The sequence below is a fragment of the Pongo abelii genome, chromosome 6, assembly GCF_028885655.2.
Source record: "Pongo abelii isolate AG06213 chromosome 6, NHGRI_mPonAbe1-v2.0_pri, whole genome shotgun sequence".
NCBI classification, from domain to species: Eukaryota; Metazoa; Chordata; class Mammalia; order Primates; family Hominidae; genus Pongo; species Pongo abelii.
In genome coordinates, this window is record NC_071991.2 from 70,129,098 (window position 1) to 71,204,840 (window position 1,075,743).

At 35.0% G+C, this 1,075,743-nt stretch overlaps 1 protein-coding gene and 2 pseudogenes across 9 annotated transcripts; all 3 read left to right on the top strand.

Moving 5' to 3' along the window:
- The first annotated feature begins 88,542 nt into the window (after positions 1-88,542).
- Positions 88,543-95,965, top strand: LOC112134271 (transcription factor IIIA-like; annotated as a pseudogene).
- An 80,944-nt stretch (positions 95,966-176,909) lies between these two features.
- DGKB (diacylglycerol kinase beta) lies at positions 176,910-920,659 on the top strand. Of its 9 annotated transcripts, none has more exons than XM_024249734.3 (25): positions 176,910-177,427; positions 238,744-239,000; positions 328,758-328,834; positions 350,326-350,479; positions 368,270-368,413; positions 379,789-379,838; positions 383,415-383,489; positions 386,720-386,839; positions 395,444-395,561; positions 397,962-398,050; positions 398,134-398,250; positions 409,532-409,630; positions 445,106-445,141; positions 453,916-454,032; positions 461,919-461,992; positions 467,813-467,887; positions 494,027-494,112; positions 496,207-496,296; positions 502,776-502,936; positions 599,853-599,917; positions 734,681-734,771; positions 741,312-741,507; positions 890,304-890,424; positions 891,517-891,577; positions 919,050-920,659. In XM_024249734.3, exons 2-25 carry the CDS (start codon positions 238,931-238,933, stop codon positions 919,155-919,157), a joined length of 2,394 nt encoding a protein of 797 aa, XP_024105502.1. In that variant the 5' UTR covers positions 176,910-177,427; positions 238,744-238,930; the 3' UTR covers positions 919,158-920,659. The 9 variants fall into 9 exon arrangements, with proteins under 9 accessions (XP_024105502.1, XP_024105505.1, XP_024105510.1 ...); XM_024249737.3 differs by having other exon boundaries at positions 445,109-445,141; XM_024249733.3 differs by lacking the exon at positions 176,910-177,427 and adding an exon at positions 177,595-177,963.
- A 76,486-nt stretch (positions 920,660-997,145) lies between these two features.
- LOC100938364 (large ribosomal subunit protein eL6-like) lies at positions 997,146-997,984 on the top strand (annotated as a pseudogene).
- The last annotated feature ends 77,759 nt before the right edge of the window (positions 997,985-1,075,743 follow it).

A 1,075,743-nucleotide genomic window follows, 5' to 3' on the forward strand; every position in this document is an offset into this window, starting at 1 on the left:
AAGGCTCAGAAAATACAGTAAACTAGCCGCTAAAAATGTCTTTTACACTCTGGCACATGTGAATTACTAGAGCACCTAGGATACTTGCAGCATTCTGCTCATTGGGAGCAATATGGTGTTATTGATAGTAGAGCATGTATGATAGTCTATAGGCCATGTATGGATCATGTTTGTCGTTTTGTAGCATATCAAGAAAAATCAAAGTCTCTATGGATACATTAGATACATGGATGCATTATGGATACAAAATCTCTGTGGACAGAAAAGAGTAGAATTAATCAGAGTTCTATGTTTAAGTTGTACTGCTGGTCTTAACATATAAAGGCAAACTCTTTGACCTCCCATCTTGGGTACCAAGAAGACATACTTTCCGAATGAATTTCTGCATGCTAAATACCAGAGGCTGTGTTGATTCAATTCAAACCATTCCATGTCAGACACAGCAGTTTCAATTGGTATTACTCCTTTAATAACTTTACAATAGTTCACCGTTATACACCATGACCTGTATGGGTTTTATCAGAGGCCATGCAGGTGCACTGAAGGGTAAATAATGGAGCCTAGAACTCTGAATCCTTCAAATCTTTTTATGTGTGTATAGTGCTAATATCTATATTATATATTGATATGTTTTATAAGTAAAACCAAATATAGGTACAATACAACTCTGATACTTACTTTAATTATGAATGGCAATTATTTGGAAAGAACCCTATGGTTCAAAAAGTTTATTATACAGATACCTTTGAAATAGTAAGAGTTATACATAAATTATTTTAAATAATTTTTGAAAGATACAGTTCTTTCCAAAATATATTATCTTTATTAATTCAAATGGAAGCATTCAGAAGATAAGCTTTCATGTTTCAACCCTTTGTTAAGTATAATATTTATCAGCAAAGAACATATCTGAAGTGTCAAACTCAATAACTATTCAAACAATTGGACACAACCACATGACCGGCACTCAATCAAGAGGCAGAGCATTATCAGAACACCAGAAAACTACCCTGTGTACCCCATTTCACTTAGCATCCTTATGGGGATGCTAACCTATATTGAAAAATATAGGTTAGTTCTGTCTTTTTTGTCCTTAATATAAATGGAATTATACATTTTGTATGAGATTGTGTTTGCTTCCTTTTTCTCAATATTTTATTTGGGAAATTCATCTATGCTATTGCATGTAGTTGCATATGATTATTTTTATTACTGAGTAATATACTATTGTAAGAATATTACATTTTAGTCATTCTAGTGATTTAATAAGTAACATTAAAGAAGATCAGTACTTTTTCAAATATTTATTGGCTTATTAAATAGTATCCTGTGTGAATTGTCTGTTCAAATTATTTTTTCTTTTTTCTTTTTCTTTTTTTTTTTTTTTGAGACAGAGTCTCGCTCTGTCGCCCAAGTTGGAGTGTAGTGGCCCAATCTCCGCTCACTGCAAGCTCCGCCTCCCAGGTTCACATCATTCTCCTGCCTCAGCCTCCCCAGTAGCTGGGATTACAGGTGCCTGCCACCACGCCCGGCTAATTTTTTGTATTTTTAGTAGAGACAGGGTTTCACCGTGTTAGCCAAGATGGTCTCGATCTCCTGACCTCGTGATCCACCTGCCTCAGTCTCCCAAAGTGCTGGGATTACAGGCGTGAGCCACCGCACCCAGCCTGTTCAAATCTTTTGTACATTCTTCTTTAGGGTTTCTTTCTCAAATAAATAAATTTAGTTTTAAAAGTCAATTTTTGTTAGATGTATATACTGCAAATATTTTCTCCACTCTGTGGGCTGCTTTTGCACTCTTTTATTTGTGTCTTTTGACAAATATTAAGATTGTAATAAAAGCTTGGTCAAAAGAGGATCCCTTAAAAATTGTATTTATGTGTATTCCATTCTACCCTATCCATTTCTGTTTCTTTTTTTTTTTTTTTTGAGACAGAGTCTCACTCTGTCGCCCAAGTGGGAGTGCAGTGGCGCAATCTTGGCTCACTGCAACCTCTGCCTCCCAGGTTCAAATGATTCTCCTGGCTTAGCCTCCTGAGCAGCTGGGATTACAGGCGCACGCCACCATGCCTGGCTAATTTTTGTGTTTTTAGTAGAGACGTGGTTTCACCATGTGGGTCAGGCTGGTCTCGAACTCCTGACCTCGTGATCCGCCCGCCTCAGCCTCCCAAAGAGCTGGGATTACAGGCATGAGCCACTGTGCCCAGCCCTATCCATTTCTTTAAAAAACTCACCCTTTGATGAATTAAAGAATAAACATTTTTTTTCAGTTTTTAAATTGATAGGTTTTTTTTTGTTACCGCTGGCTTTCCACTACCTGAATTATCAGGTTGATTTGCACAAGAAAGGCCGCTGGCATGCCAAACTGTTTTGCACCAAATAGATAAAAAGTTAAGCTGCATCCATATTTAGTGAACCACCATATGGTTGATATTGTAATCAGTAATTGTATCAACTTGTTTCTAAATGTCAACATTTTAAACAAATTATTTAAATATTAAATTCATTTTTTCCAGGAGATATTTTAACGGTTTCCTGACACATTTTTATCAGTAGATGAATTGACAATTCTCTTATGTATGAATACATGCATGGATATGTGTATATCATGTAAAGATATACACATATTGTAACACTATATGTAATTTAAAACAGTCGTTTATTAAAGGAAAAGAGGCAAATTATGTTTTAGGCCTGAAGAATATTTAGGTTGCAGGTAAGAGTTTGACTACACTTATTACTGTGATTTGCAACAAGTGTGCAGGATTAACTTAAAGTATAAGGATGCTGGATTTCTTCTAGGAAAAGTCAGTAGAATTAAAACTTTTGACTTCTTATATACATATACATGTAACTATTTTCTTCTCGAAAAAATAGGTTGGGAAAATGTTGGAAGGGCCAACTGGGGTTATTTCTTATTAAATACTTTAAAGCACTAATTTCCTTTCAAGTATGCTTTAAGAACAATCATTATTAAACAAAATCATTTGCCCATAAGCAGGAGTGAGAACACAATATAACAGAGAAATAATAACACTATTATTATGGAATTATGATTTTCCAGTTTTAAAATTCCTACTATCATTCAAACTAGCCTAAGGTTTTCTGCAGATTGCAATGAAGTAATTTGCATGGTGTATTTTCTTCTTCTTTGACTTGTTTTCTATGACTGGTGATTAAAGAACAAAAAGAGAAATATTTCTTTGTATTAATTCTCAGGTTCAATTGATTCCTTAGAAGACATCTTTTTTCTCTTTCTCTTTTGCTTGAATTGAAAAAAAAAAAAAATAACCTAACTCGAAATATGTTCTCTGGTGCATTAGAAACTTTTCCCTTTTGTTTTTGAATTTGCCTCAAGGGATAAGATAAAGTCATGAAAATTGAGACATAAGCTTTTTTTAGCATTGTCTAACATAACACTTATTGTTAATATAAAACAGCATTGCATTTAAGCTACAGCTACTTCTTCACATTGAAGGCATCCTTCCAAATAAAATTATCTACACATACTCAGGAATATAAATCAGTTAAATGAGCCACACGAGGCAGATTTTTTACTTGAAATTTTATTTCACAAAAATTAAAAAATCTGGCTAGAAATAAGTAGATTGCAGAAAATACATAGCTTATTTTTTGTCAAGCTCATTCAAGCCAAATGGCTAAATGAAGCCAGCACTCATCAAGGGGAAGACAGGGAAGTAAAGAAACAGAAATATTTACAGCTCATTTGCAATCGACAGAGAAATATGATGAAAGACAAGTGAACGCGTTCTGCTGAAGGACTCCTTTTGGAGTTGAGGAAGGGCACTTGCCCCTCTATTTTATAGAAGAATATAACTGGGCTTCCAATCAGCTCCTTTGTGCTTGTTGCTCTTACGGGTGGGAGATTTCCTAATCTTGGCTATATAAAAATGTCTGTGATAGTGTCCTGCCGAGAGCAAAAGTATAAATGTCCAATGACATACTAGTCTTTAGATTTTTCACACACAAAGTATTTTTGACTATTTCATTCTGATGAGTGTCAGAATGAATACAGGTGTTTTTATCTGAACACCTAATAGATTATCATATTTAAGTTAATCTTCTCATAGTTTAATAGCTTTATTCTCTAAAGTTGCAAACAAAGACTTCTAAGTATGATGATGTATTTCAGAAATGTATAGCCCTATAGAAACAGTTTAAGTTTGTAGATGACATTAATGTCTTTGAAATATCATATCAAATGTATACTTCCAAAGCATTAACATCATATTATAATCTCATTGTTCAACGCAGCCCACTTTCCCTTCCTAAGTCAATACTTTGGAGGTAGGACACACAATTATCTTGTGTTTTTCTTCAAACTTTTAAATGCTATATGAAGACAATTTCATAGAAGTTCACTGGGGCTAAAAGTACTTTTTGGGTAATTTTTTTTTTTTTTTTCGAGACGGGGAGTCTCTCTCTGTCACCCAGGCTGGAGTGCAGTGGCGCGATCTCGGCTCACTGCAAGCTATGCCTCCCGGGTTCACGCTATTCTCCTGCCTCAGCCTCCCGAGTAGCTGGGACTACAGGCGCCCGCCACCACGCCCAGCTAATTTTGTTTTTGTATTCTTAGTAGAGACGGGGTTTCACCACGTTGGCCAGGATGGTCTGGATCTCCTGATCTTGTGATCCACCCTCCTTGGCCTCCCAAAGTGCTGGGATTACAGGCGTGAGCCACCGCGCCCAGCCCTTTTTGGGTAAATTTTTGACATTTCTCTAATGTTTGCTACAAGTTGCACTGATAGCAAGTATCAGCAAGGAAAAAGATTACTAGCAAAAATCGTCAAAGCCCAAAAGCAACCTGGGATACACTCTGTAAAAGTTAATTATACAAAATGGGTCATTCTTGTTATACCTAGCCAAACAGAGTTGAGGGGAAAGAGCCCTCAGGGCACACACACACATTGCTCCAAGAATATAACTTTTTTACAAGACTAGCTGTTGAAACTGCTTGCTGTAACCCAAAAAAAGTTTTATCTAATGTCCTATGAAACAACCTGCAACAATTCTAAGACGAGTTTTACCTGCCACTGTTACTCACCAATCAGAACTTACCAGTACCTCAGAACTTTACTAGTGCCGATGAATTTTCTCAAATAGCGATACTAACATTCTCCTTTTTATAAAACCTCTAACCTCCTTTGTGCCTCACACATAGAGAAGACCACCCAACATGTATGGTCTGTGTGTATGCCCTGAATTGCAATTCTTTCTTCCCAAATAAAATGTTAAATTTAGAGATTTGTCTGGACATATTTTATTTGAATTTGACAAGTCTCTTAGTCTAAAAACCAAATTTTCTTTATTTTAACGAATCCGATTTTAACTGACAAATTTATCGCCACAAGGAGTTTAGATTAAAAAGTTTTCTGCAGTCTTCCATTCACAAATTCAATAGAAATGTAGCAAAAAATGAGATTTCTTTTTCCGTTTAGTGAATCATTACTTGATGTAAAATCCTAATACATCCTTTTTTTCTTAGAGTTTTACTTTCTTTTATAATTCACTCAAAATAACATCAAAATAAACACAGTTTTATTTTCTGGGCAAATTGTGATTGCCTTTATGTAATTTGGCTTTCATTGTGATATAATATTATGATATTATATAGGATAAGGGTGGGTATCTAGCTCTTTCCTCCAAGGGAATTTTCAGTGTGTGACTAGAAAAGAGTGGGAGAGTGGTGCCGGCTTTCTATTTTCAGGAAGTTTAGCATATAGCATTGGCCTGTCTGTAGTTTTTCATCAGTGGCTTGCAGAGCATCATTATCTGACAGACTGAGTTCATATAACTTAGTAAAAGGGCATGGCCAATAGTGTTGGGGAGGGTAAAGGTAAAAATCCTTCTAATCAGTGCAAGTGAACAGTGGTGCCCTTGAGCATATATTGGAGGGACTGCATGCCACTGCTGAATCTTAGCTCCGTACATTATATATTTCATAGATATTTCAGGTGAACTTTGTGTTCACTGCCCTGTGGCTATTGATATTTTGGAATATGAAAGAATAAAAAAAGAATCGATTTGTCTTAAAATATTATTACATGAGACAGTTTAAAATACCCCCACAAAGTAGCTTTGCTTGATCAGGCACAAAATAATCTTAGTTCTTTGTCACACATTTTTTCTGATGATAAGGTAATATAAAATCAATGTAAACATGTTAAACAATATGGAAATTAGACGGCCAAATTTGCCAGGCACGGTGGCTCACACCTGTAATCCCAGCACTTTGGAAGGCCAAAGCAGGTGGATCACCTGAGGTTGAGAGTTCAAGACAAGCCTTACCAACATGGAGAAGCCCCATCTCTACTGAAACTACAAAATTAGCCTGGCATGGTGGTGTATGCCTGTAATCCCAGCTACTCAGGAGGCTGAGGCAGGAGAATAGCTTGAACCAGGGAGGTGGAGGTTGTGGTGAGCCAAGATTGTGCCATTGCACTCCAGTCTGGGCAACAAGAGTGAAATTCCATCTTGAAAAAAAAAAAAGAGAGAGAGCGAAGACCAAATTCCCCTTCTTAAAGTAGATTTTTCAATAATATAAAAATTTGACTCTTATACATATATATACATGTATAGAATGAATCTGTATCACAGATTTAATTCATTAGTAAAGGTACTTAGAAGATGTTAAAAGTAGTTGTCAGCACACTGAGTATTAAAAGGTATTTTTTAAAAGGAAATGTTAGAATAAGTTTTCTAGTTTAGATATAAAAAATCATTAATGTTTTACAGAGCAATAAAATCAAACCCTTTGGGTTTATTTTTTCTGTCAGACAGAAATCTAAAAGTTACTATATCACTTCTTTGTTTTTTGAGCTTTAATCAAGTAGTAAAGAACAACATCAAGCACAGGTACATTATCCTAGAGGATTTAATAACCCTTAACTGGACCTGTGAAAACAGCTCCAATATAATATTGAAAGAGCGTCATGTACTTTCTTATGTCTTTCATCCTACTTTTTAATAGTTTTTCTCACCAGTTCCCCCATTTTGATATAAAATTTCCAAAGGTTATTCTTGAACACAAAGTTTGTACCGCTTATTTGTATTGTTTCAGCAAAAGGTATTGATTAACCAGATATGTTTTCTTGAGTGCTGTGGTCTGAATGTGGTATGGTTTTGCTCTGTGTCCGTACCCAAAACTCATCCGGAATTGCAATATCCACATGTCAAGGGAGGGACCGGTGGGAGGTGACTGGATCATGGGGGCAGATTCTCTCATGCTATTCTCATGATAGTGAGTGAGTTTTCATGAGATCTGATAGTTTAAAAGTGTGGCACTTCCTCCTCTTCCTCTCCTGAAGGCTTGTGAGACATGTCTTGCTTTCCCTTCTCCTTCTGCCGTGATTGTAAGTTTTCTGACGCATCCCCAGCCATGTGGAACTGTGAGTCAATTAAACATCTTTTCTTTATAAACTACCCAGTCTCAGGTAGTTCTTTATAGCAGAATGTTTATGTCCCCCTTGAAATTCATTTGTTGAAATCCTCACTCCTAAAGTGATGGTATTAGGAAGTGGGGCCTTTGGGAGGTGATTAGGTTATGAGGGCAGAGCCCTCAAGAACAGGATAAGTGCCCTGATAAAGGAAGCCTAAGAAGGCCCCCTCGCCCTTTCTGCTATGTAAGGTTAGAGTGAGAAGCAAGCTGTCTAAGAGGAAGCAGGTCCTCACCAGATAGCAAATTTGCCAGCACCCTAATTTTGGACATCCCAGCCTCCAGACTGTGAGAAATGAGTTTTTGTTGTTTATAAGCCACCCAGTCTATGATATTTTGTTATATTAGCCCAAAGGGACTAAGATATTAAACAAACAGATTTGATCAAGTACTAAACATCTACTAGAAAATTAGCTTTGTCTACAAATTCTCATAAAGAATCTCAGTTTGAATTTGTATAAGTACGTATTATTTAATTTTTTATACCAAGACCAGGAAACCAAGCCCAAGAAAGTTTTTCCCATCACATTGGGGAATTCTACTTTGCTTGCGATGTGTAAAATCTGCTAAGATCTTTGGTCTGTCAGGAAGGGCATTCCTTACTGACAAAGCTAGAAATATGTAACAGGTAACTCGGCCAGTTTACCTGAGCGTTTTCTCCGAGCATTGGCTCTCTATGCAAACTTATTCCCTAAGTGTGAGCTTGGTGTACCTTGACTAAATGAGAAGCATTCTCAATATAACACTGTAGGTATTATCTTGGATTTATGATTAATATTTCCAATTATATCTTAGTAAAAGGCAAACAGATTTTTACTTAACCTATGCAAACGACTATATTAACATAAAAAGTACAGAAACTCAGTAGAGGTGTTTGCTTCTGAATTATGAGGAGTAAGTGAGACTTGGCAAATTGAGGGTTAGCCTTAAATTAAGAAAGAAACAAGCTTCTTTTTAATATACCAGCCAGAAAATAGAACCGTAAAATTAAATCAACAATACTGTAAACAAATAACCACAATTAAATTTCCCTTATTAATTCATTCAGTTCAATGGAATTAATTCCTTTACTGAGTCATAGGTCATCTGTCTGTTATTAATGAAGTTTTCTGCTTCTAGTTTTAAAAAAGACCTAGCTGTCCCGACTCAGTCTGCTGGTATGATCTGACACTTGTCTAAATGATGTCAGCTTTAAGCTCCAAAGCCTATAACCATGAGTGTATGCTGTGAAGCATCAATAGGTAAAAGTCTCAGTATATTGCTTTCCATGAGTCTGTGAGTGCAGCTTTCTTTATTGCAGACAAAAATTTACTCTATAATTTACAACAGAGCCTTCAGGCAAGCATAAGATGACAGCAGCAAACATCTGTAGACAGGAGTCAATAGTGGTTAATTTGTTATAGAAACGAATGATATAAATTTGGAGAGGAATGAAGTTGTTGAATGGAGTACAATAGATAACACTTTCATAAGAATTGTATCAGTGTTGCCTCTGATAATATATTACAGGCAGAGAGAGAATTGACAACTCTTGAGGGCCTTCAAATCCATTTTATAAATTGTAGAATCCTGGAAATACTTATATTACTCACAATTCACTTGCATAAAATCATAATTTGGTTTGGAATCTCTTTCCATGCAGCACCTTTTTTTAAAATAGTGTGAAATAGTGTGAAGCAAATCAAGAAATGTGCAGCATTCCCAATGAATCTGGGGTTTTTTTTTCATTTTTTGGGGGGTAAGATGAAAGACCTTTGTGACTCCCCAGAAACCCTCTGAGAAACTCAAACTTTAGTTGTAAAAGACATATGCTCTTCCTCACTAAATTTAGGATCTGATTTGGTAGAAGACAAAATTTAAAAGATTAGCTGAGGAGATTTGGTCACTTGATTAAAATAGGATTATTGATGCCTAAGAACAATTACTCAATGTGACAATGTAATATCTTAAGTAAAAATAGGAGAAGGAAACTCAATAGTTAGGAACCTCAGCTCCTTCAGATATGAGCAATATTTCATCATTGTTTAAATCTCAAGAACATGATAAAGGCAAAACAAAGCACTGAGAATGATTCAGGTAGTCTGATGAGGAGGTTGTCCCGTCATACCATTTAAATACTCCTTGTTAGGAAAAGACTAGATACATCAATTATTACTTTAATGGATAATAAAATTTAGTTATGCATTAATATAATATGCATTAGTAAAAAAAATTCTACTTTCATTAAAAAATACATTATTGATAAAGCCATCAAAAATAAAATTTTGCCAAAATTTTAATATATTTTGTTGCTTCTTTTCAGGCTCATTATTTGCAAGAAACCTATTTCCAAGCAAATGAAATTAACATCTGCCAAATTTTCTAAAACTTGATACATACATTCAAGCGTTCCCATTTATTTCACTTTTGTGTATTCTGAAATGACCTGACAAGTTTACATTAAGACAAAACCTCTTTTTTCTCTTAAAATGAAGAACTTTTCTGTTATAGAAAAGAATTTTTTTCTACAACATTAGCATTCCTAGTATAATCTCAAACATCATTGTTAGTTATAACTTTTAATGAATGTAACTTCTATTACACAGAGAAAACTGCAAAGTAGTAATTGATACCTGACCGTCAATAGCAAGAATGTTGGCAGACAGCAAAGGCTCATGAGTACATCACCTACTGAGACCTACCTCCCTTTCACTCATTCTTAAAGTGGCTAAATATATATGTTCATTAACTTGACCCAAAGTACAGCCATTATGTAACACACTAATTGTTAAAGAGAATATACATATAATTACCTATATATGTAGTTAAATGTAATTAAAGTTACAATATCCTGTCTTATTTTTCACTAGAAATCTATATATTATTTCCTAATCCGTGATTAAATAATAGAAAAGTCTTTGAGTAAGGACGTAGGAAATGATTTTAAGATCATGTACCCAAAACCATATAGAGTATGGTTGTTAATTATTAAAATATTAGTATATTTAAAATGTTGTTATTGCAGATGTTTTGTTTCCCTGGGAATTCTTGATTTCCCTAAAATTTGACTTATGTTACCCTTGTTGGTCTCTATTAACTAATTAAACAAAGTTCCTTCGATTTAAGAGACTTTATAATCCAAGTGATTGATACACTCTGAAGGGAAGAAAGTGTTTTAAATTCACCAGAAGATGTATAGGTATTTCCCAGTTATAACCACAGATATAGAAAGAGCTTGCAGTTTAATTTCCACAACCTCAGTCACAAGTTAAACACAGAGGAAAAATTTTACTGTTGAAGATCTCATAGGGCTGCTCTGCTTTCTAGCGTGCAAGAAATGTTTTCTTCATTGAGTTAAGCTCCACAATAGAAAAGCACACAAACACAATAAGGAACCAAATAACCAGATTTCTTCCATCTCTTAACTGCCAAAAACAAAGTTTTTATCATCTCAATAGAGATCATCAAATATTCAGATCATAAAACCAGTACCCTTCTCACTGTTATCGCCAAATGGGGAATAACTTATTGGACACATACGAAACAGAAGCGGAACCAAACCTGATCAAGAAATTGAAACAAAACCAAAACAGAATTGAGAGACAGAGACAAAGAGAGGCAGAGAGACAGAGAGATGGGGGAAATTCTATTATCACTTGGGAATAACTCTAGGGTTCCAGAAATATATATAAGTCATCAATGAGGACATCACTAAAATGATAAATGATTTCCTGTAGCACTTGAGAAGCTGGGCATTTATGGGTATACAAAGAGAAGGAGAAGGAAGAAGAGTAAGAATAGAAGAACGATGTAAGGATAAGATTGTTAACTAGTTACAATCCTGGTTAATGTCCTATATGGCAATAAAATCATAATCTTTGGGGCTAATCTATCAGATAGAAACCTACAGATTAATATATAACATTACAGTGGGCTAAAATTACATAACAAGTAAGAAAGTCAAAAACAGACACACTGCCCTAGGATCTAGAGATAATTAAACGATCTTTTTTAAAAAGAATCTTTTAATAATATCCTTATTGATTTGCTTATGTTGAACCAGCCTTGCATCCCAGGGATGAAGCCCACTTGATCATGGTGGATAAGCTTTTTGATGTGTTGCCAGATTTGGTTTGCCAGTATTTTATTGAGAATTTTTGCATTGATGTTCATCAGAGATATTTGTCTAAAATTCTCTTTTTTTACTGTGTCTCTGCTAGACTTTGGTATCAGGATGATGCTGGCCTCATAAAATGAGTTAGGGAGGATTCCCTCTTTTTCTATTGATTGGAATAGTTTCAGCCAGCTCCTCCTTGTAAGTCTGGTAGAATTCGGCTGTGAATCCATCTGGTCCTGGACTTTTTTTGGTTGGTAGGCTATTAATTGTTGCCTCAATTTCAGAGCCTGTTATTGATCTATTCAGGGATTCAACTTCTTCCTGGTTTAGTCTTGGGAGGGTGTATGTGTCCAGGAATTTATCCATTTCTTCTAGATTTTCTAGTTTATTTGAGTAGAGGTGTTTATAGTATTCTCTGATGGTAGTTTGTATTTCTGTGGGATCAGTGGTGATATCCCCTTTATCATTTTTTACTGCGTCTAATTGATTCTTCTCTCTTTTCTTCTTTATCAGTCTTGCTAGCAGTCTATCAATATTGTTGATCTTTTCAAAAAACCAGCTCCTGGATTTATTGATTTTTTGAAGGTTTTTTTGTGTCTCTGTCTCCTTCAGTTCTGCTCTGATCTTAGTTATTTCTTGCCTTCTGCTAGCTTTTGAATGTATTTGCTCTTGTTTCTCTAGTTCTTTTAATTGTGATGTTAGGGTGTCAATTTTAGATCTTTCCTGCTTTCTCTTGTGGGCATTTAGTGCTATAAATTTCCCTCTACACACTGCTTTAAATGTGTCCCCCATGCTCATGGATAGGAAGAATCAATATCGTGAAAATGGCCATACTGCCCAAGGTAATTTATAGATACAACGCCATCCCTATCAACCTACCAATGACTTTCTTCACAGAATTGGAAAAAACTACTTTAAAGTTAATATGGAACCAAAAAAGAGCCCGTATTGCCAATCCTAAGCAAAAAGAACAAAGCTGGAGGCATCACACTACCTGACTTCAAACTATACTACAAGTCTACAGTAACCAAAACAGCATGGTGCTGGTACCAAAACAGAGATACAGACGAATGGAACAGAACAGAGCCCTCAGAAATAATACCACACATCTACAACCATCTGATCTTTGACAAACATGACAAAAATAAGAAATGGGGAAAGGATTCCCTATTTGATAAATGGTGCTGGGAATACTGGCTAGCCTTATGTAGAAAGCTGAAACTGGATCTCTTCCTTACACCTTATACAAAAATTAATTCAAGATGGATTAAAGACTTAAATGTTAGACGTAAAACTATAAAAACCCTAGAAGACAACCTAGGCAATACCATTCAGGACATAGGCGTGGGCAAGGACTTCATATCTGAAACACCAAAAGCAATGGCAACAAAAGCCAAAATTGACAAATGGGATCTAATTAAACTAAAGAGCTTCTGCACAGCAAAAGAAACTACCATCAGAGTGAACAGGCAACCTACAAAATGGGAGAAAATTTTCACAACCTACTCATCTGACAAAGGGCTAATATCAAGAATCTACAATGAACTCCAACAAATTTACAAGAAAAAAACAAACAACCCCATTAAAAAGTGGGCGAAGGACATGAACAGACACTTCTCAAAAGAAGACATTTATGCAGCCAACAGACACATGAAAAAATGCTCATCATCACTGGCCATCAGAGAAATGCAAATCAAAACCACTGTGAGATACCATCTCACACCTGTTAGAATGGCAGTCATTAAAAAGTCAGGAAAAAACAGGTGCTGGAGAGGATGTGGAGAAATAGGAAGACTTTTACACTGTTGGTGGGACTGTAAACTAGTTCAACCATTGTGGAAGACAGTGTGGTGATTCCTCAAGGATCTAGAGGTAGAAATACCATTTGACCCAACCATCCCATTACTGGGTATATACCCAAAGGATTATAAATCATGCTGCTATAAAGACACATGCACATGTATGTTTATTGTGGCACTATTCACAATAGCAAAGACTTGGAACCAACCCAAATGTCCATCAATGATAGACTGGATTAAGAAAATGTGGCACATATACACCATGGAATACTATGCAGCCATAAAAAATGATGAGTTCATGTCCTTTATAGGGACATGGATGAAGCTGGAAACGATCATTCTCAGCAAACTATCACAAGGACAGAAAACCAAACACCACATGTTCTCACTCATAGGTGGGAATTGAACAATGAGAACACTTGGACACAGGCAGGGGAACATCACACACCATGGCCTGTCGTGGGGCAGGGGGAGTGGGGAGGGATAGCATTAGGAGATATACCTAATGTAAATGACAAGTTAATGGGTGCGCACACCAACATGGCACATGTATACATATGTAACAAACCTGCATGTTGTGCACATGTACCCTAGAACTTAAAGTATAATAAAAAAATAAAAAATAATAATATCCTTAAAAGGGCATGCTTTTTATTCTGTTGGAATTTTTTCTACTTGCAAGTTTGTATTGTATTTCCCAATACTCTGTAATTTCAGTGTTCAGAGATAACTTTCTTTCTGCACAGATTTTCTATATATATACTTATATTTGGGAACTTAATATAGGCTCTTACAGTATGAAATTTACTAGCTTCACATTTTTTCATGGTGGAGTATAAGCCGCATAATTCATTTTAGATCTCCTAAGTAATTAAAATGGCCCAATGATATATTCTTCCCCTTTTATCCTAATATATGCCTTCATTGATTATATTAAATGATTATATCAAATTACATGGTAAATTTTAAACTCTTGGTATTTTAATCTTACGTTAAAGAAAAAAACCTTTAGAACACATTTCTAAATTTATTAGTAATAAAGTGTTTGGGAGATTTTGTGCTATTTTTAGTTTCCAGTGTTCAATGAGGAAATAATTTCTTAATATATTAGCTTTGAACCAAGTTCATTTTATTTATATTTTGTATAAAATTAACGAATATTTGTGTCCCACTGGTTTCCCAATAATGTTTATCCACTTACTTTTTCTTTAGATTGCTTCCTCTACCGAGCAAGAGAGGTCATGTCTAGTGATATTGTATTATTCTCTACAAAGACTCTGTATATTCTATCTAGTTTTCCTCAGGTAAACCCTGAAGGTTACCAGTAATGTTTTGATAACTTACATTTCTTGAGATGAATGAGCATGTTTTGAATGTCAGAAAAGGATGTGGGGTACAGGAGTGGAAGAAGAATGGAAAGAGAAAACGAGGAAAAGAAATACAAAAGATACTTCAAAATATAACACCTCATGAAGAAGTAAAACCCCATATATAACATCATACATATTTTATAAATATATTATAGGTACATTATAGAGTTACCTTGCTTTTCAATTTCTGTAAATAATTTCAATATTGAAAAAATTCATATTGAAAATAATTATCCTTTATTGTGCCCCTTTAATTTACAAATGAAAACATTTTTTACAAATAAAACCATATTTATATTTTCAAATATTCTCCAAATTTGAATTGCCACAATTCTTCAAAATTTATATTTATAAACGTTTATTTCCCAATATTCCCCATATTTGAAGGCTACTAAATCGCTGAATTTTTGTAGTCTCTTCCCCTAAATTATGCACATTTTTTTTTTTCATGTTACAGAGCTTACCAGAACAGTCTTTTCCATTCAAATGCATCATACTCTTTTTCTCCAGACATCTGTATACCCACTGAGTTCCTGGGTTCGGTTGATTCTAGTTCTCAAAATCACCAGTCCCGTCTAAAATGTATGTTCTAATGCTAAGTTGGACTTCTGTGCCAGATATTTTTCTTTATGATGAATTCTATCAAACACCTAATTAGTTTCCTGCAACTTGATTTCCATTTGGGCCTCCAAATCTGTCAAAAACATATGTATATGTCCTCATGTCAATTACAGATTTGGTTAAAAATAATTTTCCCCAAAGAGTTCCCCAGAAGTTGCCATGTAAATGAGCGCACACTACTATTCAATACTTTTAAGTTCACCTGTCAGGTTTATTCTCTTTTAACCCTCACCTAGAGTGGGCACTTTGCTACTTGTACATATAACACGATATAATTCAAGTTTTTGCGAATTTTAATATTATTAACTTTACATGATATATTCTGAGATATTATTGTTTAATATTTTATAAGTAAAATAGAAATGTATAAAAGTTTTCATGTTATTTCTTGGGAAAAATTCAACCTCCACACAATGTATTGTAAATTTATAGCTTGACATATTTCACAAAAACTGACCGAAATCATGGATGTCAGGGAGCATAGAGCTGATTACTAAATATTTGATGAATATCAATAGGCTTATTGAATCCAGAAGCAAATTAACTAAACAACTTTCCACAGAAAAATACATTAAATAAAATTATTTATTTTTATTTGAGCAGTGTATTTTTAAATGAAGTTTCATATTATTTTTCTAAACTTTAGCAATACTACTTTCCATGTACTTTTATAATTTCAAAGTTTTATTATTATTACTGTATTTGTGTATGTTTAAATTTCAATGATAAGTAGTTTTCCAAAGACAAGAAGTATAACTGTTAGAATATAGGCACATTGGGTTTTAGATGGTATACATTGTATAGAGATAAATAAATACCAATACACAATTTTTCACATCTATCTAGTACCTACTGTTAATCCCTTTGGGAGTCTAAAATGAGCTTTCCAGATTTTTTTACTTCTTTCTTCATGCTATAGAGTTTGTTTTACTTTTCTGCCCCAAATTGATACTATAAATATAGAAGTGTTTAATTTTATTTAAATATATGAATATACTATTAATATGTTATCCAATTTAAGAAAAATTTTCCATAAGCCTGCTATGTGCAGTCAGTGTTAGAGTTTTTAATAGGATTGAAAAAGAAAATAAAACTTTAGAAACACATAAAATATATTAAATACAATTTCATCAATATAATTTTTAATATATAAATATTTTGAGTTCACGTTTGCCAAATCGGATATACATGACTTTAGGAATGCTGAATACCATTTACAATGTCTTACATTTTTCAGCACTCAACAGATTTCAAGGAGCTTCAAAAAACATAATCTTATTTAATTATTGTAACTTTATAAAGGAAGGTAGGCAGGAAAAGAAACAGATTCAGGTTCATAAAGCGACTTGTTTGAAGTAAAAAATGGAGTAACAGCTGCATATGAATATGCCTTTTAGACTTCTGATTGTAAGCTCAGGTCTTTTCTCATTATAACTGTAGCTCATTTTTCAGGAATACCTTATTTATCCTAAAAATGAAACTGTTGCCTTGATGCTGGGGACTAATTTGCTTTTTCACTCTCACTGGCATCTTTTTGCTTCAGTAGAAATATCACTGACCTGCTTGAATATGTGTGGTGTACAGCACATAGATTTGTGAGTGTCGAAAATACAGATTTCATTTTTTCTCACATACTAATATTAAAAATTTGAATGAGTGTCAGTTTCTCTGGTTATAGTATTCTGTGAAATGAAGAATCATTTTAAATATTTGCTTAAGTCCATTCCAGCCCAACTGTTCTGTTCTACAGGCTGGTTATTACTCTACTAGAAGACCGAGCAAAATGATGTTTATTTGTCAAGAAGAAGTTTCTAATTATGGCCCATTACAGCTAACTCTTTACTTCTATATGTTTCACTATGCAGACACATGTCTAGTGTGTACTTAATAAAATGACAAACCTTCAGTTTGTATGGAAGACCCTATTAGGAGAAAAAAAAAGTCATTATAATCACAACACTTAAATATACTGGATATCATCTCAAAATACATGTGTAATTAGTTAAAAAGCAATGTTAGCCTTCTCTAAGGATACTCTTTCTCACACAATAAAGAGGCAATGATTTATTACTAATACCTAATATACCACAAACATTGAGTTATATTATTTTGTTATAAATTTGAGAATACAAATCTTATATTTTCAACTTCTAGAATTGTTGGCCTTTCGAACAAGAGTGGTTCTTTTCAAAATACTCTCAGCCTGACATTCTGTTACTGTTACATGTCAAATTGAGTTACATCATGTAATAAAACATACTCAGAAAGGTGTACAGTTTTAAAGAACTCTTCCAAGGCTCAGAACAAAACATCTTGTATACATTTTTCCTACGTGCATTTTTTTCAGCAAATAGAAAAATCAAAATGCCATAATTATAAAAGCAAATCATAAACCATTTGAGGCATCATGTTAGTATATCTTTATCAGACTTTTGAAAACATTACTGTAAAGTTGTCTGCATAAATATTTTTCTTTGAACATACAAGATTTTGGTAAGGAACATTTGGAAAATTGGTTGCATCAAAAAAGTGTCATCAGCTTCATTCACAACGGATACTTGGTATCACCAAGGATGAGCTTTCATCCCTCTTTGACAGAAGGTTTGTCCTGTCTTCTCTACATGGTAGAACAGTTCTACATGAAGCCAATGAGGAAAGGTACAAGCTTGTATTCAGTGAGGATTTAGACATGATTTCTTGGCCCAAATTTCTAATTTATCTGACTAAGAAACTTTATCTCTGACCAGATATTTTTCACATGAGGCCAGTATGTAAAAAGATTATACACCCACTCAGTCAAATTTAAATTTCTATTACTTGGAGGTATATTTGCAATGTGTTTGCTACAGTGAGATTTTAGCTTTGTAAATTACTTCTGTCAACACTTACATTTAAGGACACAAGTATAAAAATTTTGAGAACTATTGGCTGGGCATGGTGGCTCATGCCTGTAATCCTAGCACTTTGGGGGGACGAGGCAAGTGGATCACAACATCAGGAGATCGAGACCATCCTGGCTAACACGGTGAAACCCCATCTCTACTAAATATAAAAAAAATTAGCCAGGCATAATGGCGGGCACCTGTAGTCCCAGCTACTTGGGAGGCTGAAGCAGGAGAATGGCGTGGACCTGGGAGGTGGAGCTTGCAGTGAGCCAAGATGGTGCCAGTGCACTCCAGCCTGGGCGACAGTGTGACTCCATCTCAAAAAAAAAAAAAAATTGAGAACTATTTCTAGAAATATAAAGTATATAATATTGAAATCATTTTGCATTATTAAATATAGAAAACACCAATAAGTAATTTTGTTAATGCTGTTAAAAATTCAAAAATTATAGTGTAAGAGGGAGAAGGAGAGGGTCCTTTTTATCAGTTGACTCTTTCATCTACCAGAATGTTGGCTTCTCTAGTGCTCTGGTCTTTGTCACTCTCTTATGCCTTCAAACATATAGTTTTATTTCTCTTTTTTCAGCTTTGCTACTTGTTCTTGACAAGAAAATTGGTCTTATATATTAGCTAATCCCTCATAGAGGAAAGCATATGGGGTTTTCTGTAATGTAAAGATAAAATATTAATTATAAGATGACTTGAAAGTTTCAAATATATAAATAAACATGCACAATAAAAACTTCTAGTGTAATAATGAATGAAATTGAGTAATTCATTTAATATGAATCAGATACATTTCTAATGCACACAGGGAAAAAAATCATATTCTCATTATTTTAAACTACATCATATTTTCCTCTCAAGGCATTTGTGGATCATAGAAGGAATACTACATAATAATAAAATAGAATTTGTAGCCATTTTAGATATGTATGCTCAGAGCAAAATAGTCTCAAAATAACAAATATTTTCAAGTGTTGAAACAAACTTGAACACCTGGAATAAATCCCACTTGACCATGCTGTATAATTATTCTTGTGTATTGTTGAATGTGATTTGTTAATATTTTTTTGAGGATTTTCATGTCTATGTTAAGACAGACATTACTGTGTAGTTTTTTATTCTTCACCTAGTTTGAGTATTAGAGAAATACTTAGCTCATAGAGTGGATTACAAAATGTTTCCTCTGCTTCTATTTTCTGTAAAAATTGTAGAAAATGTACACCATTACTTCCCTAAATGCTTGCTAGAATTCACCAGCAACCCCATCTGCGCCTGGTGACCTCTGTTTTAAAAGGCTGTTAATCATTGATTCAGTGTTTTGAGCAAGTAGTACATTCTGCTTGTGAGGTGACCAGAGTAAAGTTAAAAGTTGATACACTTGCCAGTATTCCTCCACACACAGCTCTAGTGATGGTCTGTTCTGGTTACCAGATACTTGTTTTGTTTCAAGGTTGGACTCTCCTAGAGTCTGGGCAGGAAGTTGTAGTCCACAGGTTTCAACCAGAGGAAGAGCTGCAGTGGCCACTGGATCTATGGAAGGTCTACCAATGGCCACAAAAGCTCTTTCCAGCTACTCGTATGGCCACTGCATGGTGTGCTGATGGTGTCATTTGAATTATGGACACAAGGCTAAGTCTGTTCGGGATTCCCTTGAAAATTTTGGTGTGTGCTGCTTTGTTTTTATTGTGAAAAGCCAGCATGACTATGAAGGGAAAGGAGGTAGCACAGAGACTTGCTGACTGAGTTAAAGAGAGAAATGTAAAGACAGTGGGAATATTAGACTCATTAATAAAGCCTTTGAGTTGGCCGGACGCGGTGGCTCATGCCTGTAATCTCAGCACTTTGGGAGGCCGAGGTGGGCAGATCACGAGGTCAGGAGATTGAGACCATCCTGGCTAACACGGTGAAACCCCGTCTCTACTAAAAATACAAAAAAAAAAAAAAAAATTGGCCTGGCATGGCCGCGTGTGCCTGTAGTCCCAGCTATTCGGGAGGCTGAGGCAGGAGAATCACCTGGACCGCAGAGTTGGAGCTTGTAGTGAGCTGAGATCGTGCCACTGCATTCCAGCCTGGGCAACAGAGGGAGACTCCTCAAAAAAAATAAAAATAAAAAAAGTAAAGCCTTTGAGTTATCTAGTCACTTGCAGTGGTGGTCAGTCCTCTGATGTTACAAACTCTGTGTTTGGCAATACCTAATAATGGTACAAACAGGTCCATCTTTTCACTGGGGGATACAGAAGAGCCTCATGACCAAGAACAGAAGAGCCAATTCCACAAAATTTTATTTCCCGGAGTGATAATGGCTCATCTTGAAAGATAGACACAGTCATTCGAAAGAGGCATCACAATCCCAACAGTGCCAACAGTGCCAAGGAACTGAGGCCAAAATATATTAATGTCATTTCAGAAGACTATAGGACAATATCAGAGAAAAGTTATTAATGGTTTTGATAAAAATGTTCAGCTTCAAGAAGCTCTTTGTCCAAGAAGCTGCTGGGAGAAAAGAGTGTGGGACCTAAAGGAACAGAAAAATGTGTTAGAAAACATCAAAACACAAAGGGAAGAAGAGGTCAATTGTAAAGAGAATCAGTAAAAATCTCTAATGGACTCTGTGCTGAAGATGATAAACTTATCTCCTCCTTTTAGAGAAGATTACACAGATGATGACAAATTGACATCTCCTTTTAGAGAAGATTACACAGATGATGACAAATTGACATTAGACAAAAAGGGTTTCAGAAAATGGAAACCAAGATTATCAGTCAAGTATCAATTTGAAGAAACTCGTTAATGCTGTTAATTTAAATATTTTCTTTAAAAAAAACTTAGAAAAACAAGCAGTATTTTAAGAATTCCCAATTAGAGCAGTGCAGTGAGAAATGCACTATTTAAAATTGAGATTCAAAAGCTTCCTTTGAAACTCCAGACACTGCCTGAACTAAATCAAGAATGTGAAATCAAACTTTGCAGAAAATCAATGGAGGAGGAAATGTATCACATAGAAATAGAGGAGAAACTTCCCAAATTATATGAAAGCGTCATCCTTTTACATCAAAACCCTGACTCCTATGGGAAGATGTCTGAAGGCTTGGAGAAACAACTGGACAGTTTGTTTCATTTAATCAAAGGTGGATCATCTCTCATGAGAAAATAGCTCAAGAAAGCTTGTCAGCTGTTGTTACGACCAAGAGAGTGCAATGATCTAAGAAAACAAGATGGTCACAACATGCAAAAATTGTCTGAATTAGAGTTTGAAATCCAACTTTTCCCAAGTGGCCCCTTTGCCCCTACTATTCCACGTGTAGCCCAGTGTGGTGGCCAGAGAGTATCAGGTCAGCTCCTGAATCTTCAGGTTCCCTGAGGAGTAGGAGGGGTGAGATGTGATAGCTCAAGGATGCAGAGTGATGTGCAGATATCACTGAGGTTTCCAACAGCTAAATCCTGAATATCCACATACTTAGCCAGATATCTATTTTATCCATTTAAATTAATTCTGATTGAGTGACACCTTTTGATTTAACTTCTTACTTAATTGATGCTGCATTTTCTCTATTGAACTTTTATATAATAATAATGATAAAATATTGTTTTCAGAATATAGATGGTTTCAATATAGTTCTTAAGAGCATATTATTTCATTTTATTATACTTTCTAGAATTAGATCATATAACTATTGCACTTTAACTTACTTAAACTATAATTGAAGTTGAACCCAATCAGGAAACAATGGAAACATTAAAGATCTTTTCCATATGCTGTGAGATGTGATAACAAAAAGTAATATTTACCTCAATAAATGTTGATTGTTGTTAAACAGGGCAAGAAAACAAAAAAGCCAAATTAAACACAACAAAATCCCCAGCCTAATTTCTAAATACTTGTGTTTATTTATTCCTAATTTTATAAATTAAGTTTAGGAAGTTGATAGTGTTGTACCTGAGCGAGTTAGAAAAACGCCACACTTTGAGACGAATTAAGAGTCCTTTATTAACCGGCGACTGAGAGATGGCTAACGCTCAAAATTCTCTTGGCCCCGAGGAAGGGGCTTGATTAACTTTTATATCTTGGTTTAGGAAGGGGAGGGGGGGGTCTAGTTAAAACAATTTTACAGAAGTTAAGTAGTCAAAAAGTTAAAAGGATAAATGGTTACAGGAAAGTAAACAGTTCCAGGTGCAGGGGCTTTAAGACTATTACAAGGTGATAGACACGGGGCTTTGGGCATTATCAATCAGACGAATTCTTGGGGACTGTGGATATAGCTTGCCACAGTATCTTATCAGTTAATTGCATTTTTGGATGTGCTGGGAGTCAGCTTGCACAAGTTAAGTCCTTGAGGAAGGGGCTGCCAGTGAAAGAGCCAAGATGGAGTCTGTCTGGCTCTCTTAGCTAAGGGAGAGTCAATTCAGGTGGAAACAAGGCTAGGTGATTAAAGGAAAAGAGAGAGTCTAAAAACAGGGTTAGTAAAAACAAGGTTGGGCATTACAATAGTTGTTGATATGGTTTGGCTCTGTGTCCCCATCCAAATTTTGTCTTGAATTGTAATCCCCGTGTGTCTTGGGAGAGACTTGGTGGGAGGTAATTGGATCATGGGTCCTGAGGCAACCCCTGCCATGAGAAACCGTGAGTCAATTAAACCTGTTTTCTTTATAAATTATGCGTCTGAGGTAGTTCTCTGTAGCAGTGTAAAAACAGACTAAAACAGAAAATTGGCACCAGGAGTGAAGTGCTGCTATAAACATAACCATAAAATGTGGAAGTGGCTTTGAAGCTGGGTAATGGGCAGAAGTTGGGACAGTTTGGAGGGCTAAGAAGAGGACAAAAAGGTGAGGGAAAGTTTGAAACTTCCTAGAGAGTTGTTAAATTGTTTTGATCAAAATGCTGATAGTGATGTAGACAATGAAGTCCTGGCTGAGGTGGTCTCAGATGGAGATGAGAAACTTATTGGGAAATGGAGCAGAGGTTACTCTTGCTATGCTTTAGCAAAGAGACTGGTGGCATTTCCCCCCTGCCCTAGACATCTGTGGAACTTTAAGCTTGAGAGAGATGATTTAGGGTATCTTGCAGAAGGAATTTCTAAGCAGCAAAGCATTCAAGGGGTGACCTGGCTTTTTCTGAAAGTGTACTGTCATATGCACTCAGAAAAAGATTATCTAAATTGGAACCTATGTTTAAAAGGGAAGCAGAGCTTAAAAGTTTGGAAAATTTGTAGCCTGACCTTGCAGTGAAAAGAAAAACCCATTTTCTGGGGAGAAGTTCAAGCCATTAGCTGTAGAAATTTACATAACTAAAGAGAATCTAAATGTCAATAGCCAAGACAATGGGGAAAATGTCTCCAGGGCATTTCTGAGATCTTCATGGCACCCCATCCCATCACAGGCCCAGAGGCCTAAAAGGGACAAATGGTTTTGTGGGCTAGGTCCAGGGCCTCACTGCTCTGTGCAGCCTCAGGACATGGCACCTTGTTTCCCAGACTCTCCAGCTCCATCCGTGACTAAAAGAGGCCAAGGTACGACTCAGGCCATTGCTTCAGAGGATGTAAACTCCAAGCCTTGGCAGCTTCTGTGGGGTGTTGGGCCTGTGGATGCACAGAAGACATGAGTTGAGATTTGGAAGACTTCACCTAGATTTCAGAGAATGTATGGAAATGCCTGGGTGTCCAGGCAGAAGTCTGCTGCAGGAGAGAAGCCTTCATGGAGAAGTTCTACTAGGGCAATGCAGAGGGGAAAATGTAGGGTTGAAGCCCTCACACAGAGTCCCAACTGGGTCACTAACTAGTGGAGTGGTTAGACGAGGGCCACCATTCTCCAGAACCCAGAATGGTAGATCCACTGACAGCTTGCACCATGCACCTGTGTAAGCCACAGAAATGGCCAGGCATGGTGGCTTGTGCCTATAATCCCAGCACTTTGGGAGGCCAAGGCAGGTGGATCATCTGAGGTCAGGAATTTGAGACCAGCCTGGACAACATGGCGAAACCCTGTCTCTACTAAAAATACAAAAAAATTAGCCAGGCATGGTGGTGAGCGCTTGTAATCCCAGCTAGTTGGGATGCTGTGGCAGGAGAATCACTTGAACCCAGGAGGCAGAGTTTGCAGTGAGCCGAGAGTGTACCATCGCACTTCAGCTTGAGTGATAGAGTAAGACTATGTCTAAAAAAAAAAAAAAAAAGAAAGAGAAAGAAAAAAAGCTGCAGAAACTCAACTCCAGCCCATGAAAGCAGCTGTGGAGGCTGTACCCTGCAGAGCCACATGGGTGAAGCCCACCTCTTGTATTCAGCATGCCCTGGGTATAAGACATGGAGTCAAAGGAGATTATTTTGGAGCCTTAAGATTCAATGACTACTCTGTTGGGATTTAGACTTGCAATGGGGCTATTGCCCATTGATTTGGGCCAATTTCTCCCATTTGGAATGGGAGAATTTACCCAATGCCTGTATCCCCTGGACACTAATGTCCCCCAGAAGCCTCTTTATTTTCAACCCACATGCATGCAATCAAAAGTAACTAAGTTGCTTTTGATTTTACAGCTTCATAAGCAGAAGGGACTTGTCTCAGATGGGAATTTGGACTTGGACTTTGGGGGACTGTTGAGAAGGAATAATTGTGTTTTGCAATGTGAGAAGGACATGAGTTTTGGGAGGGGCAAGGGTTGGAATGATATGGCATGGCTCTGTGTTCCTACCCGAATCATCTTGAATTGTAATCCCCATGTGTCAAGGGAGGAACCTGGTGGGAGGTAATTGCACATGGGGGTGGTTCCCCCATGCAGTTCTGGTGATAGTGAATGAGTTCTCAGGAGAACTGATGGTTTGAAAGTGTGGCACTTCCCTTTGCTCTTTCTCTCTCCTGCCACCATATAAGGCATGACTTGCTTCCCCTTCACCTTTGGCCGTAACGGCAAGTTTGCTGAGGCCTCCACAGCGATGCAGAATAGTGAGTCAATTAAACCTCTTTTCTTTATAAATTACCCAGTCTCAAGTAGTTCATTATAGAAGTGTGAGAATAAACTAATACAGTTGGCAACCTTTTGTTTGTTCTTTATAACCTTTGTTTTGCTGTTTATAATATTGTTTACTGTTTAAATATTTCTAATTTGTATGCATCCAGAATAAAAGATAATTTGATTGCATGATTCCTGTGCTATTTTTAACTTAGAAACAATCTTCTTAATCTCTTTTTTTAAAAATTTTGTTTCTCTCTGGTATATTTATGGTACAATTTTTTACATCAAACGTTTGATCTTGTTCTGCTTTGCATAAGGAAAAATCCAACATCATTTTTCCTGAAATCTTTATGAAGTTTTTCTGAGAAGGTTAATGAGACAGTTTATGCTCTCTGATTAGTTAACATGTCACTTTGGCCAGGTCTTAAATTCCCATGTTTTTAGGTCTATTACTACTGCTTTTTAACAATGATCATAGAGATTTTAAAACCTCAAAAGGATAGTGAGCTCCTCATTTAATTATTTTTTCTTTTTACATTTCTCTTGGTTGCTTAATATCTCCTATGACTATAATAAAATTCGGTCAAGTTCTCACCTCACTCCTCAAAACACAAAATGTATAGATTAATTTAGGAGAGTTGACACTTGTCTAATGTCTTCCTATCTAAGGACAAGCACATTTAATGCTTACTCATGCTGTAATTTATATACTAGAGTTTTCCTCATCTATGAACTTCACATTTATTTTTAGGGTTGTTGGTAAGCCTTTAAACTTATTATTAATCATAAGTATTTAATATTTTGGGATATTAGTAGATATTTCCTTCATTCTATATTTTCCCTTTTTCTTCTCTTTTTCATTATGCACTGAGTATAAAGCCTGAGAAAATGGATATGATGGGAAGATAAATCCAAAATGTCCAGAATATTCTTGCCCTTTATATGGCAAATCTTAAACCCTAGGATGGAGAGAGGATTTGGAGAATAAAGAATGTGCCTCGATAAGAAAGATGGCAATAGTGGAATGCTCCTCTCCAACTACTACTTCACAAAAATGCAGAAACACATGTACATGCCCCATTCAGACTCCTCTAGAATCTGAGAAGACAGATGAAAGAGAGGCGGGGCTGGATTTTCTAATATTCATTCTATTTCCAACCTTATTTGGGACACTTAGAAACTTTCTTCAGCAGCAGGCTGAGGGACCTAACAATCCTGGTTGATTAAGACAATGTCACAGGAAATCATAGAAGCAGATTTTGCTTTCCTGACAAAACTTTGGCAATACATGATCACTCCCTTAATAACCACACATACTAATGTCCCCCAGAAGCCCTCTTTACTGTCAACCCACATCCATGCAAAAAATTCAATTTCTTATAATCATGGTATGTTTTTTCATTAACCCCCACCCCCTGCGATTTTGTGGAGTCCTTTGAAATCAGAAATGCTTCCACATCCCTTGATTTTGTCATTTCAGGAGAGAGGTAATGAGCCCATGCTTCAGTTGCTGCAATTTTTACAGAATTCCATAGGGTTCTCAAAATGTAGAGAAATATGTTTCTCTTGAACTCTTCCCTTAATTTAGTGTATATTGTACTAAGTTTGGGATGTAGTTTCATAGTATAAGAGTTAGGATTGCAGTTGTTTCCAGGTTTGATTTTTTTTTTTTACTTTTATAAACATTTAAGGTCAAATATATCACACAACATAAAACTTAAGAGTGAGTATACAGTCAGTAATTACAAAGTGATCTCCTCTATCACAGCATGATGGCCAAAAAAAAAGTATCTGTAGTATTCCCAAGAGCCACCTTCCATGGCTTGCAGGACCAGGTAGCTTAACCACATGACATTTTGTTTTCTTAGTATGAATCATTAATAAGGCTGGTGTTTTTTTAATATATATTTTATATTAACATGGAATTTACACACAAAACCTTTCACGCTTTCTGTATATAGTTCCGTGGGTGCTGAGAAATGTGTACAGTTGCGTATCCACCACCACAATCAAGATATGGAACAGTTCGTTTATATTCTAAAAATAAGCCCATCTCCTTCAAAATTGTCTCTCCAGCTCGTGGTCCCTGGCATCCATACATGGGTTCCATGTTCCCACAGTATTGCTACTGCAAGAACATCATATAAATGGAATCAAACAGCATGTAGCATTTGAGTCTGACTTCTTTTACATGAGTTTATCCATTTGTTGCATGTGTTAGCGCTTTGTTCTTATTATGAGCAGTACTCCATTTTACAGGTGTACCACAGTTAATTTAATGCTTCATCACTTAAAAAATATTTGGCAAGTTTCCAGTTTGAGGGGATTACAAATATAGGTACTATAAATATATGCTTATGAAGGTAATGCCAAGTAGGCTGGATCGTAGCATAAATAAATGTTAGACATTACCAAATTGTTTTCCAAACTGGGTATTTTGCATTTCTTCTACCAATGTATGAATTTTCCAGTTTTGCATTCTTGCCAGCACTTAAGTTTTCTTCCTTTTTAAAGAATCTGTTCTAATAGGTATATGTTATATACATGTGGTTTTCATTTGCCAAGTGACTAAGAGATTGAGCATTTTTATATTCTTGTCATATATATGATGTCTTCCTTGGTGAGGTGTGTTTAACTCTTTTGCCTACTTTTTCATTACTTTCTTAGGAGTGTTTGAGAGTTGTTTGTATATTCTGCACACAAGTCCTTTATCAGGCATATTATTTGAAAATATTTACTGTAATTGTTTGCATTGAGTTTTCAATATCTTAGCAGTAATTTTCACAGAGCAAAAGTTTATTTATTTTGATAAAGTACAAATTATTCTCTCTCTCTTTCTACATATCTATCTATCTATCTATATAGGTAATGTATAATGATGAAAATCAATTGAGCATATATTTGTGTGAACGTGTTTATGGACTCAATCCTCTGTTCCATGCATCTCTCTCTCTCTATGTATATATGCATCGTTTTCAAAGACCACCTGATGTTGAGTACTATTGGTTCATGTTAAATCTGAAAATATGGCAGCAAGAATTCTCCAACTTAGTTTTCATTTTAAAAATTATTTCAACTATTAGAGTTCCTTTGTCTTTCCATATAATTTCAATAATAAATTATTAATTTGCCCACAAAATCCTGTTGGAAAATTTGTTTATATTTTTATTGACTCTACAGAAGAGTATGAACAACTGTAGGCTGTAAGAGGTAGGCTCTATAGAATCACGACAGCAGAGTGACCTCTCCTCCCAGGCAGAAGATGTGATTAATTTGTTTGAATTGAGTGGGTAGCAGGTAACTAAAACCTGCTAGTTAGAGGTGAATTCATACAATAAGATATTATTTAGCCTTAAAAGAGAAGCAAATCCTGTCATTAGTGACAACATGGATGAAGCTGGAGAACATTATGCTAAATGAAATAAGACAGACACATGACAACACGATTCCATTTATACAAGGTATCTAGAATAGTCAAACTCAGAAGCATCAGATGGTGAATGCCAAGGACAGTGGGAAGGAGGAAATGGGGAGTTAGTCAATGAATAGAAGTTTCTGTTATGCTAGATGAGTAAGTTCTAGAGATCTGTTGTACAACATTGTGCCTATGTCTAACAATACTTTATTGCACACTTAATTTATTAAGAGAGTAGATTTCATGTCAAGTGTTCTTGTTTTTAAAAAAGGCAAAAAGAAACATTTGGAGGTGATGTATATGTCTTATTTCCTTAATTTTGGTGACAGTTTCACAGATGTAGGCATATGTCCAAGTCATGGAGTTGTATACATAATTTATGTGCAGTCTCTGAGAGAGAAAGAGAGAACCCAAGCCTAAACAGGAACTGTGCCTAGTTCCTCTGAAAAGAAGGGTGGCTTGGCTGTGGACCTTATCTTTGGGAGGAGGGATCAGAGGAGAATTTGCAGTTAGGACATCATGGCATACCTATTCATTCTCTATTTTATATTCAGCATTTTTTCTTAAAATTATAGGAGTTGTCATGTTTAACTTTAGTGGAATCTCCAATTATAAAAATAATTTGAATCCCAGTATTAATTAAAGCTGTGAAGGTTTGTGCAAAATGCAATTAGTGCATTTTAGTAGATGGTAAAGTTAATTTGGAACCTATGTTGTAGAGGTGCAAAAGCTAATCAACTCCCCTTTATATTTTTGTTGTACGAATTATTTTAGTAAAGTTTGGATTTCCAATTGGGTCAATGTGTGCACCTATTTTTTCTAGTTTTTGTGTTTTCTCCTTCTTTGTCGAGGTTTCTTCCTCCTTTCCCCTTGTCTTTCATTCCTTCCTTTCTCTTTTTGTTTTCCATGTTTGTCACTGTATTTACATGAGTGTGTGTGGGGTGCAGGGTTCCTCTCTACTCTACTCATACTGATAAATGTATTCCTCCAGAGATCCTGAAATCAGTATCATTGTGGTTAGAGACTTCCCTGATGGCAATAGTTGCTTTATAGGGATGAAGGACCTCGAGCTTAAGTCAAACTAAAATGAACTCTTATTGTGTCTCAGTGGTGTCTGGGGTGTTTTCCCTACCACCTGGAGAATCAGGATGTTTGTTGCAAGAGAGACAAAGGCAGCAGAGTGGCACAGTTAGAGTGCTGGGCTCATAAACCAGATATTGATGCACTGTAACCATCCTCTGCTATGGCCTTGCCTTTTCTGCAGTGCAGGCTTCGTTTTCTTCCTCTCTTTTCTCTCTGTACACATTACTTCAGAGTATTTTGAATTTCTAATCACATAAATCATGACTTTTAGTTTCTATTTCTGTCTGATGATTCAGGGTGCAAAGTGCATTGTGGGTGGTTATAGGGAAAAACCTAGGAGACCAACAGTCGCCCTCATGAGTGCCTCCCTCCTTCTCCAGGGAGTGCCAGTCAATCTTCCCAGGTGAGAGCTTCACAGTCATAATTTCATTTTGTCTTGCTGGGGGTGACAGCCATCAAGCTTGTGATTGCAAGATTATTCCTTTGGTCTGCTGGTAAGCAGCAGTACTAAGCATAGCCTAGACACACTGGCTAGGGGTTGTGCATTCTCCTTCCCCTTTTCTCATCAGTGTCTGGGCCATAGGTTGCCATGGTTGAGTGCCTCATTACCCTGGGAGGTCAGGGAACAACACAGGACAACAGCAAAGGAAGCAGAAGCACAGAACATGAGCAAAGCCACTACCTTTGCCTGAACATCAATGGCTCACATTAGGCAATGAAGTGCCACACTTAGTTCTCTCTGGAGTGGTGGTCGCCTTCATTCCCACAAGCCTCACAAAGGTCCATTACTGGTCCTATCCCCACCTATCCACCATCCCATTCTGTTGGGCCATTCTGTTTGTAATGCCAATTGATATGGCTGCCCCAAACCACCAATGATAGTCACCAGGACAGATGCAGTGAGCAAAGAGCTCCAGCCTGTCCCCTGTTTAGTGGGACTCAAGCACAGGTTAGTCAAGGCACTGTGTTATCACTGCCTTTCTGACTTGCCAATCATGTGCTCCGTCTGACATTAGGCTATGTTGGGGTATAGTCAATTAATAACTATTCTGGTCTTAGGGAGAAGAGTGTTTTAGGGTGGGAATTGATGGAAAAACTCAAAAAAGGTAAGAAACTGCACAGAAAAAAGCATAAACCGACCAGTAATTGGCGGTTCTGTCTCTAAAGGCTTCACTGTATCACAGAACGAGTTGGTTAGCAAAGAACAGTTAATTAAAGCTGACCAGATGTCCTAGGTTATGGTTGGGCCATCCTGTTCATTATGCCAATTGTTTTAATTGCCTCAAATTCTTCCCATTGGTGCGGGATGGATTTCACCCTAGGGTTAAGCAGATGGCCAAACACATGCCACCTGACACGGGACAGATGCGATCTACAGCACTTTGTTAGTCACATTTACTCAGAGCCTGTGGGAGAAGGACCTGCTTGCCACACAGGGTTTACACTTGAGAATGGAGTGAACAGGCAGGGGCTGTGGGAGGCAGGCTTTGTAATGTCAAGAAGGTGAGATGACCCCTTGTTTCCACTAAAGGATGTGATTTACCTGTTTGAATAATTCCATGGGCTGGCAGGGAAATGAAACCCCCATTCAGAGATAAGCAGGAATTCTGCCTGGTCCCCTAGACTAGGAAACTTATACAAAGGGGAACTTGCAGTTAAGCCATGCAAGTCTTTATTTTACCAAAATGTCATGACGGCACATATGAATAGTTTTGTGGGTCTTATATTTGGGTCTTGCACCACTTATATGTTCTGTCCATTTTTGCTGAATATATTTTGAAACTCTGTTGTTAGGTACATTAACATGCATGTCTACTTCCTCTTCTTGAATCATGGATCCACTTATCATAAATATTTGAAAATCATATATTTGATAGGGGATTTGTGTCCAGAATGAATAAAGAAACAAGAAAAAGACAAATAACCAAGTTTAAAAATGAACAAAGGGTTTGAATAGACATTACTCCAAAAATAGCCAATAAGCACATGTTCAACATTTTATTAATCACACAAATGCCAATCAGAATCACAAGGAGATATCAACTCACACACTCTCGGGTGACTATAATCAAGAAGAAAAAATACTAAGTTTTGAAGAGGATGTGGAGAAGTTGGAACACTCATAAATTGCTGTGAGGATGTCACACAGTGCAGCCACTTTGGAAAACACTTTGACAGTTACTCAAAAGGGTATGCTTAGTTAGCATAAAACCAAGCAGTTTTACTCATAGGTATACACCCAAAAGCAAGGGGAAAATATATGCAAACAAGAACTTATACATGATTGTTAATAGCAGCATTAGTCATATTAACCAAAAAATGGAAACAATCCAGCCATCTACCAACTGATATATATTAATAGTTAAATAAAATTTGATATATCCATACGATGTGATATTATTTGGTAATAAAGAGAAAATAATTAGTGATACATGCCATGACATGGATAAACCTTGAAAACATTAAAATAAGAATCCAGTCACAAAAGATCATAATTTGTATGATTTAATTTAGATGAAATGTCTAGAATAGGGAAGTCTACACATTTGGAAAGCAGATTCATGGTTGTTTAGGTTTGGAAGAGTTGAGGATAAATGGGGAGTGACCGCTAATGGATATGGGGTTTCTTTGTAGAATGATGAATATGTTCTGAAATTGACTATAGTGATAATTATATCACTCTAGAAGGATACTGAAAACATTGAATTGAATACTGTAAATGTGTGAATTGTATGGTGTGTGAGTTATGCCTCAATAAAGTTGTTATATTAAACAAACAAACAGATGCCTGCCTCTCTACAAAGAAAACAGCAGACTAGAGGACTTCATTGGTAAGTCAAGAAGTACCAAATTTACACAAGATATTCCTTGTGATAGAAAAAAAAAAGAGTACTCAAACATATTTTATGAGGCCAGCATAACATTGATATCAAAACTGACAAAGGCTATGAAAGAAAGAAAAGTTGCAGGTGGATCTTCTCATGGACATAGATATTAAGATCCTTTCCAACAAAATCCAGAACATAAAAAAGGCATAATACATCAAAACCAAGTTGGGTTTATTTCAGGGATACAGGCAGATGCTAACAGTCAAAAATTAGTGTACTTAAAGCCCCTCCCAAGTGCTGGCAGACCACTGCGCATGCGAACATCTCACCCAAGGAAACATCCAGGGAGGAGAGACACAAATCTCTGGAACCACGCCAATGTATAAAACCCCAACTAAAGGGCTGAACAGCACACTTGGATCTCTCAAGTTGCCCGCTTGGCTCTCTTCCAAGTGTGCTTTACTTCATTTCATTCTTGCTCTAAAACTTTTTCATAAACGTTCACTTCTGCTCAAAAACTTGCTTCTGTCCCTCACTCTGCCTTATGCCCCTCAGACAACTTATTTCCTTTGAGGAGGCAAGAATTAAGTTGCTGCAAACCTGTATGGGTTCACTGCTGCTAACACTAACACAGATATTTTATTAGTATTTATTTTTGACATTTCAATAGGTTTTCTCAAAAAGATCATAGAAAATTCCAAGTATTCCATCATCCATCTTGACCTATATATTTCATTATTATACAGTTGTTATCTAAAAATATGACTGCTGCACAAATTAATTTTACAATAATAATAAAATTCCTGATTCCCAACTGTTGACTAATGGTCAATAGAATAACAAAAGATAGAGTGAAACTGTCTATATTCTTCAAAAACATTAATGACTTTCCCTGGTTATTGGGAGCTTTTATTGACATAAGCTTCACGCTAAACATTTTTTCATGGCTAATAGAATTAAGCATCCCATATTTTATAAAACAAAACTTTCAGTATAGTATGTCTAATTTGTGTACCTATTGATTTAAGCTTTGGAATTTACAATGATACAGCCAAATGTAAGTGAACATATCCTGAACATTATGAAGTGCATTTATGCATTTTTATGAATTGGCTTCTTTCTTAGCTGGTTGCATAACCTCCATAAAATTGAATACCTGAAGAATTTAAATAGCAAATAATTGACTTTCCACTCATTTATTGCTACTACTCCTCATTTCTGTTTTCTTGGCACTAAATAACCTAAGCTTAGAAGCATTTATCGAGTAGTTTTGACATAAATGGAAAGTTGACATTGTTTGCTAAAAGAGAACACTACCCAGTTATAATAAAAATATTGGACTGCCCTGCTTGTTAAATATAAACTGTTATATGTTCTCATTCAAACACCCTTTAACATTCTTGGTTCTTTATCTCCATTGTCACTATCCTACGTTAACTCCAGTTATTTTCTTGCTGGATCCATATACAGCCTCCTATCTGTTCTACTTACATCCACCCAACACAACTCCAATCATTTTCCATACAGGAGTCAGAGAGATCCTAATAATGGGACAAATAAATTATGTCATTTTCCTGCTTAAAACTCTTCAATGTTTGCCCAGTGTTTCCACTCTTTTCATTATCTCTCTTCCACTCATTGTGGTTTTCTTTTAAACAGCTTCTTCATTGAGATAAGACTCTAATCTGTTTGGAGTCTTTACATGTATGCTATTTCCTCTGCTTAGAAAATACTTGGTCTTTTACTTCACAACCAGATTAGTTTCACATTTATATTTTATCTTTATTCATTCAGGAAACTTCTATTTATCATGTACAATGTGCCAGATAACTATGATAATATTGGGGAGTAACTTCAGACATGCGCCCTGGCCCTCAACAATACTATAGTCCAAGGACCAGAAAAAAAAAAAGCAGCAAATTATTGCACAAATTAACTTGCAATTCTGAGAAAGTGTTCCAAAAGAAAAGCATGTGGTGGTATGAAAACATATCCTAACAGTGTAATAAAGAGATTTCATCTAACTATAGAAGACAAAGAACTTTCCAGGGAGAAAGGATGATTAGCTGACCTGTGAATGAGTAGCAGTTGACTGGGCAGAGTGAAGGAAACTGCAGCAGGAAGGCTGAGATCAAGAGTGAAGACCTGAATTTCCCTTCCTAGTGGAAGGCCTCCCAGACACCCCAGATGACAACAAAGTGCCCCTGCGAAGTAGATCCCTTGCAATCTGCCCTTCTCTTGGTCTTCTCTGTCACTCAGTTCTGTTTCATTTTCTGTATTGCTTCCCACCATTGACATTCATCTACTCTGTGGCTTGTAACAATGGCTGTTCCAAGTTCCTTGTTTACACAGATTAACATCTAGAACAGAAATATGCTCCTCTTTCCTTCCCCGACCCCCAGAGGCAAATTCCAGGGAAGGGCATTGATTGACCTTGCTGGGTCACAGGCTTGGGCCTTATTGTTGGCTATCCCTGGATTCTGTGATCACTACTGTACCCAGGGTCAGGGCTTTTTGTCAGAAGGTTCACAGGGGAGAATCATGCTGAACAACCAGAAACAATCACTGTGACGATTCTCAACCACACTCAAATTTTAGTCCCCTCCACTAATTTTTTTTTACTCTTATTTACTTATTTGAGAGTACTTCACTTTGAAAGGTGGTTCAGTCTTCTTTAAATATTTAGAAAAATGACAAACTTAAAGAAGTCTAAGAAACCATTTACAATGTGACTAATGTAAACTTTTTTTTTACGTTAGTAAAGTTGTTACAGTGGAATACTAGAAATTATATCACATGCTAGAATTCAGATGCATTTTATAACCACAAGAGAATTAGAAAATTTTAAGCCAGTTGTTTCAGCTTTCATAAGAGCTAAACCTTTTTCTGTACTCACTCATAAGACAAGAATTGATTGTATTAACTTTTCCATTATACTGAAAATTACGATCTCACCCATGAAAGCCCTCAACACCTGGAAAATTCCTCCAAAGAGGAAATAGTGCATCTAACATGGAAATATTTCACCCTCCTCGATAAAATGTAATATGGATGAAAATATAAGTGAATAAAATAAACAGTTTATAGTAAACTCACCAAGTTGGAATGTTAACTGTTATTTTAAGAGCTGCCAATCTATGTTGAATATCATAATAAATTCCAGAGTAGAGAGTGGTGTTTTGCTTTATCGTTTGGGATCCCTGGGACTCATTCAAGGGTACAAAGAAAATAAACCCATAGTCCTAAATTATCTATAGTAATATGTTAGCCTCTATGTATGCTAAAATTATATATAGCAACAATTTCATTTAATGAGAGTGAGCATTTACAAATTTATTGAATGCTTACTCTGTTCTTGGTATTTGGGATATGTGAGTGAATAAAGTCAAGTCCTCTGAACTTAAAGAATTTATGTCCTAGAAAGTTCTAGTAATTATTTATATTAATAGTTATGTGAAAATTTCAAAGATATCTCACAATGTAAGGAGTAAGGAATCTAGGATGGCATGCTCCTCAGACCCCACAAATAGGTATTTATCTTGGAGAAATCAGTGTGTTTCATACACTGGCTTTGATCCAGATAGATTAAGAAATCTGACATTGAGCACATCAAATGGCAGGATGTCTCTCAGAGGTAGAATCAATTAGCTAAGTTTACAGATATCAGTGACTATAACAAAAACACTAATTTATTGGCTTACATTGATAACTATGAAGGCTGCTATCCAGGTACTAAACAACTTTATGCCTTCTTTGTCTGTAAATAGTTTCTGAGAAAAGCCAAACTGCGATAAGAAAATTGCTTGTAGAGCACGATATTAACAACATTGGAGTTGAAAATAGTTTTCAAATGTTTGCAATATCAGGCTGAACATATATGCTAATGTGAGCGTTCTATGAAATATCTAGCTCCAAATTTCTGTTCAAATTATTTTGCCTTCTCTAAAATTACCCTAAAATCCACCCATAGAGAAACAGAGATGCTCATACTTCTCTGCGACTGATTATAAAAAGAGCAATCTGATTGTCTGATTAGAAACATTATACACCAGTCTTCCCATTGATTTTGCCTCAAATCCACCAACTTGGGAAAATAAAGGAAAAATGTGCAGAAAACACACTTGTCTCTGCTTTTGTTAATTGCATGATCTTCCTACTTCCCAAGCGACCTGCCTTAGCAAACATAACACTGGATTTCAATTTATAACTCCCTTTCTCTAAATAGACAATAATATTCTCAAATGACTTTTTTTTTCTACATGGTAAGTTCTCAATCTGTGACACTCTCTGTTTCTGGAGTTACTCTCTAAAGGTGGGTTTTATGCAGTCTTAATGATATTCCTCACTTCTTCCCCACCAACCACAAGTATATTATTTTAAACTGTCCCTTGTCTGCTCGCTGTAAACATCTGTTTTTTATTTGTTTGTTTTGAGATGGATTCCTGCTCTGTCGCCCAGGCTGGAGTGCAGTGGTGTGATCTCAGCTCACTGCAACCTCCACTTCCCAGGTTCAAGTGATCCTCCTGTGTTCAAGTGATTCAGCCTCCTGAGTAGCTGGGACTACACGTGTGCCACCGCACCTGGCTAATTTTTGTATTTTTATTAGAGAAGGGGTTTCACCATGTTGGCCAGGTTGGTCTTGAACTCCTGACCTCAAGTGATCTGCCTGCCTCAGCCTCCCAAAGTGCTGGGATTACAGGTGTGAGCCACCGCACCTGGCCTGTAACTGGCTCTTTAAAATTGTTTGGCCTTACATGCTCCTGGTGCATCCTCTGTAGATGAGTTTATTATCTTTCTTACTCATTTCCCCAATTGCTGTGTCCTGTGTCTCCATGAGGAGTTGTAAGTCTGATTTATATATATAACACAAAAAGTGCTCCCCACAAAAACAATGGCAATTGTGCAAAATGTGGTGCTTTCAATGAACTGTAACATTGAAAAACAGTACTTATGATGTTGAATTACATATAAATAATGTATATACAACAAGATCAATGGTATGCCTGTTCTTAAGGATCACTCTGAAAATGGCTTCTAATTTGCCATATAACCCATGCTTCTCAAATTAACATCAGGAGATCTGCTTCTCTTCATTGCACGAAGTCGTAATGTCATGACCTATAGGATAAATCTAATTTTATCTTTGGTTATTGGTATGTCATGGACTTACCCAGGACATGTTCCTTTACTAGTGAAATCATTGCTGCTGAAATATTCATTCATTCATTCATTCATTCATTCATTCTTTAGTTGGTTAGTTAGCTATTTATGGCAGATATAGAGATTCACCACTAAGATCTTTCTTCCTTCAAGCATTAGACTCATTACCCAGCTGCAAGCACTGTAGGTAGCCTTACAGCTTTAACTCCATCATGGTTTGATGGCTGTCCTTGCCCACTCCTGCTTCTTCTTATTCCCTTTCCCAGGTGTGTTTGCCCAATATGACTTTAGTAGTCCTAATTCCAATCAGTATCCGTTTCCAGGAGGATGCAATACTAGAACTGAGGTTTTTGAATTGGATCACTTACTGCCCAACTGAGAATGAGAACCACATATCGAGTGAACTGTGAGTTATGGATAGTCCCCAGCTCAAGGTTGCAGTCCAACTGCTAACATTTCACCACGTCACTGGTGCAATGACTCAGGTTATTAAAAATGCAGAGAAAACAATGCATACAAGGTAAAAAATGGAATTTGTTATTAAATTTCATTGCTAACCTGCTGAAAGATACTGAAAAGCTAAAAACTGTGAATACTTGAAAACTAAGTGTAAAAGCCAGGATCCCTAATATTCTGCAGGGAGAGAAAATAAACAGCTAAAGACAAACTCAGAACTTAATAGAATGGCCAAGTTTGAATGACATTTGAATATTCAGCTAAAGCAGGTCTATTATGCCAAGGCTATGGCTATGATTGAGAAAACCTAGGTCTCTGACACGTGGGATCTGGGTAAATGAATCCAAAGCTGTCAACTTCCCAGATGTCTCAGAATCGTTAGAGACTATAGAGGTTGCCCATCCTTCCCCACTGAGAGTTGTGATTTCCCTGTGTGGGAAGACACTGCAGAAGCCTCTCTCAAGCAAAGTAACAGGGCTAACCTTGGGATCTGCCCTCACCTTCTGTCCTGTCTTCAAAGCCAGTGGCTAGAAATAAGTAGCAGCATATCTTAGCCGAGAGCATGCTACATACCCCTACAGAGGTAGGGGACTCTGTCAGAAGAGCTATAATTAGCTGGCAAGTAGTGGCAGGAGCTGGAGGAGTATCAGTGAGACTAGATTTTGAGAAAGTTTGATAAAGAGGATCATATAATAAAATTAGATAAAGGAGGATTTATTGAATTTGGACCTCCTTGGGATACACAATTTAATATCATAGCAAGCACCCCAGCAAATTTCCTGCTGGAGTGGTACTAAAAGCCTGAAGAAAATGATGGTTTTGTTGAACCAAGCTGAAATGTCAGATGCCTTGGCAGAAATGGAGAAATGGATTAAAAGGCTCAGGAAGGTGAGCGAGAAGAGTGGATATATTCTATGTAAAGCCAGATGCTCCACCAAAGGATGACATTTCTGAAAAAGACAGACACACAATTCACCAAGACCAGCAACAATGCAATGGTAAAAAGGACACTAACATTACTGAGAAATTCAGTGATGCCTCTCCTTTGCACTTCCAGGGCTACAAAAGAGGCTGTCACAGAGTGTGACTCATTTAATAATGATGAGGATGATGGGTTTATGAAATGATAGAGATCCTGTTGTGGTGCTTAACAACTAAAGCTGGGTGTGGGGGGAAGCAGAGGTGTCACAATTTTATAATTATTTACAAGGTTGGAGTGCAGCCTAGAGTATCTGACATTCAGAAAGTTATGGAGATGATTAAGTTAATATGGTGCCCCTGGGGGCAAGACAGAGGGGCTATTAACAAGGTATTGCTTAATATATAGAATCTAAATAAAGCAAGAACAAATCACAAAAGCACTGTAATGCTAAAATGTAACCATCCCTTGTCAATTTTCCTGGACTCAAACCACTTTTCAGACTTACAACCTGTTGACTGAAGAGATGAATGGTTCCCCAGGAAGAAGGACCCTCTAAAACTGTGAGTAGTATGTACTGTAATGATTCCCTTTAGTGGTGTGTGTGTGTGTGTGTGTGTGTGTGTTTGCTTTGTTGTTCTGGGTTTTTGTTTTCATTTTTTAAAAAATGCTTTCTTGACTCACTTTTGAAGCTCTGGTCAGGATCCCTTCTTGAGAAGCTGATTTAAGTTCATATGCCAACCACTGTCCTTACTAGGCTCTTACGCTCTGGGCCACTATTCAGTCCCTAATTGTCCCAGAGCCAGATGACAGACAATTAGGGACAACACCTATGATCCAGAGCCTGCAAAATCATGCAAATTAGCCAATCTAGAGAGAGCCCACAAAACCTAACTAACCCTACACTTGCTGTAGGTAAGCTGCCCTGTAGGACCTGAGCTTGATGTTACAATGTCACTGGTGCAACACCCTGTGTGGCTCTTCCTGCAGCCTTGTTTTGTATGAAGCTGTAAGTAACAAAGAGTTCTGCCTTCACCTACAGTTTTATTTATAGTTTCATCTACAGTTTCATCAATGGTGTCTGTGGTGTCATTTTGTTGTGTTCCACCATCAAAATTGTCATTAAATCTTATAAAACACCCAGATTTTTTCCAGTGAGATCTATGGAATTTACTAGGGTAACTCCACATTGAGGAACAACGAGTTGACATACATATTTTGAAATCTGAAATGTTATTCTAGTGGGGGGATGAAGGGCTTAGGTAATATGTAGAGTCTGGTTGAGGTTGAGTTTATGGTAGATCCACTGTGTCTATAGACCCAACTAGGGGCCATTTCCAAAATTCTGGAATGTATAATTGCTACAGACATATATAACAGTTGGAGTAACCACTATATTGGTTTCTTAGCCTGTAGATTAAGGGCTATCATAGTAGCAAAAAACAAGTCGAATTATCTGAATTATACTCCAGCCATTATCTCTATGAGGATATTAGCAGAAATATTTTTTAAAATACTGTGGCAATTGTCTGTATTATATATTTCCATTACATTAGTAAGTATGGTTTCTGCAGAAGCTAGATAGACCTTAAAGTATAACTAGACTACCAAACCCCTCCAAGAAGTAGACCTGCACCCATGTTCCTGTGGTTTATTGCTAGAGCAGATTAATGTGTCTTAGGTATGTGGTACATAGCCACAGATTTAGTGAATGAGTTGTTTTCTATCCCAATCGGGAAAGGGGATCAGTTTACATTATTATGGAGTAAACAGGGCAGCAACTGAGAAGGTATATTATCAATTGCTCAGACCACTCTACTTAAATCTTTTTTACAGGAAGATTAACTTGTGATTTATTCTGATAATTTGGTAAAGGCTTTGCTCTCTAAGCTCTCCTGTGAACTGTTCTCCTGTGAACTGTTCTGTGGTTGGTTTGTTTTTCTAATCAATTTTAGATGACATCTAGTGCTCTATTTCTAAAACTGCTTACAGTGATACCGGAAGTAAGTTTTATCTTTTGAACAATGACTGGTCAGTAAAGGCTGATATAGTTAAAAAGAAAAAAAATCTTTTAAATTAATATGAATCAATTATATTTTTAAGAGGCAATCAGAATAATTTTACTGATTTACTAACTACAGATTTAAATTGTGAATACAGTTTTTAAATTTTATTTACTTTTTGTGTTTTGTAATGTACTATATTTTTGCCCTAATTTTTAATTGATTTTTTCTTAGGTTGTTAAATTTAGTGTGCTCATATTATAGACATTTTAGAATTTTATACTTATATTTAAAATTCAATGATACAGATGAAAAAATAATAATTAAGCAGTTTTTGAGGAAAAAATGATAGTTTTATAGTTTATGGTTTCCTATTTTTAAAGAAAGAAAAACCTCAGAACCTTAACTGGTGGAGTTTCAGAAACTGATGAGAAGTTATGAGAGACAGAAAAGGTATAAGATATACAGATGAAAGGGCTGATAAAAAAGAAAGAAGAAAAACAACTTTCTTAGAATGGAATGATGATGATATCCAGAGATTTAGAGGAGGTAAGATTAAAAGAATTTAAACTACTTGGTCTTCATCCTCTTAAATAAAGTAAAAATTGAGAAGGAAAAATGAAGTCTATAGTGATTTCTACATATATTAATCCATCAATTTAACCTAGTAATTCTAAAATACTTCAATGTAATTTTATTTTATATTATGAAACTACCCCTGTATCCTTGTATCAAATTCTATCTTTTCTAATTTTTTTTTGTTCTCCATTCTTCCTAACAAATTTCATCTTACATTTTGTATTTGGGCTGCATAGTTATACTTCTATTTCCATTTATTCTAATCCTCATAGATGTCTCACTAACTCTTAATTTAGTTCTATCAGCTACACATGCAAAACACTCTAGTATAATAGCAAAGACTTGCTGACGTATGTGGACATGTAAATCTGTCTTAACCCTCAACTGTTGTTATCCTGTTTGTTTCTTAGCTTGTATTGTTGAACTCCATATAATATTCTATAAGATCTTAATTATTTTCCCATTATTCATTTGTTTATTGTGTTTATTGTTATGTTTCCTTGACTATGTCAGTCATGGGTAAAAATATCCAAAGGATACACTTTTCTCTATTATGTAGAAAATAACCACCTGGATATTCATTAGAATTTATTATTAGAGTGTTTTTCTAGATGGCGTATACATCTTTTAGTTTAGGGTTCTCAATGTTACTTATATTCCAACATTATTTAAGAACCTGCAGTAACTGAAATAAGAATAAACAGTAAGCATGTAATTTCTGAATACACTACTGAATAATTCATTTCAAAATTCATTGCTTTGGAAATATGCCATCTATTTAAAAAGCTTCAGATAGAAACTAAAAAAGTGGAATATACTTTTTAAAAATGGGCTTCCAGAGATATTTGCAAGTATCTTAAAATTGTATCTTTATTTTCTTAGAGCTGTTTGGTAATGAGAGATTTAATCTAGATTCAAAACTCTTTATAAAAATTCTAAGGCAATTATTTATGAAAGAAACATAAAGGGAAAAATAATGATCTAGTGAGCAATCAAAATAAAAGTGAGGAAATATTCAGGAAATTGTGATTATTCACATATCATTTATGATTATTTTCTTATTCCAAGTAAATGGTTATTTGGTCATTTCATTTAAAAGTTTAAAAAAATCTTGAATAGTTGTCCAAAGAGACTTAATCAATTTCCCTAGTATATTATTTTTAGAATTATTTCAATAATCTTTTAGCAAGCTTTTATATATTTTAATGCAGAGTGTGAACATCAGCCTACTTTATTACAGCATTATCCAATTCTTCCAAATGTATTGATACTAAAGCAAACTTAATTATGTGATGAATATGACATTTTTTCTCTTCTATGTTTTTCTATTTCATTTCACCCAGTGAAACACTTTTGTGAACAATTTCCAAATTATCTCATCCATGTTCTTCCACCCTAGTCCCTCTTTACCTTCTTCGTTATTTCTTACCATTTTTTCTTCACATACACTACTAGTTTCTACTGGCATCTAGATACCATGTTCATTTTTAAATGATCCAGATTTTTAGATTTGTGATTGCATTTTGTTGGCTAATTTATCATAGTGCTTTTTCCAGTCCATGTCATCTATATCAGAGAAAGTTCTCCTGGAAGTTCAATTGCAGAATTCTCCAACATGGAATTTCAAGCAAATTAAAAGTTTTCAAAAACAAACAAAATCTCATGATCCTAGGTATGCAAATAGAGCTACACCCCTCTATTAGGTTTCTCTAGAGGGACAGAATTGATAGGATGATGTGTATACAAAGGGGAGTTTATTAAGGAGTGTTAATTCGCATTATCACAAGGTGAGGTCCCACAATAGGCTGTCTGCAAGCTTCGGAGCAAGGAAGCCGTCTGATTCCCAAATCTGAAGAACCTGGAGTCTGATGTTCCAGGGCAGGAAGCATCCAGCACTGGAGAAAGATGTAGGCTAAGCCAGTCTAATCTTTCCAAGTTCTTCTGCCTGCTTTTATTCTGGCCTCTTTGGCAGCTGATTAGATTGTGCCTACCTACATTGAGGGTGGGTCTGCCTTTCCCAGTCCACAAAGGCAAATGTTAATCTCGTTTGGCAACACTCTTGCAGACACACCCATAAACAATACTTTGCATCTTTCAATCCAATCAAGTTGACATTCAGTATTAACCATCGCAAACCCTCAGGGCCAGCTGTTAACATTTGTTATCACACTATTGAGTCAGTTAACATTACCTTTCATTTGTAACTGAACATCCCCCAAATGGTGCCTTATGTGTGCTCTCAATCCAATCACTCATCGGTGCAAATCTCATTAAGTCTTTCATGAAGAGATAGTTCTATCAGTTTCTGGTCTTCTATCTTAAGGAAACACAGGCTGAGGATATATACCATATCATCATTTCCGCATGCATTTACTCTCCATACCCAAAACCTGTACAAAGTAGGATAACAGAGGAGAAGCAACAAATAAAGCATTGCCCCACTGCTCCCAGAAACTGAGCTACAGCTAAACTAGATACAGATTTGTGTTGGGTCTCTGTTTCCCACGGGACTAAAAGCTTCTGTAAGAGAGCAAATGAGGAAATGTGATGCCCCACCATGACCAGCAGGGGATCTGGGCCCATGTTGACCTTTCAGAAGAGCAGTTGATGTTCCAAAAAAAATTAAATGAGGAAGTATATATAAAGATATTTTTTGAAAAGTAAGCCCAAGTTTCCCATTATTATAAACACAAAGAATAATGTTAAAATGTGTAGTTAATTGTTAGGAAGTTCTTTTACTTGTATGTAACATATAACAACCAATACATTGTTTTCAAGCAACAATGGAAGAAAATAGCAGAATTTATATGAAATAGAGAGAAGAAAAAAACACAACAGATGGCTTTTATAAAAATATTTATTTTTCCTTTCATATTAGCTGGCAGCCGGCAAAGAGGCCAGTCAGGGTGTTCTGCCTCTTGGTAGTTCAATGGGTCATCAAAGAAAACTATTTTAACTGTTTATGGATTCTCTTGACAAGCTTTGGTGCACCCATAACGGGTTGTCTCTGTATAGTATCTATCAGGGTCCTTTGTTAACACTTCCTTCTTAGAATAGTTATGCACATGGTCCTTATATCAGAATTCCTCAAACTAGAGGTGGGAGTCAGGCGATATGGCTAAAATCCCTCAATGAAAAGCTGTACCACCTCTGGAAACAACATAACCTTTCATTTATTTATTTATTCTCTGACTATATTTTTAAAAATCAGCAGGTGTTTCCACTTTTATCAGCTTACTGTTATGGTATTACTATGAACTAATAAATATTTCAAACTCCCAACTGCAAAACAAAAGTTCTGAATGAAATACCCACCACCATCAACAACCTGCACATCTCTCAGTCTCCTCCATTGCAAACCTTATTTGTTCAGTTGCCTCAGAAGAAAAATTTAAATGTGAAATTCCTGGTCCTAATGGGCCCATTAGAAGCACAGCAAGTAAGCCTGGGCCTTATGGTAGTAGAAAAGCAGCAGATGTGGCTTGTAGAGCTCTCGATCATGTGGAGTTTTGAGGCAATTATAAGGACTCCTGCTTTTACTTGGTAGGATTTGATACAGTTTACATTTTAACAGGAGCCCTCTGTGTGGATATTGAGAAAAGAACGCTGGGTAGAAATGGTGAGTACATGAATTCTTTTAGGTGGATTTATTGCAGTAATCCAGGCAAGAATTGATAATGGCTTGGACTAAAGTGTAGCTATGGAGATGTTGAGAAGAGTTGGGATGCTGGGTAAAAGATACGTTTGTGGAAAGCATGTGGGATATGAGAGAAAGAGGGAAATCAAGATCGACTCTAATTGTGTTGAGCTTGCACATTGTACTGAAGAAGTTTTATGCCTTGAACATTCTACTGAAGTCGTTTTAATAGGGTTGTGTGTTTGTACTTGTGGAAATAACTGAAGAATTAGAACAGCTGCATTTCATAGGATTATTTTGGACATCTAGATATGGGGTAGAGTTGTGAGATATTGAAAGGATGCTCGACCCCATTCATGGCTAAATAAATGCAGTAAAAACACCAAGAGATATTTTTCTCTTATCAGTTTGGCAAAAGCACAAAGTTTAATAGTACACAGAATAAATATGTGGGAAGGAAGGGATTTTCATACACAAAATGAATGTGGGAAAGTAATTTGATATGACCATGGATGGGGGTGATATGATATCTGGATTTTAACCAGAAATTGTACTGCTCAACCTTTAGCCTACAGATAGATTTGTAGATATGTTTCACACATGAAGACATGCATTGTAGCTCTTTGTTTTTTATTTTTATTTTTTTTGCAATAAAAATCTAAAAGCGACCTAACTGCCCAGAGGTCACTGATTGAATAAGTCATTTCTCTCTCCTGTGTACATTCATTTGAAAGATTACTATGAAATAACTTTTAGAAGGTGTGTAATTCATCTCTATATTCTCAAGTAAAAAGTGGAAGGTAGATAAAGGTTTATAATATATTCTTTTAATATAAAAAGGATATGTGTATGTATTGGTATATAGTATCTATGTATATATGCTTTTCTATACATAGAAAATGTCTTGAGGAGAATATAAATCATTTAAAAACGTACTCTTTGTGAAGAAATTGTGTTATTTATAAACAGAGCTTTATGCCGGGCCACTATAGCAGTGCTGGATTTTTTTTCATTTGCATGTAATACATACTTAATTAATTTTTAATTGTTAAAAATATAAAATTTGACTACTGTTCTCCTCTATGTTTCCAGATGCTATCAACATTTAGCTTAAAGACACTAATGCCATAGGAATATTTAGGACACTGCTTAGCATGTTGCAAATTTGAAATTATTACCTGTTTATTAATTAACTATCATTTAATAATTCTGTCTTTAGTTCATGAAAAACACCAGGACTATGTTCTATATGTTTCACCTTCTGACTTGTTGCATGCCAAATTTGCCTATAATTTTAGTTTCAGAGGTTCTGAAATAAGTTAATTTCTTATTGTCATCAAAATCCTATCAAAATCTTATTAATCTAAAAAAATAAAATTTGACTATCACAGTGAAGTGGTATGATCTAGTATAGACCACAGTAATGTAAAATATCCATTTTTTTACCTTTTGAATTGTTCTAATTTTAATTTATTACAAAATATCTATTAAGTCTCATGTATATGGTCAAAATTCCCTGAGTAACTGCTTTATTAAATGTCTCTTAAATTCTATTTTGGACTCAAAGTGAGCATTGAGTTCTTCTTGTGTACTTAGTAGAGACTGGATCAATGAAACACCAATGACTTCCTGATTGATAAACTTAATATTTGCTTTTCAACCTTTATTCTATTTGATCTACTTCAAGCATTGCATTGCATTGTCAAACACCTGTTGATAGATAACTGTATTCTAACTTTACTTCAAGATATTATGTTCTCTTGAATATTTTTCTTTTCTACTATTTCTCCCCAAGTACTTTTACTGGTAGCCCCTCCTCTTGTGTATCACCCTGAAGAATTCATTCTCCCCAGGGTCTGCCACTCCAAGTCAAACATTCTTAACCTGAAGTTTCATAGGCTCAAAGTTGTTCCTAGAATTCAAGGTATCTAGAAACTTGGCTAAGAAAAAAAATATATATATATTATATATGTTATATTTTTATTAACGTATAACTTAAATTTTGAATATAGGCAAGAAGCCACAATAGTATTACAGTACCTATATCTTGTCACTGATAGAAATTGAGTATGTTGATATCATGTGATAGTTATTATAGACAATCAGTATACCTTTTACACCCATCACTAGTTTAAAGTTATAGTAGTTAGATTTTCCACAGAGCTTGTTATTCAAGTTGTTAGTAAAGATGCAGATGTATGATCATAACTCAAATATGTTTTATAAATATTTTGGTAATTATATTTTAATAAATGGTTTTCTTTCAGACCCTATATATCTAATATGACACATTTAGAAGACTTATCTAAGAAGTTGTCAGAGACTTTTCCATTTTATCAAAGATGCCAATAACATAGAAAAGTGAATTCTTTCCTTGGGTTAGTTCACCACTTCCAAGACTTCATTAATCACTAAAATGCAAATAATCCTTTAACTTCTACCTTCAATAAAGACATTTCTCCTGAATTAGACCATACGCAAGTCTCATAAATTCAACTCGTCCAGGTTGAGACTCTATTTGTCCATCACTCCTTACTTTCTCCATCTCCACCTTCACACCTGAACCCTCCTATAATCCCTGTATTTGGTCATATTGCCCACATCAATCTAGTTTTGTAAACCAAAAATCATACAATCATTCTCTCTTCCTCTGGCTTTATAAAAAAAATAGAAAGATTCCATTTGACAATTTCTGTGCCAGGAGTTATTCAGGATTTGCATCTCAATTTCATTTTATCTTCCCAAAAATCCTACACATAAAGACAGTTATTGATCTCTTTGTAGGCAGGAAGACTAATTAGCATAATAAACTGGATATTACTAACTGACAAAATTAGGATTCAAGCCCAGATTTGTCCAGTTTAAAAGCCTATGCTCTCTCTATCACGCAGGAGGTGAATAGAGTTCATTATTGTTTTTCTTAGCCCACCAGGAACTCAAGGAAGCAGGACCCACACCTCTTCCATTTATTCATTCTTCAAACATTTATTGATCTTATTCTATGCTTTAAAGAGCCTAAGCTCTTTGTTTGGAGGAAACATAAAGTTATATGAGACAGACTCTCAATACCTTACAGTTTACTTTTTCTGCAATTTAAACATTACTTTCAGGCAAAGCGATTTCCATGAATTGGAAGACATTAAACATTGCCTTAACATTTGGATAGTTTAATAATAAGGATACCGATTATGATTGTTAATGCCAACTGAAATAATAAAAAAAATAAGTATGGCTAAGGATAGCTTCCAAGCAGCAGTTACAGGATTTGTTCTGCTATCTTGCATTTGTTACCCAATCACATTCTTTTTGGTGAACATATTCCATGCAAGGTTTCCAGCACTGTCACAGATAACAAATTTGCTTACAAATGTGTAGACTGCTATGACAGAGACCATATATTATCATCAGTGATAAAATCTGAGTTTCCACATTTTTTAATTTTCTCACTGTGACTAAAATAAATAGGTTTTGTAGGTTCTTGAGAATTTTCACCATAAGAAATATGGCTATATTTAAATATTTGAATAGTGGTTTTGGAATGACTGATTTAATTTTTTGAAAAATAATAAATGATTAATTAAAATTATATATATAAATTCAAAAGAAAAAGGTAGTAGATCATCTAATATCTTATATGCAGATAAATATGATTGATAGATTACCATCTCAGGCTACTCTATCACTTGCACAAATGGAAGAATACATAGATAGAGACGATGGAAATTTTTAAATAAAAATGTGATTATACATGCCATTTTGACACAAAGCTTAAATAAATAGTCTTCTTTTTTTTTTTTTTTTTTTTTTTTTTATGATATAGGGTCTTGTTCTGCTACCCAGGCTGGAGTGCAGTGGCGTGATCACGGTTCACTGCAGCCTCAACCTCCTGGGCTCAAGTTATCCTCCCACCTCAACCTCCTGAGTGGGTAGGACAACAGGCACATACAACCATGCTCAGGCTAATTTTAAAAAATTGTTTGTAGAATCAAGGTCTCACTGTGATGAGACCAGGCTGGTCTCAAACTCCTGGGCTCAAGCTATTCTCCCACCAGGGCCTCCTAAAATGCTGGGATTAGAGGCATGAGCTACTGTGCCTGGCCAATAAAGTCTTTTAAAAAGGAATATATGGCCAGACGCAGTGGTTCACGCTTGTAATTCCAACATTTGGGAGGTTGAGGCGGGTGGATCACGAGATCAGGAGTTCAAGACCAGACTGGCCAATATGGTGAAACCCCACCTTTACTAAAAATACAAAAATTAGCCAGGCGTGGTGGTGCATGCCTGTAGTCCCAGATACTCGGGAGGCTGAGGCAGAAGAATCGCTTGAACCTGGGTGGCAGAGGTTGCAGTGAGCCGAGACTGTGCCACTGCACTGTAGCCTGGGCGACAGAGCGAGACTCTGTCTCAAAAAAAAAAAAAAGGGAATATATTTTGCCTCTCTTGGCAACTTTTAATTTCCTAAGTGTTTTCAAACAAAGGAGAAAAATCTGGTTCAGAGTCTAAAAATGTGTTTAACTTCTCAATTGAGTGAAGAAAGTCTATTGTAATTGCTTATTTGACAGCATTAGACATTGTTTATGAGGCATCCAGTACAATTAACTAAAGAAGAAAACATTAGCATAGAGGTGGTCCTCAATAATTGGGAGGAAGAAAAACCTTGCCCTCAGAAACAACCTGGAGAGCTGTTCCATTGCAGTAGACGCCTTCATGTTCTTTCCAGAATCACTTTGGCTTTTGAGCCTTACTTAACCTTGCTGGTTGGTCTTTCTCATTTTGTCTCCTACAATGGTTACTTTTGGACGCAAGATCATTATTCCTGGATTTATTTATTTTTATCTCTGTGCTGCTTGGCCTAATGTTCTCCTCCATTTGCAGCCATAACAATTACCTTTTTGTTAAGATTGTATGTTTATCCAGGGACTAATAGTTCCCACATGAAGGAATTATGAATTTTCATACCTATATTACTTACTTTCATAAACTGTATGTCCACACCACAGCAACAAGAGGGAGTTGCTTGAACATATGTAGTTTTATACATTTGTAAGGTGCTTTGTGTTTTTTAGTTTATTTATTTACTAGTCTCACAAATCTTCAGAAGGAGTTAAGTTGTATCGCTCTCTTTTGAAGGAAGAAAGAATTGAAAGAGTAGCAGTGTTATGATTTACCAGAAGGTATAAAATGGATTATAGCAGTTATAACTAGAGCCTGGAACCCAGTGTCCTGGTTTCTAAAACGAGACATTCTCTACTACATCGAGACATACACCTTAACTTATATTACCAGTGAAAAAGAAAATACAGTCATCACTTGGTATCCATCATTCCAGGACCGCTGTCAGATATAAAATCCAGGGATATTCCAATCCCTTATATGAAATGGTATAGTATTTGCATGTAACCCATGCATGTATACTTTAAATCATCTCTAGATTATTCACAATATCTAATACAATGTAAATGTTTTGTAAATAGTTATCATATTTTATTCTTTAGAAAATATTAACAAGAAAAAAAGTCTGTGCATATTCAGTAGACACAATTATCCTTTTTATTTTCCCTGAGATTAGTAGAATCCATGAACATGGAACTCAGATACCAAGATTTAACTGTAGTAAGAAATTCACAGAAAAGTACAGTGGGAATATCGCATATTGCATTTTAGTATATATGAGCTATTAATGTTATCACAAACTTATTCTAACTCCAACATATTATGGTTAATTTGATTCTGGAATCACATTTTACTTGATTTCTTTTAATTCATTGCAGTCATTTCCTTTGAGAAAGCTCATTAGCTAAACCAAAAATAGAAGAATAAGTTGTTCCATGCAATTTAGAACATCTGTAACTAGGTGCAATTTGTGTGTGTGTGTTTTAGTCTTAACAAAACCAAATATAATTATGCCTGCCAGAAAAAGAATTTGGGGTAGGCAAATTGGGTATCTTAAGTTTGATTGACTATATTTTTATGTAAGGTTATATTTTTCTTCCTGAGCCAAGATGTGAATTTTAGAGACATAAAAGCTGAGCAGTTTAAGTATCAAATCACAGGTCGGTGAACCCCGAATATCTGAGACAGGTCTTGCTTAATTTAGAAAGTTTATTTTGCCAAGGTTAAGGACGCACACCCGTGGCACAGCTTCAGGAGGTCCTGATGACATGTGTCCAAGGTGGTCAGAGAAGTTCAGTTTTATACATTTTAGAGAGACATGAAACATCAATCAACATATGTAAGATGAACACTGGTTCAGTTTGAAACGGCGGGACAACTCAAAGCAAAAGTGGGAAGACTCATGCAGGGAGGGGGCTGCCAGGTCAAAGGTAGATAAGAGACAAATGTCTGCATTATTTTGAGTTTCTGATTAGCCCCTCCAAAGGAGGCAATCAGATATGCATTTATCTCAGTGAGCAGAGGGGTGACTTTGAATAGAATGGGAGGCCGGTTGGCCCTAAGGACTTCCCAGCTTGCCTTTTCCCTTTAGCTTAATGATTTGTGAACCTCAAGATTTGTTTTTCTTTCACAGGTCCTTAGTGCTAACTTCCAATGATTACAATATTTGTCATTCCTGCATATAATAATAAGCTCAGAAAAAAATTAATGTAGGAAAGTCATTCTAATGGAACTCCAAACTCCTCTTTCTTGGTTCCGTTCTTCAGCTCTTTGTATCCTCCAGGGCCTCTATATTCGTGGTCTGGCTTCCCTTCAAAATCCATTAAGGCCAAGTTATTGTCCTCAAATGTGATGATGATTTATCTGACAACAGGACTGGTTGGTTGATAGAATTCGTTTTACTCTTGAGTTCTATTCATTGTGATTACTGTGTTGAACCAATATATGAATGGAAAGTTGTTCCTCGTGGCTGCTCACCCTTTGGCACCTCCATACCTGGTTTCAAACACATTCAGCCAGCTGAAAGCTAGAGTTGGGTTTCACAAGCTCAAAAGGATTGTCTTGCATCATTATTTTGTTTCAGGTTTATAATCCTTGCACAGCTACATACCATTCACTATAGCAGCTGAGGGACAAATCACCAAGTTTTATATATTGAATCCAGGGGACTAGGATGTCAAAGTGTGTGGCCTTGGCAACACCTGGCCTTTCCATAATGGAATGAGAATGGCTTCCGCAGATCTGGCCTTGACTCAGCTGGGAAGCTTTTTCATTTTACTGAAGCTCAGACCCCACCACTAGATGTTTGATTTAACTGGTCTTAAATGATCCTTAAATGACTCTAATTTCCAGCCAAAGTTAAGGCCTACTGGTATTGCATTGGTAATCATAAATGTTTACCAGCTGGGTAGGAGACAGGATGCCAAGTGATACCTTAAGGTAGAACCCAGTTGCTTTACCTTTGCTATGATCTTGATTTCACAGCAAAGCAAACCCATGACAAGGTCAATCTCATAATCATCATATCCACAAATATTAGAAAAATAACTGATGCCAGTTATTTGACTGAGGATTACTCCTTTGGTTTATGGTTAGCCTTAGCAGCCTTAGCATAGAATATATATTCAGTCAATTTGTATACCCACAATTTGGCTTGTTTTTCTATAAACAAATTTAAATTGGTTTTAGTGGCTTTGGTCTCTAGAACTCTACTACATCAGATATTCAGTAATAGAAATACACATATGATAATTTCAACTACTCCTGTCTTTGTTTTAAGGATAGCTCTACTACCAACTAATGTGAGCTAGGGCACTTGGGGCATAATAATTATGATTTCTCAATGGTATCTGGCTTCTGTAGCTGACAGGCAATTGGGGAGCTATGATTCCAATATCCACTGAGAGGTATTAGAATCATTGGATGATGTCAGTAGTTTTGGGAGCATTTGCAATTTTCAACCTTCCTGGAGAATAAGAATCTTACTGTGGAAATTATATATGGACTGCATAGTAACAAAAACATTCCTTCAACAAAGGCAATTAACAGAAAAAAGCAACTATACTTATGTTGGAGTTCTATAAAATGAACTCACAAACTAAGCAAGCAAATCTGAGGTTTTGAGGTTGTAAGAATATTGGAAAATTAAGGAATGGAAAAGACACGAAAGAAAGGATAGGAAAGTAGTTGGAAAGTCAAAGTGTAATAAAATATCTCAGTTCCATTAGAGATGTGTGTAAATGTGTGTGTGTTTATGTGTGTATGTTAAGCAAGCTTTCCCAAAGAAGGAAAATATTTTGTTAAAAAGTTAATATTTTTAAAGTATTGAGTGAAATATAATAACATAAGTAGAGCACAGCATATAAATTGTATCAGCCCTATTTAACACAAAGGGGTTGTAAAATATATAATTTGATAGTTAAATACAATCAATCATGAAGTCACTATAACCTCATGTGTCCTTAGAACAAAGCACTGTAATTTTTTCAAACTGAGATTATTTTTAGAGGGTATATTACTGCTAAATCTCTCCTCTTTCCATCTCCCTTCCCTAATTATACAGTATCTCATGCTAAGCAGTAGTGGAGTTTCCTTTTGGTGCCATAAAGGAATAATACCTACTGTTTTCAGTAATACAAAAATGCCTTTAAAACAAAAATATAAACAGTCTTCTGATGATTGTAATAGCTGTCTCTCCTTGAAATATATTTTAGGGAAGTTCAGCTAGTAGGTATAAAGTTTTCATGGAGGAATTATAAAGTTTTTATATATTTCATAAATGTATATGTATATTTCTGCATGATTCTTTCTTGGTGCCTTTCCTGTCTAGAAAGAAGCACAAGTTCATTGATGAATAGTGTGGGTTATGCCAGGCTTTAATGCTGATGTCACTCAGCTTGTCGGGGGGAATGGTGTGAAACTGGAGGAAAGCTGTGAAATAGTTACTATTATTATTCAGTAATGGCAGTATCACACAAGTTACGACTATACAAAATATTAACAGCTGTCACTGATTGACTGGGCATTTGACTATCCTCAGGGGATGGGTCTAGTTGGTGACTGCCTTTGCCTGCCCCACTAGTATTTGAATCTCAAATGACAGGTAAACCAGTTTTCCAAGGCAGAGTTTTAGAATCAGACGAACTCTGCAATTTAGTACATGCTCAATGAGAAAAAGTGTAATTTGCTCTTGAAAACTGACATAGGTACAGATACCCATGTCAATATATACATGTTTATAAATCCATTTACTCATTATAATTTATAACTGGTCTTATTTATAAACTTAACACAGTTTAAATCATATTTCTTATGCCCCAAAGTCTTCTACTCCAAAGAAGAAATTGTCCTTAGTTTGCCTTATATTTATTGTGGAAATTGATGTCACTTTAGGGTTTTCCCATATTGATCTCAGAAATGTTTCCTAGAAATGCTTTCTCTACAATGTAAAGTCAGATATTGTCAAAAAGGAAAGAGATACCATTAGCTGTTTTTCTCCTAGTGTGGATAGTTCCATGGTCTAATCAATGCTGAGATGAGAAAATTACTTTTTCTGGATCACAGCTGTGCATAGGCAGCTGGCTTAGAATTAGAAGACCAGGTGTTATTTCTGGCACACCCATGTAGTATTCTGGGCCCGTCATTTAGCTTCTCTGATTCTCAGTGCTCATTTTTAAAGTGAAGGTAATACTTTTGCCTCAGAGAGGAATTTTGAGGATTCATTTTTAAAAAATCCTTTGTAAACTTGTAGTGAGTGGATTATGCAAATAACTGTTTGCTAATTTTTTAGCATAATTTATGAATGATATATGAGGTAGCAAACATGTAGTGTTTCATACACTTTATTTTGGTTTGTTTTCAAAACAACCCCGTTGCATAGTGTTTTGGTTATCAATTGCCACATAACAAACTACCCCCAAATTAGTGGCTTAAATCTTTTTGCACAATTTTGTGCATCAAGAATTTGGAAAGTCTCTGCTGGAGGGTGTGCCTCAGATCCACTTGTGGTGTCAGCTAAGACAGCCAGGACCAAAGGCTCCAGATTTAATATGCTTATGGACTCAATGTGTGGTGGGTCCCCCCTTGGGTTCTCTTTCTCTCTCTACCTGGCTTCACATCCTTTATGGCTTCTCTATGTGGCTTCTCACAGCATGGTGATCTCAGAGTAGTCACTCTTCTTATATGGTTTCAAAAGAGAGGAGCAGTCGAGCTCAGTTAAGGGTTGTTGTTTCCAGAATTCGTAGCATCATCTCCACTGGAGTCTTTCTATTGGTCAAAAACAGTCATAAGGACTATGTGGGTTCAAGGGTCTGGAAAAATCTATTCACTTGAAAATTGCACTTACTTTTGTTACATTGAGGATTGATAGTTGTATAATTACTCTCAGATGCTGAAATTTTGTTTGTCTGATACTGAAAGATAGAATATTTACACTTTATTTTGGCGAAGTCATGAAGGCAACTACCTTCTCTGCATGAAAGCAGGCATGCTGTCCATAAGTTTGAAGTGTGGAAATACATTTGTAGTATATGTGGTATATCAATGGGACTTATATCACCACTGTTCCTTAGAATGATTGATTAAATAGACCACCACATTCCTTCATGAAGTCAGAAAACAGAAGACTTGTTTTTCTAAAATTGCCATGAGTTTAGAGCCATAATAGCATGACCTCTATAGGGAGCTTAGTTACCGTGGAAAAATCCTACTGTGGTCATTCTTCAATATTGTGAACTCAATGTTGAGGGACTGTTTGCTTTCTGTGTTTATTTGTTTTTAACCTCATTATTTTCCATCTATTCTGGAGTAATCTCAATATCACTTTTCATCCCCTATCCTTTGTATCATCTTCTTGGCATCTGTTCCTCTGACTTTCTCCTGTCATTCTCTGCTTGCTCCCTTTCTAAAAGGATTTGGCCAGGCACGGTGACTCGCACCTGTATTCCCAGTACTTTGAGAGGCTGAGGTGGGAGGATTCCTTGAGGCCAGGCGTTCAAGAACAGTCTGGGCAAGATAGTGAGACACCATCTCTACAAAAAATAGCAAATAAAAAAAATTAGTGGGGCATGATGGTGTCCACCTATACTCTCAGCTACTTGGGAGGCTAAGGTAGGAGGATGGCTCGAGCCCAGGAGTTCAAGGCTGCAGTGGAATATAATCCCACCACTGCACTCTAGCAAGGATAACAGAGAGAGACTCTGTTAAATAAATACATAATACTTTAAAAAAAAAAAAAAAAAGGATTTGGTTATTCATCACAGTGAAGTACACCCCAGGAAGAGTCACACCATTTATAAGCATCAGGATCTTAAACTGTATTATGAGCCCTCTTCTCACTTCTGTTTATGATACAGGTTGGACACAAGAGAAATCGGGCCTTCAGGCTTTATCTATTTTTCCCTATTTTTCTCCTATTTGTTTACCCTCTTGAGACATGAGTAAACAAATATTTCTCTACTATAAAAAAATTTCATCTACAGTAGCTGATACTCAGCCTCATTGTGGAGGAGACAATGAGGTGTGGTGAATACAACAAGTGCAAGGATATAAGCCCTATGGAAGAGGCACAGGCATCACTGAGCTCCAGGTGACTGAGGTCATGTGAAAATGCAGAGCTGCTATATTAGTATCAGATCTTATTTTAATATGAATTCTCCTGATTTATAAAAGTTGATGGCTATTTAAAAATTAAAAACACAGCAAAATATTATATAGCCCAGTGGAACATATCTATGAGCCAGATTTTCCCTATGGACAACTAGTTTATAAATGTATTCATGACTCTAGACTCTTATCCTCCTCTTGAGCTCCAGATTCACACCCAACTGTTCCTAAATTTTCACCAAATATCTAAAACTGATCATGCTTCATATATCTAAATCAGATTTTGCTGTTTTCCTTTATTTTTCCTATCTCAGGAAATGGTTCCATTATTAACTTAATAATCACTTAATTGTAACTTTCTTCTATTCTTGCCCATAACTCAATCCACCAACAACTTACGTCACTTCTAATACTCAAAAGATAGCTAGAGTGGATCTGTGTTTCCCTGTCTTCACTACTACTAATCTTTGCTATAATTTTACACTCCTAGATTAATACAATAACCTTTAGATTGGTCTCTCTGCTTTGATTCTTTCTCCTTTTTGATCTAGACTCTGTCAGCAGTGGAGAAATATTTGACAATAGTAAGAAAAACAACAGTAACAACATTTTTCCTCCATATATCAGTGACTTCCATTGCTGTTGAAATAAATCCCATAATTTTCTCTATGGCCCACTTCTTAATAACTCACTATTCCCACCATTCACTATTCTTGAGCCACATAAGCCTTCCTTCTGCTATTGAAGAAGTCAAGCTGTTGTACCTCTCAGGATCATGGTGTTCGCTTCTCTCCTGGTGACTGGCTCCTTCTCTATTTCATGTCTCAGCTGAAACATTTCCGCAGAGAGGCATTTCCTGACCATCCTATCTAAAGTAACCCCCTCCACTCCGTTTCTCTCTGTAACATTGCCCTATTTATTTCATTATTCTATTAATGAATATTGATAAAATTAATATTTATATTGTATTTATGTTACAACTTTATTTATTTCTTTACCAGCATTAACTCTTCCCAGCCCAGCCCTCTGCAATGTAAACTCTATGAAGGCAGAGATCTCATCTTTCTGTCTTGTTTGCTATAGTAGCCATAGTATGCAGCCTGGCACATGGTACTTTCAGAATAAATATTTGCAAGAAAAAATGGTTTGAATATATATGGAAACACACTTAGCATGAGCACATCACTATTTTGCAATGAGTTTTAAATTAATAGCATGTTCTATGTTATCTGGACCTGCCTACATTCATCATGTCAGTCAGCACCAGCCTTCTGCACTCTTTTGAATGAGTCATGTAACTCCCTCACTCAGTGTCTTCATAGATATTGTTTCTTCTGCCTATAGTGATCTCTCAATTCATGCTCCTTTTAGCTAACTCTTCCTCATTCTGTTATCTCATCAAATCTCAACTGAAAGTTATTTTGTCAGTGAAGCTTTCCCTGCCTGACTTCCATCCCACCTCCTGAGTCTTGCATAGGTTTCCTCCAAAATGTGTTTTTATGTACCTTAAGTTTGTATCCCTATCCAATTTATAATTAACCTATCTTATTGATAGCAGCATTTGTTTACCATCCTTAAGGACCAAGTCTGTCAAATTTACTGCAACCTTATCAGCTTCTTACAAACTTTCTAGAGCAGAATTGAGACTAAATAAGTGTATTAGTCAGGGTTCTCTAAAGGGGACAGAACTAATAGGATAGATCAATATATGAAGGGGAGTTTATTAGGAGAACTGACTCACACAATCACAAGGTGAAGTACCACAATAGGCTGTCTGGACACTGAGGAGCCAGGAAGCCAGTCCGACTCCCAAAACCTCAAAAGTAGAGAAGCCAACAGTGCAGTCTTCAGTCTGTGGCCTAAAGCCCGAGAGCCCCTGGCAAATCACTGGTGTAAGTCCAAGAGTCCGAAAGTTGAAGAACTTGGAGTCTGATATTTGATGGCAGAAAGCATATAATCTGGTAGAAGATGGAGGCCAGAAGACTCAGCCAGTCTACTACTTTTATATTCTTATGCCTGCTTTTATTACAGCTGCACTAGCAGCTGATTAGATTGTGCCTGCTCGGATTGAGGGTGAGTCTGCCTTTCCCAGTCCACTGACTCAAATGTTATTTCCTTTGGCAATACCCTCAGACACACCCAGGAATAATACTTTGCATCCTTTAGTCCAATCAAGTTGACCCTCAATATTAACCATCACAAAAAGTATCCGTTATGTGTTTGTAGACAAGAGGCAAATGAAAATTTAGAACTCATGAATCTGTCATTCCTGTTCTCCCATGGTACAAATTAATTAACATTAACACAAATCAATTTATATGACACTGGCTGTTATCCTCACTTACTAATACAGGATATTCATTTTCTGAAAAGTTATCTTCCATTATTTTTTGGAGGTCTTGAGGGATTTGCATGTGTGCTCATGAGCCATTTTCATCAGCCATCATGAAGTCTGCTGTTTTGTCTCCTCCTCTTTGACCCATTGCTTTCTTAATATTTGTCACCAGTGGAGTCGTGTGTAGGTACCGTGCCACTGTCCCAAACTCTCGACAAGACAGACTTCCATTTGTTACACTTTAATAACATCACCAATCTCTGCCAACCACCATGACACTGCTGCTCTGGAAGTGTTGGGTGAAACATTTTGTGTAGACTCACTCTGTTGAGTAACATATAGAAAAACAGGGAGGGCTCCTTTCTTTCTCCTGACTTATACCTCATGAAAAAATAACACCTTGTATTCCAGTGTTCTGAAGATTTTTTAGAGAAGAGTTTGATAATTTATTCATGTTATTTAAATTCATGGCTACCTTTTTTAGAATTCAGGCATAAATCCATGAGGTCCTGAATGAGATACAAGTCTGGAGACTGTTCCATGCTTTTCTCGTAATTACTTTATCCTTCTGACAGTTGAGGCTTAGAAGTGGTTCAAAAACAGATCTCTCTCCAAGGAGAGTCGTTTTACATCCCTTAGACACATACATATCTAGAGAACAATTCTCAACTGTTTCCTGGACATGGAACACAACTGAGGATTCCCATACCTCCAAATTTTGTTTCAGTAAGGAAATAGACATGGCAGCCAGGCAGCTTCAGATCTGTGTTCAGGTCTAATGGGAAATGTTTTGCAATTCAAGCATGATGATCCACCTGGCATTGCTATGTGTTGTGACACTATACAAAGGCAAAACAATTAGTATGGTTTTTGCATCACAGATGCGGCAAGGGACCTAGGGTACAGATATAGCAAATCCATCAAAATCATCAGGGATCCCAGCCAAAACCTCTTTCTTTCTCCTTTTTTCCATACCACCACTGATGATTCCAAGGAATTTCATATGCATATAAAAGGAGAAAACACTAATGTGAGCCTAAGGACTAGGAATGATGAGGAGTCTGTATTTTTGCAGGGAACGTTCTTTCAATGTGCACAGTGACTAAACTTTTCCATTGAAAAAATTTTCCACCCGGATAAATCTGCCACACTTTATGAGCAAATGCAAAACAGGATGATAGACACTGAACAGCCTAGAGACAGCCTGACCTGCCTTTTATTGCCTTCAAGGAGCCAATTTGAGCTCTGAGCAATGAAATGAGTCAGTGCTTGAGAAATGTAGAAACACCAGGTGAAACTTCAGAAGAGGTTTTTTGTTAAAATGCAAAAGGTTTTTTTTTTTGTTAAAATCGAAGTCTTATTCTTAGGAAAATTAATAAATACAGAACCACCCTGAGAGCAATTGTTTAATTCAAGGAGAATAAAAATTGTTAAGGAAAGCATAGACTGAAGAAAGACTTTACCATTTCTTAGACCCTGTTTGTAAAAAAGAACCAAAGGGAAAAATGGATATAACTGGAAACAAAAAGCATTGCTGTAAACAACTTACTTTAGCACAGAACTTCTATGTATTACTTTTTAAATACTTAAAATTGTAGTAAGATTTAAGAAAGTATCCACATAGCAATTACAACTACATGCATCGCAATGTCTTTGTTGATTTTCATCACATGCAACAGTGCTGTAAGCTAATACTTCATGTCAGTGATGAGAGATTATAAGACAGCATTATTTACAGTAGGTACCAATGTATTTTTTATTCGGATGTGTACAGATGCTGGGACTCTTGTTGTAATTAAATAGAACTCCCACTAGGGGGGGCAAGAAAATAAAGCTCAAGGCCCTATGTACAGGCACCTTTCCAACCAAAGGTACGCTAGATACCAGCCGCAACTGCTCAGTATTTATTTATTTATTTTTCTTCCTGGTGAATCATTTGCAGCCTGCTTTTCACTGTGGGAAGTTTCTTTCAGATTTATTTTCTCTGGTTTTTCAGCAGCTTTCTTTGGTTGTAAATCCATGCTGTGGTTGAGCAGCAAAGCAATATTCCAGCAAGCTCCAGCAGGGATATATTTTTCTACAGGATTTTTAAAACCTTGCACACTCAGTTTCAGCAGAGCCTTCCCCGGTTCCTTGCCAAAGGTAGCACTCTGGTAACTGAGCCTGAAGGTGATAGAGGGATAAAATTAGATGAGGAGGGACACACTGCTAAGGGAAGCTTTTGGCACTGCTTATTGACTCAGAAAGATAAACTGGGGAAGCAGGCAGGTCAGCACAATAGAATGTAATTAACAAATGCAATTAGCATCAGCGCATAAATCCCTCCCCCTTGACATTCTCCTTTGTATTGCCAAGGCAACCCAGGCAGCCTCCTCCTTTCCTACCTCCTCCATTCCAGCAACTCCAGGCTCCCCGCCCTTCTCACTCACTGACTTTGCCCTTGGAGTTGATTTTAAGTAGGTCGCACCTGGATTAACATGTGTGAGGGTGGAGAATGGGGAAGATGGAGGAGTGAAGGAAAGGTGAGGAGAGGGTTGACCTAGGTTTTGCAGTTGCAATTTTTATTTTTTGCTGGTTTACACGCTTTTCGGAATATAACCCATGCCAGTTTGGGAATATTTTATTACTATTTGTGACCATCAGCTGGCTTGAAAAATGCCTTTCTTGTCATCTATCCAGTTTGCAAATGGATAGATGTGCACTCAAGCACTTCACTCTGTGCTCTAAGTGTACATATTCTACACTTTGGTGTGCCATTTCAGCTAGTTTTTTGTCAGATAAACAATGTTTCAAGTTAATTTTCAGGGTCACTAGTACCCAGAAAAGAAATGAAGAGCACTAATATATATATAATTTATTATATTAATATTTAATGTTGAATATATTATATCTATATAATATGTATATTTGTATATGGGCAGTAGTAATATCTGAGTGAGAAGTGCTGTTGCAGGCAAAAGTGGGTACCTTAATTTTTATTTAAATAGTTTTTTGTTTTTTATCATTTTAAACAAACACATGATGCTTTTTAAAAACACAAAACTAATCCAAAAATTAAAATAAAATGCCTTTAAAAATGGAGATATTATGATCAGTTGGGAAAAAAAAGTTATAGAATATGAATGAAGCAAATAACTCCAATAATTACAAAAACCTTTATTGAATGTTTTCTGAATGCAAGGAAGTATTTAAGCACTTATTTGAGTCTCAAAAAAAAAAAATAGGAAATAAGTATTTTTATCCCATTTGTTTTTCCAGAGAAGGGAGCTGAAGAAGAGATAATTTGTCCAATATTTCTTAGCAGTATAAACCACCATGTCATAATGCCTCTCATATTAAAAATCATGTTACAATTTGCTCATGACATTATATTAGTTGTATATTCCTTTAAGAGAGAAATTACAGAGGAAAGGTAGGCAGCTTGATAACATTAAACATAATTAACCCTCATGTCAATGTGACTTTGGTGTCCTGAATAATCTTATGGATTTTGGAGTCAGCTAGAAGTGAGCTCACATCCAGGCTTCACCCCTTAGGCTTGGTAGGCTGCAATCTGAGCCTCAGTTTCCACATGTGCAAATGATCTAGTAATAGGCATCTCTCTTCCGATCTGCCCACTTCCCTTTAGGACCTCATTTCCCCCACACCCACTGCCACCCTGATTTTAGATACTGTCTTCTTTTTGATGAGGAAGGAAAGACCTGATAAACTCATTCAGATAATACTTTAGTTTCATAATGCCTTCTCTAGAGTATTGGCACTAGTTAAAAAGATCCAACCAGAAGTAAAAATACTTATACCAAAGGCATGGTTTATTTATGAAATATTGTGCCTTCCCTAGAGTATTGACACCATTTAAAAAGATCCAACCAGAAGTTAAAATACTTATACCAAAGGCATGGTTTATTTATGAAATATTGTTCCTTCCCTAGAGTATTGACACTATTTAAAAAGATCCAACCAGAAGTAAAAATACTTATACCAAAGGCATGGTTTATTTATGAAATATTGTGGGGATGAGATCCTTAAGGCAGCTACACCCTGATTTGCACTCTCTTAGTTATTTACATTTTCTATTTGTTCTGTGGTAAGCAGGTCCCAAAGTTAAAGGAAGCTAAGAGGCTGAAAAAAGAGGCTGACAAATCTAGTTTATCAGAAAGAAACATTTAATGGAGACTTACGAATAGCAGCCATACACTTGGGCAGTGGTGAGATACAACGATCTGCCTCACTATCCCCCAGACTCAGGGCTTATATACTATAGGGAAAGGGATATGTACAGCAATTGCTTAAGGGCTAAATTTATGGTGCATACACTAACATTAAAGTTGTTTTGACCTAAGGGCAGGAATTACAGTAAGTAGTACATGCTGTTGCACAAGGAACAAGGGATAGAATAGAAATCTTAGAGGCATTTCTGGAACTGAGGTTAATCAGAAGTCAACATGGTGAGGCAAGGTGGCTGACGCCTGTAATCCCAGCACCTTGGGGAGCCGAGGTGGGAGGATCACTTAAGCCCAGGAGTTTGAGACTAGCCTGGACAACACAGGGAGACCCAATCTCTATTTAAAATATTAAAAAATAATAATAATAAGTAGTCAGCATGGCAGCTTAACATCCAAGATGGAGTTGCTTTAGCCTCCACACTACCTAGGATTTAAATGTAGTTTTCCAAATTAGTCATATATGTATAGCACATACAGAGATTTAGAAATGCTGGGAGACTTTGCAGCACACTTCACATAAATGCAAAGCCTTTCCATAAGGACAAGTTCACATGGATGACGCAGCCACAAATTAGGCCCCTGAAATTTTTCAGCTGCTTTTTCCTCTAGAGGCTATTTTATGAGGAAAAAATATATATTGAAGACTCCTGTTTCATTTTATATGGTGCCCTTGAATGTGAGGTTTAAATGGCTTATATAACTCACAGAAAAACCTGCTGTCCTCAATGCAGACTCTGGACTTGAGAAGTAAACAACTATTAGTCCAAAGGGGATCCATATCGCTTTACTGGGTAGGATACCTGCTTCCAGACTCCAGGAATCGGAAACTTTCCTTCAGCTATGTTCAGGCTACCACTTGTTAAACACCAAAAACAACGTGTTAAACACCCAGGGAAAAAAAAAAAGTAAGTGGGACCTTCTGTGCAGACAGGGAATTTGGTTGTATGCCCCAGCTGCTTGGTTGGTGCCACAGGGTTTGGCAACTTCCTGAGAACAGATTGTAGGAGAGGAAAGATTGAATCTGGAAGGGACCCTCCCACACACACGCTTGAGAATCCATCTTTTTAGCTGGCATTTTCAGCGAATATTAACATGACTAAGGGAATAATATCTCGGCTTATTAGAAAATGGTAGCCAAATGGGGTAGAGCTAGAGGGTTTTCTGTCCATGAGAATGATTTTGGCTTCACCTAAAAGAAAACTTCAACTCAAAATGTCTCAAATGATTAAGAAAAGGTATTATTTCACATTGTAAGGAGCTTGGCAATAAGCCGATTCAAGGGTGGGATGAGTGAGTGAACAACAATGTAATCAAGGACAGAGTTTCTCGCTGTCGTTCCCTTCTGCCATCCTCACAATGTTGGCTTAGTTCCTTGGCTTTGTCCCCTTATGAACACAATATGGCCTTGCACTTCCAAGAGTCGCATCCTCAAACAAAACATCCAGTGTTCCAAAGCAGGAGCAGGGGGCGGTGTGTGGGGAGGAGAGTGCGACCTCCTTGTACACTTTTGAAAAGCCTGGGAATCCTCCTGGCAGTTGCTTCAGTTGACTTGCCTCTCATCTTTCATGGGCCCGCATCATGTTCCTATTTCTTAATCAGTCATTGGCAAGGAGAATGCCAGTACTGTGAGTGGAATAGAATAGATAAGATCCATCCCTGCCTTATCCTGAGATACTAGCCACATCTCTGGAACCAAAGGAGTTCCATTAGCAAGGAAGAAGTAGATGAATGTCAGCCAATGTCGTCTGGGCAAGGGCCAGTGAGCATGTTCCAGAGACAACCTAGGAAGTTAATTACAAATTATCTCCTCTGCTGTAACTCTGGCCTGTTAACCTTGAACCTTGAATGATATCTGGACAACCTTTTTTCATTTAGCTGTGAGCCTTACAGGAAAGGCCTGCGGCATACCTGAGCCAGAGGGGTAAGCAGAAAGTGGCATAACCTGGAACCTTCAACGTCATGGCAGCTGTGCTTAGTAGATCCACAAGAGAAAAAAGAATCTGGGGCTAGGAGTTGGGGCTTCGAGATCCATCTGCTCTTTCTCAAGTGGATATTTCTGTCCCAATTTTCTCCATTTGCTCATTCAACAGATTTTATATGAACATCTAGCATATAATCAGGCTTAGTTCCAGGCACTAGGGATACATTAGCAAACAAAACAAAAGTCCATGCCCATGGTGCTTATGTTTTAGTTAGGTTAGTGGGGAAAGAAACACTGAAAAACAAAATAAATGAGGAAATCGTTTAGCACATTGAAAGGTCATAAGTGCTATGGGAAAAAAAATGGAGAAAGGAGCAGAGGGAACTGGGAAGTGAGCAATTTTAAACACGGTAGTCAGAAACAATGACACTGAGAAATAGCATTTGAGAAAAGTCTTGAAAGAGGTGGGGGAGTGAGCCATGCAAATGTAGTTGTGAGAAGAGCATTACGGGGAGTAGGAACAACGCATACAGGCCCCACAGTATGAGGATGCTGGTGCCTCCCAGTAACAGGAAAGAGACCAGTGAGGCTGGGGGGACAGACTTTGCCTATAAGAGCCACAGCAAAATGAAACAAGGTTGTTAAGAGGCCTGGCTTTTGTCAGTCTAAATTTTTAGGGCACCAGCCATTGAATCTAAGATGGGTAGAAGAAAAAGAGAAAAAAATACCCTTTTTATGGGTCATATTTCTGTAGTGATTGGGTCCTCCAGTGCAAAACGGGTTGAGCGCTTGCCTCCAATCCTGACTCTGTTAGTAGCTCACTTTCTCACCTTGGGCGAAGTCATGTCGTCTTTCTGGATCTCATTCTGTTTCTTTTTTAAAAGTAAAGTGCCTTCACCAGATTATCTGAGGTTCGTTTCAGATTCAACATTCTATGATTCTTTGTGTCTATTATCTGATAGAGCAAACAGCTCACTCTTCAAATGTAATTGAGAATAATTGTAAAAGTGTCACACAAAAGATGGTCAAAATGATTTTCTAAATGTGTTTGGGAACCATTTTAATTCAGAAATGAAGGCAGAATTATTTTAAGGCATTATTGGTATATAAATTATAGATATTTCTAAAGGTCCAAATATTTGAGCATCAGAAATAATTGTTTACAAGTAAGATAATATCAAGCGAGATAGTATATTTTTGTAAGTTTGAACGAATTGCAACGTTTTCTTCCCTCAAGAGAAGAGTCTTCTATTGGTCTTTGTAGCTTGGTTATAAACCATTTAAGAAACGTCAATTAAAACCAAAGCTATGCCTCAGTAAAAGTTACAGAAAATATCATACCAAATAAGTGGATCATTGACAGATTCCCAAGTCTGCATTATCCATCCATTTATTTCAATAACATTTATTTTTAAATTAATCCAAGATTTAAATTTGTTAAGCATGAAACATTTATTCTATGGCCCAAATCACCCTTCAATGAGTCATTTCAAATAGTCATTCAAAATAAAGCCATTCAAATAGTCATTTCAAAAAAGTCCTCTCAAAGGGTCTTGTTACAAATTTTCTGGGAAACTGAGATTCTTGTATAAATTATTCTCATAGGTTAACTGTTCAAAAGCTGTTAATTATTTCATTCACTCAATAGACATGTAAAGAGCCTATTATGTGCTAGGTACTACTTTGCATCTTGGAGACAGAGCTATAAAAGTAGTTCCTTGGCCTACAGAACTTTGCTTTTAGTTTATTCATGTTTATCTTTTACGTGTGAAATGGAATAACTTAGAAGAAACTAGGGTGCAATATTGAGTATTTAGAGATACAATTCTTAAAGGTTGCTTCCTCATATGTTTAAATTCAATTATTAAGTATTGCTTGCAATCTTTTTTAGTTTTTAACTCTTAGTAGTGCTGCCTGGCACTGATAAGTAAGCTGGAATTCTTAATAGCTTTTCATAGACAAAGGATTTTTCAACTAGAACAAGAAAGCGTACTTGTTTGTTTCAGTAAATACAGGTACAATGATTTGGAGTGAAGAAATTGTTTTTAGAATCAGAAGTTTAAGCTCTAGCTCTGTCATGTACTGTGGACTCAAGCAAGTTGCTTAACTTGTCTGAACTGAGGCCTCATACATGAAATAGAGCCTAGGAATGGGTGCCTCTCAAGGTTAAATCTCCAGTAATATGAAATATCCTATTATTCTAAACTCTAAAAGCATATCCTGTTATGCAAAAGTGAAACACTAATTTTTATTTAAAACCATAACAACTAAATTTATTGTAGTCCTATAATATAATATACACCCATTAAAAAGAATAAAAATATAAATAGCATTTAAATAACTTGAAAATTTTATCACATCATTTATTGAATATATCAGATAAGTCCTAAAAATGTATCAATGCATTTCTATTTTTTTAACTTAGATCAGAATAGCACACTCAAAACAGTGTGACAGAAAAGAAAATGTGTTTACCTCTGCTGATCTAAAAAAAGATGAGCAAGTATAATTCATTCTAAAATGAGAGTTTTATGCATCCCAAATAGCACACACACATGACCTAAGAGAACATTTTTCTCATTTCTAGTATTATATCACCCTTCAGAGATTTACTAAAGGTGTAAAAAATATCCCACAGGTACTATTGATTAACTCTCCAGGATTTGTTAGACTCAATGAGATAATAAGATAAGGTACCCACTGAGAGAATTTAGAATCTCAATAGAGAATGGAAAATGAACAGCACCAACCAAAAGTATATCCCTACAGATAAGTTAAAATGGTCTTTTAACCTTTCACAATCAATTTAAAGACTCCAATTAGCAAAATATAAATAATGGCAATGCCCTGTCTGGAATGAAGCATAGGTTATATACTAAGTGCCTATCACTCATCTCAAGCAGAACAAGCCATCATTTTCAGCCAAATGTCAGCCTCATATTTTACTCTCTATGTCCCCAAGAATGTCCTAGTTCTAGAACCTTGCTAAGAAGATGTTATATTTTAAAATATATACCTAAATATTTGCAGGGTAACATTTTATCCTTATTTACTTAGCATTTGTCTAAATGTTGTAAGACTCCAAGATGATATCACAGAAACTAATGCTTGGAAAAAGAAAAAAAAATCTAAGTGTGGTGATGTACATTATTAACTAGCATTTCTTACTATAAAATAATCTGGGTAACTCAGGAAGCTGAGGCAGGAGGATTGTGTGAACCCAGAAGTTCAAAGCTACAGTGAGCTATGATCCTGCAACTGCACTGAAGCCTGGGCAACAGAGCAAGACCCTCTCTCTTAAAAAAAAAAAAAAAAGAAATACAAATACAAATAAAAAAGAATTTTGTGCCTAATCCTGTGATCCACATTTTACAAATTACTTATTTAATTTTCATGTTTGCTTGATGAAGTACTAGACATAGTCTTTGTGGACCCAAGGACTGGAGCAGGAAATAGACTTAAAAAAATCAACATTTATGTGATATTCAGAAATTGAATAAAGAAATTTTTTTTAAATCATACAAACATAAATGATTGTTTTATATTATATCACCATTTAAATAAATGATTGAAGTTGTAACAGTTTCTTTTGTAAACCAAATGCACTTGCAATCATATATTAGCATGTGATTTGTGTCCCACATAAATTCCCCTAAAGCTGTTCCCTTCTGCTGTTCCCTTCTTCTATGCAATAGCAATTGAATGGTCTATGGAGAAAATTTAATAGCTATGCTGCACTTGGTACACCACTTGTCTCATGCAGCTTCCCACCAATTTTGAGTAAGGAAAAGAACAAAATTAGAACAAAACTGTTATGCCATTGACAAAATAATAAGTAGGAACCCAATAAAATATAGTGAAAGAATAAAGGCATGAGGAACCCATTACTGAAGACATTTATTTCACTGCCACATAAACCTAGTTTAATATTCCAAAGAGTAAATACAGATCAGAAAAGTGAGGTAAAAACTACATGCACAAAAGGGATGAGTAATTAATTAAAGAAAGTCTTAATATTAAGTTTAATAATACAGACTCATTCAAACTCCTTTTCTAAATAAATCTTTAATTCATATTTAACTTTGCTTACATTTTCAAAGGTCAGATAGAAGCTCAACAGAGATCATGTCCTAAAACACAACGGTAAATAAATGTGTCAATTCGCTGTAGTGAATTCGCTCCTTTAGGACCAAAGCTCTAGTTTCCCCAGGTGCTGGGAGTGATGCCTGGCTCACAGCAGCCTTCTTCCCCAATAACTGCTTTCCGCAGAAAGGAGCGATCCCTCTGCACTGGTCCAGGAGTGGAAGAGTATAAAGGCTAAGCCCTCTTGACTCAATCTAGGAAAATTCTGAAGGGCCATGCCAACTCCAGAGCTCCCCCTGCGGATCAGCTAAGTCCTGTTTCAACTCTGTCGCTCTTCACCTCTCTCTGCCCAATTCTGTATTCTTCACGCTCTTCCTGGTGTTACTCTGAAGAGCTCCACCTGATTTATATTTGCATGCAAATATAAAATCTCAGAGTTGGCCTCTGGACCTTGGCATTGGTCTCCTTTCTAATTAATAATATTTTGAAACTGCACACACTGTAACAGGAAATTGAAAAATCTATGCATGTTCTCATTATTTTGCCATCATTTTATTAAAATATTTTTCCTATTTGTCTCAAAAATCCTTATAATGCTTTCCTCTTTTTCCTCTATTACATCCTTGATCAAATTCTGATCATATCAAGAATGTAGGACACTGGCTTTTTCTTTTCTAGATGATAAAAATCATAATTTAATAAGGACAAAGAAATTTGAAAGGTCATTGAATTCAGTTTTAGTTATAGTTTTTAAAAACCAATAGACTATGAATATTTTTTATTTAGTCCTCCAAATTAGCATTAGTCATCTCTATTCAAAAACACCTTTGTCTGATAGTTCAGATTTATATTTGCAGACATTGGGCTACTATGAAAATTAAGTTTATAAGAAATAAACCAGAAGTTATATCCAGAACACTGCTATATTTCTATTAGAGAAAATGTATATATTTTAAAAAACATAAATAAACCCAAGGTAGTGATTCCTGAAAGACCTAAACACAGAGCTACCATTTGACCCAGCAATCTCATTACTGGGTATACACCCAAAAGAATAGAAGTCATTCTATTATAAAGACATGGGCATGAATATGTTCACTGCAACACTATTTACGATAGCAAAGGCATGGAATCGACCTAAGTAACCATGAGTGATAGACTGGATAAAGAAAATGTGATACATATACACCATGAAATACTATGCAGCCATTAAAAAGTACAAGGTAATGTCTTTTGTGAAGACATGGTTGGAGCTGGAGGCCATTAACCTTAGCAAACGATCACGGGAACAGAAAACCAAATACCACATGTTCTCACGAGTGGGAGCTAAATGATGAGAACACATGGACGCATGGAGGGGAACAACACACACTGGGGACTATCGGAGGTTAGAGGCTGGGACAGGGGAAAGGATCAGGAAAAATAGCTAATGGGGACTAGGCTTAATATCTGGGTGACGAAATAATCTGTACAACACCCCTGTGACACAAGGTTACCTGTGTAACAACCCTGTACATGTATCCCCAAACTTAAAAAAAAAAGTTTGACAGGAAAAAATAAAAAGGTCAATGGCTAAATATATATAATACTTAAAAGGAGAGTAAATAAAGGTCTAGAAAATCCCCCCTAAAACCTATAAATCTATTAATTTTAAAATGATTTATTATTTACTGACACTTTATATCTACTATATATCATACTGGGTACTTTTTATATACCTTTGCAAGACCTCTCAACAAACTGATACATATTTATATGGTATGTATTTATCAGTATTATACAAGGAAAAATAAATGAGGTTCATGACTATTAAGTAACAAGGCAAGACTACATGTTTAATTAGTGTAGTTTTGAAGCTCATTGGCCAAAGGCTGCCAGGGATACATCTGTAGTCATACAATGTCAAATTTACTGAGCTTGCTGCAGCAAGGAAGAACACTCCACAGACAAGTTTTAGGAGCTTCTCAATCTGAGGAAGTCAGGACACGCTTTTAAAATAGGGTCTTGGGGCTTGGCTTAAGTGGGTTTAAGAAGGGTTGTGCAAAACAGAGTAGATTAAAAATGATAAACTGAGATAAGCAAGGGATATTTGCTGATCTTAGCTTATAAGCAGAATCTATTCACCGTTTTCTGCACACATTACCTATAAAGGAACTGAGGATGTTTGAAAGACTGCACTCACTAAGCATCGCCCATCCTGAACCCTTCTGGTACCTTTTGCTGAAAATATATTATTTGATCTCATCATAGAAAAATGTAACTTGGAAATAATTTAGAGTTCTCACGTTCACCAGTTCTCAAAATAATAGACTTTAGTTATGATGTAGATAGCTGGAACTAGCAGAAACTTCTGACAAAGATATATATTTAGACAGGACATGAGCTCAGCATTTATTTTTTCTAGGTCATATAATCAGTATATATACACCTTTTTTAATTTAAGAAAAATTATTTGAATTTTATGTACATAACTTACACCAAACTCAAGTTTGAAAATAAGTTGTATTCTTAAATGGGACTTTGTTTTTAAAGATTTTTTTTCCCTTGGAATATTATTTACTTAAATAGATTTCCAAAGCAAGAATTTCCTTATTATCAATTTGCACATTTAAACAAAATAATATATCTAAGGTTACTAATTAAACTAATAGTGAAATACATGTGTTCTTTTTTCAATCAACAATTCATTAACAAGGGCATAAATTTAAATGTCTGACATCCTGAAAATCATAAATTAAGAGTTGCTGGTTTGTAAACATGTCACCAAGTAAAATCATCATTGTAAACTGTATAATTGGCAGTGAATTACAACTAGAATAATTTTTGTAAAGTTTAAATATCACCACTGGCTTTACTTTTAATAAAACTGTTTTATAAATTATCTTTATTATTTGGAGAGATTAAAATATTTAATCTAACTATACTTGAAATTATTTCCTATTTTTGTAACTATTATTTTATGAGATTTATAACTTTATTCACTTGATAGGCATTAATTGCACTTCGACTTTTGTCAGACCGTTGCAGGGTTTTAATAATGCACAAGACCAACTCCATCCCCGTTGTTCTGAAACTTACATTTTTTCTGAATGATGCAAACAAAAAAAAAGAAAAATAGCTAAATATAATATAACATAGGAATTAGTGTCATAAAAAGTTAAGTCAGAGAAAAAGACACAGAATAAACTTTAAAGAGGGCAGGGATACTCTTTCAGGTCACGTGGTCACCCAAGTCTTTTCTATGTAGGTGCCGTTTGCAGATGCTAATAAACTGAGAGTGAAGCGTGCATGACTCTGCATCAAATGATCTCTCCTTCCTGACTAAATTGCTGAACTGTTTTATGGTACTAATGAATATCTCATTATATATGTAGCTATTTTATTATCTGCTCCCTTGGAATGTGAGCTTAAGGATGACAGAAGTTAAATCAGTCTTATTCATCATTATATCTTCAAAGAGAGTACTATAAATATATCTAGTTTTACAGATGAGGCAGCAAAGGCCCTTTGGCAATCAAGTGCCTTAACCAAAATATCACACAACCTAATAAATAGGATGAGAAGTTAGGAAGAAGAACAGAAAATATGTTAAGTGCTCATATGTGCCAGATATCATGGCAAGTACTTAATATTGTTAATCCTCAAAGCAAGTGTAGCAAGCTGAGTAATGACCCCCTAAATATCAACATCTCAATCCTTAGAAACTGTGACTGCCACCATATAAGTGAAATGTGTATCATATAGGTAAAATGTGCAGATGTGATTTAGCTAAGCATCTGGAGATAAGCAGACTGTTCTGGATTGCCTACGTAGGCCTGGTGTAGTCACAGTAATTTTATAAGAGGGAGGTGGGAGAGCAGAAAGGAAGCGACTTTGGAAGCAAGAAATGGGCGTGATGGGAGGAAGAAGCAGGAGCCAATGAAGGCAGGTGGCCTCTAGAAGCTAGAAAAGGCAAGGAGATGGATAACCGACTAGAGTCTCTAGAAGGAAAAAGCCCTGTCAACACCTCGACTGTATCCCAGTGGAAATGGTTTTTGACTTCTGGCCCGTAGAAATATAAGATGATTCATTTTAATTTTGTGTTGTCATAAGCCACCAAGTTTGTGGTAATTTGTTATAACAGCCAAAATAAATTAATACAGCAGCCCAGATAGGGAACTCGGGTAAAGGTTAAATAATTTGTCCAGCATTACAATACCTCTGTAGCAGAAAGTTAATGTTAGTTTCTTGTATTCTCAGCCAAAGACCCAAGGCTGATAATACTAGGCAGAAATTGCCCCCATATTTTAGAGTGTCAGGTAGTTACAAGTAACCCTTATAGTATTTAATCAAAGATGGCAGGGTGAGTCTTTTGACCCTCATACCCACAACCCATCCAGACTAAATAAGGCCAGGTCTAGAGGAGTTTACGTATAGAGGGAATTCATCTGGATTGTTGGCTTGTCAGACCAGAGGAGAGTAATGGGGAATGGAAGCTTTTTCTCTCCCAAGGCAATGTAACCTTAGAAAAGCATGCAGAGAGACTGGCAGTGGTTTTAAAAGATGTAGACTGTTTCTCACACCATGGTTGAATGTTTATTAGCCACAGATTCTCAGTCTCATCTTGGGGCATTTCTTGGAGGAGAACACTAGACAGTGCTTAACTGAGTCCTCTAAAGGGTGGATGCATTTATCCATATGAAAGCTTAGGCCTCTTTACTGCATGGAATCTTCTATGGGTGAGAATGTGGCTTGAGCAGCCCACTACTGCACAGGAACGTGCAGGGAAAAGAATAAAGGGACTTGCACTTCCACCATTGGAGCTGGCAAAGGTGCATGGGCCAATAGAGGCAGAATAACATAGCCCAGCTTAAGTCTTTTTGAATGTACCCTAAGAAAGAGGGAAGCCTACCAAAAGGAGAGTCTCCAGGGCCTGACACCCATGTGACAATAGTGTGCATTGTAGAGGTCCCTACAAGAACTCTTTAAATATTCACATACATACCTTACATAAGCAATCATACGTGAATGCTGCCAGGCAACAAAAACAAAGGCCTAACTATAAAAATAGGTGGAAGCAAGACATTTGTATCTCTTCCACCAACTCTCCTTTCTCACCTCAGTCTAGAAGGAGGTAGAAAGAGAAAGAAAAGGATGATGGAAAGTGAAAAAAAAAGTCAACATGCCTTTTGTCACTAGAAGCCTTTGAGCCACGGATCAATCTTGAGTTGTGCAGAAGAGAGAAACTTTGAATGGAATTAGAGTTTGGAGCTCTGATTTAGATTGGAAAGAACATCTGAATAACAGAGAGTGAGTCATAATGATTGAAAAGAAAATAGAAGTGACTTGAAAGTTATGGGATGTTCATAATGTGCTATCAGGGGGTGGAAAGATTTTGAAGAGTTCATGAAAAATAAAGGGGCTTCTTGAACACATTTTTAAGTTTAGCTCACTCAATAACCAGTTAACCTTGTAAGGTATGGAATGGAGAAGCTGGGGCTTGATAACAGACCTCCAATATTTTTGTCAAGTTTTCTACACCATAATTGGTTTCTACTCCTCCTAGAAATCATCTTAATATTAAAATATAATCTCTTATGGATTTTACTTCCAGTGAATGTGGCTTTCTAATACATTGTACAATGTACTGATTTTAGTAGTCATCCATCAACTTCTCTTCCTGCCTTAAAGAAACCATGAGAATTTTATACTTCCTCAGTAGGATATTTCTCTTTTTCTTATTAATTTATCCTTTCATTTTCAGGTTTGCCTAACTCACCACACTTTGTTCTTCCTTGGAGATTTGCCCATTTTTTATATAGTAGCCAAGAAGGAGAGAGATAAAATTATAAGGAATTAAAAGATTTGTTTCCAGGAAAAAAAATGAGGTTATCTTTAATAACCTGGGGACAATTTTAGTGTAACCTTTAGGATTTATGATTAAAATGAAAGGAATGAATAAAATAAAACAAAAATAAACAAGAAAACAAAAAACTGGGGAACATTATTTTGTCTAAGTGGTTTCTTGAATAATTCAAGGTATCTTGAATAATTCAAGGTATCTTGAATATCAACCAATCAAGAGACTGTCAATTTGAATAACTCAATTCTGCTAGTAGAAAACCAACAAACAATAATGAGAGAGAGAGGGAAAAAAACTCTGTTCAGTTATTAAACAGCCTAATTACATTTATAATATAATTAATTAAGCACCTCTTGAGACAAATTAAAGCACAAAACATTAGTAAAGCTGCCAAGCTTGTCCAACCCAGGGCCCGCGGGCCGCATGCAGCCCAGGACGGCTTTGCATGCAGCTCAACACTAATTTGTAAACTTTCTCAAAACATGAGATTTATGCATGGACCTTTTTCTTTTTTTAAGCTCATCAGATATTGTTATGTTAGTGTATTTCATATGATGTGGCCCAAGACAATTCTTCCTCCAATGTGGCCCAAGGAAGCAAAAGATTGTACACCCCTGTCAATTATACAAATTGTCTTTGGAAGAGTGAAAGCTCTCTTCTTTGTCCCTACTACTTGAAAATTGCTAAGACTCAACGTTTCTCAATTTTCTGTGTCATACCATGAAGCTTAACATTATGGTATTTAAACTAACATATATTAAATACAAGCCTGGATGGCTCCTTCTATTCTAGTTAAACATTGTAAAATATACGTGTCTATCAAAAATGTTTCAGCCTACTATGTGTGTGTTATTACAGTATTTAATGGTCGTATTCTTTCCCTTCTTATAAAACAAGCAGTTAGTTATAGAGTTACAAATTGTCAAATCTAGTTGGCATATTATCACTTGTCTAGATGAAACTCCCCTCATGGTGGAAGTCGGTTGTTCAAGATTTCTCACCTAATCACTTGTAGAACTTGAATCAGTGAGCAATTCCACTGAGTGTTGACTCCTATCCAGTGCATCCACCCTCTCTGAATAGCATTTTTTCTTTCTAAGCTCCAAACAGCACATATATGTACCATCGCTATCCAAATAATACAAGATAAATTGTGGGACAAAATATTATTTGCTATTTCCTATTTTCAAAATGCAAAACCATGTTGTTTTGTGAAGTGCCTTTTCTCCTCTTTTTTTGCCTCCTCATTTCTGTGGCTCTAAACCTTAATACTTTTAGTTATTCATGCATTTGAACAACTTTGAAGTGGAAACTGCTACCTGGGACCTGGGGAATCAGTTTTAAGAGAACAGCACAAAAAGTAGGAAGATGACAAACCGGAGAACTTGGATACAGTAGTTTGACCCATTTTCCAATCACTCAATGTTACCTTATAAGGGTTTGCTCTATTTTATGCGAAATTAAGTGCGCATGACAGCATAAAAATAAAATAATTCTCATCAAGTTTCCATAATCATTTCCGAATGAGATAGGGAAGACTAAAGCTCACTAACAATAGACTCAAAATATAATGGCTCAGAAAAATAGACATTTGTTTAATTCTATGCCACAGTCTAAGGCAGTGCCCCCAAAATAGGATCCCTGTAGCCATAACCTGGGAGCTGTTAGAAATAAAAATTCTTGAGCTCCACCTTCTATCTGTTGAGTCAGAAACTGATACTGAAGGCCAACAATCTGTGTTTAAACAAACCTTCCTGGGTGATTCTGATGCAAATCAAAGTTTGAAGTTCACAGAGCAATCAATCCAGAAAAATGTGTGTACACAAAGATGAGAAGGAGGTTGTCTCTACTCCATAGAGTCATTCAAAGACCCAAGCTGACTGAATCTCTGTCATCCTCAACATGCCCACATGAAAAAGGAAAGTGTAAGTATATGTGGGAGGTTTTCTAGGACAGTTACAGTGCTTCTTTATAAGAAATTCAGCACATGGTCACAGATCACTGCAAGGGAGGGTGAAAAATGTAATAGAGTTTAAAAATAACATGCCCATCTACTGTAAAAGAAAGGAGAAAGGGTTTTGGTAGTCAGTTGATAGTCTCTGCAATGATAACATAATTATCTGTGGATGATCAAGTCTGCTAGTCATGTATTGTATTTCTTTTTTTTCTTACATTCCCATTGTTTTTGCTTTAATTTGGGTACTTGCTTTAATTCTGGCATTGGTCAAGTGTACTGCATAAAGAGAGCTGATGAGTAAGCTCATGAGGTAACAAGGTCTGTTAGTCTGTTGGTGTTGCTAAAAAGGAATACCTGAGACTGGGCCATTTTTTTTAAAGAAGTTTATTTGGCTCATGTTTCTACAGGCTGTCAAGAAGCATGGTGCCAGTATCTGCTTCAGGTGAGGGCTTCAGGCTTCTTCCATGCCTGGTGAAAGGTGAAAGGGAGCCAGTAGCATGTTCAGAGATCACATGGTGAGAGAGGAAGCAAGGGAGAGGGAAGCGAGGTTGCAGACATTTTTTCACAACTAGCACAGGGGCAGTGGGGCCCGGGGGACTAAGAGAGAACTCACTCATTACCACAAGGAAGGCACCAAGCCATTCATGAGGGATCCGCCCCCATGACCCAACACTTCCCTTTAGGCCCCACCTCCAACATTGGATATCAAATTTCAACATGAGGTTTAGAGGCTCAAATATCCAAACTATAGCAGAGGGTAATTCAAAAAAGAGGAAACAGTGTCAGATGTTGCTGAGAAATCAATTAAATGGAGACTAAAAATGTTCCTTGGATTTGGCAAAATGGAGGTCATTGATGACTGTAGAAAGGAATGTTCCATAAAATAATGCTATAGAGCCATGTTGGCATGGAGTGTCTTAGTAATTGGAGAATAGAGACAAAAAAGTGTAATTTTTTTTTTTTTTTGAGATAGAGTCTTGCTGTGTCACCCAGGGTGGGGTGCAGTGGCGCAATCTTAGCACACTGCAACTTCCACCTCTCCAGTTCAAGCAATTCTTCCTGCCTCAACCTCCCGAGTAGTTGGGATTATAGGCACCCACCACCACACCCAGCTAATTTTTGTATTTTTTTTTTTTTAGTAGAGACAGGGTTTCACCATGTTGGCTAGGCTGGTCTTGAACTCTTGACCTAGGTGATCCACCTGCCTTGGCCTCCCAAAGTCCTGGGATTACAGGCGTCAGCCACCATGCCCAGCCATAAATAATTTTTAAAAGATTATCTACAGAGTGGAGGACAGATAGGGCTGTAAGTACAGGAAGATATAGGATAGAGGCCTGAAGATTAATATATTTGATGGGAAATATATAGTTGAGAAATTGTAGTTGAATACTCCGGAAAAAGAAGTTGGCTAATATTCCTGAGAAAGTATAATGGAGCACAAACATACCAACGGGAAGGATGATGGAATGTAATAGGAAGTCAGGAGACATTCACAGATGTGGAGAAAATTGAAGTAATCATTGGGAAAATTGAGACAAAGTTTATAGAGTAAAACAGATGGATTGCTGAGCAGTAATAAAGAACTGTTTGAAGTTACCTTGCACAAATCTACACAAAACCATTACAATTGTACATTCAAGTTCAGTGGATTGCTATATTAATTTGGATGTCAAAAAGCCCTAAAATTACATCTATTATAGTTTCTGTTAATTTTTTTTTGTTTTATAAAACATTTTACTGGCCAAGATTAGAAAAACTATAATTTTATTCTGCCTAATCCTGCTTAATTAATCATTGTTAGGAATGCTTTAGTCAGTAGGTTTATGATAAATACCAAACTTTATAAATTTAGTAACTCTCCCAAGACTTCAAAATTAACACTCTTGTAAGAGGTTTTAATAACATGACATCATTTCTCTTTTATTGGAATTACAAAAAATTCTAAAAAGAAACTCGTCAAATAAGCCAATGCTTCATGTTTATTAAAAATAATTAAGAAAATTGAGTACACATATTAACATACAGGTTTTTTTCCCAGGATTAAAAACAACATGCATTTCTCAATCATTAAACATATTATTTCAAAAATCAAGTCTCTAGGTGCTTACAGTTTGTGAGCTGGGCACTTATCTAATGCTGTGCTTTCACCCTAGCAGTGGGACTTCTTTAGACTTCTGAATGTGTCATGCACTTTGCTAAAGCTCACCATGTTGCTCTGAAAAGTTGAATCAAGCCTAGGTGTTCTCTGAGAGCAGATTCAGTGATTCTGACTACTGCTTGAGACTTAAGATTCACCACTTACCTACAGGTTGAGTAATCCAGGATGCCCTACCTCTCAAAGCACAATACACTAAAATCACATAGAGATTATCTTGATAATTCATTGTCAATACATTCACATACAGTTTCCAACATTTATTAGGAATTGAAATACTTAATTTGATCCATTAAACTGTGTTTGCATGGACCATGTTGCTTATCTTTCTAAGCAGGCATATAACCTATTTTTGAAAATAATTTACTCATGGTTGGTGGTTAACAGAGGTTTTCAAATGACATGGGGCTCCTTTGAGTCATTATTGATAGAGGCATATGTAATTATCTTTGCTACCTGAGATCTCTGTGATTTGTATCTAGTTCTTTTTCTACCTGGTCTCTACCTTTAAAGGTGGGTATCATGAGAGGACATATTTATGGCTGGCCTTTACAGGAACATTTTCCCACCTCTTCAGCAGATATGAGAACACAAGTGGGCTTTATGAAATTAGATTGTCATAATTTTTACAAATTTATATTGGATGATTTCTTTTTTGATTTATGCAAAGCAAAGCCTGGTTTCATCTGACTGTGAATGTTGAAGAACTTTGTAGAATTATCGGTGCTTTCTAGAAGTGCTATAATTTTTAAAATGTTTTATACTGTCTTAACTACAGTAAAGGAATCCAAGAAAGACCACAGAATCAGAAGAACTATCAGTTCTTTCGCCATTTAGATAAATAGTTTAATTTCTATAAGTGAATGGTTCTTTTAAATAACTTCAACATACATAATCCTGTGGTCAACAAGTTAAATATCCCACCCTCAAAAAAACATAAAACAAAACAAAATGAAACAAATACAGGCAGATGGTAATTTGGTATAATTGCATTCCATTTTTGTGGAATTGCATTCCACATTAATTTCATTTTTATATTCCTCACCATTAGTGAAAATGGATTATGTATTTGTCCACATAACCATTTATTATTTTGCAATTATATTTAAAAGTTTAGTAATACAAAGTTTCTCTATTGATTATATGCTAAATTTTAGTTGTTGCTGCATAACAAGAGAGCAAAAATGTCTATTTTCAGGTTCACATCCTTACTCTTATTTGACAATTTGACAATGCTAGGTTCATGAATAATTGGTATTTTTATTACTTCTCTGATCACTTATTCATTCAACAAGTAGTTATTAAGCTTCCTATCATTTGAGAAGCATTTTATAAGGATTGTGGCTACATAGAGGAAAAAAATAGACAGAGCTCTGCCTTCATGAAACTGATATTCTGGAGAAAGCCTGAAAGTAAACAAATTAATATATATTTGGTGATGAAAACTGGAAAAGAAAATAAAGCAGAACAAGAAAGCTAGAAAACACTGGGTTTATTTTATACAGGACACTCAGGGAAGATCTCTGATATGGTAACATCCGAGCAAAGACCTGAGCAGGTGGCTTAATTGAGGACATTTTGAGGAAAAAGAATTACACTGGAGTGCATTCAAGGAAGTTCACAAAGGCCAATGAGACAGAAGCAGAGTAAGTAAGAGGGTGATACAGGTATGGTCAGATGGTTAACAGCATCAGATAGGGCAATTAGGGATTACAGGCCATGGTAAGGACTTTGACTCCTACTCTAATTAAGATGAAGGCCCACTGTAAGAGTTGAGTGGGGAAAAGACATGCTCTGATTAAGTTATAAAAGGATCATTATTATGGCTTATCTGTGGAGTATATCCTTCAGAGGGATGAGTGAAAGCAGGGAAGCCAGTTAGGAGGATATTTTAATAATCCAAGTAAAATATATTGGTGACTTGGACAAAGAAGAGGTGGGATACTTAGAAGCGTAGTAGATATATTTTGAAGGTGAGTCGGCAGAATTTGGTGATGGGTGGTTGTGGGTATGAGAAAAATGTATGAGAAAAGAGTCAGTGATGACTATTCCCTATCCTCCAGCTAGTGGAAATTGGAAGAATAGCATTTCGACTTATTTATATAAGCAGGAGTGCAAAATGTGAAAGTGAGGTGGGGGTGGGGGCTGGAGTTTGGTTTTAGATATGGTTAGTATGACTAATGTAGATTGACATTATTTAGAATTACAAATGTAAAATAGATAATTGAATATATGAACTTGGACTTAATTGGAGAGTACCGCAGTAGAGATACATTTCAGAGTTATCAGTGAATGGATGGCTTTTCAAAGACAGGTTTTATTAGCTGAGATCATCAAGGGAATGGGTGTACATTGAAAAAAAAAAAAAAAGATGTTAGGGCCAAGGACTGAGCCCTTAGACATTTAAGGATTAAAGTTGGAGAAATGAGGGAAAGCCACTTAGAAAGACTAAAAGGAAACCAGTAAGTTGATAAAGCACCCAGAAGAGAGTGATAACCTTAAAGAAAAAGGGGGGCATTATCAACCAGGTCTAATATTGATATGTTAAGAAGGAGAGGGACTAAGAATGGGTCATCAAAAGTGTGACTGGTAAGTCACTGCCTCCCTTAAAAAAAAATCACAAATAAATCCACATTATTTTATTTTTGTTGTTAGTGTGCTTGCAGTCTTGATGTATTTCACCTTAGTTTTCCCTCTAATTTAACATTCCTTATATTTTGATGCTAAATTATTTTCTAATAAAAATGCAAACAAAATCTTTAATATCTCTTTTCTTATTCCCAGATCTATTATTTGGTATTACATTTTGCTTTGGAATATAAAATCGGCAGCAACATTTTAAACATTTCATACTTGCGGTCTGTATTAAATGGCAAAGAAAGTTTTATTAGCAAGTGAAGTATCACTTATTGGAGTTTTACTCTAAAGTGAGTTTTTCATGTCAAGGAGTCATAGTCCCTGATAGATTGAGTCAGTTATCTTTATTAATTTATGGCTGAATAATGCTTGGAATTAAATTTTGTATTAGACCATCCTCGCCTTAAGTGAATGATAAATTATACACTAAAACACAATATAATAACATTTACAGTATTAGCAAGATATCTTTGAGATAAAAACACCTAAACCATACATCTCATTACATAATACAAAACACTTTACCCAATATTGTCACATGAATTCATAAAATAATTAATATCAAGTTTTTTATTCCTTCATAAAAATGCCATATACTTGTTGAATTTTTACTAGAGTACAATGTGTTTTTACAGCTATACTATATACAGTATACCCACACTGTATTATATATATATCATGATACTGTATTTTTATTTGCGCACTTATCAAAATTATGACTACACAAAGTTTTGTATAATTATGCAAATTCTTCATAGATCATATACTCACACAATTCAAAACATGTTCATGCAGTTTAAAGTTTCCAACCTACCCTGGGTGCCTTCCAATAAAATTCACCGACTTCTATCTGTGACTTTCACTTACCATCATAGTTAATTATTGTCAAATTTTTAGCATATATACACACATACACACAAACACACACACAAACATACTTTGCTTATCAAGCAAATACAATAGGATTCTTAATTTCTACCTTTTTTTTTTACATACAGGTTGTTTTTAGATGCATTGTCCTGTACTTTTTTACTTAACAGTGTACTCATAAAATAATATAAAGCTTTTTGTATTACTTCATAAAATAATAATACTATATATTTGTTGAGTTTTTACTAGAGCACAATGTACTTTTATAGCTACGCCATGTACTGTATATGGTATATTCATACACCTATGGCGTTTCAGGTGTATTAACTATTATTGAGTACCTACTGTGTTTTGGGTGCTGTTCTAATAATTGGATATACAACAGAACACTGTAGTTTAAAAACTCCTGCCTTTGTGGCATTTACTTTCTAACATGAGATAGCTTGAAGATATTGTTGTTGTTAGGGTTTTTGTTTGCAGTTTGTTTTTTCCGTACTTACCATTTCGTTGAAAAGATGGTTCATAATTTAAGGAACACTTACTGCTATTACCAATAATTAAACTTTCACATTTATAGTTTTAGCATGGCTTTAGAGATAGCTGTAGAATAAATGTTCCACAGTGGGATGCCTAGATTAGAGGTATTTGAATTATAACTTTTGTGCATTTTATCAAATTGTCATCCATAGGATATATAAGATGTTTCTATCTATTCTTCATTTATGGAATATTTTTATCAAGCATGATTGCATACATTTCCTGATGTGGAGTTCATTCTCACATTGTTATGCAGAAAATCCTATAGAATCCACAAAAATCTATCAGACACATAAGTGAGGTTAGTAAGTTTTCAGGATCATATTGTCTGTGGATAAAGACAGTTTTATTTATTCTTTATCCTTCTGGATGCCTATTACGTATTGATTGCCTTATAGCACTGGAAAGAACCTGCAGTACAATTTTGATACAAACCAAACCCAGACAAAATCATCACAAAAAAACAATCTAACAATATCAATTCATGAATATAGATATACATATTATAAACTAATCAAATCTTACAATATAAAGAAGATCATACATCATGATCAAATAGGTTTATCCCAGGAATGCAAGGTTGGTATTTGAAACCAATTAATGTACTACACCAATATTAACTAAACAGAAACTCCTATGGGAACAAAAAATTTTTTTGAAAAAAATTTAAATTCCATTACTAATAAAAATCTTCTTCAAACTAGGGATACCTGTATAAGGGAAGTTCCTTAACCTGATTAACAGCATCATTGAAAAACCTAAAGCTAACATTATGCTTAATAGCAAAAGACTAAATGCCTTTCCTTTAAGTATAGGAAAGAGACAATGCTGATTGAGACATGAAAGACTTGGAAAGAACTTCAAAATAATTTTTTTTGTTTGTTTCCACTTCCCAAAATTTCTCATCTTCATTTTTTGTGTCTAGAATTTCATATTTCTGATGCTACTGAAAATTTTAATTTCTAATTGTTTATTGTTAGTATGTAGAAATGAAATAAAATATTTGTATGCTAATGTATCCTGCAACCTAACTTATTGAATATATAGGCATATAGATGTTCATAATATTCTCTTATTATTTTTTAATTTTTCAAGAATTTTACTGATACAGCATTTCTCATTCTTGATATTGGGAATTTGTGTCTTCTGTGTATTTTTTTCTTTTCGGTCTTGCTAGAGATTTACCAGTGATATTGACAATCTCACAGAACATGATTTTAGGTTTATTAATTTCTGTGTATTCCTTTCTGCTTTGTACTTCATCAATTTGTGCTCTGGTCTTTATTTTTTTTTCATTTACTTCGACTTTGCATCTTTTATTTTTCTAGTTTTAAAAAGTGGAATTTGAAGTCATTTATTAAAAACTTTTTTTTTTTTAATTTTAAGTTCAGAGGTACATGTGCAGGTTTGTTGCATAGGTTAACTTTGTCATAGGGGTGTGTTTCATCACCCAGGTTTTAAGCCTAGTACCCATTAGTTGTTTTTCTTGATTGTCTCCCTCCTCCTAGCCCACAGTGTGTGTTGTTCCCCTCTATGTGTCTATTTGTTCTTATTATTTAGCTCCCACTTATAAGTGAGCATGTGGTATTTGGTTTTCTGTTCTTGTATTAGTTTGCTAGGGATATGGCCTCCAGCTCCATCCATGCCCCTGCAAAGGGACATGATCTTGTTCTTTCTTATGGCTGCAGAGTATTCCATGGAGTATATGTACCACATTTTGTTTGTCCAGTCTACCACTGATGGACATTTAGGTTAAGTCCATGTCTTTGCTATTGTAAATAGTGCTGCAATGAACATATGAATGCCTGTGTCTTTATAATATAATAATTTATATTCCTTTGGGTATATATCTAGTAATGGGATTGCTGAGTTGAATGGTATTTCTGTCTTAGGAATCACCATACTGTTTTCCACAATGGCTGAACTAATTCATACTTCCACCAACAGAATATAAGTGTTCCTTTTTCTCCACAACCTTGCCAGCATCTTTTATTTTTTGACTTTTCAGTAGTTGCCATTCTGACTGGTGTTAGATGGTATTTCATGGTGGTTTTGATTTGCATTTCTCTAATGATCAGTGATGTTGAGCTTTTTTTATATGATTGTTGGCCGCATGTATGTCTTCTTTTGGAAAGTGTCTGTTCATGTCATTTGCCCACATTTTTATGGGGTTGGGATTTTTCCTTATAAATTTGTTTAAGTTCCTTATAGATCCTGTATATTAGACATTTGTCAGATGTACAGTTTGCAAAAATGTTCCTCCATTCTGTAGGTCATCTATTTACTCCATTTATAGTTTCATTTGCTGTGCAGAAACTCTTTAGTTTAATTAGAACCCATTTGTCAATGTTTGCTTTTGTTGCAATTGCTTTTGGCTTCTTTGTCATGAAATCTTTGCCCAAGCCTATGTCCTGAATGGTATTGCCTGTGTTGTCTTCTTCCAGGGTTTTTATAGTTATGGGTTACATTTAAGTATTTAATCCATCTTGTGTTAATTTTTGTATATGGAGTAAGGAAGGGGTCCAGTTTCAATCTTCTGCATATGGCTAGCCAGTTGTCCCAGCACCATTTATTGAATAGGGAATCCTTTCCCCATTGCTTGTTTTCATTAGGTTTGTTGAACATCAGATAGGTGTACGGTCATATTTCTGGGTTCTCTGTTCTGTTCCATTGGTCTATGTGTCTGTTCTTGTACGAGTACCATGCTGTTTTGGTTACTGTAGACCTGTAGTATAGTTTGAAGTCAGGTAACGTGATGCCTCCAGCTTTGCTCCTTTTGCTTAGGATTGCCTTGGCTATTTGGGCTCTTTTTTGTTCCATAAGAATTTTAAAATAGTTTTTTCTAGTTCTGTGAAAAATGTCAATATAATGGAAATAACATTGAATCTATAAGTTACTTTTGGCAGTATGGTCATTTTAACAATATTGATTCTTTTTATCCTTGAGCATGTAATATGTTTTCGTTTGTTTGTGTCCTCTCTCATTTATTTGAGCAGTGGTTTGTAGTTCTCCTTGTAGAGATCTTTCACCTCCCTAGTTAGCTGTATTCCTAGGTATTTTATTCTTTTTGTGGTAATTGTGAATGTGAGTTTGTTGGTGATTTGGCCCTCAGCTTGACTGTTGGTGTACAGGAATGCTAGCAATTTTTTTACACATTGATTTTGTATCCTGAGACTTTGCTGAAGTTGCTTATCAGCTTAAGAAGATTTGGGCTAAGATGATAGGGTTTCCTGGATGAAAGATCATGTCATCCACAAACAGGGTCAATCGTGTGTGTGTGTGTGTGTGTGTGTGTGTGCTGAATTGCATCCCTCCAAAATTCATATGTTGAAGTCTTAACCCCTAGCACCACCTCAGAATGGGATGGTAATTGGAGATGGGGTATTTAGAAATGTGATTAAATGAAAATGAGGTCATTCAGGTAGGCCCTAATCCCATATAACTGGTGTCCTTATAAGAAGACGAGATTATGACTCACTAAATACAGAGGGAAGAGCATGGGGAGAAGAAGATGGCTATTTACAACCTAAAGAGAATGTCTCAGGAGAAACCAACCCTGCTAATGCCTTAAACTTTTAGCCCTAGAATGATGAGAAAATAAATTTCTGTTGTTTAACTCAGGTTGTGGAACTCTGTTATGGCAACCCTAGCAAACTAATTTATCTATCTGTCTATCTATCTATCTATCTATCTATCAATCATATATTTACCTTATCTGTCTATTTTTTATGTGTAAATATGTGGAGATGTATACTGATATATTTGATTAAAAAGTATAAAATTTGTTACTTTAAATATAGACAGCTTATTTTATATCAATTGTACTTCAGTAAAGCCACTTATTTTCCTTAAATTTGTACAATATACCTGTGAAAAGGCATAGAATTTATTGTAACTGTCACTATCATTTATTCAATATAAAAGAAATTATAGATAAGTATATTAATTTATCATATTTGCTATATATGCAACTTTTGAGAGTCATCAACAAAACAAAGAAAGCATAAATACCAGTTCTTTTTTATGAGATGCTTTTTGTTTGGGCTTATGCTGTTGTTTTAGCTAGTAATTTATGTCTGTAGTTTCTTGGGAATTTAGAAATGGAAAAGACAAACACTTTTTTTCTTCCTGTCTCAGGAATGGAAATTTAAAATATGTAGGTAACTTTCCTAATTCAATCATTTTAGAATAAGACTTTTCAAAATGAATTAAAAAAATTAAAAATTATTACCACTATTAATTCATAATCCTGTTTTACCTGTGGTATAATGTAGACATATAGTTTTTGGTTTGGGATTTTTAATTTTTTAATATCTTTAGTCAGTTTTGAGGTTCTGGTTAGAGACTGGTCAATTGCCCTTTCTCAGCACCTGATTTCTTCCACACTCCAACCACTTCCTTAATCAGGTTCTTACACTGTGGGTCATTATGCACAAGCCCTAATTGCCCCAGGCCAAATACCAGACAATTAGGCACAGCATTATAACCAACCAGAAGGCAGTCTGAGAAACCTAGCTAACCCCACCTTGCTTGCCATGGATACCGTAAATAGCTGCCTCCTACAGCTCTCTTTTGCTGCTACCCTGTCCCTGAGTGCAATTCCCTATATGGCCCTGCCTGGCAGCCTTCTCTTATTAATAGCTGAAAGTAATAAGAAATTCTGCCTTTCATGTATTTGAGTGACAGTGTGTTGTATCCTTCCATCAAAATAATCCTTAAATCTTATAAAACAATTTGCTCTGTGAGCAGATAGCATGGCCGTGACTGCTGACTCTTGGATAGTTTTCAAGAGGCTGCTCTTGGCTTACTAATTGGTTCCAGACCTCTATGAGAGTGACTTGGACAGAACTTGAGCTTGTGCTTTAGCCTTGTTGCCTGCTGCTGTGTCTGTCTGTGCTTGCCATGTATCCCCACATCTCTCAGAATATTCTAATGAACAGTGCTAACAGATTAAACTCTGGAAGCTCAATAAAAGCCTTGGTGGAGGCCCACCCCATGGATATGGGAGTGATGGGGCGCTAAAACTGCACTTTCTGACATTGGGCATTCTATCCTCTTTCTAGTCACCGTGTTCAACAGAGGCTGACCCCAGATGCCCTTACCTCTTTGTTTCCTTTTTTATTACGTATACCAGAAATAAAATTCTAAGCCCACTAACTGACTGATAGACCCTCTCCATGGCTGACGGCATTCCAAAGTTAACCTGAAACGCTAGTTCAGGGCCACGATGGGAAGTAAGGGCTGGGCATGCCTCATTATACTCTCCTCCCTTTGAAATTCAGGCACAACTGACCAGCGTTAACTTTTTTTTAAAAATTATTATTATACTTTAAGTTTTACGGTACATGTGCACAATGTGCAGGTTAGTTACATATGTATACATGTGCCATGCTGGTGTGCTGCACCCAGTAACTCGTCATTTAGCATTAGGTATATCTCCTAATGCTATCCCTCCCCCCTCCCCCCACCCCACAACAGTCCCCAGAGTGTGATGTTCCCCTTCCTGTGTCCGTGTGTTCTCATTGTTCAATTCTCACCTATGAGTGAGAACATGCGGTGTTTGGTTTTTTGTCCTTGAGATAGTTTACTGAGAATGATGATTTCCAATTTCATCCATGTCCCTACAAAGGACATGAACTCATCCTTTTTTATGGCTGCACAGTATTCCATGGTGTATATCTGCCACATTTTCTTAATCCAGTCTATCATTGTTGGAGATTTGGGTTGGTTCCAAGTCTTTGCTATTGTGAATAGTGCCGCAATAAACATACGTGTGCATGTGTCTTTATAGCAGCATGATTTATAGTCCTTTGGGTATATACCCAGTAATGGGATGGCTGGGTCAAATGGTATTTCTAGTTCTAGATCCCTGAGGAATCGCCACACTGACTTCCACAATGGTTGAACTAGTTTACAGTCCCACCAACAGTGTAGAAGTGTTCCTATTTCTCCACATCCTCTCCAGCACCTGTTGTTTCCTGACTTTTTAATGATTGCCATTCTAACTGGTGTGAGATGATATCTCATTGTGGTTTTGATTTGCATTTCTCTGATGGCAAGTGATGATGAGCATTTTTTCATGTGTCTGTTGGCTGCATAAATGTCTTCTTTTGAGAAGTGTCTGTTCATGTCCTTCGCCCACTTTTTAATGGGGTTGTTTGTTTTTTTCTTGTAAATTTGTTGGAGTTCATTGTAGATTCTGGATATTAGCCCTTTGTCAGATGAGTAGGTTGTGAAAATTTTCTCCCATTTTGTAGGTTGCCTGTTCACTCTGATGGTAGTTTCTTTTGCTGTGCAGAAGCTCTTGAGTTTAATTAGATCCCATTTGTCAATTTTGGCTTTTGTTGCCATTGCTTTTGGTGTTTTAGACACGAAGTCCTTGCCCATGCCTATGTCCTGAATGGTAATGCCTAGGTTTTCTTCTAGGGTTTTTATGGTTTTTGGCCTGACATTTAAGTCTTTAATCCATCTTGAATTAATTTTTGTATAAGGTGTAAGGAAGGGATCCAGTTTCAGCTTTCTACCTATGGCTAGCCAATTTTCCCAGCATCATTTATTAAATAGGAAATCCTTTCCCCATTGCTTGTTTTTCTCAGGTTTGTCAAAGATCAGATAGTTGTAGATATGTGGCATTATTTCTGACGGCTCTGTTCTGTTCCATTGATCTATGTCTCTGTTTTGGTACCAGTACCATGCTGTTTTGGTTACTGTAGCCTTGTAGTATAGTTTGAAGTCAGGTAGCTTGATGCCTCCAGCTTTGTTCTTTTGGCTTAGGATTGACTTGGTGATGCAGGCTCTTTTTTGGTTCCATATGAACTTTAAAGTAGTTTTTTCCAATTCTGTGAAGAAAGTCATTGGTAGCTTGATGGGGATGGCATTGAATCTATAAATTACCTTGGGCAGTATGACCATTTCACGATATTGATTCTTCCTACCCATGAGCATGGAATGTTCTTCCATTTCTTTGTATCCTCTTTTATTTCATTGAGCAGTAGTTTGTAGTTCTCCTTGAAGAGGTCCTTCAAGTCCCTTGTAAATTGGATTCCTAGGTATTTTATTCTATTTGAAGCAATTGTGAATGGGAGTTCACTCATGAATGGAAAACAAAAAAAGGCAGGGGTTGCAATCCTAGTCTCTGATAAAACAGACTTTAAACCAACAAAGATCAAAAGAGACAGAGAAGGCCATTACATAATGGTAAAGGGATCAATTCAACAAGAAGAGCTAACTATCCTAAATATATATGCACCCAATACAGGAGCACCCAGATTCATAAAACAAGTCCTTTGTGACCTACAAAGAGACTTAGACTCTCACACAATAATAATGGGAGATTTTAACACCCCACTGTCAACATTAGACAGGTCAATGACACAGAAAGTTAACAAGGATATCCAGGAATTGAACTCAGCTCTGCACCAAGCAGACCTAATAGACATCTACAGAACTCTCCACCCCAAATCAACAGAATATACATTTTTTTCAGCACCGCACCACACCTATTCCAAAATTGACCACATGGTTGGAAGTAAAGCTCTCCTCAGCAAATGTAAAAGAACAGAAATTATAACAAACTGTCTCTCAGACCACAGCACAATCAAACTAGAACTCAGGATTAAGAAACTCACTCAAAACCGCTCAACTACATGGAAACTGAACAACCTGCTCTTGAATGACTACTGGGTATATAACGAAATGAAGGCAGAAATAAAGATGTTCTTTGAAACCAACAAGAACAAAGACACAACATACCAGAATCTCTGGGACACATTCAAAGCAGTGTGTAGAAGGAAATTTATAGCCCTGAATGCCCACAAGAGAAAGCAGGAAAGATCCAAAATTGACACCCTAACATCACAATTAAAAGAACTAGAAAAGCAAGAGCAAACACATTCAAAAGCTAGCAGAAGGCAAGAAATAACTAAAATCAGAGCAGAACTGAAGGAATTAGATACACAAAAAACCCTTCAAAAAATTAATGAATCCAGGAGCTGGTTTTTGAAAGGATCAACAAAATTGATAGACCACTAGCAAGACTAATAAAGAAGAAAAGAGAGAAGAATCAAATAGACGCAATAAAAAATGATAAAGGGGATATCACCACCGTTCCTACAGAAATACAAACTACCATCAGAGAATACTACAAACACCTCTACGCAAATAAACTAGAAAATCTAGAAGAAATGGATAAATTCCTTGATACATACACCCTCCCAAGACTGAACCAGGAAGAAATTGAATCTCTGAATAGACCAATAACAGGCTCTGAAATTGTGGCAATAATCAATAGCTTACCAACCAAAAAGAGTCCAGGACCAGATGGATTCACAGCCGAATTCTACCAGAGGTACAAGGAGGAACTGGTACCATTCCTTCTGAAACTATTCCAATCAATAGAAAAAGAGGGAATCCTCCCAAACTCATTTTATGAGGCCAGCATCATCCTGATACCAAAGCCGGGCAGAGACACAATGAAAAAAGAGAATTTTAGACCAATATCCTTGATGAATATTGATGCAAAAATCCGCAATAAAATACTGGCAAACCGAATCCAGCAGCACATCAAAAAGCTTACCCACCATGATCAAGTGGGCTTCATCCCTGGGATGCAAGGCTGGTTCAATATATGCAAATGAATAAATGTAATCCAGCATATAAACAGAACCAAAGACAAAAACCACATGGTTATCTCAATAGATGCAGAAAAGGCCTTTGACAGAATTCAACAACGCTTCATACTAAAAACTCTCAATAAATTAGGTATTGATGGGATGTATCTCAAAATAGTAAGAGCTATCTATGACAAACCCACAGCCAATATCATACTGAATGGGCAAAAACTGGAAGCATTCCCTTTGAAAACTGGCACAAGACAAGAATGCCCTCTCTCACCACTCCTATTCAACATAGTGTTGGAAGTTCTGGCCAGGGCAATTAGGCAGGAGAAGGAAATCAAGGGTATTCAATGAGGAAAAGAGGAAGTCAAATTGTCCCTGTTTGCAGATGACATGATTGTATATCTAGAAAACCCCATTGTCTCAGCCCAAAATCTCCTTAAGCTGATAAGCAACTTCAGCAAAGTCTCAGGATACAAAATCAATGTACAAAAATCACAAGCATTCTTTTACACCAATACAAGCATTAACATTAAAACAGAGACCCTATGACTGATAGAACAGACTCTTTCAGTCTGATCAGAAACATTTACAATCTATTCTCTCTGAAGCCTGCTACCTGATGACTTTACCTGCACAATAGGAACCTTGATCTCAACAAACCCTTATCTTAATGCAGTCACTTTCTTCTATTCCAGATCTTTAGATAAACTCTTTCAACCAATTGCCAATCAGAAAATCTTTGAATCTACCTATGATCTGGAAGCCCCCACCACTTCAAGTTGTCCCACCTTTTCAGACCAAACTAATGTACATCTTACATGTATTGATTGATGTCCTCTGTCTCCCTAAAATGTTTAAAACCAAGCTGTAGCACAACTGCCCTGCATATGTTGTCGGGACTTCCTGAGGCTGTGTCACAGGCATGCCCTTAACCTTGGCAAAATAAACTTCTAAATTGATTGAGACTTGTTTCAGATACTTTTTGCTTTATAATCATTAATTAGGGCAGAATGATGATTTGTCCATGTGTTTCAGGCAACCTTTGTGAAAAAAGATGTTGGCTGGGTTCCCCCATGGTAAAGAAATGGCACCCCTGTCTCATAGTCAGTGTTGCTCTGGTTGGGTAGCCGTTGACCTGCCTTCTTTGCTGCATATTTTGCTGCTGTTTTTAGGGAACTTCAAGTTCCCCAGATCCTCAGGAATATCATGGGCTGCCCTGTTGGATACCAGCCATTCAATGTTTAACCCAGAGAGGCTGTCTGTGGCAAGGAAACAAATATCTCACCCCAGCAACCCCCTTCTGAACACCTGCGAAAGTTACCCAGTTGCTTAAATGATGCAAGGCCCCTAGCCAGTGTGATTGGGCTTTAGTAAGTGCCCCTGCAGGTCAACATGCAAAGGGACAAAAACTTAAAGGAACTTATTGCCTGTCCCAAGGAGAGGTGGCTGCAGCTCTCAAGTGAAATCCCATTCTTTCACAGGTTGACTGGGAAGCCTTAGGATGAAGAATGGCTGCATACGAGGCAGGCCACTGGGCTGCTTCCCCAACTCCTTTCCTGTAACCACCCTGGTTTGAATTATGAACTATTAGATACAGATGGAAACTAAAAACCATGACTTCAGGAGGCTAGAAGCCCAAAACAGAGGAAAAATAATGGAATAAAGGGAAAACCTTGATAGAGGAGAAGAAATTTTAAAATAAATAGTGTGTGTGTATATATATATATACATATTTATTTACTTATATAACTCTGTATATATACGTATACACACAAAAAAATTTGTACATAATTAACCCAATTAGAAATCCAAAAATCTGCTAAAATATTTTTTATAACACTAATATAAAATGTGTACTGATTGGGCTTTTTTGTCTGTAAAAGATAGGTTCTAACTTAACTTTAAGATCTGCTAAAATACACCAATTGACAAAGCTTTACAGACTTAATCATACTGGGTCTCAACTTAGAATTTTACTCAGGGATCTTGCTAAATTTAAACATAATACTTCCGATATTCTCGGGAGAGTAACTAAATATAAAATAGAGCCTGGTCCAGTAGTACACGCCTGTAGTCCCAGTTACTTGGGAGGCTGAGGAGGATCACTTGAGGCTAGGAGTTCATGGTTGTAGTGAGCTATGATTGCACCTGTGAATAGCCACTGCACGCCAGCCTTGGCAACATAATGAGACCCCCATCTCTTAAACAAACAAACAAACAAAAACTTTAAAAAATTTTTCAATAGAGAAAAAATAGGTATTCCTTACTTTAATTATAGTGTTTTCTAAATTCCATTTTGAGCATATATGTTCTGATACAATGAGCAATGCATTAAAATTAAATAAAGATTTTGGTACTGAAAAATTAGCCTGAGAAACAAGACCCTGTGGTCCCCCTTATTACAACAGTTGAGATGTTCCAATGTAAATTTTAAAAGGACCTTCAAGAATTTAAACTTATTTATATAAAACTTAACTAATATTTGCAAACCTCAAAAAAAATAAATAAAGACAGACGCCTCAGGGTGGTTTATTACAATGCTGTGGTTACATCTATTGTGATCCTCATGCGTAATACCTAATATTATTAAAATTACTCACATCATTTAACTAATAACCAGTAAATACTTTGCTATTATAGATTTTGCTAATATTTATCTTTGGTGGCTATTTCAATGGCCTCTTGACTGTATTTTGCCTTTATCCCCAAGGAAAAAAGTATGCTTTTCCTAGGTCACATTATAGGGCACCTCAACAGTGTTGCCATTGCATGCAATCTTTGCAGACAAGATCTCAACTGCACCCACCTTTCTCCAGCAGCACAGGTTTGATATTAAGTTGATAACATCTTCCCCTAATGAGTTTTATTTGACATACTCATTATAAACAAAAACTTTCAACATCTTTTAGTTCTTTTTTTCATTCTGGAGGCAATATATTCCTATTTACAAATTCTACTTAATGTCTCTGATACTGGTGTTTCCAAATAAGCTCACCTTAATTGGGGATCACTCAAATAAAAGGCTCTAAATTCTTTCCATCTTAAATTTAGCTGATCCTGCAGAGGCCTGTGACTACAAAGGGTGTGGCAAAGCCTTCATCAGGAGCTACCTTCTGAATCGCCACATCCTGATTCACATTGGAGAAAAGCCTTTTATTTGTGCAGCTAGTGGCTGTGATTAAAAAAAAAAAATCCCACACAAAATCCAACTGGAAGAAACATTTTGCATGCAAACATGAAAATCTGCAAAAGCAATATGTATGCAATTTTGAAGGATGTAAGAAGACCTTTAAGAAGCATCAGCAGCTGAAAATCCATCAGTGCCAGCATGAAAATAAACCCCTATTCAAGTTTAACCTTGAAGGATGTGGAAAACACTTTGTTTCACCCTGCAGGCTGGGAGGACAAATGCAGGTTCATCAGAAAATTGTATGTCAGTAGGGATGTTCTTTTGTGGCAGAAATATGGACAGAGCTTCCAAATCACATGAGAGAAATCCATAGAAAGGAAATAACATGATGTATGCCAGAAAACATTCAAATGTGAAGATTATCTCAGATAACCTGTGAAAACTCATGCCTCAGAAAGAGATGTATGTCAACATCCAAGAGAAGACTACAGAAGAACTGTATTTAATCTCCAGAGCTGTCTTCTTTCTTTTCATAAGGAGAAGCACCCATTTATGTGTGAACACGCTGGCTGTGGCAAAAGGTTGGCTATGAAACAAACTCTTGCAAGACATGCTATTGTGTATGAGCTTGACAGGAAGAAAATGAAGATCAAAGTAAAGCTATCTTCTGAAAAATGAAATTTGGCCTCTCATCTCAGTAAAATATCCCTCATAAGAGGAAACAAGAACAAGGTTTATCTTTGCATAAAAATGCAGAGTCATTGAATTGTATTGATCTCGACAGCTTCAATACTTACTCTCTGCTAAAAATCAGATTTCTTTGTTTGAAGGACTACAGACCAATGAGCTCAGTTATTTTCCTTCAGAAGTATATTTTTTTGTTATTAAAATCATTGATTTAGGAAAAAAAGAATGGCAGACACTTGATAGATTCACTATAGAAGATTTAGCAACCTCTGTTCATACCTCCTGAAGTCTCTGGACAACCTATGATGGCCATAGGTAGCCCATGGATTTTGAAACAAGAAACTGACCTTCCTGACCCTGTGCTATATATAGCATGAGAGCAAAAAATGTTGGCCACATACTGGGACCTCCTGGAAATAGAGGCCCTTGCAGACCTTGAGCCTGTGATTCTCCATAACCAGTTGCCCATTATGCCTTGGGTCATAAAAGCAGCATCCCAAAAACTCAGCACTGCTACTGAGGCCTGCTTAATATAATATGGAGCCGAACCTAGTCCCTCTGGATTATTAACCTGGAAGGGGTGGTCTCCACTGTCAGTTCCTTGACAGATGCAATGGTGTTAAATGAAGTCACCTTTCCCTCAAACCCGTTGGCTATATGAACAGCCCCTTGGGATTAACTGAGTGTTCAGCAATGGGAGTTTGTAGGCTGTATGGATGGCACTGTCACCATTGTAAGTGATAGAGCTCACTGAAATTTTGTTGCTTTACCTCCTGATAAAAGGACAGAACCCCAGGGTCAGTATGATTGGCCGGACTTCAGGTAGTCATCTTAGCACTGGATGCCCTTGTCAGCAAATTGCCTCACAAGCAAATGTTCACAAATTATTTGGCCATTGCCTAAGAGTTGTCCCTTCAGAGTAAAGAACTCTGTGAATCCCTTGCTTCAGATATCCAAAATATAAATAAAAAATGCGCATATCTCTCTGTATACTAAGGCTGTAATATGAAGCTTCTGTAGGACACTCCTTTTTCCCCTTGGAGTTCCAGACATTAGTGGTAGTAATCAAAGCACACATTTCATTTCTCAGAATCACACCAGGCTCTCAAAGAAGGCATTCATTATAACTTTCATATCCCAAATATGTCCAAGAAAACTGGTTTAACTGTGAGGCCTAATGGGCTCCCCAAAGAACTTGTATTTAAGTTGCAAAATAACCAATTAACCCCCAAATGGATATCTCAGTCCTGCCCCAGGCATTAATATCTCTCAACTCAAGGCCCTTCAGCCAACTCACACACACTTTAAACAAACCTTCTTTTGGTGTTTTAGCCATGCAGCCTTTGCCCATGCCTATGTCCTGAATGGTATTGCCTAGGTTTTCATCTAGGTTTTTTATGGTTTTAGGTCTTATGTCTAAGTCTTTAATTCATCTTGAGTTAATTTTTATATAAGGTGTAAGGGGGGGGTCCAGTTTAAGTTTTCTACATATGGCCAGCCAGTTTTCCCAACACCATTTATTAAATAGGGAATCCTTTCCCCATTGGTTGTTTTTGTCAGGTTTTCAAAGATCAAATGGTTGTCAACGTGTGGTGTTGTTTCTGAGGCCTCTTTTCTGTTTCACTTGTCTATATATCTGTTTTGGTACCAGTACCATGCTGTTTTGGTTACTATAGCATTGTAATATAGTTTGAAGTCAGGTCGCATGATGCCTCCAGCTTTGTTCTTTTTGCTTAGGATTGTCTTGGCTATATGGGCTCTTTTTTGGTGCCATATGAGATTTAAAGTAGTTTTTTCTAATTCTGTGAAGAAAGTCAATGATAGCTTGATGGAGATAGCATTGAATCTATATATTACTTTGGGCAGTATGGCCATTTTCATGATATTGATTCTTCCTATCCATGAGCATGGAATGTTTTTCCATTTGTTTGTGTCCTCTTTTATTTCCTTGAGCAGTGTTTTGTAGCTCTCCTTGAAGAGGTCCTTCACATCCCTTGTAAGTTGTCTTCCTAGGCATTGTATTCTCTTTGCAGCAATTGTGAATGGGAGTTCACTCATGATTTGGCTCTCTGCTTGTCTATTATTGGTGTATAGGAACTGGGATCTAATTAAACTAAAGAACTTCTGCATAGCAAAAGAAGCTATCATCAGAGTGAATAGGCAACCTATAGAATGGGAGAAAATTTTTGCAATCTCACCATCTGACAAAGGGCTAATATCCACAATCTATAAGAAACTTAAACAAATTTATAAGAAAAAGACAAACAACCCCATTAAAAAGTGGGCAAAAGATATGAACAGACACTTCTCAAAAGGACATTTATGTGGCCAAAAACATATGAGAAAAAGCTCATCATCACTGGTCATTAGAGAAATGCAAATCAAAACCACAATGAGATACCATCTTACACCAGCTACAATGCCAATCATTAAAAAGCAGGAAACAACAAATGTTGGAGAGGATGCAGAGAAATAGGAATGCTTTTACACTGTTGGTGGGAGTGTAAATTAGTTCAACCATTGTGGAAGACAGTGTGGCAATTTCTCAAGGATCTAGAACCAGAAAAACCATTTGACCTAGCAATCCCATTATTGGGTATAAACCCAAAGGATTATAAATCATTCTACTATAAAGACACATGCACACATATGTTTATTGCAGCACTGTTCACAACAGCAAAGACTTGGAACCAACCCAAATGCCCATCAATGATAGACTGGATAAAGAAAATGTGGTACATATACACCATGGAATACTATGCAGCCATAAATAAGGATGAGTTCATGTCCTTTGCGGGGACATGGATGAAGCTGGAAACCATCATTCTCAGCAAACTAACACAGGAACAGAAAACCAAACACTGCATGTTCTCACTCATAAGTGGGAGTTGAACAATGAGAACACATGGACATAGGGAGGGGAACTACACACTGGGGCCTGTCGGGGAATGGGGGCTAGGGGATGGATAACATCAGGAGAAATGCCTAATGTAGATGACGGGTTGATGGGTGCAGCAAACCACCATGGCACATGTATACATATGTAACAAACCTGCACATTCGGCACATGTATCCCAGAATTTAAAGTGTAATTAAAAAAATTAAAAAATAAAAAAACTTTCTTGTCACCCTCTGCTATATTTAAAGAGAGGGAAATGTCTCATTTCCATTATTATGAAGACTCATTATATATGTGGCCCCTTATTAATGTCTCCTCCTATCTTTTTAGATTTTCTATTTTGCTTCTACCCAGTAAAGGCAATACACCAGATCTAATCAAAAACTCCTTTGAAACCCATTAACCATGGATTGTCTCATAGGCCGGAACACTGCCCATGTGCTATGGGAAGCATTTGAGTCAAAATTTCCACCATCCAATTGACTTTCCTTAATATTTACATTGTACAAAGTGGATGATTACTTCAGGCTCTCCCTCTGATTCTCTCTAGAATAATTAAAATTGGTTTTCCAGGGGCATTCCCATAGACAGTGTGGACTACCAAGAAAAGAGACAGAAAACCACACTTATTGAATAAAATAAAAGTAACTTTCAAAGGTAATAGTGAAATCAATGTCATATCTCATAATGACAAAAGCAGACAACTCCTCACTGGCAATAATATGTCCTGGTGGAAAATCAGCATCAGACCACAAAGTCCTGTCAAGTGCAGCTACACACCATTCTGTTGACCATTGGTTTCACTACTATAGGTCTGGATACCTCCATCGGTTTGCAGCCCAGAGGCTCAAACTCTCCAAGTTAGCCATTGTTTGACCACAGCAAATGCTTAGGTCCACATTCCATTGAGTTTGGCAAGGCGAGTAGAAGCACTACAAACAAAATACTCACCTGGTTTGCTCATCTGCAACCAAACCAGCAACTGAGGCAAAAGGCCCTTTGGCTAAATTGGAGGGCCTGTCTACAGGCTGGTGCTGATCCTCCAGGCTCAACCACAGGTATTTTAATAGGCAAAATTGTGATACCCTATTAACCACATGCATGCAAATCTGGCCATATCATTTAAAACCTATTTGCAACACAACCCTCCCCATCACCCATCCAGACAAAACCTTGGACTATTGGGGGATTTTTGGTTCAGGCATTCTTAAGGCCTTAATTGTGCCAGCCAGGTTACAGGGCTTTGGTTCAATTACAACAACATCACAAATGCCAATATCACCATTCTTAGCCAATATCACCATTCTTAGCTATGTACTCATAAAACCTTGTCTTAAAAGATATGTATAAGTCAAATTCCCAGGTGCAACGTTGCCTTAAAATTTCTCAAGAGGTTCAGTCTTACCATAATACTGGTGAACAAGACCCACAACAACTCAAGTGGGTAACTACTTATGAAGGTACCTACTATGAAACCCTAGTTTCATAGACCAGATCACATTGACCTGTCCTAGGAGTTCACCGTTGGGGATGACATCACCCCAGGCAATGTCAACCCAGCCTGAGACTACAGAATTGGCAATGGCTTCATCCCCTGTGCCAAAGACAACTTCAACACCAAGACCACCACGTCAACAACACTCCCAGGATACCTCCCCTGACGTTCTCTCAAATGGAACCCTGGACATTTATTACTATTTTTTTATTTTGGTATTAGGTTTTATACTACATTTCCTGAGCTTACTGTTTGCTTAGCCCAGAGTCCTGGCATGCTCCTTGCTCTTTGTCTATACTCCCATTCCTGAAAGGAAACCTTGTGAAGTTGCTACTATCTGTGCCATTCTAAAATTAATGTGTGTTATTGCCTCATACTGGTCCATACGTGGACTGGACCTCTCACTCCTCAAAAACTTCTCCTACCCTCCTGCATCCACCAGGTTGCCACTGCAACTTCCTGCCTTGCTTATCTGACCATGAGCACCACAACTACTCCTGCCCTCGGTTACAAATATTGCTAACCTTTACATACACCTTATTAAACCTTCAGTTGATATTCTCCAGCAACAAAACTGCTGTACCTGCCACCTCGATTCGAGAAATACACTGAGTTATTATTACCACAAAAACATAATAAAACTCATAATTTAAACATACTTTATTGGAAGTCTCTGAGCCTACTCTGGCTTAAGAGGCTTTCAGTATACAATAATAGTGAAAAGAAAACACAATAACTCCCCCAAGATATTGTTGGAGACCCCAAAATTTCAGACTGTTTTTGCCATATAATGGGAAACTTGGTAACAGGATGACCTGCAAGGACTCCTTATATTTCTACCTGTTTCCTTCCTTTCTACTCTTATACTAAAATGTTTTTCTACACTGCTTAGGGGAGCTTACACCCTACTGTTTAATAGTCTCCATTACTCTTTGGGCCACTGTAATACCCCTAATAATTGAGTTTATCACTAATGTCAAGACAACAAGGGGTCCAACTAGGTATCTTAACCTAGTTTTGAGTCTCTGGCTAGAGGCCAGTCAGTTCCCCCTTCTGAGAAGTTAATGAAATCCACACTCCAACCCCAACTTATCGGGCTCTTATACTCTAGGACCAATATACACCCCCTTATGCCCAGAGCCTGCAAACTTATTAACCAGCAAATTTGCAGGGGGCCCATGTAACTAGCTAAACCCATCCTGCTTGCCCCTACAGCTATAGATTGTCATTACCCTGTTCCTACATACAATTTCCTATCTGGCCCTACCTGGCAGTCACATCTTGTTTTGAGCAGTAAATAGCAGAGTTCTGCCTTTATCTATCCTAGTATCAATGTGCTATGTCCCACCATCAAAAAAGTCTTTACATCTCATAAAACATGTAACTTATCCTCTTTTACTATAAAGCAATTAGAGGAATGCCCTGCCCAAATCTGAAATTTTCTAAATGCTTAGAATTGTCCTCAAATAAAAAAAGTCATGTCATTTAAACAGAAATTGATAATATGACATTTCCACCTTAATAAGGGCACGTAACCCAAATGTCAAAAGAAGATTAAACTGATATTGATTCTTCATAAATATTCTTTTTTTGTCTCAGTGTTTATTTTTTTCCTTCAGTTCAAATCTATTGTATCAGTTTCTTCTGGCCTCAAATTATTTTTATCATTGGTATTCTAAATTGCATTCTTCAATACAGTAGCTACTAGTCAAAATTAAATACAATTAAAGTGTTTAAAATTTTAAATTAACTGAAAATTAATTTGTAAATAAAATTAAAAATTAATTTCCTAGTGACTAGCTGTGTTTCAAAGGCTCAGTAGTCACATATGACTAGTTGCTATGGTATCAGCCAGTGCTGGAGAGCCTTTTTTTCATAGCAGACAGTATGATTGGAGATCTTTTCTCTAGAATATGTGTGCCTATTAATTCCTTCATTTACTACTGGCATTATTTGTTAGGAAGAGTTTTATGGAGTACACCAGAGATATTTTATTTGAATATATGTTAACCTAAGTGTAAGATCAGATAGTCTGGGAGAAAAAATTATGGGAAGTAAGACACAAAACACAGTTATCAGAAACTTTTTTTTCATTTTTTTTAAGCTAAAGAAAACAGAGATAAAGTGTCTGTTATGATAGACCAGAAATAACACATTATCTTATATTTGACCTCTACTCTTCTGGGTGGTAAAAGTTTTCCTTAACATGTTTGAAAAAAAAAAAGAAAAACCAAGCGTATACTGTTTCACAAAGCCAAGAAGCCTTCCTTGGATGGCTCTGAAAATGTGTTCATCACAAGATGGTTAGCCCTCCAGACACGGCTTGTTCATAATGTAAATAGTCCATCCTTTGGGATTAGACTTTCTGGCAAGGCCTGCTAAATTGAAGGATGGTTACTTTCCCAATTATAGATACATTGCAGCCAGACATATTCACTTTGATTCAATAAATTACATGCCCATATATGTCTTATATAACCTATAAGAAACAGTGTTCAACACTGGTACTGGTTTTGAGGTAGCCTAGTTTTTATTGTCTGAAAACTAGGATGGTGTGTCGCATGCCATGTTTAAGATTAAGCTTTGTTACATTAACATCCTTATAAGATGCAAATGATCCAATCTGCTCTTTAGAGTTAATAAATGTGGCCCTGATTATCATTCAGTTTTATGTATCCTGTGTGTGTGTGTGTGTATGTGTGTATGTCTATAGCAGTGTTTCCCAATTTTGGCACTGTTGATATTTGAGGCATTTGAGACAGTATAATTCCTTGTTGTCAGGGTCATAATGTCCTATGTATTGCAAGATGTTTGGCAGCAACATGGCCTCTACCCACTAGACGCCAGCAGCACTCCTCCACCTCACCCAGTTGCGACAATGAAAAATGTCTCTGGACATTGTAAATGTCTCCAGGAGGGCAAAATAGTCTGTATTTGGGAAGCACTGATCTATGGTAACCTTTTAAAAGTGAGACTGTAAAAGAAGTGATAATAACTAAACACAAATAATGCAAAAAAGTACATTTTATTAGACAGTATAAGTATGTTTATAAATATGTTTCTATAAATGAAAATATGTGCTATTAGTAACATGTATTTAGTGCTGCTTTTCGCCTTCAATACCTCCTTACTAACAAGGCAGTAAAGCTACTGGGGCTGGGAGGTATTTATTTAAGGACTGGACCTCAACTTTCCATTCTTTCATGATAATTTTTTAAATTTGTTAAAAATATTATATAAATTGCATAATATTCTTTACTACATGGTCAAATCTCTGTGTTAGATCTTTTAATAACAAGGAATAACCATTTCAATCTCACTTTAAGCATAGTTGCATGAATTTGTAGTGAGGCTTCTACCTCTTTTCTTAGTTATCTGGTATGAACTTGAAAATAGTAGGAAAAAACAACAAACACAAAACAAAAAAACCTTCAATCCTTTGCTAGACTCACAGAGGGATGTCTAGTAGGTCTTTTGGTTTGAGTGGAAGGAAAGCACACTCTGAGTTAAGAATCCTAGGTCAAGGTCTCTATTGCTATGCAAAAATCATTAACTCCTTGTTGTCTCCTGTATCGCAATAGCAAATGTCTCTCTTGAGTATAGCCACACAAAGTTATACTGTATAAAGCAGACATGGCTACACATTGTATGGCACAGTATTATAGGATAGTAAAAAGTGATTTTTCTTTATGACTTCAGAGCTTTACTCATTTACTTTTTTTTAGTTACAATAATGTACTGACTTAGACATGGTTTAATTAGCCTTCTCTAATTCTATATGATATTTGGCTGGGCACATTGTAATTAGAACTTTGTTTCCTTATGTATAAAATAAAAATCAGATATCTGTTTCTGAGGTTGTTAGGATTTGAAAAGCTAGCCCTGGCCTAGTGGCATTCAGGGAAGTTTGAGTCCTTTTTCCTAATAAAGGACAGATAGAGAAAGTAGTTATTATATGTTATGCTCTAGAAGTCCCTTCTTAGACACTGATAATATAAGGAAGCAACCCTCCTGTCTGGCTGAAATAGGCCTGGACTCAGATTTCATAGCAGTTGTAGGTAACAGCAGAGTAGCAATGGTTGCCAATGAACCTCATCCCTGGCTCAATTCTATTGGAAACAGTTGCAACTTTCTGCTTCAGTGGCAGCCCCAACAAACATTAAGGTAGGAGGATCAGGCCTTAGGAAATGTGAGAGACTGGCAGGGATTCAGGCTGTACTGGAGTGTCAGATCAACTAAGAAAGAGATGGTGCTTAGAAGCCAAAATAGCCACACCATCTTCTGCCTCTTTTGTCTCAAATGGCTCACAGTAAAACAGTCTGAGACTGTGTGGCATAAAATACATATTCAAAACATCATACATCAAATCTGTGGCTTGTTAAAATCTCCTGTATAAAAAGAAAATTCTTTATTAACAATATGGAATCAAAATCAGCTCTATGAAAACCTTTCTTAATAGAGCTCTTAATCAACACATCAATTTTTAAATCATCTCAAAGACGGCCTTTTCAATGTAGACTATTATATATGATCATATCTAAGTCACTATTTTTGAAGTAAAATTACAAGGGTGACAAAGGAGCAATGCTACTTTTCAGAGTCCAACCAGTGAGAACGATAAATGAGGCGAATAGTTAATTGAAAGTAGTCACATTGCAATTCTCGTGGTTTATCTTCTACAGACTGAGAGTTTTTAACACAAGTCAAAAAATGTTTATGAAAATAATGTTACTTTGCCCAGAGAGCCTCTGATACCCCTTTATTTAATTATAATTAGTTAAAATTATCTTAGCAGATAAGGAATTGATGTCTGGCCAGATTCACACATTCATGAACGACATAATGGTCTTCTCAAAATGAGGCTGCACAAGCCATCAGAGATACGCCTCCAAGACTAGAACAGGGAGTAACTCTCTTCCAGATGTCATCATGGGACCAATATGACCAAAATCCATGATTGATACAGTTTGAATATTCGTTCCCACCCAAATTTCATGTTGAATTGTAATACCTGCTGTTGGAGGTGGGGCCTGGTGGGAGGTGTTGGATCATGAGGACGAATGCCCCATGAATGGCTTGTGCCGTCCCCTTGGTGATAAGGGAGCTCTTACTCTGAGTTTACATGAGATCTGGTCATTTAAACGTGTGTGGCCCCTTTCTTCCCATATTCTCTCTCACTTGTTCCTGCTTTTGCCATGTGACGTGTCTGTGCCCCCTTTACCCTCTGCCATGATTGTAAGCTTCCTGAGGCCTCCCCCAAAGCCAGGCAGATGTTGGCACCATGTTTCCTGTAAATCCTGCAGAACCATGAGCCAATTAAACCTCTTTTATTTATAAATTACCCAGTCAGGTATTTCTTTATAGCAATGAAATAATGGCCTAACACAATGGTTCATTATTAATTATCATTTCAAAAATAAATCTTATAACATTTGTCTGAAAAGGTCAATTATTTTGTATTATAGTTTAGTGTTAGAATTGTTTATAGAAAAATATTTAAATATTAAAAAATTTATAACACTTTTTTTTTTCATTTTTGATATGATGGTGACCTAAAAATTGGAGCTTTCTATCTCTGAGAGGCTCTGCTAATGTCATTCTTGTTGTTTATTGTAATGGCAACCTGCACAGCACCAGAGCAAGAGGTAATTGGACCACTAAATAACATCTGAAGTTTCAGTAACAGCCCTTTGTCATGAAAGATGATGACTGAAAGCATTTTGTCAATGTTCTGTAGGATAGAATCCAGAATTCTGGACTATCACCACTATATCACTCCTGGAGTCCAGAAAACATTAAAAAGGATTTAACAAAATAATTAAATTGAGCTCATAACTTGAGGAGATTTTGTATTTGGCAAAGGCACTTGAGAGCAAAATCTTCCTTAGCAACCGGTTAATTATGATCTCTTGGCTATGTTCACCAATACCCCCATCATCCATTCAGACACTGTTTTTGTCTGCATTTCACAGATACCTATAGCCATCAATTCATCTAAAGTCCTGGGTACTCTACTTAAGAAACCAATTTGCCTGTAGTAGATTAAATAGTATACTTGATGGCATTTTGAAATGTAAAATACACTAGAAATCGGTGCTGTTATTTTTCTCAGATAAATCGCCGCACTGATTACCATGAAGTACATTGATGTCACTATCACTATGACAACATTGTGACAAGAACTAGTCACTCTAAGCTACCTAGTAAAAGGAAATGTCATCTATATTTCTGAATAAAATATAACACACAGAACCTCTGCTTTTATACATAGATTAGTACCTTACTGGCTAGGGAATGTTGAATCACTGTTGGATGAAGAAACAATTCATGTTAATGTTTCTCTAAAGGTAAGATTTGAATATTTGAAAAATGTATACTTTAACTTTTTGATCAATTAAAAGGGAAGCATGGATTTATCATTATAATATAAGGACCTATTTGATGGAATAAATGCCCTTCTCTTTATTTGCTTATATTTTGCACTTAAAGTACAATTTGGTTATAGGAGCAAATAGTCTAGATAGGTGAGTTTTGAGATATATTTGAAGATTATTATGTGAAGCAACATTTGAATCAGTCTTTATACTTTTAGGATATTGCATAATTTTTAATTTTCAGCTTTTAAAGATAGAAGTGAGTCATCTACTTGTACTATTCCTTTTTTAATTAAGCAAAGATTTAAAATCTTTGTTGTTGTTGTTAACTTTAAAAATAACTTGTCTCTCATGTGTTTTCTGCCCCCTTTCCCCAAGGGTGTCCTATAGAAAATAAACGCAGCGTGTTATAACCATAGGAAGAAAATATTAGTCATCACAAATACCACTGCACTCATTTACAAATGCACAGCTGCCAGTATTTTTGGGTTATTTATGCTCAATTTTGTGCTTGTTTTAGTTTGTACAGTATAGTGTCAGTATTCTGACATTTGGTGTTTGAAGAACTGTATTACCACATGATATGACATGGAACAGTTGACAAATGGCAATTTTCCCAGTAATGTTTGCCTTTTTATTTGATCTGAGCCAAATCTGAAACTCTTAAGAGGAATTCCTTCCTAATAACACTTGTTTAATTTAAATAATATATTTTAAATAGTATGTTTTAGTTTTATTTTAAATAATTTTAAATTTATATGTTTTGAATTTATTTTAAATATTTATAAATTTAAATATCTTAAATTTACTATTATAAAATAATATATTTTAGATTTATTTTTATATGTAATTTATATATACACAACCTGTCTGAAATTTAAAATTTGACTGTTTATTTTGGTCAATTAAGACAATGTGACTATTACGCATCATATGTAATATGGGCTGTAATCTCAGAGATGGTCACTTTGATGTCTTATAATTTCTTAGTTGCATAAACATGATTAAAAGTCTATTTTTTTTCTAATGCATAATTTGGTGCTAGAGACACTGAAAGAAAAACAGAAATATCTTTGGTGAAGGGTGTGTTGTTCTGAATGTATTAACTAACACAAAAACTCAAGTATGTTTTTAGCGTTACACAAATATCTATTTAGAACAATTGAGAAAAAGAAAAATTGAGCATGGAAAATAAGTAGCTCCAGGTCTCTCTGAGAAATAGTATGATTAACTTAATTTTCAATCCATATGTTATTGTATCAATTTCTGTTTTAGAGTCCATATATACATATTTTGATTATACTAATTTTAACTAAACAGTATTTTCTAACTTATACTGACTGTGGCTATAATATACACAATAGAGATGAGGAAGAAAATACATTTCATTTCAATTAAAAATGTTTTGAATATTCCTTAATAGTATTTTAAATAAAAATTGAATAGAAGTAAGCATAGAGATAAGCAGAGAAGAAATATATTCAAAAGTCTATTGGATATGTAGAAAGTTCAAGACGGGAGGATTTCAGACTTGTATTTTTAGTGAAAAAACTTCAAAATTGATTGCCTTGTAAGAGATTTATTTTCAAGAGGCATACTTCCCCTACAAATTATAGTTTCTATTTTAAAATAAGCGTTTAGCAGAGCATATTGTATATCATTAAAAAAATCTGTTCCAAACCATCCATCTAACCTATTTTTATCATATAATACAAGCATTAGTTGGATTTCCTAGTCCCTATATAACGTTAACCCACTTTCTGCAAGCTCCCACCTATATGTATATATATACACATATGCAAACACATATTCACTTGCTTTGTGTTTAGAGTGGAAAGATAAGTATGTGCATATTCTTCTCTGTAATCCAAATGATATATTTCACTATAACTACATTTTAATCTCTCTGTTAAAAATTTTTAAAGAGGTAAACAAACTTGGAATCCAATTTCCTAAGAATAACCTAAGAATGATTTTTTATTTGAAGATTCAAGCAACAGCAGATTTTGTCTTTTTTTTTCTTTTTTTTTTTTAACAATCTTTGAGAGGACATCAGCAATCATCTTCTTATAAGAGGCATTCAAATCTTAAGAAATTGAATTCAGATCTAATGGAATACTAGTCATATCTTTTATTCATCACTTCAGTGTGATGATTACTCCTTCATCTAATGTTTTAAATTTATTTAAGTTCAGTGATTTTATAGCAAGACAGAAAGAGAAGATAGCAAGTTATTTTTTTCTTTTCCTTTCCTGTGTATTTGAAAACAAATGTTTTAGTTAACTGATCTAGAAATGAATAAAAATTATTGCTTATAAATTTAGGATAAAAGGAGAAGCACAATCTCTGTTAGTCACAAAATGATTTAGTCCAGTTTGCCAGCAAAAGTTACATCAAATAGCTTTTAGAGTACATAAGGAATTCTAAAATTTAGAAATATATTAAATCTAAAATGGAGATTTTTACTAGTATTTATGTTATAGTATGATGATACATTAAGCTTTAGTTTATTTGCAATACATGGTGAAAATGGCACTTGTGAATAAAATAGACATTCCAGACTCTAATTTTTTTCACACCTAGAGCCTGATATAAACTGGCCTGCCATTATTTTCTGTAGCAATATAATCTTGAGTTTCTTTAAAAATGCCTTCAATAGGCCAGGCGTGGCAGCTCACACCTGTAATCCCTGCACTTTGGGAGGCCTAAGCGGGCAGATCACCTGAGGTCAGGAGTTCGAGGCCAGTCTGGCCAACATGGTGAAACCCCATCTCTACTAAAAGTACAAGAAATTAGCCGGGTGTGGTGGTGTGCCCCTGTAATCACAGCTACACAGGAGGCTGAGTCAGGAGAATCACTTGAACCCCGGAGGCTGAGGCTGCAGTGAGCCGAGATTGTGCCACTGCACTTCAGCCTGGGCAACAAGAGTGAAACTCCATCTCAAAAAAAGAAAAAATGCTTTCAATATCCTTTTGTAGGCAAGTTTAGGTATTGCTGTGACTTTTTGAAAAAAATAAAAATAAGTAAAAGATTTTCATCTATCCAGGAATTTTTCCACAGTGTTGCATTTGATACGTTTAATTTTAATGTACTTATTATTTCTTTTTTCATTCTTTTTCCTAAATAAGCCTAGTTGGTTTCAGAAATGTTGCTTTAAATTCAATTGACTGTCTTGCTGTTAGAATATGAAAAATTGGCTAGGTATTTTTACTCAGCTACAAATCTTGAACCAAATAATTCTTGTAAAAGTACTGTATTTAATGTCCACACAGTCAGCTATCTTGTGGCTAGTTTTCTGCCAAGAGTACACCACAAGCTTTTTGTTAATATTATTCAGAAGTGGGAACGCAGGTAGGAAACTTGATTTCCTGCAATATGAATGAGATTTTTTCCTCTAATATCTCAGAGCTCAGTCAACATAGGGGCACTTTGAAATATATTTATTTATGACTATTGTTCCTTTCATGAGCCCAAGAATTCTCCGGCTTCTGAAATACACGTCTTATTTACTTGCTATCACCATCTGTCAGAAAATATTTTGAGTTGAACAGAAGCAGCAGAAGAATAATCCCACCTGCAGATGCTGTTCAACTGAGAAATTAATCCCAACAATTGAAGTCATCACGAAGAGAGCTCTGACTTAGTTTTGTTTTCATTGTGACACAAAAGTTTACCTTATTTGACTCCTTGGGAAAATGAAAGTAAATGCTAATTATATTTCATTCAGATTTGCATTTGAAACTTTAGGGCTTTACAAAAAAATGATTCAAGAATTCTGTGACACCTTCCCTGCCACTTCCTGGCCTTATTTCCCTGGTATCTGTGCCATCCTAGTGTACACTGTCCATCTGCACTCCAGCCTGCCGTTCAGAAATGGTGTGCATGGCTGGGGAGTAGTTTGGGGTTAACATTTGAAAGAGAGATTCAAAGAATACTATGCAGTGTATTCCCAGCTTCAAGATTTGCATCCCTGTTAAAGCAAGATGAAAGTATAGCCTTTGGGAATCAGGGGAAGAATTACAGAAAGGCAGCCATTCACCTTTGGGGAAGGGGTATGAAAACAAGAGGGCAATTTTACCGGCTTTCACTTTGTGATTGATGACACGGGAGCATTCTGAGGATATGCTATGTGTTTTTTTCTCCTCTGGTTCATTTATTTATTTATTCCTTCATTCCTTCATTTCATTTTTCCTATGAGCAACACATTTTTTTCATGTATTCAATCGACTAACATTTATTGAACATTATAGCTTTATAAATCTTTTTTTTTTTTTTTTTTTTTTTTTTTTTACTTTATTTGCCAAACCTGTTTCTGCCTCAAGGTTTTACAGTTTCACATTACCCTGTTTTATTTCTTCACAGCACTTGTCACTTCTGGAAACCATACTATTTGTTTGCTATATTGTCTGGTTCCCTCTTAGGACGTGTTAAGTTTCTTGAGTAAAGAAACTCTATGTTGTTCAATGCTGAATTCCCCAGCTGTAGGAGGATGCCTGGCATGTGATGCTGATAGTTAATCATCATCATCATCATTATCATCATTGGTAGCAGCCAATCTTTACAAAACTTTTAATTTTTTTTTCAGTAAATGAAATAATGAATGATTGAAGCCATATCATATAATTTATTGGGATTAATTAAGCCCAACCCATGTTACTGCACTTTAGTGATCTATTGATCCCATAAATTTTCACTTTCAATTACAGTCACATGCCACATAATGATGTTTCAGTCAAGGATGGACTGCATGTACAAGAAGGTCCCATAAAATTCTAGTGAAAATGAAAATTTTCTATAGTCTAGCAATGTCTTAGACTTCATAATGTCATAATGTGTCAGTATAACACATTGCCTTTTCTATGTTTAGAGATGTTTCAATACACAAGTACTTACCATTGTGTTATAATTGCCTACAGCATTCAGTTTAGTAACGTGTTATACAGTTTTGCAGCCTAGGAGCAATAGACTATAACATTTAGCTTAGTTGTATAGTAGACCAATGGTCCCAACCTTTTTGGCATGAGGGACCTGTTTCATGAAAGACAGTTTTTCCATGGGGGCTGGGGAATGCATGGTTTTGGGATCGTTAGGCATCAGACTCTCACAAGGAGCACACAACCTAGATCCCTCGCATGCTTAGTTTACAATAGGGTTCATGCTCCTGTGAGAATGTAATGCTGCTGCTGATCTGACTGAAGGCGGAACTCAGGCGGTAATGCTCATTGGCCCACCACTCACCTTCTGCTGTGCAAACTGGTTCCTAACAAGCCACAGACTGATACTGGTCCCTGGCCTGGGGTTGGGGACCCCTGTAGTAGTCTGTGCCATCTAGGTTTGTATGAGTACAGTTACAACGTTTACACAAAGAGGAAATCACCTAACAAAAGGCTTCTCAGAAAGTATCCCCATTGTTCATTGAAGCCTGACTGTAACTCAGTTTCCTAAGCTGGAGGGTATCTGCAATCACCCTTCTTTAGTATCACCCAGGCATATTTGTGTTAGACAGGGATTAGCATCAGTATTTTGCGAGATCTGAAAGTATGAAGTTGATATGCATTTAAATTTTTTGTGATACTAGAAGTCTTAAGAAAAACTGATAGACGGTAGTATCAAGATTCTACCTACCTTTAGTTGTTCTCTGATATCACCATAATCTGTTGCTGCAATTGTTATGATTGTTTTTGTTAACTCTTTTACAAATAGCATAATGCTGGTCAAGACAATAAATCATCAAAATAAATGACAGACTGGAAAACCAGTAAAATGAATTCTGCAAAAATGAATGGGCTCTCTTATATTTAGTTTTTAATATGTAGCTGATAATACATAGTAAGTAAAAGCCCAAAATAACAGTATTAACTTTTAAACAAATAAATTGCATTATTTGCATGATGCAAATGTATGGTCAATATGCTAAAAACATTAAATTACCTGTGATTTAATAAATGTATATGCTCAAATAAAGAATGCCATGTACTACATTTCAAGAGAAATATCACATTTTACTTCCATTTTGACAGGGTCTGCTTTTCCAGAGCAAAGGGCCTGAATTTTGTCACTGGGAATTTTTGGGTAAAGAATGAGTTATATTCTAAAACGCTATAATTTAGGATTCAATTTATGAGACTATAAATATCGGATTAATAGGAGATGCTTCTATGAGTAATTCCTAAAATAAGTTGTGTTCTCTCAAAAGGAATACAATAAGTTGGTAGAAGAATAGGCTTCGGAGGCAACCTCAATTGAAATTCCAGCTCTGCAACTTCCTAGCCTGTTTAATCTAGGGCAAGTCACTTAACCCCTGAGCTTCCTTTTTCTAATATTAAAAATGAGGCTATCAGCATCTACCATGTTTCAAGTTACTGTTAGGGTTAGATCATATAAAGACATCTAGAATATTTCCTGGCTGGGCATATATAAATGGTAGTAGTAATTGTTGTTTTTATCATTAAAAGTACAATTTGTTATATACAAAAAAAAAAAAAAAAAGAATGAGTAACTCTCTCTGTATGGCCTTGTAGGGAGAATCCAAACAATGGCTAATAGAAACAGCTGGATGACACTCAGGTTCCTTCAAAGTCTGAGATTTGGTTAATAGGTAAATTACTCAAGGCAAAAAAGGAACCCCAGGAAAGTGAATGGGAAAAGACAGTTAGGATTTTTATATTTCCAGTCATCAAAGAACTTATTAAATTTTTTTTCACAAAGAGCCCTCTTGAAATCTTATGATTTTGATTCCATCTATATTTAAAGGAGCCACAAATATGTAATTTATTACCATAGATTTTTTACTGTGAATACAATATTACATTTAGCTTGATTCAAGTAGTCATGTACACAAACATAATAGATCGAAGATTATTCAGATAAAATGTTCTAAAGCCTCAAGTTAGAAACTAATTTAAAAAATTGTTCATGTTCTAATTGTTACTTATCAACTAAAAGCAAGTTTGGTGTTCCTTCACTAATGTGAAAGTACATCAATGGCAGTTTGTTTTTATAATCTCCATACTTTAATGTTTTGTTGGAAAAAAAAAAGAACAAAGATCAAACTTGTCTTGAGATAAAAAGATGTAAAGAGGATCATATAAATATTTATTACCTATTTGCAACTGGTAGCATTAAGCAGAAATGGACAAAGGTATTTCAGTTTTGAATCTCTCTACTGTATAGAGTGTGGCTGAATGAGCTGTCACTCTTTTTTCCTCACTATATGTTTGTCAGAAATAGAAATACTCATTGACCCTCAGCAATTATTAGAGTAGGTTATTGCTTTGCACTAACTTTAGGTTTCTTTCCCTCTCTCTCTCAATCTCTCTAATACATTTTGCTCTAATTATTTTATCTGGCTAAAATTTTCTACGGCAATTCATTAGTCTTACATGAGTTACTTACTTTTAACATTTTAAACAAATCACCAGTAAAAATATTTCAAGTTTTTTAAGCTCTATAATTACATTTTTGCAGAAAAACATGTATAAAATTAGGCCAAAAAAATAGTTTTGTTTTTTAATTATGAAAGCCTTTTTTTTTTTTTTTTTTTTTTTAAAGAGTCAATCACATGCTTCTAAAGTCAGAAAACAGGGGCTGGGCACCGTGGCTCGCACCTGTAATCCCAGCACTGTGGGAGGCCAAGGTGGGTGAATCACTTGAGGCCGGGAGCTCAAGACCATCCTGGCCAACATGGTGAAACCTCGTCTCTACTAAAAATACAAAAATTAGTCAGGCGTGGTGGTGCATGCCTACAATCCAAGCTACTTGGAAGGCTGAGGCAGGAGAATTGCTTGAACTCAGGGGGCAGAAGTTCCAGTGAGCTGAGATAGTGCCATTGCGCTCCAGCCTGGGCAACAGAGACTGCATCTCAAAAAAATAAAAATAAAAATAAAAGTAAATGAAGTCAGGAAACACTTGTTCTTTAGGATGTGCTGTGAATGAAATAGTTTGTTTGCATTCTTATGTAGGAGTTTTGAAATCCTCCTAGATTTTCTCCAGCACATATGGATTAAGGTTTTCATTTAAAATTTTCCATCTTTCAAGTAAAAAATTCTGCAGCTAACCAGCTAAAGTTTCAGTCTAAAAATAAAAGTTAAAATCAATTCAGTAGTTTAAGTGAACCAATAACTACCATAAACCATTTCACTAAACTGGTTCATTTCAAAAAACTGGTTTATTGCAAAGGTTTGCATTATATATAAAATGAATAAAATGCATCAAAATCTATTGTACAATGTACAATTCATGCATCATATTTCCTTAAGATGAAATTTGAAAGAGCTTTAGATATTAAGCATCTTGCATTATTTTATTTTTATTTAACATTCTGCAATGTAGATTTTATATGGTATGTAATGAAATATTCTCAGTAATTATATATAGCCCCTTCTCTGATTCTCAATTATTTATCTTTATAGTACGTCTATATTTGAGCTGACAAAAAAAGGAAAGAAAATAAAAAATTAATTAGATTGCCTGAGGTTATTCCATGGAATGGGGCCAAAAATAAAAATCCAAACAAATCTCTCATCTGGTCAGTCTGTTCTAATGGAAGCAGCACAAGCTCAGGCAGTAAACAACTTTGATTGAATGTTCCCTTAAAGGCCAGGCGTGGTGGCTCAAGCCTGTAATCTCAGCACATTAGGACGCTGAAATGGGAGGATTACGTGAGGCCAGGAGTTCGAGACCAGCAGCCTGAGCAACATGGTGAGACCCTGTCTCTATTAAAAAATAATAATGCACATATATATATACACACACATATGTATGTATTCCCTTGAAGCTTCCACCATTTCTCTCTAATTGGAATTTTCCCTTGAATAAGGAAAAGGATGGGAATCCATTCCAATAGTACCAGCTTGAATCATTAAAAATTATTTAGTAAGTTTTTATTATGTCTTTCATGTTGTGCTATGTGAGACATAAAAAAGCCTCTTACGACTTGGTTCATCAGTGTACTATATGTCTAACTAGGGGGACAAATTTAAGAGTCAAATTATATTTTACTTTTTAGCCAGTAGAAAATAAGAGAAGGAAATTGTTAGCATGGACTGTTGTAATAAAATTTTTATGGATGTAAAAACTTCAACCAATATTAAGATTTTATTCCAACCATTAAACAGAAGATTTTAGACATTTTAAGTTTAAGAAATTTTGAAATTGTTTTAGAAGATTTATAAAATTATTGTCAATAAACCTATTCTTAAAGAAAAAAAACTTCAGGGTATCAGATTTCGGAGGATATGGTTTTTCTGGCAGAAGTATAGAGTCATATCATGATGCACAAAAATGTAATCAAAAGAGCAAAATGGAAATGGCTATTTTAGTGTATGCCTATGTGTGAATTGAAAAATGGTTTTCATTATGTAGGACCAGTGCCAAATGAAAGAGAGCATTGAGGGGCCAAACATGTCATTTTTGAACTAATGAGACTTCTTTTTTAATAGTTTTATATTCTTTTGATGTCAGGCCAGTGTAAGTTTAACAAAGCATGAAGGGTGGTTTTGCTATATTATTATCACTCTGTTCTATTTCACTGATGTGTGTTAAACCAAATTATAATTTTACTTATGAATGTATGTGATATTAGTAATCATTAATTGATAACCATGAATATACACTGCTACCAATCCATAATAAAAAAGTGTTTTGTTTTATTTATTTGTTTTATTTAATGTTCTAAAATTTGGGGCACATTTTTCTTAGAAACCACACTATAAATGGTGCTCAAGTTTCTATTAGCAATTTTCACAAGAAGTTTTTAATAAATTCCATCTACTTGAGATAAGTTATTCATATAAAAATATGCTCTGAGTTCTACTTGGGGTATTAAAAACTATTCTCCTCCTCATACTTGCATATTAGTTGCATACTAATTTTTATAACTCCTCTCATTCTTAACTATATACTTATGGCAATATATTTATTTTCAAAGTACAGTGTACACAACTATCTCCCAAATCTATGTCTTTAAAATGACTTAACCCCATTCAAGTATAAACCAATATAACCTACTGCTTCTAGGATGTTTCTACTTGCATATCTAGGGTATATTCAATTCTACATATCAAAATAAAATATATTCTCTTCCAACTAGCCCTGTATCTTATATTCTTCTGATCCTCCCAAATGAAATTTGTGTTAACATCATAAAACCAATCATGAAGAAGGAAATGTTGTGAATCCATTCCCTCTACCTCTGCTTTTTTCACTACTCAGATCTAGTCAATCCATATCCCTTATTTATTTTATCTTCTTTATGCTATTCAGATTGTAATCATAGTTGGGTTATGATCCAGTACTATCTGTTACATAAGCCATTCTTAGTTGGGTTTCAGTCACTTGCAACTAATATAACCCTGAATACCATAAAAGCCTATAATGTAAATCTTGAGTGTCATCGATTTGGTTCAAGAAATTATCCCTTTGCATCTTATCTCATTAAATGACCAACAGTCAATTCCTCCTCAATGTTTCCTCCTCAATTTTGCCAGCAAGATCTCTTAAAAATGAGAGCTTGATCTTCTCACTTCCCCCTAACTAGCCCAACTCCTGTTTACGAACTTCCAATTATGATAGATTAAATTCTGGTGCCCTCTGCATAACCTGCAAGATCATTGATTTACTGGCCTTTACTAACCATCTAAATTCTGTCTGTAATACTCATGTGTTTTATTTTCCATTTATCTTATTTATTTATTTATTTATTTTTGAGACAACCTCTAGCTCTGTCACCTAGGCTGGAGTGCAATGGTGCGATCTTGGCTCACTGCAGACTCTGCCTTCTGGGCTCGTGTGATTCTCCCACCTCAGCCTCCCAAGTAGCTGGGACCACAGGTGCAATCTACCCAGTTAGTTTTTATATTTTTTGTAGAGATGAGGTTTTGCCTTGTTGCCTAGGCTGATCTCAAACTCCTGAGCTCAAGCCATCTGCCTGTCTGGCCTCCTAAAGTGCTGGGATTACAGGTGTGAGCCACTGGGCTGGGCAATCTTAAATATTCATAACTCTTCAAAATGTGATGTCATTTTGTGACTCTATGCCTTAGCACGTATTATGTGACTCTATTCCTTATTCTTATTCATATCTCAACTGATAAGGAGATTGATTCTTCCAAATGTTCACTGGGCATCACCTCCAATGTAAAACCTCTCCCTATTCCCAAATTTCCACACTTTTTCTTACAAATAATTTTCCTACTGCAAATTTTTCTGAATATCTTTATTATAACAAATATCATACATCTGTGTATATATATATATACATAATTTTATTTTTACCTTTGTGTCTTCCTAATTGTGCTATGTGCAGCTACAGAGCAAGATCTGTGCTATATTTATTCATGTTTGCCAGTGCTTGACTGTAACATGGTAAATTTTATTAATATTGATCAAATTAGAGCGAATCTCCCACCTCCTACAAGGAAGACCAAAAAATCTCAATAAATGTTAGCTAAGAAATGGGAATTTAGCACATATTTAAAACCAGGAGCGCTACAACTAACCTATCTGGCAATCAAATCTTTATCCATCACTCCCTAGCATATCAAACAATTGTCCAACCATTGTCTCTGAAATTTGGTAAGTGAATTGATTCTCAACAGGCAGGCCACCATTCCTCCACTCCAATGTGAATTTACTTTTAAGGAAACACCTGATTAATTATTCATAAAAGGGTTAAACACTTTTTTGAATTCTCAAATATTTGTTTATCTTACCATTTACAAACTAAATAAACTGAATTCTAACTGTTCCACTGAACTTTTATTTTGGCGAATTTGATTACTTCAATCAAATACTTAGTAGGAACTTCCACTGAAATAGATCAAAGGAACAAATGTGCACATCAACTGATTTTCCCTGGCTACCATACTTCCCATCTTTTGTTAGACAATGAAAAGTACATTTTGTGTATTTGTGTATTTATTTTGTCCTTCCAAAGCTCAGGGTTTCCAGAGCAACTATTTAGTTTTATATAAGGTTCTCCTTTTAGTAACCCCCCTCTTGGACACAGAAGAGAGCATCCACCAAGCAAAATAACAAAACGTTTCTGCTCATGTATTTTTAAAGCTGGGGTTATGGGATAAGGATCCTTTATTTTGGAATGGAAACCTAAGAAGGGAGAGCCTGAAAACCATCTGGTCAATGTTTCTAGCTTTATAAAGACAGTTTGAGAGAATAACACAAGCAGGGCAAGAGAAACAAATATGAGAAAGGAAGAGAGAATGAAAGTGCTCAACTGAGCAAGTGGCTTATAAATTTTTGGCTCTGGTTGCTTTGAGATCTATAGTTTAATTAATGAGTCAATATAGTTTCTATCTTGCCTAAGCTCATTTTTGTTGAGTTTCTGTCACTTGCAACTGGTAGAATCCTGAATCATATAATAGCTTATACATTAGTAGCTGTGACATTGTATGTTTAATGAAAATATTAAAATGGAAAAGGAAAAATTGTATCTCACTTGAAATCATTGTAAGAAAGTTTATCAGCCTTGCTGATTTTACTAACATGTTTTCTGGTCATTTGCCTGTATACGTGCATACACACACACACACACACACACACACACACACAGCTATAGCTATTTACAAAGCACTCCATAAATATTAATCTGTCATGTGAAAGCACAGGTAGATATTTCATTACATTTTGAATGAGTAAAAAGAAAGAGACAAAATTTGACCTATCAGGATCATGATGAAAGGCGTCTATTTATAAATATGAACACATACTCTCTACCTCAGAATAAGTTATTTCATTCAAAATCTAAAAATATTAATGCAATTTTGATCTTTAAAAAAGGCAACACAATGCTTATGCTGTTGCTGCTATTACTTTAATCACTACAGTAGGAAAGGTCGGATGTCTTTTAAAATTTTGTTGCTGAAGTGAAAAATGCAAATAGAAACAGCCATTCTCACACTGAAAATTACCTTATTCACTTCTGAAATTGAATAAATGGTACTCAGAATATGGATATACAAGATTTTTCTCTGTTTTGAATATCTGGAAATGCCTCATAAAATATGTAAACTGTTTCATACATAATGAATTAAACTGATGATTGAGAATTACACACTTGTGTCACATACTATTCAAAGTTACAATTTTTTTAAAGTTCTAGGCAAATGGTTTTATGGCTGGTGATATTGTAATTTTAAAGAATTCATAAATATATCATCCCACTTAATATCAAGGCTGAGAGGACAAGTTTTTACCCATTGGATAGGTAACATAGTTAATTAGTCTGCAATACTTTGGGCTGTGTTACTAGTAGGTCATTTCTGCATTGTGTGAAACTTAGATCCTCTGAGCAGCAGAGGCTGAGACTGAAGTTTAGAGGGGCTAGCAAAGTTTATTCGAGAGTAACACCTATTAAAAAAAGGGCTGTGGGTGGGGTGAGAAAGAAGCAGGACTGTGCAGGAGGAACTTTCAGACCACTGTTTGGATTTTATAAAATCTACCAGCCCAACAGGGAGGTCTGAAAGAAACATTGCTGGTTAGGAGAGTTCCGTGTGAAACAAAAATGGCCCAACATTTGTATCACAGTTTGCTCAATTATCTGCTGTGGCCACTTCAAGAAGAGTGACCCCAGCTCAAAAGCTGTGATGAAACAGAATTTGCTGATAGGTGGAAGCTGTTGCTCCCAACCACACTTTTCAGATCTGGGCAGGTGGTTCTCCTTTGCATCTCCATAGGCATGGCCCTGACTGCCACATCTCAGCCACATGAGGCTAATAAAATAGAGTGCACTTTAATCAACTTACTAAACACAATTCATTGAGACAGAACCATTTAATAAAATCCTAAATTATATGTGCTTAAATTAGAAAGGTTTGGTTACTAAAGAGTCTTGGCTTTATCACCAGGGTGTGTCTGAAGAGAAAATGGAGGAATATGGAAATAAAATCAAGTTTTGTTCAAAAAACTTTATTATATGGAAAAAAATAAAAGCTAAGCTACATGCACACAAGTCTTCAAAACAAATACAATAAAATGCAATTATTTTCAAAATATGTTAAAAATTCAGGAAAAAGCAGAAATAGAAAGCATTATAACTGAACATATCTCAAAGATGGATGGAATGGAAGGCTCCCCTGTATACACATTAAATAGATTTGTATGCTTTTTCTCCTTAGTCAGTCCACCTCACATCAGTGATTTTTAGTGAGCCTTTAGGGAAAAGAGCCTATAGCCCTCACAATAATCTGTAATAAATCTTTAAATTGGGATGTCATGTTCTCTAATGTTTGTCCTAAGCCCTCCGCCCACACCCAAGATCGTGGGTAATAAAACATTTACCAATGGCTTATCTTTGGCTTAATTTGACAAGAGAAATATTTGTTAGTATAAATTATAACATCTGGGAGGAAGATAAGATAAATGTATTCGCAGTACAAAGTATCCAGTATTCACATTGATGTCAGAATGGGCAAAAAGATGATCTGTGATGTGACATTGGTAATAATAACACAGATTGACCTTAGCTGGTATCAAATAAACTTTAGGGAAACTCCTCACTTTCATTGTCAGTTTCACTGTTTGACTGGATTTTCTCTAACTTCATTATACAAAATTATATTTGTATAATAAATTTTTCTTAAACTACAATATACAGGAGCTTATATTTATATTCTTCCTACTCTTATTTACCTTTACCACAGGAGTATTTCTTTATTGATGATACTTTCAAAATATATTTTATTTAAAAATAATACAGTTCTTAGGTCCATCTTGTAAAACACAGTAAAAAAGTAAAGTCAGAGGATTACCTGTAGTTTTAGTATATAAATGTAAGTCCTGGTAATATTTTTGGTTCATTAAAAAAACTTTTTAGGTGAAAACTTCTTTTCTGTAATCAAGTAGTATAAAAAATTCGGATTTTGCTTTTTTAAATAGATCACAATTTTCCAAGCTGTTATATATTCTTTAAGTACTGTTTTGAATGGCAGCAAAATATTCAAAGTAAACTAAATGCATTCGTCACACCTCACCCTTGATTCTTATGTTTCACAAATTGATCTTCAAAATATATAAATACATCAAAGTTAAGAGGCTGATCTTAGTTATCATATATCTGTAACTTCGCAGTTAAGTTAGTCTTCCAAAAGTCACACTGAGGTAAATTTCTGATTTGTATCTCATGCCTGTGTTCTTAAATGACTGATGATGAAGTTGTCTTCCCTGTAAAAATACAGCCAATGTGACCACTTTGCGCAGAAGTGATGAAAGAAAATGTTATATTTTCCCTCATGATTGAATATTAGAATCATTTTGCTTAAGGAAAAGCATGAATAATGCTTATAAATAAGTATATGTGTACAGATTTAGGTATTTTTATGTATATAGACATTTTCATATGAAGTGGGATAAAATCTTTTAGGTAAATGGATTTAAAGTGAAGGATAAATACTATAGAAAACTGCCTTTTTTTTTAAATCTCAGTGATAAAATCTAATTAATGTTATAGAGCTTTTCACTCATTTCTCCCGACAGATATGATTGTGGAGGAAATACAATCACCTCTCCATAAGTGAAATCCTAAAATTTACTGAGCTTTCCAGTTACTTCTTTCAGGCACACTGAAAGAGCACACTGGAGCAGTTACTTAGTAAGCATGGCAATATGTAATTTGGTGACAAACATGGTTACTAGGTTACAAATGAGTTATGTTGTCCTTAGTGAATCCTAGGGCTGTAAATACCCAAATTAGTTTCCTCCCCCAAATTTAAAAATATTAAATTCAAGAAACTGGATTATGATGTCAGATTGAAGGAACAAAGGCATATAACTCCCCTCCCATCTAAAATGCCCTGAGGATAAAACACACATTAAAAAAAAAAACTCTCTATTTCACTGAAAAATGCAGGTATAAAATTAGTCAGCTAGGTGTAAAATCAGTCTGTCAAAATCAATAGCTTTCACATAAACCAGCTATAACCCATTAGCAAATGTAACTGAAAAAAACTATAAAGTACCTAGAAATAAACTTATCAATAAATGTACTAATTATATGACGAAATGTATAATTTTTTTGAAGAATATAAAATAACTGAACAAATGATAAAATATTCAATATTCCTAAATGAGAAGACACATTTTTAAAGATGTCACGTTTTATCCAACTGTCCTCCTGTTGATCTATACAATAAAATCCCAAACAAAATATCATATAAAACACCACATCAATAATCAGTGGTGATGCTTCAACCAAATGACAGAGATGAATTCCAGAATAAAACTTTGGAATCATGTGGTTAGCTTTTTATTTGGATTCTGATATTCTGAATCTGGATTATTTATTCAGAAATAAACACAGTCATTTTCTCATATATAGGATTTTAATCCACCTAAAGGCTTGTTCTTAAGGGAGGCTCTCACGGAGGAGAGAGAGATTCCAGCATGCTATGTGGGGACAACATCCTCACAACATCCAGCTCTGTGCCCAGCAGGTGTCAGGAAACTTACTTTATGAAAACAGTTACATTTACATCTGAGGAGGTGATAAAAACATGGCCAAGGATGTGCATAATACTCCCGCAGTCATATGCCACAAACAGGCTAGAGTTGAAAAGGCTTGAAGCGATCAATGAAAATACTGGTTACTTTAAGTAAAGGAAATGGCATTTTTGGGACATTTGGTCATAAAGCCAATAATTAAAGGAACAATATTGAAAGAGAAATTTCCAGAAGCTTAGGCTTCCTCTTTGTTTTTCCAACTTTATTAACATCTCCTGGCCGGGGTGTGTGTGTGTGTGTGTGTGTGTGTGTGTGTGTGTGTGTGTGTTGGGAGAGGTATTCGTGTGGGGTTTGGGCTTAACAGGAAAACTCGTAACTGTGTAACACGTTCACTGTCTGGCATCTACTCCCTTTATTTGCCTAAAATAAAACCATTGTGTTGTATGTAGGTTTCCCTCAATGGATGAGCCCTTCCTCATGAGACCAGTCAGGCCTCTCAGACCCTTTCTTCATTCTATCCTAGAAAACTTTGCAGCTCTAAGAAAAACTAACCTGTTAGATGTGTGCGTCTCCTCTATACAGTAATATGGACACTAGGATTGACTGGATGTTGACTTAATTTTTATAAACCAATGCTGCCAAAATTGTTTGAATAAGAACAAGCTAGAATTTGTATAAGGGTTACAAATTAATGCATTTAAATTGTCCATATACGATATAACAGATTCTACCCTAAACTGATTCTACATAAACACAATATTTATCAAGTAGTTATTTGTTAACAAGGTTGTATTTCTATTAAAAAACATTTTAAAGAAATACTTTTAAAATTTGTGATTTTATAGTGCTACGAGTGTCAACTAAATTTTGAACTTTCACTATCTTTTTATTTGTATAATTCATTTAAGACTCTATAAATGAATCCATTTACTTTATTGTCAAATTAAATAATTTCAGGTACACTATATGAAATACTTTGGGGCAAGTAAGAAAAAACCGTGAAAAAAGTAATAAATACAAATGGTAATACACAAAAAGTAATTAAAGAAAAAGTAATAAATAGAAATAGGCATGGTTACACATTGTGGCAGTCTTATATGAAATAGAAACAGTTAAAAAAGCAAGATACAGTATATAAATGGCAATATGTAACTTATAAAGAGGGAGTTTCAAGATCATTTTTAGGTGCACAAAAGCTAGCCTCAGGAATTATGTTCATATATTCCTCCTGATTGTTTGTGGCACATTTCTATAGTCTTTCTTCAACTTCTTAGTTGAAATTATTCTCTCAACTTCTTATATTCTCATGCTCTTTTTACCTCAATTATCACGTTCTACTTTGTATTATAGTTGGCTACATAAGAAACTGTTTCCAATGCTAGATCACATTATTTATTGTATCACTTCCGTTGGTACCACACAATAAATAACTCTTCAAATAGACCAAAGCAGCATTCTTTCTTCTCAGTATATCACTAGAAAACTCCATTTTTAAACAAGTGATTGTTAGGGATGTTCAAATTCTGTCTGGGGAACCCTCTTTTTAGTCATTGAATCAGGCTAAGCATTTTAAAGATTTTTTTTATGCCCTCTGTTTTTTTAAAAACTGGGATATTCAATTTAATTAGACGCTAAACTTTGAAACAGAAAATTTTCAGCCATGAAACTAGAAAGCTCAAAGGGTTCACAAATTCCTGTTTGGGCATTTGATAGCCTCTGAAAAATGTTTGTGTATGATTGACAGGCTTTAAGTGAAAATTTCAATTCCTCTGCAATGGATATGTGAAGGTTGGGTTGGAGGGAGGAAGCCAGGAGGTAGCAGGCAGGAAGAAAGGCTACAAGAAGGTTTAACTTCATGTTATCTGCTCATTTGCCTTAAAAAAAAACAAAAAGAAATGACTTTTCCCTCTAGTAGAAGTATCACACTTCAGATACAAACAAAAATTCGCCTTAATGCTGACACCTACGGATCTTTACATCTGCTCCGTTGCACTCATGGTTATATTATCTTCTTCTCCTCAAGTGCCTGTATATTTATATGCAACCACATTGGTCTTTGATGTTACAGTAATATTTCTTGTATAGACAATGAAATTTTGCTGAAAGCTAAGAGCTTCTAGAGGTTAAGAAGCTGTCTTATTCACGTAGCTTCTTTGATACTAATAGAATGTGTATTAATTCTTGGTTAAAAGGAATTAATTCGCAGTTCATTTTCACATCCCCTAAAGATATGAGCCCATTAGTAAATTACTTACTACTTTGCAAAACCTTTTGATTTTTAACAAAGACTTCCTAAAATCCTTACCAAATATTGACCAAAACTTTAATTTATTAAATTTCAGCACATAGTTATGTGCTGGTAGTGAACTTTGCTGAGTAATAGAACTCAAACTTTTAACAAATTTATTGAGTCCTTTACTACGTGGACATAAGAGTCGTAGGGGGGAAGATTCATTCCGGTTTGGGGAGGATCCTACTATTCAAGTGCACTGCATTTGAAATTATCAAAATGTGTGAAATCTCCTTTATGCATAAATGGAAAAGGCAGTTAATTACTTTAATTTCCTAATCTCTATTTGAAAAATTTTTACATCTATCGGTTATCATTTTTCTTAAAGTTACCCTGAAATGAGTCTTAGCATATTTTGAATTGCTGTTTGTTTCATATTTTGAAATACCTTGTTATCACCAGTTTTGCCAATGTTATTTGTATATCTGTCTTAGAATGATCATATTTACTCCATGACAGGTGCTACTCTCATTCAGGCTACACACACCTCATGCCTACCTCTTCAATGTCATTCTAGTAGTTCTTACAAAGTAGTTAATCTCCAATGGCCTAAAATCAAATTAGGTTATGAGGATCCTTCAAATACGCCATCTGTTTATATTATTTGTAACAAGAATTACTTACATGGTGATTACCTATATACTTATGATTACACACATCATCTGTGACGTTTTCTCTAAAGACAGCAGCTACGTTTATCAGCAGCAGCATTGTTTCAGCCAGATATTTTAACTAGGTTTATCATTGCTTTCCTGTTTCTTTTGTGTGTTCAAGTTTTCAAGCATTTCTTTCTATTCTTTCAGCTACTTCCTTCTTTCCTTCCAGCATCTTGTTGGGCAGGGAGCTTTAGGCTTTACTTAAACTGAACGTTTACATCAATGCTGTTAGTTATTTCCCTCTGAGATGACTACATTCTTCTGAGATGCCTCTGAGATATGTTTATCCTCAGTCACTTGAGGCTTCCAGAAGGAAGTCAGTTGAATATAAATAGCTCTGAGGACAAAGTTTTGCTTAAAGGAAAGCGTATAGTTCAGATAGCTTAGGAAAAGTGTATACAATAAGAGAAAAAAGAGAGGAATCCTAACATTTTGGAAATTGAAAGATAATGTGATTCTTATGAAGGAAATTAAGAAACACTAATTTTGGCAAGAATTGTTCACACACATTTTATTTCTTCTCTTATTCACTCTGAAACTGGAACAATGGTAACGAAAAATCTTGGTTCTGCCCTAAATTTTTCATTAGATTTGTTCTCGCAAATGATTTTTGTTAAATTAAATGTCCACATTTATCTCATTTTATTCGATTTCTCAGCAATTTTTTTATAGTGTTGGTCTCACCATTATTCCAGAAACTTTATTTGCTTGCCTTTCACAACCCTACAGTCAGCTGGGAGCTCTTCCAGACTCCTTAGCTGATTCTCTTGTCTCCTCTATTGTACTCTTCCTCTTCCAAATCTCTTAATGTTGAAGTTTGTTCAGGCTCAGTTGTAGATCAGTGTATCTTTGTATGCTCTATCTATAGTTTGTCATTGATTTGGAAAAAATATATACATACAAAGTATATGATATGTAGACTCTCAAATTTGAACTTGAACCTAAACTTCTCTTGAGCATTTCAGCTCTATGTAACCATTTACTGGTTATCTCCACTTGGCTATCTAGTAGGTATCTACAATTTTATATATTTTATTACACATATGTCTTATTGTCCTTTTCTTTCACCTTATATCCAACACATAAATAATTATTTGTTCTTCCTGCAGAATTCATCTTAAATATGTCCACATTTGTATATCTTGCCACCATATTTGTAACCCCCCCAAAAAAATCACACTTTCCTGGATGTCTATAATAGCCTCCTAATCTTCTACCCTTCAAGTTTGGTTTCTTTTGAGTTTATTCTCAATTCAGTGGCTGGAGTAATTTTTTAAAATGCAAATCAAGTCAAATCACTATATTGCTTAAATCATTAATGATTTGCTTTAACTTAGGATAAATTAGAGGCCTTGCAAGGCTTTGCATGATTTTGCTTTTTTTCTTTTTAAAGTCTTATCCCATACCTCTCTGACACTTAATGTATTTCTCCAAGCTTTTTCATCTTCAGTGCTCACCTGCCTGAAATGCTCTACATCCTCTTTACCAATAGACGATTCTTAACGGTCAGCACCATGGACATCAGTCGCCAGCTTGTTAGAAATGCAGAGTCTCAGCATGGAATGAACAATTCAGTTTGAAGGTAGAGAAGGTAGAGAGGATGTCAAGGTTATTGACTTAGGCAAACAGGCCCACACCTCCTTCACTTTCTACACCTATTGTAGGCCTCAGAACAGATAAAACATCTTCAAGAAAGCCTTCTTTGATCCCCTAATAAAGTGATTAGACCGGTATCAAAATCACCTGGAGAGCTTAGTAAAACACAGATTGCTGGGCCCCAGTCCCAGAATTTCTTCTTCAGTTGGGCTGGTGGGGAAGGCTCAGAATTTGCATTTCTAACAAGTTTCCAGGTGATGCTGATGCTGCAGGTCTGGGGGCCCATACATTAAGAACCAGTGGTGCTCTCATAAGCATTTCTTAGCCTTTGCTCTGCAGTAGAGTCAACTGGGGGAGGATTTTTATTTTAACCCTAACATTTGGATTCTTTACAGTTCTTGTCTAGTATGAATAATGTTACTATGAACATTTGTGCACAAGTTTATGCATGAGCATATGTTCTCATTTTTCTTGGGTCTACACCTAAGAGCAGATTTGCAAGGTGAACTGGTAACTCAAGGTTTAACTCTGAGGATCTGCCAAAATGTTTTCCAGTGTGGCTGCACTGTTACATGTTCCAATCAGAAGTGTATGAGTTTTCTAATGTCTCCGTTTATGGCAATACCTGTTATTATCTGTCCTTATTATAGTCATCCTTGTGTGTGGGAAGTGATTTCTCATTGTGGATTTGATTTGCATTTTCCTGATGACCAGATATTTTGAGCATTGTTTTATGTGCTTATCAGCCATTTGTATATATTATTTGGAGAAATGTCTGTTAAGAGCTTTCTCCCATTTCAAAATGATCAGTCTTTTATTATTGAGTTGTAAGGATTCTTTACATGATCTTTATAGAATTCCTTTATCAGGTAAATAATTTACAAATACTTTATCCATTCAGTAGTTTGTGCTTCAGTTTTTTTGATGATGTTCTTTGAAGCACAGAACTTTAAAATTTTGAAGTCCAGTTCACTTATATATTTTCTTTTTTTGCTTATGTTTTAGTAAAGTATCTAAGAAGCTATTGGCAAATCCAAGGTCAGAAATTTTACCCTGATATTTTCTCTAATAATTTTATAGTTTTTATACTTACATATAGGCCTATGGTGTATTTTTAGAAAATTTTTATATTGGGTGTGAGGTAGGTAGGGGTCTAATTCTATACTTTTGCAAGTTCAATTGCTAAAACACCATTTGTTGAAATGACCATATTTCCCCCACTGAATTGTTTTGTCACTGTTGTTGAAACAAATTGTAAATGTGATGGTTTATTTCTAGATTTCCAATTATATTCCATTGATTTATATAATATCCTCGTGCCAGACCACTTTCTTAATTACTGTCGCTTTGTGGTAAGTTTTGAAATCAGGAACTATAGGTCCTCAAACTTTATTTTATTTTATTTTTATTGTTTTTGAGACAGAGTCTCACTTTGTCACCCAGGCTGGAGTGCAGCGGCACGATCTCTGCTCACTGCTGCAACCTCCTCCTCCCAGGTTCAAGCAACTTTCGTGTCTCAGCCTCCTGAGTAGCTGGCATTGGAGACTTGTGCCACCAAGCCTGGCTAATTTTTGTATTTTTAGAAGAGATGGGATTTCACCATGTTGCTCAGGCTGCATTTTTTTTTTTGAGGATTATTTCGACTCTTCCAGCTTCCTTGAATATTTATATGAATTTTAGAATCACTATATTAATTTCTTCAGAGAATTCAGCCAAACTTCTAAGTTCTTAGATGTCAGTGATTCTTAGGTCAATTTGGGAAGTATTGCTATATTAGCAATATTAAGTCATTTGATCCATGTACATGCGATGTTATATCAGTTTGCTAGGGCTGTCATATCAAAGTACCATAAATTGGGTGGCTTGGGCAACAGAGATCTATAGTCTTATAATTTTGGAGGCTAGAAGTCTAAGATTAAGGTATCATCAGGTTCGTGCTCCTCTGAAGGTGCTGAGGAAGAATCTGTTCCAGGTCTCTCTCCTGGTAGTTCCTTAAATTGTACCAGTATAACTCCATTCTTCACATAGCATTCCTCTCTGTATATGTATGTGTCCAAATTTTCCCTTTTTGTAAGGATAAAGTCATACTGGATTAACTGCAAGCAATTGTCTGACCTCATCTACACCAATAATATCCTTAAAAACCCTATTTCCAAATAGGTTCACCTATTAAAGTACTGAGAGTTAAAACTTCAGCATATCAATGGGGTGGGGGGACACTCTAGCCTATAGCATATCTTTCCTTTTATTTAAATCCTCTTCAATTTGTTTCAACAATGTTTTATGGTTTTCAGAGAATGGATTTTTTTAACTTGTTTTGTTTTTATTTTTAATAGACTTTATTATTTGAGCATTTTAATGTTTATAGGAAAAATGAATAGAAAATAGAGTTCTATATACCCCCCTCAATGCCTCTTGTCCCCAGTTTTCTCTATTATTAACATCTTGCATTAGTGTGGTAATTTTTTTATAATTGATGAGCTAATATTGATACATTATTATTAACTAAAGCACATAGTTTACATTGGAATTTGCTCTATATTGTACATTCTGTTGGTTTTGACAAATATATAATGGTATGTATTCACCATTATTGTATTATATAGAATAATTTTACTGCTCTAACAACTTCCTGTGCCTCGATCGTTCATCTCTTTTTCCTCCATCTTATCCCAATCCTCTGCAACCCACTGATGTTTTTACTGTCTTCATATCCTTTTCCAGGATCTTATGTAATTTGAATAATACAGTATGTAGTCTTTACAGATTGGCATCTTCCACTTAACTTACATTTAAGGTTCTTCCATGTCTTTATGTGGCTTTGTCCATTCCTATTGCCAGTGTGTTTATCCATTCACCCATTAAAGGATGTCTTGGTTGCTGCTAAGTTTTGGCAATTATGAACAAAGCTGCTAGAAACATTTCTGTGAAGGATTTTGTGTGGAGTAGAAGTGGCAACAGCAGACACCCTTTTCTTGTTCCCATCTCAGGAATCACTATTAAGCAGGATGTTAGCTGTGGAATTTTTATAGATGCCCTTTATCAGACTAAGGAAGTTACCTTCTGTTCCTAGTTTTAGTGATTTTTCCACTAATCATGAAAGCATGATTAGTAGAATTTTGTCTAGTGTTTTTACTGTGTCTGTTGACATGATCATATGGTTTCTGTTTTTTATTCTATTAATATGATATATTCTATTAAATGATGTTTGGATGTAAACCAAGCTTACATACATGGAACAGATTCCACTAGAGCATGGTGTAAAATCAACTTTCTGTTTTACTGGATTTGATTTGCTAGTATCTGGTTGAGGATATTTGTATTGATATTCATAAAATATATTGGGCTATAAAATTTTTTCTTGTGGTATCTTTGTCTAGTTTTGTTATCAATGCAATCGTGTCTTAATTGAATGAGTTAGAGAGTGTTTATTTCTCTTCTAGTTTTTGGAAAGAATTAATATTTATTCTTTAATGTTTGGTAGAACCCACCAGTGAAGCCTGGACTTTTCTTTGTAAGTAATTTTTTGTGCTTAATTTAAGCTTTTGCCTTATTATAGGTCTATTTGGATTTTCTACTTAATTCTTGATTTTAGTAATTTGTGTCCTTTTCCTTTTTTCTTGATCAATCCAACTAAAATTTTGTCAATACCTGATCATTATAAATAAAAAGTTTATGAATTTATTAATTTTCTCTACAGCTTTTCTGTTCTCCATTTCATCAATTTCTGCTCTAATCTTTATAATTTCCTTTCTTCTAGTTGGTGAAGCTTTAATTTTTCTCTTCTTTTTTCTGGTGACTAAGTTGAAAATTTAGGTTATTAATTTGAGCTATTACTTCTTTTTAACATAGGAGTTTACAGCTATAAATGTCACTTTAGACATTGTATTAGCTGCATTTTATTGGGGTTTCCTTGTAAGAGATGAGTCATGTTTTTCTAACTGCTTTCAAGATTCTCCTGTAATCCCAGCATGTTGGATTTTCTCTTTGTCTTGGTCTTTCCAACATTTTTTTTCTTTTTTTTTTATTATTATACTTTTAAGTTCTAGGGTACATGTGCACAATGTGCAGGTTTGTTACATATGTATACATGTGCCATGTTGGTGTGCTGCACCCATTAACTCGTCATTTAGCATTAGGTATATCTCCTAATGCTATCCCTCCCCCCTCCCCCAACCCCACAACAGGCCCCGGTGTGTGATGTTCCCCTTCCTGTGTCCAAGTGTTCTCATTGTTCAATTCCCACCTATGAGTGAGAGCATGCAGTGTTTGGTTTTCTGTCCTTGCGATAGTGTGCCGAGAATGATGGTTTCCAGCTTCATCCATGTCCCTACGAAGGACATGAATTCATCCTTTTTTATGGCTGCATAGTAATCCATGGTGTATATGTGCCACATTTTCTTTTCTTTTCTTTTCTTTTTTTTTTTTTTTTTTTGAGACGGAGTCTTGCTCTATGGCCCAGGCTGGAGTGCAATGGCACGATCTTGGCTCACTGCAACCTCCGCCTCCCGGGTTCAGGGGATTCTCCTGTCTCAGCCTCCTGAGTAGCTTGGGATTACAGGCGCCCGCCAACACGCCAGGCTAATTTTTGTATTTTTAGTAGAGATGGGGTTTCACCATGTTGGTCAGGCTGGTCTCGGACTCCTGACCTCGTGATCCACCCGCCTCGGCCTCCCAAAGTGCTGGGATTACAGGCGTGAGCCATCGCGCCCGGCCGCCACATTTTCTTAATCCAGTCTATCATTTTTACTATAGTATGCCTGTGTTGATCTCTTTGCATTTATACTATTGGAGTTTGTTGTACCTCTTAAATTTGTAGATCAATGTTTTTCATCAAATTTAGTAAGTGTTCAGGTATTATTACTTTCAGTATTTTATTGCTTCTAAATCTCCTCCACTCTTATTACTTCTGTTATACATATATTGATTTCCTTAGTGAGATACCACATTTCTCTGAGCATGTTAATATTTCTTCTCTTTTTTCCTCTTCATTTTTTGACTATAATGTTTCTGTATTATGTTTACAATTTTCTGTATGATGTGTGTAATTTTTCTGTTAAAGCATCTCTAACATAAAACTTATTAAAAATACAATTAGAAGTGGTTTTCCAAAATACTCATACCAATTTAATACAATCATATGCTACAATACAACCCTTTGCTATAAGTCATCTTCAACATGTGATACTGATATTTGCTTAAGCAATGAGTGTAAACTAGCATCTTATTGCTTACTTAACTTGCATTTCCCTGTTATAAATGAGATTGAATATTTCTATATAGATTTGTTTTTTTAATTAAGGTTTCTTTTGTAAAATACCTGTTTTTTCATATTTTTAATAAATGTTGTTTGGCTTACAAAATTTCACTTTGTATACTGAATATAAATTCTGTGTTGCTCATATGAGTTGCAAATGTCTTTTCTCAAGTTGTGTTTTGTTTCTTCATTATTCCTTTTTGTATCTTAAATCTCTCATCTGGGTTCAATTTATTATATCTTGCAATATATCATTTAGTTGTTTCTTGTTTTTTGATTTTTTAAATGTAAATCTTTTGGTATATTTCTTTCTATTTATTTTTCTCTCTCTTTTTAAGGCGTTTGTTCTCTCTTTATTGAAGATATTACTCCCCTATCTTCTAGATTCCATTTTTGCTGTTGAGAAGTCTGATATTAACTTATTATGTTGTTAATGTTTTTGTTGATTCTCATTCTTAGTAGTAATTTTTATTATAGCTCATATTTTACTAAATGTAATAGAGAATACCACAATCTTAAATTGGTATTAGATTGGAAATATCTACTTCCTGACAAAATTTTAGTCTGTTTCTGATGATGACCAGAGATGCTACTGACAAGTTTTATCTTTTTCATGGTCTTTAGATTAATGTGAAAGATTTAACTTCAACGTCTTCACATTCCTGGAAGATCTATTTTTTAGTATACAGATCTCTGATTGCTTATATCTTAAGGCAGACCATTTTATGTTTTATATTTTTCTTGCCTTGTATCACTGCTAAATTTTTTGCTGTTGTTTTAAGCTTCAGAAATTTCCATAACATTCTAATGAAACCAGTAGTGCATGACACTTATTGTACGTTGTAGTTCATGCAAAGGCTTAGTTGTGTCTGACAAAACACGATATAAATGCCATACTTCTAAATCTGAAATTTTACAAGGAAAATTCAGTGCAAAGACAAAGGCTAAGAGTTGTTAAACATTTTTATAATAAATAAAGTTAAAATAAATTGTCCCTTAGTATAGATTAGGAAAAGAAATCTGGTAAGATTTGCTGTTCTATTTCAGATGCTCGATATATTCTTGCTCCTGAATTTCATTCTCAGTGTGCCATAAAAATTATTTGCTTTTGTTGATTCGGTCCCCTTCAGATAAGGAAAATAAAATTGCCAATATGTTAACTTCAAATTTGTGAAAATGTAACCATTTCCTCTGAGCAACCACATAAAGTGTTGCTTCAGGTGTGTTGGTTGAGCGAATGTCTGAAATCCCTTCCCTGAAGGAAGGGATTGTTTATTTGTTTCCTTTCAATCATCACAATATTTTGGTTTGGTATGGAAGTCAATGAATTGGAAAGAATAAGAATAAATAAGGGGAGAAGTTCTGCAATGAAAGTAGTAGATGAATGATAACGGGTATGTTGGAATTATGGAATGTGTTGCTCTGGGAAAGAGTAACATGCTTGGACCAAAAAGATTCTGGGGAAATGAGTATATGCCACTCATCTAATGCAACTCTTTCCCCAACTTCTATTTGAACATACACGTTAACACATATATGATATAAATTAAGATACCTACACACAGAGACACACATAAAAACTTTCAGGTTTGTTTTTAAAGTTCTTCATATACTTATATGAGGAAGAACATTTTTCTCCTATGAGTATCATTTAATATATGCTATTGTATGACCATATAATTACATTAAATTGACTCTTTTATGACTCTTTATTTTAACATAAATGCTTCAGTTAAAGATATCTATAATTTCTATATATGTTTCAAAAAATTAAGGATTGAAGAATAAATCTTTTAAAGTAAAAGTTTACATGTTGACAATAATTCAACCAGAAACAAGTGGAATGCCAGAAACATAAATTAAAAGATCCTTAACAGAACAGTTTTGTTTTTCCATTTCTATATAAAGAAGTTTGTTTTACAAGCAAAGTAACAAATGGCTTAAAACAATCTTCTTGTTGCTAGGCTTTCAGATACCTAAACAGACCTTATACTTTTTAGGTTTAAATGTAACAAACTGAAACGTTATAAAGATACTTAGTAAAATAAGAAGGTGAATCATCTCAAAAATTAGAATTTTGCTTTCCTAGTAAATATCCTTAATATTGTGTACAATAAATACTGATTTTTTTGATTTTCTCCCTTTTTAATTCTTCTCTTAAACAAAACAAACTCTCTATGCTAATTAATCTTTTAAAAAATACAACACATCTTAAAATATGTTGTTAGAATATAACTTATTTCCTCATTGTTATGAATAAACTATTTCATTTTGAACTGTTTTAAAATTATTTATATCAGGTAATAAGTGTGAGTTTGACGATTTGTTGGATTATACAAAGTCAAGTATAATATAAAAATAGATTGAAGAACTTGTTTCAAAAGTTAGAGGAATCTTACTAAGTAGTACAGATACAGTGGTAAATAATATTGAGAAATGAGCTTAGAACTACACTTTCAGAAGACCCAAGAGGCTTTCCAGTTTCTATTCTTCAATGGCTAGGATATTTGGTACAAGTTATATTCCATTTGAAAACTTCTTTGTTTCCCACTCATATAATGACAGATTCCTTTGTGGTGAAAGACATTTGGAAACATGAGGGCCTGATATTTGTATGTATTTGTGTAGTTTGTAAGTGGGGACAAGGATGCTGTTATTGAACTATGTTATCTTAAAAGGCAGGATTAAATATCTTATTGTAGATTTTATTTTATTCTATATGCTGTGTGTATATATGTTGGATGGGGGGATTCAGTTTGAATAAAATAGTGCCATGATCACGATGTAAAGAAATATATTAAGAAGACAGTGTAAAAACAAATGGGAGTTTGGCCTGGATAGATGTACTTAAGGAAATGGAGGGTCCATTCATTTTCTCTGCAAGCCTTGGTCTATGATTTCTTTTTTTCCTTAAAACTCTGTCAAAAGTCAAGATTAAATTCTACTGGAAATGTTAAGCGATCATGGAAAACCAAAAGCACAAATGCTGTAGAACCTATATGGAATAAAACTACAAAATCAACTGGGAAAATTATGGAAAACTTAGCCAGAAACACTTAGTACTAAACAGTATATATATTCTCAACAAATCAAAATGAAAGAGATCACAAGAATACCCATATATTAATAATATTCTATCTATTAATGTCAAAATAATACATTAGATGTTTAATATATATTCATTTTGATACATCTGAAAGGAAAATATTTAATTACACAACATCTCAGTAATATTAGTAATGAAATATTCTCCCCTTGAAATTCAAGATTTTTCTTTTAGATTATAGATGTAGAAAACTTCAGGAAAAAGTTGTGACTTGTCTACTGTAAATAAAATTTGTTAATTTACCCAATGGAAATATATTACATATGATATTGATAACTAATCAAAGAATAGGAATTTTACTAATTCTAAATAATAACAAAAGTACAATAAATAAACAAATAGCTGGAATATTGATGTTTGAGTCTACCTTGTTTTTCCATTTATCTTCATTTTAAAAAGTTGTATTTCTATTAATAGAATATTTGTAATAACATCTGTTAGTTGCCTCTGTTTAGTGGCATGTGTTCTGATTTAGTTGCTTCTGATGTGTACGGTCTTGTACTTGTGTGTGTGCCTGGGTGTGAATGTGTATAGGAGAACAATTACTACAGTTGCTAAAAATAATGGATATTTATAAAAGATCTGATTGTGTATGTTTATTTGTAACTGGATCAGTTTTTAATATTGTAAGTACATGTTTAATTGATAACATAAAATAAAGTGGGCAAATTATAAGTGTACAGAACAATACATTTTTACAAATGAAACACACCCATGTAACCAGAACCACGTTCACGAACTAGAACAGGACAAATATGCCTACTTCCTTCTTGTTACTACCGCCTCCCGAAAGACAAGCACACCCCCACCTTCTAACTCTATAGATGAATTTTGCCTGCTTTTACATTTCATGTAAACACAATTATATAATATATACATTATTATCTCTTTCTCAGCATTATGCCTGTGAAGACTTATCCCTGTCATTGCTTGTAGTTGTAGCTGGTTACATTTTTGTTGTGTAGTATCCATTATGTGAATTATACCGCAATTTATTTTTCCATTCTTCTGATGTGAATATTTAGGTTATTCCCACTTTTATGTTACTATGAATATGCTGTTATAAACACATGTATATGTCATTCTGTTACATATATACTTCAACGCTTGTTATTTTTCTACTAGATTATTTTCAGGTGATAATCACACGATTATGGTATGATTATCACCTGACAAAATTATTCTGATTCTAAGATTTATGCTTCTAATATTACCTTATGATATACTTATGGTATATACACACCAAATAAAATGCAGATTTAATTCAGTTTTTTTTCCATCAATCTTAGCATTATTGACATTTTTGATAGCATATCTATTGATTGTGGGGGTCTGTCCTGTACATTGTAGGCTAGTTAGCAGATCTCTGGCCTCTACCTATGAGATGTCCCTATGAGTAGCAACTTCCTCACACAAACAGTCATGATCAAAATTGTCTCCAGAAGTGCCAAATAACCTGGTCAAGGAGGGGAGAAATCACCATCCATTAGGAGTCACTGGGATGAAATTTCCAGAAAAAGTAATAAGTAATAGTGATTTACGTATTACAGAAGAGAAATTATGTGATTTAATTCTCAAGACAGTTCATAGACAAACTATTTTAAAATTTTTTATTCTAAAGGCAAATGTGATTATGAACTTCTCATTTTCAAAAATAATTCCAAAAGAACAATGTTTAGTTACTCTAGATTTCAAAATCCTTTGTCATCAGCTGTTACCGCCTTCTGTTCTCTTCACAAATATCACAAATTCCTATTTCATTAGGTAATTTCAATACTGACAATTCTATTACTTGCTATTGGTGTTAAATGATACAAAATAAATTCGTATTCCTGGATCTACCATTTACTAATTTTATGATCAAAAGTGAGCTGGTTAGTCTCTGCAGTTCTCAGTTCTTCCAGCTGCAGAACATTTTTGCCACTAGCATGTAGAATTCTGACAGCTAAGTGTAATTCTGTATGTAAGGCATTGGGATAAGCAAAACAACACTTATTAATTTATTAGGTAATAGAATGAAATATTATTGTAACAATGGGATCAATGATGAGCTTTAATTCATTTATCAGCTTGCAGAAAACTCCACTGTGTTAATAAATTGGCCTGTAATGAACACACTTTTCAAGAGGGTTAGAAATAGCCTCGTAGGGTAGTGAGTTAAGAGTGTGGGAATTGAACAATGAGAACACATGGACACAGGAAGGGGAACATCACACTCTGGGGACTGTTGTGGGGTGGGGGGAGGGGGGAGGGATAGCATTGGGAGATATACCTAATGCTAGATGACGAGTTGGTGGGTGCAGCGCACCAGCATGGCACATGTATACATATGTAACTTACCTGCACATTGCGCACATGTACCATAAAACCTAAAGTATAATAATAATAATAATAATAATAATAATAATAATAATAAAAGAAAAAAAATGCAAAAAAAAAAAAGAGTGATCCATTGCTAGAGAAAACAGATGAAACCTTAAAGGAAAATAACGAGTTGTGGGGGCCAGGTAAGGAGTTAATTGACTTAATAATAGTGAAATGTGGTAAAGAATTCAGAAGTAATAGATTTTTAATATTCATTCCATTTTATTTTTAATATAACAAATATAAGTTAATTTAATTTTATCTTTCATTCAGTTGCAAAGATAGGTTTATGAACCAATAAGCAAAAATGAATGAGGGTCCCAATAGATGATTACTTACTGAATTCTAAAATTAACTGTTACTAAAGGTTGAGTTGAAAAGTAATGATTTAATTTTTTTTGAAATTATACCTTATTATGCCTATTTTGCTTCTAATCATCTGTTTTATTCACCTGTATCTAAATCGTTTAGCATAATCTTTCAGTCTCTTTCCATTATATTCAAACCTGAAATCTAGTACCATTAAAAAATTTTATGTAATCTTATTGTATGATTAGGAATTGACTCCTTTTGCTACCCGGTTTCTCAAAATGAGTAAATCAATTGGTTTTTACATTTAGTACCATTCACTAATATTTAAATCACCCTCTTTAATTGTTTGAGTGACATTTCAAGAATTTTAGGTAAACTGTAAACCATCTTCACGAATAACTGTATATGTTTACAAATTATGCATATAATTTTTGGAATGAACACTGACTTTGTATGAAACCCATTTAATTATGCTATAAGTCTGTGGACCTCAGGATAAGAATCTTAATGTAAATTAATATTTGAAAAACATATCTTCTTCCTATTCAATTCATTCAGCTAATTTTAATTAGCTGGATCCCAAAATGATATAGTTCTATCCAAAAATCACATATCAAATACTTTTGTGGATAAGGCTGTCAGTTCGTAAGACCAGACTCCACACAACCTCAGATTAAGATCCTTTTTCATCACATACGGCACTACTGTTTTAATAATTTATTTTTTTGCAAGTACTTGAAAAGTGGTCATTTTTAATGACAAAATCAGTTCTATTTATAGTCATTCCTGCAATCCATGCCCTACAGAAGTTAGTTTGCTTTTGTTTTCAGCAAGAATAAGTAATTCATCTCATATATTTTTATGAAAAAATATGACTCTGTCTTCCTCACATCTAGTATTTAAATGATGGTCCTTACCATAACAAGATGTATGATCTGTACACTTTGAGAATTCAATAATACATTTATGTTCTCTCCTATCAAAGTCTTATTTCAGACCTAAGCTATTTGAGAGAGACAGTCTAATAAATTATTAAAAATCAGTAAATATCATGCTGTGTCTTCATAAAATAAAATACTTGGAATCTCATCTCACTGTCCAAAGCTACATATCTAAACTGAAATAAAGTTTATCAATGTTAATAGTTTTTATAGAATAATAACATAAAAAATAAAAAATAAATAAAGGAAGAATAAAGAGGAAACAAAACAAATTATAGTTGGTTTTGATACAAAAATGCACATATGTGCTAATATACACATTATTATGCATGTAAATTATTATATTATCTGAGTATATACTCTTTCCAATTTGGCCTTATTGATCTATTTAACTAATAGAACAAAGGTTGGCAAACTACATATGGCCTGGGGGCCAAAACTGGATCACCAGTTGTTTTTGTATGACCTCAAGCTGGATATGGTTATTAAAGGAAAATTTTTGCAGTCAATTTTGACGATGGGGCACATTAACTTTCAGCCCAATTAAGTGAAATGTTATCCCAGAAAAAAAGAATTCTGTTCTTCTCAGCAGAATTGTATTACAAAAAAATTGTACTCAATTATTACATTTTGAATTTTATCAATAAAAACTTGTAGAAATAAAAAAAAAAGGCTTGAAGACCCTGGAGGTATCTGTCATCTTACAAAGGTCTTACCTGAAAGTACATTCCCTCTTTGAGATTAAAAAACTGTCACATGCCCTATTTGTATTCTTGTGAGAACAGAGCGACTTTGGCAACTTGTAATACATATAAAGCCATTCATTAAATATTTGCTGAGTGTGTGTAAGGCACACAGTACTGAAATGAGCACATTTGAATTTTTTATTCAAATAAGACCATAATTTTTTAGCAGGTTGGGGCTTAGTGTGGAGACTGTGTATAAGAGAAAATTCAATCTAAAGGGAAATTTTACTCTGGCCTGGTGCAGAAGCCAAGTCACCACGTGGTGTTTTTACATCCCTGTTCAGTAGTAAAACCATAAGAAAAAAGAAGTAAACATTCAAATTAAATACAGTTTTCCAATTTTATAAATATGTATTGGCTGGGCATGGTGGCTCACACCTGTAATCCCAGCACTTTGGGAGGCCAAGGTGGGTGGATCACGAGGTCAGGAGATCGAGACCATCCTGGCTAACACAGTGAAATCCTGTCTCTACTAAAAATACAAATATTAGCTGGGCGTGGTGGTGGGTACCTGTAATCCCAGTTACTCAGGAGTCTGAGGCATGAGAATGGCATGAACCTGGGAGGCGCAACTTGCAGTGCCATTGCACTCCAGCCTGGGCAGAACGAGACTGCGTCTCAAAAAAAAAAAAAAAAAAAAAGTATTATATTTTCATGATAGCAGTTTCATTTACTTTGTGCTTTATTTACTCAAGTATGTTTTAAACTTCTAAAAATGGCAGAGAACATGCTTTCAACTTCTCTGAGCCTCTGTTCTACCTGTCAGAGTGCTCAATTTCCAAGAGTTAGAATGCCAGGTCAAGATGTCACCTAAGTGATGGAGTTGGAGCCGTCACAACAGGAGAGGGGATTTTGTCTACTCTCTAGTTAAACTTCACTGAGAAAGGGTATTTCTATTTGATAATGCAATAAGCACTACTTTTTTCAGCACTCAACAAATATTTACTGAACATCTATTGTAGGCTTGGCATACACTGGACTCTGGGCACGAGATAAATTCTATATATCAAAATTTGAACTTATAAAACATATACAATAAGAAATTCATTTTTATGTGTGTCAATAGATATTTATTGGGTGCATACTATGTACAAAGTACTAATGCAAAACCTAATTTAGGATAATATAGGCAGAAGCACCACAGGTAACATGATATTAAAGATAAAGAGAAATAGAAAAAACAGTTTAAGAACAGAAAAAAAATAAATCAGAAAAAGTCTTATGGTCTTTATAGGACAGCAATGTGTGTGAATCTGGTACTTAAATGCCTTGCCTCCTTTTATTCTCATAGTAGTGTGTTAGGTGGTCACTGTGATTAACCAAATTTCATAGAGAATTAAAGAGGTTAGATCACATGACCAAGGTCACACAGGTATTAATTACATGGTAGGGCCAGGATTTGTTTAATGCTGACACCTATGCTTTTAATTTTTATGATACTATACTGGAAATTAAGAATAATTTTTTTGAAAGGAAGAAATATAAGCAAACAGTTACACATTACATTTCTCAGCAAGTAAAGCACTAGTAACCTAATACATTGACTTTTAACTCACAATATGTTTTCAATTCTGTCTTCTGTGAACTACTTTTCCTTTGGAATACACCTTTACTTTTAAAATAAGAAGCAATGAGAAAACTAAAAAAAAAAAAAAAAAAAAGAAAAGAATAATAATACAAGAAATGTTAGATTTTGAATAGTGATTTTGGGTTCTTGATAAAATGTGGTCCCAGACAAATGGCCTTACAGAGAATTCCAGAAATGTGTTCGTCTTTCTCTCTACAGATTTGTTTATACATTTTATCAGATAAGAAAAATAATACAACTGAAAGTTTTCCTTATTTATTTTAGTTAAGAAGGAAACTCAGTGCCTAATTGTGTGCTTATCTGTTATCGGTCCATCTCAAACGCCTAAACATGTTTACTCTCCAGCTCTTCTTACTTGCTCTGTATTCTGTTTAATCTCTTAGACACCGCCTTTAAAATTATATTCGGAGCCATTTCAGCATCAGAAGGCAACATATGCACATTTTTAAAGTACCTTGATATTTTGTGTGTTCTGAGGACTAGGAGACCACATGCAGAATAGCCATAGTTTTCTAGATTCCTCTTTGCATATGGGCACACACACAGATGTGTACCTGCTTAAATACTTGTGTATTTGTATGCACATATTCATATACAATTGACCCTTAAACAGTGTATGGGTTAGGGGGACCCATCCGCAGCACAACAAAAAATTTAAATATAACTTGTGACTCCCCAAAACCTTAACTGTTGGCCGAAGCCTTAATAAACAGTCAACTAACACATGTTTTGTTGTATTATATACTGCATTTATGACAAAGTAAGCTAGAGAAGAGAAAATGTTATTAAGAAAATCATTAAAGAAGAGGAAGTGTATTTACTATTCGTTAAGTGAAAGTGTATCATCATAAAGGTCATCATCCTGTTGTCTTCACAATGAGTAGGCTGAAGAGGAGGAAGTATATGGTTGTTTTTGCTGTCTCAGGGGTAGCAGAGGCAGAAGAAAATTGCATATGAGTGGACCTGCAAAGTTTAAACCTTTGTTGTTCAAGGGCCAGCTGTAGATTAGAGCAGGGAAGAGGGAGAAACCACAAAAACAGTAGAGAAAAGAAAAGTCAAGAAACACATACATATTTCTCATTGTGTGTCAGATGCTAAGATTACTTCCTTTAATATTAGCAATGATGCTTTGAAGCTGGTATTAATCATCTTCCTATTTTGCAAATTATACATATACACACAGACTATATATAGTAATGTTATTTAAAAAAATAAACTTGGAGTCTCCATTAATATGTACCTGTGAATGTGATTGTTCAGTGGTTGGAGCTGATTTGCCCATATTATGCTGAAAATATGCAATGTACCTGGACTTTTGTAAATATAGATATACATGATTGTCTCCTTTCTTTGAAAGGAGAGCGTCTTTTTATAGGAGAGTCTTCATATAAACTTTATATTAAATCAGAATTTGAACACACTTAAAAAAAACCAACCTATATTTAGAAACATGAAAACTTGTTTTTATTTAAATCCTATTAGTAATAGATTAATTGATTAACACGTTGATAGTATATACATTGTAAAAGCCATGAAGACATGGATTACATGGACAATAAAAATGTAAAAAATGTACCAAAATTATAAATTTAACAAAAGATGTGTGTGTGTGGGGGTGTGTGTGTGTGTGTAGTGAATGGACATAATCAGATCAATAGCTGGTTTTATAACCCTGAAGCAGAAAGTCATTACAAGGAGATATTTAATCATTTGCATCATGTGAGAAACAAAGACGGGGCAGGGACCACCCTGATATAAATTAAAGCCTAGTCCCCTCCAAGTGTCACCACTGCAATGATTTAAGTATTCTCTGCCCTTTTGTAACACTGCTCAAGGTTCACATTCCTAGAAAGGCAAGTTTTATTGGCCTGGAAACTTGGAAGCCTGAGAAACAACGCAGCAGGATGACATGGGAATGGGAGAGTAATCATTTACCAAAGGAAAGTCTAAGTCTGCTGCCAAAAGAAGGTGGGGGTGGAGGATGCCGAGCCTGCAAACAGGCCTGCCCTGTGTTTCCCTGCAACCCTGTGCTATGACCACCTCCATTCCTAAGTTTTTTTCCTTCCTTTCCTGCTTCTTTTTGAAGACATATGAAAAATCACTATAGACAAATCAAAGCAAGGCATTTGAGACATTTAAGGATTGGTAAAGAAATAGAAAGCGTACTTTAGAGGTATTTGTCTGCCACTTTATGAGTTCCTCCTACTGTACCCTTCAGAAGGTTCCAAGCCCTGTCTTTAATTACTCTCTAAAACTGGGGACAGTGTACAAGGAAATTATGTACCTCCCATTTAGTTTGCAAAAAGTGATGACCTCATGCTCAATTTTAGCCTCCTTTTCATTTTGCTCCTGAAATAGGAGTTTCTCTTCATTCAAATGTAATACTTCCACATATGATTTTGATCCAATTTAGTCTATTTTTACAAAGACAAGTTCTTTATCACTTTTCTACATTCTTGTTTGTACAGTCCAATCTCTATCTAGCGACCTCACTTTCCTCTGAAAATACATTACAGTTTACCTATATAAACCATGTTAAAAACCTACAGAGGCTCCTTATTGCTCAAACTCAAGGCTCTGAAAAATCATGCATATTAGTTTCTTCTTTCTGAGACTCGTAGTCAACATCCTCTGTTTAGCCTCCCATTCATTACTTGCTGCCTGGATTAGCATTTCCCAAACTGAGTTCTATAGTCTTGCTACTCAAAATGTAGTTGATCGACAACCAATGTGGGCATCACCAGAGAAGTTTTTGGAAATGTAAAATCCCTAAACATTTAGAATTAGAATCTACATTTCAACAAAGATCTAGGGTGACCTGTTTTGAGAAGCACTTTTCTACAAAATATTAGTTCCATGAGATTTTTGGGAGGAAATGAAGAGAAAGAGAGAGTGAGAAATGAGAGAAAGGGAGAGAAAAGAGAGGAGAGGAGAAGAGGAGGAAAAGTTACTCGCTTCTTGGGTATCCACAATATAATTCGTCTGTAAAGTCTTACCATACAGAAGTAATATTCTGCATGTATATACATTGAAGATCTTGTAAAGGTCATCATATACATAGTAACTATTTTACATTCACTAATTTCCTCATTTTCTATAAAATTACTGCTGCTATTTATGATTACTATGACCTGACTGAAAATAACTAATGAAAAGTTTTATTTGCATGCATTCAGTAGAAAATGCATGTAATTGTTTCATTTATTTTATATAAACTTTTTTTTGTCAAAAATCATCTGATGGGATATTTTAATTAAAAAAAACCATTTTGGTTGGCATTCTAATCATTGATGCCTGTTATTAAGCCTTGGTGAAACTCTTGTAATTCAATCAAAACTCAAAGGGTTCATCTTGCTGTTGCTATAAAAGAAATGTTTTTCTCCTTGATAAATAACTCCGTGTGACACACCTACCTCTTTTACAATAAATGCTCTCTTTTTTGTTAGTTATTCCCTTTAAAAACAGCCACAATTCACAGATCGATAAGCCTGCCAAAGCCACTTTAAATTGGAAAACCATTTACAGTCTCATTAGCACACATAAAGAGACAGGCCCCAGCACCACAATTTGTCAGCTGATATTCTCAGAAAGAAGCAGGCACTTGAATGCTTTCCTGTACAATAATACTCAAATTAGCTCTAAGGCTTCTCTCAGTGTTAGTACGTAATGTGCTTTCGGAACCAGGAGCCTCTAAATGTAACATTATGCTGTAGGTAGAATTATGACTGCAAAGAAATTCAGTTATGTGGATTTACTTTCATTGGTTTCAGTCACTGATAAAAATACTTTAAATTAAAAAACTTGGACAGCTGTCAAAGGACAGATCAATAACCACATGGAGTTTTAAATCAAGTTAGGGGATTGATTGAAGTAGACATTCTTTATTATAATCATTTCACTTGTTTCTCACCTGCTTCAGTATTAATTCTGAAATATACCCTTCTTTGCATTTTAATTTTACATGATAAATTTTATTATGTCAGGTAGAATATTATTTTAGAGTTATAAACAAAACGAAGATTGGTAGAATGTATGTATAAAGATCACTTTTACTTGTTAAAATTAGAATCTGATGATTTCTTATTGCTTGTCTCGTCTCTAGTTTGACGTCTACTTTGCACATTCAGAAAGTAATAGCTTAACCTTAAATTGATTAAAAATAAATAAATGAAAACCAATTTTTAATTCAATGAGATTATAGTATGTCAAGTACTCTGGCAGTCACAGAATTGATAATCTAGCATATTTTCACATAATTGCTTGCTTTTCTCTATATCACACTTTTAATTCATATTACAAACACTTATTTAGAACATCAACACACAAATACATAATGTTTCTGTTGAAAATTTTTAAAAAGAGATATTTCTCTCCTGTGAGCAATTTATTACATAAGTAATTTTGGATATTAGTGAAGTCAAGAGGGAAACATAATTCAAATTATTTCTCTGCTGATCAAATAAATGGAAGGTGAAATTATTCATGAGGTTGAAGCACTGAAATCTTGTTTATTGAATCCAGAGCTGACAAGTCATTCAAATGCTCAGTTTTTCCTGAGGAAATTTATCTTCTGCAGAAATAAAACAACAAAAGGGTATTCAGGCCCATAGTATTTTGCTATGCTATGGCAAAAAATTTTTACTGACAGATTGTCGTTTTTCTACAGACTCAATGGGTGGATTTCAGAGAGGAACACATTGGGATATCATATAGTCAGGAACACAAGCTTTCATAGTTCTTGGCTTATGTGCTATAATTGATAAAAAATAATAAAGCAATTTTTTGTAATTTTCAGATATCAACCAAACAGAGGAACTTCTATGGCTGTTGAAAATTAGATATTTTTAATATCTTAAATATAATCATAATTGAAGAGCAGCAAAACATAAAAGAGACAAACTAGGAAATTTGTATTATGTAGAAGCTTGTTAAACTTTTCAGGTTCCTAAAATTTAAATTCATGTATTAATAAGACCTTAGTTGCTTTTTTATCTTTGTATACATTAGTTTTGGAAATTGCATAGGTTAATAAACATTTAAATTCTGAGGACTGCAGAGAGGAGTAAGACATAATTTCTATCCTGAAGGAACTTTTGGAGTGATGCAATTAGCACAACAATAATTGTTTGAAGAAAGAGGCAGAAGAGAGATACAAATGTCAATGAAAAATGCATTCTATTCATTCAATACATAGAGTACACATACATGATATGCAAATCACTATGCTAAGAGTAAGAATTTAACTGGGGGCAAAGGGAGAATTTTTATAGGTCCATCAGATTTAAGAGAAGAACTGAAGGATTGATAGATCCAATCTGCAGTTACAGAGAAGGAATAGGACACGTCCTCCAGTGATACAAAATGGTTGTGATATAATAAGCATTATGGAGAAGTTTAAATATATTCTGTTGATAGAAAATAATCGAATAGAAAATAATTAGTGATGCTTTAGTAGTAGATTAACAGGGAAACCAAGATTTATTGTAAGGGAGGGAAATTCTGGTGGTTAGTGCCTCTCAATGCCAGGTTCATCATTTTTATAATATGCTCTGTGACAACAAAGGTGGGAGTTTGCAAACCCATCTCTAAGATTTCCTTACCATCCAAGAGGTAATAGTGCGAGATTGAAAGGACAGAGGAGCAGATAGGAGACTATTTTTGCCCCCAAGTTATTTCAGCTTCAGCAGATAGTAGCAGCTCCAGTGCCATTTGGTATTACTGGACTGACCAAATAGCACTTTCCAAGGTGGCCCAAGACCACCCATAAAGTTCCTATCACTCACTGCCTCTTTTTTCCCCCCAGCCTCCCACTAGGTACCAACGCCAGTTGCCTGGAAGCCCTTTGGTGGTCAACAGATTAGCTTTGATAAACTCCTAGTTTCTGGCAACCCTTATGATACTTTGGTTCTCAAGCCTTAGGTGCTATAGCTGCTTCTTTTAGATCCTATATTGTTTTGCATTTTTAATACCTGAGGAACCAATTATTTACATTAAGTGACTTATGTTTTAAATTCCTAGCATGATGTCTATGTTTTGAATGTGCCTTACCTGATGTGGAAAGCATTGAGATATTTTGCCCATAGGGGTGGCATAAAGTGATGTACTTTTAAAAGTGTAATTTTGTGGTTTGCAGTATTAACAGAATATACAATAATCTGGCTAATGATGTTCATTAGGAAGAACTATTAGTAGTTTAGGTAAAGATAAACAGTCTTTATTTTTTCCAAGATGGCTGAGTGGAAGCATTTCCATCATGCTTCATCTACTTAAAAGAACCAAAACAGTGTGTGGTCAACCACACTTTCAATACATTATCAAAGAGCAAACATGGGAGTTCAACAGAAAAGCAAAGGGAAGATTTGAAATCTGGGATGAAGAAGGAAAATAGGTAGCCTGAGTGTCTGGGACTGGCTGGGAATCAGGAGTAAATCCCCACCACAGGAGACAGAGAGTGAGTGCCTTTCTGCAGCCCATCTTCCCACATGGGATTTGTACAGTCCAGAACATGGGAGAGTACCTTGACCTTCCCAAGCTATATGCCTAACTTGGGTAGCAGCTGGGAGACTGTGAGAAGAAACTTCTCCAATCTAGGCTGCTGTTCTGGAGTGTCATTTTCAATCCTAACTCTTAGCAGTCTATCCATGGTCCTGGGAACCAGCAGCATTGATTGCAGCTGTTGGAGAAACTCAGGTAGTACTTGCAAAACCAGGGCTTGAGCAGGGGATGCCAGTTCTGAGAAGTGAGTGTGGAGTGGGCTCCAGAAACTGGCAATGAAACCAGGTATCTCCACCCCCCACCCACCCTGCTCCCTGGGACCTGAACAGGAGAAGAGTTGCTACTGAGGCTTAGTCTGGAGCCAGGTGGTGTATTTTATAATCCAGGACTTAGTGGCAGAAGAGGTGCAAACTGCTGGAAGTGACTGGCTGGCAGATTGTCTGCCACAGCTGTGGCCTGAGAGGAATCCATGCTGGGACTAGGTCATAAGAGGAACGCAAGTTCCACTCCTTCCAGCCAAAGCTGTGGCTATGGTGACTGTTCCACCCTCTGCATGCCAAGACCTCAGCACAGCAATGGTCACTTCACACCCAAGCATTTTGTCTGAGGACTGCCCCACTCCCCCTATCTAGATACCAAAACCAGACAAGGACACAACAAAAAATAAAACCCTACAAACCAATATTTCAGATCAACATAGCTACAAATATGCTTTAAAAATACTAGCAAACTGCTGGGCACGGTGGCTCACGCCTGTAATCCCAGCACTTTGGGAGGCCAAGGTGGGTGGATCACGAGGTCAGGAGTTTGAGACCAGCCTGGCCAACATGGTGAAACTCCGTCTGTACTAAAAATACAAAAATTAGCTGGGTGTGGAGGCGCGTGCCTGTAATCCCAGATACTCAGGAGGCTGAGGCAGGAGAATCGCCTGAACTCAGGAGGTGGAGGTTGCAATGAGCTGAGATAGCACCATTGCACTCTAGCCTGGGCGACAGGATGAGACTCCATCTCAAAAAAAAAAAAAAAAAAATACTGGCAAACTGAATCTAACAGCACATTAAAACGTTAATACACTATAACCAAGTAGGTTTAATACCAGTGATACAAGATGGTTTAACATATATACAAATTAATAAATGTGATACAACACATAAACAGAATTAAGGACAGAATCATATGATCGTCTCAATAGACAAAGAAAAAGCATTCCATAAAATTCAACATACCTTCATGATAAAAATACTCAACAAACCAGACATAGAAGAAACATCCCTCAAAATACTGAACATCATGTACAACAAACCCACAACCAACATCATACTGAACAGGGAAAAGTTGAAATCATTCCCTCTAAGAACTGGAACAAAACAAGGATGCCCATTCTCACCACTCCTATTTAACATACTACTGGAAGTCCTAGGCAGAGCAATTAGGCAAGAGAAAGAGATACAAGGCATACAAACTGGAAAAGAGGCAGAGAAACTATCCCTGTTTACTAATGACATAACATTATATCTACAAAAACCTAAACACTCCATCAAATAACTTTTATGTTGATAAATGAATTCAGCAAACTTTCAAAATAAAAATCAACTTACAAAAGTCAGTAGCATTTTTATATAATAAAGACCTAGCTGAAAACAAATTCAAAAAGGCAATCCCATTTACAATAGCTATAAAAGACTAAATACTTAGGAATATATTCAAACAAGGAACAAAAGGTCTGTACAAGAAAAACTATAAAACACTGATTAAAAGAATTATGGATTACACAACCGAATAGGAAAACATCCCATGCTTATGAATTGGAAGAAATACTGTCATTCAAATGACCACTCTGTCTAAAGCAATGTACAGATTTAATGCAATCCCTATCAAAATGCAAATTTCATTTTTCATAGAATTAGAAAAAAAATCCTAAAATTCATATGGAACCAAAAAGGCCCAAAAGACCAAATCAATCCTGAGCAAAAAGAACAAAGCTGGAGGAATCACATAACCTGACCTCAAATTATGCTCTAAGGCTATAGTAACAAAAACAGCATGGTACTGGTGTAAAAAATAGACACACAGATCAATGGAACAGAATAGAGAACCCAGAAATAAAGCCACATATTCTCAGCCAAGTGATCTTTGATGAAGCTGACAAAAACATATATTGGGGAAAGGACACAGTTTTCAATAAACAATGCTGGAAAATTTGGATTGCTGTAAGCAAAAGCATGAAACTGAACCCCTATCTCTCAACATATACAAAAATCAACTCAAAATGGATTAAAGACTTAAATGTAAGACCATAAACTACAATAATACTAGAAAAAAACTTAGGGAAAAATTTTCTGGACATTAGTCTAGGCAAATAATTCATAACTAAGACCTCAAAATTATAGGCAACAACAACAAAAATAGATAAATGGGACTTAAGTAAATTAAACAGCTTCTACACAGCAAAGGAAATAATCAACAGAGTGAACAGACAGCCTGCAGAATGGAGGAAAATATGTGCTAACTGCATTCTACAAGGGTCTAATATCCAGAATATACAAAGAACTCAAATAACTCAACAACAACGAAACAAATAATCTTATTAAAAAGTAGGCAAATAAGATGAATAGACATTTTCCAAAAGAAGACATACAAATGGCCAACAGGTATATGAAAAAATGCTCAACATCACTAACCATCAGAGAAATACAAATGAAAACCACAACCTTACTCCGATCAGAATGGCTACTATTAACACATCAAAAAATAACAGATGTTGGTGAGGATGCGGAGATAATGGAACATTTATACACTGTTGATGGGAAAGTACTTTAGTACAACCTCTATGAAAAGAGTGTGGAGATTTCTCAATTAACTAAAAATTGAACTCCCAATTTATTCAATAATCCCACTACTGGTTATCTACCCAAAGGAAATAATATCATTATACCAAAATGATATCTGCACTCATATGTTTATGACAGCATTATTCACAAGAGCAAAGCTATGGAATCAACCTAAGTGTTTATCAATGGATGACTGTATAAAGAAATCTGATGTATATACACAATATAGTACTAGACTGTATAAAGAAAATGTGATGTGTGTGTGTGTGTGTGTGTGTGTGTGTGTGTGTACACAATGCAGTACTTTTCAGCCATAAAAAAGAATGGAATTATGTATTTTGCAGGAAAAAGCCATTATCTTAAGTCAGACTCAGAAAGATAAATATTGCATGTTCTCATTTGTAAGTTAGAGCTTGATAATATGTACACATGGATGTCGAGTGTGGAATAATAGGCAATGGAGACTCAGATGGATGAGGGAGTAGGAGGGGGATGGATGATGAGAAATTACTTAATTGGTACAATATACATTATTCTGATGATGTATATCCTAAAAGCCCTAACTTCACCCCCATGCAATCTACACATGTAAAAAAGTATTGCACTTGTCCCCCATAAATCTATGCAAATAAAAATATTAAAATAAAATAAATAAAAAATGAACATACACACAAAAAGAAACAGTGTGATTCTGTTTTGACAACAGGTCACTGATGACATTCTTAAAAGCAGTTTCTCTGACAAATTGAACACAGATTGCAGATAACAGTAGGATGAGGCACTGGAGAAGTTAATATAGCATGTGTGTATCACTAATTAGAGAAAAATTAGTGAAAGAACAGAGAAATTAGTGAAAGAACAGAGAAATTTGTGAAAGAACAGAGAAATTCTATAACATAAAAATATGTGTGATCAGAGATTATTTTTGAGTGAACAGAGGAAACAAGATATATATTTGTTCATTATTTTGAGAAACTAACTCAAGTGAAATTCTGAGAAAATTTTAGTAAAATCAATGTATCAGTAGGATAACTAGGTATTTAGATGGTTAAAGTTTTGTGAATATTTGAAAATTCCTTGTGTCTCCATGATTACAACTAAATAGATTTCTATAAACTCATGCACTAGGATGCAAGCTCTACAAGTTCAGGGCTGTATGTTCACATCTGCTCATTAAATGTCTGTTGAAATAATCTATATTTTAGCATATTTATCTTAACTCATAAATATAATTTTAAATGTATTTTGTTTTCAAGTTGAAAAGACTTATATTTAATTAGATTTTTCAAATTCACAGACTATTTCATTAGTTACACTTGTCATATCATCTAGATGTAGCACTATGAAGGGTACATTTGTAGTAACTATCTTGCCTTTTTATAGACTTGCTCAGAGTTTACTATAAATTGCCTCCAAGATACTAGCCAATAATGTAATTCTTGTAAATTGAATCTTAACTGAGATCTCAAAATCAGAAATTTTAGAGCAGATTTTACATATAAATATTTAGGAAAAAAGAAGATGCAAAATGTAAGTCAGCTGCTACTTTATGTACAACTTGTTATCATGTTTTGAAATATTCATTTGATGATCCTGAGTTTGTTTTTCATTCTCTGATATTTTTCTATGAACACAGATATTGTAGCTTAAGGAGAAAATGAGGAAATGGTAATTGAAAAAGGTGTATTTTTCTTCATAAAAAGCAGAAAACAATACACCTCTTTAAAAGTATATATAATTCAACCCTTATTTTAATATTTTTTGACCATGACTTCTGTGTTTACTACTGCCAGATTTGTGTAGGAGTTTGCTTTGATTTTTTTATAGTTTTAAAATGTTTCCATTAGAGAGCTGATATAAAGCAAAGCAAAACAAAACCTACCTAGCATCCTCATAGATCAGGATGGATATTTTTTAAAAGATAAGGATAATGTGTGGTAGAACAGATGTTTTGCCATACCCACTTTCAGAAAGCAAACAAACAAAAAAAGTTAACTAAAGTGTTTCAAACTTAAATCAATGAACTGGAAATAAAATTAATTCTTAGTGGTTCAAACTAAGGAAAGGGAGGAAGCTCAAACTAAGGAAAAGAAGGAAGTCATAGTTAAGGAGACCATTCTAATGAAATACTGTCCTCCTTATCCCTTAATAAAATCAAAACCCACAAATTCTAAATCATCATTCATATAGATAAGTAAAAATATCTACCAGCCAACCATTCCAACAAGAAACTCCGAGAAACATGGCCTATCTTGAAAGTTGATGCTTGGTGTAGACAAATAATAATCATCATCATCATTCCAGTGAATCTGTAATAATAAACATGCTCCTTCAAGAGTGTGCAGCCCAAATTTTCACTAACCTGGTATTTCAAAACTGAAAGCTCAGAATTATATTCAAATGAAAGGGTCACCAGAACTCTTCCAACTGGATGGAAGCAAATACAAATCTTCTGTAGGGAACCACATTCAGCAAAGCATCAAAGGATTTCCATGGTAAATTTTAAAGGAAAATGAGCAGATTGCTGAAACTTACAAAACACAAAAAAAGAAAGCAGGCACTACCAACAAGAGCCAGAAGAAATAATTAATACCAGATTCACTTTCAGAGATATTACATATTGGGTATATCAGAAATAAAATATAAAATACTTATGTTAAATATATTTAAAGAAATAAAAATAATTGTTGAGAATATGAGACAGCAGCACAAGACATAAAAATTGACCAATTAAATGTGTAAAAACAAACCAAAAACATAAAAAAAAATCTTGAAATATGGGACTTCTGGTTCCATGACGATAGAGAAGCTTATTCTTCACAGATCCTTCCACTTACCGCTAAAAAAAAAAAAAAAACAAAAACACTAAACATAATGCAAAACAATGAGAAAAAAATAGGGAGATTCCGAAAGGTGGAAAAAAAAGTAGGCGAGCTGTCTAGGAACTGCAGGACTTGAAAAATGAAACATTCGAATATTCAATCAAAAACGACTCATTATATATCAAGAACAAGAGAAATCACAAATTAAATGAGAAAAGAAAGTCAACAGATGCCAATATGAAAATGAATCAAATGGTGTGGTTGTCTGACAAGAATTTCAAAGCAGCCATAATAATTTGCTTCAAAAAGCAGTGATAAGGTCTCTTAAAACAAGTGAAAAAATGTATGAAATGTAATCCATCACAGAAACAGTTTAAAGAAAAATCATGATTATATTAATAGATGCAAAAAAAGTGTTTGAAAAAAATGTATTCATGATAAAAACTCCCTGCAAACTAGGATTATAGGAATTTTCTTTCAATTTGGTAAAGAAAATCTACAGAAACCTATAGTTAACTTCATACTCAACGGTGAATAACTGAATGTTCAAGATCAGGCAAGGATTTCTATTCTCTCTACTCTTATTCAACACAATATCAGAACTTTTCTACCCACTGATAAACCAAAGAAAAGAAATAAAGACATGCATATTGGAAGTGGGGGGGAACCCAATTACTCCTATTTGCAAATGACATGAAGGTCCACATAGAAAATCACATAGAAACTAAAAAACTAAACCAAACAATACCTTGGAACAATAAGTGAATTTTGCAAGATTATAGGATGTAAGATCAAAATATAAAATAACTTGCATTTGTATATACTAATTATGAACATATGACAACTGAAATTAAAAACACAATACGATTTACAATTGCTCTAAAGAAGATGAAATATTCAGATACAAATCTCACCAAACATGTATAGAATATATATGCTGAAACTTAAAAATTTTTGATGCAATAAATCAAAGAAGACCTCAATAAGACATACCATATTCATGAATTAGACAACTCAACATAATAAAATCTATCAATACTCCATAAATTGACCTATAAGTTTAATCCCTTTCCTATAAAAATTCAAGCAAAGCCTTGCATCTGGAATACATTTTAAAAATCTCCAAAGTCAGCAGTAAAAATCAGGCAATCTGCCTAAAAATATGCGCAAAATACATGAATAGATATTCATCAAAGAAGATATACTGATGACAATTACCATGTGACTCAATGATTTTACTCTTCATCATTAATCCCAGAGAAGTAAACCATATGTTCACACAAAAACTTTTTCAATGATGGTCACAATAGCTTTCTTTGTAATAGGCAAAAACTGGAAAAAACTTAGGTATCCTTCAGTGGACGAATAGTTGAGCAGACTTTGGGGCAACCATATCATCAGATACTACTGGGCAATCAAAATGAAAACATTATTAATACATACAAAAACTTGAGTGAATCTACAGAGAATTATGGTGAGTGAAAAAAGCCAATCATAAGTTACCTATTGTATGATTCTATTTATATAACAAATTTAAAAAGACAACATTTGAGAAATAGAGAAAACATTTGTGGTTGCCAGGTTGGGGACAGGGTGAGGAGAGAAGTTGTGCAGCAAGGACGTTGATGTGATTATCGAAAGGCAACCTGAGGAATCACTGTAAGTCTATATAAATGTACTAAAATTGTAAAGTTTCCCATGAGAGGAACTGGGTAAAGGGTACTGTGGTGTTTCTGTATTATATCTTATAACTGTGTGGGAGTCTACAATAATCATAATAGAAAGTTTAATTTTAAAAATATCATGCTGTGGCAAATTACACAAAATTCAATGATTACTATTGAAACAAAACAATCTAGAAATAAAAAAACTGGAAACCTTTGATGGATGAATTTTTATTAGATTAAATCTAGCTGAAGAGGGCACTAGTGAACTATAAGATAGATCTGACCAAGTCATCAAGGATGCAACTCGGAGAGGAAAAATATGAAAGAGTTTCAGGATTGTAGAATGAGAAAGAGTCTAATGGATACCTGATTAAAACTCCAAAAGGAGAGAAGAACAAAAGTACCACAGGGGAAATCTCTGAAGATATAACACCTGAGAACTTTTTATAACTTTGGAAAGATTCAGGAACTCCATAAACTGAAAAGAGAAATAAATTTCATAGTGAAATTAGAAAATACCAAAGAAAATAGAATTTGCCTTCTAGGAAATCACAATTTAACCGACAGCTGAATCAATAGCAATATTAGAACCCGTAGGACAGTGGAATAAAAGCTTTGAACTGCCTAGAGAAAATACCTGTTTAGAACTGCATACCCAGCAAAAATATTTTTAAGAACTATGGAAAAATAAATACAATTCTATAACAAAAATAGAAATCCACAAAACCAAAAAACTAAACAGTTGGAATGAGGACAGTGTCCTTAGAGCTCAGTTACAAGTACTTAGTAACCAAGACAGACCTGCCTTCTGCCTTCAGGTCATATTCAGAAACTTTATTGTGAGAATAGGACAAAGCCTTTTTTTTTTTTTTTTTTTTTTTTTTTTTTAGATGGAGTCTTACTGTGTTGCCCAGGTTGGAGTGCAGTGGCACGATCTCAGCTCACTGCAGCCTCCGCCTCCCGGGTTCAAGAGATTCTCCTGCCTCAGCCTCCCAAGAAGCTGGGATTACAGGCATGTACTGCCACACCCAGCTAATTTTTGTATTTTTAGTAGAGACAGGGTTTCCTCATGTTGTCCAGGCTGGTCTCGAACTCCTGACCTCAGGTGATTCGCCTGCCTCGGCCACCAAAAGTGCTGAGATCACAGGCATGAGCCACTGTGCCTGGCCAGGACAAAGCTTTTATATAGAGGAGTTTAAAAAGATTTTGAAGGTTGCTCCATGGAGAATGGATTGGAGAAATGCAAGAATGAATGCCAGATATCAAAAGGGATGAATACAATGTTTCAAGGAGGAAATACTGATGGTTGAACTACAATACAGAAAAGGAAAAGGAGAATATATTTGATATTATGAATTTCAAATAATTTTAGATAATTTGTCTTCTAATTTGCGTATTCTACAAATAAGGAAACAGAGCTTTGAGTGGAAAAGTGACTTGTTTAAAAATCACAAAAGCATATAATCTCATTTATATGTGGAATCAACACAAGACAATCTCATAAAAATAAATAGAAAGGGTCTCATAGATATCTGTTTGGAGCTCCAAAAGGAGAAAAAGAACAAAAGTACAATAGGGGAATAACTGAAGATACAGCACCTGAGAACTTTTTTATAACTTTGGAAAGATTCAGGAAGTCCATAAACTAAAAGCAGAAATAAATATTATAGTGAAATTAGAAAATACAAAAAAATATATAAATTGCCTTCTAAAAAATCATAATTTGACTGACAGCTGACTCAACAGCAATATCAGAACCCACATGAGAGTGGAATAAAAGCTTCAAACTGTGTACCGAAAATACCTGTTTATAATTGGATACCCAGCAATTCTACAAGAATGGTTACCAGAGGCTGTGGTGGAAAAGGAGGGATGGAGAAAGGGGAGATATTAATCAAATAATACAAAGTTTCAGTTAGACTGAAGGAATATATTTTAGTGCTCTATTGACTGCATAGTGATCACAATAATAATATGTTGTCTATTTCAAAATTGCTAAAATAATAGATTTTTCAATGTTCTCATCACAAAATATGATGAGTTGGTGAAGTGATGGGTATGGTGTTTAGCTTGACTCAATCTATCTTCAATTTACACATAGCTCAAAACATAACATTGTGTCTCATAAATATACTCAATTATTATTGGTCAATTTAATAAGAGTTTTAAAATCACACAACTATTTAGTAGCAGAGAGAGGATAAAAATTCAGGTAACAATACTATCCTAGCTAACAACTTAGGATGTTCTTGGCTACACCATGCTGAAACGAAGCAAGTATATATGCTTCTGCCTCCTGTCTTCTAAACCCTGCTGGTATTCTAAATCATTTCTGTGAAGAATTCTCCAACTTCTCTGTCTTTCTCTCTCTATCTCCATACCCACCTTCTTTGAGTGACGGCACTAGCTAAAGCAATGTAGTATGACAATATTTATTTTTATGAAGAGCCATACTACTCCCCTAATAAGTCTGATGATACACACACACACACACACACACACACACACACACACACGATGGATACACATATATATGTAGACATATATACATACATAGTCTTCATGTTATACTAGAGACAGTGGGAGTATAGAGGTACATGGCACCCCATCCCTGGAATCTATTAAATTAATCACCTACTCTTCCTTCCCCTTGTAAATGTCATTGCTTTGGTTTAGCCTTTTTAATTATCTGCTTCGGTCATGGAAACAGTTTGTAATTGCTCTTCCATCTTGCTTTTCTTTCCATTTTTTTCTACATCAATATTTATGAACATAATTCTACCTCTACTAAACAGCATGTTGCATAACATTAAGGAAAGACACTCTTTGTCGAAGTCATCATTTTAGCATCTCTTCTGAAAAATGCACTTATTGTAGGGTCTCGGTAAAGATTTTTAAAGTTCTGATTGAATGATAGGTAACAAATAGTTTGCAACATACCTCCAAATCAGAACACAGTGGATTGGGAAGATACTGAGGTTAAGAAAAGCTTTTCTATACTGCTACTGAAATGACTGTTATAAAATGTAAATTTAATCACATTGTATCTTGCTAAAATTCCTTTGAAAGACATCCACAGTTTTTAGGGTAAGTTTCAAATTCCCTAGTGCAGTTGTCAAAATAATCTATGGTTTAAGTCTTGCCTTCCACTCTTTGGCCCACAAAACACATTAGCCCAAGTTTTCTCAAATTTCTGCTATATTGATATTTTGGGCCAATTATTTTGAGGCGCTTTCCTGTGTATTATAGGATGGTTAACAGAATCCCTGGCCTTTACTCACTTTATGTCACTGGTACTGCCTGTGCCCTAGTCATGACAATCAAAAGCATTTGCAGACATTGCAAATTTTTCCCGGGGAGCAAAATAACCCTTGGTGGAGAACCACTGTGATACACAAACAACTTACATTTTTCACACAGGTTATGTTATTTTCTAATTATGTTCAGTTTGGTATAAACATCACCTTTTAAGAATTAATACCCTTTATTTTTTAGGACAATATTACCTTTGCAGAGAAATTAAGCAAATAGTTCAGAATTTGTATATACCCTTCTCCTTCCGCATTTTGCCAGCACACATCTTACATTAGTGTCCTACATCTCTTATAATTAATGAACCAATATTGGTACAATGTTATTTCATTCATCCACAATTACAGTTTTATGTAGAATAGTTTTGACACCCTAAAAATCTCACCTACTCACCACTTCCCCTCTCCCTCCAAAACCTCTGGAAACCACTGATTATTTTACTATCTCTCTAGTTTTGCCTTTTCGAAAATGTCAGATGGGAGGAGGTGAGGATTGAAAAACTACTTATTGGCTACTATGCTCATTACCCAGGTGACAAAATAATCTGTACACCAACTCTTCACAACACACAATTTACCTATGTAACAAATCTGCACATGTATCCCTGAGCCTAAAGTGGGAATGGAAAATTTAAAGTGGGAATGAAAAGTTTAAAGTGGGAATGAAAAAAAAAACTAATTTAAAAAGAAAATGTAATTTAGTATGGGAGCCTTTTCAGGCTTACTCAGAAAAATACATGTAAGTTTATTTATGTCTTTCCTTGGCTTCACAGCTCAATTCCCTTGATCACCAAATAATATTTCATTTTAGAGACGTACCATAGTTTACTTATCTTTTCGTCTGTTGAAAAACATCTTGGTTGCTTTCAGTTTTTTGCAATTATGTATAAAGCTGCTATAAACATTCCTGTGAAGGGTTTTGTGTGGACATAAGTTTTCAACTCAGTTGGGTATATACTTAGGAGTGTGATTGCTGGATCATATGATAAGACTATGTTTAGCTTTGTAAGAAACTGCCAAACTGTCTTCCAAAGTCACATTTACATTTTGTATTCCCACTAGCAATGAATGAAGTTCTGGTTGTTCTACTTCCTCAACAGCGGTGCGTATTAGAGAATTTTTGGATTATAGACATTCTAATAAGCATATCATGGCACCTTATTGTTCTTATAATTTGCAATTACCTAATAACATATGATGTTTTATATATTTTCATGTGTTTATTTGCCATCTGTATACCTTCTTTCATGAGGTGTCTTTCATATATTTTTCCCATTTTTAACTTGTTTCCTTATGATTGAGTTTCAAGAATTCCTTATATATTTTTAATAAAAGTGCTTTATCAGATATGTAATTTGCAAATACTGTCTTTGAGGCTGTAGCATGTCTTTTTCTTCTCTTAACAGTATCTTTTGCACATAAGTTTTAAATTTAATGCCCAAATTATCATTTTTCTTTTCTTGCATGGATTTCACTTTTGGCAGTGTATCTAAAATCTCATCAGGAAACACAACGTTACCTAGATTTTCTATGTTATCCTCTACATGTTTGTATTCATTAGTCTGTTTTGTGTTGCTATAAATGAATACCTGAGACAGGGTAATTTGTATAGGAACGAGGTTTATTTTGGCTCATGGTTTGCAGACTGTACAAGAAGCATAGTGCTGGCATCTACTTCTGGTGAGGGCCTCAGGAAACTTACAATCATGGTGGAGGAGGAGCAGGCATGTCACATGGAGAGGAAAGGAGCAAGAGACAGGGGAGGAGGTGCCAGGCTCTTTTAAACAACCAGCTCACATGTGAACTAATGGAGTGAGAACTCACTCATCATGAAGGGGATGGCACCAAGCCATTCATGAGAGATACGCCCTATGACCCTAACACTTTCCATTATGCCCCACCTCCAACATTGGGGATCACGTTTCCTAGCTCATTTCCCTTTATCACCAAATAATATTTCATTTTAGAGATGTACCATAGTTTACTTATCTTTTTGTCTGTTGAAAAACACCTTGGTTGCTTTCAGTTTTTTGCAATTAAAAACTTGCAATTGGAGGGGACAAATATCCAAGTGATATCAATGATTTATAGTTTTGTGTCCTACATTTATTCCTATAATCTGTTTTGAATTATTTTTTGTGGAACATGTAAGGTCTCTGTATAGGTTTCTACATGTATGTATGTATACATTTGCATATGGATATATAATTTTTCCAACAGCACTTGTTGAAAAGACTATTTTTTCTCCATTGAATTTCCTTCACTCTTTTCTCAAATATCAGTTGACTATATTTCTGTGGGTGTATTTCTTGGCTCTCTGTTGTATTCCATATCTAATATGGCTATTCTTTGTCAATAACATGCTACCCTGATTACAGTAGCTGTATAGTAAATATTGAAGTTGGGTGGTGTCAGTCCTCCGACTTTGTTTTTCTTCAGTATTGAGTCACCTATTTCTGGGTCTTTTTTGTCTTTCCATATAAACTTTGTGTGTGTGTGTGTGTGTGTGTGTGTGTGTGTGTGTGTGTGCATGTGTGAGGTGGAGTCTTGCTCTGTCACCCAGGCTGGAGTGCAGTGGCACGATAGCTCACTGGAACCTCCGCCTCCTGGGTTCACACGATTCTCCTGCCTCAGCCTCCTGAGTAGCTGGGATTACAGGCACCCGCCACCACGCCCAGCTAATTTTTTGTATTTTTAGTAGAGGCAGGGTTTCACCATGTTGGCCAGGCTGGTTTCGAACTCCTAACCTCGTGATCCGCCCGCCTCGGCCTCCCAAAGTGCTGGGATTACAGACGTGAGCCACCACGCCCAGCCCCATATAAACTTAAGAATCATTTTGTTAATATCTGAAAATAACTTGCTGAAATTTTGATTGGGATTGCATTGATTCCGTAGATCAAGTTGGCATATAGATCAATATTGACATCAAAACAATATTGAATATTCCTACTATGGATATGAAACATCTTTCTATTTATTTAGCTCTCTTTTGATTTTTTTAGAACTTTGTAAATTTCATCATATACATCCTGTATATATTTTGTTAAATTTATACTTAAGAATTTCACTTTACTATTTCACTAATTTTAGAGTAGATAGTATTGTGTTTTAAAATTCAAATTCCAATTGTTCATTGTCAGTGTATAGAAAGGCAATTTAATTTTATATATTACCTTTGTATCCTGCAACCTTGCTACATTTGTTTATTAGTTTCAGGAAGCTTTTCCTTTGTTTGTTTCATTTTTGTTTTTTTTTTTGTACTTTTACACAACCATGTCTCCTATAAGAGTTTTGTTTTTTACTTCCCAATATGAATGCCTTTTATTTTCTTTTCTTATCTACGATGTTACCTAGAACTTTTAGTACAATGTTGAGTAAGAATGGTAAGAGGAGACATGTTTTTATTGTTTTGGATTTTAGAAATAAGCACTTATTTTCTCATCATTAAGTATGATGTTACCTGTAGATTTATTGTAGATATTCTTTATCAAATAGGGGAATTTCTCTCCTGTTAGCAATTGAGATTTTTCATGAAGAATGGGTGTTGAATTTTGGCAAATGCTTTTTCGGTATCAATTAATATGATCATATAATTTTTTCTCCTTTAGCTTGTTGATGGGATTGATTATATTATTGATTTTCAAATGTTCAACTAGCCTTGCATTCCTGGAATAAATCTCACTTGGTAGTGGTGTACAGTTCTTTCTATACATTGTTGGATTCAATTTGCTAATATTTGGTTGAGGCTCATATATGATATATAATTGTCTGTAGTTTTTCATTCTTGTAAGGGTCAGATTTGTATATGAGGGTAATGCTAGCTTCATAGAATGAGTTGGGAAGTGGTCTTTCTGCTTGTATTTTTTTTTGCAACAGATTTTAGAGAATTGGTATTATTTCTTCCTTAAATGTTACAATTCAGCAATGAAACTGTCTGGGAATGGTGTTTCTGCTTTAAAAGGTTATTCATTGTTCATTTAATTTCTTTAGTAAATATAAGCCTATTTGGATTATCTGATCCTACTTATGTGAGTTTTGATAGATCACGTCTTTCAAGGAATCGGTCCGTTTTAACTAAATTATAAAATTTGTGAGAAGAGAGTTGTGTATAGCATTTCTTTATTATCTTTTTATTGTAAATGGGATCAGTGATGACCTCTATTTTGCTACAGATGTTAGTAATTTGCATCTTCTCTTTCTCTCTCTTGTTAGTGGCCTGGCTAGAAGTTCGCTAATTTTATTGCTCTGAGATCTAACTTTTGCTTTCATTGATTTTTTTCTATTGATTTCATGTTTTCCATTCTGTTTATCTCTGCTCTTTTATTTTTATTCGTCTGATTGTTTTACATTTACATAGCTTTACTTTCTTTAGCCCTAAGATGGAAGCCTCGATTGTTGATTTTAGATCTCTCTTCTTTTATAATATATCAATCAGTGCTACAGACTTCCCCTCTTAGCCTGCTTTTGTTGTGTTCCATATATTTTGACATAAGTATTGTTTTCCTAGTCATTTAGTTTAAAATATTTTAAAATTTCTTCGGAGACATTTTATTTGACTTATGTTATTTAAAAATGCTGTTTAATTTCTAAATATTTTATTATTTTCTAGCTATCTTTCTGTTACTGATTTCTGTGTAGTTCCATCTGAGAGCATACTTTGCGTGACTTATAACCTCTTAAATTTGTTAAGGTGTGTTTTATGGCCCAGAATGTGGTCTATCTTGGTGAGTGCCCCATGGGAATGTGAAAAGAATGTGTATTCTGCTGTTGTTGAACAAAATCTTTTATAAATGTCAATTAGATACAGTTGATTGATGGTGATATTCAGTTCAATTGTATCCTTATAGATATTCGGACTGTTGGAGCTGTCAATAGCAGTTATAGAGGTGTTGAACTCTCCAACTATAATAATGAATTTTCTATTTCTCTTTCTATCATTTTTTGCCTCATGTTCTTTAATGCTCTGTTTTTATGTGCACACACATAAAGAACAGTTATGCCTTCTTAGGGAATTGTCAACTTCATCCTTATATAATGCCTCTTTTATCCCTTATAATTTTTCTTGCTCTAAAATAGACTTTGTCTGAAATTAATACAGTTAATCCAGCTTTACTTTGATTAGCATTAGCATGGTTTATCTTTCTCCATCCTTTTAATATATTTGTTGAATCTTTTTTTACATGTCCTCTGACAAGTTTTTATTGTATGTATTTAGATCAATCATATTAAAAATGACTATTTATATAATGGGATTGGTGTCTAGCTTGATTGTAACTGCTTCTTACACATTGCACTTGCTCTTTTTTTTTAAAAAAAAAATCTTTCCCTCTTTCACTACCTTCACTTCTTTTAATTGACTATTTCATATGATCATATTATTTTCTTCTATTTTATTATATTAATTATACTTCTTCAAAAATATTAGGGGTTATCTCAGAGTTTGCAATATGTATTGGCAACTAATCTGCATTCACTTTGCAGTATAGTATACTGTTTCAAAGATGGTACATGCATGTACCAAATAACAGCATATATCTTATTTTTCACTTTTATTCCATATAACATTGTTGTCATCCATCTTACTTATCCATAAACTATAATCATTCCATACATTATTCTTATTATTATGCTGAATAGTTATCTATTAGATTAATTAAGAATAAGAAAACCAAAACATTTTATTTTACCTTCATTCATGCCTTCTCTGATACTCTTTCTTTGATAAATTCAAATTTCTGAGCTATATATTTTTATTCTCTCTGAGGAACTTGTTTTAACATTTCCTGCAAGACAGTATTACAGGTAACAAATTCCCTGTTTCTCTTTTGTTTGTTTGTTTGTTTGTTTTTTTCTGAGACAGTCTTTATTTCTTCTTCCCCTTTGAAGGATAATTTTACTGGATATAGAATCCTAGGTTGGTGGTGTTTTTTCTTTCCACACTTTAAATACTTGACTCCACTTTCTTCTTGCTTGCATTGTTTCTGATTAGAGGTCCAATGTAATTCTTATGCTTGTTCTTCTATAGGCAAAGCATTTATTTTCTCACATTTGTCAAGATTTTCTCTTTGTCTTTGCTTTTCTGCAGCTTGACTACAATATGCCTGGGAATATATCCTGCTTAGTGTTCTCTGGGCTTCTTGGATCTGTGGTTTAGTGTCTGCCATTAATTTTGGAAGACAGCTGTTATAACATCAACAAATTTTTCTTGTTCTTTCTTCCTTTTTTTATGGCGATAGGGTCACATTCGGTGATTCAGGCCAGGCTGGAGTGCGGAGGCTTTACCATAGCTCACTGAAGCCTCGAATTCCTGGGCTCAAGTGATTCTCCCATTCCAGTCTCCCAAGTAGCTGGGTGGGACTAGAGGCATGTGTCACCAAGCCTGGCTAATTTTTATTTATTTTATTTTTTGTCAAGACAGGGTGTTGCTGTATTTCCCAGGCTGGTCTCAAATTCCTCAGCTCAAACAATTCTCTCAATGTGGCCTCCCCAAATTCTGGAATCACAGGTGTGAGCCACCATGCCTGGCCTCTTGTTCTTTCTTATTTCTTCTCTTTCAGATGATGCTTATGTTTGTAATTGTCCCATAATTCTTGGTTAGTCTGTTATACTTTTTAGATTATTTTTCCTCTTTGTATTTTATTTCAGAAGACCTTCTTTTCCTCCTATCTTCAAGCTCATTGATTCTCTCCTCAGTTCTGTCCAGTCTACAGATGAGGCCATCTTAAATCTTCTCCATTTCTATTACAGTGTTGGTATTGTTTTGTTTTTTTAGTTTCTAGCATTTCCTTTTGATTCTTTGTTAGAGCAGTCTTCTCTCTGTTTACATTCATTGTCTGTTCTTGAATGTTGTCTACTTTTTCCGTTAGATCCTTTAACATATTAATCCTAGTTATTTTAAATTCCCTCTTTAACAATTTTAAAAATCTGTGTCATATCTGAGTCTAGTTCTGATGCTTGCTTTGTCTCTTCAGACTTTGTTTTTTTCTTGCTTCTAGTATGCTTTACATTTTTTTGTTGAAACCCAGACATGCTGTATTTGGTAACTGAGGTAACTTAGCCTTTGGTGTGATCATTTATGTTAATGTGGCTAGGAGTGAGGGTTGTGCTTAATATTTGCTATATTGCATGTGCTAAAGGATTTAGTTTCTCCTAGTTTCATTTTCTTTCTTTTTGTTATTGGGTTTCCCAAAGAACTTCTTCTTAGTTAGAGTCTGTATCTTGTAGCTCTTTCAGTGGTAAGCCCTGTTGATGAAGTTCTAAGTATTTGGGCGTGTAGTTTTCTATGATCTTATGATTAAATCTCAGTTTTCTTAGTGGATCTGAGTCCTTTGGCAGAGACCTCAGATTGGTATATCAGTCATTCTTTTCCTTCCCCTTATGTGAAACAAGAAGGGATGATGGAGCTGAGCTTTTCAATTGATGTTTTTCCAGGTCAGAGAAGGCTCTGGCAAAGTATTTCTCTTGAGAGCAATTTTTCATTATAAATACTATGGACTTATTTCAAAATCATTAATTTCCGCTGTGATATTTTAAAACAATTACTTTTTCCCTTCCTCTCCCTAAAGCATGAGGGAAAGTAATTTTTCTCCAGTCTTCACTATGAGAACCTAGTAGGGCTACATTTAACTATTAATACCAGTTACTTGCTCAAGTGTTTTTTTCTAGGTAAGCTGATCTCAGCTGTGATTCTCTATGTTTGCTTGTCTCTTCGATTTTGTGGGTAGTAGTTTACTCTGTGAACTCCATTTGCTGATTAACCTAAGAAAAGTTATTGATTAGCTTGTTTAGCTTTGTCTTGATGTGTGGATTAAAGTGATGACTTCCATGCCCTTTATATGTTGGAGTGAGTTGAAACTATAAGTCAAAAAATTTTACCATTATTTTTTATCTAGCAAGTCATCCTTGAAAATTCTTCCAAAATGTCAACTACCCCAGGAAAAACTTCCATGTCATTTTCTTCCCATTTTAATTTAGTTTGCCTACTTCTTTGGTCTTCCAGACCTACTTTTCCTATTGTTATCACTCTCCTCTGAAATATTAGAATTGTTTCTTGGGTTCCACCTAGTTAAAGGTCCTTAATGTCAGAGAAATATGTGGCATTTGTGTTTGTATTTACAGTGATTAGCACAATATCTAGTACGTAGGACACAATTTTCTTACTCAAAGGTAATAAACATTATGATGATTAGGATACATAACCTCAAGAAGTTACATGTTTTAGTGGGAGCAACAGGAGCATTCATAGAAATTTTCTAGAAAATGTAAAAAGTGCCATAATGGTGAAAACAGAATAACTGCTCAGTATGCACGTGCAAAGGTAGTCAACAGAGGGTGAAATCGTATATTTTCCAGAGGAGAACAGAGCTGAGTGTGAAATAAGGGTTTACTGTGTGCCAAACAAAGCAAGGAAAGGTCACAGCGCCATCAATCTTTCAGGGCAGAGAAGACATCTTGAGTGCTGACAGGACAGTAGTATGAAGACTCACCGATCCACAATGCTGGAACATTGTGAGTGAGGCTGCCGAAGCTAAGAAGAGTGCTAACCAGCACCACCTTTCTTGATGAAACGGAAGGAAATGGCATCTTCTATGAGAAAGAAGGTTGAACAAAGTGGGGCACTTGACGAGAACCACAAAATCGGAAAGAAATGGTGGAGAATAATTACCTTTGACAAGTGAAATAAGGAATATTCATTTAAAATAATGAGGGACAACTTAAAAGGAACAGAGAAGTGCTTTCTGTACAAGCCAATATGAAAGATGGTCTATCTGTAGGTAAGAGATAGACGTACGGGACACTCATATGTGTGGGAAACTCTGCACCCTACAAGAGAAATGGAGCCTGGAGCCACAATTAACATCATAAAATGACATAAGCGATAAAACCTATGATGATAGATTTCCACGACAATATTTAGCCTTGACACTGGCATCCACTTAGTCCTACTTTGTTGCAGATAAGGAAAGAAATAATGATGAATTTTGTGGCTGAATCTACATAACACTAAATACTTTTTATTTTAACTCCATTAAAAAAGTTCTGACTTATCATGTAAGCTATTCAACAGCCTCCTGCATGGTCCTCCAGGTGCTTGTCTCATTTTGTTCCAGCACATTCTACCTATTACTATCAGATGAATTACCCCAACCAGTCCCCCAGTGAACTCATTCCTCTGAGGCATACACTAAATGTTTCATTGTTGCTTGATCTAACTGCTAATGTTCTTATTGCAGGAAAATTAAATGAATTCTGCTTACTTGATGCAAAATTATAATATTCAACAAATACGAAGTAGTTGACTGACTAAAAGAAACCACCATAGGACTGGGCTTGGAAGCTTTAGGAAATAGGCCTATTTGGAGATCTAGATATGAAACATATGAGGATATTTCTTGTGGAATTTATCACCTCCAACAGCTTTGCATACTTTGGAGAGCTTAAATTTCTAGAGAGAGAATCTGGTTCATCTAATATATGTCCACTTGGCCTTGGAAACAAAGTTGCTTCTATTTATATTCCAATAAAGTTGTATTCAAAGAAAAATCAGAATTTGTTACCAGAAGAAGGGCGCAGGACACTGAGTAGAAGCAAACAAACTAAAACAAGTACAAAACAACCGGAACTCAGATGTGTTTTGAACATAGTCCAAACATTTTAGATATTAGCCAGACTTTCCTTTTTTCTGGCATCTGCATACTGTTTTATTGACATATAATATTCTAACATGTTATTATGTAAACAAAGTTAGAAACTCTATAACAGAGAATGGTCCATTAATTTTACTAATTGCCTTCATTTTTATTTTCACATCTTTGGTCTCCCATCTGAGGTCAAATGAAACAGCGTTTTTGCAGTCTTGCTGTCCTGGATCATAGTACCCAGATGCTTTTCCTATAGCTAAGGTACTTGTGAAAACCCCAGGTGGACACATACATCTTTCTCAGGTGATGTAGGCTTGAAAAAGCCAGTCTGTTTTTTAAAGGGAAACACAGAAAAAGAAGAGATTTATCAATAGTTCCTGAATTTGTTAATTCAATTTACACTTGGGTAGTTAATAAATCATTACACTTCAGTGACAAAGCACCAGGCATTGAGCTGAGTGTTGGAGCCATAGTGCGAGGAAAAAAACTCTGAGAATCCTGGTACTTATAGAGCTTATAAGTTAATGACATTGAAAAATATTTAAAATAATAAATATACTGTATAATTAATTATCCTAAGCCCAATAAAAAAATGAAAATATAAATACTTATACTCCAACACCAGAATATTAAATAACTTAAGATCAATTATTTAAAAATATTTTCAGCATTTGGACAGATCCTTACACGACTACACTTATTGATACAGTGATAATTTTGGTAGTGCTTCTGATTCCATTATTTTTTTCAAAGAACTAAAGATAAGCAAATAAAATATGGCCCTTCTGTCAATGAGTTCATACTGTAATTGGAAATCACTACAAAAAATTGATAACTATAATAACATGTTTTACTACATGTATACATTGTAAGGTCAATATATATATATTAAGATTAACGAGTTAATGGCTGTATACAGTTATTTCTTACTTTGGCATAAAGTATATGATACATACTATACATTGCAGTAAATATGCATGTGCTTGAGATAGATTACAACATGAAAAAATGAAAGAAAGCTTGAATTTGGAGTTTAATTAGGTTATTAAATTATCACCCCCAGGTGATTTAAAGCTAATATAAAATATCAATATTTCAAGCATTAGTGATATTCTATACTGATTAAACATAGATTAATCAACTAACTGTTGTATTGCCCTCAGCATTCAAATTTCAAATCTTAAATAATATTTGTCTCTTTAAAGTGGAGAAACAATGTAGCAGAGGTGTTAAGAATAGGAACTTTGGAGCCAGATTAGAGAGATTCAGTGTTTTTGTCATTCCCACAGGTTGTATATCTTTGGATAAATTAGTTAAGTTCTTTGTACTTCTGTTTGTTCATCAGAAAATTGAAAGTAACAAGAGTATCTTCTTTGTAAGATTGTTATAATAGTTAAATAAGGTGTTATTTGTTGATCATATATCTTAGATTAAATCCTAACATAAAAGTATTTTTTCTCACTAAAGTGAACAATTTTGGTCGACAAAAAAAGAAAACCAAAAGTTTCCATAAAGGTGTATGTCTTCCAGTCTTTTTCTTTTAATATGTTTTGGAAGAAATCTTTTCAATGCATAATAAATTACTTATCATAGGTATGTTTTTTGTTTTGTTTTGTTTTTTGCCTTCTCCTAATATATAGGGTTCTTTCTTTCTTTCTTTTTTTTTTTTTTTTTTTTTTTTTTGATGGAGTCTCACTCTGTCACCCAGGCTGGAGTGCAATGACTCAATCTCGGATCACTGCAACCTCCGCCTCCCGGGTTCAAGCAATTCTCCTGCCTCAGCCTCCCAAGTAGCTAGGGACTACATTAGTCATTAGTCCCAAGTAGTTAAGACTACAGGCATGAACCACCATGCCCGGCTAATTTTTTGTATTTTTAGTGGAGACAAGGTTTCACCATGTTAGCCAGGCTGGTCTCGAACTCCTGATCTCAAGTGATCCACCCACCTCGGCCTCTCAAAGTGCTGGAATTACAGGTGTGAACCACCGTGCCCAGCTAATACATGATTTTGATTATTTAAAGCATCATTAAATCACAGTGTCCCAAGATTATCCCAATGGAACATAATTTTCCCCTCTTAATTTTGATGTCAGTTTCTATTGATGTAAAAGTACACATTATGTGCTAATGTTTTATAAAAAAACTATTCAACCTCAAAAACCATTTTTAGATAAATCACCCAAGACAAATATGGTTTCTGAATTCAGGTCATCCCAATTGAGGAACAGAGTGACTGATTTTTAAATATATATTTAATCATTGTTTTAATTATGCAATGTAGTCTTATTTTGCAATCTGACATGTGATAAAGGCCATTTGCAGATTTAAATTTTTATACTAGCCAAGAAGCCTCAGTTTTAAACATTGGGCTGGGTATAACTATTTTAAACATGTTAAATGAAAAACATAATTTTTCAATTTCTACAAATTATTAAAGTGCTTCTTAGCAACACTCTACATAGACCTATGAAGCTAAATCCCAATAATATAGTGCATGCATAATATTGATATTCATAAGAATAAAGAGGCTATTAAAAGCATATAAGAATGATTAGTACAAGGCAACATTGCACAAAACACCCCCTCTTTCAGCATCTTTCTTTATGTTGAGTTTTTTTGAGAATCTGACATTTTAAAATATGGTTACAATATAAAGATAAGACATTATTCACCATAGGATGAAACGAATTGGCTTTAACAGATGTAGCTGTGTGAGCTGCACAGTACATACATGATTAAGTTTTTCTTCTTCAGTTCTTCAAGTTGGATGCAGGAAATGTACAATAGAAAGCCATCGCTAAAAGCATAAGAGTTCAATTTTAAGGACATTTAATTGAGGCTTAGAATGAGCCTTTCTATTTTACAAATACATTTTATTATTTTAATATCCATATTTATCTTCCATCCTGTCATAGACTGAGAAAGTTAATTGAAGAAATGCATCCTTACTTTTTCAAACTAACTTCAAGGACAAATACCACACAGATGGCTGATTTACAACAGTGAAGATAATGATAATGAATTTTGTTATTAGATTTCCACAATTACATAGCATCTGTTTTTTCAACAAAGTGCTTTGTTAAAGTCATCCCAAAACCAGTCTATATGTGTATGCATTTTGATGCATACTGCATGAGGCTATCATTACTGTTACAAATTTTTCCACTCTTCCTTTCAAGTTATCTGTCTTTATAGAAGTTACAGAAATGTAAGATTTCATTTAATAAAAAATAGCTCTAAGGTTAAATCACATATAAGATATAATAGAAAGCTATTCAAGCCCTCCCCAACTTGGCCAAATAAAATCTGCTTTTATCTTAAGGCATTCTTCTCTAAATTGTAAACAATATAAACAGATTTAATCATTTAGATGGCTTAAAGCTAATGTATTTATTTGCAATTTATAGCATGGTGTTTTAAAGATTTAGCAATTAGATGGAGGTTTTCTGTTCTCTTTCAAAACTGACATTTAAAATGATTATTTGATACAAGTCCATATCAATGCAACTGAAAATCTTTTGGGTGCCTTCTGTGTGCAGGGCTCTGTGTAAATATGAATATAATTTGGCCTCTAAGTCTAATGTAGAGACACCTAAATGGCCTCCAGCCTGTTAGGAAGAGTGATGGGATATTGCTCAAGGGTTAGAGTGGGTATAGAAAAACTAGTTAAATTGGCCTATGTAGTTTCTCAGAAAAAATAAAATAAAATAAAGTCACAATATGTATGCCTTCTCTTTTTTTAAGCAATTGGTCTAAATAATAAAGTGAGGTCATGCAGTATAAAACATGGACATTTTCAGGAACACTGTGTGGATGACCATTGCTAAATCAATTATAGTTTACTCCACATCCATCACTGAGACAGCCAAATAAATGGCTGGGCTATATTACAGTCTGCTAATTTTCCACATAAAACTTCAGTTGGGCAACTAAAATTTCTCTGTCACAGAATTTCTATGCTGTGCTTTAAATCGTGTTTTGCTGCATTTTCTGTTGTTCCTTAATTATGTGTCCAGCTTAGGATTTCACACATTGTGGGTGGCTCAGAAAATTTGACTGAATATCTTCTTCAGTAATTCATATTATTTATCATTGCTCAGACCACTGTATAATACCAGATACCTTCATCGAAGCAGAGGAAGAATTCTTTCTGATTTAAAATTGCCTACTAGGTCAACAATAAGCTTGCTGCCCCTAAGAATCATTCAGATTCTGCCATCGCCATTCAGTTACATATTTATGGATAAAGAAATAAGAATAATTTGAAAGTCATGTACTTAAATATTAACCTCAGAAATTATGGTTTCAATGAAGACAGGACACACAGTTATGGAAACCATTACCCCTGTGCATATGTGTGTCTGTTCATGCACGTATACATGTAAGTGCACATGCAGAATGCTGCCAGGCACTGTGCTATGTGCTTCACACATGACACATTATTTGATTCTCTCAACCACTCTGTGGGGTAGGTGCTATAGGCATCCTCATTTTATAGGTAAGAAAACTAAGATGTAGAAAAAAATTATTTTCCCAAGGTCATAGAGCCAGTAATTAACCTAGCTGGGAATTGAAGCACGTCTGTTTTGTGACAAAGCCAGGAAGTCCAGTGGAAAGACCTGTAAATGGCCTGCCCAGAAATAAGTGATGGTGATCTATTTTGTTAGTTTCCTCTCCTGTAAAAGAGGAGAATTGGACCCAAAGAGATCTGAAGGCCTATCAAATCCCATGTTTTATGATCATTATTCTTTTCAAGGGGAGTGCAATAATATCATGTCTTTTCTGAATCTCTCCTAGCCTTCCAGCTTATGTCCCACTGATTCATTGATTTAAAACCAGTGGAAAAGTTCCCGTATGACACTTTGTTAAATTTAGGAAGTAGCTATCCTCTCATGATTAAAGCCAAAGTTGGTAAGGATTTAAATTATTAAGCAATTTAATTTTTTTGAAAGATAAAATACTTATATAAAAAATTTAAAGTGAGAATACCTTTATTTGTGGGATTGTATATTCTTTAAAAGATAAAGCTATATCCTATTGAAGTATGTTTCTTTTCCCAATGCTTTGCAGATAATAGATGTTTAATAAATGTTTGTTGAAAAACATTAACATGACAAAGTAATTTTTAAGCACCAGTTTACATACAGTGCTGTGGTTAAAGATGGATTTCTGGAGGCCGGGTACTGTGGCTCACACCTGTAATCCCAGCACTTTGGGAGGCTGACGTGGGTGGATCACAAGGTCAGGAGTTCGAGACCAGCCTGACCAACATGGTGAAACCCTGTCTCCACTAAAATACAAAAATTAGCTGGGCATGGTGGCATGCTCCTGTAATCCCAGTTATTTGGGAGGCTGAGGCAGGAGAATCGCTAGAACCCAGGAGGCAGAGGTTGCAGTGAGCTGAGATCACGTCATTGCACTCCAGCCTGGGCAATAGAGCGAAACTCCATCTAAAAAAAAAAAAAAAAAAGAAAGAAAGAAAGAAAAAAGAAAAAAGATAGATTTCTAATGTAAATAACTTCTGATACTTCACAATTTAAGCTCTGTCTCTCATCATTTATTTTGTTTGTTTAAGAATTAATTTATTAAGAGTGATGAAAGGTAAATGAAAGTTGTCTTGCTTGTAATCCTTGATATAAGGCTAACATTTTAGGAACAAGCACACATAAATGTGTAACAATCTGTCAATCTGGTTTTTTTTTTTTTAAGGCTCTAGTCCAGTAATCACAAGACTAGGTAGGGATTTAGAAGTCAAAAGGGGAGTAGAGAGAGAGCTGTGAATTTCTTAGGGATTAAATAGGACCTTGAAAATGGTCAGGAAATTAGATTCTAGATAACTTTATTGATTGAATTTGTACAGTAGAAAATTCATTTTGGAGGAATCTTAAGGACAGGCATTATTGTGCAATTTTGTGGAACCTGTGAGTGATAGACATGAAAGGACACTTAGAGACCCTGAGAAGTGAGTCACATCCTTAAAGTGCCAGTTATTTAGCAGCAGAAAAAAGACGAAAAGAATTCAAACACCCTTATTTCCAGCTCAATGCCCTGCACTCACAGATTAATTCATTCACTCACGTATTCAAAAGTTATTTTACTGTGCACATACCACTTTCTAAGCACTTTGGTAGACGCTAGAGACACATGAATGAACTAAGCAAACATGGCTTGCTTCTGCTGTTGTACAGTTTGCAAACTTTTGGGTTCTCTTCAGTAATTGACTATCATTAAATTACAAAATTTAGTTTGGGAATACTTGTTTTGATGATGAAGGAGATGTAGATGAAAATTAAAATAATTCATTTCTATATATTTTCACAAATTGATGATTATGTTGAGGAATGAGTATTTATAGAGCAAGTTCATTTTTCTCTTACTTATTTTTTAGATTGATGAATGATAAACAGATTCCCATGAAGTTTCTGAAAATCTAGTGATGGGAGCAGAGAAGCATCTTGGAGAAATGGGCACAGTGTTGTAAGGGAGTGATTTGTAAGTTTTACCACAAAATGGAAAATCTTGAGTTATGAGTCAGGAATAAGATTCAATCACCAATCCTTAACTGAAAATTTTCTTCCTCCATTACCAAATCTTGTAGTTTCAAGAGAGTGGTTTTTTTCTTAAAGTGAATCTTAGTAATGCTATAAGCTGTTAAAAAAAAAAAACAACAACTAACAAGATGGACGTTAAATACCCATTACCAATTATTTTAACATCTGTGGTTCTTCCAGCTCTACCCAGACCAGATGTTTAGACTCCTTCTTATTTATAATGAAGATAGCTAATAAATTATGTCTCTCAATAATGTTTAAAGTGTTAGTGCTCTTCCTAAATATGATTTAGTTTCAAAATAGGAGTAAATGTAAAAACAAAAAACAATAACCGAAAAATCAAAAAGAAAACCCCGCTAAACTACAAATGGCAAGAACCTGCTAGTTATAGTAAGGGATGAATTTGTGGAGCAGGGTAAGTTTAAAATCGTACGATTTGTGGATAAAGTTGGCCTTTTGTATCAAAATGTATTTCTATGTGCTAGAGACTTCTTTTGCCTACTTCCTTACACTGTAGTGTACACAAGTATAAAAAAGGTACTCTTCAGACTGTTAATAATATGAGTTGTGTGATATAATAATTATTTAATGGACAGACAACAAATGAAGAGAAAAAATAGCAGCTATTTGGCATCATGTTTAATGAGAATTTTGACGTTAAAAAATTCTGGATACTATTTGCATTTAAGGTATTACATGATTTTTAAAACAAAATATTAGCCTCTGATAAAATCTGTTAAAATTGAAGTTAGGCTGGCTTTGGCAAATTGATATTTGTTGGATAATTGATAAATGCTTTGCTCATTAACTGGTCTTTATTTAGCTAAAGGCAGTACTTTTCTAATATAAACACATCAGGAAAAGATGTATTATTTAATCCTTTTGGGTTATTTTCTTCCTTCTGGGTCTTTTCTTATATTTTCTTTCTTCCATGTTCCCCTCTGTTTAATTTAACCCTGGTTAACCCTGATTACACAAGCCCTAACAACTGGGAAAAAATATGGCCAATATGAAAAGTACTCAGAGGCAGAAATAATTAAAGGCGTGCATTACAAATAAAATCAAAAGGAATTAAGTTTATTTTTAGCTCAGACAACTGGAGGCTGAAAGTGGATTAAAAGTACTATTCAATTAAGTGGTGTGTGTGTGTGTGTGTGTGTGTGTGTGTGTGTGTATGTATTTAGGAGGGGTGGTTCATGATTACTCAATCTACAGAACAAGAAAGTGAAGACAGACTATTACTAGAGCAAATGTTACTAGTAGTATTCTACTAGTATAGAAGTATTCTAGAAAAGAAGTATTCTATTCTTTGGGGGATTTGAGAACGTCTTCCATTTCTAAGTTCTGCCGAATGTCATATTTTTTATGAGAATATGTTGGAGACTAATGAGAGCAACCAATAAGGAGAGCAAATGAAAGTTAACAGAAGACAGAATCAAGCTGGTTTTACCAGAGTCTGTAGCTGACGGAGAGATGTTAATGCATTGAAATCATTGAGAATATTATATAGATAAGTTAAGAGCAACCACGGGACTTCTATGTCAAGATACCCCATGTATAAGCTGGTAAGCACACTGCTTAATAACTGTCTGGTTTTGTACACAGTCCACAAAAATCTTGATTATTGACTTACTTACATTTTTCTTACCCTAATACACTATTTTACACACATGCCTCAAAATTGTTATTTTTATCTGTGCCCTGATTGGTTACACATACATAGAGTTTCTCTCAATATTTAACTGCCTTTCTACTTCATCCATCCTCCAGTCACCTGCTCCGAGGTTACCAAGCTGGAATGCAGCAAGAGCGTCTGCAGCTGCTACAATTGGTAGAAGTGGGTTAGGCAGATGGTTGCTGAACAATGACCCACCAAGGACTACAGTTGTAGAAGGGAGAGGGGAGACAGGTATCATATTTCCTGCCTGAGATGTATAGTGAGTGGTAGTAATTGCAGTGAATCCAGCTCACTGTCTCAACAGCCTCTCACCTGCACCGTCTCCTCCCCTGTCTTATAACTGGACCAGCAGTTAAACAGCTGTATAGCCTTGTCTCCCTGTCTCATTTTCCCCTGAGCTCCATCAGCAAGAGTAGCAACAGCAGCTGGAGAAGCGGCAGCCAGAGATAGGCAGGGCTGGTGCTTGCAGGCGCACAAATCGCCTCCTCCTCAACACACACACACACACACACACACACACACACTGCACAGACTTCCAATATCAACGCGTCTTGACATAAATCAAGGACTAAGAGAGACTAAAGAAGAGCGTTAGTCATGGACAACAGGTATTTCATCTCTGACAAATTGTTTCCTTCAGCTGCTTACTGGTTTGGATGATAAAATAATCATTTGTGATAGCTAGCTTGAGTGGGAGACTGGAGGACTGGGGGTGGACGCGATAGAGGAGCGGGGATGAAGTGGGAGGAGTGAGAGGTGGGGAAGGGGGACGCCAAAGATGACTTTCAGGCTCCGGAAACCTACGTCTTTCAGCCTCCGCTGTTTTTGAGTTGCAAATGATCAGAGACGGGTGAACTGCAGGCAGCCTGTGTTGCTGCCTGGAAGTAGATTTCCATCTTTCAGACACTAGTTCCAATGGGCCGGGTGTTCTGGAAGGGGGTGGCAGTGGGGAGGAGGATGCTGTGAGCAGAGTTCTTGAAGCTCCACTCCTCTGGGGAAGCCGAGCTGTGTGGGAGCCTTCTTACTGTGCTGGGAGCGTGTGAATTGGAAAGATCCTGAGAGCTGGCTAGTCCCAGTTCCTCTCCGGAAAAGCAGTGGCTCTCGCTTCAGAGATGCGCCCAGCTTTCGCCTGCATCACACTGCAGTAAGTTAAACTGGACATGGTTGGCAAATTGAGTCGCTTCTGGGTATGTGGTGCGGGGGAAGGGAAGCTGAGAAGAAATGGGGAGGAAAGTTAGAGAAGCATAGCTTTGAATTCTCCATGAAATGTTAAATCGGTTCGTCTCCCTGTCTCCTGTCCTAGTTATGCTATAGTAGGGTGCTCTGTGATTTGCAGGCGGATGCCGCTTGTGTATTAGCTATGCAGAAAGTGCCCTGTCCATTGTGATTTTAGGCAACACAACTGGTAAATGTTTTCTAAATTTAATTCCAAGAGTTGTCTCCTGAAAGTTACCAATGAGATAGCAGCTTGTCTTTTCAAAATGTAATTCATAAAGAGGCTGGCTTAGACTTTCAAATGCCCTAGTTAATTGTTATAAGTTCCAGTCCAGATTTATTCCTAATCTGTGAACTAAACAAGCAAGCGAGCAAACAAAAGTCTTTGATTTACCTTATTAAATTAAAATAAAATGTGAAGTAGGTCTCTAGATAACTGCTAGGCAACAGCCTAGGCCACACTGATGATATGATAAACATTCAAATACTCTTTAGTAGGTGCCACATGGAGAGTTCCCTCAGTTTCTTCCTGCTGCAATAATCTCCACTTGCGGAACAGTCTTTTTCTTGTGATTTTAAAGTGGCGATTTTTACATAGATGGCTCTATACTTAGAAACCAAGCAGCATTGTGTTCACTGGCAGAAAATGAAGGCTTAAAACTTTTAAAAAACAACTTCAACTGGTTGCTCAAATTGCAGATAACCAACTCTTTTAAAAACAGGTCAGCAAGGACCAGTCCATTGTAAAGCAAATGACCAAATAAGCATGAATGCAAGCAGAATACTGAAGGTCTTTTCTAGAAAAGGAATCAGAAATAATTAATCTAAAAATGTTGGGGTACCTAACCAGGTCCTCTTGCATTGACCAGATTTTTATAGTGGTGGTGGGGCAGCGGGGGGTGGGGGGTGGGGAAATCCCTCAAGCAGAAAGGATATATTACACAAAAATGTTAGACTTAGTTGGATGATCATTGGAGAAAACACTGTATTAGCACATTTTTCTCCAAGAAAAATTATTGACAAAACAGAAACTACCTAAAAGAGAATGTAGGATTTTAATCTGGATACGTCCATCGGCTAGCATGTATTCCATAGGAGAAGAAGCTTCAAAATTTGTGAAATAACAATTGTGAAAAACAAAGTAATTCTGAAATCCTCTGTCTTTAGAAAATAGGTAACCAAGGACTACTCTTATCCTATAATTTCAGTTTTAAATGGTGTTACTCTTTCTTTAATCCACCAAATCTTCATGCTTTTACCAAAAATAAAACATGTCAAGAATGTCATTGGAATTGTGTTGGCTAATTTTCTACTCATCAGGGGGATCTCCAGGTATAAAGGCTTACTTAATATTTTTTGGCATTGTTGGAGCACCCAATTTGTTATAGGCGATCCATTCCACACACATACATAGTATCCCTGTGCATAAAGTCTACATGTGACTTTGTGAATCACTGAGTAAAATATAATTCAGGGAATATATTTGCTACAATAGTGCATACATGAGGGTGATTAAAAATTTTTGACAGCAATGAGAAAGAAAACGAAAAGTCTATATGAAGAATAGAAGAATATGGTTGGAGCAAATTTGCAAGCAGTTCCCTAATACTCTACGGTCAACTATTATTACCTGAAACCTTTATGTAGCTAAAGAGAAAGAAAATTAGGTTAAGAGCACTGATAAAAATTTGACAAAATGTTTTTAAATATAGAAACTTATGTAGTTGGAGTTGAGTGGTGGCAATGCCTTTGCTTTATACTTTCTTGTCCTACTGGTAAGCAAAGCTCATGTTATGACTGGGAAGATTATAAAAATCATTTGTGTAATAAAACAATTATTTAAATTGTTTTAACAATTTAAAACCATTGGTAAGTTTAGCTGGGATAGTGTCTGAACTGGTATCCTATGACTGATGCTTTTTCTTGCACACTATTGAAAGAACGGAGAGTTGTAGTCAGACAAGCCAGATGAAGATAGCTGCTGATCGCGAAATCTAATTCTGCCTACTGATAACGACTATGATGTGATGTACAGGCTTGAAATGACATTTCAAGATGATCCTCTCCTGGATGCTTCTTCTGGCTGCCTTCAGGAACAGAGCTGTATTTGTATATGCACAATACTGTTGCAGTATTCTCTAAAGAGTACTACCTCTAGCCGAGGAGCACTTGCCCAGAGCAAACTCCAGGAAAAATAGTGAAGAAGCCTATTCCTATTGCCTCTCTTCCAGCAATAGCATTCTCTTTCTCTTGTAAAACACCAACGCAAATTCTGACCAAGTGAGTCACATATGTTATGTCCCAATACCATAGTCAATATCTTGGATATTTACTATGAAGTAGGTTCAACTACTTGATAGCCCTGGATTATTTTTTCATGTCCTTTGTTCGTCACACAATGAATGAGTAGTGGGCAGTTATTTTAAGTGCACCAGTCGCACATACTGGGTCAAGAGCTTTACATATGCTCCCTCATTTACATATGCCCCTCACAGGAGGGAGATGGCATTTTCTCCCCTTTAGAAAAAACTCAAACTCAGGGGGAATAAACAAATTTCTGAAAGCAACATATTTAGTGAATGCTGGGTTAGAATTTACCACTCAGTATGACTAACTCTAATTCTTAACTGCTTTGCTACTTAAAAAAAAATAAAATGGTACTCTACTATGGATCAGGGTGGGGTTGAGCATATTATTTTGTGGATGCTTTGGGTGGATAGTGCTTGAGAGATCTTCCTTCTCTGATGATACCCAAGATTGGATCCACCTAAACTGGAATCCACCTGCATTGACCCCAGATCCAAAGTTGGCACACTCACCATTCCAATTTCAGGCTTTGCTTTGGCTACACAAACTCTGAAAATGAACATGGGAACATTGCCGGGAAGGAAGATAATGCAGTTAATACGAGAGGAGAAAAGTTGGAAGATCTAAACACAGAGAGGTATAAAAAGAAAATAAGGGAATCATATAGTGGAAGGCTGGTCCAAAAATATGTCCACATTCTTTGTCCTGAGGGACACTAAATAACAAACTCTTTGGGGGGTGTGTGTGGGGTAGAGATCTTTAGTCACAGATAAAGTGCAGACTCAAAACATCTCTTTAAATAGCTGTAAGGTCTTATTATAAAAATTAGATTATTCTTGTCATCAGATAATCTCCTTTACATACTCTTTGTAAAAGTGGAAAAACAATGATTCAAGGAAAAGTGGGGGAGAAAGGCCAGATGCTGACTGAAGAGGTAAAAGAGTAATTGGAAATATCACTGGTTCTTGCACAATCACTTTCTGAAAATTTGCCAGGAAGCAAAAGGCCATCTTTAACTGGTGAGGATAAAAACAAAATGGTTCATTTAGGTAAAATGTGAAGTGTTACAGAGACTAACATGATTACTGTCACTTGTCTTCTTATCACAGAAGACAAACACTAACAAAGAATAAAGTGAAAATGTTATGGGCGTAGAGCCAAACAATATTTTAAGATTGGTCTTTCTCAGCATGCTAAATTTAAACAGCCGAAATTCTTTTTTAAGTATTTTCTGAGTCAACAATTTGAAATGAAGGATTTGCCTTTTAACAGGGAATTTGTATTGCATTGTAAACTTGAAACACAATGTCCTCAACTCAGTTATTTTTGATTGGCAAGATGCCGATCACTATAGATGCAAGGAGCACAAAAGCTGTTACCTTCAAAATCAGAGAATAAATGGACACACTCCATAAGCGAACTTGATGCTCCAGAGTTATTGTCAGATGTGTATGTGGTGACAGAGCTTTGCAAATACATTCACATTGTTGGCCCTGATTCATTCTCTTGTCATTTGTGACACTTCAGGTTAGGGTTGGGAATAGAGTTAGTTTTCAGGATTGATTTTTGAATGTGGTGCTAAAATCAGCTCTCTTGCCCATTGGCTCCCTTCCTCTTCTAGTTTAAAAATAATGATAGTAACTTCCATTGAGTGCTTACCACATGGCATTTGCCTTTATAAATATCTTGCATATTTAATCTTGATCACACCCTTATGGGATAATTTTATTATTATCCTCATTCCCATTTTATAAAAGAGCAAACTGAAGGACAACAGGGTTAAGTGACTTGTCACAGTTACAAACTGGTAGGAATAGAGCTGGGGTTTGAACCTAGGAAGTCTAGCTCTGGAGACCACTCTTCTAACCAAAAGGATCTAAATCCACTATTAACCACCACTGGCTTATTATAACCCTCCACAGTTCACACAATGTTGCACCTTCTTTGTCTCTGCTTACATTTGCCTCACTGTAATTTACTTTTGAACACCCAAACTCCTCTGCCCTCTCTCCACGCTAATGTGTTTCATTTGATAATGTGTCTTTGTCCTTTACTCTCCTACTCTAGTATCATGACACTTTGAGGTATCTAGTTGGATTCTACCATGGGCCCAACAGTCTTTCTATATGTTTCCACTGAAACTTGTGCTTGCCTTTATTATTGAATATGCCACAGAGAATTGAAATAATCTGTTTTCTACATTGAGGAAGGGGTTCAACCTTATTTATCTTTGGAAGTTTAGTGCTTAACACAGTGTCTACTATAATATTGGAGCTTAAGAAACACTTCTTTTAATAAACTGTATTACAGGCTCTAATTCTATCTGCTGAAGGAATAGGTAGTCCCACTTCCACAATATTTAGCCTTTGCCCCCTGCCCACCAAAGACTAGAGAACTGGCTTTCAAATAAAAACTATGATGTCTGAGAGAAAGTGTGTATTTTAATAAGTAGAAGTCATGATTAGTATAAAATTACTCAGAACAAATTTATTACCTTCTATGGTGTTACATATTTAAAATACATGGGGCAATATTTTGGAATATGAGAGATAAAATATTTATTTCCATATCACAAAATTAAAATTTTTACTGATACCTATTTTCTGGTTTCAGGTTATTAACATAGCTTTAGAGGGGGAAAAAAACCCAAATAGTAGAATAAGTGGTCCATCAAAGATGTTTTGCTCTTGTGGGACAATAGTGTGAAGTTGTGAAAAGGCAATTTTTAATTGTTTCTTAAACTCTTATTTCCCTTGAGAAAAAACACTCTGATTTTAATTCAATCATAGCTCATAAGTAGTGAATCATATCTGCAAGCAGACATTCAAGACTTCACTACCACTAGAGAAGAGTAAAGTGATGGTTGATGGTGGGAAATTCAATCCAGAAACCCTGTCCTACAAATTATCAGGTTATGTGATAATTCAAATCCTAATTTTAAATTGTAATTTCAAATTCTATTTTTATACATTTATTTCATTTAGTATTCAAATATTGTATCTATGTGAACTGTATAACACATAGGGCTTTCCAAATACATTTTTTTTTAAAGTACCATCTTAGGTCAAACTATTCTATTTTAGTCTTCTTTCTAATCCACATGAATCAGTTATCAAATAATCAGGGGAAGGACAGATGGGATGAGAAATGCGTAGCTATTTAAAATGTCTTTAGAGTTCCATCAATAGAGTAATCTCGGAATGAGTTTCCCCCAGTGAGGCAGCTGGGCCACGCTTTATAATACACTTTCTTTTAGAATCCCAAGTTGTGTATTTTGTTTTGATTGTTCATAATGAGATGGAATTGTGAATAAGGGTATGGAGAAGTCAACTCTATATATAATTTCTCAATATGAAAAGAAGCTTTATTGAGTTTCATCATTTTCTTAGATTTGATGATATAGGACTTGAAACTTCTTAGTTTCTGCGTTCAAACTGTCTGGATGTAAAATCCTTACTATTTGGATGAATTTAAGCAAGTAACTTAAATTCTATGCTTTAGACTTCTCCTTGTAAAACAGGAATAATGAAAATACAATGCATTTCATAGAATTAAATGATGTAATCATGGATGTAAGGGGCTTAAACAGAATACGCATAATAAACATTAAAAAATATTAGCTATTATTTCCAACTTACTTGGAATATTGTCTCAGAGAAAAAGTATCAGTAGTAAAGAAAATGTTCTAAATGAAATCTAAATCTAAAAATATTTCTTAGTTTTATATTAATAAAATATTTATTGAGGCTACAAAATTTATTAAATATTATAAACACTTTGTAAGATTTCATTACTTACCGTTGTGCCCCAAATATTCTTATTAAAATATAAAAAAAGGTAACTATTAACATAGATAAGTTAACACACATAAACTACCCAGAAGAAAGTCTGGCATGCAATTAATCCTCAGAAATTTTAACTCCCTTTCCCTTACCTAAAATGATGAGGAAAGGTCTTTCATTCTTTCTCCTCTGATCTTCTTAAAACATAGTCATAGCTATCATCCTTTAATATACAAAAGGATATTCTGTTTTGCTTTATATTGGCTACTCTGCTATTTGTACCTAAGCATGTTGGGGAAATATGATCTCTGATGTGAGGAAACCTATTAGTTTCTAGATCAAACTCCCTTTGGATTATATGAACTGGCAAAGAAGAAGAAACAGAGGTGCTATAGAAAAGCATGACAAGATCCTTGACCTGAAAACAAAACTTCATGCAGAAAAGATGAGTTTGTAGTTTATTCAGTAACTTGTTTTGCTGAGACAGAAAATATAAGGAAGTGTTTCTTGTTTGGCTCTTGACCAAGGAATCTGTTTGTTGGTTCCTTAATGAAAAGAAATAAGGGCTGGGGAATTCTCACTTGTCTTGCCTTCCCTAGTGTGTATGATGGAGATTGTCAGTCACACTTAGCTAGTTCTGGGAAGTCTAAGATTCATATAGAGATATGAAAACTATCCCTTAGGAGACAGAAGTACTTACTTATACCACAGTCCTGTATCCTAGTCATCCTTTAGTCATTGACGGGCTACTCTGTGTCAAGCATTCTGCCAGGATCGGTGAAAGAAGAGGAATGGATGGAAAAGTTCCTACAGTACTACAGGTTGCACTTTGGGGAAGGACAGATGTGAACAGACCTAAACAAGGAAACAAGTGCATGATTTGTTGTTGTAATAGTGCTGTGAAACGAACAAAGAGCTGATGTTGAGATGAGCAGAAGATCCTATTTGCATAATAGGAATAATATAATTAATAGGAGAACAAGCTGGTTTCAGGAGGCTTAAGGACCACTCCTGCCCCACCTGCAAACCTCCATTATGCTTTTTTTCATTGTAGACCTGGTCTGTCTTGTTGACAGTGAGTAGAAGAGGTGACAGTGAGTAGAAGAGGCTTATACACCTGAAGTAATTTTTAAGACTAAAACAGATGAGCTCATGGTGAATCAGAATTTTAGAATTATTAAACAAAACATTTTCATTCAGTCAAAAACATAACTCCCACATTGCTTTTCCTGTTACCTGTATATTATAGGATTATTCTGCTTTGGACAGCTTTTAAAGATTAGAAAAATGCAAGTACTTAATGTTGCTTAGTAACTTCTCTTGCCTGTCATTTTGGGCTGCACATAAACAACCTGTAACTTCCTCACACTTGTCCCAAATAGAAAAACAGCACAAAAAGCTGATGAGTCATTTTGCTATCATGTTGTTCTTAATGAGAATTCTGATTACTAGGAGGGGTGCTCTATTGTTATATAATGTTGTTTGTCATGATATATATTAGAAGTTTCTATTTGGCAAATAGAGATTTCTTCTTTGTTACACATTAAAGATAACATAGCATAAAAGCCATTTATGGGAGGACTGTTGTTTTGGGTGTCTGGTTTTGAATGTACTCTATCCAAACTACTAGACCACATATTCTGAAAGTGAAGTGATAAGGCTTTTGAGCTTCAAGTGGAAATTTTGTTTTAGAGCTATTAATGCTTTTTTTGTCCAAGCTACCTGCATAACTGCATGGTGGTACATTTGGTGCTTAGGCAACTATATTATCAAAAAGATAATATCAAAAGTGAAAGAGCACTTTCAGTAAAAAAAACAAAACAATGGCTTGAATGTGGCTGTAATTATATTGCTATTCTTTATGGCTAGGCAATGTCCTGAATTAGTGACTTTGTAGAAAACAAAACACAAGAAGAATATGTTAGATTTGATGTATTTGTCAATATATAGCAATGCCATATTGATAAAAAATTTTTCTCCACTAAGAAGTTTCAAAGCAACATTAAAGAAATTAGCACCTGTGTCTTATCATCATGGAGCATCTTGATCAAAGAGAAGGTGCCATCCTCTCTTGTTCTCTAATATGTGTTTTGCTGATCCTCATGAGTTAAAATTCAAACTACGTTAAGAGATAAAGAAAGACTGTTTGAGGAATGCTAATACATATGTTAGAAGAGGAAAAGAGACATTTTCCTTATTTAAATATTAAATAAAGTTGAACAGTTTTTTATTTTAGGAACTTCTTATAGTCCTTCACATGAGTATTGGCATCTCTAAAACAGTATTTAGTATAAACTTCCCTGGCCTTATTTAACCACAGAATCCCTCCTTCTGGGAGCATCTATTAATATATATTTGAAAACCCTGGAGCACATTTTAGGAAGTACTGGTCTATTGGCATTTAAATGTTCACTTAAAATTTTTGAGCACCTACCATACATCAGAGTAGTAGGTTCTGGATAAAAAATCTATGAACAGAACCTGATTTTGACATTATGGAGATCCTATACTGGGATTTGGAGGAAGACACATGTATAAATTATAATACCATGGGCTATGTGCAGTTGTAGAAGTAGGCGCATGTTGCTATAGGAGATGGGGAGAACAAGAGACTCAGGAATTAATCACAGATAATTTAGAATTTGAGTTAGATCTTGAGGGAAGAATAGAAATTTACTCAAGAGTGGAAAATAAAAGCAATTCTCAAGATATATCTAGAAATCATTATTCTTTTATCCTCCTGTAAAAACGAGTATTTCTTTCATTTATTCAAGCATAATTCTAGAGTGAACAGTTGGCTATATGATTAAAGAGATAACGGCAACGAACTAGGAAAGGGATAAAAAATTTGGTGGCATAGATGGGGAATGAAGTCTTGGCATCGCTACAAATCCCTGGGAAGAGAACGTAGAGTGAAAAAGGAGGTAATTTTAGGAACAAATCTTGACATATCCTAATACTTTTAAAGTGCATTGGAATAGATGAGTTTGCAAAGATGAAAACCAGTTGTCATAGAGGAAGAAAACAACAACAGAAACCTGGCACATTCTAAAGAACAGGAAAAAACGTCTTTTAAGAATGACAAAGTAATCATCACTGTTGGATGTTGCTGAGAGGTTAATTGAGATGAGAACTAAAACATACCCATTGGATTTGAACACTGGAAGATCACTGGTGATTATAGCTAAACATGTATTGCTGGAGTGATGAGGGGTGAAACCCAGACAAAAACTTGTTGAGTGAGTAGGCGTTCAGGAAATGGAGACAGAGTGACTCATTCAAAGAGTTAATCTATGAAGGTTTAAAGAAAGGTAGAGCTGTTTCTGGAGAATAATAGAAGTTTGAAACAGCTTTTATGTTTCTGAATTGGGAATTTTTGATTATGTTTAAATATCTATGAAAAGTGTACATACACATATATACATACATACATACATACATCTATATATGTATGTATATATACATGCACAAATATATATATACACACATATGTATATACACACATATATACACACATGCATATGCACACATATATACACATATATGTATATGCACACACATATACACATATATGTATATGCACACATACATACACATATGTATATGCATACATACACACATGTATATGCATACATACACACATATATGTATATGCATACATACACACATATATGTATATGCATACATACACACATATATGTATATGCATACATACACACACATATATGTATATGCATACACACACATATATATGTATATGCATACATACACACATATGTATATGCATACATACACACATATGTATATGTATACATACACACACATATATGTATATGTATACATACACACACATATATATGTATATGTATATATACACACACATATATATAGGGTATTAGTTGACTTTAACCAGAAGGTACACTGCCTATAAAGAAAAAGCAGAGAAAAGAAAGAATATAACAATTTGAACAGGTATTCAGGTTTTATAGTCATAAGTTAGGGATATTTCTGGATTTTAAATTTTCTCTGTAGAGTTTGAACAAGGTGGAGAAAAGTTGAAGTTTATGGGTAAAATTAGACAGGTTTTGGATCAGAGTCATGTACTATGATCTAGGTTGTATTGTGGGGGCAGGTGGGGGTGGATATTTGACAAGATGATCATGAATTTATAATGATAAAAATTTACCTCAATGTGTAACTTTATTCATATGTATTTATATATAAATATTTATTTATATGTAAATATATATGTATATGTTTTTCATTTTGCCTTGATTTACATTACCACCATCTACCCCTCAGTGTCATCTATTGTCTTCCTTATTACTCTTTCTGGTTTAGAGGTCTGTATGGCAATTTTCCTTTATTTATATCTCTTGTCATCATTAGGATTGGTTAAAGTACATAGGTAAGGCAAGTCAATTATCCTTGGCAGAATTCCCTTAATCGCCTTACCTTCATTGACATTCTACTTCTTTCCATGTTATCCACTGGGCATTGCCTCCATTCTGGATCTTGGTATTACCTGGAACTTCTCCACTTTGAAATCATGAGATACACTAAATGATAATATGGCTCTCTTTTCCTCCCACCAATATCCAGTAGCTTGACCCACCTCATTTTCTTCCATGACTTTTTTCTCATTCTCCCTCCCCTTACTGTCCAAACAAGACCTAGTATACAATATAAATAGCTCTATCGCACAAATCTTTATTTCCCTGTATTACTCTTTTCCTTCCTTTTTCTGTCTGGCAAAATCCTTACCCTTTCTCAATTGAGTAATCTGGCTTTGCATTTTCAGTTGGGGTATTGAATGCTATTGAAAATCACAAAACTATGAAAACTGGTATCATAATAAGTCTATGATGTCTCATCTCAGTCTGACCCTGGTAATTCTTCTAAATGTCCATGTTTTATTTTTCTTTTCACTGTCCACAGCAGTTTTCTTACAGAGCCCTGCCACCCAGTTACTTCATATTTTCTTATGAAAAGAGAGATAAGTATTTTGACTTCTTCTTTGTGTCATTTATTTTTATTTTGGGTACTAGCATTTAGACATTTGAATTAAATTTGGATTTTAATTTAAAAATCATTAATATCCACAATGACTTTAACCCTACTTGTCTCTACTCACCACCTTCTCTGTATCCCTTGCTTTTAGGCAAAGCTTCATAACATGGTCCCTCTTTATCTCTTTAACAATACCTGTTGTCACTTTGTTCTCTTCCAATCTAATGTTCCTTTGACATTAAGCTGCTTAAAGTATTCATTCTTTCAATGCTGCTTTTCCACTTTACTTGCACTCCTATTGTGTCTCTGGTTCTTTGTTTTTTTCCAGTGGTTTGAACATTGCCTGGCATAAAACAGGTACCTAAAAAGCACTGAATAAGTAGGTGAACTCTGATAATGCCCCTTTCTTGATTAGGGATGATGAGTTATCTCATAAAGCATCTCTCTGGGTCAACAGTGTTTTTATCATTTTGTCTGCTTTATTAAAGAGGTAAGTGACTATCTTCTTCATTCTCTGAAATGCACTATATTGTAGTATATATAGAGTTTGGTACTATTAGCGGTTTTGGGCATCTACTTGGTGCTTTGGAACATATTCCCTGTGGATAAGGTGGGAGTACTGGTACCTCCTCTTGGTCCATTTATCAGTATGGTTTGTACTGATGCTGAACAAGTACCTGTACATTACCATGTTTTCTCCTCTTTTATATTTAACAGTAATACTTATATTTTCTTGTTCTGGAGATAACAATAATGTTATTCTATTTTGAGAGAATGAAATTATTTTTAATTCAACTAAGTGTAGCCATTGGAGCTTTCTTTAATCAATTTCAGAAGCATAAGTTAGATTTAGGGATTTTTTTTTTTCATTTGTGGCATTCTGTGAATTGGTCATGGGTATTCAGATTGTGAACCTGGATATAAAGAGGAGGGGTGAACGTTATTTTCAGCGTCTGACAAGAACAAGCATGGAGTCTTTGAGATCTTATGGGAAGTAAACAGAAGGCTAAGAGGTCACACACGTGAGGAGAATAGATGATTAGCCGGTGTATTTTCCTCAGTGCTATGTCACTTTCTCGGAGTCTTATTTAAATGATAATATGCCCACAGTAACAGAAAGAAAATATTTTTCTCAGACACATCCCATATTTACTATATGAAGTGTGGAGAAATGCTTATTAAAGATTTTTGTCATGATTTCCAGGTTCAGTTCAGGAGTGGGTGGTCACTTGTGCTAGGACTTCGTTTCTTACAGCCCTAACCCCACATCATTCTTTCCATGGAAGTAAATATTATCTAATGAGGTAAGTGAAGGCATCTTAGAGGAAAAGCGTGATTTATAGCAAACTGTAGCTTCAAATGGATTTATCCATAGCAGTATACTAGTCTATTTTGCAAGTGTATATTTCTCATCTATCAAAAATCATGTTATTTAGCTTCAGAAATCATAAAATGAGATTGTCCCTGGAATAACTTTTAAATATCTGGCATTTCTTTCCTATGTAATTTTACGTAAGCTATATAAATAGGGTTAGCTGTGACCTAAAAAAAGTATACTCAGTCATTTTGTCTGGAACACAATATAGCATGTGCCCTCATTAATTTTATCTGTGGGATTTTTAATGGTATAACTTCGCAAGATAATGAAAACTGTATGGAATGAAAAGACTCTCAGACTGAGGAATATCATTAGATTTTATGATTAGGTAAATTCTGACAAATTGATGCATTTTTTAATGCGTACAAGTTTTACTTTTCCTCTTTTTCATTGTTTTTAGACATCACCCAAAGGGGTTAATATATTTCTGTATTATATTTATCCCAGGCCAATCAGAAAAATAATTGAAAAACTTATTTTGACTTTGCAGAAATACTTCCTTGACAGGTCTGGGTTAAAAATTATGTCTACTTCTATCAAGTCAAAGTTGTCCCTATCTTATGCTGTTCAGATTCTAATTCCATACTTTTCGTTATGTCTTTATTTTAGGACTCTTTTCCTTTCCATTTCTACTTTAGATTGCTTAGAGCTTGAGTATAAACTATTAATTGATCCCTATGAATCATGCTTTTTCTTTTACAATGAGAAAAACTTTGGTGGTCTGTTACTACTCAAGGATTATTTATTCTTTGCTAGCTGGATACACAACTTCAGTTTCCCAAACCAAGCACTGATTTGTGAGATGAACTTCCTCTCCCATCTCCCATCTCCTTTTCAAGTGGGTTTTTCGGTGGGCCATAACCAGGCCTACTACACTGGAGGTTTAGATGGTCTAAGAAAGCACTAAGAAATAAAATGCAGAGGTGTTTATCTGAAATGTGACAAGAAGCTCCCCTAAAGGGGCTAGCCCTTTAGTCCTGACACAACCTCGCATTCAGATGGTTATAAGAGATCAAATTCCCATATTCTGCACTTTGCTGACTGAGAGGATTGCTCCCTCTACATGGAATGCTGGTAGAGCTGAACTTTGGATATGCCCTTGTGTGGAATAAAATAAAGCCTCAGGGAGCATCTATTCACTTGCATTCTTAATCTTGTGTTTATTCTTCACAAGGATAATTTGCTGGTATAATAGTAAATCAAAGTGAATGCTAAACATAGCTGAGTCATTGTCCTCATTCTTGCCAATGCTAGAACCTGAACAGCCTTTTTATTCTGACCAGGTTAGAGTCTTTTGTGGACTGGCTCCTGCACTTCTAGCTGCTTTTTTAAATAAAGTAATTAACATTTCCTGGCTGCTGCAATCTATGGTGTTACTCTTTTACCCAGAGTCAAACACCCAGATGCAAGCTACATAGTCCAGCTAAGAGTTTTCAAAATCATTAAACTTAGAAAATTATGACAGGCCAAGAAATATTACACTTACCAAATCCTTATGTACTTATGCTTCCCAATTTCAATATTTAAATAAGAAGCTTCAAACACTACCTAAATGTAGCCAACTTTGAAACTTAATTTCACAACAATGTTCTACCCTGACAATTTTCAGATATATAAAACCTTCTTTACACAAAGATGAAAGTGAAGGAATAGAACCAAGGGAAATTTTGAAGAATTAACAAATATTCTCTTTTAGATTGCGCAGTCTTTTATTGGTATTCCAGTTTCACTTTGCTTTTAAATCTACCAGTGACATTTTATTTTCCTTACACTAACAAATAAGTAAGGGGGATATCATTTATATTTTCGCTGTAGAGTCTGAAATGCAAAATGAAATGTAATGTATTCTAAGCAATGATCAATCCTCACAACTTTCAGATGTACGGCTCCTTATTCACACAAAGAGGAAAATGAAGAGGGACAATCCTTTAGGATTTAAGATGCACAGTAAGGAAGAGGACTTTTTAAGTATGGATGAGAGGGGTATGGCTATGTTTGTGCAGGAAATTTCGACACTGGTGTATGGAATGAAAAGAACCCGTGTGTTTAGAATAGTATCTACTGTATCATGCCTACCTTTGGAGCCTCTGTCTCTGTGCCTCCCACTACTTCCTTAGCCATTACCATCTGCTATCGGTATGCATCATATTTAAATTGGCCTTAAAATGATTTGATAACTTCCTAATTATTAAATACATTTTCCTTTTGCCAGTTCTTGTCGTTCTTGCATTTCCTGTTTTTACTAGATTTACACCTTGTTGCAACTCTGTCCTCCTTTGTCATTGGTAAGATTGCACTACTCTGATATTATTTCTACTTATTCAAGCAGCCAAAAAGCATTTAATAACTCCCATTCAACAGGTATTGGGAAAACAATGGTGATTAAACACTTAAGAAGTTTCTGTCTCCATTGAGTTCTCAGTGTAGTGACAGTGATTGATATTATCTGTGATGTAATTTCACAAATATATTTTGAGCAGCTACTTGATGCCAGGTGCTGTTCTAGACATTGGAAATGCAGTTTTAAAGTAGCATATTTTAAAATTTGCATTTTCTTGGAGAAGATAGAGAGTAAAAATTAAATATATGATATAATTATATATATATATATATGTCATGAAGAAAATAAGTCAGGGCAAGAGGAACAACAGTGATGGAGAGTGGGTGCTATTTTAAATAACGTGCTATTTTAGATTTATTTTTAAAATGTGTTCCATTCTTCTATTGACATAATATATTTGAAATATCTCTAAGATCTCCAAGTGATGATGTTAAGTAGACAGTGGATATATGAGGCTGAAATTAAGGGGAGTTGTTGGAGACAAAAATCTGGGAGTTGTTTGTAGACCTGTAACCAGAAGAGACCCCTTAGGGACTGAGTGTACATAGAGAAGAAGGTCCAATGCTAAGCCTTGGAGTAAACCAATTTTTTGCAATAGAGAAGAGTTAGCAAAATCTGCAGAGTAATTAAGAAGGAACAGGAAGAGAAAGCCAAGAGAACGCACTGCCCCTGGTGCCAAGAAAGGAAACGTTTCAAGAAGAAAGAGCTGTGTCAATTGTTGCTGAGAAGATCAGCAAGATTGCGGATCAACTACAGGATTGGGAAAGATGGATCTTTGCTGGCCTTTTAAAGGGGAATTTCAGTGGTGTGGTAGAGCAAAAGCCTGATTGAGGCAGGTAAAGTGTGAATTGTTGGTGTTAAAGTGGAGAGAAAACATATATAATAACCACACAAATAAACAGGAAATCACATCAGAAGTGTTCTAAATATGACAGTATTATCTGACCTAGTCAAGAGAATTTGAAAGGCTTTTTGAAGAAATAATTATAAATTGCGATTTGAAGGATGAGTCAGTATTAACTAGATAATAAAGAGAATGCAGAAAAGCATGTAAAAAGACTTTATTGCAAGGCTGACTTAAGGGCTAGAAGTCCATTTTGGCTGGAGTGGGTATGATAGGAGATTAAGCAGGAGTCAGATGGCGCAAGGCTGTTTTATCTTTAACCTTAGAGCATTGGAAATAATTGAGGATTTAAGGGAGGTGAGGATATGTGGACAGCATAATTTATGTTTCGATGGGATCACTCTAGCTGCAATGTGCTGGATGAACTGCAGGTGGGCCAGATGGAAGGTGGTAGCCATCCAGCTATTGTAGTAATAAAGGTGAGTGATTATTTTAGCCCAGATTACTGCAGTAATGGTGTCAACGGTGAGAAAGAGAAATTGTAGTGATATTTATGAAGTGAAATTGACAGGGCTTGTGATAGTCTGAAATTAGTATATGAGGAAATGATGTAGAAAAGTCAAGAATGACCTTTAGCCTTCTGGTATTTGCAACAGGGGAGCCAGTGCCTTGTACCATTTGAGAGAGAGAGTTCGAGCAGGAGTCTTTGGTTTACTGTTATTTTTGTGTCTCATGAATTCAATTTAAACGTGTTGAATATGAAGGACTTTTGAGCCGTCCTCATCTGCCTACTAGATTTTTCTGTGTATATATCTTGCTGTCACCTCAAAAATAGTATCAAAACAGAGTTTATCTGCATCCTTCCAAACACTTCTTCCCATGTTCAGATTTCCGTCAGCTTGAAATGGTCCCTCTTTCTAGTAACCTCCCAGCTTCCATATTGGCTAATTGAAATTCTATCTTTTAATCTTTTCTGTCTCTGTTGCCTCTCACATTTGTCCCTTTTTTTCAATTTCTGCCCATACTAGACAATTACAAACTCTTACATTTCACTCGACTGTATTCTTAACTTGCTATATGGTCTTTTCATTTTTAATCCCTTCTTGCTTGATACTTGTATTCTGTCCTCCTCACTATCAATTTTCTTGTATAGGGTTTTGATTTTCCCATGTTCTTGCTCAAAATAATTCAGTAGATCCTTCCTTTATTTTTTCTAAATTAGCCATAGATTCACCTTGGACTGGCATTCAAGCAAAAAGAAAAAAAAATTTCTGTAGATTTAGCTTGCTACAATTGTTTAGCACAGTGATTAAGAACTACTTGGTTTAAATCCTGACTTTAGCACTTACTAGTTGTCTGATTTTTATTAAATCATTTAATCACAATGTTCAGTTTTTCAAATGGGATTAATAATAGCAACTCATTTAAATGATTGTTTTAAGGCCTAAATCCATGGAATTATCTTAGCACAGTCCATGGTACAAAATTAGCATCAATTGATGCAACTCCTATTATTATTCTATTAATAATAGAATAATTTTTAACTGTGCCCCATCCATGTATGTAGGCACATTTAATCGCTTAATGAAGCACACCTTTTATTTTGTCTCTATGTGCCACTTTATACTCCTTGCATTCTCCTTCTTCTCTGATAGCAGTTGACCCTCCTCACAACAGTTTCTTCCTGTCTCATTTCTTCTATCTTTCCAGGAGCAGCTCTATTCTCACTCTCTCCAAGAAACATTGCTTTCTCTCCCAACCCTTTCTTCATCCTCAACTCCAGGTTCTGTTATTCCACCTTTGTATGTATTTTGATGTTAATCTTGTTTGCCTCCTGTATGTCTGTAGCTTTCTTAGATCTTCTGCTACATGGTTGTCCTTGAGTGCAGGAAATTTATTTGTGTAGTGCCCATAGTTATAACAATATTTGAGAATAAGTGATTGCAGTGTTAGCAATCCCTTCAGTTACATGTAGATATTCTCTCCTTTCCTTCCTACACAGACTGATTTTGGCTCTACTCATCATTCAAGGAACATCAAGTTACCTCGCTCGGATGTTTCTTAAAAATAGGAGCTTTCAAGTCAGCAATCGTCTAAACCAATCAAGGCTAATGCATTTTTCTGTGCTCCCAGGAAGTCTAAGAGCATTTCAACTAAGCCCTTCTGTCAGTGATGGGCCTGCTTTTGTGTTCTAAGTCCTTAGTTTTTTGTTGTTTTTCATTTTCTCTGAGTTTTACGTAATTTAAGGAAAGCAGGCTTAGGAGAAATCATGAGGTTAATACTGTTTCACTCAGAGATATCTAATCATTGGCTTCTTAACAAAAAGTGGCATGAAAGAGAATATTTAGTATCTTTTCTGTTTCCTACCTAATTTCCTCTGGTCTAAATTCTGACAATGGCCTTTGGAGCATGAGTTGCCGTTTTGTAGGATGTTCTAAAATATGAATCAGGATTGATTCTTATTTTATTCGTGGCTATACTTGGTGGTAATTTACAGAGCCTGAGATGAGGGTTTATTTTTCCCCTTTGAAGGTTTCAGGGATGTTTTTGTCAGGATTTGGAAAATGTGCTCAAGGAGCAGAGTAATAAATTGAGTGCTGCCTCAGAAAAAGTCAGGCTGTCAGGGAACATATTTATCTCCACGTTTGGGAAGCAGAGCAGGAGAAGTACAGATATTTTAAAAAGCTGTGTGAAAACCTAAGGTAAGGGACAAGGTCAATCTGCCATGGCTTCCTATCCATTTTATTTATAACTAAAGGCTGCCTGGACATAAAGAATGAACTGAAATTCACAATCATTCAAGGATGGACTTCTTTTTTTCCTGTAATACTGAGGGAAAATGGATAGTTAAATGGTTCCGTTTCAATAATGGATATAGTATAAGAGAAATAAATAATTATATTAAAATTATCTCAGTGTTGCCTAGAACAAGGGTCTGATTGTATTTGTAAATAAAGTTTTATTGGAACATGGCTGAATTCTTTTGTTTACATATTTTTAGGGCTGCTTTTGCACGGCAACAACAGAGATCACTAGTTGCAACAGAGACCTATTGGCCCACAAACTCTAAAATATTTTCTATCTGGTACTTTAAGAAAAAGTTAATTGACCACAGGCCTAGAAGGGCACCTTGAGATTCAAGGATGTTTATTCCTTTTGGTTCACTTTGTTTTCTATAATGACATTAATACAAAGTTAGCTCTCATTGTGATAAGTGACAGAATGGTGACAGAAGCAGCTATTTATTAATTGGTGGTCTTATTCTACTAATCCACTTGTTTGTTGGGTATCACTGGTTTTAGAACGGGATAAAAGTGAAAAGAAAAAAATTTATATGTGCTTCATTCACTACAGCATTTGTTATGACCTTAGTTAAATGTGGCACATAATTAGGTATTATTTGCAGGCTCCTGAATCCACTTATGTGTGCAAAATGCTAATTAAGCCTTTAGGTTCAGGTGTCTTCTTTTCATAAAGGTTCCGAAAAAGGGACTCTCAAATTTGTTCAAAAGTATGAATAGTCACAGTGGTTAATACAAAACCACATGGCTCTGAGAGTACACTCCAGCTTGCAGCTATCTCAATCTCCATATAACTAACTCTATCATCTCTATATCTCTGTCTCTATGTATATATGTGTGTATTCTCCCACTTTAATATTTATTTTAAAAAGCTAGAAAATTTGATTTCATTCAATATATTCTAGATCTACATATTTTGTGTTATAGTATGCATTTGTTTGTGATTCACTGGCATTCAGCAATACTCATTTAATCAAACATTACCACTGTGCTCCATCCCAAAAGGGAGCAAAATGGTTTGCTTCCTAATTTTATTGAGGCTTCATACTTTAGGGGAAGATAGACCCTTAAAACTTTGCAAACAAATATATAGGTATATATTGTATATGTGTATACATATATGTATATATGTAAAATTTATAAGTAAATTATAAATCTAAGTTAGGCAAAGACAACAAAGCAGGAGGAGAAAATATATCCCAGAAAATATCTTTATACATTCATGATTACAACCAAGTACTCCACTGTAATAATGTTACATTTTTTCTGGAAAGCAAGCTTTCATGTCATCAGAAATGACACAACTTTTCTATTCTTCTTATATCTTCAGCCATTACCTTTTACCCTACTCTCAGATAGCCATATTCCATATTTCATATAGAAATAGAAATGAATAATATGTCAAAAGATACCTGCACTCCTGTGTTTATTGCAGCACTATTTAAAATAGCAAAGATGTCAACCTAAGTGTCCATCAGCAGATGATAAGATAAGATAAGATAAAGAAAATGTGGCATATATACACAATGTAGTACTATTCAGCCATAAAAAAGAATGAAATCATGTATTTTGCAGCAACATAGATGGAACTGAAGGTTATTATCTTGAGCAAAACAAGCCAGACATGGAAAGGAAAATATTGCATACTCTTACTCATAAGTGGGTGCTAAAAACTGTGCACATGGGTATAAACAGTGGAATGATAGACAATAGAGACTCAGTAGGGGGAAGGGATGGGAAGAGGTTGAAGGATGATAAATTATGAATGGGTCAATATATGCTGTTCTGGTGATTAATACACTAAAAGCTCTGACTTGACCACTACACAATCTATGCATGTAACAAAATTGCACTTGTATTACAAAAATTTACTTAAAAAGAAAAAGAAAGTAGAAATTCAAACATTAAAACAAACCAAAAAAAAAACAATACTACCTATTAATCTGTAATCCTACCTCATCCCTACTCTCTCTCCTTTTGCTATTGTGAGCGAAGAAGATATGGTCCTTGTGTGAAATCCAAGACTCTGGTATAAACTCAGACTGTCAAAGACTGCCCTTTTGTGGACTACATCCTTCAGGTATTCATTCTCTCCCTCCTTCTTTTTCTCTTATCCTCGATTTCTCTTTACCCTCAGACTTCCAAATGTATCCATATTTACTTTCTCATTTTTTTAACTCCAAATTTTCCTACTCTCTATTAATCATTTTGAGACCACGAAAATCTCTTGCCTGGGAATCTTCTGTTGAAGTAGAATTTTTTTTTAAGTTAAAAATATAACTTACATAAAAAATACAAAATGAGCTTATTTCAAATATGTTATTTGGCTCATTCCTTAATAAAGGAACTAGTAAAATAGCAGGACTGATTCAAAAAAAATAAGAGATGTGAGATTTATAGAGATGAACAGTTAAAGGAATGCAGAAATAAATTTGCCAAAAGTTACTAGAGTGGTTAATGGTGTACAAGGCAATATATACTAACCTTTAGGTTATGATATAAAAGTCATTTGTACTTCTTTTGGACAAAAATTGTTTAAATTTTTCTGAAAGAAGAATCATTAGCATTTCACTCAATCTTCTACAGGTTAACTATAGCTCTTAAAGAGTTCAACATATTCAGGTCAATAGTAAATAGCAAGTTGAAGAAAGGTACTCAACCCTACAAAATCAGAAATCTGCACCACAGTGTTCCTGGTACAAAACAACTAGCATTCTACACACACAATATCTAGCAATCGTTTTGCCTATTTCCTAATGTTAATAAATGTTTATGACTTAATTGTTCTGCATACACTCTTAATTCCCAATTTACTCTTGAGAAAATGGCAAGAATGTTCTTTTGGCAATTTTGTTATATAGAAATTTAAAATATCTTGGAAAAGTTATCTTAATAAAAATCAAAAGCAAGTGACTTGTTAAGAGAAAATACTTGTTGTCATAATAGGCAAAGGGTTAATTTCCCTAGTGTTCAAGGATGTACTAAAAATGCTTCAAAAAAGGTGACAGGACTATGGAAATAATTCAACAGAATAAGAGCAATCAATTTGTAGAGGTGACTGTAATGGCCAAATGTGTGAAAAGATGCTCAACTTCAATGATAGTCATTGAACTGAAATAATGATCACAATACCAACAACAACATTATAAGCCAAAGTTCTCTCATCAGATTGGCAAAATTTTAAAACATTTGGTAGCATCTAGTCTGGCAATGGTGTAAGGAAATGGTTTCTTATAAATTGTCATAACTCTGAAAATTACTGTAGAATATTAGAAATATATTTTATCATAACTTATTAGAATTCAAATTTCCTATAATCTTTGGCCTAACAGCCTCATTGTTATTTATTTATTCAATAAAATAGACACTTGAATAGAAAGACGTATGACAAGGAATTTTTATTGCAGTATTGTTTACTATCACATAAAACTGGAAACGAGCAAATAAACATAAATAGGAATATGGATGAATTAGTAGCAAAATATTATTCCCTATATATTATGCAGTTGTATAAGCAAATATAAATCTATACACTAAGTTTTAATGGTGATTCAATTAAAGTTACGAGCTTGGTATGAGGCTCCCAGAGACATCATTAGTTTTGATACTTAAGCATTTTGTTAAAAAGAGCATTAATTTCACAATTATAGCTATGAATAATTATAAGTTATTATACATTATTATATCTCAGCTTCCCTGCTCAAAGTCTTTTGAGGGGCTTCTTGTGGCATGAGGATGCAATCCAAACCTCTTCCATTTGTAAGTTCCTTGCAATTCAACTAGCTATTGTTCCAACTTGACCTTGAGTAACTCTAGCAATCCATTGCTTCATCTAGAAACAATATACAACTTTTATTTGCTTTATTTATTCATTTATTTATTTGAGATGGAGTCTCACTTTGTTGCCAAGGCTGGAGTGCAATGGCATGGTCTTGGCTCACAGCAACCTACACCTCCCAGGTTCAAGCAATTCTTCTACCTCAGCCTCCCAAGTAGCTGGGACTACAGGTGTGTGCCACCACACCAGGCTAATTTTTGTATTTTTAGCAGAGACAGGGTTTCACTATGTTGTCCAGGCTGGTCTTGAACTCCTGGCCTTGTGATTTGCCTGCCTCAGCCTCCCAAAATACTGACCAACTTTTATTTTATTTTGAAAGAATGCAACTATTTCTTACCTTAGAACCTGCCCTTTCCTGACTCACTCCCTCTGGCTGGATCCACTTTTTCTGTATTCTGCTACTTCCCTTTAAATATCACTTTCCTGAAATTACCACTTTGATCCTTCAACTGAAATTATTTTCCCCAGTTATGAATTCTCATAAGGATTCTTAGGGACACAGTTTTTTAAATAGAAACCAAATTGACATCTTGTGAGGCTGAGAAATGCTAAGTAATAGGAAGATTTTGAGTATGCTGGGCATGATGAACTAGAAGTTAAATATAATTTTTAAAAACTAGATTCCTATTATGAGAGAAAACAAGAATCAGACATACAATTGTCATTTATTAGTCATTTTGCACAGTTTCTGGATTATTTCACTTTAAGAGAATTTTAGCTTGTCATACAAAAGTCTTATGAGGAAAGATTCTTTCAGCATTGAGGTATTTTACCATGGAGAAGAATGAATGGCTTGTTGATTATTCTTCCCAACTAAAAGGACTGTTACTATGAATGTTTTTGTTGGGTCAAAGAAAAGGGTTTTACAAGTTTGTGTACTAACAGAAATATTAAAGATCATAGGGAGATACTTGGGGCTTCATAGCCTTAGGTCATTTCAGATATTTTTAAAAAGTTTCTGCCACTCAGGTTAGTACCTTTTAAAGACGTAAATATTTACATAGAAAGCAAGTTTTACTTTAAGAGAGCCTGACAAGATAACGTATGAAATAGCCAAATAACCTGAAAGAAAAGCAAAGTGTTTTATATTTAAACAGCAAACTCACATCTGAAGTGACAGAAACAATCGTTCAAATGATACAACTGATCCTGACCGCATTCATTTACTGAATGCAAAGCATGGAAGTTTACCATATTAAATATTCTTTTAGATAGACTGGGCTCCCTAACATAGACAAATCGGGAGTCTAAACAGAATATTCTATACCTCAAGTCATGAATATTTTGAAATACACTAAAGTAGATTATTTTTATTTGTCATTATTTGAGAAGAGCTACTTTACCTTAATCTGTGAATCATTGTCTTGATATACATTAGTTCTTTGCTAAAACAAATATATCAAGGATCTGTGTGACATTTTGCTCTGTCTAGTAACAAGACTGTGAGTATTTAATTTAGTATAACGTAAAAGCATGTGTTTTTGAGCACCAAAATATAACAATTTATAGAGCTATAAAATTTATTTTGGTAGTGATGTTTAAATAGATATTGATGACTTTTGATATGAAGTAGAATGGCCAGCAGATCTTATAACCTATAGCCCATATGCTAAAACATATGCAAGACTTGCAATGGATTCAATAGAAGGAAAGCAAAATTAGTTTGTGAGATCTTTTAATAAATCACATGATATAAATAATAAATATTTAAGTCTTTAATTTTTTTTTTTTTTTGAGCTGGAGTCTCACTCTGTTGCCCAGGCTGGAGTGCAGTGGCCCAATCTCAGCTCACTGCGAGCTCTGCCTCCCGGGTTCATGCCAATCTCCTGCCTCAGTCTCCCGAGTAGCTGGGGCTACAGGCGCCCGCCACCAAGCCCAGCTAATTTTGTTTTTGTATTCTTAGTAGAGATGGGGTTTCACCGTGTTAGCCAGGATGATCTCTATCTCCTGACCTCGTGATCCACCCGCCTCAGTCTCCCAAACTGCTGGGATTAAAGGCATGAGCCACCATGCCTGGCCAACTCTTTGATATTTTTAATACCCAAATAAAATTATAGTTTATAAGTGACTCTTCACCTACTTTCGAATTATGGAGTGAAATGTATAGTCACATAAGTGCTCTGGCTGCTGACAATCTTTTAAAGCTACGATGCAGAGACATTAGAGCAATTGCAAAAGAGAAATATAAAGCAGTCAGTAAAAATTTTACTCTACATTTCCATTTATGAATGCAGATAAAATCAAAAGGTGGATGTAAAAACTATTGTTAACTTGTGAATTATTATTGCCATGAAATTTTCTTGTCAACTTGGTTTATAGATTTATATGTGCAAGGGTAATACACAAATAATTTTTGTGGACAGGCTCTATTTGTTTATGTACATATTTCACTGATAAAATGCTGTTGGCTTTTTTTTTTCTGTTTTGGGGCAATCCTAAAGTCACCATAAGTTTGATGAATTAAAAGTGTCTATATTTGTCCTTCTATAAGAATTATTGTCACAAATAGAGATTCTTTATTTGAACAAATACATAAAAATCAGCACTAAAGATATAAAAATTTATAACATGATAATCAGCCCCTCAAAGCTGGGAGTTTGATTTAATTTTTCTATATATGATTTTTTCCTGATAGCAAGTCAGTATGTTTTCAAAACCTTCAAGGAACTATTGTTTGTGGAACTTAGCATTGTGAAGAATTATTTATTTCTTGGTAAAAGGTTAAAATTTAAAGTCAACTTGGTAAATAAACATTCCTCAAGCATTTTCTGCAGAACATTTGAAAACAAAGGTTATAAGTTATAAACCATTTATTTACGCAAACCTCACAGGGTGATGGAAATGCAATGCCAGAGGGGTCACCCAAAATAAAATTTTTCTTTACTTTTCTTTCTTTTTTTTGTGTTTTGAGACAGAGTTTCGCTATTTTTCCCCGGGTTGGAGTGCAATGGCGCTATCTCGGCTCACCGCAATCTCCGCCTCCTGGGTTCAAGCAATTCTCCTGCCTCAGCCTCCCAGGTAGCTGGGATTAAAGGCATGTGCCACCACACCTGGCTAATTTTTTTATTTTCAGTAGAGACGGGGTTTCTCCATGTTGGTCAGGCTAGTCTCGAACTCCTGACCTCAGGTGATCCTCCAGCCTCAGCCTCCCAAAGTGCTGGGATTACAGGCATGAGCCACCACACCCGGCCATAAAATTTTTCGAAAGGATATTTAAGTAAGAATGAGACCAAAAATTTGGCCAGCTCTCAGCAATAATATAATAGGGGGTAAACCACATGTGAATTCTGAATTCTCTGAGATTAAAAAGAGTGACAACATGTGGTATATAGTTATAAAACTTCCCTAGCATCTCAGCATTGTTATATGAGAAAAAAGTTATTGATTAACTGTGGTCATATGAGTTCTTTTATGTATTTTCCACATATCGAGTGTTTGTTTGTAGCACTAAACACAGTTTTAGCACATAAAATGTGCAAGATATTGAAATCACAGCCATTGTCTAATTTTTCTATTCTGTAAACAGAATTTGGAGGATATTACTAATCTTGTTTAGTAAACAACATATAAGAAAAGTAATTTGAAATATAGGTTTTTATTTATAATTTGATTCAACTGAATACAAATATTTACACTGAATGTATGATAATTTCCTAGGCACAATGTACTTTTAACATATGTTGCCTAGTTAGTTGAGGAGGTATATAGAATTTTGAGTCTATGTCATTGATTGACAATATGTAGCATCACATGATTGAGTCTCAACATCAGTTGTACGGTAACAAGTCCAGGAAAGCAACCAAGTTGTATAAGCTGAATTTGATGCTACTTGTAAAAACAACAATATAAAACTTACGCCGTAGAACTGATAGTAAAGAAGCAACAAAATCTAAGAAACCTAAGAAGTTTAGGAAAGTTGATTGAGTGCTAGCTTGATCAGTAACCAAGGTGATGCTGCAAAGGCGAGCTCCAAAGTGAGGCTCAGTCCGCGAGTGTTCTTGGCCTTGCCCAGGAAAGACTTCAAAGGCAAGCCAGAGGCAGAAGAAAACAGCTTTACTGAACAGGCAGTGTTATGTTTCTGGCCTTGTTACAGCTCTGTCCCTGCTCCTGCAGAGCAGGGCTACTCCTTAGGCAGAGAGTAGCAGCTCAGTGCAGTTTTGCAGTCATATTTATATCTCCTTTAATTACATGTAGATTAGAAGCCATTTATGCAGAAATTTTTTAAAAAGGGATAGTAACTTTTGGGTCATTGTGTCGTTGCCATAGAAAAAGGCAGTAACTCCCTGGTGTTGCCATGACACTGGTAAACAGACATGGCACACTGGTGGTCATGTCTTACGGAAAGCTGCTTCCACTCTGCCCTGTTTTAGCTAGTCCTCAATTTGATATGATGTCCAAACCCTACCTCTGGAGTGGAGTCCTGCCTCCTACCTCGAAGGCAGAAATGTAGATACGATAGTTATAAAGGTCTTATTTTTTACCTGAATAATGCTCAACCCTGTAAGGAGATGATTTCCTTTTATCCCAAGGGTGTCCAATCTTTTGGCTCCCCGGGCCACATTGGAAGAAGAATTATCTTGGGCCACACATAAAATACAACTAACACTAACGATAGCTGATGAACAACAACAACAACAAAAATCACACAAAAAAATCTCGTTATGTTTTAAGAAAGTTTACAAATTTGTGTGGGGCCACAATCAAAGCTGTCCTGGGCCACATGTGGCCCAAGGTGGGTTAGAAAACTTGTTTTATCCTAATCTATTCACTGGGATTAAAATGTCACACGCACACAAATATGCAATGTGACATGTACACACTTATTAATTTTCATGAATTTCATAATGATCTTCACTGATAATTGTTGAGCAACAAGATCAACAGTGGTCCTAACAGTTTTGCCTTATCTACTTTTACCAATAAATAAACAAAGGTGAAAGCAAAAGACATTATATTATGCTTGACACAGGCATTCTTATTTCACAATGTTGCAAATTGGTATATTTCAGATTATAGTGTTTAATTACCTATGTGTCTTAATTTCTTAAAAAAGCACGGTGACTCCTAAAAAGTGAATGATTAAGTCACTCCCAGATTTTAAGTTATAAGCAGGTAGAAGCAGCAGAATTTTGTTTTTGAATTAAAGAAAATAGCATTTGGCAGTCAACGAGGATGTTAGAAACAGCCAGGTGGCAAATAAATATAGAGGTATGAAACTTATTTTGTTTGTAATTTGTAGAGACAGCTTCATTTCTTCATAGTCATTTATCTTACTGTGATATTGATCAAACTGTTTGATCAGTTATTGTTATTATTATTATTATTATTATTTTGATATGCTCCCTATGGCTTTCAGGGAAATTCATCTTAGCTCCATCACATCTATTTAATGGCACACCAAACTTCTCCCTAAACAATGGGTATTTTTTTCTAACAGAAGAAAAACCCCTTACCATGTAAAGACCCTTGTGGAATCATGTAAAATATCTAGCTGTTTAATTCTTTTTTATTTCCCCATTACGCTAGCAAAATAAAAAAGAGTTTGGGAAGGGAAGATACTGTAAAGCTGTTTTTTCCTACTTCTTTTGGAAAACCAACTTGAATATTTACATGCAGGGGACTGTGTGATCTAAAACTTTATATTGTATCTACTAATAAATCTGTGTGGGGGAATTGATTTTGAATAATGCCTAGAAGATCGGCATATAATTTTGTTGCTGTTCTTGCTTTTTTCAGTTGTTACTGTAAAAAGCAATATTTCAGATGGCTTTAATGTTTTCTAGAAATATTCCCCCACATCTTTTATTATTGTTTTTCCATACAGAGGAAACATATTAACTACCCCATTTATATATAGATATGTGTGTGTATGTATATCCTTCTATATATAGAAAAAGAGAGAAAATTATATGATATATGCTTTGTAAAATATTGTAGTGAACTTTCCTCACTATAATCTCATAAGATTTTGTAGATACAAAAATTGGGATTCTCATAGATTATGTTCATCTGATAATATTAATACAAATGAATGAAAACTATACATTAATGTTAGTGGATTAATCTGAAATGTGGAAAATACATGCTATTTCCAATGCTAAGCTATCAACTAACTTGTCTCTCTAAAAATTGTATTTTTGTAAATGTATGTCTGCTTAAATTATCAATGAGTTCAAGTGTGGTTTATTAACTCCTAATTAAAGAAAAGTGAGTAAGGCAGCCAAAGAGCCTGAGACATACCAGAGAATATCAGGCTCTGAATTTGTATGTATTTTAAAACAAGTTTCTCAAGGAAATGTTTGTGCTTGTGTATGTGTAAGTGGTGCTGCTGGATAACTTGAGTACATCCCTTCTTCATCTTCAACTGGAGAAACTCAACCTTTGTTTGATACATAGGTGTGCTGGTAGAATTTTATTTAAAGAGAGATTACTGTTACTAAAAATGTTTTAAAATTAGTACTGCATATTATTTGTTTCGTTGTTAGTAATACAGCATTCTAATGTTTTGATTAATGAGATTATTATTCCATATTTTATACCAACTACTTCTGTAATATTTTACAAAGAGGTTACCAATGTAATACATAGAGCCATTACTAAATTCTAACTATTATATTTATTTTTAGAAACTGAATAATTTTAAAATAATTTTCACTTAATTCAGACTTTTGGCAATCGTGAATCTATAATTTTGGAATATAAGGGCAACTGTGCTAGAAACAGTGGACTCAAAGTTAACTATAAATTGTTGTGTATGTACATATTATTGAAAAACGTGCATACGTATGTATGTGTATATATATATATATATATAGTATATGTAAACTTCTATAATAAGAAGTTAATGGAGATTAGGTTGGTAATATTTATCCTTATTCTTTTGATTTGAATCTTTTCCCACCAGAATTATAGATATATTGTTCAAAATAAAAATCTAATGTTCTGGAATTTCTATAGTTTGTTATACTTGAGTAAATTTCTAAACTTATAGCAGCCTTATTATCTTCCTGCCTTATATCTTTACTCTGTGATCAGAATATAGAAAAATTAAATTACATGTTTTAAGATGTTTTCAGTTATGGTACTATTAAACAGGCTATTATGATTAAGAACAAAATATGAAAATGCCTATTTGTCTTTTATACTTGAACAAGTAAAAATAGGCTAAACTAAGTGAGTATTTGAATGCAAGACCACAGAAAGTGTAATAGAAAGGGGTGCTAGCCCCATTGACCTTATGTCAAGAAAGTTATTACCAGATAAGAACTTCCCAAAGACAAAAAGTTATTCCTGAGAAGTTTAACGAACATTCATGAAAATTCTATCTCTCAGCCAGGATGCTTTTTGATAACAAAATCTTTTAGGGTAGTTTGAATTTCCCATTACCTGAATCAATTATTGTAGATTATTTTCGTTTCTGGTTACTTTTTAGAACTTACACTTTGGCATTGGAGGCAAGGGATTACATTTTAATGTGTTATGATTATCATTAAATATTTGTGTTCTTACTCTCTTGATTATCAAATAAAATGTTGAATTCTTAGCTCCTTTTGTATTGGCTCTGATTTTTAAATTGGAAAATCTTTGATATATTAAAGCTTTATGAAATATATTATATAATATATATTATAAATATAAATTATATTATATAAATATATGTTATATAAACAATCAAATTTAGAATTTTAGGAAGCAGGTCCCCTTTCCCAGAATCCAAGAGTGAAGGTACAAGAGTGTCCTTGAGTAAAGAAAACTTGAGGCCGCACAGTATCTAATGTCGGTGAAACAAGCTTTGATTTCAGAATTTTTGCAGCAACTTAGTTTCTTTAAACAGTGAGTATAATGGTGTCACTGTGCTTTATAAACATTCACCAAAATACTACATTATTCGTTTAACCAAAATTTATCCAGTATCTACCTTAAATAGGACCCATGTTAAGCATAGAGAGTGCATGTAACATAAGGCAGAAACTTAGCTGTGAAGTTACTTTCTGTAAATTCTGCAATTCTAGAGCAGGTGTTGACAAATAGTTTTCATCACATATGCCAACATCAGTCAGCTGGCAGTATTTGCCTATAGTGTGCTCTGTGGAGCACACTCTGTGGAGATCCTGAGTCTGCTGCCTCTGGAATCATCAGCAAAATGTTTTAATCATTTATTTATGACTGTTGCTAGTAGTAGCAGGTATAGCGTATGTTTGTTATTCCTGTTCTACCGCTCTTATTTAGAAATAACATTTCATTGGAGAAATTGGTGTCATTTATAAGTTGCATATTTATGCAATGAGAAATATGAACAGATTAATATATGACAGGTTCTTATTATATTAAACCCTAGAGATGACTTATGATGCTTGATCCTTCATCTTTGAAAAATTCATATTTATTTTTAGATCTAGTGAATCACCACTTTGCCCTTTGCTTCACAAAGAACTTGTAGAGGTTAATGTTCCTAAGAATCCCAGTTCTGTCTTGAAGATCGCTTTATTTAGGGCAAAGTGCCATATAAATCATAGAAACTTTAGCAAAAAACTTCAGAGAATACTTGTATTTCAAACTTCTAAAGGTTATTTAAAATAAAAGTATGAAAACTAAATGGGTAAAATTGAAAATTCATTTTAATTATAATCCATGATACATGATGCCATCCATCACCACACCTCCCCATATATAGCAATCTGCATAATAAATATGTTAATGTTTTTGTAAAATATAAACAGTGCTAGGCACTTAGAAAAAGCTCACAAAATGCTTATTAATGATTTGATAGATGAGTGAGCTGTGTGTTCCTAATATATTTTCTCAGCATCGTGTTATGCATGTTTTATAAGAAACAAAAGGCCTAATTCTTCTCAGTCAGTCTAAATTCCAGGTGATCATAGCATACCAAGTATCTAGGCATATTAGCATCCCCATACCAGAGAACAGCAACAGCTTCATAAGTAAGTGATAAACTGTACAAGATTGACTCTGAGGACAGCAAATTGGAGTAGGGTGGATCATGTTAACTAAATACACTCTTTTTCAAAATGATTAGACTATTTGCTCTTTGATCAGCATCTCCCCTTTCCCATCATATTTTGTCAACCCCCACCAGCCTCTGATAATAGGAGGAATGAGTTCTGGTGATCTATTGCACAGTATGGTGACTATAGTTAACAAAAAATGTATTATGTATTTTGAAATTGCTAAAAGAATGGATTTTAAGTGTTCTCAATACAAAGAAATGATACATATATGAGGTGATGGATATGCTAATTAGCCTGATGTGATCGTTCCACAGTGTATATATGTACCAAAACATCACATTTTACCCCACAAATATATAGTTATTATTTGTTTTTTTTTTTTTTTTAAGACAAAGTCTCGCTCTGTCACCCAGGTTGGAGTGCAGTGGTGCTATCTCGGCTCATGCAACCTCCACCTCCTGGGTTCAAACGATTCTTCTGCCTCAGCCTCCTGAGTAGCTGGGATTACAGGTACATGCCACCATGCCTGGATGTTTTTGTATTTTTAGTAGAGACGGAGTTTCACCATGTTGGTCAGGCTGATCTCAAACTCCTGATCTCACGATCTGCCCTCCTCGGCCTCCTAAAGTGCTGGGATTACAGGCATGAGCCATCACACCCGGGCAATTATTTGTTAATTTAAAGTAAAATATAATGTTAACAAAAGTTCATACTTAAGTCTTTGTCAGGATTTCCATAATTAGAGAAAACAGGAAAATAATTTTTCAGAGATGGTTGGGAAATTTTTCTGAGCAGAAGGCAAAGGTATTTTCGAAAGGATTCTCATTAATTATGTGTTTACTAATTTCATTTTACTCATTTATTCAATATGTATTGTTTGAGCACATAAAATGCAGATTACAGGAAGCTACAAGGTAGGAGAAACAGGAGAGTGGAGAGGGCACTTTATCTGAGGTATCTGTAGGCTACCTAGTTAAAGAGCTCCAGTGATTATATGGCCCTGTGGGCCTGGATGTTAGGTAAGAATGGTGGGCTGCAGTTAAGTTTAAAAGGTTATTCATACAGGTGGCAATGGAATCCACAGATGTGAATAAGACCACTCAGGGAATGGCATCTAGAGCCAAGACACCCAAGGTGCAACTCTGGGTCTCAATATTTAACATGTTGACAGAAAAAACTGCTAAAGAAAAATTTTAAAATAGAGAGGTTGGAGAAGTCAGGAGAGAGTGTAATAAAAAAATCATGGGTTATAAAACATTATTTAAATTGTCTTCCAAATCATAAACTAGATCTAGTATAGCATGAGCATTAGTGAGTAATCTCTTGTTTGTTTATTACTGTGTCATAACCCATCAATACTGACTGGATATGTGTAAATGTGTGTAAATATACAGCAAAATTAATTTAAATATATGAATATATATTGTGTATATAACTGTTGAAAAACATTAGTAACTTAAATATAGAATAGAGAAGTGCCCATGCATAGTAATTATGTATAATATATTCTTCCCTATTAATCATCTATTTTCACATAGTTCAGTGAGAATAAACTCACAGAAAAGCTTTTGTTGAAGTACGATTGATTATATTTCATTTTAAAAGTAAAGCATGTAATTGCTTGATATGAATTAATTTATTTTTTCAAGAATGAACATTAATAAAAAATACCATGATAGCACATGACAGTTTAAACACTTTTCTAAAAATACAACGAATGTTTCTTAATTGGAGGAGTGTATATTGATTGTAAAGTTGTAATACAATGTGTCAGGAAAAAATAAAAGAAAACCTTTAAGCTTTAAGATATACAAGAAATTACGGACCCAGTTAAACCTTAAGTGTATAATCCTGTCAAAATCTGACAGGATTTCAAAGTCTCCAAAGTAAACCCCAATGTGAAGTAAAAGGCAAGGCTAAAATCTAAATTGAATTTTGTTTTCTAAGAACTACAATAGGTTATTTTTAGTTTTCATTACTCATTTTGATGAAGAACAATTTTTTTAATGTAATATTCCCTTTGGCAAGATGACATTCCTTATCTGTATGGGCTTGGTTATTTTAGAGATTGCCATGCCAGGTCAGAAATGATAACATTTAGTCATGAAGAATTCTGACAATGTTTGGATTATAACACCTAGAAAGACTGTCCTTACAATTTGATAAAAATGTTCTATCTTTACCTCTAAGACAAACAGTGGTGAGGATTTCTTTCTCCAAGTGTCTTCATGGAGCTGTTTTATGTCTTGATCTTCCCTGAGGAATTTAAAATTTGCATCCATGCAAGGAAGCAAAGAACTAACAGTTTACTAACACTGATTTAGTGCTTAAATATGCAACAGAATCTGCTAGATTCTGAAGTATTGCCTTTAATTTCACCTCAGCTTTTGAGGTAGGCACCATTTTCCCACATTATATTTAAGAGGGAAAATTTACCTTCTCTTCCATTTGTAAAGAGGAAGAATGGAAAGTGGAAAACTGGAGAAATTGAGGAGAAGGGCAATTTCTCATTAAAGGTAAAATGATGGGGAGAGTTAAAGGGAAGAAGTGAGAAGAAATTAGGATGAGGGGCAGAGCTAGAGCTACTATTCCACATAGAAAGTCTGTGAAGTCCGAGGTTAGGAGTTCGAGACCAGCCTAGCCAACATGGTGAAACCCCCATCTCTACTGCAGATACAAAAAATTAGCTGGGCATTGTAGCACATGCCTGTAATCCCAGCTACTCAGGAGGCTGGGGCAGGAGAATCGCTTGAACCCAGGAGACGGACATTGCAGTGAGCCGAGATCCTCCACTGCACTCCATCCTGGGTGACAGAGAGAGATGCCATCTTAAAAAAAAAAAAAAGAAAAAAAAAGAAAAGAGAAAGTCTGTGAAGTCTGACTATAGAAAAAAGTGGCAAGAAGCAAGCATAGGGGGCAGTGACAGAAGGGGCATTTTGCTTTGAAAAATGTGTACCATAGCTGCTGCCCCTGTATTTTTCCACAAAAGCATCCACAAAATTCACATTATTGTCAGTGAAAGACTGACCCTAGGAGGGTTCTTGGTTACATCAGAGCCAGAAGAAGAAGGTCTAGTTACATGGACATATGTTGATGATGAAATGGAGACGCAGAGGTGTTAATTAGGATTAAAAATTGGGATTCAATCCACGCCGGTCTGACTTCAAATCTCAATTGTTTTGTTCCCATATCTCTTCTCGTGCAATTTGAAATCAGCTATAAATCCAATGGGGAGCACCTCAAGAATGCTGTAGGATTCTTCTCTGAAGCTACCTTAATTAGTGCTAATGATGTTTGACTGGGACAGCTGATTTGATTGTTTTGGAAGATACCTCAGTTAAAATTAGACATAGGTTAAGGAATCCATGCTAATTGTTTTTACATGCATATGCTAAGGAACCGTATTTTCTCTGCTCGGCTAGTATATTTATAAAGAGCGTTCTCAAAGGAGTAAACAGAAGCTTAAATTAGTTTTACGATCTATTAAAAGAAAATGAAAATACGATTCATTAGGGATATTTATATGAGTTAATTACATTTATATTTTAATAATTTATACATATTTAGAGCTTTATAATTAGTTTTCACAAACAGTATGCAGCAAATGATGTGGAAAAAAGTTGTGCTCCACTATCAGGAAACACAAAATCAGTTTTTAAATGTAAGGAGTATATATTGGAGCAAAGACAGTCTTTCAACAAATGAACATCCACATTATAAAAATGTGGAACAAGTGAACATCCACATTTAAAAAAAAAAACAAAAAGACAGAATCTAGACACAGACCTTACATTCGTCACAAAAATTAACCTGAAATTAATTATAGACCTAAATATCCAATGCAGTAGTACAGAAATCTTAGAAGATAAGAGAATACTTAGATGACCTTGAATATGGTAATGACTTTTCAGATACAACACCAAAGGCAGAGTCCATGAAAAAAATTGATAAACTGAACTTCATTAAAATTATAAGAAAAACTTCTGTGAAAGACAATTTTCAGTGATTGAGAAGACAAGGCACAGACTGAGAGAAAATATTTGCAAAACACACATTTCATAAAGGACTTTTATCCAAATTACAAAGAACTCTTAAAACTCAACAATATGGAAACGAGTAACTCAATTAAAAATGGGCCAAAGACTTTAGCAGACACTTAACCAAAGAAAATATACAGATGTTAAATAAGCATGTGAAAAGATGCTCTACCTCATATGTAATCAGGGAAATGCAAATTAAACATCAGTGAGATATTACTACACACCTATTAAAATGGCCAAAGTCTGGAACACTGACAACATCAAACACTAACAAGGATGTGGAGAAACTGGAACTCTTACTCATTGCTGGTAGGAAGCAAAATGGTGTAGTCACTTTGAAAAACAGTTTGGTGGTTTCTAACGAAATGAAACATATTCTTTCTGTATGATCCAATCATCAGGTGCCTTAGTATTTACCCAAAGGATTTGAAGAATTATTTCCACAAAAATCTGTATATGAATGTTTATAGCAGTTTCATTAATAATTGCCAAAACTTGAAAGCCACCAAAATGTCCTTCTAGAGTGACTAGATAAATAAATGATGATATATCCAGACAATGGAATATTATTCAGTGCTAAAAAGAAATTAGCTATCAAGCCATGAAAAGACATAGAGGAAACTTAAATGTAAATTACTAAGTGAACAGCTATATACTATGTGATTCCAAGTGTATATAACATTCTGAAAAAGGCAGAATTACAGAACATTACAGAAGATTAGTGTTTGTGAGGGGTTGTGGGGAGGCAGAGATAAATAAGTGGAACAATAAGCATTTTAAGGCAATAAAACTAGTCTATAAAATGAAGAACACAAGTCATTATACATTCGTCCAAACCCATAGAATGTGCAAGAGAGATCCTAATGTAAACTGTGGACTTTGGGTGATTATGATGTCTCATTGTAAGCTCATCAGTTGCAACAAATGTACCACTCTGGTGGGGAATTTTAAAAAGAGTGGAAGCTAGGGATGTATATGCGCAGGGATATATGAAAAACCGCTGTACCTTCCTCTTAGTTTTGCTATGAATCTAAAATTGCTCTTTAAAAAAAATTAAGTCTTTAAAAAATAAGTCTATGCTCCTCTTAGCCAGGACTGTTGTGTTGGAAGTAACCTTCCTCTATTACCACTTCTCATCTCCCTTCTATTATTATCTGTATTTTTGCATTCATCTCTGTGTCTTTGGTTATACAGTGAAATGCCTTATTTTCTACCTTAACTCATGAAAGTTACATTTTCAGCGGTCTCTTTAGGTTTTACTTTTTCTCGAGTACATTTCAAATTATTCTGAGCCATGCAAAGTCCTCTATCCCTCAACCTTACCTCTCTCATTTTAGCTTAACTCTATTCATGGTCTTCTTTTTACTCAGCACATGCTCTTGGAGTAATTATCTCTCCTATGCACATCATGACTCCCAAATCTTTAAATTAGACCTCAACTCCACCCTGGATTACCACTCTGGCATTTACTCATTCTCACTGTATATGATGGCTTGAATATTCTACAGAGAATCCACCAATGTTCAGCCAAGATACAGGAACCATTTTAGGCATTTGGTAACAAAGACAACGGAAAAAAGAAGCCAAACGGAGAATAGCAACAGCAGGAAGCCACTACTACTTTAGAATTGAAGACAGTAAAGAGAAGTTTTAACAATAATCCAAATGTTAAAGCCGTCCTAGGGGAGCTTAGTCCACAATGGGATGGCCAATAAGGTGAGGAGCTAGAATTATAAATGAGATGCCGCCAACTGCCAGAAATAGAACTATCCACATGCAGGCAGGGCAAGAGAGAAGAAATAGAGTACTCCTACTTCCTTCATTCCTATGAGATAGTTTGGTAAACCCAGATGGCAAGGGCTCCCAGGAAATGTAGTAGGAGAAAAGGCAATGGAACTGAGGATAAATAAGCAAGAACTGGGATTCACAGATAGAGAAATGCAACATAATTTTTATTCAACTCATTTTTTCTTAACCCTAACACAAGTCTGTTGCTCCTCCAGAGTTCTATTAATGGAATTAACACTTACATAGGTCATCTTGATCACATTTTAGTTCACCAATAGGTCATCAATTCTGTACAATTTTAACTCTGGAATTGCCTTTTCCTCTTCGTCCCTCATCTCTGCTGCTGTGGCTTTTGTGTCTACTCTTAATATGTCTCTTCTAGTACCCATGCAAGGCATTCTCATTAGCAGCTCCACCTCCAGTCTTTCCTTAAATGCTAGCAGAATTCTGTCTGGAAAATGAATGAAACCATGAAATTCTCCCACTTGTATTTTAAAAATAGTTACCCATCCCTAAAGGATTAAGTCTTAAGACCTGATCTGGCTTCTAGCCCCGTATTTTTTTTTTTTTTTCCTCGTCATCTCTCATCCCTTTGTCCATAGCCTCTGCTCAGTCCTATTACATGGCTTGTAACACCCCGACTGTTGTACATTTCTCTGGCTTTAAGTATATTGTTCTTTCTGCCTGGCTGATCGCTACTGCTTCTAGAGGATTCTGCTCTGATATCCTATTTTCTGCAAAACCTCTTCTCTAAAGCCCGGAATCAATTGTTTCCTATCACTCAATATACCTGGGCATAACTCTATTTGTATTTTTCTTTCTGTATTCAAAATACATACATAACATTTATTTCCAATCAGACTGTATAATTTTCAAGGGAAAATATTGTGTTTCATTTACCTTTGTATCACTAGAATGTGGTAACATGCTAGGCCTATTGTGGACGCTACATAAAGGCATATTAATTGAAGGACGGTGCATTTCAAGTGCTTATATGATCCATTAAGATAGCTCTACTCTGATTACATGGGTGTGTTTGTATGTGCATGTGTATGTTTGTTGTTATTGTTTTTTGGTGAATATTTGACATAGATTCTGCTATTTAAGTGATTTAAACACAACTAGGAAAACACAGAAAGTTATCTATACAAAACTATTATGTAAAATAAAAATCATATAATTATAAAATAACAAATACAATTGGTTATAAATTTTTAAATAATTTCCATTTTCCAGTGTCAATGTTCCCTTTTTTTTTTTTTTTTTTTTTTTTTTTGAGACAGAGTTTTGCTTCTGTTGCCCAGGCTGGAGTGCAATGGCATGATCTTGGCTGATTGCAACCTCTGCCTCCTGGGTTCAGGTGATTCTCCTGCCTCAGCCTCCCTAGTAGCTGGGATTACAGGCATGTGCCACCACGCCTGGCTAATTTTGTATTTTTAGTAGAGATGGGGTTTCTCCGTGTTGGTCAGGCTGGTCTCAAACTCCTGACCTCACATGATCCACCCTCCTCGGCCTCCCAAAGTGCCAGGATTAGAGACGTGAGCCACCGCACCCGGCCTCCATTTTTAAGTTAAATTTTTTTTTTAATTTAACATATACTGCCCCAGAATCATTCTTACCACAAAAAAAGTGAAAAGTTGATGAGGTGATGGATGTGTTAATTAGCTTAACTGAATCTTTCTATAATGTACATGTGGATCAAAACATTTCATCGTATCCCATAAATATACACAATTATTATTTGTCAATTACAAATAAATTTAAAACTTTAAACTATATTTTAATTCATATTACAGCATTCTTATTTAGGTAGTACTGTAAGTATGTAGTATATGCCCATCTCTATTGTGTTTAGAGTGATTTTCCATTTTCTCCTATATTAAAGTGATGTGGTTTAGAATGTGTATAAAGATGAAATTTTCCAAATAGTGTATTGGGAAATTTTAGTTTTATAGTTAATTTAAATTATTTAATTTTTAATATAAATATTATTACCTTCTTGACCATAGTTTAAAAATATGACTAATAATTTTTAAATCTAAATGAGAAAATTATTTATAAAACGTAAAAGACACAGATGGTTAGTACCTAATATAAACTATTATATTAAGAAAATTGGTAGAAAATATTCAAAAATTTGAAGAGACAATTCACACACAAACTCACACACACACAATTACAAATGCTTAATAAATATGAAAAGTTTCACAACATCTCTAAAATTTAAGGGGATACAATTTAAATGGTTTGGCATTTTAAACTACCACATAAAAATAAATTTAAAATAATATTATTAAAAATGATATCAAGCATTTAATTTCAGCCCTCCACCATGACCAAATCTACATTTCCTGACTTTTTATACAAGTGTTCCTATTGTGACCTCTTACAGTATCTAATGTAAAATGAGTTCTGTAGAAAGTCATTCAAAATAATCATTTCAGAGGGAAAGCACAGAAAAAAATCAAAGGTTAGTATACTACATTTTGTGGCTGTATGTTTAACATATTAGAATTAAAGTGGCTGACATAAAACACAAATATCCAAAATAATTGAACGTTGAATGAGGATGTAAAGTTGCATTATATGTTAAAAAACAGTGAACAATTTGTGCAGAGAAGTTATAAGGGCTTCTGATTCTTTTCTTTTGCCTTTTTTCTCTTTGAATTTTGTACTTTTAAATACAAGCAGAAAACATTTAGTCCATATATAAGGGAGGCAACAGAGTATAATGTAATTACAATTGGCTAAGAGTTGAGGCTCCTTTATTGAACTCCAAGAGTTTGAATTCTGGCTTATTAACTGTGTGACTTTTGGCAAATAATTTAAACTCTTCATGTCAGTTTTCTTATCTGTAATATGAAAATAATATTGTTATAATACCTCACCCAGAAAGTTGTTATCACCACTAAATAAACATAAATTCTAAAAAATGTACTTAGGTTATAGAGAACACTTAAAAATTGTTAGCAGCTATTGTAATGTACAGCATGGTGATTATAGTTAAGAACACTGGATTATTTACTTGAAATTTGATAAGAGGGTAACATTAAGTGTCCCTATCATGTACATACACACACATACACACAGTGGTAACTATGTCTGGTGATGAATGTGCTAATTAATTTGATTGTAGTCATCATTTCACTATGTGTGCACATATCAAATCATCTCCTTGTATGCCTTGAGTATACACAATTTTTATTTGTCAATTTTACCTCAATGAAGCTGGGGGAGAAAGAAAACAAGATTCTCAATTTCATTAATAGTTAAGGAAGCAAAAATTTAAAATCACAGTATTATTTCATATGGATCATGTTGACTGAATATAAGAAGTCAGATATTATCAAGTATTGTTGATAATGTGGATCAGTGGTAAGTGCTGGTGGTCATATAAATGAGAAACACTCTTTGGAAAATGGTGACACATCACCCACCTTACAGGTATGAGAATATTCCTAACAGCATATCCATAAGAACAAATCTTGCAAGCAGCTCAAATGTCCTTCAACAGTAGAAGAGAATAATTAAGATGTATTCAGACAATGGAATTGTCACAGCAGTGAAAATGAAGGAATTCAGTTCTATGCCTCAATGTAGATGAATCCCAAAAAAACATAATACTGAGGAAATGAAGCAAGCACAGACAAATATATAGAGTATGATTTCATCAGTGTAGAGTTCAAAACAGGCCAGGCCATAATAGGTGGTAAAACTGTATAGATAATCATAAAAACATAATGAGAAACAGTGTGAAAGGGAGTGCTCTAAGAGACAGGCAAACAGGCATCTAATGTGCTGGTAATGTTCTATTTCATAAACTGAGTATCAGGTACAAGGGAGGGTATTTTATTATTTTTCTTTCAACTTTTTATATAATTTTATACATTTCCTATATGTACAATATATTTCACAAGTGAAATGTTTAAATAATGAAAAAAGATCAGCTATGTTTACTATATTTGAAAGCTTATTGCTAACAACTTTTTTGGTTTTTATTTGTAGCCATATCAGAAAATTCTTAAACATGGATTATATTGAAAGTCAAATATTTTAATACGTTTTTATACTTAAAAAATCTATGTAGTACCGGTATTTTCTTTTTGAACATATAACAGCAGAAATACTTTTGTACATCTTATTGGAGGCCTCACGGTTAGAGAATATAAAATATGAAATATACAAACAGTATGACTTATATACCAAGTATGGTGGTCAGAGAATTTCAGTGGTCTAGAATTTATTACACACATATGCCAGATACCTGGAAATACAAAGAGATTGTGTGAAAATCACTTAGGTTTTGCATTCTGAGTCTGAATTCTCCCTATATTGATCTCTTACATCGCTACTAAGAAAGTGATTATTAATAGCAACTAATTGCCAGGGATATAATGTGGCATGCAGTGTTTATGAAGGGCATTCATTGTGTCTTTTTTAATTCTCAGAAAAATTTATTATCTTAAGATTTATAATTGTATTTTCCTAAGAAAAAGGCCCAAAATCTATAAATTTTCTAGGTATGCGTCCATATTCATACAGTTTTGCACATAAAATCAGGTTGTTCAAAGACCCCCTGAAAATATACATGAACAACTTAATGCCCTAGAGGAAGACTCAGGCCAAGGAGGTTGTTATTGCAATCCCCTAAACACAGTATAACTGTGTGCTTTGAAACTCCAAAATCAATAAATAACTAACAGTAAAAATCATCTAATTAAAATTTTTCTCTAGATAAATGTTTGGCCACTGAAATACTCGTCTCTTAGGATTTACATATTATTCATTTATAAGAGGTGACAAAAAGGGAATGGAGCATATATCTTTGGAAAATTACAGTAAAATACCATTTTTTAAATCCTCTTTTCCTTACCTACTTATCTTGGGTTTTGTCTGCCCTTCATGAAATAATTTCCTGAATATTAATTTGTTAGGCATCAAGCACACATACAAAAGAAATAAACAATGGAAGACATATGTGAATGTATGCAATTGTCATCAAAATTCAAATTTGATCTAAGAAACACTTATGTTACAAGGCAGGTGATGAATTAGAAAGAATGAAATAAATTTTTGTAGGAAAATGCTTACTTCTTTATAGATTTGAAATCTAAAATATTTTTAAGTAAGTGATTTATGTTCTGAAATTTCACAATTTCTAAAATGATAGATATTTTAAGTATATATTATGCTGTCCTTTTTAGTCAAAGACAGTATTTAACAAGGAAAATACTTGGCATATTGTTGTTAGAGTGTATCATGTAAGTATGAAAATACGGAGCTGCTTTTTCCATTATTTCAGTGCTTAATGAAAGAAACTGTTTTCTTTTTGTCGTTTTGTTTTCAACCGTGAAAAATAAGTAAGTAGGATCATCAAATTGCTTCTTATTTCATCAAATTGCTTCTTATTTCTTAAGAAGAAAACTTTCTGGGTCGTATTGCCTAACTTTTTATTTCTGGGCTTTGGGTACAACTTCGGTGAAAGTTGGTGCTGTGTCCGATCAACTGCCCATGTTGTGTATTATAAAGTGACATTATAACATAGATGGGATCACTGGCTTTAACACAAGCTATTGTGAGATACACAGTTATGCATTTCAGGTATTTGCATTTAGTCAGGAAAGGAGGTAAGGGGAGATAGGAAAATATTTATTAAACAACGTGTAAATTTCATAATTAAATTCCAAAGTAAATGTTGCATCAAGATATTGTAGTCACTTTCAGAGGGTTGGATAGAGAATGGAAAAGAAAATTTGTGAATTCCAACAAGGAAAACGAAAACCCTGAAAATGTGTATTTTCTCCCATTCTCAGCTTTTTCTTTTATGCCATTGCTTCTATATCTATTGTAACCCACTAGTTACCTCTTTGTCACTCTTGCACATTCTAAAGATAGAGTGCAGTGTTCCCCTGTACTTGAGCTCTCTGCTTCACCTTTTGAAGTCGTTTTCTTATCTTCTTTCTGACTCACCTATATAGTCCGTTTCTGACTCTGAACAAATATATCTAATGAAGTAATAACATTTTGTGGCTTTCACATATAACCAGGAAATCAAATCTCATTGCTGAGGCTGACAAAGGAGCCTCAGACTTTGACTCTGCCTCCCTTTTTACCTTCCTCTTTTCTTGATATTCAGGTCTTTTGTCCAGGTACAAACCGCTTTTTTCCCAGACTTCAGTTTCTATTTCCAGCATCCACCTACACCCCATACTCTCTGCCTCGATCATTCTTGATTACTGATCATGACATTTCTGCTGCCTGGAATTTGCCTTCTCTCCTGTTCTCTCTTTTGCTCCTGGTGAACAACACATAATCCCAGGTCAAACTTTGATTCCACTTCCTCTTTGTTGGTTTCTCTAATCACTCCAGTTAGAATCACACTTCAACCTCTATGCTTCCCAAGCATTCTGTTATTTATCAAACTGTCTCATATGAAGATGAATATGTTTGTCTGTTTTCCCTAATAGACTGAGATTATTGAAATCTGAGGCACTGCTTAATCATGTTTACTTTTCCTAGAACTTATGACAGTGGCATGCACTTGTCACTCAATAAATGTTTGGTTAGAATATCCGTACTCTGTTTTGCTGGCTAGTCTTTATCAACTGCCTTGATGATTTACTTTGTCTCTATCTTTTGGTCAATTACCTACAGCTCCTACTCATATCTCGGCTTTCTGCTGATCTGGTTGATCTTTCTCTTTTCCTTTACTCCTTGATCTCTTGCCATTTGACACTGTGACAACTTAATATCTCTCACGGTGCTCTGCCACCTAATGATAATCCACCTTCTGCAGGCCCAGTAATTACTGCATAACCCTTTGAAGCTGTCACCCCACTTAACAAATCTTGTTTGTTCCTGCTCCACAGGGCAATTTCTTAATCAAATATGGAGGTTATTTTCCCCTTTTACAAAAGTCTTTCATTGCTTTTTCATATATTCACATTTTTCTGTACATATTTTCTATTTTATTTTCTCAGAAGAAATACATTCATATCCTAAAATAAGTAAGAGAAAAGTATATTCATATTTTTTCTTTGATGTGTATTACTATTTATTTTCAAAGTCCTACAGTTAAATTGTAGTCATTCTTGAACATAGATATCTGCTGTAGACAATTTGGTTGTGGCAATTAGACCCAAGAACATAAACACGTTGAAATACTCGCTGTTTCCAGTGAAGCAGCATTGTATTGTGGCAATTTAAAGCAAAAGAGAAGCCCTAAAATTGGTTCCAGGGTATGTTTTTAAACTGCTGAATGTTAATATTGGAAAAGAATTTTACCATCACATACCCGTTCCTCACTCCTGTCATGAATATCCATTTGTATTACAATGAAAAATGCTGTTATATGTGACTGGAATATAAGCCTTAATTATGGCTGAGAACTACTATGCTTTGAGCATTAATTATAAAGGTTCACCAGTCAAGTAAATAATTATCCATATGGCCAAAGATACATTCACATTGGATACATATTTTCTAGACTTCATGTTTCTTAACTGAGATAGTTAAAACTGAATGTGGTATGAAAAAAGCATATAATAAATTATAAAATATGTATTGATACATTTAAATAAAGTAAAATTTAAAATCCTAACAAAAAAGCCACCAACTAGTACCACCAACTGAAAAATGCTTTAAACAAAGAAGCTATATATGAAAAACCCCTATATATAAAAAAGGAAAAGGAAAGCATCCCAATAGAAACATGGAAAAATGATATAAATAGGCAGTTTATTGAACAGAATATTTGATGTTTCAAAAAGCACACAAAAATATGTTCGGTGTTTTAGAATTTGAAATATGGAAATTAAAACAAAAATAAGATGCCATCTCATAACCATTCTATTACTTTATGTTTTAACAAATTACCACAAATTTTGCAGCTTCGAACATCCCCTATTTATTATTTCAGTTTCTGTAGATCAGGAATCTGAGCCTGGTGTAGGTGAATTCTCTGCTTAACATCTCACAAGGTTGAAATCAAAGTGTCTGTGGGTTGTATTCTCATCTGAAGGTTTGACTAGAGAAAGATCCACTTTGGGGGTCCTTCAGGTTGTTGACAGAATGTATTCCCTTGAACCTGTGGAATTCATAGAAGCTTGCTCCTTCAGTGCCAGCAACACACACACACACAAACACACACGGCAGGGGGTTAGGTGGAAGAGAGAGAGAGAGAGAGAGATCTTCCTCGCTGCTTCAATTCTCTGACCTCTAGACCTTATTTTTAAAAATTCATCTACTAAATGGAGTTCACCCAGAATAAGCTTCTTTCAATGAACTTAAAGTCAACTGACTAGGAATTTTGATTGCACCTGAGTTTGGACATATAATGTCATCTATTGTAGGGAATGACATCCCATTCATGTTGCCATGTTCTATTGGTCAGGAACATGTTTCAGGTTTTACCCACATGCAAGGGGAGGGGAGCTGAGGTTAGGGGTGACTCATGGGTGCTTACCCTAAGGTGTGTTCCCCATACTCATTTATGGAGAAATACTTAAGAAGCTGACTAAAGTAAGTCTAGTTTGAGAGGAATCTGGCAGCCTATAATAAAGCATACCTTAAAACCCAGTAATACTATGCATAATAATGTGTGCAAGAGAAGTGTGGGTATGTTTATTGCATTATTGGTTTTCATAATGAAAAATTAAAAATAAAGCCTAAATCTTCATTAATAGAATACTAGATGAATAAATTATATATATATACACACACACAATGAATACTTTTACTCTACAGCAGTGACATCAATGAGACAGAGCCACGTGCACTAATATGAATACATCTGAAAAACTTGAGTAAAAAATGCAAGTTGCATTAAAAGGCCATCTGATACAAGTTTTATAAAAGTTCAAACATGTAAAATGGTACTATAAAGTGTGGATACTATATATATTTCACATTCAGTAAAAGAATAAAGGAAGCATATAAATAATAAACAGTGGTATTAACATCTGGAATTTAAAAGGTGAGTTTACTGTGAATGTAGGCTTACCAATTGAAAAAACATCAATCATAGTTGTATACTTTTATTGTTGTATTTCAATGAGAATCTTATTTCAAAGGATAGTTCAGGATCTTTGTGTTTTCTGTTCTACTGAGAGTTTTCAAATTTTAATCTGGAATTTTACAACTCTTAGAAATAAGCCTCAGGAGACTAATAAGGAAACATTCATAAGTTGAAAGTGATTCACTTATGGGTTCCTTATAAAAAGTATTCTTAATGCCATTAGACTTATATCTGACTTTTAGATCTGATTTTATCTGTCATTAAACTTGATAGGCATATGTGCTTCAAAATTCAAGTGCACTGTAGAGGTTTAGGAGTATGTTAATTATTGGTGTATATATATATATACATTATCTAAATTAGTATATTGTCACTAAATACTACTAGTATTACTAGAAAAGTAACAATATTTTAATATAGTGTGTCCTACATACATGTTAAAGTTTTATGTTTCTATTATTTATGATATGTTAATCAGGATAAATATTTTTTAAAGATATATATGAGTTGCTCTTTACAGAAATAGAATTGAAGTTATATCAAAAGTCCTATCTAATCCACATCAAATAAGGTGTTAGTATTTAGGAATGAAAATGAGAACAATAAATTAAATATGAAAAGAATCTGGGCTTTCCAAAAACATTATGATCAAAAGAATCTTTTGGTAAGTAAAGCAATAACTGAGACTTTCCTTAAAGAGCTTACTCACCTATAACCTAGGAAGGCAAAATGCTGAATCAGCATCTGACAAAATGTGTGCATATGCATGGGGGTATGTGTGTATTGTGTGTGGGTGTGTTTGTGTGTGAATGCATGTGTGCTTATTTGGGTTGGAGGTCAGCTATGTCTGTTGGTCAATGCAAATACAGATTTATGTAATCAAATTTTCAGTTCTATATCTTTTTTATAGTATGTCCTACTATGTTATATATAGCACATATTTATAATAAATACCTCAAGATTAAAACTATATACCTAAGTAGAAGGGATATATATTTTGTCTCTGAAGGAACCTTGAAGAAGGAATCTGTTAGTTGAAAGTCAATGTCACGGTGTGATTTAGGCTCTCCCTGGATTTCCAAGTGTTGCTAAATTTAGTTCATTCTAACCAGGAGAGGCTGAGGCATGCTATTTCTCTGCTGATCTCCAAACAGCTGCTGCTGTTCACCAATCTTTTTTTGAGATAGACCTAATTTAAAATATTACAACCTCATTTCACACCTTGAATTTGTCTTAAAAAGGAGTAATTTATTTCTAGTAGCTTTTTTTAGAAACCTACATTAGAACCTTTATAATATGGTTCAGTTTTTTAGAGTTTCTGTTCATTTGAAGGGTGTCTCTTGGGTTCTCTTGAATGTATTACATCTCATCATGCAATTATTCCAGTTCAGAATTTGTTCATTTTTAAAAATCATTCTTTGGTTTTAAGAGCTATTACATGTCTATTTCCCTTAATATAGGCCATGTAACACAGAGTAGACCAATTTTATTAATCAATCAGTTATTTTGTAATTCTGTGGATAAACTTCTATAGATTAAAAAGAAAATCATAGCTTGTGCTAACAACCCCTCTTTCAGTTCAGTCATCTACTACAGGGGTCCCCAACCCCCAGGCCTCATACCAGTACTGGTCTGTGGCATGTTAGGAACTGGGCTGCACAGCAGGAGGTTAGCAGTGGGCCAGGAAGTGTTACCGCCTGAGCTCCGCCTCCTGTTAGATCAGCAGCCACATTAGATTATCATAGGAGCACAAACCCTATTGTGAACTGTGTATGTGAAGAATCTAGGTTATGTACTCCTTATGAGAATCCAATGCCTGATGATCTGAAGTGGAACAGTTTCATCCCAAAACCATCTCCCCCACTCCATAACCACCTGCCTCCACCCCTCGTCCATGGAAAAATTGTCTTTCACGAAACCAGTCCCTGGTGCCAAAAAGGTTAGGGACTGCTGATCTACTATAATAAACATTGTGGCAGGTATTAAGTGGCTTACACAACAGATTTAGTCCTCCTGAGATCATTTATATTATCTTTTTGCTCACCATGAGAATCAGGTATAAAGAATTTAAATATCAAAGTGACAGTTTTAGGCAGATTAAGTTCCAGAGTTACCTTACTGAAATGTCACATGCTAATCAGTTCAGAGTGTATGGCTAAATTATATACGTTTAACTTTGCAAAGCGCATATAATCCTATAGGTAATATAAAACTATTAAAAGATGCCAGATGAGGAAATCATATGGAGATAGACTTTTGGAAACAGTATTTTGATTTTACTGGAGATAATGAAATAAAGGGAGCTTACTGCTAATGAGTCAGGCAAGATGTGATAAAAGTGTGAAGTAATTCAATGACCAGAGGGATAAAAGCAAAATATATTTTACTAATAGAATGTCATGTGAAGTTTCTACCAATTACCATTTTATGATAATTTTTTTTTTTTTTTTTGAGACGGAGTCTCGGTCTGTCTCCCAGGCTGGAGTGCAGTGGCCCAATCTTGGCTCACTGCAAGCTCCGCCTCCTGGGTTCACGCCATTCTCCTGCCTCAGCCTCCCGAGTAGCTGGGACTACAGGTGCCCACCACCACTCCCGGCTAATTTTTTGTTGTTGTTGTTGTATTTTCAGTAGAGACGGGGTTTCACCATGTTAGCCAGCATGGTCTCGATGTCCTGACCACGTGATCCGCCCACCTTGGCCTCCCAAAGTGCTGGGATTACAGGCGTGAGCCACTGTGCCCGGCCTGATAAATTTTAAAGAATGATTATATTTCAAAAATTTCTTAAACTCACTTCTAAAAGTGTTTGCAATTTATGGTTTAAACATTCCTAGTCATGTATAATTTTTAAAAAAACAAAGCACGCTTAATATTCTATCAAGCAGAAAAAGGCAATATTATAGATTTTAGTACTAGCAACAATACAGAAAACAAGTGAGAAAATGATATTGTAAATGTTTCTTACTGGTATATTTGGTGAACCAGTATGTACATGAAAGGTATAAGGCAACGCTTTCAGAAGAAAATAAAACCATATACAGTCAAAATACATAATTTTCTATTGGTGACATCTATGCTGTGTAAATTGAGTCCATTTCTCTGTTTTTATACTGTGAATTTACTACAAGCATTATTTGTTTCTCAGTGCAGACATCAAATATCGTTTGGTAAAAAAGTCCCTCGCGTGCTTCAATAGTGATTTTCCTTAGGCAATTTTGTACTCTGTTTTGAGGTTGAATAACAGCATTGGAGTAGATTATTTTCCAGGGATTAAAGGTTTGAAAGATATTAGTTGCTTGCCAGCAATCATCAGTTTCCAGGAAGTGCTCATTACTGAATTTATTATTTTTTAATTAATAGAAAAAATGGTATAATTGGTTAGCACATGAATTCCTAATTCAATACAAAGTCAGAATATGTATTATATCATAGTTTCCTTGGGAAAGGAGTTTTTCACTGGAAAATTATTTTTAGTAAGTTTCTGTTTTCTTAAGCTGGGGATGGAAAATAAAGATAAATTTATCAACTTGCAATAATCAACATTCTAGGAAATAACCTGTTTCTGTTGAAAAAGCCCCAGGTCAGATAGATTGAGAAAGCCATTCAACTGCATCCTTCCTTAATTGGTATTCTATCCTGGCAGGGAAGGAAAGAGTTATCCTTTATTCGTAGTAATTTTTCTCCTCTTCATTTGGGCTCATATTTGTATCAGGAAAATCTTTATGAAAGACACAAACAAATATAACAAAAATAACAAAACATGTCCTACAAAATGGATCTTTTCTCTTTCTGGGTGTAGAACCTTTTTCTTTTTCCAGCGTACTATGCTTGATTTCTGTTTTTTATTTTTTCACTTTCACTATTTTAGCTATTCCTCTCTGCAAAGTCCAAAGCAAGAAGAAAACTCAGATTAAATATTTATATTCAACTACCAAACCCTTCCTTATTATTCACTTCAGAGGGAGATGAGAATTGATAAACAATATGCACCTGGCTATATAATGTAAGAATGGTAAATTAAATTAAACACACACATGAACACACACACACACACACACTTCTTTCAGCATATGCTAAAATGTAAAAATGGTAACAATAATAACTTAATAAATTAAGAGTTAAACATACACACATATACTTCTTTCAGCATATGTTAAAATATAATAAAAATAACTGGAATAGTAACAGTATTTTAATTTCATTTTATATGTGTCCAATGTTGCCTGAAGTAACTTGTTCTAGTTACCATTGCATAACCAACTACCAATAATTAGTGCTGTAAAATAATCGTTTTACTGTGTTTATAGATTTGGTAGGCCAGGAATTCAGAATGGGCATAGTAGAATTGGCTTGTTTCTGTTCTATGGTATCCTGGTAGCTCAGCTGAGAAAACTTCAAGGTTGGAGAATGGGGCTACTAGGCAGACAGCTTGGGCTGCAATCATCTGAAGGCGTCTTTACTCATGTTTGGGGGTGGAAGCTGGCTTGCTGACTGGGACTTCAGCTGGGCTGTTTCCTGTTACACTTATACATGGCTTCTTCAAGTGATCTCTTCACATGAGCTACTTTGAGCATTCTTAGGATATGTTGGAAGCTTCCAAGAACAAGTATCCCAGGAAAGAAAGGCTGAAGTGTGTGACAATTTATGATGTACATACAGAGCATCACTTCTGCTATAAGTTATAGCTTCAGAATGTCACAAAGATATTAAGTGCAAGGGGAGAAGCCATAAACACCACCTGCTGAAGAAGTATAACAGTGTTCCTGAAGACCATGTGAGATGAGAGATATTGTATCATCATTCCTGGAAAATAGGATCTATCATAGCATTTTACTTTATTTCATATTGAGAAGATTCTATCCCTATGGATAGAATCTATCTTTATTTTCACCTAAACTGCCAGTCTCAGTACTAAAAGATATTTTAAAATCATAAGTGAAAAGAAGGAGAATAGAAAATTCACTTGAAGTAACTTTCTTGACAAGAATAAAATAATAAACCAATTCAAAATCTTAACTTTAAAAACATACACAGTACAAAGCTTGCTATATTTTCCTCTTTTGCATCATCAAAGATTTCCCTTGAATTTTTTCTTTTAGATTTTTTGTGTCAGCAGAGTCCAAAAATAACACAATTATGAATTTTATATTAAGCCACCCACATACTCCTCTAAAAGAGTTTAGATTTCCAATCTTTTCCCCCGTATATGTACTGTATATATGTCCAATTCCAATTCTACGAATAGAAGCAATTCTACTTGTAAAAGCAAAGAGAAAATAACCATTATTGAGAATCTCTTATTTGTTATGTATTGTGCACATGCTATTTCTTTAAATGCTAATGCTCTGTGAAGTGGGTGGTATTATCCACTTTTCATGAGAAAGGAAATTGAGGCTCAGATAGATTTAATGATTCACTACACAGTGAAGACACATAGCTCAGAAACTGAATGAGGATGCAGGTCTATCTGACTCAAATGTGTAAGAATATGATTATTTGTCCTTTAGATTCCTTAGTCTATAAATTAATCATTAAGAGCAAGCTGACTGTTATAGCTCTAAGTTAATGAATAGTAATATGCAACTGGCTTTTAACTCTGCTGTTTTTACTATGTCTTTAGTGAGATCACTTCACCACATTTTTATGTAATTTTTTCATATATTCACACTGTTATTTCCCTCTTCCCCCATCATTTCCTCCTAACTCAACTCTCAGTTCATCACTAAGACTTATACATCATTGAGAAAACAGAAGTAATCAACCAGACATCCTCCATTTCCTAAACACTAAGTCCACAAAACTACTTGCATCTGTGTGAATCCTTAAGATTAATTTTGGCCCTCACAGACTTTCTGGGACTTATCTCCCCCTCTTTTCTAAGGAGTTTAAAACACTACTTAGCTTCTCTCTCCTGAAGTTTGAACCAGTCTCACTAATAAACTCTTCTCATTAACTTTAAAATCGATCCCAGTAATTTCTACAAGAAAAAAAAGTTTCTTGGTTTCACATTTTTTATCTGGATAACTACTTCTTTCTTTCTGCTTCTCACAATCATACTCTCCAAGGGTTGATGAATCAGTCTTCATTTCCTGTACTCAGTTTCACCATGCCACCTCTACTATCTAACTTGCCCAGCTTCAAAGAAATTGCTATTGCTAAAGTCACCAGTGGCCACCATGTTGCCAATGGATGCTTCAATTGTCATTTAATTGCTCAGAAACTTTTGAAAAGTGTCTTCTAGTCTCTCCTTGAGGGATTCTTTTCTTTCTATTCTGTTGTCTTTTTTGACACCATATTCTTTCAGTTGTTTTTAGGGGATGGGGTGGGGTAGGATAAAGTGGGGGAGGCTTTTTCCACCTCTAATCTCTAAATATAAGAACTCGTCTCCTCAGAGCTTTGTTCTGTGTCTCTTTCTTCCACTACACTCTTGCCCCATATGTGATGGATAGTGTATATTTTTCCCCTTTAGATCCTCCCTGTATCCTTGTCTTAAGGCTCTGTGCCTCTTGAGATTGTTTGAAATTGGTGAGACTGATCAGTGGTGGTCTGTGTCCTCTGGCTTATGGTGAGGTTTGCTCAGTGTGAGGCACTGGAGGAGAATGGAGATTTGGAGAAGGATAACATTAGGGAATTTATTACTCCACCTCATACCCAGCTAGGTCATCCAAAAAGAAATATGTCCTGTTATCAAAGGAAATGACTCCTGTCTCAGTCCATTTTGTGCTGCTCTTAACAGAATTACTGATACTGGGTAATTTATAATAAACAGAAATTTATTTTATAACAGTTTTGGAGGCTGGGAAATCCAAGATCTAGGTGCCAGCATCTGGTGAGGGCCTTCTTGCTGCATCGTCACATGGTGGAAGATGGAAGGGCAAAGGGGCAAAGGAGCAAAGGAGGCTGAACTTGCCCTTTTATAAAGGCATTAATCCCATCTAGAAGGGTGGAACCCTCCTGGTCTAAATACCCCTCAAAGGTCCCACTTGATAATATTGTTACAATGGCAATTAAATTTCAACATCAGTGAGGGGGACAAATATTCAAATTATAGCTACTCCTATCAGATGACCCTCTATATACAGCTACTCTGGGGTTTGTTAGCTAAAATATCCTTAGTCCCTTCAGGATGTTCAATAAGTTTCCTACTATTGCTAGTTCAGGATACTGCATTAGTCTCCAATAGCTTTCCTTACCTGTCCACATTTCCTAAATAATCTTTTCATTAAACTCTTAATTATCAATTTTAAGTGTGCCATCTGTTTCCTACTGGGATCCTGACATGTGGGATTCTTCACTAGGAAACAAACACCAAGATAGAGATAGGGATGCAAACACATATCAGATAATTATTCCTCTGAAACATAAAAAGGGGAAAAAAGCAAGCAGAGTTGGGCAAGGAAAGCTTTCAGACTGTAATACAAAACTGATGCTTGTGAAAAGAGAAGGGGATATGCAGGGTTGGTCAGAAATAGCCTCAGACCACAGTGCAGACATGATAAATTCTCAACCAGCCCATTGGGGAGCTCTGGAACAAATGTGGACCATTTAAGGGTCTCCATCGGACAGAAATATCATGGTCCTAGTACATACATCATCTTTTTGTTATTGATTCTTGTCTGGGAAAACTGTGACCTCAGTTCAAAACCTAAGTTGACTTCTGAAGACAAGAAGTAGTACAGGTTGTCAGAAGTACAGACTGCTAATTGCAGTCTTTGCCCTGAATGGCAAGTTCTATTTTGAAGCAGAGCTTAGGGGCATAGCTTCTTTGTCACCACATCAGGCAAACAGCCATTCCCAATTCTTGAAATATCATCTATACAGGAAACTCATAATACTATACCTCTTATCTCTTATCTTAGCTCTAAGCTTAACTCAAAATCTACTAGTACATTCAACTCAGATGCATGATAATCATCTCAACTTTAATACATCCCAAAACAACAGAGTGATTTTTCTGTTCCCATCAATCCTGGTTCTATTCTAGTATTTGGAAATTGTTTAAATTCTACCTTTCCATTTCCCGCACTCAAGCCAAAATACAGGAGTTACTCTTGATCCCCTCTTTCTGCACAGAACTTATCCTGTTCATTTTCAAGTCCTACTTTAAAAATATGTCTTGAGTTCAGTTTTTAACCTTGATCTTTATTGCCATTCCCTAAAGCCACCAGCTCTCACACAATATTGGAACAGCCTCTTAACTGGTCTTCCGTCTTCCATTCTTGTCCTATTCATATCCACTGATTAAAGTGGACTTCTTAAAATATAAATCAATCATGTTAATCTCCCACACAAAAAAAACTTCAATGGTTTCTTAATTTACTTATGATAAATTGTACTGTCCTTAACATGGCCTCCAATAATCTCAATTATGTAGCTCTTTTTAATTTTTCCAGTCCAATCATGTGCTCCTTTACTTCTTGCTTACCAGGGTCTAGTCATAACTGACTTCTTTTGAGATCTTATAATATTTGTAGTTTTTTTTTCTTTACTTCTAAGTTTCTGCTCAGAATGTTTTTAATCTTCATTCAAGTTTAAAATTATTTAACTTTTGTCAGTTAGTTTAAATAAACCTGGCTCTCTGAATTGCTCTCTGAATCTCTTAAATGAATTCAGGACTTCCTGTTGTAGTGTTATAGACTTTGTTGCCTTTTTTCATATAACTTATCACAGTTTGCATTTATTTATGGGTGTAGTTGGTTTAGTTATTGTAGCTCTTTCCCCCTAAACACAATTTAATAGCTCACGTATCATATCTGTTTAGCATAACACTACATCCTCAGTGTCTGGCATGATGCCTTGCATCTCATTCATTGGGTCTCAAATTTAGACTTCTTTTTATGGTTAAATGAACAAGCAATTATAAACCAACCTATAGAATTTATATTCCATGTAATTTCATCCTACTTTTTCTTCAGCAATTCTGTAGTTTTTATTTTGGCTCTGCATCCTTTCCCATCCCTAGGATTTTTTTCTGTTGGAAATCTTACAGTTTGGAGTTTATGACCCCTGAGACCCAGTATACATATATTCTTCAGTGTGTCTTTTTTTTTTTTTTTTTTTTTTTTTAGACAGAGTCTCGGTCTGTTGCCCAGGCTGGAGTGCAGTGCGCCATCTCGGCTCACTGCAAGCTCCGCCTCCCGGGTTCAGGCCATTCTCCTGCCTCAGCCTCCCTAGTAGCTGGGACTACAGGCACCCACCACCATGCCCTGCTAATTTTTTTGTATTTTTAGTAGAGACGGGGCTTCACCGTGTTAGCCAGCATGGTCTTGATTTCCTGACCTCGTGATCCGCCCGCCTCCGCCTCCCAAAGTGCTGGGATTACAGGCACGAGCCACCGCGCCCGGCCCAGTGTGTCTTAATGTTTACTAACTTCTCTTCAATTATTGAAGTCGTGAAATCTGACTTCTAATAATTACTTATAAATCTACACTTAATGTGACTCATAGATAACGCGTCCAACCCAACAGATTGACTCATCTAGATATTGCCAAATGGCTTCTTCATGAGGAGGTTGATTTCTCCCCTAATTATAGGGATTGTGCTTTAGCCCAGGTACAATGGCCCGAAGAGCCTTCTTCAACTCTTCCAACGTAATTATTTCCTGCTACAAACTAAGCAAAGTGGCACATCCACTGACTAGAAGAGAAAGCCAGAATTAGACTGCTTGCTAAAAGCCAGCAAAGTGGATACCTCCTGACACTCATTTTATGTGCCTAAAGAAAGACTTCTGCAGGGGAACAGGAGATTTGTGAATGCACCGTAGGGAATCTCAGCTGAATATTGTCACAATCTTTCTACCCATTTACGAAGAGGCGGAGACTGTAAGAATGTGCTGCCATCATTTTCATTACCTTCTGAGGCATGAGATATAGCTGTGCCTCTGTATTTAAAATTATACGTGAAACATTTCTTTTTTCATAGGCTTGTGTATGCCAGTTCAACTAGTAAAAAGATTTGACTAACAAAAAATTCCTCACTTGTAACCCACCCTTATTTTTACTATTTAGCTACATGTTATATCACATGATGAGGGTTAGAACTATGAGAATTATGAGAAACCAATGGCTTACACTAGAAGAAAGGTGAGAAAGAGAGGATTTATTCAAAGCATTTTGATATTGGAATAAACCAAATCCAACAGCCAAAGTAAATTTACTTTGAGCCCCTCAGAGATACCATTATTTTGTAAATATCACTTGTCAAAATGCAAATAGGGGTAGATCAATCCAGAGAAGCTGTTCTTGTTATAAAAAGTGAAGACCTAAGTTGACCAGGTCATGCTAAATCAAAGAAAGTTAAGTGGTGTTTTTGTTAGATATTGATAAATAATTTAAAAATATACTTGGTGGTTATGTGTAAGTGTTGTTATGGTAAATTGGTTAGCTGATATCACAAGGCATCCCTTGGGAATGATGCTTATTTATATGGAGTTAGTTTTACTTAAAAAATTCACAAAATGTGTGAAATAATGCCACCCATTTTCAACTCTAAAAGCTTTGTACCTGAAAGTGCACTTCTTTTTTTTTTTTTTTTTTTTAATGCCCATTCAGTTGAAGAAAATGGATGTAGTCCCTAGGAAAACTGAAGCCCAGAGTGACTTCTGTTCTTGTCTCCTTTGTGCACTAGTTTCTCTTTCTCAACCTCAGAAGAATTAATCCTTCTAATTAATTCTTCCACTCAAACTTTTCTTTATGAACAAAAAGGAAATAAGTGAATTCATTCAAGAAATATTCTTTGACCTGTGACTATATACCAAGCACTCTTCTAAGCACCGGGAAAACAGCAGTGAACAAATGAACAAAAATTCCTGCCCTCCATGGGACTTACATCATGGAGTGTAGCACAGGATGGTGATGAAGAATCTAATATATAGGTCGGATGAAAATCAGGGGCAAACCTAGTACTTTTAGCTGCTTTGTCCTTTTTGTGAAATTCCATCAGGGCTCAAAACAACTTATATTTCCCCTAATTGTAGTGTGTGGAGACAAATGTTAAATAATATAAATAAATGAAGTATTTGATGTTAAAATGTTATATTCAAAATAAATTTAAAAAATGAATGAAGGGATGGTCTGTATGAGTGTGCAATTTTAAATTCAATAACAAGGTGAGCCTTAATACATGGTTTGCATTCCTGTGCAGATCTAAGGATGGCAGTTCACCAGTCATTTTAAATTTGAATTTCTCATAATGAACTGGGGGATATTTTTTTTCCTTTCTTTCTTTCTTTTTTTTTTTTATTTTTTTGACACAGGGCCTTGCTCTGTCACTGAGGATGGAGTACAGTGGTGCAATCAAAGCTCACTGCAACCTCTACCTCCTGGGCCCGTGCAATCCTCCCACCTCAGCCTCCTGAGTAGCTGGGACTACAGGCATGTGCTACCATGCCCAGCTAATTTTTGTATTTTTGGTAGAGACAGGGTTTCTCCATGTTGCTCAGGCTGGTCTAGAACTTCTGAGCTCAAGTGATCCACCCACCTTGGCCTCCCAAAGTGCTGGGATTACAGGCTTGAGCCACCGTGACCAGCTGGGGGATTTTAATTAATTTCAGAGCAGGTAGGCAGGTGGAAAGATACAATTAAGACAATTATTACAATTATAACTTATTAATTAACTTGTTGTTGGTAATTTGTCAGACGGTCCTCAGGAATCATCCTAGTTCATGACCATCCAAGGACACAAAGGGGGTTTTGGAAATGGCCATGTTAAGAAAGGGAGAGAGCTCAGGGAGCGAGTTAAGAAGCTATCACAACAATGCAAGTGAGAGAGAAAGGAACTCAATGAAGATACTGACATTTCAGAAATGTAAGAGTGATCAGGTTTCTGGTTTTTTTGTAGTCCTTTTGTTGTATCTTATTTCCCTGAGGATAATGCCCAACCCTCTTTATTTAGTATTGAAATCCCTTCAAAAACAACCTATTGCTGGTTTCTCTTATGGACATGTGCTCCAATCACCTGTATTTACAAAAACAGGTGGTGGACCAAGTTTGTTCCCTGATTAGTTATTTGCTTACCCCTGTCTAATTTATGTGGGCCTCCTATCCTTAACACATAGCTTCCATATTAAAGTTATCTACTTAGTACAAGAAACTTCTGGATTTGCAGCCAACATGTCACCATTTCAGGTAGTAAGGTGGAGGAAAAGAATAAAAGGTTGAAAGGGCACTTGCCAGCAAATATTTCCTCTGATAGAACTTTTCTATATGCTTCACCAACATCTGCTTACATCTCATTGGCCACTTCTTCATGTAAGGAACCTAGGGAATGCAGTCATTTAAACAGAATTATTTTCACCATCTTTCTCGTTACCAAGTAAGCAAAAGAGAATGGATACTGGGTGGGCTTGGAGCAGTCTGTGCTACACCTATCAGATTCAGTCACCAGTGTCACTTTCTCCATTTGTCAAAAGGGGAGACTATTAGCACCTACCTCACAGAGTTGCTTTCTGAAGATTGAATGACCTAATACAGTAATTTGATTAGGAGACTGCCTTTCGCTAGCTGTAAGCTCTCAATAAAGCTGATACATTGTTGGAATAGCATTATTTTCATCTTTTTATGTTTTGATCTTTGCTCTATCTTCATTGCCTAGAAAGCTTTCTGGCAGACAGCAAGGCTCAACAAATATTTGAATAAACAAATAAACTATTGTTATTACCAGTTAAGATTTTTGCATTGTTGCCAATTAAAAACTTATTCTGGCTCACTTAATCCTTGACTTTAAAAAAAGTTATTAAAATCTAATTAACAAATAATAATTGTATATATTTATAGGGTACAGTGTGATGTCTTGGTATATGTATACATTTAATCCTTTTTTTTTAGACAGAGTCTTGCTCTGTTGCCCATGCTGGAGTACAGCAGCATGATCACAGCTTACTGCAGCCTCAACCTCCTGGGCTCCAGTGATTCTCCCACCTCAGCTCCCCCACTATTCCCCCTGAGTAGCTGAGACCACAGATGTGCACCACTACATCCAACTAATTTTTTTAAATTGTTTTTTGTAGAGATGGGGTCTCATTATGTTGTCCAGGCTGGTCTCAAACACCTAGGCTCATTCCATCCATCTGCCTCAGCCTCCCAGTGTGCTGGGATTATAGGCATTAGCCACCTGCCTGGCCTTAATCCTTTATTAAAAGAATATCACAAGCTTCTGAAAGTGACAAGATAGCTGGAGAGTCAGGTTTAGACAGGAATGAGTATCCAATTATTTCTGTTATGATTTAGGTACAGCTGTTTTCACCCTGTCATTGAATCACTCCACTCAACATTTAAAGCCCTGGGAGGCAGGGTGTAATGTGTCAATGTGACAGAATCATCTGTCTCCCTTTGGTTAGAGGACGACAGAACACATCATTTCACAGTCCCACCAAAACTGCCTGTAACCAGAGAGACACAGACAGTTAGGATGAAATTAGTGTGAAAGATGAAATCAGCAGAAGGAAACTGGGTGGAAGATGTCCACAATTGTCATTGCATATTCCCATTCTCTTTCACTTGTGTTGCTTCCCCAAACCCATGGTTGCCCCTGGGAGAGAAAAAAGAAAAGATATCCAGCAGTTTGGTCTCTGTGAGCACATCAATATCATCATTTTCCCCATTGTATAGTAAACTACCATATTGTAAAACAGAGTGCAGGGATGTGACCCCATGAGACCAAAAAGAGCAGTTTTTAAAGACAAGGATGACAGGATTTGACAGTGAGGTCCTGGGGTTGATATTGGAAGACAGTAAAGAGATGTTGAAGAAAGGCAAGGCACTAAGACCAAATGAGTCTTGTCTGTAGAAGTAAGGTGACTTTAAGTAATGACATCTGTGTAAATAAACCTTGCAATGATTACAATTTTACAAAAAAGTAACTCCTACTAAATACTACATTTTCTATAAAGAATACAGTGCCAATCTGGCTGATTATTGAGCAATTGATTATAGTCTCTGATAAAAATTTTGAAACCAGATGGTTTTTCATTTTGTTTGCCTTTACAGATATAGCCAGTGAATGTAGGTCCATGACAACCTAGAGATTTATTTTAAAGTGTGATTCACAATAGAATCATCTACTGTCATTACACAAGTCTTTCAGACATTTGGAATTGCTTTAATTTGGCCAATCTTTTGAATTTTTTTAAGTCATAAAACTAAAACTTAATCTTTATTTGATTGCTAGAAAAAATTATATGACTTCTCCAAAATTAATTCATATGATTGGAAATATATATACAAGTGCTGATGAACATTCCAAGCAATTATTGGCAGTCTATACTGTAAACTAGCAAATCATATGTATAGGGAGCTAGAGAGATTATTTTAGCCTCCTTGGATAATTTAGTTCTAGATTTTATATGTAATGTTTACATATTAAAAAATTAGTACAGACTGATAAAAATGATACCACTGTCTACTCTTGGAATGTGGAGTTTGTAAAACTGGACATAAAAATGTACGTTTATGAAAATGTACTTCATAAGATTCTTTTCACAATTTGTACTCTTAATTTATATGATTTAAAAAATATTTAACATTCAACACCTTGACATTTTTTTCCTTTGTGCAATCATGTTAATCTTTTGATCTTGATCTGCTTTTTTTTTTTTGCAGTTCTTTAACACATTATTGAAATTACAAGCACCCAAAGCAGTTTCATGTGGACAGATTGCATATTTTGAAAGCCTGAGGTATTTTATCATGAAACATGCCATGTGGAATCTTTGAAGCATAGACCTCTGCGCAACACCTGAATAAAGAATCTTTTACCTGGTATGTGACAGAGCTTCTCACCACCACCATGACAAACCAGGAAAAATGGGCCCACCTCAGCCCTTCGGAATTTTCCCAACTTCAGAAATATGCTGAGTGTAAGTATTCGTATTGATATTATGAGATTATTTGACATTTGTGCTAGACAAAGTATCATTTATTTATAAGAATGGATCATAGATCCTGTTCATCATGGGGATAGATCCAGCTCTGCCTTTTGTGTTTACAAGTCAGGTTGACTTGAGACTACCTTTTTGACACGAGAGAAAGGAAAAGGTAAATTAAATCAAGTATCACATCTTGAAGGAAAGGAACTAAAATGTTAGATGCAAAATTATTCTTGGAAAACACTCTAGCTGTAATAGAAATAAAGCAGAGGATGAGACAGCCTGGCAAAATGGAGAGTGGTAATATTGTAACAGACAGGGAGAAGGACAAACGGGCGCAGAGAGTAAGAAGAAAGGAAAAAGAGGAGAAAAAAGCAATGCTGTGCTTGAGACAGTATGGTCTGACTCATAGATATCAAGAGGGAGGGAAAAGGGAGAGGTGTGTGTGTGTGTGTGTGTGTGTGTTAAAAGAGAGTAGGAAGCAGGGAGTCATAGATACGTTATGGAATTAGAATCAGAGGTTGTAAAAGAAAGAGGCGTCAGGACCTCAAGTTAGGACCACATAACTTTTTTAGTGTGTGCATTGATACAAGTGATAGGCTATGATCATTCACTTCACTGTAAGTTTTTTTTTTTTAAAAAAATTGTTTCTTTGCATATGTAGAGTAATATTTTATTTATAAGAAATTTGTTTTTATTCTAGATTTTCAGGAATATGTCTATTTCATAAAGTGACTTTCAACTATAAATATGAACAGCAGTTGGGTCAGGTGTTGAAGAGAGAAAAAGAAACAACTAATTAATAGCAGGCACCAAAAGGCTTGGAAAATGATGAGTACAGAAAAAGCAATATATAGAGAATGCAATAAGAATGGTAAGAATAGAAAGAATAACATGGTGACAGGGAGAATAAAATGCAAGAAGTAGAAAGGAGAAAAAGAACCAAACAGCACATGATAGTGAAAGAGGTAAAAATTAAGGCATCTGGGCAACTTATGCAGAAAGATGTTGTGGGATATAAGAGATATGTATCAGGAATGAGTTGGATGATATTATAAAGTAGAAGCAGAGAAAAGGGTTAAACCCATATAGGGACTTAGAACATGAAGATAGATGTGATGGTAATAGTGAATGCTATCACTCACATTAATTATAGAGTACATATTATGAGCCAGAAACACTAATAAATGCTTCATGTATATTATCTGAAAAGACCAGTTTCAAAGGTATTCTAGAAGCTTCCTAATCTGTGGATTGAATGAGGGTATGAGAATGCTGCTGGGTATTTGTAAGGAAGTTCCAAATCTATAATTTCATAGGCATTTAAAAAACTTTAAAAAAATGCCTATGACTATTGACTGAGTCAATAATAATAAAAATATGATTACAAAATATATGATATTTGGAAATTTTGACATAACTTATGGTTCTCACACTCAAAACTGTTTAGAGCCTCTGAATGTACAATATATGCATTTATCATATTACAAATATTTACATTTAGGTTTTGGAGGCATAGGCAGAAGGATTGCTTGAGCCCAGCAGTTCATGACTAGACTGGGCAAAACAATGAGGCCTTATCTCTATGGAAAAAAAAAAAAATTAGCCCAGCATGGTGGCACGCACATGTAGTCCCAGCTACTTGGCAGGCTGAGGTGAGAGGATTGCTGGAGCCCAGGAGGCTGAGGCTGCAGTGAGCCATTGAGCCACTGCACTCTACCATGGCTGACAGCCAGACCCTGTCAAAAAAAAAAAAAAAGAAGAAGAGTAAAGAAAATTTAGTTCAGAATGGCCTAATTCTTCTTTTTCACTTGCAGTCTTATACTCAATGCTTTCTAAATTGGTTAAAAATTGATTTGCCTATGATTTCAAATTTCCATATGCTCTGCTCTTTGCTGCTGTGGTAACCCAATCATTAAGTAAATATTTCTGAGCATCTTCTTTAGAGTGAGTTTTCTGCTTGGTGCTGCAGGATATGCAAATATGAAGAGATATGTGTCCTCCCTTCAAGGAATTTATAGTTTAAAGAAGGCTAGAAACTAATAGATAAATAATTCTATGTCTAGCCAGAACATTGTATGTGATACAAGCAGACTTTAAGGTTATATGGGGTTTTACAATTCCATTGGAGATAGGAAAGGAAAGGGAAGTCTTCATACAAGAGGGAGGATTTGAAACAAATCTTTAAAAATTAGGTTTAAGGTAAATGACAAAGGAAATGATATGGATAAAAAGGAAAATTTAGCATAAATTTGAGGAAGGGAGGTGAGGCACTTTTAGCCCATCACAATTGAAGGGAGTGAGTGAAGTCTATAAGAATGAAATGGTATCAAAATATGCCATACTTGAGTCAAACAATGAAGTCATTGTACCGTTATAAGTGGTAGAGTGACAGAAACAATGTTATGCTTCGAGAAGTTTACTTTGACGACTGAGAAGATGGTATATAGTGATGGAAAGATGCTAGAGACTAGAGACTAGTTAGTAGGGTATTGGCGTAGACTGCATAACATAGATCATGCAAAACGACTGGAAAAGTGGGGATTCAGATTTCATAATATTGAAATTAACAGAGGATATCTTGGAAAATAATAAAATACAACAACTGACAGAGAGAAAGAGAGAGAGGAAGACAGAGAGTGATCTGAAATTTTCCTCCAGCTTTAAAAGAAGGGATTATGGTGATATCTGTCAAGTAAAGAAAGCATTGAGTTTGGCTTAGGTTATGTTGAATTTGGCTTGTTTCTTAAAATATATTTTCCAGTGTTTGAGTACTTATAAGAAAAGTTCCTGTATTATATGAAACATTAATATTAAATATATAAATTACTGCTATGATAGCTAACGTATTATTCATAATTGCTATTGCTCAGATATAGAAATTCCATTTGAATTGATTAGCAGAAAGACATTTCTACTAATTATTAAATGTATTATAGGCTGCTACTTATATTTCATTGGCTAATGAATATGGAGGTACATTTAATTATATCATAAGAATGCACAAATTAGTAATAAATTTGTGAAAATTCCTAAAACAAGTGGTAACAAAATTATCATAAATGTAAAACTCATAATACACTGAGACAAAGATCAATGGATGTTCAGTAAATTGGTAGTATGAAATGTCACATGGAGTGTAAGAGCATTATTAAAATGGATTCTATGAGAAGACAAATTAACAGATTAACTGTGACTTTTAAAAAAATAGTGCCAATTCCATGATTATTATGCTCTGTTTAAATAATGAAGACAACATGAAAAGTGCTAGATTTACTGCTGCAAGGACTTTCCTGAATTTTTAGGAAACAAAGAATATCATGATTAGAACGTATTCTTGTGTAATAAATTGCCAGTGCCAAAATAGAACAGGAAACAAACATCATCCTGAAGATTATAGAAGTCATTCATTTTTCATACTGTTCAATATGCATGGTCAGTTTATCGGGGGCTTTAAAGATTAGATTTTTCATGTTGCAATGCAGTATTGGTGAGTGACATTCCTCCATACTCTATTAGAAAAATGATACAATGTATTCACTTTCTTGAGTTTAATTGATTTGTATCTTTTAATAAGAATTTCTTTATGTGCATTAAAGAAGTATAAAAAGTCGAGTTATTGATTTAAAGTTAAATTTGCAACATGCTAAGATTATATTTGGTATATATCAAATAAGTGTTTTATTTGCTTTCATGGGATAAGGTGGGGCTGTGGAACTATTGGGCAAGATGAGTGAGCTCAAGGGACCCCAATTCCAGCAAAATCAAATCATTCAATGTTGGACCTAGAAAATACCATGAAGATAATTGTCTCAAGTTATCTGATTTTACATTTTCTCCACAATTGCCAGAATGCACCCTGTAACTATGATTGTTCTCCTAAACGCTAGGCTGTTCTTAAAAATAATTAAGGATAAGTATGGTGATACTGGCACAGCATTCCTGGATAGGTATCTAGCATACCAGACAGCTTGTGTTTAAATACTGATCCTACCATACTTCAGATATCTGACTTTGGGTAACTTAATATATCTGTGTTTTATATGGAAAAAAATATGTCCAGTGCTGTAAGTATTAAGTTGAATGAATTAGTATATATGAAGTATGAATTGGTATATATGAAGTAATGAGAGCCGTGCCTGGCAAATTGCTAGTGATATGACTGTTTACAATTATTATCTTACTAGAGAGGGAGTGTGTTCTTCTGGCTGTTTGAACATATTGTTGATGATCAAGTAGAAAAGAGCCACAGTTTGGAGCATGAAGAGTCAGTGTCTGTTTTTCTGCCACTAGATTAGACTCTTCTCACAAGGTAGAAGCTTCTGGTGTAATTGGCAGCCTCTGCTCTGTGTTGTCCCTACAAATGCGGAAGGCAGCTGATATGGAGCCTGCTGTGGCTGCCTACAGCATGCTGTGACCGCGCTCCGGTTTAGGGTTTCAGGCTGAGTCACTCCATGGGAAGCATTTTCCTTGATATGTGGGAGAGGAGTATAATTTTCTTCCTCACTCTTGATATAAAGTCATCCAAACTGTTTTTATAGGATAGAAAGCTCTCACTCCTGCCCTTTACAGAATTAAGCTTATCACATTATTGGTCTGTCGGTGCTTTCTGCTGTGGTTCCATGGCACTGCAAAGGGTTAAGAAACTTCTGGGCTTTTCATGGATAACAATATTTTCTGTGTGAAATCTACGTGATATTTCCAAATGATTCATTATCTGCCCACATATTGTCACTTAGGGTTAGCTTTTTATTTGCTATATATAATGTGTGTTATATAGCATGCAAATTATTTTTGAAAAATACTGTGTTATTATGGTGGGAACCTTTCCAAACTTTCATAAATTTCATACAGTTTATAGCAGCTGGCATTGTGAGGAGTTGCAAAATTACGGTGAATTTGTTCTTTTCAATAAGGACCAGTGTGCATAATGTTTGGACCTGATGTGCAGTTTCTTCCATTGCAGTGAGGCATGTGGTGTGACTTAGTGGAAAGAGCTTTGGTTTTGCAGGCAAATATTTGACGGTATGGAATCCCAGCCCTGTTTTCTACTTATTAGTGGTATGGCCTTCATAATGTAACATAAACTACATGAGCTTCAGCTTTCTCACTTGAAAAAGTAGAATCCCATCTCAGAATCTTGTTGTAGGATTTAATGAGACAATAATCAGCATCATACTAAATAATGGATTTTTAGTGCCTTACTGTAAATAGTATACAAGTGTTAACTCATTTAATCCTTGCAGTAGGCCTCAGAGGGAGACAAATTATTGCTGTTTATGGCAGAGTAGCTGGACCAGAACTGTGGCACAATAAGTGATAACAAAGGTCAAAACAGTAATAATTTGTTTATGTTTTTCATGAAGATTGATATGTTAATAAACAGGTTCTTAGTCATGTTTCCAAAATAGGAAAAGCTAGAATCCAGGATTCAGATAATATGATATCTCAGTCATGAAAGGGGAGAGAGAGACTGAGACTTGACCTCCTCACAAGTGTGTAGTCAATTTATTTTTCGGCAAATTTAGATCACACGCTAGCCCTCTTGCCCGTTTGTCATGCTGAGATTAGCTTTTACTTCTGTCCTGAGCCCTGTGTTAGATTGGCTCTATTTTTGGGAGGCCCAGCCACTTATTGATAATTACCCTCTTTGTATGAGACAGAAGGATAAATGGCACAGGGCCATTTCGCAGTGTCTGAGAACACATAATTTGATGTCAGACAAAACTGGGTTTGAAGGTTTGTGCTGTGATGTATACTTCAGTTTCCTCATGGAGTTGCCTTGCTGATTAAATATGGAAATGTATGTGAAGTGCTTGGAATTCAATATATTACTGTTATAATTAGGATTGTGATAGTGGTGGCTGAGGCAGTTGAATATGAAATGTGGACTTTTAAAATATTTAATCCTTTTCAATTAAAACACTTATCTGAAATGTTTTGACTTACCGGAAATGTCTTGACTTTACCCTGACACTTGGTCTGAAACTAGAATCTGCAACTGTTTTAGGTAGGTGCATGTCTCTCATTTCTGATTCTTTCTTCTGATTCACACTGATTAACTCAGCAGTTCCTGGCTCTGACCCAGATTATATTTCTAGAATGTATGTTGGCTTCATACATTCTTTTGCCTCATCTCTGGCTCTGGTTCCTATTTGTTGTACTGCTTCAGACACAACTTCCTGTTGGTGGCTTCTCTGTGTCCATATGTCTTAAATCTTTCAATACCTAAATTTTGCAATAGTAAAAGAAAAAAGTAACTATGAATGTCTAAACTCCCATAATTTTTGTGCCCTAAAGATGCAAAATTTTGGGTAAGCTCTTTTCAGACTTGACCCCCCCCAAAAAAATCCATTTGAGTCCAATTTATGGTCAAGCAAACATTGATACTGAAGTAATGGCATCTGTGGAATATTGGTCAAAGTGAGCCAAATCATGCCATGTCTGAAAAATTTACAAAGTCTCAGTCGGATAACACGACAGAAGTTTATTTTTTGCTTATATTACATTTCCAATCTGAGTCAGCAAGTGGTTTACTCTCACATTGTCTACAATGAAGTCCCAGTCAGATGCAGCAGCCATGAGCTTTAAAAATTGGCAGTTGCTGTGACAGAGAGAGAAAGAGAGAGAGAAAGAGAGAGAGAGAGAGCACTCATGACTATGTGCTGGCTCTGAGACCTTCTCCCTGGAAGTGATACGCTAATATTTCTTTGGCCTAAGCAATTCATGTGACCATATTTAATTTTAAGGGAGCAGCATTTCTTCCATCCACCCGGTGCCAGGGGAGAACTGAGATATTTGGTGAAAACTACTAACTTGGCCATTATCACAGGAGTAAAATAGAACCTACCATTTACCTTGGGACATTAGCCAAGTCATCACAATTTCTTCATACTTTCATTTCATACCCTCAGTTTATACTGAAGATAATAATCCCTACCTATAAAATGATAGCTCTTATTTTTTTAGTAATATTATTATAACAATTTATAACAAAAATTATCGCTAAGGCTTATGTATCTTAAGTTGATACTTTATCCTTAAATCAATTATGGTTTAAAGGTTGTGGTTCACTAGAATTTTCCAAGTTTCCTTAGTTACCACTTTCCACATTATTATAGGAAGTGCCACAATAAATAATAAATAAATAGAATACACAAGCTAGAGGAACTTAACTGTACTCATTATTCAGCAGCCTGTTTGGAGAGACAGATCCGGTGGCAAATGATGACAAAGCAATGAAATGCATTCTCTGAATGTTATGTATGCAAGATTCTTGGAGAGCTTTTAACTCTGCACATATGGGTAGAAGTTGAGAGTGGAATGGGCTTTTAATTTGAATAGAAAGTATTGAGTAGAGGTGGGGGAAGAAAAGAGACTCCAAGCAGTTATCAGAGCATGTGGAGAAGCAGGAATGAATGTTACATGTCAGGGAAGAACTTGATGTGTGTGTTGTTGTATAGACATATTTGTATATAAGCATGCATGTGATGCATGTGTGTACATGGGCATGAGTCTAAGCACTGAAGGTAAGGCTGAAGAATTTAGCAATAGTCACAAAAAGTGGGTCTTTAGATGCCATTGGTAAAATATTATCCATCAATATTGCCTAACAATAAAATGAACACACACCTGAGAGGAAGTCAAGCCCCTCTCCCCTTTCCTGATGGAGATGTTAAAATCCAAATCCTAGAGTCTAGCTTTTCCTTTTGCTGAAACATGATTAAGAACCTATTTATTAACAAATCAATCTTCATAAAAACACAAACAAACATAAACATAAAAACATAAACATAAATCTTCATAAAGACATAAACAAACATAAACAAATCAATATATTCAATATTAATTCTGGAGATAGTAAAATATCTGAAGATATTGAAGATTTTAATTCTGGAGATCGCAAAATTATAAGATTTAAATTTCAGAAAAGAAGTAAATAAATTGTATCTTTGGTGAAAAGGAGACTAAAAACCTATTAGGAGATTATTTTCCTAGGGCAGCCTATTGAATATGTGGGGTTCCATGAAGGTTAAGGCATTGTTAACAGAGAGAGAGATAAGTACATGTTACAGGGAGTATCTAGGGGCAGAATGAACCAAATTCAATCACCAATTGAATATGCAGACTAAGGAAGAAGGATGGGGCATTTCAGCTTTTAGAAGTAAGTCAATGTGGTTCACCCAATCCAGGAAAGGAAAACAAAAAGAAATAATTTAGAGGGAAAGTAGAGTGATTTGATTTTGGACGTATTGAACCTTAAGTTCACAGGTTATCAGATTGAGATATAAATTAGATACTTGGAAATACATATCTGAAGCTCAAGAAAGAAATCAGAGCCAGACATATAGAATGGGCGTGCCTTTGCATTGTGAGTAGTTATCAAATCATAGGTATAGATGAGATGGTTTAGTGGAAGCAGATTGAGCAAGGAGAGAAGGATGGAGATGAAACTCTAGAAAGATTTATTTATAAGACAGTTGGAAGATGAGATCTCCATGAAAACAACTGAGAAATTGTAACCAGAAAGAAAGAAGAGAATAAGTGATTGAAAGTATTCCACAATCCAAAGAAGAAATGTGTTTTCAAAAAATGAGATTGAACTTGAGATAATAACCAAAACGCATCCAGAGTATCATTCAGAATGTCATTGGTGATTTTAATATGGATTTTTTTTAAAAAACAATAATAGATGAAATGGATGGAAAACAGGAAAGACAGAGAGAACACATGTAAGCTACTCTTTATATAACTTCACCATGAAAACAAAGTGGAAGGATTATAACTAAAGTAAACAGTGTAAACAGAGGGATTTTGTTCTTCCGCATAGGAGAGAAAGACCTGTTCACAGGGGACAAGTGGAAGATTTAAAACAGAAAGGAAATCATTTGTGACAAAAGATTGTGATCCTAGGGCCAAATCTTGATTTTTGTTTTTGGTTTTATTCAGTTTGCTTGAGTCTACATCAATTGTTTATTTCCTTAACTTATTAGTTTTGGCCGTCAGCAACTTATGTAACCTTTTCTAAACTTTAGTTTTCTCAACTGTGTAATTAAGAAAATAAAAAAGACTATTTCAAAGGTTGTTATAAGACCCAAATAAAATAATGCGTGGAAATGCATTGTAAACGGCAAACCACCATATGTAAGTTAATTATTGCTTTCGTTGTTATTATTAGGATGTACTGAATTATTGTTCTACTATCTTTTCTTTTTCTATAGTTCTATATCTTGGCTTCTCCGAGATATATTATTTATTGAACTTTGCAATTTGCTTTGATGAGACTATGTGAAAAATGTCCTTCTGCTTATAGTGGTCTGATTTTCTTCTTTTACTTCTTGGAACGTAAATAAACGTAGTTTATCTTCAAATCCATTAGGAGCAACGATTATTTTCTGATACTCAAATATTTTCTGATACTGGTATTTTACAAGAAAGACCATTGCCCAGACTGTGGAAGGTCTGAGATAGTTCTGTAATAACTGTGTAATAAGATAGCCTGCTGCAGATCCTCGGATGCTAGGAGAAGACATGAGACTCCTGGCTCTGAGACAAAGAACTGTATTAATTATGTCATAGCAAACAGCATGTACCTCATGTTTTTTTCTGTTCCCCTACTTTAGTTTTATTGGGAAACATGAAAAGGGCCAGGTCACATCTGCACAAGCAGAGAATTGTGTCAGGAGGAAATCCCCAAATTTAGGGAATGTGAGTCTTTTATAAAGCATAATAAACACTTCTTCTTTTTGCTTAAGGGAGAGTTATAATCTCTGTCTCCCAAGGTTGTCCACTACAAAAACATCCTTGGAATGACAGTCTGGAACATAGGCTGTAGATGCTTCTGCTTGTGAAATGTACAGAAACATGAAGGAAACATTGAGAATTATCTTTCAATAAATATTAGCATATAGTAGCCATTAGCATCATTATCAGTGTCCAGAAGGTAATCAAAATACATATTTCCCCATCAGGTTGCCTTTTGTTCCATGTAAATATATCCTCAGATTTGTGCACAGAAGTCTCCTTGTCTTGGTCTCTCACCGTTTTTTTTTCCCTTTGCCCTATGACTAGGTTCTCAGATACATCTTATTTATGCCCTACTTTTTCAAAGTAGGAGATTTACTCACTTTTCTATATTTATCCAGGAAGAATGAAGGGGAATTCATGTAATTGCTGTGTTTAGTAGAAGCTAGCCATGAAAAATAGTCTTAATTCTTCCATTTCATTTAAAAAAACTGAGACTCTTAACACACAGATATTCACACACATGCATGCACACATGCACACACACGTGCATGTGTGTGCACACAGTTTTTCTTACAAATACTAGTTATCATTAAGTTATTTTCAGTACTTTATTATAAAATGAACATAGAAAAATAAAGAATTTGGGGCAAGAGGTCAAATGGCCCTAATCCAGCTGCAGTAACTCCTTTTGTAAAATGCCTTGAAAACTCTTCCAAGTGAATGAATCTCTCCAGCAAGCCATTGATATCCCACATGGTGTCATAGTGTCTTTAGAGCAGGCTGTGTTGCTTTTTGAGTGACTGCAGCTGTCAAGTGATGAAAAACTTCTAGAATATTTTTCAAGTTAGTTTCTTACTGAATCAAGACAATCCACTGTCTCTTGAAACATACCCCAAAACTGAAGTCAGTGGAAAATGAAAGATTTGGGGTAGGATATCAGGAAAGGAATAAAATGCTAGTAACTACAGGTTTGACTTTGAAAGGAGAGTTCCCCAGATATTTACAAAGTTCTGCTAAATATTTCTGGTTTACAGCCTTACTATGGATATTAGAGAATAGTCATGGTATTTTTTTTTTTTGAAATTTCTGCCTAATAAAATTATTTCTCTAGAAATGGGCTCTTAAAAGCTCTGCCTTAGTTAGAAGGAATTCAGAGAGGAAGTCTGTAATGAACAAACTCCCACAGCATCCATGGAACAGAGAGAATAGATTCTGATTATTCATAGGATATGATTTGGTATGACTGCTGTAAAATTCTGTTACTAATATCAGATTAGCTGTTTCTAATGGGAAAAAAATCAACACATACAATTTTTTTAAAAAGTACTGGTCAGATGCATTTTAAATAAACCTTCCTGTAGGGCACATTTTACTTTCCACTCTCCTCCCCATACTCATCTTGCAGGTGCCAGAATTAAAGATAATGGTCCTTAAACATTTTTTATTTCCGGGGCCAGAAATACTGCCCAGAGATCTCTAGAGCCTTCTCTCTTCCTAGGTATCAGATGATATCCAGTGCCTTCTCTCTCCCTTGGTTTCAAAGACATGAGGCATTGCTCTCAGCATTTCTGGGAAGTATTTCTGAAGTAGCAATAACTGCAGCCACAAGCCACTTATGAGGCACTACTATGTGATACCCCTCAATTAATAATACGTTTTGTCTTTTCCAAAGCTGCTTTCTAGTGAAGGCATCTTGAAGGATTTTTTCTTCTATTGGCTGCCATAATCATAGAGTTCTGTGTTAATTTTCCTCTTGTTACCTTATCTACAGTATGATCAAAAAAGCATGGAGTTCAGAATTTAAAAATAACACCATTAACATAAGAATTGCTTCACACAATCCCTCAAAGAATCCATCTTGGAGAAACAGACATTCCTAAAATGTTCACTGATAAAATTCCATGTATCCTAGAATTGCATATTGCTCCACTGTTCCTGAGTCTACATTTCACAAAACATGAGAGAGCTTTTCCTCCTCCCTTCTAGTTTCCCTGTCACAGATTCTTTCAAGTGCTTGGGTATCTAAAACCTTCCAGTGTCAAAAAAGCTTATACTTCGTGTGTGACTTCTTTTCCCGACAGCCTGTAGGCTGAGATATCTGAAAATTTTCTCATGGTACTTTCTGACTTCTATCTGATTATACAAGTAGGCACAAAGGCATTTAAGGGGAGCATGATAAGATGTCAGACACTTTCTTCCATAAGTGGTAATGAATAATGGGTCAATACCAAAAAGAAGTTAGAATTTGCAGACAGCACTGGTAGCAGAAGGTGGGGTGCCTTTTTGAAGAGAATGCCATGAGCTTGCCCATGATGCACCCCTACCCATGAAGATAAAGATTGGAAATTCTCATTCCAACCGTCTAACACATCCACCAACCTGTCAGCTTTCAATAAGACACATCATCTGAGTTGATTTATGATCTTTGCCTCCTGAACAATTTCTATTTTTTTTCTAGGTTGTTGATAAACTTCTGACTTATATTCTTGCTTAGCAACATTAGTTAGCAACATTAGTCTGGTTGCAAGTTCTGGCTCCACGTGTGTCACTTCTCTGATCTCCTCTGGCAACTTCAGGGGCTCTTCAGTACAGTTTGCCCAGGTGCAGATAATGTCCTACATTCAGACTACTGAGTGTTATGTCAGTAATCACTGTGGGAAAATGTGGACACTGATGCCCAGAAATGGACTAAATAATAATGGTGACTTGAGAGTCTTTGTCCAGAATTTGTCTTCATTTGTTAATGCAGAAACTTTAGACTGCTTACACTTTTCTCGGAGTCTTGCAAGATAGGAGCTCCAGTAGTATGCTATTGCCAGAACCCAAGCAAATCCAATACCATGACATTTTGTCCAACTCTAGGAAATAATTCCTTAGAAGTATAATTTGCTAGTATGTACTAAATGCTCTTTCAGATAGTACTGGTAGCAGGAGGTGGGGTGTCGTTTTGAGGGGAATTCATGAGCTTGTCCATGTTGTTACACCCCTTCTCATGAAGGTGAGGATTGGAAATTCTTATTCCAACTGTCTAAGGCATCTACCAATATGTCAGCTTTCAATAAGACACATTGTGTGAGTTGATTTATGATCTTTGCCTCTTCAACTATTTCATTTTTTTTTATTGGTTGTCAGTAACCTCTGACTTCTCATCTTGCTTCTGTTTGAATTAATGTAAGTCACAGGGATGCTCAGACATCTTGGAGAGATTTATGTTGTCGGGCAGAGCTTGGCACTAGGCTATATATTACTCCCACCAGCTCTTAACTGAGTCTCAATTGGTTCTATTTTCCTAAGCCTTCCTCTCTAATGTCCTTTTTAAAAACTTTCTAGTATATCACAAAATTACATTTATTTTATCTGCTCTTGTCTAGGTTGTTAAGAACTCGCATAAGTATCTTGGCATTTTCTAAACTACTGAAGATTTACTTTATAAACTACTGATCACACAGACCTCAGCAAAACAGTGGTGCTGCCACCTTCTCCAAGTTTCTCTAGATTTTCATCCATAAGCCACCTCGAAGCTGACATTCCAGCCTCCCACATTTCACATTCATTTCAGAGTTCATATTTCTGTTGTGTACCTACTGCTTGTTCAAATTTTCCTTCCCTATAACTTTCTCAATAGCCTGACAAATATTTTGAGTTTTCAGTGCCAAGTGACATGTAGCAGAAGCTATGCTACTTAGCCCTCATTGTCTACAACACAGGGTCTGTGTGGAGATTACCCAGATATTATGTAGACCACCAAACTAAACCATACTGCCCATAAGTCTTTCTTCTCCATAAGGCGTCTCCACATTTTAAAAATAAACAATGCACAATAAATAAGGGATAAGTTATTCTATAACAGGATCCTTGACCCAGTATTTCCTGGAAGAAATTTCTTTGAGGGATAAATCTGATAAACATACATAATATGGGTTAGTTATGACTTTGGAGTAGAAACAGCATTTTCAAAGAGTAGGTTCTTTTAGCAAGTCCACTGCTAGAGGCTGAAATTTCTCCGTGTAGTTAGTCTGTCTGTCTGTCTGTCTGTCTCTCTCTCTCTCTCCCTCTCTTTCTGCCCCACAAATGCTCTAGGCCTCTCTATTATTCAGTTTAAATGCCACAGAAGAGGCTTCTGAAACTTTCAGTGGCATACTTGGATTCAGGTGTGACCATTCCACAGGTCAAAAATTCTGGGTAATGCCTTATCTAGTTGTTCTCATGCTATTTATTAGTTCACACAATGTTTTAAAGGTAGTCCCTGTACAGTCCACATTCCACAAATAATGTGATACTATGAGAAGCTAATCAAAAACACACCTAGAATACACAGGATGGGTGAAAACACTTGTTTATTGGTTGTGTGGTCTTTCTTCTGTTTCCCTTCCTTCTTTCTTCTTGTAGACCATTCTTAGTCTTTTGACTCCATCCTGCCTGAGTCCCACAATGTTAAAACTGGCAATGCCATTGTTTTGGCATCAAGTACCTTCAGGGCTAGCCATTATTCATATATGTACCCATAAGATCAAAAGATGGCTCACTAGGCTATTTTAGAGGATTCACAGTAGTGCATTTTTAAGACAAGCTGAGTGTTTACATGCTGATATTTATTATCACTCAGAGCATATCTTAGATGGCAAATATAATATCTAACACTTATAAAGAGCTTATTATTATAGGTCACATTATGCCTAAATTTTAACTATGTTAACACATTTAGTCTCCATAGCAACTCTACCAAGCCAGTACTTATTATTATTATTGCCATTTTTCAGATGAGGAAATTAAAGCCCAGAGAAGTTCAATAATTTATTTGCCTAAAGTCAAAGGGATCTTGAACTATAGGGTCATGGTTCAAACCAGGTGGATTGTTTCCAGAATCCATGCTCTTAGTCACTCTGCTATACAGGCTCTTGATATATTATCTTTTATGTGATCATTATAATGAAAACAAACTACAAACTAGCAAAACTGCTTTCCAACAGGAATGTAAATAGAAAGAAAGAAAATGAATATAAGGACCAGGAAGCCCTATTCTGCTTTAAGTTTAAATTATTCATAAAAGGTGAAAATGTTTGATAGGACTAAGACAAAATATAAAGTATAGTAATTCCTGGAATCAACTGGGCCAAGAAAGGATAATTTTGAAAGTGTTTCCTTTAAGAGAGGTTTAAGATAGTTCTGATTGACAGGGAATATGGACTCATTTTGAAAGCATCGAGAGTCCCATGAAATAATTAGGAGTTATAGGCAGAAGCTTCCAGGAAGAAAAGGATCTGTTTCTCCCAGGCAGAATCCATTTCCAGGTGTTAGTAAGCAGAAGGATGATGAGGTCAGCCAAGTTGTTTGAGTAGGCGCTTAAAGGCTTGGCTCACTTTCACTGCAAGTTTAACACTGCTACTTTGTGCAAGCCCCAGAGCAATGTAGGCAAAATCAAATAGGCTGCCTCAGGCAGCAGCAGTAAGGAGAAATGCTGAAGTTATAATCCAATAAGTGGGCAAAGGGAACTTTGGAGAGTTAATGCAATTGACAAAAATGACAAGAATTAGTCAGAAAGCCCAAGGGACCTCCGTGTTTGTGTTCCTTCAATCCTCCTCCTAATAGTATATCATTTGTTGAAGTAATACAGAGGTAAGAGCTCACTTATAGTTTTGTTTTGCATAGAGAGTTAATTTTAAGGAAGGGAAAAATTGCCTGGATCATTTGTTTAAATGTGAACTTTTTCTAATGTATTTATGGGGAGCTTAGTTGATCTAAAACAGGGGTCCTCAATACCCCTGCCACTCACCTGTACTGGTACCATGGCCTGTTGGGAACCAGGCTGCACAGCAAAAGCTGAGTGGAAGGTGAGCCAGTGAAATTTCCTCTGTATTTACAGCCACTCGCCATTGCTTGCATTACCACCTGAGCCTCACCTCCTGTCAGATCAGGGGTGGCATTAGATGTCACAGGAGCACAAACCCTATTGTAAACTGCACATGCAAGGGACTAGGTTGTGTGCTCCTTATGAAAATATAATATCCGATATCTGTCACTGTCTCCCATCATCCCCAATGGGACCATCCAGTTGCAGGAAAACAAGCATAGGGTTCCCACTGATTCTATATTATGGTGAGTTGTATAGTTATTTCATTACATATTACAATGAAATAATAATAGAATAAAGTGCACAATAAACGTAATGCACTTGAATTATCCCGAAACCATTTCCCCACTCCCTGGTCCATGGAAAAATTATCTTCCATGACACTGGTCCCTGGTGCCAAAAAGTCTGGGGACCAGTGATCTAGAAGACAGCCCAGCTCTGAAAGGCAGCTCCTCAATTCAAGCCAATTGCATGCCAGACATTTCACACCACTCAGGAACACATATAGAACAACAGTGTTGATAAATTAATGCTCTATATATCTCTGCTTACCTAGTACATGTGAGATATATATGTATATGTATATACATACATATATATACACATGTATGAGATAAATATGTGTATATGGATTTATGTGCATATTAGTTTGTTAGTTTGGCTTCAGTTTATGTGTCCAGCAAATCAGCTATTTTTCCTGGGACTGGTCAATATGGGATAGATTATATTATTACAATAATCAAAAAAATCTAAAATTATGTAACATTGTAATCAATAAAAATAGACCTCTAAATGACATTTTATATAACTTCATATACTATGATCTTGAAAGACAAAGACTAGATCAATTTAATAATTTTTAAAAGGGTAAATGTACATAAACAACACATTTTCTAATTTTTCATGTAACTCACCTTGGATCGGAGCTCAGAATATATGTTGTGACATGCTGTGACAAAGCAAATCTTTACCAATATTTGTTTAAGTCTACGCTAATGAAAACATTTTTGAGGATCTTGATTATTTTTTCAACTATATTATATAATGTAGCTTTCTGAATTCTGATTAGGAATAAAAATAACTGGGTAATTTCATTTCACAAAATATTTAAATTTGATCTATCTCCCACTCTCTCTTTTGCTTAGTCTGTCTTCTCGCTTATTTCTATTTCTCTCCTATTTTTTCTCCCTTACACGTTCTATGTCCTTACCCAATTCTAAAGCCAGACAGAACAAAACAAGTATTCTAAAAGGCAAAAACAAAACTGTTATATTTTTAACATGAAAACTTAATTTATCAATTACTGTTTAGAGAGAAAAAAAAATGAGGAGAACAAGGTTATGCAGTGATATGGTTTGTCTGTGTCTCCACCCAAATCTCATCTTGAATTGTAGCTGCCGTAGTTACCATGTGTCCTGGGAGGGACCTGGTGAGAGGTAATTGAATCATGGGGGTGGGTCTTTCCCGTGCTCTTTCCCATGGTAGTGAATAAGTCTCATGAGATCTGATGGTTTTATAAAGGGGAGTTCCCCTACACAAGCTCTCTTGCCTGCTGCCATGTAAGACTTGGCTTTGACCCTCATTCACCTTCTGCCATGATTGTGAGGCCTCCCCAGCCATGTGGAACTATGAGTCAATTAAACCTCTTTCTTTTATAAATTACCCAGTCTCAGGTATGTCTTTATTAGCACCGTGAGAACAGATGAATACATAGAGCTAAGAGAAAAGTCAGTGGTCATACAGGTTATGTTAATATAGATTAGTAGGCAAGGGCAACTGATGAAATTACATTTTATTTTTAAAAGCTATATGAATTCCTTTTAGGTAACCTGCAGTATATGGAGAAGCGGGGAAAAATTTAATACCCTTAGCCTCACTTTCTTCTAAGATGTTTTCAATCACAGTTTTATTGCTGTGTTTTTTAATTGCTTTTATTTTGTTTGGGGTAACAAATTTTAAACATTGTTTTTTTTCTTTTTCCCGGTGTCAAAAATAATGATGTCTTTAGTGCAGAGATAAATTTTAAAATCTGACATTTTAAAGCATGGATAGTCAACTCTTTCAATTAGTTCTCTCAGTTTTCCCAAACAGTTCTCTCAGTAGAAATTAGCAAAAAAATCTGAAATTCTCTATGTCTTAGTAATTTTTACCTTGAATAATACATTACAATAACTGTGTTTTCTCTCCAAAGGCTAATTTCTAACACAGCAAAAACATTCTATGTTTAGTTTTACCACAGAGATCAAATTTTTAAATTGAGAAAATATTTTTAATTTGCTGGTTTTAGAAATAAAAAGTAGTAATTAAGCAGAAATAGGTCTTAAAAATCGATTAATAATTATATATTGTAGCTTATCTATATATTTAAATACTTTATCCATTAATTTGCCTAATTTTATACCCTACCTAATTTATTTTATATAGAAATCTCACTGTTTCTTCACAAATTTTGAATAGTTTTTTTTAACTTAATTTTCTTTTAACATACAAAGATATCTTAGACTCTTTGTAATTGTATGAGATGAGATAATTAGACATATATGTAATTCTTAAATTTTTTTAAAAAGTACTATTTACAATAGAATAGGTAAATTGGGTTAAATGCTTGGTAAATTCAGCTGAAAATGGATTGAATTATCCAATTATAATTAAGACATTAAGTAGAAAAATATATTTGAAGACATCTCTGATTTCTGAGATGAAAGAACAAGGTAGGTAGAAATAGATTGTCATAATCAGAAGTTCAAGTCTTTAATTTGCAATTCTGTGTTTGTTAGAACAATTGTAGAAGAAACTAACACTTTGATCTGTTATTTGGTAGTTAATATTAAACCTTCTATCAACTCACTAGCTCTAAAGTTGATTGATTTCAAGGACTTCCTCTATTCTGTAGACCCACACCTACAATTCTTATTTTCTCTATGATTCTATCAACCTCTAAATATACTGTAGAATAGCCTGTCATATAACAGCTTGACCAAACATATCTACTCCCTGTTCTACTTATCTGTCTGGCTTCTGCTTTTAACAATCTCTAAAACTATTAAGGCTAAGGTTCTAATGGTCAATAGTTTTAACTTCATTACCTGAGCTCTTCAAATTATTTGACTTAGTAACCAATCATTTCTCCCCAAAATCCTCAACTGTCTCACTTATAGATCCATAATTTCTTCTTTTCTACCCTATATCTGATTATCCTTTTCATTCTCCTTTTTAGAGTCTTCCTTCTAAACCTGACCTCTAAATCTTGGCTGGTTCCTGGATTATGTTCCCTTTTAAAACTTAACTTTCATTTCCTCTGTGATCATCTGTTCCAAAGCTTTAAATATCACATGTGTGACAATGACTTCCAAATGTATATTTCTAACCCAAACCTCTCCTCTCAATTTCAGGTTTGAATAAGCAGCTGTCTAATTGACATCTTCAATTGGATGGCTCACTGGAATTATACATTTAACAGTTAAAAATGCATTATTTATTCCCTTTCTGCCCCATTAAAGTAAACTGAAAATTAAATACATCTCTGTCTCTCCCTTAGGCTATTGCATTTTTAATTTGTGCTACCATCATTCCATAACTTTGGGGGAAAATAAAGTTATGACTCAACCTTAATGCATCCAAGATGACTTGTCCTCACTCTCAACATACCAACTACCAGCAGGTCAATTCTCTAAAATAATTTCACCATTTCTCTTAATTTATGCTGTTCCCACTGCAAGCTCAGTCACCACTCTTTCCTGAACTACCACAGGATCCTCATTCTTGGTCTTCTTGCCTCTTCTCCATGTCTCTCCAATATGTCCTCCACACAGAGAGGCCAATAAAATCCTTGAAAAATATAAATCTAACTATGTCATTCCCCTGCCTAAAATCTTGATGTCCTGATGTACATAAAGCACGATTCAGAATCCCTATCATGTCGTGTAAGACGTATGTGGATGTTCTCTGGCCCACCTTTCAAACCCATCTGAAAACCACTCTCTTTTGCCTTCTACGGTCAGCCACACTAGTCTTGTCGTATTCTGCTCCCTTTTTCTGAATATATTTTTATTTTTATTTTTCCCAAGCTTCCTTTTCACCTTTCAGTTTTCACCTTTCACATTTCAGCTGGCTGAAATGCCAGCCCCTCTATGAGACTCTCTTGGCCACTTGAAGTTCCTCCTCCCTGATATTATCTACGTCTATACCCTGTTCATTTTCTTCAACAGAGTTAATGTGATTGGATTTGTGTATTTCCTACTTAAATTATTTTTGTTCATCATCTTTAGTTTCTGAAGATAGTTTACTTATTCACATATATGTATCCAATGTATAAACATGGCATTTAATATATAATAGGCACTCAATAAGTATGGGTCAAATGAATCAATGACACCTAGGGTAAATAGAAAAAATAGCTATAGTCTTCATATATAGAAAGAAACTTGTTAGGGGATAAAAGATGCTTCGATACAAAAACAAAATCTTCTAACTTTAAGATTTTACCCTTTTTAGTCAAAGGTATGTTATTCACTTAAATGTGAATAGACCTTTTTTTATCTCTAAGTAATTAAGTGATTATGGGGTAGGAGTATAGACCTTTCTGGAATCTGGTGAAACACGTTCCTAGAGAGGACAGACAATTCAGTATATTTACTATATATACCTAAGTTGTTTCTAAAAAGCCTGGTCTAAGATAATAACTATGAAATTTGGCCCAAAAAGTCTTCTGTGGACCCAATGCAGTTCTCTGGGTCCAGCTTGATTTAATTACCAAGCCACATTGTGCTGCAGAATTTTTCAAAGTTCTGTCTCTGAGAAAACTATGTTAATTTTGGGTTAAAATAGTCAGAGTTTCTTGCCTTAAACCCAACAGAATGGTCATGTCAAGGAAGGAGCATTATCCTCCATAGCATTTCATATATAACACGCTTACATGAAACATTCCCCAACTATCCATCCAATGATATTTAGAGCATTTGCTGTTTTCTTGTACTTTTCTTGATTTAATTTGAAATAGTTGGAAGTTTGCAATAAGCCTAGCTAATGTAAAACTTTAATTAATTGGAAACCATAAATGGTAAAACACAATTTCCTGATTATATGTGCAGTTTAAAATGATTTGAAATGTTCTAAAATGCCCAACCCAAGAAAATTGTTGCATGCACTGTAATAAGAGGCACTGTAGAATACCATTGCCAGGGTTTGCATAGGATTTTAGCATTTGGTACACCATACTATAGTGTTTAAACAATACACTATGGCACAAGCAATTTGGAAAATAATGAAAAAACATTACTAAATTCCAAGTTTATTTAACACAAGATTGCCTAGATATTATTATAATAATAAAGGAGTAGTATTTTCTAAAAGGTGTTTTTAAAAAACATGAATTTAAATTTGGTTTAGAAGGTTTTTTTTATTGATCTAGGGTCTATATTATTTATATAAAAGGTGACCAAACACAGGTTAAAGCCATAAAGCATCATTAGATGATTGAATGTTACTAGGTAATTCCTACTACAATGAGCTAGCCTCAGGCCAGTACTAAAAGAGAGAGATAAAAAAATTGTAATTTCTACCTCTCTTTTCTTTACCTTCTCTTTTACTCAAAAATCTCTCTCCCTAAAAGAACCCAAAACATGATGTGGATTGTGTGTTTGTTGGGGTGGAGGGTGGCTGTTAAAAAACCTCTCTGAATATTTATACCTATTCTAATCTTGGTCTCTGGAATTCATTGCATTTCTTGGCTATGCCATTTATTTGACCCTTCCATTAGTTTTAATATTTTACCTGGTGTGTTTACTTCATATACTTTTTTTTGACTCTTAAAGATATATGGTATAGATATTAAGAACATGGGCTTGGAATTTAACTGCCTAGATTTAAATTTTAACTCTACAAACCATATAGCTTTGTTCAAGTTACTTCATCTCTGTGACTCAGATATTTCATCCGTAAAATGTGGGTAATTATAGTACCATATGTATGTCATAGGGATGTAGTACTAGAAATTATTATTATTATTTTATTTTTACATTTTTAAGACTGTGTCTCACTCTGTCACCCATGCTGGAGTGCAGTGGTGCGATCTCAGCTCACTGCAATGTCCGCCTCCCAGGCTCAAGTAATCCTCCTCAGCCTCCCGAATAGCTGGGACCACAGGCATAGGCCACCATGACTGGCCAATGTTTTTTTGTATTTTTTGTAAAGACGGGGTTTCCCTTTGTTGCCCAGGCTGGTCTTGAACTTCTGGGCTCAAGCATTCACCCGACTCTGCCTCCCAAAGTGCTGGGATTACAGTCGTGAGCCACTGCACCCAGCCAGCAATTATTATTATCATTACTCACTATTGTTATACACTTAGAAAATTATTTATTTATCCAGAAAGAACACATATAACTTAAATGCAGGGACACTATGTCCCAATTATCCAGCAGGGTTATACACACTAGGTACTCTGTATGTATTAGATGAATGGAAGAGAGTGGAAAAAATAAATAGAATATGAAAAGAGAATGAATCGTTGGCATCTGGAAACGACGGGGCATAGACTAAGAGAAAACCAGTAGGAAGTGGAAGGTGGACACAGGAGTTGTGTAGAGGAGAGAGCAAATAGCCTAAAGATTTGATACACTCAGTTCCATAATCAATAATTAAATATTTGCTATCATATTCATTCTTAGATTGCAGAGCTATGCCTATTTGTGTAGTAGACACTTAAATCTGACTTCAAGTCTCAGTGCTTCCACATAACAACATCCTCTCTATCGCTTTTTCTCTCTTCCTCAAATCCTACCACCCCTAATACATAGAATTTTGAGCATACAGCAGTCCAAATACAGATTCAACTGCAATTAACATATTATTGCCTTTATCCTCATTCACTTCTCCTCACTAGAAAACTTGCATTTCACAACTAAAAGTTGAATTTAGAATCCTGACTGATAAACTAATCTGACTGGAGGTGATTGTATTCTTCAGTTCTTTTTCTTTTCCAAACAGCCATTGCTTCTATTTCTGTTTCCATTATGTCGTAGCTATTCTATAGTTCCTTTCTTCATGTCCTCTACTCAGAGTTTTACCCAACTTTTGGATACTGTGGCAGTAGGGCAGGAAGCAGAAGGGAAAGGGTACCTGCAGAAGTATAGTGGGCTGTTTCTCCTTTCCACTGGGGAACACGGTGGGCCACACAGCCTGGCTATTTATCACTCACCCTTTATGTTTGCAGGCTGCCATTCCCATCAGAGCCTGCTGGTTCAAGATTCTAGAACTGTGTGCATTAGAGGGGGCAGAGTTAAGTATCTGAATTAATAAAGAATAGAAATTCGGCCTCCCTTGACTTAGTCATTTTATTTATATTTCTGGAAAATACCTTTAAACTACTTTCAATAGTCACTTGTAGGAGGATTATTCAATGGCCCTTGATGTTTTTGAAATAAATGTACTTAGTTGTTAAGGGGCCCCCTTCAGTGAGCATATACAGGTATCAGGCTCTTAAGAATTCACATTATAATCTTCTGGGATATTGTTATTATCATGGTTTCCTAGCAGAAGTCATAATTTGTGTACCCAAGAGAAAATCTGGAGTTTTTCCCAATTGGTATCTGGATTGCTCTCTCTTATATTAGCACCTAGTAGAGAAAGTCAGAATTAGGCTTGGCAGATACATGAAACGCCTACTGATTTCTTTTTGTCACCAGAATTGATTCTTGCTGTCAGCATCATGCCATAATTTGTGTGCTTCTATATGCACATGTACATTTGCTTTATTACATTTCGATAGGAAGCATTTAAAAATAGACTTCACTTCACGCTATATCATTATTGTCAATATCTGTGGCAGGGATATGGAAATAGACACTAAGTAGACAATTGGTTTTGACAATATAATCTAAACATTGTGTCATTTGTGCTTATTTTAGATGAAAACATGCATTTCCCTGGCAAGAAGGAAAAATGTATGTTAATTAAAAGACCCAACTCTTATTCAAATTCTAAAAATGAGTAAATTACTATAGAGGCATATATATGAAATGCCTTAATAAAAAGAAAAATTTTTAAAACCTTACAAGTCAAAACCCAATGTTTACTTCATTTTTAAATTACTTTGTTACCATTCTCTGATTGTTTTTATTGTTGTTAATACCTTAGAAGCTTTTATGTTTTTATTTCTATTTGGTTTTGTTTGATTTTTTAAAAAATATAATAGCATCTGGCTAGATTTCATCTTTTTTGTTTGTTGTTTTCAAACTAAAACCAAATTTTGAGCCTAGACACTTGCCAATCAATTCTTGTTCTGGTGTAACTATACATGTATTATGATTGACAAATTAAAACTTTACAACATTCATCAGACTATGAGATGCACTCTCAGTGGAAGAAGTAACTAAAATACCTCAATAACATCTAGTCAGATATGTGCATGTGTTAAGGGCAACCATAACACAATATTATCAGAAGTGAAAATCAAGATCCCCGAGGAAGATGATCTTCTAATCAAAATAACCTGGAGATGGACTTCAGGAAACTATTAGCCCTTAGCTATTTCCTGAAATCTCAAAAATTGGAACTGGATCTGAGCTTTAGAAGGGATTAGAAAGTAGGAAAGTAAAAAGATAAAATATTAATGCATATTGTGAAAAGAAACATCTTACATACAGAAAACTGTGTTAATAATCTGCAAGTTTTTATATTAGTGTGTCCCACTAGCAGCAGAGAACACAAACTCACCAGCTTATCCCTGAATAACATTACATAAATATGTTGGGTACCTGGAGAAAGTCATTGTTATTATCAGCATATGTTGGTTCACAGGTGATTTTATTTTTGCTATTACAAAGTGTTGACAGAATGTAGTTATCATCCTACTGGAATAATTAAATTCATGCATATGTAAAAAATCATGTTAAATCCTTTGCTCTCATCATCTCATTTAATCGTTACATCAAATGTATGAGATAGTATTGTTTTTGCTATTTTTTTCAACCAAGAAAATTAAGGTTTAGAGAGGTGGCACAGTTATAACATACAGTCAGAAGTGTAAATCTGGTCTGATTCCATAATCCATGCTCTTTATTCACTTGCTATTCTCATGAGGAGCCACTAATCCTTTTACCTAACAACAACTAGAGACTAAAAGCAATGATCAAGGATTGTTTCAATAACTTCCAGGATTCAATATAGACAAGAGTTGAGAAAAACAAACAGCAAATTCGCAGTCTGGGTGGAGAACGAAAAGGAACATGAGGATTCTTTCTTTTTTTTTTTCTTTTTAGATGGAGTTTCACTCTTGTCACCCAGGCTGGAGGGCAGTGGCATGATCTCGGCTCACTGCAGCCTCTGCCTCCCAGGTTCAAAGATTCAAGTGATTCTCCTGCCTTGGCCTCCAGAGTAGCTGGGACTACAGGACCATGCCACCATGCCCAGCTAATTTTTGTATTTTTATTAGTAGAGACGGGGTTCCACCATGTTAGCCAGCCTGGTCTCGCACTCCTGACCTCAAGTGATCTGCCCGCCTCATCTTCCCAAAGTGCTGGGATTACAGACGTGAGCCACTGTGCTCACCCGAGATAATTTTTAATAAAAGAATAGGACTTTGTGGTTACTCTCTACGGAGATAAAATATAGCCATGCCTAATATTATAACAGCTTGCAGCGTGAACCATTTACATGTAAAAGCTGCATATTCTTCCTTCAGTTTTACCCGAGCAGTTATATTTTACCTATTCCCTGGTGCCCAAAAAATCTGGTCCAGGGAATGCTTTCCCCCCATGTGTTCCCAGCAATGTGCTCTTATTACGATTGTACACAGTCTGTGACCTTCTCATGACCTCTTTTTGTGCTGCTGTTGAATAAGGAAATAATCAAAGGGAGGAAGAGGGAGTTCTGAGCCTGCTTGGTGGGTGGTTCTGTGGTTTGAAGTTCTCCATCCCTAACACTAAAGCCAGGGAATGGGGTCTCCAAGAAAGCCACTCCTAGAGATCAGGATGGCTAGAAGAGAACAAGGCACATAACTCTTTTTCAGATCTCTGGTTAGACTTAGGTAATGTGCCATAGCACCTACGTAAGCAAGAGAAAAAAATAATCATGTGGACTGAATAGCTGCAAAAAGAGAGGGCAGAAATGGGGCAACCTGTATCTCATCTTTTGGCATGGCAAGGATGTGTGAGTTCCCCATAGGTTAAATGGATTTGCCAAAAGATATCCAGACTTGAGCTATTTTGTGTATGCCATAATCAACAGGGAGACCTGCTGTAAGGGGACCTGGGAGCAAGGACTCTACTAATTTAGGATGAGCAAGAGAGGATGAGCTGGAGACACATTTTCTGTATCAGGGTCTGTGAATGGGAATGGGATGTCCTGAATGCAGACTTTACCTACAGAAGGGATTGCTGACATTTGATACCTGTGTCAGTGAATAGTGACAGCCAGCAGTCACAGTTAGATAAGCAGTCACTATAAAGATGGAAACAAGGAGACTTCAACAAACATAAAAACAAAGTGGAATATGTTTTCTTACTTTCTATATCAATGCATTTCCTGTTTATACCCCTCTGTATTCATTCATAATTCATAATATTTCATGTGTAATAATGTAGAATGACGGGAAAAGGATTAACTATTAGAAAAAAGAAGAAATAAGGGGGTTAGAGAAACTATAAAATGCTGTAATTAAAATGCCATAATAAAAGAGCAAAAGGAATAGATCACAAATATTAATTAGTTATGTATTAGAATAAAACTTTTCTGAGCTGAAGAAGAGCATAACTCTGTTCATCAAATGGGTTACATGAATAAAATTACCCAGAGTATGTTCATAACATTTTAGAATTTGAAGGATAAAGAAAACATTTACAAGCACCTTAAGCAAGTAATCTAAAGGAGGAATATTTGGTCAGATTTCATAATTTACCTCTTCAGAACCAATTTTCAGAGAAAAATAACGTTTGTCAGTTGAATGTTGAGTGGGAAATGACTCCAGAATTGTTAGCTCAATCACATTTCCATTCATAAATGAATGTAACAGACACCAATACCCAAACATTTATATAAGTCTTTTGATCTTGAAAATTACTCATTTTAATAAAAAATTAATTTAAAAAATTCTTATTGTAGAGAATGTTTTCAGCCACAATAACAGAAATCCTGACTCAAAGTGACTACGATACATATCTCTGTGTTTTTTCATACAACAAGAAGGGAGAGGTAATGTAGGCTTCAGGCTTGATAAAAATAGCTCAGTGTTATCATTTTAAAAATCCCATTTTTTTCCGTCACATTATTTTGCTGTTCTTGGTACTGGTTTGACCTCACTCTGGTAATAAAGTGGTTGTGACGGTCATAGCCAATGTCCAGAGAAAGAAAAGAGCCAACTTTTCTTGTGGTTATATCTTAAGAGAGAAGACGCTTTTTCTGGAAGCTCTCTGAAGGGATATCCTTTTATATCCCATTAAATAGAATTGGGTCACTCACCATCCCTGAAAGAGTCTCTAGTTGGCTTGGATTACCCATCTTGGGTGGAATAAATATTGAGGAATCAATTGTAATGTTCACTATGGTCTTCCAACAACTAGAAAATAAACTAAAATACAGAATTGAGAAAATGTATGGAATATAAAGATTAATAGCAATTACTAAAATTGAATATAAATAGAATGAATTGTAAATATTTGTTTAAAATATGGCGATAGAATAGAAATTTTCAAAATTGTTCATCAAAAGCAAACACATAATATAAAAACACAAGCAAATAATTTCATTTCTTAGTTTTCAGATAACACCAATGAAAATGTGTAAATAATATAACAAATGGATCATAACTACTGAAGTTAATGAAGGATTTTAAAAAATCACTAGAGTAAAAGATTCAAAGAAAGACAACATTATATATCACAAAAGATATAAAACAAAACAGCTTAAAAGCATAAAGCAAGATGACAGGGGTAAGTTATTACAATAAATATAAATAGATGTAATTTTTCTATTAAATGGCATACAGTTTAATTTTGAGTTAAAAATAACATACAGCTATATACAGTCTACAAGAGACAAAGGTAATACAAGGTGAAGCAAAAAGGTTAGATAAGAAAGAGGAGAGAGATATTCTTTGGGGAGAAAATATCTGGTGGCTGCTAAAGGGCTCCACAGCCTTCAATTCTGGTGGCTCTCAGGCACACTCCGCCAGCCTGAGGTTGTGCTGCAGATTACTTTGTTTCCATGTTCTCTCTCTCGTTGCTACTCATTTATGTCGTTGCTTGAAATTCCCAAAAGCAATCCTCATAGGTATACTAAATAGGAGAGTAGTTTGTTTATTGAACTTGAAGCAAAAATTAAATGTTGCATTATTTACAACTGCTTATCTATATATCTCTTCCTTTTTTTCTAAGACTTGCAAATAAAAATAGCTTAAAGCAAGGAATGCCGAGTGTTAGAAATTCAGGTGGTGAAGGTCCTTTGAATAGTTCTGGTTATTAATAAAATTACTGAATGCTTCTCACACATCTTTGAACATTCCAAATATGACATTGAAAAAGTTAGAGAAAAGTCTACTTTTTCTCAGGATTTTATGAGCTTTGCTCTCCTATTTTTAGATCATATTTGTTGCTTCACTGTGTTTATTTTTTTTTCCTTGGTTTGGATCATGTGTTCTCAAAGTCATATTTACTAGAGGGGAAGAAATCACAATGGAAAGTGAGTTGTGGATTGGGAATAAAAGGGAATTGGAGATAGGGGAAGCACTTAACTGATGCTGCAAAATTGCTAAGGTGCAGTTTCATAGGGCTGAATTTACCCTAATCAAGCACACATGGTATTTTAGTTGTTGAAATTGTATTGCTTTAAAAATGAGTTTTTAACACCAAGAATAGTTCACGTGTGGGAGCTAAGAGAAGAATTAATAGAGTGAAGAGGGTTGAAAGATTGAAGCCTGGGATATTTGACAAGATAAATTCCAACAGAAAATGTGAAACTGGGATAATTTATCTGGGACCCTGGTAGCTGTAGCTTAGAATATTCTAGAGACATTTTTAATTTTTGGAATTCAGTATGCTAATATTTCTACAGGTGAAATGGTTTAATATTAAAGAAGAATGACTTTAGAAAATATAGTGGAATCAGAACTAGAAAATAAGGGGCAGAAAAAAATTAAATGTTCACGTGAGTGAATGTATCCGTTCTATTAGGAAGAAGAGCTATAAATACTATCAACACACACACACAAAATGGCTTTATTTTATTTCATTCTAAAGTGAAAGAAAACTTCAGTACCATTTTAATGAGACAAAAGCATGAAAAATAACTGGGCCCCAAACTAGAGACAGGTAATACAAGTGAAAGCCCATGACTCAAACAGATATTTGGAAATTATGTTCAAAGCAGCATTATTCATAATAACTAAAAGCTCCAAAAGCAACCCATGTGTCCATAGAAGCATGATTTGATAAACAAAATGTAGCTTATACATGTAAAGAAATATTAGCCTTTAAAAAGAAGGAAATTTTGACACATACTACAACATGAATGAAGTTTGATGACATTATGCTAAGTGAAACAAGCCAGTTCTCAAAAATACAAATGTATGATTCCACATATACGAGATACCTAGAGTAGTCAAATTCACAGAAACACAAGTAGAATGGTAGTTGCTAGGGCTGAGAAGGAGTGGAAGAGAGGGAGTTAGTCTGATGAGTAAAGAGGTTTCAGTTGGGGAAAATAAAAAAGCTCTAAAGATACATAGTGCTGATGTTTGCACAATAATGTGAATATGCTTCATATCACATAACTGTACCCCTAAAAATGGTTAAAATAATACAATTTTTATGTGTGTGGATATATACATATATATTTTTATGTTACATATATATATTTACTTACCTCAAAACAAGTGATAGCCCAATTTTTAAAACTCTAGTGACAGGATAAAAATGATCAACTCAGGGAATTCTGAGATTAGAATATTGTTTTAATCAATTACATAAGTAATTTGAATTATCACCTTCACCTGAAGTTGATATGATATACTCATTTTTCCATTTCCATGATTATGTATTTGGAATAATTAAAAATCATATGAAAAGAATTTCACGTTGAATAATTTGAGTAATTTCACATTTGAATAATAAGAATTTCATGAGAAGCATGGGTTTTCATCTAGAAAAGCCAATATTTAAAAGCACGTAATCTTTCTTATTTTGTAATTCTGAGTAAATAATTGAAAACTGAGAGCAACTTAAGTATTATTAAACATTTCTGTTACTAGGCCAGGTGTGGTGGCTTTCTCCTATAGTCCCAGGTACTCAGGAAACTGAAGTGGGAGGATCACTTGATCCTGGAAGTTTGAAGCTGCAGTGAGCTATAATCACACCACTGCACTCCATCCTGGGTGACAGAGCAAGACTACGTCTCTAAAATAAATAGATAGATAACTTTTTCCAGGGATTATGCTCATAAATATTGAGAAATCTGGCATATTTCAGTGAGATCTATTCTGAGCTTCCAGAATGCCACTTCTTAGTTATACCATCACAATCAAAGAACATTTTAATAATCTTCAAGCTCATGGTGCTCTGCTTGGACTGTTTAAAACATTTGAAACCGTAACTTCATTTGCCTCAAATGGTAGCCACTAGCCACACATGGCTATAGAGGTGAAATGTGGCTACTCCAAATTGAGATGCGCCATAAATATAAAATGAACATCACATGTCAAAGACTTTGTAAGTAGGCAGGGCGCCGTGACTCAACTTGTAATCCCAGCACTTTGGGAGGCCAAGGCAGGCAGATCACTTGAGTCCAGGAGTTCGAAATCAGCCTGGCCAACATGGCGAAACAGCATCTCTACCAAAAATACAAATGATAGCCTGGCATGGTGGCACATGCCTGTAGTCCCAGCTACTTGAGAGGCTGGGGCAAAAGAATCGCTTGAGCCTGGGAGATGGAGGCCATAGTGAGCCAAGATCATGCCAAGATTGTGCCACTGCACTTCAGCAGGCTGCATGACAGTGCGAGACTCTGTCTCAAGAAAACAAAAAAAAAGGGGTTAGTAAGAAAAATTTATTCCTTAGTATTTTAAAAATATAAATGACGTTTTGAACTGTTAATATATAGGGTATATTGAATAAAATAAAATAAATTATTAAAATTAATATTATCTGTTTTTATGTTTCTAATGTGGCTACTACAAAGCTTTAACTTGACATTTGCAGAACACAATTGTGGCTTGCATTATATTTAAATGACAGAGAGCTATCCCATAATGTTGTAGCCTCAACATGGCTGAGAGTAACAATGAGAGTCAAGTTCAAACCAAGATCCAATCAGTCTGGATATAGATTAACTGCCATGAGTGACTAGGTTTCACTAGATTGGTAGAAACCAGACAATAGGTCACTTGTTTCCAAATCATTGTAGCATCTTGAGAATGGCACCATGGGTGCTTGTGTCATTGACTTCTGAGCCTAGTCTTTAAGGATCATATTTCCTAGTTTCAGGCCAATTCCCAAATATAAAAAGTAATTCGTGTTTGCAATGTGCACGAATTCTTTCAAGTCTCCAGGAAAAACTTAGATAAATTGAAGGACTTGATGAAGAAGAATCTGATTTGAAGGAGTTAATGCAGAATCTGAACATGTTTAACAGTGATTTGCTTGTGCATCAGATTTAGTGGAAAACAGGGAAGTAAATGCAATCCTAAAAGTTTCAGATTGAAAATCAACAGAAATACATTTTTCTTGTTCATGCAAACACCCTGATATTCCTAAAATTTGCTAGGGGATGCTGAATAAAGGATCTATTGCTCACTTTTATACATATAGTTTAGAGCAACAAGACTACAATTTTCTTGAGGTAACAACCACATTCACCATTTTTAATGTTCCCCATTCCTTGCACTTTTATGGTCTAAGCCACTGCTACACCATTGGCACTGAATTATTACACACATTTGATTGAGATGTTTGTCAGACAGAGATTCAAGTTAATTATGCAAAAGATACTAAAACTTAAGAAAAATACTTCTGGCAAAAAAAATTGTCCCAGTGTTACGCATTCTTTACTCATATAAACCTAGTAGGGGACTCCAAATTTCTTACATGTCTCTTGGAAAAGCCCTACATTTCTTACATGGATGCTATTAAAATACGACCTCCATGTTCTTGGGGATGGTGACATCTTGTACATAATCTGTATACTCCTTGGTCCTAGCTTCACTTGAACTTGAAGTCTTTAACTTCATGACTCCCTCCCTCCTTCGTGTTTCACTCCCATGTTACATAACCTTGAAAACATGGCCTCTATTCATATTTGACCTGAAATGCTAGAGATTGAGGAGCACTAGGACTATAGTAGGAATCCAAGTGCTACCAGGTGAGTAGTTAAAACTATTGTAAATTTAATCACAGTCCATACATATAAAATACTATTAAGTGCCTGATATAAATAATATAGATAGAATTCTTAAATTTCGAGATAGAATTTCTTATGAGATATTCTGATCACATGTTGCTTTTTTAAAGTTGTTTTATAATGCAGTAGCTGTAAAGATAATACTAAGAGAAAACTCAGTTATCACTTTCTCATGATTTGTTTCTAGAGTTCTCTTTAACCTCTGTTAAAAATAAATGCTTTTATTTCTACAATATTTGCAAAATTCAAGCAGCTCCAAATATAATGGAGGATGGCTGATGTGGCAAAGGTATTCTGGAATTAGTAGGAATTTAGAGCTGTACCTTAGTTGTCATCTATTTCATTCCTCTATTTTCAGTTGAGGAATAGATCTACTTCTTGAGTTTCACAAGGTCACACAGCTGATTATAGATCTAAGATAAGGACTTGGAGTACCTATATCCTACTGTAGTTAATTCCACTGTTTCATGAAGAGCCTCTTGGCATTTGCTGGCCAAATGAAACCTATGAATTAAAAGCAAACATTTTATTCTCATCAGTTTTCACCTGGGTTACTGTAACAGCCTGTGTTTTACTTCTTTTGTGCAATCTCTTCTGCTGCACACATTTTTTACCCAATTATTATTGCCATCAAGTCTTTATCTCGTGCAAAACTTCTTCACTAAAGACAGATTCAAGTTCAGTGTCCTTATTCTATCCTTGAAACTCTTTACAGTGAAATCTCTTTTTTTTTTCTAGTTAATCTTATCTTATTACATTTCATTTGGACTCTTCGTAGTTATAGAGAAGGATGATGAACATTTAGGAAGTATTAATGTGGGATTTTTGAATAGTTTGGGATATTTTCTACAACTACCTCAATGTGCAAGTCTATTTACCCTTTTCATGTTTCTAAGTATTTATTAGTTTTGTATAGGATTTTCTACTGTAAAAACTTATTTGCTTCATAATACTATTTTCTGTGTAGCAAATATTGTCACTTTTGGGACTAGTATTTTAGGAAACATTCAGGAAATGATCATCTAATCTATTTGTTCATATAAACATCACTTACAAAAGACTTGTTAGTCTATAATAAAACAACAAGTTGCAGTACTTCTGTCTATCTAAAAGAGGAACCTCTAAAGAGCATTCTTATGACAATTGAAGATATTAGATTATGGCTTGGATATTACATTGTAAATGGCTGACAATTATTTTAGTCATTATAATGACATCGTAGCTTTGTAAGAGAACATCTCTATTCCTAGGGGTTACATATTAAAGAATTTATGATGAGACATCATGATATCTATTCCTGGCTTTAAAATAACACCAAAATATAAATGACCACAAATGAAATATAAACAAATATGACAAAATATTAAAATTGTTAAAGCTATTTTGAGGACATGCTTTTCATAATATACAATTTTTTATAACAAAAACAAATTTTAAAAACCCCAAAAGGAGATGCTTTAAAGAGCAATAATACTCAAAATTATTCTACCATAAAATGTCTGGTTGATGACATCATCATCGAAAGCAAGAACTTCTGTGGCAGAGAAGAGAGGATGCATGTTGAGCTATTTCCAGGACTATATTTTCAAACCCATCCCTTTCTACGTCATTTTGTATCACTTGTGAAACACAACAATACTGATCTTATTTAATCAATATGATTTGACAGCATAGTTGATAACTATTTTTCTAATTTGAATTCTAATTCTTCGTAACGATTTCCCATGGGACAGAGTAGGAGAAAAATCATGTTTATTTTCTGCCAACTTAATATATTGAGCTAAGAATTATCCAAAAAATTATCTAATGATAATTTTACTTAATAACTACAGTAATATATCTATGGAAATTTGTATATTTATTCATTTATTCTTTATTTATTAAATATTTAAGTTGGTCATTAGGATAAGAACTGTGCATAAAACAGATAATAAGAAATCATCTCTGTTCTCAAGAAACATAAAATATAGTAGGTGAAACAGAGGAAAGACCAGACAATTATATATGTGAGGTAGAACTCCTGCAGTTAGAGAGAAACAAAACTCTAATTGACTACTATAGAGAGAGACACGGAGGGAATTTATAGACTTAACTGAAAAATACCAGAACTGTTACAGCTTCAGGCATAGTTTCATGCCCTCAGGAATTTGTCTTCATCTCTCAGCTTTTTTATTTTTTTTTTCTCCAAGAGCTTCGTTGTCTCTCCTTGTGACAACAGGATTACTCCAGCAGTGATAGATGAATACCCTACTAGTTCGCAAACTTGGCAGAATAGGCTATCATGTTTTTAATTTTTCAGGGAAAGTCCTGAAATTGGCCTCTCAGCACACTTGCTTATCCCTACAACAAATGCCCTGGCTCTAATTTTCTGGGCCTAGGTTATATTTATCCGTGTTGCCCTGTAATAAAGGAGACTTCTGGAGCAAAATGATCTGAGAATAGGAGCATCAGGGATTCTTAAAGGAAATTTATATGTTATCAGGAAAAGGAGGGCAGCTTATGAATACCAAATAGGCAAATAAAACAGATATTCATTGTCTAGAAAAAGAAGATGTGACTGTTACAAGGTACTACAGAAAAACATAAAAGACACACTATATATCCATAAAGGAGGTGCCACGAGTTAAGAACATGAGTACAATGCCTTATTTTAAATATTTTCACGTTAAAATCTAAAACAATATCAATGCTATTCACATGTTTACAAAATAGAGAATAATTATTAATTGCCCATTTATGTTTACTATTTTCTCAATTTGAAATTACATATTTACATCACTAGTAGTAAAGAGCTAGGTATTAAATGTTATGAGCTTAACTAAATTTTAATTTATACATATACAAGACCCAGATTATTTATACGAATTTTAGTGTAGACTCTATAGCCATATAATGTATATATAGTACAATGTGAGGTAATAATCCTAACAAATATATGAAAGTATTAATTAAAACCATTCAAATATCAGTTGGATGAAGAATATATTTTGATCTTTATGAACATCACAACATAGCACTTTGAGTTAAAGTTAGGTCTTCATGAAGACTGCAAATTAAGCTAGAGTCATAACAAGAATAGAAACTAAGCTTCTCTGCAAACCTACGATGCGGGAAGCAAAGAATTTTATGCCATTTTGTAATGTAAATTTATAAAAAAAGATCTCAACTACTTTCTGGGTAAAATATGAGGAACTGTAATCTTAATATCCTAGAACATATATAAATATTAGTGAAATTATTACATGAAAATTTTTAGAAAAAGAATCAAAGTCAGAATAATCTGAAACCATTTGAACTGGTATAGGATATTTTCTAAAATATTATTATAAATATAAAATATATTTTAATTAAAGGATATAAATATACTTCAGACTCAAATTCTCTAAATTTTTGGTAAAATTACTCTATATGGAAGTTTCAGCTTAGAAAATTTGAGAACCATAAAGAAGCATAAGCATAATTTCCCTGGGATTCTTGCCAAGATAGAATTGCAAGTTCATATCATTTTATTACAAACATTTACTATGTTGATAAACTAGATATTTTAAAAAGGAAAAAAAATTCTCTAAAGATTAAGATAGACTTCTCCATGGACTAAACATTGGGAGAAATAAAAAGTAATATATGTAGCCAAATACGCACACATGTTGGACTTTGCTTTTTGTTCAAATAAAAGAGGCTGAAGCTTCAGTTGCTTTAAATCCATGGCAACTGAAAAAAAAAAAAAAAAAAAAAAAAAAAAACACGAAAAGTGAGACACCAGAAGCAGGTTCAAAGGTCAAATCCAGGTACTATGATGAATTTAACCAGTTAATGAAAAGAACTTTAAATATGAAGTGCCTGCTGCTTGGGACAGTATATATAGAGAAAAAGAAGGAAGCAGCTAGAATCGTGCACTAATCCACTCACAGGTTTATTTCCACTTTTACTGTTGGATGGTGTCCCATAAGGCAGCAGCCTACAGTGTGTAGATGGCATATTACACAATTCTCAGGGCTATCACTCACTTTGGAGTTTAATTAAATGGGTCCATTGGAGTTGTGTAGTGATAGTGCTATGCTGCAGTCCTGGAAATAGCAATTCACTAACATAAATTTTGTTTTTTGGCAATTGGATTTAGGATTGAATGGAGGCAACTAAAAAATTTCTATAAAGGAAGAAGTGAGAATAATACAAGGAGAAGAATATCTTCTACTCAAAATGTGCCTAAAACATCAAAGCACAATAACTAATAAAACCATTTGAATGAAAATCAGACAATAAAAATCGGCTCTAAGATCAGAATTAATAATTATATAATGACTAAACATTTTGAGAGGTAGGAAAGAAGACACATAAATAGATAACAGCAATAAGAAATAATGAATTAAACAGAAATGAAAAAAATAACAGGTGTACTTGAAAAGAGACAAATCTAAGAAAATATAGTCATTGAGGTGCTATAACCTCATTAGATGGGAAAAATGCCTATACTGGAAACAATCAAAGAGATTAGTGGATTGAAAGAGAGTAGAGGATTATTCCCCAAAAGTAGCATAGATGAAGTTAAAGTAACAAAGGAACAGTTAACAGATACCAACAATAGTTTGAAAATAGGCAAAATAAGACTGTTAGGAGTGCCAAGTAAAGAGAACAGAGGTTGAGAGTTGATATTTGAAAGATGGTTTCCATGAATTGTCTAGAATTGAAAGAGGACACACGTTTTCCACCTAAAAGTGAACACCTAGTGCTGACCTGGAAAGAGAGACATGAATGGACAAGTGATGGATGGATGAATTAGCAGAAATAGGTCGAAATAATAATACATACGTACATAGGTATTTATGTTTGTGGAGAAATAGAAAGATAAAAATATAAGCATAGAAAATATATACTTAGACTATCATGCTGAAACTGCAAAATATATAGGATAAGGAGAAAAATCTTAAAACCCACTAGAGAAAAAAAGCATGTTACCTATGTTTTTTAAAGATAGAAGATATCGCCTGCAATAAGAGACATCAGAAGACAATGGAAAAATAATCCAAAATTGTCAAGCAAATTAACTGTAAAATAGAATTCTATAAATTGATAATAACCAGTCCAGGAATGGAGGGAAATAAAGCATGCAGTCACAAAGTTCAGTACAAATAGGCTGTCAATGAAAAAAATTACTAAACACACACACACACCCCCAAAAAGTGAAGTCAATGTGAAGAAATAACTCGCAAATGAAATGAGTTATTGAGTGGTATAAATAATAATAATAAGTAAATTTTTTATGTTTCAAAAGAAAGTACTAAAATTCTGGATAATGATTCCACGGAAACTAAGGGAGACATTCATTTGTGAATAAAACATGCTAAGTATCTTTTAGAACAGTAATAAAGATATTGAGCTATGTTAGACTTCGTTGAAAATTATATTGATTATTTGTATTAAGCATATAAGGGTAATTAACTTGAAAAATGGTATACACAGTGTTCAAAGCCCATAGTAAATACTAAGAAAATACAGAAAGCTTCATCTATCCTCAGAAGCCAGAGAGGAAAGTCAAATGAACGAGGAAAGATCTTAGTAGACCAAAACACATGCATACACAACAGGTGGCAGAAATAAATTACATTAAAAAGCAATCATAATAAATTCAAATATACCTAACTCAGCCCGAAAGGGACAGTGTCTAACAGTGTTGAAGAAACAGAAAGCCATTTGATTCTTTAAAATCAACCAAAAATTAACAAATGAGAAACATACAATTAAAAATAAACAGGTAAAAATAAAATAATGGTGAGAGATGTTTAGTTACATTGTAATCACTTTTTACACTTCTTACATCTTACACACAAACACACTCACATAGAATTAACTGGTATAATAAAATTAGTATTAGATACAAGGATTAAAACATAAAAGCATCAATAAGGAAAAAGAGGGTTTTATCCCTGTATTTGGAGACCCAGACCAATGTAATAATGGATGAGGAAAATAAATCACTTTTTCTCTTCTCCTTTAATTGTTTGCTCAAGCCTGGTGCTGTGACTCACACTTATAAGCTCAACTACTCCAGAGGATGAGGCAGGAGGATCGCTTGAGGCCAGGAGTTAAGGACCAGCCTAGACAAAGTAATAATATAATATCTAAAATAAATAAATGAGTAAATGGGGAAAAAAAAAGTTTGTGCAAATGACACCAAGAGGCCTACATTCACATCTCTATTTAAATTACAACCTACTCCCAGTTCACATACTCCAAATTTTCCTTATGTGCTTTGTTTATTACAGCACTATTATTTTCTAATATTTTTTAAATTATTTTTTTAATTGTGTAAGTTTTTGAAAACTTTTATAACCATTTATGTAAATATTAGAAAAATAAGCATTCTCTATGTGAACATATAAATATGCAGCAAATGTATAAAAAATTAGCATGGCAAAGAGACACTTTACTTTCAGGAATGTAGCTATTTTCAGGGAAGGTGAGAGGAATGTATGTGCAGATTTTACTAAATTTGTGATTTTTATGTTGATTTTTATAAATGAACTGAAGAAAATGAAACATTTAACATTTGTTAAATCTTTGTGGTAGGTTCACAACTATTCATGGTTTTATTCTCTAAACTTTTCTGTATATTTGAAATATTTCTAATAGGATGATAATTTCATCTACCATAATTTGGTAAGACCTCAATTCAGCATTGGTTTATAAATTGAATTATATCAAGAATGTTAAAAAAAATTTTTAAATCTTCAGAGACATTGCAGAAATTAAAAATAATACTTGCAAAATCTTCAAAACATAGTCTGAGAGAAGCCAGAAAACATACTGCTGACATTATTAAGCTGAGTAGTTTTTAGTGGGTCTACTAATTTAAATGCTATTACACTCACTGTTGCCTACTGTTTGCAGTGGACATTTCCAGAAAAATGATTGCTTTTGTAAAATTAATAAGAAAAGAAAACATGAGAAAGCCAAAAGTGAATTATAGACATAACTACTACTTAAAAAATTTGATTTCAGTATTAGTGGTGGCAGTAATTGGAATCATTGGAAATTAAATCAAGATTAGCAATGATTAAAATTATCTTTATAGTTTGTAATAAAAGTTAAAGGAAGCCAACTCTTAATTTAAAAGGACTATAAATAAGTGGGACAATTCCCAGACTTGAACAGCAATCGTAATATTACATATTAGTCAGGGATCTCTGGAAAAACTGAACCAGTAGCATATATTTGTCTGTTTCTCTCCAGAAAAACAAAACCAGAAACACATATATGTATGTGTGTGTATGTGTGTGCATGTGTGTTTGTGTGTATATATATATACACACACACACATATATACACATATATACGTATGTATATATATACATGTATATATAGATACACACACGCACATATACATATATGGGGGGGAGAGAGAGAAACTAATTTATTATGAGCAATAGGCTAATAAGATTATGGAGGTTGTAAAGTCCCTCAATGTGCCTTCTACAAGCTGATGATCCAGGAAAGATGGTCATGAAATTAATTCAGATCCAGTTCAAAAGCCTGAGATGAGAGGAACTGATTGTGTAACTGTTAGTCCCAGGACTAGAGAAAATGAGAGAAGATGTCCCAGCTCAATCAGGCAGGCAGAAAAAAAAGGGACAAATTCTTCCTTCCTACACCTTTTGTTCTATTAAAGCTCTGAGTAGACTGGATGATGCCCACTCACATTGGGGAGGGCAATCTATTTTACTAAGTTCACCAATTCAAATGCTAGTCTCATATGGAAACATCTTCACAGACACACTCAGAAACGATGTTTAATTTGGGAACCCCATGACCAGTCAAACTGACACACAAAGCTAACCATCAGATAGATGTCCACTCCTTGTCAGCTGAGCACCCATGCACACCCCTTAAACCATTCTTAATCTCCAAACAAAGACAGTAACAAGATCATAATTCTGCCTAACGTGATGCAACTATCCTGCATACAACTGAAAATGCACTGGCCTTTTCCCAGAAAAGGAAGTAAAGTTCGTGGAGTGATGTCTACTCTTCTCCTTGGTATCCTGCAACTTAAGTCCTATGATGTAGAATTAATATGTCTTATGCCACATGATAAGGGAATAAAAAAGGGAAGGAATCAAATATACATATGCACATACACATACACTTATTCATAACAAAGTAAGGAGGAAACACTTATGACCATTACAGTCCTTGTTTCCTTGTTTTTATAGCTGATCTCACGGTTTTAGGTGGTGTTTATAGCTACATTCTTCTACTACTCATGCTGTATTCTCTTTCAACACGTGCCTCAACTGGTCATGGCTCTTTTCCTGGTGGAGTGACTCACACCTCCATTCCTGAAGGATTGGGGCCATTACTATTTCTGCCTGGATGGGATTGTTGTAGTTTTCCATTGACGGGCCATGGTAATACTAAGCCAACATTGTAACTCAATTCTTTGCCTGTTGATTCAAAGGCATGAAAAGTCCAAGTGGCCTGGCAGTCTTAACTTCCAGTTCAGTAGAAACATTGGGTCTCCTGGTAGAAGCATTTCTCCCTCTAGAACCAAACCTCTAGACCAGCATAGCATAAAGTCAGGATAACAGAAAAAAAAATTTTTTTGCTAGTGGGTCTTACAAGTAAGAGTAAGTAATACCACTCACATTTCCACCCCTTGATTCATGGACCCAAGAATCCTGGCCATGAAAGAAAGGGCACCTTTATTGGACATTGATTCAGAGCACATACAGCCTTCTGAAAAACAGCCCTGCAAAGTATTGTTATGCAGCCGATGTCATAACTAAATCTTTAAAAGGCCTTTACACCAGTATATAAAGCCAGTTCCTTCAGGATGGTGGGGAACATGGTAAAACCAGTGAATTTCATGAGCCTGGATAGGTTCATTGCCACACTTCCTTTGCTGTGAAGTGAGTTCCCTGATCAGAAGCGATGATGTTGTGGACTACCCTGATGGTGGAGAAGGCATTCTCTAAGTTCACAGATGGTAGTTTGGGCAAAAGCATTGTATGTAATGAAGGCAAATCCATATCAGAATTACTGTTGATTCCAGTTAGAGCAAAATTCTGTCCTCTCGAGATGGAAGCAGTCAAATTTAGTCAACTTGCCACCAGGTAGCTGGCTGATTATCCAGGGGAAAGGTGCCATATTATGGATTCAGAGTTGATCTCTGCTACTGGTGGATTGGGCACTCAGTGGTGGCCACAGTCAAGCTGGTCTGAGTGAGTGGAAGTTCTTGTTGTGGAGTCCATACATAACCTCCATCCCTCCCACATGGCCACCTTGTTCATAGGCCTGTTGAGTGATGACAGGTGTGGCTGGGAAAAGAGGCTGACTAATATCCACAGAAATGGTCAGCCTATCCCCTTTATTATTTAAATCTTCCTATGCTGAGGTCACCCTTTGGTAAGCATTCATGTGGAACACAAATATCTTTATGTGTTTGCCCATTCAAGGACTATCCACATACCTCTTCCCAAAAACTTCTTTGTCACCAATTTTCAAATCATATTCCTTCTAAGTTGCTGACCATCCAGCCAAATTATTGACCGCAACCCATGAGTTGGTATATAATCACAATACTGGCCATTTCTCCATCTAACAAAGTGAACATCCAGGTACACTGCTCCAAGTTCTGCCCCTGGGAAGATTTCCCTTCACTACTGCCGTTCAGGAATATTCCAGGGATGGGCTGTGGTGCTGCATCTGTCCACTTTGGGGTGGTGACTGCATATCCTGCAGAACTATATGGAAATCAGGCTGGAGTCTTTTCTCCCTGTGCCAGCCTATCTTAGGGAACTCCCCATGCGGCCATAGATGGCAGGCTTGGGAATAGAAAACAGTGTAGCAGGAATGGGGAACTTGGGCTCTTGGGTCAAGAGCTGCTCAGACCTGATCATGTGATGATGTGTTGCCGTAAATGCCAACTTTATGGCTTGATGAATCAGGTAACATCCAGTTCATGTGCATCTCAGGTTGCATGGTAGCTTGGTGACACATGGTTAAATATTTAGTCTTTACTCATTGTAAAAGGCAGGGTTCTCCAGAGGGACAGAACCAATAGGAGATATATATATATAAAGGGAAGTTTACTAAGTATTAACTTATACGATCACAGGGTCCCACAATAGACTGTCTGCAAGCTGAGGAGCAAGGACAGCCAGCTTGAGTCCCAAATCTGAAGAACTTGGAGCCCGATGTCTGAGGGCAGGAAGCATCCAGCACGGGAGAAAGATGTAGGCTGGGAGGCTAGGCCAGTCTCTCCTTTTCACGTTTTTCTGCCTGCTTTATATTTGCTGACAGCTGATTAGATTTTACCCACCAGATTAAGGGTGGATCCACCTTCCCCAGCACACTGACTCAAATGTTAATTTCTTTTGTCAAGGCCCTCACAGACACACCCAGGATTAATATTTTGTATGCTTCAATCCAATCAAGTTGACACTCAGTATTAACCATCACACTCGGACCTAGTAGCAGGACCAGAGCTGCTTTTGAAAAGGAGACTGGACCGGGCCCGGCGGCTCACACCTGTAATTCCAGCACTTTGGGAGGCTGAGGTGGGCGGATCATGAGGTCAGGAGATTGAGACCATCCTGGCTAAAACGGTGAAACCCTGTCTCTACTAAAAACACAAAAAGTTAGCTGGGCGTGGTGGTGTGCACCTGTAGTCCCAGCTACTCGGAAGGCTGAGGCAGGAGAATCACTTGAACCCAGGAGGCGGAGGTCACAGTGAGCCAAGATGGCCCCACTGTACTCTGGCCTGGGCAACAGAGTGAGACTCTGTCAAAAAAAAAAAAAAAAAAGAAAACAAAAGAAAAGAAAAGAAAAGGAGAATAATTATCTGCAGGCCCTCGCATCAAAATACTAAAGGTCCGCACTGTGCTTCACCAGTAGAATTCTGCCAAAGGCTCCTTACACCATCCCAATCTGCTGGTTCATATGGCCCAATTGCCATGGCAGCTCATGCAGCAGCCTGTACTTGCTGCAAAGCCTTCTCTTATTCTGGGCCCCATTTAAAACTAGCAGCTTTTGAGGTCATTCATTAAATGAGCTGAGGTAACACATCCAAATGAAGAATATGTTCCTTCTAAAATCCAAATAGGCCCATTAGAGGTACTGCTTTCTTAGTTGTAGGAAGAGCCAAATGCACCAACTTTTTCTTCAACTTTAGAAGGGATATCTTAAGCTTCCCCACACCACTGGAGCTCTAAAAATCCCATTGAGACAGAAGGATCTTGAATTTTAGTCAGATTTACTTTTTACCCTCTGAAATACAAGTGTTTTACTAATAAATCTAGAGTAGTTGCTAATTCTTGCCCCCTACATCCAGTTAGCATGATGTCATCAATGTAATGGAATGCTGTGGTATTTTGTAGAAGGGAAAGGTGATCAAGATCCCTGTGAACTAAATTATGAGGCAGAGTGGGGAATTTATCTATCCCTGAGGTAGGACAGTGAGAAGGTATTTCTGGCCTAGCCAGCTAAATGCAAACAGCTTCTGGTGGGCTTTATGGATAGGGATGGAGAAAAAGGCCTTTGTCAGATTAATAGCTCTATTCCAGGTACAAGGAGATGTTTTAATTTGCTCAGGCATTAAAACCACATCTGGTACCGAAGTTTCAATTGGAGTAACCACCTGGTTAAGTTTATAATAATGCACTATCATTCTCCAAAGTTCGTCTGTCTTCTGTAGGAGCCAAATACACAAATTGAATGAGGATACGGCAGGAATTGCCACCTTTATACCTTGCAAGTTCTTGATGATGGCACTAATTTCTGTAATCCCTCAGGGATGCAGTATTGCTTTTGATTTACTATTTTCCTAGATATTGACAGTAGTATTGTCTTCCACTTGGCCTTTGCCACAATAGCAGCCCTTATTCCATAGGTCAGGGAACACATGTGGGGAGCTGCTGACTGTATCCGTTACAATTATGCTTTCTGGAACTGGGGAAATAACCACAGGATGGGTGTGGGGACCCACTGGACCTGCTGTGAGATGAACCTGAGCTAAAATTCCGCTGAAAACCATAAGTCCTGTTATAACTGGTGGGCCAAAGTGATGTTTTGGGTGTCCTGGGATTAGTGTCAATTTAGAGTCAGTGTCCAGCAGTCCCCAAAAGTCTGATTATTTTCTTTTCCCCAGTGTACTGTAGGGACCAAGGGAAAACTTCCCCTTTGCTCTCTAATGATTCACTTAAAAATCAACTGACAAAAGTCAGCTTAACAGGATGGAAAGTATACAAATTTATCAACATGCAAAGGAGGTTTACAAAATATAAGAACTCAAATAAAAGGCCAGATGGTGGACACTCTTATACTCATCTTGTGGTTACAGCAATAATGTGGAGCTTGAAGCATGGCAACACAGGTTATACGGGCAAAATAAGTTATGGGAGAGGGAGAAGATGCCTGACTAACAAAGGTAGTCTTTTTGATAGCGATAGGAAACAGACAAATTCCTAGGCAGACAGGGACAGGTCCCTGGTAAAAACCCAGTCTTCAAGCCAAGGACAGTTTAAATCCTGAAAACACAACTGACAGTTCCGGATAGAGTCCAAGACCGGAGTGAGAACTTCCATCCCCATCGTACCCACTCTCTCTTGATTGCTCCCTTCTGAATTACAGCTTTTAACTAATCAAATGCTGCTTTTTCCAAGACCACCCATGGACCAATCAGCACACATTCTCCCATTCTAAGCACATAAAACTGTGGACTCGGCCTCACAGACAGCAACCTGATTTCGGGTCCCCTCTCCCTGCTGAGAGCTTTCTTTCTGCTGCTCAAAAAAATTCCAGTCTGCCTTACTCACTCTCTGGTGTCCGTGTACCTTATTCCACTTGGTCATGGGACAAGAACCCAGAACTTGCCAAGCTGCGGGCAGTGGGAATAAAAGAGCTGTAACCTTCCCTCCTGCTCTGTGAAAAACAGGAGAAGGAGCCACTGGGCACCACTCCCTCCCACTCACCAAACAATGGGAGAGAAGAAGGAAAGCCACTGGATGCCACTCCCTCCCGCTCACTGAACTACAGGAGAGAACAAGCTCCAACATTATTATGTAGATGAAACCTCACAGATGGCAGCCCTCAGGAAAAAAAAAAATAGATGGTAAATATTCCATTCAGAATTTTAAAGGTTTCAGACTCTCAGTTATAACTTTCTGAGATCCAGACAAGGAGAGCCTCTGAAAAAGCCTGATTTTATCCATGCAGATTTGGATATATATTCCGTGGAATATATTTCCACGAAATATATTCCACGGAAGACAGCTTTTCAGTTATTCTTATATTTGTAGCCCTTCTGGATAAGCATCTTGAAATACGTCAAAGAAGTGTATTTGTGAGTGAATTATTTTGGTTTCCTTGAGGATAATTATCCTGATAAAATGCCATAGGTCCTTTGGGGAAAGGCTAGAAGAAATATTAACATTATAATATTTTGGAAGTGCATTGGGGTCCTTCCTCAAGAGGACCTGGACTACCTTTCATTCAAGGAGTTCTAGGTTTGTAAACTGGCTCAAATATGGGAAATGATTGAGGGGCCATGACTCAGGTGAGACTTTTGTTCACTTGACCTAGAACTTTTCTGCTTGCACAAGACTTCAAAAAGATCATGAAAAACATGAAAGTAAAAGGTAAAAATTAAAAACATTGACTTTATTTTTCAACATAAACTCCACCAGTCAAGTTGCATTTGTAAGCAATGATACCAGCCATTTAGTCCATCCTTAAAAGACTGAGGGTTTTCAGAATTTAGCCATGTCAGTATAGTCTCTTTGCATTATTAACTAAAGAAAAGTGAGTAATTTTGCCTTTAAAGATTTTTTTAAGGTTTGGAAACAAAAAGATGTCAAAGGAGCCAAATCAAGACTATAAGGTGGATGATTAATGATTTCCCATCAAAATTCTTGCAAAATTGCCTTTATTTAATAAGAGGAATGACTAGGAACATTGTCATGTTGGAGAAGGACTCACTGGTTAAGTTTTTCTGGGAGATTTTTTGCAAAAGCTTTGGCTAACTTTCTCAAAACTTTCTCATAATAAGCAAATACAATTTTTTTTTTACTTTCTAGAAAGTTTGCAACTAAAATACCTTCAGCATTCCAAAGACTGTTACAATGATCTTTGCTTTTGAGCAGTTCACTTTTGCTTTGACTGAACCACTTCCACCTCTTGTTATTCATTGCTTTGATTATGCTTTTGTCTTCAGAATTGTACGGGTGAAGCCATGTTTCATCTCTGATTACAATTTTTCAAAGAGATGCTTTAGTATCTCTATCCCACTTGTTTAAAATTTCCATTGAAAGCTTTGTTCTGGTCTGCAGCTGATCTGGGCACAACAGTTTTGGCACCACTCAAGTGGATAGTGTGTTCAACTTTAATTTTTTAGGCAGAATTGTGTAAGCTGAAACAATTGAGGTGTCTATGGTGTTGGCTACTGTCTTTGCTGTTAATTATTGATCTTCTTCAAGTAGAGAATGCAAAAGATAAATTTTTCCATCAAAAATTGATGTGTATGGTCCTCTGCTGTGGGCCTTGTTGTCAAAATTGTCTTGCTCCTTCTTAAAGCAAGTTATCTGTTTGTAAACTGCTGTTTTATTCTGGGAATTGCAACCATCAACTTTTTGTAAAGCATCAGTGATTTCACCATTCTTCCACCCAAGCTTTACCATAAATTTGGAGTTTGTTCTTACTTCCATTTTAGCAGAGTTAATTTTGAGAGCAAAATTAATTCCTATTAGAGATAAGGGCTATTTTCAAACTGATGTCTTATCCTCCTTAGTGCCTCAAATTAGATCCTGTTAAGACATGTCGTAACATTAGTACAAGTTTATTTTGGTGCAAACATTTTTGAAATTCATGCATAGTTTTTCATAATATGCTTTTAAATAAACTTTTAAAAGACCCCTTGTACAGATTAAGTAACAATTTGACAGATTTTCTATTTCACGTCTAGAAATGCCATAATCAGTAAGCCTAGTCCATAGGTCCATAGATCAACATATCAGACTATTCTGATTGCTGCTTTAACTCTACTGTCCATTACAGTAGCCAGGTAACCAGCTCTACCTTGTATGTGGTGACTGAGTGGCCCCTCCCACTCCAGGATCCAATTACTCCAATTGCCTTTAGGCTTCTCAATTCAGTGACTACAGTTCCCAGTCTGAGGTCTGGCCTACAGACAGTGATCACAGAGATCTTTAAGGATGACAGGGCTCCACTCGCAAATTTATTATTCACAGTATTGGTGAAAGGTATGCCTTCTGGACTCTCCCACTATGGGTAAGTAGGCCTTAAATGACAAATCTACCCTAACATTACAATATATCCCTAAGCCTTTGTATTTCTTCTACATTACAATGAGGCATGCCAAGTATTTTCAACTTTCTCATGCCAGGCTACCTTTTGGTCCATATCTCAGCAGTTAACCAACCAACCTGTTAGAACAAAACTCCACAAGCTGCAACATTTAATGCAGAACCTTTGCTTAATGAGTCCATGCCAAATTCAGCCTGATCCAACATTAAGTTCCTTCCACCATTATCCCACATCCTTAGTTATCAATTCTTGTACATATTCTCCAGATTTCTGTCTGTATAAATTAAAAACTCAAGTAGTTTGTTTGAGTTTAACATACCTCCTCATGGGTCACACATTTTACCTCACCTTTAGGAGACTGATGAGACTTGAGTCTAATTATAGGTCTACAAGCAAAGAGCGGGGGTGAGGGTCAGTTCTGCAGAGAATCAGCATTGTCTTGTATGGCAACTGCCTTGGGGGAGGTCATTACCGTTTCCTTAAGCAATGTAAGGTCAATCTTTTATAACTATAGAGGCAGAGAGGCCAGTACCACTGCTGTCACTGTGGGTAGAGGAGGCCAATTCTGCTGGAGGTTGGGGAGATCTCTTTTCCTGGTAATGAAGACTCATCAGAATTTAGGGGCTCAATGTCCACAGCTTCATCAGGATCTATCTCACATGTTCCCTTTCCAACTTAGAGGATCCCATTCTTTTTCAATTAAACGCCTTCATTTTAACTGTAGACCTCCTGCCAGACTGAAAGCTCAACTTGCTTTGTAATTCAGCCAGTTGCAAGATAATGCTCGGCTTTGGATTTTTGACAATTTCAGTCGTGCAGCTCTAGGAGATAAGGCTATACTTCAGGGCATACATGGAAGCTCTTAAGTCATTTATGCAGCACTTGAGCTGGGAATTCAAATTCTTAGCTTATGTTTTTCTTTTACCACTTGATCAGCAACATCAGGAACAACCAACCAGTGTCATTTTATTAGTTAGTTTTCTGAAAATCTTCAAAAGTATTTTATACAGAGGTATCTAGCTCTTTACTTCTTGTAAGTAGTTGATTAGGAGTATCCAATGCAGATATTTTCTATGTCTCTATAAAAATTTTAGGCCATTTTACTCCTGAGAATAGAGTTATTAGTGTCTTGAAATATTATCAAATACAGAATCGATTCTAGAAACTCCAGAACCAATTTTGAAAACTCATCTTTAAAATTATGTTCCTCTAGAACCACTCTTGGTTCCAATATCTGTGTTAGTCAGGGTTCTTCAGAGAAACAGAACAGATTTATTATGAAGAATGATTTACAAGATTATAGAGGCTGAGAAGTCTCACAATGTGCTTTCTGCAAGCTGTTGACCCAGGAAAGCTGATGGAGTAATTCAGTCCAAGTCTGAATGTCTAAGAACTAGTGGAGTAGTTGGTTAATTCCTATCTGAGGGCTGGAGAAAATAAGATGAGCTCAGTCAGGCAGGCAGGAAGCAAAAAGAAGCAAGTTCTTTCTTCCTGCACCTTCTGTCTTACTCAGGCCCTCAGTGGATTGGGTAATGCTCACTTACAGTGGGGTGGCAATCTACTTTATTGAGTCCACAGATTTAGATGCTAATCTCATACCAAAACTCCCCCACAGAGACACCCAAAAATAATGCTTAATCTGGGTATTCCATGCCCAGCCAAGTTGACTTACAAAACTAACCACCACAGATGTAATAGGATAATTTATCATAGAGATAGTTAATTTTGTCACAATTTTTCTGTCAGCTTATGCATACACTCTTCATAAACACAGAGAGGTCTGTACATCCTTCTCCTCCTGGCAAGCAGTATTGATTATCATCATAAAAACTATTGAGTATTAATTACAGAAAATATTTGAGTGATACTTTAAAAAGTATGTAGTCATCCCTGATTTCTAACAGCTGAAGATCCTGAGGCTCAGGAACCTAGGCATAGAATACAAAGCAGACAGAGGGCAAAGCATCTTCAATCCTTTCAGGAAATAGAAAGGAGCAATATGGTATTTAGAGTGTCCTAACTGAGATGTGTAGGGGAAAAGGCAGGAATGTTTTCTTGGGGTAGCTATGGTAGGAATGCGTGTCCCAATCAGGCAGGATTGGCGGGGGAGCCATTCAACCTTGTCTTTTCTGAATCTAAACAATTTTACATGACATTTCTATCTTATAGAATGCATTTCTAGTAGTCTTCTATGAGAATAATGCCAGTATTTTTCTTAAATGTCATTATAATATTTATGTAGAATTGTTATTAAACCCATTAAGCATTCTAAGAAGTCTGTGGCTCCTGTGTTTACCTTCTTTCCTCAAAAATGTGTATTACATACACATATGTTTGGTAGGGGCAGTCTTTTTGCAAAAATCTCATTTGGTGATTTTGCCTCAGATGACTTTTTTTGTCTGTGTATACTTCACATACCTGTGTTTTTCTTCTCTATTTAATTCAAATATTAGTCTTTCTGCCAAAAGAGCGTTTTTATAGAGTTAATCTATATGTTCATTAATTGATGAGTTCAAGGAATTAAAAGTAGCAACAATTTCCTATAGAATTTCCTTTTATGGGACTAGTATTATGAGATACATTTCTTCAAGTGGATTGAAATGGAAGTATTTGAATAGAACAAAATGTCAGGGGATAATGATCATACTGTAGATATGGTGTCTTTTCCTAAAAGATTATGCAAAAAGATGAAGTGTAACTATATTAAGCAAGCAAAACATATTTTAACTTACATTTGCAAAGTAATCTTCAAACTTTGCTCAACAGATATTTTTTGTTTGGTTTAGTGTTCCTCTTTTCACTTGACTCTCTGCCAGCTTATTTTTACTGTAGGTATGAAGATATCTCAGGGAACCAGGGTTGTCATTTACAGAAAGATTAGAAGAAAAAGATTCATTTTGCCCAAAACGGATGAGTACCTTTTCTTAGTTCTGCCTATCACTGTCCAGCTACTTGAGTTGAGACTTTCCTAGTCCCAGGCCTTCCCTGAGTGGCTTCCAAGAGATATTATCTATTCCCTTTCTACTTCTATCACCTGAATTTAGGAATAAAGGATAAGAGTGCTGGTGATAATAATGGATATTTTAAAACACCAATAAAGCACTTAATATATACCAAATACCTTACATTCATTATTATATTTAACTTTCATTACATTCTTTTGAATTCGATAGCATAATTACTGCAAATAATACAGTTGAAGCTCACAGAGATGCTAAGTAACCTGTAGATGTCATGTAGCTATAAAACACAAAAGGTAGATTTTAAATTCAGGGTTGTTTGATCTAGTGTCCAATCTTGTTCCAACTGCGATCTCAGTGATGCCTCCTAACCATTCATTTGAATGAAACAAAAATTAGTTATGGCAAGTCTCATTTCCATAGCAACAAGGGGGTTTCCCTATTCATCCCTTTCCTCACCTCTGGTTCTCTATTGGTAACTCTTTTTATTAGTTTCTTATTTACCATTCCAATATTTTGTCTTGAAAATACAAGCAAAATCTAAATATATATTATTATATTTTCCCCTTCTTAAACACAACTTTTCTAAGCTAGATATTCTCTTTTGCTTTGTTTTTTTTACTTAAACCCTGGAACTATTCTTATAGCAGTCTACAAAATCCATTCTCATTTTTTTTCTTTATAGCTATATTGTATTCATTATTAATGGAATTTTCTCTCTAAGAGTCCTTTGCTTCATATCCACAAAGCTATGTATATTTGTTTTATTAATTGGGCAGTATCCTTCTTTGACTTATGGCAGTTATCAAATTAATTTTACAGAGGGGGTAAATGAAAATCAAAGAGGCTATCTTCTTTGTAAAATGGGGGAAAAACACATATCTTAGAAGAACAAATGAATTCATTTGTTCATTATAAAGTCATTTAAAATACATATCTCAAAGACTCAGCAAGGTTATTGAAAGAAGGTATAATTATTGAGAAGCAAAGAATTTAATTGATAAATTAGAAGATAGAAAGACATTAAGGTAGGTATGGAATACCAACCATACCTACCTTAATCACACCTTAGTCTTTATCACACCTTGGTCTTAAAGAAACCTATATTTGAAGTCTTCTCTGCTACTTACTGGATCCGCAAACATAGACAAGTTGTTTAGCCTCCTTCATTTTTCGTTTATCTCCTCTATAAAATGGGGAAAATAACATGTATCTTAGAGGACCATTATAAAGATGAATGAGATGATTAATATAATTCTAAACAATATGTGATATATAGTAGGTACAATAATTATGTTTTTTTCTTTCTAGGTCATATTGTTCAAACTGATGTTTTAATAATATGAGTATTATATGATTTTACATCTTCCTTGTATAATTTTATCAATGAATTGTTTAAGGCAAAAAATGTCTTTCTTGGAATACATCAATGTGGTTTCCTTTTCAGCTATTATGTAGTCTCTGTCCTTCTGTTGGATCTTTTTCTCTGCTAGGCTCCCAACGATTTTATAAGAGACATCATAAGTGATCAAGGCCACCCACTGTTTTTAATCAGAGCTCCAGAACCACACATAGCTGAAAAGGCATTAGAAGTGTACCTATGTGGCAAGGCTGAATGCTAATTGGATTTGGGGATTAGGGTGGCATGAATAAACAGCAGGGCTTCCTCATTCTTATATTTGGTGACTATTAGAACATTTTGCTCTGGGAAGGGAAAACAAATGATAGGTCTGAAACAAGGTGAGTGACTGTAAAACTATCAATCAGAATTCTGTCAAGGCTCCCTGACTTTTGTAAGCAAATCTATTTCTAGGATAATAATAACAACCCCACCCACCTAGCTGGCTATTTTAAGGAACACACTACTGAAAACTTTGTCAGAATATTCTTTAGACAATTCCAACTGGCTGGCTGCCCTTTGATCTGTGTTCCATTTTACTATCTGTTTTTGCCACAAAAAAGAGATCACTTTGAAACATTTGAAAAAAGAAGAGCCAATAAGAAGAATGATGTGCCCATATTTAATTTCCAATAGAAAGTATTAGATGCTTTATATTAAAGCTGATAATAACCTCTGTGGACTATTCAGAAAACTAGATTGAAGACCTAATTTATAAGATGTGCCAAATAGATTTGTTTTAAAATTTATTTAAACTATACTTATACATATCAGCAAAATAAAGCTGATTATTCTGCCTTTATCATGCTTCTGTTATTTCTCTTCAAGGACTGGTTTGTGCCTTCATAGGCCTCTCCTTGTTAATATCTCACCCCATTGCTCCAGTAGCCTTCCCTGTAAAAGCCTTCTTTTAAAAAACATGGTTGGATTTGTTGACTTACATGGAACACCCATTCTACTTCAGGTGTAAAGTTTTATAAACAATATACTAGCATAGAATAGCATACTAGTATAAATATTATAAGTGATTGATACGTAGAAAACTTACAGATAAGCCTGTTCAATTGCAGCCTTACTGCTTTTATTTCCTTTCCCACAATTATGAATAATGCTGCTTTGAACATTTGAATACAAGTCTTTGTATCCATAAATATTTTCATTTCCCTTGGCAAGTACATAAAGGTATGTAGAGTGAATATTTAAAACAATTATATTATTAACAAAGGCTGGTAAAGAGATGTAAAGGAAGGTATAGAACTGAATAGATAGCCAAGAAGTAAATCCACACATTTACAGCCAACTGATTTTTGACAAAAGCACAAGAACACACAATAAGAAAATGAGTTTTTTCAATACATGGTGCTGAGAAAATTAGATATCCATATGCAAAAGAATGAAATTAGATATTTTTCTCACAACATATACAAAAGTCAATTCAAAATGGGTTAAAGGCTTAAATGTAATACTTGAAACTATAAAACTACTAGAAGAAAACAGGGGAAAACCTCCATGACATTAATCTAGGCAGTGGCTTTATGGATATGACCCTGAAAGCACAAGCAACAGAAGCAAAACTAGGCAAAGGGAATTACATGAAACCAAAAGGACTCTCCCCAGTGAAGATAGGAATCAACAATATAAAGACACAATCTACAGAATGGGAGAAAATATTTATAAACTATGCATCCAATAAGCGGTTAATATCTACAATATAAAGAAGGACAACTAAATAGGAAGAAAACAACCTGACTGAAAAATGGGCAAAGGAGCTGAATAGACACTTCTTAAAAAGAGACATGCAAATGGTCAAGAGGTATATGAAAAGAAAATGCTCAACATCATTAGTTACTAGGGAAATGCATGTTAAAACCACAGTGAAATATATTTTCACACCTATTAGACAAAAGGTAACAAGTTTTTGAGAATGTGGAGAAAAGGGAATATTTGTAAACTGCTGGTGGGGATATAAATTATAATAGTATAGCCATTACAGAAAACTGTATGGAGGTTTTTCAAAAAATTAAAAATAGAAATACCATATGATCCAGCAAACCCACTATTATGTATATATAGAAAGGAAATGAAATCAATATGTCTAAAAGCTATTTGTATTTCCATGTTTATTACAGCTTTATTCACAATAACCAAGATATGGAATCAACCTAAGTGTCCAAGAAACGATGAATGTCAAAGAAAATATAGTATATATACAGAATGGGATACTGTTCAGCCATAATAAGAAGGAAATTTTGTCATTTGCAACAACATGGATAAACCTGGAGGACATTAGGTTAAGTGATACAAGCCAGGCACAGAAAATCAAATACCACATGATCTGATTCGTAGGTGGACTCTAAGAACATGAATGTCATAGAAGCAGAGAGTAGAACGATGGTTACCAGGGCTGGGGTGGTTGGAGTTAGTGATTGTAGAGATATTGGTCAAATAATACAAAATTTCAGTGTACAGGAGCAGTAAATTCAAGAAGTCTTTAATACAACATGGTGAGTATAATTAATAGTGTATTTTATTCTTAAGAAATGCAAAGAGAGTGAATGTGAAGTGTTCTCACCACAGAAATGGTAACAATATGAGGTAATGCATATGGTGATTAGTTAAATTTAGTCGTTCCACAGTGTATAAGTATTCCAAAAAATCATATTGTACATGGCAAATATATACAACTTTATCTGTCAATTTAAAAACATTTTTAAAATGTAAAGAAAAGACTGAGAGAACTGAAATTACAAACACATACATCTTCCATTACAGTTGAAGAATTCAATACTCTTATCTCAACAATTGATAGAACATTATATAACAAAGAAACAAGGATATAAAATAACTATCAACCAACAGGATCCAATCACTATTTATTGAATTGTCCGTGCAATGATAGCAGAATACACATTTGTTTCAAGTGGCCCTAGGCCATATCAATAGACATATTCTGGGCCATAAAACAAACCTTAACAAAAGAATTGAAATAAACATTGTGTTTTCCTAACCACAATGGAATCAAACTAGAAATCAATAATAGCAATATAATAAGAAATCTTAAACAGATTGAAAACTAAACAAACACTTCCAAATACACAACTAGTCAAAGGGGAATTCTCAAGGGAAATGACACATATTGAACTGAATTAAAATGTAAATATATCAATATTTGTGGAAGACAGCTAATGAAGTATTGAGGGGCAAATTTATAGCACTAAATGGATATATTAAAAAAAAGAAAAAGAAAAATTCAAAATCAATACTCTAAGCTCTCACTGCAAGAACCTAGAAAAACAAGAGCTGAGTAACCTAAAAGTAAGGAGCAGGGGTGAAATAATAAAGGTAAGAACAGAAATCAATGAAATTAAAAACAGAAAGGCAGTAGGGAAATAAAATTTTTTAAAAAGATGATTCTTTGAATACATCAATAAAATTCACAAACCTCTGGGAAGAGTGACAAAGTAAAAAGAGAGAAACAGAAATTATGTCAGAGATGATACAGGGTATACTACTATGGATTCATTACACAGAAAAAGGATAAGGAAATATTATGAACAACTCTTCACACAGAAATTTGGTGATGTATAAAATAGACCAATTCTTGGAAAAAAAGAAACCACCATAACTTACCCAATATGACATGGAGAATTTAAATATTCCTGCAACTATTAAGCAAACTAAATTGATCATTTAATATCTTCCAAAAAAGAAATCCCTAGGCACACATGGTTTCACTGAGGAATTTTATCAAAAATTTAAAGAATTAATACCAATTCTACACAGTCTCTACCAATTAATAGAAGGGAAGGGAATACTTAGCAATTCATATTATAAAGCTTGTATTACCCTGATACCAGAACCAAAGAGTAAAAATGTGGAAAACCACAGACCAACATCCCTCATGAATACAATGAAAAAAGTCATAATAAAATCCCTAGTGTAGAATTCAGGAATACATAAAATGATACGTCATGTCCAGTTATGGTTTAGTGCAGGGATGTGAGGTTAGTTCAATATTAGAAAATCAATCAGCATGATCTTTCATATTAACAGGATGAAAATAAAAATTTCATAATTATATTAACAAGTACAGAAAATGTATCTGACAAAATCCAACACCCATTTGTAAAATAACAAGAAACAAAACAAAACTTCTCTGATAAAACAGAAAAAGAAGGGAATTCCCTCAACTTGACAAAGAGCAGCTATACAATACCCACAGCTAACATCCACATAATGGTAAAAGAAGGCTTTTCTCCAAACATTGGGAAGAAGAGAAAGATGTCCATTATCCCTTTTTTAATTCAACATAGTGCTTGAATTTCTAGCCAGTGCAATAAGACAAGTAAAGAAAATAAAAAAATTATATCAGAAATAAAGAAATAAAACTACCACTGTTTACAGATGACATGATTATTTTGAAAATCTCCAGCAATCTCCAAAAATAGCTTCTTAGAATTACTGAGTTGAGAAAGTTTGCAGGATAGAAGATAAACATCCCAGAGCCAATTGTATTTCTATATATTGACAATGAAATTCAAAATACAATATCAATTACAATTCCCCAAAATACTTAGGTGTAAGTCTAACAAAATATGTACAAGACTTGTGTGGTGAAAACTAAAAAATTCTGCCAGGCACAGTGACTCACGCCTGTTATCCCAGCATTTAAGGCGGCAGAGGTAGGAGGATCGCTTGAGCGTAGGAGTTCAAGACCAGCTTGGGCAACATAGTGAGACCCCGTTCTTTACAAAAAGAAAAAAATTTAAAAAAATCTGATGAAGGAAATCTAATAAAATCTAAATAAATGGATAGATATGCAATTCTTGGTTGGGATTCTAAACATAGCAAAGATGGCAATTCTCCCTAAAATAATATAAAGATTTTAATGTAACTGTAATCAAAATGCCAGGAATTTTTTTTGGTAGATATAGACAAGCTTATTTAAAGTGTATGCTAAACAGGCAAAGGAACTAGAATGGCCAAAATTATTTAGAAAAATAAGAATAAAGTGGGAGGAATTTGCCTACCCAATTTTAAGACCTTACTATATACAAGCTACATTAATCAAGTCTGTGATATTTGCAGGATTAAAGCATAGATCAACAATGACAGAGAGAACCCTAAAATAAACGCATAAAATATGCCTAATTAATTTCTGACAAAAGGACAAGAGCTCAATATTAGAAAGCTACCCTTTTAAACAAATGTGCTTGAGTAATTGAACATCCATTAAATAAATAAACCAGCCAACAAAAAAATGAGCCTGAATTGTGCACCTCAGAAAAATTAAACAAAATGGATGTGGCCTTATATTTAAAACATAAAACTGAACAGTTTTTGGGTGAAAAAATGTAACATAAAAGAAAATCTTTGGGAACTAATGCTAGGCAAAGATTTCTTAGACTTGATATTGAAAGTGCAATCCATAAAAGGAAAAATAAATTGGACTTCATCAAAATAAAAAACTCGTGGTCTTCAATAGATTCTGTTAAGAGAAATGAAGAAAAAGGTAGACAACGGGAGAACATACTTGCAAAACACGTATAAATCACAGGACTAGCATGTAAAATATATAATGAACTCAGAAAATTCAGAAGTAAAAACAAAACAAACAATCTAATTAGAAAATGAGCCAAAGGCATGAACAGATATTGTCCTGAAGAGAATATTCAGATAGTAAATAAGCACATGGAAAGCTATTAAACATCATTACCCATTAGGGAAATGCAAATCAAAACCAAAAAGAGATATCATTATTCAGCTATTAGAATAGCTAGACAAAATTGGTAACAACATCAACTACTGGAAAGGGTGTGGAGACACTGTATCGGTCATCCTCTGCTGGTGGGAATTCAAAATGGTTTTCCAGTACTCTGGAAAACATTTTGGCCATTTCTTAAAAAACTAAACATGGCACTACTATATAACTCAGCAAATGCATTCCTAGGCAAATGCACTCTGGGAGAAATGAAAATATGTTCATATAAAAGCCTGTATGAGACCCTAACTCTGCAAAATTTTTTTAAAATTAGCCAGATGTGGTAACATGCACCTGTAAGTCCCAGCTACTGGGGAGGCTGAGGTAGGAGGATCACTTGAGCCAGGAGGTCGAGGCTTCAGTGAGCGAAGATTGTGTCTTTTTTTATGAGACAGGATGAGACTGTCTCATGAAAAGAGAAAAAGGCCTATACACAAATCTTTAAAAGCACTTCATTCATAATAGCCCAAAACTGAAAACAACCCAGATAGTCTTCAACTGGTGAATGCTTAAACACACTGTGGTAGCCCTATACCACAGAATAGTATTCAGTGATAAAAAATGGATAGATCAATAATAAATGCAATGACATGGATGCACATAGCATTTTTGAAATGACACAATTATAGAAATGAAGAACAGATGAATGTTTGCCAGAGGTTGAGGAGGAAGTGAGAGACAGAGGGAATTGTGTATGATTAATAAGGGCAGCATGAAGGACCTTTGTGGTGACAGTGTTGACCTGTATATTGACCATATCAATGTCAATTTTCTGCTTGTAATATTGTACTATAATTTTGCAAGACATTACCATTTAGAGAAAATGAGGAAAGGACACACGAGATCTCTATGCCTTATATCCATAAGTGAATCTGCAGTTATCTCAAATTTCAACATTTAATTAAAAAAAAATTCCTCCAGTGGTAAGCTGCAGCTTTTTTGTGCTTAAGGTTGGGTCTGGAGTACTGAGTTTTTCTACGTTCCTGCTCCGCTGTTTTCCTTCGGCAGGCCTGGAGTGCCTGTGACACAGAGGGGGCTTTATCTGTGCTGCCTCCCACCTTTGGGGAGAAGACTGCTATTGGATTTTCCTGGGCATACGGTTTTTTAAAAAGCAGGTTTTATTATTTAGGCATCACAAGGCCAACAGATTACGAGCTGACTGCCATTGGGAAGACAGTTTGTTGTACTCACAAATCCCAAGAGAAAGGAACCCACTGTACCATGGGGCAGGCAGTACACAGGGAAGCATCAGGGGAGAACAGGAGGAGAGAGGCTGAGAAGAAAAGGTGGGCAAGAAACTTGACTGTGTTTTCCAGGGGAAGTAAGAGGCTCAACAGGCTTGGGATGGGCTAGTTTAAATAATTTCTGCAAGTTCCAAGTGATATGGGCTACCCATAGTTGTCTGATACCTGGCCCTGAGGTGATTAAGGGCAAGTGGATAGTGGCATAGAGTGCGAAAGCCCTTTTTTAAGAGAGTGTTAAAAAAGGTGTTGGAGTGTAGACTGGATTCATTGGTTTGTGTTTGATAGGAATGCTCACAGGCAACTATTTTGCTGTCCCTAGGAATTAGCTAACCTGTGAGGAACACTTCCCCCAGCATTAGCAAGACCCCAAAGTGTCAAAGCATGAAAACACAGAAAATAAAAGGCATAGTTAATAAACAAGGCTTTGGTGGATTTTGAGGTAGTGGTGGAAGCTTTCAGATCTTCTGCTGCATCCTCAGACTTAGAAAGATTCTGTACACCTGACCTTCAGGGATGGAGCTCTTTCTGTGTTCCTGACCCTTCTCCAGACGCAAACAGATCTGTTTTGTATCAGGGTAATGCCATGGGCATCAGAGCTATTTGTGCCTATCCTCCAATAGCAACAAGGTTTTGTCTGGGATAAAGGTACCAGAGGATACCCTTTCCCAACAGCCACCCTGCTGTGGCTTGTTACTCAATGTGATGCTGCAAGGCGCCCGGGCCCTGTCTTTACTCTCCTGTCATAGCCTCAGTCTTAGCCAGGCCCTTGGCCAGGCCCTATGTGCCTCTGCCTCAAAGGCAGTCAAATGCTGACCTGTAATGGTGGTGGATCTTGGGTGAGAGGGAGTTTCCTCCTCTTTGCTAGCAGCAGAAAACTGCTTTGTTTCATTGCAGGATGCAGGCAGGAGAGGTTTTCCTGTCCCTTCTCCAGCAACAGACAGTTTTGCTCTGTGTGAAGAATCTATGCAAAATTTGTATTTGATTCCCAGCAGAAACCAATCACTAGGGGTATGCTCACGTCACCTGGAGGAGGGAGGCCTCTCAGTCACTTGCCTGCCCACATTATTTCTTGTCAGCACCTGCAGAAAGGGGTGGGGAAGAGCTGGCGAATCTTGGTTCTCCAGACTAAACTGTTACCCCGACCACACTTCACCTTTAAGAATTTTCAAAATATATCTGTTGTTTTCTTTTGATGCATCTCTACGTCTATCACCCTTTCTTCTTGGCCTCTGTCAGTGGTGAAACAATGCATGTGTCCTTCAAGGATCTTGTCACTCTCTGGAATTAATTTCACCGTATTGCTTTGAAGTCTCAGCTAACTTATGGAATTAACATAAAAGATACATAGTGTTTTAGATTAAAAGGCTTTTTATTCTGTTTGATAGGAGTGACATTCTCTTGCAGATTTCTGTGTAATAAGTAGAACTCTGAACTTAGCTTTATTTCTAAATAATTGCATTGCTTGTGAAATGCTAATTAATTTTTAATAAATTGCTAATGTATAAAAAATTAAAATGGTACATCTTCTGCCCCAACATTCCACTATAAAATTTTGTCCTACTGTTGTTGCTTAAGCTGGTCCTGAGTTCTTGGCCCGCATCCGGGAAGAATGAGGTGTGCAGATAACTGGAGGGTGAGTAAGGTGAAGAGTGACAGTACAGCTCTCAGGACACCCAAACGGGGTAGCTCCTATCTACTGACAGGCTGTCCCAAAATCTGCTCAACTCTCAGCTAAGAAGAGACTTACAGCGGATAGCTCCTCTCCACAGTCAGATCATCCTGATATTTGCAGCTGTCAGTGGAGAGGAGATCCACAGTGGGTAGCTCTTCACCACAGGCAGTCACCCTGTCATCTGCCTGAGTCTGAGTCTCGGGTTTTTAGCTGTTCATGCAAAGGGGCACCTGCAGGCCTACGCTGAGCCATCCTCAGTGGCTCCTTGGCTTCCCTGCCATGGTCATCAGCACCCAAAGTCCGGAGGGGGCTGAGGTGGCAGGGGGCTGATGTGTCAGTGTCACCCCAAGTGCATGCACATCTGGCCAGGTTGTGACACAGGCTCAGCCACAACTTTGCTCTGAAATCAGAGTGGGTGCCAGGAATGAGGAGAAGCCAGGCAGTGAGAGCAGGTACTTCTGAGCACAGGATCTGCAGCTGCGCTTGGGAGTACAGGGCTCCTGGCCCACCAACTCTTAAGGGGATGGGCCTTCCGCCTGTTTCCGGTTCCTGCCGGCTCCAGGGAATACACAGCCCTGGCCGTGCCTCCCCCACTGCAGCCAGCTCTTTTGCAGCAGCCACTCCAGATGGGCCACAGCTGCCATCAATTTTACAGGAGTTGATCAGTCTGTTTTGGGAAGTAATTGACATGGTCTTTAGGTATTTTCAGTTTAAATATGGAGGAATGGCAAAAATGTTCCAAAGACATTACAACCTGATTGGTAAAATATAAACACACACACAAACATGCACACATTCAACCAATTATAACCAGTTAGAATTAGTTAGAAATTAGTTATTTGTAGATATCCAAGTTCATAGGAAACTAGCTGCTATATACTAGAATATAATATTGTAAGGCTGTGTGTGTGTGTGTGTGTGTGTGTGTGTGTGTGTGTACATGTTCCTGGAAATTTTTCTAATCTTTGATTCCTATGAAGTTTGTGACACAGGAAATCTCTGTACAATTGCTTGCAAATGTCATGAAGACCAAAAAAAGGAAAGATGGATGACTTTCAAAAAGGATTTTCTGCCAAGGAATATAAAAACTATTTTGTAAATAATTCTTTAAGCTTATGGAATAAAAACTTGAAAGATGACTTTCTTTATCCATAGATCTTACAGCTCTTGCAAAAAAATAAAAGAAAAACTTCTTCCTTTAATGTCTGAAAATTGTACTTTCTAATAATATTCAGATAAATTTGATGTAGTCTACATTTTGGAGTGTAAAATAAATGGTTAATTTCATGTGGTGTTTCAGAAATAATAGCTCTCATGGCTTTTGAATGTACAATGGCTGTGTATTTCAAGGTTATGTTTCAATATTTAATTTTCTATTTTAGAATTTCAGCTTGGCAGAGCAGGCTTACATTTCTCTGTGACATGCTCTTCCAGTTATGTGCTTTCTCCCACATGTTTTTGATGCAGGTGGCCTTGAATTTTTAATTCAGTTCTAAGGAAACCTCTGTCTCTTTCAGTTCTGCAGACAAAAGTACAGCAGTGAATGGATTTAATTTAATTTAATTTAATCGTGACGTTTGAGGTTTATGCCATGTGTGCACATAATTATATACATATACATGTATGTACATACATGTATACATATGATTTTAATGAACTAATCTATGAGTGAATAGATATTAAGAGCCAAAATAAATCAAATGACAAGGCAAGAAGATTAGAAAATGACACTGAAACTATTTTAATGAGCTAGTGAGTTTGCCTGCCATTTTCCATACTTTTTACAAAATACTTATAATAGATACCTGAAAAGAATTTTAAAATGCCAATTTGTTATTTATAAACCTTCAAAGTGCCATTTTTATATAACATTACTTTTTCTTTATATTTTTTCTGAGACTTTGAAAGTCATGTGATAAAATAAGTGTAAAATGTCAAGGGGAAATGAAAAATATAGATAAAATCGTTCATGATATTTAGTTGACTCTTTATTGCCCTTTCTTTATAGAAAGCACGTTGTGATCTCCATCTCACAGTTGACAGAGATAATGGACAAGTTAGTGTGATACATACATAACCTTAGTTTATAGTAGCTGTGCTATCACAAAAGAATGAGAGACCAGTAGTGTGGCAGACTAGACGTATTGAAAAGTATTTCAGCAACAAATATACATAGAAATATATTGTTGGGATCACAAGAAGTATAAAAAATTCCCAAAGGCCAAAAAACATTAAAAAAAAAAAAAAAAAAAAACAGCAGTTGACACAGGAGGTAAAATAATGAAGCCAGGTTGCCCTGGGGCAAAAAAAGTTAAACAGATCTTAGGTGCATAAGTAATTGTAGTAATTTCTAACAATGACTGAAAAATAGATAACAAAAATCCTAATCAAAAATAGCATATAAACTGGGTGCAGTGGCTCACACCTATAATCTCAGCACTTTGGGAGGCTGAGGTGGGCGGATTGCTTGAGGCCAGGAGGTTGAGACTAATCTGGCCAACATAATAAACAAAACCACATCTCTACTAAAAATACAGAATTAACTAGGCATGGTGGTGTGCACCTGTACCCAGCTACTGGGGAGGCTGAGGTGGGAGCATCGCTTGAACCTGGGAACCTGGGAGGCAGAGGCTGCATTGAGCCAAGATCGAACCACTGCATTCCAGCCTGGGCTACAGAGTAAGACTCCATCTCAAAAAAAAAAAAAAAAAAAAAAAAAAAAAAAAACATATAATTTGGACGGAGGGTGAACATGGTCAAAAAGGTTTTTATATTGTTCTGATATGATTAAAAATAGACTTTAATAACATAAGAATGTATGTTGTTCTCTCCAGTATAACCAAAGAAAAGCTTAGACAATAGAACATACAGAGCAGTAAAGTAAAAGAATAAAAAAGAGCTTCAGCTGAAAAGGACACGTCAGTAGATCGTAGTAAAAAAAAAAATGCAATATATATCATAATCTAATTATATTTACTTCAAGAATGCAAGGGTGTTTTAACACTTAAAATATGATAATCACAATTTACATTAAAAGATTCATGTTTAAAAAATTAAAAGCATTCAGTAAAACTCAACATTATATTTATGATTCAAAATTCAATATTGAATATTTATGATTCTTGTAATTCTTTGTAAACCAGAAAAACAAGAAAGTTTCCTCAAATCAATTTTAAGTATTTAACAGAAATTTAACAAGGGATCATTTTTGTGCTTATTCTTTTATGTGTGTGAAATATTTTATAATAAAAATAATTACTTACTATGAAAAAGATCCAATCTCTTTCATTCTCTACTTTAGAAGCCAACAGGAAAGCATTGAATCTATCAAGTCCTATTTTCTCATCTGAAAATAAATTGCACTAAACATCCTTGGTATTTACTTTTTCCCTTTCTTTATAAATGTACAGTCTGTGGAGAAAGGTAATTGCCAAATTTAATGATGACAAAAGGAAGGCCAAAATACTTGCACTTGTCAATGTCAATAATAATTCTTGTATTGGAGTTTTATAATGAGCAGAATTTATTGAGATAGAAATGACCATACATAACCACTCTATTAATTGCCTAATGTCAAACAGCAAAATCAGGCAGCGAAAGCAGGATGAAATGGCTTCAATAAGTGAGAGGAAATTCAGGTATAAGGGCAAGTTGCAGTGGGAAGGCAAATTAACTTTATTCCACATTCATACTTGCAAGTGTTTCAAAACCTTCAAAAATCTTTGAAATATCTTGTGATCAGTAATTCAGGAGTACATATTTCTTCCTCTTTCATTTATGTGGTGTGACATGTGAATCCAAGTTTTGAAACTCTTGCTTAATGTATTCTCTTTGGTGTAAGAATGAGCCATATTTTGAATAACCCTATCCTGTAGATGTGCCTAAAATTCATGTAATTTGATCAGGTCGACCATCAGCTCTTTTATTCATTATTTCAAGTAATAGTTAATCTTGTTACTATATGTTTCTTACTTACCAGGGATGGTGAAAAGCATTGAAATGATCGAGCCTTCAAAAAACTTACGGAAGACTTACATGATAGCCAAATGGAAAGTTAAGAAAGGCAAAGTTCATAAACTCTTATAGAGAATAGTATAAAATAATATGTTCACATAGCCAGATATGTGAGCCAGACAGGCTCACATCTGTAATCCCAGTGACTTGGGATGCTGAGGCTGGGGGATTTCTTGAGCCCAGAATTTTGAGGCAGAAGGGAGCTATGATCATCACTGCACTTCCAGCCTGGGCCACAGAACAAGACCCCATCTGTCTTAAAAAAAAAAAAAAATATATATATATATATATATATATATATATATATAAAATCATGTGAGCAAACTGAGGTACAATCACACCAGCCTCCTTACTCTTCCACTTTGCCTTTACACTAACCTAGAATAGACTTTCCCGTCTTCTATGGGGCTTTCTCCTTTAGATCTTTGCTGAATTGTCACTTCTTCAGAAGGACATTCTCCAACCCCCCTATTTAATTCACTCTCCACCATACATTCATTCTCTCCTTCATCACCTGCAATTCTCTATTACAATTTTATCATTATTGGTGTAATATTTGTCTTCTTTTCCTCCAATCCCTTCCCCATGAATTTTTCCAAGAAGTTAATATTTCTTTTGGTTTCTTATGCTTTTATTCCACATGCCTAGAGCAAAGGACAGAGTAGGCACTGAATAAATATTCTTGAAAAAAATAAAATTATCACAAGTGAGATATACCCAGTTAGAGGGTGAAAGTTTTTTTTCCAAGGTTGAAGAAACAAAATATTAAAGTCTAAGTATGGTGCAATCATAGTATTCATTACTTAACTCATTCATTTAAAAATTCAGGCCGGGGGCACAGTGGCTCACACCTGTAATCCCAGCACTTTGAGAGGCTGAGGAGAGCAGATCACTTGAGGCCAGGAGATCAAGTCCAGCCCGGACAACAAGGCAAAACCCATTCTGTATTGAAAATACAAAAAATTGCCTGGGTTTGGTGGCACAGGCCTATAGTCCCAGTTAGTCAGCAGACTGAGGCATGATAATTGCTTGAGCCTGAGAGGGAGAGGTTGCAGTGAGCCGAGATCTCACCACTGCACTTCAGCCTGGGAGAGACAGCAAGATTCTGTCTCAAATGAAATAAAATAATTCCATCAATTATGTTTTTTAAAAAATGCTTTCTACTTTTGGCCAGATATTGTGCTAAATACTAGGGATTAAAAATGGCAAAACTCTGTGTCTTCCTGGAAGGAAGGAAAGAAGAAAAAGAAGGATGGAGAGAGGAAAGAAAACACCATTTTCTGATTCAGCTGGTTATGGCCTTACACAAAAACTGCATTATTCAAAAGGATTGTAAGGATATAAACTTGAGAAATATATTATCTTAGGGTACAGTAATGAGGATAAGCCCAGAGTTATATGTTATAATACAAATATTACATATAAGAATGGTGCTTAAAAATAACTACATATTTTCAAGTAGAATAGTTTGTTTGAATAAAGACAGACCAGCTCAAATTTCCTGACTAAAAACAAGTCTCTGAGTAATTTCTATTACAACTGCAAAATAAATGTGATTTAATTGACAGCCCAGAGCAAAGAAAGGAAAACCAAGGAAAAATTGTGATTAAGAGAAAATGAATATAGAAACCACTGGCTTTGGACAGAATATTAGCAGGTGAGGAGAGCTGTGGGGAGGCAACCAGAATAGTTCGTAGAAGGGATAATGGTGAGTGAGTTGCAGCAGTTTCCTCTCTTCTAGTATACTCAAATATGTTGGATGTGGTGTATTTGCATTTAGCTGGTGTAAAGAATACTAATTTCTAATTGAAAATCAAAGTGTACTTATGGAGGACCCAGAATGTGAATACTGAATTGAAAGATAAGCAGAATAAAGCAAATCCCATGTAGGTGTGAAATATACAAAAGCAGTTTATATCAGTATATAGCCCTCCACCCTTGTTATTTTTGAAGGCTGTGAGCTAGTTGGCCCCTTGCTCAACCACACATCTTAAGGGGAACGTACCTTTTGATAGAACCAGCCTTTTATGGTTAAATAGACTTACAAAACTGTGAAATAAATCAACCATAGGTACTTATTGCCATCAGGTTGGAATGTTTAATCAAGAATCACAAGATATTTGAAGAAAATGAACAGCCAGGAAGAGAAACATCAAAATAAGAAGTGACACAAATGAATCTGAACAAACACATGACAACAAGGAAAAGAAACCATTGGGAAGCAAAATGCATTTCTATGTATTATTGTTAGAGCTACATCATAAAAAAAGGCAAGTAAGTGTATACTGAGGTGGGAACAAAGATTAGCAAGCCTTCTCAGAAATTACGTTATGATACCAGCATAAAGAATATTAAAAATGCAACTTATATGGGTGAATAAGATCTTAATTATCTAAATAGAAAACCCTGGATCTATTTTGCACATAGAGCAGAATATGAGAAGTATGGAAGGTCTAGTGTTCATATAGTAAGCACCTCAGTAAGAATAAAGAAAGGCACGTAAGCAGTGTGAAAAAAAAATCTGTAGAACATAATGCTCAAAATGCTATGCAAACTAAAATACAGCATGGGTTGAGCTACTGATTGAATATAAGAATAAGAAAATGGAATTTACCTGATGCTTGGAACATTCTCCAAGTGGCATAGAATTAACCTAGCATCACAACTGCTCTCTCAGGGACCAGCCACACTATTTGGTTAAGAAATAAATAACACTATTATATGCCTATTGTTGTAAATGGTGCTAAGTGGTTTTGAAACTGTAGAATAAAAAAGTAGGCAAGATACGGAAATGTGTTTTTTAGGGTGGGCGAAGATGCTAAAGCAGAGAGACCAAAAATTCCGAGATTTAAAGAACAAAGACATTTATATCCTTCCTGCACAAAAGAGTCAGCTGGAGAATTTTCCAGATCTGTGGGTGGCTCTCCATCACAGGGTCATTTATAGACTCATGTTACTTTCATCATGTGCTTTAGGCTGGGTCTAGGTCCCGCTCATTTCCCAGCTGGCAAAAGCAGGGCAGAGAAAGCATGCAGAAGGCACATCACTATTTAAGTGTCCCAACGTAGAATCAGCATAGATCACTTCCATACTTTCCATGCCCCATTTCTACATCTTAACTGGCCATGCACCCAGCAACAAAATTAAATATAGAAGAAGAGGAATCTCCATGGAGGAATACAAATGTAAAAATAAAGGTATGGTTAAGAAAAGGTGGAAAAAGAGTGGTGAGAGAAAGAAAAAGCTAGGTCAAACCATTTTTTGCAGAGTTGGTAGAGAACAGACAATAGATACTCTGGAGTCGAAGAATTAACAAATAAAGTTCTTAGTAAAATATTTACAGTTATAAAGTGCCAATCAGAAGACTAAAACCAGAAATATAACCAGTAAAATTTTGAATCCCTCTGTGTATGTTGGATGTATATTTCTCACCTTTTATAGCAGGAAATAAATAGATATTGTGACAAGAAACAGATGGTTAAACAGAACAGAAGTGGATAAAATATTCAATTCTGGAATTTGTGGGAGCCTTTACTTTTTATTTTATACCTTTTGTTATTTTTGAATATTTTGATTATTTTGCTTAAACTAGCTGAATCTTAATTGATGGTTATAATCATATTCTTTTTTTTCTGTTGCCCAGGCTAGAATACAGTGGCACAATCTTGGCTCACTGAAGCCTCAAACTCCTGGTCTCAAGCCATCCTCAGCCTCAACCTCCTGCATAGTTGGGACTATAGGCATGTGCTACCAGACCCAGCTAATTTTTGTATTCTTTTATATATACCTGGTTTTACCAGGTTTCCCAGACTGGTCTTGAACTCCTGGGCTCAAGCAATTTGCCAGCCTTGGCCTCCCAAAGTTCTGGGATTACAGGCATGAACCCCACCCCTCTCCACCTGCTTTTACAATTAAAAATAGAATAATGTTAAAACAGGGCAACTATGTGTCTTAAATAAAGATGACAAACTTTTCATATTTTATTTATTTATTTTTGAGATGGAGTCTCACTCTGTCTCTCAGGCTGGAGAGCAGTGGCATGATCTTGGCTCACTGCAACCTCTCCCTCCCATGTTCAAGCAATTCTCCTGACTCAATCTCCTGAGTCGCTTGGACTACAGGCATGTGCCACCACGCCTAGCTAATTTTTGTATCTTTAGTAGAGGTGGGGTTTCACCATGTTGGCCAGGTTCGTCTTGAACTCCTAACCTCAGGCATTCTGCCCACCTCAGCCTCCCAAAATGCTGAGATTACAGGTGTGAGCCACATAATTTATTTTGATTAATTTAAGCAATTGGCATAAAAATAAAAAGAAATATTTTCTCTTTCTACTATGTAACTCATACTTAAAAGTCATAAAAATGTGCTAAAAACTACATTTAAAATACTTGGTTATCTATAAGAGTCAAGGTTACAAGTCAACTCCCTCTTCACCTCTCCCTTCTAACTGAATAAAACCAATCCTTTCTTAGTTTAGGCATATTTTTCTGTTAGTAAACTTTGCATGAGACCTCAATTAACTAGTTTATCTTTACCTTCTAGTTTCTCTTTACCTTCTAAAAAATCAAGCAACTGGAAGAATGATTCCATCTGCCAAGGGCTACAGAGTAATTAATACTGGAAAATCAATTATCATTTTATTTTTACAATCCTATGAAATGAAATCTGATTAATAAGCAGCCTAGCATGCTCATTTAAAAATAGATTAAAATGTGGAGCGTGTAGCACATAAAAATGACTGTTTTGCAAGTTACTTTATACACTAGGTTCTATGAAAAAAAACTAAGAAAACAGGTCGTGGATATTAGCTTAATGGACACTGCAATATAGCATACAGGGAATGTTTTAGAACTGGAAAGACCTTGAGATTGCTCAATCTGTCATCTTTATTTGCAGACAAAATAACAATAAGGTCCAAGGAAAGTATTTGCCCCACTTGCACAGGTCTTTTAACTCTGAATCCTGTTCTCTTTCTGCTTCAAAGCAATTTTCTTCTTCAGTCTTTTATCTTTAAGAACATGGTGTTCAGTAATCACTCTACTACAATGCAAGTAAGTTAGAAAATTTACTAATACTGATGTCTCCTTAATTAATTCATGGCAATATGAAATCTGAATTAATGTGACATTTTTACTTAAGCATGTGATTATTGTAGCTAGATTTAAATAGATTTGCTTCACATTAGAATTATTTCCAGATTCTATACACAATAGCCAACATTTCCCTCTAATACACTGCTATGAGAAATTAAATTAGTTCAAACTTGCTGAAGGGCAAATTAAGCAGGATATTAAAAAAGAAAAAAACGCCTTAAATTCTGTAAGCCTGTTGACCCATTCACACTACCTTTAGGAATTTATGGTGAGGTTCAGATGAAATATGTTCTAAATGTGTATGTATTAGTCTGTTGTCACACTGCTAATAAAGACATACCTGAGATTGTGTAATTTATAAAGGAAAGAGATTTAATGGACTCACAGTTCAGCCTGGCTAGGGAAGCCTCAGGAAACTTACAATCATGGCAGAAGGAGAAGCAAACACGCCCTTCTTCACATGGCAGCAGCAAGGAGAAGTGCAGAGCAAAGATGGAGAAAAGCCCCTTATTAAACCATCAGATCTTTTGAGAACTCACTATCATGAGAACAGCATGGAGGTAACTGCCACCATGATTCAGTTACCTCCCACCAGGTCCCTCCCATGACATGTGGGGATTATGGAAGCTACAATTCAAGATGAGATTTGGGTGGTGACATAGCCATGTCGTTCTGCCCCGGCTCTCCCAAATCTCATATCCTCACATTTCAAAACACAACCATGCTTTCCCAACAGTTCCCCAAAGTCTTAACTCATTCCAGCATTAACTCAAAAGTCCAAGTCCAAAGTCTCATCTGAGACAAGGCAAGTCCCTTTTGCTTATGAGCCTATAAAATCAAAAGCAAGTGAGTCACTTCCTAGATACAATGGGGGTACAGGCGTTGGGTAAAAACACCTCTTCTAAATAGGAGAAATTGGCCAAAACAAAGGCGCTACAGGGCCCATGCAAGTTTGTAGTCCAATAGGGTAGTCACTAAACCTCAAAATTCAAAAATGATCTCCTTTGACTCCATGTCTCACATCCAGGTCATACTAATGCAAGAGTTGGACTCACACAGCCTTGGGAATCTCCACCCCTGTTGCTTGCAGAATACAGCTTCCCTCCTGGCTGATTTCACAGCTGGCATTGAGTGTCTGTGGCTTTTCCAGGCACATGATGCAAGCTGTTGATGGACCTACCATTCTGAGGTCTGGAGGATGGTTGCATTCTTCTCACAGCTCCAATAGGTTGTGCCACAGTAGGGACTCTGTGCTGTATAAGAGCTCCAACCCCACTTTTCCCTTCTCCACTGCCCTAGCAGAGGTTCTCCATGAGGGCTCTGGCTCTGCAGCAGACTTCTGCCTGGACATCCAGGCATTTCCATACATTCTCTGAAATTCAGGCAGAGGTTTCCAAATCTCAATTCTTGACTTCTGTGTACCCACAGGACCAACACCACATGGAAGCTGCCAAGGCTTGGGGCTTGCACCCTCTGAAACCAAGTCCTAAGTCATACCTTGGCCCCTTTTAGCCATAGCTGGAGCAGCTGGAATGCAGGGCCCCAAGTCCCTAGGCTGCACACAGCAGGTGGACCCTGGGCCCAGTCCAGGAAACCATTTTTTCCTCCAAGGCCTCTGGGCCTGTGATGGTAGGGGCTGCCATGAATGTCTATGGCATGCCCTGGAGACATTTTCCCCATTGTCTTGGTGATTAACATTCAGCTCCTTGTTACTTATACAAATTTTTCAAACTTTTATTCTCTGCTTCCTCTTGAATGCTTTGCTGCTTAGAAGTTTCTTCCACCAGATACACTAAATCATTTCTCTCAAGTTCAAATTTCCACAGATCTCTACAGCAGGGGCAAAATGCTGCCAGTCTCTTTGGCTAGCAAGAGTAATCTTTACTCCAGTTCCCAACAGTTCCTCATCTTCATCTGAGACCACCTCAGCTTGGACTTCATTGTCCATATCACTATTAGCAATTTGGTAAAAGCCATTCCACAAGTCTCTAGAAAGTTCCAAACTTTTTTACATTCTTCTGACTTCTCTGAGCCCTCCAAATTCTTCCAACCTCTTCCTGTTACCCAGTTCCAAAGTCACTTCCACATTTTCGGATAGCTTTACAGCAGCACCCCACTCCTCCCACTACCAATTTACTGTTTTAGTCCATTCTCATACTACTAATAAAAACATACCTGAAAATGGGCAAATTATAAAGGAAAGAGGCTTAACTGACTCAAAATTCAGCAGGGCTGGGGAGGCCTCAGGAAACTTACAATCATGGCAGAAAAAGAATCAAACACATCCTTCTTCACATGGTGGCAGCAAGAAATGCAGAGCGAAGTTGGGGAGAAGCTCCTTATAAAATCACCAGGTCTCATGAGAACTCACTCACTATCACAAAAACAGCATGGAGGTAATCATCCCCATGATTCAATTATCTCCCACTAGGTCCCTCCCACAACATGTGGAGATTATGGGAATTATTAGGTTGATGCAAAAGTAATTGCAGTTTTGGCCTTCACTTTCAATGGCAAAAACCGCAATTACTTTTGCACCAACCTAATACAATTAAAGATGAGATTTGGGTGGGGACACAGCCAAACCATATCAATGTATGTATATCACATTTATTTTACTGTTAACATGAATACAAATTTAACAGTTATTTAAATGCTCAAAATAAGAGGCTAGTTGATAAATGAAATTGTAGTACAGCTATAAAGGAATTGTCATTCAAGCAATACTGTTGATAGTATGAATATATATATATAAACATGAAAATAAATTTAAATATATTAAATTAAAAAGTAGCTTCAAAATGCCATGTAATCCCTAATTCCATTTTAGTAATTTTGCATCCCAATTTTCTAAATATGTATTTATGCTCACAAATTCAAAATATTCTAGAAGGAAATCAATACAGTGATAATAGTAGTCATTTCCAGGTAGAGAAATCATGGAAGGTTATATATTCTTATATTTAAGTGCTTTTAGTTTTTATGAAATGGGCATTGTTAATTATACAATCATAAAACATGCAATGATCTTGCCTTTAAACATAAAAGCCACTTCAGCTTAACAGCAAAGCAACACATGCCACTTAATATGATGTCAATCTGGACAATACAGCCAAGGCATGCAAAGAAATCTGTGATGGAAAGAAGATTTAAGACAGGGAGGAAAGAAATTAGAGAATTCTAAAACAATAACAAATTGTTTTTTAAAAATTTCACAAATTGAGATAAATTTGCTGCCAATTTCACTTAGTTCACCATCTGTCTTTATTAACTTGGATTTCCTGAGAAAATCTAATAATTTGGAGAAGACTGTTGCATATGACTATATATATTCTAAGGCTGAAAAAAGCATAATTGATATTCAATTATGATCTAAGTTTTAAATAACATTTTCAAAGCACCAGTGGTTTAAGTCATCAATCAGATAACCTCATTCATAGCAACATTCAAGTAAAATCGTCAGTATGCTACAGCAAAATAATAGTGATAATAATATGTGAATAAGAGGACACCTAAGATTTTTGACATTTTCTATTTCATACAGCCTCTTTTTGGCTTTTCTGTAACTTCAGATTTCAAGTGGAACAAATATCCAATCAAGTTAGAATCTTCTTTATACTTCTGTAGTGCTTGGACAATGTGCCTTGCAAGGTAACAATCAAAGTTTATGTAATTTCTTGAAATACTCTTTATTTAGATGGCTTTTCTCCAAATCAACTGTAACTTTGGAAGAGATACTTTCCAAGTGTTTTCTCAGGCTCTTCCTATTAGAGAAACAACAATGCCTAAGACATTTCTCTATGGCTTGAAAATCTTTTCTGCCCAGTCATTCAGACAGATTTTTAACTTGTCCTTCCACTCTTCCCAAGCCTATGAGTGAGAATAAATAACACTAATGGAGTGTCAGGGCAAAACCAAACAAACAATCAAACAAAAACCCAAGGCAGCTGGCTGTCACAAATTCTAGTAATTTAAGTCCATTTGCAAAAGCCCCACCCTCAAGAAAATGAGCTTATTGTGTAGGAGCTTTCTTTCCCCCTTTGCAGAGAGACTACAAAACACTTAAAAGGCAACGTGGGTTCATGAAAATGTAACTGTTTAGCACTAACAATACAGGATGCAATGTAAAAGAATTTCCCACAAAATGCAGGCCAAGTATACATATATATTTTTATTTATGACCCATCTACATGTCCTGGTGATATCAGCTTTTGCCCACAGCAAAAGCCATCCCATTCTTCTTTCTGGAAATTTTTCTAAGGTAGAGGGTTTTGATCATGTGTTTTTGTGCCCCTCATTGTTGATTATATTACTATATATGTGAAGATAGAACCCCTTATTTAGAGCAGCTAACAAAGGGGACTACACTGTTCCAGTTTAGTTGGACTGTCCCATCTGCTTGGTTAACTTCCAATGCTATATTTTGCTTTTCTCACTCTTGTGGTCTCTTCATTACCTTTCTGTCATTCTTCATTTACTTTAAATTCACTGACTCTATACCTTCTAGTTCTACATAATAAGTGTAATGCATATATCTTTCATTATCTGAATCAAATACATTATTGTAAACATGTTAAACATTGATTTTTTTAATAGTAGGGGCCTGTGTGCTGTTATTTTTAGTAGGGAAAATAAGAATGCATTCTCAACCTATGAAAACACCCAACCAAATTTTCCCAAGTAATAATAAATACTGAAACATGTATATAAAACTCAACAAAGACTTTTTCATAATATAAAGCACTAAAGTATCAATTATTTAATCATTTAACACCTAATTATTTAGCACTTTATGTGCTTATTAGTACATATCCATGCAATGTACAATGATGCTGTCTTGTAAAGTATTAGAGACAAATTACATTTTTCTCCTAAGCAGAAGCTTGAAGAATAAATAATATGTTAAAAACACAAGGAATAGAATTAACTCTTAACAAAGCAACATAGGAGACAAGTCATGTTTTGTTTCTTTCGAAAATTAAAGCATTGAAGGTATCCCAATTGAGGTACAGTGGTGAAAAGAGAATGCTGGAAGATGTAGTCAGTGCTGCTGCTTGCTGAAGGGGAAGGATGAGCAGGAGGGAGCTGGTGAGGGGTGAGAAAGGCAGAAAGTAAATTCCTGAGTTCTGGCCATGTCCAAATACAAGGAGACAATGGATGATTTCCTCCTGGTTGTTTTGACTCTGGAAATGAATAGCTGTCCATTATCGACTATCAGCTGATGCCATAGACAGCAACAATGGGAGGATTAAAATTCACATTCCATATCTCCTTCCATTCACTTTCCTGGTGTCAGTGTAACAGGCGATAGGAAGAGTGTGTGAAGCATTCATGTCATAATCATATCCAATTGCTATATTATTTTATCTATATGATCTAAACTTTAAAGATTTTCATCAAATATGCATGCTCTCTCTTCTAATTCACAAGAATTAAGTTTAGTAATTCTTTTCTGTAATTGTATTTCATAAAAATTCTTCAACATTTTTACTATCCAATGTGGTAAGACAGTCCTCCACACCAGATTAACATATCTGCTTTGTGTAGTTCTCTTCAAAAAAATTTTGGAAGTTTAGCGACAAACTATAGAACCATTTCTTTTTTCATACTTTATTTATTGTTAGGCATGAGATTCTTTTCATAACCCAGTTAACCAATTTGAGTACCTACTTGCTGTCGATGAAAAGAGTCAAACTCTGTAAAATGTTTTAAGAGATTTATTCTGAGCCAAATGTGAATGACCATGGCTCTTGACACAGCCCTCAGGAGGTTCTGAGAACATGTGCCTAAGGTGGTTGGGGTACAGCTTGGTTTTATATATTTTTAGGGAGGCATGAGACATCAATCAAATACATTTAAGAAATACATTGGTTTGGTTCAGAAAGGCGGGACAGCTCAAAGCTGGGGGCTTCTAGGCTCTACGTAAATTTAAACATTTTCTGGTTGACAATTGGTTGAGTTTACCTGGAGAACTGGGATCAATGGAAAGGAATGTTCAGGTTAAGATAAAGAATTGTGGAGATCAAGTATTACTGTGCAGAGAAATCTCTCAGATATCAGACTTCAGGGAGACAGTAGGTTGTAAAATGTTTCTTATCAGACCTAAACAGGTGCCTGGCACTGAGTTGATTATCTCCTGGATCTGGAAAGAAAGGAAGGAAAACAAAGGGGGAAGGGGATTCTCTATGGAATGTGGATTTTTCCCACAAGAGACTTTGCAGGGCAATTTCAAGGTATGGCAAGGAAATATATTTTGGGGAAAATATATTTTGATTTTTTCCCTTGTTATGCCAGAGTCAGATTGGAAAGTAAGTCACAATATACAGGGTTAAATAAAACCCATCTGATGATGAGAATTTATGGTGTGTAGGGCATGATTCCCTAGACCCCATAGAAAAGAATTTGGGCAAGACAAAAAAATCAGAGCTTTGTCCTCATTGCTATCAAGACCATTTAATTAATCCTTCATCAAAGCAAAGTCATCTATATAAGCACCCCCTTTAGATACTGCATCACCAACATTGGGTAATATTGTTCCCAGACCAAAGTGAAGGTCAGGCTGCTTATTCTTGCCGCCCAAGAACGAGATGCAGACGAACTGAGAAAGAAGAGTTTATTTCTGTTACCAGGTACAGGGAGAATGCCGGGAAAATATCACCAGACCAACTCAAAATTAGAGTTTCCCAGAGCTTATATACCTTCTTAGCTATAGGTCTACATGTAAGTTTGTATTTATCTAAAGACATACGTGATTAACTTCTAATCTATAACTAAGGTCTGAGAGTCCTGAAGACCTTCCTCTGGAGCCTCAGTAAATTTACTTTACCCAGATGGGTCCAGATGCCAGGGGCGACTACCCTTATTTTGCTCATGCTAAATCAAGGAGATTTGGGGAGTTCATTTAGACCCCAATAAAACTTGTTAGTGGAGGTGTGAGGAGTTCATTCAGATACCCCAATAAAACCTGTTTAATTCTAAACAGATCCTGTGAAGAATTCCTTCATTATCTTGTTATGCTTCAAGGCCCAGGAATGGTCTAGGTAAAACTCTTGGTGGGCTTTTGTTACATTCCATCCTTTGTATAAGAGCACTGGCTCTATCTGCTTGTAATATTTAAATTAACGACTCAGTCAGTGCTGAAACAGTTGTCATGGAGGCCTGTCTGTTCAGCTGTTAGTGAAAACTGGCCTGCCACAACATGCCTTCAAGGTTGCCAATACCTCTTGGCTCTAATCATAACAGTGGTGCTAGGAGACATAAAGACCTCTTGGATATTGTCTCATAATCACCAATCCTAGAATGAAGTCCTGGGATGTTCTAGAATTCCCTAGAGATATCAAAGGAACTGTATTTGCAAAATATTCCTTCTTCAATTTTTCTTGGAATTTTGATGAATGATTACAGACAACTTCTCTCATGAGCTTTGACTATCTATTCTTCATTTAGGCATGACACTTTAGATTTGCTACAGTTCTGACAGGGAGGCATGCTCTCCCTGGACTGCTCCCAGGCAATGACCAAAGGCAGTTGTGATGGTAAATCCAGGACATTTCTTTATAACAGAGAATCCCAACAATGGATGATGTTTGCTAGAGAACCCCTCACTGGTCTAGTGGAGACATTCTCAGAGCTATACCACAGTATGAAGCCTTGCAACTGGATCCTTGAACTTCTTGTCCCCTCTCGCTACTGTTAGACCAGCGTCACAGTCTGAAGGTGCTCCTTGCCTACTCCTACTCCTCTTTATCCTTCACAGGTGTTTCTACCAGCTTGTTGCAACTTAAGGCTTCTCAGAGGCCCTAAATGAACATACCACATAACAATTTTACAAAATTCCGTTAGGATTTTAGGGCTATGCATCACAGAAGATTTGATTGAACATCACCTTTAAAGTTTTGCCTACTGAGTTCAATTAGTTTCCCGTTTAAAAGAGATATGTTCAAATCTTAACCCCCGGATACTGTTAAGGTAGCTTTATATTTGGGAAAAGTAATGTAAATTACTTTTGTATTTACATTTAATGTGATTTGTAAGTATAATCAAATTAAATATATCACGATGAGATTATCCTGGATTTCTGATAGTCTCTAAGCCTAAAGTAAAAGACAGAAAGGGAGAAGATCATGTGACGACAGGGCAGAGTTTGGAGGGATGAGTTTGCAAGCCAAAGGTTGCCAAGGATTTCCAGCAGCCACCAGAAACTAGAGGAGAGGCGTGAAACAAATTCTCCATGAGAGCCTGCAGAAAAAAACAACTCTGCTGACACCTTGATTTCAGACCTCTGGCCTCCAGAATTATGAAAAAGTAAATTTCTGCAGTTTTAAATCACCAGGTTTGTAGTAACTTTTTATAGCAGCCCTAGGAAACAAATAAACAGTGTTCACTTTCCTTTGGCAGATTTTATGTTTGATGTTCTTGACAGTTTTTTTTTTCATTACTAAATGAATTTATGAGATGGTGCTTGTTAAAAAAACAAAAATCCCAATATCAACATGACTGAGAATGTTCTTTGTAATATAAGCACATCGGTCAAAGGAATTCTGCAATTCACTTTGAAGACTGCTGCAGCCTTACACATTGGAACCGCTCATCTTTGATTTTCAGATAGTGCAATGTTGCATGGACTATAAATCTCTAAAACCATCTCAAACTGGCTTTGTAACTAAACTCCTTTACAAAATCTTTCTTTCTTTTTTCTTTCTTTCTTTCTTTCTTTCTTTCTTTCTTTCTTTCTTTCTTTCTTTCTTTCTTTCTTTCTTCCTTTCTTCTTTCTTTATCTTTAAAAATGTTTAAACAATGTAGGGGTAGCTTTGTTTTTACCAGATGAATGTCTGAAATACAGCTAAGATACATCATAAATCATCTCGCTTAAAATACCCTACACATTTAGCTAGTATTTGAACAGGTATTTTTTAATTTGATAGCAAATTATGACAAAGTTTATTATAACAAATGTTCCAATGTAAGAACATAGATTGTGAAAGGTGCCATTTTGTACAAATCAAGATTATAGATTTCCCTTCTAAATACTATTTCACAGGGATTTTCAGAACTAAGAAACAATATGCATACCTGCAGTATTTTGACTCCAGTCAGTTCTCCTCCCCTAAATTTTTAAAAAAATATAAAGATTGATTGTCACATTGTAGGCAATGTTCACAGCTTAATACAGTCAACATAAACTTTTAGAGAGCTTGATCAAATGATTATTTTTAGAGTAATGACTATAATTCTGAAGATATTCCTGAAATATAACACCAGTGGAGGTACTGATACCATTGGGGAATTTGACGTGCTAGAAAATTATCTCTTTCTGAACTGAAATATTTTCTTCGCCTTCCTCGTATTTTTCAGTTTACCTGGTGGTGGGATTAGAAATTGGCAAGTTCCTCAATGTAAACTTGCTGTTTAAAAGTGTGGTAGGGATTGAGAGGAGTGAAAATTAGAGAGGAATATTAGGAAGGGAATGTTTAGGAGATGTGGGGCTGCAAGTTCTAGTAAGTATCTGGAGATATGCACCATCAAAGAATCAGAGAATGCTGTAGCTGGAAGAGTCCTTAAGTATTGTTTCTTTGAAGTATTAGAAAGAGAAAATGAAGGTCTACTTTGTGAGAAGACTATCCTGTAGATCATCTAAGAGCCAAGATCTGGAAGCAAATTCTTCAACTACATTTAATTATGTGTCCAGTTAGTTATAGCCTCCTTCTCACATTAAAGCTTCATGCCTCCTGACATACCATAAAGATGAGTGGATGCATAAAGCCACAAGGTAAATATGACACATTCCTGAGTTTTGTTCTCAATGTAAGATTTGGGGACAATATTTTGGAGTTTTATGTTCTTTAAAATATGTATGTGAGCAAATAATATTCCTTAAAATGTATATGCTCACAGGATAAATAGACTTTGGTTTCTCCACATTGCCTAATATTGTGTTTGTTGGTAAGTGTACAGAGAGCTGAAACTTTTTATGTTCAGAAACTAATTGGAAACTTTAGTGATTTTGTATTGTCTTAAAACAGGATGTTATTAGTGTTGTGACTAGAGAATACAGAATTGTTGCCAGAATGTTTGGTTTCTGTAAGTGTTTTGCAACCCACATAAGAACTTAAAAAAATAAATAAAATGAAATTGTCATCTTCTGAACTAGCGTGGGTTTAAATATTTTTAATGTACACATTCAAAAATGTAACTCATACTTGCATTTCCTTAAACATTTTGATTTAAACACATAAAATGTCTGCATTTAATTCTATTGCCCGCAAAAGTGAATTTTCCAACACAAAAAAATATACAATTTATATTTTACATATAACTTTAAGACATATTATATTGTATTCAAGTTGTTGGTTAAAGAGAGGAAGTTAAAAGCATCTAGTGAAAATGTAAAAGAAAATTAAGAAAATTGTGAATAATCTGAAATTAAGGTTATAGAAAAATGAAATCCCCAGAGCTTAGCTTAAGCCTGATGGCACAGATGATGATGATAAGGGCTGACTGTCAATGAATATATACTATGCACCAGCTACTAATCCCAGCCTAAGGACAAAGAAAACATTATTATTATATCCACTTACCAATAGCAATGATGTCACCACAAATAGTGAATGTTAGTTAAGCAGCATTTGTCAATCTGCCTTCCTACTTAGGTAAACTGTCCATGCCTCCACTCTAAGCCAGACCTTCTGCTGTGAAGAAGATTGCATTCTCTCTTACCCACTAAAGGACAACTTTCTAGTGGGTGTTTAAAAATTTTTTTTAATTTTTTATTTTTTTCACTCTTGACTGAATAACTTCTATTGGCATGCTATTTTTTTCTCTTTTTTTTTAAAAAAAATATCTTGCCTTCACTTCTTGCAGTCTAGCTACTGCCCAAATTCTTTCCTTCTATGGCAAAAAAATGTTTTTGAATGAGTTGCCTATATTTGCTGCCTCCCATTCCTCTCATCATATTTTCTCTTAAACTCACTCTGGGTTTTTTTTTTTCCCCAGCTACTGAATTGAAACAGCCCTTGAAAGGGACACAAATGATTTCCTTCTGGCTAAACTCAAAAGTCTTGCTAAATCTGCTCCTTATTTAACTTGATATTACATGACACTTTGCTTTTAGGATACATTATTTTTCCTGGTATTCTTGCTATTTCACTAGGCATTCATTCTTAGTTTCCTAGCAGATTGCTTCTCTTTTCCAGGTACTTGAACTGCAGAGTGCTCCAAAGCTCAGTCCTTGCTATCTTATCTATCTACAATCACTATACATGTGATGTCATTCAGTTAAATACTGTTTATATAGAAATTATACTCAAATTTCATTCTTCAGCCCAGGCTTCTCTGTTGGGTTCCACACTCATAAATAATTGCTTTCCTAATGGCTACACTTGGACATCTAATAGATTTATCAAATATAAAATGCCTAAAACTAAAATTGAAGACTCCCCATTCCAAACATGCTTCATCTGCAGTGTTCCTCATTTTAGTTATTGGCAAGTTTATCTCTCCAATTGCTCAAATCTACAGCTTTGGGACTCTTGACACATTACTTTCACAACCCATATCCAATCAATAAGGAAATTCTTTTGGCTCTACTTTCAAAATAATTCACCTTTCCTACTCCACCACTAACACTTTCATGCAATCACATCTCTATACTGCATTGATATAAGAATGTGTTAGTAATGTATTATGTTTGTAATCTATCTTCTTGCACTAGAATACAAACTATAAGATTAGGCATATTTTCTGTTTTGTTCAATGATATATTCCAATAGTTAGAACAGTACTTGTTCTAAACTCAATAGGTGGCTTGAGTATATTTGAAAGAATGATTAAGAAGTCATAGCTGCAGGCTTTTATTTCTGTTCTTTATCTCCAGATTTGTCTTTAAAGACCTATTTACTGTTTCTAAAGCACAAAAAAATCACATATAGATTGATTCATTAATTATTGCTTATCAGAGCTGAATGTTAGCATTCTTTCCCAACTCCACATTAATGATGTCATGTGGGAGGCTTGAAATTGTCATGGTGGAAATATTTACAAGACAGCAATTGGCAAACACTACAGTAAGCACCCTTCACATCCTGAACAGTTGTTAAACATTTACCAGCACACTATTGGTCCTCACCAGTCAATTCTGTCCCTAATAATATCTCTTAATTAGCAATTATGTTTTCAATAGAAGTTTTTAGTTATAGTATAGATGAGTGGCTCGAAGGCAAGTATACTCTTTTTCTTAATGTATTTTCTACACAATAAAATATGTATAAAGGTGGAAATTATTTCACAGGTTCCTAGTGTCTGGATAGGGTTGCTGGCTAAATTAGCAGATATTTGTCTATCAAAAAAAATCACTCTTACAAACATTTTGTGCAAGGCATTGGATTAGATTCATACATCAAAACATTAGATGTAGATAGATGAAGGAGTAAAAATTACCAGCAAATACAAGGAAGAGTTAATAAAAACTGATGTTTAAGAGGATTAACAATGATAGTAAATATGAAAAGGAGAAAGGAAATTGTCTTCATATTCTCAAATCTGTAGTCATTTTGGAATTAACTAGTTTTTGTTTTTGGTAAGTAGAAATACTTATTGCTATATGTATAACAGTTTGCTCAAAGATATTATGCCCATTATCTTTTTAAGCTAACAATGATCCCAAGAGCTTAGCAGGAACAGGTAGAGAGTGACTTGCACTCAGAGCAGCTTAAAGGATTTTCCCAGAATCCTGTGGTGAGCCTGGAGCAAAGACCTGAACAGAGGGTTTGGTTTTTGTACAGCTTTTCCCAGTGTAGCAGTATCATCAGAATATTATTTTTAGGATTTTAAAAAATCCAAGTGTATAGATTTCAAATAGCATATAAACTGCTACAATATGGCTGTTATTATTTTTAACAATAGTTCCATATTTCTTTTTCAATCTTTGTACTTTTATGAAAATTCTCACACAAGTAGATAAAAACTTCTGTTTAGTAGTGACTAGTTCTCTAAATCTCTTATTCTATAGTCCTGTAGGTATTTATTTTCTGCTGCTGGCTCTAAGTAGAACTTCTTTCATATCATTTGGGGAATTTCATTTAATGACAATATTATTTTCTGGATCTCTCTGCTGGATTCCAAAATGCTATTTTTGCTATTGTGACCTAAGGTGAGAGTAAACAAATCTTTAAATAAAATGTTCTCATGAGGTTTTTTTTTTCTTCCCTAAAAGAAGTTCCCCGTGTAGCAATCAGACAAAATATATATTCATACATAGGAAAATTTAGCAGGATAAAAATTGCTGATTAACTCTCACTTTCTTTATGCATGTATTTAAGGATCAGAGCAGTGATTAATTCCATCTCAGCTGCATATAAGACTCAACTGAGAGGCTTTTTTAAAGGTCCTCATGACTAGCCAGTCATGGAGATGTAGGCTAATTAAATCTGCCTCACTGTGTTTTGAGCGCAAACATCAGTGTATATTAAAAGCTCCCCGGATGATCCTGATATGGATCCAGGTTTGAGTATTACTGGGTTAGATGAAGATAAAGCACTATTTCACTACTTTTAAGTACTATATAGCTAAGGGAAACTTTATGAAATATAACATTGGACTGAATGCTACTATGTTGTCTGCACAACAATTAATACAATTTAACTATACAATTATACAATTGAATTATATAGATCAATTATAACTTTAAATTTAACATTGACATAATTGATAAAGATTTTTCTAATTTAAATACTTAGCTTTAATGTGTCTGCACATTAATGCTAGCTAAGTATTTAAATTAGAAAAATCTTCTCTTTAAACAGTTGAAGTTGCAGAGCCCTCTCTACTACAGGGTTAATATAGTTCCTGAAAAAATGCTTTTTTGCTGAGCACAGGAAAGGTCTTCTAGACCATGAATATCTTTTGTGATAAGAGGAAAAAGCTATGTGGGGAGGCTTAGATTTTAAAGGAAACTTTTGAAAGCACTGAATTGAGAGACCCGAAAGATGACTTTTCCATGGTCCCATTGAGCCTCTCTCACTTTGTAAAAACTATCATATTGGCCTGGAAAACCAATATCTTTACTGAACGTGGGAAACATGGCACTATTTTGGTTAAAAACAAAAACACCAGATAATGAACTTACAGTCAGTCCACTAAAAACACATTATTTACAAAAATGACAAATGCATTTTGTAAGTTGGGTCTTGGCTTTAACAGTAGAATATATGATAGTCTTCTCACAGCAGCTATGACTACTATTTAGGTGGCAAAATTATTGGCCTTGACTTTTAAAATACATTTACTGTACAGGAGTTTGAATCACTACTGTACATTCTTTTGGCTGTGTGATTTTAGCTGTTGTAATAACGAGGTTTCTAAGCCAAATTATAAACTTGTATTTGTTCTTTTTCCAAAGTGACGAGAATGGGTTTGGGTCATATACAATAGCTTGAATCATTATGTCAAACTTTTTAGCTGTGTGATCCTAAGCAGGTAATAATTTCCTTAACTTTGATTTTTTCATGTGTTAAGTGGAGTGAATATTTGTTAACATTATTGTGAATTTTAAATGAGATAATAGAACACTTTGCAAACTCTAAAATGCTCATGCACTCAAGCTATAATTAATAGTGTTACTAGTGCCCAATGCACAAATCAGATGTAGATTCTAAGAGAGTTATTATGGGGTTTTCCATGGAGGATGAGTTACGACCTACTGTGTTTGAGGAGGTCCTGAGAGATTTTGTGGATAAGTTGACAGATAAACCATGCCATACATTATGTTGAACTTCACTTGACATTGGAGGGATTCCTGAGGAAAAAAAAAAATAATCAGCAAAAGAAGAGCTCTAAAATCATGGGATGATGGGATGCCTTCAGAATTGGATGAATGGATATTGAATAGTAAATATGGAAGATACAGAAAATAACTGTTGGAAGACAGATTTGGATCATATTTTGACACACCTATGGTGCCAAGAGGAGGAGTTTGTGCTTCAATCCAAAGGCAACAGGAAACTGTTGAAGGGTGATGATTTGTTTAAAGTCACATTTAGGATGAAACAAAGGAAGAAGGATTTATTGGGCACCAGACACTTTGCTAGACACAGTATTGCCAGATCCCTATCATTATTCTAATTTTAAATATTAGAAAACTGAACCATAGAGAGGTTAAAAATATGCCCAGGGACATTCAGCCAAGAATTCCGGAGCCAAGATTCAAATCTAAATCTAGCTGGCTTTAAATCTCTCCATTACTTCATGGGGCCTTTGAGATTAATCTGACAAGTATGTGTTGAATTTTTTGGAATAAAGAGACAAAGAGGCAGGAAAATCACAAAGGAGGCTCACTCAAGATGTAACAGACGCCTAAAGAGATGTGAGAGGAACTAAAAGTGTTTCATTTTTCATGTAGTACTTTTTAGGATCCATTTGCATTTTCTAAACATTACCAAATGCTGTTAGTCATTTATTTATTTTCAATTCAGACTAATGTAAAGGGGCTTTAATTTTTCTTGAAAATCGTGTAAAAATTCTGAACATTGTAAAGTAAATAAAAATTTAATGTTGATCCCTAAAATGTAGCTCATTTAACTCTCATGGCATTGTTTATTACATGACTCAGCCAAAATGAGAAGATTCACAGGGTGTGTGCATTTTGGGGGGCCCCTGGAATTACTCAAGTACCAGAGCAGGTGATAGAAAGGTAAAGTATAGGAGAAAGTCAACTCATCTCTCCATAAACATTTTCTTTGTTCTTTCCCAGCGCATTCCAAGAATGTTTGCTTAATAAAACACCTCCCACTTTCATGCTCAGTACCATTTTCAGCTCTAAGGTGATTCTGACAGTGATGAAAAATACAGCCCATTGTCTCAGCTGTAGTTATTGGTATAGTATTAAATTACTTGCTGGGAAAATGGATATGTTAGTCAAAGGGCAGTAATTTGTATTCACTGTTGTTTTCCAAGTATCCTGCCCTGCTAGTCAAGCCAAGCATAGGAACCTCTGAAATTAGCCCCATGTTTCAGAATTTCCCCAAGTCATACCCCTCCTTTGCTTTCCAGGAGACCCAATCTTTTGTGCTGCCCATCTGTCCAGCTCCCTTATCCCAAGAACTAAACCTGCTGTTTTCAACCTGGCTGCTCAGCACTGGGCTGCCTAGCACTTCACTGGCCAATCTTCCAGGTTCTTTCTCCCATTACAGACATGTATTTACTAAACTGATCTCCAAGCTCACAGCTGCCTGCCTGGCTGGCTGCTTGCCTGGATTTCTCAGCATTGCTCAGCCTAGTATCTGTCACTGTGCTCTTTCCTGAAGCTCTATTATTAGCTGAATTATGACTGAGGCCACGTCCTACTATCTGTTCATCCAGGTATAACTTCCTCTGTTTATTTTGTCCTAGAAGGCAGGTCAGGCCTAGTTATAGATCCTTTCCCCTCTCCACTGCCCCAATGTAGTTTTGGACAGAATGTAACTCAGAGTTGGCACAATAAAAAAAGATAGGAATGTTTATGGTGATAGGCCATAGGAAGAAATTTGGACAAGCAGTTAAGTTACAAATAAGATAAATGTGTGTTCCCCCCAAAAGAAGGTAAAACATAGCAGTAGGATTTTCACAACCTAGTGCAATTTGGGTGTCCAAGAAGACATGTAGATAATTCATGTAAAAACAATGCTGTTGAAAGGTTATGGATATCCTGAACTCTCTGGTGTTCCATACGCAAATCCTCATCTTTAGAAGATTGACCGGTCAAGTCAGGGCCTCAGCCTTAGAGAAACTGGGCCCAAGAAATGTTATTGAGACAGGAATATAAGAACAAGATAATGCTCCAGTTTCCAAACTAGATTGTGAAGTGGAGATCAGGTCATAGTTAAACTTCAGATATTAAGATATTAGAACTGGAACTTGAGAATTGGAGAGGCAGTGAGTTGAATTGATAGTGATTCATCTGAATATCAACTAGAGCACCTTAAGTTGTCTCAGACCAAGTCATTATTGAGCCCTAGTTCACGGAAAGGGCAGTCATATATCTAGAAGTTTTTGGCTGTTAATTTAGCTCATGATTTCTCTACTAAGAATATTCAGTATAAACTATGACCAGTACACTAGTAAAATATTGTAGGAATAATTTTATGAGCTTTCCCCTTCTCTGAGTCATTTACAAATAATTACTGAATGTGTTTTTTACTCTCATAGAAACCTGAAACGAAAAGGCCATCTAATCAGTGTCTCTAAAGTTGTGTGGCAGGCCTATGTGGGAGAAACCAAAATTGTTTTCTCTACCTTCCATTTTATCATTGGCCTAAGATATGGTTAAAATAAACATAGTCTCTTGAGATGTGATATTCCAGAATGTATGCATCTGTATGTGTGTGTGTCTCTGTGGGTCTGCACAGTATGGGTTGCATCTACGATTATGGATAAAAAGAAGTAAAAGCAGTTCTGCTAACTTAGAATAGTGCCTTCTTATCCACAAAGAAGGATTTGAGAATAAGGGGTCAGCTTCATGTCTCTTTTTAATATACGGTTTGGTCTCTCTCTGCAGTGTAAGTTTCTAACAAAGTATATATAGAAGCAATTATTGTACTTTATTGCCATTTAGGAATAGCTCTGATTAATTTAATCTCAATATTTATTGCAATTCTATTGTTTCAACTTTGTGATAAAGTTGAAAGATGTGCAAAAATGAAAACACACATTTTCTGCCCTAGAACAACCTCCAATCTAGCAAGGGACATGACATAAAAAATTAACTCTGATCACAACATGGAAAATGCCAGCAAATTATATACCAAAAAAGAAATACATAGGAAGCTGTATAGGCATCAAGCAAATATGCGTGAGCACGCACGTGTGCACACGCACACACACACGCACACACACACACACTCCCCAGAGGATGTCTACAACAAAAAGACAAACCGTCCAATTAAAAAATGGTCAAAGAACTTGAATAGACATTTTGCCAAAGAATATACAAATGACCAATATGCATATAAAAAGATGCTCAACATTATTAGTCATTAGTGAATGACTAATCAGATGTGACTCAAATCATTTCACATCCACTAGGATGGCTATAATGAAAAAATGGTTAGAAAATAACAAGTGTTGGCAAGGATATGGAGAGACCGGAACCCTTATACCTTACTGGTGGGAATGTAAAATGGTATAGTTGTTGTGAAAATCAATTTGGCAGTTCCTCAAAACATTAAACATAGAGTTACTGTATGATCTGGCAATTTTACTGTCAGGTATGTAGCCAAGAGAATTGAAATATATGTTTATACAAAAACTTGTACACTTGAATGTTCATAGCAGCATTCTTAACAGCCGAAACCTGGAAACAAGTCGAATGTACATCAGCTGATAAATAGATTTTTTAAATGGAGTATATTCATTATAATAGAATATTATTCAGCTATAAAAAGGAGTGAAGTACTGATATATGTTATGACATGGAAAAACCTTGAAAACACTAAGCTAAGTGAAACAAGCCAGACACAAAGGAAACATATATATGATCCAAGTTACATGAAATATCCGGAATAGGCAAATCCATAGACACAGAAAATAGATTAATGATAGCCAGAGGTTAGAGGGGAGAAAATACAGGGAGTGACTGTTTAATGGGTATAAGGTTTCTTTACAGGGTGATGAAAATATTATTGGATTAATTAGTGGTAATAATTGCACAACATCATGAATATGCTAAAAATTACTGAATTGTACACTTTGAAATTGTTAATGTAGTCAATTTTATGTGACACGAATTTTATCTCACTTAAAAGTACTGTTTCACAGGCTGAGCATGGTGGCTCATGCCTGTAATCCCAGTTCTTTGGGTAGCTGAGGCGAGTGGATCACCTGAGGTCAGGGGTTCGAGACCAGCCTGGACAACGTGGTGAAACCCTGTCTCTACTAAAATTATAAAAATTAGCCAGGCATGGTGGTGGGCCCCTGTAATCCCAGCTACTTGGGAGGCTGAGGCAGGAGAATCGGTTGAACCCAGGAGATGGAGGTTGCAGTGAGCCAAGACTGTGCCATTGCACTCCAGCCTGGGCAACAACAGCGAAATTCTATCTATCTATCTGTCTATCTGTCTGTCTGTCTGTCTGTCTGTCTATCTATCTATCTATCTATCTATCTATCTATCTATCTATCTATCTATTTATTGTTTCACACACATACACAAACCCACAGAATTTACAATATAAAGAAAGGAAATGGTACATTCCAAGTAAAAGTATAATTCAAAAATATAGGCATTATGTATTCAATGGGCATATATGAGAGAGTTTTCTAGCAGGATGTTTCAAAAGCTAATTTGTGAATTAGTTTTCTGGAACTGGGAAATATTTTGTGGTAGTCCAAGTATCACTGACTCTTAGGGAAGGTCCACAAGAATTATATTCAAATGGTAGCCAATAATTTTCCACGCTCTGTTCCATAAAAGAAAACTGGAAAATCCACGTATTTCCTACATTTTAATTTTGAGGATTTTTCATTATTATTCAAACTTGATTAAATGTTTAGATGACTTACCCATATTTGTTAGGTATTATTTCCTTCTAACTTAAAAATGCATTATAATTCTGAGATTTCTAAGTCAAAAATTATATTTCAATAAGTATAATGAGCATATTTTAGTAGACCAAATGAATATATCCATATCATATTAATGTACTTTAATTGTAATACTGATGATAATTCTTTTATGACATTATTTTATTAACTTAAAATTTCTTGTCACCAACTAATGAGATGAAAGGTTTAAAAATAATAGTACTTTTGAAGAAAATAATTTATAATTCTTTTGGTAATATGTCTAAGCTTTGTTTCTTCATTGAATAGGGTAAGCTTTAATTTATACATAACAAAACTAAAATGTTATTCAATGCATATATAAGGTAAAATATGTGACACAGCTAAATTAAAGCTTACTTACTAAAGCTTTAATTACTAAAGTAGGCTTTAGTTTAGTTGTGCTATGTATACAGAGAAAAGTCTTAAAAATATCTACAAGATACTAAAATCTATAGCTTCCCTCTAAATGGATTCACCATTGAGGCTTAGCTACCCATTTTATTTTTCTTATCCAGCAGTATTGTTTTTATTTAACGCAGTAATCTTTTTGTTTCTTTGCAATTTCTTTTCCAATTAAATAGCCTTTCAAAAATGGCAAGAGACATTTTATATGTTGGTTTTTAAATTTAGTTTCTGCTGATGCTTATTTACATTTTAAGTGGTCTCTTTTTCTGGACTGGGCTATACAACCACAGTATGTGCATATAAACAATTTTTGTGTTTTCTGTTTTTTGTAGATTCTACAAAGAAATTAAAGGATGTTCTTGAAGAATTCCATGGTAATGGTGTGCTTGCAAAGTATAATCCTGAAGGGGTAAAACTTCTTTTTCTTTATATCAGTTTCATATATATATGCTTGGAAAAGGGTATTTCTTAATAAAAAATTCTTGGAAAAATGTATGTGTGTGTGTGTATGTATATGTACACATATACATTATATATCTATGATACAGATGTATGTATATGTGTATGTGTGTGTATACATATATATGCACACGATAAACCATTTACCATGTGTCATAACATAAACTAAATGAAGTTCATAATGCAATGCTATTCTAGAAGATATACTAAATGTTGCACATTTTTTCATTCAAATTACTCTTCTATATTGTATGCTTGAAAGAATATGAATCATTTAAGTGTAGTGTTGGTTCGTTTCCTAGAAGTCAGGAAACAGCATTGGATAAAATAGAGAAGGAGTACGCTTGGCTCTCAGTCTATGACCCACAAATTTCAATCCAAAATGGATATTGGTGTAGAGGTAGGGAGTTACCCCTTTCAGGCAGTTATTTCCTTGACCAAAGAAGGATTTTGTGTTGCTTATACCTGGTCTGTCACCTTAAGGAGCCAACTTGTACAAAAACGGAGGAATTTTTTTAATCTTCTCTTTTACCTTTCACAAGTAAGCTTAAGATTTCTTTAAGATTTTCTTACGAAAACTTTGCATGTCTTGTCAATTGCTTTTGAACACCATGCTGGAATGAATGCCCTTTCCTTCCTAATTGTTTGTTAAATAATCTATTTAATATTAGTTGAGAGATGTTACATTTTAAATGTTCGATCATCATTACTGTTAGTTCATTTGCAGCTTCAGAAGGCAACATTTATGTTGCTTCAAACTTCTCTTTGCAAAAGACCCTTTTGTTGGGATGTATTAACTAGATAGATTTGTTTGCTCACTAAAATGTTACTTATTTTTTGCTATTATTGTTTTGTTTTTGTATGTTTGCAAGAACACACTTCTTAGTTATCTTTCAATATTGTACTTCCCTGGGATTTCTAGAACTTAATTTTAGTTATCATAACCCTCAAGATATTCAAATTGTTTTGAAATTTCCTATCAGTATTTCTCATAGTTAGCTATTTTTCATGTCATATTTTCTTATTCTCTCTACATTCTGGTACATCACTGTAACTTGTAAAACTCTTTATCCTGGAATTTATTTTCTTCTTAAAAAATAAAATTAATATTTGGTACCTATAAATGATGGAGAAAATAAAGGCTATTTAAAGCCGTTCCCATTTTTCTGTATTAGAAAAAAAATAGATGTTTGACCTACATTTCCCTTGTATTTTTCTAGATGCCGTAGAGGAGGAGGAAAACAAAATTTAGCAGCTAAGCTTACAAAACTGAGAATCTCAAAGCCTAAGAAAGCAGAGTGGGAAAAGTAAAGATGAATTATAGCACTGAATTGCTATAAGACACAAAAATTGTCATTAATATTTATATTCACAACAATGTTTGAAAACTTACATGCTTATCTGATCTATATACAGAGATAAAACCTGTTTTTCTCCATAATGATAGCTGCTGGCTACAAACTCAGTTAAGTGATCTTGTTTGCAAAGCAGCCTTTTTGCTTCAATTATTTTTTATTTATAGGACTCCCAAGACTTAGTCTTACTGTAATTATACATTTCATGAGAATTATCAGTCACCATATGCTACATTTATTAAGGTAGTTATTAGATTCATTATTAGACACACATATCACCCTTTTCAACAACGTAATACGTTTCATAAATATACAGATCTATTGTTGAAACGTGTTATTAAAATAATGAACAGTTGAAAAACAAAAAGTTAGATCTCATTACAATCCAAGAACAATTCTAAATTAAGAGCAAAACCACTCTCTGATCTTAATTAATTTTCATAAAATTTTTCCTTCAGAAGAAAATTTTAAGGCTTATATAACCATTTAAAAAACTAGTATGTATCTTCTTAACAGCCAATTGAAAATAATTAAGAATATCTAATGAGATGAGAAATAAATCTTTATGCCCTTAAAGTTCTCTTCAATACATGACCTCATCCAATTTATAAAAAATTACTCTTACAATATGGCAGAATTCCTAATGTCAATTCACATGTGAAGTTATCACTCTCCATTGGCTGGTCGAGTTGACCCCAAAGTTGTTTGCACTGATGACTAGTTAATGATGCTCAATTATACAAGAAAAAATGGACAATTGAGTAATGCAACCTGAATTTGGAATGAATAATTAATTCATTGTTTTCTAAAAGGAACATAGCTTTTTTTACATAAAATGTATTTACATAAAATGTATTTGCAAAAATTAAATTGCTTATCCTCCTACAACATAAAGCTGTTTAAATCGTAGATGTACTATTTTGCTTATAATTCACTTGAATTACTGAAGTTTTAAAGTGCTGGAGATAAAAATTTAACCCAAAAAAGATATGACCTGTTGAAGTCTATTTTAACAGAGAAAAAATATGAAGTATAATATGTGAATGAATCATTTACTTTTAATTCCTATCTTTTAAAGATCATTTGATAATCATTCCTTGAAGAAATGAATAAGAGAAATCTAAACAATAGCCTTAAAGTTTCTGTAGGAATAAAAACCATTCAAAGGTCTTGAGATTCCCAGATTAATAAAATGACAAAGTTTTTAAATAAAGAAACTATTTTAAGAAAAGTGAAATGATGTGTCCAAGATTCACCAGCTAGCCTGTGACAGTAACCACAACAAAAACCTAATTGACTAGAATCCCAGTTTAAGGGTAAAGCCCTGTGCTCTTCACTTCATTGACCAAGTCATAGGGGAGAGGAACGTCCTCTTAGATAGGAAGGACAAAGGTTAGGGGAAGGCATGGGAAGACATTGCTTTTGTAGTGAGTGTGGCACTTCCCAGTACACATACATATTAATGACTCATGCCTGACGAGGGGAGAGAGTCTTATTAGCCTCCACCTACTCTTGTGTAAATAATATAATGTTAAGAACATTATTACAGCTAGTTTGTAGCAGAGATCCAGTCTCAGTGAGATTATTCTCAGTAAAACATAGTCAGGCCATATAAATAGTCTCCTGAGAGCAGTAGAATTTGGTAGTATGAGGGGAAGCCAGTTTAGCATTCCACGCATTTTTTTTTCTTTTGATCTTGGACTTCAAGTTCAATTCCAAATTGTTCCACTCACAGCTGAGATATGGGAAGAAAGTGGCAGATGTACATAGAAATATATTTTAATCTTTAAGAGTATGGAGAGATGCTAGGTGTGATGCTAATAGAAGGAAACCTTAGGAATGGGAAATACATATTCAAAATCTAATATACCTTTATATACATGGTTATAATTCTATTAATCCTCTAAAATATTTTAATCACACCGTATGTGTTACATATTATATTTATCTAATGTCAGAACAGTTTGCTTATTATATACAAAGACTGATCTAGTCATTGATTCTCAAATTTTAGTGTACCTCATAATCAACCGGGGGGCTTGTTAAAACATGGATTGCTGCCTGCCTCCCCCCCACCCCACGCAGTTTTAGATTCAGTGTTTCTGAGGTGGGGGTCAAGAATTTGCATTTCTATCAGTTTTCTAACTTATGCTGATGCTGCTGTTTCGGAACCACGTTTTGAGACCTATGGATCTAGGGTATGTTTTAAAATCAACCTGTAAACTTGAGCTTTTAGCTAAATAATCAGAGATATGAGATAATGAGTATAAATTATCTTACATTAACACATGTATTCTTTCTTTCCTTGCATGCACAGAAACAAGACATTCTTAACCAAGTAAGACATTTTCTTTTCTATTAAAGTCTGTCTTTTCTTTCTTTATTCTGATATGATCTATGAATTTCTCATCCATATCACTGAACTATACTTCTGTACCAATACGATTTCTATAGTATACAAGATTGCCTATAATACCCATAGGTTATAACTGAGTTGGATGTGACAAATTTTTTTTGATCAGTCAAAGGATTTGGTGCCTTAATAGGAGCTGGTACCTTAATAGACAAAAAGGGTCTCAAGTGTGGCCTTCAGTTTTGTAGACTCTGAAATTTATTTTTCTAATTTCATTAAGATATATAAGGCTGTGCTATTATATTTTATTTAGTAAAAGTCTTAATTTATTAATTTACCATGGGAAATTTTTAAATTGCATTTAAAATGCAATGATAAGGCTTTGTTTTGTTTTGTTTCGTTTTGTTTTGTCTGCAGTGCTGTGATAGAATCTGTGGGGGAAACATAAGCAAAGAGTTGTTGATTTTGCCCTCCTGGGAAGATTATTCAATCTCTTGCTTCAACCACTCTTCCTGAAAATCTGTTTTGTAAATTAAGTTTTAGATCAGTAGTTCAGTTGGGTGCACAGAATTACAACACATTTTCAGGTGCTCTAAATGGATATTTTTAATCACAATAGAGTAGCTGTATCAATTGTCTTCGCCACTGTAGAAATATTTCTTACTAAAATGCATGAGTTGTCTAAAACTGTAATATTGTCTCCTTTGGGCAATCTTGGATATGTACTAGCTTCTTCTTATTCTTAAATTGTTTGATGATTTTAATGACAACAGCCACTGTAATTTCATGTCCATCACATAAAGTACAATTATAACATCAGAATGATACTGGTGGACTTAGATAGAGATCCTACATCTTACAATATTCTATAAAGAGGCATTGGTAACATGGCAACTCATTGACTGTGGTGAGATTTTCTAGCCTCCGTTTCAGAGAATGGCCTTTTCCTGATTTCATCTCTGACTTTTCTGGAAAACTTGTTCCCCCAAATATGGACTAAATAGGCTTTATGACACTTAAGAGGCAATCCCTTGGAGTAAATGATTGTTTTCATTTACTCCAATGTAATCATTCAAGAATGTCTACATTTTCAGGACTTGGCTATTAAATGACTTTTGTTGAGCACCCAACAAACACACCTTTCTGCACAACCTACATCCTTACTAGAGGCTGTCTGAAAACTCATGTCAAAATAAGCTCTAGCTTTTTGGAGGGTCAGCAGAATGAGTTTCTTCCTTCCTTTTCCTTGCCCAGTCTTTGTTTCATGTGCAGTGGCTTAGCAGGCAAGCAATTGCAGTCACAGAATAGAAAGAATTGACAAAACTGAGGGTATTCAAGGGGAGAAGAATGAGAGCCTGCACATGTTACTGTTCTATGTATGCTCTTTGTCTATCAGTGTTCTCTGAGTGTAGGATTTTCTCAGTACATGTTTCCTGTCAGTAGATGTTCCTTGGCCTGAGGCTGAGTTACGCTTTCATAACTCCACAGGGGCTTGCTTTATTTTTGCACTTTGTACTCTGTACTGTAGTTTCTCTTAATATGTATACCCTTTACATTCAGACAATATGCTTTTACCCCTTAATAAGGAACCGGGTATTCAAAACCTACCTTTTGTAGTGCTGCTGCCTAAAGTAATATTTTAAATGTCTTTAATAAGGATAATGACACTGATATAATTATTAACAATGATATAAAAACCTTTTGACTGTAAGCTATAATTATCCTTCTAGAACCAAATTCAACCCTTTCCATTATGGAAAGCATAAGGAAAGTATAACAGAGAAAATATGGTCTGAGGAGTCTGACTGAACTGAATTCATCTTAACGGACCTTGGACAAGTTTTCTATCTTTAGTTTGTTCACCTATAAAAGGAAGATAGCATCAGCCTTATTGGACTGTTAAAAGGGTTAGATTCTAAAGTGTATGTATAATAAATAGCTCTGTGTCTTGCACGTAACAGGTGTTCCACTAATGTTTAGAGACAGTGGCTGTGGTCATACTTTAATGACAAATGTGATTTCATAGAAAAGTTCTAGAGCACATGCCAAAGATGAGAGTGAGAATATTGGAGATATACCACCAACAAATTCTGTTTCCTTCATTTTCTCAGGACCTCGTTTTCTCATTTTAAATTGAGGAACTGTAACTCTGATGTCTTCTGCACTCAAAAATAATTTCCTTCCACCATGTGGTAGGAGTGGGGAACATGACATGTAATTTGCTTTCCCTCCCAAACCTGGCCACAATCCTGAGTGCTGTCCTGATAGCAGAGCTATTGTCTGTTGTATTGCTTCACTTCCTACAACCACATGGTGCTAGGACAGTTAGTTAGCAAGGAACAGAAGTAGTATGTTAACCAGTATTTCTGCTTCTCTTCACTATTACCATCAATATAGTTTCAGTGATGTTCCACTTCTTATCAAATCTACCTACAATTATAAAATACAATTATACCAATTGTGACCAATTGCTTTCTTTACAAACCAGTTTTGAAATCAAGCATAAATACATTTGGGAAATAAATAAACAAGTAACTCTCCGTAGTTTAATAATAAATGCCAACTTTGAAAAGTGGTATTTAAATTCACATTGTAGAATGTTTGTTCTTTCATTTCTTTAATAACATTAAACAATTGATATAGAAGTTACAAACTAATGCTGGGGTTTTTAGGTGATCTTTTTGTACTTTTCCAAGTATAAGTTAAAACCAACATTACTCTGTCACATCTAAATTTTATTTTTAGGGTTTATCTGTTGTTTTTACTTGTGCTTTTTCATCATTAGAAATGGCTTTTTTGGTCAGGTATGGTGGCTCACACCCGTAATCCCAGCACTTTGGGAGACCAATGCAAGCTAATCATTTGGGGGTCAGGAGTTTGAAACCGACCCGCCAGCCTGGCCAACATGGTAAAATACTGACTCTACTAAAAATACAAAAATTAGCCAGGTGAGGGGGTGAGCACTTGTAGTCTCAGATACTTGGGAGGCTGAGGCAGGAGAATCACTTGAACCCAGGAGGTGGAGGTTGTAATGAACCAAGATCACGCCATTGCACTCCAGCATGGGCAACAGAGTGAGACTCTGTCTCAAAAAAAAAAAAAAAAAAAAAAGAAAAAGAAAAATAGCTTTTTCAAGCAAAAGAGCACTGCAGAGAACTAAAGGAATATAAATCTAGACATTTTGGTAAAAAGGCTTAGAATGTCTACAAATTTTCAGTTTATAATAGGTGAAAGAAATTATAAATCATATTTTTAGGTGAACAAGTTAAATTCTCCATTTAGAAAAATACCTCCAGTAGCAATGTAGGGCATGGACTTGGGTAGAAGAGAAGACTAGATATGAGTTATGGAAGCAGTCCAATCAAGTAAGAACACTACATGACAATGGGCATCAGAATGGAGATGGGGGCGGGCAGATTTGAACACATTTCAGGTATATGACCCAAAGTAATAGGTTATACTTTGAACATCAAAGAGGGCAAAAACAGTTACAGTCAGCACAGCATTTTCAAGAGTGGGAAACTGAATAATCATACCATTACTTTTAATTGTTATATCTTATTTGTGTATATCTTTTTTTTTCTGAAATGGCAGACCAATTTCACACAGCAGTAAATGCACCTAATACTGATAAACCAGTGGGAAATTACCTTGTACCATGTGTTAATATTGCAAAATCTGTTTAGAAAACTATACTTTATAACATAATGTGCATTGAAATTAGAAATATTTATGTCTTCGGTGTCAACTAGAAGCTTTTGGTGTTGGGCAATTTAAGGAACTTTTCTGAGCCTCAAATTCTTTGTCCATAGGTATTGTGACGATTAAATGATAGCACACATATAACATATTTAGTGCAGTTCCTAAAACATAGTAACATTTGGATAGTGTTACATAATGAGGACCTATAAGGTAAAAGACTGTGTCATACACTTAGTGATGCAAAGTTGGATCATATAGCACTTCAGGAAAGAGAAGTTTTGCATGGAATCTGCCTGCTCATATGCACATTATAAAACCCCCCTGTGGAGATTTTCTTTAAAAGTGAACATACAAGTAAGGAATAATTAAAAACTGATCTTATTAATTGAAATTATATATACAAAGGTGTCCAAGACATTTTTATTGCGTTTTATTTTTCAAGGAGAAAATGTTAGAGGATTTATGTGTGTGTTTCAGTAACACTCACTCCTGTCCTAGTGACAACACCAAAAAATGTTTGGTGTGACAAGACAGTGTCACACCAGATTAAAACAGATTTCAGCTGAAGTATAAAACAGTTAGCTATAGATCCTTGATTAAAAGACATATTGAAATCATAGTAAAAATATTTTGCTTAAACTTTTTCCAATCCATTATTTGCTTTTTGTAATTAGTAGAATGTAGTAGCATTATCTTTCTGCCATTTCCTGTTTTTTACTAAAATAATATATTTCTAATTGTCTTTCTACTGAGTCTTCATAATTCTAGTCTTAGGTAAAGGTAGAGTTAATGGAGTATGTGACTCTGAAGTGCTAAAATAGTTTTCATTTGCCAAAACTAATTTAAAAATTAAAATTCAAGGTTTTCACACTTTGTACTCTTTCTCTTCAAAGGAACTATCTATATGACAGCTTTAGGGGACTATCAAGGAACTCTCTGAAATTTGAAATAATGAATAGTCAATTGCAGTGCAAGATAAGCATAAGAAATGCAATATTTAAAATATAATTTTTTCTAAGTGAATTTTAACATAAAAAATTGTATTTTGAAATCTCAGTAAGATAGCCATGCTGCATATTTAATCAATATACTTTTGCTCAGTGACCTTCATATCAAGTTTTGAGTTTGATATAATTAGTTAATGATATAAATTAGAATGCAAAATAGAAATGGAACTGTAAAAAAAACTCTGATTAATTTAAATTATTATCTACTTTATTTTGTCAGAGTTCTTTGCCCAGTAAACGGATAGTATTTTACACATATAGGTACTCAGTCAACATTGGTTGATAGATAAAGTGATTTCTTTGTGGTTTCAAACAGTTACTCTATCTATAATAGTTGAATGATTCATTTTTGTGTTTTAGGGGTCACTTATTAATTAGTGGTGAGCTAGTTAGAAAAACATAAAAACTGACAATAGGCTATCTTTCGTCTGATACAAATAAGTGTTATAATGGTCACATGGTTCTGTTAGAATATGAGCCAGATCATGGAATTTCCTACTAAAAACTCACTCCACATTAAAGCTATAACTCTCTTTTGATGATCTAATATCCTGTATGCTCTGCCCAGTCCACATATCGCCACAGCTTGAGTCTTTGACCTTGTATTCTACTACTCTAGTTCTCCCTCACTCCTGCTCCAGTTTCCTGCTCCTCCTCACTAGCTCCAATGGAAATTTCTCTAGAACAGGGGCATCCTTATACCCCAGGGCCATTGTACTAGCTGTCTTCTGTGCCTGAAATGTGCTTTCTTCAAACATGTGCAAATATGTGCCTCATCACCTTTAAATCTTTACTCAAAGAATAGCTTCTCATTTCCTGATAACTGGATTTAAAAAAAACTGCAATGCACATTCCCCCAAGAAATCTTTTTCTTCATTTTTTTTTCTATAGCACTTAATACCATTAGACATTGTAGATTTAGCACATTAATGTTGCTGGTTTCTTATTCCCTTCATTAGAAGATAAGCTCCCTCATGGAAGGAATTTTGTGTGTTCTAGTAACATCTTTACCCAAACACCTAGAACAGAGCCTGGTGCAGAGTGGGTGCTCAAAGAACACTTTCTGAATATGAGAAAATCTACAACCCAAAACCACCAAAAGAAATTAAGGATAGAGTGATGACATTTATTTTCATTCACTTTGAATCTGTGTGGATGAATACTAGTGTCTTCTCTTTAGTATTAACAGGGATTTAAAAACAAAGGATCCAGATGGTCAGAAATAATAATGAAAGGCATATAGAAATGTGCCTTGAATCTGTGCCAATTTGGCAGCGACAGCTGAGCAGCTCCCTCAGTCAGTATTCTTTACAAATTCTCTGTTATCTCCCTAAATAGTCTGTGGCTGCTCCTTAAGGGAAAAAATGAAAAAGCAGTTTTTAAAATTTTGAACATTTGTGTGAGTGTGTGTGTGTGTGTGTGTGTGTGCACGCGTGGATGTGTTAGAGCCTACAGCAATTCAATTTTTGAATAGTCATTCAGTTAAGTCTGACCCAATTTTTATCATTAATGGCTTCATTGATATGCATATAAATGATCTCATTCTATTTAAAGGTCACAGTCTTCAAAAAGCAATTCTAATGCTGTTACATGACAGCAGTAGAAACTCTGATGCCTAAATTTGGAAATTTTCTTGTAAGTCATGATCTAAGGAAAATGTACAGATGAGGATATCATCCATTTATCAGAAATGTCTAATAATGTGGACAACATAGAATTTTAGGAGATATTTGAAAAGATTTTACTAACAAGAGAAGAAAAGGGATGGGTTAACAAGGAAACACATTGAAGAAACATTTCTCAATGAATTGAAAACTCTGAGTCAGAAAATTAAAAAAAAAAAACTATTAGCCAGGCATGGTGGCACAATCCTGTGGTTCCAGATACTGGGGAGGCTGAGGTGGAAGGATTGCTTGAGTCCAAGAGATTGAGGCTGCAGTGAGCTATGATTGGGCCACAGTACTCCAATCTGAGCAACAGACAGAGACCTTCTCTCAGGAAAAAAAAAAAAAAAAAAAAAAAAGAGGTTTTTGTTTTCCCACATTGCAAGCCCTATCTAATGCCAGAAAATGTGAGATAAATTAATTTTACTCCAAAGAACACAGTGAAGAAGTTTGAGAAAGAAACTTACATTGTCAGTAACACTTCAGCAATAATCTTGTAGCAATCATCTTGTAGAAATAATTTAAGAATTGAGGAAATTTTTACTCCATTCTTATATCTGTAATAGGCTTTTATTTTTCAAAGGAAGATTTTTTTTTTAGAATTATTGCCTTATAAAAGTTGTTATTTGTCTCTGTTATCTGACATAGAAATGTTATAGCAAAGTATTTGAGACACACAAAACCTGAAGTTTTTATTCAGAAAGATGCAATGAATTTTACAGTTTTCTGTACCAATAAAAACGCAAATTGCCTGGGCATGGTGGCTCACACCTGTAATCTCAGTATTTTGGGAGGCAGAGGCAAATGGAACACCTGAGGTTAGGAGTTCATGACCAGCCTGGCCAACATGGTGAAACCCTGTCTCTACTAAAAATACAAAAATTAGCTGGGCGAGGTTGTGGGCACCTATGATCCCAACTATTCGGGAGGCTGAGGCAGAAGAATTGCTTGAACCCAGGAGGCGGAAGTTGCAGTGAGCCAAGATCATGCCATTGCACTCCAGCATGGGGGAGAAGAGCAAGACTTTGCCTCAAAAAAATAAAAAAAGGCAAATTAAGGTAACTTAAAAATGTATCTAAGCTGAGGACAGTTCTTCCTTTAACCTAATCCTTTTACTTATTTTATATATTATGTGCCCAAGTGTATGCTAAGTGCTTTACATCAATTTTTATTATATTGAGACAACTCTGAATTATTGATTCCTTTTTTTTGTATATGGAGTCTCACTCTGACACCCAGGCTAGAGTGCAGTGGTGTGATCTCAGCTCACTGCAACCTCTGCCTCCAAGTTTCAAGTGATTCTCCTGTCTCAACCTCCCGAGTAGCTGTGACAATAGGCACATGCCACCATGCCTGGCTAATTTTTTTATTTTTAGTAGAGACAGGGTTTTGCCACATTGGCCAGGCTGGTCTTGAACTCCTGACCTCAGGTGATCTGCCTGCCTCAGCCTCCCAAAGTGCCAGGCATGAGCTAGCATGCCCAGCCTGAATGATTGATTTCATATACTTTATATGGAGGGAATTAAGGCTTAGAGCTGTCAGAAAATAAAACAGTATTTTGCTTGCTGAGCCAGAGAGAACTATACTTCAGAAATTTCAGAAAGTTTTCCTGCATGCTGAAAAAAGAAAAGTCAAGAAGAAATGTATTCCTTATTAGGAGAAATGCCAATGATGCAGGAATTTTTGCTCCTTAGTTCAGCTAAATCCAGGTTCTTGTCTCATGACCAGGAAAAATTAAGCATGCGGACACATTGAAGGCTGAGGAGGGAAGAATTTATTAAGTGAAAGGAAAGTGCTCAGAAAAGAGAGGGGTCCTGCACACAGGTTTTCACCTCACAAATTGAATACCAGGCCACCACACATGAGCTGAAGAGGTCAGGCTCCTCCCCTGCATAAAGCACAAATTTTTGGTGGCTCTGCTCCATCATTCCAGTGCACGTGTGGGCCCTTAGTCTGAGCCACTATACATTGATTTATTTCCCTACTGAGCATGTGTTAAGGGACAGAATTTTTCTCTGTGACCATGCTTAGGCAAGCCCCCCTGTGCTCAATAACCTGAGTGGGTCAGAGGTTCTCTGCGGAACCTCCTTTATCTGCCTAGGCATTTGCCTCCTACCTTTATCATTCTCCCCTCTAAAGTGGTACACAAGAGGTACTGCAGTTAGAATAGGGAGGAAGACTGATCTTAACTGCTTCCTACTCTTAGGGGGCGCTGTTTTGGAAATATGGCAGTCATAACTCTCTTGAAAGCCTATTTAAGGGTCTCTGTTAAAAGGGGCCATTGTTTGAGACTCTGGTTGCATGATCACTTGGAGTTTGATGGCCTGAAGGTGAGAAGAGACAAACAGGGTTATTAGAAGACATATATTAAAACCAAACAAAGAGGGATGGGAAAGGGCAGCTGAAAAATCCCAAGGCTGCCAGCATGCCCAGATAACTGGTGGCTATAATTATGCCTGCTAAGATTTGGTTGCATGGGGCTTGGCTTTGGTTTGCTCCTTTGGTCTTATTTTCCCAGAGGAACCTCTGGGTTATGGGCACCCTATTTACTCCTATCATCTGTCGGGATTTGCAGGATAACTGCTCAGAATTAAAATATTGATCCAGATTATTACATTACCCATGACTTTTGTGTCTTCTGAGTTGTAGCCAGAAATTGCTGGTTGGTTCACAGGAATAAGAGGGTTAATCTAAAATGTAGGCAAAAAAAAAAAAAAATTAAAAACAACTAATGAGACTAGAATTTATTGACAAATGTGTGATGCGTTTTGATAATAATTTTTATCTCCCCAGTCCTCATTTTTGTTAAAAACAATTCATGATAGGACTGAGTTGTTTGCAAAATAGACTTCAGTCTTATACTTGGCCTGACAGTTTGCATAAAGTGCAGCAAGAATGATTATTTTTACATACACTTTTAAAATTGTTTTTGATGGAATTCTGTTCCATAAGGAATCTCAGATAGGACTTTGGAAAGCCCAGCCCAGCCATGGGTTAGCACCCTGAAATACCTATGAATTGGGTGAATTCCTCTCTTCTTGAGGTTCCTAGAATAGAGTTCCTGGGCCCATTCGAAAGTGACATTCTTTACTCATCACAGATTAGGAACCCTGTATGAGGACTGTGTAGACAAGGTATGAGGCCAGTTTTCCCAAGGGGCTTTTATTGGCTCTGCAAGTCAAGCTTGATTCCTTAAAAGGAAGCACACCTCTCTAGTCAAAGCCTTGGTAAAACAACCAATTTCTCCAATTGTGTACTGTTGCCAAGGAAAATGAATTCCTATTGCACTGATGCAAATAACCATATTGCCATAAGTTAAGAATACTCACAGATAGTTTCCATATTCTACAGGAACCAGGCAAAGAGAAAGAAGTATGCTCCAAATTTTGTTCACATAAGTATAACTTACTCAATTATTAAAGACTGTAAATAGCTCAAAATAAAAGTTTTCTTGACTCTGAATAACAAAACAAGGATCAGCAATGTTTCAAGCAGAAAGTTTTAAAAAAAAAGATTACTTCAGTTTTCTATTAGTTCTGTCCATTCAGTTAACTCATGCTCTGCTTGACATTCGTGAATGTTTCAGCTCTTTCATGAGTCCTGTACGTTTTCCCTTTAGTCCAATGTTACAATCTCCAAAGTTATCAGAAACTTGTATTTGAGAACACCTATCAAAGTTTTATAGCTGATTATAAACCATCTTTTGAAGAGGATCAAAAGAAGACAATTGTTTATGAATAACAAAATGACCAGGGTAGTTACAGTCAGAATGTGATTGACAAAATGTGGTTATCTCTGTGGTTTACAACAACTTAATATAACAACCTTAATTGTGATTGATAGCATACACTCAAACATTAGGATTTTAGAAATCCCATAAAATTTTGGAACATATGTTAGCATTATTCACTAAAATATAACCTGAAGAAAATTAAACATCATTTTGGAGATCCCATGTACCTAACCATGTTAAATTATTCTGTTTAGCTCTCTTCTTCTGGATGCTCTAGGGACCCTCTGTAGTATCCAAAAGCTAGGGGTCAGGAAAGACAACCTTGAAGCTGAAATTTGATTTGGGGAAGCCTGTTAAATGTTAGAGGTTTAAAACACTTGATAATTTGAAATACAATCCCAGTAGTTATTTTGTTAAAATGATGACTCAAAAATTTTAAAATAGGGAAAACCTTTACTCAGCAAGAGGAAGGACTTAGCTTTCCAAACAATTTGTCTCCTGTCTTCTCTTTCTTTTCCTTGGCAGTCTATTTACAAGGCAAATGAAAATATTTCATTATTCATTAATATTACATAAAAATCTTGAACACGGGAAAGGGAGAGCCAAATTTTACCCTTACATTAGTTTACTATTAATCCCAATTTTCTAATGAAACCTTATAGACAATTCTATCCAATCTAAGCCAGTTTGACCATGAGGTAAGATTCTTAAAAACCTTTTATAACCCTTTACACATTTTTCTTAAGAACAGATTAGTACCTTAAGAAAACTTTGTTGTGCTTTTATTTCATTGCTCAGTTTACAGAAAAAGATATATAATATCCTTTGAATTTAGTCAATGTTCATACACAGAATTTCTTTTGCAATATTAAATTTAGAAACCTTCCACAACTATTTAAACCTTTAGCTCGACCTTATCTAATTTAAAACAATCCTTTAACCCTAGGCAAAAAATTTACTTGCATTTCCATGCCTTCTTATAATCTTTTCCTGAAAACACATTTTACTGTTCCCCCACACCTTGCATGTAAATCTATTTTCAATGGTGGTCTCAATTACATGTTATAATGGTAACTCTTAGCAATTTTAAACTTTAATGTAAAATCTGATAAGTTGTTTTAATTCTGTACTAGGCACCAATAAAGTTTGATTCCTTCTAGCCTGTTCAAGGGCTTGGTTAATTCAGTATGTCCTCAGGCCTTACCAGGCAAGTTGAACAGTTCTCAAAGGCCAAAGAAGCAGTTTACAACCTTAAAACATTTAGCAAACCTAGTATCTGACTTCCATGATTTAGACCACCTATTTAAATTTTAATGACATTGAATTTTACCAATAATCTTTAAGACTTTTTATTTCTCAAAGATTAAAGCTACATGAACTAAAAGTTACTACAGCTTGTATTTTCCTTGAAAAAATATTTGATGTAATGCTTATTTTTCTTTAGGCCAATTAATTACAGTGCTTTTATATAAAAATCACATATATAACTACACAGACAGAAGAAGATCCAGTAGTTGTAAGATTTTTCATTTGCCAATCTCCTAATTGGATAATTGGCCTGAGGGTGGAGCCCTTCAAGAAACAGAGGTAACAGTACTTAATAAGCAGATACAGGTGGAAGACAAAAACAGATTTTGAAAGGGATCTATCTGCCTCTAATTACTGGGGTTCCATGAGGAAAACAGAGGTTTCTCCAAAAATGGAATATATTATATCTTTTCCATTTTTCCCAAGTAGTCTCCATTCATCAGAAATTATCTTAGGGTCTCTCATGAGTTCATTAAGAGTGGCAAGACAAAATGGAGGAAAACAATTCAGTTGACTGGGGAAAAAACCTTTCTCAGAAAAACAAGATCCACGAAGAAAAAAACATAAAGGTCTTTTAAATATACCTATAGCCTGGATATCCACTTTTAATTGACTTGAGCATTCTTTAAGAAAATCCTTTTAAATCCCTAGCTACCCAACTTTAGCCATGCCAGATGACTCATATTTCTGGCTTTTGAACTTTACCAACAGTAACCTTACAGGTGAAACCAACAAGCCCCAAAAAGTTATGATTTAACTGCGAGTGTACAAGGTATTTTCAAAGGGGTGGTAAGCAGTTTTTACAAAAACTAGAACCTTTAAGTGTAGCTCAGAGAAAGGAAGATTCACAAAAGAAAGCTAGAAGTTGTTCATGGAGTGGGGGAGAATCAGCAAATGGTAGAAGTCACACAGGTATTTACCAGAAACTACTCATTCCCTAAGCCAGGATTGATCCCAGGCTGCCAGCGTAAAATAGCAGAGACGAAAACGACATACTGGGCAGTTTCCCAGGCTGACTTGAACAGTGGGCTATGGGGTCCTAGGTCCTTATCCCATCCTAAGGTACTCCTCTTTCTGACAGAACCATATAGAAAGACATGCAAAGCACAACAGATTGGCTACAGCTTGAGACCAACCTCATAAATATTTTTTGATTAATCAAAACTTTACAGAGAATATAACAGTGATCCTTACCATTCCTTTTACTGGTTTGCACAGGGAGAGGAGGCCAAAAGTCTGACTGCTAAGAAATATTTTATCTCTTTGCCAGCATGTCAGCCTTCTGGGTTCCCCTCCCCTGGGCTCAATTCTAAGCCAACCAGTTTAAGGTCTGAGAAATAAACTTTTCACAGTTTGAAGGATGCATCCAAGAGGAGTGTCCTGTAGTATGGAGACACGATTAACCATCTGTGAAGGGAGGACCAAGGGGGACAAAGAAGGCATTTTTTTCAAAGGAGTCCCCCGGCTCAGAACGCATCTATAAGGGGCACAGACTAAAGACGAATGGCTACTCATCTAGAAAGAGAGGAGCAAGGCGTCCCTGGTTCCTTTCTCTTCCTATCGAATGCCCAGGGTACATGAGAGAGAGAAGGAAAAAGCTTCCTCTTTCTTTCTTTCATCCTTATATCCCTGAGGCCTGGTGACCACACAGGGTGCCACCCATGGGTGTCAATGCAGCTTTCACTCATGTTAACAGGTGGGCCTAGGGTGTGGGATTATCCGCACTTCCCCAAGCACTCACTGCCTTTCCCCTTGCTATAAGTAGCCTTTGAGTTCCCTACACCTAATTTATGCCATGGATACTAGTATGACCTCTATCCATGATATGGGAGGCTTGGCTTAATCAGCAGGAATTAGTCATGCTCATCTGTGGTGTTTGCCTTTTAACTTCCATTGTTGTCTGCCTCTGGATCCCTAAGATCCCGTTTTCTTTCCTAGGGCTTCAACCCAAAGCTTGGAATTGAGTTTGGGTCAAAAGAAATGCCTCCCTGTCATAAGCCAAATGCTAAGGTGAAGCTCTAAAATTGGGTCCTCTCAAACAAGGGAGAGAAAAGGGTGTCCTGTGAATTGGAGTCCTGGCCTAATAAAACACTTTTCAAGAAAAATCCTCTGGCATTGAGAAACCCCCTGTACTCACAGGGCTGTGTTATTAGTTTGGTGAAAAATCAACTGTGGTCCCTGCCCATCTAGGTAATAGCAAAAACTGTAACTACCTTCACACCAATCCATCAACTCCTGACCTGGTGGAGAAAATAAATTAAAAAAAAAAAAAAATGCTTAAGCATAGGGCAGGGAAATGCCTGGGGAAGAAATCTCTTGTTCTTATGCAAACAGAGAGAAACTTAATTGTTGTCCCACTGAGCTGGACTCCTTGGCCAAGGGAGGGGAAGACTGTATGGATGCATGGCAGGGAATGCAGGCCAGCTGTCTGCACAGGGCCTCTAGCCCCCAAGATTGCCCTGGGGCCCGGGCAGCAGCTGCGGCTCAGTCCCGCCCTACATGGCTGTTGGATGCGGAAAGTACATACAGCAGACACACGGCCATGTGCCCCAGCAGGGCGGGAACGTGGGGGAGGGCAGGGAGCCACCACTTCCGCATCTATCCTTTGTGGCAGCAGTTGGGGTTGGGGTGGAACACCGCTGATATTGTAAAAGAAAAGATAGGTGCCATTACAGTCCTGGAAAAAAAGAAGAAGAAAAATGCCATAGCAAAGACTGGGTTGGACTGAGGCCGACATTCCCAAATCCAAGTGTGACGCAGGGGGTGCAGTTTCCTCTGCCTTCAGAAAAAGTCGGAGGACTGGAAGGCCCAGAAACGAAAGTGAAAGAGATTCTTGGGTTCACATTTTACTCACTCTTCCTCATATCCCCATATAGGCCATCAAATGATGCAGGAATTTTTGCTTCTTAATTCAGCTAAATCTGGGTGCTTGTCTCATGATCAGGAAAAATTAAGCATGCGGACACATTGAAGGGTAAAGAGGGTGAAATTTATTAAGAGAAAGGAAAGCTCTTAAAAAAGAGAGGGTCCTGCATTTGGGTTTCCACCTCACAAATTGAATACCAGGCCACCACACATGAGCTGAAGAGGCCAAGATTCTCCCCTACATAGAGCATGAATTTCTGGTAGTTCCACCCCATTTTTCCAGTGCACATGTGAGCCCTTAGTCTGAGCCACTCCACATTGATTTATTTCCCTTACTGAGCATGTGTTAAGGGACAGAATTTTTCACCATGGGCGTGTTTAGACAGACCCCCTGTGCGCAATGACCTGGGCAGGTTGGAGGTTCTCCAGGGACCCTCCCTTACCAGCCTAGAACTTTGTCTGTGTCCTGCCTCTATCGTTAGATATTAAAGTTCATTTTTCCTTTTGGTTGGTTATTTTTCTGGCTTTCATCATTAAATTACAGGCAGCGATTTTAATGAGCATCGACATGGGTTCTGAAAGCCTCTGTAAAGAGCATACACTTGGGATTTCCCATATTTTTCCTTCAAAAGAGCAGATAAATTCCTTGCCCCGTATCAGTTAGGTGGTGAGTGGAAGTATTAGACTTTGAAACACAATTGCTTTATTCTGAACTCTTTGTTTTTGTTTGTTTTGTTTGTTATGTTAACAAGTTAAAATCTTGGCTTGAAAGAGCTGTTTTAAGGTATAATTATGGTCCAAAAGCAGATCCAGAGAAAAACTTTCACCAATTTCTAGTCCTTTACTACTTCTGGAAGTTCACATTTTATTACCAGCTTTTAAAGCAGCAACAAGGACAACAATGAACCATGAATGGTTTGTTAAATGCACATGAAAACATGTAAAGTAATGTGGCTTTGAAGCTTCTTCTTCAAATATTGTTTGGAATTATGAATTTTTGAAATGGAGATTCTTTACACAAAAATGTATTTAATTACATACAATGTTTACTATGTGCCAGATGTCATTCAGATGCTTTAAAAATAGTAAATAATATGTTCCTCCTAACAAATCAAGAAGTAGGTGCTATTATTCTTATTTTATAGATGAAGAAATTGAGGCACAGAGAGCTTAAATTGTCCACAGTCACACAACTTGTGTTGGATTCAAGAGTTGATCCAGGTAGTCTGACTTCAAAGACCATGCTCCTTATCATCTGTTATGTTGCTAAACAAAATACTGACTATGGAAGACTTAGGAACAGAAGGAAGTGCTACCATAAGTAACTTTGCTTCTAACCACAATGCTTGTGAATATTTTCATCCCACAGACTTCCTGCAACTTTGCAATAAAATCAACTCCTGGTTCCTCATGGGCCTTCATACATGTTGAAGATTAGCTATCAGTTTTGGTCACTCACCCAAATGAATGTGGAATACTTCTCTTTAACAGGCCATTTCTAAGGAGCTCTCTTAGTAAGAGTTGATGCTCCTTTTCAAAGAAACTATTTGGATCCTGTGTCTGACTGTTGGCCTAATCACCATGTTTTTAAGTGTTGGCTGAATTCATTGTAGCAAATTGCTTTTTTGGAAGTACTTCTCCTACCTGAGACTATTCTTCACATTTTTTGTATTATTCAGAGTTTTTAGTTATATATAGTACACTCTACTACTAGAATTGACAATATTCTTTTTTTTTTTTTTTTTGGAGACGGAGTCTCACCCTATCGCCAGGCTGGAGTGTAGTGGCACAATCTCAGCTGACTGCAACCTCCACCTCCCGGGCTAGAATTGACAATATTCTATGGTGGTGGTGGTAATTTATGAAATATAGAAGAAAATGAAGTCTTTTTACTGCCACCAAAATAAATATCTGAAGTGTCCTTGTGAGAATCAATAAGCAAAATGAAACTAAATAAAAAAGTTAGATTAAGGTATAGGCAGAATCTTGGGACTATTAATAAATAAAGTATTTGGTTTCATTGTTTTATTGCCTGAGATTCTATTAGGTAAAAAGCAAACATCGTATGTAAACTTAATTGGCACATGATCAAATCTATAAAAATTTACTATGTCTAATGGTATTCCTGAATGTCACATTTAATATTAGGTTTGTCCCAAATAATACAGTAATAAATTCGGTCATTCTCCATGTCTTTCCCCCAGTATTATTACATAGGAAAAACAAACTTTCTATTCCAAAGTTAATTTTATTCTTACCTGCCAGCAATGTGAACAAAACTAAGAGCATCAGCCAGCCAAATTTCCTCTTTGTCCTATTTTTAGTTGCATCTCAGCACATTAAACTGGGAGAAAAAAAAAAAATTGGCCTTCAAGGGCTCCCTATGAAGCCCATCCCTTGCACTGTCTTGATCTGGACATATGTGGCTTTATTCCAGCCTCTTCTCTGTAGGTCTTCTAGTCCTTTCAAATGCCCTACTGGATAGAACCCAAGACCACTCCACTGGCCTTCTCCTCCATGTGGTCTACATCTGTTTCCCAGAAAATATTCATGCACCATTGTTCCTGCAGTCCAAAATGAGGAGTTTTGGCCAACTTAAAATAGTACCATTTTCTTGCCTTTGTACCCAAGACACCCATGTGCTTGTCCTCAATTTCCTAGGCGGAGTCGGATCCTGGTCCACTGCCTTCATCTGTAAGGAGAAACCAAGCTCTTCATTATGGCTCCTGTGAAACGCTCTCATTAAGCTTGAGGTTGGAAGTTGTCTTCCATCACTATTTCCCCTAATGGGCATGGAGATCCCCAACACCACCACAGTTCTCTCCAAATAAATGTCTAATCATTTATATAGTTCTGCAATGAGTATCAGAGAGTAAGATCTTAAAATATGTTTCTTTGGAAAGTCTGCATATGAAGTTTTAGAAGGTTTATCAATAGAGCTTGGCATTTAGTTGAAACATTAAGGTTAACCTCTTTTTACATTGTCAAAAGCAATAATCACCATTAGTGACAAGCAAAAAATATGGAAAATTCCTTTCTGTCTGAGTGACTGCTGTGTATATATGACTCTGTATTGGGTTGTTCACAGTGATCGCCTGATTTAATCACTGCAACAACTATGTAGGGTGGGATTATTATTCCCAATTTAGAGAGGAGGAAACTAAGTTTCAAACAGTACATTTTTCAAGGCATTACAGATACTGTGGAAATAGAAATATCTAACTAGAAACTTCTTCCTCTTCCTGCTATGCCATCACAGGTAAGACATACATATCCCATTGCCAATGTTAGCCCAGGACGGCCCACCCTATTTCTCAAATAGGCACTTTCCTTTTGTTAAACTTAGATATAAAAATGATTTGAGGTCATTTCTACTTCTAATGATTTTGAACACAGCACAAAATTTTAACATTTGGTTGGATCTTAAAATACATCTTTACATTTTTTTTTCCAGACAATAGATTTTGAAGGTTTCAAACTATTCATGAAGACATTCCTGGAAGCCGAGCTTCCTGATGATTTCACTGCACACCTTTTCATGTCATTTAGCAACAAGTTTCCTCATTCTAGTCCAATGGTAAAAAGTAAGCCTGCTCTCCTATCAGGCGGTAAGTTTACTTACTTTAAACATTTATATAGTACAAATTTCAAGGCTAAATAAATATCTAGTTATCATAAAAGATGAATGATGATTTGCATAAAAATTGTTTTGTTACAGGGTTTAGACTTTCACAATAAGATTGTGTGAATCATTTAAAATGTTTCCAGTATAATTATAGCTAATTAGAGAAAATATAATGTATCCTTATCTATCACTTGCTTTAGAATTCTATGTATAGGTAATAATTTGAAGACATATTTCCATCAAATTTGGAAAATTGCTTTTGTTAAATAACTAGATAAGTATAGATTGCTGAGTATTTGAAAATGTGGTCACAAAGCAACTATATCTAAAAAACGTATAATATTTAATATCTATTTTGCTAATTGCCAATATACTTTCACATGTTTAGATTTGTAAGCTCAGAACAGAGATTTGATTTTTCTTTTAGATACCTTAAATTGGTGTCACCATAGAGATGGTGGTTCTCTCATTATGGGTAGCTTTTTAGAGATGCATAATTGCATTAATATCTGTTGTATCAATCTCCCTCCAGTCAAGAAAACAGAAATTTCACTGTATTACCCAGTGTAAACAGTGTAGTTGGTTAACCTGTTTCAAAGGATTGAAAAAGCAAAAAGAGAAGACAGGTGATGTAGATAGACTCAAGGAAACATGTGCTGCCCTTAGGTGGCAGTAATCACAACCTAGAAGCCCTGAGGAAGGATTCCTTGGAGCTAGGATGCAATTCTGAGGTGAGGGGTTGCCTAGCAGACCTAGCCCTTGGACTTTTGTGGAAGTGATACTTCCTGGCTGCCTCTGGTAGCTGGGGAATTCAAGACTAGTCTATAGCCCAGGAGCTCAGACCTCTGAGGAGGGTGCATCACCGTGGCCTGTCCCAGATTGCTTAGCAGGGAGCTCATTGTGCCTTTGTTGGTGTGGACATGAGCTAGAGACTAGAGCCTACACTGGACAACCTGCTACTGGGCTGAAACACTGCAGAGATTCAACAGGAGCAGCAGGTTCTCTTGCGGGGTCCAGCCCCTTCTCCTGTGACTCCCCACCGCCCCAACCCCTGTGCCTTCTCATCTCTCTCTAGTGCCCTCTATGGACGGAACAGGAATCCACTGGCAATGAAGAAATGTCTGCAGCAGTGTTTCTCACTCTTTGATCACAGGTCTCTTTGAACTCTTAAAAACTGAAGACCTGAAAGAACTTATGTTTATGTGGATGATATCTATTGATATTTACCATATTAAAGATGAGACATTCCAAAAATAACAAGAATCAAACCACTACCTGTTAACAAAAAATAACCCATTCTTATGAAAAATAACTATTTTCAAAAAAAAACAAAAAATAGTGAGAAGGGTAGCATTGTTTTGCATAATTGCAAATCTCTTTAATGCCTGGCTTCATGGAAGACAGCTGGGTAAATTATATCTGGTGCTATGTTTCTGTTGCTGGATCATATGTCATATAGCCTCTTGAAAACTTCACTGTACACTCAAAAGAGAATAAGAGTAAGAAAAGCAAATAATATCTTAAAACCATTATGAAAATTATTTTGACCTTAAAAATCTCCTGCAAGGAGCTCAGGCATCCCAGGAGAGCCACAAGTCTAGAGAGTCCCAGCTCTAGTATCACAAAGTAGAATACAGAATTGTTGGTATAGAGGCCGGACACGGTGGATCACGCCTGTAATCCCAGCACTTTCAGAGGCTGAGGTGGGCAGATCACAAGGTCAGGAGTTTGAGACCAGCCTGGCCAACATGGTGAAAACCCGTCTCTACTAAAAATACAAAAAAAAAATAGCCGGGCATGGTGGCAGGTGCCTGTAGTCCCAGCTACTCGGGAGGCTGAGACAGGAGAATCACTTGAACCCAGGAAGCAGAGGTTGCAGTGAGCCGAGATCGCATCACTGCACTCCAGGCTGGCAACAGAGCGAGACTCCATTTCACACCACACACACACACGTGTTGGTAAAGAGATAAGTTCAATAGTGGACATTCTGATAAATAAAAATGCAGGAACATGTAATTAAGAAATAGATGGTTGAGCCATAAATGAAACTTAGACAGTAGATGAAGAGTCCATAATATTAAGCCTTATGTTGTACTGCTTCCCTTTCTTCCTTCCTTCCCTCCTTCCTTCCTTCTTTCCTTCCTTTCTTCCCTCCCTCCTTCCTTCCTTCCTCTTTCTTTCTTTCTTCTTTCTTTCTCTTTCTCTCTTTTGTTCTTTCATTCCTTTGTTCTTTCTTTCTTTCTGAGACAGGGTCTCAGGCTTTAGTGTAGTGGCGTGATCTTGGCTCACTGCAACCTCTGCCTTCTGGGTTCAAGGGATCCTCCTGCCCCAACCTCCCAAGTAGTTGGGAACTACAGGAGCATGCCAACATGCCCAGCCAATTGTTGTATTTTTAGTAGAGACAGGGTTTTACCATGTTGACCAGGCTGGTCTCGAACTCCTGGCCTCAAGCAATCTGCCCGCCTCAGCCTCCCAAAGTGCTGAGATTACAGGCATGAGCCACGGCGTCTGGCCTTCCCATCTATTAATGATGTAACATATTTTTCGTAAAGTAATCACATGTTCATAGAAGATTTTTTAAAACGAGTGTGCATATTCCACATGATAGCCCTTTAAGATGTATGGTGACTAATATGTTTATCATCATTTTTCTCTTCTTATAAAATATTTTTAGATTCTTAAATAATTCTCTTTCAATCATGAATTGAGAGGCCTCACCACACTTGCTGTTTTTCTCGGAATGAGTTTCAGTGGGATCTGTTCTTAATGTGTAGTATTACAGTTTAATAGTGTTTTGGGTTGAACATTTTTAAATGATTCTAGAAATTAAAACTTCCTTGTTCTCTGCTGCATGCTATAAATGTATTACACATACCTTAAATTGAATTAAATAAGAAAGTTGTCCTGTATTTAATTCTACATGATACAATATTGTCCTTGAGTTTTGAGAAAGAAGAGAAAACATTTCTGGATAATGTTGTCTGTCTAAATAACTGTATCACATATGGAAGAAAGAGAACAATTCTGATAACTTAGGTAATTTTGTAAGAAATTCAAACCTAAAACTTCCTTTTCTTCTAATAGCCTATATTATCTACTGAATAGAAGATGCCAGATTTATTAGGGGTAAAAATCAAATCAGGTTTCAAAATGCAAAAAAAAAAGGAAAAATAGATTGTACTTGAATTTGGGAAAATTACACATTCTACACAGACTACGTGAAAGGAATATGGGCTATGTAATCCTCATGCAGCAATGATTAATTAAACTCTGATTCCTTTTCAAAGCTTGGCCTCCACATTTTAGAACTAAGTACATAGTGTCTTGTCCAAGACTATTTCTAACCCTATTTTTTTTTCAGACCCACCTTTGATAGTTATTTTTTTTTCCTGAGGAAGAAGGAACAATAGACAACAATAAAATTTTCAAGGCTGAAGTAGCCTTGACTCAGAAACTGACAAGAAATGCCTTTCCATTCATAGAATCTTGCTTTGCAATAATTTGTTATCTAATGTATAACGAGGTGTTTTTGTGGCTGAAAAATAACAGACTTTTGAACAGAGAGGGGCTATAATCTGGTTTGGTTTATGCTGTTATAGTTCACCATATTTCATTACCACAGTTCCAGCAGGAATAGAGTAGGTAGTCTTTTACTCTATATAGCAACTAAAAAATAAGGGCTTCTCAAGAAAAAACAAAACTGAAAAGGAAAAAAAATTATGCTCACTACTGAATGATAATCAATTACAGGATACATAGTAAAAGTAAAACATTTAGTTTTTATAGAATAAAAATTTAAAAATAATTATAAATAGGCATAAAGATTGTATGTATTTATACATATACATATGTATAGCTGGGTTTTGTTTGACTGTAATATGTAATGATCCATTTGGCATTTCATGAAGAAGATGACTTATTTTTGTAATATAATTTGTTGTAATATAGGTGCCTCTTATCACCTATTTAAAAATGGTGTCACTACTACTGTTTCCGTATTTGACTTTTGATTTTTGAAGATTTCCCTAATGCATTATCTCTTCAGCTTTTTCATACCACTTCTGCATCATTGCAAATGTCAGGTCTCTAATCTCTCATCTCTGCCAGTTCAATGACCAATTTATGATATTGCTTTCATCCTTGGGGTCCACCATTTGTTAATTTCCTTCTTTATACACTTTTAAAATCAGTTGGAATCTTTCTTTTTCTACAACATGGTTGCGGAAAGATGGTTGAGGCTCACAACCTCAACCGTCAATCGAAATTGTCATCTCCTATATCAGTCCCTACAACTTGAACACTCAACATAACCTAAGAGAAATTTAATAAATATGCAGATTTCTGTCACTATAAATTCCTACTACCCGATGTTTATATGACCTTAACACTTGCTCAGTTTTTTTTAATGTAAAAATTATTTATTATTGGCACTGTATCCTAGATCAATTATGTTGATTTTTTTAAACTTTTTAAAGTTGGCTGCGTGCAGTGGCTCACGCCTGTAATCCCAGCACTTTGGGAGGCCGAGGCGGGTGGATCACCTGAGGTCGGGAGTTCGAGACCAGCCTGACCAACATGGAGAAACCCCATCTCTACTAAAAATACAAAATTAGCCGGGCATGGTGGTGCATGCCTGTAATCCCAGCTACTCGGAAGGCTGAGGCAGGAGAATCACTTGAACCTGGGAGGCGGAGGTTGCGGTGAGCCAAGATTGTGCCACTGCACTCCAGCCTGGGCAACAAGAGCAAAATTCTGTCTCAAACAAACAAACAAACAAATAAACTTGTTAAAGTTTATTTAAATATGTCTTCTTATTTCAACACATGACTTTTTTTGCATCGTATAACAAAATGGCACTGTCAGACATAACGTATCTCAGTTACTCCCCACAGAACCCACACAGCTCACAAATAATATTAATTTACTGTATTTTAGATGGAACTCTTTGTCTGGATGTCCAAATCTTTCAAACAGTTAGATACCAATCTAACTGTGTTTGAAAGTTCATTAATTAGATTCTACCCAAACCTGCTACTATTCCTACCTTCTGTTTTGGTGAATAGCATCCAAGAATCTATCCACTTCCCAGTCCTAAAATATTGGAATCCTCCTACCTTCCACTGCGTCACTTCCCATATTTAGTTAATCACAAAATACTCTCTAGTACTCATTATAACTGCTTCTTCCCAAACGTTCTACCAGTGTCATAGTTTAATTCATCATTGCATCATAAACTATCAATTAGCAGGCTCTCAGAGCAGGCTGTGACTTCCCATCTCCAAAGCATTCTTTCAAACAGAAGCCTGATTATATTACTCCTGGGTTTCTAAATTTCAGGCCTTCACTGTCAACTATCATAGCATTTTTTAATTAAACTTATTTTTCAAGCAAACTTAAATCCTCAATATGTAAAGCTAACTAAAGCGGAATTGCTTTAGTGAAGGGCATGGGTGCAGGAGATACATGAGTACATGGAGTCATAGTCATCCCCACCTTTTGAGACATTCATTCCCACCTGAAGTTACCTTTATGAGACTCCAGGATCCAGAGTCACAGTGAAGAAGGTGATAAAATCAGAGTTCCATGGCCATGAAGCACAATGTCACGTAGGCTATAGCATCTGCCTACAGCCCTATTCGCTCCATCTCCCTGCCCTATGCACCCCATATCCAACAATTTGCTGTGACTTAAACCTGCTCTTCTCACTCAGGACTGAGTTTTCTTACATAATGTTTCTTTGCCCTTATCACATGAAAACCCAATGCTTCCTTAAAGCCTCAGCTAAAGTGTCACTCTTAATTAAATAGCACGCAATGTGTTCTGTACTAGGAATTCAATGATTAATAAGATGGCACACCTGGAGTGTGCAACTGGGAAGAAACCCTGACACTCTGGTACTTTTACAAGACACCATTTGTCCCTTGTAGCATCCCTGTCCCTTCTCCATCCCCACCCATGCCAACTCCAACCATTTAGTATTCATTAACTGAATTAACTGCCTTCAGAGAAATTATTTCTTTACATATAAGATAGCAATCAACAGCAATTATTAGTAACTGTTAGTTTCTTGAATAATGTAGTAATTAAAATGGGACATAATATAGTATATTAACTCATTTAAACACTCATACTGTTTGTTTCTGTTGGACTACACGATGTCCAAAATGTTGCATCTGTAATAGAAAATGTCTGGTATTTGTTGCAGGTCAGTGTAACAGTTTTTGTTGTTGTTTCTTCCTAATTGTTTTATAAGAAAGAAAGAGAAGATTTTCCTAGCCCCCTTTAAATAATAACAGGTACTCAATTGATAGGTGTGCCGTTTAGTAATTTATTTTATTCATTGATTAATTCATGCATTCTATCTTTTTATTTAAACTCATTATATGCTAGAACTTCCACAGGAAAGCTGAGGATCCTTTAAAGTCAAGCAGAAAGATGAACAATTATGTGTTCAATTATATTATAATAAAATAAATATTGTAACCCACTTTTGAACTGACTGTGTGGAGAAAACAGTGAGATGCCTACAGGAGCCAAAATAAAACTAGAGGAAAAGAGGAGGTGAACCGTTGCAGGAGTCATCCAGTGTAAATTGGAGTTATCCAGGTAAAGTTGGGGAGGGAAGTAGGTACGAGTGGGAAAGGCTGCGAAAGGAGTTCCAAGGAGAGAAATCAACATATACATTTCTATTCAAACTTTTTTAAATGTCCCATCAAAGGGCAATGTATGAACTGTAAGACATTCAGTATTCATTGATTCAAAATTCATCACTTACAAATTGATATTTACTGTTCAAGTTGTTAGGGATACATCAGTGAGCAAAATGATGGCTCATGCCTGTAATCCCAGCACTTTGGGAGGCTGAGGTGGGCAGATCACGAGGTCAGGAGATCGAGACCATCCTGGCTAACACGGTGAAACCCCGTCTCTACTAAAAATACAAAAAATTAGCCAGATGTGGTGGTGGGCACCTGTAGTCCCAGCTACTCCGGAGGCTGAGGCAGGAGAATGGTGTGAACCCAGGAGGCGGAGCTTGCAGTGAGCAGAGATCGCACCACTGCACTCCAGCCTGGGCGACAGAGTGAGACTCCATCAAAAAAAAAAAAAAACCAACCAAAAAAAAGAAAATGAAACCCGTTTCCATAGTCATTTACATTCTAGTGGGGAGAGGCAGACATACAGAAAAGTAAATACATGTACCATATCAGATGGTAGTAAGTAGTATTGGCAAAAATGTATACAAAAAGAGGCTGGAGGCAGGGCACAGTGGTTCATGCTTGTAATCCCAGCACTTTGGGAGGCTGAGGCAGGGGGATCACGAGGTCAGGAGTTTGCCACCAGCCTGGCCAACATAGTGAAACCTGTCTCTACTAAAAATACAAAAATCAGCTGGGCGTGGTGGTGCACACCTGTAATCCTAGTTACTCAGGAGGCTGAGGCAAGAGAATTACTTGAACCTGGGAGGCAGAGTTGCAGTGAGCTGAGATGGCACCACTGCACTCCAGCCTGGGCGACAGAGCGAGACTCCATCTCAGAGGAAAAAAAAAAAAAAGGAGGCTGGAAAGTGCAGTTTGAGGCTGAGGATGACTGGGAATCTGGGATTCTCATGATTCACTTAAACTAAGATAGGAGTTCAAAGAGGTCATTTCTGTTCATCCCAGAGCAGGTGATGCTCATCACCTTGTAAATATCGGGCATGGCCTGGAGTGGAATGAGGAAAGAGGGCCTGGCAAGGTCAAAACCCCAAGGACCTTAGGAGCCTGGAGGAAGATAGACTTGTTAGGAGCACTGAGAGGTCTGGGTCTGGCCTGGACTCCAGTTGTGCTTCTGCAGAAGAGGCGAGAGAGGTAGCCAAGGCCAGGTGGGGAAGAGTTTTGCCTGTCATGCTAAGTTATGAATTTTATCCAGAAGAAATTGGAAAGCCATTATGAGATTTTAAGCCAGAAAATAATTACAATGCTAGTGATGTGGAAGCTATCATGAAGGAGAATGAGGCTGATGGTATAAAAGGGTCCAGAAGATATTTCAGATTGAGAGTAGTAACAGCTATCTCTGAAAAAAATTAGGTGCCTTATCATTGGTCCCCAACTCTCCCATTGCTTGTTTGATGAGGCAATGGTTAATTTGCACTGTGATGCTACACATATCAATAAGCTATAATATCAATAGGAGGATTATGTCATTTTATGTTTTCTGTGCATTTGAGTCACACCCCAAGTACTTATTTTAGATAGAAAAGGAAAAACGATTCCTTTATGTTTGTCAGGAAGTTAATCAATTAAGAACAGAAAATTTTACAATGAGAATGAGATACTTGAACCTTGGGATAAATGTTCTTTCACCAGATAGACTTACTGAATGTTCTTGCTGAAAGGTATACTTTATTAATTGTGCTGAGAAGAAGATATTTCTCTTATTAGGACTGTCTTGAGGATATTAAATATATATGTGTGTATGTGTGTTTTTTATTACTGTGCTGTACCTTAACAGGTCTTTTATAACTGATAAGTTTTTCAGTTTCCACAATGCAAACAGGGAAAGACAGGGTCCCCAAAACACAAACTGAACAGACTACATAGCTTCTGTGACTATGAGATAGGGGAATTCCTGACACATAGTAGATATTTAAAATATATTGGTGTATTTCTTAATGTCGATATACTTATTACTGTTGAGGTAATAAACTCACTGACATAGAAATGCTCCAGGAATACAGATGAAATAAATTCTGTCTACTGGCCAATTCATATTTATTTATATCAACCTTTACATTTGATGTACCTCTGTAGTATTGAATTCATACTTCCAATTATTATCATTAGAAGTAATGTTCCACAGATTATTTTACTTCAAAAAATATTTTATCCTGCCAATCTCTTCCTTGCAATAATTTTGTGGTCCTGTTTTTAACACAACACTGCTAGTAAGGGATGATTTCTCTTCAAGTCTCTCCTTTAATCATTAAATGGTTTTTAATATGTTAGACTTGAATAATCAAGTTTCTTTTTCTTCCATCTGAATATTCCAAGTAAAATTTGGTCCTCAAATTTTCCACCTTTACTTTATTATTAGGTTTATTCACCCAACACACAGGAGTTTCTGTATTTTCATTTTCGTCTTAATGATTGCATACTAAATGATAGTGTTGTCTTAACATTTTCATACTTTCATGTTCAAAAATATTTATTTACAGTTTGTAATATTCTAGTAAAAGGAAATAAGAGATTTAATACCCTGCAGAGGCCCAAATCCATCATAACATTATTTCACTCATAAAAACACCTAGTCATAGCTAGAAAATATGCAATGGTGTTGGACACTTGCTTTGATCCCCTGGAATGAAAGCTCTGTGGAAATGGGATTTTCCTGCTTTGTTCAATGCTTTATCCTCAGTACCTGGGATCTGGTTTTACATGAGTAATCTTAAGGGTCCTGAATATTTATTGTGTTTATGATTATAAAGGGCTAGTTTTATATCTATCAAAAACACAGATGAGCAATAAGAAAAATCATACATAAAGATTTGGCAAATATATGTGCATGTTTACACATGCAAGCACACATATAAATACATATTATGATGGATGACCCAATACATGGGCCAAATGGAAGATGAAAATTTAGAGTTCTTAGCTCTGGCTATGGTTTCTAATTTTCTTTCAAATGTTTATGATTTAATCAATGTATCTACCCTTAAGAGTCTTGAAAACCAGACTCTTAAAACAAAGGTCTTTTATTGAGAGGCAGAAGACAATTTCCTCTGATTTATTTTTCTCTGTCCAGCCTCACAGAATCATGCTTAGAGTATAAACTCCAATTGTGGCTGGGCACGGTGGCTCACATCTGTAATCCCAGCACTTTGGGAGGCCATGGATCACCTGAGATCAGGAGTTAGAAACCAGCCTGGCCAACATAAAAAAACCCCATCTCTACTAAAAATACAAAAATTAGCTGGGCATGGTGGCAGGTGCCTATAATTCCAGCTACCTGGGAGGCTGAGGCAGGAGAATCACTTGAACCTGGGAGGCAGAGGTTGCCGTGAGTCCAGATTGCGCCACTGCACTCCAGCCTGGGCGACAGAGTGAGACTCCATCTCAAAAATAAATAAATAAATAAGTAAATAAATAAACAATAAAACTCCAATTCAGACTGCATTTTGAGTCGTACCTGTGCAACTTGTTCTCACCTCTGTTTTCTTAAATGTAAAATGGGGATAATATGTGTATGTATTTTATTAACTATTATGAGACTGAAAAAAAATGATGCATGTACATCATTTGAAATAGTATTGTGTACATTATAAATGCTTAATAAATGCCAGTCATTACCATTATTCATTAAATAAATTATGTTTCAATGTTTTGGTGTGCCTACATAGCATAAAGTTCAATTTCAACATATTGGTTGCGCATGGTTGCTCACGCTTGTAATCCCTGCACTTTGGGAGGCCGAGGTACATAAATCACTTGAGGTCGGGAGTTTGAGACCAGCCTGGCCAACATGGTGAAACTCCATCTCTACCAAAAAATACAAAAATTAGCTGGATGTGGTGGCTCACACCTGTAATTCCAGCTTCTTGGAGGCTGAGGTGGGAGAATCTCTTGAACCCTGGAGGTGGAGGTTGTAGTGAACATGCCACTGCACTCCAGCCTGGGCATCACAGAGTGAGACCCTATCTCAAAAAAAAAATCAACATATTCTTTTTATTTTAAAGATATTATACATTCTGAACAATATCTGTACAGTGAAATTTAAGAAGATTATTGGAATTTCTTTTCATGTGATAAACACAGAAAATTTGGTATCATGGGCTCTTTTAATATGTGGTGGTTTAATTATTTTTGTCCCATATTTCTATATATTCAAATTACTGAGAATAATTTAAATAACTTTCAATTATCCACCTGCATACAGTATATAGCCTACACAACCTGATACGGTAGCCACTAGCTATCCATTGCTATTTAAATTTAAATTCATTAATAATTTTGGTCAAATAGCCATATGTAGTTAATTTTATTGTATTGAAGAGTGCAGAAAGTTTTTTTGTTTCTTGTTTTTTTTTTTCAAGAGACAGAATCTTGCTCTGTTTGTTGCCCAGACTGCAGCGGTGCGATCATAGCTTACTGTAACTTTGAATTGCTGAGCTCAAGTGATCCTCTTGCTCAGCCCCCCAGGTAGCTGGGACTACAAATGCATGCCACCCCAATGGGTAATTTTAAATTTTTTTAATAGAGATGAAGTTTCCCTATTTTGCCCAGGTTGGGCTCGAACTCCTGGACTCAAGTGATCTTTTTGCCTTGGCCTCCCAAAACACTAGGATTACAGGTATGAACCACTGCACTCAGCCTTCAGAAAATTTTATTGGATAACACTGGTGTAGACAGATCTCATTTTTACTGCTTTTAAAAAGAGTCCAAAATTTGGAATGAGATGATTTGTCTTCACCTTTCTGCTCCGTTGACTGACTGGTATACGATCACGAACAGTTTACTTACTGACTTTCCACTTTCTCATCTTTAAAACAGAATTGTAGGGTCAAATAAGACCACTGTACAAAAGTATTGTTTGCACAGAGCCAGAGCTGTTATTAATGTTGTTCCTTCACAGAGGTTACTCTGCTCTTAAAACATTATCCCCAAAGACCTACACTTTAAGTCCTTCTCCCTGTAATTGCTTGTTTGGGGTTTTTGCCAATGTCCAAACAGATGAAAACCAGAGTATGTTCTCAGAGAGGTTTGTCTGATCCCAGTTTCATATCGGGGACTGTATCTCACAGTCTGTCTTCTCTTTATAAGGAATCACCATCTCTATTACATTTCTTATTCACTGAAAATGCCATCTACCTCATTTTGCTGCCTGTTTGGGTAAACATAAAGAATGAAAGATAATTATAATATACTACAACAAGCATAGTTGAAAGATTAAGTGTAAAAATCATGAAATATATGACAATACTAATATCAACTATTTTTATTCTGATTATCTATGCTACTCATTATGACCAATAGTATGGATGTTGGAAGTATAATTATACTATGTGGTAAATAAATCTGATACGTTTCTGTAAATTGAACCAATATTTTAAAAGAAAAAGCTAAATTGACAGTGTTGTATTGCCTTATAAATTTAGAAATGTAATCCATGTTATTGTTTTTGACTATTTCATTAAGAAATAGAGAAAATGTCACTGTTTACATTATATGAAATGCAAGTGTTTGAAAATAAAACAAACTGGACCAGAGGCACTAATTTAACAGGTACCCAAAACTTACCTGCTAATAATTGAACCTGAGGCTAGAATTAAAATTATCTATTAAATACAACTTTTGAGGTTATTGTTTCAAGAAGTGAAGTGTCTAGATTGGAGTATAATGAAAATCATGTGCTTAGAAATATGATAATAGTAGGCAACATTCAATTTGACTAATGCTAACTACTTTTTATAACTAAAGCTTTGAAGAAAAGAATGTGTATGTGTGTATGTATGTATGTGTATATATAATGAAATTATTTTAACAGAAATAAGTACTAAGTACAAGATAATTATTCCTAAAAGACTAATACACTCAAATTACAATGCTTATTTTTCACTTTATTTTGTACTATTGTAATACATACATACACATATATATGTGTATGTGTATATGTATATATACACTCACACACATTTGCTTCACTTTTGTGATGAAATATTTAAAGTAGTACAGCCTAGGGCAAGTAGAAGAATCTGCAGATTATACTACTTTAAGTGTCAATGCAATATTTACTCTGAAGCAATATTTAGCTCTGATCACTTGAGGCCAAAAAACAAACAAACAAACCCTTTTGTTTTGCCCAGCTTTATGTTTCATTTTAGTTATAAAGAGAGAATTTCACTGATGACTGGGTGTGTAAAATTGGCCTTTGTTTATTAAAAATAGAATTTTGAGCTTCCTCACCAGAGGCTATCTAGAGAGGATCTCACTTACTATTTCATGTTATCATTTTACCATCTCAGCTGTAGTCAAGAAGTCAGGCTTGCAACTTCTTGGTTGTCATACGTGTTGTCTCCTAAGCTTCTGAATAACCATTAGATTAATGCAAACTTCTTAAAACGAAAAAGGACTTTTCTTCAGGGTAGTGAACTGCAATCGAGGAAAATAAGTAGTGAGCTTCAGCCAGATTTAGGGAAAAGGCAAAAGAAAAATAAATAAATAAATAAATAAATAAATAAATAAAGGGTAGAGTAGGGTGTAAAAATAACTCCTATAGAGATAGATTGAGGACCAGGGCCTGCTTTCAGAAAACTAAATGAAAACATAATATAAAGAAACATTAAAAAAATGTGGGCTGATCTTGGGGAGGTGGTGGGAGCAGGAATAAAATCTGTGAGCTTTTTTATTTTTATTTTATTTTTATTTATTTATTTATTTTTTGAGACAGTCTCGCTCTGCCACCCAGGCTGGAGTGCAGTGGCATGATCTTGGCTCACTGCAACCTCTGCCTCCTAGGTTCAAGTGATTCTCCTGCCTCAACCTCCCAAGTATCTGGGACTACAAGCATGCACCACCACGCCCAGCTAATTTTTGTATTTTTAGTAGAGACGAGGTTTCACCATGTTGACCAGGATGTTCTCGATCTCTTCACCTTATGATGCGCGCACCTCGGCCTCCCAAAGTGCTGGGATTACAGGCATGAGTCCCGGTGCCTGGCCGAGCTTTTTTATTAATTAAACACCTCAAAATTTAATCAAGTTGATGAATGCATAAACTGTAGTACATCCAGACAATGCAATGTTATTCAGTGATAAAAAGAAATGAGCTATCAGGCCATAAGAAGACAAGGAGGAAATGTAAATGCATATTAATAACAGAAAAAAGCCAGTCTAAATAGCCAGTCTGTATGATTTCAACTCTATGACACTATGGAAAAGGCAAAATCAGGGAGAAAATAAAAGGTTCAGAGGTTGGTGGGAGGGCAGAGATAAATAAACAGAGTAGAAATATTTTAGGGCAGTGAAACTTCTCTGAAAGACACTATAATGGTGGACACATCATTATACACCTGTCCAAACTCGTAGAATGTACAACAAAAAGAGAACCCTAATGTATATTATAGAGATTGGATAGTAATGAGGTGTCAATGTAATTTAACCAATTGTAACTAACGTACTACTTTGGTTGAGAATGTTGGTAGTGGGGAAGAATATGCATGTGTAGTGGGTAATAACTTTATAAACAGAAGCAGAATTAATGTGAAACACAGAGAGATATTTGAAGTAAGCAAGACTTTAGTAAAGAAAATGAAGGAAAGATATAAAGCAGTGTTCAATCTCTGTACAGTCTCTATTTTGTTGTGAGCCTCAAACTTTTTAAAAAAGAATAGAGTCTTTAAAAAATTAAGTCCTGTTCTACAATTTTCTTTTTATCAAGTAATAATAATAAAAGGTCTTTGACATTTTATCTTCTTCTTCAGTGCACTCTATAAATCATTCCAAAAGTATATATTTTACCTCTCAAATTTGGCTGCTATTGGACTTAAGGAAGTGTTGATTAGTTCTTCAACGTATAGATTGAATATATGCCCATATTTCTTTTCTATAAGCTTTAAGCTATTTAAATGTAAAACTGTGACACAATTAAATATGTGATACAGCTTTAATATTCAGTTAATAATATTTCATGAAAATAAATACATGATACAGCTTTAAATGTTCAGTTAACAATATTTCATGAAAAGAAAATGGAAAATATTACTCATTTTTCCAAACAAAAATAATTTTAGTACAGTAGCATATTCCTTCAAAAACGTGATGCTAAATACAAATTATATGTGTACATTCATACTCGATTTATACATTACATACAGAAAAGACAAAATTATGTGATCCTTACATTCTCAATTGTTTGTGTTCAGTATGATGAAAACTGATAATTAAACACCATGTACCTTAGTTGTATAAGTACAAATGATCATGCCATGTTCTAAATAAGTGAAGATCTATAATATATTTGGCTTTCTTTCAAATAAATGTCAGAGCATATTCTTTTCTTTCTTTTTTGTTTTGTTCTGAATTTTTCTATAGAAGAGTTAAATCAAGCTGATTAAATCATTTCAGTACCACAGGGGGAAACGTTGGAAAAGAGGATTAGCTCATCAGCAGGATGAGTTAGGTCATAGCTTATCCGACCATAATTCAAGTGCTGTGTTCTTCAAGTCTGAAAGTTATGGTCATGTCAGGGGTCAGCGCCAAAATGTTTTTTATCATAAGTTGGAACTGCTTATTCCTGCAGCTGGCTAAGCTTTAGTTGGCTATTTTCAATTATTCCGGTCTTTTTTTTTTTTTTTAAAGCTCAGGATTGTCTTCATTTCCCTGCCTTCTTTGGTTCATAAATAATTATTAGTTTGTATTAGATATACATTGATACTTCTATTAAAAAGGAAATTCCATTTACAATATATGTCTCTGTTGATAACTTTATAAACAGGAGTAGAATTAATGTAAAACATAAAGCCACATTTGAAATAAATAAGACTTCATTTTAAAAAGAAATGGGCCGGGCATGGTGGCTCATGCCTGTAATTCCCAGCACTTTGGGAGGCCGAGGTGGATGGATCACGAGGTCAGGAATTTGAGACCAGCCTGACCAACATGGTGAAACACCATCTCTACTAAAAATACAAAAAAAAAAAAAAAAAATCAGACAGGCGTGGTGGCCCGCACCGGTAATCCCAGCTACTCAGGAGGCTGAGGCAGGAGAATCACTTGAACCCAGGAGGCAGAGGTTGCAGTGAGCCAAGATTGCGCCATTGCACTCCAGCCCCTGGGTTACAGAGCGAGACTCCATCTCAAAAAAAAAAAAAAAAAAAAAAAAAAGGATGGAAAGACCCAAAGCAGTGTTTTTTCAAAGTGTGATTTTTGATCCATTGGTGGCTAGTAAATTCAATTTAGATGGTCTTTGAGAAAAATTTTAAGAATAGGAGGCCGGGCGCGGTGGCTCAAGCCTGTAATCCCAGCACTTTGGGAGGCCGAGGCGGGCGGATCACAAGGTCAGGAAATCAGGACCATCTTGACTAACACGGTGAGACCCCGTCTCTACTAAAAATACAAAAAATTAGCCGGGCGTGGTGGTGGGCGCCTGTAGTCCCAGCTGCTCGGGAGGCTGAGGCAGGAGAATGTCATGAACCTGCGAGGCGGAGCTTGCAGTGAGCTGAGATCGTGCCACTGCACTCTAGCCTAGGCGACAGAGGAAGACTCCGTCTCAAAAAAAAAAAAAAAAAAAAAAAAAAAAGAATAGGATAGAACAGGAGTAGGTTAATATAGAAAAGAAAATATTTGGGCAATTATGAATTACCACTAATGTGTGTGTGTGTGTGTGAGTGCATGTGTGTGTGCTGTGTTAAAGATGTAAATTATTTTTCTTACACTTTTATGATTGGCCTTGAACAAAAATAGTTTGTAAGCTACCAGTGTAGAAACAAGAAGATGGATTTGTCTTGCTGGTTATGAAACTCTGGGAAGTTAAAATCTGTAAGACGCTTCCTAATCGGTAAAATGGGGAAAATGCACTCTACCTCACAGGGTTCACGTAAGAATAATGTGAGATAATATGTGTTAAAGCTACTACCATGATTTCAGCCACATATTAGGCACTCAGTAAATAGTTCCCTTTATTAGTGACAACATCACCAATGATAAAACTAACTTGCGACATCTCACAACACATTGAATTATATGCCTGGGAATCTTGAGATGGCTTGACGAGGTGACGGGTGTTCATGGAAAGTTACAAATTGAAAAACTAGAGTGAGAGATATGCAGTCAGGTAGATCTGTGCTAAGAACAGGGTTCTAGAACTGTATTTGGTTCAAATTATTCCTTACAGTATGTCCAGGTTGATTAGGAATCCAGTAGCCACTCAACCCATTAGTTATTTCTCCCAAATACCTCTAAAAATACGATATATCGCTCAAGGGATAATTACGGTTTATCTTCAGGCCTTGTCAGATACATACAATCTGACTTCAGTGGCTTCTGGGTAAGATAGAACTAACAAGTTATTGTGAACATATTTCAGTTAGATTATCACCAGACAGGTAATAAGCAACCTATATCCTTGTCATAGAACAGACACAGATAATGGGTTTCAGAAATAAAGTGAGAACCATTTAAAAACCAAACCACTCGTATGTTTTTACTTCTCCAATATCCATCATGTTTATCCAGAGTTTTGCTTATGTTCTCTTTATTCTTACTCATGGGCAAATCCCTTGATGGTAAAAAAGGATGTCTTCTTCATGGTATTGGCAAATATTTGAAACAAATATATGACTTTATGAATGGATGATTACTTATTATCAATAGAGAAATTATATTGTGAAAGACTGACATTTTTTTCTTTAGTATTTTGTGAAAAAATCCATTTTAAATATCTTCCCAAATGATTTATAGCTGTCACTACCTAAGGCACAGAAAAGTAGAATAAGGAAGTGGGTCTTCAAGCATTCAAATGTGTACCAACTCACCTAGGGTGATATTATTCTGACCCAAATACCATCCAGTGGGTGACAGGGCAGTGCTATGTCTGTGGATCCCAAAGAACTCTCCTTCATCTACAACAGTTGTAGGCTATGTCTAGCTGCTGTACTGATATTACAGAGAATTTGGTTATTCTATGCCTAAAAAATATAAATTTCTATGTAGCCTGTGTGTTCTCTATTTTCTTAATTTGTTTTCTGTTTGAGATCACTGTAAATAATTAACAAAATATAAAGACAATTTTTTTTCCAGGTCTGAGAATGAATAAAGGTGCCATCACCCCTCCCCGGACTACTTCTCCTGCAAACACGTGTTCCCCAGAAGTAATCCACCTGAAGGACATTGTCTGTTACCTGTCTCTGCTTGAAAGAGGAAGACCTGAGGATAAGCTTGAGTGTATGTGTTTCTTCATTCTGTTTACTTATCATGGTTGGGGGCAGGAGAAAGGACTAGATATTGATTAACTTAAAATTGCATTAGTATAGTTGTATAATTTTTGTTGAGTAAAGTGATCCTGCTTAATAGTAAAAATTTCCTCCTGCTGAGAATCAGACAAAAGATATTAAGATCTATTAATTTCAGGTTCTTATTTATCAAGTTCCATTTATTACTGATTATTTCTTGATTATGTTTGTCATATGACTTTAAAAAGCTGTTCCTCATTTCTCTGGAGTTAACAAGATGCTATTAGAAAATAGCCTTTGAGTTGTTTTCATAAAGCATTTATTTCTGGCGTGTGAAAAAACCTTCCCATTAGTGAGTAAGAAAATTGCCTATAAATATGCAACCTGCACCTTTTCTCCAGTGGAAATCTCCCTTGCAATCTTCCGCACTAACACTCTTGTTGGCAGAGACACATTATTTCTCAAATGCTAAACCTGAAAGTGTCATTTATAGTAGTTGATTCTGGATATTATAAATCATTAAACAATAGCTTTGTTTCTTTTAGGATATGGCCGATAGAGAATTTCTATTCAGTTGAAAGTAAATAATTACTGTCTTTAATAAAACATAGTGACTGAGCTCTCTCTGGTGGCTAACTATACTCATTGCAATATAAGAAAATATTTTTCAAGCATTTACTCTAAACCTGATCATTTGATCATCTATTCTATCTCTGAGGCTCTTTCTAAATATAGTCCTGGCAGCTTACTCAATAATCTGATACATTTGATTATATAGGATGTGGTAAATTTAATGAAAAATGCTTGCTACTAGAATGATAGTGAAGATAATAAATCTAAACTTTAATACTTCTAAAGCAAATATAAATAATCATGATGTCTCAGAATTATCATTGGGAGGCATTTTTAGTTAAATTTAATAGTAACTTTTTGATAATATTTCTCCTTCCAATAAAGGATTTACTGTAATGTGATTATTTAAGAGTCACACCTGCTTAGGTTATGAATAAACCATGTGAATATCATCTTTAAATATATATTTATTATTCATAAATGTTGAATATTTGCATTTCAAGATTTATTTTGTATTCCTAAGAACTTACAGAAATCTGTCTCATTCCAAAGTAAATATTAATGTTCAGTGAATTTCTATTGAAGTGACAGCCAGAGAGAAAGTTTGCTCAGGTGTTATCAGGAGCACATTTGGGATGATTATAAACATATAAAGACAAACATTTTTTCCACATCTGAAGATGAATAAAGGCACCATCCATCCTCCCCAAGATGGTATTTGGTCTTGCTGTTTAAACATATAAAGACAAACATTTTTTCCACATCTGAAGATGAATAAAGGCACCATCCATCCTCCCCAAGATGGTATTTGGTCTTGCTGTTTAACTATTTCTAGGTCAGCTGGATGTATGTTGCCTTTAAGGTGGAATTCTTAAGAAGAATGCTTTTGAGTTTTCAGTGTGCATCCTTGAACCCACATAGATTTTGTCTACAGTTGCAGATAGAATGTTAACTCACCACATTATTCAAAAAGACATGATGAATCTCATCCAACTGACCTGCCATATACTTTTCTTTAGTGTTCTCAACTCTCTTCTCTCTGTTTTTTTCTTTGAGTTTCTCAGCTTTTTTTCAAGCTTACACTAGACGCATTGCCTTTTCCTTTTGTTTTAAACCATTTCTTCAGACTCTTCTCATAAGCAGTCTTGTTATGGCCCAGAATTATCACTATCATTTTCACCAAACTCTTCAAAATACATGATGCTGTAGGTCTCTTTTCTCCTATCCTCTAATTTGGTGATTCTTACCCTGGCTATACATCAGAATCATCCAAAGTTTGGTTTTCTTTCTTTTTCTTTTTTAATGCCAATTCCTGGCCCTTTCCTGTGTCAATTAACTAACAATCAATCTTCCTCATCCACTTTCTTAACAATTTACCACATACGTTTACCCTTCTAAAATTGCATATGTAAAAGTTACTAACATGTATTCTTTTACGGTTACAGATTTTTAAAAACAAATTCTCAGTAAGACTTCAAAAAATTGTATTGGTTGTTAGTTTAATAAATACTCCAAAAGGATGACAATTTATTAAATACAATATAGACCAGAAGAATGAAAATAAGAAAAAGCAATTATAATTAACACAGAAACAGATGTGAACAGGCACCTAAAATTAACTTTTGCAGGTCAATGTTGAATTTGGCTCTTACTTCCGGGTAGCTAAGCAGAAAGAAATTTGATTTAGGTTAGAGGTTCTCAAACTTTATCACACATCAGAATCACCTGCAGGACTGGTATATCTGATTCAGCTGGCCTGGGGTGGGATCTGAAAATGTGCATTTCTAACAAGTTTCCAGGCGATGCGGATGCTATTGTTCCAGGGATCACATTTTGAGAAGCACTGGCTTATGCAATTCCTTCTGTCCAGTGAAAAGACATATACACAAGGAATTCACCGGAAATAAGTTGTTTTTCTTGGGGTTGATGAATAGTGGCAGTATTTGTTAGGTATTTTACCTGGGTTATTAGATAAACGAATTACACTGTTGTCAATGTTTATGTAAGTAATACTTTGTTTCCCCAAATATTTTTAAAATCTATTCAGTGCCTCCCACCACTTTCCATTGCCTGTCTTTTCTGCCAGGTATTTACACAATGTTTATTATAAAGCTTATTCAATTAAAAAATAACAAACAAAAGTTCCCAGATGTTTTACTGATTACAGGAAGTCCTCACTTAACATCCTCAATAGGATTTTGGAAGCTGTGACTTGAAGTTGAACAATGTATATAACAAAACCATTTTTTTGCTCATCAGTGTTATAACAAAATGTCATGAAAGGAAAGGGTGTTATTCGAGAACCCTCTGTACATTGTTTTGCTTGAAGTCACAGTTTCCCAGTATCTAGCAATCATATTGAGGACTTACCGTATAAGCCATGTCTTCAACTTTATTTCCTTTATGCAATCCTAATTCTTCTCTCTGAGGACCTTCCCGTCCCGAGGTTCTATCAGGTAGAAGGTGTTTGTTACCCGTGGATGGGTGCTTTTGCATGCATGCATACGTGCATGTGTGCTTGTGTGTGTTGGGGCTGTGGGGAATTCCATTTTTATCTCTCTTTGTTGGTACCAATTACCAACAGCCCCTGTGAATGAACAAGGACATGGTCTCAGGGCTGATTTGCCCTTCTAACTTCAAGTGCTCCATAGTACTTTAGGGAAAGTCATCAACCTCTCTTTTATCCTCAAATCCTGTGGCTTTGCCTCCATTTTATTTCAGCCCTTCACTTCTGTTACTACATTCCAAGCCTTGTAACTGCTGAGAACTGCTGTTTCGGCAGTTTATTTTTATTTTATTTTATTTTAGCTTTATTCTAAAACTAAACTGTCAATTTTACTTTGATCTCAGCCTATGTTCACTTAACTTCTCACTCTCCTACTTTTAATTTAATTATTGCATAGTACAGTAATTAAGAACCTTGACTCTTGATTTATAATGATTGAATGCAAACCCTAGGTTGAGAATTAACTGTCTCAGTGATGTGAGTACATTTTTAAAACTTCCTCAGGACTCAGTTTTCTCAACTGTAAAATTGGGATCATTAAATAGTCTCTATCCCATAGGATAACTGTGAGGATTAGATTAAACTAATATTTGTTCACATACATTCCTTCACGTTTATTACTTCCCATAAATGCATGTTAGGTGAAATAAAAGTAAATTAAAACTGTTTTACCCTTGCCCACTTTACTCCCTCTTGAATTTGCCTGCTGACTTTTGGTTGCCCATCCTTTCAAATTTAAACTGATCTCATAATCCATGATGTCAATTAGTTTTTCACACTTAATTTCAGACATTCAACTTCTTTGCTCCTATACTATACTGAGTGGCAGAGACTTAGTGAAATAAAAATATAATTCTTTGGGTTATAGCTCTACTCAAAACCTCAGATGCCCTTCAGTGCTCAGTGTTTCTCTTGTCTAGTTTTCTAGTTAAAAGTTAATCCAGATAATGTTTTTTTTTCCAAACACCTACCTATTTAATCATCATCTTACTCCTTAAGTGTATGTTCTTGCAACTTCCTTTCATTTTACTTAAAACCTTATCAACTAATATACTTATTTTTTTTCTGTTTCTGTTCTGATTCAGAGTGAAAAATCCCCTTTGATAGTACCTGATTTCATAATGCGTAAAATTGAAGCCCTTAACTTGGTGTGCATACACTGATCTGACTCCACAGTTTGACCCCAACCTACTCTGCCAGGCTTGCTTTGGCTATGACCTGCACACATATGCACAAACCATGTCCTAGTCACATGGGTCAACTTTTCTATCATCAGAAAAATCCTGAACTTTTCCACTTTCATCCCTTTGATTACAATGTGCAGTTGCTGGGTTTCAATCCCCTGCCTCCCCACAGTGTATATTTGATCGAGTCTAGTCCACATTTGAGGCTTACCCTGCATTGTGAATCTTCTTACCATCTCCTAACTGGATTTATTTTGCTCTCTTTTGTACCCTTGCACCTACATCTGTGTGTGTGTGTGTGTTTCAACAGGTAGATGCTCAATAAATGATAGTTAAATGGAAGTGTATTAAAGTCAATGGGTAAAAATAAAGTCAATGAGTGCTTGAAAATATAAAAATAACATCAACTATTTAAGATATAGAATAATACTAACTTTATATTTTTGACTTTAAAATACACGATACTCACATTTGAACTTGTGCTTATCAAGTTAATGATTTAACAAGAATTTTTTATATTATCTTACATTTCCTTAAAATGTATCACTAAAGAGAAAATCAATAGGGAAATATTCAGAAAGTAGATAACTGACATACGGAGACTGAACAGTAACCTACATGTTAAAAGTTACTTCCCTGTGCAGTATTAACCTTAGAAACAATGAGATTTAATAATGAAGAGGCCTTAAAGATCACCTAGTTTGTCAATGAAAAAAAAAAAAAACCAAGAGAGGGTGGTTATTAATTACACCACCAGTTTATCTAGCTATGACTAAAATCCATAATTTCTGAGCTACTTTATAGGGCTCTTTTTATTTTGAAAAGCTGTCTTTTGCTGTTTTTATTGTTGTTTCTCTTATGAATAAAAGGCGAAAGTATCTCTCCATTATACTGGATGTCAAACACACCTAAGCAGCTGATTTTTTTCACCTCTGCTTTTAAAGTTTATTAAATCAGTATCAAAATATACAAGAGTGGAAAAAAGTGAATTAAAGAAATTCCAGCTTAAATGCCTTTTATAAATATATTTTACATTGTTTACATTAATAACATACCATATCATATAATGCTCATATCAACAACATATAATGGCAAGTGCAAAACACCAGAGTATATATAGTAGGATATATTCATTATGAAAACAGATAGAAACTTGCAAATCTTTTGGAAGGAAAATAGTTTGGATATAAAAAATTATCTTGCATAATATGCCTTTGCTCTGATCTTTTAACTAAATACATGTGTGGGCATAATTGTTTCTATATAAAGTGAAATTACATGAGCATAAAAATAGGAAAAAATGTGGGTTAAACTAGTTTATAACATTGAAGCAGGTACCCATATTTGGAAGCTGTCGTGTTGTCAGAATAATTTTAACATTGGGCTTTTTAAATTTTTGCAGCCAAACAGCTATATATTTATTTTGTTTTTAAAAATATGATCCTTTTGTTCAGTGATTCCCTTGACCTTTGGGCCTGACTTTACTTTTAAATGCTAAGAAATAGTCTTACTATATAATTTGAAAATTCAATATTAATAATGTCAATATTATTTTTAAATATAGTTTTAAAAGAGAAAGGTTTTATAGGCTCACCAGGCCAAACAACTTTTATTTTCCATGGAGTTAATAATTGCCTTTTTTCTAACTTAATTATTTTTCTTTCTATTTATTTATTTATTTATTTTGAGACACAGTCTCACTCTGTTTCCCAGGCTGGAGTGCAGTGGCACAATCTTGGCTCCCTGCAACCTCTGCCTCCTGGGTTCAAGTGATTCTCCTGCCTCAGCCTCTCTAGTAGCTGGGATTACAGGCACGTGCCACCATGCCTGGCTAATTTTTGTATTTTAGTAGAGACGGGGTTTCACCATGTTGGTCAGGCTGGTCTTGAACTCCTGACCTCAAATATCCGCCCGCCTCATTTTCTCTATTTCTATAACTAATCAATTCCCAAATTCTCCACCATAAATTTATGTTCATAAACTTGCGTTCTTCATTTGTTCTTGAATATTTTAATTGATAATCACTTTCACCCTTTGTTTTAGTTGTTCTCTTTCTAGAACCAATATTATTTGGATGCTGAACATCCAAGACAGAACTCTGAATTACTACTTTTTCTTGCTTTTTCTATTTTCCATCTTCTTTTCTTTCTTCTTATGTTTTTTCACTCCATATCTGGGACATCTTTTATACCTGGTGATGAGATTTTTCCCACTTTTTCCTTACATTTAACTTCACAGAGAATCCATTTTATTCTCAGCTTGATCCTTATGTGTTCCTATTTGTATTTCATGGATTGAAACTTTCCTTTTAGTTATAAGGTTTCCCCTCCTCCCTGCTTTGTTGGTTTCTTTCAAACTACTTGTGTTGAAAGAACTTTTTTGATGGTAGTAGTTGTATAGGTGAGTATCCATACCGATAGTATTGACTTACTGGGGATAAGAAAAAGGACTTATTCTTTCAATATTCGGTATATTCCCTTTCACATAATTACCTTGTTTTGGTATTGTATCCTTACACTCAGAATTCCTGAGTACCTTTAGCCCAGAATTCCTTTCATTTCACTTTTGCAGAACTCAAAGATCTAGTCTTCTGTTGGGGAAGAGAGCTTACATACTCCCCAGAGATCATCCTGTGAAGATTATCTGTTAATTTTCCAACTCACCACCCTTTCTAAGCACATATATGCTTCTTCTCCTCTACCAGCTTACATTTATATTTCTAAGATCTCTAAGTCAATATACATGTGTACATATTTTCTCCAGCTCCTGAAAATTGTGTTAGTGTTTTCTCCTCTCATATTTTATTTTTGCTTATAGTTTTATGCCTATTTCATCTCTTACAGTCAGTATAGTGGTACTTCAATAGAAAACCAAGATAAATATGTGTGTTCAATACTTCACGTTTTGCATTACCTAGCTACAATTTTAAATTAGAAAAGTAGACTTATCACTGAAAATTAAGTCCTAGAACTTCTCTTTCTTCTTCTGGATGAAAGAAAAGTTTTATCCTTGACCTTGACTTGGTAATATTTAGAGTATACGGTACTTGGTACTCAATATATGTATGATATTTTTATTATTGTTATTATATTAACTAGAGCTTAAAACTCTCCAAACTTTCTTCCTTGATGAATTAGACAGAATTTATAGAGAGCAGTAACTCTTGTTAATGTGTTTAGGAATAAATTATTTAAAATATTAGATTCTTCAGGCACTAGTGAAGTAGGGATTTTCAGGCCAACCTTCCAACTGGAATCAACTGGAAAATTTGGAATGAATGTTTATTTTAAAAACCTGTTCAAAATTTTCAGGGAAGTATCAAAGCAACTTGGATTTTTAGGGCAAATTTTGGGGAGAAGGAAGCATGGCTTTTTCCATTTAATTGAAGAAATTAAAGTACAAGTCACTCATATATTTTTCCAGATAACAAGCAGAAAGGAAACAAGATATTAGCAATCAAGTACAGTTATATATGTAAAGTAGCTAAAATAACATGTCCAGGTTCAATTTGGGATTATTACAGGCATTTAAATTTGACTTAACTTTAGAAAATGAAACAATGTATTTTGCCACATTAGGAGAATAATGAAGAAAATCATAAAAGTATTTTATCACATTCCATATGCATTCTATTCATGATTAAAAACAAAACAACTGTAATAGCAAAAATTCTTAGCTAACTAAAAGTAGTATAGAACTCCATTCATCTAATAATGTGTATATATAAGAAACTCCCATCAAACTTTATATTTAAGAGTGAAATATTGAAGTTTCTCTCATTGATATTGGGAACAAGACAAGAATGGCCACTACTGTAAGTATAGTTCAACTTTGTGTTGGAGATCATTGCTCATGGCAATAAGGCAAGAAAAATCCATGGTTTATGAGAATGGGAAGGAAGAAATTGAGATTCATTGTTTATTATAGACTACCCAGTAATCTATAGATAGATCAAGTACTTGAATTAATAAGCATGTTTAGCAAGATCTATGCCTACAAGATAGAAATAAAAATCACTTGTATTTCTGTATGACATCAACTAATAATAAGTAAATAAAATTTAAGAAATTTTACCATTTATCAAATCAAAATTATTAAATACCTGGGAATAAACCTTTAAAAACTATTTGAAAGGTCTCTATACAGAACAATATGAAACATTATTGAGAGAAATTAAAGCTCTAAATAAAGAAGAATATAACATGGTTGTACATTTCAAGACTCCGCATTTTAAAGATTCTTCCCCTAACAGAGCTATAGGTTCAGTACAATCTCATTAGAAATCCAGCAGTGTTATTTTGGTTTGTTTTTTGTTTTGTTTTGTAATAGGAGAATAAAAGATTGGCAAACATTTTCTTTTTTTTATTTTATTTTATTTTTATTTTTATTTTTTTTGAGATGGAGTCTGACTCTGTTGCCCGGGCTGGAGTGCAGCAGTGCAATCTCGGCTCACTGCAACCTCCGCCTCCCGGGTTCATGCCATTCTCCTGCCTCAGCCTCCCGAGTAGATGGGACTACAGGCACCCGCCACCACACCCGGCTAATTTTTTGTTGTTGTTGTATTTTTAGTAGAGATGGGGTTTCACCACGTTAGCCAGGATGGCCTCGATCTCCTGACCTGTGATCCACCCACCTTGGCCTCCCAAAGTGCTGGGATTACAGGTGTGAGCCACCATGCCCGGCCGGCAAACATTTTCTAAATGTTATATTAAATTCAATTCAAAAGAAGGGCTGTAGAAGTCAAGATAATGGGTGTCTTTGGCGAGAGAAGAAAAAATAATGATGGGGGAGGATGAAAGGGGTTCTGATTTGTTAGTAAGAATTCTATTTTTTGATTTAGAGGTAATAGTTACATTGGTGTGTACACTTTAATAAGGTATTAAATAATACATTTATCTGTAAGTGTAATATTACAATAGTAAGTTCATTTTTAAAACCAATGTTAAGTACACACTATCCTTGGGAAAGACATAGAAACGGGTTTATTTTAACTGGTTGTTTTTAATAAAGCATGTTATTATTTTTAAGTGATATTTAGGAACACACAGAATCACTGGGAGAGGTAGAGAACAAATTCTAGAGGCTGCCTCTTCAGGAACGATGACCAAATGAAGTATTAAATTGGGCTGGGATGGTTGCCTCGAAACACCCCTGACTCATCCAGAAGCCTGGATATTCTCTCTGAAACCACTGCCACCTCCCACCACCAGAAGGGATTCTGTGCAAGCTTCTTTTGCTTAGGTCACTAGCATCTGATTGATAACCTGGGACTGTGCTTCTGTGTGGTGGAGCCTGGGCCATGCGCACAGTCTAGCTTCAAGTCAGGCTAGTAAAGAAAAGGTATCCAGAGTTTTCATTTTCTAATGGTCTTCATAAAGTGTGATTTTCAGAAAATAGGAAGAAGTTTCAGACACTGTCAGTAATGAATGCCCAATATCTATATATCCTACCCATGTGTGTTTCTTTGAGTTCATGTTCCCAGTAAGGTCAACAAATCAGAACAGGGTTTGCACAAATTTGAGCGACGTGAAATGGTCATTTTGCAGTCATTTACTCCAGTAAGGGTTAACAGAGTTATAAATGTCCCTCAATCTAAAATATATTTAGACTTTTCTGGATATTTGCCTTATTCCTGGTAGTTAATCCTTTCTCTGAGTAGTCAGTCAATTCTCGCCACTTACAAAGATATTTTTTCACTCTTTGCTGCTGCACTACAACCTCTTGAAATGCTTAGTATCCACAATGCAGTCAGTTGCTGTTTCCTTCTGCATTTTATTTCATTTATTGACTGTATGAGAAGGAATCATTACCATGATTTACAAATACAGATATTTAAGTCTTTTAGCCAGTTTAGTATTATCACCCCTATGTCAATAGACAGACATTTTTTTCTTACACTTTAACATCTTTAACATTTGTTTGCATCTTACAATAAATAGAATATTATAGTTATATGGCTTTTTTCTTTTTAGCAATATATAGACTATGCATCTTATTAATAATCATATGTTAGAATTGGTGAAATGCAGTAACCATTAAATACAAAAATAATCACCTACAAATAGACCATCAGGGTCATCATAATATTATGCTGCTTAGTAATCAACATCTTTATTAATATTATAGACTTCAGACATCAAGATCATTCAGGAAATTATACAAAACAAAGACAAACCCGTACTTCCATTCTTCTATTTTTACAGCTGTGTCTGTCTTCTCTATTTATCTCAAAATGGCACCTGTGGCCTCTTCCACAGCATCCTGGGGATGTGTGAATTATACAAGGGAATCCTCAGGCCCATCAGGGACCTCTGTCATCTGCTGTCCTGAACCTCCTAACAGAGAGCCAATGTTCTCCTTTCCCTTACTTGATTAGTTCAAAGATCAGTTACCCTCTGAAGCTCCACCTCAGATTTAAACAAATAAACCATGAAAGCCATGATCATAATGCAGTTTTTCTGTGCTGGTTTCCTCCATCAGAAAGAATCCGTTGTTTTGCACTCTGCCTTCCTCGCCCATACTGCTTGGGGATCAATCCTAACAATGGCATCTATTTGTATCATGATCTATGGCTTTCATTCACTTTTGTGTCTATCACCTCCCTTAACTTTCACAGTAAATATGTGTTATGGTAGACTGATTATTCTCACTTTACAGATAAAGAAAACAGTTTTTGACCAAGCTCTTGTAATTGTGAATGATGGATTTCAAATTATAGTTGATTTCTAAATTTCACCTTTGTTGTTTTTCCTTATGCACTCTGCTCTTTAATACCCAGGCTTTGAATATTTCAACTTCTTCTCTTTTATTTTTGAGTTGACATTTAATGATCTTGTAATAAAGAGTTTAAACAAATAATAGTACATTTTAATGTCTTCTAGAAACAAACAAAATTTGATAGACTTTGTGCTATCCAGTATTTCTATTAACTAATTAATTCATTTTCAATTTAGTTTGAGAAATAATCCCACAAATTAATTGTTTGGAGCAGGGGAGGAATTTAGTATTTGTTTTCAACGCAAACTAAATTTTAATGAATATACTTTAAACTAACGTTGATCTTATTTGCCTGTAATCTTGTTTTCAACACCTCTTTCATTCTAGTTATGTTTCGCCTTTATGACACGGATGGGAATGGCTTCCTGGACAGCTCGGTAATTTTTTTCTTCAAAGTTTCTGTGAAAATTTCAAAGAGTTTCTTCTGAAAAATGCAATGAATAAATTTGTAGTTATTACCACAGAAGGCACACTTAATGTAATTTACATCCACTCATATGGCATTTTTATCTTTTGACTTTTTGAAAGAGAGTGATCTGAGGAAACTGTTGGGATTACAATTATTCTACTGAATAGTTTTGCTACCACGACATGACTTTTTTCATTTTATTTTTCCTGCACTGAAGGTAGGTAAAAAAAGGAAGGCACCAGCCTTGTCTGAATAAAACATAAGATTAAGTTGAAACCGTTGATCTAGAATGAGGGAAGAACTATCTGTAACATTTGGCATTAAGGAAACTTGAGACTGTAAGTAGAATATTAAGGATTTATAAAGTCAATTTAATTATCTCATTATTTTCCCAGTTTTACATGGTATCTTTAGTCCTATATGCTGCTGAAATAGGTAAATATATTTACAGATTGCTTTCACAAACTTTGCTTTTTAAATATCTCATCCAATTTAATATTCAGTTTACATTCTATAGTTATAGTCATAAAAAATAAGAAAATACCATCTTTATATGATTAACTGAAAGGAATAATTAAACGTTTATTTGTAATATGTGGAAATCATTGCTAGCTTTCAGAGAAATAGAAAGTAGTTTTTAGTCTTAGTGCACAGATCAGTACCATGCATGAAAGTCCATCTCAGGTTCCATCCAATAATCTATCTTATGTTTGGTAACATATTTTGCATATTATATTATTTCTTGTTCTATCAAGGAAATATAAGAATATTAATAGAATAAGTGTCATATTATGGAAATTTTGAAGTGTACCATTTTTAATATATTTAATATTATTAGAAACAAATGTTTTGATATATTTAATAATGACTGAAATAGACATGATCTCTGAAAATGGGTGAGTTTTTCTCATCATCTGATAGACCACCCTATGGCAGCTAAAATAGATTTTAAAGGCAAAGCAATGAGGTTGGAAGCCTATTTATGTAACTTTGAGTAGGATAATGGTATATTAGCTTCTCCAGAGGGAGATTAAAATATATAACTCCTACTCTAGGAAATGACCATCACTCTGAATTGATACTGTGATTATGGGATTTATTATGTGTAAGTCTCAGTAATTTTTCAAATGCTGGCCGGGCACGGTGGCTCATGCCTGTAATCCCAGCATTTTGGGATGCCAAGGCGGGCAGGCGATCACCTGAGGTCAGGAGTTTGAGACCAGCCTGGCCAACATGATGAAACCCCATCTCTACTAAAAACACAAAAATTATCCAGGTGTGGTAGTGGGCACACCTGTAATCCCAGCTACTCGGGAGGCTGAGGCAGGAGAATCGCTTGAACCCGGGAGGTGGAGGTTGCAGTGAGCCGAGATTATGCCAGTGCACTCCAGCCTGGGTGAGAGAGCAAGACTCCATCTCAAAAAAAAAAATTTTTTTTTTCAAATGCTATTATTTTTAAGTGCCTAGAGGTCTTCAGTTTCCCATTAGAAATACCAAGCTACATAATAAATTTGCTCATTTTATGGTGCCATTTCACGACTAGAAATTTTAATTTCTTCTAGATACTTTAATATGCTTAGTATAGCACTTGTGATTACACTAATGCAAATTATATTTTAATGGAGAGTTGTTTTATTTAATGTTTCTTTTTTAATTAAATTAAAATGATGATTCTTTACTAGGCTTTAGCCATGGGTTGGCAGTTGATTTGAAAATTCAGTCAAATAGTCCTTTTTTTTTTTTTTTGGTCTCTGCCTATTTTTTGTTAGCCTATACAGTAGACTACTAGCAATATTTAGAACTATAGTCCCAATATTAAACAATGAGTTGGGGATAAATATATTTAGTTTTGGTTAAACTAGTCTCTATTTTTTTGTAATTAAAGGCCTGGATTTCATTTCTAGGGTTTTCTCCACAATACCTACTGCTCCAATATTTTTCCTTCACTGTCAGGTTTAAATTGTACCTTCTGACATCATGTGTCTTGGTACCTTTAAGGTGTGGCAGTTCACCTACTGGGGGCAAAACAGAAAGAAAATGATAATTTGAAAAATTTCCACTATTTCTAATAATAATAGTTAAGATTTTTTGGTCATTTGGAATATGGCAAACAACAAAATAAATGCATTTTTTATAATAACATGTTTAATCTTTGCAGCAATTCTATGAAAGAGGTAACGTTAGAGTAGCTATTTTACCGATGAGAAAACTGAGTCTTAGGTGGGGTGGCTTACCTAATATCACATGTCTATGTAACAGTCCACCAAAAATAGTTTCTGTTCTTAAATCCGGGAACTTTAACACTTACAAATCATTAAAGGCACATGTAAGCAAAGATGGAGTAGGTGAGAGATTAGTAATGCATGCGTGCACACACATGCACACTTTTAACCTGTAATTCAAAGGGATTTATGTCTTAAAATTTGTTAATCTGTAATAAATATTGTATTACTTCTGGGGCAGCCTGTCTTAAGTAACGTATTCATAATTATCCTTTTTTTTTTTTGTGGAGACAGGGATTATAGCTTTCATTAGTTCCTCAGAGGGAACCACGGCTCCCCGAAACAGAATCTGTTTTATCATATTTCTTCTCCATTCCATGAACATCGACTACATATATTAGATTAGAGATTTGAGTAGAATAATCTTTAACTATTGTACTTTCAAGCCTTATTCTTTTATACTTCTTACATTTTAAATCATACTGTAAAACACCACTTTTCAAATTATGTCATGTTTTCATGTAAAATTACAAGCATTTCACAAAGGCATGTTTAATCTTTTCTGTAGGTACAGAAAAATTAAAACATTAGATAAATAGGTAGGAAAATGTTTTAATTAATTTAGCCAGGTCATATGTATTAACTTGCAATTCTTCTAAGAGTTGATAATTGAGCAGAATAATATGGAAATTCAAACTAAAATTTCATCCTTTCACAAAATAAATGCTACATCTACTTGTCCTGCAAACCTTGATCCTGAACACTCTTCTTTCAAGAGCAAATTATTCAATACATGACTAAAACAGTCAATATACATTCTCAGTGTATCAAGATAAAAATAGACTTCTCACTTGTCCTCAAATGATTTTTCCACCCTTTCACATCTGTTTTCAAGCCAAAGGTTCAGGGAATTCAGTGTCTTAAAAATCACATGTGACAATATGTATTTGGTCCTGCTTTCTTCAGACACTCTCTTTTAGTAGAAGAAAATGTATTTTTTGTTAAGTTGTGCCCTCTCCTGGTGAACATTTCTAGACAATGTACAAGGTAAATTTATATTTAGGATTCTCTTTTCTTTATATAGTTAATTAGACCTTTAAAAAGGATTATGTATATATATATATATGTATATATACATATATATATATACATATATATATATATACACATATATATATATATACGTATATATATATATATATTCCCATGGAAATCATTTAACTTTTTTAGCTACACATTGAACAAAACAATTTTTGCAAGTGAAAGATTTAAAACTCACTAAGATCTTGTATTCATATATTTTATCTCTCTTTCTCTTCCAGGAGCTGGAAAATATCATCGGTCAGATGATGCATGTTGCAGAATACCTTGAGTGGGATGTCACTGAACTTAATCCAGTAGGTATATGAATGATTTCACTATTGGCTAAATTCTGGAAGGTCTTTCTTTCTTTCTTTCTTTTTCTTTCTTTCTTCCTTCCTTCGTTCTTTCCTTTTCTTTTCTTTCTTTTTCTTTTTTTTTCCTTGTCTGGGACCCTGATATATTCCTGTCATTTAATTTTGTCTTTTGATAACTAAGTTACTATTTCTAATCAGAAGTCAAAGTGGATTCTGAATAAGATAACAAGGTATATGTGGAGTTCTGAAGCTGTTAACAGTAACTTTTGCTTTCTTCCTCGTGGAAGTTATTTTGAATGGTGGTCTTACACACATGTGGATAAGCAGAAGGTCCTGATAGACACTGCCAAGGCCATGCCATGCCATAAAAGAAGATGGTAGTTTTCCATGCACAGTACATTGTGTTACCTTGTATATATGTTATATATTGCTTTCAACTCTCTGAGGTAGATACACTATTATTTTTTCATTTTGCAGAGGAGTAAATTGAGACCCAAATACGTTAAAATTACTTGCCCAAAGCTCTTCAGCTAGTCAGGAATTTTTAATTAAATTGTTTAGAGAAAGAGTATCTAAAAATGCTTATAAGAACATAGAATTCTTATTTTGAATAAATATCAAAATTTCAACATTATTCAAATACATATTAAAATATACTTGACTTGAAACCATAACTTTGGCCACAAAAAATATTTTGGGGAAAGTTGATAAGAGATATTGAGTTTATATTATTTTTAAAACCTTTAGCAAAGTGTATATGAATAAAGTAAATGCAAATAAATTTTATTTAAATGATTTTACATTTTATGCAAATTCAAGAAGCGTATATTTAACTTCTGTTCACATCTATGCAGTAAACAATGGCATGAGTATATGCTGCAAGAACTCTGATAGCATTTTCCTGTCTTACTGGGATTAGGATTTTTCCAGTTTTAAATCAACTATTGGGAAATGCATATGCTGTGCTTATAGTGAGTGGCAGATGTCATTAACAGGTTGCCATTTGTATGTGGAATAATAAAATAGATGGTAACATGTATTTAATTTATTGTTTGACTCACCTTAATATTTTCGCTGAAAGCCAGGAATTTCTGATTATTTCTATTGCCCTTTTAATCGACAACAGCTTTCTCCTCTCCTACTCACCTTTCTACCTGTGCAGATTAGTCATCTGTCAATCAAGCCAGCTTGTTACTAGATGGAGAGTGGGAGGGGGATTTGTTTTTCCATTCAGGTTTCTAAACAGTGGACACTACCACTTCTCAACAAAAGCATTTTTGGTGTGTGTGTGGGGGGGTGGAGGTGTTTGTAGATTCGAGAAAAAGGAGATCAGAATGCTAGGAGGAAGGGGAAAGCTGGTGGCTGAGTAGTCTTTCTACAACAAATACCTAGTGTATTTGTCAGATTATTGACTGGAGAATACAAGTAATAAACTATAGCATTATTTGACATGTGTGTTACTGATAAGTCTGCTACTATTCCAGGGAGCTGAAATGGTACAAAGTTGTACATTATGTCTGCTGTCATGGGAACTGCCTCGTCATCTTGCCTAAGGCTTCAGTAGTTCTCATTGTAAACAAATGTACACATCAGCAGGCTTCTCATAGGTTTGCATATATAAATAAAAAGAAATGGGCCGGGCTTGGTGGCTCAAGCCTGTAATCCGAGCACTTTGGGAGGCCGAGGCAGGTGGATCATGACGTCAGGAGATTGAGACCATCCTGGCTAACACGGTGAAACCCTGTCTCTACTAAAAATACACACACGCAAAAATTAGCCGGGCGTGTTGGCGGACGCCTGTAGTCCCCGCTACTCGGGAGGCTGAGGCAGGAGAATGGCGTGAACCCGGGAGGCGGAGCTTGCTGTGAGCCGAGATTGCGCCACTGCATTCCAGCCTGAGCGACAGAGTGAGACTCCGTCTCAAAAAAAAAGAAAGAGAGAGAGAGAAATGAACATTTGAGGTTGATTATAGTAGTAGGGAAGACTGGAGTGTCCCTAGAAGTTTTTATCAAATTAACTCAGGCTCTACACTCAGTTCAATCTTATTTTTTTATGAGGCCCATGGGATTTGAGACACGGTCAGAGGATGGCTTTAACATGAGATTTATTAGGTACAAAAAGGAAAGCATCACTCATCCGAAACAAATGTCATTGTTTTATTTCTCTTATGATTGATACATTTCTACTAATTCATCAGCAAGCTCTTGAGAGGCAAGGGGAGAAAAATAATCTAATTTTCAAATACAATACTTCCTGAGTGAAGACACCAAGCACAAGAGTGTCTAGGCAGACAATACTTCTACCAACAAATCAAATATTTCATGCATTGCGTCTTTTCCAATCTCTGTTCCAATGCTCTCTGCATTTCTCTTTTTTTCGAAATTGATTAACATTTTTGTATTATATAAAGGCAGTGAGTTCCTTTCTTCATTAGAATTCTTACCATGTTTGCCATCTTGATGCCATTAGATGGGAAGTACTTTGCTTTCCCAGCAACCAAGGGTAATATGTTTGGAACTGATATATAATTTCCATTAATAATAACACAAACAACACTATATGACACTGACTCTATATGCCAGCGGCTCATCTGCTTATAATACATTAGCTCGTTTAATCCTCACAATAGCCCTTCTAGGTAAGTACTGATATTGCCACCATACCACAGAGAGGTAAATGTATTGCAAACAAACACTGCGGAGAACATTTTAAGACATTACGTGCAAGTCATCTTTAGAAACGAAGTTTAATTAAACTTGATTTGATCCTTTAACTTCTTGACTCTATTAAATTCTGATAGGCAATTAAAAGCAACTAAATTCCCTCGCCCCTTACTACTTAGCAAAGAATTATATGAGCTCTTTGCCATGAAGTTAATTTGTTCAGACATTTTCTGGCATATATATGAATCTAAAAAATAATCTGGAGAAAGTAATTAAAGACCACTTTCACACTTATTAAAGATTCTTCTTGTTTTAGCTGTGCTGTTCATTGGAAAAATATTGAAAACTTAAGCACTTATTTCTAAAAAGTGATCAGTGTAAGCGGCCAGGTTTAGAAATGCTAACAAAGTCACCAGTTCATCAGTAATAGAGTTAATGTTGTACTGAGTTAGCAAGACAGTTATCCCAACTCTCCACTTAGCTGTTAGTCACAATTTCATATGTTGTAGCCTATGAAATTTATTTTATTGATTGACCACAAATTTTCCCTTGTCTCCTCTACTACAGATCCTCCATGAAATGATGGAAGAAATTGACTATGATCATGATGGAACCGTGTCTCTGGAGGAATGGATTCAAGGAGGAATGACAACGATTCCACTTCTTGTGCTCCTGGGCTTAGAAAATGTAAGCATTTCCACAGAGGAGGGTGGCCTGGTGGTGAGTCAGTGGGGCTCTCTATTACACATTTTGATTACAGATTGATCTGATCATTTTCTACCATTAAGGATGCAGTGAGTGCCTGGAACTTTTAATAAGTATGCCACGGTGCAATTTGACAGTGACTCCTTGTGTAGTAATACTTGCCACACACATGTTGATTCAATTTAGGTATTACTTTAGGATTAAAAATATATTCTCTCTCTTTTGTTTTCCTCTATTTAAAGTGCAATCTAATTTTTTTTAAGTTACTGACCTCCTCATATTATCTAAAGCAAGAGACTCTCCAATATTATTGTATTTTGCAGTTCTTGTGGTGCTTCATTATTTCAATGTTCCTCCTACCTATAAAGGTAATCTATTTTATTGAAAACTGATACTTGGAGGAGGCAGTTAAATATCTCCAGTGGTTTAAAGATTAGCGGTTGCAAAAAGTCATTGTGGTTTCTGCCATTACCTTTAATGACAGAAACCGCAATGACTTTTGCACCAACCTATATAAACGTAAGTTTTTCTTGTATCAGCAGCAGGCAGGTTCTCATTCTATGCCTGTCAAAAGTCTTCTTGGAGTAGTTCCTCTAGTTGCAATTAAGTACCATTGTGAAGGAATGAAATAATGTAATATAATAATGGCTTTGAAAGCAAATCTTGCTGACCCAGACCTGAAGCAGATTTCAGTTATTTTTATTCTAAAAATCTGATGAAATCTACAGTGGATGCCAGATTTTTTAATTCAGCATTAATAGTTATGCAATAATTAGATATACTGTGTATAGAATAACATGTCTACTTAATTTCAAAGAACATTAGGGGTGGAAAGAACAATGAAATTGTAATATTTAGAGTTTTAAGGTGTAAGACCATAGTATTCACCACTTTGCTGCCAAACCCAAAACTTTTCATACTTCTTATTACCAGCTGAAATATTTTTACAGATTCAAGACTATATCATAGTTATTCAAGGCACCAAATTTTTAAAAGTCATTTCTCAAGATACCTTACTGTCTGTGTTTGTGAAACATATGAGTGTATATAAAAATATGTTGGCACATATGGGTTTAGGAATATATAAATAGACTTTAGGAATATAAAAATGAGCTGAGGGTTAAGGAATATGTGTAAGTTTAGAAATAAATAATGGGCTTCAAGAGATTACTATTTGTTTTCTTTTTTACCTGGGTCTTCAAATTTCTTCTGAACTCAGTTGAAGCTTACCTTTCATGAGGCCCATGGGATCTGAGACATGGTCAGAGGATGGAAAACAATAAAATACTAATAAGTGACATATGGAAAATTACCCTTAAACTAATTTATTTAAACAAAATAAAATATATATATATATTATTGTTAATAGGTATATAGTTCTACACTTAAAAATTTTGTGAAACAGTATTTCCTTGTACCTGAAGTTCTTATACTACACATAACTGAGTATTTTTTTATAATACCATGATATTTGTCTCTATATTATCAACATTTATTTAACTGTTCATGTACCTTCTGACAAAAAGCATTATGTAAATCAGACTACTGGGAGAAAACAAAAGAAAAATTGAAAAATGTTGACATTTTAAGGTTTAATGTATACTTTATCCTGAAAAATTATTGTCAGATAACTTTAGTCAGGAAATTCCAATAATAATGGTTCCCTAGAAGGACATTTTATGTTTGTAAAGCTAAAATTTGTATATTCTAAGCATTTATGGAAATTCTAGGATGAGAGAGGGAGGGAAGATGCAGGAATAAACAAGTAAATCATCTGGTAGTCGAGGGTGGGATAGAAAAGTGCAGAAAGGGACAGTCAGTTGCCCGTATTTTAAATGTCACAAGAGATTTTTTGAAATGATGACGTTTTTCTTTGGAAACTACTGCTGATACATCATTTATTATTTAATTTATAAATGTAGATATTTGTGAAGTTATAAAAATTATCACAGGTAATAGAGTCCACAAATCTATATGATTTAACTCAAAGTATTTTAAACCAATATAATACCTCATTAGTTTCTAGTGTAGTATTGTTTCAATTGTAAGGCAATTCTATGCATTTAATGTGCACTCTATTAATCATACATAATTTACTTTCTAATAGTATTTGTAAACTTATTTTTTATGTTTTTAGTAAAAAGGGAGTGTCTGGAGTTAAATAAGGTAAATCTAAGGTTTTATGATAGCAATCAGAGCTGTGTTCCAGAGTTGTGTTCCCAGTGATGGCCGCTAGATGGCAGAGGCACATTATTTAACCTTAAGAGACCGCCTTAAATCTGAGATTAGATTCTGCCCCCCGACCCCATCTCTGTAAAGAACAACTTTAAAAGAAGAAATTTCCCTTTTCTTTCATTTTTGTGAAAAAATAAGCCACCTACATTTTAAGCTGTCTTTTAATAAAATGTATGAGCCATATAATCATGTGTAATGATCACAAAATACAGCACCTATTTGTTAGAAAGAGCTGTTGAATTCTAAGGCATGGTAATTGTTTTAAGAAGCAGGAATGACACCAAGACAACTGAGTGATGAGAACCTTTTTTAGTAATTGAGATTTCTTTCCTTTCTGTAGGCAGTTAATGTGTTACATTATTACCTGTAAAGAATTTGATCCATGAATCTATCCCCTCACCTTTGCTTATTTAATTGAAAATCTAGATACTGCAGATTGAAGTTGGCCATTTATTGTGAAGCTTGTCTTGTTAGGTTGTCCTGTATATTATTGTCTATTGTCAATTATGAGCTCGGGGAGTAGGTTCTAATTGATAGTGCACGTAAAATACCACAGTGTATTTGAAGTGACTGTGGTGTCCTAGCCAAATTACACAGAAAAGGAAGTAGTCCTGGGAGAGTAATTTTCACTTCTAATGTAAGGCACAACAGTTACGATTTCGATGCAATTTATTTTTCTCTACCAACAACAGTTTAAAAACTAGTCTATTTTAAAGAATATCTGCTTTGGTACCAAACTCAGAAATGGAGTTGATGGGGACCAGATTCTATACCAAATATTAGAGAGTAAGAGCCATTTCTTTTCTCTTAGAAGAGACTCTACAAACTTTACAAAATACAAGATGAATGGGTCAGAAATGGTGTAGAGTGTTAGTGTCTCTTACATTTGAAGGAAAATTGAGAATTTGGATGGCTTTGTGATTCTGATTACCACAATAAAAATTTATACCTGAGACTTATTCATTCTTCCTTCAGAATTCAACTCATTGGAGAATTGTTTTTTTAAAAAATCCAATGTAATTAAAACACTTTTTGTGTTGAATAACTTTATATAGAGGTAAACTCTGTTCCTGTGATTGGAAACTGTCTGCAGAGGGAGAGATATTAAGTAATTTTGGCTATGGGGCCATAAGGTCTCTGCCACAACTGCTTAACTCTGCTGTTCCAGCACAAATGCAATCACAGAAATTATGTAAATGAACCAGAAAAGCTATGTTTTAATAAAACTGCATGTGCAAAAACAGATTGCTGGCCAGGTTTGACTCAGTGCCATAGTTTGCCAACCGCTGATCTATTCTATCACCAATTTCTCAGATTAAAAAAACAGAAAAAGTTTTAATTTATTTTAATTCATTTGGAAGAAAGGAATCTAATACCTTTTACTTGGCACGATCAGACAACCACAGCAAGACATGAGGACTAATAGACAGAAATCATAGGAGCAGTGAATGTCATCAAATTGATCAAATAACAGACCTTAGCTCTGTTATTAACTAACTAGGTCATTTTTATGCCAGGCAGTTGCTCTCTCTGGAAAAATGAGAAGTTAGTCAAGAAGATAAGTTAGTGTTTCCTAATACTCTTTCAATTAGAACATTCCTTTTCCTGCATGAACAAGATAATTAATAATGCTTCAATTTCTGAAATCTCTCGTTTTGGATCGTCGTTTAATTTTTTCAACGAAAATTCCTGAATTTATATTATAGGGAAAAGAGAAATGTACATTTAAGCAGTAGACTAGCTTGAAATAGCAATACCTTAACTTGTTATTGTGGATTGTTGTACCCACATCTAGCCTGCATGGTTTCTGGATGGTTTGTATTTTGGTCTCACAATATGTGTGCAAAAAATCCTGGTCTTCAATTCTTATAGGTCATTTAAACTTTGCCTTTGATTGAGATTGTTTAGGACACATTTTTTGTTTGACTCTCAGTAAAGTAATATGCAATGTGTTCTCTGATGAAATTCCTGAGTGATGGAGAATAGAAGACAATGTATTCTTGGTAGATTAAATTATATTTTGGGAGCTGATGTTCAGCACATCAATTTTTAAAAGTTTTTTATTTGGTTTAAGAGTTTTTATTCTGCTGTCTATACTTTGCTCAATGTAGAAAGCAGTTACAAAACTAGATGAATGCAAAAATTCTTGAGATTCCAGATTGTGTCATTTAAGAAACATGACTACGTGGTGTAACCTGCTGTTGATTTTGCATTTGAGCCTCAGGAATGGCAGGTGACCTTACAATGTGTGGTCTGGAGATGAACAGTTGATGACAGCTCCACTCAGAATTTTAAAACTTTTCCCTGCATTCTCTTTGCCCAGGCCTAATAGAGCGCATCTTTTTGTCTAAAAGAGAAGTTTCTGCTGGGCGCGGTGGCTCACGCCTGTAATCCCAGCGCTTTGGGAGGCCGAGGCGGGCGGATCATGAGGTCAGGAGATCGAGACCATCCTGGCTAACACGGTGAAACCCCGTCTCTACTAAAAATACAAAAAATTAGCCGGGCGCGGTGGCGGGAGCGGAGGCGGAGGCAGGAGAATGGCGCGAACCCGGGAGGCGGAGCTTGCAGTGAGCCGAGATCGCGCCACTGCACTCCAGCCCTCAAAAAAAAAAAAAAAAAAAAGAAGTTTCTTTCACATTGTCATAATTTTTTTTTGGAGACCTTGGACAAAAAGTAAGGTAATTTAATGTTCTTTGTTATTTAATGAGTTGGAAGTAATTATTTGTAACATTAGCTCCTCTCTCTCTATATATAAGTTCAGTCAGTTGAAACATAACTAGGTGTGGGGAGAGAAGCATGTGGGTTAGGACATCAGTGAAATTTCTCCTTGAGGTCTTCTGAAAAAAATTATTTATAGTAGCCCTAGTTCACTTGAACATTTTATGTGATCTTGGAAGTATTTATGGAAAAACTAAAACTTTAGAATCACTAGGATAATGAAATAGGTTTTAAAAGTTCTGAAGAGCATTATTTCCTTTGAAACATCCCTTAGCCTTCTAGGCAACTAAGAGTTGGGGAAAAATGTAAAGTTCCTTCTCAGCATGGAGTAGCCTAGGATTCATTAAGCATTTCTGTGTCATAAACACAGACCTGAACAGCTTCATTACAATACACAGTGTTATGTGTGGTGATGAAAAAAGAGCACATTTTAATGAAATAAAGTGAAATTTTAGGTATCTTTCTCAATTCTTTTGGCTGAAAAATTGGGATGTTACACAACACAACCCAATGAGGGTGATAATATTTGCTGTTTATATAACACCAGTCTTCTGAGAAACCAAATTAACTTCACAGGTATTGTATAATGAAACCTCACACCACGGCCTGGAAAAGGGAAGTGGGTACTTTCCTTTCATTAGAGAGGAAAATAGGAAGAAAGGTGAAAAGGCTTATCCACATTTTCATAGTAGGCTAGGAATCAAGCCTTTCTGGATGCCCTGCTTATTTCTGTTTTATAAAAAATAAATTCCCTTTTTTGACAATAAATATATATTTGCAATGGAAGTACTAATAGGAATGTGCTCTACTGGCTGATGGAATATAAGGGACAGATTCTTTCCCTCCCCCATTAAGTTTACAATCTAAGTAAGATAAACAAGACAAGACATGAAAATAGAGAGTTGGAGTATAATTTGCACTGCTGAGAAGTAATTGGCTCCTGGTTTCAATCTCTTCTCTTAAAGAAGTCCCATACATATTTCATCCCTTGCATATTTTGGCAATGTATCCAGCTAAGAGCTATAAAGCTATTTAATTTGTTTTTTGGTAAAGCATTTTATGCCTGGGTAATGGATTTGTACATCAGTTGCAGCCTGTAACATGGCTAAGTGTTCTGATTGACAGAACACCCACGTTCAGACTTGTTTATTTTTTGATAAGGAAAATGCCAGCTAACTTACTCCATATGTGCTCTTCAAAGGATGAAGTTTATTCACATGTAATGGACAATCATTTAAAAATAAAATGTCAAGAATTACAAGAACAGTAACACATACGAAAATTAGATTTTTGTCCTTTTTATTTAAAAATGTTTTTAAGCACTTAGCTACTACTTTTAATTTTTAAAATATTAATTTAGTTTTTTAAAAATTAACAACCCCATATTTAACCTTTCCACATAAGGATGTTTAAATATTATTTGAGGGGATATAAATTTTAAAATATAGACAGTTTTGAAAATATAGCAAAGTTAAATATATATTCTATTCACGTGATAAAGCTACTAGAAATCTATGACTCACCCAAACCAAAACAGGAGATTCAGAAATTAATACAAAGCCTATTTCTTAGGTTTTTGAAAGAAAATTGAAACACCTGTGTTTTCTGAAGTTTTCTGTATGACACCTGCGTAGCTGTAGTTGTTGAGACTTTGTTAGCCCCTTGTCAGGAAGGTAAATCTGAGCAATGTCAAGAATTGTAAAGGGTCCAAAATTTACCCTGTTGGAAGTTAACGTGTTAGCTTGCCACAGTTTTATGGATGCTGCCAGAGGACATGAGACTCCTGAGTCAGAGACAATGGACTTTGTTATTCACAACAAAGAAAGCAACGGGAGCTTCACGTTTGAGTTCACCTTGCCTCCAAAATCTCATGGGAAAGACAGAGTGTGACCCAACTAATGATTGTGCACAGCATCAAGTTTTGGAAACTCTGACTTAGGAAAACTAAATGAATTATAATGCATAGGAAACAAACCCATTTAACCTTTGCCTACAAGGGAGTGATTATTTTTACTATACTGTAAGTATAGTAAGCAAACTGGCCCTCTCCTCTGGAGGGAGACATGTCTCTATTGTCCAAGGCTAGGCTGTTTGTTACTCAAACATCTTTGAAAAGATAGTCTTAAGAAGAAAAAAAAGAAAGAAAGAAAAAGAAAGGACAGTGCTTCTGCTTGCAAAACATGAAGAAATTCAAGAGACCCACTGAGAATTATCGCCCAAGAAGCATTTCGTTAATGTTTCATTTTATGATGCAAATTTGACATTTCTGGTTCTAATGTAAGAATTAGTTACTATAGATTTTCTCTAGTATTACAAATCTGGTGGTTTATCCCTTGACTGGGAATAGGAAAGGTAGTTAGGAGCATTATTATTAATATTTTATTATCAGGAGAAACAAGATGATCTGAATATATTTATATTGTCTCACTACTACAGGACTAATGTTAATGCCCAAGCACTTATTAGATGCTCAAAAATTATTAGGTGAATGTGTTCTAAGAAATATGACAACTTGGCTAACCTGAAAAGTTATGGCAAATAATGTTTTCAATAGAATACCAATAAATGTTAATCTGTTTGATATAATTTGGTGATTAGACTACAAAAAGTACATGTTAATGGAGAAAATGATGGTAGCAAAAGTAATAATATATAATAATTTCATTTAATATCTTGACCTTCTTGTAAGGAGTTCAAGAAATTCCTAAGCATCATATTATTTCATTTTATTTTAATCTTGAACAATGCAGCTGTGATTAAACACCTACAGGAGTAGCTATTATGATATACAGAGTTTTACTGAGAAGAGAAAAAAATAAAGTGTTTTACTAAAGGGGGAATTAATTTAAACCTAAGGTTGTATTGTGGCAAATAACCATAGTGATTGTTATAAATAAAAATATTAATACAGTTTTAATATTTTTACCATCATTCTGTGAGATTAAAACTACTTATATTTTATAAGGGGGTAAACAAAATGGTAACATAATTAAATCCTTTAAAAAGTTTACCTTTTAAAATATACTATTTGTGGCATACTCAATATATTAATATAAATTGGAGTATAGTATAAGGACTCCTCGAATGAAGCCCTAGAATGTCACCAATAACTTACCTTTTAGTATTAGTTTTCCATCCCATCCCATTCCTCTGCCACCTTACATGACCTGATCACCATCATGAATTTTGTATATTACTACTAGTAAGCAAGGGTTAATGATGCCTTTGCAAGTTTTTATTTATCAGGCTGTTCCACTGAAGGGTATTTTCTCTTTCTCTTTATTTATTTATTTGTTTATGGAATTGTGCTAAGGATAAAGTATTTAAAGGAGAGGCAATCACGTCCCTGATCCATTTGGCAGGTCATGACGATGGCTTGGGGTACGCTGTTGAGCTGTTAATATTAGACAAGAATTTGTGGGTTGCTATAGCATCGGTGATTTGTTAGCACTATCTCATTTCACTGGAGCACATGTGTTTTTCTAAAGGCTCTGCGGTGATCTTGGAGAAAGTCATGGATGAAATAACAGATTGTCTTCACATGCTTCAGTCCAGCTCTGAATTTTGTTGGCACTTACATCTTTCACTGTTTATTTCATTAAGTGAAATCTGTTTCTCTTACGTCCCATGCAGAACGTGAAGGATGATGGACAGCACGTGTGGCGACTGAAGCACTTTAACAAACCTGCCTATTGCAACCTTTGCCTGAACATGCTGATTGGCGTGGGGAAGCAGGGCCTCTGCTGTTCCTGTGAGTACCTTTGCTCTGCCTGAACATCATCTCCTCAAGTGAGGAAAAGTCGATTTCATGGAATAGTCTTATTTGTAAATGGAGACCTAAAATCTGATCTCGACTGTCTCTGTACATGTGATTTATATTTTCCTGTAGTGTGTTTTTGAATGTTTAGGTTACTCTAATTTCTTCAGTTTTGGAAAAACCTACCCTTGGAAAAAAAATGAAGGACATTTTCCAAGTCTTCAGCAGTTTTCTTTCCACCGTAGTTTAATTTATTCATGTTTCCCATTTCTTCAGGGGTTATTTTGAATATTTCCACTAGTTTTTCATACTTACATCTTATTCATATTCATCCCCCCTCCCCACATGTTAGTCACTTTATTCACATGAACATCTTATAATGAGTTGATTCCTTTGGGTATCTTGTTTAAGTTACATTAATTGATTAAAAATAGATTTGCATTAAAATTAAGAAATTGCAAGGTATACGAACTAATTTTACACCTCAAGCCTATTATTTTCAATGCTAACAGAAAGAAAATCTTCATATATGGTTAATAGATATTGGAATGCAAAGCATTGATGATTAATGAGTTGTGGCCATTTTAAAAATTTCAGTTCACCCATCTTTGCAATTTTCATTTTATTCTGTTAACTCAGGTCTGCCAATTACAACGTTCTTATAGTGTGTATAACAGTTAGTTTATAAAATCACCTAAGTAATTTTAAATCTGCAGCATATCTACCTGAGAAAATTTTACAATCCATGATAGTTCTGATAAAAAAGAGTAGATATTATACCCCCTTCATTTAAGTTCTCCGTTAATCCATCAATTTATCTCTTCCCAACCTTTTCAGCTTGTACAGAATTACTGAAACTGTCAAGTTCATTAGACACATTCCATTGTTGTGCACTTAATTAAATCTAATTTCTTACCTGGCTTCCAATACCATCCATGGTTTACAGGTTCTTTGTTTGTTTGTTTGTTTGTCATTAGCTAGCAGCTTCTTTGGTAATATGTTTGAGAATTTCCTTTCTCTCAGCTGTATTATTTGAAATTTAATACCATGTTTTAGTGCCACATATACATATGATTTCTGAACTATTTATGAATTTTAATAAAGTTACCTGAAATTTGCCATGTGTAACATAGTCTCTGACAGCTACGTTTGAAAGGTTAGTTACATGTTAGTTACACTAGAACATTCTCCATATACAAAGGAAGTACTTTGTTTTTAAAGTTCTATTATTTTTAAGAAAAGGAATTTTTATGGTAGAGTCTGTTAACAAGAACACATAAAACAAAATGATAAGTCTTAAATAAGATGAGTGATATTATATGAGGAATGAGAATTTTGCTCATAAGTTTTTACTGATTAGTGTGGTGAATGCAATATTCAATATTATTTTTAATATGGAGGAGAAGAGAAAACATGTTTTCTCCCTCAATGTTGCCAAAGAAAATCACAGATATGAATATTTTGGAAGAGTTTTACTATATAAATATTATTTGGATTTAGTGTTTTTCATTTTAATTTGAGGCAGTGGTTAGTTTTTTTTTTTTTAATTGAGGAGGCTATATGTTTATTTTTAAGTACTGTTTTGTATATTTATGCATTTAGAACCCTTAATCTGGAACCAACATTTTATTAAAAGAACACATGTAGTTGACCCTAAATCATATTCAGACTCAAACCATAAAGAATTTGAAGATGCCAAAAATGTATGTCTTGGTTTTCTGACACACATTGTATGTATACATAGATACATATATTTGCTTATGTGTATGTATACATTTGCGTGGTAACATAAATTTTCCCATATGTATACAATATGCCGCCCAGCAAAGGCTGTTGCTTTTGGACAAACGATGCCATGATGGCAAGTGAAGGATGAATTTTCACCAAAGGCCTGTCATGTATGATGAAATCTATTCTCTGGAAATAGACTAATCAGCCATTTAAGCTTTAGATAAGAGACAAAATAGCATAAACTCATGGGTTTTTATTCCCATACCCGCCAGCTGCTCTCATGCCTATACTTTGTAAAATATAGATCTCTTCCTTCTAGCAAATGACACCAAGCCATTTGGCAGTCATCAATTTGTCTTTAATATTTTTGTCATCTGGGAATTATTGTGAAAAATTTGAGTGAGGACTGATTTAATTAAGCATTTCCTGCTATGCCATGATAAAGGAGCCTTGGTTCTTCACATGCATAATATTTCCTGTACTAATTGGCCTTTTATATTCCATGGTAAAAACAGTCGACTTGGACTTCTCCTTGATGTGGCTGATTGGATTGATTAGGGAGCAGTGGATATGAAATGAGGTTCTGTTAATGTCATTCTTTCTCTATAAAATTACAACCAGGACCAGGATTAGCTCTGAATTTGTGTACCTGTTTCCTTTCAGTCTGCAAGTACACAGTCCATGAGCGCTGTGTGGCTCGAGCACCTCCCTCTTGCATCAAGACCTATGTGAAGTCCAAAAGGAACACTGATGTAAGTTTGTGTGCACGCTTGCTTTCTGAAGGTGGCCATTATGTGGTGTGTCCTCTTATCATAATGATGTCATTCTGTTCTAGGTCATGCACCATTACTGGGTTGAAGGTAACTGCCCAACCAAGTGTGATAAGTGCCACAAAACAGTTAAATGTTACCAGGGCCTGACAGGACTGCATTGTGTTTGGTGTCAGATCACAGTGAGTAACAGTTGGAAAACAAATCCCAGCATTCACCCACACTGAAGACTGTGTATATCATACTCTCTGAAAGTCCTACCCTAGAAGGGCTTCCTGAAACTCAGTGTAAGCATAAAACCATGGAAACTTCTTATTTCAACTTGTTCGCAAAGAGATAGGCTCAGGGTCAGATTTGTCCCCATAGAGTCCAGAATTTTAGAGCTGGTGACAATCTAAGAGATGATACCACGGTATGGTTTTTAAACTGTGTTCCATGGAGTGCTAGAGGTTCCCAGGAAGGTAATCAGAGGCCATGGCTAGGAGTAAGCAATGAGAATAGGATACTGTTTGGGAAGAACTCAGCTCTCCCTTTACTCCACAACCCTGTTTAATAAGGGTTTTCTGGTTTGCTTATTGTAAATTTATTTTAGTCATAAAATCTATGGGCTTAAAAGGGTTAGAAAAATGAACAATGAGCTTCAGTGATTTAAGTATATAGTGAAGACTCTAAGACCAAAAAAAGTTAAGCAAATTGTCCTTGACCACATGACCAGATAGAAGTGCAAGTAGGCCGTGTTTTATTTAGGTCTTAATGTATCTAAAAATTCATCTTACCCTTCTTCCAACATATTGTTGCCTTCCTGTTTCAGTTAAATCATACATTGGGGTATAAGAGAGACTGATATAAATGCTAGTCTTGATGGTGTTCACAATTAAGTAAGAAGAGATATATTGGTCTTTTCTGGGACACTTTGGAATTTCACCTGGTTTGAATGACTGTCAAATCTAGCTTGAAAAAATTTTTGGAATGAATGCAGTTGTTAGATGGTACTTCTACAGTTATATGTGTAATTTCTGGAAGTTAATTAGAATCACACGTTTTCAATAATAGCTCTTTTTGATAATGTAGTACAAAATATTTATGGGGCTGAAGTTTTGTTTTCCAGCATAGGGTGAGTATTCGTGTTACAGGACTAAAGTTTTTACTTTTGTCAGAATAAAACAGTAGGAGGCACTGAATCAGTTAAGCAAATAACTGTCTCCACTGTGTCCCCAAGTGCCCCACCCTCAACCCAGGGCTTAAACAATTCTCTTAAATGCTCTCTCTTTCTCTCTCTCTCTCTCACACACACACACTCACACACACATGCACACTCATACAGAATGATGAGAAAAACAACTGACTTACTTTTCAAAAATACAATTAAGTACTTTCCTTTAAATGAACACATTTTCTGCAATCATTTTCAGCTATTAGTTAAATTATGTTTACATTTGAAATTTTCTCAATTATGAAAGATAATTTTTTAAAAGTGTTTGGTTAGTATAATAAAATGTCTAACGATGATTCAAATTTTACACATGAATTACCCAAACATTGAATTCTCAGTTTTAAGAAGATCATAACTACTTCATTTTTAAAAACATTCATGTACATTTTTAAAAATCAGGGTTTTTTTTGCTAAGCATTTACAAACATATGTCATTTTTGTTTCAGACCTTGTAGGGGGCTTCCTCTTATTTTTTTCATATAGTGAATATTTCACTGGTTATATCTTAACTTTAACATAAGCTGAGATTAGAGAATATTAGAAATAATTTCTTCTTTGTATCTCCAATTGTTTTCCTATTCTTCATAAATTACAAACATATTGTCTTAGGTTTATTATTCATATTTTCTTTTTTAGTTCTTAAAAATCAATATTTTTAAGTGTGTACTCAGTTTGAACCCTCTAAAAACTTGCATTGCTGCCTTTTCTAATGGAAAAGCTTTCAAAGCTGTTAGAATTTTCTGTATTTGAATTCTCTCATTCTTTCTCTATTTAATTTCCATGAAGTCTGTCTTCTGCCCTTTCCAGTCATGGGAACCACTGTCCTCAAAGTTACCATTGCTAGTGGTCTCTTACTGGTACACAAAGCATCTTAAAATTCTTCCTTTCCTTGTTTTATATTCCATTTTGTTTTTCTCATGGTTTTCCTTTTTGTTTTTCTCATTGTTTTCCTTTTTGTTTTAATGGTTCTTCTTATCTGGTACTTCAGAATCCACACCTAGCCCTACCATTCACAAGTTATGCATTTTTCTTTGGTCTTGATCCTGACCCTAGCCTCACAAGAAAAGAGGCACTTTCTTTTACAGGAAAAAGGATATCACTTTTCAATAGACTGTACTTTAAAAAATCTAAATATCGTATGTCCCAAATCAGATAAGACAATATACCCTTAGCATTTTATTCTTACACTAAATACCATTGAATAGCTGAATGTGATTTTGTTTGTCATTATGGCAAAGCACAACGTAAACAGCAAATGTCTTAAATCCTCAAGTTCAAAATTATTAATAAATAAATCAATTAATCAATCTCAAAGTTCTATTTAGGAAACAAGGCTAACCAAGGATCTCTGGTGGAGTTAAGGCAGTCAGAGAGAAAAAAAAAGCTGCCCTCTTACTAAGCTCTCTAAAGTTCTGAGACTTTTATCCATCCTCAGCCTTATTTTCTATAAACCATGAGCTCCAGGGGTTTTATGGGTATTAAGTTCATAAAACACAACTTGTGCAAATTTTTAAAAAGTTATCATATATCCAGGAGACTCTATCAGTTTCTCAAAAGTCACTTCAGCCTCTATCCAGTTTCGGATTTTTAATTTTAAGCAATTTTAGGGACACATTTACTTAATTATTGATTTTGTGCCTTGGTTAAACAGGATATATTTACCTCAGAACATTTATGTATTTAGTAGTATTTATAGTTTTCTATTGAGCCATTGCGTGAAAATTTCAGCATAAAATTGATCTGCTCTTGACTGATGAGTATCTACTACTACTGCTTGCCTTTAAACAACTGAATGTACTTTCTTTTGCTCTTACACTTTCCAGAAAGTGCTATGGACATAACAAAGAGCTAGCAGAAGTTATGGGAGTAATAGGATATGGCGCTGCCAGTGCTGGCTTCAGAAAGGCCTATCTGAAATTCGGGTTCCATGAAGAATATATTGTAGAGAGAAACAGAAAGAATGATGCTTGGCTTTCTTTCAGGGTTTGTCCAAAAGCCATTACTTCCTTTTATATATGACTTTTGGAAATGACTTGACTGTTGTAACTCAGACCAACCAGATTCTTAAGATCGTCTCCTCACTTACTAGTTGTGCCATCTTGGGCCATTTATGTAACCAGTTTAGGCAAATTTCCTAACGCGTCAAATGGAGTTAATGATACCTAAGTTATTAGATTATTATGAGGATTAAAGGGGCAAAAAATCTCTGTAGATATGTTTAGGACAAGACCTCATACATATGAAGTGCTTAGTAAGTAACAATTATATTTGTGGGTATTATGAAATACATTTGGGTGCACATAACCAATCCCTGGTTTCCAGAGGGCACTCCATGAAGAACACTTATGTCATTTCTCTCTCACCTGTAGAAGGGTGGATAGTTGCCCAGTCTGAGTCAGAACAGCACCTGCATGCACTCAAAAGAACATCCATAGTATTCCATGGTGTATATGTGCCACATTTTCTTAATCCAGTCTATCATTGTTGGACATTTGGGTTGGTTCCAAGTCTTTGCTATTGTGAATAATGCGGCAATAAACATACATGTGCATGTGTCTTTATAGCAGCATGATTTATAGTCCTTTGGGTATATACCCAGTAATGGGATGGCTGGGTCAAATGGAATTTCTAGTTCTAGATCCCTGAGGAATCGCCACACTGACTTCCACAAGGGTTGAACTAGTTTACAGTCCCACCAACAGTGTAAAAGTGTTCCTATTTCTCCACATCCTCTCCAGCACCTGTTGTTTCCTGACTTTTTAATGATTGCCATTCTAACTGGTGTGAGATGGTATCTCATTGTGGTTTTGATTTGCATTTCTCTGATGGCCAGTGATGGTGAGCATTTTTTCATGTGTTTTTTGGCTGCATAAATGTCTTCTTTTGAGAAGTGTCTGTTCATGTCCTTCCCCCACTTTTTGATGGGGTTGTTTGTTTTTTTCTTGTAAATTTGTTGGAGTTCATTGTAGATTCTGGATATTAGCCCTTTGTCAGATGAGTAGGTTGCGAAAATTTTCTCCCATTTTGTAGGTTGCCTGTTCACTCTGATGGTAGTTTCCTTTGCTGTGCAGAAGCTGTTTAGTTTAATTAGATCCCATTTGTCAATTTTGGCTTTTGTTGCCATTGCTTTTGGTGTTTTAGACATGAAGTCCTTGCCCATGCCTATGTCCTGAATGGTAATGCCTAGGTTTTCTTCTAGCGTTTTTATGGTTTTAGGTCTAATGTTTAAGTCTTTAATCCATCTTGAATTGATTTTTGTATAAGGTGTAAGGAAGGGATCCAGTTTCAGCTTTCTACATATGGCTAGCCAGTTTTCCCAGCAACATTTATTAAATAGGGAATCCTTTCCCCATTTCTTGTTTTTGTCAGGTTTGTCAAAGATCAGATACTTGTAGATATGTGGCATTATTTCTGATGGCTCTGTTCTGTTCCATTGATCTATATCTCTGTTTTGGTACCAGTACCATGCTGTTTTGGTTACTGTAGCCTTGTAGTATAGTTTGAATTCAGGTAGTGTGATGCCTCCAGCTTTGTTCTTTTGGCTTAGGATTGACTTGGTGATGCGGGCTCTTTTTTGGTTCCATATGAACTTTAAAGTAGTTTTTTCCAATTCTGTGAAGAAAGTCGTTGGTAGCTTGATGGGGATGGCATTGAATCTGTAAATTACCTTGGGAAGGATGGCCATTTTCATGATGTTGATTCTTCCTACCCATGAGCATGGAATGTTCTTCCATTTGTTTGTATCCTCTTTTATTTCCTTGAGCAGTGGTTTGTAGTTCTCCTTGAAGCTATGCAGCCATAAAAAATGATGAGTTCATGTCCTTTGTAGGGACATGGATGAAATTGGAAATCATCATTCTCAGTAAACTATCGCAAGAACAAAAAACCAAACACCGCATATTCTCACTCACAGGTGGGAATTGAACAATGAGAACACATGGACACAGGAAGGGGAACATCACACTTCGGGGACTGTTGTGGGGTGGGGGGAGGGGGGAGGGATAGCATTGGGAGATATACCTAATGCTAGATGACGAGTTGGTGGGTGCAGCGCACCAGCATGGCACATGTATACATATGTAACTTACCTGCACATTGCGCACAGGTACCATAAAACCTAAAGTATAATAATAATAATAATAATAATAATAAAAGAAAAAAAAGAAAAAAAAAAAAAAAAAGAACATCCAGAATCCTGTGGTCCTGAATCTCACTAAATCCTAAGCCCAACTGACTGATTTTCATTCCCAAAGACTATTACTACAACTCTCTCATTCTATCAGACCTGGTATTGTCATGCTTCCAGTCATTGGAAAAAAAGTTAGAAGTCAATTTTTTTTTACTCTTGTCTTTTACCTTTATCTCTTGTACACAACCCATCACTGAGTCTTGTCATTTCCTACTTAAAATATCTCTCTCAGATTTGAGGTTTTGTCTCCACATTCGCAGCCCTAGTGCAAGCTCTTAGCACCTCTTTACTAGATTAGAGTCAAAATCTCTTGGCTCGTCTCCCTAACAGAAGGTACTTTTCCTATAATGCAGGCTGCATACCACCTCCAGAAAGATCTTCTGAAAATACTAGTTTGTTATATGCCTTCTTTAGCAATCTATAATAGTTCTGTGATAATAAATGCAGCCCTCAACACCTCTTGCATCAAGTTGGTTTTTAGTTCTTTAGAAATCAGAACCAAACCTAAACATAACTGTATATAATATTCCTCTTCTACACACACCGTCTGCCATAGCTGTGTATTTCTGTTGACAGTCCCTTGGGGAGGCCATGTTTCCCTCATGCCTACTATTTTGTTCATCTCCTTCCCTTGAATGCACCTATCTTAAATTCTAATCATACCTTAGGAAACAAGTTAGGTTATCTGTCTTCCTTGAAATTTTTCTTGACACTAATATATCTTGATTCTGAATAGTTTCTGTACTTATATTCCACATCCAAAGGAAAAAATCAAATGCTCTCCATTGGTTTCACACCATAGGCTAACATTGTTTGCACTGTTAACTATAGCCCGCTCCTGTTGCTTGTCCATGTCACACATCTTTTCCTAATCACCTGAAGTCCTTGAGAAAGTACTAAGTGTAGAAAAGTCTTCAGTAAGATCACTTTAATCTCTGATATGCTATTCTTACAGTAGAATATTAAATTTCAAACATATGTCCTATTTAAGTTTTGTTTTGTAATATCATCCTGTAATACTCAAATCTCCATCAGATATGCAAGTAAGCTTAAACGAATACTTAAGAATCCATTTTCACACCCATTTTTCAGTTCATACTTGCGGTTTCTTGATTTACTAGTTGGCCATCTTGTAAAGTTAGGCTCTTAGAATGAAATTTTCTGTTCATTTGTAAATCTAGCCACTTCAAAATTAAAAATACGAAAAGCTTAGGAAAGGTCAGTGGAAAACTGCCTTCTGAAAATTAGGCAACCGATCTCTGTGTTTTATATTTCAATCCTCTGTGACAGGCAAAATATTCACCTCGGTTCTCTTTTCTGTCTTGATTACTAACATCCTTAATATCCCACTGCTTATACCTGTTCATTTCTTCTGAAAGTGTGTTTTCTTGACCTTCGTTGTATAACATGTTGTGAATCATTGCTTGTCAAGGTAAGCTCTCACTGGTCAGGCAGGACTCACCAGGATGGGAAGTCGAGGCATTTTATTTAGGCTTGAAAAAAGAACACCTATTTCATAGAAATGAATTACTAACTTTTGCTATGATATAGAGATCATATTATTTATTAAGATACTAAATTCCTAACAGTAATGTTTAAAGGTTTCCAATGCCATGGAAACATTTCTGCTTCAGTAAATGCCAGTCTTAGGAAGTACCCCAAACTGCAAAATATTAGGGGCCAGTGTAACAGGTGAACCAATAAATATGTGCCTTCAAATCAGGCCTTCAAATTTTTCTTTAGAAAAATAGCTTATTTCTCTTCTTATTTTCCTCTAAATTCCTATGAACACTTATTTTCCATTTTTCCTCCTTTTGACTTCTCAGATTCCATTTTCTTCTCTGACCAGCACAGCCACTCTTCCTAACTCCATCCATAGAACTATATGCCGGCACACATGCACACAGACATCCACACACTTTCTTTTTCTTTCTATCTTGAGACAGCTTTTTCTAATAAACATAGATCTGGCTCTAAATTAGGTGCTACTGGAAGTTGTCATAAACTCTGAAATTATTTCCAAGTGTTTAATTCACTTCCAGGAAAAGCTGGTTTCTATTATATGATTTTCCTACATATGGCACTGAATCCCTTAACATGAATGGGAATTTCTGGATGTACATTTAAAAATGAGCTAAGGATTTCTATGCCTTAGCTTAAAAAAATACAAAGATAACTGAACAAAAATGTTTTTTTAAATTTGAAATAGTAAACAATTGATTTTCTCTGGTGCGCTATTGGTTATTTTACTAACGAGGCAGCATCTTCAATGCTCTAGTTTATTTCTATTCTTGATGAGGACCTCGGTGTTTAGGATTTTGCTGATTTGGGATATAGGTTATCTTTAAAACAATAGTCAGCCTTCAGCATCTTATTTACACTGAGAAGGACTCAGCTGTGTCTTTTATATTCTTGTCCATGAAATATGATGACAAGTTTAAGCAACTTTCTATTGTTGATGATATTCACTTATTTAATTTTTTATTTTTAATTTTGTGGGTACTTAGTAGGTATATACATTTATGAGGCACATGAGATGTTTTGATACAGGCATGCAATGTGAAATAAGCACATCATGGAGAACGGGGTATCCATCCTTTCAAGCATTTATCCTTTGAGTTACAAACAATCCAATTACCCTTTTTAAGTTGTTTTAAAATGTACAATTAAATTATTACTGACTGTAGTTGCCCTGTTGTGCTATCACATAGTAGGTCTTATTCATTCTTTCAAACTATAAAAAGCTTTTCATTGAAGGAAAATGTACATACAGAAAGGCATTTATATCCAAAGGGCAGAGCCCAATGAATTTTCCCCACATGAATATTCTGTAAGCAGTACCAGATCAGGAAACAAAATATTACCAGTATCTTAAAGAAAAAAATTTGTAGCTTTTGAATTCTATTCTATAATTTTGTTGATTTTTGCTTTTTAAAATAGACTTTATGATTTAGAGAAATTTTAAGTTCACAGCAAAAATGATATTCACTTTTACACTTTATAGGTGGTCCTGAAAATGATACGCATTTTTCACATTGGCTTTCACATTGTATATTTTTTCCTCAAGTATATCTCCAAGAAATATGATGCATAAACTAAACCTGTCATACGAATTTGATTCACGACTTGTAAAATGATCCGTACTCCTAACATGATGCCCTCAGTTTTAACACTCTTGGCTACAAACAACGTCATAATGTTGATGGTTATGCAAATGTATTTATTAGCTGCCAGATTCTAGTCTTAATACAAGCATAAGGTATTCCTGCATATTATCAAATATAGACTTCTTGGTTAGGAGAATTTTCTTGCATTGTGTGACTCTGTTTAACAGATGATAGTATGGTTACTAAACTTAGAGATCCTCCTATGTCTGGGGGAGTGCCTTACGACCGCCTAGACAAAACTCAGGACCACAGTGGCAATCAAACTGGGAAATCCCATACTAGCTTTATTTGGCTCTGCAAAGGCCAGAATTTCATAGGATCAATTGTCAGTACCTATGCTCTGAAACTCCCAAATCCCGATATACAGAGTTACCCCTTCACACACACTCTGGTAAGCTCATCTATTGCACGATTCTATCTGAGTCTTCAATTCTTTCCTTCCTTCTGGGAAACTAGCCTAAATGCCCCCAAACTATCATTAAATTAATTTTATTTTTGCCATCCTTTCTTACGTCAGTAACCCTCAAATAACTATACAGAGAGCTTAGTCATCCTTTACCATATCAGTTGCAAATTGTTGGAAACACATGAATGGAGGCGTGGAGGAGGCTGAGGCCTCTGACTGCATCTGTAGTCAGTGTTGGCATAAGACTCAGTATGTCCTGCCCCTGTGGCCTTCAGAGTCATGTGTTTAGCTTTACACTGTAATCAAGAGTAATATTTCAACACTTTCTTGCTGTAAACACAGATAGATTTTTATCTTGGATCTGTTTTTTGTAGAGGGTTCTTAGAGTCTGCTTTCTCAGTTTTAAGGGAGTTGCCCAAGATTAAAGAGCCAAAGCTCTTTCTCTGTGACTTCCATAGTGCAGCAAGCAGAGTCTTAAGATCCATAATCTCTCTTTGGTTTTAGTGCAGTTTTCATAGTACTGGGTTTATTAGTTTCCTAGGGCTGCTGTAACAAAATGTCATATAATAGGTGCCTAAAACAACAAGAATGTATTCACTCATAGCTCTGGAGGCTAGAATTCCAAATGTCGGCAGGTCATCCTCCCTCTGAAGGCTTTCTGGAAGAATCCTTTTCTGCTTCTTCCTAGCTTCTGGTGGTTGCCAGCAATCCCTGGAATTCTTTGTCTTGTAGTGCATCACTCAGATCTCGACGTATGTTATCAGATGGACTTCGCCTCTCTGTGCCGTTGTCTCTCTGTCTAGATTCCCCTCTTCTTATAAGGGACACCAGTCATTGGATTAGGGTCCAGTGACTGGTCCAGTGACTGGTCCAACATCTTAACTTAAATACGTCTAGAAAGACCCTATTTCCAATTAAGTTCACATTCAAAGGTCCCAGAAGTTAGGACTTCAGCATATCTTTTGGGGGAAATTGATCCATCCCAACACTTGCTAATCGGCTAACTCTAAATCCAAACATCCATGGCCAGGGCACATTCTAAGAAAGTTAATTACTAGGTCCAATACATTAATAGTATATTTTAAACCAGTCACTAATTTTGTTTTGGGGAAACTATACCTTTTAATTTGCTCTGAGTATCAGTTTATTTAGTTCTATTGTGCATTCAGCTGCTTCTCTTTCTTCAACACCTCTTGCCTCTTGACAAAGACCAGTAGTGCCTAATACGATTAAATCACTTTTTTATAGAGAAGTTTATATGCCCCTGAGAAGCAGAGCTGCTAATTATGGATGAACATGTAAAGATACTTTTATTTCATGTAATGTAACCTAATGGGCATTAATTATATTACAAGTCACCTTAACTCCAATGCAGGGAGTTAGCATGACAACAGTGTTAGATTCTAGGACCGCAGAAATACCTCTCTGATACTGTTCTATTACTAAAAATAAATCAACACTCATTAGACTCCTATGCTTAGTTGATAATTAACTGCTCACAAAGGTATGTATGTTGTGGAAATTAATGCAGTCAAGGCTTAAATGAGGTAGCTTTTGATTCAAAATGGAAAAATAATGTGGCTCTTTTTTGTTTTGAACATGACATGTTATCTTATTGAAATGTATATTTTTTTCTAAAGTGTGAAGAGTTCATATCAAATTAACGCATAGTGCAGGAGGGAGAAATCTCTAGATACCCTCAAGCAAGTATTATTTTACCAAATCTGTGTAATTCTTTAAAAAACTACCATCTCAGTTTTAAAACATCACTATTTAAAACACCATGTTATAACACCTTAATGTAAACTTATGACCAGGTTAATAAAAATATTAGTTTGGGCTCATACATATTAAAAAATAAATAGGACATTGTATGATTATATACTAACTTAATGTTGAGCTGATAAATACAATATACAGATAAATTTTTATAATCATAATCATCTTCTTTTATTTATATCCTGCTCCTACTGAGATGAATCTCTGGTTACATTTACATATTGAATTACAAAGTTAAAACTAATGATGGGATCAATTATGCCCCATACTGAGCTGTGCACTTTGGAATGACTTTGAGAAAACAGGAGGGTCAAAAAAAAAAAAAAAAAAAAAAAGCATACACAGGCACAGTGGTTTCAAGATTATGCTAACAGATAAGCAAAGGAAGAACTGTAATGGACAATAATTTGTGTTTGTCAAAGAAATCAGGGTTCTTTGGTGCAAAACCTAAAGTACATTTTTAATATAAACATTTCTGAGAATTACAAAATGTATAGAATGGGTCACAAAAGCTGCTAGATGGTTTATTTAGGGTACATATATAAGGACAAATGTATTATGAATTCCTTTATGACTCTGTTTATTTGTTCTTATAATTTCTTTATTGTACTTTCAATGTGTTTGCTGTATCTCAATTGAAATATAATCTCCCCCATGTTAGGCGTTGTCACTGTAGAATTTGATACTATCCCCCTTTCTGTTTTTCTAGCTGCATAATAAATGTGCTTCTCATCTAAAACCTGAATGTGACTGTGGACCTTTGAAGGACCATATTTTACCACCCACAACAATCTGTCCGGTGGTACTGGTGAGTTTTTCCTTATCATTCTGCTATAACTCAGGGTTGCTGTGACTTATCAGTATCGTATACCATTAAAAGCTTCTAGAGATAACTTTTCATCAATCAAGGTAGAAGTAAATAGATCTAAAATACGTCGTTACTCTGAAACAGAACACCTTTGTCCACTGTATTTCCTTTTTCCTTCTGTCAAAATACACTTTCTAGAACGGTATGCTTGAACTGACGCTGACTCAGGTTTTATCACTTAGTCATGCTGTACTTACCAGGAATTGTAAAGGCAGAATACTTCAACATTTTATATATTTTATAGATCTAGCTTCCCAGAATAATGAAGTTATTCTTATGGGCAATTTTGCTGGAGATGCACATTATATATCTGCAACGTTGAGGGCTCTCATCTAGGTTAGAGGCTACCTAAAATGATGACACATCCATGAAGAAAGTTATGCACTGCTATTAGCTGTTGTTTTTTTTTAAAAAAATTTTTATTGAACAATAAATTTAACTACCTGCAAAACAATTACTTAATTCAATAAATATAGAAGTGAAAATGCATGAGTAAAGTAACCATGAAAAGAATGAACCTTGGTAGGAAGAGAAGCAGATATTCAAACAATATTCATATTCAAAACCCAAATTGCTTCGAAAATTAAAGTTATTTTAAAAAACAAACTATTTTATATCCATGATGCACTTCTCATTTTGAAAAACAACATGGAAATTAAATGGCTGGAACTTCCATTTGATATAATAAAATTATAACAACTAAGAAATGTTAGAAAAATACTTTTCTAAAGGTCAACCTAGAAATTAATCATATTACTCATTTTGTACCACTTATGATTCATTTTGTAATTATCTGTAAAATACTGGTTGTATTTTAAATGCCTTTATTTCACAAAATTATTAAAAATGCTTCATTTTCTCAAACTACAAAAATAGAGGAAAAGAAAATACCTCCATATTGCTGAGTATAGTAATAACTAATTCTAAATTTCCTTTCTTCATGTAAGGTTTATTAGACATCCTATGGTAAATAAGATTAATTAAATAAAATGAGAGCCATATAAAAATACTTTACATTTTAGGTTAATTAAATGTTGTTTTTATTCATTTAAGTGTTGTCTTGAAGACTTCTAGTATTTTTGTATTATTTATGTTCTTATTTTAAAATATGGCAATTTTACTGGTTTAGATGCATTTTTGATCTCAGATTTTAACTCTAAGATGAGATCTATGATTTCTTCTTACTACCCATCTGTCTGTGCAAGACCCCACTCAATTCAGTGAGCCTGGGGTCTGCCTCCTTGGCCCACTTATGTCAACCTCTAGTTATATACATTCAAACATAAGGTGTATTCTTTTTATTATGCTATCACTTCTTTTTTTGAGAGCATCAAATATAAAGAGCATGTGTTACGTGAATTTTCTTGTCTTTGAACAATCTCGAAAAACCTTTCATTGCTATTTTTAGACAGTTTTTATTCTGAAGATTTATGTCCAATCATTAAATATCCCCACAGTTTTAATAATTTATATCTCAGTGTTTGTTGTTTACCATTTTTGTGGTACTATCTACTCTGAAGTGTGTGATGACTATTGAGCATTTCATCCTTCCAAAATGTCTACTTTTCATTGACTTCCATTATACCTCACTCCTGATCCTTTCTCTGTTTCTATGGATACTTGCTTTCAGTATCTTTCCTGGGTTCACAATGTCGACATGCCCATGTCGGTGCATCCCTGGATTCTACCCTCCTATGTCATGGCGTTCCTCTCTTAGTATTCTTCTCGATAAGATCTTGTTTATTCAGTTGATTGCATTACCATGTTAATTTATATTCAGCTCATCCACCTAAATTCCAAACCTAGAACTGCCACCTGCAGGACCCATATTATTTTAAGTGCACATACCCAATATATTATTATTTACTACTGCAATAATTATAGCTCTTTTGATTGAGCATATATACTATCCCAGAGACTATGCTAAAATATTATTTAATTTATTCAGTAAATATTCATTGCATGTCTAGTATGTGCCAAACAGTATTATAGGTAGGAAAGAAAACATTAAAAGCAAAGACAAATCTTTGCTTTTATGGGGTTTACATTCCAGCAGGGGTAATGTAGACAATAAACAATAGAAATAAATAAATTATTTAGTACCTGGTTGTACTAAAATACATAAACAGACTAGAATGTTGATTCCTGAAGATATGAAGAGGGGAGGAGTGGGGAGATGTTAGTCAAAGAGTACAAAGTTGCAGTTATGTAAGATGAATAAGTGTAGAAATCCAATGTACAGTATGATGACTATAGCTAATATTGTATAACATGGCTGGGCATGGTGGCTCACGCCTGTAATCCCTGCATTTTGGGAGGTCGAGGTGGGTGGATCACTTGAGGTCAGGAGTTCAAGACCAGCCTGGCCAACATGGTGAAACCCCATCTCAACTAAAAATACAAAAAATTAGCCATACATGGTGGCAGGCACCTGTAATCCCAGCTACTGAGGAGGCTGAGGCAGGGGAATCGCTTGAACCCAGGAGGCGGAGGTTGCAGTGAGCCAAGATTGCATCACTGCACTCCAGCCTGAGTGACAGAGTGAGACTCTGTCTCAAAAAAAATGTGTGTGTATATATGTGTATATAGTATAACATACTGAAAATCTGCCAAGAGACTAGGTGCTCTTAACACACATACACACACACACATGCACACACACAAGGGTAACTATATGAGGAGATAGATATGTTAATTTGCTTGACTATAATTATTTCACTATGAATATTTACACTATTGAAAACAAAATAACAACAAATTTTTTTATAGATCAAATAGGCATTTAGTCATGAATTAGGACAGCATCCATTCTACAGAGTAGAATGAGAGCTCCCACTAGACATAGAACAGTGGGTTTTTTAAGGTGGGAACAAGAAAACACAATAATACAAAACAAAAGCTGATTGTTTAACATCATGTTACTTCAGGTTACTCTTTGGGTAAAGAGTTAAAGCAGAGGTTACATCCTTATTATACCAAGTCAGGTAGACTTGAATTTCACATTTTTAGAAACAACTGATGTGTTCTGGGATCAGTTTGCTTCCTTAAAATTTCAGCTTGATTATGTGACACTTTAGTACAAGTTGTTTGTACTAAAGTTTGGTTTACATTTTGGTTTGGTCTGGTCTGTTGGGGCCTCCTGTAGGAACTCAATCCAAAACAATGGACTTTGATAATTTTTGTCTAATAATATCAAAACATTAATTATACAGTAATCATATGCCTTAAATATATACAATAAATAAGTACTGGTTTTGTTTTCAATGTAAAGGGAAAAATTAAAGCAGAGAAAGAAGAAATGTTGGGGCTGCAGTGATAAAAGAGGCTGTCAAGATATTCACTGAAGAGATAGTTGAGTTGAGTGATTTGAGGGAGTCACCCCTGTGGCTATCTGGGGACAGAACTTCACCAACAGATTCTGAGGCAGTAGACACTTGACAGATCTCAAAGGCATTGGGGGGATTAGTGGCTAGCCCTGAGTGTATAGGAGGAAAAATAGAAGTTCAAAGATATCATATGATTTTTATATTGGGTGGGACAATTTAGGCCATTGTAAAATCTTTAGCCTTTACTCTGAATAAAATAGGAAGCCATTAGAGGATTCTGACCAGAACCAGAAATTATCTGACTTATATTTTAAAAGGAACAATCTGTGCAGTGTTGAGGGGGCAACATTGGCAAAAAGATATAATACTTCTATTTTCTCAAAGAAATAGAAACCTGGGTCATTAGCTAGAGTGAGGATGGTACAAGATGTGTAAGAAGCCTGTGTCACCTAGGAAAGTGGGAACAAAATTGTTCAAAGAAACAGTGTGATTTTCAAGGAGAGAAGAGCAGCTACCTCTAGTTAATAATCATCCATTTAGTATGTAATTCCAGTCAGCTTGGATGAATATATTTCTTTACTCACATTCAGTCATATTTATCTAGTTACATTCCAGCTTTATGAATGGAATAAGCATAGCCCAGTCTTCATGTGACTGTGTCTTTTGGCAAATGTGATGTACAGAGAGGGCAGCCAGAGAGTTGAGAATATATGCAAAGGAGTAATTTTAAGGCTTAATCATGGAATTTAAGCTGGAAATGAGGGAAGTAAGGACATTAAATATGAGGTACAGTAATAGATTTTAGAAATAGTACGTTGTAAATTACAGTGAAGTCAAAGGTTGTTGGAATCAAGGTTAATGGTGTCAGGTTGAGAGTGAGTGAGGTAGGAATTGAGATTATGAAGGGGTATCGTTATAAGTAACACAATATATGAATTCATTTTGTTTTCACAGTGACAACATAAGATAAATATTATAATTGTTCCCATTTTACGTATGAGGAAACCGAGAAACAAAGAGGTTAAGTAAATTTCCCAGTGTCCCATGAGTAGTATATGGCAATTTAGAAGTGGAGCCCGAGTGGTTATCACTCCAGAGCTGTGCTCTGAGATTTTCTCCAAATCCCAATAGAGAGATTTTATCTGTTGTATCTCTGCTACTGAAACCTTCACACCCCAACTTTCCCAAACTAGAAACCTAAGTAGCATTTTTGATTTCTCATCTGGAATATAAGATTACTCAATTCTATTCTAATGTTCTTAATCCTGTCTCTTTACTTCAGCCCAACTGTGACTGTCCTGCATACCAGCCTCACAAATTTTCTTCTAGGATTGTCCCAGTAGCATCCTTGTGAACTACCTCCTTTCTGTACACCCCAACCTGCTTCCTGGGTCAACTTTCAAAAAATGCAAATATCATAAGTCTCTCTCACTCATAAAATATTTTTGGTGATTCCCTATTTGAATCCCAAACACTCTGTTACGGTAAACAAGTGTCTTTAACTGGATCAACCTACTCATTCTTTCATATAGTACCTTATCCACTAGAAATCAAGGATAATTGAACTGCTTGTAATTCTTTAAGTATACCTGTTCTCTCAAGCCTTTGGGGTCTCGTATGTGTTAATAAATCAATCTAAATCACTTTGCTTTAAAATTTTGCCCACTTCGCTAAGTCAGAATTAAAAGGTTACTTTCTTGTCATGGAATAAAAATATTGACAATTGTACACATTAACTATTTAAATGATCATACTTCAAACAAATTAATGAAACTGTTCTGCCCACAAAATTTCTTAATCTTCTCCAGCTGATAGACTCTGAGCCTTTTCAGTCTGTGAACTTTCAGTAACTTTTCAGGAATAATTTCACACTGCATGACCTGTAGCCCTTCATTTAAAGCAAATCATTCGTCCTCACATATATCATGTTGTTTTGTTTTTCATTATTTAATACTAGTTTCCTCTTTAAGAAATTATATACCCCAGTTTCTTGTGCTAATCTTCTCTAAGAGGAGCAGATGAGGTTCAGACTCAGTTAATACAAGGTGGATATTGATATTATCTCTATCACATTATAGAAAATATTAGAGAACTTAAGATGCCTAGTTTTATTTTTTCCTTAGTCTTTGACTCCGTAGTTAGAAATTGGTTATTGAATGACCTTTATAAATACAGCGTGGATCCTTAATTTCTGGTTGAAGCTCGCATAGCCTTGTATCTTAATGACATACCACAAGGTCAAGATCCATAGCCATTGTCTTCTCATATTTTAGAACACCTTCTCCAGGGTCATTAAAAAAAATTTGTACCACCCTTCTCAGCCTTCCCATTCCTCCCCAATAGTTGTTATAAGCTGTAGGTTAATGATTCAGTAGATATATGCTCACCATTTCCAGAGATTAGCAAGGTAAGCATCTCCTCTGCACTGATGAAATGCTTTTTATAAGCATGCATTACAAATGGCTTTCACAGATAATTGGCCTTGATAATGGCTATTGCCATAAAAATGGGTTAAAATCAACTACTCTGAAATTAAAATGATCATATGATTTTTTCATTCAAATAAAAATTAAACAACGATTCCCTACATCAGATATAATTAGTTTTCTGAGGTTGCAATTGGAATCTAGTATCTTTTGAAAGTACTATCAAAAACCTATATTACTTAAAATTTATTTAATGTGGGATTTAGTCAAGATTTTTCCATGACTGTGTTTAGGTACTTAGAATGCTTTTTTTTTTTTTTTAAATGTTCTGGTAACAATTATAGCTATAGTTCATTTACTGCCATATTGAAGAGAGGTCAGAAACTGTTTACAAAGGTAGATTTCCTTAAATCCTCCCCTTATTGTACTTCCAAAAAAATGTAGGATGAATCCCAACTCATCGAGACTCATGACAAGCTGCTTAATTTATAAAAGGCCATTAACCCTTCCCAACTGATTGTCAAAACAGATGTTCTGCCTTTAATAGACTCTATTAAAAAATGCATTCTTGGTTCTTGCTGCAGATAACACACTGAAATCTCAGCTGGCCAATCCAAAACAAAGTGACATTGCAAATAAATTTTAATAATCTCATATGGAATATGGCCTAATGAGGCCATATGCAAGCCACTCACTCTTCTATGTTCTAATTTACCCCTAACTCAAGACAGATGTAGTCTATGTTGTTTTAGCCCTTCGCAGTTTCGCATAAATTAAATTGGGCTTCAACAATTATGTCATCAGCCTGCATTGAAAGGGATTTTTAAAAATTAATCATATAAAACTCCCTATTGTAACAAAAAAAGATATGTTGGAAATGTCTTTTGTTACCTGACAAAAATTCTTCTCAGTTCTGTTTATCATGATGTTATCTCTTAGACTTCATGTGTCATTACCATCATGTTTTTTTTTTTTTTGTACTTAAGAAGCTTAGAATTAAATTTATACTAACATTGAACTATGATGTTGGAATATATGTTATTTATTTGTATGTGCTATTATATAACTTTATTACTATTCTATTCATAAATTTCTCTTCTGTTTCTCTGTAATGGCTTAAGTTCATACTTTTGAAATTATTTTGGGTAGTACATAAATTTGTGAGGTCACAGAAATCGATGAAATAGGCCTATAGAATCCCTTAGATTTCAGAGTAATCTCATATAGGAAGCTACAAATCTGATCAATTTCTCTAGAATTATATTTTAGTTTTACATTCATTCTAAGTTTTATATAATTTTTATGATGAGGTAAAGTGGCTCTTTAAGAATGCATATATTTATGTAATTATTTTTCAGTTTTGGAGGTACTTTTATTCAATTAATTCTGCCACCATCAACAAAAGATTACTTGAGATATCTCATGAGAAAATCACATTTTAAACTTTGAAGAGTAAAATCAAGCAGATTATCACAAAAATCATTTCTGTTCTATTCACCTCCATGATTTAATTTTGTTTTCTGTATGTACACATTTTGTGTTATAATTTAAAAACAATATTCTTTATTTTAATTTAACTTTTAAGTTCAAGGGTGCATGTACAGGTTTATTATATAGGTAAACTTGTGTCATGGGGGCTTGTTATACAGATTATTTCATCACCCAGGTACTAAGCCTACTACGCATTACTTATTTTTCCTCATCCTCTTCCTCCTCCCACCCTCCTCCCTCTGTCGTTGTTGCCCATCTGTCCATGTGTTCTCATCATCGAGCTCTCACTTATAAGTGAGAACATGTGGTACTTGGTTTTCTGTTCCTACATTAGTTTCCTAAGGAAAATGGCCTCTAGCTCCATCCATGTTCTTGCCAAGAACACGATCGATCTTGAAGAGTAAGGTTCTTAATTCTCTAACAAAGGGGTTAATTACCTAGCCTTTTTTTCATATCAATATCAATATTTTATATTGATAAATTGGAATTATGAATGACATAGTGTTAATATGCTGATTATTTAAAGTTGAAGTTGTATGATACATAAGTAACAATTGTTTTACATGAATTATTTTTATTTCTTAAAGGTATCTTTAAGATCATTGCATTATTTTTATACACAATATCTGCAGTGCTAGCTTCCTACTGTTTATTCTTCCTCTCTTTCCTATTTTCTTCCTGCCTTCTTTCCTTCCTTCTTTCTTTTCTTCCTTTTTCTTCCCATTAATTTTTACTAAAGACGCTGGAGCTAAAAATCCAGATAAGAGCAGTTCTCTTCTCTCCTGCAATTCAGAGTAAATTAGATGAAGCATCCAAAGAGGTTAAATATTATGGTGTGATAAATACTCACTTACAGGGGCTCTAGAGGTGGGAATCTTAATCCATCCCAAGAGTAAACAGTAAATTAAGCTTTTTCTTAAAGAAATGATGCCTGAGCATAAATAGGTATTTTGAAGGAAAATGTAAAGTGATGTTTATATGAATAGTCTCAGTGACAAGAGAGTACATAGTGTGATCATGAAACTCCAAAATATTTTTTAAAGGGCATGTGTAAGGGTGAGGCTGGAGAGGGAGAAAATACAAGGTCCAAGATAATGGCTTCCTGGCCTGTCTTGTCAAGGAGATTGGCTTTATCCCCTATAAATATGAGCTTAAATGATTAACTTTGTGTTGTAGAAAGACAGCTTTGCTAGCAGTGTGGTGTAAAAGAAATGTAAAGCAGGGAGCAGAAGAGATATGAGAGTATCACTGGGAGATTGCAATGTGAATAGTCAAGAGACACCAACAGAGAAAGAAAATTAGGCAACCAGGAGAGAAGACTGTAGCAGAGAGTAGAATATTAGGATGTGATGTGATTTCAAAATAGATTATTTTCAGATGATGGTAAGATCCAATATACAGCCATGAATCTGGGTGGCTCAACTGATGTGCAGGGGAAGTTCATTAGATGTTAGAAAGTAAGGGAACTCTGAGAATGGTTTATTGGATATTAACCTTAAAACCACCCAGGATAGTTGCAGAGTCTTAAAAATAGTTATTATTTGACAGTAATGAATAAGGGTAGAGAGGAGAACTATTAGATTTCATGAACCTCAAGTGTAAAGAGATTCTACTTTGGAGCTGGACAAATGGTAATTTTGATGGAAGGCCAAGAGTTTGCCCTTAAAACTATAGCACTTGTAAGGATTGAGAGAGTGAGCTGCCTCTTTTCAGAAGTGTTATTAGCAAAAGTGGCAATCATTTAGAAAGGAAAAGGATAATTTGTTTTTTTGCACACTGGTTCCAGAGAGCCCAGTGAAAAGTTTTAGAAAAGAGGAGAAGTGTGGAAGATTTATGAGAGAGAGAGAGAAAGGAAGGGAGGAAAGAAGGAAGGAAGGAAGGGAGGAAAGAAGCAAGGAAGGAAGGAAGGAAGGGGAAGGGAGGGGAGGGGAGCGGGAAGGAGGGAAGGAGGGAAGGGAAGAAGGGAAAAGAAAAGAAAGAAGGAAAGAAAAGGAAGAAGAGAAAGAAGGAAGAGAGAATAATGATAGCCAGAAAGTGTGGAAGACTAGAGTCCAAAGTTCTAACATGAACTGATCTGTGGGCAAGTCGTTTCCATCCAATAGTTTCAAAATGGTGACAAATGACTTGTATGTGAAATATAAAACGAATTGATATAAATCAATAATAAACAAACAATTCAGTTGAAAAGGGCAAGAGACCTAAACAGGTATTTGAACTAATTCTATTTATAAACCACCTATAAACATATGAATATGCACTCACCATCATTACTTATCAAGAATGATACAAGCACATTAAAAAGCCTAAGCTTTGTTAAAATGCAGCCAAATTGTTCATCCATTGCAGGTGAGAGAGTAAATTGATTCAGTCACCTTAGAACTCTGGCAGTATACCATTTGTATTTTAATCCTGGGTTTTTCACTAGTTTTGTGATATGAAGCTAGCTATTAACATTTTGTCCCTTTGTATTCCATTTGTAAATAAAACCAAATGAGTTAATTCATGAAAATTGCTTACAACTATGCGTAGCTGATGGTGAGTGCTAAGATGATATCATCTAATATTACTATTATAAGTGTTATGCTGTAATTTGAAAAGTGAATTTTAACATTTTATCATACCATAACTATGTACTCATACAAAATTTTAAAATAATAAAGAAAAAGAATTTAAACATTTAAAAACCTGTGTTACAGTTATATAAGAAGAATCACAATTAATATATAAATAGAAACACTATTAAAATTAACTTCCTGATTTTTAGGGTTTTTTTCACCTTTTTAAAGTTAACCTGAATATACCATGTGGCATTATGTTTTAACACTTAACTTGATATCATTAAATGTTTATGTATTTCCATATACTATGGGACATCACTATTAATGCCTGTGGAAACTCATTAAGTAAAGATGTCATATTTTAGTTGAAACTGTTTTTGTCTAGCATCTTTTCAGTTCCTCATTTTGTTATTATAAGTAACATGATAGTGAACATCTTTATGAAGAGTGGTTTCTTCTGGCTGTTCTCTACTCAAAAGTGCAAAGGATGATTTTTCCCATACTGTGTTATTTTGTCCTACAGATGAGTCAGCTTTTACAGTTGTTTAATTCTTTCTGTACTATAATCCTATTCCTAATGAAGAAAATAATGATTAAATATTTCCTAAAACAGAACATTTGTCTTAGAATAGAAAATTATTTAAAATTTTAAAATCATTTTTAGATGATTATTTATCTCACTTTTGAACTTAACCACATTATTACTATCCATTAGCAGGAAATGATAAGATGTGAAACAATGAATATGTTCAGCACCATAGCCCTTTAGACCAGTTATGGTGTGTTCTTCCTGGAATACACACTCTTGTTATAATATCTGATTAACCTTTAAGAATAGAGTTAATACAATGAGAACACATGGGCACAGGGAAGGGAACATCACACACCAGGGCCTGTCAAGGGATAGGGGGTTAGGGGAGGGAGAACATTAGGACAAATACCTAATGCATGTGGGGCTTGAAACCTAGATGATGGGTTGATAGGTGCAGCAAACCACCATGGCACATGTACACATGTGTAACAAACCTGCACATTCTGCACATGTATCCCAGAACTTTAAAGTAAAATTTAAAAAACAAGAACAGAATTAATAAAAATACCATCAAGATAAATTATGAAGCTTGTTAGTTCACAGAAAGGACAACAAAACTATTTGAAAAATGTATATTTAAAAAATATTCTTTAGTTTTAAAATTAATCCTGTTTTACTCTTATAAACATAATTTTAAAATCATAAATATTTATTAAAATTATAAATATAAAAATTATGAATTTTATTCTTTATTGATACATCATATTTCTACATATTTATGGGGTACATGTAATATTTTGTTACATGCATAAAATGTGTAATGATCAGGTCAGGGTATTTAGGGTATATATCACCTTGAGTATTTTATTATTTCTTTATGTTGGGAAGTCCTCTCTTCTAGCTATTTTGAAACATACAATGTGTGAAACTATTGTCATCCTACTCTACTATTGAACATTAAAATTTATTTCTTCTATCTAACCGCATGTTTGTATCCATTAACCAACCTCTCTTTATCCCCCTACTCCACAAACATACAAACTCTCCCCATCCTCTGATAACCATCATTCTACTCTCTACCTGCATGGAATTAACTTTTTAACTCCCACATATGAATGAGAACATGTAATATTAATCTTTCTGTGCTTGGCTTATTTCACCAATCATAGTGACCTCCAGTTCCATCCATGTTGCTGAAACTTAAAATGGTCCCAGTTCTGCATCTCTTTTTTCTTCACTGTAACTCTGAAAACTTGGCTAAGTTGTGATGTTGCTGAAGCAGCAATCTACGTATCTCTACCTATAACACCCTCAGAAAACCATATGTCATATTAACTTCTCCTCTTCTTCCGATCTTGCTTGCTCTTCCACAATTTTAAGAACTCTACTAAATTATGCATTGTAAATATGGTGATTAAGTCTTAAATAGCATAGAGTATGTTAAATCTTTCCTTAGAGCATGTGTTTAACTAAGTCATTATTTCTCAGCAATGTCAGAAAGTTTGTTAAGAAGTAGAAGTATGGTGTGTATCTCTTTCTCACAGCTCCAGTAGTATGGAAACTTTCTGTATATTTTTTCATCTGACTTTTATCAGCAAGAGTTAATAATGGCAATCCCAATGCTACACATTAGCTAATTCAAAGAGGGTGGGAGATATTCAAATCTTCTGTGATTCTGAAATTTGAATTTTGAATTCTATGTAATATTATTCCTAGGCTAGTTATAAAACTTCCAGAAATGCAGAGTGTGATGTGGAGGTGTGAACATATAACTAACTAAGGATGTATCTTACTGCACTGAGCTTCAGCTTTTATTTCACATCATTATGGCTGTTTCACCCTTCTTTTAAATTTACCTCTTTAACCTTTAAGCAAAGTTACTGAAGTCATCTATTTCTTTGAAATCCTATGTCATCTACCAAAGGTTTGTGCCTATGCAACGTTCTTTTTTGTTGAAAGAGCAGGGATAAAGCACGTTGTCAGCCCTCAATAAATGTTTCATCAGTGTCATTACTTAATATTCATTTAATTAATATTCATTATAGATCAATTCATATTTGTCATCATAGTAATGATAGGCAAAAAGAAACCTCATTTTTCCATATTTTGGAAATCTAACTCAGACTCAATTTCATGGTATTATTCATAAAGGATAGCTGCCTTTTATTTATTTAATTTTTTAAATATGTAGGATTACATTCTCACTATTCAAATTCTGATGAGGAACACATTAAGAACCAGGGTGCTATAATATTTATAAAATATGTCTACATCCATTTTGGTTTAAAATATTCTTCATGTACATATATTTTAAAGAGACATAGCATGTACATGTATTTCTTCATGTACATATATTTTAAAGAATACATGTATTCTTCATGTACATATATTTTAAAGAGACATAGCATAAGAAAACTGGAAGGGACCCAGCCTCATTAAGTGATTTCATCATCTTACCCTTGGGAGGTTAACCAACCATTTATCTGTTACATTGTCTCAGGTTGGCTTTGTTGCTTTCTGACAAACTATCTTTACATTAAACTAGTTTATATTATGTAGAATGTGTATAATTATAAACAGGGTCTAGTCTAAAAGAAAAAGTTCAAGTGTTACGGACAATTGTTTTTGTTTCTACCTAAATGCATAAGGTAGAGTTGTATACTTAAAGGGATTTTTAAAACAGGGATATGTATATATATTCTATATATACACCATATATATAGGATATATGTGTGTATGTATATATATATCCTATATATATACTGTATATATATATCCTACATATACTGTATATATATCCTATTTATATATACTGTATATATATCCTATTTATATATACTGTATATATATCCTATTTATATATACTGTATATATATGTCCTATATATACAGTATATATGTCCTATATATATACTGTACGTATATGTCCTATATATATACTGTACATATATGTCCTATATATATACTGTACATATATGTCCTATATATACTGTACATATATATCCTATATATACTGTATATATATCCTATACATATACTGTATATATATATCCTATACATATACTGTGTATATATATCCTATACATATACTGTGTATATATATCCTATACATATACTATATATATATCCTATATATATACTGTATATATATCCTATATACTGTATATATATCCTATATATACTGTATATATATCCTATATATACTGTATATATATCCTATATACTGTATATATATCCTATATATACTGTATATATATCCTATATATACAGTATATATATCCTATATATACAGTATATATATCCTATATATACTGTGTATATATCCTATATATATACTGTATATATCCTATATATACTGTATATATATATCACATATATACTGTATATATATATCACATATATACTGTATATATATCCCACATATATACTGTATATAGATATCCCACACATATACTGTATATATATATCCCACACATATACTGTATATATATATCCTACACATATACTGTATATATATATCCTACACATATACTGTATATATATATCCTACACATATACTGTATATATATATCCTACATATATACAGTATATATATCCTACATATATACAGTATATATATCCTATATATATACAGTATATATCTCCTATATATATACTGTATATATCTCCTATATATATACTGTATATATATCTCCTATATATATACTGTATATATATCTCCTATATATATATACTGTATATATATCTCCTATATATATATACTGTGTATATATATCCTATATGTATAACTGTAGCCAGAGTAAGCAATAATAATTTTTTTCAAAAATCAAACTTGTGCCACCTTGGGTTTGCCATGATTTATGGAAAAGCCAAAACAAAAGCCTGATAAGACATGAATTGGAAGTTCAGCTAAGAAGAAATCTGATGAAAATCTTTTATTTTAATATATGAACAATTGATAAGTTAATATATTCAGGATGCAGTGTCCTGTGGATTGACTCTTGACCCACAGGAGTTCACAGTCAAGAAGATTAATTAGGCCATCATGCCTATATTAATTTAAAATGTCAATTTTCTTCGCTGACCTCAAACCTAGAAAAAAAACAAAATTTAAATATCCAAAAACCTATTATAGGTAGAAATGTTCTAAAACTTTAAGTTCAGATCATAGGTGTCTATATAAGATCTAGAAGGTACATTGAAATTGCTGTGAAATGTATAGTCCCACAAATCAAAAATAATAATGAAGTCATAAAAATTCTTTAAGAATTGTATTTACATGATTTTGGTTGCTTTTTTGCATTTTTTGTTTTCTTCACTTTATCTTTAGTTACCATAATAATTTTACATATTTATAGGATGCAGAATGATATTTTGATGCATGTATGAAATATGCAGTGATTAAATCAGAGTAATTAGTATAACCATCACCTAAAACATTTATCATTTCTTTGTATTGGAAATATTCATAATTCTCCATTCTAGCTTTTTGAATATATACAATAAATTATTTTTAGCTCTATTCACATTATAGTGCTATAGAACATAACTTATTTATTATATCTAACTGTAATTTTGTATCAGTTAACCAACTTCTCTCTTTGCCTTTCTCATCCCTAACTTCTCAGCCTCTGAAAACCACAATTCTACCCTTTTATTCCATGAGCTCAATTTTTTAACTCCCATATATAAGTGAGAATGTGGTATTGATCTTTCTGTGCTTGACTAATTTGACATAATGCCCTTCAGGTTCATCCATGTTGCAAAAAATGACAACGTCCCATTTCTTTTTATGGTTGAATAGTATTCCATTGTGTATATATACCATAATTATTTTATCCACTCATCTACTGATGGACATTTAGGTTGATATCACATCTTGGCTATTATGAATAGTGCTATTATAAACATGGGGGTGAAGATGTCACTTTGATACACAGGTTTCCTTTCCTTTGGCTAGATACCCAGTAATAGGATTGCTGGATTATATGATATTTCTATTTTTAGTTTTTTGAGGAACCTCCATACTGTTTTTCATAATAGTTGTACTAACTAAAATTCCTTCCAACAATGTATGAATTCCCTTTTCTCTGCATCCTAGCCAGTATTTCTTATTTTTTGTCTTTTTGATAATAGATCATCTAACTGGGGTGAGATGATATCTTATTGTGGTTTTGATTTGCATTTCCCTGATGATTAGTGACGCTGAACATTTTTTATATACTTTTTGGCCATTTGTATTTCTTCTTTTGAGAAATGTCTTTCAGATTCTTTTCCACCTCTTAATGGGATTATTACTATTATTATTATTTCTGTTAAGTTGTTTGAGTTCCTTGTATATTCTAGGTAAAAGGCCCTTGTCAGATAAATAGTTTGTAGATATTTTCTCCCAATCTACAGATTGTCTCTTCACTCTGTGATTGTTTTCTTCGCTGAGCAAAAGCTTTTTAAAAGATTCATATAGTATTGCTTGTCCATTTTTCTTTTTGGTACCTGTGCCTTTGTAACCTTATCCATAAAAATCTTTGCTCTGACCAGAGTCCCAAAGAAATCCGCCTCTGTTTTTTTCTAGTAGTTTTATAGTTTTGGGTCTTACATTTAAGCTGTTAATACATTTTGTGTCAATTTTTGGATCTGGTGAAAGATGGGGATCTGGTTTTATTCCTCTGCATATGGATATCCAGTTTTCTCTACACCATTTATTATAGAGGGTGTCTTTTCCCCAGTGTATGTTCTTAGAGCCTATGTCAAAAGTGAGTTGACTTTAAAACACATAGATTTGTTTCAGGGTTCTCTATTCTGTTCTATTTGTCTGTGTGTCAGTTTTTATAGCAATGCTATGCTGTTTTGGTTACTATTGCTTTGTGATATACTTGGAAGTCACATAGTGTGATTCCTCCCTTTACTCAGTATTACTTTGACTACTTGTATTTGTTTGTGGTTCAATACAAATTTTAGGATTTTTTTCCCTATTTATTTGAAGAAAAATGTAATTGCAATTTTTAATAGGGATTACATTGAATCTATAAATTGCTTTGGGTTGTATGGTCATTTTGACAATATTAACTCTTCTAATCCATGAGCACGGCATGTCTTTTGATTTTTATGTCCTCTTCAATTTTTTTCATCAGTGTTTTGCAGTTGTAATTGGAGAGATTATTTACCTCCTTGGTTAAATTTATTCCTAAGTATTTTATTATTTTATTTAAGCTATTATAAATGGGATTGCCTTCTCCAGTTCCTTTTCAGCTAGCTTGTTTTTGGTAAATAGGAATGCTACTGATTTTTTTGTATGTTAATTTTTATATCCTGCAACTTTATTAAACTCATTTATTGGTCATAAGGGTTTTTTGTGAAGTCTTCAGGTTTTTCTATATGTAAGATTCTCTCATTTACAAGGAGGGATAAGTTGACATCCTCTTTTCCAATTTGGATGCCCTTTGTTTCATCCTGTTGCCAAACTGCTCTGCTTAGATCTTCTAGTAATATGTTGAATAAGAGTGGTAAAGGTGGGCATACTTGTCCTATTCCAGTTCTTGTAGAAAATGCTTTAAGCTTTTCTCTGTTCAGTATACTGTTAGCTGTGGGTTTGTCATAAACGGCCTTTGTTGTGTAGGGGTATATCTAATTCTAGGTCTAATTTTTGAGAGATTTTATGATGAAGAAATTTTAGGATGAAGTTTTATGAAATGCTTTATTTTGGTTTCTATTGTGATGATCATAAGACTTTTTCCTTTATTCTATTGATGTATTATATCACATTTATTGATTTGCATATATGAACCATCTTTGCAACCCTGAGATTAATCCCACTTGATCATGGTGAATTATCTTTTTAATGTGATGTTGAATTTGCTTTGCTAGTATTTGGTAGAGGATTTTTACACCCATATTCATCAGGGATATTGGCCTGTAGTTTGTTGTTGTTTTGTGTCTATGTTTTGTTTTGTTATCAGGGTGATGCTGTACTCATAAAGTGAATTAGGAAGAATGGTCTACTTTTTTGTTTTTGGAGTAATTTAAAAATAATTGGTTTCGTTTGTCTTTAAAAGTTTGGTTGAATTCAGCAGTAAAACTCTCTGTCCTGGGCCTTGTTGTTGTTGTTGTTTTCTTTTTGGGAGACTTTTTATTTCTGATTCAGTCTTGTTACTTGTAATTGGTCTGTTCAGATTTTCTATTTCTCCTTGGTTCAATTTTGGCAGGTTGTAAGTTTCCCAGGAATTTATGTTTCCTCTAGATTACCCAGTGTGGTGGTGTATAGTTTTCATAACAGTTTCTAATGATCCTTTGTATTTATGTGGTATCAGTTGTAATGTCTCCTTTTTTGTTTCTGGTTTTATTTATTGAGATTTGCTTTATTATTTCTTAGTCTAATTGTTGTTTTAGTTTATCTTTTCAGAAAACTAACTTTTCATTTTTGTTGACTTTTTGTAATTTTTTAGTCTCTATTTTGTTTAGTTCTGCTTTGATCTTTATTATTTTTTTCTTCTACAAATTTTGAATTTAGTTTGTTCTTGCTTTTCTAGTTTCTTGAGGTGTATTGTTAGGTTGTTTATTTTAAATATTTTAATTTTTTATATAGGTGTTTATTGGTATAATCTTCCCTCTTAGTACTTCTTTTGCTCTATCCCATAGGTATTTCTATTTTCATGTCTTCAAGAACTTATTTTACTTTCTTCTTAATTTCCTTATTGACCTGTGTCGTTCAGGAGCATGTTGTTTAATTTCCATGTATTTGTACAATTTCCAAAGTTCTTCTTGATATTGATTCTGATTTTATTTTATAGTGTTCCGAGAAGATACTTGAGAGAATTTTGATGTTTTAAAATGTTTGAGATTTATATTGAGGCCTAAGATATTGTCTGTCCTTGCAAATGTCCCATGTCCTGAGGAGAATAATGTGTGTTCTGCAGCTATTGGATGAAATACTCTGTAAATATCTATTGGGTTCATTTGGTCTATAGTGCAGTTTAAGTCCAATATTTTACAATTTATTATCCTTTTAGATTATCTGTCTAATACTCAATGTGGGGCATTGAAGTTCCTAGCTATTATTGTATTGTGGTCTCCAATGTTGAGTGTGTATATATATGTTATTTACTTTTCTATAATTGTTATATCCTCTTACTGAATTGACCACTTAATTTTTATCTAATGACCTTCTTTGTCTGTTTTTATGTTTTTTGACTTAAAGTCTACTTTGTCTGATATAAATATAGATAATCCTGCCTACTTTTCGTTTCAGTTTGCATTGGAATATCTTTTTCTATTCCTTTGCTTTCAGTCTATGAGTGTCTTTGCAAGTGAAGTGAGATTTTTGTAGGCAGCATATAGTTGGATCTTGTTGTTTTTTAATCCATTCAGCCAAATCTCTATCTTTTAATTGGTGAATTAAACCTCTTCATAGTTCTTGATAGGTGAAGACTAACTACCCATTGGTATTTGTTTTCTGATTGTTTTGTATTTGTTTTGTTTCTCTCTTTCTCTCTTAATTTATTTTTTGCAGTTTGCTTGTTTTCTGTAGAAATAACATTTCATTCCTTGTCTTTCTCATTTATTATCATAATGGCAGATATCATCCTTTTGCTTTCAGATGTAGAACTTCCTCATTTCTTGTATATCCAGTCTGGTGGTGATGAATTCCCTCAGTTTTTGCTTGTCTGAGAAAACTTTACTCTTTATTTCTTAAAGATAGCTTTGCTGGGTGGGTGTAGTATTCTTGGCTGACAGGGTTTTTTTTTTTTCTTTTAGCATTTTGAATATATCATCTCATGCTCTTCTGACCTATATGGTTTCTTCTGAGAAGTATGTTGTTAGTCTAATGGGAACTCCCTTGTATGTGACTTGATTCTTTTCTCTTGTTTTCATCGACTATTGACTGTTTGACTATAACGTGCCTCAGATAGTGTTGTGGCTTTTTCGCTTCCATGGTTCAGTGAGTGAGAGAAAGGGCACCCAGTGGCTTCTTTGCTCCCATTGTTCAGCAAGCAGGAGAAGGTGGCACCCAGTGGCTTTTTCTGTCCTGTTGTTCGGCGAGCGGCAGAGAATGTTACCACTCTTTTGTTCTCACCACCTGCAGCTCAGCAAGCAGGAACATTATAGCTCTTTTGCTCCTGCAGTTCAAGGATTTCCAGTTTCTTATCCATGACCAAAAGGAACAAGGTATGTGCACACCAGAAAGTGAGTAAGATGGAGTAGAATTGTATTGAGTCACCAAAGGAAAGCTCTTGGCAATGAGAGAGGACCCCAAAACAGGTAGCCATTTGTGAGTCTGAGTCTGGGGTTTTTATGGGCTTAGAATCAGGGAATGCATGCTGATGGGTCCATGAGTGGTCTTGAAAAAAACATCATTTGATTAGTTAAAAGGCATCATTCAGAAGGAACCAATCAAGAGCGAGTGGGTGAGATGGAGATAGAAGTTCTCATGCCGGTCGTGGACTCTATCTGGAACTGGCAGCTTGGTTTTCAGGCTTTAAACTGTCCTTTGCTTGAAGGTTGGGTTTCACTGGAGACCTATCCCTGTCTGCCTAGGAATTTGTCTGTCTCCTGTCGCTATCAATAGGACCTTTTTAATTTAAGTCTATTTGAGGATTATTGAGTGTCCTGTATCTGGATGTCTATTTATCTCCCAAGACATAGGATATTTTCAAGTATTATTTTATTCAATAGGTTTCCATGCCTTTCCCCATCTTTTCTTTCTGAAACTCCCAGAATTTAAAAATGTGTTAGGTTAAAGTTCTCCTGTATGTCACATAGAGTTTCTTCACTCTTTTTAAAAATTCTTTTTCTCTTTTTTTTTTGTGTGTGTGTGACTAGGATACTTCGAAAGATCTGTCTTTAAGATCGGAAATTATTTCTTCTGTATGACAAGTCTATTGTTGAAGCTCTCAACTGTACTTTTTATATTTTCATTGAATTCTTCAGTTCTATAATTTCTGTTGGACATCTTTGTTGAATTTCTCATTCAGATCATGAATTCTTTTCTTGATATTATGGTATTGCCTATCTGTGTTCTCTTGTATTTCACTGAATTTTTGAAAGATAATTATTTTGAATTCCCTTTCAAGTATTTTATAGATTTTCTTTTATTTGTGGTCTGTTACTGCAGAATAATTGTTATCCTTTAGAGGTGTTATGTTTTATTGCTTTGTCATGTTTCCTGCATCCCTACACTGATATCTACATCTCTGGTATAGCTGTCACTTCTTTCAATTTTATGAAGTAGCTTTCATAGGGTAACACTTTTTTTCCTGTAGATGTATCTATAGAGTCAGTTAGGTAGAGTGCTTTGGTTTTGGTTCTAGGTAGGTACAGTAATGTATTCTCCATATGATTTTTTTTTTTTTTTGCGTGTAATCAAATCAGTAGCATATGTGATTTTCTCGGTAGTTTAGGCTGTAGTTATTTGTGGAGGCTGTGTCCTAACTTTCTTTGGGAAAGCCCAGGTAGGCCAGTCTTCAGGACCCTGGGGGATATTTGTAGGCATGGGTGGTTGTTGGTGGCAGTAGACCCTGGTTGGTCCACTCCTCTGGCTCCTAAATGGTTTGCAAAGGTGCACAGCAGCCCCACTATTGGAGAGGTCAGTTTTTTGGGGTTGAAGTGGTAGCAATTCCTGAGGAGGATGGCCTCGGGCTCCTGGATGGCACACATTGGGGCATTGGCAGTGGACCCCAGTTAAGCTGGTTTTCAGGTTATTGACATTGCACATGGACATGTGGTGGCCCCACTGCTAGAGGGGGAGAGGTCACTGTTGGTGGTGGCAGATAAGACAGGTGGCTCTCAAGCTCTGGTGAGCACATGCTTCAGCTACCTATGTCCTGGAGGCAGCCTTCCTAAGGTTTTAGATCACCTATTTTCGGAGTACAAGGAGCTACATGGGCTCAGATGCTGGGGACACAGTTGTACCGCTGGTCCCAGTTGGTTTCATGAGACTGTAGCCTTCTCAGTGGATGTGGGGAATATAAGTGGAATACTATGGATGCAGAGATACAGGGGCTATTTGGCCCAAGTCAGAATGTATTCTGGTGATGGTTCTTCTCTCAAAATAATGCCATGATGCATCAGCTTTGGTCCCAGGAGTGTAGGGCACCCAGCTTGATTTTCCTCTCTGGAACAATACAGTCATGTGAACACCAGGAAACTCTCTGCACTAGGCTCAGGGTCTGTGAGGGCAGAGGGGCTTTTCTCTCCCTAGGATTCCAGACATCTCTGTTGGGAATGTAGATGGCTGGGGAATCTCCCAACTACCTTTTTCCTGCAATGGAGCGTCTCTCCTGCCTCTATGCTGATCCTGGCTAGCTGCTTTGCTTTTATTTTTATGGTGCCATCAGGAGTTTCCATGTCTTAGAAGGGCTTCATCATTTTCTTGCTGAATTTGTGTTCTCCCTTAGATGCTCCATTTGATTTGTGGTTATTTACTTGCTGTTGTGGCCTTTCTTTGTATAAGAGGTGAGTGCTAAGTTCCTCTAGTCAGCCATCTTGATGGTGTCTGGAAATCTTAAACATATAGCCATACATGAGCATTATCCAAAGAGAGATTAAAATGTATTAAAAGCTAAATTTTAAAAATAGACTTAAAACAATGAGTATTATATATGTCTGATTCTAAAGTGAGGATGGGAAATTATATATTCATGAATGATTTAAATTATTCTACAAGTTATTGCTAACAGTATTCAAAACAGCTTATGTAATATACCATATGCAGCAAAATAAAATACAGTAAGTTTGTGCCAAAATTAAGTTAAAACTCAAATTTATTTCACAATACCATTCAAAGTTAACAGCGGTAATTTTTCAGAATTTCCCTGAGTTTCTTGGTAGCCTTAGCAAAAATAAATATTATAGGCTTGATTGTATTCAATTAGAGAAAATATTTTTTATTATTTTGTGGTTACTGAGACCTTAGATTAATTTTTCTGTGTGAAGTTGTTTCTGTATTGGACAGTACCTAAACAATATTGCAATAATCAGTGTAGTTGTATTTGTTTCCTTTGACTTTTCTAACAACTGCCAATGCAGACTGATGGTTTATGACCCAAGTGCATTTTGGTATTAAAGAGTCTACCTGTTTCCAAATAAAATACTAATAGTTATGCAACTCAAAAATAAAGAAAAAGGATGGCAGATAAAAGTTAGATGAATGCCATACATAAAGTTTTATTGCATCAAACAGAAGAAGATGTCAATAGCAATAGTTTTAGTCAAGAATACTAAAGAAATACTAAAGAAAACATTTACTCTATAATGCACTGACTTGAAAGAAACAAAAGAATTAAGAAAGAGCATAGAAAAAATAATGTTTTAGCAGAAACTAACTATATCTGTATTAGAATAAGGCAAAAATCAACACTGAGGACAACTAAATAAGTAATCTGGAGAAGAGGATTAAGAAAATCTCCTTTTACTACTGTAGAGAATGGCAACAAAGTGAAAAGAGATCATGCTATCCCTAAGCAAAACACACAGACAAACAGAAAATGAAATTGTTCTCTTAAGTGTAAAGAAAATTAAACTGAATGAAAAAGAACCTACGTCACTTCAAATTAATTTATCTACTTGGTGCAATTTGCATGCAGTTTTTTGGCTGGACAAAATTATTTCTAATTTTGTCTGGAAGAATAAATGTACATAAACATTATAAAATCTTAAAAAGGAAGAGTAATAAGAAAATGCTTATTCTAACAAAAAATCTTAAAAATATGTTTGTTAAATTTGCAGTGATCAAAATAATATGGCTCTAAAAGTTGTAAAGATGTGATAGAAAGTCTAAAGACATATTGAACTGTATGTAATTATGTAGTCTATAATAAAAGTCACAAATGAAATCTGGTGGAGCATCAGTGGTGTCAGGATTATTGTATAACCACGTGAAAATAAAGTAAGGTAAATTCTGCATTACATCTATTACAAAAAAAAATCAAACATGAATTCAGGATTTAATTTTTGCCTGGGCACGGCCTTTTCTTTTTTTTCCAAAATGAGAAAGATAAAATGTTGACTGCCTTGAGCAATGAAAATTTATTTTAAAGAAAATGCTAAATCCCAAAAGTTACAAATCAAGTTAAAGATAAGGATCATAACAACATCAATAACAACAGCAACAACAACTCTTTGTACTGCAAAATGCAATCCCTATATTGTAAACCAAATCCCTATACTGTAAAAAGTAATGAAGAAATATAAATTAAAACAATGAGATTTAATTTTTCTATCCATTTTGGAAAATGTTTTAAAAATGATAATACCCAGTGTTGGCAAGAATGTACAAAATTTGCTATTCTCATTAAACACTGGTGAAACTAAATTGCCACAAACTATGGCATAAAAGCTCCCACATATGTGAACTTCTATGTTGATATTTCTGCTTTCACCTTTCAAAGAAATTTGGGGTTGGGGCAAGGCATATATCAAGATCGAATAGCATTAGAGTAGAAACAAATGCCTTATATCATTTTTATCTTTTAATTTTTAAATTTTGAATGCAGTCAAAACCAGACATTCTTAACCACCACTAGACATTGAAGGATAAATTCCATCTTGCCAAGGTAATCTGTAGTTTTAATGATTCCTGCTGAAACAGTGGTGATCAGAAAGTATTTACATACACAACTTCCTCTGTTTTACTATTAAATATGGCTTGTTTATTCTCAACTTTTACTTGAAACCTGATGAAGAATTAAGTCACATATAACTTTTGGCCCACACATCAATTTTGTAAATAGTACCATGATCTCTGTCTCATTGCCTGTCTTTGTTCCCTAGTTCAACACACACATGTTCCCCTTTATGTGGAATAAGGATAGTTCTCTTGAGCTTTCCATGACCACTCCTTGCTGTCCAGTCCAGTTGATAAAGATCTATCAGTTGAAATTCTGTTGCTAATACTCTAAAGAGCTTTGGCTTATTCAGCCTCATTTGCCCAAGGAAACCCAAACCCTGGAAGATTACAGCTCTGTACCTAGTGATCTATTCTTCATTACATTACTCTCATTTTATCTTGATCACAAATATTTTCAAATTACTTCCTTTGATTATCATTTCTTCAACATCCTTGAGTCACCCAATGCGTATATTCTTTCAGATTTCTTTCATTCTAGTATTCTCTGCCTTAATTCTCCTGGAATTCCACATTTTTCTCCTTTCATGGCATTTGTCACAAATGTTTAATAAAATCTCAATTTCCTAATTTACAATAAGAAAAACCCAGACAAGGTGTAATCCAGCACACTTACGTAATTTAGTACTAAACAGCATCATGCTTTGAGTCCAGTAGTTGAATATTGTTTTTACTGTTAGTGTGTTGTAGAACTCATTCTGGTGGAAGGGCTGTTTGTCCTTCTGTGCAATTCTATTTCCTGTATTTGCATGCTGACTCTTGTCTGGCTCTTCATATAACCATAAGTATGTTTGTGCAGGTGAGTAGATACACCCACTGTGTCACATTCCTCTCTTCCTTCTCAGCCCACATTAGTGTAACTTCTGACTGTAACATGGATATGAATTTGTTCTTGCTATCCTTACTAAATTGAATTGCACTCTTTTAGGTGGGTTCCTAAGGAGTAGAGCATTAAGCCAAGATTTGGCTTTGCATGATTTATGGAGGGAGAAAAAGTTCTTTAGAAAAAAACAAAAAACAAAAACAAAAACAAAAAAACAAAACAACCTTTAATGAAGGGAGGGAGGCAGAAAAAGGAAGAGGCAAGCTCTAAGCAAGAATGTTGATCATAGTGAGTTTAGCCTTGGCCCGTACCTTAGGGCCTTGCAGCAAAAATCCTATCATAAGACTGTTCCTAACTTAAGGCAAGAAGGCTGGCCTTTCCTCACCTATGTGTCAGTCATTATCTAGGACCTCCTGGCACAGCCTATTTCTGTGGATAAAGGTTAATTCTTAGGGACGGCTGCAAGCTTTCAGAAGTTAACACTCATAGCAGCTGGTGATAGTTGCTCTGGCAAGGTGGCAGAGGATCTGCTTTGAGCTACCAACAGCATCTACTGGAAACCCTTTCCAAGTATAATCTTTTTTGAATGCTCTGCAGTGTTTGACACTGAGATGCTTACCTTTGATAGCCTCTAACACTCATCCAGTGCATTTCCACTAGGTTTTCCTTTACCTTTTAAGCCACACTTTGTCAATATTACTAAATCCCTAGTCTTCCTTTCATTCTTTAATATGTATAAAACTTCAATTTTTTGTTCAATTCTCATCTTATTACACCCACACTTTCTAAATTATATTATCCAATTCCAGGGCTACAGCTACCATGTTTGAATGTGTCTGTATGAGCCCGTTCTCCCCACATACATCTAGATCTAAATGCTCACTTCATGTTTTTTTTTTAATTTAATAAATAAATGTATTTATTTATTTTTGAGATGGAGTTTCACTCTTGTTGCCCAGGCTGCAGTGCAGTGGCGTGATCTCAGCTCACTGCACCCTCCACCTCCCGGGTTCAAGCGATTCTCCTGGGTCAGCCTCCTGAGTAGCCATGATTACAGGAGAAAGCCACCACGCCGGGAAAATTTTTGTATTTTTTTAGTAGAGATGGGTTTCACCATGTTGGCCAGGCTGGTCTCAAACTCCTGAGCTCAGATGATCCACCTGCCTCGGCCTCCCAAAGTGCCAGGATTACAGGCATGAGCCACTGCACCTGGCCCTCACTTCATGTTTTAAATCTCCTCTCACATATCCCACAGAAGCTTAAAAGTCAACATAGCAGGAATTGAACTTGAAACATTTCTTGTGAAACTGTCCCTTATGCTCATTGACTAGCACCCCCATTATTCTTATCACTCCCAGCAAAAGGGTGTATCTCTTTATGTCTAGTGCCTAATTTGATTTGGTCATAGACTAGATGCTTAACAAATATTTGATGAGTGAATGAATAACACTCAGTCAGCTTTTGAAAGTTCCCATCATTTATCACTCTTTTCTCTGAGTCAAGAAAAAATATATCAGACAGTAACATATATATCAAGTAAAAATTAAAACAAATATATAACAAGGAGGCTTAGTTTTAAAAAATCATTGATAACTCATAATTAAATCATTTTGTTACAAACTAATAAAATTGAGTTTAAAGTGTGTGATGATGAGGAAATGTTAGTGGATACCAAATTAGCATTGTATTTAGTTTCCAGAATGGCTCTTGGCAGCATTTTATAGTTACTACTAAATTTCGAAAAGCTTGTGATTGTTATGTGTTGTAGTTATATGAAATATCCAATAGATGGTACTGTAAAATGCCTTACATGTAAAATGAGGAGTTACAGCAAGTAGAGAATATAAAGGGAACATTTTCAGAATTCTGAGGAGAATTGAGATGTTTTTCTCTGGATATTAAATTGTGTTTAAAAATCTGATTTTTAAATATAATTTAAGCAATATAGTTTTCCATGTAAAATATGATATTCATTCTTCTTTGTGTTCAGAAAATGAAAATTGATGTTTATTATAAAATGGAACTTCAAAAATATTCACATTCTCTTGTTTAGAAATTGTGGCTTTTTGGTAGTAATTACTCTTAGTTAATGTGGCATTTTAGTGAATGTTACTCCAATAGAATATTTTCAGCAGGCAACTATAGCTACATGTATTTATTACTGAAATTCTAAAAAAATTTTAAATTAACAATAAAGCAAACCTTTGTGAGACAATCTTCATTTGCTCAGCAGAGTGGAACCATTATTTCTCTCACGTTTGGTCTCCACCAAGATGAGTTTAGTGTCTGAATAGAATATTATACCAGAATGTAATTACAACATGCATACATACATATGTATATATGTGTATATATGTATATAAAACGTATTTTTGAATGTTGTAATCACAAGTATATACATGTATACACACATATGTGTGTATATATATATATACACACATATATAAATACATAATCTTATAGAGTTAAACATTCTTGTAAAAAAGACTAATAATTTAAAACTGGTTGGAGTTTGCTCCTAAAGAACATATAAAAAGTATAAATTTGTTGATAGCCTAGTTTATCTTAATATTCATGCAGAATTTCCATTACGAAGTGGTGCATATCTACTTATAAAAGTGAATGCCAAATTTTTATTACCAGAACTATGTTTTATAAAACCTTTTTCTGGATCTAAAAATTTCTGAGGAATATATAATAACACTGAAAGCTTGAAAATATGTATATATCTTACTTTATTACATGCAGCTCTGAAATTTTTATGTTAACAGTTCATGGCATTATTTCTGACTAATGCTGAGTATTCCTTTGTACAAGGGTTACTTATTTATTTAACAAAGTTTTATTGAATATAACTATATGCCTGGAGAAATAAAGATGAATAGCTCTTAGGTAGAATGTTACTGTTTGAATCCGCAGCTTCTTGTGGGCTATGTATCATGTGTCCCTCAGCTTCTTTGTGCATTTACTATTTTTAAATATGTTTTATATAATCAGAATGTGTGGTATGACGTATTATTTATTCTTTTAAAAAGAAGATATTCTTAGATGATTTGAATATGCTGCTTAAAGAAAATATGCTACTGTAATAACGTGAGCTAGCTTAAGGAATTCAGGTTATTTTATAAAAAGACAAAAATAATTAGTGTTTTCACAAATCTGGGCTTTTCCAATTGTTGTCTCCTAAGCCATGTTGGGACAAATATTTTCAGATTTGTAATATAAGGTTGTGGGTTAAACCAATAATTGCTTAGGTAGTTTGAGTTAAAATGATTTTTGCCCGCCAGGTAGATTCTATCTGATGATGACATATTTATGGAATAATGGGGCTCTTAGATTCCTACGCAATTCTTGAAGATTCTATAGTTATCATATCTTGTACTCTTTTCAAAAATGATGACACACACTGATTTATGTACTCAGATTTCCTAGTGCACTGGATGTATATAACATTACATAGCAAAGTTTCTATTTCGGCTAAAAGGATTTAAATATAAACTGTGCATGCAGATCTCTAGTGATAGTCTCTTAATAGATGTCAGATACTCTTTATTGCTACCCTCTTTTATTTCAGTAACATTTTAATTAATTCACACTGATTGAATAAATGTACATTGAGACTTGTTTCCTAATGAGGGCGCATTTAGAGGAAAGGTTCTGCATCATTCTGATATCCTGTGGGTAATTATATTCTAATTATATGGTCGGGGGAAAAGAGTCTATAACTCAGAACTGATATTGTTCGTTGGACTCAATTAATTACATGCACATAATGAAAGTTCATGATAAGGTTGACTGGCAGTCAGTGTAAAATTTTAACTCAATTGAATCTTAGCCTAACGTGAGTACAGAATTGGACTTTAACCTGGTTAGAAAATACTTTGGCATGAGATCAATGGATATTTAAAGGAGCAAAAGACAAGAACAAATTCCATTATAACCTCTTTGTTTTTTAATTCAAGATCTTTTCCAAGGATGGTGAAAAGGAGACCTAGGCTTTAATTCTAAATATTATTATCAATATACTTTCATGACCTATAGCGCTATTTTTGTATTCTGGAAAGCAGCAATACGCTAACTATACGCTAACTAGATATATTTCTAGAACTGGCTCATGTTTTTATAGGGAGATAAAATAGGCATAACAGGAAATATTATAGATTAATTTTATGAACATAAAATTTGTATGTATCAGTCTATTATACTGAGTTCTTTGAAGGGGGTGATTTTTTTCAAGGTACCAACTTACCTCAGATCCCTGTCCCAAACATACACAAACATAATCACATATACATATACACACTCATAAATAGGTATCTATTAATGAATTATATGTAAATCAAGAGTTCTGAAGAATAATCTGAAAAAATAGTCAATAGGATGTGCGTGTTTCATTTTGAAATGGTTTTGAAGATGGTTGCTCTAAATATCAGCTCCCATCTTTCTCCTCCTCAATTTCATTGTTTTCTTTGCTCAGTCTTTGGAAAGAACAGTTTCTATAATTGAAGAAAACAACAGAGAGAGAATTTTGTTCTTTCTTTCTTCTAAGAGCTTCCTGTGTCTCCATTGCTTTCTATCTTTGATCTGTTCTCTACCCTCCTCCATCTCATTTCTTCTGTGTCTCTAATAGCCCCCAAATAGATGTTTTTATTTTTAAAAGTTCTGTAGGTTCCCATCCACTTATTAGCAACAAAAAAATGTTCAGATGAAGAAAGTATAACCCATCGTTTCTTGCTGAGTTCTTAAGCAGGCAGCGAAAACTATGTTATTAAAACAGTTAACCATTTATTGAGAACTTCAATGTGTCAGATATTATCCTTTTAAAGCTACAGGTAGGTATAATTATGATGCCCAGTGAACATTTGAGGAATGTGAAGTTTAGGAAGATTAAGAAAATTACCTAAAACCACTCAATTTGCAAGTGGCAGAAGCAATAGTTGCTTTACTCAATAACGCAAATTTTAAAGCTGTTTTTATGTTCGTGCTGCAGACCCCAACAATTAATAATGCTTGAAATAAATTTAAGGAACCTAGACCAGACTTTCAGAAAAGGAATGGAAAGAAAAACAATAGATTAGAGAGACTAGAGAAAAATAGACATGAAGAGTAAAAAGAATAGAATATACCAGAGAGTGGGGTCAAAAGAATGAGTAGTCATTGTAAAATTATTTTACAGGTGTGTAAATATTCAAATATTCTTACAGTGGATCACGACTTAAATTGAAGAACACCTCTTTAACGATATTTACTTCTAATGATTTTATGAGACCTAGCTAAGTAGAGGGTGTTACTCATTTCTAATGGCATCTTCTGCTAGCTAATCAAGTAGGCAAGCCAAAAATGCTAAAATTTGTTTTAGTTGTTCTTGCTGATTGCTTTTATATTTAGAAATCCATGTCTGAGGTGATTTGGATATCTGTATGAAGATAAATTCTTTACATTTTATTGAAAACATTTGATATCTTTTAAGTTTTTAAACATCCATTGCACTAGGTACCCTTTCCTGGAATTTCAGTTGCATTTCCTTTCCAGACACACACATAGACACATATTGAGGGAGAGAGGATGGATAGAGCCTAAGCTCCCTTCTTCTCAATAGCCTCCAGTCAAAATTCTACAAATAGATGTAAACAATCATATTTACTAAGTAAGAATGGAATATTTTGTGAGCAATTACAGTTGAAGGGTAGTGAAATAACCACAATTAAAAATATATTTTTCCATTAAATTTCTGTTAATGCAAACTTTAAAATTTGAGTCAGATGAGAAGTAGTCAAGGGACCCTGGATAAGATTACAATATGTGCAGCTTTTAAAATGTTTTATTTTTATAGTTACATCTTAATTAGACATATCAGAATTTTTGTGGAAAAGAAAAATAATTTATGTTTCTTTTCAGTGTCTTGCTTGTATTATGACTGAAATAATCTCTTACTAAAGGTTTTAATAAAGACAATAGTATTAAAATCATTTTTATCTCACGTCCTTTTTAAAACTTGCATTGTATTCATATGTGTGAGTGTACACAATTAAGGATCTCAAGAATTATAAAGTTTAAACAAATTATATGAAACTGAAATATAAAAATAAAATTCATGGAAGCCAAAAATATATGTAATTTTTATATCCTAGAGATAATATGTTTTACTATATTGTTTGAGAGAACAACTTTACCTGTCCAGCTAAGACAAAGTGTCACTTTACGAAGACAATTTTTCTTTACCTTACCCTAGTTTTTTTCTCTGTCTCTTACTTCTTTTTTGATGCCAGAGATATCCAATTGTATATGAAGGAAAAAAAGCTATTTAAAATAGTTTTGTTTGGAAAACTTTAACTACTACACTGGAAGTTATTGTGTTAAATTAATTCACATTATTCAAGCCAGTTTTTCAGGCAAAACAAGTGTGTGTGTGTGTGTGTGTGTGTGTGTGTGTGTGTGTATCACTTTGTAGATATAGTGATTTCTAAATATTTTTCATTCTTCATCAATATTTTAAAATAATTTTATTTCCAAACCACTTAAAAAATGAAGGCAAGGCTAAAAATAGTAACTAAAAAAAATCTCTTCTTGCAACTACTGTTATTTGAATAAATAGAGCCTGAGTTAGGGAAGCAATATTCTGTCACTAACTTTATTTTCCTGGGTTAGGCATCTAAGCTCTCTGATTTTCAGCTTCCCAACCTGAAAGATAAAATATCTTGTTTTAGTGGGAGTATTAAATGAGGCAAGGTAACAAACATGAAAAATATATAAATGTAAAATATATATATATAAAAATATAAATGTTCTTATGTAGGTATAAGGTATCATTTTTAAAATTTTCCTTTAGCCTGAAATAACTAATGACCCTTTTAATGTGAGTGCTGTGCTCTCATTATATCTTAACTAAGTCAAACCTCCAATAATCTCCACCAAAGATTTTTCTTTGTCCTATGACAATTTGGATTAAATTGTCAATTTAAAATGATTACACATTAGAAAATATGAAGACGAGATATCCTAATACTTAAGAATAATAGAATTTTAAAAATTTCTTTGATATTAAATTGAACTTAATAAGTGCCCTGAAGGCAAATGCATCTTTTAAACTAATTATCTGTACTGTGTATTCTATTTAATATTAAAAAGATACTGATTAAATAAAATCAATCACATTCCTCTGTAGTCACACCTCACATTGGATTAAATAAAAATATACAGTTTCTGTATTAATTCTGATTAAAAATATATTACATTTAGAATCATGCACTCATGATAATTTTCAAAAAAACTAAAACATTTACTCTGCTCATCTTTGATATTTAAAAATTAAGTACAGGAGAGTAAAGAAAAGAAATGATACAATAGCTAAATTTATTTTCTAATAAGTTTCTACTTTTCTTTTAGATCTAAGTACCATGGTTTGCTAATTGTAACAGGAATAAACTACTGATGGGCATGTACATTTAATAAACAACTCTTTACACATTTTGATTGTAAATGAGGTTAGATATATGTTGGTTTTGTCACTCTTATTCTTGGAGTAAATTTCTAGTGTTGCTCTCAGAAGGCTGAGTGTTGCATAAGAAAATTCTTAGGGCTGGTGGCTTTCTCTTACATATTTAAAAATTCTAGCTCCAGCTGGGTCATCAGTGTTGATTGATCCTGCTACTCATCCTTAGCAAACTGCTTTTTTATTTTCAGAAAAGAAGTGACAAACCTCTGTTTCATTACCTTTTTCATTGTACCACCTCTCTGCCAACCTCACTTGCTCTCTATCAGTAGATATCTCATATCCCTGCTGCTCTGAGAAAGAGGAAGACTTCAAGTATGTTATCCATAAATTACCAATTAATTGCAACGTGGTAGCTAGGTTTCAATTTCATACCACAGTGTCTTTTCTTTTTCTTTTTTGGATAACTTCAAATGGGAGGATTATTATCCAGCATGGCATAGTCTTTGCCTTTGCAACACTGGACCTGTTTTACCTATTTGTATTATCTTTTGGCCACTGTGGGTTTCTGCATTTGAGACCCAAAAGGAACACATTTGGAAAAGTGAAATGCCTGTCAATAAGGGCTTCTGCTCTAACTGAAATATTGCTTTTTCAAAAAACCCTTGTTTTTCATTTATCTTTAACAGTTCCCCCTCTCTCTCTGTTCCTCTTTCCCAGCAGCCTAGAAACTTACCTCTATTTACTCATCTTAAATGAGAACTCTGTTTCCATGAAAATAGTGCTCCTTATTTCTCTCCCACCCACTCCCATGACTTGTCTCCCAACCTTCTAGCAACTTCATAGTTTTCACTGAGATAATGTACATATTTTTATTTCATTGTAGAAACATTTTTACACACTTTTAGGCATTGAAGGATATAATGAAGAGGTAGAAAGAACTTTTTTCTCTCAAATTTTATTAGAAAATATTCACTAACAATACAAAAATCCAATATATTTCCCACATATATTCAATAATTGCTATTATGTTGCCATAATTTCTTTATATATACTTCTTTATATGTAAATATATATGTATGTGTATATATATAAAGCTGAAGCTTTTGAAAGTAAGCTGCACATAGTATAACACCACATCATTAAATATTTCAGCAAGCACCTTCTAAGACTAAGGACAATTTTCTACCTAATGACATTATTATACCCTCACCTAAGAAAATTAGCAATGATTCCATAATATCAATCATTATCTTGTCCATATTCAAATGTCTACAGTTATCCCAAAAATGCCTTCTGTTGCTTTTATTTATTTACTTTTTGGGCATGGTAAAAGTGAAAGTGGACCAGGATCTATTTGAAGCTCTTGAATTGCATTTGGTTGTTATTCTGAACCATTTAGACAGCCATAATCTTTTCACTTGGCTTTCCAGTGCCTGCTCTCTGCAAATGTATGCATAGTAAGCATACACTCTTCTAAGGTAAAAGGCATCTCTGACTCATGCTCTGGAGGCTGCTTGAAGTCTCTTATTTTGGTTGCTTGAGAGTCTCTGAGAGTTTCCTGGGTCCATGGCACAGAATAGTATAAGGATTCATAAGATTACATTCCTGACCTGAATTTGAAGAAGAACAAACTTGTATATATTATGATAAAGATGGAAGGACTATATCCATGTCTTGCAATTTTATTCAGACCTTAAGCTTCAACCTGAAGCTAAGAAAGAATGATAATAAGGTTGGCAAATATCTTTGAACTGACCCAGAGAGAAACTAGAACAAATATTCATTGTCCCTGGTGTTATGTAGACTGATTTAGACTCAGAAGTCAAGAATGTTACTGAAATCAGGAAGTTTTCAGTAAAGGCTCTACCAAACCTACTGTCAATTCATCTTCAAAACAACAATAATTACTTCCATTAGATTCTCCTGTGGAATGGATAGTTGGCCAGAGCTCATACTCTTCCACTTCATGGCTTCTTTTGACTAGAAATCTGCAGCTACAGTACTTTCTACTTATATCATGGAAATATCTTCCAAATAGAGCTGTATTCCTGAACACCTTAATTTTCTGTGGGGCTGTGCTAGACCTCTTCTTCTCCTTCTGTGTCACTTTTGAGTACACTGAATGCTTTTAGTCCATCTCTATTCTGCGCAGCTGTGAGGGTGTCAGGTTTTTACCTATCTCAGATTCAGCTAGTTTTTTTTTTTGTTTTTTTTTTTTTTGGTTCTTGCTGCCTTTCTAAAGTTCTCCTGGGTAAGGGAGTATAATAATATCTGGACTCTCAGATTTTTTATACCCATCTTGGTGATCTAGCACTGCCCAGACCCTCCCTCAGATAGCTCGTATCTAGGGAGGAAAAGGGAATTCTGACTACCTCCTTCTTTTCAGGGACACACAAATATCTAAGAACCCCTGGCATTCCATCCAACTTTTCTTCTCCCGTTCCAGCATGGGGAAACTTTATCTAGTATTGTATGTGTGATTTGTCAACTAATTATCCAAATTTGTATTTTATGTTCTCATTTCCATAGAATGCAGGCTTTTGGAATTCAGTGACCTTTTATCGTTCCTTGTCAAAAAAAAAAAAAAAGGCTTTCCAATATGAACTACAAAGTGGGTAGTAGTGGTAGATAATGGAAAACACAGTTGTGAAGACTAATGTCAATGTATTTAACCCCATCTTAAAAAAATTACTCTCAAGTAAAATTCTTGCTACTTATTTAATTATAGTTTTTATTCTTTTACTGGTATTAATGGAATATGTTTTCTTATTTCCAGAGTATCACAAAACAAAATGAACATCATAAGCTATGTCTATGTTCAAAAGACACAGTATTTTTAGGAAAGAATGAGAGTTGGATTTCAAAATGAAAATTGGGATGGGTAAAGGGGCAAGTGGAAATTATTTATTAAAGAGAATGGAACTTGGAGCTAAAGCTGGCCAAAGATGTTGATCAGCATGCTTTGGGTAGATGAAGTTGTGTTTTGGATAAATAATTTCACAACCTAACCCACTCTGTGTTAGGTAATTTCTTATTCAATGAAAAGATATTTAATTATTTAATTCAAGGAAGCAGTAAAATTATACCAAGGAAATGTATTTTTAATTTACTCATTTATTTCACAGGCATGTAATGATATGAGAAACTTCATTGATTTGTTTTGAGTTTGACTCTTTTTCAGCTTTCATATGAACTTCTCTTTTTCAGCAGACTCTGCCCACTTCAGGAGTTTCAGTTCCTGAGGTGCGTAAGCAAAAACAGGTTTTCACACTTACAATTATAGGTCATTATACATCTTGTATTGCTGTAAAGAACATTTTGTGCTGGCTCAGTGACATTCGAATACCAGCATTTTATATTTTATTTTTTTCATATTCTGCTAATTGGAAGTGGTGGTTTTCATATTTTCAGTGATGGGATAGACTTGAAGAATTTTCTATCTATATTTGTGATAAGCATTAAGAAAACAAGAAGTTATATGACCTAGACTTCACAGAGAAAAATAAAGGTAACTTTACAAATAGTTTTTACTAGCATAGAAAAATAGTGCCATTCCCATTTTTTCACATTAAAATGTAGATACATTGCTGGAAATCCAAAACAATTTATTCTTTGAGCCATCAAAATATAAGTTTCAATGGCAGTATGTTGAGAGACTCTTGCTTTCTTTGAAGTGCCCATCACTTTCAAATGAATGCAACATTAATCACCTAGCCCATGCCATTGTATAGAAAAACATCAGAATAAAATATAGTCAGAATAAATGGCTTTTGTTTTGAAAATAAAAATGTAAGCATTGCAACAACAATGATTTTCAGTAACATTTTTGCTTTACCTTTGCATTGATGATGCAAAGCCTCCACATTGTTCTGTGACAATATCCAATTCAATTGTTATTATCTCTATAAGAAATGCCCAAATGGTATTGTTTTCCCTAAAATTATAATTAAAATCTGCTTATTTTAGAAAGTATTGATTATATGAATGCTACATAAGATTATAAATTTATTTAGAGGATAGCATGTTTGTAAAAAAGTGTAATAACTGCTCTTTTCTCCCCACCAAAAATGGCTTTTTAATCAGTGTAGACCTCTTTGTTAAATTAAAAAAAAAAAAAAGTTCTCATTTTTAACCAGAGACATACTCAAAAATACTTGGAGATACACTTAAATATAATGTTTCTAATCTACAAAAATGTTAAACAGATTTTATATTCTTTAAGTGAGTTAGTGACATTATTATCACAATTATTATTATAAAATAGAGATGCTAAATTACACACTCAAGTGACAAAAGTATTAGGACAGTTTATTATTTCATTGGGTTATTTAAGTGTGAGAGAATTAATTTTGCATCCTCAGGTTCTTGAGTTTGTTTCTACCCCTATTACCAGCCCAATCAAGTGAATATAGGCATTGCATTTGAGATCTAAAGTTTTCTTTTTAGATCTGTTAATCTCCAAAGCATCCCCGTGTATTCAGTTATATAATTTGTGTCATATAGATTGAGTAAATAGATCCAAATTTTTGTTTTTATATATATTTTTAATTTTCAGGAAAAAAGTCTTAGTTTGATATGAAGTTTTTAAAAGCCTTCCTATACTTATTTTTTTCTGGCACTATATATTGGTTTACATTAACTTAAACTTTCCAGTATCCCTCAAAGTCATTATATAAGATTTTTCAACTTTGTTGTTCCAAAAATTTCCTTAAGCCCATGCATGGATATATGCATGGCTGAGTGTGTGAATACACATATATACACACAGAAAGACAAGAAACCTTATGTTCTACCATCAGGAACAGTTGCTCCTTGGTTAACGGAAAATGTGGTTAAAGTATATGTGGGAGAACATATAGAAAGATATATACATACATTAAATGTTTAACTTAAAATATGTACATTTATATTCATTGGCTATATTTTTGAAGATTAAGGGCTTTTCTATGAGGACAGATCTTCTAATTGGAAATGGTATCTTGCCTTTCTTGCATATATCACAAACTTATCACCTATGATAGTTTCAATTCTTTTAAAGTATAACAAAAACTCAAGAACATCTGTGAAGAAATCTGAATGTAAAAATACTCACTATTTTTATTATTAATACCCAAAGCTTGCACAGTTGTTCTCTCTAAACTTAATTTGACCACTCCTAATACACACCACACACGCACACACACACACACAAGCATACACACACACACACACAACTTGTGTTAGTCTTTCTAAAGCTTGCAGTTTATTTTTTATAAAGACTCTTTCATTTTGTATTCAAAATTCAATGATTTGAGTAATAATTAAATTACACAGTTACAATTACAAGGTAAGTTTTACTTAGAACTGGCATGAACAGATTGAGGGCTAATAAGTCACTATGTTGAGCGTTTAGCTTAGGTGGTAGAAAGAGACAATGAGTGTGAACATAAGAGAGCTGCTTCATGGTACTTACTTTCAGTTTACTGTGGATGACAGCCAGTATGGTTTACAAAGGGATTGGAGAGTAAGGAATGTTGAGGTTGGTTACAAAGTCTGTTTTTTTGTTTTTTTTTGAGACAGAGTCTCACTCTGTCTCCCAGGCTGGAGTACAGTGGCACGATCTCGGCTCATTGCAGCCTCTGCCTCCTGGGTTCAAGCGATTCTCCTGCCTCAGCCACCGATGTAGCTGGGATCGTAGGCCCATGTGACCACAGCCGGCTAATTTTTTGTATTTTTAGTAGAGATGAGGTTTCACCATGTTGGCCAGGCTGGTCTCGAACTCCTGACCTCGTGATCTGCCCTCCTCAGCCTCCCAAAGTGCTGAGATTACAGGTGTGACCCACCGCGCCCAGCCCAAAGTCTTCTTTTGTATATAAAGTATACGCATACATATATGTGTATGTATACTATACACACACACACACACACACACACACACATTATTTTGTAATGGTGCTGCCATGTACTAGCACATAGCCAAAATTGAATTATTTTGGCATAGACCCTCTTATTCCTAAATTTCATTCTCTCCACTAAGAATTTCCTTAACAGAAATCTTGTAAGTGGTTTATACCCAGGATAAAATTATCCTAGGAGAAAATATGAACTCCATGTGTAATGTGTGAAAACCGGGACTTATGGATCAAGTCGCCAAGTGTACCTTCAAGTGTAGGAAGTGACTAACACCCCCAGGTACTTTAAGACCAGTTGTCATTTTGTCTGCTTTGTTGCCCCCCCATCTCCCAAAAAGACACCACCCATATCACCACAGCAATTATTCTCAGCTATGGTGGCTTAGTGGGCAAATAAAGTACAGGATGTTAAATAAATCATACTTCTTTATAACACTTACCTTTTACTGCTATGACCAAGCAGTATACCTGTGATTAACTTAATAATAAAATAAATAAAATTTTTATCTATACTTTAAAATCATTGCCATTAACTCAGTGCCTGTTTTATGTCAGTACTTTTATCTAAATTTTCTTACTTTTTTCTAACATAAACTTTCCAATTTATAGTTAAAATAAATGGTAACATAGCAATGGTAAATAACTTGCCCAAGCTTACACAGAAATAAAAGACAAAGCTGCAATTTGGCTTCTAAACTCATACTTTTGCCTTTACAAAAAGTTGTTTTTGCTTTTTTTAAAAGTACTTACTTAACTAAGTTTAAAAGAAATAAAAATCTTTAGACCTTATATCGTTTATTATATCTATGTTTAAAACTTTATAATTAAAAACAATCAAAACTGTTTTTTCTAGTCAGCAAATAGTTTTGCTGCAATTTCCAAAGATTACTAATAGATTTAAAGCCTTCATCATTTTTGAAATGAATTTGTTTCCTTCAACCACTAAAATGTTCAAATCCCACATTAAGTCCGTATTGATTAAAGGTGCAGCTTTGCAGTTTGTTAGTAAGTTGGTGTCTCAGACTGAACTTTCGTAAGCCCCGCTGAATGTGATAACATTTCTGCATCAGAGAGATCTTAACTGCTGTGAATCTATGTGATACCTTGGGTTAAAAACTCTAGGGTTTCCAGAAAATTCATGTGGCTTAGCTCCAGTGGCAGAAAGGACTGAGTCTCCATTCAGGCAAGTTGTGCGATAGTAGCAGGGAAAGTAAGTTCTACGATACAAGTGATGGATGCTGTTGGCAGGAAAGCACTCGCCTTTGTAGCTTTGTACCAGTGGAGGTGCTTTGCTGCTGCCAGTTTCTCATGCTGAGACTGGACAAAAAGAAGAAAACCCTGTTCTTGAGGTAATCATCACTTGCTGCTTGCAGTTTGCCAGCGATCGATAACAGCAGGCTTAAGTATTGTGGTAAACAACCCTTTTGTGAAAGCAGTTTTCACCAGTGTACAAATACTCTACCTCTGAGAATCAGCATGATATAGACAAAGATTTTTTTTTAGAGCACATATTTAAAGTGAGGTCTTTTTATTTTATTTATTTCATCTTTCTATTTTCTGTGAATGGTCTTTTTGGCTTTTCTTCTCTGTTTATGATGATGATTATTCTTTTGGAATTCTAATACAATATATTCCCCAGTTAAGATCTGTTGTGCTACTTGTGGAGTCTACGGATCACAAAACACTGAATTCTATGTTTAAAATGTCTACATAGCAAACACAAATGGTTGATATTTGAAAATGCTCGAATATCAATAACTTATTTTATATTTTGTAGTTATATGTTCTGTTTTCTTTCATGACTTTTTTTTGGTTAGAGTAGCTCTTTTCAGTGTTTGAATAATTTCTATTGATTAAAGCAACAATTTTCCAACTCTTTGTATATCTAGGATGATTTATCTGGCAGAAGGAAATTTGCCTTAATTACAACAATGTAATTTATTTTGTGGTTTAGAGCCCCAAAACTTAAAGAAAGAAACTGAAGGTTAAATGGCAAACACTGTCCCCTATTATCAGAGAGCAATTTTATCCCGAACGATTGTGCAACCTAAGATTGGTGAGCTCTTTCTGAAACTTTTCAATAACTTCAACGTTGGTAATTAACTCTCATAAATCTCATAATAGAGGTCTGCCAGTCAGGGTCAATTTACCTCCCCAAAAAAGCTAGTGAAACCTGGTGGACAGGAAATTTTTCAAGGATACAATTGCCTCCCCCTTCCTGTCCCTCATATAAAAAGGAGAGACAATTTTCTCAATGGAAATAGAAGAAAAATTAAATAGTGATGAGGCTCTCCTGTTTTTAAGATTTTAGACTGGATTAATTCCACAAATTCCACACATTTGCATTTTTCCCCAAAGAAATCACTTGGTTTTCTTGATGCGTGTGTCTGTGTGTTTGTGTTTAAATGAATGCTTACCATTTTAGTATTATCTAGATACTATAATAAAATACACAGACAGATGGATACACTGAGGATTTAAAAATTAACTTGTTATATACCTGTTTCTCATAATTCTGGATTTCATAAATGAAATCTCATGAGTTGAAAACTCAATTTAGGGTTTTAAAATTTGTTTTTATTTATATATATATATATTTTTGAGACAGAGTCTCACTGTGTCACTCAGGATGGAGCTCAATGGTACAATCTTGGCTCACTGCAGCCTCCATTCCCAGACTCAAGTGATCCTCCCACTTCAGCTTCCAGAGTAACTGGGACCACAGGTGTCCACCACCATGCCCGACTATATTTTTGCATTTTTAGTAGCGACAGGGTCTCACCATTTTGCCCAGGCTGGTCTTGAACTCCTGGGCTCAAGCAATCTGCCTGCTTCAGCCTCCCAAAATGCTGGGATTACAGGTGTGAGCCACCACACACAGCCTGTTTGTATTATTTCTGATTGTTTACACTAAAGCAATTGTTTAGTCTCCTGCCCAGCTTACTTAGGGGGGTGACTACTTGGAGGGACATGACGCCATTTAATCAACTGCTATCTGTGCCAGTTGGAGGTTCTTAGAACACAAGAATTTCCGTAGCTATATGTGTGGCCAAGAGTAAAGTAATATTAATAGATGGTTTCGTAGCTCTTTAAAAACATATACTTGCATGTTTAATTTCCATTAAAACATAAATATATAATCTGGTGCAAGCTCCCAGTTTCCTTGTAACTAATCAAATTGAATTTTATTTAATTCTTCAAGTGTAAGCATTTTATAAATTGAATGTCAAACAATAATTGTTGGATAATTAAGAAGAATAACTGTATTAAGGTATATCTTTCACATTGCAGATTTTTACAAAATATTGATGCCATGTTTTATATATGTGCATGCAAGAATGCTGGAGTAAATTATTTCCACACTCACCAACAGCATTAAGTTTTTGAACAGCTAACACAAGCTGTGCATTTTCAAATATAAGCATTGAACTTTTAAATTTTAAATATGTTCCTGATGTAACCACTGAATTTTTTTTCATACACACACACATTTGGAAATATAAAAACAATGTTGATGAGTACCCAAAAAGGCAACCACAACTATTTTACATCATTCATAGTAACTTTTATATTGAATACATACTTTAATGTAGTGACAATATTATGGACTATACATTTTCTATTAAACCTTACACAACTCTGAGAAATAGGTATCACCATCTCCATTTTGCTAAAGCGTAAACCCTCTAGGTTACATAATACTTAAGTAGTAGGGATGAGATTCAACTCAGGCGTTCTGATTCCAAACCTCATCTAATAATTCACGCCTATATACATTATGCCATTTAACTATCTATGAATAAAATTATAATTTGCAAACTTAAAAAGAAGGAACTTTCTTTTAAAAATCAATATTTTTGCCAGAAATTATGCTTATATGAAAGCACATCATTTTCCAAACAACTTGAATTTCAGGAATCCTATTACAGCATCCATTTTCAGCCACACACAAAATATATTCGGTGTTTTTGCACCATGGAATTGCAAGGTAAATGGACTATACGGATTAGCATTTATTTTAGTCAGAGATGATTTCTGATCCATCTAGCCCTAGTATATTTAAAAACAGCTTTACTTTCAAAGCTATTTAAAAATGTCTTTCTAGGAATAAATTCAATGCTTGATAGCAGAGAAGGTTGATTATACTTAAAAAATGTATTGTACTTGGGCGATGATCACTCTAAATACCCTTACTTGATCACTACACATCATATACATGTAAAACATTTCTCAGTTATCCCATACATTTGCACAAATAAAAACCTATCTTTCTAAATTACAGAAATTGAAATGGTACTCTAACAAGTAAATATAGGAACTAGGAAATATATATAGCTGAGTAAGTGAAAGGAAATGTGTGGCACTAAAGCACTTAAGCACCCATGGCATGCATTGCCAATCAATTAGGACAATTTTTCACATCAAGCCTAAAATCCCCAAGAATCCTTCTCAACAGTTGCTTCAAGAACTTAGAAAACTTTTTTAAAAAGTTTTCATTTATTTCTTCATTCATTTATCCTGACTTTTGTTGGTCACTGATTTAGGATCTGATATAGACCAGTGAAACAAAGAAAGTTCTTTTACTTATGGAACTTTGATTAAGATGAAAGAATGCAGACAATTAAACAAATCAAATAAATAGTACTTTAGGTTGTAATAATTGATGTTTTAAAAGGAGGCTGAAGGGACTAGAGAAACTTCTCTGACATTTGACCACATCCTGAAGTCAGGACCAAGGCCAACAAATGTGCAGTGGCAAGTTTTCCAGCAGACTGCAGAATGATTGCAAGAGCTCTGAATTTAAAGCATGATTGTTATGATCAAGGAACAATGAGGAGGCCAGTGCAGCTGCAGTAGGGTAAAAAAAGGGATGAGTTTGGCTTTTGTGTAGAGAACTGAGTGTAGGGAGACAAAAATGGAAGTAGAATGATTCATTAGGTGATAGTTACAATAATCCAAACAAAAAAAGATAATGGCTGTTTAAACCATGTAATGAGGCAGGTGGTGAGTAGTCATCCAGTTTGAGATTTATTTTCAAGGGACAGAGTAGGCAGGAAATTTTAAAACTAATCTTGGACATTTTACAATTTTGTGTTTTAGGCCTTCATGTGGACATATAGAAACAGTATCTGCATGTGGAAATTAAGGCTCAGGTAGAAATCAGAACAAGAATTATACATTTAGAAATCTTCATAAAAATGAAATTGAAAGCTGTGGGGATGAATGAAGTTACCTAGGGAGTGAGGGTAGATAGAGAAGATGAGAGGTCCAAGGAAGAGGCTGAGTCTTACAGGTGGCAAAGCTGGAGAAGCAATGGGCAAAAGAGACTATGAGGGTGAAGTTGTGAAGGAAGAAGAGAGCTCAGAGAAAGAAGTGTCCTGGAAGCCACGTGAGGCAAGTTTTCAAAGAGTAAGAAGAGATCAATTCTGTCAGATGCTGCTGAAAGGTTTGAGAAGATGAAGACTGACCATTAGATGTGAAACTGAGACAGTCATTGGTGATTTTAATAAAAGATAGTTTGGTGGAGTAATGGTGATACAAGTTGATTGGGTTGTGTTAAGAGAGAGTGAAAAGAGAGGAAATAGAAACAGGGAGCAGGCAACTCCTAAAAGAAATTTTTTTACTATGAGGAACAAAGTAATTAGCTGGGATGGAATGTCAGTTTTAAGATATATGCTATTTTTGATATAAATAGTAGCTTAAAAGTCCATCATGCAATTAAAAATAATTTTCAATATTGCATGTATTTATAAGCTTTTCTTAGTACTCAATACCACATTCTTTAAATTATAATCCTATACCCTTTATCTGTATCATTGCATATGAAAATAATCAACTTTAGTAATCCTTAGTAACTTTTGATAAAGAGTCATAATTGGGCACATAGGGATAATACAATTTGGTATTCTTTCTCATTATTTCTTTAAATGGTGGTTCGATCATGAAGCTATCATATATATTGAGCCAGTTGAAAACAACAGCTTTCATATTATTCACTAGGAACTTCAAATTAGAAAGTTGAGCCTGTGTTTGTAACCATGAAACTCTTCTATTAGTAAAACAACTTAACATTTTATTATGTTATTTTCCTAATTTTTATTTTTATCAAAATTTTCTTTTTTACAGGAAAGACAATCAACAGTGAAAAAGGAAAAGAGTGGTTCCCAGCAGCCAAACAAATTGATCGACAAGAATAAAATGCAAAGAGCCAACTCTGTTACTGTAGATGGACAAGGCCTGCAGGTATGATTTTTTAAATCAAAATTTTTGTAGGTTTCATATTTGATACTTCTAGGCTCTAAAGGGGCATATGTTCAGCTATCAACACATTTGTTTAATCTGCATATTAGCGTAGTAGACTCTTTCAGAAAGATCTTTATTAATTTATCAAGATGTCAGTCTTACGGTTGATTGACAGAGTAACATTCTGGTTAAATTAATCATTTATGATTTTATCTCCATTTAAACTCAAATTGGCAAGAGATCTTTTGAAAGATTTGCAAATTATTGCTAAATATACACACTTATTAAATACATATGTGTTATTTATTTACAGATATATTTTATATCTATATATTTATATTTAGTATGGGTATGATATGAAGAATCACTTTGATAGCAAAAAAGTCTTTAGGAAAGAAGAAAATGAACTCTGAATGCATTTTTTTCTAAATAAATAATTTTTAATAATAAAGAATTTATCGTAATATATTCTAGCTTTCAAATTTTTAAGTCAAACTTTTAAGTCAAAATTTAAACCTCCAATATATATCTAGGTTAAACAAACAGGTAGTAATTTTTTATACTATTATATAAAAATGTGTAAGTTATCTTTATAGTCTGTGGCATCAAGAATAACATTTAAGACATTGTATGGGGTGAATGTATGACATTTACTTGCCTCTGTTTTTTACCTGTATTTCTTACTTCAATAGAAAAATGGTCAATAAAGTTGGCTTAATTTATGAAACTGTGGATTTAAGTATGTTTTTCTACTTATGTTTTTGCATTCCAACTGGCTATACTTCAAGTTTCACATTCTCTGGGAATATTTACAAACAATTTAACATACAGACATTATGTCACACACTTGCATTCATTATATTTGATTTTCTATCATCTTTTTTTATTTCTTATTTTATTTCTGATACTATAAATTATGTCTTTTGTATTTTTCAATATGAAAACACAGTTCAGGGCACATAGTAGATGCCTAAATGCTTGCTTGTTTATCATCTTGAATATGTCATTAAAATTGAATAACAATTTATTAAATATTGATAACTAAGTTACTGTTTGTTTTTATCTAAAAATCCAATGTGAATAGAAAATTTTTCATAAATTATTGAACTCAAATATAAAAGGAGGGAATTCTGAATAATAAAATTATTATATATTAGAGAACAGAAAATTTAATTATAGAAAAGTAAATCAAGATGTACATTTTAGAACTCATATCCATATGTTTAGAAATTTCATAGGAGCTGTCAAATATAAAATCTATCCACAATTTTATTAGTGAAAAATTTATTAATTAAATTATCCTATAAAATTTTTATTGAAAAAATCAACATTTTAATTCAATACATGGATGGCTAATATTGATAAGTTTAAATCTTCAGCTACTCTGGGTTCCTGGAATGAAATTAATGAAAGAGAAGCCTAATTCTGAAATCTAATTGTATTTCACATGACTAGGCACATACTTCTCATCACATATGGGAAGCATATATCATTTGTTAAATAGGATAGCTTAAGCATTATGATGGTATTTTATACATATTAGCTTGTTTAATTCTCTCAATAAACATATGAGATCAATACCATTATTATTATCATTTTCAAAATCATGTTGATGCTCAGAAGTAAGATAACTACCCCAAGGACACAGTCAGTGGTAAAACCAAGGTTTGAATGAAGACCATCTGACTAGAGTTTATGTGTTTCACTCCCAAGACACCCTGTCTCTTTGCTTAAAATTTTTTAACATGTATGTAACTGCTAAACTTCTGAACATCTTGTTCTTCTATGTACTTTTATATTGCTGCAGGCTTTGAGATACAATTTATGTATGCAACAGAATTTTAACTCCTCTAATCTCAGTTTTCCAAGATTTTCATAATCATACCTCAATTTGCCCAGACATCAAAACCAAAATTAAATAGTACATGCAGTGTTTTAAAGGTTTTAAACCTACATAGTAATATGTTTGATTTTATTTTCTATTTTAAAATAATCTGAAATATTTGACCTTATTACAACTAGTCACATTAAAAATCTTAGATGATTAACATTCTTTGTGGATGTGTTTCATCTCTCTAACGAGATAATAACTTTTTATAACTTTCTTTGGCATATAAAAGTGTCAGCTAAAATTGTGAGTGGGACAAGTATAGAAATCAGCCCTAACAAAACACCAGTTAAAAAAATACCATATGTGTAGTAATAATTTTTTGAATTAAAAAAAAGTTGGTATATAATCATGTGCAAAAGTCTGCTGTACCTCAGCAGAAAGGACCAAAATAGAATACACATATATAGCCACATAGTTTTGGAGAAAAAAAAATACAAGAATAAAGTTCTGGATAGCTATTATATGCAAAATGAAAAAAGAGTAATTTTGTGTTGTATTTATCAATTTTAAAATACCAAAATATTTGTTTATTATCAAGAAAGGTAAAAAGATCTACCATAAAATTAATTTTTTCCATGAGCTTTAAAAAATATATATCATTAAAAAGCATTGAGTTGCAGCCCAGTTTGCATATAACTCAGTGACAGAAGAGATCTACACTGCTTAAAGAAGACTATTAATCATAGTTAAGCACATTCATCTTATTTCTTTCCAGCTAACCAGCATAATGATCAGGATTATTATTTCTAATTAGAGGAAGTAATAGATCATGTATAACCTTAGGATGAGTCTCATTAATTAACCCAAGTCCTAGGGGACTTCAAATAGAGGTGGTTAGGCACTCTGTCTTTGTCATCACTCACACCATAGGTTTACACTTAATACATATGATCAAATGTAATTGAAACTACGACTTCTTAACATGCAAGAGATATAAAATTACAGATGGCTCTCCCACATGTGAAGAAATAAGGAGAAAAACAGAACAATCGTTTAAACTGTGTTTATGTTGAAGTTACCTTGTTCCTAAATATTCTTTGAGAAACATTTCCAAATAAAAGGGTCATTTAAGAAGTAACGAATCTAGTTTGTAACACTTTTAGCACAAGAAAGAAAGGAGGACCCTTATGCTTAAATATCTAAAACTTAACCAGTGTCTTTCCTCACAAAACTGCCACTTTATTTCATCTTCCTTATTTGTAATATCTTATTCTTGTAATCACCAAGACTATAAACCATGCACCCATGCACTAAATGTAACTGTATAGTATATATGTATATTAAATTAATTATCTCTATATAATCAATTCACTTTCTTTGATGTGTGTGTGTGTACGTGTGTGTGTATGTCCTTTGCTCATTTTAGAATTCTCAACCCTGTTGACTGTTTCATAATTAGCACTTCATTGACATTCTAACTCTCTATGTAAATCCAGAATTGTTACTCTATAGTTTTGAGCATTATAGCAACCTTTAAACTGAGTATCTCCATATACATAAAATGGTAGATAATAAATGATGTAAAAATAGAGCTGAGTAAGATAAGAAATATCAGGGCTAAGAGTCGGAATTGTCTATAATTTTAAGAACAATGGCCAGTTTAGGCCCCATTAATAAAGTGATATTTGGGTAAAGACTTAAAAGAGATGAAGCAGTTGGTCATTTGGATATATGGGGAATGGACAGCCCTAAGGTAAGTATATGCCTAGGGCCAATAAGAACTGTAGTTGGAGTAGGGTGGGCAAGATGCAAAGTGATAGCAAGTAATTCAGAGAAGTAACAGGGGCTAGAATTTTTAAAGGCTTGAAGGCTTCAATAAAGACTGACTTTTGATCTGAGTGTGATGAGAAGATATTGGTGGGAGAGATAAGCAGAGGAGTGACATGGTTGAATGATATTTTAAAAGGCTTACTCTTATAAAGATTAGATTGTTGGGGAGCCAAGAGTCCAGTAGATTACTGTTGAAGTTATTCAGGGGTTATAGGATGTAGGCTTATTAGGAAGGAGCAGTGGAGGTAGAGAGATGTGATGGGATTCTACATATATTTTGAGGAATGATCAAAAGATATGCTGATGAATTGACTACAGGGTTTATGAGAAAAGTGAGGAATCAGGAACTTCTCCAAGATATTAATAGTTTGGACCATGCAACTGAAATGATGAAATTGCCATTGACTGAGATAGGGTAACATCTGTATGAATGTTTAGAGGGAAATTGCTGCTGCTGTTAGATATCCAAATAAAAATATCAAGTAGGTAGACCAATATGTGAACCTAGAAATTAGAAGAAAAGACAGACATGAATTTGGGAGTGAAAGGCATTGATGGCAGTCATCAGATAAGATGAGATCATTAAAGGACAGAGTGTGTATATAGAGAGAAGTGATTGAACTGGGATCCAAAACCAGTCTAACTCTAAAATCATGCTCTTTAAATGTACTGTTTTTAACTGCCCCTTTATGTGATTAAATAAGATTTTACATGATGAATTCTATTCAGTATGGTGGAGAATCCAGTGTGAACAGTCTCCTGGAATGCTCTGCACATCAAATTTATAACCATTCTTCAAGATTTCAACTACCACAGATGCTATAAAATCTTTCCTAGACACTTTCTCTCTTCATCAGTATTTTTTTGTGTGTGAAACCATATTACTATATCTCAATTATTGTTTAACTGTTTTGAAAAGACACAGGGCTCTATAGAGAGTCTCAAGCACAATGGAAGAGTCTTGGGAGATTGAGAGCAGGTTGAGGATTCTTTCATCCTTTAAACAAATCAACTAGGATGTCATCTGTACTACATGCTGTTCTACTTCAGATGATCTCAAATGCTGTATAAATATGTACTTCAAAGAATGAATAGTTTTAAGCCTACAGAATTTTTGACATAGTTGTGTTTTGTCTTTCACCTCCTACTCCACCAAAATCTATAACAAAAAGGACACAATATTTTAGGATGGCAGCAAATGTATTTTCAGAATAACTGAGTTTTACATCTTATTTCACAATTGTTTTGTGGAAGTAAAAATTCTAAATTCATAGACAGATTGGATACAATCCAAAAGGGAATTAGTAAGCTTGAATATAACATTGGTACCTAACTAGATTGCTACCTGAGATCCCATTTAGGTTTCATCAGTTGTCCTAATAATAGTTTTTTTCCACAAAACTAGTCCAAAATCATATTAGTTTTCTGTTATTGATGATTGTATTGTGTGTATATATATGTATATATATGTATATATATGAGAATGTTTTCATATGTAGGATATACTAATGTAAATGGGAGTGGTAGTGATGGAGTAGAATTTTGGCAACTTACTCTCAAGTGGTTGAGGGAAAAAGTTAATTGAGAGTCATTGCAACTTTTCTGTAAATTTGAGATTTTTTTCAAAAAAAATTACTGTAAAATTTAAAAAATATTAATGTAAGATATTTCCATAAAACTTTATTCACCAAAATCAGATATACTGAGTTTCAGAAACTAAGAAAACTATTTATATTCATTTTGTCAGTAGACATGTTTTGCATTGCAATACAATGCAAAGATAGTTCTTATCTGATTGACCTCTCTGAAAACCAGAATCTGGAATCAAACAGATCAAATTAACTAACTGAAAGACTACATGTAATAATATCCACAATTTTATTTATCTCATACTTTAGTGTTGTGACTGTCTGAAAATGAACTCATAATAATGAGGGAAGTATTATGTAAAATAATGGTTGCTAATTGATTGATATTATTCCTCTATATCCATATTGGATATTCAACTTCTGCCACTTGTGGAATATCATCATTGCTCTAAATTCTTTAAATTCTCTGATTTTTCTAATACATTTAGTCTTTTTCTCCATTTATCTACCCCTAAAAATTACATCAAGATTTTGTATTTTATTTTGAAATGCCTTACAGACTATAATCTATTTCAGTGGGATATTTATTTGTTCATAACAGTATATAACTTAAAACACAATTTTCATTCCCCTTTACTTGACAATTTATAGTGATGTCTATAAATATTCTAACAATTAAATATCTCTGAAAGACATTTCAAAACATAGTTTGAAAATAATTCGATATATTGGACTCAGCATGAATTTTTGTATAATCTCATATAGTTATAAAATGAATGTTGACTTAGGGAGAAAAGGAAAACTCATCCTAATGAGTATTTGGGTTCAGATTTAATACTTTGCTCATGCTTAAAAATCTGTTTACTTTGAGATTCCCATTTCTACTTAAAAACAAGTAGAAACAATTCAAATTGACTAAAAAGTCAACTAAAATCTACATCTATTTATTATTGCGTATTTGCTTATGAAAACGTTAGGAGTTTCAATTTTGTAATAGGATGAGAAATAAAGAAAATCGAACACAGGTTTTTAGATATGGTTGTTTTTTGTTTTTTTGATTTTAGTTTTTAATGGGAGGAAGGGGTACCCATAGCAATCCGCAGCCACCATGGCTTAAAGATAATAGGCACTTTATGTACATTAATTGATTGCACACATTTGGTTCAGGGGAGACCTGGGAAGTTAGCGCATAAGTTTTTCCTGCTCATCCTTCTCCCAGCTGAATTGGAGACAAATTAGGAAGAAAGAAACTTTGTCCTCTTTGCAATGGAAAATAAAATGGAAACAGACACAGTAAATTATAATGAGAGCCAGTTGGATATGAATAGAAAAATTACGAGTATCTCAGTCAGTCTTTCCATTTCGGTAATGTGAAGATTTTAACATTTCCCCATTGCCTATTCTCATTAGAAAAATGCCATTTTACTAAAGAAGTGGAGGAAAATATGTTAGTAGAATATTTTAACTTATATTGTTAAACAGACAGGAAGGAAGGGCATGATATGGTAAAATGAGTGTTTTTAATTGTCTCATTAAATATTTAAGAATACTTTCTAGGGGAGAAATAACACTGCAGTAAAGATAATTTGAATCTACTTTCAAAAAAGCAGATTGATCCAAAACTGTTCAACTTAGTATTTAGAGGACACAATTAGCTGAATACTTTTGTTATTAAATTTTTTTCATCAAACTGTATTTGGATGGGAGTTACATAAGGTTACATTGAATAGGAATACTTTTATTTTTAAAAGTCTGTTATTTAACATTGGAATCAGGTAAGAGACAACACTTGTCCTTTCCCACACTATGTAAAACAACTCTACCCACAGAAATACATGCTGTCACCTTACCTGCTTTATTTCCCATCGTGGCATGTTTCATTACTAAATATGTATTTGTTTATTGTATATTTCTCCACTATAATATAAGCTCCATTAGGACAGAAACTTTGTCTTTCTTGTTCAACTGAGAGCTGAGTTGTGATGAAAGCAGTAGCACATGACGTATAGTCGAGTCAATTCGTGTTACCTGAAAGAGAGATCAATAGTTAATGGACTCTATTTAGCAAATAGACTTGATTAACTAGCAACCTATTCAGCAAGGAGGAAAAGAAAGCACTGAACAAATTGTGTAGATAAAGACTCTTTGGCCAAAAGGGACCTCAAAGGATCTTATTGAGTTTCTTTCCAGTTCACAGGTGGTTGGGAAGATGGATTCCACACATGCCTCAAAACTCTCAATTAGGACTCCTGCATAAAAGGAGGCCTCTCTATAAGTTGATCTCTTTCTTTGCTTCTCATCCCTTTTTCCTCAAATTCTGCTTTATTCTGGCTCGTTCACTTACTGTCTGAAAATCATAACTTTTGTTTTTATCTTACAGGAATTACAAAGGTTATTCCCTCTTCCTGACTGCCTTCCCCTTGGCCCTCTATCTAGATAGGCATGCCTTTCTTTGTGGAGGAGGTTTTCCTGTTGAACACACCACACACACACACACACACACGCACACACACACATTGTGGAAAGTAATATTATTGAAATTGCATATTGGTATTTTATAATTTAGAAATAACAAGGAGTCTTCTTCATATATAATGGGCCTAATAATTTTTCCATGTATATAACTTTTCTTATAGATCACTCCTGTGCCTGGTACTCACCCACTTTTAGTTTTTGTGAACCCCAAAAGTGGTGGAAAACAAGGAGAACGGTATGTTTTTTGATTAATTTTAGTGTCTATGTCATGTATATGTAAAAAAATAGACAAAACTATGATGTAAAAATGCTTAAAAACAATTATTCCTCTCTGCTAATTTTAATGCAAAATAAATGATGCTAGCATTTAATATGTTTATATGATCTTGTTTTTAGGATTGAAATTTTAATACAATGGCCTTTTGTAACTATTTTTACTATTATAGCTCAGGTGTTTGAATTCTCTCTACCCCACCTATCACCCCTATCCCCTAACAAAGAGTCTGGCTTCATAAATACTGTTGAATGAAAATTGGTTCGCTAAATGGTTAACAAGATGAATCCACATAAATCATAACTCAGTACTGAGGAACAGAATTTATACCCAACATCTAGGCAAAATATATTATAATGATTTTCTGCATGTGCATTTTGGAGAACATGATGCCATATTTCCTGGAGAAGTACAATATATTTAATCTGAATAAGAATGAGCTGCATTATCAGGTATTTCAGCATTCTGGCTGATAACATTTTATTTTGTAATGAATGAATGATTAAATCATATTATTTAATACAAATATGAAAATCACTACATTGAAGAGTAAATCTTATGTCTTACTAAAGATGACCATCATAAACAAAAATGCAGTTATACCTGCCTTAATGCTTTTTAGATACCTCTCCTAATCTCAACCAAAAATAAGCAAGCAGATGAAAGCACTCATAACAAATATGACAACAGTATAACAAATTTCCTTTGTGGCTCACCAAATAGCAAAGTTGAAATGTTTCCATGAATCAAGTAATTTTTTTCTACCATTTAAATTTCCAGCTTTCTTTCCATGAAATGGAGAATGCTTTTCATTATTGAATCAACAAAACATTTTTGCTTTAAAGAGTATAAGATTATTATCCTAGCACTTTGGGAGGCTGAGGTGGGCGGACCATGAGGTCAGGAATTTGAGACCAGCCTGGCCAACATATTGAAACCCCGTCTCTACTAAAAATATGAAAAAATTAGCCAGGCATGGTCGTGGGCGCCTGTAATCCCAGCTACTTGGGAGGCTGAGGCAAGGAGAATCGCTTGAACCTGGGAGGTTGCAGTGAGCCAAGATCGTGCCGCTGCACTCCAGCCCAGGCGACCGTGTGAGACTCTGTCTCAAAAAAATAAATAAATAAATAAAATAAAATAAGAGTATAAGATTTTTTTTTCTTTTCATCAATACATAGTTATGTATTACTCCTCTAAACATGATAGAAATTATTTTAAATAATGTTTTAATAATTAAAAATATTCCCAATGATTTATTAAAGGGAATAGTTTTACTCATAAAATAATAATTAAATAATAATGCTGAAATTACTTTCTTCTTTACTATTTGCAGTCAGTTAGCTGTACATATTATTGATAGCTTAACAAAAAAAGAAAACTTTCCACAAAGAATTAGATGAGACTTAAATCCACATTGGAAATTACAGAATATTGAAGTTTGAAGAGAAAAAAAATAGTATTTTCAAAGGAAAATAATTTTTTCTCCAATTAAGATAATATGAATCATGTAGAATGACCCTTAGTTGAATATTTGCCTTCCCTTTCTACCAGTACATATAAATAATTTTCCCTAAATTAAAAATATACATATATATATAGTTACACTAAAATCTTAAGGAAATTAAACTTACTGGGGGCTTCAACTTCAAGCTCTTCTATATACACATCTACTTGTGTTTTGTTCTTTATTCATTGACTGGGACCACGCAAAGTCAAATGAAATGTAAATATGTTTTAAAGGTGATCTGTTTTGAATGCAAACATAATTTTTCTGCCTGCATAAGAGGCACCTTTCACAAGGTGATCCCGTTCAGTGCTTTCCTTTCCAAATGTTTTGGCTTTTTTGACTTTGATATGTTAGATAAGTTGCAAAAGGTCACAGAATCATAAATCCACATAAAGTTTTCCATATCAATCAATAAGTCTGAAAATGTTCACATATGTGTTCAGGCAGCAACACCTAGTTGAATCCAAACTCTACTAGTGACTGGGAATAAGAGGCATAATACACAGTCATGCAGAGAGGCAGGGACATAAATAGATCTATGGCAATACCATGTATTACAGGTTGAGGTAGAAATGTTTAAAATAAAAGTGCTATCAAAGTTCAGAGAAGGAGATAACTATCTCTGAAGACCAAGAAGTCTTTAGAGAAGAAGTGGCTTCTTTATAGGTTCTTATATGATAGATGTTTGCCTAATGAAAGAAGGAGAAAGGCAGACTTGTGAAAAGGCAGGGTGTCAACCAAGAGGGATTTACCGTGATGACAATGTAAGGAGAAAGAGGGGAAAGATGAGGGAGAAACTGTGGCTGAATTGTGAAGATGTCTTAATTTTATATTGTGAATAACGACACTGGCATAAATTTTGCATCATGCATAAGGCATGACTGTACTTAGACAACAGTATAGAGGAGGGCTGGCCTGCCAAGAATTTTATAAAGCTGGTGAAAGAACTTGAAGACCTTAAGTAAGGCAGTGGGATAGAACAGCCAGGTTTGATAGGCATTTTTTTTAGGTTTGTTGCCAAGGACAACGTCAGATAGGGTATTTCCTAGGTTTTCTTTTAGGAAGGCACAGAGTTGTCCACTAGTAGGTTCAGGTGCCAGGGAAAAGAGGGTATTGAGAACAACTCTAGGTGATATGAGCAGATATTACATACTGAATTTGGAGAGTTTTATCAGTAAATATCATAAGAATTTATTTATAAAATAATCATATTTTCACATGTATATAAAACCAATTTAGTAACCTAAATATATTCCTTAACTTTAAAAAAATCTTTTTAATTTCAACTTTTACTTTAGATACAGGAGGTACATGTGCAGGTTTGTTACACGAGTATATTATGCTCAGGTAGCAAGCGTAGTACCCAACAGGTAGTTTTTTTCATATCTTCCTCCACTTCTTCCTTCCCCACTCTGGTAGTCCCCCATGTCTATTGTTCCCATGTTTATGTGTGTATGTTCTCAATGTTTAGCTGCTGCTTAACATTGCATCAGTACATGCAATATTTGGTTTTCTGTTTCTGTGTTAATTCTCTTAGGGAAATGGCCTCCATCTCCATCCATATTGCTGCAAAGGACATGATTTCATTCTTTTGTAATGGCTGTGTAGTATTCCATGCTATGTACGTACCGCATTTTCTTTATCCAGCCCACCGTTGATGGATACCTAGGTTGATTCCATGTCTTTGCTCTTGTGAATAGAGTAGGGATGCAAATAAAAGTGCATGTATCTTTTTGGTATATGGTATGTTTTCCTTTGAGTTTACACCCAATAATGGGATTGCTGGGTTGAATGGTAGATCTGTTTGAAGTTCTTAAAAAAATATTCAAACCATTTTCTACAATGGCTGAACTAATTTACATTCACAACAACAGCATAGAGGCATTTCCTTTTCTTTGCAGCCTTGCCGGCATCCACTGGTTTTTGACTTTTTAATAATAGCCATTCTGATTGGTGTGAGATGGTGTTTTATTGTGGTTTTAACTTGCATTTCCATGATGATTAGTGAAACAAACATATGTTTGTTTCCTGCTTGTATGACTTTAAAGAAGTGTCTGTTCATGTATTTTGCCCATTTTTAATAGGGTTATTTGTTGTTGTTATTTTCCTATTGATTTAAGTTCTTATAGATTCTGGATATTACACCTTTGTTGGATGAATAGTTTGCAAATATTTTCTCCCATTCTGCAGATTGTCACTTTACTCTGTTGATGGTTTCTTTTGCTGTGCAGAAGCTCTGTAGCTTAATTGTCAATTTCTGTTTTTGTTGCAATTTGAGGACTTAATAAAAAATGTGTTGCCAAAGCCATTGTCGAGTGGGGTATTTCCTAGGTTTTCTTTTAGAAATATAGTTTGGGATCTTACATTTAAATTTTTAATCCATGTTGAGTTAATTTTTGTATGTGGTGAAAGATAAGAGTCCAGTTTCATTTTTCTGCATATGGCTAGCCAGCTATTCCAGTAACATGTTTTGAATAGGAAGTCCTTTCCCTATTGTTTTGTATTTGTTGGCCTTGTTGAAGATCAGATGAAGGTTTGCAGCTTTATTTCTGAGTTTTCTACTCTGTTCCATTGGCCCAAGTGTCTGGTTTTGTACCAGTACCATGCTGTTTCTGTTATTGTAGCCTTATAGTGTGATCCTTCCATCTTTATTCTTTTTAGCTTAGGCTTGCTTTGGCTATCCAGGCTCTTTTTTGGTTAAACATGAATTTTAGAAGAGTTTTCTTCTAACTCTTTGAAGAACGACATTGGTAGTTTCATAGAAATAGTGTTAAATCTGTAAATTGCTTTGGGCAGAATAGCAATTTTAATGATAGTGATTCTTCCATGAGCATGGAATTTTTTTTCATTTGTTTGTGTCATTTCTGATTTCTTTCAGCAGTGCTTTGTAGTTCTCCTTGTAGAGCACTTTCACCTCCTTCCTTAGTTGTATTCCTAGGTATTTCATTTTTTGTGTGTGACTCTTGTAAATGGTATTGTATTCTTGACTTGACTCTGGCTGGATGTTATTGAAATGCTATTGATTTTTATACATTTATTTTGTGTCCTGAAACCTTGCTAAAATTCTTCAGTTCTAGCAGCCTTTTGGTGGAATTTTGAGAGTTTTCTGAGTATAGAATCATTATCAATGAAGAGAGAGAGCTTGACTTATTTTCTTATTTGGATACCTTTTATTTCTTTCTCTTATCTAATTGCTCTGACTAGAACTTCCGGAACTATGTTGAATAGGAGTGGTGAGAGTGGGCATGTTTTGTTCCAGTTTTGAAGGGGAATTCTTCCAGCTTTTGCTCATTCAGTATGCTGTTTGCTGTGGGTTTGTCATAGATGGCTTTTATTATTTTGAGGTATGTTCCTTTGATGTCTAGTCTGTTGAAGATTTATTTTTCATGACAGAATTTTCTATTTTATTAAATGCTTTTTCTGCATCTGTTGAGATAATTATATGGATTTGGCTTTTAATTCTATTTATGTGGTGAATCACATTTATTGATTTGTGTATGTTGAACCAACTTTTTATCCCAGGAATAATGCCTAACTGATTGTGGTAAATTCACTTTTTGATGTACTATTTATCTTTTTACTTTTAGTATTTGTCTAAGAATTCAAACCACGTGAGATATGTGCATGCATAGAAACATTTCTATTGCATTTATTTATAAAGATTGTTTTCTTTCAGAAAAAAAGAATTATTTGATATATGCTGCTAAGACAGTTTAGCAATTTTGTGAGATGACTGGTCAAGATTTTGTTTATATGAAATGATTAGGCCAGATGAGGCTACATTCTTTGCTTACATGTACACATATACAATGTACAATCCCATATCGTATAGGGGATAGATAATTTTCAGATCTATTAGAGATCTATAGAGGACAAATTATTCACAAGGATTTATTGAGAGAAGATATTTAAGCAATTTTATAGGAAATATTAAAAATATATATATTTATTTGAAATCTAGTTAGCTAAATAATGTTCGAAAGAGGGTTAGAGAATATTCTAAATGTATGTGCATATTAAGGATCCAAGCAATATTTCTAACTTATGCACTATATTGCCTTAATAGTGGCTACTAAGCCTTTTAAAAAACCATTAATTGCTATTGAGCTGTTAGACTTCTGATATTGATTCAAAATTTATTTAATTGATAGAAATTTTTTATTAAATTATATAATTAATTGCAACTATATATATTTTATAACACTGAGAGACATTACTTATTTTAAAAGTATTGAATATTATTAAATTTTTTTCCCACATTTTCACCTTTATAGAATTTACAGAAAATTCCAGTATCTACTAAATCCTCGTCAGGTTTACAGTCTTTCTGGAAATGGACCAATGCCAGGGTAAGTCCAAGGATAGTATTATTACCATTAACTCAATTAATGTTAATTAATTAAATAAGCTGCCTGACATATCTAGAAATAATGTTATTTGAACACAGCAGCATATTAGTACATAAAAATGAAATATCAACTACATAAGAGAAACCAGTGCAAATACTGGTTTTCCAAAATAGTCCATTTCTAGCAGATTTTTCTTCTTTCTAAATATTGTGAAGTAATGCTCCTTATTGTACTAATAATGATAATAATCACACACACACACACACACACACACACACACACAACAAACTAGCTGAATGCCAGTTTGAACAGTGCCAAACCATGTATTTGAAGAACGATTCTCTTTTATTGTACTTCTTATATTTAAAATATCTGCTAAAAGTAAAGAGAAAGCTAGTTAGCCCATTTATGCCTAGTGTTCCATTATTGGAACACTAAGCATGTAGGAGTTATTTATATTCTACAGCTCAAGGTCATCGCCAAGATCTTATTTTTAAATTCAAGTTAAATTTTAAAAATTGCAACCTCCAGCATAAATGGGTTAATGAAAAAAATACGATTTCATTTACTACTTACCAAATCTAATCAATATCACTCTCTTATACTTCATTGTTAACAGGTAAGATCTAGTAAAATAAAATATATTTTTTAACATAAACTGTGTACTTTTGAAGTCACTAATATGCACCTAAACGAATCACCATTAACTTGGCTTAGTTAAATAATTAATGTCATTTTATTTCATTGACCTCTTTTCTTTCTATCAACATGAGGGTAAACATTAGACCACATGAAGTGGACAGAAGCTCTATAAGCTTTATGCATGCTTCATTTTTTTTTTTTTTAAAAAGCAGTTGATTTAAAATAAGTCTTACATCTCATTCTCAGGAACCAGAAACCAAATATTTAAATTGTACTCTTAAAAACGCAGAATAAAATTGTACCATAGTGTCTTATACAAAAAATACATTCATAAAGTATAATTAATTAGCATAGTCTTTCAGCATTATATTCAGCTCTTTATTCTATTGCCTTGCTGCCTGCTGTCTGGGGTCAGTTTCCCAATGCTGGGCAGTGATCTGCAGAACCTCCTTCCTGTGGATGACAGGCTCACCACAGGAATTTAGTTCAGAACAATGTCTTTGTCAAGCTCCACACTCCAGAATCTGGAGGATCGTGATCAGACTGTTGGCTAAGTGTGCTAGCTACATGCAGGAAGTCCCCAAGTAGATAAAGCCAAGCAAAAGTAAAGTATTGTAAACACAGAAGCTCAGTCAGGATGGCTCTTTTTCTTGTCCTTTAATATTCTCTGGACTTCAAAAAAGAAGCTCTTCTGTAGAATTAGGATATTGTGCATTCAAAACTGTTGCCATTCTAAGACCCCTGTAAGTTGAATCAAAGCAAGTTAATCCAGGATTTTCCTGTATTTCATAGTTAAACAAGAGGTCAATTGGCTCTGCTAATTACAAGCCTTACAGTTTAACCTCTGTGTGGCTTCATTATCTTATCTGTAAAATGAGGATTTCTGCCTGCCTTATAGGATAGTTGTGAAGTTAAATGGGATAATGCCTATGAAGCAAATAACAATGTACCTACTGCGTAGCATGTCCTCAATGAATGTGGTTTATTACCGTATTATTTGTACAAATATGAATTAATAATTAATAAAAGCATGACTGTTTTGTAGCACTATGTAAATATATTGGAATAAATTTGATTTTAGTCCTGTTCTCTCATTGCACTTTTTTCCTACTACACTTTAAATATGTACCACATGTATCCTTCTACTCTTTCAGTTCTAGGCATCCTGTTATCCTCTGCTCTATCTTAACATGTTTAAAAAATGAAGGTAATATATATAACTGTAAAAAGTCTACACTACAATGAATATTATTTAGAAAAAAATTTAAAGGTCCCACTTTGAGCACTACTACTCCTCAGAAATTATTATTGTTGTTGTTTGGTGTAGCTTCCCAATCTAATACATACATATAAATGAGCATATTCCCCTCTATCTATAATGTATTCATACACACACACACACACACACACACACACATATAGGTGTATATATAGATATGAAATATATATACGAAATATAGGTAGTTTTTTACGTAACAGAATATAGATTTTATATTATCTTGCAACTTGCTTTCTGTACTCTAAAGCAGGTGACACACATTGTTCCATTTCAGTAGACATTGATCAGTTTCATTTTTCTAACTGCTGCATGATATTCCATAATCATATGAGCCATCCCATTACTGATGAATATTTATATTGCCTGTGTTTTACAATTATTACCAAATATGCTACATCAATATCTATCAATTTATCTGCATATTCTTGAAAGTATGTTCAAATATTTTTATGGAATCAGTGGCTATGGGTAGAATTGCCTGGCTGAAAATATTCAATGTCAAAAGTTTGTTTTAAAAAATGAATTTAAATATAATTGTGTTGAACTTTTAGCTTCATCTTGATCAACATGAGAATGTCCTGTTTGCCTCTGATACTGATGCCCACACTGAATCCCTAGTGTCAGACTCAGACTTCTGTTAGAGAGCTAGTCTTTGTTTATCCTAAAGGCAAATGCCACAGGTAGTTGCTCAGAGTGAGGACTCTGGCCAGGCTATGATGTTGCCCTTTCTCTGAACCCAATGACTGATCTGCTCACTTGTGAATCCTCCCAGCCCTGTTTCTAGCTGTATTGCCCCTGATCATGCTAAGAGTGTCCTATTGCAGTGATTCCCTTTTAATGTATGGCATTAGAAGTTGCTCTGTTTCATAAGGTCTCCCTATTACTCTGATACCCTTGGTGATTTATACATTTTAGTTTTATCACCATTTCTAGTTTATTACTTTTCCAATGCTAACAATAGATTTTTGAATGCATATTCTTGAAAGTATAGTATGCATTTTTTCTGCTACTTTAAACCTGCGGTTATTTATTCTTCCAAATTCTTTTTTAAAAATATTTTCCTCTTTACCACAACAGATTGATGTATTCTTTTGGTATACAACTCTTCTTTTATCCCAACTTTATTTTTTTTCGAAAACTATGTTTATAAGGGGAAATAACTTTCTTGAACTAAAACTATTCCTAATCTAAATTATCTGGCAAATACTAAAACTCACTGGGCATTTCATTTTTTATCTTTAATTGTTTTTAAAACAGATATGGGTGTGTATTATGTGTTTCCATTCTATCTCTTTATATAAATCATCTCTCCCTGATCCTGATTATTCTGTTTCAAGGTGTCTGAAACACTAGTCTGTTTCAAATAAGTTGTTTCCTTCCTAATGGACCATGTTGTGATATAATTGAATAAATTATTTGGAGGTATAGGTTAGTTAGAAGAGATGAAATATAAAATATAAATTACTCTTGGGTTTTACATAACAATATGTTTTCCTTCACTATATTAAAATAAGTATGTATAGCTCTAGCTGTACACCAACTTCACATGTTAATGTGACTTATGAAAAGTTCATATCAAGTTTTTTGTATACTTGTGACATTACTTTTCCCCTTCTGAGTCTAATCTTCATGAAAATACAGATGGTTTATTCTCACATTATTTCTAAAATTTTAAGTGGGAAATAGGAAGCACTTAATGAATTGAAATAAAAACAAGATAACTTTAAAATATGTAAATTATTTTTCAGATTGATCAGGATAATTAAGAATAATTAATTGTTTCTGAGAAAGCTGCTAGAAATCTTTGCTTTCATCTACCTGAACTAAATGCAAAAGACATATAATTTTTAAAATATAATGCAACAGTCAACCTACAGATTTACATATTTCAAATATCATGCATATTTCGTAGTGAAACTTTGGAATATATTCTTCTATTGAAATAAATGTATAATTTAGAAAATGCATAACAGATTTCACAGATTTCATTACCTTCTTAATTTAAAATATCATTTTATATAACCAAATTTCTACCATATTTTATTTAAGGAAAATCTCTCTTGAATCAGAGCTTATGACCTTTTACATATGTCTCTTGTTATGAAATTATGACACAGAAATGAACAGAATCCTCAAAAGGCTAAGGAAATGTTCATCAAAATTTAATTGAGCTCTGTTGCAAATTTCAAGAATAAAAAATTTTCTTTACTAATATAAAAGTGAAGCACTCAACTCTCTCCTTCTCATGATTAATCATAAAATAAAATGCAGATGATTCGGCAAGCTCTCCCCCAATTAAATGTGTAAGCATAATTCTGATTCTGCCTTGGTCACTGGAGTGATGGAGTTTGAAAATTGATTCAGGCTTCTAAATTAAAGATCTACGGATTAATAAAAGTAACAAAAATATGTTACCAGAATGAATAAGGCCATATAATTGCTTGCCTTTCACAGAAATTTCCCCCTTTGAGTCATTGTAGGCCTTTAGTCACCTTTTACACGCATCCACAAATGCACTATGATTTTAAAGATGTTGAAAAGTCTAACTTTTATTATCTATCTCACCAACAAAGGCCAAATAGCAATTAGAGATCTGTGTGTCACTGTTTAAAGATTATTGCCTATCAAAATTGCTGAAACACTCTAAAGAAACAAACACGTTCTGAATTGGCCATTTGAAATGACCGGTTCATATTTGTGTATGTGCTTTAAGTTGTGTTTTATTCTGTTCTGGCTGCTATAACAAAATCCCTTAGACTGGCTAATCACAAACAACATAAATTTATTTCTCACAGTTCTAGAAGCCGAGAAGTCCAAGGTCCAGGGACCAGGAGATTTGGTATCTGCTGATGGCTCACTTTTTGTTTCCAAGGTGGTGTCTTCTTGCTGCATCCTCTGGAGGGAATGAATGCTGAGTCTCCACATGGCAGAAGAGCTGGCTAGTTTCTTCAAGCCCCTTTATGAATTCACTAATCCCATTCATAAGCATAGAGTCCTCATGACCTAATCACATCCTCAGTACCCCACCTCTTAATACTGTTGCATTGGGCACTAAGTATAAGCATTAATTTTGGAGACACATGAAAGTTCAAACCAAAGCATTCTGGATTGGGTCCCCCAAAATTCATGTTCTTCTTACATACAGATACATTACATTCATTCCATCCCAATAGCCCTCAAAGTCTTAATTTGTTTTAATACCAACACAAAAATCTAAAATCCAGAGTCTCATCTAAATATCTTCTAAATCAGATATGGATGAGACTCAAGGTATGATCCATCCTGAGCTAAATTGCTCTTCTGCTGTACCCCTGTGATATCAAACCATTTCTGTTGTTTATAAATTACCCTTTATAGACTTTTAGACTTTACCATCTAAAGTAGTTTGTTATAGCTGCCAGAATGGACTAAGACAGAATTGGTACTAAGGAGTGAGGTGCTAATGTAACAAATTCCTAAAAACGTAGAAGGTGCTATGGACTGGATAGAGGCTGCAATATGGAGGATGAGGAGGAGGAGAAAGAGAAGGAGGGAGAGGAGGAGGAAGAGGAAGTAGAGGAGGAGGAGGAGAGGTGGCGGATAGAAGAAGAAAGAAAGAAGACCATAGAGAGAGGTTCAGTCTTAGAGATTATCTACATGGTTGCGAACAAAATGTTGCTAGAAATATGGATAAGAAAGGCCATTGTAATGAGGTTTCATACGAAAATGAGGAACAAGTTATTTGCAACCAGAGGAAAGGCAATCCTTGTTATGAAGTGGCAAAGAACTTTGTCGAATTGTATCCATGTCCTACTGTTTTGTGGGAGGTTGAATTTTAGAGTGACGAAATACCATGGAGTGATACTTGGTAAAAGAAATCTCTAAGCAAAGTGTTGAGGGTGTGGCATGGCTTCCCTTGACTGCTTACAGTAAGATGTAATAAGAGAGAAATGAATTAATGACAGAATTTGTCATCAAAAGGGAAGCAAAAATTAAGGATTTGACAAATTCTCAGACTGGCCAATTTGTAAAGAAAAAGAAATGTGTTCATGATAAAACACCAAGGGTGTTACCAATGAAAGTTTGTTGAGTAGATTAGTATGTCTAGAAGGAATCCAGAATGCTATTCATCAAGACAATGGAAGAGTAGCCCTGAAAACGTTTCAGAGATCTTCAAGGCTGCCACTCCCATCACAGGCCCACATTGTCAGGGCCTTGAGGACAGAAAGACTTCAAAGGAGGGATTCAGAGCACCTGTGGGATCTCAGGGCTCACTTCCCAGAGCTGCCTCAAGTTTCTGCTCAATGCATTCTAGTGCAGCACTCCTGGGCCACTCCATCTGTGGCTCCAGTGAGCCTCAGTGCAACCAGGGCCACCCTTCAGGAGACAGAGGTGGTAAAGGTTTGCAGCATCCAGCTGGTGCTAACTCTGCAGGCACAGAGTGCAAAACCTGTGAAGGCATGCCTACTTCTGCCTAGATTTCAAAGGATGGAGAGGTCCTGGAGATCCCCAGACCCCAGACAGAGAACTGCCACATGGTTCAGGACCCTGCAGAGTGCCTCCACTAGGACAATGCCTAGTGGAGCTATGGGGGCTGGGCCACCACTGAGACTCCAGGCTAGTAAAGCCAGCCTGAGAGAGCTGTTGGCATTCAACTCTAACACGTGAGAAATGCAGTGTGGGCTGCACACAGCACAGCCATGGAAGGAATGGGGGTTTCCGGAGCCTTAGGGGCTTAAACTCTGCACAGTGTGTTCAGAAGGCAGGAGACATCGTCAAAGAGGGTTTTTTGGTTTTTATTATTCCCAGCTTTAAGAGTTAATGTTGTTTGCCTGGTTGGGTGTTGGACTTACTTGGGACTTGTTACTCCTTTCTTCTTTCCTATTTATCCCTTTTTAATGATATTGTCCATTCTATCATACACCATTGTATTTTGGAAGGACTTAACTTGCTTGATTTCACAGGCCCACAGCTAGTGGGGAATTTTCCTCAAAATAAATTGTACCTGGAGTGGTAACTCTATATTATTTAGATGATGGTTAGAGAAGACTCTGGACTTTAGACTTTTTAGTTGATGCTGGAAATTGTTAAAACTTTTGGGGCTCCTGGGATAGAATGGATGTATTTTACATATCAGAAGAACATAAATTTTGGGAGAGCAGAGGCAGAATGCTATGGTTTGAATACTTGTGTCTCTCCAAAATTTATATTGAACCTCAATCACCAATGCAATCATATTAAGAGGTGGAGCAATAAGCAAATGATTAGGTTATGAGGGCTCCACCCTTATGAGTTGGATCAATGCCCTTATAAAATGGTTCAAGGGAACTAGCTCTCTCCTTTCCCCTTCTACTGCCATGTGAAGATATAGCATTCATCCCTCTGCCATGAGTGGATGCATCAAGAACGTGCCATCTTTGAAGCAGATAATAAGCCTTACCAGACAACAAATCTGTTGATGTCTTGATCTTGGACTTCCCAGCCTCCAGAAATGTGAGAAATAAATACCTGTCATTTATAAATTACCCAATTTCAGTTATTTTCATATAGCAGCACAAATGAACTAAAATAACCTGTTTCTGATTTTTTTTCTATAGCAGTTAAGTTTTTAATAAATAACATATTTTCTTAAATATCCTCCCATTTACTGTTATCTAAGTGTACATAGTAAAATTACTGGCTCAAATTTACCTCCAGCCCCAGGCAGTTAACTGATCATAGCTTACCAATAAGTTAAAAATAAGAAAACCCATAGCAGATAAATTGATTCAAAACATGTCTTCAATGGCTACCAGATGCCAGGAACAATCTCATCACTGCCAGTCCACTCTGAACAAAACAGATAATAACTCTTGCCCTCACAGCCTTATATTTTAGTGATGGAAAACATATATTAAACTAATAAACAAGTGAAATATACATATATTAGCGGGGAATGTAAACAAGGAGTGTGCATTGTTGCTGAAGGTTTTGTGGTTGTTCTTTTAAATGAGGTGGACAGAGAAGAACTGGCTGAGTATAGATGTGAAGATGAGGAGGTAGCTCATTGTCATCTTGTAGAAGAGTTTTTAAGGCAGAGAGAGCAGCAAGCATAAAAGCATAATGACTGGAAAATATTGTATAGGTTTGGGAAACATTAGCAAGAAGGCCAGGGAGACTAGAACAGAGTGAAGGGCAGTTGGATGTCAGAAAGGTACTAAGGGCTAGTTCACACAGGGTTTTAGGAATACTGTGACCGTAATAATTAGGTTTACCTAAGACTCTTTGGGGTTATTTCTGGTGTCCTAGCATCTGGCCCAATTTAGCATTTGCCCAGGACTGTTGTATTTTAAGTATTGCTATTAATAAGTGCATTGCTATGAAGAATGATGATGATGTGTTTGGCAGCCCTCCAATTTCTAAATCCAGCTTTTGCTATGTTTTCCTCTTGTAATGTGTAAGACACACATCCAAGGAACAGAGATCTTACTTTAATAGTAATCATTATATCTAAAACGTGACCAAAAATAAACTATTTTCCAATGTTTTTTAAACACAAAAACAAGTGACAACTTTTGAAGAATTGATATCCCCTTTATGCCAGCCCATTATGCTGTGGCCTGGGCCTCACAGCTCCCTGAGAGTTGCAAAGGGTCACAAATATACCAATCAGAAATGCCTGTGGAGATATTGACAAATCATAGGTTAGATGTTCATGAAATGTATGTGAGAAAAAGAGCATGAGCAGTTTTACCAAGAATGTATAGTGAATGGCTTGAATATACTTCCTCAATGTTTTGTTTTTCATTAAATATATAGTTTATAAATATTTACTTTATAATAGATTTTTATTTTGCAATAACACTTTTCAGCAAAAGATAGCTTAAAAATAAAATGTCTTTTAAATAAAAATAATCTGAATTTCAAAACAAAAAATAGTTCTGAATTTCTGTTTCTTAAAGAGTTGATGAATACGTAATCTGTGTGAAATATTTATGAACATTTACCATCTGCAATGAGAGCTCCAGTGATATCATTGACTATGCGGAAATCAGTAAACACAACTATGCTGAAGAAACATCAGCATCTGCTTTAAAATTAATAGTTAATTTTCTGCCCCAAAGCAATTATTTAATATGCAGAAAGTCCCTTTGCATATCACTCTTTGAAGCATGACTTTTCATTTAGATCAAATGACTTTTCAAAATTAGTGTTCATTTTCAATTCCAAGTTTCTTTATGTGTATTATTAATGAAGTTATAGCTGTTAATATCTTGACTCCATTAGCAGAATAACTTTCCAAAAGATCAAGTAATGCCATTTTTATGTCAGAGTGATCAGAATGTTTTAAATGAAACATCTGTTTGTTGTAAAGATGCTTTGAATTCATTCAATTCATGCACTCTAAATAAAGTTTTTTGGAAGTTCATTTGGATGAAGGTGAGACATTAGATATTAGTGATAATGCTATCATAAAATCAGTGTAAAAGTTTAGCACTACTGATACAATAATTCCTTTCTGTGGGAATAATTTGAATGTAGATTTTGGTGAAGCATACCATCATGGCAAAAACATGATTTCTAATACAGTAATGAATTGATTGATAAAAAATTGTGCTTTAAATTGATTGCTCACATAAATTATAATCACATCCAAAGAAATTTTAATATTCTAATAATTAAAATAAAAGCCATAATTACATTGCTTGTACACATGCATACACACACACACACACACACACACACACACACACACAAATTATTCAGTTATTCTCCTACTGATTCAGTCCCCCAGGAACCTTCTGGACCAAAATAATAATAATAATAATAAGACTCAAGTCTTAGATTACTCAAGTAATAAAACCCTGTAAAAATCTCTCTGGACAACACTCCTTCAGCCAGTCTTTTCCTGATTATACATACCTTCCTCTTCTATTTAAAATCTGCAACTCAAGGAGCATGAAAGTTTAAGATAATTTAATAGAGAGGTTATTAGCATATAGAAATCTACAACTTGAATTATATTATTGGATAACAGTGTTGTTCGTAATCAAGACAAGTTTAGCCTAATAAACACACTATGAAAAACAGATAATTGGATTTGGAATATAATACATTTGATAAAATTGATACAAATTATATTTATAACTATTAAAATCATAAATATCTTGGTGTCTAAGATACTAATCTTCAATTATGTACATATCATTTCCTGAAAATGGCAGATGTTTGTTGAATTCATAATGTTTTATTCTCCAATTACATTATTTACTTTTATTTATCTCTTCTTGATGAGTCATATATTTTTCATTCAGTTACCTTTATGCCTATAGTTAGAATTCTGTGTAATTAAATTATTCATGGTTTTTTTTGAGACAGAGTCTTGCTCTGTCGCCCAGGCTGGAATGCAGTGGCAGGATCTCGGCTCACTGCAAGCTCTGCCTCCCGGGTTCACGCCATTCTCCTGCCTCAGCCTCCCGAGTAGCTGTCATATTTTAAAATATGGCCTCTGACCAGTATTATGCTATAGTAAGATGTGTGCACAGAAGCAGATGCTCTTGAAGGCAATGAATCTTCAACTTCAGTGTCTCTCACTTGCAAGGACTCCTTTCAAGACTATAGGAAGGATCTTAGCAATGTGGTTGTATTGCCTTTCTCATTTGAGTTTTTGATATTTTAAAAAGAGGGTATTTTAACTACAAGAATTTTTATGAACAATGTTAGTTAAGCCAGCTCAGTAGTAATGCGTAGAGAGGCAAATATATCAATGGAAGATAATTAAGAGCCCTCTCCCATGCCCTGTATATGTATTGGCATTAACCAGAAAAATTGGACATCTATATTGGAAAAATAAAACAGTAAAAAAAAAAAAAAAGACTTTTGTCTCCATTCCAACCCCTTTTTCATCATACTTTACCTAGTGACTAGTAGCATTTGAATGAGCATGAGCATTTTAGGATTTGACTAAAAGAGGATGAGGTCCAATTACATGATTGAATCCTGAGACTTATAATATGTGGTTCACAGATATTTTTGTGTATGGTTGTTATTGCTAGTTCTCCTGGTGTAAAAATGACTTCTAGGCATATCCCCATTGCCCAGTGTGACTTTACACTGGTTTTCTGACGTAAATTTAAAGAGCCAGAAGACATGTCTTGATAAAAATGGTCCAGAGCCTGCCTGGTAACAGAATATGTGTGTAGTAGGGGAGAAATGAGGTTTGAAATGTACAAAGTTCAAAGCTTATCTGCAGAAAATTCTTCTAATCATCCCATTCAGTTCTCTTTAATGCCTCATCAAAACGGAAGCGTTATTCTTCCAGGAATACAGTTAACAATGCAGTATAAACAATTTTAAGTTTTTATTATTGATGAAAGTTACATGATATTAAATGTATCATTATTCCTGTGCTTGTAGAGCACAACCTGTATCAGCTCTACAACAAGCAGGCATGTTTATGTGTAAAGTGCACGTTTTATAAATCTCTATGAAATATCGCCATCAATGAAGATACATAAAACTCACAATACGTCATGTTATTAACATAACAATGGGTAATGTATATCATGAATTCAAAGAATACTTAAGGTTAGTCATTGAACAAAAAATTGAAATGCCTGCAAGTCTTACAGCTTGGCTATGACCAAAAAACAAATATTGATTTTCACATATTTAACAATAATACTAAAAATTTACTTTATCAATGATGACTTGTGAAGCTAAGTGGAACATTCCTAATAAATCATCAATTTAAACATATCTTAATAAATCATTCCAGAGGAAAAGAAAATCATGTTTTGACCTCAGTACAAATATTATTTTAAATTGTCATATAAAAATGTAAAAACGAAGCATTAGGCAGTTTATTAATTTATAAAACTACGTTATTATTCCAAATCCTATGATGTAATATTTGTAAGCTATCTTAAATTTACAATCTAATGTGATTTTTTATTATATATAAGTATTTATTTATATATATATTTATATATATACATCACTTTTATAAAAGTTTGTGCACATTTATTTTGCATATTTTTTCTTAAAGGGTGCCTCAATTTTTATAAACCTCAGGCCCTACATAATCAGGATTCACTCTCCTGCTCCTTATTTATCAAAGAGAGATCATATGTTTTTTGGCTGCATAAATGTCTTCTTTTGAGAAGTGTCTGTTCATGTCCTTTGCCCACTTTTTGATGGGGTTGTTTGTTTTTTTCTTGTAAATTTGTTGGAGTTCATTGTAGATTCTGGATATTAGCCCTTTGTCAGATGAGTAGGTTGCGAAAATTTTCTCCCATTTTGTAGGTTGCCTGTTCACTCTGATGGTAGTTTCTTTTGCTGTGCAGAAGCTCTTGAGTTTAATTAGATCCCATTTGTCAATTTTGGCTTTTGTTGCCATTGCTTTTGGTGTTTTAGACATGAAGTCCTTGCCCATGCCTATGTCCTGAATGGTAATGCCTAGGTTTTCTTCTAGGGTTTTTATGGTTTTAGGTCTAACATTTAAGTCTTTAATCCATCTTGAATTGATTTTTGTATAAGGTGTAAGGAAGGGATCCAGTTTCAGCTTTCTACATATGGCTAGCCAGTTTTCCCAGCACCATTTATTAAATAGGGAATCCTTTCCCCATTTCTTGTTTTTGTCAGGTTTGTCAAAGATCAGATACCTGTAGATATGTGGCATTATTTCTGATGGCTCTGTTCTGTTCCATTGATCTATATCTCTGTTTTGGTACCAGTACCATGCTGTTTTGGTTACTGTAGCCTTGTAGTATAGTTTGAAGTCAGGTAGTGTGATGCCTCCAGCTTTGTTCTTTTGGCTTAGGATTGACTTGGCGATGCGGGCTCTTTTTTGGTTCCATATGAACTTTAGAGTAGTTTTTTCCAATTCTGTGAAGAAAGTCATTGGTAGCTTGATGGGGATGGCATTGAATCTGTAGATTACCTTGGGAAGGATGGCCATTTTCATGATATTGATTCTTCCTACCCATGAGCATGGAAAAAATGCTCACCATCACTGGCCATCAGAGAAATGCAAATCAAAACCACAATGAGATACCATCTCACACCAGTTAGAATGGCAATCATTAAAAAGTCAGGAAACAACAGGTGCTGGAGAGGATGTGGAGAAATAGGAACACTTTTACACTGTTGGTGGGACTGTAAACTAGTTCAACCCTTGTGGAAGTCAGTGTGGCGATTCCTCAGGGATCTAGAACTACAAATTCCATTCGACCCAGCCATCCCATTACTGGGTATATACCCAAAGGACTATAAATCATGCTGCTATAAAGACACATGCACACGTATGTTTATTGCGGCATTATTCACAATAGCAAAGACTTGGAACCAACCCAAATGTCCAACAATGATAGACTGGATTAAGAAAATGTGGCACATATACACCATGGAATACTATGCAGCCATAAAAAATGATGAGTTCACGTCCTTTGTAGGGACATGGATGAAATTGGAAATCATCATTCTCAGTAAACTATCGCAAGAACAAAAAACCAAACACCGCATATTCTCACTCATAGGTGGGAATTGAACAATGAGAACACATGGACACAGGAAGGGGAACATCACACTGTGGGGTCTGTTGTGGGGTGGGGGAAGGGGGGAGGGATAGCATTGGGAGATATACCTAATGCGAGATGACGAGTTGGTGGGTGCAGCGCACCAGCATGGCACATGTATACATATGTAACTTACCTGCACATTGCGCACATGTACCATAAAACCTAAAGTATAATAATAATAATAATAATAATAAAAGAAAAAAAAAATAAAAAAAATAAAAAAAAAAGAAAAACTCATTTACTGAAGAGAGACATCAGATTAGCAGAAATAAAACATAAAAGGATCTAATAATACTACATGGGAATGGAAAAACATAAGGTAGATTTTGAGTCTTTTCTTCTTCAATTTCCAATTTGACGGTCTGATTTGTAATTTACATTTGTTTGTTGTTGTCTTTATGCCAAGATCTGTTTCTTTCCATCTGCCTGTGCAAATGTAATAAATTAAATAGTTATTGGTAAAAAAAAATAAAAAATAAAAAATAAAAATAAAAAAAAAAAAATAAAAAAAAAACAAAGAGAGATCATAAGGAGGAAATTAACTTATTATGTTCAATACTCCATGAACACAAGTTCCATGAGTATCTCAAATTCTACATGTCTATTACTAAACTAATTTTCTCCCCTTTTCCCAAATTTACACACTGTTTTTATTCTCTAACTTGATGAATAAAAAGACCATTCACTAAAGAATCGCTTTCTCATTCCCTCTGACAGTACGTCACTTCAGGCTTTCAAGATTTGTCATCTAACCACTCTCCTAGGATCTATATTTACCCTCCTTCTTACATAACAACCCTTCACTCAATTTCTCCTCACATCTGTCCTTCAATTCATCAGCTAATTAACTTTACCCAAGCTTCAAGATTCAACTCATATGTCTCCAAGTTTATTAAGCCACCCCTCATCCCTACCTAGTCCACATTAACTGCCCTCAAAGAGCATCTTATAGTGACCTGAACTGTATGTTTTCTTGTCTGCCTTCTCAGTTAAGCCAGTGAGATACTCAAAGGCAAGAATTCTACCTTGCTTTTGAATCTCTGGAATCTAACTCAGTTCCTAGTACATAGTTGTAGTTACTATATTTAAATTAAATAAGTGGATAGATGCAGGTGCCATTTCATTTATAAAGTATTTATAGCTATTCTTTTGTATTTGACCCTAAGCAAAGTCTTTTCCTCTATAGAAGTCTAGATTTATTTCCTTTCAAAATATGTTCTTACTTCACACTCTAAGCTAACTCCATGGAATGATCTGATGTGTACAGAATAAAAACTCATTCTAATTATTAATATTAAAAACATTCACACGACAGAATGGATTTCAGTAAATTTGTCAAACAGTCTTGAGCAACCTAATCACTTGTGCTGCTACATTTTAGGGGTTAATTTTATAGACTATGAATTTGGACCATAAATGATATATATGTGCTTTCCAATTAGAAGCAATAAGAATGAATTATTCCATTTTAACTTCTTTCAAATATCAGGAAGACTGTGTAACTTCTGTTTTAATTGACACTCTTTATCGTATTTTTCCCTTCATTTTCAACTCATTACATCAGAATTGTCTGTCAATTCTCTATGTTTAGTCATGTAACTCACAAGAAATATTTTAAACTGCATTTCCAAACATATATATACATATCAGTACACACATAACTTATGCATATTCATTAATACCTTAAGAGATGGACTTTCACGCAGCATGACCATAAATTTTACTGCATATTTGTAGCAGTAAATACAGTGTGCAAATACTGAGTTCAATTAAATCCCTCCCTTTCTAATGTAGAAAACACACTTACAGATGACAGAAAATGGCATTTTAAAAGGTGTTTTGTGTTCTTCAGTGTCAAAAAACAAAATTACAACAAAGTTAGTTTAAAGATCTCATTGGCTTATATTTGCAATTCCAGAATTGGTTAACACCTAATTCTATAGAATAGAATGAGTGTTCCAATGAACTGAGCACAGGAGTTTGGCTTTATAAGCAGAAGAGGGCTGAAGAAAGCAGAATAAGGAATGAAAGGTGGATTGGTCATTTCAAAGTTACTTTTCTTATAGGATCAAAACCGAGAGGACTTCCTTATCATGCTAGCTCTGGTGAACTGGGCTCCTTCTGATTGGTTGCTGCAAATCTCCTGTTTTTCTTTTTTTTTTTAACTGGACCATTTCAAAGTTCAATTTGATTACATGGCACTTAGCACAAGTGACTCCATTCTGGTTTGTTCTGGTCTGTTGGGGCCTAGTGCAGAAGCTCAGTCTAAAATAATGACCACTCATAATTTTTGTTTAACATCGGTTACTTGGTTTTTAAATATTAATTTATGTATTTTAAAAATATCCCTCAAGGGTTATAATTTTCCATGCAATAGAAAAAATTTATATTTTAACAAAATATATTTACAAAAATGTTTTACTTATACTAATAAAATTATAAATATTTTCTATATGAGGGCAAGAATATTTCAACTAAATATTAGTGTTTCTATTCACTCAGAAATGACTTTAAAAATTTGATATTTCTGCCAATATTAATTTTTAAAGAAATATGTACATTAGTGAAGAAAGGAAAAATATTTAGGCTACATCATAGAACCTGTCATTTACTGACCTTTCATTTCTAACTCATTTTATACTAGGAGGAATATTATTTAATGAGATAACATTATAGGTTCCCCAGGAATACATATTCTCTCATTTTCTGTGTCTCATGCTCTCTTTCGTCATTACAGTCTGTGTTTTTCCCTTTCTCTGTCCCTCTCTCCTTCACTTTTAACACACATAAGCATAAAAGATTTGTTTGAGATTTCCAGCAATAATGAAATGAATGTTTCAATTATTAATGGTCCACTGGAATATGTATATTTTTCAAATACTCTAAAACTTATATCTGGTTATTATGGTAACAGAATTAAGTTATACTGTGTTTATAAAGATTAATTCAAATTAATTTTTTATAACTATCCCATTTATCCACATGGAATGTCTTCCCAAAACAGTGTAAATTCAGCTTCCACACAATATCTCAAAACTCTAACCGAATTTGTTGAAACAGGTGCATTTCCTAGTTTAACTAAATTTTATAATGTATTGTTGAAATAAAGTACATAAGATATTAGATTGGAGGATATTATTATAATTAATTTTACTTTAAATTAAAATGTTTAGAGAGTCACATTAAATTCATGAAACATCGAAACCCACAGAGAAAAACATGAAATAACCTTTCCCCCATTTTGTAATATATATAATAGAATGAAACTTTGGGGAGCATAAATAATTCATGCATGGATTTTTAAAAGATATTACACTAGCAATAATAATAATATCAATGATACCAAGGTATGTATAGATACAGTTTGGGTATTAATAAATAAGCTGAAAGTTATTAAAAATTGGTTTTCTAGACCATAAATATTCTTTCAAAAACAATGGTAACATCACAAATCAGAAAATTCAGCCAGATTTTACTGAGGCAATTTTGAATCCATCTAATCTTGTAACTTTAAGAATAATATAGTATGTAACTGTGTACGTGCAAGTATAAATATGAATTGAATAGAATAATCAGAGATAAGTATGCTTCTTTCTCTCTCTAAATGCTTAAATCAGAATGCAGACCTTTCGTAAGGCAAGCTCTTGAAATTATTTTTTTTCTAAACAAGAAGGAGGAAAAAAAGAATTGATGACATATGGTAAAGTCATTTTGAATCCTTCAGCCTTGTGTTTCTTTAATACAAAGAGATATAAATATGTATAATTAAAGTGAGCATTCACCATGCATGGATATGCTGAAAATATTTATGACTCTCACACTGATTTCCTCTAAGTATCAAAAATATTATTTTATATTTTATAATATATATACTACTTACAGCCATATATTTATTTATTTTATATACTTAATCTGTTTCTAACCCATACAGCCACATTGTATGTAAGTGATAGTATTTTCTAATACTAAAATATAAGATTGGAATAAAAAGTAATATTTACATATTGATGTTAAGAATTCTGATTTATGACACTTTCCAAGATTCTGGAATCAGTACTATAATTTTCTTTTCTTTTAAAAAAGGTTTTCCTGGTGTGCTTTGTACCTAATAACAATTAGGTACAAGTGAAAATTTACTGCCTTTTCTGTATCAATTTTATCTTAACACAAAGTAAGCCTCTGAATCTTAGATGAAGTTTTCTGGATTTGTTTTTAGTAATATTAAGCTTCACAATTTCACCACCTGCTCTTTTGTTGTGGTCGTGGTAAGAACAATTAACATAAGATCTACATTCTTAAAAACTTTCTAAATGTACGAAACAGTATCCTTAACTATAGGAACAGTGTTGTGCATGGATCTTAGAATGTATTCATCTTACATAAGTGAAACTTTATGGAATGTTATAGTGGTGATTATAGAGCAAATATGATAAGAAAGAAGCGTCTGACAGAGGGCTGCTAAACCCAAATAATAGGCTTGCTTTCAAATGTAGCTATTGCAGATACATAGGAAACTCTCTAGGTGAATCAATGCTATAAAGTCCAACATTGGAAACTCATCATCATTCATTTTCTTCATAAATCATTTGAATTTTTAATTTCAAAAAAATTAATAAAATGGTGCAAATACATTCAGGACCCAAGCATGATTTCATTGCAAAATGTTTATGCTTATTCATTTTTCACATGGAACACTGTGGAATTGATAGGTAAAAAGTACAATACACAGTACAAAAGTTTCCCCAGAGTGAAGTCCTCCCTGACACTCCCCATTTTCTCACTTCTCCCCATTGGAAGGGTGACCTGTGATGTGGAAGCCTCACAGCTGCTCCTCATCACAGCCTTCCTGGGTGAAAAGTCAGTGCCATGCAGGACCCCGCATTTTGGCTCTTGCTGAGTCTCTTCAGTTTACTTGTCCTCTATCACAGCTGTTTTCCTCTGTACCTTGTGTCTCCGGTGCTGTAGGCAGGTCTCCCAATTGTCCGCTAGCTACAGTTTCAGATTGGATGCAGAAAAACTCTCCTTACTGCTTGTTAGAAAATTGTGACTATTCTGCCAGAACAGTGCAGGCAGAGGAAGGAGGTGGGGAAATAGAGGAGTGGCACTCTGACCTAAAACACACCTATACTACTTTTAATAAAGAAAAAAATATAATTAAATCAGTAATAACATGTGAATAGTAAGGTGTATTTACATACACATTTTCTTTGTGTGTATATAAAGAGCCCAGCAAACCACGTGGTGTTAATTCCATTCTAAAGTTATGGAAACTGAGGGTCAGAATCACTAAATAAATCCCAAGGATATTAATGAATGAATGTAGTAAGGAATGAATGAGTTTCTAGGGAAAACTGCATGGATTGAATGGATCAAGAAATTGAGATAAAGAGAGGTCAAATTTTCCAATTAGCAATCAATTTACAGAGAGTAAGCTGGTCTGACAGTCACATGGGGTTTATGTTTGGGGGTAGGATGCTGCTGAAGAACCAATGATGACAATTTTTAAAGAAAACAAGAATGAATAACAGATGAAACATCATCATGGAATAGAAGAACAATGGTGAGTCAACTGGATGGTTAGGCTTTCACCAAAAACAATTAGCTCGGTGGGAAATGTTGCAGCTACTGCCGTGTTTTACAAGGTTTTCTTAAGCTTCAGGGCCAATGTTTGAAAGTCTAGGAGGGAGAATCAAATTGCTACAGAAGTATAGCTGGAAAAAAAGCTGACTTAAGAAGAATTTAAAATCATAAATTTTTAAGAATAATTACTAAAGTAATTTAAACAATGATTTAAGACTTTTCTCTTTAAAAAAAAACAGAAATTTAGGTTTTATAGGCAAGTGCTACCAGTTTTCAAAGAACTTCAATAATTATACAAATTCTTCCACAAAAATCGTAAAAGGGGGAATACTCTGCAACATATTTTATGAGGCAATATAATTTTAATTTTAAAAAGTAGACAAAAGTGGTATGAGGAAGAAAAATAGGTCAATTTGTTCATAAAGATTGGTGCAAAATTTCTAAACAAAATATTAGCAAAGAAATTCAATTATCTTAAAAATATTAATACACAAGAATCAATTTGAGTGCATGAAAGGATTGCAAGAATGGTTAATAATGCAGAAATATATAAATGTTTATTCTCACACTAACCGGTTAAAAGACAGAGACCTTGTCAAATCTCAAAAATGCAGAAAAAGTTAATATTTATGTATAATAAAAATTCTTATTATAATAGGAGTAGAGGGTAAACTTGTTAACTTCATAAAAAATCTCCATCAAAAAAAAAGAAAGTAAAAAGAAAGGAAAATAAAATCTCAATAACAGATATCCTAAATGGGCAGATTCCAAAAGTAATTCTTATCTTCAGGAACAAGATATGGGTATTCACTATGAATACTCCTATTCAACAATATGTTGGAATTCTGTCAAGGAAAAAGACACAGGGAAAGAAATAACAATTATAAGGACTAGAGATTACTAATAATACCATTGCTAGTAGCAAATGCCACAATTACATACATAGAAATCCAGATGTATCCACAAACAAAATGTAAGCAATAGAAAAACAATGATAATATGATTATTTATAAAATCAATATATAACAGTCAAATATGTTTATATATGCCAGCAACAAAAATATTAATGTTATTAATAACCATAATTTTTAAATGTTTAAAATACCAACAAAAACTACAAAACAACCAAGAATAAATCTAACAAAATATATGCAAGACCTGTTAGCAGAAAATTTAAATCTTTGTTGAAGGATATTAAAGAATATCTAAATAAATAGAGCAATACTACATTCATGAATAAGGAAACTTAATTCATATTATACATGTGTTATTTCTCCCAAAATTAATACATAGTTTTAATGCAACTTCAGTCAAAATCATGATTGGTTTTTCTTACTATTGTTTTAGTTTTGGTGAAATATGATGAGTTTAAATGTACATGAAAAAAAGAAGAAATAATTGGTAAGATTCTTCATGCCCTGAGATATGGACTTACTGGAAAGCTATAGTAACTGCGAGAGTGTGATACTAGTGCAGAGATGGACAAAGTCGTGAGTAAAACACAACAGAGAATACAAATAGAAATGTACCCATATGTGGAAATAATACTTATGGACTTTGCATAGTAGAAAGTTGAATTATTCAGTGAATGAAAAGATGGATAAAAAATAAATAGAAAAAAAGTGCTGCACTACAGCTAAAAGGAAGGATGAAAGGGAGTAAGAAAGGAAGAGAGGGAGGGCCGGAGGCCAGGATAAAGGGGAGATGGGAGAAAGTGGGGACAGAAGAAAAGAAAGTACTTCACACCACAACAAACTAAGAATTTCTATGTCGAAAGTAAAACTGACATTTTAAGAGAGTATATGTGAATTCTGAGCTCTGATTAAGGAAGCTTGTCTTACAGAAGACTAGTTAAGGTACTAACTACTTATCAAAGGGATGATGAAATTGAATATTAAAACTAAGTTCTTATTCATTAAAATACACATTAATGAAAGTAAAAGAAAAAACTTTAAATTTGTAAAAGATATTTGAAAAAAATTATTGAAAAAGGACTAAAAGACGTGTAAAATTTTTTTACAAACCAACGAGGTAAAAAAGAATACATAATAGAAACCAAAAGGATAAATAGGCATTTCACAAAAATAAGAAATAAATAAAATGAAAAAGTGTGACAAGTGTTAAAGAGAATGGATTCAATAGAGCACATCCATTGTACATTGGTGCAACTTCTTTGCGAAAAACATTGATGTTATCTGGTAAAGTTGCATATTAATATGCATTACTCTAAAGTGGCCACTGACCTTAAGCCCTAGGAAGTATGTACAGGCATACCTTGGAGATATTGTGGATTTGGTTCCACACCACCACAATAAAGTGAATATCACAATAAAGTGAATCACACAAATTTTTTGGTTTCCCAGTACATATAAAAGTTATGCTTATACTGTTGTCTATTAAATGTGCAATAGCATTGTGGTTTAAAAAATGTATATACCTTAATTTAAAAATAATTCATTGCAAAAAAATAGTAACAATCATCTGAGCCTCCAGGGAGTCATAATGTTTTTTCTGGTAGAGAGTTTAGCCTTGATATTAATGGGAACTAAATGATCAGAGTGGTGGTTACTGAAGGTAGAGGTGGATCTAGTAGTTTCTTAAAATAAGACAACAATAAAGTTTGACCTATTGATGGACTCTTTTATGAAAGATTTCTCTCTAGCATGTGATGCTGTTTGCTAGCATCTTATACACAGTAGAACTTCCCTCAGAATTTGAGTCAGTCTTCTCAAAGCCTGCTGCTGCCTTATCAATTAAATTTATGTAATAATCTAAATCCTTTGTTACCATTTCAACAGTGTTCACAGCATTTTTACTAGGAGTAGATTCCATTTCAAGAAACCCTCTTTTTTTGCTTATCTCTAAAAACCAATTCCTCATCCTTTCAAATTCAATTCTCATCAAATATGATGAGATTGCGGCAATTCAGTCACATGCAGCCTCCACTTATAATTCTACTTCTTGCTGTTTTTATGACGTCTGCAGCGACTTTCTCCACTGAAGTCTTGAACCCTTTAAAGTCATCCATGAGACTTGGCATCAACTTCTTCCAAACTCTTGTTAATGCTGATATTTTGACTTCTGTCCATGAATTATGAATGTTCTTAATGACACCTAGATTATTAAATCCTTTTCAGAGGTTGTCAATTTACTTTGCCCAGATCCCCAAAATGAATCACTGTCTGTGGCACCTATAGCCATATGAAATGTATTTCTTCAATAAGACTTGAAAGTTGAATTACTCCTTGATCGATGAGCTGCAGAATGTATGCTGTGTTTGCAGACATGAAAACAACATTCATCTTTCTGCACATCTCCATCAGAATCTTGGGTGATCAGGTACATTGTCAATGAAAATAATATTGTGAAAGGAATCTTTTTTTTTTTTTGAGAAATATGTCTCAATCGTGAACTTAAAATACTCAGTAAACCATGCTGTAAAGAAATGTGATATCCCTCACGCTTTGTTCCACCATTTATAGTGCACAGGTAGAGCAGGTTTAGCATAATTCTTAGGGGTCCTAGGATTTTCAGAATGGCAAATAAGCATTGGCTTCAACTTAAAGTCATCAGCTTCATTAATCCCTAACAGGAGAGTCAGCCTATTCTTTGAAGCTTTGAGGCCAGGCATTGACTTCTCTTTTGTAGCTATCAAAGTCCTAGATGGCATCTTCTTCCATTAGAAGGCTATGTTGTCTACATTGAAAAATTGTTGTTTAGCGTACCACCTTTATCAGTAATTGTAGCTAGATCTTCTGGATAATTTGCTGCCACTTCTTCCTCAGCACTTGCTGTTTATACAGCTTCTTTCCTTAAGCTTCATGAACCAACATCTGCTTGCATCAAACTATTTTTCAGCTTCCTCACATCTCTCAGCCTTCATAGAATTGAATAGAGTTAGGGGCTTGCTCTGGATTTGGCTTTAGCTTAAGGGAATGTTGTGGCTCCTTTGATCTTCTGTCTAGACCACTAAAACATTCTCCATATCAGCAATAAGGCTGTTTCGCCTTCTTGTTTGTGTGTTCACTGGAGTAGCACTTTTAATTTCCTTCAATAACTTTGCCTTTGCTTTTACAACTTGGCTTACTGGCACAAAAGGGCTAGCTTTTGGCCTGCCTGTGCTTTTGACATGCTTTCTTCACTCAGCTTAATAATTTCTAGCTTTTGATTGAAAGAGAAATGCAACTCTTCCTTCACTTGAACACTTAGAGGGCATTGTAAGGTTGTTAATTTCCCTAATTTCAATACTGTTGTGTCTAAGGGAATTGAGAGGCCTGAGGACAGGAAGAGAGACAGGAGAACGGCTGGTGGGTGGAGCAGTCAGAACACACACAACATTCGCAATTAAGTTCTCTGTCTTACATGGACGTGGCTCATGGCACCTCAAAGCAATTACTATAATAACTGATCAAAGATCACCATAATAGATATAATAATAATAATAATAATAAAGTTTGAAATATTGCGATAATTACAAAAATGTGACACAGACACCAAGTGAGCATGTGCTGTTGGAAAACATGGCACTGATAGACTTGCTAGAAGCAGAGTTGCCACAAACATTCAAGTTGTAAAAAATGCGGTATCTGCTAAGCTCAATAAAGTAAAGAGTAATACAATGAGGTATGCCTGTACGAGAATGCACTTTTTGCAAGAATATAAAGCAAACCAGTTGAAATGCCCATTGACATGGATTTTAAAAGACATATAAGTGGTATTTAACACAGCAGTACAAGTAAAAAGAACTTCAGCTACATGTGGAAAAAGCTTCAGCTACAACATGAATGAATCTGAGCACCAATGCTAAGTGGGAAAAGTAGAAAGACACATGTTGATTATGTCAGACATGTGGTAACTCAGTATTCAGAATAGCGCTCACCTTTGTAAATTAGAAAGGGCAGTGCTATAGGGAAAGAAAACAGAGAAATATGTAAGTTATTAAAATGTTCTACCTCCTGGAATGGGCAACTGGTACATATGTGTTTATTCTATTGGATATATATTAGTATAAGCAAATCAATGAGTATTAGAACTGAATAAAATATTTGCAACATGTCTCACAAAGGTTAAATATCCACAATATAATAAATGAGAAAATGCATGAAAGTTTCCTGTTCTAAATTTCCATGGATATTATAATCAGATGATGGGTTTTAATAATTTTTATACATATTTTATTATATTTTGCAGTGTTGGTATTACCTTGACAAAATGTTTTTAAGTGATGCAAATTTAAATGCAAAGATTGCTGTAATATGCAAAGAGTTTGTAAAGTATTATTAAAAGACAACTCGCCCAGCGCAGTGGCTCACACCTGTAATCCCAGCACTTTGGGAGGCCAAGGAGAATGGATCACCTGAGGTCAACAGTATGAGACCAGCCTGGCCAACATGGTGAAACCCTGTCTCTACTAAAAACACAAAAATTAGCCAGGCGTGGTGGCAGGCACCTGTAATCCCAGCTTACTTGGGAGGCTGAGGCAGGAGAATCGCTTGAACCCAGGAGAAGGAGGTTGCAGTGAGTCGAGATTGCACCATTGCACTCCGTATTGGGCGACAAAAGTGAAACTCCATCTCAAAAAAATAAAAATAAAAATAAGAAATAAAAAGACAATTCATTAGAAAGAAAGGCACATCTTTGAATGTTCTTTTTGTAGGAGAGGTTACACATCTCCAGGAAATGTATAAAAATATGCTCAACTCACTAGTAAACAGGGAAGTGTGATTTTACAACAAATAAAAAGACATTGGCTTTCACTCATTATTAAAGAAATATCATAAAGTTGTTCATATGTAGTGTTTTGTGGTTGCAAGGAAATGAATCCTTGCATATTTGACAGTGGGAGCCATTCAGAGGGATATAATGATGTAATGGAATATTTTTCTCTAGAGTAGCCTTCAAAACACATGCGCGCGTTTACACAATGTTCTTCAAATAATGTTAAATACAATACTTTTTTGTAATAATGAGATACTGGAAATAGCTTAAAAATTCATAAGAAGAAATCATTTTATCTTGTAGTACATGAACTTATAAAACATGATGCAGTGCCTAAAAATAATAATCTGACAGAATGCAACACATGACATATGCATATGTTATATACTGATACACAAAGTTCTCTTAGACATATTTGAAGTTAAAATAAAACCACACAAGTTAATGAACAGTATGTATAGCACAGTTTTATTCATGTTGAAAATATGTGTGTAATAAAGATTTATGTACGAAAATTTGTATATGTAAGTACGTAGAAAAATTCCTTGGATAGTTGCATATTATATCACTATCAGTTGTTATCTTTGGGACAAGGGAGGTGAAGAGACACACACCAAAATTTCTGTCCTGTTTGAATTTTTTTATTGCAAGAAAATAGGCTATGACTGTATAGCTGGCTGCATTACCTGCCTTTGTGACTTTTCCCAAGGTAGGTTGCATTATTAAGCACGCTGCATGCAGTAACAGCAGAAGCAGTGGGTATTTATGGCAGCTGACCCAGCAATTAGGCTAGAGTGTTCCTGGGTGGAAAACACTGTCAACCAGGTCAAAATACAAGGTGAAGCCTGACTCCTATTTGCAGATTCTCAGTCAAAAGGAAAGTTGGCTAGAACCCCAGTTGCAGTCTGATCAATTTCTCCAGTAATGGAGAAAGTAGAAAATTGTTAAAGACATATTTACTGACATAACTGTCACATTTATATATTCACTCAAAAGATAATTTTGGATTGATGAAATTTATTAAATGAAATAATGTAGTATATGTCATTCTGGGTTATGTGAACTGCAAATAACATCTGGGAGAATATCAGTGAAAATTATTATAATTTACTAATTTTATTCTTAAAATTTTAGAGTTTATTAAAGAAAGAGTATATTCATTATGGAATCTAGAATATACAATTACAAAATATTTTTAAGTTATAGAATCTTGAATATATAGTTATAAAATAGGATTAAAGGATATGTAAGTTATCACTGAGATATTTTACAGTTTTTATACAATAAAAACGTATTTCATCGGGTAAAATATTAATGATACAAAACTGAAAATATCTTATTTTTAAACTATTAATCATGTGCCATAACATGCTTATTTTTCAGGTTAAACTTTTTCCGTGATGTTCCTGACTTCAGAGTGTTAGCCTGTGGTGGAGATGGAACCGTGGGCTGGGTTTTGGATTGCATAGGTAATGCAGACACATACTTAATATGGCTGGGGAGAGAGCGATAGCTTTAAATCCTGTTTCACCTATGTGTCTATTGCTTGTATCATTATCTTTGGAAGTAGTGATATAATTGGACATCTGGAAGGTTGCACACTGGTTTAACTTATTATTCTGTAGTTCAAAAATTTAACTGGCAAAATAGTTTACAAGTACATAGAAGTCCTTCCTTTCTAATCCACTTCTTACAGTGTTTACCAAATTTTCAGAGTTGTTTTCAGGGGCTCTAGGAAATCAGATTGTTTGCGTGCCCCAGACAAGGAGCTGAAGGAGCAGTCTTAGTATTTGTGATAAAGTCTGTGTGAAATTGATGTGCTTACGTTATTAAAACATGGACCCTCAAAACCTTACCCTCTATGTACATTCATATCGTTACCATCCATCATCATCATCATCATAGCTAATTTTTATTCATCATGTTATCTTGTTTATTCCTCACAACTCTATGACACAGATAGTATTAATAATCCCATGTAGAGATAGGGAACCTAAAACTTGGAAAAAAGTAAATAACTACAACAAAGTCTTATAGCTGTGAACTGAAAGAGCTGAGATTAGAATGCACAGTTAAGCCTTATTCTATATTGCCTCTCTATTCAAACTGAAAAAACTCGAGTTTTATGAGCAAATAATACAGGAACATCATTGAGGATATAAGGTAAGTATGCAGCACAAGAAAAACTATAAATTCAGGAAAATTATTTGGTTTTTCAGATCTAGTCAGTTGTTGGAACTGGTTACTAGTTAGAAAAAGAGATCATGAATTAGCCTTTATGAGGAAATAAATCCAAAGCAAATATTGACTCTTTTTGGTCTCATTTCAGTTACTGGATTGATCAATTCTTTGTTTAAAACAGGCCCTTTCATAAAACGAATTAATTCAAAAGAAGTTTTACCTTCTGTATAAATTGAAACAGACACCTATTTAGTCAATGCAGAAAACATTCTGTCTTTGCATACACTAAAAATATTCAAATTAAGAAAAATACATGTTGGCAACACTTTTGATAAGGATCTAACAGCTTTAATCTACTAATATTTGATTTAAAAAGAAACAGTGAAAATTCTGATCTGGTCTTCCATTAAACAATGTAAATCGTATTTATATGTTTTATCTGAGAAGACAACCAGAATTCAAGAATTACAAAAGTTAATGAGTTAGTTGGAAAAGTATCTGAGGACTTGTAAGGATTTTAGAGGAAAAATAGCAGGAATTCTTAGCTTGTTTTAGCCCTCAAAATCTTATTGTCGGCTATTTCACTGCGACATATCCCTGCATTATCTATCCCCTCTGTCCCTACACACATATGTACACTGATTTTGAGGGGCTAAGGAGGAAGAAAAAATAAAAGAAAGTGATATACATTTGTGAGATTAATTCAAGGCATGCGATGATTCAAACCAAAGCATATGGGATGTCAGCGGCAGAGATCTTTACTGCTCTGAACCCAAAGCATTATGTGATGTAAAGATTAATCTCGTGGAAAACCTGCTGATCTCGTTGTATTCCAGCTGTTAACATTGTGTTCCATTTGCTCTGACACAAAGCAGCACCATGGGTGGGAAAAACTCAAGGACATGGTTAGCAATTTATTCACTTTTATAATTCAACAGTTTTCAAATATTTTATTCCTTTAAGTAAAATATACCTGGAATTGATGTTGCAAAAGGACTTCATGTAGGAACCTACTCATCCATCCTAGTTGTGTCTCTGTATTGTAATCTTATGCTGTATATAATAATATCCCTGAGGATTGTAATGGAGATAAGACACACCACAAGTTTTAGCTGAGTTAAGATATTTAAAAAGCTTTCCTCTTGCCTGAGTTTTGAAAATTCCATCATTCTGTGAATAATAGTAGTTGTGTTTTATCAGTTGCTACAAATGTGTACAAATTATTATTAATTCATTATTGTGTATATCTAAAAATACAAGTATGTTTTGTTTATGAGCACCTATTGGAATTCCTTCATTTAATATCATCGGGCTATCTTTTTATTTCTGTCATTTAATCTGAACTTAAAATTTTCTTTATTTGTATTTTTTTTATTCTGCAGAAAAGGCCAATGTAGGCAAGCATCCTCCAGTTGCAATTCTGCCTCTTGGGACTGGCAATGATCTAGCAAGATGCCTGCGATGGGGAGGAGGTAAAGCAGCTGCAACAACAAAAGCAGAAACAGTACACAACACCCCTTTCCCTTGCAAAACAAAAAGAAAAGAAAAGAAACAAAAACCATATGATTTCAGTGAAGATAACTGATGTGGTATATATAATATATGATTTTGAACAATAGTCTTGGATAGAAGAACAAATAGTGGACAAAGAGACCATGGGTATTGGGTTTTAATGTGATATTAGAGACTTAAACTAAAGGAGGGCAAGTTTCCAAACATCTCTGGTTTTTGTTTTTGATTTTTTTGTTTAGAAAATAAGGTACACATGGATGCACTTCAAGGTAATTTTTATACTTTTAATTTATAAGTTGGGAGGTAAAATCACAAACAAAGGAAAAATGAAAGGCTAATGAATTAGTTTCCCAGGAGTAAATACATTAAATAATACTCAGTTTTTGAGACTCACTCTATGCTAGCCAGCTGTTCTCTGCACTTTGGATACAGAGTTGACAAAGGAAAAACAAAAGTATCTTAACTTCTAGTGGCACATAAAATCATATGTGAGACTTTACACTAACAAGTGAACAGATGATCATTATAAGGAAAGACCTCACTGAGGATATGACATAGAAGAAAAAACTACTAGCTAGATAATGACACAGCCGTGTAAAGCTGGGTGTGAACTTCATAGGCAGAGGGAACATCGAGTTCAAAGGCCCAGAGGTGGCAAGGCACTTGACATATTCAAGGAACTGAAACTGAAATAGTGTGGATGGAGTAGGGTAAGCAAAGAGAGAATATTTTGAGATGAGGTCTTAAAACATTTTGCAGAGTCACTAATAGGCTATATTTATCTGAAGATCACTGAACACCACTAGATAAGACCACTAAACACCATCAGACTTTGGTAAAGAAGCAGGACTTGAATGCTAAATATTTTTAGCATCAAAGCTCACTTAGAGAAGTTTGAAAAGTGTCTACTAAGACAAGGTGAACAGAGTTCCTGGGTAGCTTGTTAAAAATACAGTGACCTGACCCCACTCCAGACATGCTGAATGGAAATATCTGGAGTTGGGAGCTGAGCAGATGATTTTTTTTAAACAAACTCCCTAAGTAACTCTGATTTACAGCAAAGTTGGAGAATAATTCCATGAATATCTGACCAACTACCTCTAAGCTGTGTACGTGCTTGACTAAGTCAAGAACTTAGTATGTAGTCTATTTGGGATGTTCAGTAAGAATATACTTTAGGAGTATTTTCATGAGTTGCATTAGAGTTCATGAAATCTAAAGAAATGAATAAAGACATCACCATTTCTGATAAGATACCTGTATTTGCCAGTGTTCATACAAGTGCATTGATTAAAAAGAAAGAAAATATGTGAGTCTTCTTGCCATGTTCTTCTGGAACATATATTTGATGTATGTGAAAATTAGTAATTTTATTTTTGCTTCCAAATTAACAAATGGCCTAAATTTCAAATTTGTTAAAGAAGTCCATATTTGGCATACTCTAATAATTCTTGTGAAACCACATACAAAGTACTAACAATGGACAAAGACAAGGACTGTAGCATGTGTCAAAGTATCTATTAGTGATGAATTCTCTGTGAGTGTCTGATATGTGTTGGCACTGTTCTAGGTGCTAAATATACAGTGAGGAAATAAACAAATGGCTTCTATCCTTCTGGAGATTACATTTTCATTGAGTATAATTGAAAATAAATTGAACAATAATGAAATATATAATTATAAAATGATATCAAGGAATCAGAAGAATGAATAATAGAGATGAACTATCTAGCTAGATGGCCAAGAAGGTCTCTCTGAGGAGGTAACATTAAAGCTGGACCTAAAATATAAGAAGGAGGAGAAATAGCTCCCTGTGTTTCAAGGACTGAAGGAAGGAATGCAGGTGGGGTTGCTGAAGCAGCAATGTATGGTGGGCAATTAGGGATAGTGAGTACTATGACTTTGGAAAGACAATTGGGAGCCAGATAATGCAGGAACCTATTTGTCATTGTAAGAGTTTTACTTGATTGAATTTGTCATGTAAAGAGAAGCTTTGAAAGTCTCAGAAGCAGAGTAACACACTGACACATTTTCAAAAACAGATTAATTTGGGGTAGAAAATAAACTGGTCAGAAAATGTGAAAACGTGCAGAACTATAGTTCTCCAAATGAGAACTTCTATTATAGTTGTCCTAATTACATAATAAAGTGAGCAGACTAGAGCTTACATGATTTAAATCAGGCAAGTAGCCAAACTGGAGGTACATTTTCAGGCTTAGATTAATTGTACTTACCAGTGGATTGGTTAGGAATTTTAGGGAAAGCAAGGTATCAAGATGCCCAAGTTGACCAATTAGGGAAATAGAGAAGCCATTTGCTAGAGATTATTAACAAAGAAATATGCTTTACGGTGGGATTATTTCTTGACAGGTGTGTAACTTTGAGCAAGTTACTTAAAAATTGTGTGCTGTGGATTCCTCATCAGAATTTGAAGAAGATAACAGTGCATACCTTGTAGGTTCTTGTGCTAAACCGATAACTTGTTTGCACAGTATTTGTATTAGTTTGCTCTCACACTGCTATAAAGACATACCCAAGACTGGGTAATTTATAAAGAAAGGTTTAATTGACTCACACTTCCAAATGGCTGGGGAGGCCTCAGGAAACTTACAATCATGAAAGTGAAGGAGAAGCAAAGGCATGTTTTACATGGCAGCAGGTGAGAGAAGCAAATGAGCAAAGGGGAAATAGCCCCTTATAAAACCACCAGATCTCAATGATAACTCAATCACTACAACTAGAACTGCATGGAGGAAACCACCCTCATGATCTAATCACCTCCCACCAGGTCCCTCCCTTGACACATGGGGATAATGGGGATTACAACTAAAAATGAGATTCGAGTGGGGACTCAGAGCCAAACTCTATCAATGTTTGTGTTAAGTACTTTATGCAGTTGCAGTAATTATTATTATGCTTAATATTTGTAGAAGAAAGTACTTCATTCAACCAATAATCATTTGGTTCACTTAAGATTCAGGGAATCTATTAACTTGAAGTCTCTTTTTTATAGGAATATATTTTCATATTTTGGAAAAGTTGACACTGTAAGAATGTAGGATATCCTAGCTTAATTAGCATTCTTTTTGTAAATTTCTGGCAATCATTAGTCTCTCTTAACAAAAATTTAATTGCAAGGAAAACCTTGTTTGTGTAGACTAAGGAGGCAAGTAATAGTTGTAAATTGGATACACTTTTTTTTTTTTTTTGAGACGGAGTCTCACTCTTTCACCCAGGCTGGAGTGCAGTGGCGCCATCTTGGCTCACTGCAGGCTCCACCCCCCGGGTTCACGCCGTTCACCTGCCTCAGCCTCCCGAGTAGCTGGGACTACAGGCGCCCGCCACCTTGCCGGGCTAATTTTTTGTACTTTTAGTAGAGACGGGGTTTCACCGTGTTAGCCAGGATGGTCTCAATTTCCTGACCTCGTGATCCACCCACCTCGGCCTCCCAAAGTGCTGGGATTACAGGCGTGAGCCACTGTGCCTGGCCTGGACACACTTTTATACAGATTTGTGGTTGCATTTTTTTATGTGATTTTCATTTGCAAAAATTTCTATGACTTTTTAGATTCAGTCATTATAACATCATATCATTAAATATAAAATAAATATTAATCATGTTTTCATTTTGTTTCTTAGCCTGGATTGATTACAGGCTTTAAATCAAATTAATGAAAGTAAAATAGCATTATTCTTTTCTGTAAAAATCTTTTGCTGGCATATTTAGTAGATTTGATTTATCCTTTTTAAAATCATGATCTTCTTGGGTACAGGAACCCTATTAATAGTTACTTATCATTATTTAACAATCTTGGGCATAGATACATACAAGACGTAGGGAAAAGATATTTGTTAAATGGGGGACTACAGTTTAGAGTTTATCTATGTGAATCACTTCTGAATTGCAGATGTTGTAATTCTCAAGATTTATCTATTGCCTCTTTCTACTTTTGCTTGGCTAGAAGACAGATTTAAACCAGACTTTTTCATGTTTAGTCATAAAAATCCGTATACACATATCCAGTGGTAAAGATTTTAAACTGAGTGACCCTGCTACAATCTAGCTGTGGTTATTGATTTTCACTACATTCATTCCTATCATGTTCTCTCCCGGTTAAGTTGCTGTTTCTACATTGTTCCAGTGTTATGTTGGTCGGTGCTGCTATTGACCTGAGACATGACTGAGAACAAATTCAGCCTTTTTGAAAGCATTATTATTTACTAGTATTTCTGCTAATTGTATATATGTATACACATACACAGGATACTCCTATATTATAATATATATTATTATATGCAAATTAATTTATGCCTAAAGACTATCAAGCTTATTCTGACATGAAAGCAGAATTTGGAAAATAGATGAATATCTTTAAGTGTTTTTTTACTTAAGTCAGTAGGTAAAATAATATATATATGTATATAATTTATTTGGGGAGCTATTATACTTCTTAAAAGAAATTAACAATTAGAAATTAAACATTTAAAATAAGGTAGCACTATTAAGAAACATGAAATGTTAGTAAATATAATTATTGTAATCTTGCAGTTTAAGCCATTCAGTGTTTTGCCACTGAGTACAGTTATATGCATATTATTAATACTTACAGCTTCAAACTATACTATAAGATATATGATAGCTTTTGAAATAATATTTAGTCTATGGCCATACCACCCTGAATCCACTCGATCTCGTCTGAAATAATATTTAATATTTTCAATGTTTATGTAATCATTACTTATTGTACCCTTTACTGTATGTATTAAATAGCGTGTAATTACTGTTTAAACCTGTGTAAGATAAGAAGTGATGATGAGCTCCGGAAGAGGTATTTCTAGTTTCTGGTGGCTTTCACCTTCTAATAGTTAATTGAACAGATCCACCTTAAGTGTAATGCATTCCTCTTTAGCGAATTTTGGCATATGAGAGTGCCTGTTTTCTTTTAACCCAATGAGTTTATTCAATGATATGTATGTGAATAGCTCTAATGAGGACTCATAGCCTTTGGCATTTCCTTTTTCAACAATTAAATAATGAACAGAAAAAAACGAAAACTGAAAATATTGTTCCAACTCAAAATATCATTTTAGGACTGACTATGTGTGTGCTTTTGTGTGGGTGAAGAGAGAGATGATTTAACTTAGTACAATATTTCAAATTCTGATGGTATCATCATCAGTAGTAAAATATTATTGAGAACTTTTTATTCTCTGTTTTAGGACTCATGTACTGAGAACTTTTTAGGCATTATCTTGCTTAATCTTCACAAGAACCATAAGGTTTTTACAGGGAAGGAAACTAATGTTGAGGAAGATTAAGAAACAAAAACAGCAACTCTGTCAGGGTTAGGCTGCAGTGATAACTATAGTGTTATATACCTACAAATAAATTGAATATTGAGAATGTAATATTGGCAAGACTTTTATTTTCAGGTCATGTTGATCATCTATCATAGATTCATTAAAAAATTGATTTGTGGAGCATTTACTCTATGGCAGGCCGGATTAAGAGGAACCTGTAGTGAGAAAAACACAAGTAATGACAATGTGGTGTACTAGTTCTAAGATAGAGCTAGTTTCGAGAACTGCGTGTAGGGGACTGTGAGAGGGGCATCTGAGCCATTATTTTGAAAGGGTGCTTTCCAGAAAGAAATGTTAGGAAATTTATTAGTTTTATTTAATTTTATTGTTTTAAACATGGAATATTCCTCTGTCACCCAGGCTGGGATACAGTGGTACAATCATAGCTCACTGCAGCCTGGAACTCCTGGCCTCAAGTAGTCCTCCCGCCTCAGCCTCCTGAGTAGCTGAAATTACAGGCATAAGCAGAAGCACTGGGAAGAAGTATTAGCAAATATAAAACAATGACAAGGAAATAGATGCAAACCAGTCAAAAAGAAAAGGAGACCCCTGGGTAGATAGAATAAGAAACGAAATTTTAAAACTTACAAAGAGTAGGACCTTTTACTTAAATTGAAAGTTTTATATCACTAGGGTGAAAAGGTGAGGGTAAGAGAGTGATGGAAAGGGAAAAGTCTAAAATGTCATCCACATTTCTGACTTTAGCAACTGGGTAGAGGATGGTGTCTTTGTGAAGTCAGCTGCACAGGAGGAAGATATGGAAGCAGAGAATTCAATTTTGAATCTATTGATATAAAGTTTTGTGGGGTATACAGTAGAAATGTTCACTTGGCAGTTGTATATGCTGAGAATTTGCACCACAAAAGAGAAATACAGTACGTTACAAATTAAAGTTAAGGATTAAATGTGGGTATGAGTATAATGTTATAATTAATTCTTCATTTGGTGGTAGAATGTGCTTCAAAATCATTATTTACCTTTAGAATATTACATATGCATAAACACACTGAAACATAAAAGTACAGCTTTTTTATTTGGTTAGAGTTCTTTTCTCAAGGTATTTTTTTTTCCCCATTAGGTTATGAAGGTGAGAATCTGATGAAAATTCTAAAAGACATTGAAAACAGCACAGAAATCATGTTGGACAGGTGGAAGTTTGAAGTCATACCTAATGACAAAGATGAGAAGGGAGACCCAGTGCCTTACAGTATCATCAATAATTACTTTTCCATTGGCGTGGTAAGATTTTCCACTCAATTTTACCTTTTTACCTGTACTGGATAATCACAGTAAGAAAACTTTTACACTATGAAAATTTACTGATTATAAATAATTTATTTTACCTTTGTGCCGTCAAAACATCTCTTCTAATAGGCAATTATTATTGCTCTAATGACTATTATTTTTATCATCACTTACCAATTTAAAGTCAGAGTATCAGCAATTGACATAATTTTCATGTCTTAAGACATGAACAAAGGAAAAAAACTATATTCTTTGTAATTGGTTTATTTGTGTTACTAAAATGAAGCTTAGAATGATTTAATATACTTACAAGTTTTAGAGCACAAGCTAAAGCTCCATATTATTGAAAATGTGAAAATATTGCAATAAATTTTATCTTACTTTGAGATTCATTTTATAAAATCATTATAACTTACTAAAAATCTATGAAAAGTCTGCAAAAAAACCTGCTACTATTCTCAAGTGATTAATAAGTCAGAAGGCTGAGTTTTCACTTCATTTATTTTAGAATCTTACACAGAGTAAAATATTATTTGGCTGTTGAAATAGCTATTAAAATTTTAGTCCTAAAGAAATAATTTTAACAGTGATTATATATATTTTTAGCCAATGATTATGAAATCTAAAAATATAGAAAATAAAGCATTACATTCCATTTAATGTATGTCACGCCATGCTAATTTTGTGTCATGTCACATCTCACACACACACACACACACACAGACTATAAAAAGGCTAGTAGAATATAGAAAACATTGGTTGAGTCCATGAACTTAAGAGGTAAGCTACCTGGATAAGAGTCTTTAAGCAAATTATTTAATCTCAGTATCTATTTATTTATCTGTGCCATGCTGGTTATTATTTCCTCTCTCATAGAGTTACAAATATGATTGTACATTTAAAGAATCTCATAGAGTGGTAGATAATAAAGGCTAAATATACAATGGTTACTAATACTGTAACGACTATTATTATTTGAAAGAAAAATGCAATGTGTCTTGATCCAGAGAAGCCCTCCTATTCACGTTGGTATAAAAACAGTATTTTTAACAGCTTTCTTAGTGTATCACTTACACACAACCTAATTCATTCATTGTAAGTGTACTTTTTAATGATTTTAGTAAATTAATCCAATTTTAGAACATTTTCATTATGCAAATCAGAACCCTCAGTCCCATTTTTATTCAATCTTGGCTGTTTTTCCCAGTTTCAGGAAGGAATTGACTGGCTTTCTGCCTCTAAGATTTGTCTTTTATGGACATTCTATAATTAAAAATATCCAAAATCTCACAAATTAAAGGACTTACTCATGTAACCAAATACCACCTGTACCCCAAAAACTTATGGGAAAATAATTTTTAAAATCACACAATATAGGAGTTTTGCATCTGGAGTCCTTCACCTAGGATGAAGTTTTTGAGTTCACTCATGTGAACTGTGTAAATATTGTTTCCCTTTTTGCTGTTGAATAGGATTCTGTGGCATGGAGGTATCAAATATTGCTTATCCCTTCACCAATTGGTGGACATTTTGATTGTTTCCAATCTTTAGATATTAATGATGCCAGTCTCTTAAGTCTGTTAGGATTCTTTGTTTGTTTTGGTTACCAGACTTTTTAACTCCAGAATTTCTACTTGGTTCTTTTGTCTATAATTTTGTATCTTTAATTAATATTTTGTATTTGGAGAGTCATTGTTACTATACTTTATACTTTATTCTTCTTTTTTTCTTTTTTTTTTGAGATGGGGTCTCACTGTGTCACCCAGGCTGGAGTGCAGTGGCACGATCTCGGCTCACTGCAAACTCCACCTCCTGGGTTCATGCCATTCTCCTGCCTCAGCCTCCCAAGTATCTGGGACTACAGGCACCCGCCACCACACCTGGCTAATTTTTTTTTGTATTTTTAGTAGATACAGGGTTTCACCATGTTAGCCAGGATGCTCTCGATCTCCTGACCTCGTGATCCTCCCACCTCGGCCTCCCAAAGTGCTGGGATTACAGGCATGAGCCACCGCACCTGGCCTATACTTTATTCTTTAAACAGTGTTTCTTTTCATTCTTTTGACATATTTATAATATCTGGTTTGAAGTATTTGTCTGTGAAGTCAAATATCTGTGTCCCATCAGAGACCTTGTTTGTTTGCTTGTTATTTTCCTAAATGTGTGACACTTTGCTATTCCTTTGCATATCTCCTTGTTTTTTGTTGAATACTGAAAATTGTTTATATCTTTAATTCCCTAGATTTTTATCTGCCCACAGTGGTTATCATTGTTCCTGTTTGTCTATTTAGTGACTTACCTGTGGAGCCTTTCTTTCTTATGGTGTATACTGCTTTCCTAGAGATCACTCCTGTGCCAAAATGGTTGTCTAGAGATTGTGCTCAAACACTTTGAGCCAGTAAGTCTTCTTTTCTTTGTCATCGCATCCATATGTTCATTGAAGAATACATTCAAAGTTCAGGCAATTAGAAATCACCTTCGGCTTTTAGTATAATCTGACCTTTCTTTTGTCTTTTCTGCTCATGTACAAAACCTCTCATTTAATCAAGGATGTGTAGATAACTAGGATCCTCTTTTGTCTCTTCTGAGCATTTGTGTAGCCTTGCAAATCCATACAGATTTTCAGACAGCCAGGAGTATATAGAAGTTTATCACAACCCATATGAAAGTTTGATTCCAAGATCTCTTGTTAAATTTCTGGCCAATCTGCTGGTTAGCTGCTTGCCCTAAGGTCAGTTTCACAAACTCAGGCTAGCTATGACACTGGCTGTCCCTGTTCATTTGCCACAGATATCACTACTGTAAGTGTAAGTTGTAAAACAATGTTCTAGGCCATAGAGATTTTCTGGCTTCCATTTCAAATCAAGTTAGCTCCACCAACAATGAATCTACTTGTTTTCGTAGCTTATTCCACTCTGATAGAACTACAGCACCCAGGGAGCTGAAGGCTAACGAAGCAACCCAAGACTGAAACATCACTAATTAGAGAGTTCTTATCTGAGGCTCAATAGTTTTTCCTAAATAAACATTTCTCATTTTTTTATATGCTTTGGTCAATTTCCAGTGGTTCTCAACAGAGGAGAATTTTGCCTCTTCCCGGAAGACATTTGGCAATGTCTGCTTGATTGTCATGGCTAAAGCAGGGTCTTTTTGCTAACTAGTAGGTAAAGTTAGGAATGCTGCTAAATACCCTTACTGCATAGGACAACACCTCAAATACAAAGTAAAGAATTATACAGCTCAAAATGTCAATAGTGTCGAGGTTGTAAAACCCTTATATTAGGAAACAGAAATACACTTGACCTTTGAACAACACAGGTTTGAACGGCACTGGTCAACTTATAGATTTTTTTTCAATAAAAGTTATGCCCAGTGTAATTTGCCTCCCCTTTCACCTTCTCCACCTATTTTGCCTCTGCCACCTCTGGACAGCAAGATCAACCCCTTCTCTTCTTCCTCCCCTTTAGCTTACTCAATCTGAAGATGATGAAGATAAAGACCTTTATGATGATCAACTTCCATTTAATGAATAGTATATATATTTTCTCTTTCTTATAATTTTCTTAACATTTTCTTTTCTTTAGCTGACTTTCTGGTAAGAATACAGTATATAATATGCATAACATACAAAATATATATTAATTAGCTTTATGTTATTGAGAAGGCTTCCAGTCAACAGTAGAGTATTAGTTGTTAAGTTTCTGGGTAGTCAAATGTTATGCTCAAATTTTTTTGTCTGCAAGAGTGGTCAGCACCCCTAACTCCCATGTTGTTCAAGGGTCAATTGTATTTAAATACAAAAAGTCAAGGTGTTTGAAAAGGAGAAATGATACAAAACCAAAAAACTTGAAAAGGAAAGCTATAATAGAAATGAGGCAGAAAATAGCAGAGAGTAACAACAACAACAAAAATTCACAATGTTAGCAAAACTGAAAGCTGCATTATTGAGAAAACTTAATCAGACCTATTGCAAAATTGACTTTGCAAAAGTAATCTAAAGAGAATTATAAGGAAACAATATATGGTGAAAAAGAAAAAATACAAAAAGTAATAAAAATAATGATAAAGATATATTTATATATATTCCAATTGAAAAAATACATATCTAATTGAAAATATATTATGACTAGTATGAGAGTATAGCAAATTTGCCAAATATAAAATCAACTTAAATATTCACTAGTATATTCTTATATTAGCAATAATCAATGAGTTTCAAAAAACAATAACAAAAAAATGGAAAGTATCTAAGAATTAATAAAAAATACACATGACCTATATAAAGAAAATGTTAAAACTCTCTGCAAAGACACACAAGATCAGAATAAATGGAGACATTTTCTATTCTTATGTGAGATTTCTTGATATAATATTCAAGTAATTTATACATTTATGTATATCTACTCAAGATTGGAGCTGGATTTTATGACAAACTTATTTAAAATATGTATGACAAAATAGCTAAGTCAATTTTAACAATAAGGACAGAAATAAATTGGTTTTACCAAATTATACATGCTACAATTGAATTGGATAATTATAACAGAATGGTCCTATGAAATAATAGATGAATGAATCAATGAGGAAGTACAGAGACACATATTGGAACTTAGTATAGGGATGGCACAAAAATTCACTGAGGGAATGACAGATTACTTAGTTGATAATGTTCAAACCTAGCTTCCTAGAAAGAAAAAACTTTTGTTAGAACTCTACCTCATATTATATAACTACATGCCAGACTTATTAAAGATCTAAATTTAAAAGATAACATTTAGAAACTAATAAAAACTATGTGATAGAATGTTTATGATTTTAAGGCAGATCAGAACTAATTAAACAAATAAGGTGGCTTTGACTGAGTTTTCTTTTAAAGGGTCTTGTTTCCTTTGACTTGGACCTCCTGTAGCTGAGCATAATATGCAGAATAGGGGGGTAAAGAGAGGAGGCATTCCTCCCTGAAAGATTTATTCCTGCCCCAGGAACACAAAATCTCAATGCTCAGGGACATAATCAGAGCAATAGATCTTCTACCTTGAATGTCATTCAACAAAGTCATCTACTCAGCAACTTGCATTCCTCTTCCTCAATCAATGAATCTAGAATATAAGGAAATAAAATAAATTAACTGTCTCAGACCATTCCTGGATATATAACAAATAGTGGAGTTGAAGGATTTAAAGCATATGGGATGCATCTCAACTTTATGCTATAACAGCATGAAAAATCTTAAGATGAGAACATAGTTTGTACTTGAAATTGTCTCTAGGAACCCTTCTGCTGTCTAGTTACAAAGTGAATTCCAAGTTTGATTCTAATCTCAGTATTGTTTTCATTATTTCAACTATTGTCCCTTATTTACTGACTGCTAGCGCTGTACAATATACAAAGAACCTTGCCTCCAATTTTTAGAAAGCCTGAGGTCAGAAATATGTAGCTATGTCACCTTCATATTCATTGTTATAGACCCTTTGTATTATTCAGAATGGGTTGACTGCTGGTACAAACAAACCCAAATTATGAGTGGTCTGTCAATGAATAAAAATCAGTTTTTCCTCACATCACAGGTCAGGATAGGTTAAAAATTGGGGAGAGGCTCTGCTCTATGTTGTCAATCAGTGACCCAGGCTCCTTCCATCTTGACAGATAACCTTCTCTATTCAACAACTGAATGGCTAAAGAAAGTGGATTTTTTTTAGTGGGCCCATACCTGGAAGATGTAGCATCATTTCCACTCATAACTCACTGGCCAGATCTCAATCACTTGCCTGCACATAATTGTAAAGAAGCTGAGGAAATAAATTTTGTCTGCCTAGGAAGAAAAGGGAAATTGATCAATAACTAGACACTATGCCAATTCCTTCTTTTTAATGCTTTTCCAATTTAGCCAGAACTATTGGAAATGATCCTGAAATCATAATTAACTCTAAAAATAGATATTCTTCCACAGTGATGGTCCATCAATAAAAGCATATTTATTTAGTACCTTCTATGTACCAGGTACTGTTTGAGGATTAGCAATGAACATGATAGAAGTCTGTGTAGTCACTAAGCTTACATGGCAGTGAGGTGAAAGAAGATTGTCATGAGATGCTAGACAGCTGGACATTAGAAGCAAAAGCCAACTACAGAGATCTTTAAATATCCCAGGAATAAAACTTTCTACCCCATTAGTTTAATTACCATAGTTGATTCTTTGTTAACTTCTTTAATTAAACAAAAAAACTAAGCACTTATTTTTTCAGGCTCTAGGGTTATGGGAGTGAATTAAAGACACAGGTCATCTGGCTGGGTGCTGTGGCTCACGCCTGTAATCCCAGCACTTTGGGAGGCCAAGGAAGGCAGATCACCTGAAGTCAGGAGTCCAAGGCCAGCCTGGTCAACATGGTAAAACCCCATCTCTACTAAAGATCCAAAAATTAGCTGGGCATGGAGGCACATGCCTGTAGTCCCAGCTACTTGGGAGGCTGAGGCAGGACAAGTGCTTGAACCTGAGAGGCAGAGGTTGCAGTGAGCCGAGATCACACCACTGCACTGCAGCCTGCACAACGGAGTGAGACTCTGTCTCAAAAAAACAGATATATATATATATATATATCTATCTTTATTTATAATTGGATAATTATATATAATTATCCAATATATAATTTATATATATAATTATATATAATGTATATAATGTATATATAATGTATTATATATAATGTATATATATAAATTATATATATAGTTTATATATTGGATATAATTTTTATATATATAAATTATATATATATAAATTATATATTGGATATAATTTATATATATAAATTATATATTGGATAATTATATATAATTATCCAATTATAAATAAAGATTATATATAATATATATTTAATATATAATTATATTTATATATATTTATATATAATAATAATTATATGTAATTGGATAATTTTATATATATATTTATATAGGTCATCTCATTATTAGAACTTGGAGTTTAATTAGAACTTGGAGTTTAAAAAGCAAAAAACCAATGCACAAATACAACATTTTTGAAAATTATGATAAATGCTGTGAAAGAAAACAAAAGCTACCATGAAGGACATCAACCATAGATCTGAAAGTCAGGAAAGGCTTATATAAAGAGGATGCATTTAAGAAGAGATCTGAAGAATATACATAAGTGAGCTGGACACCAAAGACATGTCATGAGCATACCGGGCAAGTATAACTGTATGTGAAAGACTTGAGGTAAGAAAGAGCTTAGTGCCTTCAAAGCTCTGCTAGTTCAATGTGCCTGGAGCATGGAGAGGGATAGTGGGAGTGAGTAACACAGCTGCCACCATATCTTGAAGTCTCCCGTAAGACTATGGTGTGATATTTGCCTTTTAAGTGGTAGGTCACTGAATAATTAAATAATTATAATTAGGGAATGAGGTAACCCGATCCATTTGCAGCAGAAATTCTTCTACTAAAGGTGATAGTTGGATATTAATTGAAAAATAAAACAATTGTCATAAAAATGACACAAACAACTTTAAATGTTTTCTTTCTACCTAAAATCTATAAATATGATTGAATTGGCCATCTTCCCTCATAAACCCAGCCAATGTCTTATTTTTGAATGTGAGTCACTGAGATTCTATAAACTCTGCCTTGTGTAAACCACAGTCCATAATAAACCATCTATTATTTTCAGTTTCAGTTTATTTAGGGTAAAAACTCAGAAGACACTTGTGAAGCCATATGAGTAAAATCCTTCTAGATACTTACAATTGTTTTTAAAAATCTTTTATAATTATTACCCTTAGATATAATTATGCAGCAAAGTTTCAGCATTACATTTATATTAAATCTTCCTAAAGCATTTGACTTAGTTTCTATAAAATGATTCTTTTTAAAATTATACTTTCCAATTATATGTGATTAAATTATATAAGTATAATGGAAAGTAAAACAGGCATAAACAGGTTTGGAAACAACACAAGCAACTCTTGGTCATCATAAACCTCAAAAACTAAAAAGAGAAATGTGCAGATTTACTAGACGGTAGTCTGTTAACAATATTCAGATTCAATATAATTTATGAAGAAAAAATATTAATCTGGCCGCTCACTTAAAGGAAGCTCAGTTTTTAAAAAAATTACTATATTAAAAATCATTCTGGTTGTCACATGGAGAATGACATGGAAGTTTTCAAGAATGGAAGCAAAGAGACCATCCTAGAATATCTTCTAGTAAAATAAGAGACAGATGAGTACACTAAGAGCCATGGATACTGAAAAAAACTGGAAAGACTTAAGAAATATTTTGAAAATAAAATCGACAGTGTCCAGGGGATGGAAAGAAATAAAGTATCCTGAGGTTTTATGTTTAACAACTAGGTGGTCTCATTTACTGAGATGGGCTTAATTATTTATGATTCAGGTTTGGTGGAGGATATAAAGACATGCTCAGTTTGAGGTGCATGTCATAGTGGAAATTTCGGGGCTATGGTTGGATATTTAAGTTGGAAGCTTAGAAGACTGTCTCAATTAGGGAGAATTTGGAGTCATTGGCATATTTATTTCTATATGGCTTTATGAATCACCTTCCTAAAATTCAGTGGCTTAATATGCTAACCATTTTATTATTCACAAATCTGTGTGTCAACTGGATGGTTGTGCCATTAGTGGAAGATTACCTGGAGCTACTCTATGCTGGTCTCCCTCATATATCTGGCAGTTGGTTCTAGCTGTTAGTAGGCTGATGATGATAATGGGCCATATGACTCCCAGCATCCAATAGGTTAAGCCAGACTTTGTTGCGTAATAGTGGAAAAATTTTCAGTAGAAAAAGAGGGTAAAGCCCAGTGCAAACCTCTTGATGCAAACCTCTGTTTGCATCCAGCTTGCTAATGTGTCATTAGCCAAAGAATATCACATAACTAAGCTTATATTCAAGGAGAGAAGATATAGAATCTACCTCCTGATGGAAGACAGTTACGTTGCAAGGGGACATTCAGGAATGGGAGAAAAGTTTATCCATTATTTTCCATCTACCTAAACATAACTTAAATCAGTGTGGACTGATGAGATTAATAGGGAGCGCTCAGAAAGAGAAGAAATGGAACTTTACGATAAAGCCTTGAGGTTTACTAATACCTAGAGTCTACTAGAAGAAGATGGCGTGGGAAATGCCCTGGAAAAACAATGGCCAATGAAGCAGGAGGAAAATAAAAAGTATATAATGTTCAGGTAAGCAAAAAAGAAAAAAAAAAGATTAAGAAAAGAATGGCCGACTAAATAGAAAGCTGCTAAAAAGTCTAGTAAAAACAGGACAAAACTGAAGAAATTGGGCCAGTGAAGATGCATGTATAAAGACTATATAGTAACAGAGATGAGAAATTTTAAACAGGAATTTTAAAATTCCATTTAATATTAAAATACAAATAACGAGAGTGATATCAGCAACATGGCAGACTAGGAAGACCTACATCTTCTTCCCCTGACAAACATATAGCTTCAGAAATCTTTTACAGACTAATTCCCTTTGTGAGAAATCTGAAAATCTTTGAAATGCTACTGTACCCTAGGAGAATGCAAAACCAGACTCATTTAAGTTGGTAGGGAGAATTGGGTTACCCTCTCACTGAAGACCAGGCCCAGGCACAGCATCATATGATCAGTAAGAAAACCCTCAACCCCCAGCTTTACTTAGAGGAAGGAAGGGGTTATTTTGCATGTCCAGCACTTCCACTTTTTCAAGGTATCTCCCTGGAAGACTAGTTTCTGTCTTTCCAGGTGGAACACTAATGGGTCCAGCAAAGCCAGCCACCTAGGGGAGAATACAGGCAGTGGCTTACACTAATGGATACCATTGATCCTTCCCCTTGCTCAGCACAGAGCAAGCAGACAAAAATTTTCAGCTCTCAGCTTCTGCCTGCTTAAATAAAAAGTAGCTCCATGAGTTCATCACCCAAATTTCTCCAGGGCCGCCCAAAGAGCTAGCATTTGTCTTACCAGTCTTGAAGCTCTGATGGGTCTAACACAGAGCTGCCTTTGGGAGAACAGAAATGGCGGCTTGTGCTAGTAGAAACCATAGCTTTTTCATTCCCCTGGCTGAGCACAGAGTGAGCAGGAAGACTACAGCAGCTTGCTTTTCCCTGAGGAAGGAAAACTTGGTGAAGACCCCAGAATATTTCACCTGGTAGTTGTTGGGGGTCTTTTCCATACAAGGCTAGTCTGTGAAGACAGGGAGAGGAGAATGTTTTGTCTAATGTGCAGATACCATAAACATAGAGAATCAAGAAAAATGAAAAAGTAGACAAGGATATTCCCAACAGTGGACCAATTAAACCACCAAGAACCAACTTAAAAAAAAAAAAAAAAAAAAAAAAAAAAAAAACAGAGTTGTATGATTTATCTGACAGATAATTTAAAATAACTCTCATAAAGATACTCATTGAGGCCAAGAAAATAATGCATAAACAAAGTGAGAATTTCAACAAAAAGATAGAAAATATTAAAAGGTACCAAGTAGAAATCAGGGAATGGAAGAAAACAATAATTGAACTAAAAAATTCACTCAATTCTGTCAACTCATTAACAGACAAAATGACACTTACCACTTTGAAGATTTCAAGAATTTTAGAAGTTTTTTGTCAAGAAACAGAGGTAAAACCAAATATATATTTCATTACAAGAGTTAATCTCCAAAGTGTAAGTAATTTCCACAAGTAAATAGTAAAAAAATGAATAACCTAGTGAATTAGTCTGTTCTCATGCTGCTAGTAAAGACAGAGCCAAGACTGGGTAATTTATAAAGAAAAATAGGTTTAGTGGACTCACAGTTTCACATGGCTGGGGAGGCCTCCCAATCATGGCAGAAGGCAGAAGAGGAGCAAAGGCATGCCTTAGGTGGTGGCAGGCAAGAGAGAGTGTGCAGCAGAATTCCCCTTCATAAAACCATCAGCTCTCCTGACATTTATTCACTGTCACAAGAACAGCATGGGAAAGACCTGCCCATGTGATTCAGTTACCTCTCACTGGGTCCCTCCCACAACACATGGCCATTATTACAATTTAAGGTGAGATTTGGGTGGGGACACAGCCAAACCATATGTTCCCACCATTGGTCCCTCCCAAATCTCCTATCCTCACATTTCAAAACATAATCATGCCTTTTCAACAGTCCCCAAAGTATTAACTCATTTCAGCATTAACTCAAAAGTCCATAGTCCAAAGTCTAATCTAAAACAAGGCAAGTCCCTTCTGCCTATGAGCCTGTAAAATCAAAGGCAAGTTAATTGCTTCCTAGATACAATGGGGGTACAGACATTGGGTAAATACACTCATTCCAAATGGGAGAAATTGTCCAAAACAAAAGGGAAGTCCAAAATCAAATGGGGCAGTCATTAAACCTTCAAGTTCCAAAATGATCTCCTTTGACTCCATGTCTCACAGCCAGGTCATGCTGATGCAAAAGGTAGGCTTCCATGGCCTTGGACAGCTCCACCTCTGTGTCTTTGCAGGGTACATCTTCCCTCCTGGCTGCTTTCACAGGCTGGCATTGAGTGTCTGCAACTTTTCCAGTGCAAGCTGCCAGTGGATCTGCCATTCTGGGATGTGGAGGATGGTGGCCCTCTTCTCACAGCTCCACTAGGCAGTGCCCCAGTGGGGACTCCGTGTAGGGGCTCCAACCCCACATTTCCCTTATGCATTTCTGCATGCTAGCAGAGGTTCTACATGAGGTCCCCACCCCTGTAGCAAACTTCTTCCTGAATATCCAGATGTTTCCATACATCCTCTGAAATCTAGGTGGAGGTTCCCAAACCTCAATTCTTGACTTCTATGTACCCACAGGCTCAACACCATGTGGAAGCTGCCAAGGCTTGGAGCTTGCTGCCAAGGCTTGGGGCTTGCACCCTCTGGAACCACATTCTGAGCTGTACCTTGGTCCCTTTTAACCACAGCTGGAGTAGCTGAGACATGGGGTACCAAGTCTATAGGCTGCACACATGAGGGGGGCCCTAGGCCCAGCCCACAAAAACATTTTTTCCTCCAAGGCCCCCAGGCCTGTGATGAGGGGGGCTGCCACAATGTCTCTCACATGCCCTGGAGACAGTTTCCCCATTTCTTGGTGAATAACACTGGGCTCCTTGTTACTTATGCAAATTTCTGCAGTAGGCTTGAATTTCTCCCCCAAAAGTGGATTTTTATTTTCTATTGCATTGTCAGGCTGCAAATTTTCCAAACATTTATGCTCTGCTTCCTCTTGAATGCTTTGCCACTTAGAAATTTCTTTCCTCAGATACCCTAAATCATCTCTCTCAAGTTCAAAGCCCCACGGATCTCTAGGGCAGGGGCAAAATGCCACCAATCTCTTTGTATAGCAAGAGTTACCATTGCTCCAGTTCCCAAGTTTCTCATCTCCATCTGAGACCACCTCAGCCTGGACCTTATTGTCCATATCACTATCTTCTGAGCCCTCCAAGTCTCTAGGAAGTTCCAAACTTTGCAACATTTTTCTATCTTTTTCTGAGCCCTCCAAACTGTTCCATCTTCTGCCTGTTACTCTGTTCCAAAGTCACGTCTCCATTTTGGGGTATCTTTAAAACAGCACCCTACTCTTGGTACCAATTTACTGTATTCATCTGTTTCCATGATGCTAATAAAGACATACCTGAGACTGTGTAATTTATAAAGAAAAATAGGGTTAATGAACTCACAGATTCACATGGCTGGAGAGGCCTCACTATCACGGCAGAAAGAAAAGGAGGAACAAAGGCACATCTTACATGTTGTCAGGCAAGAGAGAGTGTGCAGGGGAACTCTCCATTATACAACCATCAGCTTTCCTAAGACTTATTCACTATCATGAGAACAACATGGGAAAGACCTGCTCCCGTAATTCAATTACCTTCCACTGGGTCCCTCCAATGACATGTGGGGATTATTAAAATTCAAGGTGAGATTTGGGTGGGGACACAGCCAAACCATATCACCTAGCTACAAAGTGGGTAGAAAATTGAACAAACTTTTCTCCAAAGAAGACATTCAAATAATGAACCAGTATATATTTCTAATTGCTCAATATTATTAATCATCAGGGAAATTCACATCAAAAGCACAATGAGATATCATCTCATACCTGCTAGAATGGCTATTGTCAAAAACAACAGGTGATTGTGAAGATTTGGAGAAATCGGGACTCCTGCATAATGTTGGGATGCAAAATGGTATAGCCACTATGCAATACAATGTGGAGGTTTCTCAAAAAATGAAAAATAGAACTGTTGTATAATTCAGCAATTCTACTCCTGCACTATCTAAAAGGATTGAAATCAGGATCTTGAAAAGAGATGTTCACACTCTCATGTATATTGCAGCACATTTGCTATAGCCAAGATATAGAAGCAGTATAACTGCCCAACCACAGATGAATGGATAAAGAAAATGTGGTCTATACATACAACTGAATGTTATTCAGTTTTTTAAAAAAGAAAGTTTTGCAATATGCAACTAAAAGGATGAACCTTGAGGACATTATGCTAGATACAATAAACCCACCACAGAAAGACAACTACTTCATAATTGCATTTATATGAGGTATATAAAACGGTCAAATTCATAAAACTGAAGAGTGGAATGGTGGCTACCAGGGCTAGGAAGAGAGGGAAATGGAAAATTATTAATCAATGGACATAAATAAAGTTTCAGTAAAGCTAGAGGAATAAACTCTAGTGATATGTTGTAAAACGTTGTACCTATACTCAACAATAACGTATTTTATACTTTGTTAAGAAGGTAGATCTCATGTTAAGTCCTAAGTTCTGATGTTGTGTCCTTACAACAATAAAAAAAGGAGAAAGTAAAAAAGAAAAAGAGGAGAAAGACCAAATATAAATATTTCACTACATCACAAGGGTTAATCGCCAAAATATGTAAGTAATTAGCACAACTAAATAGAAAAAAAAATCGAATAACCTAGTTACAAAATGGGCAGAAGATTGAATAAACGTTTCTCCACACTTAAATGAAAGAAAAAGAGAGGAAGGCAAGAAGGAAGGGAGGGAGAAAGGGAGGGAAGAAGGGAGGAAGAGAGGAAGGAAGGAAGGAAGGAAGGAAGGAAGGAAAAAGGAAGAAAGAAACAAAAGAAAAGAGAAGAGAAAAGAAAAGTAAAAAAAGAAAAGAAAAAAGAAATAATTTGAAGATGCTTAAGTTAGAAATAGCCCAGTGCCCAGAGGGGCCAAGTGACATCCTGGACTTTCACTAAATAGCTGCTATCACAACTTTGTTCACAAATGTTTCAGATCCAAGGCTTTGACATCTCAGTGACTTTAGTATTGTGATTAGGCAACTGCTAAATATTTTGTTTTCAATACATCAAGTCTTTGAAATAATTTAATACATTCATGATGTAACAAAAAATTCAATTGACAATAGTAGTTGAGTTTTCTAAAAATAAATTGTATAGTATAAACCCCATTACCTCTGAGGGGCATATGCTGTAAGTAATAGAAGGTTGCATAAGATTATTGCTTTTACCCCACAACTAAGGCCCAACCTGAATGCATACTAAAGAGACTGCCTGAATTTTAGGTCAGCTACCTTTACAGAGGGTTTTTTGAGGGATTTCAATTCAGAATGAGCAGACCATTACCCTCTATCCTGTGCCCCCTTCCTCCAAAATGATGTAGGAGGGCTGCACAGCAAAAAGTAACTGAGACTTTAGAGACATAACATGATATAGTGCATAGGGAGAGATTCTTCAATAAACTTGGTATATGTAATTGATAAAGAAAACTGCAAGGAAAAATAATTGATTTTATAGGTTATTCTAGCCTAAAGTACTACAGAAATTTAGAGATAGAAAAAGTTTATGTGCTAAGAAAATTGATGTAATTACAGAGTATTTCTACATTTTTGAAAAAAATCACCATTATGTTGGACATGGTGTTAGGTCATGTTGGTCACAGGGACTACACATACTAGCACATTTCACACACACCTGTGGGCTTTCCCAGGGGACTATTTGGAGGCTTCTAAGAAAATAGGGACATGCACGTGATCTGCTTTGTTCAATTGCTTCAGCTCTCCTGATTCAAATGGATGCTGGAGAACAGGGGCAGCTGGGAGCTAGTATGCTTTGGCTTTGTTAGAGCCTTAGCTGAGGTACTTTAGGCAGGGATTTCTCCCCAAGTGGGTTGAGTAAGCAAATGGAGTCCTAGGTCTAAGGACTGGAAAGCAGCAGATCTGAGGAACACAAGAGCCAAACATACTGAACCTACAGGAGTGTTCCGGTCTCCAACAGCCATAAAATTGCTGAGCAGGTGAGTAGAGTTTCTTACTTAGACATGTGGATACAGCCTCTTGGTATTCCTCAGTGGCTTGGTGGATTTTCAAAAGATACCAAGAAATTTACATCTTTAGGGAATATGTGTGTTTTCTGGAATATCCATGAACAATTTATTAAAATCAATTACACATGTGGCCACAAAGAAAATCAGTTTTTTTAAAAAAAGCAGAAATCTTAAAGGCAAATTGATCTCATATAATTCAGTCATATTAGAAGTACGCAAAAAGTTGGTCTAAAAATCTTAACATTTGAAAATTGTAAAACATTTCTGGCTAATTATTGGATCAAAGTTGAAATAAAAAGGAAAAATGGCAAACTATACAGGAAATATACAATTCTAATGTAAAATTGTGAAAGGCATCCTCAGAGGAAGATTTATAAACTTTCATTCCTAGAACAAAAAAAGAATTTAATATTTATAGCAGAAATTTAGACACAAAGATAATATAAACTAAGAGAAAATTCATTACTAACAATGCTGTAATTATGATATAGTCATCCTCTATATATACAGAAGGTATACATATGTATATATATATCTAAATTATTTATATATTATATAGATATTTATCATAAATATATAAATGGCAATTGTATATAATAACCATATAGATATATATAAAGAGACAGACAAAAATGTGGAGATGTGTTTCCAGATAAGACCAACAATGGATACATGTAGAAAGAATTTCTTGAAAAAGAGCTATGAAAAAAGAACATCTTAGAAATTTGATTACAGCAAACAAGTAAAAGAACAAAACACTAAACATTAAGAATGATAAATGAGATAAAATAATCAAGCAATGTTGCAGGAAAATAATTTTAAGAATTTTTGTATACCATAATAAATAATAAATATGTAAGGAGTCTAAATGATAATTTCCTTGATGACAATGAAATAAGTTTGGAAATAAAAATAAACCAAGGGACACCAAAAAATTAAGAAATTTAAGAATTTCCATAAGCATCATTTAAATTTTTTTTTAGGTAAAATGGAAATAAAAATGGAAAAAGCATTATTTACAAGTTAACAAATATATGAAGATTTTCTATCAAAAGCCAATATGCATATGGGCAAAACTGTATATGGAGGAAAAAATTATAGCCATGAAGATGTTATTTTTTAAAAAAGATAAAAATAAGCAATAGTCAAATTAAGAAAGAACTAGGAAAAAGCTACAAGACAAATAGAAAGTTAAGATGTAATTGACAAAAAGAAAACAACTTGGAAAAAAAGAGCAGAAGTATAATGATAGACAAAGCCCAAAGCTTTTTTCTCCCCTAAAAAAATGACAAATAGAATTCAAATAGACTGGCACAAATTTTTTTTTAACAGAAAGAAATAAATACACAGCATAATAAATTTAAAGACATAGCCACAGCTATGGAAAATATTTAAATAAGTATAAGTACATCATCTGTGTTTATGTGGCAATAATTTTTTTATATAGAAGAAATGGAACATTTTGCATCCAAATATAAATAGCTAAAATTTGCTGAAGAGCAAGTGGTAGCAAATCTAAGACAGTGGTTCTTAAATTTAAGCATGAATTAGAATCATCTAAAGGGCTTGTTAAAATGCAGATTACTGGTCTCTACACCTGGGTTTTCTGTTTGGTAGGTCTGAGATTGGGGGCGGGGGCTGAGAATTTGCATTTCTAACAAGCTTCCAGGTGATCCTAATGTTGCTTGTCCAGTATCCTATTTTGAGAACCACTGCTTTCAGTTAGCCAAAGGGGGAAAATGTAGAAATGAAGTAAGAGAACTACTAAACTTGGTGTCAATTCCATTTACTCTTAAGAGCACAAATAGTTTTTATATTTTAACAAAATTTCAGAATGCAGATTAAAAGGGAAAGTTTCTCCAATTCATTTTACATAGATTGAAAACCTCAATATCAATACCTCATAACCATAGCTTCCAAAATAAAATTTACATGTGAATATAAATGCAACAATAGCAGACAAAAATAATAGGAAATAAATTCAAGTAGTATATCTAAGGACAAAAATCTATTGACCCAATAGGGTTTATTTCAAGAAAGCCAAAACGGGTCAATATTACTACAATTATTTGATTTAAATAAAAACAAGAGTTGCTGTTTTTTGTGATTAAAAACTAATTGAAAAAAATTTAAGCTTTTTTTATAAATCAAAACATACTTATAGGGGCATAATGGATGCATTCCAAATAAAATGAGGAGGAAGACCATAATTCTTCTATCACTATTTCAGTCAACAATTTTTTAAAAGTGAACTGATTTAATAATGAAAAATTAAATGTTTATAAATATAGAGAAATCAGTTATTAACATTTGAAGGTGATTATATATGTAATAAATATTCATCAACTAGAAATGAAACTAGTAAAGCAATGTAATAAATACTAAATATATATTTTTTAAACCTATAACTTTCCTTTTTAATATTACCAGTTATTATGTTAATATGAATAACATTTTGTTAACAATACCAGCAAAACTAAAAATATGCCAAGGTTTACATTTAGTTAAAAAACCGCTCAGCATATATGAGGAAATCTAAATAATTTTATGCAAAGTTATAAAATAAGGCTAGAATATTAAGAATTTGTCTTATATTCCTGTTACTGGAAAGGAGTCCCAATCCAGACCCCAAGAGATCATTCTTGAATCTCCTGCAAGAAATAATTAATTAGAAAAATTAATAATTTCACTACAAAGTGAAAGCAAGTTTATTAAGAAAGCAAAGGAATGAAAGAATGGCTACTTCATAGACAGAGCAACCCCAAGGGCTGCTGGTTGCCCATTTTTATGGTTATTTGTTATTATGCTAAACAAGGGGTGGATAATTCATGCCTCCCCTTTTTAGACCCTACAAAGTAACTTCCTGATGTTGCCATGGCATTTGTCAACTGTAATGGTGCTGGCGGGTATGTAGCAGTGAGGACGACCAGAGATCACTCTTGTGACCGTCTTGGTTTTGGTGGGTTTTGGCCGGCTTCTTTACAGCAACCTGTTTATCAGCAAGGTCTTTATGACCTGTATCTTGTACCAACCTTGTATCTCATTCTGTGACTTAGAATGCCTTAACTGTCTGAGAATGCAACCCAGTAGGTTTCAGCCTTATTTACCTCACTCCTATTCTAGATGGAGTTGCTCTGGTTCAAATGCCTCTGACATTCCTTCATGGACAGATTCAATTTATTAAGAGATCAAGTCTCCCCAAATTAATTTATATATTAATTCCTTGATTCTGAGAATTCTGATAGGGTCACTGGGGATTGTTTTTGATTAATTGTAATTTGCAGTTGAACAAAAATGCCATTAAAATATTCTGAAATAATGTCCTACAATGGTCAATTTCCTTGCCATGTACTAAATGCTACCAAATTTCTGTAACTAAAATACGGTGGCACAAAAATAGATTAATAGAATTGAATATAAAGTTAGACAAAAACAAAGTGCAGAGATACAGAATATTTCATATTTGTTAGATGTTGAAGTATCAGATCATTGGAGAAGGATAAAATGCACAATACATAATAAATGAAGTGACAGAATTGATTATTCATTTAAATAAAAATAAATTCATATTTCTACTTCAAAGCCATGTGAAATATACATCAAATAGATTAAAAATACAAATGGAAGCCATACACTTATATTAGAAGAAAATAAAGAAGTAAATTGCTATCATCCGGAACAGGAAAACTTGTCAGAGACCAGCAAGAAATCTAGAATCTAAAAGGTAATTATGGTTGTGTTTTCTTGATCTTTCATTTTAAAAATATATATTAAAACTCATTAACTTTCAAATTTCAAAGAAATGTTTTCAACAAAAATAATAAAAAGAGTTAATAAACTTAAATATTGAATTCCAGTTTAAAAAATAAGCATGTAATAGAAAAATACTGAATAGCCAGATGAAAAAAATTCCTAATATTTTTAGTTAACAATGAAAGATAAAATTATGCAATAGGTTACCATATTTTGCCTTTCAAATTGTTCAAAATTACAAACACTGATGATCTCTATCAGTCAATAAATCAATAAGTATGATGCTGTCATACTTATTGACATGATGATGTTAATAGAAAAATCACCACATCCATATTGTGTGATGGACTTATAAATTAAAATATTTTTATTATGTGATAGTATCTATTAAAATTTAAAAATGCGAGTACCCTTTGAGCCATCCATCTCATTTCTAAAAATCTATTCCACAGGGAAAAGAGTACAAAAGTGTAAGCTGGACAAAACATATTTAAAGACATAGTAGTTGGGGGAACCTAAAAATTTATCAATTTGAAAATAATGTACAACCAGAAAAGAGGTCCCCCAAATTTAACATTAAATTACAAAAACAAATTGTCCATAAATAACATTTCTCATATCCTACTTTTGTGAAGGAAGACAATACAGAAACTATCTTAAGGAGTTGTTCGGGACTTCTAAAGCTCTTACAACACTTAACAGTAGTGCTCAAGAAATGTTAGGGAACACAGTGGTGATCAAACATCAATGTCTTTACATAGCTGTCTCCTAAAACATGTAAAGGAAGGCCGGGCGTGGTGGCTCACACCTGTAATCCCAGCACTTTGGGAGGCCGAGGCGGGCAGATCACGAGGTCAGGAGATCGAAATCATCCTGGCTAATACAGTGAAACCCCGTCTCTACTAAAAATACAAAAATTAGCCAGGCGTGGTGATGGGTGCCTGTAGTCCCAGCTGAGACTGGGAGGCTGAGGCAAGAGAACGGCGTGAACCCAGGAGACGGAGCTTGCAGTGAGCCAAGATGGCGCCACTGCACTCCAGCCTGGGCTATAGAGTGAGATTCCGTCTCAAAAAAAAAAAAAGCATGTAAAGGAGCACACAAATATATATATCAAAATATGTATACGAAAACATATAAATTAATCTGCAAATACATATACCTCCAGCATGTGAGGAGACAGAGAGAAATAAAACTTCTTAATGTAAATTTAAAATGTGGTGGGACTATGGGTAATCTTTAAAGTTTCATAGCATTATTCAACGTATTTAAACATTTGTAAACCCATGATGCTAACATTCCCATTCAAATATTCACTTTCAACCTGTTCTACAGTGCTGCCTTTTACTGAATTGTTTTAATAATGATTTGCGATTGGATGTGGTTTTATTTGCTTAGATCACATTTTAACTGGATAGATATAACTATAGCTGCTGTTCTACTCTTTTTCATTTCACACACTCTTGTGTCTTTTCCTTTCCTTCACTTACTTATATAGCAATTTTGTTTATTTATGTGACTAATCACTATGTGCTGGATACTCTTCAAAGCACTAGAAGATAAACAGAATTAGCATTGGAGAACACAAGAGGGAAAACCAGTTCTCATTTAGTCTACATTTTCTTAGGAATGGGACACAATAAACGAGTGAATTTCAAACAGCCCTCAGTATTTTGAAGGAAAAGATACAGGGTACTATGAAGGAAAGTGACAAAGCATGTGCATATTTTATGGGGTCTTTATTTCACTATTAGATGGCAAATAATTTTTGTCTTGCAATACATTATTAGATTCATTTTGTAGAATGAATTCATCTGTGCTGAGCTGCTTGAGCTGACCGTGGCAAATTCTTCTGGTTCATGTATTGTTCTTCCCATTTGCTTCTTAACATTTGACTTTCTCTTTGCTTTCCCCTTTGGGGATTAGGCCTTAAGCATCCCAAAGATCTCAAAGCCCTCACTATTATCCTTAAGACCACTGGCTCCTTGATTTTATTTTCTAGGTTTCTGGTTTATTGATAGCTGTGGCTTTCCCAGTCCATAACAACGCTGACCCTGCCTTATCATGTTCTTGTCCTTGTGGCTTTGAGCTACAGGATCAATTTCTGGTTAAAATGTTGGTAGAAAGTCCACTCATCTGAGAACTATGGAATCCATATTTTGTGATAGCTCCCTATTGTAAAACATTTAATTTTTCCTAGTGCAGAGAAAGGAGAACAGATTCCTTACTTAATGTGCTAAAAGTGTAATCAAATTCATGGTAGCTGCCCCAAAAAACAATTATTTTAAGTCTTTTTAAACCTGATAGCTTTTCGTGTTTAAAAACATAAAAAACATGGTGACATATTCCTTATCCAAGCAACATGTGCAACAATGAAATAGGGAGAGTATCATGAGACAGGAAGGGAGGAGGGTTAGCATGCAATATTATTCCCAGTGGATAATCCAGTTAAACAGATTTGCAAACTATACTCTTTATGGGTCACTTACTGGGCTTTACAAATGGCATTGTTGAATAAACATTTCTTAACTACTTCTGAAAGTGTACTTACATTAGTATAAAAATCTAACATATTGAGTTATCATGGGCATTTAGCATTTAGCTCCTTAGTATTTTAATCACAAAGGAGTTCATTTATTAGTTCATTCCACAAATGTGTATCATCTAATTGCTGACATAAACATTATAGTGGATACAAAGATGAACATGGTGCCAGAAAGAAGTGTGAATTCTAGTATATTGGAGGTAAAATATTACACACAAGCATATTCCCTTGCATGTGGCTAGAGGAGATACAAATAAGTAAGGGCTCAGGGAATTCTTTATTACCTTTTAAACTGTTAGCATATTTATCCTGTTGTTTAATATTAAATATAATATTATAAAGCATATTTAGCCCTCCAAAAAGAGATATAAAAGATTTTTTAGGTCATATGTTAGCGACTACCTTATGGTTCTGTAATTAGAACATTAGGGCATAATAAACCAAATCCACAAACATCTGTATTATCTTTCAATTTAATTTGTGAAGAAAAAAAATTTAAGACTCACTGTGAGACAGATTGCAGTAACAATAATAGTATGACTTAGTGTTTCAACCATAATAAATGTTAAAATAATGAAAGATTTAAGCAAACCCATTTCTTACTAAGTATAACAGTGATCATCTTTGAAACTGAGAATATGTGCATAATTATGCATAATTAAGACCTATGGATTATCTTCCCCACCTCTTATGTCTCTGAGGCCGAGTCTGAAAAGCTCATGTATTATATCCATGGAAATGCTTCCACCAAGATAAATTATATTTGGCTTGCTGACATCAATAGATATTCAGCCACAAAATAGTGCTCATGTAAGACCATCTTAGCCCAATTCTGTTTTCCCTACATAGAGTATTGATTTTGTAGCAGCTGTTAATCATCGCAGTAAGTTCCAATTTGGACACTCTTCAACACAGAAGTCAGCACTGCAAGAAGAAACAAGCAAGGCAATAAGAATTGTAAAGGCTTCCGGAAAGGTCCTCTGGTTTTTGTAGAACATATCCAGAAACAAATTGGTATCACATGCTGTGTAAAAAGTGAAAGCCAACATGAAAATGAAAACCTTATCCACATTAGTTCTTCCAAAATCAGAATTGGGTCTATGTTAACTGTGGAAATCTTCTAAGTCTGGAAGAAATCTGACAAAGACAAGTGGACTTTTACTACACATAAATATTACCACCCAAATGTCCTATCAAATAGATATTTGCGTGGTTATGATTTAATATCCTTCAGCCTTAGTCACTAAGAGCCTCTTATTCTGCCAGTGTAGGAAAAATATGACTACTTAATTCTCATAACCATAAATTTCAAGTTAGTAGAATAGTTAACAGAATTTCTCCAATTTTCAGCCCTTTGTAACACATTCTCCTATATCTTTACTGAAAACACAAAGGAAATATCTTAACCAAAGAAATTTAGCAATGCTCACAGACTGATTAAAAAGGAAGAATTTTTTGCCTAGTCCTGAGATGAATATAATTGGGCTTTGAAAATGATCAAAGTCATTTTTTAAAATTTCATTTTCTTTTATTTCTACATTATCTACCTCTTTAGTAAAACTGTGATATAATTTTTAGAAGCTGTCATTTTTTATTACTTTGATTTATATTTGGTCTGATAAAATTCTGTTGGTCTGCAGATAATTCCATCATCATGTTAATGACAATCATTGTTATTTGGTTCTTAAGTGAGATTGGAGTCTACATTTGAGAAATTGACAAGTTATGGATGATCATAGCAACCAAATGAAGACTATAAAGTGCATTAAAGAAAGAAAATGTCCTCAGTTGTATTTTTTATTGTTTTGTGACATAAAGAAATTTTTAATGACATTAATGCTATACTGCTGTAATGTTTTTCTTGGAAAATCAACTTCATATCCTTTTGGAAGATTCTTTCTAGTAGGACATTGGCTTCTGAAACAGGTTATCTCCAGAATGACTTAAATTATTTGAGTAAATTACCAATCACGAAAAGATTCTTAATCTCAAATATTTGATAATTTTACCTCAGAGCAATTTATTTTACTCATAAAATTTCATTGCAAATGTAATTTCAGCTATTTTCTTTCAATTACATTTTGTTTCTGTTTTATTAAGTAGGTCACACTAAACTCCTTAGTAAATAAGTATTTTAGAAAAAAATTAACTTAATCTCTAATGAATGATAAACAAGTTGTATGTTAAGCAGCAAATTGAATATAATAGGATTTTTTTCAAAACAGATCCATAATATAATAACCAATAATGAATACTTTAATTTGTTATCTGCAATACTTAAAACCCCAAACTAGAATTTTAAATGACAGAATAAAACAAAATTGCTGTTTTAGTTTTATTAATAAATTTTCAAAAATTGCTTGTTCATTAAGCAACTAGTGGCTAGAGTTGTTTTTTTTGTTTTTGTTTTTTTTTTTTAGACGGAGTCTAGCTCTGTCAGCAGGCTTGAGTGCAGTGGCGCCATCTTGGCTCACTGCAACCTCCACCTCCCAGGGTTCAAGTGATTCTCCTCCCTCAGCCTCCCGACCAGCTGGGACTACAGGTGCATGCCACCACGCCCAGCTGATTTTTATATTTTTTAGTAAAGACGGGGTTTCACTATGTTGGCCAGGATAGTCTCGATCTCTTGACCTTGTGACCACCCACCTCGGCCTCCCAAAGTTCTGGGATTATAGGCGTGAGCCACCATGCCCAGCCAGCTAGAGATTTTAATCGTCTTTCCTTTCACCGGACAACTTTTCTGTGTTTTTAAATGTTCAGACTTAAATATAATTTTCAGTGTTATTGTTCCCTGCATTTTCTTTATCGCTCAACAAAGTTTAAAATGGGTTTTGAATACTGAACCAGAATTTCTGATTTCTGAAGAATAGTAAATGTAGTATTTAATATAAAGTATTCTAAAAAATACAAAGTATTAAATAGAATATTTAAAATAACTATATAGGTTATTTGGTGAAAGAGGAAAACAGAAAATATACATCCATTTTTTTAAAAAAATTTATTCCTAGGTAATTCTGGGGGTAAAACAACTTCTTTTATGTTACCACTTCACCATCTGTGGAACCAGTGCAAACTGGTTTCTCAGACTTATATCCCTATCACATGCCTAAAACTTCTTTGTCTATGGTCACCCTTGACGTCACATTAACCAGTTCAATAGTACCATCTTTCTGAGTGTTTTGCAGCACTTGACTCACTTTCTGTTTTTTGAAATGTTTTTCTTACTTCCTTGGGCATCCGTGACCTTACACTCTCTCAAGTCTTAAAATTCTCTGACCACCTTGCTTGTTTTATGCCACTTTCAAGAGATTTTCTAACTTTACTTGTCCTTTAATTGCTGATGATCACCAGGATTGTTTTTCTGTTCTACTCTTTCCTCTCTGCATTGCCCTGGGTTATTTCACTCCTCCTCATTGATTTCAACCACCATCTGTGCAGAAGACAGCATGCCCTAATCACTCATCTAGAGCTCATCTTAGCATTTCACAAATCCCCACTACTGACCAAGAAATCCTGTCATTTTATCATTCAATCTTCTCTAAATCTTTTCTGTTTTTATTTGTATACTCCCCTGGGTATCTGGGACTCTTATTACCTCTTACCATTGCAATCACTGTGCCTCCTCATTGCTCTCTCTGCTTCCAGTCTTGATTTCCAAACCCATGCTCCCCATAGCTAGTCATGGCTCCAGTGGCCCTGCTGTTGCATACAGATGAATTCCAAGCTTCCTATCATGTTCTGGGCCTGCCTCAATCTCCAATCTCATCTCCAGAAACTGCCTGTAGTTTCCAAGATACTTTTACTTTACTCTATTCCTTTGCTCCTATCATCAATTCTGTTTGGATGAAACTGACCATTCCCATCCCCTTCCTCCAATTTCCTCTTTACGTCCACCTTTTCCTCATTCAGGAGTTACAAGGCTAGCTCCTGTCCATTTTTGAATAATTAGTGGAAGCCTCTCTTCCCTCCAAAAGCCTTTTCTGACCTACCAAACTGGGCTTGCCACTCATTTGGGGCACTCCGTATTAATTGTTGCATATCTTTATGTAACCTTAATCACATTTTACACATTGTTTCTCAGTTGCACCTGTTGGTCTATTTTCCCCTATAATCTGAGCTCCTCCAGGTGAAGGAATGTAAGTTATTCAAGTGTGCCTACTCTGCACATACATTGACACATAGTTCTCAAACAGATGTTAAATGATCACTCACATGTAAATAAATACTCTACAGTATTCAAAGCTACAGACAGACTTCTTTAGCTCTTTCTCATGTTCACAATTAGGAACATGGCCATCATTAGGTAAAAGAAAGTGGTATAAATTTCCCATCATAATTTAAATAATACTTTCTAGGTATAGATAAAGGTAACCCTGTTATTCTTTTAAATACTTCTAACAATTATAGAAAATGGGAATAGTAAAAAGCTGTGTAATGTGTGCTGAGGAATTTATAATGTGACAAACATTTTTCATACACATATTTCAAAGCAAGGGATCTTCTAAAAAATGCTCCAGGATGTAGATGAAGCCTCTGTCTGACATGAATGATTTTAACAGAATTTTTATTTTCTTACAGTCATTTAATTTCTAGGACATGAACTTTCTTAATGTTCCATAGCTAATTTAATCTTACCTGCTTTTAGCTGTCATGTGTTTTTAATGACTAAATTTGCAAAATGTATCACAGCTAAGGAATTTTTTTAACATTAAAAAAAAAGTTCTACACTCTTGCTAAGAGATATAATGCTCCAAGTGACAATGATAAATGAGAGTGTATTCCTGAAGATGTAATTAATCTGCAACAGGGTCAGAACAGCTCCTTAGGTAAATGAAACGAAATCAGCTGTGTAGTCTATAATTAACTTACAAAACCATATTAGCCAAAGTGTAATATTATTCATTATATATGTAAGGTATTATTTTCTCCATATGAAAGTTGTAATTTGCTAAGTAATGATTAACAATTCATCTTAATACTTTAGTCATATTATCATAATATAATTGTCATACATTTTCATTTTATTCCATTTACCATTACTATCTGAAGGACAGAAGTAACTATATCCTTTATGTGGTATGTACAGAAATTAAAAATTTGAAAATAAAGCTGATTTCTTATGATTAGATTAGTTATCACTGGCACAGGATGTAGCGGTTTATTTTGGCTTCTTTGAGGATGTGGAGGTGTATGTAATCAATATTGGGCCAAAAGCAGAGGCATAGCACCTCTAGAAAGGCCATGTTGTATACTTATAACATTAAGTATAAAAAAACTCAAAAGAAATAGAGAAAAGGATTTTGACCTTTAAAACACATATGAACAATTTTAATTTCATATTGCTCATTCTGTATTGAGCAGTGAATTTATGGCAAGCTTAATGATTCCTTTTAATATGAGTTAACTAAGAAAGAGCCTATTTTGCGCAAAGTGTGGTGGTTTTAGGCATATTCAAGAATAGTTTTGGAAAGTTGGGAAAAACATTAGACTAAGTACAGAAAGAAAACGTGTATTGATCAGGATTGCTTGGGATTCAAATGGCCAGAATCCCACTTATGTAACTTTAAACTGAAATGAGACTATATTCACTCATTTCACTGGTCCAGGAGTATTTCTGGCATCAGGCTGGATTTAGAAACTTAACAACATTATTAATGCCATATCACTTGTTGCATCTTTCAGATCAGTTGAGTCCATTCTTTTCTAGCTGGGTCCCAACAGTATGGTCTGGATTCAATTTCTCTTTCCACTTTTGGATCTGCTTGCCTCAGATGCTCCCGACCTAGTGGAAATTTGTTGCCTGAAATTCCAGATCCGTAGTGGAAAGACACAATCTTACCTTCCAGTTCCACCAGAAAACCCTAGGGGTATGTTTAAAATGCAGTAGTTGAGCATTAAATTGTGAGGAGGCCCTGCTGAAGGCTAAGACCTGCACTGCACCAGTTCCATGCCCATGAAGCCAGCCCTGCATGTACTCAAGTCTCAGTTGTTTCAGAAATGGCCTGAGTTACAGTCATGCGAAAGCAGAGGAGAGGTAATGTTGATGAGGATATTTCTACTTGAGCCACAGGGAATATGTTCTGCATAGTAAAGAGAGTTCTGTGTTGCTTGACAGGCAAAGTCAAGAAGTTCTTCACTAGAAGTTACTCAAAAACTTGGGCAATCATTTGAGAAAAAAAAAATTAAAAAAGAAATTCAAATGAAATTAAATTGGGATTGGTTGGGTTCCATATTTATGTAAGGAATTTTCCTGGGTGATGTGAATCACATAAGTATCATAATAAATAATATTTCCTCCAAAGATGTTTGCAATGTAACTGAAAAGATTTGACAAATCATTAGAAGAAAAACCAGATTATTGGAGATTGGAGAACATGTCTAATGATTATCAGTCAGCTCCTTTGCTTAGAAAACATTCAGTTTAATCTCTACACAACAGCCAATACACTCATTCCCTTATCAAGATTGTTAACTTTAAAGTCCCTGTGAATTCTGTGCAGACTGGTCAAAGTCCAGATGCTCTGGCCTAATCATAATTATCTCTTCTTCAAGAGGTGATAAAAGTGGTCTACTTTAGTTCTTCATATGGCCTTTCTAGAGGTAGAGACCTAGAATCAAAAATAACAAGTTTCCTGCCCTCTTTCTCACCCGGTATATGATGTCAGATCAGGAACAAGTTAACAAAAATAAACGTTCCCAGAAAGGGAAGAATGGGCATTGCCCAGCAGATCCCAGTGTAGCAATTCTTAAATCCTGCTGAGCAGCTATTGTGAGGATTCCAAGTGTGAGATTTGTGGCGGAAGCTGATTAAGCCTTTAATCTGGGCTCCATTGTCCCTTGTTCTTCATAGTTCCTTTGCTCTAGTCTGTTTTATTATCCTCTTTGGCCACATCTGATGTAGACATCTCGTAATACATGTCATTTTTGAGAGATGTTGTCTCAGTATGCTTTCTGCTCACAGACTGTTGAGGCTCCATGGCTTATTGCAAGTCTGAAAGAGTCCCAATCTCTTTTCGTCCATGCTTTTGGCAATATATTTCACAAACTTCATTGGATTCTTACCTGTTTGATTTCAGTCAGGAACGTGGTCTAATACTCATAGTTAATTTTATTTGAGGTTACTTTCATCATATAGACTTCAGTGTGAGTCTCTGACCTTTAATCATTTTTCCCCCAAGTCATCTTTTTCAACTGAAAAAATGTACTGTGTATCATGTTATTAGCCTAATTTTTTTTTAGTGTGGCTTAATCGTTATCACAGCATAGATGCATAGAAATGAGTAGAAAAATAAAACAAAATTTTAGAAAAAAATTGACAAAGAGATAAAACATAAAGAGGGAGGCTGAAGACAGTGATAGAAAAGAGGATATAGTAGCAAGTATAAAGAAAATGGGACAGTTTAAAATCTGGTTTTTAAAAAAAAAAACATTTTGGCATCAACATGAAGAAGCATCTGACAGTAAAAATACAAGTGGGAGTGAATAAAGGGGAAAATTGACATTTGGGAGAAAGCCTAGAAAGCAGAGATAGAGGAAGAACTGACTTACGGGGAAAAACACAGTGTGATGGGCCTGGAAAGCAAAAGATGAATTTCTATAAAAGAGAAAAAAATACTCCTAAAGAATTTAACACCCTGTCCTGGAAGCATTTTCCTGTCAAAAAACAACATGTCAAGATTTTATTATCATTACTATTTTCCAGACTCCAATGTTTTTGACTATCCATGTAATTATAAATGTGACTAATATAATTTAGAATTTTTTCTTTGAAAAATAATAACCTAAATTGTTTTCCATTAGACACTGAAGTTTGACTTGTGTGTCAGCAATGTTAGAGACCCTGTGAGAATAAAAGGAGATGTCATTGACATTTTTATATACAAAAATGAATGAATTTACAAATATGTAGCTTAATATGTAATTTAAGTTAAATGAGATTTAAATTTCTATAGCACAGGTTTTTCATTATTTGAATGAAACTGTATTTTACATTTATTCACTTTGTTCTACAAGCAGTGTGTCCTTTGATTAAAACGTCTTCAAGGCTAATACAAACCACTACTGTTCTACTAAGGATCTGCAAACAAAATGTCAGAGAAATTTACACTGTGTAATTCTTATTAGATGGCTTAGTCAGTTCATATTTCCAATAACTGCATCTACTTCATTTTTAAAGGCCTACAAAAGTGAGAACATTTTTCTTCCATTATCTTATAAACAGAACAATGACAACAGCTTTATTCTGATGTTCTGCTGAGGTTTTCTAAATATATGTGATTTTTACATATAAAATGATTGTCTTATATCTATAACTCAAGGAATATTTTCGGTTATCTCCTGATTTGGATTCTCAGAAATAATCACTTAATTCTAGGGAAATAAAAATCATATACTAATAGCAATACAATTTATTTAATAAGACATGGAAATGAAATTTTAGTGCACCTATTCATGTGTTATCACAAATTTATTCTTAAATGCACATTATATACTTCATTTTCAAAATACTCTACCTGTACCTTGCTATATTGTATTATCATTCTGCTCCTTTTGAAATCCCTGTGGTGTATGCAGGTATCTGGAAAAGATTTTTGGAGCTTTCTCTGTAAGAATTATAACCAATCAGTACCTTCTGAGCTAGCAATGTCTTGATTTTTAAATTTGCAGCCATAACAAAATTTCTGGCTATTATTTATTGATTTTCTACGTGTGAGAGTAACATTGTGCTACATTCTTTACAAATAGTTTTTAATTTAATTATCTGCACACCACTGTGAGCAAGTTACTATTATTGTCTCATTCCACTGAAGAGAAAAGTGAAGTTCAGGGAGATCAATTGTCTCAAGTTCGTGCAGCTGGTATTGAGAGGGCAATATCAAAATGCAAACAGTGTTTTATTTTCATCCTTTCGGATAGAACTTCTAACTCTATTATATTTAGGTCTTTCTTTCTTTTTTTTTTTTTTTTGAGATGGGGTGTCACTCTGTCGTCCAGGCTGGAGTGCAGTGGTGCAATTATGGCTTACCACAGCCTCGACCTCCCTAAGCTCAGGTGATCCTCCCACCTTAGCCTCCTGAGTAGCTGGGACCATAGGCGCATGCCACCATGCCTGGCTAATTTTTCTATTTTTTGTAGAGATGGGGTCTTGCCATGTTGCCCAGGCTGGTCTTAAACTCCTGGCCTCAAGCCATCCTCTCACCTCCAAAAGTGCTGGGATTACAGGTGTGAGCCACTATGCCTGGCTATGGTCTTTCTTGACAAACATATCCTTTTCATATACTGTAGTATTAATAAAATGGACACTTGCTCATCATTGTGTATACATTATTTCAATTTCTAATAGTGTTGAGATAGAATGAAAAATGACATGGACAAGTAATATGTTACAACCCAGAGTGTAACACTAGCTCACACACTGACATACCCATATCTTTATCTTAAAATCCTTAATTGGCCCAAATGAATCCATCTCCGTTTTTCAAAATCATAACAGCAAAGTTAGCTGGGATCTCTGTAAACACAGATTTGAGAGCAGTGTGGCTTTAGAGATAGGGCATTTTATTTAAGTAACAACAGATAAAATCTCCAAAAGTCCTCTGGATGCAATTGGTAAGTGAGTGGCAATCTGCCGGGACAGGAGACACATGGTTAAAATCTCAGGGAGATATTCCCACTTGAAACCCTTAGCATCAGAGACCCTTGAATTCTGTGCTTGGACCCCTGGAAAGCAGAAATATTATACTTATGTTTGAATATCTGAATCTTTTGCCTCTGCTGGGGAGTGGCAGCTACAGGATGGTTCAGGTGATCAGGCAAAGCAGTGAAATGCAAAACTAGTGAAATTATATAGAAAATCTTCTTTTCTAGGATCATGCAAGGGAGTGTAGGGATTAAATAGGAAAATATGGTGTGTGAGAGTTTTCTGGACAAGAAGAATGTTGTGAGTAAAGCTTTGAAGTAGACAATACGGGTAGTACAAATCATGTTTAGGGAAGGTGACTGTTGTGGCTTAACAGAGGATAAGTAGATGTAGAGGAGAAGGAGATGATCCTAAAAGTTAGGAAAAAGCAGCAGGGAGCACCTGGCTTGCACCAGCACTTTGGAAAGATGAGACAGGATGGTGTGATCACTTGAGGCCAAGAGTTTGAGACCAGCCTGGGCAACTTAGCAAGACTCTGTTTCTACAAATAATAATAATAGTGATAATAAATATATATATTAATTTATTTAAAAAGAGTGTGGAGGTTAAGAATGGCCCATGAGGAACCAATGTAGAATTTTGTAAAAGCAATTGATCACTTAAAAGGTATGGTGTTTTAAGAAGAGTGCTCTGACTGCAGACAAAAAAATCTATTTACATTTGACAAAAATGAAGGCAGGGAGGCCAATAACAAGTGTGGAGGCTAGCACAGTCACAATGCTATGAGATGATATGTAAGGAAATTGGATAGGATAATTTGGGTGGAAATACTAGAAATCTAAATGTGTTAAGAACAAAAGAGACTATTGATAACATCTGGTAATGAATTTGGCATTGAAATTGAAATCTCTATTAAAATATTATTACATTACAACATTGTCTGACTTACTGATGCCAAATTGAGAATGCAGGTCTGGAACATGGAAGAAAAGGTTTCAGCAATAAAAATTAAGGAGTAGATTGATGTGGATGTGATTGCTCAGAAAAGCCTATAGAATGTACAACGACATAGTCTAGGACATAGTGAATTAGTCACAATATGCTTTGGGAAGGTTTTGGATTAGGTTGCTTCTATGTGGTTCTCTAAAAATAACTATCAGTCTATTGTTTCTAAATATGATCTATGTATGTGACCTAATATAAACAGAGAAATTAACTTTTAGATGTGCTGTCCTATACATGTATTTGTGGTGGCATTTCAGTAATATTTTATCTGTTTATGACTTATTTATTCTCAATAGGCTCAGTTCATTCCTGTTCCATTTGCTGTGTTATGTGAGAGCAGGCTGTATGGACTACAAAACCACTTTTTCTTTTTGGTTCTTTGGCATTGCCAAATATTTTCATGCAGTTTAGAAGCACTTCAGTGTGCTCACAAGTGAAGTGATATTGATAGCTGACCTAATGTTTGTAAATGATGTTTATTTTCATTTTTATTAGTGTAGCATCATTAGTATAACCATAATACTACAGCTGCCATTTGCTTGGGCTATTCTCTGCTCCCACTAGTGAAGGAATCCCACAGATCTTTGGACATGGCATCACTTGTCTAGAAAAAAAAAAGGAGACCAACGATATTCTTAATGCAGTGTTTCTCAAGGTGTCAGCTACAGCTACCTGCTACTAGTGGATCATTGTGGTCTATCAAAAATATCAAGAAGGAGTCTGGTGGCTTCAGATGCAGCCACAATGAAGTAGTTGCGTTCATATTCATTGCATAAATTTGAAAAGGAAGATTACCATTTTCATAGATATTCTACCATACTATAAATCATTGAATTTGAAAGGTTCTATGAAGGCTAAAAAGAAGACAGTGTTGATCAGTTTGTCTCAGAACATGTTCAGCTAACAGGCTACATTTCCCCTCAGCCAATATGTTCATATCATTTGCCTGTTACTGCTTATGTGTTTTAAATATGTAGTTGGCATTGTTACTATTACGTTGAGTTCTTTCCACAATTTGTAGAAAATGAAACAAAAGCTTGAAATAAATCACCGCAATAGGAAAGTAATGATAAAATAAAACCACTCATAAATTTGTAACTCACATAGTAAACTAAACTATATTACCAGTGTAGAAGGTAAATCTGTATATTCTCAGATAAACAAATTAGCAACTGTGATGACTTTGCACAAGCAGTCAAAACAGAAAAGTATGATAGGAATTATGAAGATAAAAGTCTTTTAAAATGAGATTTAATTGGATTGATGATTTTTTTAACTTACCCCAGAGCTTTTTAGGTTAGACATCCCTGCCAATTTGGGCCATGAACTTTTGTTTAATTTTCAAACAAAGCACAATAACCTCTCTGGTAAACCAATTGAGTTATGTCAGAACATACATAATACAATGTTTACAATATAAATTATTATTATTTTTGCCAAAGGCAAGGAAAAGACCAGCGCTTCCAAGGCATCATTAAAATTGCATCTTTATAGTAAATATGTCACATGTTTGCTGATAGTATTATAGCAACAATTGCAAAGTTAATAACAAATATTATACCTCCCAAAATGATGTATGGGAATGTTCCTTTATTAAATGATATTATTGATTCTGGCATAATATCATTGGCTTCTTCCTTGGAAGACTAAGTACAGGGTCTGTGCATGTTAATAAATATTTTACTTAAGTGAAATAATAAGTAAATGATGTGGTAAGTCCACAAATCTGTAGTATATAAATGAGAAAAACATGCTCAATGATGTTTTTCTGCATATCACATGAAAATTCATGCTACAGAAGATTAATTAAAATTATTTTTCAAATTATTATAGAGAATAAAAAAGGTATATTGTGATCAGTAATAAAAACCTGAGTAGTATACCCTGAAGTGGTTACCCCCTGGAAGTCAGTCCACATACTATGAATATTTAGTTTGTGATAAAATACACACCTCTGGATTTTGATTAAGAATTAAAGCAAATCAACAATGTGAAGGTGAGCAAAGGTCATATACTAAGTGTAAACCTTTATAGTGTGCTGTCTGAGGAACTGAGTAGCAATTCTAGGACTGTGCTTTTCATTACTGAGTTAACGTGGCTATCAAGAAGACTGTGTATTATGTAAGATTTGAAATTACAAATGAGATTTTTAAAAACCCTTGCTTAACTTTCATGTTTCAGCATTAAAACAGGGTTAGGAAATATAATTTGCATACCACATGATTAACCCATTCTAGGGGTGAAGTTTAATGATTTTTTTAGTAAATTTATAAAGTTATACAATCACTTTTATGAATGCTATTTTATTTTTGCCATATTGATTAAGCTTTATTCATCTTTACAATACTTCATGTATCTTATTTCATGTATTAGTGCAAGGAAAACATGACAGTGTGGAATTTAGTTCATTATTTTTCCCCAGCTTTGAGGAATAATTGTTATACAAAGAAATGAAACCACACATAATTAATGAAATTTGGTGACTTTAGACATATGTATACCTTCTCACTACTATCACCATAATCAAGGTAACAAACATATACATTACATCCAAAAGTTCCCTTGTGTCCCTTTGCTTTGTTTTTGTTTTGGAGTAAGAACAATTAACAGGATATCTACTCTGATCAATTTTTAAGTGTGAGTAATTTATTATTAACTATGAGCACCATAGTGCTCAATTTTCTAATTGGTCCAGTTACAAAATGGATTACTCATTTTGTATAACTAACTTTACACTCACTAAGCAACAACTCCCCATATCCCACCTCCACCATTGCTTGGTAACTACCATTTTACTATCTATTTCTATACATGAGACTGTTTCAGATGCATCATGTAAGAGGAATCATGCAGTGTTTGTCCTTCTGTGACTGGGTTATTTCACTTAGTATAATGTCCAGGTCCATCCGTGTTGTCACAAATGCTAGGATTTCCATCTTTTTAAAGGGTGAATAACATTCCAATGCATAAAATGCCAAATTTTCTTTATCCATTCATCTGCTGATGAAGATTTGGGTTGTTTTCATGTCTTGGCTATTGTGAATAATGCTGCAATAAACATGGTGTTAAGATATGTCTTTGACATTCTGATTTCCATTATTTCAGATACATATTCAAAAGTGGGATCACTAGAACATATGGTAGTTCAATTTTTTTTGAGGAATCTCTATACTATTTTATCATAGTGGCTGCAACATTTTCATTCTTACCAAAAGTATAGAAGCATTCCAGTTTCTCCATAACATTACCAATAGTTATTATCTTATGTTTTTTGATGATAGCCATCCTGACAGGAATAAGGCGATATCTCATTGTGGCTTTGATTTGCATTTCCTTGAGGGTTAGCAATATTGAGCATCTTTTTATACAACTGTTGAGCATCATTGTATCTTTTTTGGAAAAATGTCTGTTCAAGTCCTTTCTCCATTTTGTAACTGGGTTATTTTGTTGTTTCTTGTTTGTTTGTTTGGTTTTGTTTTGCTATTGAGGTGTAGGAGTTCCTTATATATTTTGGAAATTAACCACTTTTCAAATACATGGTTTGCAAATGTTTTCTCCCACTCCGTAGAGTACCATTTCATTTTGTTGCTTGTTTCTTTGTTGTGCAGAAGCTTTTTGGTTTGATGTAGTCCCGATTTTTTTTTTGTTTTTGTTTTTGTGAGACAAAGGTTTGCTCTTGTTGCCCAGACTGGAGTGCAAAAGCATGATCTCAGCTCACCACAAACTCCACCTTCTAGGTTCAAGGGATTCTCCTGCCTCAGCCTCCTGAGTAGCTGGGATTACAGGCATGTGTCACCACGCCTGGCTAATTTTGTATTATTAGTAGAGACGGGGTTTCTCCATGTTGGTCAGCCTCATCTCAAACTTCCAACCTCAGGTGATCCACCTGCCTCGGCCTCCCAAAGTGCTGGGATTACAGGCGTGAGCCACCACGCCCAGCCCAGTCCCATGTATTTATTTTTGTTTTTGTTGCCTGTGCTTTTGGTGCCACATCAAAGTAATCATTGTCAAGATCAATGTTAACAAGGTTTTTACCTATGTTTTCTTCTGAAAGTTTTGTTTTGTTTTTGTTGTTGTTTCAAATTGTGCATTTAAGTCTTTAATCCATTTTGAGTTAATTTTTGTCTATGGGATAAGTGTCTGATTTCATTCTTTTGGAGGGGGATATCTAATTTTACAAACACCATGTATTGAAGATACTCTCTTTACTCTGTTGTGTATTCTTGGCATCTTCATCAAATATCAGTTGACTGTATATTTGTGGATTCACTTCTGGGCTCTCTATTGTGTTCCATTGCTCTATAGATCTGTCTTTATGTCAGTACTAGACTATCGTGATTACTGTAGGAAGTGTGATTCCTTCAGCTTTGTTCAAAATTGCTCTGGCTATTTGTGGTCTTTTGTGGTTCTGTATGAATCTTAGAATTATTTTTCTATTTCTGTATAAAAATATCTTTGATATTTTGATAGGGATTGCACTGAATATATAGATCAATTTTAGCTAGAATGAATATTTTAACAATATTAAATTTTCCAATCCATATTCAAGGATCACTATCCATTTGTTTGTGTCTTGATTTATTTCTTTTATAAGGGTTTTACATTTTTCAACTTACTAGTCTTTCACCTTCTTGGTTATATTTATTCTTGGGTGTATTTTTCTTTTTGGTGATACTGTAAATGGGACTGTGTTTCTAATTTCATTTTGGGATAGTTCATAGTTCGTGGATAGAAATGCAACTGCTTTTTCTGTGTTTACTACCTATCTTGTAACTTTATTCATTTTGATTTTTAATTCCCTCAGTTTTGCGGTTTTTACAGTTTTCTTGATAGAATATAATGCCACCAGCAAACAGAGATTATTTTATTTCTTCTTATCTAATTTGGATGCCTTGTTGTTTCTTTTCCTTTCTTAATTGCTCTTGCTGGCACTTCCAGGACTATGCTGAATAGAAGTGGTGAGAATGAGCATCCTTGTCTTCTTTCACATCTTAGAGGAAAAGCTTTCAGCATTTCTCTGTTGAGTATGATTTTAGTTGTAGGATATTCATATGTGACTATTATTGTGTTGAGACAGCTTCCTTCTATACTTAATATATACCTAATTTGTTGAGTGGTTTAGCATGAGAGAGTGTTGAATTTTATCAAATGCTTTTCCAACATCTTTTGAGATTATTGTGTGGTTATTCTCCTTCTGTTGTTTGCTAATGTCATGTATCCCATTAATTGATTTGCATGTGTTAAATTGTCCTTGCATCCCAGGGATAAATATCACTTGGTCATGGTGCAAAATTGTTTTAATATGCTGTTGAACTTGATTTGCTAAATATTTTATTGAGGATTTTTGCATCCAGGTTAACTAGGGATATTGCATTCATATTCATCAGGGATATGGTTTTCTTTTCTTGTAGTGTCATTACTTTGTTATCAAGGTGATGCTGACCTCATATAATGAGTTTGGAAGTATTCCTTATCCCTTCTATATTTTTGGAAGACTTTTAAAAGGATTGATATTAATTCTTTTTTAAATGTTTGGTAAAATTCACCTGTGAAGCCATCTGGTCCTGAGATTTTCTTTATTGATAGGTTTTTATTGCTAATTGGAACTCTTTATTCATTACTGATCTTTAAAGTGTTTCTATTTCTTCTTTCTGTCTTAGTAGATTGTATATTCCTATGGATTTATTCATTTCTTGATTGTCCAATTTGTTAGCATATAATTGTTTATAACAGTCCTTTTTGTTATTTTTATTTCTGTGACATTGGTTGTATTGACTCCTGTTTCATTATTTGGGTCTTCTCTCTTTTTTTCTTAGTATGTCTATCGATAAGAATTCATCTATTTTGTTTATCTTAAAAAAAACAGGCCAGGTGCAGTGGCTCATGCCTATAATCCCAGTACGATGGGAGGCCGAGGTGGGTGGATCACGAGGGCAAGAGTTCGAGACCATCCTGCCAACATGGTAAAACTCCATCTCTACTAAAAATACTAAAATTAGCTGGGCGTGGTGGCAGGTGCCTGTAATCCCAGTTACTCAGGAGGCTGAGGCAGGAGAATTGCTTGAACATGCGAGGCGGAGGTTGCAGTAAGCTGAGATCACACCATTGCACTCCAACCTGGGTGACAGAGCAAGACTCCGTCTCCAAATGAATTTAAAAAAATAAATAAAAAGCAGCTCTTAGTTTTGTTGATCATTTTCTATTCTTTATTTCATTTTTTTCTATTCTAATCTTTAGTATTTTCTTTCTTCTGCTAACTATGGCTTTCGCGTGTTCTTTTTGTAGTTACTTGAGGTATAAAGTTAGGTTGTTGATTTGAGATATTTCTTCTTTTTAATTTTTCTTTTTTTCTTTCTTTCTTCGTTTCTTTCCTTTTTTTTTTTTTTTTTTTTTTTTTTAAGAGACAGGGCCTTACTCTGTCACCCAGGCCAGAGTTGTGTGGCACATTCATAGCTTGCTACTGCCTTGAACTCCTAGGCTCAAGCAATCCTGCTGCCTCAGCCTCCTGAGTAGCTGAAACTGCAGACTCACACGACCATGCCTGGCTAATTTTTTTGTTTTTTTTGTTGAGACAGTTCTCACTGTGTTGACAAGGCTAAACTTGAACTGCTTTCTTAACAATCCTTCTACTTTGGCCTTCCAAAATTTTGGGATTACAAGTGTAAGCCACTGTGCCTTGCCATCTATTCTTTTTAAAAGAGATGTTTATTGCCATGAACTTCCCTCTTCATACTGCTTGTGCTGTATCCCATAAGCTTTGATATGTTGTTTTCATTTTTGTCTCATGATATTCTCTAATTTCCTTTTTGATTTCTTTTTTTCACCCAATGACTTTTCAAGAGTTTATTTTATTCACATGTATTTGTGATTTTTCAGTTTTCTTTCTGCAGTTGATTTCTATATTTGTTCCTTTATGGTCAGGAAACATGCTTGAAATAATCAGTCTTCTTAAATTTTGAGATTTGTTTTGTGACTAATATGTGCTTTATCCCAGAGGATATTCTGTGTGTGCTTTAAAAGAAAATGTATTCTACTTTTTGTCTTTTGTATTTTTTCTTTTTTTTACTTTGTCTATTTTTGTCTAAGTATAGTCATCCCAACTCTTTTGGTTTCCATTTCCAAGATTATCTTTCTTCTATTGATTCACTTTCAGCCTATGTGTGTCTTCAAATCTAAGGTGAGTCTCTTATAGAGAGAATCTAGTTGGGTCGTGTTTTGGGAGAAAGCATCTAGTTGGTTTTTTGTTTGTTTTTGTCCATTCATCCACTCTATGTCTTTTGATTAAACCGTTTAATTCATTTACATTTAAAGTGAATATTGTTGGCTAAGATTTTACTATTCCCACTTTGTCCATTGCTTTTTGTCTGTTTTGTAGTTATATTGTTCCCCTCCTCTTCTCCTGGCTTTCTTTGTGGTTTGGTAATTTTATTGTAGTGATATGCTTTGATTTTTTCCTCTTTGTCTTTTGCATATCTACTACCTTTGTTTATTTTATAGTTACCATAAGCCTGCACTAACCTCTTATAATTATAACAGTCTACTTTTAGCTGATAACAACTTTTCTTTAACTGTTTATGAGCCTTCTATACTTTTATTCTCCTCCACATGTAGTTTGTTATTGTTATCAGAGTTTACTTATTATTTTTCTATTGTTTATTTATTAAACAAAATTCGTGGTGATAGTTATAAGTAATAATTTTGTCTTAATTTTTTACTAGTATTTAAAATGATTTATATAACATTTCAGTATTAGAACATTGTATATTTGCCTACATATTTACCTTTACAAGTGAGAGTTGTACTATCATATGCTTTCATGTTGCTGAATAGCATGTATTCATTTGAACTTGAAGAACTTCCTTAGTACTTCTTGCAGGATATGTCTAGTGATAAGGATTTCCCTTAGTTATTGTTTATCTGGGAAATTATCTATCTTTGATTTTTGAGGACAGTTTTGCCGAGTACTTTTGGTTGACAATTTTTTGCTTTCAGTACTTTGAATGTATCACTCCACCCTCTCCTGGACTGAAACATTTCTGCTGAGAAATCTGCTGATAGTTTATAGGTGTTGCCTTTTTTTGTGATGAGTTATTGCTTTCAAAATTCTCTCTTTGTCTTTGCCTTTTCACAATTTAATTATAATGTTTCTCATTGTAGACTTCTTTAGGTTTAAAACTATTTCGGTTACTTGTGGCTTCATGAATCTGGATGTCCATTTCCATTCCCAGAATTAGAAAGTTTTTAGCTATTTTTTTTAAATAATAACTTTTAAAAATAATAACTTTTAAATAAGTTTTCTACCTTTTCTTATCTCTTCTCATTTTGGAACTTATATAATGCATATATTGTTTCACATGGTGGTATCTCAAAAGTCTTATAAGCTTTATTCAGTCTATTTATTCTTGTTCTTTTTGCTTTTATGATTGGAGAATTTCAAATGACCTGTTTTCAAGTTCATTCATTCACCTGATTAATTGAATCTACTATTCTTTGTTCTGATTGAATCTACTATTGATTGAGTCTACTATAGAGGCTGTCTGTTGAAAGTTTTAGTTGACTTATTGTCTTCTTCAGCTATAGGATTTCTATATTTTATGGTTTATGTTTATTTGCTGAACTTTCTGTTTATAGTCAGTTGTTTAGTTGTCTATCTGTGTTCTCTTTTAGTTCACTGAGTTTATTAAAGATAATTAGTTTGAATTCTTTGACAGGTACTTTGTAGACCTTCATTTCTTTAGAGTTGGTTATGGGAATTTTATTAGTTTCCTTTAGTAGTGTCATGTAACCCTTATTCTTTGTGATCCTTTTATTCTTGCAATGCTGTCTGCACATTTGCAGAATAGTTTACAGACTGACTTTGTCAGGGAAAGACTTTCACTTGTAATTTTAATTGCCTAATGTATTTTATTTCCTGGGCAATATTCTATGGACACTCTAAAAGAGCATGTAGCTCCTGTTGGTAGGTGGAGTGTTCTATGTCAGTCTAGTGTATTTGCTTGATAATGTTTAGGACTCCATGTCTTTACTGATTTTCTAACTGTCTTATCAAATATTAAGAGAATGGCATTTATACATCTGCATATGTGTTAAATTATCTATTTTTCATTTCGATTTTGTCACTTTTCACTTCATGCATTTTGGTGATTTATTGCTATATGTATATACATTTATTATTATTATATATTTCTTATATATTCACTGTTTTATCAATATGAAACATAACTGTGCATCTCTAACACTATTTTTACTTAAAGTTTATTTTCTCATATATTAATAAATCCACTCCAGCTCTCTTATTTTTACTATTTATGTGGTATAGCTGTTTTCCAGTCTTTTGCACTTAATCCAAATATATATTTGGTTCTAAAGCATGATTCTTGTAGACAGTATGTATAATTAGATCTTGTTTTGTATCATAGCTGACAATCTCTGACATTTGATTCATGTGTTAGTCCATTCATATTTATGAAATTATTGATATGGTTGGTTTTCCATCTACCATTTTGTCTTTTTTTTTTTTTTTTGTAGGTCTCATGACATTTTAGGTTTCTTGTTGTTCCTTGCGAAGTTTAATTTATTTTTCTGAGCTGTTCTTTTGGTGTTATATCTAGGAACATTTTGCCTAACCCAAAGGTCATGAAGAATTTCTCCTATATTTTACTGTAAAAGTACTACAGTGTTAATCCATTTATTTGGATGTAGGATTCATTGCAATTTTTGTATATGGTTTAAAGGGAAGGCCTAACTTCATTTTTTTTGCATATTGATATCCAATTATCTCACTAGCACGATAAAAGTTCTATTATTTCCTCTATTGAATTGTCTGATGCCCTTCTCAAAAACCTATTGACCATAAATATTGAGTATTTTTTCTTTGATTTTTCATTTATTTATATGCCTATTCTTATACCAATACCACAATCCTGATTCCTATAACTTCTGTAGGAAGTTTCTAAATCAGATAGTGTAAATTTCCAATTTTCTTCTTCCTTTTCAAAATATTTTGGCTCTTCTGGGTTCTTTCTCTCCACGTAGAATCATCTTGTTGATTTCTCAAAAAAAAAAATCTGCTGTCATTTTGATAAGGATTTTATTACATTTATTTTTCACAATTACTATGTTGGCATATTTATTTTCCAATCTATGAACATAAACTGTCTCTTACTTCATTTAGTCCTTCTTCAATAGTCGCAGCAATGTTTCTTAGTTTTTATAATACAAGTTTCCATTCTTTGGTTAAATGCATTTCTAAATATTTTAGTCTTAGAAACTACCATACATGGAATAATTTTTTGACTTTACTGTATGATTATTAATTGCTAGTATATAGAAATAGTTAATTTTTCTGTATTGATTTTGAATCTTGTGCCCTTGCCAAACTTATTTATAAATTCCAGTAATTTTTTTGTTGGGCTCTAAAATTGGAATATTCTACACACAAGATCATTTTGTCTTCAAAGAAAACATTGTTTTTTTCTTCTCTTTCAATTTAGATACTTTCAGTTTATTTCTCTTTTTCTTTATTGCTTTAGTTATAGCATCCAATGAAATAGCCTCTACTGAGAGATTGATTATATGTGGTAAAAGTCAACATTCCCTTTGATGTAGCAGATTTTTAAGGAATAGATAAGTATATTAGGAGAAACAAGCTGCACTTTATGTGTATTTTCTAATATAGAAATGTAGAACTAATTATAACATGTCTGTGACAATATTTGGCGATGATATTAAATGGTCTAAAGTTATTGTATTTCACATTTTATAGATTTTTTTTGGTTTAAATTTAGGTTATTTGATTACATTGTATATATTCTTAAGTTATTTTGTAAAGAAAATAGCCTAGGAAAATGAACCGGGAAATAAAGTTTGTATTCATTCATGACATTTTCTGCTAGCATCTTTGTCTTATAGAAAATGACATTCTATATAAGAACAACGAATTAGTGGGAGAAATGAGAGACAAAGGAAAGATTTAGTCTAATTGTAAGTTACATGAATTATTCTTTGTGAGATTGTCAAGAAGTCAGTTTGAACTACCTTGCTATATCTTGTATATGGCACCTATCTCCTCAGGAATTCGATATAATGGGTAGCTTTATCTCATCTATATTTTCATGGAAATCCCAATATCGTATGGTAAACTCATTTAAAACATTGTTTCATGTTTAATATATGTGATCCAATTTTCAAGTCTCACCTCTTTATAAAGGAGGTATAAATTTTAAATTGAAGGTTATATAAGTTAAGAAGAAATCAAGGGAGGCATGTAAAACTATTTATAGGTAAATCATACTTCCATACAGGGGTTTTTCTGAAAAGGGATCAAGGGAGAAGGCAATTTGAGATGAGTTATTTTATATACAGAATGGCAAGCCTTGTTAATTACTTACTAACTCCTTTTCTCAGGATGACCAAAGGCATAACTCAGAACATAATAGTTTTTCATTATTTTCTCTTTTTGTGTGCTTCATAAAACAGTGTATATAATTTTTAAAACAAATTAGGACTGTAAATTTTATTTTTTGAAAAGCAATTGTAAATAATTTTAAGTTATTACTTTAAAAAACATAGCCTTAATAAAATGCCATTTCCATTTTAGAAGCATTATTGACATTTTGATGTAAAGCAGAGACCTTCAATGAGCTCTCAATCAAAGGAAATACTTCAGTAACGATACATGAATTAATCGATCCTGATCAAATAAATCTACTCCAGTCCATTTTGATTTCACTTTATGAGTAGCTGCTCAGGTCAAAAGAGTAACAACTTTATAAGTTACTACTTATAGCATTTCACTTGACTAAGTATTTGCATGTAACTAATTGGACAAGAGAATATTTGAGAGGATTTCATACTTTATTATAATGTAGAATTCCAAAGAGAAGGAACATACCAGGCAAACAATGAAAATTGACAATCCAAAATAAACCATGCAACAATACTCAAAAGTGTATTTTGTTTCATGGGCCTGTTGGAGAAAATAGAAAATCACTAAAAAATTATGATATTAAAACTATGTCAAATAATCAGAATTTGAAAGTAACCAAGTTTAGTTTTGAGAGCATTATCATTTCTTTAGATGTGGTCAAATTCGTATTCCTTAGGTAAGGGATTTATAACTATTGCTCCAATACATTTTTCATGTAGAGTGATATATTTTTCATGTAGAATCCATTTTTTATTTTAGAGTTCCATACCTTTATTATGTACAAAATATTATTATAATTACTTCATGATGGAATCAATGTGATCTTTATTTCAGGGCTCATATTAATGTTTTTAATCATATTACCAAGAAAAAAGTAGTTATTTATTTAAATAGACTTTAAAGATTAAAGATTACTCATTTTTAGCATCACTGCCCAACAAAATAGTTGATTTTCAACTTTTATAACAAACACATATTAAGCCATAGTTTCTCCAAACACTTCTCTTCTTGCCTATCTTCAAAACTCCATCATTTCTGTATTTCTTCAGGAAATTTCTAAATTCAGCCTACATCAAATGAATTTTTAGGGGAAACTTCTTTATTATTTCCTTTTCTAATTTAAAGTAGAAGCTTTTTAAATATTTTAGGTAAATATTTTTAGTGTGTTTCAGAATCACTGTAAATATTTATCCATATACTTCTCATGTTACTTCGTTATTTTAGGAAGAAAACGTTGAAGGTTTGTATATGAATCCAACTTGGGTCCCAGTAATTGCTAATGAAGTTAAACTACCCTCTTGATTGGGTTTAGCCACTGAATCTCAGTGCAATAGACCAAATTCTGAACTCCATCTTTTTTGACCTTCCTTTTATCTGTCCCTGCCCAAGTTACTTGCCATATCACAGCAATTTTTTAAAGAAATATGCAAGGGAATTTTATAAGAACTATTAAAAAGTACGGTGGCACTTCTGTATTTTATAGACAAACCATAGAAATTCTAATTTAAAGTACCAAATACCTGTCTTTCAAAAGATATATCCCATTCATATATTTCTCTAATGAATCATGTAATATTTTGATTAACATATTCATGCTCTATTAGCATAATGTCTTGATAGTTTTCTTTCTGTTATCACTTCATAGAATGTGTATTACCATGTAACCACTCTGCAATTACTGTTCAGGAGTACGACAATACAAATACATTTTCTACAGATTACTTCATAATTATGCTGCAAGTTACTATGTAGTTCAATGACTAATCACCATGTTACTTGCAATTTTTATATCTTATAAGCCTACAGTTTAAAAGACAGAAATAATCAGATAATTAGTCTTTGATTACATAGTACTCACCCTGTTCTTAAATGTACTTAAATGGTCAATAATTACCATGTAATTACAGAGCAATTATTGTAGACATTCACACCACCATATGTAAGGCATCGTGGGTGATTTCATCCCTGTGTTTAGGGATTTATGACTCAGTCATAGAAAGGTTGCTGCAGTCTGCATCAGGGCAAAAACTCCATAAGAGAATGGGCTATTTTATAAAGGTGAGAGCAGCTGTCAGTGCAGTGGAAAGGCCTGTTAAAGGGAGGTTGTGGTGACTGGCTTTTAAGATTTTTGACTTAGCAAATGAATACAAAATATGTATAAAAAGAGAAAATCCAGAGCTTACACTGACTGTTGAAATTTTATGAAATTCATCAACTTGTACTTTTCAGCAAGTTATTTTTCTCTAAGGTATTTATTTCACTTTACCCAAAGATGCTTTTTTGGATACTAACAAACAATTTAAAATTACATGGTATAGGGTTCACACACTAAAAATTTCCACCTTACTTCCATATAGCAGAAGTTTTTAGTGCCAGAACTCAGCACCTCCACAAAAGATCATAGTTAGCATTTTTTTTTTTTTTATTGAGTTGTTGCATGGCAAGAATTGATAGTTTTTTACTCTGGGAGTTAAATAAAAGTTGCTGCTTTAGAAATCATTTTTCTATGATTCTATTTTCCTACTAAAATATGTAATTTCATTCTACAGTGTTGTATTTTATAAATATTAAAAAAAATTTGGAAGTATTCATGTTAACAGGGGAAAATAGATCTTAAGCCCAACAAAAATGATAGCTCTTCAGGATAATCTTATCCTATACTTCTTTTGAACCTTCCAAAAGGATTTATATAGGGTCAAGTATGCATAAGGATCTAGAGAATATTTTCAGTTGAAATCCATTCTAACTCTAATGTTCTTGGTGTGTGCTTCAGTATAATAATTGCAGAATTTCTAATATGCCAGAAATTTGGATGTTTATTCTATTTTTCTCCTTTTTTCACCAGTGAATGAGAAAAATAATACCCACAGCTTTTGATAGAGCTACTAAAATGACCACAAAACAGAGGAAAGCTCAATATAAGTTTTCAAATATTTATCTAGGTTTATTAAACAAATTACTAAATAAATTCCCAATTCTGTTCTGTATACAGTGGATAATGCTAACCAATGAATTGTGTCCAATAAAAGATTATCTCTCATTGGACAAATGATTGGATACATGTCCTTGGCAGATCATTTAAGTAACTTGCTTTAATGACTTTTCAATTATAGGCATAACACTTAATAGTAGGCAAGACCTGGTGACCCAACTGGACTAACTATGCAGTTGCAGAAATGAAAGAAAGCAACCAGAAATCAATGCTGAGATATGACAGTAAATTCAAAGTAGCGTTACACCACCATTGAATATAAATGCTGAGGATATTTAGCATAAAATAGAGGTTCCTGAAAGCTAAATAAATGAATTAAACGTATTACTAGTAGGAATTGTAAGCATATAGGTGTAAACCCAATTAGGTCTTCACACAACCAGATTTAACATGAAGATTTGATGGAAAAAAAATGGTGGCCGAAATAGGTGAACTGCTAAGTTCACACAGACACTCACATCAATGTGTGTGTCTGTGTGTGGCATGTGTGTAATTTTGGTTTGTACGTATGGAGGTTTAGAATTCATTCTTTATTAGGAACTGCATTAGATGCACAGATCAAAATCAGTTTGATGAAAATGCACGTTTGATATCCTACCATGTCTACGACTTTGCAAGCAACTTGAGTTTTTAAATATCAGTTCACTATGGCACTCTCTTACATATCTTTACATTAACCACATATTATTTTTTAAAATATTTACTCTTAAAAGTGTTTTTAATTGGAAAAGCTATCTCTTATCACAATGCCTTTCTCAAAATCTTTTATTTCTTTTTATTTTTTGACTCTTCCCATTATTTGAGCTGTAATCTTTCGGAAAGTAATTAAAATTTAGGCAGATGTAATGCAGAACTCATTGCTTTGAAACACAGATTCTCAGTGGAGTTGATTTCACCCCCAGGGTGATCTCTGGCAGTGTTCAGAGACATTTTTTATTGTCACAACTTGAGGGTGGGAGTGCTACTGGTATCTTATGAGTAGAGACCAGGGATGTTGCCAAACATCTTGTAATGTGCAATACTGTATAGCCCCCCACAATAACGAAGAATCCAGCTCAGACTGTCCATTGCAGTGAGGTTTTAAAAAACCTGATTTAAATGGATGAGCACACATTGAATTGACCTTGATAGTATATAATGAATCACATGGAATTCCAGCAGAATGTTCATTTTTTTCCTTGAAATTATTTAAACCACAGACAAGTGAAGAAAATACTCTTTTGGGAAAATATTTACATGTGATTGAATATGAAAAACTAATGTTACATAAAATATAATACAGAAATTAGTTTGCTTAGCTTTTTAAGAATGTGCACATATTTTTCAGCATATGTAAAATGTCATACTAAATCCTTACTGACTTAAAAATTTTAAATCTTCTATTTCCAATGCTATATTTCTTCAAATATTGTTCCTTTACTTCACAATTTAACTTTGTGGGTCCAATGTAATGATGACAACGCATTAATAAGTACTGGAAAATATTTTGAAATTCTAGTTACCCAAATAAATAATAAAAAAGACCAAAACAAAATTTTTCTATTACACAAATAAAGCTTTTACTTTGTCTACTGTTTTTTTTTATTGTCAATATGATTGGCATCATATCTTGACTACTTGTCAAGTATTTAATTGTCAGTAATTGGATCATCATATCTTGACTACTGTCAACAGTGTTATGTCTCTAATTTAAAGGTCATTAGAGCAAGTTACTTAAGTGACCTGCTAAGGACATGTACCCAATCATTAGTCTAACAAGAGAGAATCCCTTGTTGGGCAGAATGATTCTTTCCTTGCTGCTTAATGGAGACAACTTGATAACACTCTTTTTAAGATGGTATAAATATAGCAAAAGAGTATAATTTCCAGAACAGTCATTCTTGTTTCCAGAAAAGTCTAACTCAAACTACTAAGAATATTTCCTTTTTAATCTGGAACTAAGGTCACACATGCACCTTTCAGCTTCCCTGGAACAAATGAAGATCAAGTTTGGGATCATGCACAAAGAAGTTTTCAGCTGGAATGGGGAGAGCATTATTCAGATCAGGGCTACAGAATGGATAAAGGAGAAAATAGTGACTTACTTATCTTAGAAATGGTTGTTCCATTTGTATTCATGGCAGGGTTACCAAACCAGAGATCATAATTAAAAATAATTTATCAAAGGGGTTGAAAGTACCAATAGTTCAAAAAAATTCCCAACTTTGTATTATGGAAGCCTTCAATTATGCCACAAAATGGAGAGAAACAAAGGATGACTACCATGTACTCATCACACAGCTTCAATCATGATCAATAGTGTGTCAATTTTATTCTTCCCACCCCACGTTTTTATATATATTGCAGAAATTAGATCATTTTTCCTACAAATATTTTAGTGTGTATATATTTCAGTGATGGGGCTTTTTATTCATTATACATGATATATGACCATCTTTCATCATATCTCACAAAATTAAAAGTAATTTTTTAGTATTTTCATGGTCTCATCAGGAAAGAGATGGAACATTTAAATTAGAATCTTCTTTTTTTTTTGAGACAGAGTCTTCACTCTGTCATCCATGCTGGAGTGCAGTGGTGCGATCTCCACTCACTGCAACTTCTGCCTCCCAGGTTCAAGAGATTCTACCACCTCAGCCTCCCAAATAGCTGGGACTACAAGCATGTACCACCATGCCCAGCTAACTTTTCTATGTTTAGTAGGGACAGGGTTTCGCCATATTGTTCAGGCTGGTTTCAAACTCCTGGCCTCAGGTGCTCCACCTGCCTTGGCCTCCCAAAGTCCTGGGATTACATGTATGAACCACTGCGCCTGGCCTAAATTAGGATTATTTAAAGAATAGTTTAATGAACAGACTATTTCTCAAGGTGTAAGCAGGGTTTGAAGACAGCCCAAGAGACAAGGGATAGTTCAGTAGCCTGGCAAGTATCTAGGAAAAGGTATTCTTCTACCACTCTATTGATCTGAAGCAAGGAATGGTAGCAGTTACCTAATCCCAGAGAAAGAAGCTGAAACCAGTTCCTTATGAATACTCTTTTCCAGGAGCAGTAGATTTTTTTTTCAAATTTAAACTCTTGGTGTATCATCTAAGAATTTTTTAGAATATGAAATGTGTCTTATATTCTGAATATAACACAATAAATATAAAATATAAACAGACAATCAGTTTCTCAGTATTCATTAAATATATGTTAAACAAACATTTCTAAAACATCAGTTGGAGAAGATACAAAATTATCAGCTGATTTGATATGCCTGTGTATCTCGATCCAGAGCTGGGAAATGCACAGCAATGAGCAGTATTAGCGCTGGTCCATAGGTCAGACTGGTGTTCTCTATATAGTATAACCATTTAGTCGTTGCAGAAACATAACACTGTAACCCATCAATAAGATGATTACTGTTTAGCAAAGAGAGAATAAATAACATTAAATTACATAGCATTAAATAATAGAGTTAGGATTCAAACACTGATATGTCTGACTCTAAAACCTAAGCTCTTTCTACTACAACACACAATGTTCCCCATGAAACATACTCAGCAGCAATTTGATTCCATATACCTCATTATTGTTTGCAGATAATATTATATTTATAATAGAATTCATTGTATTGTACACATTTGTATTATATAACAATTTCCAAACAAGATAATATATGACTATTTTATTGATATTATTCAGATTATGTTACAATATAAAAGCATTTATGTTTTATGTGTGGCCTTGATTGGAGTATAATTGTAGCACAAATATCCTGAGATCCTGAGCTTACTGTATGGAAGACTATATATTGTAGGCTGTTGACTGAACTATAAGAAGGAAACGGTTCTTCAATATAGAGCACTGACCTATTTTTCAGCCAATTAAGAAGGCTGCACCTGAGGGAGCATGCATGGCTATGGCTCATACCAGCTACTGGAAATAATTTAGTCATTTCATTTTGAAACAACTTTCATGAACGAGGAAATGGTAGTCTCCTTTCGGAGATGGTTTCCATGATGCCTTCTTCAAAGGAGATGGTGTCAAAATAAAGTGATTTTTAGATAAATTATGACTGACGAGAAAAGTTTTCACTTTTAAATACGCTTTCAAAGAGAAGTCATTATTTAGGAAGGAAATCTACTTAAAACCATAGTTTAAAAATATATCTAACATCCATTTAATCTTGGTTCACAGCTTCCTGTTATTAATATTTACCTTTTATTTTATAACCAACAGCTATGAACTATGAAGTAAAATTTTGAATCCTCTGGCCTCAGAAAATATCAGGCCATAGATAATACAGGACTGTTAATCAAAAAGTTGGGTTTACATTCAACTTGTTCATTAACTTTTAGTGAAAAACTAGGCCAATTCCATGTGCTTTCTTGTCTCAGTTCTTTTATCTGTATAAGAATACCACATATTTCTCTATCTAAACTTTTGTTATTTTTAAATAATTTTGTATAAATCAAGCAGTCAAAAGTCAATGGAAGGCATGACAAAGCGAGAAGTTGACAAATTCTTTCCCCAAACACTGTAAAGCTGGACAAACTTGTCAAAAACAAGTAATTCTTTGCTCCAGAATTCAACCAAAGGCATAAAACCAACTAAGTGTTTATGAATGAAATGCATGAACTTCAGTTATAAGTCCATGGCATTTTTTCCTGGGCATGCTCCCATCTACCCCCTTTCCAGTTGTGTCAATATGGTAGTTCAACCGGGACAGGGCAGGGCTTGCTGCCACTGCTGAAGGGGCTCATTTGATTTGGAGTATCACCAGTTTAAGTGGCCATCTCAGTAGCAAGAGAACAGGAAGGCTGGCAATTTTGTTAGTATGAGTGTGCACATTTATATGGTGCATTCAGTGCATCAGTGGACTAGCCAAGGATTTGACAGACATTTTTGGGAGGTTGGACAGTCAAAGATGGCTTGATAAATGCCCCATATATCTCAGGTTGACTGGAGTTTATATGTGTGGGCAACAGAGAACACAACAGGCCCAAGCTACTCACACCTCCTGGGCCTTTAAAGCCAACGCATGTGCAACAAAGATGTCAGAAAGCGTTATGTAAAGTAAAAGCCTGGAAAAACTTCAAATGTAATCTAAAATGTAAATGTTCTATTTAGGCCACATATATATCTATCAGCAAAAAATGAAACACTTAATAACCAAGGTGGTAAGCGCAACTCTGACCAACCTTTAGGTGAATGCTAAGCTATGTGTAACAGCAACACACTACCACACCCTTAGGATGCAAGGCTTAAAAATAAAGAACAAGAAAAAACAAAAGTAGAAGAGGTCTGCGCTGCAGGAGGTCATACACAGTGAAAAGGCAGACTTCACAGATTTAGTCCAGGCAAAATTACAAAATAAATAACAAGCCAAAAAAAATATACATCTTAAGAAGAGAAAGTAAAAATCAAGAGTTGTTATGTTACATAAAAAGTTCAATATTCAACAGAAAATTATGAGATATGCAAAGAAATAAGAATGTGTGAGTCATACTGAGGAAGAAAAGCAGTCAGTATAAATAGTTTCTGAATTTTCCCAGATGTTAAGACATAGACATTGTTATCAAAACAGTCATTATAAATGTGTTTTAAAAATAAAAGTTGTTCAAAGAATTAAAGGGATCCATGAAAATAATAACTCACTGAAGAGATAATTTCAAAAAAGATATAACAATTACTTTAAATTAAACAACTGGGAATTATGGAAATGAAAAGTACAATAACGGAAAAATATAAAAATTCACTAGAGTGGCTCAACAGCAGGTCTGTGGTATCAGAAAAAAGAATATAATGTTTGAAAGTTTCTCAAACTTGATGAAATACATTAATCTACAGCACTCTAAAATCAACCAACCACAAATAAGATAAATATCAAGTGAACTGCTCCAGGATACGCTTTGTCAAACTGTGGAAAGACAAAGAGACAGTGAAAATGGCTAGCCAGTTATTCCAGCACCATTTTTTGAATAGTGAGTTCTTTCTTTATTGCTTGTTTTTGTCAATTTTTTTAAAGGTCAAATGGTTGAAGGTGTGCAGCCTTACTTCTGGGCTCTCTATTCTGTTCCATTGGTCTACATTTCTATTTTTGTACAAGTACATTGTTTCAATGTGCATTTGGCAAACGTTTTTAAACGGAAGTATTACATACAACACACAAAGTTTGAAGGCAGCAAGATAAAAATAACTCTTTACATACAGGTAAAGGACAATACAAAAAAATTCCTGACATCTAATCAGAAACAACAAAGGCCAAAAGATAGTGGAATAACATATTCAAAGGGCTGAAAGAAAAAAATCCTCTCATATAGGAATAGTATGTTCAGCAATATTATGGTCTAATGATGATGAAATTGGATGAACATAATAGTGTGGTCATCAATAGTGTCATTTAATAATGAAGATCTCTGAAGAGAGACCTTCCCAGATTAAAAAAAGACAAATATTCCATTGCTGGAATTTCTCGACTTATATTAAACACTCTACCAAATGAATGCAGAATGCACATTCTGTTCAAGCACTTGTGGAACATTTTCTATTAGGAACCATTTACTGTTTCACAAAACAAGTCTCAATGAATATAAAAAGATTGACATCATACTACATGTTTCTCTGACTATGACAAAATTTTATTAAAAATTCACAAAAGAAAAAAATCTGGGAAAACAACAAAGAATAAAAATTAAATAAATATACTTTGAATCTCTCAAGCATCAAAAAAAACCACAAAGAAAAATAAAACATATTTTTACCTGAATGAAAATTTAACTCTAACATACAAAACTTTATGCAAGGTAGCTAAAGCAGGGTTTAGAGGAACATTTATAGATGTAAATTCCTATAGTAGAAGAGAAAAAAAGGCGTTAGTAACCTAAATTTATACCCTAAAAATCATAAAAAGAAAAACAAACTAAATCTAAAGCAGAAGGAAGAAAATAATAAACATTAGAACACAAATCAGTGAAATATAAAGTTGAAAAATAGAGAGAAAATGAATGAAACCAAAGACTAGTTTTTTAATAAGATAACAAAACCGACAAAATCCAGTTAGGCTGCCTCCTGCATTAAAAAAAAAAAAAAAAAAAAATAGGAAAAAAGATAAAAGTCGATAATACTTTTAATCAGAAAATCTGTGCCCTTTATGTGCCCTTTATGTGCCCTATTGCATTGCAGCAGAGTAACAAAATCTTGTTCACTGTCATGATCCCAAGGCATCAAGAAAAAAATTAAATTTCGTCCTATTTTCTCTGTTTAAGAAGGTACTAAACAATGTATTTTGGAAAGATTTTCATCAAAATGTTTAAAATTAAAAGGTGTCCATGATGAAAGAGAAAAAAAAAAAAAAAAAAAAAAAAAAAAAAAAAAAAAAAAAAAGTCGATAATACTAATAAGTTCTAAAACTATAACACTTCTAGAAAAAATATGTGGAAATCTTTTGTGACTTTGGGTTAGGCGGGGTGTCTTTAGACATTATATTGAAAGACCCATAAATAAAAAATAAGATAAATTGGAATCTGATAAAATTAAAACTATTTGTTCTTTAAAAGATACCATTCAGAAAACGGAAAGATAAGCCAGAGTGGAAAAATATTTGTAAATCATATATCTGATAAAGGACTTGAACCCAGATTATATAAATATCTCTCTCCAATAATAATAATGACAAACAATCCAATTTAAAAAGTAGACCAATTTCTTGAACAGACATTTCACAAAAGATTTTTTATAAATGCTAATAAGAAAATGAAGATATGATCAACATTATTAATAATTAAAGAAATGCACATTAAAATTACAAAGATATATCACTACATGCCCACTGAGAAGGCTGTAATCAAAAAACCATACAGTACCCAGTGTTGGTGAGTATGTCCAATACCTGGAACCTCCACTAGTTTCCAGTAGATAAAATGAAACAATTACTTTAGCAGTTTGGAAGTTTCTTAAGAAGTTAATTCTACGCCTAGAAATATACCTCCCAAAAATGAAAATTTATGCTCATGGAAATAGTTGTATGTAATATTCATATCAACATTATTCTTTATAGCCAAAAGCTGGGAAAATTCATAAGCCCATAAACTGGTGAACGGACAAACAAAATGCGATTTATCTGTAAAATTTAATTTGCAGTTAGAAGAAACAAAATATTGCTATGTGCTATAACATGGTAGAACCTCACAAGCATCATAGTAAGTGAAGGAAGCTGGATGGAAAGATTGCATGTATGTTATATTTATGTAAAATAATGCAGAACAGACCCATTTATACAGAAAAAAAATTTATATCAGAGGTTGCCTGAGGCTGGTGGTCAGAGGAGAGATTGATTGCAAACAGATTTGGAAAAAAAAATTGTAGCTCTGAATTTTAGCTCTAAAATGGAATTTTTGTATAGTTACACAACTCTATAAAATATTTACCAAAAATTATTGAATTGTGTATTTACAATGAGTGAATTTTATGATACATACATTAACATCAATAAAATTGTTTAAAAAGTTAATAGTGGCTCATAATTTATTCCTTTTATTTAAATGAAAAAACTCCATGTGTAGAGTTTCTCAAATTATGACCAAAGTGGGTCGGTGATTCTCAAAGTATGGCCCCTGGAACAGCAGCATCACAATCACCTGGGAACTTGGAAATGCAAATTCTGACCCTATCCCATACCTACTGAATCCAAATGTCAAGGAAAGGACCCAAAGAATCTGTATTTTAACAAGTTCTGGGTGATGGTGGTATGTGCTAAAATTGAAGAGCCACATTCCTATAAATTCCTATAGTAATAGAATTCTCTCTGTTCTTGGGAACAATTCTTATCTCCCGAGTCCCCACAAGCCAAATGCCCTGGGTGATGGTGGTATATGCTAAAATTTAAGAGCCACATTCCTATAAATTCCTATAGTAGTAGAATTCTCTCTTTTCTTGGGAACAGCTCTTATCTCCTGAGTCCTCACAAGCCAAAAACTTATTTTTTAATGTGAGATTGGCAAATATTTTTAAATAGAAGTATTGTATATTACACACAAAGTTTTAAAGTTCACGTATCTCTTAAAGAATCACAAGATGTGGCAGTACTCCTCTCATCTTTTTTTTAACTTTTAGGTTCAGGGGTACATGGACAGTTTTGCTATATAGGTAAATTATGTGTTGTGTGTCACGGGGGTTTGATATACAGATTATTTTGTTACCTGGGTAATAAGCACAGTACCCAATAGGTAGTTTTGCGATCCTTACCCTCCTCTTAATCTTCACCCTCAAGGAGATCCCGGTGTCTGTTATTCTTTTCTCTGTGTTCATATGTACTTGATGTTTAGTCCCACTTATAAGTGAAAACAAGCATTATTTTGTTTTCTGGTCGTGTGTTAGTTTGCTGAGGATAATGGCCTCTAGTTCCATCCATGCTGCTGCAAAGGACATACTCTCATTCTTTTTTATGGCTGCATAGTATTCCATAGTGTATATGTACCACATTTTATTTACCCAGACTACCATTGATAGGCATTTAGGTTGATTCCATGTCTTTGCTATTGTGAATATTGCTGTAATGAACATATGCATGCATGTGTCTTTATGGAAGAATTATTAATATTCCTTTCGGTGTATACCCCCAGAATGAGATTGCTGGGTCAAGTGATAATTCTGCTTTAAGTTCTTTTAGAAATTGCCAAACTGCTTTACACAATGGCTGAACTCATTTACATTCCCACCTGCAGTGTATAAGTGTTCCCTTTTCTCCACAACCTCGCCAGCATCTGTTACTTTTTTTTACTTTTTAATGATAGCCATTCTGACTGGTATGGGATGGTATCTCATTGTGATTTTGATTTTCATTTCTTTAATGATTATTGATGTTGGGTTTTTTATATGCTTGTTGGCTGTGTGTATGTCTTCTTTTGCAGTGTCCATTCATGTTTTTTGCCCACTTTTTAATGAGGTGTTTTGTTTTTTCCTTGTAAATTTGTTTAAATTTCTGGTAGATTCTGGAAATTAGACTTTTTTCAGATGCATAGTTTACAAAAGCTTTTTCCAATCTGTAGGTTATCTACTCTATTGATAGTTTCTTTTGCTGTGCAGAAGCTCTTTAGTTTGATTTGGTCCCATTTGTTAATTTTTGGTTTGTTTTTTTCTTTTTTTTGCAATTGCTTTTGGTGTCTTCGTTGTGAAATCTTTGCCAAATCCTATGTCCAGAATGGTATTCGCTAGGCTCTCTTCCATAGTTTTTATAGCTTTAGGTTTTACATTTAAGTCTTTAATCTATCTTGAGTTGATTTTTGTATGTGGTATAAGGAAAGGGTCCAGTTTCGATCTTCTGCATATGTCTAGTCAGTTATTCCAGCACCATTTATTGAATAGGGAATTCTTTCCCTATTGCTCGTTTTTGTCAGCTTTGTTGAAGATCAGATGGTTGTAGGTGCATGACCTTATTTCTGAGATCTCTATTTTCATTCCATTACTATATGTGTTTGTTTTTGTAACAGTACCATGCTGATTGGGTTACTGTGGCTTTGTAGAATAGTTTAAAGTTGGGTAATGTGACGCCTCCAGCTTTGTTCTTTTTGCTTAGGATCAACTTGACTATTAAAGTTCTTTTTTGGTTCTGTATGAATTTAAAATTTTTTTTTTCTAATTCCGTGAAGAATTCATAGTTAGTTTGATAGGAATAGTATTGAATCTGTAAGTTGCTTTGAGCAGTATGGCCATCTGAACAATATTGACTCTTCCTGTCCATGAGCATGGATGTGTTATCTCTGATTTCTTTGAGCAGTATTGTGTAATTTCCATTGCATAGTCTCTGCTTAAAAGCTCCTTGATCTGATGTACTACTTCGGCAAAGTTTCAGGATACAAAATCAATGTATAAAAATTAGTAGCATTCCCATACACCAACAACATTCAAGCTGAAGCCAAATCAAGAATGCAATCCCATTCATAATAGCCACAAAAAGAATAAAATGCCTAGAAATATAACTTCCCTCACATCTTTCTTACATAGCAGTGTTGAACTGAAGCAGGGCACCAGATTTCCCTTGAGAGAGGATGGGCTCTTCTTCGGTGTGCCTCTGAATCACACAGCTTTCTTCACTTATCTTTACTATGTGAATGGCTTATTCCAGATCAGATCTTCAACTTAATTCCAAACTATGAATGCAAATTACAGATTTTGGAAAGTACATTGAACCCTTCAACTAGGCAAGAAACTATTAACAGTATTGTTACAAATGGCACTGGGAGAGAGTGGATATTTGATTTTTATAGACATATTTTTTGTCTTCATTCAATGACTTTGTTTAAATACGTACTTCTTTAAAGTTTACTTTTTTTGTTTCATTTGCTGAGAATACCAACAACATATTACTCATAACTAGAGTAATACATTGTTTAGTTTACTTGAGATATGAAAAATTGTTTTTCTTTAAAAATATGGCTGAGCACAGTGGCTCATGCCTGTAATCCTAGCACTTTGGGAGGCCAAAGTGGGCAGATTGCTTGAGCTCAGGAGTATGAGACCAGCCTGGGCAACATGGTGAAACCCCATCCCCCCGAAAATAAAAAAATTAGCCAGGTGGTGGTGGTGGCACATACCTGTAGTCCCAGCTACTGAAGAGGCTGAGGCAGGAGGATCGCTTGAGCTTAGGAGGTCAAGGCTGCAGAGAGTCATGAGCTTGCCACTGCATTCCAGCCTAGGCAACAGAGCAAGACCTTTCTCTCAAAAAATAAATAAAATCTAACTCTTCTAAAGTAGCAATTTGGAATGAGAAGTCCTCTTATAGTTCTGTAATAACTACATTATTTATGTATAATCCAAGTAGCTTTAAGAAAAATAGTCAAGGTGATTATTCAAATAATTTAGTGATGAAGGTTCTATTTCCAGATGACAAAGACAGAAGGTTGAGTTTGTCAGATTACAACAGTGCTGAATAAATACTTTGGTACTGAACACTTAAAATGTGAAATTTATTGATTTTTTCTTTTCCCTGATTTATACATTTTTGGATGAGGTGCCTAAATCTCTTTTTGAAATCTGTTGATGTCCAAGTTTAGTAGGCAAATGAAAACATAGTTTAATATATTTTAATTATTAAACATGTTAGATTGTTTGATTCAGTTTCTGACTTATTTGTAACAGCAGTGAAAAAGTGTTTGGTCTGCCTGTCAAGGACATCAAAGATACAATCCATCTCAATGCAAACAACTTTTTTCCTTATTATGGGATCTCAAATACAGTTATCACTGATTTCATGTTTTCCTGGCAAATAATCACAGAACTGCCATAATCAATTTCCTCAGAGATATTGTGTAATTTTTCTACAATTGCTAATTGAGGAAAAATAATGAAATAATATATTGATGTCATAATGTGTTTCTACTTTTTATTTTTATTTGATTTTGATATTTGTTAATCAACTCTTTCTAACCCTCTAAACCTAAGAATTATTAGTTAAGAAATATGCATTATTCAGATAATGTCCCAGCTCTGAGTGGAGATCTTGAGGCCACTAACCCTTAGTTTCCTTTTCTTTTATTTGTTATTTGTTTTTGTTTTTGTTTTGAGACAGGTTCTCACTCTGTCATGCAGGCTCACTATAGCCTTGACCTCCTGGGTTCAAGTGATCCTCCCACCTCAGGCTCCTGAGTAACTAGGACTGCAGACTACCACTGGCCAATTTCTTTTTTTTCCTAGAGTTGTGGTCTCCCCATGTTGCTCAGGCTGATGTTAAACTCCTGGGCTCAAGCAATCCTCCTGTCTCAGCCTCCCAATGTGTTGAGATTACAGGTGTGAGCCACTGTACCTGGCCTCCTTTTTTTAAAATGGGACACTAATGGTATCTTTCTCATAAGGTTGTTGAAACAATTAATTGAGAGCATTCATTTTATTACTATATTTGATACAAGATAAAAATAAAAATATCTTTATTTGATACAAATAAGATCTCAATATATGTGATTCTGATGAACATCTGTCTTAATAACAGAAATATTTAATTCCATGCTGGTTTCATAATTAAGTTACCCATCCATATTAAATTATATATTCAAATCTGTCAATAAACAATTATTTGCAGTTACAATAAAATTCTGTTGGGTGCAAGTAAAAGCTGAAAATATCTACATATTGTCCAAATAATGCAACTGATAGTTCTAGAGTTCTACTTTTAAGTAGCTTTGAGGAAAGTCAATATCCTATTTTTTAAAAGATTATTTCAAGATGGAAAAATGATCCTCATATATATGCTTTCATTGTCAATTCTGAACTAAATGTTTAATTTTGAAGACAGCAGTCTATTCAATTTTTTATATATTTTGGGGGAAAATGTATCATCATGGTTCAACAAGAAAATCAAATATTTTTAAAAATTTATATCACAATTTAGAAAGAGATTATAAAAATAATTTCATTGGATAGAACTATAAAAGCCTTGTGATTTAAGTGGTACCCAAAATCAAATCAGTTCTCAAGTTAATTAGTAGGGTTTTCATTGGCATTTTATAGATGTTTAACATTTATCATTTATCTTATGGATTTTAAGATTTTAATTTACATTGATAAAAAAAGTAACACGTTAAAAAAGAATCAGATTGCTTTTGTGGTAATTACATTCTAGAAATGTCAGTAGACCAAAAGCAATACCAGCAAATTTTGGTATAAAATAAAAGGTAGAACATTTTAACTAGTTAGTAACTAGTAGAACATTATAACTAGATAAAACATTTTTATATTTAGAAAACCATCCATATGCTCATTATTTTAATTTAATTTTACACTTTTTAACTTTCTGCTTTAACTAAACATTATTCTAGGTCCTAGGGAGTATACAAAGATGAACAATATATAGTTCCTACATATAAAGACATTCACAATCTAGTAATAAAAGATTGTGTTTTATTTATATTTTAATGTAAAATTTGACACTTCTCTTGTTTAAAAATGAACTTCAACTATAGTGCCCAAAATGCAATAGATGTATTAAAAAATTTTGTTTTAATAAAATTGTTGTGTTGGCATAGTATGAAAATATAGGTAATAATTATCTGAGTGCTAATTGCTCCCAGAATGAGACTGTTTGACTGTCTTAAAAGTTGAATGAATAAACTCTCAAAGGTCTTATGTGATTGAGCTCACATAACTAATTCATTTTAATTTGATGAGAAAGTGCAAAATACACAACAAATTTACACTCAGAAAAGGCAAGTTAAGCTGTTTACATAAATATGATAGCTTAAAACAGGCACAACCATCGACTGTGTCCCATATGGATTAAAAAAAGAGAACTTTTAGCTTTATTCTTAATTATATGTAATACACCTGAATGTGGTCAAACCTACTTAATACATGTAGAAGATAGAATAATAAAGTATGGATTCTGTCTTAATCACTCTTCTCTATTAAATATTAAAAGGCTGTTATTAATAGCACTTTTATAATGGATGTCATTTTCTACCTTGAATGAAAACCTCATCTCCTTTCATGTATTCATTGCAGAAGTTATATAATCTTTTCAATTCTGAACCTTGTACCAAGGAGGAATTTTCTTTTGGCTGCATACCATATCTTCTTTGTATCTGCCCTAGTTCTTGACACGTAGTAAATTTTCAACAATTACTTGGTGAATGAATAAATGACCACATGATTGAAGGAAGGAAGGAATATAGAAGAGAGTAAAATGAATGATCATAAAGCAAAACCTCCTTGTTTAGTTCAAATAAGCTCTTTCAGGTTTTGGTGTGTAAACTTTGGCTGAGGGAGATTTTATAATTTCTGGTGTTTCAAAATCTGTATAATAATAGGCTGTGTTATAATTGAGTTCTATAATATATAAGGGACAGGGAGCCTTTTAATCACATTTAGTAGAGAAAAAAAGGTGTTAAAACAGTAAATTTTTATATGTACACCTTAATTATAATTTGAGAAAACCATACAGTACCATACACTACCATACTAGTTTCTTTGTTTTCTCAATGGCTGGAAGTCAGATTCTAAAACCTGAGATATCTATAGGAAAGCTTTAAGAAAAATTAAAAAAGAAAATAAAAGATTGGGTTGTCAGGAAGAGATTTTAGAAAGAGCATTCCAGCAAGCTAATGACATTTTAATCTATCTAATGTACAAGTTGAACTTTAAGAGTAAGGCTATCTCTTAACATGTTAATATATTACAAGAAAAACACAGTTCTGATAGAGAAAATTCTACTCATTGGATAGTCATTGATTATGTATAACTTATTAAAATCCTTCTTGGTAATAAAATGAAGCCCAATAATTCCATCTTGTAAAGAAGGTGAAAATAACATGGATTTCTCAAACATCAGCTTCTATGATTGTGTTTCATGTTTTGCAAACATAAGTATGCCGGTGTTGTTCTGAAGTACAAGCGTACCTCATTTTATTGTGCTTTGCTTTATTGCACTTTACAGACACTGTGCTTTTTATAAATTGAAGGTCTATGGCAACCCTATTTTGAGCAAATCTATCAGCACCATTTTTTTAAATGCATGTGATCACTTTATGTTTCTGTCACTTTTTGGTAATTCTTGCAATATTTCAAATATTTTCATTATTATATCTGCTTTGGTGATTTGTGATAAGTAATCTTTGATGTTACTATTGTCATTGTTTGGGAATACCACACATGCACCCATAAAAGAGAGTGAACTTCATCAATTCTGCATTCTGACTTCTTTGCTGACTGCTGAGGAGAAGCTGCAGCCATTCCTCTGTTTCGCCTTCTTCTTGGGCCTCCTTGTTCCCTGAGACACAATATTGAAATTAGGCCATTAATAACCCTACAGTAACCTCTAAGTATTCAAGTGAAAGGAAGAGTTGAATATCTGTCACTTTCTATCAAAAGCTAAAAATGATTAAGCTGAGTGAGGAAGGCATTTTGAAAGCCAAGAGATACTGAAAGCTAAGCCACTTGAGCCAAATAGTTATTCAAGTTGTGAATGAAAAGGAAATGTTCTTGTAAGGAATTAAAAGGGTTAGTCCCATGAACTATGAATGTGAAAGTGAAACAGCCTTATTACTGATATGGAGCAAGTTTTAGTGGTCTGGACAGAAGATCAAACTAGCTACATTTCCTTAAGTCAAATCCTAATTCAGAGCAAGACCCTAACTCTCTTCAGTTCTATGAAGGCTAAGAGAGGTGAGGAAGCTGCAGAAGAAAAGTTAGAAGCTAGCATAGGTTGGTTCTTGAGTTTTAAGGAAAGAAGCCATCTCCAGAGCTTAAAAGTACAAGGTGACACAGCAAGCAAGTGCTGACAGAGAAGCTGCAGCAAGTTATCCAGAAGATTTAGCAATTTAACTAGATTGATGAAGGTGTACACTAAACAACAGATTTTCAATGTAGACAAAACAGACTTTTACTGAAGAAGATGCTATCTAGGACTTTCACGGCTAGAGAAAAGAGGTTAGTACATGGCTTCAAAGCTTCAAAGGACTGGCTGACTCTTGTTAGGAGCTAATGCAGTTGGTGACTTTAAGATGAAGCCAGTGCTCATTGACCATTCTGAAGATCCTAGGACCCCTAATAATCATCTCAAAATCTACCCTAACTGTGCAATATAAATGGAATAACAAAGCCAGAATAGAAGCACGTTTGTTTACAGCATTGTTTACTGAATATTTTCATCCTACTGTTGAGACCTACTGCTCAGAAAATAAGATTCCTTTCAAATTATTATGATTCATTTGCAATGTACCTAGTTACCCAAGAGCTCTGATGGAGGTATACAAGGAGATTAATGTTTTTATGCCTGTTAACAAAACATTCATTCTGCAAGCCATGGATCAAGAGTAATTTTACTTTCACATCTTATTATTTAAGAAATACATTTTGTAAGGCCATACCTGTCATAGACAGTGATTTATCAAATGGACCTGGGAAAAGTAAACCTTTCTGGAAAGGATTTGCCATTCTAGATGCTATTAAGGACATTTATGATTCTTGGGAGGAGGTCAAAATAGTGACAGTAACAGGAGTTTGTAAGAAGTTGATGCCAACCCTCATGTATGACTCTGAGGGGCTCAAGACTTCAGTGGAGGAAGTAACTGCATATGTGGTAGAAATAGCAAGAATAAGAAATGGAGCCTGAAGATGTGACTGAATAACTGCAATGTCTTGAAAAAATGAATGAATGAGGAGTTGGTTCTTATGGATGAGCCAAAAAAAAGTGGTTTATTGAGATGGAATGCACTCCTGGTAAAGATACTGTGAACATTGTTGAAATGACAACAAAGGATGTAGACTATTACGAAAACTTAGTTGGTAAAGCAGCAGCAAGATTTGAGAAGACTGACCCCAGTTTTGAAAGATCTCCTGTGGATAAAATGCTATCAAACAGCATCAAATGCTGCAGAGAAATCATTTTTGAAAAGAGGTGGCAATGGATGTGGCAAACTTGATTGTTGTCTTACTTTAAGAAATTGCCACAGCCACCCCAACCTTCAGCAACCACCACCCTGGTTGGTCAACAGCCTCAGCACTGAGACAAGACCCCCTACCAGTAAAAAGATTATAAATAACCAAAGACTTAGATGATTGTTAGCACTTATCATCAATAAAGTATTTTAAATTAAGGTATGTCTACTTTTTAGACATAATGCTATTGCACATTTAATAGGCTACAATATAAAGTGATTGTAACTTTTTTTTTTTTTTTTTTTTGAGAAAGAGTCTCGCTCTGTTACCCAGGCTGGAGTGCAGTGGTGTGATCACGGCTCACTGCAAGCTCCGCCTCCCATGTTCACGCCATTCTCCTGCCTCAGCCTCCCCAGTAGCTGGGACTACAGGCGCCCACCGCCACGCCCGGCTGATTTTTTCTATTTTTTAGTAGAGACGGGGTTTCACCGTGTCAGCCAGGATGGTCTCCATCTCCTGACCTCATGACCCACCCGCCTTGGCCTCCCAAAGTTCTGGGATTACAGGCGAGCCACCATGCATGGCCAAGTGATTATATAACTTTTATTTGCAGTGGGAAATAGAAAATTTTGTGACTCACTTTCCTACTGGATTTGTTGGGGAAACCAGCCCCACACCACCCAGCAGGTACCCCGAGTCCGGCGGAGACAAAGGAGTTAGAAAGAGACAGAATAAGCTTTTGAAAGGCGGGTCCAGGGGACCAGAGTGTCGGAGGCTTGCTTACGGCCCAGAGCTCTCGGGCTCTGCCCGATTTATTGGTTTATAAGCCCTTTGTTCTTAGGGCAGATGAGAGGGGGAGGAACCGATGAGGAAAAGGATTAATATGTGAAGGAGAACTCGTGAGTCATTCAATAAGATATATAGCAGTGGTGGTTTCTGTGAATTTCCTTGAGCAAAGGCATGTATCTAAACTACTTAAGATCTTTAACTTATCAGGACTGAAATGGGTGGGAGTGGGTTTCAGGAGGAGCCAGGATGTTTGATTATACTCCAGTGCTTCAAGGGAGTGTTATCTCCCTGAGCAACCTGTGGAATGCCGCTGAGCGGTTATGCTCTCCGGGCATAAAGGCATGAAGGCAATAGGGAGACTTTTCTCTTCAGAGGCCACCCATGGCTCCCCATGGGTGTCTCACACAGGGGAGACCAACTCAACTGGCACCAAAGAAATTCTCTTTCCCACAGTATTAGCTTTATTGTGGTGTTCTAGAACTGAACCCTCAATATCTCTGAGGTATTCCTATATGCCTTCAGTGTTTGGTATACAAGCTATACCTGTAGGCAATAGACATAAATTGACCAGGAATCAAAACATAAATGGCAGTATGGTGTCCAATCAAAAGAGAGACCAAATGTCATGTGTACTAAATGCTGTAGAATTTAAGTAATTTATGGAAATGTGGCAGGATGTAAAGACTCAGTTTTGAAAGGGCAAATTATTTTCTTCATGCTAGATTAAAATTCTAAATTCATATGACATTGTTCATAAAATACTCACTTGAAGAATGAATGTGATGTTCCTAAATATATCTTAAATTGAAAATGCTTATATAAATTAACCAATTCAATCCTATAAAATGTCAGAATGATAGTATAGTAACAAAAAAACTAGATTTGGGGTCAAGAGACATGACTAAATTATATGACTCATTGAGAAACATATTAAATAGGTCATCTATACCCCAAATTAATTTTCAAAGTATTTTCAACCTTACCTCTAGAAGTTCAGTATCAACTTATCTAACAGATGCTCTCCCTAAAACTGATTTAATAGGAATTGTCCTTATTAAAGCTCATAAGTAAGATGCAGAGATCTGGGAGCCTTTTACAGTAGTTGCTAAGGAGCATTTACTGCAATGATTAAACTTCATCCTACCTGTATATTCAAAACCTAATGTTATTCTTTTCTCAATAAAATGTTTTCCTTCTAAAATCGACACCTTCAGGAGATACAATAGCTTAACCTAAGTGGCAATAATTTAAGACATTTCAGGCAAACTGCCAAAACAGCAGAAAATGGATTATTTAAATGAATGAGCCTTTTAAAGACCTTCAAATCAGGTGCTGTTCATTTTATGTATTCATGGATCCAGTCCTGATAATGAAGTTTACTAGTTTATAAAACACAATAAATTTTTTTGATCAAGCAAGCAGAAGAGGCCAAAGAAGAATATTTAATAGAGCCACAATTTGAGCCCTACTGTGCTAACAGCATTTCGTCTCAGTGTATAGTGTCTTAATATTTTTCTTGTGTTTTAATTATATAGTTTATATAAATAAAGACAAGACACACATTTCTCCCTTATTCATATCTAATATAGGTAGAAATAATTGTTTAAATGTGCCACCTGATTTTCTATTGAGAAGTCATCTGGGTAAAGACAAAAGACTAAACACCAACCTTTGTTGAGTCATTGCCTTGTTGTTATCCACAGTAGCCAAAAGTAGATTTAAAATATTTTAAATAATTGATCTAACTCAGTGCTAGATTATTGTTGACAAATCTGTGTCTCTGTAAGTATGTACTATAAGCTTAGGATGGACAAGTGTTTGGACCTGCATTTCTGGGAATTTTGCCATCAGTACCCACAGTTGACTCACATGTTTTTTTGGCTCTTTCCCCTCCTGCCATCTGCATGTTTGGCATTGTGCCTACTTGCAAGTTGGTCAGACCTGTGCCAACATAATGGAATTTCGATAAATAGTACATAGAATGCTGCAAGATGTAGCATACTAAAGAGGAAAGCCTGCTTCAGGGGGTATCACATTGGTTCAACATATAGCCCTCCCTGGATACCTGAAAAGAAAGGGTGAAAGAAGAAATGGAAATCACAGATACCTCCTAACAGCAGTAAAAAATGAGAACACTGTGAAATTTTCTGTGCAAAGTGTAATACAAAATGAAAATATCTTCATATACTTTATGGTTTGACATATTTAATTATTAACTAGTATGTGTATTTTCCATTATAATGTTGATTAGTAAGAGACCATTGAGACTTTCACATGGCACATTAAAAAATGTTTGGAGCATTTCTGACAGTATGCTCAGGGGAGTTAAGTATTTCATTAAAACTGGCAGTATGCCCTATAGAAAATATCAGAATCTAAATACTAATTTTAATTTATGATGGCCAGTGAATAAAATACTAGATTCTGAATTGCCATAAAAAGCATCAAAAAAATACATTGCTCTTAATTTTAGATGTCATTGAGTGAGATTTATAATAATATCTAGTTATTTGAGTTAAGCACACTAGGCTAGGTTATGCTGCAACAACAAGCAGGCCTTCAAATCTCTATGGCTTAACACAATAGAAGTTATGGTGTTACAATCTTGTCTATCAGTCAGTCTGCTCTCTTTTAAATAACCCAAACATCAGGCACTTGCAGCTAGTGCCTCTGCCGTATTTGTCTTCACAATGTGAATACAAATTTGTATGTCACCTTGGCATCATCCAGCCTGCAGATGGAATAGAAAAGAGGGCAAAAAATGGAACTCTTGATATATAACTACTCTGGGCCAGAATTGATATATATGACTTCTACTTACAATCCACTGGCCAGAGCTAGTCAATGGTCAACTTGCTGGAAAAGACAGCAAATTACAGGGTATCAAGGAGTACCAGCAGCCTTAGCCATAGCAGAGAATATCAGCAGTCAGTGTTCTTTTTTGTGTGGAAAATTTCAAGGAATGATATCTCTATTCACCCACTTATAGTATCCTGGACTGGCAGGGACTCTAGGAATTCCAGGTATGCTGCCCTCAGAGGCTAGTGCATGGCTCTCCAATTTTCCAGTGACTTGCTCAATCTGTGGTACATCTTTGTTTTGTGAATGAATGAATGAATTCATGAAATCAAAACTCTTATTTTGCTTATCAGATCAAGAGAGATTAAATGACTTGCTTGAGTTCCCAGAGTTAGCTAGGCCTTCTAAATCCTGGTATAGCTCTCTGCCAATATACAGAAACTTTATCTGCATATTGTCTACCTTTTTTTATAAATGTTTTATAGCTACATAGTTTATTTTTTTCTCTTTAATAAGTTTAAAACATGATTAAGCAAAAGTTTTTAACTGTAGGAATTTTCCATTTTGCCTTACAAAAAGTTTTACATCATATAAAGGTCTGGACTTGCACTAAGCTTGCTCTGTTGAGTCAAGACAACATCCTTTATGTGGGTGAATTTACATCTATTGATTTGTGGGAGGCATGAAATTTTATACTCTAATCAGAAAATTTTGCCAAAATCTTTATTCTGAGTTACCAGGAAGTGTGGTTAGTCATCATGTCTAGAGAAGTGTTTTGTTGTATAGTCTTTGGCCATTTGCACTAGAAACAGCTGGAATCCACAACTGGAATATTTTCTGTGGTTCACATTGTGAGCTAGAGAGTATGCATTTAACAATGAATGCCATAGGCCTGCTTTGTATTACTTACACTTGAAGATATTAGGCAGAATTATAAAAAAAAAAAATCTGGGTATGAATAAAAATGAGAACATTTTTAATTACACTACTGACAATGGAAGAATGTTGCTCTGCCTTTGGAATCCGCAGGAAAGAGACCTGGAAAGTAAGCAAGTGTCCTATAGATCAAGGAAAGGGAAAGAGAATTTACACATGAGGACATGGTAAAGAAGCAAATTACTGGCATTTGAGCATCATTCAATTTTGTACTGCTCTAGCATTTTCTACTTTCATATCTTCTTGAGGAAGGGCAGCTAACCTTTTCTTTCTAGTTCAAAAAGAGCCTAAAGGTGTTATCATAGTCTAAGGCAGATAATTACACACACACACAGACAGGAGGCAATTTTACATTGGTCTTTGGAAGCAAAAGATGGGTAGCATGGACCCAGTGTTTTCAAAACCTTCACAAGGTAGCAAAGTTGTGAAAGGTAGAAGTTAGTCTGTAATGACAATGAGTGGGGAAGTAAGTTTGAATTTATTTTTTCTTTTTTTTTGAGATGGAGTCTCACCCTGTCTCCCAGACTGGACTGCAGTGGCACAATCTCTGCTCACTGCAACCTCTGCCTCCTGGGCTCAACCAATTCTCAGACCTCAGCCTCCTGAGTAGCTGGGATTAGCATGTGTGCCACCACACCCAGCTGATTTTTGTATTTTTAGTAGAGACGGGGTTTCACTGTGTTGGCCAGGCTGGTCTCAAACTTCTGACCTCAATTGATCTGCCAGCCTTGGCCTACCAAAGTGGTAGGATTACAGGTGTAAGCCACTGCACCTGGCCAAGTTTAGTCTATTCTTGAAACAAGACAAAACATGTTCTTAAGAACACAAACTGCATAGGATATGAGGACAAGGAATGGAACATTATATCTGAGCTCTATTCCTTCAGTGTGGCCAGGGATTAAGAGATAGCACTGTAGAGCTTTATCAGCATGAAGGCTTATTCTTCACTTCTGACCCAACAGGTGTTGATTTCTGGCTCTTGTTCCTTTGAGGATTTGGAAAAGTGTTAGCATGTTCAAGAGACGACTATCGAATTAACAAAATTACCACTGACTATTCTTATCTATTCAATTTGCTTGGTTAAAAGAAATCATCTAGTATTTAGTGGCATGTTGACTAGTGTAGATGCAGTCAACTCTTAGAAATTATCCAGTAAAATACCTATAAGAGCATTTAAAATAAAAATCAACCTCAAGTTGTAAACTTTTTGTGGGAATCATACCTTCTTTTTATTTATTTTAAAGAAAAATAGTACTTTCTGATTGTTCTTTGTGTTTTCATATGCTGACAACTTCTTATCGATGCCTGTGACTACTTGCTTCAGAACGTTCATTCACTTTGAAAATTATAAGCAGAAGAGTGCTTAAAATTTTACAGTGCATTAGTAATCACGCATCTCAAGCAGATGAATGACATTCTGTGAATCACAAAGCAAAAGCTATAGGGAAAAAATAGTCAACAAGTTCATTTCTACATGCCTCTTAGTTGTAAACCTCCAGCCACTATTTGACAATACTAAACTTTAATGAGTCCGGATAAGAAGCTAGTCAATGGATATCCATTTAGCTAGTGACAATCTGAACTCCAGCTGATTGTCCTAGCAGCTGTGTGACTTCATTACCATTAGAAAGGCGCACAGCCAAGCCAGCTGGTATCCAAACCAGCTACTCCATACACAGAGCCTCTCTGTTTGTTGGTTTACACATCAGAATTACACAAGGCTCCATGAAAAGTTTGGAGTATAAAATAGAATCTGCATAAAGATTTAATTTAAAGGGCTTATCATTACTATGCCAAGTACAGCTAGTTTGTTTTGTCTCTACTATGATATAGTGTATTGTGGTTGTTTTCAGTTCTTCCATAAATGCAGCCTACATGCAAAATTTGCATTTAGATACCAAACATAACTGCACATCATAATTTCCCAGTTAAGAAAACATCTTTTTGGTTGTGTTTGTTTTAGTGCTTACAACAGTACATTTTCATTTTCTAAGGCAGCTTTAATAGAAAACAGTTTCAGGAACTTGTTAATAGCTAGTTTAGCTTCCATCTGTCCCCTCCTTTCTATTCCTAATGCTTCTGTGTAGATCAGGCCTCTCCTGATATCTTCTTTGGACTTTTGCAAAGGTTTTCTAACTGGACTCTGCCCTTTAGTCACTCACTGCCTTACATTACTATAGGAAATTGTCTTAAATCACATCTCCATTGTCTAAAGCAGCATTTTGTTGTATAGTCTTTGGCCATCTGCACCAGAAACAGCTGGAATGCTAACGCAAGTGAAATGCAGATTCTTAGCCTCATCTCAGACCCATAGAATAAATCTCGGAGTTAATCTTATTTATACTATTTGTTGAAAACCGCCTTTTTATTTATATAATTTTTTAAAACCACTTCCATAAAAAGATAGGAATCTATTCTTGCCTCAAGGGTACTCCCAATATAATTAAATGATTAACATTTTATATTAAGTAAAAATGAGTCAAAATATAGATCATGATGTAAATTTAAAATAGGTAAAAAATAAGGTAATAGAAGTAATTCATGCAGTGTTACAGAAGAGAGAAAGCAGTCTGTTCAAATGACCATCTCCTCTTTGGGAAAATGTGATAGGCAGGGATTGACTAGTCCTTGGAGATGATAGACACACAAATGTGGAGTCAGTTTTTCAAAAGAGTTTTAAGAATCACGTCTTACCAAACTGTCTCTAAAAACTTACAAACTTAAAGCTTTATTGTCTCTGTAAGAACAATTAATATCAGGTAGATTCAGCAGTAGATTTTACACACGTGTTGAAATAGGTAAGAAACATATTTTTTGAGCAATTGAGCAACAAAAAATGGTAGAAGCACAAGCATGCAGATATTTTACAGGAATTGGATTCTGGAGAGGCATAAATCACAAGGGAGAAAAACAGTTACTGGAGTGAAGGCAGAAAGTCAAAGAAAGAGCTAGTCCTCTCAAATGTTAAGCTGTCTAGTGGTTCTTTTGTTGATTCCAGTTTTCTGTAAGTAAACTGATCCTTTAGGGGAAGATTGGAAAGTGTTGAAGGTGAGAGGAATAGGTGAATGGGAAAGGAATATTGAAAGCCAGAATCCTAGGTATGTTTTTTTCAAAAAGGAGATAGAAATTGTGATGGGATTTGAATGATCAGTGCATACAGCCGGAGTGTTTTGCAGTTGGGGTGCTCTGTGAAGAGAATAGTGGTATATAGATTACATCATATTTTTAAGGATTATGCATATAGATACTTTATGTATAATCTAAATCAGGCCTCAAATTAAGTTTCCAATCTAATGTCAAAATTTGTGATCTCTATATTTCTATCAACTATATTTAAGGCTCCAACTTGTAAACATAATATTTTCCCACCAGAAAACTAACTATTGCCAAAAGTACTTCAGAGTCATAAATGAATCCTGAAATGGTAGTGTAGTTGTGTTTGGTTTACTTAAGAGTTGTATATTGTGTAACATGTGACTTCAAAGTGTAATGGCTTTAAACAGCCATTTTATTTTACTCACAATTTTGTAGGGGGAGAATTTGGAATGCATAGCTGGATGTTTTTTTCTTTGATTCATGGGCATTAGCTCTGACAGCCGGGGTTGGGGATAAAATTCTAAAATATTTTCTTAACTCACATGCCTAGTAGCTTGGTTCTACTTGACTTCTCTCTCTCCAGGAGAAGGCTTCTTTCTCGTCTCAAAACATGAAGGTAACAGATTAGTTGGACTTCTTATGTGAAAGCTGGTTTTTTCCAAAACAAGCTTTCCAAGAGAAACAGGTGAAAGCTGCTATGCCTAGAATGTCACTTTCATCACATTCTATTAGTCAAGCCCACATCCAAGACATGAAGATAAATAGACTTCCTCTTTCACTGGGGTATGACATGTGTGAACAAGTAGGGAAAAAAATAATGGCAGCTACTATTGAGACAAGCTATAATGTCCACCCTCTTAACCCAAAAATATATTGCAATCCCACATGCAAAATATACTCACCATCTTCCAAGACCCTCAAAAACCTCATCCTATTATGGCATTTGTTCAAAGTCCAGACCCCATTATTTAAATCGGGTCAGGGTATAGATGGAGTTCCTGAGTGCACTTCCTCAGGTACAGCTCCTTGAAATAAAAACCTATTAAATAAAGAAACAAATTATCTGCACCCCATATATACATCCAACATAAAATGACATAGGATAACGGCAATAGACACTCCCACTCGAAAAGTAAGGAAACACAAAATACATAGCAGTCATTTGTTCATAGCAATTATGAAATCCAGCAGAACACGTATTGCCAGTTTCTTGTTTATAACTCAGTTCAGCTTCCTGGAGATGATTCTCTGAGCTCTTGATTCTTCTGTTTCAGTCATTACCTCTGTTCCAGAGACACATATTTGTGTTTTTCATTAAGCAAGTTTCTCCACCTGCTGCCTTCTCACAGTAGGTTGGAGGTTCAACAACCTCTTTTCATTTTGTACTGTATCTATCACTTTTAGCCAAACTATAAGCATTTCTTTAAAAACTTTGTATGTCTCTTATGTATTAAATTAAAATTCTGCTCAATCAGACAAAAGCCATAACCATATACTTCCTCCTGATGATATTTCTCTAACTTGAGATGCTACTTTGGGACACTGTCCTTAAGAAGATCCCTATTAATTGAACCCGTCTATAAAGCATTCTCTTAAGAGTTCTAGAAGCCCTCCTGGGCAGGCCCTTAAATATTTTTAAGGTTTTAACAAAAATCATACAGTCACAACCTTGTGATTCCTATAACCCTAAATCCCACCAAGTTATTGGTAGTATACTGGATTTGATTTTTTCCCTGAAGCCAATTCTTATCTTGAGAATATTTTTTCTGGGAGTGTCTCAGGATGAGAAATAGTTTTATCCTCAAACTCATCAAGCTTATTAATATTTTATGTAAATTTTGCCTTAAAATTTTAAATTCCTTTATTCTTGTCCCGTTTATTATTATATGCAGCTAGAATATGTCTGAACACTTTTCTACATTTTGCCTAGAAATGTTTGCAGCCATTGTCATATTTATAGATATCTTTTATATTTTTCACATAAAAAGAAGCAAGAATGTTGCTAAACATTTCACCGCTATACAACAGGAGTCCTGTTTCTTCCAGCCCTCAATAACACTTTTCTCACTGTCCTTCAAATCTTCATCAGTAGACTCCATAAGGTCCTCTGAGCTTCTATCCATCATCTAGTACCCAAACCAATTTCACACCCAACTACCAGGCACCATGCTTAAAACACCACTAGATTGCTTACATGTAGGAGTAAAGGTATTATTTACTTTTTATTTTTTTAATGGTTAACAATAATAGTGAAATTAAAAGCATGGAGGTAAAAAGATTTTTACCAAATATATGGAAATGCTACTTGAAATAAAACTTATACTCTCAATTGTACTATTTTAGGAAAGATGATAGCAAAAAAAAAAAAAAAAAAAGAAACTTTTTAGTTTTGTTCATTTGCTTATCTTAAACCCTTACTCCAGTACTAAACATAGAATACGGGTTCAACGAATAAACAAATTCATTATAAAAAAGACCTATTTTTAAATGCTGATAAAGGTAAAATAATTTTATTTAAAATGCTGATCAATAAAAATAATATGAAAACACTTTGTTTTTTTATCAAAAAGGTGAAGCTTAAGAAAACTTATAGTCTGGATCAATACAGTTAAAGGGCAAAGATGTTAATAAAATTTAGACTACAAGAAAAGGAGGATATTGTTTTATTTTTAAAAGTTACCAAGGATTTATAGCAAATAAAAATATTTAAAAGTTTTCAAATGTAATGGAGCATATAAAATTAGGGAACATAAAAATATGTGAAGTATTGAAAAAGGCCAGAACAAATTTGTGAATATTAACCCCACAAGGGAAAATAACCTGTTTAGGTTATAGTAGACCTGGTTCAACTTATTTGAATTTCTAACATTTGAAGTTGACCTGTGGGAAAAGAAATGTATTCTCTTCTCAAAGCCAATGCCTAAAAGAAAACGCTGGGACGAGCCACAGGTCTGATTCACTATGACAGTTCTTATGTTTTTTGTTTCCACATTTGGAAAATATTTAATCATTCTTTACTTTATCTTACTACACTAGGCTATGCCTTGAGCAATTTCTGTCATTTATGTTTCAGAAGACTATTTGATTTCTCCACTACTTGACATTAACGTTAGTTTATGTAGTATAAAGGTTATACACTAGGAATCATGAGCCATAGCTCTGCCACCAGCTCATTATTTGTAAATCATTCCATTTAAGGTGTTGCCTCAGTTTCCTTGCTTGTAAAAAGAATTTTCAAACAAGATGATCTGTGAGGCTCCATTGTGATTTTATGATTATGGTAATCTATCACTGATCTGCCATGTCTTCATTTTAACTTTTGGTATTCAAGAAGACTTAAGCCAGAAGGGAGAGAAATCAAACCGAAACTAATCGTTCGGAGGTGATAGCCAATAATGTTTTCGTGGATCATGGTAGCAAATACTCACTCATCTTTCTTTTGAAGAATTATTCTGAATGAGAAAACATACTGCAAAATTAACCATATTTTTCAAATCAAATGGAGACTTGCTTCCTGCCAAAGTTATTAAGTCTCAGCCTCAAGCGATAATAATAAATGATATTAACTCCTAGATACCAACCCAGAACAAACTTAGTTATCTTTCTGGGCAAAAAGCAGTAAAAGGGACAGAAAATAATTTTAAACATATAGAAGTTTGGGACTATTTGCTACATTTTGCTACTCAAGCAACCAGTGCAAAATTTATCATTTATAAAATAATAATAATAACTCAAAAACAGAACCACAGAGTTATCTTTTTAGAATGATGCCCATCTCTAAGAAACACCTTTTCTCTACTCTGTTCAAGAATTTTTATTCAGAGGACTAAACTTCCAAGCAAATGAAATTAAAACTCTTTACCTTCATACTTTCAAAATCCTTCATGTTTACACACAATGTCTTTTCTTCATCCTCAAAACCCAGTTTCCAGCCCATCTCCAAGTGATTCCTCTCTCTTGACCTTTCTTACCAAATATAATCTATTTCCCTTATGTGAGCAATTGGTAAACTTACTGCAAGTAAATAAACTATATTGCTGTATAAGGTAATTGGTAATTTTGACATTGTTATTCTGTTGGAATTAATATTTACTCATTGCAAAATACAAATTAGTTGGATTCTCTTTTCCTTCCTAACAAAAAGTGTACTACTACTACTGCATAAATTATAGCATGCATTGACTGAATGCTGTAAACTTTGAGGCAAAGAAATCAACTAAATTAGCAATTCCCCAAAATTACCTTCAATTGACTTTAATTCTGATGATTAATCACAAAATCAAAAAGGATGCCTGCATTTTAATTCAGAACACTTTAGTTCTACTCCTGTTCAGCAATAACATCTAGACAGGTTATTTTATTCTCTGAATCTCTGGTCTTGACTTTCTACAGACCATTCAAGTTTTTAAAATTTGATGGATTGTTACCTATTCCATTTTCCTTTTAAATTTGTATCATTATGATTGTATAATACTTTGTGTTAATTAACTTGACTGTATTAATGTATCCTTAGCAGAGCAATTTTAAAAATGGAGCACTTGTTTGTGAATATATTTTAATGAGATTTAAACACATTTGAGCAAGGTAAGCATCTTCAACAAATCAACAAATGCTATTAAGGAGAATGTGTAAGGTGGCAAATTTGCTTCACTAAGACAATTATTGTTTGCTTTAAAAGATTGTTTTCACAAATTAAGCAGAAATAGATATAAATTACATACCTTTTTAAGTGAAAAATATTTCTATACTTTAAACTCTCAGATACAATAAAGCATGGATATTCCCCATGTATTATAACAGTTAAGAATCTAACTCAAAAATGGAACATAATCCATAAATAAGAATATATTAAATGCATCTTTGTGTCAATAAAGTTAAATGTACAACAAAACGTATGCTTTGAGTGCTAGAAAATCAGCTGTCCTTCCACGAGTGTCACTTGGTTATATAAAGCAATTTTTTTCATTATTCAGTGGGTATTGTGGAAATAAGATAACAAGCCATCTCCTAGAACAGAAGGAAGCAATTGAACTGTGTTCAAATACCAGCTGAACCCACCTATTGGTTTTGCAGTATTGCACAAATTATCTAGCATTGTTGAATGTCAGTTTGTTCACTCTCTGCATAATAACATACAACATTCAATAACTTAGTGAATTATTGTTATTCGGGGTGATGCAGCAAAGTTCGAATTCTTTTCTGCTAGCTCCAGGCCATTTGGTGCTCTGGATTATGCAGCAGAGGCTATTTATGGTCATTTATGCCTGGCTGAAAGTGCACTGAGAAATATAGTGACACGATTGTTAAATACCACTAGGAGAGCCTAGGAACATAGAGCTAAGGAAGGCATTTTATGATATCGGGGGATGGACTTCATAGTTCTTTGTAAAGTCATCCCAAAAGTATAATACAGTCTCAATATAGAAGGCTACTGTAGAAACTAAAGATGTTCACTTTTCTTTTTTTAAAACATTTCTTATGTTTTATTTTAAAATTTTTATTTTAATCGCTTTAGAAGTACAAGTAGTTTTTGGTTATGTGGGTGAATTGTATAGTGGGGAAGTCTAGGATTTTAGTGCACCCATCACCCTAATAGGGCACATCATATGCAATAGGTGTTTTTTCATTCCTTGTCCCCCTCTCTTTCTCCCCACTTCTGAGTCTCCAATGTCCATTATACTACTCTCTATGCCTTTGTGTACCCATAGCTTACCTCCCACTTACAAATAAGAACATGCATATTTGGTTTTTGATTTCTGAGTTACTTCACTTAGAATAGTGGCCTGTAGTTCCATCCAAGTTGCTGCAAAAGACATTATTTCATTTGTTTATGGCTGAGTAGTATTCCATTGTATATATTATACCACATTTTAAAGATGTGCACTTTTCTTACCACTCCCCCACCTCCTGTGATATAGATCTTGAAGCACCCTCACATAATTTTTAGAAATATATCCTTATTAGCTGTAGTGACTTTGGATACCTTACCTAGAAATAGGACTGCATAATCACTGACATAATTTTTTAGTAATCAAATTATTATAAATATCTGAAGCAGCTTTATTTATCCTCTGTTTTCATCTTTGTAGCAAAGATTATTGCTTCTGTTTTCAAAAACTTTAGAATAATGCTTCTGCCTCTTTGTCACTGATGCATTCCCAATAAGTTTCAAAGAAAAAAGAGTAGTTAAGGGAAGAAGTGATTTACAAATATTATTTTCCTAACAGAAGTTCTATGTTTTATTTAATTTTTGTCTTTTCAGAACCTAGCACAGTGTTTGGCATACAATAGGTGCTCAATAAATATTCTGAAAATGACTTTGCAGGTTATTTTGATGAAAATGTTCCTTTTTTGCAAAATATTATATTGTACCCTTATACCACTCATTTTTGCTTGATCATTCTGATATGAATAAAAGAACCCCAAAGGCACCATTTTTGTAAAGCATAGCCATTTGTAACTGAGAAACAAATACCCATCCATCTTACTACCTTTTATACTTTTATGTTTTTAATATGCCACTGAGGTTTATCTTCATAAAAACCCAAGAACAAATTGCTTGAGGCAATTATTATAAGTTTGACCATATGGGCATTACTTCTGCAATCTACATTTGAAATTCAAAAACAAATCTTATGCACATGTTTGATGAAACATGAACTATTTATTTGTTAAAGGTAAGGCAAAAGAAAAAGCTACTTCAGTAAATTTTTTAAAAATGCAAGTCAGTAGGTTAATTATTAATTTGAATGTCTGCAATCATGGGTACCTCTGATATTTAAGGAAGTCATTATTCCACTGTGTAGTCAAAAAGTATATTGATTAGAATTAATTCACTACAAAAAGCCTCCAATAATTTTTAACATAAGTTTTCCCTCTTTAACAGTAGCCTGAAGCTTGTCTCTTTTTTGTGTGTGGTCAATTTAGCAACAAATTTGCAATTAATCATTTACTGATTGCAATGAATGGTCTGTCAATAATACGGAACTCACATTGCTAAAAGGGTTATACTAAGCTTTATTGTTTTCTTTTTGTCTTGGGAATCTTTGTCTAGCTAGGCTTCCTAGAATGGGTTTTGAATAGTTGTTTTGAAGTAAACCATGCCAGTTTTAAAGAGACACTACAGGCTGCTCTGAGGGTATTAATCAAGATATGCCCTAACTTTCTTTTGGCATTACAATATTTGGACATCTGTTCTGACTCCTTATATGTGAAATAAAACTCATACCAGATAGTAGAATAAATGAAGGGTTTCATTATCTTAAATGTCATAACATTTGTTTGAATTATCATGTGTAGATTTTAAATGCTGAAATTGTCATCTTGGTTTTGTTTCGTCTATTTTGCTGTCCTTTCAAAAGACTATAAGCCTGAAAAATTCTTTTTTCAATTGCATTAATAATTTAAAGGAAATAATTTACAATTTTGTGTAATAACAGTGAAATTGTTGTGCATGGGCTATATAGTCTGGTAATTTCTAAAAGCATAAATATTTTACTGAGAAACATACCCTTTTAAAGCACAAAAGGTTTCTTGTTATAATGGCAGTGTATTTAGTGACAAATAATGCATTTTAAAAGAGCCATTTGTTGACCATTATTCTCTTTGTGCAATGGTATTATAGAGTCTTATGTGTTCACTTATTAAAGTATTTTCCATTGTGTGTATCAGGAAGGATTTGTCTCTGAATTCAATGGTGCCACTGATTAGTGGGGACTACATCTAGAGAATCATGGGTCAACTTGAAATACAATAGGAATATATTTGTGCTTTTCATTTAAGCAACAGAAAATAAATAATTTGATTCTGCTAGATATCAACAGTACCATCAAATTTAGCCTACTAAACCTTTGTCTTTCTTGAAGACATTTAAAAAATAGTATTACTAATCTTGTGAAGATAGTTTACTGTTTTATCATGAAGCCATATAACATGCAGATCCACGTGGATTGTATATATTAGTAGGACTAGATACTGGTCAAGTGTATGTATTTTTTTAAATTTCATGTTAGAGTGAAACAAAGACATACAATTTGAAATACATAAAATGATTTAAATAAATCATGGAAGCAAAGCAGTGTTTTACAAATGTGTAATTTTGAATACCTTTAAAAAGTCATAGGCGCTTTCAACCTTCTACTCACTTTGCATATTTGATGTCAGAGAATGAGTGATGTTTTGCCTGGCAAAACATTGCAATACAAGGTGTCCCATAATATTTTGTTTGTGAGACTAATTTAAGGTGGTTATCATTATTAATAAGTGAATGCCATGTTAAGCCATAAGTGTGGTTAACCCATAAATGCTGCTTATCTGAAAAGATGAAAAATGGTAGGCTAAATTTGTATTCTTATATTTGCAAAGACTGATTTTTATTTCTTTTGGTGGGTAGGGTCACAAATTAAGATTAGCACAATACAGAAAAAAGTGTCCCGTTTGAATCACTAAATGTAGATTGTCTCAAAATGCTTATACATTTTGTTAGGCATCTAAAATCTCATTTTATAAAATTCTAAAATTAAAATACTATATGAATATAAAAGATAAAATGCTAGATAAGAAATGAACTAATACTAATACTTGACTACTAAGTTAATATCATAGAAAATATACTCTTTTAAGGAATACTTCCATAAGAGAATATATTTTGATTATGTACTTTTCTGAACAAGGAGGCCTTTAAAATAATTTAATATGCAGAGCATTTTCATATATTTTAAACCTTCAAAGAGCTTGAAACATTGAAGCTAATACATTGGTGCCAAAATAATGTGGAGCATTTTGGCCATACATGTAATTATAGATTTTATATTGGATATGGCATATGATTAACATCACATTTCAGTTTAATTGCTATGATGTATACATAGCCGTGTGTGTGTGTGTGTGTGTATGATACCATGATAGCCATGGTATTTTATGATGACTTTTTTATATGTGAGAAGTTTACATGCTGGATAAGTCCAGAAATGTAGAATGCTTAATATTACAGTAGTCCACTTTATCTGTGGTTGTGCTTTCCACGGCTTCAGTTACTGCAGTCAACCATAGTCTGAAATATTAATCAAATATTCCAGAAATAAACAATTTGTATGTTTTAAATTGCACACTGTTCTAGTAGCATGATGAAATCTTGGACCGTCCCTGGACCTCCCACCCAGGTCTTGAATCATCCCTTTGTCCAGGGAATCCACGTTGAATATGCTACCTGCCACTTAGGTCACTCGTAGCCTAATGCTACATTCACGGTGCCTATTCACTTCACTTTATCTCATCCTGTAAGCTTCATATCATCTTGTTTCATCACAAGAAGTAGGGTGACTACAGTACAAGAAAATACTTTGGGAGAGATAAACACCACATTGACGTAACTTTTATTACAGTATATTGTGATAATTGTTCTATTTTATTATTAGTTATTGTTATTATTTACTGTACCTAATTTCTAACTTAAACTTTATCATAGGTATGTACATATGTATGGGAAAACCATATATATACTTATATACATGGGTCTGTACTATCTGCAGTTTCAGGCATCTACTGAGAGTCTCAGAATGTATACCCTGTAGATAAGGGGAAAATATGGTATTAGCATCCATTGTTTCATCAAGCATCACCATCTTTTCCTTTTAGTCTTCAAATAGCAGAGTAGAACATAAAACTCCATTTTCAATCCATAGTTTATTCAAATAAACATAATTGACCACATATACGTGCCTAATTAGAGAACCATTTTGCTGGAAACTAACATAAAACTATTTTATCAGAAATACTAACACTAGGCAAATATGCCTCTGAAAGTTTGCATAGATTAAGCATTCAAAGTAGATGTATTGAAAAATGGTTATGTCTATGTAAGCATACAGGGATAGTTCCATGTTTGCAAAATTTGACTATGGCTATTACTATTTATTACAACCTACAAACAGTATAATTAAAATATTTCTTTCAATCCATTAAAGTTTAACCCTTTTTTGTCATGTACTTTAAATGTGTAATTGTATTGAGTTGTTATTGCTATTGAATGTAAACTATCAAAAGGATTTAAATTTCTTGGCCCTTATTATTTTTGAGGTGAACCATGTCTTTTATTTTTAGAGGTGTTTGTTAAATTACTTTATGGTGGCATAAAGGTCAGACCTAGAAATACATCAGGTCTAGAACTGTAGAAACCCATCATGGCGGGGGTTCATGATTTGCAGAAAACAGAGATTAAAGTATTACATCTAATACCCATTAATTCTATGAATCCCTGTAAGCTGTACCTCACTAACAAATGTGTCAATTGTATTTACTTTTCTTCAAACAATCCAAAATGTAGATAATTTTCCTTGCATGAAGGCTAGACCTTTGTTTTTAGGTTGGAAAAACATGAGCAAATATTTTAATTGCCACCAAAGCAATATCTTATATATGTTCTTTTATTGGTATTTTTAAATTTTCCCTCAGGGCTTTCAACTCCAGCCCTAGACAATAGCTACCTCCTCACTCCCTCAACAAGATTTGATCCTTCTGCAGTACATTAAACATGTTCACATTATTGTTCCTTTCTCTACTGCCCATAGGAAAGTCTTCAACAGACTAGTTATAGCCCTGTTTGGGGATAATAAAAGCAAAGATTAACAGAAGTAATTTCCCCTTATAGGTTTTATGTCTAGAATTTTTTTCTAGATACACAATAGATTTTAATTTTTATATTACATTATAAACAAAACACTTTTATCTCTGTAAACTTCTATGAATTAAATATTAATCATTTATGAGGATAATGTAATAGGCCTATATTCTGTTTCAAATACTAGTTTAGTGTTGTGGGAGTTCTGCAGTCACTTTTTACAATGTTCTTTGTAGCACTGAGGTATGAGATATTTTTGCTGAGGGACGTTGGACTCAATTTTTCTAACTTAAGTTAGATAAATTAGGAGTCTCTCATTATGGTTTTAAGCTATCAATTTATTGATTTGATTCTCTTTAATTACTATGATTACAATAAAGGACATTTAAAATAATATTATCCTTGAGAACAAAGAATGAGGACAAATGTTATTTATCATTTAAAAAGAATCAATCAACAGTATTTTGTTTTTTAACATCCTTCAGGAACTAAATCATTAATTAAATGAAACCTAACATTAGGTTAAGAATAGAATTATGGACACAAGCAGCCTCTAAATTTCTGAATAATATGTGTTCTTTTAGGAAATATTGGATGCTAATGGCATTAGCAACAATAAATCATGAAATACCTTAGAGAAAAGCAGAAGTGGTTCTTCATGAAAATTATCCAGTAATCCATATTGCTTGACAAGATGGATATTTGTCCATTTCCATGCTGCAAATAAAGACATACCTGAGACTGGGTAATTTATAAAGAAAAAGAGATTTAATGGATTCACAGTTCCATGTGCCTGGGAAGATCTCACAATCATGGCAGAAGGTAAAAGGCACATCTTACATGGCAGCAGACAAGAGAGAGAATATGAGAGCCAAGTGAAAGGAGTTTCCCCTTAAAAAACCATCAGATCTCATGAGATTTATTCACTACATGAGAACAATATGGGGGAAAATGCCCCCATGATTAAATTATCTCCCATCTGCTCCCTCTCATAACACATAGGAATTATGGGAACTAAAATTCAGGATGAGATTTGGGTGGGGACACAGCCAAACCATATCAATATGGAAGTAGCACCGTGAGTCATGGATTGAGAGTTTAAAGACTAAACTCATTCTCACTTCTAGGGAGCTGCATAATCTCTAGAAAGCATATCTATTCTTTCTAAAAGGCAAACAATTAGCGTCTCTCCTGTTTCTGCATTAAAAAAAAATTACCACAATTAATCAGGTCAAAATGTATAATTTACCAGAAAATCCTTTGGAAATCACACAGCTCTATATAAATACAAAGTTTTGTAATTTTGTCTCTAAAGAAAAATAATTGAGTGAAATATTTTGTAGAAATCGCCATTACAGAATTCACTGACTCCCTAATTTTATGTTCTCACAGGAATGAAGCTCTGAATAAATGATTACCTTTGTTTCAGTTAGGATCGTGATTGGCTTTATGGAACAATAGCAAAGTTCTAAGTCATAGGCTTCTTTTCCCAGGACAACTGGAAGAAGTTAATTCAAAGCCAGTAGGACAGCTTCAAGTTGTTTTAAAGGACTGGACTCCTTTTTGTCCCCCTTTTCACCTTTCAGGAATTAAGTCCACATTCCTATGACTAAGGTGGTAGTGATGAAGAGTGGAATGGACCTCTATCTAGATAACCATTTCTAGTTACAAAGGTACCCAGGAAAATCAGAATTTATTTGTCTATTAGCTGGGCACATGGCTGCCTAGGTGAAATGAGATGCAAATAAATAAACTATGCTGCCACTTTGAGATATCTAATTGAAATTAACCAAATTATTAAGATAATTGTCTTTCAGGTATAAAGAATATAATTATATTTTGGAAATTATTCTTATAATAAAGCTTGATTCTCTTTGGAATTCATAAGCTAAAGCCTTTTGAGATAGTAAACTATGTAACTATGTGCTATTTACATATAGGTACATATATTCTGGTTTAAGTTTTGACTACCTTAACTTGATTTTTGCTGAGTTATGTAAACCAATTAAGTTTCAGTTTTTTCTCTAAAACAATATTTACCTCATAGACTCACTAAGGAAATTAAATGGGATTAAAAACTATATAATTGCACTTTGCACTCTGTTCTTGGTGCAGCATCGATACTGCTGGCATTCTTGAGTTAATGAATGTTATAGAGAGCCTTACTTTCAGACTTTTGCCATGAAAGTTATATTATTTCTAGTTCTGGTTCCACCACACTATCCAGCTCCCTTCTCTCTGTCCCAATATAATTCTCAAGGGACCCCTTAGCCTCAATTGCAGGCTTATTTCCTCCCTCACCTTTTAGATCTATTCTCATTCCTACTTGTAGATAGTAAACATGATTTTTTTTCTATCTCATTTCCCCTCCTCCTTTGTGTCCACCTCAGGCTCCACTGCTGCCTGTATCCCTACCTCTTACTCTCCCATCTCATCTCAAGTTACTGGTGACCACTCATACCACTTTGGTCATTCCCCACTTCAGTTTAATGATTGCAAATGCACAGGAGGTTTTGACTTGGATTTATTTTGCAAAATTAAGTATTACCCTGTCACATTTCAAACCCTTGGGTATTCAAAGATGATAAGTCTTTCTTTGCAGATTTACGGAAATTACATCAAATCACTGAACACATTTGCAGCTTTTATCAGATTGAATGAATACTGCAATGACCAATCAACCTGAGACATATAAATGTAATTGATGGATACAACCGTTGTGCATTAACTGAAAAAGATATCTTGATTATTGAAAATAATATATATCAGCAAAAACACTTAGGGTTTCCAGAAACTAAAACAGAGTTAAATATCTAATTTACTGTGAAATGAACAGTTTTAAATACATTATATTGACTTGATTTCTCAATTCAAAATCTCAATCAAGTGATTATAGTAAATATTTTAGCTATGTAAGTTTATATACCTGTCATTGTTTTCTAATTGGGAAAGAGGAATGGAAACTATGAAATAAGGATTCTATTAGAGGGAGACCAAAACACATTGGAACTTTACATTATTCAATAGATACAGGCAGAGTTTGTGAAATATTCTAGGCCTATGATCATCTTAGTAAAGATTTTTGTTAAGTATTTTCTTGTCATTGAATCTGTAAATTACCTTAGGAAGGATGGCCATTTTCACGATATTGATTCTTCCTACCCATGAGCATGGAATGTTCTTCCATTTGTTTGTATCCTCTTTTATTTCCTTGAGCAGTGGTTTGTAGTTCTCCTTGAAGAGGTAAACTAGTTCAACCCTTGTGGAAGTCAGTGTGGCGATTCCTCAGGGATCTAGAACTAGAAATTCCATTCGACCCAGCCATCCCATTACTGGGTATATACCCAAAGGACTATAAATCATGCTGCTATAAAGACACATGCACACGTATGTTTATTGCGGCATTATTCACAATAGCAAAGACTTGGAACCAACCCAAATGTCCAACAATGATAGACTGGATTAAGAAAATGTGGCACATATACACCATGGAATACTATGCAGCCATAAAAAATGATGAGTTCATGTCCTTTGTAGGGACATGGATGAAATTGGAAATCATCATTCTCAGTAAACTATCGCAAGAACAAAAAACCAAACACCGCATATTCTCACTCATAGGTGGGAATTGAACAATGAGAACATATGGACACAGGAAGGGGAACATCACACTTCAGGGACTGTTGTGGGGTGGGGCGAGGGGGGAGGGATAGCATTGGGAGATATACCTAATGCCAGATGACCAGTTAGTGGGTCCAGCGCACCATCATGACACATGTATACATATGTAACTTACCTGCACATTGTGCACATGTACCATAAAACCTAAAGTATAATAATAATAATAATAAAAAGTATTTTCTTGTCAGGTAACACTTAGGGAAGTAGATTAATTCTATGTTAAGACACAGATGATTTGTTTCTTCAGTGACATGTTAGATTACACTTTTAATTCAGTTGCTGATTGTTTGCTCTGTACAATTTTCTTCATTTTAGATTTCTAGACCTAAATCTAGAGGGATTTTTTGTTGGTGGTGGTGGTGGTGGTTTTTGTATTTTTGGCGACGGAGTCTTGCTCTGTCACCCCATTTGGATGGAGTGCAGTGGCGCAATCTCGGCTCACTGCAATCTCCTCCTCCTGAGTTCAAGTGATTCTCCTGCCTCAGCCTCCTGAGTAGCTGGGGCTACAGGTGCGTGCCACCACACGGAGCTAATTTTATATATATACTTTTTTTTTTGAGTAGAAATGGGGCTTCGCCATGTTGGTCTCAAACGCCTGACCTCAGGTGATCTGCCCGCCTCAGCCTCCCAAAGTGCTGGGATAACAGGCGTGAGCCACTGCGCCTGGCCTAAATCTAGAGATTTAAAATAAATGCCTTGAGAGAAATTCCATCTCTTTAATCCATTAAAAATGAGTCTGGAATTTGCTTGGTAGAAGAAACTTTGTATTTAAGGGAGCATTTTAATCACAGAAATGATATATTTGTGGTTATAGTAAGTGTATAGTAGGTTTATTCTTTCTACAAGTTTGTTTCTGAAGCTTACAGTTAATTATGTGAAAAGACCATTACAGACGTTTTCTGGCATTGCTAATGCTACATATTGTATGCAGGAAAGAGCAAGAGTGGGATTTATAATTCATGTTCTCTTCTTGGAAGTTGTCTCTAGATTCTCTGAGGTCAACTTTTTTTCATATTTTGAATTAGTCTGCCCAATTTCATGAACTCTTCTGTATGAAATATTTGTAACCTAGAGAAATTCTCAGTAAGATTATTAAAACTTAATTAAAATCTCCTCATCTGATTCCCTAGCTGTAGTCATGGGTTTCTGTTTTGGAATTGAGACTCATAGTAATCACTTGTACATTTGCTTTCAATCCTGTCATATTCCATTACAATTTTCATAAGTTTTTATTTACAGCAGGCGAGAAATATATTTTATTTCCAATAATAATTGATTTGTCAAAGGTAATTTTTGCCAGGTACATTGGCTCACGCCTGTTAATTCCAACACTTTTGGAGGCTGAAGTAGGAGAATCACTAGAGGGCAGGAGTTTGAGAGTAGCCTGGACGACATAGCTTGACCTCATCTCTCATCTCTAAAGAAAAAAAAAAAAAACGTTAGTCAGTCATGATGGCTCATGCCTATAATCCCAGCTTACTCGAGGGGTCAAGGCAAGACGATCACTTGAGCCCAGGAGTTCAAGGCTGCAGTGAGCTATAATCACACCACTACACTCCAACTCCAGCCTTGGTGACAGGGAGAGATTCTGTCTCAAAAAAAAAGGAATTTTCTTAAGAACTTTGACTTTTTGGAGTAAAATGGAAATCTAGGCAGGAGGCATAATTAAATATTTAGAAATAGTTACAATGATGAACTTAAAGTTCACATAGAAAATTACTAACATTCACTTATGGTAGAAGCCCATAGAGTTTTAATCCAGCTCCTTTTATGCTTATTGGTCCTATTCTAGATTCATCTTGACTTTTTTAAAACCACTTTACTAGTCTAACCTATGAGCATTGTTTAAGGTCAGTTCTAAATTTAAAATTCTAAGGTTTCATTTCTTTTCAATACATGAAAATTAAAATCAAGCAAACAGGAGGAAACTGCTAGGGACAGGCATGTTGTTTGCAGCAGGATGTGAATGTTAAACAGTCTAATATGATGGAAGAGGAATAAGTTAAAAATCCTGAAACAATTAGAAGGCACAACTACTGCTCGGCAGTCTAGAGTCATTTCATGGAAAGTGAATAGCCCTACACACTCTGCCCACCACAGTACATGGTGTGTGTTACTTCACAATATGACTCTTGCCATTATGAAAAGGTTAAAGGTAATGCTATGTATCAATTTTAATAAAACAAAAGATTAATCTTTTACCTCAATTAAATTAAATCTATAGATCTAATGAAATACTTTTAATCTAAATTATTGAAGTTTAAATGTAAATGTTTAATGCATAATGTATAGTGGAAAATATAAAACAATTTATATTGATACTCCAGTGGTCACCTTAATTAATAATTGTCAATACTTTACCATAGATTTGGTACTGGTGCTTTTTAGACTTCTGTGCACACATAGCTCTCCATTCTACTATAAGCATTGAATCTCAAGGACTGTGGTCCCTGTGTTCTGGGTGCTTCTGTTTTCCTCTCTAGATATTCTCTCTGCTCTTGTTCATTCTGCTGTCTCCCTGAGAAATGTCCTGTATGGAAGACAGTCAAGTTCCCTTGCCCTCTTTCTTCTGGTGGAGTTGGCCAGTTGAGATCCCCACAGTAGATGAGAGGAAATAAAGCAGGGTTCTGGTTCTTATGTTCCTGGATACCTCTGTGAAAAAGTCACCTGGGACTGGATGTCTTTTCCTCCCAAAGCCGTTTTCTCTATATAACTCTTTCCCTCTGGGTTTGGTAACTAGCTCCTCACATTGTCCCTTTGGACATATGAGTGTTTTACTTACCCCAGTATTCTGCATGATCCTATGTGGTTTCCCACAGACTTTTTGGTAGTCATTTAAAAAGAGTAAACTTTCCTCCAGTTACAATAGTGTGCTTCTTCAGATTAGAGGCCACCATCTGTTTTTGATGGAATAATGATGCTGCCCCTTCTCCCAGTGTATAGCTACTACTTTCCCAAGGGGCCCTTCCTGAATGGGAGGGACAATGGGAAGATGCTGAAGTAAGGCAGGCCTTATCTCACAGATAACCCAGGTATCACCGCCCTCTGCAGCATAATCACAAGAGTGATATGACTGTGTCCAACTTTATGGAATAATTATTTTTTAAAAAAACAAGACTAAAGTGGATTGTAATGTTTGAGATTAATAACTTAAACTGAATTCTAATTATAAATTTTGCCATCACCTAATATCAAATACCCGAGAAATTAAATAATTCACTTGGAACCTGCTCTTGGGTGCAGCTACCTTCATACAAAGGTGTCCCTATTTTTTTTTTTTTTTTTTTTTGAGATGGAGTTTTATTCTTGTTACCCAGGCCAGAGTGCAATGGCGCAGTCTTGGCTCACTGCAACCTCCGCATCCTGGGTTCAAGTGATTCTCCTGCCTCAGCCTCCCAGTAGCTGGGATTACAGGTGCCCGCCACCATGCCCGGCTATTTTTTTTTCTGTATTTTTAGTAGAGATGGGGTTTCACCATGTTGGCCAGGCTGGTCTCTAGTGATCTGCCTGTCTCAGTCTCCCAAAGTGCTGGGATTACAGGCGTGAGCCACGGCGCCCGGCCAGGTGTCCCTATTTAAAATCTGCTTTTGAATTTTCATGTACCATTCAGCAAATCCTATATCCTACTCTAGGGATTTGCTTTATTCTAAATCCCATTAACTTGCTCTCAATCATGTATTTCTCCAAGTCTCTAAGTTATTTCATTCTAGAAAAATTCCCTGGTTGTTCCAGCAGTGTAATCCAAAACTAAGTAACAGAAATCTACAATGGGTTCCATCTGAAGTATTCACAGCAGGCGAAGTTGCAGATGTGCAACATAATGCATCTGAGTTCCTGTGGAATCACACACACACACACACACACACACCCCTCATGAGCATTAGTTCTAAAAGACAAAAAATGCAGTCTAACAGAGAAAAGTCCAGGTGCTCCTACCTATGCTCATATTTAGAAGAGCTTGTATCATTCCTCAGATACTGTAACATCAACTCCCTAAATCTTTGTAACTCAGGATAGTGTGCATCTCCACTGATAGTGTGTGTGTATATGTGTGTGTGTGTGTCTTTCAGTAATTATCATTTTTCCCCATAGGACTCAGATTAGCAGACTTTTTACCTATATATTTATAATTACTTTTGCCATTGTAAACGGTGTTATTTTCTGTTACTTTGTTTTAATGTTGTCAATTTCACTAATTGTTATATACTATTCCTATATCTGGGAAACTCTAAACTCTTCTCTCAATTTATGTGGGTTTCAGTTTATTGCTTTGAATTTGCTGTATATAACATTGTATCATGTATAAATAATGATAGCCTTTCTTTTTCTTTATGATACATGTAACTTTTATTGTTTAATTCTTGATGTGTTATATTTCTAAAGACCGCACATACAATGTTAAATAGATACTTAGCAGTGCTATCTGGGGTGTGTTAGGCCATTCTTCCTTGCTATAAAGAAACACCTGAGGCTGGGTAATTTCTAAGAAAGGAGATTTAATTGGCTCAAGGTTCTGCAGACTGTACAGGAAGCATAGCACCAGCATAAGCTTCTGTTGAAGCCTGAGGAAGCTTACAATCATGGCAGAAAGCAAAGGGGCAACAGGTACCTCACATGGCAATAGCAGGAGCAAGAGGTGGGGGGAGATGCCACACACTTTAGGAAGCCAGATCTCATGAGAACTTACCCATTGCGGCAACACCAAGGAGATGGTGCTGAAGCATTCATAAGAAATCTGACCCCATAATCTAATTCCCTCCCACGAGGCCCCACCTCCAACACTGGGTACCACAATTCAACATGATATTCAGAGGGGAAAACATCCACACTATATTGTCGCATTAAAATAAATCTTTCTTTTCAAAACAACAATTTTTACCTCTAGAGTTTTACTGTTTGGTTGTTGTATGTCAACTTTGTGGAGTTGGCATATGTATAGACTTTGCTATGCCTATTCTAATGTGCTCATATGCCTTTTTGCTAAGTTATAGATTCTAAACTGCTCGTTAAATACAAAAATAATGCAAATTCAAATTAAGAGGATAAAAATAACCATGGATTCAAGAAAGAATTAAAATATTATAATGTTTTTCTCAAAAAAAAAAAAAACCCTACATGAACAGATGAAGTATAAGTTTCCCATGCCTGCTGTAACAAAATTACCACAAACCTGTTGGCTTATAACAACAGAAATATATTGTCTCACAGTTCAAGAGATGATAAATCCAAATTTAATATCCTTGGACTGAAATCAAGGTGCTCCTAGGTTTATGCTCCCTCCAGAGTCGATGGGGAAGAAAACATTTCTTGCCGCTCTTGGCTTCTGGCGGCTTTCAGCATTCTTTAAGTTGTGGCTGCACCACTCCAATGTCTGCCTTTATAGTCACATCGTCTCCTCCTGTCTAATCTCTATCTCTCTCTCATAAGGAAATTGTGAAGGGAATTAGGCCCCACCTGGGTAATCTTCTCATCACCAAATTATTAATCATATTTTCAAAAACCTTTACCATCAAAGGTAACATTTCAAGGTTCTAGAGATTAGGACCTGATATGTTTAGGGATCACAGTCATCCCACTGCTAACTGTCCTCTGGCCCCCAAAGATTCATGTCTGTGTGCAAAATACATTTACCTCATCTTGGTATCCCCAAATGGCTCAGTCCTTTACATCATCAACTTAAGTAGAAAATCTGATCTAAATACCTTTAGCTCCAAGTCGCAAAGCTCATCATGTAAATAACCTAAATCAGATATAGATGACACTTGGTATGATCCATCTTCAGGTAAAATATCTCTCCATTTGTGGACATGTTCAAGTAGAAAACAAGTTATGGGCTTTCAAAATACAGTGGCAAAAAAAGCATAGCATGACATTTGTACACATTCCTATTCCCGCAAAAAGAAAGTGCAATGTAGAGAGGAGTCACTGGTTCCAATCGATATCAATCATCAACTTGGTCACTTCTGTAAAAAAAAGTTACCAGGTTCCAGCTATTAGGATCTGATATCTTTTTGAGGTGCACCATTGAGCCCACTACAGGTGATGTAATAAAAAACATAATTTATGAAGAGATAGAAAAACTAATATATCAGAGAAATTAAGAAAACCAAAATGTTAATTTCTCCAAAAAAAAATGCCAGACCAACATTTCACAGGTGATTAAAGAATAAATAATTCGCATGCATTATTAACTATTCTGCAGCATAAAGAAGAAAACCTTCTGGCTCTATTTATCAACCCAGCACTACAGATATCAATATCTGATACAATCTGCCTGGGAAATAATCCCACTTATGGCTATTATTGTAATTTTCTTTAAAAATATTAACAGGTAAAAATAGTGCCTTGTATACATAGTATATTCAGGTAATGATTGTCAGGAGAGCATAGTACGTTCAGGTAAAGACTGTCAGGAGAGCAAACATTGTTTTATTCCAGATGGGAAATACAGAACCACAATCTCTTATCTAAAAGCTCAATCTAACAAAGCTTTGAAAACCCAAATTTTTATAGTTTCTTAGTGAGAACTATAACCTGAACTAAGCTGCTCTTTGTGGTATTACAAAGTGTAGTGTTTCTAGTATAACTGTAATTACAGTTAGCCCTATCTCACATTATTAATTTATCTTTCCTTGAGTCAATATTCATATGTACTAGTGCAGAAATATTTATATGAAGTTTAAGTATAGTGTGATATTCCTCACCCTTTTGAGTTTGTTAGATAATTTATCATATACGAATGCATAACCCACAAAATTCTGAATACCAAAGCAAAAATTTCCTCATATACTTCATCTTGAAGATTATACAATTTATTTAATTAACCATCTCAATAAACCAAAGGAGAAGGTATTATGAATCTCAAAATCATGAATATATTTCAATAATAGTGATAGCTAACATTTATTTTCTTGCTTTCTATATACCAGGCACAGTTCTAGTTATCTTCCAGGTATTAGAACACCAGATCTTCAAAGCAAGGCAGGTATTATTAAAATTATTCTTATTTTAATATAGGAAAATGACAATAATGAAAATCTAAGCAAACTTTTCAAGGTAAAATATTCAGTAAAATTTAGAGTTGAGTCTTGAACCCAGTCAATTTAATATACAGAGATAAATGGACACAGACTTCAATATGTAGTCCACGTAAGAAGAAATGTGAATGAACAAAAGCATAGGAAAAATTGTTGTTATTGTATACCTTTGACAAAACTTATTGAAGTGTACACTTAAAATTGGCAATTTTCTTGTTTGCAATAACACTTCAAAAATATTACTGGAAATCTTTAACAAAATATTCAACAAATACAGCACCGAAAACCAGCTTTTGAAACTTTTTAGTAAATTACAATTTTTGAGAAAAAGAAAAGTTTGCACACAGAGATTGGAATTTATTCCTCCAAAAACAAGGAAGAACTAAATTATTTCAACAATAAAAACCCATATAGTATGCAAGATTATTTTTAATTCTAAAGTTAGATTTTGGAATAACTCTTGATGACACTCATTTCTAATTGGCTAAATTTATGTTCTATTCTAAAATGGAATAAAATTGAAAAGATATTTAATGTGGTGCAATGGTCAAATCATCAAAAACGAACAATTTACTTGACAAATTTTAGAAACTATTTGTGAGAGAAAGATTCTTTAAACAGAATAAAAGATAATATTAATGACAATATTTGGGTACATATATTTACATTTTATAAGGACAATATTCTCCTCAACAGAATTTGCTATAGGCTCTGGGATCTCATTACATATAGAATATTCTCTCAATTGAAAATGTTATGATCCATAGAAAATAATCAGCTTTTCAAATTAATATCGTAAAATGCAAATTTGGAGATTCAGGGCAATTTTACTTAAAACGTAAATAAGCCTATACAGAAAAAGGAAAAATACGTTTCAGAAAAATACTAGTGACCAAGTATTGGAGACAGATATGGCTAATAAGCTGATTATTTGATATACATATATTTGCATATACTTATATATGTAAATATAGCAAGAAAATTTGCTAATTACTTTTTTACTGTTTGAATAACACAATGAGGTTTAAATTTGTTTTGGTTTAATAAAATTGATTTATTTTCATTTCTTAGATTAATTAATTAAAAATAAAGCTATATAGGTTAAGGAAATAATAAAAAGCAATTTGAGTCTTTAAGAATATATTTCAAAAATATGGCATTTAACCATATTTAGCATTCTCATTTAACTTTAAGAAAATACTTGTTTGTATATAAGATGCATGAAAATATGAGCTATACAGAATGCTGTTCCAATTGCTATAGAGAATGATATTAAATCTCCACCAAGGTACTTTGAAGGGATGTCAGTATCCTCTTTTAAAGATAAGGAAGCTGTGATTCTCAATGAATAAATAATTTGTTTGAAGTCACAAGGCTTGGAAGTAGAAAGTCTGAATTCAGAGTTTCTGCCTTCTAGGAAGCAGAGTAATGCTGATTTATTCCTGTTGTCTAAAAACTGTAATGCATTCAGACAGAAATGGTAAAATTTATTTTTTTTTTGGTCAAAAAATACAAAATTTTATTTAGATAGAAGGGATAAGTTCAAAAGCTGTATTGTACATCATAGTGACCATAGTTAACAGCGGCATTTTAGCTTTTTCTTATTTGGCCTGTCTTTAGAGAACCTTTAGTGTCTCTTGAAAAATGGCTGCTGGATAATGTTGCAGATTTTGGCAGTACTCTATCAAGCCCTTTGGGGTTATGCCAAAGGGACAGGATCCCATGTGAATTGGATCTGAATTCTCATCCAAATGAACACCTGCTGTCATTGTTCCTTATCAATCTGTAGTTGGCAATGCCAGCTCTCTTTTTATGGTGGAACCTATTCAACACAAGGAAAAGAGCTGTTAGTGTTTGACACTAAGTTTTATTTTTTCCCCTCTTAACTAAATGATCCATTGCCCAAGTGTCTTGAAGATAAATAAGCTAATATTAGTTTTATCTTTGGCTATGTAGTCCTGTGTTTCTAGGAGTTTCTAGGAGTCTACTTAAATGGTCTTTTGCTGTCTCTCCCCTCTCTTCTCCCTCCTCTCTTCTGGCCTCTCTCCCTTTCTCTATTCTGTTTATGTTGCTTTGTAAAGGAAGGAATTTGTTATTACAAAAATATACACTTGTAAAAAAAATTGTACTACACAGTCTATTTTTAAAAGTCTCAGTCTCCTCAACTTAGCAGAAACAATTCAAGCAGAAGTAAATTCAATGATACTCTCCCTATGGGAAGCAATATTGATCATTCATTCTTAGTGTTTGATTCATATTCCTTTGCTTTTGTTTAACTAGTCTGCTGAATGTGTGCCTTTAATTGGAAGGTATTCCAAATTGATTTTGTACCAGATTAGGGATAAAGTAAAAGTAAGTGCATTTCAAAATTAATTAATTGATCATGCTACATATACCATAAATATCCCAATTCAGATGTTTTTCCTGTAATCTCATACCACAGTAAGACAACTTCATATTATAAAGTATAATATGTTTATGACTTAATAGAATTAAATTTATAAAAAGGAACTCTGTGGCTAGATTAGAGAGTTATCGTTGGATGAATAAAAGTGAACCATCTTGATATTTGTACTTCCTAGCAAACCAGGAAGTTGGCCATGTATATATAACAAAATAACGTCTTAAATATTAAACCGTAGAGGGGGATTTTTGTAACCTTTATTATAAGCATTGTTTCTATACACCTCTATCTATATGTCTGGGTGATTTTCATTCATGGATTAATTCAATTACTTGACAAATTTTAGGGTATCAAATGTTTATACAGAAAAAAATTATAGTTAGCTGTATCCTGCAACTCTCTGCCATCTGCAGTGGGCATTGGTCCCTCTCTTTTTGTGCTTCATGCTTTGTTATGCATGAGTAAGCACATTAGCCATTCATTTCATTCATTAGACTTTTAATCCTTGATTAGTGTTTTCAAGATTCTCTCAAATACACAACTTCTTTATTTCCTTGAGTTTGGTTTTCTTTTTCTTTTATCTCCACTTTGAAACAAAATTAACAGTGAATGTCAACAATAGCCCTTTTCTGTTGAGATGACTGGTAAATATATTAGTTTCCCATTTGAGTGATTAATCATGTGTGGATGAAGAATGGGAAAATATCTCCACACTTGGAATAACAGAGATAATTGTTCAGAGTCAGTTGGAGCAGTCCGTGCTTGAAAAGCTTGGATAGCAGTATTTCACCAGTCTCACACATTGAGTATGATTTCTATCTCATGGAAAAATTCTGTATTTGCCAAAAGTAAGAAACATCCATTAGGGTCAGAACTGATGCACTTGGGGTCTCAGAAACAAGTTGTATTTGTCACCAATTCCCCAAAAATAAATATTTCTCTTTTTTTTTCTATTCAATGAGATATGCCAGAAAGTTGCTTGTGGTCCAAACTGTTATTAATTACACATCAAGACAACCTGAGCAAATTCTGAAGTCAAGTATTGCACTTATCTCTACTAGACATGCACCCTCACACTATCCTTTTACCCATAATTAATCTCAAATAATTAGGAGCTTCTGTACTGATCATTTCTCCAATTAGGCCATCTTTCTAACTCTTGTTTAACAATATTTTCCATTACTATTTGACATTTATGCTCATATGTGCTATCTTCAACATACGTTGAACATGAGGCCAAAGCCAGTCATTAAAGGAGATATAGAAATTAAATAGCAATAAAGTCTTAGATGTAAATGTAACAAATAATCAATTGTGAAATTATTACACAAATCACTTCTGCATAGAATTTATATGGATCACACATTTTTGCCTAATTTCACATAATCTTCTTGGCAATAATATTGTAAAGAAAAGTTCATTTTAAAATGTTATTTTTTTATTTAGTCTACATTTTCATAAGATAATAGGATCATAAACCATCCTGTTTTTGTTTTCTATTTTCTCCCCTTAGGATGCCTCCATTGCACACAGATTCCACATCATGAGAGAAAAACACCCAGAGAAATTCAACAGTAGGTAAGGTGACAAAAGAGATGAAATTATAGATATAGTTGCTGAATTTTGCCATAAAAAGATCACTATATGGTATAGAATATTTTATAATATACTGGCTTAATGAGGCTTTGTGTGCGTGTGTGTATGTGTGTGTGTAAATATTAAGACGGTAGGATAAATGAATTAAATTTTTCTTAGGTTGTGATGAAACTATAATGAGGAATGCAATGGGTCATCTCTATTTCATTCTCATGTACTATAAAGAAAGATTTCAAGTAAAATATGAAATTAATAGTTTTAAGACACACTGGAAGTTTACATGACTTATATGAACAGCAATCAACCTTAATCCCAAGGAAAAACACAGGGTTCTGATTTGATAATGCTAAGTGTATATTACATAGGGTTTATATATCCTTGGACTATCAGCTTCAAATTGGCCTAAATTAAATGCAAAAGAAATTATAGTAATATCAATGCCAATAAAAATTATTTTTAGAGACATTTCTTCAAGGAGAAAAGCCTTGACGAACAAAATTTCTTTCCTCATAAGAGCAATAGGCAAACATTTTTTCTTCAAAAATGTAGACATTGACCTTCACAGTTACTCAGGGAAATAGGAAAGCCTTGGTTCCGTATCTTCCCCATTTCTAGAAGGAAATATGGCTCTCTCCACCTCGCTCCCCTAGAAAAGTGGGGCAGAATAAGTGAATTATCTTTTGCTTCAATTATACTCATTTCCACTCTATTCAGGTCACAAAGCTACAAAACCATAACTAGCATTTCTGTATAGATATTTAAGTGACTTTATCTATTAATATTCAAAGCCAAGGGCTTTATTGTCTCTGCATTTGGCTGACATCTTGCCATAAATGTTATAGACCATTTATTAGATACCTGCCCCTGGACATTCTTACATTTATTTCAGTTTTGTCACTCATGAGTACATTGATGTAATCTTCTCCCATGTAGGTTCACAATAAATAAAATGCTGTTAAAAACTATTTCAAAATTGTTTTATAGTTTTCTAAATATTAAAATTGAGTGCACTACTTTATGCATAAATCATCACAGCAAATGTTTCATGAGTTTGTATCTAATTTTTCATTAAATTTACATATTGAGATCTTTTTAGTAGGCCGGGCACGGTGGCTCACGCCTGTAATCCCAGCACTTTGGGAGGCCAAGGCAGGCAGATCATGAGGTCGGGAGTTTGAGACCAGCCTGACCAACATGAGGAAACCCTGTCTCTACCAAAAATACAAAAATGAGGGCGCGGTCGTGGGTGCCTGTAACCCAAGCTACCCAAAAGGCTGAGGCAGGAGAATCGTTTGAACCCAGGAGGCGGAGGTTGCAGTGAGCCGAGATTGTACCATTGCACTCCAGCCTGGGCAACAGAGCAAGATTCCATCTCAAAAAAAAAAAACGTTTTTAGTAACTAAAAACATAATCCAATACCTATGTTGGGTATTGCCTTGATTTGTTTTTTACCCCACAAATAAATCATGACCTTATGATTTGCTTTTTTCTCATAGTTCAGAAAACTATACTTTTTATTGTAAAGAAAATGAAATAAATGCATATATGGATATATATGTGTACATATATTTTCAGAATAATTCACACAAATTTTATCACTCTGGTTGCTTCTGGAGAGGGGAACAAAGTGGTTGTGGTGACAACTGTATTTTTCTTTATTGTACTGTTTGAATTTTGCTCCAGGTGCGTTTCAAAATTAAATCAAAGTAATCTAATTAAAATTTTGCACCTATAAGTTGTCTTTGTACCTAGAATACACATTTTTATTTTACAAGATTTAGTTTCACTTCATGAAACACATGTAAAAATAAATTGACATAACAATGAAAGTGTATGTACTGTATAGATTTCAGCAGTTGATTATACACCTCGAATATCCTGGAAATGAATATAGCTATTAATGTATACAAAACATATTATAAGATAGAGTAGTCTATGCTTTCCCACATGTCATTCTATGAAGCATTCATATTTATATTCATATATATTTGTTATATTCATAAAGAAGAAGTTTATATTCATATATTAAAATAGGTTTCAAGCAAAAAACAGAAGGGTGTTTGGATGATACCTTTTGGAGTGTGCCTCTTAGAGAGTTTAACATAAAAAACTTAATTAAAGGCTTTAAGAAATATACCAAGAAAATGAATGTTTACAGTTTATAAGGCATGACTGTCCTAAGCTTATTGAGGAGAGAGGGAAAGAGACAGAAAAAGAGAGCCATAGCAACAGAAAAAGGAGAGAATGTGGCAGCAGGGTGCGAGGGCAGGGGAAAATGGAATGTATAGAGAGGTATATCAATATATTTATGTGCTAATCATATTTGACAACCTATGTGTAAGAATGCCAAAATTTTGACCCTCTCTCAAGCATCAGAGGCTAATGAATTTCTTTCTGCAGAATAATTTTTAAGTCTTCTTACTCATAAAGGCTCCTATTATTCACATATCTATTTAATTTTTTCTTACTAATAGCTCTACTAATTTGTGACATTCCTCACTGCTCAATGTGTGATTAGATGCCATTTACAACAATGTGTTTGTAAACTGCAATGTTTTTTATAAGATGTAAAACTAACTTTATTAAAACTTCTTTGCAAATTTGAGTCATGAATGAATCTGGCTTATAAATAGCTTATAGGGAGTCTTTGCTAGAGATAATAACATAGAAAATGCTCTCCAAAATGACACAAAGTCACAGGTTTCTATTGCGAGTTCAAGAACCAGGTATAGAGTAGATGTTGAATGTATTATTGGCCAAATATTTTTTAAGATAATGATCAGCCACAGAATTCCATATATTACGACGTCAATTAGGCATGTATGTTTCAATCTATACATTTGCAGATTAAGTCTACAGTTATCATTTCAAGCATTTAGGCAATTCCCTAAACCATAATGTGATATATTCAGGATATGAACATTTTCTGATGAATTTCTGTGAGGAAGACATATTGTACCCAGGCAATTTCGTACTTACAATGGCAGATAGTTCAGATTTCAACATTGCGACAGGCTCAGCCATAGCACACTTTCATATTTTCAGGAATTTGCAAATGGATTTTTTTAAGTACTCCTAATAAGGGTATTTCAGATCAGATCTCTTGTCACAATAAATCACATGCCATTAATATTATCCTCCAGCATGCTCACCTTGAAATTCATTTATATTTTAAAGAACATGATGTTTCTAACATTATCTTAAGGAAATTAATTACCAAAATATATAGTTCTGTTCTCTATGCTTCTTATGACAGAAATTGAAAGAACTGGGAAAGGTAATGATTTTTCCGGTGCTTAAGAGAGTGCTAGTTGAAAGGTTTATATCATATTCTTTCCAAATTTCTGTATAAATCTAAGTTAACTGTTAAAAGAAAGCATGCTATTTAACTTTATAAACTTTAAGATATTCTTCCAACAAACTGAATTTGAATAAAAACTTCCAGTCCTTTAGACTCAAGAAAAAAAACTTTAAATATTCATGCTACTAGAATTTTAAACTATTTATTACATAATATTGGTATTTAAAATATTTATATAAATTGACAATTAGTATTCATAAACATATTTACATTCATAATTCACATACATAATACTTCTCATGGTGCTATTTAGATAGATGACTTTAAATACTTCCTTTTTTGAAAAAAAGGATATTAATAATTCTGTATTAAATAATTATGTATTAACTAAAATGAGCAACATTAAAAAGGGCAATTATAAAGGCATATAATGATTTTAGAAAAACATGCAAAGCAGTGTGGCATTCCTTGTGTAAAACTATGTAACATTGAAAAGGACTTCCAAGTAACATGCAAAATGGAACCAGTTATAGGAAAAGTATTGGCAGTGTATTAGTCTGTTTTCACGCTGCTGATAAAGACATACCTGAGACTGGACAATTTACGAAAGAAAGGTTTATTGGACTTACAGTTCCACATGGCTGAGAAGGCCTCACAATCATGGCAGAAGGCAAGGAGGAGCAGGTCACATCTTATGTGGATGGCAGCAGGCAAAAAGAGAGAGAGCTTGTGCAGGGAAACTCCCCCATATAGAACCATCAGATCTCATGAGACTTATTCACTATCATAAGAACAGCATGGGAAAAACTTACCCCCATGATTCAATTACCACCCACCAGGTCCTTCCTGCAACACATGGAAATTCAAGATGATATTTGAGTGGGAATATGGCCAAACCATATCATTCTGCCCATGGCCCCTCCCAAATCTCATGTCCTCATATTTCAAAACCAATCATACCTTCCCAACAGTACCCCAAAGTCTTAATTCATTTCAGCATTAACTCAAAATTCCACAGTCCAAAGTCTCATTTGAGACAAGGCAAGTCCCTTTTGCCTATGAGCCTACAAAATCAAAAGCAAGTAAGTTACTTCCTAGATACAATGGGAGTACAGACATTGAGTAAATACAGCCATTCCAAATGGGAGACATTGACCAAAACAAAGGGGCTACATGTCCCCACACAACTGCAAAATCCAGCAGGGCAGTCAAATCTTAAAGCCCCAAAATGATCTCCTTTTGACTCTATGTCTCACATCCAGGTCAAGCTGATGCAAGAGGTAGGCTTCCATGACCTTGAGCAGCTCTGCCCCTGTGGCTTTGCAGGGTATAGTCCCCCATCCTGGCTGCTTTCATGGGCTGGCATTGAGTGTCTGGGGCTTTTCCAGGTACATGGTGCAAGCTGTCAGTGGATCTATCATTCTGGGGTCTGGAGGATGGTGGCCCTCTTCTCACAGCTCCACTAGGTGGTGCCCCAGTAGGGATGCTTTGTGAGGGTTCTGACCCCACATTTCCCTTCCTCACTGCCCTAGCAGAGGTTCTCTGTGAGAGTGCTGCCCCTTCAGCAGACTGCTTCCTGGGCATCCAGGCATTTCCATACATACTTTGAAATCTAGGCAGAGGTTCTCAAACCCCAGTTCTTTACTTCTGTGCACTCTCAGGCTCAACACCATGTGAGAGCTGCCAAGGCTTGAGGCTCGCACCCTCTGAAGCTATGGTTTGAGCTCTATGTTGGCCCCTTTCAGCCATGGATGGTGCAGCTGGGACACAGGACACCAAGTACCTTGGCTTCATGCAGCATGGGGACCCTGGGCTTGGCCCACAAAACCATTTTTCCCTCTTATGCCTCTGGGCCTATCATGGGATGGCCTACTGCAAAGGTCTCTGACATGCCCTGGAGACATTTTCCCCCATTGTCTTGGGAATTAACGTTTGACTCCTCATTACTTATGCAAACTTCTGCAGCCTGCTTGAATTTCTCCTCAGAAAACAGGATTTTCTTTTCTATAGCATTGTCAGGCTGCAAATTTTCCAAACTTTTATGTTCTACTTCCCTTATAAAACTGAATGCCTTTAACAGCACCCAAGTCACTTCTTGAATGGTTTGCTGCTTAGAAATTTCTTCCTCCAGATACCCTAAATCATCTCTCTTGAGTTCCACAAATCTCTAGGGCAGGGACAAAATGCCACCAGTCTCTTTGCTAAAACATAACAAGTCAGCTTTGCTCCAGTTCCCAACCAGTTCCTCATCTCCATCTGAGACCACCTCAGCCTGGATATCATTGTCCGTATCATTATCAGCATTTTGGTCAAAGCCATTCAACAAGTCTCTAGATAGCTCCAAACTTTCCCTCATTTTCCTGCCTTCTTTTGAGTCCTCCAAAGTGTTCCAACCTCTGCCTGTTACCCAGTTCCAAAGTTACTCTCACATTTTTGGGTATCTTTTCAGCAGTGCCCCATTCTACTGGTACCAATTTATTGCATTAGTCCATTTTCATGCTGCTGATAGACATTAATTTGAGATTGGACAATTTACAAAAGAAAGGTTTATTGGACTTACAGTTCCACATGGCTGGGAAGGCCTCACAATCATGGTGGAAGGCAAGGAGGAACAAGTCACATAGTACGTGGATGGTGGCAGGCAATGAGAGAGCTAGCTTGTGCAGGGAAACTCCTCCTTACAGAACTATCCGATCTTGTGAGACTTATTCATTATCATGAGAACAGCATGGGAAAGACCTGCCTCCATGATTAAATTACTTCCCACTGGGTCCCTCACACAACATGTGGAAATTCAAGATGAGATTTGGTGGGGAAACAGCCAAACCATATCAGGTGGTCTTACAAAGATTTCTTAAAAATGTAGTCATAGCATGATTTCAGTGATTCAATTCAAATTCTTAATGTGTAACACCTAAAACCATTTTACTAGAATAAACTAAAAGAAATTAGCTAGTAAGCACCTATGGCTAGCGATCACAATAATACTGTTTAAATCCACTCAGCTTATTTTAAAGTATCTGGTCTCTAATTTTTGGAAAGAAAGATGGTTTCTCAGCCCCCTGGTCAGAAGTATGTGATTTATTTCTGTACTACTTTCTGCTTTTTCTTTCTCGGGCTTTAGTAACTACACAGTTTGTGGAACATACTGTGTACTCAATAGATATTTATTCTTTAAGTTATTTACTATTTCATGGTATATTTATCTTCTCTATATTTTTCTATATATCTTACTACCTTTATAGTTTACGCTTTTTTAGTGCAAAAAATGCAATAAAGATTGAACTGTGATATGTGGAGTGAATCTTGATTCTACATAACTGTTATTTGAGGTATGAATACCTTTTAGTTTTCTCAGCCTTTATGTATGTAACCTTCAAGAACCAGCAATGCAAAACAAACAAAAATTCTTCAACATAAATCCCTGAGCATTGTGTCCTACAAATAAATAATATGAGATTACTTATAGATTACTTTGTGCTTCTTATTATCAATTTATATGTCAGCAGTATACAATTTTCAACTTACTATTCTTTATGTGTTGATGGTATTGAACTGAAGACTAAATATAAAAATCACTCTCCTTATACCTATATGTATGCTTATATACATATATACATATATGTATACATATGTATGTATATATGTATATATGTATATATGTATATATATACATATTCCATATATATGGAAAATTATCATTTCTAATAATAGAAAAATCAAACCTGTGTATTTTTTTTGTTTTACTATAGAGACAAAGAAAAGCCCACAGACTAGAGTAATAGAACACAAATTGCCATTTTTTATCTAGAGATAAAAAATTCCATTAAAGTTCTAGAATATAATGAGAAGTTAAAAATAAAATATTTCAGTAGTGACAGAAAAATGCTATATCAAAGCCAAATATTTTTACTTACCATATAAAGTACCATTGAGAAATTATTTCTGTGAATTCAACAAAATACTTTTGAAGTTCCAGAGCAATTCAAATTGTCTTACATCATGATGATATATTCTGCTGATGTATTCATATTTATAATTTTCTTGATCTTCTGTAAGAATCTTTAATGTACAAATGATAAAAGCCAATTGAAAATTGGCATCCAATGAATTTCATGACATATTCTCTTAAATTTATATCTTACATATATTTTTGAGTCAGCTATGACATAGCAAATAGAATATAGAAGATATTTGTATTTATTTTCCTCTGAAGGCTTTTAACATGTATCTTTGTAGAATCATATCTGTAGGAATTCATGTTTTCTTTCACTTTAAACTTTTAGGAATTAAACTGTTATTTCAGGAGTACAATTGATTTTTAAATTACTGACATTCACAATCTATTAAAAACAGTGAAAGTAAAGAAAGGATGAAGTATATCACAATGTCATCATTCAGGTATTTGACCTCACTTTTGCCTCAGTCAAGACAACTTCATTACTGTAGACTGAATTTTTTTCATTTAAAAATGTAAATTATTATCATGTTTTAAGGCACACTTCTACCTTGTGTATATGTCACTATCTTTTATTAGCCAACTAGCTAAACAGTACTACTGAAATTAAAAGTTAAATGTTTGTCATTTTTAGTGTTTTGAATAAAATCAGTTTTATTAGAAATAGTGGTGTTGTGCAGGGACCTTTTGAAGAGAATCATATCTTCATGAGAGTTTCATGTCCTAAAGCACTTTTATGTCTTTAGTTTCTGTGTACTAGAATGAATTGATGTGTTTTAAAGAAGAAACATACTCATTTTTCACTCTAACTTAGAATACTTTGCTATATCATTTAAATGAAATTTTTGAAATTTGGGTGTGTAAGCATTATCATGAGGCCAGTTTTTCCATATGACTAAATTACGGTTTGCCTATAAACCATATAGTGTACAGATAAATAAATAGGTAAATATATAGATGTATATATGTGTATACATATATGTATTTGTGATGCATAGATTTATATATTTGTATACACATATATTTGCTAAGAGTTTTCATTTTATCATATTTATATAAATATAATTATTTGTGCTCTTCTATGTGTGTATTTCTAATGTAAAGCTTTTAAAATAATTTACTATGCTCCTCGATTCATATATTTTTATTTGTATGTTGAGACTTGTTTAAATACTTCGTTGGATCTGAGCACGTAGAAATGAGAATGGTTAAATGAGTCAGGACTGTGTATGTTCTCATGCAGGGGGTTTCAATTCACCTGAAGCTTCCTGCATCATTTCTTGGCACCATTAATAACACGAGAACACTTACTTCTGTATCCAGGCTGTTTAAAATCATGTTTGTAAGATGGCTTTTTGGAATAGAGTGAGTGAGGACTGGAGGATGAATAAAGAAGAGAGTAACTTTTCTCCCTTCCTTTTTTGCCCCTCACTCTCTTTCTTCTTTCACACCAAATTTTTTATTCTCCTGTTCATTTTTTACTTTTGCCACTGCAGTGAAGTAACAAAAAATATTAATAAAGTTTCTGAAGCTTGGATAAAATGCTGCTTATCTGCTATTGATTTGGTTGTTTATTTTTTCTGCAAACATTTAGTAAGGAGCCCTGTTTATGTGATGGACATTCAGCTAAAGCCTAGATTTTTAGAATCTAAGGTAAATGAAGAAATGGAACTTGGGATTACAGAGAGCTTAGATAATCATAAGTTCCACAGAAGAATATAAACCAGAGAAAAATACTACTTTGTAACTGTACAGAGGGAAGATATTTCCTGGGGCTCCCAAATTAAGGTGACCATTGAGCTCTAACAGATATATGCTGAAGTAAGGGTTGATTGTATACGCTGTAATTTAAATAAAACAGAAATATTTATTTCTAGTTTCTGTTTGCAAGACACTTACATTTTATTATTATCATTTCCATGCAAATAGTTTAAATATTTTCCCCTTGATTTTGCCTTTCTATTCCTAGGGTTTGTATTATTACTTTACATGAATTTGCATGTGGTCTATGCAAAAATTTTATATACACACACATACAAATCCTTCCAGGATAACAAATAAAGAAACAAGATTTGTAAAGTAACAGTAATTAATTCAGAGATGTCCACAAGATTACAAGAATAATTCAAGTTTAAGTATTTTCTTATAGGGAAGAGTATTAAACAGTAAAAAACCACTTTTAGAAAAAATTTCTACTCGTTGTAGCTTGTATGCCTACACGCAAACTTTCAGGAAGTATTTGTTAAATTAAAACACAAAGAAATTATTTATTGTTCCTTATAAGCTGACAACAATATATATATGTAACAGATATATTACACAAATAATATTTTATATATATATAATTTTAATTAGTCCATAATAAGTAAACTATCAATTTAGTTTAAAGGGAAGAAATTGCAGATAAGCTTGGACAACAGTTAAATCTGTTATTTCCAAAAACCCTATCCTCAATTTATCTAGTGTTTTATGGTGAAAACACTGAAGCTTCTGTTCCCTTGTGTTCAGCCCTGCCACCTAGGTTAGCATCAGCCTCTCCAACTGCAACAAAATTCAATTGTGTTCTGGAGACAGAAGGGATCCTCTAAACTAATTAGACGATGGACAGTCTACTTTTGGAAATAAGCCTGTGACCTTAACCAATATCAATGATAGAATTTTCTTCCCCTTTGATGTTCATAGATAGCCAATAGATCTGCGTTTGGAATTGACTAGAGTTCAATTGCTGTTTTGTTAGTATAAATAAAATCCATGCCATATAATTTAGTTAATTTGTTATGAAATTTAAATACTTAATTTCTAATATATAGACGTGTTAGGATTCATTCTATCAATAATATAATAAAAATGCTTTTTAATTCTTCTGGAATAGAATCAATTGATTTTTGGTGGAAATTATCCCAGGGAACAATTTTGAGGACCCTCGTTGTAACACTTCTTTACAGGACATATTAAGTAGAAGGTAAGCCTGGCTTGAACTTTTTCCAAAGAGGTTAATCACCTCATTATAAGGTAATCTTACCTAGAAAGTAATCCCCTGGCATGGCTAATTGGAACTAATTAGACCCTCTGCGTTGCTTCTCCCTCCACATAAGCATTAGTTACTCATGCATTTATTTTGGAATACATGTAGTTAAATGTGAAAATGTTCAACATTATTTTCTGACTGAACAAGGTTAATTCTAAAATATTAACCTTGAATGATTTATTTTTAAAAAAATGGTTCACTCATAAACATTGCTCTTTGAAGAGAAAAATAATATTCTCACATATGCAGCATTTTGAAATTTGTATTTTCTGCATTAACAGTGTTTTCATATTGGGATATGTAAAGCCATGGTTCCCAAACTTCAGTCAGCATAATAATTACATCATATAGAATTAAAAATATATGTTACGTTTTGTATAAGTATATATATAATATGCATACATATATTTGTCTGTTACTTATATTTTATATTTTATTTTTATTAAAAATACAAGTTGTATTTATTTATGATGTATAATAGGATTCTTTGATGTTTGTATACATTGCGGAATGGCTAAATCAAGATATTTCACACATGCATTAACTCATATACTTTTGTGGAATTAACACTTAAAATCTCTTTTAGAAAATTTCTAGCAATTTTATATAAATAATATAGTTAATAGTTATATAAATAAGTATGTAATAAAATATTTAAAAACAGTAAGTAATAAAATAATTATATAAATATATTTATGGCAATTAGCTTATATAAACATATAATAGTTATATACATAACATACAAAAACTCATTAAGTATAAATATAGTATATGTATATACAACTTTCTGTCCTTTTATGCTTTGATTTAATTGGTTCAAGGTCCAATTTAATTGGACCTTGATTTAATTGTTTCATAGTCCAGAAATTTTCATTTTTGACCATGTCCTCCAGAAACTCTGATGGGCATAGTCCAAGAACTGTGCTTTGACAAGCACAGCTCCACATCACTCTCTAGATAGGAACTTTAGTAGCTTGACTGGTCAAAATAAGAGACAGTGACTACAAGTCATCAGGCTGAATCCATCTAGCCTCTCTATATAAATGCCGTCCTTATTAATGTTGCTCTTTATTTTGAGACGAGTCTCGCTCTGTCGCCAGGCTGGAGTACAGTGGCGTGATCTCAGCTCACTGCAACGTCTGCCTCCTAGGTTCAAGTGATTCTACTGCCTCAACCTCCTAAGTAGCTGGGACTTCAGATGCACACCACCATGACCAGCTAATTTTTGTGTGTGGTTTTTTTTTTTGGTTGATTCATTCAAAAAAGATTTATTGAATGTATTTATGGAACAGTGAGGATACAGTGGTAAACAAGAAACCCTCCTTGTGATTAGTAAATTACATTCTAGCGAATCTTGGTCCAAGGTTCTTGCCCCTATTTTACAGTGCTGACTTGGCTGCAACTATTTAGGCCTGTCACTGTATTTAAAAAACATTTCTAAGGTGTTTATTGGTCTTGCTGGTACTAAAATCAACTTTAACTTTCTTTGGTACATTTTTAACAAAGACAGGGTTTCACCATGTTAGCCAGGATTGTCTCGATCTCTTGACCTCGTGATCCACCTGCCTTGGCCTCCCAAAGTGCTGGGATTACAGGCGTGAGCCACCACGCCTGGTCTTAATGTTGCTATTTTAAGTATGGTCCAAAGCTCTGTTGATCAAAGCTTGTTGAGTGCTCCTAGGCACTCAATGAGAGCTTGTTCATATTTTTCAATGAAAGATAAGACCAGTTTGATTACCTCATTCCTGTTTCATAGTCACCAAACCACTGACAACTCCTGCCTTATTTAACCTTTTTTATGTTTATGATCCCTGGAAGTAGATGTGCAACTGAAATGTTTAGGATTTATATGATAATTCCCCCTCCCAGTTGATGGCTTATTTCTGTTCTTAGGCCAGCTTGTGTGCACATGCAAACGTCTACTTCCAACTCATGCAAATCCGATGGATAATGCATCACAGAAAGTCTCAATAATTGTGGTGTACACCAGCAGCTAGGAGTAAGGCTCACACTACATATATCATATGTGAGCAAGTGTGACCTATGGGCCATACTTCACTATGAAGAAATAAGACAACACTAATAAGCAGGGGATCTTATTGGGGAGTCATGCTTGGGTCTCCTCAATTTACCTCTTCTTTCCCCCAGATATTTATAATGTGCTAGTTAGGGCTCCCTGGCTTCAAATAGTGGCTCTTCCACCTCCTAGCAGTGTAACTTTAGGAAAATTTCTCCTCTCTCCATGCCCCAGTTTTCTAATCAGTGTAGTGAGGATTGATACTAATGGCATCAACCTGGGGGGTATGTTGCAAAAATAAATTAACACTGGATGAAGAAGATTTTAACAGTGTCTAGCAAATATTGTGTTCCCCCAAATACTAGCAATTATGATCGATCATCTTATCACATTGCCTCCAAGTCTCACCATCTGGCATTTCCTTGGATTCATTCTATACCTATTCCCAGGACATTCCGACTCTCTTCCAAGCTTTCTTCATTTTGCCTTGATTGTTCTTTCAAAGTCTGAATTCATCATCAGGATCATACCTGCAGACTCTTACGTTTTCTTTTCATTATTTTGTATAGCTTGAGAAACATTTATTACAGTTCTATAATGTGAAAGTACTTGGAGAATGAGTAATGTTGATATGAAATATCCTCTCTGCTCTTGAAAAGCCTTTGGGCCTACAGGGAAGACAAAAGCCAAACATGTAATCACAATAAAATGTGGTAAAGACTATCAGTGAGGTAAATGCAAAATGGAGTACAATATGCTACCAGGAGGAGGTGCCTCTTTCTGTCTGAAGACTGGAGAAGACATCCCCAAAAAGTATTCTTCTCATACCCATGTCCAATGCCCACAGCATCTTCACCAAGTTTTTCCACTGGGAGTCGCCCCTGTCACTGCTACTCATATCATGACTTAGTGACCCAGCCACCCTTAAAGGCAAGAGCTCAGGAAAATGTGATCTCTGGCGGGGGGATGGTGGTGTCATGTGCTCACATAAAGTCTGAGAGGTTCTTGTGCACACAGAAAGAAAAATGAATAACAGGGGTCAAAAAACACTCTCTGCCAAAATCTTCATATATTTTAAAAATGAGTTGGGCTTTGCAAAGACTTTGGATTTTGCAGTTCATTTCTCAGCTTTAAGGAGGTCACTTAAATCTGAATTTCTATGATCCTCATCTTCTGCTGAAACTTTTTAATGATGTGATAAAAGTACTAACAAGTACACGGAGAAATCCTGATATAACAAAACCATTTGCTGTGCAAGCAAGCATCTCTACATTTATATGCTTTTAAAGAACAAATCTTTACATGTACATTTATGTCTATGCAGAGCACATGCCACTTACGCATTCTTCTTACTTACTGATAAGTTTATTAGTCATTGTGATGGCATAATTTGTTTGGTTTTTAACATGTAGACACAGTTTGTTCTTTATACATATTCTTTTAATATTTTGTTTACTTATTTTTCATCTTACTTTTACTAACTTTGTCTTATTTAATTCATTTTGCTTTAGTCTTTAAGGCATATTTAAATTACAAAGGTCATTTGGAATTTTGGCAATAACTTCTAAAATACCAGAAAGTTTCATGTACTGTGATTCATGAAGTTTGCAAATTTATGAATATAAATTTCATTTATGTTCAAATTCAATTACTTTAATTATTTTGGCTGTTTTACATTTCAACCTGGATGCTTTAACCTGTTTTCGACTCACCTAATGATAAAAATTATTTTCAAATATAACTAAAGTAATTTAAAGTATCATATGACATACAGAAAAGAACACAAAGTTAAAAAAAATTCTGTTGCTTTTTCTAGATCTATACATCTTACTAGGGAAAAAAAAGCTTGGTTACCATGAAAACTTAAGCTAATAACACTAATCATTAGTCCCAATCTTATTTTTATTCTCAATTATTATAGCCTAATAAACAGTTGTAAACCTAATGTGTAAGTTGTGTGTCCTTGTGCCAGTAGACTACAATAAAACTCATCATTTATATTTCTTAAAGGCTGGGCTATGTTCCAGATACTCTATTAAATGGTTTTTCTGGATTATTTTATTTAGTCCACACACAATTTTAGGAGATAGTTACAATTATTATTTTTACTTCGCATATTAGAAAACAGATTCAGAAGTATAACTTGCTCTAATTTACATATTTAGCAATTTACTAAACATTCTGTCTAGATAAATACTCATTTGATGCAAGGCTAATATGTTCCAGAAAAGACTTCTTTTGCTCAGGGTAGAAGATGAGTTTGACACCATTCCAACCACTTAGAGTTTATAGCTTAGTGGGGAAAAGATACATGCAAACACATATATAATACTGTAAGATGAGTGCAATAGTTGGAGTATCACACACAGAGGATACAAAGGAAAAAATACTTCTTATGCAGTGATGGGATAGTGTTGATTAGGAAAGTTTTGCAAAAAACCTAATACATTATTTTAAAAGATAAAGAGAAGTTTTACAAATGACTTTGGAGCCGTATAACATATCAATGAGTAGTGGTGACCACAAATAGTTCAAATAAATACAGAAATAAGTAAATAAATAAATGTGAGAAACAGAAGATTCAAAGGAATATGTAGATCATAGTCAGATCACAAAGAACTTGGGCAGTCCTACTGGAACATGTCCTTTATCTTTGACACAATGTAAAACTATAGATTTTAAACAAAGACTGGATAAGACCAAGGAAATTGATTTGTAGAAGAGAAAAGGGGTTACCAACACCAAGTTTGGTAATTGATACTGGTGTGAATGTGAAAAGGAATGGAATGATGAGTGAAAATATGTGAATGAAGGCAGAACACTGGCAATACCAACCAAGAGGTGAATGTGGAAGAAGAGGTGTTGTGTGGAATCAAGATTATGCATTTGATTCTGTGTCTGCTGAATGTGAGGTATTGGAGCAATATCTAGGTCAATTACATGGACAATAAATTTTACTGGCCTGGGATATTTATGATGGAGTTGAATAGTCATTGCAATAAAGGAGCCATTATTGTTTTATCATCTGCAAACTGTAGTATCAGTAAAATCCAGAGTAGTGGTAACTCAATTAGTTGACAAAGTTTTGTTATTTTGAACCATACTCATTGTAATCTGATTTTTTTAAAAATTGAAAAAATCATTGGCAAATTATACTTCATATTTAATGAAAAAAATTACTAGGCACACTAAATTATTATTTTTTATTTTTTTATTATACTTTATGTTCTGGGATACATGTGCAGAATGTGCAGGTTTGTTACATAGGTATACATGTGCCATGGTGGTTTGTTGCACCCATCAACCCGTCATCTACATTAGGTATTTCTCCCAATGCTATCCCTCCCCTAGTCCCCCACCTCCCAACAGGTCCTGGTGTGTGATGTTCCCCTCCCTGCATCCATGTGTTCTCATTGTTCAACTCCCACTTATGAGTGAGAACATGCAGTGTTTGGTTTTCTGTTCCAGTGTTAGTTTGCTGAGAATAATGATTTCCAGCTTCATCCATGTCCCTGCGAAGGACATGAACCCATCCTTTTTTATGACTGCCTAGTATTCCATGGTATATATGTGCCACATTTTCTTTATCCAGTCTATCATCGATGGGCATTTTGGTTGGTTCCAAGTCTTTACTATTGTGAATTGTTCTGAAATAAATATACGTGTGCATGTGTCTTTATAGTAGAATGATTTATAATCCTTTGGGTATATACCCAGTCATGGGATCGCTTGGTCAAATGGTATTTCTGGTTCTAGATCCTTGAGGAATCACCACACTGACTTCTACAATGGTTGAACGAATTTACACTCCCACCAGCAATGTAAAAGTGTTCGTATTTCTCCACATCCTCTCCAAAATCTGTTGTTTCCTGACTTTTTAATGATTGCCATTCTAACTGGCGTGAGATGTTATCTCATTGTAGTTTTGATTTGCATTTCTCTAATGACCAGTGATGATGAGCTTTTTTTTCATATGTTTGTTGGCTGCATAAATGTCTTCTTTTGGAAGTGTCTGTTCATATCCTTTGCCCACTTATTGATGGGGTTGTTTGTTTTTTTCTTGTAAATTTGTTTAAGTTCCTTGTAGATTCTGGATATTAGCCCTTTGTCAGATGGATAGATTGCAAAAATTTTCTCCCATTCTGTAGGTTGCCTTTCACACTGATGATAGTTTCTTTTGCTGTGCAAAAGCTCTTTCGTTTAATTAGATCCCCTTTGTCAATTTTGGCTTTTGTTGCCATTGCTTTTGGTGTTTTAGTTATGAAGTCTTTGTCCATGCCTATGTCCTGAATGGTATTGCCTAGGTTTTCTTCTAGGGTTTTTATGGTTTTAGGTCTTACATTTAAGTCTTTAATCCATCTTTTCTTCTTATTATTATATTTTAAGTTCTGGGGTACATGTGCAGAACATGTAGTTTTGTTACATAGGTATACATGTGCCACGGTAGTTTGCTGCACCCATCGATCTGTCACCTACATTAGGTATTACGCCCAGTGCTATCCCTTCTCTAGCCCCCCCACCCCCCAACAGGCCCCAATATGTGATGTTCCCCTCCCTGTTTCCATGTCTTCTCATTGTTCAACTCCCACTTATGAGTGAGAACATGCGGTATTTGGTTTTCTGTTCTTGTATTAGTTTGCTGAGAATGATGGTTTCCAGCTTTAATCCATCCTGAGTTAATTTTTGTATAAAGTGTAAGGAAGGGGTCCAGTTTCAGTTTTCTGCATATGGCTAGCCAGTTTTCCCAACACCTTTTTTTAAATAGGGAATCCTTTCCCCATTGCTTGTTTTTGTCAAGTTTGTCAAAGATCAGATGGTTGTAAATGTGTGGCATTATTCCTGAGGCCTATGTTCTGTACCATTGGTTTATATATCTGTTTTGGTACCAGTACCATGCTGTTTTGGTTACTGTAGCCTTGTAATATAGTTTGAAGTCAGGTAGCGTGATGCCTCCAGCTTTGTTCTTTTCACTTAGGATTGTCTTGGCTATACAGGCTCCTTTTTGGCTCCATATGAAATTTAAAGTAGTTTTTTCTAATTCTGTGAGAAAAGTCAATGGTTGCTTGATGGGGATAGCATTGAATCTATAAATTACTTTGGGCAATATGGCCATTTTCACGATATTGATTCTTCCTATCCAAGAGCATGGAATGTTTTTCCATTTGTTGGTGTCCTCTCTTATTTCCTTGAGCAGTTCTCCTTGAAGAGGTCCTTCACATCCCTTGTAAGTTGTATTCCTAGGTATTTTATTCTTTTTGTAGCAATTGTGAATGGGAGTTCACTCATGATTTGGCTCTCGGTCTATTATTGGTGTATAGGAATGCTTGTGATTTTTGCACATTGATTTTTTGTCCTGAGACTGCTGAAGTTGCTTATCAGCTTAAGGAGATTTGGGGCTGAGATGATGGGGTTTTCTAAATATACAATCATGTCATCTGCAAACAGAGACAATTTGACATCCTCTCTTCCTATTTGAATACCCTTTATTTCTTTCTCTTGCCTGATTGCCCTGGCCAGAAATTCCAATACTATATTGAATAGGAGTGGTGAGAGAGGGCATCCTTGTCTTGTGCCAGTTTTCAAAGGGAATAGTTCCAGCTTTTGCCCATTCAGTAGGATATTGGCTGTGGGTCTGTCATAAATAGCTCTTATTATTTTGAGATACGTTCCATCAATACCCAGTTTATTGAGAGTTTTTAGCATGAAGGGCTGTTGAATTTTATCGAAGGCCTTTTCTGCATCTATTGAGATAATCGTGTGGTTTTTGTCATTGGTTCTGTTTATGTGATGGATTACGTTTACTGATTTGCATATGTTGAACCAGCCTTGCATCCCAGGGATGAGGTCAAGTTGATTGTTGCAGATAAGCTTTTTGATGTCCTGCTGGATTCGGTTTGCCAGTATTTTATTGAGGATTTTTTCATCAGTGTTCATCAGGGATATTGGCCTGAAATTTTCTTTTTTTGTTGTGTCTCTGCCAGGCTTTGGTATCAGGATGATGCTGGCCTCATAAAATGAGTTAGGGAGGAGTCCCTCTTTTTCTATCACCTGGCATAGTTTCAGAAGGCATGCTACCAACTCCTCTTCATACCTCTGGTAGAATTCGGCTGTGAATCTGTCTGGTCCTAGGCTTTTTTTGGTTTGTAGGCTATTAATTACAGCCTCAATTACAGAACTTGTTATTGGTCTATTCAGGGATTCGACCTCTTCCTGGTTAAGTCTTGGGAGGGTGTATGTGCCCAGGAATTTATCTGTTTCTTCTAGATTTTCTAGTTTATTTACATAGCGGTATTTATAGTATTCTCTGATGGTAGTTTGTATTTCTGTGAAATCAGTGGTGATATCCCCTTTATCATTTTTTACTGTGTCTATTTGATTCTTCTCTCTTTTCTTTATTAATCTGGCTAGTGGTCTATTTTGTTTATCTTTAAAAAAAACAGCTCCTGGATTCATTGATTTTTTGAAGGGTTTTTGTGTGTGTGTGTCTCTATCTCCTTCAGTTCTGCTCTCATCTTAGCTATTTCTTGTCTTCTGCTAGCTTTTGAATGTGTTTGCTCTTGCTGCTCCAGTGCTTTTAATTGTGATGTTAGGGTGTTGATTTTAGACCTTTCCTGCTCTTTCCTGCAGGCATTTAGTGCTATAAGTTTCCCTGTAAAAAATGCTTTAGCTGTGTCCCAGAAATTCTGGTACATTGTGTCTTTGTTCTAATTGGTTTCAAAGAAATGATTTATTTCTGCCTTAATTTCCTTTTTTACCCAGTAGTCATTCAGGATCATGGTTGTTCAATTTCCCTGTAGTTGTGTAGTTTTGAGTGAGTTTCTTAATCCTGAGTTTTAATTTGATTGCACTGTGGTCTGAGAGACTGTTATGATTTCCGTTCTTTTGCATTTGCTGAGGAATGTTTTACTTCCAATTACGTGGTCAGTTTTAGAATAAGTGCGATGTGGTGCTGAGAAGAATGTATTTCTGTTGATTTGGGGTGGAGAATTCTGTAGATGTCTATTAGGTCCACTTGGTCTGGAGCTGAATTCAAGTCCTGAATACTCTTGTTAATTTCCTGTCTTGTTGATCTGTCTAATATTGACAGTGGGGTGTTCAAGTCTCCTATTATTATTGTGTGGGAGTCTAAGTCTCTTTGTAGGTCTCTAAGAGCTTGCTTTATGAATCTGCTTGCTCCTGTGTTGGGTGCATATATATTTAGGAGAGTTAGCTCTTCTTGGTGGATTGATTCCTTTACCATTACGTCATGCCCTTCTTTGTCTTTTTTTAATCTTTGTTGATTTAAAGTCTGTTTTATCAGAGACTAGGATTGCAATCCCTGGTTTTTTTTTTTCTTTGCTTTCCATTTGCTTGGTAAATCTTCCTCCATCCCTTTATTTTGAGACTATGTATGTCTTTGCATGTGAGGTGGGTCTCCTGAATACAGCACACCAATGGGTCTTGACTCTTTATCCAATTTGCCAGCCTGTGTCTTTTGATTAGGGCATTTCACCCATTTACATTTAAGGTTAATATTGTTATGTGTGAATTTGATCCTGTCATTATAATGCTAGCTCGATATTTTGCCTGTTAGTTGATGCAGTTTCTTCATAGCATTGATGGTCTTTACAATTTGGTATTCTTTTGCATTGGCTGGTGCCAGTTTTTCCTTTCCATATTTAGTGCTTTCTTCAGGAGCTCTTGTAAGGCAGGACTGGTGGTGACAAAATCTCTCAGCATTTGCTTGTCTGTAAAGTATTTTATTTCTCCTTCCCTTACGAAGCTTAGTTTGCCTGGATATCAAATTCTGGGTTGAAAATTCATTTCTTTAAGAATGTTGATTATTGGCCCCCCTCTCTCTTCTGGCTTGTAGGGTTTCTGCAGAGAGATCTGCTGTTAGTCTGATAGGGTTCCCTTTGTGGGTAACCCGACCTGTCTCTCTGGCTACCCTTAACATTTTTTCCTTCATTTCAACCTTGGTGAATCTGAAGATTATGTGTCTTGGGGTTGCTCTTCTCAACGAGTATCTTTGTGATGTTCTCTGTATTTCCTGAATTTGAATGTTGGCCTATCTTGCTAGGTTGGTGAAGTTCTTCTGGATAATATCCTGAAGAGTGTTTTTCAACTTGGTCTCCCTGTCACTTTCATGTACACCATTCAAACGTAGGTTTGGTCTTTTTACATAGTCCCACATTTCTTGGAGGCTTTGTTCATTCCTTTTCATTCTTTTTTCTCTAATCTTGTCTTCATGCTTTCTTTCATTAAGTTGATCTTCAGTCTCTGATATCCTTTCTTCCACTTGATCAGTTCAACTACTGATACTTGTGTATGCTTCACGAAGTTCTCATGCTGTGTTTCTCAGCTCCATCAGGTCATTTATGTTCTCCAAACTGGTTATTTTAGTTAGCAATTTATCCAACCTTTTTTCAAGGTTCTTTGCTTCCTTGCATTGGGTTAGAACATGCTCTTCAGAGCCAGCAAGCAGGAAGGTTTAAGTTGCTGAGGCTGCACCTACAGCTACCCCTTCCCCCAGGTGCTCTGCTCCAGGGAGATTGGAGTTTTATTTACAAGCCTCTGACTAGGGCTGCTGCCTTTCTTTCAGAGATGCCTTGCCCAGAGAGGAGGAATTGAGAGAGGCAGTCTGGCTACAGCGGCTTTACCGAGCTGAGCTGCGGTGGGCTCTGTCCAGTTTGAACTTCCCAGTGGCTTTGTTTACACTGTGAGGGTAAAACCGCCTACTCAAGCTTCAGTAATGGCGGACGCCCCTCCCCCCACCAAGCTGGAGCATCCCAGGTTGACTTCAGACTGCTGTGCTGACAGTGAGAATTTCAAGCCAGTGGATCTTTGCTTGCTGGGCTCTGTGGGGATGGGATCCCCTGAGCTAAACCACTTGGCTCCCTGGCTTCAGCTCCCTTTCCACGAGAGTGAACGGTTCTGTCTCGCTGGTATTCCAGGTGCCACCAGGGTATGAAAAAAAATCCTGCAGCTAGCTCGTTGTCTGCCCAAACAAATGGCAGCCCAATTTTGTACTTGAAACCCATGGCCCTGGTGGTGTAGGCACTGGAGTGAATCTCCTGGTGTGCGGGTTGCAAAGGCTGTGGGAAAAGCTTAGTATCTGGGCTGGAATGAACCATCCCTCATGGCACAGTCCCTCAGGGCTTCCCTTGGCTATGGGAGGGAGTTCTCTGACCCCTTGTGCTTCCTGGGTGAGGCAATGCCCTACTCTGCTTCGGCTCACCCTCCTCTGTGGGCTGCACCCACTGTCTAACCAGTCCAAATGAGATGAGCTGGGTGCCTCAGTTGGAAATGCAGAAATCACCCACCTTCTGCATTGATCTCGCTGGGAGCTGCAGACAGGAGCTGTTCCTACTCAGCCATCTTGCCAGCCACCACTGGACACACTATATTATTAACGATTAGTTTTATCAGAGGTATTTACTCAGAATTTATTTAAATTTAAATTATTTAACTTATTTTATTTATTGTTACACTATTTTATCAGATGGTTCACTTATTTATTATGTAGTCAGAAGAATTAATTTAATTTTTATAAGAAATTTGGGAATCTAATTTTATTGTGATCCTCAGATAAATATTCAGGTGGTTAGAATACCTGAAATTGAATTAAAATTTAAATTTTTAAAAGGCTTCCCATAGATTCCTAATTCCAGAAACAGAATCTTTAGAGCATCGTTTTTGTAATCAAGGCTTGAAGATTCTTGATTTAAAGACGTTGAAGAATCCAACCAGCAGAGGGCGCTAGCCCACATGCACTCAGCCTTGCCGCATTTCCCGCAATCCAGAGAACACTGGATGAGTCCTTCCCTATTAAGCATATTGGCAAAGTCATTGTTTTGATTTGTGTTGCATTGCCGGGACTTAGATTTTTTACACCAGTAGTCCTTCTCATGTAGATGTATACAATTCTTTCAGCCAAGTGTAATTTGAGTTATATTTGAATGTCAGCCGGCATACTTGAGAGTCTGTTGTAAATACTAAAATGTTAGCAATCTGTCATAGGAGGTCAAAGGGCATCTGTGTACCTTAGTCCAGCCTACTAATTAAGGAGCTTTTGATCCCATTTGATGAACAAGACTAGTTTTAATCTCACGTGGAAGGGACTTTGCTTCAGACCAAGTAAAAGTCAAAGTGTTGATGCTCTTTCTTAATTCCAGCATTGCAAATTAAATAAATGCAAAATGTCTGAAATAATTTGCTAGTTGGAACTGAGATCAGTCTTTTAAAAATTCTTTTTTTATTTATAAGTAATTCAGTTTAGAAATAATAGCTTTAATATAGCAATTAATAGCAAGAATATTATTTTTTAAAGTTTCCAAAATGCAAGCAATACTATATTTAAGAGCATTTTAACAAATCTTGTGTATTTTAGGTGCATTTATTACTGTGATTTTAATCACTTTACCCATTTAGATAAGCAAATAAGGAAAACAGTTTTAACATGTGCCAGCTCTTTATTGTACAGAAATTAATGGCCGGTGTCCATTTTAGGTAATTACTTAATAATATCAACTAATTGTTAATAATGCAGTCCTTTTTACATACCCTCTTTACTAGTGCACTATGATATCATATTATTATAACATGTGGCATACTTTTTAACTTGTGTACAATTAAATATATGATGTATCTGTGTAGTGACTAAAGTCTGTTTATTTTACAAAGTTGATATGAAATATATTTGCTTCTTATCTCTTGAAAAGCAGTTAATGCTGTCATTTCTACTTTATGATTCAGCACAGTGAAAGTGTAGGAAACTTGAAAAACCTGTGGGAAGTTAATTTTAATGTGTAATAGTATGAGGGGGGTCCCATCTCTTTTCTTCATTCTGTAAAGCTTATAACAAAGATGATGATTATTTAAGCAAGTGACAAACTGTCCCACTGATAGGATACATTAATTTGCCTGCAGAGCTGTTCCTTGTCCTCTATAAGAAGGTGATAATTAGGTTTTCAGGTTAGAAAAAAAATCATGTCAATTATGTAGATGCTTGTTAAAATATATTTAATTCTTTATATAAACTTGAAACAATTACAAATTGTAAAATTTTTTTGTGTAAACTTTTAAGTGAATACAGCTAATATATCAAATTAATATTAAGTTAGCACAACTCTTGGGAAGACTAACAATTGGAAAAATAATGTAAGAAGTGATTAACTTCTCAGGTAAAACATTAGGTTTTGCTAGAACATCTACCTAATAAAACATCACTTATTCATAGCATGATTTAATTTCTTCATTTGACCATACTGAGTGCAATTTCATCTTTGAAAAGTCACATAGGATTGTTTTGTGCAGGTATATTAACATCCTCAAATTCTAATGATGTCGAAAGCTTGAATTACCACTAGGTACTGCCAATGATTATGTTTTTTAGCTTATATTATACAGAATTAACTTCACTCTATATCTGAGTGCCTAAAAGAGTACTACTGGTTCAGTTGCTCTTATGTGAAATTTTTGGGATCGTAAGAATTTCAGATTTCAGACTTTTTTACATTTGGGGATATTTCCATATACATAATGAAGTATTTTGGTGATATCACCCAAGTCTATCACAAAACACAAAACTCATTTATGTTTCATATATACCTTATACACATAACCTGAAAATAATTTCATGCAATATTCTTAATAATATTGTGCATGGAACAAAGTTTGAGTTAAGTACTTATGTGTTGAATTTTCCACATGTGGCATCACGTTGGCCCTCAAAAAGTTTTAGATTTTGTAACATTTCAGATTTTGGATTTTTGGATTAGAAATGCTAAACCTGTATGTGGTGTATACATTTTAAACAGTGAAGGCACAAATTTAACAGTGAAGGCACAAATTTATAAACACGAAACACTAGTGACTTTTTAAAGGAAGACCCTTTCATTGCCTTGGAGTTGATTTTAGCACATTGTCTTAAAGTTCTTAAACCCAATCTTTTCTAGCTTTAAATAACCAAAGGTAATTTCCTCTTCTTAAAAATTTCAGGGTATTAAAAACTTTCCTGTATCTATTTCCTGAACCAAGTTGAAGAATGTTCAGTGCACATTCATTTAAAATACCTTTAAATGTTCTGACTCAATTACTTTTAATAGAGTGGAGAATGTTTGCTGTTTCTCAGAGTGCACAGCCAGAAAGGTTGGGTTTTAGTTAGAAAACATAGAAAATTACATCCTGTGCAAAGGTGCTCTCTAGAGAAATATAAGTAACCAGAAAACCCTACTGAAGACCAGTATATGTACTGGAAATGTCATGTAATTTCTTTGCACTTGTTGTGAACAGAATAATGGCATAAATAATGTTATGGTAAGACATTGACAAGATAAAATAAAAGGAGATTTTTGTTGATAATATGCAAAAATGCCACATCTGTTTTTATTCATTCTGCACTTATTTCTTTGAGGGAGCATTTCTACAGCTGTGAAAACCTACGGGGTTTTTTACAAAACAATTTTGACAAATGTTCATGATTCCACACCAATGAAATGCATTTTAATTCCATTCAGAATGTTCCAAGCTCTCTAGCAGATAACCAGTAATAAAACTCATATTGAAGTTATGTCTGTGATTTTTAACTTCACTGCTCAAATGATATAAGCAAGTTTTCCTGGTTATCATAAAGAAATACAGAGAATTCTAAACAGAGTTTATAGAAAATTAAAAAGTATATTGATGGTTGGGAAGTTCAAACCTGATATTGGGTTCCATAGATAACCAGGAGACACTTCTGATGTCATATGAAAAAGACAAACCTTCGGTTCTGTCTGTGTCTGAATTCTACTTCGGCCTCTTACCAGTTCTGAAGCCTAGGGTAAATTATTTAGAATTTAGTAGCATCCATTTCATCACCTATGAGAGTAGAATAGTGAGTGATTCTTAGTTCTCAGGATTGTTATACTATTAAATTAAATTGAATAATACATGTCATGTAGCTAGAGTAATACCATTTCTTTTGTTTTTATTCCCATCAGAATTTACTATCAAAACTATCATGTGACTCAAGTGTATGCAGGATATTGATGCTATAATGCAGAGGTCCAGTAACTCTCTGGGATTTAGGAAGATGTGTCAGAAATATTAGGTGATTCTTAGAAAGTGAAAAATGGAGTTGAAAGTTAATTGAAAGTTTATTATTTAAAAGTTAACGTGCATCTGATAGTAATCATATATGATTTCTATATAATGCAAAGATCATGTCACATAATCACAAGAGCACAAAATTTAGATTAAAAAGCCATATTATAATTCCTGAATGTGGAAGCTACGTTTGTAAATTGGAATGGTTTTCTTAAGACAATCTCACAGAGTTACTGCAACTATTGAACATGAATGTTTGTAAAAACATAGGCTACTAAATAATTGCCTTAAAATGTGTTCGCAGTCAAAATCATAGTCAATAAAAGAACATAGGTTTGCTAGAGACATACAGGAAATGCCATAGAATTAAGTGATTTTTTAAAATAGGGAAGTATTTTCAAATTAGAAGTGGATTAATGGGTACAAAAATATACTTAGATAGAGGGAATAAGTTGTAGTATTCAATAGTACGGTAGGAAAAGTATAGTTAACAATAATGTACGGTATATTTCAAAATAGGTAGAAGAGAAGAAGTGTAATGTTCTAACACTAGAAAAGTTGAATGTTTGAGGTGATGGATATTCCAATTACACTGACTTGATCATTACACATTATATACATGTTTCGAAATAGCACATGTATCTGCAACGTGTGTTAACTATGATATATCAATAAGATATAATACAAAAATAATATTAATGAAACACTTCCAAGAAAACCCTTAATTGTACTCCCTTCAAAAAAGACAAAGCAAGATATAAACACTTCCCACTGTTGAGTAATAAGACAGATCGGGGTCAGCAAACTATGGCCCATATGCCAGTTCTGGCCCTCTGCTTACTTTATAAAAGAAATGTTTTGTGGAACACAGCCAAGCTCACTTGTTCTTCTGCTATCTATGGCTGCATTTGAACTGCAAGGGCAGAGCTGAGTTCTGACAGAGACCATATGATCCATATAGCCTAAATTATTTACTATCTGGGCCTTTACAAAGAAAGTTTACTACTCCTGGGATAGATGAAAAACTGTAGCTCTGAAAGAAAGTGTTCAAAAAATTACAGATAAATTTCAGAACAGATAAAAGGAGTAAAAACTTCATGTTCTGTCATATAGAGAAGTATACAATGGAGATGGTTAGAAATGCAGTGAATGGAGAACTTAAGGAGACTTCTTATTTCAAGTAGCATGGGAATTTTGAGCCTTGGTGGAGAAACTGAGATTCTCCGCAAAGTGTAATGCTTTCTAGTCCAGAACCATATGTGCTACACAAAATGCATGGAATACAGACTCTGGAGTAAACTAGTCCCTTATCTGTGTCGATTTTGCTTATTTGTTTATTAGAGAAGACAGTATCTACCAGAACCACATAACTGGGTGCTTGAAATGGCTGTGGTGGTGACAAGAAATGACTGTGGTGGCTCTGGAACCTGACAACCCATGTCCAAATCCAGGCTCCTCCACCTATTAACTGGGTGACCCTGAACAAGCAGCTTAACCCTTTCTGTGCCTCACTTTCCTCCTCTGTAAAATGACACACTAATAGTTCTTACTCCATAGAGTGCAAAAGAGTAAATGAGTTAGTGCATCTAAAGCACTAAGAACAGTGCCTGGAGTGTAGTAATCACTGTATGTGTAAGCCATTGCTATTTCCATTTCCATGCACATGCATACAGTCATGGACCACGTTACAATGTTTAAGCCAGTGATGGAACACATATGTTCTGTAAGATTTAATGGAGCCTTTATAGAAACTTAATATAGGGCATGTGATATTGGTTTTGCAAATCAAGTAGAGGAAATGATTGATATTCGGTAATGGTGCTGGGACATTTTGTTTTCCATATAATATATATAAATAAAAATATCTAGGTTTGTGTAAGTACACTCTATGATATTTGCACAATAACAAAATTTCCAAACAATGCAGTTCTCAGAAGGTATTTCTGTAAAGTGACACATGATTGTAAATTAGCTTATATTAGTTGTTTCCTTTTTGCATTCTACCTATGATTTTTATTATATAATATAAATTCAGTCAGTTTCACTTGACCCATTTTTGTCTTTATAGTCTTCTGAGTTAAATTCACATTCAGGTGACTCTTATTAAAAATTTCAGTAAGAAATACCCTTATCAAGTTGCACTATGAAATGATTTGCCAAGAGTAGTTATCCAAATGTTAGCTGCTATCCACATATTTCTTTAGAGACTTAATAGATGAAATGAAGCATAAATATTTCATTCTAAATGATACAATTTGCAATTCTAGGATCTCAGATATTTTTCTTAATTTCAAAGTAAATATTATTTTAAAATATATTGTCAAATAATTTGGAATTTATATGAGAATAAGGTTGTTAATAGATTCTAGGTAATTACCCTGGTTGTTTAACATTCTGAGAAACCTATTGATCCTTATTATTATTGCTTCAGTAATAAAATAACATATGCTTACTGATTTAAAATTATAGTTTTAAATAATTGCTTTTGTATAAATTATTTTATTTGCTCTTGAGATATTTAAGCCCACATATGTATGTCATGCATGCTCTTTTCTATTTGGCAGGAAATATTGCAAGCATATTGATGGTGATAATTAATATTTTCTAAACAGTCAAAACCAGGTGTACCTTTCCAAATAAATCTAAATAAAATTCAAAACAAACTTGTTGAATGACTTCAGAAAAGAGTCAAAAGTTCTCTTGATGGGCTTCAGATTAGGAATATGTTAGCAATAACCACTTTAATACAAGCAGTAAAATATTAAACAATCACAAGCCTGACTGTGCAAAAGAGTGAGTTTCATTAATTTCTATAATTGATCCCATTTTGTTTTTGAGTCGCTGCTCTTACTGATGAAGTAAGAGTTTGGGGCATCTCACTGATTAAGTAAATAGCTGATCTTGTTCATTAAAAGCACTTCAGTCTTCTCTGGTTTAACACATTTTCTCATTGATGTAACTACCCAGTTTTTCTGGGTATCTTTCTCGACTCACTGGCTTTGACTTTACTTTCCTCTTTCTCAGAACAATGTTTAAGTACAAAGGGCATAGCACAGTTTCTCATAACATAGGAGTATTTTAGCATATTCCAGAGAAACAGAATTAATTGGAGATTAGATGGAGAGAGAGAGAGAGAGAGAGAGAGAGAGATTTATTATAAGGAATTGGCTCACATGATTGTGGAGGCTAAGAAGCTCCAAGATCCACAGTCAGCAAGCTGGAGATCAAGGAGAGCTGATGCTATAGTTCCAGTCTGAGTCCAATAGCCTGAGAAGTAGGAGAGGGTAACGGTTTTAGTGGAGTCCAAACCTGAAGGCAGAAAACCAATCTCCCAGCTTAAATATATCAGTCAGAGAGAAAAATTTCTCCTTTACCCAGCCTTTTTGCTCTATTTAGACATTCAACACATTAGATGAGCCCTACCCATATTGTGAAGGGCAATCTGCTTTACTCCATCTACCAATTCAAATGGTGACCTCATTCATAGACACCTTCACAGGCACACACAGAGTAATGTTTAACCAAATATCTGGGCACCTCATGGCTCAGCCAAGTTGACATATAATATTAATAGTCACAATAGGGGAAGATTCTGTCTCTCAGATGGCAGATGGTCTCTACTTCTGCTGAAGAGTAGCAGAAGCCACCTGGCCTCTGGGCATCTTACCCTGGTATCTGCTGTGGAGACCCATCTGATATTTTGGGCATCTGACTGATAGCTATTCCTGGTGGTTGTAGACTGTGTAATTACCTTCATTTTCAACATCCCACCAACTACTTGTCCTGACCTCTGTTTCCCCCTAGTTCATTCTCTCAGCATTTTTGAGTCCACATTGTTGAAGAGTCTTGTCATTCTAAGGTGCTTTTTTCCTCCAATATAATAAGGTGTATGTGACTTGGCGAGGACTTTCCTCAGATCCACTTGATAGGACACCTCCTTCTGCTCTTTGCTACTTTCTACTTCTATGCAGTCCACGGCACAGAATTATGAAAATGGTCATCATTCTTCTCAGTCACAGAAAGCGTCTCCCAAGACTACCCCTAGGATTCTTTGATTGCCATATTTTACTTAGGAATTTTTTTTTCTACTCTTAGGTGTTGACCTGAAGAATAAGGGGACCAATCCTGACATCCAATCTCTTGTATCTCTAATCCCGTGATTTGGGCTTTGCCACCCACCACCTCCACTCAGCCACTGTAGGGCTTTGCCCTCTTAGTTTGGCAGAAATCTCCCACTGTGCCTTCTTATTATATAACTTTGGCATATTAATTATTTTGTCCTCAGTCCTCTGGGACCTGTCTCTTGATCTGAAATCTCTGCTGTGGAAATACAAAGAAAAATGCTTTATCATTTAGCAAGGCCTAACACTTGCAAGAGTAAAAAATACATGTCTTTAGATTATTACCTGGACAGTGGCATCCCTATGAAGATATGCATGTTGTTGACATAATTGGCAGGAGATTCACAGGCATTCAGGAATTTGGTGTTAACCAGCATGGCAATATATGGACTTACAATTTCAAAAATTAAAAAGAAATTGTCTCCGTTTCATCTATTTTGCATATTGATAAAATGTGTTCTTGTCATAGCTTATTTTTTTTAATCCCAGGGAACAATTTATCCAAAATATCATAAAATCAAAATTAGTTCCTGTCGCCTAGCAAGTAATACATAATGAACTCTGAGAAGCAAAGTACACTAATTTAAAAACAATCCACTACTTTGTTTACTTTCCACACTATCATATGTTCATAAAGAACTAATTAGATAGTGTCACTCAACATTCTCCGTGAGAGTTTGGCATTAAATCCTAATCAGAACACCTAACTGGGTTGGCTGAACATTTTGATACAAGAGACAATGTTAATGCTCTTATTCTTTTAAAGCTGATATTTCTTTAATCTGTCATGGCAGAAATATTTTCAAGAATATACTACTACTCTAAAGGAATGTAGATGTTGGAGAGGAGGTTACATATCTCTGCAAGATATTTAGAAATTATCTTGCCTTATGGATTTTATAATGGTAAAAGATGTAAGCAGTGTTCAGGAAAGTGAATGCAGATATTATAGGCAATTGAAAGTAGTAGGTGGTTATTGTAGCTGGAATGCCTCCCAGAGCAGATGGTTTTTTAGGAGTTTTTGAAGGAGAAGAGCAAGGTGGCCTGCATGGCGTGTATTAATTGGGTGCCTGTTCCAAGTGTAGGGGGTGTTTGGAAGAATGTGTGATGTCTTGAGTGGGCGAATGATACAAACAGGCATAACTTCAAAATAACCTGGAATTTATATCCCAGAAGGCTTACAGACAATTCTCAAAGACACAGTTTCGTCTGTAGGGAATCAGTAAAATGCGAAGGTACACAAACAGAAAGTTAACACCACATAAAACAGAACATGAAAAACCATAGTCAGTGTTTTCCACATTTAACACTTGGCTATTGCTCATCAACAAAAAATAATAATTCCCTAATTAGGAAAAATTACTTACTAAAATTACTTGCTGAGTTTGTATGTAAAAAGAACAGATCTTATCAAGCATTTAAAATATGTGATTATTAAGTTCTAATATTTTCTATGTATATTTGGTAGACATAGATTCTTTGAGAAATGACATGGTTTAACTTACTCTGTAGTTTTTATATGTAGTTGTGATTTCCTAAGGACACTTGTATCTATTGCATCCATCCGTGTCCTACAGCCACCACTCTGGTTTAAATAACATTATCTCATGCTCATACTGCTGAAAATTCTTCTTATTGAATTCTGTTCTTAGTCTTACCAGTTCTTTGAACACACCCATATTTGCACTCAAATTAATCTTAAAATCTGACTTTGTTCCCTCACTTTGATAGTGTAATAGTCAATAACGCAGAATTTGAAACAGACTTGTCTGGATTTGAATCCCAGCTCTACCACTTCCTAATTGTAACCTTAAGCAACTTACTTAATGTATCCGTTTTTTAGTTCTCCAAGTATGAAATACCTGGATAATAAAACTAACCATCTTAGAAAGTTGTTATGAAAAGTGAATTACTTGTTTTTTGCAAAAGTATTTTAAACAATGTACATCACAAGTGCATTTGTAAGTGTTTAACTTACAATATCATAGTAATACTCAGGAACATTTAGAATTCCCTGTTGCATAACACAGCATTCAGAATTCTTAGCCAGACATTCAAGGTCTTTACTACCATCTGCCTTCCACTTTCCAGTCTTATCAAAACTACAGGCAGACATTCTAATCAGTGTTCAGTGTATGTTGTGTTTTCTTGCTTGCATCTTTTAACCTGTAGTTTTCCTCAAACTAGGATGCTGATTATCATCCCAACACCACACCCATCTCTACCCCCAAATTACACATGAGATCAACCACAACTTTCAGCATCCTCCTTTAACTCCACTTTCTGCATAATGCTTTCTTTCTCCAACCCATTTTCCTAAGTATCTTTCTCTTCCAAATGTTCCCAGTACTCATAGAGGAGGTCATAACAGCATTATGTGGCTCTTCAATTATTTTTGTAATTCATAATCTCTCTCCCACTATATTGTTAAATTCCTAGAAAACATCACACCAGCACTCAGCATACTGTCTTGCACACAAAAGTGCTCAATAAATTTATGGAGAATGAGAAAATTAATGAGCAGATTAGTGAATGCATGCATAAACTGGAGTATTCAACAAAGAGATTTATTGTGTTTTAAAGAGATTGAAATGTCTAAGTTTCTTGGCATTTAAATGTCACTCTGTGAGTTTTTAGATAGTTTTATTTTAACCAAGCACCATCTAAAAATCAGATTAAATCATCTAAAATCTCCAGTGAACTGCGGAAATTAGGATTTCCCGACACCGTCGAAGTCAAGAAAAAGCTTTTTGATACACAAAAGGAGCTTAGAAAAAGTCAGTGGTTATAACCAGTAAGTGTGCTGTGACAACTTGGCTGTGATACATTGTATGATTATTAACACAGGTTTTTTGGTATCTAGAAGTGTTTTGAACATTTTCATGTGTGAGATCCGGACATGTTGCTAGCTCTACTTTTAGGACACAATGACGGAGAAAATTTAAAAAATGATAAAACGATGCAAACTAAACATGAATATACCATGCTTTAAATTAAATTTATCTTATAATCTAACTTAAAAATAAATATCTTCACAAATTATCAGTGTATACCAACACAAAGCTATTTCTATAGATAAGTAACTCTGCATAGGTGAATTTTCAGACCCATATCAATAAATTAATGTACCCTATTCCTGATCCACGTGTGGAAGCTATTGTTGCTGTCTCCTTATTCTTTAGTTTAGTGAGGTCCAAGTTATTGTCCTATGACCAAGAAGAATAAGACACATGGATGGCAGAAAGTGAGTAAGGCAGAATAGGATTTATTAAGCAACAGAAAAGCTCTCAGCAGTAGAGGGGCCCCAAAAGAGGGTTGCCAGTAAGGGGCTGAGTTCTATTTCTTTTGTGTGCCAAAAACAAGGAAGTCTTCTGTGGGTTCCACCCTGCTGGGGGAGCTAAAGTTACCCACTAGGGGTGATGCATCTCTGCGTACCTGGGGTTGGCCATAGTGACTCTATCTTGGTTACTACCCTAAGTGAAACCCACGGGGTTTGCCAAAACCACAATGATAATGATATTACAATTAGCAGTGGGTCAAGTTAAGGGCATTTAGTTAATTTATTGTGCCTGTGCCTAAGTTGGGACAGTCCCTTCTGAGCAGACATCCTAGTATAAGAGGAAGTTCTTAACCATATTTCCACCTGCTAGTTACACCACAGGGGCGGTACAGGTGCATTCCCATGGGCACTGTCTCTCTCTTGAAACTCTCCCTCTCTATCTGCTTAGCCAGCCTCTAACTGCCTCCTCTCTCACTATTTGATTAGAGCATGGCATTAATGAGGCCAAATTTATGAATTTGTTTTTATATGAGCCTCTATGTGTCCCTGGACAAAAGTCTTTTTGACAGAACCCTGTACCAAGTACTTTAAACACTTCTTTACATACAAATTGAGCAAATATTGAGCTAAGTAAGAGGAAAACTTAGAGAAAGCTCAGAAAACATGGCTTATAAAGTTGTGTTTTATCATACTTTGTTGAATACATTACCATTCAAAAATTTGATCATAAGTCAAGGTTTGGTTGAATTGTTTTTTAAGTTGCCATTAATGATCCCACTCAGTGTCTGTCTGTATGTCATGTGCTAAAGTAATATATGAAAGGAGGTAAAAATTAACAAGGTGAATTTCTATTTAACTGTTCTTTACCCTATTGTATCACTCCTAAAGAGTAAACAGAGCAATTGATGAAAGACTAAGTAAATCAATTTACCTAAATTCTCAGGAAGCTTTGATAAGGATCTCAGAAGAGATTTTAAGGATGTGCAAATAACTATCCAAGAAAAGAACCCCTTTTGATTGAATGAAACATTGGTTAAGTAGGTGCTTTTTAAAACACAGTAAGTTTGTCTGGCTCTTGGGTCTACTATTGCCCGGATTTTCTCTAAGTCTTTTAGAGGACAAATTGACTTCAAAGGGAATTCCCTTCATGAGGTACCTAATACATTGACTAAACAAGAGATTGCAAGAAGTATTTGGAGAAAGTTTTGGTTGGGATATGTGTGAAAGGGGAACTAGATATTCAATTAAGTCAAGAAAGCATGGGTTTTCCTTATGTTATAAATTATAGTGAGTGAAATTTAATTTAAAAGTAAAAAATATCTGTGAGCCCCTTCAGTGTAGATATTCACTTTTGGTAGAACTTCTAGTTAATTCCTACAGAATAAACAAGTAGACTTTCATGGAAGGCAACTTTAAGTCTATGTTTCAGAATATTAAAATTATTAAAAAAGGATATAGCATTTTCATAAGATGCTGATGGCTTATAAAAAACATGAAACTTATACCCGTGTTTAATGGATATAAGTTATTAGGGACACTATTTTTTAATATACGGATTTTACTTTATGATCCTTGGGAAAAATTTCTACCTGTTAAGATCAGAAACTGTAATCATTATTGAGTAGTTCCTTCAATTTATCTTATAATCGCTGTTAAACGCAAATTGTGACCATGTACACAGAACTTCAGATTATGCATTTTACCTTCATGTTATTACCTCTTCATTATCTCCTTTCTGCTGTTTCTTCTTCTTTAAATACATTTCTGAATTTTATATCCTAGTAAAACATTTTGAAATAATTTAGGAAAATAAAAAGAAACATGGCTGACAAATAAAGAAAAGGGCTATTGCAAAGTTTGGGGGATAGTTCTATTTGGATTTTTTCCTCAATATCAATTGACTTTTGCTTGATAATAATTACAAGTTTCCTCTTCCACATAATAAATCAAAGCAATGTAGCAGCTCTTGGATTATATATTTAAAATATATAGTGGGAAAAGGGAAATCAAGAAATTAGAAACTTCACTCTTCCATTTCCTTCAGTGTTTGTCATCCTAGAAGACTCGAAAGTTTTTACTCTATACATTATGGTGAGGAGCTACAAAGAAAAGAAAGAGCAAGAATAAAGGAACAAGAGAGAGAAAAGATTAAAGTCTTTACAACTATTTTCTCAAAGAAAGAATGAGAATATATAAGTGACAAAGGTGGGGACAATAGTGGTACATGTAGAGAATCTGAAATACTTTAAGAATTAATGCCATATTTCTATTACTTAGCAACTGAAAAAATGGCACTTTGAACTAGTAACTAAATAATTATAATATTTCTCAAATATACTTATTGCAAGGAATTAACAGAAATATTTATTAGTGGCCCAGTGAATCTTGGTTTTGACAGTATATTATTTATATTTTATGCTTTTTTATACCACTCTTAATAATACAATATTCATGAGTTCAGAAATTGAAGGGTTGTAAACATAATAATAACCATTATTTGTAGGAGAATTTATAATGTAATAGGCATATGCTAAAAGCCTTACATGCATTACATATATTTGTAAAGTGGGGATAGTAATAGGATTACCATCATATTCTCCTTTGAGGATAAAAATGTCTGACTGATATCAAAGGCTTAGTGTAATTTTCAATAAACATCAGATGTTATTTATATTGTTACTATTTTATATTTTAGTATTTAATGCTGCCAATTTACTATCCAAATTTTCTAGATTAGGAAACCGAAGTTTAGAGAAATCAAATAAGTTACAAAACTTGTAATCATTGGAGACTGCATATGAATTCTTATTCATCCACCTGAAAAGTCTGTACACTTGTCAACTATTATGTAATGTTTCTAATGAACACATAGCTTATCATTTTGTCATACAGGATATTGCTATAATATTAAGTGAAAATTTACTAAGAAAAAAATAACTCATATATACAATTATCAATAAGATAAAATAATGCATGTACATACCAACTGAATAAAACTAAGATAATAACTATCATATACAATCTCCAAATTGTACGCAAAAATGTTAGAATTTTTAGGGAAGGAAAATAAAAATGTTGCAGTTGTAGATATAAAGAGGATTTATAAAACTCAGGTGATATTATACCAATATTTTTGACAAGGTCTCACTATTGTTTACAAAACCAATTTACTTGAAAAACAAGCCAAATTCAATGTCTATAAATGTAAAATATGAATATTTAAATTAGAAAAAATTCATAGTAGAGGATTGATAAATATTAAACACAGCTAAAAGGAGTATTAATGAAACAGAATATAGAGTAAAACATGGGGGAAAGAGCTTTAAAAAATGAAAGGAAATTAAATATTAAGTAGAGAAGCATGCGATTAGAATCCAGAAGTAAATGATAAATAGAAGATGAGAGAGCTAATATTTAAAGCGATAGTGCATAAAAAATGTTGCTGAATTTACAAAGAACACAAATTTTGAATCCAGGGATCATAATAAATCCTATGCAGAATCACACCACCTCAAAAACTACAACAACAACAAACACTCAAACAAGCCAACAAAATTTTCAAATTTGTCTTAGTGAAGCTACAAAGTGGAGAGAAAAAGAGAGAATGAAAGAACCTTTAAAGTTCCACAGAGAAAGGACAAATCATCTTCCAAGGAACACAACCAAAGTGACAACTGATTATTCAACATCAACAATAGAAGTCAGAGTACAGGAGAATAATATTTTTAAGGTTCTGAAACAAATAATTGTCAACCCATGATTTGAAAATAAGCTAACCTATCATTTGGAGGCCAAACAGGAAATGAAAATATGTTTCTACACAAAGCAAGAGAGCTTATTTCTAATTAATTTTCACTTAAGGAAGTGCTAAAATTTATTTTTTCCCAAAATAAAAGGTTTTGCTTATGAGAAGAAAAGCATCTTGTATAAAAGTATGTAAATCAAAATAAATTGGCTGAATAAATTAATGGTGTCTGATTGAGAGGTCAACAACAAAGTAAAATTCGAACGTGTAACTTTGGAGAGAAATGATGGGATCTAATGGTTCTAAGGTTACTCTATTCTTCCAAACCAGTGAAGGGAAAACATGAGGAAGCAAATCTCAAGTAATGCAAAAGAAATAAGAAAATATTTGTAAAAATGCTTAGAAAAGGCAATAAAAATAGAGAAGACAAAATAAGTACACAGCCAACATATTATTATGCAGTAAACTAGACAGTTATAAAACAGTTATAAAACAAGATTGGCAGTTTGGATTTATAAAATTTATGTAAGTGATGCTATGTTTCAATAATTATTATCAGGTAAACCACATTTTTGCATGACAGGTAATGTCAAGGTGAATTTTTATCAACTACAGAAAGAAAATGTGAAAAAAGATTTTTACTTAGACATTCAAAATCATATGTACATTATAGATTTAAAAAATCATATGGCATAGAGTGGGGCACAGTGGCACATACCTGAAATCCCAGACACATGGGAGGCAGAGGCAGGAGGATGGCTTCAGCCAGGGAGTTTGAGTCCAGCCTGGGCACCATAGCATGATCCTATCCCAAAAAAGAAAGAATCATATTGGACATTAGAAAAAAGTTAGAAATAATATGTGGTAAAATATTACATATTAAAACTCTTACGACAGAATTATTATAGAAATGTACAGGAAATGTATATCTGCAAACAATTAATTTTGTGGGAGGAAGACCAAAAAATTAATGACCCAGTTACCAACTTTAAAGCTAGGATGAACTCCAAAAATTTGAGGAGAGTTAAACACATTTGTAAGAGACGATATTAAAGTTATGGAATAAAAACCTAGAGAGAGTAAACAAAATTAGATATTTGTTTATTGAAAGACAAATATTCTACCAATACACGTTGAAACAACAAAAGTAATCATGAAGAATTTTAAGAATCAATATTAAGAATATAAAGAATTAAAATATAGAAACCCAAGTAACAAAAAAAGAATATTATAAAGAAATTTATTTCAGTGTACTTGAAAACTAGAACCAATAGAGAAATGCTATTAACAAAACTGATAACAAAAGAAATGAAAATCTTAAAAGAAAAAACCCATGAAGGAAATTCAGTCAGTAATTAAGAATCAGTTCACCCCTTCATTCATTGATATTTTCAAAGGCAATTTTAACAAATATTCTGAAGCATACTTACAAGTAAATTTGTTACAAAGTAAAGAAGTTACAAAGAAGGGAACCCTTTCCCACTCATTTTATGACATTTGAATCTAAGACAGAATGAGGAAGGAAATTAAAAGCTAATATCAAGTACTAGCATAGATGTAAAATTATAAGCAAATACTAGGAAATCATATCCTGATATGTATATATATCTACTGCATTATGACAAAGTTGTATGATATCTCAAATATACAAGGATGACTCAATATCAGGATATTTATAATAGAATAAATCTATCAAAGGAGAACATATATAAAAATAATTTGTTAAATGTGTCATTAAAAGCAAAAAATAAAGGCAGTTGATAAGAGAGCAAAAAACATATAACTGTACAAAAAACTTTAACAAGCCAGACACATAATGATGAAAATTAGAACCATTCCTTTGATTCAGGAATGATCCAAAATGCTCACAATTATTATTTCTGTAAATTACACAAAATAATTTGTACTGCACTCAAGATCTAAATGTAATAAACAAAATTTTAACACTTTTACAAAAATATGTAGGAGAACAATTTATGAGTCCAGAGTAAAAATAATGTCATAAGCAAGACAAAATCATAAATATTTTTATAGTTAAAAAATTTTTTGTCTTTATCAAAATTGAAAATTGTGCATCAAACAAACACAAAATGAAAGACTAAAGATAAACTTTATTGAGAAAGTTCAAGGTCTATAATTGACAAATGATTATTATTTGGAATATGAAAAGAACTTCTGTGAATATGAAGAGGAAGACAAGCCAATCTGCATTCTGATAGGCAAAAGACATGGGTTGGGCACGGTGGCTCATGCCTGTAATCCCAGCACTTCGGGAGGCTGAGATGGGCAGATCAGTTGAGTTCAGGAGTTCAAGACCAGCCTGGCCAACATGGTGAAACCCCGCCTCTACTAAAAATACAAAAAATTAGCTGGGTGTGTTTGTACACACCTGTAATCCCAGCCGCTAGAGAGTCTGAGGTAGGAGAATCGCTTGAACTCTGAAGGTGGAGGTTGCAGGATCATGCCACTGTACTCCAGCCTGGGTGACAGAGCAAGACTCTGTCAAAAAAAAAGAAAGAAAAAAAGAATTCTAAAAGAAGAAAAATGAATGCTCAATAAACAGAAGAAAAACTATTCAACTGGTTTCAATTAGGAAAAATCAAATAAAAATAAGAGCTGATATTTCACAGCTATCAGAATATTAAAAATGGTATCTTACCATACCAAGTGTTGGCATGAATCAGGCAGCAAAAGCAAATGTTAAACAATGCCCATTTGTGTATACATTGATGTAAACATTTTGAAGAGCAACTTGTCAGTAGACATAAATTTAAAGACATGCTCATGCTAACACTCAGCAATTTCCTTCCTAGGTATGTATAAGGATAATTGTTTAAGAGTGTTAAACATTATTTGCATTACTTATATAAAATTTATTGGAGCCAACCTACTGTACTATCAACAGTGGATGAGTAAGTAGACTGTGTTAGCAAATTCAAGCAATAGTATATCAGTCAGCAGTGACAATGAAGGAATTTGAGTTACCTTTATCAATCTGAATGTATCTCACAGACCCACATTTTGGCTTTTAAAAGAACAGACTACAAAATAAATACATACCTTTATTTGTTGAAGGCCAAAAGAATGAGGGTCATGATCAACTCAGTATATCACTGGAGGCTACATGAGTGAGGGTCCTGATCAATTCAGTAAATCACTGGAGGCTACATGAGTAAACAGCAAACTGTTCTCATGAAAGCAGGATGTTGGCAAACTGACAAACTGCATCTGCTGCCAAGAAGGAATGCTGAGGGCAGTCAGAACCCAGGCACAAGTGTTTCTTGTGATTAGGCAAATCTGAAGCCTGTTAGCGATCATGTGAACCTGTGATCAATCAAGCAGCTGACCAATGTTACCTCCTCCTCCCTGCTCTTTCTACCCAATAAATATGAAGGGCGGTAGAAGCTCAGGGCTGCTGCCTTTGCTCACTAGAAGCAGGGAGCTCTCTTCTTCTTCCCTGGACCCTTTCTTGACAACAGTTTCTTTTGTTTTTTGTTAGCATCTCTGCATTCCTCCTCCTTCATTCAGTCTTGTAATAAGTCTCAAATAGTAACAGTAGTAACTGTTGTAGTGACAATCTCAAGTAGTAACTGTGGCAGTCTGCCACATTTATTCATTACTTTTTTTTTTTTTGGAAACAGAGTCTCACTCTGTCGCCCAGGCTGGAAGTGCAGTGGCATGATCTCAGGCTCACTGAAACTTCTGCCTCCCAGGCTCAAGCAATTCTCCTACCTCAGCCTCCCAAGTAGCTGGGATTACAGGCACCTGCCACCATGCCTGGCTATTTTTTGCACTTTTAGTAGAGATGGGGTTTCATCATGTTGGCAAGGCTGGTCTCAAACTCCTGACCTCAAACGATCCATCCACTTTGGCCTCCCAAAGTGCTGGAATTACAGGCATGAGCCACTGTGCCTCTAATGTTTATGTTTCAGAGACCCATACATACGTAAAGAAAGCATAAATTCATGGAAATGATGAATGCCAGACTGAAGAAAGTGGTTATCTATGAGGACAGAGGATGGGAGAGGAAGTAAGGAGGCCAATACAGGGAGCTTGACTTGTTATTTGTGGCATTTCATTTCATCAAGGGGTGAAGAGAACACAGGTCTTTTTGTGTATTATTTCTATTCATCATTATTCAGGCAAAGATTTTAGATACTTTAGAAATATTTCTATTTGTATTTCTTTTACTGTATATTGAAAATTTGCTTAAACAAACATTTAAAAGTATCGTGAGAAGACACATTTTCTTCTCTACTGAAATAGAAGTTAACACTGATGACATTAGCTAATACCAGGAATGAGGCCACTGTCAAATGGAAAGGGGAGAGTTTGGGGATTAGTACGTGTAATGAAAGTAACTCCTCCTTTAAAAATCCAAACCCCCTTAATGTACTTTTGTTTGTCTGTTTTGTAAAGACACTTTAGTTGGAGACATTTCATCTGGCTATGTTGTTTCCAATGAAATACAAGAAACTTGGAAAAAACTTGAACTAAAAGAAAAAAAAAGGAGGCTACCCCCATTATAATATAATTTTCCCACATATAGGATTTGAAATGTTAAAAAAAAAAAAGTCTTAGAAATTTAAAGGTTAGGGAGTATATTCAGGTCACTACATTTTTTTCCCTTACTACCTAGATTTTAAAACATGAAAGTGTTAACCTTTCAAAAGATATAGGGAAGATAATTAGGTGATACTTAATTATCTGCTTCTTTTAGAAATGTATTGTTGGATTGAAACCTATTCTTGCTGCCAACACTTACTAAGATTGCTAGAAGGACATCTTGCTTCACAATGTCTGGGTCTAATTTGAGATAAAATAATGCATCTAACTATGCTGTTATCTATAATTCCTGGCCACTCATAAATGTAGTTCATTGAAATCTCACCCACGCTCCAACCTCTGTCATTCCAGGAAGCAAGATTCATAGCACTTTTCTTTCTGTTTTTATCTAAATTATTGTGTTAACTGTATAGGGGCTTTGGGCAGTAAATTGTTCTCAGTTAACACATAATCAAAGTCAGGCTTGACAATATCTCTTTAATGAGAGGGTCTGCGTTTGATCCTTTTTAAATAATGTTTAGAACATGAGTATAAAATTAACAAAATGTTTTCGGTGGATTCTGTGCTGAGTCCTCCAAATGTGACGTGCTTGGTAGCACTGTTAAAAAACTGACTAGCTTTGCTCTCTTGACCTACTAATTCGACTCCATCAGCCTCACTAAGAAGCAGTGACAACATAGAACCTGATAATGAGGCAGAGAGCTTGAGCCCCATTTTCTTAATCCTAACTATTCTAGTGTTACACTGACAACTTGGGTCAGAAATCTGTCAAGTTTGAATTAATTTCTCCTAGCATCCCTGAGTTTTTATTTGATTTAGATAGATACTCGTTCTGGGGGTTGTGATGTGGGGAGACTTGCTTGGAAACTTCAGAATTTCTCAAACTTCAGTATAGCAGTGTAGATAATAAGGCTTTGTCATTTATGTACTATAACATTATTTTTGTCATTCTGTAATGCAACAATGAAAGAATTTGTGTAATTTTATCTATCCTATGGTAAAGAAAAAAATATTGAACTCTGAGCTTCTATTTCTTTGACGTGTTTTTCAGTTATGTAAAGACCAATAAGTCCTGTCTTTAAAAAGCTTTCTCTAGAATTCTCTAAGGCACAATCTTATAGTCATTTCCTAAGAAGGGCTTACAAGATAACCCTAGGGAAAACTTCGGGGGTTATAGAGTAAGTGGAGAATTAACGTTTAAAAATTATATCATAAATTATTGAAAAAATATATTTTTAATTCACCAGAGATTACCTTGAAGACAATTCTCTGTCTTGAAAGATTCCCTTTCAAGATGCAAATTAACACAATTATCTTAGTTGAAAACATATTTAGGAGGTATGCAATCAAAATATTAAATCAGTTAAATAAAGCCGACATGTGCAATCACATTTGGTAAGTAAATAATTTTTAGTTAGAAACTTTAAAAAATATATTTAGCATACTTTTAAGAGTGGAGTATATTTTCTACACAGTCAGTACTGCTCCTCAATTTGTGTTTAACTTTATTTTTCTAATCCAGAAACCAATGAGCTAGTAAGTGTGTAGAAAACTAAAATACAAAAGCATGGATAGTTTTAGAATTATCAAAGTGATTTAATGTTAATTCTGCATTACTGAATAAAGAAAAAGTTGTTCTCTATTCTTATGGACTTGGTTACTAAATTAATAAACTCTACCTTAATTTTTACTTAGAACCACTTTTTCTGGGACTGATATAAAGTTTTTTCTTATTGTTGTTGTTCTTGCAGATCCTCTGTATATTAATAAAATAAAATACCTCTCCATAAATCATTAAGTCGTGGCTCCCAGGAATATATTTTGTGTTCCAAAAATAAAATTTATAGTTTGCTGAGGTTGCAGTTCTTTACTGCTAAAACACATAAATAAGCAGAAAGAAACCCAAGAAAGGGGAAAAATGCCAAATGCCAATGGAGTTATGTTCATTAAGAAAGGTGAAATTAATTGTGTTAATTAATGGATACTAGGAAAGCATTTTAACTATAATATAGTTTTTAATAATTCACCTAGCTAATTTTACTCTGGGGTTCATTAAAATATTTTTGAGGATGATTCTCACTTTTTTTGGTTCCAGTACTTTTAATAATTTAATTTTGCCACTTCATTAATTAAAACAAAGGTCAAACTCTTAAAATTTGAGCTAAGGCTAGACTATCTTTAATGAGTTTTGTGGTAGAAATATGTGTACCTCTTGCAAATGAACCACTGGAAAATCAGTAAGAGTGAAATAAAAAATCAAAGTAATGTACTTACATCTAATAGCATTTAAATATCTAATTACTGAACTTAGGTTAAAAACAAAATGCTGCATTTTGGAAAGAAGGGTGGTGATCTGCTTTTTCTAGGGAAAGAGGCCAGAGAGTGGTCACAGCTATAGCAACTTGTCCCCAAGTGGACAGCATACCAAAATAAATGTCCAGGGGGTCAGAAATGCTTATGAAGGGAGAGGGCAGGAATTCTCAGTCTCAGCCATGGCCCAGAGGAAAAACAACACCCATAGTGTTGGTAAGTCAATCAAACTCTTGTTAAATATTACTTTGATGAAGTTAGTATTCGCCTGTATTTATTTAATAATGCTATTTGGTCAAAGAGCCGAACATTCAATACTATTAAAAATAAATAGACAATAATCTTTGGTATAGGAAATTAATTTTTAAAGTTCTCTGATTTATTTTCTTTTACTGTAGTATAACACTTAACATGAGATCCACTGTATTAACAAAATTTTAAATGTACACTACAGTACTTTTAATTAGAGACAATGTTATGCAGCAGATCTCTCAAATATTTTTTATCTAGCATAACCAAGACTTTATGCCAATTGTAAAGGTCTATAGTATCTAAGTTAATATGCCAACACATACAATGGGAAACATTAGGCATTAGATTCCATTTGAAATATTTTGTACCAAAAAGACTGATAATTTCTATTGAATTTCCCTTTGATATTATTCTAAGTCATGGTCTATTAGAATATCTACGTGCCATAGACATCCAGGAAAGAATATTACAATAATAGGTGCCAAAATTCAAGTTATACACACTTGTTGGAAGCTCAGAACATATTTCCAAAAATAGTTTTATAAATAATAAACTTGCTTTCTAACATAATTTATAATAGAAATTTAAATATAATTTTCAAAAACCAAGTTTCAAGTTGATAAAACCAACTATTCAATTTCACTTTTTTCTTGATTATTGTTGCGTGAAGAATAGACCATAAATTAGAAGAGTATGTGGACATGGGCACAAAAGTCATCAAAGATAACATGGCATTGAATATAATGTTGGGAGCTTTTTCAGGACAATATTTATTAATGTCAATGGTTCTTGTAGTAAAAATAATAACATTTATTTAAAGTTTATTATCTATTATCTTGCTAGAGTACTTTATGTTCATTTACTATACTCACATAACTCTGTTGGGTCAGTATAGCCCATCTTTCATAGGGGATAAATGTGATTTAGACACTTAAATAATTTACTTGACATGGATACTGACCAACTGGAGGAGCAGGAACTGAACTGGAGCCTGTGTGATTTTAATTCGTCCTCTACATGCTGCATTCTTCTCCTGAACTCTGTATTTTGTTCAAATCACGTAAAAACTCAGGGATTCCCTTTCTTCTATTTTGATGAATGAATGGATGTTTAGTTGTGATTATAGTCTTTTGTTGTGATACAAATAAACTATGACAACAAAACAAGTGAAAGCAATGCTTATTTCTGGAGAAATATGAAGAAAAAAGTTAATTTAGGTAGAGGTTGAGAGATAAAAATCTAGATCAAGAGCTAGTTTGAATTAACAGGGTGTTAATATTAAGCAAAATAAGGTGAGCAATAGGCAAAAATAAGGAAAGAAAGTTTTCAGATATTTCTCAATGTGATGGGAAATATAAGTTTTCTGGTTATGGATGCAATTGAAAGGAAATGGGGAAGAGAAGGTGCATCTTAGAAGGTCAAGAGATGGAACTGTCAAAACAAGCTTAGTGTGAAAGAAACATATTGTAAATGCACAATCAACCATTGGTATATGCCAAATATATTTTATTCCAATGATTAATGTCATACTCTTACTGGTTTCCCATCTTGTTCCCTTTCCACGTGGTTGAGGCTCTTTGGTCCCCAGACACGGCCTATTGGTTGGTAACTTTTCCATGAGTTATGAAAAGTGTACTCATTTTACATTTCTGCTGTAATAAATCAATTCAAATTTAGTAGCTTAAAACAACATACACATTTGTTAAATTTATTATCTTGTGGTTCTATAGGTCAGATATTCAACACAGGTCTCACTGAACAAGAAACAAAGTGTCCAGTGAGCTGCTTTCCTTTCTGGGGCTCTGTGGGAGGAGCTACTTTTGTATCTTTTCCAGCATGGCTCCTTTTCTTCTATCTGCAAAGCTAGCAACGCCAGGCTGAACTCATCTCACATTGCATAACTCTAACCTCTTTTGTAATCGTATCTCCCTCTGATTCTCTTCTGCCTTTCATTTTTGAGGACGCTTGTGATTACATTTGGCTCACTTAGAAAATTCAGAATAATCTCTCCCTCCCAAAATCCTGAAATTTAATCACATCTTCAAAGCCCACTTTACTATATAGGGAAACATATTTATAGGTTGTAGAGATTGAGACGTGGACATATTTGGGACAGGGAAGGACTTTCTGCCTAACACAGAGGGTTTAATAGGTTCAAGTCAAAATAAAGATAACTCAGCAGTGGCAAACTGTTTGCTTATCCATCTTAATTTGTCTTCATCCAATTAAAGTAACTGAAAAATCTCTTTGATTCTAAGATAACTATCTGATACTCCAAAAATGAAAGAGGTTGACCATCCCTAATCTTAAACTCTGGAATGCTAAATGTTCCAAAATCCAAAATTTTCTGAGCACTGATATAACTCCACAAGTGGAAATTTTCACACCTAACCTCCTGTGACAAGTCGTAGTAAAAATACAGTCAATACTTTGTTGCATGCACAAAATCATTAAAATATCTTATCAAATTATCTTCGGGCTATGAGTGTAAGGTGTATATAAGACATAAATTAATTTCATGTCTAGACTTGGGTTCCATCCCCAAGATATCTCATTATGTAAATGCAAATATTCCAAAGGCAGAAAAAAATGTGAAATCCAAAACACTTCCAGTCCCAAACATTTTAGATAAGGAATACTCTACCCTTAATTAGATTCTTAATTAACTATTTTGCTTTGTTACCTTCTTATTTTCCTCAATCTGTCCAAAGTTAAAAGGGGGGAACAAAAAATGTATTAAGTGTCTACTCTGCAAAACAGTAACTGCTTTAAATATATGATTTAATCGTTCACTTATGTAGTGGGTTTTTTTTTCAGGGAATTATGTTGTACAACTTCAAGGATGTCACCACCATAGAATACTTCTGCCTTCTTATTACCCGTTTTTGCCTATAGAGAAAATAAACCCCAAAGTAACACAGCTAGCAAGTAAAAGTGCAGTTGAATTAAAACCCAGATCTCTCTGACCCCCAAAGCCTATTATTTCAGGTCAAGTTTATTGGATAAAAGATTCTGATATGGAAATTGCATGCAAGAATTTTATTGAGATCAATACCTGCAAAGCAGTGGAGGAAATTGGATTGAGAAGAGTTGAATTGCAATGAAGTCTCAAAAAAAGGCATCAGCTAATCTCATGGGGAGCTCTAGAATTGCAATGACTCTTGACAGTAATCCTTGAAGCAAAGGAACCAAGTCTTTTATCTTCCTGCTAGCCAGTCAATAGATGTGACGTGCTCCCAGGGAGAGTCTGTGACCTCAGACAAGGAGGCTCCCCTTGCCCAGCTGTTGTCTGTTGTCAGCATTTACAGCAGCTGGGAAGAATGAGTACTTTAGTCTTTAAGGGAGGGGATCTGGGAATATCACCAAAGCATCCACTCCACCATGCTCTTGCCATGTGTGTTTATTACAATTCCTTCCATTCATTGCATTTGATTTTCTTCCCTAGGTTTCTAGGCCTTCATATTTCCTCATCCCTCCCAGGTGATACTTTTGGAGCGTGTTACTTGACATTAAAATAAAAAGGTTCTGGAGCACTTAAATAGCAGAAAGAAAGACAAGGGAAAGAGAGAGAAGCATGAAATGAGGGAAATAGAGGAGATAAAATAAAAACTGAAATAAAGCTAAAGAAAGCTAAACTAAGGCACAGGATGAAGGCCAACATGGAAACCACATCTCAAATTGTTCTCCTTTTGGGATTGTGGTTGATGGATCCACTCCTAGAGATCAATTTCTGTCTATAAATTTTAAAAAGTAGTTGCAAGCCAGAAAACCTTGTGGATACAATTCAAGCCAGAGGCCATGAAGACTAACTGACAGTCACTATTTAGAGAGGGGAGAACTAAATCTGAGGAAGTAGAAGTAGGATAATAAATGAGAAACAGAGTGAAGAGCTAAAAGTAGTTTGAGCTGGAATTCATTTAGGAGTATATCCTGAAAGAATAAAGACATGTGGAAAAGTGCTACAGACATGGATGGTGTTTACGGCCTATTGTTTTGCATGGAGGGAGTGATGATGGGGCTTGAGTACATAGCTCTTAGAAGGGTTATGTCTACTCCTCATTATTGCCTGTTTTGCAAATTGCTCAATTCTTACTCAAGGTAAAAAATCCCTTTATAGGGATGGTAGGGCAACAGCAAGTACAGAAAGTTACAAAGGGAAATATTTCTGATTTGACAGTAGCAACTTCTATACTTTGCAGTGAGAAACCAATAATTGTTTGCAGGAGATTTTGTAAATCAGGAATTTTTTCTGTATAAATGCTATCACACTGAAGTCTATTTTATCAACAGAAATAAAAATGTAAATATTACGAGACGAGACATCATTGTTTTTATATTTCTGGGCAAGCACTTTCATTTTCCACTGAAACATACCTGGCATAGTCTTTCACAGCCAACAAATGTCAAGATATTGCAAATTGTACATTTATAAATAACATATGTAAACATAGATGTGAAGATTATAATAAGGACATGATCTCTTATACCATAACTACAATATAAATCCATGTGGCTTTCCCATTATTGCATATGGGGGGCTATTTTTCTTTAATATAATTTTTATGAAAAATCTCATATGAATCAATATATACATCTTTCTGAAGAACGTATCAGTGCTATAGTAACATAGATAAAACTTAATTTGATTATTGGATTAAGTGCAAAACTAGTTAAAATATTGTCAGAAAATTTGCTACTTAATGACTTACCACAATAAAATATAATTTTAAAAATACTTTTTATAGATAAAATTTATTCATTAAGGCACCTAGAGTATTGCCTTTAGAAAGTAAACAGTGTTGTTTGATGATACTTAGTCTATTATGTAAGAGCTACTAAATTGTTTCTTTGGTTCGTGACATGGTGTCAGAGCTTTGAAGTAGAGGAGTTTGAATTTCTGAACATTTTCAGCAGCACAGTTTATGTTTACACTTAATATTAGGTTGAGCCAATTAAATTCCTAATATTCAACTTTTCACTTAAAAAAGCAGAAAAAATATGTTGTAAATGAATATTACAAGCTTTAATATTACAGTTTAAAGTTATATCATAGTCTCAGTAGATAAAAATGTGAGGTTTAAGGAACCCTAAAAGGTGTTAAAAGTTACACTGCAGAACGGGTGACGGTTCAGTGGTCAGGTAAGTGGTCATGATAATCCAGCTTCCAAAACAGGAGATCAGGGAAGAAAGTCAATCAATCATGCAGAAGGAAGGCTTACACACATAACAATGAAAGAGAAAACCAGGAGGCAACACAAGGGAGAAGAGGCCTTTTTATGTTGGGAGCTGGTCAGAGACTCAGGAGAGCAACTATAGCCAGGAAAGTCACATCGCCTGAAAGATCAAAACAAGAAGGCAAGAAAACAGGCCACAGGAAAATGATACTTCAGAGGGAAATTCCTCTCTGTGGCAGACTGTTCTAGATAGATATGTCTATGCAGAACAGAACAAATCTAGAGGTAGAATTGTTGGCAGGATGGTTATAATTAGATAATAAAGGTAGATTCTTAGATAGCTATGGTAGGGTATGAATATCAAAGTAAATATTATTTTCACCAAATCATAAAGCGCTTCTGTGACACATAAAAATGTGCCAATGAAATTACTCAGAAATGTGAAAGTAGTAATATATATAAAATGTGGATATCTGAATAAAGTCACCTGGACAGTTGGCCCAAATATACAACCAATATTCAACTAATAAATCAATTTATATTGTATTCATCTAAAATGAAACTTTATTGGCATCTTAGCACTGAACATAATTTAATAAACATTTACTGAATCAAGTGTTAGAGACGTGGCATGGGGGATTCTGTAGTTTATTAGTCATAGAAATTTGAAATTTTAAATCTTAAAACTATGTATGTAGCTTCCAATAACTTTTTCCTGGATAAAATTAATGGACCAACTTCATATGTGAACCAATCATGATTTTGGATCCAGATGTTATTGAAAAGAATGACAAATTGGCAGATTATGACTTATATCTCAATAGCCAGTGAAATATTTTAATGATAGGAAAATATAGATATAAGTCACATGGATCTCAAAAATTAACAATCTAACAAACATTGTTAGTCTTTCAAGGCAAAGAACTTTGATGAAATATTTTTGAAAGACCATTTCATAGCATCATCTAAAGGCGTAATATCTTGGTCCAAGTCTGACTTCATTTTCTTTTGAATGTTGCCATCAGTGTATAAAAGTGCAAGGAAGCCATCAGCCACTTGCTAGGACCCAAAACGGGCCACAGAGAAACACTATATACTTTAATAACAACAAGTCAAACATATTTCCTGTGAAAGAATGTAACTAAAAAGTCTAGAAGGAGCAAGCAATCAGTAAAAAGCAATCATTTCCCAAGTGAAGCCACACCAATACTTGCTAAGACTAGTATGCTTGCAGGAATTTCCCCAAAATACATTTTGCCTTTTTTTTTTTTTTTTTGAGAGAGAGTCTCGCTCTGTAGCCCAGGCTGGAGTGCAGTCGCGTGATCTCAGCTCACTACAACCTCCGCCTTCCGGGTCCTGGTTCAAACAATTCTTCTGCCTCAGGCTCCCGAGTAGCTGGGATTACAGGCACACGCCACCATGCCCAGCTAATTTTTGTATTTTTGGTAGAGACAGGGTTTCGCCATGTTGGCCAGGCTGGTCTTGAACCCCTGACCTCGTGATCTGCCTGCCTTGGCCTCTCAAAGTGCTGGGATTACAGGCATGAACCACCGTGCCTGGCCACCAAAATACATTTTCATGTGCATCTACTATAAAGTGGAAAGGGCGCAGAGTGAAGAGGAGATCAGACTCTTCAGATACATCTTCCATGTGACCACCAAAACTAAAGGCACCTAAAAGTGATCATAAATGTCTTAGCTCAGAGTGCTGTATTAAATTTCCATAGGTTGAGTGGCTTAAACAACAAGCATTTATTACTCACAGTTCTGGAGGCTTGGAAGTCCAAGATCATGATGTCTGCACATTTGGTTCTGGTGAGGACCCTTTTTCTGATTCACAGATGTACATCTTCTCCTTGTATCCTCACAAGGTAGAAAAAAGAGAAAGAGAGAGCAAGTTATCTCCTCTCTTCTTATGGCATCACTAATCCCATCATGAGGGCTCCATCCTCAAGACCTAATTATCTCCTAAAGGCCACTTTTCCTAACACCATCACACGGGAGATAGGATTTTAACATTTTGGGAGGACTCAAATATTCAGTCTATGAAAATAAATAGTATTTTCTCAGTAACAAAAATATGTCTAATCCTTCTGTCAAAATAGAATTTTCTGTTTTCAATATGCCTTCTCTGTTTAGTAATCTCTGAGGGCCTTTGGCTACAGAGTTTAATTTCTATGAAAATTAAATATCTACATTATTCTAGTCCTGTATTATTAAACCACCAACTTTTATATAGAAATATAAAATGGTCATTTGTTCAGATAAAAAATTTATATTTTTTATATTACAAAGAGTCCTTAGTAAAATAGGGGCTTGGGGAATGTTCTCTGCTCTTTTCAGCCTGTTTTCCTAGCATCTGAATGATCATGGGTTTTTTGTTCTCAGATCTTGCCATTAGCTGAATTAGTGAGTGGCAAAATTAAATGGAGAGGGGTATACAATGTAATGCAAAAACATAAACACTTACACAATCACATGTGCACCTATTTTTAATCCTAAGAAACTTCCCATTAATTAGAGGAAACCTCTGATACTCTGCACTTAGCAGTCTCAATTTTTGTTGTATTCACTTCATTTAAGAGCAATAATGAAGAAAATGAACAAGTATAGGCTCTATATAGTAATGTGGGAAAACAAAAAGAGAAAAAGAAAGGGAGGAAGGAGCAGTCTGAGAAAAGCAACAAGAAAAGTATTGGTATGAGCAGAAGGAAATCACACTGTTTTATTTTATGAACCTCTCACTTCCTCATACCCCCAAACAACCTCGATGCAAAACAACAAATCAATATTTCAATACCTCAGAATGTATAGTGACACAAAGATAAAACCCAAACCAGGAGAGACTAAGGAAGATGTTAAAGGTAAATATAAAGCAGTTACAGAAGTAAAAGTCAAAATAGAAGCAGTAAAAAGTCACTGATGAGAATAATAAGGGGCTCAGAGAACAGAATCGATAAAGTAAGCAAAATGAGTCAAAATGAAAGAATATTGGAAGACGATTGTAAAGAAAATTATATATATATATTGCAGAAAAAGTTATGAAACAAAGTATAGAACACTGTCTAGCATACAATAGGCATTAAATAATTGCCTATTATTTCTGATTGCCAGTTGAAAAATAAATGAACCATCAATACAAAATTGATGTGCTGGTAGAAACAAACTGTATAAACAGGAAAATTTAAAACATAAAGATATAATTTAAGAAAACTTTTGAGAAATTGTTGTAGACTTGAATCTACAGTTTTAAAGGGCCAAATGCATTCTAAAACATTGATGTGGTATGGCTTTGTCCCCACCCAAATCTCACCTTGAATTCCCACATGTTGTGGGAGAGACCTGGTGGGAGGTAACTGAATCATGGGGGCAGTTCTTTCCTGTGCTGTTCTCGTGATAGTGAATAAGTCTCACAAGATCTGATGGTTTTAAAAAGGGGAATTTCCCTGCACAAGCTCTCTTCTCTTGTCTGCCACCATGTGAGATGTGCCTTTCACCTTCCGCCATGATTGTGAGCCCTCCCCAGCCATGTGGAAGTGTAAAGAAACCTCTTTCTTCTGTAAATCACCCTGTCTCAGATATGTCTCTGTTAGCAGTGTGAAAATGGACTAATACGGTAAATTAGTACCAGTAGAGTGGGTCACTGCTGAAAAGATACCCAAAAATGTGGAAGCAACTTTGGAACTGGGTAACAGGCAGAGGTTGGAACAGTTTGGAGGCCTCAGAAGAAGACAGGAAAATGTGAGACCATTTGGAACTCCCTACAGACTTGCTGAATGGCTTTAACCAAACTGCTGATAGTGATATGGGCAATGAAATTGAGTCTGAGGTGGTCTCAGATGGAGATGAAGAACTTGTTGGGAAGTGAAGCATAGGTGACTCTTGTTACATTTTAGCAAAAAGGCTGATGGCATTTTGCCCCTGCTCAGGACGTACAGGTTTGTTACATAGGTAAACATGTGCCATGGTGGTTTGCTGCTCCTATCAACCTATTACCTAGGTATTAAGCCCCATATGCATTAGCTATTATCCTGATGCTCTCCCACCCCTCACTCCCTGACAGGCCCCAGTGTGTGTTCCCCTTTGTGTTTTTTGAGAGCGTTTCACTGTCACCCAGGCTGGAGTGCAGTGACACTATTTTGGCTCACTGTAACCTCTGTCTCCTGGGTTCAGGTGATTCTCGTGCCTCAGCCTCTTAAGTAGCTGGGATTACAAGCACACTCCACCATGCCTGGCTAATTTTTGTATTTTTTTTAGTAGAGATGGGGTTTCCTCATGTTGGCCAGGCTGGTCTCAAACTCCTGACCTCAAGTGATCCACCTGCCTTGGCCTCCCAAAGTGCTTGGATTACAGGCATGAGCCGCCACGCTTGGCCCATAGTGGAATTTCTTAATAATACAGAGTTAGTGGAACTAAGTACACAAATTCAGCAAATTTTAAATTGAAGGCCCCACAATAGCTTTCATCAGTATGTCTAGCCTGTTAAATAGTTTGCCTTTTCTGAACTCATAATTTTAGCATGGTTGCCTGGGATACTTCATTCTCAACAAATCACTCAGATCCCAGTAGGCAAATAGGTAGTAGTGGGGTAGCATTAAAGCTGTTTTAGTCTGGTCAGTTTATAAAGACTTGTTATTTCCAGCTGTACCCCCTAACTATTGTGGTACATGACTTTATTGTGCGATGAAGCCACCCCATCCATTCATGCGTCCATTCAGCAAACATTTGCTGATCCCCCTTGGTAGGCTAAGCACACATGAATGCTACTTCCTCACAAATAAAGCTTGAGGGTTTTATTCTTGTGTCTCAGATGTACGCTGCATGGCTTTAAATCACTTAGCTTAATTTACAGATTTCTAAGTCCAATCTTATCCTTTATACATAAACAGCAAATTTTCAGTGCAATGAGCCAGCATCTCCAATAGTAGACAGAGCCACTGTCTTCCAGGCCTGTAAGTAATCTGAGTCCAATAATTCATAAAACTTTGAATTGACTACACATGAAACTAGCTTGTGTTATGTTTCTCTTAGAAGTAAATATTTCATTTTCTGGTAATTCATATATAGCTATTAGCGGTAGCCACAATAGTGGTTTAAATCTTGATTCAAAAAATACAGGAGTTTCAGGTTAATTAGATAAAATTTGAATTTCAACACTCTAAATACTTGTGACATTTTCTTTCAAACTGTTACCAACAAAAATTGAATGAAAATATTGTTATTTTGTTTGAGATGGCTTTGAGGGAAAAGGAACGTAACGATTTCACTGCTGTAATACTGACTTAAAGTGATCTAAAATACTCATTTTTGTATATGCTATGAGACTGCACTGATTAGGCACCAAAGAAGATACTATTAATCATCTTTAATGCAAGTCTAATTATAAGATAATGTCAATGACATACTGCAGGATGTTGTCACAAGATAACTTGTCTTCTCTCTCCTGCTGTTACATAAATGCTGAGACAAAACTGAAATGTTTATTCTCAAGGCAGGAGACATTGCTCTTGTAATCAAGCTCTATTTCAGTCACTTTATGTCTAATACTGACTATCAGATTATTGCTTGTATTGATTGTTTCTGTGTGTTGGATATAGGTGTTCCAGTAGTAGCTTGATGTATATTTGCATAAATTTTTAAATTTATGTCCTTTATGTCAGGATTATATTTGATTTCAGTATGAAAATGTCATTTTTTTTCACCTGTGACGATTAGTAAATTCAATTAAATATGTACAGGCAGATTTCCGTATAAAGCAACTAAATGATTCAATTGATCTTATTCTTTCACCAAGTATACAGACAAGTGAGAATTTTTATTATGGCCTTAATATAATGGTACATTGCAAAGATTCTAAATGAATATGTTTTATATTATGGATAAATATATTCGAGATATGTCCTACTTATTATTTTAGAGGGATTTTAATTCAGTGATCAAGCATGGACATTGAACAAAGCAAAGTTTAGCAGTATGTTGTTGAGAGGATAGAATATTAGCAAATAAAAGAAAAAATCAATGAAAATCATATAAATTTCAATTCTTAATTATATGATTTCTGGGATAATGTCAATATTGTTAATATTCTATATCATATGTGCACTTTTCTTATATTTCTACATCAACCAAGTTATAGATCTAAGATGAGTATGTATTTATGTGAGACTTGGGTAAGTAAGCAAAAACAAAGCCCGGAAGAATGGAGAGTGAACTCATCTTATCTATCTTTGGCTGGCAATTGGCAACAAGGATATCACCTTGTCCACAGGAAGGCAGTGTGGTGCAGGGGAGTAATTATCAGATTTGATCAACCTACATTTGAATTCCTGTTCTACTACTTACTTGCTGAGTGATCTGGGCAATTATTTCAAACCCTTGAGCCTCACATTCCCTATTTGTTAAATTGGGAGAGTTTTGAAGCATAAATGGGATTAGGCAGTTGATGGAGAACAAGGACTGAGGAATCCGGAGACCTGGTTTGAATCTTAGCCATACCTTTAGTGTTTTATTTAAATTTTATTCAGTTATTTAAGAGAAATAATAAAACCTACCTCTCAGTAGTGTCTTGAAGATTATGAAACAGCAGATGTAATACATTTAGCAGAATGCCTAGAATATAAGGGATGGTTATTATTAATATAAAAAAGCTTCCAGAGAGTGATAGACCTAACTCTTTTATATAGAGTGGTCAGAGAAGGCTTTTTGCTAACTGATATTTGAGCACAGACTTAAAAAAAAAAAAGAGATGAAGAAAATGTGACAGGTGGAAATCTGGAGGTAGAATATTTTGAACAGGGAGGAAAATGGTCATGAAGCGTCAAGGACAGATCCAGATTAGGTGTACTCAAGGAAAGACCAATGTAGCAAGAACTGAGTGATTGAAACAAACAAATAAACAAACAAAACTGGGCAGGGAGAATGAGGACAGAAAAAGAGCAGAGGTTCAGGCCACACATGACCCCAGAGATAGTGATGACGATTTGGTTTTACTGAATGGTGGCATTTGGCTAGATGAACAGAGACCAATCCTGGTTTTTGCATGGAAGACATAGAGAGTAAGGATTTAAATGGTGAAACCAGTTAGGAACCTATTGCCCAAGACCAGGCAGGGAGTAATACTGGTTGAACTAAGGTGATGATGTTGAAAGTGATGAAATATGGCTGGATTCTGGATATATTTTGAAGTTGACATTAATGAGTTTTACTGGTTGATTTAAATGACATGTAGAAGACAACTAAATGATAAAGATTTGGGCCTGAGCAACTACAAGAATAGAGTTACCATTTACAAAGAGGAAAAGAACAGGGGAGAAATAGATTGATGAGAAAGCAATTAAGAGTTTTAGATTCAATATATTGCCATATACCAAATTCAAGAGTTAGAGCAGTTATGAATGTTAAATGTGTGTCAGTGATTTTAATGCAGTCATCATTGAGTGAAATATCAATTATCTCTGTTAACTTTGTAAAAGAAATTCTGTTCTGAATTTTAGTCCAACTTTATAGTGAATCACTTTTGCATGAGTTAAAAGTTGCAAAGTTATTGTAAAGGCTCTCAAAATATATCAAAACCAATTTTATGAACTACTAATCAGTAATTACACAGTTAAATAAAAATATATGTGCACTTAGATTCACTGGCTTTTATGTATTAATTATAAACCAGATGATATTTGAACAATCATTTTGTAAAATCTAAAAGTATAACAGTTAGGAGACCATTTAAAACCTCTTAAATGTGAGACAATTTTACTAATTTTCATGTAATTAATATTGCTAACTTCAAAGATAAATAACACTATTCTTTTTGACATTTATTTTAAATAGCCATTTTTTAAATCTTAACATTTTGCAATTGAATAGCAAGGTATGTAGTAAGTTTAAAGACTAGTTCCTAGGATGGCAAAAATATTTATGAATTTTTAATAATAGTGATATTATTCTGACTATTGTCTAGCAATCCAGCTATCTTACCATACAGTTTTCCATCTATAATTTGGGTCAGCTATTTCCTTCTTGTTAGAATATCTAATTTAACCAAATCATACTGATTTTCTTCTAAAGTAGAAAGAGTGGTAGAACTTGATTATTAAACACAGGCTTCATCTTCAGAATGTAATTTGGGTCCCAGCACTGCCAATAGTTAGCTATATAATATTGCATTAGTGATTTCATTCCTTACAGCCTAGTTTCCCTAGCAAAACAGGCACCGATCTCGTAGATTTAATTGGGGAATAATGTATGTAAAGAACTTAACTGCATACCAGTGAGGTGGAAAGTACTCAAAAAGAATGTTTGCTTTGTATTGTTGTTATTTCTTATTACTACTACTATTATTATTATCATACTCATTATATTGTGAAAAATCTATTCACTATTCTACCTTCCACCTTGTTAATGAACCAGTCTCATACATGATAACCATAGGATTAAGTACTAAAATGTTTTAATAGGGAAACATTTTAGCTAACTGCTAAAACAAACCAAAAACCTATGAGAGAAATAGAACTTTAAGACTTCACTATCAAATAAAATAATATAAAGGTATTTTCTTCTCAAGACAGTTTTGGATATTTGAAATTAATAAAGCCTGGAATGATTTTGTGTCCTCTGCTGCGGTATGTGAGTAATTGTGGAAAAATTACATGATCTTCTGCCAAAATAAAATGTACATGGGTTTAAGTCTTTCTGATTCTAAAGAAATAATCAAAAAGTACACATGTATTTATAAGTGTCTCTGTTTCTTTATTAGCAGAGTTTTTGACTGTACACAATGTTTGCAACAGAAAAATCTCAATAATAACAACAAAAAAGTTAACCTCAGAAAAATAAACATGTATTTACTCCATTAAAAGTTATTCCCCCTTCCTTGACTTTTTAGAGGCCAGCAAGCAAATTCTGAAGTACAGTGATACTTTGCTGACACCAGATTAATCATATTTAGAAACAATTGAAAGGAGACTAAATTTAATTGTATTTTTCCTTTTAGGTTAATGGAACTGAAGAAGGTAATATGATTCAGCAAATTGATAAAGGAGATTAGTTGTCACAAGTGCATTTTTAAAAATAGGTAAACATAATATATGAATATTTTTATATATACCTTCTATAAATACGCTTATTATTTTCCCAGAAGGCTGTAATAGCTTTTTTGGATACTAAGGAGTGCCTGAAGTGAATTTTTATGGCCCAGTTATAAACTCCTAAAAGAAGAGTTTATAATGGCAACATGATGAGATATTTAATATCGGCACTGAAATAGATACTTCTGAGCCCTATATTTGTTTGAAAATAGTAACAGCAGTTACATTTTCTCCCAGAGGTATATTTTCTTTAGCTACATGTCTAAGTATCTCTAATTACATCAGTGCTCTTTGTGCCTATTCAAAGTTGATACTAAATATTGCTTTCCATTATCATCACTTTCTTATTTTAGAGCTTTTTAAAAGTACTCTACCCAATAAAATATCTGTGGAAATTGCATTTTGAGACTGAGTGAAATGTTTTCCATTGATAAAGATTGAAAGGCAAAACATTTCCTTTTCTTAAAATCAAAACTTCTAGAGGCAATTGACATTTGAATAAGACAAAGGGCAAAAGACATTTGAATAACTTATTTTAGAACAGATATTATCTACTTTGATTAGAAAAAGATAAGGATAACAACAATAACTCATTTATTACATACTAGTTTACAGTTTACTCTGCACTTTATAAATATACATTATTTTATTCAAAAAGTTATTTCAAAAATTAAAATGAGCATATATGTTTGTAAAGTGTTACTAGATAAAGGGTTCTGATCGTGAGTCATCTAGGCTCTTGTGTTGAACAAAGAATTGAACAGCATGCATGAACAAGCAACAAAAGCATAGATTTATTGACACAAAAGGCAACAGAAACATAGATTTATTAAGGTGAAAATACACTCTACAGAATTGGAGCGGGCTCAAGCAAGCAGCTCAGGAGCCCTGGTTACAAAATGTTCTGGGGTTTAAGTACCCTTTAAAGATTTCCCATTGCTTATACGCTGTGTAATAAAGGATGGAAGTGGAGGTTTGACTCTGGCCAATCAGAGGCTGAAATGGATTGGCACCTTATGCAAATGAAGGATTGGCCCACACTTGGCCCACGTCCAATCAGAGATACTTTCCATTTTCCATTTCTGACACAGTGGAAGGGGTGAGGGTCGTGGAAGGAGTAGCATTTGATCCTTTGTCACTTGGGCATGGAGAGGTGGGGTTTTCCTTTTGATCCAGTTCTAGGAAGTCAGCATGAATTGACCTTAGCTTCCCTTCCTCCAGACCCTATTCTGCTTCATGTTGGCAACTCTTTCTTTCTCATCAGCCAGATAAGGATTTAGTTAGTTAATATTTGAATTGAACTGAATCAGCATCTCAGCCACATATAGGTGAAACCTAAATTAGAAGTTTAAGGTAAATGAAACTTCATGCAGTAGTCCATGTCTATAATAATTTCCAAAGAAACTGAAGCTTCTGAGTTCATATCACAAATGGGATAGATTTAGGACAATAGCAGCCACTTTCACTTTTAAGTCTACTGTGATGATTTATTTTTCACTTCAGAAGTACAGAGAAAAAATAGATTCTGAAATATATTTATTAGTATTTCATTATATTAATGAAATTAATACTTTTAATTTCATTAAATTAATGTAATGTATTAATTTAATTTATATAAATTAATTTATATAATTAATATAAAGTGATTTAATTAAAGTAATTAATAAATTAAAGTAATTAATACAATTAATACTGCTCCCCACCCAAATCTGCTCAGTTTGTAATAAGGTAGATATTTTACCAAAACTTACTCTAAACGTGATTTTCTAGCAGTTATATTGGCAAATGAATTAAAACTGAAATCTGAAAACCCTCTTGCAGATTAGCTTTAGGAGCCTAAGGATCAATGAGACAAGAGAACTTCACAAAATATAAACATATTTTTGAGCCATATCACAATGAAAATATTACCACTTGAATTCATCTTTAATACAGAGTAGATGTATTATAATACAAAACATAAACAAAATACATGTATAAACAAAAAATTTCATTTATATAAAATATAAACAATGTATATATATTGTTTAGAATAAGACTATTTCTTTTAAACACCAGTTTTCTATGCCCAGGGCTGCATTTTAGTTAGAACTTCTAAAAAAATGTTAAAATAATCAATAATACTGATGTTTGTTCTTGAAGTTTCAGTTTGGATATATTCAAAGCCTCACACGTATCTGTCCAATAAAAGCACAGCAGTATAAGTTGACATTATTTAAGAAATTAGATGTCGCTCTTCCATGTCCCAAATACCAGCCAGACACAATGTCCATTTTGCTTTTTGATCTGGCCAAGCATATTTCTCTTTGGAAATCCATGGACCATATGGAACACAAGGACTTTGAGGCTGTTCTTATCTTCATGAAACGAAGCCAGTGCTTTGGTATTTTACACTCATTTGTCACATAGTTTATATCTTGATTGTAAAGGCCATTCAGAGCTAACTGAGAGCCTATATGTCTCTATGTCTAATAAGATTGTTCACTGTTGCCTCTTCATGATTTCTTTCAACTTTCCTGGAACACTATCAGTTCCAGTCCAACAATTTTTTTTTTCAAATTAAGTGCATTTATCTTCAATCATTTCAGCACAGCTTTAAGGATAATGTGGAGGCTGGTAATGATCACCAAACCCTCACTAAATAACATTTTTCATGTCGTCTTTTGCCACATAGCAAATATAAACAAATAGATAATCATAATTTCCTTAATTGTAACTAAAAGCCCAAAAGGAGTAATGATCTGAGTTTTGCAAAGTTTATATCTCCAAAACTCAGCAGTTTTACAGTTGACTGAGAATTGGACAAAGAAATATTCGGAAGTATCTTTACATGTGTATTTCCTAGTACAATTTTGATTACAACATAAATTTATTTATAGTTTCTATTCTAAATTTAAAAATGTGTTATATATCATATTAACAGTTGAATTTACTCAATTATTTTCTCACTCTTTTTATTTTCTTTTTCCCATAGTATAGATAGTTTTGCAGAGGTTTATTTTCTTCATACATTATTACAGTGAATTTATTTTTTGAATAAAATAAGTTATAATTGTGTAAAGAATTTTTTTAATAGTACAAACATTCTGCTGTCCCAGAGTAAGGATTCTATTATTCTCCTTTCTCTGCTCTCTCAATCACAATAATCATATTCAATGTTGGGTTTCTTAATAGAAGTGGGTCTTGTCTCCCTAATGTGCTATGCAGAACATATGGCCTAGAATATTGTGAATGTTTATAAATGTTTATATTTTAGAAGCAACCTTATTTCCTGATTTCAGGTTCAGGTAACCCTTACTGAATGCCTTCTGTGTGATAGTTTTGTGATAGTGAATTTCTCACCTTTTGTCACATTTATTTTTAATTTGTTACTCATAGTGAATCTGCAAGATAACTATTATTGTCCTGCTTTTAAAATCTAAGACAACACTTAAGGGTAACGATGCTAATGAAATTAACCTACCTATGAAGCAACATATCCAGAATTAAACCTAGATGTTTTGACTGCAAGCCTAACCCATTTTTCAACATAGGCCAAGATTGTTTGTTATTTATGTTTGCATCAGAATGATAGCCTATTAAAAAGAAATAAATGGATTGATACAAACCATCAGGGTTTCTATAGCTATTTAATAGTACTAATGATAGCTAACATTTGTAGGGTGGTTACTTTGTAGGAGACACTATGGTTCACTTTGTATTGTATGCTGTATTATTATAATTAGAAGGAATTGCTATTTTACACTCTACCATAAAGGAAATACACATACTCACATGAATATATGTGTCTGTGTATATATATTATATATATTTATATATAATATATAAAATATATATATTATATTATATATATATTATATAATATATAATATATATTATATATATTATATATATAATATATATTATATATATAATATATATAATATAATATATAATAATATATAATATAATATATGATATTATATATTATACATATATACATATGTATAATATATATTATATATAATATACATATATAATATATGTATAATACATATTATATATAATATATGTGTGTGTATATATACACACGTAAAATATATACATATATAATATATATACATATATAAAATATATACATATATAATATATATAATATATAAAATATATACATATATAATATATATACATATATAAAATATATACATATATAATATATATACATATATAAAATATATACATATATAATATATACATATATAATATATATACATATATAAAATATATACATATATAATATATATACATATATAAAATATACATACATATATTATATATATAAAATATATATAATATATTATATATAAAATATATATAATATATTATATATAAAATATATACATTTTATAAATATAAAAATTTTGTATTTATATTTATAAAATATAAAATATACATATAAATTTATATATAAATATATATATTTTTTAAAAACTCTAACTCTAGAAGCATCATAATCAGAGGCTGTGTAATGTAGCAATATAGAGATGTACAGAGTCCTACAAACACCAGTGTGATACAGAAAGCTGCATTTATTAATAAGCAAATGATGACCATGCATCAGCAAACCCAAGTTTACTTATGTTTATAACTCTGACATTTTTTGAAAGAAGCGAATTAGTGTATAATGAATTCCAGGTTTCCATCCAAACTAGGTAAAAGTTTTTTGTTTTATTTTCTCTCCTTTTTTACTGCAAGGTATAAACTCAAATATCCTGAAGACCTTGCTGTTCAAACTATCCTTCTCATCCAAAATGTTACAGCAGAAAGCTTTACAGAGGTTTATATTTAATTATTTACTAGCAGTCATAGTTAAATAAATGTATACTGTAAAAGTTAAAAAAAAGTAAAAAATCACCAGAAGCAATTTATTTTACTTTCCAATTTTCACATGTCCATGCAAAAACTTAACCAAAATTGAGCTGCAGATTATTATTTAGGGAGTTTCTTAAATTGGGTGAATGATTTTTAATCATTTTAAATGTCATTTATCAAACTTCTCTCTTGAGGTTCAAGAATAATTTTTCCCAGCTGAGATAAAAAAGAAAATTATTCATAAAGTATATCTCAAATTTAATATTCTGAATTAGTGGATACCTCATAATTCTAACAGCTCTTACCATTCAAAAATTTTATAGCTTAGTTCACTGAGCCAGGATAACTCCACTTTTTGTTATATTTCTTGAAGTCTTTTATGTGAACATTAAAGTTGCTACTTATTTCACAGTTTTTATTTTGTTCTAATACAGCATCTGCATATAACAATCTCAAAAAAAGTTTACACTAAATCTTTGAAATTGTGAAATTAATCATAATTATAATATATTCAAAAATTTAGAAGCCTAAAACTTTAGAGGAAATGTAATCTTGGAAAACACCTAATCATTATGGAAATGAGCAGGGTGCAGAGAACTTAAGTGTCATTCTGAAGGTCACAAGTTAATTTATTAGAAACAATAAAATACCAAATCTGTTCCTATGGTCCTAGTTCTTTCCATTAAATATGTGTATCTTTATAATCAAGAACATGTACAGTAACTGTGAGACTATTTCATTGTTGGATTGCTTACACTAAGGAAGAAATTGCCCAGTCATTGATGCCTGGGGAGCAGACAACAATCGTGTTCATTGAAGGCAATGGTTACAATTCGAAAAAGTTTTTGAGTGGATCGCCAGACAAAGGGAGCGTTGAGTAAAATTACCTGTACATGTAGAAACTAACTAATTTAAACCCAGTGAAAAGGGACTTGTATTAGTCCGTTTTCACACTGCTGATAAAGACATATCCAAGACTTGGTAATTTATAAAGAAAAAGAGGTTTAATGGACTCACAGTTCCACGGGGCTGGGAAGGCCTTACAATCATGGTGGAAGGCAAAAGGCTCGTCTTACATGGCAGCACACAAGAAAGAATGAGAGCCAAGTGAAAGGTGTTTCCCCTTAAAAAACAATCAGCTCTCATGAGACTTATTTACTACCATGAGAACAGTGTGGGGGAAACCACCCCCATGATTCAATTACCTCCCACTGGGTCCCTCCCACACCACATGGGAATTATGGGAGCTACAATTCAGGATGAGATTTGGGTGGAGATGCAGCCAAACCGTATCAGGACTTGAGGCCAAAGGTAAAATTTTGGTCATAATCCATAATGTAAATCAATTTGAAGGGTATATATATTTTTAAACAGCATACATTTTACAAAGTTCTTAGCATTGAGTGAGAGTGGGAGGGACATCCTCTTATCTTCCAATATTTCAGAAGTTACCCTGATTTTATGAAACATAACTGAAAAAAAAACATAGAAATTTTTCTTAAATGTATTGACATCAAAAGCTAAACCCTATATAAAAATATATGCAACCTACAGAATGGGAGAAAATTTTTGCAACCTACTCATCTGACAAAGGGCTAATATCCAGAATCTACAATGAACTCAAACAAATTTATAAGAAAAAAACAAACAACCCCATCAAAAAGTGGGCGAAGGATATGAACAGACACTTCTCAAAAGAAGACATTAATGCAGCCAAAAAACACATGAAAAAAATGCTCATCATCACTGGCCACCAGAGAAATGCAAATCAAAACCACAATGAGATACCATCTCACACCAGTTAGAATGACGATCATTAAAAAGTCAGGAAACAACAGGTGCTGGAGAGGATGTGGAGAAATAGGAACACTTTGACACTGTTGGTGGGACTGTAAACTAGTTCAACCATTGTGGAAGTCAGTGTGGTGATTCCTCAGGGATCTAGAACTAGAAATACCATTTGACCCAGCCATCCCATTACTGGGTATATACCCAAAGGATTATAAGTCATGCTGCTATAAAGACACATGCACACGTATGTTTATTGCAGCACCATTCACAATAGCAAAGACTTGGAACCAACCCAAATGTCCAACAATGATAGACTGGATTAAGAAAATGTGGCACATATACACCATGGAATACTATGCAGCCATAAAAAGGATGAGTTCATGTCCTTTGTAGGGACATGGATGAAGCTGGAAACCATCATTCTCAGCAAACTATCACAAGAACAAAAAACCAAACACCGCATATTCTCACTCATAGGTGGGAATTGAACAATGAGAACACATGGACACAGGAAGGGGAACATCACACTCTGGGGACTGTTGTGGGGTGGGGGGATGGGGGAGGGATAGCATTAGGAGATATACCTAATGCTAAATGACAAGTTAATGGATGCAGCACACCAACATGGCACATGTATACATATGTAACAAACCTGCACGTTGTGCACATGTACCCTAAAACTTAAAGTATAATAATAATAAAATTAAAAAATATATATATATGAATGTCATTTGACTCAATGTTAATCATTAATTTGATACATAAAACCAAGCTAATCTTAATATTCACCAGAAAATAGTCAAATTCCAAAAAGGAATAAAAATATATTTATATGTAATCACTTTATATAATCTGTATATATATTCATTATTTCATATGCTTATATAATGCATTTACTTTTAGAAATACATATTTTAACTTTTAAACCTGTACTCTGTTGAGAATCTATAGGAGGGTTTTTTTTATTGTTTCTTTGTTTGTTTCAACATAGATCACATCAGAAAATCTTGAAATGACTAGGTGCTTTCTTCAGAGTATTTAAATTTTATGTAGTTGTTAAAAATTATGTACACAACAGATAAAATTTTAATGGATAAGTTACACAGGGAATAATGTCAAATGACTCAGCTTGTCAGAAATGTTAAGTGCCCTTCACACATCCCCAAGACTGGAGAATGTCATTTCACACCCCTGTCAACCTATTTAGAATGAAGTCAAGGACTGTGTGGAGCTTTTATTCTCACTTACACAGGACCTACAAAAAAGTTTGATAATGTTATGCTCTAGAGATACTTAAGTTTACCTCAATGTATATTTTTTTTCTTACAGCATACCTGTTCTCTTACTTATAGAGGCAAAGAATTTTAGTGCTGTAAGAAGCTTACAGAAAATGTAGGGAAACTCTTTAAATACACAGGTTAAGAAACTAAAGCTCTGATTAATTGACTTCTCCAAGCTACTGCCATTTATTATTGACACAGACAAAACCAAACCTGGTGCCTGGCTTCTAGGGAAGGGCTGTTTTGCAGCTGTACCACACTATGCCATCTCCAAAACAATTTGTATGTCATATAATATTGAAATAACCTTCTTACTATCACAGGAGTCTTTTCAACTCTCTCATTTTTAGTTGCTCGAGTAAGTTTTAAAATCTTCCCAGAGCCTGCTCTGTTTTACTTTTGGAGGGCAAATTTTCCTGACCCCCCTCTAGATTCTTTATACTCACTTATCTCTAACTTGTTCTATCCCAGTCTCTGACAATGGTTGTTCACCTAAGCTCCACACATTTGTAAAGGGTATATAGATCCCTCTAATTCATCTACTTTATATTTTTATTGATATATTTTGAAACTTTACATCTTTTGCTGTAATCTATTTAATATTTCTTTTCTTGAATTATCTGTGAAATATCACAACTTGTAAACTTAAAAAATGTACCACAATTTGTTAAAACCGTATAAATATTGAATAAAAGGACTTAGTGTGGATTTAGCCTTTAGCTTCCGAGAGCAAATCTCTACTCTTAATGTGTTCAAATCTCTCCCATTAAGAAGCAAATTCTACACTAATTTGCCTTGCACATGTCTTTCTGGTGAATATCCTTTGTTGTTCCTCCTCTTTATAGCCAAAATACTGAAGATGTTTTTCATATTTTCTATTTTCACAGCTCAAGTCTGACCCAATACTGTCTACACATTCATCACTCTTGCCCTGGGTGCCAATGACTTCCATCTCTATTTCTTCAGGGAGATTTCTGTTATCTACATCTTAAATGAGTTCTTAGCAAGATGTATAAAGTTAGATACCTGAAACCCCTTTTTTTCCTTGTTTTCTGTGACATCGTATCTCCTACTCTATCCCACTTCTGGCTGCTTCTCCTTTACCTGGAATACCTCAAGACTTGTTACTAGGCCCTTTCACCTTTAGCTTTATTGACCACATATGTAACCTCGTAACTTTTATATGCAACCCAGACCTCTCCTCTGAGATCCAGGCTCACTTTCCCAACTACCACATTGGCATCTTCTCTTGAATATTTTGAAAATAATTTAAATTTTTACATGTAAAACTGAATTTATGACTGTCCCCCTCAAAATTAATACTGTTCGCTATCTCCCATATCCATGAATGGCAATGCTATCCATTTTGTTATGCCAGTAAAAGTTCTATAAGTCACCTTCATCAACTGCTTCTCACTCAACATCAGTCCCTTTCTGTGCCTGGCCCCATGTGGGATGCTGAAATGGCATATTGTTTTTTTCATTCTCATATCCTTGTGTGGTAGATATTATTATTTTCTCCATGTTGCACTCTCCATATCCAATCCATTGCTATATCACTTTAGTTTTGCCCTGTAAGTAGCTCCTAGATCCATCAGTTCATTCCATTTCACTCCATCCTAGTCTAGGCTGCTGTCGTCTCTCACTTGCATTACTCAAATGACTTCACAGTACTCCTCACCTGACTGATCTTTTTTTTTTTTTTTTTTTTTTGAGATGGAGTCTTGCTCTGTCACCCACGCTGGAGTGCAATGGCATGATCTCAGCTCACTGCAACCTCTGCCTCCTGGTTTCAAGTGATTCTCCTGTCTCAGCCTCCTGAGTAGCTGGGATTACAGGCACGCACCACCATGCCTTCTAATTTTTGTACTTTTAGTAGAGATGGGGTTTTGCTGTGTTGGCCAGGCTGGTCTCAAACTCTGACCTCAGGTGATCCAACTCCCTCAGATTCCCAAAGTTCTGGGATAACAGGCATGAGCCACCATGCCTGGCCTTCCTTGCTGACTTTTGCTCTCCCTCAGTCTATAGTTAAAGTGGTGTTTTCCTAACAGATCTCTGATCATTTCTCTTATATGATCACCTCGTCAACTCTCTTAACAATATATTTTAAACCCGGTTTGATCTGTCACCTGCCTTTCCAGACTCCCTGAGCCCCGGGCTCATCTATTAAAGCCACACCAAATTCCTTTGCTCTTTTCCCCTGGCTCTCTTTCCTACCCTTTTTGCTATGTATGTCTTGCACTTTTTGCAGACTTCAGTTCAACTGGGTCTTGAGCAGGGAATTCTGACCTGCTTTCAAAAGTCAATGTGCCTGTTACATTCTTTCCGCATCACATTGTCCCTTTGTAGCATTATCCCAATCAGAATTTGAAATCTATTTTAGAGATTATTCTAACAACATCTAGCTTCCCAATATATTGTTTGCTGTACAAATTTGTGTTTGTCTTTTCTTACTTTTTATCACCAGAAGTTAGTATGGTATTTGCTTTATAGCAGCAATTCAGCAAATTTTTTCTGAATAGGTGAATGTTTATAGACTTCTGGTCTTTCTATGTGCCTATGCATACATATACACAATCACACAGGCATATACATCATATCATGCTCATGCATGACCCATACACAGAAATACCTACCCTTCATAAGGGCATAACCACACATGTAAACAAAATTGTGATAATAAAACACATATTACTTATACAACTTGATTTTCTGGTATATCAATATCACTTGAGCATTTTACTAAATAATCCCATTAATTTTTCTATAATATGGTTTAAATGGTCACATATTATTCTACTATATTAATATGACATAATGTATTAAACCAATGCCCCCATATTTTACTGTTAGAGATGATACTTTGGTTAACATCTTTGTATACAGAGCTTTCTTTGTATCTATAATTATTTCCAGAAAAAAAGAAAGAGGTAGGGGAGAATGATGAGAAACTATTAGAAGTTTTTGTCTGAAGAACAGTTATCATTGTCAGAAAATGTGTTAAGATGTGTGTATTATACTGTTTATCTTACAGCCACCTTGAAAGATGGTTGTTATGATCCTATTATGCAGAAATTTAAGCTAAAACTCATGGAGTAAAATAAATTACTGAGATTACATAGCAATAAAGTGGTAGACCAACAATTTGAACCCAGAACTCTGATTGCCATAAGACTTGTTAAATAATACACTTTAAATATTTTGATGTTTGTTGTCAGACATTCTCCAGAGATTTTATATTAATTTATAGTTCTTTACTCCCGTATCTGAGCCATTACCAACTTATTAAAGAAAAATATTTCGGCCATTTGAAGATACAAATGCTCCTTGACTTACAATGGGTTTATGTCCTGATAAATCCATTGTAATTTGAAAACTACAACAAAATGTCAAATAAATAAACAATGCACTTAATACATCTAACTTACCAAACATTATAGGTTAGTCTAGCCTAACTTAGATGCACTCAGAACATTTACATTAACAGTTGGGAAAATCATCGAACACAAAGCTTATTTTATAATGGTGTTGAATATCTCATGCAATATATTGAATACAGTACACTGTAGACTACGGTATTGGTTGTTTACCCTCCTGATGGTGTGGCTGACTGGGAGCTGCAGAAACCTGCCACTGCGCAGCATCTCAGGGGTATTGCATGTCACTAACCCGGGAGAAGAGCAAAATTCAAGACTTCAAGTAAGGTTTCTATTGAATGTGTATCACCTTCACACCATTGTAAAGTCAAAACTGTCATTTTAAGTCAAATGAGCATAGGTTGGGACCATCTGTATAGGCATTCACTTTAATAAAATTTTATATATTTATATTTCAGTAGAAATTCAACACATTTTCATTTTTCTGTGGGTTATCTAGTCTTATCTTCTATCATTTTGATTTGATACAATTTTTAAAATATCATTGATTCCTCAGAGCTCTTTTTATATTAAAGATGTTTATGTAGCTCAGATATGGTAACTATTTACTCATTTTGTCAAATTTCTTTTAACTTTATTTGTGGGATATGTATGTGCACATATATGTGTACTTTTAGTGTTACAGTCATTTTAACCTTTTTATGTAGCCAGATTTATTCAGTCATAGCTTTTGTCATATACAAGATTTGACATTTGAAAACATATTAACAATGGATAAATGTTAATTCTTGAAAGAAATGTGCTTGGAAATATAAATACGTTTGGTTATATAAGTGAATGCAGATAAAATCTATTTTAGATGTGTCTTGCTGAATAAAAATGTCTTAGAGATAGGAATAGCAAAAGGTTTAGAAATAGAATGAATGTACACATGAGATGAATTTGGAGAAAAATGAATAGAAAGTTATACAGAAGCAGACTTTATAAAAATATACAACTATATTAAAATTTTAAAATGTGTTAAGCTTATCTGAAGGAAGATTATAAAAAGAGTATATATATACATGTGTGCATGTATATGTATATATATATGTGTATATATATATATTTAGTGTAATTAAAAGGTCAGAAAAATTGATGGAAGAATACCTGAGACATTTGAGTGTGAATACAGATTTTGTTAGTTGTGGTATCAGTGTTTTGGCTTATAGTTGACCCTTCAACATTGCAACGGTCGGGGATACCAACTTCCTACACAGTCAAAAATCTGTGTTTAACTTTTGAATCCCTCCCAAATTTAACTATTAATAGCCTGTTGTTAAATAGAAGCCTTACTGATAACATAAACAGTCGATTTACACATATTTTGTATGTTGTGTGTACTATTACACTGTTTTCTTACAACAAGGTAAGCTAGAGAAAAGACAGTGTTATTAAGAAAATCATAAGGAGGAGAAAATACATTTACAGTACTTGTCTGTTTATAAGATGAATCGTTTTTGTCTGAAATGGGGACAAACGCAACTGCAGACTTCAATCTACAGTACATATCAAACAATTCAACTTTTTCTTTAATGTCATAACTTTTTTCTGCTTCTCAGGAGCACATCAAGCATCATTAGTAGCACTTCATGTGTGTCTCATGATATTATTCAAGGTTTATGGTATTGCCCTAAACACGATGAAAAGTACACAAGGACTAAGAATGATGGCTTTTTACTGTGCTACAGAATTTACTAGAGAAAGGAGCTGCTCCCTCGGGATGGTTAGCATCACGTGGAGTTTTAAGCAGATACTCACAACACTTGAGCCCACCACAATGGCAATAAGAGATAGTGACAAAATTATTTCACTAGTACCTTATGTACTGCAGTTAATTTTATGCAAGTCTGATTTGCTACTGGATCTTTATGTTTGTTTACATTTCTCTCAGCTGCAAATGGTGCCATGTATTGTTTGCAAGTGTTCGTGTGTGTACGTTTCAATACATTTTCACTTTTAATAATAAATTTATGTATACTTTATGGTAGTAAATGATAAACTAAACTAGTATCTACATATCTTTTATGCGCTTATGAGATATCTAATTTTTTCTTCATGTTTTTCCGTATTTCTAGGTTATAGGGTTCATCTGTGAGTTTTTTCAAATTGTCCCAAATCTTCAATAAGTTTTCCAATATATTTGTTGAAAAAAATCCACGTACAAGTAGACCCATGCAGTTCAACCTCATGTGGTTCAAGGGCCAACTGTATTTACTCATTTTTTAGCTTGTTTTTAATGCTTTGATTCATTATCGAATAATGAACAAAAATATGAAATTTAAAATACTATATTTGAAATTTAGAAGAATCAGTGAGCTAGAAGAATAGGATTATAACATAACTTAGAAATGGCAATTGTTCTATGTATTTGGAAGGTTGTTAAATGTATCCTCCAATGGTATTTTGCCCGCACCTCAATATATAAATTGTTCAGACTTTTCCAGTTCAGCCTACAATCAGGTAGCATTAATACTGTGGTTAATTTTACCCTGTGAAAATGATTGCTTTGTCTTACAAGCCTTCTATATTCCCCATATTGCTAGAACCATACCAGTCACATAAACAATTGCTCATTGATTTCAGAAATGTCCTTATCTGTTCTTACACCCTCTAAGACAAAAATCCTAGGAACTTCCATGATAATTAACCAGGCTATGCCTCCAACACCTAGGGTTTATTAATGACAAGTTCTATAAAATCCCAATCAATCATACTTACTCTGATATCCTCAGAGACCAAAACTTCAACTGAGTAGTTGATCATTAAACGCTGAAAGAGGGATGTGCCTACTTTGTCAGGAACCACCATATTTTTTCTTCATAACTGTATTTGATAAAATATGTTTTGTCTTCTTACAGTGTGTGTTCTACAGTTAGCTTCTAATGACTAATAATTATCAGTATGCCCCCACAAACTGCTATTTATGGCTTGTGAGGATTGAGGGAGGGTAGTTTCTGTTTTTCACTGCATTATGCCCTATCCAGACTGTTGTTTTTCTATGTTCTTCTATGTAGGGGCATGTAGAGGATCATGGTTTTTTTTGAACATTAATCCCTAGTTCTGTTTATTCTATCTCTCTTGTTGCTGATCTCTGTTGACTTCCATTCACTTGCCAATAGTCTCAAAGTCTACTGAAGCACATGATTTATAGCATTTGTCTTCATTCTTGTTGCATCTTCATTTGAAATATTTACTCTGTCTTTAACCAAAGATTTTGCCATATGATTTTATAATACAACTCATTAGAAAAGAAAAACCTCTTATTAATTTCAGTTTTCAATTTATTTTAATAAAATATGAATTTTTTTGTCCAATGAAATTTTAGCAGATATGAAGTGAATTGAGGCTTTAATTTGCTTGTGTGGTTAGGCTTTTGCCTCCTGTACTCTTGTCGCTCGCAGTGAGAAGAGCATACCCAGGTAGCTTCTTCTCCATCAGCCTGCCCTCTAAAATGAACACATGTAGAAAAGACTGAAATCGTGAAGCATAGTTCTCCAGACTCACACCGTGGAGCAAAATGGTCCAGCCTAGATCAACTGAAAATAGTCAAACCACAGTCTGATAAGCACGAGACACAATGTTATTGTAAGCCGATAAGCTTTTTGAGGTTGTTTGTTACTCAGCGACGTTGAACAATAGACATAATAGCACTTACTACATTTGATGAATAAATTAAGGACAAATTTCAAATCCATGTGGGCAACTTTCTGACTCCCTAACATGGTACTTCCTGGAACTGTTGAACTAGAACTATCACTTCCATTCTCTTCAGCCACTCCCTGTCACATTCATGCACTAGAATGCCTCATTGCCCTCACTTTCTGACTTCTACTTTACATCTTTAGCTCTCACACTTCTTCACTCCTTTTTAACTACTGTTTGACCTTCTATAGACCTCATGTACTTGATCCTGCATTTTCTTTCATAACTATAAGCATCTTCTTGGACTAAATTATCTGCTCAATACAGAACCCATAATCACTTGATTATATTCTCAACCAATCTGTTCTTCTTTCATTTCCTATGTCTTCTCTGAAAACCCCAAACATAGATCAAGCCCTCAATTTATTCTCTTCACTCCTACATCCAGACTAGCAATAGCACTTGAGAAAATTGTATATAACTTGAGTAATTCCATAAGATGAGATGCAATATGGTCATATCTCATATTGTACAAATAAATTGTTCAACATGCTAGTTAGCTTAAAAGCAGAGAGTTTAGCATCTTCTAAAGGTTTTTCTCATTCTCTGCATTTTACAAGATCCCTAGGGATAGACAGTCCTAAAGTGGGTCAGTCTACTTGAACCTAAGAGCGTGTTTTTTTAAATAGAAACAAGGATCACCATTGATTGTTTTATGGTTTTCCATATAACAGCCACTTTTCAGGAAATTAACCATTTAGAGCCTGTAAGTGCTGTCGTGATCAGTAGTACCTGGACATGTAGAGCCAACACTTTTTTCTGATATCCTCATTTCTTTATATCAGGGTCAGGCAGGATTTTTCTTTATATACCTAAAATATGACATTTTAAAATTCATCCTCTTTCCTTGCATAGTAGGATTATTTTCCCAAAGTATTAAAGTAGTTGACCCTTAATGACTTTAAGGGTCTACTGTTCTGAGCCAACTTGCTCTCAGGTCAATTTCTTACCCTTTGCTCTTTCTACTGGGTGTGTTGGAGATTGAATTCTTAGACTGCATTTGCTAGGCTATTGTGTCATCTGGCATCTGATTTGGTTCAGTCACTGGAAGTCATTGGTGATATAATGAATGGAGGGATTAAGTGAAATTTTCAAGGTATCTCTCCTTCTCCCTCTGGGGCAGCATCTCTAATAATGGCTGTATCTCTTCTTTGGATCCAACTTCTCTTGAATATACCAACTAAGATTCTATGTTATGCTGGGTCACTCCACCCCTGGGCTCTGGTAATACAACCTCCTCATTTTTCTCCTGCAAGCTAAAGATAGTAGCAACTCCCTGCTGTTGCTAATCTTGTGTTGCTTCATTAGCCCAAGATTGGATTCTCATCTATTCCTAAAAGACACCAAGCTCTTTCCTGCCTCAGTTCCTTTGTCCTTCCTGATGTCTCTCGCTTAGAATGGGCTTTTCTTATATTTTTTCATGGAGAGCTCCTTCTCTAGGTCTCATTCTAGACGTCATCTCTTACAAAGCTGTGCCTGGTTTCCATTACTGTCTCACATACAAAGTCCTTTCGTTTCATGAGGCACAACCTATATAGCTTGAATGATTATTGTTTACTTGCATGCTGACTTTTTTCTCCAACTTGATTATAGCTCAAGGGTGGCTAAAACCTTGTCTGTCTTTGTTGTTTCTGTGTCCTCAACACCTAGAATGAAACATGTTAGATTTATTATACAGATTTCTTAAATGAGTAAAAGAAAAAATAAATGCATAAAATCTGATTATATCCTTTAAGAAGCCTATCTCATTTAATTCTTACTACAAGCTGATTTCATAATTGCTATTATTATCCAAATTTAACAGTTGAGGGAACTGACATTTATAGAGGTTAAGTAGCTTGTCATGAATTATTTCAGAAGTCATAAGATTAAGTAACTTATTAAAAAGCTAATAACGTGGTAGATTCTGTATTTAAAAAGCAGGTTTTTGTGATTTCCCAGCTGATACTCTTTACTGTAATTTATTTTTTTAAAAAATCATTAGAATGATACTGTGACAACGTCATGTAGAAGAATATTACCCATTCTTCTGTTGACTAGATTATGTCTCAGTTATCCACATATGCAACACTGTATACAATTTCTAGTCTTGAGAAACTTGAGGCAGAATAGATTTGAAATGTGGAAATCAAGAATTTCAATTTAGATATATTAAATATGAGCTCTAAATGGTGGAATCTAGTATCCTATTGGAGTTTGAAATTTTAGATATAAATCTGGAAATGATCAAGTTCTATGTGATGCTTTCAGCAGTAGCACTATATGAGATTATCCAGAGATTAACCAGGGAGAGGATGGGAACACAGCACTGATCTGAAGCTTGGGTTTCATTAGTATTTAATGGCTGAGGTGAGAAATGGCAGTGACTAAGGAAGTAGAAGAGGAGCAGCCAACGAAAGACAAGGAAAAGCAGAGAGTGTAGGTTCCCAGACATGAGCAGGAGGAGCAATTCAAGACGACATAGTGGTGAAGACCCAGTAAGACAAGCAGAGCAGAAAAGAACACCTCGGTATAGAGGAGGGGACTGAAGGGAGGGATTGAGTGAGAAGCAAGATGAGGTGAAGGAGAAAGTGACTAGAGACCATGGCCTTGGGAAATTTTGTTTCAAAATGAGGCTGCAGCTCTATTTCCATAATTAGGCTTAGATTCTGGCACAGAGTGGCTACTCGGTAAATGTTAATTTCATGCAACTGGATTAAATGGGATGCTGAGTTATAATTTGTTTTAAGGAACAGTGTATAGCAGGGTAGGCAGTTGAGTGTGCATGCTAATTTGCTGTTGGGTAGAATGGACAATGAGAAAAAGTCCACTTGTAGATTTGTTCTTCTAAGCATTTGACTCACACGAGAGTTGGAAAGGTGTGTATGTAACAGCATAATATTCAATAAAAAGAAGGTCATGATAACATTTCTTGTTTCAGAGGTTGAAAGAAAAAAAAAGGGCAATGCATCTAAATTGAATAGTAGGTTAAATGGGGATATCCGAGACATATGTATGATTCATCTCAAAATATCAGCATCCAACAGTTTCTCACATATTCTGTTACTTTTCATCTAGTATCCATCTATGTTTGATTATTAGAAGAAAGTAGATATCCAACCTCACTAAATAAGTAAGCTTAATTTTGCACCTTACACTAAGCATGCCTTTGGCCTGAAAGTGAGCCACTTCTCTTTGATGTGATAAAATGCCTTGACTTTTTGAAGACTACTTTCCTCAAAGAACTTTTTACTTCTGTTTTGCTAAGAGGTTTTATTCTGGTGCCTAAGGAATTATAATAATTATTTAAGTGGGGTATCATTATAATCTTACTTTTACATAAGAGAAAAGTGAGGGACATCATCATTAGGTGAATTAACAAAGCTTAGATGAATATCACAGGTTCTGATTTTAGGTGTCTTCGTCTACCCAGATTCCATGACTCATGTAGGGTTTAGTGGTTTCAATAACAGTCCTCATCAAAGGATTTTTGAAAAAGGCAAGCTAGTGTGGTGGTTGATAAATGGCAAAGCAGTCATATGTAAATAGTTTCCGAGGTTTTTACATAAGAAGTTTACTTCCTTATTGAAAACTAATGGATACAATGGGACACTAATTAGGGTTCCCTAAGAGTTCTCCAAGAGGAGTTGCATTGGAGTTGATGCGAATTGGCAGAAAGCAGCATGAATTGATTTGATCACTAAAAGGCCTTGCATTTGGGTTTTTTTTTTTAAATGGAAAATGGTTCCCCAAAGAAAACATATATCATAGGAGAATGAGAGGAAGAGAAGATAAAGAAAATTGAATGTTCATTGCTGATCAATTATTCAGAATCAATTATGGTTTGCTAGGGAAAGCATACTGTGCCAAAGCCAAACCAAACTCCAATAAGCATGAGGATTAATTACTCTCATGCCTGTATAAGCTAGAGGAAGGAGGGGCTGGTAACTACTGGCAGAACTTGACTGCTGTCTAGGAGCAGAAACTGATTCTGATACAGAGAGAACATCCTGTTCCAGAATATCAGGCTTTTTTTTTTTTTTTTAAATTAAAAGAGAGAGTCTATGTTCAATTTATGGGAGGGGTATGTAAATATATATAATTTCTTCTAAAAAACACCATATTAGTATTCTCCAGAGAAGCAGAACCAATAGAATGTGTGTGTATCTATGTATGTATATACATATACAGATAGATGGGGTTGAGAATGATACATAGAGAGAGAAAGAAGGCAAGGTTTATTTTAAGGAATTGGCTCATGCTATTGTGAAGCCGAAATGTCCGAAAACTGCAGGGCAAGACAGCTGGCTAGAAATTCCTCCAAGAATTGATGTTGCAGTGCATAGTCCAAAAGGCTAGAAACTCAGACAGAATTTTCAGGTTGCGATCTGGAGGCTTTGATCTCTTTTCTTAAGGCTTTCACCTGATTAGATGAAGGCCTACCTATGTTAGGGAGGATTATCTGCTTTATTCAAAATCTACTGATCTACATGTTAATCATATCTATAAAACATCTTCACAGCAACATCTAGACTGGTATGTGGCCAAACTGGGTATCATACCCTAACCAAACTGACACATAAATTTAACAATCACTCACTCTTATAGTACCTACTTACGGTTCAGGTCAGTACTATAGATAATAACTTTTCACATTTTGATAGCTATTTTTACATACTGTCATACTCATAAATTTCATATTGTCATAACAGTATTGCGGTTAAACAGAGTAGTAAATTTGACTCTAATGACATAAGTGAGGAAACTGAGTCATTTAAAATACACAATTCCTAAATTGTAGACTAGAGCCCACACCCAGGGTCATAAAGAATTTTATTAGCAGTCAATAAGGAAAAAACAGCAAAAGCAATGTTAGTAAGAAACTATGTTCCTGGAATTAAAATAGGCATTGATATGGGTAGAAGTATCATCTTTATCATTAAATTAGAATTATTCTGTGAATTCGAAATTGCAAGGAACTTTCATTTAGCTTGAAATATTTTCACTTACAGAAATAGCTAAGCTGTGATAAGACAATTTAATGGTAAGAATGATGCAATCTTCCTTCTTTCTTTTAAAAAATAAGGATTGAGTGTCATATATGAAATGAAATAGATCTATCTCATATAATCTATTTCTATATATAGAAATAAATAATTAAAAAGAGAATGGTAATTATTAGTCCCTGCCCAATAGTCTGTAGTACCCCACAGCCCACTCAATGAGAAAGATTTAAAAGGGAGAGGGCAATGATTCATCATAGCTGAATAGGGTGTGTGTGTGTGTATACAAATTATTGTGTTTTATTTTTTTCTTGACATAGATTTCCTCCTCTATGGAGGCTCTCTTTATTCACAGGTATCATACATAAAGGAACAAAACATCCTATCAGTATTAAAAAGTCGTCCCCAGTGAAATAGTGTTTTCCTTTCACATTTGACTGCCATTGAGTGGTCTTTTGAATTGAGAGAGATTGAGGGATCTCTCTCATTTTTAGAGGGTGAATTGGTTAACTATAATGCTGGAAAGGGACTATTATATCAATTATTTGAAACATTTAAAAACTGGGCCTATTGCAAGCGATTATGTTTGGAGTTAATGAAGCACTGATACCCCTAACATAGTAAAGGGAAGAAAGATCTTTTGCCAATAAAATCTCATCAGGTGATGGCCTTGACAGAACGTCCCACTATTCCTGTCAGCCAGAGCTGTCATAAACAAAACATTGATGAGACAATGACAATAATTAACACAGTGTTAATGGGATATGGAACCTCACAGTTATTTTTTCAGTTACAGTGAACTTAATGCATGCCAAGCAGTGCACTGGCTTAACATCATAACATGTTTCTCTTTTATTTACTGTGGTTATGTTGGCTCTCTTGTGTTACAAATCACAGATATGCTTTCTCAGGCTTATAAGATGGTAGATAAGGGAACAAGATGCTAGAAATCCAACAGCTATGTTCACATTACTACTAAAGGTTGATAGTTAAGAAATTGGCTTGATCTGAACTGTTTAGATAAGACTATGGCAATTTGGCCATGCACAATGGAAGACATTTTGGATTATGATTGTCAATCTAGTAGGTAATATTCTTTTAAAAGTGGAAACCTTGAGCCAAAAGTTAAAATAATCAGAGACATTGGATTTTATTAGAGATGTTGTCACTGGCAGAATCAGGTTAATAAAGTCATGCAAGGTGTTGGCTGCTGCTACTATAAGCAGACATATTTGGTGGTGATTTTGTAGTCAACAAGACAGCATATCTAGTACAGGACAGCAAAGTGAGTGGGGAAGCAGTCAAGGATAGCTCGGTAGGTTCTCTGAATATAAATCTCTGGACTCCCCACTGAATGTGACCTGCTTAAACTTGACTATCTTTTCAAGGGTATATCTAAGAGGTCTCTCCCTCTTGGTATTTCTGTTTTTCAATAAGATACTTATAAAACATATAAATATGTCCTTAAGCCACATTTCGGGATTAATAAATTTCATCTCACACAAGGAACAAACATGATACGTCTAGACAGAAATTTTTTTTTCACTTTAGCCTTTCTGCCTGAACTCAAATCAAAGGAAATAGCTGCATTACATAAAACGCATTCACTTGTGGAAATGGTAATGTTTTGATCTCCATTAAATACTGGAAATAAAAAAAAAGTTTGAATGTACGCTGAAAAGCAGGATTATTTTTACCATCCTGAATGACAAATCTTTCTGAACAGGCTTTCCAGCAATTAGTCTTGCTCTAATGCTATTTCTACACTGGCAAGATGAAGTCTGTTACTTGCCAGATCTCTGGAGAATATGGTGCTTTCTGTAGAGGCACAAGTATATGTCCAAATGCCAGAGTATATACTTGTACTTGGCTAGTGTAGAAACAGCAGAAGAGACCTGAAATACTCGAATTTTTATTGGATTAGCTCACTGATTTCTCTGAGGAATCATTGCTTAACTTCTCTAGGAGTCACAAATTATTAAACATAATGTAAGGAAGTCTGTGGGTTATTCTGACTATTTACTGAACATGCATTATGTCTGGCATTACTGAGAGTCACAAGGAAATGAAATCATGGTCCTTACTCTAAAGGAGACCATAAAGGGTGTTTTCCTCTTTGATTTGCAATTTAATTGAAGAGATTTATATGATGCTTCAAAATGGATTTTTAGTAACTATTTTTACATGCACTTCAGCATACAAATGCTTTTTTATGGATAGTCTGTTAAATACTTTAGAACTTCTTTTAAAATAATTTGAAAATATTCTTATTGTCAAAATTTATGGTGTTTTTTGTAATATTCTAAATTTCTTGTTAATATTGTCCTTCGTGTATCTCTTCTATCAAAAGAGAAAAATCTGGCAGTCTATGAAGACTGTTTAAAAAAAAACTTTCATTTTGTCATTTTGTTAGATTCAAAGGCTTCAGAATAGTCTGTTCCCTATTCTGTCTCTTTTTGAGAACTTCAAGAGGAATGACTTTTTCAAAGAACACCCTGTTGAAGTAGATTTTCATTGCCATTCTAGAAACACATAATTTGGATGTCATCCCATAGTCTGTCTCAATTAAAGTACTATCAACTCTAGGTTTTCTTTTATCTCAGGCTAAAATCAAAGCTTGCTTTTTTATACAAGTAAATATATAGGACAGTCACTATACATGGTAATCAATTCACTTTTTTTCCTTAAATCTTAGCACTTAGTTATAAAATTAGTTAAGTGTTATTTGCATTATAGGTACTATTGTTTCAGGATGAAAGGCACTATAAGTATTGTTATTAATAAAATATAATTTTTCTAAATTTAATTAATATCAAACAAGTTACATACTTCTGTCTCACTAATATTTAGGTTTTAGGGCATTAACTGGAGCTATTGATTATAAAATAACTGAAAACTCAAATATGGTAAGTTATTTTTCTCACATAAATAGCTCCATATACAAAAAGTTGTGGATATTTAACCATTATTATATATTTATAATAATGAATACTAACATATTGTTTTCTGTACCAAATGCTTTCAAATATATTTCTGATATATTCTCAATAGCTTTAGACCACTTTTATTCTAGGAGTAGTAATGGTGGTGGTAATAGTGGTACTGCCATTTTGCCAATCAGAAAATGAGCCTTGGAGAAGTTAAAAATTCAACTCGGATACATATGTTTTATAAGTTGCCGAGGAAACTCCTGAACTCATATCTCTTGAGTCCAAATCTCTTACTAATTTCACTATACTTTCTCTTCATGTCTATGGGTTGTAAATGTAAGATATTCAGATCTGCAAATTTTACAGGCATATAACTTGTTGGGGTTGCATTCGAGCAGCCCCTAGATCTTTTCCTAAGCATTAGTCTGGGCCCACAACCAACCTGAAAACCTTAATGAATTTCAAAATCATAAACTTCTGAGAGTCAATATCTTGCCTCCCTCTTGTTTCTGCAACTTTTTTTTTAGTCATAGACCATGTGTTAGCATCCTGAGCTCACATTACTTCATAGATGACTCCAGATAACAAATGCCAACAACTGTTCACTCTGATTCCATCCCCTTGATGAGTTTCTAATCTCTATTCTGGCTCTACTCTCATTCTAGCTCATCAGAATAAAGTTACTACTAAATCTTTTACTTCTGTAGATGATTTGCTCATTTTGGAAGAGCAAAATGATAATAAAAACAGAGTCCAAGATTTTGCCTTCACACATCCCAGTAAGTTTTCTTTTTTATAAACGAATTTTATAGCTTTGCCTCACTATTTCTTTTGAAAATGTTAGTGTGAATTTGTCAAAATCATAATGTGAATTTGTGCTCAAAGCATTGATTGTCAGTTGCTCAGCCTTTTGAATGAGTTATGCCTTTAGTACCATATACAGATCCTACTGATGTTCATTATAAAGTGTCCGTTTTTCTAATTTTCATTTTGTATTCACAAGGACAGTCTCAAGGCCTCAGCTCAAGGAAACATAGAAGACCATTTATTTATTGGTAAATGTGGTTTAACATAATGTTTCACAATGGCTACTGTAAAACTTGGCATTTCTTCATTTTTCCTATCTTTAATCTCTTCACCTAGTCATTACCATTGATCAAAATCATTCAAGAGGATGAGATCAAAGTAGATATTTAGATAGTTGCAGTAGGTGAGCATTTATCTATCTTGCATTTCTCCAATGCGTAAAACATCCTTTGAAGTGATTCCAATGTTTATATTGATGCTGAGTGTTCAGATATTTCAGTAAAATTGTGGCCATCTGAAATCAGATTTTTTGCACCACTATTTTTTGCACCACTGTTTTGTACCACTATTCATTTTGAAATAACAAACAAAAGAGAAGACTCCCAGTTCCTTGAAAATAAAGCCAAATTGTTGAGCACCCGGGAACAATTAATTTATCTAAAAGGAGAAAACCCAAATATTACACTTGACATAAGAAAGCATTTATAATGAAAAATGCTCAAATTACCTAACAAGCACAATCCGCTTTTTTTTGCATGAAAGCTAAGAAGTACAAGAGAAGCAACATGAAACAAAACGTAACCAAACAAAAGTGAAAAATAAGTAATCAAAAGGAGAAATATATGGCAAAGAAGAGTCCATTGGACCATGGTGGTGAACATGCAGGTCACACATAGTGATAGAAGTGGTAGACAGACTCTGTAAGGCTAAAGAAAATGAGCAATGAAGAAACGCAACAAGCAAAGCAACTTTTTGACTAGAAGGACACAGCAGTTCTAGACTCTCAGAGAGGTGATCTTTACTATCTTAAAAGGAGTAAAGAAGAAAAGAACCAACTTTCCACAGTAGAACCTGAGAATATACTTACAAAATATTTCTAACAACTGGACTATGGAAAAAGGGAAAGGTGCAAATATGCACTAGTACTTCTATTCTCCTAAAATAGTCCACATGTTAACAGTAGGCCAACCACTACGCTTAAACAGAGAACAGCAAACTCCCATAGGTCAGTGCAGTCACAATTCTTATCCCCTGCCCAGTCTTGTACTAATGAAACTGGTATTTGTAACTTTAGCTCTTCATATAGTACAACACAATTATTCATACTAATAATCTAATTTTCTATCTTCAAGAACGTTTAGATCATGTCCTGTCTACCTATGTAAAATTGCGAGAAAACATGTAACCCTTAATAGAGATTTTCATGCCCCCCAATTTCTTCTGTACATAAATTTCTCTCTCTCTCTCTCTCCCAGAAAGCTTGAAAAACTTATTGACCGGAATAATTTAATCTCTTCAATATTTCCATATAACATAATTTTTGTAATAAAAATCATGGAAATGAAATCGTAGCCATCTTCTCAACCTTGTTCAAAGTTAGGAATTCTTTTTCCTCTGAATTAGTAAGATACAGAGACTACAGCAACTATTCTGCCTCTTTTATTCAGAGATCTGGCTTCAGTCTTCAGAGTTTTATTACTCTATAAACTCAGTAGATAGTCACATAGCATGGCAGCTTTAGCTAAAAGAGAGCTTGCTGTGGGTTGAAGCATATTGTCACCCTGGTGTGAAATGTGGCCAGAGCACTTTAAAACATACTGCTTATAGCAATTTTAAAAATAAATACTGGTTCTGTTTAAATATGCCATCTGCTTTAACCTACATGTCATTAAGGTTGTTGAATATCATGCTTTTTGAAGAAGCCCATCAACAAATCCAAGCTCAAAACAGCCTTTTGGTCCATGGCCACACAGATGTGGGGCTTTCAGCTTTGAGGTGAACTTGAGTATCATCTTTGCATTAAATCTCAGTATGTAAGATCTAACAAAGACTGATATGAATCTAAAATTAATGGAGTCCCTGATGGTAAGCCAACATAGCTTTCTTTTTGTAGAAAATGTAATCTGTTAGTAATTAAATGAATGGCCCAGACTATTTGTTCCATGTAAGTTTTGATAATTTAGTCACTATGCAAGGCTAGGCTACTGTGCCTCTTGTTTCTTACAAGATATGCTACTTTATTTCACCTTGAAATTAATTGTTTTATCAAATAAACAAATCTTCAGTAAAATTTAGAAAAAAATGTGAAATCTTTCAGGTAACAGACTTTGCATCTAGTCACAGTTAATATATTCAAAATATATTAATTCCTAACCTATAAATATACCCTTTCGTAACAGAAGGAAATCTCATCCTAATCAACATGTAAGGTTAACCTGCCCTACCGTTCTCCAGTGATATAGTCATGTAATTACAGTCTAGAAGACTAAACAATTCACATATTGGTGACTCATAATGAGAAAAGTTATATTGAAAGCAGTCCTTCAAATGTGTAATTTATAACCAAGAAATTTTACCTTATTGAAGTGAGATATAAAATAACTTGCAATGCATATAATTAGATCACTTTAGGGAAATAAAGCATTAACCCTTTTTCTTAGAGAAACTAGTAATCCAATAGGCTATATATAGATGTTCAAGAATTTTTTCTTAAATTCACTGTTTATTATCATGAAATAATTTATATCGTAATTTCTTTCAGATAAAATAATGTGAATAATAAATTAATGGAACCTAAAAATGGCTTTAACAGATTTAATATGTCAGAATACAGAATATTACGTTTGGTATTTGCACATATTTTTACATATAGTAATATATCATTTAAACATGGTAGTTCTCTGAAATATTTTACTTATCTGGATTTTAGAATGCCAAAATTCTTGTTTAAATCTCATCACTATATGGTGTTTGAACATCAACTTATAATAAGCAACTTTAAAATGTTTACCCATATCTTTAAACATAAAATGAAATTTTTCCTTTTTGTTACATTTCTTCTGGAAATAATATCAAAATATTGTGTAACAGGTTTATCTATTTAAAAAGCATATTTACTAAATTATAAAAATTATTTTGTTCCAAAAATGGCTTTGAAGAGATTATTTTAAGTATTTCTAATGTGTGAGCAAGAAAAACAGCAAAAGGTAGGGTGAGAGTAAGAGATACTAGTCAAAATATTTCAGCATTGTATTCATTATCATAAATCAAAGGCACTATAAGATTTGCCTTTATGTTTGGAAGAACAAGCTTTTTATTGACTGTCTTTCATAATTAATAGCATTTACTCTTTAAATCAAATTAGTCTACTTTTCCTATTAAAGCCTTGCTATAGGATCATTTTTTAAAGCACAAAATAACTTTGACAAAAATGAAGGATCGATAGTATGTTGATTAGGAGTCTATTTGCTCTAATAGCAAATGTTTCCTTGTTGTTAGTTCCTGTTGCAACACTCTCAGAGGTCGTAGTTCATTACTATCTCCTGGCAGTGGTATTTTCTACATACAGAAAAGTTGACCCTACTGAGCAAAACACTGATGGATTGACTTAGTCATATATATGGATTTTCTTAATACTTCTTTAATCAGCTCATTTTTGGATTCAAGATTGTGTTACAGGATATCCATCAATTACGCAGGAAGAAGAGAACAATATGCTGTTGAACCTAGCATCCTTAGAATATCTTGAGTTAGACTTAATCAATGAGGGGTATGGGAGCCATGTTTTAAGGCAGAAAAAAGAAAAGCTTAATGTGATTGAGGTTTCAGAAAATAAAAAAAAAATGGTCATTGATGGGGAAATGAATAGCAGGAAGAAAGGTGAAGATATAACAACAACTTACATGGCATTCATGTTCGATGGGTTGAAGCTAGAAAAGGTTACGCACAGCCACTGGAGCCCTTGATGAATTCAAGAGAATTTCCTATGAAATATTGTTATTTTTAATACAAAGTGGCCTCCTTTCCACTGTGGTTTCTGAGCAAAAGAACAAAAATATTTAAGCAACAATTCATGTAATGAACAGAAACAATTAATGATATATTCTTTGTCAATAATATATGAGGATTAGCTGGTCTAAAATAAATCTATTCAAAGAAAAACAAAGTTTGCTTTGAGTAGCCAAGAGGAATAAAGGAAAAATGAGATGCAATTAAGCAGAGAACAATTTAGTATAACTCTAATAGCAAAGTCTTTAATGATGCTTTGGTACAGATAAATTTGATTTAGAAATATCTCCCAAGTAAGTTGTGGAAACCCATCTCTTTAGTCACTTAAATTTGGACAGGCCAAAGTTAATATGCTGAAAGAGAAAATTGGAACCTTGGAAAGGAGCTAAATGACCTAATTGATCTTTTCCATCACTGATTTCTAGATACCACTGTGAATTAAATGACAAAAGGATAATTTTGTGCTATTTAAGATAAAAAGAAATGAACTGAACTAAGTGCTTACTTTTTTTTTTTCTTTTTAAAAATTCACCATATAGCCATGTCCAGCTAGCTCCCCTCAATTGGATCTGTGTCATCAGACTCATGTTGTTCTTAGTTGCATGGCTCTAAGGTGGTATACACAATCTTCATGTTATATGTAACATCAGTTCAGAGAGGTTGCTTATGGTTTTTCTAGACCAAATAGTTCTCATTCAGATTTAGAACAAAGAAATCATTAGACACTATAAAAACATTATCCTTGAGGGTTCTCTAACCAAGGTGGATTAATAAGATAGTTAAATAGATGGTGAGATGAAGGGAGAGAAGACAAAGGCCTAAAGATGTTGTATCAGCTAAATTAGCAATGTAAATATTTCATGATCCTTAGAGAGCAGTGTGATACACTGGCACTGGGATTGGCAAACTTTTCCTGTAAAGGCCAAATAATGAATTCTTATACTTTGCAGTCCAAGATGCAAAATTAAAGATATTTATGTAGATTATTACATAAAAAGAAAGAATACATTTCTACGTAGTATGTATTAATAACATTAAAAATATAATATTAATTGAGTGGTTTTTTAAATCATATGGTATACTAATGAGAAAGATGGTTATTTGTTTTGGGGAAGTAACATTTTGCTTAATAGTGGTTCAAAATTGGTGTTCCTTGTCATCAAATCAGTTACATATACACAAGCTGTATAAAAATAGGTCTGTTGGCCGGGCGCGGTGGCTCACGCCTGTAATCCCAGCACTTTGGGAGGCCGAGGCGGGCGGATCACGAGGTCAGGAGATCGAGACCATCCTGGCTAACACGGTGAAACCCCGTCTCTACTAAAAATACAAAAAATTAGCCTGGCGAGGTGGCGGGTGCCTGTAGTCCCAGCTACTCGGGAGGCTGAGGCAGGAGAATGGCGTGAACCCCAGGGGGCGGAGCCTGCAGTGAGCTGAGATCGCGCCACTGTACTCCAGCCTGGGCGATAGCGAGCCTCCGTCTCAAAAAAAAAACCAAAAAACAAAAAAAACAGGTCTGTTTTGGCCCTCAGGTTATAATTGGCTGAGCCCTTCCCTGAAATGCTTTTGATGTAGCACAGAGCTATTTCTGTAGAAGTTTTATCTCCTATGTGAAAGAATATTAGAGAAATTCTTATTCCAAAGCTATCTTGGTATATAGAATAAATGTCTTCTAGTCAGTTGAATGTGACTGATCAAATTCTTATCTTATTCATTGTAATTGTTTGTTATAGCCACTTTTTGCGAATGGGATTTGGAATTTCCAATAGGATTTGACCAAACTCTTTTATTGTCAACTACTCTCCACTTTCTGAGTTTAGACAACAGCACCAAAACAGCTTCACTCAGTTAATTCATTCTGTCAGTGCCACTGCATGCCCTGGTAAGACCCCAGGGACACACATTAATAAATTGTCTAAGCTTCTGCTGCAGAAACAAAATAGTAGTCTTAATTTATAGTCATATATATTCATTTACATATTCATTTCTTTATGTGTTCTTTTAACAATCATGTGTTGAATAAATAGTATGTTCCATTCACTGATAATTATGAGGATGTAGAAATAACTTATGAGTGTTTCTTAGAAAAGTGATTATATCATATTAACGCAATACAAAACAAAATAAACAACTAGATTCTCACTGCCTTTTTGTGTTGGCAACCTTATCCAGTACTGACAACTCCCAGATAAAGGCTATAACCTTAAAATCTTGAAAGGTTTTGACTGGCAAATTAAATCTTATTGATATAATAATATTTCTCTATATATGTTAGTGTTTCTCAAACATCAGAATAAAAATGAAGCTAATACAGAGAAAATTTACATGCATTCATACCTCCAAATCAGTTGGTAAGAAATGTTTCCTGACAAGCAAGAAATAGATACATTTTGGTATTGTCAGGTTATGCAGACATAACCTGATTTCCAAATTGTTTTGGAAAACACATGAAATGTATATTATAAATGTAGTAAGAGTTATAGTTCTTATGTAAATTTTCACACAATTTAAGTAAAACTTTAATAGGGATGTTCAAGTATAATCAAAGATGAAAAATCAACTCAATTTTGCAAATAAATTCCATCATTTCTATCTGATTCTCATTTCATATGATTAGTAAAGTCTCTCGATATTATATCATTCCAAGCCAATTTTAGAATGAGAATACAGTGAGCATTTTGCATTTATTTTAACTTTAAGCATGTGAACACTACTGAAGAATTAAAAGTATGAAAATCAAGTGTCAATATATCTAAAAGACAGAGAAGAGCCCTTTGTCTTTACCATTCTTTCATTTTTTTTTTTTTCCTGACACACGGTCTCGTTCTGTTGCCCAGGCCAGAGTTCAGTGGTGTGATTACTGCAGCCTCAACCTGCCAGGCTCAAGTGATCCTCTCACCTCAGCTTCCTGAGTAGCTGGGACTATGGGACTATAGGCATCTGCCGCCACACCGGACTAATTTTTCCTTTTTTTTTTTTTTTTTTTTTTTTTTGTAGACCGGTCATGTTGCCTAGGCTGGTCTCACCTGGGCTCAAGAAATCCACCTGCCTCAGCCTCCCAAAATCTGGGATTACAGGCATGAGCCACCATGCCTGGCCTCCCTTATCGTTCAAGTCACCTTTTTATCACCTCCTGGGAAGAACATCAGCCATCAAATAAGATGGAGAATATGAAAGGTGATAGTGAGAAAGTTGACTTGGCTTATGAGAAGCAAAATCTGTCACAGTCAGATTCTCAGCATAGACTTCTTCAAAATACAGCAAAAACCAAAATAGATAAAATTCTACATTTCCATGCAAAAATAGTTGTTAACTGAATTCTTAAAAGTGAATTTAATGTGGCATTAATAACTGGTAAAGTTATTATTTAATCACAAAATACCTCTAGCAAGTGTAGTTAACAAATGTGTCAAGTTGAATACAAACTTTTAGGTTGTTTTTACTGAATTTATTTTTTCCCCATAACAGATTTCCAAATAATTAAGTATTCTCTCTAAAACAAACTTTCTGGAAATTGAAGAGGTGAGTCCTTGAAGAAGGCAGCAGCAAAAATCTCTACAGAACAAGTCAGCTTCATATGCTAGCTCAATATTAGTCACTAACATAATAACTTTCATTCCTAAATGAGTATATGTTGCATGCATATTCTACCTTCTAAATTCTGTTGTGGCTATTTTATCTAAATCATTATATTTCCCTTTATTAATTCTGTTGTGATAATTTTACTTTAAAAAATTATGAAAACAATCTCTAAATGAAATACATGCCAAGTCATAATAAAAGACACCTGGGACCTTTGGAAACACTATTGTTTTTTGTTTTGTTAAAGAAATGTCTTGGATACCATAAATACCTACATTTGAAAGATTCAAGTAACCATAATTCACTTTTGTCTTTGTGACTCTTATTAAGAAATCAACAAAATAACATAAAAATTAAGTGTATAAAATAGTTCAAAATAAATTATTCCTACATTATCGCTTCTTCATATGAAGCCAGAATACATGGATGGAATTTAAAGGAGAATTTTAGTTTATCAAGTTGAAAGGCAAGGGGAAATTAATTTCTTTAAGGAATGGTCTTTTATCCAGGATTCTTGTCTTCTAAAACCCTCAAAAACTGTATTGCCAAGCTGTTAGTACAGTCATTTTTAAATTATTAAAGTAAAATTAGTATAAGTATGAGATTCTCCATTTGCTGACGTGGAGAGGTGGAAGCATGTTGGTTTGCTACATCGGGAAAGTTCTGAATAGCTTTTACTGTTCAGAATCACAGGAGTATTTAAATAAAAACATTCAAGAAGGACTAGTAGGAATAATGAGAGACTCTCTAGCAAATACCCTTATGTATGTATCATAGTATACTCAGAAATGGGCAAGTAGCATTTCCTAGCTTGAAACAGCAGTATGATATGCCTCCTCATACTCAAATTACTGCCTCACCCCCACTTAGGGTTTTTAGGCCATTTGCCAACCAGTAGAACTTTGAATTATAATTTCCCCCTCACTGTGTTGGAAGTGTTTCACTCTAAAGGGGGTTGAATGGGATGCCTTCACCCTTTAACTTTAACAAGGGCTGCTGATGGATGTAGTCCATTTAAATGTACAACAGAGAGCTGAACTAGATAACGAACTTATTATTCCTCTCAAAGGATTATAGGCTAGTCCCAAAGGAGTTCAGTAAGCCAGAGAAATCCATATCTACTGGCTAAACAATAGCCAGAAGGCTGACTAGAAATATTGATTTACTTTCTAGGCCATTTAGGCCTTAATGGCAGAGAAAAGCTGAAGTGCTGTTTACTTTTCTGCCAGAATCGACCAAACAACCAGTCCATTTTTTACAGATTTTTGATTGATTTCGCTTAGAGGAATTAGAGGTGATTTATTTTTAAGCTGAAAGCAACTTGTAAATATCTTCAACGGCACAGGTTCCCTGAGAGGAAATGTTAAGTGGAAATACTTATTGAGAAAGACTTTGTTGCGAATCAATGGGAACAGGTACCATGGCTCGCTGTGAGCCGTCAGGTGTCAGACACCCTTTCCAGAGCCCTGTCAGGACTATAATCTCATCCCTTCAGCTACTCTCCTTTTGAAAGCTCTCAAGCTCACCAAGCTTGAATAAATTTAATCGCCTGACTGAATTTCAGCCAGATGCACCCTGCTGACTTTCAAAGGGTCCTAGATGGGACAACATAATGGTGTGCAAGGCTCACATGGAGCATTTTCTATGTTTGATGGGTGAAAACAGTAATTTATCACACAAGTGGCAATTTTCCGTGATTCCTCGGTCCCACACAAAGAAAATGTGGAACTCCAACAAAGGAATAAAGCAGACACACAAAAGAAGCCTCATCCGAAATGCTGCCATATTAGTCTGACTTTTCAAAATACATCAACTCTTAAATCAGTGATAATATTGAAAGCTATACCTCGGCAATAGCAGCAAAAAAATGATTTGTAATTTATTGTTCAAGCTGGCAAGGTCTGAGGAGGCTATCATGAAAGGGCAGTGACTGTTTTAAATGATCATTCCAAGAGTGCTTGTCTTCATGCTTAGAATGAGTTAACAAAGGGGTAAAGGACAGCACTTGAAATTCTATATAAAAGCCCTCTGTTCCAGGTTGGTAGGAGAGAGAGAAGGGGTTCAACAAGCTTCTGATTTTGTCTCTGTGCTCTTTCCTCAGTTGTCACCACCACATCCACTATCTTGTAAATGTTTTTTGAAATGGTGCTGCTTGGGAGAGTTGTCAGTGTTCTTTTTTCTCCATCTTCCTGAAAGAATTTTTAAAACTCTATTATCAATAGAAGTTAATGTTTGAGCTTTGGAATTTACTAATTTACTTATTTTTACAATTTTAAAAGATATACTATCAATCATTTTTCATAAGAATTTCTCTTCCTGCCAATAAAAGTATAGTAACCTACTGCAGAAAATTTAGACAATACGTAAAATTTTAAGTGTTGAAAAGATGACTTATTATCTCCTCAGACTAGAATCAGCACTGTTGCCTTTTTAGTATTTTTAATTTGTCTTTTTTATTTAGATATATATATTTTATATATAATATATATACACATATACACACACATCTATATACATATATTTAAATATGTATATACACTTAAATAAATATATGTATATATTAAAATATGTATATATACTTAAATGAATATATGTATATATTTGCTTAATATTTTTAAAAATGGAACAACTGCATATGCACTTTTTTTTTTTTGGCTTAACATTATTTCAGGACCATTTTACCAAATCTGCGGAAGATTTTTTTTTTTTTTCCAAATTATGGCACCACCATTTTCTAGCAGTGAGAGTGAAAAGGACATCTCACGTCTGTAATCCTAGCACTTTGGGAGGCCAAGGCGAGTGGATCACCAGGTCAGGAGTTCAAGACCAGACTGGCCTAGATGGTGAAACCTGTCTCTACTAAAAATACAAAAATTAGCCAGGCGCAGTGGCAGGCACCTGTAATCCCAGCTACTTGGGAGGCTGAGGCAGGAGAATCACTTTAACCCGGGGGGTGGAGGTTGCGGTGAGCCAAGATGGCACCACTGTACTCTAGCCTGGGTGACAGAGTGAAACTGTGTCAAAAAAAAAAAAAAAAGAAAAGGACACTTCAACTGATGATACCTGTACTAACCTATAAAATGGGAATAATAGGAGAGTCCACACCTTATAAGATTATTGAGATAATAAAAATGTTAAAAAGGAAAAAAGGTAATATGAATGATAACCCATCATTTAAGTTTATAGCTCTAAACTTACATGAGGCTAGGCATGGTGGCTCACAACTGTAATCTCAGCACTTTAGGAGGCTGAGGCAGGAAGATCGCTTAAGCCCGGTAGTTCAAGACCAGGCTGGGCAACATAATGAGACCCTGTCTCTACAGAAAACAAACAAACCAATTAGCTGAGCATGTTGGCACAGACCTATAGTCCCAGCTACTCTGAAGGCTTAGGTGGGAGGATTGCTTTAGCCCAGGAAGTTGAGGCTTCAGTGAACCGAGATTATGCCACTGCACTCCAGCCTGGGCAACAGAATGAGACCCTGTCTTTTCTTTTTTTTTGAGATGGAGTCTCACTCTGTCACCAGGCTGGAGTGCAATGGTGCCGTCTCAGCTCACTGCAGCCTCCGACTCCCTGATTCAAGTGATTCTCCTGCCTCAGCCTCCTGAGTAGGTGGGATTACAGGCACACGCCACCTCGCCCAGCTGATTTTAGTAGAGACGGGGTTTCACCATGTTGGCCAGGCTTGTCTTGATCTCCTGACCTCGTGATCCACGCAACTTGGCCTCCCAAAGTGCTGGGATTACAGGCGTGAGCCACCGTGCCCGGCCAAGACACTGTCTTTAAATAAATAAATAAATAAATAATCAAAACAAACAAACAAAACTGTTTTACATGAGTCTCATATATATTTTTACTTTCACAATATAATAATTAGCTCCCTGACTGCTTTCGACATCTATTAATAAAAATAGCAAGTACCATTTAGTACTTAATATTTTAATGACTATTTTAATAGTCATTAAAATAGCAAGTATCATTTAAAGGAATCATAACTGAGAAAGAAGGCTTCTACTAGATAATTTTAAAAGAATAAACTTAAAAATTACTTTAATTGATGTAAATAATGTTTCTCTTTCCTTTTTCCTCATCTTTTGTCCTTCTGCAACCCACCCTCAGAATATTTGATCGTTTAGAAGAGGCCAAGCCTCCTGAGAGAGTTGTACCTGAATGTGCTGATAAAAGACCATTTTGCTAGAGTTCATCAGAGGGACGGTTATCTACAGCTTTGCTGTAATTACTATAGACTGAGGGCAGCGGTAATTTATGGGCTGACAATTTTCACTTTCTTACTCACTTATCTCTTGCATTTCACTAAAATCTGTGCAACTATTTCAGCAACTGGCACATGGTAGTGTCATATTCCTGTGGCAAAAATTACCTTATCGCCGCAGGGCTTTCTTGATGAATGAGGTTGCTTAATTAGAAGGGAGTTATACATACATGATACAGGAGTCACATGTTAGGGCAAAGGGCCACAGGCAGCCTAGATTTTCTAAGTGTGGAGGTGTGAGACAACTCATTTTTATTTTCATTCTGAGAATTTAAATGGAGATACTTGCTAAGAAAAAGTATGAAGTTCAAAGAAATTTTTAAAAAATCATATCTGAAAGTGAAATACATCAGTAAAGAAAACAACAGCTGTTATCATGGAGCTGAAGTGGATTTGAAAACCCTAGCTTAAAACAATGATTATAAATGCAATACTGCATCATTACATTAGAAGCTTCCAGGCGTACAGCACTAGCTCAAGGCAACATTTCCCACATGGCATGTGAAATTATCTTTTCAAAATATATTAAAGTTTCTATATTCAAATAAGTTCAAACAAGTCCCACAACCATTACTTTTGGAAACTCACAAGTAACATAACATTTTAAAGGCTCTACGATGGTTTAAACTTTAGTTTTCACTTCACTGAAATTTAGCATTTTCTTCCATTTGAATGAAGACAACAAGCTATAGTAATATTAGCAGTACTTGTGACTTTGTCCCCAACAAAAATGATAGATGTTTTCATATCACATCACAGTTATTGCAGCTGTCCTGAAATATTATTTATACTCACTACTACTTTAAAAGTATGGTAGTTGGTAGACCTACTGCTAGATCTTATTATTTAATGTGATAATAAAGAGATGCTTACATTCATATATCACCAATTTATTTTTGTTTTGTTAATTACACTTCAATGCAATTTATTTCCTTTGATACCCTATACATTTTGCTTTATGTATTTAATCACATTAATTTGAGAAGGGATCTGCGACTGCCAATGGGGTTTATCACACACAGAAAAAGAGGGTTAAAAGCCCTTGCTATAATTAAACTTGTTAAACTCTGTAAAAGGTAGTAATCTCCAAATTCATTTACTTAGGAATTCTTCTATTTTTCACTCTGAGGACCATGTTTGAGGACCATGTATGAATAAGTCATCCATGAAACACTGTTTAGAAGATTCTGCCATGATATCTTCTCCTCTGACCTAGTACATCTTCCCTGGAACTAGTCTACAAATAGCCTCATCAGGTTTTACATCTCTACAGTTCCTAGATTTCTTCACCACCAGTCTTCTGAGTGCCATTAATATCCTGGAGGTAAACAGTGAACCTCCCAGATGATGATATGATGAGTGTTCTTCCTGTAGTACTTCTGGCCATGGAATTCATTTTTCTCTCTCAGAACAAAACTCAGGAGTTAGCATACAGCATGCATGACATTGTGTGTGAAACACTGTGTCAGTCCATTTGAAGTGATTAATGGAAAACTTTGAGCTACTAATTCAGATAAAAATGGTGTTTTCATTTGGAGAATAAAAACAATGAAGGAATACAGCAAAACCTCCACCACCAAGAAAGAATGCCACAATTATTTTTACCTTTAAGGAAAGTAATTTCTCCTTTTTGTTACTGACAACTACCTATTCAGTCCTAGGGAGTTCTCACTTACCATGGGGTTTCTCAGTCTTAGCACTAGTGACTTTTGTGCCAGATAGTTCCTTGTGTTGAGTGGCAGTCCTGTGCATTGTAGGACGTTTAGCAGCATCCCTGGCCTCTGCCTATCAAATGCCAGTGGCAGCCACCTCCCAACCCCAACTTGTGACAACTAAAAAGGTCTCTACATATTACCAGATGTCTCTGGCAGACACAATTGACCCCAGTTGAGAACAACTGAGGTAAAGGTTTAGTTTGTGTTAGGAAGGAATTTGCCATTCTTCAGGAACGTCAGAATCAAGTTAAAAACTGATTTATCTGCTATATAATTAAATAACTATTAAGCAACTTTTCACGTGAGTTCTGTGGGCCCTAACTTCTAAATATGAGGGAAATTCATTGTGTCCTGTATTTTGTTTTGCCTATGCCAGGGATCAGCAAACATTGTCTGTATGAATCCAGATAGTAAACATGTGTTTAGTGGTGGGGTGTCTAATACAATTACTCGGTTCTGCCGATATAGAGTGAAAGCAGCCACTGACAATGTGTAAACAAATGAGAGTAACTGTGTTTCAAAAAACTTTATTTACAAAAAAGGAAGTCAAGACAAACTTGGCCTGTAAGCTGTATTTTGCTAATCCTTGCCCTAAATATAATGTAATAATTTTAGGTCCAGAATTTTGAAAATGCTAAGGTAGAAAAAGTTATTTATTTGATATATGTTTAACTAACCAATCATTAAACCAAACTGATTTTCAAATTTATCATTGTCTGATCTAAAAATGTACTTACATAAATTAAATTAGCTTGGACTGTTTCTCAAATATGTTAACATTTTGGTATCGTGCACCTAAAATTAAGATAGGAATGACTAAGTGGGTTGTTAACTGAATGCTAGGCGGTACACACCTCATCTTTAAAAGCCTTTCAGTCCATGATTGATGATGACCAAAGTATAGTCAGTCTTGGTCCTCATAAGCACACTACATGCTTTATTAAAACATCAGTATGAATGCCAATTAACATGTCCTCTGTTGACAGGCTGTGCCAAATGACACCACTTAATAACCACGCTCTCTTTCTCCCTTACTATTAGAACCCAGGTTTGAATTCCAGGATGATAATGCATTCAGCTAAAAGACAACACCTTCCAGCCTCTTCTGAAATTTTGTGTGGCCACATAACTAAGTTTTGACCTATGAGACATATGCAAAAATATTGTGTGGGACCTTCAGGACAAATGCTTAAAGAAAGTTGACTCAGTTAGGAAGGAGCCTCCTTTTGCTCTCCTTAGTTGCTTCATTCTACTGGCCTGGTACATTGATATGCGGGCTGGAGCAAAAGAAGCCACTTTGGATCATGAGGTTAGAAACCACAAATTGGAGATGGCAGAGCAGAAAGACGGGAATCTGGGCCCCTGATGACACTGGAAAGCCAACACATAAGACTACACACCTCCCGACTTTTTCTAAGTGAAAAAATAATAGACCTCTGTTTTCTTTAAGCTAAAATGATTTGGACTTCATGATATATGCTGAAAAATATGATCATAATTGATTGAAATACTGTACAAGTTTAAAACTGATTCTAAATATCATTTGATGAAAGTCAAGTTTACCTAGGAAACATTGACTTTCTTAGATATTGCTTTAGGAACTGGTGTACCGCAGATATAACCAGGCATCAGTCCCTCCAGAAAAAGGTGTGGAGAGACAAGAACTGGTATTTAGAGACCCTGTGATCTCCTCAGATGTTCTTCCCTGAGATTAAAACAATCCATTATAAACAGGAGATATTATTGAAAATAGAAAAATAAAAAGCAGTATTCCAGTTGTACCTTGTTTTTTACCACAGATCTTTCACTACGGTGTACTCCAAAAGAAAAGGAGAAGGAAGTTCTTGTGTTCTTGTTCAAAACTGTCAAAATATTACCAAATTGTCAGTCAGAACAGGGATGAGGTTATTCCGTTTCTCGCCTGGATACCACATTTTTATCATATTTTTATCCCTTTCTTAATTTCCTAAAGGATCCCTTCTGGCCCCTTCCTCACCCTCTGGTCCACTGTTGCTGCCCACTGGGCACCATTGCTGCTGCACAGTTCACTCTGGCTGGGGGTCACCACCATGGGCCATGCAGAGATTCAGAGATATTGTCCTAGCCACATCTATTCTTCAAGCACTCTCTGTTATTTCTTCCCAATCTAGAATTACAAAAGAAAACCAAAGGGAGTAAAAACAAAACTTTTATGTTCCATCATATCATAAATACTCCTCTCTTAAAAGTTATCTATTGGGTTCTCCAAATGTTCAATTTCCTGTGAGTTGCTATTCTGACCCTTAATAAAGCAGTAAATTTTCTAAGCTGGTTATACCTATGAATAGAGATGTCTAAAAATTACCCCTGTGAATAGGATCAAGTGTTTTCCTTCCATAAGGCAAACTACAGTTTTACAAACTTTAGGATATATGTGTGTATGTGTCCGTGTGTGTGTGTGTGTGTACAGGCATGCACATATGTAAGCACTGAAAAGATTGTTAGCAATAGATAATTGGAAATGCAGAAAAAAAAAACCTATGTATTTGAGTGAATAGAGAGGCATCTTCCTCTCTATAGGTTGTATGTGCCTTGTTGAATAATCCTTTGGTGGACAAAAAAAAAAAAAATATATCACTGTTTGTGTATCTGTGCACAAGGGCTCGGCTTACTCAATATGGATAAGAAATTCATGGTAGGCATATCCCCAGTCTCCTCTTCTACTTGTGCTCTTTCTTACTGCATCTACATGCAGCTCCTCGATCCTTCTTGGCAGGACTATCCAGACAGCTGCTACCAGCCTATCAGAGGTGAAATCTGAGACAAAAACCATTTGCAATTTAGACTTAATTGTTTTGTGTAAATACAAAGGAGACGAATGATAACTGAACTTGAATTCATGTCAAATGCATACCTCAGACTCCAAAAAGAAGTCATACTGACAAAACAAAAAGATTTTATTATAACAAAAACTTTGCAGAATCAAGAACTAGAGCTCTGGGTTGCTTGCTGAGTTTGGGTGCTATTCCTCCTTAAGTACAGATGGAAACTGAAACTGTAGCAAATATCATCACTATTCCTCTGGGACCAATATAATTTAAGAAAACTTTTGTGATTTGTGATTACAGTGTGGCTAGAGACAGGAGGAAGCTGGGCACAGTGGCCTGCACCTGTAGTTCCAGCTACTGGAGAAGCTGAGGCAGGTAGATGCACTTGAGCCCAGGAGTGCAAGGCTGCAGTTCAATATGATCATGCCTGTGGATAGCCACTGCACTCCAGCCTGGGCGTCTCTAAAGAAAATAAACAAAACGAGAGGAAACTGGGGAAGACAACTATTTCTACCCTCCCTTTAGTCACACAGATTTCACAGGAATGCTTTTCTTTGATAAGATTCGTTAGTAAGATCACTCTACTCCTGTAATGTCATTTAGTCATCTCTAAAATATGTATACACATTATTCCTACCTCAAATAATTGTTATCTGAACTTAAAAAAATAGTACATGCCAAGCAGTCTGCATGATATCCAACACACAGAGGACATTCAGTAAGCCTTCAATAAGTTCGTTATTCAAATTATTATCTCAGGCCTATGCCTGAAATTGTCAGGATCTGGAGCAAAAGTACAAATGGAGACCCACATAGCACATTCCTATGTATTTAAAAAGTTTTAAATCACCCTGACCTACTTGCTTATTGGCATTAAATAAAAGAGGCTGTACCTTATTGATTACCTTGGCATGACAACATTGAAGGCCAGGTTCCAACACTGGAGTTTCTCACCTAGAGATGGCAGCACAGAGACAACGAGCCCCTGAGCTCTCAGCCAATGGCCTTCTCTCTTGTTTTCCCACCCACAGCTCCATCATGCACTGAGGAGCCTTCCTTCCAACTACAAGGTGCCCCAGTCAGCACATACCTTCTGCATGTAGTAGTTCTTTGAAGAACTTGTTGGACTTAATCTTCCTGTTTTAAAGTTCTTAACCTTAATTACATCTGCATAGTTCCTTTTGCCATGTATCAAAACATAATCACAAATTTCAGGGATTGGGTGTTGGTAGCTGTTCTGCCTAACGCAATGTCTGTAGAATTAAAATATAGTCCATATGCTTTGATTGCTAAGGAAATAAGAAATCAACAGTTAGAAAGAAAAATTAGAAAATATATACACTATTACAGCATAATTCTTTGCACTCAACAGACCCTCTGAAAAACATATTTAATCAATGTGTGATGAAAGCAATGAATACTCCTTATTTTTAAATTTGTTTTCTAATAATCACAAAATAAAATATTTAAAGTTAATAAGAATAACACTATGTTGTGATAATTAACCACATAATTATATATTTGGATGATGTGTAGAGCTGGTATATATCCTATTTGAACACGTAAAGCAAAATGAAAACAATATGAGTGATATTTATTTTCTATGCTAAATGGAACTTTTGCCAAAACAGTAAAACAGTGTGATTATTTAACTGTATTTTTAAAGCACTCTGGTATGTTTATATGATTTACATTGAGAAGAATTTTATTTTCTTTAGAATAACCACTGATTATCAGACTTTTCATCCCCTTTTCTACACCTAGTTTCCAAATGATTTTATTCCTTTTTCAATTAGGCATAATTAAAAACATGCTGCCATTGTTTATTTTTATTTTTATTTTATTTTTTATTTATTTATATATTTATTTTTAGATTGACAAGGGGTTTCTAAATGTATACAGTGTTTATAAATCTTTTAGGGCTGGGCAGTGATAACTGTTTTAATCACTAAAGACAAATTTCTGCCAGTTTTGGATATAGCTAAGTATGCAACATGTATTGGATCACTTCAGTGAGGACATAACTATAATTACCAAGCACTTATTAGTATAGAGTTTCCACCAGCTCTTCAGCTGGACTTTACAATTACCAAAACCAATTCCTGACTGCAACCTCACAGTAAATTTAGAAGAGGAATTATTGTATTAAAAGCAATTGTGTAAGTCCGGGCCTGGTCGCTCACGCCTGTAATCCCAACACTTTGGGAGGCCAAGGCGGGCAGATCACGAGGTCAGGAGATCGAGACTATCCTGGCTAACACAGTGAAACCCCGTCACTACTAAAAATACAAAAAATTAGCTGGTGTGGTGGCACGTGCCTGTAATCCCAGCTACTCAGGAAGCTGAGACAGGAGAATTGCTTGAACCTGGGAGGCGGAGGTTGCAGTGAGCCGAGATCGCGCCACTGCACTCCAGCCTGGGCGGCAGAGTAAGACTCCATTTCAAAAAAAAAAAAAAAAAAAAAAAGCAATTGCTTAAAGCCAGCTGAAGTCATCCACTAGGGGGTTACTAGACCCTAGTCAGAGCACTCCTCACTCTCTTTCCTTATTCTCTGAATCACCAAATTTCTCAATAACTAGCAAGAAACAGAAAGTGGAAAAAAAAAAAAAAAAAACTCCGTAATTTCTTTGAGTCGCCTAATGATGGATTTCATCCTAGAATTTCTAGTAGCAGTGGTGCGTGAACTGGAAAGTTGGTTCAACAAAAATGATTTTGTACATGGTTAAGAACTTACAGATGATGAAAAGAAATGGGAGCTCTTATTTAAAGAGGGTTTCAAAACAAACACTCGCTGAATTCAGCATAATGAGACAAGAAAATGAAGCCAGAGAAATGAATTCCATTTACAAATAACAAATTTAGAAAATGAAGAAGTCTAGTGTAATGGGAAAAAGTCTTAAAAATGTGTATGTGACATAATTGTCTGCAGTACTCTCAAAAAAGGATGTTGGTAAAAACAAAAAAAAAAAATGAGATTTTTTTCCTCAGATGACATTTTCCCCAATCTCATTATGCTTTACTTTATTTTTAATCAAAATTTCCTCTTATCCATCCAAATCAGTTTTGCTAACAACCACTTTCCTGCTTCACCAAAATGCGTAAATATTTATAATGGACAAGATCAAAAACATAGATTGTTTTTTCCCTTTTAAATTCTATTTGCATAATCATCTAGTATAAAGGAAGCCTGAAGAAAATGAGTAGGTAAATATTTTTAAGTACACTGTTGATTTAAAATAAGGGACTTTCTGCACATTTTGAATTTTAAGTTTTCAGTATATGTCCTGCTGCAGACCTCCTTCTAATTCTGAGTGTTTTACACGAAACATATATAGGTTGAGGCATTTGATGTCAGTCTCTAATGCAAATTAATTATCAATGTATCTAAGAGAGGTGTTGGATCATTTTCTATCCTCTACAAATATTGGTTGTATCATTCTCTGGGATTTAAGTGACTTTTTGAATCACTGGGGTCCCCTTCTATCATCCACAAATTTTTTAAATAAATTTTTTTATTTTGGAATAACTTTAGATTTACAGAAAGTTTACGAAGATGTTACATGATAAACTGAATCCATTTTATCTACTTTTCCCTAAAGTTAGCATCTTACATAATCATGATACACTTTTCAAACTAAGAAATGAATATTCAAAACCAAGAAATTAATATTATTGTGCTTTTTGACTTGTTTGTGTGGGCAAATGGATTAGAATATCATCTTCTCTTCCCCTTGAAATGACTGGATCTCAGAAGAGAATCAATGTTCATAAAGAGGTCAACTTCAAAATTAGTAGCAGAAAAAAGGGACCCCATGAGCCTAGAATCAAATGCATTTGTCTTCCAATATGTCCTGCTTTCAGTGGAAGTCTTTCATTTTCGTGGTTACGAAATGTAACAATTTTGGCTCAGTCACCCCTGGTAAAGTCTAATCTATTTCAAGAATGTCTGACTAAGTAACTCTGATGTTTCTACTATACTCCAGAATCACAGGGGGATTTTAGTAGGCTAGCAGATCCAGAAAATTCTGAACCTAGGAAAATTCCTTTGTGGAATAGAAAGACAGAAGTTTTAGGACATTATCAAAGGAGCTCTCTGAGAAAGGGAAAGTATTATATTGTCCACAAAGAGTCTTTGGTGGGACAATCCCAAACCATGGCTGTGAAGAACTGTGCAAAAGGAGTATAACCTACCCTGGGAACTGGAAACTGGATTTGGCAAGAATCCCAGGAAGATCCCAGGGACCCAGGAAAGTGATCTAGCCAAAGTAAGCTACATGGTGAGCAATGGGGATCAGTCATTGTTCCCACAGGCATTTTGGGGGCCAAGCTAGGTATATGGTTTCGATATACACTGTTTCAATATGCAACCTTTTTGGCTGCGTTTGTTACCAAGTTACAAGTACACAGTATATGTTTTTATTAAAATCACTTATCAAGTGTTTTCATACCTGTCCTAGAAGATAAGAATGATTATTTAGAAGTTTTAAAATAGAAGACAGAAGCATGGCCCTCAAGAAAAGAATGTCCATACTTTAAATCATAAAGCAAATCAAAAAAGTTTAACAAGACTACCATCAATGCAATTTTTCATTTTAAATTAAATCACGGGAATAAAACAATTTTCTTTTTTCTTTCTCTCTTAAGAGCTTAGTACATTATAATAGATATGACATTGAGTGATTGTTAAATTAATGAAACCATTGTTAGAGTTCTCTACAAGTTTAGAGATAGATTTATAAAAGGTACATTTGGCTGGCTGGCTGCTCAGCCCTATTTTTGTCCCTTTTAGCTTTGAAACAGCCTAATCAGGAAACAATTCTGCACTATGGGTCAGAGGATAAAATCACTTGAGACACAACTCAGAATATCCTGACACAAAACGGTCTCAAATTTAGGGGTTCTCATGGTTCAGAACCCCCCATCCTATAACCCAGATGCTGTCACATCATATCACTTAAACATGTAAAATGCAGAGACAATTATACTCACATTTCCAAGAAATTAGCTGAAGTTACATAGTCCACAATGTGGCCTTACACTATGGGTCTCTTGAAAAACTTGCCCCTGGCTTTAGGGACTGAAACTCAAACTCTCACTGTCAGCAAAATTTCCCTTTCAAGTTCGGTCCTTTATGGAAAGCTTACTTCTGCTTCGAGGAACAAGATTACAATTTGAATGTCACTAATCTGCCTCTGTGGAAATATCTAGGCACCCTTATTCACCTAGAAAAGTTATTTAGCACAAAGTGTTCATAAAATGGCTTCTCACATGTTTAGTATTCAAACAGGCAACACATGTGCTGCTGAAGGGGCTGGGGGGAGTCATGGTTTTATAAGGTTTATAATTCTAGTTCCTAAAATTTAAAGCACTGTAACAATGGTTTCATTAATTTGTGAATCATTCAATGTCATCTCTGCTATAAAGTACTGGACTTTTAATGGGCTTAGGGAGATAGGAAAATTATTCCTATGATTTAATATAAAATGAAAAATTGCATAGTTAGTAACTTTGTTAATTTTGGGGGCATGACCTGGTAAAATTTTCATCTGATGTAAGGTTATTTTTATGATGAGAGTATACATCTGTTTCTATAATTTTTCAGACGAGAAGGATAGAAAATGTATTTTAAAAACAGCGTGATGGATTTAGGTTACTTATATAAATTAAGGCGAGTTTTGAGAAATATAAAATGTTACCAGGGTAGATTATCACAGCAGATGATCTTGGTGCACCATGAAAAATTATCTTGGCCCAGTCTGATTTTGGCCCTAGCTGCTGTGGGTACTCCGGGCCAGGTCAAACTCAACTCTGGCTGACAGGCCGCCAACACAAGTGCAAGCTGGTTGTCTACCTGCTTTCTGCCTCAGGGCCCTCCTCTCTAGAAATTAACTATGGAGGCAGGAGAGAGTCACTTCTAGTCTCTTTTACCCCGGATTATCTGTATGTACCCTGGATTACCTGTATACAATTTGCACGGTCAGTATTCTTGTTTCTAGAAAACTAAAATGAAAGCATTCTTAAAACAAGTTTGAACCAACATTTCACCCCAAGACTATATGCCTAGTTCAAATACTAAGACCTTCATGCTGAGGATTGAAATTTACTCATCATTTATTCAACAAGTGTTTATGGTGAACTCACCAAGTGTGAAGCATGTTTCAGGTACTGAGGATTTAGCCTTGCAAGAAAATCATTGCCCTCGAAGAACTTCCAGTCTTTCAGAGGAGAGAGGCAATCAAAGTAAAACAGCAGCATTTCAGATGGCAGGAAGTGCTATGGAAGAAAGCAAAGCAGGAAATGCCAGCGTGAGGCATCTATTTATAACTTTAAATAGAGCACTCAAGAAATCCTACCTGAGAAGGTGACATTTGAAGAGAGACCTGGAAGGTGAGGAGGAAAGGCATGTGGTTAATTGGGGGAAGAAACTTCCCAGCAGAGGGAACAGCAGTTATGAAGAATAAAGGCAGATCTACAAAGCCAATACCTGATCTGAAATGAATACTTTATTCTTTCTGAATTGTGATTTTGTCTTTTGTCAGATGAAGCTAGCTAGTGCTAATTCATCGTGAGGACTGAATGTGTTATTTTATGTAAAGCACATAGTACATGTTCAATACATGTTAGCTCTTATTATTATCTCTCACTCAGTTTCATGCATTCTACTCACAAAAGAAACATCAGCAAAGGCTTTTGATTCAGCCAATGACATATCTAAAAGAGAAAAGAGAAAATTAAGACTGTTACACTGCCTGGAAGGTTCTCCAATGAGGTCTGGGTGTTTCCTCAGCCTTCAGTTGCATTATAAAGGCCTCATCCTGTTGTAGTGGCCTGGGTATGTGGCATATGCCATAAACCAATGCTCCAAAAGTATCTCTGTGGGAGGTGGAGAGAGGGAGGGTTGTAAACCACCTGTGTAGCTACAAAGGAAAAGTAATGTTGAGATGCTTTATCACCAGAAGAACTGACTTAGTTTTGGGAACTCACTCAGGGATAAAGATGAGTAGGAATTTTTTAGGTAGAGAATGAGCAAGATAGACTTTGAGACAGAGGGAATATCACATATGAAGTTTCTAAGGCAACAGACGGACAATCTGTGCCCTCCTCAGGAGACATTCGGCAATATCTGGAGGCATTTTTGATTGTCACGACAAGGTTGCGGGTAGTAATCACATATAGTTGATAGAGGCCAGGGATACTGCTAAACATCCTACAATGCACAGGACGGTGCCTCATAACAAAGAGGTATCTGCCCAATCAATGTAAATAGTATTGAGATTGAGAAACCCTGCTCTACGGCAAGAGAGTTCTTTCATAAGAGAAATAGAAGACTCATGCGACTAGCTCTTATTATCATACCAAAGGGTTGTTAAGACAGGCAGAATTTAGATCATGTAGGATTTAATTAGATTTTAATCCTAAATTCAAATGAAGTCTCTGAAGGCTTTTTATCAGAATGTGTGCGGGGGCTGGTGGTGAGGGTATAGGAGACAGGTGGAGTTGGCAAGACTTGATTTCTGTTTGCAAATGAGTCTAATGGAAATTTCAGCTGAAGTATATTGCAAAGAGAGATGCTAATGCAGAACCAGTTTGAGGACTGTTAAAGCACTCTATCAAACCAAAAGTATGGAAGAGCGCCCATGGGGAGAAGGGAAAGGTTTTTAAGAGGTGTCTCTGGAGGGTGATATGCTGTCAGGTCCACTTCATCGCTCCCAGTGGGGTAACCCCTCCTAACCCAAAGTCAAAAGAGGAGGTTTAATGTCTCGCTTGGAGGTCTTAGTATCCACTGCTTTGTAGGTCATCAAGTATGTCACATATGAGCAAGTAAAGTTTGGGGAGCTCTTGATAGTAGAGTAGCGGATTGCAGTTCGGGAAGTGTTGTGGACCTGAGTTTGCCAGGGTGAAATTCAGCATGTGGGCTAGAGAGAGAGATTGGAAGAGGAGAAGAGAAGAGGAGAACATGAGCTGCTTTGTGACTGTCTTAGATCTTTCAGGAAGGGCAAGGGGACCTCAGCAGAGGAAATGAGGATTAAATTGGCAGATGCCCAGGGGATAAGGATAAACTCAAAACATGCACTTGACTATGTCAGGGGACTGGTTGGGTGTAAAGGATAGGGAGAAATCTCAGAAAAATGAAAAAATGAAAGAACGGGCCCGTCAGAAAATGAATTTTAAAATATGGAAAAAGTAGAAAATACTAGTGGGAGTCATCTACCATGGTACCACTCAAGGAAGAACTATCCCTTCTCTCCTTACCTCTTCTACTGCTTGTTCTAAATTGGAGGAGTCAGAGAATATGGATAGCGAAGATAGAGCAGGAGAAAAGAAGTCCTAGGTGAGAAATGAGTGAAGAAGTTGTCCCTTCCCTTTCTTTTTCATGGGCTTTATTCTTGCATCAGCCAATAGCTAAGGCAGGGAAGTAACCTCAACTTTAAATTAGATTCAGAGCTTTGATGAGACTAGCATTTTAATTACTGAACTCAGATTTTATTTTTGGCAAAGAACTCACTCTACGGAATAAATGTAAGACAAATTTTAAAATTTTATTTACTTTATGATGGCATCTTTCTGTCATTTTTATTCAATATAACAGTTACTGTTTCACAAATAGAAACAAACAAAAACGTGGTTCTTTTCTGAAGAATAATTTGGAAGTGGAACAACTGTATTTGAAAAGACACATTAGTGCATGTTTTAAACATGTTAGGAAGCGTTACACCAAGGTAACAAACAGCCCCAAAATAACAATGACTTAAATCCACAAAGAATTATTCTCTATTATGTTCCAAATTCTTTGCAGGGGTTGCAGAGCTCTGTTTCTGTATTTATTCAAGGGTCCAAGATGACACAGTGGCCGTTAACTCGAATTTTGTCATTCAATGTGCAAGAAGGAAAGAGAATTCCAGTGAATCTCATGTGGGCAATTAAATATTCCAGACTTGAAATTACCCACATCATGTTTCCTAACACCTTATTGATCAAACGTAGACTTGTGGCCTTATCCCCTCCATAAAATGGCCAGGAGATATACTCCCACCTTGCTCCCAGAAGGGGAAAGTGGAAATATTTGTCAGATTGCATTGATTCAATAATCAAGGTAATAATAAATTGGATAATTAGTAGGACTAAAGAAGTAAAACAGATATGGATGGGCAGATTCAATGGATAAACTTGAATAAATCCTTCTAGAGCTAAAATGTTTGAAAAAATAGCCATTCATACTATTTCTATATAGTTTTCCAAGAAAGTATATGAGCCCCTAAAACAAGGTGAGTAGATAAGAGTATAGATTAATAAATATAAATATAATTTATGTTTAGTAACTACTAATTGCTTTAAGAAATCATCATCTGTAATTCTTTCTGTTATACACATCTCTCATAATGATAAAGATATCAAAAAGCAAGTAGCAGCCAAGTCAAAGGACATAAAGATATTTATCAAGGTGGTACTTTGCCATGTGTTTCTTTCACTTGTCAGCTACTTGTTGTCACAAGTGATGTACATGTGCTCCTCAACTTATGATGAGGTTAAGTTCACCATAAACCCACTATAAATTAAAAATATAGTTCCCCCGCTACCCACTCCCAAGATGGCAGATTAGAGGTAGCGTGCCTCAGCCACTTGGAAGTAGCAGGATAGTATATAAAGATCAACTATGTGAGCTTTAATTCAAGAAGGAGAAAAGGAGTCAACCAGAACCATGAAGGACACCCCAGTTCCCGGGGTTGTTGGCAAACAGCTCCCGTGGTAGCATCTGGCTGATAAATGTGACTGAAGCCCAGGTAGGTGAGAGGGACAGAGAGTCTCCCTCTGTGACTCACATTTCCACTGAAGATCTGAGCAACCTAGACCGAGGAAGAGCATTTTGTTTCTCCTGAGCACTGGAACTGCCTTGGAGAGAGGCTTGGAGGTGCTGAAAGAGAAAGACACTTGGAAAAGCTGCAGACATTTTCCCATACTTGGGACCAAGAGCAGGATGCCATTTTTAATCCAGGTGCATACAAAGTGAGTCATTCTTTGGAGACCCGGCAGCATGGCCATGGAGGCATTTTAGTCTCATGCCAGAGATTGGCGTGCCTGCTCTGGAGTGAAGTAGGAGCCTCCACAGCCAGAACTGTGGAAAATACCTCAGCAGTAGGTGCTGGAATTGTGCTCTCCCTCATTGCTAAGTAATGTCAATGTAAAATTTCAAACCATAAGAATCCTAGAAGAAAATCTAGGAAACATCAGCCTTGGGAAAGAATTTATGACTCAGTCCTCAAACGTGATGGCAACAAAAGCAAAAATTATCAAGTGGGACCTAATTAAACTAAAGAGCTTCTGCCTAGCAAAAGAAATTAGCAACCTACAGGATGGGAATAAATGGACAACCTACAGGATGGGAGAAAAGATTTACAAAGTATACATCTGACAAAGGTCTAATATTTTGAATATATAAGGAACCAAAACAATTTAACAAGTAAAAAATAAAACAATTTAACAAGCAAAAGTCATGAACAAAGACTTCTCGAAAGAAAACATATAAGCTGCCAACAAACATGGAAAAATACTCAACATCACTAATCATCAGAGAAATGCAAATCAAAACCACAGTGAGATACTATTTCACACCAATCAGAATGGCTATAATTAAAAAGTCAAAAAGCAATAGATGCTGGTGAGGCTGCAGAGAAAAGGGAATGCTTGCTTATACACTGCTGGTGGGAATGTAAATTAGTTCATCCACTGTGGAAAGCAGCTTGGAGATTTCTCAAAGAACTTAAAACAGAATACCATTCAACCCAGCAATCTCATTACTGGGTATATATCCAAAAGAAAATAAGTGATTCTACCAAAAAGACACCTGCGCTCATATATTCGTTGTAGCACTATTCACACTAGCCAAGACATGGAATCAACCTAGGTGCCCATCTGTGGCGGATTGGATCAAGAAAATGTGTTTTATATATATATATATATGCCAAGGAATACTATGCAGTGATAAAAAGAATGAAATCATGTCATTTGCAGCAATATATATGTAGCTGGAGGTCATTATCCTAACTAAATTAACTCAGGAACAGAAAACCAAATACCACATGTTCTCACTTATAAGTATGAGCTAAACATTGGGTACCCATGGACAAACATGGCAACAATAGACATTGGAGACTACTAGAACATGGAGAGAAGATCAGAGACAAGAGTTGAAAAACTATTGAGTACTATGCTCACTATCTGGGTGACAGGATCATTTTTATCTCAAACTTCAGCTTCATGCAATATACCCATGTAACAAACATCCACATGCCCTCCCTGAATCTAAAATAAAAGTTGAAATTATGTTTTAAAAATCACTTACAAGGGAAGTGAAGGACCTCTTCAAGGAGAATTACAAACTACTGCTCAAGAAAATAAGAGAAGACAGAAACAAACGGAAAAACATTCCATGCTCATGGATAGGAAGAATCAATATCATGAAAATGGCCATACTGCTCAAAGTAATTTATAGATTCAATGTTATCTCCATCAAGCTACCACTGACTTTCTTCACAGAATTAGAAAAAACTACTTTAAATTTCATATGGAACCAAAAAGAGCCCCTATAGCCAAGACAATTCTAAGCAAAAAGAACAAAGATGGAGCCATCACACTACCTGACTTCAAACGATACCATAAGGCTACAGTAACCAAAACAGCATTTATAGACCAATGGAAAACAACAGAGGCCTCAGAAATAATGCCACACATCTATAACCATCTGATCTTTGACAAACCTGACAAAAACAAGGAATGGGGAAAGGATTCCCTATTTAATATATGGTGTTGGGAAAGCTGGCTAGTCATATGCAGAAAACTGAAACTGGACCTCTTCCTTACACCTTATACAAAAATTAACTCAAGATGGATTAAGGACTTAAACATAAGACCTAAAACCGTAAAAATGCTAGAAGAAAACCTAGGCAATGCCATTCAGAACATAGGCATGGATAAAGCCTTCATGACTAAAACACCAAAAGCAATGGCAACAGAAGCCAAAATTGACAAATGTGATCTAATGAAATGAAAGAGCTTCTGCACAGCAAAAGAAACTATCATCAGATAGTTCTTTTCAGATAGATATGTGTGTATTTACATAATTTTACAGAATGGGATAAAATTTCTGCAGTCTATCCATCTGACAAATGGCTAATATCCAGAATCTGCAAGGAACTTAAACGAATTTACTAGAAAAAAACAAACAACCACATCAAAAAGTGGATGAAGGATATGAACAGACACTTCTCAAAAGAAGACATTTATGTGGCCAACAAACATATGAAAAAAGATAATCATCACTGGTCATTAGAGAAATGCAAATCAAAACCACAATGAGATACCATCTCATGCCAGTTAGAATGGCGATCATTAAATAGTCAGGAAGCAACAGATGCTGGAGAGGATGAAGAGAAATAGGAACACTTTTACAATATTGGTGGGAGTGTAAATTAGTTCAACCATTGTGGAAGACAGTGTGGCGATTCCTCAAGGATCTAGAACCAGAAATACCATTTGACTGAGTAATCCCACTACTAGGTATATACTCAAAGGATTATAAATCATTCTACTATAAACACACATGCACACATATGTTTATTGCAGCACTGTTCACAATAGCAAAGACTTGAAACCAACCCAAATGCCCATCAATGATAGACTGGATAAAGAAAATATGGCCCATATACACCATGGAATACTATGCAGCCATGAAAAAGGATGAGTTCATGTCCTTTGCAGGGACATGGATGAAGCTGGAAACCATCATTCTCAGCAAACTAACACAGGAACAGAAAATCAAACACCGCATGTTCTCACTCATAATTGGGAGTTGAACAATGAGAATACATGGACACAGGGAGGGAAACATCACACACCAGGGTCTGTCAGGGGGGTGGGGTGCTAGGGGAGGGATAGCATTAGGAGAAATACCAAATGTAGATGGGGGGGTTGATGAATGCAGCAAACCACCATGGCACATGTATACCTATGTAACAAACCTGCACCTTCTGCACATGTATCCCAGAACTTGAAAAACAAAAACAACAACAAAACACAGCACCACTGTCCAGAACTTCTTTCTCTTTCTCTTTCTCTTTCACAGAAATCGGATCTGCATGATGGTCTGAGGGCTCTCCCAGGCTCTTCCTGTGCCTACCTACTTTTCCCTCACAAGCGTTTTCCCTAATAAATTATCTTGCATATCTAATCACATTTGGGCTGCATCTCATTGAGTAAAAGCTAACATACAAGGCTTGATTCTTTGCACTTAGCTTTTCTTCTCTCTCTCCCACATGTATTCAGTAACTTTGTCCTAGTGTTTTCTGTGTTACCTCTTTTTCTTTATATCTGTGTGTGTATTTACATACACTACCTTTTTCATACACACACACACACACACACACACACACAGAGAAAATACTGTTTGCATCTGTTTCTTTATTTCTGTTGCAACCATTTACTTTTAGCCCTCACCAGTCAACTCAAGCTGATGATTAATGCTAATGTTGGCTATTGTTAGTGGGCACTTTCTGTGTGCCAGGCCTTGTGCTAAATACTTTACCTATATCTCATTTGATTCATAAAATAACCCTAAAAAAATCTGGATGAGTTGTTGGAGCACAGAGGATTTTTAAAGCAGTGAAATTATTCTGTATGATACTATAAAGGTGAATACCTGTCATTATACAGTTATCAAAACCCACAGAATGTATAACACCAAGAGTGAACTCTAATGAAAACTCTGGATTTGGGGTGATAATTATGTGTCAGTGTAGGTCCATCAATTATAATAAACGTACCACTCTGGTATAAGGTTTTGATGGTGGGGGGACTGTGCATATGTGGGGGTAGGGAGTATATGGGAACTCTGTATATGTTCTGCACAATTTTGCTGTGAACCTAGAACTGCTCCCAAAAAAATGAATTCTATTTAAAAATAAAAATTAAAAAAAGAAAATATCAAGTCAAAAATGCATTTAATATATGATATGGTTTTGCTCTCTGTCCCCACCCAAATCTCACCTCAAATTGTAATCCCCATATTCCCCACGTATCAAGTAGGAACCTGGTGGGCAGTGAATGGATCATGCTGGTGGTTTCTCTCATGCTGTTCTCGTGATAGTGAGTCCTCACGAGATTTGAAGGTTTAACAGTGTTTGGCAGTTTCACCTGTTCTGTCTCTCCTGCCACCAGTGACAAAGGTGCTTGCTTCCCCTTCACCTTTCCACCATGATTATAAGTTTCTTCCAAGCCCTGTGGAACTGTGAGTCCATTAAACCTCTTTCCTTTATAAATTACCCAGTCTTGGGTATTTCTTAAGAGCAGTGTGAAAACAGACTAACACAATATACCTAACATCATATGAGCATCATAGCTTAGCCTAGTGTGTTAGTCTATTCTCATACTGCTAATAAAGACATACCTGAGACTGGGTAATTTACAAAGGAAAGAGGTTTAATGGACTCACAGTTCCATGTGGCTGGGGAGGCCTCACGACCATGGCGGAAAGTGAAGGAAGAGCAAAGGAACATCTTACAGGCATCAGGCAAGAGTGTGTGCAGGGGAACTCCCCTTTATGAAACCATCAGATCTCATGAGACTTATTCATTAACAGAACAGCATGGGAAAAAACCCACCCTCATGATTCTATTACCTGTCACTGGATCCCTCCCACGACACATGGGAATTATGGGAGCTACCATTCAAGATGAGATTTGGGTGAGGACACCCAAACCATATCACCTAGCCTACCTTAAACGTGCTCAGAACACTTACATTAGCCTACAGTTGGGCAAAATTATCTGGAAACACAGTACACTATAGACTATCATTTGTTTACTCTCCAGATAGCGTGGCTGGGAGCTGAGGTTCACTGCTACTTCTCGGCATCACAAGAGAGTATTGCACCACATGTCTCTAGCCTGGGAAAGGATCAAAATTCAAAACCTGCAGTGTAGTGTTTGTTGAATGTGCACTGCTTTCACACCATTGTAAACTATGAAAATCGTAAGTTGAGCCATGTAAACTGGAGACCATTGTCCTTACACTACAGGCTATAACGCAAGTTATAGGTTTCTTCATATTTTGTTATTAATTAATTTTCTACAATTTTGACACAATAAAGTATATAATTAGGAACATATGTTGCTTTGCAGAGAAAATCTTTGAAGAAAATTGAAGTTCAAATCTGATACTTAGCTTTTACTAGCATCTATATTTAATATTAATTTTTCTTTAAAAATATGCCTAATTATAATATTAGATGCCATAAAATCCCTTCTCAGTTCATCTTATGTGTTGAATTGAGAATAGATTGGATTTGGCTTCAGGTGCAATAATTTGCATTACGAAACAAAGATTTGTCAATTTTTTTTGTCATGTATTAAGATAAATGAAAGAGAAGAAAGCAGTAAATGTGAAAATAATGTGTTGTAGGATGTGCATACAGATATTCCTCTCAGTAACAGCAAGTTAGCTTCCCATAGGTCAAATGCCAACACATTCGGGATACAGCAATGTCAATTTGCCTGGGGCAGGAGTGTGCATTAACTAGCTTCTGAGGGTTAAAACCCACTCATCAGATGTAAGCAACTCTAATTTTGTGAATGCTTATTAGTACTGCATAACATTACCTGAATACAACTCTATATATCATGTCCAGAAATATACACTGAATGGTAAAATTTGTCTGTCTTCTTAGTTTTAAATGAAAAGATTCATTATTTTGTTTTATGTGGATTTCATGTGGATATATGAAAACACAGTTTAAAATTGTAATCTAGCATGATAAATTCTGGTATTGATTAACTTTTTGGATAAGAAATAAAAAACAGTCTACATCTAAAGTCTGTTATGTATGATGAATTCCACCTAAGATCTTTGTTAATTTCTCAGTTTGCAAATACAACTATAGTCAGAAATTCTGACCTGGATTTACACAGTCCTGGGCACTATTAATAGATTTCGAGACTGTAAAACTCCTGAAATTTTAGCCATAATTCTGCACATATATATCATGTGTTTATATCAGGGCAGATGGTTCACACCTGTCATCAAATTCTTCAAGTATCTGTGATCCACAGAAAATTAAAAACTGCTGCTCTAAGTATTAATATTTACCTAATACAATTTATAAAGCTATTTACAGACTAATTGGCTCTAGCAACCAGATTTCTTTTTTGTGCTAATTATATTTTTTTACAGAAAACAAATGAAAATAAAAGGCTTATTAACACTTGACTAAGATTTCTGCATTCATGGAAACAAGTAGAGAATAATGAGGCTAAGTGAAGTGTGGGATGGTATAGAACTTAGGTTGGTTCAAGAGTTAATAGAGATATCATACCTCTTCTTTACCAGGTCTTTGCTTTGATATTATTTGCCAGTGGCTAAAAATATAATGATTAATAATTACAAGGTAGATATGATCTATGTATTATACTAGCATATAGAAAAAGGAAATTATTTTGTCAAGTCCTTAGACTTGCATCATTTTGTGACAGGATTTGAATTTATACTGTCGGTTCTGGGCTGTCCCTTCTCCTTCTAACTTTGTTCTGATTCTTTTACATGTATCACTCCAACAATGAGTGAGCAAGACGTGAAGTTAAGGATTATAATTACTGAGAGGCAAAAACTCTTAGAAGATATGGGTACATTTATTGACTCTCAGAAGACAAATTCTGGTACAAATTCTACTGCATTGACTTGGCTTCCTCCTCCACTGGAGAAAAAAATTCTGCAAAACTTTTCTGACCTAAAAGTAGGATTCCACAATTAATAAATTTATTCTCATTATTCATTCTCCAAATATCAAGTACTGATAAGGACAAACCACTATGGAGGTGATAAAAATTAAACTGGAATGAAGAGCCCCTACCCCCAAGATGTTGACTATCTAGGAGGACGTAAAAAACCATAAGTGATCATAATATTTGAAAGTGGTAAGTTTCAAAAGAAAAGTAGAGATTTGATGTTTACAGCCAGTGTCATAACGTGGTATTAGGCCTACCAAATATATTCACTTATGTGACACGTTTGCAGATGGTGACCTTCTATATGATAATTTTGGTGCATTTCCTTAGAAAATTCTGTTTTTCTGAGGTCTGTTGCTCCACGACTTTTGGTTCTTGAGATTTATGCTCCTGTGCAGTCTGGGCCTGAGCTTCATTAGCACCTGATTTACCATGAGTGCAGATGGTTATTGGAAATAAAAAGTCAGCCATTTCCTATGATTAAATCTCTCATGGGCGGCATCTCCCTCTTAGCTATTTCCTTACTATTGCATATGATTCATTCGCAAGCAGAACAGTGATTATTATATGATTGTTAAATCTAAAGTGGAAAGGAAAGTAGAATATTAGAAAAAGTCTAGTAGCTTATTAATATATATTATGTGCTACAATGAAAATGATTTTACCTAAGTATTAGCAAGATGATAGATTTATGGATGATGAGAGAAAATTACTCTATTGTGACGACTGAATGTAACAAAAAGAATACAGATTTTCTCTTCTTTTCCCTCCCTTCCTTCATTCCTTCCTTCCTTCCTTCTTTTTTTTTTTCCTTTGCTTGCCCTGTTTGAAGGAGTTATTGTTTAAACCAGTAATCCCCAAAAATGCCTCCTCATTTTGGTCACTTGCCAGCACTTCTGGGCAATAATTTTATTATGAGTCTTGCAGGCAAAGGAAGGGAGTTTCAGGGTTGTTAATTGCTATGTCTATATTTTTGGAGCTTAGAGGAAAGCAAATCTTGTTTTTAACAGAACTATGCACTAATTGTTTTTTTTATTGGAAATAATTGTTATTTTTTCACTTGGCACATTTATGAGAATAATAGTAGTGTCAGAAAAATTTCATCACTTTCAAAATTTTGGGTATTCTTTGTATTATTCTGAGTCAATAAAGTCGGTGGCCACACAGTACAGAGCTGACCTGTACTATAGAAACTTGTTGATTTGCCTGGTTATATGCAGTGTTTAATTGTCCTATCATATTTCTTTTCTTCTATGTTAAAGTCTAATTGTTCAATTGAAAGACAATCACAATTACCAAAGCTCATTTCTCTCTAATTCATTTTCATTATTAGATTTATTTAGGTTACTTAGTTTCCACTCTAAGAGTGTACATATGAAAGAAGCCTTAATAATGAAATTTAAGCACTGCCTCTGCTGATATTTTGGAGCATGTTTTGCTTCTATTTCCTGAATGCTCTTGTAGCAAATAATTGCTCAAAAAGATAAAATGCACATACACAAAGAAACCCAAATTTTCTTTTCCTTTTTTTAATATAAGAGCTGCTACTAACTGTATCCTCCATATATCAAATATGCTACACAGCTAAATACCTGGCCGTAACCCACTAGCACAATCTTATCTCTTCATGAGCTAACCCTCTATCGCAGGCTCAACTGCCTTCTTTCTATTGGTTTCTGGTATCTGCTCCTTTCTCTGACAGGGACTTTGCACTTAAAGTCACCTGTACCAGAAATGTGCTTCCCTCTAGGAATCACAGCCTCTCATAAAATATTTTTACTTTTCTTTCTTTTATTTGCTACCATAGCAATTTCACAATATTTGTGTGAATACTTGAAGAGTTTGTGTCTTTTCTGCTATACAGTATGATAGAGACTATAGGCAAAGATTATGAAAGCTTTTGCTGAATTTTGCATATGTTGTATTTAGCACAGTGTCTGGTATATACGTTTCTGTGTCTTTTATCTATTTGTTCTTAGCACACCAGACTAACACTTAGTGGCTTTAATCAGCAATAAGTTACTGTTTCTCATATTTCTGTCAATTAGCCTGGCAGTTTTTTAACGATAGTAATCTGGTGGATGAGCTGGAGGCGAAGCCCAGCCAGGATACTGTGTCTCCCTCTCCTAGTGGTTTTCCATCCTGGGCTTATTAACACGGAGGTCTCATGACAATGCTCCAAGAGGGGTAAGGTGGCATTTATGAACCCCACGAAGCCTAGGATCCAGAGCTCATGCATCACTTCCGTAATGTTCTATGAGTCAAAATAAGTCACAAGGTTGGTCCTGATTCAAGAGGGCCTAGAAAGAGATTCATGTCTAGAAGGGAGAAGCAGCAGCACAGTCTCACTGCATAGAAGGAAGCTTACAGGAATGGGAAGAACTCGTGCCCATTAAACAGTCTACCACTGTATTAAACAGTACATTGTAATACATTAATATGCATGTAGTACAATACAAAATAATATAATAATATGAATGTAATTGTCATTTAATTATAAAACTTAGTCCAGAAATTGACTAGATTAACTGTTCTATGTTTTGTTGCATTTTGTTTTGGGTTTTTATTATATATACACTCTAAGAATGAGAAGAGGTGGAGAGAGTGGCATATTAATTCTAAGTTATATAAGCAATCTAATCTCACATTTAGATAAATAAAAATTATAAGCAATATGAGGGCAGAAACTATATACTTCAATCATTGATAAATTTCTGGCAACTAGAATAGTGCTTCATGCATAACAGGTATTCATTAAATACTTGTTGAATGAATTAATTAATGAGCAAAAATAATAGGAATTATTTTCTGTGGTCTTCCCTTTTATGTTCATTGGGAATTTGTTATTTGTTCTCATCTGTCTCAAATGATTAAATTCCAAATTTTTAGAGAAATGGCTAAATAAGAAATAGAGGTCCTGCTCACATATGTTGTTCAATGAATTCTTGATAATCAACTGCCAAAATGTAGGGACACTAAAACTTATAAGTAAGAATAGTCTTTATGATTTATTTTATGAACGTTTGATCACCCACTAAAAGGAGCCTCCAGGAGATTTTGCTTTCTTATTGATTGGTACAAAATGACAGTAATATATTTTCCCTAATCTCTGTAATCTGTTCAGTATAGAAAGCGTATCTAAATGAGTCACTAACCTAAATGAGTGACCGTAAATATCCAATAATATTCAGAATCTGATTGCAATGCTGTATCTAGATTCAGACTGCAGTACTATTTCTCTGGACAAGAGTCTCACTTTGTTCCGACTCATGTAAAAATACAGGTCTTTTTAAAATTTAAATCTGGTAAATGAATGCTACATGTTGCTAGTATTTTAATATAGGAAAAAAGGGTGATTGGGCTATTTGTTGATGGTAATGCAAATTGAAACAAGTTTTATCTTATAAAAATATTCCCAGTTGGAATTCTTCTCCATTTATTATCTGTTTATATGGACATAATTTTAAATAGGAGAAAATGGTATAAGGGTAGGCACATTTTAAAAATAAAACAGTAGATAATATTGGAGAGAAAAAGAGAGGGGATGTTTCCTTTACGTACATCTTAGAATTACCTAACATGTACTTGAATGTACTGGCAAAATGATTAATCCCCAAATGACAATTCCTACATCTGTCAATTAGTTTATGTACAAGTCAGCTTGAATATTTTATATAAATTATAGCATCATGACTGGCAACAAAAACAGATCATGATATTTCAGGGAGTTATGTGAGTCCCTCAAGATGTAAACCAATGACAAAAAATGCAATCTAAATAATAATGGATTTACTGATTTATGTGTTAGACTATAGAATTATTCAATTTGATTAAAAATATCAATATTTTCAATATAATTCAAGTAGTCTGATTCTTATTTCTTATCATTTTTATACAAGATAATTAATGTGTATATAAAACCACTCTTCCATAGCATTAGAAAAAGGAGAACTGTTCTGTTTTTTCTGTTTCTAGCATGAGAGAAGTTTTAAGGTGATTGGCATTTTCAAAATGCAAAGTTATGCTTCTTGTTACAGAATTGGAAAAAGACTGCTGATGTGTGAAGAAAAACAAAAGGTAAAAAACGCTTAACTAATTTTCAGAGAATAGAAACAAGTTTGATTAGAAGTATTTTTTTTAAGTTGTGAAGTTGTAGTAGTCTTCACAGAATATAGGTAAGGGAAATAATGTGTGAAGGAGCTAGAGAGGTGTAATTTTTTCTCGATTTTTGCAAGTTTTACAAAATATAGCATCTAAAAATTGGTTAGGAAAAACATATGTAATATGTTCTAATGTTACATAATTACTGATTTAAAATTCTTCTGTACCACTGAAGACAATTGAAAAGTATTAACTGGCCTTTCAGTGATGAAAGTAAATGTGTTTTTCCAAAATATATGTATACTGCTTTTTTCTCACGTGTTGAACTCCCTATGTTGCATTTTGAGATTGCTTTGCCTAGTGATTTGGGGTGTGATTCATATTTGAATATGCCAAGCAAATATTATTAAACAAGGTTATCTAGTTTAATAATCTGATATCCCCTTCAGATATTTCTTAGATGCCCAAAGTTACCAATTAATGTCTATTCGAGTTGTAAAAAGTTGCCCATGATTCAGGATGGGAAATCTGAGCTGTCTTTGAAGTATACTGAAACACCTACATTAAATTAACTTCCCTGAAACTTAGTAGGTGCTCCTTAAATATCTGTTGAACTCTATTAAAACAAATGAACTTTATATTCTTTATATATATATAAAGTATATATATATAATATTCTTTATATATATATAAAGTATATATATATAATATTCTTTATATATATAAAGTATATATATATAATATTCTTTATATATATAAAGTATATATATATAATATTCTTTATATATATATATATACTTTAAGTTCTAGGGTATATGTGCACAACGTATTACATAGGTATACATGTGCCATGTTAGCTTGCTGCACCCATTAACTCATCATTTACATTCAGTATTTCTCCTAAAGCTATCTCTCCCCTAGCCCCCAACCCCACGACAGGCCCCAGTGTGTGATGTGTTCCTCCCTGTGTCCAAGTGTTCTCATTGTTCAATTCCCACCTGTGAGTGAGAACATGTGGTGTTTGGTTTTCTGTCCTTGTGATAGTTTGCTGAGAATGGTGGTTTCCAGCTTCATCCATGACCCTGCAAAGGACATGAACTCATCCTTTTTATGGCTGTATAGTATTCCATGGTGTATATGTGCCACATTTTCTTAATCCAGTCTATCATTGAAGGACATTTGGGTTGATTCCAAGTCTTTGCTATTGTGAATAGTGCCACAATAAACATATGTGTGCATGTGTCTTTATAGTAGCATGATTTATAATCCTTTGGGTATATATCCAGTAATGGGATCGCTGCATCAAATGGTATTTCTAGTTCTAGATCCTTGAGGAATCACCACACTGTCTTCCACAATGGTTGAACTAGTTTACACTCTCACCAACAGTGTAAAAGCATTCCTATTTCTCCACATCCTCTCCAGCATCTGTTGTTTCCTGACTTTTTAATGATCACTATTCTAACGGTGTGAGATGCTATCTCATTATGGTTTTGATTTGCATTTCTCTAATGACCAGTGATGATGAGCATTTTTTCGTGTGTCTGTTGGCTGTATAAATTTCTTCTTTTTAGAAGTGTCTGTTCATATCCTTTGCCCACTTTTTGATGAGGTCGTTTGCTTTTTTTCTTGAAAATTTGTTTAAGTTCTTTGTAGATTCTGAATATTAGCCCTTTGTCAGATGGGTAGATTGCAAAACTTTTCTCCCATTCTGTAGGTTGCCTGTTCACTCTGATGGTAGTTTCTTTTGCTGTGCAGAAGCTCTTTAGTTTAATTAGATCCCACTTTCAATTTTGGCTTTTGTTGCCATTGCTTTGGTGGTTTAGTCATGAAGTCCTTGCCCATGCCTATGTCCAGAATGGTATTGCCTAGGTTTTCTTCTAGGGTTTTTATGGTTTCAGGTCTAACATTTAAGTCTTTAATCCATCTTGAATTAATTTTTGTATAAGGTGTAAGGAAGGGATCCAATTTCAGCTTTCTACATATGGCTAGCCAGTTTTCCCAGCACCATTTATTAAATAGGGAATCCTTTCACCTTTGCTTGTTTTTGTCAGGTTTGTCAAAGATCAGTTGGTTGTAGATGTGTGGCGTTATTTCTGAGGCCTCTGTTCTGTTCCATTGTTCTATATACACATATATATATCTGTTTTGGTACCAGTACCATGCTGTTTTGGTTACTGTAGCCTTGTAGTATAGTTTGAAGTCAGGTAGCATGATGCTTCCAGCTTTGTTCTTTTTGCTTAGGATTGTCTTTGCAAGGCAGGCTCTTTTTTGGTCCCATATGAACTTTAAGGTAGTTTTTTTCCAATTCTGTGAAGAAAGTCATTGGTAGCTGGATGGGGATGGCATTGAATCTATAAATTACCTTGGGCAGTATGGTCATTTTCACGATTCTTCTTATCTATGAGCATGGAATGTTCTTCCATTTGTTTGTATCCTCTTTTACTTCATTGAACAGTGGTTTGTAGTTCTCCTTGAAGAGGTCCTTCCCATCCCTTGTAAGTTGGATTCCTAGGCATTTTATTCTCTTTGTAGCAATTGTCAATGGGAGTTCACTCCTGATTTGGCTCTGTTTGTCTGTTATTGATGTATAGGAATGCTTGTGATTTTTGTGCATTGATTTTGTATCCTGAGACTTTGCTGAAGTTGCTTATCAGCTTAAGAAGATTTTGGGCTGAGACGATGGGGTTTTCTAAATATACCATCATGTCATCTGCAAACAGGGACAATCTGACTTCTTATTTTCCTTGTTGAATATGGCTAACTAGAATAAGCAATGTAGAGAAGACTTTAAATGACCTGATGGAGCTGAAAAACATGGCACGAGAACTATGTGAGCCATGCACAAGCTTCAATAGCTGACTCAATCAAGTGGAAGAAAGGGTATCAGTGATTGAAGATCAAATTAATGAAATAAAGCAGGAAGTTTAGACAAAAAAAGAGTAAAAAGATATGAACTAAGCCTCCAAGAAATATGGGACTATGTGAAAAGACCAAATCTACATTTGACTGGCGTACCTGAAAGTGACAGGGAGAATGAAACCAAGTTGGAAAACATTCTTCAGGATATTATCCAGGAGAAGTTCCCCAAACTAGCAAGGCAGTTTGCTAGTTTCTCTACTCCTCGTGAAAAGCAACCCCAAGACACATAATTGTCAGATTCACCAAGGTTGAAATGAAGGAAAAAATGTGAAGGGCAGCCAGAGAGAAAGGTCAGGTTACCCACAAAGGGAAGCCCATTGGACTAACAGCAGATCTCTCTGAAGAAACTCTACAAGCCAGAGTGGGGGCCAATATTCAATATTCTTAAAGAAAAGAATTTTCAACTCAGAATTTCATATCCAGCCAAACTAAGCTTCATAAGTGAAGGAGAAATAAAATCCTTTACACACAAGCAAATGCTGAGAGATTTTGTCACCACCAAGCCTGCCCTACAAGAGTTCCTGAAGGAAGCACTAAACACAGAAAGGAACAACTGGTACCAGCCACTGCAAAATCATGCCAAATTATAAAGACCATCAATGCTATGAAGAAACTGCATCAACTAACGGGCAAAATAAGCAGCTAACATCATAATGACAGGATCAAATTCACACATAACTATATTAACCTTAAATGTAAATGGGTTAAATGCCCCAATTAAAAGACACAGACTGGAAAATCGGATAAAGAGTCAAGACCAATTGGTATGCTGTATTCAGGAGACCCATCTCACATGCAAAGATACACATAGGCTCAAAATAAAGGGACGGAGGAAGATCTACCAAGCAAATGGAAAGCAAAATAAAGCAGGGGTTGCAATCCTAGTCTCTGATAAAACAGACTTGAAACCAACAAAGATCAAAAGAGACAAAGAAGGCCATTACATAGTGGTAAAGGGATCAATTCAACAAGAAGAGCTAACTATCCTAAATATATATGCACCCAATACAGGAGCACCCAGATTCATAAAGCAAGTCCTTAGAGACCCACAAAGGAACTTAGACTCCATTACAATAATAATGGGAGACTTTAACACCCCACTGTCAATATTAGACAGATCAATGAGACAGAAGGTTAACAAGGATGTCCAGGACATGAACTCAGTTCTGCACCAAGCAGACCTAATAGACATCCACATAACTCTGCACCCCAAATCAAGAGAATATACATTCTTCTCAGCACCATATCTCACTTATTCCAAAATTGACCACATAGTTGGAAGTAAAGCAATCCTCAGCAAATGTAAAAGAACAGAAATAACAACAAACTGTCTTTCAGACCACAGTGCAATCAAATTAGAACTCAGAATTAAGAAAATCACTCAAAACTGCACAACTACATGGAAACTGAACAACCTGCTCCTGAATGGCTACTGGGTAAATAATAAAATGAAGGCAGAAATAAAGATGTTCTTTGAAACCAATAAGAACAAAGACACAACATGCCAGAATCTCTGGGACACATTTAAAGCAGTGTGTAGATGGAAATTTATAGCACTACATTCCCACAAGAGAAAGCAGGAAAGATCTAAAATCCACACCCTAACATCATAATTAAAAGAACTAGAGAAGCAAGGCTGGGCGCGGTGGCTCATGCCTGTAATCCCAGCACTTTGGGAGGCTGAGGTGGGCTGATCACGAGGTCAGGAGATCGAGGCCATCCTGGCTAACACAATGAAACCCATCTCTACTAAAGATACAAAAAATTAGCTGGGTGTGGTTGCAGGTGCCTGTAGTCCCAGCTACTCGGGAGGCTGAGGCAAGAGAATCGCGTAAACCTGGAAGGCGGAGCTTGCAGTGAGCCGAGATCGGGCCACTGCACTCCAGCCTGGGCAATAGAGTGAGACTCCGTCTCAAAAAAAAAAAAAAAAAGAACTGGAGAAGCAAGCGCAAACAAATTAAAAAGCTAACAGAAGGCAAGAAATAACTAAGATCAGAGCAGAACTGAAGGAGATAGAGACTCAAAACCCCCTCAAAAAATAAATGAATCCAGGAACTGGATTTTGAAAAGATCAACAAAATTGATAGACCACTAGAAAGACCAATAAAGAAGAAAAGAGGAAAGACTCAAATAGATGCGATAAAAAATGATAAAGGGGATATCACCACTGATCCCACAGAAATACAAACTACCATCAGAGAATACTATAAATACCTCTATGCAAATAAACTAGAAAATCTAGAAGAAATGGATAAATTCCTGGACACATACACCCTCCCAAGACTAAACCAGGAAGAAGTGGAATCTTTGAATAGACCAATAACAGGCTTTGAAATTGAGGCAATAATTAATAGCCTGCCAACCAAAAAAAGTCCAGGACCAGATGGATTCACAGCCGAATTCTACCAGAGGTACAAGGAGGAGCTGGTACCATTCCTTCTGAAACTATTCCAATCAACGGAGAAAGAGGGAATCTTCCCTAACTCATTTTATGAGGCCAGCACCATCCTGATACCAAAGCCTGGCAGAGACACAACCAAAAAAAGAGAATTTTAGACCAATATCCCTGATGAAGATCAATGCAAAAATCCTCAATAAAATACTGGCAAACCAAATCCAGCAGCACATCAAAAAGCTTATCCACCATGATCGAGTGGGCTTCATCCCTGGGATGCAAGGCTGGTTCAACATACACAAATCAATAAATTTAATCCATCGCATGAACAGAACCAACAACAAAAACCACATGATTATCTCAGCAGATGCAGAAAAGGCCTTTAACAAAATTCAACAGCCCTTCATGCTAAAAGCTCTCAATAAACTAGGCATTGATGGAACGTATCTCAAAATAATAGGAGCAATTTATGACAGATCCACAGCCAATATCTTACTGAATGAGCAAAAACTGGAAGCATTCCCTTTGAAAACCAGCACAAGACAGAGATGCCCTCTCTCACCACTCCTATTCAACATAGTGTTGGAAGTTCTGGCCAGGGCAATCAGGCAGGAGAAAGAAATGAACTTTATATTCTTATATTCTCACACCTGTGCTTAAACAATTGATTGACTTAATGCATTCAATAAAGACCACTAAATAGGATGGGGGGTGGTGGAGAAAGAGAGAGAGGGAGGGAGGGGGAGAGAGGGAGAGAGCCAAGAAAGCCAACTGGTTAATGGCAGAAAGGGGATGGGGTAACAAGCAATTCTTCTACTATTTGCTGTCTAGCTCAACAGAGTCAATTGGTATAATCCAGCCAGTTGTTTCTGCTGCCTAGGAAGGTTATTCGGGTTTTCCAGTGGGCACTATCTTGATTATGTGATCATCCATAGTCCAGAGTCTCACTCTCATCTTGGTAAATGGGGAAACATAATTGAATCATGACACCCAGAAATGGTCAGGCTCTTATTCACTTGCTCAACTTTATCTACTATAAAATTTATATACCACTTAATATATAGGGGAGGTGATGATATTCCTTTCCAGGGATTCAGATGCACAATTCCATAATTTAAGACATCCTATTAATTATATCAAAATCCATAGAAAGCCAAATTAACTTCCAGATTGCTTGGTAACTATGGAATTTCAGCAAAAGAACCTTTGGAAGGCCTGGCCAATTTCTTTTTAAGGAAGGCTCTCAATTTTCTTTTATTGTATACACACATATTTTCTCGTGTATCTTTATAGCACTTGATCTCAATTTATATTAAATAATTTAATTTAATATATTTTTTCTAATACAAAGTAAGTGTTACGCAGAGATCTCTTCTTTTCTTGTATAAACATAATTCCAATTCTCATCACAGTACTGGACCTATAGTAAATGCTCAGATTGTTGAATAAATGAATTTCTATTCTACCAGAAAGAGGGTTATGCTAACCTCCACTGATATCCAAAGTCAGGAGTGGAAACATGCTAATATCTGCATTTGTGGTGCCCTCTTATTTTTTAAAACTGATTGAAAACAATTTTTGTTTGTTGGACACTTTATGAATATAATTCAATTAAATAAACTACAGCTTTTTGTGTATACAAGAACACATACCTTATTACATTTTGCTATCAATTTTCACTAGGCTGTACATGTTCCTATTTATATTATAGAGAAATACCATATCTTAAATATTTTTGCAGATAATCTCAGACATCAAGGTATATTTTATTAATTCAAACACCACAAGGTGACTCTATTTGTAAGTTATTGGATGTGGGATGGGGGGAAGATGAAAAGTGTCAACTTACCACTCACTGGTCTATACAGACTTCACTGACAATGATAAAATATCAGATGCAAATTGGGAGCACTCCAAAAAAGCAGTGTTTTATGTTTTTTAAAAAAATTATTTCACGCATCTAAGTGTGAAAATGACTCTTAGAAAATTTAGGGGGACAGCAAGTCAGATGAGGAAAGCATATTCAGTGATATTTGCATAGCTTGGCACAAGATAAAAACAAGGAATTATGCTGAACAGAAATTTCTACTTTACCTCCTTTATTTCAGCCACTACCAAGTTTCACATTTAGAAAAATAGTATTGTATGAAAAATATATCACTTCATTTAGGTTTTCTAATATCTCAATAATATATGTGAAAATTCTCTTATAAAACATAATGAGTTATGTTTTGAGTGTGCTTTGGCTGCAAGTGACAGAATATGCAAAATAAATAATGATTCTATTTATGTATCTCTCATGAGTAAAAATTCAGAGACTATTTCAAGGTTGCTGATGAGCCAGTTCGGCTCTGTCCAGAATCTGGGTCATCTCTGGGTTTCCCTTGTCTTTTCCTTCATAGGGGCAAGATGGCTGCTTCATCTCCAGTTATTTTTCCTTGACAATATGCAAAAACAGGAAAAGAGGGGCAAAGCCTTTACTTTGTATGTGTCTTGATCAGAGAAAAAAATCTTTCCTAGATACCCACGGTATACTTCCCTCAGGTTCCATTAGTCAGCTCTAGGTTACATTGTCTTTTTTAGTTGACTTATTTCGGAAGAGGGAAATAAAAGCACTTCAACAGAAATATGAACAAAGGTGTCATCTAATGATGACCTTTCTGGCCTATAACATTTTCCTTATGGCTCAGGAAAAAAAGGTTCAAGTGATGCTGCATTCATTATTGTATATAATGAGAGACATTTGGGAAAAAAGCTAGGGTTTCTTGAGTTAGATTTTGCTACTTCCCATGAAATGTTGGAAGCATCACTTCTAAGCTCATTTGAGACAGTGCTATGATCTGTAACAACAGCAATTATTACTATCATACATTTCATTAAATCTTTCTGACAGATTTCTTAGGGACATTTTTATTATTATGAAACTTTTTTTTTTATTTGTTTGTTTGTTTTTGTTTTTGAGACAGAGTTTTGCTCTTGTTGCCCAGGCTGGAGTGCAATGGCACGATCTCAGCTCACTGCAGCCTCCGCCTCCTGGGTTCAGACGATTCTCCTGCCTCAGCCTCCCAAGTAGCTGGGATTACAGGCACGCGCCACCACGCTGGGCTAATTTTTGTATTTTTAGTAGAGACTGGGTTTCACTATGTTGGTCAGGCTGGTCTCAAACTCCTGACCTCGTGATCTGCCTACCTCTGCCTCCCAAAGTGCTGGGATTACAGATGTGAGCCACTAATAGTAAAGATTTAATTATTATTGAAATGTATTCAATTCTCAACGTGATTGGTTATTGTTTAAACATTTTACAGGTTTCATTTTACATTTCAAATAATTATGAATTTATCACTGCTCTTAGGGACTTACTTTGTGTACATTTTTGGTATGACTCTGCAATGTGGGATCACTACTGCTTACATACTTCTTCCATTTTTGCTCTGTTAATTAGTTCTAATGTACAATACAAATAGAGAACTAGGGAACATTCAGGTAAGAAATAATTAGTATTATGATAGAAAATTCTTATACATCAAAACACTTAAATAACCACTTTTTTTTCCATAGGGAATTGTTGAAATAATTAAAAACTAAAATATTTGATCTTTGGGTGCATCCTTTTCTTACACTTACATATAAAAAAAGTTTCTTTACTCCTGTAAAAGTAATTCAGGTTAAAAATTATAGTTTTAGAATATCCATCTTTTCTTTTACAAACTAAGATGGAATAGCATATGATTCTGTCTGAAGTTTCTATAGCTTGTTTCATTGTCTCCCTGGGACTTAACAAGCACATCTTATGAATGAGGATTAGATACAAACATTTTTATCTGTCATTTGAATAAATTTATATCTCTACCTGTTGTCTAGAAATATGAAAAAATGTTTGCCTTCTTCTGTGTGAATATTAAATGTCCCCACTGCAGTGATTATAGCTGTGTTTCTTCCTTATAAAATAATATTGTCAACATTATTCTCTTACTCCAAAAAAAGTACACATTTCTGTGAACAAAAAAGCTGGAGTTTAGGGGTTTAAATAAAATGGAGTTCTTTCTATAACATGTGTAGAATTTAGGGTCACTTCCACCACTAATGTGTTCATCTGAATAGTAATTGCCATAAAATTGTAGTTTCAAGTTTCTACAAGCAAATACATAACTTTTTATATATTTAAATTTGATACTATAATTTTTACAAATTTGAGTAAAAGTTCCCATTCATGCCACTATTACATACTTTGAGCAACCTTTTTCATAACTCTTTATTGGTGAATTTATAGTTGCCAATCAAAAAAAATAAATTGCTGATTTTATTCAACTGGGCCAGGACTTAGTTCCTAACAAATACCTATGGCCATAGTTCATACAGATGACATTTAATTTCCTAGGGGACTTCAAGAAGTGATGAAAAACAAACTACGAATGTATCCTCCCTTTCCCTCTGCATGACCTAGGGCTTGTTTGCCGACCAGGCTCCCTGTGCCCTGCCAACATTCTGTCTGCTGCAGCTATTCTGGGAGTGCTTTTCCCTCCCTGAACTGCAGCTTTCAGACACTGCTCATTCACTGGTGAATCAGGTCCCACCGGGGCCCTTCCATTATGACTTGTGGTGTATTTTTTAAAGTAATACCTCACTACATTTAGGAATAAATGAGTAACCCTATAACCCATGTTTAGTGTAATGTTTCTTGGCAATGAAAAAGTGAATAAAACTGAATTGATTCTATGACATAAATGTACCCACTTTAAACACTTACTCTGCAATATTACTATAAGTCAACCTTTCCCATTAACCAGCATAGTTAAGCAAGTCCAAATTCCTGCTATGCTTCAAGGGTATGCCATAGAATTATGAGACTGTTTTAGTATTAAAATAAAGTTATTGAATAACATAGTAAAAAACTATGTTCTCCACGAGAAAATTATTTTAAAACCAGATTTGAAATGACACATAAAATATTTTAATAACAGGACAAAAGTGAAAACAACTAATAAAAAAGATAGGATTTCTGAAACATTCTTAGTAATTAAATATTTAATTTCATTTTAACTAAGCTACTTAGAATATTATGATTTTGTTTTTATTTGAAAAGCAAAGATCAAAAGAGATTTACTTTCTCCTCTGTTGAGCATGTTATCCATACAATATAGGTCAAATCACTTAGTTAACGATGCTTGAAAATGGGTTCAGTATCTAGTGGAAGTCTTTCTGTTTTATACATAATAAATTATCTTCCTGTGCCACCTAAATCCTCACTAAATACATGAAAAATAATAAAACAAATGCACCTGTAAAATAAAAATATGACCTCTCAGAGTAATTTCACTAAGTTAAAACTTTTTTGTTGCTTATGACTTTTGAGCCTTCCACAGTAAGACAAATGAGATAATTTCATCTCCCTCTGTATGTTGCATCTTTGTTAGAAATGAGTTTCACGTCTAATTAGGTTACTTTTTATTCTTTTTGGAAAATGCACTGGTACTTTACAGTTTCGTTTGTTTGTTTTGTTTTATGTTTGCTGCATTAATGTTACTAAGCCAATGAAAGCCAAAATAAAAGACATGTAAGGCAGGAAGAAAAACTTCCAGGAAAATATATTGCTGGAAATTAAATTACCCATTTGAAAGTTAAAAACTTGGAGAACTGACTATTAACTAAATTTCATAGCAACAAGAAGGATTTTGCTTGAACAAAGTCTCTGATAGTTCACATTACTCAGGATATGTAAAAGAAGCAAAATTACAGTTAGTATGAAAATGCCAGGTAAATGGGAGCAAATTTCTTCATCTTTACCTGACTATCTGGTAGCCAAGCACTTTGAGCATTAAATAGAAACTTGTAGATTTACAATTACATTCATTGGCATAGGGTTTACTATGTTAATTCAAATAATAATTATATGAATAACTTTTGTGAGGTTTATAGAACTTTGTTACTTTCCTTGGAGTCACAAAATCTGTCCAGGAATACGATAAATTTGACTTTGCTGTGACCATTTCACAATAGGTTAAATGTCGAGTTACCATATTCTTAAAGTCCAAAGCTATGTTTTCACTGACAAATTTGAGTTTGAATTATTTGGATCATTTTCTAATGTGAACCATAAAAGTAGATAGCATAAATGCTTAAATGTGCTTTTTTGCATTTCTACAACCTAAAACCAGTTTGGTTGAAAAAAATAAAATTTAACAGCCTTTAATTTGTCATGTGGAATCTGATACCATGTGCATTTTATTACCTCCATATATTTATCTAAGTGGAACATAAAATGGTTGTAATAATGGAGAATTTAAAGTAGCTTTTGCACATGAGCAGTAATGCTAACTAATATGGTGAATAAGGGCTGAATGTAAATTCTCAGAATTTCTGTTTCTTGTGATATGTGTGCTAAAGTGAGTATATCTTGGATAACTGATAGAAACACACATAATCCTAATTACGCTGTGAGGAACTTTGATGGACATAATGGAAATACAGGGAATAATCATTTCTATACAAGCCAAAACCTTATATATATATATTTTTTGAATTTTCAAACTACAATACAGTGTACATTAGATCACAGAACCTGCCAAAATATAAACCCATATCTCTTTTTTATGCTGGATTTAGACTCTGGTATTCTCGTCTATGCATTCAGAGATAATCTAGGTATGGCATAAATCAGTAAAATCAAATATCACCAGTTCCTATCGATTCTACCTCATTTATAGCTCTTGAATTGAGCCCCTCTTTTCCATTTCTGTTGCCATTTGGTTAGGCCTTCAATTATATTTTATATGAATTATCCCAATAACTACAGTTTTCTTAATGACACCAGCATTTCAACACTCCAGCCCATTTTTATGTTTCTGCCAGATTTGTTTGCCCATAAAACAAAGTTCACCATGTCACCCCTCTGCTAATAAACTTCTGTCAGCTTCTTCTTAATCATAAGATCAAGTCTAAAACCATTAACTTGGTTTACATGTTCTGAAACAGACCCTACCACACTTGTTAGTCGGTATTTAGCCTACTGTTAAATCATACAGCACTCCCAAAGGTGCACAGAACTTGTCTCTTCTTCCTTCTCTGCTTGCCTTCTACTACTTATTCATTCACATGCTACCTTTTATTCTAAAGCTTGCAGGACTCTTGAGATAAAATTAGTTGAATCATTGAAGTATGTTCCTACAATACTTGGCTCATATTTCATTTAGAAATTCAATTTATTATTTTTCATAATAGACCAATGTTTTTATGTTCAGCTTTATTGAGGTACAAAACACATGAAAATTATATATATTCAAGATATTGTTTACTTTTTTTAATTTTAGTCATTCTGTTAAGTGTGGGGTGATATCTCATTGTGGTTTTAACTGTATTTCTCTAAAAGCTAATGTTGTTGAGCATCTTCACGTTTTTTTTTTTTTCCATCTGTATATCTATTTTGGTGAAATGTCTGTTTATGTCTTTTCTTGCTTTCTAATTAAATTGTTTGGATTGTTTTTACTTCCGAATCATCGGAGTTCTTTATATATTCTAAATACTAGTCCTTTGCTATGATGCATTCATACCATGTACTACTACTCAGTGATAAAAGGAAGAAACTGTTGATGCTTGAAACAACATGGATGAATCTAAGTGAGAAATTCAAATGCCAAAATTTGCTTATTATATGAGTCCATTTATATCCATTCTTGAAATAAAATTATAGAACTAGAGAACAGATTAGTGGTTGTCAAAGGAAAGGAAGGAGTGGGGGCAGGTGGAAGTGGATGTGGTTGTAAAAGAGCAACATGAGGGAAACTTGTGGTGATGGGAATGTTCTGCACCTTGACTGTATCAATGTCAGCATTGTGGTTGTCCTGTTGTACTACAGTTTGCAAGATATTTTCACTGGGGGAAACTGTAATGGGCACATTGGACTCCTCTGTGTTACTTTTTACAACTGCATGTGAATCTAAATTTATCTCAAAATAATGTCTGTTTATTATTCTCCAGCTTTACTAAAGTATAATTTACAAATTTTTGAACATTATATATATATATATTCAAGATGTACAACATTATGTTTTCATATATTGTGAAATAATTATCACAAGGAAGCTAACTACATATCCATGACTTCACATAGAAACTTATAATCTACTACTCTAGTTAATTTCAAATATATAATACATTATTTTCCCCCTTGCTACCACACATTATTATTAACGATAGCCACCATACTGTACATTAGGTCTCAAAAACTTACTTATCTTATAACTGTAAGTTTGCATCCTTTGACCAACATTTCCTTATTTCCCCCAATTCTTGACCCCGATAACCACAGTTGTACTCTTTGCTTCTATGTATTTGACTTTTTTTGATTATGCATGTAAGTGAGATCATGCAAGATTTGTCTTTCTGTTCTGGCTTCCTTCACTTAGCATAAGGTCCAACAATACCTCTTTGAGGTATTGATTTCATTTCTTTTGGGTATATATACAGAAGAGAGATTGCTGGATCATATGGTTGTTCTATTTTTTAATTTTTTGAGGAAACTTAGTACCGTTTTCCATAACGGCTGTACAAATTTATTTTCTCACTAACAGTATACAAATGTTCCCTTTTGTCCACACCCTTGCCAGTACTTGTTATCTGAGGTGTTTTTGAAAATAGCCATCCTAACAAAAAAGAGGTGATATCTAATTGTGGTTTTGAGACAGTGTAGGGAAGAGACTCAGTCCTGGCAGATAAGGGCCATAATAACCAAGATCCCAGTGGGCCTCACATGTCCAGGCATACTCCCTCCATTACCTTCCTGCCTCCCTTAACAAACTAATATGCCCATAAGTTTATAACATTCTGAGCTCCTTGGGGACAATGGTAATTGCATTTATATTTGTATCTATAGTACTTAACACAGTGAGTGTTCTCATTAAACTTTTGTTGAATGAATGAATGAATCCTGGAAGGTCTGGAGAAAAGAATAACACAAAAATGTTATTAGAAAGTTGCTGAATATAGAAAGACTATTCCAATAGTCATAAAATATTCATTAAGAATGTCTTCAGACCTCTTTGTATAAACGAATATTTTTCTCTCCATCTATAGAATGATATGTTTTTCATCAAAATGATAAATATCAATAGTAAAATATTTTAATTTTACATGACTTCAGTGTGTAAATTTATAAAAGCATATCCATTCTATAAAATAGACATTTACATTAATTTAATATAGACACATATGTAGATACAGACCCACAGATCTTGTCATTAAATGTTTACTTCCAACCTATCTCACTAGCTATCATCTGTTTATATCTGCTCACATATATGAAATCAGGCCATAAACTAAGTCAAATATTCTCTGGAAAAGAATGAAGATTCATGGTGCTAGAATCCTATGAAACTTATACTGACCTTCAGATTACTGGCCTGAATATGACTGATTCATGAAGGGATTGTGAATTTTGTAAGCAAATAAAACCTTGTGAGAGCCTAAACATTATTGACTATGTTTAGATAGATAATATAACATTACTTCGTATTTTATAATTTTATATCAGAGAACTCTGCATAATAATAAGCACTCTATTGGGTTTAACATAGCATAATAATAAGCACTCTATTAGGTTTAATGTCATTTTCCAAACCAATAATAGGCTTGAATTAAGTAGTAAGGTCCTTGCCAAATGTCTTTTTAATTGTCAAAATGTTTTACATTCTAATGTAAGAAGCAGATATCAATATTTATGTCAAACAGAATAATTTGATATAAGAGACATACTCAAATACCATAACAAAAACTTCTTTGTTTCATTTCTATGTGTGAAAATGTCTGTCACTTACATGTATTGTCTTCTAATTGAGGGCATGATCACTATTAGAATTATGTATAATCAAATACTGCATTTTTTTCATAAGAATAAAATTTCAAATCCAATACTAGATAATATAAAAATCTATTTGACCTTTGTAAAATTACATTAAGTGATAATAAATTTAATTACTTGGTACAAAAAGCCAAAAATATCAAGTCATAGAAGAAAATAAATTTCGAGTCTTTTACTTTAAGATTAAATACTGAAATTATTTTAATTATATTTCTTTGCAACTTTTATTGATATAATATTGTTATTACTTTCTTAGTTATTTTATTCTATATTATTAATTAATTCTTGAAAGAACTAAAAAACTTTATGCTGTATTATAATTTCCCACCATTGTACATTCTTCACTTGTTGCCTAAGAACAAGCTAAGAATCATGAGCATTAAAACCGTTTTTTAAAATGTGATGAACCCACAAAAAATTAAAGGTGTACTTGAGTCTGCTAGATCAACACATTCTTATGATCCCCTCAAGGCCATCATACAGTTTGGCACCAACATTTAAGCTTTGAAAATTGTATGACCATCTATTACATTTTAGATGTCACATGTCCTCAGATCTTTTCTATTATAACACAAGACAGAGTTAGACCATTTTTTAAAAGATCCCTCTGTTATTGATAATTCCCTAAGGTGCTTCTTCCTTTTCTTTTTCAGAATGAAGAACAAATTTTGGTATTTTGAGTTTGGCACATCTGAAACTTTCTCAGCCACCTGCAAGAAGCTACATGAATCTGTAGAAATAGAAGTAAGAAAAAAATGAATTCTCTTTTGTAATACAATGAAATGGCTTGAGCTTTGTTGTTAGTATATTTGCATTGGAGCCCATGGAATGAAATATATATTAGCAATCCACAGAGACTTACTCAGGATTTTAAATTGTCATTCCTTTCACTCATTTGGAATACAGCACTATCTGACATACTAAAGTTAAGTGTAGATATGGGTTGTTTTATTATAGTATAAAAGAATGAGAAGTAGAACACAACTTTGGAAATCGATGCAGTCGTGACTGGGCATAGTGCAGATAGAAAGGTAAGATAAAAGTAGTTGGAAAGAAAAAATTGCAGAATACATAAAAAATATTATTTTCGGGTCTCAATATCTTGTAACCTTTAAAACACACTTTGCTAAAATTGTACTTACTTTTATGAATAAAGGTTAAAAAGTATACTTTTCCATTCCATTCCCATTCATTAACTAGGTTTTCTCAGTTCCCAAGGTTGCCATTTCCCCATTACATTTATAGAAAGTGGAAATGCCAAGAAAGAGAGCAAAGATAGCAAGAAAAGACACATTTTAAAAAGACTTGGAGCAAATAGGTCTATAAAAAAAAAGACACTGTAGGACTCAAAATTTTGGAGAAATATTATAAAAGAAAATGACTTCGTTATATTGAGAGATTTTTAGGGGTTAAAGAAAAAAGAAAAGTTGTATTTTGACAAATGATAAAGACAAAACCAGAGGAACAGAATTATGAAACATGAACATTTAATGACTAGTTGATATGAATTAAGAAACATTGGCTTCAACACTTTTCATTTTAAAAATAAATGCAAAAATTTGCTACTGATACCTAAATCATTAGTTCCTTATATTCAGGTAATAAGTTTGGTAAACAGAAGTAGTTATGGACCACACAATGGCCTGGCTAGGTTCTTCATTATCCTAAATTTCTAATTTGCTGTTATTAATAATATCAAAAAATGATACTACTCTCAGTGTAACCTTTTAGCACTTTTATCTCATCATGATCGGTAGATATAATTATTAGAATTGATGGTCATGGAATGGGAAAAAACCCTTCATAACGGGATCAGATCCTAACCTTTAAAGGAACATAATTACAGAGGTGAAGGATTTGGGTTCAACGTGGACTTTCTGTTATCACTATTTAGGATGATATATCTGTGTATATGTATGATATATGCACACATATAACTGTATATAAAAATGATATATATAACACATATATAACTATATACATGTATATCTATATAATAACTATGTACTACAGTTATATATTTAGTTATATATTATTATATATAATAATATATGACATATAACTACATTTCGTTATATATTTAGTTATATATTGTTATATATAATAATTTATGACATATATAACTACATATATAGTTAAATATATAGTATATATAGTTATATATGTGTCATATGTATTGTTATATACATATACATATTTATGTGCATATATATTCAATAAAACATAAACATACCCCTTTACTCTTAGAATCATTATTTTTTTAAAAAACTGCTTTATATACTAGATTTTGAATATTTCTTATCCTCAAAAATTATGCTCAAATACAATTTGCAGCAGAAGCTGAAAAGTTTTAGAAAAATTAGAAGTATGGCTTTGGTTGAATGTAGGTGGAGATCCTGAATCCTCCTGCACCTCTTTTTACTTTATCCTACCCTTGAGCACATATTTAAAAGCTGTTGATCTATAGAATAAGATTCTATGTGTCACGAAGTACAAAAAAAATCTTTAAGAAAAGTGTTGTGTTTACAGCAAAAGATTTTGAATGAAAATACATTTGAAAACGGTGATTTGTAATGTGCTAAATAATGATAAAATTAAGTGGTTTTGATCCACAGAGCTTGAGATCTTACAGAAAAACTATTTAGAATGTTCTCCAAGAAATCTGGGCCACTAGAACTAAGTTATGTTTCTTGGAGTGCTGTTTCTACTTACTCTCTCAGCCTGGCCTTCTAGCTCTGCATCCCTGGCTTATTTTGGGTGCTATTACAATAATATTTATAAATCACAGCCAGCACTGTGTGCATGCCCCCTTGTATTTTTGCATATCTTGCTGTGTGTGTGTGTATGGATAGCTAGGCAAAATCTGCTTCTCTGCTCACTTTTTAATGAATCCTGTCTATCATATTAGCAGAATATGCCTTTCTACCCTCAAGGTTATTTTATAATTAAATATAACAAAAACAGCAATTCGAAAATTTGATTCTGTTTGTTGTTGCTTCCTATTTGTCCTAAAATTATACCTACTATTGTTCGAAAAATATATAACAAAATAAACTACTTCAGTAAAAACAGAACCTCCAGCAATAGATACATGTTTTATTGGCAGCTTTTTCAAAATCAAACTATCTTTTGTGTGTCTTTTTATTTAATATTTCTCTTTCACATAGTGGGCTCCTTCCAAAGAGGGCAAGTATTTGGGTTGATATGAATATCATTGAATAGTAGTTAAGATTTACCTATTATTAACTGTCTCACAGGTGATGCTAAACAATGCACATATATTATTTGATTTAGTCTTCATCAAAACCTTATGATACTATTATATCTCCATTGCAGAAATAAATATTTTCTTCAGTAATTTAAGAGAAATAAGAATTATGTTGCTGCCACAATGTTTAAATCTAATGAGCAAATTGATTGAAAAATATATGTATTTACACATACATGTAAAGATTTAATGATACACGAAGTAGAATTTTTTAAAGATATTCATTTATCTTCTAACTTTATTACAAAAGATAAAAATAAATTCTTTAAACTTACAAGAAAATATTTTAAAACCAATGTTTATATTAAAGTATTTGGAGGGGTGAAATTTGTGCCTGAGAAATTCAGGTCAGCATTTGGAATTGAAGATACAGAGTTCATGAATGTTTAGTTTGCTCAGAGTACCAGGCAAAGTTAATAAGAGAATAAGAAAGCCAATTCTATAGTTATTTCAGTCTTTTGGTTGACAGGGATACTGGGAAAGATGGTACATTTTAAAGCCAAGAATTTCCATCCCAAAGTACTGATTTATTGTAATGATTAAATACCCCTAGAAACCTAAGTGATCTCAAGAATTAATAAATGGCATGAGTAGCATCAAAAACACAAAATAAATTAGCAGGATTCAAAAGACAATATTCTCATTGCTCAGTAACCTGGAAAACAGAGTTCTTAAAGGCAATAGCCAGAATTCCCAAGCATAGTCTCTGCCCCATGTGTCCTAATACTGAAATTACCTATAAAGTAATGTTTTAGGTTTCATCGAGTAAAAATAGAAATAATTTTTATCTGATATAGACATAGAATCAGACCTATTATGGAAAAAATTAGTTTATCATTAATTGTATCTCATCACATTTACCATCCACACTTAGAGCTCTCCAAAGTTCTTCACATGTTTTGAATAGTCCTATCAACTGACATGTTAAGTGGATCTGAAACACTAAAGTCACATATAAAGCTTGTTTTTAACACCTCTGTACAGTGTGACACAGGACTCATTTGTTTATGAAGATTAAAACACATTGGCAGAAAAATTGAAACCGTCTTCTTTTCTTTTAATTAAATTTGTCTCTGGAATCAGATCTTCTATTTTAAAACTGATAAGAGTGGACAATGGCATCACAGCCTTGCACTCTATAAATAGCTCCCATAGTACTATATGTTAACGACCTTTTTTCTACCTAATAAAAATATTCAGGATTTATTGACTAACTGAGGCTGTTAGCTTTTAAGCTTTTATATTCTTTTCCTCTGTAGCTACCTTTTTAAAAGTCATAAATCTCAAAGGGAATGAAAATATTATCTGACACAGTACTATAACTTGTTTATATTTCATAGGCTTCACCTCAGCTTTTACTTTCATGCACTCAACTGGTGTGCTACAATTACTGGTCTCCATCAGAACCAGCACTGAAATGTTCCAGACTAATGAACATAACGTTAAAGCAAACAGAGGAAGGTAGCCTGAGGTCAAGAATAAGTGGAAACAAATCATTAATAAATAGCAATTTATTTAAGTACATTGTCCTGCTCTCAAAGGAACATCAATGTTCTTCATCAGTCCTTGTTCTTTGCTACTCTTTGAGAATTTTTTTTTCACTTCTCAGAGAGCTACTTACTCTGTTTCCCTAAAACTACACATGACAAGACTCTGAAGAGTGAAAACATGAATAACAGCATACACTCATGTTTTTCAATTGTCACATGTAACTCAGCTGGTTCGATTCTTCTTTTTAAAAAAAGAAGCCTCTTTGCAACATGCTCTCCTTTTCTGCAGATGAACAAAGGAATCCTCCTTCACTAATTCTGAAAGTAACTTGTCACAGTGGGGTTCTAAGGCCTAGTCAAATAATTGTCTTAGTGTACTACCTGCTGTGTTCAATATTGAGTGAAAATGGAAGCCAGGCCCCGACTCCAGCTTATTTCATGATTCTTCTGTTATTTAAATGATTTTAGTCAGTTTGGGGGAAGCCAGACCTTTATAAATTAACAGCAGGGAAATACCAAAGGTGTCAGATTGCATATTTATCATCTTTTTCGTGTAATACTTAAATATGTATTAAGAAGTGACTGACATAAATTAGGCAGATTTCAGAAGCCACAGGCCGTGGCTTGTAGAGGACCCCCTTCTGCTTGACATTTCATCCTTGTCAAAGATCAAATTATTTTAATTTAGGCTGCAAATTATAAGGAATGAAGACTTCTTTGTGGGAATTCCCTGTGGTAATCTGACTTTTGTTGTTACTGCTGCTTGTCAGTGTGCAAAAGATATAATATGCATGCAAATAAGGTTAAAAAATATGTACTATCTAATTATCCAGCCAGTACATTCCACTTGAAGACAGTGGGAGGCCTGACACACAGTATGTGTTTGATTCATTGAGGCCTGCAGGGTATTTACACAAGATTACTTTTAATTATGAAATTAATATCTGTTTATCTAGAATATATAGCGGTAAGTGAGTATACACATGACCAGAATTCTTTAGTAAAAAGAAATCATCTTAATTTAGTACAAGAAAAGGAGGAAAAAAGCACTGCTTTCTGGAAAAAAAAAAAAAAAAAAGCATCATCCAGATCTTGGTTTCGCCCTCATCGAAACAAATTAAATGAAAACTTGGCACTTTCTCTAGAATTTGTTTCTACCCCTGCCAAGTAGTCTCAAGATGTGTTTCTTTATTTCACAGTTTTTATTTTTCGGTGAACAAGATGCAATCCTAGCTTCAGTATCATGAGGCGAATGTGGAAAAAGAGAGGGCTTTTTTTTGTTTTGTTTTGTTTGTTTTTCATCATTTTCATGGAACACTGTGTCTTCTGAGTTCAAAAATCATGACTGCCATGAGAAATGATGAAGTTAGTGTCAATAATTTTTTCTGTACTAAGACATGGCAAATGAAACAACGCCACTGTAAATATATTTCAATTTAGGAAATGCATATCCCTCACAAAATTCTTTAAAAAACAAAGTGCTTATATCTCTTTTCATATTCACTTATAATTGAAAATGGGATAATAATTTCTAGAATGTATAATAATAACTAGCATTTTAGAGAAGTCAAGGCAAATGAATAAATAAATAGTAATTTTAAAAATACAGAATCTTGTCACTGTCCACATATGTCCATTAGTGGAAATGAATGGAAAATTCAAAAAACTAAGAAGTGACCACTCTGAATATAACAAAACATTGTTTGTTAGTGAATTTTATATTTTTCATAATCACCAGGGTGTTTTGTCACGAGGAAAATAAGAAAAATTGGGCTGATTAACCTTGTTTTTTTTTTAACCATTTTTGCAGCAGCTATAAAATCATGCTGGATTGAAGGTCTTTTAACTGCTACTCCTATTTCCCTCACTCAATCTGGCCGGCCCTCCGTATTCATTTGGACAACTGTGCCTCTCCTGGCCTTTGACATCTCCTTAGGACTTCATCTAGTCCAAGAAACCATCCTTGGTAAATTCAGTGTGATTGAAGTCTCTTAGAATCGCTATTTTGAATTTTACTTTTTTTTTTTTAAACAAAAGTCTTTTAAGCTACTTCTTTCTCTGCCCCAAAGGTGTGAGACCATGAGGCATCAATTCTGTTTCTGTACTTTCCCCCAATAGTATCTTGCAGTGTGTTCTAAATAGGGGCAATCATCACAATTTCTTCCTAAAATTTGACCATAGTTTCCAGAATTAACCTTTTTGTAACACATTGGAAATTTGCAGCTGGTTAAATATATATGCAGATATTAACAAGTCTCTCCCAAAGGTTTTCTACAAACAAAGATATACTGGTGATTTAATTTGATCATTTTTAAGGACTACTAGAGATAACTGGTAAATGTTAGGGTCTGTTTTATCTTTTATATTGACTCAGGGTAAGGGTTAAGTGTTCTCGAAAGGCTTTTTTGGAAATGACAACATTATGGATTTCAACACACTTATTAAAAGATGAGGAAATGAAAAAGAAGAAATCAGGGAAATAAAGATAAAATATTCTGTTTCTGGTTCTTTCTTTTTACCGATCAGTGTGATGGAGTACAGATAGATTTAATAAACATCTCTCTGGAAGGAATTGCTATTTTGAATATACCAAGCATGCATGGAGGATCCAATCTTTGGGGAGAGTCTAAGAAAAGACGAAGCCATCGACGAATAGAGAAAAAAGGGTCTGACAAAAGGACCACCGTCACAGATGCCAAAGAGTTGAAGTTTGCAAGTCAAGGTCAGTTTTCTAACAATTAGTTGTTAAATTGCTTGTTAACCTGTTTTCAAAGGCTTCTTTAAAAGTAAAGAGTTTTCCGTTGCACTATAATGATGTATATATTTTTACAGTTGTATTTTTCATATTATGAGATACCCATGTGTGATTAATTTATATCACAATAGATTCTAACTCAAGTATAAATTGGCTACATTTTTCATTATTCTTCTTTGTATATAGCTCTTCCCACAGAAAATAAAATACATGTGGGGTATTTCGTGGATAATAAAATAGAAGATATTGTATATTAAGCTCTTCTGAAACGTGATTGTCTTAAATAGGACATTTGAGTTGCTGGAATAAGGACCTAGTTAAGGCTTTTCTAAGGTTGTGTTATAAGAGATTTTGTTCTTTTTCTGCTTTGGTCAGGCTATGAGATTGAAGCTATTTTACAGAGCTGTTGTTCTAAGTATCGTATATAACAGGATGTTTAAATATCCCATGATAAATTTTGGTTGTCTGCTGAATTTTTCCAGAAAGTTAGTAACAACAAGTAGGAGACCTGGGAAACAGAGAGCAAAGACCTAAAAAAAGTAGACTAGACTAACTATGGGTCAGAATTTTCAACTCAATTGTAATATAGTTCTCACTGGGACATACCTAATTCTTAGAGATTTTATAAACTAAGATATCAATGTGATATTCTGACAACTAATCATGTCCCAATAGTTTATGTATATAATTCTGTAATATCGTTTTTACCTTCTAGAATTTACCTAATACTATTGATGACATTGAGAAATCAAAACATGTTGTCTCAGCTCAGTGTAGCAAGGACAAAATATGAAGAGATTTCAGTGTTAATCGACTAATATAAATAAATTACTAAAAAATGAAATAGAATAAAGTGAGAAGATGGTTGGTGGGCTTTATGGTGGTGGGCAATAGCTTTATGTTTTGGTGTCTTTGAGTACCTGGTTCAAGTTTCAGTAACAAGCAGTGACTTCTGTTATATAAAATTTGGTACCATGAAAGTGGAAAAGATTGATGGAGAAAGTGTTAGGTATTCTCTTGAAAGAAATGCTTATCACAACCTGCCAATGACAGGTGGTTTTGATGCCCTTAAAATGTGTAAGTAGTCTTGGAGAAATGTATTAGTACAAGCAAGTTTATAACAAATCAATTAAAAATTATATACTCAAAATATAATATAACTGTGAAAATATGGAGGAAAATAATATTTTGAAGGAGAAATATATAGAAAAAATGAGGTTTGTGCTATATGAATTAGAGGAGGAAAATAAATATAATTATTAGTTTCTAGATGTTATTGAAATTAATTTATATTTGTATTTAAATATACATTTAAATGTAAAATTAGTAAATTTCTAAAAAGGGTAGTGAAAAATTCTAAGTATTGGAATTAGCTTAAGGACCATACTAAAACCAAGCTTAAAAAACTCTTTTGTAATTTTATAGCCTGTATTATTAGGTACTACGTATGTACTCCTTTCTTCCTTCCTTAAAAATATTTTCACTAAATAATATATACAAAATAATTTCCAGGTTAAGTTTTCTGTTTGGTCACTACATCTCAATACTTGATATGTCATTTGCATCTACACATTCCCGATACTTATACAAATTGATTCTCAATGGCTCAGCTGCCAACTACATTCACCCACTGAGTTGTTGAACATTTCTTAGATACACCACTGTGCTCCACCCAAACACACATCTGTACACTCTCTCTGGGGCTGCTGCATACATGTCATTTACCTGGGCTCACTCACACTCCTTTGTATGATTTTTTTTCAGGAACACACATTTGGAATAAACTACACACAAACCAGACTCAAATATTGTCATAGGCTGTCAGTGCCTATAACTATCGGAAAAGCGCTCTCTTCCCTTTCTGTCTTCTTGCTTTCTACTGTAGAACTATTAGATCCAATTTCCCATAAATTCTGGGAAATGAGGAAGTGGGAATATATAGGCCTTGTGACTCAGTAATACATTTTTCTCAGTACACAGATGGGAAAAAGTTAAAAAAACAGTAGAGCTCAGAGAGGTTTCAAAGGTCATTCTATGAGCAAAAACAGAAGTATGTTAGGCTCAATTTTGTTCCCTGACTTAACTGACTAGCTTATAGTTTTGATTTAGTATTATTTCAGGATAAATATAATCTCAGAACCAAGAATGACCTTTTGAGCTGAATATTTTTTAAAAACCTGTTATACATTAGTCTTTTCTTTTTAGTGATTTCAGTATTGTTTTCACTTTGAGATATTTTGCAACACAATACCAAAAGTATCTCAAAATGCTTCTAAGTTTTGATTTCATATTTATTCTGCTAATTCTTCAATGTTATACTTAATAGCCAAAAACAAAATTTACTACTGAGATAGTTACATTTACCCCTTTCCTAAATAGTAATATTTCTATCACTTGATTTTGTTTTCAATTTCTTGACATAAAAACAGCAATAGGGCAGGCATGGTGGCTCACACATGCAATCCTCACACTTTGGGAGGCCAAGGCAGGAGGATCACTTGAAGCAGGGAGTTCAAGCCCAGCCTAGGCAACATACTGGGAAAGGAGGAAGTGGTAATAGCACCTGGTGGGTGGCACAGGCCTACAGTCCCAACTACTCAGAAGGCTGAGGAGGGAAAATCCCTTGACCTCAGGAGTTCAAGACTACAGTGAGCTATGATTGCACCACTGCGCTTCAGCCTGGACAATGGAGCAAGGACTCTGTCTTTAAAAAAAAAAAAAAAAACACAACACAACAAAGCAGCGATAGTATTAAATGTGAGGATCATCAAAAACACACAACAAAGTAGCAATAGTATTAAATGTGAGGATCAATCAGTATTTCAAATTTAAATATATTTCAAATTCACACAAAATTATTATAAGCACTGACTTTAGAATGAATATGGCCAATATGGCTCTAATCCAACACATTTTTAACCTACAATCAAATTAATAACTTTCACTGTTAGAAAATACATGAAATGAAATGAAAAACAACATAATTTTCTTCTTGTTCTTTCTTAAAATATTAACTAACACTGTTTCTCATATGCCTCTGTAAAAAATTATCAGAAGTTTCAACTAAATTTTTATACTGTTGAAATAGATACTTGCTTTCATAAAGTTTAGATAGTTTCTTTTGGAGGGAGAGAAAACGGGGGACGCATATAACTAAATTCATGTAATAAAGGTAATTATTTTATTTAATAAAAGGACTTAATTTATATTAAGTTTACCCTTTTATTTTAATTTAAAGTTTACTCTTTTATTTTAAGTTAAAGAAATATCATAGTCCAAAGGTATGAGATCAGGTTTGGAGCATTAAGTCCTTATTTATATTAAGCTGTACATAATCTGGGACTTCTGCATAATTTATTTGCTTGCAATCTTTGAAGACACTCACATAATAAAACCAGAATATCTTCAATCAGTTCATTGGTTGGAAATTTTACTGTTGACTTACTTTAGAGTTGACAAAATTTTAAGTAATTCATGTAATTACATTATTCCAGCAAAATATTCTAAAATAGTTGGATCCAATTCTGAAACATAATCACAGTCACACTCAACTAATGCAGTAGACATTTTCTTTGTGTGCATATGTGTTTATAAATACAAATAAATGTATTATATATAGATGGCATAGTCTTGAAGCAAAACTGTAAACTAGGCCAAATTAGTCTTCAGTTCTCCTAGCATTAATATTCGATCTTTCCCATGTCTTTCAGTAGCTGAGTTCATCTTTTCCTCCCCCTCTTCTGAATTAAACTCAGAAAGATGTCTAATAAATTCATTCACATTAATGTACAAATGACTGATTGCAGATGAAAGTAGAGGTATTTGCATTTTAAAAGATATAAAGGCCTTCAGCTAAAACGTTATTTTTCAAACTGTGTTCCATTGAGTTATAACTGCAATTCCTCAGCAGTTCTGTAATAAATGTAAAAAAAAATTCATTGCCAGATTTGGGGACAATAAAAAAAATCTATAACAAAAATATATTTGTCATATTAACAGTTCTCAAATCATTAACTTGTGTTACCAGACAAAAACAACTTCTCCTCCTTCTCTTCCTCCTCTTTTTTCTCTCTATATAGGTAGATGCATATATAGATATTTATACATACCCACATACACACACACACACACACACACACACACACGTATATACATATAAAGTATACATATAAAGAAATAAATAACTGTGGCATTGACTGGAAACTCTATAGATCTGCAATGGACATTTAAAAATATGTCTTTGCATATTTCATAAGAAATATTGTGCAAATGGGCACATTACCACCACAGTTCATGGGAACCACATGCAATTAAAAGGCCAGCAAATTCAGGTACTTTTGCATGGCACAAGCACCAAACAACATATGGCAATCAGTGGACATGAAAACAAAGTGACAATACCTAAATGAAAATGCAGACCATCATAAGATGTATTTTTCCTCATAAAGAAATTGTATCAGTTAACTAACTCCCCCAAATATTAATAATAATTTTGTACTGGCTCATATATCAAGCACACTTTTATCAGAGAAGATTTTAAACATGCTCACAACTGCGTGTAAGCAGCCAGCAATGAAATTGGAGCATTTCAGGTATGTACACAGAATAAAATAAATTTGACTAATTGAAGCTTAGCAATTCAATTCAATTCAGTGATACAGCAAGTATCATTATGTCATGAATTTGTTTTGTCGAAAGTGAAAAATTCTGTTAAAAAGACGCTTTTGAAAACTATTTTTTAACCAAGAGTGAGGACCTCTCAAGGAATATGAACCATTTTAGTTACTCTAATTGATTTAGCTTTGAAGATCCAAGTCTAACTATTCCAGTTTTTGGTAGTGGAGACAGAATGGTTCAACACGGCTGAGAAGCAACACATTCATACTATTTAATTATATATATGTCTGTATCAGGATATTGCCAATACCACAAAACCAAAACAAAATGCAGAAATCTATGAAAATAAGATACTATCGCATTGCAATTGTCTTCATCAAAATAGATCCATTATTCTCACAGATTGAATTTTTTTTTTTTTTTTTTTTTTTAAGACGGAGTCTCGCTCTGTTGCCCAGCCTGGAGTGCAGTGGTGGGATCTCGGCTCACTGCAAGCTCCACCTCCCAGGTTCACGCCATTTTCCCACCTCAGCCTCCAGAGTAGCTGGGACTACAGGCATCTGCCACCATGCCCGGCTAATTTTGTTTTCGTATTTTTAGTAGAGGGAGAGTTCACCGTATTAGCCAGGATGGTCTCGATCTCCTGACCTCATCATTCACCATCCTCGGCCTCCCAAAGTGCTGAGATTACAGGTGTGAGCCACTGCCCCCGGCCTCTCACTGATTGTGTTGAGAGTGTTAGCAATTAGAACTTCTAAAATGGATTTGCACAAATAAAATTTCAATTTTCTCTTTTACTTACTGGTTTATAAAATGTTGCTTTGTTTAAAATGAAGTTGTTGACTGCTTTAAAAAGTTTGATAACCACTGAGCGAAAGTAATTATATTCAAATTATAGAGTTTCAAACATTTGCCAGAAGCTAAGGGAGCAGCTGGACTTTCTGCTTGAAACCTCATTAATAGGTGACTGTCTACCCTGCATATGGATACAACTGTCCAGGTACCCATCATGCAAAAGTTTATTTAAAAACTAATTAACATATTATATTGTCCAGACAATTTTCAGTGATTTCATTCACATTTAACAATAATACTCTTTTCTTTGGGCAGAATTTCCCAAAACCCATCAAGGACTCCACTGATGGAAAATGAGATGGGTTAGTGGGTACATGGATGAATGTTTTAAAAGTTTAATGGTTTTATATTTACTATTACAGTTGTCTTCTCTTTGTGGTAAGAAATGCTGAATTCTTTACTATCATTTATAATGTTAATCAAAATTTTCTTTTAAAAATTAATTCAAGTAAAAATAGAGTGAAACAACCTACCTAAGTGATAAGTTAGAAGATACTTAGATGTTGCCAAAATTGTGAAGGTGAAGCCAGAAAGACTAAAGTTTAGAAAACTACACTCAGCTGCTGCAGTTTTCACCACCTTGATAGTGTTTGCATAGCCCCATGTGGAAATACTTAGTTTAATCACTCCTACACATTTCACGAAGGCAGCATAGTGTTCGTGGTTCTTGGTGCAGGCACCAGATTCCAGCTGGCTGGGCTCAAACCCCAAATCTGCTGCTTATCTGGACAACTTTGGGCAAGTAACTTCATCTCCTTGTACTTTAATCTCCTTATCTCTAAAATGGGCACAAAGAATTGTGCCTTCCTCATATGGTGACTGTGAGAATGAGAAAAGATAGCCCAGATTAGAAGCTTAGAATAGGGGCCAGTACGTAGCAAATGCCTAGTTAATGCTAGCTACTATCTCTCATGAAAAAATTCAGGCAAAAAACAAACAAACAAACAAAAAAAACCTCAGATAAGTAGCCCCATGTGGAAATACTTTACTGTAAACATTGTTTTTATTCTTCATCATTTTGGATAAAATTTGCTAGGTATTATTTCCCCCAGAATAAGCTTTTCCATGTACTTTGCACCAAACATATCCTCATCCCACCCTATTTGATCTCTCTGTGCACTGTTGGGAGAGACTGTGTATCTGATTGGCTGTCAAGGAGTCTCTCTACTCAAGAGACTTTATTACTATCATTTTTTTAACTCCCAGAAATTATGAAGAAAAGCAAAACAAAGCAATACAAACCAAGCTGATCAAAGAGAATAAACGAGCTGATGTCTGTGAAAGCTTGGCAAAACTTAAATTTCTTTTGCCTCTGAAGATAAATATGATTTCTAGCTCCAATGTCTTCATCTTTAAAGATGAGTTTTGGAAGAGCTCACTGGTGGTGAGTGCTGGAAGAAGTAAGATTAATCTATGTGTGCTTTACATTATATTACCCAGATAATTGTATACTTTGTATACCTTGTAAAAGTTATTCTTATTTGAAAGTTGATGGCAATGGACATTTGTCATCCACTATTATCAATTTTTCTAGACATTTCTATGGGTTATTTAGGGTAATTTAGAAAGCAGTGTTTTAAGTTGTCTAAATATAAATGCAGTATTCATTTTAGAACTGTAGATGATGTATTTGGCGTTCAAACACCGGCAAGCAGAAGAATTTCCAAGCATTTAATTTCAGTGATTAAATCAATTAAATTTAGAAACAAGAAAAGGATTTCATGCAGCATTATTATACCTGGTTGTTAAAATTGTTGAAAAATAGTATGGCATTTGAGATGTTGCATTTCACAAAAATATATGCATACACTAATACCATGATATTTTCATTGGTTGAAAATAGATAGATCCAAACATTTGCTATCTAGTAACCTTTAAGTAGATGTCTCAAAATGGGTTCCTAACTATGTTTTTAAATGGCCTCCTTTGAAATTTTTTAGCGAGGTTAATGCAAATAATAGCATATGCTTAATAAAACTAAATATCAAAATCGCTGTTAAATTTAAGATTATATCATATACCTGGGTATCTTAATGTGATGGCACTAAGATTTTTTTTAAGTTATAATTTTAAAGTTTGTAAAAAGTAATAAAAAGTTAGAGAATATAAGGCATATTTCTAAAATGTAAAAATAAAAATATTTTCAATATATAAGACCAGGTACTCTTATCTTTTGTTTGGCTATCCTATAAAAGCATATGCGTTATTGAGAAGCATTAATGAAATTTCTATTTGTCATAGTACTGTAAAAACTGCAGACACTGGTAGCTCCTAGAAATTTAAAAAGCACAAACTAGAAATATGAATAATATTTTAGAGGAACTAAGCCACTAGATGACAATATTTAGAATATTCTCATATCTCTTCTGAAGGCATACAAATTACCTTTTCATGACCGTCATTATTGCCCCTTTTCCCCTTGTTCAACAGTAAAATTTTAAAAGTCTGATGTGCAGTAAAATTTTAAAAACAAAATCTGACAAGAAGTATAATGCTGTAACTTTTTATGGTAGAATTGGTAAGACTGCAAAGCCATTTTAAATTGAATATAACAGATCAGTAATCATTTAAACAGAAAAGTGGTATTTTCTGGTACATAAATGAAATCATCACCATTGATCATCACTTTGTTCATTCCTGAAAAGAAGTTGAAATTAAGAAAATGGGCAAAATCCAAAAAGGTACACAGGAATGGCAGAATAATGAGCAACTCTCTATCATCTAATGAATGTAGGGAAACAAGAAAAATGAGTTTTTAGTACCAGTCGCATTTTGAAAAATATATGGTTTATTAATCAATTTAATAGTTGCAAGGGAAAAAGGAAATGAATGTGTTTACTCAGGATTTTTAATTAAGGCTCAGATTGTTAATCTTATATGACTTCTGAGGAAGAATACCTTGTTTATTTTCAAAATTCTACATGCTATTCTAAAACCCTTCTATATTCCTAGCTATTGATTTTTGCAACTGCAGAGGTTAGAAAATACAAATGCTTTAATGGGTATGTTCTGTAGACCTTGATATCTGATATCAGTGGTAAAATTATCATCTTATTTGTTTCTGTGGCACAGTTGTCCAGTCCTCTGTCTATTGAAAATAGTGGCAGATCACCTACCTAGAGTAAGGCTGCATCTTAACTTTAAGTCAATTTAACGTACGCATTGGTAGACATATAAAACAGATTTCCAAACGAAATAAATATTGCCTGATAATATAACGCTCAAGTAATTAAATAACACATGTAGAGTATACCTTCTAATAGTAGACACATAAAGTTTCCAAATATGAGGCTATCCATACAAATTTCCTAATATAAAGCCTGATAGCAGTCTTGCCCTTTGAGGGTAATGATTTGAAGCTAAGATGGTAGATAGCTCCCCAGGAAATTACAGTAATTTTTTTCTATCATCAGGATATCTGACAATAAGTTGCAGAGGATTTTTAAAAATTATAAGCATGAAAGAACTATTAAAAAGACATGAAATCAACTACAGAAAGTATGAAACATAAGTCAGTTACTTATTTATTGATATTAAAAACCATTTTCCTTGTTCCTCCAGATAGAGAATAATAACTGAGAAAAACTATAACCTAATTGAGAATAAAACTTCAATTGTACCATTTTGTGAAATGATATCTCACTAGCAATTTAAAGTTATACCAGAAGAGATATCAGACTTTTATTTTACCTTCTTGATTTATATTTTGTTTTCTAATAACTTTAATGGATGTGATATAATGGCCACACTCTAGCACTTGATTCTGCTTGCACACATTTATCTAAGAAGGGTGCTAGGAGGGTCCAGTGAACTGCAAAGAAACTTGTTTCTTGAAAAATCAAATCTCATCATCTACTTGTATTTGAGCTGTATGAATTTGAATTAAACAAAGCAACTAGCCATTGGAGTTCCATTGCCATGAGTTTAGTTTCCATGAATATAGTCTTTTATTATATAGAGCTAATTATCATGTGAATAGTAGCTCCTTGGAAGTGTGCAGCCACTCTGTTTTGTGGAAATACATAGAATCTCATATAGTTCATGAGCCCCACCACACTGAGAGTAATCATTCTCCTGGCTTAATGAAAATAGTTCCATTGTTCTTCTTTTAATAAATTTGAGTTTATCAACTCAGGTTATTATTTTAATGTCTGCTTTAGGCAAGGTTTGTTAGCTGTTGTACAGTATCAGATATTAATCAGATTAAGTTAAGTATTGAGGTCTGAATATTATAAGGTGACAGATATTTGCAGTAAGATTACAAATCTACATGGATAAACATGACTAATTTAAAAGAGCCCTGGGGAGCATTTTTTAGAAAGTTCAAATACATGATGAACGCTGCACTGTTATTTTAATTATCCCATAATATGGCACAAAATAACAATCTCGTTTCATCCTTTTATTTACAAAGCTGTTCCCATTATCATTATATTTTACCTGCTCAAGCTCTGAAAGATTGCTCCTCGTTGAGAGATTCATTAAAAGAAAATAATTATATTATATTTCACAGATTGGCAGAAAGAAAATGTATCTTTGAACAATTCCATTTCCCTGAGCAGTCGTTCATTTCAGAGTTGAAGACAGGTCTATTAAGTACTTTCTACCCTTTTTAAACATGTCAAAGCTAACTATTAATACTGAAATTAGTAATTTGGCTCTGGTTTCATAAAAAATCAGCTTCTATTTGTAAAACTGAATTTCTGTGAATAAAACACAAACATAGCAATATTTTCAAAAATATTGAATAACGAAGAACATTAAATAATTTTATTTTACAGACTATATAAATGTATGTCTCTTCGGATAATTAAAGCACACTGACTTGTTTTCCTACTAATGCTTCTTAACCCAAAAAGCTACATAAAACATATTTTCTTACTAAGTCTATGATATTCAAATTTTCAGAGTATCCTGTTAGAAGAATAGTAAGAGATGGAAAGTCAACTAGTATTAGAGAACATTCCACTTTTATATTTACTGAAAGAAAGTTTCATGGAATTTGTGATAAAAGGTCTTTTCAAAATTAAAAAGTCATGTGCACAAAAATGTGACTTCCATATAAAATAGGTTTGAGAAGTCATTTCATATATTAACATGTGTTTGCCATGAAATAAGCTAACCATGGTCACTTGCAAGGAACTGAAGATGCTACTTATACATTTCTCTAGTAAGCAACTGAGCAAAAATGAAATAATGTGTTAATCAGTGATAGCTTTACGAACATTTTTATACTTGGTGGTAACTACTTTTTTGCCCAAATGTCCTCGGCATTGTTGTCTTTTTTTCACAACCTCACTCTGGCCAGCTCACCACGAGTGCAGTATCAGAATGTCTAGTGAGTCTAGTGGGAAGCAAGGAGTCAATGCATCTCTTACTCAGTCTAAATGCATGAAAATGCTCTTTTGATTTTAAAAAGACAGTAATTGTATCAAATTTAACAATTTGAAATGTGTGTAGGATTTGAGGAGCTCTCAGAGATATGCAACGAAGTAATCTGTGTGTCTCATTTTAAAAGTATGTTAACTAAAATATAATGACATATTAACAGTGCTATTTTGAGTTGGATATTTTATACATTTGTGTAGTTAGATATTATTTTCAATTATTTGTTAATATATTTTCTGTCTCTTTTTAAATTACTGGAAACAGTTTCTTCCAAAGGTTTTTAATAAATTCTTTATTGTAATTGTTTTGTTAAGACAAACTATTTTAAATTTCTGTTTGCTTTTTTTTGATTCTCATTTCTGCTGTTTGTCTTCCGAATATTTTTATATATAAGTTATCTTTGTAAACATTACTTTTCATCCAAATGTTCATATAAAAGTCAGCAATCAAAAAGGAACTATAACAGGTGTTTTCATTCTTGAGGAATGAAATGAATGTGCTGTTTATGGTAGATACTGAAATTTAACTTCCTTTGCAATTCAAGAGCCATTCTGTTATCCAAAACATTTAAAAGAATCAAAAATGAAATAAATGAATTACTATAGGTATAAAAGTTGAATTAAACTAAAAAACACAACTGACATTTGAAACCCCTGTGGTAGACTTTAGTACACATGAGTATTTACTAGTGAGTACTCAGATATGTCTTGTGTATATGTGTTGTAGTAGAGTGTGTATGTGTGTGTGCCTGTGTGTGTTTGCATGTGTACTTATTCGGTTAATGGGGACAGGCTAATAATGGACATGTAGATATCAAAATGAAGCCTGGAATAAAAACATACTTGAACACAAATTATTTTGGAAGCCCTAATCAGAAAATCAGGGAACCAAAGTATTACTTCAAGAGGAAGGCGGATTCAGGGGTGTATTTGTTTTGCAGAGGAAGCTGATAGGAAACAACAAAACAAGGTTCTCTAAGAAACAAATGTTTATGCCATTACCCCAAAGGAAAGGTGGATGAAAATATATAGACAGGAGAAGGGAATTCCTTCTTTTCTGTCTTAATTTTCTTTCCTTCCACTACATATTATCTCTTGAGAATAATATTTTCTTCAGATTTCATTGCAAGTCCTCCTCCAGGTGAGAATGTCCATTCTATGGTGATTCCTGCCACAGTAGTTGAACAACCCACTCTCTTGGTTGACCCTTGTAGCACCGCTCCACCTGACTCATGCACCAGAAAACAGTAGCTTGGGTGGGAAGACCTTAGTTCTAATACTGTATTGACTTTTCTTTCGTTTTTTTGGTTTTCAGTCTTCCCAAAGGTGCATGATAAAAATGAGTTATCATATTCCATGGGCAAGGAAAAAAAAGAGCAAATTAGTATCATACCAATTGGTTTATTAGAATTCTCAACTTACCCAGGCTGCTTTCCTTCAACTTTCTTTTCCACTTAGCAGCTGCTAATAGGAGAGACTTTTGACATGAACATTGAAGGCTACTGAGTTTCTTACACACACGTTTTAGTTTTTAGTTTCCTAGACTATAAGCACATGAATACAATAAGTTGTATGGTTAAAAAAAAAGAAATCTGTGACCTAATTATCTTTGCCAGGTCTGTCTCATAACCTATATGAGTGGACATAAACATTTCTGACTTTTCTACCTCCTTGTGTGATTTTTTACAGCTCAATACATTTTAAACAATGATTAAATAGAAATGGAAGATATTATTTTTCTATAAAATTTAAAACATGCACAAAGCTACCCATCTAGAATATTTGAAGCACATCCAAACATATAGCCCACATTTACCACAGAGGTGAAGGGGCCATTTTCTAACTATGGACCAGTAGCCCTTCTAGAAATGAGTCCTGGCCCCACAGAAGAATAAAAATAAATGTGATCCATATTTTAGTTTATGGAAAATTTTAATTTTTCTAAAAAAACATATTATGGTTAAAGTAGTAGAGTCCTCATGACTGGACATCTTTAAACCTGTTCTAATGAAGAATTAGGTTCTGACTGCTTTTCTGGTCCAGCTTTGATTGATGATGTTTTTTAGTCATACTTTCTGAAGAAAGGGGCAATTCCCATTAGAATATTTGTCCCAATGAAAGTTGACTAGAGTACAGTTCACTCTTTTCGGGTATTGGGATGATTAGAATGCCTTCTTTATGCAGGTAATTTCTTGCTGTCTTGTCTACTCATTTGTTGCTTTCTTCTTCATGGTGAATTGTGGAATATCGTGTTTTCTTGCTGCTTTCCCTTCAGTTGCACATCTACCATCGCTCACTTTAAGATTGTGTTGGCCAACAGCACTGATTCCCTTGGAACCATATAACCAAATCACCATGACGACCCCCACTGATCTAGCAGCAGAGACCATGTCACCTCAGCAACCAGTTCAGGTTGTACCTGCTGCTCTTAAATTTCTGATTTCCTTCTAGAGGTGCAATGCATTTCTGGTGATGCACAGAGCTGTTTATAAGAGCACTCTCTAAGTGACCGTAAGGGAAAGTACAGGCTGACTAAGAAATTAATGACATTGTGAGGTGCTGCCTGCTGGGGTGAAAATAAATTGTAAGAGAAGACAGAGAACAGGTAATGGGCCCTGCCTATGCTGAAAAACTCTTTTCAAACAGATGCTGACTGTGTGCCAATAGATGTGGCAATAACTGTCAACAAGATTTATGGCACTTTAACATAGACTCAATACGAGAGGAAAGGTTGAAAAAGTTCTATGATTTTGTTTAAAGTTTAGTGTCTCCTGCTTCTGCAGCAACTCTTGATAGGCAGAAGCATCATTGTCTCATTGCAGGACACTCGCAACTCTCAGGGAAACTGTGAGGTCTCAGGACTTTGAATATGTATCTTGTTCTTGCGTGTATTATTGTTTTATTCTTGGTGGTGATTGTTGATGCTGCTATTTTTAAATTAAAAAGGAAAACATCACAGGGTTAAAGTGTAGTATGTCTAGGTTCTTATAAAATGTAGAAAGTATAATTATTGTTTTTTTGCCACCTGGTAATGAGCTTCCATCACCTCAAATGACATTGCTTATTCTTCATGGACAATCCTAGGTAATTATGTCTCTAAGAGAAATAAGTCCTTGAAAGACTGATTTTTTATTGTTCGGTTTCCATTGCTGCTAGTGTCGTGTCTTAAATCCGACATTCTTTCTTTTTTTTTTTTTTTTTTTGCGACAGAGTCTCACTCTGTCACCCAGGCTGGAGTGCAGTGGTGCAATCTTGGCTCAGTACAAACTCTGCCTCCCAGGGTCAAGCAATTCTCCTGCTTCAGCCCCCCAAGTAGCCAGGATTACAGGCTCATGCCACCATGCCTGGCTAATTTTTGTATTTTTAGTGGAGACAAGTTCACCATGTTGGCCAGACTAGTCTTAAACTCCTGACCTCAAGTGATCTGTCAGCCTTGACCTCCCAAAGTGCTGCGATTACAGGCATGAGCCACTGTGCCCGCCAAGACTTTCATATGCATATATAAAATTTGCGTATAACTCTTTTCCCATAAATGATCAGTAAATGAGGAGATTATGCTTTTGTCAACATATTTTTCCCTCAACTTAACTAATGTCTTGATTAATTGCTGGTTTCTCTCTTTTTCCTTCATTAGGAATTGTGTAGGATGGACAAAACATTTTGTCTAGACTTTGAAAATTTAGTGAAATAGAATTCAGTTCTTGAACTGAGTAAAGAGATTACCCTGGTATTAAATCTGTTATTTTCTAAGGCTAATAGACAGGTTTTTTGAAAACCATTTTACAATGTTTCATGTATATTTAATGGACAGATAACAAGAAATAATTATGCCAAGACCAGAAATGTCAATCTTCGTATAAGTCATTCACTCAATAGTTTAATATGTGTCAGCCAATCTAATTTATGACAACTCTTCTCACTCTACTCAAGCCCAAGTAGCCTTTTGGATACTCATCAAACACATCAAGCATGGTATCATCTCAAAGCCTTTGCATTGATATTCTCTCTGCCTGGAATACTCTTATCTCAGATCTTAATATGACTTTCCATGGCTTCACATGGCTTCTCACTTGCTTCTTTCAGGTCACTGAAAACAGGTCATTGTTAAAACACGCTCTCTTAGGAGAAGCTTTCTCTGATTCCCTGTCTAAAATATCACCCCATCTCCTCCAATTCCCTACTCCCTCTCTATGTGTTATCCTTTTAATGAACCTGAATGCTGTCATAAACTATAACATATGTGCAGAAAAGTGTACATGTCTTATATGTACAGTCAATGAATTTTGATAGTCAATACACCTATGTAACCACTCTCTCTGATCAATAAATAGAACATTGCCAACACCACAGAAACCCCTAGTTCACTTGCCCTACTCAATATGCTGACTTTTTTCACTATGAATAAATGTTTCTGGTTTTTATATTTTATAGTAGAATTATATAGCATATATACATTTGCATCTGGCCTTTTAAATTCCATATTTTCATTATTTTATAGTATTCATTTTATGAGTATGCAGCTTTTTCCAGTGGGAAGCTATTACTAATTGTACTGCTATGAACATTATCATTGAACATTGTATATTTTTCTGGGTATAAATTGAGTAATAAAAATCACTGGGTCATAAGGTATGTGCATGTTCAGCTATAGTAGATGCTACTAAAAGTGATTGTACTGATTTGCACTACGATCAGCAGTGCACAAGGGCTATCACTGCTCTACATCCTCTCCAACACTTTGAATGATGAGTCTTTTTAATTTAGGCATCCCAATTTATTGTTCTGTAAATATGCATTTTACTGATGACTAATGATGTGAAACATCATTTTATGTGACCAGATCATTTGGACATTTTCTTTTGTGAAATATCTGCCCAAGTCTTTTTCCTATTTTTTAACTGGTATTATATATTATTTATATTTGAAGGAACTAGAATCTTTTGTTGTCTCTATGGGTTGCAAATATATTCTTTCACTGTGTGCCTTGCCTATAGTTTACAAAGTCTTAAACATCAGAACATCTTAATTTTATTAAAGTCCAATGTATCAATTTATTACTTTTTTCTTATTGCTTTTTATCTGTAGTTTTTAAAAATAATTTTGAACATCTGCTATATTATTTTTGAGAAGCTTTATCTGCTTAACTTTAACATTAAGATGGAATTGATTTTTGTGCATGGTTTAAATTTAGATCAAGAATAATTTCTTTTTTCATGTCATTATCGAACTGACCCAGCAGTATTTATTGAAAAGACTCCTACACCCGCTGCTCAGTGGTAACATAATCTTAATCCCAAGTTTCTATTTATGAGTTAATTTATTTCTGAACTCTGTATTCTACAGTAGGGGTCAGAAAGCTTTTTCTGTAGTGTCAGATAGTAGATATTTCGAGCTTTGGGTCATATACTCTCTGTCATACCTACTCATCCCTGCCACTGTACCACAAAAACAGCCAAAAACAATACCTAAATAAATGGGCATGGCTCTGCTCCAACAAAAACAGGCAGCAGGCCAGATCTGGCACAAAGCCACGGTTTGCTGACACCTGTTCTACCCTATGGGTCTATTCATCAGTCCTTATGCCAGTACTACAGTTTCCTAATTAATGTTTTGTTAATCAGTTTGTTAATGTCTCCCCTCTAAAATAAATAAATAAATAAATACCACAGGGATTTTGGATAAAATTACATTGATCAGTTTAGGGACAATTGGCATTTTTACAATCTGAGTCTTCTAAATGGTGAACGTGGTATAGCTTTCCATTTTTTTCATTTTAGTTTCTCATAATGGTTTATAACTTTCTATGTAGCCGTCTTATGCCTAGATATTTGGTGTTTAACAATGCTATTCTAAAAAATATATTTTCTGACTTTTACTCTCTAATTGTTTTTGTTGTACCGAAATATACAGCTTTCTAAAATCACTTATCAATTCTAATACTGTATCTATAGACTGTTGGACTTTAAATAAATATCATGCCATCAATAAATGATGACGGTTCATTCCTTCTTTTTTCACCCTTAATCCTTTTCATTTTTTTTTCTTATTTCTCTGGTTAAAGTCTCCAGTGCAAGGCTGAATACATGGGGTGATAATGGACGTTGGTGTCTTGTTCTTGATATTGGAGGTTGTGCGGGAGATTTCAATATTTCACCATTTCTCTAAAGTTCCTTGTATACTTTTATGGATACACCTTTTCAGGTTAAAGATTTCTTCTTTATTTCAAATTTACTATGTTTTGTTATAAATACATGTTGATTTTTATAAAATTATTGTTTTTCATCTATTGAGAAAATCATACTTTTTATTCTTTATCCTGTGAATGTGGAGAATTACATAGCTTAATTTTTTTTTTTTTTTTTGAGACAGGGTATCACTCTGTTGCCCAGGCTAAAGTGCAGTGATGTGATACTGGCTTACTGCAGCCTCTGCCTCCTGGGCTCAAGAGATTCTCTCACCTCAGCTTCCCAAGCGGCTGGGACCACTGGCGTGTGCCATCATGTCTGGCTAAGTTTTGTATTTTTTGTAGGGACAGGGATTTGCCATGTTTTCCAGGATGGTCTCAAACTCCTGGGCTCAAGTCATCTGCCCACCTCATCCTCCCAAAGTGCTGTGATTACTGGCATAAGCCACCTTTCCCGGCTGCTTAATTTTTAAATTTTAAAGCAACCATGTATTCCTTAAATAAATCTAACTTGGAATGATGTATTATCTTGTTATACAACACTGGATTTTATTTATTAATATTACATTTAAAATTTTACATCTATTTTCATGAGAATGGTCATGAATTATTTTTCCTATCATGTCATCATTAGGTTTATTTAATAAGGTTATGCAAACAAAAAGGGCAAAGTTGGTAGGCAGTATGACCTGCACTTGTGAGTATGGCTCTAACTACTTTATCTAATAACAGAGGCTTATAGCTTTGTGTCAGATGCAGACCATAAAATGATCTATTATAGGTCAAACTGAAATGCAAGCAGCCCTGTAACTTAAGTTACAGGACAGACCCTACAGTACTATATATATATATACATATATATAGAGTACATATATATATAGTACATATATATATATATAGGTACATATATAGAGAGTACATATATATATAGTACATATATATATACACACACGCACACAGTACATATATATATATATATACACACACACACAGTACATATATATATATATGGAAAAGATGCTTTGTGGAGTTGACGACACACCTCAATAAGAGAATCACAATGTAGTCTAAGGCTGCGGAGCAAGGCTATGGCATTGGCAGCAGAAAACTATACGTCAACTGAGAATAAGCTCTGGACATGCTACTTGTACTCTATAAATATGGAACATCTGACCATAGCAAGTAACCATAATGAAATCACAGGGCCCAACATATACTGAGTTTTGTTAGACCAACCAAGTCATAAGCTCAGAATTCATTGTAAGATAGAAGTAGAACACCTGGATCAGACATGTGTAGGGCCAGAGAGCAAGGAAAGCTGCATGAGTGTCTGTTGTTCCCACCACTGCTGGACCCCCACCTCTCCCTCAGCTCCCACCTATGATTCTTAGGACCAAATGTCAGAGAAGGAAAAACTTTAATGAGGGTTCGTGAATAGTTTATCTTGCTTTGTTAGTGTGCTTCTAAAAAAGGGCTGCTATTCCAGCAGCGCTGCTTTTGGGGTAGTGGAAAGGAGAAATTCCCAATGAGCAGAGCTCTGGGAAGCCTGCCCAGTTGTCCTTTGTATAGAGAGTAGCCCAAGGTTAGAATACAAATGGACCTGTAGATCTTAACAAAGTGTTCCGAAGAAGATGCTTGTGGATGAACTTATAGGAATGGGGACAAGGTACCAACATTGCACTTTTTCTTAGTGCTGATAAGTATAAAATATAATACTTTATCTTTTATTTTGGAGAACATGTCCTGACATACTGCAGACCACTGGATGCATAATACAGAGATGAATCCCTGACTCTTTAGAGAATTTATCTTTCACACCCTGGCAAGTCATTATCTTACAAGATCTACAGCCTACATATCATTTATTGCTCATCTACCCCAATTAGCAAAAGAGTACACTGGTTCTCAAACTTTTAGTCTCAGGATCCCTTCATACTCTTAAAAATTATTGAAAATCCTAAAGAACTTTTGCTTATGTGAGGTACATCTATTGTTACCATATAAAACATTAAGGCTGAGAAATTATTAAAATATGTATTCATTTAAAAGTCTTAATAAACCTATTACATGTTACTATAAATAATATATATTTTTAAATAACTATATTAAAAAAACAAAAATTTAGTAAGAAGAGTGGCACTGTATTGCTTTTTATAAATCTCTGTAATGTCTGGTCTAATAGAAGACAGCTGGATTCTCATATCTGCTTCTACATTCCATTTATTGCAATATGTTGTTTTAATTGAAGTCTATGAAGAAAATCAAGCCTCACACAGATATGTAGTTGGAAAAAAGAGTGATATGTTAATAGTCTGTTCAAATACTTTTGGATATTATTCTTTGGCATTATATCAAAATTCAACAAGTAGTAGTTTCTTAAAGGTTACTTGCAAAGTGAAATATAGAAACAGATCAATCAATTTTTTGTACTCTTTTGCATTAAAATCTACAGGTATGTCTTGAACTTTGAATGGATTTCTTAACTATGAGTGATTTTTAACACCATGAATTAATCATTTGAAAATAATGTCAGTTCTGTTATGCAGGCTTTCAAATATTGACACAGTTTATTATACAATATCAAAAATTATACTTGTTGATTTCAAGCTAAGACTAGTAAATACAAAAAGTTTCTAAATTCCTAATTTTCAATGGAAACATTGAATTTTATTATTGGGAAAAAATACTGTCAGTTGTTTTCCATCAAACTGAAAAACTCCTTCCATTTTTAAGAAAATATCTGCCAACTACCCCAAGATACCCAAGTCTGAATAACCATAATTTTACCATCAGTACCTTTGAAGGTGTTCCATGAACAAAGTGGCTGATTTTGTTCTCAATCACACAAGTGTTTTTCTTTAAACAAGTATCATGGTTTGTTATGCAGCACAATTGTTTTATGCATATTCCCCATTTCACCACAAACAATACTAAAAAATTGTACTCAAGAGTAACTATTTAATAAAATTTTTACTGCTTCATCAAGGACATTTTAAAGCTTTGTTTGAAAACTGTAATTCATAGCAATGAATAAGGCATTAATAACAAGTATAGTTAGATGCTACTTGTTTCATGCTACAGATCCAGCAATTTTATACAACATTGTTTTGCCTCATCAGTGCAAATGTTAACACAATGCATATAAAAATAATTTTGACCTCATTAATCTCTTGAAAGTGTTTCAGGGACCTTCAAGATTCAAAGACCACATTTGCAGAACTGCTGATATAATGGACCAATGTGGCATTCCACATACTGTGTCAATGTTTCAGGTCTCTATACTGCATTATAATAGGGGTCAAGAGAGTTAACAGAACTCAAGTTAAAACTCTATAAGTGTATTCTTTTTGTTCCATGTGGATCTAAACTGATTCTGATTTTTCTTTTTGAAATGGCTGGAAATAAATGCATTTTCATTTTGATGGCTTTATATCTCACACTGAAGGCTGTGTTAATCTGCTTCGGAAAAAAAAATAACATATCTGGTGCAGCAACAGCAATTGGTGTTACTGTCTGGATAAGTTTACAGTTATCCACTGTCATATACAATTATCTATCCATATTTTTATAGTTGCTAGACTGGTGTCATAAATGGGAATATTCCAGAGACCACCTCCACTGCCTTCTTTAAGAAGAAAATGGCTTAACCCAAATGATTTACTATAGAAGTATTTTGATATTATATCAAAAATATGGAAATGTTGTAAAAAATTGTTTCTGACAATATAAATGTTAGGAAAATCAATAAAGATTAAAAAAATGACCAGGCATGGAGGCTCATGACTTTAATTCTACCACTTTAGAAGGCCAAGGTGGGCACATCACTTGGCCCAGGAGTTTGAGACCAGCCTGGGCAATGTGGCAAAACTCTGTCTCTACAAAAAATACAAAAAAAGTTAGCCAGGCATGGTGGCATGCACCGGTCATCCCAGCTACTCAGGAGACTGAGGTGGGAGGATCACCTGAGACCAGGGAGGTGGGCCATGAACATGTCATTGTACTCCAACCTGGGAGACAGAGTGAAACCTTGTCTAAAAAAATACAAATGATGAAAAATGAATAAAGTTGTGGGTGAAGCAATAGTTGATGGCTGTTACATATAGAACGAAAAACCAGTGTGGGGGATCTGCCAACTACCAAGGATGTATAATCCAGTAATACCTTGGAAGATCTTGGAAAACACCATCTGGTTGGTTTGTGGACCCAGTGACTACACTGTGAGCCAAATGCCAGCCAAAACTCTACTTACTATCTGGCTCCCATATGCCTTCATTCTATTAGGAGGACTATGCAATCAGTTTGGATATCAAAGTATTAATTTCAGTGTTTTTGTTTTGTTTCATTCTGTTTGGAGATAGGGTCTTGCTCTGTTCCCCAGGCTGGAGTGTAGTGGCATGACCTTGGCTCATTGCAGCCTCAACCTCCTGGGCTTAAGTGAGCCTCCCACCTTAACCTCCTAAGTAGCTGGAACTGCAGGCGCACATTACCACACCTGGCTAATTTTTGTATTTTTGTGGAGACGAGGTCTCACTATGTTCCCCAGGCTAGTCTCAAACTCCTGGTCTCAAAGCATCCTCCCACCTTCCCCAAAGTGCTGGGATTACGGGCATCAGCCACCATACCTGGCCTAATTTGAGTTTGGATTCTGAATCAAGCAGACCTCAGAAGTTCTGGATGTTCCTCGTTACCTAGTACATAGTCACTTGAGTAAAGGGTCTCAGGTCCCATTGGAAAAGGACTGGGAAAATTACAACTTCATATGTTCATGGTATTATTAGGTTCTTTCCCTGAAAGATCTGTCCTCTACTTTATCAGTCATCTTCAATTAAAAGTCTGAGAATCAATGCAGGTCTAGAAACTGGGCAAAAGATAGAGAGTTGTGGAGGAAGAAGAAGGGTGCCTGCCGTTAACCTCCTGATTATCCGTTCTGGATTGGTTTTGGTTGTATAAATTAATCAAAATCCTTGGTGGCTGTCCATCTGTCTTGCCTATAGGAACTCCATACTCTATTTATTATTCTACTGTTTTCTAAATTTTAGACTCCGTGTTTGCCACTCCTGTCTTCCTTCTCATTGCCAAATCTACATCTGTGTTTCTTCTGTCAATGAAATATCACCTCTTGGTATCTATTATTTAGAGATTCTATCATTCCCATTTTTATTCAAGAATCCCTGTTCTGTAATGTGATCTCCTACCAGCTGGCCTTCAGAAGACAGTTACCACTAAGCTTCTCAACAATACTGATGTCCTTCTCCACAACACACTCTTTATATTTTGGTAAATGGAGTGTCCAGTGGTCCATCCTTTGGATTATATTTATCTTGCGGGATTTCCAGTCTTCCATATATATTTTCTCAGGCATGCTCAATACACTGAGTCCTTTGATCCCTTCTTCCTTCATCTTCCATGGCAGTTCTGGAATTTCTGCCTCACTTAATGTGAGCCATAAATTTTCCAAGTACCATCCTAGCAGTTGTTAACATCATCTAGGGTATGTGCCAGGATTTTAAATCTTAATATCATAGTAGAGTGCTTCCATATCCATAAGCTACTGTATCCAAATGTATATTCTTTCACCCTTTGTCAGAGCCCCTTAGGCTGCATGCTCTGTGTACTCTTCCTGCGCCTGCAGATCCTTCAGCAACTTCAACGACAGCCCTTCTTCTCTCTTAGAAATCCCATAGCATCTTTGTCCCAGTTGTGCTGGTATTTGACATTCAGTATTTGTCTGGTTGTCAGAGGGAGTGATGAGAGTAATCCCTGAAAAACAAGAATTATCCTATGAGAAATCTACCCTTTGTCAGTCTCTGTATGACTTCAAGTGGGTAGGAGATTCTATCTTGTGAAAAGAGGAAGTGAACAACTTCTGCAGGCCCAGAGAAAATCTAGAAATCTGGAAGTTCAAACTTTTAAATTGCTTTGCTCCAGACATTGCTCCAGATATTAAATTGCATTGCTCCAGAACAACTTCTGCAGGCCCAGAGAAAATCTAGAAATCTAGAAGTTCAAACTTTTAAATTGCATTGCTCCAGATATTCGTGTATCATTATAACAACTATCAGGGTTCTGATCATGGAATAGACCAGAATTCTTTGAAGTCTGCTGCTTTTATGATTAGATTCTGAGCCTGGTCCTCTGCTGTCCTTGCTCTTTGGCTGCAGAATCTTGTATAAGAGGACTTTTGGCTTTTGCTTTTTGCTTTTAATTAGTGATTAATCAGTGTGGTGTTTGCTTTTACATAGAACAATTCACATAAATGTATTGGAGATCTACTATGTGCTAACCACTGCTGATACTTGGTGACAAAGACAGATAGGGCTCTGCTTGCAAAGAAAACAGTATTTTACATTTTTTTTTTCTTTTGAGACGGGGTCTCACTCTGTCACCCAGACTGGAGTGCAGTGGCACAATAATGGCTCACTGCAACCTGGACCTCCTGGGATCAAGCAATTCTCCCACCTCAGCCTCTCAAGTAGCTGGGACTACAGGCAAGCACCATGACACTGGCTAAATTTTTTGAATTTTTTGTAAGATGAGGCCTCACCATGTTGCCGAGGCTGTTCTGGAACTCCTGGGCTCAAGGGATCCTCCTTCCTCAGCCTTCCAAAGTGCTGGGATTGCAGGCGTAAGCCACCATGCACAGCCTATTTTAACATTTTCAAAGCTGAAGAAACTCAGACCATTTAACTCAAATGCTGTAACAAAAGAACATCGAGATTGTTAGAAACCTACTTGAGGAACTGAAAAAAATGTGTCCCATTGTTTCACTTATTTTACAAAGGAGACCTCATTCTATCCTGGCATAATCTCTAAGGGCTTTCTTCACTTAAGCTTCCCATCAGGTTTAATAATGCCTAGTCCCTCTTTCAGGTCCTCAATATAGCCCACACATTTGCCTTTTATCTACCTTCATATTGACAAATTCATACTTGTTTTTAGGTTTAGCTGATAACTTTCTGTTGTTTAATGTTTGTGGTCTTGTAACTAATTGCATATCCCCATTCACTCATATAATATTAAAGAAGATAATTATGCCTCAATATTACTTTCTCTATTATAAGATTTGGCAAAGATATTTCTGATAAAAGAAAAATTTCATTTGTAATTTGAATATTCTTTTAAACATGTTTTTATACCATTTGATAGTATCTAAATATTAGAAATATCCTATTAGAGGTATATGTGTTTTAATTTCATAATCATTATAGAAAACACCTATCACAAATTGCTAAGTAGAGAAAACAAATTATATACAAATATCTTCATTGCATAAGGATAAATAATGAAAATATCCAAATTTAGGGGTATTATTAAATTACTCATGGCATAGCCATTAAAAATCTGAGGTTAAATAATTTTAATAACATTTGAAAATGTTTATGACATGAAATTACATGAGGAAATCCTGGTATAAAACTATACTGGGTATCTTTATGATTTTCTTTTTAAAATATATACATTCTTGAAGTACATAAAAAAGAAAAGCAATTATCTCTAAGACAGGATAATATAATTTTTACATTATTTTAATTTTCTCAGATTTTCTGAAATTAGTTTGCATTACTTTTAAAATCAGGAAAATGTGTTATTTCAAAACTTTTTATTTAAAAAGATTCTTACTGATATTTGTTCTTAAACTCCTAAGCCAGTAAGATCTTTAGATAAATTCATTGACCCATATGGGCTGGGGAGAAGGAAACTTCCACATAATTTAAAGAAGTCAATGTGGGAATATTTGAATGACAGAAAAAGCTAGAGCTTATATGAGATTTTGACTAAGACATTATGACTCTAAAAGAAAAAGAAAAACTCTATGTGATACAATTCTGTGTTCAGGGAAAATCACACTATATACTTAGCAATGTATAAGTGAAACAAATTACCTGCTTTAAATTGTCTAACATTACTTTTATTCATATTAACTACAAATGTTATATTTTCTCCACAGATTAGTCCATTTGTAAATTGATGTTCAATACAATACGTGGTAAAGATCTGCATTTTATTTGTACAGTTTTGAGCACATTTCTTTATCCTAAGAGAAGTCCCAGCTGTTCTTTGCCTATATGCATATATAGCAGCGAACTGCTCATCTTTCATTTAGAACATCCTCTAATCTTTAATCTTTACTGTTATTTAACTCTATTCAATTAATATGCCTAGTCATACATTAGAAATATATTAAAACTTGAATTAAATGTCTTGGATGAAAGCTTATAACACCACATCATTTTCTATGAAAGACTTTAATTAATTGAAGTCAGAAAATATTAAATGACTATCAGCATTTTCTATACTATTAAAATTCTTTTGTTTTAGAAATTAGAAAGAGGTATAGTTTGAGATAGTGATCATAGTTATTAGGCATTGGATTCTTACTATAGTCCAGACACAATTAAATGTAACCCTCAATTATTTATCCATTTTCTACTAATATTATTGTGCTAATATTATATGCCAAGAAATGTGGTAAATTCAAATAGAAATAAGGTGGAAAAGAAAATTAAGTTGGTAATTATAATAAAGTATGATAAGTGCTATAAAGAGAACGTACTGATTATAAAGGCACACTAAAAGCATCAAATCTTGTTGAAAAGATTAGGGAAGTAAGAGAATACATGATATTAAACTGACACTTGAAGAAGAGGAACAAATTAGGTAAGCTAAGGGGAAGAGGAATGCTCATGTTATTCCCGGTTCCTGGTAGGGCAAGAGGACACATTTGAAGAGCCAAAAGCATCGTAGCATGAAATCACAATGGAATTAGCTAATTATTGGCTTTTGTTTCTTTCTTTCCTAATAAACTTTAAGCACCATGAGGGCTCATAAAGTTGGTGTATAGTGAAGCGAGAATAAGAACTCAATTGTCAAAGCTGATGTGGCTTCCAACACAACATTGTGCCTCTTAAAACCCATGGCCCAGTTCTGAAGCACAGAGCCAAAGGGTGCAGGGAACACTTTATTTCAATTATCTACTGTACCGACTGGACTATCCACAGATTCTCAGAAAAAAAAAAAAAAAAAAAAAAAACTTCAGTGACTTTGTGAAAGCCCAATATGAACGTGGAATAACCATTTAATGGCTAATATCATATTAGGCATTGATTTTATTGTTATTAATATTGACCAGAAAAAAAGAGTGAGCATTTAAAACCCCAGCTGGCTCTTGTGAAATCAATTAGCACCTCCTTTTTAACAAGGAAATGTAGAATCATTTATCCCTCTCCTAACTTACCTGCTTTTCCCCTAATGTTTTTTTATTTTATTCCTTTCTTACTTTCTTTCGGTGTTATTCATTATTCAGCTGATTGATTCCAGTCTATTTAACTTCTAAAATCTTGCTTTATTGAAAATATTAATTCATATATTTAAGTATATGTGTATATTGTATATATTTAATATCACTGGGATAAAATTAAATTAGTCCAAATAAGTAGATAGCTACTTAAGAATTTTAGCTGCTTTAGAATGAACTTAAAAATCTTATTTGGGAATATTATCTCTGAGGAAAAAAAGAAAAAAAAATCACTTAGATTTCAGGCCAACTAGATGAATAAATCTAATCTTCAAAGTTCTAGAATTAACCTAGGTCTCATGAATTCTTTTTATTCCTTGAAAGTTCATCTGCTTTCACTGTCTTCTATTCTCATGCTAACCAACATTAATTTTTTGGAAAAAAGCTTAAATATAGACCTCTGAGAAAACAAATTCAAATAGACTGGTAGTTTAGTCATCCTGTCTGTTAAGGCCTGGTCAAGCTATGATATTAGTGTGAAGCTGCTTTCTAATGTCAGTCTTATAAAATGAGAAAGCTAAAGAGAATATAGGGATCACTACAATGATAAGATCACTGGCAAATCAAGGCCTTGAAATTACACTGGTGCAATCTGTGAGACCACTGCCAGGAAGACTGTCTACCCTGAGGCCAGTAGCAATTGTGCCATTTGATGGATAGCAAGTCACTAGAACTATAAATAAATGCTGTTGTTAACATGTTTAGAATGCTTTGAATTCCATCTCTGAATAGGAATCCCAAATGTATATCCATGTACATGAGAGAGTTCATTGTCTTTAAAATCATTTCAGCCTAAATATGACTGTCTTATTCTCCTCCATGTCAACCTCAAACTTGACCACTAGGTATTAGACCTTTATTTAATATTATCAAAAATGAAGCAAGAAGGCACAGAAAGACATATATCACATGTTCCCACTCATATGTAGAAGCAAAAAAATTGATCTCATGGAGGTGGTAAGTAGAATGGTGGTTACCAAAGGCTGAGAAGTATATCAGAGAGAAGGGGTCAAAAAGAGGTTCGTTAATGTGTACAGAAATACAGTTAGAAGGAGTACATTCTAGTGTTCAATAGCACAGTAGGGTGACTAGAGTTAACAATAATTTATCATATATTTCAAAATCACTAGGAGAGAAGATTTTTAACGTTCCCCACACAAAGGAATAATAAATGTTTGAGGTGACAGATATCCCAGTTACCCTGATTGGATCATTACACATTGTATGCATATGTGAAAATATCACATGTACCTCATAAATGTGAACAACTATTATTTATTAATTTTTTAAATGGTGGCAATCTCAAATGGTGTCTCTATGAGATGTGTATGTACTTTGAGTGAGTGAAAGTCATAGATAATACAGTAATAATCTGTGTAAACTCCAGAGCTAAAACTGCTTCTGTCAAAATGGTTTTGTAATACTATTTGTCAAAAATAGTCAATATCAAGAATATAAACTCCTTAATAGTTTTCATTAGGATTAAAACAGGACTGCTGAACAAATTTTTGCTTCATTGAACAATTGAGATATTCCACAAAATTTTCATTAAAATTTACAGAATATTGAAAGAAACATTTTATTTCTCAGGTTAAAAATTGAAAATCAAATGACATTTATGAACTGTAAACATGCTACTTGACACTAAATTGGCAATGCTTACCTACCAGGGGAAATATCTGTGAACTGAGCATTGGCTAGTTATCGAAAAGAAAACAATCTGTTTGGGCTGTAATGTAAAAAAACTAAACCAGCAATTTCTTTTTCTGAAGCTCAGCTCATTACCTAGCCTTCTGAGGCAGAAAAGTAGATGTAAGTGAATGCTATGAGATTTGGCACAAAGTGGGACTGTGGGATGTTGTGTATTATGACAAGAAAATCTGGGAATATTGCAGAAATCAAAATGCTCTTAATGGTGCAATAAAAAAATCTATAAAACACCACAATATAAAAATAAGCTGTCTTACATTAACTGGGTGTAATGATGCCAAATGTGGAACTCTGACAGCCTAGGTGGATCTCAAAAAAAATAATAATAATAATAAAAATAAAAAGATAATCCATCTGAAATGTAGTAATTTTAACTTGAAGCAAACACATAAACCTTACCGTTAGTGTGAAGAATTACAGGTTGATTTGTTATTTTTGAGAAAACCTCCTTTGCTTGAGGTAGGGATGAGTGTGTGTGTGTGTGTGTGTGTGTGTGTGTGTGTGTGTATGTTCTATAAGAACAAACAGTGTATAATAGCAGACAGGTAACATTAAAAAATTAAATAAAAGAGAGAAGTGCATTATCTAATCCAGGGTTTCACTAAAACACTAAGTTATCTGCATCCGTGAACCTGTTAGCTTTCTCTCCTCTATACTTGATAGACTTTTCAATCCTTGGGTAATTTTCATGGTGGTGATAAATGCAAGCAAAGTGCATGAAAACTCGGCAGCAAGTGCTGGGCCACCTTCAGTGAAAGGCTCCTGGGCCACATCACTGTTCACAACTAAAGAGATGACTAAGTGTTTACTTGGAGTCAATGTTGCAGCACAGGTGGCAGGGACCTTTGGAATTTCTATCCCTGTTCTGGCTGATTTACTTTGATGCCTGTAAGGTGATAGTACTGCCATGAGTCACTAGATTCATTTGAACTTCGATGCAAGCACAGTGCAGCTAGATCAAGACTAGGTTTGGTCTGAGCAAAGAAACACCAAAGAGTAAAGAAAAAAATTAAATGAGAAAATAAATTAGTATTCAAATAATAAATATGGCAGGTAAGTTATTTAATTTTAATGCAATGGAAAGAGATACAGTATCAAAAGGACCAATAATAACAAAAACATAGTTTATTAATTTAAGGCTAAATATTCATTTTTTACTCTGGAAAGGTGAATATGGCTTAAGGTGAAACATTCTTTCTTAAAAACTAACTACGGAGGGAAATATAGTCATACACATCAAAGTGAAGTTTCTAAAATGGCATATGTAATTCCTCAAGTAAAAATGAAATGCAATAACTTTAGCATTACAAATAACTTTTATCATTACGAAAACTTTGTCATTACCACCTGAAGTAAAACATTTACTTTCCTTTGCGTATAATGTCCCTGAAAGAAATACTTCACTTAGGTGTTGCCATAAAAAGATGTCATTTTGAAAACTGGCACTGGACACATATGAAAATTTGTCCAAGATAATTCTACATATCTGGGCTAAATAAATATTTGTATTGCTTAGCAGCATAGCTAGGATAACCAAATTATATGATGAGATCCTAAGCTTCTCCTACCACCCATGGTATAATAGACTAATTTTTAGGAATTGCACAAAGTCTTTTCTCAAAATAATTTTCGTTGGCCTATGATTCATTTAGTGCTGAGAATAAAAACCAAAAGTATACCTCCCATCATAGATCTTACATTACAGCAAATATTTTACATTGGATAAAAGATATATTAATTACAAATTGAATGTCATCATCTGCTTTCCAATATGAAGGAAATAAACAAGGCGATATGGAGCATTTGTTGGGTTTTCAGTTGTCAATTTAGAATGAGTGGTCAAGGAATACATCTCTAAGAAGGCTACAATTAATAGGGACTGAAGGATTGGGAAACAATTATGGATCAAGTCAATGAAAGTGTATTGCAGGAACAGAAGAAAGTTCAAGTCCAAAGACTAAAATGGGCAAGATTTTTGTCCTTTTGAACAAGAGCAAGGAATTCCATGTACCTAGAGTAAAACGAGCAACGGGGCCGGGGGCAGGCTTTTTCCAGATGAAAACAGGGAGGTAGACAATCATAGGTAACTGGAATATTTTCAGTACAGAGTAATATGATCTAACTTACAATTTAACATTCTTAGTATAAATACAGCACACAGGTACACAAATTTCAAAATAAAGTATACACTTGCTGATTTATCACAAAGTGATCACATGTGTACACATCACTCCAAAATAGAGGAAGATTGGCAGTAACACAGAAGATTTTCTTATGTTCTCTCTCCTCTGTACACCAGAGGAACCATTATCTTGACTTTTATTATAAATACTTTCTTGATTTTTCATATGACCTTAACACCTAAGAATGTATTCCTAAACATTATATTTTAATTTGTGTGTTGAAATAAATAAAATAACTTAGTATCTATTCTTTTGTGTCTAGATTCATTTATTCCATGCTATGTTTGTGAAATTTGCTTTTTGTTGGCTTTGGCTTTGGTTTGTTCATCGTCCTTGCTCTGTAGGATTACAGAGATGGAGAGAATCAAAGCAAAGCTGTGGTACCTGATTCTGATTTTCTTTTATTGCTAAAGCACTGCCATTTGGGGTCCCAACCCAAGACCAGGGACATTTGCCAAGCCCCATACTTTGGTAGACCCTGGACTCAGTCCCACGAGTCTGACAAAAGCACTGTACACTTTATCAACCATCCCTCCTGAAATGAGTGAAAGCCCATAAGGCAAGAGTAGCCCATCTCTCCAGATCTCCATTTTAGCCAGACGGTGACACCATTTTTTTACTCTCTTATTAGTCTTCTAAGCCTTCAAATGTGTGTGTGTGTGTGTGTGTGTGTGTACACACCTATTCATGTATATATACACAGAGATGCATCTGGAGATGTATATGTATACAGCAGCACAAATTGTCCACATTGGTAGGATTGGCCCAAATTACGAAGTTCTTATTACAATAAGTAACATTCCCTAATCTATCTTTTTAAAAGATTACTGACTGCTCTTATGAGGATTAATTTAAATAGTAAGATTTGAAGATGGGATGCAAATTAGATCAGTATTGCTATTGTCTCTGCAGTACATGAAGATGTCTTGACTGGGTATGGTATTTGTGAAAATAGAATGTTTTTTCTTCTAAGTAGAAATCTCATGACTTGCCAATTGTTAGGGTGTGTAGGATATAGAAAATAGAAAAGATAGACCAATGCCCAAGAAAAGTTGCATTGAGGATCAACTATTCTATCCCACTGTTACTATGTAGCCTAGTCAAATGAGATTTTCTTCTTTGGTGTTATTGTTTAACATTTTAATTTAAAAAATATATCCCAAGATTTTAGGCTTTGGAAATATATTTATAAGATGATGCATGTTTTAAAACCAATAAAATGTCAAAGACTGCAGACAGATAAACTACAGAAAAAGTGTAATCTTTTATTTTTAAAACCATGGCTATTAAAATCCTGTCAAATGTATACAAATATATTACAGGCTGTGTGTGCCATATGAAACAGTGATGTCTAATAGTGTAGGAAAGCTAAAATCCAATCTAATCTGCATCCAGTTAGAGGATTTCCTCAAGAAAACCCATCTGGCTCAAAACAAATGTCATCTTTGACTGATAAACCAATGTCTAATGAATTTCTGTGCTGAGTGAGTCATTGAGTTCAACAGCCATTTGCTCTAGTTGAAATGAGGTACCTAAAAGTTCATTGTTGATGACAGAAATAAGACTGTTCAAAACCAGGAAATGGAAAAAGAGTACAGCCATATAGGAGACATTTTTATGAATGATACACTTGTTAAAACTGGATTCTTCATGTCCTTAAGTAAGTCAATATGCTTAATATTAAAATCAAAAGTGGCATGTCTTTAAAAAACCAACAAAAAGATCTAATGTAGAGAGGAAATATAAAACTAATATTAAAAGAGAATATTTAAATTTGACTGCAGGTATTCAGAGATTTATAAGAATACGTAACTCCATTAAATGGCTTTGTAATGATTAATTACTAATAAAAATAAGCAGTCATTTTCACACAGGGCTTTTAAATGTAGAGTAAGTGATACACTGGGTGATTTTAACAATGTCATTGTATGTATCAATGTATGAGTCATATCATTAACCATTTAAGAAAAGTCTGGTTGTGCCAGTTGCACAGTTGATTAGTACACGGTATTTATGATGCCAAGGTTGTAAGTTCATGCCTCACCTAGAGCACTCCCTACAAAAACAAAGTCAGATTGATGAGGAAAAAAATGAAATAGGAAAAATGAGTTACACTTTGCTGTTATATGTTAACATTTAAAATCATAGTGACATCTAAAATAGGAAACATTTGTCGAGTCAATTTTTAAAGAAAGTCTTTATGTAATGTAGGATTTGAAAATATTGGTGGACTTTGGAAACTACACTGGAGCTCTTTTATAGTATTTTATACTATTTTTTGGTAGATGTCTTTCAGAAATCATTAAAGTATGACAACATAGTCTTCCGTGTATGTCTGGAAGTAGTTGCTATACAAATATAGTGGCCATATATCCTGTATTATAGAGGATCATGCCATTTTAAAATATTTTTATATGGTGCTAAATACAAGGTTTTTGCTTTTTTGTATTTTTTTGTGTTTTGCTTTACTTTGAAGGTTTTTTTGGCTGAATAACTTTTAGAGAAATAATACCTTGATTAATATAGCTCACTGGCTAGCGCTTCTCACAGAAATGAGGAGTGAAGGGCACGCGTTACGGGGATGTGTAACGAAGGGGGAGGGAAGCGGCAGGTGTGAAAGCATTCCTCATGAGTTGATGCACTGTGGCTTCTTTCCCTTTCTTCCAAAACCTCTTCCCCTCATTCCCTTTCCTTTTCATTCAGTCAAATGATGTGATTCAATTTTTTATTAAGAAAATGTTATCACTATGGGTATACATTGTGGGTGAGGGGCAGCTAAAACACAGATACAGGTTTTCAACTGTTAACTATTGTTCTTGTTGGTCTGCATGAAACATCTTTGTAGTGTTCAGTTTATTTAGCTTTCTGTATTGCAACAAAACTGCCTTTTCTTCAAAACCTCTCACTAATATATTCTGTAATTTATCTATCCATTCATTTGATATTGAGTCTTTAAAATTTATCAAAAGCTGTTCTAGAAGATTGTGATACATTGGGGAAAGGATTCTTGTTACAGAAATGTAATTCTACACATTAAACAGGCTTTTCTATCTAGACATTTTTATGTTTACTTTTCCTCTGAAAACTATACATTATAGACAACCTGAAAAGATTATGAAATGCCTCTTTACTTTTTCTATCTGCTACTAGTTACCTTTCCTTCAATACTCTCCTTCTACTGCCATGCCTCACTGTAATTTGATAGATTTGGAATAGAGTTATGAAGATTGGTTACTATTATATAAAATAACATTAAAGTCTTGGAACAAATTTACACTCCCACCAACAGTGTAAAAGCGTTCCTATTTCTCGACATCCTCTTCAGCGTCTGTTGTTTTCTGACTTTTTAATGACACCATTCTAACTGGTATGAGATGGTATCTCATTGTGGTTTTTGATTTGCATTTCTCTAATGACCAGTGATGATGAACTTTTTTTCATGTGTTTGCTGGTTGCATAAATGTCTTCTTTTGAGAATTGTCTGCTCATATCCTTCACCCACTTTTTGATGGGGTTGTCTGTTTTTTTCCTGTAAATTTGTTTAAGTTCTTTGTAGATTCTGGGTATTAGCCCTTTGTCAGATGGATAGATTGCAAAAGTTTTCTGCCATTCTGTAAGTTGCCTGTTTACTCTGATGATAGTTTCTTTTGCTGTGCAGAAGCTCTGTAGTTTAATCAGATCCCATTTGTTAATTTTGGCTTTTGTTGCCACTGCTTTTGGTGTTTTAGTCATGAAGTCTTTGCCCATGCCTATGCCCTGAGTGGTATTGCCTGGGTTTTATGGCTTTAGGTCTTATATTTAAGTCTTTAATCCCTCTTGAGTTAGTTTTTGTATAATATGTAAAGAAGGAGTCCAGTTTCAGTTTTCTGCATATGGCTAGCCAGTTTTCCCAACATCATATATTAAATAGGAAATCCTTTCCCCATTGCTTGTTTTTGTCAGGTTTGTCAAAGATCAGATGGTTATAGATGTGTGGTGTTATTTCTGAGGCCTCTGTTCTGTTCCATTGGTCTATATGTCTGTTTTGGTACCAGTACCGTGCTGTTTTGGTTACTGTTTTGGTTAACTATCCTGTAGCCTTGTAGTATAGTTTGAAGTCAGGTAGCGTGATGCCTCCAGCTTTGTTCTTTTTGCTAAGGACTGTCTTGGCTATACAGGCTCTTTTTTGGTTCTGTATGAAATTTGAAGTAGTTTTTTCTAATTCTGTGAAGAAAGTCATTGGTAGCTTGACGGGAATCACATTGAATCCATAAATTACCTTGGGCAGTATGGCCATTTTCGTGATATTGATTCTTCCTATCCATGAACATGGAATGTTTTTCCGTTTGTTTGTATCCTTTCTTCTTTCCTTGAGCAGTTGTTTGCAGTTCTCCTTGAAGAGTTCCTTCAAATCCCTTGTAAGTTTTATTCCTAGGTATTTTATTCCCTTTGTAGCAATTGTGAATGGGAGTTAACTCATGATTTGGCTCTCTGTTTGTCTATTATTGGTGTGTAGGAAAGCTTGTGATTTTTGCACATTGATTTTGTATCCTGAGACTTTGCTGAAGTTGTTTATCAGCTTAAGGAGATTTGGGGCTGAGATGATGGGGTTTTCTAAATAAACAATCATGTCATCTGCAGCCAGAGACAATTTGATTTCCTCTCTTCCTATCTGAATACCCTTTATTTCTTCCTCTTGCCTGATTGCCCTGGCCAGAACTTCCAATACTATGTTGAATAGGAGTGGTGAGAGAGGGCATCCTTGTCTTGCACAAGTTTTCAAAGGGAATGCTTCCAGTTTTTGCCCGTTCAGTATGATATTTGCTGTGGGTTTGTCATAAACAGCTCTTATTATTTTAAGATATGTTTCATCAATATCTAGTTTATTGAGTGTTTTTAGCATGAAGGGAAGTTGAATTTTGTTGAAGGCCTTTTCTGCATCTATTGAGATAATCATGTGGGTTTTGTCATTGGTTCTATTTATGTGATGGTTTATGTTTATTGATTTGTGTATGTTGAACCAGCCTTGCATCTCAGGGATGCAACTGACTTGGTTGTTGTGAATAAGCTTTTTGAAGTGCTGCTGGATTGGGTTTGCCAGTATTTTACTGAGGATTTTGGCATCCATATTCATCAGAGATACTGGCCTGAAATTTTCCTTTTTGTTGTGTCTCTGCCAGGTTTTGGTATCAGGATGTTGCTGGCCTCATAAAATGAGCTAGGGAGAAGTCCCTCTTTTGCTATTGTTAGGAATAGCTTCAGAAGGAATGGTACCAGCTCTCTTTGTACTTCTGGTAGAATTCGGCTGTGAATCCGTCTGGTCCTGGGCTTTTTTTGGTTTGTAGGCTATTAATTACTGCCTCAATTTCAGAACTTGTTATTGATCTATTCAGGGATTCGACTTCTTCCTGGTTTAGTCTTGGGAGGGTGTGTGTGTCCAGGAATTTATCCATTTCTTCTAGTTTTTCTAGTTTATTTGCATAGATATGTTTATAGTATTTTCTGATGGTAGTTTGTATTTCTGTGGGATCAGTAATGATATCCCCTTTATCATTTTCTGTTGTGTCTATTTGATTCTTCTCTCTTTTCTTCTTTATTAGCCTGGCTAGTGGTCTACCTATCTTGTTAATATTAAAAAAAAAAAAACAGTCCCTGGATTCACTGATTTTTTAAGGGTTTTTTGTGTCTCTATCTCCTTCGGTTCTGCTCTGATCTTAGTTATTTCTTGTCTTCTGCTAGCTTATGAATTTGTTTGCTCTTGCTTCTGTAGTTCTTTTAATTGTGAAGTTTGGGTGTCCATTTTAGATTTTTCCTGCTTTCTCATGTTTGGCAATTCCTCAAGGATCTAGAACCAGAAATACCATTTGACCCAGCAATCCCATTAGTGGGTATATACCCAAAGAATTATAAATCATTCTACTATAAAGACTGATGCACACGTATGTTTATTGCAGCACTATTCATAATAGAAAAGATTTGGAACCAACCCAAATGCCCATCAATGATAGACTGGATAAAGATAATGTGGCACAAATATACCATGGAATACTATGCAGCCATAAAAAAAAGAATGAGTTTGGCTGGGCATGGTGGCTCACACCTGTAATCCCAGCACTTTGGGAGGCTGAGGTGGGTGGGCCACAAGGTCAGGAGATCGAGACCATCCTGGCCAATATGGTGAAACCCCGGCTCTATTAAAAATACAAAAATTAGCTGGGCATGGTGGCACAAACCTGTAGTCCCAGCTACTCAGGAGTCTGAGGCAGGAGAATTGCTTGAACCTGGGAAGTGGAGGTTGCAGTGTGCCAAGATTGTGCTGCTGCACTCAAGCCTAGTGACAGAGTGAGACTCTGTCTGAAAAAAAAAAAAAATGAGTTCCTGACTTTTGCAGGGACATGAATGAAGCTGGAAACCATCATTCTCAGTAAACTAGCACAGGAATAGAAAACCAAACACCGCATGTTCTCACTCATAAGTAGGAGTTGAACAATGAGAACATATGGTCACAGGGAGGGAAACATCACACACTGGGGCCTGTCTGGGTTGGGGGGCTAGGTGAGGGATAGCATCAGAAGAAATACTTAATGTAGATGATGGGTTAGTGGGTGCAGCAGACCACCATGGCACATGTATACCTATGTAGCAAACCTGTATGTTCTGCACATATATCCGAGAACTTAGAGCATAATAATAATAATTTTTTTAAAAGTCTTGGAACCAGGTATATGGAGGATTGAAGGTTGGCATATTTATTTACTGAGAAGCAAGAGGATGCTCAAAATTTTGAGATAGTTGTATTGAAAATAAACTGTCACAGAAAACCTGTCTATAAAAAAAAAAAAATAGGTGAGCCTCCAGGATCCATAGCTCCAAGCTCAGGCAGGAAACAGATATAAGGAAAGACTTAAAGTACAAAGGACTTTGAATAGACTCTTGTTAAACAAATACAGTTTTTAGGCTTTGGAGAATTATAATTCAAACACACTTTTGGCCCCCAAAGCTCCTTTAAGAACTAAAGGAAACAATGTTTATTCTTCCATAATTATAAATAAAGAAATCTAACATAGAAAGCTGTGATTGAATAAACATTTATTTGAGATTGAATTTTTGTCAAAATGGTTATCAGACAACGATGGTTACATATTGCTAACTAAAAGCAAACATGTTACCAAATAGGCCATTTTGTATGATTACCTTTCTGTAAAGTAAAATTGCATATTTTGTGTACATATATTATTCTCATATTCAGTAGATATCGATAGAGAACCTACTATGTGCCAGAAACCAGTCTACATGCTGGGGAAACAGTGATGAGATGAGAGAAGTAAGAGCCTTTCATAAAGCTGCTTCTAGGGGAAGGAAAAATACAACAAAGAAAGAAGCCTGATACCTGTTGATGGATGCCCTTCAATTGTTGGTTCATCTCCATTTGGAAAAATTTTGGGAACCTTTCTAATTTAGACTGCATTAGGTCACTCTTTCTGCTTAGCCTCTTTTGAACTCCAACAAGACTCTCCAAAACCCAGGCTAAATCCTATGTAGTCTGTATTTTAAATGGTCACTTATCTGATTATCTCAATAAACTAGTGAGTCACTTGAAAGGCAGTTCTAGTCTCATTCAAAACTATATCCCCAGGGCCATCCCATATAATATATTCAATAATCTTTGAGTGGTTGGATAATAGGTTGCAACAAAATGTATTACCTGTTTTCGAGGAAGTTCTATAAAAAGAAAAGAAAGCTAAAGTCTATATTTGGTTAATTACAATAAACTGATGTCAGGACAATGAAACAAGTATCTTTATTAGCCCTATAAACTATAGCTCAATAAACTTGCACTTCCTCCCAATGTTTCTCTCACCTTATACTGTTTGCAATATTCCAACAGTTCTGACTTCTCAATTTATTCATTTGGCCAAGTATGGTAATGTTTATATCACAGTGGCTATCACTGGGCCAATGCAGGGTCTCCATGCTTGGTGAAGTTAGGGGTAGTGGATAGTCATCTTTGACTCTCTAAGGAATGCTTCAGAGTGTGATAGAATATGGCCCCTCTCCAAAGATGACTGCATCCTAATCTTCAGAATCTATGAATACATTATGTTACATAGTAAGGGAGAATTGAGGTTGCAGATGGATAATGTGGCTAACCAAAAGATTATCCTGGAATATTTGGGTGGGCCCAATATAATCCCAAGGGTCTTTATAAGTGGAAGACACTCAGAAGGAGGACCAGACAGATGACAGGGTGACACTGAGCCAAACATTGCTGCCTTTGAAGGGGGCCAAGAGCCATGCAATACAGATGGTTTCTAGAAGCTGGAAAATGCAAAGGAATGGATTCTTCCATTGAGCCTCCAGAAAGAAATGAAGCTTGCCAACACTTTGATTTTAGCCCAGAGAGACCTGTTGTTGACTTTTGAACTCCAGAACAAAAAGATAAGAAATCTGTGGGCTTTAAGCCACTAAATTAGTAGCAATTTATTTCAGCAATAGAAAGCAAACAAAAATGAGGAGGGCAAGAAAATCAGACTGTACAAAGTCAGAGAGGAAGCTTGTAAAAGACTCAGCAAGAAGAACATAAGGACTTTGAAATGTATTCCAAGTGCAGCAGGAAGCCATTGGAGGGTTTCAAACTGGAGAGTTTTTAAAAGTAAACTCCACCTAGCCTGTGAAGGATGGATTATAGGCATGCCTAGAGGATATCACCTAGAAAAAGAATGCGGATAGAAAAGAGAAGGCAGCCAAGGAAGAGATGAGGCACAGACATAGAAAAATTACCGGAAGGGCAAACCATATGTTACCATTAGTTATTTTTGGTGATGACATGACAGATGATTTATGTGTTTTTTATTTATTTCTTTCTGTCTTACAAGTTTCTTTATTGAGTACATTTTACATTGTGTTTTTTTAAATAACAATAAATGGTGTAACATATGGAGAATAAATCAGACACAGGTATGTTAGTTCCTATTTTGTAAAGAAAGAAGACAAAGAATAACCCAGCAATGCAATAGAAAACAGAAATCATTGGAAGATCTTAGTTGCATTTGTTTACCTTCATCTAGGCAGGTACAAATAGAAGCTGGGCACTGGAATATTTTTATCATGCACCTGCAAATTCAGGTAAACTGTTCTTCTTGACATGATTTCTACAGAGCTTTCCTGCTTTTATGTGAGTGAATTTATAAAAGAAACTTTATTCCCAAATTATTCAATAACTGAAATTTTGTTAACATAATGCATGTATTAAACTGACCATGTGCATATTTAACAAATAGCAATATCTGTAAGTAAAATATAAAGAATATAATTTTTATACATGTACTCAAAGGACATGTCAATATGTATCCAGTGAATCTTTCTTTTCCCTCTTTCTCTTTCTCATCCTAAGAATGATTTACAGGCAGTAATTTTAGTTTCCTCAGTCTCTGAATTGGCCATCCAGAGAAGCCCAGAATACTGAATGACTCATTTATGACCTGGCATTTTGCATCATGTAGAAATGGCCAATATGGAACAGGTAGTGGTCAAACCTCTGTTTATTTGTCTTGTTCTTTCTTTAATAAAGAGTAGCCACTGTCAAAGCCAGCACCTCTGAAAAACTGATTTCAAAAACAGAAGCCTCTCATTTGATGGCTTGAAATCAGACAGCAGGTACACAGAGGCACTCTGTAAGTGCGGATAGGTTAAATGGTTTTCTTGGGGTAGCGGAACAATTCATCCATAAGTAAGACCACCACAGGATCTGAATTAGAATGAGCCATTTAATAAAATGTAGTCTCACCTGCTGGTTTAAGGATTGATACTCCCGAAGACGGAATGGTATAGATTTCTATAAAAATTGGTTTCCTATTTGGGGGCTCAAAAACACTGCTAAAATATGCCTTTTATTTTGTGACAATTGATAAAGAACCAAATAACCAGGTTTGAACTGTAGTCAATCCGAGATATGAATATGAGCAGATACAGTTCAGCTGACACAGAATGGGGGTATTGCTGTGACACTTTTCACAGCTTGAATATGCATAAAATACTGTGAGAAAGGCAGCCTCACCATGTTCCGCGTTCTGAGTCAGTGCTGACAGTGCAGCGCCATTTTGCAAGGGAAGACCCTGTAGGAAGGAGAAAAGATGACATAAATAATCATGTCATATCCACCATAGATGAAAACGCATAAATGAGAAAAGTTCTTACAGAAAGAGACTCTTGAATTTAAACCTTAAAATTCGTATTTTCCCAAAAGACATTCACAATTATTTCTTTAAACCCAAAAATAAAATCACTTTTCATGAACAGAGCAAATAAATTGTCATATTTTCTGCTGCTTTCCATACCAGTGCTAAAAATAACATTCACACTTTAAAAGGAAGCATGTGTCCCTCAGATATTGTGCCTTTTCTTGTGAAAAAAAAAAAAATTGAAAAGGAGGTAAACAGTAGAAGCTACTAACAACTTCCAGAAGTTACCCCATCTGAAACTCCTGATATTACCTCCTGCTTCTCTATGCCAATGTTTGCCTTGTTGTCTAAAATGACAACCAGAGCTGCTGATTAGAGAAGCAAAATGTTCAGGGCAACAAGATCTTTGCCCCCTAGGGTTCATGATGTGTCACTCATAATGGTGGTATTTTCTGCTTTCATTGAATAATTCTGTTGGATGCATTCCTGGTATTCACTGTAAAAATCTATAAAATTTTTCTGAGAATAAAATTTTAAATTTGGGACTTTTGTCTGGGTCCTATAAAAGTGATTGCATTGAAAAATTTTCCCATCAAAACAAAAATGTCAGAGAGAAAGAGTTCAAGCTTCTATTAGAGATCAGGTCCTCAGAACCTCAAAAACTTAGATTCCCTATCATAAAGATAGGAGAATTCACTGATTTCTGAACCAAACCAATTTTGGGATTACCAAGGAAAGAGCCAAAATCTGAGAAGATATTTTAGACGTCATTTTACTTCAAGCAGTGCAGTCTCATGGCTACTTAAAGCATAAATAAAATTCTTTCCTATATCTGGGTCAAAAATGAAGAAATCTCTTGAATTTGCAAGAAAGGAAGTTGCTTAATACTTCATCTCCCTATACTTAACATTGAGTAGCATCTGCCTGTTTTTAGATAGCATGATACTTTGCCAATTCCTCCCTAATACTTTAATGGTAGCACCATGGATCTGCTGTTCATGGCCATTGTACTCGGCCTTACTTAAGTCATAGCTCATCCAAGTATCTATCAGTCTAACATTCTCTCTTTTTTTTTTTTTTTTGAGACGGAGTTTCGCTTTTGCTGCCTAGGCTGGAGTGCAGTGGCATGACCTCGGCTCACTGCAACCTCTGCCTCCCGGGATCAAGTGATTCTCCTGCCTCAGCCTCCCAAGTAGCTGGGATTACAGGCGTGTGCCACCACACCTGGCTAATTTTTGTATTTTTAGTAGAGACGGGGTTTCACCAGGTTGGCCAGGCTTGTCTCGAACTCCTGACCACAGATGATACACCCACCTCGACCTCCCAAGTGCTGGGATTACAGGAGTGTGCCACCATGCCTGGCCAACATTCTCTACTTAAGTCCGTAATAGCAGGCCATTCCTCTACCTAACTCTCAGAACATATGGTGCCTGTTGCTACCTGTGGTAAACTATATTATTGTCCACAGAGATGTTTTCTTGATAGGAGATAGTTACATTTGCTTGTATGGCCTGTTGACATTCATCATGGCATGAGACTCTTCACCCAATAGCATGTGAAGAGTAGTCAGTGTCTCCTCTGGGAAGAAGCTTTAAGAGCTAACACGTGGTTGGTATGTCATTTCCCTCTGCATCACAACCACCAACAATAATCAGGTAGAGGGTACCCAGGCAGCGTGAGTCTGAGGGAAGGAAAGATGAAGCCAATTGACAACTCAGCTTTGATGGACATGAGCATCAGTGGAAAATAAAACTCCACGGTTGTAAACCACAAACACATTGAGGTTCTTTGTGTGCAGGATAACCTAGCTTTTTGTGAGTGGTATTATATATCTCTCTCTCATAATTTATAGGCTTTCAGGCTATAAATGAAGTCTACACTAGATAAGCAAATTGGAAAAAACCAAATAATTAAATTTCAATCAGTCATTCTCTGGAATTCAATTATATGTCTTTCATCAAGAGGGATAAGAAATATTATTTTTACTCTTTTATTTTCCAAATCTCTTTCTAGGTCTTAAATCCATTGAAACTCTGAGGTTACTTGGAATGAGGGACGCAGCTTTTCCTCCAGAGTCTGGTTGGGCTTTGAGGTCAGGTTCCTGCAGTTTGTCTGTGAACACAGACAAGAAGTTGGTTGCAACCCTTTAAACTGGTGGTTGCATGTTGCCCATGTTGTATGACAAATCTGTAGACTTGCTACATACATTTTGGGTTGGAATATAGCATTTGATTTTGCCTACATCTTGAGCATCAAGTAATGAGTTTGTAGTTCAGGTTAACCACCTGAAGTAACAAGCATGAAAGGCAGAAAAATGCCACTGTTTTTTCCTCTTACTAATGATGATATTTGATTTGCAAAGTCCTGTTTGCCTTTATCAAGGTGTTTGTTTAGAATAGGCTAAGGACATGTTTCTCAAACCACATTTACCCCCATAGAATTGCTTTCATTAGGGTTTTTTTTTTTTTTTTTTTGGTCCACGTCTGATTTATGTTTGCTTTATTTATTTTAAAACAATAGTTATAGGTAAAGAAAGAGACTTTTAAAAAATGAAACCAAGATGGTTATTTTTAATAGTATTATCCTTCTTTATTATGGCATAGTGCTATGAGTTAGACAGAAATTTATAACACAGTATTCTTTCAAATCACTGATGACAAAAATATGTACTGATATAATGTGTGTTATTAGACAATATACATCATCTTCTAAATAGAATGTGTAAATGTTATGCTTATTTTTTAAACAAGATTTTAGTGTAGTGTATAACGTGAATGTATATTCATGCAAGTATGTTATTATTGTTCAGAAACTGCCAATATTATATTTGTGAAATGTCTTTAAATATATTTGCTTTAGGTTTTAAGCATTTTACTTTTATTGATAAATTTTCACTGTATTTCTCTAATTAGAGTCAAGGATCACTCTATTTGTCTCATTACTAATGTTGCCCTTTTCACACCCTGGAGAACTATTTAAAATTAGGTGGTTTTTTCAAGCACGAGTCACCAATGCAACATTTCAAAATAAATTTCCAAGATATGTACACTAAATACTGAGTTTAATATTAAGTCGATCAATTGCCTTCAAATCTATAGTCATTTTTAAAGCCTGATTCTATAATAAACAATATGTCTTGGGAAAATTAGGAGAAATCTGTTCTTACATTCTGAAAAAGTATGCCAAAGAACAGCATGCTACAAACAGTATTCCAAAACTCTGTCGTTGTCACATCATTCTGTATTGCTGTATGTGCTAAAGGCTAAGTTTTGGCTGAGGCCCAGTCCATGTGGATGCTATCACAAGCCTTCCACTCAAGAGCAACAGTGCATATGGGTGTGGGCTGTTCTTTCTGATAGCAGAACCAGACTGACCCACTACAACACGTCAAGGAACCTCCTGTTTGGATGCGTCTGTCTGTGGGGAGGTTTCCAGCTGGTCTATTTGCTATACATTTGGATGCTTTCATGTAAACAATGAAAACATTGAGGGAATTGCCCATGGAGTCTGACTAACAATCAAAGGCTGACTTGAGCTACTCTACAAGGAAAAAATGATGAAGGCAAAGAGTAGGAATAAGGGGTGTAAGGTGGGTGGCCAAGAGGAAAACAAAGAAAATCAGGAAAAACTTTGCAAGGGAGGAAAAGGAGAGAGTAATGAATGATTGAAAATGAAAGAAGCACTTTATTCCTGGGACTATTGAATTGGCCAGAAATAAATGACAGCAATTGTCAATTAGGCATAACTACTAGAAATGTATCTTTGCAATCAATACCTGAGTGAGTTGTTTTTAAATTGAGGAATTTGAATTCAGTATATGAAATATAACACAGAAATGACACTACAATTTGTTTAAAAATAAAAACTGTGATCCTTCTCTCACAGGTCACAACAGTATAGAGCTACATCAGTTAAAAAAAAAAAAAGAAAAAAAAAAACTAAGGATAGTTTGTTTCTTTTTTTTTTTCTTTTTACAAAAAATAAAAATAAAAAAATAAAAAACAGATTATCAAGAATTCTAGAAACCCTGAAATTCTGCCTGATCAGTTCAGGTAGTTCAAAGTATAATTTCTTATATACAAGCAAACATGGTCTTTCTGGCTCCAATATGATACTACTTGCCATTGCTTCTATTTCTAATTTTAACAATATAAGAACTATAAGAATCTTAAGAAGCTATTTGCAGAGAAACCTTGCACTATTCCTGAAGCATCAGAGCCTTGGCTAGTTCTGTCATTCCTCTCCATTATATGGTCCAGTGTATTCCAACAGGACTAATGTGGAAATGAGGCAGTATCAAGGGAATAATTGTGTTTAAAAATCTCACCTTTTAGATATACTTCACAATGACTTCTATGAGGTCAGGCTGTCCTTCTATTAATTAAAATTGTTAAAATGTCTTAGTTCTAAACATGTTCATGAAATATTAAATGGTAATTGGACGCCAACTTCTGGAAAGCTCCATTTCAGGACGCACGTGTTCAAAGATACTTTTCTATTTTCCGTCTTCATGACTCCTCACCTAGTTTAAGAACATGCTTAACTTTAAAGCTTTGATTGAAGTCTATCAGTTGTCTGTGTATTCCTGTTGAGTGTCTAATATCACATTAACCACAGATACTACTCTTGTATTTATAGTGACACAGTTTCACTATCAGCCATGTAGACCATGCAGTAGAGATGAGTAAAAGACAACTATAGGAAAATAAGTTGATATTAATTCAACAAATCTTCATTGTGCATTTACCAAATGCCAACCATGGTGAAAATCGTTTAGAACAACTTAGAAATTCCTAGAAATTTTCTATTAAAAATTCTAGATATAAGAAAAAGTGGCATCACAAACCCGATTTCATTGAGATAAAGCTAATCTTAACAGAAGAGATACACTGAAATGTAGAACCCAAGAACCCATTAAAATGTTTTAAAAGGACAGATGGTAGAGGGATCAATAAAAGCTTAAATCCTCTAGTTTCATTTTTTTAATCAGATGTATTCAACATGCTCAAAACCTAAATTTGATTCTGTCATGTTTGAATTCTAGAGTCTTTAGGGTCTGATTAATAATTCTGTAATAATAAGTTCATAAATCTGCTTTTCTGATGGACAAATATACTATATTTCACATCACAGCCACAGAATTTTACTGCTGAAAGAAATGGCAGAGATCACATGGGCCTGCTTTTCCCCCACCCCCACACGCACCAAAAATAACACATTTTGTTGTAAAAGTTCATATGTGTACATATATCACCTTATATAGGAAGGTGTGACCAATAGGAAAGGTAATGTAAGTGGCGAATGTGTTGGTTGCAGGTGAAAAAATGTCATATTGTTCATGCCTTTTTGTCCATTGAAACATTTTTCTAAAATCATCTTAGGTTGTTGGCACATATTTTATAATTCTAATAATAACCAAAATATGTTAAGTTATAATATGCTTATGTATTTATAACTACAGTTATTGAAACACAGTCTGGAATCTCAGAAATTATCCAGACATTTAATGTTCAATAAACTTAGGAAAGTTTCCTATCCAGAAAGACTTGAAAAACATGTATTTTATAGCATATTTAAAGGACTGCAAAAATGAGAATTTAGGGCAAAGAAAAGTATTGAGTATAAGTAACAAAGTCATCTGTAAGTTCACAAGCAAACTTTTCCATTATGTGACTATTTACCCAATTCCTAATTCAGACATATTTCCCATTTTAAAATAGCAATAGTTAACCATAAGAGATTCTAACGTCCAATTCCAAATCTTGGTTTATCTTATATCCTTTAGAGCAGACTTCAGTACCCAAGTAATACATTCTCTGTATTCTTTCACTATTCAAAGTTTAGATGCCAAAAAGTTGATATCGTCACCATGCTAACATGTGAAGCTATATTGCGTGTCTTCAGCTATAAATACTCTGCCCTTCCAAAGTATTATGCCCTCTCAGTGAGGCACATTTTTCAGATGGATGAGAAGTGAAATGACATAGCACTGGGCAAGGCTGACTCACAGGTGTTGTGTGAAATCTATAAGATAGATTTCATGTAGGGCTTCCCTAAAATTTCTTTATGGTTACAGACAGCCTCTGGTTGAGGAGAATGCTTGGTTGTACACTGGCATTAATTGTAAATAATGATTTCTGACATTGCAAACTTTATGAGTCAATAGGCAAGGAGATCTCCAGCCTTTAATTTCTGTCACCTTCTAAAGGGAGTTAGAAAACAACTACAACAAAAACCTATACTGATCCATTGATGCATACAATTTCTAGTAATAGAAAAAAGGCAGATCCAAACACAGGGTTTTCTTTTTATTTTTTTAAGTACAAAGAAGATGTGATATTCAAGTATTTGAACCTACTCCGAAAATGCTGACTGCCATTAGGGATTTTAAGGTCAAGGATTTCTCAAATATGCTAGATATGGATTTGTCTCATAAATGTGTTCTTTGTTTCTCCAAATCATTTATATAACATCTTCCTACATACATAGATGTACCTTCCAAAAATATATTTCATAATTGTTTTCAAATATAAAAAGCATTTCATATCTATCCTTTGTCACATATTAGTGTCCAATTAATATACAATGTGAATTATCAGGTGCAATTTAGTACAACCTTTAGTGAGCCCAGCCCAACTGATACTTCATCCATGAAGTAGTCTGTGAGACTTTCAGCTGAAAATAATATTTTATTGGCTTTTGCTAAATCAGTGTATATTTAATTTTAGGCTTTTTTGTCTTCACTCAGACTTCTGCACTTGTAATGCCTTGAGAAAGATGAATAGGATGAGCAGCTGAAACACCAGTAAAAAGGGCATTTCTGTATGAGACATTTACTTACTGCATCCTCCCACCTCTTTGCTCCAATAGTAATTTGTAGCCCCTCTATTACAGCAGTAATTGTGGCAGACTCAATCAGTGACTTGCCTCTGCACAAGCTAGTAAGTTGCACGTCTTTTTCAACTTTGTAGCACCCACCTAATGGCAATATATTTTAGGAGCCCTATTAGGGCAGAGTATACCTATATGGTCAAATCAATAAGATACATATATTAGAAAATAGGAGTAGATCATGTCATTTTTTGGTTCAATGTAAAGAAATAATGGTCTCTAAGGACGCAGAGTGAGAAAGTATCACTCACTAAGTAAGGTTTAGAAGTAGAATTTTCCAATTCATTTCTTAAAATAATAAACATTTTACCCACTATTAATTGGGTTATTTATTTTCTTCCTATTGAGTTGTTTGTGTTCCTTATATTATTCTCATTATTCTTATTTTGTTTATTAACTCCCTATCAGATGTATAATTTGCAAGTATTTTCTTCCATTGTGTAGGCTGTCCTTTCCCTCTGTTATTTCATTTCCCATGCAGAACATTTTTAGTTTGATGCAATCCCATTTGTCTACTTTTTGTTGACTGTGCTTTGGGGGTCATATCCCCAAAAATCATTTGCCAGACCAATGTCATGAACATTTTCCCCATGTTTTATTCTAGTACTTGTATAGTTTTAGGTCTTGTATTTAAGTGTTTACTCCATTTGAGTTGATTTTTGAACATGGTATGAGATAGGGATCAAGTTTCATTCCTCTGCATGTGGATATCCAGGTTTCCCAATACCATGTATTAAAGATACTGTCCTTTCCCCATTGTGTGTTTTTGGCATCTTTGCCTAAAATCAATTGACCATAAATATATGGGTTTATTTCTAGTTTTTCTATCCCATTCCTTTGGTCTGTGTGCCTGTTTTTATGCCAGTGCTATGCTGTTTTTGATAACAATTGCTTCATAATATTTTTTTAACTCAGGGCATGTGATGCCCCAGTTTTGCTCTTTTTACTCAAGATTGATGTGGTTACTCAGGGTATTTTGTGGGTCCATGAGAATTTAAAAAGTGTTTTTTCTGTTTCCAAAATGGCATTGGGATTTTTATAGGAATTGCATTGAATCTGTAGACATTTCTGAAAAGAAGACATACGAATGACCAACAAATTCACAAAGAACATTCTCAGCATTACCCATCGTTGGGGAAATGCAAATTAAGACCACAGTGAGATACCTCACATCTGTTAAAATGGTGTTTATAAAAAAGATGAAAGATAACAAAGATTAGTGTGGATGCGGAGGAAACGGAACCCTTGTATACTGTTGGTGGGAAATGAAAGTTAGTGCAGACTTTATGGAAAAATGGTATAGAGATTCCTCAAAAAAATAAAAATAAAACTACTATATGATCCAGCAATCCTACCTCAGGGTATATATCCAAAGAAATTGAAAACTGAAATCAATATGTCGAAAGGATATCTGCATTCTCATGTTCATTGTAGCACTATACACAGTGGTTAAGATATGGAATCAGCCTAAATGTTCAACAGATGAATGGATAAAGAAAATGTGGTAAATGTATACAATAAAATACTATTCAGCCTTAAGGAGGGAGACGCTGACATTAGTAACAACATGAATGAAGCTGGAAGACACTATGATAAGTGAAATAAGCCAAAGAAAGACAAATACTGCATTATTTCACATATATGTGGAATCTAAAAAAGTTGAACTCTTGCCAGGCACAGTGATTCACGCCTGTTATCCCAGCACTTTGGGAGGCCAAGGTGGGTGGATGGCTTGTGGCCAGGCGTTCAAGACCAGCCTGGCCAATATGGCAAAGACTGTCTCTACAAAAAAAGAAAAAAAAAATACCTGGGCGTGGTGGCATGCACCTGTAATTCCAGCTACTTGGGAGGCTGAGGCACAAGAATTGCTTGAACCTGGGAGGTTGGAGGTTGCAGTGAGCCGAGATCACGTCATTGCACTCTAGCCCAGGCAACAGAGTGAGACTCTGTCTCAAAAAAAATCAAGTAAGAAAATTTAAAAGTTGAACTCATGGAAGTATAGGAAAGGAATAATGAGTTGTTGGTCAAAGGGTACAAAATTTCGATTAGATATTTTTTAGAAATAAATTTTGAGATCTATTGCACAGTAGAGTGACTATAGTCAATAATAATATACCTTATATTTTAAAATAACTAAGAATGCAAGTTTCAAACATCTCACCACAAAAAAGATATGTTAACTAGCTTGATTTAATCATTCCGCATTGTAGACATGTGTCAAATCATCACATTGTACCCATATATATATACAATTATAATTTTTCTTTAAAAAGAATATTAAAAGATGTAAAATTATAAAGCAATAATAATAATTTTAAAAATATAAATGTTTTCTTCCTTTATCTGTAAATTAAAAGTCATGATAGTATCTACATCATGTGGTTATTGTGTTAAGTGAGATAATCCATATAAAATATCTTAGCAAAGTGGCTCATATATTCGCTAAATATCAATAACTACTAGTTTTATAATACTTAAAAGTACCAAAAAATTAGAAACCATTCATAGTAATGCAATTTAAGCATGATTGCTCTAATAATTTACTATATATATTCCAGTAAATTTTCTAACATGTATATGATGTATAGTCTACAAAAATGTAGAATAGTAATGTATATATAATATTGCAGAACAAAAATTTTCACTTATGTCCTCTGGGTATTTCCTTTATGTCAGAAATGTTTTTAAAAATATGAAGGCAATGGCATTATAGTATTCTATCATGTAGACATGCTGTAATCGATTTAATTCATATTTTATCATATCTTTATTGGTTGAGAAAATACTTTTTGAAAGAAGTACAACAGCAAGAAATATTAAACTATTAAAAGATGTTGGCTTGCATGGTGTCCCTACAATGTAAGAAAATATATAGTTCTGCAATGAGAATGATGCATAGATTTACTTGCCTTTATTTTAGAGAATGGAGAGCTCTGTGGTATCATTGGAAATTTTTCTGTTACTAAATACTGAGGCTGAATTCTTAGCAGAGCAGATTACATGGAACTGTGCTAAGTTAAGAATAAAGCTTCAGTGATTTACCTCATAGTGATATGAACTTTGTACCATTTAATTTTTGAATATGAAAAGCCCCCAGATATTCCCTGTATACGAATAGGTCTATCACTATAGTATGTGAGGCTAGCAACTAAAAGCATGAACAGGATTTCAGAAATTTGTGTTTATGTTAGTAAAGAGTAATTTCTTTACTCTATGAATTAGATAAGAATTAATTAAACACTCACCTACTGTACAAAGGCAGGACTAAACGACAGCTTATTCTGTTATTTAAAATTTGCATTGTGCCAAAATTTGGCCTCATCATCATATCATGGCAATTATGAATTAGTTTTAGAGATGTTTCCAAACTTGGAATTCTTCTAATCTGTTACTGGTGGGACATCACTGACATTACGTAAGTGTTAAACCTACCGCTATTAAGAATTGCTAGTTGATTTTTTTAAAGACAGTATTTGTTTCAGCTGTTGCTTGTCTTCTGTCAAATATCTGAGGCAGAGGAAGCATGGCCTTTCTAGCAGGCAGAGACCCTATGTGAATTGACGCTATTAAAAGTTCCACACACGGACGCTATTTGACTCATTCCCACATGTTGCAATTAAGTGCTTGTTAAATGTTGCTTTCCTCTGTCTGCATGAAAAGCTATTAAAAGGAAAAAAAATGTGGAAAGATTTAAATGTAAGCTTGGATTAGTTGAAGAAGTAGACTCATGTCAAATTGTGACCAAGGACTGTGTGTTTCATTCTTGGTGAAAAGAATGCTCATAATCCAATATTATTTCAAGAAATATTCATACGAAAACATTTATTGTTTGTCAACCCTATACCAGGGCCTGTGTTAGGAGCTGGGACTATAAAGATGTGTGAAATATGGTAACTGCCTCAAGATGAGAAGATATGCACATTTAAAAACAAAACAATACAAAGCAAAACAAATCTATAATGTCATGAGAATAAACATAGAACTGAAGTATATTCAAGGCAATGGTAACATAAAAACTGTGAATTATTTCTGCCCAGAGGTGACAGAGAGATGCTTCAGAGAAAGTGATGTTTAATCTGAATTTTAAAGAAGGAAAATACTTTCCTAAAGGCCAACAGAGAAGGCCATTTCAAACGAAGAAATCACGTTCATAACACACACACACAAACACACACACACACACACACACACACACACTGCTATGGACTGAATGTGCGTCCCCCGAAAAATGCATATTTGACCTTCTAATCCTCAATGTGATAGTACTTAGAGGTGGGGCCTTTTAGAGGTAATGAAGTGTAGATGAGGTAATGAAGGTGGAGCCTCTATGATGGGATTAGTGCCTTTATAAGAAAAAAATAAAGCAGACCAGAGCCCTCTCCCTCTTTCTGCCATTTGAGAATACAACAAGAAGAAGGTGTACGCAAACCAACAAGAGAGCCCTCACCAGATACCAAATACCAGATACCAAATTCACTGTCACCTTCATCTTGGACTTCCCAGCCTTCTAAACTGTAAGAGATGAATATTTTATTGTTATGTCATTCAGTCTATGGCATTTTTTAATAGCAGCACAAACTAAGACACACATAAAGTTAGGATAAAGAGTCAAGACCCATCAGTGTGCTGTATTCAGGAGACCCATCTCACGTGCAGAGACACACATAGGCTCAAAATAAAAGGATGGAGGAAGATCTACCAAGCAAATGGAAAACAAAAAAAGGCAAGGGTTGCAATCCTAGTCTCTGATAAAACAGACTTTAAACCAACAAAGATCAAAAGAGACAAAGAAGGCCATTACATAATGGTAAAGGGATCAATTCAACAAGAAGAGCTAACTCTCCTAAATATATATGTACCCAATACAGGAGCACCCAGATTCATAAAGCAAGTCCTGAGTGACCTGCAAAGAGACTTAGACTCCCACACAATAATAATAGGAGACTTTAACACCCCACTGTCAACATTAGACAGATCAATGAGACAGAAAGTTAAAAAGGATACCCAGGAATTGAACTCAGCTCTGCACCAAGCGGACCTAATACACATCTACAGAACTCTCCACCCCAAATCAACAGAATATACATTTTTTTCAGCACCACACCACACCTATTCCAAAATTGACCACATACTTGGAAGTAAAGCTCTCCTCAGCAAATGTAAAAGAACAGAAATTATAACAAACTGTCTCTCAGACCACAGTGCAATCAAACTAGAACTCAGGATTAAGAAACTCACTCAAAACCGCTCAACTACATGGAAACTGAACAACCTGCTCCTGAATGACTACTGGGTACATAACGAAATGAAGGCAGAAATGAAGATGTTCTTTGAAACCAACGAGAACAAAGACACAACGTACCAGAATCTCTGGGACACATTCAAAGCAGTGTGTAGAGGGAAATTTATAGCACTAAATGTCCACAAGAGAAAGCAGGAAAGATCCAAAATTGACACCCTAACATCACAATTAAAAGAACTAGAAAAGCAGGAGCAAACACATTCAAAAGCTAGCAGAAGGCAAGAAATAACTAAAATCAGAGCAGAACTGAAGGAAATAGAGACAAAAAAAAAACCCTTCAAAAAATTAATGAATCCAGGAGCTGGTTTTTTGAAAGGATCAACAAAATTGATAGACCGCTAGCAAGACTAATAAAGAAAAAAAGAGAGAAGAATCAAATAGACGCAATAAAAAATGATAAAGGGGATATCACCACCAATCCCACAGAAATAAAGTTAGAAACAATACAGAGTGAGATACTATAACTCTGATGTTAATGAGGAAAGGTATCAAGTGATAAAGATAATATAAAAGCAAGCAGGGAGGGCCTTTTATGCCATGCCAACAATTTTGAGTTTGGGGTAACTAGGATTCATTGAAGAGTTTAGTAGAAAGTGACTTGAGGAGGTCTGCATTTTAGTAAGAAAACTCCAGCCAGGTGGATTAATGTAGGATTAGTCATTGCCAAGAGAAAAAAATAAAATTTGGAGGCTGTTGCCAAACACTGAAACTATCACTGCATATCACCTTCAAGGAATCTCCTGAGTACAGTGCCAAGAGCAGAGGAACATGTGGATCATGGGGCTGTCACATTCTTTTGAGGAGCTATTCAGGAGCTAACAGCCATTCATTGACCAAACTGGCAATCACCTGCTACTGTAAATCCTGGAACCGTCTTGCAATTGAGCAAAGCAAATTATGAACTCCTATTAGCCAAAGCCCCTCAAGTGTATCAAAAAGGGACATTGGTCATGAGGTCTAGGATAATCTTCCACAAAACAATGAAATACAAATATGTTTCTAATAATTTAAAATCCTCTAAGGAGTAATTCCTGAAGTAAAGTTTGTAAATAATCTTAGATATTGTCATCTTGATTATCTGTTAGTACAATGAGAAATTACTGATATTCAGATATCTTTTTTGCACACATATATACATACCTCAATATGAACTAAATTTTAAAAAAGTAAATTAGATAAAGAATGAACTTAAAGCTACTTACTAGTAACAACTGAGTGGTATCATGTCTGTATAGTTTTAGAAGACACCTTTTCCAAAGAAAAATGAGCTTAGCCAGTGGAGATACAGCCAGTGTTTGTATGTAGAGTTGTCATTCAGTTAAAATCTGTTTTCTGAACCTTATCACGTGAAAATTCACCATTCAACTAATATCCCAAATTATTCTCAAAACTAGCACTTCTGCCTTGTGTCAATACAACAATGTAATAAATCAGAAAGCCCACAGTACTTGATATAAATATCTTGGCTATGACTATAGAACAATGACCCTGAATCCATAAACTACATATGCACATCATTTCATATCTTTACTGTTACATCTGAAATGAGATTGCCAAACATATTATCATGTATCCTGTTACAGACCTTTCTTTTCTTTCTTTCTTTTTATGTATTTTTTATTTTTTATAAGATAGGGTCTAGCTCTGTCACCCAAGCTGCAGTGCAGTGGCACAGTCATGGCTCACTACAACCTCCATCGCCTGGTCTTAAGCAATCCTCCCACCTCAGCCTCCTGAGTAGCTGGGACTACGGGATTGCCCACCATGCCCAGCTAATTTTTTGTATTTTTTGTAGAGTTGGGGTTTCACTATATTGCCCAGGCTGGTTTCAAACTCCTGAACTCAAGCCATCCACCTGCCTCCACCTCCCAAAGTGCTGGAATTACAGGCATGAGCCACCATGCTAGACCCCATTGTGATCTTTCTAATGAATTCAGAACTAATAGTGTAACAAACATATTTGGTCACATTGTCTCCATTTCCTGGTCCTGGTATATCAGATATTATCAGGTGCATCCTTTCACTCAACTATTCCATGTATTCCCCCAAATAGATTCTCTAGTCTCAATATGCAAATCTACACATTTTATATCTTTTTTTTCCTTTCAAACTCATTATTCAGAAAGAATTTGCAATTGAAACTTATCTTTCACTTAAGGATGGTAGGGCAACAGCCATTTCTGCAAGGTAAGTGAAATTGCTAAATAGTTAAAAACCAACAATATGCATTAAGATCATCTCCTAGTTCTTACGGGATTCACTTTTTTATGTATGTCTCATAGACACTAATGGGTCTATGAGAAAATGTTTTCAGTCATGTAGGACATCTGCTTTAAGCAACAAAAGTACAGTGACCATAGATGTAGTTAAGGAGGTGCTAACTGTATGGCAGATAAAGATAACTACTGTGCAATGAATCTTTTTTTTTCTTTTATTTATTTATTTATTTATTTATTATTATTATACTTTAAGTTTTAGGGTACATGTGCACAATGTGCAGGTTAGTTACATATGTATACATGTGCCATGCTGGTGCGCTGCACCCACTAACTCGTCATCTAGCATTAGGTATATCTCCCAATGCTACCCCTCCCCCTCCCCCCACCCCACAACGTGCAATGAATCTTGAAGTCATTATGTGCATAGCTTCTTCAAAGACATAAATCTCAGTAGAAAAATGGTTGGAAAATAGGTTTTTCTGGACTAAATCTTCAATTTTTTATAGTTTATGCCACCTATAAAGATTTATAAAATGCATTTCTTTTTTATCATATGAGATTTTTCTTCAAACCTATAATTTTACATATATATATTGCTAATAATGATGCCTGGCATTTGTGTAGAATTTTTCAAAAAGAGTGTTAGTACTAAGAATCTATGAACAAACACCTTGCCTACCTGACTGGGGATGCTAAAAGATTTTACATGTTTTATATTGTCTTAAATTGACACACCATTAACTTACCTAGTTCTTCAAATAAATACACTGTCATCTTGCATTGTTTATGAAAAATAGTATATAAATAACAATTGGTTAGCATGAAGTGTTCAGTTTTTAATCTCATTTTGCCTTGCACATCAGATTATTAAGTTGTATATGCATACATGGTACTGTATGGTTATCTACTGGTTTTAAATCAAAATATCAAGGACAGGAGATAATAGAAGATATGCAAATATAGTGATAACATGGTACAATTATTGTATGAATGATCTTTCAATACCCAAGTTAGTAAGAGCACAGGAATATCAGTTTTACTGTCTTTATCCTCATTAGCAAAATGTTGGGCTTTGTTCTAAAGAAGAAACATAATTCAGCTAGGTTTTGGAAAATCATGCTTTGCCTGTACCCTCACCCCCTTGGCACCAGCACACACAAAAGGATACTGGTAAAACCAATTTATTGGGAGCTATTTTATTTTTCCCTTCTAAGTCCCAACTAAAAGCTTTTGTGTTTGGGGCATTTAAGCTGAGAATACCTTTTTTGTAGTGCTCTCTTTCAGAGCATTCAGTTCATGTGCTTTGCCATTATTTTAGAATGGTAATGCTTTCCTTTTAAATAATGCTTCCCTTGCCCCTCAAAGGCTCCATTGTCTGCCTGGGATCCTAAGTTTGGTTGCTTTTAGCCCCTGATAAATTAGTAATGGAACAGAATCAGGAGGCTTTGCGGCCTCTGTGCCCTGTTATTAAATTGTGGTTTGGTGCTAAAATGTATGTGTACACCGCAGCCTCTGTAATGACAGGTAACTGTTTGACTAATTGGCTCAGGCTCAATAGAATCGCAGGGCTACAAGGACCTTTAAGATGCTTTGGTCTAATCATCTCATATTTTTAAGGAAGACTGAGGCCTTGGATGTTCAAAGATACGCACATGATCATAAAAATAGTGAGCAACACAGTTTGGACCACTATATATTCTGCTTCTCATGTTATCTCTCTTTGAATGGAAGTTCAGATTTCTGTTAAAATACAAGGGAAAGTGAACTTAAATTTGGCTACATTTTATTGAAAAAGATATGAGTCTTATAAAAATATGTTATGTAATTCAAGTCAGTTTAAAAAAATTACCCTGTAAACGATTTCTGTTATTATTTACTCATAAGACAGCTTGTATTTCTGTAGAATTCTGTTCTCCCCAAAATCATCCTTCTAGGCTTGTACCTGTGTTGTAACAGTTAACATGTTACTAGTTCTGTAAGATGGGAAAGAAGATATTATTATCTCTGATTTACTTAGTTTTAATCTGGACTCCAGTAACCATACGTTTAAGTTTTCTCTCTTCTTGAAAAATCACTTTCTACATCATATTTTACTTGTTTGCTTGAATACCTAACCCTTCTACCCCACCCCATCTACAGAAAGCTTTCGAAGGCAGGAAATCTTCTTAAGCAACTTTCAAGACCCACAAATTCCAGCACAGGGCTTCACAAGCAATAGGCCTTCAGGACATCTATTTAGTAAATGAGCAAATGAATTTCTGTTTGACAAATGAGAAAATATTTCTTATGTATATGTTTTCTTAAGATCATCAATTAGAAAAGAGAACCAAAATATAGTTTTTAACTTATGCACCTATTTATTTATCATTGCACCACATGGACAAAGACTCAGATTGCCTGTACTACCAATAACTCACTTTTGAAAGGAATGAGTGTGACCACAGCCCTTCCTGAAAAGGAAGTGCTTTGTAAACCCTGCGCCCCTGTCTACCCCATCCAGAGCTGATTGGTTGATAAGATAAGAGGGACCCTGACCCATATTACACACTACAGACCATAGGCTGACCAGTGACTTAGAAGCTAACAACAAGGTATAAAGAGAGGCAAGAGAGGCTAGGAAGGTTCATATGCCAGCTAACATTGTGACGGAGCAGAAACTATGAGTAAGCAGAGGAAATTGGTTAGAAAGGAGAAAGAAAAGAGAACACAGCATATGTGCACTAAAAATGGAGATGCCTTGCGAAATGGAGAGCATAGCCTGTGAGACAGAAACTGAGTAACCTAAGGCTAGAACTGCATCACTTTTGACAATTTTACTTTTCTGTTTCTACTACCATCTTACATGCACATTATATATAAAACTCCCTTACCATGAAATGCATTCAGGAATCTCTCTCTCTCTTTTTTTTTTTTTTTTTTTTTGCAAAAAAAGCCTTATAATAAACTTAGTGAATGGCATAGGAATCAATGACCCTCAATTGAGAAAGGTCAATACATTTTAATCTTGCCAAGGTACCTACTTATTAATTCCTTGTCTTAATTTTATGAAGTGTTACAGGCTTTTAATACAGGTAATTGAATATTTGCCACATATTTAAAGAAACTGTGTTATAAAGTCTTCTCTGTGTAGTTGATTTTAAGATTTATTTTGGACTAAAATCATATTACAATATTCCTCAGGAGTGAAAATAAAATTTCCCTAACAAATAAAATAAAGAAGATATACAGATTGAATTGAAATAGGAAGTTTCTAAATCCATGAACTGCAATTCCATTCTGGTTGTTTTCAGCCTTGCACTATTTCTCCTGATCTAGCTATCATCTTGACCTATAATGGTCCCGCTCTGCCAGAATATAAGGTTGCATTCTGAGAAGATATATTTGATTCTTGTAAGACTCAGAGGTGGAGTCAGGGAAATAGTGAATTCAGATAAATACAAGAATATAGCCTTCAAGATATATACTAACCATGGCTCATAGCAGCAAAATGTTCAGTAGTTACACTGTCACCTCTAATTCAGAACCAAACAGACCATTTAAGTTGATTCTTGGCAAGTCTTTAAACCTATTTGTGGTGGTTCTAAAATTTGTCCAGAGATTCTTTGATGCTGCTTCCATTAAGTGGTGGAACTTAATTTCCCTCTCCTGGAGTGTGGGGTGGACTCAGTGGCTCACTGCTAATGAACAGAATAAAGCACAAGTGTTAGTGTGTGATTGCAGAAACTAGGTCGTAAAAATCACTGCAGCTTCCTCCTTTCTTCCTAACTGTGCACTCTGGGTAAAGCAAGCTGCCATGTCATAAGGAGATCAAGCAGCTCTACAGAAAAGTCAGCATGGCAAGGAGCTAAGGCTTTCTACCGATAGCCTCTGAGGGACTGAGGCCTCCAGCCAACAGCCATGCAAATGAGCCATCATGGAATCAGATCAGCCCAAGTTAAACCTTCAGCCTCTTGGTGATGGCTTACCTGAATCATCATGACAGACTCAATCAGAGTCACCTGGCCCTGAATACTTGACCCACAGAAACTGTGAGCTAATAAATGTGTATTGTTTTGAGCTGCTAAACAAAAAGGTAATTTATTATTCACAATAGATAACCAATTACACTGCTCTTACATATTACAGAGACACTATCAAGCCAAAATTAATGTTCTGATATTCAAATTATTTTTAATAACTCTTAATCAGAAGTGATACATAAAATGTCCAGTATATGTTCTAAATAAGTTATGCTTTGTAGGAGTTAAATAGATTAAATTGCTAAACCAAATAAGATGTACCTGCTTCCTTAAAGGAAAGGCAAAATTTCCCCCAAAACTGAATGCTAGGAATCCCCAAAGAATCTACATCTTCTAACATATTTCTTTTATTCATTTCTTAAATTGCACTAATCTCATTTTTAACTCTTAGAAAAAAACAAATGAAAGAAGAATTTCTCATGTGCTTTTACATTGTTATTCTGAGAACTCTTTGGGTACCTCTTCCTGCTGAATCCTAAATCAATAACCTTGCATATGCTTGAGGTATCTCCATGTATTTATATATGTATATCTGAATACTAAAATATGTATGTTGTTTTTCATTCCATGTTTTATTTATTTATTTATTGCTGTTGTAGATTAATTCCTCTTCAGAGCAGCTGCCTGTGGGTGGTGGGTGAATCTCACAGCATCCTTATAAAATGTCTTGTAATCTGGTGATGTGAGAGAAATATTTGAAGAGAGGCAGTGTGTGGTGTGTGTGTGTGTGTGTGTGTGGTACAGTGACTATGGTGTGTGTGATTTTAATGTGTAAGGTAAAGGTTTTTAAATCTAGAGGTCATGTAGTTCTATATAGTGTTTAGATCAGCAAGCTAGATAGTAAGCTAACAGACTTGACTCATCTCCAAAACGAATATGGAAACTGGATAATACTTGGCTGGCAAAATCCTGATTTTTTCATTAACCCTGGAATTACAGACTTAACAGTTTCAATATTTCTGTGTACCCTTGTGAGTAATTTTCTGGTATTTAGATATTTATCTTGTTGTAACCTAGTTAGTAGAATTGTTCTAAAATAGTTTGATGAAAAAGAATCATAAAATGGAGTGTCAGCTCAGATAATCATGCCATTTACCCTACGTTCTAGTTATCCATATTTATATAACAAATCCCTTGAAATTTAGTGACTTAAAACAATAGGCCGGGCATGGTGGCTCACGCCTGTAATCCCAGCACTTTTGGAGGCCGAGGTGGGTAGATCACGAGGTCAGGAGATCTAGACCATCCTGGCTAACACGGTGAAACCCCGTCTCTGCTAAAAATTGAAAAAATTAGCTGGGCATGGTGGCACGTGCCTGTAGACCCAGCTACTTGGCAGGCTGAGGCAGGAGAATGGCATGAACCCAGGAAGCGGAGCTTGCAGTGAGCTGAGATGGCATCACTGCACTCCAGCCTGGACAACAGAGTGAGACTCCATCTCAAACAAATAAATAATAAAAAATAAAGAAAGAAAAAAAATAAGCACTTATTACAACTCACGGTTTTCTGGGCCAGCAATTGGGCTAGTCATCTTTCTGCTCCATGTGGCATGACAAGATCACTTGGCATCTTAGCATGGGTCTGAAAGGCTGAGTTCACCTAGGTCCACCTTCTTCTCCATGTAGATTCAGGGCCTCTTCACATGATTTTTGTAGCTGAAAAGCTAGTTGAATTTCTTACACAGTTTCTCAGGGCTCCAAGACCAAGTGTTGAGACAGGAGGTAGACGCCGCCACTCTCCTAAGATCTGGCCCAGAAATTGGCAGTTGTCTTCTGTTATTTTCTTGTGGTCAAAGCAGTCATAGAACCTTCTAAGATTTGATAGGAAAAACATCAAAAAACTTGTGGCATTTTTAATCTGTCACACCACAGAATACACACAAAGACATGTACTCATTCAAAAACATGTTTCGCATATCATAGACATCTCTAGGGGGAAACCAACTTGTTCATTATCTATATTACAAAATAAATTGGCTTTAAAATATGAGGTAATGTTTAGATGACAAAGAAATTAAAACAAAAAACCTTCAGTTACAGTTATGTACATCAGTCTGCTTAAGTATTAATGTATTTTAACATAGTGATGATCATTAATATCAAAGAAATTGGTTACAGAATGATCACCTTACGAGGTTATATTAAAATAAACAGTATTGTCCATTTAGTTAAACAATTGTATATTCCTTTGTGTATTAAAAGCAACTGAACCATTAAAGCAATCAAAGGGTTAAAGAGACATAAATTGATAGAGTGGAATGACAAAATCTTGTCATTTTATTTTGAGTGTTGTTGGATAAATAATGGTAGATGTATTTTGGTACATTAGTATTTAGAATCTCAATAGAAATACTTAAAAGGTCAAAAACACAGATGACTCTTTACCTGTAACAGCAAAAATGACATCATCTCTAGCCTTTATAACTATAAACATTTTTCAAAGACAGCAATTTATGGATGCTCTTCTAAGAATTAGTCAATATATTAGCTTTCTTTATAACATACAGCTGCAGCAGTAAGCCACATATATTTCATTTGGCCTTGCAAATTTTCTGTTGAGTTCTAGGAGCTATGGATTTTTGAGATATTTGGCTGAAACTCAAAATGAAAAAATCATTTTAAAAAATAGAAATGCATTTCATTCTTTAAAAATGCTAAAAATATATGATGCAAAATGTCATAGTTTGGCTGTAATAGCAAAATTCTTAGAATCAATCAGTCAAAAATAACTGTGTTATTTAGGCGCAATTTGAAGGCATACAAACTAAAAACAGTATTTTAAAACCAGCTATAAGAGCTTGATGGCTTCTCTGAACACTGATAGCTATTTGCCTTATAAAAATAACAATTGAATGAGCACAGAGAACAGGCCGCCACAGAAAAGGTTGCCTTTTATGTAGCACTAACATGCACTCAGTAGCATTTACCTACTTAGTCTGGGGCAGGGGCAAGAGGACGCTTCAAAAACAAAATAGGCTACCCTCTTTTACCACTGTTCTTACTATATAATCCCCTTGCAGTAAAGATAAGAAACAAACTAAAATTCACATAAACACTCCAATTTGGAAATTGTTTTATATATGTTTACTTTGCCAGAATGAGCATGGTATTTGGAAAAAAGTATACATGTACTTGGTCCAATCATCTATTCATTTTTTATTCATTCATTTAATATATATTGATAAAGAACCTCCTATGTGCCAGATCCTGTTGTCAACCATGAGGGTATATCGAAAAACAGACACAGTTCTTGCCTTCAATATTCTGAGAATCTAAGGGAAAGGCAGATACGAACAGGTAGTTATACCATAGCTTAAAAAAAATGTAATTATTAGAGCAAGGATGAGATATTATGGAATCTATGAAGAAGTCATCTAACTAAGTCTTAGAGAAGTGGGTAAAGGTTTTCCAAAAGAAGTATCAGAAGGGCATGTGGGAATTAGCCTGGCCAAGGAAGGGATGTAGAAGACACAATAGAAAGAAGATAATATGAAACTGTCACAGGATTAGGGGGGAAATGTGCTAGCTGGAGCAATTAGCACAGTACGGGAGAGTAGCAGAAAAGCATGGCCAGTTAATGTTAAGATGGGTAATATCTTAATGAGACTACTAAGCAAAAAAAAAAAAAAAGAATACAAGAGAAAAGACAGCATTCCAAATTGAGAAAGTGTATGCTAACCAGTAGGATCAGAGAAGTAAGCCCAAGCCAAACCATGAAGCCCTCTGTATGAAACTGAAATATATTGTTTAGTGTTTAGTGAGTGTCTCTGAATGTTTTAGACTTGTTTTTAGGTGAAAAAAAAATGATCTCCAGATTGGAGACATGAAGATTAAGATGCTGTTGCATAAATTTGGGTGGGGCAGGGATAGAAACCTGAAAAAAGAAGTCCCTCCAGCTTTTACTGACGGTCTCCTTAAAGTCCTCACAGATTCTGCCAGTGTCCATCACAAAGCAAATGCCATATATTTTTTATTTATGTTACAGCAAAGCCCTACTTCTGGCAAAGTCTTTGTTTCAGTTATTTATTACTGTATGACAACCCTTCACACATTTTAGTAGTTTAAAACAACAACCCCCATTTTTCTCATGATTTTGTGCATTTATTGGGCCAAATTTGGCAGCTTTTCTGCTTCTAGTGATGTTAGCTGTGGCTGTGGTTATCTGGGTGCACAGATGGGCTGAAATATCCAAGATGTCTCATCTACGTAGCTGCCACGTATACTGGGATGCTTGCACACCTTGACCTCTCTTTCTTTCTATGTTGTCTCAGGGACTATCATTCTCCACATGACTTCTCTAAAAGTCACTGTGTAGAACAGCCAGGCTTCTTATATGGCAACTCATAGTTCTAAAAATTGCAAAAATAGAAGTTGCTTGATTTTCTTAAGGTTTATGCCCTCTTCATTAATAATCTCTAGTACTCTTGAGTGGAGCCTCTACTGTGGGTGAGATATTTAATTATGGTCAGGACTTACCAATATTCTCTTAGGACCTCTGCCTAAAAAACAAAGCAACAGAGGCATGCCTATGTGTGTCACAATCAGGCTACTGAGGTCCCCAGAAGCAGTTGTTTTCATTTGTCTTTAGGGCCTATGTAATATAGAAATCAGGGCCAACCTGAAAGCGTGTGGTTTGGCTATTTCAGATAAATTTCTGATAAAAATGCATTAATCCTAAGAAGAGCTGTGAGTTATCTTTTCCTGTTTCTCTGCTTCACCTGGATATGTCATCATACAATAAAGAACAGAACACATAACAGTCAATCCACTGTCATCTACCAATGTCTATTTCATACCATTAAGTCCCTCATCTTACTACTGGCAATTCATGATGAATCTGATTTGATCACATGGAGCTCTGTGACTCTACCTGTTGGAAGTCCTGGATACATTTCAAAAATAGAACTGCACTCCCTCTACAAACTTCAAACCATAGAGGCTCTTCCTATTACAAAAATCTTGATATTTCCACAAAAGATTTTTTTCTAGATGCCAGGACTCTGCTCATACAGAAGCCTTGCTATACATTAAGAATAAATAATCAGCATTACTTGGAGACTTAACTCTCATGTTTCAGTGTAAACCTCCAGTGTGTGAAGTGGCATACAACATAAAGGATTCCTTTGGCCGAAGAGACAAATACAATGAAAAAATGATTGCCTAAGGGCTAAAGAAACCTCAAGTAGCAATTCTTAGGACAGTGGAGTTCTCAGATTAGGAAGATCTTGCCTTTAACTTTATGAATCTACAATGTTCTCAAAAATGATCATTTCTCAACCTTGGTTCTGAGGAGTCCTCAAGAGCAAGAAAGAATGTTGCTCTTCTGAAGGTGGCCACCATAAATTAGGAAGATATTTGGAAAAGGTAATGTCTGAACTGATTCCTAATAGATATGCAGGATTTAGCCATGCATAGCATGTAAGGAGAGCACGTCATGTACAGAAACCCAGAGGCAAAAGAGAAAATGGCATGCTTCAGGAATAGCAATCTAAAAGTTGGCTGGAAAATGAGTTGTGGGTTGGGGCAAAATGGCAATAGATGAGTTTAGGGAGATAAATAGGTTTTAAAAAGCAAAGGTTCATCTCATCATTATATATCCACCAAAATATTTTAAAGAGAGCTATAGCTATAGTGTATTAGAAATACTAGTCTGAAAGGAAACTGTAAGATAATACAATGAAAAAGGTGACGACAATCATAGTAATACTACCCGCTGTTGTAGGGTTGCAAACTCACAGTTTACTCAGGCACATAGAAAACAGTTTATGTTATCAATAATTAATCTAGTTGAATTTACCTCCATTTTCTGAGTAGTGGGGAAGAAAAACAAGATATAGTCCTACCTCCTTTAAAACATGCTTATTCCGATTCTTAATGAATCCCTTTACATAATGCATAGTATTTCTAAGATAGAATGTGCAGCCCTTCAGGATGTTAGCTACCCATCTTAGTCCTCAGATTCCTTCCAAGGAAGGAAAGAATCTTCCTTGATGTGTAATGGGAAAATTGTGGCCCAAGCTACCTCTTGCTTGGAATGATTTGTTTAATAAAACGTCTTCGGATTTTCTTGGTTCCCTGGGCAATGACCCTTGTTCAGTTTACTGCTGCTGGCCCAGTTAGTGTTCTAAGCTGCAGTCTGATTCTACTTTAAAGTGGTCTGATTAGTTAGAGCTGGTTTGGCCCTAATTCTGAGTTTATCATTCCACATGCATTCCCTATCTTGCCCCTTCATCCTCTTGGACTGGCCTTTGCAATAGCCCTGAGAAAGATGCCTGGCTCTGAGCCCAGAAATCTTCCAAGCTATTCTCCCAGGAACAGTAACTACATTTGGGTCCCATCTGTGTTAGTTTGTTTAGGCTGCTGTAACAAAATATCACACACTGGGTGGCTTTTAAACAACATAATTTATTTCTCAGTTCTGGAGACTGGAAAGTCTGAGAACAAGGCCCAGGCAGATTCAATGTCTGAAGAGGACCTGTGCTGTCACTCTCACTCACACACAGCTTCTTTACATTGCATCCTCACAAAGTAGAAGGGGCAAGCAAGGTCCCCTGGGTGTCTCTTATAAAAAAATTAATCTCATTTATGAAAGTCCTGCCCTCATGTCCTAATTACCTCCTAAAGGCACCACCTCTTAATGCTATCACATTTAACATATGAATTTTGAGGGGACACAAACATTCAAACCACAGTACCATCCATTCTACAACGTAAATTCTACATGTGCTCAATTATGCTAAACTCTTTCTACCCAAGACCATTGGACTACTGGGTTTCCTTTTTTAGCCTGCAAATTCAACTGATATGTCATTATCTTAGGAGCTCCTATATTCCAGAGGACCCCTCTGCCCTCACTTATACTTTCTCCTAACCTAAGACGAGATAGGATAAACACATCTTCTTGAATATTCGCCACACAACCCAGGATTCATTCAAAGTTTTCTGTAGTGTGTAAGGCACATTTCACTATGCATAATCTTATTATCATGGCTTGCTCTTAAGGTATTTAATTGAGGAGCTTTACATGGAAGAATTTATTTCTGTTTTGTGTTCTTAATGACATTTAATGCCCATTGCTTTCCAAGAAAAATATGGAATGTAAGCTTTTGGAATATTGTGTCTAGTTGTAAAAGAATCAGGCTGACAAATTAAAATATTGAATTCTACAATATAAAATTCAAAAATATCACCAGATTATTTTACCTCTGTTAAAATGTCACAAATTATATAAACTATGTTTTTGTTTCTTTCCTATATCCATTTTAAGGAAGAAAGTGCTGCTCAATCTTATTTTATATTTAGTCGTGTATAGACTATATATTGAATGGATTATGGATTAATTGAATCCAAATATAATATCTAGTTTTTTCCCCTAATTGAGGATATCAAGTCAATCACTGGAAAGGCAAAAATATCAACTTTAGGTGGTTTTGTTGAATAGATATGTCTAAAACTTCTGTTCCTCACTCATCCTTCACTGTATAGTATATGATATCTAAAGTTTACAGACGGAGAATATTGTATTGGCTTGGAATGATCTATGCCAACACTTAGGTATTTCTGCATAAAAATATGAAGAGGCCACCCATACATTATTAAAATCATTGATTTAAAAGCAACAAATTCAGCCTAAAACACTAATTATTTTATTTCTATGATACAAAACATTTATAGTTTGGCTTTTTTTTTTCACTGAAATGACAGATTTTTCCCACTGTAATATTTGTCTAAATTATTTTGGCAGTGGGCAACCCAACATGTTGAAAAAGAGACTGAAAACAATTGCCTGCATAATTTAGACCAGTTAAAATATCATTAAGAAAATTTAGCGATTGCCCAATTAATTTTTTTATATTTTCTTATATTCTCCATATTATAAATACTACCATTCTGGATAGGGTTTGTCATTTATTTAGCTAATTTGATCAAGTGAACTACTAGACACACTTAGTGAATAAAATCTAAGGCTTGTTTTGGTTTTAAGTGATTTTCATGACTCTTTGATTTCGTTAAATGTAAAACCAATCATAATCCGCTTTGCTTTGTACTGTGTAGAGAAAATCTTCGTGAGCAATGAATTAACTTTTTGTAGACGTAAAACAAGTTTTAATTATAACCTTACCTGATATAAATGTTAACATTATGGTGAGTAGCAACATTTACTAAAAATAAAATGTTACTATTATCCCATGGTATTAAGTAGCTCTGCTTAAGCCAAAAGGGTTGCTAAAATTAACTAAAAGTGCCTTGTTGCCTGAACTTTAATAAGTTGAGGTCTCACCCCTAATTATACTGATAGAAAGTTCCTAACCTAACTGATGTAATAGGAAGTGAAAGCTAAAGAAACTGCCTTATTTTATTAGTTGCAATAATGCTTATTGTTTAAAGGATTAAAAATGCCCAAGACTTCTTATAAAATGATGATCATCATGAGAAGAACAGCCTTATTGAGGTCTGAGTTTATTGGCATGTGCTGCTGGATGATCAGCAGCAGGGTTTGATTTTAAACTTGCTAACACAAAATAGTAATTGGAAAGTAATTTGTTTCACTTTTTCTTAGTAAAATTATGATGGAAAACTGTTCACCTGGGAAAATCCAAATTCATACCATAAACATAATGCTGCTTATAAGGAGTCCTAGTGATATACTTTATGAATTTTAATTTCTGTTTGGAAGTCAGCAAGTGTGCATTCTATAAATGTAAACCATCTGTTGGCACCTCCTAAAAGACTAGATTTCAGTCCATCCCAACATGAATTATTTATTTTGATGGATTTCTTTCCTAAGCAAATTCAACTGTGTGTGTGTGTGTGTGCATGTGTGTGTGTGTGTGTGTGTGTGTGTGTGTACACATATGTAGGGATGTATATGTGTTTTAATTTGTTTTTAATCTGCAATAAAGTTTCAAAGTCAGGACATGAATAATTTCAAACCCAGAAGATAAAAGTGCTCAACAATTTGAAATGTATTTATTTTACATAACAAGCTTGTGAAATTGAGGAACACCATTTAATATTGGATCAAAGGTAAAAAGAGAAATGGTAGCAAACAATAAAACATTCCTATAATTTTAATGTTTCAATGACAATGTCAGACATTCCTATTACGAACCAGAAAAGAGAACCCCATAGCTACCCACTGGGCACCACCCGTGATCTATAGTTACAAGGCAAATGCAATGACAATGAACATTTGAAATATATTGACTTTGGCTGGGCACGGTGGCTCACGCCTGTAATCTCAGCATCTTGGGAGGCTGAGGTGGGTGGATCACCTGAGGTCAGGAGTTCAAGACCATCCTGGCCAACATGGCAAAACCCATCTCTACTAAAAATACAAAAATTAGCCGGATGTGGTGGCTCATGCCTGTAATCCCAGCTACATGGGAGGCTGAGGCAGGAAAATCTCTTGAACCCGGGAGGCAGAAATTGCAGTGAGCCGAGATCACGCCACTGCACTCCAGCCTGCGTGACAGAGCAAGACTCTGTCTTAAAACAAAACAAAACAAAACCATATACATATGTATATATATATACATATATATATAGAGAGAGAGAGAGAGAAACTTTACTAGATGAGAATTTACTATATTTTGAATATAGTGAAAAAGATTTAATTGAGGTTAACTTAATAGACCTTGTTAATTTGCCAGTATTGCATTTTTACATAATTTTTGCTCGTAAATATATAAAATAGGCTCTTATATGTCAACAATTTCTACACATAATTGTACTATCGTCTTTGTGTTGTATTCACCTTTTGCCTTTCTATGAAGACATTCATTAGGTAGGACAGAAACAGTCAATGCCCATTTGTGAATCTGTTCTCTATACTAGGAGAGACAGGGATGAGTGTTCAAGGGTTTTTTTTAAACCATGTTCAACAAGGAAAGTTACACTGTATAGAATGGTTGCTTTGAATCTATTGAACAAATTTCATAGACAAAGCCATCTAAAATCTACATTACAAATTAGAGCAGGACTTAAATCAGGCTTTAAGAGTCAAAATTTTCTTGGTTTTAAAAAAGTGCCCCCCAATAATTCAAAAGCTGCAGATTTTCCTAGGAAGAATCACATGTTTTTGAGGGATAGGCACAGTTGAAGCAACACACGTACCCTAGGGCTATGGATTCTTTTTTATTCCTTTATATGATTACTATTCCATTTATAACATAGACAAATTAAATCAACTGTGAAAAGTCTGTTCCTTTTTGCACCAAAGACCAAGTTCCTGCTGTACATAGACTTGATTGTGCTTATGTGTATTTCCATAACACTTGTTGCCATTGGAGAGCTGCAGCTGCGTTTGCCATCTCTGGGGTTGTTCCCTCCCATTCCTTTCACCCTCTAGCAATTCTTGTTCTCTTCCATTCAGGCAAATTTGAACTGATTAAATGTTCTTGGATTATGCAAGGAAGCTATAGGAAAAAGTGGCAGAGAATATCATGTTGCATTTCCCCCTAATTTCAGCTGTTTATAAATTTCATCTGTAGTCTTTGAAAACATATCTTTAATTATTCTCCTAGTCAACAAGTCTAAAAAATGTTTAATCCAGACTATTTACTCTTAACTTTAAAAAGTTATAATGTACAAACAAAACTAATCTATATTCTTCTTCTCATCCAAAATACCTTCTCCAAGCGTGATTACCTCTATTCTTAACACACAGTCTTCTTATTCTGGTATTCTTTTAAAACTTAAATTCAACCATACTTGAATACATGGTATCACAAAGTACTACTGGTCTACAAAAATGTGAATGTTGAATAAAACTTATATTAATCCTTTTCACAGTTAGAAGAAATTTTTCTGTTAAATATGTCAACTTTTACTCATTTTATTAGTCCATTCTCACACTGCTATGAAGAAATACCTGAGACTGGGTAACTTATAAAGAAAAAGGGTTTAGGCCAGACGCGGTGGCTCACACCTGCAATCCCAGCACTTTGGGAGGCCGAGGCAAGTGGATTACCTGAGGTCAGGAGTTCAGGACCAGCCTAGCCAACATGGTGAAACCCCATCTCTATTAAAAAATACAAAAATTAGCCGAGCGTGGTGGTGGGCACCTGTAATCCCAGCTACTCGGGAGGATGAGACAGGAGAATTGCTTGAACCTGGGAGGCAGAGGTTGCAGTCAGCTGAAATTGTGCCATTGCACTCCAGCCTGGGCAACAAGAGCCAAACTCCATCTCAAAAAATAAATAAATAAAAGGTTTGATTGACTCACAGTTCCACATGGCTGTGGAGGCCTCAGAAAAATCGTAATCATGATGGAAGACACCTCTTCACAGGGGTGCAGGAAAGAGAACTGTCAAGCAAAGGGGAAAAAGCCCCGTATGAAGCCATCAGATCTCATGAGAACTCACTATCACAAGAACAGCATGGGGGTAACAGCCTCTATGATTCAATTACCTCCCACCGTGTGCCTCCCACGATACATGGGGATTATGGGAACTACAATTCAAGATGAGATTTGAGTGGGGACACAGCCAGACCATATCACACATCATAGTCCGTTGGTTTATATGGTTATCCTACTCAGAGACTCTTCCAAATAAAGAATGCCATTCTTTTGTATTGACACCACTTATAGTCTGTTTTCCAAGCTAATAAAAATGTCTGTGTTTTGTTGAGGGTAGAAATCATAATGCATTTAGTGTTCAGATAACAGAAAGCCTAGAACTAACATGAGTTATTCTAATTTTTTTAAAAAAATTAGAATAAAATTTTATTCTAATAACAGAATAATTTTTTTTATTTTATTCTAATAAATGACAGAATAAAAAATCTGTCACCCAGGCTAGAGTCCATTGGCAAGATCATAGCTCACTGTAACCTTGAATTCCTGTGTTCAATTAATCCTCCCACCTCAGCCACCCCAATAGCTAGAACTGCAGGAGTGTGCCACCATTCCTGGTGATTTTGTTTGTTTTTAGAGATAGGATCTCACTATGTTGCCCATGCTGGTCTCAAACTTCTGATCTCCAGCGATTCTCCCCCCTCAACCTCCCAAAGTACCAGGATTACAGATGTAAACCACCACGCCCAGCTGAGTTATCCTCATAATTTATTAGAAGAGATACATATAGAAAAACCAAGGAGAAGCCTCTTGGCCCTGGCCCTTGCTCACCCTTTCCTCATTTTTCTCTTTAATGTTATTCTTGACGCTACTACTTATTTTGTCCATTATACCTTCAATGCATATTTGAATCTGTCTACATCTCTTCTGCCTTTACTGAGTATCCTAATAAAACTACCATCTTCTCTCAAACTATGCAATAACCTCCAATTTATTTTCAAAATATCCACTCTGGCTATATTCCATTAACTATCATAATCTGAGTAATCTTTTAAAACATGTAAAACAGATCATTTCATTTTCCCACTTAAAATATTTTTTATAAAATACAAAAAATAGCACTTCAAGTATTCATACATTTGGAAATTCTGAACTATCAAAATGAAATAAATAAAATATTTATTTTAGAATGGAAATAAAAATAAAATACTGTAGATTAACTTTAAGAGAGGCTTTCAAGTGGTATTTAAAGGGAAAATTATATAAGTACTACAAAAAAGATTAAAAATTAATGCACTAAGAAATCAATATGACTATAATACAAGTACTAGAAAAGAAGAAAGTACTAAGAAAGAAGTCCCAGGAAAGAAGAAAGCATAAAAATAAATGAGTTAAGAGATCAACTCAGAAATTTAGGAAAATGGCAGTTAATGCAGAAAATGTGGAAGAGGAAGATAATATGAGAGAGAAAAGTAAAAACTGATTCAGTAAAAAGCAAAGATTCAATAGATAAGCAAATAAAACAAACAAGCTAGTTCTTTGAAAGTCTAGTGAAATGGACAAAACTCTGCCAGTATTTAGACAGAGTGATTAATAAAGAATGAGGAGAATCATGAGAGAACACTATCTTAAAAAGCTAGAAATAAGGGTTTCTGGCACATAGAATTATTTCATGAGCTTCAGAAAGGTCAAGAATATAGGGACAGAAATATGTGCACTGTGTCTCACACTTAATAGGACCTCAGTGATCTTTGCCGCGACAGGTTCATTGGGGTTGGAGCACATGCTCAAAGCCTGATTGCAGTTTACAGAACAGTGAAACGGAAGGTGAGAAAGTGAAGAAAAAAGTACAAATAACCATACTAAAAGCTTAGCTGCAAGGAGAAAAGGAGAAAAAAAAAGAGATGAGAAGACAGTGTAATAAAGATGAAGGGCTTTTTTACAAACTATGGTGAATGAATCAAGAGGGAATTAACATTAAGTTCAGGAGCTAGGAGTAGGTATACATTGTATTATTTTTTATACGTGAAAGTCTTTAGCAAGCGCATTATTTTAACCTTGTTATTTAGTCTTACTTTTGCAACAACATACGGGTCGCCAAGTAATCTCTCGATGTGCTTCGTGTTTCACAGTGCTCTGAAAAGATTTCAAGAATTCTTATTCTTTTTTTCTTTCTTCCCACTTAATTAGGGGCCAAGGGACATGCTGCAAGTAGAGTGAAATGTCTTTAATTGAATTCTATGTCTTGATCTTTATCATCATAAGAGTATACACATATTGACTCTGCTGATTGCATTATGTGTAGTAGCAATAGGGGGGTGATTAATATTAAAATATTTAATCACTAAAACACCTCTAATTAAATTATTTTATTTTTTCCAAGGCTTAAATGGAAATGTTTTCATTTTTGTTTCAAGTTTACATCTTCTTTCAAAAGGAGTTTTCAAGCTGGTTGATTACAAATAATTCTTACCCAGGCAATGGAGAACAGTTTTAAGAAAGTTACTTTGTTCTGACACCATATTCAGACTTCTTCACATTGTCGTGCCCATTTGTCTTTTTTTCATAACTTATTATTTACTTTAAAATTTTGTGAATTTTTCATGTCGTTACTATAATGAATTGAATGTGGGACTTCCTCCAACTTCTACTGGTGCCTTGCCACGTTTAAAAGAAAAACCCAGTTGTTTACACTACCCAGTGCTAGGGACATCGTTAACTCTAGGGAATGAATCCGAATTTGTGAATACTCACGGTAAGAAAATTCCTTACGAGGTATTATGGAAGGGCTGAAAATGGGGTAAAGAAGGAAAAATCTCAGATGGGTTCTATTTTTTGTTTCTTATTTTACTTTCAGAATATACTTGATCACACACTGCTGCATTTGCTATGGAGGAAAACAAACAAAGAGACACAATTTTGCACAGAAAGAAAGATTTTTAGGTATCTAGAAGTAGCTAAAAATAATTGAAATATATAAAGTACTCTATGTATGTATATGTAGGGTTGATAAAATATATAGAGAAGTACTTTCCAACATATATTACAACAGTTTAAAATAGATCAATGCTAATTAACATGCATATGGTTAAACTGAGTAAGATTCAGGGTTGTTGGGTGATGTAACTAACATTTTATCTAGTGTATATCTGAGTTGAAACTCAAATGAAATCATCTGATTCTATATTCTGTGGTCCATTTTAAATAGCACCCTTCCTCATTAATGAGGATAAATTCTATGTTCAGTCATGTGATATCAAGATCAGAGAAACAGATTCATTTTGTCCAATAATTCACTAGCTGTGTATATCTTCCTGCACCCTCAACAAATGGCTGAATACTTTCATTGAGGTTGGATTGAAGATGTGAAGAAAGCATGATAAAAAATAATCTGAAAATCTCTTCTGGATGTAGCAAGAGAGTATAAGGCAGGTACAATGCTTTCAACTCAAATCTTGGTCCTTTCTCTTGGTTCTATAGCCTCAGAAAAGCTACTTGTTCCTCTAGATCGTGAATTTTCATCTATAGAATATAGTCCCCTCCTACTTCTTCTTTTGTACCTCTCACTCCTTCTTTCTCTTTGTCTTCACAAGTTTGTATCAACAAAAGTGAGATCCACATAATATTGAGTGTAAACAGCTTAATGTCAGGGAAATGTTTATCAGTTGCATTGGACAGTTATAAATAACACATAACCTTTATAACCTAGGCATACTTTGTTTTCTGAGCATAAACTATCATTCATTTTAATATGATCTTATTAACCTAGTCATAACTGATACTGGCAAGTATTAGTACCTAAACCAAAGGCACATACTGTATATTTGGGAGACAAATGGACACATACAAGAGAAGCCCCATGGATGCAGTCTGACAGAAGTCTAAACAGAGGAGATGCATATTTCTGAGAGGATAATAAAAAGTAAAGAGGTCATTTTAGTTTTCAACTTCAAGTATAAAAATATTTTAATTGAATGTATTTTAAAATTTCATTTATATCGCAGTATTCAAAAATCTAATCCCACTGAGGGTAAGATAAACTTGATGCCAGAGAGATTTCAGACATAATAGCAATAAGGATAGAGGGATAGGAAGCTATAGTTATTTCAGATGTTAATAATCAATTATTAAGATTAGGCAATAGGGCCCTTAATGAATTGTTAGACAATCTTGTGCTAATAGCCTGGGCCAGACAGCTGGAGATGTAGAGGAGATCACATATAGGAAAATCAGGGGACTCCTCAAGTGACAGCAAGACAGCAGAATAGGAGTTGGCAGCACTCTTGCCCTCACATACAAATCAATTTAAGTGGCTGAGTGTGGTGGCTCATGCCTGTAAGCCCAGCATTTAGGGAGGCTGAGGCGGGAGGATCACGAGTTCAGGAGTTCGACACCAGCCTGGCCAATATGGTGAAACCCCGTCTCTACTAAAAATACAAAAATCAGTGGAGCATGGTGGCACACGCTTGTAGTCCCAGCTACTCGGGAGGCTGAGACAGGAGAATCGCTTGAACCCGGGAGGCGGAGGTTGCAGTGAGCCAAGATTGCACCACTGCACTCTAGCCTGGGTGACACAGCGAGACTCCAACTCTAAAAAAAAAAATATATGAATTTAAACAATCATTTACATGCAAAGATATCTTCACAAGAGCTAAGGAATCTGGATGACGGATTATAGCACCTGAGTGGAACACAGAAATAAGAAAACAAACATACATTAAAGAGGGCAGAAAGAACATTTTCACCTTAAGCACAACACCAGTTTGTCCAAGCCCATAAAGCACAACGTGGAGAGAGATATCCTCCACATGGGAAAGAAGAGTGAAATGAGTACTCCACTTTCTGTCAACCCCAGAACCATGCCCATCCCAGTGGAATCTGGCCCCAGACTTGCTCCTGTGTACCCAAGCTCCAGTTAAACCCCATGGACCTAAGTTCTAAGCCCATTCGAGAGGCATACCTGCCCCCACAGTCCAAGGCTTCAGGCCTTGGGACAAGGCCTAGGGACAAGGCCTCTTTCTGTGGAGCCTGGCACCTGGTTGAGCCCTGTGGACCCAGGTGCCAGCGATGCTTACCCACTGACCCAGGCACCAAGCCAGCCTGTCGGAGTATTCTAACATCAAGCCTGCCCCCGGACCTCATCCAGAATCTCTGGATAGGCTGACTTGTGAAGAGTTTTCCCTTCTTGAGTAGTCTATGAGGACTGAAAGAGCTGCCATTTCTTTAAATAAGCAGACATCAAGCAAAGTCATAAAATCATGAATAATCAGGAAAACATGATAGTATCAAAGTAAATCACCAGTAACCAACCCTAAGGAAATTGGTAACTACAAGCTGCCTGACAAAAGAATTTTAAACATTCATCTTGAAGCTCAATGAGCCACAAGGGTTCAACAGCAGACTTGATCTGGGTAAAATTTCAACAGCAGACTTGATCTGGGTAAGAAGAATAAAAACGCCTAAAAGAAGCCTACAGGACTTACGGGACACCATCGAGAAAGCCAAATATGCATTATACAAGATTCAGAATGAGTAGAGCAAGAGAAAGGGCAAAAAGCTTATTTAAAGAAATAATGACAGAAAACTTCCCAACCTGGAGAGGAAAATGAACATCCCAATCCATGAAGCCCAAATAATCCAAATAGATTAAACATAAAGATCTTCATGGAGATACATTATAATCAAGTTTTCAAAAGTCAAAGACAATTAATTGTGAAAGTAACAAGAGAAGAGTGAATTGTTACACAAAAGAAATCTCTGTAAGACATTCAGTGGATTTTTCAACAGAAGTCTTGCAGGCCAGGAAAGGAGATGTGAAATATCAAATGAGATAAAAACAAAAGATAAAAGAAAGCAGACTAACCAGAAGTATAATACCTAACAAGGCTGTTCTTCAGTAATAAAGGAAAAATACTTTCCCAGACAAACGAAAGCTAGGAAATTGATCACTATCAGACCTAACTTAAAAGAGAAGCTAGAGTTCTTAAGTTGAAACAAAAGAAGGCTAATTAACATAAAATCATACAAAAGTAAAAAATAAAACTCCCTATAAAGGTAAAAATATCAAATTCAGCATACTCTAATACTGTAGTGATAGTACATAAATTATTTTTAATCTGGTCTAAAAGTTAATAGACAAACAAAACTTTAAAAACCCATAGCTACAGTAGTTTGTGAATGGATACATAATATAAAAAATGTAAATAGTGACATCAATAACATAAAATGTGGGAGAAGTAAAAGTGTAGAATTATTATCTATAGTCAAAGTTATCAACTTTAAAAAAGACTGTTATAATTATAAGATGTTTTAAATAATCCCCAGATAACCACAAAACAAAATCTGTAGTAGATACACAAAAGAGAAATGAATCACAGTATAGCACCACAAAAAGCCATCAATTCAGAAGTAATACAATCAGAGGAAAAAAAGAAAGAAAGAAATGCAAAGCAGTTAGAAAACAACAAAATAACTGTGGGAAGTCCTGTCCTAGTGACAATTACATTAAATTTGAGTAGATTAAAGTCTCCAGTCAAAAGACCTAGAGAGGCTGAATGGATAAAAATACAGTATCCAGCTATACACCTCCTAAAAAAGACTCACTTTAGCTTCAAGGACAAACATAGATTGAAAGTTTACAGAAATCAAGAGATATTTCCTGCAAATAATAATAAAAAAAGAGCAGGGTGGCTCTGCTTACATAAGATGAAATAGATTTTAAGTCAAAACCTGTCACAAGAGACAAAGAAGGTTATTACATTATGATAAAGGAGTCAATTCATCAAGAAGATATAAAAATTGTGTGCATATATGCACCAAATATTGGCACACCTAAATATATAAAGCAAATATTTACCAAACTGAAAGGAGAAATAAACCACAATGCAATAACAGTAGGGGACTTCAATACCCCATTATCTTCACACAGACAGAAAATCAATAAGGAAACAGTGGGCTTCTACAACACTACTGACCAAATGAACGTAAGAAACATATACAGAACATTCCATCCAACACAGCAGAATGCACATTCTGTTCAAGGGCACACAGGATATTCTCCAGGATATATATGTTAGTTCACACATTTTAACACATTTAAGAAGATTGACATAATATTAGATATATTTTCTGACTGAAATGGTATGAAACTAGAAATCAATAACAGGAAGAAAATTGGAAAATTAAAAATATGAGGAAACTAAACATCATACTCCTGAACAACCATTGGATAAAAGCCAAAATTAAAATGTAAATTAAAGCATATATTGAGACAAATAAAAATAGAAACAAAACCTACTGAAACCCATGTGATACGGCAAAAGCAGTTCTAAGATGGAAATGTAATAATAAATGCTTACATTAAGAAAAGAAACCAGGTGTGGTGGCTCATGTCTGTAATCCCAGCACTTTGGGCGGCTAAGGCAGGCAGATTGCTTGAGCCCAGGAATTCAAGACCAGCCTAGGCAACATGGCGAAACCCCATTTCTACCAAAAAAAAAAAATAGCCAAGTGTGGTAGCCCACACCTGTAGTCCCAGCTATTTGGGAGGCTGAGGCAGGAGGATCCATTGAATGCAGGAGGTTGAGGCTGTAGTGACCCATGATTGCACCACTGCACTCCAGCCTGGGTAACATAACAAGACTGTGTCTCAACAAAATAAAATAGAAAAAGAAAAGAAAGGAAAAAGATTTTGAATAAACAACTTGATGTTCTACTTCAAGAAGCTAAAAAATGAGGAACAAATAAAACCCAAAATTAGCAGAAGGAAGGAAATAATAAATGTCAGAGCAAAAATAAATGAAATAAATATGAGAAAATTATTTTTAAAAGTGATGAAATTATGAGTTGGTGTTTTGGAAAGATAAAAAAAATTACAAACCTTTAATTAGACTAGGATAAAAAAGAGAAGATCCAATTAAAACCAGAAATGAAAGCGAAGACAGTACAAATGTTACCACAGAAATTCAAAGGATCATAAGAGGCTATAATGAACAATTATATGTTGACAAATTAGATAATCTTGAAAAAATGGTTAAATTTCTAGGAACACACACTCTACTAAAACTAAATTATAAAGTAATAGAAAATTTGAACAGACCAATAATGAGTAAGGAGATTGAATCAGTAATCAAAACCTCCCAACAAAGAAAAGTCTAGGAACTGATGGCTTCACTGGTGAATTCTACTAAACATTTAAAAAGAATGCCAGTGCTTCCTAAACTCTTCAAAAAATGGAAGAAAAAGAAGGAGTACCTCCAGACTAATTTTGCAAGGCCAGGATTACACTGACAACAAAGCCAGATAAAAACACTACAAGAAAAGAAAATTAGAGGCCCATATTCCTGATGAACATAGATGCAAAAACTCCACAATATACTAGCAAACCAAATTCAACAGCACATTAAAAGGGTCATATACTATGATTAAGTGGGATTTATTCCAAGGATGTAAGGATGCTTCATCATACACAAATCAATAAGTGTGATATACCACATTTCCAGAATGATGTACAAAAACCATGTGATCCCCTAAATAGATACTGAAAAAACATGTGAAAAAGAATTAACATACTTTTGTAATAAAGACGCTCACCAAATTAGGTATAGAAGGAATGTACATTCATTAACATAATAAACACCATATAAGAGAGACCCAAAGCCAACACACTCAACAGTGAAAAGTTGAAAGCTTTTCTCTTAAAATCAGGAATGAGTCAAGACTGCTCTCTCTTAACACTTGTTTTCAATATGGTACATACAGGAACTCCTAATCAGAACAATTAGCTAAGTACAAAATAAAAGTCATTCACATTGAAAAGAAAGAAGTGAAATGGTATCTTTGCAGATGACATGATCTTATATACAGAAAACTCCAGACTATACCAAAAACTGTTAGAATTAAAAATGAATTGAATAGTATTGCAGTACACACAATGAACACACAAAAATGAGTTGCATTTCTATAAACTGTAAAGGAACTATCAGAAAAAGAATTAAAAAAAAATTCCATTTAAAATAGCATCAAAAAATAAAATATTTAGGAACAAAATTAAAATTGGTAAAATATTTATACACTGAAAACTACAAAGCAGTGATGAAAGAAATTCAAGAAGACATGAATAAATGGAAAAATATCCATGTTCTTGAATTGTAAGAATTAATATTATTAAAATGTCCATACTACATACAAAGCTGTCTACAGATTCAATGTAATTCCTACCAAAATTCCAATGTCATTTTTCACAGAAATAGAAAACACAATCCTAAAACTTATATGAAACAACAAAAGACCCCAAATAGCCAAAGCAATCTTGTACAAGCAGAAGATTGAGGCATCAATGCATCACACTACTTGATTTCAAAATATACCACAAAGGTATAGTAATCAAAACAGTATAGTACTGGCATAAAAACAGACATGTCAACCAATGAAACAAAATAGCCCAGAAATAAATCCACTCATTTATGGCCAATTGATCTTTGACAAAGGTGCCAAGAACACATAATCAGGAAATCATAGTCTCCTCAACAAATGGTGTTGGGAAACCTGGATATCCACATCCTGAAGAATAGAATCGAACTCCTATTTCACAACATATAAAAAAAATCAACCTAAAATGGATTAAAATTTTAAACATAAAACCTTTAACTAGAAACTGCTAGAAGAAAACACCAGGAAAAGCTACTCAACATTAGTGTACGCAATGATTTGTTTTTTGGCTATAATCCCAAAAGTACGGGCAACAAAAACAAAAATAAACAAGTGATGTTGCATCAAACTAAAAATCTCTGCACAGCAAAAGAAATAATCAAAGGCATAAAGAGACAACCCACAAAATGGAAGAAAATATTTGTAAATTATACGTCTGATAAAGAGTTAATACTAAAAATATATAAGAAACCTAACGACTAAGTAGCAAGAAAACAAATAACCAGATTAAAAAATTTGCAAATACCTGAATAGACATTTTGCAAAAGGAGACACACAAATGGCCAAAAGATATGCGAAAGAATGCTCAACATCACTTATTATCAGGAAAATGCAAATCCAAATCACAATGAAATATCACCTCACACCTCTTAGAATGGCTATGATCAAAAAGACTAAAGATAAATGTTGGAGAAGATATGGAGAAAGGGGAACACTTGTACCCTGCTCCTGGGAGTGTAAATTGGCACAGCCATTATGGAAAAATCTATGGAAGTTTCTCACAAAATTAAAAACAGAGCTACCATATGATCCAGCAATGTAAATGCTGGGTATATATAAAAAAATGAGATCAATGTGTTGAAGAAATATCTGTACTCTCATGTTCATTGCCGCATTATTCAGAATAGCCAAAATATGAAACCAACCTTAGTGTTCGTGTGTTCATGGATAGATAAAGAAATGTGCTACATGCACACATTAACACACATATACACACAAAGTGGAATATTCTTCAGCCTTAAAAAGAAGGAAATTTTGTCATTTGTGACAATACGCATGTACCTAGAGGACATTATGCTAAGTTAATAAGCTAGACACAGAAAGACAAATACTGCATAATCTCACTTATATGTGTAATCTTAAAAAACAACAAAAACAGCAGACTTCTAGAAACAGGAAATAGAAAGATCATTGCCGGTGACTAGCAGTTGGGGAAATGAGGAGATGATGTTTTAAAAAGGGTACAAATCTTTAGTTATGCAGGATGAATATATTCTGAAGATCTAATATAAAGTATGTATTGCAGTGTCATTAATAATATACAGCAGTATAGTTAATAATAGTGTTTCGTAAACTTCAAATTTGCTGAGAATAGATATTGCAACACACACACACACAAAAGGTAACAATGTGAGATGATATGTTAATTAGATTGTGGTAATCATTTCACAATTTGCATGTATATCAAAATATCATGTTGTACACCTCCAATATATACAATATTTATACCTCAATAAAGCTGGAGGGGTGATAAATAAATCAGGGGACTAATCTCTGAGCCACATTTGCTAAAGTTACCCAAAGTTTATTAGCCAACAACAACAACAAAATTGAGTATGATTTCAAAACTTACAGAGTATATTCTTTATAATTTGTTACTTAGTTTATAGCGAATCATATATGGTATTCTCAGCACGGAAGATGGATTTAAGCATTGTCAGCCCAATCTGACAAGCCGTTTGCCACAGGGGTTAAGAATGTGGGTTCAGAAGCTAGATTATCTTCTTTTGAATTTGGGCTCCTTCACTTCCAGCTGTGTGATATTAGGCAAAGTACTTAACATTTCTGTTCCTCAGTCCCTTTGGCTATAAAATTACATTAATTTTAAAACACATAACATAAAGTCCTGTTACAGATTAGATGTGAAGCACGTCAAGCAACATCTGTCAAACAATCACCACTCAAAAGTTATTAGCCAATATATGTAGGTTTTATTTTATATAATATACTGATAAAGAAAACCCATTCAAGCAGTAATATATAGAGAAGCCTAGGCTAATTGAAGCTTTCATGAATATTGCAGACAAACCAGTACAGAAATGTCCCCTAATAAGGCTCCTTTCTATATAGAAAACTAATTTGTAACCAGAATGCCAATTCCTATGTGCAACTTGAAATAACTGTCAAATAATTCTATTTTCAGTCCAATCTAGACAGCATGTTCTCATCATGAAAGCATGTTTTCTGTTGTTTTGTTTTTGTTTTTGTTTGTTGAGACAGGATCTCACTTTTTGCCCAGGCTGGAGTTTAGTGGCGTGATCTTGGCTCAATGCAACCTCCACCTCACGAGTTCAAGCAATTCTCCTGCATCAGCCTCTCAAGTAGCTGGGACTACAGGCGCACACCACCATGCCCAGCTAATTTTTGTATTTTTAGTAGAGACGGGGTTTCATCATGTTGGCCAGGCTTATCTCGCACTCCTGACCTCAGGTGATCCACTCATCTCGGCCTCCCAAAGTGCTAGGATTACAGGCGTCAGCTGTCTCGCCTGGCAGAAATCATGTTATATGGAGGAAAAAAATTATCATAATTTTTCTTGGTAAACTTGTCCTTTAATTAAAATAGCCTGAAGCACTCTTACTCATTATACCATTAGTCTTGCCAAGGAACCCACAATATTTGAATGTTGGAGGCTGCTTGGAGACAGGCTCCATACCTCTTGGCCAGAATCTACCTCTATGATATCTCTTTTCTGATGCTAACCTGGCTTATTCAGCTCCATTCTTTTAGTTTTTGAGTACTTTTCCCAATAGGGTATATTTAATTAAAAATGCTTTCTATATTTTTGTTTAATCAATTACATTCAAATGTACATCATCCTTACCTGATATCACTGTTAAATAATCATAATTAAATATGGGATTTTAGTAAACTTTTCAGTAGGACATTTATTTTAGCCAGTAGTCTTTTCTCTTATTATTCTTAAAGTTTAGCACAGTGTGTGTTTTGTTCGTGTGTGTGTGTGTGTATGCGTACATATGCACATTTCCCTAATATAAATACAGTAAATCTGGAGGCTAAATTAGTTTCAGATTTGGGGAGATTTACTCATGACATCTTCATGAATCTCAATTTTCCTTCCATTCAAAAAGTACTGCATACATGACTCTCCCGCACATGTGATAAGAAGAACAGAAGTAATGAGAGTCATGGGGTAAAAAGAGTTGCCCGAACTTCATTACTGTCTTAGTCTATTTGGGCTGTTATAACAAAAATAGTATAGACTGGGTGGCTTACAGATAACAGAAATTTACTTCTCACAGTTCTGGAGGCTAGAAAGTCCAATATCAAGGTACTGGCAAATATTTTCTGTCTAGTGAGGGACCACTTTTCATAGAGAAGAGAGCTGTCTTTTCTCTGTGCCCTCACATGTGAGAGGGCCAAGGAAACTCTCTGGAAAGGGACCAGTCATACTCATGAGGGCTCTACCCTCATGACCTAATCAACTCCCAAAGGCACCCCCTTTTTTTTTTTGAGACAGAGTCTCACTCTGTCACCCAGGCTGGATTGCAGTGGCGCGATCTCAGCTCACTGCAACCTCCGCCTCCCAGGTTCAAGCGATTCCCCTGCCTCAGCCTCCCCAGTAGCTGAGATTACAGGCACATGCCAACCACGCCCTGCTGTTTTTCTTTTTTTTCTTTTTGTGCTTTTAATAGAGACGGGGTTTCACCGTGTTAGCCAGGATGATCTTGATCTCCTGACCTCGTGATCCACCCACCTCAGCCTCCCAAAGTGCTGGGATTACAGGCATGAGCCACCGCGCCTGGCCAGCACCCTCTCCTAATATCACATTGAGGATCAGGTTTAACAGATGAATTTGGGAAGAACACAAGCATTCAGTCTATAACAGTGTCATTGTGCTAAAGGCTCTTATGAAAGAACAAATTTTGAGAAAACGTTTGACAAGAGCAATGGTGGTTTAATCTTACTGCCCTTTCCTCTGACTTGTTAATATTCTGCACCTTATTCAAGGCCTAGTCCACATTCGATCTCCTTTTTATGTCTTCCCTAATCACTCTGTTAGAAGCCGCCTTATTCCCTTTATGTGATAATAAATACCTGGAAGGTAAATTGATCTCTCTCTCTCTCTCTCTCTCTCAGAATCTCTCATAACATTTTATTTTATAGAAGGAAAATATCAATAAGAGAAATTTAGATTTAGATTTAGAGGTCTTCCACTCCTTCATTTTAATCAAGTTAGGTGATTTGACCAACATCAAATAGCAAAGATGGTACAATAAATCAGTTATCATGGATCCCAGTTTAGTTTCAAGTTATGACAATGGCTGTAGAAATAGAAAAAACAAAGCTGGGGTCATTTTGAAGCAAGATCTGACAATATTGTAGATGAATTGGAAAGAGAGATTACAGTCAAAGAAGATTGAGTTATCATCAGTCTTACTGAGAGAATAGAGGTAATATTAAGAGGAGAGATTTTTATTTATTGGATGCAATGGGTTAAGGAGATAATCCAAATGTCATATTTTATCCCTGAATGAAACATTTAAAAAGAGACAGTCTCAAATATTTGCTTTGGAAAGTGAAATGCCATGCCAAGGTATAAAAGTATAGCTCCTATATTTCTAATAGTGTCTTAGGTGGATGCAACACATGACTTTGATTTTTCAAAAGAATCAGGATATTTGAATTAGTTATTCATTATTAAAATCTAATATGTTAGCATCTATATGGTTCTAGGAATTGTTTAATGTCTCTGCATTGCTTGATTCTCACCACAAGTTTCTATCACTTACTCACTATCTTTGATTGGCCTTTCCCTTAAAGGAAATGAGTTCTGTTCCATTCACACTAGCGACAGGCTTCTAGACTCCAGAGTCACTACTGCACAATTCTTTAAGTGTCAACTCTGTTTCCCACACTTAAGTAGGCATTGGGCATAGTTTTGGCAACATTTATACAACCTCAAAGCAATAAGCAAGTTTTCACTTCAGTCTCCCCTTTTCTATTTTTTTTCTTTTCCTACCTCTCTTTTTGTATAGGAAAGGTAAATTACCTAAAAATAGGTTTACAGCATTTCCTCATAGACTTTTCCACTTATTTACATTTAATGTCTGAACTTGCTTTCTTAAAAGATTATTCTCTCCCTCTATCTTACCCTTTTCCAATCTCCAATCTTCATACTGTCACCTCTGTTAACAAATGTGCATATGTTTCCTATTTACATAAAGTCCAAATTCCAAACATTTGCAGTATTTCAGAGACACTCAGAAAGCTTCATATACTTAAAAAAAAAACAGCCTTCATATATTTGGATGGGTTTCTTGTACATTAACTGCTGCCGACACTTTCATCAAATTTAGTGGCACTAACATCATCTTCAGTTATTATTATTGACTTGGAGGTTATGAAGGGTATAGGTGAATTTAAGAACTATGACCTTGCTCTGAGGACACCAATTACATTTTATGACTTATCTTATAAGAAGCTGGAGTCAAAAAAGGGACAGAATAACTTTTTCTCCCTTCAGGTTGTAATATAATTTATGAACAACTGTCAGAATTTGCTCAAAGTATTTCTACAATGTAAGATATTGCTTTGAAGGGCCTGGGTGGCATTACTGAATGAATTCTGACCTAGATTCCTAAGAGAAGCAGGTCTCACAGCTCTCTGCTCCTTCTCAGACACACAGTAATCTGAGTCTCAAGCACAGAAAGCTGTCAGGATTTGTGACCTTTACTGTGAGTGACATAAGCTAAGCCAAAGTAGAGGTAGAGTGACCTCTTACCTTGCAGAAAGTCACACAGGAGGTCACTTCCAGGACAGTGTAAGGACAGGTGCCCTACTGCTTCTTTGCCCTGCAGGGCCTTTCGGTTTGGCTGATTTATCCATCCTCGCATACACCCTGCTCCAGTAATTCAAAGACAACTCATTCTATACTGGAAGATCAAGATTGGTAACCACTGGAGACTGGTTTCTGTGAAGGAAAATTATGTCAGCCTGTAGGCAGGTCAGGGACTGAAAGAATCAAATCAAAATGGCTAAGGTTTCTGCATTCTTCAGGTATCATCTGCCTAATAAATATAAATTAAATAAAGTTGATTTGCTCCATATTGGCCTTTCAATATAAATGTGTTGAAATGTATAAATTAGGTCACTTTTGTGTATATATATATATGTGTGTGTGTGTCTATATCTATATGTGTGTGTGTGTATATATCTTGATGCAATTTGTCTTGTTATCCCAATTAATTGTCTCTGCTTCTAAAAATAATTTATTGTGAGACATTTTCTTAATTATTTAGTCATTAATTTGCAGTCATGTTATGTTAGTAAAACTGTTTTTCTTAATATTTTCTCCCATAATTTGCATATTGTATCTCTAATGTTCTCCTTTTCTGTTATTGTGTCTATATAAATGTTCTCATGATATATTTATAAACTCCCTGGGGTTTAGGGAAATAAATTTTACTTGTTCATTTTACTTTGCTTTCCTACTTTCAAGTAAAATCAAACCAGTTATTTAAAAAAACTTCCAATTCAACTTAAAAAAGCTTTTCATTTGCAATATATTTTTATTTAGTATTTATAAGCTACTTAAAGTCTGCTGATTTCTTAAGGACAATTTCCTGATGTATGTATGCTATAGGTTATTACTTATATGTCATTTTTTATATTCAGCTGTATAACTTGGGTTTAGGAACATAACATTTATATATTTAATTATAGTATATTAGGATTTATGTTTACCCCTTCTTTGCCTGGTCAAAATAGCTCAGTATTTTGCTGACCTTTATAGAATTACAGATAGCCATGAAAGAAAATGCCAAGGTAAAAATTTTAGGTGGGAGAAATTGTATGTTTGGACTACTCAATGTAAATTAGGCTGCTGGTTGTTTTTTCTATTGTGATTTTGTCTTATATACGGTATATATTATAATTCATAACAATAACAATAATGAGCACTTACTTTCATTAAATGCTCATGGGGCTAGGTTAGATGAAAGCGCCGTACATTTATAGTTGCTCTGAAACGCTTATTCTAGGTCAGAACACAATTTAAGTAACTTTCAGACCATTTCTTGATGATGCTTGAGTTTCCAAACTCTAGTTGGCATTTATGACTGAGAGTCAACAAAGGGACAGAGCTGACTTGATATTAAAGCCATATCTATTGAAGGAAACTTGGAGAGACCCTGTCTAAAGGGTTAGTGATTACCTAAACAGATCCTACAAATTCAATAAGGAGAATATATAAACATTTTCAGATACCTCTGTGCTTATGAAATATATATATTTTAATAGCAACTTTTATTAATCCTCCTAAACTGTAACCATTTACTGTCACTCAGCTTATTAAGAGTTGATTACTCAACAATTGAAAGACAGCAACAGAGAGCAAGATGTCAGATTAGAAAGGTAGCTTCTCACCACTATAAGTAAATAAAGAGACCCACATGGCAGAAACTAAGTTTTTTCACCAAAGATCTTTCTCTTGGGGAGGGAAGAAAAGGTAAGGGAGCACTTTCTGACATTTTTGATTGAGGAGATAGAGAGACATAGTTCATTTTTCCTTAAGAGTCATCTTACACCATGGTGACAGGGACAGCTCTGATAATGATCTGGAAGTATGAACTAAGGTTTCTTAGGTGAGTCCAGGATGGCACAGGTCAAAATAAAATTATGTTGCTATTTATCACTTAATGATAGCTTTAGCACTCCAAAGATGATAACTTTCAAAATAATTATGCAATTATTGAAACATTGACACTTCTTGGTTGTTTTGGGTGCAAATCAAATGCTTTGTTAAAATTCTATGACTTTTCACAAGTACTATGTAATTATCGTACAAAATTTATTTTACATGGAACCTAGGCTTTGAGGGATTACTGGGTTGTTCTTTTACAACAGTGGGATGTAGAATGTAGAAACTATTTAACAGAGAGTCAGAAAAATGAAATCTCTTTGGCAGAAAAGTTTTCTGCTTATTGGGCATGTATATATTGGTAATATGTAATTGATAAGGGAAGATACAGAACATATGTGTGCCTCTATGGTGTTATCTTCTCCACTTTGTCACATCTTTCTTTCCATTATTTTCTAAACAAAATGTATACGCAGTGGCTGGTAAGGTAGCAGAATCAAATTATTTTTAATTTTATCTTCATGTCAAAAATAAGACCTAAAGTATATTCCTTAAAGGATTTATAAAGGTGATATGGTAAAATAAATACATATTAGTCCCCTTTCCCAACTAAACTTCAATCCCTGATAATAGATAGAGTCTTAATAAGTTTGGAGACACAATAATGATTTAAAATCACACATAAAACTATGCTAACATAATCTAAAATCCCCAAACCTTATTTTACCACTTAGGCTTGCAGGAAGTCTGGAGCAACTTTATATTGTGAGGATTCTCCTGACCCACACCAGGCTGGGTAGGTATCAAGTTAATGTAGATTCCAGGCTCAGAGATCCATTGACCTTTTGACCTTAGCATGTCATTTAACAAAGTTATTACTCTCTTTTTTCCTATCCTAAAATGAAGATGCTGATTATCTACCTAGAAAGATTAGAGGACATAATGAATGAGTAATCACACAATAAAATTATGAAGTGCTATATAAATGTAAGGAATTACTATGACTTCATTGCTTGAAACTTAGGTATTAAAATGTACAGTAAACAGAAAATTGCACAAGGCAGACTGCCATGTGAAGATCAAACAGTAGTGAGCTGTTTTGGAAACACTTTTTAAATTTCATTTTCTCAAATTTTCAAATTTATCATACCTATGAGCTTTAAACTTTGCTGAATACATTTTAACATTTAAAAAAACTTTTTGAAATCAGCAATAATGTTCTTACAGCTGTAAAAACATGATGTTCCAACTGCACTTTTTTATAAGCTTTGTACCCTTTTCTTGGTTTTATTGCCAAAACAACCCATGGAAACAAAAGATGCAGAAAAGATATGAAAGGAAGCAATGACTGCTGAGCAGTTATCCTGTAGATGAATAATAGACAAGTAACATAAACAGATGCAAGCCTAACACGAATGCAAAATGAATGAGAGGAAACAAACAGCAAAAGCAGTTACAAAGTTAGGCACTGGGAGTGGGCATTCATTTATCTCCCCTGGAAAATGCTCCATTGCTGACAAAACAAAGTCCTTCTTCACTGTAACATAATCATTGTTTTAGATGTCTCTATCTTTTTTTGACCTGGTAAAAACAACAAATAAAAAAATTATTTTTAAAAAATGTAAGACCCAATATAAAGCATACTAACATCCTTAGTTTGTATTCATGATATTTCAATAAGCATCTAAAAATTAATTACTAAGTACACATAGATATAATATGAAATTCAACCATTTGTAACCATTCAGCAATTCAACCACCCAGACATCCCACATAGAGAGGATTGCCTGTAACTACCCTGCCTAGATTCAACTTCACATCCACCTCTCTTCTCTCTACAGAAGACAACTTTAACCCTCTGTCCTGTACCATTTTCAGAATGATTTGCTATGATCATTGCTAAGTTTTATTTTTATTAAATCAGAAAATGTACTCTAAGAAAAGTTATTCTTGTTAAGTTCAAAATGTAGCCTGGAAATTCCTGGAAACTAAGTAAAAAATCAAAAGTATTAGTCTGTTTTTGCACTGCTATAAAGAACTACCCAAGACTGGATAATTTATAAAGAAAAGAAAGTTAATTAACTCACCATTCCACATGGCTGGGGAGGCCTCAGGAAACTTATAGTTAGGGCAGAAGAAGAAGCAAGGCACAGTCTTCACATGTCAGAGCAGGAAAGAGAGAGAATGAAGGGGGAAACTGCCAAGCACTATTAAACTGTCAGATCTTATGAAAACTCACTATCATGAGAAAGCATGGGGGAAATCCTCCCCGTGATCCAATCACCTTCCACCAGGTCCCTCCCTCAATATATGGGAATTACAATTCGACATGAAATTTGGGTGGGGACACAGAGCCAAACCATATCAAACAGTTTTCATTAATTCTTATTTCTGATAAAAGGGTTATGAGTTTCAGATAAATTTTTCTTTCACCAACCCCTGAGAGATATTTGTCATATGGTTGTATATATAGGAAATACCAGTCTAATAGACATATTCAAAATGTGTTAATACAAAAATAATATTGTTAAGTTTTAGTGATATATGTAGTAATATAAATGGCCTTTAATAATTATCACCTTTACTAGGGACAAGATTCTTCATTGCTTTTTGTGTTTACGTTAATATTGAATGAATGAATGATTAACATTCCTTAAACACTACAAAGATTATCAAGAAAAATAAAAAACAAATATCTTGTTTTTTATGTTATCTTAAACAGGCAAATTTAAAAAGATGATCTATTTTTCAGTGCCAAGATAACAATGCATTTTAGCATCTTGTTGCATATCTTAGGTAATCATATTATTGATTCCACTGTATAAACTATTTTGTTGCTCTCAGGACTGTTTCTGATTCATATTCAAAATAAAAGCATGAATTATATATGAATGAAAATTCAAATGGCATTTTTAAAATTACCTTGAGTAACTGTAAAACATTATAAATAAAATATATATTATCTATACTTACTCAAGACTGTGTTCTCACATTAATGCCTATTTGGTGGCTAGGCAAGCATGTTAGTGGATTGAACACACTACATTAAAGAATAAATTCCTCATATATTAGCACTTTCACAGCCTGCCTCTTGAAGGAATAAAGGACAATATACAGACCAGAAGGAAGTCAAAAGTAATAGAAGGAAGGAAAGAGGGAGAAAGGGAGGAATGGAGGAAGGGAAGAATGAAACATGAATACATTGAGCATACCATTTATAGCCCATGTTGCTTGTTTCAGTGAAGGAGTCAATTTCACCTCCACATTTATATGTAAATAATATATATGCATATAAATACTTATATATGTGGGTGTATATCTTTTAAACAAAGTAGTAGCATATCACAAATGATTCATGTAGAAATGTGTTAGGCAAGTGTAACGTTGGACTATGGAACTTTACCATGGTGGTTTATAAAATGAACCTCATTTACAAGAAGAGCACAAATTTAAGCAATAACAGAAAGAAGTTTATCCACATTCCAAACTGATTACTAGGGTTAATATGCCAGATTGATTCATTGATCCTCTACCACATTGCCGAGAAATTAAGAAGCGGAGGATAAACATCACATTACAACTTAGGAAAGGGAAAAAGAAAAGTGACCACGAGAAAAAAAAGTGCTTAATGTTAAATTCTGAAAATGTTTAGGGGTCTATACAACTGTTTTCACTATATATTTTTCTATTTATTTTCAATTTTTGTGAGATGTGTGCTGGTGTGAGAATTAAAATGGCTTTCATGTGTTAAGTTATTGGTTGATAAGTTTTTTAACTATCACAGGAAAGAGAAAGTTGGAATTGAATTACTTGTTTCTAATATATAATTCATAGGGGGAAAAAATTTCATGACCTTGATTTTTAGAAAATTTTATGAACTTTATTTTGTTTCCTTCAGCTGAGATTTCCCAGCATTTCTAAAATTATTTCACGAAAATTACAGAACTATATTACATCTATCAGCTGTAAAAAATTTGATTCTCATTGAACAGAAAAATTGTTCTTTTATCAATGTATATGTTGTTTCAAGTTTTTTTTCTTCTTTAGTGTTATTATAATAACTTTATGTTCTAGAAGACAATATTGAAAGGGTCTCTGGTTCATCCTACCTTTGCTATTAATTTTCCTTTTTTTGGCCGAAATAATAGCTTGTTTTTTTTTTATTAATTGGAATGAATACTCTCCATTTTTCTATGAAAATTGTTCTGCCTTCCATGCTTATTTCAAAAGTGATAAGCTGTCTTTCATGTTGGGAGTTTGCCTGTTCTGAAGCTTGGTTAATTTGTAATAATTATAATTTTTTAAAATAGTGATTTTGAAGTACTATTGGTTCTTTCAAATACTATCTGTTATTTGAAAAGCCTGTGACTGCAAGACAGGTACATCACTCTCAATTTTTTTCTTAATTTGCAATAAAATACATATTTTACATTAATTTTTGACAGAAAGGAAAATAAGTGAACCAGCTTATTTCTTATTTATTTCAAAACTCTGAATTATTAGTAGCAGAAATTGTTTTTGTGTATCTGCGTGTATGTCTTGTGCATCCATGTATGTGTTTTGTGCAGTGTGTGTGTCCATATATGTGCACACGTGCACTAGGTAATCATACCAGAAATGTGGTCCATTATTTATGCCTATCACATATGTTGCCACTAAGTTTTATAGCTTCACATAACAGCTACATTAGTTTCAAGGAGCTAAACATTAATACATTGTCTTTTAAGTATGCAAGGATAGATTAGCTTTTTGGGAGAGAAGTTGAAGCAGAATTCAAGAAAGAAAAACAATTAAGGGTATTGGGGAAAGTCGCCATTTTCCAAAACCCTTAACTGTTTAGTGGTGCATTACTTCAGGTTTCCACATTACACTCTTAGCAAATATTATAAACGATATGCTGCAATAACTTTGAGTTGCGCATTTTTTATTTACAAAACTACATGAGCCACTGATTTTCAAAACAGTAATGGTCAAATACTGGCATTCTACTTCACGGATGAAACCTCTGATAAAAGTGATATCTACTCTTGTATTCTGAAATAAAGTCTCATTTCTGAAGCCCTTCTCTGTTGTATAGAATGAGTTTTGTTTCTTAATATCAAATTCTTTTGCCTGCTCCAAGCAAAACAGATGGTTAAGATAATTATAATAGAAATGGCATGCTGAGAAAACTGTAGAGAGAGCATTCCATTCTTGTATTTTTCCTTTTCCTCTTTCTAAATGCAGTGTAGAACAGTGTGGGACAATGAACAAAACATGCAAGTTAAATAAAAGTGATTTCTAGGCTTGGCTCAGCAGATGTGACCTGTGGTACTCAGATCAAGTCAGCTAACCTCTGTGGTCTCAGCTTCTTCTGTAAGATCAAGAGGAGGGGTTTGTTTACCAGGTGACCCTGTTAGTACTCAGGTCGAATACCTGAGAAAGGCTTCCTGAAAGAAGAGAAGTCAGTCTGAGAGGGAGAAGAAGAGAAGGTTCCTGCAAAATTAAATCCAAGTTACTTTTTTGTTGACCAAAAGAATTTTTATGCAAAAGGCATTTAAAATGAGTTTCAAACAGAGAGCAGAAATGAATCTGAAATGCCTACCGTATGCTTTTTCAGCACTTTCTAGCAATTATGACAATTTAGGTGGTTATGTAAATTACACAATTCTTGTAAAATGATATAATTATGAAATGTTGGGGTAGAAACAGAAAAGGACTACATTGCTTTAAAGTGAATACTGCAATGATATAAGATTGAGAATACTCCCCCTACATCACCTTTTCTAAGTCCCTTGAGATTTTACTGCTGCCAATAGAAAAGCATCAAAATAAAGTAACTTTCTGAGGGCATAAAAGTTAGTAAAAACTGGATAGGGTGGTAAAATATTTTGGAATAATTTTTTGTTATTTGGATTCAGATTATTAAATCTATGTTTGCATAAACAATTCATTCGCATAAAACTATTTTCAAAAATATTATTCATTGCTTGCAATTTATTTGGCATTTGGAGTGTTTAAACCACTGGAAAAATATTTGTAACAAATATTTCACTTAGCATTGTGTGGTTCATGCTTTCAAGATGGAGAGGAATATTTTATTGGGGGATATTTTACTGCTAAGATACATCCAAGTAGTTTAAGAACCATAAATATACATGTAGTATATGTGTTTGTAATTTTCAGAAATCTTACACTTACTTTTGGAGAATAGTCTATGAAATTTTTTTTTCTTTTAAATCTGTAGTTACTATCTTATACTTCATTCCTTGGTCAATTAGCAAGGACAAGGGTTCATGCAACTGTGTTTGTGAAACGGAGGAGAGGATTCTTTTATCTTTACTATTTAGGTATTATGTTGAATTTCAAAGTCCATCACAAGGTTCCTTACTTTTTCTCCATAGTTGACAGTTACATCCCAAGGAGACAAAGAAGAAAGAACTCATAGCCAGAGGTTTGTAGCTCACAAGGGCTTGTACTTGCCTGGCAAGGGGGACCACAAAGATACCGTGCCTTCCAGGCATTTGGGGCTATTTTGTTGAATCTAAAACAGGTGCACTTCTCACTCTGCGCTTTAGGGTTAAAACTGCCTTTGCCAGGCCTTTGTTTAGTTAAGTGGAATTGTGATGTGAGGAGTGACAAACAGAAGCTTTATTTCCGGCTTTCTCTCACTCTCTGGGGAGTAGGTGTGGAGTGGGAGGGGGATTGAGAAGTGTGTGGCTCTTCTCTTCATCGACCTGTGGTTGCACCCCCCACACACTCCCTGGACTCTGGTTTCTCTGCTTTGACAGTTGGTTCTTAATGATGCAGATAATTTTCCTCTTGGACTACCTGTCCACTTTTTCTCCCCTCCTCCACGCAGCGTATACTTCATATTCTCAGATGATAATGATCATCTTTAGGCAATTTATAGATGTGTGTAGAAAAATCATTTGAAAACATTCCTGCTTTATCAACCTTCCTTCAATGATTCAGTTCACAGCACGTCTGACTAAGGGAAGAGTCATTAGTGTGGAGTGTGGACTGCCAATGGGGGATATTATCCCCAATCACACCCACTTTACGCTTGCAAGATAGCAAAAAGGAAATTCTGGGACTCAATTTATAGGCAAGAACAAAGGACACTGGCATGAAATATTGCTTTACAAAATAGCAAATACGCACATCCTCCCCTGGCAAAGAAAAAGAGAGAGAGAGAGACTTTGACATTGCTCTTCAGTCAGAGTTGCTTCAGACAGTCTCATTTGTCATTGGATCACCAGACTAGGGTGGGGAATTGTCTGAAAATTGTTTCCCCACCACTTCCTTTCTATGTCCCTTTTTTCTTTCTTTGCCTGTGCATAGCTTAAGGCAAGTCCCTTCTTATACATAAGCTTGCATTGTCTTGAGGGATCTTCAGTGTGTTCCCCTCTGTCTTCCAACTCAAGCCAAGACACCTCAAGAAATTACCCTTTCTTTTTGCAACCATTAAGGCAAAATAACAAGCATGAATAATAAGCTTGAATAGTCTTTGTGTAGCAAAAACAAAATGCTATTTCAGAGTGACCAGCAGATTCTTCCTGTTGCTCTGGATGTAGTCAAGAACTTAAAATTGTTGGAGAATGGAAATTGACACATTAGAGCTTGTAAAGAAGTTTTGCTTGTAGAATAGAGCCTAGAATCTGTCACTAAAACAGACAGATTCATCATTCTGGGAGTTGCTACTTTAGTGAGCACTTTTTTGTCTTACAAGTACCTCTTCATTATTTTGAGAGCAATGAAACCCTAAGCTAGTAAAGTGATAAAACACTTTACACTAAATATTGTTTTCTAATTAGTAACACATTTGAGGTGTTTCTAATCAGACTGTGCCCTTTAAAAAGTTAGTTTTTTGCTTTCTGAATTAGGGATTTGAATTAGTCCTGATTGCATGCTATATGCTAGGTGGTTTAAGATGGAATCACACAAATTTTGAGATGCATTTGGTTCACTCTTAGGATTCTCTTGCTTTTGTCTCCAGGGTCTAGATATAGTGCCATGAGATTCTTCCCCTAAAGTAAATGCATGGTCATATGGCCAATCATCCTAAGTTCAAAACAAATAATAATAATAATAATAAGCCAATCTTTAACCCCTGAAGAGATTAAATTCCTTTTTTTTCACTAAATTACTCTAGATTTTGAGGGCAAGGAATTTTGAGCAGGGCAGCCTTATGCCTAAAAAGACATATGGATTCTAAAACACCAAAATATTGAAGGGTTGAGTACAAAATGGGCCAGTATGTAGGGGTCTCTGAGAAGATAAGACAGATGGATTCTAGGGAGCTCGAATGTCTAATCTCCTTTAGCCTTTTACAGTTCTTCATTTAATCCTCTTATATTACTCTTAGATCTTCACTTCATTTTATCACATATAGGAGAGGAAAAGGGGGAGGCAAAAGGATATGAGAGGATAAAAGCAACCTGAAGTGGTCCTTAGCAAACCGGGATGGGCCAATAGAAAAATTTGGCTAGTGGTCTGCAGAACACAACCACCTGGCATATCTTTGGGTCTTGAAAGCATTCCTAAGAATTCTCAGAAAGACTAAGACGAAAATCCAATAAACACATCAACTTCTCTCAAACCCACCGAATGAGGCTTAAGCTAAGTTAAACATTACAAGGAAGACTTGATTACTTTGGGATATTTGAATAATGTTACTGGCATACTTCAAGCACAAGGTATTTTTTCCTTAGACATGTCAAAACTTCACATCAATTCAACTTATTTTTCCTCCCTTTTTCTTTGAAAATCAATAAAGATGACCATCTTTAATCAGAATCACATTAAAGTGAACCTTCAGACACTATTAGGGAATAGAACACAGTATGAGTTTTATTTTTTTTTCTGTGTAGCAGAAAATTACCATCCATTTCATACCAAAAGACTATATATAAATATATATACACACACATTCACACACACATATGTGCAATTACACTCATACATATGCATAATAATAAACATATACACATTTAAAATATGCAAAATTTTATAATATGGAAATTATTTTCCTGCAGAAATCTTTTCATGATTTTCTGATATACCTCTTTCAAATGCTAATAAATTATTTTTATTAAATAGTTTTTTGTAGAACGTTATCAGAAAATATAACATGAACTGGACAGTCATTAAAAAGCATATTTTGGAGGAGGCCAAGGCAGGAGGATGGCTTGAGACCAGGAGTTCCAGACCAGCCTGGGCAACATAGTAAGACCTTGTCTCTACAAAAGATTTTAAAAATTGGATGAGCATGGTGGTGATGCAGGCCTGTAGTCCCAGCTACTCTAGGGGCACAGGTGAGAAGATTTCTTAAGCCCAGAAGTTCAAGGCTGTAGTGTGCTATGATTGTACTCTAGTCTGAGCAACACAGTGAGACCTTACAGGAAGAAAGAAAGAAAGAAAAAGAAAGAAAGAAAGAGAGAGAGAGAGAAAGAAAGAAGAATTTTTAGAAAGAAAAAGGAAGAAAGAAAGAAAAGAAAGAAAGAAAGAAAGAAAAAGAAAGAAAGAAAGAAAGAAAGAAAGAAAGAAAGAAAGAAAGAAAGAAAGAAAGAAAGAAAGAAAGAAAAGAAAAGAAAGAAAGAAAGGAGAAAGAATTTTTAACCTTACTTAATACAATTCGTGAGCCAACAATGAACAACAGAGACTTAGCGACTTAGCCCTTGTCCTCCTGGAAGATCACAGCATAATAGTAGTCAAGACACAAATTATAACATAGTAATTATTTAATTGTTGTGAAAATATTTATAATAGTCTTACGTGTTAAGAACACATCTCATCCAGCAGGAGAGGAAGAAATACTTCCCTGAGGTACTTTGACTTAGTAGTAAATATGGAGGGGGTAGCTTTCCAGAGGTAGTAATGTGTATAAAGATTACTCTGAATAGAGAATGGTTCTTTATAGAAAGTGAAATGAGCAAAGTAAACAAGGAGAACGAAAAGAGATAAGACTAGTAAGAAAGATTGGTTGATCTCAGAAGCTTATTCTAAAGTTTAAACTAAGGTTTTAAAGTATGTATGAATCTATAGAGTTATAATAAAATGTGGCAATGTTACAATAATTCTCTTATTATATGCGTTTTTCACTTGAAAGAGTTTAGTTATTGCTCTATCTTATTTGATGGCATTGATTTCTACTCCTGTTTTTTAATTTGTGGAGTAATTTTGACTTTACAGTTTACCTCACATAATAACTCTTTAATTAATGAAATTTTACCGTAACAGCTTTTGAAAACATACACCATTTTTCAGGTAAGAGAAATTTTTCCTTCGGTATAATGGCATTTACCCCAAAAACACACTAAGTGACTAGGCCATGATAAGTATTATTTTGACATCACTGTTTCAGGCAAAAAAAAGCATTCATCAATTTATGTGAAGTCACATTTTCCAGAAAGAGAAATCATATGGAATAAATGTGAATTGTGTGTATTTGCCAAGTAAAAGAATGAAGACAAAGTACTTCAGTTTATTGCACATTAACTCTACTCTTGTTGTTTTAAGGCACTGTTTTGTTAAATATTTGTTTTGCCCTAAAAATGTTAAGTTCAGGTTTAGTACAAGATAAGTATGAGCCCATAGGAGGTAACAATAGTAGAAAAAAATGATGCAACAAGACTTTTCCAAAGACCAACTCTTTTTCACACCTCCTCCACCACAAATCTTTCACTATAAAGCAGTTTTGCCTTTTGGCAAAGACAGGAAAATTTCATTACATTTCATTTATGTACAAACTACATTGACTTTTGCATTATTGTTATTAATACATATAAAATTTGTCTAATATTTATGTTTACATTTTTTTCTATCAGTGAAAACTATTTGGTTATCTTGGCATGGATGAAATATATCATAATTTATCCTGTTTCACTTAACAAAATATTTTATTTAACAACTTTATGCTTAGAGACAGATTTCTTGGGAATGAAGGATGGTCATTGATCGTAAGTGTATTTTATAATTGTTGAAAAAACAATATCCCTAAAGATTAACCCAAGTAATTTTCTCCTCAGATAGCTTAATTTTCTGGCATTTCTATAGTGGTATACATTTCATAGAAACAAATAAATAATGCTACAGACATAAATATAGATACACATGTTCATATATATCCATATCTATTCACGTATGCAGTGCATAATGACATTTCAGTCAATGACAACTGCATATACAACTCTAGACCCATATGATTATAATACCGTATTCTTACTGTACTTTTTCTATGTTTAGATATGTTTAGATACACAAATAATTACCATTAAGTTACAATTGCCTACAGTATTCAGAAAGTAACATGCTATCCAGGTTTGTAGTGAACTATACCATCTATATTTGTGTAAGTACACTGTTTGATGCTCTCACAATGACAAAATCATCTCACAACACACTTATCAGAATGTATCCCTGTTGTTGAGCAATGCATTACAGTATATGAGTGTATATATGTATGGGTAATACTGACCACATATTATAAACACAATATAGAATGTTTAAAATTGGAAAACTTCTCTAACAAAGAAATAATCAGATCTGCTGGATTTTATATATAAGTAAATTAATTTGGGCTAATGCAAAATTTGTTCTGCCCTTCTTTTGTAGAATAGATTTTCTTATACATATACTTTGGTTTTGTGTATAATTTCAGCACAGCCTGCTCATTTTCTTAATCAAATTTATATGTTCAAATTTACTGTGAGTACTTCTAAATGCTATTCTTAATTCATTATCACCATTCACAGCAAATTATTTTTGAACACACACACACACACAGACACACACACACACAGAGGAAAAAAACTGATGGTAGTTGAAGCTTTACTCTTCTTTGGTGATGACAGAAGTAATGAGTTTTGAGACAGAAAAGAATACATTTTTTGAAAGTGTTTTAATATGTCCAGAGCAATGGCAGAGGTTGAGTATTTATTTGACCCTGAAAATCTTAGGGTTAATTTCTCTCATGATTGATTTTACTGATTGCTACAAAATTCAAAATCATCTACCAGCTTCACTTTTGCTCACATCCATTAGTTTTGGGCAAAGCCAGTGTGCTTTGTGGGTAGTCATGTCCGAGTGGCATTATGAAGCAGCCAGTGTAGCATTGTACTGTGTGTGTGAGTGTGTGTGTGGGTGCGAGTGTGTGTGTACTATAAACAGCTCTAAAATTGTTTTCAGATTACTCATATTAAATTTAGTGTCTCTTCAAGTTAGAGTCTTAGGTTTTACAAAACAATAATGAGTTGAAGCTCCCATTCACAATAGACAGGACACTTCAGAAAGTTACAGCAATTAAAATAACAATGAATAATTAATTTAGAACTGATTGCAGTGGGAGGTGGCCTATGTGCCACAGCATGTCCAGCAAAAACTTTGCCTTTGTCCTTCACTGTTGTCAGCCTCTTATTTCCTTCAAAGTGAAAAATAATAACACTAACTCCAGCTGTTTCTACCTTGTGTTCTACAAACCTAACACGCACCAGTTGTAAAAATAAAATAAAAATAAATGATGAAAAATCTTGTCATCACTGGAATTAGTGAGACATAGAAGCTGATGATATAATAACCCTCATCATCAAAGCCAGAAATTCTCCATGATTCTGAAATTGAGTTCTCTGAGCCTATAGGATAAGATGGGTTAAACTACTCTATACTGTAGCCAGTTCAGCATAGACAAGGGCTTAACAAATGCCATCTTAACTGATATTCTTGTCAGATACAGCTGACAACAATAACAAAAAACTTACTAAATTATTTTATTTTATATTTTCTTGTGGCATACATAGTCATTCAGAATTCTGAACATAGATATGATCTTACATGCAAGAGATAAAAGAGAATAGATAAAATTTTAATGGAATTCCACATCTTAAGTGCCCTCTCATTTTGCCTGCTGCTTTTCGTTTTAATGAAAGTATGGGTAAATGTTATCACATAGGTATGTGTGAAATATATAGGCCATTATATGCCCTTGTTCCATGCTTTTAGTATTTGCGTTTTTAATATACTCCAGCACAAAGGACTAAGCCAATAAACAAGATTGCTGCCTCCTTCTCCTTTCTGCCTCCCTCCTTCCTTCTTCTATTTTCTGTGTAATTTCGTCAAGATAAAACCATGTAAGTTTTAGTTATACCATACATAAAATAGAAATTTAGATCACTCGTATGCCTAGTGGATTGACTTTAGCAGATCCTTTTTGGATACTTTCATTATGATCTATTCTTTTCATTTGCATTGGCTAGTTTGTTTGGCTGTTTCTCATAGATTTCTCTGGTAGTTTGCATATTTAGGAAATGTTTCGAAATTCAAACATTAGCCACTATAATCATTTGAGTAAGAATGTAGGAAACGATTACTTTCCAAAGTGTGAATCTAGTTCAATTTACAGTGTGGTGTGCATGAAGTTTGGGCAACTATATATATTCTCAGACCCTCCAAAGTGAAATTTTTTGAGCAAAGGTTCATCAGGATTGTGAAGGAAACACAGTAGTGTCCAAGGTAGAAGGAACCAAGGCTTGGACCACCTGTAGTCTAACCCTGGACTTCTCATCGAATAGCTGTGGGCCTTGAGATAAGTCACATATCCTTTCTGGATGGCAGCTTTCTCTTAAAACAAACAAACAAAAAATGAGATTCTTGCCTGGTGCAGTGGGGGCACCTGTAGTCCCAGTTACTTAGAAGGTTGAGGTGAGAAGATCGCTTGAGCCCAGAAGTTTGAGTGCAGCCTGGGCAACACAGCGAGACCCCTATTAAATAGATAAATGAGATTCTTTTTTAACCACATGACTTATAAACTACTAGCTTTAAAATTTTGTAATTTAAAGTAAATGTTAAAAACAGCAAAAATTATTCATTTTCAAAAGTAACCACAAACATGAATTGCAGTCTTATATGTGTTATATAATTGATTCATTTCATGTATTATAAGTTAAATGAAACTGGATATTGATAAATATTTGGTAATTATCTGAAAAATTTGGCCAACATAGATTTAGTGAGCTATGAGATTCAGTTTGATATGTGTATAAATCATAAGATAATTATGAAAATCTTTATCATTTCCTCTAAGGAATCTTAATTTATAATCTTCAAGGAAAATAGTCATGATGTTAAAATTTAAAAGAGATATTGTGGAATGCCAATTAAAATACTTCATTGTTAAAGCAATGTATAATTGCTTTAATTTTAAAAAATATATTACTAGAAACTGTCTTTTCTCTTTACCAGTTTAATTTTCACATTGCAAACCTAAATAATCTACACGCCTTTAAAAAGTCTTAGAGTCAGAAGGAGAAAAAACATATCTATTTTGCTTACATATAATCCTCTTAGCACGCACATGCCAGATGGTGTTTCATATCAGGTCAGAAATAATGAAGGAATCTGGCTTTAAATCTAAGAATCAAGAAAAAAAAATGAGTAACTAGGGATTATATGTTTGTAATAGCATTTTTCCCTGAAATTGAACCATTTATAATAATTTCTGATAGGCTTCTGTCTCTGTGTGTGGATTTATTTTTACTTATTTCATTTCTATTATACCTTCTTGGGATTCTGAAAGGTTATTTATTATGTGATTGGACATTTTCTCAATCCTGGAATATCTATAGCTAAATAATAATTTGACCTTCAGATATTTCAAATGGAAACTTACTAACTAGTTTAGAAACTAGGAGATTGGTAACTTATGGGGAGGCAAAAATAAATAGAAATTCTACCAAGTATAGAGGACAGTAATATTTTTAATTCATTTTAGAGAAATTAATTGTAAGATTAAATGGTCTAAATATTTTAGTAAATAAATTATTCCCTTTATATAATAATAGCACATTTTATTATCATAAATTTGACTATATTTAAAGACTAAATTTAGGCCTTTGTGTGGTAGACAAAGTAGAAAATTATACTCTTAATTAATCCACAAATTGTTATTATTTTTTCAATCTCTAACTATCACTTTTTAAAAATATATCCTGTGATTGTCTATATCATTAACTAACCTGATCAAAAGTAATCCATCACAATATTCCGATCACTCTTGTTAATATCTATATATAAGAATTATTTGCTTATGTGGCCTTAGCCACATTCAAGCTATAAAAAAAGGACAAACATTTCATTAATACAAGTAGCTAGATTTTTTAAAAAGTAAAAGTTTCTCTTTCAACATAAGGAGCTCTGTGGACCCACTCCTTGGTGAAACTGATAAAAACCTCTTTAAGAAAGTGTTTAAGTCTCTCTACATGGTCTTAGGGGCAACAAATCTCTGGAAATGTTCCTTAAAAAGGCACACATGGATCATGTAATGAATAAATATATAAATATGTAGTCAAGAAAATCTATTAAAACTCTTGAGTCTCCCATACTCAGCAAATAAAGTTAGAGTGTCAGGCAGAAAGACTGTAGTATTGTCCCCATGCCAGTTTGAAGGCTGTCAGAGGTTTTGCGAAGGGAAGAAACAGACTGCAAAACAGAAAGCTCCATATCTCTTCCCACAGGAACTGACTTAATTTGTCATTGAGTGTGAATAAGTTCAAACCTAAGGGTGCTTTCAAAAACAGTGAAGGTAATGATGAAAGGCAATTGGGAGGAGATTGGTGGAGTCTTTGGAAATACAGGCTGCGCTGTAGGCTGGCTACTTTGCTGTAGTGAACCATGAATAGAGGCAACTAGGAAGTGTCCTCCTAACTTCAAAACATGTCTCAAACAATGACCTCAGTAACTATCTCTTCAAATAATCCTGAATTTGATTGGATCTGTTGGTCAAGCAATCTATGCACCAGGGCATTGTTAAAAACAAGAGCATAAGAGGCTGGCAATTAGTGAAATTGAATATGGTCAAAGAAAGAGATAGTCAAAGAGTGTCCTGAAAAAGTTACTATCATTGCAGGGCATATAGCCAAGGCTGTATTCCCTTAGGAGCATTATTAGAAACTTCACACCACAAGAGGGAAAAATGGGGCATTTGGTGGTGGTGGTGGACTAGAATTCACAGAGATAAGCCAGAGAGTCACAAAACAAACAAGCAAACAAGTCCCAGTGTAAGTACCCAGAATAGCTAAAATGCATTACCTAAAGTGTCAAGTTTCTAATACAAAAGTATGATACCTGAAGAGAAACGAAAATCTGACCCATACACAAGGGAGAAAAAACAGGCAACAGAAACTACCTGTGATTGCAAGCAGATGTTGAGTTAAACAGACAAAGCTTTCAAATTAGCCATTATAAGTACATTCAAATAAGTAAGAAATCATGATTAAAGTAAAGAAGAGAATTATAACAATAGCACAGCAAATAAATGCTATCAATACATTATAAATAAAAATAGAAACTATTTCAAAGGAAACATATTTAAATTCAAGGGTTGAAAAATAACTGAAGTGAAAATTTCCCTGGATTGAACTGGCAAAGAAATAATTAATGACTTGAAAATTGATCAGTAAAGATTATATAATCCAAACAATTTTTAACAATGAAGAAAAATGCTACTCAGAGAAATATTAACATATGCAAGATGGAGTACTAGAAGGGAAATAAAGATAAGAGGAAGCAGGAGAAATATTTTTTTAAAAGGCTAAAAACTACCCAGCTTTATTGAAAAATATTAATATACATATCTAGTAAGGCTAACAAACTCCAAATATGATAAACATGAAGAAATCCACACATACACACATAGTAAAAATGTTGGAGACATTGGAAAAACATGTCCTGGAAAAAAGGACCTGGAAAAAGACCTGGAAAAAAATTTAGAAACAGCAAGAAGTAACCCCCACTCCATAAATTACAAGTGAATTTAAAGAAAACTAACAGATGGCTTCCCACCTAAAACAATGGAGGTCAGTACGCAATGAGATGCTGTATTTAAAGGGCTGAAAGAAAAAAAATCAACCATGAATTCTATATTGATCAAAAGTCTCTCATAAATGAAAGCAAAATAAACATATTCCCAAATAAACAAAAACTGAGAAAATTTGTTGCTAACAAACTCACTCACGTTAAGTAATAAAGGCAAGTCTGCAGGTTGAAAGCAACTGACCCCAGATATTATAACTTGAATCCACATTGTAATACAAAAGCACTGATATAGTTATTTAATTATAAAAGATAGTATAAATACATATTCATTGCCCTCTTTTAACTTATTTAATACACGATAGTATAAGAAATTATGCATATAGTATATTATTCAACCCATAGCTCGGAAATGTAATATATTTGACAGTAATAGCAGAAAGGAAATGGGTGAAAGTAAAGCTCTATTGGCTAAGAAATTGGCTCCAGATTGTAACTTGATCCACAGGAACAAATGAAGAGATCCAGAAATGATAATAAGAAAGTTAATTAGCAAAAGCTATAAATATTTCCTTGCTATTCTTTCTTCTTTCAGCTTCAGTAAAAGATACAAAATTATATAATGTAATAATGTAGGAAAGTAATGTGTTTGTAACATTTATAGATGTAATAGGTATAAAAATATAAAAATTCGGAAAGGAAGTTGCATTATGTAGGAGTAGCAGTTCTATATTTCACTGGAATTATGTTAGTATAAATATGAAGTTGATTCTGATAAGTTAAGATGTAGATGGTAAGCCCTAGAGCCACCACTAAGGTTGCTTAAGAAGAGATAATAAAAAGATCATTAAAGTAAGATAAATTCTGCACTTGAAAATGCTAAATGCAAAAGAAAGCAATAGATGTACAACAAAGACATCAGACTTACAGAAAACAAAAATTAAGATGACAGACATGAATCCAGCCATATCAACAATGGTGGTAAGTGTGAATGGATTAAATAACCTAATCAAAGGCAGAGATTGTCAGAATGGGGAGGAAAAACAAGATCTATTTATATGCTCTCTTCAGGGGACACACTTTAGATTACAAGATAAAAAATAGATTGAAAGTAAATGACTGGGAAAGACAGATCATGCAAACAGCAATCACAAGAAAGTTGGAATGGTTATACTAATAGAGTTTAAAACAAAGAATGATACCAGAGATAAAGAAGGACATTTAATAATGATCGTCAATCCTTCCCTAGGATATAAGAATTGTAAACATATATACCCTAACAACAGAAAATCAAAATAAAGCAAAAAATGACAGAAGTGGAAGGAGAAATAGACAATTCAGTAATAACTGGAGACTCTATATCCCACTTTCAAAGTGGTAGAATAATTAGGTAGAAATAACAAGGAAATAGAACATTGGAACTCTGTGAACCACTGTATATGTATCAGCATCTGTACAAACACCAATATAATAAATATCTATATAACATTTATATAAAACTCCAGCCAACAACTGTAGACTATGCTTTTCTTTTCAAGTGTACATCAAACATTCTCCAGGATAGACCGAATGCTAGCCCATAAAGTAAAGCTCAAAGATGAAAAATAATACAAAACATGTTTGACAACAATGGAATAAAATTAGAAATCAATAACAAAAGAAACTTGGAAAATTTACTAACATTGAAAATTCAAAAACATACTCTAAAATAACCAATGAATCAATGAAGAAATCAAAAGGGAAATTAGAAAGCAGCTTAAGATGAATGAAGACATAACATACGAAATTTTGGGGATGCAGTGTTTAGAGAGAAATTTGAAGCACTAAATGTATGCATTAAAAAAAAAACAGCTTAAATAGCCTATACTTCAATCTTCAGACACTGCCAAACAAAAAAAGAAGAGCACACTAAGCCTGAAGCAAGCAGAAGGAAGGAAAAAACAAAGATTAAGGCAGAAATTAGTGAAATAGAAAAGTGAAAAAATATATAAAAAGTCAGTGAAGTCAAAAACAGGTTTTTTTAAAAGATCAATGAAATTAACAAACCTTTAGCTAGATTGACCAAGAAAAAGAGAAGATTCAAACTAGTAGAATCAGAAATTAAAGAGAAAGTATTACTATCAGCCTTTAAAAAAGAAAAGATTATAACAATACTATAAAAAATTTAATGCCAATAAATCAGATAACTTACATAAAATGAACATACTCTTAGAAAGACACAAACTACTGAAACTGACTCATGAAGAAATGGACTGAATCTGAATTGATAAGTGTAGAATTCAGAGTAGTAATCAAAATCTACCCGCAAAGAAAAGCAAAGACCCAGATGGCTTCACTGGCAAATTCTACCAGATGCGTAAAACAAAAAATTAATATCCACTATTCACAAACCCTTCCAAAAATAAGAGGGGAAATACTCCCTAATTCTATGAGGCCAGTATTATCATGACACCGAAATCGCGTAAAGATATAACAAGAAAAGAATATAACAGACCAATATTTTTATGAATATAGATGCAAAAATTCTTAGCAAAATACTAACAAACTGAATTCACAACATATAAAATGAATTATACAACATGAACAAATGATATTTATCCCAGGAATGAGAGTTGGTTTAACACCTGGAAATCAATCAATGTAATGCACTATAGCAATAGAATAAAAACCAAAAATCACATGATCAACTCAGTACACACAGAGAAAGTACTCAACAAAACTTAATAATTTTTGTAATAAAAGACACTCAACAAACTAGAAATAGAGGGTACTCAACCTGATAAAGGGCTTCTATGTAAAACCCACAGCTAATATCATACTTAATGGTGAAATACTAGATGCTTTATTTCTAAGATCAGAAATATGACATGGATATCCATTTACATCACTTTTATTCAACATTGCGCTGGAAGTTCCAGCTAGGGCAATTAGGCAAGAAAAATAAATAAAAGGCAAAAAAATAAATAAAAGGCATCAGATTGAAAAGGAAGAAGTAAAACTATTTCTATTTGCATATAACATGTTCTTATATATAGGAGATCTTAAGGAATTCACCAAAATAATATTAGAACTAATCAATGAGTTCGGCATGCTTATAAGTCACAAGATCAATAGATAGGAATCAATTATATTTCTAGACCCTTGCAACACAATAAAAAATGAAATTAAAAAAAAATTTATTATAGCCTCAGAAAAGAATAAAATGCTAAAAATAAATTTAGCAAATGAAATTCAGAACTGCAAAACATCATTGAAAGACATATTTTTAAAATTTAAAAAAATTAAAAGTAAAAGAAAGAAAACATTTGAAAACTGCAAAACATTGTCAAAAGAGATTAAAGAAGATGTAAATAAATAGATAAACATCTTGTGTTCATGGATTGGAAGACTTAATATTGTTAACATGGCAATGCTCCCCAACTTGATCTACAGATTCATTGCAATCACTATCAGAATCCTAGCTGGCTTCTTTACAGAAATCAACAAGCTGATTCTAAAATTCATTTGGAATTGCAAGAGATTCAGGCCAAAATACTATTTCAAAAAGATTAACAAAGTTGGAGTATCCACATTTTCTGATTTCGAAAAAAGAGTACAAACCATGAGTAATCAAGACAGTGTGGTAGTAACATAAGGATAGACATATATATATATATATATATATAGCATAGAATTGGGAGTCCATAAATAAATGCATGTATCTGTGGTCAACTAATTTTAGATAAGAGCACCATGACCATTTAATGGAGACAATAGTCTTCAACAAAAAATGCTGAGACAACTGGACATCTACATACAAAGAATGCAGTTGGACTCTTATTTCATGCTATACAGTCATTCCCCACATTAACAATGCTTTAGTCAATGATGGACTGCATATATAATGGTGGTCCCATAAGATTATAATAAATTAATTTTACTGTGCCTCTTCTATGTTTTGACATGCTTACATACAGAGATACCTACAATTGTGTTATAGTTAGTTTTCTACAGTATTCAGTACAGTAAACATGCTGTACAGTTTTGTAGCTGGGGAGCAATAGGCTATCCCATTTAGCCTAGATGTGTAGTAGACTATGTCATCTATATTTGTGTAAGTGCACTCTATAATGTTCTCATAATGACAAAATCACCTAATGATGCATTTCTGAGAAAGTAGTCCACTCATTAAGTGACACATGACTGTATAGAAAAATTAACTAAAAAATAATCAAGGATGTAAGTGTAAGATCTAAAACTATAAAATTTTTAGAAGAAAACAAGGGTAAATCTTCATAACCTTGATTCAGCAATGGATTCTTATATATGACGCCAACAGCATGAACAACAAAAGAAAAAATATGTAAATTGGACTTCATCAAAATTTAAAACTTGCATTTCAAAGGACTCTATCAAGAAAGTGAAAAGACAACACAAGTGAGAGAAAATAATTGGAATCATATATCTCATAGAGACATCTCTATAATGTGTAATGATACAACTCAATAACAAAAAATAAATAGTCCAATTAAAGCATGGCAGATGTCCTTAATAGACATTTATCCAAAGAACATGTAGAAATGGTATATATACCTATAGAAGAGATACTAATCAGCACATGCAAAGGTGCTCAACATCCTTAGTCATTAGGAAAATGCAAATCAAAACCCTAAAGAAATACCACTGCACACCCATTACAATAAAAAAGTCAGATAACACTAAGTGTTGACAAGAATGTGGAGAAATCATAACCCTTATACCCTGCTGGTCACATTGTAAAATAGTGCTGCCAATCTAGAGAACATTCTTTTAAGTTTATCAGATGGCTAAACATAGATTTAGAACATTGACTCAGCAATTCCAATCTTAGGTCAGAGTCCATGAAAACTGAAAGCTTATGTCTACAGAAAGCCTGTACATTAATGTTTAAAGCAACATTATTCATAATAGCCAAAGGTCAAAACAATCAAAATGCCAATCAGGGGATGAATGGATAAAGAAAATATGGTATATTCATACAAATAAATATTATTCACTTATAAAAATGAATTGAGTACTGATGCAAACTAGAACATGGAGTAACCTTAAAAACATGCTAAGTGAAAGAAGCAAATCACAAAATACTACATATTCTATGATTCCATTTGTATGAAATATTCAGAATAGGAAAATCTACAGAGGCAGGAAGTAGATCATTAGTTGCTGGGAGAATAGTGGACTGAGGGTGAGAGGTGGGGGATTGGAGAATACAGCAGCAATATCTAAAAGATACAGGGTTTCTTCCTGAAGTGATGAAAATGTTCTAAAATTTACTGTGATGATGGTTGCACATATCTTTGAATATACTAAAAAAAACTGAATTTCACACTTTAAATGGGTGAATGATATGTGGATTACATTTCAATAAAGCTATAAAAAAAACTCTGTCCCGGGAATGGTGGTTCAGCTTCTTTCTCAAAGGATATAATGTAATATTTTAGTTTAGAAAGTCCATAAATGGACAAAAGTATGATCAGCTTCCCCTTATCTTCCTTCAAGCCATCTCTTATTCATTGTAGGCAGGATTCACTTTCAAAGCAGATCAGGTATTCATTTCCATTAGCATTTGGCCTTTGGTCAATTGAAAGCACAAAAAGAGCTTTTGTTGGCAGACATCTTAGACCACCAACAAATTCACCTATGAGGTTAAGCAAATATCATTGTGGTTTTCACTAGTTTTTCATTAGAATGATATTTTTATTTAACTATTGAATGCTTTTGCAAGGTGGTTTCAGTGTAGAGACAAATAGAGTAATCTTGATCAAGATTTATCTCCTTTTAAAACTATGACCTTGTAAATATGACTTCAAGTACCATAGCTAAGTTAAGCTAGAGGTCAAGTGTATGATCTGTTTGGAAAATATTTCAAATTCCTTCCCCATTTCTTTTCCTCTTCTCTATTTTGAACACATTAATACTGGAATACCTCATATTGAAACTGATTATTCTTTTCTCTCAAATTTTACATAATCTGAACACTTTGAAGGCTTAAGTGTTATGAACACGAAGTTTCATCTGGGACATGTGTCTGTTTTCATACGAATCCACCCTTCCAAATAAAGCTTAGTTTATTTTAAGGCCAAATGAAAGCTAATATTTACATATTAGTAATGATCCTACTAGGAAACAAACAAGTTAGGATGTCCTCAGAAGGGTTTATTTACAAAGGTATTTATTATTACAAAAGTATGGACAGGACCATGGATTCAGACGCAATAGAGAGACACCACCTACACTTCAATGGACAAAGAAAGAAAAGATAAAAAGTGAGAAAGATGGAGAGTCAACTGTCTTGAGGAGAGCCTAACTTTCTATCAAGCACCAGTACATTCATTAAGCCCATGGTGACCTCACAGGGAAAGCGTAAGGGACTAGATAGTTTGAGCTCCACGTGGAAAATATTCATACAGGTCTATATGCGGAAGAATGATTTTTTTTTCACTTGCATCTCACTTTTAGCTTGTTTTGAGGCCTGGTCTTCTCCTTCTCATGTATGTTCTAGCTTTTTTTTAATTTCCCATGTAACTGGTCAGCATATGACTTTTATATAAACCTGGTATAATTACTCATTTCAAAAGTTTACAGTGGTCTTAGAGCTTTGGAATAGTTGAGAACACTGATCCAGATAAACAACCAAGAATGTTTGTGATGATTTTTTTTCTTTAATGTTACTAAAAATGGAAAAAGTGAAATTACAGAGATTGCAACTGGAATAAGGTACTGGCTTCAGAGATTTGTCTAGGAAAAAAACCCGTGTCCTGAGGAAGCAAACAAAAATCCAAACATTAAATTCAAATAAAGGTAGAGGAAAGTAGTGAACAATTGTTCACAATTATAAAAAGTATTACTGAAAAAATATTACTTATAGATAAAACTGAATTATTCTCACTTTAAAATTTGAATAAATAAATAGGACTTTAGAATACTTAGGCATCTGCTTTAGATACACTCTGGATCTCTAGGGGTTCCTTAGAGACTAGACTGTCTGGCCCTTTCTCTTGTCATTTGATGTGAAGGCCGGGGAATGAAGTGGCTTTCTCAATTCATAAGGTTTCATTCAGTGTGTGAGATGAAACGAGATACTAGCTTAGAGGTTCAGAAAAACTTTTAAAACTATATATTTGTACATTTTTCTTGTTCAGTGTACTACATAAAAACTGATAAACTGTATAGAAAATAAATTGTTGGAAAGAAACAAAAAATCATTCATAATTCCATCTACCAAAGACAGTGATTACCAACACATTGGTATAAGTCCTTTAAAAGACCTTTAAGTTATTTTAAGAACACACACACCTCCCTCCCCACCCACACACACACATACACGTTGACAAAAGAGGGAACTTGCTATATGGTTCTTTTTTTTTTTTTTTTTTTTTTTTTTTTGAGACGGAGTCTTGCTCTGTCACCCAGGTTGGAGTGTAATGTTTCAATCTCGGCTCACTGCAACCTCCACCTCCCCGGTTCAAGTGATTCTCCTGCCTCAGCCTCCCGGGTAGCTGGGATTACAGGCACCCACCACTATGCCTGGGTAATTTTTGTATTTTTGGTAGAGATGGGGTTTCACCATGTTGGCCAGACTGGTTTTGAACTCCTGACCTCAGGTGATCCACCCACTTCGGCCTCCCAACGTGCTGGGATTACAGTCTTGAGCCACCTTGCCCAGCCTGCTATATGCATTTTCATAGTCACCTTTTTATTCTATAATTTGGGTTCATAATAATATTTAAACTAAATTTATTACTCATGACATATAACAGTACACTAGTGTGACCTTGAAAGTCCAAAAAAATCTTAGACATGGCTGAGAGTTGAGTAATATTTACTGATATTTACCAGTGTCATTTTATTTCTTCTCTAACCACATTCCTTATCTCCACTTCTGTCCAGATTAAAAAGTTAAAGTAGAAAAAATTTAAATTATTTCTTCTTATTGTTCTATTTCATAACGTGTTCATATTATTTCCTTAATGGCATTTGTTATATTTTACAATTGCATATCTTCATTTTTGTCTTAAATTTGTTATACTCATTAGGCCATAAACTCCAGGAAGGCAAGAAGGTTATCTGCTTGTTTTCAACTCTTTAAAGTTCTAACATAAAACTTGATATATAGTAAAACTTTGTAACTGTTTGTGAATGAATCTGAAAATTAATCTGCTTAAAGAAATAATAGCCAGGCCATATATACAAAGTGGCAAACGTACAGAGAGAAACATGCTTAACATTGTATAAATAAATTTTTTTAATGTTTGACTTTTGCGAATAAAATGCATACCTTTCAAATCTTGTTTTTTTCATTTGCATATAATTTCATTGCACAGAGAAATAACACTGGTTACTAATTACACTTCTAGTTACTGTTATTATCTTGGAGCTCCAATCCTAAATCAGAATGGCTGATTGCAAATCCTACCTCAACCATGAATTAATTTAATTAGGCCAGTTACTTAACTCTGTGTCTCAGTTTCCTCACTGGCAAAATGAAGGTAATACCAGTAGCCACCTTATGAGAGTAATTGAAGATTGAATGAGATAAAACGTGTAAAACATTTGTGTGCTAATTGTACTTATTATATATTAGTGGTAATTTTTACTATTATTACCATCTTTATTATTATTTAGAATACATCTACATGACATAGACTTTTATGAAATGTGAAAGGGAGTGTACATGCAAGAGATGGGAGAAAAAGAATGAATAATATTTATGCTTACCATGGGGCCCTGCATTTTGTGGGGCACTTTATAAATACATTACCTCTATTTTACCCTTGAGAATAATGTGGCTCGAAAACCTTAATTTTCTCCCAGGTTCATCATTAATCACCTTGACTCACACGCATGCCTATGCTACAGGTTCCTTTCTTATGGGATTGTTTATATTTGCCCTAGATTGCCATATTCTTCCTGTTTATTCTGTATGAGAAATCTCACTACATCTCTCAGCCACCAGGCAAGAGTCCACGCTTTTCTCAAGACCACTCAACTGCTGCCTCTGATCATAATCATTGCGTTCATGCTTTTGTCTGTTCATTTGCCATCAGGATGAGTTTAGGTACTTACAGATCAACTCCTCTATTTCAGCATGAACTTCTTGGACTTTCACTTCACTGCACATAGACAGTGCTTGTTAAATGTTGAGTGGGAGGAGAAGCAAAGGAGCGGGAGAAGGAGGGAGGAGCGAATGGAAGTCAGGACTGTACTGTGTGACTCTGACTCTAAAACTGGTGAGGCAGGCATTGGACTTCTCAATTCAGTACTGTATTCCCTTAGTCTTATTCATTTGAAATTAGCTTAGGTGATGACAAAGAAGCTGTTTGGGCATTTAGTTTTCATTTGGTGTTTTTGAAATTGTGCTACATTTTGTGGGTAAAATTATATATTTTCTTCCTAAACTTTTTCTTTTGAAACTTCATTACTTGCTTTGTTGTAATTATGTAATAGAAGAGAGCAGGATAGAGGACAAAAAAGCAGTTTTTTAAGATTATATTTTCTAATTAATAGAGCAAAATATGTTTGTTGGAGAAAGAAAGAATAGAGAAAATTAAAATAACTAAAATAAGAAAATGCATTTATCCCCTTATCCAGAAATAAGTACCATATAATATTTGTGTATATTTTCTTCCTAAACTTTTTCTTTTCTTTTCATTGTAATTTACAACCAAAGCATATTTTTCTCCTTATTTCCTAATCATTAAAATTTTCTTTATTAAAAAACATTAATTTGAAATAGCACATGGAATTTTTTTCCTAAATGAATGAAATCCCCAAAAGAAGAAAGAGTGTGCCATATCCAAGAAAGTGAAAAGCTAAATGTAAGTTGAAAATGAAGACAAGAGTGTCAACAAATAGAGCTAGAGACAAGATTATCCCGAGTATGTAGGCCCTGTCAAGGGTTTCAAGTTTTATTCTAAAGCCAATTGGAAAGACCAAGTGTTTTTAAGGAAGGAAGCCATGTGATCAGATCTGTGTTTGAGGGAGGCTGAGTAGACTTGGGGAGACCAGTTAGGAAATAATTGCAGCTACTTTGAACTAGGATGGTGGCATCAGAGATGAACAAAAGTGAAAGTGTAAGGAGTACTTGGGAAGAGATAAATGGCAAGAGAGAAAAAGAGGAAGAAGGAAAGAGAGAGAATGCAACATGTAAAACCTCACTATACTAATAACTAGGGAAATGCAAACTAAAATAAGATACCTTTTTTCTTTTATTTTATTTGGAAAAAAAGAAACATTTATTACTATCAATCATTGGCTGTAATGTGAAGAAGCTGATATTGTTCAGACTTGTATGATGAGAGGGTAAACTGTATCACCGTCACCACAGTTCTGTGAAACCTGGTGGAAGGCACGAGAATCCTGGGCCAGAGATAAATTTAGTTTATTACTCAGAGCAGTAACAGCAACCAGAATAATCAGCATTTTTGCACTAGTTCCTGAAGTCCCAGTTCCCACAGGATGACACTAAGGGGGCCAGGTAACACCTGCTTCTGCAATGGTTTGCATCATAGGAGAAGAAGTCCAAGCTTAGGGGAAATGCTATTATACTGAAGAGTTAGCATGCCTTCCCCTTGCTCCAGAGGGAGACATGTTATTTTCCAAGGCTGTTCACTCTACATCTTTTTAAAAGATATTATGGAATCAATGACAGACAATGCTTTGCTTCCCAGACATACAGAAAAGTGACAAATCCATGGAGAATTTTCTCCCAGTACCACTTGGGAATGTAATCTGTCATTATCTTTTCAATCTCTATTTCTCTGTCTTGAGAATCATTCATATAAGGAGCCATGCTTGAATATATTCATTGCAGCATTGTTAACAGAAAAAATGAGAAAACGCAACTTTAAATAGAAGAAACTCTAACAGAGGGATATATATACTGTGGTATTTTGGGCATTAATTAAAATGAATCAAATTGATATATATACAAAAATAGCTTTCCAGGACATGTTTTTGTCTGAATAAATCAAATTTTGGAATGTGTTACCATTTTTTTATAAAAATTTATATACAAAACTGATATATTTCAAATTGAACTGGTACATATATGAGTATAAGAATAGACAAAAATTTGAATGAATATATTTCATAATTAGTATTACCTCTGTGTAAAGAAAGATGCCCAAGGATTAGGAGTGATGATGAAAGGACATTATTGCCATTTTTTATAAAGTACATAGTCATGTATAATGTTTAATTTTTTAAAAGTTAATTGGCAATACTTACTAATTGATCGATTTGGAAAAGGAACAAGACAGATGTCAAAAATGGTGAATTATCTAGCTTAATCAGTTAGATGGATGGTGGTGAAATTTGGAAGGACTAGGTACTTTAGAAAAAAAAGTATTTTGGTGGCAAAGAGAATGATGAGTTAGATTCAGAAGTATTAGATTCAGATGTTGAATGAATGATTTGATGCTAGGGCTTGAAGTTTAGAAAACAGATTTACTCTAAGCTGGGGATTAAAATGTGTAGCTCATCTGCAAGGTGATGGCAATTGAAGCCGTATTGGTGAATGAGAATTTCTAAGGAAAAAGTATAGTGAAGAGATGACTCAGGACAAATCCCTGCATAATTCCATCCTTTAATTTTTAAATATGGTGAAAAGGGAGGCCAAAGAAGACTAGGAATAAGTGTCCAGAGATGTAGAGGAACACAAAACATGAGAGTAAATATCACAAAACATGAGAGTAAATATCACATAGTAGAGGCTAAGGAAAGGGACTTCATGAGGAAGTAATAGTCACAAGTTTCAAATACTGCAGGAATAGCTATTAGGATGATGAAGCCCTTTGATTTTAGCAGCGTGAAGATACGGGACCTATAAAATTTATATGATACAGTCTCATGAAATGTTGAGGAAAGGAGCCAGATTTGAACAGTTTGAGAGGTGAGTAGGAGAACACAGTGAAGAAACCTATAAAGATGTTTGATTGTGAAAGAATACCTTCACCCTGGGGAAGGTGATAGTTGTGGGGGAACATAACATCTACAGAGGTTTTCTTTGAAGAGGATTGCAAGTGGATTAATATATTCAGATGGCAAGGATACAGTGGAGAGGGGGAGTGCATGCAAAAATCAGGGAAATGTGGGTATATAAAGCAGGAAGAGATGGGTTTGCTTTATACAGTCAAAGACAGAGGTGTCATACATCTATGGTAACAGGAAGCAGAGAGGAAAGGTAGGTGCTGGTTTATGTAGATTCTTAGATGGCAGACTGCTAAAGCAATCCCATTGGTTTTCTCTGCATTAGGTGACACAGTCATCTCTTGAGGTGAGAAAGATTTGAAGACTTGAAGAGAGGGACATAATCTTTGTGTTGTTGGACATGTGAGATTTGATGTTGTGGAGACTAATGGACTGATGATCTCCACCATTCTCACCCAACCACATTGATTCATTCTGAAAATCAGATGTATGTTGAGACTTTGGATTGAGCCAAGTCACATTAAAGCTCTGTTGTAATTCTGGCAACATATTAAAACCCTGTTATTTTCCTGGAAATGATATTTAGAAATGGGATTTCAAAATGAATAGTTAAATGTCTCCAGATTATGCACATGGATATGTAAGTAACTAAACTGAAAGGACAAAGCAGTCATCACACTAGAGTGCTATCTGCTAATTAGTCTTGAAGAGTTGGCTGGCTGCCTGTGGGCCTGAAATGAATTCCTGTTTGCCTTTGTATTGAGTTAAAGAGTCAGGCATTTGCCCCCAGTAACGGAGGCATTGCTGCTTCTTGCTTGGCCATTGCACCACCAGATGTATCATATAAATACTCTAATGGATAGTGGTGGACTAGGAACATAGGAGATAATCTGATGCAGGCAGATGCTAGCAGTCAAGATTACTCAAGCTGTACTGAAATTTCCTTTGCACCTGGCACTGGAGGTGTTAGCCATGCCAGTTCAATCCCCCCAACACAGATGTTCTTGTTGTACCACTTTGTATGTATAACATTTAGGTTTCTGTTCAGCTTTGCCACAGTACACATAAATACTGTAATCCAAAGACCACCCATTTATTAGTGCACCTGCATATTCAACCAGATTTTTTTCATTCTTTTCAATGAATGCTCAACATTAAAAAAAAAAAAAAGACAGCCATAGGGTGAATAACCTTTTCAATTTGCCAGATAGCTTAACAAAATGATAATATAATGATAAAATAACAATACCAGAGCCCCCCCCCCATGGAAATCCACTAAAACAATGTTGCCAAAACATGAAAATAAAGTGAACTCTGTTTAATAAAAAGGATATTTTATTAACTTATGTCTTAAGCTTTTCTTTATTTCTTATTAGGAAAGATAGATTATTTAAGTAGGTTATTTTTTCCAAAGATAAACGCTTCTTTATTTCTTCACATGGGAGATTGGTAAAGCTTACCTCTTAAGGGGCAGATTTTGCTGAATGTGAACCTCTGGAGCCCCCATTTTAAATTAATAGGAGTGGAGCTCTGTGCAGCTGAAGACTGCATATGACCTCCTGAATACAGGATAAAAAAGCCTTTGGAAGGAGACAAGATCATTACTCCAGAGAATAGCCTTGTGCAGTTGCTGTCCTACTGAAGTAGAGAAAGGGCATCCAAATGTTTTGATCTTGTTTTTATAGTTGCAAGCAGTGTCTGTATCTTTCCAAATACCCAATTTTGTCGTATATATCTCTCTATGAAAAGGAATTTCAATGCTACTTAATTTTGGTTTAGGGGGAGATGGAACTGACTTTAATTATTCGTTTGAAGCAAATAAATGTTTAAACGTGAGATACAATTTAAAAATTGATGAATGGTGATGGTTTTTTAAATTTGTTTGACTTTTTTTCCTATCAGTAGTAATAGTTACTCAGGCTTATACTCATGTCCTCAATATATAAGGACTGCTTGTTTCCCACTCAGCGTCTAGTTATAATTGTATTCTGTTTGAGACATGTGCCCCACAGAAAAAAAGAAACGATGTATGCAAGTATGTCGATATTACTCCAGTAATTTAGTAAGTCATTGTATAGAATATATAGGCTACCAAGAAGCAAGCCAATTAAGAGATGGAGTGGAAAGAAGAGGAGAATCCTAAAGGAAGAAAGTAAAAAGGATAAATGAAAAAAAAACTAGCTATTTCCAGGAGGCTATGAATATTCTTTTGTTTATTTCTAACAACTCTTGGAGCACTCATATAGGACTGAAAAAACACTAGCTGTGTTTTCAGTGAATAAAGAATCAAGCTAGCTACAGAGGCTACCTAGTAGTTCTATATTTCAAAACCAAAGAGAGAAGGCTAGAATGCAGAAAAATGAAGAACGGAACCAATAAAGCCGGTTCCTTTAACTGTTGTAAAATTAATGCAACTATTCTTGTTTTGAATTCTTTTATTCAATACAGAAATACTGGTATATGTGTACACACAAACATAAAGAAATATCCATGCATAACACAGAAGAAAGAGGGAAGAAAAAGATGTATAAAGAGGGAGAAATTGATGCTGTTTACAATCCCTTGCAACCAGCAAAAGGGAGGGAAACTGTTTGAAGTAGAAGTTGAACCCCCATTAATCCTTCCTGCCTCCTACTTCAAACATGAAGATTAAGTAAAATATCCTTCTTTATCCTAGACTGGTCTTTGTTTTCTTCAAGTTTTTAAGGCTTTCTAATATTGCACTTCCAGCAGCAGTTTAAAAACCCAAATACTAGTCCCCACTATTCCTGTTCCATCCTTGAAATATTTTTTCAAGCTCAAGTAAATGTTTTATTTTAATTGTTAGCAGTACTAGCAACTATTAAAGGTCTGTCTTGGGCCAAGCATAGCACTAAATGTGTTGAATATACTCTCTCACTGGATATTTTGTTTTTTTACTGGAGAGACAGGTGCTTATACAGATTAAATACTTTTTTCAAAATCACACAATTAATAACTTAAGGAGCAACAATCTGGACCCAGAACTCATATAAAAGTTTGCATGTTTAATCACTGTAAAACTTTACTGAGAATATAATAGAGTAGAGCTTTACAAACAAACTTCTATAGAAGTTCATCTACAAAGTTCTGTAGATGCTGGTTCAAGGATCAAATGAGAAATTGTGCTGACAAGTCATATATAATTTTGGGGGTTATTCATTTTAAATTTTTTTAGTTCACTTTGAAGATAAGAGTATTGGAATCCATTTCTTTCCCCTCTTTTGTTCCACATTTATACACTCATCCTCATGGTTTTTGTGCCCTGGTTCCCAAGTACAATAAAGGAGTAAAAAAAGGTTGCCACCCTAAGATGAAAAAATAGTTTTATTTTGACACATTTATCAGTCAGGATTTTTACTTGTAAACAACAGAATCCCCTCTCATTTGTGGGAGGAGAAAAGGAACATATTTACTGATATCAGTTACCCCCAAAATCTCTCCAAAGGACAGATAATTAGGCTTAAAAGCCATGCAGCCAGGAACCAGTCACAAAGTACGTTGCCTGGCATTCCCACAGGTAATCTTAATGTCTCTGCTCCTGTGCATGAGTCCAACACCTCACCATAGAGAAGCTGGGCACAGGATGCTACCCCTAGGACTTCGGACTCCATGCTCTTGGAGAACAGAATGTCTCCATGCCATCCTGGCCAGAACTGTTTCTGCCTGTTAATCTCCCTCTTCAAGCCGCTGCATTCCAAACATCTCACGTCAATGCACCCAATTGGCAAAGCTTAGGTCATATGTTGGCAGATTACACTTTGAAAGATCCCACACACGATGACTCACACTCTGATAGATTACAGTCTGAGGGATCAGGTGCTATCGGATCATATGTTGATGGATCACATACTGATGGATCACATGTTGACCTCAAAGGAGGCAGAGGGAGAGAGCTTCTGTAGCCCTCTAAAGGCAGGGTTCCTATTCCTGAAACATAGAAGTTGCTTAAAAAGTGTTGGGCAGCAAGAAAGCATGATCAATCTCTTCAACTCCCAGTAAGAGAAACAGTATAATAAAAGATTAATTAAAAGTTATTGCCAACATTTATAAATTCCATCTCATACATTTTTACCCTAATACTTAGGTTTTCTTCACATGTTTCTTCATAGAATGTTAGCCAATAACTGATATGAGTTGTGCTTTACTACTCATTGTCATGCAGTACAATCTATTTGCCTATCAGAGATTGGCTCACACGCTTTCTACAAAAAATCGTTGCAACATTAAATAAATTTTATGCAATATAATGTTACTTGCATATTAGAATTTGCTGAATTTTAGCATATATTATTTGATTTGATCTTTGCAGCAATCCAGTGAGGCAACCAGGATATATGACACTATTCCTATTTTATGGATATAGAAACTAAATTTCTGCAGGTTCATGTGATTTCTCAACATCAAAAATCTGATTATGTTGTTTACTGTAAAAAATATTTCAGTGGGGACCCACAGTCCCTTATATAAGTTCAAACTCTTTAACATGATTTATAAGGTCATATGCCCAGGTATTGCTTGCCTTATTAAGCCTAATAGGCCTTTTCTCCCACATGCCCTGAAATTCCGTGCTGCAACCATACTGAATGGTTTCTAGGTAGATTTAAGCACTAGATTTCATCTCACCTTTCGCTGTACTTTTGCACTTGCTGTTTCTCCTCCTGAAACCACCATCACCTCCTTGTTCACCTGGATATGAGTCTCACATGCTTCCAGTTGTTGCTTACACATGAATTCCTCAGGCAAATCTTCCCTTAAGGTTGGTTAATTTTTCTTCCTACAAACTATCTATCACCTTGGACTTAGCCCTGTCATAACCCCTATCATGTTTTTCAATTGGTGTTTTAATTACACATTTTCCTATGTGGATTCCACATCTCTTTACAGTCTTTCTTAGTATAGACTGTAATCTCTATAAGGACACATATTATGTCTGTGCAGCTCATTTCAGTAAAGCCAAGTTTTAAGAGAATTTACATTTTGTAGTTAATATGCAAGTTTTTATTTTGAATATGTGCATTATTAAATTAATTATCAACTAGTTGGTATTGTATACCAGAAATGATCTTACCCACACTCTATAGTTTTTCTTGCTTCTATCTACCTGTCAATCAATTGATCTATCTTCTATAACGTACATATATATATCATATTATTTGGCTTATCTGCCTGTATTTTGCCATCCTCTTTTAGTAAGCTATAGTAAGATTCTACTTCCCGTATGTAGTAAGGTTCATTCCCTCATTCTGGCTGTGTGATTTTTTGCGGAGTACAAGATAGAAGCCGTTGAGAATGAAAGATCAGAAGACAAATCACAAATGGCTTGTGGGGCCAGAAATGAAGCACACTGGGCAGGGACTTGGGTGATTGGAAAGAGCATGTCCTGTCTAAAAGTGAAAAGGTTTATAAGGAGGATAAGTTGGCCCAATGTTGTCTGATCCTCCAATCTTTGAAGATAGTCTCAGAATCACATGTTTATGTAGAATCCACTTATTTTTTAAGACCTTTAGCAAATGTTGAAAAATTTAGAACACAATATGGTATGAGCCAAACAATTCTGTGAACCAGATTCAGCCCTCTGGCCAACAATGTATAACTTTTGCTCCCAGAAGAGATGATATGAGGTGTCCCCAAGAAAGAGAAGCTTTAAAACATAAGAAAAGAGATAGGAGAGATTCTGATGGTCCAAGCAGAGAAGATGGTTACTGTGGGTGGGTCTCAAGAACAATGTAGAATCATAGCTGCTCCCTGGAAGAGTTTTGAGGAGGTGGAAAGACATTATCAGTTGAAAGAGATGTGAATGCATCTGGGGAGGCAGATATCAGGATGAATCTCCACAAGTTTTCTCCGCCCCACATGGACATGGCATCAGAATGCAAGCTTGTGTCACATGAATACACAGTGACAGTATGACACACTAAGATGAGAGGCTATTTTCACATTTTCCTAGCTATTATACAATGTTTAGAGAGGAAATAAGCCTGTGAGATATCTGAGAGTAGATTTACTGACAGGTTGGAGCAATGGGAACATGAAGGCAGAATGAAGTTGATTAAGAGGATAAAAACATATGATATTTCTTGAATAGCTAAAGTTGTAGACACATACACACACAATGAAAGCTTATACAAGTGCTTAAAGTGTTTCCAAATAAAAATACATTCCCTGATATCAAAGAATTGCTAGAAAATAACTACCAACAATTCATAGTAATACATTTCTTTTTCCCCTAGAATTGATCTACATGAACATACGTTCTCTTCCCTTACTTGTGGCCCTGTTTTTAACATCCGTTTTTCAATGTGGAGAATATTTGCTGCCCTGTTGTGACAACACAGGTCTTGGCTATTTTGTAATTTCCAGAAACATGCTAAACTTCCTTTTAGCCAGTTGACTAGGCACTTGAACCTTTTAGTTCTCATGGGCAAAGGGCCAATGAAGAGTTTACCAAGACAATTTAGGCTATATTAGCTCATCAAAAAACATAAGCCCTATATTTTCTCAGCAGTTGTATGTTTCCCAATTTAAAATGTAAGTAGAGAGGTGGTCTCATCTAATGGATTGAAGTATGGTTAGTGATTTAGCCAGAGACTTCAGGCTAATCATTTTCTTGCTCAGATTAATCCACATAGACACAGAAATGTGTCATCTCACCAAGCTACTTGTAGAACTGTGTAGAAGAGCTGCAATAAATTAGAACAGTTGAAGCCTTGGGCCACATCAGGATTAAACATGGGTACATACATAAGGCCCCTCAAGTTTTCATGTATTCAGATTTCATCTAGGATAGCAAAGCATGTTGAAATTTGTAAACAAAAGCACAATCTTCATTTTAAAGTACAGTATGTAATTTACTATAACATAGATCAATGTTTTCATAAATGTTAATCATGTTCAAAAACATTAGTGGAGAATATTTTTAAGTAAAATTATATCAATTCATTTTCTCCCTATCTAAGAATGTGCTTGTCAGTGAGTGCCATTTCCACTTCTTATTTTCTCAAATAGATGTCACTGGGAAGCTCAGTTAAAATAATAAAGGAAGAAATATCCTGTAATTAATTCACTAGGGGAGGAGAGAATAGGGATGAGATTTGAGTAGTTTTTATCCATGTTATCAGACCAGAAGCTTTAGATTGTCTAAATATTACAGACTGTCAATTGGCATCAAGGTTTTCTTTGCCCCACATCTGCTACTGAAGTAGGTGAAAACTGGACATCCTTCCAATGGTCACCAAAATATATCTCATGGAACAGAGATGAGGTTTTAAGAAGCACTTTGATCTCAGTTATCCTATCTGAACAAACTCTTTACATTTCCATCATACTCATGATGTTTTCCATGGCCCCAGTACATTATAATTGTGCAGGATGTGCTCTATGAAATTCAAGAAGATGCCATTCATTTAGATCACAATGTGAATGGTGACCCCTTCAGTTATGCATTATATAACCTGCAAAACTGCATGCATGCACTGGCTTGCAGATTTATTCACCTCTAGGATCAGAAGCTCTTTTTGCTTTTGTTATTATATCCTAGCTGGCTATCTTTTAAATACATTAGTGCTAAATATTCTGGTTTTACATGTGTACTCTTCTCTGAACAGAGGTGAATCATTGCTGCTTTGGAATATATTCATCATCAGAATAGAAGAGTATAAGAATCAGAAGAAAACAAAATATATATCCATCTTTAAGTTCTACTGTGAATATTGCAGTTTATTATTTGTTCCTCAACCCAATTTATTATTGACTAATCCAATTATCATCATAAGGAAATGTCTTATGACTGTTTTATGTGTGTGTCCTTTAACTTAGGTATAGAAAACCTTAGAGGATACACAAAAAATAAATGCTGAAACTTTTAACTTTTTTTTTTTTTTGGCTACTGCTCTTTTTGATACTGGCCCCGAAGTAGAGATTATTCGCACATCTGTTGATTTTTTTTCACGTTGCACGCATTTGCACCTTTTTTTAAAATGTTGACTGAATCGCTTAATTGTAGACGAGCATTCATTTTAATGTAAATCTTACAGTATTACATGAGTGAATGTATGAAAATAGCTTGGAACAGTTTAAATTGGGCAGAATTCGGCTTTGATCATAATGTGCCTCTTCAGCATTAAAATAAACTTGCAACATATGCTGAAAAACATGTGTAATAAGTGCCTCTTGCATGGTGACTTATCTGGAAAAAAATAAATCACCATTTAATAGAATTCAAAATTCATAAAATACTTTAGCAACTAGAAATGTGATAATATGATTGGCATCTTACAGTAACAGATCAGTACCTGACTACTGTTTCAAAGATGGAATTTTACATTTTAATAATACTATCAAATTGTGATCATTTTTAGAAATATTTGAAAACACAAAACATTTAATAGGCAGTTCTATATAATATTTTATTATATTGTTACAGATTTGGTTCTAATTTATTTATACTATTTAAAAGATACCAAAAATGTAGCAAATTGATTTCAATCTTTAGCGAAGTCAGTATAAAAATAATGAAGTTACCAGTTTTCTTGAATCACTGTCAGGATTGACAAGAGTTAGTCACGACAAAGTTTTCAACAGTGTGGCTAAGTAAAAACAGCTTTTGCCCCTGAAAAATACCTTGATATTAGTAATTAATGACAGATACCTAAAGGCACTTTCCATCAGTAGCCTCGTGATGTTGAGAGGAATTATGATATCATGGGAAGAAATCTAGACACGGCTGAATTACTGTGAGCAAACAATTCATCTTCTCTGACTTATTTCCTCCATCTGTAAAATTGTATCAGTAAGAAATGCTATTGGTTACCAGAAAAAAAAATCCAGTTAACAATGGTTTAAGCATATAAATACTATGAGTACATTAAATCATAAAAAAGTGTGGGAAACTAAACAGAGCTAGATAAATATAAGAAGTAATTATCACATTAAAGATAATCGATTAATGGTTACCTTTATCAAAAGAAATACATTTGTCACTTCAAGAAGTGTTCTCTGAAATCATGAGCAATTATTTTGTTCCTAGCTAGTACTCATTGTCAGCCAAATTTAAAGATGAGTCTATCCTTTATTGGAGCCTCTTATAGAAGACTATCAGGAAAGCTTCAAGTGTACTTAATATAATACATTATTACTAATTCAACGTATGCTTATTGATTGTCTGCTCTGTGCCAGGCTATGCATTTGGACATCTAAAAACAAAACAACAAACTCCAAAGCAACATGATATATGATTCTTGTTTTTTTAAATTTGTAATTAATTTGGAAATAATGTTCACATCTACAGATATATATTCACCAGGCTGTCCTCTCTATAGAGAGCTCCATGTGGATGTTCCACAGAGTCCACAATACCAGCGCATGCAAAATCAAACTTACCATGTTTCCTACTATCCCACTTGCTTTTCCCCCAGGATTTTGCATCTTAGTTGGTGACATCATCATCAGCTTGTCTACCAACCCTGAACCCTGGTGGCCACTGCGATGCCTTCCGACACTCCCCAGGTGGCTATTCATAATCCTGTCAGTTCTACCTCCTAAGCAACTTTCACTCTCATGCACCTGGTCACAGCTTACTTTAACTCCCTATCATCCCTCATCAGCATTATTTCAATGCTTCTCTAATTGGTCACCCTGCTGTTTCTTACCTCATTGCCTTTGAATCCATCTGCAATGGTCTGGATGTTTGTGTCTGCCCAAAATTCATACGTTGAAATTCTAACCCCTAGGTGATGTTACTAGGAGTGAGACCTTTGGGAGTTGATTAGGTTATGAGGGTGGTGCCATCATAATTGGGATTAATGCCTTTATAAAAAGGGACCACACAAGGATCCCTCAAGCCTTCCATCCTGTGAGGTTACAATGAAAAGACAGCTATCTAGGAAACAGGCCCTCACCAGACGCTGCCAGTGCCTTGATGTTGGATTTCCAGCCTCCGGAACTGTGAGAAATACATTGTTGTTTATAAGCGATCCAGTTTATGGTATTTTTGTATAGCAGCCTAAATGAATGACGAAACCATCTTCCACAACTCCCTAAATGTCCTTTATAAAATGTGATCTAACTGCTTCTCTACTTAGCTTAGAATTCTTAACTACACCCTACTCAAATGTAAGGAAAATCCAAGCTCTAAGGCCCTTCATCACTGAATCTTCATTACCTAATTTCTCACAACTTTTTAGGCTTTCCCTAAGCTTCTACAATCCCAACTCTCTCCCCACTACCAACCATCCTCCATAGAGTGAAACACTCTCCCTTTTTGACAATGCTACATTACATTTTTTTTTACATGTTAGTGCTCTCAAGGAGACTAATAGCTTTTTACATCTATCTCAGTCACATTCCAGAGTACCTGGCATACACTGATCTACTAAGCATCTATTGGTGCTCAATGTAACTTTGTTGGATGAGGTAAATGGATAAATGGGCAAAGAAATCATATGTAGTATTATGAAACAATATGTATAAGAAAATAAACATCGAGATAAAATGTAAGCCAGGAAAATAAAAATTCTTGCCAAATTCCTAATCAAGAAAAAACAAAAAGAGACAATTAGAAATTCATAACACCTATGTAAAAATGAGGACGGCTTTTGTGGGTAATGTGGGGAATAAATGAGTTGAACTAAAATATTCCTAGTGATTATGCTCAACAACGAGGAGTTGTCTCACTAGGTAATGAGGTAGCCAAAGTGCAGAGTGATATGTATCATTGTTTAACTGCTAGGTCTTACACTCTGGGGGCCACACTATGTAATTTTTTGATTCTCTCATTGCTGCCTCATAGTATAGGTTGAGTACCAAAGAGTCATAAACATATTGTGTTTTTATAACATTTAGCAGAGGGCTGCCAACATAAGAGAAAGTATTAAAGGAGAATTGTTACTAAACAACTTTAAAGAACTAGATTCAGGAATGGGTGAATCCTCATGCTCAATTTATTAACCAGAATGACCTCTACGCAGTGGCACGTTGGTCTCCAGAAGTTCTAGACTTGTAGCCCGCTCTGAACCTGGAGTGAAATCTGAACATCTCCCTGTCAATTATTGTAGTAAAGGTCTCTTTTTATGCCCTGTACACCACTATATACTCAGGAGCTAGATTTTGTTTTTGTTTGTTTGTTTGTTTGTTTTGATCCTTGTTTTTGTAATTTCTGACATTGTAGTAAGTATTTGCTAAATAACAAATATCTTGCTTTGCAGTATTGTTATCCAGAAAGCTAAGAAATTGTATACTTTGTTATCACTACTGCTTTTATGTCAGAAATCTTAAAGCAATAACATAGTAACATAATTATATTAAATTATTAGCCTAATTAAGAGCTTCATTATAGTGCACTGCCACTTGCCCAGTTATAGTGAAGCTTTGTTCTACTTACTAATTGAATCCCACTGAACTGTTTGCTCTACAATGCCTTATGCCTAGAACACCTGGGCATCATCTGTTTGTTCCATTCCTTGTGGAAATGTGACCATGTGGATTTTATTTCTGCTTCTAGGTTCACAGTGAGCCCAGTCCTGTCCCAGGCAGCCTGCAGAGTGCTGACCTAGTTACTCTATCTTACTTTGATTTCATGGTGGAAATGCTCATATTTTTGCCCTTTCCTGAGGTGTCCAGCCTAATTACATTTCCCATTCATCTGATCCAAATGCTTTCTTAGATCAGACATTTTTATTTGCTGTTCTTTTGTTTTTCTATTCCTTTTTCCTATTCATTCTGCATTCCCCCCACCACTTTAATATTTGTAGCCAAATGTCTTTCATCTGAGACCCACCACGCTCAATTACTTCACTTCCAATATTTTTCAAGCTATTCTCGTGGAAATTTTTGTCTATCAAAAGTGGAATAGCCACAGAATTTATAATTTTATTACTTATACATAAAGTTTATTTAGTCTAGGGGAGAAAGAGAATGAGCAAAAAAATTACTATGCGACTGATTGGAACAATATATTTAATAACAATGTAAGGTCAGTACCATTTCTCTTTTAGAGATAGGGTAACTGGGTCCCAGAAACATTAAATGACTTACCTGAAGTTGCCCTTTAGCTAAATCAAAATTTAGGAGTAGAAATCAGAACTTCTGAGACATATTTCAGTTTAGTACCTTCCACTTGGACCTTCAGCATAGCTGTACCAAATGTTAAATTATTTAAATATTTCTGTACAGTTCGCCCTGTCCTTCCAGGTTCCCCCTATCCCTCCTCATGACCTCCCAGACTTTTCCAGATCCAACACTTAAAGTGTCAATGCCAGGTACCTTAGAGACCTCTGGGACCCTATTTTCTTACAATATCTAGGATGCACTGTGGCCAGTACTCTTGCTGATTGTGAAGTATTTTGATATCTCTTCTATTTTAATACCATCATGGTAGCAATTCACATATGACCATAAAAATGTCAATAAGAGCTTCATTTTTTAGCCAGTTTGGCAGCTGGGAAGAGATCAGGCAGGCTTATTTTCTATTATGAAAGATCAAGGTATTGGAAGCCATGGGTTTCTCTTCTATAATGCAGCCCATTATGTGTGCAGGTATCTCCCAGACCTCTTTGTTTCACCCTATGGAAGTTGGGGTTTGGGGGACTGATTTAGATGTTAAGACTGGTTACTGCTGTTGCTGTGGATAGTAAAGTCCTGGGTCTCTGATGCAGGGGACTCATGTCTTCTGCCAGCCTCAACAAAGCTGTGGCAGGCCAACATGTTAGCTTTCAAGAAAGGTGAAATCTTAGATGTTCCCATACCTTGACAACTGGTGTATATTTCCCTAATGAAATTTTCTCTTCTCACCTTAGTTTTCCCTAGTCCTCTGCTTTCTAATTTTTTCTTACTATTTTCAATACCTGGAATCAAAATTCCTTTTTATTGATGATTTATGCAAAGCAGATCCTTTTTACTTACAACTCAAATTAGGACTCCTACAGGAATCTGTTTAGTCCCAAATGCTCATTTCAATCCTTTGTTGAGGCAAAGGAAAGAACTGAAGAGATGTGAAGGTCAACTCTGAAACATCACTGAATAACTCAATTCTTTCACCCTTTCCCCACACACTTTAAGTCCAAAATGAGTCCCCAGACTCATTTCCCTTGGGCAGATCAATCTATTTCACACCTCATGACCTTACTTAGGAGGCCTGTATCAGAAAGAAGTTATGATTCCATTTGTAGCATTTGCTCAATAATACCTACCTTTTCACCCGATGAATGCCTGTGAGCTTGTCAAACAGAAACCACTAGTAGGTATTCTTTGAAATGTGTATCTCAGCTGTACAATTGTTATTTGAGAAACAGACCTTTCTAATAATATTTTTCCAATGAAGTTCATACTCATTTTGCATTTTTACCTAAAAGAAAAAATAATAGGATGGTTCTATATGGAAGCTTTCAACTATCTGGTAAAAGTGGCAATCAGTCCAAACACATTAAAATTCTATTTTCCTTTACAAGTGTTTGCTGCAGATGACCCCCACTGATCTTAAATATATTTCTGTATCTGTAACTGAATAGAGGTTTTCCGTACAGCATGTTCTAATGGCACTCTGGCCTTTAGCCAACAAGGCACTGAATAAGGCTATTTTTAAAATACAGAAACTGGGAACAGCTGCAGCAATCAAATTTGATAAAAACAGAGAGGAACTTTGCTTTTTTTTTTTACGGTTTGTTCAAGTTTAGTCTTCTTTCATAGAACTGCTTTTGTTCTGTTGTATGAAGGGCTGCAAGACCAATACAGTGAAACCCTTTTAAACAAATAACTTTTAAAAGAATACGACTAAATAGAATAATTTTCCTTTGTACCAAGAGTTTCACTGCAATAGTATTTTTAAACTATTAAAAAGGGGGTATATCTCTTCTAAGAGGAGGTAGAAAAAGAATCAGATATATTGGCAAAGTTTGTACTACAAAAGAGGTTTTGGTTTCCCCCGCCCCACAAAGCAACTCCTTGAAAGGGAAGATAAAGTCCTTAGTTTTTCAGTGTTGAAAATCTGAAAGTTTGCATTTGAACCTCTCTTAGGGTTTCAAGTGTTGCTAGAGGTGATGATACTTTTCATGTCCATTTCTACTTTTCACACTACTATTAGTCATGAATGTTGCTGTATTTTCCAAAAACTAGATTAGTATTAGTGCAGTTCTTTGTAAAGATAAAATAACATGCTTTTTACAACATCAATGAAAACTTTTTCACAGAGATTTTTTGTACTTATCTAAGTCCTTCAACATGTCTATATACAAGGGCTTATTTTTTTTTAATTCAAGCTCTTTGGAAACTTGTCAGTACATGATTAATATGAGTCATAGGGTGACTAGATACTGAAAATCTCTTATACTGTAGTAAGTTGCAAGTTCTCTCTTCTAAGTGATTTTATGTGTGGAATAGATTTCTCTGCTACTTTGTGATCGAAATGACAAAGGAGATTGTATTTCTTATGGTTATTTACAAATGGAATTAATTTTAAAATTCCATCCAAATAGAACTATTTATGTCAACATTAATTCAATTTAGTAATCCAAGACAGTAATATAATTCTTTTTCTGTAGACATAAGGTCATGAAATAAAATTACTATAAAAGAAAGGGAGTATGGGGGGGAGGAGAAAAATATAGAAAATAGAAGTTTTCAGGTGTATACTAAACTGTACTAACTTTTTAACAGTTAGCTTATTAGATATGATGGTCAGTCTGCCTGCAGTCTGTTTATAAGCTTTAAAAAAGAAAACTTTAGCAGTCTTTTATGACTAGAATAATTCTTTCTTTGAGGCATGAGTCAAAAACTGCTCATCTTTAAATGGTGAGGCAATGAGGAAAGTGTGTTTAGTGCTTTTGACAATAACAGTCCCTGTCTCAGTTCATGAGTGAGGGGTCCTCAGTCCCACATTAACAGCAAAACTCCTTAAATACACACACTGTTCTAAGCAGAAACTATGACATTCCTGTTGTGCAGAGCCTTGAACTCAGCAGGTTTTCAAGGGTTCTCTGGCAAGTCACCAGACGTCATGATATAATCCTATATTTTTCGGCACCAAACAGTTCTACATGAAGGTTGCTGAGATTTAATTCTATTTAGTCATGTAGCCTATTCTCTGAAGACAAACTGCCAAGACAGCAAGATTTACTTCTGACCAGCAATGGTTTTATGCACAATAACCTCAAATATTATAAAGTCTTTCAATCTCTTGTTAAGCATGTAAGACTTATATGTAACCAGGGTAAATTGGATACCAGAAACAGTTCTGTTTTACAAGGAAATGTTTACTGTAAATCACTTTTCCTCATCATCATGTTCTGTCCTTATTTTAATTTTCAGCATTATTAAGTTTATAAGTGAGTTCAAATGTACTACCATGTTTCTAAAATTTTATTTTTATGTGTTTTTCATGTTTCACTGAAACTAAAATAAAGGGACCACAGAAACATCTCATTATAGTTTATAATATATTTCAAGAAAATAACTGATTTTCACAGTACTTCTGGATATTTAGTGTAAAGACCGTGTAGTCATATGTAAAGCAATGTTGGCACTGCTCTGTATTACACTGCATTTTAATTTGAATATTTGTTTGTTTGCTTTGTATTGCTTTTCATTGCTGGAACTGCTCAATTCTTAGGAGAATAAGAGTGGGTGATCTCCCTGGTGACTTCATCCCCTTAGCTGGCATCAGTGTTAGGGTGCAGGATGCCCCTCCAGAAGCTATTCAGAATTTGCTGACATCAGCCTTCATTCATGAGCGCTTGCTTTGTTTAGTGATGGCACTAATATGAGGAGACACGTGAAGTAGCTCAGTTTATAGAAAAGGGCAGAAGAGGCATGGTGCTGTGAAAACATTCCCACACACACTAACGGCTCATTCACACAGAAAACAAGCGAAAGCCTTCAGTCCCTTCACAAAGCTTAACGAGAACAAACTGCTTCAAGAACCAAGAAGCAGCAGTGTTCATATTCACCACTAGTTTATCCTCATAAACTCCATTTACATTTACTGATAATACACATGGCCAGTGGCAGCAATGGATTGCTGTGGGAAGTCTTTAAACTCTTTCTCTATGGGTTTTGTCAGTGAAATACTTATGATTTATTTGGTTGTGTTCCTGTGGTGTAGATGACTTTTCAAGTACACTATAACACAGTGACTTGCAGGCCCTGAACTCCTTTGGTCACTATAGAGAGGTTGTTGACAATATGCTGTACTGTGATTTCTGGTCTTTCCTTATTTTAGACTCATTTAAAGGACTTCAGAATTTTAGCATAAAAACAAAGTTATAGTCAGCTCTGGCTTGTTGTTTTCAAAAACTAGATGGCTTTAAAAGAGATGATCGAATCCATTCTTTAAAAGTTCTTTTTAAAGTCAGGCTTCCACTGTGAATATATATGTATTTCTGTATACATATATAACAGAATATATGTATTCTGTATACATATATAACATAATATAACATATATTAACCCCTCATTTTTTAGATTTCAACAGGGAATGCGACATTTCACACTGCTAGATTTTTTTAATGACTCTTGTTAATCCATTTATGTACCAGATTCTAATCTTCTTAATTGTTATATTTAAAAATTATTTTTACTATTCCACATCTAAAAATGAGTGAGATAACGTGGTATTTATCATTCTGTGTCTGGCTTATTTCGGTTAACATGGTGTCCTCCAGGTTCATCCACGTTGTCACAAATGACAGGATTTTATTCTTTTTATGGCTGAATAATATTCTACGGTATATATTTGCCACATTTTTTATCCATTCATCCACTGTTGGATGCTTAGGCTGATTCCATATATTGGCTATTATAAATAGTGCTACAGAAGTTGAGAGTACAGATATCTCTTTTGATGTGCTGATTCCATTTCCTTTGGCTATACATCCAGTAGTGGAATTGCTAGATCATATGTTAATTCTATTTTGACTATTTTGGGGGAACCTCCATACTGTTTTCCATAATGGTTGTACTAGTATATATTGCTACCAACAGCATGTATGTGTTCCCATTTCTCCACAACCTTACCAGCACTTGATTTCTTTAGTCTTTCTGATAACCACCAGTCTAACTAGAATGAAGTAATATCTCATTTACATTTCCTTTATGATTAGTGGTATTGAGCATTTTTTTCATATAACTAATGGCCATTTGTATGTCTTCTTTTGAGAATGTCTATTAAAGTCTTTTGCCCATTTTTAAAATTAGGTATTTGGGTTTTTTTTCCCCATTGAGTTATGTTCCTTTATATATTCTATATATTAACTCCTTGTTAGAAGTATAGTCTACATATATTTTCTCCCATTTTCTAGGTTATCTCTTTACTCTGTGAATAGTTTCCTCTTCAAAAGCTTTTTAGTTCAATGTAACTCCATTTGTCTCTTTTTGCTTTCGTTGTCTGTGCTTTTGAGATCTTATTTAAAAAGTCCTTGCCCACCCTAACATCATAAAGCATTTTCCCTGTGATTTCTTCTAGTTGTTTCATAGTTTCAAACTTTACATTTAAATCTTTAATTCATTTTGAGTTGATTTTTGTACATAACATGAGTCAGGGTCTAGTCTCATTCTTTTGCATGTGATTATTGAATTTTCCTAGCACCATTTATTGAAGAGACTACTTTTTCCCCAATGTGTGTTTTTGGCATCTTTGTCAAAAGTCAGTTGGCTGTAGGTGTTGAATGTATTTCTGGTCTCTCCATTCTATTCTATTAGTCTATGTGTCTGTTTCTGTGCCAGCGCCCTGTTGTTTTGGTTACTATATCTTTGTATAATAGTGTATTTTGAAGTCAGGTAAGTGTGATCCCTTCCACTTTGTTCTTTTTGCTCAGTATGTCTTTGGCTATTTAGGGTATTTTGTAACTCTACAGAATTTTATAGTTGTTTTTTTTTTTTTTCTATTTCTCTGAAGCAGGGGTCCCTAACTCCCAGGCCACAAACAGGCATATGGGTCTGTGGCCTATTAGGAACTGGGTCACGTAGCAGGAGGTGAGCAGCAGGTGAGAGTGAAGCTTCATCTGTATTTTATAGCTGCTCCCCATCACTCGCATTACTGCCTGAGCTCAGACTCCTGTCAAATCAGCATCTGCATTAGATTCTCATAGGAGTGCAAACCCTATTGTGAACTGTGCGTGCAAGGGATCTAAGTTGAGCACTCTGTATGTGAATCTAACACCTGATGATCTGTCAGTGTTTCCCATTACCCCCAGATGGTATCATCTAGTTGCAGGAAAACAAGCTTAGGGGTCCCAGAGACTCAACATTATAGTGAGTTGTATTATTACATTGTAATACATAATGAAATAATATATAACTATATATTACAATGTAATAATATAAATAAAGTGCTAATAATATACAGTGCACAATAAATGTAATGCACTTGGATCATCTCAAAACCACCTCCCAACCCTGTGGCTGGTCTGTGGAAAAATTGTCATCCATGAACCTGTCCCTGGTGCCAAAAATATTGAAGACCGCTGCTCTGAAGAATATTATAGTTATTTTGACAGGAATTGCATTAAATCTGTAGATCACTTTGGGTAGTATGGCCATTTAAAAAAAATTCTTCCAATTCATGAATATAATATGTCTTTCCATTTATTTGGGTCTGCTTCCATTTATTTCATCAAAGTTTTACAGTTTTATTGTAGAGATCTTTCACCTCCTTGGTTAAATATATTCCTAGGTATCTAGTTTTTTTGTAGCTATGGTAAAAGAAAGTTTTAAAATTTCTTTTTCAGTGAGTTCACTATTATCCTATGGACATGCTTCTGATTTGTGTAGGTTGATTTTGTATCCTGCAATTTTAGTGAATTTGTTTTTCAGTTTGACTAGTTTTTGGTGGAGTCTTTAGAGTTTTCTTTATGTAAAATATTATACCATCTACAAATAGGGACAATTTGACTACCTTCTTCCCAGTTTGGATGCCTTTTATTTCTTCCTCACCGACTCTGGTGACCTTTCCACCATCAGCAGCCTTCCTGTCCACTGCTTTGGTGACACCCACAGCGACTATCTGTCTCATAGAACGAATAGCAAAATGACTCAGAGGATAGTCAGAAAAGCTCTCAACACAGGAGCTTGCCAGGAACCATATCGACAATGGTAGCATCACCAGACTTCAAGTATTTAGGGCCATCTTCCAGCTTTTTACTAGAATGGCAATCAATCTTTTCCTTCAGCTCAGCAAACTGGCAAGCAATGTGAACTGTGTGACAATCCAGTACAGGGACATAGCCATCACTGATTTAGCCTGTTTGGTGCAGAATAGTCACCTGAGTAGGAAAGCCATTTGTTTCCATTGGTGGGTCATTTTTCCTGTCAGCAGCAATGTTGGCATAGTGAACATCTTTGACGCGCACATCCTTGACATTGAAGTCCCCTTTGTCCCCCAGAAGAGTTTTGCTTAAAGCCTCATGGTGCATTTCAACAGATTTTCTTCAGTTGTAACATGACTGGAGCAAAGGTAACCCAGTCACCACTCAGAACACACTAACAGTATCAAAATCACCAATTCTGTAGAAATCCTGGAGAGGCAGACCACAAATAAGGGCTTGTCAGTTGGATGAGTTGGTGATAGGATGCATTGCAGAGTTTCAAGCAACATAGTTCCACTGGCATTGCCATCTTTACAGGTGATTTTCCATCCCTTGAACCAATGCTGTTAGCACATGGCTCTAGCATATTGTCATAATTCCAACCAGAAATTGGCACAGATGTTACTGTGTTGGCATTGTAGCCGATTTTCTTAAGTTTCAGCTTTCTTAATGATTCTTTGTACCTTTTCTGGCTGTAGAGTGGCTCAGTGGAATCCATTTTGTTAACAATAACTGTTTCACACCCAGTGTGTAAACCAGAAACGCATGTTCATAGGTCTGTTCATTCCTGGAGACACCAGTTCAAATTCACCAGCACCAGCAGCAACAATCAGGACATCACAGTCAGCCTGAAATGTGGCTGTATTCACATTTTTCACAAAGCATCTGTGTCCCAGACTATCAATAATAATCAAGTAGTAATTGCTGGTCTCAAATTTCCACAGGGTATCAATGGTGATACCATGTTCAGGTTCGGCTTTCAGTTTATCCAAGACCCAGGCATACTTGAAGTAACTCTTTCTTATCTCAACAGCCTCTTTCTCAAAATTTTCCATGGTTCTTTGGTCAATCCCACCACATCTATAGATCAAATGGCCAGTAGTGGTGGACTTGCCTGAATCAATGTGTCCAATTTTGACAATGTTGATGGGAGTCTTTTTCTTTTCTTTCCCATTTGACTTTAGGGATGGTTTTCATGACACTGGTGTTCTAGCTGCAAACGTATTGCAAAAAAAAGTTGGTATCAGATTTAATATCTCGTACTTCATCCTTGATTTTATTTATTTGAGTCTTCTTTTTTTTTTTTAGTTAGCCTAGCTCGTGGTTTATTGATTTTCCTATATCATTTCAAAAAAACAAATTCTTCATTTTGTTGATCTTTTGAATTTTTGTTCTTAGTATCAATTTTGTTTATTTCTGCTCTGAGTTTTATTATTTCCTTCTGCTAATTTTGGCTTTATTTTATTATTAAATTAATGACAAATCCTAAGTCTTTGAGATGCATTGTTGGATTGTTTCTTAGAAATCTTCTTTTGTGATGTAGACAATTATTACTATAAATTTCCCTTTTAGTACTGGTTTTATTGTGTCCCATGGGTTTTGGTAAGATGTGTCCCATTCTCATTTGTCTCAAGAAAATTTTAATTTTTCTTTTAACTTACTCACTGACCCATTGGTTATCTAAAAGGATGTTGTTTAACTTCCATGTATTTGTAACATTTCCAAAATTTTATTTTGTTAATGTCTAGTTTAGACCATAATGGCCCGAAAAGATAGCTGATATGATCTCTCTTCTTACATTTGTTGAGATTTGTTTTGTGGCCTAATATGTGATTCATCCTGGAGAATGTTCCATGTGCAACCAAAAAGAATATATATTCTAAAGCTGTTGGATGAAATGTTCTGTAAATGTCTGTTAGGTCCATTTGGTCTATGGTGCAGTTTAAGTCCAATGTTTCTTTGTTGATTTTTTGTCATTAGCTTCCCATTGTTGAAAGTGGGTGTAATCCCCTACTATTTTGTATTGTGGTCTATCTCTCCCTTTAGATCTAATAACAGTTGCTCTATATATTTGAGTGCTTTTGTGTTGGTTGCATATATATTTACAATTGTTATATCCTCTTGTTGAATTGATCCCTTTCTCATTATATATAATAACCTTCTCTGCCTCTTTTAACAGTTTTTGACTTAAAATATCTTTTATCTGATATCAATATGGCTTATTCTGTTCAATTTTTGTTTTTGTTTGCATGGAATATCTTTTTCTATCCCTTTGCTTTCAGCCTGCCTTTTTTGAGGTGAGTCTTTTTTAGGTAGTATATAGTTGGGTCTTATTTTATTTTATTTTGCCTATTCAGCCATTCTATCTCTTAATGGGAAAATTTAATCCATTGACATTCAAGGTTATTATTGTTAGATAAGAACTTACTTCTGCCATTTTGTTCATTATTTTTTCCTTATCTTGTAGATTCCTTATTTCTTTCTTCTTCTCTTGCTATTTACCTCTGTGGTTTGGTGGTTTTCTGTGGTGCTAAGCTTTATTTTCTCATTCTCATTTGATTGTCTGCTGTACATTATTTGTTTGTGATTACCACAGGCTAACATAGAGGCTTGTAGTTAGAATTAACTATTTTAAGATGATGGTAACGTAACTTTGGTAGCATAAAATTACTCTAGACAGTTTTCCTTCCCCCTAAAATTTATACTTTTGTTCACTTAATTTACTTCTTTATCTGTGGTGTGTTCCTTTGCCATTAATTGTAATTCTTGGTTTTGACCATTTGACATTAAATGTTCATACTAGAGGATTGAAAGATGTATCTTATCACTGGAAATATTATGAATTTGATTTATTAACTTACTCTATGGTGAGTTTTATACTTTCACTTGTTTTCCTGTTAGTAATTATGGTCCTTTTGTTTCCATTTGTAGCACTCTCAAGTGTTTCTTGTAACACCAACTTTATGGTAATAAATTTCCTTAGCTTTTTCTGATCTGCAAAAAGCTTTTTCTTATCTTCATTTCTGGAAAAATATCTTTGCTTTATATAATATTCTCAACTAACAGCTTTTATTTCTTTCAGCACTTTGAATATATCATCCCATTCTGTCCCAGCTTTAAGGTTTCTGCTGAGAAATCTGCTAATAGTGTGATGCAGATTCCCTTATAGGAGACTTGATACCTTTCTTTTGTAGACTTTAGAATTATTTCATTGTCTTTGACTTTTGACAGTTTGATTATAATATGCCTCAGAGAGAATTTTTTGGATTGAATATAATTGGTGATCTTTTAACTTCCTGAATCTGGATGTTCATAACTCTACCAATACTTGGGAATTTTTCAGCTATTATTTTGTTAAATAAATTTTCTGTGCTTTTCTCCATCTCTTTCCCTCTGACACTCTTATTATGAGAAAATTTATTCACTTGATGGTGTCGCATAAGTCCTGTAGGCTTTCTTCATTCTCTATTATTCTTATTTCTACTTTTTTACCCCTCCTCTGGCTGGGCTATTTCAAAAGACCTGTCTTCAAGTTCATGAATTCTTTCTTCTCCTTCATCTTGTCTGTTGTCGAAGCTGTCAGTTATATATTTTTTTCATTTCGTTCATTGAATATTTCTGTTCCAATTCTGCTTGGATTTTTTTTATTTTATATATATCTTTGTTGAATTTCTCATTCAGATCATGAATTGTTTTCCTGATTTTATTGAATTGTTTCTCTGTGTTTTCTTATATCTTGCTCAGTTTCCTTAAAATCATAATTTTGTGTTTATTTTTCAGATATTATATGAATGTCCTTTTTGGGAGTCTGTTACTGGAGACATTTTGTGGGTGCCATGTTTATTTGCTTTTTTATGTTTCTTGTGTCCCTACATTTATATCTGTGAATCTAATTGTATAGTCACTTTTTTCCAACATTATGGAGTAGCTTTTGTAGGGATAAATGTTTTCCTGTAAACAAGTCCTAGGGTTAAATGTGGTGCATTGGCTTTAGCTCTAGGTTGACTCAGTACTGTAGTCTTCATGCAGTTTCTTCAGCTGTAATCCTCATCAGTGATATATATTGCCTCAGTGCTCTAGGCTGCAGGAGTTTGTGATGGCAGCAGTGTAGTTTTGCTGAGGATGGGAGCACTAGGCTGGTTGTTGGACCCTGTGGCAATCTGTCTGGTAAAGCAGAATTATCACTGGACCAGATGTTGGACCAAGCATGAGAGCAATGGTGCCAGGCATTCCTGCAATGGTATTTGCAGGGAAATGGGACCACCCAGACTGGCTGTCAGGCTGGGCTCAGGTGTGTGCAGGTGTGGTGATGCCAAGCAGGCCTGTGGCTATCTGTCCAGGGAGGTAAGGCTGCTGCTGAACCAGCTGTTGGGCCAGGCACAGGTGCATGTGAGTACAGCAGGGCCAGGCTCTTAGCCTTCTTACTGAGATTCTTCAGAGTATTCTTCACACATTACCCCACGTGGTATTATAAATGGGAGCTTTGTATCTTATTTTAATTTTGTGATTACATTTGGAATAATTTAGTGGTAGGATTTTTGCTGGACTATTTTAAGGTGTTATGTATGTATTCCTTTGTAGCACTTTTTTTCTTCCATCACTGATAACATTTATTTATTTATTTATTTTTCCATAAGTTATTGGGATACAGGTGATATTTGGTTACATGAGTAATTTTTTAGTGGTTATTTGTGACATTTTGGTGCACCCATCACCTGAGCAGTATACACTCACCATATTTGTAGTGTTTTATCCCTTGCCCCTCTCCAACTCTTCCCCCCAAGTCCCCAAAGTCCACTGTATCATTTTTGTGCCTTTGCTTCCTCATAGCTTATCTCCCACATATCCATGAGAACATATGATGTTTGGTTTTCCATTCCTGAGTTATTTCACTTAGAATAATAGTCTCCAATCTCATCCAGGGCACTGCAAATGCTGTTAATTCATTCTTTTTTATAGCTGTGTAGTATTACATTGAATGTATATACCACAGTTTCTTTATCCACTCGTTGCTTGATGGACATTTGGGTTGGTTCCACAATTTTGCAATTGTGAATTGTGCTGCTGTGAATGTGCTGATACATGTGTGTGCAAGTATCTTTTCTGAATAATGACTTCTTTTCCTTTGTGTAGACACCCAGTAGAGGGACTGCTGGATCAAATTGTAGTTCTACTTTTAGTTCTTTAAGGAATCTCCACACTGTTTTTTTATAGTGGCTGTGCTAGTTTACATTCCCACCAACAGTGTAGAAGTGTTCTCTATTCACCACATACACACCAACATCTACTGTTTTTTGATTTTTTGATTATGGTCATTCTTGCAGGAGTAAGATAGTATAGCATTGTAGTTTTGATTTGCATCTCCTGATCATTAGTAATGTTGAGCATTTTTCATATGTTTGTTGGCCATTTGTATATCTTCTTTTGAGGATTGTCTATTCATGTCCTTAGCCCACTTTTTGATGGGATTGGTTTTTTCTTACCAATTTGTTTGAGTTTGTTGTAGATTCTGGTTATTAGTCCTTTGTCAGATGTATGGATTGTGAAAATTATCTCCCACTTTGTGGGTTGTCTGTTTACTCTGCTGACTGTTCCTTTTGCCGTGCAAAAGCTCTTTAGTTTAATTAGGTCCCAGCTACTTATCTTTGTTTTTATTGCATTTGCTTTTGGGTTCTTGGTCATGAAATCCTTGCTTAAGCCAATGTCTAGGAGAGTTTTTCCAATGTTATCTTCTAGAATTTTTATAGTTTCAGGTCTTAGGTTTAAGTCCTTAATCCATCTTTAATTGATTTCTGTATAAGGTGAGAGAGAAGGATCCAGTTTTATTCTTCTAGATGTGGCTAGCCAATTATCCCAGCACCGTTTGTTAAAAAGGGTGTCCTTTCCCCACTTTATGTTTTTGTTGGTTTTGTCAAAGATCAGTTGGCTGTAGTATTTGGGTTTATTTCTGGGTTCTCTATTCTGTTCCATTGGTCTATGTGCCTGTTTTTGTACCAGTACCATGCTGTTTTGGTGACTATGGCCTTACAGTATAGTTTAAAATCAGGTAATGTGATGCTTCCAGATTTGTTCTTTTTGCTTAGTCTTGCTTTTTCTATGTGGGCTCTTTTTTGGTTCCATATGATTTTTAGAATTGTTTTTTTCTAATTCTATGAAGAATGATGGTGTGGTATTTTGATGGGAATTGCATTGAATTGTAGATTGCTTTTGGCAGTATGGTCATTTTCACAATATTGATTCTACCCATCCATGAGCATGGACTGTGTTTCCATTTGTTCGTGTCATCTAAGATTTTTTTCAATAGTGTTTTGCAGTTTTCCTTGTAGAGGTCTTTCAACTCCTTGGTTAGGTATATTCCTAAGATGTTTGTTTTGCAGCTATTGTAAAAGTGGTTGAGTTCTTGATTTGATTCTCCACTTGGTCACTGTTATTGTATATAAGAGCTACTGATTTGTGTACATTAATCCTGCATCTGGAAACTGAATTCTTTTATCAGTTCTAGGAGCTTTCTGGAGGAGTCCTTAGGGTTTTCAAGGTAAAAGATCATATCATCAGCAAACAGTAACAGTTTTACTTCCTCTTTACCGATTTGAATGCCCTTTATTTCTTTCTCTAGTCTGATTGTTCTAGCTAGGACTTCCAGTACTATGTTGAAGAGTAGTGGTGAGAGTGGGCATATTTGTCTTGTTCCAGTTCTCAGAGGGAACGCTTTCAACTTTTCCCCATTCAGTATTGTGTTGGCTGTGAGTTTGTAATAGATGGCTTTTATTACATTAAGGTATGTCCCTTGTATACCAATTTTGCTGAGCGTTTTAATCATAAAGAGATGCTGGATTTAATCAAATGCTTTTTTTGCACCTCCTGCCAGGAGGTGGTGCTTTCCAGAGAGGAACTGGCGGTGGGCGAGGCCCTAGAACTCCCAAGATTATATGCCCTTTGTCTTCCACTACCAGGGTGAGTAGGGAAGGACAATCAGGAGGAGGGCAGGATTAGGCATTTCTGAGCTCAGACTCTCCTTGGGTGGGTCTTGCTACAGCTGCAGCATGGGGGATGGGGGTGAGATTCCCAGGTCTCTGGACTTGTGTACCTAGGAGGATTATGGCTGCCTCTGCTGAGTCATGCAGGTTGTCAGGGAAGTGGGGGAAAGCCCACAGTCACAGGCCTCACACAGCTCCCATGCAAACTGAAGGCCCATTCTAACTCCCACCATGCCCCCACCAACAGCCCTGAGTTAGTTTCCAGGTGAGACCGGCTTGAAAACCCACCTCCCAGCTGTGAAAGAAAAGGTCTTGGTTCTTCCCCTGCCTGTGGAGTTTGCCCACCAGATTTGCGCCCTCTCCTGAGTTCTAGCCAGGTGGCTTCTCACCCCGTTGAAATTGTTACAAAGTTTAGCTAGAGATTTCCTTCTCCCTGTGGAGTTTTACCCCCTGCTCCTCTGGTCACCCTCCCGTTGGATCCCTGTGGTGTGGTGCCAGGCAGGAATGGCCGGTTGGGGACTCCAGGAGCTCCCAGGGCCTTTCTGCTGCTTCCTCTACCCCTGTACTTGGCTTGGCTCTCCAAATTGACTCAGCTCAAGGTAAAGCCGGAAACTTCTCCTGCAAATGCACCGTCAGCTTCTCTAGTGGAGGTGTGTGTTGGGGAGAGGAGGGTCTCCCTTTCCCACTTCCTCAGTTGGGCACTCACAGTATTTCGGGGGTCTCCCAGTTTCCGTAGGAGCAGTCCACTTCTTTTAGAGGGTCTGTATGTCCTCTCAAGATTGCTGGTTTGTTCTTGCAGTCTATCGAGCTAAAATTTACAATGCGAGCTGCTCTGTCTGGAGCTGCAATCTAGTCCTGCCTCCTGTCCGCCATGATGATCCAAGAGAACTGTTAACATTTAATTGGTTAGTTCTTATTGTTGTCACAGTAAGTAACATGGAATTTAGAGTCAAGCATACCTATTTAGAAAACCAGATTTTCAATTCTATGTAAAGACTTGAACAAGTGACATAGTTTCCCTGTCAATAAAATGAGGAGAATAATCTCAAAGGACTGTTGAGAGTCTTTAATGGAAAAATGCCTGTAAATCCCTTAGCAGGGAGCCTGCTCATAGCAGGCGTATAATAGATATATTAGCCCTCCCCACACAGTTTCTCCTTTATTAATAGAACTACAATTGGATTATATGTTCCTTCAGGTGTGAAAAGCCTGCTTTTATGTTTTACATACTTGTACTCTGAAACACAGTTTACATTAATAAATTTTTGCTAAAATTCTTTCTACCCACACCCTTTTAAAATTTATGTCTTCTGGGTTATGTAGGTCAGGAAAAGCAGGTATTTATGCTTGCGAGAAGTATATCTAAATTAAGAATCAATTAGAAATAGATGGACATTTTGAAGACAAATCATTGAATTATTCACTTTAGTGAATGGATTTCATATGTTCCTTGGCTTTTTAAAAGTTTATTCTTGGTCCTCAGACATGTTTCATAACGTTGCTAGATAAATGAAACATCACTGGAAGGCATACAATCTACAAACACTCAAAAGGTACAACTCCATAGCTAGCCTGATCTTACTATGGCCAAATAATGACTCAATAAGTGTCAATATAATTAGCAATTTATGTTGATTTCAAAATGCTCCTGCTGAGTCAATGAGTACCTCCACATGGCCTCCAACAGTGGTGCAGAATGTTGCTGGACACTCTGCACAAAGGGGTTTATCCTACTCTGCTCCAGCCTTTCTCCCCCTTTTTTCAGTACCCACTATATTCTGCGAAATGCTACAACTCATATTCATTCTGTGTTTGTAATGCATTCTCTTCTGTTCCTTCACATATGGCAGTCTGAAACAATTACCTAATGAGACATATTATCAGGGCATAACTGTCAAAAATGAAGACTAAGCTATGAATAAATATTACCCACTTATTAGCTGAGCTGCTCGTGTGTCCTCTAATCTATATGTGCCCCTGACTTTCAGATTTACATTCATATCCCTGATTACCTGTGTAACAAATGAATGCAGCACTAATTATTTTCACAGATTTATAAAGTTTATAAAGATTTATGAACTTTAAAATGACGTATTCCATTCTAAAGTAGGGTTCCTTACCATTTTTTGTTCTGTAGTCTTTTTTGCCTGTCTGGTGAAATCTACTGACTCTTCTCAGACATAATGTTTTAAAATTTATAAAATATGTAGGCTAAAAAAGGGAGTCAGTTATATTAAAATACTGTTAAAATTTTGATTTACAGATATATATGCTTTTCTATGAAAAATTAGATTAAAATACTGTTAGAAATTTTGATTTAGAGTTAAAATACTGTTAGAAATTTTGATTTAGAGATACATATGCTTTATTATTAACAAATTAAAATCTAGAAGTTCAATAATTATTAAAATTTGACATAATGAATATAAATATCATTTTGAAAAATTACATAAGATAAAAAAAATTAAATAAAATAAAATTTAATGTATTATTTTATTTTATAGAGACTATTGTAGATATTTTGGTATTGTGGATAATAAAAATATATTACCTTTTCTTAAAGTAGGAGATATTGTAACAACTATAATGTGATATTTATCAGTGACAAAGTCACAGGTATTCCTGACTACATTTATATTTTAAAGAAATGCTTAATTTCAGTTACATGTTAGTGAAAATAAAGTTGCATTTTTCCTATTCACAAACCATGTGTTAAGAATCTTGATCCACTATGACCCAATTTTGATGATTTTATGAAGTTTCTTCCCTCTGAAATACCTTTTATAGATGTTCTGTTTTAAATGTGAAAATACCTAACATGAAAGCTTGTCTTGTCTCTGTTTACTCCCATGGAAGTATTTAAAAAGACATGTAAACTCTTTCAGAAACGTACTTTGTTTTCCTTCAAAAATATACTTTAGAACATTAAATTGAACAAAAGCAACACCTTCCTCTAGATAGACACAAATTCATCTCAGTATCATGGTGTCAGGATTTCACAGTTCTTGACAGATTACTTTTGAAGGTAGAGCTGTTTCCACCTGAATCTCCAGGTCTGGTTGTAACTTCTGCCTTCCTATCTATGATTCTTCTTTTTCTCACACTCAAGAAAGCCAACCAGAGGCAATGATTGAGCACACTAATGAATGTTAAACTGTTCTACTTTCTTTTGTAATAAAATTATTTGGAAACTTTTGGTGTTCCGTGATAAATAACCAATGGATTGTGGCAATGCTCATAGTACACAAGTGTGGTGAGACTCCCTGGTAGAGAACAGCTGTTCTATGCATGGTGACATACACTGTGGAATTAATGCTGGAACATTATGTCTTTCAGGCACTAAAAAATAAATTGCCATTTAGCATTTATAGCAGCAGTACTAAAGTGACAACCTTAGTGACCTGAAAGTGTTCATGTTTCTCTAAAGCATAGGTTGGCAGACTTATCTAAAGGTCCACATAGTAAATATTTTCAGCTTTGTCGACCATATGGTCTCTACTGTGCCTCTGTAGTACAAAAAGAGACATAGACAAGACCTAAACCAGTGAATGTGGCTATGTTCCAGTGAAGACTAATTTATAGGCACTGAAATTTGAATTTTATATAATTTTCAGATGCTATGGTACTTTATTTTTTTATATATTTTTAAATATATAAAACCATTCTTAATTGTTGTGAGCCATACAAAAAAGGCAAGGGGCCAGATTTGGTCCATAGGTCATCTTTTGCTGCTCGCACTCTTAAATATGAAGCCAATAGCCAGGTAGCAAACCAATTAAATAGGTTGATCTAGCTGGTTAGGCCATCCCAAGGAGAACTGTTCTTAAAATAACTCTTAGCTAGAATGTGAGGTGAGGAAGTCTGATGTTCCAAAGGATACCACATATAGAAACAGAATCCAAAATTGCATAGATAGAAACTCTCTCTGTCTGAAATCAATCAGGACCCTGATCTCAAAGATAACATGTAGGGGGCATCAATTGTATACAGACAGATTGCAGATTGTGCTGTATCAAAAAATGTGGAAGTGTTATGGGGGCAAATTTGTGCAACACAAATTTAGAGTTTCATTTTGTTTTTGTTTTCCCTCCCTGAATGCCTAATTAAAAGGAGTATGGTATTTATTTGCCTTTGCTAGAGTTAGTAAACATGGCACTATTCCTATAAAATTATTTGTGTTAGCAAGAACATGAAAGTTTAAAAGCCTGGGTGTTCTAAATCTATGAGAAATATCTTCATTACTGATTATTAACAGCAGAATTGATTTTCAAGGCATTTTTGCAAGCAGAAAGACAAAGACAAATTAAAAGAAAGAAAAAAATCAGAAGGAGGGTGGTAGACAGTAGCAATATGGTGTGGGTGTAGACAGATCCCTGTGATTCATGAAAAAGTTAGGGCTCACAGATTAACTCTGTCTTGAGAAAGTGTTTCATTTCTTATAGAATGGTTCCCATCAACCAGTTTCAGATCATTGCAGAAATTAACACAGAATTCTACCTATTTAGGAACCAGGCCGTGCAAAATCTACAATACTAAATGCGAATTCCAATCCTGTGGTGGTGATCATCATGGTGGTAGTTGTTGTTTTATAAATATCAGCAGGCACACATCTGGGACTTCAGTGCTTGCCACAATGTCGTCTTCTGGTTGACATATATCTAAGAAATGCGTATATTAACACCCAGGCTATAGAGCCAAGCACATTTTAGTGCCGGCTACAGCTGAAAGAATATGTTTCCATTCCTTGTCCATCTGTTCTTGGCAACATGAATTTAAACTAGAAACACAGAATAAGTTTAATGAGAAATAAGTCTAAATGGGGTTTAGAACAGCAAGGTGGAAGCTCTAAGTTAACATTTGATTTTGTAGCTAAAATATTGTTTTTACTTGGAGTAATCTCATGCTACAGCTACAGCTTAAAGTTAAAAATAATAGATTTTTATTATTCACTTAAAAGTTGGTGGCTTGGTTGCATATTCTTTTTAAAGTGCTTTTATTAAATTTACCTATGATCCTGGGCTTAACGAACTTTGAGATTGCAAAGCACTATTTGCTGCCACACAGTTGAACTACACCGAAAATAAATCATTAGCATCTCTAAACTCTATGCTAAAATGGAGTCATTAGTGAGGAGTGAGCACTTTCTGTACAAAGTGGATTCCATACAAAACACATTTGCTTGTTTTTCTATGAGTCCAACCTCAAATATGACCAACTATTACATGGCTATCTTGTATAATAATCATGCCCCCCACTGTATTCCACTCCTTTAGTTTTTCTGCTACTAAACAATATACAATTATGTATTTACACTTGAAAATACACAAAAACACATAAGAATATTAAAATGGAAAAGAGCCATATATATGCACCTAGAGTTTGGCCTCCAAATCAAGGGTCTCAGCACTCTGAGTTAAATAGGTGAGCAGATGGGCTGTCACCGAGTCTTGGGAACAGACTGTGTGGGATTCTATTGATGTGAGTTCAACTTCTGCTTTCTGGCTGAATGCAAATATTCAGATTGGAAAGGAACCTTGAAGCTCACGCAGTCCAACCTCCACCTTTATGTTAAGATGATTTCTAAAATTTTGTAAATTCTGTCCTTTTCATATGATTGATTTACCAAATGTAGCATAGTGCATCAAAGCAATTAGGTTCACCTTTTGGCTCTGTCACTTTCTAGGTATGTGAATATGAATAATTATTAACATCTCCAATGTTTAGCTTCTCTATCTGTAAATGAGAATCACATTTATCTTAAATTGGTCTGGAGCAGGAGCAAATGAGATAATATAAAGTAATTAGTCCTAGTAAATACTCAACAAGTGACAACTCTTAACTATTAGCCCCTTTTTAATGTCTTCTGCTAAAAATAAATTAATAATAATGATTGCATGGGACTAATTATCTAGTATACTACCAAACAGTATTTTGTAGAATATTCCTTAACATCGGAAAAACATTTCACAAAATTACTGTTGTTTCTTGAACTTCTATACAGTTACCTATTACCGTAGACGAGTTACTCAAAGATGTAGGGACTCCCATCTTCTAATGTATAAAATGAGAAGCTCCATTTTATAAATCTTCTAATGTATAAAATGATTGCATGGGACTAATTATCTAGTATACTACCAAACAGTATTTTGTAGAATATTCCTTAACATCGGAAAAACATTTCACAAAATTACTGTCGTTTCTTGAACTTCTATACAGTTACCTATTACCGTAGACGAGTTACTCAAAGATGTAGGGACTCCCATCTTCTAATGTATAAAATGAGAAGCTCCAACTCCATGATCTCCAAGGTCTCTTGTTCAAGTAATTTAACAAAATCATGTTTGACAGCATATCCTCATATTTTATTTATAGTGTTGAAATGTGTATTTGCTGCCAAATGTCTGATGTGGGATGTATAAATGGTCCTTATATACATGTGGAATAACATTAAGTTTGTTGATGTTAAAAACTACTGGTATTTTTTTTTTTTGGTATTATTTGGCTCAGAATCTGTGCTTCCCATTTTGTTTTAGAATAAGCTGACAGCAAATCATTTTCCACAGAACCTCAAGGTTTAGTTAAACTGAGAGTTATAAAAGTAGGCCATCTTTTTATTACTTTAAGTTTCTAAGACAAACTTTCTTTGTGAAGTGGCTGTTATTTTTTTTAATCTCCATAATATCAAATGGCATTAAATCTTGGACATATGTATACACATTGCAACCTAAAAGGCATCTACTTTCTTTCAGATCTCAGTGACCAGCTGCTGGAGGTGGTCGGCTTGGAAGGAGCCATGGAGATGGGGCAAATATACACAGGCCTGAAAAGTGCTGGCCGGCGGCTGGCTCAATGCTCCTGCGTGGTCATCAGGTAATTCCCTTTCTATAATTGACAAAGGCATTTGATATGGCATAGCCTCAAAGTAATTAAAAGTATGCAGAACTCTGATAGTAACATTGTCTTCTTTGGGCTCCAAATAATCAGTTATTAATACAAATATATTTCAAAATAATGGACATTGGCAGATTGTATAAAATATTGGTTAGCTATTACTGATATGGTTTGTTGGAATCTGATTCTCTCTTGTTGACTACCATGGACATATTGATGTACGAATTCAAACATACAAATTTTATCATTTATACTCAAATTAGTCTACTGAAGCACCAAAGTATTTACTGGGCAAATTATCTATGAAAACAATGATGAGACACCATTGACTTAAATCATTTCATGGACTAAAGTGCCGCATTAAGATTTTATATATGTTTTAAATTTTAACTTTTTCAAGCATTTTTTTTTTGCCCGAAATTTCCCCCCAATTTCCTTTTTTTTTTTTTTTTTTTTTTGAGATGGAGTTTCACTCTTGTTGCCCAGGCTGGAGTGCAGTGGCACAATCTTGGCTCACTGCAACCCCACCTTCCAGTTTCAAGGATTCTTCTGCCTCATCCTCCCGAGTACCTGGGATTACAGGCACCCACCAACACATCCTGGCTAATTTTTGTATTTTTAGTAGAGATGGGGTTTCACCATGTTGGTCAGGCTGGTTTCAAACTACTGACCTCGTGATCTGCCCAGGTGAAGCCACGGATTGTAGCACAGGAATAATTGATGTTATTTCTCCCAGTTCGCAATGTAGGGTTATAAAAACAAGGAATCTCTTTTGACTGTAGAAATTCTGATCGTGTCATTAAACATAAACCCTGAAATTTTTCTTTTGGCATCCAGAATTTTTTTAAATATCACTACACTTACCAGGAAGCTCATAATATTCCTGTGACTAAGGTACTTTTCAGGGTATTTATTAATAGTGGAGAGTTGAAGCTCCTTTCATTGGAGATAAATTTAGAGCCCAACTATTACCATATTTGCCTTCCCTGGTCTCATCATCTTATATCTCACATATAGTCTGTAATATAAAGTATTTCCTTGCAATACTTAAAATGAAATATTTTCCCTCAGGACGAGCAAGTCTCTGCCAATGCAAATTGATGGGGAGCCATGGATGCAGACCCCATGCACTGTGAGTACAGAGTAGTTGATATGCTATGTCAATCTCAGTTTTGCTTTCCTCTTTGACTAAATAACCACAATAACTGATTTTTTTCTTTATGTCTTTTCAACCTATCAGCAAATAGTCTTTTTGTTGTTGTTGTTATTTGTGTGTCAGAACCACTACATTTAGGTTTTAGACATTATATACCCTTGGCAATGATTTAGCTCTTGAATGTTTGTGTTTAGCCTAAGTATAAATAGATCTTTTAAATAGATCAATTATAAACCATAGATCAATTATAAACTATGGAGATAAACAAAATATTAATAAAAGTTTATCTTAAACTTTTTTTGTGTTTATTTCAGAGCACATTATGAGAATATTATTTACGAGACGTGCAGACCTAAGCTTATATGTGAATTTATTTCTCAGCTTTTCTATTGCCTCCATTTGGGGATTTGAGGGCTTTCTTCTCCATAAGAAAAAAATTTCTCTCCAGTTTCTACTATAATTGTGTTTTCCAGAATGAGATATTATTTAAGTCAGACACTTTGCCCCTCTCAAAAAAAACATCAGTTTTCATTTGCTTGGTGAATATTTTATTGCATTTCAAAAACATGCTAGGAACTGCTTTTAGCACTGGGAGTAGAAACATGAACAAGACCAACAATATAATTTCCTTCAAGTTATTCACATTCCTATAATAGACGACCAAATAAATAAACAAATATATGATAAATATAACTTCAGACTGCAAGAGTTATTAAAAAATAAGGTGAAATGATGACGAGAAACTGGATTAGGTGTGGAGAATACTACTTGAGATAAGGGAGACCTCTTTGAAAGGACACAGCCAAAAGCTTAGTATAAAATACAAAAAAAAAGAAAAATTAGCTGGGCTTGGTGGCACACACCTGTAGTCCCAGCTACTCAGGAGGCTGAGGCAGGAGAATCACTTGAACCCCGGGAGGCTGAGGTTGCAGTGAGCTGAGATTGTGCCACTGCACTTCAGCCTGGGTGACAGAGTGAAATTCCATCAAAAAAAAAAAAAAAGACACTAAGGAGGGTGGTGTGACCAAATCTTCTAGAATTAGGGGAGAATGGTAAGAGGTTAAGTAGAAAAGGTAGACAGAGAACAAATCATATAGAAAAAATGGTGGTAAAGAGCTAAATTTTGATTCTAAGTATAATAGGAAACTACTGAAAACTTTAAGCATCATCTGATTCACATTTTTTTAAGTTCACATTGGCTGCTCTGTGGAGGATTGATTGTATTGAGCAGCAACTGAGAGATTGGTCTATCCTAGTACTCTGGGCTTGGGCAAAGATGGCAGCAGGGAAGTAAAATGAAAGTGGATGAATTTAAGCTATATTCCAGAGGTAGAACAGGAAAAATTTATTAATGAGTTCCTGGGGGTGCAGGAGGTGGAGGAGAGAAAGGGCTGAATTGAAGTTAACTCTTATCTAAGAATGATAGTCTCATTTACTGAGTAGTTAAAATTTGGAGAGAAACTGATTAGAGGGCAACAGGGGAAGGTCTTAATCTTGCACAAGCATTGTGCTAAATGCTTATGTTATATGTGAGTATTTATTAAATATTCACACAAATTCGAAATAATGGAACCACCATTTTTTAAATGGAGAAAATACAAGTTCTGGGAGGTTAAATAGCATACTCAAGGTCAAGTATGAAGTAGATATGGAACTAAAATCCAAGACTCTTTAATTAAAGCCCATTCTCTCAACCACGACTGTGAACAACTTTACCTACAGATTTCAAACAGCACAGATTAGCATGTAAGAAGGAATTTTTCATTTTACCTTTGTAATGGTTTTACTCTGAAACTACTGGCTCAAACTTTGTGTATAACACATAAACATAACTTTGTGTTTGTTTCTGGTGCTGCCTGAACACTACATCTTTCTCCTCCCTTCACCAGTATGTATACGCATACATCTTTTCTGTAATCCTTCACTCTCCAAACGACACTTCTAAATTCACATTATTCTATTCACATGGATGTTAAAAATGTTGTTTTTAATGATGGTGATGGTGATAGTGATGATAATGGTGGTAGTGATGGTGGTGATGGTATTGCAGGGATGGTGATGGTTATGATGGTGGTGGGGGTAATAGCTGCTATTGTGATGGTGGAAATAGTGGTGAAACTTGTGGTGATGGTGGTGGTGGTAGTTGCAATGGTGGTGGTTGTGATGCAAGATAGTAGTGGTTTGTAGTGGTGTTGTTTTTAATGAAAAGTCACTTTTCATCAGCCTTGGTAACAAAAGAATAAGTAAATCAAAGACAATAAAACCAACTAGCTTCCATGAATACTCCTTGTATTATTTTGGACTCTTCTCAGGAGAAGAGGCATTTAGCCCTTATTCCATGTGTTGAGTCAAGAAGTGGTCACAGCTATTATAATATCTAAAAAAAAGTTCTTAGAATGTCCTGTACATACAGTTGGAGACACTTGACCCATGTTGATGCATTTAATTCTCACAAAAATTCTATGGTTAGCCTTATTTTATGAAGGAAATAACTGAGGAAGACAAAGGTTAAATAGTTCATCTAATTCTACACAGCTAATAAATAGCAGAGTAGAAATGGAAACCCAGGTGGTCTGGCTCCAGCATCTGCACGCTTCATCTCTGCTCCTTATTGTGAAGCTCAACACAAAATGGCCCCAGTGCATGCTGGAAATCTCCCTCCAGAGTGTGTGACCTTTGGTAAATGATGGACTACCTTTCTCCCTGACTACCTTTCAAGCTTCTCCAGCTTGAAAATGTCTGCCTATTGAAATTTAATTAATGTGTTAGAATAATTTAAGCTTGTTTAACACAACCACTTTTAACACTACTTTTGTTAACTTTTATTTCAATAAGTAATAAGACATTCATTTCACCTGTTAACTATCATGATTTACAATTGTTAAATTAATAATAATTTTATGTAACATATTAATTTTCTTCCCTTGTAAACTCATTTATTCATTTAAAACATTTATTGCAGCTTACAGTAGGCCAAGAATCATAGTAGACTATGGCTCATGATTGTGATTTTACATTCTGGCATACTCTACTTTTCCTAGAGCCACATGGGGTTCTGAACTTTAAATTTCACTGTAATTGAAGAGAATACGTAGTATTCATAGCATTGGTATGGTTAACTATGGAGCGTTTTTTGCTTCAGTTGAATAACCCAATATTTTTCTTACAGAAAATAAGAATGCTACAATGTTAAAATTCTCTGCTGAATATAAATATCTGTAAGCTGATATTCAATTTATGAAAGAATTGCTCTAGACATAATTTTAGAGGAGAGCAGAAGTTCTGTTTTTTCTATAAGTAGAAAATATAAAATGGAAATATCAATTAATGCTTAAATATCAATATAATACAAGTTTCGGAGTTGGTGGGTAGTGATGGTGACACAATGTGATTGCGCTTGGTGCCATTGAACTGTACACTTAAAAATGTAAGTTAAAATGGTAAATTTTATGTTACGTATATTTTACCACAATAAAAAAGTCATTGAGAAAAAAATTAATGTAAGATTTATTTATAAATTTCACCAATATTGAGTTCAAAGATCAGGAAAATAAAAAACCGAAGAGCTTAGTACTAACTCTTCAAATACGCACTTTGTAATTATTTTTAGGACCATCTAGATTCTGTCACTTGTAAAGCCATCAACATGAATTTTTTTAAGTGCTCCTGTATTCATTGTTTCATAATAGTCACTGAGTTAACACAATTATTTTAGCCATATAACTATTGCTTGTGATAATAAGCATATCAAACTAAAGACAACATTAATTCTAGAAGAATGTATATTGAAAATCGTTTTAGAAGAGCTGTCTTTAGGCCAGACTCCAGAGTCTATTTTATTCTTTCTTCTTCCTCCCCCATCCTTCCTCCTGAGCATGTAGAACATATGATTCTGTAGTCAATATGTTCTTATAATGGGAAGAAGAAAGAGCAGCTTGGAGTGGAGGGTAGAGGGAATAGAGTGGTAGGATAGGAGAGGACATAGACTAGTTAAGATTTTATTTTGTATCTGTACAACCAGCACCCCTTTACTACCCATTTATTTTAAGTGATACATGACCAGTAAAGTTTAAGTGACAAGTGACTATTCAAAGCCTCAGGAACCTCAAATTTATTACAACTAAAATGGACTCATCATTTGCCTCCCACATCTCTCCTTCCCCAGATGAGGTCTTCTCACATCCTAGATCTGCAATTCTTCCCTCTATCATACTGAGATAGTGAAACCATTGAGACATCTGGTGTTTCCTAAGCTAGAAATCTGAAAGTCATCCTGTACTTCTCTCTATACCCTCAAATCCAATTTACGTGTCCATATAATGATATGACCTATTTCTGGAATCTTTTCCTTTCTTTCTCTCCCTATTAACCACTGTTTTAGATTTGGCCCAATTCATTTCTCTCTCATTCCTGGCAAAACCACATCAATATTTCCTCATCTCAATTTTTGTTCCAATTAAGTCCATGCTTCACACTTCTATCAGAATAGTCACTATAAAATATGAATCTCACAGTGGCACTCTTCTACTTAAAATATCATTTAGTTACTTTCTGTCTGATAAAATGTAGTTTGAGTGAGGCTTCCTGTTTTACCGACATAATCTCTTACTTCTTAAAAAGTCTTTTCATGCACTTCCCTCTTGTCCCAACAAATTTTTCCTCTTCTTTAGTTTGGTAACACAACTCTTGTTTTGAGACTCATTCCTTGCTGTCCTTCCCCCATAAACCCTTCCCTGAACACAACCCCTCCTTCCACTTCTCCACTCCTTTTTCTCCAAATAGCCTAAAAGCTCAGCCTCAGTGTTTCACAGTTTTATCAAAACAGTAACAACATTACGTTGGAATTCTCAGTTATATGTCCAGCTCCTTTTAGACACAGGCTTACTGAGGTCATGGACCATGATTTGGATCATCTTGGTAGCCCCAGAGCATAGCACTGTGCCTCACACATAATTAGATTGCCAATACCAAATGCACTTTGAATTTGCAAATTTCTGAAATACTTCTTAGGGTAGTATAACATTTTTAAAAAGTGTTTTTCTACTAAATCTTCTTTCACTGAACATAATGTAGGTTGGCTAGCAATTCATTCACATATTTTTATATATAAATACATGTAAAAGTTATTTTGAGTTATCTTTATTCATTATATTCTCAAAGCAAAGAATTTGAATGTATCAGAGAAGAAATTCTTTCTCAATCTCAAAAGATTTAATCCTTCTATTTCCTGTATGGTATGATTAAACTTCTTTGGGCCACTTCCCTCTGGATTATCAATTATATATTGCTTTTGCACATTCAAAAAGCTGCATTCTGTTAATTATTTGAAATATTAATAGGCATGTATTATTACTCATGACACATTTATGAAAAGTAATGCCAACAAGATTTTAGTGCAAAATTACTCTGGGTATTTTGTTTATGATGAAGACAGAAAAAACTGAAACTTCCTTCCATGTGGTAGAGAACGGAAAGGAAATCATGAACAGATTATACATTAAATAGTGAAATGATCACAGGTAGACTAAGAAGACTCTACAAAGTGATAGCTGAGGCCACGGCAACTTCTAGAAAACATTTACGTATGTTTTAACCCCTCTTTGCCTTTTTTCTGTACCTTCCCTGGCATAATACCTCTTAAGATCTTAAACCTGTTTGCCCAGTCTTAGCTTACAACTACCTTCAATGTGCAATTGAGCCCTGACCTGGTGTGGGACCAATCCCCACCAAGCCTGGTATTCTTGCTGTCTTAGGTACAATCCTTTCAAATCCTGGGTACCCTATGAGCACCTGTCTCCTACTGCCCAGACTTCTACTGTGTGACCCATTCCATGAGATGTTATTTTCTAACTTGACTGCCAGTTCCCCTCCCTGACACTAGCACCTCCTTGACTTGGACACTGACTGCCTGCTTTGCCTTTGTTTGTGTCCTGTACTAGAAAGACTTGGTCTTTTCTCTGTTGCCCTAGCCACTGCAGTTATCTAGAGTTCATTTTGACACTTCTTTTCACACATCCCACCATAACTTTAAAATACAAACTATTTAAAAAAGAAAAACAGTATTCTGGAGCTTATTACATTTTTTGTTTATGTGTTTGTTTTTTCAAATCGTTAAAATGACCATAACATTAAAGTGTTAGTTACTCTTTAATCACTTGCTAAATACACAATAATCTCAGGCCATTAAGATACAAAGTAAAAGGTTGTATAAATTTAAGTTTTTCAAGACCCAGCAAGTTAATATCAACTAGACAAAGGTTGCTGGATTTTTCAAGACATAAGAACAGCCTGGAGATATTTGGAGGAAACCCTGGTGACAATGCCTAGATATAAAATTTACCTTGCTTACCATGTACCAGTTTCTGTTGTACGTGTACATGTTTATTACTTATTTAATCCCCACAGCAACCCTAAGATGTCAGTAAAGTTATTTTAATCCCCATATTATAAATTTAAGAAAAAACCTGAAGCCAGAGAAGTCAAGTACCTTGCCCAAGGCCACACAGCAAAAGGCAGAAATAGGCCATTGGGTTTTAATCTCTTAATTATGATGCTTTGCTGCCTCACTCAGTCACTCTTCAGAGGCTTAATGTATTTCTTTCTTTTCTTTTTTTTGAGATGGAGTTTCTCTCTTGTTGCCCAGGCTGGAGTGCAATGGCGTGATCTCGGCTCACTGCAACCTCCACCTCCTGGGTTCAAGCGATTCTCCTGCCTCAGCCTCCCAAGTAGCTGGGATTACAGGCATGTGCCACCATGCCTGGCTAATTTTGTATTTTTAGTAGAGACAGGGTTTCTCCATGTTGGTCAGGCTGGTCTTGAACTCCCAACCTCAAGTGATCCACCCACCTTGCCTGCCCAAAGTGCTGGGATTACAGGTGTGAGTCATGGCACCTGGCTGCCTTAATGTATTTCTAATACTAATAATTAATTACAACTCTATCATTTAAAACAGAAAATCCCTTTTCATCTTATTTATATTATTTATTTTTATGTAATACATATTTTGTTTCCCAATGCAGCCAAAGCTATCCATCATATTGTTGCCAGAATTACTACTGACCAACACAGCTATGATCTTACTCCCTTGATCTCAAAGTTCAATGCCTCCTCATTTTACATAGAAAAAAGTTCGGAATCTTTGTCATGACATTAAATTATTCTCCCAAGGCCGGGACCAGACTGCTATGCCTCATAGGAACCACTTCCCAGAGGTTTACCATGCATAGTACTTCGTTTTTTGCCTCAAATCCTTACCCTCTATTTTGTGCTTTAGAAATAGATTCATTCTTCTGGTCTCCAGGCAGGCTACCTCCAAATCTGTGGCTTCTTCCAGTAGTTATCTAGGACCCACGGTTTGCATTTCTTTTTTTTTTTTTTTTTTTTTTTGAGACGGAGTCTTGCTCTGTCACCCAGGCTGGAGTGCAGTGGCACCATCTCGTCTCACTGCAATCTCCACCTCCTGGGTTCACGCCATTTTCCTGCCTCAGCCTCCCAAGTAGCTGGGACTACAGGCGCCCACCACCACACCTGGCTAATTTTTTTTTTATATTTTTAGTAGAGACTGGGTTTCACTGTGTTAGCCAGGGTGGTCTTGATCTCCTGACCTTGTGATCCGCAAGCCTCGGCCTCCCAAAGTGCTGGGACTACAGGCATGAGCCACCACGCCCAGCCCATGGTTTGCATTTCTTTCATCTAGACTTACCTATGGTTTATTAATTTCATACACTTAATTTTCCCCTTTTACTCAGATTGCCTGAATTAATTATTCTGTCCTATTGGGATATATGTATCTTTATAAGTTACTTCAAAATCTTTCTGGAAGGCAATGAGATATAAATACATACATACTAAAAATAAAATAAAATCTCTTCCTTCAATGCCAAGCTTAGAAGCAATTTCCTCATGAAGCCTTTTTAACTTCCCATCTGTCAGAAATATTTGCCTGATCCTTTGTACTCCTGTGACTCTGTTGATATCTTCTTAACAGCATTCCAATTCACAGACTTGTATTTTGGCTACGCAAGCCTGCGTCCAGCTCTTCTGACTTAATTGTAAGCATTTTTAAATTTCATCTTTAATTCCCCTTCATACTTTGCAAATGTCTTTTTACATAGTGCAATTTCTGATAAGAAATTCATAGTCGTTTGAATCATTGCTTCACAATATGTAATACGTCATTTTTCTTAGGCTGCTTTCAAGATTTTTTTCTTTGTCTTTAGTTTTCAGCAGTTTGACTTTGATGAGTCTGGGCATGGGTTTCTTTGAGCCTATCTTGTTTTAGTTTCACTGAGCTTCATGAATCTGTAGCTATATGTTTTGCCAAATCGGCATATCTCCAGCTATTATTTCTTCAAATATTGACTTCTACACCACACACTCTCTCCTCTCCTTCTAAAACTCTGATGACATGTGTTAAGCACTTTATGTATTGTCTCATAGATCTTTGAGTCTGTTCACTTTTTATTTCCTTCTATATTTTCTATTGTTTACATTGGATATCTATTCACCTGTGTTTGAATTCACTGACATTTTTCTCTTTTATCTCCATTCTGTTGTTGAGTCCTTCCAGTTATTTTTTATGTTGTTCATCGTATTTTTCAGTTTTCAAATTTCCAATGATTCATTTTTTAACTATCTTCTATTTCTCAGTTCAGGCTCTCTGTCTTTCATTTCATTTCAAGAGTATCTGCCATTACTTCTTAGAGCATGGTTACAATACCTCTTAAGTCTTTGTTTGTTAATTCCAACAATTGTAACATCTCAGGGTTTGCATCATTGGCTGTATTTCCCCTTGTGTGTTTTTGAGATTTTTCTGTGATTCATATCTTGAGAAACTTTTTATTATATTCTGAACATTTTTAATATTGTGTTATGAGACTCTAGGTATTTTCAATTCTCACAGGAAATCTTAATTTATTGTTGTTGTTCTTACTATTTTAGCAGGTAGTCGACTCTGTTAGGTTCAGGTTACAAAAGCTGATCTATCGTCTGTGAGTTGTGGTTCCAATATGTTTGGTTTTCAAAGTGTTTGCAATGTTATTCAGATGTATCTTACTTGTAAAAGATCCATATGCCTATCTGAAAACTTGGTGATGATATACCCCCAAATGCAGTTCTCAAAGTCATCAGTATGTTTGTTAAGGTCAAATCTATGCATACACAGCTCAGGGATAAACTCAGGTGATCAAATGCAACTTCATAGGATAGCTTTCTCAAGCCACCTCCTCTCCATGATCTCTCTGATATTTTTTTTTTACTCCTAGGGCTCTCATATTGTTTCTCTGACTAAGAATCCAAGGCTTTTGTTTCCTTGCTTTGTCATATATTTCTTGAAGTAGCATCTGCCTCCAGGGTTCTGTGATAAAGGAATAGAGAGAGAAAAAAGGAGTAGGACTCCCCCATGCTTTGGGAACATAGTTTCTCCAGTCAGAGAAAAGATGTCTCCTCCATTGGAGTTTTAATTACCTTCCACTGCCATGGAATTGCCAGAGGACTGGGATGGAAATGATTAACAGAATTTTTTTTTTTTTTTTTTGAGATAGAGTCTCATTCTGTTACCCAGGCTGGAGTGCAGTGGCATGAAGTTGGCTCACTGCAACCTCCACCTCCTGGGTTCAAGCGATTCTCATGCCTCAGCCTCCCTAGTAGCTGGGACTACAGGCACACACTACTACGCTCGCTAATTTTTTGTATTTTTAGTACAGATGGGTTTTCACCGTGTTAGCCAGGATGGTCTTAGACTCCTGAGCTCAGGCAATCCGCCTGCCTTGGCCTCCCAAAGTGCTAGGATTACCTGCGTGAGCCACCCACCGTGTCTGGCCTGATTAACAGAACATTTTTCCCATTCACTCTGATCTGTAGGGCCCTTCTTTCCTATTTTTGTACCAGTAGGACAGGATTTTTCTTGGCGCTTTCTATCTGTACCTGGTATACAATTCCAGTTTTTGGTCTGCTTTTAAGTCCAGGCCAGGAGATGCAAGAGTAGAGAAAAAAACTAAAAACTAAAAACTCATCACTGGTTTGATGGCACTTCATGTTCTGGTTTTCTTCCCCAATTTGCCTTTTATTATTTTCTTTTCAGCAACTTCAGATATCTGCTGCACGTGTTCTGCCCAGGGTTTATAGTTGCATTCAGTGGGAGAGATAGAGTGAAGAGTGCTTATTCCTTCTTAACTGAAATTGGAACCCACACCCCCACCCCATTAGATTTTCTTGTTTATGGCTATTTTGAGATCTGGCTTAATTCTCTCCATCAGATTGGCATATTATTAGCTAGAACTACTTACATGCTGACTTGGAGATTTCATAGATTATTCCCCATTTTCATATTCCTTACAAAAATACTAAATAAGTCTAATAAATACCCTAAACCTTGAATCTTAAAACATACCCAATTTGAAAAACATCACTGATATTTTTTCTACTCTTGTGCCCCACATTTAAGCAGTTTGAGACAGCATTTACCACGTTGAGAGAAAATAATTGACCAAAAAAGCTTAGTTGTTTTTACCCACTTATAAGGTTAAGGTTTTAGGTATTTCTATAGGCGAGTAATGATGTGGATGACCACATGAGATTTTCTTTTTTAAATTACATTGTAGGCAAACACATTTTAGGACTATTCCAAGTAAGTTATCTGTTAGTATGAGAGACTTTTAGACTATACGGATGAGGTTAGGTGAATGTCCGAGGTCACGAAGCAAAGAGTTATGCAACCGGGACTGTTCCTACCTTTTCTTATTCCTGAAATTGTCATCAGTTCGTTAAGCTTGTTTGCCTAAGGATAAAAGGTTCAGAAAGGAAGAAATATCATGCTTCTGAGGTTTTCTGAAATGTGCAGTGATGAATAAAGGAGCACAGGTGTAAAACAGACAGTAGTCCAATGAGACTCCTTTATATTTTGGCTTTCTTTAGCAGTTCCACACTTAGCAAACACAGCCTAGGGCAACTACGTGAAGAAGCAACATAAACCATTGTAAGAAGAGATTGTTTTAATGGTCCTTTCAAAGGCCTATTCGAAGTTGAATATCATGAAAATCCTTTCTATTTCAAATACCATTTAAATGAGCACTTCACATAATATATATTGGAAAATATAATGGAATCCGTTGATCACTTTTTTCCCATAGTCTATGTGCTTATATCTTAATTTTTAGTTCAAGAAACAATAGATATTTTTTAATTTAACTTGGGGATAGAACTATGAGTCTTGACTAGAAGCTACTAAAGCCTAAATATAAACAGTACATGAGAAAAGATTTATAGCAGAAATTGGGCAAATATGAGAAATTAAAAATAGCTAGAATTCGCATTTTTTTGTGATAGGTGGATCTCCTTTTACCTCCCACATAAATTAACTAAACAATTTAGTAAGTTATACAACCTTACCACTCTTTTATTACAGAATCTCAGCCATTTTATTAAAACTTCTGTTTACCAGATTTTTATTTAAAACCTATTCTAGGTTCTACTATTTTAAAAGTTATTTTGAGAAAGTTGGCATCTGCAACTGAAATAGTCAACTTTCCTAGCACTTTAACAGAAATTCAATGTAGTCTGAGGTTAAAAATATTTTTCACTCCTTGAAAATAATGTTTTCTGGGATATCTGTAAGGAAGGAGGGGAAAAACTGCTTAGGAAGATTACTATCCAAAGGGGTAGAAAATAGAAATGAGGGCTGGAATCCACAGTCTTGTCTTTGCTTTTTCAGTGACTTCTGGACTTTGGAAAGTTATTTAATATTGTTCTTGGAATTATTTACCTAGTCCTAAAACCTGCTACCTACAAGTCACAAAGAAATATTGAATGGTTGTTGAAAATTGCCATATATCACATTTAGTGATATTAAGAAAGCATTAATTAATTTCTGGTATATATTAAATATTGTCATATTTAATAATACATCTGAATTTTCTTCTTTTTCATAGTTTAGACTAAATTCCCTGTAATCCCCAATTATACCCCCCCACCAAAAATTTAAACCCATGTTATTCTATAGTGGGACAATATTTGACATCTTTGAAATTTGGCCAAAGTGTTACAGAAAATGTAGCAACATCATTATTGTTTCCTCATTATCATTTACAGTTAAACTGATATTAAAGAAGGACATTGTTTTATCATAATATTTAACTTTCATAATTACATAAAAAGAAAATTATTATTAAAACTCATCTAGAATAGATGCACTGAAAACAGTGCTCTGAAATAGTGCGATGAAGGTTATCCGCATAGTTACATAACTCTTGAATCTCCCAAGACCCTTGCATTAAATTGTTTAACTTTAAATATCATTAAATAATTCTTAATGTACCAGTTTCATTATCTGGATAGTAGCCTTGTTTTGAAAATGTGAAAAGAATATTATTTTCTAGTTAAAAGTTGCACAGCAATTGTAACTTAACACTTCCTGACTTGGTAGACACACCGTTTTTAAAGAATCTTAAGTTGCTCTAATGGCTTATTTTACCAGGGTGGGAGAAAAAATCAACAGAAGAACATGTGTATTTTTAGTGATGAAAGAAAAAGACTAACCCATATGTAAACAGTAAGAAAATGCTTTAACAGGTAGGTGTAGATAATTAGTATTTTCCTGATGTGCCCAGAAATTGCATTTTGCCTAATATTTAGATACTATAGATATCTGTTAAAGAAATAAATACTACAGTTTGTTTTTTATTTTTGGTGTGGTGAAGTTTCTTATTTTTTACTTTTTTTTTTGGGTTTTTTTTTGAGATGGAGTTTCTCTCTTGTTGCCCAGGCAGGTGTGCAATGGCATGATCTCGGCTCACTGCAACCTCTGCCTCCCAGGTTCAAGCGATTCTCCTGCCTCAGCCTCCCAGGTAGCTGAGATTACAGGCACCTGCCACCGCACCCAGCTAATCTTTGTATTTTTAGTAGAGACAGGGCTTCACCATATTGGTCAGGCTGGTCTCGAATTCCTGACCTCAGGTGATCTGCCTGCCTCAGCCTCCCACAAAGTGCTGGGATTACAGGCCTGAGTCACTGAGCCTGGCCAGTTTGTTATTTAATAAGCCTAAATGTTGATACTTTGAAGAGATAGAAAATTAATAATCTTCTGCCCCCTTGAAACATACTGGCATGAGCAGACTGCTGTTCTTGTGAGTATATGTTTTAAGGTGTGAGTGGTAGTGAGTCTCCAAAAGCAATTAAATAAAACATAAACTAAAAGCACCTTTTTACCTAAATCTTCATTAGTAAATGCTTTTGCATAAATTTACGTTTTTAAACATTTATTTTTCCAAAGACTGGCACATTAGTGTTTAGTTGGACATTATTTTGTGTGTTCCCCTGTTACTTATGCATTAATTAGTTTTGTTTACCTTTGCATAATTTTTCCTAATTTCATAACAGTTGTTGTTTTTTGTAATTGACAACACAATTTACTGCATGTATGCTTTCTGGCCCTCAAGCAACAATGTTAAGGTGTAAAGCACCAATCTTTTCATTTGAGATTGGTTAAAAAAAAGGATTGATTGTGACTAATTTCCAATTAATTTGCAGTAGTTACAGGAGAACAAAACCATTGCACCTACTAATTAAAATTTAAAATATTCCAAGGTGTCATCTTTAGGTGTCTCTGGAATGTATAATTTCCATTTTGGTTCATTGCTGGATCTGTAACACCCGTGAGCTTGACAGCTCTGTTAATTTAAAGGCTCAGTAATACCTATTAGTACAAAACATGAAAAAAAATACCATTAATCATTTATTTTAATTTTGCAGCTCTGTCATTTTCTCAGTATGTTTTAAAATTATGATGACACCGTAATGTGCACAAATCGACCTGGATAAAGGGGAAATGGATCATACTACTTTGGAAAGATACTGAAGTACATTATTAGAGCTTAATTAATGCCAAGCTGATTAGATATGATTGCTTTTTGTATAAAAATATTTTAAAGATTTCTTCTTGTTGTAGCATATTTTAAATGTTATCCATCCCAAATGTTATGTTTACAATTAAACTTACGTTTTTGTCATTCTTCACTTTAATGCATTCAATTTAAATATTGTTCAATGAATGTAAGTTTTTCTTTTATTCTTTCTTTTGATACCTGAATTAATCTAGTCATTAGTTTCCAATTCAAAAAATTAATTTCATTTTGGCTAGCAGATAGTAATATCTCTCATAATTATATTCTCATGGAGGAACTCCAAACCTATGTTGGACATAATATCTAAAAACAGGAAAGGTTAAAAATTAAATGAGAAATATGCCAGATATGTAATACCTTATGTATTTATATTGATGTGACCCAAGCCTGTAAATATGATAAAAATGATAAAACTGTATGTACTTATGAGAATTTTGTCAGTAGTTTGCAAGAGGACCAATATTCACATCCAGTTCGAAACTGAATATCTTCCTCTGGAATGTGCAAAATTGGAAATAATCTCCCAGTTGATGGTTATCATCAGAATAATAATGCACAGGTTTGACTGCTTTCAGCAGTTAGAAATCTTTCTGCTGGTGGATACAGACTATAGACTCACAAGGTCTGGGCCTGACTATCCTCTCACATTTGCCTTCTGACCTTGCCTTTTCTAACTATTAATTTTCTCTGATCTCTGATTTTGTGTATTAAAATTAGAAAACAAGGCTACCATATTCTAAGCTCTTCATTAAAAGGCAATAACCTGTATTGTTGAAAATTTTGAAGAGTGAGCCTGCTTATCACTAATACAGAACTAGTCCAGTGTTTCACAGGGATCTTTCTGGTATAGAATACTAATTTTAAATAAAATTTGAACTTAAAATGCTTAATAAAAATGAACTGACTAGAATATCATAGTTTATTATTTTTATTTCCTTGAATATTCGAAGACAGTTGCACATATTTCTTTGGAGGAGACTTAAAAAACTCAAAGACTTTTTTCTTTTATTATACTTTAAGTTCCAGGATACATGTGCAGAATGTACAGGTTTGTTACATAGGTATACATGTGTCATGATGGTTTGCTACACCCATCAACCCGTCATCTACCTTAGGTATTTCTCCTAATGCTATCCCTCCCCTTGCCCCCCACCACCCAACAGGCCCTGGTGTGTGATGTTCCACTCCTTGTGTCTATATGTTCTCATTGTTCAGTTCACAATTATGAGTGAGAACATGTGCTGTTTGATTTTCTGTTCCTGTGTTAGTTTGCTGATGATAGTTTCCAGCTTCATCCATGTCCCTGCAAAGACATGAACTCATCCTTTTTTATGGCTGCATAGTATTCCATGGTGTATATGTGCCACATTTTCTTTATCCAGTCTATCATTGATGGGCATGTGTGTTGGTTCCAAGTCTTTGCTATTGTGAATAGTGCTGCAATAAACATACATGTGCATCTGTCTTTATAGTAGAATGATTTATAATTCTTTGGGTATATACCCAGTAATGGGATTGCTGGGTCAAATGGTATTTCTGGTTCTAGATCCTTGAGGAATCGCCACACTGTCTTCCACTAATTTACACTCCCACCAGCAGTTGAACTAATTTACACTCCCACCAGCAGTGTAAAAGTGTTCCTATTTCTCCATATCCTCTCCAGCATCTGTTGTTTCCTGACTTTTTAATGATTGCCATTCTAACTGGCTTGAGATGTTATCTCATTGAGGTTTTTGATTTGCATTTCTCTAATGACCAGTGATGATGAGCTTTTTTTCATATGTGTGTTGGCTGCATAAATGTCTTCTTTTGAGAAGTGTCTGTTCATATCCTTTGCCCACTTTTTGATGGGGTTGTTTGTTTTTTTCTTGTAGATTTGTTTAAGATCCTTGTTCCATTGGTCTATATATCTGTTTTGGTACCAGTACCATGCTGTTTTGGTTACTGTAGCCTTGTAGTATTGTTTGAAGTCAGGTAGCATGATGCCTCCAGCTTTGTTATTTTTGCATAGGATTGTCTTGGCTATACAGGCTCTTTTTTGGTTCCATATGAAATTTAAAGTAGTTTTTTCTAATTTTGTGAAGAAAGTCAATGGTAGCTTGATGGGACTAAGCTTGATGGGACTAGCATTTAATCTATAAATTACTTTAGGCAGTATGGCCATTTTCATATTGTTTCTTCCTATCCATGAGCATGGAATGTTTTTCCATTTGTGTCCTCTCTTATTTCCTTGAGAAGTTGAGCAGTGGTTTGTAGTTCTCCTTGAAGAGGCCCTTCACATCCCTTGTAAGTTGTATTCCTAGGTGTTTTATTCTCTTTGTAGCAATTTGTCAATAGGAGTTGGCTCTCTGCTTGTCTATTATTGGTGTATAGGAATGCTTGTGATTCTTGCACATTGATTTTGTATGCTGAGACTTTGCTGAAGTTGTTTATCAGCTTAAGGAGTTTCGGGGCTGAGACAATGGGGTTTTCTAAATATACAATCATGTCATCTGCAAACAGAGACAATTTGACTTCCTCTCTTCCTATTTGAATACCTTTTATTTCTTTCTCTTGCCTGATTCTCCTGGCCAGAACTTCCAAAACTATGTTGAATAGGAGTGGTGAGAGAGGATATCTTTGACTTGTGCCAGTTTTCAAAGGGAATGCTTCCAGCTTTTGCCCATTCAGTATGATATTGGCTGTGGGTTTGTCATAAATAGCTCTTATTATTTTGAAAAACTCAAAGACTTTTAATAGATTATATCATATCATTCTCATGACAAATCTGTGAGGTGAACAAAATGGCTATTATTAAACATGATTTTTAAATCCATAAATATAATTTACAACTCTTTTATCCAAGCCAAGTCAAGAATATCAGTGATTGGCCAGGCACAGTGGCTCCTGCGTGTAATTCCAGCACTCCGAGAGGCCGAGGCAGGCAGATCACTCAAGATCAGGAGTTTGAGAACAGCCTGGCCAACATGTGAAACCCCATCTCTACTAAAAATACAAAACATTAGCTGGGTGTGGTGGTGGACGCCTGTAATTCCAGCTACTCAGGAGGCTAAGGCAGAAGAATCACTTGAACCTAGGAGACAGAGGTGGTTGCAATGAGCCAAGATGGCGCCACTGCACTCCATCCTGGGTGGCAAGAGCAAGACTCCATCTCAAAAAAAAAATGAATATCAGTGATTCATTTATTCATTCTTTCAGCAAACATTTATTAAATTCCATCTCTATGAAGCTGCTGACATTTTGTCCTAGTGTTACAATGGAGAGAAAACAATACAAAGTGAACCAAAAAAAGACATGATCTCTGAACTCAGTGCAGGTACACATAACTCAGATAGTCCCACAAATATAAAATTTCAATAATGATATAAGGTCTGTGAAGGAAAGTTCATGATCCTTTGAACTGTGATACTACGATACTGTGGTACTATTGTACTGCGACAGGGTATAATAGAGGTGTTTGATCTCGTTGTAGAAGGTCCAGGAAGGCTTTCAAAGAAACTCAAAATTGACCTGAAAACTAAAAGAGGAGGAGGATATAACTAGGCCCCAAAGAGAGGGAAGAGTATCTTATGCAGAGAAAACAGCACAGAGTGGCAAGGAACATGGTGTGTACAGGGTTCAGATGGAAGACATGAAAGAAGAGAGGCAGCGTGGGGTGAGGCATATGGTCCAGTAGGAGCAGAGCAGCAGGACCTGGGAGCCCTCAGGAGAAATGTTTAGCTTTAATTTAAGGGTAACATGGAAGTAAAGAGAGGTTTCAACAGGAAAGTGATGTGAGTAGATGTGCGTGGTGACAAGATCATTCTAGGTGGGGAATTAATTGGCGGGAGAGGCAATGACCATTTAGAAGAATTCTATAATTTTTCGGGCCTTAGAACATGGTAGTAAAAAGGAAAAAAATTTCAAGATATACAAAAAATATTTGGGGGATGAAAATGGTTAGTGTCAATAATAGATGATTGGTTACAGGGGGTAAGAAAAAGAAGGTGTCAAGGATGATTCGGATTTCTGGATCATTTTGAACAACCGAATAAACGATGAAACAATACCTTGAAACAGGAGGACCTGAAAAAACAATCAGTTTCCTCTCTAGTCCAGTACTATTTCAACAGAATTATTCTCCCTATTCAATGCCTTAAGCACATTGTTAGAAATATCAATTATCATAACACCAAGCAATGGCAATATTTTGTGGATAAGTTATCAGAATTGAACATCTGTATCCAATTGTATTACCATGATGTAGATTAACGTTGAGGAGAAAGTCTTTCAGATCAGTGCTATGATGCTCCAAATAGCCAAGGTTATGGCTGAGTCTAGAAATTGGGCCATTAAAGAAGTTTCTTCTTCTAATAAGACAGTGTGAGCTTATTGGACTCCCTTGGTTAAACAAACAAACAAACAAAAGTAATTATGCTCTCTGATGGTTAGTAAATGCCCCACATTAATTTTTTTCTAATCTTTCTTTTGGGTAAAATTGGTGTCTGGCATGTGGCGGGAATGCTGCCAGGTGCCACAGGGAGAAGGCAGATGACCGTAATATGCCATTTCCCAATGCCACCCAAGGAACACAGAAAGCTGTGTTGTCTCAGATAGAAGAGGGGTTAGCAAAATGTGTTTCCACGGGACTAAAGATAGTAACACTAAAAATAGTAACATTTATTAAGCATGTATATGACATGCATAGCCTTATTTGGTATTTGTAGTGGTCTTTCAAAGTAGGTGCTATTGTTATATTACTTTAGCAAATAGAGACTGAAGGTCAAAACTGAGATTCTTTGGTCAGGGTTTTATAGCTGCCAGTGACTAATCTGGGAAACAAATCCTTGCCTCATGTCCTGGGTCAATGTCCTTAACACCATTACTACATGAAAAAGGCCATATAGAAAATTTTAGTTGAAATATTACTCAGTAAGAAAAGTCAAGTCACAAGTTGTAAATATTCTCTAGTTAGGAAAAGAAGTGTTTTTGTATTGTTTTGTTATGTTTTTGACTTCTGTTTTCCATGTGACCAAAGATTTGGAGATACTCTAAGAAAAGATAAACAGTTACTGGTTTAAAATTGTGAGGATCATTTCTCTTTAGAGACATGGAAATAATAAAAATGCTTTTAAAATGTCTTTGACCTTCCCTGGCAACTAACTTAGAGTCACAAAAATATTTTGGAATGAAGAACACAATTTATATGTTAAAAGAGATTTCAAATCCAGGTATGAATATTTCCCATGCAATGTGGCCAAATAGTCCATCACTTTCAGGAATAAGTGTTCTCTTTTCCATACATATTTAAACTTCCTGTGAATTTCATTGGCAAGTAAACCTCCCAACCCCATTTTTTAAGGATTTTATTTTAAGTCTTCACAATGATTTCTCTGAATTTGATGTTAGATCAAAGACTTTAACATTAAACTTGGAAATTATCATTCCAGAAAATAATGGCTAGAATCATAAAAAAAAACTGGCAGAAGGATTTTAGAAAATTGTTATGTTTCATTGCTTTGCTTTTTTGGCAGTTATGGACCTGAAAAATTTAGCATGTACTTTATTCCCGCTGTCATATGGCTCAGCTACACACATGAATTCAAAATGGTTTCCATTATTAGAAGGAGACAATCTTATTCCAGAATCAAGCTAAGTAACTTTTAATGTTCCAGATAATTGCTAAATTAAGCTCTACTCACAGATATTTTATGGCATTTATTTTGCTCTGAAAACCCCATTCATTTTTAAGGTAGCTGAATAAATTCAGTGATAAAAAACTCTTAAAGAGATGAAGCAGGGAGAAAATTTTTGGCTAGATACAGGGTGAATATTTAACAGGAAAAATGCTACCTGCTGAGGTATGTTTGAAGAACCATAATATTATTAAGCCCACTCTGGTGCAAAGCAATGAGAATTAATTAAAAAGAGAATGCATTTAAGCCAAATTTGATCAGCTGGTACATTATCAAAATTGAGGAATGTTAGTATACATTCTAATTCAGAATTTTCACAGAATGATTTCTGAATGGTGGCACTTAGTATAATAAAGATATGCCAAAGAAAATTATTTCCACTTTTATCCATCTTTTAGCTATTGACCCAATAAATCATGATTTTAAATTAAAATTATCTCTACCACCTTATGCCTCATAATTCTAAATTTAATTTTCAGTGTTTGACTTAATTATATCAAGGGTCAGCAAATTATGGCCTGTGAGCCAAATCTGACCAGCTGCCTGTTTTTGTGTAGCCAGAGTTAAGAAATTTTTCATATTTTTAAATGGCTGAAAAAATCCAGAGAGGAGTAATATTTCCTAATGTGAAAATTATATGGAATTAAAATTATAGTTTTTAGACATAGAGTTTATTGGAACATGGCAACATTAATTTATTTACATATAGCCCAAAACTGCCTTTGCTGTATAAGGGCAGTGTTGAGTAGTTCAGGGACCACAAAGCCTAAATCATTTATTATCTAATCCTTTACAGAACATGTTTGCCAACCCCTGAAGCAATATGAATGACTACTTAACTATCATTCAATAGATCACTCTCTAATATAATAATTCTATATTTAGAATTAAGTTAAATAATTTAACAGCTTATATCACGGACATATAGACCATTGTACCAAACCGAGGCATGCCTCACCTTATTTCATGTAGTTTGAAGTTTTCACCCTAATTAATGGAAGACTGCCTAATTAATAGGCACTCTGAGGACTGATTGGAAATGTTTATATGATAGCACTTCTTTCAGTTTTTCTCCTACCTCTCTGTTTGTATTCTCCTGCTGCACTCTTAAATGGCAGCATTCCCCAGTTACAAAGTCTAACATCTGCTATTCATATTTGCCCCACTGGTCTTCAGTAATTTCTTCTCAATTGCTGACATTGTTATAAGATGATCAAACCCAAATCTATCTCAAGACCTGTTCTCCCTTCTGAACACCACATCCACAGACCCAAAAGATAAGCATCTCCTTCAGAATGTCACCCTCAACGGTGGGTTCACCAACTTCCTGGTTTTCACCCCTACCAAAAATGCTTCTCTTTCTATAAAAAGCATCACTACACACATTACGAAGACCAAAAGCACGGAAATTGCAGTAAAATCTTCCTCTTTTTCCAGTGCCCCACACATCCACTCACCTATCATATCCTGTACTTCTGCCTCCTCAATATCTCTTAAATCTGCCTCCACTCTGTTCCCATTGGCACTGCCCTGACTAACGTCTATTTCACTTCTTTTCTGGATTACTACATTAACCTTCCATTTGCTCTCCATGCCTTTGGTATGGCACCAGCCCCTAATCTCTGCTGTCAGAGTGATGTAACTAAAACTCAGTTTTAATTCTGCCACTGTCCTTCCACCGTGATCTAAATGGCATATTTTTTTAATCTTATTGTACCCTGAGAATATCCCTAGCTCAAAGCATATTACAATCTACCGTCACGTATCTTCTATCATCATTATACTACAAGCACCTCAGTTAGGTTTAAAAATATGTATATCTATTTAACTTGCAATCCTCCACACTAAAATAAGGTAGGCTGGTACCTAGTACATTAACAATAAAGGTAATTAAAGTTGAGTAAGTTCGGATATTTGTTTTCATGTGTTTTGGGGGTGTAGAAAAAGGGACTTTCATTCATTCATTTATTCAGTTGGTCAGTCAGTCAACAGATTCTTATTGGTCTTGCCACTTAGGAAGAGAAGTAAAATGACAAATAGGCTAGGGCTTCTCAAATTTAAAAGCACAGAGGAATCACCTGGCGTTCTTGTTAGAAAGCAGAATCTGAATCAGAAGATCTGGGGTGGGACCGGGGAGTCTGCATTTCTAAAAACGATGTCAGTGTTCCTAGCCTGTGGATCACATTTGGAGAATTAAAACACTAGAGTGCAGGAGAATCACCTGCAGGGGGATTTTTAAAAAGTATTTAGAAGTTGATACCAAAATAGTAGGTGCACATGTAACAAAAAAAAGCAGAATGTATCAACTTGCAAGAAAAATAGCCATCCTGTGTCCTTTTTTCTGTGTCAACAGATCTTCTCATCAGATGCTACCACTTTGATTCTTGGACTATTTCTTCTGATTATTTACTCCATATCTGGAAATATGTTTTGTTGTTTTTTTTATGGATTAATTTTAGATATACTCTACTTGCTTAGTACTATAGAAAGGTGGTTTCTAACACTCTTACGTTACTGTATTTACCTCTATTACTAAGAGTTAACATGTACTGAGTGCTTTTTTTGTACCAGGTAACAGTCTAAGCATTTCGTGTACATTGATTCATTTAGTCCTTACAAGAAGCCAATGAGACACTATATGAAAAGCTCTACAGTATTGACGAGGAAAATGAATCGTAGTAACTTGCTCAAAGTCCCTAGATAGGAAATGGTGGGCCCAGGCAGCCATTAAACTGTTCTGCTTCTGAGAAGTATATAATTTTATTTAAATCAATAAAAAATATATAATCATTGAGACTATAAAAATATTGTCAACTGCAGAACCAAGTACTGACCCACAATCACATTTTCTTTCCTGTAAAGCTTTAGAATTTCTTTCTTCTCTCTGCAAAGTGATCCTTATAATAGTTCTCATTTTTCTTAAAAAAAAAAAAAAAAAGACAAAACTCTACCATATCAATTTATCTATTATCCACACTCCTTTTGTTTATATGCCAGCAACCCTTCCCTTTAGGTTTCTGTCTAGCTCTCTTGCAAATCTGTCATCCTGGATCTGAGTTGAATCCTTTGTTTTTTGACTCGTCTTCTTAGCTCACTCATTTACTTTGCTAGAGAACACCCCAGATACATTTTAAAGGGTATATAAGAGGCAAATTCTCTAGATACTTTTGTGACTGAAAATGTCTTCATTCTACCCTTGCAGTTAATCAATACATTGACTAAGTATAGAGTTCTCAGATAAAATTAACTTTTCCTCTGGGGTTTGAAGGTGTTTCTTCATTGTCTTCTAGCACTAATGTTTTTGAAAAGCCTGATGCCATGCTGATTTTTATTTTTCTGTAAGTGACCTATTTTTTTCTCTCTGAGGATATTTAGAATCTTCTTTTTATCCCTTCACTTTGAAATTTTACAATAATGTGTGATTTAAGCTAGGCAGGACAGGGATAGAAATTTGATTGGCAAAAAAGAGAGAGAATGCTCTCTAGGGCAATAACTAGCACAAAGGTGGAGAGGTGGGAATTAGCAAGGAGGGCCAAGGAGATTTGAGAGTCAACTATCAAACCCAGCTCTTGCATTTACCCACTTGAGTGATGTTATGCAGGTAGCAGAACCCTTTTAAGTCTCTTTGTCCTTCAGTGTAAAATAAGGATGTTGACAGCTACCTCTCAGAGTTGTTAGGAGGCCAAAATTAGATATTATAAAAGTAAAATTATTTTTAAAATAATTTCAATAGCAGGTACAAGAATTCCTGAAAGAAAGTAGATCCACCTCTGTTCTAAACTTATCAGAATGCTTCAATAAATGCTTATGGAAAGGATGTTGAGCAGTTGTTCAGATAACAAAAGAAAGAGAAATGCTACTTTTCATAATAAAGGGTTTGGAAATATTTGATGCTGGAAGACAGGGAAGCAAGAAAGAAATCACCAACGAGCTGAACCAAATACTGTCGGAAAACTAATCAGGGAAGACCCATCTCTCTTCCCTCTGATTTTAGTTGGGCTGAAGAAAGTCTTTGAAGAGAACACAAATATCTGGGGAATAAACATTATTTGCTCTGTGCTGTGAGATATAAATACCCTCTTCTATCCCTTTTATGAAATTCTACTTCAGTTTTGCACTCTTCTCTAATAACATTTTTTATGGGAGTGGACTTTGAGGGCAACTCAAAGAGGTGGATGAAATAGGTGGTACCTGAATAACATGTGTAAAACACTTAGCAAAAAGCTCAGCACACAGTAAGAGCCAGATCAATATTATTTTTTATTCTGGCTGTTATTCTTAACATTACAACTATGAGGTGGAACTATCATAACTATCAAACTATTCAACCTTAGAAATGTAATAGAAATAAGAAGATGAAGACTATGCTTTGTAATCTTTGATTCTGTTACTGGTTTCTATATGTGCATCCTTATTTCATATTGAATAATTACAAAAGTGAAACTGAACCCACATTTTTCATATTTATAGTTTTGTAAGTGGCCAGTCTTAATTTGAAATAGGAAGACAGAAGTAGAAATAGTCATGGGCAGTGGAAGAGCCTTTCTTTGCCACCATTGCTTTTCTAGAAGGGTACATGATAAGGAGAAGGAAGAGTTTTATAGGAGGACACCATTCTGTATCTGATAGAATTTACTTTGCATGTTGTAAGCAATGCTCTTCTACCTTCATGGAACCATTCCAGTTTCTAGGAACCCCATCACCACTGTTTATGAGTGCCCAGTATCCTCTTTCAAATAATAACGTCAGAGTCTCTTAGAAACTAAACAACCAAAATCATGTTGCAAAATGCCTTGTTCACAGCCAGTGCTCCCAAAATATTTGATGTATCAAAGAATAACTGAGAAGTAATTACCTGACTCCTAATAGAAGGAGACACTCAAAGGCCATTTGGTTCATGTCCTCAGATTGCTGAAACTTGATATATTCTAGTCTTTGGGGATAAAATTTTTACTCATTGTTATTTCTCTAGTGGATAGAAAATTAAGAATAATAAAAAAACAAGAATGTTCAATGTATACAAAACAGGCATCAGAGTCATAATTACAGGCCCTGTTAACCCCCCGTAACCAGGATTTTCCCACATGAGCAACCTGAGTCTGAGGGTTCACTTGAGTCTCTGCAGCTTCCTAGAGCCTACACCTGGAATTTCTGTAACTGTGACACCGACAATCCATGTGGCTTCGAATTATTCTCATAGGATTTTGCTTCTGCCCAAATATACCAAGACATGTAAATATCCAATGAAATAAGGCATGTGAAGAGCCAGGATTCATAATAGGCATTTATTGAATGCTAGTTTCCTCCATGTGGTCTCCCCTAACAAAGAAGAAAATACAGCCAATTGGTTCTCGTTTCCATAAACAACAGACAAAAAGGATGTGGATTTCATTTTTTGCAGAAATAAAGTTAGATTAAAGAAACAGTTGTGTACTTTGACTATAGAAATGATTAAACAAGCAAGAAGACAGGTTACATATAATTTTTAAAATAGTACTGGCCATTATTCTGATTAGTGACTGAAAACTAGAACTTGTGTTTTAATTAGTCACATAGATTAAAGGTCCCATTGTGTCAAGAGCACTGAATGAGATACTGTGCTATTTTTTCAAAGGCATAAAATCATGTAATTTCTTTTTTTTAAAAAAAGTTTTTAATGTAAGAATAGTCATAATCAAACAAAATTTATATGCCCCCCCAAAAAAAAACACAGAGAAGAAGCTAAGTCTTATAGATAATAATTATGTGACATTTTGGCTATACTTTGTCATAAATTGATACTAACACATATATATAAATGGCTAGGAAGATATGTTTCTTTCATAGTCTTAACAACTATTTGGAAATAATGATCTAATTTCCCAAAATGCCCTAATACTATTATACCCTGTAAAGCATTTAGTCCAGAAATTATGAACCAGAAATCTCAACTTTCTTACTTTAGCTCTTAATGTTCTATTTGAATCTAAGGTTATCATGTAAGTAATACGTGATAACTGCTTTCCCAGTACTCATTTAAAAATGACATTTGTGCATAAAATGATTCATTTTCATTTTCAATGTTAAAAAATAGTGCCTTTCTGCTTAGCCTCGCATTTCAGCATCTGTAACACTATTCAATGTGCTTGTTCAATTTATCTTTCTTGCTAGACTACAATTTCTTGGGGGCAGAGCTTGTATATTGTCTATTTATTCAAAGTTCCTGATACAGTGTCTGAAGCATAGTAGGGGCTGAACAAACTTTGTGAAATGAATAAATGACGAATGATGCAGTATTAGATCCTGTCTACAGCTAGAATTTCGGAGGAGTTTAAAACTCAATGACATAAGGTACAGTATAATCTAATGCTGACTTATTGAGAGAAAATCTGGTATAGATCATTTTCAGTCTACATAGTTAAGTGCATTCTGGTGTCCTAACTATGTAACTATCAATTCCCTAGTTCATAAGGTAACAAAAATAAGATGAAGTCAGATATCCATAGAGTTTGAGGCTGGGTTAGCCTTAGTGGCCTTTTACAGGTGCAATTTATTTTTGCAGGAAAGAGAACACTGAATCCTTCCAGAATAACCTGATTCCAGCAGACTTAAATAAAGTTGTTCATTCTTTCAAGGTTTTTCACATACTTCTGTCTTTCTAGACTGTGAAGTAAATTTCCATTTCCCAAAAGCCCCACTGCAGATTTTAATGATCCTGTCCACGTGATATACATTTTTTTGTTTCATTGCTATTAGTGAATGACAAGTGAAGGATATTCATTTTAACTTGAAAATGTCAGGTATGCACTTTAAGAGACATATTTTTTGCAGCTTTTAATGAGGTGGTGTTTCTTTTTGAAAGAAATACTCATCTCTGATGCGAATGCTGTGCAGGTGACAACTGATATTTAATAAGTGATGGTTCTTGTATTAGTCGCAGTTTGCTAAAGAAAATGTCTCAGATTGCTTTTGAAAAACTCTTAGCGTCACTAGCCCAAAGGCAAGATGTGACCTTTTTATTACATAATGAGAATCATTTATTATCTTACAATGTATCTTAAAGTCACAGACAAAATGCCACTTTGATAATTGCTTTCAATTAGCTTTGAGCATAGCATATATTCATAAAATGTCTTCTCTAATTTAGAGTTGAATTAGAGAAAATTGCAGACGTAATCTACTTTAAGGTTGTCTCATTTAAGGTGATTCGTAGTTTTATATCAAAGAAATCAAAACGAGTAGCTTTAGAACAGTCTCTCAAAGTGTTTTAAGCAGGCTTTTCAATATTTGATTCTATTATATTACCAATTAATTAACAAATTAGAAAGCTAGTTCATCATTTCTGACCTTTTATGCATGTTAAATTTAACTTTCATTTTTAATGACTGTTTTGAAATTAAGCCTTGCAGTTCATGTTGAAAGAGAGAAACAATCTGATTAGCAAGATAAATAAGGCTTGCCTTGATACCAAGTACATCTTGATATTGAGCTATAACTAGGACTCTGGAAACTATAATGGTGCATTCTTTCCCGACTTCAATAAATAATACGTAACTAATGGTCAAGAAATAATACTGGGTAATCATGTAACCTAAGCAAGCAGTTCTGGAATATTACTACAAGTGAGGTTAGAGGTAACATACTATTTAAAATGCGACTTCAGATAATTTTTAAAATTATTATCCTGAGCATTGGGATATTATTTAAGTACATATCCCTATCTCCCTTAAAAATATTTTTGAAATAATAGAAACTCTGAAATTACATTTTACACTTGCAGTGTTTCAGTCACTCATGAAATATTATTAACCTTAACAGAGAGTCTCACAAATTGGTATTGTATCTGGAGATTACTCTACTCTCTCTCTCTCTCTCTTTCTCTCTCTTTTTTTCTAGATAAAAATTACACACAAGAACCAAGCCCCAATGCTGATGGGCCCTCCTCCAAAAACCGGTTTATTCTGCTCCCTCGTCAAAAGGACAAGAAACCGAAGCAAGGAATAATCCTGTATTGTTTCATTCTTAGAAATTGAATTAGCATAATTGGGCCATGGAACACATATGCTGGAAATCTTTGAACAATTTCAAGTCTCCTGCTCATGCAAAATCATGGAAGTGGTTTAACAGTTTTTGTTACTAAGCTAATGTAAAATTCAGCTATTAGAAAATTTATTGTCTCAGTTTTTATAGGCATCTTTGCATGAAGAAAGCGGAAGTTTACCTGAAGTGATACTGCATATTTTTGTTGCATGCATTACCATAGATTTTTACATCTCCCACCCATCTCTTCCCCAATTTCCAGTTACTAACCTATGAGAAAAACCTGTGAAACGTGAAAAAGGAAATACCATGGGAAATGTGATTCTCAGTGTGATTCCAATTATTACGAAGCACTAATCAGTAATGCTACAATGATCATAATTGCAGATTGCTATATGTTTCCCTTTTAGAATCAGCGTATCAATGACCTATGACTTCAGGAGAAACTTTTAATTCAAAGATTTTATTAAATAGTTGACTACAATACCTTGCTATATATACATAGTTTTTCTTCAACATCTTAACTCTTCTGAGTGGAAATAAGGTTTTCTCATGCTGAAAAATAGAACGTGTTTTTATTTTGCTTAGTTTTCTTTTTAATTCCAGAAATAAGTGAAAACATGTTACTTGACAGTCAAGTGTGGTAATATGGCAAGCCTTGTTCCTTTCTGCATGAGAATCTAGGAGAGAATTCATAACCACACCAATAACGAAATAGATGTTTTAAACTATGTGCCTAATCAATGTGTTTCCCACCAAAGATTCAGAAAAAGATGCTTGAGAGAAATGGGTTGATGCATAATTAATTAAGCATTGTGGAGCAAATTTATGGTTCCTGTGATTAATATTGTGATGACTAAAATGCTGGAAAGAGAGTGAGTTACCCATTAATTGTGATTAAAATTCTCACCTTTCAGAGACAGACAATAAGCCAGACAACACAATCAAAGCTCGATAGATGATTTCTTGCTTTTTTCAGTCATTTAAAAATATAGGTGTAATTTTTCATGGATCAGTTAAGTACACTTGAAGGAAGTAAATGATTGTATCAGTTTCTTTCTAGTATAAATGGGTACCTGTAATAATACTGAGCTCTTGGAAGCGAATCATGCATGCAATTAGCTCCCTCCTCCTCACCTACTCCACTCCCATCTTTATGACATTTCAAATGTTTATTTGGAAACAACAGCCTAGATCACTGTTGAAGGTGTTCATGGCATAGTTGGAGTCTCTGATTGTTTAAAGAAATCATGGAACAGTACTTTTCTTTTAGTGTTTCATTAAGCCTATGATGTAAAATGAAATGCTTCTGAGCAGTCTTGTAATATTGTTCATTCATATTGACCTGCATCTCATCATTGCATGTTTTATGTTTTCAAACATGCCATAAGGAAAATGAGTGCTTGAACTGCATGATTTATTAGTTTCTCTTCACTCTGCATTAAAGTGCTAATGATTTATCAGTTCTATTTTGTTATTGATTCATTCATCTTTGAATAACAAATAGCATTTAGTGATTCTGTTGAATACAATCCTGTGCATGGATTTATGGATTTCAAGTGAAATTGCTATAATTTTAGTTCTTTGGTTTGAAAACTCAACTGAATGCTGTTATATCAAATAGCTGCTCTCAAGCAATGTGCTATAATGGAAGATTACGTACAAAGTGTATTCTTTTAGTGTTCCTGGAACATTGGACGGTAAATATCAATCAACAATAAGCTTAATTACTTTAAAAATAAAAGCTTTTGAATAAAATTAAGACATAATTTAGCATTCCCAGGAAAATTATGATTACAATTGCAAATTTAGTACAGCAATCACTTGCCCTGGTATAATAAAAAATTAAAAAGTTGTTTGGCAGAACAGTAATCTAGACCAAAAGAAATCTCAAAACAGTAACAAGTACATTACTGACATAATGTTACATAACACACACATTGATTTTTTGTATCTATGGTTACAGGTAATAAATATTTTCACATGAAATGACAAAATTTTCTACAATGGGCAGGCAGGCTTTGTGTCAAAAACATATTTTGAAGCCACAAATTATTTTATGCTCGCTACAACATACAATTACGTCTTGGCTACCTTTTATAGTATATAGTTTGAAGGCAGCAACAGTTTGTGAATCATTCTTAACAATCTGTGCAGTAGAAAGCTGTTGGATAGACAGTGGGATGAGACAAATTAAACAACTTGATTATAAGATTTCAATAATTGAAATAATGGGATGCAGCTTCACTTCAATGTAGCTGTATAACTACAATTAGTGCTAATAGTGGTTACATTTTCAGTCAGATGGATTCTTTGGTACCCATAATAAATGTTCAAATATGAATCCAATTTAACTTTTCTCAACTCATTTTCTAAATACACTGATGTACTTGCCCCTTCAAGTATACTGCCCCTGGGGTTTGGAAAGTAGTTTTTAAAAACGTAACTTGATGGGTTTGAAATCAGAGAAGATATTCTCCTCAGTTTTATGACAGCTTCATATGAAAAATATATAGTTTAAGGAAAATTCTATAGTATATTAAAATATTGAATGATGAATGTTAGCTTTACAAGATGGAAACTTCTCTTCTATGTGTGCGGATAAATTTTCAGCTATTGAGTCGCCCTCTTTTAATATAGGAGACATAAAGTTTTAAGTGGATGAAACTCTTAAATGTAAATTAATGCTGGACTTAACAGCAGTCAGAAACAAAGAGGGAAAAGAGACATGCACTCTGCTAAACATTGCTAGGCACTGAGTTGATGAGATTCCAGAGAGAGATTTCAGAGTAAACCTTGATGTCCATGCTTCTAAGAAATAGGAAGGGAGGTATCTACATAGAACCGGAAAGTTTAAAGACATAAATTTATTTTTTCCACTTCCATGTGTACACCATGTATTTCATGTGAAAATGCTGGTCAATTTATTGTGGTGGAAGGAGATATCTTGTAGGAAGTTTAAAAATTAACATTTTAAAAGTTTTTATTTTATTTAAAACAGGTTCATGTGATCATAGCCAGAATAAAACAAAAGGCTCAGATGTTTAGCGTAGTCTACTGCAGACAGAAATTTAAATCCAGTGAGGGCTAATGAATCACATACGTGTTTCCACATTTTATTTTGTTTTCGTTTTTTAGGCGTATGGGAAGTAGTTGCAATTTTTCAGGGAAGAGTATGTTTTGAATCTCACACTGTATTCTCCTTGAATCTCACACTGTATTCTCCTTGAATGAGACAAGATTTTGAGATCATTCTTTTCCTTTTTGTGTCAACGTCAGTTTGTTGTTCATTGGTTATAAAAAGGAAAATGTGGCCAGGCGCAATGGCTCACGCCTGTAATCCCAGCACTTTGGGAGACCGAGGCAGGTGGATCACAAGGTCAGGAGTTCGAGACCAGCCTGGCCAATATGGTGAAACCCCGTCTCTACTAAAAATACAAAAATTAGCCAGGCATGGTGGCGCATGCCTGTAATCCCAGCTACTCGGGAGGCTGAGGCAGAAGAATCGCTTGAACTCGGGAGGCTGTGGTTGCAGTGAGCCGAGATCGCACCACTGCACCCCAGCCTGGGTGACAGAGCCAGACTCTGTCTCAAAAAAAAAAAAAAAAAAGGAAAATGTTCTTTTCATTTTCACGGCACGTATAACCCCCAAAGGATTATTCAGTACTGAATAATTAAATAATAATTGAATAATATTGAATCTCATTCTCCGTTATTTTTCAAATAACTGAATAATATCTCTATTAAAAGATTAAACCCTTGTAACATATATTAAAGCTGTAAACTTTAAGAAAATAAATAAATAAAACCCTGTAAAAGAGCTTTTATTTTGTGAGAGGCAGAAATCACCACTTAAAACTCCCAATTAAATTCTGCTATATTTAAATAAAGTTTGAGTAAACTCACATTTGAGAGATTCTGTATAACCTTATTGTGTTTAAAAACATGGAACTCATTTAATTATAGTACCTTAATTATTTTCTCAGAAATGATATATACAATATCCTGCTTTTTGAAATAAAAATTTTAACCACTCAGTTCAGTGTCATTTCTTACTGCCATTTTGGACAGATTTTGCCTCTTAAATGAACTCCTCCAGCAGCTCAACAATCCATCTACCCCACTGAATATATCCACTAGGGATATGAGGCCAAACACCCTACCTTTTGTCAGGGAGTAATTAGGGACTGAATTATAGGCAATTAAGAACCAAATTATTCCAATTTGTGGTGCTTTGGGCCCCAAGTTGCTGCTGTGCATATTATTCCAGCAATTTTAGATTCCAAGTAAGCCAACAACCTGAATGATGTAACTGTGGGAACTCAAGTTGAATTTTCTGGATGAAACCAATTTCTTATTTTATTTTGTGTAACAGACTTCAACAAATATCTCTTGGGCATTGACTAGGTTAAACATATTATGCAAAGGGGCTGCAGCAATTAAAAGATGTTTAAGGAAACAATTTCTTCTCTAAACACCTTTGAATCTTTTAGAAGAATTAAGTAAAGAGATGACCATATTACACAATCAGATAAGGGAAGAATGAAGGTAAGTAAAATATGATACGACATATTCAAAGGAGGAAAAGATGATTTGGTGAATAAATTTGAAAAGGCCTTTAGAGAAAGTAAATCTGCAAGTGACTTTTTGAAAAGCTAAAACGTTACATGAGGAAAGAAATCAAATTAAGGAAATTCATAATAAGAGAAGGCGAATGGGAGCAGGGAAACAGAAAACAAGTCCTAAATTCTTCACTGACTCATCTCATAAAAAAGGGAATTTACAGATGAATGATTTGGATAATGCTTATACTTAAAATTATTAGCTAAACAAGGAACAAGAGAAGAAGAAAGTACAAGAAAGAGGCAAGGAAGCAAGTAAGAGAGGGAAGGAGAAAGAACACAAACCCCCCAAATTAGAAAATTAATTTTACATTCTGAAAGAGAAAAAAACGAAGAAAAAAAAATTCCCAGGTATTTTGGCTTGAAAACTCTGAAAGCAATATCTGCCCATTCTACATTTCCAGGGAGTTTGATTAGATTATATTCTGTGAATGTAAGTGACTTCATAAACTCTCTGAAGCTCATGAAACTAACTAGAAAACACTAATTGTAAAATGTTGATGCTAAGTTTTTTAAAAAATTAAGTATTAAAAATACATATAAAATAATATGTTAAAATTTATAATAGAGTATTAAATCTTTCCAACAAATTACAACTGGTGGCAGAGTCACTAGCAGGTCCAAAAAGCTCTCTCTCTTTTACTCCATGTTTGTATCCAAACATTCATTCCTTGAAGTCAGTTGATCTCAGAAAAACATTTCTGTTTAAAATAGCATTGGTAATAATAATCCTTAAATTACCAAGGACTTGATAATATATTGGTTGAAAAATTAGAAACCATGTTTGAGCTGAAAGACTGCCCAGTGTTGGCCAGGCGCGGTGGCTCACACCTTTAATCCCAGCACTTTGAGAGGCTGAGGCGGGCGGATCACAAGGTCAGGAGTTTGAGACCAGCCTGGCCAACATGGTGAAACCCTGTCTCTACTAAAAATACAAAAAATCAGCCAGGTGTGGTGGCACGTGCCTATAGTCCCAGCTACTCAAGAGGCTGAAGCACAAGAATCGTTTGAACTTGGGAGGCAGAGGTTGCAGTGAGCCGAGATCATACCACTGCACTCCAGCCTGAGTGACAGAGTGAGACTGTCTCAAAAAAAAAGAAGATTGCCTAGTGTGTATATTTTTTCTACTGTAGCTGCATTTTTAAGATCTTCCACCTTCAAGTAGCACATAGTGCTTCTACATCTTTTTTGCCACTCAACTCAAAAAAAGATGGGACTTTACAGTCTCACAAAAGTTTCTTTCAACATTGTGTGAAAAGGTCGAAGACCACCCCATGGTGCATCTCCCAATGCCTTCTCAGCTTCGCAGTTGAGGGCAGCATACTGACATGTTTCAGCATGAGGGCTCTGGTGCCAGACCTGAGTACAACTCTTGGATCTGCTGCTCATTTGCTGTGTGACCTCAGGCAAGTCATTTAAGATCCCTGAGCCTCAGTTTTCTCAACTGTGAAGTTGAAATATGTATTGAAAATTAAATAAATTAATACATCAAATAATTTAGAGCAGTTCTGGCATGTAGACGTTAATATGCCAGGCCTGGGTGTGTGGTATAGCAGAACAATAAAAATCATAGTGCAGAGATCTTATTCTGTTCTGTAAAACCAGTTGACAAATGGTTGGTGTTTATCTGTTAGAAAACTAGTAGTCAACTTCAGGTTCAAAATAACTTGTCATTGTATGTTCAGGTTATGTATGTAGCATTAGACTCTCCCTAAACTAATTCCCTCACAAAATTATTTGGACATAGGCATATATGTCAGAATAACCTCCTATAATCTCTAAATCTGAGCAAATGTTATTAGACCACCAAGAGAATTCTACAGTTGTACAACTTCATAGCGTTTTGAGAATTAAAATAATATAATGTCATCATGAGACACATCACCAGAATCCATGGCCACTGTCCAAAGGCATGCCTTTCTTGAAGTCTCCATTAAATTTGTATTCATGTTCTTCTCTGTGCTTCTCCCTCCACCCACCCATCATCCTTCAAACCCAAATTAGTTTTATCCAAATTTCATTGTCAACACTCAAAATCTGCAATGAGTACACATCTTACCTCTGACATTCCTTAGACTCACCTCTCTTTGGAAAACACCAGGACCTATAATAGTTGATTGGTGCTCAGGCCTGTCAGATCCCAAAACCCCACATCATTGGTATTGCTTTTGCCAGTCTTTCCTCCCACTAACCCACCCAGCAGGGATCCAGAAAGCTCCCCTTGTTCCTGCTATACCACACACCCAGGCCTGGAAGGCCCTGTCTGTAGCCCATTACACCTCCATGGCTCCCACACACTGGTGTCTTTCTTATTTGCCCCTGGTCAGACACCAGCAAGGGCATCAGCAGGCTTCACCCTGCCAGCCAGCATTTCTCCATAGCTGCCCTCTCAAGGGCTCTGGTAGAAACTGCAGAATCCATGGACTTCATGGACTTTAGGCTGTGCGGAAACAGAGGAGAGGCTGGAAAAGTAGGAGGGCAGGCAGTAAGGAGAGGCCACTGTGGCATAAGCAGGGCCATTGAGCTACAAAAATGAGGCTGCAGTGGATAGAGAAGGCCAGTGGAGCAGTATGGAATCAGGGGTGGCCCCTCATAGGTATCCTATATTGCACTATCCTGACGAATTACCCCTCCACTTCAGTGGATAAGTTTGTTGAAACCCACCAAAACCTCACTCATCACAGGCATTGACAATGTTAATTTTAGTAATAAAAGTAGAAGCCGCTGTTTATATAGTGCTTGCTTTGTTCCAGGCATGATTCTACACATAAATGAACTCACTCGAGTTCTATAATTATCAACACCATTTGCATTTCACACATTAGAAAATTGAGGTCCACAGATATCATTTAGAACTTCTAGTTAATCTCATAGAAGTAAAAAGCAGAACAGAGGATACTAGATGCTGGGAAGGGAGAGATAGGGAGAGAGATTTGTTAAAGGATACAAAATTACAGCTAGATAAAGGGAATAAGTTCCAGTGTTCTATACCACTGTAGGATGACTGTAGCTAACAATGATATGTTATGTACATTCAGATAGCTCAAAAGAGGATATTAAATATTTCCTACACAAATAAATATTTGAGATGATGGATATGCTAATTACACTGATCTGATCACTATACATTATATGTATCAAAACATCACTATGTACCCCGTGAATATGTACAATTATTCTTGGTCAATTAAAAAATTAAAACTAAAAAAAGAAAAACCCTTCTCTGACAGAGTCAGTAATGGAGCCCAGGAAAGCAACAACAGATCTTCTTTTCATAATCACCATGATACACCCATCTTTCACCTGGCCTGAAAGATTAGGTTAAATGTAACATGATAATAAACTATATTTATTACTTAACTTGTAATAGAAATATTAAACAATAAAATTCTCATCTCATAGTATGAGTAGAAAAAATTGATTCAATTGTTACTAATACAGCAATTGCCACAAGAAGATTCAAGACCATGAACAATATCACTGATGTTAAAAGGACATTATTGAAACTCGGAATAACCTAATGACTATCAATTTAATAGAGAAGTTGTTGGTGATGTTTCTTAATGTCAAAACACAGCTCAGAGGCAAGTGGTACTCATCTGGCAATAACCACATCAAATAAAAGATCACATCAGCAACTTCTGTATTGTAACAAGTAATTTTAAAATCATTACACTGATTTGATGGATTACTTGCACTCAAATGATAAAATGTATATCATTCGAGAAACAGATAGATCAATGGATAGAAGGATAGATGAATAGATAATTTTCTTTTGAGAATTAAAAAAATAAAAACACTTTTGATTCATAAGCTCATTTATATTGTTATGTAGGCCAGGGGTCCCCAACACTGGGGCCATGGATCGGTATCAGTCCACGGCCTATTAGGATCCAAGCTGAACAGCAGGAGGTGAGCAGCGGGCAAGCAAGCATTACTGCCTGAGCTCCACCTCCTGTCAGATCGGTGGTGGCATTAGATTCTCACAGGAGTGCAAACCCTATTGTGGACTGCACATGGGAGGGATGTAGGTTGCACATTCCTTATGAGAATCTAATGTCTGATGATCTGAGGCAGAATAGTTTCATTCAGAAACTACACACTGCTCCCACCCTACCCTCCCCCACGCCCCATTCATGGAAAAAAATTGTCTTCCACAAAAGCTGTCCCTGGTGCTAAAAAGGTTGGGGACCACTGATGTAGGCTATTGAATACTTCAGATTTTAGCCCTGGCTCATTGACCTATCAGTTTAATAATGCTTTTTTCAACCCTCTCTCTTTTTTCAAAATTATATATACATTTCCTTATCCATGGATTTGAATATACCTATATGCCTAGGACTTCCAAATTTATATCTCCTATCCAACCTTTTCTGAACTCAGCTGATAATTTTACTGGCTATTCCTACAGCTTTACTTAAATATCTCACAGGCATATTAAATTAAAATCTTCCAAATGAAATCCAGCTCACCTCCCAACATTAACCTGTTCTACCACCTGTGTAAAAATCCCAGTGAATTTCACCAGTCAGTACCTACCTAGTTTTTTGAGTTAGAATCCCAGGAAAATCCTCAACCACTTGTTCTTCTAGATTGCCATTCCTATGAGTCCCATCCACTCTACCTATCACCCTAATATTTGTCAAGTCCATTCCTTTTCACCACCTCCATTGGTGGAGGCCTTTGTTCAGACCTTCATCGTTTCCTGCATAAATTATAGCTGTAGGCAGGGGTGGATCCAATTTTTGTGGGTCCTGAAGCTTCCACATTTAGTGAGATCTCACTAAGAAAAGGAATATAAAATTACAAGGCAAAATAGATATTTAGAAAGAAAACTAATGCCTGACCCATTTCCATATTTTTTCCTGTATTTTTGGCTGCATCCCCTTTGATCCTTTCTTTGTAGACAACAATTTTATAATATTCTTCTACCGAGAAGATATAAATATAACTCAATCTTTTCTCTAGAATAGCTAAAAAGATTTTAAATTGATAGTTTAGAAATTTATTTTGGCTTCCTAATTTCTGTTGGTAATGTCACAACAGTAATTCCTTTACAGTGTCTTGCCCAGGTGGTGCCTATGAGAATTCTGGACCTTTGACCTTGCTGGTCGTGGTCCAGCTCATTCAGGTTTTCACAGGGCCAGGAGAATAGGTGGCTGGGGTCAAAATGCCCAGTAAGCACGGGTTATAGTACCATCTCTTTGCGATCTTCCTTCTTGGAGTCAAGACTGCTGGAGATGCTTATCTAGGCTATTCAGAGTATTGTCTGGTGGATACACTGGCTGGTGGATATGGTGGATATTGTCTGGTGGATATGGTCCTGGTGGATATGGTGGCCCCCATAGTGGGGCAGCAGTCTGTGACTCTGCCATGTGACTGACTGGGTTCTTGCTCCCTACTTGAATTCATCAAGTTTGGGAAAGGACCTATGCAAATGAGGGAACTGGTAGCTTCAGCTTGAGGACTTCAAGGTAAGTCAGCCTGTGGGGGCTGTAAGAGGGTCCTGGGGACAGCGGTGTAAACCTGTACCCCAGCTGCTCATTTTTACAGAATGTGTGTCCAGGGAAAGTTACTAAATCTCTCTCAACTATAGTTTCCTCATCTGTTCAAATAAGGATAAGTATAGCACCTGTTTGAGAGTTGTTGTGAGGATTAAATGGATATAATTTTCAAAATTATTTTCTACTGGCAAGCATTCAAGTCATACCTTTAGTGACAGTAGTCATAGTCATAGTCATAATAGTTCTATCAGCAGCATAAAGTCTTCTTTATCCCTACTATCATTCTTCTTTTACGATGCCAATTGTATTTTTTTACAAATAGATAATCTCCCTTATCAGATCACCATTTTTTATATGATAAAAGTCCAGCGTCCTCAAGTAAGCAAGGACGTGCATGAGCTGGACTTTGTCAACCTTTCCTGTGCCCGCTCCCCTTTTATCCCCATGTACTTAGCTACAGTGATGCTGTTTCACTTGCATTTCACTCATGTTCTTTCATGATTGTGCACTTTCACAAGTTTTATACTCACTGCCACAACCCCTTCCTCAAAGACTGGTTCACTTTCTTTGGAAGAATATCTGGAACCACCGTGACCCAGCAGAGATTATGTTGACTCTTTCTAGTGAGTCTCTTTTGCACTCCCTTAAGACCTCCAGATACCCATACTAAAGTTCTTCTTATTCTGTATTTTAAATGATCACTTGTTTTATTCTTTTATTGAACTGGTGAGTCACTTGAAAGCCAGCCCTGGGTCCTATTCACTATTATTCCCCTCAGGCAACCTCATATTACATATCCAATCATTTCTGAATGAATAACTGACAGCTGCCAAAAAAAACTTCTGAGTTGCAATAAAATATATTACTTGTTTCAGATATAAAAAGAAAAAACATAAACCACCTATACTGGGGAAAGCATAATAAATTTATGTCAGCATTATAAAAGAAATATTTTTATTATTCTTTATAAACTTTGGCCGAAGAAACTTACACTTCATCCTGATGTCCTTTTTACCTCGTGCCACTTTCCTGATGCAACAGCCAAACATTTCTAACTTTTCAGCTGATTCAATAACCACTATGGCACACTGTAACTCACACTGGCAATCTTTGGGCCAGTTTAGGATCTGCATGCTAGTGGGGTGGAGAGTCATGGACAGCTATCTTTGATTCTCCAAGCAATGCTGAAAGGTGGTAGGCAGAATAATGGACCCCAAAAGATGTCCACATCCCAATCTTCAGAATCTGTGAATATGCCATCGTACACGGCAATAGGTAATTTACGTTGCAATGGATTAAGGATGCAAATCATGTGACTTCAAAATAAAGAGATTATCCTGGATTATCCAGGTGGGCCTACTGTAATGCCAAGGATCCTTTAAAGTGAAAGAGGGAAGCAGAAGGGGAGCTCAGTGTCAGAGAGAGATTTGAAGATGCTACACTGCTGGCTTTGAAGATGGTGAAAGAGACCACAAACCAAGGAATGCAGTAGGCCTTTAGAAGCTGCAAATGATAATCAGATTTTCCCCTAGAACCTAAAAAAGAAATGCTGCCTTGTCAACACTTTGATTTTAACTCAATGATACCCATTTTGGACTTCTGACCAGAAATGCTATAAAATAATAAATTTGTATTATTTAAGCTATAAAATTAGTGGTAATTTGTTACAGTAGCAATTGGAAACTATGATAGGGAGATATTAAAATAGGATCTCCTGTTCAGAACTGCTGCTCTAGGCAAGCAGACTACAAACTGATGCTCTTTAAAATAAATATCATCTCACTTAATCCTTAAAATGTTTGGATAGTTTAATCCTCACTGCATTTGGATTGCTAGAACCCAGTACATATATGTTCTTACCTTTGATTCTAATATAGATAAATTGGTGAGAGAGAGACAGAAAGATTTATTTTATTGTTTGGTTCATAGCTTTTTATTGATGTCATTCTAACAGGGAAAAAATGAAAAAGTAAAAGCATCTGTTGTAATGACACCTACTTCACTGAAGACAGCTCTCTCAATTTATTTTTCCAGGTGATTTATTTAATTCTGGGTTTAAGTATTGGGAAATTTGCAATATAATGTGTATTCTCCCATTCTCAGGACAATTAAGGCACTTTCTTTTGTCTGTAGGTATAAGAAAATAATATAGATGGCTGCAAATGAGAGGGTTAGAGTGCTCCTCTAAAGTTAAATTGTTTATGTTATGTCTGCTCCACATTTTCTGGTACATTCATTTCACAAGTTCAGCTTCAGCGGGAGCAATAACTGAACAGAGTTGCTAATGAAGGCTCCCTTGCAAGCTGGGTCAGAGTCCTACTTTTGCATTTGGATTGATATTCCAGCTTGAAGCTTCGAAGAAAAGTGTACTGACAAACGCTAATGAATGTAAACTAGTTTATGTGTAAATTACTAGGTGTTTAGAGGGAAAAATTAAAGTTCTTTGCAAATATTTTACAGTATAAAAACTTTCTAGATTTCTTGTCTTGTTCATACATCAGAATTTCTAGAGTCATAGAAAGGTTGCCAGTGAAATGAAAGCTTGGCATGTTCTTCAGATTTTTCCTATTCCAGGACCTTCACTTTTGTAACTGAGTTAGTTCTAACTATTAGAGATTCTATCGCTATCCATATATATGGAAGAAATTAATTGATCTATTCAATGGGCTTTTGAGTACAGCTTTTGCTTTGGTACAATGGAAGATTGGCATAAAGTTTGTATATTATCAGAGCCTAAGGAATGTTCCAGAATTGCAGTTATGTAAACTAATGTTCCCAGGCTGGGCACAGTGGCTCATAACTGTAATCCCAGCACTTTGGGAGGCCTAGGTGGGTGGATCACTTGAGGTCAGGAAGGCTGAGGAGCAAGAATCATTTGAACCCAGGAGGCGGAGATTGCCGTGAGCCAAGATCACACCACAGCACTCCAGCCTGGGCAACAGAGTGAGACTCTGCCTCAATAAATAAATTAATTAATTAGTTAACATTCCCTTAATGGCATTATTCACCCTACATTCCAATTCAAGAAGATTTACAATAATCGAAAAAATAAATTTTAAATTAGAAGGTAGAAATAATTCTTTTTGCCCATGCAAAGCTTTAAAAAATTGATGATTTGCAATTCCATGACATGAACAGTTGTCAGAGGGCCATAACTCCAGACCCCAGCTGAGTTTACCTGCGGCTGTGGAAAGTTCCCTACTCACTGACCACTCCTGTGCCTGAGAACACTCTCCTACAAGGAAGCAAGCAGGCTAAGGCATACCTAGGCTCAACTCAGAAGTGCAGCAGAGTGATATCCCCTGACTCAACCCCCAACCAACTGGAGATGGGAATCCACTGAGAAATGTCCCAGCCTCCGTATTCTTTTAGGTCTGACAATTCAAAGGTATGATCCACCCAGTGAGACTGAGCCCAAATTGTCCACATTAGTAACCCACTCATTAATGTACCCTTTATTGACTTGTTTTTCCTCTCTGTCTCACTTTTCTCTATTTCTTACATTAGCTTCCTAGTTTTATCTTCCAAATAAATTAGCAATTCCCAAGTCCTTGTCTCAGGCTCTACTTTTGAGGTAACACAGACAAAGACAGTATAAATGTCTGGCCTAAGCTTGTTGTTCTTTTAAAGAGACCTAAATATCAAAGGTTAAAGGAAAAGTTGCAAATCAAATGCCTCAAGAGGCCAAAAGAGTAACATAAGGAGTGAAATCCACTGCGTAAAACTGCATAAGCGGGCACTGGATGATAGCGAGGACTGTATTGCAATTGGAGAATGCACACTTTGTTTATAGCTGGCCATAGGTACTCAGGATAAGCAAATTGTCACTATATGAAAAAGTTAGACTGCCATTGCCATTTATCCTATTATTCAAGGAAAGTGACAAATTAATATTTTTATACATCTCTTAATTTTAAAATGCTGTGACAAATAGACAAAAATACCTCTGTAAATTTCATTTAACCCATGAAATCTAAGTTCTCATCACCTTTTATTTGAAAACATTTTTCCTTGGAAAATATCAGATCTAAAGTCAGGAGTTGAACTATCTGTTTACCTGACAATGGTAAGACTCACTACTGTCTTACCAGCTCCAATTTATTTGCAAAATTGGATCATATTCAGAATCACAATTGCCATGACTTGTTTCTACTGAAATACTGAAATTAAATGTGCTGAAACCCTGTACCAAAAGTGTGTATCTCTTGAATCCTTTAATAAATTTATGGCATGTTTATTGAATGCCTATGAGCTAAACAAGCATCCATGAATAAAACAGCCAAAGTCCACTGGCCTCATGTGGATTATATTCTAACTGGTATGACTATTGGGCCATTTCTGTAAACCATTATCTAATCTAAGAATTATAATTTATAACTTTCATAACCTGTACTAATACTTGGGAAGCTTACATGCAAGCATTTTTATACCAGAAGCAATGGCTTTCATGTTACATTTTTTGTTTATTAGGTTTGCAGTGTTTGTTTCATCCTTTGCTCTTTCCTTATTTTCCTCAGGTTTTCTAATGGATTTAATTGACTCTTATTTTACTCAGGGCTTTTACCACTACTTCCACATAATAAAATGAAAGGGATTAAAAAGTCAATGTGGTAGGTGATTTATTTACATTATATAATGTTGCTATTTTTTATTATTGGAGCTAATGATAATCTTCTCATGATCACACAGCTCAAAGTAGGAAGTGAATACAGCCCTGACTCCCTCGAATACTTTTCACTACCCCGCATCAAGGTAGGGTAGGTAACAATATGCCAGAAGGGAAAGTTAGTTTCTTCTGGAATCTAAGATTTACCTCACATTTGGGAAAAAAAATAATTTTATGCAAAAACTAACACAAATCCATACATGTGTAAGATGGAAAAAATAAAGTAAAACAAATTAAAGCAAAACTTCATGTTTATAGTAGGCCACTTAAATTATTCCCCCAAGCTCCCTAGTTTATGCAGTCAGAACTTTGGAAGGCGCTTTGGGAAACCACTGACCCACACTCAAATCTTTACCAACAGCTGGGATCTCATTTGTAAGTTACAGACCAGTAACCTACTTGTATTTCTACTTGGATGTTTCAGAGGCATCACAAACTCAACATCTTCAAAATGTGACTCAACCACATTCTCACATGACAATTTGCTTTCCTCTTTGTTATTTGATTTTCTACCTTAGCAGAAGCACGACCCACTCCTTTATATCTAGTCATCAAGTCTTTCCATTCAATTTATTTCACATCTTTTCATTCATCTTCTACTTCTATTCCTACTGCTATTGTCTAATTTCTGGTCCTTATCTTTCATTTGAACTTTTTAAAAAATTACCTAGCCTCCTTGCAATAATCTCTGCTTTCAATTGATTCTACCACATGACACAATAAATTTTTCTGAAAAATATTTTCATGCCATTTACCTGTTCAAAACCTTTCACTAGTTCCCATAAGCTACTATAAAATCTAAACGTATTAACCCAGTGAACGAGGCCTTTAATGATCAACTCTATGGCTTCCTATACAGTTTGATCTCCTGCTACTCCAACCTTCTAATATTCTATACTCAAACTATTCTCTAATATAATTCTCAAGAGCCTTCATCTTACAAGACACTTCTATCTTTGCTAGTTAACCATACTGATCACCGTGCAAATTTCCATTTCTCTTTTACTGATTAGCTTAATGATCATACTGAAGCCCTTTCCCCATCTAGAATCTATTAATTTCACCATGTAAACTCTCTGCTTTATTGCAGTACTGCAATAATTTATGTAGCTATCTAATTCTTAAATAGATTTGAACTTTCTCAAGGGTAACAGCAGATCCTTGTTCATCTTTACATTCTCAGCATTTATAATATTAGGTACACACACAAGCACACCAGCCTTCTCCTCAAAAGAATCTTCCTTGTTTCCAATGTCAACTCCCTATTTATTCATCTCAGGTATTAATATTCCAATATCTTCTTATTGTCCCCTAAATCTGAGGAGTCTTTAAGCAGCTGCAATTTCCCCCTTGTTTCTTCCTCTGAATTAAATGTGGATGGAAACTCAGGTTGATAAGTTAATAAGATAAAGGTCTGTACTTCCAGAGTTTGAAGCTCTGATAACCAAAGTGTGATTTTAGATATGATTCAGGGCAAAATTATACCATGGGAAGCTAAAGATAGCATAGTAGAAATTAATATACTATTAACAATAAGTAGATCTCTCAGGCCACTGAAATAGCAGGAATTCTTCTGAAATAAAGGCGAAAACAGAAGAGATCTTGCAAGTGCAGTAGGTTCCTGGATCCAGTTTTACAGCCTCAACCACAGAGTGATTCTAGAACAGAGTACCAGCAGTTGTACTTAGAATGGACCTTCCCAAAGAAGGTGCGGAACACTCTAAATCAACTACAGCTGGCCTGTCTTCTAGTGGCCAAGGCAGTTAACATTAGGTCATATGTTTAAAAAAACAAATCTCAGTGGTAACATGAACAAAAAAGAAAACTCTATTTCTCACTCACGTTATAATCTCTCATGAATTGGGTGATATGATGCTGTTAAATTAAGCATAAGGCCTCTGAGGTCACTACAGAAAGAAAGGAGAGTGGGGATAAACACAGAGATCCTTTCTAAACAGGCATGTAAGTGGCTTGCATCGTATCTGCTCACCTTCTATTAGCAGAACAAGTCACACCAGACCCCATCCACATGGCCCTAACCTAACTGCAAGGAAGTGAAAAATCTAGATTTTCTGTGTGCCAAAAGTAAGGAAATTAAAAGAGAATTTGGTTAGTATGGCATTGTAGCCATCACAGTAGCCTTATGTGTATCATACTTTTAGTTGTGCAAAGACGATGCCCCTTCTTTTTTAATCCACTTATCCCACATTTAACCATGTATACAGATGAAATTCAAGATTAAATATCTTGAAAACACTATATCACTGAGAGAGGAAAAAGAAAAATTTATTTTTAGTCAAAATATCAACGATGAGAAACATATTCGTTCCTCTTTTTTAAGAAGGTAGTTAGAAAGCAGAAAATCACAAGGCTAAAATTATAGGGAATGGGACAGTATTATACCATATTAGCAATTTGACTTCTTGAGAGTTACTTAAAACACTAAAGTTCAGTTTCTTCATTTATAAAGTGAAAACAAATTAGACTTTTCCACTAAGGTTAATTCTGTTAGAATTATCACGTACATGTTAAATGCTTATAACAGTATCTGCTACAGAGAAAGTGCTCAAAAACAGGGGCTATTATGCACAGTATTATGACCATTGTTTCTGTTGCTATCATGATTATTATTACGTAGATCAACTGGACAAACAAAATCCTGTTATGTCCCAAAGAATGAGAACTCCATTTCAAGTAATCTAGAACAAAACTTCCCATATATTATGTGGCAATCTTTTAATGGAAAAGTTCAAAGTTAACATTTTGAAATGAAAAACTGAAAATACATATGTATCAAATCCTTTTATGGCTTCTCTGTACTATCAGAAAGTACTTAGAATTCTCTGCATATTCATTCACCTACCTTCTTCTCCAGCCTTTTCTCTTACTACTCCTTCCCCTTGCTTTCTGGTCTTCAGCCATATAGATGTTCATTTAGTCCCTAAAATATACCTCCATAGAGGGCTTCTTTTCATAGTAGCCTATTTGCTTTGATAACAAGGGAAGAAAAAAGTATCCTGCAGGCGGAGCAAGTAGCCTGTACTTTCTGATAGCTAAAACAGCCCTTTCTAATAAAAGCTTTCCCTGGGCTTGCTGTTGTTCAACTAACTATGAGAGGTGCCACCAGTGCAACTGCAGCTGCTGGAATCACAATGTCACCATTTAGCAGAAACTTAGGAGCCCAGATTTTCACTGGTGTTAAATCTCTCCTGATGCTGCTGGGACGAACCTGGAGTCTCATATGGTCACCATGTCTGCTGATATTACTACACCGGCAGCCACAAACTGGCAGCAGGAAAAACAAAGTCTTAATGCCTTCTTTTTTGTTTTGAGCCCCTGAGAGTGCCTCCTATTAGTAAAGAAGCCAAATGGCAAAGTTTTCTAAGAAATGTAGTGTGCAAGTTTCCAATCCTGGAGGTACAAAAGACAACATGTTTGGAGTTATAACCAACAGAAAATCTGCAAAAAATCCTACTATATATTCTCATAGTATTATATGTCTCAACTTCAAAAAATCCTGCTATATATTCTCATAGCATTGTATATCCCAACTTCATGGCATCTACCACTTTTCCAACTCACTTATGTATTTTTTAAATTAATCTCTCTCTCAGAGAAAAGTAATCTTCATAAAAATAGTGAAAACTGTCTTATATTTACATTTTATTTTACTCAATAATTAGCATAAAACCTGGTTCACAGAGGGCATGCAACAAAATTAAGGAAATGAATAAATGATGTGACAATTAATTTTTAGGTATCACAAATCATTTGATAAAAGAATTACTAATATTCTACGAAAACGTACTGAAGAATTACTATTTTTTATTCATTACTAAATAAAGTGAATTTTTTATTTTTCACATATTTGTGAATTAGCTTCAAAGTTCATATATGACAATCTGTCTTTAACCCTTTGTATTAGTATAATCTACTTTGAATGAGTTAGGAAAGGACAAGAGTATTAGAAACACATACCAGCAACATCTTATCAAAATCATAGTCCAGAGTTCAGTTAGGTGGGTGGTAGTGAAGAACGGACCACACATTGGTAGAAAACGTTGTTGGATAATAGCTGACCTAGAAGACCCTTCTAGCACAATTCAGAATTCTCCAAGGAATTCCAAGACTTCTGCCCTCATATTTTCTTCACAACCCTCTTCTATCCTCACTATGTTAGAAAATGCATGTCTTTTAATGTGTACTTGTTCACTAGAGAACTTGCTAATGCATTCAAAGCTTGTTTCACTGTATCCAGTCATAAAACAAATTTGTGACTTATAATGGATTGGTGTAAGGAATAATGGATAAAATAGGAGTTTAAAGCAGTTATAATCTATAAAAAGCTGCAGATGGGCTAAATAATATTTTCAAAATGTTTATATATATTTGCAACTTTTTCTGTGCTCTCTAGAAACTACATGCCATGAGCTCTATTTGCATATCCATGAAGAATTAGTTGGGTTTTGGCTTGTAATATTTTGGATTACCTTAACAGATGTAGTTCTAAATATCTGGCATTTCTTTTAACGTTGTTATATCATAGATATGGTTTTTTTCTCTTGTTCTCAATCTGTGGTGTCTACCTTTTAGAGGCTTTTTTAGAGCAAGACAAGTTTTGTCTAACACTCATATCTTCACACACATACACAGGCCACCTCACACAATTTGGCAAAGTAAACTTAATTGAGAAATGGAAGAGATTGCAGTCGTGTATAACATATTTTAATTATAAGGCATTAAAATTTATATTAATGAATGGAATTTAAAAGTATTATTGATAAATGTTCATTTGGTTGTCACTTTATATCTTTTGTCTTTTTATAGAATAAGAAAATACATTGGCCAAAAGAGATGTTCCCTTTTGTTCATGTAACTAAAAGGTCAGTGGTGACCCTTTGATCAAAATGGTTTGTTGCTTAATAAATGCATAAATGAAGCTTTCTAAATAATCCATTGATTTCAAATTACTTATTTTTGCTGCCAAATACATACTAATAACATTTTAGAACAATAAAATGTATAAATTTAAGAACAGTTATTTTTATCTTATTCTGAGTGTTAGTTATTCTCCTAGTTTATCAATGCTCTTAAATTTAAAACTCCTGTCAACTTAAGAGAAATGAAAATAAAATTTAAAAATAGAAAACAATAGCATCAAATCTCTACTTCTTTCTAGACCTCAGTCTTCTACTTGTTTCTAGTTAACATATTTTTTGCAAAGCATAATAGCATCTAATTTTGTAGCTATAGTGAAATTCCAGGGAATTTGGTTTACTTTAGAATTATGTTGGAATTTTATTTTTCAAATTTGAAAATATTTGAAATATATTAACATTTTAAAGTATATAACTTCATTTTAATTTTTTAAATTATTATTTTTCTAAATCTTGAAGGATGTGTATTTCAAATACTGAATAGCATGCTCACTCTCTGGTATCTTAATCTGAATAAAAGTATTATTTATTTTTCTATTATATGTTTAATTTCTATCATAATTCTAATTTGCACATTTTAGAATCAAAAAATATTTCGAGCTGGAAGAACTCATTACTAAACACTTTTTAAAATTATGCCTATATCAACTTAAGTCTTTGGCCACATTCTTAGAGTTAACTAATGGTAAAGCTAGAAATACAGTACCCATTTACTCCAGAACTACTCCTATCTCCAGAAATAGCTCAAATTGGCAAAGAACAAGAAAAAAAAAACAAACCTGAGACTTTTTAAACAAAAGAAGTATAGTCAAATCTGTGTGAGAGAATGGTTATTTCCAAAATATTTGGTTTTAGATAACAGTATGAATAATTTTAGAGACAATTTACATAATTATGTTTTATTAAGCAAATATTAGAATTACTTTGCTTCCCCTGAATAAACAATGTCTGATGATAATGAGGATAATTGAGGAGTGGGGTTGACAGTAGTTGGCAATTTTTTAAGATAATTTTAATATATGTCTTAGGTAAAATGCAAAACCCCAAATCATTTTAGTTAATTGAAAGCTATAATTGAAATAACTGAAAAATAGCAGTAACACCACAAGAAAACGTAATCATGTGAGAACACATAGACCCATGATGGGGAACAGCACACACTACGGTCTGTTGGGGGTGAGCAGGGGAAGAGAGAGTATCAGGCAAAGAAGCTAATGGATGCTGGGTGATGGGTTGGAACCTAGGTGATGGGTTGATCTGTGCAGCAGACCACCATGGCACATGTTTACCTATGTCACAAACCTCCCCATCCTGCACATTACCCCAGAGCTTAAAATAAAAGTTGGAGGAAAAAAAACCAAAACATTAAAAGACAAATAGACTACCTCTCTCTGTACATACTTATTAGAAAACAGGAAATCTGAACAATACATTTTGTGCTGGATTAGCTAAGTAGCCTAGTGGAGTCTTTCATGAGCAATATTATACTTTAACCTAAAAAGTTAATATGATACTTGGATATTTTTAAGTTATTGGGTTATTTACAAGAGCCGAGGTATGCTGCTTCCAATTAATTCACTATTAGGCCCTTATTAACATATGGTGACCAATTTTAACTTTTATATTTTCAGGGTAATTTCTTTTACCCAGAGAATTTAAGGAAGAGCAGTAGAATTGATTAAAGTGATATTAATTGGAAGATTAAATATGATTGAGTTATTTATCCTGAGGAGAAACTAAGATGGTTATTTATTACTTTTTTAGGTGTATTAGCTATTATAGTGGCCAATAAGAGTAATTTCCATTAGTCACCTCAATTTTATTTAGAACAGAGCTTCTCAAAACATGGGCCCCATACTAGCAGCATTAGCATCACCTGGGAATTTGCAAGAAATGCATATTCTTTGGGCCAATGGCCAACCTACACATCAGATCATATCTGCAGATAGGGCCCAGCACTTGCTTTTAACAAGCCATACTGATGATTGTGATAAAAATAAAAATAATAATAATAATAATAATAATTGAGAACTAATGTTTTAGAAGTCGGCTGGGGTAAAGAACTTAGTAGTGATACTAGGCCAGGCGCCGTGCCTCACGCCTGTAATCCCAGCACATTGGGATGCAGAGGCAGGCGGATCACGAGGTCAGAAGATTGAGACCATCCTGGCCAAAACGATGAAACCCTGTCTCTGCTAAAATATAAAAAATTAGCCGGGCATGGTGGCACGTGCCTGTAGTCCCAGCTACTCAGGAGGCTGAGGCAGGGGAATCGCTCGAACCCAGGAGGCGGAGGTTGCAGTGAGCCGAGATTGCACCGCTGCACTCCAGCCTGGTGACACAGCAAGACTGCGTCTCAAAAAAACAAAAACAAAAACAAAAAACAAAGGACAAGTGATACTAAGAGATATATTTTGTTAAGAGGAAAGAAAAAAGAAAACTTAATCATGCACACATATATATTAACTATTAAGATATTATTTGTTAATTTAAAAGTTAGGCTCCTGATTCTTTCAAGATTTTTTGGTTTAGAAACACCGTGGCCAGGTAACAAAAGTGTTGTCTAGCCACAGTCATCTGAAAAAGTAAGATTAGTATTATAATATCACTTGATTTTAGATAGAGAAGGGCATACTTTTCTTACTTTATGGTAACAAAAAATGTATTTATTAAAAGCTGATTTGAAGCCATTTTACCAATAAAATAGAGATGCTTAGTTCAACACTTAAAAGAGTAAATACCTTATGCATATTTTGTAATATGCTAACTCACTTTTAGCTTTTCTTTACCAACTTAATATGGATTTTAAACTAGAGTCAAAAGCCACCTCCAAGGCTCATCTTCAGCCTTTGGTTTTGCCTGGAAATGGCCAGGAAGTGCACTTTCCTCTTACACCACTGCTGTGCTTGCTCAGCCACTCCCCATCTACTTCTGTTCTGCAGTGGTGTCTGGGCCACTTGTTAGTGTGTTTTCAGTGGATTTACAGGGTCTTTTTTCTGGTCACTTATGTAAGCTGGAGGCAGATAGAGAAGAAAATGGGTATATGTTTAAGTCTTTGACCTTTTCCACCAACCCAGAATTTAAATATAATCACATTTTTTTTTGTTACCATTGATGGCTCACTTTACCACATTTCCTATCAGCACAGAAACCAATCAATATCGCCTTTTGGTGGGGGAATCACCAGGACCCTGTAATATGTGAGGGAAGGTAGGATGACACAGAGTAAGGCCAAGATGAGTTGTGAAATACAATTGTGTTGTCGCACCCACTAGGTGACAGGGTTGAAGATTATCTTGCAAGCTTGACAGTCTGCTTGTGCTGATGTCTGTGCTGGTGTAAGTGCTTGACAGTCCTGCAGGAGCCACAACACCCCAAGTGGAAGCTCTGAAGCTGCATTTCTCTTTCTTACTCATGCCTGAACATTATTACCCCCAAATATGACACCATGCAACGTTTGCTCTGTGGAATTTGGCTTTCTCCTTCACGTTAACGTTGCACACATACCAGCTCTCCTTCATTACCACTAGACTTTTGTCACAGACAAAAACACCAGCTTAAATTCTAGTTTTCCTCAGTATTTTATTTTAGGAGATTGTTTCTTTTTCCTACTAGTAGGCCTTTTGGAAAATATCCTGTTACACTCTTGCTTCCTTACCTTTAAATCTCAGGGAGGAGCAAAGGGTTGAGATTTCTATCCAATGTCTCACAATCATCTCATTATTTCCTTCTCATTTCCTGTAACCAGTGAAGAAAAGCAAGAACCTCAAGAACTCATAGTCATGATGGGTTCACAGGAAGTTTTATTATATCCTTTTATAGGTCTCTCACCTTTCTCAGCTCCTCTCCTTCACAATCCATAATTTAGATGTCTATTTACCTGCAGCTTCTCCTGGGGAACATAAGTAACTAAATTCTGCCTGCTCGAGCACCCTTTTTTATACCAGTGTGTATACCCTCGTCTGGCCTAGGTAAAAACTGTTAGTTTAGCAAAGCTCACCCTCCTTCAGTGTTTCTTCCCCTCTTTCAGAATCCTCTTGCCAGTGCCAACTGTAGATTATTGCATTCTATCAAAATTGATTAATATTTCCCACTGAAACTGATATCACTGATTCAGTGATCAAGCAATTGATCATGTTACCCACATTAGTGTGGAATATTTATTACCAGGTCTTTGATATGTAGGGGTTTAGTTTTTACAAAATCTTTCCTTTAAGAAACAACCTAGAATAGCAGAAAGCCCAATGGGTTTGCAGTCAGCCCGATATAATTCCAAAATCCCGAAAAAATGAAAATAAAAAGAGAAGGAAAAGAAGGCACAGAAGAAGTATGCAACGATAAATGAGAAAAGAAGTAAAAGCTGCTCTTGTACTAATCGTTATTATTGTATTTGAACTGTGCCACTGGGAAACAGAAATGAATGATGCAGTGTTTATATTTCAAGGGAGTTTGCCATGAACTTGGGAAGTATAAATAATGAATACTGAATTTTTTAAAAAGGTATGCAGACTGAAACTTAAAAGGAAATTCCAGGGGAAAAAAAATAGTATTCTGATTTCAGCCATTATAAAAAGTAAATCTGTTCATAACAAAAATTCAGATGTCATCAGAAGCAGATGGCAATGGAAGATTTTACTACTGAATTCAATAGAAAGAAGCATCGTCTATGACCATTTCCTTCTGTAAAAAAGGAGGCCAGCCAGATCCTTGGGATACAAGCCCATGGTGTCTGAAGTGAAATTCACTAGTAAAACCAATTCAAACGAAGAATAAAGAAACTCTTGAGAAGTTCTAAAAGAAAATGCTTTAAAAGTACAGGATAGTTATTTGCATATCACAGAGGAGATTGAAATGCATTAAATGAAAGAGAATTCATGAGTTCAACATTTTTGTAACTCTAATTTGGTTTAGAATAGGTAGACTTTAATTCATGGTATTTTGCACAGTGTTTTCTTCTGATTTCGTTTTTTAAGAGTCAGTAGCTCTCTCAAACTTTTGATATATATGCATACATATACATATATATTTATTTACTTACACATATGTAACAATTTATGCATACACCTAGCTTTCAACTTTCCTATCTTTGCTTATTTAATACCCTAGCAGTGACGTATTACATTTCATAGATAGATGTTGTCATTAATTTATACCGAAATAAGACTAGCTATTTATAAAATACTCATCAGTTCTAAGAAAAAATATTTTCAGATTCATTGCAGCTTTATAAAAATTTGCTTTAACATCAAATAAAAATTATTATTTTCTTTTTCCAAATTATGTTTTCTTAGTCCTTTGCTAATGGTCTAATTTATTTTTTCGTTCAGAAATAAAGCTATTCTTTGGTAAGTAATTCAGGGAGAATAAATTATCACCAGACTTGGGTTTTGGTAACTTAAGTGTTAAAGTTAGCAAATACCACAATCTGCATTTGATTTCTGTGCTTTTCCTGTTATTTACCAAGTGTCTCCTTCTGTGCCATAAATAATTTAGAGTTCAAAGTGAACCATGCCTCTAAGTGCTAGAAAGCCCCAAATCACGTTTATTTTATTTGCTAATGTTTCCCTCATATAACCAGAATCTGAAACCACTCCACTTGCCCCTAATTTTAAATAAAAGTCTTTTATAATGCCAACTTTAAGAATTCTTCTGGAAAATGGTAGACGAGTAAATTTAATATGCAATATTAATTGATTATAGAACACTTTTTATATGTTTTATTACTAGTGGCACTATAATTTTACATGACATTCATATAGGAAAATATACAGTTAATATAACCAAAAGATCAGAATATGAAAGCAATTAACATGGATTGATTTGGAAAGGGTTTTATTGATATCTGTTATTCAACAATGGCATTTACAACGTAAGATAATTTAAATTTAGATGTAATTTGAGTCAACATATACATAACCAACCTGCAACCCTTGAAAGAATAAAATTACAAATCTAATTGAATATTTCTTATGAGACTGTCTCGTGAATAATTTCAAATATTCACTCCACCATGTTGTGAAAATGAGACAGCTGATTCTTCCCAGTACGAAGAAGGAAACATTTTGTTACTTTACTTTGGTGACCTCCTTACACTGAAAAGCAGTCACTCCAAACTTTTTTGTTAGTTTTTTTATGTGACCCTGAAACAATCATTAGAATGAGAAAAGACATAACAGAAAATCTAGCCCATACTCTCATTTTCATGATTGAGAAAAGACAGGTCCAAAAAGTTTTACTTTCTCAAAGTTACAAAGTTAGGTTGCAGTAGGTTTGGAATTAAAACCCCAGGATCCTTGTGAAAGGTTAGTGAAATTCTAAAACTCTCAAAAATATATACCACAGGCAAGTTTAAGGTATCATTATTATGGTGTCATTATTAAAAACAAACAGTACTTCAAAACAGTATCTAACTTCCTGTCAGTAATTTAAATGTCTTACTTGAAACCAAAATATGGAAAATTCTTACGTTCCTCTTCTGTCTTAGGTCAAATTAGAAAATAAGAGTTTTAAGAAAATGAGCCAGAACTTGCCTACCTATTTATGTACATGGATTGCATGTGCTTTTTCTTTATCTTATATATGTAATGAGAGCAATATTTAGCATTAACCAAAAAGAAGAGCACAGCGCTAAATCTCTCTAGGTTTGTTTGCTCATTTTTAAAATGTGAGTAATCACTGTCACAGGGCTTTTGTGAGGACTGGCTGTGATGATGATGTATGTAAAGAACTTAAAACAGTGTCAGGCATGTAATAAGAGTTCAATAAACTAGTTTTCAATTACTAAGTGTTTGGCTTTACTTAATTATTTTCTCCTAATACCATCTGATTCAATTACTATATTTTATATAAAACATCTTATTTATATTCATTAACTTTTTAGCTACCTCGTCCCCCTGGTTTAACATAATAGCTCTTGTTATTAAATGGAAAGAGATTAACATAGGATGTCTCAAGCACCTACAATAAGGCACACGCCTAGGTGTTTCATACATCACTCAATTTGATTTTCACAATAGTCATATAAGCTAAGTATTCAAATCCATCATTGTCTCAACATGGACATTCAGTTCCAAGAAACTGACTTGACTAAAAACTCACTAGCCATGTGAGATGCTGAATTCAAACCTAACTGTGACAGCTTTGAAAGTCCATCAATTATCTAGTCTATCAGGAGACCTCAGAATCTGACAGACGTGCAACTTTAAAAATTCAAAAATATATATGTTCTGTTTTACCTACTCTTCTGGTACAAAAACAAATTTTGTTTAACTCACATACCGTTCCATCCTTCTATGTCATCCAACACCAATGAAAAATAGAGGGTGACAAATAAGGATACTTCCAAATTCTACCTTATAATGCTTACATTGGAGAAGCAAATTCCTGAGTTGGTCAGATTTCAGCCTAAGACCATCGCCTTGAAGAATCTCCACCAGAAACAAAGAAAATATTTCCTCCAAGCTTTTCAAACAAGAAAATAGGGAATCAGGTATTTAAAACTGCGTGCATTGAAAATAATAGCCTGTGACAGGATATGATCATCTCCGTAAGAATATTAAGTCAAGACAGTCTTACTAGCCAACATCTCTCTAAGCAGTACAGATACTTTGGTTCATGAAAGTGACTCTGTTGTTTTCCTTCTTATTTATTAAATGTGCTCTCTTCTGAAACCATAGTGTTTATGTAAAACAAAAAAAATAAAGATCTCCACAAAGTTTGCACTCTAAAATTTACTATGCATGCTGTCAGAAACTTTCCAACTTATGATATAAAAACCTTTTGAAAGTTTAGTGATGATGCATGTTGTTTAGGAAATTTTGGACTTGTTCTCTTAGTGCTCAGATGGCTGTAATAAAGACAGCTGCTGGGGAGATTTGGCAGGTGTACAAATGAAGTTAGAAACGTACATGTTTATCACTTAGAAGCTGCATACACCTACTGTTCTTCTTCTCCAAAAGATAACAATTCCACATTTTATAGGCAATTGTCTTTCCTTTTTTGTCCCAGAGGCTCACCAAAATTCAATAAGTTTATTTTAGTGAAAACCACCTTGCTGCACTCAGCACCTTGCCTAAGCAAAATTCCTTAAAATAAAATGAGTAGGAGCCATTACTGCAAAGTGAACAAAGCCAAAATGATCACGAGCCCATTTCTTTCTAAATGAGCTCATTACTATTAATTTCTCCTGTCCTTAGAGAATATTTGAAAAAGCAAGTTCATCAGGAGAGTAAAATAAATGTTAAAAATGGAGTTGGTAAAAAATATTTCTTCCTCTCTAAACTGCATCCTAAGTAAGGACATCCCTTAGGACACTAACTCTCAATGGCACAGGCTCTGAATAGGTAATTTTAGATGATTAGCTATGCATGATTCTGTGAGCACACATGGATGTTTTAACATTGGTATTAAACAGAAGCTAAATGTTTGTAGAACCACCTCTGTAAATGCATATAATTCAACAGATTCCATTCTCAAGAAACCTATGACTTTCCCTCCTTGGAAGTCTATGGAAGTCTGTAATAGGAAAAATGTAATAATAGAGGCAAAAAAATTAAAAATAAATAGTAACATTTAAACACCTTCTCTACAGACCAAATTCTCTGACTGTCCCTACAATACCCTAAATAGGAGGACTTTGTGTGCATAATGGAGCCATATGGCTAGAGAGCAAGGCTTTAGTTGGGAAGAGTGAGGTGAATAAAGCATTTCATTTCTGTGACACTGTCCCAAAATTTCCCATTGAACCGCGGCTCCTCCACTAGCTTTTTAACATTGGCCTTCTACTAAACTCTTAATTACCCCTAGTTTTTAATCTACACCGTGGCATAAGTAATAGTTCTTACATTCTATGAAATAAAATAAGATACTATATATAAAGAACTTACATGTACTCTGGCGCAGAAGAAGAGCAAAAAAAAATGCATATTCTATTAATGAATTTGGACAGCATTTTCAGTCTTCTGTATGTTCCCTCCCAAATGGAGAATGTAGAGAGACAAGCGTAGACCTGCTTCTCCTCCTTTGAAAAGACTAGCAGGTCCAGCTGAGGTTTGAGACCACAGAGAACACTTTTATGGAGATAGGCATTCTTTTTCTGTGAGTTACATTTCCTATGCTTCCTAAACATATGAGGGTAGTAAATCTTCAGATCTAAGACCAGGAAAAAGAGCAAGGTATACTATTTGGCTGGACTTAGTCTCAGCCTTAAGTTAAAGAAGCAAAAGGAATCTTGACTCACACATGGTCCAGCCTATTTTGGTATGATGAAAGAGTAAACAGGGATTTGGGGTTATTGGCACCATCCTATATTGTAACCTTTCTTGTAATCCCGCAATACCAGAATGTCATCAAAAATTGATAGTTTGAGATTCTTGTAATTGCCATCAAGATAACACCTCAATTCTCTCTTTCCCTCTCTCTCAGTCTATCAGTCTAAGTATCCATATATCTATATTCAAATTATTTTTTTCTAGGAGAGATCATTTTCATCATTATCCTAACTTCTTTGGATCCCTTTCCCAGGTGAGTTCATTTAATGATATCTGAGTTCAAAAAACCACACATAAACGCTAAAATGCTACTGATTAGCCTGCAAATCTTTATTAGGATTCAAGCTGCTAAAGGTAATAAAAAATGGAAAGGAAGAAAGTATTATCTCATTTAAAAGCTAGAAATGCCCAAGTATTAAATAAGAAAGTGTCACAGTGATGACAAATGAGTGTCCAAATCTGAAGCTGAAAAATCAACAATTTATTATTTGACTTCTGTTGCTTACAATTATATTTCAAATGCTTATAAACCTATATATCACTAATATAATATTTTCAAAGCAAAGCAAATGTTCTAAGCCAAACAAAGGTGGATTGATCCTTGAAATGTATACACATTTTTATTTAAAAAATGTATAACATTGAAAAATGTAAAAATCACAATCTTTCCTTAGTCTATCTGAAAGTGTTTACATTACTAATACTACCAAATAAGTTAAACATGAAATAAAACCTTCCATGCTATGCTACTCACACCTTCCAGGCCATGCTAACCTCTACAACATTTCTCTGAAGAAAGTCAGGTGGAACATCTTGGAGAAAAAGGCTTTGCCCTGATGAACCAAAATATATAGAGGGCTTTGAATAATTTATCTAAAGCTGTCAATTCATATACCCTAATGTACTCTTTCAACATGAATGCCATAGAAGGTGAAAGATCCAACTCATTGTTTTTCCTTCAGGCTCTAACGTTTTACCACTGTTTGGAAAATATCCCAACGGTAGCTAAAAAACACTTGTATAAAGAAGGAAATCAGAAAAGACCATCAAATAATCAAACTCAGAAGTTGTGAAAAGGAGGTTTTACCTTATCTGCAGGCCTTTGAATATTATTTTGTATGGTTTTCTTCTTGGGCATCAAGCAAGTGATTAAAAAGGGATTTAGTTTATAATAATGGTATTCAAACTCCAGGAGCTTCCTTCTTTTTTGATTCTATTCATTGCCCACATTTTTTGTTTGATTTTCTCAAAGGTGTATTCTGAGTTATGCGAACAAAGTATAATGTATAGCTTTTGCCTAACTTTCTGGGTAAACCACACTCCAGCCCAAATGCTATCTGCACTTGGTTCAAAATAGTCAAACTACAAAGACTCAGATATAAATTGTAAAAGAAAGATGAACAATGTTGAGGAACTGCTTTTCATTATTCTGTTTATTTGAGAGCGTTCAAGATAAAATTATCACAGAGAAACTAAAAAAAAAAAAAAAAAGCCAATCTGGATTATAGAGACAAAAATTAAGGTAGAGTCATTATGTGCAAGAGTTGAGCATGGCACAAGTGCCTTTCAAACTTTTACACACAGAATAGAGCAAGAAATGTGTCCAACTTCATCATCCAGTAACATATACACATATGCCCACACACTATCACAAACACACATACACACACATGAGAAGAGAAAGAGCTAAAATACAATTTTCATGAAATAGCACTTATCATTATGTGGGACATATTCTAGTATTTTCCAACCTACCCATCTTATTGTCTTAGTCCATTTTCACGGTGCTATGAAGAAATACCTGCTACTGGGTAATTTGTAAAGGAAAGAGGTTTAATTGACTCATAGATCCACATTGCTAGGGAGACCTCAAGAAACTTAAAGTCATGATGTAAGGGGAAGTAAACATGTCCTTCCTCACATGGCAACAGGAGAGTGAAGTGCAGGGCAAAGTGGGGAACAGCCCCTTATAAAATCACCAGATCTCATGAGAACTCACTCACTATCAAGACAACAGAATGTGGGAATTGCCGCCTGATCCAATCACCTCCCACGAGATTCCTCCCATGACACATGAAGATTATGAAAAGTACAATTTCCATGTTATCTCATCTCATCCTATCCTATTCTATTCTGTTTCACCTGTTTTGGGGCAACTTTTGTGCTCCAGATATTTGCTATTGCCGTTACACATCCAGATGGTACATATGCCCCAGCTGCATCATATATTTCTTGTTTTCTGCCCTGAGGCTTCTTAACCACTCCTGCTCAGGACTAGATAAGAATGCCATCAACCATTCTGATAGATGCAAAAAAAACTAAAAGTGTGAGATAAATAATGTATTTTGGAATAATCCTTGACTGTTAGGGGACTGGAGTCAGTGAAAAAAATATTCTCCTCTTCCCTTCTTCTGAAGCACATGAATGACAATTTTTCAGTTACGGCAGTGGGGTTTCATGCACATAATGACAGAATAACACACTTGTAGATTGTTTCTTCCTTCTTGCCAGCTTCACTACTCTCAGTCCCCAACTGCGATTCCTTAGGATCAAATTCCATATAAACGATTTGAACAGATACTCTCATCTCAATAACTCCTTTTGGGAGAAACCCAGACTAAGATATCGCTTGATTTTTTTTAATGTTGATTGTGAATTGATTTCATGATCTATTAATTTTAATTTGCACTAGGCCTTGGGAAGAAAAAAAACTCATAAAAAAAAAAGACATTGGGTGATGGTAGAGATGGAGAATATTCATACCAGTTCTCATACTAATTGGCTTGTAAACTACCCATTGATGAGTGTTACTTAAGATGCCTAGTGTAACATGGCTATAAGGAAAGTGTTCTTTATCAACCCCACTCACTCCTGGCTGCTTTTATGATTTCATGTAAAGACAAAAATGCAAATTCTGCATTTCAATTCAATCTAGCAAATATTGAGTTTCTACAATGCTGAAGGCTAGAATGTTTCTAGAAGAGAGCTGAAACATATCTTACATCTTTTTGTGATAAGAAATTGGAAGTCATGTGGATACCGTTGATGGTTTCAAACTCTTCATTACAGGAAATTGGGAGTTTGGAAGGGAAATAAAAAACATAGAAATGACAAAGTTTCTGTATCTATTTATCTATCTATCAGATTAAAGAAGAGATTTAAACGAAATTTGAAGGCTGGAGCTTAAAAATCTCAGAAAAAGAAATACATAGAAAAAATAATTTTAAAAAATAACAATTAGAGTAACCAGTATGACTGAAACAGCTGAAAACAGTGTCAGGAACACAATTTTGGCATCAGATTCTTATATGTGAATACCCAGGGAATGATAAGATAAACATGAAATTTTATCATAAGTAGCTACATATGTCCACATAATTATTACAGGGCTTCCCTGATTACTAAGGAGGTTTATTGGTTGTGCAAATTTCCTCTTCTGTGTATTTGTAGTCTTATCTTTGCCCATCAATCTGCTGGTTAGTTCTTTTCCATGGATCTCTAGAAACTTTTTTTTTTACATATTCTGAATAGTAATCTTCTGTCAGTTATATGTGTTACAGATGAAGGAGTCTTACTTCATTAGTATTCCAAAAGAGTCCCAGTAGCATCTGACAAACTCTTCACTTGCCAGGCTGAATTTAGTCAAAAATAGATGAGGACTCTGAAAGAGGGCACTGACTGTTTTAAGAAGTTTTATCTGTAGTCCAGAAACATGATATCCCAGGATTCTAAAGAGTCCCTATCATTATATTTGAAGCTCTATGAAGATCAATGGAGAGGTCAAAAGGTGAGAATTGTGCAGAGACAGTCCTGGTAGATCAAAGGCTTAACAGCCATTCCTACCTACATTTCAGAATATTTAAAATGATCTGTAAACACTTTTAAGGGAAAAGAAAAGAAAAAGTGCCACCTGTACTTGGGCTGTTAAGCACAGGGCTGACTAGGGTCTTGCCCAGTGCAGTGACATGCAGTAAGTGCTAAATAAATATTTACTAAAAAATATGGTGGTACTGTGGGCATTGCATCTTAAGAGGGATGTCAACAACTGGGAGCACATCTAGTGATGGATGCTGAAGGTAACAAGCAATCTGTTAACAGAAAAAAAAAAAATCTCTGTAAAGAATTTTAAAGAGATTTATTCTAAATAGCCAGTATGAGTGACCATAGCCCCGGGAAACAGTCTCAAGAGGTCCCAAGTAAGTGTGCCTGAGGCAGTTGAATTAGTTTGGTTTCATACATTTTAGGAAGCCAAGAGTTACAGGCAAAGATATAAATCAATGAATGGAAGGTATACATTGGTTTGGCCCAAAAAGGTGAGATATCTTGAAGCAGGGGTTCACAGGTAATAAGTGGATTCAGAGATTCTTTAATTGGTAATTGGTTAAAGGAGTAAGCCTCTGTCTAAAAGTTGGAGTCAGCAGAAAGGAATGTTTTAAGTTAAGATACGGATGCTATGAAGCAAGACTGATGGCCTGCTGGCATAACTTAACACTTGCCTGGCATAGCCTTATGTCTTGTTTATAATTTGATATCTTATTGCCACAAAGAGTCTGTTTTGTCAGTTTTCTAATGTCTATTTTAACATCAATGCTGATCAGTTGTGCCTAAACTCCAAAAGGAAAGGGGTATAATGAGGCATGCCTGAACTCCCTTCCCATCTAGGACAAGAACTCAGATTTTCAGGCTTTTCTGGGGGTCAGTCCCCTTGACCAAGAGGGGTTCTGTTCAGTTAGTTGGAGGGATTAGGATTTTATTTTTAGTTTACAAATCTAAGGACCATGTCGGGTGAGAATCATTGAAAGAACTGAATTTATTAAGCCTGAGGGAAAAGATGAATTTAGTGGCATGACACCTTTCTGTAAAAATTCATGTGACTTTGATATGGAAGTGATATTAGAATCAGTCTCCCCATGGCAGGACAGGCCCATGGAAGGAAGTTTAAGAGGGAAAGATAAGGAATCTTCATATTTAATCCAGCAAAACAAAAAACATTTCTTAAGCATATGTTCTATGTTGCAATACTGCGCTAGATGCTGGGGTACAAAAATATATAGGACATGATAACAGTTCTCAAAGTGTTTTAAATGAGACAGAATAGAAGCGGCCAATAGCTACAAAATTAAAAGCAATAAAGTGTGATAAAGTAATGTAAATAGTGTGCTAAGGGAACACAGAGATGTGGTGATTAATACATTTAAATGTGGTTAATCAGTTCATGGGTTACCTGAAAAGCTACTGCAATCCCCAACACAGGTATTGAAGTCAAATCTCAATTGGACCCAAGTGCATTTGGAAGTGTACAATAAACACACTTGGGTAGAAGCTGACTGCATTTTGAAAAAACAGGAAGTAAGGTGACGTATTTCCAAGAATGTTTTTGCTTAATGTGCTTCATTCTAAAAGAACGTGGAATCAATAAACAATAAACAAAACTAATACCCTGACCATATATAAAGTCTGGGTTGTCAGTGTATGATCCATGATGTAGATAGGAGGTTGGCAAACTATGGCCCATGGGTCAAATCCAGCTTGCTCCCTGTTTCTGTAAGTAAAATTCTATGTGACACAGCCATGTTCATTAGCTTATGAATTACTTGACTGTTTTCACACAAGTACAAATTTTAGTAGTTTGCAGAAGACCTTGTAGTCTGAAAATCTAAAATATTCACTATCTAGTTGTTCACAGAAAAAGTTAGCTGACTGCTGGTCAAGATGCTCACCTGTTAGCCACGTTGAAAAAGGGGTTATTGGGTTAACTTTTGGATGAGATTATTTTAAATTTTATGTGACACTTTAAAATTATAATTACTGTGTATTTTTATTGTTTGATTTGGAGAAAATTGCTTTGCTAATGTAGACAACATGTTCTTATCTGTTAACAAATAAAGAACAATACTAACTCCCTAAGAGTGATTAAATTCTCAGTGCAACCAATCCCATTCAATTGGATCATGTTTGTTTTTACCTCCAATCTAAAAATTACATTGTAAATCTACAGATTACTTGGGTTTCACCACCATCTCCACAAAAAGGTACATTTAAATTGATTAGAAAATAGTTGAACTGATAGTGCTGTATCAACAGGACCTATATGATGAGATAATGCTTGCTGGATATTTAATGTTAAATTAATGAGGATTATGCAACCATTACTACTCTTAGAGTGCCAGTAATAGATGTTTTATTATTATGTGTGTAGAGAGATTCCGTCTTCTCACTATTTTGCTTGTCCACTAATTGATGTGGCAAAGCTTCCTGAAGAATTGAATGCTGAGGTGTATTTTGAATGCAGGCAAGGAAGTATGAATTGGAAATTACTTTTCTGAGTTAAAGTAACTAATATTATAACATTAGAAAAGTTCATTTATCTATGTCTCATCATTCATACCCATCCTGTCATAAATATAATGCTCTTGATAAAAATGTGGGAACAAGTTCTCTTGTGGGCAGCTGTGGCAGTCAGCCTTCAAAATGACCCCGATGATGCTCACCTCCTGGTATTCATACCCTTGTGTTGTGTCTTCTCATATCAAATAGAGCTGTCTTGTATGATCAATAGAATACTGCAAAAATGATGACATGTGATGTCTTCGGCTAGTTCATAAAAGACATTGAGACCTCCACTTTGCTATCTTGGATCACTTATCACAGGGAAGCCAGCTGTTATTACATAAGGATAGTCAATAAGCCTTAGGGCGAAGTGTTATGTCAAGGAAATGAAGCCTTTTGCCAAGAGCCAACATCAACACTCCAGATACACAAGTGAGCAACAACATTAAAAGTAGATTCTCTAGTCCCAATCAAGCCTTCAGGTGATTGCAGATATCTTAACTATAACCTCATGACAGACCCTAAGCCAGAATCGAACAATTATTCTACTCACAAATCCATAATCCACAGAAGCTGAAAGATAATAAATTTTTATTATTGTTTTAAGCCACTAAGTTTTGGGATAAATTGTTATGCATATTAGGTGACTAATATAGCAGCAGTACCCCTTGTTGAATAATTATGGAGCCCTGCTTCACTGGAAGGATTTGTCCACATGAAATAGCCCATGGCATCTTGGAACAGAAGGCCCCAGTAAAGGCCATACAGCAACTTCATGCAAAATAGATGAAGGCCATCTCTCTGTGTACATTCAAGCCTATCAGGGTTCCCGGATTAATGTCTGAATGTTGCAAAGGGAAATGCTTGGACTAAGAGACTGGCAAATACACTAGCTCTACTCATTTGAAGACATGTGACATGGAGCATGGCACACAACTTCTAAACATCATTTCAGTAAAACTGAAATTAGTCTTCTCCTTGTTCCAAGTGTTATGATCAAATAAGTGAATTCACGCAAAAACATCTTTGAAATTAGTAAAGAGTAAGAGAGTAAGAGTCCATATTAATAATTGCTACTCCTCAGCACCTAGTTTAAAAGGTGTAAGCTGGCTCCTGCTTGTGTATTTTTATCTGCCTATAAGACTCTGTCCATTTTTGTTGGTCTGAATTACTGGACATATGTGTAGCTCATAAAATTGTCTTCCATGCCTTGATGTGTGCATATGTACTATATTTATTTGCTCTGTTTTAGCTCTGAACCCACAGAAAAAAACAGGCCTTCCTTACCTATACTAATTGTCCTCATGTTTCCCCTCTTAACCATGTTCAAGCCGGCTTGCCATATCTATCCAGTATAAGAAGAATCCTGATCTTCCACTCTTGTTCATCTCTGGACCTGTGCTAGGAACCACCCGATGTTAAATAAAATAAAGAATTAAAAGCAACATACTTTCTAGTACATGTTGTTCACATCGTCATGGATGTAAAAGAAATACAACATTTTATAAAGTTAATTCAGCCCATATTTATTACTCAATTTATTCCTTTGTGTAATATCACTAATAATATAAATCCCACTAATATTTGTACTCTGTATCAGGGACTATTCTAGGTGCTAGAAATAGAGTACTGAAAAAAGCAAAAGCTCTATCTTCACAAGACTTTAATTTAGTGAGTGGGTACAGGCAATAGATAAACTGTATCAAACACACAGCATAATAAACAGTGTTATCAAGAAAACAGAAGAAGGGAAGGATTGCAGGGAGTACATGGAAATGCAATTTTAAATAGAGTTGACAAAAAGTCTTCATGGAGAAAGTGACATTCAAGCAAAGATCTGGTGGAAGTAAAAAATGCCACATGAATACCAACAGAAATGCAAGTGTCAGGAGAGGAAACACCCAATGCAAAGGCTCTGATGTGGGAGCATGTCCGATTTGTTTAAAGAAGAGTAAGGAAGCCAATGTGGTTTAAACAAAGTGAGCAAGGTGGAATTGTAGCAGATGAGGCCAGAGGTTTTAACAGGAGTCTAGATCGTTTCCAATAACTTGGCTTTTGTTTGTTTGTTTGTTTGTTTGTTTGAGATGGAGTCTCACTCTGTCGCCCAGGCTGGAGTGCAGTGGCGACGTCTCAGCTCACTGCAAGCTCTGCCTCCCGGGTTCACACCATTCTCCTGCCTCAGCCTCCCGAGTAGCTGGGACCACAGGCGCCTGCCACCACGCCCGGCTAATTTTTTGTATTTTTAGTAGAGACGGGGTTTCACCGTGTTAACCAGGATGGTCTTGATCTCCTGACCTCGTGATCCACCTGCCTCAACCTCCCAAAGTGCTGGGATTACAGGCGTGAGCTACCGCGCCCGGCCATAACTTGGCTTTTACTTGAGATGAGATGGAAAGCCTTTGAAGAATGATGAGCAGAGAGTTGATCTGATCCAATTTATGTTTATAAAAACCTATGAACAGTTGTGATAAGAACAAACTGAAGGGGTTCATGGCAGATGCTGGTGACTGGTGGAGAGGCTTGAGAATGATGGTAGTGGATTGGACAGGGGTGGTAAAAGAAGATATGGTGAGAAATGATGATATTCTGGATATATTTTGAAGACAGAGCCAAAACAATTTGCTGACAGACTGATTTATGGTATTAGAGAAAGAGGATGATTCAAGAAATTCTGGCATGAGCAACTGGAAGGATGGAATTGTCTTTAAGTGATGAGAAAGACTGAAGAAAAATCAGCTTTTAGAATGAAGAATATAAGGAATTTATTTCTGAATATGTTAATATTGAGATGTCCATTAGACCATTAGATATCCAGGTGAAAACGTCAAATAGGCAGTTAATTATGCAAGTTGGAAATTCAAGGATGAGTTCTCGGTTCATTTAGGATTAGTCAAGATTTGATTATCTTAAAGTTGATATTTTATTAAACCTAAAGCTCAAGTGTGAATTAAAAACAAAAGATGGAACCCTGGAACACTTTAATTTTAGATAGGCAAGCAGAGGCGATATCAGCAAAAGAGCTTGAGAATGAGCAACCTGTAACTCAGGAGGAAAACCATGACAGTGGAGTATCTTGAAAGCCAAGTGAAGACAGCATTTTCAGGACAAGAGGCCCTTCAACCCTGTCCAATGCTGTTGATAGACCAAAGATGGGACCAAGAATAGGCACAATGCAGAGGTCATTGGTAACTTTGACAAGAGTGATTTCAACGGAGTTGTAAGCATGAAAGCCTGACTATGGTGAATTCAAGGAAAATAAAGGCAAGGAAATTAGAGAGTGCTGGTGACAACTATTTTGAGAAGTTTTCTTTTAAGTAATGGAAAAATCTAATGTGGTAACCAGGGAGAGGTGAAAGATCTAAGGAGAATTATTTTAAGGTGGGAGATACATAGAAAATTTGATTTACAAGAACAATTTCAGTAGAGAGAAAAGAAACAATGACACAGCAAAGAGAGAAGATTTTCTTAAGCAATATACTTGAGTGGGCACATAGATAGAAGAACTGGCCAGTGCTTGCAGTAAAGATAGGCTTCAGCAACAGACATAGTTCACAGGCTCTGGTAATGATAGGCAAATGTGTTTGCTGAGGCTTTCTGTAATTCTCTTTTGAGTGCTTCAATATTCTCAGAAAAATAGCATGTTGCGTCATGGACTGAGAATGAGCATAAAGGAGTAGGTGTTGAAGATTTGAAGAGAGGAAAGACAATTTGAAATAGTCATCAAGGAAAATGGAAGAGTGACTAGATTAGGAAACCACAATGTGAATTCTAGGCATCATTAAAAGCTCACTTTAAATTTGTGGTCATGTTTAAAGTGATGCGGTGTGCTTTTCTCCAGCCAGCTTTCTATTGGGCAGAAGTAGAAGGGAGACAAGTTAGATGTATATGTGACACATGCTGGCTTTGCCAAGAGAGTACAACAAAGACAAAAGCTTATGTTCCATAGCCTAGTCAGATGGGAAGGAAAACAATGGTATACAATTTTGACAATAAGATAGTGACTCTGGTAACAAATGTAAATTTGGCAAGCTGATAAAAATATTTTCAAAATAAGAAGCAACATGATAAAGTGGAATGGACACTCTACTAGACTTGCATTCTAGTATTATTCCTCCAACTATTTGCTCAACTTATTTGGGCTTTAATTTTTCATTGATATAAACTGAGAAGGTCATACCAGATAAATCTGAAGGCCCTGACTCCAAAATTCCAATATACTAGCCTACTGACAAGGTAAATAATCAAATTATTTTTTATACATTAACTTTCTTTTCTACTTACTCTACTTCCGGGTATTTGAAAATTATATTTGTTTATGTAGTTACAAATTGGAGCTCTAAATAAATAATATAAACAAACATTGCATTTATATTAGAATGCTTTTGAAAGAATGAAACAAAATAAATGCTTATACCTGTTGCGGGAAGTCAGGGACCCCGAACGGAGGGACCAGCTGAAGCCATGGCAGAAGAACATGGATTGTGAAGATTTCATGGACATTTATTAGTTCCCCAAATTAATACTTTTATAATTTCTTATGCCTGTCTTTACTGCAATCTCTAAACATAAATTGTGGGGATTTCATGGACACTTATCACCTCCCCAATTAATACCCTTGTGATTTCCTATGCCTGTCTTTACTTTAATCTCTTAATCCTGTCATCTTGTAAGCTGAGGAGGATGTATGTTGCCTCAGGACCCTGCGATACTTGCATTAACTGCACAAATTGTACAGCATGTGTGTTTGAACAATATGAAATCTGGGCACCTTGAAAAAAGAACAGGATAACAGCAATGTTCAGGGAACAAGAGCGATAACCTTTAACTCTGACTGCCGGTGAGCCAGGTGGAACAGAGCCATATTTCTCTTCTTTCAAAAGCAAATGGGAGAAATATCACTGAATTCTTTTTCTCAGCAAGGAACATCCCTGAGAAAGAGAATGCGTCCCTGAGGGTGGGCCTCTAAAATGGCCCCCTTGGGTGTGGCCACCTTTTATGGTCGAGCTGTAGGGATGATATAAGCTCCAGTCTCCCATAGCGCTCCCAGGCTTATTAGGAGGAGGAAATTCCCGCCTAATAAATTTTTGGTCAGACCGGTTGTCTGCTCTCAAACCCTGTCTCCTGATAAGATGTTATCAATGACAATGCATGCCCGAAACTTCATTAGCAATTTTAATTTCACCCCGTCCTATGGTCCTGTGATCTCGCCCTGCCTCCATTTGCCTTGTGATATTCTATTACCTTGTGAAGTACGTGATCTTTGTGACCCACACCCTATTCGTACACTCCTTCCCCTTTTGAAAGTCCCTAATAAAAACTCGCTGGTTTTGCGGCTTGGGGGGCATCACGGAACCTACCGACAGGTGATGTCTTCCCTGGATGCCCAGCTTTAAAATTTCTCTCTTTTGTACTCTGTCCCTTTATTTCCCAATCCGGCTGACACTTAGGGAAAATAGAAAAGAACCTACGTAACCATCAGGGGCACGTTCCCCAATGTATACCAAACAAAAAGGATAGAAAATATATATATTCCCCCATTCCAAAAGAACAGCATTTTCCTATCTTTCAACCATTACTGAGAAATTTACTGGTCAGCATTATAACTGATTTCTTATTAATATATAATTAACATAGACCATAGAAAAGAATGATGAAAGGAAAAATGCATAGTATACAGAAAAGGTGTTATAACATTAAATAAAATGAAAAAGCAACATAAACCATTTCTGGAAAAACTGGTTGTAAGATTTTATCCTCTATCCATCAAAAGTGTCAGTTCTGAAATAAGTGCTATTCTTGAGAGTGCTTACAGCATCATAGCTAAAAACTCATCTTTAATCCTAACCTTTATGTTTGTTTCCATTAAACATTTTTTAATTTTGCAATTGAAATGGAGAAATATAAGAACCAAGTTGGTAGTAGATGATGTATAAAATAATAGACATTTCTCTTCATCTTTAACTCAGAGTAGATAGTAAATAAAATATTAATATTGTGACTAAATAGTATCCATTGCTATGTAGCTATTGCTATTACCCCAAAGCTTTAATATCTAAAAACAGCTGTACGCATTTGTTATTTCTCAGTTTCCACGGGTCGTAAATTCAGGAGTAGTTTGGATGAGCAGTTCTGGCTTTGGATTTCCTGTGATGTTGCAGCCAGATGTTGGTTAAGCCTGCAGTCAACTGAATACTTGACTAAGGGAGAAGTATCCAGTTCCAAGTTGGCTCACTTACATGACTGGTAAATTGACACTGGCTGTTGTAAGGCCTTGCTTCTTCTCCATATAAACCCTTTTCAAGGAAGTTGAGTGTCCTCACAATATGGCACCTGGTCTCCTTCAAAAGTGATACAATAGAACTACGGTCAAGCAAAAGCTATCCCTTTTATAACCTATTATGCCTTTTATAATCACATAGCAAGATTTCCAGCATATTCTAGCTGTTAAAAGTGGGTCACAAGTCCAGCCCACATTCAAGAGTAGAGAAATTACGCTTCTTTTTTTAAAGGAAGGAATAGTAGTGAGTTTGCAGAAATATTTTCAAATTATCAAAGAGTACATGGTAGATTGATTTCCTCATTTTGTAAACTGAGTGATAATTCTTTTAGTCTTATGTCTAAGAAATTTCTTTTAAAAATATTTGGTATTTTCAGAAAATTGATTTTCCTTCCATTTTTCTTTCTAATTTTTCTTTATCTTCCTCCTCCTCCTTCTTCTAAAATCAGTTACTCAATTGATCACCTCAGCTCTTTGTTTTGGAATCTAGTAGATATAGCCTAAGTGTTTCTTCCAAGGTCACCAAACCAAATGTGGGATCCAGTTTAAGTTTTCCAAGTGACAGATCTGCTCATATTATTTTTAGTTATTTTGAAATAACCTATTGATGACAGCAGCTTGGCTTTTATTCCTAGGCTCTGTGATTGTAAATATAAGATTCAGGGAAGTGAGTTTCTTGTGAATATGAGATAGATACTCGGGTGAGGGGGAGAATTTATGAAAACTTAAAGTGACAAGGTCATAGAGAGAATTTTGGCACCCACATAGTATAAACATGGTGCATGATGTGGTAAAAGAAATTGAATTGATGACTAGATAATGCACTACAGACCTTTCAAATAGCAAGAGCAAAAGTCATTTTTTCTTTTATTTCTTATTTATTTTAATTAATAATGTATGATGGTGATCTCAGCAGTTTAGCACAGCAAGTTCCCATTCTCTCATTTTATATCTGCAGTACAGAGATGTGACTCTGCTGTCAATATAGGTTGTGGCATTTGTTATATAAGAAAAACCAAAACCATATTTAGTGTGGCTAACTTTTTGAACCTCTCTACATCAAAAGGATAAATTGTTGTCTGTGCTAAGAGATGATGTCACCTCATGGCTTGTTTAAAATAAGAGGCAAAGTTGTATAGTGAGCACAGGCAAGGGGTAAAACAGTCATTCTCTGCATATACAAAAACATAGAAAGCAAAGAAAAAATATTTCAGATTTTTATGTATATCATATATGTAAAATAGCCTATTGAAGAAGTATAAAATATATTCAGCCCTGCATAACTATAACGTGTACTATTACTATATTTCACATTTAACTTCCAGTAAATTATTTTTTGAAAGCTTAAATGTTTAGCCAAGACCAGCAAACTTTTTCAAATATTTAAATATCTTTGCTACTCTCAAGCTAGATTTATGCTATACTTTCCATCTGAATTACAATGCACATGGATCAAAGACCGGCATCAAAAGAACTTTCACTGGCAGTGAAGGTCAGAAACTTCAAAAATAGTGCTAATAGAATAAGAAAGTAACAGAAAAGTGCTATCCAAGGATGGCTGTGTTTAGTGTACATCCAGGCAGCTGAGGAATTTTTCTATAGTTTAGTTATAAAGTACATATTCTTACTCCAACTTGTATTTGAAGAATTTTTAAGTGTTTTTTTCAGAAAAAAACTCCAATCCCAATTATTAAAAAGTAATATGATTCTCAGTATTTATTCTGTTATTTACAAAAATAGTAATGCCCTGCGAACATAAAAGCAATAACTCTTTATTTTAGAAAAGTACATTTTAATGTAAGAACTTAATGTAATTGACTTTGTGACTTATGGAAAATAAATTACCAACTGATTATTGATTTTTAGGCTCATCTTCCTGCATAAGGCTCTGGATGTTAAGAGAATTCTGGAAATTGAAAGGATTCATTTAAGTATTTCTAAATAAAACAATAGTAAACTTTTTTAGCAGAGGGCTAAACCAGACCAGTATTTTCCAGAAGGTGGGTTTTAGATACTGCAACATTTTGTGGAAGAAGAAAATACCTGAATTAAATGAAAATTTTATCACCCAGAAAATTGTTCTAGAACAAAAATGAAAATTTCAAAGTTTTAGATTGTTCCCCAAACCCCAGAGGGTAAATCTCATTGCCCTTTTTCCACCCTCAATCTTTTCTAACACGAAACAATGAAAGAGCTAGGATGTTTAAGAGAGACAATAGAAGTGAAGCCCCATCTGAGTTTTGTCAGAGTAGGTAAGAGCTGAGTCAGTTGCTACAAGACACTGCCAAACAAAGCCAGCCGATAAAAGGAAAGCTTTCCTTTTTGAGTGTGAGTTTCTAAATAAAATCTTTTCACGATTTGGCTGAGTATGGAAGTTCGCTACAATCTCTGTAGCCCACAGGGAACTGGACAGGAAACAGTTACCTTGTGAAGTTTTGTATCATTTCAAGTGGATTGGAGAATGGAGGTGCTATTTTAGATTGCAATTCAAGAAGTATCATAGAAGGTATAGGGTCAAAATCAACCTAAAATTTTTCTTTCAGAGAAGGGGTTTTTGAGGAAATTAGTGTAGCTCTTCGGTAATGACATACTGAATGGTGACATATACAGCCACTCTTTGTCTTCAGCAGGCCTGAAGGGAAGTGGAAAAAGGACACCTGTCAAGCCTGGCTCTAAAACACAGCACGTGAGAGCAAGAGCAAGTTTCTTTGTGGCTAAGTCTGCTCTGAGTGACATTCAATAGGAGGAGGTTGTCACTGGTTTTGCAGCGGAAGTGCAGCAGGAGAATAGGGTCTGGAGGCAGGGAACATAAGGCTAGTTCAAGCTGACTTCCTAGAACTGGATCAAATGGAAAACCCCACCTCTCCATGCCTAAGTAACAAAAGGATCAGAGGCCACTCCTTTTGCAACCCCTCACCTTTCTGCATCACAGATGAAAAATGGAAAGTACCTCTGATTGGTACCCTCCTGCAACCAATCAGATTGGTCACGAGCCAACTCTATAGAAGCGGTACCTTTGTAATTTCACTTCAGCTTCTGATTGGTTGCCTCCCACAACCAATCAGACTGGCCACATGCCAGGTCTTCATTTACATAGAATGTAACCAAGTAACCAATGGGAAACCTCTAGAGGGTATTGAAACCCCAGAAAATTCTATAACCAGGGCTGGTAAGCCACTTGCTGAAGCTGGCTCCCACTCTATGGAGTGTACTTTTGTTTTAATAAATCTATGCTTTTGTTGGTTCATTCTTTTATTGCTTTGTTAGTGCATTTTGTCCAATTTTTTGTTCAAAATGCCAAGAACCTGGAGGACTCATCGTCAAAACCCTCCTTCACCAGTAACAGAAGGAGAAAAAACAACAATGGAATTTACCACAGTTTAAGGGCCAAATCTTCACCTGAGTTTCAAGAACCCTGTAAGCCTCAAAGATTCTCATTATTGGAAATCAGAGTAAAACTCGTTTTTAAATAATAATAATATGGTACTTCTTGCTCCCAAGGTTTGGGGAGCAAATACTTGCCCATTAAATACATAAATTATGCTTAGTACACTGTAAAAGGCTTTCTGTCTGAGTATGGCATGGGTTTTATCTGTAGATGAAAACAATCTTACAACTTTAGAGATTTGAAATGGACAAACTGAAGTGTTTTCTCTTGTGATAAAAAAAGAGAGAGTAAAATAGCAACATTATAGTGTATATCAGAAATAAAAAAGATTTCTGTCAACTTGTATAGAATAAATTATATAATAAAATAAAGAAATGGCAGTCTGTGATTCTCTGCCCCTCAGATCTCTGAGAAGAAAGCAAAGACAGTGAAGTTCTTAATAGAAGACAATATACCCAAGGAAGCTGGACAGCCCTCAGCAACCTTCGTGTGATGCACCTTCCTTGTCCCTTTCTAATGCTTTTTTCTTTTTTTTTCTTTTTTTCCCTTCTCTTCTGTCAACCCTTAATTTCATTTCTTTAAAATGTTTATTAAGTCTTTATCTTTTCAGTGTTAGATTTATTGTAACTTTATCACCTTTTAAAAATCTTCCTAACTTTTACTTTTTTTCTTAAGTATTACTTCATTCTAAAATATTAAATCTTTAGCCTCATAATTTTCCATATTTTAGCCTCTTGTTTTAATTTTAATTTTCTCTTTCTCACTTAAACCAATTGTTTGGTTTGCAATGTTGCTTCTATTTTGATTTACAACTGTCCCTTTTTTTTGTAACCATATTTCTCTCCTCATAAATTTATCTGCTCTTTATTTTTATTTTTATGATTTCTCTTGATGATGACTGAACAGTGAAGAGAGTGGCTACCATGTATAAGAGGATAGCAAGTCTTTCTGTTCTGTTGTGTGCCACCTTTATTTTCAAAGCCTTGTTGTTTATTTGTTTTTGTTTAAAGGGGTGTTTTCATATGAATCGTGTGATATAGACATCCAATTTAATTTTGTTCCATACACAGAATTAATTGTCCCAGTGCTATTTACGCAATAGTTTTGCCCCAACGATGTCTAGTACCACCTCTGTTATATGTCATATGTTCATATCAGTGTCAGTTTCAGGACTCACTATGATATTTTTATTGATTAATTTTTCTGAAATTAGAAATATATGTATTTCTATATATGTTCTATCTATATCTATATGTCTACATATATATGGAGAGAGTCGTATAAAGTTGTATTTAGCTACCTGCCTACAGATACACACACACAGCTATATAGGTATCTAAATATATATGGAAAAACTATATATATATATATATATATATAGAAAAACTACATATATATGGAAAAACTATATATATGGAAAAATCAAGAGAAGTCAAGATTGTGATTCAAGGAGGGAGTTGGGAAAGGGATACATCTGAGGGGAGCACACAGGGGATCTCAAAGGCCACTAATATTGGGCCTATTTCTTAAGCTCAGTAGGAAACATAGGTTGAACATCCCTAATCTGGAAATCTAAAATCCAAAATGCTCCAAAATCTGACACTTTTTGAGAACCAACATGACACCACAAGTGGAAAATTCCACACCTGACCTCATGTGATGGGTCTCAGCCAAAAGGCAGTCAAAATTTTATTTCATGCACAAAATCATTAAAAATGTTATATAAAATTACCTTCAGGCTATGTGTGTAAAGTGTATATAAAACATAAGTAAATTTGTGTTTAGACTTGGTTTCATCCTCAAGAATATTCTAAAATCTGAAGAAGTTCAAAATCCAAAACACTTCTTGTTCCAAGCATTTTGAATAAGGGATACTCAACCTGTATTAACAACCATGACATTGTACATGTATATTATATATACATACCTTTCATACATATGCTTTATTTGTCAACAGTAAATACATGAGCACAAGTATAATTTATTATTCATATTTACTAAAGTGAAGAATTCATGTGGAATCCAAGGTAGAGTTTAAGAGGGGAAAGTAAAATCCTACTGTGTTCAGGTAAGTTTCAGCTGGTTGTGAAATATCTAAGTTGAGATAGGTATTCATTTCTGGAGCTCAAAGCAACAGTCTGCTGTAAACATGAGTTTGGGAATCTTTAGCTTGCAATCGATATTTAGCCAATGAATGAGTGTGGAGAAAAAGAAGATGGCTTAGGGTTGAACTCTGAAGAAAACTTTTCTTCAGAATTAAGAAAGAAAACTCTAACCAAGACATAGCAAAAATTTCTGCCAATGAAGTAGGAGAAGGCTGTTTCAGGGAAGCTCAAGGGGTGGAGGGTCATCTTTCAAAAGAAAGCCAATGAACAATTGTGGTAAACTATGTTGAGATATCTAGGAAGACAATTTCAAAGAAAGAGGTCACTGCACCTTTGAAAGGAGCAGAGAAGGTGCAGAGCTTCTCTAAGAAATTTTTCACAAAATGTATGTCTTCTTTCCTCAAATACAATAAAACCTAGGATAAAATTTAAAAATAGTAGCCAAACAAGTGGTAATAACAACCTAAATCAGTAAAGGTGGAAAAGAAGAATTCTGAGATTTTATAGAGAGTGGGAAAATAGAGCATGGAATAGATCCTATCCCCCAGGTCCCAAAATCATGCTGGTGTTTGCACAGAGTCCTGAGCAATATCTCAAATTCTTAAATGAAACAACCAAAGGTAGTACATTCATTTTCTCTTCTTCTCACCATGAAGCAAAGGAAACAACATCTGGAAAGATTGCTGTAAAGTAGAAACAGAGAACAAAGAGGATGACCTCTTTAGAAGAAAAGGCTTCTGGACTACACATTCCATAAGAAAAGTAATCTAAAGTCACATGGGTACAGAGTGGACCCAGTTAAGGAAGATTTACCGAAGCCTGAGGAAGCTTAAGCTTCAGGCTTCCCTTACTGACATGAGTCTCTTCTAAGACTTTAAACCTAATTTTATAATCAGAATTTTGCATTAGTTTCCTTAATGAAGGCACTTACATTTTTATAAACTCACTAAACCTCAATTCACCATTGTCTCTAACTAGGAAAAGTAAACTTTTGTATGGTACACACACACAAACACACACACGCACGCAAAATTCATAAAGGGAAAAGCAGAGATCCTGCTGCAAATGACATTGCCACCACCTTCACTCCCATTTTGTTCCCTATCCCACAAAAATTGGATAAAGGCAATATCTCCAGACTTTACACCACATATCTTAGAGAAAATGAAACAAAGCTGGCCTCAATACTGTGGGAAGAGAGCCTAATTACTAACCCAATTATCGAAACAAATAGAGTGTTTAGGCAGAGACAACAGGGTATAAATGAGACAGATACAAGGAACTAGCATGGCAATTAAGCAAGCATACTAAGGCAAAACTATTTAAGAAAGGACGTATGGAAACGAAAGAAAAAGAGCACATCCAATAAGGAAACATAGCTTGAGATACAGAAGGAAATTCTTTAAAATTGCTTCACATAGCAGAACAAATTAGGAAAAATATGATTTCTATAAAATAGAAGCTCCAAGGTAAAACAATAAAAGAAAAAACAATTTGACTATAATTGCAAATGTAAGGGAAAAATGAAGATTAAATTGTTGTGATAGAATTAATACATTAGAAAACACAAAAAACAAAAATTACTCAGCTAAAAATAAAATTATTAACATGGTGGAAGGGTTTGGGATCATCACAGTATACACAAAAAAGATTAAAGAAATTAGAAAGATACAAATTGGATACAAAGGATAGAGCAAGATAAGCCAGGGTAATTTGATATAGAAATCTCAATATCAAGCTATAAGCTAAGTTAGATATTTAAGTATTATTTCTTAAAAGGGTTTTTTGGGCATCTTAAATTAAAAAACAAATCACATATAATAGGAGAAAATCAGTGACCTGCCAAAGTTCTCTTCAGCAACCTTCAAAGCCAGAATACAATGAAGTGATTTCTACAGAGTTCTTAGAATAATGTGTGACCCAAAGTATTACACCCAGCCAAAATATCAGTCATAGTATAATGGCCATAGACATATCAGATTTGAAAAATATCAAAGAATATACAACCTACAAACCCTTCTCGACAAAAATTTGTACAGACAATTTAGCAAATTAAGAGAAATCTCAAATAGAAAACTCAACATAAGCACAAAGTGGTTGATGGTAAACATTAACCAAATAAAATAGAAAAACAAATCAGAACAATGTTAAAAGTAATCATTTCTATAGAAGAAATAAGTGATAAATATACAGTGTATATAACAATATAGACACACAAATTAAAGGTAATAAAATTCAATTAAAATAAAACTATTTTATATAAAAGAACTCAGACAGTATAATTTTATTTTTAAAAATATTTTATCAGTCATTTGTTTATGAATAGAATGACATATATATTTGCTTTGTGTATATGAAGGTAATTTTTGAGGAGTGATATTCAGATTTTTTTAAACTTTCATTTTTATAATTTCCGTGCATAATTTGAAAACTTTATAATTAGTATTTATCACTTTTGCAGAAACAATAAAGTGATTTATAAAAAATAAAAAATAATAATAAAACACAAAAGCAAAAACCTCACAATGTTAAATATCATTAATTACAAATAGTAGAAGTGTAAATTATTATTTTCTTCTTTGTGTTTTTCTACGATGTTCTGGTTCCCTCACCCCATCCTACTGTCAAAAAATTATAAAACTAATGCACGGAAGTAAGGTGAGTAAATGTAAGAAAGAGGATAAACGTAGAAAATTATTTGAAAAGGTTTGGTGATGAATAAGACAGAGAAAAGGCCATAATGGAAAGGACATGTGGACTTAAAATAGGGTTTTTGTTAAAATAGAGGAAACTAGAGAATGTTTCTATTCTGATGTGAAGGATCCTATATATCTAGAACATTGATACTGAAGGTGATGATGGAGATAACAAAGTGAAGGAAAACAGTTTTCTAAAGAGGTTATAAAGGATGGGACCCAGAGCACTAGCAGTGATTGTCCTTGAAAATAAGGAGTGCCAGTTATTCTGTCGCAAAAGAAAGGAAGAAGAGAAAAACAGGCACAAATAAAAGCAGGTTGCAAGTTTAGGGGTGGAAAATATAGAGAATCTAATTTTGGTGGTTTCAGTTTTCTTGATGAATTAAGTAACAACTTCATTGTCTGAGAATACAGTAGGAAGAGAGGATATTGGATTAGTTGGAATAAATAATAGCAGTTATTTTTAAAATTAAAAAATGCACAAAATGTTTAATGTGCCGCTTTTCCAGAAGGTTAAAGAAACAAAAATGTATTTATTATGTACACAAAATTCAATGAGTATTCCTAATGGTCAAGTTATCTTCCTCATGGTCACTTATGACCCAGTTCTTTCCAGCCTGTGACTTCACCATCTTTCAGTTCTTCAGAATCTTCTCTATTCAGTCAGCAGATAAAGAAAGAGGATTGTGTGTAGAAGATATTTTTATAGGTCAGATCTGAAAGTGATGGATATAACATTTGCCTGCATTTCGCTGGATGGAACTCAAGAAAATGGCTACATCTAACTGCAAAAGACACTGGAAAATGTAGTCAGTTTGTGAGTCCAGGAGAAAGAGGAAATTGGAGAGAAGCTAACTAGTCTCTGCTTCTGATGAATAATCAAATGCTTGATAACCAAGAAAGTGGTGTGAAACAATTTCAGACAGTAAGGAAATCAGCCAGCTTGACATATAATATGATCGTTGGACCATGCTGACTATAATTCAAAAAATTTAAGCTTAAGTTAATAAGCTTAAATATGTAATCAAAATGTATAGGAAAACCCCTTGGCTCAGTTGGGTAATTTCCTCCAAGCTTTGCAGTTCACATTAGACACAGAAAAGAGAGGTGGTAGGGTTCACAAAGGGCTAGTTTTTTTCCTAGGTGAGTAAAACAGAGCAAGAAACAGACAACCAACTGAAAATATTTGCAAAAAAAGAAAACTGTTTATGGACCATAGAAGCAAGGCAGATCTAAGAAGCTGATGGGTATGTTAAAAGTGATGAAGTTAATGCATTGGGAAGCTTAGTGAAGCCAGATATTTGTGGCCATAGAAATATTTGATAGAAGAGCTATTGAAATAAAGTTCTTTGCCTCAGAGTGGATTACTTTGGGTCTCATTTTTTAGTCTGTTGATAGCAGGGCTTGTGAATATTATCATAAAAGGGAAAGGCAGCAATAGAATAAATGTAAAGGTCACTGGAAGACAGGATGTCAGGGAGCTGAGAGGCCAGGGGATAAGATTTGTACATATTAAAGTTATCAAGAAAAGTGACTTGAGTTAAAATGAAAATCAAGTTTGAGTCTTTCATGAACAAACTTGGTGAAAAGTCAGTTGTTAGATGACAGCAGAAATGAAATGGATAAGGTATTTTATCCAGAGTAATGAATCTCAAAAAAATGAATTCAAGGAAATAATGGATTATAAGTAACAATGGAAAGTAAGAAATTCTAAGACATATACCTAGATCCTGTGGTAAGAAGTGAAACAACCTCAATTTATGAAAAAGAAGAAGAATTGAACCTAGTAAATGTCTAGATTTCACCTAAAGCAAGAATGAAAGAAAACTATTCTAAGAGGAGGCTAAAGATACAAGGGAGCTTTCTGATTACAGAGAGGGTGACCTAGACATTGTTGTTGGAAAGATTTGTGGGTGCTTACGCCTGCTTAGTGGATATCAAAGGAGGTACACAGATAAGACTAGAATAATAATATAAACTGCAGAGCTCCAACATCTGATGGTAACTGGTGACTGGAGTGAATAGAGATAAAAAACATGCACAGTTTGTAAGATGGTATGGAGGCAATACTTTCAGTATTATTCTAAATTATTCTCTAAAGAAGCTTCTCCTAGCATGAGGGAAGAACAGAGAGGAAGTGAAAGAAATGGGACAAATGATAGAATATTTGAATGGTAGAATATATAGTTATTGGTGATTGATTACGAGATAAGACAGAAAGAAGAGAAAAGAATGATTCCTTATTTGTGGCTTACGCCATCAAATGGCTTTTGGTGTCATTACCAAATACAGTCAAGCACCCCATGACAAACTCTCAGTCAATGACGAACTACATATGCGGTGGAGGTCTTGTTACATTATAATAGAGTTGAAAAATTCCTATCACCTAGTGACACTGTAGCTGTCATAACATCATAACATAAGGCATTACCCATGTGTTTGTGGTGATACTGGTATAAACAAACGTAATGTGCTGCCAGCCATGTAAAATATAGCACGTACAAGTATGAACGGACAATGATAATGATGATAAACGACTGTGTTCCTATTTTTGAGTGTATTTCTTCTACTTATATTTTTTAAAAGGTAACTGTAAAGCAGCCCTTCAAGAGGTATTCCTGAAGAAAGCATTACTATTATAGGAGATCATCTTATTATTACAGGAGATGCATGCATGTTATTGCCTCTGAAGACCTTCCAGAGGGACAAGGTGGGGAGGTGGAAGACAGTGAAACTGATGATCCTGAACTTGTGTAGGCCTAAGGTAATATGTGTGTTGTGTCTTAGTATTAATTTTTAAAAGAGCTTAAAAAGTAGAAAAAGAAGTTTAAAAGTAGAAAAAAAGTTTATAGAATGAGGTTATAAAGAAAATATTTTTGTATAGTTATATGTACCGTGTGTTGGGTTTTAAGCTAAATGTTATTACAAAAGAGTCCAGAAGTTTAAAAAAAAAACAAATTATGAAGTAAAAGAGTTACAGTAAGCTAAGGTTAACTTATTATTGAAGAAATTTTTAAAATAAAGTTAGTGTAGACTAAGTGTAGTGTTTTTGAAGTCTGTAGTAGTGGACAGCAATGTCCTAGGCCTTCACATTCAGTCACCACTCATTTACCCACTAAGCACAGCAACTAACAGTACTATAAGCTCCGTTCATGGTAGGTGTCCTACACAGATGTATCTTTTTTTATCTTTTTATTTTATTTATTTATTTATTTTTAAGGCAGGTTCTCACTCTATTACCCAGGCTGGCGTACAGTGGCACCATCATGATTCACTGCAGCCTCAACCTCCTGGGTTCAAACGATCATCCCACCTCAGACTCCTTAGTAGCTGAGACTACAGGCTCACGCCACTGCATCTGGCTAAATTTTTGTAGAGATGGGATTTCATCATGTTGCCCTGGCTGGTCTCAAACTCCTGATCTCAAGCAATATGCCTACCTCAGCCTCCCAAAGTGCTGGGATTACAGGCATAAGCCACCATGCCCAGTCCATTTTTAATCTTTCTTACCACATTTTTACCACACTTTTTTTTTATGTTTAGATACATAATTGCTTACCATTATGATACAATTGCCTACAGTATTAGCACAGTAACATGCTGCACAGGTTTGTAGCCTAGGAACAGTAGGCGATACCACATAGCCTAGGTGTGTGGTAGACTATCTTACCATCTAGGTTTGTGGAAGTACACTTTATGCTGTTCACACAATGACAGAACCATCTAATGATGCATTTCTCAGAATGTATCCCTGTCATTAAGCTATGACTGTACAGGGAACATTGCCCAAGGCCATAGATATTGTAGCCTGTTTCATTGAAACGTTTTTGAAGGAGAAAAAAGATAAATTAATGATTCAAATGGAGACGTTGAATTGAATATCTGCCAGAGGAAAAAGCCGTCTGGGCTATGGAAATAGAGGCATATCAACATTTATGGATTGGGTAGAGGTTGAAGAACAGGCAAAACAGACTAAAAAGCAGCAGCCAGACAGGTCAGAGAAAAACCTTCAGAAGCCTGTGTTATTACAAGAACCATACAACAGGAAGGAGAGATAAATCAATAGTCAGAAAGATGCCAGATGCCAACAGGTAAATAAGCAAGAAGATTTTAAAATGTCAGTTGATTTTTACGACATGGAACACCCATAGTTTCTACTTGCATAGTTGCCCAGAATTTTCTGGAATGAGACCCTACTAAGTATTCAGATTTCTTGAACATTGAAAATTATTCCATTATTTTCAATGCACGGGGAAGTTTAGATTATTATAAGATATTATACTCAGTGGAGAATTGAGTATAATTATACTCAATGGAATATTGAGTATACTCAATGGACTTGAGTATAATATCTTATAATAATTTCACGGCTCTATTCATAGTCTGTAATTTAAAATATTTATTTCAGGCATAGTGATTTAAATAGCATTATTGTTAGACAATGTATTTAGCAGTTTAAAAACTAATAAATCAGCCTCTGCAAATGTCATTTTCAGTACAGACATTAGTTCAGTTTTGTTAGAGTATACTCTAAATATGTATCAATAGTGGATAAATAATTTGTAGAGAAAAGTAATTTATCACAGATGACTATTGTGCAGCAAATCTCCTATACTAAATACATACAGTATCTATTGAACTTGAGTAAACAACTTTTTATGTTAATAATATCAACTTCAATTTCCAAATTAAAAAATTATTATATGTAGAGTACCTTAAGTGGCTTTATTTTTTCTTAAGCAAAACAAAATTTAGCACTCAATGTAATGAAAATGTAATTTATTCACTAAAAGGAATTTAACTTATAACTACTATAAATCCTGTCAAGTCCTGAAGTCAAGTCCTGAGATACTAATTTACAGTAGTTAGGGCTTACAAAGAGGAAGCTGAAGTTGAAGAAATAAGAAATCCTTCCACGATTTAGGATATGCCCCTTAAGTCTGACAGCTTTATTAACACTTTTTTTAGTTTAAAAAAATATATGTATATATACCACATAACATATATTCATAATTTGCTCAATATTGTAATAACTTCTGGACCTAGAAAATTCAAAATGTTTTACAGTAAAGGCCAAATGCATGCTTATTTTGGCTTTTTTTCTCCTTTTCTTTCATTCCTTTAGGTAACCTTAGATTAACAATACATTCCCCTCAATGCTGAAATACAATGTAGCAATCTGCTTGTTAGAGTTACAGGGAGTCCCAGTTATTAGCTCTTCTTAATTGTCCAAATTATTTTCAATATCTGGACCATCGAAATCCATATTGTCATACTTTCACTGTTCTTGTGTTGACAAGGATCACTAGGCAGCCAACATAGTATAGGGAGGTCAGTGAGGCAATTTGGAAAACAAAAATCATGAGTGGCTAGCCATGCGACAATTTTCAAAGCTTCCTTGAATTGCTCATTTATTCTATAACTTAGTTACAATAACTATGTGGCAGGGCTGAGTAGTACACTTTCTCAGATTTGCAAACCAAAGTCAAAGGCAAAATATTGTTTAAGAAACCAGTTCTCTTTCGAATTAGAACAATCCTTTGCATTTATTCTATAGAGCTAATTATTTTTAAATAATATAAACAATCTCAAATGAAATATATTAACTGGTATAACTGACTAACGATTCCTCTGAATAATGTATTACAATCTTAATCATTTGTCAGTTTTATTAATTCTAAAAGTATGGTTCCATCTGGCTGATGACAGCATAGTTCCAAGGAACCAGAACATAATGGTTAAGAACATGAATGCTGAAACAAGACTGCATGCCTTGGAATCCTGAGTATACCAATTTCTGTGTGGCATTGATGAAGTTATTTAGCCTGTTGGTGTGTGTTTCCTTATCTATAAAGTGGGAATCATAATGCTATCTTTCACATATGTTTGAGTAAGGACTAAATTAAGTAATACATATGAAGAATTTAGGACATAGCCTGGCGTAAATTAGGCTCTATATGAATATTTGCTATAATAAACATTAGCTAGAATAGTTTTCTCTCATTTTCAGAAAAACAACCTCAATGTCTCTTAAATTCTGACAATTAGTTTGTTGGGCAAAGCACCACCATCATCTACTGAAGATCCGTAAAAGAAATTCCGGAGGGTACAACCAGAATTTGGGAAGCATGGCCCATACATTTATTCAGCCTTCATTTATTAACTACCTAATATGTGCTAGATTAGAAAAAAGTGAGCAAGTCTGTCCTCAAAAACTGCTCCATTGTATTTGTAAGCATGTAAGTCGATAGATTTCATTTAATAGTGATGGTGCTACAGTGAACATATCCAAAATGGACTGTGGAACAGGGAACAGAGAGGGAAATGAGCAACTACATCTGCTCAGCAGCAACAGCCCAGATTCACAAATGTGGTCAGACCTGAACGGATCCTTGAAGCCTGACTGAAAAACCCATTCTATTTTAGTGATTAAACATCTTAGCTATCAAGAAGCATTATAAAAGTTTCTGCCCTTTAAAATTAAATGTATCATAAAATTTTATCTTGACATCTGTCTTGGGACTTTAGGCGAAGGCATGGGGTTGACACAAGCTCTAGATTTCTTGCTCTTCTTTAATTCTCTCTAACAAAAGTCACAGATGAATATAGAGCATAAGTGGTTTGTATTATGAAACCCATTACTTCCTCCTCTTTACGTGTCTTCAAAGATCAAAGAAAATGCCACAAACATTTTTCTTAAGGATAAAAGAATGAGGGGGGAAAGCTACAGTAATATTTGAATACCAAAATGTATTAAAATGACAGAATCCCATCAATGAATACTTAGTTGAAGGGTAGATGGAACTGTAGGCAGTTGTAATAGCATTTAACTTTTTCTGTATTTTAGGCTAATGTTCAAATACACAGTTTCATCAAGTTTGGCTTGGCAGTCACATCCCACTCATTCTGAGGGCGTATGGCAGAGAGGAGAGAAGCCAGTCTGCTTGCAGAGTAGATGGATCTCAATCTCTTACTCATCTCATGGCAGAAAAGCTTTTTTTAGTTGTAGTGCTGCCAACATGCAAAGTGAGGAGCAGCTGAAGTGGCTTATAATCATCTGCACACACTTTGGGACATTGATAACTTCTTTTGTGTACAAAGAACATCAGAGGAAGCATGGCAACTTAGAATTAGAAGGGTTATATCTACCTTTCCTACTTCACTCCCTACAGTTAAAAGAGAAAGGGTAGAAAGCAGGGAAAGATCAAATGGGCTGAACTAAATTACACATCTAGCCCATAGTAAAATCAAGCCTAGAATCCAGATTTCCTGGATTCCAATCATGTTTTATTTATACTACATTATGAATTCTTCCTGATAATGGTAAGTGAATATAGAACACCCTCCAAATTCTGGTAAAGTGCTTTCTGAAACCTTCTCAAATTCAAGAAGCATGAATTTTATTTTTTCAAATGCAATGGAATATAACTGAAAGATGTCAATGATACCTTCAGACTTTAAATGCATCTATAATATGGGACCACAGTGTATTTACACAGCTATTAAAATAAATGTCTCCAAAAGCACATTTTCTTCTAAAGTTACATGTTTCATATTACAAGTTAATTGCTTTTTCAGATTTTTACTAAAGTTTTATCTTTCACAACAAGAACAAATTTTGTACCATTTGGAACATTTGCTGAATCAGGTTCACAATCAGTTTTTCTTGTTTTCATATAGTACTTATGGTAGAATTGATAACTTCAAATTTTCGTGTTGTCATATAATTTGACATACTGATTTTTAATATATTGAAACTATTAATTTCTGGATACAGCCATTAATACTTTTAATAAAGCTCCACCACTGGCACCTGGATTTGATTCCAGAGTCATTTTTATAAAGAAACAGAGTTTTTTTTAGCACTCTACTGCAATTTTGTATGCTGTACATTTGAGAAGAGAATGTAAAGCCACAATGAAATGTGGGTGTTCAGTGGTCACCTCACTCGCTACCTGGAGCTCATTTCTACACTCTAGCCTTTTGCTTTTAGTTGCTCAAGCTCATAATTAACTAAATTACAAATTACTGTATAATACAGACGTCTATCATTTGAGTGCCCCCTTCAAAACTCATGTTAAAATTTAATTGACAGAATAACAGTACTGGGATGTGGAACATTTAAGAGATGATTAGAGGTTGAGGGCTCTACCCTCAAGAATAGATTGATGCTGCTATCAAAGAATGGGTTAGTTATCTTGGGATTGGGCTCTTGATAAAAAGAACAGGTTTGACCCAATTTCTCGTCTCTCTACCTTGCATGTTCATTTACCCTTCTTCCATGAAATAAAGCAACAAGAAGGCCTCACAAGATGCCAGTACCAGGTTCTTGGACTTCTCAGCCTCGACAGCAATGAGCTGAATAAATCTTTCTTCTATATAAATTACCCAGTCTGTGGTAATCTATACAGCAGCAGAAATGGATCAATACACAGACCTATGGAATCTCTCAACAATCATCTTAAGCAGTGTGTTAAATCTATCATGTCAAGAGTATCCTACATTCTATTATATGTGTCTTCTAGCCTGCACCTCAGAATGCACTTTTTTCCTCACTTGAATTAGCATTGTTTGGTTACATAGAGTGTGTCCCTGTGTACCATTTTTTTGCATGTATATATATATATATACACAATAGATATTCAATACCTGCAAAGTTTTCCAAAGCAAGCATAGCACATTACATAATAAAACCTTTTCTTCTCTCTCTTTCAACCAAAGAACTTTTGGCTGTTAGATAGAGTCTCTGAAGAAACCCTTCAATGATGTATTTAAAGCATTTTTGAATGGTACAACAAAATTTCAGCAAGTTCATTTCAAGAGGAGAAAGCTTATTTCTATGATCTCCTCCAGCAATTTGCTCTTTGCAGTTTTTCTCTCATCAGCACTTTGATCCTTTTCTGAAATAGGCTTTTTATCTCTAGGTTAGAGCTCTTCTCCTTATGCAATTGTCCCAGGTTCATGCTGATCTCCACAGTTCTTTCTTCAACTTCTCACTAGTTGGTAGCAATCTCTTTGTACTGAAAATATTTCCCTTTCCAATAAGCTAGTCCTCCTATCCTAAATCAATACAATTTAATCTATAACTCTACTGATGTTTTAAACTTTGAATAATTTATAGATTTGATAGTAAATGGATTAGATTATACCAAATAACCATTCTTCTAAGTCATAAGTTATATATGATCTTTTCAAGTTTATAGAACTCAAACCCTATAATAAATGTGAACTTATGAACCAATTATAGTTAAAAAATAATGATTTCTTATAGTTTTCAGTCTGTATTTTGTTATAGTAGTCCATGTAGGTTCAGGAATAAACGCTCAAATATAGAAGATATAAATAAGTGGTAACATTTTACATTTTCACAGGGTTTCACCCTTTCATGTGTGTTCTATGAAGAGAACTGTCTAATATCTTGGCATTTATTCTAATGGAAAAAAAACTCATTTGTGATATCATAATATATCAAAAGGCAGAATTTTAAAGCCTTGAGTTACATGGAAAAGAGTGACAGCAATTTGAAAAAGAAACATTTACTTTTTAAATCTCATTGGAAAAAAATGATTGATTTCTATAACCCAAGGCTTTGAAAAAATCTATCTCATAGTTTGAAATAAGAGTGGGAGGACTATTTTTGAAAAGAATATTATGTTTGATTTAGGATTGAAATGTGTTATACTTAACATGTATTTTCTTGGTAATTCTTTTATAATGAACTTATGGTATGTGATCTAAATCAGGCTGAACAGATTATTTTCTGGAATATTTGCTGAAGTTGTCAAAAGCAAAGCTAGTGTTTCGGTGTTGTTAGATGGTATTATACCAGCCTGGAATTGGCAGAGGCCATCTCTACTACTATGAGATTGCTGTCTGAAAATAAAAAGAACCTATAAGAAAACAGAGATTTGAAATGGAAGAGAGAGATCTTGTTTCAGCATGCTTCATCACTCCTAGGGATTCCATTTATAAAAGTCAAAAATACTCCTTATTGCTTAAGCAAAACCTAGCAGATGATTAAGTTTTATCTGTCATCATGGAAAAGAGAAGGACTGAGAAAAATAAACAGACCAAATAAGCATATAGAAAAGGAATATAATTGAAGAAATAGACACAAATTTAAAAATTATAATTTTTTGAAGTTATTGGGGAAGTTACTGTTAACACCATAAGACTAATAAGAGAAGATGAGATTATGCAAAAGAATCAGTATGAGAAAAAAATAAATAAATATTATTGCCAAAGTTAAAAATTTACTAAAAAGCCAAACAATCAAATAAATGGATGAAGAATAAATCAGTACTAAATCAGTACTGTGAAAATTTAAATCAAATACATTTCTAGACTATAGAGGCAAAACACAAAGAGATGAAAATGGTTAACGTCAAGTTTGAAAGACATAAAGTATGTATTTAGGAACTCCAACATCAAGTCCCCAGAAAATTGTTAGAAGGAAAGAATGAAAGGAAGAAATTTAAAAGTGAGAAAGAAACACTAGAGAATATTTTATTTTCAAACTGAAGAAAGACTCAAGTCTTCAGATGGAAAGAGAATATCAGAAACAAAATTGGAATATATTATAGAACAAAAGGCTTATATAAAGATACCTTCCATTAAAGTTAAGAATAAAAACAATAAAGGTAATAAGCTAAGGACAAGAAGAAAATTTTAAAGTCTTCTAAAAGGAATAGTATAGGATCCCTTAAAAAAAAACAATAAAATTGACATTAGACTTCTCATCACAAACAGGAAGTCAGACCAAAACATTTTACATTTTAGGGTAAAAATACTTTGAATGTATAAGTCTATACATAAAAATTATAATTTGAATAAATAGGCCAATAAAGTTATTTTTTAGACATATAAGAAATCTCTGTTATAACCACCTTTTTAAAACATGATTCTAGGCCAGTCATGGTGGCTCATATCTGTAATCCCAGCACTTTGGGAGGCTGAGGTGGGCAGATCACCTGAGGTCAGGAGTTCAAGACCAGCCTGACAAACATGGTGAAACCCTGTCTCTACTAAAAATACAAAAATTAGCCAGGCATGATGACAGGCGCCTATAATCCCAGCTACTTGGGAGGCTGAGGCAGGAGAATCACTTGAACCCAGGAGGCAGAGGTTGCAGGGAGCTGAGATCACACCACTGCCAGCCTGGATGACAGAGCAAGACTCCATCTCAAAAACAAACAAACAAACATGTTTCTAGAGCTCCCAGTCAATGTAATAAGGACAGGCAAATAATGGTAAATGGTGTCTTAGCTTAGATTTCCAAAGAAGCAGACCTTGAGGCAAAAATTTGTGTGCTACTATTTTTTCAGAAATACAGTAGGTTGGCTGTAAAAAACTTTAGCAACCTCAGATTTTGCTGTCCTTGAAGGTCCTAGAACAAATCACCAGTGTATGTGAGAGACAGCAGGAGTGAGCCAGGAAACAAGAATGAAAAAACAAACAATACAAGGTTGCATTACTGAGTTGGCCACTATTTGGAGTCAAGCACAACTGGTTACTCTGTCACACAGTGCTGTCTTCAAAAAGTCTAGTCTTGGAGAAAAAAATGGAGTTAAGATTCATCCATTAACACCTATGCTCTATTGGTTTCTCATTGAGAGTTAATACTACCAAACTTTTGGTTTTCAAATGCTTGAAAATGCATAGTATCTTATACCTTATTATCAAGAGGGAAGCCATGAAGTTTGAGGCAAGGAGTGAACAGTGGGAGACATTATGCAAGACTGGGGACAGGTGAACCACAGAGGACCTAAAGTGGCACATAGGACAAGTCTAATACAATTGGTATAAACATTGGAAAAGAAGAGATACAACTACCTTGTTTGCAGAATGTGTGATTGCCTGCTTAGAAATGTAAGGCACTCCAGAATTTGATAAGTGGTTACCTCCGAGAAGATAGCAACTGGGGGGACTGAAGGACGATTTTTATATTTTGTTCTAAATATATGAGTTTCTTTCCTACTATGAAAAATCTCACTGTACAATTATCATTAAATGTGAAAAAAAATTTAATTTATATTTTAAAAGTAAGGAAAGGTACATCTTCACAACCTTCCCTGATCATTTCACTAGAAAATGGATTGTCTCTCAAAAGGACTTAGCTTGAACTGCATTACCATCTAGCTGTTACCTGATCTTCTATATAAGAAAGAAAACATACAGATGATCACTTAGCAATCAGAATAGCATTGGAATACTTCTTAAGCATTTGCTTTATTCCCTCACTGTGATTTATAAGTATTTTCACAAATATTGTTTGAATGAATGGAACATAATAAGAGAACACATTTCCTAAATTTGTTACCACAGCCACAGAAAATAATTTAGTACAAAGAACCTCACATAAAAATTGCATTTCTAGATTTACTAACTTAAAGGTCATAGAAAATTCAAGGTTTTGGCACTAAAACCAGTTAGTAAATGTTATAGATGACATTTTTAAAATAATCCAAAATTATTTATGCTTTATGTTTATTTTGGTATGCAACAAAAACTAGCAATAATTTTATAAATTTAAGTCTCATATGTAACCTGACTTTAGATATACTAATTGCAATTGCAACTGTTACCATAGAATTACTGTAGAAGTGTAAACCAGCCATCTACATTTGATATTTACTCAAATGAATATTAACAATATTCATATATTGTTAATATGAAGTTCTTTTTACAAAATAAATGTCAACCACTTCTTAAATAATTGTTGTTTAAACAAAGGGGATTCAAAATACCATAGAAGAGGAACAATCAAGTGCATTCAAGATTTCAGAGTCTAATACTGAAATATTAGTAATATTAAATTAGACCATTTTAACCAATGGTCTCCAAACTGAAGTATGTGAACCAAAATGGATACACAAGATGATACAGCAGAATGCAAAATAAAATAGTAAAACTTGTATATGTGCTTATTTCAACCTCCTCCTTTTTAATAATCATTTTTTCTCATTTTTTAGCTTTATGATTTTACATTTTTATGCTATTATATTAGTCATTAGCCTAACATTCTCAATATGCATCTTTAAATTATTACAATATATTTTAAACTAGAAATTTTCCACTTCCTATAAAATGTCTTATATGCAAACACACACACAAACAAGCAGGAAGTTTTAAAAATATAATATAATTTTCCATTTGCCCACATCTGTAAACTTTATAATACCCTTTACTTTTTTTTCACCTGTAGTCTCATACTTCTGACTTACGATCTTTTTTCCTTTATCTATTTTTTATTTCTTAATGTGCAATTGCTGGTAAGAGAATTTCTTGTTGTTGGAAAACATTTTAACTATGCCTTCATTGTTTTATAAATATATTTTTGCTCGTTATAGAATTTTGAGTTGATATTTACTTTTTCTTTCAGTATTTTACATGTTATTCCACTGTCTTCTGGCTTCCATAGTTTCTGTTGAAAATCATCCATAGGTCTTCAGTATTAGCTATGATATTTAATTAGCTTAAAAGCCGTCATTTCTATGCTCACAATGAGAAAAAAGCTGAACAAACTGACAATCAACAGCTATTCTTAGAGCTTTCAGAGAACTGGGATGACAGGACAACCCCAAACCCTGAAAATTATAGAGACAAACAAACAAATAGAACATCAGAGCTGAGTTCAGCTTACTAGAAGAATAAGGTGCTGGAGCTAGTAACTTATAAGAACGCTGAAATGATAGTTAACAAATTGCCGGAGGCTGAGCATGACTAGTTTGAGGGTTAAAATTCCTGGCAGGACAATTTTTGGAAGGTTCCTCACATTTTTATGAGTTTTACCTCCAGAAGTCCCAACTGATTCTCCTGATAAAGAACAGAGAAAAGATTCTCTGTGCTTCTGGAAGGGAGAAGGAAAAGTAACCACTTTGGAAAACACACAAGGAAAAAGTAAACACTTTGAAATATGCCTGGAACATTCAATTATCCATATCAAAGGCCTACCCTGAAGGCAAACTACTTTACCAGAGCCTTATCTGACCTAGAAGGTCAATGAAACAACTCCAGCCCGTGCTATTCTTCCTGTTTCAAATAAAGAGAGGAAAAAACAAAGATTAAGAAACTCTTCTGAAAGTCACATCCCAGGGATTCAGGCCTACTAAAAAAAATCTGAGATTTAAATAAAACACGCACTGTAGAAAAGCTTCACCTCCCCTGTGCCTACTACCACATCAACAGAGCCCAGTGTAATAGTGAATTATAACTGAGAGAGGTAAAAGATATACTTTCTATGGAAATCCAGTAATAGTAGATTTCTAACAGAGAGAGGTGAAAAATACAGTTTCTATGTAAACTCAAACACAACAAGGAAGACAAAGGAATTAAGTCTAGAGGAAACTTCTGACACCTACATCAAACGTTAAGCACAGCCTAACTCCTAGCTAGATAAACATAAACTTCACACCAAAGTCCTATTTAGTGTGGACTTAGTTCTTATTACCTGATACATTATGTATAGCTTTGAAGAAAAAAAATGCAAGGCATACTAAAACATAGTCTGGAGAGGCAAGTTTCAGAACCAGACATAGATATGGATTGCAGAGATTTTGGAATTCTCGGGCTTGGAATCAAAAATAACTATGATTAATATACTAAAAGCCCTAATGAAAAAAACATACGCAATAGGCAAGAACAGATTGGTAACATAAGCAGAGAGATAGAAACACTAAGGGGGAATTAAAATAAAATGCTAGAAATAAACACTGAACAGAAATGAAGAATGCTTTTGATGCCCTGATCAGAAGACTGAACAAAGCCAACCAAACACAAAAAGGAACAATAGCTGCAAAAAAGTAATAGAAGATCCAAAACTTCAGGATGATTACAAGAGATGTAACAGTCACATACCAGAAGGAAAACCAGAAGGAGACATGAGAAAGAGGAACACAAAAATGTAAAGAAATAATGGCTCAAAATTTTCCAAACTTAATCAATCACACACCAAATCACAGATTAGCATAGTTCAGAGAACACTAAACAAGATAAACACTAAAAGGTCTACATCTAGGCATATCATATTCAAGTTTCAAAAGGTCAACGACAAACAGAAAATATTGAAAGAAACCAGAAGAGAAAATAATTGCTTACCTATCTAGGCACAGAATAAAAATTACATCAGATTTCTCTTCAGAAACCACCAGCAAGAAGACAGTGGAATCAATTATTTAAAGTGATGAAAGAAAAAGAAACGGTAGTCTAGGTGAATTTGGGTTTTAATTAGGTCTTCATGTAAGTTTTGATTGAGTGCCTAGCTAATCTCTGCTTCCTTGGCTGTGAAACATTGTAGGAGACTCATTTCCCACATTAACAGGTTTTGAGCTTAGCTGTTTAGGCTTTCAGGCCATGGAGGTTCAAAATCCAACATGTATCTTGAGGCAGAGATAAGCAAGCAGTTCCTCCAGGAGGATGTTTCAAAATACAGAATATTTCACTCTCTTTTAAAGATGCCTCCAACTCAGTCTCCAGTCTCCCATACCACTCCACAAGCCTGCAAATATGTCAGGGTGAATGCCGGCCATATATTTAGGATTCCTCAAGCATCAAGCTAAATTTAAAACTATGCAACTGTTAAAAGCTCTGCTGGCTTCTCTTTCCCACAGCAGAGTTCCCCTATCTAAACCAAACTATTCTCACCTCACACCAGTATTTTCTAAATGCCACCAGGAAAGAAAACAGCTGGAGGTCTAGAGATTATAGCTCTCCCAGGGAAGTCTCTTTCATTTCTGGAATTTTATTTCACCTAGTCTTCACTCACACAGAGTACTCTGATATTCTCAAAATTCTGATTTTAGAAATTATCTATTATTTTCATCTGCTATGGCAGATGTATTGGCCTACCACAATGTATTACATCTGTCCCAGAAGCCACCTTTTTCATTTTAAGTGATATTTTAAAATATATTTTACAATGTAGTTTGAACCCTAGAGTAGAAGTACAAGTTTATTCTTTATTGCCAAAATTAATACACTATACTGGGGGAACATACTTTAAAAATTGTTTTATGGATATGGGTATAACGGTGTTTGGTCATCACAATTCATGAAAATTATACTCTTACACTTCTCCAAAGGCCACCCATATTTGATTTCTTAGCATGTTCACAAATCGACTTCAGATGAATTCAAGTCTTTCAGTGGTATTTGCTGAGAAATATTTATACATATGAAGAAACTGATTTTTATAGAAAATATATACACACAGATATTTGCAACTGTCCTTAAAGATAAAGCAATATTCTTCATTGGTGGAATTCTTTGGAAGAATGATGAACTAAAGGAGCATTTTTAAATAAATTTCAACTTTTATTTTAGATACAGGGAGTACATGTGCAAGTTTGTTACATGGGGATATTGCTTGATGTGAAGGTTTGGGGTATGAATCCCATCACCCAGGTAGTGAGCATAATACTGAATAGGTAGCTTTTCCACCCATACACACATTTCTACCTCCCCACTGTACGAGTCCACAGTGTCTACTGTTCCCATGTTTATGTCCATGTGCTTAAGAGCACTTTTTCAAACAGATAAGAACCATATACTTGTTGCAGAGAATCCTTTTACTTATTTAAACATGTACCTATATATTAAATTAGTTTTCTTCTTGAATTCTTGAGATTCATATTAAAGGCCTAATAAAAGAAAGATATTGTATATTTTACTATACAAATTAAACCAATTATGATGAGTTTTATCTTCCATACATGAACCTAAACTACTAGTGGTTCTATTTCCTGCTGCATCTTCTTTTACATATCTTCCAGATGTTCCCATCAGTAAGATTTTTTTGGATATTCAGTCCTTTATGGTAGTTTTATATTTCTCAAACTTTAGTATTTTTTTGATCTCTTGTCTTATTTTACTTTCTTGGAACTATTCTGCCAAGCTTTCCATGCTGTCTGAAAAGCATTCAGCTATCTGAACATCTGGAAATAAAACCTTGCAATTAACAGTCACATTTTCATCACTGGAAGTCTGTTAGTTTGTGAACATCTTGCTCTTGCTTTTCTACTAGGTATGTTGAGAAACTGCACCATCTGGGTCTAATGAAACAAAAATTAAACTGAGCATCAGAATACTCATGACATGGTTGCCCAAAGCATCTCTGTACCTTATTTCGTCTAGGCATTTGTTTTACCTTTTCTGGGCTGAGTGCTTTTTTTACTCCATGATGCTGAATTGCCATTGACACAAAATGAGAGTATACCAATGTCCTCTCAACAATGATTTAAAATTTAAATGTTCTGATGGAGCTAGAGTTCTTAAGACAAGTTCTGAATTTTAATAACACAACACATTTATTTTGTGCATCCAGTCTTGTTTTGACTTGAATTAAATAAAATAACTTAGGAATCTTATACTCTCTTTTGGCTGTCACACACAGAAAAGAATCTACTTTAATTTATGAGGCTATAAGCTACTGTATCTCAAATTCTGGCTCCCTTAGAACAGAAATATGAAACTACATAGTGTTGTATTGTTATGTTACTTTGTCCTGAAGCCTTGCAGGAACAAAATATAAATAACATTTTATTTAATTATTGTAAATTATTAATTAGAAATGTGCTAAAATATTGGACTGGTTTTCAGGTGAATCATTAAAATGTCAACTAAGTTTTGTACTTAGAACTTTAGGTCAGTAAGTGAAGCTGGAAATAGTTAAATCCACAGGTTTTCTAATTCAACTAAGTGGATTTCTAATAATTTTGAAGAATCCTTTTGGGTGGGGATTTGATAGAAACAAGGGCATGAGAAATGTGGGTAATGTAAATAAGTAGGGTTCTTAGACGCTTTCACATCCTCATCAGAGAAGTTTGATTTTCATCTGGTTTACATGCTAAGATTCTTTGTACACTTGAATAAACTTTTCCATGACTTAAAAAAAGAAAAAAACAATGTAATTGATGCTATCAGTGCTTTACTCTAGATTTTTTTTTTAACAAAAGGAGGTCTAGAGGTCTTTTTCAGAAGCTAATTCATGAGAGAATTAGGATGCTTCTCCTACCTTTAAGTTTTACAGTCTTTGAAATGGACCAATTAGAGAAATGAAAAAAATACAAGAAAAAAATATTAAGAAATTCAAGAAAGCACCAAATTTATAACATCATTCAAATTAATAAAGACTTTGTAGAGGCTTTTATAAATGTATCATTTTTGAAGAAAAGATTGGTTGATGACTATTGATAATTGTAGCTTCAGTTTTTACACAGACACATAGACATAAGGGATCTTCCCAAAAGTTCATAAACAATGCATATTATTTAAAAAACAAGCATCAATTTCAAGGTTTTCGCATTTAAAAAATGCTACTAACTTGTTATAACATGTCTGAATAGGATCCAAGTTTGAGTCACTGAAAAGGATAAGATACCAGTTTGAAAAGAGTCCAGAGCCACTTGCATTCTGCTAAAATTGAAACAAGAACAAATATCAAATTTATGGTGAAGCTTAGGTGGAAGAACGGTAAAATCGTTGGTGCTTTATGAAAAGTTTTTTGGGACAATGCCCCAAAGAAAGCAGCAGTTTACAAATGGGTAACTCATTTTACGAAGGGACAAGAGGATCTGGAGGATAAAGCCTGCAGCGGCGGATCATCCACATCAGTTTGTGAAGAAAAAATTAATCTTGTTCATGACTTAAGTTGAGAGGACAGATTAACAGCACAGATAAAACAGATAAAATGATTAACACAGATAAACACAGCACAAATAAAATGATTAACAGCACAGATAAAAACCAGCATCATACTCATCTCAGTTGGTTCAGCTTCACAATTCTGCCTGAAGAATTAAAGTTGAGCAAACGTTCCACTGAATGCATGCCACAATCATTGCACCCAGATCAGCTACAGACAAGAGCAGAGCTTTCAATGGAAATTTTAAACAAGTAGAATCGGCCAGGTGCAGTGGGTTACGCCTGTAATCCCAGCATTTTGAGAGGCCGAGGCAGGAGGATTGCCTGAGCTCAGGAGTTCGTGACCAGCCTGGGCAACACAGTGAAACTCTACTAAAATAGAAAAAAATATCCAGGTGTAGCGGCATGCACCTGTAGTCCCAGCTACTCAGGAGGCTGAGGCAGGAGAACTCCAGGAGCTGGGGGTTGCAGTGAGCCAAGATTGCACTACTGTACTCCAGCTTGGGCAACAGAGCGAGACTCATCTAAAAAAAAAAAAAGTGAAATCATGATTCTGAAGCATTTCTCTGAAGAATTGTAACAGGAAATGAAACATGACCTTTCCGGTACAATTCTGAAGACAAAGCACAATTAATGACTAGCAAGGGCAAGAGGTAGAAGTGGTCCAGTCAAAGCAAAAGCAGACCAACCAAGAGCAACAATCACGGCAACAATTGTTTGGGATGCTGAAGGCATTTTGCTTGTTGACTTTCTAGAGGGCCAAAGAACAGTAACATCTGCCTATCATTAGAGTGTTTTGAGAAAATTAGCCAAAGCTTTAGCAGAAAACACCTGGGGAAGCTTCACCAGATAGTCTTTCTCCACCACGATGATGCTCCTGCTCATTCCCCTCATCAAACATTAATGATTTTGCAACAGTTTTGATGGGAAATCATTAGACATTCACCTTACAGTCCTGATTTGGTTTCTTCTGACTTCCTTTTGTTTCCCAATCATAAAACATCTTTAAAAGGCATCCATTTTTTTAATTAATAATGTAAAAAAGGCTGTATTGACATAGTTAAATTTCCAGGACCCTCAGTTTTTTTTAGGAATGGACTAAATGGCTGGTATCATTACTTACAAAAGCTTGACTTGTAATTACTTACAAGTCTTGACCTTGATGGAGTTTATGTTGAGAAATAAAGTTTATAATTTTTATTTTTATCTTAATTCCGTTTTTCTTTTTTTTTTTTTTGAGACAGAGTCTCACTCTGCCGCCCAGGCTGGATTGCAGTGGCACGATCTTGGCTCACTGCAACCTCCACCTCCCGGGTTCAAGCGACCTGCCTCAGCCTCCCAAGTAGCTGGGACAACAGGCGTGTGACACCACGCCTGGCTGATTTTTTTGTATTTTTAGTAGATATGGGGTTTCACCATGTTCGCCAGGATCATCTCGATCTCCTGACCTCAGGTGATCGGCCCGCCTCAGCCTCCCAAAGTGCTGGAATTACAGGCATGAGCCACCGTGCCCAGCCCAATTCCATTTTTCTGCAAACTTTTTGAAGTCCCCTCGTGTTTGTGTATATACATATGTGTATTATGTATGTGTGTATATATATATATATAAATGAGGCATTATATTTATATATATCTAAATATTCATAGATTATATAGCTTTAGGGAAGCATATTAGGAAATGCATATATATAATATGCATTAGGAAAGCTATATATATGAATATACATAGCTAATGTATATTATGTGTATATATATAGTTAATGCATATTATATATATGCATACATATATATAGATGGCTGGATAATTAGATATGCATTAGGAAAGCTGGTAGAAATATTTAGAGCACTTTTTACTTGACACTTTTCTTTTACTCAAAACTATTCTGAAAATCCTATCCCCAATCTGCTCAATAAGAATCTCACCAAAAAAAATTTCAAATACACATTATAGTCAGTATTAATAATCCAGCATGTTATTAACTATTCTAACTAGGGATAAAAGTCTCAAAACTATGAAGGCAGCTGAACAGTCAAGTTCTTTAGTGGAACTGTACAAAAGGCAATAACAATTACTGTAATTGTACCATTGATTTAAAAAAATTTATAAGTGGGAAAAAGTCTCAGATTTTTAAATAATTATCACAGCAGTTTTGGTCATTTAAAGAAATGGACTTTTCACCTGTATTTCTTGAAATCTAACCAATTTTTGGTAAATCTATTAGCACTCACTGTCTCAAATGAAACAATAGAGCTCTAAAGTAGAAATCTTTTTTGTATAGGAAGTTGGGCTAGTAAACGACATTTACTCCGATTATTTGTCATTTCAAAACACTTACTATTTGAAATGACAGAGTGCTCGTGTTCCCCCAAAATTCATAAGTTGAAATCCTAATCTCAATGTGATGGCATTTGGAGGTGGGGCCTTTGGGAGTTCATTAAGTCATGAAAGTAGAGCCCTTATGAATGGGATTAGTGCCCTAAAAACAAGCGGACAGAGAGGCTGCCATCTGAGCTGCAATGAGAACTTAGCAGTCTGCAAGTGAAGGAGGGCTCTCTTCAGAACCCAATCATGCTGGTACCCTGATCTTGGAATTCCTGCCTTCAACACTATGAGGCATTTCTGCTGTTTAAGCCTGATGGCTTAATTCTTTATAGTCGCCCAAACTTATTAGTACATTAGTATTGGAAACAAAGAATGTAATCTGGACTCAAATGCGCATTTATTATGGTGAAATAACAGATTCGGGGGTGGTATTGATTCTATTAGTCATTAACTACTCACTAGTCTGATAGCATTGCATAATCAAATAGATAGTAGGCCGGGCACGTTGGGCTCACGCCTGTAATCCCAGCATTTGGGAAGCCAAGGTGGGTGGATCACCTGAGGTCGAGAGTTCAAAACCAGCCTGGCCAACATGGTGAAACCCCGTCTCTACTAAAAATACAAAAATTAGCCAGGCGTGTGGCACGTGCCTGTAATCCCAACTACTCGGGAGGCTGAGGCACGAGAATTGTTTGAATCCAGGAGGCAGAGGTTGCAGCGAGCAGAGGGTGTACCACTTCACTCCAGCCTGGGCAACAGAGTGAGACTCTATCTCAAAAAAAGAAAAAAGATAGCAAAAATCCACCTGCAGATTACATTTGTACTTTTGTAATAGCCTGCTAAAGTTTTATGTGTTGAAATAGATAACTAGACTAGCCATCAATATCAGCACAAACTTTCTTGTTATTTTTATACTAACTTTACAAGTCCTTTGCCTCTCTAATTTTCAGCTATCTGTATTTTATAGTATACACCTGCTAAATCAAGTCTGAGTCCTCTCCAGGTCAATTCTCCTCCATAGGCATAATTATCTGAGGAGTTTTTTATTTACTCTGCTAATGCATTTGACATCACATCAACATTAGGCTATTTTTTAGATTTTTTTAACTGTGATGAAAAAGATGTAATAAAGAGAGTAAAAATAAAGTAAACAATTATTTGTATATAAGATATTGTAACAGATGGGACATACAGCAGGAAATCTTCTATGATCATATGCCAGCTCCTTTTTTTTTTAATCTTCATCATCACAATTAATGGCCACACAATGTTCATTCAGATTACTATGAATCTGTGTTCTTCAGATTTCATTTGATAAATATTCTAAGTTGTTTCCTTCCATGGGTCTTTGTTAATAGACATATCTTGAGAAACAAGAATCAAAATACATGGCCATATTAATATTGTTTCATGTAGTCATAGTCAGAGCTTTTATCAGTTTACCCATTTTGAGGACATAGACCACGCCTTCATGTGTGTTTGTTAGTATGCCTGTTAACCAGCTCAGTTTAGTCCTTCTCTTCCTTTGGAAGAGAAAGAGATTCCAGCAGAGTGCTTGCCCCAGGGCATCTGAGTCAAAGCTAAATGAGCTAGTATTCTTTTGCTCCAAGCCTCTCACAAGGAGAGACAAAATTATATCAGTATTTCCTTTTTTTAACCGCCATAGCATTTCCTTTTTTTAACCGCCATTAATTCTCTTTCCCTCATTTACAATCTCACTTTTCTTCCTTCTATCATTAATTTTTATCTAAAGCTTTTCCACTGAGATGGGTCTCTCTGGTCCAGCCAATGGTCTAGTCCATATTGCTGATAAGAAGATGACACATGCTAAGGCTTCCTCTTTTATTCTATTCCCAGTCATAGTGAGTTAGATGGGAAAAGTACAAAGAAATAGAACCATTACACAAAATATTTGCCACAAGGTTGTCAGGCCAAACTTGGCAAAGTCTGGAGAAGAAATAATTTATCCCATCAATCGCTTTGGGATTCTTTCAGTTATATTCAGATTAATAGACATAATTTCTTTTTTGGGATATTACCAGCCTCTGGGACAGTAACTCTAACCTAGGAATAATTGGGTATAGCACTGAAAAGAAATAGTTTACATACAAGGGAAGATTTGAATGTAAGCTCCTGCATCGTCTCTTCTCCCATCTTTTCCAATTTTACTTCAAATACACAATAATTTATCTAACAGAGACCCATAATAATCCTCTTGGTAAAATAAAATTAATAAAGATAAAGCTGGAAGTTGTATGGCAGCCCTTCAATCCTTTGTTACCTGCATCTTTTTAAATAGGTGTTTTAATTGCACATGGCAGTTTTTATTAACCCACCACTTTGGGAATATATTTTAAAAGTCTATTGAATGTGATATTTCTGTTTCTTTACCCATCATTTCTCTAGAAGTTAATAACTTAATCTGATGAAATGTAATTAAGAGGACCAAAATGATACAGTATTTTTTTTTTTTTTTTGGTCACAGTTCTTTGATAACATAAGCAGCTTTAGCTTCAGTTAGTGAGTACGGGAATCCAAACTCAGAATGTGTATCAAGTTCTGTCAATATCCTTTTAAGTACCCTCCCCTGGAGCAATAGGTTAAAAGCCAATGTAATCTACTTGCCAACTATATGCTGGCAAAGGTGAACTGCAGATTTTGCCTTTTCCATTGGCATACAGAAAAAATCATATTGGTAGAGGCCACCAGAGGGTGTTGTAACTTGGCACATCATTGCATGGTTTGAATTTGTCTGTGTTCACCCATGTCTTGGACCGAGGTTACCACTTCAAGAAATCCAAGTAGGACATCAACTTCTTGAGTTCAGTCATCTCAGATCCTGACACAGGGTTGCTGTGTTGAGCATCAGTGTGCCTTTTATTTTTTTTCTCAGAATTTCCATAGAGATTTACAAAGAGCAGTACACCATGTGGAGGCCCCTCTGTGGTCCATCTGATCCATTTTCCATAACAAATTGAAAGCCAAAAAGTCAATATAGTCATTATAAAAAGCCAAAGAGTAGAGCCTTTTTTTCTTTAAGTTCTTCTATCATTGCGAAGAACACAGCCTGTAATACAGGCTCTGTACTTTTCCATGAGTATTTTACTGTTTGCTGAATGCAGAACAGCTGATTTATTTTGCTGTAGAGACAGGGTCTTGCTATGTTGACAAGGCTGGTATCAAACTCCTGGCCTCAAGCAATCCTCTCACCTCAGCCTACCAAAGTGCTGGGATTGCAGGTGTGAACCATTGCACCCAGCCCTGATTTTCATGCCAGGTCTTGGCATTTGCTTCTGGAACTGTCCTTTGTGAACCAGGGCAATTGCCTTACATTCTAAGACAATTGCTCAAAAATATGCCCATTCAACAATAGTACCAAGCAAGTCCTTAAGCAGCTTTACAGTAGGTCATAGGAAGAAAAAGGCTACTTGCTTACTAATGTAAGGAGTCTTTCCTGTAAATTATCTGGTAGGATGCTCTTACATATGCCCTTTTTATTCCGTCTTATGTGGAAACATCTTTGGCATCTCCCTCTTTTTTTGCAGTGCTTTACTGGGGCTTTAGTATGGCCTTAAACCATTTACTTATTTGGGCTGTCTGTGTAGGTGCCCAATAATAAGCCAGTAACTATCTTTTAAAAGGAGTATACCAGAGAGGAGCATCTGGTCATTTTATAATTCAAAAGACAAGAGATAACTGTTGAGTAGCAGTGGTTATGGGGTTTTATGAAAGACTCCAGTTGGCTAAATATGAGTGACCAACACTTCTAGTATCATTTCAACATTAGGATCATGTTATCCAAAAGAATAACTAGCATTACAGCCCTCAATTAAATATGGCCTTATTTAAATGATTTTAAGGATCAGATCCAACAGTATTCCAAATGAGGGATGTGATTTCTCTAAAAGTCAAGAAAGGCCAATAGACATTGTTCAGGTTAAGAAATAGGCAGTAAAAATAATTCATTTTTAGTGGTCTGCAATAAGTCATAGGTTGCTCAAGTCCATGCAATGCTCAAAAGATTCACTGTCTATGTGGGGCTCTGAATTTTTGTGAGGTTAATCAACAATTCCTGATTATCATGCAATTTATGACTATAGTAAATTTGATTTTGGCTTGATTCTTAGGTTCTAAAATAATTATAATATCAATAGAAAACTGCCAGTTGTACTAGATCTACAACCCATGTTATCATATCACAACATTATAGGAGAGAATTCAAGGGTTTTTAATCATACATTACAAATGCTATCCAGACTAAGTTTTTACCCTACTACAATAGCATCCTCACATCCCTGTAAATTGATTTTGTTAGCCCTAAAAGACTCATGAGCAGGACCAGGCAGCACTATACACTGTGCTTCTTTATCTAATAGACCTCAAATAGTTTCCATTCCACTCCAGGCCATTTCAACCACACAATGTATTACTGGAGATTGGATCTAAAGGCACTGACCTTCATGTCAATTTTATTCTTATATTACAAAATAAATGTTAAAAGAGAGCATTTTGGCATCTAATACTGGAAGCTCATTAGAACTTTTCTTTGCTTGTATTTTATCTAGGTGCAAATAAGCTGAGCATATATTTCTTGATATTTTTAACATCAGGGGGTATTTGAAGAGAGATGGTTATGAGTCCCACAATTTCCTACGAAATTCCACCAAGCTTCAGGTGATCACACTATCAATTTCCTCCTTTTGCATACCAATTTTAATCAGCCATCCCAGGACTTCTCTTTGATGTAATTAGACTCTGAATTGTTGCCTCTTTTATTATCTTGAAGTTTCATATGAGGAAGTGGAAGGAAAAAAAAGTTATTGCCTGCCTCCCATGAGGGAGCTTGTTTCCATGGAGGTGAAGGGTTACAATCAGGAAGTATTCCACCACATCAAATGCCAGGAAAGGAAGGCCTCTTTGTCCCTCTAGACCTGAGACTTTCTTCTCGCATTGGGCAACACCAGGCAGCCCAGTCTGGCTAAACCCCTCTATTTCCATCCCTTCAAGCAGTATGAACAGGGAGCAGTGGGAGCCTCGGTAGTCCCAGATAAACCAAAGGCCAAAATAAAAACCATAAAGACCCAAAAAAAGTATAAAATTAAACTGTTATTAGAACAGCAGCCCACAAAAGTAGGCTAAGATTTGCACGCTAAAGCTTAACAGCATGACTGACTGCTAAAATAAAAGATTTAAATAGGAGCCAGAATCTCCTAACACAATAGATAACAGTTCCAGAATACAATAAGAAAAATCACCCATCATACTAAGAATTAGGAAAATAAAAATTTGAATGAAAAAAGAATATCAACTAATGCCAACACTGAGATAAAGCAGCTGTTGGAATTATCTGACATAAAACTTTAACACAGTCATCAAAAAACACTTCAACATCAATTATAGATTTTCTTGAAATAAATAAAAACAGAAAACTCAGAAAAGAAATAGAATTTATAAAAAGAACCAGTGGAAACAAATGGAAAATATAGAACTGCTGGCTTGGTTCAATGTAAGACTGGAGATGACAGAGAATAAAATCAGTGAACTTGAGGACAATCAATAGAATTTACCAAACTGAATAAAAGGCAGAAAAATAGACAAAATATATGTGAACAGAGCCTCAGGAGCCTGTGATATACAGCAGTCATATCATTAGAGTCCCATAAGAAGAGAGAAAAAGAATGGGACTGAAATAGTATTTAAAGAAATCATTACTGAAAACTCTCCAAACTTGACAAAAGACACAAACCTTCAATCTAAGGAGTCCTGTGAACCCCAAACAGAATAAACCCAAGCAAATCTACACTAAAGCACAAAATCATTAACTTCTGAAAATAGCCAGAGAGACAGCGCATTATCTACAGGGGAATACCAATTCAGATGATTTCTTATCTGTAACCATGAAGGCCAGAGCACGTGGCACTATATTTTTCCAGTGCTGAAAGAAAGAAACTGTTAACTTTCTTCTTCAGGAATTAAGGGGTAATTTGCCAAAAATCTCTCCTTTTGGCAACAAATGGTAGAACTAGACAGAAAATAAGCAAGGCTACAGATGAATTGAACAAAAAAATTAAGATGAAAAACTTACATAGAACACTCTACCCAACAACAGCATAATGTACATTCTTTTAAATGTAACCACGGAAAATTTACCAAGATAAGTCATACCCTGACCAGAAAATAAACCTTAAGAAAATTTAAAGAATTGAAATCATAGAGTGTGTTCTCTGACTATATAATGAGTCTAGTTAGAAATCAATAACAGAAATACAACAGGAAAATGTCTAAATACATGGAAAGCAAACAACAAACCACCAAAAAGCCCATAAAAAGATGGAAGGAAGAAAATCATAAAGAGCAGAAGTCAATAAAATTTAAAAATTGGAGAACAATAGGGACAATCAATTAAACAAAAGCTGTTTCTTCCAAAAAAATTAACAAAATTGACAAACCTCTGTAAGACTGACAAGAATAAAACAAACACAAATCATCAATATCAGGAATTAAACAGGCGATATCATCACAGATTCTATAGCCATTGAAAGAATAATGAGGCCGGGCACAGTGGCTCACGCCTGTAATCCCAGCACTTTGGGAGGCTGAGATGGGCAGATCATGAGGTCAGGAGATCGAGACCATCCTGGCTAACATGGTGAAACCCCATCTCTACTAAAATTCCAAAAAAATTAGCTGGGCATGGTGGCAGGCGCTTGTAGTCGCAGCTACTCGGGAGGGTGAGGCAGGAGAACGGCGTGAACCTGCCATTGTACTCCAGCCTGGGCAACGAGCAAGACTCCGTCTCAAAAAAATAATAATAATAAAATAATGAGAAAGTATAACACACATACATAAATTTGATAACTTAATGTAACAAATTCCTCAAAAGCCACACACTACCTAAACTGACCCAAGGTGAAATAAATGTTATAAATATTCCTATAGCTATTAAAGAAATTTGATTCATATTTTGGAAGCACACAAAAAGGAAATCTCTAGCTCTAGCTGGTTTTATTGGTGAATTCAACCAAACATTTAAAGAAGAATTAACATCACTTTTGCAAATTTTACACTACTTATTTCAGAATTAGAAGAAGAAGGGACACTTTCTAATTTATTTTACCAAAGCCAAAGGCAGCACAAAAAAAAATTACCGGCCAGTATCTCTCAAGAATTTACATGACTCTTTCCCACCTTGCAAGATGGCAGATGAAAAAGCTGATAAGCCGGATACTAAAGAGAAGAAACTCAAAGCCAAGAAGGCTGATGGTGACAGAGTGAAAAAGCGTGACGTGACCTCAAAGCTAAAAAGCCCACGAAAGGGAAGCCTCATTGCAGCTGAAATCCTGTCCTCGTCTGAGGAACTGGCAGATATTCCCAATCTGCTACATATTGCAGAAGGGCCATGTACAAGAGGAAGTACTTAGCCGCTAAATCCAAAGTTGGAAAAAAAAATGGAGGAAAGGTGTGTGGTGACAAGCAGGGTGGTGCCCAGGTAGTTAAACTTCGCAAAATCCCTAGATATTATTCTGCTGAAGATGTGCCTCGAAAGCTGTTGAGCCACATCCAAAAACCCTTCAGTCAGCACTTGAGAAAACTACGAGCCAGAGTCACCCCCGGGACCATTCTGATCATTCTCACTGAGTGCTACAGAGGCAAGAGGGTGGTATTCCTGAAGCAGGTGGCTAGTGGCTTGTTACTTGTGACTGGATCTCTGGTCCTCAATTGAGTTCCTCTACAAAGAACACACCAGAAATTTGTCATTGCCATCTCAACCAAAATTAATATCAGTAATGTAAAAATCCCAAAACATCTTACTGACATTTCAAAAAGAAGTGGCTACAGAAGCCCACACACCAGGAAGGTAAGATCTTCAACACAGAAAAAACAAATACAAGATTACAGGGCAGCACAAGATTGATCAGAAAACTGTGGACTCACAAATTTTCCCCAAAATCAAAGCTATTCCTCAGCTCCAGGACCACCTGCATCTGTGTTTGCACTGACAAATGGAATTTATCCTCACAAATTGGTGTTCTAAATTTCTTAAGAACCAAATTACATAATTGATAACAAAAAAGAATTTACATGAAATACCATCAACAAAAATATTAGTAAACCCAATCTAACAATATGCATAAAAAGAACTTCCCTGCATTACCGAATAACATTAATTCCAAGTATGTAAGACTGATTAAACATTTGAATATCATTCAGCGTAATCCATTGAATGAAGAAACACCTGAGACTGGGTAATTTATAAAGGAAAAAGGTTTAATTGACTCACAATTCCGCAGGGTTGGGGAGGCATCAGGAAACTTACAATCATAGCAGAAGGGGAAGCAAACACATCCTTCTTCATATGGCAGCAGGAGAGAGAGGAGTGCCTCTTATAAAACGATCAGATCTCGTGAGAACTCACTTACTATCACAAGAACAGCATGGGGGTAACTGTCCCCATGATTCAATTACCTCCCACTGGTTCCCTCCCACAACACGTGGAGATAATGGAAACTATAATTTAAGATGATATTTGGGTGGGGACACAGTCAAACCATATCACAATCATGTCAATAAGATAAAAAAAATCATATGACCATTTTAAGTGGCCCACAAAAATAACAAAATCCAACACTGATTCGTGATTTATTAAAAAAAGGAACTTTCAGCAAATGAGGCATAGAGAAGAAGTATCACAGTTTGCTGAAGAGCAACTGTAAAAACCCTACAGTCAACATTTTACTTAATGGTTGAAGACTATACACTTTCTCTTTAATATCAGGAAGAAGACAAGAATATCCACTCTCGTTACTCTTATTGAACATATTACTGGAAACTTTAATTACTGCGATAGTGCAAGATAAAGAAATAAAAGGGATACAGCTTATAAAGTAAGAAACTGCTCCTAAAGTTCAACAATGTGGTACAATAAAAGATCAAGTCACAAAAATGAATCATGTATTTATACACTAATGATGAACATTCTGAAACAGAAATTAAAAACACAGTATCATTTATGATCACTCCAAAGAAAATGAAATGCTTAGGTCTATACTTAACGAAATATATACAGAATCCACATGCTATAATTTTTTTTTTTAGACAGAGCCTTGCTCTGTTGCCAGGTTGGAGTGCAGTGGTACGATCTTGGCTCACTACAACTTTCGACTCCCTAGTTAAGTGGTTCTCCTGCCCTAACCTCCCGAGTAGCTGGGATTACAGGCACGCACCACAACGCTCAGCCAATTTTAGTATTTAGGGTAGAGATGGGATTTCACCATGTTGGCTAGGATGGTCTCGATCTCCTGACCTCGTGATCTGCCTGCCTCGGCCCCCCAAAGTGCTAGGATTACAGGCATGAGCCACCATGCCCGGCCTACATGCTATAAATTTTAAGATATTGACAAAAGAAATGAATGAGTATCTAAGTAAACGGAGAAGCATACCTTGCATGAGTTGGGTTGGAATTTTCTTCAAATTGGTTTATAGGCTTAATGTAATTCCAAAGGACCTACAATAGCTTATGCAATTTTGACAAAGAAGGAAAGAAAGAAAAATAGAAGAAAAGAGAATAATGCAAGAGGAGTCAGTCTACTCAACATTAAGGCTTACTCTATAACGGTAACTATAATTTTATATTTTTTTTCTATATATATAATTTTATATATACATATATATAAAGATTTTTACAGTCCAGGAGTAGGCAATGAATTATTATTAGACTTGACACCAAAAGCCCAATCCATAAAGAAAAAAAATGTAGAAATTCAACCTCATTAAAATTAAAAACTTTTGCTCTACAAAATACTATTAAGAGGGTAAAAAAAAAAACCAAAGCCTGAAAGAGAATATTTTCAAAACACATATCTGTCAAAAGACTAGTATCTAGACTAGATAAATTACTCCCAAAACTTAACAGTTAAAGAAACAAATAATCCAATTAGAAAATGGGCAAAATACAAAGAGATACATCACCCATGAAGATATAAAAATCCTTCAGTAATAAGCATACGAAAATATGTTCAATATCATTAGACATTAGGAAAATATAAACTCAAACCACAATGTAATGTCACTAATCTTTTTTCTATTTTTAAAATTTTTCTTCTTAAAAGGTTATATAGGCCGGGTTCGGTGACTCATGCCTGTAATCCCAGCACTTTGGGAGGCTGGGGCAGGAGGATCACAAGGTCAAGAGATGGAGACTATCCTGGCTAACATGGTAAAACCCCATCTCTACAAAAATACAAAAAATTAGCTGGGCATGGTGGTGGGCGCCTGTGGTCCCAGCTGCTTGGGAGGCTGAGGCAGGAGAATTGCTTGAACCCAGGAGACCGAGCTTGCAGTGAGCCGAGATGGCGCCACTGCACTCCAGCCTGGGCAACAGAGCCAGACTCCATCTCAAAAAAAAAAAAAAGTTATATACATGGTACAAAGAAAATAATACAAAAATAAATAAATAAATAAAATGTTATATAAATGGAGTAATATAATATGTAAACTTTTAAGATGGACTTCTTTTTTAAATTCAATAATTCCCTGGAGATGTATCCAAGTTGGTATGTATCAATAGTTCCTTCCTTTTGTTGCTAAGAAGTATTCCATAGTATGGATGTGCCATAGTTTGTTAAACATGGAAGAGAGATTAGCGGTCAGCAAGGGATAGAGATGGAAAACTTTTGTGGGGAGGGAGGTGGATGTGATTATAAAAGAGCAATAGAAAGAATCCTAGTGGTGATGGAAGTGTTCCTTCTCTTAGCTGTGGTGGATACATGAAACCACTATGTGATAAAATTGTACAGACTGAATACACATACACCTATAGATGAGTATAAGCAAAAACAGTTAGATCTGTGTAAGACAGGTAGACTATATCAGTGCCAATATCTTGAATTTGATATTGTAATAGTGGCTTTTGTAAATGTTATTGTTAGGGGGCGGTGGGTGGGGCGGTGGGTCCTTGCTCCCAGAGCTCCCAAGATGGCGGCAGGCCACTTCCAAAATGGCGGTGGGCTGCTTACAATAAGGTGGCAAGCCTGGTGTTCTCCGACCTGGGGTTCTTGGCCTCACGGATTCCAAGGAATGGAATCTTGGGCCATGTGGTGAGTGTTATAGCTCTATTAGAAGCCGTGGGTCACGGAAGAGAACCGTGGAACCCAGTGACAAGGGTTCAGCTTGATGAGGACGAACCTGAGCACTTAGCCGTGCAGGAACAATGGCAAGCCTTTAGCCCGATTGGGAGCAGCAATGGGCGCCTCGCTGGAATAGGAACACAGCAGACACCCTGCCAGATCTGGAGGGATGGAATTCAGAGGCGGGTCTACGATGGCGGCAAACAGCAGTGGTGGACGGAGTGAAAGCTCGGCTCCAGCGGTAACAAACATAGACCAGAAGAGAATGCAGTCGCAAGATTTAATAGAGTGAAGACAGAGCTCCCATACAAAGGGAGGAGACCCAAAGAGAGTAGCCGTTGCCGGCTGGAATGCCTGGGTTTATATCCCGATCATTGTCCCTCCCGCTGTGCTCTCAGGCAATAGATAATTGGCTATTTCTTTACCTCCTGTTTCTGCCTAATTAGCATTTTATTGAGCTCTCTTCACTATCTGATTGGTCGGGTGTGAGCTAAGTTGCAAGGCCCGTGTTTAAAGGTGAAAGCGGTCACCTTCCCAGCTAGGGTTAAGGATTCTTAGTCGGCCTGGGAAATCCAGCTAGTCCTGTCTCTCATTATCATCTCTCTTATAAACACATATGAAATCCATAATTGTCTTAATAAAATTTTTCATTGAACAATGGACTAAAAATCAGGGATATTATTGTTCCTTATGACAGAACTTCCATAGGAATGTGGGCTTCAAAATAGGTTTGATCAAAGTTGGGATTCTGTTTTCTGGGAGTCCCCTGGCTCTATCCTCCTTAACATTTCAGCTTCTACCTCAAGCTAATTGTCCTTGGAGCAGCGAAATGGCTGTAGCAATTCCAGATTTTGTAAGCATATACCATACTCTCCAGAGCAACTCTGATTTATACAATTGTGGTTAGGGGCATCTCTTGCATGGAAGGACTTAGCCCTGGGTCACTGCCTTTTACTGAACCATTTAATTTACCAAGGGTGGAGAAATTATTCTGATGAGTTTGTGCCAATCAGGTCCCACCTTATAGCTGGGAATGTATCAGTGCCAAGTAACCACATCACTATTGTCAAAGGATGCTGCAGGGTGGAGGACAATGCAACTCTCCACTTCACTAGTAAATCCATCTCTGGAAAGATACTTTCAGATAATAGTAAAATGCTATAAAGACTAATCAATGGGTATTATGATAGATACTGACTGTGGGTAGCTTTTAGAGAGGATGGCCAAAAACAGCATCTTGTAGAAGGTGATGTTGAAGCTGAGATCCAAATGATGAGAAGGAACTGGACTTGTGAAGAGTTTGGGGAAGAACAATCTAGGCAGATCGATTATGGCCTAGTTACTTATTTCATTGTTCACCTCAAAGTCTGTAACGTTAACAAGGTCAGGGGCCATGCCCACTGACTCTCTGCTATAACTACCTGAGTCTTGCAATGATTTGGTACTTAACAAATATTGCTGATTTAAAAATGAAGAGGGGCTGGGCGCCGTGGCTCACGCCTGTAATCCCAGCACTTTGGGAGGCTGAGGCAGGTGGATCACAAGGTCAGGAGTTTGAGACCAGCCTGACCAACATGGTGAAACCCCGTCTCTACTAAAAATACAAAAATTAGCCTGGCATGGTGGCGCATTCCTGTGATCCCAGCTACACAGGAGGCTGAAGCAGGAGAACTGCTTGAAAAAAAAAAAGAATGAAGAGGAAGGCAACTCCAGCACAAAAATAGCTGGATGAAATATTTTGTAATTGTCTCTGAAAGACTGGAAAGGAGAAACACTGTTTTAGGTCGGCAGGATAGATGAACAAAGGCAAAGGCATGGCACGTTAGGAAAGAGTGGGAAATCTAAAGTGAAACAAATGGGCTATCATGCTGGATAAACAGGAAAGGAACTTAAATAAGTAAGATTGGTTTCAATTATGGAGAGTTTTAAAATCCAGATGTAACTTACCTCTGATGGCTTAGGCACTGGGGAATCATTAGAAGTTCTTGAGCAATGAAGTAGAATTAAAAAAAAAAAAAAAGAATTTAAATGAGACTATTCTGGAAGCAATGAGTAGGCTCATATATAAAATTAACAATTATGTTCTTCAATGATAACTGTCATGTATATATAAAAACAAATACTGTTGAAAAGACACTAAATAACCAGATTATGTTATAATATTATTGAGTGGTTATTATGGGTTCAATATTATTCTAAATACTTTATATGTACTTATGTAATTCTCATGCAACTCTATGAGGTTAAGTATTATTTTTTTCTGTTACAGATGGAAACTGAGGCACAGAAAGCTAAGAAAATTGTCCAAGTTCACTTCAGGTAATAAGTTATGGAGCTGAGTGGCACTGTATTCTTTATCAACACTTGATCTTATCATTCCATAATCCTATGGAGATAACAGGATTTTAAAGTTTTTTAAAAAGAGTAGGAATAGACAACATGTGGACTCACCTATAAAATATTTCAAATTTTGGCTCAGCATTTCTAAGGAATAGTTGAAATCTTTTTATCAAATGTCACCTATCAGCTCTTGAACTATATTCACCAGACATTCAATTATCTTTTTAAAAAGGCATGAGAACTTTACTTTTCTGTATATATTTTCATTGTGTTCTTTTCATGAATTCCTTTTATGTAGGGCCTGAGTTAGTTATTAAATATTTTCTCCTGGAATCTTTTCTTTTTCACATTTAAGTATTTTCACTAACAATCTATAATACTTAATTTTGAGGGTGTTTTCTTACAATCTTTTCACTTCAATTTTATTAAACTCTTTTAAAATATCTGAACACTTCTGACTTATACTCTAAGTAGATAATTCTACTCGTAAATAAAATGTTTAAGTTAAGGAGAATACCCAGAAAATATTGCATAAAAGCATGTTCTTTAGAATACAGATACTTGCTTTAGAAATTCATTACTCTCTATATAGTAAATAGTTAAATACTATTTATTTACTTAATTCAGGAGAAAGCACTTCTGTGGTATCAAAATTGGTTCTTCACCTCTCCTCACCAAAAACACTCATGCCTTTATTATTTTCTTTTTCTTTTTCTTTTTTATTTTTTTGAGACGGAGTTTCACTCCTGTCCCCCAGGCTGAAGTGCAATGGCGTGATCTCGGCTCACTGCAACCTCTGCCTCCCAGGTTCAAGCGATTTTCCTGCTTCAGCCCCCGAGTAGCTGGGATTACAGGGGCCCACCACCATGCCCAGCTAATTTTTGTGTGTTTAATAGAGACAGAGTTTCACCATGTTGGCCAGGCTGGTCTCGAACTCCTGACTTCAGGTGATCCGCCCACCTTGGCCTCCCAAAGTGCTGGGGTTACAGGCATGAGCCACCGCACCCGGCAGCCTTTATTATTTTCAATTCCAGGTATTAGAAACATAGACTTCAGTTGAGTGCTATTTCAAAAATGTATTTTAAAGCATTTTAAAAGTTTTTCCCAAACATTTGATTTGCTATTTTAATCTAATTTTATACTTTTCAACTATAAAAGAGTAAATTATTCAGACATTTTTTAATGTCTCCTTTCGATGTCACTCTCTAATATGGCATGATCTAGCCATAATTTTCTTTAAGGAAGTTAATCTTTAGGTACTAATTTTTGATGTTCTATGAATGCGATATTGATTACACACTATAATGTTTAATCAGCTTTTCTAAGCAGAGATGCTCTTCATGTTTTCAAATTCTATAAGATCTTTTAGCTGTAATTAAAGAGTCAGCTATACTGGAAGCCATTGTACTTTGCTTTTTCCAGTATTATCGCATAATTATTGATTGCCAGACTACTTTTAATTATCTCTTGTTGGTATATATCATTTTAAAACACATATTGTATTTAAAAATCCCATAAATTACCATGTTGTATCCTTTAAATCTTTTTCCTAATTCTATTCTATACTTTTGTATCAATGTTTACCAAAAAAAATTGTACAGCAAATTTTTAGCCTATTAGCTATGTAATTAATGACTAAGCACATTAACATGGAGAAAAGCTTCACTTCTACTCTCCATTTTGTAAAGTTTTCCATGCCACAGTGGACTAATAACTATGAATCTAATTCTGCAGAAATTTTTTGGGCACTCATCCTAGAGAAACCAATCATTGAATAACCAGTGAAGATATTTTGAGATTTTTTTTTTTTAATGAAAGAATTTTTTTTTTTTTCTGTGGCTGGGAAGGCCTCAGGAAACTTACAATCATGGCAGAAGGAGAAGCAAACACGTCTTTCTTCACATGGAGGCAGGAAGAAGTGCCAAGCAAAAGGGGGAAAAGCCCCTTATAAAACCATCAAATCCCTGAGATAGTTTGCTCAGAATGATGGTTTCCAGCTTCAGCCTGTGTGGGATGAGGGGAGAGGGGAGGGATAGCATTAGGAGATATACCTAATGTAAATGATGAGTTAATGGGTGCAGCACACCAACATGGCACATGTATACATATGTAACAAACCTGCGTGTTGTGCACATGTACCCTAGAACTTAAAGTATAATAAAAAAAAAAAATCAGATCTAGTGAGAGCTCACTCACTATCATTAGAACAGCATGAGGGTAAACACCCCCATGATTCAACTACCTCCCACTGGATCTTTCCCGACATGTGGGGATTATGGAAACTACAATTCAAGATGAGATTTGGGTGGGGACACAGCCAAACCATATTAGTCCTATTGTACTCCTTTCTGCCCTCAGGTGGAGTACAAGTTGTCATTTTTTTATTATTATTATACTTTAAGTTCTGGGATACATGTGCAGAGCGTGCAGGTTTGTTACCTAGATATATATGCGCCATGGTGGTTTGCTGCACCCATCAACCCGTCGTCTACATTAGATATTTCTCAGAATGCTATCCCTCCCCTAGCCTGCCACCCCCCAACAGGCTCCAATGTGTGATGTTCCCCTCCCTGTGTCCATGTGTTGACTTACAGCCCTGGAGCATATGTTTATGTCAGCAAAATTACACGTTTTCTCAAAAGATAAATTAACCTGCATGGCTAACAATTCATTTAAGGAAACTCAAGCAAATCCTGTTTAGATATTTACTCTTTTTACATATCTTTGCTTTAGCTCATTGATTCATGAGACTGAACAAATTAAAATAGAAATAGGGACACATTAAGCCTCTCTTATTCAATTACTCCACATATATTTAACCTTAATTATATTGGTTTGCCCTTCTCCTGTGGCTGTTAAATATTATAGTATGCAAAACTATTCCTGGTACTATTGACAAATATGTCAAGCCTTGTGTTCATCAAATCTAAGTGTTCTGCATTTTGTCATGTGCAGTCAGTTGTAGGCACTGAGGTCAATTTCATAAAATTCTGTGAGAGTCAAAGGACAACGGCAAGAATCTCAAACAGAGGAAACTCAGTTGTTGTGTCCTGCCTATTTGTAGCCAGCTCTTGTGATCAAAAGAAACAGACATTCATTCAAATTAGTCCAAGAGAAATGGAATTTATTATGAAGAGGATATATCCATCTAAATTCAATCAGGAAAAAGAAATCACAGTAATTTGAACAGGAACTTTTTAATGTAAAGAATTATTAAATATGGCAGGGAAGTAAATATAAGGATGTAAAGAGAACTCTGCTGGTTAGCCTAGGGCTCAGGGAAAGGATGCAATGAAGGAAAGGTTGAAGTGGGGATTCCAAGGTGGGGTTCAGGCCTTGTTGGAGAAGGTAGAGTTGCAACCTCCAGAAAAGTTTCCTAGGACACTCAGATCAGAGCTGGTCCATGGTCATTGGGCAAGCAGGAAATGAGGTGGCAGAGAGCCACAGTTCATAAGTGAATGTATAAAGAGGGAGTGAGGATGGGGCTTTAGCATGAGAATTAGAACATGTGGTCTTCAGGTAGAGAGGATCATGGGAAGCAGCCTTTCTAGGCAGGCAGCTGAGGTGAGACTTTGGCAGGTGTATAGAATTAGAAGAATCCTTCATCCTCTCTCAATGTCTCTCCTGCATCCTCTACTGACACTACTTAACATGTGTTCGCCGTAACACAGAAATGCTTGGAGATCAATCCATTATCGCAGTGCAAGTACTACAGGGTGAATTTAAAGCTGAGGGACAATAAAGTGACAATTATTGCACAGATGAGAATGGAATCACTGACACTAGAAAATCATAAGGAATGAAGTCTGTACTTAGAAACCAGTTTTTTTGTTTGTTTGTTTCTCTCTCTGGACTGAAAATTTTTTCTCAATATAATTCTCAGTCTACCCTTCTGGCCCCATTGTTGGCTTCCTTCTATATTATTTTATTTTATTATTTTATTTTATTTTTTGAAATGGAGTTTCGCTCTTGTCACCCAGGCTGTAGTGAAGTGGCGCTATCTTGGCTCACTGCAACCTTCACCTCCTGGGTTCAAGCGATTCTCCTGCTTCAGCCTCCCGAGTAGCTGGGATTACAGGCATGCGCCACCACGCCCAGCTAATTTTGTGTTTTTAGTAGAGACAGGGTTTCTCCATGTTGGTCAGGCTGGTCTCGAACTCCCAAACTTAGGTGATCCACCCACCTCAGCCTCCCAAAGTGCTGGGATTATAGATGTGAGCCACCACACCTAGGCTGTATATAATTTTACCTTGTACATGACCATCATGAGCTTTCTAACTATTCTCTGTATGAGACATTTCAGTTCAACTTCCATTTCTAAATGATGCTTTCTATCAGTAGTTAATATCCTAAGTTCTTGAAAGAGAGTCTATTTAACAGACTTTATTGTTTTGTGCCAGCCTCATTAAGCATATACATGAACTGTTCTGGGGCCCATTCCTAGTCTAATTGTTTCTCTACCTGGAGCTGAGTCACACAATAAAAAACATGCTTCCAGGAAACCCTCTACAGCAGGAGTCATAGATGGATAGTTCCTTATTGCAAGAGGCCATGGCCTGAGAGAGTGATTGGAGTATATATATATTTAATACATATTAAATATATATTATATTATATTATATTATATTATATTATATTATATTATATTATATTTGGTTACCCATTCCAAAAATCCTGAGGCAGGATTCCAAACAACCAGACTTAAGTCGAAGGCCCACCTTTGGATTGAGAAACTATGAGAAGAGGCACAGAGAGATACTCTGCCAAACTTCTCCTGCCTCCCCTATAACCATATGCATGAGAGTAGGCGGTAATTTTCAAAAGAAGGAATCACAGGTCATCTATTTCTTAGGTGCTCTGCATAATCATGTGGAGGGAAATCAAATGTCTAGAAAAATTACACGTATGCTTCCCATTCTCATATGTTATCACTTTATTAAAAAAAAATTTGGTTGTTTTAGGTAAAAATACTTCCTGAAAACTTCTGATAATTACCCTCCTCAGTGTATCACTTCTTTTTTGCCATCTCCTTCTACCCACAAAAGAATTAAGTAGTCCAAAAAAATCCTGTGAATTGAAATTAATTGGAGAAAGCCTACTCAAACTACCATACAACCTGAATATTTGACTGTTTTTAAAAGATTTTTTTTTTAAATTCAACAAGCATAACCAAAAAGCTTAGATATTTTACCTTACTGGGTAGAAAATAATTTAAAATTAGTTTGGCAAAATACCAATATGAGCTGAACAGTACCTGTCAAAGACTAAAATTATGTGGTTTATAGTGAAGATATAATTTAGATTCATGGAAAATTCATCAAAAGTTGAAAGCTTCTGCTTTTCTTAAGAGAATATTTTCCTCTGTAATATAATGCATAGTGTTCACTTGTTTGGCAAGTCCTTTTGTTTCCCTTGGAGAATAAAAAGAAAATTCTACTCAATCATACTTGTCCAACATATCACAAATTCTGAAATAGAACTTCATTAGCAAGTGTAGAAGAACCTTAACCATGGCTTCTCAGTATAGACTGTATAGTGATATAAGCTTGGGTGCCACATGAAAAAATAATAAACATACAACATGGCAAAAACTACCCCAGCTATGTCAATTTCACATATAAAGAAGAAGAAATGTCTCAGACAAGTATTGTGTTCTATATACATTAGTTGACATAGCCATCTATTAAGCAAAATAACATTCATGGCCTGATGAACTTACTGAAGATTAAATATTTCAAGATTTATCATTATCTTGATGATGATTACCTTAATGATAAATTTTAATCATTATCATATCATTTCATTAAAAAGGAAAAAGGCCTCAAACCTAAATCTCATGACTGTTTAATATAATGATAAAAGTCAACTCAGTGGAGTTCACAAGGTGCAATGTAGGCTGAGTGAGTGAATAAGTTGGGCGGGGAGGAGAAACAATCATCTTTAAAAGCTACTGATAATTTCTCAAAAATCGACTTAGAAAGTAGAAATAGGATACTTATTGCCTAAAGGATCCTTACTTCTAGACTAGTCTGGAGGCTCAAATCCTTCCAAATTGATACAACTTTGCCCATCTGGATTTCTTGATATGACAATGCTGCCAGGGAAAGTCTTCATTTATATTTGAAGTTGTGTTTATTATACTTAATTTTTAAGTATGTGCAAATAAATAGCTATAGAGTCATAGTTTAAAATAGTTTAAAATACAAAATAAATGATAAACTTTATAACTTTCTATATAACTGATATATTATTATTTTGGAGCAAATTTAATTTTTTAAACTAAGGAGCTTAATTTGAAAGAGGTATTATACTTAGTATATTATTTTGAATGGGCCTAACAATTTTTAAATTCTGCAAAGACATAATATCATTTATTTTTTATTTGCAAGAAAGATTTGTTTCCTCTATTATACAAAATAAAATTTTTAAAACAGAAAAAATACAGGTACATAAATATTTATACATATCTTTCTACCATCAGTTTAAGAAACCGTCCTACCCTCATAAGACTCCTGTTCCGTCCGTATGGTTGAAGTGAGGTGGACATAAAGGTATTCAATCTTTGTGGCTGGGGTGAAGTGGACACCATGCAATTTAGTTCACAGGGTCGAGATTCAGTGGAAGCAGTGCCATTCAGGCTATGCAGTTGCAGGGAAGTGGATACCTGCTCTCTGTGCTTCCTGGGGAGACTCGTGAGTCAGGCCTAGTCAGAGTATTCTGTTCAGCCAGTTACAGCAAAAGACTGAAGACTGCATATGGGACACAGCCAAGTCACTTCAAGTCTTACTTAGACCTTCTGAAAAGTGATTAGGAGCAAAGCTCAATCTTTATGCCATTGCCATCATAGTAGGATCTGAGTTTGAGCTGCTGATTGCCATCTTTTTTTCTGTGTAGGGAGGGCCTGAATAAGAAAGAAGTCAATATAAAGAAAGAACTAATAAGTAAAGTAAGAGGGTCATTTTGAACTCATTTCAGTCCATAGAACCAACGATACCTGAAATGTCTGTTAGACTTTTATTTTATTCTAAATAGAAATAAATTACCCTCTGTTTCTTAAGCTATTTCCATTTGAACTTCCATCACATGCAGCCAGAGTGTTATCAAGTACAACAACAATTATCAACTAAGATGATCAAAACTTAGACTTCCCTAAAGCCTATTCAGTGTGCTGTATTGAATTGTTTAACGCATGGCTAAAAGCAACTTAGAGGGAATGGAAATATTTTTCCACTGTGTGAACTTCATGATACATTCACGCTCACAACAAATATTTATTGGATGCCTACTATGTTGCTGACTTTGTGTTGTTATTGGAGACACAACAATTCGCATAATTTTTTTTTTGAGATGGAGTCTCACTCTGTCGCCCAGGCTAGAGTGCAGTGGTGTGATCTCGGCTCACTGCAAACTCCGCCTCCTGGGTTCAACCGATTCACCTGCCTCAGCCTCCTGAGTAGCTGGGATTATAGGCGCCCACCACTGCGCCCAGCTAATTTTGTATTTTTAGTAGAGATGGGGTTTCACCATGTTGGCCGGGCTGTCTCGAATTCCTGACCTCGTGATCCACCTGCCTTGGCCTCCCAAAGTGCTGGGATTACAGGTGTGAGCCACTGCACCCGGCCAGTGTAATTTTCTAATCTTACTTTGCAAAGTCATCATAGCAACCTTGTGTGCTACCAGATGCTCTTCAGGAAGATTAATCCTCAACCGCCAAAAGTTTTAGTCACTGAAGTCCCAGACCTCAGTCCCTCACCAGGAACTACTTTGGTCTAAGGAGGTTGCCTGTTTAAAGTTATAGCCCATAGAATTTTTAAAAGAAAATATAATTTTTGCAAACTTGAAGTATTAATAAAAAGGATTTTTAACAAGACCCCAAAATCACAAACACTAAAGTAATTTATTCTTTTGATTGCATTAAAATTAAGAATTTGCCTTTATTGAGTAAGACCACAAAAGAAAAACAGGAGCTACAAGTCAGATGAAAATGTTTGAAACCATGTAAATAATAGAGGATTACTATTGACAACATTAACATCTGCATATTAAGGCTTTTTAAAAATCAAGCCATAAAGAAGCCAAACATAGAACGTCAGTCATTTTACAGAAGTGAGAGAGTTAAATGACTATCATACGAAAAAGTGTTCAACCTCACTAGTGCTCAGAAAAAATACGTTTGAAAACCAAGACTTGATATTGTTTTACTAACTACATGGGCGACATTTAATAAGTCTGAAAATTCTTAATTTGATAAGGATGTGCTGTAATTAGAATTCTAATGAACTGCTAGTAAAAATGTTAATTGGTATAAGTACTTTGGAAAACAATTTGGCATTACGTTGCAAAGTTGAACATGGCAGCAATCTGTGACCTAGCAATTCCAATCCTTGGTTCACCCCGTAGAAACTTTTGTACAAATTATAGGAGACATATTGTTTGTAAAATTTTTTCATAGTGGAAAAAGCTAGAAACAAACAAAATAACCTGTTTACAAACAGAACAGTAAGTAAACAATGATAGTCACTCTTTGAAAGATTATACAGCCATAGAAATTAACTATAGCTACACAAAACAATTTAGATGAACTTTAGAAGCATTATGTTGAATGAAAAAAATAAAATCACAGTATATCATATTTTTCTAAAGCTTAAAACAAGCCAAACTAAACAACATATTTTTTAAGAACACATACATATGTGGTAAAACTTTTTTAAAAAAAAGAAGAAAAGAGAGCAAGGGAATAATAAATATAAAAGTCAGGATAGAGCTGTGAAAAGAAAAATCTTAGACAAAACAAATTTAACAGACTTTAATTGAGTAATGAACAATTTGCAAATGGGGCAGCCTCTCAACCAGAATAGGTTCAGAGAGACTCCCATGTAGCCACATTGTGGACAGAAAAAGGAAAGTGACGTACAAAAAGCAGAAGTGAGGTACAGAAGCAGTCAGATTGGTTACAGCTCCACGTTTGCTTTATTTGAACCCAGTTTGAACAGTTGGCTGTCTTTGATAGGTCAAAACTTGGTGATTGGCATAAGAATGAGCCACAGTCTGTTTCCTCATCCAGTTAGGTTAGTTTACTATGTTCAGAGAAACATTTTGGCTCTACTTAAAATATGTGAGGCAGCTCTAGGTGAAATTTACATTAACAGTGCTAGCTAATGTTTGATACAATGGTACAGCGTTTGGATAGTGGAAGGAAAAACAGGTAGATTTATCAGCATTGATAAATTCTAGTGCTTGAGTTGGGATTTGGGATTCAGAGTATTTGTTTTATTATTGTATTTCATATCTTACATGTAAATTATATGTTTACTATTTTGTGTTAAAATTACATATTTTTTTAAAAGAGAATTGTCCACATAACTTGAATACTAATTCAAACAAACCAACAAAAAAATTATGAAAATATCAGGGGAATTTGAAGTCTGGCCAAACATTAAATGACATTAAGGAATAATGTCAATTTTTAAGATGTATATGATATTATGCGTTTTTTTTTTTTTAGAGTTCTCTTTTAGAGGCACATATAATATATTTACAGATTAAATGATATAATGACTGGAATTCACTTCAAGGTAATATGGACATTGACATGAAGTAGGTGGGGCAATGGTGAAACAACACTTGGCATGTGTTGATCATTGTTGAAGTGGATATTAGAAACACAAAGACTGGCCGTGCGAGGTGGCTCACACCTGTAATCCCACCACTTTGGGAGGCCGAGGCGGGTGGATCACGAGGTCTGGAGATCGAAACCATCCTGGCTAACATGGTGAAACCCATCTCTACTAAAAAATACAAAAAATTAGCCGGGCGTGTGGCACGCCCCTGTAATCCCAGCTACTCAGGAGGTTGAGGCAAGAGAATGGGGTGAACCCAGGAGGTGGAGCTTGCAGTGAGCCGAGATCACGCCACTGCACTCCAGCCTGGGTGACAGAGCAAGACTCCGTCTCAAAAAACAAAAAAACAAAAAAACACAAAAAGACTTAATTATTGTTCTCTCTACTTTGGTATTTGTTTGAAATGTTGTTAATGATGAGAGCATCAAAGAAAACCAAATTCTTTCCAAATAAAATTTTTATTAAATGACTTAATTTTTGACCATTATACTATATTTAAAAATGTCAGAGAGCACAGTGGCTTGTACCTGTAGTGTAGTTCAAGCTACTTGGTTGGCTGAGGGAAGATTGTGTGAGGCCAGGAGTTCAAGACCAGGCTGAGCTAGATAGCCAAACCCTATCTCTGAAAAATAACTTAAAAAAAAAAAATTAGCTTGAACCCAAGAGTTCGGGGCTGCAGTGAATTATGATAATGCCACTGTACACCAGCCTGAGTGACACAGTGAGACCCATCTCTTTAAAAAAATTAAGTCACCTCTACAGAAAAGGCAGTATCAGTTTCCTCTTCTCTTCCCTTTTTATCAATAATATTATCCAATTCTTAATCAGTTCAACTTAAAACCGTGAAAATCATCTATTTTATGTCAATACTTAAGGTCATCAAAACCTACTACACGTCTTCCATCAAAATGCCTTTTGCTTATCTCACCTTATTTTCTCAATGGCCTGCCCCACTCATAACCAACACAGTAACCTCTAGTGACTCTCATTGCTTACTTAAAAAGTCCAGACTTCCTTGGCTGCCTCTCACGGCCACCTGCAACTGATCATCTTTGCCTTGCTGTTTCTTTTACACTCTCTTTTTCGCACTACTCCATCCACAAAGATCCCACATGCATTATTAGCCCTTCTACTTTCATGTTCACACTCATCTGGCTACCTTCAATAAGCAGCTAAACAATTGTTCCTTTCTAATCCAACATATATTCACCTGTCAAGGCCCCTTTTCTTTCTTTTTTTTTTTTTTTTTTGGTTGGGGGAAGTTGATTATTTTTATTTCTCTCTTCCCACAACAAGTAAAAAAAAAAAAAAGAAATTACAATCAATGCAAGTACAAGGATTCAATTTTTAAAAATCATTGGCGTACAAAGATGGCCACAGCTCCTGCCCTGGTTTAACCCACATATTTAAAGAGTGTGTGGGGGCAGGCATGGCCACAGAGATAGTACTACAAAATATACAAAGTGGTTTTTTTCCCCTCACATTTCATAGAACCCTGCCTCAGTTCCAAATGAGAGCACTAGAAACATAAATCACTTAGACCATTTACTATATAACTTATGAAAAATGCTGTACAGGTGTGTGACTATATATAGAGTAAAAATGGCTCTGTTCGGGAATTGGTATCTACAAGAGGGAAGGTCAGGGGTGGGCTGTCTGATATTTTGACCTGCTGGGATGATGGGGAAGCTGGGATAAGGGAAGACCCGGTCTTGCAGCATGACTGCACCCCACTCTCCCTTTCCTAGATAAAGCTGAAGCTCACTGGCCAGGGAGAACTGGGATGGCTGAGCATGATGGGGGCAGTGGTGTAATAAGACAGGGGGCTGTGAAAGGCATGGAGAAGGCATCTAGGATGAAAAGGAGCACACCCCTCTAATCCATGATCCATGATCCATGAGCACTTGATTGTACTCAATGATCCCAGTTCACTGGGCAGTCCAGTCAGGTCCAGGCTTCCTCTCCCTGAGAAAAGTTTGGAGCTTTACAGGCATGGAGAGGGGGCAGAAAATCAAAGCCCATCTACAAGAAAATGGAAAAGTGCTTGGAAAAAGATTCCAGTGGGTGGGTGGATGGAAAGAAGGAAGTTAACTCAGGAAATCATCTTGCACAGAAAGTGAGGAGGAGGCAGAGAGGTTGAAGAACTATTCCATGCACAGATGCTCTCTGGAATTCAAGGTGACGGCATGCAGGCTACGCAGCCTAGAGAACTTGCATGTTTTATTTCAAAAGATCCAACAGGGAGGGTTTTCTATGTGACCAAGAGAGTAGCAGTAGACTTTAGCCATAATGCACTTTAATTTGGTTTCTAAATTAGCTAAATTAAGAACCTGGGGCCCTTTTGGCAGATAAACCATCTCCCCTGAATACTACGCTACCCATTCCCTACACTCCTCCTCCATCTGCAAAGGCCTCTTTTCTTCAGCGAAACCTTCCCTAACCCATCTAGCCTTCAATGACCTCCCTTTGAAACAGCCAAGTATGAAGAGGTCCCAGGAGAGCCTGTGACTGGCCTGCACACTGGGAGGAGTGGACACTGGGGTGAAGACTGGGGAAGTTCGTGTGTTTGCAGGGATGGGGAGCGGGTCCCTCATCTTCCTGGGTCGAACCTGGGATTCAGTCTGCCAGGCGAGAAGCCTATACTAGCAGGACTCTCACTCTGCTGAGTCCCTGTTTCCCCTTTTTTTTCCCTTTTCACCCAATAAGTTTTATTTTTCTCACCCTTCAAAGTGTCTGCGAGCCTAATATTTCATGACCGTGTGACAAGAACCAGTCTCTTCGCCAAACTAAGGAGAAAGGCCTGCAACACCTTCTTGCTGAAATACTTTCTTCTTTTGGCATTTATAATACCATGTCCACCTGAATTTCCTTCTGATTCACTGACCTCTCCTGTTTGGTATTCTTTTCTGACTTGTCTTTTATTTGACTTCAAAAGGTTTATATTCCCTGGATTCCCCTCTGCCCCATTTCTCTTTCTTGTTTGTTTGTTTGTTTTGTTTGTTTGTTTGTTTTTGAGATGGAGTCTCACTCTGTTGCCCAGGCTGGAGTGCAGTGGCGCAATCTTGGGTCACTACACCCTCTGCCTCCTGGGTTCCAGCTATTCTCCTGCCTAAACTACTGGGTAGCTGGGATTACAGGCACATGCCACCATTCCCAGCTAAATTTTTTTTGTATTTTAGTAGAGACAGGGTTTCACCATGTTGGCCAGGCTGGTCTCGAACTCCTGACCTCAGGTGATTCGCCCTCCTGGCCTCGGCCTCCCAAGGTGCTGGGATTACAGGAGTGAGCCACCACGCCCTGAGCCACCACGCCTGGCACCCATTTCCATTTCTCTTATCTGTAAAGAAACCTCAGTTAGTCCCATGTTTGTTATATAAACATCAGTGACTCCAAAATCCTTATCTCCAGCTCACATCTCTCCCTCTAGAAGTACAGAAAGCAGAACTATTGATTATTCTCTCAATATCAGTCAGTTTGTTGAGGAGAATATTAACCATGCTAAGCATTTTATACAACAAATGACTTAACTCAGAGAACTAGAGAATTATTCAGTATTCCTCCCTTATCCATGGTTTCACATTCCTTAGTTCAGTTACCTGATGTTTAACCACAGTCCAAAAATATTACATGCAGTAAGATATTTTGAGAGAGACCACATTCACATAATTTTATTACAGTATATTGTTATCATTGTTTTATTTTATCTATTTTGTTATGTTGTTAGTCTCTTATTGTGCCTAATTTGTAAATTAAAATTTATCTTAGGTATGTATGTATAGAAAAAAAAAACATAGCATGTACAGGATTTGGTACTATCCACAGTTTCAGGCATCCACTGGAAGCTGTGGAGCATATCCCTTGTGTGTAACGGGGGGAATGTTGTACAACCATTGGCAAGACTGGGGAAGCCACAGCAAGGAACAGGAAATCAGGATACGCAGAAAACACAGAAACCACTGTTAATAGTCTCAGCTACTTGCAGCACTCAAGGAGGTGATTTTCAGGAGGACATCTTAAAGCCACTGGGGAAAATTCCGTACGTGCCATCTCCAATGCCCATATAGCTGCCTGCAGCTCCCACTGAAGAACAATGGCTTCTTCTTCTTGTTCACCTTCCAAGTCTCACACACAACTTTCTCATTGGCAAAACCTAAACCAGTAACTGCTGGTAAGTGAATCTAAGAAAGGTAGATTCCAGGTTTTCTGTCACTGCAATACAGAGGACAATTTAAGAGTAAAGTTTCTGAGAATCGATAAACAATATCTAGACACAATCAAACTTCATACTTTTCAGTCTTTCTAACTCAATAAATAATATTACAATACATTCAGTTCTTCAAACCAATTATTTTGAGTTCAGGGATACATGTGCAAGATGTGCTGGTTTGTTACTTAGGTAAACATATGCCTTGGTTTGCTGCACAGATCATCCCATCATCCAGGTATTCAGCCCAGCATCCACCAACTATTCTTCCTAATCCTCTCTCTCTTCCCATGCTCCACCCTCAAACAAGCCCCAATGTGTTTTTCCCTACTATGTGTCCATGTCCTTTTTTTACATATAACTCACATACAGCACATCAGGCAAGTCCTATCAACTCAACTTCTAAAACAATCCTAGGTCCCTTCCTTTTGCTGTCTCCACTAACACCTCCTAGTCTAAGCCACTCTCATTTCTCACTTGGATGGTTACAGCTTGAAGATTCTCACTTCGGAGTGTCTCTTTGATCTCATGGCATATTACTCACCACCTCAACCAGTATGCCCCAACCAAAATTTTATCAATTATCTTCGAACTTACCAAATGTATTCTACTGGCCTGCAATGTTATCCCCTCAATACTCACCTGGCTGATAACATTTTATCATGCACATCTCAGCTTAATACTCATCTCAGAGGGATGTTCTTTCCTACTCTAAAATAGTACCTGATACCTTAATTCTGTACATAACATTTATTGCTTCCAGAATTTCTTTAATTTACTTGTTTATTGTCCATCTTGCCCTTCAGCATTAAGTGTCACAAACAAGGAACTTGTTTGTTTGCCACGATGGTATAGTGCCTAGAACAGTATATGGAGATTAAAAATGCTCGCTTAATGTGCTCAACGACTGACCAATCCAGCATGTGTTGTCATAAGTGTGAGCTTTCTAGAATAATTGTGATATTTTTTATATATTTAGGTCTTGCTGAACGCAACAGTCTTGATGCCATAATTTTCCTATAACTCTTTCTAAGTACCGTGCCCTGTTTATAGCCTCTACTAAACAAGTAGTCCTTAGGAAACCATTCTGTACTATAAGACAGTACTGCCATTGTCACAGATGGCGTCCTGGGAGTTTGTCTGAAGACAGTCAGTTCTTAGTCTGATCAATTACCTAAATTGTAAAAATATTTGCTAAGGAAGATACTATCTCTTATAATCTTCATATAGGAGACAGAGAAAAGCAAACAGTAGTGGAAACTGAAGCTGAAAGTTTATGATGAACAGAGACAGGAGTGTGGCTGGGTGGGGTACAGGGCAGACAAGAGTTACATTTAAGCAGAGAGTATATGCAAATAGAAACTAGGCAAAACAGAAAATATGTTCTGTATATATTATATAACCAGATGGGAGAAGGAAGAGCAAGACCTCACTGGAGTTGCTAAACTGAGTTCATGGTTCAGTATGAGAGTAAGGATCCACGAATGCTTACACTCAACTGCCTTGAACTGACTTGGAACTATCACGGAGTAAACCTCAAAATTCCTGGCTTCCTGGGCATATGTACTCACAATCAGTTCCCCAAAGTGTGGAGAAGCTCGGCTGAGTTTCCCTTTTCATACTAAAATAGACCTAACTAGATAGTTCACTGCTCTAATTTTTACATTTGTGTCTTATTGTTTTATCTTTTATTCAGTAAATATTTATTTAGCATCTGCTATGCATTAGGCACTGTTCTAGGTTTTAGGGTAAGATGTTGAATGAAAAAAGATCAAAAAATCCCTAGTCTGCTGAAAATTACATCATAGAAAGAGAGATAAACAATAAAGAAAATAAATAAGTTAAATATAGTTTATATGCTAAGAAAAAGAAAATAAGACAAAGAAAGGGGGTATAGTATACTGAAGAAAAAAAGGAGGGATGACTTTTAGATAAAGTGGCCATGGAAGGACTCAGCCAGAAGGTTACTTTTGAGGAAAATAAGAGCACTACTATGAACACACTTGAAAATCTAGGCAGAGGAAAGAACAAAGAGGCCTTGTGTTGGCAAAGTGCCAAGTGTGTTCAAAGAACAGCAGAATAAGCACAGGTAAGAATGAAGTTTGGCATTCTCTTCTGAGACTTTCTCCTTTCACTGTGGAATAGAAAGTGAAGTCATCAGCTGAGAGTGAGGATGGGGAAGGAGGCATTAGGTTTCTCTGTAAATTCTCAGTTATAATGTCTTTCACTTAGTAGGTACAATATTTAATATTTGTTGACTATGTAACTGACGAAAAAAAAAGAAAGAAAGGCGGTAGCTATGCAGTAGAGGCCCAACACTAGTCACTACTGTGTTGAGTAGGTTGATTACTTACAGTCTTTAAGATTCAGTTTTTTGGCCAGGCGCAGTGGCTTACGCCTGTAATCCCAGCACTTTGGGAGGCCAAGGTGGGTGGATCACCTGAGGTCGGGAGTTCAAAACCAGCCTGGCCAACATGGTGAAACCACGTCTCTACCAAAAAATACAAAAATTACCTGGGTGTGGTGGCATGCACCTGTAATCCCAGCTGCTCGGAAGGCAGAGGCAGGAGAATCATTGAACCCGGGAGGCAAAGGTTGCAGTGAGCCAAGATTGTGCCACTGCAGTCCAGCCTGGGTGACAGAGTGTGACTCCACCTCAAAAAAAAAAAAAAGATAGTTTTTCTCATTAGTAAAATCAGGCTGGTAATAGCTACTTTATATTAGTCCATTCTCACATTGCTATAAAGAACTACCTAAGACTGGGTAATTTAGGAAGAAATGAGGTTTAGTTGACTCACAGTTCCACATGGCTGGGGAGGCCTCAGGAAACTTAAAACAATGGCAAAAGGCAAAGGGGAAGCAAGGCTTGTCTTACATGGCGGCAGGAGAGAGAGAGAGGGAGAGAGAGAGCAAAAGGGGAAGTCCCACATCCTTTTAAACAACCGTATCTCATGAGAACTCACTATCACAAAAATAGCAAAGGGAAAGTTTGTCCCCATGATCCAGTTACCTCCCACCAGATCCCTCCTCTGACACGTGGGTATTACAATTCTAGATTGCGGTGAGGACACAGAGCCAAACCATATCATACTTAGTATAGGGAAAAAAGTACTATTGACAGCATTTGTGGCAAAGTAATTAGAAAATGATGACTCTTGAGTACTTAGTTCTTTTGTTTTAAATATAATTATGTAATTAGAAGTTTATATAATTTAATTTTTAATATTATTAAAATTATTAACTTTAATAAATTTTATTAAAATTATTGTTACTTTTAATAAAATTTAACAATCAGCTTTCAGGAAAGACAAATTGGCTCCAAGACATCACTATACCTACTCTTGCCCTCTAGTAAGGGTTGTATAAAATAATAAGGGAGAGCTTAGGCCGGGTGCAGTGGCTCACGCCTGTAGTCCCAGCACTTTGGGAGGCTGAGGCAGGCAGACCACGAGGTTAGGAGTTGGAGACCAGCCTGACCAGTATGGTGAAACCCCATCTCTACTAAAAATACAAAAATTAGCCAGGCGTGGTGGCGTGCGCCTGTAATCCCAGCTACTCAGGAGGCTGAGGCAGGAGAATCACTTGAACCTGGGAGGGGGGGTTGCAGTGAGCCAAGATCGCACCACTGCACTCCAGCCTGGGTGACAGAGCGAGACTCCATCTCAATAATAATAATAATAATAATAATAATAGCTTAAATTTGTTCAAAAGCTATTTAAATATAAAGTCTTATTTTGAGATGTTATAGCAGAAACAAGAAAAGCAAAAGATATAGTACCACCTTATTTTTGTTGGAATTTATCACGTATCCTCAAACAGAATAATTAAAAATTAATGAACAAGTTAAATTTCTCTCTTAACTTAGGTGAGATAGAAAAAAACTTTCTTACCATAAATATGGAGGAAGATTTTAACCTTTTCTTACTCAATGTCTAAAGAGTTGATCAATTTACTCTTTTTTGTTTTATTATTTTACTGTTTAGACATGCATCTCTCTATACATAGAAGGGCCAACTACACAACTTCTAAGAGATTTCTTTAAGTTATGAGCTAGTTATCTTTAGAATTTTGGGTACCATTTGATATGAAGAATCCTTTCCATCTGGTAATAAGAGACACAAATGGTGAAGAAGCTTAAGTAACACCTTTTTCACAGTGCATAGACAGTGAGTTATGTATTAATTCTGGTGAACTCTCTGCATATTTTATTGTAAGCGTGTGGATTGTATGTTGTTTATCAAAGTGCAGAAATAAATATAAACTAGATAGTTATTAATACATGTGGCTTTAGTTTCATTATATCTAAATATATTTACCTTTTTTTGAAAGGCATATGTATTTTTAGTTTAACCTCTCATAAAATGCACCTTCAAAAAATCTCTAAGTAGAGATTAAAAGGTATCATAATATCTACCTTAGTATATATATTGTGATGAGAGAGAAATGGTATCTACCACACTGTAACCTTTTCAGGCAAAATTAAATGGAACTTTTAAAATATTTCATTAACCCCTTCTCTTCCTCATTCCTTCACCCCACCCCATAAGTTTAAGAAAGATAAATACAGAGAAAAACTTGGAAGACCTTAAGACACATTCATGTATAAATCATAACTAATATGCAAATTATGTAATAGAAACAGAGTATGGCTTTTCTAAAGTAAACAATATGTATTTACTCCATTTTTAAGCCCACTAGTTTTTAAAAATAGGTTAGTAATTCGTCGACCTATCAGTCTCCTTTGCTGTTGATGTTCGGGCTTATTTTGTTTTGTCAACATGTTTCCCTCACATCTTCAGAACCAATCTGGTGATTTTTCACTGCCCTATACACATTTATTTAATATAATGGTTAACATACAACTCATTCACCTCTACTTAAAAAAAGAAAAAAACAGAACTCAAAGAAAGAAACAATACCTCAATAATTCCTCAGAAATTAAAATAAAAAGAATTCAGTTATATCCTTCTAGAAACAGAGATGGATGTCCTCAAAGTACAGATTGACATACATCGTATTTGCAGGGCCTCAAATACAATGTTACATTTCAAAATTTAATTTTTTCAATTTCTAAATAAACAAAACCTGTTTTTTATTATGTTTTCATCAGAAAAACAATATTGTCTAGGAAATTTCTTAACAAAAATTTGCAAATAATAGAAGAGTTAATGTTAAATATATCAAGAAATCTAATCATCCTTGAGTGATTTATACATGTGTAGCTTTAAAGGCAGTATAAAGACAATGGAAAGTCTTGCTGTTTGTTCTCTGGCAGGCCATATGCATGCTATCGACATGCTCTGACCGGTCATAAAGCTTTCCTTTTTGCCACAGAGTCAATGTTCAGGATTATTTGGATGCTCCTTATTGGAAGATAGTTACCTTCGCGTTTATTTTATTATTTTATAATATGTAATTTATAAATTTAATCTATATGCTTTTGATAATGATTTCTTGTATTGAACTCATTACAATATCAGTTTCATAATTTTTAAGAAATCCTTTTCCCCCAATTCTTAGTATTATTTTGCCCTTTAAATTTGTTTAAGACTGAGTGCGGTGGCTCAGCCTATAACCTCAGCACTTTGAGAGGCCAAAGCAAGCGGATTGCTTGAGTCCAAGAGTTCGAGACCAGACTGGGCAAAAAAACCTAACTCTATAAAAAAAATAACAATTGGGCTTGTGGAATAAGCCTGTAGTCCCAGCTGCTTGGGAGGCTGAGAAGGGAAAATCACTTGAGCCTGGAAGGTTGAGGCTGCAGTGAGCCAAGATCATGCCACTGCAGTCCAACCTGGGCTACAGAGCAAGACCCTATCTCAAAAAAAAATTTTTTTTTGTTTAAAAAATATGTCTTGTAAATTTGTTTGAGTTCATTGTAGATTCTGGATATTAGCCCTTTGTCAGATGAGTAGATTGCAAAAATTTTCTCCCGTTCTGTAGGTTGCCTGTTCACTCTGATGATAGTTTCTTTTGCTGTGCAGAAGCTCTTTAGTTTAATTAGATCTCATTTGTCAATTTTGGCTTTTGTTGCCATTGCTTTTGGTGTTTTAGACATGAAGTCCTTGCCCATGCCTATGTCCTGAATGGTATTGCCTAGGTTTTCTTCTAGGGTTTTTATGGCTTTAGGTCTAACATTTAAGTCTTTAATCCATCTTGAATTAATTTTTGTATAAGGTGTAAGGAAGGGATCCAGTTTCAGCTTTCTACACATGGCTAGCCAGTTTTCCCAGCACCATTCATTAAATAGGGAATCCTTTCTCCATTTCTTGTTTTTGTCAGGTTTGTCAAAGATCAGATGGTTGTAGATATGCGGCATTATTTCTGAGAGCTCTGTTCTCTTCCATTGGTCTATATCTCTGTTTTGGTACCAGTACCATGCTGTTTTGGTTACTGTAGCCTTGCAGTATAGTTTGAAGTCAGGTAGCGTGATGCCTCCAGCTTTGTTCTTTTGGCTTAGGATTGACTTGGCAATGCGGGCTCTTTTTTGGTTCCATATGAACTTTAAAGTAGTTTTTTCCAATTCTGTGAAGAAAGTCATCGGTAGCTTGATGGGGATGGCTTTGAATCTATAAATTACGTTGGGCAGTATGGCCATTTTCACGATATTGATTCTTCCTACCCATGAGCATTTACAAGAAAAAAACAAACAACCCCATCAAAAAGTGGGCAAAGGATATGAACAGACACTTCTCAAAAGAAGACATTTATGCAACCAAAAGACACATGAAAAAATGCTCATCATCACTGACCTTCAGAGAAATGCAAATCAAAACCACAATGAGATACCATCTCACACCAGTTAGAATGGCGATCATTAAAAAGTCAGGAAACAACAGGTGCTGGAGAGGATGTGGAGAAATGGGAACACTTTTACACTGTTGATGGGACTGTAAACTAGTTCAACCATTTTGAAGTCAGTGTGGCAATTCCTCAGGGATATAAAACTAGAAATACCATTTGACCCAGCAATCCCATTACTGGGTATATACCCAAAGGATTATAAATCATGCTGCTATAAAGACACATGCACATGTATGTTTATTGCGGCACGGCACTATTCACAATAGCAAAGACTTGGAACCAAGCCAAATGTCTAACAGCGATAGACTGGATTAAGCAAATGTGGCACATATACACCATGGAATACTATGCAGCCATAAAAAATGATGAGTTCGTGTCCTTTGTAGGGACATGGAAGAAGCTGGAAACCATCATTCTCAGCAAACTATAGGACAAAAAACCAAACACCGTGTGTTCTCACTCATAGATGGGAATTGAACAATGAGAACACATGGACACAGGAAGGGGAACATCACACACCGGGGCCTGTTGTGGGGTGGGGGGAAGGGGAAGGGATAGCATTAGGAGATATACCTAATGTTAAATGACAAGTTAATGGGTGCAGCACACCAACATGGCACATGTATATATATGTAACTAACCTGAACATTGTGCACATGTACCCTAAAACTTAAAGTATAATAAAAAAAAAAAAACATGTCTTAGCTGAATATATAATTCAATACAAAATACCAAACTATCAGAGATTTTTAACCTTTTTTTGTTCCATGGAACTTTTTGGTAGTCTACTGAAGCCTAAGTTATCAGAAAAAACATTTTGGAATGCATAAACAAAATATGTGGAATTATAAAGGAAACCTACTATATTGAAATACTGATATTCAAATATTTTTTCAATTGTGTAATTCTATTAACACATCAAATAATAAGACCTAGCAATATGAAAAATAACTACCAAAGCAATGATGATCATAAACAATAATTTGTGATACTGCCAAGAACTGTAATGTGACTTAAAAATATCTCTAATGTCTACTCATGATAAAATTATAAGTAGTGCTACTGCCATTGCTGCCTACATTCATAATTGAAAGAAATGCTAAATTTCTTTTGGGGACTAATGAGAATAAAGATGTAATTTTTCCCCATCCAACTTCACACAGCCCTTGAAATCAACTTATGGACCATGGGGTTGGTGGACCTGATGTTATGAACCTCTGACATAAAATTTTTAATTTTATAAAAGTGCCTTCCTTATAATACCTACAATTTAGACTGTCTTCCACTAAGTTGTTTAGTTTTTTTATTCCTTTCATAGTGAACACAGATTTGATTCCTTCTTTGTCTTTTTCCCCATCCCTTTAGCTAGTATTGTGTTTGACTGAAATAGAAAATTCCCTGAACGCTTGTTATTTGGGTGCATCTGAGAGAAGGCAAAAATATCTCATTTTTTTGTTTTAGTTTGCATGGTATGATCAAAATGTAAAGTTTAAGTGAGAAAACCATAGCCTGGATTCCCTACTGTGTGCTAGTTATATGTCTACTTAACTTTTCATTTTAGGAAGTGCTACAACTTCCTGGGACTGTCTGTGCCATGTATTTTTGCTTTTAAAGAAAGGGCTGAACCCTCACATGCAAGTATGAATAAGACTTTGTTCAAAGAAGAGATGAATAATGCTCTCTTTTTCATTTATCTTGATAAGATGCTTTGAAGATAATATATAAGAAAGCTGAGATGCTAAGAGTTTAAGTCATTTGGTTCTAAATCACAATTATTATGCAGTTAAACCTCAATCTGATTTTCTGAAATTTAGTTCAGGGTCTCCTATTGTTCAACCATATTAGGTAAAAAACTTTCCAGAATATTTCCCAAAAGTATAATCATTTTAGTGAAGTTATGCATTTTCTTTCTTCTCTGATAAGTGATCACTATTTGTTATCTATATAGTATCAAAAACCTAGTTTGTTATGTTTTTCATTTGTCCATAAAGAACAAAGTTATGGTTTATGAAAATTATTCAGTAAAAGGTTATTCCATTTCTTAATTGTTTATAATGTATCTACTATAACTGTGTCTGAAACATATCACAATTCTTGTCAGTACAAGAGGTGTCCCAGCTAGAAGACCCTGCTCCATTACAAATGTGCTCATTCATTTAGATATTTTATACAATTAAAATTATAGCATGTTGAAAACTGAATACACAATAAGAAAAATAAGATACGAAAGTGAAATAAAATAATTTGATGGCAGAAAAAGTAAGAAGTAAATTCAAAATCAAAAATTCAAGGGCAAGACCCTTTTCTGATATCTAACAGAATAGTGATCTAAAGTTTCAAACAGAACCTATTTTGGAGCTCCTCCCCCTCTCATGAAATGGGAACCTCATAGGAATGTAGCTTCAACAAATAGTTTTTGAAAACCTGCTGTATTGAGGACAGGGTGCCAGGTGATTGGTAACATAAAAATGGAACATGAAGTGATGCCTGTCATTGAAAAGCTTGAGAATATTGATTGACTCATTCACTCAGCATATGTACTATGGGGCTCTTCGCATACTGAGAATACAGCAATGAGTATAATAGACAATGACCCTTCTGTCTCAGAGCCTACATTCTAGTAGCAGAGGCCTATATTGCCTATAAATAGGCAATAAACCTGTAGTCTTTGATATTGTTAAGTGCTATGAAGAGCAACATAAGTAGAGCAGAATACAGGATGGAAAGTAAAGTGTGTTGCTATTTTAGATAATGTTGTCAGTAAAGGCCTCCTCCAAGAGGGTGGCACTTAAGTGGAGGCTTTAATGAGAACAAGCCATAGGAATATATGGGGAAACAATTTCACAGATGTCCTAAAATCTATGCATTAATAGATTCAAGGCTTATGGCACAGCAGATCAAAAATCCTGGAATGGGCCGGGCGCGGCGGCTCACTCCTGTAATCCCAGCACTTTGGGAGGCCGAGGCGGGTGGGTCACGAGGTCAGGAGATGGAGACCATCCTAGCTAACACAGTGAAACACCGTCTCTACTAAACGTACAAAAAATTAGCCAGGCGCAGTGGCGGGCGCCTGTAGTCCCAGCTACTGGGGAGGCTGAGGCAGGAGAATGGCGTGAACCCGGGAGGCGGAGCTTGCAGTGAGCCGAGATAGCGCCACTGCACTCCGGCCTGGGCCAAAGAGCGAGACTCCATCTCAAAAAAAAAAAAAAAAAAAAAAATTCCTGGAATAAGAAGGTGTGTAGTATGTCAAGAAACAGCAAAAAGACCATTTTAACTTGAGCTAAGTGAGAGAGCAAATGATGGTAATTGAGGTCAGGACTTGATGACTATGCCAAGGACTTTCGGTGTTATTCTAAGTGTGACAAACACAATCGGAGGCTTTTGAGCAGACAGTTGATTCAATCTTTCTTCCATACATATATGTATAAGGCACCATGCTAGATAAAATAAGTAAGACATAAATTTTTCTCATCACTTAGGGAAACAGGAGAGTGTAGACAGACACATTACACAAGGAAATGCTATGAAAGCTGACGCTTTTGTACCGCAATGAAAACATCTGACTGCACCAGATACAGGCTGCAATCCTGGCACTTGAGAAAGTGCTGACTGAGGAGGGAGACAGGATGACAACTGGCACTGATTGTCCAATAAAAAATGTCAGAAGGAAAAAAAATAGACTGAAAATGTCCACATAAAGAGGAAGAAGACGACACGAATCTAGAAGACATCAAGAGTGTGAACAGAGACGGAAGAGCTCAGGGTACCATGTCACAGAAACCAAGCGAAAGATAGCTTGAGGTAGGAGGATTGTTCAACCACTCAAGTCATATAAGCCTAGAATAAAGGCTGGGAATAACCAAAGGGGCATTACACTTAGGGCCATGTATTCATTCATCCATTTGGTCAATTTTTTGAATACTGTTTCCATATGAGAGACACTGAATTAGTTTCTTACCAGGGACAGTGTTGAGTAAAAAAAGGTAGAAGTTGTCATGTGCTCATGACATTTACCGAAAAGTGGATCATGTCAATGGTAAAAATGAAAAAATAATCACACAAATACAGTTTTAAAAACTAATAGTAATAACTGCTATAAAAGGATAGTGCATGGTACTATTAAACTACATAATGTGGAGCTTGATCTAGAGTGGGAAGCCGAGAAGAGTTTTCTGAGAAAACAATGAAAGAGCTGAGATCTGAGGTCCTGGGTAACCTAACAGGGCAGCTTTAGTTCAGAGTTGGGAATGAAAGGGAGTGAGGGTTGTCCCAGTGGTTTTTAAGACAGTCTTATTTTGTTCCAGAAATTAGAAAAATAGTTAATGTCTATATCATTTATTTTCTGAAAATCTGTTTATGAAATTTTAAATCTTTATAGTATTGAAAAAGTAGTAATTTCATTTCATCCAACCTAAACTACAATAATGGCCAGAAGATTAAGTAAAGTGAGAGAAGGCGAGAGAGAGACAGAGAGAGACAGAGAGAGAGAGATGAAGATAGAAGTATTACTAATATAATAATTATAATAATCTCTTAGAATAACAAAGATAGAAACTTTGAGTTGCAGCCCCTGAAAAAGTGTAAGAGCATCATTTTAGGTGACTCAGAGCATGAGTGGGATTCTAGAATGCTTAACAGTTGCAAAATTAGAAAAGATTTACAAAATAACAATCACATTGTCTTCAAGACTTTTGCTTTGGAGATCCTTGAAATTATGTTTAATCCTCCTCTCCCATCAACTGTGGGAACTTTGGGAATGTACATCCCAAACTTCTCTTTCAGCAACAGTTTCATCTTCTTTAAATAGGTTAATAGCTATTTAACATGGGTCTTGTGTAGATTACATGGAATAATATATGAAAGGCACCTTGTTTAACCCTATAATAATAAACAAACAGTAGCTGTATTAATGGTGTATTAATGGTAATGATGGTGATGATTATGATAGTGATGATGTTTATGCTGTTGATGATGACAATGACAACATGATGTACATGAATTTATTCACTGTGCTGGGCAGCAGAGAGCTAAAAGACATAGATCCCGACCTCAAAAGACTTACCATCTAGTTGTTGACACATACAAATTGTTAAAACACATACAAATTGCATTGTGCTTTTAAAAACTGAAAAGTGCAAATAAAGACTAGAGGAGATCAGAGGAGGGTCTTCTTACACAAAATGTGGGATCTTAATGAAAACTAAGACTGCCATGAACCTTAACCCCTTTCTCATATGCTGTACTAGGTTCTTAGAACTTCTGCAACAAGTTACAGTTACCACAAACTGGGAAGCTTAATACAAAGTGAATTTATTGTCTCACAGTTCTGGAAGCTACAAATTTGAAATCCACATGCTGGCATGTCCATACTTCCTCTGAAATCTGTAGGGGGATCCTTTCTTGCTTTTCTTAGCTTCTGGTAGTCTGCCAACTATCACTGGCATTATCTGGCTTGTAGATGCATCACTCCAGTCTTTGCCTCCATTGTTAATGTAGCATTCTGCCTTTGTATCTCTGCATCTTCACATGGCTGTCTCATTATAATGACACCAGTCTTACTTGATTAGAGGCTCACCGGACTCCAGTGTGAGCTCATTTTAATTAAATATAACTGCAAAAACCCTATTTCCAAATAAGGTCACATTCTAAGGAACTGGGGAGTTAGGATTTCAACTTATCTTTTTGGATGGGGAGAAGAACATACAACTCAACCCGTAATGTATCAACTCTGTTGATGCAAGGATTCTTTTTTCTCATGGAACTGTATGTTCAGTTTTATAACAAAAGTGAAAAGAGTAGTAGGGATTTCTTTTAGCTAAAAATGACAATAAGCCAACTTAAAAAGAAAACCTTTTGGAGAGAAGTTCACAAAATTAAAGACAGTTGTTGAAACTAAGGGTAGCTCTGGTACTCTCCCTCTTTATCTTTCACCTTTTCTTCTCTTTGAGTACCTGCCATTTCCTCTCAGGCTTATCTTTGTGTCACTGGGTATATGTTCTAGGACCACAATTTTAAGTAAAGAATTAGAGAATAACCCTGTGTCCTTTAACAGAAAAAGCCTAGAAAAGGACTCTGACTAACCTTGTTTTGGGCCTGGGCAAATGACTGTGGTTGCTATAGGTACTATGATCATGGCCTAGCATAGTCATAGGCCCAACACTTTTGTCCGATGCAATAAGTCTGTTCCAAAAACTGGAGAAGAAAGTTGTCCTGGTTAGGCATATTTGTTTGCTAGGGCTTCTGTAACAAAATGCAATCATCCCTTGGTATCCATGAGGGATTTGTTCCAGGACACCCATGTGGATATCAACATCTACAGATGCTCAAGTCCCTAATATAAAATGGCATAGCATTTGCATATAACCTACACACACCCTACCCTATTATTTAAATGATCTCTAGATTACTTAGATTTACTCATAATACATAATATAATGTAATTACTCTGTAAATAGTTGTTAGATGTTCATTTTTTAATTTTATTATTTTTTATTGTTATTTTTATTTTTATTGACTATTTTCCCCCAAATATTTTTGGTCCATGGTAGGTTGAATCCATAGATGGGGAACCCAGGGATATGGAGGGCGGACTGCACCATAGACTAACTGGCTTAAACAATAGAAATTGATTTTTCACAGTTCTGGAGGCCAGAAGTCCAACATCAAGTTGTTGGCGGGGTTGACGCCTCCTGAGGCCCCTCTCCTTGACCTACAGATAGCTATCTTCTTGCTGTGTTCTCACATGGACTTCCCTCTGTGTATGCTGATGTCTGTGTCTTTATTGTGTCTTCTTATACAGACACCCATTGTATTGAATTAGGGCCCACCCATACAACCTCATTTTACCTTAATTGCTTCTTTAAAAGCTTTATCTCCAAATACAGCTACAATCTGAGGTACGGCGGGTTAGGGCATCCACCTGTGAATCTTGCAGGAACACAATTCAACCCATAACAATACACAAAGGTAAGAGCCATCAAGCATTTGTCTTACTAATCACTATATCCTGATTGGGCCGGGTGCTCTGCTAGGCAGAGTATATCACACAATCTTTATAAGAATCTTGTAAGGCTAACTCAGTCAGTCATTGCCTGGAATGTTACCTATGAAGTTGAAGCTGAGAAAACTTCATATTTTGTCTAAGGCAATACAGGAAAGCTGAGATTCAGACCCAAATTGTTTATCTGATTCCAAATTCTCCATGCTCAACAACCACATTGTACTCACAGAATTTTTTTGCAGCTGGAGAGTAGTTCATTTTTTGTTTTGTTTTAGATGTGTTATGTCTTTCTCTAAAGATGAAGAATGATGCTAAAACAAAGAACAAGTTTAAATCCTATAGTCTTTTGTATTATAGACTTTGGGCAGCCTTAGAGAAAATGTAGAGGGTTTCCATATGTCTCTTACCAATTTCTGTTCATAGGCAAAAAGAAGACAGATCATTTTGGGGGGAAATTGATAAATTTTTTTAAGAAAACACCAAAAATTTAAAGAACAGATATACTTCACACTGTGGAGAAAATGTATTTTAAATAGAAGCTTGTGTTAGTCTGTATGTTTTTACTTGGAAAGCTGCATTAATTAACAAAAATATAAGTCTTACCTTTTGATCAGTGAATAATTAAAGACCATTTCAGGTCAGTGGCATCTATACAATTGCCTTATACCTCAAAGACCAAAAATTCAGCACAATTTATTTTAGTTGAAGCATCTCTTAATGTTTATGCTTGTATTTCCTAAACACAGAACTACAGCTGATCTTTAAAAAATAGTAATTTTGGAATCTTATCACAAACATAAACTACACATTAGTAATATACAATAATAAAAAACACATTAATCATTGCTTTTTGTAGCGTATGTGCACTAATCGTTTTGGGGGCAGAGTAAAGTTTGTGGTTGACTATAATATCAGGCTAATTCTTTATAGAAAATAAAGGGGGGAAAGAGGGCCACATTCACTTATTTGCTTGTTGATGATATGCTCAAGATCAATAACTGAAACCTCACATAACGCAAGAATACTAAGCAATTTTATTTCATAATAGGTTGTGGAAAGTGACCACACTTTGCATTTCCTGACTTTGTGGTAGTTTGGGGCTTTCAGTGGCTCCATCAACATAAAGAAAATGAGAGTCTAGTGATCTTCACCTTCATAGTACTGCAAAAATACATGAAAAAACTAACAATCAGGAGGAAGCAGACAGATCTATACAGCAGTTCAAATTTCAGCCCAAACTCCATCTCCACATATACTTTCACGTTATTTCGACGTGCTTAAAACTTCTAAATGTGATGCAGGCCAAACTATTAGCACTTGGAACCTATTAGGTCTCTATAATGATGTTGCATTGCCTTTGAGCAGAGATAATATTCTTTTGAATTCAGTTTGTTAAACTGACTTCAATAGAGCTCATTATTTAATTGATGGCTATTATTTAGTATTATTAAACTAGCTTTAGTTATTGAGAAAAATTAAGTTCAGAATTAAGAACTTTATCAAGGTCTCCGCTAACCTTTTGAAAGAATGAAATTGAGATAGTCAAAATATGTCTGATCATTCTTTACATACGAGTTATCTAAGACTGAATAAACTAAAAAAGCTGTCAGGATGGCATTATAGAATAGATATTTAATAATTAGAATTTGAAGTTGGAAAATTAGTAAGATATTAGTAAAAGAGCAAAACACATGACGTTTAATATTAAGAATGTTACTATGTTAATGTTTATTACAAAGTAATGTAAGGTAACTAGTATTTCATTTCTGTTTTACTGATATAATGGCTAAGACAGCAGAAGAAATTCTAAGATACCTCTGGCTGTACAGAAATTAAAGAAGTGAATGAAATGCAGCACACTGTATAGAAATGCACAAAGTATAACCATTTCAAGGCCCTTGAGATGATTATATTTGATAATGCTTATGTCTGAACGCTTACCAGAGATATAGACTTCTAAACACAAAAAAGAAAGTAAAACTCTCCTCTTGGCCTCTTTTATTTGGTCTCTGGCTAAACAAGAGACTGTCTATCTCCAGTTGTCAAAACATTGTTATACTGACTTAAAAGCAACATATTGGCACTGCCACTAATGAGAAAAATGGAAGAGATTTGGGTCATCATTGATCAAACTTGACTAGTGGCAAAAACTTCAAGGCCTACTTAACCAACCCGATACCTAGTTCTTATACTTCCTGGTGCCACATGTTAGTATAGTGACAAAATATTTAGACATGCATTACTCCAAGTAAACTTTAGACTCTATTAAAATTTAATACAGCCTTTGCTGAACTTTATATATGACCTTTGGTCTAAATAGAAAATAGGCAATAAAAGACCCTATTTCAATCTGTTTTATTTCATGATTCCATCTCAGAAAGGTTTAAAACATATTTAAATGCCTTATGTATAAAATCCTACATTATTTTGATTAAAATGTTGGCAATTTTACAAAATGTTAGTTTTTAATTACCAAAAGGAACCAATCCATATTAAAAATTAAATGGTTGCATTTTTTAAAAAAACTCTGGCTGCTTATTAAGCTTGAGTTAGCCATAAAAACATTTTTGGCTCCCCTACAACAAAAGAAAGATTTATCTAAGCTACACTATTTAAAAACGTCCATTTAGGCTGTCAACAAGTATGTCAAATATCAACCCAATGTGATTTAAAGTTTCAAAGCGATAAAAGAGAAATATTCCTTGGACTCTTATAGAATCTGCATGGTTTCATAGAATCAGAGAAGATTGAAAGGCTGGCACAAATACAAGAGGAAGATTGACAGTTGCCTGGGGTAGCAGAGTTTAAGAGATGATCAAGTCCTCCAGTGTGTGCCTGTGTTCTGGGCCAGCCTAGATATGACCTCTACTTTTGCAGTTCTCCCCCTTCTGTGTGCACATTCCTGTTCAGTCTCTATGCCAGTTCACGTTTACAATTACAGTTTTATTAGTCTCATTTTAAGTATATTTTGTATTGTAATTCCATTTATCTTTCTCCAACGTGACCACTATCCTTCTATCATATGCACAGTCATTGAACATTCGCCACAATTTTTAGGAATAATAAGTGACAAGAACTTGGTTGTTGTCCTTAGGGAATTCACAAGCTAACAATTATCTGGTAAAGCTATTCAGGAAAAAGTACACCATGAATAAACTTTACAATGTCATCTTTTCAACTTTTATTTTATTCCTAAATGCCTCTAAGGATACTATTTAATTCTTACAATCTCTCCTTTCATAGGTCAAAATTATTAGTCTCTATTCATAGCTGAGTAAAGTAACATTCCCTGATTTTCAATCACTATTCTATCCATTAAATGAATAGCAATGTAATAACAAGCATAAATTCATTATCTTAGAAATTATATTTTTACCTCCTAGTGAAATTAATATTGTTTACTTCTTTTACTGTTAGATTCCAATGTCTATTTAAAGACCTGCACTTACATTTTGTTGACCTGACAAGCACAGGCACCAAAAGCAAAAATAGACAAATAGGATTTCATGAAACTAAAAAGCGAAGGAAACAATTAACTGGTTGAAAAGGCAACCCATGGATTAGGAGAAAATACTTACACATCATGAATCTGATAAAGTATTAATATCCAAAATGTATAAGAAACGAAAACATCTCAACAGCAAAAAAAAACTAATAAGTCACTGGGCGCGGTGGCTCACGTCTGTAATCCTAGCACTTTAGGAAGCCAAGGCGGGCGGATCACGAGGTCAGGAGATCGAAACCATCCTGGCTAACACGGTGAAACCCTGTCTCTACTAAAAAATACAAAAAATTAGCCAGGCGTGGTGGTGGGAGCCTGTAGTCCCAGCTACTCGGGAGGCTGAGGCAGGAGAATGGCGTGAACCTGGGAGGCAGAACTTGCAGTGAGCTGAGATTGAGCCACTGCACTCCAGCATGGGAGACAGAGCAAGACTCTGTCTCAAAACAACAACAACAACAAAAAAAAACTAATAACTCAGTTTAAAAAATAGGCAAAGAACCTGCCTAGGTATGCCTCAAAAAAGAACATACAAATAACAGGTATATAAAAATGCTCAATATCACTAATCATCGGGAAATGCAAAGTTAAACTATGAGCCATTATTCCATGACTGTTAAAAGGACTCTCATCAAAAAAAAAAGATAAGTGTAGCAAAGATGTGGAGAAAAAGGCACCCTTTACACTGTTGGTGGAAATTTAAATTAGTATAGCCACTATGAAAAACAGTATGAAGGTTCCTCAAAAAATTAAAAATTGAACTACCATATGATCTAGCAATCCCACTACTGGGTATATAGCCAAAGGAAACTTTGTATATAACATCCACATGTAGAAGAGATATCTGAACTCACATGTTCATTGCAGAATTATTCACAATGGCCAAAATATGCAGTCAACTTAAGCGTCCCTCAAGACACTTGGGGACAAAGCTATATGGATAAAGAAAATGTGTATATGCATGATGGAATGCTAGTCAGCCTTTAAAAAGAAGAAAGTCCTCTCATTTGTGACAACATAGATGAACCTGGAGGACATAAGTGAAATAAGTAAGGCACAGAAAGACAAGTACTCATGATATCACTCGTGAAATCTAAACAAGTTGAACTTACAGAAGCAGAGAGTAAACTGGTGGTTACCAGGAGCTGGGGTAGTAGTGAAGAAGATTGAGGAGATATTGGTCAAAAACTACAAGGGTTCAGTTAGACAGAAGGAGTAAGGTTTTGAAACCCATGGCACAGCATGGTGACTATAGTTAATGATAATGTAATATATATTTCAAAATTGTGAAGAGAGCAGATTTTAATTATTTGCACTATTAAAAAATGTACGTGAGGTGAGGGCTATGTTAATTAACTTGATTTAATCATTCTATAATTTTTGCATATCTCAAAACCTCACTTAATATATGCAATTAATATAATAAATATATACCATTATTATTTGTCAATTGAAAATTACATTAAATTTGAAAATTCACATTTTGGCAGTAATGTCATCCAAAACATGAAAGTGGTAAATTCGAAAGTCAAGAATTTTGTGTATGTAAAAATAAAACATTGCATATGTAATGTTTATCACTGAATTGTCTTTATGAAATTGATGTATTTACTTCATGATGATCAATACATTCTCCACTAAAGTACTCCAAAAAGTAGAATATGCCTAGTATACATTATACTCAGAGTACCCTTCATATTGGATAAATAAACATCTCTTAGTTGAGCTGCCAATGTCATAACACTGGTGTCTCCTTTTCAGAAAACTTTAATTCAATGTAGAGTGCTCCAGCAAGGAGAGCTATTCTACATATGTTGTCACCTTTGACCTTGGATGATTGCTCCAGAAATGACTGGAAACCAAAGTAGAACCAATCGCATACTTCATCCTAATAATATATTTTTTAGAATCCAGAGACATGAGAAGGGGACTTATGTAAAGAAGACAATAGATAATTATCAAGTGAGGCTACCCCAGGAGTAAAAGAGTATCAGCACAGGACAATTTATAAACTTCGTTTATATACTAACAGTTTAAAGGAGGAAGTAAAAAAAAAAAAAAAAAACAGACAAGGTAATCTTATGCTGGTGCAGAAAACTGCTAGAACATTCAGAAACCATGATGAAAACTAGTAGCAAACTTGAAATGGAAGAGAACTCTCTCACCTTTCAAGGGTATCTATTTAAAAAACAAAACTTACAACAAACATCTGATTTAATAATCAAAGCTTGGGAACTATTAAGTAGACTAGCGTGCCTACAATCTAGTGGCCTGATGGACGCTGATCATACAGAATCAAGTTGGTAGCATCAGTCTTGGCTATGGGAAAACAGTACCATATATTGGATGCTGATTCAGAGCATATACAGCCTTCTGGAGAATTTTTCCCCAGCCCTGCAAAGTATTGCTACCTACCTGGCAATATAACTGTGTTTTTAAAAGACCATTTCACCATTCCATCAAGCCAGCTGCTTCAAGTTAATGCGGAAGATGGTAAGACCAGTGACTTCCCCAAGCACAAGCCTATTGTAGCACATCTTTGACCATGGTAGAAGTATTTGCATTATGGAAATTGGCAATACTACAAATTAGGGATGGGGAGAGTAAGGAGGTGAGTAGAAGGGCACTGGTTTGTCAACACACCATTGAGTAAGGGCCAAGTTAGAACAATTAGATAAGAAAAATAACTGGAATAGTAGTTGGGATGGAAGAAATAGAAGTCATTACTTGGTAAAGTTATGATTGTGCACATAGAAAATACAACCAAATACTTGGACAATTTATTATAATTAATAATCGGGTCCAGCAAGTTTTTTTGAACATGACTAATAAGTGAAAAGAAATGAACTACAGCTACAAATATCAACATGAATTATATTTCAGAAATATACTATTGAGTGAAAAAAGCAAAGTACACAAGAATAAAAACAGTAGAAATTCATTTTTGTAGAGTTCAAAAACAAGCAAAATTTAGCACCATATTGCCTCTAAATGTGTACATAATTTAGAGATATAAATATATATTTTTATATAGAATGTATATACACATATATAAAAATATATATGGTAAAATTATACGTGTGTGTGTGTGTGTGTGTGTATATATATATATACATATATATATATATTTTTTTTTTTTAAGACAGGGTTTGGCGCTGTCACCCAGGCTGGAGTGCAGTGGTGCTATCTCCCCTCACTGCAACCTCCTCCTTTCGGGCTTAGGCGCTTCTCCCACCTCAGCGTCCTGAGTAGCTGGGACCAGAGGTGCACACTACCATATCCTGCTAGATTTTTGTATTTTTGGTAGAGACGGAGTTTCACCATGTTGCCCAGGCTGGTCTCAAACTCCTAGGTTCAAACGATCCGCGCACCTTGGCCTCCTAAAGGGCTGGGATTACAGGTGTGAACCACTGTGCCTGGCCAACTCAAGCCTTAAAGTCATCGTTGCTGAGTGTTTAATGTTTACAGCATTTCCAACTCCCTCCACCTTGTTCTTTTGTTCTCCTCATTATCTGGCATTATGCCACGCATTTTAATTTTTGATAACTTCGTATCATTGACGTTGTTCTGGATCAACTAAAATGATCCTATCCCATTATTTTTAATAGCTGAAGAATATTCCTGTATTTTATTTAATGATTCCTTTATTAATAATCATGTAAGATGCATTTCTATTTTTCTCTGTTGCAATATTGCAGTGAAAATTCATGTATATACAAACAGAGGGACAAAGAGACTATTTTTTACTATGAAGCATAATTCTGGAAGTGGAATTGTTGAGTAATTTTTAAAAATTACCTGCCAATAAAAAGCTGTATCAATTTGTACTCTCACAAACAGTTCTTGAGAATATCTTTTCTCCAATAATCCATGTCCAATAATCCATTTTTAAAGTTTAGAGCTTTAATAGGCAAAAAAAAAAAAAAACCACTTCAGTTGGTAATTACTGAATGTTTAGTGGAAGTAGTCATTGTCACATATTTATTTGTCATTTACTAGTCTTGTAATTTGACTGTTTATATCCTCTGCCCACTTTTGTATTGGGTTGTTTGTCTTTTTTGCACTTATCATGCCACTGCACTCCAGCCTGGGTGACAGAATGAAACTCTGTCTCAAAAAGAAAAAAAGCAAAAAAAAAAGGCTTGAGTTTAGTAAAAGAGTAGAGAATTTTCACTTCTTACTTGATATATTTTCCTCAAATTTGTTGTAAATATGAGTTGTTGTTTACCAGTAATAACACATAAAACATGGACCAGCAAAAATAGTAACTACTGACATCTCAGGTAAGTGAGGGATGTTCTTGCTGAATCTGAGAAATGTGCAATAAGTATTTGAAGCACGGATTGCTTAAGTGTTAGAAAAAGACACACAAATTAGGTGTTGGAGTTATTGAAATGTGATCATTTTACTTTAAATTGTTTTCTATTTTGTGAGTATAAATAAAGTGCTGGGTATCCTGACTGTTGGAAAGTGAGGACAAAAACCAAGGCTCACAGGAATCAGGAAGGAAATGCTGCGTAAAGGATCCTAAAAGACCTGTTTTGATTATTCAGATCTTCCTAAGATATAGGGAAAAAACTGAAATAATTATATATATATATATATATATATATACGTATATGTGTATGTGTGTATATATATATATATATATATATCTCCAAATTAGAAGTTAGAAGTTTATTTAGAAAGCTGAAGGAATAAGGACACTACATGGGTTACCTTGCTGCAAAATATTGCCATCACTAGTATCTAGAACTTAGAAGGGAGAATGTGAATTCTTTAGACAGTGTAACTATAGAACATAGGGAAATATTAGTAATGGATGTATTAGAAGAGACATCTGCATTAACAGAAATTCCTCAAGGAAATAAATGTCAATTATGCCAGTCAGGGCATTTCCAGATGGGAAAACAGGCAGGCAGGCATACCTGTGCATTGTTAGGTCACAGTCCAGCAAAGCCTGAGGAATACGTGAGACCAAGCCACGCCATCTTCCCAAGCACCAGAAATGCCTTCCTCCTCACTTAACCTGCCTCAACAAAATGACACACCCACATTCAAAATCTATGCAATTCTAAATTCGACTGTGGAGGAAACCTCACTCAGAGCCTTGCTTGCTCGTAGTTTGTCCTGCTTATACTACAAATATCTCTTTTAGATTGACCTGATTTACCTGCAGCGTGCATTTTCCATTTGAAGTTTTTTAAATAATCTTTTACGGACAGTTTTGTTTTTATTCTTTCTGTGGTCTTCCATCTGCTAAATTTACAATACAAAAGTCTTGTTGCTATATGAGTAAGGAGGGATTCATAAAAGTGTGGATGTCTCTTTATCAATAACTTTCACCATTATCATAGTGGAATCAGTCCCAGGTAAAAGCTAAATCGAGAAGTAGCAGATACAAGAGTCTCCAGGAAATTGTCTACCTTGCTTATTGGACCTAGAGTTTGTCTTTATCCTGCCACTAATGTACAATTGGATTAGGTAATGCAACATTCTCCTGGTTGTTCAGTCATATTTCTCTCTGAAGAGCCTGAATATAAACTCAGTTAAAAATGCAGGAGGTTGGGAGTTAACCACAGATTTTAAACCCACAGCTGTAGTAATTTATCCTCCTAGGAAAGATATACTAGTTAGGATGCTATAATAAATGGAAAACTCTGAGGGGAGGGAGCCATTTGAGCCTGAATAACTATGAAACCAAGTAATAACTTCACAAATAGGAATTTCAGATGAAAAAGATTTATGTATCAGAGAGGAATAAGATGAAATATATATTCTGAATGCAGTACAAAATTTTACATGAGGAGATAAATGCTGAGGTGACATACTGTGTTAAATCAGTCGTACTGATTTGTTTTTTCTTTCCCATGCTACTTCTTTGGTATTGCTTCTTCTTCCTCCCTGGAGTCTCAGTATCTCCCAAGGTTCTGTTCCTCTTCTCTTTTGTTCTTCTCCCTGTTCATAAACTCACAACTGAGGTGAGTCATTTATTCACAGATCATTCTCAAACATAATATCTAGTCTGGACCACCAGCTTATGCTCCCTACAAATTGCAAAGACTCATAGGGATCCAGCACTGGAAGAAAGATTAAAAGTCATCTAGCCTAGTGTCCTTCTAAAGCAAATCTCTCTGCCGTGTTCTAAACCAAGGCTGTCCAATCTTTTGGCTTCCCTGTGCCACAATGGAAGAAGAATGGTCTTGAGCAATGCATAAAATACACTAACTATAGCTGATGAATTAAAAAAAATCACTAAAAATCTTATATTTTAAGAAAGTTTATAAATTGTGCTGAGCCACATTCAAAGTCATCATAGGCCTCACGCAGCCCACGGTCTGTGGGTTGGACCAACATATACCCAAAGCCTTCTTGTGATACAACATTTCACAATTTTTAAAGAGCTGTTGTTTGCATTAGGCAAAAATTGGCTTTCTCAAACTTTCATCCACATCTTTGATTTGACCTTTAGGGTTTGTAAGAAAAAGAATGTCCCTTTCACATTACAACACTTCAAATATCCAAAATAGTTACCATAACTCCTATACTATACTGTAGGCTAATCAGGCCTAATTTTTTTTGTTTGTTTTTGAGACAGAGTCTCCCTCTGTCGCCCAGGCTGGAGTGCAGTGGCATGATCTCAGCTCACTGCAAGCTCCATCTCCCGGGTTCACACCATTCTCCTGCCTCAGCCTCCCGAGTAGCTGGGACTACAGGCGCCCACCACCACGCCCAGCTAATTTTTTGTATTTTTAGTAGAGACGGGGTTACACCATGTTAGCCAGGATGGTCTTGATCTCCTAACCTCATGATCCGCCTGCCTTGGCCTCCCAAAGTTCTGGGATTACAGGCATGAGCCACTGCACCCGGCTGGACTAATTTTTTTTAACTATTCTTCATGTGATGTGGTTTGGAGTAAATACAGTCGATTGCAAAATAATAGTCACAAATTATTTCCATCCCTGAATGCACATGCAGCTTGTCCCAAGAATAGGGGGATATACGTGCTCTAGAACTTTGAATCTGGGTTGGTCTTGTGGCCTGCTTTGAGCATCTCAGCAGAAGTGATATTAGAGAAATTTCAAGCAGAAACCTTGAGAAGACTTATCACTTCCACTCTCGCTTTCTTGGAACTTGAGACATCCTTGTGAAGAAGCCTGAACTAGCCTCCTTGTGGAGAGACCAGCTCCGCTGTCAGTCCTTAGCAACCTTCAGCCACATATAGGAGGCATTCAGCCACAGTCGAACAACCAGATGACTACAGTTGCATGAATGACCCCAGATGAGACTAGCAGAAGAGCCACTCAGCTGAGCCAAGCTCAAATTGCTGACCACCAGAAGCATGAACAGATAAAATGATTGTTGTTCGAAGCCACAAAGTTTTGGTGTGCTTTGTTACCCAGCAATAAATAATAAATGCAGCAAACTGCCCATTCCCCTTACCCAATCTCTTAGAGTTTCTTTCTCTATGAAATTATGGTACCTAACACAGAATACACTACTGTCATTTGAGGTCTGACTAAAACAAAATAGATCAAAATTCGTCTTTTTTACTTAATTTATTTCCATTGTAAAAGTTTTAAACTTGCTCTAAATTTCAGGTATCACATTCTCAGATATATAATACAACTATTCTCTCTCTATAAAAAGGGCATAGGCTGATTGTGGTGGCTCACACGTGTAATCCCAGCACTTTGGGAGGCCGAGGAAGGCAGATTACCTGAGGTCAGGAGTTCAAGACCAGCCTGGCCAACATGGTGAAACCCTGTCTCTACTAAAAATACAAAAAGTAGCTGGGCGAGGTGGTGAGCACCTGTAATCCCAGCTACCTGGCACCTGTAATCCCAGCTACTCAGGAGGCTTGAGGCAGGAGAATCACTTGAACCCAAGAGGCAGAGGTTACAGTGGGCTAAGATCACGCCATTGTACTACAGCTGGGGTGACAAGAGTGAAACTCCATCTCAAAAAAAAAAAAAAAAAAAGCGTAGATTAGAAAATATTCAAATATTCTTGACACTTTATACATTTCTTTAAAACATGCATAATTTCTCAAAAATATTCCTCATTGCTTTTTTAAATAATTTACTCCTCTTGTCTCTTCCTGGAAACTATTTGTTGGATGTTGGCCATTTAGGATCAATCTTCTAAGTTTTTTTTTTCCTTTATTTTTCACTTATTTGTCTCTGTTACAATTTATGAGATTTTCTCTTTTTTGGTTTCCTACCCATGATTTATATTGTCATATTTTTAATTTTAAGAGATTTATCTTAATTCTGTTACTGTTTCTTTATAATAGCTTTCTGTTTCCATTTCAGGGATTCAATAAGTATTTTCTTCCCTCTGATGACATTAAATGTAAATTTCCTTCCATTTCTGTGTTGGGTCTGTTTCCTCCGTGTTTCTGTTTTGGGAGTTTGTTTATTGTTTTTAATTTTTTATTTGGTGTCTTTTTTCCTCATATTGGAGACTTGCTTACATTAATTGGTAATCCTTAGCTGATAAATCACATCTAATCATGAAAAGCTAAAAAGCTGATAGAAACTGTGGGCAGGGGATAGGGGAGAGGAAGAGATTGAAGGAGGAGAAAGAAGTTTGGGAACTTAAAGTTGGATAATTGGGACCCTCACATGTCAATATATAGTGATTGTTTCCTATTCGATTTTTTTCTGCAGGACCATGCATTTTCCAAGAGGAAACTCCTCTGGCTTCATGGGTGATATTCTAGAAACAAGATAGAAAAAGAATCCCAGAGGGTTTCATATTCACTGTGCTGATTGTGACTTGACTCTTTGCTTCTGTTCCATTCCTCTCTGCAGTTCGCTATTGGGCTGACTGTCCCTGGGCCCTGAGCTTCTATGGCTCAGTTTCTTCAGACTAAGTTTCCAGTCTATTTATGGAGGTGTCAATGAGATTTGGGGGAATGCAAAAGAGTTTGGGATCTGGGTGGGCTAAGGATACAAGTTCATATTTTACATGCAAACTTTAACCTGATTTTCCTACTTTTTTTCCCCTATGTCTCATATATTAACTTCCTTGTTAACTGGTACTTCGAGTTCTGAATCTCCCTGAAATTTTGCACTTCGAAGTTCGAATTGGCCCACTTCTCATTCATGCCCTCCTCTGCAGCACTTGATGCTAGCCTCCTCCACTAATCTGAGTCACCGTCACTCCCCCTTTTCACCTTCCAAACTGTGCTGAGAATTCTGCTCCATTGATTTCTCTCCTGTTCTCTACAACTTAGTGGGCTTATACCTTTTTTAATTATTTTATTGACATTTCATGGGGTTTCTAAAGAGGCAGAGGTGGGAGATGAGACAAATCAGGATGAGGATAAAAGGTTTTGGAATATTTTTGTTTAAATTAAGAAATCATATAATGTGTTATTTAAACCCTATGTATTGCCAAATTCTTGGGTTTTTCTCACCCACAAAAAAATTATGCCAATGATAATACTAAAGATAACTTTTCCAAAAAAAAAAAAATCCCAGAGAGGATAAAGATAAGTTTCATTTTTAAAAGGTATGCCAATTCAGCAAGCCGATATACATAACTTAGAAAAATTTGAGCTCCAGACTTTGATGGTGATTTTATTTCGGAACTAAAATACTCTTGAGCTGAAATACCACAAGTTGTCATCATCTTGGTTCTTCATTCTGCAATCATCAGGCTTTAGATTAGGGTTGACAAATCATAACCCACAGGCCAATCACCTATTTTCGTAAAGGAAGTTATATTGGAACACAGCCATTTCCATTTATTCACACACTGTCTATGGCTGCCTTGGTGTTACAAACAACAGTAATTACACCAGAATTGAGTAGTTACAAAAACATTTACTATCTGGCACTTTACAAATAAATTTTTGACCCCTGTTTTTGATGATTAAACTGCAAGAATACAAGATTAGTGATGTTGTTTGGTAAATGAAATAAATAAGTAAAGTGGAGAATGAATAAGAACTGAAGAGTAGTGAACATTTTATCTTTCTGGATTATGCAAAAATAATTTTTAAAATTGTCTCTTACATGTAAAAGGTGAGTGCGAATAATGCCTCAAGTGCATATTATATTTGAAACATATTAAAGTCAGAATCTACTGTAACAAAACTCTTTATATCATTGATCCAATTACATAAAGGATCAAGGCATCTGGTAGCCTGATTCAATTTTTCACTTTAATCATAGTGGACACAGCACTGTACAAGGAATAGAGGACACCTGGGTTTCAGTGTAGTCTGTGCTATTAACGTACTCCATGGCCTCGGGCAAGTCACAATCTTTATAGATTTAAGTTTTCTTGTCCATAAGGTCAGGCAATTAAATTGCATGATCTTGCATTAACCGTTATTCTATAATGTCTTGAAAACAGTGCAGTTAACAGCTTCATCCCCTGGACACGATGTTATTAGGCTGTTTTACTGGTTTTGATATTTTAAAGAATAGTATCAAACACTAAAATGAGGAATAGTGAAGCTGTGGCTATATCATGATTCCTATGCTCCTATACTTTATTTGGATTGCTTTAGAAAAATCATTTATGCAATTCCATGCTCCAGTTTTCTTTTTACTAAAACAGCAATAATAGTGTTTGTATCTTTAGTATATCAAGATATACTATTCTTCTTGGCAAAGCTATTTGAAAAAAACTTGGAAGAAAAGAGGTACATAAATATTAAATTCTTGTTTTTAAATTAATTTTAGGTTATGATAATATTTCAGAAAATACTTAACCTTGCCCTTTAAAATATTGCATATAGAATGCAAATTAAATGCTAAATTTTACATAGTCCTTACTCATGTGTGAAAAAATTAGATATTCTGCATCGTAGACAACTCTTCTGAAATAATGTCACCATGTAATATCACTGTTAGCTTTCCCAGCTGAGAAATGCTGTTTTCATGAATAGTGATAAGAAAGGAATTTGAATGGAATTTTACATTCTCATGCCTTGTTACATAAAATTGTCACCCAGGACTATAAATTGTATCCCTTTTACACTGAATATAAACTATCAATTTCAAATGTATAGCATAGATTTTGATGCATTTCTTTCTATTTAATTTTCAAATGTTAAGCAAACAATGTTGGGTAAAGAGAACTCAGAATATGATTAGAAAGTAGTAGATACATTTAATCAAAACTATGGCCCCTTCCTATTAATATATAATATTTAAAACCTTCCTCTTTGTGCACTATATAGAAATTGGGAAGTTTGCTTTACTAATCTAACTTACTGTAAAATTTTTCCAGAACAAAAATTTTTTAAGTTCTAGGCTTTTAAAAAACACACTGAAATTATTTTTTAAAAATATTCTTTCTTAGCATTTGATACTTTCACTACCAATCGTAATATTCAAAGATTATGTTGATATTTAAGTAGAAAACATGATTTCATAATAAATGAGCTATGACTGTTTTATAGGAGATAGTAAATTAATGAAGAAGAAATATTTTAAATAAATGTCCTATTCAATCTTTTAAAAAAATCCATTTATTTGTATATAACGTAATGGTCAGGAAAACATAGTGCTGCTGTTGAAGATCTTGTCATTGCTTGCTGAATTGAAATTGATTATTTAATATTTATGAAGCATCTATAAAGTTCATTGGAAACCCACAAAGCATGATCCTTCTCTGAGGGAGTGAAGGATCACTCCCTTAGTGATCCTTCCTAAGGATCACTTCCTAAGGAGTTTAAAGCAGTTTATTACAAAGGTTGGTAAGAAGGTACCAACCTTTGTAAGGAGGTACTAATGAAAGATCTAGTAGAACAAAGACAAACATTTTACCAAAATGGCATTCTAATAATATTTTTATTTTTTAGACTTTCTCACTTCCTATCACTGTTCTATCAAAACAGATTATTAATGTACATTGTTTTTATAGTTACAATTCAGGGCCATATCTCTGGTTTTGCTTCTATAATAATGGCTTATTTTACCCACATCTTTTCATACTAAGTTTTGCACTTCATTTATGAGGACTTTTTGGGTTGTCTGTAGACTCTGCTTCAAGTTCTTGTGAAGCTCAATCTGGTTAACTTGTATAGTAGTAGTTTTGTTTTCCTCTTCTTTTTTAATGAATAGCTATATGGTATGTTGTTTTTTGCTTTCCATCTGATTTTTGTACTTTGATGTTTTACACAGTATTTCTCCTCTGATCATTCTCAGCATTGCAGCCATCAGGGAATTCTTGTCTTAACCAATAAACAAGTTCTGGGATAATAGAGATTCACTTCCTCCCTGTTAATAGAATTGCAACTGGCCAAGAGAATCCTGTAATTCACAAATCCAGCTCCATATGACTCCTGAGATAATTTTCATCATGCATGATGCTATAAATTCATGGTAATATGTTACAGAGCCCACTCTCAGCAACAAGACTCTAAACATGCTACTGACTTCAAGACAACAATGGACTCCTATGATGTTGATATGAGATCACTACCATCCTTGTTGCTGCAGATAACTTCTTAGAATTTCGATGTAACCTTTAAAAATCAAACATCTCTTTACATGTCTAGCCCAAATGGCATGAAAGGGTATGACTCACACATGGAATAACAAAGGAGCCAGTGTAAGTGAAGCAGAGTGATCAAGCAGAAAGTCTCAAGACATAAAGTCAGATATATAATGGGAGGGATGCAGTTTATTTCTGGTAGGCAGCTTTTAAGTTGGCTCTAATGTATCCCACCTCCTGGTATTCATGTTTTTATTTAACATTCACACTTTGAGTGTGGGCTGCACCTAGTGACTTGCTTCTAATGAAGAAAGTACAGCAAAAATCATGAGATATCCCTTTCAAGATTAGGTTACAAAAAGCCTCTAGTTCCAATTTTGCTCATATTCTCTTACTTCCTTGCTCACCCTCTGATGGAAGCCAGCTGCCATGTTGTGAGCTGACCTAAGGAGAGGGCCATAGCAAGGATGAAGAGAGGCCCCCATCCAACAGAAGTGAAATCTGCCAACATCCTCATCAGCAATATTGGAAAAGGATCTTCCATAAGTGGATTCTTCACAGGAGACAACAGCCTCAGCGGACACCTTGTGAGAGACCCTGAGTCAGAGAAACCAGCTAAGTTGCACCCAAATTCTTGACCCACAGGAACTGGGATATGTAAATGTTTGTTGTCTTAAGCTGTGACATTTTGGAGCAAGTTGTTATGCAGTCATAGATAACTAATATATGCTACTTAAGATCTTATAGTTCATTTTGATAACTTTGCGTCTCTCTGAATGTGATGGAAAACGATTGGAAGATTTTGGGAAGAGGAATGATGACTTGCATTTTAAAAGGATTACTGTTGCTGTTGCATTGAGTATGATTTTTGGGGAATAAAGGCAGAAGCATGAAGAAGAGTTTAGAGGCTATTTTCCTAGTTCAAGTGAGAGATGATGAAGACCTGAACTCCAATGGAAGCAGGGGAAGTGATGAGAAGTGGTCAGAGTCTGACACATTTGCAGAAAGAGCCAAAAGGGTTTGTTGATGGGATAGAGGTAAGCTGTAAGAAAGAAGGGAAAAAGTCAAGAAGGTCTCCAAAGTATCTGACAAGGTTAATATGCTATATACAGAGATGGGGAAAGCTATAAGGGAAGCAGATTTAAAGATGAAGGATATGAAAGCACAGTTGGAGGTCTGCCCCATTTAATATACCTGTTAGACATGCAAGTGAAGCTCCAAGTGATCAACTAGATGTGTAAATCAAATGATCAGAGGAGAGGTCCAAATTGCAAATATAAATTTCGGAATATGCATAATATAGGCGGCATTTAAAGCCTTAAGTCTGGATAAGACCTTCTAGAGCTACACATCAACAGAAAGGGAAGTAATCTAAGTACCAAACTGAAAATCATCTCAAAATTTAGTGGTCAGGGAGCTGCAGAAAATTGATAACTAGGATTCTAAAAGAGAACAGATTATCAGGAAATAAGACCAGGGAAGTGCAGTGTCCTAGAAGTCAAGAGAAAAAACTGCTTAGGTAAGTTGTGTTTAAACGCATCTGTTTTGTCAAATGCTGCTGACAGGTCATGTACAATAAAAACTGAGAATGGACCATAGGTTTTAGCAACATGGAAGTCATTGGTGGCCTTGATAACAGAATTCTGGTGGAGACATGAGGTGAACTGAAAAAAGAATAGGTAAAGGGAAATTTTAAAATGTAAGTACAGACAAATCTTTGATGGAGTATTGCTGTAAAGAAAGGAGAGGAAACAAGTGGTAGTTTGAGGAGTTAGTGAGGTCGAGAGAGACTTTTTTAAACTAGGAAAAATAACAGGAGGTTTGCATGCTGATAATTTGTTTAAAGAATATAAATAGTTGCCAGAAGATGAAGTAAAATTTGGAAGTAGGAAGTCATTTCATGAAAAAAAAATGCACTAATTTCAGGGAAGAAACTAGTCTGTCATAATTATTTTTTAAGCTAAAAGAACAGATTTTTTGAATTCTACCCTAAGTGTTGAGTGGGAAAAAATGCAAACGGGAGCACAATCTGATGAGAAAGCAATAAATATCTTTATTACAAGGGTTTTTTTCACCCTTTGTGTGTGTATGTGTGTGTGTGTGTGTGTGTGTGTGTGCGCGCATGTATGTGTATATATATGTACCTGTACTCTAATATATTAATAAAATATTTGTGCTTTTTATTGTTGACAAACAAGTAAAATTATGACTCATGATTCAGGGTTTGTGTAACTGATATTATTTTTCATTTTGTATAATTTTTCCACAATTATGCAGCACCACATAGCATTTTTTTCCCCCATCTGTAGCAGTGATTCTCAGCCTGTAGTGTGAGTAATCACCACCTGGAGAACTAGTGAAAAAGTGAAGATTTTCTGCTGATAATATTCAGAAAATGATTTAGTAGGTTTGGAATAGTGCCAAGGAATTTGCATTTTTAATAAACATGTCCAGATGATTCTGATGATATAGTCCTGAATGAATGTAATGAGAAACTCAAATAGAGTTGGACCTACATAGGTCTTCGAGATTGTGATGTGATGTTGGGCAGGCATGCTATAATGCTGGGGGCTAGGCAGGGAAGTGGACTATAATGAAATTGAAGAAGGCTCCCAGGTTCTACGGGTTCAGGTTATCTTTCTGGATTAAAATATAAGCATATTTTATGTTTTAGTTATTTGTCCCTTTGATTTATTTTATATCTCCTATGAACAACAAAAAAAGAAAAAATAGTTTAATCCTAACTGAGATTAGAGAATTGTTTATTAGTCTTCATTTTGGAGTTTACACCTAAATGGGCAATGTCTTTACTAACAGGAGTTTAAAGCAGTTTATTACACTATAGCTATTTGCTCTTAAGAAGAGGAGTTGCAGTAGTGTTAAGCAGTCAATTCTCAACTATTCGAAACAACTTTTATCCAATTTATAGATCACTCATATTCTTTATAAGTGGTTCTTCTTCTATCCTTTTCACTTTAGATTCTCTCCATTTTAACAATCACCTACCAGATAGCAAACAGAGGAAGAAGGCAAACATGAAAACAGAATACCCATGATTAAACATTCAGAATCCTTCATGTTTTATTTGTCTTTTGCACAGCATCATAAGTAGAGCAGTAAATAGTTGGCCTTGAAGAAATAAAGTAATAAAGTGGTAAGTATTTGGTCATTAGTGTTATTACATTAGGGGACCTACAATTAGTGTAAATATCAGAAAATGAGCCATACTTAAAGATTGTGAGAAATAAACAAGAGTGAATTTGTTCATCTTTGCCAAGTGCAAAGGGACAGAAACACAAAGAATTTGCTGACATCTATTTGGGGCAAGGAACTGCGCAAGGATCTTAGAATAATAGATGCAGTGTCTGTCTTCAAAGAGTTTGTAGTTTAGTATGGAGAAGTAGATATGTATAATTTAGTATAGACAGGTATATACATCTATATATAGAGATAGATATAATTTAGTGTAGAGCATTTGTTGTTTAGTGTAGAGAGTTTGTAGTTTAGTATAGAGACTTTGTAGTTTAATGTAGAGACGTAAATACATAATTTGCTCCGTGCAAATACATATGATGGTCTGTGAAAATCTAAGAAGGGAATATAGCTTAGACTAAAGGTGAAAGTTAGAAATGCTTCCTGGGAAACATGGTACCTGAGTTCTACATAAGAAGAGCTTTTCAGAAAAGAAACAAGTCGGAATAGAATTCAGACAGAAGGATATGACATGCAAAAGCATTGAGTTGAGTGCTGTGCATGAAGGACTGAATGCATACTAGAAAGTTTGAAGAAATAGATGAGGAAAGACAGGATCAGATCAAAGATGGGTCTTTCATGTCAACCTGTGTAGTTTAAAGTTTATCCTGAATGCCTCAAAAGGTCAATCAAGTTGATAACTTTAGACCAGACTTAGTTGCCTGTGTATGTACTTGGTTAAAACAGTGTAGTGTTTACAGAGGAAACTTCAGTTGACATTTAAAAATCAGAAAAATTCATACAAAATCCAGTTCCCCAGACTGAAAGTGAGAAAACCGATGTACAAAGTACTCCAAATTTCACAACTGACTGAGAGGCAAAGTTAGAATTTCAATCCAGACATACTGGCTGTGGAGTTCTTGTACATGATCATCACCTCATGATCAAGATAATCTAAGATTTAAAATGCTTGGCATGGAATGTCCAAGTGACTGCCCATGCCATATCAAAGAGAAGTTAATGCCTGTGACATGACAAACAGCAGAAACATTTCTACTTATCCTTTTGTTCTGTGGGCTATGACTAAAGAAAGTTACATTTGGAAGAGACTGGAGAGGATATGGTATACTGAAGTTTTTCAAAACATTCCCTCTGTTTTCCCTGTGCAAAGGTGTTGCCTAACTTTCATGGCAAAATATATGTTATATAGTTAGTCGAATCTCCTAAGATCCTCTAAGCAAATGACCCCAATCCCTCTGTGTTACCCTGAGATACAAAATGGTCTTCATAACTCAGTGAATGAGTCCTGGTACCAATAACTTGGGAATTTACTCTCACAAGACTGATGTGGGTAGAAAATTCATCAAAATGGCAATGAAAGTTTACATTGCATTGAAAGATATTTTCTTAATTTTTCACCTGTTCCATTTTACAGGATGGAGAAAAAAATGAATATTTTTGCTCCCTGTTAATTTTAAAAGCAGAGCATATTTACTTTTGAAAATAAGAAAATTCATATATAAGCAGAATTTAAAAAAGGAAAGTGTTCTCAAAAACAAGTGTTCATACAATCAAGAGATAACCTGTATTAAAATTTCTATGTATTTCCTTCAAGGTATGTGTCTTTGTAAACATTTTAAAATAATATTTACATGCGCAAGAAAATTTTGGTACATTGAATACACAGGATTGAATAAACATTCCAGTCATCATACTAAATGGTTATGTAATATTTCATTATATAATATTTGCTATAATTTATCAAAAAAATTCTCAACTATTAGCCATTTAGTCAGTTCTAATTTTCCCTATTAAAATTATGCTAAATTTTTATACATAAATATTTTCACATTTGTTCAATGTTTTTCTTACTATAGATTCTTAGAACTTAAATTATTAGTTTCCTATGTGTGTTTTAAAATTTTTTTTTGTTTTTTGAGACGGAGTCTCGTTCTTTCGCCCAGGCTGGACTGCAGTGGTGCCATCTCGGCTCACTACAAGCTCCACCTCCCGGGTTCACACCATTCTCTTGCCTCAGCCTCCAGAGTAGCCAGGACCACAGGTGCCTGCCACCACGCCCAGCTAATTTTTTGTATTTTTAGTAGAGACAGGGTTTCACCATGTTAGCCAGCGTGGTCTTGATCTCCTGACCTCGTGATCCGCCTGCCTCGGCCTCCCAAAGGGCTGGGATTACAGGCGTAAGCCACCGTGTTTTAAAATTTTTAATATATTTTGCCAAATTCTTGTTCAAATTTTTCAACCAACTAAGATTAGCTATTATTATCTTTAGTCCTTTTCAAATCTAATGACAATAAAGTAGTATGAGATCAGGAACTCTTAATACATGTTTCCTAAATGATTAGCCAATTATCTCAATATCAAATATTTAATTATATTCCCTATTAGTCAAGAGCTACCTCATTATATTTTGAGTTATTACATATATTAGGTTCCATTTCTAGATTTTCTCTTTCATTCCAATTATCTGCTTGTTAAAACTTGTGCCTATACCACATTGCATTCATTAATAATGATAAAAAATACATTTTAAATTGTACCTCAAATACTCTTCTTAAGACAAAATTTGGGGCTTTTTAGAATGTGTTCATTTTTATAAGAAAAATCTAATTGGGATATTGAGTGAAATTATGCTAAATTTATAGTACACTTTGAAAAAATCAACATATTTGCAATTATTTTCATGTTATGTCTCATTTACGCAAGGTTGTTATATTAAAAAGATACTAATAGTCTTGTTTTTCTATATAAGTTCTGTCCATTTTTATACTAGATATGTTGTTATTAAGAATAGAATAATTTTGTTTTCTAGCTATTTTTGGCTATTTGTAAGGATGTTATTGATATAAATGTATTCATTTTTATTCACTTTTTATATTTATACATTAGTTTTATGCTGCTTCAGTTGATTTTCTTTGGTTTCCCAGTAAATAATTTTATTTTAAGTATATAATAATTTTGCAATTCTGTTCTCAGTCTTTCATTTCTATAAAAAGCTGCCAGGCTCTCTCCACATTATCAGGCAATCAAAAAGTATGTTTCCAAGTGTAGATCAGAGGACATATGTGGAATGGGACTTGAAGGGTTTTCCAGCCTACCTTCTTTCCAGCACCTGTGATGCGTGATTCGTTAAAAGAAATTTTTAAAATTCTGCAACTTCTGCATATGGTATTTTTTTCAATTTAATTTAATTTTTAAATTAATTAAATTAAATTGTTTTTTAATCTAGTTTTTTATATTTTTATCATATGCTAAACTTCCTGTCTCTGGTATCGAATAGGCTTTTTATTTTCCTTTCTTTTTTGGGGGGTTAATAAGTTCCTTAAAGACATGAGAAGATACACGGCAACTGGATACAAATGGAAAGTAAAGCAGAGAAATCAGTGTCCACTGGTGTCCTGCACATAGTTTAGCACAGTGTCTGGGAAACAGCTGATTTTGAATAAACTTTCAACAAAAGTGATTTCCAAAAGGCCTAGACAAATAATAAAAACTTGATACATTGACTTTTATTACTAAGTTTGAAATTAAAAGGAGATTTTTTCTAACACTATCATCTTCACTTCTGGGGACGAAGGGAAAATATCACTACATGAAAAAACATCACTGATAAAAAAGCAAATTTAAACACTGTATAAATTCAAATGGACACCTACTACCACCATTACCTTTTCCTCAGTCACTATCTTCAAGAGCAAATAAAATCACAGTGAAGAGGTCTTGGGTTTTAAACTGGAAAATTACAGCTGATGACAAATACTAATTGCTACCCCAACTCATGGAAAATTTTTTGTATTTTTTTCTTCTTAAGTTTTAGGAGGAAAATTTATATTAATGATTCCTTTTTTAAGCCTGTTTCTCAAAGTGGAGAGAATTAACATCTGTGGTGGGTTGATTGGACTTTGAATATGACTCATAACATATTTTACCTCATTTTTCTCTCTTGAAGAAACATAAGCTACTATGTTTCCATTACCATAGGAAATGTAGATAAATGGGTGGCCTTTCAGTCTAAAAAGACACAGTAGTTTGGGCCAAGAGATAGTTAAGAAGAATAAAATTAAATCTGACTTTTATCGTGTTTTATTGTGGGCCATTCCTTTAGACAATTAATTCTTAGGCTTCAAGACCATGAATTTATTTTGAGATGTCAGTTTTAAGACAGGGAGGAAAAAAAATGTTCAAGGCAATGATAATGTCCCACTTTAAAGTTCTTGTGTTTTTGCTTAAATGGTTATAATAACACATGCTGTAGAAATTTTCTATATTTATTTTGGAATTACTGCTATGTGCATATGTATTATTCTTGGTAGGATGGGCATCTTCATATCTAGGGCATCCCACTATGATGACTGATTATGTTCCAGCTGGTCTTTCTCTACTTAGGAATGAAATTTTTTACTGGAGTAAATTTAATCAGGCAATCTTGTTAAATGTGGCACTGGTCCCAATCAGTTGAAACTTTTGAAAAAAAAAAAGAATGTACAAGAGAAAAGACAAAAGCTGCACTCTTTAATATCAAGAACTTCTCCAGTGTGAGTTCTGAGGTTGGCAGTCTTTGATTCATATCCTGAATTCATCACTTAATAGCTCTGTGACTTGCAAAGTGCTGCTGAACCCCTCCTAGTTTTGATTTTCAGTAAGTTGGAAAATAATATTAATAGTCTCTTCCTAGGCTTACTATGGAGGATGAAATGTGGTAATGTATGTCTGCACTTAGCCAGGTGTTGGGTACACAGGAAGTGGGTGATAAATGTTTCCTTTTATTATTAATATTATGTTCTCCAACCAGCATAAAAGAGTGATTTGCAGACCACCTGCTTCCTTATAACTTGAGGTACTTGTTAAAATACAGATTCATGGGTCTGCCGCAACACCTACTGTTTCAAGAATTCAGAACTGAAGTCCTGAAATCTGTATTTTTCATAAGAACCCGAGTGATTCTTATGCACTTTAAAATTTCAAGATAATTACAAAAATAAATTCATTTTTAAATACTGTTTTCTCATAATCTAGCAGCACTATAAAGCCTCTTTTAAGTAACTGTATCAAGTTATCTTATCAACAGGCTTTCTTCTTCCTGGAAGAAAATAAATGCACCTTGCTGGGTTTTCTGTTTGAAACGCCCAACCCCACTGCCATCTGAGCTCAGGCCCATGTAAAACTGCTTCTATTCTGAGGCCATCTTCTCTTGAGTCTTACTCATCTCTTTTTTCCCTGCACATTACCAGTTGGATTTTTCTAAAACACTCATTAGACACTCTCTTTTTCAGTCTTTTAGTAATCATTCTCTACATGATAAATTCTGAGCTCCTGAACATAGAAATCAAAATCCTCAAAACATACAGCCCCTGCCTCTCTGTTCAGCCATATTTCCATACTGTCCATGACATAGTATACGCCACTGAAACAAAAAAACTTACCATTTTAAATAATTTCTTCCGTCCTGCTTCCAAGCCCTTCCTTCTATCAGCAAATGACATTAAATGTCTTCCTGATGAAATCATATCCACCAAGATCCAGCTCAAATACCATCTCCTCCCAAGAGCTTTTTCTAATCTCTCCAGATGGAGTGTACCCTCTTAAAACCCTTAATTTGGAGCACTTTTATAACCCCAAAATTTTTCTTTGTATTGCTATTCCCCCATTAGGTTTTTTATTTCATACAGGTGAAGAAGACATTGCCTCTTCATCCTATGATCCCTCATAGTGCTTGACATAATTCTGAACTCAATATAGTTGTTCTAAAGTAACCACTGAATGAATACATGATAGTAACATGTAACTTGCAATAATGATTCTCTAGAGATACCCAACTTATGAAATATTTATCTTTGGGTACTTTTAATTATTCTTGGAATGAAAAGGGATTCTTACTTTATTGAAAGTGTATGGACCTTAGAATTCACCCCCTCTAAATATTCTCACTACAGTTAATAAATCTGAGAACCACAATGGTTTGCTCAAATCATACTGCTAAGAATGACACTGGGACCGAAAGTACTTCGAACTAAGTCTCTACCCAAATGATTTATACGTTTGTTTCACCATGAATTGGTATTTTTTTTATTTTTGTAGAAGCTTATTCTATTGCTACAACAACACTGTATAATTAACAATCACAAAGTTCCAGTAGTGTATAGAAGCATGTATCCTCATGCTTAGGAGACTGTGGTTCAGCTGAACTACACCGTGTTCTGCTTCAGGTTGCAGTTCAGTGGGCTTAGCTACAGACGGACAATGGGGTTAATGTTTTATTGATGTGTGTTCTTTCTAAAGGGCCAAGTTAAAAAGGCAGCAACTACCTGGGGCTTACCTTTTTTCTTGGCATGTCACTAGACCCCATCATTTATGCCCACATTTCATTGACCAAAAGAAATATTTGGTCAAGCCCAACGACACCACTTCTAGTGGAGAAAATTCCAAAGCCACATAGCAAAGTGCACAGAGGCATAGGAAAGATGTGATGAGCACACTGCCCAACCTACCACCTGTCTCTATAATTACTTTTTATTATGCATATATTTATATTTAATATCTAAAAACCGGATTGCATGTATCAAAATACTTCATTTCTAAAGACAAAATTGTAGTTACTCTTTGTAACATTTTGCAACTTGTAGGAAATTAAGTGAAAATTAGCCATATAGAAATATATTTTCTATGTAACCATTATGAAACTGAAAAATATATAGTTCATTTTGACTTTGAACTTGACAAAATGTTCATATGTATGGCTACTATTCTTTATTATTCATAGTTCTATTACTGTGAAAGATTACAATGACTCTATTCAGGCTAGCAATTTAAATGAGTAAAACTCTAAAAATATTGGGAGGCCGAGGTGGGCGGATCATGAGGTCAGGAGATGGAGATCATCCTGGCTAACACAGTGAAACCCTGTCTCTACTAAAAACACAAAAAATTAGCCAGGTGTGGTGGCACACGCCTGTAGTCCCAGCTACTCAGGAGGCTGAGGTAGGAGAATCACTTGAACCAGGGAGGCAGAGGCTGGAGTGAGCCAAGATCACGCCACTGCACTCCAGCCTGGTGACAGAGCAAAACTCCGTCTCAAAATAAAACAAAAACAAACAAACAAAGAAACAAACAAACAAATATATATATATATAGATGGATTTGGATTCTAGTTCCTGTTTGCATGAAACAGAAGAATGAAAAGATATAATTTTTAGTTTCCATTGGTAAAATTTATGAGAAAATTTCTTAAGATCTGAATTTTTAGCAATTACCTTGGTTGATTCTGACACATGTTGCTCAAGATCAATTTCAGCAAACCCTTCTTTAAAGAAAACTTCATGGATCATGCACATAAATACATTGCAGAATATTTTACACATATATATTGACTTTCTGGTTGGTCTGATTATTACGGATTATCAGAACTTATTAACATTACTGCCACTAAAGTTGGTATACAACACCCACAGCTAAATTTTACTGGCTTAAAAACAAAATAAAATAAAAATAAATTTACTTTCCATGTGAAAATGATACCACTTTACAAACTAATCAACACTTAATAATTTTACCAAATCTTTGGATCCCTGCATAATTACCTACAATCTAAGCAACATTTTATATATAACTACTTTGCTAGGCCATTTTATTTATATATAATCCTATTTCAAAAAGTTTACTACTTTGCCATGAGACTCAGTAAAATCCATAACTGCATATTTGGCTGTATTTTTGTTAATAATATGATGATTGTCAAACCCTAAAATTCCTCTCAAGCCTCTTTTATATGAGATGGGACAGTGTTAGAAAGCACTAAGTGATTCGAGAATTTAGAGCTTAATAATTATTTTTTTAAATTAACATGCAACTAGTAACTGCTGTATAACAGTCATACCTAAAACCTTGAAGCTGAAAATGAAAGTAAAAGAACAGTTTAAAGTAGGCCAGGCGTTGTGGCTCACGCCTATAATCCTAGCACTTTGGGAGGCTGAGATGGGCAGATCACTTAAGGTCAGGAATTTAAGAACAGCCTGACCAACATGGTGAAACCCCATCTCTACTGAAGAAAAAAAATAGCTGGGCCTGGTGGTGCACACCTGTAATTCCAGCTACTTAGGAGGCTGAGGCATGAGAATCACTTGAAACCAGGAGGCAGAGGTTGCAGTAAGCTGAGATCACACCACTACACTACAGCCTGTGTGACAGCGCAAGACTCTGTCTAAAATAAATAAATAAATGGTGTATTATTATGGCAAAATTTAAAAATTAAATACTGAATTCTCTCTGTTATTTTAAATCTCTTGAGATTGGCTATCAAAAATCCTTAGCTGACTTTTATAATAAATGCTATAGTTTGGATATGGTTTGTTTGTCCTCATCAAATCTCATGCTGAAATTTGATTCCCAAAGTTGGAGACGGGGCCTAATGGTAGGTATTTAGGTCATGAGGGTGGATGCCTAATGAATAAGTTAGTATCCTGAGGGGCTGGATGGAGGGAGAAGTGAATGAGTTCTCACTGTTCCAGGTTGTTAACAAAAAAAGCCTAGCATCTTCCTCCCCTTTCCCTTGCTTTCTCTCTCCCCACGTGCTCTCTGCACACAGCTCCCTTTTACCTTCCATTGTGAGTGAAAGCAGGCCCTCTCCAGATGCAGGTATCCAATCTTGAATTTTCTGACCTTCAGAATTGTGAGCCAAATAACCTTTTTTCTTTATAAGTTATTCAGTCTCAGGATCTTTTAGAGCAACACAAGATGCCTACAACAATAAATTTCATGTCCAAGTGAACAATTCTGACTTTGTTTTTCTTTTGCCACATACAGTTTAATAACAGCAGGCTCTCTTTTTTCCCAAGAATTCTGAAGGAGGTGACAAATTGGGTGTGTTATTCATCCCAAGTCACCATAGGTAAGAATGGGTAAAGGAGGTCCCATAGGAAAATGGACCCCCATTTTCAAACTTTCATCATCAAAGAAAATATACCAAAAATTATTTATTATTGTCTAAGCATTTCAATTATTTTGCAGTGTTTGTAAGGTGGGGTGGAAAGGCAAGAGGAGAATTCCAATTTGAAACAATTTGTGATGAAAATAAGTTGTATATTTTTATATGATTACCCAGTGTTTTATTAATTGGTTTTAACTAGGGTTCAGGTCAAGACAAGAGCTACGTGCAAATTACTCTGAAAGTATTGCTAACTTTGGCAGTGTTGGTGCTTTAAAAAACTACTCAGCTTTCATTAGGATCATTTATTCCCATTCACAAGAAAAAGCCTTTGAATGTTTCTAATACAAAAAATCCTGGACTGGTAATTAATACTAACTTCACCAGGCAACAAAGTATTTAATGGTCCTTAATTTTATTTCCTGTAAAATAAAGAATTAGTACGACATCATCTCCAGTGCTTCCTCTAATCTTAAGATATTGTAGTAGCAGAGACTTCTGTTTAGTTATTTTTTAATATCAATCCATAATTCTAGGCTGTCCTAGGTGTGGAGCATGTGACAGGATAATTTGTTGAGATACTATTTTGTGTTTTGTTTTCACTGCTACACAAGGATTAGAAAAAATCAGATCTATTTTTATTTTTATATTTGTATTCCCCTCCTTCCTCATTCCAAAAAGTAGCCAGAATTTGTGTTCCTTTTGTTACTTGAAAGTAAACTCTTTTTCCAGCTTTTGTTTTCAAAAGGCTTAGCTTATTTAGTAGTGATGCTGAAGGTTGGAGAGGGAAGCAAAGAACTGGGGGAAGGTGCAGGGTACCACAAACATCAAAGAAGAGAAAGAAGGTTGTCTTGACTAGGAAAGGAATGGAGACCTGCTGGGCCCATGATTAACAGGGATCCATGCCCCAGTGCCTGCTGAACCCCCTGGGGTATGGAAGAATTGGGGGAGATTGGCTGAGACATGAGATGTCCAGGGATGTTCCTGAAGGACTTAGCAAAGTTCCCTATGGCTGTCACTATCTATCTTCAAGAAGAAGTGGGCTTGGCATAAAGAAAAATGAAATCATGTCCTTTGCAGCAACATGGATGCAGCTGGAGGCCATTATCCTAAGTGAATTAACTCAAAAGCAGAAAATCAAATATCTCATATTCTCACTTGTATGCAGGAGTTAAACAATGGATATATGTGGACATAAAAAAGAAGATAATAGACCCTGGGGACTCCAAAAGGTAAGAGGGTGGGAGGAGGGTGAAGGTTGAAAAGTCACCTATTGGGTCCAATGTTCAATACTTGGGTGATAGGTATACTAGAATCCCAACCCCCACCATTATGCAATACACCTATGTAACAAACAAATACGTGTCCCTCCTGAATCAAAACTAAAAATAATTTTTTGAAAAAGAAGAAGTGGGTTTGGATAATGAGCATGTCATCATAGTCGTGCTTGACTGAGCCACTGAGATCTTCCCTCATTTTTCAGTCATCCAGCAAAATCCTAAAGTCCCCAGTGGCTCTGCAGAGGTGGATGGATGTTGCTAGAATAACTAACATTGGCTCCCTTAACAGCCAAAAAAGATAAGATTTGGAATCAGATTCAATTTGATTTAATGACATGAAGATAATATGACATTTCTTGCTTGTGAGTTTAGGAACTAAAAATTATAATGACTGCAAGTTTTGAGCAATAAAAATGTCCTTAGCAAATGAATTATAAACATAATTCTGAATAATGAGATTAAAATTATCTTCCTCAGCTGTGCACATCAAAAAGCAATGTTCAAACCATATATATTGAATAAACATATATGTTACAATAGAATGAAAATACTGTTATAGTTTGTTAGGATAGATTATTGTAGGTAAAGATCCTCTAGGATTTTTCAGTGCATACAAAAATTTAAAGCTCTTAAATTTATTTTTATAAACCCAAGTGATGAAACCTAAAATTCAAAGAATACAGCATTCTTTAGCACTTATCTGTATATATCACCAAACATTTAGGAGGTTTGACTCTATAAAGCTTAGTTATTTTGAAAGAGAACCCAGTGAACTTGTCACCATTCACGTACTGTGTCAAGTATACTGACTCTAGTCCCAATTCTGATCTTAACACGGTGGATTTGGTTAAATCAGTTAACTCTTCTGATTCTCAGTGGTATCATCTGTAAATTAAAAAGATTGTAATGGGAGATTCTACAGCTTCAACCAACTTCAAATTTATTTTATAATCATAATTCTTCCAAATATTTTATTTTCCTGACCTTTAGTCAAATATCCCAAACCTTGCCATCTTCACTATCATTTATCTAAAAGAAATACTGCCTGTTAAAATAGTCACTAAAATGATTCTGTCATCAACTATAATTTTCAGAATTCCCTTTTCTTATCGTCTTAAGAGTCAATCTGAGTAACACATCAAAGTCTCAATGCTACTAGTTAAATTCACATCACTGTTGAATAAAGGCAGCACTACCCACCTTGTTTTGTTCACAAGAAGCCCTCCAAATAGTTTAAGTTGTTTCAGTGAAAACCCACACTCAAAAGACTCTCTTATATTAAAATTATTTACCAAAAGTATGTTGCCAGCCTTGACACCAGCTACAAAGGATGAGATCTGAAAATGTTTTAGGCAATGGCAGCATCTTTGAAATCAGCATCATCTTTTAGTGTATATAGTGTATTCAATTCACTAAAAACAAGGAATGTGCATTAGTCTCATTTATGATTTTCTTTAAAAAATGCCTTTTTCAAGACACATCTATTAGGCAAGTGCCAACTGCGGAACAAAGATCCAGAATCTCAGAGTACCAGCATTCTTTTAAATCTAAAGTTCTTAAATATTTGCTGGAAATCAGTCTAATCCCTTTAAAAATCACAATTTGTATACATATTTTTGTACGTTCGCTCAATGAGAATTATTTGTAATACTTTACTGAGACTAAAATGAAGGCATTCATTTGAACTCCAAATATTTGGATTTGCCCACATGCTTTTAGGACTGGAAAGCAGAGAAAAGTAGTAATTCCATTTTATAGTTCAGAAAACTACAGCATAGATATCATTGATTTCCGCAAAATTATGGAGTAGGCACTATCAAGTCTAGAATACAAATAATCTTATGCTATTTGTCTTTCATTTTGATGAGATATTACAATTAATGTCAGATAGATTCATTCTCTCAGTAAACCTTTCAGGTTATACTTTGTACTTACTGAAGTGCAAGAATATTTTGCCAATAAAGTAAGTTTTCTCACATTCTCTAATGAAACAACAATAGAAACAACTAATACAAAATAGAGAATACTGTAGGGACAGAAAAGTGTAATACTTCTCTTCACCCATCGTAAGTGTCATGGCCAACACTCCAATAACAAAAGACAGGTTAACAAGAGAAAAGCATAACAAATGTATTTAAATTACATGGGAAACCTCAGAAATGAAGACCTGAAGATCCAGGGAAAACTGTCTTTTGATGCTTAGGTTTGATGAAGAATGAACAGCCAGGTAGAAATATGATTGGACACAACAGTATGATCTTATGGTAACAGACTGAAGGGGGAACCCAGCAAAGCCTATCTGTTCATATTCTTCTTGGTCCTTCAGTGCAGCATTTCTGCATCCCAGATATGGGCAGGACCCCTCTGGAATAGAGATCATCAAAGAGAAGGGAGAAGGAAGAGAGTGACCTTTCCAGGTTTTATGGCTTACTTTGGGGAAGAAGGGTTCTAGTTCTTTGACCTGCCTTGGGGAAGTTGAATTCTGCTTTCAATAATTGCTTCAGTAGAGAAAGTGGGGGCGGGGAGGAGACAGGAGGACTGGAGAAGGTCAGACAGATCTTGCTTCTGAGGCCTTTTCAATATCCTTCAGTTCAAAGTACCTATCACTCCAAGCCACCAAACTTTGGGATATTGTGTTCTGAGCCCCAATAATACCATGGGTGATGCAGCCTGTCTTATTGAAGTATCTGTGAAAGTTTTTTGTTTTTGTTTTTCTTTGTTTGTTTGTTTGTTTTTGAGACAGAGTCTCATTCTGTCACCAGGCTGGAGTCCAGTGGTGTGATCTCAGCTCACTACAACCTCTGCCTCCCGGGTTCAAGTGACTGCAACCTCCACCTCCCAGGTTCAAGCGATCCTCCTGCCTCAGCCTCCCGAGTAGCTGAGACTACAGGAGTGCACCAGCATGCCCAGCTAATTTTTTGTGTTTTTAGTAGAGACGCGGTTTCACCATGTTGACCAGGATGGTCTCGATCTCTTGACCTCATGATCCGCCCGCCTCAGCCTCCCAAAGTGCTGGGATTATAGGCATGAGCCACTGTGCCTAGCCAGTTTTACATCTAAACAACAAAAAAATCGTATATTTGGTTTCCTTGACCTACAGAAAATAAGCTAAGCAGTCAAACTGCAGAGAAAGTTTTTATAAATAGACAAATATGTAAAAAACATGTTTCTTCTCCCCTCCCCATGTTATTTTTGAAGCATGTATTTACCTTTATAGGTATATGTATATATACACACACACACAAAGACTTACCCTAAAGTACCTATGTTTTTAATTCTTGGTTTAAAATTCTCAACTCTTTCTTTTATAGACACAAAAATTAAGCCCATATATATGACTTCAGTCAGGAAGTAAATCTTTCGTAATAGTATATAAACCACCTCCTGACAACACTAGCAGCCACTTCTTAAATTCTATGTATTGTATTGATTTTACTAAACAGAAAATACAAATTTCCCTTCTTTGTAATTATTCCATTAAAGATATACCACTTCATTGAATTAGAGACTTTTGTTGAACACAAGCCAGTCATTAGGATGAGATAATGAATACCAAATATATGTATATATCCCACTCTTTTTTATTCTTAAAAGTGTGAGAGAAGAGAGTGGGAGAGACTGATGCCTCTAAGCAGTTTTGTCTTTAGACTCAGCCAAGAAAAACTCATTGCTTTACAAATACAAAAACAGTGTTTTGATGTGTGTGTGTGTGTGTGTATGTGTGTGTAATTTTCTGTCATATAAAAAAATTTTCTTGACAGTTTGGTACCCTGTTGAGTAAATGGGAATTACAAAAAACAGAAATGTAGAAGAGGATGTCCTCAGGCCAGAGGACCAGGGTAGAGAGCCCAGGAGTCCATGTTGGAGAGGACACCATTGAAATCACAGGTGGAGTGGGGAGTTTGCTTAAACTGGTAACACCCAATCACCCCAAGGGAGGTATCCAGACAGACTTGGTTGCCCAGATAACAATTTCCTCCTCTCTTCTTGGTTGGTCTAGTTTTGATAGATGCTTAGAACTGCCCAAAACTCTTGAGAGGCAGAAGTAAGATACAGGAGATGGAAACCTGCCTACCTGGCTCCTTGAAGTGTTGGAATGGGACAGTCCCCATCCTAGGCTGAGGCAGATTCAACCCCCATCCAGGACCAGCTTCCATCCTGCTCTGCCCAGCCATAGCACAGACTCACAGACAACAGTGCTCAGGTCCTCTGGCCTGTAGCAAATGATCTGTCTTGCGATGAAGGCTGTTGCTAGGGTGTGAGCTTAGCTTAATTCATACTTTTTAATGAAACATGGTCTGTGGGCCTTCACTTGTACTTTTGTCCCAGGTCCCAAAAATATTTAGGATTGGCCTGCATTAAATGTTATCTCAATCATTCTTGGTTATAGTTATTTATCTAAGATTCTTCCTTAGAACCAGTGATATATACAGTCAATGTAATTGGAAGCAATGCAGGCATGAGCCACCGCGCCTGGTTTTTTTCTTTTTTTTTTTTTTTCAAACAAATTGGATCTAGGGAAAAACAGGAGAACGCTGCAGCCTCCTCAATTAAGGAAAAAATACCCAGGGCCCATGAAAACCAACATGCAGCCATTTTCTTAATCATTGTGCCATGCGCCTCTCATTAATAAATAACGTTCACAGTCAAACATTCTTAAATGTAGCTATGAAAATAATTTTTCCCGATAAGTTACCTATTATTTACCATCTTCCTTTTCTTGCAAATATCATTCATTACTGCTAAATCTCATACTCAGAATCATAAGGGAAAGTGCTTGTAGACTCAATAACACATAGGTGAGGTGAATTTCACAAATTCTGAGATTGAAATTTTTTTTTTTTACCAGGCCAGATTAATGGAAAGCCAGATGTATTGAGGTGTGGTGGGTAGTTGGGGACAGGGTAGACAGCAGAGGTCCAAAAATGCTCTGAAAACCAAAAGGTAGTTTTTTGGGTTTTGTTTTTTGTTTTGAGACAGAGTCTCACTCTGTTGCCAGGCTGGAGTGCGGTGGTGCTATCTCGGCTCACTGCAACCTCTGGCTCCCAGGTTCAAGTGATTCTCCTGCCTCAGCCTCCCAAGTAGCTGGGATTACAGGTGCACACCACCACGCCCAGCTAATTTTTGTATTTTTAGTAGAGATGGGATTTTACCATGTTGGCCAGGCTGGTCTCGAACTCCTGACCTCAGGTGATCTTCCTGCCTCAGCCTCCCAAAGTGCTGGGATTACAGGCATGAGCCACCGCGCCCAGCCACCAAAAGGTAGTTTTGATGCTGCATCTTTATGTAAACTGACATTAGGCCTTTTTATAATCTATATTTATTCAATTTTTAATATATATCCATATATTTTTCTGCAGAAGTATTACCGTATTATATTCCAGAGAGTTGTCCCATACTCTAAGAATTATACAACGCACAGTATATTGAGATATAGATTTCCTTTCCATACTGTGAAAAATAACAAAAGTTTCAAATAAGAGATTGTGGGTTGGTACTTTGGTTTAGAGATTCAAGTTAGAAACGTAGTTTTCCATTTATGGTCCACAGTCAAGTGCTATACAGAAAAAAGTGTTTTCACAAGCATGAGGCAAAGTGAAATACATACATACACACAACACACACACAGGTTTTAGGTTATACAATTTAACATATAGAACTTATTCTAAGTGTATGTTCTTTGTACCATTTTATTTTTTGTTAAAATGCATCAATGGACAAAATTTAAACAACTTTAGTATAAAGATCATAACTGGCTTTTATTTACTATTCTAGAATCCAGCAACACCTCATTCCATAAAATAGAATGTGTGTTCTGATGAGCCCAGCAGAGAAACTTGGTTTTATTAACGTAGACAGAAAAGAGCTGAGGAAAACAGAATCAAAATACAAAAGCAGACTGGTATTTTCTAAGGATGTTTTTGTTTGTTTGTTTGTTTTTTGTAAAGGTCTAAGCAGAAGGGACTTCCTCATCATACTGGCTAAAACTAGCTTGTGGGGAATTGGCAATTATCTCTCCTGATTTCACTGAGTATCAGATAAATGCTTAATTTCTACTTGGTCGTTTGAAACGTCAGTGTGAATAACTCCATTTTGTTTTGGTCTGTTAAGCGTAGTACAGGAGTTCATTCCAAACCACTGGCTTCCTAGAAATTTAATTGAACAAATGTATTCTTTTAATAAAATAATTTGATAGTCAAAAGTAGGTTATTCCCCCCACCTTTTTTGTTGTTGTTGCTTTTAATTGACAAATAAAATTGTATATATTTACCATATACAACATGATGTTTGAAATATATATACATTGTGGAATGGCTAAATGGAGTTAATTAACATATTCACTACCTCACATAGTTATCGTTTTTGTGGTGAAAATGCTTAAAATCTACTCTTATCATTTTTCAACTTTTCAATACAATACATAGTATATTGAAAAATGTAAGAGTATGATAAATATCTATTCACAATGTTTACAATAGTTGTGTTCTTATCTGACAAAATAAAATGTTGTTAGCTTAATGTTGACCTTTCAATACCTTTTTAAAAAATTTTATCAACCTAAAATTTGAGCAAACTGATGAGCTATTCAGAAACCATCAAGTCTCTACAAAAAACTGTTCCTGGTATTCTAAATGTGAAACAATTTCTCCATTTTCCTAGATGACTAAGTGGTACTTGATGAACTGATAGACTCAGGGCACCATAGAAGAAAAAAGAAAAATAGAGATGTGAAAAAAGGCAAAGAAAAAGAAATGTGCCTCGAGCAATCATTTCGGATAATATTAATTGATACCAACTTACACTAGTCTTATTATAACCTTTTCTTAGAAAACAGCATTTTTATGTCTACATGGTGATATCGAATCAATATATTTAGCAGTCCTCATGGTAAACTCCCTGAAAATTATTTTATTGTTTTTACTGTCATAATTTAGACACATATTTCACAAACTGTAATCCATAGAGCATCAGTCTTACAAGACGTTTTGCCAAGGGAATAAAATAATCAAACACATTTGGAAAGTTTAGCATAGTCTGTCTTTACCTCATCCTGGCTCCCCATCCCCATCTCTTGGAGGCACCCTCCCCACCAAAACACTACCCTGAGATTTATTCACAGGAAACATTTGCTTATTAAAGGCTTTGAAAAGGCTGGGCACGGTGGCTCACGCCTGTAATCCCAGCACTTTGGGAGGCTGAGGCGGGTGGATCATGAGGTCTGGAGATCGAGATCATCCAGGCTAACACGGTGAAACCGCGTTTCTACTAAAAAATAGAAAAAATTAGCCGGGCGTTGTGGCGGGCGCTTGTAGTCCCAGCTAATCGGGAGGCTGACGCAGGAGAATGGCGTGAACCCGGGAGGCGGAGCTTGCAGTGAGCCGAGATAGCGCCACTGCACTCTACCCTCCAGCCTGGGCAACAGAGCGAAACTCTATTTCAAAAAAAAAAAAGAAAAAAGGCTTTGAAAAGTGCCAGAGGGGGGCCGGGTGCGGTGGCTCACGCCTGTAATCCCAGCACTTTGGGAGGCCGAGGTGGGCGGATCATGAGGTCAGGAGATCGAGACCATCCTGACTAACACAGTGAAACCCCGTCTCTACTAAAAATACAAAAATTAGCCGGGCGTGGTGGCGGGCGCCTGTAGTCCCAGTTACTCGGGAGGCTGAGGCAGGAGAATGGCGTGAACCTGGGAGGAGGAGTTTGCCGTGAGCCGAGATCGCGCCACTGCACTCCAGCCTGGGCAACAGCGCAAGACTCCGTCTCAAAAAAAAAAAAAAGTGCCAGAGGGTTTTTTGTTTAACTTTGTTTAAAATCAGTTTAATTGTGTCCAACCCAACATTTCTCAAACTTTCAAACTTACCCTGGCAACTTTTTGTTTTTCATTTCCAGATAACTTCTATTATCATTCCAACATAATGTTCTTTCCTCAGGATATACTTCGGGAAACTGTGTCCTTCTGTTTATTGTGTAATCACAGGTGTTTAGACTGCACATTAGAAAGGGCTTGCAATCAGACCTGAACAATTAACTAGCAACCAGCTATTCACAGTCTGAGGGGCTCTGTTGGTTCATGTGCTGGCTCTATGACTTTGGGTGAATCCTTTCACTTTCTTGAGCATCTGTTTCCTTCGCTGTAAAATGACACACTAGTCTGCCGAAGCAGGGTTGTTCTAAAGATCCAGTGAAATAATTCATGCAGTAAATGAAATGTCCAGTTCATAGCCTAGCACCAAGCAGAACTCCATTAAATGTCTGTTCTCAGCCCTCCGCCACCCAACATTTAACAAATGAACAGGTAAAAATTAAATTTTTAAAAAATGCTTCTCATATTCAAAGTTTTATAAATCCCAAGGAAATGGTCTACTCTGCTAATCTTGGGTTAGTGGGCTATCTGTTATTTCCATGACTACTGAAAAATAATTTTACATATGGATAATTGCAAAGCAGATCAATTTTCAGAACAAATGTCCTTGAAAGTGTCTCTTTAATTTCCATTTAATTTGAAGAGATTCATTTGCAGTCCTTATTCATGCAAAACACCCATTGACATGACTTAGTTCTTAACTAAATTAGGTAATGTAAATTATAAAAGCAAAATCATTGAATAGACACAAGAATCTCGTGCTCATATTGTGACTCCACAACTTAAATTTAAAAATTAGGGAGAGGATGAGGACTCAGAGTAAAAACGAAACAGTGATTAAAATGTTGAGAAGTAAGACTTTAAGTGAAAGCATAAATGAAACAAAGCAGAATTTTACACCTCGTCACAGAAAATCTGAAACAGGATTTATAGGAAAGAGTAATAGATTCCATCTTGCCTCAAACAGGCTAAATCCTATGATGAAAATAAAACAGATTAATATGTTAGGTACTGAGTTAGAGGTGTCAAAGATCAAAGTTTCAACAAATTGAGTTTCAGAGACCTAATTTGCTTTTTATTAGTGATTCATGAATCAGACAGCATTCAATCTGTAAATTAGAAGGGAGTTCTGATGAACTAAACTGAGTGGGTGAGTTTTACAGGCAGAAAAAAGGGAAAGAAAGCAGGAAAAAGGGACAAATAGTGGATTGGCCATTTCAAGGTCACTTTCCTGGTAGAGATGTAAACAAAAACATGCTGGTTTAATGAGATTTGGCTATTATCTTCCTCTTGATTTCTTGGAAGATCAGATCTTACAAGTAATCAACTTAGGTTTCAGTTTGGTGGTGTGGAGCCTTAGCATGAGTAACTCCATTTTTAACTTGCTATCTTTTCTTTAACAGAGGAAACATGAGGGGGATTACAGAACACCCCACGAAGAGGTGTTTCGTGGTTATTATGTCTCTACTTTTAGTTTACTCTCTTGATTTGGTGAGGGGATGTTATATTATCTGTGCATTCCTAATATAATACAATGTTTGCACACTGTAGATGATGAATGTGAATAGAGACTTTAATATGAGGAAATAAGTTTAAACTTCAGTATAGCAGATTTAGTTTTGGTATAATAACATAACCTAACCCCAAGATGTTAATTACCTAAATAAAATTGTTACTTGAAGCTATGGATTTTCTTTGTTTTAGCAGTTTTAAAAATAGTGTGCATACTTATTAATTCCATCAACAAATAGTCATTGAATATCTACAATGTGGTAAACATTCTACTAGATGATGAGAATACAATCATGAATAAGATAAAATGCCTGTCCTCCTGGAAGTCCTAAGTCTAATTGTGGAAGCAATATTGCATAAACAAGGACAGCAAATAAATTTATTCAATCTGTGATAGGTTGAACATCCTAAAAAGAAAAAAGGTCTTTAGCAAACTTCTAAGATGACCACCAATGATCCCAGCATTCTGGTATTCACACCCTTATGAATTCACAACCCACCTTACATTGTAAGAAGATTGACCTGTGTGATCAATGACATATGGTAAAAGTGATGGTTAAGTCACTTCCAAGATAAGATTGCAAAAGACCATGGGCTCCATCTCGGGCTCTCTCTGCTTATTCACACAAGGAAGGTCATGTTGTCAGCAGCCTTATGAAGAAACTCAAAGGGCAAAAAGTGAAAGTATATGGCCAAAAGTCAACAAGGAACTGAGACCTGCCAACTACCATGAGTGAGCTTAGAAGCAGATTTCCTGGTCACAGATGACTGTAGCCCTACTCAACAGCTTGACTACTACCTCAAGAAAAACGGTGAGCCAGAATCTACCAGCTAATTGCTCCTAGATTCTTGAGTCATAGAAACTGTAAGATTATAAATGTGGATTAAGTTAAGCTCCTAAATTTTGGGATAGTTTGTAACTCAGTGATTGATAACTAATACAGATCCTTCACTGCAGATAGTTTGGGAAGCAATAAATTAGAGTGTTCTTGGCCAATAAAAAGATATTCAAGGCTTAAATATGAATTGACAAATTCCTATTAAGCATGACTCTGTGTTGGAAAATAAGAAGAGTAGTTATGCCATTGATAATAAACTAGATGATCTACTGATGCCTCTTCCTGTTCTAAGATTGAAGTATCCAGAATCCAAGCACTGATATCCCCCATGACATCAGAGATGAGTCAGGTAGCAAGAGCTATTTATAATAAATGTCATGGCCTTTTCCTCTATTTTAACTGATAACACATTATTTTAAGAATTCTCAGTAGATTTTAGTAGGAGTGGTGTGACAACGTGCGTATGTATAAAAAAGAATATTTTTGTTTTAACTCTAAATGCAAAGATTATTTTTAGGTCCCATCCACACACGTACCTGAAGTAATGGTATTCTGCTTCCTGAATGCCTTTCTGAAAATGCTGCCTGCCTTTATTGACTCAAATGTTGTCAACTGTGTTACATACAAATTTTTCCTAACCAAGGTAAGACTCTTGTTCCTAAATAACTTATTTTTGGGGTGGATCACTTGCTTCCAAATATATTTGATAAACCAATGAGCATTGATGTGATATGACACAATAGAAATGAGTAATTTTAACTTACATTGTAAAAGTGAATCAAGAACAAAAATCTGAGTTTTATTTAGAGTGTGTCATAAGATACAAAGAAGATTTGTAGCTTTCTTTGATGTGCTCACATGAAATGCCTGTAGTCAAACGGCTATTTTTAAACTTGAGAAGAAATTCAGGACAAAAGGAACATTTTAAATATAAAAAGGAATTCAGGGAGATCACAAAGAAGTGAAATCACTATTACGAAAGTTCAAAGACACATAGTTCTTCAAATATCAAGAAGCTGACTTAAATACCATTGGTGACCCTTATTCAGGGGATACTTTCTAGGGTTTAAGGAAGTGACAGACATGAAGCCATTCTTTTGCCCCCTTTTCAGAAACTCTTGGTTTTGGATCACTATTGTGTTTAACTTCCTTAAGACTAATTCTCCTGTTGTGCTAGACATTTTGAACTCAGTGAGATCTCAACTGCAATATAATTGGTATGCTGTGTCAGGCATCAGGTCAGCTGACCACCAGAGACCAGGAAGAGGACTCTGACGTGGCAATCCCCTGTCTGGGAAAAGTGAGTATTGCATATCAAGAATTTGCTCCTATGTGGATGGGAAGCTAGAAAATTTTTCTAAACATAGGCGGGATGTCAGGCTATTGCCACATGTAAAGGACAGTCCTAAAAGCCATCCGGAAGGTCTTATGGATGGATCTCAATGGGAACAGGCCCTGGAGGCTGTACTAGAGAGGAGAGGTCTATTGTCAAATGTTAGAGAAAAAGTTCCAACAAACAAGAATGGCAACTTTTACAGAGTACCAACTCTGCAAGGCGGTTTCAATATGTTAGCATATTTCCTTCTCACAGCAATTTTGGAATATAGGTTTTATATCCAGTATCCACATGTGGAAACAGACTCAGAGAGATGAAGTAGTTTAACCAGTGATGGAGCCAGCATTCAAATCCATGACTGTCTCATGCCAAATCCCCTTTCCACTATATTGTCTTTTTGTTTTTTGTTTTTTTCCTCAGTGAGCTCAACATAACCAACGATTAAAAATAAAAAAAAAAATCAGGGATTTCTTTTATAATGGATCTTAAGGGCACCAAGTACACATCCTTTATTTAATAAGTTAAAAAAAGAGAAAGAGAAAGAAAGTTCACATTAGTACAAGCTATGATTCTGAACTATAAACTTCAGATACTCTGTGTTGGTCACATAAATACCACATCCTTGGAAATCACAAAGAATCTGTTTCTGTGCCAAAGGCAGAAAAAAAAAGGAAAGAAACCTACGCATTAGATTTAGTTCAGTACAGCTTTTAATTTTCTTTCGATAATGATTTTAAGAAAAAACTCATTTCTTTTTATTTTTCTGCTTTATTGAGGTATGATTGACAAATAAAAATTGTATATATTTAAGGTATATAACGTGATGTTTTAATATACATTCATGTACTGCATAACAATCTTTTAGTCAACAACAGACCACATATACAATGGTGGGCTCATAAGATTACAATGGAGCTGAAAAATTCCTATTGTCTAGTGGGCAAGGCATCATAGTGCAATGTGATACTTACCTGTTTGTGTTGATGCCGATATAAACAACCCTGCGGCATTGCCAGTCATGTAAAAGTATAGCACACACAATAACATACAGTATATAATAATAATAATGACTATTACTGGTTTATGTATTTGCTGGAGGGGCAGGGCCCTCAGGGAGAACCTCTTGCTAGGGCAATCAAGAAGGGAAATGTGGGATCAGAGCCCCCGCACAAAGTTCCTACTAGGGCACCGCCTAGTGGAGCCGTGAGAAGAGGACCACGGTCCTCCAGACCTCAAAATGTTAGATCCATTACCAGCTTGGATTGTGTGCCTGGAAAAGCTGCAGACACTCAATGACCGCCCCCGAAAGCAGCAGAGATGGGCGCTGTACCCTGCAAAGCCACAGCAGTGGAGCTGCCCAAGACCATGGAAACCCCCCTCTCGCATCAGCGTGACCTGGATGTGACTCATGGAGTCAAAGGAGATCACTTTAGAACTTTAAAGTTTAATGACTGGTCTGTTGGATTTTGGACTTGTGTAGGGCCTGTAGCCCCTTTGTTTTGGCCAATTTCTCTCACTTGGAAAAGGTGTATTTACCAAATGCCTGTACCCCCATTGTATCTAGGAAGTAACTAACTTGGCTTTTGATTTTACAGGCTCATAGGCAAAAGGGACTTGCCTTGTCTCAGATGAGACTTGGGACTTGGACTTTCGAGTTAAAGCTAAAATGAGTTAAGACTTTAGGGGACTGTTGGGAGGGAAGGCATGATTAGTTTTGAAATGTGAGGACATGAGATTTGGGAGGGGCCAGGAACAGAATGATATGTTTTGGCTGTGGCTCTACCCAAATCTCATCCTGAATTATAGTTCCCATAATCCCCGTGAGTCATGGGAGGGGATCTTGTGAGAAGTAATTGAATCATGAGGGGTGGGCTTTTCCTGTACTGTTCTCGTAATAGTGAATAAAGTCTCACGAGATCTGATGGTTTTATAAAGGGAAGTTCACCTGCACACGCTCTCTTTTCTGCCACCATGTAAGACTTGTCTTCACTCCTCCTTCGCCTTCTGCCATGATTGTGAGGGCTTCCCAGCTATGGGGACCTGTGAGTCCATTAAACCTCTTTTTCTTTATAAATTACCCAGTCTCAGGCACTTCTCCATAGCAGTATGAAAATGGACTAATACTCTAACCAAACCTTTTTTTCAGAACATATCCCCATCATTAAGCTATTCATGACTGTATATACCTTGTGAAGTGATTCGTACAATCAAGTTAATTAGCATATTCATCACTGCACATAGTTACTCTTTTGGGGGGAGAGTATGGTAAGAGATCTACTCTCAAAAATAAGAAAAATCTTTTAACTAAAACTTATTTGTACTCAAATATTCAGGCTGTTTTAATTGTCCAGTGCTTTTGTTTGTTTGTTTTCAAAAAAGTCATTTCCCAAAACATTGCTTAGGTTAATATTTAAAGTTAGTTTAAATCTGTAGAGAAAGGCAGTTCGAAAGTATGCTATCCTTTCATTAATTCATTCATCCAAAAACATGCATTAAATACCTTCTATGTGCCAGTGAATAGGAACACAAGTTCCTAAAAAGTTTATCAAATGAAAAAACAGTAGCAAATATTTATACAGAATATAAAGCTATGGAGAAATGCCAGCTTTGAAAGTTCACAAGATGAGGTTCCCTAAGGCTAATTTGAGGTTCAGAACTGGGGAAAACCAACTTATTCTGGAAGGATCTTACAGAGGAGGTACTTTAGGCAGCCAGGTTGGAAATATTATTCCTCTTAATGGCTAATACATATAAAACACTAACTTTATTGTTTGTGCTTTAAATCATTCCAAATCAAGTTGTAACTCAGGAGAATAAAATTATCTTTCTAAACAAACTTTTCTGATGCTTTTTTGTCTTTGTTACTAACCTGTCTTTTACATTTAAAGAAACCATAGCAACCACACCTGTATCTCTCACTGTTGTCCACGAAGTGGAGATTAGTGAAGTCTGGTGATGTTTCACTGTTTACTTTAAAGTCACCAAAGTCATACTTTTCATTCTAAAAGAAATGCAAATGATCTTTTTTTTTTTTTTTTTGAGGCAGAGTCTCACTCTGTCACCAGGCTGAAGTGCAGTGGCACGATCTCAGCTCACTGCAACCTCCGCCTCCCGAGTTCAAGCGATTCTCCTGCCTCAGCCTCCCAAGTAGCTGGGACTACAGGTGCATGCCACCATGCCCAGCTAATTTTTGTATTTTTAATAGAGATGGGGTTTCACCATATTGGCCAGGATGGTCTAGATCTCTTGACCTTGTGATTCGCCTGCCTCAGCCTCCTAAAGTGCTGGGATTATAGACGTAAGCCACTGTGCCCAGCCAAACGATCCTATTTTTAAAGGCAGGTAGAGGTTCATGTTTTGTTTCTTGCTTATTAGTTTTTGCAAACTTTATGTATTACTCAAAAATTAAGATCTATAACCACCTAGATATATTGCTGTTCTATAAATAAAAATTTTTGTTGTCCTTGCAAACTCTAATTTGAATGCTAATAATTTATCTCTAATTAATTAACTCTAATAAACTACTAATTTCTTCCTTCATGTAGTGGGTTAAGAAAAAATACGTCTATGAAACTTGCATGTTGTAACAAACCATTTCAAGTATTAGAAAAAATATTATCTTTTGATTCCCACTTGCAATCCAACCTATTAGAAAAATGTAAGTTAGTGTAAAAGATAAGTGTGTATCCTTCCCTGCCACTCATTTGATCATAAAAATTTTAATATTTATAGGTAATATAGTACCTTAAAAAATAAAACTATAGATATATATACCATACATTGTTAG

Excerpts from the sequence above, each read along its gene's own strand:
- DGKB (XM_024249734.3), top strand. The coding sequence starts at position 238,931 with ATGACAAACCAGGAAAAATGGGCCCACCTCAGCCCTTCGGAATTTTCC. Across the intron at positions 350,480-368,269 it reads GCCTGCTCTCCTATCAGGCG|GTCTGAGAATGAATAAAGGT; the intron begins GTAAGTTTACTT and ends TTTTTTTTCCAG. Across the intron at positions 445,142-453,915 it reads CAGGAGTTTCAGTTCCTGAG|GAAAGACAATCAACAGTGAA; the intron begins GTGCGTAAGCAA and ends TCTTTTTTACAG.